Source organism: Erpetoichthys calabaricus, chromosome 2, assembly GCF_900747795.2.
Source record: "Erpetoichthys calabaricus chromosome 2, fErpCal1.3, whole genome shotgun sequence".
Taxonomy (NCBI): Eukaryota; Metazoa; Chordata; class Cladistia; order Polypteriformes; family Polypteridae; genus Erpetoichthys; species Erpetoichthys calabaricus.
In genome coordinates this window covers 74,883,362-75,849,500 of record NC_041395.2, presented here as the reverse complement: position 1 = coordinate 75,849,500, position 966,139 = coordinate 74,883,362, and the positions used below count along the sequence as shown (strand labels likewise).

At 39.2% G+C, this 966,139-nt stretch overlaps 2 protein-coding genes, 1 long non-coding RNA gene and 1 pseudogene across 4 annotated transcripts; 2 read left to right on the top strand and 2 right to left on the bottom strand.

Moving 5' to 3' along the window:
* Positions 1 to 114,890: 114,890 nt before the first annotated feature.
* On the bottom strand, positions 114,891 to 886,451 carry LOC114645984 (polypeptide N-acetylgalactosaminyltransferase 18). The gene is made up of 11 exons (XM_028793932.2): positions 885,819 to 886,451; positions 490,660 to 490,852; positions 418,245 to 418,411; positions 349,434 to 349,617; positions 315,268 to 315,465; positions 313,549 to 313,663; positions 279,471 to 279,656; positions 257,544 to 257,681; positions 225,294 to 225,389; positions 159,598 to 159,762; positions 114,891 to 115,636 (listed from the first exon to the last, which is right to left on the bottom strand). Exons 1-11 carry the CDS (start codon positions 886,051 to 886,053, stop codon positions 115,490 to 115,492), a joined length of 1,824 nt encoding a protein of 607 aa, XP_028649765.1. The 5' UTR covers positions 886,054 to 886,451; the 3' UTR covers positions 114,891 to 115,489.
* On the top strand, positions 340,384 to 341,686 carry LOC127526675 (E3 SUMO-protein ligase ZBED1-like). Its single transcript, XM_051922788.1, has 2 exons — positions 340,384 to 341,185; positions 341,402 to 341,686. The coding sequence occupies exons 1-2, from the start codon at positions 340,618 to 340,620 to the stop codon at positions 341,653 to 341,655; spliced, it is 822 nt and encodes a 273-aa protein (XP_051778748.1). The 5' UTR covers positions 340,384 to 340,617; the 3' UTR covers positions 341,656 to 341,686.
* Positions 883,643 to 898,617, top strand: LOC127526678 (uncharacterized). Of its 2 annotated transcripts, none has more exons than XR_007934109.1 (3): positions 883,643 to 883,966; positions 892,817 to 893,004; positions 898,391 to 898,617. It is a non-coding gene; the product is annotated as an uncharacterized LOC127526678 (long non-coding RNA). The 2 variants fall into 2 exon arrangements; XR_007934108.1 differs by having other exon boundaries at positions 897,379 to 898,617.
* Positions 898,618 to 902,428: 3,811 nt separating this feature from the next.
* LOC114645282 (serine/threonine-protein phosphatase 2A 55 kDa regulatory subunit B alpha isoform-like) lies at positions 902,429 to 903,288 on the bottom strand (annotated as a pseudogene).
* Between the last annotated feature and the right edge of the window lie 62,851 nt (positions 903,289 to 966,139).

The window sequence follows — 966,139 nt, the reverse complement described above, 5'->3', positions numbered from 1 at the left end:
AATGGTGGCCATTTCAAAATTTTTGCATGGTTTTAAACATATACTTTGATACTCATGTTTAAGTTTTTGGAAGAACATAATTATCTGAAAGTGTTGACATTTTATATAGTCTCATATGTAACTGATTTCTGAAAGGCCCATTTTCAAATGAAAACTGGTACAAAATGTCATAATGCCAGTTGTAAAATTTAGTTTAGAATTTCATTTTGTTACATTTGAAAATAGTAGATGCTTAGTATTAACATAATTTGTATGAAATCTTTAGGCTGCAGAGACTTATAAATATTCAGTTGCATAGCAAGCAATATGATTGGTCAGTTCAGCTTTGGCCTGATTGGTCAGTTTTGTTTTGTTGGCACTGTGGTAGGGATGATTATATGATATGTTAGCAGTGTGATGTTCAGTTCCTTATTGTGGCAATTTTATTATTTTTACAAAAAGTAGTTAAAATGGAGAATTTCAACAACCACAAAGTAGATAACTGCTATTGTTTGTAGACAAAGATTTGACAGGAGGCGAGCAAAACACTTAGAAATGACTGAATATGAGAAGCAGCTTTATGAGAATGCGATTGAGAGAGGAACCACTGGGAAAGAAAGGATGAGACACACAAGCATACCGAGAAAAGGTGTAGGATGAATTCTGATGGTACACATAGGGTAAGAAATATCAAATATTTTAAAACTGAATCTTACTGCCTGTCTTGAACATTAGAACAATTCTGACAAGAGCAAACTAATCAGCGCAACAGGCACACCAGTCCTATTCTCATAGACAGCCCAAAATAACAATGAGTAAAGGTTTGAAGGTTCCTAAAGTCCTACACTCTCTTTCACACTATTTTATGATCTGAATTTGTTTTTAAATATTTCTGACTTTTTCCTGCTTCTTTTTTGGTTTAAGTTTCACCTTTCACACATTTAAATATGCGTAGAATTCAATTTTGATACGTAAAAATTATTGAAAATGAATTAAAAAAACATTACAAATATTCAGCTATTATTATTTTTTAATGGATGACCCCATTTTGTAGATTGACTGTTACTGTTGCTATGGTTCTGGTATCCAAGAATTACTGGGAGTGTGTCCCATGTGATTTAAAAGTCAGTGTAATAAACTTCCTGGTTACCTGAGATTAGATTAAACCCTGAGAGTTAGCAAGTACATTGTTTTAGTTTGACTTTAATATACTGATCTTTGGCAATGACTTTTCAACTTTGATTTTTGCTAAATATTTTAACTTGGATAAAAGATAGGACTGATGTTCTAGTAATGAACTGTGTCTAGATTAAAGTTTCCCTTTCATCTTCTGGACCCTTCCATCAAAATTTCCTCCCGCTGAGGTATAATACACTACTTGGTAATTTATTCCAGTTTGTTTGCGGTCCTTTGTTTGTGGACATTTTGTGCAAAATTTGCCCATATCAAGTTTCCACATGTTCTTGATGGAGAATTTATATTAAAGTAACAGCAGATATCCACTGTACTAAATCCCTACATTATTTTAAATACTTCAGTCTTGTCAATGTTTGATCTTTGTTTGCCTTAACTTAAAACGTTTAACTATTTCAATCTTTCCTCATAGCTCATACTTCTCAGTCCCAGAATGAACCTAGTCAATTTTTGCTGGGCTCTCTCTAACACTGCTATGTCTTTTTTTGTACTATAGAGAACATAATCTCACATAGTACTTTATGTCAGGTTTCACTAGTGAGTTGTATAGCTTAAGCATAACCTCTTCTAACTAACTTGTACTATACACATTATGCTACTACAATTCTTAATGGCTTTTGTACACTGTCTGAAGGTAGATTGTGATGAGTTTTTTATGACTCCAAAGTCCTTCTTATAAGGTGTACTTTCAAGTTACAGAACTCCCATTGTGTATTCAGATCTAACATTTCTACTTCCTACATGTTACACTTTACATTTACTTACATTAAAGTTCATCATCCACAAATCTACCCAAGCCTGTTGTTTTTCTTATACATATTGTTTATGTATAATAAAAAGAACAGTGGCCCCAGCACTGCTTCTTAAGGGGCACCACCTTTTACATCTGCTATATATATATACAAATAATTTGTAGTACAAATTCAGATTTAACTGTTGTGGTGGGTGGCCAGGACAATGGAAGGACTGAGCGAGAGATCTTTTCCAGGTCATTATCTCCCCTGGAACGATAGAGGGCAGCCCCCATGGCTTGCAGCGGGGTCACTGGTTTGCAGTATGGAAGCCGAACCCTGCTGGGGCCAGAAGCCACCACCACCAGGGGGAGCCTGGATGTTTACTGAGCCCTATTTGGCAGCACTTCGCCACACCTGGAAGCCCTGCCGGAAGAAGGTTGTTGGACACCTGGAGTCCTTCCATGTCGGGAGGAAGAAAGACAAAGCTTGTGAGGAGGAGTAGATGTGGAAGAACTGTCTGAAGGAAAGAAAAGGACTGCCATTGTCTATTTTGGCACTCTGTTGTACTGTGCTTTGGGAAGTGAGAAAAAGTGTCTCCCCACTGTAAATAAAGAGTGTTGTGTGTTGCACCTGTGTCTCTGCCTGGCTGTGTTGGGTGGGGCGGTTGTACGTGCCCCAGGTTTCCACACTTTATAAAACATTTCCAGTCAAGGTGTCACGTATAAAGCAGAAGACTTTCACAAAAAAGAAAAAAAAATACATTTTTAGGTATGAACATTGGGCTTTGCAATTTGTTCAAATCATTTTTGAGTTGCCATTTATTCTGTTCATCAGTCATTTTATTAAACTAAGGATGAATGTGAGAAAAAACATACATTACTTTTAATAATATCTGAATTCTAAATGCATAAGCAAAATAACTAAACTAAATGACTGATGCCTGGTTTTATAGATAGTCTGTAGGCTGAGGCACTGTGAGACAGGCTAAGTTACTCTCTGTAAAAGCATACTCAATAAAGATGCTCACAATACATCTAAATATACATGCAAATGATACAAATAAAGTGTAAAACGCAATTTATAGTTGCATTTTAATAATTATTTGTAGATATTGTGTTTTTTTCTGTATAATTTTGTTTTGGGAAAAATCTACTTTTTTGGAATTAGCTTTTTTTTGTTTTTTTGTGCTTCTTTCATAATTGTCAATTCAAATACAACAGCATGACTCGGACCAATAATGATTATATACCTAAAATAAATGGTTGGTTCACGTTAGAGATTCATACATTTCCATGCATGCACATTATCATGGATGTTTAAATGCCACACTTGGCCCACTTCAGATTAAGACAACTGAATTCCTGAAAGAGCGACAACAAATTAAATAAAATTTACTGATGGAAACTCATGTAGCAGCTGTCATGTGTGCCACAGGAGAGTAATATAATAATAATAATAATAATAATTGTCTCTAAATTCAGATTAATTAAAGAAAAACACTAAGTGAATAAATAATCAAACCAATTGAAACAGCCATAAAATGGAGAAAGAAATTAAATGGATCATCAAATCAAATCCAGAACTGCAAATATCATACTGACTAACTTGAAATCTGAGTGTAGTAGATTGGCTCCTTAAGTCGATGATTGATCAACAAGTTAGATATATCCTAGAGTGTCATGTACAAGGGTATAAAATTTTTTTTTTTTTTAAACTGATTTGTATTAAAACAAGATTTTCTGTCTTATAAAAGTTGTGTTTTATTGTCGATTTTGAAAGAAAGGTTTCAAGACAAAGTTTCTGGATCAATAATGTAGTAATATTAACTACTGTGAAACTTTATATGAAAATTAAATTATTCAATGTATGAAACATATTAGTTAAAAAAATACACAAATTTTTGAAAATGTCACTTCTTCATTGATAGAGTTTTCAGGTGCCTCAGACTCAATACAACTCTTGCTGCCTTTATTTGCACCTTCTGCCACTGCTGTCTTGACTTAGTTAGTCCTCTTGGCCATTAACCAAGACTCTACAGTGGCTGGAATAATATCGGTTTCCTACAGTTATGAATGCTAACATGTACCTGGAGGTGTTTCAGAGGCAACAGACTTTTGTTGTGACTATCAGTGGGAAGATTTGGAAGTGTAAGTTTTATTTCTATTAAATTACAATTCAAATATCTAATGTTTTCAGGTTTTACAGTGCAAAGTTCAGTGCTTGTGGAGGATATATTCCCTGCTGAAAACTCATTAGGAATGTGCTATTTTAAATAAATATTTGATTTTTTTTTTGACATTATTCCTGATATGTTGGGTGGCAATGAGAGCACACCTTCATGTTACACTATGTATTGTGTTTTGAAATTCTTCATTAGTATTTGTAGATTAAACTACTGATAATCAGATCCTGGGTTTTGTGTTTTTTTTCTAAATTCTGTGTGATCTTTGGTCATTTTAACTTAGTCTGTTTTATATATCCTGCAAAAAATGTGTGAGTTACAACATAGAATAGTATGTTAGTAAGAAAGCTAACGTGGTGGTGTGAATGTTTAGATTGTGCGTTAACTCAGTAACATTCATTTATACTCACAGTACAAGCAGCATTCAGACAAAAGAAAAAGATCGCAGCCTATTAAATAGTAAATAGTATTACAAGGTACTAAATGTTTAAGTTAATACACTCTCATTTTGGTGAAGCTGTCAGTCTCAAAGTGACATGAGTAACTTTCCACACTAGAACTCCTTTTTTTAAGGAGGCTGCATTCTATTAATGTGGGTAATGACATCCTTCATATATTCTATAACTTACGGACAGTGCAGTTTTCTACGTTGTGGTTTACTGGGGCTAGAAACATCACTTCAGTGTAAGTCCACCTAATAGCTGTTTAAAAAGGCAGGCTGAGTTATTGGACTCAATCTTGCCTCCTCAGAAGTAGTAGCAAAGGAGAGAGTGAAAACTAAACTTGGTGCCATTATGAATAATGCTGCACAATCTTGCTGACACACTAACATTGAGTACTTTCAGTCAATGAATTATTCAGCAGAAGTGTGTCAAGACATACTAATGGGGTTCCTTTATACCAACAGCCATATGCCTGCATGATGCCGGACTGGGACTGCGACTGCCAAGTCAGAAGGTTTCTTTGTTTTTAGTCATTCTAGTGTGTATTTAGACCATAGTGTGAGTGTGTATTTATTTATTTATTTGTTTGTTTGTTTTTAATGAGCTTTCTTTCTTTCTTTCTACCTACCATCCTGAGTATCAGAGTCTTTTATTGCCTTGGCTAAAACACAACCTACAGTCTCCTAAAAGAGAAAAAAAATATACAAACATTAGATAGATAGATAGATAGATAGATACTTTATTAATCCCAATGGGAAATTCACATTCTCCAGCAGCAGCATACTGATACAATAAATAATATTAAATTAAAGATTGATAATAATGTAGGTGAAAAACAGACAATAACTTGGTATAATGTTAAATGTTAGTTTACCCCCCCGGGTGGAATTGAAGAGTCGCATAGTTTGGGGGAGGAACGATCTCTTCAATCTGTCAGTGGAGCAGGACAGTGACAGCAGTCTGTCGCTGAAGCTGCTCTTCTGTCTGGAGATGATACTATTAAGTGGATGCAGTGGATTCTCCATAATTGATAGGAGCCTGCTGAGCGCCCTTCGCTCTGCCACAGATGTTAAACTGTCCAGCTCCATGCCAACAATAGAGTCTGCCTTCCTCACCAGTTTGTCCAGGCGTGAGGCGTCTTTCTTCTTAATGCTGCCTCCCCAGCACACCACCGCGTAGAAGAGGACACTCGCCACAAATGTCTGATAGAACATCTGCAGCATCTTATTGCAGATGTTAAAGGACGCCAGCCTTCTAAGGAAGTATAGTCAGCTCTGTCCTTTCTTACACAGAGCATCAGTATTGGCAGTCCAGTCTAATTTATCATCCAGCTGCACTCCCAGATATTTATAGGTCTGCACCATCTGCACACAGTCACCTTTGATGATCACGGGGTCCATGAGGGGTCTGGGCCTCCTAAAATCCACCACCAGCTCCTTGGTTTTGCTGGTGTTCAGTTGTAGGTGATTTGAGTCGCACCATTTAACAAAGTCATTGATTAGGTCCCTATACTCCTCCTCCAGCCCATTCCTGATGCAGCCCACGATAGCAGTGTCATCAGCGAACTTTTGCACATGGCAGGACTCCGAGTTGTAGTGGAAGTCCAATGTATATAGGCTGAACAGGACCGGTGAAAGTACAGTCCCTTGTGGCGCTCCTGTGTTGCTGACCACAATGTCAGATGTGCAGTTCCCAAGACGCACATACTGAGGTCTGTCTTTAAGATAGTCCACGATCCATGCCACTAGGTATGAATCTACTCCCATCTCTGTCTGCTTGTCCCTAAGGAGCAGAGGTTGGATTGTGTTGAAGGCGCTAGAGAAGTCTAGAAACATAATTCTTACAGCACCACTGCCTCTGTCTAAGAGGGAGAGGGATCGGTGTAGCATATAGATGATGGCATCCCCCGCTCCCACCTTCTCCTGATATGCAAACTGCAGAGGGTCAAGGGCGTGTTGAACCTGTGGCCTAAGGTGGTGAAGCAGCAGCCTCTCCATGGTCTTCATCACATGTGATGTCAGAGCAACAGGCCGAAAGTCATTCAGCTCACTAGGACGTGATACCTTTGGGACTGGGGTGATGCAAGATGTTTTCCAAAGCCTCGGGACTCTCCCCTGTTCCAGGCTCAGGTTGAAGATGCGCTGTAGAGGACCCCCCAGCTCCAATGCACAGACCTTCAGCAGTCGTGGCGATACTCCATCTGGACCCGCTGCTTTGCTGGCACGAAGTCTCCTCAGCTCTCTGCTCACCTGCGCTGTTGTAATTATGGGTGGGGATGTCTCTCCTATGCTGGTATCAGCAGAAGGATGTGTGGAGGGTGTAGTACTCCGAGGTGAGAGTGAGAGTGGGTTAGGGTGGTCAAACCTGTTAAAGAAGTTGTTCATTTGGTTTGCTCTCTTCACGTCTCTCTCGATGGTGGTACCCTGCTTCAAGCTGCAGCCAGTCATGATCTTCATCCCATCCCACACTTCCTTCATGCTGTTATTCTGCAACTTCTGCTCCAGCTTTCTCCTGTACTGCTCCTTCGCCGCCCTGAGCTGGACTCGGAGTTCCTTCTGCACGCGCTTGAGCTCATGCTGATCACCGTCTTTAAAAGCCCTTTTCTTCTGGTTCAAAAGGCCTTTAATGTCACTTGTAATCCATGGCTTGTTGTTAGCATAGCAGCGTACAGTTCTTACTGGAACTACAATGTCCGTACAGAAGTTGCTGTAGTCAGTAGTGCAGTCAACAACTTCCTAAATGTTCTCACTATGTGATCCCTGCAGGATATCCCAGTCTGTAGTTCCAAAACATTCTCTCAGAGTACTCTCAGCCTTCAGGGTCCACTTCCTGAATGATCGTGTGGTTGCAGGTAGGACCCTCACTTTTGGTTTGTAGTGAGGCTGAAGCAGAACCAGGTTATGATCTGCTTTCCCAAGCGCAGGCAGCAGGGTGGCGCTGTATGCATCTTTAACATTTGAATACAGTAAATCAATAGTCTTATTTCCCCGGGTGTTACAGTCCACATACTGGGAGAAGGCAGGTAATATTTTGTCCAGCGTCACATGGTTAAAGTCTCCAGCGATTAGCACAAGCGTCTCAGGGTGCTGCGTTTGTAACTTAGCAACAGCAGAATGGATGATGTCACTCGCTGTCTCCACGTCCGCCCGAGGAGGAATGTATACAATAACAGCAATGACGTGTCCAAACTCTCTGGGCAAGTAATAGTCACGTAAACTTACGGCCAACAGTTCGATGTCCCTGCAGCAAGTGGAGATTTTGACGTTCACATGTCCAGAGTTACACCACCGTGTATTAACATAGAGAGCGAGTCCTCCTCCTTTGTGCTTCCCACAGGTACATGCATCTCTGTCCGCTCTAACTGTGCTAAACCCGGGTAGCTCCATGTTAGCATTTGGGATGGTGTTAGTTAGCCACGTTTCGCAAAAACACAACAAACTGCATTCTTTGTAGGTTCTGACATTTTTCACCAGCGCAGCCAGTTAGCATTTTCATTAGCATTTTTCATGAGCACAATAATTAATCAGTTTTTATGATTGAGAGAATGTCTTTTTTAAGGGTTGCTTTTTTTCTAAAGTTGTGGAAATACTTCCCCCTAAAAATATTTTTTATGTTACTTACCCCATGTAGTTTGTAGTGATGACCAAGCAAATATTTTAATCTCATGTTTTCATGGAGAATGGAGATTATAAAGTTCCTGATAGCAAAGGACCCAATGGTGACCAACAGTGAACAACAGCAAACAATGTGAAACATGTTCACCAAAAAATCTCACATTACTTGTGCCACATAATCCACAAATCAAGTCATCCAGCTGCATGATTACAATGTGCGAAATACATGAATTGCTGATAAAATATTCTTAAGTAGATCATTCCAGAAAATGAAAGTAGTCCACAAAAAGGAAGCTCCTTCACACAGAGTTGCACTTTTGAATTGAAGACCCACTTCTCTCCCTCATTCATTGGTCAAGAGTCCATCTAAAAATACATCAAACATTTCTGACACATTTACTTGAAGGCACATCAAGTGACTCCTTGGGCACCACCATGAGAAAGAAAATAGGAAAAATGTAGTTTATAGCTAATCCAAACACTTATCTATTCTATACTAATAAAAGGCAAAGCCCTCACTGACTGACTGACTCACTGACTGACTGACTCACTCATCACTAATTGTCCAACTTCCCGTGTAGGTAGAAGGCTGAAATTTGGCAGGCTCATTCCTTACAGCTTACTTACAAAAGTTAGGCAGGTTTCATTTCGAAATTCTACGCGTAATGGTCATAACTGGAACCTGTTTTTTGTCCATATACTCTAATGGAGGAGGCGGAGTCACGTATCGCGTCATCACGTATTACGCCTCCTACGTAATCACGTGAAGTGAAAACAAGGAAGAGATTTACAGCACGAGTCAAACGCGGGAACGAAGGTAAATGACGTTAATTGTTGAGTGTCTTTTAATACTGTGTAATTGTTGAGTGTCTTTTAATACTGTGTAAGCATACATATTAACAGATGTGCAATTAAACGTGTGCATTTACGGGGTGATTTCTCAGGCTTAAAGCTCGAAGTGATCACTCGAGTGAAGGCAGCTTCACAAAAAAACAGATCCTTAACAAACTGTTATTGGTATATTTTACCTCAATTTTAAAAGGTTTTCTTTTCTTCTTAATAAAAATTTAACAGCAGAACTTCGCCGGTGCGAACCGCGGGGATTTGAGCGACTGACGCATACAGACATATTCATGAGTGCAGGTACTCCGGAAAGAAAGCACCGTGTAAACCTAAAGTTTAAATTAAGTTCATAGACCTACAAAAGGTTGCCATTGATTTCAGGCAAGATTGCTTTTCTCCTGTACAACTATACGTTGCATTCTCAAGAGTGTGCTTGCACGGTTTGGTCATATTACAACCGGAGTGCTGAACTGACAAACTGATATACAAACAGAACAATCGTAAAAACGGGATTAAATAAAAAGGCTGCTTCCGTTGGCGAAGCAACGAAAAAGGAAGACCTTATATGACGTTCGTTTATAAAACAGCGGAGAGGCTGTGTGAAGTCAGCTACACAAAAAAACAGATCCTTAACAAATTGTTAGTGGTATATTTTACCTCAATTTAAAAAGGTTTTCTTTTCTTCTTAATAAAAATTTAAAAGCAGTACTTCGCCGGTGCCAAGCGCGGGAATTTCAGCGACTGACACATACAGATATATTCATGAGTGCAGGTACTATGGAAAGAGAGCACCGTGTAAACCTAAAGTTTAAATTAAGTTCATAGACCTACAAAAGGTTGCCATTGATTTCAGGCAAGATTGCTTTTCTCCTGTACAACTATACGTTGCATTCTTAACAGTAAGCTTGCACGGCTTGGTCATATTCCAACCAGAGTGCTGAACTGACAATAGATAGATATATATATATATATATATATATATATATATATATATATATATATATATATATAGATAGATAGATAGATAGATAGATAGATAGATAGAGATATATATCTATATATATATATATACTAGGGGGCTCCGCCCCCTGCTCGCTTCGCTCGCCAACCCCTGGCGTTGGGGCATGACAAAGAGTGAGATGTATGAATTAGATATAGAATAGTGTGCAGGTGTGGATGATGCATATAGAAAGCCAAAAATACAGTGTTTGGCACAGAGTAATGGTTTATTTGAATATTTCTTTGTACACAACATTAGTAGTAAAGATGGTGTCCTGTCCTTTAATGAGTCTTCCTTGGCATGGAGCATTTATAACTTTAACTTTAATGTCAGATGTGTCCATGGTTTGTCCTTGTGATTTGTTGATGGTCATGGCAAATGCAGGTTTAATGGGGAACTGTCGGCGTTTCAATGTAAAAGGTGATTCTAGGTCAGAACTCGTAAGGTCAATTCTAGGAATGAGAACAGTATTGTTAGAATGTGATCCTGTAAGAACTGTTGCTTGAATAACATTGTGTGTCATGGTATTGACGACTAAACGTGTGCCATTGCATAAACCCTGTTTAGTGTTAAGGTTTCTTAATAGCATGATTATTGTTCCGTTTTTAAGGCTAAGATTGTGTTGTGTTAATCCGGCTGGGTTAATAGTGTTCAAATATTCTAAGGGGAAATTCAGATGTTCATTGTCGTTACCAGAGTCAACTTTGTCAGAGCTTAGAAAGAGCCATGCCACTCCAGGAAGTAATGAAATGACCTGGTTATTAATGTGATCAACATTAATATTTTTTGGACATAATATAGTGCGTTGTGTTAAAAGGGGCATTTGGTCTAATGAGACTGCTGTTCCAAATATCTCCGTAAGTAAGTCGTCGCAGATGAAGGGTTGAGGAATTGTAATAATATCTGGGTGAAGTCCATCTGTATTGTTGAGTGTACAATGTTCTAGTTGTAATAACCAATTGTTATATTCGGGATCTGTAAATCGCATGTTTTGTACCAAGTGTATCTTTAGAAAGCAAAGCCAATTGTTCGCGTAACTTTTTTTTTTCCGCGGTTTTAGAAGCACGCCGAGGTGAATTTTTTTGTTTGTGTTTGTGGTCCCGTTACTCGAGCCGTCTAGTTTTGTATCCGTGATCGTGAATTGATGACTTGTTTGATCTTTATCATGAGGAATATGGATAAGTAATAAGTAGGATCGAACTCACTGTTAATATGCGGACTGTTCGTTTCTTCGTATTATCACCAATCAGGTCTCGCACCTGTATATGTATTGTAGTTCGGTCTCGTGTTGTTTATATGACGTCGTCGCGTATTTTAAGGTGGACTGAATAATAGCTGAGCGCATGTATGTGGAGTAATAGGTAAGCACTGTCTAAAATCTACTCCTAATAAAAGTACCTTTACTCCAAAGGGAATCTTATTATTCATCAACGCAATGCCAATTGTCCGCGTATTTTAAGGTGGACTGAACAATAGCTGAGCGCATTGTAAGTGGAGTAATAGTTAAGCACTGTCTAAAATCTCCTCCTAATAAAAGTACCTTCCCGCAAAGGGAATATTCTTATTTATCAACGTTTGTAGAAGTTTATCAATGGTGTTGAGTAAGTGACTGGATGCCATTGTACATTCATCTATAATTAATAGTGTGGCAAGACGGATGTCACGTGCATTGTTACTGTGAATTGTTATAGTGGATACCGATGTTTCTGTGATTGGGACCGGTATTTGGAATAAGGAGTGACATGTGTTTTTGGAGCCGATACATTTTTTCTTCCGCGGTTTCAGAATCGCTTTATAGGTGCCGATGTGATTTGTGCATATTTGCGTTCTTGATTTGTTTCAGGGTGCACTGTTCCAATGCGATGTAATATTTGTCCACATACGCGAAAGCAGTATGGGTCATTGCCTTTTGGTGACCTGATATTTACTCCGGTAGATGCCAAATCAAATGAACTATTGTAGGATGTAATGCAGATGCTCTGCCGTGTATTTTGTTGTTTCATGCGGGTTCGTATGTTTGGTCCCGTTATCCGAGCCGAATCGTTTTGTACCCGTGAGCGTGTATTCATGACTTGTTTGTTCCTCAGCATGCGAAATATGGATAAGTAATAAGGAGGATCGCACTCACTGTTAATATGGAGCCTTTTCTGCAGTTGAATGGTTAATAGTGCTTTAATGTAAGGAGATCCACCTATGCTGCCTAGTGTGAAGGTGTTGAGATGACGTATGTTTAATATGGACGGTTCCTTTAGAAATGGGGCTTTGGGTGTCACTTCTTATTGATGTTAGTGTGTTTGTGGGTCTGATTCGTCGTTGTTGTGAACGTTTCGTGTGCCATGTCTCGTCTCTAATGGGCCTGGCGTGGCGGTCACGGCTTCTTTTTTTTGTTGCGTTAGGAGCTTGTTAAATCCTCCTGTTTGTGTGGGTCCCGTTTCGTGTGCAATGGGATTCGTGCGGCGCCGTGTGCTTTTTCGGCGTCTGAGCGGGAGGGGGTGGGGGGGGGATTGGTGGTGCGCGAGCATCTTCTTTCTTTTTGTGTGCCAGGGGCTTGTTGAATCCTCCTCTTTGTGTGTGTCCCGTCCGTTGCTTGTAGGGTGGGTGGGGTGGTTTTGGGTTCTTTTTTTTTGTGTGCCAGGGGCTTGTTGAATCGTCCTTTTTGTGTGTGTCCCGTCCGGTGCCTGTGGGGGGGGGGGGTGGCTTGCCGGTGGGCGCGAGCGGCTTCTTTTTTTGTGTGTGCTAGTTTCGTGTGCAATGGGTTTCGTGCGGCGCTGTGCGTCGCCTGCGTTTGACTCCTTTTTTCTGTGCTGACTCCTTTTTTCTGTGGTCGTGGGGCCTCATTTCTTTGACTCCTTTTTTCTGTGCTCACTCCTTTTTTCTGTGGTCGCATCCGCCTCTCGCGGAGCCTCATTTCTTGGGGCGCCTGTGTAGTACGTCTTTTTGCGGCTACGGCCCATGGCCGGATGTCCCTGCGTCCATCTGGTTTAGCATTCTCGGTTAGTAATATGGATATATATATATATAGATAGATAGATAGATAGAGATACAGTGATCCCTCGCTATATCGCGCTTCGCCTTTCGCGGCTTCACTCTATCGCGGATTTTATATGTAAGCATATTTAAATATATATCGCGGATTTTTTGCTGGTTCGCAGATTTCTGAGGACAATGGGTCTTTTAATTTCTGGTACATGCTTCCTCAGTTGGTTTGCCCAGTTGATTTCATACAAGGGACGCTATTGGCAGATGGCTGAGAAGCTACCCAACTTACTTTTCTTTCTCTCTCTTGCGCTGTGCGCTGACTTTCTGTGATCCTGACGTAGGGGGTGTGAGCAGGGGGGCTGTTCGCACACCTAGACGATACGGACGCTCGTCTAAAAATGCTGAAAGATTATCTTCACGTTGCTACCTTCTGTGTGCAGCTGCTTAGTGAAGCGACATGCTGCACGGTGCTTCGCATACTTAAAAGCTCAAAGGGCACGTATTGATTTTTGACTTTGTTTTTCTCTGTCTCTCTCTCTCTCTCTCTCTCCCTGCTCCTGACGGAGGGGGTGTGAGCTGCCGCCTTCAACAGCTTTGTACCGGAGGTGCTTCGCATACTTAAAAGCCAAACAGTCCTATTGATTTTGTCTGTTTCTGACATGCTCTGCTCCTGACGCGCACTCCTTTGAAGAGAAGATATGTTTGCATTCTTTTAATTGTGAGACAGAACTGTCATCTCTGTCTTGTCATGGAGCACAGTTTAAACTTTTGAAAAAGAGACAAATGTTTGTCTGCAGTGTTTGAATAACGTTCCTGTCTCTCTACAACCTCCTGTGTTTCTGCGCAAATCTGTGACCCAAGCATGACAATATAAAAATAACCATATAAACATATGGTTTCTACTTCGCGGATTTTCTTATTTTGCGGGTGGCTCTGGAACGCAACCCCCGCGATGGAGGAGGGATTACTGTATATATCTATATAGATAGATAGATAGATAGAGATATATATATAGATAGATATATGTGTAGATATGTATATATGTGTGAGATATAGATAGATAGATAGATAGATAGATATAGATAGATATATATGTATGTAGATATGTATATATATATGTAGATATGTAAATATGTATATGTATATATATGTGTCTGTATGTGTGTATATATATATATATATATATATATATATATATATATATATATATATATATATATATATATATGTGTGTGTGTGTGTGTGTATGTATGTATGTGTGTACTGTATATGTATGTGTATATATATGTTGATATATGTATATATATATGTGGATGTGTATATGTATATATATATATGTATATATGTAGATATGTGTATATGTAAATATGTATATATAAGTATATATGTTTATGTATATATATGTTTACATAACCTCTTTAACACACTACTTCTCCGCTGCGAAGTGCGGGTATTTTGCTAGTTACAGTATATAAAAGATTAGCACTAATAGCTTCAGTACCAGTTCTAACAAGCATTTCAATGGTAAATAAAGAAGAAATGATGGCTATGGAATCCAGTGGTTAAGCCACAGACCTTGGGAAAGTGGAGACAAAAGGTTTTCTTTGGAAGAAGGTTCCTTTTCTTTTCATCACTGTCTCTAGTGCACTTCCTCAGACAGGAGGTTGGCATCAAAATTAATTGTTGCTTTTACTGATCATGTGGCACCAAATTGAAGATTTCACCTAATGATATATACTGTAGCTATTACTAAGATAAGCCTTGAGAGTGTCTTTGAACTACAGTGCTTCTTTATTGCTTTTTTGTGATCTCTAAATCTAGCTAATCTGTGAGTAGTAGACTTTTTGTGGGAAGATTAGAGTCAGGCATTTTGATGCAGTGACCCATCCACTAGAATTGGCCCTGTAGAATCATGATGTAAATGCTGGTCAATGTTTCTTCACTGAGGACTTAAGAATTTTGTAACAATATACTGTACATACAGAGAACTGTGATAGAATGCCTTAACAATTTTTGGATGACAATGGTAGGTAATTCAGATTTCACATTTGTAAAGAAGAGCATAGAAACAATCGACCTCACCTGGTTGCAGTCATAGTTCTCAATTGTCTGATGGTACACTTTTCTAAAGGTGTTGTTGGTACAGCTGACGCAGTGCCAAATGTCCTTCTCTAATCATTGCCTTATAGGGTAGTTGGCTGTTGAGGCATGGAAATTGGCCAACAGCATCTAGTTATTCTCCAGAGATGGTGAATGCTAGGGTTCATTTGCCTCAACAGAGATATCTTGAAATAGAGAATCATCTTTTCTCTGATGTTCTTGGACATTGCTATATACACTTGTAGATTTCTTGTAGGTGAAGAGGTTCAGAGTTCTTGGGAGTTCTTCTACATTGTAGGCAAAAACAAAACAGTCATGTACATAGCGGAGCTAGTCAGTTTTTGCCTTAGCCTAAGTAAGTAGAAAATCATAAAAAGAAAGGCAACTTTTTAAAACCTGTAAAAGAAACAACACCAATTGAGCCTGTAAGATCAACAACCAAAAAGAAATTAGAAATGCTAGTAGTGGTAAGAGAAAAGTAATAATGCTGATAAGGCAAAATGTTAACTCAATAGGTTCTTTAGATATTTTAGCAGTTAAAGAAAAGAAAGAGGTGTACTATATTAAGAACAGTAAGAGTAAAATACAATATATAGAAAATAAAATAAGATATGCTTTATTTTACTTATTTCTTCTGTAGCCTTCACTTGTGAAGAAGTCAGTAACATGCCAGTGTCCGCATTAAATATAAGAGAAATACTATTTGTACAGTGGCATAGAGATATTGTAGAGAGTGAAGTGAAACATGGACTAAATTAACTAAAACGAAATAAATAAAAGATCAGACACCTTTTTGGATGTATTGGGGCAGGTTCGTAGGGCAGTTTTATACACAATTTGCATTACATTTCTGTTATTATTAAGTTATAATATCGTCATAGAAATTATACAACTTATCATAATGCAGAATCAGTGAGCTTGTTTTCCAGCAACCAGACGATCCCACCTTGGGACGATGGAAGACTGTGACACACGAAGTGTGTTGCTTATGTTCAGTCTACTCCGTAATCTCGTTTTGGTTGCTGTCACTGCAGAAAATGCTGCCTCACAAAGATAGGATGTTGGAAATGGAAGCAGACTTTTCACTGCTTTTGTGGCAACCTCAAGATATTCCGCCTTGACTTTAATCAAAAACTTATGGAGATTTGAAGTTGTTTCAAACATACTTTTAAGGCCACCATCATTTGCAGTTTCAAGCAGTTGATCTTCTTCAAGCACAGACAAAGTTGATTCACCTGGCTTATTCACAAATGGGTCACGGATCCATTCCTTCCCATTTTGGGGGTCTTTTGTGGATGGGAATAATGCTCAAACTCTATTGAAAGCTGAGATAGATGATCATACACCAGCTGGGAGAAAGAAGGCCCTGGCTTGGTATCTTTAACAACCTCTGCTAACGTTTGAAACATATCAAAAATCCCAATGTTGACTCGTCAGCCCCATAATTCAAGTTTGGCTTTGAATGCAGTCACTTTATCTGCCAACTTGAACAATGGTCTGCCCCATGTGCTGCTGCTCCACCACTGCCTCAGATTTTCCTCCTCAGGCTCCTCCAGCACTCCTCCAGCCTGGCTGGATACTGAGTCTGCAGAGTGGGTAAAGGTTTGGTGCCCAATAGTGCCTGTATGCCTGTTCATATTGTGAGGTTTCTGAACTCTTTTGCGATTCCCCCCCTACCCAACGGGAACATCACGGTGAAGTGCGTCCCGAAGCGTGATTGCCGCGTCTGTGTAAGATTGTTTGTCCGTTGCCGGTGCAGGGCAACAGCAGGCTCACAGCTCTGCAGTGAAGCGCCACAGAAATGAATCCTAAAAGATCATGGTCGCGCTATAAGTCCCTGTCTTACACCCCAAAACACGAGACTGAGTCTCAGTACTTTAGCAAAAATATTCAGCTTGATACAGGAACAGCACGGTTATTTATTGTAGTGGGATCTGCCACTCTTCTATAAACAAACACAGCAGTCAGACAGGGTTGTGACCAGGTTAGTGGCCAAGTAATCATGTTCCTTGCATTTACAATGTTCCTTGCATCACCCATCGAGATCTTTTCTGTTTGCTTTGGCGGAGAGACACAGCAGAGCTGTGAGCCTGCTGTTGCCCCGGCAACAGATAAACAGTCTTCCACAGACGCAGTGATCGCACTTCAGGATGTTCTTTGGCATGTGTCCCATTGACGGAGGTCCCAAGAGAGTTTAGAAACATTTTCTTGAATGAGTGCCGCATAAATAGGAATGTTTCTTGAATGAGCATCACTGAACCACATAAAAACTGACTTCAAATGCACCAGTACGCATACGTTTGCAACCCGAGATTTTTCTTCTTTTTTTGCATATAACAAAGACATATGCATTGCATTTGTCATTCCAACAGATTTCCCATCACAAACATTAACACTGTTACCGTCTTTTCGTGTCTGCCATTTCTATAGGAGGGTGACAATGAGTTAAATTCCAATGGATGTTTTTCAAATGTTGACAAGCAATAAGCAAAAGGTATCACTGAAAACCACAGAAAACAAAAACAGCAAAAAAAAAACAGTACAAGGAAAGTTCGAAGAAAGAATTTTTTTACAGTGTTTCTGTTTGGGGATTGTTGTGCAAATGTGCACAACTGAGCTGAGACCACAGAACTAACTGCTCTGTGGATGATTCATTCAAGCATTTCAAGGTCACTTCGTTGTAATGAAAGTATCTGATCAATGTACTTCATAGTAACGAGATTTCTATAGACTCGTGTCATATGGGGAAACTGTCGGGACCATAAAAATACTTTATTGTAATACTCTCTCACCACGGTCTCTCTCCTCTCTCTGTGCCGCTGCAAAGCCCTGCCCGCCTAGTGTTCTGAAAAGTGTCATCAGTGAAGGGGGCAGCCATTTTGCTGTAGCCCTTCACTGAGTGAGTCTCCGTTGCCGGCAGTTTTCTCACAGCCCGGCTGTCAGACAGCCACGGCCCGCTAGTGGGCCGCAGACTGGGGGTTGGGGACCCCTGCTCTAGAGTGACAAATCACACAATTCAATGGACGAATCTGGGTTTGGCAATTGCCAGGAGAATGGAACTTGCCTGACTGCATTGTGCCAAGTGTAAAGTTTGGTGGAAGAGGGATTTTGGTATGAGGTTGTTTTTCAGGGTTTGGGCTTGGCCCCTTAGTTCCAGTGAAAGGGACTCTTAATGCTTCAGCATACAAAGCCATTTTGGACAATTTCATGCTCCCAACTTTGAGGGAACAGTTAGGAGATGGCCCCTTCCTTTTCCAACATGAGTGGGCACCAGTGCACAAAGCAAGGTCTATAAAGAACTGGATGAGCATCATTTAGCTGTACATCTGATGTACAGCTAAAGGAACAGCAAACAGCAAACACTAAATGAGTGGATCCCTCTCAACTCACTTTGGAACAAATTCACACACCAAAGTTAGCTCTGACCTCAACTCGTGCAACCAAAATAACACTGTCAATACTGTATTTTATTTGCAAAGGTATATGCCCTCTCAGTGTTGTAGAGAATGAAGGGTTCAGAAATATGGTGAATACAATAGAGCTTTGTTACACCATACCTTCCCAACAACACATTAATGACATCACTGTGTTTTACAAGGTAAAAACAAGGGTTCTAGGATGAGAGAGTCGCTTTGACATGTGACTGTTGGACACCAAGGGCCACTGAATCGTATGTAACAGCACATCACATAATGGAAGAATGGAAGCTGGACTAGTATGTGCTACAAACAAAAGTAATGCATGACAGCCACACAGGAGAGAACATTCCAGTGTTACTAAAGGAGACCATTAATTAATGACAATTGTAAGTGAAAGAGCCCATCATTGTAACAAATGATGCATCCAATATGAACTCTGGACTTGCAGACATGACATATGTACAATGTTTTGCACACAGCCTGAATTTCGCCTCCCTGAAAGCACTGCAATTGCCAGCGGTGAAACATCTTCTCAGCATAATCAAACGTGTTACAACCTTTTTCAGATGCAGCACCATAGCCAGCCACCAGCTAAAACACAAAACACACCTGCCAAAACACAGGTTAATCACAGACTTTGTCACAAGGTGAAACAGCTGTGATGACACAACAGAAAGATTTTTAGAACAACAACCAACCATCTATGTAGCACTTCTTTCAACAGAGGTCAGAAAGAGTGAAAAGGATATGTTCCCACTGAGCAAGGCTGACATCACATGGGCTGAGGAAGTTGTCAAGGTACTCAAGCCAATGAAGGATGCCACCTTGGTAATGACAAAGAAGAGCATGCCCACTCTGTCTATTGTGGCACCATTTTATGCCCAGTTTGTCATGAGCACAAAAGAAAGCCTGGATGACACACAGTCTGTGAAGGACATCAAGGCTGCAAAAGCACAAGATCTGGGAAAGAGATATGACAATGAGAGATAGACACTATGTATGTTGTCAGCTCTTGATTCAAGGTTTGAGGAACTGCCTTTTCTCTCTGAGGCAGAGATTAATGAAACCTATTCCAAAATGACTGATGCTGTGGTGATTACCATAAAAAGCAACATAATATTAGTAAATAATTTAATAAACTAGGCTATTTGTTTTTATTACATACATTAAAGGTTATAACTTAGTTTATAAATCTGTAAAATTTAAATAAATACATTCTGTTACATAGGCTGGAAAATTACATTGGGCTCACTGAAACTGTTCTTGCATGGCTTAGTTCACATTTATCAAATTGATTTAATTATGTACAGAAATGTGTTGACTGTAGTCTGTTATTATATTCAAAAGTTAAATATGGTGTCCCACAAGGCTTAATATTCGGAGTCTTTGACTTTACATGCTTCCAGTGGAAATTATCATTAGAAAGTATGACATTCATTTTCACTTGTATGATGTCTCTCTGATAGTGTCTGTGATTAATTGTGTCAGTAAGTTAACAGAGTAGATGGATGATAACCACTTATCTCTGAATGCAAATTAAGCAGAAATTTTATTTATTGGGCAAGATGATCTAGTCTGCAACTATACTCTGTCATTTTTATTTCATTTGGCCTAAACATTAGTTTTACTAAATAAGTGTACATCATTGGCATCAGTATGTATTTTAAAACACATATTACAAAACTAACTAAAACCTGTTTTTTCCAGGTTAAACATATTGTAAAATTAAGGTGGTTTCTGAAAATTGGGAATACTGAAAACTTATTTTATGCATTTATTTCTAGTAGTATTAACTAATACTGTGTTTTATTCTATGGCTTTTCAAATTGTTCTATGTGCAGCTTTCACCTAATTCAAAAATGCTGCTGCTGCAAGAATCATTACAAGAACTAGAAAGTTTGACAATATAACTCTTTACTCTGGTGTCCAGTTAAGCTTGGTGCTGATTTCAAAATCCTCCTTTTTACATATAAAACCTAAATGGCCAAGGCCCTGTTTACCTGTCTGAACTTATCATTACATACTGTACAAACCAGAGTGCACAATAAGAGCACAAGATTCCAGCCTACTAAGGATTCCAAAGATTACCAAATAACAGTGGGAGGTTGGGCTTTTAGTTAAATGGCTCCAAATCTGTTAAACAATCAGCCTGCTTCCCCTTTGGTCTCAGCTTTTAAACCCAGGAAGAAAACTCACTACTTCAGTCTAGCATAGCTTGATGCTACATCTGTATTAGTCATCTATATAAATGTACCGTATAAGTAACATAATAACCCTCTTTTATTATGTTTCTCTTATTATGTGTCATATTCTTTTCTTTCAAGGTGTTTTCTTGCCCATGGAAAGGCAGCAGAGATACTGATAGCCTTGAAGTCAAAAGAAAGAAAGATTCTGTCATCGCATATATGAGCTAGCACAGTTCTCCCTTAGAATGCCTAGGAGGAGGCGGGTGGCCAGTTGACCTAGGTTTCTAGGATTCTGACTGTGTCAGTCTTTGTCTTTTGACATGGTCTGTTATAACTGACCATGGACACCCAGAGGTTTATTTTGTCCAGGGATGCTACCAACTGGAGTTTTTCTTTTCCATGCCTCAGCTGTCAACTGGCCATAGTTCAGCAATTAATTAATAGAGAGATATTGTTAGGTTCCATGTATGTTAATCAATATGTAACTTTGTCTTCCTGTGTTTAAATATTTGTCTTTAGGTGTATGTTTTATATAATTGGTAATTTACAAAGTTTGTAATTGCATTTATGTATGAACTTATTACATCGATCTGTGCCAAAAACACTGAATTCTTATAATTTAAAGTCAATTTCATCCTCCTTTAGGTATGAGTATTGTGAGTGTCTCAAATACTGCCACGCTAAGGCTTTTGCACATTCCAGTCTGCAGTGCAACAACTGATAACTAACAGTATATGAGTCTTTGATTGTTTTAGTTTGCAATTTTTTTTAATTTTGGAGATTTTCCTGTTCCTTTATTGTAATCTTCTTATATAATACGCTACTGTGGCTGTTCGTTTGTCTGTCCAGGATTTTAAATCACCTGTAGCTCGCAAACCGTTTCACCTATTGACCTGAAATTTGGTACTCATATACTATGTGATGTCTACTATCCGCTTTCAGGGGGGTTAATTTTTATTACTCTTTTTATTTTTACTTTATTTTATTGTAGAATCAACTCTCGGCAGCGCGCAACAGAGCAGCCGTGCGGTGCATGTGTACGTGCACCGTTCTCATTCCCTACCACCTTCGCGGTCACTTCCCCACCTCTTCATATCTTAAATCATTCTTGAGGCAGATTGATGACTTAAGTGCCAGCTTAAGTGAAAAATTAAGAAAAACATACTAAGTAATTGCAACACAAAAACTAACTTAATCAGTTTTAACGTGAAAAGATGCCGACGGAAGAAGAGAAGCAGTGGGCCGCTAGGGTGGAGAAAAGAAGAGCTGCTCAGGAAACAGCAAGCACATCAACCTCTGAGCAAACAAATAGTAAACGTACAGAGAAAGAAAGAGGATGAAAACTATGAATGCTCAAGTCAAGTGCATTCACTGCACGTTATCGTGCAGTGCGCCATTACTGGTGTTTTATAATTAAATTCTTTCACTAAACTATTCTTTTTTTTCCAAATTTGCTTTTGCCAATATAGAGTCACAGGGAGCAGAGCCTATTCTGGCATTGGAAGCAAGGCAGCAATGAACCCTGGATTGAATGCCAGTTTAGCTAAGCTCAAATACGCACTTTCTCTCTCTCTCTCAAACACACACACACAAGCACACATATCCATACTTGATCATGCAGAGCCAAATACATGTAACCATTTAAACTAATCTGCTTGTTTTTGGGTGTGGCAGAAACTCAGAAGAATAATATTTTACCTGCCATATATTTATTTTATTTACCTCCTGGACCCCGTGATCATCAGAGGTGACTGTGTACAGAGGGTACAGACCTATAAATACCTGGGAGTGCAGCTGGATGATAAATTGGACTGGACTGCCAATACTGATTCTCTGTGCAAGAGAGGACAGAGCCGGCTATACTTCCTTAGAAGACTGGCGTCCTTCAACATCTGCAATAAGATGCTGCAGATGTTCTATCAGACGGTTGTGGCAAGTGCCCTCTTCTATGCAGTGGTGTGCTGGGGAGGCAGCATAAAGAAGAAGGACGCCTCACGCCTGGACAAACTGGTGAGGAAGGCAGGCTCTATTGTAGGCACGGAGCTGGACAGTTTGACATCCATGGCAGAGCGACGGGCACTCAGCAGGCTCTTATCAATTATGGAGAATCTACTGCATCCACTAAACAGTGTCGTCTCCAGACAGAGGAGCAGCTTCAGCGACAGACTGCTGTCACTGTCCTGCTCCACTGATAGACTGAGAAGATCGTTCCTCCCCCAAACTTATGCGACTCTTCAATTCCACCCATGGGGGTAAACGTTAACATTATTCAAAGTTATTGTCTGTTTTTACCTACATTTTTATTACTCTTTAATATTTTTTTTGTATCAGTATGCTGCTGCTGGAGTATGTGAATTTCCCCTTGGAATTAATAAAGTATCTATCTATCTATCTATCTATCTATCTATCTATCTATCTATCTATCTATCTATCTATCTATCTATCTATCTATCTATCTATCTATCTATCTATCTATCTATCTATCATTTTGTATGGATGAAAAATTGTGAATTTACTTTGGACGAAAATGTGAGTGTGAAAAGTAAGAAATATTTTTGTGATGATACTAGCCTGCCTATAGATGTAATTAGTCAGTTGGAAAGCCAAAGTACAGCTTTATTGTGGAGGTAAACTTTAAAAGTTGTTGGATAGGACCAGTTTTTAAAGACAAGAAAATCATAGACAATATACTGTATGTGTACAATACATTCCATTGTAATATTCAGCACCATGCTGTGAATAAAAATGTAGGTATAAATTAATAGTAATAATATTTTGAATTAAAACAATGAGCATATTTTACTTTATGTTTTTCAATAAATTAAAATATTTAATTAATTAAAAAAGCTTGCAAAAAAATTATCTAGTGTAATTTATAGGGTTTGCTAGGTATATGTCAGTAATGCAGGCTTTTTCAAATTGTGGACATATATCATATTGTTTTGTGAAATTTAAGACAGCATAAACACTGTGAAGTTTAGAGTGTGTGGCCATGTGCGTCAGAGTGCAACCTTACAGCGGTCATTTTGCGTACTATAAAAAGGAGACCTAGAATCACGGTAAGAGTGTTGGCTCTTCTCCTTTTTTGTAAAGCAAGACTCCATTTTGTTCTAACTCCTTTTAAATATCTTCTACCACATGCATAGTATGCAAATGTCTTAGGCAGTGTTGATAGTTCATAAATACATTTGTCTTGTTATTTGATGTATTCTGGATTAGTGAGCCAATAGAAAAGACTGTATTTTTAGAGTTCCAAACATTCCTTTTGCAAAAACTGGTGCAATACAATAATATATTTGAATGCCCTTAGAAACAGAAACTAACATAGACCACTTTTCACTAAAAAACATGCGATCTTTGTAGGCATTATTACCCAGTGCTTGATTAAGCAAATATACAGTAGCAATGGCAATGAGTGCCAATGACCAATGGCATTATGTGTAGATTAAACCAAAGTGATTACCTGAAATGGAAACAACTATATAGAGAAAAACAACACTGTTTAAGGGTCAATTTTACTAAAAACGTGAGGTTGCAATAGATGTGGCAGTTTATCCTGCAAATCTGACATCATAGCAAAAGTGAGCATAGTGGCCCGACACAAGGTAGGCATCCTGTGTAATCAGGGTCAAGGAGAAATTTCATGGCAGACAAGTGTTTCCAAATGTGCTGTTTAAGTTCTTCTGCAGAAGCACAGACAAATGAGCAAGGCTGAAGACCAGAACCACAGTGGTCAGACAGAAACTGAATACAGCAAATAAGAAATTCATTAAGGTTACTTCCTTTAAAAACTGAAACATGTCCAACATTGCTATCCGCTCAAGCCTGGCAGAATCCAATGGGACCCTGGTTCACTCAGTTTTATAGAAAGTGGTCTTTAATGGAAGAGTTCTGACCAAAAAGCCATTCCTCTGAGGTGAAAATACAGCCAAATGACTCACCTGCACATGAAACTACAAGGATTATGGTGCAGAAAATGGCAATAGGTGATCTGAACTAATGTGTCCGAATTTTACATGTTTGACTGTAGCAGAAGGGAGTTATTTGTCTGAAAGGCTGGAGAACTGTGAAGCAAGATTGATGTTTCCTGCAGGTTTGGAGCTGCATTTCTACAAATGGAATTGGTGATTAAATCAAAATCAATGGCTCTTTCACTGTTGAGAAGTAAATTCAGATTCACATTCATCATACAATACCATTCATGAGGTGTTTGATCAGTTCAAACTTCATCCTGTAGCATAACAATGACCCCCCACACACAGCCAAAATCATAAAAGAACTATCTACCTTGAAATGGGAACAGAGAATATTGGAGCAGATGGTATGTTCTCCATACAGCCCTAGTCTCAACTTCCTTGAGCCGATCTGGGATTATTTGCAGAGACAAAAGCAAGCAAGTAAGGTAGCCAAAGTCTGCAGTGGCACGATCTCCAAAAGGCTTGGAACAACTGACTACACAGGAACCTTCAGAAACTGCATGCAAGTGGATGTAAGTAAAATTTGTGCTGTTTTTAAGGCAAAGAGATGTCACAATAAATATTGATTTTATTTTGCATTTTTTTCTGTTTACTGCACTTTTAAAGAAGGATATTGATTAATATGAACTTGTTTATGTCATTATTTTAAAAGCTTTCACACTCTATAGCATTATTTTCACAAGTGCCTGGGACTTTTGCACAGTTCTGCATATCTGTTTCTTCTCCAGTGTATTTTAGATTAGATAAACTTTATTAGTCCCATGGGGAAATCCAAATGCATACAGCAGCAGAAATATAACAAACAAGAATGCAGACTCACAGAACAGATAATAAAGCAACTCAATTAGTAGATATACTATATATATATATATATATATATATATATATATATATATATATATATATTGTAACAGTAGGGGGCGCTATTGCTCCCATGCTGCTGGGAGGGCTCCATCTGGCGACTTGGAGGCGTGGGCCGGAATATTTGGCCGGCCATCCATCACAGTTCCCTCCCCTTAGCGAAGACCAATGGCGCGGAGCGTCCAGCCCCGCGAAGGACGTCTTCCTTCAGGAGGACCCGTCAGTCGGGCCTTGGCTGCGCTGTTTAGCCTCCCCAGAGAACCTAGGGGGAACGTTGTATCGGATATCCCTCCGATCCCCTGTCCTCCAAGGACAACTACGCCATACATGGCCCGGCCGACGACAGTTATAGCAAGTCCGTTGCCCTCTCGGTTGTCTTCCTTCGCGAGACTGGAAACACCTCGGGAACTCTGTCAACTCTGTCTCCACCCTTTTCTCCACCAAGGGAGGTTTTATGGCTGCCTCGGTGCTCTCCGCCCTGTTTCCTAATTTGTCAGGAGACCCGCGTTTTATTTTTGGGATCTCCTGCTTATTCTGGGGCTTGTGCACAGTTTGGGTCTCTCTATTAGAAGAAGAGAGCCCTTTTGCTGTCTGCATGCCCGTTGATCGTACTCTACTCAGAGGCGGTGTCTTCAGCACCACATCGTTCCGGGAGACAGCACTTTTCAGCTGTTCCGGCTCAATCGGTGCTTCCTCCACCCCTTCAGTCATCGTACCACATTCCCTTGTTGGGTTCGCAGTGACTTGGCACCCACTGCTTATTAATCGCGGGCCCGGATCACACTGCGTCCCTTTATAATGTACGGTACCGGCATTACCCACCTGTACTGCCAAATCATATAAGACGGGAGGTTGTCGTCCTATACGGTGCAGGAATTCGTCCACTTTCCGGATGGGCGCTTCGGCCTTCTCTCCCAGTTCCCCGACGATCTTCTGAATCGCCGTCAGCATCTGTAATAAACTGCGTACAGGCTCGATTACCTTCTCGAGTGCCCGCACGTCCACAAAGTTATTTAATTCGGCCGGAGGTAAGTTTGCTTCCGCCTTCTCCTTACCTGCTGGCTGGGAGCCAATGAGCATGTCCGTTGTTGGCACGTGCTCTGACGGGCTTCGTGGAGGCTCTTGGGAATTGGAGTTGCCAGAGGGTCGGGTGGCCGCTACTGGCCGACTGTGATCTGCCTTTTCTAATTTAACGGCGGACCATTCAGTCACATCCCGCTCCTCTTTGTCTTTAATTCTATTTGGCACTGCTTCGCTCGCCTCCCCCTTCCCTTTCAGGGAGTTTGGACCCGTCAGGGAATAAACAACCTCACCGATGGTGACCTTCTCCTTCCCGACATCCTTCGAGCGAGATCACGTGTCACATTTCGGCGAATCGGTGGGCCTCTCCCTGGTCAGATGACACCGTGTTTTCCTTTCGGTTTACCCAGCCTGCCACAGGATAGTCCACGTGACTGTTCCCGTCGAATAGGAGTCTCCCCTGCAGATTCCTAGACTGGTTCGCCTTCTCAGAATCGCAACCATCTTGCCTAGGGGTGAGGCAGGCGTCCGAGTCACCGTCTACTTTCTGCAGACAGGCCTCTGCAAAATAAGAATAGAGAATCCCCGGCGTCTCTGGTGTTTTTTTGGCACATACCTCTGAACTTAGATGACTTGTTCCCAGTCCATTGAGGTAGTCCAACGTGTCCGACGTCCGACAGCGTTCCTGCTGTCGTGCCGCTCGGGCTTGCTCGGCCTTAATCAGCGCCCGGTCTTCCTCACTCCCGGTCAGGTAGGTCCATACCTTCTCGGCATCTGTTAGGACCTGAACCTTTTGGGTATGCCCAGTCTTTTTCCCCGATTTCTTCCCCATTGTAATCCGAGGTCTAGCAAGGCTCACAATCGCAGCGCTCTCAGTATAGTGTGGCGTTTCTTCCTCTGTGCGTTCTGACACGACCTTCTTAGGGTTTTCTGTACACAATTTTTTTGTAAAACAGGTCCTCCACCAAACCAACGGCCAGAGAATCCTGCTGCCTATGCCAGTGTAACAGTAGGGGGCACTATTGCTCCCTTGAACCCTCAGGTACCACGCCAAACACCAGGTAAAAGTGCAATACTTATTTATTTTATAATAATATTGTGCACCAAGCACCCTCCACTCCACACTACTCATACAATACTCAATACTCAACAATAATACAATTCTTACTCCCAATCCTCCTCTCCCAGACACTTAGCCACCCTTCCTCCCAGCTCAGCTCAGTGTTCTGGTCTCTTTCAGTCCTTTATATAGTCAGTGACCCGGAAGTGTTTCTCTCTCTCTGTCCATGTGACCGTGAACACTTTCAGGTCAGATAAAAGCTCCTTTTCTTCAACCCGGAAGCACGTCGTTTCTACTGTTCGTGTGACCAGGACGTACTTCCAGGTTATAGGGCACGTAGCATTCCTCAAGCCTCCCTACAGCGGCTCCTGGTGGTCCCCATGGTATCCAGCAGGGCTGTTTATAAAAACTACAAGGTCCATAAGGCCCTGCTGGAATTCGGGGAACCTCCATGCTGCTGGGAGGGTTCCATTTGGCGGCTTGGAGGTGTGGGCCGGAATAATTGGCCGGTCATCCATCACAATATATATATATATATATATATATATATATATATATATATATAAGAATAAACTTAGTGAGTACATAGGGTAGAAGCATTGAATTACCTGATAACAGTGGGCAGAAAAGACCGCTAGAGACGCTTCTTAGCACACTGTGGTGGATTGAGCCTGTGGCTAAAGGTGCCCCAAGAGATCAACTCCTGGAGGGGATTTTTCATGATGCCATCATCCTCTTTTCCATAACAGCTTCCAGTGTGTCCAGGGTTCATTCTGTAATGGAGCAGGCTTCCCTGATAAGTTTTATTAAAGTTTATTTTTCTTCTCCTTTTGTTCATCACTGTTTTTTTGTTCTTTATAAAGTATGTATGTTTAAAGTAGTTTGTCAAATCTGTTCACATTTTGACAAATGAGCAAAGCAAACTTTTGCTGGCTTCATTGTAAGGATTTTATCTCCTTTTGGAGTTAAGTTGGCATGACATTACACAGCTTCAAGTTGGAGGTGATATCAAACTTGATGACTGAGGTTGCTAATCTCATCACCTTCAGGATGTCATATTACACAAACAGGAATCACAAGAGATGACATACTACATGACTCTGATGAGTTTCAACAGTTTTCAACATTTCCAAATATCGCAAGTTTGACATTTTTTCTGAAAGCCAATAATGTGCTGCCTGACAGTGTTCAGGCTATATGAAGGCTTCACAGGCATGGCAACATCAGCTGCAGTCTCAGCCCTTTTTTTGTTTTTCTATTCTGTTGTGGTACGTAAAACACTTGAGACATCAGCCTCCCTTCTGTTTGCAAGGTCCAAACATCCATGTTCCTTATTCCTTGTAGCTGAATTTTGTACATTGTACATTTGACTGAGTGCTTATTGGATGTGATCTCTCAGACACCCATGAGGCCACTCCTTGAACTTAAGACAAGTTAAACCTGTTTGATTTTATTGGGGCAATTACCAGACAGATTGGAATGAGTCACTGGGAATGTCAAATTCTATGATTGTGTAAATATGTCCACTACTGAAAAATACCAGAAAATCTGTGTAGTGAGATGGAGCCTTTAGCGCCAATTACTTTGTTTGGCACCACATTACATATCTTCTGTTTAGGTCTCCCTGCCACAATTAAATTAATGTGGAAATGTAGCTAAAGAAAATTTGCTAGAAATACAGTATTCCATTGAGAGACATAGCATTTTCATCACTAGTGTGACTGTAGACCTCCCCATCAAAGCAAAAAATGGGCAAACACTGCATGTCCTAATAGATTGAGCTTCAGGGCATGTGTAAGTATGTTCCTCAGTATGCAATGCCTATAAATGGATTCAGCACCTTGGAAGGGGTTTTATAAGTGACATAATTAGTTAGATGGAGATCACCTCTCAGTAGTCAATTGGCAAATTTCCATGTAGTGAAAATACAGTAATGTTCAAATGGTACATTTTAGTGTATTCTAATTTGGAAAATTTGCAGCATGTAACATTTTCGAAACATTAACTGTACTTCTGTGTAGTCATATGAACAAGAGACATAAATCGATTTCACCAGTGTGGTACTGGAATTATGTAGCTGCAGAAAAGAACACAAGCAAACATGGAAATGTGAATGAGGTTTTAGGGAGCAGTATCCTTGTTTAAACCCCTCAAAAAATTCTCTAGTGAATTTGCATTTTGAAAACTAATTTCAGTGTCAGTTTTGTGAAACTGAATGTGAATGAAATCACACATTCAGTTTCTGTTTCCCTCATTACTATTTAGGTGTATGTTGAAATCTTTTGATTTGTTTGGTTACTTTGTTGATTCAGTAGTTTATGAAAGCAAGAAAAAAAATTAATGGTTTTATAAGGACAGGATTATGAACTTAGAAACAGCATCAGTTCTTTTCCTGAGATTTTTTGGTTAAATTATATGTGTAAAGGTAGAACATATTCTGCAGTGGTATTTGTCCAGGGACATTTAGTTATCAATTAGTTTTTTTTTGCCAAATGCCTGCATCATAGGAAGTCATTTTCAAAACTGATCAAGTAAGTGCTTTCCTTGAGAAGAACTCTGCCATTGGGGCACATTCACACATTGCACCTTTATTCCTCTTTTTGTTCTATATTAGTTTATAACAGTTAATTGTTGATAAAAATGCATTCTGTTCAACTTATTAACTATAAAAACTATTTTTTATACGATCTCTGTAAAGGTTTTGTTTGGATCCTGTCTGTTCCCACACAAAACCAGTCTCAGTCCTGCCTAGTTCAACTTGCAGCATTAAAAGTGCTCCCAAATTCACATTAAAAGCATTATACTGCTCCTTTCTGTCAATAATAAGCTTTCTACCACTTGAGAGAAATAAGTTTCAATAGAATGCACGAAGGATTTTTTAAGCTTACCCTGCTGACTGCTTGAATTAAATGACCAGTTTTTTCATATTGTTCGGCAAGTGAGCAACCTCAGGTGCCCATTCCATCACATCTAAAGAGAAAGCAATCTTTGGACACTGCAACCTTTCAAGGTGGAAGCTATATTTGCACTGTTATCATTAACAACGCTGATTTTTTGAACTAAGAGCTAAGCATCATCTCAGAACACAGTAAATTATATCACTTTGTTCAATGTTTTGGGCTCTAAGAGTGCCACAAAAAGCACTCTGGAGAGAAGCTCAGTCTTGTCATCAGTATAGTGAATGACTGTGAATAAAAAGCAAGGTTTTGCAATGGCCCTCTGTCCAAATGCACATACTAGTCTATGATAGGTATGATTTTATTCACAACTGCTGCTTTAGGTTCTGAGCCCTCTATCTCACATGTCATAATACCTATATTGTTCGAAGATGCAGAAATATTGTATTGCTAACACATTTTCAGTTCTCCCTGTTGTATCAATGGTATGCATGTTAAATACAATATAGTGTTTACAGTTCATTGTGTTGAATTGTTAAATATCCTGACAAAAAAAACAGATCATTGTGTCATATTGTCTAATATCCTGACAAGACATCAAACACACATTTTTGTTTCTCTGCATTTTTTGGCCACTTGCCACTTTTGTGGTTGAAAATCTCAGGTTAGTTTGTCCTTTGTGACGTATAAGACCTACAGTGATGTATAAGACCTAAAGAGCCTGGCTTAATAATATGTATAATACATTTTTAAACAAACAACAGGTGGTCTCCTTTGTCATCTGTAGCAATAAAAAACTAACTGCCATATGTCCCATTTTCCTTAGGCTATTTTAATGGTTATCTAATCTCCATTTTTAACGGTTGATGTTTGTTTTAGCTTCCATAGCCATCATAGCTCTCTAGTATTTTAATTATGCCATCTAACTGGATAGAGCCTGATTGTGCCTGCATCTGCATTCTAATTGGCTGCGGTGTTGTCACCCATTACACTGTCTAAATAGCCAGGTGTAGGTTGAAATGATGTTTTAGGTCACCTTTTTCTAATTTACAACTATAATATGAAACAAAAATACTCTGAAATACTCTGTTTCAACATTTTTTATTGTCTGCAATATGTGATTGTGTGCATAATACTTTGAATACTGTATAATGTGCAGATCCTTTAAGTTATTTTATATATCTGTGCACTCAGTTTGAAATGTAGGTTTCAAAAGAACATGATAATAATGTATTTTGACTAAAAACTGTGTGTTGTGATTTTGTACAAAACTTTGGATGAATTAACATAAAAAGGGTATAGGTCAACATATAGAGCTCAGAGAAAGTGGATGAAACATGGTAGAATGAGTTGCAATACAACAAAGGAACACAAAATAGGTGAATACATCCATCCATTATCCAACCCGCTGAATCCGAACACAGGGTCACGGGGATCTGCTGGAGCCAATCCCAGCCAACACAAGGCAGGAACCAATCCCGGGCAGGGTGCCAACCCACCGCAGGACACACACAAACACACCCACACACCAAGCGCCAATTTAGAATCGCCAATCCACCTAACCTGCATGTCTTTGGACTGTGGGAGGAAACTGAGCGCCCAGAGGAAACCCACGCAGACAACATGCAAACTCCACGCAGGGAGGACCCGGGAAGCGAACCCAGGTCCCCAGGTCTCCCAACTGTGAGGCAGCAGCGCTGCCCACTGCGCCACTGCGCCGCCCATAAGTGAAAACATTTTAAGTTTAAAATAGTAAAAAGGTAAAAAGAAACATATTTGCATCCATCCATCCATCCAAAGAACTTGATCTCTCAGATCAAGTATTGTGGTTGCAGTTATATATTTTTTATTTTTTAGAAAAAAAGATACATATACACACCAACACTTTATATCACCTTGAAGCAAGAAGTAAACAGTTTGTAACTATATTTGTATAATTACATACTTATCTAAACCTTTATTTTCAAAATTATTTTTCATGCCACTCCTTGAACCAATTTCCTTTGCCACTAGTCACTTAGTAAGTTTACATTTTGTACACTAGATTGTGTGTTTTGTACTGCAATTCACCCATCATCTTCTGTATTGTGTTGCAGTTTCCCTACAGAAGTTCAATGCATTATTTATACATTTTTCTTGTTGTTGTTGCTTTTTTCATTTCACATCTGGAATAAATTAAGTACATACATACATTTTTATATCAGCTCTTTCCAGTGCTGGGTTACAGGGGTGGGGACAATGCCTTTGCTGGTAGCCCTTAGCACAGGAAACAGGTAGCCCTTAGCACAGAACTAGTCATAGAGACACATACACCTAAACCAGTGATTTTCAGCCACTTTTGAGTTGCTGGAGGCAGTCGCCAGCTTGCGAGCATATGAAACTATTCACTGTATAATCTGCCGTCCACTTTTTCACCAGGATGCCACAGAAGGGACTGACACAGTATTGTCAGACTTTTTATCCTGTTTCTAATCAGACTTCCTTTAACTTTACTGATATCCTGGACATTGTTTGATTTTACTGTATTTCACTTTTGTAATAACACTCGTTTCTCCCTTCCTTGAGGGGGAAGCATGGGTGAGAGAGATGGGGGTGAAGCAAGCATGGTTAGAAATGGGATAACCCCTCAAGAATGATATAAAGAAAGATATAAAGAAAGAAATAAATGGTATAAGGAAAGAAATAAAGGACGCACACAAAACAAACAAGAAGCTGCTTCAGGATATTAAAGACCAGGAAAAATGTTTAAATAATCGCTTTGAGGCAACCTTTACAGATATGCCACAAAAAATTGAGGAAAAAATATACAGTAGGAAAATGAATCTAAGTTTGAGAATAAACTTGGACTACTTGGCGCTTAGTTGGAAGACATTAAGCAAATGTTCATGACTCGTATTGAAAATGCTGAACAACTGGCATCTACCACTGATGAAATAGCAACGGCTGCAAATTTCATGTGGAAGCACTCAGCAACAGATTAGCTGCATGGATGCAGAACAAATAATATCAGAATCAAAGGTCTCCCTGAGAATCGTGAAAGTCCAAGCCCAGTGAAATTTGTAGCTGAACTATTCTCTAAAATAATCGGAGAGGACTTCAAATCAGACACCGAGATAGCAGCAGCTTACTGCATATATGGATCAAATACCTCAAAACCTAGGGCTCTCATCGTGCGTTTTGAAAAATTACAATTTAAATTACATATAATGTTACTTCTCAGACAGATTATGTTTGAAAATAACCATATTCATATTTTCTCTGATTTCTCACCCTCAACAGCTGCTAAATGTACTGCATTTTACAACATTAAACAGCACCTACGGAAAGCCGTGATCAGATACAGCCTCTTATATCCTGCAAAACCTAAAGTGGACATTTAAGGCAAGCTCTATATTTTTACTTCGATGGAGGATGCAGTGAAAGAGCTAAGAAAACTTTTTTGAAATACAATTATGAGTGGCATCCGGTTCTGGCAAAGCAAAGAAGATCCTACCTGCTGTTTGATCAGCTTGCAATGATACTAGTACCACAATTATATATCCTGTTTCCTTCTTGGCCACTTCTTGTTTACATTTTAAGCACAATTATATGCGGGTGTGTATGTATATATGTGTAAAAATTTTTTTTTAGGGGACTGTTTAACACTAGAATTACCAGAGCCTACGAAAAAACTCGTATATCCGGCCCACCTTAAATCGCTTCTTAAATCCGTTCACACCTCTCCGCCAGCATCCTTTGTCCTCTAAATGTGCTGATAAAAGACAAGCTGCCAGCAGCCGGCTATTCCATCCCCCCACCAACTTAGAACGTGAGCGAAGTTTTCCCAGCTCACGTCTTGATTGATTATGTGGGAGTGAAGTGGAGTTTTACAGTGGAAATAAGACATCATTATTCTAAAGTAATCTGTGTAAACACATTGTTAAAACAGAAACTTTTTCATATTTTAGTAATAAATGTTACAAAATGTAGTAGGCATAAACTATAGAATATATAAAGCCCGAGTTCCAAAGATCAAATAAACACTTTCACAAAAGCTTCAAGAATGATTCAATAGCTTCTGTGGCGTAGCGTGCTAAGATTTGCCTCTTAACGCAGAGTAGCTTTTCCTTGCCTCACAGACCTGAGTTCGATTCCCCGCTGGGGATGAAGTGTTGCTCTTTTTTTCTTTTCTTTTAAACCTCAAACAGACATAAAATGTATACATTGGTTTGCACTGTCAGTTACTGAGATCGTTATATTTTCATGTGGGATGCTCCTTTTCAAATATTTTTTTAACAATTGAGACTGCAATTAACAGGAACAACTGTCCTTATAACTTATTTTTAAGATCCACAACACACAGACAGACAGAGCACTGCGTAATAGAGAGACAGACAGGCAGAGAAGTCACTAGATATATAAATAAACAGGGAAGCCACGTGTACTGAAAGAAAAAAAAAACATGTGCGTTGTCCTTGCTGCACTGAATAAGCGCAGGCGCTCTAACATCACCCCTCCCCCGAGCTTAGTCAGATGGGGGGAGGGGTGATGTTAGAGCGCCTGCGCTTATTCAGTGCAGCAAGGACAACGCACATATGAAATATGAAAAAGTTTCTGTTTTAACAATGTGTTTACACAGATTACTTTAGAATAATGATGTCTTATTTCCACTGTAAAACTCCACTTCACTCCCATATAATCAATCAAGGCGTGAGCTGGGAAAACTTCGCTCACGTTCTAAGTCGGTGGGGGGATGGAATAGCCGGCTGCTGGCAGCTTGTCTTTTATCAGCACATTTAGAGGACAAAGGATGCTGGCGGAGAGGTGTGAACGGATTTAAGAAGCGATTTAAGGTGGGCCGGATATACGAGTTTTTTCGTAGGCTCTGGTAATTCTAGTGTTAACACCATACCCTTGGTTTATTGTATTAGGGCTTACTATGCTTATCCAGGCCTACTGTTCAATATCATTCCCTGGGTTTACTCTCTCAAGACTGTTTTAAGATTATAATTTATGCTTATAGCATTTGGACTGTATTGTCAATAGATATCTCTATTTTAATTCTTGTTTTGTTCTGGACCTATTGTGTCTCTAGGTATGTCAGAGGACTGGGACTTTGGTGTAGTATAGCCTCACGTGGGGAGGCAAAATGGGGAGGCAGGGGGACTGGGTGTGGGTGGGGGGGGTGGTGTTGTTAGAAGAGAGCAAGCTATTTCTAATCTGTCATTTTAATCCTTATAATTATAAGTGCCAACACAATAATAGGCTTCATGGCAATAACTCCTGGGAAAATTGGAAATTAAGATTAAAGCTGTCTTAAGACTACAAAATGACAAAAATTCAGAAGCAATGTCTCCATGACCAAACAGTAAACTTTGTGAGCTGGAATGTTAAAGGTCTCAATCACAAATTAAAATAGAAAGAAAATATTCTCTCACCTAACAGGTAAAAAATAGTATTTTACAGGAGACCCACTTATTAAGTAAGGATCGGTTTTGGCTATACTGAGACTAGACTGGCCAAATATTCCATTCTTCCTTTACAAAGAAAACTAGAGGTGTGGGAATTCTTATGCATAGAACAATTGCATTTGTAGTATCAGATGTAATATCTGATCCTAAAGGAAGATATGTGATCATCATGGGCAATTTATTTAATTTTAAAGTGATTTTGATAAATATCTACGCACCCAATATGGATGATAGGGTCTTCATTCAAAACGTATTTGCATCCATTCCCAATGTGAACACTCATAAAAGTATAATGGCTGAGGACTTTAACTGTGTTTTAAATCCAGACCTATGTAGGTCTCCTGCCACAAGGGAGATGAAATCTAACACTGCAAAAACAATTACAATGTTTGTAACTGATCACAACTTATCAGACAGCTGGAGATTTCTAAACCCAAACTCAAGAGCATATTCTTTCTACTCACCAGTGCATCACTGCTACTCAAGAATTGATTATTTCTTTATAGATAACAATTTTTTTGCCTACGATTAAATCTTGTAAGTACGACGTTATTCTTATCTCCAACCATGCCCCTTTGATCATGGAACTCAAATCATTATGCCTCACATAATCATCCTGCAGCTGGCATCTTAACCCACTTTTATTAGCAAACATGAACTGTACAGAATTTATATCCAAACCGATTTTTTTTTGAGACAAATACAGCCTCAGAGGTCTCTACAGGAATACTCTGGGAAACGCTGAAGACTTTCTTAAGAGGACGGATTATCTCATATCTTTCCCACAAAAACAAACTGAAAACCAAGAAGGTATCAGAGCTAATCAGTGAAATTATCAGAATAGATCAAGAACATGCCATGTGTTCAAATGTGACACTTCATAGGAAAAGACAGGCGCTGCATTCAGAACTCAACCTCTCGACAATTAAAGAAACAGAACAACTAATTTTTAAGTCAAGACATCATTACTATGAACATGGAGAGAAAGCTAATAAGATCTTAGCTCAACAAATCCACGAGCAGGAAGTTTGCAATTCAATCCCAAAAATTACCAACATAGATGGAGACAAAATCATCTCTCTGTTATATTAAAAAGTCTTTGGACAGGACAAGACTTTTTTCTGGTGACGAGACATGATCTTTTGAAGAGAGACAGATAGACACATTTGAAGAGAGATCTTTTGAAGAGAGACAGAGACACTTTCACATCTCGCAAGACAGGCATGTCACATCATACTTACAACCTTTGTAAGCAAGTGCCGTGATACATATGCAGAGTAGGTTAGAGATAATGGAAGTAGGAAAATTCGAAAGTCTCTAAAAAATGAGTGAAAAGATCACATTAGCACAAACAAACGGAAAATATTACTCAGTGAAATTACAGAAAAGTGAAAAGAGATTGCATACTGTTTGAGGACAAAAGGACAGGTGCTGTACAAGCACCGCCCGAAATGCCGATCATGCGGAACAGAAGCAGCAGCAAGCTAGCAGCAAGCCAACAGCTGATCGAGCAAAGAGGAGGTAAAAAATAACTGTTACTTGTTTCCCAATGTATAACTGTTTAAAAGGGGTTTCAGAGGAGCGAGCATGTCACCTTGGTGTGCATTCAGCCACACTCTTCACAACAGTGCGTGGTGCTGGCGGCGGAGAGGGAAGGGGTAGGCGAGTGAAGTGCAGATCATGCGACAAAACAGCAGCAGCAGCAAGCCAACAGCTGATTGAGCAAAGAGGAGTTAAAAAATGTCTTTGTTTCCCATTGTATCACCGTTTACACGTGGATTCAGAGGAGCGGATGCGTCTCACTGGGGTGCTTTCAGCCCCCCTCTTCACAAAGGTGCAAAGCGCAGATGGGGGGGGGGGTAAGGGGTTGGCGAGCGAAGCGAGCAGGGGGCGAATCCCCCTAGTTGACTATAAAAATACAATGCACACATTTAGAGACTACTATAAGTTCTTATATTCTACTCAGTTTAAAGAAGACAAGACACAATCTAATGTGTTTTGGGATGCATTACTGATACCACAACTAGATACTCTCAGTGCAGATGAATTTGATAAACCTCTGGCACTATTAGAATATAAATAAAATTTATTATTATTATTATTACTAGATGCTATAAACTCACTTCAGAGTGGGAAAGCAGCAGGCCCTGATGGCTACCCTGCCGGATTTTATAAAAAATACTCAATTATGTTAGTTCCCCTCTTATTAGCAACATTTACAGAAGCTAGAGACAATAAAATTATACCTCAAACTTTACACCAAACATTAATTACTGTCTTTCCTAAGCAAAATAAAGACTTATTAAACTGTGCATCATAGAGACCAATCTCACTTCTGAATAATGATGTTAACATACTCTCCAAAGTCCTATCTAGAAGGATTTTGAAAAAATGCTTCCTTCGGTAATATCACAAGACCAAACTGGATTTATTAAAGGCAGACACTTAGCGTCCAATCTTTGACGCCTGTGTAATAATAATAATAATAATACATTTTTGTTTGTGTAATGTAATATATTCCGCCATAAAGTCTAACATGCCGGAGATGATATTATCGTTGGATGCAGAAAAAACATTTGATATGGTTGAATGGAACTACCTTTTTCCTACATTGGAGAAATTTTGGTTTGGCCCGAACATTTGTGCATGGATCAAACTACTGTATAAGAGTCCAGAAGCTTCAGTTTGTATTAACAACATTATTTCAGACTACTTGAAACTAGAACGTGGTACTAGACAAGAATGCCTCTTATCACCACTGCTCTTTGCAATCGCCATTGAGCTAATGGCAGTTCACTGTCTAAATGCTTATGAGATAAAGGGGATTATCAGAGAAGAACTTGAACAGAAAATTTCACTATATGCAGATGATAAGGTACTATATATATCAGATCCACAAAATACTGTGCTTGCAGTCCTAACAGCACTAACAGAATTTAATAAGATTTCTGGTCTCACAATTAATTTGAATAAAGTGTGCTCATTCCAGTGAACTCTTAAGCACACAATATTAGATTGGACACCTTTCCCTTTATCATCGCAGATCAGTTTAAATACCATGGGGTAAACATCACAAGTACTGTAAACATAAAGCTCTTTATCAACACAATTTTGCTGTCTGTATGGAAAAAATTAAGCAAGACTTGCTTAGATGGTCTACCCTCCATCTCACTGTAGCTGGAAGAATTAACACTGTCAAGATGAACATCCTTCCTAAGCTTCTTTTTCTATTTCAAAACATTCCAATATACATCAATAAATCATTTTTTAAGAAATTAGATTCAATCATAAACTCATTTATTTGAAATTCAAAACATCCACTTATCCAAAGGGTGACCATACAAAGACCTAAGGCAGAAGGTGGCATGGCTCTACTTAACTTTCAATTTTATTACAGGGCAGCAAATATACAAGCTATAAAAATATGGACATTGACACAAACAAACAAATGAACATACACAGGCTTGGTCCACAATAGAAATAAAATTCTGCAGTCCTTCTTTATATTCCTTGCTTTGAACCCCAATAAGTTCAAGTTATCGCCAATATGCTAACAACCTAATTTTACTTCATTCACTAAGAACATGGAATCAATGTAGGAAGTATTTTAAGACAGAGAAGCTTTTATCTGTGGGACCTCTGCACGATAACCACCTTTTTCCGCCCTCTTAAACATTCACAGTTTTTCATGTCTGGAAAACATTTGGGATTAAATCACTTAGAGACCTGTACATAGACAACATCTTTGCATCCTACAAACAATTACACTCCAAATGTAACTTTCCAGCATCACACTACCTCCAAATTAGAAACTTTATTAAACAAAACCTGCCCAATTTTCTTCACCTCCCACCAACCTTTGTTCCAGAAAAAATATTGATCAGTCTTGAGGACTCAGATAGCATTTCTGCAATATATAAAAACCTTTTAAAGTCCCTTCCATTCAATGATCCCAAAGTACAGTGGAAAAGGATCTGTTTCTCAACATTTCAGAAAAGGAGTGGAAGGGAGCCATGCACAGAATTCACTCTAGCTCCATATGCGCAAAGCATACAATTATCCATCCATCCATTTTCCAACCCGCTGAATCCGAACACAGGGTCACGGGGGTCTGCTGGAGCCAATCCCAGCCAACACAAGGCACAAGGCAGGAACCAATCCTGGGCAGGGTGCCAACCCACCGCAGGACACACACACAAACACACCCACACACCAAGCACACACTAGGGCCAATTTAGAATCGCCAATCCACCTAACCTGCATGTCTTTGGACTGTGGGAGGAAACCAGAGCGCCCGGAGGAAACCCACGCAGACACGGGGAGAACATGCAAACTCCACGCAGGGAGGACTCGGGAATCGAACCCAGGTCCCCAGGCGTCCCAACTGCGAGGCAGCAGCGCTGCATACAATTATTCAACTTAAAATTATATATCGAGCGCATCTGTCTTGTTTAAAATTGTCCAAAATATTTCCAGGGCAAGACCCAACCTGCGAATGTTGCAATCAAGATCCAGCTTCATTGGGCCATATGTTTTGGACGTGCACCAAATTAACATCATTTTGGACCAAAATCTTTAAATGCCTTTCAGACAGCCTTGGAGTCACAATCCCTCCTAATCCACTAACAGCTGTGTTTGGAGTTCTTCCAGATGGGCTTAAAGTGGAGAAGGACAAACAAACTGTAATTGCCTTTACTTCACTAATAGCACATAGACGTATCTTGCTCAACTGGAAGAATTCTAATTCACCTTTTTTAATTCAGTGGATAACTGATGTTATATGTTATCTGAAATTGGAAAAAATCAAATTAGAGGAATTAGTAGAAAACTTCAAATCCTGTCAGGATCTAATCAACATTTTAGAAAAAGCATTTAAATTGAGGAAGCTGATTCTCTTCCCTTTTTTATCCTATTTATTTATTTATTTATCCTACTATTAAAAGTTTTATTCTGTTGGCCTAGCTCTCTTTCTCAGGGATGGGAGTTGTACAGCATTAAAATGAATCATCAAAATGCTAAGAAACATTGCCTGTACTCTAAAGTGAAATTGAAAGAGCACTGCTCAGAAAACTAACTTAGGGAGAACATGCAGCTGACAGACTTGAACCCATAATGCCTGAACTGTAAAACTGCACACTGCAGCTCTTCAAAGTCATACTTAACAGTACTTATAAATCAAGAGTAGCCTTGAGTCTTTCATCAAATATGTAGTCTTCAATAAAGTTAAAACTTTGCTCAGAATCTGACTCAGCTTTGTGTGCAACGATGAGTAAAGACAAGATGTTACATAGACATTATATTTGTTTCTGATTACGTACAGTGGTGACATGTACTGTAAATGACCAATCATACACAAATATACATCATTAGAATGCTCTGAACTTCAGCTATCCAATGGTAGTGAGCCTTTCACTGTTGCAGCTCAACATAGGTGGGATATTTGATAAAAGAAGACTTATTCAAACATGTTGCTTGCCTCTAGGTATATGTGTGCAAATTGCATACTTTTATAATGAAAGAGAGCAGACAACATGAAAACGTATGATTTATTTGAAAGAAAATATCTTTGGGTATGTAAAACTACCATTACTGTTTTTTGATTGACTTGTGGGGTTATGGTATCGTACACAAACAACTTTGAAATGTGGCGATGTTGGGACACCTTGTGGATAAGAGTTTAATAATATAAAGTCAAAAGTTTAATACAATTAATTAAAAACTATATGAAGAAGCAACATGAATAGTGTAATAAAATGTACAATAGTGAAACAAGAATTGGGGTTCCAGTATCTAATGTCCCATTTTAAAGGTTGTTTGGGTTCAGAAAATAGTACATAGGGAAACATTAGCATAACAAGTTACTGCTGCTCTCCGTGTTGGTTTATCTGCTCCAGAAAGTGGAAGGAATGTTGGTAAAGGCAGGTCTGAGGAGGGCTTACTGGTCCTCTTCTGGGTCTTCATCCTCTTCAGGAAAATAACAGACAAGCAAGCTGCAATGTAACCTCAAAACCCTTCCTCCATGTACTGTACCCTTTAAATTAGTCTTTGTATAGTTCAATAAGCTGTTAAAAGAATGCCATCCATCAACATCACATACACATTGTTTTTCTGTGCCTCAGTAGTTTATTGAATTTTAGGGTATTTTTTGAATGTGACCTGGATTTGAACTTAAATGACAGATATTCTAGAATAAGCAAATAACTGCAGATGAGCTGTAAATAAATATTAGCCAATAAGCAAAGTAAATAAAATGATAGCTACGATTCCAAAGATCTGAGGATCTGAAACTTGAAAGTACAGCTGGTGAAAAGGACTAAAGAGTCATAGCAGTAGCATAGCTAGAGTTTTTGTTGTTTGGGGCAGACTTTGAGTTTGTTGCATTGCTTATTAAATAAAATAATAAATATACAAAAAATGAAGATGACAAAAATTGTAACTACATTTTTAATTATTAATTACAATTATAATTTAATAACAATTACAATTTAATTGCAATCTAAAACCTAAAATCTACAACTTTTCAAACAATAACTCTAAACTCCTACTTTTATTGCTTTTATGTTGGCTAAATCGGCGATGACATTATCAGAGTTGATTTTGTTTGTTACAGTAATCCCTCGCTATATCGCGCTTCGCCTTTCGCGGCTTCACTCCATCGCGGTTTTTTATGTTAGCATATTTAAATATATATCGCGGATATTTTGCTGGTTCGCGGATTTCTGCGGACAATGGGTCTTTTAATTTCTGGTACATGCTTCCTCAGTTGGTTTGCCCAGTTGATTTCATACAAGGGACGCTATTGGCAGATGGCTGAGAAGCTACCCAACTTACTTTTCTCTCTCTCTCTCTTGCGCTGACTTTCTCTGATCCTGACGTAGGGGGATTGAGCAGGGGGGCTGTTCGCACACATAGACAATACGGACGCTCGTCTAAAAATGCTGAAAGATTATCTTCACGTTGCTACCTTCTGTGCAGCTGCTTCCTGAAGCGACATGCTGCACGGTGCTTCGCATACTTAAAAGCTCGAAGGGCACGTATTGATTTTTGCTTGTTTGTTTTTCTCTGTCTCTCTCTCTGCTCCTGATGGAGGGGGTGTGAGCTGCCGCCTTCAACAGTTTTGTGCCGTGGTGCTTCGCATACTTAAAAGCCAAACAGCCCTATTGATTTGTTTGCTTTTCTCTATCTCTCTGACATTTTCTGCTCCTGACACGCACTCCTTTGAAGAGGAAGATATGTTTGCATTCTTTTAATTGTGAGACGGAACTGTCATCTCTGTCTTGTCATGGAGCACAGTTTAAACTTTTGAAAAAGAGACAAATGTTTGTTTGCAGTGTTTGAATAACGTTCCTGTCTCTCTACATCCTCCTGTGTTTCTGAGCAAATCTGTGACCCAAGCATGACAATATAAAAATAACCATATAAACATATGGTTTCTACTTCGCGGATTTTCTTATTTCGCGGGTGGCTCTGGAACGCAACCCCCGCGATGGAGGAGGGATTACTGTAATTGCTTTTCTATGGACAGTATGGTAAAGTTTCTTAAATGCAAAGTACTCATTGAAGATCTTAAATAATTTGGACAAACTTCTTCCACAGCTAGCGACACTAATAGCAATTGTGAGGAAAATTTGCAGAAATATTACGATATTTGGAACTGAATTTCCAAGATTGAATTTTTGAATAAATTTCAAAAGTTCAAGAGGGAGTTCCTTCCACAACTCTGTTTTATCTTGTGTAGCAACAACAGTGATGCAACTTTGAAGTGTTTTCCTTACAAGGAGGAACTCTTTCTTGTCAAGATCATCAAAATTGTGATGTAGTTAAGTCTTGTAATCAGTATTTAAAAGATTGGATGGAGTAAGAAATTAATATTTCTCAGCAAGACTGTGAAACTGTTTAATGCCCCTTCATTCTTTTTTAATACTTCTTCCCTTACTTCTTTTTTCTAAAAGCAGCACCACTCACATTTGTTCATTTCATCTTGAGATTAAGAGAAAAATAAAATATTAATAATGAGATTGAAGGGTTCAACTCTTTCAGCTGGAATAAGTTGACGGAGAGAGTCTTCAGTCAGTGTAAGGTGATGAACTGGTCAAGATTCGGAACTGTAAAATATAACTTTGCAACATATGTATTTGTAACAATTTTTAAACATTAAAAATGGTATAATTTTGACATAGATAACACACATCAGCTTGACAAAATCGTCAAAAAAGTCTAAAAAGTCTAGGACCAATGTTTAATAAAAAGTGCCACACCTAAAAAAGTGCCACCAGGGCAGACCACAAAGCTATGCCAGTGAGTCATAGTGGCTTTGTCAATGTCCATATCTAGACAGTGTCTAAAGAAGTGATTAAGAAGGCTAGAAAGATAATGGGTTATGTGGCACAATATGGAGTACAGACCAAAGTAAGATATTTCCAAAATATACAATGTGCTTGAGAAGCTTTATCTGGAATATTATGAAAAGAAAGTCCAGAAAAGAAGAGCTACATTTATTCCAGGGATACACAGTATAACTCGAGACACTGAAAGATCTTCATTTTTTCAAGTACTGAAAGTTAAGAGGTGACATAAATGTAGTATTTTAAAATTTTCATGAGAGTTAATAAGGGTACATGCCAGCTATTAGTCTAAAATGAGTTCTTTAACAAGAACAGTGGGGCATAGATGGGCCACAGAAGTTTGTTAAGAGAGACTTTTCCATGACCATCCAAATGTTCTTTCTTCACACTGAGAGCCTTAGGTAAATGTAGTAAAATACTAATTAGTGTGATATATAGCTATACTTTGGGAATAGTACAGTCTCAAGTTTATGAAATTTGGTAAAGGTTAGTTAGGTACATATGGATTAATGATCTTTGCTGGGCCAAATGGTCAGTTCTCATTAAAAGTCTATTAACGTTCTTAGGTTTTTTAACGAAAAAAATGCAGGTAACAAATCAAAATCTAAAAATAGATGAATATTTTGATACATATATATCTTACAGGAGTTAATACAGAGGCACATGATCTGTTCTTCTTGTGCTTTGAGATAACTGGACTCTTTAACCGTCTTATAGTTTACTAACTGCATAATGATGTAACTGACTTGAAAGGAGCTTCATTAAAAGAATCTGCCTGATATTTGTGTAGTCTTTATGCTTCCTGTATAGTTTGTGAAATAATCATCTGTATTTTGTTTTGTGTTTTATTAGTTGTGATTTTTTTATATTTAGGTATATTTTGACATTTTTTATAAATGTTGATGGTTCCTGTTAATTGTCTGTTGTAACATTTTATGTTCTTTTTAAGGCAGATTTGTGCACGTGGGTGGTAAAACAGGTTAGGCAGGTGGTGCACAGAACTTTTGAAAATCCCTTTTGCAATTCCAAAGGAGTAAAAGAAACCTTTTCAAATGTAAATCTTATTTAGTACTGTATCATTGTAATTTGTAGTGCCAATAAGAAATAAACCTTAACAAATCTTTATGAAGTTGTCTGCCCTTAAGAAGGATGTCTGCCTAATCTTGGAGCTTGTTAATTAAGCATCACAAAGTAAAACTGATGACATTTAAGTACAGCATGTATGCATTTTTTGCATAAAATTGGTCTTTTCCTATTTTACTTCTTATGTTTTGGTTTTTTGAGGTTGATTTTTTTAGTGAATGAAAAATGGATGAATTATTGGCATACTGTGGTAAATGGCACTCATGTTAAAGAGAGTGCTGAAACATGAGAGCAATAGTGTCATTTTTTATAAAAGCAACAGGCAAGCAGCATTTATTTATACAATTTTTGTGTCAAAACCTGGTTTAAAGAAACAAAATAAAAAAGACAAAAAAAAGGTTTTTATTTATGGGATCAGTTAGGAGAGTTTAAGAAAATGTCCTTTAAACTGAAACACTGATCCTATACTCCGTGTCTACATTTATTTTGGGTTTAGTATTTCAGTATCTTGCTTTTGTCTTTGGCATGTTTTAGAATGCAAGTCTGATTCTCCACTTGTTCTGATATGTTGATTTTAAAATTGGAATGCTCTGGATCATGGCCTAGTTTTATTTTTTGACTTTGAGTTTTTCAGGTGGATAAGTTACATAACCTATCCCACTCAAAAGAAAAAGAAAAAATGCGATTGACTAACCAAAAAATCAAAAATATGAATGTTTAATTTTCCATGATGCCTAAATTGGAACAATGTGTACAGCGCGGTGTAGATTTTTGCATGCCAGTTTCTCTATTAAAATTTTCCTGGTGTCCTACAACGGCCCTGTGATTAGTATGAATTCTAAAAATTTTGATACAGAACTTGGAAAAAAAAAAAAGAAACATGTCCTTTAAATATTAATGAGAGACAATTCTACGCTTAGCATAGATAACTTCTTGACATGGGCCATCGTGTATTGCATTGTATTTAAATTATTTCCTCATTTACCAAGTTAACATTAAGGTTGTGCTATTTAATTAAATATTTAGTTGTTTTACTGTAACTAATGTTTAAAGAAAAGGTTAATATTTATAAAATAGAATGACCTTTTGACTTTAACCAGACCTTCTTAAATAAAATTCAATCAGCCTAAATATCAACCAGAAGAGCATTAAGTCATAGCATTATGTCTAATCTCTTAATCAGAGAAAAACAGAGAAGAAGAAAGAGCTAAGTTTGATGTTTTTCTATGAAAGCTCAAAAAATAAATCACTGGTTTCCTGCAAATCTAAAAAAAACACTTAACCTCTCCTATGTGAAATATTTGTCTTGTCTCTCCCATCTCCCATTTGTATATGAATATACAGTATATTAGCTTTTATTCCTATCCTCATTACCATTGTATCTATCAATTACTTGTATTATACTGCTTCTTAAAATTCATGTGATTCAGTTACCATAACGTAAGCCTAATAGTTAAGAATCCCAATTTATGGGCAAAGGTAATTACAAAGAGTCTCATTAATTGTGGACTTTGCTAAAACTGTTGTTGATAATTAATTGATTAATAAAACATCCATCCATTCTCCCTGCTTGTTGTTCCCCCACCTAGAATTAGCTCCCGCATTCTGAAAAAAAAGTCCATCCTCATTGACCCCTAATTACATAAAGCTGTTCAGGAAATGGATACACAGGTGTATTGTTATTATTTTTTTCTCATGTTCAGATTCTTCTTTCACTCATTTTTATGTATCCTTAAAAGATTAACATTTGTGATAAATCAATAAATGTTGGTTAAATGGCCTGTGTTGAATGCTACAATTTCAACTGAAGATCTATGGGTTATTTAGCCTTAAAAAGCCTTTTGCAGAGTATTTATTTCTAGCAGGCCAGATTCTCACTTTTGTTTGAGCCATACTATTCAGCTCTGCAAACTGACAATCTGTCTGATGATGCTTGATACCATATTCAATGCTTCTGCCTGCATGTGCATCACGTTGTCCCTCAGCCCTGTGTTCCTGTTTTGTGGATTGCCTTTAATAATTTCAGAAGAGACAAAATGTCAATGTTATCCCCTTTGACACCCAGTCCCCAATGCACACTAAAGTATAGTGTGCAATTTTTTTTACTGAAAAGGGCTTTCCCTTCCAAAATTTATAAGCCATTAGGGAAACTCATAGGAATTGCAGAGATGATCCCAACTTCAAGGCTTTCAAAATCATCTTGTGCTAGCTCAGGAGAAGCAGAGAATCTTGACTCAAGCACAACTTGACAGGTTGCCTACATTCTTCTATTTGTCCAGAGTAAGGTTCAAAATTATATGCTGTGGGACTCTGGTTAAATCTCTTATTGTTCCATTCACTAAGAAGGGACTGGCTTTTTTACCAAGATTTGTGATCAGTTACATATTGCATTTATTCTCATTTAACCTGTCTCTTTCATTTGTTGTTTTAAATTTTGTAAGACTGTGTGTCAAGGGATTATTGTGAGAAGACAAAAGACAAGGATGTAGAAGTGAACCAGAAATTGTAGTCAGTGACAGGCTACAGTCAGAATAACAGGAAATCAACCAAACCAAAAGGACAAATCAGGAAACAGTCAAAAGCAAGAAGGGCACTCAAGAACCACTCTACACACTCAATTAAGAAATGTAATGCATTGCAAGGAGAACCAAACAGCCTACAAAAATAGAGAGTAACAGCATCTATTTGTTTCCACTTCGAGCATTGCATGTAGTATGTAATTGACTAACAAGAACTGAACAGGTGTTGTATTCATACATCTGTCCATTCACCTTCTGCATCTGCTTCCCCAGGGCAGGGTTGCAGTACAGCTGAAGCCTCTCCCAGCAACAACTGGAACCAAGGCAGGAGCAATACCCAGACATGGCACCTATCCATCACAGGGCAAACACACACACACATTACACACACAGTAAAGCAACTTTTTGACAGTGCCAATCCACCTAACTTGCATGTGTTTGGACTGTGGACTGTTGGAGGAAACCAGAGCACCCATGGAGAACATGCAGACTCCATGTAGGGAACAATCAGGATGCGACCCCTATTCTCCTTCACTGCGAGACAGCAGCACTACCACTCTGCCTCCCAGTAATTATTATTGCAGTCTTCAATATCTTCCGTCCATTAATCTATTTGTATATTTTTCTCTGCATTAGCCATTATAATAATCCATTTTGTTAACCAGGGCAGGGTCAGTGGGCAGCGGGAGCCAAGGCAGGAGCAACACCTGGACATGGAACCATGCAGTCTGTCGCAGGGTGAACACACGCACTCACACTATAGAGCCAATTTAACAATGCCAGTTCACTTAAGTTTAATCAGGCTGAAGTTTAATAAGTTCATTGCAGATGTTTTAACATAGGCAGAATGGACTACCATTCTTGCCTCATAGCGCCAGATTCAATACAGAGTCTGCATGTTCTTCCCTTGTATTTATGGACTGACTGGCATCAGTGTCATTGGATTTACTTACTCAAAAATATTGTGTTCAGGTCTTTTATTACCATATCGTCATCAACAGCAACTCATCATGCATGAAATAATTGATAATTGGTTTGTGGTGCTTCAGTCTGCTCTATTGTACAATCTGCCATTTTATGAGGTTTTTTTTTTGATCATGTGTGCGTAGGATATGCCACAAAAAAATCTAAAGCTGTTAATAAAAATACAATGCAGAGTAATCAGTTTCAGTTCAGATTTATTGTTATGTATAAAGTACAATGAGACTCATATGTGCTCTTTTTACTATGCTTGGTGTGCATCTTGCTCCATCTCCTTTTTAAAATAACAAAACAGCATGTAATGGGCTGAGTTGTAAATTCAGCATTGGGTTCTCAAAACTCCACCCACGACTGCCACTGCAAGCAGACAAACAACCAAGAACTGTATCATTACCTCAAAGAAAATTGTACCAGAATCTATGATAAAAGTGTTATTTCTAATTTCCTTTCATTATTACAAAATGCTTCCTAAATGGATGTTTTCTTAAATCAAAACTTTTACTGCTTCGAAGTGGATATACCCTGCGGTGGGCTTGCGCCCTGCCCGGGGTTTGTTCCTGCCTTGCGCCCTGTGTTGGCTGGGATTGGCTCCAGCAGACCCCCATGACCCTGTGTTAGGATATAGCGGGTTGGACAATGACTGACTGACTGAAGTGGATATACCTAGTAAGTTTAAAGGCTTTTTCTTTCACTTTTGTATTCTAGTACCTAATTAGGGATGTGCGGTCAGGGGAGGTGTCATCATGAAAAGTAAAAAAATTAATAATGATAACATAAAATTAATGTGTCCACTGGTCTACGCTAGAAATTTGTTTTCTGTATGATTCCAATAATTTTTGTAATTTTTATAGTCAAAGTCTCTGAATTTGCAAATTTCCTGTTCAAATACAGGGGAGAAACGCGAGGTGCAGAAGCGATGAGATGAGCCTCACCTCAGACTGCGCTGTCCCTCACTCACTGGGTTGATGCATGCAATTGGCACATGTCTGTTGCTGTCTTTCTGTATGTCGCCAATATAATGTTTGCAGACACATTTATTATACATCCTGACTTTCCACAGTCTGGCTAATATCTTTAATGACCTATTTAGTCTTGCTGATCAGACATAAAACCATAGTGAAAAGGCACAAGGTGAGGCAGACAGTACTGTGCTGCACTGAAGGAGGCAGATATGAGCCCAACAGGTGCTTGTTGCTGGTGTTCTTCTACGCAGAGGCTCAAGGTGCCAATATGTTAGCGATATTTGAAAGTCAAGTGCACTGTAGCAGTCCATTTATTTTTATTTTTTGTTCCGACTGACTGCCAAAATGGAAGATTATATATCTAAGCTTAAAATTTTCTCAAAACTGGACTTTCAGTCAAAACAGGAGGTGATAAATAACAGAAGACCAATGCCGGAGCTAAAAGGTTTGCTTCAAACTAAGGGACAAAAGACAACTCGCTCTTTTCAAACAGAGTGGTACACCCAAAAAGACTGGCTGTGTGGCTGTCCTACAAGAAACCGCCTTTACTGCTTTCTGTGCCTTTTGTTCTCAACTTGTGACAATTTCTGGACTAATATGGGATATTGTGACATGAAAAATTTACCAAAAAGCCTCCAGTCAGTGAATAAACTACTCATTTGGGTTCAGTCAGTCATATATTTGTAAATCAGACAAGAAGGAGTCAGTGCCTCACCAGCCATGAACCTCACTGCACGTCACTGAGTACTTTACAGCTTCATTATAAAGTACAGACATGGTGTTTTTAAAATTTAGAAAAAATGCTTCACTTTATAACACAGTTCCAAGTAGCAAATTGATATTGCCAGACACATGATCTTTGGGAGCATTTTGTGGGTTTGTATTGGACAAATATGGGGAAGCAATTAAGTGTGACACTGTCGTTAATATTAGTTATGTCTGTTTCCATAGAATGAAGGAAGACAGAACCATCCAGTAGCAAAAAAGATTCTTCCCCTTCCGGTACTAACAGCATGAGATACCTGTAAATTGTGTTTCAGATACACACCATCTTCATCAGAGTATGGAGCTCCTGAAGTACAAAGCTCGAAGTCAACCTGCTCAGCCTTACTTTGGCAAGATTGTGCCCTCACTTTGCCCTTTGGACATTAATACTAACTGGTACATCCTGCAGGACACCAACCCCCATTTTCTTTATGTTAGCCTTCATTTACAATATATACAATGAGTGTGAAGCAATACCTGTAACTTGAAAAATACTAAACCTATCCTTTAAAGTTACATTTGGAATTTGATGGCTCTAAAACCATGTTTTGTAATTGCTGTGCAAATGGTAACACACACAGTTAAAGATCCCAGTCGGGTCAATGTCTGCGTGCAGTTTGCATATTCTCGCTGTGCTGGAAGGTTTCTGCCCCTATGGTCAAAAATACTGTCTTTTTAACACTTGTGTACATACCGAACTTATCTTTTATATTTATCATTTATTTTTAAACAAAGCGATTTTAATCTAAATTGGTCTGCAACTAGGTAAAGTATATAAAAGACATTATTTGTGAATCCTTTTTAATACTTAATAAATTGGCATTATACAGTATTACTATATTAGAAGTACCATATAAAACAATGATTAAAATTGTCTTCATCCATCTTGACTCTCTCTCTTTCCAAAGGGATTTATGCACACATTGATGTTCCCACTATGGGTATCTAAAATGGATGATTTGTGCTTTAACTATAACACAAGAAAGTTTACATTACCATAATAATGCAGCCATTGAATGTAGATCTTTTATCCAATTGTACAATGAGATGTGTTCTGATTTGATCAAAGTGTGGTGCCTCAGTCACTTAGCAGACTAAAGATGGCATGATTTAAAAAAGACCAGTGGCATCTCTACATTAGGAGGTAAGTAGGACACTGCCTCCTCATTCCCAGCAGAGGAAGCTGCTTTGCAAAATAAGTAGTACACTTACATATTTGGCTCATGCCTTTATCCAAGGCAACTTTCAACATCTGAGAGATACAATTGGTTACATTTACTGTGCATATTTATATTTGGTGCACAGGCAGGTGAAGTGACTTGCTCATGGTCACACAATGTCTGTAGCAGGATTTGAACTTAATGTTAGTTCTCAAAAGGAAAGAAGATAAAAGACAATGTTTTGGCTATGTATTTACTCCTCATCAAGTGTGTAACTGAAATTGATAGATGGTACCATCAAAATGCCAAGAACCATCTCGACTGCATATTTTTCTTTATTTAACAACCTCTTTCAAACTTTGAATTCTGGACTCTATGACTTCCTGAATAAAGAAGGAGAGCAAACTCAACACAATAAACAACTTTTGAAAGTACAATTGGAGGTCTGAAACTTGAGAGTACAGCTTATGGGAAGGATTTAGGAGCCATAGTAGACTTGACACTGTCACCTGCCAGACAGTGTTCAGAAGTCATTAATAAGGTTAACAAAATGTTTGGTTATATAGCACCCTAATGTATACAGTACACGTCCAAGGAGGTTATGCTCAAGCTTTATAATGCACTGGTGAGGCCTCATCTGGTGTACTGTGTGCAGTTTTGGTCTCAGGCTACAAAATGGCCATAGCAGTACTAGAAAAGGTCCAGAGAAGAGCGACTAGGCTCATTCCAGGGCTACAGGGGATGAGCTATGAGGAAAGATTAAAAGAGCTGAGCCTTTTCAGTTTAAGCAAAAGAAGAGTAAGAGGAGACATGATTGAAGGGTTTAAAATTATGAAGAGAATTAGTACAGTGGATCAAGACTGTAACTTTAAAATAAGTTCATCAGGAACACAGAGATAGTTGTTAAGGTTAAATGTCACACAATCATTAGGGAGTTTTTCTTTACACAGACAACCATAGTAGTGAAATTGTGAATGTGTTCAGTATTTACTATTATGTATTAGGTGTGCAGTATGTTGTTTACTGAATGAATATTCTTTTGTATTTTTCCTTTCAGTGTTGAGTATTTGATGTATATTGAAATATATTTTAATACTGTAATGGCGTTAACAAGTTGTCCATAGTATGAGCTGGTATTCCATCACCAGTGGCAGGGGTTGCATGTAAAAACAAGAACACTGCAATCTCACAAAAATTGCATCTTGTGAGGTAAAGGTGAGCAGTCTTTTTAAGGATACCTAAAAGAGCCATGTAAAGAGCAAAGAATCCATATCAGTACTTGTCGGCAATGCTGCACTCACTTCAGAAGAGGGATGAAAAGAAGACCTACTGTCTAATCTTAGCAAGTGCCGAATGCTGCAAAAGCCACAATGGACCTCCTTGGCTCTTTTGAGGAGTTGCTGAAGAGTACTGAAGATGAAATCCAGGTTCTGGAGTGCTGTTTGCAGGATCAATACAAGGAGGAAGACAGCTAAAACACTGCTACCTTTGCAGCTTCACCAATACCGCTCCATCTGTTATGGACCTATGGCTTTGGTTATGGATGCCTGTGGAGCTTATGGCTCAGACAGCAGGGAAAAAGTGCGGCAGATTGATTTGTCTCTGACCCCAGGTAAGCCATGTGAAGCAGGGCCATTGGTAAAATTGTGCAGGCAAAGGACGACACAGATCACAGAGGCATTACACAGTAGCAATGGCAGAGTAGCATCACAAAGCTGAGATATGAATCTAGAATGCTGTCTACAGTGTCAGTTCAGTGATGGAAAACAGAAACCGGACACATGGAGGTTTGCCTACTTACTTATAATTGACAGATCACTGCCCAGAATTGCAGTGTTTAACATCTCTGCTAAAACATATAACAGCGCAGCACTCAACATCCATGCTGCACCATCTGACAACACATCTCTCAACATCTCTGCTGCGCCACCTGACAGCTAAGTGCTCAAGACCCCTACTTAGGTGCTTTTGTCACCGGCCACATGACAGCTGCATAAATGAAGACCATTCTGCTGTTTGGAAGAAATGTGTGCCATTTCAAGAAGTTGGAAGAGGCTGCTGGGAACAGCGACTTTAAAAGGAGTGCCATGTAATAGGGCTGACAAGCTGCATCAGTCAGGGATGAGCCACACATACTATAAACTGGCATTCCATCAGTAATGCAGAAGCACTGACAAAAACACCAAGCCTGCAAAGTCACAAGCAGAATTCCGTCTAGTGCAGCAAAGGCAAGCAGTCCTTGGTAGAGGTGCTAATATACTGTCCTTTGGTCATCGTACTCTATGACAAAATATGTTCATATATCTTAACTTTTTGTTTTTATGGTATTACTTGATGTTATTTTATCCTGGTTCCCAAAACTGGTGGCCATTTACCCAGGCCAATGGATTTAAGCAGAGGTGCAAATTTCGTAAGTGCTACTCTCATGTTTCTTGTTCTCACTCTCTCCTGTTGTCACTCTCACACTATCTTTGCACAACCCCCTTTTATGGCCAGCTTCTTGGGATGGCTCTGCCCCTTCTAAAAACACTAACCCGACCCCATCTGTCTGTATAAAAACAGGGATGGAACAAACTAGTTCCTGAAGTATTATTTGGATAATATTGTACTGTATGTTATTATCATAATGGTCCTATTTCACTTTTGATTCAATCTACTGATCACTATTTGACAATGATTATCTTCTGGTCTGGGTGCTCGTGTTTTATTTTCGTAACTTTTCCCAGCACAGGCAGAACAGTATTGCAAGAACCAAAGGTCATGAATTCCCTGTCCTTATAATTGGGGACAGCAGGAGAGTGATCTGCTTGTGTCTTTAAGACACCTTCATAGCAGCACTGCTCTTTCCTTTCCGTGCTTATAGTGCAGTTTGCTTGCAGGGATACTTGCATGTTGAACTGGAAATTCTTCAGGATTTCCTTGCCACAGGCCAGAAGAGCTTGCCTGACTCAGAGGATGAGACGCTAGAATGGTTAGAGAAGAAGGAAGAAGAGGTAAAGGAGTGCATGTTTGATGATTACTTATAATGAGAAGTGAACTGACCCCCTCATACCCCAGACTAGGGATGGAGTACAACTCTTTAGAGAGACCAAGAGGGGCTATATTGTTTGTTATTTTGCATTGCTGTATTACAGTATATTTTATTCCTTCTGTGTGCCTATCTCCTTGGGATTAGTAAAGTTTATCTGATCTAAACTAATTTAATCTATTGGTCAGTTAGTTTTTGAGTAACCATAACTTTTCCATGTACCTGGCAATTTAATTTTGGGTTAGGGGACGCATTACAAGTGGTCTCCAAAAATCACAGTGGATAACCTTGTCTTGTAAAAATGAGCACATTTTTGCTGTAATACTGTTATTTGTGGATGGAAATATTCTTCCACTAATTTTCAACATTCTTGAATGTTGAAACAGATTAGTTTAAGTAATAAATATTATAAAATAAATAAACACTGGACTGTTGACTAAAAGTGCCATGTCAGTGTGACTTAAAACTAGTTCTTATACAACACATGAATGAATACAGCAAAGCAAATTGGCGGAATCTTCCTATGGAAAACCCCTCTGTTTGAACACTACCTGAAAAGCATGCAGTAGACATCTTTATTATTATTAAATAAAATTATTATATTTTATTTTACAGAGTAATGGGGATTGTGGAAGAGAGGTGAAAAATGGGTGGAGAAGAGTGTCAGGAGTAATTTGTGACAGACGGATATCAGCAAGAGTGAAAGAGAAGGTCTACAGGACGGTAGAGAGACCAGCTATGTTATATGGCTCAGACAGAAAGCAGGAGACAGAGCTGGAGGTGGCAGAGTTAAAGATGCTAAGATTTGTACTGGGTGTGACGAGGATGGATAGGATTAGAAATGAGTACATTAGAGGGTCAGCTCAAGTTGGACGATTGGGAGACAAAGTCAGAGAGGTGAGATTGTGTTGGTTTGGACATGTGCAGAGGAGAGATGCTGGGTATATTGGGAGAAGGATGCTAAGGACAGAGCTGCCAGGCAAGAGAAAAAGAGGAAGGCCTAAGAGAAGGTTTATGGATGTGGTGAGAGAGGACATGCAGGTGATGGGTGTGACAGAACAAGATGCAGAGGACAGAAAGATATGGAAGAAGATGATCCGCTGTGGCGACCCCTAACAGGAGCAGCCGAAAGAAGAAGATTATATTTTATTTATAGGTGCCTTTCAAGGTATTCAAGGACAACTTACAAAGCACATTAATACCAACAGTCACAATATAAAATACATGCAAAATTACAGTTACAATAAAGCCAGTTTTAATACAACATTGAAACTGAATCAATTAAAAATGTATATCAATCAGAATAAACAAGCTTAAAAATGTGTGTTTTAAGACGAATGTCTTGTGAGAGTGGAGTTCCAGAGACAAGGTGTAGCTCGACTAAAAGCTCTAAAAACATGGAAGTCGGGAGAGCAGAAGATATAATAAATCTGTTCTATAATCTGTAATAAATCGTTTCAAAACCAACAAACAAGAAAAGCAAAATATGAATTTTGTAATTTGCACTGTCCTTTATTCCTAACTGGAATGGAAAAATATAGGTAGGTAGTGTTTTGCTGCCATCATGTGGTTAAAGAAGATATTACAATGAGAAGTGAATAGGGTTTCTCACATTATTTATATAGATAGCTCTATGCATTGAACGCAGCATGTAGTCTGGTTTGCAGGACTTTTGAAAGAGGCTTGTCAAGAGCAGGTTACTGAGCTTTATCTTATTTTATATATTTATACAAAATTTGACATTTCCTTTCCTCTGTGTTCACAAATCTATTGAACATACAAGCTACAGCAATAATATAGATAGATAGATAGATAGATAGATAGATAGATAGATAGATAGATAGATAGATAGATAGATAGATAGATAGATAGATACTTTATTAATCCCAAGGGGAAATTCACATACTCCAGCAGCCGCATACTGATAAAGAACAATATTAAATTAAAGAGTGATAACAATGCAGGTATAAAGACAGAAAATAACTTTGTATAATTTTAATGTTTACCCCCCCCGGGTGTAATTGAAGAGTCGCATAGTGTTGGGGAGGAACGATCTCCTCAGTCTGTCAGTGGAGCAGGACAGCAACAGCAGTCTGTTACTGAAGCTGTTCCTCTGTCTGGAGATGATACTGTTCAGTGGATGCAGTGGATTCTCCATTATTGACAGGAGTCTGCTCAGTGCCCGTCATTCTGCCATGGATGTCAAACTGTCCAGCTCCATGCCTACAATAGAGCCTGCCTTCCTCACCAGTTTGTCCAGGCGTGAGGCATCCCTCTTCTTTATGTTGCTTCCCCAGCACACCAATATAATATATACTCACTTCAAATTAAAATAGTGAAGTGCTGGTGGCACCCAACCCAGATTCCCTAGAGACACAATATTTTCATGTTTCCATGGCTTGTTTTAACTGAATCAATTGCTTATTTCTTACTGTAGTTTTGTAGAACAGATTTTGGAACTGAATATGTAATGTTTCTTCTACATTTGAAATATGGAAATAAAAGCTATTAAAATATTACACTTTATTTGCTTTTTTTTAATGCACTGCTATTTTTTGAACATAATAAATGTATAACTTATGGGCTGTTGTCTACCAGTATCCTAACCCAAACTTTAATGTGTCTACCATAAATTTCAGTCCCACTGTCAAAGTTGATGGAGACTACAGTGGACTCAATACTTTTGTGAAGTGATCTTTCATATTTTGCTTCTTCCAGCTTCAGAAAACTGGAAAATGATGTTGGTTTCTGAATATGAATGGTCCTGAAACATTAATTCATGCATTCATTTTGTGATGGATTGATTACTACAATATGCTAGTTACTGTCTGTTAAAACTATTCTACATCCAAATCCTGCAGTTAATTCAAAATGCTGCTGGAAGAATCATTACAAAAACTATAAAGTACAACCGCATCACTTAAGCTGTTACACTGGTTTCCTGTTAAGTTTAGGACTGATTTCAAAATCTTTCTTCTTACATAGAAGGCCTTAAATAGCCAAGGCCCTGCTTACCTACCTGAACTTCTTACTATCAAATCAGAGTGCATATTAAGATTTTAAGATGGTGGCTTTGTAAAGGTTTCAAGGATTAATAAAACATTAGGAGACTGAGCTTTTAACTACAGAACCCCAAAGTTTTGGAACAATCTGCCTGCATATACTGCATAAGAAATGCCCATTTTCCCTTTGGTCTTAGCATTTAAATCCTGGCTGAAGACTCAGTACTTTATTCTAAGGGCTTGTTTATACTTACTGTGTGAAGCCTGCACACAGACCACAATGCAAAACGCACACGTAGTCAGTGATCAAAACACATTCATACTTGTCCTCTCCCAGTCAGTAGGTGACAGTTTATGGTCAATGTTGCATACCTAACAATGTCACAGCAGAAGAAATGAAACTCTGCTGATTGAAGAAGAGCTGTTCCTGTTATTACTGGCTTTAAGAGGAAAAAAGGAGAAGGTGGAGGGTCCAAAAGCGGTGAAGGGTGGGTGAGTATAATATTCTCGTGAGTGGGTGACCTACATGATGAACAGACGCACTTTTGATATTTTTTCATGTCTGTCTTGCGCCTTGGTGACCTGTTGCATCCTATTCAACAGTTTATTCATCATTCGCGCACCCATGTAACCAGCCTCTCTTCAAAATTCACCACTTTGGTTACATGATGTCATTTCTGCATCGTCGTGTACTTAGAAAAAATTCCATGTGGAGTGCATGGCAAAAAACTAGCATGCACCATCCACATTCAGGGGTGTCTCTCCATTTCTGACATTACTTTCACCATGTGGTCTTTACACCTAACGCAGACACATCACGTATAAACCAGCATTTACATATCCTGATCACAGCTGCTGATTAGCTGTGCATAATGCATCTCTGTTTGTTAGTCATTTGAACAAATATGTGTTATAATAATTAATAGCTGGTACTATCCCTCCTCTGTTCTGTTTCTCTTCTCTTTATCCTGCTGTGGCACTTTGTGCCACTGCTGTACCTTCAAGCTGTTTTCCTACCCATGGGAAAGACATCTAAGATACTGGAAGCCTTGAAATTCAAGGATGAAAAGAATCTGTTGTCATGTTAGATGGCCCAGCACAGACATTGCTGTAGAATGGCCAGGAGGGGTGGGCGGCCAGCTGGCTGAGGTCTCCAGGACTGTGACTGTTCTATGACTTTGTGTTATAACTGTCTGCGGACCCCCAGAGGTTTATTTGCTCCAAGGATGCTGCTGACTGAAGTTTGTATATTAATATTAATAGAAAGGTATTGTCTGCATTCTTTCAGATAATTTTTTTGAAATTGTTTGGTTTTAGTGTGTTTAAAACTAATCTGTATCTTTATGAATGTGAATTATTTAATTAGTAAAGTTTTAATTTTTGAATAGTTTGCAGCACTCTGAGCCTGCGCTTAGTGAAGAGTGCTATACAAAAATAAACTGAACTGAATTTTTATCTATCTATCTATCTATCTATCTATCTATCTATCTATCTATCTATCTATCTATCTATCTATCTATCTATCTATCTATCTATCTATCTATCTATCTATCTATCTATCTATCTACAACACTCAACTCTGCTTAAACCAAATGAAATAAGCTTTAGAAGATCCTGTAGCATAAGAGAGCACCTTAATCTATACATATTAATAAAAGGCAAAGCCCTCACTGACTCACTGACTGACTGACTGACTGACTGACTCACTCATCACTAATTCTCGAACTTCCCGTGTAGGTGGAAGGCTGAAATTTGGCAGGCTCATTCCTTACAGCTTACTTACAAAAGTTAGGCAGGTTTCATTTCGAAATTCTACGCGTAATGGTCATAACTGGAACATATTTTTTGTCCATATACTCTAATGGAGGAGGTGGAGTCACGTATCGCGTCATCACGCCTCCTACGTAATCACATGAACTAAAAACAAGGAAGAGATTTACAGCACGAGTCAAACGTGGGAACGAAGGTAAATGACGTTAATTTTTGAGTGTCTTTTAATACTGTGTAAGCATACATATTAACACGTGCAATTAAACGTGTGCATTTACGGGGTGATTTCTCAGGCTTAAAAGCTCGCCTTTTATCAAACTCGGGAACAAAGGTAAATCACGTTCTTCACTGTCTTTTAATACTGTGTAACCATACATATTAACACATGTGCAATTAAACGTCTGCATTTACGGGGTGATTTCTCAGGCTTAAAAGCTCGCCTTTTACTAAAAAGGTAAATGCAAAACTATTTTCAATCATTCTATGATCTGCTTCTCACAACTGAAGGCACCGTGGCTGATGTTACGTCACTTGCTGTCCAACCATAAGAGTTACCTGGTAGGTAACCGGACACTCACTTCACTCCCTTATGGGAATCGAACCTCTGAGGTTTTCTTTTGTTCTTAATTAAAATTTAAAAGCAATACTTCACCGCTGCTAAGCCCCTCTAGCGCTGACGTCCGAGGTTCGATTACCGTAAGCAAGTGCAGTGAGTGTGTAATTACATTCACGGCATTCGTAGTCTGATTCACAATCTGATTGTATGGGTGGTTACCTACCAGGTAATGCTTATACTTGGCCACCAAGTCAGGTCGAAGTGATCACTCGAGTAAAGGCAGCTTCACAAAAAAACAGATCCTTAACAAACTGTTATTAGTATATTTTCCCTCAATTTAAAAACGTTTTATTTTCTTCTTAATAAAAATTTAAAAGCGGTACTTCGCCGGTGCGAAGCGTGTGGATTTGACCGACTGACACATACAGACATATTCATGAGTGCAGGTACTTCGGAAAGAAAGCACCGTGTAAACCTAAAGTTTAAATTAAGTTCATAGATCTACAAAAGGTTGCCATTCATTTGAGGCAAGATTGCTTTTCTTCTGTACAACTATATGTTGCATTCTCAAGAGTGTGCTTGCACGGCTTCGGATATATATATATATATATATATATATATATATATATATATATATATATGTATGTCTATATATAAATATGTAAGCTTATAAGTACTGCCTTACTTCTCTTTAAGAAAGGAAGATGTAATGATACTTGATTTAAACGATTCCATGTCTTCCTGGGTTTGCGTAGCTTATTGTCAATATCTTTACACCTGTTTTTAACACTTATTTACTGAAACGGGCTTTCACGAAAAAAGTTAGGGCTTTGCTACAGGATACACCCTCCACAAGTTAAGCAAGTAAAAATAAAATATATATTTCTGTTTTATTTAAACCTTTTAAGTTTGTATGCATAGCCCCATTTGGCTGTTTAATTTTTTTTTTTCTTTCTTCAGTAATATTTAATCTCCTTAAAGAAAAAGAACATATCCATTTTACTTTTTTTGTATCTCTTTAGTAATATTTTAGTGTAAAATGATAACCAGTATTTAAACCTTTTATGTTACTTTATACATTTATTTTACACAATGTTGAAAAATTAATAAGAAAGCTACATATTTTGGCAGCTGCTGCTTTCATTTTCAATGAAATGAAAAAAGCTCTCCAAGAGAAAACGTCAATGAAGAAGAAACAGTTTGCACTATCTAAAAATCAGAAACCCTCATTTATAAAAGTTTGCTGCAGATGACTTAACTGAAAATAAATGAATAGTTCCTATGTGTATAATACATATTTATCTATTTTACTTATGCCTTTATTCCACCAACTTACAACATCTGAGGTACAATTTGTTACATTACTTTTGTTTTTTGCAGCACAGGCACCTGAAGTGACTTCCTCAGGGTCACACAGTGGTGTCAGTACCAGGATTTGAACTAACAAGCTCCGGGTTTGCTGAAATATTACTGAACAAAGAAAAAAAATGAAAACGGGCAAATACGGCTATGCATACAGATGTCCATCCGTCCATTATCCAACCTGCTATATCATAAATACAGGAGCCAATAAGTACATATGTATATATACAGTATATGTATATATATATATATATATATATATATATATATATATATATATATATATATGTGAATGTATGTATGTATATATGTATGTCTATATATATATATATGTAGATATGTAAATTTGTATATGTATATATATATGTTTATGTGGATGTGTATATGTGTATATACGTATGTATATGTAGATATGTGTATATGTAGATATGTATATATATATATGTATATGTATATATATATATGTTTATGTGTGTGTGTGTGTATATTATATATATAAAAGACAGCAACACTCATAACAATGACAACACAATTACATTGACAATCATGTTACGTTATTTTTAAAATGTTTCCTTTTTTTTTTTCATAACCTCTTTAACACACTACTTCTCCGCTGCGAAGCGCGGGTATTTTGCTAGTCTTGCAATATTTCTAAGTTGAAATATTGTTGAAGGTTTTAGAAAGAGTGGAAATATGGTGACTAAAGGTTAAATAATAATTTTTGCATGTATTCAGGTAAACTAAAACTCAACTTGCTTGAGTTAAGAGTATTTAATATTGCTTTATTATTCACAGAATTACCACCCTCTAAGAGAACATCAATAAAGTAGTTAATTAACTGAAGAAGGATTAATTTGTCTAAATGCTAAATACAGCTGGGTGGCATCAGCATACAAATAAAAGTCAATATTGAGTTTAGAATTACACCTCCTACTGGCAACATTCAATATGAAGAGAAAAGGGAATCTGTCCTGAGGGATATCATGTCTAAGTATGAAGGAGAATGAGACAGTACTGTCTACACACTTCTTGAAAATCATTTGAAATCTATAAATCAGCAAAGAACAGTGCCTGATAGGCCAACTAAATACAAACATAAGAACATAAGAGATCTGACAAACAAGAGGAGTTTGTGGAAGAAAAACAACTGGCTTAATAATTTAACTCACAGTATGAAGGATTTATTTATAATTCTACATACAGAATTAACAGACACAGTGAACAAAACAGCACAAGCTGAAATGTGTCTGACCTTTTCTCTGAGCACCATCCCTTTTATAAGCTCTTCATCATCATGCAATCACTCAGTCCATCATGCTTGTTTGTTTAGCTAATAGCTAAGCTGTTCCAATATCTCATCCAGACACTTCTTAAAGTTTGGCAAGATTTCTCTTTCAGCTATATGGCTCATTAGTAAAGAAGTGCTTCCTGAGTCTGAGAAGAAGAATATTGTGATCAATACCATCCAAATCTGTACTCAAGTCTAAAGTTGTTATTATAATGGAAGCATTTCATGTAACTAATTTACTTACTACTTATAGCAGTGCCCAGCCACCATAATAAAAACCTCACACTGTTCCATTCCATCTGAACTAGTGGGGTGCTGAGGTGTCACCCACTGCATGGCTGCACTTGGGTCCTAATCTGGGGATCCTGAGTTGATTTGTTATGTGGTGGGTGCAGCAATGCGCTGTATCAACGCATGGTCCTAACCTCTCACACACTGAGGTAATCTGGGACACCTTGCGTACTCCACTATTGTCTGACCACTGAAATTCCACTCTGGTACTATGGAATATACAAAAAATTAGTGTTGGAGAATGCTGTGACTTAGCATATGCATATTTTAAGTAGATGAATCTACAATTGAAAACTTTGGCCAGCCACTTTTCATGAGACATGCACGCTTAAATACTGTGTATGCAAAGCTATAAAGGCTACTGTATTTAATCATGTGGATGAAGGTAATTACATACAGAAGGCAGAGGGACAAGCACTGTTCTGCAACAGGAACAACATGAACACAATCACCAGCACTTTTTGCTATTCACCATCTCACTCTTCAGCAGCTGTATCCAGCAATGAGTGCAAGCTCCATGAATGAAATGCCAAGCTGTGGAAACTCTTTTGTAACTTTAAGTTAGTATTGTTTTGGTATCAAACTAAGAGCTTAATCACAAATTTTTTGGAACATTGTAGCAGTGCTATCCCTGGAAGGACTCCATTTCCCAGCAGCCCCGAAGGGGAATGCCCTCATTGGATGTCTGAAAGAGGAGCAGGGGCTTCTGGGGATAAGAAGGGCCAGTGGGAAACTTGAAGAGTGGCTGGAGAAGCAGCATGAAGGAAGGTCTGTGTTTCTGTGTTTCCTGTGTGTCCCATCCTACATAACCACTCTAAGTCAATTGTATCCTGTATAGTTTTCTCGCAAGAATGAATGGACTGTCTCATGCCTGCCTGTTGTGGGAATAGTGGTGGATTAGTCGTTGTGTGTCTTTGGAGGGAGCACTCCCACAAATCTCACCACTCACTGCTAAGGACTACCGGTAGGACTGTTTAATTAATTTCCTACGGAAGCTGTTCCTGTGATTGTCATTGCCACCTTTACTCCATACCATTTCATTTGTTTCTGCTGCTTTGGAGCTATTATAAGGACATTGTCATGATTGTTTATTGTCAGGGTTGATTGTTGTGTGTAATATTTGTATATAAATCAGCAAAGAACAGTGCCTGATAGGCCAACTAAATACAAACATAAGAACATAAGAGATGTGACAAACAAGAGGAGTTTGTGGAAGAAAAACAACTGGCTTAATAATTGGGGACTGGGCGGTCTCGTGGCCTGGAACCCCTACAGATTTTATTTTTTTCTCCAGCCTTCTGGAGTTTTTTTTTGTTTTTTCTGTCCACCCTGGCCATCAGACCTTACTCCTTTCTATGTTAACTAATGTTGTCTTATTTTAATTTCTTATTTTGTCTTTTATTTTTCTTCTCTTCATTATGTAAAGCACTTTGAGCTACTTTTTGTATGAAAATGTGCTATATAAATAAATGTTGTTGTTGTTGTATCACCGAAGCGGAAGGGGAGGGTTGTCTGATTTTTGTTGTTGTTAATTGATTTTTCACTTAATATATTTCACACATTTATTTGATGCGTGTCTCTGTCTGTGTGTGTGAGTGGGTCGGGCCAACGCTGGGTGTGTTCCTGGAGTCCCTACCGAAAAAATAAATAAATCACCGTCCCTTTGACGGTGTGAATCTGAGCAGCACTGGTCCACTACAACGTTCATAAACATAAAGGACCTTCCTGACATTCCTTCTTGAAAAAGCCAAAAAATGATTTCTTACAGATTTACAGAAGCATTCAAAAGTTTCCTTTGAAAATTTTTCTTAGACATTGATAATTTTTTTTATCCATGTACCAAAACAAAATTATAGCTAGTAATTTACTAATGCTGAAAATATCTATCCATCCATCGATCCATTATCCAACCTGCTATATCCTAACTACAGGGTCACGGGGGTCTGCTGGAGCCAATCCCAGCCAACACAGGGCATAAGGCAGGAAACAAACCCCGGGCAGGGCGCCAGCCCACCGCAGTGAAATTATCTATTACTGCTTTAAATGACTTATTTATAATTTATTATTTTCATATGACACATTATTCACAAGGGAGAAGCTAACTGAGGAATCATAAGGCTTTTGTTTCTCAAACTCAGACTGTGATGTTCTTATCCTCTTCTGCAGTTGTGCCTCAGCACCTTCCTCTCCTTTTCTGTGCTGGTTAGATCCAGTTGTCCCTCTTCTCTCAAGACACTAATGGAAACCTTTTTATTGAATCTTCAGATTCTTGGCAATTTGTCGTATGAATACTAATCATTTCACAAAAACAATAGACAGATACATTTCTTAGCTGTTTCATTTTGGCCATCTCTAAACCCAGAATTGAACTTTAGAAGTACCAGAACTGTATTGAGCAGAATAACAATATTTGTCTTTGCTAGCACAATTACAACGGTTTCTCTAATAATCATTTAGGATTTTAATATAACTGGTTAAGGATGAGCTAAGGGAGTTTACCATTAGGATAGTGGAGAAAAATGGCTGCTGAAAAAGGGACACTAACAGAGCTTTAGTCTGGTGACCCTGGAGTAAATAAAAGGGTTTCTTTGAGAACAGAAGTTATTTTAGTGCTCTGCTGGAAGTGGTCTATATGTTGGACATTAACATTGCCTCTAAGCCATCATCTAAGTGAGAACCTGTTGGAAGAAGAGAAGGAATAAACACTCATCTGTTAGGAAGAAGAGAGATGAGTGTTTGAAGAGATAAAGTGAAAGAAGAGAGATGAGGTAAAGACCATTTAATTGCAGTACTGAAGTGGTGAGCAAGTGGACTGGCCACACCAACTCAACAGACTGCGTTCAAGGCCTGAACAGCAAGACCCACAGAGGCAGGAGTGCTCTTCTTTTACGTCAGTTGGTTTTCATTTTATTATAGTAAATTTATAACTTTTTCCACAGTTGGGCCTCTCTGACATTATTCTGCGTTTGAGGATGGCTCCCAAGCACCCCCTTAGCATTCACATAATATTGTGGTACAGACGGAAATTTATACACATACTAGGGTGGGCGGTATGACCAAAATTCTGTATCACGGTATTTTTCTAAATTATCCCGTTTTCACGGTATTCTACTGTATTTTTTTCCCGAGTGGATGTTAGCCACATTTTCCACTGCAATTACTGGCTAAGAATAACCTGTTCCACTGTCAAGAGCATTGTACATTGTACAAAAAAAACATTTCAATGTGCACACAAGTATTAATCCAGGTTTGCATGGCCCCTTAAAGTGGTAGTTTTCAAGGGGGTGGCACTAATGAAGAGAAGGAATCACATTGCATGACAGATGCAGTCAAAATATAGAACCTTTTTATTGAACAAATTTTGCAAAAACTTAAACTATAATTTTGACAACATATTTTCAACCATCCAAAGAGGCATTTAGACTTAGTAAAATATCCAGAGGTGTTTGTCAAAAGTTGTTTTGCACTGAACATGTCTTAGAAAAGGAATAAATAGTAAATATTTTTTGTAAAACAACTACACTTTCTGTTAATGTTAACAATCTCTGTCCACTGACACGTTAAAGTGACTTTTTAAACAACTTTACCATCATTAAACTGCATGAAAAATAGACAGCTCTCTGAAAATTTAGAAAGCTAAGATAAATACTTGATATCATTTTCATGATGAAATGCATTAAAACAGGTATTAAACATGCATGGTAGTGCTGCTCCCTCGCTGTAAGGGGTCCCCAGGTGTATGGTCAGTGTAGAGAACTTTATGGCAGGTGTGACGAGGCTCCAAAAAACTGGATGTATAAATGGGTATCGCACAGGTTTAACTTAAATATTGTGTAAATGTTGGGTTTGTGATCTGGTGGTCGGAGACAGATGTTCTTCTGAGCAGGCTTTCTTTATTGCATGTGTGCTGTCTCTATCTGATGTACCAAAACTCCAGTTCCTATCCTTCCTTTTTCTGTCCCCACTTGAACAGTTTCCTGCTGCGCCACGTTTCCGAATGCCGTTTAGGCAATTTAAACCAGTGTTACAGTACAAGAAAAATCCATATTATAACAAAAATAAAAAACGGTTTTCGGTATGAACTGGTTTACCGCCCAGCACTAACACATACACACTTCAAAGGTATTAAATTATTTTAAATCACCTGTAGCTCGCAAACCGTTTGACCTATTGACCTGAAATTTGGTACACATATACTGCATGACGTCTACTATCCGCTTTCGGGGTGATGAGTAACCTCCAAGGTTATTCCTCTTTTTATTTTTATTTTATTTTATTGTAGAATCAACTCTTGGCAGCGGTCAGCAGGGTGGCTGTGTGCTGCATGCGTACGGGTGGCCGTTCTCATCCCTACCACCTTCGCCGTCACTTCCCCTACCTCTTCATATCTTAAATCATTCATGAGGCAGATTGAAGACTTAAGTGCCAGCTTAAGTGAAAAATTAAGGAAAATGTACTAAGTAATTGCAACACAAGCACTGACTTAATCAGTTTTAACATGAAAAGATGCAGACGAAAGAAGAGAAGAAATGGGCTGCTAGGGTGGAGAAAAGAAGAGCTACTCAGGAAGCAGCAAGCGCATCAACCTCTGAGCAAATGAATGCTAAACGTACAAAAAAAGAGGATGAAAACTATGAATGCTCAAGTCAAGTGTATTCTGCAGTGCACTGTTACTGGTATGTTATAATACAGCGGAGTTTAAGTAATTTTTTTTTGCATTATTTGATTTATTTGAATGTCTGGTTGATTGATGGGAGGACAGTATCAGATTTATCTTGGCCTTTTAACTCTGGCATTTTAAATCAAGTGTAGCATTCTCTAGTACGCAATCTGTGGCAGCCTCAGGACTTCCAGAATTTCAATGTCTGTTAAAATCCAGAAGCTCCACATAACACAAAAAACACATCATTTTCAGACAAGAATTTTAACACTTTAAAATAAAGTTCTGTTTTCCACAGTCACATGCACAAACATACAATATGCAGATACAGATACATGCTAAAATAATTCTTGATGTTTTGAACACTGAGAATCCATAGCGAATTTTTGACCCCATCACCAAACTGGAAGTAAAAGTGAAAAATAAAAATAAAAATTCAGTAAGCATTACAGCTCACCTCATGAATGAGATCTAGGTTGTGAATAACTAAAAGAAGACAAAAAACAAATTACAGTGCAAGAGCAAATGCCACATTTATAGATAATGTCTGAGATTTTTTAACATACTCAATCCCTTAAGGAAGCAAGTGTGAAACTTTAAAAAAAAGCTTTCCTACAGAAAATTCAGCTATTAAATGTACCGCCACTGGAGTGTGGTTTCACTGTTTGAAGCACAGTATATTTTAACTCTAAAACTTCATGGGCGCACAACATGTCAGAACACTGGATGCTTAAAAAAAAGTTATACATTTATTATACTATGTTCAGAATATTATGGTATAGAAAGTTTTACAGACACAATAATGGGGACATTGCGGTCACTTTCAGTGGCTGATTTTAATGTTGCACTGGGCAATGATATGACCATGATATGGGAAGTCATGTGTTCTTCTGCTCTCTTCTTAGTTTTAAGACCAAGACGGCACAGCAGTCTAAAATCATCCTGGGCCCACCTACTATGACACTGGTTATGGTACTCTGTTGAAAAAGGCATACCGCAAATGCCCAGGTCAATTCAGCTTTGTCAACAAATGGTGTTCCAACACTTCATTCTGACTGCACCGAAGGGAGAAAAAAAACATAAAAACAAGCATTTTTGTACCTCAGACTAGGTGAAATATCGAAGGCTTCCTCTTGTCCTTATTACTAGAAGTGACCTCCTTAAGATCGTGATCTGCGGTACTTCTTTATATTCCCTGCTTTGTGCCCCAATAAAGTTATTGTCAATATACTAATAACCCAATTGTGCTTCACTCACTCAGAATATGGAACCAATGTAGAAAGCATTTTAAGATGGAGAATCTTTTATCTGTGGCACCTCTGCATGAGAACCACCTCCTTCAACCCTCGCAAACATATGCAGTTTTTAATATCTGGAAAACATTTGGGATTAAATTGCTTAGAAATCTTTATATAGACAACATCTTTGCATCCTATGAACAATTACATTCCAAATTTAAGTTTCCAGCAACACATTTCTTTCACTATCTTCAAATTAGAAACTTTGTTAAACAGAACCTGCCCAATTTTCCTCATCTCACAGCTTCCTCTATGCTGGAAAAAAAATTGCTCAGTTTCGAGGACTCAGACAGCATTTCTGCAATATATAAAATTATTTTACAGTCCCTCCCTTTCAAACATCCAAGAGGACAATGGGAAAAGGATCTCTCACTCAATATATCAGAAAAGGAGTGTAAGGGAGCAATGCAGAGAATTCACTCGAGATCCATATGCGCAAAGCATACAATTATTCAACTCAAAATTATATATCGAGCACATCTGTCTCGCTTAAAACTGTCTAAAATGTTTCCAGGACAAGATCCAACCTGCGAACGCTGCAATCAAGTTCCAGCCTCACTGGGTCACATGTCCTGGGCCAGCACCAAATTAACATCATTCTGAACAAACATTTTAAGTGCCTTTCAGCCTTGGTGTCACAATTCCTCCTAATCCACTAACAGCTGTGTTTGGTGTTCTTTCAGATGGGCTTAAAGTAGAGAAGGACAAACAAACTGTGATTAACTTCACTACACTTTTGGCACATAGACTTATTTTGCTAAACTGTAAGAATCCTAACTCTCCTCTTTTAAGTCAGTGGGTAACTGATGTTTTACATTATTTGAAATTGGAAAAAATCAAATTCTCACTTAGAGGATCTGTGCAGAACTTTTTCAAAACCTGGCAGGATTTAATCAATAAAATTTTAGAATAAGCTCTTAAAGCACTGAGGAAGTAGATTCTCTTCCCATTTCTTTTTTTTCTCCATTTATCTTTATCTGCCTATTAAACTCATCAATTTATTTATTTTTACTGGCTTTAAGTTTTACTCCATTGGCCATGCTCTCTTTCTCAGGGGTGGAGATTTATTTGTTTTCAGTCCTATTTTTTGTAAAAATTGACTATTTGTATGGAATGATGAGAATAAAATCAATAAAATAAAAAAAATTAAAAAAATTAAAAAAAAAAGATCACAATCTGATGTTGAGCTTTGTATTTTAGTAGTGCAGGTGCCATGGAGGAACAACAGGCATCCTGGCTATGATAAAGGAGGGATTTTCACCTGGCTAGTAGACCATAATGGATGGCCTGGGTGAACACGTGCAACTGAGGCAGTTCATTCCTCCAAACAACAGATGACCCGATTAAGGCACCCGCAGGGTGTCATGGGAGTTGAAGTGCATAAATGCAGCCCTCTCTGGGTCTTTGGATAGCACCATAGGGTACTGCCGGGGAGGACTGTCCTAGTTTCTGCATGACCCAGAAGTGCTCAGGGCAACCTGGGCATGACACCAGAGCTAGCTTCCAGGTTGGAGTTAAAAGAGAGCCTGCTGCCTCAGTTGAGTCAGAGTCAGGAGGCAGTGGTCAACACTCAACTGGAGATGAAAGGAACGTGTGTTTGTGTATTATGGATGGTATAAAGAAAGCAAAAAAAAAAAAAAAAACAACTTTTATTTAAACCTGGAATTGTGTTGGGCATTACTGTGCCCGTGGTTTAGGGACTCAAATGATATGCAAATGATGCCACTAGTGTATGAAATTCTCATCTAAAACAGTAAGGTTGAGATCCTAAAATGTGTGACAAAAGCGTTTAACAAGAGACTCCATTCTTTTGTCTAAAACAAAATATATTACCAAGTGGTGTTGGAAAAAGAAAAGAATTTAACTTGCTTATCAGTTTTGCCGGTAATAATTGAGATCATTCAGTAAGGCTTCTACTTTGTTTTCCTTACCTTTCGCTGTAGAAGGTGGTTGTTAAACTTGCATCCTTGGCTGTTCTTTGTAGAGCATAACAGGCACAAATGGGCGAGGAAGTTGCACCAAAAAGATGGACTGTCATTTTGTATTCCTCTAGTCCATAGTTTAGATTACCTTTTGGCCACCACAGGAAACGAAGAATATCAGTATCTTCATCTGGAATTTTCACTTGATAAAACATTGATTTCATATCTGCCTTTAGAGTAATTGGCTGCTCTCTGATTCTTGTAAGAACTCAAATGAAAGTGTTAGTTAAGTCAGTTACTTTCAGCAACTGTTCATTCAGTGACTCTCACCTCGGAGTACTGCACCCTCCACACATCCTTCTGCTGATACCAGCATAGGAAAAACATCCCCACCCATAATAACAACAGCGCAAGTGAGCAGAGAGCTGAGGAGACTTCGTGCCAGCAAAGCAGCGGGTCCAGATGGAGTATCGCCACGACTGCTGAAGGTCTGTGCATCGGAGCTGGGGGGGTCCTCTACAGCGCATCTTCAACCTGAGCCTGGAACAGGGGAGAGTCCCGAGGCTTTGGAAAACATCTTGTATCACCCCAGTCCCAAAGGTATCACGTCCTAGTGAGCTGAATGACTTTCGGCCTGTTGCTCTGACATCACATGTGATGAAGACCATGGAGAGGCTGCTGCTTCACCACCTTAGGCCACAGGTTCAACACGCCCTTGACCCTCTGCAGTTTGCATATCAGGAGAAGGTGGGAGCGGAAGATGCCATCATCTATATGCTACACCGATCCCTCTCTCACTTGGACAGAGGCAGTGGTGCTGTAAGAATTATGTTTCTAGACTTCTCTAGCGCCTTCAACACAATCCAACCTCTGCTCCTTAGGGACAAGCTGACAGAGATGGGATTAGATTCATACCTAGTGGCATGGATCGTGGACTATCTTAAAGACAGACCTCAGTATGTGCGTCTTGGGAACTGCACGTCTGACATTGTGGTCAGCAACACAGGAGCGCAACAAGGGACTGTACTTTCTCCGGTCCTGTTCAGCCTATATACATCGGACTTCCAATACAACTCGGAGTCCTGCCATGTGCAAAAGTTCGCTGATGACACTGCTATCGTGGGCTGTATCAGGAATGGGCTGGAGGAGGAGTATAGGGACCTAATCAATGACTTTGTTAAATGGTCCGACTCAAACCACCTACACCTGAACACCAGCAAAACCAAGGAGCTGGTGGTGGATTTTAGGAGGCCCAGACCCCTCATAGACCCAGTGATCATCAAAGGTGACTGTGTGCAGATGGTGCAGACCTATAAATATCTGGGAGTGCAGCTGGATGATAAATTAGACTGGACTGCCAATACTGATGCGCTGTGCAAGAAAGGACAGAGCCAACTATACTTCCTTAGAAGGCTGGCGTCCTTCAACATCTGCAATAAGATGCTGCAGATGTTCTATCAAACAGTTGTGGTGAGCGCCCTCTTCTACGCAGTGGTGTGCTGGGGAGGCAGCATTAAGAGGAAAGACGCCTCACGCCTGGACAAACTGGTGAGGAAGGCAGGCTCTATTGTTGGCATGGAGCTGGACAGTTTAACATCTGTGGCAGAGCGAAGGGCGCTCAGCAGGCTCCTATCAATTATGGAGAATCCACTGCATCCACTAAATAATGTCATCTCCAGACAGAAGAGCAGCTTCAGTGACAGACTGCTGTCACTGTCCTGCTCCACAGACAGATTGAGGAGATCGTTCCTCCCCCAAACTATGCGACTCTTTAATTCCACCAGGGGGGGTAAACGTTAATATTTAACATTATACATAGTTATTGTCTGTTTTTCACCTGTATTATTATCATTCTTTAATTTAATATTATTTATTGTATCAGTATGCTGCTGCTGAAGAATGTGAATTTCCCATTGGGATTAATAAAGTATCTATCTATCTATCTATCTATCTATCTATCTATCTATCTATCTATCTATCTATCTATCTATCTATCTATCTATCTATCTATCTATCTATCTATCTATCTATCTATCTATCTATCTATCTAAGCCTTGGTAAGTGTCTGTACAGTCAAAAACCACCCTAATTTTATTTTTCTTTGGATGATATACTCTGTGGTGAGGGATGTACCACACACACTCTTTTTTGAGTGACAACTGTTCTGTGGGTACCCTAATAGCATATCCTTTGTCTAAAATGTCCTTCATGAAAATTTTGTAATCCTCATGGAAGTTTTTTCTTGAAGCCAATAGCTTGCTGTTCTGCAGTGCAACGATTGTTTGGCATTTTAAGTGCCTCATCTTTAAAGGGCAGATTAATGCAATAGTGTCCATCCACTAACTTTGCAGTCTCTGAGACTATCCATATGAACTTAATGTCCTCCTGTGACATTTCCGCTTTCTCTTCACAGCTGCATTCTGGAAAGTCTGTATTGTATTGCTGGAGTAACATTAGTTCTATTTCCATTATTGACACACAATTGACTGTGTAACTTTGCAGTTTTTCATTTCCTGCTCCCTTTATTAAGCCATTTACAATCCATCCAAGAGCCATCTTTACAGCATATGGACCTTCACTTCTACTATGTATGACTTGCCATGACTCCATGGCTTTAGGGACATGTGTACCTATTAACAAGCTGACGTCTCCCTTTATCTTGGGTAGATGCACATCCTTGAGATAGGACCATCTTGTGATATCCTCTTGCATTGGGATGTTCTCTCTTTTCACTGGCATAAAATTTAGTTTGTATACCTGTGGCAATTCGATAAATATGTTTTCTTCTATGCCACAGACTTGTAACTCCGATACGATAGAAGATTTTACTAGTTTCTGTTTATTTACTTTGTCCCTTTCTACAGTGCTTATAAGGACTTGAGCTTTTATTCCAGGAAGATTTACAGTAAATGCTCTTGCAAACTTCTTGTGCAAAATGTAGCTGTACTGCCAGAGTCTATTAGAGCAGTGGTCCCCAACCTTTTTGACAGCAAGGACCACTTTATTAGATGCAAAATTTTCCACGAACCGCTCGGGGGTTTAGGGGTTTGGTTGGGGGGGCAGTTTTATACACAATTTACATAACATTTCTATTATTATTGAAGTTATTAAGCAGTTCGCATACGTTTGCAATCTGAGATTTTTCTTCTTTTTTTGCATATAACAAAGACATATGCTTTACATTTGCCAATCCAACAGATTGCACATCACAAACATTAACACTGCAATCTTTTTTTCATGTCTGCCGTTTCTATAGGAGGGTGACAATGAGTTAAATTCCAATGGATGTTTTTCAAATGTTGACAAGCAATAAGCAAAAGGAATCAATGAAAACCACAGACAACAAAAACAGAAAGAAAAAAAAAACAGTACGAGGTAAGTTTGAAGAAAGAGATTTTTTTACAATGTTTCTGTTTGGGGATTGTTGTGCAAACGTGCACATCTGAGCTGCGACCACAGATCTAACTGCTCTGTGGATGATTCGTTCAAGCATTTCAAGGTCACTTCGTTGTAATGAAAGCATCTGTTGAATGTACTTCGTAGTAACGTGATTTCTATAGACTCATGTCATATGGGGAAACTGTCGGGACCATAAAAATACATTGTTGTAATAGTCCCTCACCTCGGTCTCTCTCCTCTCTCTGCACCGCTGCAAAGCCCCGCCCACCAAGCGTTCTGAAAAGTCTGAGTGAGTCTCCGTTGCCGGCAGTTCTCTCGCGGCCCGGCTGTCAGACGGCTGCGGACCGGCAGTGGGCCGCGGACCGGGGGTTGGGGACCCCTGTATTAGAGCATTTGTTTCTACACATCTTTCACCCATTTTAGACAACTTCAACTAGGACCACAGCTAGGACACGCTCTTTACAAGCCCCGGTAGCAGTGCATGTCTCTAATCGTTCCAAAGAAACATAGGAAGAAGAAATATTTTTGTTTTCCGACTCTGTGTGCTTTATTGACGATGTCACTCCTGCTGACAGTGTCTCTCAAGTCTCTGCAAAAGCTAAAAGTTGAGCAGGCTCAACAGCTACCTCAGTTAGTGTCCTCAGGATTCAGGAGACAGCACAAGCTGTGCTGTTAGCCAGAGCAGAGGCTCTAAAAAGGCAGCAGGCTCTAGATATGGAAGAGCCACAGTTGAGAGCCAAAAGAGAATTTGAAGAAGCACAGCTAAAGGCTAAAAGAGCTCAACTAGCATTAGAAGCAGCAATTGCAGAATCCAATGCAAGACTGAGAGCTCTTAAAGAATGCAGTCACATTCCATGTTCCTTGTATCAAGGTAACTCAAGCCCACTAGTTTTAAAAAAGATAACTGCTTATATATATATATATATATATATATATATATATATATACTGTATATATACAGTATATTAATATGTAACACATGATGCAACAAGACAGACAAACATAACACTGAAGAGGATGGTTGTTTACTTGCTATTTAGAGTTCTAATTGATCTTGGCACTGACAAACAGTTTCATGATACCAAGTCTTAAAGGATGATGTTCAGTGTTAAATTGAAGCCCTTTTATAAGAGCATAATAGGAAAAGAATGGTAAAGAAAACATTGCTAAAGTTGTTACCAAAGAATCTAATGGATCAGAGGATAACAGAGCAAAGTCAAAGCTAGGATTCAAAGAGTCAAAGTTCAAAGAAACTGTGATATAGTGTTAGTCATTTTCTAACCCGCTTAGTCCTGAATAGGGTTGTGGGGGTTGCTGAAGCCTAAGTGTGTTTTAGGTAAACAGATACTAGGATGCTTTCAACACAAAGCTGCCATGTTTTATGCTGGCGACATACTGACTTCACGTGACATGGGTCACATTACTAGAAACCAGCCTAGCAATCTGGGAAGCCAAGGAGACAAAATGGCATTACTCATAAAAATCTACAATATTTTAAAATTCATATAATCTAAAGCAAGCCACAAGAGAATTATTTCTTTGCAATTGCCCCCAGTTAAATGATAAATTAGACTGGACTGCCAATACTGATGCGCTGTGCAAGAAAGGACAAAGCCGGTTATACTTCCTTAGAAGGCTGGCTTCCTTCAACATCTGCAATAAGATGCTGCAGATGTTCTATCAAACAGTTGTGGCGAGCGCCCTCTTCTACGCAGTGGTGTGCTGGGGAGGCAGCATTAAGAGGAAAGACGCCTCACGCCTGGACAAACTGGTGAGGAAGGCAGGCTCTATTGTTGGCATGGAGCTGGACAGTTTAACATCTGTGGCAGAGCGAAGGGCGCTCAGCAGGCTCCTATCAATTATGGAGAATCCACTGCATCCACTAAATAATGTCATCTCCAGACAGAAGAGCAGCTTCAGCGACAGACTGCTGTCACTGTCCTGCTCCACAGACAGATTGAGGAGATCGTTCCTCCCCCAAACTATGCGACTCTTTAATTCCACCAGGGGGGGTAAACGTTAATATTTAACATTATACATAGTTTTTGTCTGTTTTTTTCACCTGTATTATTATCATTCTTTAATTTAATATTATTTATTGTATCAGTATGCTGCTGCTGAAGAATGTGAATTTCCCATCGGGATTAATAAAGTATCTATCTATCTATCTATCTATCTATCTATCTATCTATCTATCTATCTATCTATCTATCTATCTATCTATCTATCTATCTATCTATCTATCTATCTATCTATCAGTTATGCAAACAAACATAATTCATATAACTCCTTCCACAACACAAAGTAAGCAACCCAGTATGATAATGAACAAAATTTCTTTAGTTCTGACTTTGATGCTACTGTCGAGCAAGGTACAGGAGCAGAACAAAGGCTGTCATGAAATGTCTCAGTTGCCAGGGCTTGACAAACTGAGACAATCCAAAAAGGGAATCCAGGTGCAATGCAGTTGAGAGAAATCACGGGAGGACTAGCGCATATTCATAGTGGTGGCAGTCTACTGAATAAGGCAGCAACAACAGTCAGCTCTAGAATCTGATCCAGATGTTTCCATCAATGCCTGCAAAGCCACAGAAACAGCTGCCTTTTCCAATTTTATTTGAGACACATCTCTCTCTCTCTCTCTCTCTCTTTCTCTCCCAATATCCAAAATGAGCCCTTTATTTGTTAATGTTCAGTGTGCCAGGCTATCTGAAACAAATAGATTCCCAGATAGATCAGGGCATGTGGAAACCTACTAGATCCATAACAGTGTTGACTGGCAAAAGCTGCCAAAGCATTTTTTGTCTCGAATTTGGCGAGTTGGATGGTGACCTTGTTCGCTGAATTTGCTGTGCGGTCAGGTTAGGCTAACTTTTTTTTCCATAGGTCCATGTTGCTTTGCATCACAGAGCTGTAGCAGCTAATGTTGGATGGTACAGCCAAACTCCCCTAAATACAATGCTGTGAAACCTTGTGTAGTGGGAATTGGCACCATGCTACACTTTGGGCTATTGTAGGTCATGGACCGAATGTATTGACGGCGACAGCAGAGAGACACAGACACAAATTTATAAAACTGAAGAAAACATTCTTTATTTATAGGTGCTTCAAACAAAAAGGTGCAAAAATGAATTCCCCAATTCAAAGTAATATGGTGTAATTAAATAAAACCCAGTCCTAATGACACAAACACAACACAAAATAAAAATAATAGTGAACAGCAAATATTTTCAAAAATACAGCCCTTTCCTTCCTCCTGTGCCAATCAAAAATCAGGAAAATAAAAGAAATCAAAAAGTCCCCTTTTGATATGCAAGGGCTTTCACACTCCCTCACCACTCCACCTTCACTCTTTGATTTGATCTGGAAGTTAACCAGACACCCAGCTAGGTCAAAATATGAATCTATTAGGGATGGGCAGATCGATACTAAAGTATCAATGTTTCTGATCCTGACCATTTAATTTAAACATCATTGTTCACATTAAAAGTATTGATATTATACATTTTCAATAATATGCAAGTTTATTAGAAAGTATTTTTAAAAAGCATTTCATGGTGAGGATATGATTATTAAATTAAACTTGTCATTTTGTGTAAAATGGAAGCTGCTTTTCCTTCCGTGCTTTTCATTGTCCTGCATTCATTCACACTGGCAGGTCTGCGATCCACCAACCAAAGCAGTGGAGCTGTGTATGTGAGGCAATGACAGAAAGAAAGCGAAGTGTTGTTTGGAGTTACTGTATTTTACTCCAATGAATGAACAACAATAAATCAAAATGTGATATGTGTCAGGAGACCTTATGTTATTGCAGCACACCACAAACCTAGTAAAACACATGAAAGTCAGTCACATTACAGAGCATGAGGAGTTACAACAGAGGTAATCAGAAGAGAACACTGACATTCAGGCTAAATTGCCTGACACGGTTGCCAAAGGCCTGTAGTCTGATCTTAAAGAAGCCTTCCATAAAGGCAGGCAGTACCCAGGTAATGCTAGTATTGTAATCTTATGTAAGGTTGTTGTAATTGTTTGAATAGAAAATAATAATGTCTGTTTTTAGTGAGGAGTGTATTACATTTATAGCTTGATGAATGAACATTCGTAGAACAAATTTCCAAACTTTTTATATTTATTATGTCCATTTTGTAAAAAAAAAACGTATTACTCGATATTAACTTTACTTTACTTAGGGCTGTAAAAACAATACTAAAAGCGGTAGTCCTGAGCGTTACCCAAGCAAGTTATAGCATCTTCTCTCACCTGTTGACGTGCCTAGTAGTTATGGTGTCTTCTAAAAAATGTTTTGCGACTGTCCAGGTCTTGCATGCTCTTGACAGTGATACGATCGGTGATGTTTAGGACAGTGACGTGCGGTGAGGTTCATGGCTGGTGAGGCACTGACTCCTTCAGAGTCATATTTACAAATATATGTACCCAAAAGAGTAGCTTATTCACTTTTAAATTGGCAGCATGCACAATTACTACTGGTTATGTTTCACATCTCATCAGCATTCTTTATACACACATAGGTAAGGCACATGTTTGGCTAAGAAAGAGCATTACATTTATAGCGGTGACAGAGCAAATGTGCTCCCTCCGCTCTCTGTCGTCACTATAAATGTAATGTGTTCTAAATTTGCCGTTGCAATTTCACAATTCATGCTTATTCAATACAAATGAAAGTATTGAGTGATTTACAAAAAAAAGGATTTTAATTTTGACCTTAATTGAAATATTTAGTTTTTTTGTTTTTTTTTTAAAAAAGCTTTTTTTCTGATGCTTTAAGCAATTTTAATAGAGACTGTTCAACAAAAGGATATCAAGATAAACATAAGAATATTTTATTTAAGGACAAAATTTAGTTTTTAAATATTGGATTGTTTCCCATTTTTTTATAAAACTGAAAACTGTTTATGGTCTTACCTTTATTTGTAAATGAAGTCCATGTGGCTATCCTTCTCCACGAAGATCTCCGTCACTTTCTTGTAAAAGTCCTCCTTATTTTCCATTAGTTTTAAAAATCTTAATCTTCCATTTTGGCAGTCAGTCTGAACAAAAAATAAAAATAAACACACCACTGCAGCGCACTTGACTTCTGATATCGCTAACTTATTGGCGCCTCTGCATAGAAGAACAGCAGCAACGACCACCTGTTGGGCTCACATGCGCCCCCTTCTGTGCGGCACAGTACTGTCTGCCTCACCTTGTGCCTTTTCACTGCGGTTTTATGTCAGATCAGCAACACTAAATATGTCACACACATTCATTAAAGATATTAGCCAGACTGTGGAAAGTCGGGTTGTATAATAAATGTGTCTGCAAACATTATATTGTCTACATACAGCGAGAAATTGAAGGGAAACCAAAACTGAGTCTGATAAATCCGAAAGTGACGCATGCTTGGTATTTACATCATTATACTTTTTACTCTTCTGTGTACTGTTAGTGTTTTGCATGTGTTTCAGTAAAAAATAAAAATGCATTTTAAATGCTGTTTATGTGTTTTTCAAGAAAAAATGTAATGGCGATGCTTATTGTTGTTCCACAGATTGTTTGCAAGAACTGAATATGTTTAATAATTTCTGTTAATAAGCAAAGAAGTCTGATATTTGGCACTGTATGTAAAATAGTCTACTAATACAAAGCCTATAAAATGTAACTTTTTCATGTTCACACATAATGTAAGTTTTTATAGAAGATTAACCATTCCTGCACTCTGGTTGCATCAGTACTGGGACCGGTATCGGCATCGGCAATACTGGCCTCAGTATCACCCGGTATTGGATTGAAAAGAAAATCAGCAGTTTCGCCCATCACTAGACCGTAATGTCCATTCCTCACTTTTATATATCGAAGGGGGGGCGGGTTGGTGCATCTCGTTCCTCCAATCAGGGAGCACGTAGCGACGCTGCATGCCATACACTTCCCCCTCCTCCCAAAACTCTCCCATCCACCAGCGCGCAATCCATCCCTTAAGGAACGTCCTTGCTCTCTCTCCAATGCAGTTGCACAATCTCCATTAAGTACGTCTTTCTTTTTAAACTTTTTGCCCGGGACTTTGCTGAGCTCGTATGGCTTCTTTTTAACTGGACAATGCACCGCTAGCATCGCCTGTCTGGATGTTTATTCGATTCCCGCAACGCCGCAAGAAGCTGGCACACGTGCTGCGGACCCGCAAAACCTGAGCCGCGCAGCCCCTTTGGAGATTCGACACCCCTCCTCCTCCTCCCTCCCTCTCAGGTGCCCGTTTATCAATACAGTAATCCCTCACTTATCGCGGGAGATAGGTTCCAAGGCCGACCGCGATAACTGAATTTCCGCGAAGTAGGGACACTATATTTAATTATTTAACGTGTATTTGGACATTTTTAAACCCTCCCTGTATTGTTTACAACCCACCATTTACTCTATTAAAAACAGGGACAACTGCTAAGCAATATGAAATTGGTAGATAAGTTTACACTTACTGTATAGCGAAGTACACGTAGCAGCTTGTAGGCGGTCATGACGTCGTCGACCTTGTTGCAAAGATTCCTAAAGCAGATTCCATCCAGACTACTGCCTTATCACGTCCACTTGCAACTCATTTTGCACCCTGGTTAAAGGACACTGCGGCCGTAGATCTTATATGCTTTTCCTCCTTTTTAAATAAAAAGAATTGATGTCCTGCAGCGGTGTAGCTGTTCCCTTCCTTCAACATATCCAAAACATTTATCTTTTCTGCAATCATTTGCATCTTCTGTTGGTGCTTGGACACGGCCCCTGAAGCATTAGCACGTTAATGATGAATGAGTGAGATGAGACTTCCTGGTTAATGCAACACTACGTCGCTGAGCCAATCAGCAGCACACAGGAACTTAACTGCGTGCTCTGATTGGGTAGCTTCTCAGCCATCCGCCAATAGCATCTCTTGTATGAAATCAACTGGGCAAACCAACTGAGAAAGCAAGTAAAAAGACCCATTGTCCGCAGAAACCCGCGAAGCAGCGAAAAATCCGCGTTATGTATTTAGATATGCTTACATATAAAATCTGCGAAGTCGTGAATCCGCGAAAAGTGAACCGCGAAGTAGCGAGGGATTACTGTAGCCATTTAAGAAACAAGTGTAAGGCAATAAATACCAGTACAGCTATACTGTTAGGTTAGGCAGACTTTATAATCCCAGAGGGAAATTTGTTTGCAGTAGGAAAGTAGAAAAAAAAACAGAAGACATTGCTAGAGACATCCAACAGATAAACAAAGACAGAACATTTGACAACCGATGTTATTGCATAAAAACACTCAATTATTACAGGAAGAATAATTACTTTCAGCACTACACAATACAATAATTCAGAACTTAACATTCAGCAGCATCACAACAAGTAACAATTTAAAATGCTTATAGCTCTAGGAATAAAAGAGTTCTTAAACCTGTTGCCCTTTACCTTTGGAAACCTAAATCTGAAGTCTGATAGCAACAGCAGGAATTTAAAGAAAAGAGGATAGCTACTATGTGAGAGAACTGAGTTGGCTTTTGTTCTAAACTGCTTGTAACACAGTTCAGTGGCAGGGGTCGGTTTTGAACCAATAATTTTACTGCTAATTTTTATGATGTTGTAAAGATGGTTTATATTCTCTTTGCTGAGGTTGCCAAACCAACAGATAAAGTCAAATGTAACAATGGATTCAAAAAAGACTTATAAATAAAGTGCCATTAAGGTCTTGTCCACTTTAAAACAGTTGAGTTTCTTAAGAAAGAAAAGTTGCGACTGCTCCTTTTTACAGATTTGCTCTGTGTTAAGATCAAAGTTTGGTTTGTTACTGAAGATTGTTGCCAGATATTTGTATTGTTCCACCATCTCCACTGTCTCCTTTTTAATTAAAGTTGAGACATTGGATGGTGACAAGTGACAATCATTTTCTGTGGCACCCTGATTTTAGTAGTGGGTGGTATGCTGGATCAGCCACTACACTGAAGGAAATTGTTCTTCCAGTATGGATTTACTGGCATGGTAAAAATTTATTGTAATATTTTTTTTTTGTTATGAAGAATGCTTTTTGTGCATTACATTTGATACTTAATTCATGTTATTGTTATTTTATTAACATCTTGTTGGTGATGAGAGAGCCATTTTGAACCCAAGTCCTTTCAAAAACTACAAACATTGACAACGAAATGACACTCAATGGTGGCCTTAAAGGCAGTTCTGAAGAATTCTTTTCGATTTTGAGCACCACAAGTAGGTCTTAAAGTCTGGATACTTTGCTATGTGTACCTCCTCCTTTGGCTAACGCCGTGCGCTGCACCAGTGTGTGCCACATTATCCACCAAACGTTGACACCCATTGAAAAACTCAGATATCAATAAAATATCTCAGAAAAGATATCTCAGACAGATGTCCAACATGTTCCCAAAACATCGACAACTTCAGGGAAATTTTTGCAGCTATCCAGTTTATGTTCAAACTAATAAAGGAACTCTTGAGATTTTCTAGGGGATGCTATGAAAGAGTTTGATAAAGTGAGGGTGAAGTGATAATGAAGCATCTTTTCTTGTTTTTCCCATGCTGTATTTTTGATGGTATTGGTAGGTTCTTCTCTTTTTATTAGCTGATTGTTCACTTCCTATTGTGATTTAAGTTGGCAACACTGGGATATCGTATTCCTTTATATATTCCTACAATGTTGCTTTATTTATGTGATCTGCTTGCATGCGTTATCTTTGTCATCAGAAAGCAAACTTATTTACTTAGATAAAACTGAGAAAACAATTTAATGCAGAGTTAATGAAGTGTCATGATGTGCTTCAATATCATGAGATTAGAGGAGATCACTGGCTGCTTCTCCAAAGGTTGTGTGTAGCTATGGAAACCGCTTCTTTGTCCAGGTCGACTTTATAGACACGCGTCACATGCTGCAGAGGGATTTTTTTAAGCTGGAAAGTTTTTGAGGAAAGTTTGGTTCCTAATGTGTATCACAAACAGTTTAAAATGAGAGTATTTTTAAATCTTAAACCAGATGCATAAACAGTAGTTCAAACATTTAGTCCAAAATAAGCATGAAAATGTTAAAAGGTATTTGTTGGTTGTTCAACTGGGCCTCATGTGACTTTGTGTCTTTTGCTTTAACAAGCAAAGTGGAATACACAGTAGTGTGCTAAACACCCGACTGTGAAACAAAAGATTGTTGAGTCCATGTCCATCTGCACCACACTGAGTAAATGTCATGTAGCCTTGGCAGGGTGCTCCTTATAAAAAGGCACTATATAAAGCAACAGGTGTCTCTCTGTTAAAAGATAAAAGCGAGTTGTGATGACTGATGCAGTGATTTGAGGACTATTTGCAAAGTTAATAAGATGATTTTGGTAACAGTGGACCCAGCTGGAAAGCATTGTGTTTGAGGGACCAACTGGCATCCCTGCTGGGATAGATCCTGGCAAGGAGGCCATGGGGAAGAAAGGAAGGTCAGCAGTAATATTCCCTTTCTGTGCCAAGACATAGACAAAAAGGAGGCTATGGTACCAGCTGCACCATGGTTGGCATCCCAGCAACCACATAGGAATACTCTTGCTGGGCTTGGGTACCTGGAAGGTCAGGATAGTGAGTGACTACCTGCTATGGGCGGCATGGGCACCCCACACGCTGGGTGGTAGCAATCCTGTCTAGCGAGCCCTGGTATGGATGCCCGTAGGGCAGCATGTGGTCTCCGGGGCTGGCCCGGCTAGGTTCTGTGGGGGCCGCCAGGGGAGCTGTCAGGTACTGATGGCACAAGGACCGTTGGGGTCTTGCCTGGCCTGGTAGGTTCTTCCCAGAGGTGGTAGTTTAAGCTCCTGAAGTACTCCTGGGTCCTGAGTTAAAAGAGAGCCCTCCACTTGGCCCAGAGAGTCACAGTTGGTAGCAGAGAAGGGCAGCACTCGTCTGGAAGGAGTGGAGGAGTAAACAGTAGAAAGAGAATTAGGAGAAACAATGGAAAGGTACTTTGTTAAATAAACATTGATTGTGAACCTGGGACTTGACTGTGCAATTGTGTTGGGAGCTTGGGGCTCTGTGGTACTCCCAAGAGACCACATGTGACAAAATGCTAATAGGATTAAGGAATTTTCAGAAAGGAGAAACATTTTTGGGAAAGAATATATTAGGGTTGGACTGAGAGGGCGCTACAGAATGAAACTTTAAAAAGGATATTCTAGGGACATTTCACAGTGCAAGGATCTGGATGATATGGCTGCCACATCAAAAGGCTGTATTGGCTCTTTTATGCTACAGCACGTTCTGCATCTGCTTGAACAAGCCAGATGGCTTTCCATGCACATTTGTTCTCTGTTTACATGCACATCGCCCTGCTGTGTTTATCAACCTCTATGCCACGTAGCAACTTGCATCTGTTGGGATGCGTTACATCTTAAATTGTGTCCTTGATTCATTGGTTTTATGGTAGCAGCAGCAGACGGGATCTGCTGTATTAAAGTGTTACTTGGGAACACTACTTTTATTTTCTCTGCCTAAGCATTCCAGCGAGTTAAAGGTAATGAGTATGCTGGTAGTGTGGCCATATGAATTGTCTTAATATTTGCCCTGTTAATGTCTTTGTTGGCTTTTATATGCTCAAAAAAGTCACATAGCAGTAAAAGTAGATGTCATTGAGTGGCAGTGTTCACTGTTCAGTTTCACGGTCAATATGTTTCAGGTCATTTTGTTTAAAAGAACAGCTCATTCATCACTGAAGGTTCACTTTCTTCAGCAAACCACTTGCATTCTTTTCTGTTTGCTACCACAGTTTCTTGTCAGATGCATACTGTCATTGGAAAAACAATCATCTTCATCTCATCAAGTCAACTTGCAGCAGTTAGGTGTTTGCAATCCAGACTTTTTTGGCTCATTCCCTGCAGCTCTCTACCTGTTCATTTGGGCTAAATGGTATGAAAGCTTTTGGTTTAGAAATTTTAGAGAGGACCATTTTAGCTGTTTCAGGTGCTTGTATTTTGTTACACATATTTACTGACATTTCTCCATGTTTTGTGTTTATGTTCTTCTAAATGTATACACACTCACTAAACAGATTATTAGGAACACCTAAATACCTTCTTATCCATGCAGTTATCTAACAACCAATGAGGTGGCTGCAGCTCAGTGCATATAGCCATTCAGGTACAAGCCAGGAGCTTCAGTTAGTGTTCACGGTAATGGGGAGACAATGTAATCTCTGTGACTTTGAACATGGCATGATTGTTGGTGCCGGACAGGCTGGTCTGAGAGTTTCTGTAACTGCTGATATTTTGGGATTTTCACACAATGCAATCTCTAGAGTTTACTCAGAATAATGTGAAAAACAAAAAATATCCAGTGAGCGGCAGTTCTGTGGATGGAAGCACTTGGTCAATGAGAGTCATCAGAGGAGAATGGCCAGACTGGTTTGAGCTGACAGATAGGCTATGGTAACTTGGATAATCACTCTACAATTTTGGTGAGCAGAAAAGCATCTCAGAATGCACAGCATGTCAAAACTTGAGGTACGTGGACTACAACAGTAGAAGACCACACTGGGTTTCACTCCTGTCAGCCAAGACCAGAAAACTGAGGCTGCAGTGGGCACAGGCTTACCTAAACTGGACAGTTGAAGACTGGAAAAACTTAGCCTGGTTTGATGAATCTCAGCTAAAGGGCTTGAGTAGGGACAGTTCCGAGACATACCGGGATGTGGCAGAGTTCACTGACTCTTTTACTCCCTTGCCTGCAGACCATTCACGAGAGATTCCACCTGGTCCTCTTGACGTCGGTTCCGGGACCGAGCGAATGGAAGAAGACCTTGCCGGCTCCGGCCCCTGTGATGTCATGTCTGGGCTCGCACCAATGGCAGAAGACCTACAAGAGCCTGACCCCTTTGACTTCACTTCCTGTCTTCCCCTTTAAAGCCTCCAGCTTTTCCCTATTCCTTTAGTTCTGTTTGGACTCGGTTTTGTGCACATCAGTGCTGTATTATTCAGAAAGCAACTTTGCAGCCAGGAAACCAAATTATACGGGTGGCTGCCCCAAACCTTTATATGACTCTGACTCGAGTTTGTGACAGTGGCGTAGTCAGCAGGATGGAAAAGTCCCAGAAGAGAAGGGGACAAGACCTGCAATGGACCCAGGTGGGAGCGTACCGGGGCCGAGTGTTCAGGTGGGGATTGTGTCTTGTGGTTCGGCAAGATCCGGTGCGAGCTCTGCTCCCGGCACACTTAACTAGGCAACATAGAGAGGCTAGGGAATGTGCGGGAGGGGCTCACGGAATTGGGCTACCCCGGCGGGGAAGGCAAATGGGGCTTATTATGTTCTCTTGGAGGAGAGTGTCCGCCCCCCTGTGAGACCAGACCCCCGATTTCCACCTAGGGGTGCCCTAGACTGGCAGGTGAGTAAGGTAAAAAACTGGAGGTTGGACTCAGAGCAGCCAATCCTCAAACAAGCCTGGTCCTTATGGGCAAGGGTAGGGCCGTGGTTACGGCCAAATGAAAATAAGCCCTCCCAGGTAATAGAGCAGGTAGTCTGCTATCTGCTCCTGAAGGCGCTTCCCCGTGGCTTCACCCAGCCGGTTTGGGGTAAGCAGTTTAAAAACTTGGCAGAGCTCATAGAGCTTCTGGAGATACAAAGGGCAGCCTCACAATCTGAGGGAGCAGAACCGTCCCTTTGTCGAACTCAGCCGGAGTACGTCCCAAGACCTAGTACCCCCCAACCCGTCCCCCATACAACCCGGAGCTTGTATCGGCGTCCCCGGAGCTGCGGGCGCACAAGCCGCTAGGATGCAAGGAGGAATGCGGGTGGAGGGTGAGGAAGGGTTGGTGTGCTCTGGCTAATTCGTTGGTGGTCCCACATACTGGTGTGGTGATCATTAATGGACACAAGACTACAGCCTTATTTGATTTCGGTAGCAACATTACCATTGTTGCCCGCCGGTTTGTGCTGCCGCGACAGTGGTTGAAGATTAAGACCAGTATAACCTGTGTGCATGGAGAAATCCATTGGTACAGCTCCGCCACTTGTGTCATCAGTTAATATTAAAAGCGGTGAGACACATACCACGCCTGGGGTTAACTTGGGCCTAGTTATGGACGGGGATGAGCCATCTCAAGCTGCCTCCATGCCGTGTAATCAGCCGGCAGAGAGAGACGAAGCGGCCGCCCTGAGTGACGTGGCGACTCCCAGACCGTCGCATGCCGACACGTCATCCACCAGCACCACGGCGGAACGGGAGGCAACCACGCCCCTTGAGGTCGGTGTTGACCCTCTCTCCCTTTTGCGGTTTCAATTTAGAGAGACGTCGGCTTCATTTAAAAGGGAGCAGTGGAGTGACGATTCCCTGAAGTTTGCCAAAAATGCAGTGGTCCTAGTCAACGGCCAGCGCACTAACCAGTCGATGCCACAGGGTCCTCACTTTGTGTTGGAAAATGACCTTCTTTATCGCGTAGCTGAGCATGATGGACAGGAGAGACGGCTACTGCTAATCCCACGGACCTTCCGGTGGCTGGTCTGTGAGTTAGCACACGCCCACCCCCTAGGTGGCCATTTGGGCACCGAGAAAACCCTGGACGGGATCAAGCTCCGCTTCTACTGGCCGGGAATCAATGAGGAGGTTTATCACTTTTGCACTTCCTGCCCGGAGTGTCAATTGCGACAAATTACTAGGAGGGACCGTGCTCCACTCGTTCCTATTCCCCTAATTGATATTCCCTTCCACAGAATTGGGGTTGATTTAGTTGGACCCCTAGAGCCCTCAGCCCGAGGACACAAGTACATTTTAGTCCTCATGGATTACGCTACCAAATACCCCGAAGCTGTTCCGTTGCGCTCAGCCACTTCCAAAGTCATCGCGCGGGAATTACTAAGGGTCTTTTCGCGTGTGGGCATCCCCAAGGAAGTCTTGACAGACCAGGGGACGCCTTTTACCTCGGAGACATTCAGGGAGACTGCCAAGTTACTGAAAATAAAGCATTTAAAGACCGCAGTATATCACCCTCAAACCGACGGTTTGGTTGAGAGGTTCAACCAAACTCACAAACAAATGCTGCGTAAGGTGGTCAGCAAGGATGGAGGGAACTGGGATCAGCTTCTCCCCCTCGTCCTTTTTGCCTATCGGGAAGTCCCTCAAGCCTCCATGGGGTTCTCCCCCTTCGAATTACTGTATGGGCGACAATCCCGGGGCATATTAGATATCTTAAAAGAAGGATGGGAAGAAGAGGCTCTTCCCTGTACAAATATATTGGAATACAGCACGCAATTACGTGATAAATTTGGTAAGATTCGGCCCCTCCTTAAAAGGCACATGGAAGAGGCTCAAGCAGCACAGGTCCATTATTATGACTGTGGCACGTCTCTCTGGGAGTTCCGCCTGGGAGATCGGGTCATGGTCCTAGTACCTACCTCCCACTCTAATTTACTTGCCCATTGGCAAGGTCCCTATGAAGTTAAGGAGAGGAAGGGACTTGTCGACTATTTGGTGAGTCAACCCAATCGTCGGCCGAGGGAGCGGGTTTATCATGTGAACCTGCTGAAACTGTGGAAGGACAGGGATCCCGATCCCTCCTCTGGTCAGCCCCGCTCACTCTTTGCTCACACGGCTAGCCTTAACTTCTTTGTGGATTCAAGTCCCAGACATCGACAGGACCTGGAAGCAGTCATCCTGTCTGTCCTGGAGGTAGTGAGTGAAAACCCCGGAGGGACCTCTCTGCTTGAGCACGACATTGTGACAGAACCTGAGGTTATAGTCCGAGAATGTCCGTATTGGCTTCCCGAGGCAAAAAGGGCTGAAGTGGAGCTTGAGATCAAACACATGCTGGAACTAGGTGTAATCGAGGAAAGTCATAGTCCCTGGTCAAGTCCCATTGTGTTAGTCGCTAAGCCTGACAGGAGTTGGAGGTTTTGCAATAACTTCCGTCGGCTTAATCAAGTCTCCCAATTCGATGCTTATCTGATGCCACGAGTGGACGACCTTCTCGAGAGGCTTGGACAGGCTCAATATTTGACCACACTGGACATGACAAAGGGGTACTGGCAGGTTCCTTTAACAGACTCCACGAAGGTTAAGACCACATTTAGCACCCCTAGCAGACACTGGCAGTATCATGTCCTTCCATTTGGGTTACACGGGGATCCCGCTACCTTCCAGCGTCTGGTGGACAAAGTGCTCAGGGCTCATAACTCATACAGTGCTGCCTACCTGGATGACGTGGTCATCTATTCCGGCACGTGGAAGGAACACCTACAGCAGGTAAAAGTGGTATTGCGGACACTTGGTGAGGCCGGGCTACAGATTAATCCCAAGAAATGTTTCTTTGGATTGAGCGAAGCCAAATATTTAGGCTACCTTCTGGGTCGGGGTACCGTGACACCACAGTGCTCCAAAGTAGATGCCATTTTGAAATGGCCCCGTCCGCAAACCAAGCGCCAGGTCCAAGCCTTTCTCAGGTTAGCAGGGTACTACCACCAGTTTGTACCACAGTTCTCAAAGAGAGCGGCACCCTTGACTGATTTGACAAAGAAGAGGGCCCCAAACATTGTGGTATGGACTGAAAAGACAGGTGCTGCATTTAGTGACTAGAAGTAGGCTCTTACGTCCGCACCTATTTTGAAAGCTCCTAACTTTTCCTTACCTTTCATCCTCCAGACAGACGCTTCGGACACAGGCCTGGGGGCCGTGCTGAGCCAAAACGTCAGTGGGGTGGATCACCCCATTATGTTCCTGAGCTGGAAACTGTTGGACCGGGAGACCTGGTATGCGGCGGTGGAGAGAGAGGCTTTGGCGGTTAAATGGGCGATTACTCAGGTGAGGTACTACCTGCTGGACCGGGAATTCACCCTTGTCACGGACCATGCTCCTTTACAGTGGATGGCCCTGCACAAGGAGTTGAATCCACGGGTCACCAGGTGGTTTCTTGACCTCCAGCTGTACAAGTTTTCACTTGTTCATCATCGGGGCACTCTTCACGCCAACGCTGATGCCCTTTCTCGGGTTCACGACCTCTCTGTCAGGGTCGCCCGACCCGACGGGTCTAGGCTGAGGGGGGGGGAGCCTTGTCACACACATGCACATGGGAGGGAGCTAAAGGGCTTGAGTAGGGACAGTTCCGAGACATACCGGGATGTGGCAGAGTGCACTGACTCTTTTTCTCCCTTGCCTGCAGACCATTCACAAGAGATTCCACCTGGTCCTCTTGACGTCACTTCCGGGACTGAGCCAATGGAAGAAGACCTTGCTGGCTCCGGCCCCTGTAATGTCACTTCCGGGCTCGCACCAATGGCAGAAGACCTACAAGAGCCTGACCCCTTTGACTTCACTTACTGTCTTCCCCTTTAAAGCATCTACCTTTTCCCTGTTCCTTTAGTTCTGTTTTGGACTCAGTTTTGTGCACATCAGTGCTATATTATTCAGAAAGCAACTTTGCAGCCAGAAAACCAAATTATACAGGTGGCTGCCCCAAACCTTTATATGACTCTCTCTCGAGTTTGTGACAATATATAATATATAGTGACATATAAGCACCCCACTCCCCATACATAACTACACAAGGACAGTCTCTGGTTCAGCCAAAAGTTATTTTTATTGGCAAATGGTACCTCAGTAGTATACAATTTGATCTTCTCTACTCCTCCCAGACAACTGTTGTCCAGTTCATCTCTTGACTCCAACTCACCAGGTCAAATGGAGGGTTCTCTTTTAAAGCCAGACCCAAGAGACAGGACCACAGCGATCCTTGTGCCATCGGCACCCACAGAACCTGACAGGGTATTCCCATTGAACCACAACTCCCATGATGCCTTGTGGGTGTCCATACTAAGGGGCGGCATTCTGTCCATATTATGCAGTCAACCACCATCATGTCCTTCCAGGCTCTAAAGCCCATCCAGTATGTGCTTCTGTGACTGTTGGGAGGCCAAAGAGTACACATGAAGAACCCACTCCCCATTCTAAATTTCTACAAGGGCTCACAATTGGTACAAGTGCAATTTCGACCCACAGAAGTAATGCAACAGCAAGATGTAAACGGTGGCAAGGAAGGAGGGCAAGCCTGGCAACTGAAAAGAGATGTTTGTTTTCAAACCTTGAATGATGTCTGTGTAATTGAAACAATCAGTGACAAATCAATTAATGTATAAATTAGTTTATACTTAAGAGCATAAAGTTACTTAATCTCTGAGTGATTTTGTAAAATATGAAAAAGCAAAGAACCATTTCTGAAGAACTCTTGGACCACAGTGAAAACTGACAGCAGTTAAGGAAGAGAACAAGCCAAGTGAGGACACAATGGAGAAAATGGATGAGAACTCCTCAAGATACACACACATCCAGACCACTCATTACAAACGAAATGTCCACAGCTGTTTGTGATTCCACCTCCAACACTCCAGATAAAACATCAGTAAGAAGAAGCACAAAAAGCAAATGTGAAGGAAAGAAATATTATTAGGATTTAAAAAAAACAATGGCTGAGAAGATTAAAGACTGCACAGATGACTTAAAAGAAATGATAAAAGCAAATGGGTTGGGAAATGAATCTCTTTAAAAATCTATTGATTATATGATTTAAGACCTGAGAAGTTAAAAAATGGTGTATGCATACTGAATTAAGGAATTAAAGGAACAAATTAAAGGACTGGAATTGAAAATCAATGAGGCAGAAAGATACTAAAGTGCAGGTGGGGCTGGAGACTGCATAGCCATCCAGAGCAGCATGTGCAAGACTTTAATGTAAAACTCAAAAACATATTTTACTGGTCCATGACGAAGAAAGGGAAACTTTTCTTCATTTATTGTACATCATCTCATATGGGTGAATTCATCAGTAAAGCAGCAACTATTGTACAATTCATAAGACAATTGGCAAGGCATCATCTTAAAGTGCTGCAAAAAAAAATCTGATTTCCAACAAACTAAGATTTTCAGAAGACCTGTAACCAACTTTAGCTTCAGACTGAAACTGCATGAACAGGGGGAAAATGTACATATCATTATGAGAGTCTTGATTGGCAGAAAAGAAACCTGAAGCCATGGTTAATTAGAACAAATCTTAATGTAAACTGTATAGAAACAGACTCAAGTTTCTATTTGTTGATTTTAATTCAGGGTTGAAAGTTGACAACAATATGATTTTTTTGCTAATGTCTCTTTATATTTTCTTAACACCAAGGGTATTCATAAAATAATAAAAAGAAAAGCTATTTTTCTAGTGTAAACAGAGGAATATCAAGTTTATATTTGTTCATGAAATACATGAAAATAACATCAAATCTTTATTTTTGGAGGCAACTGTGACTTTTCAGTGGAACTAAGTGGGATAGCAGTTTTAGAAGGGACTTTTAAAGGCGTCATTTGTTATTATAAGGAGCATCATTCTGGAAGACGGGGATTTTTTTTAAAGAGATTTTTTAATGTATATGCAGTCAGTTGTAAAGTACTAATCCAAAAACCGCTTCAGGAGCTAGAATTTAATGCAAAACAATTTTTAGTATAAATTACCTAATGCAAAAATAATTTTAGGAAGAAATTTTGATAGAACACTGGGTATTGAATTAAGATAGCAGGTCACAAATAGATTCTACTTGCTGAAAATAAGATTTTGTGCTTTATTGTATTTAAATTTTTGAAGAGATTTAAACCGTAGAGATATACAGTGTAACAAATACCTGTTAAAACTGTCAAGAATTAATGTCTGGATTAAGAGAATTAGAAAGATTTTGTCATAGATGGTCGATCAAGTGCTGCAGATTCAACATATCATTAAGATGTTTTTGTTCTATCTACATATCTGATATTTCAATCCTCAAAATTAATCACTTAATTAATGGGAAATTTAATTAAAAAAATCACCAGCTTGACAATCGGTTTGTACAGGAAACTGAAATAATTGGTAGGGAACAATCAGTAAGGAACACTGCCGTACCCTTTTGTTTGCCATTTGTCTACCTGCTGCATACCTCTCAGTCTCTGTCTGACCCGTCATCTGTTATCAATTACTGGGCTTCCTATGCAGATAAGCGTCAGCTGCACGTCTAATCTCCCTAAACTCATAAATGCCTCAATAATGAGCAACACAATAAAAATAAAGCTGTAATAATCCTGGGGAAAAAACCCACATGAGTGTGTTCTTGCTCCCACTCTGTTCAATGCTTGTATGGACTGGGTGTTGGGCAAGGCCGTGGGGTCCAGCGGATGTGGGGCATCTGTTGGTGAAGAAAGATTCACGGATCTTGACTTTGCTGACGCTGCTGTGATCTTCACCGAGTCAATGGAGGCTCTGATTGGGGCGCTCGAGAGACTGAGTGAGGAGTCTGAGTGTCTGGGCTTGCGAGTGTCCTGGATAAAAACTAAGATCCAGGCCTTTAATGACCTCTTGGGCACAGCCATCAGTGATGTGTCTGTTTGCGGAGAGAGTGTTGACCTTGTTGAGAGGTTTACTTACCTTGGCAGTGACATTCATGTCTCTGGTGACTCTTCCTATGAAGTCAGGAGACAGATTGGGAGAGCATGGGGGGGTCATGAGGTCGCTGGAAAGGGGTGTGTGATGCTCCCGATATCTATGCAAAAGGATGAAGGTCCAAGTCTTTAGAATCCTGGTGCTTCCTGTCTTGCTATATGCTTGCGAGACATGGACGCTATCCAGTGACCTGAGACGAAGACTGGACTCCTTTGGTACTGTGTCTCTCTGGAAAATCCTTGGGTACCTTTGGTTTGACTTTGTGTCGAATGAGCGGTTGCTCATGGAGTCCCAAATGAGGCACATTACCTGCATTGTGAGGAAGTGTCAGTTACAGCACTATGGCCATGTGGTGCGTTTCCCTGAGGGTGATCCAGCTCATAAGATCCTCATTGTTGGGGACCTGAGTGGCTAGAGGGTCATTTCCGGAGGGTGGGACTGGACTGCGTGTCTGCCTGGGGGGTTGCAAACCGGGATCCTGAGTTGTTTCGTCGTGTAGTGGGTGTGGCAATGCACTGTACCAGTGTATGCTGCCCAACTTGACTTGACTTGACTTGTAATAATCCCTTCTCTGGATTTTTGTCCACTTTTGCTTCTGTAAGAAGCTGTTTCAGGAGACGTGGCTTATGCTGTTTCACTCTGTGTAGCTACCATAGCTACTTGCCACCTTCACCTTCATTCTTCTTCTCCTTGTCTGAGCTCTGCTGCTCTACAATTTCCTACCCACAACATTCATGATCTGATGGCATCAGAAGTATCCCTCTGCACTGCGCCTCTCTGACATGTATTCTGCTATCAATGGCAGGGGCTCTTCAAGGACTTGCTGTGATGATAAATGTACCACATTTTTTCTTATCTGTTGCTTCTCTAAACTTGTAGAAACACAGCTGTAATGAGCATATAGAAATACAAAGAAATCCTGAAAAAACACATTTTAAAAATGTACATTTAAAAATACTGACACTTTATTGCATTCAGGGTTGCTAGTGACCCTGTATATTTTAGGCAGTGTGGAAACAAAAAAAGATGTAATTGAACAAAATGTATGTGTGTATAGAAAATAGGACAGAGTGATGAAACTTGTTTGTGTTTGGCGTGCGTGACAAAAAGCATGTATACTTTCTGGAAGTTTCTTTTGATGATGTGTGTGACAAGAAAATATACCTTTAGGGTAATGACTTTACAAAAACTGGAAAAGTACAATGAGTCAGGATGCTATTTTTTGCTTACATGGTCAACGATCAGGAGATTAGAAAGGTATAAAAGAACAAGGACATCTGCGCTCGAGGCAGATGAAGTGCGGTGTCCTAGGACTGTGTTTCTCTGACATTTTACCCTTGCTTGGTATGTATTAATAAAAGGTTTTGACTAATTTTAATTTTCTTCTCTGTCTTCAGTCACAAAAATCGTCCACAGTTTTGGCGCCCAACGTGGGGCAAGAGACGGCCGGTCGACTCCTCCAGCGAGACCATTTCAGTGATCCGTCTTACCAGCGGACTGCCGTTAACTTGAGATATCCGGCAGCAGAGCATGCAGCTCCGGCAAAAGTTAGGACTGCCCTGTCCTGAAACAGTTCTTGCGTGAGGAGCCCCTGGTCTCCTCTTTGCTACATCCACGGTGACTGAACGGATTTCCAGACAGAGCTTGCACATTTCCAGGCTGGGGTAAGCACCGGGGGATTTCCGAATATTTTTTATTTTCTAAATAACGGGAGGGCGAGTTTCCTGTTGACCGTCTAGTCATACTCATATCTCAACGGGTTGCTTAAGGTGATGGAGACTTGACCCAAGCAGTTTGACGCATACGAAAGGTCTGACGAAAGGATACTGGCCTCACCCATATCCTAGACTCGGCTGGACGTATTGATGTAGTATTCTGCTGAACCGAATCGGACACGAAGTCACCTGAGCTGGAACCCGGGGATGTGAGCGGACAGGCTAACGGGACGAGTAACGGGGTGGTATGGAAATATAAACCGAAAAGAGCACAGATTACAGGATTGCTGTTAGGACGAAATAAATAAATCTACATACAGAATAAGCAACAAAACCGTGTTCTCCTGGGAACTGGGACAGGACCGATAGTTAGGTGTCTCCCCTTGGGACTAAGAAGGGAACAGTTTAGGTTTAGTGAGTGGCACACTTAATGCCTTGCTGATTCATACGTACAAGGGATTAGACAAATCAGTATATAGTTGGAAAATTAAATACAGAACCCGGGAGAGCAAGGGGACATAATGGGAATTTATAACAGTAAGCCTGTTAATCGCCGCACAGGGGGATCAAAATCATTAGTGCTGGAAGGATTATTTTCGGAGGATCAACAGACGCCCCGTAAAAAATGGGTCTCCTAGAAAATTTATAGAAAAGAAAACAGGTTTAGATTTATCCTATTATTTTTTTCCCCTCCTCAGAACCGACCTCAGACACCTCTATTATCCCCTCCTCTATTCCCCATTCCGACTGTCCCCCCCTGCACTACAACTAGCAGAAGTTTCCCCTGATGATTCCCCAGGCACAGACTCACCCTGTACTAGACAAACCCCCGTCTCCAAATGCACTCGAAGTCAAACCTCCACTCACAAACCAGCTCCAACTTTTTTCTCCTCTAATCCTTCACTTACTTGCCCTTTAATAGAAGTTCCCAATCCCCATTATAACCCTGCCCATCCAGCTGGACCCCAAAATCCCACAACAGTTATGATAAATCGGAATTGGGACATCCAAGAACTAAAAGATGTCGTGAATGCACTTCCAGATCCAAAGGAAGTAGGAGGACTAAAATTTGTTGAACAACTTGATCAATTAGATAGCATGTATAAGCCTAATGCTGCTGAATGGACCCAGGTACTTCGTCGAAAGTTTGGGACCACATGGGCCACTGTTAGCAGGGGTGTCCGCAATGACATTCCATGGGTATGGAACCCAGCTTTAACTCGAGGACAGGGGATAGGTGGAGAAGGCGAATTTAACTCACAATGGGAGGCGTTGAGACAAAATATTGCAGAAACATATAAAAAAGGAACGGACTGGTCCCTTATTTCTGCTGCAAAACAAAAGAGAGACGAAACAGTTGATGAATGGGCACATAGGATTCAAGACCTTATGGCTAATCACTCGGGCTTGGGAAATGCTGATGACCGCACCCGAGCTGCAGTTCCACCTTTTGTTTCCGGCTTGCGCCTTGATATACAAAACAAAGTCCGCACTTCCTGTATTGAGTGGGAAAGTGCCACGTTTGATGAAGTCAAACGACATGCTGAACAGGCCGAATCGGACTCTCATGCCAAATTATTGGTAGCACAGATGAACTATTATACCAGGAATGCTCCTGACCAAGGTCGAGGATATGGCTTTAGAGGAAGGGGACGAGGACGAGGAAGAGGACGAGGTGGTTTTAGAGCTCCTCCTGTTGACCACACTAAGAATCCTTTTATTCCCTCTCCCTTTAATCCCAATGTTAATTCCTACTCTTGTTACGCCTGTGGTGAAACTGGACATTTTCGTCGGGAGTGCCCTCACAGACAGCAACAGCCCCCACCTCCCCTTATTCCACCTGTTTCCTCTGACACCCCTGACTAACAATACTGGCCATAGGAAAACACTGGGACCTCCAGCCACTCTTTTCAACTACCTTTGCTCACTCATAATTCAGAGACTGATCCTTTACTGACATTGTTCGTTGATGGCACTAAGACTGTTTTCTTAATCGATACTGGTGCCACTCGCTTGCTGGCAAAGGTCCCTGCTTCAAACGAAAACTGTTACTGTGTTTCCTGCTTCTGGACAACCTCATCTTCTTCAAGTATCAAAACCTCTTCAAGTCCAGTCACGTCCTGGCGGACATACCTTACTGCATCGTTTTCTTTTGAATCAGCTTTGTTTTTTCTGTTCAACCCCCAAGTTGTTGTGTCAAATTACCCCTTATCCCAAACCCTCTTTTGCAGCATGGACTTTAGATATTTCCCCACACACCATTCTCCTCAAAGCCCTACATTCTTTTTCCCCTTGTCTTTTTCCCAATTTACAGGCCCCTGACATTTTACACTGTACTGCCCAATACTTCCCTATAGAAGTAGACACCACCTGGCTAGAATCTTTCCTTACTTCTGGTACTTGCCCCGAAACCCTTCACATCTACTGTGTTTTTATTTCATCCACAAAGGCAGCTGCTTCTGTTCATCTTACATGCTCACAGCACATATATTATCTTGGCGGCATAGTGCCTCATTTTTCCTTAGCTAAATCACACACTGTTAATGGGAAAAAATAGGGCCATGGGTGGAAAAATGCCTTGAAAGAACAGACTGGTTACAAGTTACTCCAGGTATTTTTGATACTCCTGACCATTTAATAACTAAAGTAGTGTTTCAAAGGATAGCCCACTGTGAGCCTCTGGTGATCCACCCGAAATCCTCCTTCCGCCCGCACCGTGCCCAATATCCTTTGTCTCCCGAAGCAGAGGCTGGCATCTCCGCCGTACATCCCGATCTCGTCAAACGCGGTACCGCCGATGGACATGGACCGTCATGCCTTAGGGATACAGAGAAGCCCTTTGTGTTTCTGGTTAAGCTCTTGCCCAAAAATTTAGAAGGCTTTTGGCCGGACGGGATACAGTATGTAGATAGAAGGCTTTTGGCCGGACGGGATACAGTAGCGCTACGAAAGAAAATTGTACAAAAGATACCCAGAAATTGTTGCTGTTTTTGGGGGACAATAGATACCCAGAATGTTTTTGGGGGACAATGGCCATAAAGTTTCTAAAAGTTAAGCTGCAGCTAATCAAAACAACTGTAAAATCGCATTACAGCCACTGCAGACAGTGGGTTCTAAATTTTACTGAAAGAGCACAGCCGTTGCAACAACTGGCTGAGAAGGCTCTGTAACCTCAAAACTACTCTTTTATCTGCGCCCGCGCTAGGTTTGCCTGATCATTCTCGTCCATTCACTTTGTTCGTGGACGAAAAGCAGGGATTTATGAATTCAGTACTGACGCAACAACATGGAGATAAACAAAGACCGGTGACTTATTTTTTCTAAAAAACTGGATCCAGTGGCCGCAGCATTTCCTCCGTGTCTTCGTGCTGTGGCTGCAACAACAGAAGCTGTATTAGCAAGCACGGATGTAGTTCTCATGAAATTTCTTCTGTCCTTTTCTTTTTTCTTGTGAGTTAATATTCTCTGTGACTGTAGCCTTTTTTTTCTGGGAATGCGGTTTTGCTGTGGTATCGTACCGTGTGGTTTCTCGATAGTTGGATTTGTCCTTGTTGTCGTAATTGGATCGCCACGGAAGTTTTTCTTCCTTGATTGTCGCTGACTCAGTTCGCCAACGAAGTCTCCTTGATCTGGAAACCGGCGCCGTTTAGCTGAGCAGGATTGTGTTAACACCAGCTAACATCATGAGAGGCTGTTTTATGTTTGTTTGTCCTGAAGAGTTGAACTTGCTTTTCTTCAGAGTCCATTCGTTTCTGTTTCCTTTGCTGCATTGTTTCCAAATATAGTGTAAATATAGAATAATACTGGGGTGAAGTGTGTTGAAAATGCTTTGGGTGATTTTGTATGTTATAGAGTGTATTAAAAGGGATCCCTATGAGTATCAGAATGTACTCTGTACTTTGTCAAATGCTACAATTGAAAAATGGAGCGCCCTCAACCAGTTACGCAGTGGTCCAAGGGGACCGCCTGCTGGAAGCAAATCAAATTTCATAAAGCTAAGTGCACAAAACAGCTGAACTCGTAGCACTCACTTAAGCATGTCAGCTGTCCGAAGGGAAGATCGTAACAATTTATACAGATTCCAGGTATGCTTTTGGAGTCTGCCATGATCATGGAACACTATGGAAACTAAGGGAATTTAAGACCAGTCCTGGAGAGCTCTAACTAAAAAAAAAAAACTGAAAAAGATAATTATCGATTTGTGTAATTGGTTTAGCGCAAATGAATTGTCTCCACTTTTGTTTAAGGCTTGTAAATATACAAAAGTATTTTTCCTTTTAAACCCTGATCAAGTTTGAAGGGAAAATGCTCTTTTAATAATATTACATGAGAAGGGAGACAAGTTTTTTGGCGATAAGCGGAATGTGTCTAATTGTGATATGAATGTGTGTGTCTAATTGTGATATGAATGGAAGTTGTGTATTTTAGGTACTATAAAGGAAGAGCATGGTGACGCAGTGGTCAGCACACTTGATACGAATAAAGGTTCAAGCACGTATGTTTTCCTTGTTAATAATAAACATGAAGGAAAAGACGCGTTTAAATATATTGCATAGATAACCTTTAAGCACAAATTAAGACCAGTACTGGCAAACCCATCCAACATCAGAAATTGATCGAGTCCCTTTTAGAAGTTATAACCAAACCATCGGAGCTAGCGATTGTTAAATGTCAAGCTCACATAGGAAAACAGGATCCTGCTAGCAAAGGGAATGATTTAGCTGACCACTTTGCTAAAGAGGCTGCATATAATAACACACCAATTTCTTTATTCCAACAGAGAAATGACCAGGACCCTGATAATTAAATTATTTCTTTACAGAATGCAGCCACGGATATCGAAAGGAGAAAATGGTCCAAAGAAGGGTCCCTCTCTGATGGAGTCTGGACTCATAAACACACTAACAAACCTTTTCTCCCAATGATTTTCTCTCTAGTCTTGCAGGTTTGCGAACCTCGTTGAAGGAAATCCACCAGCAGGTTGATCAAGCCTGGAGGACCAGCCCCCTTTCCAAGGATTTACCAATTCGTTTGGGCACCTGGATCCTGGTTCGAGATACTCGGAGGAAACACTGGCATCAGCCTAGGTGGAGAGGACCATTCCAAATTCTTCTATCCACACCACACGCCGTGAAAGTTGAGGGACTGCCTGCCTGGATTCACGCCTCACATTGCAAGAGATGGCACCCTTGATTGCTGTGCTACTATGTTTTTCTTTTCCCTTGTCTACTGCCCTGGTCACCTTGACTTTCCCGTTGGGAATCACCACATCAGTGCAGTTTGATTTCTGCTCTATTATCAACTGTGGGACTGGTCGACAAGCCCAGTGGACCGGATCTGACAAATACGTGTGTATGAGGGGAAGTGACTGCGACAACTGGCAATGGGTTTTTGCTAACACTGGAACTGAGGACTGGGGTTATCAACCTTTTGAGGCCCAAAAATACGGTTTGAAAAATCGGTTTTCTATCATAAAAGGACATGCCTCTCATTGTATGTGCTGACAACCATTGTAACTCAGGTATTTATGTATTAGGGGTATATGTATCTGGAACAGACCCTTTAGGGAGATTTCTAATTAAGATTGACAATCCTGTTACTAACACCCCTCATTCTCTGGCACACACACCCATCTCCCCAACTTTTGGTTCAGATTTTTCTCCTGTTAGGATTATGAATATTTCTACCCTTTCATCCACTTTTTCATTTGTCACCTTTCCCCCTAATTGGTCTGGTACCTGTGCTCCAATCCAATTAGTTATACTTCTATCCTTACCTCCCTCTCACTCCCCATATTATTCCACACCTCCTTTTTTATTTCCGACATACCCGCTCCCTTTTCCATACGCCTACTGATATCTCCTTACATGGCCCTGGAGTATACATAGATGCTATTGGAGTCCCTAGGGGGTGTCCCAGACAGATTTAAAGCTAGGAATCAAGTCGCAGCCGGTTTTGAATCTATCATACCCCAAATTACTATTAATAAGAATGTAGACTGGATTAATTATAACCAACAACGTTTCCTTAACTTCACCAAAGACGCTATTGAAGGTATACATGAACAGCTTGATCGTACTTCTCTGATGACTTGGCAAAATCGTCTAGCCTTGGACATGTTACTTGCCGAAAAGGGAGGTGTTTGTGCTATGTTTGGTGATGCTTGTTGTACATATATTCCAAATAATACCGCGCCAGATGGATCAATAACTCGTGCATTGGCAGGCCTCACTGCTCTCTCTAAAGAACTTTCCACTAATTCTGGCATTACAAATCCCTGGGATCAGTGGTTTGCATCCTCCTTTGGGTCCTGGGGACAATGGATAAGATCTGTTTTCATTTCTTTGGTTGTGACATTTTGTCTCCTCCTCCTGGTTGGTTGTTGTATTATCCCTTTGTTTCGCTATATAATATCTAAGTACTTTACCGCCTCTATGGAAAGGGCATATGTGCTACATGATGAGCGCATGTCTCGTATAGCTTCTTCCATTTTCTCTCCCCTTTCCCTTTCATCAACCATTTCAAAATAGAATTTATAGGCCCACATCATTTTTGTTCAAAAAGGGAGGAGTGTGGAAACAAAAAAAGATGTAATTGAACAAAATGTATGTGTGTATAGAAAATAGGACAGAGTGATGAAACTTGTTTGTGTTTGGCGTGCGTGACAAAAAGCATGTATACTTTCTGGAAGTTTCTTTTGATGATGTGTGTGACAAGAAAATATACCTTTAGGGTAATGACTTTACAAAAACTGGAAAAGTACAATGAGTCAGGATGCTATTTTTTGCTTACATGGTCAACGATCAGGAGATTAGAAAGGTATAAAAGAACAAGGACATCTGCGCTCGAGGCAGATGAAGTGCGGTGTCCTAGGACTGTGTTTCTCTGACATTTTACCCTTGCTTGGTATGTATTAATAAAAGGTTTTGACTAATTTTAATTTTCTTCTCTGTCTTCAGTCACAAAAATCGTCCACAGCAGGTAAATGATCATAATAAAATAATTTTAAACTGTCTTGACATTGTTACAGATGGAGTAAATGAAACATACCTGGGGAACCGCATTCACACTGCATCATTTAACCCTGTGAGAGGTGTAAACATGACATCACAGGTCGCTAGCAACCCAAGGTATGTATAGAATGGTTAAAAAAAGACAAGCTGTTTATGCATAATCTGTTTTTTCTGTGCAGATTTTAAAAATGACATATTCCATGTTTTTTTGAATTTCAACATTGTGTCTGAAAATTAAAAAGAAATAAGTCCTCTCCTGCTGTTTCTCAAGTGCAACCATCAGTGCATCTGTAGTTCTGTAAAGGACACCGACGACCTTTGGCATCTAATGACTGATGTGCACACTTTAGCTACAAGGGAAACATTCAGAAAACATTTTAGGGAAGAGTAACTGAATTATTTAGAATGGCTGTCTAGAGCAGGCATCTAACTGTTTGAAAAGCTCCGTTCTTTGATAAAGTTGACTTTGAACTGTTTCCATATTTTAGGTGACTAACACCTTGCTTTATGTGCCAACATGAGCAAGTTCATTCACACAGTGTTATCTTCGTAGCCTGTTACTTGGTATTTACCGGCATATAGAATTTTAGTGATATGCCATACTGGAATGATGATGTGGACCCGTGTGATACTTTAGAACCAAGTCTGAGGTCAAGAAGTTAATGAAAAGTTGAATTTCAGTGGACTTCATGTGACCTTTACTTCAAAGCAGCACAACATCCTTCATGAAGCAGGAGGTGACATTTTATTCCACATTTCTAAAGAGTGTTGAGTGCAATGCCAGATGAATGCACAAAGTTAAAATAAATGTGGCCTAATTTGATTTTGTACTGTTGTTTCACTTGGTTTTTGATTAAATAAAAGTGCAACATGGTCGTCTAAAAAAATATGTATATTTTTAGTCTCATACACTGTGCTATAACATACTTAAAAATCATTAACTGTTAAGAACATCTGTGTTTGCTAATTTCTGTAATTTGAAAAATGATCACAGTTTTTGCTTGGGATTGGAGCTACATGTCCAATACTACATTTCAGTGTCTGGATGTGTCCATCTCCCACTTTGAGTTTAGTGGGACCTTTTCACATACTTTAATACATTGTCTAAACTGAATCTGCTGGAGTTCAGTAGAACCAAATCTTGTTTGCACCATTCAACAATTGGTAAATTTAAGATGAAAGAAGGCTTGGTCTCGGAAATGATCTCACTTTTATTTGGACTTGGTCTTGACTTGTGTTACATTCCACTTGAAGTGGGAAGTCAGAATTTCTGAGTTCCTAATTGGAATTTTCAATTGAAACACTGCCTTAACTTGGATTTCCAACTTGGAAATTCAGGGCAGGTCTGTCAAGTCAAAGTTTGCCTGACTTCAGATCATAATGTCAATCCAAAATGGCAATGTACACTGCAAACTTTAGTGAATGCTGTAGTTATTGTATTACTATATTATTACTGTATTTATTATACTATTTATTATTAGCAACTGTGGACATGTTGCTGTGGTGTTTGGATACAGAAAATACGGAGTATAGCGTTGTTGTCAACTGCTGTTTACTCCGCTGAAGCAAGCACAACATATGTCAATATTAGTTTTCAAATGTTTTACTGGAACGCGTTCAATTAAAGTTGATGTAATTCCCAGCTCTGACATCCAGCTTCCGAGGTAAGTGGAACACAGCACTGGTCTCTACCCCCCTTTAGAGTTAGGCCGGGTTTATACTTCACGTGACGCGACGCATGCTGCAGCAGATGCTCCTGCTACGCAAGCGTTGTAGTGTTTATACTTGCGCGTGTACTTTACGTAAATCTGGAGGAATCTGCCAGGTGGCAGTGCGAGATATTATCACGGTGAGAACATGTTCGGCTTCTCTGTGTTGTGAATTGCCTAGAACACCCATTAAAATCCGATGACACCTTACTGCAATATCTCTGAAAAGGATGTTTATTTTTTAAATCCAGGGATGTGTCCATTCCAGCAAGCATTGGGCACAAGTGAGAAGCAATCCCTGGACGAGGCCTCAGCTCATCACAAGGTGAATACAAGCACACACATACACTAGCGTCATTTTAGCAGCACCAAATCCCCAAGTCTGCATATCTTTGGAAGGAAACTGGAGCACACTGAGGAAACCCAGCAGGAAAACATGTAAACTCCAGGCAGGGAATATCAGCAACATGACTCCCTATAAAACAGCAGCGCTAACACTCCGCCACTGTGTCACCCCCATGTGTGTAATTATTAACAGTATTCATTATTTAAACGAAATTACCGATTTATCTGTAAAATGTAATATACATACTTTAATGCGTTTCATCATGAAAGTGATATCAAGTATAAATCTAAGGATTCTAAATGTGCAGAGACTTGGAATATCATACATTTAATGTGCTCAGTGTGGTGATCCATTGCTGGCGATCCGCTGCTGTCAGGGCCAGAGGAAGCCCTAGAAAAAAAGACGGCACAGAAGACGGTATGTGAGACTTTTAAAATGTATCGTGTCATTACGATCGGGAATATGCGACGCTTGAATATAAAAGCACCACGGATACATCTGTATGTCGGCATTTTGCTTCATAACATTGAACCATTTACCAAACATCGAAGCGCGCACACCGATCTTGTAGGATCCGCAAAGCGGCTTTCTGTCACATGTAGATAGTAACCAGAGACTCTGACGGCACATTTCAACTTTTAGCACACTGTGCCCCCCGACTTTTTGCTGGTATTGCAACTCGCGTCACGTTAATTTCTGAGGACCTGCTCAGAGGATGCATCAAATGAATGCTGGGAACGCGTGGCAGCCATGATCTGGGCGCGTACACGTTCTGAGCGTGAAGTATAAACGAGCCCTTAGACTTGACTTAATCTCGACTATTTGTGGTCTTGGAATTGTCTTGGATCTTGACTAGAGCACTAGCTAGCATATCCAGTGAACAGGGGTTCATAAATGCACGATGTGATCAAAACAGGTGGACTTACCATTGTACCACTTGTGATATTATTTTTCTTCCTCTTCCTGCTTCCTCCACTTTGGCCTTGACCTTGGAACTTTGAGGGCTCAATGCTGATGACTGTGTTTACTTACCTGAAGTGTTTTGAGAAATTCCTTTTTTATGTTTTATTTTAAATGTAGCATTTTATTTGTAAAATAAGCTTTCAACTAAAACTAGAGTGCTAGGTATCCCTTTTTCCTGCATTTTCTTCAAGTTTTTTTTATTTTTGCTGTTTTTTAATATGTCTGAGAACAATAGGGAATATCATTTGTGCCACACATGAAAAAGTGCAGAGATGTATACAGTATAAATCAGTAAATTGTGAAAAAAAGCTTAATTTATAAACACTCCCATTGCTTGGTTACAGTTAGAATATTTTACATTATCTCTGTATATTTCATCTGCCAAATGAACAAATGCGGTTCTTACTGCCTGAATGTTTTTGCCAGTTGCAGTGTAAGTAGCGCTAAACATCTTTGTCAGCCTGCCGCCAACTGCCAGGGAAAAGAAGACTATAGGAAGGAGTAACCAATAAGAAGAGATCAGGTCCAGGGGTCTCAGTCTTGACTGACAAGTAATGAAACCATCAGGAAAAAAGGATTTTGAATTAAACAGCAAAAGGGGATTTAAAGAACCATAAAATACAGCTATTTAAAAATAGAACCTGCAATAACTTTAAGGTAAGTACAATTTTGAACCGAAATAAAATTGACAGTGTATTTCATAATAGACAATTTTTATTTATGCATTATATATATATATATATGACTCTCCTCATCCTCTCTTGTGCAAGTCTGTGACTGACACATCACAAGTTGTACCAGATGTGGGGTCTTGCCCTGATGGATCCCCAACAGGCTAGAGATGAGCTCTGTAAAGATGACTCCTGTGGATGACCCTAAGTGTTTCCTATTCTGTTTCAAACGTACAGCCACAATGATGTGCTGGGACAGGAGAGGCTGGGCGGCTATCTTGGACCCTTTTTTGACTGGGGATGCCCTACAGATCATGCAAAATCTTCCTCCTGAGAGACTTGATAAATATGATTTCCTGAAACAGCAAATCCTCCTTTGTATGGTTCTCAGCCCCTTGGCTAAGGGGTGTAAGTTTTGGCTCTGGCTAATCCACACCACTATGTGGAGATATGTGCAGGACATAGGGGACACCTTTGAGAGCATTGTGGAAAAGCCAGGTTTGAGGTTCAGGCCCTTTTAGACTGGCTGTGATCCCTGCATCATCTGATGCAATGTGTTCCATCAGATGCCCTGCACAAGCATTGAGTGTATAAACATTCGCTGTGTTCATGGAGATGTTAAAGAGTGTGAGACTTTACTACTTCCATTGAAATGTAAGGGAAAAAAGTTCAAAGTTTGGACTGCTGTATTGGACTCTTTACCCTGGCCTTTCTTATTTTGGAGGAGGAATGCCCTATTCCCACGGGTCTTGGCCACTTACAAACCGCCTCTTTCTTCAGTACAAAGAGAGGGGTTTGCTGCTGACAAGGTCTGCCAGGAAGACAGCTTGAAGACCGAACCTGATTTGTCCTGTTAGGTGGGGAATGATGCCTCACCTGAGTTTCTGGGACAGTGGAAGGGCGCTGTGCAGCAGGCACTTACACCTTCAGTCTCCCTAGTTGGGGCTTTTGCCTTGGGCTCTGGGGACCCAATCGGGTCAGAGGCTGTTGCTTCGGGCTCTGGGGATCCTCTGATTGTTACTCTGAGGAATGGGAGGGCCCTAGCTTTAAAAGGCCACACTTTTTAATCAAGAGTGGATTCATGTATCAGGTGATTTCCGATCGCATTGTGGGTGGACTGATTGAGAGGGTGATGGTCCCGAGTGGGCACAGAGAATTGAAAATTGCACACACCCATGTCTTGGGATGATCATCTTGGTGCTGAAATGACGAGGGATCATATTTTGAAATACTTTTAATGGCGGAATATGGGCATAGATGTGGAGCCATTTTGTAAGTCTTGGCCTGACTCTCAAGTTGCTTCTGCTCATAGACCCGCTTGGGTATCCCTTTCACCTATGCCTATTTTGGACGTCCCTTTCGAGAGTGTTGGGTTAGACATTGTTGGTCTGATTCCCAAGAATAAGAATAGTTATCAGTATATGCTCGTATCGGTGAATTATGCAACAAGATATCCTGACGTGGCCTCTTTGGGGGAGACTGACACTTCGACTGTTGCAAAGGCTCTATCAGAAGCCTCCACTAGTATTGGCATCCCTCGTGAGATTTTAACTAACCAGGGTATGCCCTTTACTTTCAGTGCCTTCAAACAGCTATGCAAGAGCCTTGGAGCACCACTGTTTATCCTCCCCAGTTGAAGAACCCCAACTGAACTTTTTAATAAGACTTTAAAGCAGATGATTCAGCGAGTGGCTAATGACAACCTGACCTGGGACACAGTGTTGCCCTTTCTCCCATTTGCTGTTTTGGAAGCTCCTCCGGCATCTACTGGCTTAAGTCCATTTGAATTGTTATTTGGCAGGAGGCCACGAGGGGTGGAGGGGAGAAATTTCTTGAGAACAATGGACAGGGTTCACCCTGACACTGATGGAGTGAAATTTGTCAATCAGGTCAATTCCCTCCAAGAACACATTTCTAAATTGTCCTCTGTCGCTGTGGAGCATCAGAAACATGAACAGAAGGTCTGGAAATGTAATCATGATAGAAAAACTCTGTAAATTCAAAAACAGGTGATTGGGTTCTTGTTTTGATCCTGTTTGACCCACATAAGTTTCTGGCAAAATGGCTGGGTCCTATGGTAGTTGAGGAACACAAGAGTCCTGTCAACTATAAAGTTAGGATTCCCAGCCAGTGCAAGTCCATGCAAATCTTACACATTAATCTTTTGAAGGAATGGCACAACCCTAATGAGGTGTTGGCCATGACTGCGGCAGTCTCTCAGACTGAGGTTGCTATTGGTGATGATTTGACAGACTCTTGGAAGGCTGAGTTACTGTCCCTGATTGGAAAGAATTCTAATGGTTTTTCATCCGTACCTGGCCGGACAGAAATTGCTAGACACAAGATTGTGACTGAACCTGGTGTTAAGGTACAGCTGTGTCTGTATCATATTCCAGAAGCAACGAGGGCTGTGATACATGAGGAGGTGTAGCAGATGCTCAATTTGGGTGTGATTGGCGCAGCCCAGTTGTTCTGGTCCCAAAATCTGATGGCGCCATTCAGTTTTGTATAGATTTTCGAAGGAGGTGTAGCAGATGCTCAATTTGGGTGTGATTGGCGCAGCCCAGTTGTTCTGGTCCCAAAATCTGATGGCGCCATTCAGTTTTGTATAGATTTTCGATGCTTGAATAAGGCTTCCAAATTTGATGTGTACCCGATGCTGCATATTGATGACTTACAGGAGAGGCTCGGGCAAGCCTCGTATATTTCCACCCTAGATCTCGTGAAGGGGTAGTGGCAAAGCCCACTTTGTCTTCGTCCCCAGTTCTGCAGAATCTAGACTTTTCTAAGGAGTTCATTCTATAGAGTAATGCAAGTGTGTTTGGTTTGGGGGTTGTACTTTCTCAGAGTTTCGATGGGGAGGCACATCCCATAATGTTTCTGAACAGGAAGTTGCTTTCCAGGGAGCGTAATTACTCGACCGTCTGAGGGGGGTATGTGAGATTTTTGAGACCTCGACAACCCCAACGGCACTGTGTGCTGACACTCGGTTAACGCAGGCAGAGACTGGTTGTTTGTTGCTGATGCAACTGCAAGTTTGCACACTTCCCGTGTAGCATGTCTGTTGCCCGCTGATTGATGCAGGGAACATTTAAAACTGGCCGCCAACCTGGCCATGTGTGCTCTTTCTGTGTCCTTGCTTGTTCAGGAAGGCTATCTGTTCTTTTGATTTGAGAAGGGAGTGGATGCAGGATGATGTCACTGCCCCTGCTTGCATGCTGTGTGTGTTTGAGTAATAGCTCTTGTTTTGGTAAATGCTTTAATAATGTTCCTGTCTTGACAACAAAAAGCTGCCTTTTTTTTGAAGGGGAAACCCACACTTGCCTCCTCCTCTCTTGTCCAAGTCTATGACCCACACGTCACAAGATATAGATAGATATATCTATTACCAAAGGCCATTTGTGTCTATTTGTCCTTTCTTTTTCTGTGATCTGGGCACAGAGTTGCACCTTTTCCAATACACACTTTATGAAAACACTTGTGAAGTCTTTCGAAACAACTTAAAAACACACAAGCTGGTCTTCCGTTTCGTATATGAACATAGAAGAGAGTAACACCCCAGCTGGGGGCAGACTTATTGTAAGAGGGAAACAGACACTTAAAATGACTTCCATTACCATGACATGAGTGATTTATAGGAGCATATTTAGTCCTCAGCAAATGTCTAACATAACAGTAACGTTAGCTTTGAATACCTGTTGCTTACTGGATAACCTAACATGCATTAAAAAGTCAGAAGCATACCTTGTATTTAAATTACTATACTGATTAATGACCGTATTTTACAAATAATGGGATTTACAATTTTGTGGTTTTCCATTTTTTAAATTACATTAAGGTTTTTGATGTTTTTGTTTAGGTATGAGTGAAGAAACTTAGATCAGAAATTTTCAAGCGGTTGTGGCTAAAGATGCTAAGCCAAATAAAAAAAAAATGAAAGCATTTAGGTGTTTAGAATTTCAATATTTCTGGTCTTTTATTAAAGACAGTTCCAAACTCGCCAGCTCTGCCACCTCCACCTAAGATTCCTAGGGCTGTTGAGCTTATCCCTGTAGTTGTAGGAGAAAAGCACAACTTATAACTCCAGAAACCTAGCAGCCCCTAAGCATGCTCATGGTAAGCTCTTTAAAGATTCCCAACTGGTTATTCAATAACATCCCAAATAACAATTCAATTCAATTTTAACATTGGTGAGTAGTGGTCTAGTAACCTAGATGTAACCTTTCGATGACGTAGCAATAATGTTAAAATTGTTTTCTGGGTAGAGGTTTTTCAGAAGTGTTTTTTGGGATTCAAGACAGTGGTTATTAGGTTGTCCTCTTTTTTTGAAAGTGGTGCTTTCAAATATACAGTATAGTGCATAATAAATATAATTAACTGAATCTTATTGTCAATCACTATGGGCAGTTCTAATGAAGTGTAGTTCAAAACTATACTGCATTCATAGAAAAAGTTATGAAAAAGATTAGTGATGAGCGAACAGTGTTGGATTTGCTTCACCTCGAAATTGTCAAATTCTCAGAAATGGCTGGGAACTTTTCCTATTTTGGTGAAATGCATGGAAGTCAAGAGGGAAGGAGAAAGTGAACTAAATAATTTGGCTAAATAATGAATGGAACTGTGCATGCCAGAAATATAATTAATATATATAAATATCACCAGTGAAATTTCTTGCAGAATATGGCAACAGGAGCAGGAAGCATGAATTCACTCACCTTTTTCGACCTGAAAAGAGCAACTAGGCTGATTCCAGGGCTACAGATGATGAATTGTGCAGAAAGATTAAAAGAGTTGAGCCTTTTCAGTTTAAGCAAAAGAAGATTAAGAGGAGACATGACTGAAATATTTATAATTATGAAGGAAATTATTACAGTGGATCAATACTGTTATTTTAAAATGAGTTCATCAAGAACAGGGGGACAAACTTGTTATGAGTAAATTTCACTCAAACGTTGAAGTTTTTCTTTACACAGAGAACTATAGACTCATGGAATAAATAACCAAGTAGTGTGGTAGACAGTAGGACTTTAGGGAGTTTTAAAACTCAACTTGATGTTATTTTAGAGGAGTTAAGTGGATAGGAATTGTGAGCTTTGTTGGGCTGAATGGCATGTTCTTGTCTAGATTGCTCTAAAGACACAAATACGCCGACACCTTTCCAGTTTTCTTCTTTATGTGTGTTTTGTGTTGAAGTATTTTCACAAGTTTTGCATTACCATATATACATGCATATACAGTAAAGTGGGTCTTGAAACCCGAAAAATCGATCATAAAATCAGACCCAGACTTATATACCCGTTCAAAAATGAGACACTTATGCGTCCAGCTCTCTCTCTCGCGCTGCCTGTGTGTGTGTGTGTGTGTGTGTGTGTGTGTGTGTGTGTGTGTGGTGCACTCTCGCTCTCTCGCTCTCTCTCTCTTACTCGCTGCACAGGAAATGCACAGGGAGAGACTGAACATGTACAAACCGAAAGGGAAACTGGCTTGTTCGTATACCGAGTGTGTGGTCGTGAACCGAGGAAAAAGTTTGGCAAACTTTTTGGTTGTAAACCGATTTGTACGTGTACCAAGACATTCGTGAAACGAGGTTCCACTGTACGTGCAAAAGAAAGTGTAAAGCGCCTTAATATTAGTTTGCCGCGGTCTAGAAAAGGGATCTCGTGTTTGCAGTTGTCTGGGCTATAGCTCAGGGGAAAGAGGAAAAAAATGAAAAGTGCTTACTTTTACTTAAGGCAGAAGCGCAGTCAGCATCTCAAAGGCCGGCACAGCTACGCGCGAGCATGCGCCGGCTGCTCGACTTTTCTAGTATTTTTGCAGGGCAGGAGATGCCACTTTTTGCAGAAACGTTCATGTCATCGCGTGCCTACGGAGGGATGACGTGGAACCGGTTAATTGGTCGGCGCGAGGGCGCCGAATACAAAAAGGAATTACAGCGCCTGACAACCTTGCACTATGTGCCTGTGATTTAAGAGAAAAATAATTCTGATAAATGTGGACGCTGCCCTTCCGTGCTTAATGGGCAGAAGGTCCAAACAATTCCCAAGTCCAACACTTTACATGAAGAAGTCTGTACATCTTCTTAGATGTAAACTCTCCATCTTCTTAAAATAATTGATTACAAAAGCAACCTTGAATGTTGCGGGGTTTTAGTGACCCGAACTCACCTTAAGGGACAGTGTAGAAAGACGCAAAGCTGTTTTCCTCATCTCTTCTACTATCAAGTACTGCCAACTAAAAAAAAGTTACAATGTGTCAGTTTCCGCGACAGTCACGTGGACGAATAAATAAAACTTCTGTCAGAACGGTGGACAGCTCAGTGCTGTAGTCCAGAGAGAAGGGCTGGGAGAGGGCGACGCGGGCCTTGTTCTATGGGACAGATCGGCGTGTTTGTGTTTACTTCTTTTTAATATCAGTAAAATAACTCTCACACAAATAATAACAATTCGTAAAGACGATATAAAAATGGCGTCCACAAACGAAGTGATTGGTTCCTGTATTATAATCTGTTCTGTGGTCATACGTAATTTCCATATCGCGTGGTCATACGTCATTTCCGTTTCAAACGCGAAAAGAATTTTATATATATAGATTATACAGGCAGTCCCCGGGTTACGTACGAGATAGGGACTGTAGGTTTGTACTTAAGTTGAATTTGTATGTAAGTCGGAACAGGTACATTATTTTAACAAATGCCATTGTTGACCGACTGTAACCAAGTGCTCTGCCAATGAATGATGGAGTTTCACCTCTTTCTGACCTTTTTATTATTTCTACTTTATTTTCAATGGTGATGGTTTTTCTCTTCTTTACTGTAGCACCAGCACTTGCATCAGTTGGGTGTTTCAGAGGCATTGTTTAAGGGTGAAGACAAAAGGTTAAGATGAGCTCTTCTGCACAGCACTGTATAGCTATCAGCAGGATGGCACCAGTCGTCAACACCTCTGATGTATAGGGTGGTCCAAATCTAATTATGCAATTTTCATTACGCTATAACTTAATTCAGTTTATTACATAGAAAATCACACGGAAAATCCCGGACCATCGAGAAGTGTGCGAAGTGACGACATGAAGAATCATCTTCGCTCCGAACTGGAATCGTCCCTGCATAAATCAAAGTCATCCAGACGATCGGGATCTGCATAATTAGATCTGGACCACCCTGTACTGACAAGAGACAACTTCCTGCTATGTGCGTAACAGTACAAGCAGGCTTGCTATTGAGAATGAATGGGGGCAGCAAGGGGCGGTTCATCACCAGCCCACCTCACAGTCACCTCCACTACAGTATGCTGCCGGCAGTGTACACAACACCACCACCCCCATTCAACATGCAGCCATCCGAGGCACACTACAATGCTACCTCCCCCGCCGCCCCGTTCAGCCACAACCGGATCACCGCTTGCAGCATTGCCAGCCGCACATCTAGAACGAATGAAGCAGCCATGTGTGGTGGGCGGGCAGTGAAACCGCTTGCCGCCGGGAGCTACCCGCGGGACACTACACTGCACGAGCAGCAAAATCGCCCCCTTCAGCCTCCATCCAGCCACCGCTTGCAGCGTCCGCAGGCCAAAGATGATGGAGCGGCAGTTACTGAGGCGCATGTGTCGCAGCTGCCGTCCCGTTCGTATGTCATAGGTCGGATGTCCATAACCTGGGGACTACCTGTACTAGAAGTACAGTAGTGTCATATACTCAGGGGGCTGTCCCATCAAACATTGGTTTCTAAAACTGTGATATCTTGCAAAGCATCATGGGTTGCTGGGGAAAAAAAAGTGTGTCTAATGCTGGCTGCACAGTAAGTTTTCAGGAAAATAAATATTTGAACAATTTCACCGGCAAACTTAACAAACTTGCTGCGTAGAACACTTTTGTTAATTTCACAGATCAGCATTAATAAAGGTAAAGGATCCCCTTCATGTAAGATACTGAAAATGAATGACTGTGAATAATGAATGTTAATGATTTTCAATAAATAGTTTTTGATTTAGGACAGCATGGTGTTGCAGTGATTAGCCCAAAGCCCCTGGATACCATGGCAAGTTGCTTTCTATGTGAATTGTGCACATTTTCTCTACATCTGTGCAGCTTCCAGGGGTCCTAACAACCTGCCCAAATCAAATAGGTTTCTCTCGATGCTGAAAACCAGAGGTCCTCATCCTAGAGACCAGCAACCTTGCATGGGAACTTTATTTCAAACAGTTTTACCCGTGACGTTATTCTTTGTCTTGGTGAGAATGGGGATATCAACTGACAGGTAACTCAAAAGCTTTGTCTGAGGACTTGCCTCCTTTTTAACCACCATGGTCCAGTACAAAGTTATTAAAGTCTTGTGATCACTTCCTTCATCATTTATGAATAAGCATCCAAGGTACTTGAACTCTTCCAACTGGGGCAACTGCACTACCTTTGCCTGAAGTTCTGATATATATATATATATATATATATATATATATATATATATACATATACTGTACAAAGTTTTGAGGAAAAAAGCCACCGTTTTATGGGAGATGACCATAACCTCAGGTTTAGAGCCACATCACTCTCAAAAACTGACCATTTGAGAGTAAGCTTAAGGTCACATCCTGATGAGACTAAGAGGATAACATCATCTGCAATCCTTTGGTGGCCAAACTGGACACTCTCCGATCCTTGGCACATTATATAATCCATCCATGAAAATCATGAAGTGGAGGTGAGCACTGGACTATTTAAGAAAGGACACAAACATATTTTTATTGTCCGAGTTTATAAATATTATCATTTGATCCATTTTTAATTTAGAAAATACTCTAAAATTTGATTCCAGCACATTCTGCAACATCATCACCAACTAGAAATTAAATCATTTGTTTTATAACAAACATATTCTACAAACCTGAGACACTAGAAAAAGGGAAACAAAAGGAAAGCAGAACACATTGCAGCTGTCTGCTACACAGTAGCAAACAGGAATCAAGTACAGAATGAATCAAGGAGAGGGGAATCCCAAAACTGTCCTCACCCTTCTCAATCACAACAAAGGTTTATGCATACTCCACCCAGACTTTTTTCTCCCAGATACCCACATTTTCTCCATTCTTATGCCATATTTAACATTAGAAAAACTAACATTTAAGCACACACTACAAAATGTTTATAGAGTATGAAGTTTCTGTAGTGCTCAGGAAAGTAGAATGATAAACATCACTCGTCTGACTCATCTGGAGTTGCAGTCATTATCTTAAAGTGTGATCACACAGAAACTCTTCATTTTGATTCTCCCCCCCCTTGCACATGGTGCATCCTCAGAGAAGAAGAGTTAGAAAGCAGTCTCATAATGAGGGTCCGTTTACAATGTTTGTAATAGTCCATCGCTGGCCTGAGCATTTTTGAAGTACAAGTTGGACCCCAAACTCATTGTCTGCGTTTTCCTGTAGCTCCAGGCATCTCTTTGATTTTCTGTTCTGAATTGAACCTCCCTGGAAGAAAAAAAAAAACAAATAAAATGTTACCTTTTTTATTTAAAAATCGCTGGATCAAGTTCGAGGCAGAGAGTCCTAGCACTGTTTTATTTGGTAAAACATGATGTTTAAAATTAGAAATTGATAAATCATCTAATGTACCATACTACATAATATTGTGTGTGACAGTTTAAAATTACAAACACAGAATTTCCAAAATTGAAGAATATCAACCACAAGTTAATAACAAGCCTCCCACAAAGCAGTCAGTGCTTAATTTGATTGAGTTTTCAAGAAAATTCCAAACTTTTGCATGTTTTCATCAAATGGAGTCTTCCTAATTCATTTTTTGCTTTGAGTGTCAATGGCTGTTTGCTGTTCTCGTAACAGACATGAATTCATGTCTCTTGCAGGATCGAAGCATGTGAGTGGAGGGCCAACCAATCATAAGAAGAGAGGGGTGGAGACAGAGCTTGTCAGTAACGAGGCTCTCATTGGAGTAACAATTAGATTCATTGGCGAAAACCCACGTTTTGCACTTGCTTGGTGAAACTGGAATACAACTAAGAGCATACAGTAGAGGCTGCAAGTTTTTGGACTGTTTTTCGATGAGGTACTGCTGGGAATCTCACCTCTTTTGGGTAACTGTAGTTTTCTACAGATGTCCCTAATATGGACGAGTGTAATATGTACAGGAACCAGTTAACTTAGAACGCACACAATTGATTATAGAATCATTTAATATGTAGTCAATGTGACAACTAGTTGTCGTGGCCTAGATGCCGGTATGCTGTACCTCTGTGTAACATAAACTGGGATATATTAAATATTGCTGCACTCTGCTACAATCACTTACCACCAAAGGGGCCATCTCACACCTTATCGGAGGAGAAGCTTGTTCAAGGATGGAAAGGGCAGAGCTCTGAAGCGTAACGTGGAAAGGATTCCAAACTGGCCAACCTCCTTATAGCGATGAATGTTTCTATCACATTTAATGGTGATTTACAGCAAGTTCAGGTACTGTGGCGGTGAACCGACTTAAACCTCCTCTATTTAAGGCTGGAAAGGGTTTCATCTGATATGATCAGATGGAGTGGAAAAAGCAGGAGGTATGAATGAGGAATAAAAGATGGAAACACATTGCAATTAAAGCCGATATGTGTGATCAAGTCTTTATATGTTATACAGTACGTGTCCTACATACGAATGAGTTCCATTCCAAGAGTGTGTTTGCAATTCCACTTTGTTATTAAGTCCAGCAAAGTTAGCCTAGGCACCCAAAGAACACGCTGCAACCCCCAACTCCTATAAAAAAACATGTACGTGTAAGGAAATTTGTGCAGACGAATATGCTTTTAATCGTTGTTAAAGATTTTTTGTGTATTTTAACAAAGTTAATTTTTGTTTCCATTGATTTCCAGGTAGCCTGCTTATGTAGACTCAACCTCCTCTCCTCAGCGCCTATCAAAAGCATATTTGTAATGTACAGTACACAAGAAAGTGCTTTTAAAAGTTAATATGTGTATGTTTTGTTACAGATTTCTAGTGCATTTTAACAACAAACAACTGAAAATTATTATTTTTCCCATTGTTTTCCATCAACTGATCTTGGTACAGTAGACTCGCATACCGCTAGCAAACGAGCCTACATGATTGCCTTCAAATCCAATTCCCGCCCCCCTCACACAAAGTGAGCAATCAATGGCATCATCACTTGACATCTACTGTCCATCACTTAATATTCTTAATGTTGATGCCCGGTAAGTGTTCGTGGTGAAGATTCATGGAAGATTTTGAAGTGAGGACCAAAAAGAGAAAAATGCATCACAAGAAAATTACTTCCAGCACTAACTCCAGTTTGAGTGTATCAAAGTAAAAGCCCTCGCTAAGCCTGTGGCAAGCTTGATGGGATGCTGAAGATCATACATTAGATTATACAACAAGAACAAGCTGTTCATGAGATCTGACCGACGGTCCCTGTTGTGCCTGCGCTCCACCACACTACTTGGTTTTGTGCTGCATGTTAATGTGGTTCTCTGTAGTGAAGAAGAACTTAAGAACTTACCCTTAATGTGTTTCTAGCTGTGTCCGCCATGTTTTTGTTGAATAGGCTTAATTCCAGACACCTTGGGCTTGAAATAAAGCGCATTAACTCAACGTAAACTGAGATATACAGTAGTCAAAAGCATAAGCACTTGTTGAGGATGCATGCACATGACTGAGAATGTAAACAATAACAGTGTGGGTTTTGTGCTCCTCCTAGCGCCAGACACGTAAGCTAACTTGTATGGTTGCGCTACAATTTTTTACTTTTCACTTATTTAAATAATTTTTAATTTATCGGACATGCATGTTCTCATCTTTGAAAGTTCATAACTTGCAGATTTTTATGAAGGAGAGTTACTGTATTATTTTTATATATTATCCCTAACGGTTCGAACAAATGAAGTATTTGTGTATTGTTTCTGACAGGGTGGTGCAGCGGTTAGTGTTAATGCTCCATGTTTCCAGCATCCCAGGTTTGAGTTCACTCTCTCTCAATCGTCTGTGTGTAGTTTGCATTTTCCCCTTATGCGTACATGGATTTTTCTGCAGGTATTCGTTTTTCTACCATATATCAAAGACGTCAGTGTTGTATAGACTGGAGGCCTATTTTGCTCTTTATCTCCTAATGCTTCTAAGTCCCTTGCTACGTTCATTGATGATAATTTTTGTTTTCATCATGCGTATTCATTGATGTGTGCTCGTGTTTCTGTACATTTTTTTTTCTTCATTTTGGTTTGCTCCAAGTTGTTTGTCTTACTTTTTGGCAGATCATGACTGCTGTTAATAAGCATGTATGTAGAAGTGTCTTTTGCAACCACATACAGTTAGGTCCATAAATATTTGGACAGAGACAACTTTTTTCTAATTTTGGTTCTGTACATTACCACAATGAATTTTAAATGTAACAACTCAGATGCAGTTGAAGTGCAGACTTTCAGCTTTAATTCAGTGAGGTGAACAAAATGATTGCATAAAAATGTGAGGCAACTAAAGCATTTCTTTAACACAATCCCTTCATTTCAGGGGCTCAAAAGTAATTGGACAAATTAAATAACTGGAAATAAAATGTTCATTTCTAATACTTGGTTGAAAACCCTTTGCTGACAATGACAGCCTGAAGTCTTGAACTCATGGACATCACCAGATGCTGGGTTTCCTCCTTTTTAATGCTCTGCCAGGCCTTTACTGCAGCGGCTTTCAGTTGCTGTTTGTTTGTGGGCCTTTCTGTCTGAAGTTTAGTCTTCAACAAGTGAAATGCATGCTCAGTTGGGTTAAGATCAGGTGACTGACTTGGCCATTCAAGAATTTTTCACTTCTTTGCTTTAATAAACTCCTGGGTTGCTTTGGCTGTATGTTTTGGGTCATTGTCCATCTGTATCATGAAACGCCACCCAATCAATTTGACTGCATTAGGTGGATTTGAGCAGACAGTATGTCTCTGAACACCTCAGGATTCATTCAGCTGCTTCTGTCCTGTGTTACATCATCAGTAAACACTAGTATCCCAGTGCCAGTGGCAGCCATGCACACCCAAGCCATCACATTGCCTCCACCGTGTTTTACTGATGATGTGGTATGCTTTGGATAATGAGCTGTTCCACGCCTTCTCCATACTTTTTTCTTGCCATCATTCTGGTAGAGGTAGATCTTGGTTTCATCTGTCCAAAGAATGTTTTTCCAGAACTGTGCTGGCTTTTTTAGATGTTCTTTAGCAAAATCCAATCTAACCTTTCTATTCTTGAGGGTTATGAGTGGCTTGCACCTTGCAGTGCACCCTCTGTATTTACTTTCATGCAGTCTTCTCTTTATGGTAGACTTGGATATCGATACGCCTACCCCCTGGAGAGTGTTGTTCACTTGGTTGGCTGTTGTGAAGGGGTTTCTCTTCACCTTGGAAATGATTCTGCGATCATCCACCACTGTTGTCTTCCGTGGACGTCCAGGTCTTTTTGCGTTGCCGAGTTCACCAGTGCTTGCTTTCTTTCTCAGGATGTACCAAACTGTAGATTTTGCCACTCTTAATATTGTAGCAATTTCTCAGATGGGTTATTTCTCTTTTCGCAGCTTAAGGATGGCTTCTTTCACCTACATGAAGAGCTCCTTTGACTGCATATTGTCTGTTCACAGAAAAATCTTCCACATGCAAGCACCACACCTCAAATCAACTCCAGGCCTTTTATCTGCTTAATTGATAATAACATAGCGATGGACTTGCACACACCTGCCCATGAAATAGCCTTTGAGTCAATTGTCCAATTACTTTTGAGCCCCTGAAATGAAGGGATTGTGTTAAAAAAATGCTTTAGTTGCCTCACATTTTTATGCAATCGTTTTGTTCACCCCACTGAATTAAAGCTGAAAGTCTGCACTTCAACTACATCTGAGTTGTTTCATTTAAAATTCATTGTGGTAATGTACAGAACCAAAATTAGAAAAAAGTTGTCTCTGTCCAAATATTTATGGACCTAACTCTATTATTAGATGTGATTAAAGTGATTATTTCCAAAATTGGGATCTCCAAAATGTGTCAAGTTGTAAGATCATATGAGACAGGTCAGCTCAACACACCACTGCTTACAGCTTGCATGCCGTTATTTTTTTGCAGCCAATGGACACTGGTAAGGGTTGGGGATTCAAGGAAAGCAAGGTTATGGATTCAGGGTGCAGTCTTCAAATTTATTACTAATCTTAGAATTCATTTAGCACCTTTTGGTTGCCATTTTGGATCTTAAACTCCATTCTAGGAATATTTTTTTTACTAACCAGTTTTTGTTATCTATGAAGCTATAACTTAATTAGATACATTAGCTTAGCTCACTCTTAGAAAAAACTAATCAAACGGATTGAACTTTAAAATTGAGAAGGACACTTACTGCAATGCCAAGATTTAGTACATAGAAGTACAGCCAGTTTTTTTTTTTTTTTAATTAATAATAGTTTTGTTTTATGTTCAATAGACAACATGGGTTGGCTGGCATCCTGACCTTTTAATGGAAGGAGGTGAGTGAATGTGCATCTGGACAGGGATAGTTAGTGGTGCCTTTCTTGTTTGGTAGGCTGTTATAATGGATGTATAGGGGAGACATCACCGTAGTGGCACCTGAGCACCCCGATAGGGATGACCACCACAACTACAATTTCCATGCAGCCCAGCGGCTGTCCAAACAGGTTGGACATTAGAAGGATGTGTCCACCCAGTGTACTGGGGAAGCGCATGGCCCTGGGAAGCAGTCAGTCTCTCCTGACCATTCATTATAACGGCCTCTCACTAGGAAAGGAACCATCCATTCCGGCAGGGATGCCAGCCAACCCATGTCATCTATTACTACAGGGTTTTAAATCCAGTTAAACTTGAAGATTTATCTGAATTTACACAAATGCCCATCAGAACACATATATTTATAATTTGAAGAAAACAGATTTGTGGGGGTGGGGAAATAACTAGAAAATACAGACTGGGAAAATTCAAAAAATTAAACTGTTCTTCCTTACACAAAAGATGGAATTGGAATGCACTAAAAAGTCATATAGTTGAAATGAAAACCTTGATAACTTTTCAAAGGCACCTGGATGACAGATTGGGACAGCTTGGCCATTAACTAACCAAATAAGCTTCTTGGACTTGATGGTCCCTTCTCGTTTGTCTTATTTCTTATTTGTAAATAACAAGGTACTCAAAAGTAGAGCACCTTATTTTACATAATTTCTGCATGTCCCTGTCCATCTTACAGCAAATGTTTTGGTATTTGGTATTTAAAATAAAATAAGAACAATTAAATTGAGGGATCAAAAAATAGTCATCTGTTTTTCATTCTGGTTCAATGTTTTTCACTCATCTCTGGAGCAGAGGAGCAAACCACATACTTAAAAACGGTGAAAACTCCATGAATATGAAGAACTTGAGTTGGAGTCCCTTGTGTCTATAGTAGGACTGACCAGTCATGGTGCTGGAAGGCTGCTGTGATGTATAAAACATTTGCCTTCTGCAGAAAAAAAGGTAAGATGGATGCCAAGTCTGTTAAATATAGAAAGAGCTGGACAAACATCTTGAAACATGGACTGTGAACAGGTACCCTGGATTTCCTTCTGTTCTTTTCGATTGTGTAGCCTACTGCCACTTGTTTCATGACACTACTGTTGCTGTTTCTTGGTTATCTTTAAAAGAAGTAAATATGTAATTGGTTTATTTATTTTAGATTAATTAACTTTTTTTCTTTTTTGTAAATGTACTTCATACTGTGTGGGACCATCTGATTCATTTGCTCCTGAACATTTTCTAAGGAATTAACTCTTTTTAATATGAAAGTTTCATAATTAAAAAAGACACAAATTACCAAATACTCTATGTATTTTCGTCTTTGCAGATTTTATGTTTTATCTATTATAGCTGCAAAGAGGTTAATTTCTGTCTCTGTATTATGGGGCTGCCACGTTCCTCAATTATTCAGGAAAGCTGTTCAGTGAAAAAGCACGTAAATAAAAAAAAGAAAAAAATCAGGTTGCCCGTTCCCCGGTTTAACAGTTAATCCACCAGGAGGAGCAAGGGACACATCATTTATAACTCTCGATGGCATAAACAGCCTTCTGAAAAAGAACTGTAAAATACTGAGAATTATGAAACTAAGGGTATGTTTATATGACTAGTTACCAAAAGAACTACCAAAAATATACTTTCTCGGAAATAAAATAAAACAAAAAAATGTATTAATTACAAAATCAGTCTTATTACATTAAGGCAGGTAATCCATTACATAGTACATAACAATCCTACTGCAATTTGTTTTGGTAAGAACTTAAGCTTTAATTATTTTCAATTGAATAATTCTAAATTCAAACAATATATATTTTCTATAGTGTATTTCACAGAGAGCACAATCTGAAGGTGTTTTACAAAACACAATGTCAAGAAATTCAAGACAACTCATGATAAACAAGAGGGGAACACCGATCCTGTATATGTCCTAGATAGTAAGTCAACATATACAGTTTAAAAGTATAAGACAAAGGTACAAATGAGTTAATTTTTCCATTACTTCATTGTGTGGAGCCATAACCTTCCTAGGGACCATTAGATGCAAGGCAGTAACCAACACTGGTTGCCTGTACACCATGAAGCCCATTCAGGTACACAGACCCTGGGCCAGTTAGAATCGCCAAACAATGTGACATGATTGTAGGACAATGTAGTGCACAGAATAAAATTCACATGAACACTGAAAGAACAGGCAGAATATGCATTGATAGGATCTAGGCTGGGAACTGGCACCACGTACAGTATGCTGGCCTGTTGTGCAGCCGATTTAATGACTGCCCAAAATAAATTTAGAAATCCCTTGGTTGGTGAGGGGTACAGTATATTTAAAATACAAAAAAGTAGAGTTTTCAGTCAGCATCCAAGTTGTATGACATAAGAGATCTCTTGGATAGCCCAAGGGTAGCACAATAGAGCAGCAGGCTGGTGCCACTGCCTGGCTGCTGTCTGTGCAGAGCTTGAATGTTCTTCCCAAGTGTGCACATTTTTCTCAGATATTCTGGTTTTCCTTCCAGTTCTGAAATTGTGCATTTACGGTTGGCTGTTGGCTATGAGTGTGTGCACGAGTCTGCAGTGCAATGGCGTCACACCTAGGGATAAATTAGGTGAGTTCATTAAAATGATGGTCATGTCTAGAAGGAGAATTCCAAGGAATAAGAGACTTGAGCTGTGGAAATTTAAGACAATGAGAATGCCTAAGCTCAAAGGCAAAACATAATCACTCACGTTCATGAAGAAAGTGGACAGGTAACACGTTTATTGATTTTAGACACTGGCTGTGGAAACTGTTTCCATCTATTCATTAAATACAGATTATGCAGAATGATTAGCAAATAGATAACTGCAGTAAGGCAGTCAAGATTTGATGAAGAGTATTTGAAAATAATTACTTGAGAGAATGGATTTCTCTGATTCCGATATGGTTTCTGAAAACTATTCTGTTGCTTTAAAATTTAACTTTGCTTTCATATACATACTTTTAGTTTATTAGATTTTTCTGTTACAAAAGAGGATTTTCACAAAATTGTATTTTTATGTTCTTTCCTCAGGAATGTTTCTTCATTTAAATTTTAAGAGTGTCACAAGTTCAGTTTTCTTTCTCAGTACTGTGTTTATGAGTTGCTAGGGTGTACTCATGGTTGCTAAAAAAGTCAGGACCACCTCAACAGCAAAGCAACAGGAATCCTTCTGTCCAAGATTTTGTATACTTCAGATTAAAGTACTTTTTCAAATTTGTATTTTTGTGTGACACCATGCCATTATAGCAGAATGCTTTTATGAGATTTTAATTTAGTGATGACAGCTTGCCTTCCAGTTGTAGCGCTTTTTCAAGTGATGAGAGCTTCAACATCTTGGCATAGAGAACTTCTGGGTCTAGAAGTTTATGGCAGCAGTTTTCCTTCCAGTCCCAGTGTTTTTATAACAAGTGAATGTTCACCATTCAGACAGTTTATTTCTGAGTTTTGCTTTTATTTACTTTTTTGCGATGGATGATCACATAAACTTCAAGCTTCTTTCAAGTGTTGTTCTTATGGTGACAGCTCGTTTCTTAATTGTGGTGTATTGTCAAGTTTCTGTCTTGTGACAGATTGCCTTCAGTTCTTCAAATGGATTCAACCAGTGAACTAGTCTTATGGAAAGTGTACTATTTGAAATTCTGGTTGAAATATTCTTTTTGTCTTCACTAGGTTTTTGTCTTAAGTGTTTTTGCTCCGCTTATGAAATAGGAAATTCTTGGTGAACAACTCTTGCGATCTTCTTCTGACTACGTTCACAGTTAAACTTGAGGTGGTTGGTTTGGGAAAGAAGCCGGGCAGCCATATTAGAAAAGAAGACAAGCGGCTGGTGCACACAGACCAGGTTTTACTGACTGTTTTGTGTTTTTTGTGATGTATGTAATAGTTTCATATGAGACAGAGAACTTTTGACTATAGCTGAGGAGGGAGATTCAGAAATTCAGGTTTTTTTTTAGGTGTGACTCCAGATATGCAATATACTGTATATATATATATATATATACATATATATATATATAAATATATATATATATATATATATATATATATATATATATATATATATATATATATATATATATATATATATTGTGATATGTGGCCGGCTTGGCATTCCGGCCAATACCCCCAGGCCGCCAGGTGGAGCTTTCCCTGCAGCATGGACATGCCCCGAGTTCCAGCAGGGACTCATGGACTATGTAGTTTTTATGCGCAGCCCTGCTGGATGCCTTGGGGACCACCAGGAGTCGCTGTAGGGAAACCCGGGGACTCTTATATGCCCTATGATCCGGAAGTACGTCATAATCCCAGGACAGGAGGAAACGATGTACTTCCGGGTTAAAGAAAAGGACTGTTTACCCTGACCCGGAAGGAATACGGACTTGTGGGTTGTGCCAGGAACCCCTTCCGGGTCAGGGAGTATAAAGGACTATGGGAAAGCCCAGTATGCCGAGCTGAGCTGGGAGGTAGGGTGGCAACGTGTCTGGGAGTGGTGGTATTGTGTATTGATTTATTGATTATTGATTACTTATATGAGTGTTATAGAGTATAGGGTGCTTGGTGCACATATTTGGCTAAATAAAAGGATTATTTGGACTTTTATATGGTGTCTGACGTCTGCTCAGAGGGTTCAAGGGGTCACGGAGACCTTAATCTCTCACAATATATATAAATATATATATATATAGGGGCGGCACAGTGGCGCAGTGGTAGCGCTGCTGCCTCGCAGTTAGGAGACCTGGGTTCGCTTCCCGGGTCCACCCTGCGTGGAGTTTGCATGTTCTCCCCGTGTCTGCGTGGGTTTCCTCCGGGCACTCCGGTTTCCTCCCACAGTCCAAAGACATGCAGGTTAGGTGGATTGGCGATTCTAAATTGGCCCTAGTGTGTGCTTGGTGTGTGGGTGTGTTTGTGTGTGTCCTGCGGTAGGTTGGCACCCTGCCTGGGATTGGTTCCCTGCCTTGTGCCCTGTGTTGGCTGGGATTGGCTCCGGCAGACCCCCCGTGACCCTGTGTTCAGATTCAGCGGGTTGGAAAATGGATGGATGGATGGATATATATATATATATATATATATATATATATATATATATATATATATATAATATGTATAATATAATTTAAGAAATCTTCTAGTGATAATAACTCCTTCTTGAGATAATTGCCACAGTATATATGTCTTTCAAAGGAATAAATCATTGTCAGTTGTACAGCTTCTTTTGATACAAAGGCAGAGGAGTGTCTGAATAATACGATTTTGTTTCTTTGTTCTTGTTAAAATATACAAATTTCTAAATGTTTTCTTTCTATTAAATGTGTGTTAAATGGCAAGGGGTGCACATCAACAAATGTTTCCATGTGAGTTTTTAGAGAGCGACATATACAGTACTTAGTGACTTACTAAATAGACAAACTTTAGTGATGGACCAAAACTGATTTTTTTTTCAGTTTTGGTCAAAAATGTGAGCGTTTATTGCTGAAAACAAAAAATATGAAATGTTTTTAAAGCATATTTGAATCAAGGCAAAAAGCAGAGTTATTCAGTTTAGTCCTGCTGTTTGGATTACAGCAGGACTGAAACACTGTATGTACAGGAACTTTAGAAAATGGCATTTGGTTTCCACTGGTATTTTTACTCTTCTGAAGTGAAGGTGGCTCACAAAAGAACACCTGTAGGCTGTGGTTTGAATCTGCACAAAAAACTCTCAAGAACTCCCACCAACAAATACACTTATGTTTTGACATTCACGCTGCATTACAAGGGTGGTTTAATCCCAAAATTGCAGCATATGCAGAGGAAAATAAATGTGCCAACACCAGCTGGTCTGCATCTGTTAAAGCTGAGCAGCATCGCTTTAGGTGACTTTTGACTCATGTCAGTGGACATTATAGAAAGGATTAAATGAAGCACAGTAAGCTTTACTGCTACTTTCATTATAAAACAGAAACTGCATGTTTTTGCTGATTGCTGTTCCAACCAAGACCTTTTCAATGATTGAATTGTATGCAGTTGTTTATGGCCAGATCTCTTAATAAAAATAACAAATAATACATTTCTGATTCAGGAGATAATAAAGTTAAAATTGACTATGACCATGGCGTCAAAGACCGCAAGCCTGTTGGACACTAACAGAACAGGGGCCGGTGGCCACAGCTGATATTGACCTGGAATGACTTGCTCTCAGTGCGGCTGCCAAAAAAGCTTTCTGTTGTACTCTAAGAACTGTTTTTGTAAAATATGCTGGTAAGATTATAGTTGCAATAGATTTAATTATTTTATATGTTGACATGAGGCAGGTCATGGATATCGGTATATCAAATCATTTTTGCATATTATTTAATGTAGAAATGCTGATAACTACAACTGAGAAGCATATTGTTAAAAAATATTATTTTGCTAATATTTACAAAGAAAATCATTCAGATTATAGTGCTTACCTCAATTGTGCAAACATTAAGGTAGAAAACTTTAATGCAAAGGTAAGAACTGCAGCTAACCTAGTCGTCCCTGAAAAGACAGTAAAGAAATTCTCCAGCACTATCATACCATGGAAGACGCCAAGAGTGTCTGATTTAAAGAGAACATGCCGGAGAGCTGAGCGTCAATGGAGAAAAACTATCCACTGTGAAATATTGAAGGCAAAAATAACTGAATATAACAATGCAGTCTGCCTTGAGAGGCGGTCTTGTTCCTCTAAAATTATAAATAATAATGCTGGTAATCCAAGAGTTTTATTCTTAACTATTGATTGTATTCTAAACCCAGGTCACTTAGTGGAATGCCTCCTAAAATGCCTCTGTTTTTCACCTGCATTATTATCATTCTTTAATTTAATATTATTTATTGTATCAGTATGCTGCTGCTGAAGAATGTGAATTTCCCATTGGGATTAATAAAGTATCTATCTATCTATCTATCTATCTATCTATCTATCTATCTATCTATCTATCTATCTATCTATCTATCTATCTATCTATCTATCTATCTATCTATCTATCTATCTATCTATCTATCTATCTATCTATCTATCTATCTAAACACTACAAGTGAAACTTACAAGGCCTTTGCTATATTTTTTTAAAAACAAAATGAATGATATTAGAAATAATGCAGTACAGTTATACCAAAGTTAATCCAATTGAATCCCAGCATGCCCTTTTAAGCGAGTTAAATTCTTTCGCTAGAACAGATCAACCTGAACTACAGAGAATAATTTATTAGCTGAAACCCTCTACCTGTGTCCTTGACTCAATACCAACAGGCTTTTTCTAAGAAGTCTCTGATGTCATAAATGATAGTGTACTTGACACAGTGAACTCATCATTAGATACAGGGATCTTCCCTGACTGTCTAAAGACTGATGTTCTTAAACCCCTGGTCAAGAATTCCTATCTCATTCAATACCATTTGAGTTAAAAACAGATTTTTATTCTCATCTTACACATGAACGTGAATTATAGTTAGCAAGAAAAGCTGCAAATTGCTCCCTTAATATCATTTGTCTCCATAAAAATCTTCTCGTATGTGCAGCACAATTAACAGAAAAACGCTGTTCTGTTCACTCAATAAATCCGTTAAGAGGGGAGAGCGCTATCCTGCCCTACACAACTCCAAAACAACCACAAAATAAATAAAATCATTTTGACATGCATGCTGTCACTATGACACAAAGCCACACGGTCATGATGAAAGCATTCCCGAGCCCAGAATTTTAAATGCCGTGTTAGGGCGCTGTTTAGAAAAAACATGCCTAGTAAAATCCTAGACAAGGCAGTTATTAAGCAGCTAAATTGATTACTTGAATAAGCATTCTGTTCTTGACAAGTTTCAGTCAAGTTTTAGAACAAATCACAATGCAGAAACTACGCTAATTAAAGTAGTAAATGATTTGCAGGTTAATGTGGTCAGAAGCCGTATATATCTGTTCTTGTTCTCTTAGACTTCAGTGCAGCATTTGACACCATAGACCACAGTATTCTTATAAATCACCTTAGACAGTGGGGGTGGGCCTCTCTGGCAGTGTTTTAAATTGGTTTCCATCGTATTTAACAGGTAGAAAATTATTTGTTAGTTGTGGTGATTGTACTTTGGAGAGCCATGATATTTTATATGGTGTACCACAAGGATCTATTCTGTGTCCACTGCTCTTTTCAATCTATATGCTTCCATTAGGTCAGATTATCTCAAAGCACAAGGTGAACTGCCACAGCTATGCACAAGACACACAGCTTTATTTATCGACAGCACCTGATGACCTTGATGCTCTTGGCTTTGTGATTCAATGTCATAATTGTATTTCCGAATGGATGAGTAGTAACTTTGTCAAACAAAATAAGGGAAAACCAGAAATCTTAGTAACTGGCAAACATGGATACAGCAAGGGCATTAGAAATAAACTTGGTGACTTAGGTTTAAAAGTCAAAGCAGAGGTAAAGAATTTAGGGGTAATCATTGACTCTGACCTGAACTTTAAATCACATACTAACCAGATTATTAGGACTGCATTTTCACTTCAGTAATATTTCAAAAGTTAGAACTCTTATAACTTTATAATACACTGAAAAATTAATTCACGCTTTTGATTTTGGTTGACTAGATTACTGTAATGAACTTCTTCCAGGACTACCTAAGAAAGACATCAATTAATTACAATTAGTGCAGAATGCAGCATCCACAATCTTAACTAGAAAAAGAAAATTTGAGAACATTTCACTAGTTTTATTGTTGATACATTGGTTACCCATGTCATTCAGAATCAACTTTAAAGTACTACCAATAGTTTATAAAGCCTTAAATAATCTTGCTCCGTCCTGTATTTTGGAATGCCGGACCCCCTACACTCCGAGATGTAATCTTAGATCTTTGAAAGGAGGTCTGCTTATAATTTCAAGAGCCATGCTTAAAACAACAGCAACTTTTATTTATATAGCACATTTTCATACAAAAAATGTAGCTCAAAGTGCTTTACATAATGAAGAAAAGAAAAGTAAAAGACAAAGTAAGAAATTAAAATAAGACAACATTAATTAACGTAGAATAAGCGTAAGGTCTAATGGCCAGGAAGGACAGAAAAAACAAAAAAAAACTCCAGACGGCTGGAGAAAAAAATCAAATCTGCAGGGGTCCCAGGCCACGAGACTACCCAGTCCCCTCTGGGCATTCTACCTAACATAAATGAAATAGTCCTCTTTGTATTTAGGGTTCTCACGGAAGGACTTGATGATGATGGTCATGCAGACTTCTGGCTTTTAATCCATCAATGTTGGAACATCACGGTGCTTTGAGTAGATGGTGGTGGCTCAAGCCGCCACCACAAAGAAACCAGAAAAAGAAACAGAAGAGAAGTGGTGAGGTGGCCTTTTGCTGTTATGTACCTCAAATCTGGAATACTTTACTGATAGTAATTCACCAGGCTAATACTGTGGAACATTAAAAAAAAACTGCAAAAAACAGGCCTTTTCATAACTACATTTCAGTTGTACTTCTAATAGACTGTATGGGCATAGAGTTATCATATTCTTCAGGCATCTGCAATCTATATAATCTCTACTCTTATCTGCTTCCTTTTCCAGTTCTTCTGAGTGCCACCACCACCTGAACCACAGTAGCTCCTGAGATGATGGAATCAAGGTGAGTGTCTCAGCGGTCCACGAGACCAACTTCTTCAAATTCCCATCTTGTGAACCATGAAAACTAAGAAGTTTGATTTAGATATATTTATGTTAGGTAGTGTGGGCTTGGTGGTCTTTTGGTCTTGGATTCCCTGCAGATTTTGTTTTTTTTCTCCAACCTAACTGCAGTCCTCACAGCCATCTGATCTTACCTTTTGTTTGTTGTTACTTATTATTGCCTAAGCTTAATTGTTTTTCTCATATCTTGTAAAGCACTTTGAGCTACATTGTTTGTATGTAAATGTGCTACATTAAATAAATAAATAAATAAATATTTATAATCTTTCATTATGCATAGGCAGATTCTCTAGGGGGCATTTTAATTTATTTTGGGAGACCTCCTATTGTCCACCTTCTAATACTTTAAAAAATACATTAAAAAATCAACTGTCCTTCAGACAGTGCATAGTATGTTTATTTCTCAAATATAAAGTGAACAACCTAGTATAAAGCTATGCAAGAAAAGTCTCTTAATTAGAAACTGGTGAACAAAACTATTATGTAAAGTCGGTATTAATGATGGCTTGCCTGGCCTCCACACCAGCCTGTGATACACCCTCTGCTGTTAAGATTATTGGGTATTTTGACACTTCCAGTCTCCAGCACTGGGTTTGTTCTTCAGCTGTTGTCTGATGGTTAGTAACAGATGTCAACAGGCATGCATGAAAAGGATATCTGCGATCACCCAGCAGTCATCTACCACCAAACTCAACATTTCTAGACTTTTGAAACAATAAAGATTCCACGGGTACACTCAAGACCACTTTAATGGATGTAATGGATACACTTCCCAATATATTTAACGTAATATATTTGGTCTATTAGTTGTTACTGGGTACTATGTGGACGACTGGTGAGTTTCTTCGTCTTAACTGTTACCCTCGATCCAAAGTTCTTGTATTTTTTTATGGTAATACCACACTTCATAGGGTGTTATCACTGTTTTTTAATTTTTATGCTTGGCAGTTTTGTCACCAGCATTACAGAGTTAGATCATTACACCTGACTTTAATGTTGCATTTGTGTCCATTAATCCTCAAAAATGTCTGTCTGTTTTCCATTTTGAATTTTTCTGTTTCTCCATACATTTTTCAATTGCAATATCCATTTTTAATTAAGGCGATCTTCCAGGTCATAAAGGTGCTAGAGTTTACTAACAATGTGTTTTTATTGATTCTGGTAATGATTATCACAATAAACCCTGATTGTGATAAGACAGACTTTCTGGATTTATTGTGAGTAATGAAAGGACCAGTAGATAATAACATGGACCAGAATCGCAGTCTGTACGAGATTTGTTACATACAATTAATGATATCATATCAGATTTTCACATTTTTAATATTTTGTTTAACTACATTGAACTGTTCCCTATTTTAATCATAAACCATAACAGTTCATTGTTGGTCACTTGAGATTCTGTCATTTTTTAAGAACAAAGAAATGAACGCAATTAGCAGAGAGTGATGAGAGTAGTACAAACAAGCAGAGAACAATACAGGAGAAAAAGATACCGGACAAGTGCAAGACAGAAAGAAAACAGTATAGTGGATGAAACCAGGAAAACTTAGCCAGATACTGTCAATGTAATGTCATGCTGTTCTCTGTGTCTCCTTCAGCTAATTGAATCTGAGAATGTAAGACTTTAAAGTAACAAGCAAAAAGCATTTCTTTCTGTAATGCTTATTTTTCTTTCTTGTGATGGTGTAGGCAAAAAAGCTCCCATACTGCCAGCAATGGTGCCCCCGGTGGATACAATATGTGGTCCTTTTGGGTTTAGCAGAAGCCTTTCTTGGTTTGGGCCTTCTAAAGATGGGGCTGTCATATCCACTTTGGATTCAGTAGGCTGACGTTGTTACTGCAGAGATTGTGGGGAGTGTAGAGAATGGCACATTTAAAGAAAGGTTTGTCAGTCTAAAGTACATTAAGAATTGACTGATTGTAGGTTTTGCCTCTTGAGATTTATGAGACCGGCAATCAATTTCATAAACAGCTTGGTTTCTGTTTGTTAATCCAAAAAGAAAAATGCAATGGTAGATCTCTTAATAAAAATAACAAATAATACATGGAGTTCTTTGATACTATTATAGGTTTTAGAGCATTTTTTACTTTTGAACTGGCTTATTAATACTTTGCCAACTGCAAGGAACAAATTACCTCATAAATGCATAATTGAGTTTCTATAAAATTAATGTGTTCTCTTTCTGAGAAGTAAAACTAAGACCTTTTCACTCAGAGTTCAGAGCAGAGCCACCAGGAGGAGTTTTCAACTTAAACAAATGGAACTATAGTAAGTGCAGACAAACTCAAAGGGTTTTTAAAATCATTAGATGATGAAATAGCACTGGTGTCAGCTGTTATTTTGAAACAAAATTTTCAGTACAGGAACAATTTTAAGCAGCTTCACTATAAACTACACACAGGTTTTAGAGCACTTTTCTGAAAGCAGAGTACTGTATGTACAGGTGAGCAGTTACCCAGGCATATATTAAGTAGCACCATATTTTGCGAATACTTCATGAACAGTTATAGTACAGCTTCTTCTCAGCAGTTGTCTTCTTGTATTATTTTCAGAGATAGAGGACTCTAGCTGTGAGAAAGGAGCAGGACAGAAATGACAGACAGAAAGGGTAAGACTTGTGAATCTGCCACTTCTGATTATCAGGGTATTTGATATCTACATTAGAATATTGTTGCACTGACAAACAAAAACCTTTTTATTGGTCTCACAATAACCAACACTCTCTTTTCTTTCCTACTATTTCCATTCTGACCCAGAAGTACTTCAAGAGCCAAACCACTGATTCCATGGAGCACTTCTGGGTCTGTTGGAACCACCCTGGAATAGCAGATTCAGCTCCTGAAAGCTCCCTCTTGCAGCACCCATGGAACTTAAAAGGGCTGCCCTATACAACTACAATTCCCATGCTGGTCTGCTACCACCCAGTGTATGGGGGAACAATGTAAGTCTGGGAGGCAATCTCCCACAGTCCATACTTAGACTGGGTGAGGAGTTTCCATTTCACACTGCCGGAATGCCAATCCTATTGCACCCTCTGTGCCAGTGGCCCTTCATGCCAGTTTCCTGGCTAAATGCCATTCCTTTCTTCTTCACTATCAATTATACTGGCCTCCTGTCCATGTAAGGGAATGGTGTCCATCCCAGCTGGGTTGCCAGTCCATCCATGACAATACATAGACATAAAACATGTCAGGTTAGGAGTTTGCTGTGGGAGAACAGCTGTGTGTTTCATTATACATGAAGGGCAATATAATTTATTTGCTGTGTGAAAAGTATCATGTTTCTACATTAATAACAGTAATAATAATGCAAGTATTTACAGTATGTAACACATTTCATACAATTAATTACATACATACAGTACATTCATACAATGGCAAAAAGTACAATACCAGTTACCATTATGATATATACATATACATATTGTAGATGCCCTAGAGGACAAGTGGACGTCTCGGCTGGGAAGCCATAACAGAAGGATGCAATAAGTGGGGCAATACTCAGCTGGGATGCCTTATGATTCCCATCCTGATTGGGATGCCCAAAGACATCAGGAACCAGCAGGGGAACAATTCATCCCCCACCATTCAAGGTGGCAGTGTCAATCACGTAGGGCTCCCAGTCTGAATACCTGCAGGGCTGCATGGGAGTTGGAGTCTGGAATTGCAACCTGGTCGAGGGTGCTGCCAGGGGAGGATCACCCTGGCTTTCTTGTAACCCAGAAGTGCTTCCAACTGGCCATGTAACGTCACTGATAGAACTCCCTGGTTTGCCTTAATAGGAGCCTGCTGCCATAGCTCTTACAGTCATATGAAAAAGTTTGGGAACTCCTCTCAGCCTACATAATAATTTACTCTATTTTCAGCAAAAAAGATAACAGTGGTATGTCTTTCATTTCCTAGGAACATCTGAGTACTGGGGTGTTTTCCGAACAAAGATTTTCAGTGAAGCAGTACTTAGTTGTATGAAATTAAATCAAATGTGAAAAACTGGCTGTGCAAAAATTTGGGTCCCCTTGTAATTTTGCTGATTTGAATGCCTGTCACTGCTCAATATTGATAACTTGCAACACCAAATTGGTTGGATTAGCTCGTTAAGCCTTGAACTTCATAGACAGGTGTGTCCAATCATGAGAAAAGGTATTTAAGGTGGTCAATTGCAAGTTGTGCTTCCCTTTGACTCTCCTCTGAAGAGTGACAGCATGGGATCCTCAAAGCAACTCAAAAGATCTGAAAACAAAGATTGTTCAGTATCATGATTTAGGGCAGGGGTGGGCAGATTCAGTAATGGAGGGCCACAGTGGTTGCAGGTTTTTGTTCCAACCCAGTTGCTTAATTAAAAACCAATCCTTGTCAATTATTTAATTGCATGGCTTGCTAGTGCTTTAACTCTGCCATGTCAGGTCATTCTCATATCCTAGATTTATTTTCCTTTCTAAGAATATCATCCAAATGATTTGAAGTCTAAAACAGATGAGTAATTCTCAGTGCTTCACTTTTTTCTCTTCACTTTCCTTCCAAGTATTTAATTAAACCAAATAGTGCGTGATAAATACACACAGGTGTAAATGAAAACAAGCTAAATGGAGTAATGCTGGTCTCTTTTGTCATTTGCATGGTATTGCTAATTAGGAGCAATTAAAAACCAAGAATAAGGGTTCAAAATCTTAACGAGCGAGACAACTAAAGTGAAGCTGAAGTGTTACTTGAGCAATAAGGGTTTCTTATTAAGCAATTGGGTTGGAGCAAAAACCTGCAGCCACTGCAGCCCTCCAGGACTGAATCTGCCCACCCCTGGTTTAGGGGAAGGCTACATACAGTAAAGCTATCTCAGAGGTTTAAATTGTCAGTTTCAACTGTAAGGAATGGAATCAGGAAATGGAAGGCCACAGGCATAGTTGCTGTTAAACCCAGGTCTGGCAGGCCAAGAAAAATACAGGAGCGGCATATGCGCAGGATTGGGAGAATGGTTACAGACAACCCACAGATCACCTCCAAAGGCCTGCAAGAACATCTTGCTGCAGATGGTGTATCTGTACAACATTCTACAATTCAGTGTGATTTGCACAAAGAACATCTGTATGGCAGGGTGATGAGAAAGAAGCCCTTTCTGCACTCACGCCACAAACCAAGTCGCTTGTTGTATGCAAATGCTCATTTAGACAAGCCAGATTCATTTTGGAACAAAGTGCTTTGGACTGAGGAGACAAAAATTGAGTTATTTGGTTATAACAAAAAGCGCATTGCATGGCAGAAGAAGAACACCGCAGTCCAAGAAAAACACCTGCTACCTACTGTCAAATTTGGTGGAGGTTCCATCATGCTGTGGGGCTGTGTAGCTAGTTCAGGGACTGGGGCCTTTGTTAAAGTCGAGGGTCAGATGAATTCAACCCAATATCAACAAATTCTTCAGGATAATGTTCAAGCATCAGTCACAAAGTTGAAGTTATGCAGGTGTTGGATATTCCAACAAGACAATGACCTAAAACACAGTTCGAAATCTACAAAGGCATTCATGCAGAGGGAGAAGTACAATGTTCTGGAATGGCCGTCACAGTCCCCTGACTTGAATATCATCGAAAATCTAAAAAAAAAATTTAACTGAACTGGAAAGATTTTGTATGGAAGAATGGTCAAAAATACCTCCATCCAGAATCCAGACACTCATCAAAGGCTACCGGAGGCGTCTAGAGGCTGTTATATTTACAAAAGGAGGCTCAACTAAGTATTGATGTAATATCTCTGTTGGGGTGCGCAAATTTATGCACCTGTCTAATTAAGAGGGGTTCCCAAAATTTTCATATAATGTGTGTGTATGTGTGTGTGTGTACACACACATACATATACACACACACACACACACACACACCGATCAGCCACAACATTAAAACCACCTGCTTAATATTGTGTAGGTTCTCCTCCGGCTGCCAAAACAGCTCTAACCCTTCTAGGCGTGGACTCCACAACACTTCCAATGGTGTCCTGTGGAATCTGACACTAAGGCATTACCAGCAGATGCTGGTCCTGCAAGTTGTGAGGTGGGGCCTCCATGGATTGGATTGGACTTGTTTTTTTATAGCACATCCCAGAGATGGGCAATTTTGAGGTCAGTACCCTTGAACTCTTTGTCATGTCCCTCAAGCCATTCCTGAACAATTTTTACATTGTGGCAGGGACTCATTATCCTGCTGAAAGAGGCCGCTGCCATCAGGGAATACCATTGCCATGAAGGGGTGTCTGCAACAGTCTTTAGGTAGGCAGTATGTGTAAAAGTAACATCCACATAAATGCCACGACTCAAGGCTTCCCAGCAGAGCTTTACCTTTACCGGCTAGCCTTCCACTGAACTGAGCATTATGCTGCCATGTCTTTCCCAGGTTAATGATGCACCCACAGCTGGCTGTCCACACCATCTAGAAGAAAATGTGACTCATGAGACCAGGGCACCATCTTTCATTGCTCCACGGACCAGTACTGATGCTCACATGTCCATTGTAGGTGCTCGTGGCAGTGGATGAAATTCAGTACAGCCTTTAAAATGGTCAGTAACATTATTTAATAATATTTTCTAAAAATAATAAAATAAAATAACTTTTAAAATCTAATATAACTTTTATTAACTTTTATCACTAACAGATCTCTTATTGACAATGGCACTAAAACCATGATACTTTTTCGTGCCATGTACATGAAGTATATATGAGTGTAAATCAAAAAGTAAAAGCAATTTGAAAATTATACAGTAACCTCAATGGATAGAAGTGACGCAGTACAACAAGTTTGTGATGGCTTATGCGTAGTTCAAGCATACATAGTGCAGCGCTACATGGCTGCTGTTAGTCTAGTTGAAGCCAAAGTCAAATGACCATGAACGCTCTGCTATGGATTTGCTCCATTATTGAACAGTGTGTTGTAGCGAGATTTCTTTGGCCAGAGGGAGTGAAACTTGCTGAAATTCACAGAAGGATGTTGGCTCAGTACAGAAATTAAAACAGTATAACTCAATGAAAAGCTAATGAATGGCAAGAAAGGTTTAAAGCAGGAAGAACAAGTGTAACCAATGAAGCTCGATCTGGTTGACCATCAACATCATGCACACAAGCCCACATTGACTTGGCTAACTATTTATAACTTGATAGATACCTTGAAGTGAAAACTGGTGTGCGACTAGGACACATAATGTCTGCTTCACTGTTCAGTCTTGCCATTGATTGGATTATGTGGCTGACCACCAGTGACACACCAAGAGGCATTAAGTGGACACCTTTCACAACACTTGAAGATCTAGACTTTGCAAACAATGTCGCAATGCTGTCTCACACACACACACACCGCCACATGCAGGAGAAGACAGACCGCCGAGCACCTTTGCTAATGCAACTGAGCTGAAGGTAAGCTGGAAAAAGATGGAGACAATTTTCCTAAACATGCAGAATCCAGTGCCTGTGAAGATTAATGGGAATGACTTACCAATCACAGACACGTTCACCTATCTTGGCACTGTAGTCAGAATAGATGGAGATGCTGGAAGCGATATTCAGAGCAGGCTCAGAAAGGCAAGAAATGCCTTCAGAACTATGAAATCTGTATGGAGATAAGCTCAGTACAGTATTCACACCAAACTGCGCCTCTACCAGAGTTGTGTCTTGTTAGTACTACTGTATGGATCCTAATGCTGGAGAATAGAGGGAAGCAACATTGCCAAACTGTCATCTTTTCACACAACATGCATCAGAAAGCCACATCTTTTGGTTACAGAAAATTTCCAACAAAGACTTCCTTACCCATTGCCACCAAGTTGACATGAACACCATTCTTATGACAAGGTAATGGAGGTGGACAGGCCATGTGTTGAGATGGGACGCAGATTCCCATCACCTAAATTGCTCTACACTGGACTCTAGAAGGAAGAAGAAGAAGGGGCCACCCAAAAACAACATGGAGGCGTACAGTTGAAAAAGAGATGCAGAGCATGAACATGACATGAGGAACCATGGAGAACTTAGACAAGGATAGACAAGGGTGGATGAACTTTGTTGCTGCCCAAAGTGCCTGTGGGCATGATGGGCACACCTGACCTGACCCCTAGATACCTTGTAAATAGTTATGAATGTACTTACCTGTAGAAAGAGTTTTGGTCGGGTGAGTTACATTGCATTGAAACAGTATGAGGACGCACTTTGTGGAGGGTCCTCCCAAACCATATATTAAGCTTGGAGCTCCATGCATGCCTCCAGGTAAAATGGGACCATCATCCCGGTGGTAGGCTACAACTGTGGAGGAGGGAGTGTGAACAGTTCCCGACGTATAAGGAAAAGGACTACAGTAAGTTTAGAAAGACACTAGTAAATGGATGGGGAGAAGCTAATATGCATGCAAGCATGCACACGTACATAAGTTTGAATGAATAGTTATTGTGTTAAACTACCGAAATTAGATACGCTCAGTAACCAGTGATGTGATAGGTAATCTAATTTGAGGAGCCCAGTCAGCGCCAGTGGAGGTTAGAAAGGAAAATACTGCAGAAGGATAGAACTTCTAAGCAGATGCTAGAGGTCATCTTTTGGCCATTAAGACAGGCCCATCAAATCAGTAAGATTCAGAAGGCAGGGTTAATTATGGGACACACTCCTGGCACCCTGGAGGTGCACACTGTGACACAGTAGCATTGAGTACTTTTAGGCAGTGAATTATTTAGCAGAAGTGTGTCAAGAAACGCTACTGGAGCTCCTATACTCCAACTGCAATACACTTGGATAAGGCCTCATTGAGACTGCTCTTGTTATCTTTAGCCAAGTTAGAGGTTTTCTTTCTTTTTAGTTATCCTGGTATGTTTACTCTAATGTGTACAATATAATAATATTTGTTTATTGAGCCTCTGTAAAAAAGTACATTTTCCAAAGGGATAAATTATCTATCTATCTATCCTGCTGAAATAATCATATTAACAAGAATGATGATAATAGTAACTAAAGAAGTAAAGTACACAAATAAAGTTGCTAAAAACCGTTAAGAATTTTTCCTACAAGTGGTGACAGGACAGTTATTATAGTAATATGTTATAATAATAATATATATAATATGTTAGACATAAGGTAAACAGCACTATTTAACAAAACGTATTTTTTAATCATCATCTAGAAAGCTTAACTAAAAATGGCTCAGTTGATTCTATCAAATTTTTCTTATCTATCAAGTTCACACAGCATGTAAATCAAAACCTGTTAAAAGAAACAACAATAGTTGACAAGCCATTATGTAACTATTTCTGGTCTGCAGTAATTGGTACCACTCACACCAGGAAGGAACAATGTGCTTTTGTGCATGCAGGCATCCATCTGTCAAATCACACACTGGTGGGAAATGAAATGCTAACACATTTACAGAAGCAATTAGTATTTTTAAAAGACAGGCAACCTTAAGCTGAAATTGTATAATTAGATGGTAATATGTTGTATGCTTTATTCAGCAGTCATACAAATTTCAGTTCAAATATGGCCTTCACAGCATGAAAAATGGATTTCAATAAGAAATAAACACATTAGGCATATTTGGAAAGCAATCTTTATAAACTGTTTCCTTTTCTGAAATTCTCAAAGCATTACTCTTTATGACCAAGCCAGTTATAAACGATTTAGCTGTTGAAAACTGTGTTCTACAAAGTGATTTTTTACAGCATATAATGTGAACAAGTACACAAATGGCAAGAGACTGGCACAGGGCAGAGCCAAGTCCTGCGGACAGCTTCCAAGAAAAAGCAGGAGAACACCATAAAGAGCTGCAGGTGCTGTCTGGCATACAGTGGTGTGGGATCATGGAGGCTGCAATGGTGGGAAGTCCTGTGTGTGCCCTTGGGAAAGAAGGATACAGGGCCAACAGTTTGTGAGACAGATAAGCAGTCATGTCCTCTAGGTCAGGCATGTCAAACACGCGGCCCCCAGGCCACATGCGGCCCGCAACAGAAATCTGTGAGGCCCGCATGACAGATCCTAGTTAGCACTGAACTTGTACAAAATGATTACTATCGTTTGTGATTGAATCATTCTGCATCTTCGGTGTTACTTATTGACTTTTCTTACTTCTGCCTTCTGACAAAAGCGCATTTCCCATGGCATTACGGTACCGGAAACGTCATCTGCTAGTATAGCCACGAGCCTTGACCAAAGTTAATGAGCCGCAGCGTCACAACTGAAGTGCTAGGCTGCAGTAGGGGTGGCCTTAGGCATGTGCAAACTGTGCACCTGCACAGGGCTGCCAAAGCCCAGGGGCTGCCACGCCAATATATATTGAATATAAAACAGAAAGAGAAAATAACGACACAGCTGACGGCAATGTGGCCGAAAAACATTGTGTTTCTTGTTAATTAGTACACTGTATTTACTAATGTCGCTAGAGTCGGAGCAGTAAGCTATATGTAGTATTATAACATTCTGCTGTAATGAGAATATCATGGGCCGCCACTTGGTTTTCAAGTTACTGACACGCGTATATAGAAGCGTGTCATGAGCACAAAGCGGCTATGCAGTGTCCGCAACGGATGTGGCCATCCGCCGTGCATAAGATACCGTATTGACATTTCCAGGCGAAGGGGCCACCGATTCTTTCTCTGCCCAGGCCCGCCACAAGCCTAGAGCCGACCCTGCTAAGGCTACACTACTGACTGGGCTGCTGAGACTGGCCACTGGGCAGAACTGACCATCACGAGTAGTAATAGCCCGCATATTTTCACATTTTTTTTGCTCTAGTTTCATGTAATTTTGTGCTAGTATTGAAACATACAGTTAGTGTAGACTACAGCTGAAGATCTGAAGTGGACGCGAGAAGTTGATGAGTTGTTTATTAACATATTTTTCTGATTTTGATTTTGTAAAATTAGTGTAGTCAGGTGACTTTTCGCATATCAGCTTATTTTACAATATAAACTCTGAAGTAAACTTAGTAAAGTAAAATTTTATTTTTGGAGGATTTGTTTTCCAACTTGAATTACTGAGCAATGAATTCAGTGAGCATTTTCGTGATTTCAGTTCACACAAACAGGGCATTGCGCTGTTCTCTTACAGCGTTGAGAATGCGCCTGAGAATATCCAAATGGAATTGATTAAAGTGCAGTCAGATTCTATTCTGAAGGCAAAATACAACGAAGTTGGTGTGCCAGGCTTGTATGCTTACCTGCCACCCTCGTATGTGCAGATCTGTAAGTTGGCATCGAGAGTACTGTCAATGTTCGGAAGCACTTACCTTTGTGAGCAATTGTTTTCGTTAATGAAAGCTACCAAAACCTCACATCGCTCAAGACTTACTGTCGAGCACCTTTCATCCCCCATAAAAGTTGCAGCTGCACAAGATTTCAAGCCTGATATTGACGAACTGGTTACTAACAAGAGATGCCAAGTGTCGGGATGTCGGGACAAAAGAAATAAATCTCACACTGTAAGGCTCCTATATAAGCAATGAATATAATATCCTCTTTAATAAAATCCCTGTGTGCGTCCAGGTGTCCGTGTGTGTGTGTCTTCTGGTGAAGTGCGCATGCGCGGGGCACGGTGCGATGCACGATATTACTGTTAGAGAAAGTTAGAGGTGTTTTACGGAAATACAAACCAGTATTACTGCGAGAGGAAATTAAAGGTACACAATACAGTGACGCATATTACAGCCACATACAAGCCAGTATTACTGTCAGAGAAAATTAAAGACATATTACCGACGCGCACGCCTGTATTACTGCCAGAGAAAATTAAAGGTATATTACGGACGTACAAGCCAGCAGATGTACAAGACAGTATTACTGTCACAGAAAATTAAAGACACACAATACACAGCGGCAGCACACGAAGAACGGTCAGCTCAGCAAGTAAACATCAACAAAAGAAAGGCTGAAAGACAAAGAAAAATACGACCAACAAAAAGAATGAGGTCAAGGTCCCTTGCCATTTAATATAGACTGCTCCTACTAATGTTTATTTATGCACTACTGTTCTAGCGCCCATTATTGTAACGGGCTTAATGACTAGTAATGAATATAATATAATAAGGACCTAGCTAAGAGGCGTAGACTCTAATTCTACACTGTTGTACGGAGACTGTATGGAAATAAATTGCTTTTCTTTAAACTTTAAGTGTTACATTTTTTAAAGTTTACAGTATTGGAAAGAAAGCTACAGTAACTTTGTATAATAGTATAATAGTATTTGTTACAGTGCGGCCCGCTGACGCATGTATGGCAGTCGAAGCGGCCCACCAATGGTAGTGAGTTTGACATGCCTGCTCTAGGTAACCCATCCACATGAAGGGATGTCAGATCCTCTCTGGAAAATATTTTATAATAGAATTCAAAAGACTCTGCATTTCTTTGATTTTAATGACTGTCACAGTTTCCAGTTTTTGGACAGCAGTGTGTGTGTAAAAATGTATAATGGTCGGGTTAAACATGCATGACACTGCATACAAATAAATTAAACCTAATCATTTCTGAATGTTATTCTTTTCTATGGAAAATGTTACTCTTCTGCAGTTTGCATAGCTATTCAATCAGCATAGGGATAACATGTTGGGACATAAATAAAATAAACCTAAAACCAGAACTTAAATTATCCATCCATCCATTTTCCAACCCGCTGAATCCAAACACAGGGTCACGGGGGTCTGCTGGAGCCAATCCCAGCCAACACAGGGCACAAGGCAGGAAACAATCCTGGGCAGGGTGCCAACCCACCGCAGGACACACACAAACACACCAAGCACACACTAGGGCCAATTTAGAATCACCAATCCACCTAACCTGCATGTCTTTGGACTGTGGGAGGAAACCGGAGCGCCCGGAGGAAACCCACGCAGACACGGGGAGAACATGCAAACTCCACGCAGGGAGGACCCGGGAAGCGAACCCGGGTCCCCAGGTCTCCCAACTGCGAGGCAGCAGCGCTACCCACTGCGGGACTTAAATTATGTTTTTTGCAAATGCATTAGTAGAAATTAACACATGTCTGTGTGAAGTTTGCATGTTCTTTTCACTTCTGTGTGGACAGGTACTTTAGTTTTCCTGTGATATCTCAAAGTTTATGAAGTTGTTTGGCTCTGTGAGATGTCTGAAGGTGGGCTCTGCAATGGAGTAGTGATCTGTCCAGGACTGGTTCTTGCATTGTGCCCAATGTTGCTGGGTTTGACTGCAGCCCCCCAAAAGCCTTAACTTTGGGAATGATGTTAATGGAATGTGTAGCATGAAATCAGCTTACACTGTGAGTTCTGAAATTATGAGGAGGGACTGAAGGAGATAAACCTTTCCAGTTCAAGCAAGCAGAGGTGCCATGACTTAAGTGTTTCAAATTATGAAAGGCCTCAGTATAGGTAGATCCTGGCTGTTATTTTAAAACGAGTTCAGTAAGAACACGGGGACATGTTGGAAACTTGTACATTTTGAAGAGACATTACCAAGCTTTTGTTTTTCTTTTTTTTTTTTGGGTGGATAGGACTGTTGAGATGAATGGCCTGTTCTCATCAAAACTGTCCCAATGTTCTAGTGCTCAAAACAGGTTAGTGGGGAGCGGTAGTCTGTGTTTGCAGCAGCTGGCTCAGGACGAGACAGCAGGTAAAAAATAAAATAACACCATTTTGCTTTAAAACCTGCAGCAAAAAACAGCTCCTGTTTGGTGACCAGCGTTAAGTGAGAGTGGGCTGTTGTAAGCAGTGATAAATGGTTCATGCTCTAGGAGTTTGCTTTGAATCTGCAAAAATAAAACTTGTCTCCTTATCTTTTTATCCATTTCAATCCCTTTATCTTCAGCCCTGTTCCCAGAGGTAAGCTTCTCAAATCTTACAGCTGACGTATATAATCTGCTCATAATAAGAAATTCTATATACAGTATACTAAGAATTGACTGATACCTACAGGTTTTTGCTCTGAGAATTTGCCAGAATTGGAAGATGATCCTTTAATAACTAGAAACAACCTATTAACTATTGCTTTTACTGTATGTCACATTACCTATGCTACCTGACTAAAGACTATGTCACATTAGATGCCTCTTTCACCAATTTTCAGTCATAGCCTTCAACTTTCATAATCTTAGCCAGTCGGCGGTGTTCTCCCGTGAAACTGTTCAACCAATATGACGCCTCTAACTGCTGAGACCAGCTAGTCTGCAATAAAATCAAACAGATGTGGTCAGAGGGGCGGGCTCTTTATGTGCCAGAGTCGAGAACCAATGAGCATTCAGCCAGAAATACAAGGCATGGAAAGTAATGACGAGGAATAAGGAACACGCGTGTTTTGAGCCTCACAAATAGATGAGAAGCTAGTCTGTCTGATGTCTTGTGTTTATGCAGAAAATCAGAATGAAAAAAAGGGCCCAAATTGTGTGCAAACACACCACAGCTATTAACCCTTTATATAGTACCAAGTCCATCTGAACTAGTGTGGTGCTGAGGTGTCACTCGTTGCATGGCTGCACTCGGGTCCTAACCTGGGGTCCTGAGTTGGTTTGTCATGTGGTGGGGGCGGCAATGTGCTGTATCAGCTCGTGCTCCTAACCTCCTCCTCCTCCTCTGTCAGGCAGCATGGGGGCTGTGGACCTCACAAACAGAAGAGAAGTTTGTCTGTCTAGGTGTCTCATATTTTACATACTATAACAGAATGGAAACATTAAATGAAGGACAAAGAATGCTGCTGAACTCACTGCAGCTGCAAACACTTTGTACAGCGCCATCTGTGTCAGGCTGCACACTGTTGGTGTTCAGAAAAATGGGCAAGCACAATTGCACTGGAAGATCATCACTCAGCCAGTAATTTGACCTGGTAAAGTGATAAGATCAGCAGCTGCTATCAGTAAATCTGACAAAATCTACTCCATGACAAAAAGTTGCGTATTGTGACATCAGCTTATATCATGTTGAAATCTGAGTAATCACCGTGCACCTTCCATTGGAATGTATTTTGTAAAATGCATGTAGTAATAAAATGCATTGCATTTGTCATTCTAACAGACATTTGCAGAAAAAAATGCATTATTACAAATGTCTGTGATGTGCCATCTGTTGGAATGACAAATGCAATGCATATGTCTTTTCAATGCTATTTGTTATGGGATTTGTAGAAGCAGTGTTAATGTTAATGTCTGTGATGTGCTTGCTACGTGTTGGAATGACAAAAGAAATACATTACTGCAAGTGTTTGGCATGCACCATCTGTTGGAATAACAAATGCATTGCATATGTCTTTGGTAATGAGATTTATAAAAGCAGTGTTAATATTTGTGATGTGCCACCTGTCATAAAAATATTAAAAACGTTAAAAGAACATCATACTGCATGGAGTAAGAACAGGTAATGACAGTAAATGTTAATCTGTGGCCAACCATAACAGCAAGGTTTAACCTTCATTAATAACTGTTTTTAAGTAATGCATGCTGTTCATCTGTCACTGGCTTACTGAGTTTTTTTTTTCTTTTAGATGCTACACACCAGGGCAAAGCATAAGAGAAAAACAAGCCAAACCAGTGACCCATGACTGACTGCACTAGCAGGCCCAGTGAAGACTGAGTAGTTTGGGGGTATAAAAATGTCGGTCCTGATTTCCAATTCAGTCACTATTGACCTCAAATGCTTGTCGTGTAACACAAGGCGAGATGTAATTTTCCAGGGTGTTGAGCTAATGATTGGCCACTCACTCAGGTTCAGCTTTAAATGCCCTTGTTTACAATGCACACAATTGATTTTAAACCATTTTCAAATAAACATACATGTATTTTTCTCTAGGTACTCCAGCCGTCCTGGACATGCAGGTGGTGGGAGTGACAGAGCAAAATGAAGAGGACAGGAAGAGATGGAAACAGATGATCCTCTGCGGGAGCAGCCAAAAGAAGAAGAAGAAGACTCCAGCCATCCTTCCACATCCCAAAGACATACGCGTTGGGTTAAATGGAGATTCTAAATTGGCCCCCTGTGAGTGTTAGTGTGTGTGGGTGTTTTGGTTCCAGCCTTGTGCCCAGTTTTGTTGGAACAGGCTGACCCCTGTGACACTAAACTGGCCAGACTGGGTACAATAAATGAGTAAATGAAAAATTGGCTTTACTTAATCTTAACTAGCACACCAGCTTTTAAATAATTTTATTTAAAGAGTAGCACAATTGTAAGACATTTTATATGACACATCATAATATTTTACAGATATAAAATAAAATGTTTATCTGTCTGTCTCTTCCCTAGACCATCCTAAACCCTTTGACCAATCTGGACCAAATTTAGTATAGCTGCTCTCTAGGACCATATGGACAAGACAGACTACTATGGAACTCAAAATTGTAACCCTTGGGGCGCCAGTGGGTTTTTGTTTTTCTGATGTGCTACAGTTTATGTAGTGCCATCCTTTTTTGTGTAGTTTGTGTAGTGTACCTCCTTGTGTAGTGCCAGTGCCATCCTTTGACCATTCAGAACCAAATCGGTGGACCACTAGTGCCAACTACTGGTTCAGAGCAAGTGAACAGACTGAGATCAGACTAGCAGACGAAGGGGCCTGAGTTTCACATTACTTACCTGGGCATCTACTGCTTCTACCTACTGTAATATAAAAAGGGGTATCATGTGAATGTAGGTGCTATGAACTGTCCACCTTGAAAAGGACAAAAACCACTGAGAGTGCCAGAGCATTCAGTCTCGTGGCCAATTCAGATCCTGCAGTGACTTTTTTTTTCTCTAAGATATTTTTATTCTGCGGTGGGTTGGCACCCTGCCCGGGATTGGTTCCTGCCTTGTGCCCTGTGTTGGCTGGGATTGGCTCCAGCAGATCCCCGTGACCCTGTGTTCGGATTCAGCGGGTTGGAAAATGGATAGATGGATGGATATTTTTATTTAAATGCCTTGAAACTTGAAATTAGTTTGTTATGGTGTTCTCATGATATTATTTTATGTTAGGAAATTAATGTTATATTAATTCATATATTACAACACTTCTTTTATTAAATATGTATTTGGTTTATTTGACCTTATGTATATCAGGCTTAACTGTGATATTTCAATGTTTGGGTGACTTAGATTAGGAAAGAAAGCAACAAAATGATAACCAAATCTGTCAGAACTATTTATCAAGTTAGAATGCTACAAAGCTTCATCTCGTGCTTTACACACTACATTCAGAATTCAGGGGCTTAAGTGGCCAAGGCCGAGATGTCACCAATTCAAAGACCCCTTCTTTTTGATGACTGTTTACAGTGTTGTCAAGCTTTATTTTAATAGGCAGCTCCTTCTTGATAATCACTGAGGAGTTGTTTGCATTTGATGTACTTTAATGTTCTTTGGAATGGTTTGATATTGATAGAATATATCGTATATGTTGAAGCTCTTTAATAAACGCTATCTATTATGTCCAAATACGTTTAATTAACAAATTTAGTCAGATGTGTTTTATGTGACTGTGGTGGGCTGGCGCCCTGCCTGGTATTTGTTCCTGCCTTGCGCCCTGTGTTGGCTGGGATTGGCTCCTGCAGACCCCCGTGACCCTATGTTAGGATATAGTGGGTTGGAAAATGACTGACTGACTGACTGTGTTTTATGTGATATCCTGGCTTAACTTAAAATAGCCTTGATGAAAACCAATGAACAAAAGGGATGGACCTCAGTTGAAGATACCAGTTAAAAAAACCTGTAGCCTGTGGTACACAAGGACCACAAGTGGGCACTACTGCCTCTTTCAGCTCCACCATTGACATTGGATATATACTCAGTTGGCCTAAAATAATCCAGCACTAATGCTGACTATGAATTAAATATCCATCCACAATCTGAATCTGTGTAATCCATTACAGGGACACAGGAAGGTTTAGCCTGTCCTGACTTCATCAGGCACAAGGCAGGAGTCACTCCTGAAAGGCCACATCCACAGATACACTCAGACTGGCTGATAATTTGAAGATGCTAGTTAACCTAAAAACACATCTTACGTGTGAAGGAGGAAACAATAGCGTGAAGGAAATCAATGTGGAAAAGGGGGAAAACTGGAAAGCGCCACAGTAAAGGTGGCCCAGGCCTGTGGGGCAGTGAGGTAGAAACATTAAAATTGCTGTGCCACCATACTGTCCACAAGCTAAAAAGCAAAATTAAATGAGAATGACCCACACATGTCTGCTGATCATGGTGACAATTTCTACTGGAAATGAGTTACTTGTACTTAATATCTTTCTGGCTCACTACTGTTAAATATTGGAAGCCAATAAACAGCATCTGTTAACTGCTGAACAAAGCACCAAGTTGGCATCAGATTAGTTAAGAAGCAACATTGAGAAGTTCTGAATTCTGTGAGTATGTTAAGTACATAAAAGTAATGTTTTTTGCCAGTTCTATTAAAGGTTTCATTCAGACATACAGTGCATTAGACATCATGCAGTGTGGTTACAGTGGGACATCCTAGATTTAACCATTCTGTGGAAAAGATTTATTTTGTAAACTTCACTGTGTATTTTAGGAGAAGAAAGGGTATCCTGGGTGAGATGGGGAAGTATACGCTACCTGGACAGGAGGCCAGAGAGCCGACGAAAGCATATTGGCCAGCGAACTGGAGAAATAACTTTTTTTCCAGCTGGTGGTATATAATGAATGGACAAGCAATAACTGGGAAACGGGAGTAGTTCCATTCCCCATATACTAGGCAGCAGTGGTCCTCATATGCGAACTGTCGGGTTCTGTCAGGGAAGGACATCCCTATTTCTCTTATGACCTGGAAGTGTTTCCTGGAGGATGAGACGTGGCACCAAAAACACTCCCAGGTCCTGCTTAAAAGGGAGCCACAAACGGAGGAGTCAGAGTTGGAAGGCAGTGGGCAACACTCAACTGGAGGAGAGAAGGGGCAAGGATTGTGTGATTTGTGTTTGATTTATTGTGTACTTGTGGCACATTGCTTGGAGAAGGTCTTTGAAGATGCATTAAGGAATAAATATAATTTATTTTATTCTATTAATGTGGTGTATTGCTGGGTTTGTGGTGCCCCCTTGTTACAGTATATACAGGTAATCTAATATACAAAAGTGAACGACACAGACGCATACTAAAAAAGTGAATTTCAGCAGGTTTCACTCCCCCTGCCCAAATGAATCTCACTACGGCGCATTGTTCAACAATAGTGCAATCCCACAGTGGAGTATCCATGCTGATTTGATCTTGGCAGAGCAGACTAACAGCAGAGCACTGCACTGAGCGTGTTCAGTCTACCCATAAGTCATTGTGAGCGTGTTGTATTGTGTCAGCTTCTATTCATTGCAGTGACTGTGTGATTTTCAAGTTGCCTTTACTTTTTGATTTACCTGTTGTGGTGGATGGCCGGCTAAATATTCCGGCCTTCACCCCGAGGCCGCCATAACCTGGAAGTACGTCCTGGTCACATGAACAGGAGAAACAATGTGCTTCCAGGTTGAAGAGAAGGACTTTTACCCTGACCCGGAAGTAATGAGGACTTGTGGATTGTTGGATGGAAACCATTTCCTGGTCAGGGGGTATAAAAAGACGCTGGGAAAGCCCAGACACTGAGCTGAGCTGGGAGGTAGGGTGGCTAAGTGTCTGGGAGCGGAGGAGAGAGTATTGTGATTAGTGAGAATTGATTTATTGTATGAATAGTGTGGAGTGGAGGGTGCTTTGTGCACGTAATAATTACAAAATAAAGAAGTCTTGGACTTTTACCTGGTGTTTGGAGTGGTACCTGAGGGTTCAAGAGGTTGATAAGAGCCTCTACTGCTACACTGTGTAGAAAAAAAATGTGTAGAGTAGACCACCATCACACATACAGAAAAGACAGAAAGTGAGTTACAGTATGGGTAAGAAAGCAGCTTTTCTTTAACAAGTAGATAAAGGCACAAGTAAGAGGAGAATGTTTTGCGTGACGTGAGGTCATCAGTGGAGTCCCTCAGGGGTCTGTCCTTAGACTGTTACTTTTTCTGATTTATATTAATGATACTGACTCTGGTATAGTTAGTAAACTTGTAAAATTTGCAGATGATACTAAAATTAGAGAAATGGTGGACACTAGGAAGGCAGTAAAATTAATTTAGAAAGATGTGGATGAGTTTCAAAATTGGGACACACTTGGAAAATATAATTTAATACAGAAAAGTGCAAAATGCTACATGTGGGCAATAGGAACATTGATTATAAATACAAGATAGGAGACGATGACCTTAAAGGAAGCAACCTCTGAAAAGGATTAGGGGTTTGTACTGACGCAATGTTTTCATCAGCAATGTGCAGAAGCAATTCAAAAGACAAATAAAATGTTTGGTTATACCGTAAAAATAAATTAAGGGATGTTATGCTTGGACTACGTAACACACTAGTGAGACCGCATCTGGAGTTCTGGGATCTCATTTATAAATAAAATAAATGTACATATTGGAATGCACTTCTTCTTGCGCTTGGTAGCCCCCCGGAACAGCCATACATGGATCATGCTAATGAACCTCATACATGTGTAATCACAATTCTGCAGACGCCCATTGGCTGGTAGAGCAGCCACCCACCTGAACTATCCAGCTGCTGCCAATTGCATTTGAGGAGTTCTATGCCACTGTTCAAACTGCACTTAAGTACCACTCCTCTGCACTCTGGGGGTCTGGGAAAGGCATAGGGTGCCAGTGTCTGAGTGGGTAGTCACTAGCAACTGGCACAATCAATGACATGACTGCTGTTACAATGAATAGTACCAGCCATATCAAACACTGAGGGTTCAGCTAGTTACATTGCCAACATGCCAGCCATCATGTACAGCAGCATCAGCAAGTTGTCTGCTCAATGCAACTTTGCCTCAAAATAAACGACTCCTTAGTTGAACCAGCTAACTAAGATGTCACTTTTATAAGCCTCATCTTGGCATCACAGATGACTTGTGCATTAATGGAATGGAACTGCTTAATTGCAGCGTCATTCTCGCTAGGTGCCCTTGTTGCAATGTGAGTGCTGTCAATTGCCATGATTACTTTAGGAAAACTGCAAATTTTAATTTTATGTTGGCGTGTACAACCAAATCATACAGAAACTGAATGTAGCGCCTCATCAGTCGTTGATGGCCTCCAGCAGAGCTGGTATGATGGAGCTGAAGCTTGGCTGAGAGATTCCCTGATAGGTGCCTGTTACTAGAAACTCAACTGTTGTTAAAACCTGCATATGATCAGGCGTTGCTCAGTTTCAGCCAGTCTGTCTTTCTAATACTGTGGCCAACGCAACACAAAGGCGGGGTGGATTGCTTGTCCTATACACAGTGTATTTGTAAATATGCTTGTTACGCTATCCATCCCCACCTGATCAAAGCACCGTGATGTCCCTACATTGATGGATTGAAGGTCAGAAGTCCACATGACCGTCATCATCAAGTCCTTCCATGTGAACCCTGAATACAATGAGGACTGATTGTGAGGTCATTTATGTTAGGTAGAATGCCTAGAGGGGGCTGGGTGGTCTTACGGCCTCGGAACCCCTGCAGATTTATTTTTTTTCTCCAGCCGTCTGGTATTTTTTTTTTTGTTTTGTTTTTTCTGTCCTCCCTGGCCATCGGACCTTACTTTTATTCTATGTTAATTAGTATTGCCTAATTTTATTTTTATATTTCGTTTTTTTTCCATTTCTTCATCCTGTAAAGCACTTTGAGCTACATCATTTGTATGAAAGTGTGCTATAGAAACAGATGTTGTTGTTGGAAAATGTAGCGTTGGTGCATTTCATCATGAAAAGGATACCAAGTATTAATCATTGGATTTGAAATGCTAATGCATCACTTTTAAGGCCTAGACGTGTGCGGCACTTGTGCACATAGAGATTTTTCAGAACATGTTCATTGCTACAAGAGCATCCGACATGCCAGTGCAGCACACTCGTACTTTTACTTGTCGCAAAAGTCATGGTAACTTATACGTTTCCAAACTGCATTCTAATTAGTAAAAGTAATCAGATTAGCTCATTATCATCTTTATTAACTGAAGGTTTTCATTTTGAAAGTGGAACTAATTTTCACACAGAAATGATTTTTATTTCCCCTTACATTACAGTCACATAGAAGCTGGCATTAAAGAGACACAAGTACACATTCAGTACAACTGTCACCTGCTTTTGACTCGTTAACACTCAACAGCTGCAAAAACCGTATTTGTTCCTGCTACAGATTTTTGAAAAAGCTGCTCCATTTCTAATGCGCCATCTGTCTCTGTCACCTCTTATTATCATCATCTAATCTAGCAGTGTCTAAAATTAGCTCCTACTTCTTATTTTAATACTTTGCAGTTTACTTGCAGCATACTGTAAGTGGAGAGAATTTACTCTTGCACTATTAGTTTTTTTGGTTTTTTAATAAGTCATATATTTGAATATTAACCTGGCCACTGGGGTTGCACAAGCCAGTGCCGGTCCCAAACCTGGGTAAATTGGGGACGGTTGCACCAGGAAGGCCATCCGGCATAAAACCTGTGCCAAATCAAATGTGTGAATGTGAAACAGAACATCCATACCGGATCAGTTGAGATCTGGGTTACCAACGGCCCCCGCTGATGCTGCTCTCCAGTAGGGTATCAGCAGAAGCTATGCTACAGCTGGGCATAGAAGGCAAAGGAGCACAAGAAGGGGAAAGAGGGTTCAAAGACAAGGGGTGAGGAGGAATGGAAAAAGTGTGGAGTTGAGAGTCAGAACTTTGAATGTTGGCACTATGATTGGTAAAGGGAGAGAGCTGGCTGATATGATAGAGGAGAGAAAGGTAGATGTACCAAGCAGAAAGGGAGTAAGGCCAGAAGCATCAGAGGCAGGTGCAAACTGTGCCATGGTGTAGACGTGAAGAGAAATGGGGTAGGGGTAATTGTGAAGGAAGAGAATGTTTCGTGGGTGAAGAGAATGTCTGATAGGGTGATGAGTATCAAGGTGGAAATCAAAGAGATAATGTTAAATGTCATCAGCACATATGCCCTGCAAAGGGGATGTCAGATGGAGGAGAAAGAAAATTTCTGAAGCGAGTTACATAAAATGGTGCAGAGCATACCCAAAGAAGAAAGAGTGGTGATTGGAGTGGATTTTAATGGGCACATTGAAGAGGGGAACAGTGATGATGAGAAGGTGATGGGCACATATGATGTTAAAGAGGGAAATGTTGAAGGACAGATGGTGGCTGACTTTGTGTAAAGAATGGAAATGGAGGTGAATACATATTTTTTGAAGAAGGAGGAACACAGGGTGACTTATAAGAGTGGAGGAAGGTGCACACAGGTGGACTATGTCCTATGTAGGAGATGCAACGTGAACAAGATTAGAGACTGTAAGGTGGTGGCAGGGGATACTGTAGCTAGACAGCATTAATTGGTGGCATGCAGGATGAATTTCGAGGTGAAAAAGAGGAAGAAAGTGAGATTAGAACCAAGGATCAGGTGTTGGAAGCTGAAAGAGGAAGACTATTGTGTGAAACTTAGAGAGGAACTGAGACAGGTGCTCGGTGGTGATGAAGACATGATAGATGATTGGAACACCACAGCTGAAGTGGTAAGTGAGAGAGCTAGGAAAGTGCTTGGTGTGACATCTGGACAGAGGAAGGAAAACAAAGAGATTTGATGGTGGAATTAGGAAGTACAGGAAAGCATAAAGAGGAAGAGGTTGGTGAAAAACAATTGCGATAAACAGAGAGACAACAAAAGCAGACAAGTGTACAAAATGATGTGGTGAAGGCTCAGAAAAAGGTGTATGCTGAGCTATATGAGAAGCTGGACACAAAAGAAGGAGAAAACCACTCACCAACTGGCCAGGCAGAGGGACTGAGCTGGGAAGGACGGGCTGTAGGTCAGGGTGATAAGGAATGCAGATGGAAATTTGTTGATACGCAGGGAGAGTGTGTTGAAAAGGTGGAAGGAGTAATTTGAACGACTTATGAATGTAGGAAATGAGAGACAGTGTAGGTTGGATAAAGTGGAAGTACCAGGGATCAGCAAGGCTGAAGTGACGGAAGCTATGAAGAGGATTAAAAGTGGAACAGCAGTTTGCATGGACGATATAGTAGAGGAATGGAGATGTTTAGGTGAGATGGCAGTAGAATTTCTAACTAGATTGTTTAACAAAATCTTGAAAAGCAAGAATATGCTTGAGGAGTTGAGAAGATGTATATTAGTACCAACATTCAAGAATAAGGGAGGTTTGTAGAGCTGTAGTAACTACAGGGGTATAAAGTTGATTAGCCACACCATGAAGATATGGGAAAATGTGATGGAAGCTAGGCTGAGAGGAGAGGTATAGATCTGTGAGCAGCAATATGGTTTCATGCCAGGAAACAGTACTAAAGATGCAATGTTTGCTTTAAAGGTGTTGATGGAGAAGTACAGCGAAGTTCAGAAGGAATTGAATTGTGTTGGTGAACTTAGAGAAAGTGCATGACAGCGTGCCAGGAGAGGAGTTATGGTACTGTATGAGGAAAATATGTGAGGGTAGTACAGGGCATGTATGAGGACAGTGTGACTGTGCGGTAGGAATGACAGCCTGGTTCAAGTTGAGAGTGTGATTACATCAAGGATTGGCTCTAAGCCTTCTCTTGTTTGCAATAGTGATGGACAGGTTGATAGATGAGGTCAAACAGAAGTCTCCGTGGACTATGATGTTCGCAGATGACATTGTGATCTGTAGTGAGAGTAGACAGCAGGTAGAAAAGAACCTGAAAATATGGAGATACACACTGGAGAGAAAGGGAATGGAAGTCGGTAGGAGAAAGAAGGAGTACATGTGCGTAAATGAGAGGGAAGGTGATGGAATGGTGTGACTGCAAGGAGCAGAGGTGGTGAAGGTAGATGAATTCAACAGCCCAAAGCAACTGAGAGCATGGTAGAGAGGTGAAGAAGAGAGTGCAGGCAGGGTGGACTGGGCAGAGAAGAGTGGCAGGAGTGATTTGAGATAGAAGAGTAACAACAAGAGTGAAAGGGAAGGTCTATAAAACGGTAGTGAGACCAGCTGATGTTGTATGGTTTGGAGATGGTGGCACTGATGAAAAGACAGGAAGTAGCTGAGTTGAAGATGCTATGATTTTCACTCAGAGTAACGAGGGTAGACAGGATTAGGAATGAATATATTAGAGGGACAACACAGGTATGACAGTTTGGCGGCCAAGTGAGAGAGGCTTGATTGAGATGGCTTGGGCACGTGCAAAGGAGAGATGAGGGGTACTCTGGGAAAAGAATGTTGAGGACGGAACCGCCAAGTAAGAAGAAAAGAGGAAGGCCAAAGAGGAGATATGGATGTGGTGAGGGAGGACATGAAGGCAGTCAGTGTGGCAGAAAATGATGTAAAAGACAGGGATAAATGGAGACAGATGGTCTGCTGTGGGGGCCCCTAAATAGGAGCAACCGAAAGAAGAAGGAGAAGAAGATGTATTTGCATACTACTCAGATTTTTAATAAATCCACTCATTTGTAATATCATGGGTGGCTAGTGCCTGTCCTGCAAACACTGGGCTTAAGCCTGAACAGGGCACAGGTACGCATTTACTTATCTTCACTCACACTGGGCCAGCTCAGAGCAGCCAAAAGTCTTAGCAAGCACAGGAAACAACCGTAATATCCCAAAAATAAAAACCACATTTATATGGGGAGAACATACAAACTCCATGCAGACAGTGACCAAAGACAGTATTCAAATCCAACTGTGAGATGGCAGTGCTACCCACCCTACACCACTGTACTACATCTAGAATTAATACATGTAATTTTACCATCTTTCAAAAAATGGTATTCATGATGCTGGGTGGGCTTACTAGTAAATGTCTAGTTAGGGCTAACTACCTGTATAGTCAGAGTTCTCTTAAATGAACTTTGAACTGCATTCATTTTCTAAATATTACTCTCCACTGCAGTGTTGTGAGGAGCCAGGTACCATTAAGACATGGCAGAAAATAACCCTGGACACGAACCAATTAAAATAATCAAAATCAGTCAGCAAAGATATGATATAGTAGGTGGAAATAAGACAGAAACTCCAGAAAAAACTGGTGAGAACATGGAACAAAAATAGTAAGTACACACAGACAGGAGCTGGGGTGGGTATTCATACACATCAGTGGGAGTAAGGCACGTTAGAGAACCGTGACTGTGTGAGATTTCTTTAAAAACAGTGAGGCTCTGCAGACGTTGTGAGTGTAGGTGTGTAGATCTAATTTGGAAGTTGCTCCATGGGTAATTTGGCACACCGCAACTCAACGGAAAAAAAAGGAGTCTGAATGTGAAGGAATGGAGGTCAAAATCAAAGAAGAGATGATGAGAGGCACAGAGACAGACAGAGAATGTCCAGTTCAAGGTAGAGCTGGATTTGTGGCAGATGAAATTTAATGTCAGTAAATGTAAAGTATAACATGTAGGAAGTAAAAATGTGAGGTCTGAATACACGGTGGAAAATCTGGAAATCAAGAGTACACCTTATGATAAGAATTTAGGAGTAGTAGTGGAGTCGACACTATCAACTGCCAGACAATGTTCAGAAGCCATTAAGAAGGCAAACAGAATATTAAGTTACATAGTGCCCTGATGTGTGGAGTACAAGTCCAAGAAGGTTCTGATCAACCTTTATAACGCACTGGTGAGGCCTCATCTGGAGTACTGTGTGCAGTTTTGGTCTCCAGGCTACAAAAAGGACATAGCAGCACTGGAAAAGGTCCAGAGAAGAGCAACTAGGCTGATTCCAGGGCTACAGGGGTTGAATTATGAAGAAACATTAAAAGAGCTGAGCCTATACAGTTTAACCATAAGAAGATTAAGAGGTGACACAATTGAAGTGTTTAAAATTATGAAGGGAATTAGTCCAGTGGATTGAGACTGTTATTTTAAAATGAGTTCATCAAGAACACGTGGACACAGTTGGAAACTTGTTAAGGGTAAATTTCGCACAAACATTAGGAAGTTTTACTTGGAGTAAGCTACCAAGTAGTGTGGTAGACAGTAGGACATTAGGGACTTTCAAAACTTGACTTGATGTTATTTTAGAAGAAGTAAGTGAATAGCACTGGCGAGTTTTGTTGGGCTGAATGGCCTGTTGTCGTCGAGATAGTTCTAATGTTAGGGAAGCCCCATGTGGAGCACTCTGGAGGTATAGTCGCTCATTGCTGAGCACTGGATAGGAGCAGGAGAGGTTGATTGCTGCAGTAAGGTCCAACAGATGCAGATGTATGGCGGTGGGAACAAGGAGGCAGGGCTCATGGGGTTCCCCACAGAGCCTGATTAATAGTGGTGGGGATATGAGATGGACATAAGATGGCTGACCATGTTTGCCAGCATCTCGTCTCAATCAGATGAGTAGACCCAATGGATGAGCAGAAAAGGTTGGTTTCAAGAAGGATGCACTAGAAACTTGTGGCTTGAAACAACTGATCCTGACTTGGTATTTAATTCTTGATTTTAACCCACTTTATTTATGGCTTTATTTATTTATGGATTTTAACCTCCACAATGCTCACTGTTTTTTTTATTGTAGATTATTTATTTATATAAAGAAGAACTGCACTGCACTTTATTTATTTATACACTGCTTCTTTGTTTGGAATGCACTTTGCACATTTGCACCAACCTTGCTGGTCCAAGTCTTCATTGCACAAATCTATCTCAGTCATGGCTATCAATGTCCCAAGTTCAAGAAGACGCCAAGGCTGCAGGCAACTCAGGGCATTACAAGTAGTGCTGAGGCAGCAGTGGTATCTCTGTAGGGAACCTTGAAAAATTATTTTACCCAGGATCGTTTCAATTTTAGATGCACTTTTCTTTTTATGTATATCTGGAGAGATATGGTAAGTATTACCCATACTTTTTATATTTATCCAGATTTATCTAAAATAGACCTCTCTCAGGGCAAGGCAAGCTAAATGATTGATTTAAAACAAACATGAGTTTAGTTGAAGACAGGGACTACTAAGTGTATTTGAATGCCAGGTGGCCAAACGTGTGTCCTCTGAATGCTGTGAACTAGGGATGCGTTGTACGCTGATACTGAAAAGGTACCAAAAAAACCCATTTTTAAAACAGTTCTGTATCAGCATTGTGTTAATTTTAGGAGTGGTAGTAAACAGCGGTTTTCAAATATCAGTCAGTCAGTCATTTTCCAACCCGCTATATCCTAACACAGAGTCACGGGGGTCTGCTGGAGCCAATCCCAGCTAGCACAGGGTGCAAGGCAGGAATAAATCCCGGGCAGGGCGCCAGCCCACCGCAGGGCACACACCCACACACCAAGCACACACTAGGACCAATTTAGGATCGCCAATGCACCTAAACTGCATGTCTTTGGACTGCGGGAGGAAACCCACACAGACACAAGGAGAACATGCAAACTCCACGCAGGGAGGACCCAGGAAGTGAACCCAGGTCTCCTTACTGTCAGGCAGCAGTGCTACCACTGCGCCACCGTTCCGCCCATTTTCAAATATCTCACCATCAATTGTTTATTAACACAATAGGAATTCCAATACCACTCATCTGACTTACAACCTGCTTGAGTCACCTGAGGCACCCCCCCCCCCCCACCTGCTTTTCAAAAGTACTTATTTATATAAATGTGCTAGAGACCCCTTCTCCTACCATTTGCGTAGTGTGGTGTAGCAGGGAGGCTCGCGATTGTGTGGCAGTGCAGGGTGGTGCGTGTGTTTGTGGGTATCGATACTTGAAGTCAGAATTTTAGTATTGATCGAGCACTACTGAGAACATGCGGACAACAAGCAGACAGCACAGAGAAGGGACCCCACCCAGCAATCAATCCATAATCCAAGTGCCTCGGAGGCCACAATGCTACCCACTGCACCACCTCAACACTACTGGACAGTTTTACAATTTTCAGGAGATCGGCTGATTCTAGTCTTTGTCAGCTGAAGTGTCAGGCTTACATACCCTTAATTATATTTAAGCAATATTTTTACATTTTAAGAGTAAATTATTAGGACAATTATATTAATTGCTCTTTCTCAAAGCAGTAAAGAAATAGCTATGGTGAAGCAGTCTTCCATAAAATCTTAATCAAGACTACATTCATCATCTAATGCTAACGCAGGTTTTGTATGCAGTAAATAAAAATACCAGCAAACCTATGCATGTTATACGTAATTACATAATTTCACGGTTTATAATGGAACATGTATTTCTTTATATGACACCAAATATCCTGATGACTTAATAAATTAACAAATACAAAAGAAAACAGGGCATCGTTATTTGCGGGGGGATTACATGAATTAATTACCTGAGTAAACAACCAGTTGAGCTTCATTCTCTTTGCTTTGGCATAGCTGCACTCAATCAGTCTTGGCCTACTGTTGACATCGACCAGGCACTTGTTGTCGTCATCATCGATGGTAGGACTCAAAACACCAACATGGAACTGCTGGCTGCTTGTATAGTAAACATTCTGCAAGACAAAGGGACATTAGCTAAGATGTAACAGGTAGCAACCACAAGAACAGCAGTGAGGAAAGGTTTCTTCATAGTAACAAGTTAAACACAGGAACACGCACGATGGTTTCAATGCCATAATGGATGTCAAGGTTTTTGATTTTTCCACGGCATTACTTATAAATGTGCTTTTATCACAGCAGCATGCTTCCAATGCATTATAATAAATATAATAATATTAGAAAAATGTTTTATTGTTATTTTCCTATCAAAAACAACACCTCTATACTTGGTGTATTGTATTGAAAGAAATAAACTTCAAAAATGATTTGCCATGACTATCAAAAACTTTTATAAAAGTCCTCTCGGACAATTGTAAAGGTGAGTTCCATGGATCAATTTGTTTATTTTGCTTTTCAGACTGAACCAAAGTCAAGTCAGTACTCTAGAGTCCTCTATTCGAGGCCAACAATGCAATGTGATTTTGTTTTTCCGCACACTATAGTGCTATTTTCCACTAAGTTCAGACACTGTTTTTAGCTGTATGGCCGTCTTATATAACAACATGACACACTATATGGCCAAATGTTTGTGGACAAAACTCTGGAATTTTTGAGCTCAGGTGCTTCAGCTGCTCCCAGTTGTTAACCGGTGAATAAAGTGAAAAACATGGCCACGCAGTCTCCATTGACAATCACTGGCAGTAGAGTGGGTCATACTGAAGAGCTCAGTGACTTTAAACATGGCAGTCACAGTACGCCACCTTTGCCACCAGTCAGTATGTGAAACTTCTACTCAGCTAGATTTGCCTCGGTCAACTGGGAGTGCAATTATTTATGAAAGCGTCTCAGAGCAACAACAGCTCAGCCATGAAGTGGTTGACCATGCAAACTAACAGAGTGAGGCCACCAAGTGCTAATTTGCACAACATAATGATGTGCCAGCAGCCATACCACTTGCACTTCAGAAGAGGTCATCCACCTGAAGCTAAGCATGTTGCAGGCTGGCCAGTACTTGGATGGGAGACCATCTAGGAAAAAGCCTAGGTTGCTGCTGGAAGAGGTGTTGGTGAGGCCAGCAGGGTGCACTTACCCTGTGGTGTCAAAATGGATCCCAATGCTCCAGTGCAGTGATAGGGGCACTGTGCTGTAAACATGGCATCATCCTTTGATGAGACTCTCTGAGGCCATAAAAGATCTCTGGGCATCCATAGCAAACAGCATGGTGTATCCCGATGTTCACGCTAAATTGCCCTTCATGGCCTAGTCATTCTGGCCCCCTAATAATTCCCCTTCTCTAATTGGCTATCTCTCACTCACCACTTCACCACTTAAAAGCTCATGTGTGGTGAGTGTACTGGCACAAAAATGGCTGCCATCGCATCATCTAGGGGGATGCTACACAATAGTGGTGGTTCCCAACTCACTATGAAAAGTGCTTTGCGTACTGAGAAAAGTGCTACATGGATGTAACAAAATGATTATTATTATTGATAATAAGTATAAATTGCCTACCCTCTGGTACATCACTCACAACAGAGTTCCAGACTGCCTCTGGAAGTAACCTCAGCACAGGAAACTGTGTGTTGGGAGCTTTGTAAAATGGACCTCCATGGCCAAGCAGCTGCACACAAGCCTACGATGACTATGTGCAATGCCAAGGGTCGAGTGGTGCACAGCGTGCTGCCATTGGACTCTGGAGCAGTGAAAACGTGTTCTCTGGAGTGATAGATCACGCTACACTATGTGGTAGCCTAATGGATGAATCTGGGCTTGGCAGATGCCAGGAGAATGCTACCTTCATATAGCACCTACTGTAAAGTTTGGTAGAGGAGGGATAATGGCCTGGAGATGTGTTTCGGGGATTGGACTTGGCCTCTTGGTCCCAGTGAAGGGTATTGTTAATACAACAGCATTAAAAGACATTTTAGAGAACTGTGCACCTTCAACATTGTGACAAGAGTTTGTGGAAGACCCTTTTCTGTTCCAGCATGACTGTGCCTCTGTGTCCAAAGCCAGCTCCATAAACGCAGGGTTTGATGAGTTTGGTATGGGGGAACTCAAGTGGCCTGCACAGAACCCTGACCTCAACCCTACTGAACATCTTTGAGATGAACTGGACTGGACCACCAAATGTAAGCCAGGTCTTCTCGTCCAACATCAGTACCTGACCTCACAAATGCTCTTTTGGAGGAATGGGCACAGACTCCCACAGACACACTCCACAATCGTGTGAGAAAGCCTTCCCAGGAGAGTGGATCTTGCTATAGCCACAAAGGGGACTATTTATTGATGTCCATGGTTTTGCAATGGGATGTCCAACAAGCTCATATAGGTGTGATTGTCAGTCAGGTGGTCATATAATGCAAGTACATCATGTATCTAACAGCCATTAAGCATCAAGATGACTGGAAGCACAACATGACAATGTCCATAAGCACCAGACACACAAAATGGCAGGGCCCATAAAAAAGCAACTTACAAATCAGTGCTGATGATGACATCACCAATATAATGATAAAAACAAATGAGTTAAAAAAATGAAGGAATATTTATGCATTCCTGATATATTCACAGCTGTACTTAACTTGCACCTTATCTAGGATTCACTTGTGTCTTGTGCCCAGTGCTCCTCAATTTGGTTTGAGCAGCAGTAACTTGTACTCCTTTCAGTGAGTTTGGTAATGGATGGACGGACAAGTGTAGCATTGTAACCCCCAACTTAGACCACAGCTGTCCTCCTTCTTGCTAAACTTCAATGACTTTGATCAATGTATCATTTGTGATTACATTCTTTTAAGAGTCAAATGATCAGCTACAGGTAACCAAGAACAGCCAATCAGTGGCTGCCATTCAGAGAGTGTCCAGTCAAAATTAGACTATTTATAAAGCTTATTTCAAATTAGCCAGGCATCACAATAACCCACCTGTCCTGTCCTATGACTGCAGAACCCTTATGTGTTTCTACTGCTCCCAGGAGAGAAGACTAAGGCTGGCAGCCGCCCAGGGCCTGATCACACTTCCCATAATTCAGGGTGTCATATGAAGCTAGCTTCAATTACACGGAACTGGGCTATCAACTGCCTAATGGGAAACTTGATTCTAAAGGATACGTCCTTTTCTAGTGTAAATTCTTTCATTAAATAGACCTTCTTGTCTTGAAATACGGCTCTGTGTGAAAATATTAATTTTTCTTTCGGTAACACTTTAAAATCTGTCAGTCAGTCATAGTGCTTACAAAGGGAGTTACTGTAGTTAAAATAGATAATGAAGGATTACTGTTGTGCCAGGGAGATGAAGATACATACACTGCAATTACAAAATCAAAACAAAGATAATATCATAATCAATGTAACACTTTAGATTAACTTTGAATTCTGAAAAATTATGTTCCCTCATGTCCAAAGAAGCACAATGGCCATATGCGTAAGGTGAGAATTCATTTAATTTTCACACATTTTGAGACATATCGTTACAAGCACAATTGTAGAGTAAGGCCAAATCCCAAGAATAGCCTGGGATTGTGCTCATTTTCAGTACCTTGGCTTTTCTATCTGGCACTTGGTTATCAGTGCAGGTAAAATGAGCACAACTAGGGGGAGCCAGCAAGCAGTGGGCTTACTTTAGGTCTCCAGCAGAACCCAAAAAAACCAACTTCATAATTATAGAATAGTAATGAAAGTATAAACTGTAAATTAAAGAAAACACATATGTAATAGTACCAATCTTTTTATCACCACGCACAGTGTAATCTGTCATCTAGCTAATGTCAGGCACATAAGGTGGTGTAGCATTGCAGAACAAATACTGCAAATCACACTTATCCTGTAACCACATAACCAGTTTTGAAACCAAGGAGACCTAAAGAGTGTCTTACTGTCATGGCGCAGTTTGTTCAGGATGTTTAGGGGCACACCCTAAAAACAAATGCTGAAACAATTTCCACAAAAACTACAGCCAGGCATTGCAGAAAAAGTGCAAATATCATTGTTGTTTTACTTATTTGTAAAAGTCACCTATTATATCTCTATCTTAACACTTGCCATTTTTTTCCTTGTACTGGGGTGACATAGTAGTGCAGTGGGTAGTTCTGGCCATCCCACAGATCCAGCATCCACGGCTCACATCTCATGCCCAGTCAGCGCCCAATGCGGAGTTTTACATGTTCTCTCTGTGTCTGCATAGGTCTTCCTTCAGGTATTCCTCCCACATCCCCAAGGTCAGTGGAGTGTTTTCCAGTGACTGTCAGTCATAGCCTTCATTTACATAAACGTAGCAAGCTGGAAGTGCGTTCCACTCTTAAACATAATGGTTCTTTAAAACTAGAATTCCTGAAGCTTATGAAAAAATTGGTAATCCCAGCCACACCTTAAATCCCTTTGCACCTCTCAATCAGTGTCTTTTGTTTTGTAAATGTGTCGATCAGCACAAGCAGCAATCAGCCTGCTGTCCCATCCCCCACCTTGATGGAGCTCAACTCGCGCAAAAAGCTCTCCCAGCTTAAGCCAAGACTCTTTATCTGGGTGTGAGCTGCCTGGAGTTGTATAGGGTAAATAATACCGTGTATTGTTATTTGGAATACATGCATTTCATGTGTGTTCCGTGTCTACAAAGCTCTAGGTAAGAGTAGGATGAAAGGAAATGTGAAAAATGCTGAACAGATACCTATAGCAGAAACTTTCCATGTTATACTAATAATGACGTGAAGTGTATAATGTATGCTAATATATTATAATGTGGCTAATGTGGACTCTCCTAGCAAGACATGGGATCTGCGTTTAGGTGTGCAGATTAACAACTCAGACAAGAACATTTCTCCTTCTATTCCACTGGTGTCTTCGAGCATGTGATTTGTCATTTAGTCAAAAGAATTCTGCTGGATCTTATGCTTTTGAGAATTTTGAAGACTTGGATCAGGTCCCCATGCAGTCTGCTCTGCTCAAGACTAAACAGGTTGAATTCTCCGAGTCTGTCACAGTAGGCCATGTCTTTAAGTCCTGGGATGCTCTTGGTTGTTCTCCTCTGCACAGCTGTCTTTCTTGTAACGTGTTGAACAGAACTACACACCGTACTCTAGATATGGTTTCACTACTGCATTACATTGCCCGATGAGCCTGATTGAGATACGTTTGGGATAAATACAAATACACAGCTTGTTAGTTTTCTTGATGGTCATCATATTACTAATCCACTTAGTGGTCTCGCTATATGACCATCTGCCTTTTCCAGCTGCTATTATTTGTGGGTGTACCCTGTATAGGGGGCGGCATGGTGGCACAATGGTAGCGCTGCTGCCTCGCAGTATGGAGACTTTCCCGGGTCCTCCCTGTGTGGAGTTTGCATGTCCTCCCCGTGTCTGCGTGGGTTTCCTTCGGGTGCTCTGGTTTCCTCCAACAGTCCAAAGACATGCAGGTTAGGTGCATTGGCGATCCTAAATTGTCCCTAGTGTGTGTGTGTGTGTCCTGCGGTGTCCTGGCGCCCTGCCCGGAGTTTGTTTCCTGCCTTGTGCCCTGTGTTGGCTGTGATTGGCTCCAGCAGACCCCCGTGACCCTGTGTTAGGATATAGCGGGTTGGAAAATTACTGACTGACTGAACCTATATAGGTCTGGCTGAACCTAAATTGGTCAATCCCTAGTACTGAGTCAACTGACCCGTTATACACATTTTGGATGAGTGCCCCTCTGCTCAAGGGCACAGACAACTTGCCGGGATCATTCACAGCACTCCAGTCAGCTGGAATATCAAAGTAAATAAGGCCAAGGCACTCACTTGTTGAGCCAGGCTAAGAAAAGCTGGCAGCTCAGCATTCATAATTTCAGACTCCAATTTGCGCACCTCGCCACACACTGTGCAGCTGCTTGAAACAGACCTCTGAGGTCGTGAGCTGAACTATAAAGAGTTCCACGTAAGTGCTGCTTGGTGGCATTATGTTTTTTAGATGGAAAGCTTGTTTTACCTTTAAAGCTTGCACCATTATGTATGGCATCAGAGTCTAACTGGCACTGCTGAGACTTACTGTTCCTCAGTAAGGACACAAACCTTGTTTTTTTCCCCTCAGGACTGAACTAAGCCAATGAGCTCCCTGTCCTGATCACTGCCCATTGAGGCATCGGCCCTGTCAATGGTGTGGAAATTCCCTTCATGTTGATTTCTTTCACTTGTCAAGCTAACCCAAACAAAGTGATCTGCTATAACACAATTTACACTGTTTCCTTATTAGCCATCATTTTTCTCTCCCCTCTGCATGACTTTGCCCAGAAAATACTGCATGCACGGTGTAAGCCAGCTTATTTGATGGTTTTAGTAAACTCACGCTGTTAATGAGTGCCCTCGCCATCCTGTGGATTTCAGTTTCATATCTGTCAGTTCAGCTGCTCTGTATGTCTCAATAGCATCACTCACTGTCAACGGCTGCTCTCTCAGTAAGCGCTGATGTGTGCTCTCATCAGTGATGCCATGCCCAATCCCAAAACTCATGTCAGCTTATTTTTTAATGCACCCTAATCAGATATAGTGGCTTTTTCCCTTAAAAGTATACTAAAGCTATCAAAGAGCTGACATTCATTTCATCTGCAGCATCCAAAAATTTAACAATCACAAATTACATTTTCTACTGGGTTCAAGAAGTCATCAAGCACGTTCAGAGTAGTTGTCAAATCACTGTCAGCCTTGCCATCACACTTTGTAGAAGAACGATAATTGCTGGCCCTTACTGTCCTTAACGTGACAGCCTGCACAGGCTTTCTTTTCATAAGACCAGTTACTGATGCACAATCCTCCGATTCTGTTTAAATGATTCCCAGTCTGCCCCTACCTGCTCTGTGTGTTTAATGGCAGTCGATGGTAGAATGTCAGTGGCATCATTGTCACTTTAAAAGCTTGAATAGAAAACAAACTGATAACTCACTCGAGGATTCAAAATAAACAGTTGAACGGGGGCAGGCATACATATCAAACGTAAAGACAGACTTCTAACGCCATGTTTCAGTTTATTCAATTAATGACTCAGAATCAAGGCTGAAGTTGCAGTACTGAATACCCTAAAAATACACCTGTGTGTCAGTATTACAGGACACTAAAGTACAGTTGATTTTGGGGTTCGTCAGGGCTGTATTCTTGCTCCGCTGTTCAATGCTTTCATGGTCTGGGTGTTGGGCCTTTAATTACCTCTTGGGCACAGCCATCAGCAGTATGTCTGTCTGTGGAGAGAGTGTCGACCTTGTCAAGAGGTTTACTTATTCATGTCTCTGGTGACTCTTCCTGTTACGTCAGTAGACGGATTGGGAGAGCATGGAGGGTCATGGGGTTGCTGGAAAGGGGTGTGTGGCGCTCCCGATATATATGCAAAAGGACGAAGGTCCAAGTCTTTAGAGTCCTGGTGCTTCCTGTCTTGCCATATGGTTGCGAGACATGGACGCTATCCAGTGACCTGAGATGAAGACTGGACTCCTTTGGTATTGTGTCTCTTCAGAGAATCCGCTGGTTTGACTTTGTGTCATGAGTGGTTGCTCATGGAGTCCCAAATGGGGCACATTACCTGCATTGTGACGGAGCGTCAGTTACAGCACTACGGCCATGTGGTGTGATTCCCTGTGGGTGATTCGGCTCACAGGATCCTCATTGTTGAAGACCTAAGTGGCCTGACCAGGACAAGGAGACATCCACGTAAAACCTGGCTGCGGCAGATAGAAGGTAATTTCTGGAGGGTGGGACTGGACCGCGTGGGTTGCCAACTGGGACCACAAGCTGTTTCCTCGTGTTGTCGTGGGTGCGACAATGTGCTATACCAGTGCATGCTCCTCAATCTGACCTGACCTAAAAGTACAATAATATAATCTGTTGCTAGCTAATAACATGTCCTTGACTATCCCATATCACAGCCTACAGGGTTTCTTTTATGTTATTTCTACAAATACATGCCCAGATTTTAAAGACACATCCACAATCAACTGGGGAACTTTTACTCACTCGATAACCTCTTTTTGGCAGCGTTACCCATATATTTAACAATTTTGAAACTTTCTACTTAACTGCCTTCTACTATTTACAGTAATTCATAGAAATACATCTGTCCTAACAAATTAGGCCTGTACTGGCTTTCATGCCTCCTTTATGTGATTTTAAGCCAGCAAAATAACTTGAAAATCTTCCTCAGCTGGCTCCTACACTTGAGGCTGCATCTCAGGATGGCTTCTCCTTTCACTACACAGTTTTCTTATACTACAGGTCTAGATGAGAGTATAATTAATTTTACTCTCCCAATGCACTGTGACTTTACTTTGAAGCTTGGAAAACATAAAACTGTTTTCACGTCCCATGAGAATGAAAAAATTCTTATGCAATACACTTTAGTATCAGCCTGGAAGCTCAAAAGTCACTTCTGCTGGGAAAACAATAACTCTCAAGGTAGTCTTTGCCATATTTAATGAAGTTTCAGTACATTTTGGCTGGTTTATCTCTCCCACTACGACTGTCAGCAGTCTAGAAGAAGGCGAATCCCGGGGAGGCCATCAGGATGGGATACCCCAGAGAAAATGAACTTCTGCTGTCAAGAGAAGAAAGCATAAACGCAGTGGGGTAATTCAAATGAATATTTATACGGAGCTCTTCATCGTAGGCTGATTTCAAGAGCTACACAGGAAACCATCAGTTAACACAGAAATATTACTAACACAGAATAGGATACAATAACAGAGGGCATCATGTGAGACTCTTCAGCAAGGACAGGATTGCTATGGGCAAGGGTACCACCCAGACGGGCCTGCATTACATATGCTACGGAGCATTAACCAGAATGGTCTGAATGGAAAAGAGATTGCGCCCATAATTAAAGTTACCTAAGATTAATACTGATCAGAAAGACGCATTTGCTGTGCAGAAGATAAAATCTACTTTCATAATACTTGCTGCTTTTTTTTCAAACTATTGTATTGTAGAATTGGTGACGTCTGAATTTCAGGCATGGATGTTGCAGACAACGTCTTCCAAGATGACAATATTTTTAATATTTGGATTTAAAAACTTTGAGAAGAAACTCATAAAAAAAATCTACTAAGCCAAAAGAGATAAACAATTTGATCTAGCCAATCAAGTTCAGTATGCTGTGAGGGACTGGGGGGACAAAAGGGGGTGTGTCCCCCTCAATTGGATTGTCCCACACTCTCAGTTTTGGATGAACATTTTTTTTAAATACTTCTACCTCTTAACCTGTACATTAAAGGAGTTTACATTGCCGATGTTCTGATAACTACACACTGGGGTAGTGTTAGCACTCATCTGTCCACTTCACATTGACACCATTCTGTATTGAAACAATACTAATGGGAATATAAACAGCAGTTACAGCTTCAGAACAATCTTTTGCAGTAATTTTTAAATGTTTGTGTATGAGTTTGTCCATTACTGATGGTTTTATTTTTGTTTTGAGTCGGCATTGTTTATTTACCAAGTCAGTGAAACTTAACTGCAACAGTTATGGATATTCCACATATTGCATGTTCATCTTGTGTTAGCATTTATAAATAGGCTGTCCTGAGGATCTAGAAGTCTGTTAAAGGATAAGTTTGGTATTTTTCATGTTGAAGTCATTTATTCGCAAACATGGTATATTGTATACGCATTTACCATGCAAAATTGTGTTCCAAAGTTAAATGTTTTCTATAAATCAAAAAAAAAAAATACAGAGCTTGTCTTGGCAATTTTAACTGAAGCCATGGGACACAGAGCCCAACCGGAAAATAAAAGTAAATAATGTTCATTGAAGCCAGAGCAGAAAAGCTCCATCAAAAACAATATTTGATAAAACATGTTAAACAAGACCTGGGATTTTTTTTCTGCTCAACTCTCTGGCTTTTTGAACCTCTGCCTATTTCCATTGAGTATAGTGGTGGCTCTGAGGCTAGGGATCTGCGACGGCTGGTTGACATCACAAGTGACTCTGCAATTGCTTCGTCCTAGGTATGACATTAATCTGCATCCAGCCCTGTAAGCAGGTCCTCCAACATGCAGGGAAAACTTGGGGGTTGATGGCAGGACTGGCACTCCACCCAGCATCAAAAACCTCACACTGTCCAGTGAGGTGCTGAGGTGACACTTGCTGCACTCGGGTCCCAATCCAGGTGGTTCTACGTGTGGTGGGTGCAGCAATGTGCTATCAGTGCATGCTCCCAAACTGTTTCCATTGCTATAATTTTTCTCCATGCCCTTGTGGCCTGCCAATTTCCAGCACTGACAGTACAATTTCTAAATTTCTTATAAATGGAAATCTTGCACTTCTGCATTTTTATAAATGCAAAATAGAAGAAAAAAATAAAACACTGAGCTTCAATTAAAGGTGAAATGACTGACTGCTGTGAAACTGATTTGAACAAAACCTGCAGCTTCAGGGGTTTCCCAGGACTGAAGCAGAGAACCATGGGCTTACATGCTTTACACAATTTCCATTCACATTAGCCATATAAATATCTTGTGTCAATATGTTATAAATAACTAAACAATTCATCCCTCTAACCCCAAAAATGTCCTGCCACGACATGTTGGGTCACTCTCAAGGATCTAGGTTTTGGGGGTTGAATTGTCGCACTGCATTCTTATACTCTCAGGGAGAAATGAAGTTTGATTTGAGATATGCCCTGGGAAATAATACAGGTGGTGAGTTGTGTGGATTAATACACTGCCTGGCCAAAAAAAAAGTCGCCACCAAAAAAAAAGGTCACACACTCTAATATTTCATTGGACCGCCTTTAGCTTTGATTACAGCACGCATTTGCTGTGGCATTGTTTCGATAAGCTTCTGCAGTGTCACTAGATTTAGTTCCATCCAGTGTTGCATTAATTGTTCACCAAGATCTTGCATGATAGGTGCATCACTTCATCTGCCTCTCTTCTTACCCTGATGCGCCCATCACTCTGGGACAGGGTAAATCTGGACTCATCAGACCACATGACCTTCTTCCATTGCTCCAGAGTCCAATCTTTATGCTCCCTAGCAAATTGAAGCCTTTTTTTCCAGTTTGCCTCACTGATTAGTGGTTTTCTTACGGCTACACAGCTGTTCAGTCCCTATACCTTGAGTTCCCTTCGCATTGTGCGTGTGGAAATGCTCTTACTTTCACTATTAAACATAGACCGGAGTTCTACTGTTGTTTTTCTTCGATATGATTTCACCAAATGTTTAAGTGATCGCCGATCACGATCATTCAGGATTTTTTTTTCCTCGAAGACGATGGGTCCCCACTATCCTTACAGTTTTTAATAATGCGTTGGACAGTTCTTAACCCAATTTTAGTAGTTTCTGCAATCTCCTTAGATGTTTTCTCTGCTTGGTGCATGCCAATGATATGGTGAGCAAACAACTCTAGGGGTGGCCTACAGGGGGAATGATGAGGGTTGCATAGCTATGATGCCTCATGGTGGTGATGCCAGCCTATACTGGTAAAGGCTGATGGCAGTCAAAGGTTGCACCATGGGTAGAAAAGCACAAGAGGTAAATAAATCAACCCCAAATGTGCAAAGAGGGGCCACAAATGTTGGTTGATGCAGTGGCACATGTGTTCTCACTTGGGCAGAAGTGGTTGTACTGGCACCTGTGGTATGTTACCTTTCAAATTTGATGTTAATTGTACAGCTGCATATGTTTAAACAGATAGTTTGGGACAAGGTCTAATTAGCAGTTAGACACAAAACCAGCACCGATTAAGAATTCACACAATAGACTTAAATTGCAGTATGGTTAGTTTAGTGGAAGGTGTGGACTTGTCTCATTTTGAACCACCAGATCTGATGACATATGAAGACTGCTGAATGCTAAAGAAACAGTTGAAGCAAGCTGGAGCAGATTCAAGTCATCAGGAGCGCATCCAAGTTCTTCAGATTGTCTTTGAAATAAAGGAGATATGTAATGGACAAATGGTCACGCACAACTTTTAACACTGGGAGAGCAAATACTGCAAATCAAAGCACAATTTATTTAACAGACTCTTTAAACAATTAAGACTGTTTAATTATAAAGACACTGTACAAAAGATTAATCGGGGTGGAGTGTTGTGATGTGAGATTTTGCATACAAGTTGATAAATATTTTGTATGTCTTTATTTGTAACTTAGGCAAAGCAATGGAATATTACTGTTACATTAGTGAGAAGCATTCATGTTTACAACAACCCCACCAGGACTGAGTCTCTTTGAATTTTAGGACAGGATTTGGGGGAAGTGCCTCAAACCAATATGGCAAGTGTTTCTCTGCTAAAGTCTCTCAGTCAACCCCCGCAAGAAAGCCAGGCTGCCTAACTGCCAAGCTTTACCTTAGCATATGGTTTGGGGGGCAGGTGTGAAGGTGTTCTATCCCCCCATTGGTTTGACGTATGGCTGCTTGTAACTGGCTTGTTTCACAAACCTTTAAGTACTATGACGTCCTATTGGCTCTAGGGGTTGGACACAGAATCTATAAATTTGCTCACTCCCTCACTCTCTCTCTCTTACCAAATGATGAAGGAGCATCTCACACACCATGAACTGAAAAGGACAACACAATGAAGAGAACAGCTCGGCAGCCATATTGAGACAGGCATGCGGCCTGTTCTGAAGAAAGCTGACCACAAATGAACTAGAGACATTTTTAAGCAACTAACAAGTCTGTGTGCTGCCTGAACTGCACATCATCATTTGTCAGGTTGTATGGTTGCCAATATTCAAATGTACTTTGCATATTGTTTTTATTTATGAATATTACCAATAATACATTGTTTAAATTGTAACTTAACTCCTGCTTGTCTTTTACTACACCTAATTGCCTGAGGCTATAGATGTAGAAGGGAAGGTGGGGAGAAGTTATATGGTACAGTACCTTATAAACAGTGGTAAGTCTGGGAGATTAGAGGCATTCTGACAAAGGCTACATATTAATAATACAAAAGGGGAAAGTAGAGCAAAATATTACTCTACCAAGACAAAACAGGCGGCATCTTAAGGCTTTAAGAAGAACAAAATGAAAAACACAAGAATGCTCAGAGAAACACTCGAGATAGCAACACGCGGTAAACTGTTATGATACAGGAATGCTGGGCTGCATCTTCTGGAGATGCGTCACAGAGCAGCAGCCAATCAGCAGGAAGGAGAAATGAATAATGCTCTCGGATTGGCTACTTTCATCATTACAAGCCGCCTTTTCCTTTACGGTTGCTTTGTGTTCTCTCTACAGTACAGTGTTGCCACAAAAAAAATACATAAAAAAATTGCAGAGGATATTTGCGGTTTCCACTAACAATTATTAGTTAGGTTTTAAGGAAAAATTTACGAATGACTGAGGCAGCGAACTCTGAACTACGGGGGTCTACTGTATTAATATATTCATTATTCATAAATGCATGTGAATATAACTTTGCATCAACTGCTGCAGCAGTACAGTCTGTCTCATAATCACACCGGCCACAAGCTGCTCTCACCACTACGATGTTCAAAAACAGATCACATTCTCCATTAGTCTATCTCTTGAATGGCTAAATGTTTCCTACCTTACTGACCAATAACTTACAGTAAAACATTTACACTGTTTCTTTAAATTCATATATATATATTTTCAAAACAAATTATTAAAAATAAAATACTGCTATGAGATATACTAGTTATAAAACATGTTTTAAGCTTTTTTACATTCATTTATTTGGCTGTCACCCTTGTGTAAGGTGACTTACAAAATGTGAGATACAATTGGTTACATTTCTTTCATTTTCCAGATGGAGAACTGGTAGACAAAGTGACTTGCTCATGGTCACACAGGGGGATTTGAACCCACAACCTGCAGGGTGTGTAGTCTAAGGCCTTACACTCTACACCACACTGCCAGCCAAACTTTAATATGATGTAACACAATGCAAACTGACACAAGCACATTACAAATTTCTTGCTGTATTTAATGATTATTATTGCTATCAGCATTTTTAATAAAACATTTTCTGCTAAAACCTAATTTAATGGATACTGAAAGTAAAGAATTACTCTAATGTTTGGTTTAAACTTGCAAAAGCTGCTACTACACATTTCTTTAAAACATTCTTTGTTATTGATGAAGACTGCTAAACATATTTACATGGATAAATGTGATCTATAGGGGAAGACAAATCGATGAAAAATGACATTATGTGCATGTAGGCAACATGCAGAATGTCCTGGTGGTGTATTGGTTAGTAAATCAAGGCTCCAGGAGACCAGGTTCAAATCCTCTTCCTTTACTGAGAATAATACGATAGGTTTGTTTCGGTACAAATTTTTACTACATATTGGTTTTACACACCCCTTGAGAAGTTGCAGCCAGCCATAACTATGTTTATTTGAAGCAGTAAACGTCTCCACCAGAATTAGAACATCACTGCTTCAGAGACCAAGGTCTTACCTTGTTTTCATCTTTATTCCTGAACATTCACTCTCAGATGGTATGAAATGAATGAAAAAGCTTTGAAGGAATTCTGGTGTAGCCTGATACATTAAGGAGCAACTCCTTCTCCATATTTCTTCTGCTTTGTGCAATAATACCAAACATGACTGCTCAACCACATTTCCAGACCATAATGTAAGTTAGCTTTAGGAAGACAATACTCTGCTTCAGTTGGTGCAGACATGGAGTGGTTCAGCTCAACACTGTACGTTACATTGAGACAGACAGAGTTGTGTTCAAACAGTCCAAAATCTACCCAGAACTCAGCCTGAATCTGTCGGAGATGCTTTCACCCGCTCGACTCCCTTGGCCTACACCCTACTGGACAGCCCACTTTATTAAGCCCCAGTTAGATCCTCACCATGTAATTTCTCTTTGAGTAGCAATACCACATACAATTCCATTCTTTTAAGAGCACCATTTAGTTTGTGCAAAACAGAGAAAGAGTTGTTCCAAGCTTCAGTGTGTTTGTTCAGAACATGAAGCTATAGAAAAGAAGATTCAGCATTTCCCTGCATGCCAAATGAAACTAAAAGAACAGAAAGAGTACTTGCAGGCGGTTCAAAACACTTCTGCCATCTTAATGACACGGTGTCAGCGACTCAGACATCACCCGGGTCTCTTGACCAACAAATGAGGGGCAGAGATAAGGTGGGTTTTCAATTCAAAAAGAAATTTTCCAAGAAGCTTTAGATTCCTGTTTATGATCTGCTATGATTATTGTTTAAGCAAAAAAAGCATGTTTTGCACAATTTTATGCATCCAACTGGATAATTGACATGTGGATTATGTGACTTGAGTAACTTTTTTTGTTTTTCTTTCTTGCATGGACATTTTTCACTTCATTTGCTCTAGGACAGCATTTGTCCCTATTGGCTGCTATTATGTCACAAACTTTTTTGTCTCCATTCTACATAAAAGCATTTTTTCTTGGCCACCAATATAGAGTACTTGAGGTAATAACATATAGAAAAATGTAATTCTTGGGTGGTTAATTCCTTTGCCTCAAAAGAGACGATCTGAGCATATCTCACCAGACTTGACATCATTACACTGGCTATCTGTGTCCTTCAGGATTGATTTAAAAAAACTTTTAATTGTATATAAGGCTCTAAGCAATCCAGCAACTTCTTATATTTTGAAGCGCTTGTCCCTCTATATTCCTAATCATAATTTAAAATCCTCCAATAAAGGCAGGCTAAGTATTCTGAGAGTGAAGCACAAAAGAACTGCTGAGGTTGCTTTCTGTTTCTTTGCACCAAAGGTCATTTTTCCATTAGAGATATGCCTACAGTTGTATGCTTCAAAAACCTACCTCTTTAATCTTTTGCTTTCTTAATCACTTAAGGAATGACTAGTTTCACTAACATTCTTTCCTATTGAAGGGTCTCTACATTAAATGCATTTCTATTTGCTGTTTTATAGGCTGGTCACTAATCACCACTTTTATGTATTTTCTTTTTCAGTACTCTATTATGGTGCCATGTGGGAAGATGAACAGAGCACCACAAGAGCATCCTGTTAATGGTCACACATTCATGGACTGCGGCTTATGTAAGCTCAAGGGGTCTGTGTGGTCTTTTGACAATTGAAACCTCAGATTTATTTTTTCCAGCATCCCACCTGCTGCAGTATTTTCCTGTCCTCCCTGTACATCTGAGAATAACTTGTTATTAGCCGAACATTAGGATTCTCTACCGTTATAAATAAGTGTTCTTAAGTTTTTACTTTCTCTTTGTAATTATGTTTAGCTATTAATATTGCAATATAATCTGAACTACTTTCATGTATGAAAATATGCCATAGCTGCCTAATGTGATAATGAACATGACATTGCTACTTTCTGCCTCATTTATGCTAAATAGGAAGAATCCTAGCCTTCTTAGTTTACTGTAATGAGGACAAGATGTATTATAGTACTTACAATTAGAATAAAATAACATTTGTCTGCAAGGAACCACTAAAAATCTCTTCAATCTATAGCAAATCCATCCATAACCAAAATTCCATATTTCTTCTTATTTATCAATTTGCTTTTCTTTACCTTTTCCCTTTGTTCAGTATTCAAAGAAGAGCCAATGGCTGCGTTTGAGACTATAATGTTAATATGAATGTCACATTTGTACAGTAATTAGCCAGGTGTCTGGTATTCTTAAACCTATTGGACCAGTGATTTTGAAAACGCAAAACCTGAGTTATCTGAAGAATCAGAGAAAGTAAATGAATATGCGTGATAACAGTCATGTGATTTCAATCTCAAACTCATTGAATCCCAGTGTAGGTCACTGAAGCTGGAGCCTATCCTGGCAGCACATGGCACTAGTCCATCACTGGGCCCACACTCAGACTTGAACTCACACTGGACCCTGCTTAGAATGGCCGGTCAGCCTAACCTGTACAAGCTTGGGGATAGAGGGGGAAAACTAGGGAACCCCAAGGAAAACCCACACTGGTTTGAGGAGATTTCAAGTAGATAACATCTCGGGGCAGGATTCAAACCCTCGATACTGGATACATGAAGTAGCATTGCTACCATGCTGCCCCAATGACCATGGCAATAGTCAAAACTGAAGAAAGCAATTCAAGCTCAAAGGCTTGTTTCATGTGGTTTTATCGCATACTCATTTTGTTGATGAGCATCATTGACAATTTTGCCCAAAGCACGAAAATGTCCTTCTAAAGCTGACTAGCTGATTATCCGGACTTTTTTGAGATTCTTTTTGTGATTAAATCGTAACATTCAATGAGACCATATAACAGTTTAAATTATAATGGAAAACAATGCTTGAAAAAAATTCTCTCAAAAACATAATTTACACCTTTTTTCTCGCAGAAAATTCAACGATTGCCCAACTTTCAAACTCTCAGTTGATATCAGTGTACTGTTTAGCTGATTTGTGTGGCACAGTGATGTCAAGCATCAAATGTCCTTGTCGGGAATCCTGTGCCCTGTTCATTCTCCATGTAGAGTTTGCACATTCTTGCCGTGTGTTTGTCGGTTTTTCGTTGGATACTGTACCGTTACTGTTCTTCTCCTACATTCCTTGCAGGTTAGATTTATTTATGATCATAAATTTGCCCTGTGTGAGTGTTGTGATTGGGAGTGTTTCCTGTGAAGGGTTCCTGTCCAGGACTGTTTCCTGCCTTATGCCCAGTTCTGCCAGGATAGGCTGAGGCCACCTGTGACTCTGAAGTGAGTTAAGTGTGTTTGAGAGTGTTAGGTTACATTTGTAATTGATGGTGATATTCTTCTGTGCTACAATTTTGATTTTTTGACATTCACATAGTGCAGTTTATGTTACTCAAAGGGCACAATAACAGCAGTCGCATTTTGAGCTGTAATATCTATCTATCTATCTATCTATCTATCTATCTATCTATCTATCTATCTATCTATCTATCTATCTATCTATCTATCTATCTATCTATCTATCTATCTATCTATCTATCTATCTATCTATCTATCTATCTATCTATCTATCTATCTATCTATCTATCTATCTATCTAATTATACAAGATAGCTATGCAATGGCAGAAGGATCCAAGTTGTATTTGGATGTGTATCTGTTTTGTCTTAAGAGCCTTGTGATGCTGTAAAATGGTTTCACTTTTTGCGCATTGAATCCGTGTAGTTATGTTGTTTTATTCTGTTACCCTTCTGCTGTCATCATGGAAACATCTTTAGAATCTCCTCTTATCTCATAGCCCCACATGTTAAAATTCTGTGTCATGTCTTTACTGAGACTGACTCAGTTTTCTCAAAAGTATTCTTTAATCTAAAAGTATTATAGTGTTGCATTTTTGAGTTAATGACTCTATAGTCTTGGTTTGTGCCAATTTGAAGCCATTTGCAGAATCAGTATGGTGTCCAGATGGTACACAAATTATTAGCCTTTTAAAATACTTATTCACTTATAAATCTGTGTGTATACACTTCACACTCCAATTTAAAAAATATATAAAAAGAAAAATGGTTGATTCTTCATTTGCCCTTAAAGTTTTTATTAATGGCATAAAGTTCATGAATTAAGAAGGCCCCTAAACAAAGAAAATAATTTAATTAAAAATAATTCAAAACATTTTTATAATTTATAGTAAGGGATACATTTTAAATGGATGACAAAGGGCAAGAAAAGGGTCCGGCACCCCAGAAGTGGTTTACCTGAGGACATGGAAGAGAGAGAAAGAGGTTTCTCCAAACTTAGACTCCTAGCTAACAGGTGGCAGAACAATTCCTGGAAAGCTAAGAGCATGTTGCCCTTTTACATAAGGAATGAAGAACACAGCCCATTCCTTGCCCCCCAACCCTTTAAGTGTCAGTAAGTTCACCCTAAATGGGAGCCATGTTGCTCATTTAGTGTGAAGTTGCCTGGAAAAGACATATATCTTTGATGACGACATTCAGAGCTGGCTTTGCCACCGCTGTGCGTTGTGCACCGCTGTGCAACACAGGGCCCTGGTAGGCCTATGCCTGCCCTCTTTGCTCATTGGCCTTCCCATTTTGTAACTTAGCTTTTTAGTTTTTTTTTCATCAAAGGAAATTAGTCTATACCAAATAAATGCATTTTAATATACATCACCCTTGTTTAAAATATTAATTCATTATAAGCCTAAACAGAAAAATTGCCAGTGTTACCTTCTAAGAATTAATTTAACTCTTCTGGCATAGGTAGAGGTAGGTGGGAGGTGATGAAATTTGGGCAGGTCTTATTTAACAAAGTTTCTTATTTGAAGGTAGTGAAAGAAATGTGTTGCTGGAAAGTTAAATTTGGAGTGTAATTGTTCATAGGATGCAAAGATGTTGTCTACAGTGGTGTGAAAAACTATTTGCCCCCTTCCTGATTTCTTATTCTTTTGCATGTTTGTCACACAAAATGTTTCTGATCATCAAACACATTTAACCATTAGTCAAATATAACACAAGTAAACACAAAATGCAGTTTGTAAATGGTGGTTTTTATTATTTAGGGAGAAAAAAAATCCAAACCTACATGTCCCTGTGTGAAAAAGTAATTGCCCCCTTGTTAAAAAATAACCTAACTGTGGTGTATCACACCTGAGTTCAATTTCCGTAGCCACCCCCAGGCCTGATTACTGCCACACCTGTTTCAATGAAGAAATCACTTAAATAGGAGCTGCCTGACACAGAGAAGTAGACCAAAAGCACCTCAAAAGCTACACATCATGCCAAGATCCAAAGAAATTCAAGAACAAATGAGAACAGAAGTAATTGAGATCTATCAGTCTGGTAAAGGTTATAAAGCCATTTCTAAAGCTTTGGGACTCCAGCGAACCACAGTGAGAGCCATTATCCACAAATGGCAAAAACATGGAACAGTGGTGAACCTTCCCAGGAGTGGCCGGCCGACCAAAATTACCCCAAGAGCGCAGAGACGACTCATCCGAGAGGTCACAAAAGACCCCAGGACAACGTCTAAAGAACTGCAGGCCTCACTTGCCTCAATTAAGGTCAGTGTTCACGACTCCACCATAAGAAAGAGACTGGGCAAAAACGGCCTGCATGGCAGATTTCCAAGACGCAAACCACTGTTAAGCAAAAAGAACATTAGGGCTCGTCTCAATTTTGCTAAGAAACATCTCAATGATTGCCAAGACTTTTGGGAAAATACCTTGTGGACTGATGAGTCAAAAGGTGAACTTTTTGGAAGGCAAATGTCCCGTTACATCTGGCGTAAAAGGAACACAGCATTTCAGAAAAAGAACATCATACCAACAGTAAAATATGGTGGTGGTAGTGTGATGGTCTGGGGTTGTTTTGCTGCTTCAGGACCTGGAAGGCTTGCTGTGATAGATAGAACCATGAATTCTACTGTCTACCAAAAAATCCTGAAGGAGAATGTCCGGCCATCTGTTCATCAACTCAAGCTGAAGCGATCTTGGGTGCTGCAACAGGACAATGACCCAAAACACACCAGCAAATCCACCTCTGAATGGCTGAAGAAAAACAAAATGAAGACTTTGGAGTGGCCTAGTCAAAGTCCTGACCTGAATCCAATTGAGATGCTATGGCATGACCTTAAAAAGGCGGTTCATGCTAGAAAACCCTCAAATAAAGCTGAATTACAACAATTTTGCAAAGATGAGTGGGCCAAAATTCCTCCAGAGCGCTGTAAAAGACTCATTGCAAGTTATCGCAAACGCTTGATTGCAGTTATTGCTGCTAAGGGTGGCCCAACCAGTTATTAGGTTCAGGGGGCAATTACTTTTTCACACAGGGCCATGTAGGTTTGGATTTTTTTTTCTCCCTAAATAATAAAAACCACCATTTACAAACTGCATTTTGTGTTTACTTGTGTTATATTTGACTAATGGTTAAATGTGTTTGATGATCAGAAACATTTTGTGTGACAAACATGCAAAAGAATAAGAAATCAGGAAGGGGGCAAATAGTTTTTCACACCACTGTATGTACAGATCTCTAAGTGATTTAATCCCGAATGTTGTGTGTACGTTTGAATGGGTGGGAAAAGGTGGTTCTCGTGCAGAGGTGCCACAGATAAAAGCTTCTCTATCTTAAAATACTTCCTACATTGGTTCCATATTCTGAGTGAATGAAGCACAATTGGGTTGTTAGTATATTGACGATGACTTGTACTTATTGGGGTACAAAGCAAGGAATTGAGTTAATTTAACTCTTAAAAATTATTTGAAAAGGATATAGATAGTGTATGTATACCTAACAAGATTTAGACAATAAGACTGACTTTAAATTTTACCAATCAAAACCACATGAAACATCTGACGTTAACAGGAGACTATCGCCTAGTATCTTATTGTATTGACTAGCTATGTAGGTATGTCTTGTTGTAAGGAAACATGAACAATTTCTCGACAAACAACCCTTGAAGGTTTTATTATTGAAAGGAAAGATAGAGAACTACAAAACGTTCATGAGTCAGGTTTCGGCACAGAAAACTTCAATGGTGTCCCAATAGCAAGTGAAAATCCTGCTGCAAGCTGAGCTAATTTAAGCGATGGGTTTGCTGCCAGAACTAACTACCGAGTGGGCTGGGAAATCTACAACCACTTCTGCCTGTTATACTATGTTTTATTAAGTTTAATGTCACTGTTCTCTGTGCCCACTGTTACAGACTCATTCATACAGGCCAACCAAGTATGGCACACAGGGGCACAGCATCAGTATTTAGAATTGCCGAGCCAAGCACAGGACTAGAGAGCCAAAGGACAACTGGACAATTGAATAGTCAGCCTAAAGACAGACTAGTATATTTCTGTCTTCTGTCAGCACACCATTCTCTTGCCTTGTTGGGAGAATGAGAACTGTATGTAGGCATTGTGCTATTCCTGTATTTTTGAAGGTGGGGTTTGAGTCCTGTCCTGTCCTTATTTGGATCCGGAGCCAAGAACCTGCACACGGAGCAACCCGAATATAAGGATGGATCTACGGCCAACACTTTGAAGCTTCCGGGCGGAAGATTATGTCTTCCGTCCGAGGCCGGGCAGAAGATTATGTCTTCTGTCCGGTTAAAATCCTTTCAGCGTGGAGACGAAAGATGGCAGATGGCGTAGGTCAAGTCTCCCACATGCTTGATATGTCTGTCATAAGCTTCCCGTTTGTAATACCACGTGAACCCGTCAATAAGGAGCTAGATTATCCTTTTTACTTCTCGCGTAATCTTGTAACCGTCTTATTGCATGCTGGAGGGGGATAATACCTTCTTTATTTATAATTATTTAAATTCAGGTTAATTAAAACGCCTCAATTGAAAAGAACACATTTCCAGAGAGCTAATGCCTCTTAAGGAAACACTGCCAAATGTCTAAAAATCGATCAAAGTCACAAATTTCTCTAATAATCATGATCTGCCAAATCAATTGGTGCAATTGTAGCTCTTGCTACACCCAACAAGGCCATGCAACTTTGCAGCTCATTGGTACAGCAGATTCAGTATATCAAAAGATGTGATCTGATGATAACCTAATTGAAGACGGATTTGTTTTTAGATTCAGAAGCTGGAAACACATGCATCAGGTATTTTGAAGACTCGAGTCAAGAAAAACTCATGGGGCCCCGCTTTGTAAATACACAAAATAGAAGGAACACCAAAAAGGGGGAACTCCTTTCTACTGGTCAAAATTCTAATAGATGTTAAATGGACGTTTATTCCTTGTGATGCTGATAACTCCATTTTTGTTGATATGATTGGACTTCTACGATGATTTTTTTTTTACTTTGTAAATGAATGTAAACTTTATAGAAATTAAAAATAACATTAGGGTCAGTTGTGACAAACTGAAGGCCACCCTTTTATGAAATCCTGGCATTGCTAATAGTATAGTTAAGAGAGTGGGGTTTATAGTTTTAAGAATTGGAGTTTTAAGAATTCCAAGTTCCCGATTAAAGCATTGTCTTGACTATTATGCTAGTTTTGCCTTGTTTCTCAAAAGATTGACCCTGCTAATGTTAAGATTTCTGGTTTGCCACTGGGAAAGATAAACCAATGGTATGCTTTTTTTCTGATTTACCTTAATAACAGATTTACCGTGGGAGTGCATTATCTTGTCACTCACTTGAGTCAATGAGCAATTCAGTCCCACTGGCCTTGAAAACCACAAAAATCAGACCTCATTTAAAAAAATTCTCTTTGGATCCCGAAGTGATAGCAAACTATCGTCCGATCTCCAACCTTCCATTTTTGTCTAAGGTTTTAGAAAAGGTTGTTTTGGTCCAGCTTCATGATCACCTCAAAAAATTCAATCTGTTTGAAAAATTTCAGTCTGGTTTCTGAACTTCTCACAGTACAGAGAGCGCCGTGGTCAGAGTCACCAATGACCTCCTGATGGCTGCTGACCAGGGCTGTCCATCACTCCTTATCCTCCTGGACCTCATAGCTCTCATTTGATACGGTAGATCATAATGTTCTCCTTCATCGTCTTCACTATATAATTGGACTTTCTGGCATTGCTTTGGAGTGGTTCGAGCCCTGTCTTACAGATAGGGCTGAGTATGTGGCCTTGGGGGATGCTAAATCTCGTACCCACACTGTCACCTGTGGGGTCCCACAAGGACCAGTCCTTGGGCTGACCCTTTTTAATATCTATATGCTACCCCTGGGTCACATCATCCGCAAGCATGGAGTTTCATTCCATTGCTATGCCGATGATACGCAGCTCTATGTGAGACTGGATTCATCTTCTCTTACACCTCCATCAACTTTTTCCTCTTGCTTGGATGAGATTGAGACCTGGATGTCCAAGAACTTCCTTGAGCTGAACGGCACTAAAACTGAAGCTCTTTTAATTGGCACCCCCATCAACTTTGTTCCTCTGTAAATTGTATTTCCTTTTCTGACCATACCATTACCCTCTCCCCTTCTGTTACAAATCTGGGTGTCAAGTTAGACTCCCATCTGTCATTTGATACACATGTCCATTACCTTTGTGAAATTGCATTCCTTCATCTCTGAAACATGGCCTAACTCCGTCCCTACCTCTCCCTCTGTGATGCTGAAAACCTGGTTCACGCCTTTGTCTCATCCAGGCTGGATTATTGAAATACATTCCTCATCGGGATACCCAACAAGAGCCTTCAAAAGCTCCAACAAATTCAAAATAGTGCTGCAAGAATCCTGATGAGGGTGCAGAAATATGAACACATTTCAGCAATGCTTCGGTCACTTCATTGGCTCCCTATTCACCTCCATATTGAATACAAACTCTGTGTTTACTCACCAGTGTATCCATGGAAATGCTCCACAATATCTTAAGGAACTCCTTATACTACAATCCACTACAAGAAACCTCCGTTTTGCGAATACCTACCGCCTTTGCCCCACTGTGACCAAACTTCGTACAATGGGTGGCCGAGCCTTTGCAGTGGCTGCTCCACGACTCTGGAATGCCCTACCAGAGAGCCTGAGAACACAGCAGATTGTGAGCTGTTTTAAAAAAGAGCTAAAGACTTTTCTATTTAGGAAAGCTTATTAACAAGAATGCTATAATTATTGTTGTTTTATCTCTGTTTTTATCTTGCTTTGCCTTTGTTTAAACTTTTTATGTAGCACTTTGAGATTTACTGCTAATGTAAAGTGCCCTATAAATAAAATGCATTATTATCATTATTACAATGGCTTCTGGGTTATATCCATCTTTGGTGCGTAAAGCACGATTGTTGTGAAAGGTGCTATATATAGTAAAGATTACATACTAATAGCCGCCACCAGGCACATCACCCCTACCTGAAGCTGCGTTCTCACTGAGTAATGACAGGCTACCTGCAGACACTTTCACAGCTCATCTGATTTATAATCTGCTCTCTGCTGCTGCTTTCCAGAACACCCCTAAGGAATTCTGAACATCTTGGCACTGTGACCAAGCCGCAAGTGCCCAGCAGAGATGCAGTTAGCTGAATACAGGTAACCTCCAGTACATCCCAGGTTAAAATAAGTCAACATTTATTCCAGTTCCTGACATGAAATAAACATCACATAAAACAGACATTTGATGAGGCAGCTTACTGGCAAAGCTTAGCAGGAAAAAATGGAAATGGCAGGAAAAAAAAAGACATTTGCACAAAGGTACTGAGAACACAGAAAGAAGAAAAACAGCAAACAGTCCTGTGGCTGCTCTGGGGCATCATGAGGTATAATCTACAGAAATCTGTTAAACAGGGCTGTTGAAGGACACAATGATATTGATGTAGAGGGTTTGACAGCATAGTTTGGTGTTTCAGTGGCTGTGCCATTAACCCCAAATTAAATGATAGGAAGAGGTTAATTAGATATACACAGAATAACAGGGCATTTATTTCATAGTGAGGAATTAATACCAGAGATAAAGCTTTTGAAATGATAGCAAATGGTTTGAAAGAGGTATGCGATGGATGTAAGGGAAACTGGCAAGTACGCATAAATCATAGGCTTTCAGAGCATGATAATTTTTAAGATAAAAGAAAAAAGGCAATGGAGATTAATGAAAGATATTAGATGCTTGAACATGCACAGTCTGGGGTTATTAAAATATCACCCGGATTTGTGAACACATTTTTCCTCTGCTGACAAGGTGGGAGAGAAAGCATGCAGGTGTCTGTGTGTAAATTGCCTGCTGACAGTCTGCCGGTGAAGGCACATGAACTGAAGGTGGAAAGTCTAATTAAAGGGCTTTGGTTAAAAGAGGGACCCGGAGAAGCACTGTCAGCAAACTCCCAGGGCTGCTGCTTAATGCTGCACATCCACAATGAAATTGCGCAGAAGTACTTGAGTTCTGTAGTTCTGTCTGGCAGAGGAGACTGATAATAAGAACAAATACACTTGGAGAGAAAGTTTAAATGTCTGCTCCCATCTGCAGTAAACCCCAAGTGTTTCAATCATAGCATTGCGCTTCAGTTTCTCTGTTTAGTGCATTTACATCAGTTGCACATACAAGTTTGCAACACTTTTCATACTTCAGGCATAATTAACAAGCCATTCACACAACATGATATACATTTTAAAGAATGGGCTGATTTTTTTTTTTGTGGTGGATAAGAACTGAGTAAATAACTATGATACACGGTTAAAAATGTATAAGGATGGCAATGCTGCTGATCTTGATGAATTGTGGGTTCATTGACACACCCCACTCTGGTTGACCAACAACACCAGCCATTTCAGTATTGCTTCAATGCGCTGAAGAACTTATCCTAGAGCAGTGGTCGCCAAGTCCAGTCCTGGAGGACCACCATGGCTGCAGGTTTTCATTCTAACCCTTTTCTTAACGAGTGTCCTGTTTGTGCTGCTAATTAACTTCTTGTGAATTCATTTTAATTTAATTGCTTTTTTAAGATTTGTTCTCCTGAATTTCTTCATTGTTCCTGTTGAATTACTTAATTTCTTTCCTTAAATGGCACCCAAAAAGAAATGAAATGTGAAGTGAGGGAGCCAACAGAAGACCAACTAAGTGAGGGCCTCAAACTCCAACCAATTTCTCTCCAACCAGCTTACTTAATGAGGTGCCAGTTCTTGTTGTAAATTAAACTCATTCTTTAATCCTGTGGCTTATTGCTGCTCTCGTGGTACATTAGCAGACATTTCTGAAATTGTTGATTTTCTCTTTTCTAAGAGCTCTGTTAAAATGTTTTGGTGACCTGAGCAGATCGACATTCCTGAGACCTTCATCTTTCTTTATTTTCAGCTATTGTATGATGGACACCAGTTGTTTTGGCTCATTTTGTATCTCATTATTGTTTGGCTGCTAATTAAGGAAAATGAAACAATTAAGGGGACACAGTCTTCAAGAACAAGTAAATTAAAATGAGTTCAAAAGAAGTTAATTAGCAGCAAAAACAGGTCACTCATTAAGAAAAGGGTTAGAATGAAAACCTGCAGCCACGGTGGTCCTCCAGGACCAGAGTTGGGGACCCCTGTCCTAGAGGATTGAAGGATTACAGCCAGAAAGCTTACAACTGAGATCTCTATATGCAGGAGGATGGTGAGCAACACTGTGGATGCCTTAAGATATTTAATAGTATATGCATGTTTGGCTTCACAAAATCATAACTATAGATCACAAAATGTTTTATATTATTACTTGCCATGGTACCTGTCAAAGACAGGTAATAAATTAAAAAATAAGTGCATGTACCTGCAGGGCCTTTCCTGTGTATTTGTGTGTGTAATGTCTATTAACTGGCGCCCCGTCTCTTGAGTGTGCTCCCGTAAAGCCTACTTCTCAAACATTACTTTGAGGCGTCCTTCTCATCTCCTGTTAGGTTTCATACTTGCTATCTGTGAAAGCTCTCAACGTCCCTCACACGCCTTTCCTCCTCGTGTGTGTCACACTCACACTTCTTTTGTCATGTCGCCAAAGCCAAACTGACCAATCTCATTGCTCAGAGGGACTAGACACACAGACCTTAGTGTTTTATTATATAAAAGATTTTGTTAATAATTTTTATCATTCAAGTGTTGCCATTATCGTTTCTTGTTTCTCCTATTGGTGACACCATTTTCTGATGTTTTGACATGGATGCAGCAATATCATGTATGCCAATATGATCTGTTATTGGTTACATGGGCAAGGCACCCAATATCATCACACAAGGGCTGTATAGGGTGGTGCCGCACATTGAGATATATCCAAATCATTTGATTCATTTGTTTTTAAACTCCAAACTTCATATGTAAGACAGAAAAACTCCAATAACAAATGTCTCTTTTTTTAGTTCTACTTATAGAATTTCCCTTTATGTTCATGATGTTTTCCTTGTTTCTCTACACCTCTGTGTCGTTTTAGACCAATGTAAAATATATGGAAACCACTGTAGTTATAAAATTAACTGGACAGAACCCTCTTACTTGCCACATGATAACTCACCCAACATGCTTGTTTACCTCCATTTATCCCTTCAGGAATGGCGGGTTGGACACTTCTGTGTCAATTAGTGCAATAATAAAGTCGGAGTTCCTATGCGCTCCTGGGCCTACATACCCTTATTCTTTCAATGTCACAAGTATTAAAATGAATATAGATCACATTTCCACATATCCCTCTCCACTTCTACTGTGAATCCTCCATTGTTTTCCCTCACTCTCTAGCAGGGACTCTTTTTGCTTCATAGAAGCCAAAGTCCCTAATCCTATATTCTCCTTAGCTCTCTATATTTGGCACTGTGTAGAGAGACATATTGTTGCAACTGTCAAATGGCACACTTGCACCCCTATTTTTCATAAATAACGCCCTTTACATCAGTGGTCAGTCACGTGCTTGGCGAAGTGGAGGGATTATTGCACTTGGTGTCCTGTTTAATCATACTGGGCTCCTGTAGTTCCAGTCTCTGCAGTCATACTTTGCTTTTCCTCCTAATCATTTTTACTTTATTTACAAATTCTTTCATTGTTGAGAACTGTTGGGATTTCTCTTTGCTTTGCCTACTAATCCTCTTGACAATACGTAATGCATTATGTAACTCAGCTTGTAAATCTCTCCCTTTAACTTTAGTTTGGCTCAGAGTTCTTTGTCCTTCCTCCTGTCTGGAGGTGTAAAGATCTATTTCTTAAATTCTAATTATCAGCACACCCAAATAATAGTCTTTTAACTTACTCCTCATAACCGGCATCTGATGGATCTCGAACTTGATCATAGCAGTTTTTGTCCTCAGGGTGTCTTGGGCATTTTCTCCACATGTTCTGACTCTGCCCTTCTGTTTTTTGCCTCATTATTTCTTCTTTTCCACTACCGCCTCAGAGTCAAATCCTTTCCTACCTACTTCTCACCTCACACCAGTAAACCTTATCTGTTTAGAGAGCCTAGCGGCTAAGTTCCTCCTACCCTCATGCTGGAAATCCTCAGTGGCTTTTGAGTGTGATAACTCGATATCTTCATTTTACAATTTATTAAATATGGAGTACCTTCATTTGAAATTAGCAAAACATCCATGAAAACCATTAAAGGCTGGTGTACCTACAATAACCTGCCAAGTGTTACTCAGGCTGTGAAAACAGTGCTAAAAGAATTAGCCAGAGTGTGATTTGGCAACTGTATAGACTCGTCTCGTTTAAGTGTTAGAACCAACGATTACTCAGGCAGTAAAAGTCCTGAATGTTACTTGGGCATTACCCGGGCAAAGGTGTGGACGCGTCTTCTCCTAGCCTCATAATGGCATCTTGTAAGAAATGTTTTTCAGCAGCACAGGTGTTGTATGTGATACGATCAGTGATATTGAGGACCCTATGATCAGCAGCGTTGAAGAAGTGAGTCTGTCTTTAGTCAGCAAAACTGAAATGGACAGTGAACCCGAGAGCGGTTCTCATGAATCCAAAAATGACACTCGAGTTTGGGTTTCTGTTGACCCTGCTTCAGATAAACCAGCACTACCTCATTTTGATTTTGTGGTGCAGCCACGAATAAAAGTGAACATTCACACCCAAGATGCACTTAATTACTTGAAGTTATTTCTTGATGATGATGTAATGGAAAGAATTTCTGTTGAGACAAACCATTATGGTGCACAGTGTCAGGTAAATGACCATACATTTAAGCAGTATTTCTGTTTAAAGATGTACAACAAAAGACATATTTTGACGGTATAGGCATCATTTTTATTTCTTATTATTATTCTTCAATTCATATTATTATTATTATGATTATTATTATTATTTGTCATTATTATCATTATTATGCTTTTTACACTTCTGACTTTGTACTTTTAGTGTTTTGCACATAGAAAGATGAGATTTAATGTAATTTAATGTGATTTTTCAAGCCAAAAAATGCAACACTTTTTATGTGTTTTTTTTGAGAAAAAAAATAAAGCTAAGGTGGTTAAACCCTTTAAATTAAACCCTTTAAATTCTGGATGACTGCATGCTGTTCCTTTTGATTCCCTTATACTTTGACTAACCTACTGAGGCTTTCCCTTTTCTGACAGTCACACCTCTGGTAGCTCAGTAATTCCTTCATCTAATTACATTTTAACCTCATTGTTTTATTCCCTGACTTAGAATGGAGTGTCGTCTAAGGTATGGGTTCCATTACACACTTTCTGTATAGTTCTGTTTAATTTGCTATATCTGAAAATATTCAGTAAACAATTGATCACAAGAAAGTAAGACAGTGAAAAGATATTAGGCTTTTCTCTTGTTTCTTAGACTACATTCTTTAGCATCTTTGTACTTTGCCTTTTCAGTTCATTCATAAATCTGTTTAGACCTAAGCCTTGTTAAAGACATTGATTAGAGATAGCATTAAAAATACATTTGCTTGCAAAATCATTTTCATAATAATAATAATAATAATAATAACTCTTTACATTTATATAGCACTTTTCTCACTTCTTTCAGTACATGTGGCTTCCCTGTTTATTTATATATCTCTGCTGTCTGTCTCTCTATTACGCAGTGCTCTGTCTGTCTGTGTGTTATGGATCTTAAAAATAAGTTATAAGGACAATTGTTCATGTTAATTGCAGTCTCAATTGTTAAAAAAATATTTTAAAAGGAGCATCCCACATGAAAATATAATGATCTCATTAACTGACAGTGCATACCAATTTATAAATTTTATGTCCGTTTGAGGTTAAAAAGAAAAAAAAAAAAGCAACACTTTATCCCCAGCGGGGAATCGAACTCAGGTCTGTGAGGCACAGCAAAGCTGCTGCGCTCTGAAAGGTAAATCTTAGCGCACTACGCCATGGAAACTGGTGTAGTATCCTTGAAGCTTTTGTGAAAGTGTTTATTTGATCTTTGGAACTCGGGCTTTACACATTCTATAGTTTATGCCTACATTTTGTAACATTACTAAAATATGAAAAAGTTTCTGTTTTAACAATGTGTTTACACAGATTACTGTAGAAACGGAACACACATGAAATGTGTGTGTTCCAAATAACGATCTATTATTTCCACTCTAAAAGTCCACTTCACTCCCAGATAATCAATCAAGGCATGAGCTGGGAGAAGTTCGCGCACGTTCTAAGTCGGAGGGGGGATGGAATAGCCAGCTGCTGGCAGCTTGTCTTTATCAGCACATTTAGAGGACTAAAGATGCTGGCGGAGAGGTGTGAACTGATTTAAGAAGCGATTTAAGGTGGGCCGGATCTACGAGTTTTTTCGTAGGCTCTGGTAATTCTAGTGTTAATGGCTTCATGTTTAAGTGGTGAGATTTTTTTTAACTCTTTTGAGATCCTCCCCAATGGGTTGACACGCCGAAATGCGATTGATGTGTCTGTCAAGGGCTGATGGTTTGTCTCTGAGGCAACTGCAGGTTCACAGCACCACAGAGGCAATAGCAAGCTCACCGCTTCCTCGCGCAACGCATCTGTCGCCTGATGGGTGATGTGGGGAAGACTATAACTTGGCCACTGACCTAGTCCTGTCTGTCTGCTGTGTCTGTGTGTAGTAGAGTGGTAGCTCCCGCTGCAATAAATAACCTTGCTGTTCCTGTTTCAAGTTGAATAAAGCTGATTTTCCTGAATTCCTTAGACTCAACCTTATCTTTTGGGTGCAAGGCAGCGACACGAGTGTCACAAAATGTATTGTGAATCCAAAAGGGGGAGGTTGATTTAAGAAGTGATGGATGCCACTCTCTCTGTCTCTGTAGTTACTTCTTATTCTAGGCACAGATATGACCCTACCAAACCTTGATGTTGAATGTGGAGACATTTTCAATAGCGACTGTGCAGAAAATGGTCATTGCTGGAAGTTTTCTAACTGGCATTGAAAGAACAGATGTTTTGAGTTCCAGTGTTCCAGTGCTGAAAATGGGGTTGCCCAGAACTTTCAATGTCTCCCTCACCTTTATAAGCTGGCTATTGATGTATTAAGGTGGGAGGGAACATCTCTCTGAAACTCCACCATCAATTCATTAATTTTATTGACACTTAATTTCAGATAACTACTAAGACTAAATAATATGACCAGTTTTGCTTCCACATTTCTGTTACTCATTTTAAACATAATTTTTAATGAGACCCGTAAAATTGGTCTCATCAGCAAAATGAACAATTATTCAAATTTTCGATGTGAAATGCAAACAGTTAATAAATAAGTGCTGATGAGACTTAAGCTGTTAGGCCGCCTGTATTCAGAATAAGGAACTTAAAGGTGTTTTCTTTCAACTTCACTAACTGATTTCTTTCCTAAAGAAATTCGAGCCAAGCAAAATGACACCTTTTATTGGCTAACTAAAAAGATTACAATATGCAAGCTTTCGAGGCAACTCAGGCCCCTTCTTCAGGCAAGATGTAATTACATCTTGCCTGAAGAAGGGGCCTGAGTTGCCTCGAAAGCTTGCATATTGTAATCTTTTTAGTTAGCCAATAAAAGGTGTCATTTTGCTTGGCTTTTCACTACATTCATAATGGCTAACACGGTACAACACCCTAGTACTAAAGAAATTCCAATGCCCAGCAACTCAATGGCAGATTCATACTTGTGTCTATCAGTTACTGAAAAAAACTCAACCGAAATAACTGTGTAAAATGCAAAGCTATGAACAGGATGTGAATTTGTGTTCTTGTGATTGTACATGTTGAAGAAGATGCAGGGCCATGGTTTCTTTGACTGATTTAGTTGACCTCTAGGCAAGCTGGTAGGACCCAAATGTATGTTAGACAGGAAGTCGGCTAGAAATCATTAAAACACATTCATCATGACAAATATCTGTGGTTGTAGAGGTAGCACACAGTGAACATCTTTGGAACTGGTATTATAGTGGCAACTTGAAACGTTTGCCTGCTAAAATATTAAAAATATTTGTGTAAACAAGATCAACATAATTTAAGAACCCATGAGGTCCTGCTGTTCTGTATGCTGACAAGCTGCCTAACATCACAATCCTGAAAAGTAAGGCTGAAGGCACACGTCTAGTTATTTCTGCTACTTCATCTGATTTTCTGCATTACACGCACAGCAGAATTAATTTGATTTGTTTGGTAGTCTGGGGTCCTGAGCAGACACAATATGTTTTACTTCATATCCCATTATTAACTGTAGGCATTCCTCACCAGTTACAGGCACTTGCTTTATTTTACAACTTGTTCACATTTACTGGTTTTGAATTTTTCCTTATCTCCTTTTTCTTGACCAACAATTATTTTATTTTTCTGTTATGGTGTACATATACTAGCACTGATGTGTAAGAGATGCACACAAAAATAAAAATACAAAAAAGTGTCCTATGGAATCACTTCAAGTCACACAGTATGTTGGCCTGTGACAACTTTGAATGCGTTGGCGTATTATCGTCATTGTCAATATGAATTTCATTTTTTTAATGCTTAACTACATTTCACATCTCATTGTGAAGTGTTCCTAAGTTCCTCAGAATGAATCTGCCAATTAAATTAATTGTTGTTATTATACTACTGTCAGTTGATTTACAGGTTTGTGAAATCACATTTTTAAGTGGGATGCATTTTAATTAAATATATTTGGGCTACCTTAACTGCATAATTATTTTATAAGTTCAAAGAATCTCTTTAAAGCATGTAAAAACGAGTACTGTATTAAGGTAAAATGGCGTAAATATTAAAAGTAAGAAAAGCTGAGATATTGAAGAAAGTGGGAGAAAACTACATAATGAATAGGAGGGTTGTGCCTCAGAAAAGCTCAAGGTTAAGTATACCATCTTTTTCAACGTCCATTGGAGGTGAGAAGAATTACAGAATGGAAGTAGCGGTCGAGAGGTTGGAACTAAAAGATGAATTAATGTAATTGCATCATCAATGCAGACTGTAGGTGAGAATTAATCATAAAATTCTTATTGAAAAAACATGCCTTTTTTTTTTTTTTACTAAGTGCCAAGAGCAGGCAAGTGTTTTCATTACAAAAATGCATTTTTGTGTTTTCTGTCTTTATGCTGTGGCACTAAACAAGGATTTCTGTTTCCACAGCAACATGGCAAAGATCTGCGGATGCTTTAACTGACAGCAACAGAGAGCAGAAGGAATGGGCTTTTTCAATTAAAACTGGATGACAGGGTACATAAACTTTTAATGGTATTTTTAATTTATGTCTGATTGTGTTTCTTCAAAGAATGTGAAAAGGCAATCTATTGCAAAGCACTAAAATGTTCAGTAGTGTATAGGTTCAGAATCATTTCTTAGACAAAAGCTTCAATGTTTATGTGCAGCTTATGGGCATTCTAGGTGGGTAAATGAAGCATCTATGGGAGAAATAAGGTGAATGCCACTTTATTTACGAGTCACTTGTGTCTACACACACACTTTCAGACTTGTGAGATTTGCCCAGCAAATATATAGCGATCCCATCAAAGAGCAAGAGTTCATGAGCTGCGGCTCAGGTCACTGTAATAGTAAATGGCGAGGGCTGTGACAGCTCAGAGACACAAATCAGAGGTGATGTCTTAATGGCTCTACACTGATTATTACTCTTAATCTGGATGTTCTACACTGGCAGGATATAGGAAAAGGAAATGTCAAAATTAAAATGGGGAATAGTATAGGGCACCCTCTAATGGTTGCATTTGATGACCTGATAATTACCTTGCCCAGAACAAAAATCGTCTCATTTAGCCACAATTTGTGTATTTATTACAAAAGAAACAAAAGACCAAAAAGCAGCAACAAATCAATGAAAGTGGACCTTTACATAATATCCTTAAGCCCACTTCAGGTTTGTGGAGACCTACAGGCTATCCCAGCAGCATTGGGCACAAGGCAGGAACTAACTCTGAACCTTGATATTTTGTCTAATTCCAATAGAGCTTTTGTTTCTGAGGTGCCGTTTAATTTTAACTTTCTGAAATTTGGATGAAAAATATTCCTGGTATCTAATCTTTCTTTTCTCGGTTGAAAAATGTACATGTTTTACTCTATTCTGCTCTGCAACACAAGCCAGGCCAGATGCTGATATACTAAATGCTACTTAATGGAATGTCAAATAGAGCATGACAATGAAGAAGGTAATACTACAGCATTACAGCCGGCATTCATTTTAACTTATTAAATTAACCAAACGTTTAGAAGAGATAACTTAAGGGAAGCCTCTATTCTTGACACATGCATTACTCAAATCAGAAATCAGGCTGGCATATAAAAGCTACTATAGAACTGCAAACACTCATGAATAGAAATGGAATTCGCAAAAAAAAAGGCAAGCGCTTAGCTATCAAAATGCCAGAATCACTGCTAATCACAAAGAGATGATTCATCTGTTGAAAACAATGACCATTTTATTAGCATTTCCTTGTAAAGGTCATATTCAGTGTGATAATGTTATGTATCGACATGATTAAAGCAGATATTTAAAATAAAGCCTCTTGAGTGAATTACCACTAACTAAGCTGAATAAAAAAGAAGAACAATTCATTTTAACAAGTGCAGGTTACTCAGAAATATAATGCTGCTCTTTTGCTTTCTCAGTCAGTTACTCTTTATGATATTCTGTACAACACCATTCAGCGAGCACAGCACCACAAGATGATTTATAGAAACACAATATTAAATGAAGTACACATTCACACTTAACAGAACATTCTACAACCTGCTTAACCCAATTCAAAGTTGTCAGGGTGAGGAAAAAACAGCCTGTGTAGCCATTTGGAGTGCAGCAGTGAAAACGGTGACCCCTCAAATAACTTTACAGACTGACCTATGGAGACATTTCCAGATAACTGGACCATTATGAGAGCTGCAACACAAGCCTTTCAAAGAGCAAGAAAGCCAGCGTTGGGTTGAGTGGCTGGATGGACTGAAGCTGCCCACAGCGACAAGTTATCTGGGTATTTAGAATAAATAGATTTGTAAAAATCAGTTGGGTAGAAATAAAGGCTACTTCCACACTACTATCTGTTCATTTAAAAAATGGCGTTTTTAAATGAAAATGATATCCGTCCACACTAGAGTTTTTACATTGTTTATGATAATATCGCTGTTCACACTAAAATGGTGTAAAACGTATATGACATAGATGTGCACATACAGTGTGTATGTGTATATCGGTAGAAACATCCTTGAAGAAGTGTAACACCACTGGTCACAGGGCTGATTGCAAAACTGTAACAACCAGTGAAGTAACACATGAACACAGCACTCAAACTGTACAAAACACAATTTAGATGTGTACAGATTAGCGACACAACAAACACCACGGCGAAGCAACTCTTTTATATTCGATATAATTGGTTATGTTTTTTTTCCATAAAAGTTGATTAACCAGGGAATGACACGTTGTAATGAGCAGGATCCAATCACGAAAGAGCTATGTAATAAGCACAAACCTTATGTGCTTTTGGTTCTTTGTTCAGCCATTTATTTATGTTAATGTTACTTTTGTTAATTAGCCCCTTTGTTTCCTTTGCCCGTGTTATGTGCCATGTGCTTTGTGGGTGGCGCCACCTGCCAGTCACCACCAGGAACTGCTCTCCGTCCTGGGTGGGGGGGTCTCAGCACAGTTCCTGGCAGTTCATTCTGAATGTACTATGGATTGATGAGTTGTTGTACTTTGTTGTTCTTCTGTGCTTTTTGAGTCTCTGGATTTTTTGACTTCATGCTCTGTTTTTGACATTTTTTCTGGCTGCTTTATTGTGACTCTGATTGCATTAGATTGTCATACTGTTTAGGGTAAATGCTTTTGCCTTTGCACTCCAGAGACCTTCAATGTTATTGAAGAGTATTTTTTGTATTTTATAAAGGCCTTTTTAGTGTCTAGCTGGGGGGGTTGACAATAATCCTCATGGGTGGCGCAGTGGTAGTGCTGCTGCTTTGCAGTCAGGAGACTGTGGAAGATTGTGGGTTTGCTTCCCGGTTCCTCCCTGTGTGGATAGCGCTTTGAGTACTGAGAAAAGCGCTATATAAATGTAATGAATTATTATTATTTCCCTATCTAATGGGGATTTTTTAACTGCTTTTGGAATTTACATACTTTTGGGACTCCCAGTCTCAACACAAACAAACTCGAGCGTAATTAGAGTCTGTGTTTTCACTTGTCTACATTACAATGGCGACCCAGTGTTTTCAAAGGTATATAACTCTTGAGAGCAATTTCAAAACTCTCCATCTTCAAGAGTTAAAGATGCCGGTAGTGTGGACAAAAGATGAAAATAGAAACTAATGTCTGCGTTTTTAAACAAAAAAAATTGTAGGGTGGACATAGTCGATAATACGATATGTTACAGGAAGGCAGTACGCTTGAGCCAGTTAGGGGTGATGTGACCATTATGTGTGGTCCTTGTTAGGACTCTTGTAGTGTGGTATTCTGTTGATACTTTGAGTAAGAGGTGCATTTAAATGTGAACTGCAGGATTTCTACATCAGACTAAAGGTTTAGACAATAACAGTCTTTTATGTGTGCTTTGAAGATGTCCTGATTACTTCAGAAAAAAACATTTTGAAAACCCAGAGCCCTATCAAGCTCTACTCTAAAACTAGTATCAATGAATGATGGGGAAAAGTGCAAAGAGACAGACATCTAAAGAGAATTACTAATTGAGCTTTATACAGTCAAACAGGAGCCGGAAGTAGTGTAGTTTTGATAGTGTTCTAACCACTTTAATCACATAAATATTTGTAAACATTTTTATTTTTGGGATTAGCTTAAACATTTTCAAACACAATTCAATTTTATATGGATGTATGTGTTTCTTTAATGGATAACTTTGAAGATACTCCATATATGGTTATGGTTTACAGTTGATAGAATTTCAGAAGAAATCAAATCAAGCAAACGAAGATGATGTGGACATCAACAGAACAATCAAGAGATTTCTGTCAAAAAGATATGTTTATGTAAGAAAATGTTTAAAAATGCTAAATGTTTTGTCATAAAGTATAAATTAAAAGTACTTACGATTAAGTGACACATTTTGTTCAATGTTTTGTTACTAAATTTTATGATTAGTACTAAATATCTGCTGAAATTAATATCTGTCTAAATATTTTTACTTTTCTTTTCGTGTTGTAAAACTTCAGTTCCTTCTACTTCTGGTTTATAGTTACACAGCTGTATAAATGTATTTTCGTACTTACTGATTTCCACTAATACTGCAATTTTTTGATGCTTATTTTTTTAGGCTTTCAACCAAAATCTAATATTGCAAAATGAGCACACCATGTTTCCTAAACTTATTTAATTTATCTAATAAAAAAGTTATCCAGTACAAACTGGAAATTTGTGAAAAGTATTAATACCTTTGTTAAATCAATGCAATGAAAAGGATAATTACAGTCAGCAGATTAAACAGATCCAGGGCTGCTCAATTTAATCTTTACCATCAGAGTCAAGTTGCCAGCACAAAGATTAAACAAGAGCACAACGCCACGTTCAAAGGAAATTCCTGAAGTGATCAGGCAAAAAGTCTGGAAGGAGCTACAAAGCCATTACTAAAGCTTTTAACCACAATGGGAGTTATCATCTCCAAATGAATCTGTTTTACAATAAACCTACAAAAGTAATAATTACTGAATTAATAAAAATCATTACTTTGAATTTTATCAGTTTCGTTGTTAGAAAATTAAAAGGGTACAACAACCCAGTCAGATGGCCAGCAGTCTGAAAAAACATCAGTTAAAACATAGAAAAGTATTCAAGTGAAAAGGCTAACAAAACTGTTGCATGTCCATACTGTAGCTCAAAAAAGCACACACAAAATTATAATGAGCATATTGGGATATTAAAGAAGGAATTCCTTGACCATCAGCAATGACGTTACACCTTTCATTGCAGTTAACTGGAGTTTTATTTGGCGAAACTTATTGTATGTAAAGCATGTAGAGGAGGACTAATGGTTCTGTAATAGAGAGAATGGGGACCAATAATGGAAATTAGGCTATAATGTGGAATTAATGAAATATCTAATTCAAAATGACAAAACTAAAGGAAGAAAATATGTTGGTCTCTATAATTTTCATGAAATGCTAAACATCTTAAAATTATGTTAACGATCTTAAATTAATTATTGAGTTTCAGTATAAATGACAAAATTTTCCCCTGGGGACAAATAAAGTTCTATCTATCTATCTATCTATCTATCTATCTATCTATCTATCTATCTATCTATCTATCTATCTATCTATCTATCTATCTATCTATCTATCTATCTATCTATCTGTCTGTCTGTCTGTCTGTCTGTCTGTCTGTCTGTCTGTCTGTCTGCCTGCCTGCCTGCCTGCCTGCCTGCCTGCCTGCCTGTCTGTCTGTCTGTCTAGTGAGATTGATGCTATTCATTACATTAGACAAATATAAAGTATTATCATCAGTAAAGTCAGACAGCGGCTGTATAGTCACAATAGTCATGGTGTCAATACTTCATGCTCATCTAACTCTAAAGTAACAGGCAATTACAGTTTGAAGTCAACTAGTACAGTGGTTTTTATTTTGACCTTTTTACAAGGAAGAAGCAAAACTCTGTCTTACTCCCTCTGTTACTTTAATCATGTACTTTTTAAGTATTTTAAAAGCATACCTCGTTTCTATTGTAATGCAATAGGAAACAACTTGTGGTGTCTCTGCTATGTAAAATCAACACAAAAAAATGGGACTGAGAGGGAAGACTGCTTTAACACAAGCTTCTGTCTGGACACGGAAATCTATTACCAGCTTACTTTGCACTGTAATGTAATTCCTGCTTCAAAAAAGAAGACATTTTTGTAGTAAAATTATGACAATCTAAATTGTTGTTTTGAACCTTTACAAGCAAAGGCACTTGAGTCCAAAAGCCTTTTCAGAAACAAAATCCTCAATTGCAAATGAAGTGTGAGAACATTTCAATTGTTCTGTAAGCTGTAAGAATAACTACTTTCAGTAGCCAAAAGAATATAGTTATTACAATTGTCATTAGTTGAAGCCCTGTTACACTTAGTTATAAAATGCATTTTGTGACTAAAAGCTTACTCACACAAGGCTAGATAATTTTGACATCATCTTTACTCACAATGCAGATCTTATCTTCACACAGCTGCTGCTAAAGATTTGCAGTTTAGTTAATTCATTTCTATTCAGTCTGTTATTAATGAGCGCACTTATGAGCCAAGCACCCTACACAATATAAATACATATATATATTGTGAGGTTTCTAAACTCTTTTGGGACTCCCCCGAACTGGACAATCCATCAAAGAGTGTCCTGAAGCGCGATCACTGTGCCTGAGGAAGACAATATATCAGTTGCCAGTGCAACTGCAGGCTCCCAGTGCTGTAGCGGCTTGCCTTGAAAAAAAATCCAAATTGATCGCAGTCGCGCTGTAAGTGCCTGTCATCAATGGGCGATGCAAGGAAGATAATACTTCCAGGGAACATTATTGCTTGGCCATGACCCTACCTGATTGCTGTGTCTGAGAGAGTAGTAGATCCTGCCACAATAGATACACGTGCTGTTTCTGTTACAAACTGAATAAAGTTGGTTTTGCAAAAATATTCAGTCTCAGCCTTGTGTTTTGAGGTGCAAGACAGGGACTCACACATCACTATATATATATATATATATATATATATATATGGTTGAAATAGTTTTACTGTCAAATAATGCAAAGAGTGCGCGACACGTGTTTCACCCTAATTCTGGGCTCATCAGGCATACACACTCACTGCATCCCCTCTCGGGAATTGAACCTCGAATGTCAGCACCAGAGGCGAAGCCCCTAACGCTGCGCTACAGCGTGTGGTTCGTTCATTTGACAGCATGGAATTAGGGTGAAACACGTGTCGCGTACTCTTTGCATTATTTGACAGTAAAACTATTTCAACCATTCTATGATCTGCTTCTCGCAACTGGAAGAGGGCACCGTGGCGGATGTTAGCCGATTTGCTGACCAACCACTAGCGTTACCTGGTAGGTAACCACCCATACAATCAGATTGTGATTCAGACTACGAATGCCATGAATATATATATATATATATATATATATATATATATATACATATATATATATATATATATATATATATATATATATATATATATATATATATATATATATATATATATATATTGTGAGACTTTCCCGGACACCACCAGTCGGAGACCACATCTTTATAAAATGCACACGTTTATTAAACATTAATAAACACAGTACCACACAGCACACAATGCACACAGCAATAATCACCCTTCAATAACTCTCTCAGTCCTTGGCCGCCTTTCCTCTCCTCTTGGGAGCTTTGTCCTTCTCCCACTCCCGACTCTGGCTCCCTGACTGTAAGGAGGCGGCCCCTTTTATTCCTGCCCGGATGTGCTCCAGGTGTCCGATGACGTCCATCCGGCAGCGCTTCCTGGTGTGGCGGAAGTGCTGCCCTTTGAACCGGAAGCACTCTGGGCGTCCCTGGCAGGTTCCTCCGCCAACTTGCCGAGTGTGGCAGAAGTAACAATATCCGGGTCTCCAGAGGCTTAAAGCGCCCCCTGGCGGTGGCCACGGTTCCCAATGGGTCAAAGCCTCTTTGTCCCTTTCCCGTGGTCCTCTTTTAATCCAGGGCAGCTGCCCCCTTGCGCCCCGGAAGCTGTTATTGTCCCTTTCCGGTCCCTCCAGGCATCCCGGCCAGGTAATGATCCCAGTCATTCGTGACTCTATATATATAGATATATATATATATATATATATATATATATATATATATATATATATATATATATATATATATATATATTTGATTCATTTTAAAGAATGACTAAAATCCTTCTTATGTTATAAAATAATAACTCCCTACTCACAATAATAACTCACAATAATTTAATATAGTATGAAAGTGTAGCACTTTGGCTTCAGTTATTTATACTCTATAAATTCTGCCGGTCAATCCAAAAAGATTTAGTGGTGACACTGATTTTCAAGTTGCACCAGTGGCTATATTTCAAAAATGGAATATTATGCTTTCAGATCTTTGAAAATGCCAGTTTGCACTGTAGGGCAGTTCAGTGCAACCAAGTAATCGTCAAGAGGAAAAAGTGTCAAAGTTTAAAATGATGCCCAAATTAAACAAAAAATATAAGCAGTGAAATTATGCTAACAATTTACTTCCTTAGCTTATTAAAATATTAATTGCTGGATTACTGTAAAAAAAACTAAATTAATGATTATAATGATTGTTTCAACAGTATTATTAATTTTACTTATATTTAAGTTAATGTGTCGTCTTGTATTTTTAACAGTTATATGTCAGTGTATTCCACTGATATGCATAAAAATGAGCATTATGAAATAGATTACATGTCTATGGCTTGATCAACAGTTTCAGGACATAAACTAACTCTCATCCAGTCCTTGTCAAGTCCTAAAATAAGATCAACCTGTCTTCAGGAGGTAAAAACACGACCCTCAATTTATTTTGTCATTGTTTATTTGACAAAAAAATTAGCTAAAATGGGTTACATGTGACAGAGGAAGATGAGCAGGTAAACGGAATGTTAATTTTACAATCAAAAATGTTATTTACTGATACTTTCTGTAGATGTTTAGGTTATACAAAAAAGGCTACAATAATAGTCTGACTAACTATTTACATTGACTTCAGAAAGTATTCAGACCCCTTTTCACATTTTGTTATGTTGCAGGATTATGTTAAAATAATTTATATTATTTTTTTCCCTCATCATGCAACACTCAGTACCTTTGATTTACAAAGCAATAACAGGATTTTAGACTTAAATACCACATTGACATATATATTCAGACCCTTTACTCTACGTTTACTTACTCTACTTTACTTTAATTTCTGGATTTCCCGCCATTCTTCTCTGTACAACTTCAGAGGGTCTGTCAGGTTGGATGGAGACTGCTGGTGGACAGATATTTTTAGGTCTGTACAGAGATGCTCAGTTGGTTTCAAATCCGGGCTCTGGATGGGCAACTCAAGGACTTTCTCAGGGCTGTCTCTAAGCCACTCCTTTGTTGTCTTTGATTTGTGCTTAGGGTTATGTCTGGCTGGAAGGTGGCCCTTCAGCTCACTCTGAGGTCTGGAGCAGGATTTCATTAAGGATATCTTTATACTTTACTACATTCAGCTTTCTCTCTAGCCTGCCTAGTTTTCCAGTCCCTGTCACTGAAAAACAATCCCATAGCATGACGCTGCCACCATACTTCACCACTGGAATGATATTGTGCAGGTGATGAGCCAGGCATGGTTTCTTCCAAACACGATGCTTATGACTAAGGCCAAACAGTTCAATCTTGCTTTCATCAGACCAGAAAATCTTGTTTCTCACTGTCTAAAAACCTTTTAGATGTTTTTTTGCAAACACTAAACAGGCCTTCCTGTGTCTTGAACAGAGGAAAGACTTCAATCTATCCACTCTTCATAAATCCCAATTGCTAGAATGTTGCAGTGATGGTTGTCATCTAGAAGTTTCTCCCATCTCCATTATGGTTCTCTGGAGCTCAGCCAAAGTGTCCACTGGGTTCATGGTCATCTCTTTTACCAACACTCTCCTCCTTGATTGCTCAGTTTGGCTGGATGAAAAACTCTAGGAAGAGTAATGTTAGCTCCGAATTTCTTTCACTTATGAGTTAGGGAGGCCATTGTGCTGCATAACTTTTTGTACCCTTCTCCAGATGTGTGCCTCAACTCAATACTGTCTCTAAGCTCTACAGGTGATTCCTTTGACCTCATGGCTTGGTTTTTGTTCTGGTACACATTGTCAACTGTGGGATCTTCTATAGACAGGTGTGAGGCTTTCCTTAACATGACTATGAATTGAATTGACTGCAGGTGGACTCACTCCAAACACGGTGTAGAAACATCTTGATGATAATCAATAGAATGGGATGCAGCTCATCCTGATATCTAGTGTCAGAGCAAAGGGTCTGATATTTTAGCTTTTAATTTTTAAGAAATTTATAAAAATATCTAAAATCCGGTTTATACTTTTTTCATTCTGGGGTATGGAGTGTTGTTTGATGATAACTAAAAAACATTTACTGATAAGACTGCAACATACCAAAATGAGAAAAAAGTGAGGGAATCTCAGTGTTTTGTAAATGCAAATTTGTGACCAGAATGCTTTCGGAAAATTCAAATGGAAGGTTTTCTTACAATACAATTAAACCATCCCTACTGAGTATTTTAGCAATACTGTGCTAGTAACAGTGGCCAAATGCCCATTAAATAGATAAGACTGAGAAACAAAAAAGTATGAGTGATGAGGATGAATTAGGTGTTAGTGGGTCAGTTTTCATGTCCTTTAAAACAGGCTGCAGTAACATTTTGAAGAGTTGGCATCCCAAACCTGGGGCAGCCCCTGAAAGAAGTTTGTTGGTCACCTTTGCATGTTTTCTTCTTCGCCAGTTGCTATGATATGCTAACCCGATAACATGGACCCCTTTCTATGTCCATCCTAATAGAAAAAAGGAAAGGGATGACTTATGAATGCATTTTGGTCCACAACAATGATGTTCTCAAAAAGAGGAAAATACATGTAACGTTAGAATTTTCCACTGAATTAGTTAACATTCAAGCCTTCAATCACTGCAGTCTTCAAGAAATGGAATTTGGTACCTCGGATTTAGAGTTCAGAAAGTCATGAGGAATAACATTGCCAACTATGAGAATCTAAGAAGATCTCAGCTCATGTCTTACTGTTATTATTATTTACTTCTCATGCCTTCTGACACACTGTAAATTGAAATAACTCACCTTTGCTCTCATTCTTAAACCTGCTTAATGCAATGCAGGGTCATGGAGGGCTGGAGGTTATCCCAGCAGCACTGGGCACAAGATAGGAAATAGCCCTGGCTGGGGTCTCAGTCAATCACAAGGGCTGTTTACGCAGATATCCTCACTCATAATGAACTCATCTGGAGTTACAACTTACTTAATATGCACGTCTATGGGAACATATGATTTGTGGTACCATACTCTCCACGTACACATCCTGGCACAGGATTTGAGCCTAGCATATCAAATCTGTGACTATAATTAGTTTGCATAACTACGCCTTTAGTTTATTGAGAAATGCTAAGACTAAAATTTGTGTGTATAGATACCCTTTTCTTGAGGATGCAAGAAATTTAATTGCATGGAAAAACTTTTGACAAAATGTTGACAAGTTTTTTCACCACAATATTTAAAATTATGAAGTGTTACAGCTCTCAAGTAAAATAATTTGTAGTAACCAATGTAAGTACTAGTGAGGAGAATATTAGGTAAAGAGCTCTTGTGGTTCTCAGTTAAGCAAGAATGGCATTAAATCTGTTTCTGTAAAAAAAGGCCATTGTACCTAATCCATCATTTTCAATTAATTTGTATTTAGTGTGTTTTAGGTAGTGTAGCCTTTTTTTTTTTTAATAGGTTTAATCAAATCTCTGAATGGATAGTCAGCAGGGAAAATAATGGAGGATAATACCATTTATCAGCATGTGTTCTCAACTTTGAACCGAGCCTTACTGCAATTGGTCAACATTTAAAAAACTATGAAAACATATTAAGAAAGAATAAGCACAATTCTTACACAAAGAGCAGTGTAAAGCAATGGAACTACTGCAAGATGAGCAACACTATGGCTTGCTGTCTAAATAGTTGTTAAATTGGGAAATCATATTTCAGTTAAAGGATGTGGAAGCAAGGAATGAGCTGTGCTAATGAGCTGCTCTGTCCTTACCAATCGACACTAAGCCTGTTAGGATAAAATATCTGAAGTTTAAAAACAGAATAAGACTGAAAGACAGGTTACAATTAAAACCTGCAGCCACTGTGGCCTTCCATGTGCCAAATGTAAAAGTACCTCTGAGCTCTGAAAGTACAAAATAATTAACTGTAATTGCAATTATCCTCTGAATATTTTACTGGAAACAGTGAACATCTGCCACCACCACTGCTTTCTGTGTTCAGTAGTCAGGCTCTAGGCTATTCTGTTCTTACTATTTAATTTTTTTTCAGATGTAAATCCAGATTTTTATCCTTTCACTCATTATTCAACCTGCACATTTAGAACAGGATCATAGGAAGTTTGGGTTTATCCTGGCAAACTTAGTGCAAGGAAGAAGTCCAATGGAGGGCACACTCACACTAATCACACCCTTTCAATATGAGCCAATTTAGAGAACTAACACACAAGTCTTTTGGTGGTTGGTGGAAAACTGGAGGTCAAGAAGAAAACCCTCCATATACAGAGAGAGAAAGAGAGGATGTGAAAACTCCACACAGGTAGGTCTGGGCTGGAATTGAATCATAGGAATGATGAGAGCATTAGGATAACTGTGATGAGAACAAGCTATTCAGCCCAACAAACTTGTCCAGTCTATTCACCTAGATTGTCTAAAACAACACGAAGTTGAAATTTGAAGATTCCTTAAGTCCTGCTCTCCACTATACTACCTGGTAATTTATTCCATTTGTCTATGGTTCTTTTTGTGAAGAAAAACTTTGTAACATTTGTGTGAAATATGTCCATAACAAGTTTTCAAACTTGTCTTCTTGTTAACAGAATTTAGTTTAAAATAACAGCTAAGATCCACTCCATTAATTTCTTTCATAATTTTAACACACTTTGATAGTGTTACTGTACGTTTAGTTTAGGCCACCAAAAAGCTCCACAAAAGGCCAACCTAGAACAGGTACATTTCAGATCAGCTTTCCCCAGAAATCTACCTGAAGGCTACAGCCAGAGCAGGCTCTAAAATGTGTAGCTTGCCTTGAAAGTTCAAAGAAAGCTGTGATATATAAAAATGTCTTGCAAGGGAGATAGAACAAACATATCCCAATATGTATTTTAAGGATTGCTGTGCTTTTGTCTTTACGGAGTCCTGACTCACCGATTCCACAACCAACACTGCTATTAGCCTAGAGGGGCTAACGATCCATCGGGCAGACAGGAGCAGCAGTCTTAGCGGCAAAACACGGGGCGGAGGTATCATCGTCTACATAAACAACAGATGGTGTGTTGACTCCAAAACAATCCACACATGTTGCTCTCCGGACACTGAGTTTTTGGTAGTTAAATGCCGGCCTTTTTATTTGCCACCGGAATTTTCCGTTGTACTTATAGTAGCTGTTTATATTCCTCCTGACGCTGACACCAAGGCAGCCATTGACACACTCTGCCACTATATCAACGATTTGCAAACCACACATCCAGAGGGAGTAGTCATTGTTGCTGGGGATTTTAACCAGGCAAACATGAAGAGAGGTTTACCCCATTTTTACCAACATGTGGACTTTGCAACTTGAGGAACCAATATATTGGATCATGTCTACACCAACATTAAAGGAGCATTCAAAGCATCCCACCGTCCCCATCTTGGCTCATCAGACCACATCTCTATTATGCTAATCCCAGCATATAGACCTGTGCTCATCAGATCAAAACCATCACTCAAACAGGTGAGAGTTTGGCCAGAAGAAGCCATGAATGCACTACAGGATTGTTTTGAGTGCACTGACTGGTCTGTGTTCAGTGAGGCAGCTACCACAGATCAAAGGATAGACATAAATGAATATGCAGAGGCTGTGTCTGGCTACATAAATAAATGCATGGATGATGTCTGCGTTACCAAAAACATCATTGTCAGGGCAAACGATAAACCATGGTTGACTGCTGAGGTGTGAGTTTTGCTGAAAGTGAGAAACTCTGCTTTTAAATCTGGAGATATAGCTGCCCTTAGAACAGCAAGAGCCAACCTAAATAAAGCTATCAGAAGAGCTAAAAGGGCTCATGGAAAGAAAATAGAGAGTCATTTTCAAGATCACAGGAACAGCAGAAGATTGTGGCAGGGGGATTAAATCTGTTACAGATTACAAAACAGTTTCTTACCCCTGTGATGATAGCTTCAACTTCCTGAATGACCTAAATAAGTACTTTGGACAGTTTGAAGCATTGAATGATACATCACCAGTGAAGGCCACCCCTCATCCTGACGAGAAGGCACTATGTCTGGAACCGGATGATGTTCTTTGAGGAGAATTAATCTAAGGAAAGCTGCGGCACCAGACCAGATACCAAAGGATGTGCGAAGCAGCTGACACATGTCCTTACGGATATATTTAACATCTCTCTGTGTCAGGCTGTTGTGCCATCTTGCTTTAAAACCTCAGAAATCATCCCGGTTCCGAAAAAACCCACAGTCACAACCATGAATGACTATCGCCCTGTAGCCTTAACACCAATAGTGATGAAATGTTTTGAGAGGCTGATCAAGGACCACATTACTTCTGTCCTACCCTCCTCATTTGACCCACTCCAATTCGCCTACCGCTCCAACCGTGCCACAGAGGACGCCATATCTATTGCACTCCATTTTTCGTTGGAACATCTGGAGAACAGAGACGCTATGGTCCGCATGCTGTTTGTTGATTTTAGTTCGGCTTTTAATACCATCATCCCTCAGAATCTGATCAGCAAACTGGACCAATTGGGACTGAGCATAGCTCTGCAAAACTGGATATTGGACTTTCTAACGGATAGGCCTCAGTACGTACGGGTAAGGAAGAATAAATCAGATACCATCTCCTTGAGCACAGGTCCTCCACAGGGGTGCGTTCTAAGTCCCCTCCTCTTCACGCTCATGACCCACGATTGTTGTACCAAGTTCAGCACAAACCAAATTATTAAGTATGCGGACAACACAACAGTGGTGGGTCTCATTTGAGGTGATGGGGAGGGGGATTACAGAGAGGACGTGAAGTCATTTGTGGAATGATGTGATAAAAACAATCTGATACAGAATGTCGAAAAAACGAAAGAACTGGTGATCGACTTCAGGAAGAAACAGCTGATACACATCCCGGTCTACATTAAGAACACTGCTGTGGAAATTGTGCAGTCTACTAAGTTCCTGGGAGTCAATGTGACGAACAACCTCACCTGGTCCCTGCACACCTCCTCCATCATCAAGAAAGCTCACCAGTGCTTGATCTTTCTACGGAGGCTAAAGAGGGCCCATCTCAGTAAGTCAGTCCTCACCACTTTTTACAGAGGGACCATAGAGAGCGTGCTAACCTGTAGCAGCTCTCTGTGACAGGAGAGCTGCAGCACTTCGGACTGGAAAGCACTGAGGAAAGTGGTGAGGGCTGCGGAGAGGATCATTGGAGCCCCGTTGCCTAATGTACAAGACTTGGCAAAACAACGCTGTCTGGCCAGAGCTGTGCGGATTTCTAGAGACCCCACTTATCCTGCCTCTGAACTCTTTTCCCTCATGCCCTCAAGCAGAAGGTACCGCAGCCTGAAATGTAGAACTACCAGGTTTAAAAATATTTTTTTCCTACTGCTGTTCGTCTTTTAAATGAAGCATTTTAGTATTTTATTGTAGGCATTTTTAATTCAGAATTTTATGTATTTTCAATTTAGACTTTTATGCACTTTTAATTAGAAACTTTTATGCACCTCTAATCAGAATTTTTGTGCATCTTTAATCAGAATCTTTCTGCACTTTAATTAGAATGTAATTGATTTTAACTATGTGTTTTTATTAATGTCTTGTGCATCGTATTTTCATTCTGCAGCACATCTACGATGTTCTGCTGAATGACAAATAAAATTAAATTGAATTGATTGAATTGAATTGTACTTGGAAAGCAAAAAAACAAAGAAAGATCAGAAATAATCAGAAAAGCCAGAAAATCCACACACACGCACAAAAGAAAACAAAACTCACTATAAATTCCATCACAGTAGATTGCACCTATGCTGACTCCTTTGTTCAGGACTACTAATCACAAGCAAAGGGAGGAGTCAACAAGAATGACATCAGGATGGCCCCGCCTCCTTTGTCTCCAGCCACAAAGAACAAGGAACAGAACTACATTTAAATAGACACTTCACAATTATCACATCACATATAAAAACAGCAGAAATAACATAAAGACCTGAGAAATGATAACTCTAAATAAACAAAAACAAGAAAAAGCATAAAATACACACAACATACGTACATTCCAGCTAGTAACTTAAGTACAACCTCCCTTGACTTGTTCCCCACACATCGTGGTATATTTAATCTAACATTCTATTACTCTGGTAATAAATTCACCAGAATTCATAATTATATGCTAAATTAAAGTCATTGTTTTATTGGAAGACACCACCAGAGACAGCAGGGCAACCCAAAGTTGAAAATTTGAGAAGTTGTATTTGACTAGGCATACTGCCGAGTAAAAGCAATTCATTCCACCGTCTCTCATCTAACACGTTGAGGATTCTTAATCGCGACTTTTACCAAGAGAACAAGAGGTGAATCCTGGACTGTGAGTCACACATTAACTTAACAAGATCACAGAGTGAAACCAAGTATTAATATATTAACATACAATCACAACTTATTAAAATATAAGGTTCTTCTTTTGAATAATGAATAGTTAAAAATGGTAGACAAAAAAAAAATATAAACAGCTGGCTCTTTACTGTGGATTTTCTATCACAATCAGCAAATGGGTTTTAGTTATTATCTATTTAGGAGGCCCAGAGGAGTGGCACAGTGGTGAGTGCAGCTGTCTGACTGCTTCAATGAACTCAATTCAGATCTGCTCCCGTCTTTATGCTGTTTACAAGTTTTCCTCTTGTTCACACACTGCATGTTTTCTCTGGTTCTCTCACTCAGCATATACACTTGCAGGTCCTGTTGACCCATCAATGTCAAAAAACAACATCAGTAATGCTGTTGCCAAGGGCTTTACAATAAAAAATACAATAATCCATCCATCCATTTTCCAACCTGCTGAATCCGAACACAGGGTCACGGGGGTCTGCTGGAGCCAATCCCAGCCAACACAGGGCACAAGGCAGGAACCAATCCTGGGCAGATATACAATAAACATAAATAAAATAAATAGAATAAAAAACAATAAAAACAAAATGCAACCCAGCAGTAAACTGAAACAAACAATGGCTATGAGGAAGGAACCAGCAGTATTACTGAAGGTCACGGAAAGTTAGAGAATAGAAATGCATCTTCAGTCTAGTTTTAAACAGTTCTATTGACAGTGACTCCTTAAAGGAATTAGATGAAGAATTCCACAGATGTGGTGCAGCAGCTGTCCTCTTTAGTTTTACACTTAGTACGAGGGACAACAAGAGACAACAGACCAGCCTGTCTTGTGAAGGGATGTGTGTGAGCGTTCCATGTGATAGACTAGCGGCACAGGATTGCATGCATAAATGGGATCAGAAAATGAAATGTAACTCTTAATCTTGGAAGCTGCCAGTGATTTTACATAATCCTATGACCTGAAAAAGCCCTGCTAGCTGAGTGATGATTCACATCTTCATTACAAGGCAGTCTATTGTTATTTTTCACAGGTGAAACATTACTGAATGGAAATTACATTGATACAAGTTTTTATGAAAGTTTTAATGCACTTAAAACACTCTAGTGCTGGAGTCCTGACATGAACCAGACATCTTGACAGTATAACTGCTTAGGTATTAGTCAAGGGAAGTATAGTAGATGACTGCTACTTAAATAAAGATGGAAGGAGACACTGGACCTTGAGGATTACTTTCAAAAGCATACATACAGCAAGATGAATTAACCCAAGATTAAGATTAAGATGAGTTAACCCAACACAGAGCTATAGGAAAACACCCTAAAATGAACACACAGGGAAAAGATGCTAACTCACAAAGACAAAAGCCTTCGGTGGTGGAGTTGTATGGCACCAGCACTAACCACTATTCCAGCATGCCAAGTAGTCCCCCTAAACCTAATTAAGAGGCAGCATGAAATACTAGGGGTGAAAGTAAAGAGTTTGGCATTAAAAAGGAGTCAATAACAAACAGACCCTGCTCCAGTTAAGGTGACTAAGTGAAAATCAAGAAGCACCTTGCATTCATCTTCAAATGGCTAAATGTGTGTATAACATTTACATTTCAGAGAGCAGGGGATATATTACAATTTTGCAAACTGTTTACATTTTGTTCCATGCTGATATGACAGTCAATAAAAAATATGTAAATTTTTGAAATGCTAGAAAAAAGTCATCAATTGAAATATTACAGCAAATACTGAATAAACAGCTCAGCTTAATTATTGTTCCAGTAATCTGAAATGCAAATTTTAATTGAGATTTTGAAATGAAAATAAAAAAAAAAATCAGCATAAATTGAAAATGTTATCTCTCGGGATTAGCGCAGAACTGAATCTCTGATTTTGTTCCCTTGTGACAGCGGTTTTCATAACAGCAAAAGTAGCAGAAATGAAAGGCTCCTACTGTGTCACAGATCTAAATTGAAAATGATTTCCACAGAAAGCTTTATTTTTCTTCTCTTCTGACATTTAGAGTGTCACCTGGAACATGTGGACTGTCAGTCTTGTTAGACCACAAGCAAAACTGAGACACCAATTAAAGTACTGAGGCAATTTTATGCCTTGTATGTTAATTAATTATGACAGGCAAGCCAAAACATGCATAAAACGTGCCTTAAAAAAATAACATTAATAGTCAGCAGTTAACAAATAAGAGTAAGAAAAGAAGAACAATTAAATAAAAAATTACAGTAGCTCCTTTAACCATTCAGATTTTCTTCAGTCCCTTTGTAGATTTACACTGACTCTGGTGATTTTTGCATTTTTAATATAATAGCTTCTGTAGCATGATGGTGTTTTAATGATGATGTTAGCATCGTGCCTAACACCCCCTCCCCATCACACCCAGAAGACCAGATGCTGTCATTTGTGTGGTCTCTACCCTGAAAGATGCCCGACTTGGTTAAACCTGATGTTAGACATCAAATACAAACATATCTGATGGCTTGGCCATGTGTTCAAAATGGACCACAATTGAAACCCAAAAGTACCCTTAGATGGACACCAACATGACCAAAAACAACCTGGTGGAGGACAGTGATAGTCGAGTTTAAAAAGATGAGTCTTACCTACGGTGAGGCACAACATGTTACTCAAGAGAGAGAAAGATGGAGGCAGATTGTCACTGCCTTACTGGGACAAAGAAGATTAACTTTAGATTAGATTAGATAAAGTTTACTAACCTCATGGGGAAATTCAAATGTATATGGCAGCAGAAACATAAAAAACAAGCATACACACTCACAGGAAAGATAATACAGCCAATGAAGAAATAAATAAATAAAAATCGACCTAACGATTACATTGGGTGGAGGCATTGAATTGCCTGATGGCAGTGGACAGAAAAGACCCCCAGAGGTGCTTCTGAGCACACTGTGGTGGAATGAGCCTGGGGCTAAAAGTATTCCAAGATAGCATCTCCTGGACGGGATGAGAGAATTTTTCATGATGGCATCCAATTTTGCCACCATCCTCTTTTCCACAACAGCTTCCAGTGTGTCCAAGTTTCGCCCTATGATGGAGCAGGCTTTTTTAACACGTCTGTTTAGGCATTGTGCTTGTTTTGTGCTCAGGAGACTACAGCATAGGACACCATATTGGCTACTATAACTGACAGAACATTTTCAGCAGCTTGCTGCACACATCAAAAGACCCGAGTCTCTATAACAAGTACAGTCTGGTCAGACCCTTCTTGTACAGCATCACTGTGTTGTCAGACCAGTCCAGATTGTTGTTTATGTGAATCCCCTGGTATATGTTGCTCTGTAACCTCCCCTTGAATGGTGACTGGTCTCAGAGGCTTCTTGGCACATCAGAGGTCCACCACCAGCTCTTCTGTCTTGCTGATGTTGAGTTACAGTTGGTTGTCCCTGCACCACAAGACAAAGTCCTCCACAACCTTCCTGTACTCTGACTTGTCTCTATTTTTAATGCAGAATATGGTGGACAAGTCATCTGAAAATTTCTGTAGATGAGAAGTGTGGGTGCTGAAAGTCTATTGTGTACAGGGTAAACAAGAAGGGAGATGGGACAGTTCCCTGAGGTTTTCCTGAATTGCACACCAACATTTCTGACACACAGTCCTTTGCCTCACAAACTTCTGTCTGTTATTCAGGTAGTCCATGATCCAGGTGATTGTGGGGGCATCAAGATGCAAAGCTTTGAGCTTTTTCTCCAGTGAATGAGGCAGAATAGTGTTAAAGGCACTGGAAAAATTAAAGAACATTTCACACATTAGAGATCCTGGCTGTGATACCACACTCAGGTCCTAAATGGGATCCTGAGATGGTTCGTCGTGTGGTGTATCAGTGCATGCTCCGAGCCACCACCACCAACATTTTAGTACCATCTCTGTCCAAGTGGGAATAGGCTCTGTGAAGCATGAAGATGAGAGCATCCTCCACACCTATACATTTGTGATTGGCAAACTGCAGAGGATCCACATGTTTTGAAACCAGGGATCATAGCGGTTTTAGGACCAGGCTCTCAAAGGTCTTCATGATGTATGAAGTAAGAGAAACTGGTCTGAAGTCCTTGGGTTCACTGGAATGTTATTTCTTTGGCACTGGGACCACATTTGATGTTTTTCATAGCTGGGGAACCTTCTGCAAATTCAGGCAAAGGTACAAAGGGTGCTGAAGGCCAGTGCAGAGATGGCTCGCACATTTTTTCAGCACCCAGGGGCTGATTCCACCCAGAACTGAAGCCTTTTCGTGCAGAGTTTTCCCAACTCTCTCCTCACTTGATCAGCAGAGACACATAACCCAGGGTGTGGAGGCGGGCTAGAGACCACTGGTGTGATGTCATGGTACGTCGTGTAGGGTACAGATGACAGCAGGGATTCTGGGAACCTCCTCAGCTTTCACACATAGGCTAGCCATGTTGGGGGAGGACTGGACTGACAAGAATGAGTCAAACCTGTTGAAGAACTGGTTCAGTTCATTAACTCTGTTCTTGTTCCCATCTTCTGCATGTTTAACAGCCTGCTTCTAGCTAGGGATAATCCTCATCCTATTCCACACTTCCTTCATCTTATTCTGCTGCAACTTGTGCTCAAGTTTGTGTCTGTAGTGGGCATATTTTAGCAAAATAACAGAATATCCAACTATTAGAGGTCACAGTCTGACTATGCTTTTTCCTATAATACTCAGTCACCCCTTCATTATCTCAATGTTGGATTACTGGACTTCCTTTTTGAAATTATTGACATCTCTCTATTATAATAAAAAAATCTTGGATCGAGATGTGATCTTCTCGGAAAGACACTTTGATGTCCCGTTAGAGACACTTTAATGTTCCGCGTGATCTTCTCGGAAAGACACTTTGACGTCCAGCGAGACAAGGCAGTGAGACAAAAGGACAACTGCTGTACAGGCTTTCAAATGATCGACGTGCAGTGCGACAAGCAGAACATGCAGCTCGGCAGCAGCAGCAGCAAACCAGCAGCTGATCCGACCGCATCTCCTTAGCGTGCATTCAGCCCTCACCCTTTACAAGGCGAGTGGCAGAGACGTGAAGTGGCTGGCGCGTAGTGTGCCCCGGGGTCGGGGGAGGTGGTGGGTGAGCGAAGCAAGCAGGGGGCTAAGCCCCCTAGTATTAAAATAAGCTCAAAATGCTTCAACCGTAGCATTAACTCAAAATAAATGCTGTGACCACATTAGACCTCAACTGGCTCAAATACGTCCTTTTCTCTGTTAGAATTATTATCAAAATGTTTTTAAATAATCTAAAAATTTACAAATTCCACACTCCAGAATATCTCAAAGAAAACTGCTGTATACTCTAAAGCCTTATTAGATAATAGCTGGAGAATGTTTGCTATTTCTCTTTATAATTCCTATGCCATTTAAATCTCAGCCTAGTTCTATGTGCAAGGCTCACATCAGGCATACTATTCAAATCATGATTGAGTAAAAACCCTTCCTATAATATGCATAATACTTATTTTCAAAACCCATTTAAACTTTTTCAGAACAGCTTGGAGCTGCAGCGTATTCTGGCATCACTAGTCTCCAAGACTGGAGTGCCACTCCACAACACTGGTCATGCCCACAGTCACTTCCACCAGACCACTTCCACAGGGAATTCTACTCTCTCTGTTATGGTCATGTTAGCTCTGCTTTGCTGTCTATCACAGCTTACTTCCCTTCAACTTGAATATACATTCAGTAAGTTGTGAAATAATCTGATTAGTCTTGATCTGTAAAATTCGCCAAAACATTTTTCAGTTATATGCTGTGTTTGCTGGTGATGTTGTTTGCTAAATATATTTCCTGGAAATCTGCTGTGTGGTTGGCTCAGATGAACATTTTTTTCCCAGCACCCCATGTTGCTTGAAGCCTTGATGAAGTTTTCTCACTCTCCCTACCCTCTTCAGAAAACAGAGGAGACCCATGTGAAATAATAATAATAATAATAATAATAATAATAATAATAATAATAATAATAATAATGAAAGATGTATTACTTTTCACAGGGTGTTTCTTTCTTTTTAATAGAAGAATAAAGTGCAAAGTATCTGCATAAATAGATCGGAAACAAAAATGGCATTCTGGCTGCACCCAGAGCTGTGACTTCAAACCAAATGTAATGAACCAGTTACAACAAATGGTCCCTAACTGTGGTTTGGATGGTCCACTGATCCACTTCCTTATGCTCTCCTGATCTCTTTCTCCACAAGTCACTCTGACCTGCAATTCAATCCACAAACCAACTGAGCCCTTTCCCAACAGGTACTTCCCTAACTCCAAGCTCCAAGCTCCAAGCCTCTTCACCCACAATCACTCCTGGTTAACCTGTAGAAAGCCCTTCTAGGTATCTGATGGCTATCCTCATACCAAATGGGTATGACCCCTTCTAGCGGCATCAGGTGTCCTTCAACCATGAAGTTGTTCTGAGCAGAGTCGGACTAGTTGTTCTACCCAGTAACCTTGCAAAGCTAAAGCACACTGCCCACTAATGGCCGGCAGACATGTAACAATATTATTGACACTACATTTATTCCTCAAAATACCATCAGGTCAATGCAGAAATTATCAGTGTTCTTTCGTGGCATGTGGCAAATGCAGTAGCTAAAGCATCAGTAAATATCCCCCAATCCTCCCCCACCACAAACACATATATTTCTTATGTTCTGTTAATTTTTTTTTTGTTTTCTATCTATCTATCTATCTATCTATCTATCTATCTATCTATCTATCTATCTATCTATCTATCTATCTATCTATCTATCTATCTATCTATCTATCTATCTATCTATCTATCTATCTATCTATCTATCTATCTATCTATCTATCTATCTATCTATCTATCTATCTATCTATCTATCTATCTATCTATCTATCTATCTACAGTGCATCCGGAAAGTATTCACAAAAAAAGTTTACTTGAGGTTTTTGCAAATGTATTAAAAATAAAAAAACTGATTAATCACATGTACATAAGTATTCACAGCCTTTGCTCAATACTTTGTCGATGCACCTTTGGCAGCAATTACAGCCTCAAGTCTTTTTGAATATGATGCCACAAGCTTGGCACACCTATCCTTGGACAGTTTCGCCCATTTCTCTTTGCAGCACCTCTCAAGCTCCATCAGGCTGGATGGGAAGCGTCGGTGCACAGCCATTTTAAGATCTCTCCAGAGATGTTCAAGCGGATTCAAGTCTGGGCTCTGGCTGGGCCACTCAAGGACATTCACAGAGTTGTCCTGAAGCCACTCCTTTGATATCTTGGCTGTGTGATTAGGGTTGTTGTCCTGCTGAAAGATGAACCGTCACCCCAGTCTGAGGTGAAGAGCGCTCTGGAGCAGGTATTCATCCAGGATGTCTCTGTACATTGCTGCACTCATCTTTTCCTTTATCCTGATTAGTCTCCCAGTCCCTGCTGCTGAAAAACATCCCCACAGCATGATGCTGCCACCACCATGCTTCACTGTAGGGATGGTATTGGCCTGGTGATGAGCGGTGCCTGGTTTCCTCCAAATGTGACGCCTGGCATTCACACCAAAGACTTCAATCTTTGTCTCATCAGACCAGAGAATTTTCTTTCTCATGGTCTGAGAGTCCTTCAGGTGCCTTTTGGCAAACTCCAGGCGGGCTGCCATGTGCCTTTTACTAAGGAGTGGCTTCCGTCTGGCCACTCTACCATACAGGCCTGATTGGTGGATTGCTGCAGAGATGGTTGTCCTTCTGGAAGGTTCTCCTCTCTCCACAGAGGACCTCTGGAGCTCTGACAGAGTGACCATCAGGTTCTTGGTCACCTCCCTGACTAAAGTCCTTCTCCCCCCAATCGCTCAGTTTAGATGGCCGGCCAGATCTAGGAAGAGTCCTGGTGGTTTCGAACTTCTTCCACTTACGGATGATGGAGGCCACTGTGCTCATTGGGACCTTCAAAGCAGCAGAAATTTTTCTGTAACCTTCCCCAGATTTGTGTCTCGGGACAATCCTGTCTCAGAGGTCTACAGACAATTCCTTTGACTTCATGCTTGGTTTGTGCTCTGACATGAACAGTTAACTGTGGGACCTTATATAGACAGGTGTGTGCCTTTCCAAATCATGTCCAGTCAACTGAATTTACCACAGGTGGACTCCAATTAAGTTGCAGAAACATCTCAAGGATGATCAGGGGAAACAGGATGCACCTGAGCTTCATGGCAAAGGCTGTGAATACTTATGTACATGTGCTTTTTTTTAATAAATTTGAAAAAACCTCAAGTAAACTTTTTTCATGTTGTCATTATGGGGTGTTGTTTGTAGAATTCTGAGGGAAAAAATGAATTTAATCCTTTTGGAATAAGGCTGTAACATAACAAAATGTGGAAAAAGTGATGCTCTGTGAATACTTTCCAGATGCACTCTATCTATCTATCTATCTATCTATCTATCTATCTATCTATCTATCTATCTATCTATCTATCTATCTATCTATCTATCTATCTATCTATCTATCTATCTATCTATCTATCTATCTATCTATCTACATAAAAACAAGAAAATCTGCAGAAGTGCATTTTACTATCGCCTTCTTGTTCAATTTTGAGTCTCATCTGTTATTTCTCATTGACATCTGAAATGTGTCATGTGCTATTCAGGCATGACTTAAAAGCCAACAGAAACAAATCGATGTGCAGTATGCAGCAGTCTCAGAAAATAGTAATTACACAATCAGCATATTAAAGGAGATGAATATAGATTCTGTTACATAATGTAATGGTTACCATACCCTGTGAACACAGGTTAAAATTCAGTCTCCTCAAACAGCTCAAGGTAATACTGTATATAACAATATGGGTTTAGATCAAATATTTTTAAAAGCTGGTCAGCCTCCAACAATTTTAATAAAAACAGTTTTATCCCTAGGCAATACTTAATATCACTCTTGATATCACAGAACAAAAGACAGGTGTTAGTATCCAACCTTTACTTTGTATTTCACAAAGTCAAGTAAATGGAGATTACTCTATGAGAGTGTTTAATAAATCTGTACACGGAAAACCATGGTGGTGCCAAAGCATTACCCAGGAGGTCCATTTCTGCCTGTAATTGAACTTTTTACTTAACTAAACATACTGTTATTTTGTTTTCAATGATTAATCCCACAATTTATAACTTGACTTACCAGAATGTGTGTTTCCTTTTTGTAAGAAGGGAAAAGGTTATATTTTTTAATTCACAATAACATGCAAACATTTTTCCCTTACTTTTTTAACAATGTCTGTTTAAGATGTAGATACATAAAGGGGAGCACACTGGGGTGAATCAAATAGAATGATCAGCTCTTGTTGAAGACGTGTGGGAGGTCTGGTGGTGCAGTGCTTAGAGCTGCTAAGCCTTATGTCTGAATCTCAGATTGCTCAGGGTCTGTAAGATGTGTGCACATTCTTCCTATGCCTGTGTGTGCTTTTTCTTGTATGTCCAACGACATACTTATAAGATGACTGGCGAGCCTAATTTGGCCTTCTGTTGGCGAGGGTGGGCATGATGCAATGCTGTAAAACTAGTGCCCTGTCCAAATTTGCTTTGCGTCAAATAGTAATAATAAAAGTTAAGCAACAAAGAGTTGGATGTGGTGGGTCAGATGAATGTTAAGAACATCTGCTATTTATTAGCTTTTATTTAGAACCAATTAAATGAATGAAATGTTTATAAGATAGTGAAAACTCAAAATGAAAGGAAAATAAATAAAGAGCATAAGTTGACTTCTGTGCGCTAAAACCTATGTCAGCTGTACACTAAGACAGCTCTACCATTTACAGTCATATGAAAAAGTTTGGGAACCCCTCTCAGCCTGCATAATAATTTACTCTACTTTCAACCAGAAAGATAACAGTGGTAAGTCTTTCATTTCCTAGGAACATCTGAGTACTGGGGTGTTTTCCGAACAAAGATTTTTAGTGAAGCAGTATTTAGTTCTATGAAATTAAATCAAATGTGAAAAACTGGCTGTGCAAAAATGTGGGTCCCCTTGTAATTTTGCTGATTTGAATGCATGTAACTGCTCAATAATGATTACTTGCAACACCAAATTGGTTGGATTAGCTCATTAAGCCTTGAACTTCATAGACAGGTGTGTCCAATCATGAGAAAAGGTATTTAAGGTGGTCAATTGCAAGTTGTGCTTCCCTTTGACTCTCCTCTGAAGAGTGACAGCATGGGATCCTCAAAGCAACTCTCAAAAGATATGAAAACAAAGATTGTTCAGTATCATTGTTTAGGGGAAGGCTACATAAAGCTATCTCAGAGGTTTAAACTGTCAGTTTCAACTGTAAGGAATGTAATCAGGAAATGGAAGGCCACAGGCACAGTTGCTGTTAAACCCAGGTCTGGCAGGGCAAGAAAATACAGAAGCGGCATATGCGCAGGATTGTGAGAATGGTTACAGACAACCCACAGATCACCTCCAAAGACCTGCAAGAACATCTTGCTGCAGATGGTGTATCTGTACGTCATCCTACAATTCAGCGCAATTTGTACAAAGAACGTCTGTATGGCAGGGTGATGAGAAAGAAGCCCTTTCTGCACTCACGCCACAAACAGAGTCGCTTGTTGTATGCAAATGCTCATTTAGACAAGCCAGATTCATTTTGGAACAAAGTGCTTTGGACTGATGAGACAAAAATTGAGATATTTGGTCATAACAAAAAGCGCTTTGCATAGCGGAAGAAGAATGCCGCATTCCAAGAAAAACACCTACCACCTACTGTCAAATTTGGTGGAGGTTCCATCATGCTGTGGGGCTAGTTCTGGGACTGGGGCCTTTGTTAAAGTCGAGGGTCAGATGAATTCAACCCAATATCAACAAATTCTTCAGGATACTGTTCAAGCATCAGTCACAAAGTTGAAGTTACGCAGGGGTTTGATATTCCAACAAGACAATGACCCAAAACACAGTTCGAAATCTACAAAGGCATTCATGCAGAGGGAGAAGTACAATGTTCTGCAATGGCCGTCACAGTCCCCTGACTTGAATATCATTGAAAATCTATGGGATGATTTGAAGCAGGCTGTCCATGCTTGGCAGCCATCAAATTTAACTGAACTGAAGAGATTTTGTTTGGAAGAATGGTCAAAAATACCTCCATCCAGAATCCAGACACTCATCAAAGGCCATAGGAGGCGTCTAGAGGTTGTTATATTTGCAAAAGGAGGCTCAACTAAATATTGATGTAATATCTCTGTTGGGGCGCACAAATTTATGCACCTGTCTAATTTTGTTAGGATGCATATTGCATATTTTCTGTTAATCCAATAAACTTAGTGTCACTGCTGAAATACTACTGTTTCCATAAGGCATGTCATATATTAAAAGGAAGTTGCTACTTTGAAAGCTCAGCCAATGATAAACAAAAATCCAGAGAATTAAGAGGGGTTCACAAACTTTTTTATATGACTGTAGGTGAATTAGGTGGTCGCCTGGTGTGGAAAAAACTTTGGGGGCAACAATTTTTAAAAAATCCTAATGCAGAAATATTAGGGTTCTATACAACACAAAGAGGTGCCAGCTCTGGGTGAAGACTCTTTGCTTGATATGTTATTCAGTAATATCGGGCACCTACTCATCAATGTACTATATGTATAACAATGACTCAAAACTCTTGAGATATATATATAAGGTTTGGAAGTGCCATTTACTGCTACACCAAGGGCACCAGAAATGCTAGAGCTGGCACTGCATTGCATATCTGAATATTCTAGTCTGTGAGGCAACACTGCTCAGAAATCAACAAGAAAAGAAATGATGCAATTCACTTAACAGCTCTTCATGTAAAAGTGGGATTTGGCCTTTGATAATAAATAGCTTGAAATAACAACCAGAATTCTCCAGGGAGCATGTATGGGAAGCCCCATTATAATGGAAAGGTACGCAAAACTAAATCCTACAGTGTCTGACCTGGCTTCAGCTGAACCTTTCAACTTTTGATCGCAATTATCTGAAAATATTTTCATAATGTAGTAGCATGTTGGAATACTTTTTAGTTTTAAAGCAGATCTTCAGCCTGATAATCTCAATTCTAATAGATTTCAAACACTTTAAATGCTTTATGCTCAGTTGTAGAATCTGTTTAAATGTGCGCAGGCATTCAAAATGTGATTAATCCTTCTGTAAGTGTAATTAATGTGAGTGGGCTATCTTGTCATAAAGAATTATTTTTAGCAACTCAGGATTTGTTGATATTTTTCTTTTCCACACTTCTCAGCACATTTGTAATTTGGGCAGAAGGTTCCATTTTAGTTTTAAATGGATACATTGATTTAAAAAAAGGAAAAGATAGTCTGTTTTGCTAATTTAAATACAAAGGTGTTGGTGGGGGCGACGTTTCCTTATAAACAAAGATGTGAAAATGTAAAATGACTATTATTACATTTAAAAATAGTGTATTAAATTAGTTAAATATTACGTATATTAAATATCCACATAAGCAAGTCAAACTAGTAATTAAATACTGAGTTTCTAAAATTCTTTTACATTTACTTGGCTGATGCCTTTATCCATGGCAGCTTACCACATCTGAGATACAATTGATTACATTTCGTTATTTTTTCCAGTGAAGTGGCTTGCTCATGGTCACACGGTGTCAGTAACAGGAGTTGAACCTACACCATCAGTTGTTGAAGACTAAATCCTTAACCACTACATCACAGTGCCTTTAAATTCAAAAAATTGATATGTGACATCTGCGGTGGGCTGGCACCCTGCCCGGGGTTTGTTTCCTGCCTTGCGCTCTATGTTGGCAGGGATTGGCTCCAGCAGACCCCCGTGACCCTGTAGTTAGGATATAGCGGGTTGGATAATGGATGGATAGATGGATATATGACATTTTTTTCAAGGTACTTGGGTTTCTTCCCGCATTTCTAAAGACATACAGATTAGTTTTGATTGTCAACCTTAATTTGGGACTCTATGAGTAATTGTGGCCACAACGGGTAGAAGGCAGGAACCAACCCTGATAAGGCCACCAATCCATAGCTGACCCCACTCTCTCAAACACCCACACAGGGCTTAATTAGTATCATTGATTGAACATTTCTTGGGATGTGGGAGGAAAGCTACTGTGCTTGAGAGAAATCCAAAATACAGACAGTGACCAGGACAGGACTTGGACCAAAGATGCTGGATCTATTAGACAGCAACACTCATCACTTGGCTATTGTGCTGCCTCTCAGAAAATTAGGTCCCAATAGGAGTTAGGGTAGGGGACAGGGGTTTGTTCTTTTCACTTGTCCCATTCCACCCTTTTCATCTTTTCATTGTGTAGAGTGTAGGACTTTAGGGACTTTGACATCTCAACTCAATGTTATTTTGGAGAATCAATGTGAATAGGATTGGCAAGCTTGCTAGGCCCGTTCTGATCCAAATTGTTCCAATGTTGTCATTTTTAGGCAATCTGGAATAGTGGCTAGAGTTCTGAGCTCTCACTTACAAAACCTGCACAAAGAGATGGCAGAAATTTATCACATAAAAGTCAGGATTAATGAAAGAAAGCCTAACAAGAGAACACGTGTATGTTTATGGCAACTCTGACCCATGCATATGCAACATTCTGGAGTAAACTGGGAAATGATGACACTATTGATAAATTAGGGAAATGCAGCCAAACCAGCTAAATGACGACTTAACGTGTATAATAATACATATCGTTGAGCCATTATTACTATGTGCTTCAATGTGACAAACACATTAAACCTATTAAATATTAAATATGATGGGTGAACCCTATTTTAGTTGCCTTTTAAGAGGGCCAGAGTGTATTTGCACTGACTGAACAACTTTTCCTCAGTTTATATCAGCTGTTGTCACTGTGTAGCTCCTTCACCAACAGTTGTAACTCCATGTCATGATTAAGATTGTCATTAAAAGTCTGACAAGTGCGTATAAAGCACTAGCAAGGTGATTTCATTCAAAGGCATACTTCATTGTTTTACCTGATTCCTCTGCAAGCTGTCTCATCTGCCACATTTGTATCAAATGCCATATGCAGCTCAAAAACAGAAAATGCAGATGTGTTTTCCCCCTCCTGTTGCACTCACACTGTGCCAGGGATCTGCTTCTTCACATCTAGGTTGAGCTTGGACCATTTTGTTTTTAAATTTCAAGCATAGTGTGACTGGCAGAGCTCACTGCATTCATGGCAGCAGTAAGATAGTGTCATTCAACACGTTTGCGCTTACTGGTGACACCCACGATTAGGCAACCAAAAACAAGTTGTTTGCAACCCTCTGCTTCAGAGAGTAAAACTTCTGTCTCACAGACTTCAAACTTTTGCTTTTTGCCTGTCTTCTTTGTTGTTGCCATTGTCTCACTTGTTCATTATATATTGTGAGAGGTCGCCCTAACACTATCAGATAGACAGCATCACTTTATAAATCACATGGGTTTATTTTGTATAAAGCCCACACAGCACACAGTGCGCCCACACCAAACACCCCTATCCACGGGCTTCTCTCTCAATGTCCGTGGGCTGCCTTTCTTTCTCCTGTCCCTGGAGCTTCGTCCTGCTCCAGCTCCCGACTCTCGCTCCTCGACTGTAGGAAGGCGGACCCTTTTATATTCACCCGGATGTGCTCCAGGTGCTCGCTGATTCTCTTCCGGTGGCACTTCCTGGTGTGGCGGAACTGCCGCATGAGCACCTGGAAGCACTCCGGGTGTTGCTGGAAGGTCCTTCCTCCACCTTCCCAGGTGTGGCGGAAGTGCTGGTGGTAGCCACGGGCCCCCACGGGTTTGAGCTTCCCTGCTACTTCCCCATGGTCCCCCTGCTATCCCGGGCGGTTGCCCCTCATGGCCCGGGGGACGTAAAGATCCCCTTCCGGTCCTTCCAGGTGTCCCGGCCCTGTCTGGCCCCCAGCCACAATATGTACAAGGTTGATTAGCATGGTCCATATGTGGTTGTTTCAGGGAGGCAGCTGGGTGGAGTTTATGGAGCATTCACTTACACGCATTTACTGTGTGTGAAGATTGTGATCTATGCTGGGCAAATTGCTTATACATGTGAGTGGCCAGGTTTTATGAATCTTTCTTTTTTTGTTGTATGCATAATTCCTGTTTTTTGGTGCGCGCGTATTTTCACCCTTGAATCCAGGCTAAGTTTATAAATATGATCCCTGATCTTTAAACAACAGGGTTACTGGTTTAGTTCCCAGTTTGTCATAAAATATAAATGTAGACAAATATAATGTGCTCCAATATTGTAAATCCCCTTTGATAAAGGTGTCAGTCAAATATATAGAATAGCAGTGAAGATAATTAGGGTTAGGGTTAGAATAACAGAATAGGCTGACATATTATTATAATGAAACAAAAGTATAAAGTCAGAAAAAGTTTACAAAGTCGTAAAATCATCCACCATGCGTTCAGAACCTGAAAATGTGTTGAAATTAACAAATAATTGCAGACTACTAAATTCAAGCCTTGTGGACTGCAGGACTTGGAGACAATGAAACTGCCATACTTATGAAATGCAAGAAGAAGAAGACTGACCTGAGGTGTCATCCCATGGCAGATGTACATGATGGGAATGTTATCCGTATCTGGCCCCTGGTCAAGGCACAAGTCACTTTTAAGGTTGTTCTTCAGCTAAAAGAAATCAAGATGGTAAAGAAACGTTAAATACATCAATGATCAGAGTGCACAATGAAGTACAAATGGAAACCGTTTTCACCAAGCAAGTCCTCAGTTTCATTTATTTAGGATGAATTCAAAAGAAATTAAATAAATGCAGCTTTGGTAAGCAATAATGATTTTAGAACATTTACTACTAAATTTACATTCAGGGTACCTTTGGACCTTTGCTTGTCTGAAATTCTCTCTCTTGTTCCATTCAAATAAAAAGAAAAGATGGTTGTTATACAAAATAAAAGCACATGCTTTTATTTTCTCTGCAATGATACATCTGCAGTTATGCGCTGCCTTGTTTTCCCCCCATGGTTAAGTTTCCTTTACTAATTCACTGGGCCTATCCATTCAACCGTTTACAAATGTTCACATGGGTTTGGAGCCATTCTGGGCACTAGTGCACACAAGGGCAGTAACCAGCCCTGTATGGGATGCCACTCCATTGTGGAGTCTGCACTGAACCTGATTACTCCATTTTTAGGTTGTTGGGTGGCTAAACTCATGAGGATCCCATTGTTTATGAGCAACACTCACTTTTACCTACCACATGTGATATAATATTCAGAAACCTGTTTAATCCAATTCAGGCTCCCGGGGATGAAAACATTGGGCACAAGGTATGCACCAGTACTGAACAAGGCACTAGTCCATCATAGGACCCACTTACACAAACCTCACCCTCACTCTCACAATGGAGACAATTTGAAGTTGAACATTTTTAGAGAAGTAGGAGGAAAACCAGAGTAGCCAAAATGCTGAGTAAAAATGGCTGTGAATGGAACTCAGGACACCGGATCCATGAAGTAACAGTAATAAAAACTGTGTTACCATGATGTCCGCCACACACACGGCTTTAGGGAAAACTGCAGTACTGCCGAAAATACACCTTGTCAAGGGGGGAATGTTAAAACTCCACATTGACAGTCGCTTGGATAAGGTGTCAACCAGGGTCTCCAGAGCTCTGAGGGAGAACAACTACTAACCATTGCTGCAATGCGTTGCTCTGTTTAACACTTAACTAAATATTACTATCCATTCCGCAAGATTAACAGAAATGTTAGTGTGTTCTTACTCAGCAGGCACTTGGACAACGGGCCACAAATGAGACTTTCCTATCAGCATCAGCAAGCATCTCCACCACTTGGATATTATATAGCTGTAGCCCCTTCTGCACAATTACAAAAATCAGCTTTTTTCTTTAATATTGTAAAAGCTTTTATCCAGCGAGGAGATCCTGCATGGAGCACACTTCCTCGCCAGCCTGCCCTGCACATCATTGAATTGTAGGCTTGTTGCTGACACAGTCAGAGAGACAGGCACACAGAAGCTTGTTGGCGCAAACATCTGTTTCCGTAGATTCCTTGGAGTTGTGCCCCAGGATTAACTGAAACAGCGTCGTCTGAGACTGCATGAGAGCTCGTGACTTATGAGAGCAGAGCTTGGATTAACTGCAGTTCCGATTGTCACTTTTCACATTTTAACTTTACACATTACCTTCCTAACTCTGACTTATGCTAATACAACTTTCAAGCAAGTAGTTAGTATGAAAATGCAAGTTAATTACGTCTCTATTAATAAATAATTGCTCTTTTGTGTCTGTTTCTTTTGGAGATGGAAACAGTTTATATAGGTAGACAATGAAATACTATATAAGAAACATCAGCTGGATGCACTGGGACACATCATTAGTGACGTATCCTGAGGTCATTGGGTGTTTCGGGTCTCGCAACATCATACTGTACACCCTCGCTCAGGCGACCCAGCCGGGGTTGATCAATCCCCAACTTGTAACCCAGTAGCGATCCACAGATCAGCCCTCTTTACCCAAAGCCACCTTGAGGCTTTCTCTGCTGCTTCACTTGTGGATTTAATGGCCCTCTTTTTGGCCACTCCTGTAATGCCCAGCTGTGTGAGGACTCTGCAGAGTGAGCGTCCTGAAAATCCTCTGTAGCCAACTTCTATGGGCTCATAGAGTACCCTCCAGCCTCTGTCCCTGCACTCCTCCACCAGCTCCTGGTACTTGGCACGTTTCCTCTCGTTAGCTTCCTCGATACGCTCTTCCCAGGGCACTGTCAGTTCCAGCATGAGATAAAATACTTTATACTTATCATATTAAAAAAATATGTGGTTTAACTTTAGTATAACATTATTTGTTAAGTTGCGTATAAAATAATAATGCATTACAGTCTAAATATATCATTTATAATGTCATCTCTACTTGACATGTTTTTCTTTTTTTTTTTTTAATGAAAGCTGATGCTGTACTGTGCTTGAGAAAGAGAAGGAGCCACCAGCCAGCATCCTTGAACCTGTTGCCACCCACACTAATGCTGGCCCTGACTGCTCATTATGAAGGCCTTGACACAGGCCTGCCAGTTGGTACCTGCCTGAACCGTAACAAAGGCAACCTACCAGCACCTCCACTCAAACCGTCTTTAGCCTCATGGGCAGTGGAGAAGGAGACCCAGAAGCAGTGCATGCTGCCATTTATGAGTGAGCTCTTTAAGCCTGACCTGATATTGAAAACCCCCAAAGTGACAGATGGTATCTTAATGTTAGGGTCGATGCCACTTAGGGCTTATAATTAATAACTGCACGGATATGAAGTCCAGTCTGTGACTTGCTACAGTTAAACTGATTTGTTCAGCCAAGTCAGCTTTTCCTCTAGGAATCAACCTTAGGCTATAAGCATTTCCAATCTGCAGTATCATAAACAAAACTTCAAAACATAAAAAGAATGATTCTAATTAATAACATTTACATAGTGCTATTCTAACCTGCTAAAAGCACGTTACACAGACAGTGGGGAACCACTTCAACAACCAGCAAAGTGCAACATCTATCTGAATGGTGAAAACAGCACCCATTCTTGTGCCAGTATGCTCACCACACATTAGCTTTTAGGTGGTGAAGAAGTGGGAGAGAAAATGGCAACTAGAGACAGGGGATGATTAGGGGGCCAGAATAACCAGGCTGTGGTGGTGAATTTGGCCATAATATTGGGAAACACTCTTTTTAAAGGATGCCCAGAGATCTGTGAATGACCACAGACAATCAGGACCTCAGTTTTATGTCTCATCTCAAAGATGGTGCCAGTTTTTGGAGCACAGTGTCCAGGTCACAGCGCAGGGGCATTGGAATCTACACACAGGCCAAATGATAAAAGCCCCTTATTGGTCTCCCCAGCTCTCCTTCATGAAGCCAAGAGCTTGGTAACTTACCTCCAGTCTTTTGTTTTTTTTTTATTTCCTCTACCACATTTTATTTCTCTTAAGAATACCCAAATGTGCGGCTGTGAATTTGGCTCAATGTTTCAGCAAACTGACTTACATTAACTTAATTTGTTTCATTTTGTCATGTTGGCATACTAACCCAACGATTACAAATATCCACCTATGAATCTCATTTTACAAATTTAAGACAGATTTCTGTACCAAAAACAAAAAAAGCTACACACTTTATTTTTTAAAACGTACTCTGAATGTCTTCCATACTTTATACACATGCTTTTTGAAGCAACATGAGGTGCTGTGCACTACTGTTTCACTGCTCCAGACGACTGGGCTTAGACTCTTATCCCATCGCTGTGAGGAGTTTGTAGGTTCTCTCCATGTCTGTGTGGCACTCCTAGTTTCACTTATTATGTCAGTAATGTCTTTCTTTATATTGGCGTAGCGTGACTGTGCTGTGTCAGTGAATGTCCACTGGAATGTTCCTGCCTTCTGCTTGATGTTGCCAGGATAGGCTCTGACTTCTACAACTCTGAAACTGAATAAGAGAGTTCAGCGAATGGCTCACCAGTTACACACAGCCAGTTACTAAAATGGATATTCTGGATTGTGCTGCTGTGTTTCTCCTGTAGTCCTTCTCTGTAATCAATATATCACTGTTAAATTCAAAATAAATCAGATATTTAATTTGAAAACCTTTCATAGAACTACAAACTTTTAAACACATTCACAGCATACTAAAGTGTGAAAAATAAATGCATTGATAATATTATAAAACTAGGTTTTGGTCACTAATAACATTTTTCTCACTTGAAATTAAATGAAACACGTATGTTACTAGAGAACTGTCCCCCATGGCAAGCAGACAGCAGCTTGTTAGCATATAAAGTAATCAGCAGTAGAATGACACAGAACAAGGTCGGTAGGTTTGTAAAAGTTAATTGACAGAAAATATAAGCACATAGTTAGACCTTCTTAGGGGATGCCAAGAACTAGAGATGAATGGTAGTTAAATCTGGGAAGGAAGTGCATTGAGAGACAATTTCAGGAAAAACGTTGGATGGATTATGGGGCTGAAGCTTCAAGGCAGGTGGCAGATACAACTGAAAAATAAGACATACTTAGCTAAAGACAAAGGTCAGGAAGCTTGCAAAAATACTGCAGATGGAGGTGCTATTCAGGAAGAATCAATGTTTTAGAAACACGGGCATAATTTGTAGTAAACATAATTATACAGTGCCCTGCGGTGGGCTGGCGCCCTGCACGGGGTTTGTTTCCTGCCTTGCGCCCTGTGTTGGCTGGGATTGGCTCCAGCAGACCCCTGTGACCCTGTGTTTAGATTCAGCGGGTTGGAAAATGGATGGATGGATAATTATACAGTATTCTTCTGTTTTTACTGAGCTGATGCTTCTACAATGCCAGGTTAGCAGGATGTTCACATTGATGATTAGTAATGATGGATTTACAGGGTCATGCTGCTCCTGGATGTTAGGTCTTCCCTTCTGTTATCTTCAGTAGTGAGTCCAGTATCACTGCAGCCTTTCTCTTTTGATGTCCCTCAAGCATTTAGACTTTGCTCACTTCTATTTAACACTTTTATCAGATTCTGATGTTCCACACCTTCACCGATGACACCCAGAAGCAACTGAAAATTACTTCTGGACACATCTACTATAGCCTCACAAAACTCAGTAACTGGTGTCTACAAACTCTCTTCAAGTCAACAGCATACAAAAGTGAACTACTTCTCCTAGGATCAGCTGGAACTGTTGAACTTCTACAATTAAACCTCAAGGAGCTTGACTCCACCTTACTATACTCTGGCCCTTACAACACGATCCCATCATCATCTGTAACTAGCCTTAGAGTTGGACTTGACAGCACCTGACCATTAAATGTATGCCCCAGTCAAACACTTATTTTGTCTACCATTAAAACACATTTTTAAGAAACATGTGGCCTGTTCATAATTTGTAATATTTTACAGAAAATACTACAGAAAATACTACAGAAAATACTGCATAATCACATATTTTAAAATGTAGTACAGTGCTCACAGTCCTTACTATTCATATTTACATTTTCCAGGTATTAATCATTATTTTTGTTTTTGTTTTCTTCTTCCAGTTTTCTTCACCTGGCCTAAATATTCTTCAACCACTTTTGATGCTGAAAAGGATGAAGGAGATCCTGTTATGATGAAACCTATAGAACTGAATCTTCCGCAATGCCTTATCATATACAAATAATAATGACTGTGGAATGCCCAGGTGAGGCTGGTCAGTCATTTAGCTTATGGATCTCTGTAGGTTTATCTTCTCCAGCTATTTTGTTGCCAGCAGTTTTTGTTTTCCTTTCCTCTCTGGCCACCTGACCAGACCATGCTGTATATTCTCGAATTGAACACTGTCTTTTTTCTGTTAGAACATAAGAGACTCAAAAGCTGCCTAAATTAAGTCATACAGTGGATTCAGACTCAGACTTCTCCACTTTTTTCACTTTTTGTTATGTTCAAAGCAAAACAAAAAATGAAATCTCACACTGACACAAGTATTCAGATTCTTTACTCAGTAATTAGTTGGAGCTCCCATGGCAGTGATAACAGTTCAGAGTCTTCTTTGGTATGACAACAAGCTTTACATTCCTAGATTTGGAGGTTTTCTGCCATTCTACTTCTTAGATCTTCTTAAGCTCTATCAGGTTGCATGGAGTCCATCAGTGGACAACTTTTTTCAGGTTGCTCTAGAGATGTTTGTTTGGGCTCAACTCCAGGCTTTGGCTAGGCAACTCAGTGACATTCCCAGAGTTGTCTCTAAGCCTTTGGCCTAGTTTGAGGTCCAGAGCACTGTGGAGCAGGTTCTCATTAAGGACAACGTCATACTTTACTACGTTTAGCTTTCCTTCAACCCTGAATAATCCTCCAGTCCACAACCCTCCTGCATGATGCAGCCACCAGTATGCTTTACCGTTGGAATGTTATTCACACGTGATGAGTGGTGCCTGGTTTCCTCCAGACATGAAGCTAATCTTGGTTTCATTAGACCAGAGAATTTTGTTTGCCTTTTAGAGAACTCCAAATATCTTTTCCTGAGGAGAGGTTTCTGTCTGTTCACTCTATTATAAAACCCATATTGATTCATCATTGATTCAATCATCATTTTCAATCATCATTTTAAATGTTTTTTACATCTCCACACAGTTTCACTGAAGCTCAGCCAGACAGACCACTGAGTTCTTGGTCACCTCTCTTATCATGGTCCTTCTCCCACAATTACTCAGTTTGGCCAGGCAGGTGGCCACTTTGCTCTTGAGAACCTTTAATGCTGCAGAATTTTGTTTGTGGTCTTAACTAGATCTGTGCTTTGACACAATCCTGTCTCTTAGCTGTGCAGGCAATGCCTTTGACCCCATGGCCTGGTTTTTGCTCTGATACACATTGACAGCTGTGGGACCTCCTGCAGACAGGCGTGTGCCTTTTGGTAATTGTGTTCAATAAGGTGGACTCCAAACAGGTTGTAAAAACATCTCAATGATGACTTTTAGTTGTTATAGCAAGTTTCAAGTATCATAGCAAAGGTTCTGAATATTTGTGTCAATGTGATACTTCAGTATTTTAATTTTAATAAATTTGTAAACATTTCTAAAATCCTGTTTTCACTAGTTATTTATTGAGTGTTGTTTGAAATGAATAAAAATTAATTTTAAATGATTTAGGCTGCAACATAGAAAAATGTGAAAAAATATAGGGGTCTGAATAATATCTAAATCCACTGCAATTTAATTTACCCTCACTTCTATTAGGGATTCTTCTATTTTTACTTTTTATTGTCTTTCATAATTGTAACTTTTCATTTACTATTTGTAAAGAATTTTGAATTATAATCATTTAAGAAAATGTTTTATATAAATAAATGTTGTTATTGTTGCTACAGAACATTGTCAGAGCCTAACCCAACTTCTCTATATTTGATGCTGACATGCTTAGAAATTATTTAATTACTTCTCAGTTGGACTACTTGAGTTCTCTATTTAATGGTCGTCATGAACAAAGTATCATCTGGTTACAAAAGGTTAATTTTGTGTACCAAAACTGAACTGCCTTGTAACAATGGGCACTGGGGTTCCCCAGTTTCATTTAGGTTAATGACCGGGAACAATCACTCAGACATCAGCAACACTCTATGTATTCCAAATTTATGTTTCTTTCTGTCAGTCCTACCAATTTCTGGAACATATTATCCCCACTTGTTTACCAACAGTTATTATTAAAATTACCACACACTCATTAACACTCTTCTTCTCCACCGTTTTCTCCACGTACACTTTAGCTACAAGCTGTGGCATCTCTGCATTAAGGGCAACTGTGGCACTGCCCTCCATCACCCAGAAGACAGTGCTGTTCTGTAAAAATGAAATATCATTTACACAACCTCACCTTAATCATCATGATCATATTCTTCTAATTTTCTATGACATGTTCAATGCAATGTCTTATCTACAAAAAATGTTTCTTTTTGAAGTGTGTGAAATTTTCCTCCTACCTGGCACAGCCATCCTGTTTCCAGGTTGCTTGGGCAGGCCCTTTTGACCTTGCAGTGTTCTCGGAAGACCTTTGTTCAGGTGTGCCCAAGTACTGGCTGAACTTTTCACTTCTGCTTTGGTTTGAAGGCTGGAGTTCTTTTAAGCAACCAGTTGACTCATTGTTTGAGACAAAACTGAAAGTGTGCATGAACTTGTCCATCTCATTATTTTGGAGTAGTCATCATCATTATCATAAATTACTTTGCTTACTTATGTACAATTCAGTGTAGCACTTTGAACAGAAATTTGAAATGTATCAATATTTATTTGCATGTCCACTTTCCATGTCGAGTATCTTATGTTGAGATATCACTGTTGTTTGGTGGTTGTATTGTATGGCAAAATGATGTATTCATAGTTCTACATTTTGTGTGATGTTTTTCACAACATTATTTGTTTGGCCTAGTGCTGTTTGCCTAATACATTTTGAAATGAGGCGTCTCACCCTTGTCTTCCCATGCAAGGTTTACTAAAGGCCAAATTCTTCCTAGGCTGTCTTCCAATACTGCTGCTGCCACTCTGATCTTCCACGGCACTTTACCTGTGGCTCCAATCATCTTTTCTCTGCTGTGCCCACTGTCTGCACATTTATGCTGCTCACTTGGGGTCAGGGGCAACACCATTTGTACTATGTGAGCCAATTCAAGCCAGGATCCTTCTTGACATCACTGATGTCCAAATAAATAGGCCAATGGATTTAAGAAGAAGAGCAGGTCCTATAAGAGGTACTCTTTAAGTGCTTGATCATCTCTCTCTCTCATTGTCTCTTACACACAGACACACACCCTCTACACAGTCTCTGTTTATAGCCAGCTTCTATGGATGGCTCCACCCCTTCTGACACTTGTCGACACCTTTACAATGTCTCTCTCCCTGGTCTATGTGTACCTCCATTATGTTCATGCCATACAAGCATACCAAACCCAAGCACTGTCATACATATTAATAGAGCATTGTGCCTGACACAGAACATTGCATGTCCAGAGGTGTACAAAGCTGAGAGCAGAGGATCATGTGAAAGGAGGCTAACAGATTGTTGGTTGCAAGAAGAGTATGGGTAGTGCTGAGATAGAACTGGAGATTGACAGAATGACAAGAGCAGTAACAGTAAGGCAATACACCCAAGAATACAAATAAACTTTCTACAGCTGCTGCTTCATCCGTTCTGGTAAGTCAGTACTTTGGATATGGGATTGGTGAAGTAGTGAGGATTGTGAGGACTGAAACACGTCCCAGTGTTGGTGATGTCCCAGGGTAGCAGATGAGGTGTGCAAAGAAGAAGTGCAGTACTGAGCAATTCTGGCGTGGGTTGCACATAATGTTTAGAAGACAGTTATAGTGACTTTAGAGATTCAGAGCAGGATCAATGGTTCAGAATCCAGCTAAGTTGGAAGGTGAAGAGAGTCAGAGACCTTGGAGTGTTTGCAGCTGTCCATGGCTTGCCAAACTCAGTTATATTACCCCACAGCTGTACAGGCCAACAGGTTCACTTTATCAGACTAGCTTTACTGAAGTTTAGCACAACTGATTGAAGGAGGTCCACACCTTGCTGTTTCAGCTAAGTACATCATATCTAGGCGGCTACCAGTGTGACTGCATCAGGTGGACACTACAAAACTGGGCAAACACCCAAGATTTTGACCATTGCTGCTCCCTCACATGTTAAGCCAGTCAAATCACAATGACGCCAACTAACTATTGGCACTGATTATGTCAAACGTTTTAACCAACAGGAAGGAAAATTGAGCATTTACACCAATAAAGTTGTCTTGAAAAGTTGGGAGCAGTGTAGGCAGGACAGCGCTCTCCCCTCTTTCTCACAAAACCCTGGAGAGGAAATCAGTCTTTCACAACTATGAACCATTCTGACAATGGCGACTACCGCAGCACCCCTTCTTGGGATGGCTCACAAGTTGTGAAAAGTCTTGTGGATAGTGAGACTTCTTCCAACATCATAAAACCTCATGTCCATGCTGCAGGGTTCACAAGGACTACCACCACCACCACTGCTGTGTCCACTGCAACTGGGATTGCTATTCATATCTTGTGCTGAATTCAAGTTGATCAGAGAGAGAGCAGAGGGTCTTGCAAGTAGTTTGGGTTTCAGGCATCAAGGACTTAAGCTACTGGGCTTAGATAAAACTCTCACTGATGTCAAGGCAGTTCACTCAGCTCCCAGGTCCCAGCACTGTATGGTGACTGACTGACTTAAGGTGGCAGGACGATGGAGGTCTGGCTCTGAGTGTTCCAGTGGGAATTGATTGAGGAGGCTGGGACAAAGATCTGGAGAGAGGGCACACAGTCGCTTGTATCTCAGCCCAGCTGCAGGGCCCAAAGGATGAGCTGATGGAAAAATGTGCTGGGCTCGAAGGAGATTTGGTGAAAAAGACACCTGATGTTAGACTGTTTTATTCATAGATTTAAACTATTATTGGAACTTATTAATTTTTTTTATTCTTCTAAAATGCATTGTCATTGGATTATTTATTTATGTATGGAAGTAGACTGCACTGTGCTTTATTTAATTTGGACACCAATTGATTGAGTAGAAATGCACAAAGCACTGTTTGTATCTATCTTGCTTCTTTGTGTGTCTTCATTGCACCGTCAGAGAAACTTATTTTCTTTTGCTAACAAGAGGTCTTTCCTGGCCTGAAACAATACTCAGACAATATTAGCACGCAAGGCACATGCACATAGACATGGGCCAATTATCATTGATATCATGAAAACCAGAACACAAAATGATAATGTATAAGTATGGATGTTACATGATGTCTTATTTTTTAAAATGTTTCAGCAATATAAAGTAATTGTCATCTAAGATGACAAACAGTAAATGCTAGACATTACAGAATGGTCTTCAAACTGCAAAACGTGCTGTATTTCTGAGTCAAGGCCACTACAGAAAAAAGTCAAACCTTCAACAGGTTTACAAAGATAGCAAATTACAATTTGCAAAAATAAAATTGATAGAGTTAAGATGTAGTAAGCTTTAATATTTTGGTCTACCTGACATAAGTCTCTGGAATTCTACCAATATATTTTGTAAACTGATATTCTTGGGACTGTATAACTCCAATAAATCAGCATACTAGTTTAACATCTGGACTCGAATTAATTTGAAACGGAAGGAATCCTCAGCTTAAGCACTTTTATCTCATTTGCTTCAGGGATGCTGCCGGTATCTTCTTTCCAGACTTACAAATTATTACAGAGGCTGTTATCCTCAGTCTTCTACTTACCTTGCCTAATCCCTTTATCTCCTCTACTAGCACAGGCTTGAAATGTCCTCAGCTGCACCCCACAATGATATTCTATTTTTAAAGATCTTGTTTTCATGACATCCTGCAAATCACCTCTTGGCAGAATTATGTCTTGTGGTATTCAGACCAGGTGTCTTGCAGAAAATGAATTAGAATATACACAGAACTGGCATTTGTGATGGCCTATTTTTAATAATTTTCTTCTCCTACATATACATACCCCCTCCAAATCCCAGCCAGGTATTCACATCCTAGGTATCATTTGAATTGCATAAACTGCATATACTCCAAAATTTACTTTCAGGCTTTTTTTTCTTTCCTTTTATTGGGAACAATGCTGTGCATTAGAAACGTACATCTGAGCAGTCAGCAGCAGACTTAGCTGTAGTGACAGTTGAAAAATTCAAAATAAAAAATGATCACTTTGTCCAGTAAATTAACTTGTTTAATATAAGAACTTCACTTAATAACTGGTGATATGTGCATAGCATTAACATTACAATTTAATAATAGGCTGCACACACACAAACATCTACTTGAGTGAATAACAATTAGGATTGTTTAGCTCAAACCAACATTAGGTGGAACCATTAAACAGCATAATGCAGTGTTTTTTTACACATTGCATCTTTAGCTTCTGTCTCTTTGGGTGCCAATTTAGTCATTTTTGGTCTCTGCTTCCATCACACTTGTGTTTACACTGAATGCAGACCAATGTGGCATTTTGAGCCTGTCTCAGTTTGAGGTCATGCTTGTAAGGTCTGCTCACAGAGTCACCACAATGGCCCTTTCATCTAAACAAGTAATTTGTTAAGTTTCTCTAGTTCTGTTGCCTGTAACCAACTGTTCTCTAATTAAAGGGATTTAGATCTTGAGATGCTAAACTGAATGCTGCATTTGCTTCTACAATGATAACAAGGTTACCCAGAATCACTCCAGTTTGGAGTCTGAATCTGATAAGGTCACATCCATTATGATCTGTCTCTACAGCATATTTTTCTAGCTGATATGTTTTTCATGTCTGACTCTCAGCTTGCACCTGGAACTTCTCATTGGCCCACTGTATAGATATATTTGTTGTAAACTGAAATGTTATGCTCCCTTGGGTTCCATTAACGTGCTGTCAGCCATTCCACTTGTGCAAAAATAATTAAATATACACTGGAAAATGTAGTACATGATCATGACTGTCACATTTTAGTAGACGCTTTAGTTCCTTTGGTTTTCACTCGCTTATTATTTGTTCCTTACTTTTTAAGTCATAGAATAACGCATGATGTGTTTATCCCATAATCCAAATATTCTTCTGAGAGTGTGATAATTGGCTCTTCATCATGTTTGTTCTATAGGAGACATGTGTCTTCACTGACATTTTCCCCAGTACTTAGGTGTTTATAGGTCTCCTGGATTAATTAAATGATATCATTCAGTATAACAAATTTGATAACACACCAGGACTTGAGTCTTAGTATTCATGAGGCTTGAGGTTAACACCAGGCTTGAATCTGGCTTAGGCACTTTGGAGACAGTTGGATAGAGAAGCCACTGGTCTGTTCTGAGCTCCATCAGTTGCATTACACTATATGATGTCAATGGTAACATCTTCTGCATCTTGCTCCTAGAAAAGTCTCCAAAGTGGATGGTATCCATTCTATCATCGCAAACAGTCTTTTGTTAATACCCGTATCTGAACTGTATATGAATTGTACACCAGTCCTTGGTGTGATGTCTTGCCAGTCTGGTCTTGACTTCACCTACAACAGTGTCCTGAATCATAAGTTAGATGGCTTCAGTAAAGTTTAGCAGCGAGACATGTTATTTGCAGCAATGATGCTCATTGCCACTTGTGTATTTTGACAGCATTGTTGCATGGGATATCATTTTCGGTTTGGTAAGATGAAAATCCAAGTTATGGATTACACATCTTTAAAACAACCTCACATTTCAGGTAACTATTTAGGGAATGGTAGCCACGAATGTAACTTCTCTTTTTTGGACACTGAATTTTTGCCTCACATATTAAATGTTGATGGTCAGTTTTGTGATCCTGTTTTTGACCCTTGACTATCCTTTCATCTAGACCATAGGCTTTGTCTTCATTTCCTGATCCATTTACTTATATAATCTGTTCTTTGGCCAAACATTTCTACCTTGCTAACTACACATATACAGTGTAATGATATGCACATTTCATATTTACTCAACAGAGTAACACACAGCACAAAGTTCTTGGGATCTACCAAAGTGTTTGAAAAGGTATGTGTAGCTTCTTACTTGGACCCCCTGTAGCTAAGATGGCACCTTTCCAGCAGCTTCACTACATTCATTACACATTCCAGCACCTGCTAAGAAAACCTGTAATGTCTGTGTTCTGCTTGATGGTGGTGCCTTGTTCATGCTGCTGCAATCTCTGGTGTAAAGATGGCCAGGTGTTTCATAGCACAACTTAGCAAATGAAATACTGTATCTATGAGACGTTTCAACAACAGAAGGTTACTCACTTACGGTTAGATCTATGTGTGTTGTAGAAGACTCCCCGAAGAAGAACTTTTTTGGATATTTAGGGTGATAGCTAAAAAACTCTTTAGAGTCCATGTGAAATATTGAAACCTCCTCAGGTCATGGAGTTTCTGTATTTTATTACAAAAGAATAGCATCAAAAGAATTTGGGCAATTGATTTTTCTGATTCCTTATTTGTAGCACTTTTTATTATTGTGATCGACTGTACTTCTTGCATGCTGCATCTGCTAAGTCTTAGTGCTGGGGACTTTAAAATTTTCCATTCTTTTTCCCTTCTATCTACTAAGAATAATACTCCTTATGTCATTTGTGGAAGCTGGCCTGGACACAGACAGGCAGTTATCATATAATCACCCACAACATGTTTATTATACAAATTAATATTTACATGATGCACACACAACCCCAAAACTCCCCCAAAGTCCAGGCCCTTACACAATGCCTCTTTCTCTGGTCCACCTCCACTCCTCTCCTCCGAGCTCTGTCCTATTTCTCCTGATTCCAGCCATCGAATTGAGAGAGGCGGCCCCTTTTAAACCCACCCGGATGTGCTCCAGGTGCCTCCCGATTAGCTTCCGCCAGCACTCCCCAGTGTGGCGGAAGTACCGGCTGCACACCCGGAAGCACTCCAGATGTCCCTGGTCTTCTTCCCCCCAGCACTTCCTGGTGTGGCGGAAGTGCTGGGGGCCAGGACTCCACAGGCATTGAGGCGCACCCTGGTGGTGACCACGGGCCCCTATAGGGTTGAGCTTCAAAGCTCTGTTCCCGTGTTCTCCAAAGTCACCAGGGCAGTTGCCACCTACGTGGTCAGGAGGAGGCGTAAGCCCTCCTCCAGTCCTCCTGGGCGTCCTGGCTGGATACCACCCCCAGCCACTCGCCACACATTGTATTTGCACAAAATAACAGTGATATGCTTCATTTATTGCTTGGAAGTTAACCTTTTTTTTTTTAAAAAAAAAACCCTTTGATGAACTTAGAATATGATTACCAACATGTTATAATCTTTTGGTGTGGAGATGTTAGGTTTTTAGTAACATTGGCAGCACCAAACCATCTACTGCACTTGGAGACTGGGCTCTACTACCAGCCGAGTGAGAGTGTGCACATTCCCTTGTGACTGTGTGGTACTATTGTTTCCCTTTACTATCTCAAAGAGATGCATGTTTTCTTAGTTAGCAACTCTAAATCAAACTGTGATGATACCTAATGGGTATGTTATGTAATGGAGTGGTGTCAAGACCCTATTAATGGATTAAATTACACAAACGGATGAATGGATGATTTGAGCGGCTACTGCTATTTCTTTCTGAGTTTATCCACATCAGCATTTCCCTTTGCTTCACTTTTTAATGAAGCAAGTGAAGGGTTACAGCTAATGCTGATGAACTATGTTCTTAGAAAAATCATTGACAAATACATTTAGGAGGGACTCTCCTTAAACCCTCTTTAGATACAGTGATAGGGATGTCCATCCAAGCAGAAACCAATAATCTAACACATACTTTCCATTTGTGAACAAAAGAGATGACTAATAACTGATCATATCTGAACAGTCCACCTCCAATTAGTAATTTCTACCTAACCTCAGTTGTCAAAGGAGAAGAAAAAAATAAAATTCACGTTTACACGGCCTCCAACTCTTTTTAGCCAAGTAGCCATCACGTCCCTCCTTTGGTATTTCCTAAAACACTATACTGGCTTATATAATAATGTGATACTACACATTAATTCTATTTTCATTTACTGATGTTATCAATTCAGAAAACAAGAGAAAGCTAAACCTAGGACAAGCATATCAAAATAAATAAAATAAAATAAATTTTTGCATTTATATAGCGCTTTTCTCACTACTCAAAGTGCTCAGCAGGTTAAGGGCCTTGCTCAAGGGTCCAACAGAGCAGAGTCTCTTTTGGCATTTACGGGATTCAAACTGGCAACCTTCCGCTTGCCAGTGCAGATCCCTAGCCTCAGAGGATTTTGTCAGCAAATGATTTTTTCATTTTGTATTTTTGTATTCCTGGTATTACTGATTTAAATTTTGGATCTTTTTATTTCATTTTACTTATTTTTGTAATTTCATAATTTGATTTAAGAAATTAAAGTAAACAGTTCATGTTTTAATGTTATGAAACCTCTCCACTTTTTTAGCATTGCCTATTTTCTGCCTTCTTTTAATTATTTCAGCCTTAGGGTTTTTTGAATGTTTAGGCATTTGGCCTTGTTCCAGACTGTAGGGGTAAATCATAGCACCCAGGAGTTACTTACATTGTGAGGGATTTCTCAGGGAAGCCCTGCTACTCCAGTCCCTGGCTACATCTTATGGGGCCGTCACACAAGCTGTAAATGCTAATGGTACAGTGTCCATTTTAGGACATCTTCCTCCGCCTGACAAAACACCATCATTCCTCATTGGTATAACAGGACTTTCTGTGGCCACCAATTGGTTTGAGAGCTCCTAGTATTTCCTTTCACTGCTCCCAGCATTTATTTTTGTCAGATGAGACTTTCTCTTCTGGGCTCCTATTATTAGATTGAGACATAGTGCCAATAGTTGGAAGTGGCCTTGTGTCACTGGTTACTTGTCCACTTACATTCAGAACATTGTACAGCCAGGCTCTTGTCATGCACGGCCCCATCTTTATTGCTAGTTGCATTACAAAGTACATACTAAAGATAAACAATAAAAATATGGTTTCAAGCCTTCAGTTATGAATTTAACTGTGGAATCTTTTTAACCTGGCCATCATTTTACTGCTATAGTATTACTCTAGGTAAACATATTCAGGAGTCCGAACACAAATAATTATTTCTCATTTAATTTAAAGGCATATTTATTTTTATAAAATTGTAAACTACTTCTCGTATTACTACTATGAAACTAATTACCACTGTGACAGGGCTTTTCCAAAATGAGTAACGTTTCCAAAGTCCCAGCTCATTTATCATACCTATCTAAACTGCGAATACCCATGAAAAAAGTAAAAGTTATACATCATCATTAGTGTCACTCAACTTAAGAGCTAACTAAGGAAACTAAATTGAATCTAATCAAAAAACATTTTGTCTGTTTCCAAAAGAACAGCAACCAGGAAGTCTAAACCTTGCTCCAATTGTTATCTGTGTGTTTCTTGGTCTAATTAAAGGGCCTAACTGTGAATGCGTTTGCCAGTTTCAAAAGTCAATGATGGTTCATTTTTGCAAAACTAGTTTGATCTTAAGGTCAATCAGTGCATAGAGCTCCATCTTTATTTATTAATTCCTGAAGCATATAAAATAATTGACAGAATGCAACTAATTGAAGTGGGTTAGGATTCAAGAAAATAATCTCATTTAAAATTACTGCAGAGAACTTCTAATTACCCACACTGCCAGAAGGGGGGTCGAGACAGCCAATGGGTCATCAAGCCAAACCTCAGCAAAGCAGAAAATCATTAGGAAAGTCATGATTTCCAATTAAAAAGACCTTAATGTTATTAATTACAACCTTTCAAACTTACTGACTTGCTCTCTTCTGACAAGTTCGCCAAAACTAATTGCAAGTCAGCCTTGTTTCTTTTTGCATTTGACACCTGACAAATGAGTGAGAGGAGTTTTTTATTATTTAAATATGCAAGCAAGAAAGGAGATGAGGCATTTATGTATTCCTTGCAGGCACAATAAAGGACAACATCAACATGTTCACATAGGCATCCTGGATACATTAGGAAATGCTGTCGAAATTGTCAGTGGTTTAGGTAACATAAAAAGCACACTATTTACTTGTTTGTATGTGCTTTGCAAGAAGAGTAGCCAATAACACAGATCACTATTATAAAACACTTAGAGACACCAAATGATTTAACTCAGTGACCTTTAGTCTATCTTCCATCCTTCTGCTACTAAATCCATTTAATTCAATTTAGGATTGCAGGGAATTGCAGTCAATTCTAGCAACTTCAGGCAAATGGCAGGAAACCAATCCATTCCTGGGAAGCGTCTCACACACACATGCACACACGCACACACACACGCACACACAGACAGACAGACAGACAGACAGTCAGCTAGCTACATTAACTACACTCTTTAGGGTATGGGGAAAGAGCCAGAGTGTCAATGCATAAATCAGCAGAATATGGAAACCTGAATCTAGTAGTCAATGTGCCACCTAGCCATCCACCAACTTTATTTAATATACAAATAAACTCTATATGCTGCCACTGTTTATGCTGAAAATGATCAAAATCAAATATAATAATGAGATGAAAAATATGTTTAGTCTTGGAAGTGGAAAGTTAATATTTGTTTGAAACCGTTTTATTATTGTATACCAGAAGAAGAAAATGTAACAAAAAAAGGTTTATTTCAATTTTTGCAAGTAACATACTGATCCATAGATTCTCTCCTCCTGTTTCGGAAATGAGACTACACTTGTTATTAATAGTTATTGAGATCATCTGCACAAAGCTTTCAGCTTTTAATACAAACAACATTCATTTAATATAGTAATTTTTGATAGCAAACACTATGTTAAGAAACTTTATAAGGAAAGTGCAAAAGTAGAACTGTGTGAACATAAATGTTTTAGAGCTGAAGGATGGGTAGGCTAAGTGGTCAAAAAAAACGTCAGAAGTCAGAACTGAAGCAGCAGTCTTGGGCCTGTAATGAACTTAACTGTAGTTTATATTAGTACCTGGGTTTAATAAATGTAATTATGATTTTGAATAGTGGATAAACCTTTTTTTTCCAAAGCCAAAGAAAAATATAGTCCACTCAGAATGCTGACACTAAAGATGGTATATATGTGTCACAGACAGCAGGGGGTCCTTGTCCAGCCGGGACGCCTCTTCATGGAGAGGACCAGGGAAGTAAGCATGCGCAGAACAGTACCTCCCCCATGGATTGCAGTGGTGCCTCGGATTCCCGCAGGGCTTCATGGGAGTTGGAGTTATCTACAGCCCTGTTGGGATCTGGTTGCCAGGGGGTGCTGCAACAGCTGCTGAGCCCTCTTGGGTGGGTTTTCCGCCACATCTGGAAGTGCTGCCGGAAATAGGTCAACGAGCACCTGGAGCACTTCAGGGGGCGTTATAAAAGAAGTCAGCAGTCATCACTCGGTGAGCCAGAGTCGGGAGGAGGGAGGCAAAGCTTGCCGAGGAGGAGTGGTGGAGAAAGACAAAAGAGTAAAAGGAAAGTATTGTGTAGCGTTGTGCTTTGGCATTGTGTTGTGGCTTGTGGGAAAGGGGAAGATGTTACCCACAGTCGAAGAAAGAAAATAAAAACATTTACTTGTTTATCAGTGTGCCTCCTGCATCTGTCTGTGTTGGGTTAAGCGCTAGTATAGCGCCATCGGCTGTCACAATGTTTATATCATGTTGACCAACTGCCCTCAGTAGTCCAGATGTGGATTTACGCATGCAAAACAAAGTCTGGGAAATAAGTCAATGATTTCCACTGCATGCTAATGTTCCAGAAATGAAAAGCAACATAAAACTTGGAGAATTTAAAATCTATAGGTTCTTGTTGCTTAGTGCTCTCAAATCTTTAAAAGATCAGTAAGCCAAGTGCAGGTACTGCAGGCATACTCACTTGATCAGAATGCTTGTAGTTGATAGCCCTAATATGGATTCTGAAGTAGTCTCCCCTCTTGCATTTTCTGGCTGTGTAACAGTTTATGTTCCCAAAGATACTTGTCTTTCCATCTATTCATCCATCCATCTTTTGAACCTTTACGTTTAATAAATTAAGGAATTAATTTCCTGTTATAAACTATATAAACTGTTACTGCTTTTGTTGTGTTACAGCCAGGTTTTTTTCCCTGACTCATATTATTTTTGTTTTATTGTTATCAGTGTTATTTTTGAATTATTACTTTTCATGTTTTATGTTATTTCTGTTAGGTTTTGCTTTTTTTAATTAATTATTTAATATGTACTGTGGTTCCATTCCTTGGGTTCTGTGGGTGGTACCCCAAGAGGTGCGGCCCCCCTGATCCCACTGCTGCTGAAACCTCCCTCTGGCTATCCATGGAGTCAAGAAACAGGGTCTCAGCAGTGGTCCTTTGAGGTTGTTGTTGATTTTAAGTAAGTACGTACGTTTTTCTTTAGATTTAACATACTACTGTTTTTGGTTCTCTGATTACTGGATTTGCGCTTTAGGACTTGTCTGCTGTAGATTGCCTTTTTAGGCAAATCCTTTAGCCTCTTGTGCTATTCAGAGCATTTCACTACATTTTTAAAATATTTTTTCATTAATAAATCCTTATTTATAAAGACTCTTTGCTGCCCTTCGAATCAGGGGTTTATGGTACTCTCTTTTGTAGGGTATTTTGATATATTTTGGTACATTTCTTGCTATTTTGAACCTTTTAAGCCAGTTTCCCATTTTTGGGCCTGGTCAGGCTGCAGTTAGCTGTTAGAGCCAAACGTATGAGGTGTGAACCTCTTTTGGGCCCCACTTTTGAACCTCTTTTGGGCTGGCCAGTGAAGGTCCTGGCCTACTTTTATGGCTATTTTTGAAGTCCTCAAACCTTTCTGCCATGTCTGAGATTCTGCATTAAAACAGCTATACTGTAAATTCCAGCAGTCATTCCTAGACTTGCAACTCAACTATAATGTTAATAATCTGCTTTGATAGATAGATAGATAGATAGATAGATAGATAGATAGATAGATAGATAGATAGATAGATAGATAGATAGATAGATAGATAGATAGATACTTTATTAATCCCAATGGTTGATATAGACATTTACTGCCTGCATATGAATTTTACAAAACTAACAATCATGATGACTAAAATCAGTGGTACCATATTCAGGTTTACTTGCAGTTTTTCTTTATCATATAAAGAAGTAGGAGTTTGAGATTCAAACAAGTTGAATAATAGGATTTCAGCCTAGTATCTCTGGTGAACCCAGAATGCTAGCAAATTCATTTTATGTTACCATGCATCTTCTTTTTCCAAAAGATAACCTGCCAATAGTTTCACAAAGTGAATTAGGCCAAAAAGAAACCCATCTGCTTATTTCATAAAAAAGGCAGAACAAATTAAAAGCCAATTAGTCTATTACTAGGCAAATGTAATGGGAAGGTAGCACAAAAGTAAGATTTAGACTGCATTGGCCAAGTAGAGCACACAGCACCAGAGAATGAGGGTCTCTTTGTCAGGCTGCAACAATGACTGGGAGACATCCAAGAAATTGCTTTTAACTGTTTTCGAAAGACTGTTTTCACCAGGAAAGTACAGAACATACAGCAGGCACTTTTACACAGATACAAAAAAGGTAAGCCAAGACATAACAACTAATAACTGGTGTTATCATTTCTACACACACTCAAGATTATTTCAAGAAGAATAATTACCTTTAACAGTATACAAAATAATAATTCAAAATTCAGCAGCAGAACAGAATTCAAAATCCTTATAGCTCTTGACAAAAATAGTTTTTAAATCTATTACTTTTGACCATGTGAATTCTAAATCTGCAGCCTGAAGGTGACAAATGAAACTTGGCAAATCTATGATGATTTTTGTATGACAGCATTGAGTTGGCTTTCTTTCTAAACTGTTTGTGATACAGCTCCGTGACAGAGGCTTGCTGCCTACCAATAATTTAACTGCTAAATTTGACAGTATTGTTAAAATAGTTTATATTCTTCATGATGAAGTTGCCAAACCAACATATAAAAGCAAATGTAAAAACAGACTCAGTATTAGACCAATAAAGAAGTGTCATGGGTTCCCTAAGAAAGAATAGTCTTATCTGTCGTTTTCTTACAAATTTGTTCTATGTTAAGATCAAAGTTTAGCCTGTTATAAATGATTGTCCTTAGTTACTTGTAGTAGTGTCCGGCTGATAATATTGGGCACTGATATATCCAGATGATACTTGCTCTCTATGTGCATTGGTTGAAACTTTACCGTTGTTATGACGTTAAAACTCTTCCAAGAAAAGCAAATTATTATGTTATTTTTCTAGTGTAAAAGACAATATGGCAAATTTTATGGAGAATTTAGAGTCATTCATATACTTACTGTTAAGCTTTAAGTCAAGTGGCTTTACTGTCATTCCATCCATACACTGTACAGTAATCCCTCCTCGATTGCGGGGGTTGCATTCCAGAGCCCCCCATGATAGGTGAAAATCCGCAAAGTAGAAACCATATGTTTATATGGTTATTTTTATATTGTCACGCTTGGGTCACAGATTTGCACAGAAACACAGGAGGTTGTAGAGAGACAGGAACTCTATTCAAACGCTGCAAACAAACATTTGTCTCTTTTTCAAAAGTTTAAACTGTGCTCCATGACAAGACAGAGATGACAGTTACGTCTCACAATTAAAAGAATGCAAACATTTTTTTCTCTTCAAAGGAGTGCGCATCAGGAGCAGAGAATGTCAGAGAGAGAGAGAGAAAAAAGCAAACAATCAAAAATCAATAGGGCTGTTTGGCTTTTAAGTATGCGAAGCACCGCCGGACAAAGCAGCTGCAAGTAAGGGAGCAATGTGAAGGTAGTCTTTCAGCATTTTTTAGAGGAGCGTCCGTATTCTCTAGGCCAGTGTGCGAACAGCCCCTCTGCTCACACCCCCTCCGTCAGGAGCAGAGAATGTCAGAGAGAGTGAGAGAGACAGAGAAAAACAAACAATCAAAAATCAATATGTGCCCTTCAAGCTCTTAAGTATGCGAAGCACCGTGCAGGAAGCATGTCGCTTGACAAAGCAGCTGCACAGAAGGGAGCAACGTGAAGGTAATCTTTCAGCATTTTTAGACGAGCGTCCGTATCGTCTAGGGGTGCGAACAGCCCCCCTGCTCACACCCCCTCCGTCAGGAGCAGAGAACGTCAGAGCAAGAGAGAGAGAGAGAGAAAAGCAAACAATCAAAAATCAATACGTGCTGTTTGATCTTTTAAGTATGCGAAGCACAGTGCGAGAAGCATATTGCTTGGCAAAGCAGCCATATGTAAGCCCAGCAAGGAAGAGAGCAATGTGAAGGTAATCTTTCAGCGTTTTTTGAGGAGCGGCCGTATCCTCTAGGGGTGCGAAAAGCCCCCATGCTCACAATGTATTTGAGGAGTTTTATTTAATACGTAATACGCGCTCTGGTTGGGTAGCTTCTCAGCCATCTGCCAATAGCGTCCCTTGTATGAAATCAACCAGGCAAACCAACTGAGGAAGCATGTACCAGAAATTAAAAGACCCATTGTCCGCAGGAATCTGCGAACCAGCAAAAAATCTGCTATATATATTTAAATATGCTTACATTTAAAATCCGCAATAGAGTGAAGCCGCGAAAGTTGAAGCGCGATATAGCGAGGGATTACTGTATAGCAGAGTACAGTGGCATGAAATAATGTTCCCCAGGACGGTGGTGCAACATATACATAAACAAAGGACAAGGCCAAGATGGTAGACTACAGGTAGTTGTTGACTTACAACTACATTTGGTTCCAATGGACCGGTTGTAAGTCGATCCAGACCCAAGATGGATCGGTATAGGTATTCAGACCTGAGTGTGGGTATACAGTTAGGTCCATAAATATTTGGACAGAGACAACTTTTTTCTAATTTTGGTTCTGTACATTACCACAATGAATTTTAAATGAAACAACTCAGATGCAGTTGAAGTGCAGACTTTCAGCTTTAATTCAGTGGGGTGAACAAAACGATTGCATAAAAATGTGAGGCCAGTAAAGCATTTTTTTAACACAATCCCTTCATTTCAGGGGCTCAAAAGTAACTGGACAATTGACTCAAAGGCTATTTCATGGGCAGGTATGTGCAAGTCCGTCATTATGTCATTATCAATTAAGCAGATAAAAGGCCTGGAGTTGATTTGAGGTGTGGTGCTTGCATGTGGAAGATTTTGCTTTGAACAGACAACATGCGGTCAAAGGAGCTCTCCATGCAGATGAAAGAAGCCATCCTTAAGCTGCGAAAACAGAAAAAAACCCATCTGAGAAATTGCTACAATATAACGAGTGGCAAAATCTACAGTTTGGTACATCCTGAGAAAGAAAGCAAGCACTGGTGAACTCAGCAACGCAAAAAGACCTGGATGCCCACGGAAGACAACAGTGGTGGATGATCGCAGAATCATTTCCATGGTGAAGAGAAACCCCTTCACAACAGCCAACCAAGTGAACAACACTCTCCAGGGGGTAGGCGTATTGATATCCAAGTCTACCACAAAGAGAAGACTGCATGAAAGTAAATACAGAGGGAGCACTGCAAGGTGCAAGCCACTCATAAGCCTCAAGAATAGAAAGGCTAGATTGGACTTTGCTAAAGAACATCTAAAAAAGCCAGCACAGTTCTGGAAAAACATTCTTTGGACAGATGAAACCAAGATCAACCTCTACCAGAATGATGGCAAGAAAAAAGTATGGAGAAGGCGTGGTACAGCTCATTATCCAAAGCATACCACATCATCTGTAAAACACGGTGGAGGCAGTGTGATAGCTTGGGCGTGCATGGCCGCCAGTGGCACTGGGACACTAGTGTTTATTGATGATGTGACACAGGACAGAAGCAGCCGAATGAATTCTGAGGTGTTCAGAGACATACTGTCTGCTCAAATCCAGCTAAATGCAGTCAAATTGATTGGGTGGCGTTTCATGATACAGATGGACAATGACCCAAAACATACAGCCAAAGCAACCCAGGAGTTTATTAAAGCAAAGAAGTGGAAAATTCCCGAATGGCCAAGTCAGTCACCTGATCTTAACCCAACTGAGCATGCATTTCACTTGTTGAAGACTCAACTTCAGACAGAAAGGCCCACAAACAAACAGCAAGTGAAAGCCGCTGCAGTAAAGGCCTGGCAGAGCATTAAAAAGGAGGAAACCCAGCATCTGGTGATGTCCATGAGTTCAAGACTTCAAGCTGTCATTGCCAGCAAAGGGTTTTCAACCAAGTATTAGAAATGAACATTTTATTTCCAGTTATTTCATTTGTCCAATTACTTTTGAGCCCCTGAAATGAAGGGATTGTGTTAAAAAAATGCTTTAGTTGCCTCACATTTGTATGCAATTGTTTTGTTCACCCCACTGAATTAAACGTGAAAGTCTGCAGATCAACTGCATCTGAGTTGTTTCATTTAAAATTCATGGTGGTAATGTACAGAACCAAAATTAGAAAAAAGTTGTCTCTGTCCAAATATTTATGGACCTAACTGTACATAGTAAATCCCTTAAGTTATATTGTTTGTTTTATATCCTATTTTAATCATCATTCTTAGCACATTGCGTAGGTTTTCTATTTTTTATTGTGTAATTTTTTTGATTTTATTCTTTTGTTTCATTATTATTGTTGCTTGCATAGGTGCCAAACCTTTAACAGCTTCATTAGTCCTTTCTTTGTCTGTGTTATGTTACGTCATCAGTATGAGCCTCTCCTAGTGTTCATTGTGTGAAATATGAGAGGAGGAATTGAACCAGCAGAATTTGAGTACTCCTATGTTTTCTGTTTTAACATTTCAGCCTGTTAATAATAAAAATTAACAGATAAAGGAGTTCAGTGTGGTTTCATTACCCCTTCATGTTGGCTCGCATTGTAAGTCACAATGCAGTAGCTTCGGAGGTTAACTAGATTCAAAGCCAGAGAGCAGCAGTATAGTGCATGTGGTGAACACCACTTAGGAATGGATAACTTAAAGTCACCTGGGATCGCTTTTGCTTTCTTTCCTTCCACATACTGGTTGATCACCCTCATTTTTGTGTTGAGATCAATTGCCTTTTTTTTCCTGTAATTGTAAGAGAAACGTAACTGAATGTAGTCGAAATCAATGCAGATAATAAACTGGGGTCGAGATGAATGAGTCATGGCATATGGTGCTGGTGTGTCGAAAACTGTCATTTGCCTATGAGACGAGGTAGTGATTGGAAGTCGAGAGTTCATAAGACACATAAGTTGACAACTACCTGCGTACTATAATATATAAATAAATAATTAAAAATAAAAATATGTGAGTGAATAGGTAGTAATTAGGGATGCACCGATACCGAAACGGGTATCTGGTATCGGCCTCGATACCACATTTTCTAAAGTACTCGTACTCGTTAAAAGTCCCCCGATACCGGGGACCGATACCAAGGTCTGAGAAATGTCTATGTTTGAGCGGCGTGTAAGGGGTTAATCACAGGCGCCGAGTGCCCGCCCCCAGGCCCCGGCTGCAGCTCAGAGTGGGGAGAAGGCGAGGCGAGACATGTCAGCCGTGTGGAACTACAGTAATCCCTCCTCCATCGCGGGGGTTGTGTTCCAGAGCCACCCGCGAAATAGGAAAATCCGCGAAGTAGAAACCATATGTTTATATGGTTATTTTTAGAATGTCATGCTTGGGTCACAGATTTGCGCAGAAACACAGGAGGTTGTAGAGAGACAGGAACGTTATTCAAACACTGCAAACAAACATTTGTCTCTTTTTCAAAAGTTTAAACTGTGCTCCATGACAAGACAGAGATGACAGTTCTGTCTCACAATTAAAAGAATGCAAACATATCTTCCTTTTCAAAGGAGTGCAAAGCAAGCAGTCAAAAAAAAAATCAATAGGGCTTTTTGGCTTTTAAGTATGCGAAGCACCGCCGGTACAAAGCTGTTGAAGGCGGCAGCTCACACCCCCTCTGTCAGGAGCAGGAAGAGAGAGAGAGAGAGATAGAGAGAGATAGAGAGAGACAGATAAAAAAAATCAATACGTGCCCTTTGAGCTTTTAAGTTTGCGAAGCTCCGTGCAGCCTGTCCTTCAGGAAGCAGCTGCACACAGCCCCCCTGCTCACACCCCCCTACGTCAGCGCAAGAGAGAGAGAGAGAGAGAGAGGGAGAGAGAAAGTAAGCTGGATAGCTTCTCAGCCATCTGCCAATAGCGTCCCTTGTATGAAATCAACTGGGCAAACCAACTGAGGAAGCATGTACCAGAAATTAAAAGACCTATTGTCCGCAGAAACCCGCGAAGCAGCGAAAAATCCGCGATATATATTTAAATATGCTTACATATAAAATCCGCGATGGAGTGAAGCTGCGAAAGGCGAAGCGCGATATAGCGAGGGATCACTGTATTTCAAAGTGAATGAAGACGACAAAACAAAGGCGGACTGCAAATTGTGCTCAGCGAAATTGTCCAGAGGAGGCTCAAAAGGTAGCGCATTTAACACAAGTAATTTAATCAAGCACCTAAAATCCCAACACGACAACGAGTACAAAGAGTTTACCCACGCTTCTAAACCAACACAACCCACGCTGCAGCAAACTCTTGCAAGACGAGAGAAAATGTCCAGAGACAATCCACGTGCTGTGAAAATAACACAGGCAATTATCGAGTACATTGCACTGAGTGACCAGCCACTCTCGGAGGTAGAAAATGTGGGATTCCTGCGTCTCCTCCATGTTCTGGAGCCCAGATATGTCCCAAGCCGCCGCTACATGACTGACATGGAGCTGCCTAAACTACACGACTCCGTGAAAAAACATACCCACAGCCTACTGCAAGCCTCCTCTGCGTTTAGTTTCACCACGGATATTTGGACAAGCAGTGTTAGCCCCGTGTCGCTAATTAGCCTAACCTCCCAGTGGATAGACGAGAGTTTCTTGTTTTTTTTTGTTAAATTATATGACTAAAGCTGTTACCTGTAAATTTAAATCATGTTTTTATTAAGTACTCGGTATCGGCGAGTACTGAAATGCAAGTACTCGTACTCGTTTTCCAAAAAAGTGGTATCGATGCATCCCTAGTAGTAATACTTTGAAATAGATAGTAATAAATAATTAATAACTAATAACAGTAAAACTAACAATAAAAAGCAACACTAGTGACAAGTGTAACAAAATGCACTGCATGTAAATTCACTACTTGGGGCATATCTAAGGGCTGGGAGCAGCACAGAGTACAGAGTTTAGAGTCCAGACAGCCATGCTTTACAATTCTTTACAATTCTCCTGTTAAAGTGCTGTATTCTGTGTTTTTGTAAATTTCCCCAATGTCAAATTGGCTCTTGCACAACCTACTCCAAAGTGCACACGCGTTTTTACTTTAACTAAAATTGTCCAGAAGTTTTGCTTTCAAGTGCTTGAACATTTGTCTTTCTAGGCCTCAGTGATTGTTTAATAGAGCCCTTACACTGTGAGAGTTTGCAGATTAGCATTTGTCACTACTCCAGCATCTAATTTCTTCTCAAAGTGACATGCAGGTCTTCACTCAGTCTGATTTCTGAAATGCCCAGCCTGTCTGCTTTTGAAGTGATAGATTTGGCTTTCTAAGGCAACCGAAATTTGCTTCCATAAATTGCAATGATTGCTTCAGAAGACAATGTATCTGTCAATAAAGTAACACCAACCTGCTGTGTTTGTCCTCAACTCAGCAGTATGTTTTCAAACTGGTATTTCCTCCTTTCAAAATGTAATTCAAAGAGCCTGCATATGTTACTCTGAGTCTTGAGCAAATCGAAGTTTGCCCAAATGCTGACTTGGACTTTTCTAATGAATACTTGTTTCTTTGCGTGAATCAAATGAATCTTTATATGTTACATATCCTGTCCATCCATCCGTTATCCAACCTGCTATATCCTAACACGGGGGTCTGCTGGAGCCAATCCCAGCCAACACAGGGCTCAAGGCAGGAAACAAACCCTGGGCAGGGTGCCAGCCCACCGCAGGACAAACACACCAAGCACACACTAGGGACAATTTAGGATCGCCAATGCACCTAATCTGCATGTCTTTGGACTGTGGGAGGAAACCCACGCAGACACAGGGAGAACATGCAAACTCCACGCAGAAAGGACCCGGGAAGCGAACCCAGGTCTCCTAACTACGAGGCAGCAGCACTACCCACTGCGCCACTGTGTCGCCTACAAATTCTGTAATGAAAATCATTTTCTTGAAGGTTTTTTTTTTTGTCACTTGTATTATATCGTCCTTACTGGCCCCTGTATAATTTGTGAGAAAAGCCGTTAAACCAGTCTTGTAACCTGCTTGGCTGAAAGTCAGGATTAAAAGAATTTATGCAAGAAGAAAACTGAAGAAATAAAAAAAGAAAGTTTACATTTTTGAAAAGCTGGCTGAGAATTTGACGTGAATTGAGTCATTTGGCTCAACTCATGAGCAAAAGTGAGATCTGTTGGCTCCCAAACAGCTTTTTTTATTCAGAATAACTACCCTTTAAATGCCATTAAAATTTCCAGTACTATGACTGGTTGCCAGTATGTTGTGTACGTTATTAAAATGCATTCGAATGCTGCATCTTTTTTGGTCTTTCATCTTGTTTTCATGCCTACTGTCTTAACTTACTCTCCTCAAGGCTGTTTTGCTTTTATCGTTAGAATACTGTATACTAATATGACAGGGTTGTGTTGTCTCATGACAAGTGGGAGTCTGTGAGATATGAAAATCTAAACAATCCAGTAGCCTTTGTCAACTGTAATAATGTGTGCAAATCAAACTAGTAAGGGATAAATAAAAAATAAAGCTGGATAAACATATGTCAAGCACACTCTTGGTTGTATAACAATGATAATCAACATTAAATAGTACATAGTATAGGCACGTATATGCAGATAAATACATTTCAAACTAATTCATTACATTAATCTTTTAGGACATATATAAACTGATTCAGTTACTTATTCATTAATTGCCTAAAATATGTCTTACTTCATCATCAGATGAGTGTGTATAATAGTTGTCAGTGAAGTTTACCCCTCAAATTTAAGTCAACATAAACTATATAATTATCCTCAATTTAACAGTCAGACGCTTGTGCTCACAGCACCTGCAGTGTACACTGAAGAGAGAGAGTGACAAATGTCAAATCATTTAACCTGTTCAATTATTATATTAAAACAAAGTTCATGTGAAAACACCATATAATTCATCTTTTTCTTTTCATTCAGATGTTTTTCTAAATAAACCTAATACTGAAACATGGCATCAGTACAATATGTGTTAGGAATCGATCATCTTTGCTTCCCACATATCAATATACTTATTGGTCTAAAAAATCCACAACTGTTGGGCCCTAATTTGTAGTTCTCCACCCTTGTCCAAAGTCTTCCCTTTAATTATTGTTGAGAGAGTCCAAGGAGGGGGAGCACCTAAGTTCCACAGCCATATCCCTGGTCTTAGAGATATTTAGCTGTAAAAGGGAACAATCAAACCATTAAAGTAGCTCACCAATAACAGGTCCATGGTTATCCTTATTTTCTAGAAGACGCACAATGACAGAGAATATTATTGGTCACACAATCACATTCTTTCCTGACATCTTTACTTTTTTTTTTATTTAAATAATCCTGCACGTTATATGGTGATGAGGAGGATTGCTTAATTTGTGCGTATTTCATGTGACTACAGGTGGCTGCTGCTGAGTGGCACAACTCTGTGTTCTTACTTGCTGTAACTCAGCAATCAAACAACACATCAACTGTCACAAAAATGGCTACATTCCCAGACTAGAGCAGCACTCCCAACAGCGTAATAATGGCCAGTATGTTTCTAAGAATATAAGAAATTTGAAAAACGAGAGGAGACCATTCAGTCCATCACATCCGTTTGTTTAACAAATAGCTAAACAGTCCCAGTATCTCATCCAGATACTCCTTAAAGGTTGTTGACATTTGTGTTTCATCTAAAGTTTGTGTCTGAGTCCCTCAAGTCTTTGATTAAAGAAGTGCTTCCTGGCTTCAGTTTTAAATGTACTTCCCCATTAATTTACACTGATGTCCTCGAGTACGTGATTCACCCTTAAGCTGAAAGAATGTTACTGGATCTACTTTATCAATGCCTGGATTAGGTCCCCACACAGTCTCCTCTGCTTGAGACTAGACAGGTTTAATTCTCCTAAGTCTTTCAGAGTAGGACATATCCTTGATTCCTTGGATGGACTTGATTGCTCTCCTCTGCACAGCTTCAAGTGCTGCCCAGTCTTTCTTGAACTGTGGTGACCAGAACTGCATACCATACTCCAGTCTTATGAGTGCATTATACAGTTTGAGCATAACACCCCTTGACTTAAATTCAAAATTTGCCTTTTGTAATTGCTTCGGTGAATTGCTAAGTCGATGAAAACGTTGCATCAACATATACCCCTAAATCCTTTCCAGAGGTTGCTTCCTGCATGACGGTGTCTCCCATTTTGTATTTATAATTGATGTTGCTTTTGCCCACATGTAACACTTTGTATTTTTCTACATTAAACAGCATTTTTCAGGAGTTTGCCCAGTTTTGAAGCTTGTCCGGGTCATGTTGAATTCTTTCTGCTGGCTCCTCAATTTCTGTCATCCCTCCAATTTTAGTGTCATCTGCAAATTTCACACATTTACTAACTATACCAGAAACAATGTTATTAATATAAATCAGAAAAAGTAATTGTCCAGCGACGTGGAGCATTCTTCTCTTATCTGAACCCTTTGTCTCCTGCAGGTTAAACAGCTAGAGATCCAGTTTTGTAGATTACCTCTGATATCTACAGCTTCTAGTTTCAGAATTAATCTTTGGTGTGGGACAGTATCAAATGCTTTTTGAAAATCTAAGTAATTATACACACTAACATTGCATCAATTGTTGACTATGAAAGCTTTATTTTTGAACTTCACGTGAAGCCTGCTATTTTTGCAAAATATACCTTTCAGTGCAAGACCATGTCATTCAGAATATCCCTCCTCAATTGTGTTGATGTCTTGAATTAAACCATAACAGTAAGTAAATGAATGACTATATATCCTCAATAAATTTGCCATATTGTCTTTTACACTAGAAAAACAACATAATAAATGTGCTTTGCTTGGAAGAGTTTTAACATCATAACAATGGTAAAGTTTCAACCAATACCAATGCATATAGAGACCAAGTATCATCCTGATAGAATATAATTAACATAATATGACAAAACTGAGGGGCCATAATTCCCAGATGAAAACTCACACAGACACATGCAGAACAACTAGGTTCATGGATTTGAGCATAAAAGGCTTTATCGATGAGGTGATAGTGCTCTCCACGGTGTTACCATGCTGCCCTGAACATAGAACTGAAGTAACTAACATAAATGTCAGAAGAACTCACAACATTTTCTTAATTTCTTGGGTGTGTTTTGAACACATCAGCAGAAAATTTTTGATCTACAAGTTCAATGTAACAGTTGTTTTTTTTTTTGGACAAATCATAAAAGTTAATAAGTTGGTTATCAAAAGCCATAGACATTGTTGCAGAAAAATTCTAAATTAGAAGCAAAGACTGAACAGCAGTTAGCAGTGCTGCCTCACACCACCAGGTGTCTATGTGGAGTTTTGTAATTGGTGACTCCACATTGCTTCAATGTAAATGATGGTGTGCATGTGTGTGTGTGCCCTGTGAAGAACTTTCTCCCTGTCCATGGTTGCTTTCTATCTTGTAATTGATGCTACTATGAAAGGCTGTGATCCTCACCAAGTGTATAACACAGGTTAGAAAAGAAATTAATTAATCCATTAAGCATATTATATTCATCAGCTTACAAGATCATTTTATATTTTTGGTTAACAAGGAAGGAAGATGTAAAGACATAATACTTACCAACCCATAGGCGATGGTGTCTGTGTACATTCTCATTTCTGAATAAATGTTGACAAGATACCACCTGAATGTCTTGCACTGAAGCTTTTTCCTGAGGGCTTTCCTTTCTGTAATATCACCAATGTCAATCCCAGAATCCTGTGGATTAGAAAAAGATTCAACATTAAAAGTAAACCCCGTGACAGTTTACTGGTCTAGAGATACTAGTGACATCTCAGTGGTTTCCTATTCTTTGGTTCTCCTTCATGCATTTTTAAGTTAGTGTATGTAATATAGTAATGTAGTCACATAAAATAATAATTTGAAGAAAGGAAACACTCAAGAAGCAACAGGATTTGATTGATTTGCTTTCAGCGTTTTTTACTGAAGTTTCCATCCTTCAGTAAACCTCAAGTTGGGGGCACCCAGGCATCACTGTTCTCTGTTGGTTGGCTGCAATATGTAGCAGTCCTTTGCTGCAGAGAATGTCAGGCTTTTTCCCACAGTTCCTTCCCTTTCCTGGTCTTACTATGCTCTACCAGCTCTCAGCTACCCAAAGGGATCTGATTTTTGGTTTGCTGTATTGATATGTCTCCAGAAGATCTTCTTATTGAAGACAAGTCGCTGGAAAGCCGTCATGTCCTGAGTCACCTATTCTCATGTGTTTGCCGCCAGCTCAGTTTTCAGCTTTGGGAGAGCTGACCTCTCTTTGAAATGCTTTATATACACCTACAGTATGAGACATGCCATCTAAAGGCAAAGTACTGTGCAGTCTGCCTACCAATGAATATAATCTTATTTTTTATTTTTCTTTTAGAAATCCAAAAATAATGCTTTAATAATGTAGAAATATGGAAAAAATCATTTCATTTCCATACAGTGTTTTAAGCAAATGACATCAGTAAAGAACAGGCTAAACAAAATGTGTTGTGTTTATTTAAAGATTTCTGTGAATCTTCTGGATGTGGTGACAGGTGCAGGCAGATATTATAGAGATTTACATAAACTAATCTCCAAAAAAACAATGAATTGTCCATCCATCCATCCAACCACCCAGTTTTGGAATGCTTATTATATCTCATGTCATCATCTTACTGAGGGCTACGGCTATTTATTATTATATTACATATTATATTTGCTATTATTACATTTAAAATGTTAGAAATAGAATATTACATATTTTTGAATTTGCATAATACATAATGAACTGAATTACAGAATTGCAGGTTGTATGAAATGTACTATTTAAATATGCATGCATCCATTTAAAAATCTGCATAATCAAGTTCTAGGTCAAAAAGTGTTATTGAAATATTATTTTCTCATTATAAATTCAGTTTTTATGGAAGTGTGTCTTATGGACATAATACACATTTTTGAAATTTAATAGACACAAAAAATATGGATGTGTTTAGAGAGAGAAAGAGAGGAAAACACAAATGTGCAAAATAATAATTTCTCTCTGGCATGCGGCCCTGAGAAAACGCAGGCACAGGCTGAATGTTTCAGCTCCACAGAGACACTGACCAGCCTGCGATTCATTAGAATTCATTCACTCTTCAGACCTGATAAATTAAATAACACTGTTGGGGCACAGCCTGTCTGTTAACATCACAATGTTAAATTAACTCGTACAGTTTTAAAAGTGTGCATCTGGAAATGAGGTGCTAGTGCATCTTACAGCACACTCACTCGTATTTAGAGCCACTAGTAAACCTAATCTGTCTGTTTTAGGGATGTTGGGAGAATCCAGAGAAAAAACGACTGGAAAAGGTGCAGACACCAAGCAGGTATAAATCCAGAACCATAGTACTCCCCCCTCAAGAATGGAGTCTTTTATTGTAATTTGTGATAATCAATTAAAGATAGAGTATATTAATGTTTATAAATATAAATATAAACTCAATGTATTTATAAATCTGTACAATGATTAACACGTGTTTTGAAAGCTAGCATATTTGAATTTAGATTTAAAATAAAACCACATGGCTTAATAACTAATTTAATTTGCATGAGTAACAATACTCTAAGTAAATAACAAATCTAACAAACTTATTGCTATCTAATTTAGAGTTGTGGGGAGCGGCAGCCTCTCCGTTCAGTGTCAGGAGGGACAAGATCTAGTCTAGATGCCAGTCCATCACTGGGCCCGCTCACACACACGCACACAAACAGTCTGGGACTGGGAGAGTTAGTCTGACTTACAAGCATGGAGAGAATGTGCAAACTCCACATAGACAATAGCTGCTTGCGGGACACTGTTGTCTTCAGACTGAAACAATTTTTTTATAATCAATTCTTATCAATTTCAGTAAGCAGCAATCATTCTACCACCTTTAAAATATGTTTATTTAAACAGTTGAGCACCAGCATCAGAACTTCATTTCATCTTAAGACATTGTGCCTACATTCCTGCTCTTGTACATGTCACACTATTTTCCATTTGCCACACATATTTTTCAATCCAATAGTTTCTTAACTCAAAAAATAACAGTCATGCATGCAGGCCCAGTGCCATAGGGGAGCAAAAGGAGACATCGGCCAAATAAAATGAACTCTCAGCTTTGGATGAAAGCAGTTTTACTAATTTAACTTGTGCAATAAAACATAGTAGCACATTATCAGCAGTCAAAAACTATTACACTAACCATTCAGTCACACTAAAAGTGCATGTCTGTTCAATTCACACAGTTTTGTATCTAAAAACAAACAGAATTAAAACAGAACTTTTGCAAGTGTCTACCTGTTTTTACATTAATATATCAATGTTTGTCACTTAGTTAAAGTGCATTAGAAATTATTTTATTTGAGTTTTTATTCTGTATTTTTTATTTAGTAAGTGAATTTGATCTTCTCAACTACAATAGTTGTGCGTATTGCCATGTATATTATGGTTATTGGAAATCAACATTCATAAATGCACTGGGAAGCATGGAAACCTCTGGTCCTCCCAAGATCAAGTTTCCATCCCCAGTAGTGCGCACGTACCAGTAGGTTGCCGTATCGCATGTGCTTGATACACAGCAGATGCCAGATCTGTCATTCTTCTTCTTTCTATCACATATTCATCTTCTGCAATTTGCTTTATGCTCAGCACACGTCACTGTTCTTATTCTTTCTATCATATCTCCTTCTCAATCAGTTTGCCAAAAAGAGGATGTGAAACCTGATACCTCTGTGAGGGTTGCTGCTCATCACATTTTTTTCTCACCAGTGTGTATCAAATCATAAGCCTTTAATTAAGACCAAGAGCCCCAGTGATTTGCGAGTAATCATGTCACAGACTGATGCAACCCTCAGCATTTTATATATAGACTAGCTACAGTACCTATTGCAGACAGATTCATAGAATAATTAAAACATATTTTCTCTCTCTTGCCCTATGTATACCTATGTATACTCAGCATCTGCATGTGTGAAATTCTCTTAACCGGTGCTTCATTTCTGAAGTCCTGTAATGCCTGCTTCTCAGAAAAGATTAAATAAGGGGCTTCATCTGATTCACTCACACTTATGAACCAAATGTTTCCAAAATAATAGTAAAAAATTGATCAGAAATAAAGTGGTATAAATAATATATTTGTTCTCATAAAAGAAAGTAATATTTTTAGACTGAAAAAAATCCAAGTAGACATTTCTTTCCATACGTTTCCATATGGAGATCCAAATATACAAAAAAGGTATTGAATTTGTTTTGGTGGTGAATGGCAAAATGTGCAAAGAATGTCTAAATCTGGAAACATTTTACTTATAATTAACAGGGTACATTTTATGAAGAATTTCACATTGGATTTAACAAATCTTTGGTAACACGTTTTCTGCTTATTATTTTTTTAATAATGCCCCCTCTCTTGGATCAGTTTGATTTAATAAATACATACGGATTCTGATAAATTTATTAGGACACTTATGTTCCAAAATATTTAGAGTACCAATAAATAGATACATAAGTATAACAAGTTCACTAGAACAGATTTTAAAATTAAAATAAAAGAAATAAGAAGAAATAATTATTTCCGCATTTCGTTGCCTTCTCCATTTATTTATTCATATATATATATTATTTTCCTTTTTTTTTTTTTGTTTATATTTGCCCTGTTAAAAAGCCCTAAGCAATTCTCCTTTGGCCATGCTCTCCTTCTCAAGGGTGGGGTTTGATTTGTCTTCAATTCTTTTTTGTATTAATTGATCTATTTGTATGGAATGATTACAATAAAATTAATAAATAAAATAAAAAAAAATAATAAAAATAAAATTAAAATAAATTCTTGAAAAGATACTTTTAAATTTTATATAAATTTATGGTAATCTAAAATACTGCCATCAAAATTGTTATTAACCCAAGCATTTAAAACTAAAGACTTATTTTTATAAAAAATTTGCTGAAAAATAACATGAAAAACACTTTTGCTGTCCTTAGTGCTTCAGCATAGCAATCTGACAAAGGACTTGAGAGTTTCTCACATTCAAAATGAAGAAAATTAAGGCCACCAAATCTCTTAACAGATTATTCATGGATTATGGGCGCAAACTGACTCATGATGCAATATAATTTACTTAATTTAAAACGTACTCACTAAACTGGGGTGGTGCAGTGGTAGCGCTGTTCCCTCGCAGTAAGGAGACCTGGGTTCGCGTCCCAGGTCCTCTCTGTGTGGAGTTTGCATGTTCTCCCTGTGTCTGCGTGGGTTTCCTTCCGGTGCTCCGGTTTCCTTCCACACTCCAAAGACATGCAGGTTAGGTGCACTGGCAATTCTAAATTGTGCTTGGTGTGTGCCCTGCCTGGGATTTGTTCCTGCCTTGCACCCTATGCTGGCTGGGATTGGCTGCAGCGGACCCCCATGACAATATTTTAGGATATAGCGGGTTGGGTAATGACTGATTGACTCACTAAACTTCTAAAATTTATAGGTTATGTTTTTTAAAAGTGAGCTTGAGCGTTTGTCAGGAAAGTACACATTTACAAAGTTAAAAGGCTGCCTAGTATTAAAATCATTAGCAACAGAAACATGTCATTTTCTGTTTACTGTGATACACCACATGCTTTGTGGATTACTTAATAATAAGCAAATGCCTGCACACCTTTTTGAACTAGCTTTTAATTAGAATTATTTACCTTTTGGTTGTTGGTTTAGATTGAAAGATCCTGTAAACCAGTTTGTTTGCACCACATATGGAGGATGGACTAAGATTAATAAACTGACCTTTTCCTGAAAAAAAAAATGACTGACCACATGTCACCCTCTCTTCTATTGTTCAACATTTTCTTGCTTTTCTTTTCTGGAAACTGCAATTTGTCTTCAACATTTCAATTTAAGCAATACAAACCGCATCAATATTGGCTAGCACGTCTGTGGATTTTAACACTCTTGATTCAAGTGCATGAGGAATTGACTGAACCATTATGGCTGAAGGTTGGGGTGGGTCAATATAGAGACTGCATGTGTTGCTAAAAATTAGTTTCTAAATTGTAGGTTAACCCTCCAGTTATGACACCCCTCCCCGTTTCTTCTATTAAATCTGAAATGTTGGCTAATGCAGAGGTGGATTAAAACCCCCAGGGCTTCGAAGATCAAAAGGCCCACCCTAAAATCAGATGACACATGATTAGGTTTTACTTTGTAGTCTAAGCACCCCCAATCACCACCAATATTTGCAAAACTAGTTACAGCTACTAAACTGCATCTCTGATTTGCTTCCATAGTGATGTTTTGTCGCTATTCTTGTACATTTTAATATTACCATTTTAAAATGTATTGCTGCATACTTCCAGTAAATTCTTGATGTCAGTGGTGATCTGCAGTTTATCATTAGGAAATATGTGGATTCCTTTGGTGGGCACACAGTCATCCACATATTTTTTTATGAATCCTGTTGCAACATTTTCATCTTTATCTAAATCTGATGAGAAGTCTCTGAACATGTTACAAATTACACAGTCAAAAAACCCTGCAATTTTTCCTCAGTTTCAGCAGGAATACTGGCAGGTAATGGAACTGTCCAAGTTGTAAAAAAATAATTTTGTTTTATGAAATTTATTTTAGCCACCCGGCTTTTATGTTTTGTTTTTCCAACATCATAGTTTCTTTATTAATATTAATTGCTTAAAATACCCTTACTTTACTCATTTTTCATATTTACTGGGCATAACTACACTACTAGAAGATAACTGGCATTTTCTATCTCTTTTAACATTTCAATTTCGTGTTATAGATTAATTTCCTACACTTTTTGTACACTATCTGCATCAGCATCAGCTCTTATGCACATTTGAGGAGTGATTTATGGGTGCACAAATATCAGTAATAAATCAAGTACAGGGACTGAAATAGGAAAACAAAACACTCCAAAACAGTCAACCTCACCTTCCTTTTTTGTTCTTTACTGTATCTCAATGAATGTAACAAGTGAACTCATGAGTGTAACCTCACAACTTCAGAAAATCAACTTTCCTCTCTGAGTGCATTTAATGAGTATCAGTTAAACATTTTTAAAAGGATATGCTATTTTATGGAGAAAAGCTGACATGTAACAGAGTGTTTTCGTGTCACATATTAACATCAAATAAAAGACCAGAAACAGGATGCTTTGTTTGAGTTTGGCATTGTCTGGTGTGTCTTATCTTCTGCAGTGGGCTCGGTGTCTGCCACATTGTTACTCACATCTATGGCGGTGACTCCATAGTATTGAAGTCATATATTCTGCGTAATGCTACTGGTGCTACAAGAAGTGGTGATATTCAGCCTCTCCTGACTATCGCTAAGGTCAGTCCCCTAAGTCTCTACTCCAGTATGTGTGATTTGTTGAAAGTGCTTGATCAAATCATCATTTTGTTTTATTTTTTGAAAATGTCAGGTATAGTTTGTGAAATAACAAAATCATTTGCTTCTGCCTCTTTTTCAAATTTTTGTTTTTGCTGCATCACTGGGCTGTCATTTTGAATGACTATGCAGACTTTTTCTTTTTATGGCAAAAATACAATCTCAAAAATGTGACCAATTAGACACTTGTTCTGAATATGCCTCACCCATATCAACCTTTTATTTAGGTCTATTAGATAGGTTTACAATTCTTCTTCTTCTTTCGGCTGCTCCCGTTAGGGGTTGCCACAACGGACCATCTTTCTCCATATCTTCCTGTCATCTGCATCTTGCTCTGTTACACCCATCACCTTCATGTCCTCTCTCACTACATCCATAAACCTCTTAGACCTTCCTCTTTTCCTCTTCCCTGGCAACTCTATCCTTAGCATCCTTTTCCCAATATACTCAGCATCTCTCTTCTGCACATGTCCAAACCAACACAATCTCCTCTCTCTGATTTTGTCTCCGAACCATCCAACCTGAGCTGACCCTCTCATGTCCTCATTTCTAATCCTGTCCATCCTCGCCACACCCAATGAAAATCTTAAAATCTTTAACTCTGCCACCTCCAGCTCTGTCTCCTGTTTTTTGGTCAGAGCCGCCGTCTCCAACCCATATAACATAGCTGGTCTCACTACCATCCTGTAGACCTTCCCTTTCACTCTTGCTGATACCCGTCTGTCACAAATCACTCCTGACACTCTTCTCCACCTATTACACCCTGCCTGCACTCTCTTTTTCACTTCTCTTCCACAATCCCCATTACTCTGTACTGTTGATCCTAAGTATTTAAACTCATCCACCTTCGCCAACTCTACTCCCTGCATCCTCAACATTCCACTGACCTCCCTCTCATTCACACACATGTATTCTGTCTTGTTCCTACTGACCTTCATTCCTCTCCTCTCTAGAGCATATCTCCACCTCTCCAGGGTCTCCTCAACCTGCTCCCTACTCTTGCTACAGATCACATTGTCATCAGCAAACATCATAGTCCAAGGGGACTCCTGTCTAATCTCATCTATCAACCTGTCCATCACCATTGCAAATAAGAAAGGGCTCAGAGCCGATCCCTGATGTAATCCCACCTCCACGTTGAATGCAGCCGTCACTCCTACCGCAGACCTCACCACTGTCACACTTCCCTCGTACATATCCTGTACAACTCTTATGTAGTTCTCTGCCACTCCCGACTTCCTCATACAATACCACAGCTCCTCTCGAGGCACCCTGTCATATGCTTTCTCCAGGTCCACAAAGACGCAATGCAACTCCTTCTGGCCTTCTCTATACTTCTCCATAAACAACCTCAGAGCAAACTTCACATCTGTGGTGCTCTTTCCTAACATGAATCCATACTGCTGCTCGCTAATCATCAGCTCCCTTCTTTACCTAGCGTCTACTACTCCTTTCCATAACTTTGTGCTGTTGCTCATTAATTTTATCCCCCTGTAGTTACTACAGCTCTGCACAACCCCCTTACTCTTAAAAATCGGCACCAGTACAAATCTTCTCCACTCCTCAGACATCCTCCTTAACCAACATCTCCTTATTTCAAATACACAATTAGCATAAAGTCCTCCTGATTCATACACCCATGCAGTAAGCTATACTGAAGCCACAATGTCATCTTTGACATGACATACAGGTGTTACACAGGCTTCAATACAGGTACTGAAGCTTCCATTATTATTTCTTAATTATTATTTTCCTGTTCAAATGTTTCCTCAATCCTGAAGCATTTTTCTAGATTTACAAAGTTGACAAATTAAGATCAATTCAATTGTACTTTTTAATATTTGCTCATTATTAAGAGGAGACTGAGAATATAAAAATGAGACCAAAGACCTTCTAAAATCTGTCCATGTTGAAGTTATTAGTGCACTGAACGAAAATCATCACTTCCTAACACAACAAGCTTAATACTACAAAAAAATATGTATTCCCTGATAAAATCTATGTGATTGCACATACTTGTGTTTGTCCCAACCACATCTTCTTGTTGTACATATGAATGTTCCTATCTTTACTGCCTAGGCAAGTCATTAATTCTGCAGATCTGAACCATGAAAAAGCTATTGGTGGCAATGGACTGATGAATGGGTGTAGGTTTATAGCTATAATAAATGAGGGCCATAAAAATTGGGTAGGGGAACAAGGAAACAAAAATTGTCTCAAATAAACAATGGCAAAGAACTTAGGGCATTAAAAAAAATAAGCCAGGGATATCCCTTTACTGGCAGAGAGATGACAAAACAGTAAACTGAAACTATGCGACATATCTGTTGAGAACATAAAACCAAGGGTTTTAAAGATTGTGTGACAATGAATTGAAGAAAATGATGGCATATAATGGTCATCAAGAATCTTGAGAAGTGCAAAGTCTTACTTTGACACTTCAAATAATTTATTGTTTTGTTGTAAATCACTTTTGGAGCAACCAGCTCTGTCTATCTTAATTTCACTCCTACATCTCGCTAAGCCTAGAGTTAATGGCACTTAAGTTGATGAATTACCTGCTTTGGAGCGCCTCCATCTCGTAACAACAAAAAAATGTGGATCATTAAAAGGTAGACAATCAAACTCTGGGGTTATAATTGCCTATAAATCTAAACAGCTCACAAGTTAATATCAACAATACTGCATGTGTAGTGTCTCTGCCAAGCTCCCATATTTCTCTGCTACAAAAGCAATTCCAGGCATCGGGCATGGTATTCATCAAACAGGCTACACCAGTCTCTGAGACATTATTCATATTCTGATTACTGCCTGTAATTTGTGTATAATTAATTATGAATTAAAAACTACAGTACCATTTTTACAACGATACATCCTTCAATAAATTCATCTCCATTAAACAATGGCATATGATTTAGTGTTTTAGAGCAATTTTTCAAATATATTCAGTACCAGGGTAGTTCTACAAAAGCTAATCCAAACAATCAAGGAAAAATCCAATTAACTTCAGATGCGTCACCATTTCATCAAATGGTTTTATTCCCAATTCCACTTATCTTTCTCTAAGCATAAAACAAATAAAGTGGTGCAGTGGTGCAGTGCTTGACTCTAATTCATAGTTCCTAGGGCTTGAATTTAATTTCCAGTCTTGTTACTACCTGAATTGAGTTTTCATTTTCACAGCACGCCCTGTGGCATTCCCATGCATATTAGGCCCATTGTGAATTAATGTTGGTATACCCTGCTGCTAGCAGAATTGCACTCAGTTATGTCAGGTTAGGTGATAGCTCTTCAAGGCCCTGGGGTCATAAAATGAACTGGTGAATGTAAAAGAAACAGAATGGCATATTGGTTTGCCTTTCTGCCTTGCAGCTTCAACAGCCTGGTGTTTGTCCCTGGACTGAAGAATGTCGGAACTGAATGTTCACAATCTCCTTTCTACTGCTGAGATAGGATCAGGTTCCCTGCAGGTCTGTAACAAAAATGGATGGCTGGAGAGATGAAAGATGAACTTTTAATATTTTTTACACTGGAGAGATGAATTTCATCATTCAGTTTCTGGATCTACTCCAATAAATGGTCAGATGTACAGTATATACAGTGCATCCATTTATTGGCTAACTAAAAAGATTACAATATGCAAGCTTTCGAGGCAACTCGGGCCCCTTCTTCAGGCAAGATGTAATCATAAAATTTGCTTGGCTTTTCTCTACATTCATAATGGCTAACACGGTACAACACCCTAGTACTACTGTATAAAGTATTTCATTTACAAAATTTTAAATCTGAAGCATAGTATTTAACTTCATAAAAATGACATCTAAAATGCCAAGACATTGGTAAATAATACCAAGTAAAAAAAGCATAATTTTCAGTTCTGCTTTAATTAGATGATTTATAAACAGTGGTAGGTTAATATTTGAGTCGATTATTTGCTCATTAGTGCCAGTCATCTAGCATTTTGAACAAGTTTCCTGATTTGATGGTTTTATGCCTAATAATAGTTAATGAAAACATGCTGATATATAGTGTTCACTCATGCCTGTCCAAGCTCTGCTCAGCTTGGTTCACCATCATCTGTGAAGAGTACAGTGAACTGTAAATAATACATTATCAGATGGAGAGTCTGAACTGAGAGGATCACAGTGGGGCTTCAAACCGACACTTTCCAACTAGTCTTCAGATTTCTTCACAACCAGCACTACACGTAATGAGAACCACAAGCTGTCCGGATGAAACTTCTGCTGTAAAATGGCTCCTCATTTTGTGCATGAGCCAAGAATCTATTCATTTATTTTCCCCTCACACAGATAGCACAAGCCCAGCTCTGAAAAGAAAGGTGCGATGTTTCTGACTCAATCAGAATTACAACAGCATATAGCATAGATGGATCTGGAATTTCATCATTAGATCTGGGCAGTGATTTAGTACACATTGCAAAACCTTCATAGTGCTAGACAGGGAAAAGACCTCAGTGCAGTGTCATCAGTGTAATGAAAGCATGATCTTGAAAAATGATGCCACAAGAGAGGTTTGGTGTTAAATCAAAAGAAGTTGAAGTTAAGGGTGTGGAGTGTAGATGGGTGCAGAACTGGTTAAGATATTTGAAATGAAGGGTTAGGGTGTGAGGAACCGTATCAGAATTAGGTGTTAAGAGTGGTGCTCCACATGGGTCAGTGCTGTGGCTGCTGCTATTTTTAATTTATATAAATGACTTGGATAGGAATGTAAGTAGCAAGCTGGTTAAGTCTGCAAATGATACCAAGATAGGTGGATTAGCAGATAATTTGGAATCCACTGAATCCTTACAGAGGGACTTAGACAGCATACAGTATCTATCTATCTATCTATCTATCTATCTATCTATCTATCTATCTATCTATCTATCTATCTATCTATCTATCTATCTATCTATCTATCTATCTATCTATCTACAGGTCTGGGCAGATTTGTGGCAGATGAAATTTAATGTCAGTACAGTAAATGTAAAGTATTATATGTAGGAAGTAAAAATGTTAGGCTTGAATATACAATGGGAGGTCTGAAAATGAAGAGTACAGCTTATGAGAAGGATATAGGAGTCATAGTGGACTCTACATTATCAACTGCCAGACAGTGTTCAGAAACCATTAAGAAAGCAAACAGAATGTTAGATTATATAGCGCCCTGAGGTGTAGACTACAAGTCCAAGAAGGTTATGCTCAAGCTTTATAACACACTAGTGAGGCCTCATCTGGAGTACTGTGTATGGTTTGGACAAGGTAGCACTGGAAGAAGTTTAGAGCAGAGCAACTAGGCTCATTCCAGAGCTGCAGGGTATAAGTTAGAGGAAAGATTGAAGGAGATGAAACTTTTCAGTTTAAGTAAACATAGATTAAAAAAAATAAAATGAATTATTTAAACTATGAAAGAAATTATTACAGTGGACCGAGAAATGATTTCAACAGGAAAATGTAGGCAAAGTTTGGAACTTATTATTTGCAAATTTCACACAAACATCAGAAGGTTTTTCTTCACGCACAGAACCACAGACACATGGAATAAGTACTGTGGTGAAGAGCACTCTATGGACAATGAAAATGTGATGCTATTCTGGAGCAATTATGTGGATAGGATTGGTAAGCTTTTTTGGGCTAAATGGCTTGTTCTTTTCAAAAATCATTTCTAATGTTGTATCATCCAGCTGCTTTTTGAACTGTCTACCTCCAAAGAACATCACTCAAATGCCAGATAGCATTTTCAATATACAAATAACCAGGCTATGCAAGAAGGTTTATTCCTAAATATTTAATGATAACCAAGATGAAATGTTTTTGGAACTGCTGAGTTTCAGAAAGTATCTAGTGTGACAGCAAAGCGATTCTAGGCATTAAAGTGACATGCATTTGATTGGTAAAAAGACTCTTAAGATGCCACTAGAAGTAACAGAGTACTAAGCTCATTATGAATTCCTCAGAGGTGCCAGCAGAAGGGAAGAGTCCAGAGAGGCCAGGATGAGGCCAGCTACATTCACTCCCCTTTCTTGTATAGTATGAATCATTAAAATGAAAATTTTGATGCCCTGCCCATAATCTAATTACACATCCCTCTAAATATGGGAGCAGGTAATTCAGTATATTAAAGGAACCACCAGAGGACACTTCAGACTTTGGAGCTATTTGAGCAGCCAATGATGATGGAAGTCCTGATGTCCTTGAAGCTAGAAAAAGTCTCTAGATAGAGTAGAAACAGATGCAGACTACCACTGCTCATTGAATAAAGCACTGGAGTGGGAGCTGAGAACATGTTTAGATAGAATATCAAAGACAGGGACAATGGCAGGGTGTGTTCTGGTGTGCCTTTGAAGGTTACAAAATGCAAGCATCCCTATTCAGGGCAGAACTCTTCATGTTGATATGTCCAAAGGAGGAGATTTTTTGGGACAGATTTCTAATTCTTCTGCTTATTTCAATTTTTTTTCTACACTAGTGTATGCCTTCCTTGTGGTTTTATGTCCTTCTTGTTCAATAACGCATAATGTTATGCAGGTTGGGACAGATTGGCTTTTGTTGTACAAATACGAGTGGTATAATGAGGCACTTTTGCTTTGGTAAACAACAAAGAAATGACTGCCCTCCAATAGCTGCTTACCCAGCTGCTACGCAAGAAAGGATGCCAGTGTAGCTTGGGAATGAACTGCCATTGTGTCAGACTAAAAATATTGCAGGCATATGAAAACTGGAGAAAGTCACTCAATTTTTATATTTGGACACACACAGTTTATTCTTATACCAGCCTATAAGGGTAACAGAACAGGAAATGGCCGAATATAAAAAACAAAAACTGAAAGCTGAGTGCTCATAGTTACACTTGAAACAGAAATGCACTGTTTACATGGCTCACAAAACAATGTTTAACATAGAACAAAACTGGTGCAGTTTATTTTTTTTAATTATTTCAAGTTCACAAGGAGAGTCATGAGCAAAGACTGAATCAACCACCTTACAGACTAAAGTCTACTGGTATGACCTTTCAGAAGGATATGGGAACAACAGTAAAATAATAAACATTTCACGATAAAGTAAAAATAACATTGTTAATTATTTCAGCAACATGGATGTGGTGAAGTACAAATTAGTCAAGAACATCTTGACAGATGTATTTTCAGATACTGAAGAGAATGTAAAATCGACAACTGTTAAATTTATATCTGCAGTTAAATGATGGAGTCCACAGGCTAGGAGACTTAAGTTTAGTTGGCTGCACCAGCTGCAGGCGTTTGTTAAAATCAGTTTCTTAACTATAAACCAATTTTTTGCTGATGAATGGATGTCAGTCAGTCAGTCATTATCCAACCCGCTATATCCTAACACAGGGTCACGAGGGTCTGCTGGAGCCAATCCCAGCCAACACAGAACAAATCCCGGGCAGGGCGCCAGCCCACCACAGGGCACACCTACACACCAAGCACACACTAGGGACAATTTAGGATCGCTAATGCACCTAACCTGCATGTCTTTGGACTGTGGGAGGAAACCAGAGTACCCGGAGGAAACCCACGCACACACGGGGAGAACATGCAAACTCCATGCAGGGAGGACCCGGGAAACGAACCCAGGTCTCCTTACTGCGAGGCAGCAGCGCTACCACTGCGCCACTGTGCCACCCATGAATGAATGTATGCATTTAAAATTTCTACTGTTTTAAATGTGTATGTGTATACTTTCCTGTTTAAAACATAAAAATATAAATTTGAGAAGGTCATTCGGTCATCACTTATGTGAACCTCCCCATTTCATTACAGGGTTGCAGTTAGTCAGAGTTCATCAAAGCACCTAAAGAAACAAGGCAGAAGCCAAAGTACAGGACACGCTCACTCACGAGACACCAGTTACCATAACGCACATTGTAGGGTGTGGAGGAAAACTGGAGTATGGATGTAAATCCCTGCAGTCACAAGGAGAATAAACAAAGTCCTACACAGAGTTGAAAATACATCAAACTAAGCAGTACAATGTCCTCTTTCTAAACTTTTAATGGACTGGTACCTCTCAGTCGGTGATCTTCATTTTCTGTTTTTCTAAATATTGTATTAAATAGATTAGAAATGAGGAACCCACAGTTGTAAGTAGACCAAGATAGCTATTCTGTTGTTAGCTCCCTTTTTATATGCCTTTCATTTTTAGTATTACATAGTAAACCAACACTGAAAAATTACTGAAAATATAAATTGTTTATTTTGGCACTATACCAGTTTTTTGTGCATTTTGGAACTGGAAAAAAATTTTCTTTGTGCAGGCACATTGTGCTCTGTTGTGCAGCTCTGTGTGGTATAAACTGCTAGAAGGACTCACCTACTCCATGTCACGATATGTAAAGCAGCGGGGAGCACAGGTACACATGTGAGTGGGGCAGCGGGGGAATGAAACAGCTGCTATCGTGTTAGTACCAGTACTGAGACATGAAGGCCAGTATCAGTTCCAAAATCAAAATTTTAGCATCACTCCAACCCTAATAACAAAGCAGGAGCACAGAATTATAAAAAAAGTGATGGGGGGAAAAACATAAACTGAATCTGTTCTTATGCTCTAAAGCAGGGGTTTTTAACCTGAAGTCAGTGGACCCCTAGGGGGTTCATCTTTGGATTTCATGGGGTCTGTGAGGATCAGATAAAAATTAACATATACAGTGGGTACGGAAAGTATTCAGACCCCCTTCAATTTTTCACTCTTTGTTATATTGCAGCCATTTGCTAAAATCATTTAAATTATTTTTTTTCCTCATTAATGTACACACAGCACCCCATATTGACAGACAAAAAAAAGAATTTTTGAAATTGTTGCAGATTTATTAAAAAAAAAAACTGAAATATCACATGGTCCTAAGTATTCAGACCCTTTGCTCAGTATTTAGTAGAAGCACCCTTTTGAGCTAATACAGCCATGAGTCTTCTTGGGAAAGATGCAACAAGTTTTTCACACCTGGATTTGGGGATCCTCTGCCATTCCTCCTTGCAGATCCTCTCCAGTTCTGTCAGGTTGGATGGTAAACGTTGGTGGACAGCCATTTTTAGGTCTCTCCAGAGATGCTCAATTGGGTTTAAGTCAGGGCTCTGGCTGGGCCATTCAAGAACAGTCACAGAGTTGTTGTGAAGCCACTCCTTCGTTATTTTAGCTGTGTGCTTAGGGTCATTGTCTTGTTGGAAGGTAAACCTTCGGCCCAGTCTGAAGTCCTTAGCACTCTGGAGAAGGTTTTTGTCCAGGATATCCCTGTACTTGGCCGCATTCATCTTTCCCTCGATTGCAACCAGTCGTCCTGTCCCTGCAGCTGAAAAACACCCCCACAGCATGATACTGCCACCGTCATGCTTCACTGTGGGGACTGTATTGGACAAGTGATGAGCAGTGCCTGGTTGTCTCCACACATACCTCAGTGCAAGACACATGACAGCCAGCATGGAGTTTGCTAAAAGACACCTGAAGGACTCTGAGATGGTGAGAAATAAGATTCTCTGGTCTGATGAGACCAAGATAGAACTTTTTGGCCTTAATTCTAAGCGGTATGTGTGGAGACAACCAGGCACTGCTCATCACTTGGCTTGGCGGACGGTGATCCCCCAACCTTTCGCATGGCTCCATGGGAGATGGAGTCTTCCACAGCCTGGTGGGGAGCTCGGATGGCCGCTAGGGCCAGCTTGACCGGCTGGACGAATCTTCAGCCCCACCCGGAAGTGCTATTAGGACCAGGTGGTCAAGCACCTGGAACGCTTCCGGGTGGGCTATAAAAGGGGCCAGCCACCACCACTCAAGAGCCAGAGTCGGGAGGAGGAGGACTAAGCTAGAGGAGGAGTGGTGGTAAAGGAGAAGAGTGTTTTGGTGGTGTTGGAATTGTGCTTTGGGACTGTGTTGGGCTGTGTGGCACGGGGAAGACGTGTCCCACAGTTGAAGAATAATAAAGCCTGTGTTGATTGTGCATGTGCCTCTGCGTCAGTCTGTGCCGGGTCGGGCGCTATACAGCATCCAGATTACAGCGGGCAGAGCTGAGGGGGACGGATAGTGTTAATATACAATGCTATTTTATTTCAATTTCATTTGCATATTTTTCTTTACTTTTGAAACTATTATATTTTTTATTTATTTTCTTAAATACATCAAACTTAAAAAATATGATTAATTAGGGCAATCTTAACCTTTTGGATAATTGTAAACTTTGTAATTGTTTGGCAGAAGCAGCTTTAATATAATAATTTAAGATCAAAATTAAGAAAAAAGGCTGTCCTAGTTTGCCATTTTGAAGTGCAAAAATGTTAAATAGCACACAATATCTGTCCTGCAACTAGACAAAATGAGGCATTTTTGAATAATTAAATGAACTTGACTTTTACCATCAATTATACTTGCCTTAATATTTAACAGAATCTTACAGAAATAAGCACTGATAGGAAAAATGTCAGGTGTTGGAAATATAAAAAATTAGTAGGTATGTGTTTATGCAACTAACATTGCCTGCTCTGCTCAATACTTTAGAGTGGCTTAGCCTAAAAGATTTTAAATGAAGTTGCACCCTACATATACTCAGATGTAACAGACAGCAGTTGGGCAATGTTCAGCTCCCCGAACATAATGCTTCAGTATATTGTACAATATTCTCATAGTGGAGTTCTCACATCTAATCAGGCAGAAGCTGGCAATATGTTCCTATGGAACAAAAATAACCTCACAAGTACCCCATGGGTAGTGAGGCATACAAGTTTGACAACTACATTTCATGTACAGCTTTTAATTATTTTTAAACTGTAAGCACTGATTGTATATAAAAAAAGGAAGAAAAACTAAGGAGTTCTTAAAATAATAAAGAACTATTCCAGTTATCCAAATGAGCCTAACTAGACCACAATATTGCCCTTTGCTGTGAGGTGAGGAATAAGGAAGATGATCTGCTTACACATTAAAATGCTCTAATGTGCCAAATGCAGGCAATGCAAAATGGTAATGCCTGGTAATGTTCAGCTCCCTGAATATAATGTTTCAGTACATTGTACAATATTCAATATATTGGACAATTTTGTACAACCAGTAATGGCGCACTGCATGATAATATGCAATGAATACACTTGACTTGACCATACTCTGCGCCTGTACGCATCCACCATACGGCTGCAATCCTGCCGAGAGTTGATTCTACAATAAAATAAAATACAAATAAAAAGAGTAATAATTCCAAAACTCTTCACTTTTAATATAAAGCTGTAGTGCAGAGTTTCAGCGTAGTATATGTGTACCAAATTTCAGGCTACAGGTTATTTGATTTTTGACCCTGACCATCCTGGGTTGATCTCTGACCTTGGAGGTCTCTCATCACCCCGAAAGTGGACAGTAGGGCTCACATAGTGCATGTGTACCAAATTTCACGTCAATAGTTCAAACAGTTTGCGAGCTATGGACGATTTAAAATCCTGGACAGACAAACGGACAACCATGGTAGTGTATTAGATAAGAATAATGTCCAACATGTCAGAGCTTCCCTGTAAACATTGTTTCTTCATCTGATTGTTTTTTCCTGTGATATTTGGAAAACATTCTTGGTAGGAGACAACAGTTATTCTCAGATACAAGCTTCACTGTAGAACATGTAAACCAATGGGTATATTATTTTAAGATGCTTGTGAAGATACCTGGAGGACAGACAGGACGTTGTCAAATAGGATACGATGGAGGCCTAGCTATTTCTCCCAAGTCACCAATTAGCAGAAGATATCCATCCATTTTCTAACCCGCTGAATCCGAACACAGGGTCACGGGGGTCTTCTGGAGCCAATCCCAGCCAACACAGGGCACAAGGCAGGAACCAATCCCGGGCAGGGTGCCAACCCACCGCAGGCAGAAGATATTCTTAGGACAAAGCAACAGTAGGCCTGCTATGCACTTGTAAGCAGAAAAGGCAATGAGAAGTTCTGGGAGTCTGGCTTTCCAAAGGAGTGTTTCAGATCAGAGGCACACCAATATACCTTGTACCACTGGATGCTGTAGAGGCTTGGAGATATTAATGCTCTGAAGGATAATCCTCAACATTGGAAGCGAATCAAGTGAATATTTGTCATTAAAAACCCAAGGGGAACAACAAAAGGCCTTCCTGCATGTGTGATTTCCTTGTGGGTGAAGGAGATTGTGAGCATATGGGTGTAAGAAAGGAATGGCTCCACATATAGTTAGATCCACAAATATTTGGACAGAGACAACTTTTTTCTAATTTTGGTTCTGTACATTACCACAATGAATTTTAAATGAAACAACTCAGATGCAGTTGAAGTGCAGACTCTCAGCTTTAATTCAGTGGGGTGAACAAAACGATTGCATAAAAATGTGAGGCAACTAAAGCATTTGTTTAACACAATCCCTTCATTTCAGGGGCTCAAACGTAATTGGACAAATTAAATAACTGGAAATAAAATGTTCATTTCTAATACTTGGTTGAAAACCCTTTGCTGGCAATGACAGCCTGAAGTCTTGAACTCATGGACATCACCAGATGCTGGGTTTCCTCCTTTTTTAATGCTCTGCCAGGCCTTTACTGCAGCGGCTTTCAGTTGCTGTTTGTTTGTGGGCCTTTCTGTCTGAAGTTGAGTCTTCAACAAGTGAAATGCATGCTCAATTGGGTTAAGATCAGGTGACTGACCTGGCCATTCAAGAATTTTCCACTTCTTTGCTTTAATAAACTCCTGGGTTGCTTTGGCTGTATGTTTTGGGTCATTGTCCATCTGTATCATGAAACGCCACCCAATCAATTTGACTGCATTTAGCTGGATTTGAGCAGACAGTATGTCTCTGAACACCTCAGAATTCATTCGGCTGCTTCTGTCCTGTCCTGTGTCACATTATCAACAAACACTAGTGTCCCAGTGCCACTGGCAGCCATGCACGCCCAAGCCATCACACTGCCCCCACCGTGTTTTAAAGATGATGTGGTATGCTTTGGATAATGAGCTGTTCCACGCCTTCTCCATACTTTTTTCTTGCCATCATTCTGGTAGAGGTTGATCTTGGTTTCATCTGTCCAAAGAATGTTTTTCCAGAACTGTGCTGGCTTTTTTAGATGTTCTTTAGCAAAGTCCAATCTAGCTTTTCTATTCTTGAGGCTTATGAGTGGCTTTCACCTTGCAGTGTACCCTCTGTATTTACTTTCATGCAGTCTTCTCTTTATGGTAGACTTGGGTATCGATACAGTATGTCTACTCCCTGGAGAGTGTTGTTCACTTGGTTGGCTGTTGTGAAGGGGATTCTCTTCACCATGGAAATGATTCTGTGATCATCCACCACTGTTGTCTTCCGTGGACGTCCAGGTCTTTTTGCGATGCTGAGTTCACCAGTGCTTGCTTTCTTTCTCAGGATGTACCAAACTGTAGATTTTGCCACTCGTAATATTGTAGCAATTTCTTGGATGGGTTTTTTCTGTTTTCGCAGCTTAAGGATGGCTTCTTTCACCTGCATGGAGAGCTCCTTTGATCGCATGTTGTCTGTTCACAGCAAAATCTTCCACATGCAAGCACCACACCTCAAATCAACTCCAGGCCTTTTATCTGCTTAATTGATAATGACGTAACGACGGACTTGCCCTCACCTGCCCATGAAATGGCCTTTGAGTCAATTGTCCAATTACTTTTGAGCCCCTGAAATTAAGGGATTGTGTTAAAAAAATGCTTTAGTTGCCTCACATTTTTATGCAATCGTTTTGTTCACCCCACTGAATTAAAGCTGAAAAGCTGCACTTCAACTGCATCTGAGTTGTTTCATTTAAAATTCATTGTGGTAATGTACAGAACCAAAATTAGAAAAAAGTTGTCTCTGTCCAAATATTTATGGACCTAACTGTATAAACACAATATCTAGCATCTGCTTAGTAAGATCCACAGAGGGCCTCAGGTGTCTCTGTTGTATGCATGTGTGTTTACTTCCTTTCAAAATAAAACAGAGAAACTGATTTTACTGTTGGGTTTCAAATTTGCCAACTTTATTCGGGCTTGGACAGATCGTAAGGTTTTGGGTTTGGGCTTTCACTTCATGCCTGTGCAAAATTCTGGTCGTGTATATTATAATGCCTCTAAAGGCGGAGTGGTGGCTCTGAGGCTAGGGATCTGCACTGGCAAACGGAAGGTTGCCGGTTCGAATCCCATAAATGCTAAAAGGAACTCTGCTCTGTTGGGCCCTTAAGCAAGGCCCTTAACCTGCAATTGCTAAGCGCTTTGAGTAGTGAGAAAAGCGCTATATAAATGCAAAAAATTATTAAAAAAAAAATTATTATTATTAAATTAAAGTTACATCCAAGCTATCTGTTAAAAAACAGCTATCAGTGTCTGGGACACTCTAATCTAAGGTAATAAGCTCTGCTGTAGAAGGTTACCCTTCTCTACTTTTGAGCCACTGCCCACCAAAATATCTTTGTATGTCACTACATGCAACTTCTGGCCTAGCTAGTGAATTAAAATATTACACCTTTGTGTGCATGTTTCCCAACATGAAGTAGTTTTATTTAATCCTGTTCTTATTACAGTTGCGCCCAGGTGCCATCTGCTGTTGAAAGTAGTGAAGTTACATTAAAACTACAGAAAAAGGCCTGCAGAAAGTCAATAGAAATGCCTGTAATTTATCAAGTTATCTGCACTGTACTCATATAACATTGCTTTTGTTGCACTTTTTCTGTTGACTTCCCCTGCCGTGATTTGATTTAGATATTAGAATCATTTATTGTAAAAAATGTTCCTGACTAAGGTCCTATGACGCTAGAGTGGTTAGTACTACTGAGTGAAGGATCTGTCCTGGGTTCAAATGCCACATCTATGTGGATTAGTCACATTTTCCCTGGGCATTTTGGCCAAGCTCCCCTGTCTACCATACTTCTAGAAAAAGCCTAGTTATTTATAAACCATCTGCAATGAATGTTTGCCATCTAACAGAAATTTAGTTAGAAGCAACTTCCTGGATGGTTCAAAATTTAGTGGCTCAAGTAAAAGTTTTAATTGTAAAAATAAAGTTCAGACTAAGACCGTGTTGTCATTTACTTTAAACAATACACAAATGAATACATAATTATAATGAAACTTTATGAAACTTATTCGATTCTCTACATGCTACTGGAAATCCAAACTACCCACCTCTTGAGGTATGTTCCAGGCCATATAGACATGGCTTTTGAACTCATCCATCCACACCTCCGCCACTCTGAGTGCATTTCTTCTGACATGGGCTGTCAAATCTTCAGTATATGGCTTATGGGCTCTTTCAATATGTGCTATTCTGGAACATGGCAGTACTTCAACACTGCCCCCACACTGCCAGACCTAAGAATACAGAGATTTTGGCATTATAGAATTGCAGTTGTTTTTACATGAATCCAATAACAGAGGACAAACTTCCAAGAATGCTTGAATGAGGCTATGCAGTCTGAGTTAAGACAAATCAGCAGCCAGCCCACAAAATTGGTTAATTATACAATACTTGATGTGGAATTTGTCCCTTTTGCATTTTAACTGTTAGGAAACCTTTTTTGTTTTTACTTAACTTAAACATGAAAATGCAGTTATTATAATTCATATATTCCTGGAAATCTAATCAGTTTAATGTAGGCTACAAACAACGTATGCAGTAATATTGAAATTGAAAGCTAATTCACCCATCTGTTTTCAGAATGCAATCCAGCTTTTATGAGATACTGAATAGCATAATGTACAAGCCAGCAACCAGCCTAGGGCAGGAAATCAGCCTGACAAAGAGCACACCAACGCACACAACCATACTCAGACAAAAGTGGGACAATTTAGATTTAACTATTAAACAAAGGTGTAGAAAAGGTGAAAAAGTATATATTGTAGCACAGTTAAAGAGGTGAAGGTTTGGGCTCCAGAGGACACCCTGTTTAATGCTGAGATGAAATGAAAAAGAAGGGAAGACATCAGAAGGAGTAATGCTAATAATGCTAGCGGTCTTCACTGCTTTCCATGAGCTATTCAAGACTTCTTGATGGGGGAGATCAATCCTCCTGAGAAGCTGGTCGCAAAATGAACACTGACTTCCAGGTAGGTGGCAATATATATACGGAGCAGGCAGGAAGAGGTGGGACTTGCAATTCAAACTAGAAAGTTTCTTCTGGGGATTTTCCTTGTGAGGGTCTGGGTCAGCTCCACACTACCTTGTCGCTTCTGGGATCCTAGTCATGAATCGAGATGAGCAGCCAATGCATCTGTAGCAAAGCAGTAGGTGCAAAAGTGACAGGTACTTTTATTGAAATCAATCAAAAATCAGTGTTCAAAAAGTGCAGTGCATCCAATTAATTGCCATGTGGAGGTTAAAATATTCAGATAATAAATATTCCATTCCATCAAAACAAGGTTAAAATCACAGGGAGGAATCTGTTCTTTAAAAAGCAAGAAGCACTGTCTCCTCTTCTTACCCTGCATGGGATCCTGCAGCCAGAGGAGATGTCCTTCTGACAGGCACAGCTATTCTTCTCCTGCAACTCTCACTTACACTCCTTGGCCTTACACAAGAGTGAGCATCAGGCCACTCCAGCTACCCCAAAAATGCTCAGTTGGAGTGGCCCCTCTTCAGCTCCCCTTGAGCGTCGGCTCTAAGCTCCTCCCGAGGCTCTCCTCCTGGCTGCCTACCTCCTCTCCTCCTCAACCTGACATCTCCTGATCCTGCCTTCGTCTTCATCCCCTCTTTAACCTCTTGTTTCTCTTATTCTTTTCTGATGTTTCCCTTTTCTCTCACTGCCGTGCAGGCTCTTCTTTATGTGGCCTGATTGGGCATGAGTGCAATATGGCGCTACCTCCGAGGCATGAGTGAGGCACCTGACTGATCCGCTCGCCTTACACCTGAGTATGCGATCAGCCAAACACCGCAATCAACCCCGGAGCAAAGTGTGCTGGTGAAACCCTGCACCCAACTGGAGCCTACACAGTCTTGGGATGCAATTATTTAAAACCAGCACAACATCATGGACCACTTATCACACTCCTTCACTCTTGACACTGAGATGGAAACCAGGTTAGTAGTTTTGCTTCAACTGTTGTCTTCACCTTGTGTTTCTCTTCACTAAGACCTGTGACACACTTCTGAAACTCAAGTGTGTGACAATATATATATATATATATATATATATATATATATATATATATATATATATATATATATATTAAGAAGAAATCTCAAACATCTTTAATTGTTATTTAAAAAACTTCCACTAATGAAGAGTCAAGCAACATGTCAGTGGGTACAGGGTATACAGTATTCATGATATAATAAATAGCTTGGAATAAAAGGACTAAAAATAAATAAATCAACTCCTAACAAAATTTAACCTATTGTCTTACAAAAGCTGGTATTTATAGATAAACTATAATTTATATTTTTGATTGATAATAAAAAAAAAAACAATGACACTATGGGAGATGAAGCCGTAGCTCTATCATTATATAAAAAGGAATAAAGGAATATGGGCCAAGCCAGGTAATTGTAGATCCCTTAGCTTAATTTACTTTCAATGTGTATTAATGACAGCTATTACAAATCACAACACAGAAAATCAACTTTCCATTACACTCATATTAATGTGCAGTGCTAGATTTTTTAAAAAGAAGAATAACATACATCTGAAAGCAGAAGAGTGTATAATATTCTTGGAAAAAGACAATGGGAAATGGTGTGAGTGTTTTCTGACTTAGCTGATATCAAAAATGAGATGCTTCCTGGATCAGTGCTAGGAATGCTGCTTTTTTGTATAAAGGATTTACAAAGGTATACAACGTTTTTCAAATACGAGTATGGAACTAAGTTAGGTGGATTAGTAAATCCATTACATTTTACATAAACAAGCAAACATTTAAACATCATATCATTTTTTACAGTAGTAGATACAAATATTTTTGAATAACATTTACTGAAGGATTTAAAAGCAGGCTTCACAGATGAGGTTGGTGCAGTGGTTAGCGTTGCTGCCTCACAATGTCTCATCCTCGGTTTGTTTCCTAAGGGATGGCCCGTTTTGCTGACTTTGAGTGTTCTTATTATGAGTTCAGTCTTGGGATCCTTCACTTGTAACACAATCATACGACATGCTATCATTTGGTCAGATGACTGCATACTGGCCTGATGTGAGTGTTGCTCTGTACTGTATATATATATGATTTCTGTGACACTACTATAACATCTTGACAAACCTAAGGGTCTTTTCTTAATTGCACAACTTCACATCTTGCTACATCAGTCCTCCCAAGGCAGGGGGCATCTTTCCAACTGTTGCTACTAAGTTTCAGTCAAGATTTTCTGAAGAAGAGAATGGAGATACAAAATAAAAAAATAATTGACGGAATCACATGGAACATTTGTCCAAGAAAGCAGTCTTGCTTGTACCTTGTGGCCTGGGATTAAAAATTAGGTAATTGTCCCTCTTGCATGTTCTAAAAGGTGACTAAAGAATTTTCAGTCATAGCCTTTGTTTACATAATCTTAACAAGTCCGAGGCAGCCCCTCCTGCAAAGACCTGTTGTCTAGTCTGACATACCCAGCAACTCACTCCAACTAGTACACAACTCCCTTTGATGAAATCATACAGGTTTAATTTTGTCTTTCGTCTTAGAGATGGGAACTGGGTCATTAGAGCTAAGAATTAATGAATGCTTGTCTGGAAACATAATGCATTTAAATGCATCAAAAACGGCGGTCGTCTGTCTGATGTCTCAGGTTTTACATACCACAACAGAATGGAAAAAAGGGGAAAAAAAAGGTTGTGGCTGAACTCACCGTTGTACCTGTTGACCCTTCATATAGCGTTGGCTCAGTCAGACATGTTATTGCCTCTCAGAAAAAGAGGCGAGTATGATTGTGCCAGAAAGTCAGCATGCAATCGGTAAATGTGACAAGCCCAGTGATTTTCAATTACATAAACTGAAGTGGTGAGGCAACAAGATCAGCAACTGCAGTCGTCAAATGTAACATACTTCATGACCAGAAGTCGTGTAATTTGACATTGGCTTAAAGCTGGTTGTGAGAAAAATTGCTTCTCTAGTAATCACTTCTATGAAAATTACAAGGAAACAGACTGAGGGGAGGTCAGACACGTGGAAGCAGGGCAGAAGATGATTGAAAGAAGAGGTGCACTGTGACAAATGTGGAGTGGAGGAGGCACAGAGGGAAGCTGAACAAGAGGTGGTTGGAGATGGATCGAAGGTTCTGAACAGAATGGGTCTCACCCCATTGATGTCCAGGACCACGGACAGTACAGGAAAGCCTGTCGAACTTGGTTAAACCACACAATGACTGTCAGACTGGTTAATTAAAATCAGCCTTGCTTGGATAGCACAAAAGCAGCATGTGATGGATTTTGCCTATAATAACATTTGGAACACACAGTTGCCTTTATTTGTGCTAATACTTGAAAAACGTGTAAAAATACAATTATTAATAGTTCCAAATATTTATTATCTGGCTTTCTGTTATTTGGAAATGAAAGGCCTGGATTATCTTTTTCATTCTGCACCTTTCATTAAATTTTGTAATATCGTCTCTTTCATTAGTAAACCTTTCTTTGGTTGTTTATTTATGGCCTTAATCTTTCAAGAATTGCTATCAGTTTATCAAACATGTAGTATGTTAGGGTATAGACAATGTAATGATACTGTACATTTAATGATGCCTTCACTTCCATGAATGCCTTTAATGATTATAGAGCAAATGTGAGCTCTTGTATTAATGCTATTTTTCAAAGTATTCCTTCAGTTTATTAAAATGTCTAAAAATGTGCTCAGTTGAGATAGGGTGGGTGCCTGTACTGAGAGGGGCTGTCTGATAAGCAAAAATTTAGAAAATGTAGAAATTGTAGCTTATGTAACACTAGATAGATGAAAGGCCAGTTTTAGCAAAAAACTGACATGAAAACACGCACTGAAAGTGAGGACAAAAATCAGTATTACAATGTAGGAAGACGGATACTGCCAGGGAGTGGTAAGCCCTATAAATATAATGGGTACTTTTCTTAAGAGGAAACAGAGAGACAGAAAGAGGCTAAGAGACAAGGGTCACAGTATTAGAATGAGGACAGCACACCTTCTGATCAGGTGCTTGTTTCCAAATAAAGAAACTTGAGACTATTTTGTCTGTTCGAGGGTGAAGTCCAAGTGGACTAGCAGTAAGGAACTCATTTTTTTTTGCAGCAGATGTGAAAATGTGGAGGACTGATGCCTTTTTAAGAAAGGTATCACTGAAGCTCTGTGAGAGATGTAACTCTATAAGGGCTACATAGGGGTGAAGGGACTCTAAGGCCATTTAAAGGAATTTGTCCATGTAGGCAATGAATGGCCATGTACAGCAGTCAACAAAGTGTCTCCTTGGAAAAACCAGATAACTCACACCAAAGGTCTAATTTACTCTAGAAGACTGGTAGGGTGAGGTTCTTGAGGGATACAGTAAGATTACCAGACGTTTCGTATTTCCCAGGGTAGTCACATATTTCTTGGCCAATTACAGTGTCTTGGTTTCTTTTTTTAAAAGTCCTCATTTTTCCTGTATTTTAAACACGACTCATTTCTTAGTCTTGCCAGTCCATGTAGAAAGAGCACTTTGGGGGCGACATGCTTCAATGAACTAAAAATCACCAATCATGTCAATTCTGTTTAAAACAGGCATTATCAGACCAATCAGATATTCCTTATTTATAAAGCAAAGCTTAACGAACTGGAAACTGTGCAAGTGAAAGGCCCTTAGTTCTGAGATGGCTTGCTTTAGCTACATGCTTAATCCATCAAAATGACTATGGGTTTGTACTCTTTTAACAAAGGACTTTAGAGAGAATTTAAATCTCTGAAAAAAAAAAAAAGTATTTGATTCCAAAGACAACAAACTGACATGCCAATCACGTGGAGGCAGATGTTCTATCTCCCATGGAGGACACAGAGATATTACCCAGCATATCAATACTAAAAAAATACATGAAGATACCAAAAAGTGTAATTGTGCCAGGTAGGCCAAGAGTCAAAGCAGACAAGATTTATGCAAACGCAGGGCTGTTCGTATATGCCATCATTCAGCAGTATAAATAAACCACAACCTAAGTGGCTGTATAGGATTTTCTAATTCAAGTGAGTTACTGTATGTGCAGGCAGTGTCAGAGTGGTTGTGGATAGCATTGTAATATAGCAATGAGCCACCAGCAGGTACATAAAGTGTTGTTTAAAATAATACCGTGGCTTTGAAGGAGGTATTTTTTTGTTTTATTCTTTAGAGTTGCCATGTGTATGAGCAGTGTAAATGTGTTTGTATAAAACATTGTATAACCATGATACCCCTGGTCCACACTCCCCAATACCACCCTGTCCCACCCAGAGGGGCTGTCCCATACTCTTTCAGGGAGAATCTGCTTTCCCTAGAGATACAGAGATGGGTAAATGGATGTGAAATGAAAAGGGAGTGTTCTGTGGAACTTGAAATGTAGATAGATAGATAGATAGATAGATAGATAGATAGATAGATAGATAGATAGATAGATAGATAGATAGATAGATAGATAGATAGATAGATAGTCCACCTTAATAGCCAAACAGAAATTCAAGCCTGCATGGGTACACCCAAAGGACAGGTATCATCGGTTTGTGCAACTTTTTTTTTTTTTTTTACTATATGTAAACACATATGATTTTTGGAGGACCCGCACATGGCCAAGATCAGTTTTTATCCCACTGCTAAAGAAAGGTGACGCCACAGACTGTGCCAACTACAGAACAATCGCCCTGATCCCCCATTGTGTGGTGGGTGTGGCAACGTGCTGTACCAGTGCATGCTCCCCAACCTGACATGACCTAACCTAACTACAGAAATGGTGAGGTTGGTTGGATTTTTATAGAACATTACAAAATACATATAGTACATGAATGATTTATTCAGATTATTTTATTCCTAAAGGAAAAATGTTGTTTAGAGAATAAATGAAAAGAATATTTAGTATACACAGGTTTAATGAAAGAGACAGGCAAAGGGTCACCCTACAAAAGAGATATGCAGACTTAATACAGTCTATGTCTTCAGGCTCTAAGTTTACTCTAAGCTTTCCCAAAGTTGTCAGCTATTTTAGCATTTTGTTTTCAAAACAGCTTACACTTTCTGGTTATGGACAAGACATTAAATTACACACGATATGGCAAATATCCATATCATCTAATTTCACCTACACTTTATTTTTGAAAATTAATGAAATGCACACATGAAAGAAAATGAATTTTTGATTGCAGAAGTGCTTTCTGAATTTTATATTTTTTTCTGAGCAGCTAAAAATACGGCAGGCATCCTAAAATAAAGCCCAGGCAGATTCAATGTACAGTATGTCTTTTTCCTGCCAAATGGAAAGAGTTCAGATGGGTGTCCTGGAGAGGTCATTCAAATGCAACTTCCTAAATGATAACAGTTGTGTTGTGGTTGTGTTATCAGCTGTTTAAAATCATGGAGACTCTTAGAATCTGTGACAAGGCCTGCACCACTCCTACAGAGCGAAATCACAGATTTGATACCAGCAGATAATTATAGACTGTTCCACATTTGATGCCACTGGTAATGTGCAATTACCTCTGGCTTTTCCTTTCCAGTTAACCAAGTTCTTCCTATGCAGTATTTTATTACAGAACCCCCTAGACAGCTTGTAATTAATCAACTCAATTTAGTTGCTTCACTGATCAGGTTGTGTAGAATTTCCACAGACCTGGGAAACAGGAAAACATGCATTTCTGTTTATGAGCCTTTGACTTTTACAATTCAGTGCTAATGATACCAAATCAAAAAACTATCATTTACATAAGCAATAATTCACCAGTAAAAAGACAGTGTAGATTACAATTTCAATGATAAAGCTTCATTCTTGTCAAACTGAAAAGAAAATGATTATGGGTATGATATGCAGTGCAATAGCATTAGCATGGACAATAGTGAAAGAAAATTAATAATTAAGAGAACTCAATTAATGACAGTTCACATTTTGTTGAAAAGATGATCAGGTTTTCTTGCCAGCAAAGTTGACATAAACCTTTCAAGGTGTGTGTTATATTCTATATAAATGTAATGAATTATTATTATTATTATTATTTATGGGAGCGTGTTCATCCATTTTTATTTAAATGTTCATCCCTTTTTGCTGCAGGAGGAATATTAACCTTTTTGCAGTACATCTACATCTAAATTCCTATCATTTTTGCAGAATTTGTGTTTTCTGAATTACTATTTGCGTCTGCCTGAGTAGTGGATGACTGTGCTCCTCTTGATGTAATTGTATTTAGTTGCACAACAAATTTATCCATGCTTTCATTTTTTTTGCTATTATTTTTTGTCATATCCATTGCAAACTCTGTTTAACTAAACATCGTATCCTAAGCTAATATCACGCACACTACTAAGGGTAGTACAGGAGACCGAAACAGACAGATTAACAGTATATAACATTAGCAGACATTTGTCATCTTTCCCATGAGCTACATTGGAAGTCTTTTTCTGGACAGCAACAAAGCATTTTTAAAGTCATAAAACAACCGATCATATTGAATATTAGTAGGTTTTAATGGTATTTTTTATATTTTTATGTCAGAAATAATGGGGTGCTGAAGCTGCTGGGCCCTCACAAAGCTGGTGTCCAAAAATCAGACAATGTTGAAATGTTGAAATTCCTTTTCTAAGTGATTCTAAGTCATGTAATATTTTTTAAAACTGCATAAAATGGAAAGATGTTCTGTTTTTTCTAACAAAGTTTTCACCTATTTTGCTTAAAGTAGGATAAAATCCTATTTATTATTGAAAATTAAACTGTTACTAAAGGAACCTAAATTTGAATTTCAATGAGATGGGAGCAATTTATATGCCTTGTATGAATAAAATGCGAAGGACAGATGGGTGAATAGAATGTCAATGTCTGCACATTAATGTGAATTTATGGAAATAAGACATTAAAACCATATTAAGCAGGATGTTGATATTTTTGTCAGTGAAGTCAGAGCTCAGTAAATTCTGAGTGAAACCAGTTAATTGCCTCACTTGAATGACAGCAACATCAGAAATTAAATCTTTATGCAACACAAATGGAATGCCAATAATTTCCCTCTAATTAGCCCGTTAGACTGAAGTTTAAGCCAATGCAGCTGACTTCTATATGCATTTAAGGAGCTCAGAACAAAGAACAGCTTGGGTTCTGGCTTTGCTTCTTAAGATTTTCTCCTTCAAGAAAGTACCACTCACCAATACTCCTCTGTGTACTTTTTATATGTACAGAGCTGCTATTCAAATTAAAAGTTTCTTTTCACTCATGCCCAGCTTCTCCCAGGGTACACATTCCAATCCATCATTAATAAAAATGCTAAGAGAAGACTGAACAAGAAATACTTACTAGAAAGAGGAAACATACAGGTTCACTCATGTTTTCTTTAAGAAGGTATTTTCATATAAGGCAGGCAGGGGTTTGGAGGTATGGTGGTAGTTCTGCTCACTAATTATGCTGCTGGAGAATGGAGATGTGTTGCATATTGATTAGCTCATGGGAGTAAGAATGTCGCTGTACCCTATGAGCCTATAAAACTATAAACTGTCAGTGCAACTCTGGCTGATAGTTAAAAAAAGGACCCTGCTATCTATTCTCATTTTCTAAAATTAGTTATAGTGAGTTACTTTTATAAAACCTCAGATACTTCAGTCAGTGATTGCAAATTGAGCTGTTGTAAATAAAAGTTATGTTATAGTCAATAGAGCTACTCTATTCTGCTGTATAACTGTATAATTCAATAATAGCCTTATACAAATTCTCACATTGCATAAGTGTAAGATATGAAATGTAAGCGGCCTAAGTATTAGACACCATATAAGATGAAGGCATCAACTTAAACAGGCTTAAAAATAACAGAAATATGTCTTTCCTCCTAAAAAAATAAAACTGGATTTACTAGCAACCTGAAGATCTCATGCCAAGATGTAGTAAAGACGACAAGTACAGAGGCCTAATTAAAATTAGCTCAAAAAGTTGATTTGGAAGATGAATGACATAAAAATGAAAAAACAAAAGAAAAATCAGAAATCAAGTGTGGGGTTAATAACCAAAGGGCCACTAAGAAAATCAAATGTCAAAAACACAAAATGGAAGTCAAAACCTGTGCTCCAAAGAATAAAGCCAAAATGGTTCTACTGTAGGGTAGCCAGATGTCCCTTATATATGGGACATGTCCCATATATGCCAGTTTTGTCCCCTGTCCCGTACTGACCTTTCAGGGACACCCAAATGTCCCGTATTTAGTTCATTTTCAAATTTCGTAATAAAAATATATTTTTACTACCTTCTTACAGTACTTAGTTGTAACTTTATAAGTAATTATACTTTCTTTTCTCAGATTCTCTTGATGAAAATAACCCAAATGTAACAAGGAAACGAGTGTTTGCTGCCTGTTTGCAACTTGTTCAGTTGCTATGGTAGGCTGAGGACAGCGACACTCTTACCGTTTTGCTCTCCAGCCGCGCTGCTGTGCAGTTCTGTATCAGCATTGCAACATACAGTACAGTGTCAACAAAGTGTGTTATTACTATATGCCACGGCCCACTTTTTTTCTAACTGCCTGTATTAAATATTAATAATATTTCTCTGTTGTCTGTATTAAATAAATATTTTCAAATGATTTCACTTTTACAGAATTTTTTTAGCTTGTACTGAATAATTTTCAAATGATTTTACTTTTGTTTTCCTCATAACCCATTAAAATCCTTGCTTTATGTTTTTAACTTATGTCTCTACTTTTATATAATATATGGGTCTGGGTGTGTAGGGGGCATGTATAAATTTATTTATATAGTAATATAGATAGAGATTTTAAGAGTGTCACGTATTTCTAATTTTCTAATCTGGAAACCCAATTTACTGCTTTCTGGTATCCTTTCTCTATCTATAAGCACTTAGATTCACTTGTTGTAATAAAGTGAATACAAATCCTGGACACTAAAAATAGCATCTCACCATCTTAAATAGCATCACATCACATGTGGATCACATGACTAGCAATGGGTCTCATTAATAACAATATGGCTACAGTCGTGGAAAATAAGTGACACAATGGCAGTGCCCACAAGATCAACAAACACCAAAATGGCATGACATATGACATCACTAAAGTAATTATAAAAATTAATAATCAAAACAATAAAAACAATGTCAAATATAAAAAAGCAATAGAAATGGAATCTACAAGTTCCTAAACACAATTATGAAAGATGTATAGGTCCCAAATTGAAAGTATGTAACATTTTCTGACATGTACAAGAGGTGTGGCCAGCACTGTAACCAATATACAGAATGAAAGGTTTAATCAGATTAGACTGAAAAGTGTACCAGTATTTCTTTTGTATTTATGTGCCTTTACAACAAAAAAAATGTCTTTAAGAAGATGCACCTTAGAAAACCTGATGCTTGTCTGGAGACAGCTAGAAAATTACCATTCTCCTTGTATCTACGTAAGACAATGCCGCCTGCTCCTCTGAAGAGACCAGTGCTGATTCATATAGACCCATTACAACACTGCTGTTACATGGGCTTCTTTCAGCAGTTTTTTTAAGTAGTGTAACAGTATGATTGTATTAATAGTAAGCTATGTGAATCTTTCATTTACTGCTATAATTCCTTGTCTTAATATATCAGCCTTGGTGAAAAGGTAACAAACTTAATTACTACAGCGGCTACAATTCTTAAAAGGCACTCCCAGGGCATGTTAGCCTATACTGAAGACAGCTGTCCTTCAAGAACATGATACTCGATTGCTTCTTCAGAAACAAGGACAGCAGTTAGGCATTTAGATCCTGATGAGCAGACAGAAAAGAAGTCATAACAAGCAGGTGAAAAAAATACTAAACCACAGTTTGGAAATAAAGGCTTTCACACTGGAACTGACCAGCTTGGCTGCAAAGAATGAAAAGCAAACTCCCCCTTTAACTTTATTCTCGCCTTCCATCATGTGACTTTATCCCATTTATGACTGCAAAGTAATACAGTAGATGAAGCTAAGCAGATTCAGGGAAAACTGAACATGAAAGCACAGATCAGGAGCAGCAGTAAGTCATATCAGACACCAAAAGGATTCTGCATGTAGCCCTCAGCAAAACTATTTAAGTAACCTTTATTTATTACTGAATAAGAAATTTTAATTAGAATCTCAATGACAAAGCCTACAGCTTGTTCTTTAGATCTTATTTCAACAAAATTACTGTGAGAAAACCCCATGTGGTGCTTGCTAAGTCTATGAATAATATACAGTATTAAATATTCCTTCATTATTGTTTGTGATCCTTTGAACGTACCGCTGTTAGGTCTTTTCTTTAACCAAGAAATCAGATGAAGACCATAAAGTTCTTTGCTTCCATTTTCAACCCCCCTTCATCCAATTCAGCTGCCAAAGGGAGAGCCACTCCCAAGAGACTGATTACTTGATAGATGACTGGATCTTTGTTCAAGAAATCAAATGAACACCTTAAAATCTTTATCAATTATAGGCAGGAACAAAACCTCCCTTTTCTCTTTGAAACACTGCAGAATTTCAGTTCTAGATTTATTTTAACAGTATCAGTTTTCTTGGAAAACTTCAGTTAAGGCATAAAAATAGTTTAACCAGAATAAGAAATCTTCATGAAGCACCAATATTCTTAAATTGCATTAGATCGTATAAATACTATGCTCTAAACACTTTACTGTCAACAGGTCTCTGAGTTGTTTTGTTTGAGTCCTGATAACATGGTAAAAAGTCTGAACAGGAACTCAGCGGGACGACTGAACGTCATTGATGATGCTCAGAAGCTTTTGCACTTTTGCATGTCCTTGACAGATCGGAGGACAATTTCAGCAATTTTTCCAATACCAATAGGACAATATTTTGAATCACCTTAATTTTTAAGATTGACGTGTATTTATACTATCCTGAGGTGAATCTGGCAATGATATTCTAATGCCACACTGATAAACAAAAATTACGATTATAGTGTTTATATTACAGTTCACAGCTGTTACTGAAAATAAGGTATCACCACCTGTTCTTTAGGGTGTGCTTAATGTTAAAGTGCCACAAAACATAAGCAGTGAACTTTAAAGAATTTAAAGCAATTAACAATTCCAGCTATCAATAACAACTGATAACAGGCGATAAGCACTGTGTTTCTAGGAGTTGATAACAATTGATTTAGTCTTGTTTACATTTAGAATGAGATTGTTATCCTGGCACTACCATGTCATTATATTAATCTCCTTCCTATACTAAAAGTTCTCATTGCCACTACTCAGACCACATACAGTGGTGGTGTTGCCAACTGGTATAATTGGAATAATGATGTACTGTAGTTGATTTTACAATTGTGGGTAAGTAGAGTATATAAAAATTGGTACAAAAGGGCACCAGCGTTTAAAACCATAGTTTTTGAAATGTTACAGGAATTTCCATAATCTGAGAGTTAATGGTTGCAAAATGAAAATTCCAAGCATTTATAAGATATACTCTAATGACAAAGCCTTAATTCCCAAAATCTTTGTGAGAAGGTGAACTAAGACATTTATGTTATACTACTGGCGTCTTTAATTGTAAATTAGTGTGGCTGGGCACCTGTGTTGGCAAATCTGTCTGTGCAGGGATTGTTCCCTTCTTGAACCCATTTCTGTCAAGGTAGACTCTGGGCTCCCGCTAAACTAATCAGGTTCAGGTGAATTTGAAAATGGGCAAATAAACGAAAATGCAAACTATACATACAAGTATATACATACATGTAGAAATCAGGGATCTCTGCCCGTTTTTCTCAAGCATCTCTGAACTACAAATTTAAGAATTTGTCCTATTGCAGAGTAGAAAATGAAAAATAGTTATGAAGAATCCAACACCCACTCTCTGAATGACATAAAAATGAAAAAACAAAAGAAAAATCAGAAATCAAGTGTGGGGTTAATAACCAAAGGGCACTAAGAAAATCAAATGTCAAAAACACAAAATGGAAGTCAAAACCTGTGCTTGAAAGAATAAAGCCAAAATGGTTCTACTGTAGGGTAGCCAGACGTCACAAAATGGCACTCATGAAGGTGTTTTGTAGTTTCCTTGGAAATCATGATTATGCAGGTTTCTGATACTAAAGCTAAGGCTTCACCACAATATTAATAATAATTAATATTCAAAGGGATGTGATTAAATTCAGATAAAATCATTACTGTTTGTCACTCTAATGAAATACTCTAGAGTCGGGCATTGAACTAGGACACTTGGCAACAATAATACTGTAATGAGCACTGAGACAGAAAAACAGGAACACACCAAATAAGAGTTCCATCCATCCATTATCCAACCCGCTATATCCTAACTACAGGGACACGGGGGTCTGCTGGAGCCAATCCTAGCCAACACAGGGCGCAAGGCAGGAAAGAAACCCCGGGCAGGGCGCGCGCGCACACACACACACACCAAGCACACACTAGGGACAATTTAGAATCGTCAATGCACCTAACCTGCATGTCTTTGGACTGTGGGAGGAAACCGGAGCACCTGGAGTAAACCCACACAGACACGGGGAGAACATGCAAACTCCACACAGGGATGGTTGGTTGTGACATACCCAATTCATCAGTATTGCAAAGTTGCATTTTCCCTGTGGCCAAAAAACATAACATTACTAATACTTTCATTTCGGCTGACAGTACATAGGTTCTTCATGTAAATGGAGTGATCATGTAACGTACAAGATATGTTACTAATGTTATTCAATTTCTGTCAAATCGTTGTTATCTACTTAATTGTTATACAGCATTAATAAAGCTTTTCACCATTCCTGGAATGCACGTGCCGATCTCTGCCTGAACGGCATCTGCTGGCAGCTCCTTGCGAGTTAGGACAGCTCATGCCATCTCCTAAATCCAGCTGAAGAAACTTACAACGATCTATCATCCCCAAACCAAGTTGATGGAGTGGGTAAACAAAACAATTCAAACTATGATTGCATTATGGGTAGGCACCATCAGGACTGGGGCTGCTGGTTGCTGGAGCTTAAATTTGCTCTCGACACTGCAGTACATGTCAGGGGTAGGGGTTGATTTGTTTTTAATGTTATTTTTTGTAAAAATTTATCTATTTGTATGGAATGATGACAATAAAAGCAAAAAAATGTATAAAAAAAACCAAAACAAAAAAAAAACCACTGCAGTATATGAAGTAAATGGAGAGACCCCTACTCTATTAGCAATTGGTAGGGAGATCAATGGACCCCTCGAACATCTCATCAACATTCCATATCCAAATTCTTTGTCCTGTCTTACAGTTCAGCAGCTTGATACTTTAAAGAAGCAAGTGGAGAGTCGTGTGGCAAAGGCCAAGGCCAGGCACGCCAGGTCTTACAATAAACATAGGAAAGAGGCCCACTATACTGTAGGTGGCCTGGCCTGACTTAGGTCTCACACACAATCTTCCAAAATCAATCAATTTGCTTCCAGGCTTGTGCCAAAATATACTAGTCCAACAAAAATAGTCCAAGTATTAGGACCTAATAATTACAGACTAAAACTCAGACTATACATGTAGCAAACCAAAAGCCCTACGTTGGTCCCTCTCTTGAGGGAGGGATGGGGACTGTGTGGCAAGTCCTACATATTATCTGTTTCTGACGCCTTGGTCTAATTGAAAATATATGTCCTGTGAATTAAATAACTGTAGGATATCACTATAAGGGGAGAGGTGAATCAAGCTGTCCCTGGGAGGTCCTTGCGTAATGTGTTGTTCTGTGACGTAAGAGGATACACTTTCTTCAAAAAAGTGGTGTGCTTTTGGAAAGGAGGAGAGGAGGAACCTGGAGAGGGAGTCCAAAGGGTGCTCCAAAAAGGCACAAGATTCCAACATGTTTGGATTGGTTTGTGTGCACACTGCTAAAAGTGCTGGTGAACCATCAGAGGACGTTGCCTTTTTACTATTGAAGCTTGCATCTTCTGCTACACAGTGAGGGATGCTCAAAGGGAAAGTGCACAACTTGTTTCATTTTTCCTGTGAACTAGAATTAACCGAGGATTAAAGAGTCAGGTTGGATCTTTTAGAAAATACACAGTGGTAAGAATACCTGCTTAAAAAAGGAGATCTGGAGATTGTGGGGTCAAAGTCAGGTGTGTGTCTGTCTTAAACATATGTTTATATATATATATATATATATATATATATATATATGTATGGGCTGGTTATATTCATGTTCTGCCTGTAACTAGGGGATATATTTTTTTCTTTCCTTCCTTCCTTCGTGTCTACACTAGACCAGTTCTGTTACAGACATGGTTATTCAATAGTGCTCCCATTTAAATTGTTATGTTTGTTTTGTTTTCTTTTTGTATGATATTCTAAGGGGAATATATGTGTACTCGTGTTTGGATTCCTCTAATATATGCACTGCTTATTTCGTTGTGTCTAGTCTGGGTGGTTATATTCTCTTTCCTGGTTTACAAAACTCACCATCAGAAAATAGGATCAAATTAGGGCTAAGGTTCTATTCATTTCCAAAACTACTGTAATAAATTCATACTAAAGTTAAGAGCTTCATGTGCGTGTCGTGGTCCTCTCATTGTAATTAGAGGAATTCACTACAGTTTCAAAAATTATGAAAACTGTTAACTGGAATACTCTTGCTCCTAATTTGCATTACACTGAGATTTTTGAGCCAGTTAGGACCATTTCCCTACTCTGTGACACTAGATAAATATGGGCACTGGTCATGGCTATAATGAGGTGAGGTGTGATTTGAATGTAAATATATATGGCTGTTAGTGCATGCTGGGGAAACCAAAACACAAGACCAGTAGGTTTATTTGCAATTCCATACATCCATGCATACACTCCAAAACCCACTTTATCAGTGTGGTATGGGGCCAGTGCCTATTCCGGGAGCATTGGGTGAATGGCAGGTACCAACCCTGAACAGGCCAATTTGTAATCACCAATTAATCTAACATGCATGGTTTTGAAGACATGGAAGGAAATCTAACGTGTCTGAAGAAATACCACATGCACAATAACTGGGGGTGGAATTAAAACCCTTAGCACTAAATTTGGGCTAATTGCTGTTCCACTGTGCTTCTGAAAAATTTGGACCCGAGTCATCTTGTTTACCCAAGTTGGCAGAGCAGGAACCTTTTAAACAAACATACAGTATGTCTAGCATGTAGCTTAGATCAAATAAATGATCTAAGGAAGTGAACCTCTTTATAAGTTCTAAAAATGTCTAAAGCTGTGTTTCTTAGCCACGGGGTCAAAACCCACTTTTTAGATATGGGCTGCCGCTGGTTTCTAAGGGTACTGGGTCATAGTAGGTCTGACGATATCACTTGAACCCCAAATCCGAGTTGAAGTATTGTGCTCAAATTACTAAAAGGATTTCTGCCCGTGCTCAGATTGGAAGTATGATTAGTCTGCTGTTTCTTCCACAGCCTGGCTTTAATGATGAACTGACCCTGAACTGACTCTTCCCATCACTGCATCCTTAAGAGAAGACGAGGAACCAACAACCAGCAAAAGTTAAAGGCTCTGGCTCAGAACAAGTAATTCTAAACAATGAGCAATACTGAATGCCAATAGTATGCTAAAGCAACTTTACAACTCTGAAGATTATAAATTAAGGATTTTCCCACCCACCGGAGACTCACAATTTTTTATCCTGACCTATTTTTTTCTTTGCAATACATATTCACATACAGTATATCCTTCATCTAGCAATGTAGTGTTAATCAAAAAATGCTGTTTCTTAAAGGGCAGAATAGTGGCACAGTGGGTAGTGCTGTCTCTTTACGGATACAGCAGCTGTGAAGTTGGCACATTAAGTCCATGTATGTATAGGATTTCCTCCCAAAAGGCACATTTAAATGACGATTCCAAATTGGCCCCTTTGTAACTGCGACAATGGGTGTGTGGTGAGTGTGCAAGTGAGCACTGTGATGGACTAGCGCCATATCCAGTGTTGTTTCCTGCCTTGTGTCTGTTAGGCTAGGATCGGCTCTGGCCCCTCTCAATCTTAACCTGGAGTAAGTTTCTTTAAGAAATTTTATGTTACTAACTGTACTAAAACTGTTTGAAATCTAAGTAATCAGTGTAAATGTTTGCAGTAAACATCTATTGGGATGTTTTTTGCAATGCACATAGTAATAAAATGCATTGCATTTTTCATCCCAACAGATGGCGCATCACAAACATTAGTACTGACTTTATGAATCCCATACCAAATGGCATAGAACAGAGACACAGCGACCAGACAGACACACAGATACATAGACACTTGTTCTTTTATTAAGTGGATGTCTCTAGCAATGAGTATTTTTCAGTTACCCTAAAAAAATGATGATTTAAGAGCCAGTGAGTACATAACAACAGAGAAGTAGATAAGGTTACTTAACGTTGGAGATCATCACACATCTAACAGTGTTAACAACTAAGGCCACATAAGAAAATCTACAAAATTTAAACTGTAGAGAGATGTGCACACCAATATATAGCAGTGCCACACATTCACACAGAGAGCAGTGGGTTTATCCATAAAACAGAGACAGTTTAAATCCAGTTATTGAGAGTCAGACCTAAGGAAGACTGAAAATCAGTTCCTGCAATAAGCACTAAATTAATCAGAGCCTGCGGCAAAACAATGCTGTGCAAAGTTATATTCTTTGCTATGAAAAATATAAGAACAGCTATATTAAGTCAGACTCTATCTATTTATTGACCCTGAAACAGCTACTGAATTGGAAGACATTTTACCTTCCTTGCATTCTCTAAACTGGATGAAGCTATCATATTCTCCCTTAGGCATTTTTTTAAGTTTAAAAGTCATTTCCATCAATATCAAGAACCCAAAGCTGCTTGACAACATATTCTCATCATATACAATATATTATGGTTAAGGCAAATAGCTAATGGATATTGATTGCTTTTTGCAGTTCATGTAATGCCTTCTGGATTATTTCAACTTTTAAATAACTTTGCTTTTATACACACTACCTGATTCTGTAAAAATTCAAGGAAGGCTCTTGATATGAACTATTTAAGTCTTTTTCAAACACACAGATAAAGCAGGTTTCCACCTCCAAAAGGCACGAGATGTCTACTTACACATATATTTAACCTTTGGAATAAATGGAGATTTATCATTACTTCATTTAGACTAAACAGAATATTACTCACTATTAGTCATTATTATTAGTGAAAGCTGAATGATGAAGAAGTGGTTAATACAGATACCTTTTCACTTCTGACTCAGTCTTGTCGTGTCCCACACTCTTATGTCTCCACCTCTGAAGTTTTTGCTTGACCTCCACTTCCCCACAATTTTTACTACCCAAAGATATACAGCTAAGGTTGAATCTGCACCAGTATAAGGGTATGGATGTATGAGAGAGTGTTCTCTCTGATGCACTGGCCCATTTTCCAGGGTTGGATTCCATTTCATACTTGGTGAGGCTCCCAACAATGGTGTTTTGGCTTGTTCAAAGAGTCAATGAAGCAATGAATGAATAATTGTTTTTAACCAATAGTCTTAATAACAATAATTGTTTTGAACAAATAGTCTTAACAATATAATTCTAAGAACAATTTGATTCTTTAGGCTATTTAGTAGGAAGATAACTTATGAGAGACTATTCCTCAATAACTAATTTAATATATAGTGTCACACACGTGTGCATAGGAGGCAGCTAAAGGGCTTGAGTAAGGGCAGTTCCGAGACATACCGGGATGTGGCAGAGTGCACTGACTCTTTTTTCTCGCTTTCCTGCAGACCATTCACGGGAGATTCCACCTGGCCCTCTTGATGTCACTTGCGGGACCGAGCCTATGGAAGGAGACCTTGCCGGCTCTGGCCCCTGTGATGTCAAACCTATGGCTGAAGACCTTCATGAACCCGACCCCTTTGATTTCACTTCCTGTCTTCCCCTTTAAAAGCCTCCACCTTTTCCCTATTCCCTCAGTTCTGTTTTGGACTCGGTTTTCTGCACATCAGTACTGTGTAACATTTTTACAATTTTGCAGCCAGGATACCAATTATACAGGTGGTTGCCCCAAACCTTGCCATGACTTGTGGTCAAGATTGTGACAATAGTTTTAGCGCATTATATATCTGATACATCATCGGTGTTTAACACATATTTTCCAGGTTATCCAATTGCCCCCATATCTTTTTCCTCCACTGTCCATGGCCCTGGATATCTTTTAGTTTGAAATCTATTTGTGTCATATCATCGAACATGACATGCAGCCACATCTTCTTTGGAATCCCTTTTTGGCTTCCTCCCTTCTAACTCCATTTTGGTGCACCTCTTCACTCAATTATCCTCTGCTTTTTGCTTCACATGCCTAAACTAGCTTAGTCCATTCCTCTTTGGGACAACACCTATTATCTTCTTCCTCTTAACTTTGCATTCATCTTTCTTACACTCACTGACACATCTGTCCAATCATTCACATCACTAGTCTTTCCAGCTTTGATTCCCATTTCACTTTGATGGGGCATGTCTCACACCCCGAGAGCATACAGCTCCTCCAGTAATTTTCATTAACTTTACTAGTGCCAGAGAGGCTCTTTTAGAAGTAACAATGGGGGACAACTCTCAGAATTTCTTCCACACACTTTTGACCCTGGCTATCACTGCTGTGCCTGCACCTCCATCTGCATTCAACAAGTTACCTAAATGGCAGAACTTCCTACTTACTCCAAACAAAGCTATAGCTGATATCTACGTCTACACTTACTACATTTGTATTCTGTACCCTGCTCACACACTTTATACCATCATTGGTCGCAATCAGCCTGCAGATTATGTTTCACACCTCTACATATTTCATCCAGCATCTTCTGACAAACTATGCGCAGGACCAAGTTTATTCCTACACCTTTATCACACACGTCACAACAACCAAAACCTTTCATTTCTGATACTCTTTTTGCCCCCAACAATTAAATTCAATTAAAATCTAAAAATCTTTTCTGCATTCTCCTTAAGGTCTTCAGCTTCCAAACTAGCTTTCCATTTCAGTATCTTCTTCTTCAGTTCTGCTTTACTTTTGGCAATCCTTTATACACTTCTCTGGTCACCACCTCCTATACTCATGAAAAAGTAACAAACTCAGAACTGTTCCCTAATGCAGTATCACCTTTACTTCAAGCCTTTCGCTTTACCCTTCTGCAGTCCAGAGCACAATTTGTGCTTCTTCACTTATTAACATCATAGCAGACACTAACCATTATTTTAGATCTTACTTTTCCACCACTCATGGCACCATTTAAAATGCCTACAAATGCACAATGCAACTTCTTTGTCTTTGCCAGATGGTTTCCGTGTACATGCCCGACAAAAAAGATTACATCTGTTGTACTCTTCTCAGGCATGGAAACTGCATTTCAAAAACTTTCAGTTGATTCCTGATTAATTTCTAAGGTATTATTATCTCAAACATCTGCATTATTTGCTCCAAAAGCTTGATTGTGTGATATGCCCCACACTCCAGTGAATCTCCCTTTCATTTATATCCTGGAATGAGCGCACGTCTTTTTTAATCTTCTGGAATTCTTCCTTCACACAAAGTCATGTCAGACCTGTCAACCATTCAACTCCAGGACCTTGTGCTGCATTTAACATTTCCAATGTCATTCTAATTGGGTCCACTTCTTTACCTACCTTCATCTTTTTTCAGTGCTTATACAACCTTATGATCCCTAAGTGTACATTTTTTTTAACAATGAACATCATTACCCCATTCGGTAACTTCTTCATATTGTTAATCCCACTACATTTTTAACCAATTCCAGCCTGTCTTTCTTTTGCCATCTGCTTTGTAATTGTGAACATATTCTCTTTTTTCCAATTTGCAAACTACCAACTGCTTTTCTAGAATTTTGATTTCATTCCTTACTGATGGTATGCCTTTGTTTTCTGTCATTTGTTGCTGCAACTCGTCTTTTTCTCTCTACCTAAATATTCCTTAACCATATTTTCTTGTGTCTTGTGTGAAGGATGGTCAGTGCCCTTACCTGACTGGGATGCCCTCAGGATGGAAGGACAGGGGAAACAGCTTATACAGGGCTTTGTTTCCCCCTTGTTGCTATATGGCAATGAGCCCAGGCTCAGATCCCCACATGGATGCCCACAAGGCATGCCGGGTATTGTAGTCCTGGGGGACAGCCTTGTTGGGTCCCGTGGGGGCATCCATGGGGAGCTGCAGGATTTTGGAGTCCCTAACCTCACCAGGAAGTGCTTCAGAGCTGCAGCATAATATGACCGGAAGACAGGCCGGGGATTAGGTAAAAGGAGTTGCCTGCCACACATCAATGAGTCAGAGTAAGGAGGAAGGTTTGCAATGCTTGCAAGGAGAAATGGAGGAGGCACTAAAACACAGAGAGAAGGAAGAAAAGAGTTGATGTGTGCCCACTGGGCTTATTGCACTTGTGGTTGTGGTGGAAAACGCTTGCTTTAAAGAGTTTTCCATAATAAAAGATTCTTTAGCCTCTTAAGTTGTGTATGTGTTGGGTGTTTGGGGACCTGGGGTGCCCCCTGGTGTCCACACTTGTTAGTTACTTGTCTAATAACATTATGCTTTCATCCAGACATTCTTCAATGCTTCTTCATTTGCTATGCACACAAAATGATTCTGAAACTTCACTCACTATTGTTACCAATGTTTTACACTTTTATCTTTCAACTTCTAAACTGTCAACCTCGGCACATAATCTCTTATTTTTCTTCTTGCCTCTGACTAAAACTTCTTCTACAACCAAGCAATGCTGTCATACATAACATTCTCTATGGATCACTTTCACATTTTTAATTATGTCTCAGTCTGCCCCATACACCACTAAATTCATATGTCATAAACTTGTTTTCTTCCTTCTTAAATATAAAATGGCTTAGTTTCAACATTCCTGGCACTGAAGCTAAAGGTTCTCTCATACACATTATCACTGGCTTCAACATGCCCATTCAAACAGCCACCCTTTACTACTATGTTCACCTGAGGTGCCTCAGACATCACTTCTATCAACTTGTCCCAAAACTCAACTTTCTCTTGATTGTTTGTGTCAATTTGGGGGCCTACACTATATTTATCTGTTGTTTACCAACGGCCATTTTAAGAATTACAAAATGCTCTTTCACATATTTCACCTCAACAACTTCATCTGTCCATTTCTTTAGACATAAATACAGGAGATACACCACTGCCATCACTTCTCCTCTGCCAGAAAAACTTGTACCTTCTGTCATTCCCATTACACCTTCTCACACGTTTAGCTTCTCCCCATATCACCTGTATACAGCCCCCATCTTCTCACCATGCCTGATTTTCCTATCATATTCTTAAGAGTCCAAGCTGCAACCGTTACACTTTCTTCTTCACACCTTCTTCTTACTATCCTGCCTTCATCTTCCATGCCTCGAAACTGGCCACCCCACTGTGCATCAAGACTTGGACCGTCATAAATTGGGTTCCCCATCTTTCTGCTGGACATAGGTGAGTGGGGTGCCCACAAAATACAACAGACTGCACCCTCCTCCCAATGTACTGCAATTCTCGTCAGTGTCATATCTCATCAAATAGGGTGTATTAAAGCAGACGTGTTTAAAGCTGGATGTCCTTCCTGATGAACACCTCTTTTAGTTGTCTTTAATGACATCCAAGAAGGGAAGTAACATTATTCTAACCACAAGTCACAAGGGGCATAAAAAGGAAGCTTGCTACAAAAATATACAAAATAATCAAGAAAAAAAAATTAGATACTGAAAGAAAGAACTTAACACTAACATTTTTAATGAAGAGAACAATGCAAATTGTAAAGAAAAACAAAACAAAACTAAAACCAGAGACAGAGCACTAGCAAGAGCCTGACAGGTTCATTCATTCATTCTAAATTGTAATTAAATTGAGCTTCACCTAATGGAACACTTGTAATCTTCAGACTTCTAATTTTAGAATGTCTTCCAAGTCACTCTACAGGACTATTAAGAGTTGGATGAGCATCTCACAGGGATTACAATGTGCTAGAAAAGCACATGTGCAGGCCTAAGCCTTCAGCATTTGAGGGCACTTTTCAAAGCTACATGAAAACAAAGCCAAGCAAATAGCCAAGCTTGCAGCAGTCAAGTATCTGGTGGGTGTTCTCCGTAAGCCATCCAGCACTGCCACTTTCTGCCTCTACTTCTCTCTCCCTGCATTTGCTTCTGATGAAGCAACACCAACACTCACAGCAACAGCGTCTGGCACTGGCACTCAGGCTTTACAGCGCTAGCTAACCATTCAGCTTGACCAAACTTTCTTTTTTCCATATTTCACTGAATCAGAATATCTTTATTGTCATTGAAACAAATACAATGAAATTAGGTGCAGTCCCTGCGGTGTCAAAATATAAATAAAATATAATTAAAAAAAGGATTAGAAGATATAAGGTAGAATACAAACATTCAACATAAGATCTTAATTGCACATGAACACTATTGCACAAGATGTCATCTATTGCACTGCTGCATTGGAGGTGATTAGGTGGCATTCAGTGCCCTAATAGCAACAGTGTAGAAACAGTTATTTAGTCTATTAGTCTTTGTTTTGATGCTCCTATATCTTTTGCCTGATGGCAACAGTTGGAACATGTCATGAGCGGGGTGTGAGGAGTCTTTTAAGATGTTTTCTGCTTTCCTGAGGCAGCGAGAGCTGTGCAGTTCATCCAGAGAGGGTAAAGAGCAGCCGATGATCTGCTGGGCAGTCTTTATGATCCGCTGAAGTGTATTCCTCTGCGCTGTTGTGCAGCTGGAAAACCACACACAGAGGCAGTAGCACAGGATACTCTCGATAGAGCAGCGATAGAAGGACACCAGCAGTTTTTGGGGGATGTTATTTTTCCTGAGGACTGTGAGGAAATAAAGTCTCTGCTGAGCCTTCTTCGCCAGCTCAGCTGTGTTCACACCCCAGGACAGGTCTTCCATCTGTTTCCAGGAAGCGGAAGTCTGACACCCTCTCCACACAGTCCCCTCCAATGTAGAGTGGTTTGATGTCCGTTTTCTTTTTCCTGAAGTCCACAACAAGCTCCTTGGTCTTACTTGTGTTCAGGAGCAGGTTGTTGTTGGTGCACCATGCTGTCAGCTGCTCCACTTCGTCCCTGTAGACGGATTCATCCGCCCCAGAGATGAGCCCCACCACAGCGGTGTCGTCTGCAAATTTGATGATGGTGTTGCTGTGGTGGGCGGGGGCGCAATCATGTATGTACAGCGTGAAGAGCAGGGGGCTCAGCACACAGTGCTGACGCTGATGGTCGAGGAGATGTGAGGGCCCACCCTAACCCTTTGTGTGCGGTCTGTCAGGAAGTCTTCAATCCATAGACAGGTGGAATACGGGAGTCCCAGGTCTAGCAGCTTGCACACCAATCTGTGAGGGAGGATGGTGTTAAAATCAGACCTAAAATCGATAAAGAGGAGACATGCGTAGCTCCCTCGGTGCTCCAGATGCTACAGGGTAGCATGGAGAGCAGCAGCAACAGCGTCCTCAGTAGACCTGTTAGCCCTGTAAGCAAATTGGTGTGCACTTTACACAACAATCACAATATCATTGGGGTCCAGGACATTGTTTCTTCTTCAGGTATCCATCCACCCTTTTGGCTAATGCTGCTGTCAATTGTTTCTGTTGCATCCTTCGTTTGCATAAAGCCTAATGTCAGCGCAGTACAGAGCATGTAAGTTACAAAACATTAATAAATATTGATAAATAAAACATTTATCAAGAAATAAAAAAAAAGTTGCCTAATTTTCTTTTTTTCTTTAATATCACCAAATTTCAATTAAATCAGTCAAGGCATTTTTCAGATTTTAGGGTATTTTATTTTTCTATTATAGGGATGTTTTTTACCCCTCCATATTAATATATCAAAATGTCCTTTCTTAGGTGATAAATACTAACCTACAACTACAAACCTTCCAAATTTCAGCTTTGTAACAAAATGGGAAATAGTATTTTTGCTTATGAGCTGACTAAGTAAGTAAGTCAGTCAACTTTTCATTTATTATATACCAGTAACGGCACACTGCACGATAACGTGCAGTGAATACACTTGACTTGAGCACTCCTAGTTTTCATCCTCTTTCTCTGTACGTTTTCCACTCGTTTGCTCAGAGGTTGATGCTCTTGTTGCTTCCTGAGCAGCTCTTCTTTTCTCCACCCTAGCAGCACGCTTTTTCTCTTCTTTTGTTTGCATCTTTTCATGTTAAAACTGATTAAGTCAGTGTTTGTGTTGCAATTATTTAGTACGTGTTCCTTAATTTTTCACTTAAGCTGGCACTTAAGTCATCAATCTGCATCAAGAATGATTTAAGATATGAAAAGGTAGAGGAAGTGATGGCAAAGGTGCTAGAGAATGAGAACAGTGCCCTACTGGTCGCTCTCAAGAGTTGATTCTACAATAAAACAAAATAAAAATACAGTAATCCCTCGCTATATCGAGCTTCGACTTTCGCGGCTTCACTCTATCGCGGATTTTGTATGTAAGCATATTTAAATATATATCGCGGATTTTTTGCTGGTTCGCGGATTTCTGCAGACAATGGGTCTTTTAATTTCTGGTACATGCTTCCTCAGTTGGTTTGCCCAGTTGATTTCATACAAGGGACACTATTGGCAGATGGCTGAGAAGCTACCCAACCAGAGCGCGTATTACGTATTAAATAAAACTCCTCAAATATATTGTGAGCACGGGGGCTCTTCGCACCAGGATACGGCCACTCCTCAAAAAACGCTGAAATATTACCTTCACATTGCTCTCTTCTTTGCTGGGCTTACATATGGCTGCTTTATCAAGCGATATGCTTCCTGCACGGTGCTTTGCATACTTAAAAGATCAAACAGCACGTATTGATTTTTGATTTTTACTTTTCTCTCTCTCTCTCTCTCTTGCTCTGACATTCTCTGCTCCTGATGGAGGGGGTGTGAGCAGGGGGGCTGTTCGCACACCTAGCTGATACAGACGCTCGTCTAAAAATGCTGAAAGATTGCCTTCACATTGCTCCCTTCTGTGCAGCTGCTTCGTGAAGCGACATGCTGTACGGTGCTTCGCATACTTAAAAGCTCAAAGGGCACGTATTGATTTTTCATTGTGTGTTTTTCTCTGTCTCTCTCTCTCTCTCTGACATTCTCTGCTCCTGATGGAGGAGGTGTGAGCTGCTGCCTTCCTTGCAACTGCTTTGTGCGGCGGTGCTTCGCATACTTAAAAGCAAAACAGCCCTATTGATTTGTTTGCTTTTCTCTCTCTCTCTGACATTATCTGCTCCTGACGCGCACTGCTTTGAAGAGGAAGATATGTTTGCATTCTTTTAATTATGAGATGGAACTGTCATCTCTGTCTTGTCATGGAGCACAGTTTAAACTTTTGAAAAAGAGACAAATGTTTGTTTGCAGTGTTTGAATAAAGTTCCTGTCTCTCTACAACCTCCTGTGTTTCTGTGCAAATCTGTGACCCAAGCATGACAATATAAAAATAACCATATAAACATATGGTTTCTACTTCGCGGATTTTCACCTTTCGCGGGGGGTTCTGGAACGCAACCCCCGTGATCAAGGAGGGATTACTGTAAAAAGAGGAATAACCTTGGAGGTCAATCATCACCCCGAAAGTGGATAGTAGACTCAGACTCCACCAACTCAGACGCAGCAACTCACAAAACACGGCGTCATTGGATACGATGACAACTCGCAGAGCCACGCCCACCAACTCAGATGCAGCAACTCACAAAACAGGGCGTCATTCGCGTTCGTCTCTGCTACACTCCACATGCACCTCTGACCCACATTGACTTTTCATTATTCTTTTCGGTTACGATGCATGACCGTGTCCACCATCGCAAACTGTTTTACACACCATGGTCTTAGAGTTGGTGGGCGGGTCTCTGTCAGTTGCTCTTGCGAGCGGGCACATGAGCAGGCAGTGTGTATGCTTCAAGAACGAGGATGGATGCAGCAGGACCATCTAAGAAGAGGCATGTTTGTCGCGGATGTGAATCGCTGTATGCAGCGTGTAAAACAGTTTGTTTGTCGCGGATGTGAATCACTGTATGCAGCATGTAAAACAGTTTGCAAGAGGTATCCCATGGTCTTAGAGTTGGTGGGCGGGTCTCTGTGAGTTGCTCTTGCGTCCGGGCACATGACCAGGCAGTGTGTATGCTTCGATGTGAATCGCTGTATGAAGCATGTAAAACAGTTTGCGAGGGGTATCCCATGGTCTTACAGTTGGTGGGAGGGTCTCTGTCAGTTGCTCTTGCGAGCGGGCACATGACCAAGCAGTGTGTATGCTTCGAGTGCGAGGGTGGACATGACAGGACCATCTAAGAAAAATCATGTTTGTTGCAGATGTGAATCACTGTATGCAGCGTGTAAAACAGTTTGTTTGTTACGGATGTGAATCGCTGAATGACCGTACGATGGCGGTCCTCCAATTGTCAGTCATGGACAATTGTATGTTGCCCTCTCCATAGTTTCATCAGTTCATTCACCTACAGTCGTATCCTCAAACCCACCCCATTTGGACAACTGTGTCTTTCAGGAAGTGTTCACCCATCAATACATAATTATGTGGCATATGCTACGCCGTGGGTTGGGTAGTGGATAAATATTTTTTTAAACATGGACTACCTGTCCCCACATGTACTTTAAATTGTTCTACACTATAGCTTTTGACTGCTCAGTATTCTTATTTCTTTGATTTAGAGGACTGGTTTTACGGCCATATCAGAGCTTATTGAGTCCTGTGTTTGATCCTGGGATGGGTAATGCCTGTGTAGAATTTGGACATTCCTACTATGTTTAGGTTATTATTCTTTGTACCAATTCTCATATGAGAGTGTACAGTATGTGAATGTGCCCTGTGATTAACTAGTGCCTTATTCAAGGCTGGTTCCTGTCCTGCTCCCAGTCATACTAGTGTACATCCTGGCCCTCCTGACCGTAACCTGGAATAAACAGGTTTGATAATGGAAGTATATGTCCAGTTAATATACCCATCGAACCCCACAATATTTCTGGCTCTGGAACATCCTCATTGTAAGTTGTTCTCTGATCAGGACCAGGCTATACGAGTGGATAAAACAAATTGCTTATTTTTTCTTTGTTTTTTTTCTACTTTACTCATTATTGAGTGTGAGGATGTTTAAACAACTTCACATATTATCAATGTATTTACCTGACTATATAACAAAGATGGGAAAGAGTTTAACATAGATATAAAGGGATATACTTTTATAGCAAGGATAGACAGAACAGAAAAAGAGGTATGGTTACTGTTTATGTCAAACAGAATTTAAACACAAGTCCCCTTCTGTTAGGTGATGACCTCCATCTTAGTGAGGACATGTGGTTTCACCTTGAAAGCCTTAGGGAATGAGGTCTTATTTTAGGAGTATGTTATAGACTCCTCAATGCAGACATTAATTTCAATGCACATCTTTTTAGTAATACTAAAAAGCCAAGTTTACAAGGGGATATTATAGTCATGGGGGGACTCTACCTGAATATTAACTGGGATAACCTTGCAAATAGCAGAGCACAGGAGTTTTTAGAAGTAATCAGTGACTGTTTTTTAACACAGTATGTTAAAGCATCAATGTGGGGTGAAGCCTGTTGAGATTTAGTATTTTGTAATAATCAGGATAGAACTAAGAATGAAGAAGAGATTGAACTACTGGGGTCAAGTGATCATCTTTATATATAATCTTCATTTGGATCTTGATCTTTGTCCGCGAATTCACTGCCTTGTGTGGTGTTCCTGCTGTGTTCAGTAGAGGGCAGTAGTGATGGAGGAGTAGAGGAAGTGAGGGGGAGGATCGTTGGATGAGGTTGGAGTGTGGTGATTAAAGAGGACTGAACTAAAGGAGACTACGTGCTGTTTGTACTGGCTGAATACACAACACCTTGGTTGTTACTTTTGTTTACAAACACTGTCGATAGCACTCTTTGTGTTTAGATCTGGCGTTGACACCGTGCTTTGTGTTTAGATCTGGTGTCAACACCTGCTTCGTTTGTCGAGACTGTGGTTTTTTGTGTTTCTATCGACCGTCGTTGGCAGCACTTCGTCCAAATCGAATGTTCACCCACTTCTTGGAGTCGGCAGTCAGAGTATATAAGTCGGGCACACTTCTGTGATTTTCCATCAGTCAACGTTTGGAATTCAAGAAAGAAGCATTGGTTCTTCCTTACTCTTTGGATTGCCACAAAGCAACCTGCAAGATTGGAGAAAGGTTGAGAAGAGATCGTGAGAGGAAACGACAGCGTCATGAAAACGAGACAGACTGTGAACGGAGAGAAGCAGAAATGCTCCTCCACCACCACATAATTACTATTCGGACAGTGATTCCAAGTAGGCCGTTCCTTGTTTTGTAATTTTGTTTCCCTTATAAATAATCATAATGCTGTGCGACGAAGGGCCCAGTTCACGACTGGCAGCCGCGTTTAAACAGGGAGCCCTTCACAAGCAACTTTAACACGCGCAACGTAGTTGGGCGCACATGGCCAGTAATATAATACAGTTCTCAGAGTATTAGAAGAGAGCAGATGCAGCAAAGAATATAGGAGGATACACTGGGATATGCTTTTAAGTGTAATGACAGTCCAGGGAGCAGTGGAACAGGTTTAAAAATGCTTTACAGGTACATAAGTAAATTTGTAATTAGTAGGAAATTAAAAAAAACAAAACTGCAGTGGGTTAATTAAAAGTTGAAAAAGAAGTTGCAAAGGAAAAAACAGTTGTATAAGGTGTATAAAGCTAATCACTCCAATGTGAATTGTACAACGTATGAGAACATATGAGGACAACCATTAAGAAGGATATTAGGAAGGCTAAAAGACAGTTGGAAGGGAAAATAGCAGAAAAGGTGCAAGATGACCCAAAGAGATACTTTCAGTATTTTACTAGTAAAAGAACAATCAATGAGGAGACAAAGTACTTCAGAAATAGTAAAGGGGAATAGATACAGACAGTGAAATAGCAGATGCTCTAAATTTGCATTTTTCTGAGGTCTTCACAAGTTAGAAAGTGAATAACCTCCCAGCAGTAACAGGGACTACAAAGGAGGTACTGACTGATTTAGAAACTGCAAAGGGAGAAGTACCATTTAGATTAAATACACTGAAATCAAACTCTACAGGACCACATATTTATCCTCAAGTTCTTAAGGATGCTAGTGAACACATGTACAAACCTTTGATGCATATTTTTAGGAAGTCACTGTGCACTGGGGAAATTCCAAAAGACTGGAAAATGGCAAATATTATCCCATTATATGAAACTATAGGCCAGTAAGCTTAATGTGCATCACATGAAAATGAATGGAAGGAATTGTTAAACATAATAATTAAACGTTAACATTATTCAAAGTTATTGTCTGTTTTTACCTACATTTTTATTACTCTTTAATATTGTTTTTTTGTATCAGTATGCTGCTGCTAGAGTATGTGAATTTCCCATTGGGATTAATAAAGTATCTATCTATCTATCTATCTATCTATCTATCTATCTATCTATCTATCTATCTATCTATCTATCTATCTATCTATCTATCTATCTATCTATCTATCTATCTATCTATCTATCTATCTATCTATCTATCTATCTATCTATCTATCTATCTATTAAGGATAAGATTGAGCAACATATGGCAAGAATCCAAGTAGGGTGGTGCAGTGGTAGCGCTGCTGCCTCACAGTTAGGAGACCCAGGTTCGCTTCCTGGGTCCTCCCTGCGTGGAGTTTGCATGTTCTCCCTGCGTCTGCGTGGGTTTCCTCCCACAGTCCAAAGACATGCAGGTTAGGTGGATTGGCGATTCTAAATTGGCCCATTTGTGTGTGTCCTGTGGTGGGTTGGCACCCTGCCCGGGATTGTTTCCTACCCTGTGTTGGCTGGGATTGGCTCCAACAGACCCCTGTGTTCGGATACAGCGGGTTGGAAAATGGATGGAAGAATACAACTTTTACTGAACACACAGCATGGGTTCATATGAGAGAGGTTATGTTTTACCAACATGCTGGATTTCTATGAGGAAGCAGCAAAATGGTATGATCAAAGTGGAGCTTATGATATTATTTATCTGGACTTTCAGAAAGCATTTGATAAGGTACCACATGAAAGGTTGGGCATCAAACTAATAGAAGTGGGAGTTCAGAGTGTAGTGTGCAGAGAAATGCAAAATTGGCTCAGACACAGGAAGCGGAAGGTGACAGTGTGAGGAACTTTATCAGAACTGGCTGATATTAAGAGTGGTGTCCCAGTCCTAAGGCTGCTGCTATTCATAATATATAAATGATTTAGACAGGAATATAAGTAACAAGCTGGTTAAGTTTGCAGATGATACCAAGCTAAGTGGATAACTGCAATCTGTGGAATCATTACAGAAGGACTTGGACAGCATACAGGCTTGGGCAGATTTGCGGCAGATGAAATTTAATGTCTAATGTTTAATGGAGGTTAGGCTCAAGTTTTATAACTCACTGGTTAGACCTCATCTGGAGTACTGTGTGCAGTTTTGGTATCCAGGCTATAAATAAGACACAGCAGTGCTAGAAAAAGACCAGAGAAAAAAGATTAAAAGAGCTGAGTTTTTTCAGTTTAAGTAAAAGAAGATTAAGAAGAGGCATGATTGAAATGTTAAAAATTATGAAGAAAATTAGTACAGTGGATTGAGACTGTTACTTTAAAATGAGTTTGTCAAGAACATGGGGACAGAGTTGGAAAATTGTTAAAGTTAAATATTGCACAAACATTGCAAAGTTTTTCTTTACACAGCGAACCACAGACACTTGGAATAAGCAAGCAAGTAGTGTGGCAGACAGGAGGACTTTAGGGACTTTTAAAACTCGAGTTTTGTTTTAGAAGAATTAAGTGGATAGGACGGGTGAGCTTTGTTGGCCTGAATGGCCTGTTCTCATCTAGATTGTTTTAATGTTCAAATGTTAAGATACACCACAACAGGTTGAATGAATTCTGATTAGAAAATTATCTCAGCAAAATCCTTCACACAATGCATCTCTCTAGGATCAAGAATGATGAATTATTCAGGACTAAGAAAGAGGAATATTTAAAGACTTTATTTAGATAGCTTTTCCTCTCTTTTATAAAAGCATGAAACAGTCTGTGTGTTCTCTAATAAGACCACTTTTTAGGGTTATTAGTCTGACTTTGCTTTTTCTGCTGTCTTAAGTTTCATATTAATATTACCAAATAATAACACAGTAGAATTATTTTCTTGTTCACAACCCTTAAGTTTTTCTTCCAAAATCCAAGATAAGTTCCACCATTCCAATAAATTCAGCACCAGGACCACTGCCTCCATCTTGCATCACAATATAACCTCTCCTTCAATATTTTACGATGGTGCACTCAGCCATTGTGGTCAGCAACCATAATATATGACGACCTTTACAAAAGGATGCTCATAAGTAGGCCATCTCTTTCTCTCCCAGAAAACAAAATCCCATAAGTAAGCTGTAACAATAACCATATTCATGGCTAAGTTATTATCACTGACTATATCAGACAGAAGTTGGGCTGCACAAATCTTTGGGGTGACACACAAAATGAACCAAAACAAATAAAAATAAATGACAAGAAGTGGTAGCATGTGGCACTTTGCAAGGTTGCCATTATTTTTTAGTAAGCAGTTGAAATATGCAATGGCTACTGAGTCACAAGAAATCCTATTGTAAAAACGTAAAAGAATTGAAATTGTTGTCATATGGGTGGGTGTAAAGTCTTTTACAGGAGAATGACCTGAAATGTATACTTGGGAATGATTTGATTTGTTCAAAGCCACTCACTTGTCTCCTTCTTCCACCCCAGATTTGACAAAATCTAAGACAAAAATCCAAGTGCAGAGATGTAGTCAACCCTAAGTTCACCTCTGAACCCTCTCTTTCTGAACCTCAAGTACTGTATAAAAGACCAAACAACTAAACAGCACAGCTCAAAGGCACTTCATAGTGACTGGAGATGCTAGTTTCAACCACTTCATCATGTTGAATTTCATAGCTTTCAAAGTGTTTATTCCTTTAGGTTCATCCCCTTTTATATGAAGACATCATTGTTGCAGATTTCCTTCAATGTGAACTCAACACATTGTTAAAAAATGTGGAACAATAAACACATATTGCTTTTTTTTCAATGTCTTACTATGGTAAGGTTACTTACCCTGATACCAAGTTCCACATTTTCTCCACCGTAGACCTCCATTCCTTCGTCGAGCAAACCGATCTCTTCAAAATACATTCTGTCCACCACAAAGCACCCGATTAGTGCTGGGCTCCTGCACGGAAAATATGAACAAAAAGTTAAATAAAAAACATTTTACTCAAGCGAGGTAGTGTGGCCAATAAAGTGGGCTTTGAGAAGCCATGAAGCAAATTTCAGAGAAGTGTTGTGTACAGTAATCCCTCCTCCATCGCGGGGGTTGTGTTCCAGAGCCACCCGCGAAATAAGAAAATCCGCGAAGTAGAAACCATATGTTTATATAGTTATTTTCTATATTGTCATGCTTGGGTCACAGATTTGCGCAGAAACACAGGAGGTTGTAGAGAGACAGGAACGTTATTCAAACACTGCAAACAAACATTTGTCTCTTTTTCAAAAGTTTAAACTGTGCTCCATGACAAGACAGAGATGACAGTTCCGTCTCACAATTAAAAGAATGCAAACATATCTTCCTCTTCAAAAGAGTGAGTGTCAGGAGCACAGGCTGTCAGAGAGATAGACAGAAAAACAAACAAATCAATAGGGCTGCTTTTAAGTATGCGAAGCACCGCGGCACAAAGCTGTTGAAGGCGGCAGCTCACACCCCCTCCGTCAGGAGCAGAGAGAGAGAGAGAGAGAGATAGAGAGAGACCGAGTTTGTTTTTCAAGCACAAATCAATACGTGCCCTTCGAGCTTTTAAGTATGCGAAGCACTGTGTAGCATGTCGTTTCAGGAAGCAGCTGCACAAAAGATAGCAACTGAAGATAATCTTTCAGCATTTTTAGACGAGCGTCCGTATCGTCTAGGTGTGCGAACAGCCCCCCTGCTCACACCCCCTACGTCAGGATCTGAGAAACTCAGCGCAAGAGAGACAGAGAAAAGTAAGCTGGGTAGCTTCTCAGCCATCTGCCAATAGCGTCCCTTGTATGAAATCAACTGGGCAAACCAACTGAGGAAGCATGTACCAGAAATTAAAAGACCCATTGTCCGCAGAAACCCGCGAAGCAGCGAAAAATCCGCGATATATATTTAAATATGCTTACATATAAAATCCGCGATGGAGTGAAGCTGCGAAAGGCGAAGCGCAATATAGCGAGGGATTACTGTATATATTTTAAGTCACCAAATCATGGACAACTGCGTTGGGCTGGTGCCCTGCCTGGGGTTTGTTTCCTGCCTTGCGCCCTGTGTTGGCTGGGATTGGCTCTAGCAGACCCCTGTGTCCCTGTAGTTAGGGTATAGCGGGTTGGATAATGGATGGATGGAAATCATGGACAAAAAGACCTGTAAATGTGTGTCCAGTTCAATTAAGGGGTGCTTATTTTGCTATGTGTATCACCTTATAATACTTTGCCAGTGAGTATGGAGAGAGTTACACATGGAGTGAAGCTGAGCTTTTATCTGCTGTTTGGATGGATGTACTTTAGAAGTGTCCTGACTGTCATTTATAGGCAGTATCATTATTATAAGACACTGTATTCATAAAGAACATCTGGGTTGTAATGTAAGGAATTTTCCATTCAGCAATAAATAAAAATATTGCAGATAACCCCCTTATAAATAATTTTCAATTTACTAACATGGGGTCAGTATTTTAAAATTTGTACTCATTTAATATTAGATTTCTTACAAAGTAATGCAAAGATTACAACACCTATTTAAAAAGCAATTAGACTTACCTTATAGGAGCAGTTGTATTTCCAAGGCTCCACCAAGATTTTGGAGGGTTCAAATATCGACACCATAATTCCCAGTCAAATCCTTGGGCAGACAGTGGATATTCCTCGATTTCAAAATTGTCATATTTAATATTGTCAAATGAAGGTGAAATGATTCGAGTTCTGTCCTCTTTGATTCTCAAGAGAATGGGTTCAGCCCTTTTAAGAAAAATAAGAAAGAAGGTAGGTAAAATTGCATAATTTCTATCACATTTGCTCAACTAAAACACAGGAAAGTTAAACCTTCAACTTTTTGTGCATTTCAGTTTCTCCCCTCTTCCATCCTGTCTTTACAGTCTTTTCCATAAGTGTGGGAGAGTGATAAGACGATTAACATTGCTGGCCTTATCCCAATTCCTTTGTCAACTCCTAGACGGACTCATCACAGCTGAGGCACATGATACAATTGTGAAGATTACGTCTAGTCTATTTTAAACTTAATTCTAGTAGATTACTTTCTTAGTGTCTACTTATAATTATGAACTAAATGTAATGAAGAATGGCTAATATACAACACAATTTCAATTGTTTTCTATGAATGAAAATGTAAATTTGGTGTAAATATCAACAAAAATAATACACATAAACAATTTAAATGAAAAAAATGATTATCTTTAGGTTTTAAAAAATTACATACAGCATAGGCTTCATATTCACATAAGATATCCATAGTTTTCAAAAGAAACACCAAAAAAGGGCAGTTTACATGCAATTTGAGAAAACGATGTGTCATAAGAATTTAATAGACAATGGGTCTCACTTATCATTGCTTTCAGAGCAGATGCTAGTGTGTAAAAGTGCATAGAAGATCAATTTTACCCAAATACATCAGCTTTGAAATCTAAACTATCAATTTCACCCATAAAGATACAAGAGCTTAGTGACTAGTCAAGTAAAGAGTTGCAGCATAAATCCAGAAAGTGGAGATTTTTAATAAAAGAAATCATTGGTGAATATAGGTATTCAGTAAAAGTATTTGCCATTAATGATAATGGCTCATGCTTATTAAACATTCTTCATAAATGCCAAATATGTTCTGAGGGTTTTCAGGTAAGGAGGACTGAAGGTTTGAACTAAGCTTGCCATACGCACTACTCATGGCAACTTTTTGTGTATTGATTAGCACACGTAAGTAAGAATTTCATTGTGCTCTGTAAACGTGGCAAGAAAGCCTTTAAAACCCTTTATGAAAAAAACGTATTAAATACTAGACATCGTATGTACTTTATTCTGTTACCAGTAGGGGGAATTCTAGAGAACACCATTGGAACCAAAAATGAGCCAATAAGGTGAAAGTGTGAAAATACAAGCTACATACAACATAACTTTCATTTGCATTTGTGGACTTTATGAACTGTTTTGAAAAAAATTACTTTTAAATTTTTAAAGTTTAAATTTTTGTTTACTAACTATACTAAAGTCAGCGATGCCACATGTGACTCTGCTGTCCTTTCGGTAAAGTTTCTTGAGACTTTGCTTTGCTGTTAGAAGTGGCTATCTGATTTGATAAAGAAGAAAATATATACAGTGGAACCCGAAGTAATTTCCCCCATAGGATTGTATGTAAATACAATTAATCCGTTCCAGAGCGTACAAACTGTATGTAAATATATTTTTTTGAAGATTTTTAAGCACAAAAATAGTTAATCATGCCATAGAATGCATATCGTAATAGTAAACTAAATGTAAAAGCATTGAATAACACTGAGAAAACCTTGAACAGAGAAAAGTAACATTGCAAGAATTCACGCTATAGCCTTACAAACCACTCACTGTAAACACTTTTTTTTTAATGAGTTTTAAGCACAGGGAAAAACATGAACATTTGAAAAATCCGTAATTTAGTAAACAACCAAGAAAAGTAACATTGCAACAATGCATGCTACAAACCGATCGCTGTAAACAGAAATGAAGTGGAGGTTAAAATCCAAGTCTTCATTAAATACGAGATTAAAACAATGCTGGAATCAGTCTCTTTAAAAACAAGCCCGGTGCATTCTTTAACTGCCTTCTCGGCCAGCCCTCTCTCTCTCTCTCTCTCTCTCTCGCTCTCTCTCTCTCGCTGCACTGGGAATGCACAGGGAGAGACTGAACACGTGCGGAAATCATCGGCGCGTACGAACCGGAAGGGAAAGTGGCTTGTTCGGCACCGAGTGTGTGGTTGTCAACAGATGCAAAAGTTTGGCGAACTTTTTTGGTCATAACCCAATTTGTACGTGGTCCGAGACGTTTGTGACCCGAGGTTCCACTGTATGCTGAAATAGCCTCTTTCAAGGTAAATTTGAAACAATTAATGAATCAAGAGTTTAGGTTAGACCAAATGTCTCTCTTTTTCAAAATAGATGATTTGAAAATTAACAAGTGCTTTGAAATTTCAATTTTGTCTATGTGAGATATCACAATGAAAACTGAACTTTCCCAACAAATTTCCTTGAAGAACAAGAGTGTCAAAGTGAAGAATATCAATTAACTGGGAGCTAAGTTGTATCACATGGATATACAAACAGACATGCCATTGAACCTAAAAAAGGAATTTATTACAGGGGTCAGAGTAAGAAAACACAAACAATACTAAAACTAACAATGGACTCAGCTCTTTAAGGCTTATCAGACTAGGACTTGAACTCTAACTGTGTTGTGGAGTGCCCAGAACACTTATTCAATACTCTAGTGTCTTTAAACAAACTCCTTTTTCTTCTCCCCATCCGGCTTCTTTTCCTTCTATCAGCTGAACCCTTCTCCATCTTACTCCTGACCCCAAGTTCACCCAATTGTTGGTTAAAATGGACTTTTAAGCCAAAGCTTATGCCTGTAAATCTTTTCTAAAGTAAAGAATGGCCTTGGGAATCCTTGGGATGCCAGCCTTTTCTTAATGACAGAAGCCATTTACCAGACACATGCTTACAATGGGGTTATTAGCTTATAACCTATTAGCTTTAGAAACAATTGAACTATATCCTATGGTTCCCCATTGTCCATACCTACTTATGTCCCAGGAGCTGCTAACCTCTTGACATTCTACATTACATTACCGCATCTCTTGTTGGAGATCTTGAGTCACTGATACTCTTACTAGTGCTAGCATACTGTAACTACCACCAGAACCTCTTACAGTTTGACTCCTGTCCTGGATTATAGCAGTGACATCACAAAGAGAGCTCCTGCTGGATCCTTCTTTATAATATGCAAATAAAGCTCAAGGTCAGAATTGTTCTAGCATAGAAAATTTCCCTCCCGCATTGCAGAGCTTCAGTTTATGCTTCCCTCCTCTTCTTCTTCGTCAAGTTTCCATTCTTACTGTTTTCTGTCCTCATTTACCATTTATGCAGCAGTGTTTCATGGAAATTGATTAGTGTATGCATACACTTTAGTAGGTTTTAGGCTTTCTCAATATACATTTGTGGTTAAATTCAAATTTGTACACATTCAACATGGGCAAATCCAATGTTTACTTTTGTACATGCAGGTCTTGGGTCAGGAAAACAATTAAAATAGGAAGAAATGTTTGATTAATGAAGTCCAATGTGTACAGTGCATTTGAACCTTTTGTAAAATTATTTTAGGTCATATTCCATACCTGTATAAAGTTTGGAGCTTCAACAATAAACTTAGTTTTCTAAATATTTAAATAGCTTCAAGAGGTCTTTTACTTAACCAGTTGCCATAGATAATGAAGAGAAGGGTGTATTTAAAAGAACAAAAAAGGGTACAGTAATTGCCTTTAGAGGTGTGCACAAAGGGTCTGGTGGACATGCCATAATGCCAGTGTGGGCTGAAACAGCTTAGCACCAAGCATCCAGTACTGGAACAAAGCAGCAGCCTGGCTTCAGGTGGTTTTCCATTACATCTACATTAATCATATCAAATATAAAACATTAAGGTAGTAAGTGTTCTCTTTGCCTGCGGTGGGTTGGCACCCTGCCCAGGATTGGTTCCTGCCTAGTGCCCTGTGTTGGCTGGGATTGGCTCCAGCAGACCCCCGTGACCCTGTAGTTAGGATTCAGTGGGTTGGAAAATGGATGGGATGGATGGATGGATGGGTGTTCTCTTTGCTACTTGATGAGCTTGAAATCTAACTGTTTTCTAAACACAGCCCGATGCTACACAAGATGCCTGTTTCTTTCATCTTCTTTGATATTCACTTATATAAAAAAAGATTTTCCAAGTCCTATTTGTAATGAGTGTTTTTTGTCTTATGCCCAGTGCATTTGTTACCTCATTTTGCATTGCTTATTGTATAAAACAATAAAGGGTTAAAAAAAATTTCAAGTAGCATAAGGAAACAGGCAGGACAGTAATCAATGACCCCAATGTTACTGTGGCTTTACTAAGGCCCATGCTGGCACTAGTTCCGCATATAAAACAGAAACTAACTGTAATGAGAAACTTCACGGCTTGTTCAAGGGAACCTTTGGAAAATATGTAAAGGAACCAAAATGAGAGCTGTCTTAGCCAAGTTCTGCCTGCCTTCTGGTTGTTAGTGTTAAAGCAGCAGTGACTGCTGATTTAAACTGCCAAGAGATATAAAAATGGCAGGCCAAATTAGGCAGCAAAAAAACATTCAGAAGATGGAACATGAAATAACCATGCCAAGGTCAAAACCAGTAAAACATCCTATCGTTCATCAGAAACAGAACGTTAACCAAAAAATCATAGTCAGAAAACACAGTTTCCAGATTGTTTTGCTTCAACCAAAAACATGAAACATTTAGAAAGTTAAGTAAGAATTTGGAAACCTGGACAATGGTCACTATATACTGCCAGCTTACAAATCAATGCATCAGCCTCCTGAGGTGACCTTTGTAAACCACTCCCTGCAACTGTGCAACAGGAGCATAAAACACCAGCACCTGCAATAAAATCTAAATTACATGGCAGCAATGCCCTAAACAAATATTTAAATTAATAATCATTATAACAATGCCTAATAAGTACGAAAATCAAAAAAATAGAATCCTTAAGTTCAAAAACATACATTTTGGTCCTGCCCTTACACAAGACACATTTCTGAAAGCAGAATGAAGTAAATTTTCATAGTCACAAGTTTCATAACAGTGGCTGAATAGCATAGTGGCTTAACTGGTTGTTCTGGCAGGCAGTGTGGTGTAGTGGTTAAAGCTTTGGACATCCAATCCTGTGGTTGTGGGTTCAAGTCCTGCTACTGACACTGTGTGACCATGAACAAGTCTCTTCAACTGCCTGTGCTCAAACTGGAAATACAAAATAAATGTACCAAATTCTATCTCTCAAATGTTGCAGGTTGCCTTGGTTAAAGACATCAGCTGAGTAAGAACAACAATTTTCCCATGAAACATTTTTGACAGGAAATTGTCTTGATGTTACAGCCATAGTGCAATAATACCATAGCAAAATCAGAACATGGCACAATGTGCATTACCACCATAATTCTATGGGAAAATAATAAGTGAACAATAACAAGTATAAAAAATATTTATTGATAATTACTCGAATTATTCAATTTTACAAGAAGCATTGAGATACAATGCAAATCTGCAGGTTTATCGATCTTGTGGTTGGACGTCTTGACTGGTTTTGAGATGACAATGCTGAAATGAAAGTTACACCGAAGAATGAGACTTTTGATTATACTGCGGGCTCATTTCCTAGCATGAAATAAGTAGAAGATTTCAATATATTCTCATTTTCGTATTACATTTTTTTTTCTGCTACCCACTGAAACTGTTGTACTTTGTGTTTTGGAAAAAACTGAGGTATTAAAGGTTACACTTTTATGGAGGGTATTAGAATGTAGACCTGCAAAATACATCTGGTGAAGAACTTTCCCACATTAATTCAGTATTGATAGATAGATAGATAGATAGATAGATAGATAGATAGATAGATAGATAGATAGATAGATAGATAGATAGATAGATAGATAGATGTATTTATCCCCAGGGGGAAATTTGACTTTAAATAAATAATAGTATTATACTATGACAAACAACAAACTCCTTTCAAATATATGCCAGAATTACTAAAAAGAATGAAAACTAAAAAGTGAGAAAAAGGTGTCAGTGAGGCATTATGCAGACGTATTGCTGTTGGTACAAAGGAGCCCTAGCAGCATTTCTTGACGCAATTCTGCTGAATAATTTATTGCTTGAAAGTGCTCAGTGTTAGTGTGTCAGAGAGAGGATGTGCAGCTTTGTTTATAATGGCACTGTAAAAGGTGCTATATAGCGCCCGACCCGGCACAGACTCACGCAGAGGCACGTACTTCAATAAAATGCACTTTTTATTTCTCTTCAGCCGTGGGGCACGCCTTCCCCGTGTCCCACAGGCCCAACACAGTCCCAAAAGCACTTCAAATACAACAAACCACACTTCTCTCCACCTCAGCACCACCACTCCTCCTCAGGCTTAGTCCTCTTCCTCCCGACTCTGGCTCTCTCGAGTGGTGGAAGCTGGCCTTTTTATACCCCACCCGGATGTAGTCCAGGTGCTTGGTCACCTGGGCCTAATTGCATTTCCGGGTGGGGCTGAGGAATTGACCAGCCGGGCTGGTAAGTCCACGCAGCTCCCCCTGGCGGCCATCCAAGCCCCCAACCAGGCTCTGGAGGACTCCATGTCCCATGGAGCCTTGCGCCAGGTTGGGGAATCATCGTCCACCAGGGAGGCTGCCACCAAGCGTCCCGGGGGAGGTACTGAGCTGCCCATGGTGGCTCCCCCGGAATAGATGCAGCAGGGGCGTCCCTGCCGGGCATGGGACCCGGCTGTCCTTCACAGCACTCAATTCTGTTTTCATTCTCTCCTTTATTATGACCTCCAGGGGTTCCAGAGTGTGTCCCACAGTTCAGCCTACCCTTTCAATTACTTTGTTGATTCTGTGAGACTCTTTTGAAGTAATGTTACATTTAGTGTTGAAGCTGCTTTTGGGCAGTAAATGTCTGTGGCATGCAGAAGGAAATTTGAGCCCATGGAGTGAACAGTTCACAGCCATTGACTGATCTAGGATGGGATCCCAATTCCTCAGAGATGTGAGGCAGCATAACTAACCACTGTGCCTCATTTGAAATAGTAAAAATCTAATCACTGATGTTCCTCAAACATAACAATAATTATCCATATTTGGTATGTATTGAAACTCTTGATATCCATGTTTTGTTGTGGAAAAAACGTTCCTCTATTTTCAAAGGAGTCATTCACTTCATGAGAAAACAGTATGATTCTTTTTTGCACGCAGATATGCACAAATGTCTTGGAGTGAGCAATCAATTAAACAATTCATTCCCTTTTATACTTTTCTATTACCATTACTTTATAGAATACACCACATCATCTGACTCTTAGTATGCAGAATTCTGTCATCTTAACCAATCAACAACAGTCATCAGTAACTTCATATACATGTCGATTCTTCCATTATTCTAAACATCGCCTCATTAATAAGGATGTCCAATGTTTTCCCATTTATCTTATCACCACTTCACAACAGGTGTGTCTGGGCTTTTCACTAGTTTGTCCTCACCTTTTAAGGGGGTGTTCATTACTCATTTATTTCACTTTAACCTGAGTAGTTACAATGGTGGCTCATCTAAGATGGGGCAAACCTCACGTGTTCAAGCTCTTTAGTTACCGTCATTCCTTTTCATTATGTTTTAATTAGTTCATTATCACAACTTTATACAGTATAAGCATATATTTGTAATAATTTGTAAAGATCATATATTAAATAAAAATTCCATAGTTTTAGGATTTTAGTAATACTGGTTAGACCAATGGTCCAAGGCACTTAATAAATACATTTTAACTAAAGCTAAAATTAGAAGTGAGCGGCATACTTTTTCATTGTACTATCAGCCATTAGTCTGGATCTGCCCTTGGTATAGGGGAGTTCCCAGGGAGTCTCCCATGTGTGTGGAAAACAACTGTAGGATGGAGAAAAGCCACTTCACAAAACAATGCAGTGCACAACTACCATCTGAATAAGCATTATGCACAGAAAATATTACATACACACATTGAATGAGTAACCATTTTCCTCAAACTAATGCGAAAATGATTGAAATACTGTGAAATACTGATTCTTGTATATTGCTGTTTATACAAACAGCTGTAAGCAATAGCTTGGAAATGGAGATGGACTTTGTAGCAGTGTGTGATAGCATTCCTGTAATCTAGACTAGCTAGCCAAGTTCAAAGAAGAAAATTCAAAAGCACTGACACGGCTAGTGGTCTGTCAGAGCGATATAAGCAGGGAGTATGAGTCTTTGAAACTTGCTGGCACACAATTTCAGATTGGTGATTTAGATGCTTCAACACAGAACTGTTTCCTCATGTGGTTACATTTTTATTTTTAGCATATGGGAAACAGGATTTTTCTAGTATTTTTTGAGTCTTTTTGTCTCTAGTCTGGCCCGAGGCTCAGCTGAAAGGATTAAAGAACTGCTGTGAATATTGTGAAATCCTTTTCAATTCCTTGTTGAAGTACAAGAATCTGGTTTGGTATTTTTAGACTGCTGCATTGTTCCTGATGTTCTACATAAAATAAAGTAATTCATAAATAATTTAGACAAAGAAATGGAGTGTGTATGCATGTGTGTTTACTTTGAAGAAATTACACCAGAATAACCCTGAAACAATAAAGGCTTAACCGTGGCATAAAGTTATTTGGCAGATGAAACCCTGTATAATTTATAAAACAAACAACACAGGCTACTCTGGCTACGCTTTTAGGTCAATATCAGATGTGTCTTTCTCTAAAGAAACAAAAGAGGCACCTGAGAAATCCATCAATTTTACATGGAGTGGTTCAGAATTGATTCTGAAAGCTATGCCATCTTTGTAACCCTATAGTTGCCAATGTTATTTTGTATTTTCATCATATATATTTAGTGTATAGTGTAAAGCTTTCAAATGATCTATATCTGGAAGGAGTAACGTCAGTTTGGAAAGTCAGATTCTTGAATGAGATTTGAATAAGTTGTGTGTATACCCTTCTTAAGTAAGGTCAATTTTCACTCAGCTTGCTCTCTGTCACATTGAAGGGTCTTATGTCAGAAAGTGTCAGTCTGCATAGTTCATTGTTGTCTGTACCCCCAAAACAAGCATCATCATTCTTGGACTTTTTAATTTATAACTGTTGTGTAATAATAATTCTACCTTAATGCTGTCTCCACTTCAATTTTCCCATGTCATTTGATTTTCACCAACCCTCTTCATCAGTTTCTCCATATCTAAAGTAATAAATGTCTCTTTCTTTAGCATTTACTTACTAAACTCCACACTACTGACCAGACCATTACCTTTTACAGAATTTCATTGAGACTAATTATTTCCTTCCTTCTCTAAAACCTTTTTTTATTGCTACTTTTTCTCTTTCTCTGTAAAATCTATTTTTCCTCTAATCAGGCATTGTAAGTCGGTGGCACCATGGTGCACAGGTTACTGTTCTTGCTTCACATCTCCAAAGTCCTAGGCATGAATTCCATGCTCATTCTCAATTTTTGTGGAGTTTACCACCACCTCCATGTCTTTTTCTTTGGGCACTTATGTTTTCTTTTCACACTGTGAAGACAAATGGATGTTGACTCTAAGTTGTGCTGCCCTGTGATTTCCTTCTTATTGTATGTGCACAACAGCAAAGACTAGAAGCACCCAAAAAGTTGCAATCATCACATAAACATTCCCAAATAATTATGAATAGATTTAGAATCATTAATATTATTGACAGAACCATAAGGTTAAATAATCAGAAACCAAATATAATGATACCGTATATACTCGCCCATAAGTTGGGACTTGATTTTATCGTATAATTTCCAATATTTTATAATGTCGGTCGTATAAGTCGAATACAGAAAACTCATGCTATTGGTCCAAGAGATTATGATATGCTAACGCCCACCTGAGAGAGTAACCATGGAGCACACTGCCTTTTTTTTCTTTGTATTGTGCCTATGTGACCACACGGTAATACCCAAACTATTTGGAAGCGACGTTTGCACTGTTTTCAGTTTTTTGTGTATCTCACATCCTCATACACCTTTATTGTAAGAGTATCCTTTATCTATGATGGAGCGTTCGATCAGAAGAAAATATGAAGCTGGTTTTAAATTAAAAGTCATTGACGTGGCGAAAGAAATTGGTAACTGCACTGCTGCAACAAAATTCTGAGCATCTGACAAACTGATGCGATATTAGAGGAAGCAAAAAAATTAAGTGTCATGTTTTTGAACGGGCTTATAAGTCAGGGTCTGATTTCATGATCGATTTTTTGGGTTTCAAGGCTCGACTTATACGTGAGTATATACAGTAAATGGAAGGGCTAAAAGAAAAGACACAATTAAAAGAATGAAAAAACAAACACTAAATAATTAATTCAAACTAAGGGGTCTGACAACATCTGCAAATCTAAATCTCTATAAATCACTAATTAATTCAAGGCAGGAAATAATTGCAACATCCAAATGAAATGCATAAACTGTTAGTGAAAAATCAAAAAATTATGCAAAAAGCCAAAAAGCCAGAGCAGTAAATCTAAAAAGGTAAAAAAGCTAAAAAGGAAGGGAAGCTGCAATGGCAGAAAAAATGAAATGCAACAATGAGAAAGTAATAATAATAATAATAATAATTCTTTGCATTTATATAGTGAAGCTTGAGCTGGCCCATATTTGGCAGGGCACCTTAGGAAGCAACAATAATTGTAAGCCATGCATCCTTGGGCTCACATCTTAACTGAAAGAAAGGAAAGCAATTAACAAAAAGAAATAAAGGCTGTATTTACATTAAGACTTTGATATGACCAGATTCCAATTTTTCCACATATCTGGCAAAGATTGGATTTTGCTGTTAAAACCAAAACCTACATGCTTTCCGATTTGTTGAGATTGGACATGGGTACTTTTTGCATGTGGTACTAAGTTGTGCTTCAGCAAATGGCCAGTGGTACAGTGAAGAAAAACAATTTCTAATACATTTGTGTGCTGCACTGACTCACCATGTTTATAAAATGATTTCTACTTCTAAAATGTAGAAAACAGAAGCACATCAGCAGAAAAAAAAACATTTCCATGTTTATGTATTACCTGAGACAAGACGCCTCACGCCTGGACAAACTGGTGAGGAAGGCAGGCTCTATTGTTGGCATGGAGCTGGACAGTTTAACATCTGTGGCAGAGCGAAGGGCGCTCAGCAGGCTCCTATCAATTATGGAGAATCCACTGCATCCACTAAATAATGTCATCTCCAGACAGAAGAGCAGCTTCAGCGACAGACTGCTGTCACTGTCCTGCTCCACAGACAGATTGAGGAGATCGTTCCTCCCCCAAACTATGCGACTCTTTAATTCCACCAGGGGGGGTAAACGTTAAAATTTAACATTATACATAGTTATTGTCTGTTTTTTTCACCTGTATTATTATCATTCTTTAATTTAATATTATTTATTGTATCAGTATGCTGCTGCTGAAGAATGTGAATTTCCCATTGGGATTAATAAAGTATCTATCTATCTATCTATCTATCTATCTATCTATCTATCTATCTATCTATCTATCTATCTATCTATCTATCTATCTATCTATCTATCTATCTATCTATCTATCTATCTATCTATCTATCTATCTATCTATCTATCTATCTATCTATCTATCTATGTGATTTACCAAAGCTTCAGAGTACAGTAATCCCTCCTCGATGTCGGGGGTTGCGTTCCAGAACCCCCCGCGAAAGGTGAAAATCCACAAAGTAGAAACCATATGTTTATATGGTTATTTTTATATTGTCATGCTTGGTTCACAGATTTGCACAGAAACACAGGAGATTGTAGAGAGACAGGAACTTTATTCAAACACTGCAAACAAACATTTGTCTCTTTATCAAAAGTTTAAACTGTGCTCCATGACAAGACAGAGATGACAGTTCCATCTCACAATTAAAAGAATGCAAACATATCTTCCTCTTCAAAGGAGTGCGCTTCAGGAGCAGAGAATGTCAGAGAGAGAGAGAAAAAAGCAAACAATTAAAAATCAATAGGGCTGTTTGGCTTTTAAGTATGCGAAGCACCGCCGTATAAAGCAGCTGCAAGAAAGAGAGCAATGTGAAGGTAGTCTTTCAGCATTTTTTAGAGGAGCGTCCGTATCCTCTAGGCCAGTGTGCGAACAGCCCTCTGCTCACACCCCCTCCGTCAGGAGCAGAGAATTTCAGAGAGAGTGAGAGAGAAAAACAAACAATCAAAAATCAATACGTGCCCTTCGAGCTTTGAAGTATGCGAAGCACCGTGTGGGAAGCATGTCGCTTGACAAAGCCGGAAGGGAGCAATGTGAAGATAATCTTTCAGCATTTTTAGACGAGCGTCCGTATCGTCTAGTGGTGCGAACAGCCCCCCTGCTCACACCCCCTCTGTCAGGAGCAGAGAATGTCAGAACAAGAGAGAGAGAGAGAGAGAAAAGCAAACAATCAAAAATCAATACGTGCTGTTTGATCTTTTAAGTATGCAAAGCACCGTGCAGGAAGCATATCGCTTGACAAAGCAGCCACATGTAAGCCCAGCAATGATGGCAGCAATGTGAAGCAGCTGTATCCTCTAGGGGTGTGAACAGCCCCCGTGCTCACAATAAATTTGAGGAGTTTTATTTAATACGTAATACGCGCTCTGGTTGGGTAGCTTCTCAGCCATCTGCCAATAGCGTCCCTTGTATGAAATGAACTGGGCAAACCAACTGAGGAAGCGTGTACCAGAAATTAAAAGACCTATTGTCCACAGAAATCCGTGAACCAGCAAAAAATCCGTGATATATATTTAAATATGCTTACATATAAAATCCACGATAGAGTGAAGCTGCGAAAGTCGATGTGCGATATAGCGAGGGATTACTGTTAAGCAAAATATAAAAGACGCCAAACTCAAAATGTCAAAATGAGGCCTTGTCTTCTAAAATTTAGGCTCAGGCTTCTCTGAGGCCTAGTATCCCAGATAGGTTGTTCCCCAAACCATAATACAGTAAAATCGGAAAATCAAGACTCAAAATAGTCCTTCATAACCTTCAAACAATATTAAAAAGGGAAGAGAGGAAATGGTAAAAAAAAACTCTGATCGAAAAATAATTCAACCAAGAAAATGTAATACCAAAACTTATTTTAAAAATTCTAAATGAAAGGCAAAAGAGCATTCCTAAAAGACAACCTATAGTAAACAAAACCCATGTAAGAACCGATAACCAAAATCAACAAAATAGGGCCAGAAAGACTGAAAAATCAATAAATCAAAATACTAACACACACAATGTTCACAATACAAAACTCAAAACCGTTATGGAGTACCTGACCATCTGCCTAGAATACATAGGCAGATATCTCAGCTGGTACACCAAGCTGATCCTACCCCTGCTGCTCTACATAAAGGAGGACACGGCACATAACAGAAAACACTAATATATAAGTGATCATCAAACATTAATATTAAACAATTATTAATCAAAATATCCAAACCATAAATTCCAAAAAAGATCAAAAATATAATATACAAAATGTTTAATAGAGAACAAATATATAAAATATATATACTTGTGTGTACATTCTACATACTCTAAGCTGAATAACACATCGCATAATGTACACGTCATAGACATCAGATCAGATTTCGTCATCAACACCAATTCGAGCATCAAAACCTGATTTTAGAGAGGATAAACAAAAAGCCTGGAGCAGAAATCCAGCTCAACTACAACAACCCCATCCAGAGTTACTTAACGTTTTTACTGATGCAGTCAGTGATGCTTAAATTCACTTAAGTAGGTTTGGTAACAAATAAATGTAAGTGTCATACTGTATCTCCTTGGTTTATGTTATATTTGTGTCATATTCTATTGTTCCCAACCACTTTGTTAATCCTGTTATCTTAGGTTACTGGATACTGATAGTCATACCATAATCTTTAAATACATGCACTATCTTATCTATGATCTTCTGCTTGAAGTTTTGGAGGCTACCCAGGATTAGAGGCAATCAATAAATAATTGACTGAGTTGTAGATCGAAGAGTTTATTAACACTCAACTGGCTTTCCTAGGGTTAGTCCATGTCCATTTTCCCACCTTTATTATGACTGAATCCCATTCACAGGAAAGGATGTTACTGTAATAGACTCCTCCATTTTCCTTTTAGCACCCTCTTCCCAATAAGCCAAAGTAACATCATATATAGGAAACCCTCTAATATAGTGCCATTACACACATAAGGAAGCTCCTCTTCAGTGTTGTCATATTTTAAGCAAGGTCTCTAAAGTCACAGATCCTTCAGATCAGCATTGTAGTAGAAATACCTTGTTTTTTTGGAGTACCTTTCTGAATTTTCTGGTTTGTGATTTTCTTATCTGCTTTGTGGATTTTGACATTTCATTTGTGGATTAGATTTTGTTCCTTGGGTTGCCTTTGAGGCAAGGCCTTTTTTGTCATTTCTTCTTATCTTCAAAAGAACCAGTGTTTTTACACCTTTTCCTCACCCTCTTTTGTTAATATTTAATTCTGAACATTGCTAAGGATTCTTTGTTTTTTTTCCTGTTGTTCGTGTGTAGGCTGACACCTATTTAACTCTTTTAGGGAGAAGCCATTTTAAACACTAGGTCCATGAACCTATCTCTTAGATTTTGTGAGGCTCGACCTCATTTTGGTGTTTGCTGGCAGGATTTCATGGCAAGTATGAGATATATTGAGATTGCATTCAAAATAGACTTCTCTCTTCTTTAATTCTCTTGAAAAATTCTGGTTTACCTTTACTTTGAGAATGTAACTAAAACAGCGTTTACCTTTGATAACCCTAAATTACAAATCCAATTATTTTTCCTATGTTACATATATCCATCCATCATCCAACCCGCTATATCCTAACACAGGGTCACGAGGGTCTGCTGGAGCCAATCCCAGCCAAAACAGGGCGAAAGGCAGGAATAAATCCCGGGCAAGGCGCCAGCCCACTGCAGGGCACAAGCCCACCGCAGGGCACACACACACGCACACACACATCAAGCACACACTAGGAACAATTTAGGATCGCCAATGCAACTAACTAGCTTGTTTGCTGTGCCTGTGTGTATTAAAGTGGTAGCTCCCATTTGAATAAAGACCCTTATATGCCTATTTTGATTAAAATAAAGTTGGTTTTCCTGATGTCTGTTGATGCATCTTCTCTCGTCACAGTGTAAAGGTATATGGGTAGGAATGAAGGATCGAGTGACGTATATTTTAAGGCAGAGTGTATTATTTCCCAAATACAGTTAATTGGCTGTAGATGTACGGATGGATGGATGTACATGTACAAGCATTATAAGTATGTACAGGGTAAGTATTTCATGGTTATGTAGTTTCCTGGCAGTAATTCACATTAGTAAATTGTAGTTTGTGTACAAAGAAGAACACAATCTATGAACAAGTAGAAGAGATTTGAACTATGCAAACCACATGTCTCCGCTACTGTCACACAAACCTCTGATGATGTGACTGTAACAAATACATTCAATTTCAAGTTTAGGTGATTTTAGATTAGATAGGATTAAACTAGTTATGCTTTACTAATTTCCCAAGAGGAAATTCAAATGAATACCAGAGCAAAATAAAAAACTAATATCAACTCTAAGTACAATATAAGACAATAGAATAAAAACATATAATACAATAAATATTATGTTAAAATAGCTGTAGTAAATTGAAGTTTGTACTATTTTTTTCTTTGTCATCTGGCTGGAGTGAAGGAAGGGATGTCGAGAGCTGAGGGTTTTACTGATCTGTTTGTTTAGGTGTTTCTAACTTGTATGTCTCCCACAGATTTGTGACAGTTGTATAATGCAAATAGCAGACATAAGTACAGAAGAGACAATAAATATGCTGTGCTGGACAGGCGAGCAAATTGGATTTTAAAAGTGACCAGAAGAAAAGACATGATCAAATAACAGAAATTCAGATACTGGGAGAGAGATCCAAAGCAGACCAACCAAGACAAAATCGTGAGACAAAAATCAAAGTCGAAAAACATGAGCAAAAGTTCTGAACTAGAAAGATCCTTAGAAAAAAAGAGATTTAACTGATTTTGCCCAGACTGCAGGAATTTAAAATGATGCTGCCAATAAATTATCAAAATCGTGGCTAAAGTGGACAAATTAACATTACAAAAACAAAACTAAGCCATAATGTTAGAAACTGATGTCACCACCAGAATCCTTGAGATGGAAAACCCCCCAATTTGAATGCTACACTATGCAAAAAGTGCAAGGAAATGGTATACAAATTAAATTTCCAACAAAATACTTGACTTGGAGAAAAATCTATGCAGACAAAGTGACAAGAGGGAAACTGCACACAACCTGTGCCTGGTCCAGGATTTGAAATCCAGTTTACTGGAGCTATGAGGGCACAGTGCAAAGGTTAAAATGAATTTTGTTATCCCAAAACTCAGGAGTGTCAAATGTTACTTTTACTAAATCCTTTAGAAACCTAGATAATTTTACACAGATTTTTAATTTAATACATAAATAATTAATGTTCAATCAACCAAACACTTTATGCTAGGCAGTTTAGATTGTTCTCTCCCCACCTGAATAAACCTCAAATGCAAAGCAACTATTATAGGAAGAAGTGAAAGGTTTATTAACATTATGTCCATTACATTGTTTTATTAACTTAAAGTTAAATTTAGAACCAATTTCTAAGTCTTCCTATTTATCTTGCTGGAATTACACTAGAGCATAGCTTGTGCTTACTTTTACTAATAAAATGCGTCTTGCTAGAATTCTAAGGATAAACAAAATTTTCATTAAACTAGCATTCCTAGAAAAATTTCGTTCTCACACCGTACTATTCCTTACATACATGATAAACCTTGTATGTCCTTATCACCACACCAATTACACACTGATAACCTCTTTTGTTTTGCAAATGTGTCAATTAGGGGCAATCAACCTGCACTTAGTCATCCCCCATCCAGAATTTTCACTTTCAGCTCAAGTCTGTGTTGAAGATTTCATCTAGAAAAGAGTTTTAAGGAATTATATAGGTAATGATACAGTATATCGTTATTTGAAATACATTTCATGTGTGTTCTGTGTCTACAATGATCCGTGTAAATATACAATGAAATAAGAAATGTTACTATAGGTCTTGTAAACACTTACTTTTGATTTGCGTCTATTATAACTGCATGAATGTGAGTTTTTACTTTTGTGACAATTGTGCTCATGTGACATCACGGCTGCGGCCTGCAGGGGGCGCACCAGCTCAGCAAACCTAACACAGACAGGTCTGTCTCTGTCTCCCAACTCCACTCCTACTCCAGCAAGCGTCGTCACCTTCCTCCCGACTGTTACTCGAGAGTTTTTATCTCTACTTTGATCATTTTGTAAACCTAGGTAATTCAAGAGAATGCCTCCAAAAAACTTTTAGTAAAACCTGCAAGGCTTTTGCTATATTTTTTAATCACAAAATTAATGATATTAGAAATAATATAGTACATCCCCCCAATACTGATCCTTTTAAACCCTGGTATTCCATTTTAAGCTAATTAAATTCTTTCACCAGGATAGATTTACCTGATTTATATAAAATAATTTCTCAACTGAGACCCTGCACCTGCGTCCCTGACCCAATACCAACAAGTTTTTACAAAGAAGTATCCAAAGTGCTAATTGATAGTATCCCTGACATAGTAAACTCATCATTAGATATGGGGGTCTTTCTAGACTGTCTTAAGACTGCAGTTGTTAAACCCCTGCTCAAGAAAAATTATCTGGACTCTTCTCTTTCTGAAAATTTTAGACCTATCTCTAACCTGCCTTTCTTAAGTAAAATCCTAGAGAAGGCAGCCATTATGCAGCTAAATGACCACCTCAATAAACATGCTATTCTTATCAAGTTTCAGTCGGGTTTCAGAACAAATCACAGTACAGAAACTGCACTCCTTAAAGTAGTAAATGACTTGCAGGTAAATGCAGACAGAGGCTGTTTACCTGTTGTCATTCTCTTACATCGGAGTGCCACATTTGATACCATTGATCACAATATTTTTGTAAATCTCCTTAGTCAATGGGTGGGCCTCTCTGGCACTGTCTTAAATTGGTCTGAGTCTTACTTAACAGGTAGAAAATTCTTTGTTAGTTGTGGTAACTATACTTCAAAGACACACAATATTCTGTATAGTGTTCCACAAGGATCTATCCTGGATCCACTGTTGTTTTCGATCTACATGCTTCCATTAGGTCAGATTATCTCAAGGCATAACGTGAGCTAACACAGCTATGCTGACGACACACAACTGTATTTATCAATAACACCTGATGACCCTGACTCTCTTCGTTCATTGACCCAATGTCTTACTTGTGTTTCTGAATGGATGAATAGTAATTTTCTCAAACTAAATATTGAGAAAACAGATATCTTAGTGATTGGCAAAAATTGATATAGTGAGGGTATTAGAAATAAACTTGATGCATTAGGCTTAAAAGTCAAGACAGAGATAAAGCATTTAGGGGTAATTATTGACTCTGACCCAAATTTTAAATCACATATTAATCATATCACCAACACAGCATTTTTTCACTTAATAAATATAGCAAAAATTAGATCACTTATAATTTTACAAGATGCTGAAAAATTAATTCACGCTTTTGTTTTCAATCGGCTAGATTACTGTAACGCATTTCTCTCAGGACTGCCCAAAAAAGACATCAATCGATTGCAACGAGTGCAGAATGCAGCTGCTAGAATCTTAACTAGGAAAACAAAATCCGAGCACATCTCTCCAGGTTTGACATTGTTACATTGGTTACCTGCGCCATTTAGAATTGACTTTAAAATACTGCCTATGGTTTACAAAGCCTTAAATAATCTCGCTCCATCCTATATTTTAGAATGCCTCTCACCTTACACTCCAAATTGTAACCTTAGATCTTCAAATGAGTGTCTGCTTATAATTCTAAGAGCTAAACTTAAAAGAAGTGATGACGTGGACTTCTGCTGTTATGCACCTAAAATCTGGAATAGCTTACCGATAGAAATTCACCAGGCTAATACTGTGGAGCACTTTAAAAAACTGCTAAAACCCCATTATTTTAATATGGCTTTCTTATAGCTTTATTTTAGTGTAACCCTGATATTCTGAATATGCATTTAATTATCATTTTTATCATGGTTCCATAATCCATACTAACCCCTACTTTCTCTGCTGTTCTTTTTCCAGTTTTCTGTGGTGACGATCTGCACCACCGCCACCTGATCAAAGCACCGTGCAGTTCCTACATTGATGGATTGAAGGCCAGAGGTCCACATGACCATCATCATCTAATTCTTCCACATTTTGCCTGAAAACCATGAGGACTGATTGAGATCATTTATGTTATGTAGAATGCCCAGTGGGGACTGGGCGGTCTCATGGTCTTGGAACCCCTGCAGATTTTGTTTTTCTCTCCAGCCCTCTGGAGTTTTTTTTTTCTGTCCTCCTGGCCATAGGACCTTACTTTATTCTTTGTAATTGCCTAATTTTATTTTTATATTTTTATTTTTTCTTTCTTCATCTTATAAAGCACTTTGAACTACATAATTTGAATGAAAACGTGCTGTACAAATAAACGTTGTTGTTGCTGCTGTTGTTTTATTCTAGAAAAAAAGCACATTTGTTTTGTCATACCTTTTGTGAAAGAGTTTATGTTATATTCCAATAATTTGTTCCTCTCGTGCATGCACACACACACACAGACACACGTCATCATTTTTGTAAAATCTGAAACTAGAACTTTACACAATGTGTAGAATAATTTTGGGTTGGGTGTTGTAATGCAAAATCACCCTCAGATGATGCCCATACTGCACTGTACCAGGATATGCAGAGGGAAGAATAGTACGGAGAGGTCAGTATCACAATATATACAATTGTCAAATTTAAATGTTAACAGTTTCCATGCACCCAAGGGCCCTACTTCCTACATTTACAACTGGTGTACGTGTTGCACTGTACACACTATTCTGTACTCCTATTAGAGCAAAAGAGCATGTGGCATTTTTCTTTCAATTGGGAGATGGAGGTCTTGGAATAGGAGCTTGTTGTCGAGGCTGCATACTCTTTTTCTTTTTCCATTGCCTCGTTTTTAAGAAGTGATAATGAAGTTGCAAGGCAAGAACACTTTTCTTTTCTCAGTTGACCCCGTTTATGCCTTGTACAGTCCATGTGCATTCATCGCTGCCAGGTCAAGCATGCATGTTTCTGCTGGTGCCATATAAGCATGCACTCAATTCCCTGTTCCAAAACACCACTCACAACATACCCATTGTTAGTTCCAGTTCTTTATGGATACTCATAATGGTGGAATCTATTTCACATACTGCAGATGAAGTGTTTAAATGCAAAGTGCTCTGTGACCTAAAAAAAATAGCCTTTCTTCTCATACATTCAACAGGATTATTTTATTGTTATTTTCCATGTTTTTATTATATAATATTAACTCTTTACATTTCTCACTACTCAAACTGCTCCATGCAGGGAGGATCTGGGATGCAAACCCATGATTTCTTACTGCAGGGGAATAGTGCTACCACTGCACTACCTGCGTAGATATAATGAAAATTGTGCAAACATCTCTATTTTGTACCAACTAATATTTGGACTTCAGTTTTTTACACATTCACAGCAACATGTCATTTGAACAATTTCTTTTCACTTAGTTTTATTCTTGAATAAAAGCACACTTGTTTTGTTATACCCTTTGTCCATCCATCCATTTTCCAACCCGCTGAATCCGAACACAGGGTCACGGGGGTCTGCTGGAGCCAATCCCAGCCAACACAGGGCACAAGGCAGGAACCAATCCTGGGCAGGGTGCCAACCCACCGCAGTATACCCTTTGTGAATGTGTTTATTTGATATGTGGACTACAGTCTTTCTACATTCTACACTTCACGTCAACATTATTTTGTTATTACTATAACATACAAAAAAATTTTCTCGCCATTTCTTGGCTTACATTTTTTACGTTATCCCACATTTACAAAGATCGTTGTAGACACAGAACACACATGAAATGTCTGTATTTCAAATAATGATATATCATTACCTATATGATTCCTTATAATTCTTTACAGCTCATTGCTTAGTAACATCTTCAACGTAGACCTGAGCTGAAAGTGAAAATTCAGGGTTGGGGATCACATACAGCTGGCTGAATGGGGGATGTCTGAGTGCAAAACAAAAGAGGTTATCGGCAGGTAAGTGGTTCAGTGATAAGGACATATGAGGTTCCTTGCGTGTGTTTAGGAGCAGGAGGGTGTTCAGGGAGAACAAAACTTTTTGCAAGCTTTAGGGACACTATAGTAAATGTGAGAGATAGCCAGCATTAAAAAGAACCTATGAAGCTTTATTCTAAAATAAAGGCCAAATTGGCCAGATTGTACTACAGTAATCCCTCACCTATCGTGGGGGTTACGTTCCAGAGCCCCCCGCGATAGGTGAAAATCCGCGAAGTAGCGACCTATATTTATTTTATTATTTATACATATTTTAAGGCTTTATAAACCCATCCCACACTCTTATAAACCTTTCTCACTCTCTTGTTAACCTTTCCCACACTCTTATAAACACTTCCTATGCTCTTAAACACTTTCTACATTCTTAAACACCGCAGACCAACACTGCACACTGCACGCAGCGATCAGACGTCAATGTGTCTGCACTCGCTTTGTGAAGGGGGGCAGCTGAACTCACGCTGAGCAGAAATGGACTTTGTGCTGCTTATGCCAAAATGCCTGTTTGTCGCTCTGCGCGTTCGGAAGGAGGAGGAGTGTGTGTGAGGGCTGAACACACGTTCGCTCAAACCCCCCTCCCCGGAGGCGCAGTTCGCATTGTCAAGGGGGTGGGGAGCTGAATGAATGCTAAGGAGAAGTGGACTTTGTGCTGGCTTTGTGCTGCTTGTCGCTCTGCCTGTCAATAATTTAAAAGCCTGTACATCACCAATTTTCCTGTCTCACTGTCTTGTCTTGCGTGAAGTTAAAATGTTTTATAATAGTGAGATGTTACTCATATCCTTAGCCCAACATCCACATATCATATGTGTTAACAAAGTGTGTTTTATAAGTTTACATGTGTTTAAAGCATGTGGGATGGGTATTTTAAGACTTAAACTATAAAAATGTTTATTTATATGGTCTTTCTATATCGTGGATTTTCTCCTGTTGCTGATGGGTCTGGAACATAACTTCAGCGATAGGCGGGCAATCACTTGTATTTAAAAACCCGCGAAGTCGTGAATCCGCGAAAAGTGAACCGCGAAGTAGCGAGGGATTACTGTATTGTGTGTTATTGTTAATAGTTCCATGACACCTAATGCTGGTTTTAGCAGATTCAAGGAATTCCATTCCATTTAACAGCTTTTATTTTCTTTATTTTTCTTTTTTTTGTCTCCTTGGTATCAATTCATCATTTCCTAACTATAGTTGTATATCAGAGGGATATTGCATGGATTAATTCTTTGGTGCTCAATAGAAATGTACATTAATAGCACCTCATCTACTTATTACCTTTGTCAAACTATAATCAGCTGAGCATTTCCAGTCTTACTAATCAAAACTGTGATTCTGTGGAGTCATACTGTCAGTGTTAATGACTTCATTCATTACTTTAATAATAAAATCGACAGGATACAATTGCATATACAGCCAGGTGTTCAGAGCCAAAATGTCTTGATTATTCTATTGATGTGCTGCCTGATTACTGCCTTGTATGATTTTGTTTTGTTGCTGAAAATGAACCCAGTCCGCTTAATGTTAAAAAAAAAATGCACAGCCTTGTTATATGACACCTTATTTATCCAAATATAGCATTTTCTCCAAGCTGATAATGAGCACATTTCCTAATTTCTAATCTTGAAATTTTTATTATATCATTTTATTAATAATACAATTTAAATAAAAGGGTTATGTATTATAATATACTTGCTATAGCACAATGATTATTGGAAACAGTATAAATATAAATTGAATTGAATTTAGTTTTCACTCTGCCCATGATCATAATTATACTACACAATGAGCAGCCCTGCACACTCAGAAAGTTTAAAAACTCAGAAGTAGTTTTAAGTTATTCCATCACTGGTAATGAGATGCACTCTGGCCTAACACAGCAAGATGTTTTCCAGTCAGAAACTTTACAGAGTCTCTGATTTCAGTACTAGTAAAATCATTGAGTCACAGATTCAACAAGGAGGCAGAAACATTTCTTATGGCTTTTAGTTCATGTTCACTTGACAGCATCCACATATTTACGCTCTGAAAATACTATTCCAAATATTCCCAAAGGTGTTATATTGGACTGATATCTATCGAATGAACTGGACAGTGCGACCTGAAGTCACTATGGTGTATTATCCTGTTGTTAATTAATCACTTGAAAAAGGGTAAGCAGCTGCCAAAAAGGGATATATAAGGTTAACAACAATGCTTATGCACACCATAACCTTCCAATGACAGTCACTTGGCAGTAGCCTCTTTAGCATTACATTTTTTTCTCAAAATAACATGTAAAAAGCAATGCATTTTTTGATTTGAAAAATTACTTTTTTATTAAATTTCAAAATTATAACAATGACACATAATACCAATAATGATGAATAATAATGATACTATGAAATGAATAATAATAAAAATAATAATAATGTATATACTGTCAAAATGTTTCTTTTGTGTGGTATACCTTGAAGCACGGTGAAATACACAATCCAACATCACAGTCGGGACAATAATAACGTGATTCATTACGGATTTTCTTTCCAGACTGATCAACTTTTGAACAGCACACCGCACATGATGGATTCTGCTTCTTCTGTGAGGATGGTATAAATTCAATGAAATGTCGACCAATAAGACCTCAAAGACCAATTTATCCTTCATGTGCTGGGTCGACCGGTGGATATGTGGCAATGATTTGTTCGACTAACTGGGATGTGAAGTTTACACGAGAGACAGTCCTGTCAGCGTGTTGTTTGAATAGCACGAATGAATTCCAAATACACTGTTCAACTTCTTCTTTCGGCTGCTCCCATCAGGGGTTGCCTCAGAGGATCATCTTCTTCCATATCTTTCTGTCCTCTGCATCTTGCTCTGTTACACCCAACACCTGCATGTCCTCTCTCACCACATCCATAAACCTTCTCTTAGGCCTTCCTCTTTTTCTCTTGCCTGGCAGCTCTATCCTTAACATCCTTCTCCCAATATACTCAGCATGTCTCCTCTGCACATGTCCAAACCAACGCAATCTCGCCTCTCTGACTTTATCTCCCAATGGTCCAACTTGAGGTGACCCTCTAATGTACTCATTTCTAATCCTATCCATCCTCGTCACACCCAGTGCAAATCTTAGCATCTTTAACTCTGCTACCTCAACCAGATGACTAAATATCTTCAATACTTCTTTTGTTGCTTTCATATAACAGTATAGAAAGTTAATTCTTGATCAGCATGATATGCGCCACCCACTGTGCTATTGTAGTCGACCACAACACAAAGCTCAGTAACCTCTTTGTTGCCTTTAGCTTGAACAAGGAATGTAGCTGCATTATGCACAGTACTAAGAAGGCAAACAACGCTCTTATCTTTCCATCTCATTGCAAGCACTTCACTATTTTGCCAAACCACTAGTGCACCTCACTGTAGTTTAGCACACCCAAAGTCTTCTGACATGCCACAATGGTTGGAATGTACTTTTCTATATGCATCAGTCTTTTTTTGCAACAAGATGTTAAATAGCTCTGACAAGGTAAAAAAAAAAATTTCCATTGTTAAATGGTAACCTTGATCAAACAAAGCATCTAGCAATGTCAGCACTGACAATGTAGAAATGCTGTATTGGTCATATTTCTCGTCAAACTTAGTCCCTTTTCCTATGTACATGACCGAATTCCAGATGAATCCAGTGTTAGATTCACAAAGCATTGATGTAGGGCTGGGCGATTAATCGAAAAGTAATCGAAATTGACATTCAGAACCTATAATCGATCAAATTTTTCCAGGTCGATTATTTCGATTACTTTCCCTTTAAAACACTACCGCGTGTGGAGTCACGTGAACCCGCTCCGTTATGTTAAGTTATTCCGCCGACATGTCGAGCATGGAGAGCTTAAACACTGACACAACTGAGCAACAAGAGCAGCTTGTACCAAAGAAAAACGCAGTCTCCGTCATTTGGACACATTTTGGCTTCAGTAAGGATGACATCGAACAAAATGAAGTCAGATGTAGACACTGTAGAAAAACAGTTTCGACGCCCAAAGGTAACACCACCAATTTGTTTCAACACTTGAAGCACAATCACGTTACTGAATATGAATAGTGCATGGCTCAAAAAAAAACAAAAAGAGACTGACAAGCGCCCAGCAACAAGTGCCTCCGCAAAGCTGATGTCGATAACACAAGCGTTCACAAATGCCACACAGTATGAGAAGAGTTCAAGAAGATGGAAAGAAATAACTGACGCTATTTGTTATTACATCGCAAAGGATATGACTCCCTTGGCTACAGTGGAGCGAAGCGGGTTTAAACACCTCGTTAAAACTCTCGACAGAAGATACACTGTGCCATCGCGATCACATTTTTCTAAAACTGCGCTGCCAGACATGTACAAGACATGTTGTAAAAATGTAGCTGCTGAACTGAAAAATGTTCAACACTTTGCAGCCACATCTGATCTTTGGTCAAGTAGGACGATGGACCCATTCTTGAGCCTTACTTTGCACTACATTGACGACGATTGGAAGCTGCGCCAGAGATGCCTTGAGACGGCATATTTTCCAGCCGATCACACGGCAGATATGATTGTGCAAGGTCTGAAAGATATGCTTTCTGAATGTGACCTCGCGGAAGAAAAACTTTCAGCCATTACGACAGACAACGGTGCTAATGTTGTCAAAGCTGCTGCGCTTAATGGATGGTTACGGCAGCAGTGTTTTGGACACCGCCTACACCTTGCAATTGGTAAGTACACGTCAGCTTAATTAAATATAATAGCATAAAAGCAAAAGAGGTCATTAGGAAGCTTTTTTAAAGGGAGTGAGGCAACACCTTCAGCAAGTTCAGCTACACCCACTCTGTCACTTCAGCAATCGCTAGAAGCAGAGATGAGCAGCTATTTGGTGTCCCCCATGCTGGATAGTGAGGCAAATCCACTGGACTGGTGGAGGAAGCATCATGTACACTTTCCCACTCTAAGTAAGGTGGCAAAAAAGTATCTCTGCATACCAGCTACTAGCTCCCCATCAGAGCGGGTTTTCAGTTCGGGCGGAAACATTGTTACATGCCTCAGGTCTTGCCTGAAACCTGAAAAGGTTAACATGCTTGTGTTTCTTAGTAAGAACTTAGAGTAAATTCATGTTCATATAGTGACATGACAAGATCGCTAAGATCACCTCATGCAACCGTGTTTAGAGAGTTCTATTTTCATTACAACATTAAAATATTTGTTTACAGAAGATGCAAGAAATGCACTGTTTAAAATATTATTTACAGGATATATAAGAGTTATTTTATTTAGAAGAGATACTGCTTATTTTCTACTTTTAATAAGAAAAACATTGAAAATAATTTATTTTGTTTCCAAAAGTGCAATTTATTTATTTTGACTTTTTTTATAAGAACAAAGTGACTGTTCGTTTTAGGCAATGTGTGCTTTAATTTCAGTTGTTCAACATTGATGTTCAATAAATAATCACAGATAGTAGATAGTGTGTTTCCTTCAATTATTTTAAATCAAGTAATGCACCCTTCATTCAAAAATCTCTCACTTGTAATATGTGAGCATATTTACTGTACAAAACTTGTCAGTGAACTATGAGGGCAAAAAAAAATAAAAAAAATAAAATAATCGTTCATTAATCGTAATCGAGTTAAAATGTTCAATTAATCGAGATTTTGATTTTAGCCCAAATCGCCCAGCCCTACATTGATGAAATGTATTGTGTCCAAAAAAGCCTGCCCTTTTAAGCCATGAGACTTATATCAATGCGGACATCACAGTCTGGAATGTAAACGTTCTGAAATTTTGCTACAATAGCCTGCTATATCTCCCAATTTTTTTCAGTTTTGGTCCTGGATGAGTATTCTCATCAAAGTCTTCATTGCTGGTAAAGTGCAGATATTTCAAAATTAGTGAAATCATACACTCAGGGATGATCTCAGACCAGTAACATCTGTTTTCCTACAAGTCCTTGCAGTGTCAATAAGCCTAAAAACACCCAGATATCATCATCAGCCACCGGTTCCCATCTCTTTGAAAAGGAAAATTTCTTAGATGTATGGTTATCTGCCTGACACTGTTCAGAATAACAGTTCGTCTAAACAACAATTCTGTTGATCACATCATCATCTAGGAATAACTTAAGGTAAATAGCTGGATCTTGGCTGTCTACATCCACTGTCTACGACCATAAAATCAAAATGATGTGGTGCTGCTTTATTTGAAGAAGGGTCAACAGACACCCAAACATAAGCATCACTTTCAAATTCATCAGAATCACTTTCAGGTTCACTTTGTCATCTGCTGATGAGAGGCTCCAAAACATCCTCAACATCACTGCTCATATTACTAGTGTACTAGTGCGTACAACACCTGGCAGCTGAAAAGCGTTCCTTAAGGGACTGAGGATTATTACTGAGGAAGTTACTGATCACGCTTACAGGTTAGAGGAAAAGATGCACCTACACCATTGCCGAGTGATGCTTGGACATAATGCTTATTCAAGAGATGCCTATAACGTTGCCCAAACAATGCTCAAGTGATTCTCAGCTCTAACACTTACGGAAGACACCTTTGTAGAGTTGCCCGAGTAACACTTGGGACTAACGCTTTTAGCACTGTGTTTACAGCCCAAGCTCGGGTCTAACACTAAGGAGGTTCAGAGGACTAATGTGTACCAAGAAAACATTTCCCACACTGTTCCATAACCACTGCTGGTCTATACTATAGACAAAGGGATGTCTGTTTATACCTAATTCTGACACTGCCATGTACATGTACAGTAGTAACAGATATTGAGATCCTTCAGACCAGATGATATTTTTTATGATCTTTAGTCTTCAAGATTTGGTGATCACATAACCACTAGCAAGTTAGGCAAAATCATGAAATGTTTGGAAACTTCAAAAAACTCGATGTTTTGAGTGGATTACCATGGCACAGTGGACTTTTAACAGCCTGCAAGGGATAGTGGAACATCTGGCAATCATGCTGGACTGATTGTAGCCAAACAGAGACCTGAGCCATGAGGCAGTTGTGCTAACCACTATGGTTTAAGGCCTCCTTAAAATAAAATAATTGAATTAAATATCAGAGAAGTAAAACATCTTGCAGAAAGTGTGAGACAGAAGACATGAATTTACTAAGGCTTGCCCTGCAGAGATTCGATAGCAGCTACTTGTTTTTCTCGTACCAAAAAGAGCAGTTTGTTTTCCCTTGACGCTTTTACTCACTCACTGATGATGCTACCAAACAATCACAACAGTAAAGCATGTGGATTCTACACTAATTCATGTTTGCATCAGCCCAGCACTCTGGTCAATACTATTAAAGGGGTAGGCTCACGTATTACACACTGGCCACAAACAAGTCCATACGAAAAGACATATGACACCAAATACACAGACACATTTCCAGTTTCCATCTATTTGTGTTTAAATGTATTTGCAAGTTTTCCACTAATTTGTAGCCTACTACTAGGGGCACATTATATATTTGGGGAGTGGATGGGGGGGCTGTCCCATCCAATATTGGCCATTACAGCTCTGTGGTATCATACTGACCTCATAAGGCAGCATGGGCATATCCACAAAACTATTTGACAGACAAGGTCACCAGCGACAAATATTCGCTGCGAAAAACAATTTGGCAAATTTTGCCGATCAGCATTAATAACCACCATAGTGTCATCTTTCCATTCTTAGTTGATAAAAATGGAAAACACTACGGTCCTCTGCTGCTATAGCTTATCTTCTTCAAAGTCCAACACCTTGTGCATTCAGGGATGTCCTTCTATAGGCCCCTAATACAAAGACATATCATTTGTGTATTTGTGGCTTTTTTGTTGGGTTGAATGAATTTGGCCATTTGCCTTTTAACTTTTTTTATTAAAGTAATTTTTAACTACATAATTGCTATTCTCTGGTTTTTTTTTTGTTTATTATAATATTATCTGCAAACTTTAGAGAATGTAGTGCACGGAAATCCCGGGAGAGACCAGTAATTACACTTTGGTCAAGCTCACCTTGATCATGCATGTTTACCATTCTAATGAATGGTTGAACAACAATAAACCCTTTGCCCATGTCTTCATATTATATATATTGAGTTGAAGCCGCATAATTAGCTATTTAGAGGAGACAGCAATTTTGCATTACAAACAGGTATACCTAACAAAGTGACAACTGAGAGATGTCCTTACTAATCAGAGTGCTGAGACATTAAAATTAGGTATAGAGGAACTGAAAAGATCTTTGAAATGGTTTTAAGAAATTCCGATAGTTAGTGAACTTTAAATGAGCATTGAATAAGATCAACTACTATTCTGGCAGAGAGTAAATGAAAGAAAAACAGAATCTCACCGTATGATGAATACCTTGACAGAGGCTTTTAGCTGCGGATTTGAGCTTCATTATTAAAATCAAACGATTCTGCATGTCAATACTTTAAAGAATCAGCACTTTGTGGTAGGTGGAATTTTCTTTTGATCAGAAATGATTTCCATGTCAACTGGATTCATAGAAATGTTAAATGTGAACTAAGGGCTAAAACTTTGGACTGTAAAGCACAAGGCTACCCGATCATTGCTGAGAAAATTGCACAACCTGTCAGATCTCCAAATACACAGTGGTGTATTGGTTAGCACCTTTACATCATGTGTCCTGTGCTTGAATCCCAGACTTGTTGTTCTAACATAAGAAATCTGACAAACAGGAGAAGACCACTCATTCTATCAATACTGTTTGTTTATGTAACAGATAAGATGTGTGATTCTCTCCTACAGATAGTTCTTAAAGGAATCTGCTTCAACTACATGATTTGGTAATTTATTTCAAATTCACACAACTCATTGTGTAAGAAGGGGTTCATAGTTTCAGTCTTAAAGGCACTTCCCCTCAGTTTCCACTGGTATCCTCAAGTACGTAATTTTCCATTTAATCAAAAAAATTCTGCTGGACCAACTTTTATAATCCCTTTGAGAATTTTCAAGACATGAACTAGGTCCCAAAAGAACCTTTTCTGCTTGAGACTAAACAGGTTTAATTCCCTAAGCCTATCAGAGTAGGATATACAGTACCTTTTATGCCAAGAGACAAGAAAATGTCAAAGGATTATTGTGAGAAATAGGAAAGAGACCAGGGGTATCATGTATAAATGATGCATACGCACAAAAATGTTGCAGCTTATAGCACACGCTGCCTTAGCCATGCGCACAGTCTATTTCAGCTTCTCCCATTTGGCAAACGTTTCAGAACCTTTCCTGAATGAACCTCGAGGTTCAGAAACAGTTTCATATCAAGAGATATAAACGCACTCAATCAGTTCATCAAGAACTATTTTACATAAAAGTACAATTACCTCACTGTAAACTTGCATTACAGTTGTAATATTGCACAACCCGAGCCACTTATGCATTCATATTGTAAATTTTTCATTGTTTTTTATCGTATTATTACTGTTATTGTTTTTGTTGGTGTTGTTTTACCATTTTATAGGAAAATAAGTTTATGGAGGATATGCATATTGAATCTCATTGTACCATACAATAACAATAAAGGAATTCAATTCAATTCAATAGTGCATATTTACAGATGATGACAACTGGCTTCTAAGTGGATTTAGATTTCCAGGCGCTATCTTCTTGGAGCTCTTGATATCATTTTTCAGGTGAAATGCAGATAAAGTATATATATATTACATTATACAGATAATTTTTTAAGTTAATTTAAATAATGTATATTGTTATTAAACGTTTGGACATGGTGGACAGTGGTAGCGATGAACTGGTGCCCCATTCAGGGATCGTTCATGCCTCGCGCTGTATGCTTCCTGGGATTGGCGCGACACTGGATGGATAGATGGATGCAATAATTAAATATGTACTACTAATATATTTCAATTTCCATAAACGTTTTGGAGAATCTGCGTTATAAGCTTACAGGCTGACATTTATTAAAGAGTTGATTGTGTGGTGATTGGTTACTTGGAGAAAGAAAAGGAAGGACAGGAATTGGGGGTTAGTATATTTGAAAGAGACAGTATTGCTGCAATAAATTATTTCATTGAGGGTCGCGCACGGCACTGCAAGCATCTTGCAGGAAGCAGGAACTATCTCTAGATGGGGCAGAATCTCGTCGCTACCAATACGCCACTGTGGCCCCATGTTTAATACATGTTTTAATTCATTTCACCATGAAAATGATATCAAGTATACATCTTAGTACTGAAATTGTTCAGAGAGCTGAAATATCATGAATGTAACGTATTTTGTGTCCTGTCGGTGTAAGGGAAAGTCTGTTTAAGAAACACGTAGTGATCCACACACATAGAGCACATAAAAGAACACATACAATATGAAGAATTTAATGTGCTACTTTAATAATGATTGGATTTGAGAAACTAGTAAATTAAAAGATTTTAAGATTAAGTTTATGACATTCTACTTTAATGACAAAATAAACTACGTGATTAAAGTGGAAATTTCGAGATTAAAGTTGACATTTCGAGCTTTTTTTTATACTGTGTCCCTATTTTTTTCTTTTCTCTGCACCCTAATAAGCTTCCATATGACACTTGGATGGTGGGCTACCTTTTCACGGTGACTTTGATATCTGACAATTTCATTTTTATGTCAGGCACTGTGCGATTTTTTAAACTTGAACTTTTGATCAACTTCCTTCTGTTCCTTCCTACTGCTTAAACCGACAAATAGTGTGTTTTTCCTTGCCTCCACTTGGCATTCACTAATATTCTCCTTTTTTCCCCTTTCTTTTGACATTGTCTTTTCACAGAATGCTGAACTTAAGGGAATATTTATATTAATTTGCATATGCAAAGAGGTGTAATTCTGGGAGAAGTCTGGGAGGGGCGGCAGGCGCGTGCACGAGCGTTACATTTCACCCAGACTGGGATTTATGTAGCGGAAGTGCGTGGAAGTTGGCTTACGCACGTTTGTTTGCATCTGAACTTTTTTGTGCGTACGCACATTTCGACTTTTGTCCATACATTATGTGTTACTGTGAATTCTACGCACAGCGTTATGCATTAGGCCCCAGGAGATTATACTCAGCCTTAATCATAGTCAGGACAGGTTGAGGATTTAGAAAATGAGAATAACCAGGCAACCAGGAATTAAGAGGACAAAATGAGAATCAAATGTCAGGTGCAAAAGTCAAAACTGGAATGAAAACTTCATGCTAGTACCTACTTTGCTTTGAAACTAACTAGATGAAATATTTTCCAAGACTTTGTTTATCCAATGAGGGATAATTTACACTGTAACTGTTATATTTATTCCGTGATGTAAGAGATGCTATGCATTTAGGACGTGTCATGGAAAACAATGAAAACTAAGACAGGAATAAAATAAAACTTTTTCAAGAGGGATTGAACTGAAAATTAAAGTGACCAATTGACACATAAAATACAGTTGGTTATACAGTATATAACACTTTAATCCTTGGATGATCTTTGTTGCTCTCCTCTGCCCAGCTTCAAGTGCTGCTATGTCTTTCTTGTAGCATGGTAACCAGACCAGAACACAGTACTTCAGATGTGGTCTCACTAGTGCATTACCATATATGTTCTGAGAAAAACATCCCTTGATTAATATTAAGCTGCTTTTATGAAATTGCTACAAATTGTGTTTGTTTTAAATTATTTACTCATCTCCTTGAGCTCTGCTATTCACATTCTATACCTGGATATAGTTTTTTGGGGTTGGAGAACCCAATTTTGGCATCATTTTTTTTTTTATTAAAAGTAATTTTCTAATGGTTATACATTTTCTGTGTCATTTTGTAATTATAATTGATGTTCCTATTGACCTTATGCAGTACTTTCCTGTGCTAAACTGCATATCCCAAGTATTTGCCCAGTTGTAAAGATTGCCCAAGTATTTGTGAATTGTTTATGTTGCCTCCGCAGTATCTGCTAATGCTCCAATTTCAGTATCAACTTCAAATTTCACATATTTATTAATTACAACAGAAACAATGACATTAATATAAATTACAAAAAGTGGTCTGAGGGACTCCATGGATCACCTCACTCCATGCAGAGTATTCTCCTCTTTTCTGTACTCTTTCTCTCCTGCTGGTTAGCCAACAAGAGATCTACTTTTGTAGGTTACTTCTGTTTCCAATACCTTGTAGGATGTGGAGAAAAACATGTTGTAGGACAACCTTTGAAGACATGGAGCAAATGTTCAAACTACACACAATCACATGCACACAATTATCAAGCCAAAATATAAAGAGCAAATTGAATTTGACCATATTAAATTCCAACGTATGCAAAGGTTTGACCTAAGAATCTATTTGCTATGATTGGAAAACCAGGAATGTCTCTAAACTGTAGTCGTTACAACATAAAAGGTAGGGTTTAAGAAATGATGAACTGTAATGAAGCAGGTATTGTTGTTTTGAGTGAGTAAGAATGCACATTGAAACACACTATGCTCACTTCACTGCTCATAACTACGTTTGTGTGTCTCATGGAGTATACCCAAACCGTTCTTAGGTTTCATCCTGGGCTACACAGCACTATGTATTTCATTAACCATGTCTTGGTAGGACCCGGTGTGAATATTTTTACAGAAGTCAGTCATTTACAGCTTCTGTGAAACAATTGTGCAGAGAAAATAATTGATGGTGTTAGAAGTTGGCTTTGAGTGGTTGGTGGGAGAAGTTTTTTTTTTTATCAAGAGAAGGCAGTCATTCTTACATAGAGATTTAATAGATATAGTGAGAAACGCTTTCTTAATGTATTTTGTTTATGCGTTTTTCAGTATTGGCATCGGGAATATATCTGATGAAATTTAATTGAACCAATGTCTGCCAGCAGTTTTTCAGCATAACACAACATACAGATCCAATAAAACACACAATGCATAAATGCTAAAGTATTTACCATCCAACATTGAATTCCACGTGAGCATCGAAAAGGGCAACAACTGGGGCTGTTGCAGCTCTCCAGCCACTCACACGGGAACGGATGAGTCCCTCTTGCTTGGTGTGTCGAACCATCTTTATAAATTCTGGCTGGTGGCTGTTCATCTCCTGTACATATTCTCTCAGCTTCTCTTTCAGTTCCTCTATGAAGGGAATCAAGAGAACAGGCAGAAGATTAGAAAGACATCCATACAATTCACAAGTAAAAGTGCTCTATCTTTCTACATAGGTAAGCATAATGTGATGGGCTCGGAATAAATGTTTTAAAGAAAAGGACATTTCTGTGTATTGCTTTTAGGAAAAATAATACATGTAAAAGCCAATAGATAAAGGGGCAATAGGCAACCTTTGTTTGCGACTGGGATGATAAGTGAAAAGGCAAATTACCTGAATAATTCTGTTACAGGTTATTGTTGGTAGCTGTCTACAGGGCATAAATATGTAGCTGCCCTACAAAAAAGTCACCTGCTTTGAAGATCAAACTGCTTTGATGGGTATCTCTTCAACATAAAGTATTGTTATAACAGAACTGCCAGCTTCTTTAGAACATATTTGTATTTACTTTGTTTGAAAATGAACATGTTTTGGGGACATTGCTCTCTAATCAGCATACAGTGGTATATTATACTTTTTGATAGTTGACAACAATACTATTGTTTAACCAAAGAAAATGTGTTTACATTATTGTTAAGCAAAGAAAATTGGTTATGTACCATTGTTTAACTGATCGTCATGTTGATCTAGGCAGAGACTGGAGCAGTTATATACCTCTGGGCAAAGCAGAATAAAGTGAAGTATGGTCAGAGACCCCTAAATGCTGCCTGCTTCTTTTATGCTTTTTGCACCATACTGCTGTGGCTACACAATGGCTTGTACCTGGCACAGGTTCCCCTAGGTTTGAGGCTGGTAACTCCTATCTATAATTTTACTCATTTGGCCTTACATCAGTAAAAAATTATAAGAATTATATTGAGTTTGAACTGACCTCCTGGTGCTTTCAGGTGATAACTCTGCCTTCCATTTTACTATTTTGTCTATTCTTAATTTTCCCTCAGGGACAATAAAGTGTCTGTCTGTCTGTCTGTCTGCTTCACCACATATATCTAAAAAAAAAGTTGTACCAAAACTAATGAACATTTTCATATTACTAAATAAGTCCTATGAAAGCTGAAATGCAAGGTAGTATGAACGGTATGTCCATTGATTATCTCACATCTAAACACAAATTTACGTCACTTGTCTGAGTCATTTGCTCATAGTTAAGTTTCACAAAATGACTAATAAGGTCATGTCATTTCATGTGCTGACTGAATTTCTTGTGTAGGAGGAAATCTCTGGGTCTGACATTCAAGCCAGAGTTCAATGTGCATATGTAATTGTCTGCGTGGATATTGGCAGCATGAGACAATAAGAAAAGCTGAAAGATGGGAACAAAGACATTGCAGATTAGCCCCATCACAGCCACCCATAAAGTACTGCAACTTAGAGCAACGAAGAATAAAAAAAAAAAAAATCAATGAGCTCATCAGGGAGAATTGACATGTAGCAATCGCAGAAATAGCAGTGAAGACTGAAATAAAACACCACACAGTACAGTCCAGAGCGAGATCAGAAATAATTTTCCAAGGCCACAAAGGATGGTAAGACATATCAAATAGTATGAGTGTTTAATAGGACTGTAAACAAAAGTATGTAGATTTGATTGACGAAAACTATTTCCATTTGCATTTTTACTTGAATCTGTGGCATATAAGGGGACTTTTGAGGTGACACTAAACCCGGAAAAATACTACTGAAGCCAAAAGTGAATTTAAAAAAATTGTTGAGTGATTGCAAACAGAAACAGAAAGTAGGGAGAATAAACAAACAATAAACAATAATATTTAATACTCTGCTGTCTCTAGGCATAATTTAATAGTAAATATTTAGATTTTTGACTATAGAGAAATGTGCTTGCCTGTTGTAATTACCCATCGATGTGCTCGAAAAAGAATAACCACTTGCTCAAATTCCACACCTCTTACATTTTGGCCTTATTACCTCCTGCCAGTTGAATATTTACCAAATCTTTCTTCTTAAAACCACAGTCAAAGACCTAATGGCCACATGGGACTTTCATGACTTTTAGGACCACCTCTAGAGGAATTTCCAGGAGTGACTTTCAGGGTCGAGAAAACAAACGTGGCCAAGCTCCTATAGATCCTCCTAGCGCCTCCGGGTGACTCTGAAATTGTGCACTTCACTTTTTTTTGTTTATATATAACAAGTCATCTATTATAGGTGTGCATTCAGGTGGCAGAAAAATTAAAATAGGCTTACCTGTTATGACCTACTATGTTTGGGGAAATTCCACTCCCCACAGTTCTTTCTTTATATTATTGCCAGGCATAACAAAAATAACCAGAATTTATAGCTTTAACAAAGTCGTGAGAATAACATAGTGCAAGTCCAGTCTACCTGCACTGAGTTGTCAAATCAAGTCTTTGTTATTAGAGTAATCTTTTACAGTCTGGCACTTCCTATATTTGGCTGATCTCTCTATCCAAGGCAACATACAAAACTGAGACACATTGCAGTCTTTTAAAGATTAGAACGCAGGCAGGTAAAGTAGGTTGCTTAAGGTCAGACACAATGAAACTGAAGCAGCAACCTTGGTATTCAAAGTCTAGCCACTATAACGTAATTTGCTACAACTGCTGTATTTATTTAATTTCCATGTCTGCAGTTTGATTTTTGCTGAAGCAATTCAGCTTAATTAAAGTTTCAATACTAATATATGACAATGTTAGTATGTTTGCTTGTAGATTGTGCTGCCTTGCTCACTGATGACAGTCACTTAAACCAGAGTCAACATTTAAAAAGTTTAAATTACAAGATGTTTCAAAAGATCTCAAGTTCATCATATAAAACAAGTTAAAATGGGAAACACCACTAAACACTAATTAGTCAGTGCAAAGCTTCTACAAATAAGCCAAACTATATTTTAATGAAGAAAGGAAAAAAATGAGTAATTTGGCAAAACACTTTAGCTTATATAAAAATTAATTATATACAAAAACATTTAGGACTAATGTAGATAACAGGCAAAGATACAACAGCAATTTCTTTTTTGTTGTGAAGTGTGTTCCTTGATGTGAAACAGACAAATCTTTAACAAAGTTCCAGTTGACTTTTAGTGATCACGTTAAGTACACGCTGCAAGTTAAGCGTAGCAATGCAAGGTCTTATAAACATCTTTAAAAACTTTACATGATGCTTGAATAGGAAGTTTTGCAGGTTTTGCTGGAGATGCTTTGCTTTTGAAACGTAAAGGTCAAAAGAGGTCTTTCTTTTGAGAGCTAAACAAATGCAACATAAGCCAAGGTTGTAACACAAAAGTCTTTTAATAATTTAACAAATGTTTTAGGACAAAAGTGGGAGTTATAATGAAACAAAGATCTTAACTGCATATTTTCCTACATTGTGTGTTAAGTTACCTTCAGCTCTAGTATCTCACAGGGTCATTCCTTTAATTGCTTATAGTCAAGATATATCTTAATGTAAGGGGCCATCACATTGCCCAAATGGAGCTATTTGCCCTACAATTTGAAGAAAATACTATAACGGAATAGGAGATGGAGCTAACAAAAAGCAAAAAGCAAAAGAAAAGTAATTTTGCAGGTATGAGTTCAAAACCAGAAGGAGCAAAAAATGTGGAATCAGTTCAAATATCAAGGGTTAAAAAATGTTATTCTTGAATTTATTACTTTCTTTCCACAATGACCTTAGCGTTATGATTTGGGAGTGAAATCTCAGTTCTTAGATGTCCTGATTTTTTGACTTTAGACCTGTTATTTGTTTACACTCTATGCCAGGCACAACAATAATAAACAGAATTTATAGCTATAACAAAGTCATGAGAATAAAATAGTGCAAGGATATCTGGCTTCACACTTTTCAGGGTACTCAGTTACAAAGCATCCATTTTAAACAGGGCTAATGGTGAGAGATTATCTTCCAAAGAAGACTAGAATACTAAAAAACTAAATTAAAATCTTTTTATACATAGTTTTACAAGCTTACAACTGTATACAGTGTATATATACCACTGTAAGTTTCAACTGGGGGACGCAGAAATAAGTGTCTTTGAGGTTGCAGAAGCAGCAGACACGTAGAGATGGAGCTGTGACTTAGTGTCCCATGCTCAAAGACAGCAAGCCCCGGGCCCAAAAAAGATTCTGAGGAGACACAAAGTGACCTTGGACATGCTTACAAGGTGGAGTTTAAAAAGGATTTCGAGCCATAAGTCTGATAAACTTGGTGTTAGGAGAAAAGGTGGCCAAGGTTTACAGTAAGTGGTGAAAAGAAGAAAAGCCAAAGATGGTGGTGAAAAGAAATTGAAGATGAGATGAGTATGTTTGTTTTATATTGAGGTGGGAAAGTGTTTTAGGCCCAACACTTGAAAGACATATTGGTTTTCATATTTATTTGTTACTTTATGTACTAAATGTAACTATCCTTCCTTTATACTATTTTTTTAATAAATAACATTTAGGTACACTACTTGGTCTTCTTGTACTTTTCTGTAAGAGAGGAAGTTGCTGCATTGACAACCTTTTAAAATGTTTATGAATAATCTTCACATTATTAAGCAGAAAATACAGAAATAAAAGTGAGAGTGTTTCTGCACCCACCACATGATGAATAAACTCAGGATCTCAGACTAGGACCCGAGTGCAGCCATGCAACGGGTGACACCTCAGCACCGCACTAGTTCAGATCGAATGGAACAGTGTGAGGACTTTAATGGCGGCTGGAGTGCCAATTCTGACACCAACCCCCAGGCTTTTCCCTGCAGGTTGGAGGGCCTACATGCAGGGTTGGATGCAGATTAACGTCATACCCAAGACGGAGCAATTGCAGGTTAAGGGCCTTGCTCAAGGGCTCAACAGAGCAGAGTCCCTTTTGATGTTTACGGGATTCGAACTGCCAAACCTCCGATTGCCAGTGCAGATCCCCAGCCTCACAGCCACCACTCCACCCAAATGAAAGTGAACAAGAACAAAATTAATTTTGTAATATTTCTTGAGGACTGATCATTTATGTTAGGTAGAATGCCTAGAGGGGGCTGGGTGGTCTCGTGGCCCGGAACCCCTGCAGATTTTTTTTTTTTTTCTCCAGCCGTCTGGAATTTTTTTTGTTTTTTCTGTCCTCCCTGGCCATCAGACCTTACTTTTATTTTATGTTCATTAGTGTTCCCTTATTTTAATCCTGATTTTTTTCTCTTTCTTCATCATGTAACGCACTTTGAGCTGCATTATTTGTATGAAAGTGTGCTATAGAAATAAATGTTGTTGTTGTTGTTAAGTACATATGCTATATTTCTCAATAGAAAAATCAAAATGCAAGCCTTAATAGTATTAATCTGTATACTTTATAAAGAAACAAAGCGTGTAAACAGTAATTGTAAAGCTTTCATACAAAGTAGCATCACCTTAACACCGAGTAATTCTAAAAAGCCAATGAAGTGTGTAACCCTGCAGAGTGGCCATGGCGCTGCCTGAATAGATTACGAACACTCCAATTACAGTTTGTTTTGTTTCTTTAATCTCACTTAAGATTTCAGATGCAGCAGCTGTACTCCAGCTGTCCTTTTTGGACAAGACTCTGTGAATGTGGCACTGAAATCTGCCTGAAAACAGTGACACAAAACACCCTGGCACTGCTCTAACTTATAGCACATGTGGCAAGCTTTGTTGGACAAGTGGCACAAATCAGCATCTTCCATCAGAAGTATTGCACAAGCTGAATGAAACACCAGCTGCCACATTGTGAAAAGAGTTTTACACTCAAAAATAGAAAAGCTGCAGGAAATGCGGAGCCCAGGGTACATCCCATTCTCTCTGCATACTTCAAAACAAAAATGAAAAACGGCACTGTAAACACCAGCCGCTGAAGATGACTGTAAGCCCAGGCATACTTTTTTAAGATAGCTTCTTAAGCATCAGCTCGGAAAGGCACTTTAAACATAGCAAATCATCATTGCTACAGACTGAGCATTTTTGCTAGACTATCTCTATAGTATATTATTATTAGTTAGTTTTAGCTGTTGAGGATTTCTTAGGCTTACGAATGCAGAGAAAAGCCAAGCAAAATGACACCTTTGATTGGCTAACTAAAAAGATTACAATATGCAAGCTTTCGAGGCAACTCAGGCCCCTTCTTCAACCAAGATGTAATACAGAAACTGAAGTTCCCTATGTTTATATACACACTCTAGGACAAGAAACAACATTGGTAAATCTTTAAATGAGAAATTTTAAATGTAAAAAATTAATAGATTCATTCAGGCTAGGGTTAATTTAACAAGAGAGAGAAGAACAATGTATGGTCAAGATAGGCTTATGAGGAAGTCAATTCATGATTTCAAGTGTTTCTAATTTATTTCATAATAATTGCGACTTGACTTAAATGAAAGAATGCATGACATTCATAGGTCCAAGGTCAATTTTTTTTAAGTGAAATTTACTTTCTTCACAATCGATAAACACTTCCACCATGAAATTGCTTTCATGGTGTGGTATCTTTAGCTAAACAGGATTAAGCCCTCAGTGACCATGGGACAGCAATTTGCAATATAACTAAAAATAACATGAGATCAAGCGCTGCTACTGAAGACTAAAGACACTGTGGCAAGGTGATGGGTCAGCTGTTGAAGTTTAACACTGAGTAGTAGTACCTCTCTGATTATGAAATGATGGAGAATTAAGAATGAGCAGTGAAACGGGGGCAGCAGCAAAGGGAGACTGAAGATTTAGTGAAAATGATCACCAACATAGAATTGTTGCAGGTTTGTAGGTACATTTACCAAACTCTAATGTTTTTACTAGACTATTCACATTCAAGTATGTCAATCATATCACAGAGCACTGGGCAGCATATACATCATTATTATTATAAAAAAACAGATGTTAAATGCAAATGCAAGTAGTAGGAAAACACAAAAACAGTAATTATAAGTGTGTTAAAAACAACAAAAATTGCTACAAAAAACAACTTGGACTCTAACTAAAAAAGAAAATGCATTTACAGTATAATAAAGGTGCATATTTTGGTATGAAATGAATAATTCATTGGTATCTAAACTTTGAGAATAAAACAGGTTAAGCAACTGCCCCGGGCAGAAACATACATGCACACTACATGCTAGTACCTTTGTATACCTGCCCAGAGTCTTACTGAAGCATTTTCGGGCAAGTGTGCTCTTCTGTCAAGTTTTAGTTTCATCTTTAGTGTTTGCTTCTAAAACAAAGTTCGGTTTGCAAACAGGAAACTGTACAGCTATTTTTTTACAGCTTTTTTTCCCATTAGAAGATTTTTTTTTCTTCAGTTTCTTCATCTACACAGGAGTAAAGGCTGAGTGCGAATGGTGAATTTCTGGCTGTCAAGTTGTTGAAGGCTTTCTTTGAGTTTCGATAAATGAAAGAGGCACAGTGTATAGGAAGCTGAAACCTAGAAGTATGTGAATTAATAAAGAATTCACAATAACTCCCAATTTTAAACAGTTATTCAAGCAAAATTTATTTCCTTCCTGGATAGCATCAGCCAGGACTTTTCCAACCTGGAAAAATGTTACTGGTGGGAAGAATTCACACAATTAAATTTCTTTTTATGTATTTCTCTTCTCGTAGTTTATTTTTAAAACTATTGATGTAGTTATGTCTTCATTCATTTGGAATAGGAAATCACTAGTTCCGAGATTTAAGACAGAGGTAGGCAGTTAACAGCTGTCTAACAGGATTCCAAATACAAATTACATCTTTCTCAAATCTTCTTTTCCTTGGGTTTCTGTGGAAAGGGACTTTTGCATTCCTGCCTATTGTCATGTTCTATCATGTGTTTTTTAGTCTAAAAAAAGTGAAAGTATAGGAAAAATACATTTGGCCAGAACTCATCCAGAATGTGGTACCAACACGGGCATCATTTGGGCTGGGTTCATTACTGTTGTGGAAGTAATGAGCTTTACTCTTAGTTCAGGTGAGAGAATTCTAAGCATTTTTATTAAAAATAATAAAAAGAACTGCACGGGGATCCACACACTATAAACGCATGAATTCCACTTTGTGAATGTCACAAATGCTTATTATATTACAGCCCAAGTTGGTCACACAAAACAGCAATATTACACTTTAATAAATTATAAGTACCATATCAGTAAAAGATGAGCTTGCATACAAGCTTACAGGTATGTATTTGAGAAAGAGAGTTAAATAACTCAATCAACACAACCTGACAACATCAAGGCTTGACCAAGTGGGTAAATCAAGAAATTCAGAATGTCACAAAATACAAACAACTTGCCTCGGACTCTTGGACAGACCATTTTCCACTCTGGTCACAGCGCAAGGCATTTCAGCAATTCTAAAGTTAAAGAGGTAAATAAAAGAAATTGGGGCAGCCTTGTGGAATTGTGGCTGTGCTATGTCAATGGATCAACAGGTTACATACATACGTAGCTTATATCCTGAGTATATTGGGCATTGGTCTGCCTTTTAGAATGGAGGAGTCCTTATACAAGTTTGCCTTTGGCATGCCTGTGCACTGATGTGGTTGGAGAGCACGTGCACGGGTTACTCAAGGACTGTTTAAATTCGGGAATGGAGGAAAGGGAGCTTAGCAGAGGCCAGGTTTAATAATTCAAAAAGTGTGCAAGACATTAAAGTTTAAAGTTAATGAATAATAAATCATCATGCCAGGAGGCTACTGATCATTTTCCATCCTCTGTTAATTCTTGGAATCCTATGAGGCAATGCCCCACTGACCAAGCTACAGTAAACCTCCTGGCCTATGAAAAAAGTTGTCACTGTGAAGAAACGACACATTAATAATATCATAGGTTACGGCTGTACAACAACTAGGGACATAAACTAATGCCACAACATAGTGGACGATGTCCTTTGCTTTCGGAGAGCCAGTTGGTGCAAGTCAGGTTCATGTAAAAAGATACAATAAATCCTCACCATCTGAGTATTTTGCTCCAGTGGATTCAGTCATCCACTATTATAAAAATGTAACCCATTTCACCATCCCAGCGGTGTAATCTCTCTTGTTCTCAGTCATGCAAAGTAGAAAACAAATTCTAAGAGGCCTGCCACGCAGACGTAACACATGATATTGAGCAGTAACTGGTCTGTGATGCCCTTAGATGTCTGGTGCTGCATGCACACTACACTGCACTACCCAGTACATATACAGAAGGAGAAGCCGTTGAACCAAATTCATGATGGTGACCTGGGCTTTCAATTGTTCCTTATGAACAAGGAATTCCCAGTAAGTGCAAGTCATAAACTTGTACTGATTATGTCCATGTCCAGTGTACACGTCACCTGTTACAACTACTGAACAGATGGTCTAGTGAAATCCTTGGATCGTCAATACCGCCATAGCACATGGCCTCTTGCAGAGTGCCAAGAAAATGATTAACTTGACTATCTAGAGGAAGTAAAAGCTGTAACAAGGTTTTTGTGGGTGAACCTACTGAAGGATCATTATGAAGCCTCAAGGGTGCAAGAACAGAGGGATGATGTTCTATGAAACCCTTGCTCCACATCTGATCCTGTAAGTCTTGCAGACCCATAACAGTCACGATGTGTTCACTCTCTCCCACCCTCAGGGGCCCAAGTACCTATCTGTCTGTTTAATGATCTCATGCTCAGGGCTTCTATTGTGTTAACAAGCATCCAGGTTCTGATAATATTCGGTATGTTCTCAATGTTTTACGACCACAAATGCGTTGTTTATCTTACCGGGTAGCAAAAGTATATTGTTAATAAGGTCTGTCTGAATTTAACCTCATTTTTCTCATAGGATCAATGCTTCAACATCAGCAGGGTTTTTAGGAACATAACACAAGCAGGTAATGAGAATTGACTATAAAATATTTACCATACTTTTGTGATTTAATCTTTTAAGTTGCCAGGGTGGTGTGAGGCCTTCAAAAACACCCAAGGAAGAAGGACAGAATTTCACCAGCTTGCCCAGAGGATTTACACCAAAAGGTTTTCTTTTGAGTAGCTGGCTTTGGCCTAAACCAGGCAAAAATGTACTTCACTACCTAAATTCAAAAATATATTCTATCCCAAAACAGACTTAAAATGCCCCACAAAGGAAAGGCTCACCATCAACCCCTGGCTTGTATAGGAAACCAGGCAAAAACACACTTCACTACCTAATTTCAAAAATATATTCTATCGCAAAAGAAACTTAAAATGCCCCACAAAGGAAAGGCTCACCATCAACCCCTCCCTGGCTTGTATAGGACAACACCACAAGAAATCTTTGTAAAGGAGGATTTATTGAATGCAAAGGAAAAATACAACAAAGAGTTCAAGAGCAAAACATAATTAAAACTGAATATGACTAAAAGGCAATCCAGGGCTAAAGAGTTCCAAATTGAAATCCGCAAGAATTAAACAAGAAAAAATAGCAAAAAGTCGAGAACTAGAGCAAATATACAACAAATATATATTAAACAAATAATAAATAAACAGAAGAATATTTAAAAAAAGAATGTAAAGAAATGAACGATAATCAAAAAGAACAAAAAAAACTGAAAAAAGAAATTTAAATATAAGACAGGGGAGGAGTGGTGGTTCTGACGTGAAGAATATGTCCTGGTATTTGTATTTGTAGTACTGTTCCTGCCAAAAGGGATCCTACTCCGTTGGGCTATTGAGCAAGGCCCTTAACCTGAAAATTGCTCCAGGGGTGCCTTACAATGGCTGACCCGGCACTGTGACTCACAAAGGTCATGAGAAAAGACAATTTCTCCTTGGGGATTAACAAAGTGTATCAAAAAAATCCAAACAAGAACCCCCCAAAAAAAGCCCTTTGCATAACAGTGACATATGCAAGACTTAAACCCACTTAACCACATTCTTGATTGCAGAAGCCACAGCCTACATTGCAACATTGGGTGAAAGGTAGGAAGCAGCTCTGGGCACTGCCTCAGTCAGTTATAAGGCCTACATGTACATATATCACGCATGACCAATTTTGAGTCACCGATGAATTTAACATGCATGTCATTGGGGAGGTGGGAGGATAACTGAAATACCCACACAAAACCCAAAGAGAACATATAAACTTCACATAGACAAAAAGTCGGAAGTGGAATTTGGACATGGGACACTTAATCTGTGACAAAACAGTGGTAAACATGGAACCACCTTTCCACAATGTATTGCACCTTATTACAAGCGACTTTTGGGAGTTAGTAGACTCATCAACACCCAGAAATAAACAGTTCCAGAGTAGTCAGTAAAAGTCTTAAAAGTCACTGTGTTTTATGATAAACCATTTGTCAAGTACAATTTCAGAGTGGTTACTGTTCATTTTTATTATTACTATTTACTTATTTGGCTGACACCTTTATCCAGGGAAACTTATAACATTTGAGACAAAATTAGTTAAATTTCATTTGTTTATCCAGTTGGAGTACAGGCAGGTGAAGTGACTCATAGTCACATGTCTGTAGCAGGATTTGAACACACAACCTCACAGTTTGAAGTCCAAAGTCTTAGCCACAATGGTAAATAACCCTAAAAGTATATGCAATGTTGGTCTCCATATTGGATGATAGGTGTAACAGAGAAAGAAAAAGCCCAGAGAAGAAGAGTATTAAATATAAGAGGCAATTGAAGAAGCTGACTCTTTTCAGCACTAGCCAAAAGGGACCAATAAGAAACATGACAAAAGTATTCACAGTTATAGAAGTAAGGATTATATCCACATAAATTAGTCATTCAATAAAGGGTAGAGAAGGAAGCTGGTTAAAAGTTAAGGCAGAAGAAATATGTCATCACAAAGACATATTTGATATGTAGAGTAAGGTACCATGAGATTAAATGTATTTTTCTTATTATTTTATGTGATTGAACTTTTATTTTAAATTAAAACGCAAACACAAAAATGAATGTTGGTAACAGAAATAAAGCTAATGTAGAAGGTGGAACATTTTGCTACGGTGTTCCCAAACTAGGGTGGCATGGTGGCGCAGTGGGTAGCGCTGCCTTGCAGTTTGGAGACCCGGGTTCGCTTCCCACGCTTCTGCGTGAGTTTCCTCCGGGTGCTCTGGTTTCCTCCCACAGTCCAAAGACATGCAGTTTAGGTGCATTGGCGATTCTAAATTGTGCTTGGTGTATGTGTGTGTGTGTGCACCCTGCCCGGGGTTTGTTTCCTGCCTTGCGCCCTGTGTTGGCTGGGTTTGGCTCCAGCAGACCCCCATGACATAACCCTGTAGTTAGGATATAGCAGGTTGGATAATGGATGGATGGATGGATGCTCCCAAACTATACATGATCTACTCGCCAATATTGGAGAAACGCCATCAATCTCAAGCATGTAAACGAAGACTGAAGATTCATTATTGTAACACTGAAAATGCTCATTAGAGGTCAGGATGATGCCAGTCACATTTGTTTTCAGTGACTGGGGCTAAGTGTTTGACAGGTTGTGACTTTGTTATTCGAATTCTGTTCTTCTTCTCAATGTCATTGGCGGTGCTTGTTATTACTTGGGTTTTGAGCAGCTTACCCGAACTGGCAAAGAATGGGGGTCTGGGCGTGTAAGTGACTTTCTAATGATAGTCGACTTTAGTGTGCTCCAATCATCAAGTGTTTAGCTGGGCAGTGGTGTAATGTTGTAGTGCTTTTAGAGAAACTGAACCACACAGATAAGAAGTTCTGGAGAAGAATTAGAAAGAAACATTTATGGGAAGATTCCTTTTTTTGTTATTTTTTTTAAGGAAGATCCCAAAGAGAAGACATATCAAATAAGGCTAGATTTAGTAGAGAAAGGATGATCAAATATAAAGAGCAACACAAATCACAATTGTGACACAGTCACTAGATAAAAAAAAACAAAAAACGTTTAGTTGATGTTGTGATGTGAGATTTTACATATAACTTGATAAATGTTTTGTTATGTCTTTTATTTCTAATTTGGGCAAAGCAATGTAATTTAGTGTAATTTAGAGCTGAAATGTTAAAGCACAAAAGAGAAAAAGAATTCAACTAGGGGTATTCTAGCTGGCACAGGGCAAGGAAAACATCACATAGCATAGACATGAAAAAGAATATATTTTTATGCTGATTTTTAAAGCTCACAGCTTGATGCTAAGGGGTTTCCTTAGATTCATCATCACCTCCTTTGGTGTAATTCATGCTCTTTGAGGTGTTTTTCCTTTTTTAAAAAAGCCCAAGAATGTCTTGCTTAAAAGATCATCCTATCCAAGAACAGATCACTCAATAGTCTGGCTGTTGTAATATGTTGAATGTTTGAAAAGTTATTATTAATAAAATGTTGGCATTGGTTTTTATACTTCAAGAGAAGCAACCACAAATACACAGGAATTGGGTGGATTGGATGAGAGAAGCAAACTAAATCAAAGAATATACAAAGCTAATAACCAGGGATGTCAAAATAAATTTCACTAGTTGAATATGATTCCCATGTATTCAAAAATCTGACAGTCAAATATTTTCAAAACTTCATATGTTGTTAAACAACATGTTTTTTTGCAAATTTCAATCTCACAATGGTGCATTACTTCTGGGGCTACTTTCATTTTTAGTTGGATAGCTTCTGCTCTCATGAAAAAAACTGAAAGCCTTGTGGGAAGAGTAAAATTTTCTTGTACAAATGTTGACAATGGAAGGAGATGGTTAGCAAGCAACTCTCTGCTCTCAGGGGAAAATGGTGTTTAAAGGCTGATTCATACTTCAGAGAAGATGAGTTCCAGCTTTCACCACCTGTAAATGTATACTGTAATTTGAGAAATATCGGCGCTACTTTATAAGTAGTCCACCATTTGATACATGTTAGTTACTAATATTTCTACCAATTCATCATTAACACTAGAATTACCAAAGCCTGTGAAAAACTCGTAATCCCAGCCCACTTTAAATCCGTTTGCACCTCTCTGTCAGCATCTTTTGTCTTGTAAATGTGTCGATCAGCACAAGCAGCAAGCAGACTGCTGTCCCATCCCCCCATCAACACAGAAAGTTCTCTCAGCTCAAGTCTGTTTACCTGCATGTGACTTGCCTGGAGTTGTATAGGGTAAATAATACAGTATATTGTTATTTGGAATCCATGCACTTCATGTGTATTCCGTGTCTACAACAATCTATATAAACACATTGTTAAAACAGAAACGCTTTCATGTTTGAGTAGTAAATGACAAAATGTAGACATGAAGTGTATAATGTGTGAAACCTGAAGTCCAAATATCAAATAAACACTTTCACAAAAGGTTCAAGTATAGCAAAACAAGTGTACTTTTATTCAAGAATATAACTGCAGAAAAATAATTTGCTTTTGGGTGCGACATTGACACACCCTTAAATCTACCACTTTGGTGGTGCAGCATTAAGAACTTCTGACTTGTAATCAAGACGTTCGTGGTTCGATCCTGGATGCCTCCATTTTGAGTAGTGAGCTGCTCTTATTTTTACTATTATTGAATAAAACATACATTTGATTTGAATCTGTAACAGCTGGTGTAAATTTATGGTACTTGTAAAGATTAGCGTTTTTTTTATTCATTTTTATTCTCTCAGTCACGTTCACGCTCACTCTGATTTGACACTGCTGTTTTCAAATAAAGACGTGCAATAGCAGAGGTGAACTCAGATGAAGACGAAGGTTCTACATTGGAGAAAGAGAATAGAAGCCCTCCCCGCAAGAAACGTCCTGACACGCATAAGAACAAAGCAGCTGCGTTGATTATGTTTTGTGATGGTCTTTATATAAAAAAACGTTTATATGTTACTTATATAAAAGCCAGATCGAATGGTATTTACCTTGATTCGTTTACTTATCTTCCTACAGCGTAAAGTCACAAGTAGACTGCAGAACTTCCTCTGTTTGATCGACACAGGCATGCTCACAAAGTACATGTGTATTGAAGTGACTTTAGCTGTAAACTGTGCAACTGTATAATTAGATCAGAAGATGAATAGATGGATTTAATAATAATAACAGTGATAATAACAATAGTAATGACAGTACAGTAATGCTGCCTCATAGCTCTGGTAGCCTAGGCTTGATTCCTTGCCCAGCCATTGTCTAAATGGTGTTTCTATGCTTCTCACATGGATTTTCTCAGAGTATACCAGTTTTGTCTTTTATCCCAAAAATATGCATATCAGACTTATAGGCTACTCTACGTTTTTTACTGCATGAGTTTAAATAACTGACAAAAATAAACAACACATATGAGAAAGAAAAAGTAACAGGTAGATATTACAGTTAAATCTGGTTTGTAATGTGGGGACTTGCATAATGGAGTCTTGGTCACAGGTCAAGATGATGATTATATTAGTGTTAACAATTTAATGGCATGGGGACTGGATTTAATGTATGCTTTTGTGAATGACAAAGAAAGGGTCTTTTTCTTTCTTAACAGGGGATTTTGCATGCATGACAGTGAGCTTCTGCCCTGTAATGTCAGAGGCTACCTTTAAACCTGATCAGCTCTGAGTGAATGACTAACCTGGAAACAAAACTAAAGTCCTGTTCCAGGAACAACAGCCTGTCACCACATAATAAAAATGAAATGCACCCAACAGAACTGTATTTACAACATATCAAATATTGCACAAAAATCTAGCTAACAAATCATGTACATGTTCAATTGACCTTTGTGATACTAGCTGTGTTAACATAAGGACTTTTTCCATAAAGTTCATGTATGAGTCTGATTTTTGTCATTATACCCTACAGCAAAATGAAAAATATTTTTCTACTTGCCCCACTGGAGCAGAAACATTCAGCAACAATCTAACATGAGGAACAATGAGAAGGTAGCTTTAAATTAATAAAAAGAGCAATGATAATGAATTAAATATATTTGTAACCAAACCAAATTACAAAAAACATACAAACAAATATATACAAAAACACACAACACATATGAGAAGTAAGTAACAATAAAAGTAACAATAAGCTACTAAAACTGAAACACTACTGCATGTGCTTACATAATAAAGCCTTGGTCACAGGTCAAGCAGATGATTGTATGAGATTTAACAGTAAAATGGCTTGGAGGCAGAAACTGTTTGAGTGTCAGGTGATATTATCAATATATCATATTCCAGAATGGGGAACGTCATAAGTATTGAGGTCAATTTTTTTATCTCATGACTAACAGCTCAATGAACACCAAAGAAAAGTGGATATCCGTAAGCAACAACACATGTCCACTAAAACAGAAAGTGGACTGTGACAGTAGTAAGCTATTAATCCAAATAACAAAGCATTTTGGGAGATGTGTTAGAGATCAGAGCATAAACTAGCTTGCTACAACTATTTAGGGACAGCTAAAAAGCAACTTTATTTTACACCACTAGTACAGTATATTTCTTTGACTTAATGAAAGTGAACTAACTACAAGACAAAAATTCGGAATTCATTTGAGAATCAGCAATTTCTTTTTATGTAAACGTTTTTCTCAGGGTCTTTCATTGTTGGATGACGGATTTCAGGAGAATACATTTTCCAATGATGCATATGATCTGCTAGAGACACAAAACCTCAAAACATACACGGGAAAGGTGCTATATAAATAAAATATATTATTATTATTATTATTACATTAACTTAAGAATAAGAGAGCACTCATAAATTGTTAAACAGTGGAAAACTCTTTCATTGATATTTAAGGATGCCTGTTATAAAGTGGAGGCAATGCTGATAGAAACTTCTTCTTACAGTAGATGCATGGCAGAACACACCATAGAGAAAATACAGTAAGTGTTGAACTTAAAAATACCCACGTAAGAACACATCTTTTTTTAACTGCAGAACAAATAAAATAGTCAATGTTTTAATATAGTAATTATACAACATAAAATAATTGAAATGGTAATGAACCAGCCACCAGAAGCATAATCAACTGGTTCTCCAAATTAATAATTTGATGCACTGTATGCACTTACAATGTATATATAGTACATCATTTACTGCTACAAATTGAAAGTGAAAACCACCTTTGAAGAAGTTAGCAAATTCAACCTTTATATGTAGCATCAATATTTAATTCTCTTGTTCTAACAACCTTAACCACTTCTTGGTCTGTCCTTGCCCTTTTTCATAACATTCTGTTTGCATTACCAGACTGCTTACATTTGTAAAATGAATGTTCCATGCATACTGACGCTATTGTCTGGTAATTTACATAATATGAAGAATTTTGATGTTTCAGTAGACACCAAGTGGATGTGATTGAAAATATAGCCTTTAATTCAACTCTTAACAACATACAGTATGTAAACAAAAGCTTATAAATTAAAAATCACCTACTTAAGTGCAGTTAACTGTTTCTCCAGTCTTCTTCCTCCTCCTCCTCCTCCTCCTCAGTCTTTGCTCTGTCATATTTATTTACTCTGACACTTGCTGTTGTTTGTCTAATTAACTAATTAACAGCCTTAATAATATTTCAGAAATGTGCCTTCAGACTTTCATTTATTTATTGATTTGTATTATTCCGGTACAAGGTCACATAGAGCTATAGTCTATGCCAGCAGCATTAGGCACAACGCAGGGACAAAACCTGGATTGGCACATCTCTTCTACATACCATACAGTCTGATTCACCACAATTTGAACATTAATATAGTTTACACATCTATTAAATGTTCAAGGAAACTGAAGTACTCAAAGAAAACTCCAGCAGAGATGGGAAGAATGAGCAAACAATACATAGACAGTGATTTGGTTCCAGTCTCCTGGAATGGTGAGGCAGCAATGATACCTAATGCCTAAAATACCTAAAATATCTAAAAGGGATGAATTGCTCATCTATTGCAGAAAATATTTCCATTGCCTCTCCCATGCTCCTGTACCTGCACCTGCACCTGCACCTAACCCTAAAACAAGCGTATTTGTAATGCAGGGAATTTGATTCATGACTCTCTGTCATTTTAAGACAGCAGCAGATAACTGTGCAATGAGCAATAACAAGTGGAAATTGGAAAGATAAAAGATCCTTTGAATCTATATATCCCTTATTTTTTTTAATCTGCTTACTCAGTAGAGGGTTGTGTGAAGCCTCTACTATTTTGGCAGGGTCTGTTTGATATTTTCTGTGTTCCGTTATCACTCTACGACAGTCTTTAAAGTTAGCCTCTGACATAGTAGGGCCTCGTGATAAGATAAATCTGGGGGTGTTTTAACTCTTTCAGGGCTGATGTCGACTTTTCTCAAAATTCAGGGGTAGAGGACAGTAATGAGCTGTAAACTGCGACAAAACTCGCCCTTACATTTTAGTTCAACTCTCTTTGCTAAAAGGAAAGTTACATAGTGTGGTAGGTAGCCTCGGACACAAACAGGCAGACACAGCTTGTTTCAAAACACACGTTTAATTACATAAATTGTCCTGCACAGCACACACTGTCCTCGCACCAAACACCCCTAAGTCTTTCAATGGACCTTCCTTCCGTCACTGCCTCTTATTCCACCTTCCAGAGCTTTGTTTTCCTCCTCCCGACTTCGGCCAATGACTGAATGAAGGCGGCCTCTTTTATGTCCACCCGGATGTGTTCCAGGTGCCCTCTGACAAACTTCCTGGTGTGGCGGAAGTGCCACATAAGTATCCGGAAACACTCCTCCGGGTGTGGCAGAAGTGCTGACGTCCAGGGCTCTATGACCACGGGCCCCAATAGGCTTGAACTTCCATGCTCAATTCCTGTGGCCCCCATACCAACTCTCTCGTAGCCCGGGGGAGGCATACTCCCTCTCCCAGTCCTTCCAGGCATCCCGGCTGGGCACAACCCCCAGCCGACCGCCACAATAGCTTTGTTGATTTAAGCTCGATTCCCTACATGTGCGTGAATAGCGAAGAGCCAACAACCTCTAAAATGGCATCAACATCTGGCGAGAGACCAAAGTGAATGTACAACACAAAATACTCCCATGTCATTTTGTTAAATAGGACTCTTACTTGTCGGACCCCGAGTTTGATGCAAGTGATCTGGAGATGGATATTGAAAACGAAAGTGAGGTACCGGCATCATCTGATTGGTCGCCAGCTGATTGTGGTGCTGAACACTTTCGTGTAGCTGATGCGCCTACAGCAGTGTTCACCTGGGAGGACCACCACTTATGATGACAAGAGGTACAAACCATATTGCATCACACTGCGACCGCCACCACCGCCAACCTACTGTGCGAAGACCGGCAGGCAGCCGGCCCACCGTGTATTCCTGCTGACCATCGAGGTGTCCCAGCACAGCCACTGCCACCAGAGATGCTGAACATGCACCAACAGCAGCCACAGCACATAGCAACAGACTTTGATATATGTGTGAAGCCACCGCTTTGTGTGTGTTTCAGAAAACTGAGTTTTTTGGAAAAAATATTCAGCCCTCAAAGAGTTAAAGGATTAATTTATTTAATGCCTTTAATGGATTCTTGGGTCTGCGCAATGATTTAACCCTGTTTCATTATGGAGTGTAGGTGAACATGTGTGACAGCTGGATTGTGTTGATTAGTGGATAAGCGCCGTGGTAATTAACAAGCAGCAGTTAGAAGTAAACAGGGAAAAAAGAGGGTTAGTGCTAGAGAGACAGTACTAGAGAGTGCTAGGGGAGCCAATGAAAACAGAACACTCGGTCGCTCATTATAGGTTAGACTTGGTGAGTATAATGTATGCAGGAAGGAAAGGGCAGGGAGCATTGGCTCTGTTGAGAGCTTTGCACATGGAGCAGGACCAATGGCTAATTCTGAGATTCTGGGGAGTGGCTCAGTTAGTTTTTATCTGTCGACTGATTCAAGAAAGCAGACAAGAGTGAGGTGAGGCCGCTGGAACTACACACACACCAAATGATCTGGAGCATAGCAAGATCTGTTTAAGGCCAAGGTGTAATGGCGCGCTGCAGAGACTGATTGAGGTGGTGATTCCGATCTTAAGGGTAATGGCTGAGGTGACAGACTGGAATGCGCTGGGCCACACAATGAGAGATCCCTGATGCAGTCCTAATTTCAAAGAGAGATGGAATAAGAGATCTGTCCAAAAATGTTTAAATGTTAATTTATATTAAAAAAAACATTGATTAGCATGCTTACAACTTAAACAGATGTGTCTCCTTCAAAGTATTCCCCTCCTCTGTTTATACACCGCTCCCAATGTTTGAAATCATTCAAAGTGTATTTCAACTTGAGGAACAAAAAGAGTTCGCAGGGGACATACACTCACATTGCATCACATGTTATGAAATGTTTCAGAAAGTTTTCATCAGCATTTTGCTCATTTGTCAACACAAATTTTGCAGCAGCACTAAGCATCTGCAATTTTTCAGTCAAAATTGTGTGACACAAACTTTTACTAATGCCTATTTCTTCAGCAACTTCACACTTAGATGCAAATTTTCATGAATCGTACGCTATCTCAACGTGATCACCATCCATGGGCTCCTTACTGCGCATGGGGGTACTTTTTTAACATGCATTACAAAAAGTGTGCTCACTATTGGAAAAAAGCAACTTGTAATTTAGCTGTAAAGAAACAGCTAAATCTGAAAAATGCTGGTGTGCTGAACTGTGCTGAGAAGCAGAGTCAGTTCCTCTCCTCTCCGGTGACCGCAACATATAATCCCATGTTCAGCAAACTGAGCCACAATGACGTGCCTTCAGCTGCAGAGTGAAACAAAGCTGAAATCAAAAAAATATGGAAGCTAAAGGACATTCAGGAATGTTGTGCCACCTGAGCCAATCCAGTACAGCAATGTCAAGTTGGAGTATGGGAACAAAAAAGTCATCTTCCAGCAGTGGGTGGGGAATTTCAGGGAGCCTTTGCTATATGTAATATCTCCATCTTTCATTAATGAAACAATACATGTTGTTTACAATGAACCTTTATGAATTCAAGAAATGAATAATAACATATCTCACAAAAATACCTTGGAGTAAATTTTTTCATTTTCTTTGCTATTCACACAAGTGAAACTGTAACGAGTTATTTTTCATTTGTTTATTCTGGCCCTTTGCAACAAGGTTTCAATCACTTCAAATTAGAGAATGTGGTACTGTGAAATGAAATTGGAAAGCTCATTGTTGAAAATAAATAGAGTGTTTGAAAGAGAGGCATTATTTTGTTTTTTAATATTATTGTGTGTGATTATTAGTAACAAATCCTTTAAACACAATGGAAAAATGTATGTCATCTGGCAAGAGGCTGGTGATGAATTCTTGATTCTAATATGTTACGTAATTAGAAGAAGCCTAGCAGAGTTTTAATGGGAAAATCTCATTAAGCTTTAATATAATATATATTCAACCAGACGCCTTTCAAGTGAGAGGCCAGACCAGGATGTTTTAAAAGGATGAGGCATTAAGGACACTACAAAGTGACATTTATCGCTTAAATGTATGGATGTTTATTATGATCTAGGTTGCGTCACTGAGTCCCATACCCCAGAAACAACTACACATTTACAAAGGATTGTTAGAATCTGTGCTACATAAGGAAGCAGTTTAAAAAAAGATTTTTTTTTTCTAAAAAACTGTTGAATATAAATCTAGGGATGCTATTCTCAGATTGTATAATGCACTTGTGAGACCTCATCTGGAAAGCTGTGAGCAGTTCTGAATGCCATGCTAATATAAAGACGTATCAGCACTAAACAATATGCAAAAGAAAAAAAAAACAAGATCATTCTAGGACTAAATGGCATGCCCTGCTCTGAGAGCCGTATGCAGGTAAACCTTTTTAATCTTAACCAGATAAGATCACATGGGAACCTAATCTGGGTCTTCAAAATTCTCAGAAGTATTGACAAAATTGATACATTGCATTCTCTCACATAACTTTAGCGGATTCAGAAAGTATTTAGAACCTTTCACTTGTTGTGCCCAACAACCTATACTCAATAACCCATAATAACAAAGTAAAAACAGATTTTTTAGTAGTTAGTAGGGTGTTGCACAGTGTTAGCCATTATGGATGCAATGAGAAGTCAAGCAAAATGAGACCTTTTATTAGCTAACTAAAAAGATTACAATATGCAAGCTTTCGAGGCAACTCAGGCACCTTCTTCAGACACAAAGTAATGTAATGATAATAATTACATCTTTCCTGATGAAAGGGCCTGAGCTTCCTCAAAAGCTCGCATATTGTAATCTTTTTAGTTACCTAATAAAAGGTCTCATTTTGCTTGACTTCTCATTGCACCAGATTTTTTTTTATAAAATTTGGAATATTTATTAAGAATCTAAAACTGAAAACTGCCATTCAAAGAAGTATTCAGACACTTTGTTGTGGCACTCCAATCCTGCTTGCTTTGATTATCAATGAGATGAGTCTAAAACTTGATTGGAGTTTACCTGCGACAAACTGAATTGACTGGACAGTTTAGAAAGGCTCACACCTGTGTACATAAGGTTCTATAATTCACACTGTATGTCAGGAGAAAAACCAAGCAATGAAGTCCAAGGAACTCTCTGTAGACCTCCATGGTCAAATTGTAGTGAGGCATAGATCTGATCAAGGGTAAAAAAAACATTTCCGAGGCTTTATGCATATCCAGGAGAACAGTTTCCTCAAATATTGTGAAATGGTAAAAGTCTGGACTCTTCCTAGAGTTGACCATCTGGCCAAACTGAGTAAGCATGCAAGAAGGGTCAGGAGTCCTCTGCTAATGACGACTGTCAGAATGATGAAGAACCTGCCAGAACTGATGGAGAACATGTCAGAGTGATGACCATCTCAGCAGCACTCCATCAATCACGTGTTTATGGCAGAGAGACTAAACTTAAGCCATTCTTAAATAAAAAGCTTATGACTGCCTGCTTGGAGTTCACAAAAAATATTTAAAGGACTCTGGGATGATGTGACAAAAATATATCTGTTTCAGGAAACCTCCAAGCACTATGTCTGACGAGGACCATCACCTACTTAATACCAACACTTTGGTGAAGCATGATGGTGGCAGCATCAGACAATGGGGTGCTACTTACAGAAAGGGACAGGGAGACTTATCAGAACTGAGAAAAGGATGAATGCAACCAAATACAGAGTGGTCCTTGAAGAAAACCTGCTCAGACCAAGGTGACTTTTCTCCTTTTAGCACGAAAATGACCTGAAGCATGCAACAAAGGCAACACTGGAGTGGCTAAAGGACAGATCTCTGACTGTCCTTGAGTAGTTTTGCTGAAGCCCAGTCTTAAACCACATAGATCAACTGTGGAGAGACCTGAAGATGGCCATTTACAGAAGTTTCCCAATTTAATGGAGCTTGGGACCACCTACCAGGAAGACTGGGATAAACTGCCCAAATCAGGTCTGTACAGCTTGTAGAGAATTACCTATGAGACTCAATGCTCTAATTACTTCAAACGAGGTTTCCATAAAGCAGTACTGAAATAAAGGTCTGAATACTTATATGAATGAGAGATTTCAGTTATTGATTTTTAATAAACTTGCAAACCTTTCTTAAAACATGCTTTCACTTTGCTATTATGGGTTACTGAGTGTGGACAGATGGACAAAAATGGCAGATTTATTCAACACGATAAAGTGTGCAGAAAGTAAAGGGGTCTGAAGTCTTTCTGAATCCACTTGTCACGTACGTGCGCATGGGGAGCAGCTTAAGGACCCGACGCATACCGCAAAACCTTGTGCCAGGGGACAGCGACAGGGTACAACAACAACAACAACATTTATTTATATAGCACATTTTCATACAAAAAGTAGCTCAAAGCGCTTTACATAATGAAGAAAAGAAAAATAAAAGACAAAATAAGAAATTAAAATAAGGCAACATTAGTTAACATAGAAAAGGAGTAAGGTCCGATGGCCAGGGTGGACAGAAAAAACAAAAAAAAAACTTCAGAAAGCTGGAGAAAAAAATAAAATCTGTAGGGGTTCCAAGCCACGAGACCGCCCAGTCCCCTCTGGGCATTCTACCTAACATAAATGAAATAGTCCTCTTTGTATTTAGGGTTCTCACGGAGTCACTTGATGCTGATGGTTGGGTAGTAATCTCTCTTTCTTTGTTCCCTCAGGAATAATGAAGCAGCACCGCCATGAATACCCCTGGACTCGCTAAACCACAACACATTTCCGGGTACCCTTTGTTTCCCCCGGTCCCCATCTGATGACGTCACTACCATCCATCTACCACTGTGGCTCCTTCCCAGCATTCCATGTCCACTTCCATTCCCACCCCATACATTGTCCGACTGTCATTTGATTCATGTCTGTTGTTGAATGTGCAAACTGACTGTTACTTTGGAGAACTGTGTTACAGTATACGGGGATGGAAACCCCAAACCTTCATACTTTCTTGTGTGGTTCTTTTACACACTGTACGTGATATCCATGGAAATTAAAGACTAGCAAACATAAGACTGAAGAAAGGAAGTACAGTACTTACTTACAAAAGGGGTCGTGAGAATCCAGAACAAACTACCAAGTCATGTACTGTAGTTGCTGCAGAAACCTTAAAAGTTTATCAAATTAGCTAACCAAACGAACTTGATGGACTGAGTGATCTTTCCTCTTTTGTGAAACTTCTATTTCTTAATTTTTCAGGCTAAATTATGAATTTATGTTTACCCAGAGGCATTCCATTGATGTGCTGCATGGCCAACTAAGAAAAAAAAGGGTGGGGTATTCTCCATTTGGACATTGGACTGACTATACTGTATCTCCATCAAAACACATCAAAATCAAAATTTATTTCAATTGATATTAATACAGAAAAACATAATTCTAAAGGTATCACTTTTGACTCATTTCTGCGATAGCTTACAGCTACACTTCACTTTTATTGTCATGACAGGCAAAATTCCAAACATCCTTGCTCATCAGTTCAATGACTATCATCTGTTTTCTCTCAGAAGTGTACTATATAATATACAATATGATTGATTAGAGCACTCAGTGTATATAAGGCCTGATACTCTGAATAGTGTATTGCATCTATGATTCCACAGATCTCAAGAAATTAACATTTGTCAGCTAAGGAGAGCTCTCTTGAAAAGGCCCACAGCACCCTTGTAAGATTAAAGGCATATTTGATCTTCAGCTTTCTTGTAGTCAATTTCCTTTAGCCACATTAGTTGAACATCCGCTCTTGATGAATGACGGACTTGAAATACTATTCATTAGCATTAGGCTGTTCTAATTTAGGACTTTAACTACATCTACTGCAATGTGCACAGATGAAAGGGACAAAAGAGATATTGTAGACTTTCAAACTTTTGTTTCAGTAAGTAGCTGATACATTTAATTAATGGTGAGCAGCAGCAAATGGACTAGCTAAACATATCCACTTGAGATACGTAAGTGACGACAACTAAAGAAAGGTCTTTTTACAGTTCTGTTGTCACCATGCCTTGTTAAAACATTACTCAATGTAATTTATTCCGAAATTAACTACTTAACGTTACCGGCATTCGGCTACATAATTGGGCTATAATAATAATCCTTTCAATGCATCTTTTTAGAAGTGCACTGATGTGGAGAATATAAAGATTTTAAATCTAATATAGTATTACAATTAACTTTTACAGCTGTCACCAAAGAAAGGTAAAATGTATAAGTGAGATGTTATGTAAAATCTGAAAATAAATGAAAATAGTAAGGACACTAGAAACATCAGAAAGCAGAAGTGGGCAATTAAACAAAGATGTGTATAAAAATTCAAATACTCAGTATCTTAATCTGATTTTTCACTAATCAAAAATGATAAAAATAGAATTCATGCTGAATTCCCCAAAGCGCAAACACTCCATTTTTGCAACAAAGGACCAACTGAAATTCTACAACTTGTTACCCCCTCTCTGTTACACTTGAAATTCAATCTCTCAATTGTTTATTTTTGTACATTAAAACTATAGAAATTTTAGTCTTTTATTTTTCATACATTAACAATTATTCATAAAGAAAAACTGGTGTAGATAAAAAAACATCAAAAGACAGATACATATGCCCAAAAAAGTTGTCCGTAATACCTTGTAAAAGCCCCCTAATACAATATTTTGGGCCAATAAAGAAAAATCACCTTTGGTTTTACCTAATAACAGTTTAGTACTTAACAATTTAAGACCAGAATAAAATAGTGGAACACTGACAAGTCTTGTGGGTGATACGCTAAGACAAAAGGTTGAGAACCCCTGCTATAGAATATTTTATAAGAGAGATGCTTCCTTTATGTAATGTCAAAGGCATTTTTCTATATATTGTTTTTATTTGATCTTTACTTATTTAATTCTTTTTATAAACTGGAATTCCCAGCAGCATCTGACTCTGGGTCAGATGCATGGGGTGCTTTCCCGCACAATCACAAGAAGTCTCATACAGCCCTAAGTTAGAGGTAGTGGTTCTACTATTACCTGTTGGGAAGTAAAAAAACAAAAAAAAAACACAAAACAAAACAAAAAATACCTTGAGAAAGCCTATTTGAACACAGGGAGAATATTCATATTCTGTATAGAGAAGAGCTAGGTTGGTTGGTGAACTCATATTCTTTACACTGCAAGGTAGCAGCGTTGTGATCCTACGCCACAAAAGCACTAAGAAAGGGGGTGGGCTGCAAAATACTACAATCCAGACAAGCAGTTCACCTTGGTCTGGAGTCCCACAAAAGGGCTAACCAAAGATTTCAGGCCCCAAACTCAAAAGGCAGGCTATTGGCCTACACAGGCCCCAAATGTGTCTCTGACTTATAAATAATGAAATGATTAATGTCCAAATAAATTAGAGATGAAAACTGTCAAAAACCTCTGGTCAAAGGAGAGAACTAACCTTCTTTGATATTTTAATATTTTTTCATAAGATTCAAAAGGACTGACAATAGAAGAAAGAAGGGGCAAATTTAGAGCCAAAATTGCAAAATGGCAGACCTACAAAATGAAAAAATATGAATCACAAAATCAGAAACTGCAACTTGAATGAGATTACCTTGATAAAGAGTGGAGGTCAAAACTATGAAATCTACAAATCACAGAAACTGCAATCCACTACACAGGTAAACAAAATAAATGCCACCCCTCTAGGTTTAACATACAAGACATGAGAGAAAGGACAAGGCACTAAAAAACATTCATAAACTCAAAATAATAAACAAAATAATATTAATTAAAGCATATACCAAAACAAAACCAAAACAAACCAAAATGAATACTATTTTAAAAACAACAAAAGAATTAAATAAACAGAAATAAACAGCTGAGCCACATAAAAAACCATGACAGGCAGAAGTGGCCGTGGTGCTACAGTGCTGCCCAAGTTCTGTTGTCCTGTATCTAACGGTTCTGCATATTTGTACTACTGTTTTAATTTTTAATTTATGAGTACAAGTTTAAAAAAGCAGCAATCTGTTCAGTAAAAAATCTATGAATGTATAATTTAAATGATACATCTTTTACTTGGTTACTAAAAAAAAACACAGTTTATAATGTGCGTTTTCATGATTCTTGCCTCAAAAAACATACTGCACTAACCAGAGAGAATGAAATGTGGATCCTGCTTATTGAAAGTTGTCATACTTTTGAAGACAAAGTACTTTTGTTAATTTTATTCGTGAGCTCCAATTAACTTCCTTAAGGGTTTATTTAATAATACATGCTGCCATCAGTTTGATTAATTCTCCTTAGAATGTCAATTTAGTGGAGCAGTGAGTGATAATATTGTAATACTGGACTGTTCTCATTTTTAACTGACGGCATCATTCAATTATTCAAAAGTGCACATAAAGGTAACTTCAAGCAAAATCCTCAACCCTAATGAGCAAAAAACAAATACAGTATACATGAAGATCAAAGACTGAAAGAGATAAAAGTGCACAGACATAAATATAAAGTCAACTTGTCATATTAAGCCGGGATTGCAGCGGCTTCAAAATGCACTACATCATCTGTGAAGCACGTCAACCGCAATTTCATGGTTTGACCTTTCATAGCACTGAAATGGACTGAGTAGTTTTGATGACAGCAGCAGGACAAACATTGAAATGTGCAAAAAACCTTCAATACCCTTAAGTAGAAGAAAAAGCTTTAGCTGAATTATTGTGTTATTATTGGTATTATATTAATCTTTCCCTGAAGAATTAAACCTATCTTTCTGTTAGACCACTAACATGCATTCAGCTGCAAAAATGACTGGAATTGTCTCAAATATTTATTATAAAACTATAAAAAATGTAAATAATTTTTTCTAAACTGGTCGGTGCAGTGGTTAGCACTGCTCCCCCTCCTGCCTTATGCCTAAAGCTGCTGGAATAAGCTATTATAGTATTTATTTAAAAATTGTAAACCTGTTCAATGTGCACAGACTTTAAAATGCTTTGTAGACAATCTATTTGTATAAGAAATTATCTTTTCCAGAACTTGCACTCTAATAGGAAGGCATCCAATGTATCCATGTGCAATGTCAAGAATTAAAATGGATCCATAAGAATTTATACAGCTTCACTCGATCAAAGTCATTCTATCCATTTTTAGAGACTAAGGATATGTTAGAAAAACAATGTTGATATCACTGGGTGAAAACATAGAATAGCACTTAACCCCAAGCATGGCTCAGGCTCAGAATTCTATGTAAATATGACTAAACCCGAGTCAGAATCGGAGTGACGTGTAATCATGCACTTTACAGTGTCAAGCCCAAATAATTCTCTGGACAGTATTCTGCTGCAGATCAGATATTCTACCCTTCTGTGTACAAGCAACAGAAAAAATATTATCAGAAAAGTGCTCAAAGAAACATGTTTCTACTGTCCCAACTGAGATATTGGACTATGCATTTGCGATGGTTTCAAAATATATCACTTTTTTATTTACATATTTCTGTTACACATAAACTTTTTTCTTTTTTGAAAAAAAAAAATATATATAAAAAATAAAACTCAATGTTTTAGGTCTGCTTTTCTGAGGGGGTAAACATAACGCTATGGAGGTTAACCGTGTGTATGTGGGTTCCTTTAACAGGAACGTGTTTAACGTGACAGATTTCAGGTAAACTACTGAAGCCTGAAAGCCATGTCATGCAAGACAGGAGCAAAGTGTATTCTGGAAAAGCTGAAAGGCAATGCAGGACCTTAGAATGCTTTGTATTGCTTTGCTTTGTATTCCCAGCTTAGTGCAGTTTTTGATTCTAACTGGAATCAAACTTTAGCTTGTGCAAAACATTCCTGTGTTTTGGGAACTTGTAGAAATGTTAGCTACTTTGCTAGCACTCCGTAAGCCAGTTGTATACACTAAATTTGGACAAGAATTTGGGAGAGAGTGGCTGCCTTTTAATAGAACCTTTTCCAGCAAGAGTTCCATTTTTGGTTCAGCTTTCAGTTTAGTTCTAGTTCAGTTGATACTTTGCTGCAAAAACTGAGTATTTGGTTGCTGCCTTTCAGACACTTTGAGAGGAGCTAAGGACATTCAAATGGAGTTTGATATCTGTCTAGTTGCTAGGCATTTTTCAAGGTGCTCAGTGTCTGGCAAGAAATCTTTCTTTTCACATTTTGATTAAGCATATATCATCTGTAACTAAGGAAATGCCATCTAGGACATATCAGCTGGGACTGAACGATGACCCCATGAACCCACCCACGTTGTATAATTCTTTGTATTGCTTGAATTTGCTGCTATGGTTATTATGCAAATAAATATAATTTTGAAGTGAAAAGGCTAAACTCAATGTCTCTGTCTGATTATTGATTATTAGTGTTGCCAGGTGCTGGATTAACCATTCCTTGGCTAGCAACAGCTGTTTGAGGACAAAAAGGACACTTTGTGAAGTAAACTGTGTCGAAATAGAGAACTGAAATTAGTTAGGGTGCAGCTTGCCATTAGAGGTCCATATGGTTGAATATGCAGGGTATAAGGAGAACAGTAAGACAGGTAAGTGGTTATAGGTAAAGGTTACATAGCTGGTTTTGACATTTCTTCCGATCCTTCATTAAGAAAAAACCTAAGAGGTTATATCGTTACCTTTTTGTGTTAGGCGCACATCTCAGGTTATCTGATAACACAATACAACATCATGTCAAATCATTTAACACTTCATGTCCAACCTGGGTACCAGTAAGGACCAGGCTGATACCATTATTATCCCATTACTGTACAAGCAGGAAGGTCATTGGCATTGGTAAAATATGCAAGTGGCACTTGCTGGCCCATGGAATTCAAGAAATCTTTAGATTTTGGAGATACATTTACAATAAAAATACTTCTAATAATAATAACAAAATGAAGACCTTTGAGACTATTTTAGTCCTCTTGTGGTCGACCACCTGGACCCACTGCAGTTTGTCTATCGGGCAAAGAATGGAGTGGAGGTTGCAATTATCTATCTGCTCCACAAGGCTTATTCTCACCTGGACAGCACTGTGAGGAATATGTTTTTTGATTTCTTCAGCATAGTCAATACCATCTAGTCATCCCTCTTAAGTGGTAAACATGGGGATATGCAGGTGGATGAAGCTATGTTGTCCTGGATAATGGACTAACTGTGAGGCAGACCACAGTTTGTGAGACTCAAGGATTGTGTTTCTGATAGGGATGTGAGCAACACTAGAGCACCACAAGGAACAGTCTTGCTTCCTTTTCTCTTTACTCTGTAAACCACAGACTTCAAATATAAGACCTGATCATGTCTCTTGCCGAAGTTCTTTGATGATTCTGCAGTTATGGGGTGTACTGATAAAGGGGATGTAACAGAGTATAGGAATCAGGTGCAGAACTTTATTTCTTGGTTCAAAGGGATGTCCGTATCTTAATATCAGCGAAATCAAGGAACTAGTTATTGACTTTCACCTGACCAAAGGTCCTCTATGTCCAGTCACTATCCAGGGAGGAGAGGTGGTGCATTTCTTCAAGTACTTGGGGTCCACATTAATGACACGTTGGACGTGTCTCGAACACAGAGGAACTATATATGAAGAGACAGGCTCTTTTTTATTATAAGACTGCATTCTTTTAGTGTGGGAAGTAACCACCTTTACATCATCACTCTGTGATAGCCAGTGTGATTTTCTATGTAGTGGTGTGAGGGGCTAGTAACATCACTTCTAGGGAGGCCCACCAAATTAGCAAGCTAATTAAAAGGGAAAGCTTAGTTGTAGGACACAGTCTGGACGCCTGCAGGTAGTGGTGGGAGAGAATGAAAACAAAACTGAGTGCCATTATGAACAATGCTGCACATCTTCTCTCTGATATACTAACACTGAGGACTTTCAGCCAACAGATCATTCACAAAAGTGTGTCAGGAAACGCAGTGGGGCTCCTTTATACCAACAGCAATACACCTGCCTCACTGTGACTAGGACTGCCAAGTCAGAACTTTTCTTTCTTTCTAATTTTCTTGCTTTTTAGTCATTCTGGTGTGTGTTCAGACCATAATCAGTCAGTCACTTTCCAACTTGCTATATCCTAACACAGGGTCACGGGGGTCTGCTGGAGCCAATCCCAGTCAACACAGGGAGCAAGGCAGGAAAAAATTCCCAAGCAGGGTGCCAACCCACCGCAGGGCACACACACCAGGGACAATTTTGGATTGCCAATGCACCTAACCTGCATGTCTTTGGACTGTGGGAGGAAATCAGAGACCCTGGAGGAAACCCACACAGACACAGGGAGAACATGCAAGCTCCACGCAGGGAGGACCCGGGAAGCGAACCCAGGTCTCCTTACTGCAAGGCAGCAGCGTTACCACTGCGCCACCATGCCACCCTTCAGACTATAGTGTGTGTGTATATATATTTTTATTATTTATCTACCTATTTATGTGTTTATTTATTTAAAGAGCTTCTGTAAAAAGGCAAATTTCCCCTGGGGACAAATGAAGTTTCATCTTAACATTTGAATAGAACAGGTCCAGCTTGTTTTTTCTTTAAATGGATTAAGCCCTACAAGACAAGACATGATAGATTTGACAATAAATAAATAAATAATGTACAAATAGTACATATTCAAAGCTAATGTTGCCCATGTAAAAATCATTTTGCTAAAATAAACTGTAACTTGTAATAATGACAAAAAATTCGGACATGAGCATCAACAAGCTTTGTGCCCTAGGAACCAAGTTACCTGAACTATTTTATTACATTTCAGTAATTATTTACCGCTCTGATGCTGATCTTTCTGATCGTAACACAGGTCATTACGATAGCAATTGACAAGAAGAATTCATAATTAATTGCAGAATTATGGTATTTGAGGGTTATTCTAGAGTGCCTCTTTCTCTTGCACAATTTGGCTCAAAAATCAATCAGCACATCGTTATCTCATAACAGACTTAAGTTTCGAGTTTGATATTTTTCCATCTAGCCATTTTAGCTCTAGACCATCTTCAAGAAACTGTAACACACAGACACACAAACAGAGACAGACACACACCCATCCATCATCGAGATATCAATGCTTTTGGTATTAGGTGTGCCTAAAATGTCAAGATCCGTTGAAAACCGGAGATCAAGATTTTTTATGATTCTAAAGCTTTTGCTCTTCCAGCATGCATTAGATGATAAGTTATAGTGGGGGAGAGCACAAAGCAAAAAACACAGTAACAACTTGATGACATTAATTACTTTGATTTACAAATAAGCCTAGAAATAACATCACTTCCTATTATTCATGAAGTCCATCATGGCGTAGCACAAAGTATGTAGTTTTCATCACTAAAGACAAATTATCAACTAAAAAATAAGACAAAAAAATTACTGTAAGCGTTGTAACAGTAGGGGGCGCTAGTGCTCCCTTGAACCCTCAGGTACCATGCCAAACACCAGGTAAAAGTCCAAGACTCTTTATTTTTATAATAATTACGTGCACAAAGCACCCTCCACTCCACACTACTCATATAATCAATATCAATAAACAATCACAATTCCTCCTCTCTCAGATGCGTTGCCACCCTTCCTCCCAGCTCAGCTCACTCGTCTGGGGTTTCCCACAGTCCTTTATAGTCCATGACCCGGAAGTGTTTCGCCCTTCTGTCCATGTGACTTGGAACACCCCCGGGTCACATAAAAACTCTTCTTCTTCACCCTGGAAGTACGTCGTTTCCCCTGTCGAGGTTATTAAGACGCACTTCTGGGTTATAGGGCACATATAAGTCTTTGAGCCTCCCTGTAGCGTCCGCTGGTGGGCCCCAGGGTGTCCAGCAGGGTCGGGAATAAAAACTCCATTGTCCATGATTCCCTGCTGGTCTTTGGGGCACTCCCATGTAACAGGGAGGGCTCCATCTAGCGGCCTGGGGGTATTGGCCGGAATGAACAGCCGGCTATCTCCCACAGCGTTAAAAACTGCTTCTCTTGTATTGAGTCTATGATGTTTGTAAACCCAGTTTAATAAGGAGATGGGCTAATAACAGGAATCTGTTTGTGATTGATTACAACTTAGATTTCAATGGAAATACTCAAAACCATTTCAATTTTGATCAAACTGATTAAATTAGGAAGTTGAAATATATAAGTAAAATGATAAAAAATGATTTCAGCAAAAATTCTCAAAATAGCTGGTCTTTGAAAAATATCCAGTCACAATTACATGCCATTAATGTCCAGAAGTTCTAGCTATAATTTGAAAGGTTTAAACTTCATTGTCAAACCAGTTTGGCGGATTATGGAAAAAGGTATGTGTGTTTGTACATCCTGCCTTGCACAGTACTATGTTACTGGGAAACTTGAAATGATCAATACAGACGTGGCCAGTATACATTTGTATTATGAGCGATAATATGAAATGTCATTAGAGGAAAAAACTCACTCATAGTAAAGTCTACACAAAGATACTTGGAGACACTCCTGTGTCCAATGTGCATTTTGTGAAAAGAGAGAGTGGAGAGTAGTTACCAACTCCAACAACAAAAAATGTACAGTATCTTCAGTTTTGTCTCCTTTAATCCCGTTAAAGTGAGCGAACAACCCCTTTATATCATAAGACCCAAACATGTATAAAGGGGAGTAAGAGATGAGCAAGGACAGTTCATTTAATACCACCAAAAAGGGTCTCCCTTTTTTTTCAATGCAGGTTTGGAATATTTCAGTTTCTTACCTGGCATTTATTTTTCAAGATCGCCTGTTAATTAGGAAGAAAAAAAAACAAACAAATCTTCTGGGTAAACATTGCATTTTGATAATAATCAAGCAGAACCGGCATGGTTGGAGTTAAAAAAATGTATTTACATTTTTGGTCTGGTAAGTGCCCCCTTAGTAATCATATCACCTTTTACACTAACTTTCAGGGTATTTTTTCAGTAACTTTAGTAGTAACTTCACTCCTTGAGCCCTGATGTGTCTATGTAATCTCTCTGCAATATAATTAGAATTTTAAAGGAGGAGTAAAGCCAAACTTTTCAGCAAATGAATCTGAATATCAGTATTTGTTTTTTCTTTGGATAATTAATACACCCATAAATGTCTAATTTTGGCAGGAATAATACATAAATAAATAGATTAAAAAATAAAAAAACATTATTTTTAAGGACAAAGGCAAATGTATTGTTGAGATATACTATACTATATACTATATATATTCTGTCCTTGGCTTAGGCTTGTCTTAAGCAACAGATCTCTCAAGAAAATGTTTAATTTCTTGAGTTATATACAGCATAAACCCTGTGAACATGAATTGAAGATTTGACAGTAAATGGGCTATGTGGGAACTGCGTGCAATGAATATCAATCAAGAATTATATAGAGAATTCCCCAAAAATTATTGCAAGTTCTGTTCTGGCAAGAAGGATGCTATAAATACAACAGGACATCAATGTAAGAAAATAATGAGTGCAGCACACCAGGGCATGTTCTTGTCACACACGATTCACTTCCATTACACACATACAGTATAGCCTGGAAAAAACGTAAGGCCTGTTTTTAATATACCTCAGCCAGAATTTCATTAATGTGCACACTTAAAATCTTGTCTGATAGAAGAAAATTGCTTCATGAAATTGTATCAGGCTTTAAGTATAAACTGTTTATTAGTGCTTATACAGAATGATGGTTCACAAATGTTTTTCTACATTTTTAAAACTGACTATATGAATATTCATTGATTATTTTGAAATGGGGTCAGCACATTGGAATACTTAATACCACGTCTGCCTGTAAGTGATGGAGTTTGCATGCTCTTGTTCTGTCTTTATGGGTATTCCCTGGGAACTGTCCAGGTTAGGCTAACTGTTAACTTTATATTGCTCTTTTTATGAATGTTACTGAGTGGGACCATAATAGACTGCATTAAATAATAATTTCAAAAGAGTCTCTGGAAGCCTTTCTATTGGATGTAACTCCATGAAACTCAGTATTGTTCTTCTGGATATATAGCTATCTTTTGTCTGTTGATGCAATCCAAATTACATCTTTCAAACAACCTACAGACCTTTTGTATTAGTGAGATGGCATCTGGAGTGTCCTATTCAAAGGAGTGACATGTCATAGGAGTGACATAACAAAGGAGTGAAACCTCAGATATAAATTTCAAAGGAGTGACAACCATCCAACCAACCATCCAAGTGGTAGGTGAGGCAACAACGATTTTTCTGGTGAGCGTACTTTCAGTTGTGTTCCTGCTCTCTGTTGAAGCAAGATAACAAATTATTGAAATAAAATTTTAATCATAATTTGTCACTCCATCGTTATGTCACTCCAATAAAATGTCACTCCTTTAATACGGTATTTATGTCACTCCTATGAAGTGTCACTCCTTCGATACAGACCCATCTGGAGTATTGCGAACAGTTCTGGTCACCACACTACTCTGTTCTGAATGTTCCCTTTGAGGCTTCCCTGCTGCCCACCTTTCTTAAAATGCAGCTGCTTCCTGTATTTCATTGCAGGAATAATTTCTTCTACTTGGTATTTAGGGAAAATTCCTCCTTTATTTTGCCAACTCCACATGATATTCCTTTTTTTTTTACCCTAATTACTTTAGAAGAATTCTCTAAATATGTCAAAATGCCCCAAGTGGTGTCATTCTTTTTTGCATTGCCATGATGGTGCTTGTTTTCAGTGCATATATGTTTGTCTCACTCCAAAGGAAATATCCCTGGTCCCTGCTCTGGTACCCCTTGGGTCAACCCACTGGCCAACCCACTGCCCTATGCAAACACGCCATAGAAGTTATTTACTGAAGGAACACAGAAAAACTTATTTCGGAAACAGTAATATAAAATAAGGCAGGGTGGAAAAGGTATAGTTATAAAAAACACATAGTAGATTACTAATGGGTGGCGCAGTGGGTAGCACTGCTGCCTCGCAGTTGGGAGACCTGGGGACCTGGGTTCATTTCCCGGGTCCTCCCTGCGTGGAGTTTGCATGTTCTCCCCGTGTCTGCGTGGATTTCCTCCGGGCGCTCCGGTTTCCTTCCAAAGACATGCAGGTTAGGTGGATTGGCAATTCTAAATTGGCCCTAGTGTGTGCTTGGTGTTTGTGTGTGTCCTGTGGTGGGTTGGCACCCTGCCCAGGATTGGTTCCTGCCTTGTGCCCTGTGTTGGCTGGGATTGGCTCCAGGAGATCCCCGTGACCCTGTGTTCAGATTCAGCAGGTTGGATGATGGATGGATTACAAATAAAATCTTACTCCCCATCCCTCTCTATTTTGCTTCTGACAGAACTCTAAACAATATTTCCTCGAGCTGGCAGTACAGCATTGAGGCTATAAGTGAGGCGTATCTTGAAGAAATCCTGCCCTTCCCTCAGTTTCCCGGGATTACAACTGGAGATTATCAGCAATTTAGTCTCACTGTGTCAATCTGTGTGTCCATTTGTGCATGTCTATTAAGATCAATGAAGACTTTTTTAATTTGATTTTTTTGTTGCCGAATACTCAAGGCTCCTAAAGCAACTGAACAAAATGAAAAAGTTTTGCTTTCAGTGTAATGTATTTCAGTTTTTAATGTATTTTGTTGAAAGTGTTAACAATATTGAGAATAATAATGCTAATGCAATATCTAAAGGTGTATAATTTACACAAGCAATAATCCAAAATTATTTGCAGTGTATCTTGCTGATTTGTGTGGAAATTTCTACTAATTATCGCATTAGACGGCCTGCAATAATTTATAAAAATACAAGAACATAAAGGTGATTATGAACAATTAGAAAAAATGCCAGATAAATTGTATAAAATGCTCAGCATTAACAGTGACAAAAAAAAAGACCCTAAGTATGAAAATAAATGTAAGTTTTGATATACAGTACATGCAACATTTATATCAATAAAACCTCAAGCTGTTTGGATGTCTGTTCACTAATCTTGCAAAAACAGCTGATCTGTATGAAACTTTTGCACTTCTTGCTGTTGGTCCATCTTAAAATGTAGGTTATATGTTGTATTGGGAAGAGGGATTATAATGGGAGGTGGTCAACTAAAAAAACACTGCCAATGTGGGGACTAGAATTCTTATCAAGCAGCATAAAATATCATCCTCAGCACATATAATGTTTTGTACAAGACAAAGCGGAATCTAATTGACCACAGGTACGTAAAGCATTGCTTCTCATTTAATCTGAATAGCAATTTCATTGTTTTCACAGAATTACTGCTTCTGTCTAAGAGTACATCTTTTTGTCTCATCATGGGCTATGTTTTGCTATTTTGGGTAATACAGTGATCCCTCGCTATATCGCGCTTCGCCTTTCGCGGCTTCACTCCATTGCGGATTTTATATGTAAGCATATTTAAATATATATCGCGGATTTTTTGCTGGTTCGCGGATATCTGCGGACAATGGGTCTTTTAATTTCTGGTACATGCTTCCTCAGTTGGTTTGCCCAGTTGATTTCATACAAGGGACGCTATTGGCAGATGGCTGAGAAGCTAGATTGCTTACTTTTCTCTCTCTCTTGCGCTGACTATCTGTGATCCTGACGTATGGGGATTGAGCAGGGGGGCTGTTCGCACACCTAGACGATACGGACGCTCGTCTTAAAATGCTGAAAGATTATCTTCACATTGCTATCTTTTGTGCAGCTGCTTCCTGAAACGACATGCTGCACGGTGCTTCGCATACTTAAAAGCTCGAAGGGCACGTATTGATTTTTGACTGAAAAACAAACTCTGTCTGTCTGTCTCTCTCTCTCTCTCTACTCCTGACGGAGGGGGTGTGAGCTGCCGCCTTCAACAGCTTTGTGCCGCGGTGCTTCGCATACTTAAAAGCCAAACAGCCCTATTGATTTGTTTGCTAGAGATTGTTTTCTCTATCTATGTGACATTCTGTGCTCCTGACACGCACTCCTTTGAAGAGGAAGATATGTTTGCATTCTTTTAATTGTGAGACAGAACTGTCATCTCTGTCTTGTCATGGAGCACAGTTTAAACTTTTGAAAAAGAGACAAATGTTTGTTTGCAGTGTATGAATAACGTTCCTGTCTCTCTACAACCTCCTGTGTTTCTGCGCAAATCTGTGACCCAAGCATGACAATATAAAAATAACCATATAAACATATGGTTTCTACTTCGCGGATTTTCTTATTTCGCGGGTGGCTCTGGAACGCAACCCCCGCGATGGAGGAGGGATTACTGTAATTTTTAAATGTCAGTTTTTCCCCTGTTTATTTATACCCAGAAATGGCAGGTACTTTAGCTAATTCTACACATGACAATGATATATAGTACCTATAGATTAGCAGAAACTTAGTCACACACTCATTTTTAAGTGCATTGTCATTGTTGTGTTTGTCTGTTGGTATTTAAGACTGCATGAAATAACTCGACTCTCTGTGGACTGATTTTACTGAAATTTCATACACTCAAGCTTCAGGGAAATTTATTGGGAAAGCTAAGTATTTGTTGAAATATCTCAAACTGAATGCACTGCACAAATATTTGAAACTGAAAAAAAACTCCAATTTAAAAAGCATTGGCAATTTTTGGAAATCTTGTTAGAACAGTGAAACATTCTGTGTAACCTTGATTACTGATTAATTTACCTTTTCAGATTTAAAGTTTTTTTCAACTTGTATGTTTTGATCTGTTACATGTTCAATAGCCTCTCCTGATGGCAATGCAAGATATTAAAATGTCGACAGAGCTATACACATGGGTTGTTTTATTGAGTCAAATTGATGAAGCAGAAAATCTGGCAATCGTTAAGGAGTACCTGGATAAGACATCAGGACAGCTTAGCTATTAGCTAAACAACTGAGCTTGATGGTCTGAATGGTCTCCTCTCCTTGCATTTGTCAAATTTATTGTGTTGTTCTGTGTCAGCAGTTTGTGTGAACCTCTGCAATTGCAACTCTCTTCTTCTGATGTGTGAAGTTGTACTAGGTAAGTTAAATGATCTTCACAACCATAAAAGTAAATGATATTGTCTATTTTCTAATAATATATGGAATTACATTCTACTATCACTGCTATTTTTAAATTTGATTCATTGCTACACAAATGTTAAATAAACAAAATTTGATGAAGTAAATAAAAAAAAAGACTTGCAAAACATTTAGTCAAAATCTATACATTTTCTGATTTGTTTGAAAGTGCTTTTTACATAATAAACAGACAAGAAGCCAGGCTCAGTGTTGGCAATATTATGAACAAAGCATGAATCAGTCCTGAAAGGCCTTATTACAGGGCAAACTTCCAATTATGACAGATCCTAAGAAAAACTCACACAGGCACTGCAAGAGTCCGGAAACACCCCACAGACAGTTACTAGACAGGGAATTGAACCCTGGACCCTGGAGCTATGAAGCAGCAGTGCCACAAATGGGCTCGTTTAGATCTGCTAAAGTGCAGAGTGCCTGCATGAAGAATTCAGTTAGCCCTTTTTCAAAACACATAGCATGTAATCATAAAGGATTTAGAAAAAGTTTAGCGCGGGGAGCCAGATGCTCACCCAGCGTCACAGGGCACAAAGCAAAAGTCCACTGCAGACAAGATGCTAAAACATTACAGGACACATTCACTTCCATGCCTCCAATTGCTCCCATCAACTGCACTTTTCAGTTTACCTAGCATGCTCCAGGTTCCTGAAGAAATTTCCTATGGTTTAAGAAGACAATAGATATTGATAGTTTATGTGGAGCTGAATTGTCCATTATTTACAAAAAGAAAAATAATCTCAGTTGCATAGGTATGGCCAGCCTAAGTCTGTCTGATAATGGAGAAGCACAAGAGTAGGTCAGAGGATGCTTCTCTCAAAATCTGTGTAGCATATCATACAGGAACAGAGGTAAATTATCCTTAATTATGAAACTATCAAATGCGTGCTAAGCAGGTGCTGGGTCTTGATGGAATGGGGAGCAATCATGATTGCAGCCACACAAACAGTCAGATTGAATAATCTTCGGCTGAGGTTGGAAAACTTCACATGGAGAGTAATTCATTTTGTTGTCAAAACCATTGCAAGGAAGCAAGATGTTTTTGTGACTTTAACACCACAGATGAGCTTATGTGCTATCAAATAAGTAATACTGTTCAGAAAAATGGCACAGAAATGGTAGACAGCTTATTTCACACCTTCTCACTTTCTGCCATGTACTGTACCTATTACTGCTAGTGTAGCAATTTGCAGGGCGGAGTGGTGGCTCTGAGGCTAAGGATCTGCGCTGGTATCCCGAAGGTTGCCGGTTTGAATCCCCGTCACTGCCAAAAGAGATCCTACTCTGCTGGGCCCTTAAGCCAGGCCCTTAACCTTCAATTGCTCCAGGGGTGCTGTACAATGGCTGACCCTGCGCTCTGACCCCAAGGGGTATGTGAAAACTAACAGATTCCTAATACAAGAAATTGTATAAGGCGAAAACAAAAAAACAATGGGTCTAGGGATAATTGTGAAGATAGGCACATATTAATGGCCGATGTTTACTCATAATTGGAAATCATATTGTTTTAAATATACTGTAGCACCTTTTGCATGGCACGCTATCAAAACACACTTCAGAAAGCAAATTAATTTAAAGCACCCAGATGACTACCACATAAAAGACAAAGATAAATATGCAAGTGGCAAGGCAGAGCACTGTTAGCACTGTTGCCTCACATCTCTAAACTCCTGAATGGGAATCCCAGCCTTGGCACTGATTGGGAGAATTTGCACGTTCTTCCCGTACCGTAGTGTGTTTGCACCTGGTTCTCTGCGTTTCTTACCACAACATAAAAAATTGTGTGTTTATCACAATAGTGCCCAGTCCAGCTGGGATAGGCTCATGCTACCTGAAATCCTGAAATACATAAGTGGGTTAGATGACTAGTTTTAATAAATACAAGGAAGAGCTTACACAATTAAAATTAATTGATAATAAATATTGTCATGATCTTTTTTATTTAATCTTTTGAATTGTTACTGTTGTTGTTTTTCTTACAATTCATATTACCTTAATTTTTGTTCAATTTTGTCATTTTGTTGGTTTTAAAATGGAACTGCAGTTTTGCATGTGATTTTCATGAGCGCTGCCATATTGTGACAGCAATGGCGCCTGTTGCTAATCATGCTGGCTGATGGTGACAAAACTTATGGTGTCATCACATCACTATAATAGAAGATAGTGCACACAGACCAACATCAGAAGTTTATATAAAGAAAGCAAAGGATAGCTTAATGCTAAAACAATTCAAGAAAAACAAAGAATGCAGGTTTAGTTTGGTTTTGACTGTAATCTGTTTTTGACTCACATTTTTTGGGTAATACTTTGGTTTTTTGGTTTGGATCTTAAGACTTCTGTGTATAAATAAATGGTGTTGTTGTATGTGACTACTGAGTGTAAATCAATGATCTCATTGTCACATCCCCGTATAAAAAACGTTATCTCTCTGCTTTTCAAACCATTCCTGAGTCCACTGTAACTGCTGCAAATTCAGACACATACAACTTACATTTTTCTACTTTGGTGGCTTAAATTAAAAGTGTCTTCATCCATAATTTGATTCACTTTTATGGAATTGCATCTTTCCTCATTGCTTACTGAAATATTAGATTTTAACTTGCACATGGACAATACTACATATAGAGTCTGTGTAACAATTTACCAAGGGAAACTCGCATCACCTTAGATAAATCTCAGAGGAAATTACTTTACAAAAATAGAAAACCAATGAATTTTGAGCAATATTCACATAAATGCCCCTGTGTACCACCAGTTGATGTTAAATGAGTTTGCAAAGTTAAGGACAGCAGTGCTGACTTTAATAAGCTTCCTTGATGCTTCAAAACAAAAGCAAACAACAAATAAAACAAATAAAGGGAGGCCAGCTATTTGGTGAGTGGAGGAAATGAATTCACTCTCTGGAGAACAAATAATTAATCATTCCCATAAATTGTGTTTTTGTGTGCTATTGGTATACTGATTTCAAATATGAGTGCAGGAAAAATCATACATACATTTTAAAGAATTTCATATAATTTCTAATAAATAATCAGTAAATTATTAATAACATTTGATTTAAAAAGAATAACAGCATAACAGCATGCTTAGCAACCAATTTGACAACCTGCAGCTCCACATCTTTTAGTATAACTGAACATGACAGCAGTTTAAATGTCCATTACGGAGAAGGATTCTAGTTTATTTATTTATTTTTTTTAATAACTTGACTGATCCGAGAGACATTTTGACATAAAATAAATTGAGATTTCTGAAGGAAACAGACTAACTCTTCCCATGGGTTATCAATCCTAGCACTCACAGTAAAGGATTGCATTATGGTTTGGCCATATTGAACTCGGCTACTCTGTGTTATGCGGTTTCCAATTATGCTTTTTTCTGTTTTGTTTTTTCAATTAGGAAATAAAAAGAAAAAGTAAACTCTCCTCAATAATGACATAGTCAATCTAACATCAAATGTAAATTTGTTGGGAAGACGTCATTTTTCACAAGAAATAATATTCAAAAATGAATTGGTGACCATGTAGAATATTCTTACCAAAGGACAAATTCTAAAGGTAATTTATAATATCGATTGCAAGTTTTACATCTATCCAAAATGTATTTTTCTGGTATTATGTTGTTATATTTCATCAAACCATAAAATGAATGTCATGGTGTTTCAGCAGATGGACTTGCTGCCTTATGGTGCCTCCTTGGGCTCGGCTTCAAATCTTGGCTGGGAAGCCTTTCTATTATTATTTTGCGTGTTCCTTCTATATTTTCTTTGGTTTCTTCTTTTTACTCCAGTTCCCCCATAATTCAAGAACATGACTTCATTTTGGCTCATGACTCAAAATTGGTTAGGTGCAAGTCTGAGCACAAGACAGGAACTAATCTTAATAAGGTACAAGTCCATGAAAGAGCATGGGGACCTAGGAATCAAACCCAGGTTTCTGGGGCTTTGGGGTAGCAGTGTTAATCAATGGACCATTACATCACACACACTTGTTTACGTCAGGCCCAATTACAACTCCTAATATGTGTGTTCACTACATAAAAGGTGAAGGATCTCAAACACTGCGTGGAGGTTCAAAAATTGTATTCTTTGAAAATCACAGAGGATGACAAATCCAGAAGTCAAATTTGGGTCTCTAGGTTTGTAGAACATAAGAACAATAATAGATCTCATAAATGACAGGACACCATTCAGCCCATCGAGTATGTTTCTTTCAGCTGCCTTATTTACTCAATATATGACTTAAATCCTGTGCCTGTTCATTATTTGTGTGGAGTCAGAATATTTCTTACAACATTCCTGTGATAACTGTATGAGGCAACTCACATACCATTAGTAGTAAGTAAAATAAATTGCACAATTTGCAGTGAAACATAGTGTTTTGCTTCACAAAAAATCCACACAAGAAGACAAAAACGAAGGGTGTTTTTCTTAGGTGAAATATTTTCATGTTGTGGCATATTTGTCCTCCGGTCTGCGAGGGGGCAACCGCCCTGGAGTAGAAGAGGCCCATGGAAGGAGAGCAGGGAGGCTCAAGACCGTTGGGGCCTCTGGTCACCTCCAGGGGGCGCCCCGAGCCCGGGACTTATTCACTTCCGCCACACCCATGGAGGACGATCCTTCCAGGGTCACCCGGATTGCTTCCGGGTGCTCTCCTGATGCTTCCGCCACACCAGGACGTGACGTCAGGTAGAACACCTGGAGCTCATCCGGGTGAGGATAAAGGGGGCTGCCTCCCTCCTGTCAGTGAGCTGGAGTAGGGAGCAGGAGCAGGACGAAGCTCCTGGAGAGAGGAGACAGGTGGCCCAGAGACAAGGAGAGAGAAGGCCCAGGAAAAGGGAGACTGGGGCTAAAAGCATATTGTTGTTGTGTGGGACTGAGTAGTGTGTTGTGGGAAGACAAAATAAAAAGGTATTCTGATAAAGATGTGGTCACCGACTGGTGGTGTCCGGGCAAATATCACAATGTATTTAATCTAAATGTGTCTGCCTGCATTTAGTATTTAAATAAAGATGTCTAACTAAAAAAAAAAAATCACCAGATCCATCCATTATCCAACCTGCTATATATATCCTAACTACAGAGGTCACGGGGGTCTGCTGGAGCCAATCCCAGCCAACACAGGGTGCAAGGCAGGAACAAACCACAGGCAGGGCGCCAGCCCACCGCAGGACACACACACCCACACCCCAAGCACACACTAGGGACAATTTAGGATCGCCAATGCACCTAACCTGCATGTCCTTGAACTGTGGGAGGAAACCGGAGCACCCGGAGGAAACCCACACAGGCACGGGGAGAACATGCAAACTCCACGCAGGGAGGACCCAGGAAGCAAACCCGGGTCTCCTAACTGCGAGGCAGTAGCGCTACCCACTGCGCCACCGTGCCGCCCATGCACCAGATTCATTTCCTCTCATGTGCTGCCATTTTGTTGACTCATCAGATGTATATTGTAATAGTTCCTGTAGTATGTTGCCCACTTATGATGACAATCTTGGTGAATACATCCTACAGGTGCTTGGGAGACAGAAATCAATGTTGGACTTCCACAGTGTTTGGAATGTGGACATGCATCATATAACATATTTTTTTAAAAATGAACCCTCACTCCGGTGTGAACAAAAGGGATAAATTGATTTATTTTACTGGTTTATCACTAATTATCTGCTTTAAAAAAGACAATAAAACGTGCAAACACTTAAGTGTGAATGGCAATTTAGAGAGAAATATTCTTTACTTTTCAGCCCCAAAAAACCTTTAAACCTCCCAAAAACTAACTTTAGTGAGTTCCTCGAAGCAAATTTTAATGTCAATTTTGAGAAATTGGTATGTGAATTGAAATGTGGCTGTTTTTCTCATCACTACATATTACCTATATTTTCATTTGCTGGGTGGATACAACTATTTTTTGAAATGTTCAGCTACATTATTGAATGTAGACAGTTCATTTTTATTGATCTCTTTATAATGTTAAGGATTATAAATCCCCAACTGGCTGTGTAAGAGTGTAGGTGTTGTCACAGGAGGCTGGAGGACAGACCAAGCCGGGACACCTGGAAGGACCGGGAGGTGGTGTTTACGTCCTCCAGGCCATGAGGGGGCAACTGCCCTGGATCTGGAGAGGACCATTGGAGAGGATCAAGGAGGCTGAAGCCGGTTGGGGCCCGTGGCCACCGCCAGGGGGTGCCCCGAGCCTCATGGAGCCCGGGAAACATTCACTTCCGCCACACCCAGTAAGGTGGAAGAAGAGCCTTCCAGGGACACCTGGAGTGCTTCTGGGTGCAAGAGCAGCAGTTCCGCCACACCAGGAAGTGCTGCCTGGAAGAGCATCATCAAGCACCTGGAGCACGTCTGGGTGAAGATAAAAGTGGCCACCTTCCTACAGTCTGGGAGCTAGAGTCGGGAGTGAGAGCAGGACGAAGCTCCTGTGGAGAGAGGAACAGGCAGCCCACGGACAGTGCGAGAAAGGCCTGTATTAGGGGTGATTGGTGCTGGGAGCACTGTGTGCTGTGTGGGACTGTGTTAAATAAACGTGTGTTTTTTATAAAGATGTGGTCTCAGTCTGGTGGTGTCTGGGCATATCTCACAGTGTACAGTATGTGGGTCTTGTACTGGACTGGGACATCCAGGGCTAGTTCATTTCTTGTGCCCAGTGATACCAGATTGGCACCAGTACCCAGGACTTCTAACTAGATTAAATGGACCTTAAGGATGTGAGAATTTAAGAGTAATTTATTAGTTTTAACAGTGCCATACTTAGCCTTATACAACAATAATAAATATTGCTAAATTTTAATAAACTGTATAAATCCCAAATTTTCTATTAAAAAATACACTAAAATACTATATTCCAAATCCAGCATTCCTTAAAAATCCATGTACTTTACTGTAATGGAGGCTGAACTATGCAACGCAAAAGCTGCCACTGTAAGAATGGCGGTGTGAAGAACCTCAGCAATGGTTACTGTACTTGCTTTTTGCCAGTATCAAAATTTGTTACTACGTTCTCAAGCATTTCCGTGCCATCTGTGAAATCCCCCGCAGTGGACATGCCCTGAAATCACTCTCATTGTGGCCCAGCCTAGTCCAGTGCATCTGCCACAAAAGATGGCTATTGTCAACCTCAATCGAATCATCCTTATATTAAAGAGTACTTCAACTTGTCTCGTTTCTCAGCTTTTCCCATTCAAACCATGAGTTTGATAACTTACATTCTCAAAAGGAGGACTACAGTGTCGTGTTTCATTTTGTGATTCTTTCTGTTTAGCATACCAAACATGGTGCTGAAGTGATACAGCCTTTAAAAATGGCACCAAACATGTTTTATGGGGGCACCTACTTGTCTACAGTTAAGGCCAGGCTCTGCATTTTAGTTGAAAATAAAAAATATCATCCCTCTCCTGGCTAAAACTTGAAACATTGATAATAATACTAGAAAGACTAACTATGCATCAAAATGTGTGCCCGTTATAAATCAGCCACATGCCCTCCAGTTCAGCAGCCGCTGCTGAATGAACAATTGCTGTCCCTTCACAGGGAGCTGCTGATTTGTAACAGAGGGTGTACGTCATGCTATTTTGACTCATAATAAAAAGGCATGCACACGTTTAAACAAATGTTCAATCCAGCCAAAATGTATCTTTATTGTAACAACATATAGTAATTTAGCAGGGCCTGAGGCATGCTTCAAGTACTTCCTAACTCATAACCATTTTGGATGGTGATGTTGTCAAGGTTATTACACAGACCCAGATGCTTAAGGTTTGTGTAAACCGGTTATGAACTCTGAGCACAGTATGAATATCCTTCATACATAATACATAATTCTATAAACTGGGTTGTAAAGAGTATGCAAAGGCCTTTATGGTGACAGGGCGATGTTAAGGACTGTGGAGAAGTTGAAAAAGCAAGAAGAAGCAAATATATGTTAGGTGGGAAAACATAAATAAAAGAACTTGTGTTTCCAAGAAAGTCAAGAAAACTCTTTAAATGATGCTTGCTTCAGAGAAATTAGTTATAACTGACATAACTGTAGGCAGTCAGTGTGATGCAGTGGCTAAAACACCAGGATTTAAACCCCAGGGTTACCAACCTCAGTGTATAATCTGGAGCATGTCATTTAACCTGCCTATAGTCCATTTGTAAAATAAATACGGAAACAGCTGCAATGTGCCCAAACGAAACTTAAATATAAGCAGCCATGGTCAAAGGTATCAGCTTAACATACAATAATTCTCACTATCAGCACACATAGGAGTTGTTTACAAAAGAGCGGTGCAAATTGAGTTGTATGTACAGCAGAAAAATGCAACTTGTATGTCCACTTGATTAGAAGATGGTGGCATATCATTCATCCATCCCTTTTATGTGTTAACTTTACTATCTCCTAGGGCAGCCTCCAGTTATAAATCACTTGCTTGTACTGCCTAATTTTCAGGCCCCTCAATTAGATCGGACTGTGAGTCACTCTGGCTTTGTGTGAGTGTAAATAACATTTGTACCATTCTCCTTGATATTTTCATGACTTTGCATGTAGTTAAAACATTTATATAGATTTAAAAAATGTTTAAAAAACACCCAAACCTTGAGTTTCATATCAAATTAAACAAGTTGATGGCTGCTTTGATTTGCCCCATACCTCTAATTGAGGTAGGACTCCTATAATTTCTTCACCTTTGGAGTCACCTAGTTTGAAATACTTTGAAATATGTCCTGTTTTTTTTCATATATAACTATTTCTTAAGAATTTAACTGTCTGCTGGCTACTTGTCTAAAACAAGGAAGTGTACTTTGAAGTTCTGCTGCACATTCTTCCTTACTTATATTTGCACATTACTATAAATTTAGAAAATTCATAACTGTATTAAGGGCGGCACAGTGGCACAGTGGTAGTGCTGCTGCCTCGCAGTAGTGTTCGCTTCCCGGGTCCTCCCTGCGTGGAGTTTGCATGTTATCCCCGTGTCTGCGTTGGTTTCCTCCCACAGGGTAGGTGCAGGTTAGGTGCATTGGCGATCCTAAAATTGTCCCTAGTATGTGCTTGGTGGGTGTGTGTGTGCCCTGCGGTGGGCTGGTGCCCCGCCTGGGATTTGTTCCTGGCTTTCGCCCTGTGTTGGCTGGGATTGGCTCCAGCAGACCCCCATGACCCGTGTTAGGATATAGCAGGTTGGACAATGAATGACTGATAACTGTATTAAAACGTTCACAACAGCCACATTTGATCAATTATATCATATCATATCTAAAACAACCGTATTAAGGTCACAAGAGCAAATATTCAACAGAAATAACAGAAAAACTACTTCTCACCTCGGGCAAGGCTCAGTTGGGTATTTTCTTGGATATCCAAAAAAAATTGACAGCGCTCTTTTTAACATTCAGTTTTCTGTAACTTTACCTGCTACCTCCTAAAAGCAAGTAATACCTCAAGTATTATTATTCTTCTGATTCTTAAAATCCTGCCAGCAGGCAAAAACCCAGACAGACATCTATAATAAGGTATTACACAGTGCATGGAACTGGGATATCAAAAATAGCAGTATGCACTGTAAGGAAGGAAGGAGATTTCTGTTTTGCTGCTGTCAGAAATTACATTATGATGAAACATTATATGATGAAAAGTGCCTGAACTTTGATAAATTGTGCCTTTACATGTTAAGAATTCATCTCTTATCAAATACTCGGTGTGATCTGACATAGATGCTTTGTGCATTATTGCCCTTATTCAGTTGGGTGCTTCAGAATCAAATAACACAACAATATATTTGCTTCAGGTTCAAAAACAAATTAGAAAATGTATTCTGAGGTTTTTTTTTTTTGCTTGAATATCGTAGAAATTTTTCATGTCAACATAATACCCTGAACTAAATTATATTCGATTTTCACGGTCTGATGTGTCTGCATAAAAAAGTTATTCTGATTGCAAGAATGTCACCTGCTGTCCAAATGTGTATGACCGTAGCTGGGGATACGGTGGGGGGGTGGATGGGTTGGGTTAATTATGGGCTTTCCATAACTAGAGTTGCTTTATTAATCTCTATTTTCATATTTCTACCACTAACTGAAATAATAACTAAGCTACTTGCTGTTTCAATATCATGTTGGCTGTAACTAAATGTTTGTATTGTATGTTTCAGAAAGTAAAAAGAGAAGATACTAGACCAAGACAAATAACTGGCTACAGGATAAGGAATTAAGAGGAGGAACCTCAAGATGTACCATGCTGGTGTGAGGTGTGGTACTCCATTAAAAAGTGCAGATCACCTTTTCACAATTTGTGCATAAGCTCATGAAAACAGATTCACAGAAAGCTCTGCAGAAAGGAGTACATGCTTAACACTGCTGACTGTAAAATTATTTTGTCCAAAGTAATGCACAATGTGAACAACCTAACGGAGAAACAGCTGCCAACTGGGGGAATGATGTTGCAGTACTCAGGACAAAGGCTGTTGAAAGTCATCCTACCTTTTAAATTGCTTTTAAGCAAGTGAACAATGTCAAGTTGGCTTTCACAGTCGCAGTACTGTAATGCTTTATTAGAAATGCTGGAGTGTAATCTCCGCATGTCCACACTTCTAGAATGTGACTGACTTGATAAAGACACAGGCTACAACTTGCATCAGCATTAACATCCATCATTCTTCATCTCTAATAAAATCCGAATGATTTAGGAGGCAGGCACGTAGCTATCAATATGTGGTTTTGCTGCCGTGAACTTCACCATTTTTGGACAAAAGGATTAAGAAGCAGGGCTCTAGTATCGACTGTTATACCAGATTCAGCTGGGACAAACAAGGGAATGGAGAAATATGGGTGGAGGGGTGGATAACAGTAAATCATATGAGCAATTCTTTTTCATATTTTCTAATACTTTGTTACAATTTTTATGATAGCGGTATTAGAAATCACACCATACCTTTCAGTTATATTAACGCTACTAGCAGATATTATAAATCCACCCAAGGAAACCCTCACACAGTCATTCAGATCATTAAACTAATTCTTACAATAACAGACCATTCAGCCCAAGAAGCTCACCAATTCTATCCACCTAACTTCTCCAAAGTAACGTCAAGTCAACATTTCAAGGTCCCTACCCTTACTCTCTACCACATCACTCAGTAATGTATTCCATGCGCCTATGGTTCATTGTGTGAAGGAAAAACATTCAAACGTTTGTTTGACTTTTGCCCATAACAAGTTTCCTGTACTGCATAACAAGTGGGGCAGTACATTGTCTTTGGTTGTTACTCTAGAGAGAAATTAGTTATACCTAAAACACAGGACAAATAAAGATTTTTTTAAGCACAAGCCAGGACACCTACATTGGTGCTGATATATAGGACTGTCCTGGGAATATATGGTATAACTGGTCACCCTAGGTATACACAATTTGTTTTAAACTCTTAGGAGAAACAAAGGCATTGAAGAAAGATACTAGAAAGATAAAGAGCCAGGACACAAACAGGACAAAAATCAGATAAAAAAACATAAGAAATACAGAAAATAATTACAGTGTAAAAATGGCCTCATACTCTTCTGATAAGAGTGAAGCCTGCACTTTCATATGCCACAAAGTGAATCAGAGCTCCCAGAAGGCATTCTACATCTCACATACAGGATACTCTGGAGGAGCCATTAAGAATAGATCTAAGAGTGCTCATGTTTTAAGTGGATTCATGGAACTGCGAATAGAAGATTAGGAAATAAAGCATCGCATTCCAATTTATAAGAGAAAAGAAGTTGCCGCTACTAACTTAACAAGAGTTTAAATCACCCCATTGCACTAGATGCTTTATTGTACTAACCACTTCAAAATACTAGACACTTCACTTGCCACTTGGGTCTCTTCGATGGATGTTTACATGTTTACACACATATATATCTACATTTATGCTGTGGCTTGTGAGGTTTACCACCCTGTATCATATGAAACTGCAACTGTACCATTACTGTGTATTATTTATTCTAAGAGTGCCCTGCCTATTTATTGGATGACACTTTTCTGATTGCACTGTGTGAGGTCTTGTGTACAGTGTTCTCATCCTGCACTGGTTTGTTTTTATACTTTGACTATCTGAAGTTGCAGGTATGCAGCTCCCATCTTGTATCAAGCATCGAGGTCTAGCAGAAACAATAATTGTATTCTTGTGTATGGATCCGTATTGATGCCAGGATTTAATACAAAGGTGGGTTTTAAATTTGACACAAGTTGGCCTAATGTTATTTTTATTACTGTGAAATATACATTAATTGAAAAAAATGTTAGAAGTCCAGCCATACCAACATTATCAAAGTCATCGTTTTTTTGATTTTTTTTATAGGACTTTTGATAACACTAATTTAAATTCACTAAAAATAGTGAATATAAACTGCCCAAAGTTTTGACGATGCTTACAGCATACCAGCAAGGCACACACATCCAACTAATATCTAATATCTTGTGTTATAATTTTGACCACTGGCATGTAGCATTATATAACAGCAAAAAGATTGCTGTTTTGCCAATCCTTCTAATTTGTACATACATACCTGATATTTGAGTTTTCTGTCTTCGAATGCACTTCGAAGTAAATCTGTTCTCAATTAGATTATTACAAAAAATTAAAAATTGCATCTTTTTATAGCCCTCATTATAGCCCCACACTGTTTTCTATTGTATCACTGATTGGCAAATCTGCACGCTTTACTAGTGGTAACAGAAATTTCAAAACGTGACCCTTAGCCGACCCGTTGTTATTTGGTGGCAGGGTGGTTATGAATTTTCCAGCACACACAGTAGTAGCATTGGTAGCAAACCCATTGCTAAATTAAACAAAGCTACTGTCAGGTTTTCACTTGCCATTGGGGCATCACTGAAATTTTCAGTTTAAGAGTTAAATGAAGTCTTCTATTTATAAAGTTAGCACTGGTGATTTTACTGTGTAAGTTTATAATTAAATGATTTTTAATTAAGGGTAATGTAAATTAAAATGCATGCATGCAGCATGGGCTAATTTGTATTTCAGAAAAAAAAATTAAAAAGCTAAGCTACAAAACAGGGTAGGCCAATGAGAAAAGCGGGCAGAACTAGGCCTACCCTGGCCTTATACTGGCGCCAGACCTGGAATACGACGACAATTAAGTTGATGTCACTTGACAAAAGACTATATGGAAAACAAGGAATTCAAGATCAAGTTCAAATTTATTGTGACATGTACTGTTCAAACATGCAAGCAATAATTTCATCAGGGGGGTCCTTTCTGTGTAAATGGTCTGATTTATAGTATGGGTGGATTTAACAAGGTTCATGCTGTCTCTTTTGGTAAAACTAAAGGAGAAAATAACAAATATGGTGTTTGTTCCTTTTTTTGCAAAGTCAAAGATCAAGAGACCGATTTACCCTAGGTCTAACAGAAGAGAATTTTACAAAGTGGGCTTAGTCATTATTATTATGGCAATGTTCAATACCAAATGGCAATGAACAACAACTTGAATTGTTACTTTGCTCCTGCATTAAATTGAGCGTGACCTGCAAGTATTGAAAGGTGTTAAAAGTTATGTTGGCTAATCAAAGATTCTGGGCAGGCCAATAAATGTGCCATGACCTTAACTTTAAAATCATTACAAACTAATAAGTTATTGTCTACACAATTATATACTTATTGTAAAGAGGTAGGTCATATAAGATTAACATTCACAGAAAATTCTATTTTATTTAACTTTAGAACGCCTGAATTAATACAATGTGTTGTAACCTAGCTGTGTTACACAGCTTTGCCTAGGTACATTTTCTAAGACGATGTTCCTCGGTTATAGTTCAAAGGGTCACTCGGATGTATGAGAAATATTATGTAACTGAGTACTTTTCTGTAAGGTCACTGGAGCTTCTTAATCTCAAACATGGTACATACAATTGCACAGGAGTAAAACATTCCTGTCGTAATTCAATTCTTGCTTTTCCTAGTGACATGGCATATGTTGATGGTCACTGGAAAACAAAATTTTACAGGGAACTGTATTCTTTGTAATTCAAACAGGTAATTAGTAAGAATGAAGTATCTATTATCTATCTATCTAAATATAATTTTACCCTGTAGCAGATCCTGTAAAAGTGAGAATTGTAACATTTTGATCTGTAATCTTGTACCATTACAAAGATTTGAAGGGAGAAAATCAAAAGCAATATACATGGAGTCGTGGTTTCCTTTAACTTATTAAAAACAGCATTGACGTTTAAGGATGTACATTTACATGCCACATGGAATGAACTCAGAGTTAGGAGGGAGTGTGACGGAGCTACTGGGAGGAGAGAATTGATAGATAGATAGATAGATAGATAGATAGATAGATAGATAGATAGATAGATAGATAGATAGATAGATAGATAGATAGATAGATAGATAGATAGATACTTTATTAATCCCAAGGGGAAATGTTAAAATTATTGTATTGTTATTATAGTTATTTCCTGTTTGTTGTGGTGGAGGTGCTTTGGGGCACTTTATAAAAGAAGTAAAAATATTCTTAGTACTTGTAACCTGTGTCCAGTGTGGTTGTCTGATGGGGAAAATGTGAGCAATATTGCCACCTAGCGTCCTCGATCACAATGTCATTTTCCTCTGATGATGACTCCTGGTAGGGGTTGAAAGCTTAGGAATAAAAAAACTATGTTAAGATACATGACACATCTTCTCTTTTTGTCCATTTCTAGCTACAAATAAATAATATTGTACTAGGGATAATCACTGGACCCCAAGTCTTTTGTTTATAGAAGGTTAAGGCCCTGCTGTGATTCAAAACCTTAATTGACTTGCCTTAAGATCATTTAAACATCTATTGATGGCCTGGATCCATTGTAGACTAAATCCCTGTGTGATGTTGAAGAAAGTGCTGCTCATCGTATGAAATTAGGTGTCAGTCTAGAAATTTAATTACATTGGACTCGATCCAGTTATTTAGACATTCCTGCTTTCCGCCAAATAACACTGAGAAAAGCACAGGCATAATTTATAATTCAATCAGATTGCACTGATCTGAAAAAACAATGGCTTCATTTCATTCCAAGCATCACTATCACTCTGAAAAATGCCTCTCTTTTCTTGTCTTTTTGAGGAATCCATGCTAATGAGAACTGTGGTTGAATGAATAAAAGGATAAGCACATTGCAACTGCTTTCTTGTTTGAAAACAGAAACCATGCTTGCATGATATATTTAATCTTCCAGAAATCCTGTGCTATAAAAGTAAATGAATGCTTTATCCTATTCCCTCCCCATGTATTATGCTTCACCAATGTAGCTGAAATAAACTGTCCAAGATAATGAATTTCCAGCACAGTACAAAAAGATAAGGCTCTGGCAGCAGTCTGCAACACCATCTACAGTCAATATTATATGATTAGGGTATAATATTAGTGCCAGTGTTATATTATAGAAAGGGGGTGTGGACTGAAATGAATAACAAGTGTAAAATGAAAACGTAGCCTTTTAATTAGTTACTGAAGTTTTTTGTATCTACGCTAATTGTTCAAAGATGCTGTTTTTGTTGTGTGTGTGTGTTCGTATGATGGACTACCATTTCTCAGGATAAGTTTTATACTTTAAAAATTCAATATTGCCATATCAGTCTGTTCACAGAGGACTATCCTTCCCCACCCCAAGTCAAGCTGTAATTACAAAATCTGTCAGCTGTTGACATTCCTTCTCCCGTTACTGCACCCCATAAATTCACTGACCTAACTTGGATTCCGGTCACATTGTCAGGCTTGGACAATCTGCGCAATTCATGACAATGTGAGATGTATGCTTTTAGAAACAAAATGCCTTATATTTACCATACACCGGCAATCACAATCCTGCCGAAATATATGAAATCTGTATTCTGTTGTCAATGGGTCATGTAACTACAGCATAAGAAACAAGTAATATAAAGTGTGTGTTTGGCAACCAATCATCGACAGATGCAACCTGTCAGTGCTACATATTTTGTTGTGATATTTATTTTCCAGGGACATTTATTAAAGTAACTTTTGTATATTAGTTAGGCTTTTGTAAATGTGTTCATTCTGTAAAGCACCTTATGATGGTGTGTGCTGATAATGATATGATTATAAAAGTAAGATTCAAATTCTTGTCCAGTTACTGTCCATGTGGTGTTTACAACTGATTTCTATGTGTCCACAGATCTTTCTAAGGGTATTCCAGTTTTCCTCCCATACATCAAAAATGGCAGTTTTAGGTTGACTGGTGAGTCTAACATTTGCCCTCTGTCAGTGATGTTATGTGCCGGTAGCCAATTCGGGATTGGCTTCCTGCCTTCTGTAGTTGCTAGATAGTCTTTGGCTTGTTGCAACCCTGAATTTCATTAAAAGGTTGTAGAGATACATGATGGATGAATGGTTGACTGAAACTGATTCATACTTTAACTATGTTTTTATAAATATTTTGTCTGTGGTGCATGGAAGGTAATAATATACCTGAGTGACAAGAGTATACTAAAAGAGTGACAGGTATAACTAATCACAATGAACAAATAAATGAATGAATAAGATAAAAAAATGTGAAGACAATAAAATGTAGCTACTGTGGCAGATTGCCGGGGCCATTACGTGGCCGGGATGCCTAAAAGGAGCAAAAGGTGGCAGGAATAGCTTCCGGGCCACGAGGGGGCAACCGCCCTGGAGCAGGAGAGGACCACGGGAGAAGAACAAAGAGCTTCTGGCCTGTTGGGACCTGTGGCCCCCTCTAGGGTACGCCTCAAGCCTTGTAGGATTTGGAAATAGTTACTTCCACCACACTTGGCAAGATGGCGGAGGAACCTGCCAGGGATGCCCGGAGTGCTTTCGGATGTGCTCCTGGTGTCTAATGACGTCCTTCCGGCAGCACTTCCTGGTGTGGCGGAAGTGCTGCCGGAAGGACGTCATTAGACACCAGGAGCACATCCGAGCAGGGATAAAAGGCGCCGCCTTGAAGGGAGCCAGATTTGGGAGTGGGAGTTGGACAAAGCTCCCAGGAGGAGACAGGCGGCCAAGGACTGAGAGAGAAAGGACTTATTTGGGGGTGATTATTGCTTTGTGCATTGTGTGGTGTTTTGGGACTGTATTTATTTATGATTAATAAACGTGTGTATTTGATAAAGATGTGGTTTCCGACTGGTGGTGTCCGGGAAAATCTCACACTACTTAGAAAGGTATAACATATGCATTTACTAAAACAGTAATACTAGGGTGTTGTACCGTGTTAGCCATTATGAATGTAGAGAAAAGCCAAGCAAAATGACACCTTTTATTGGCTAACTAAAAAGATTATAATATGCAAACTTTCGAGGCAACTCAGGCCCCTTCTTCAGGCAAGATGTTTTTAAAATCTTTTTAGTTAGCCAATAAAAGGTGTCATTTTGCTTGGCTTTTCTCTAAAACAGTAATAAATGCAGCAACGCCACATCAGTAAATATACCACAAGAAAAGATAAAAGGCCTTTATATGGTGAGTGCTTAAAGTAAGTACAGTCCATTGAGGTAATCAAAGTCCATGTACAGTAGATATTCCTTCAAAAAGAGTCTTTATCACAGTAAGTCAACGTCACATTTATTTATTATGTAATTGAAGACTTCTTCCAGCCAGCAGGTTTCGAGCATAGCTCTTCATCAGGGCCTAACATATTGCATAAAGACAAGTAAATATTGCAATGGTCCATATACACAATGCTAGTAAATGCAAATGTATGTGAAACAAACAAATTATGTTTGTTACTATTTTCTGATTGTTATTATTTTGTGTTATTTTGTCTTTTTACAGATGACAAAGCACAGAAATGGCAGCTATACCAAGGTTTTTAAGTTAGGTATTTTTTCCATAAATCATATGTTAAGTTTCACAGTTTTTATTTCATTTATTCATTCTTAGTGGTTAGTTACTGCAGCTGTGACTAGACAAGTTTTTGACTGAATTATATTTAAGATGACACCTACTTTAAATCAAATGAAAAAATTTAGGAAGGTGTAACTTATGTGTTTATGCATTTCTATGTAGTGTTTGTGTGTGTCCTGCGGTGGGTTGGCACCCTGCCCAGGATTGGTTCCTGCCTTGTGCCCTGTGTTGGCTGGGATTGGCTCCAGCAGACCCCCGTGACCCTGTGTTCGGATTCAACGGGTTAGAAAATGGATGGATGGATGGATTCCAATAGAGATTTGCTTTACTAATATGGCATTAATTTTCATTTTAAAGATGTCATGTTAAATTACCGATAAACTATAAACTGCCCCTGTGTGACAAAATTTGGGTGTGTAAATGTGAACGATATATTTAGGAATGTCCAGAATTGCTTTGTACCAAATAGTGTTGAGATAGGCCTTGTCTCCTCCCGGAGGTAATAAATGAATATATAAAGTATTTGTCTGTCCTGGATGGATATTCTGTTTTAAGATATACAGTAGACAGAGGGTGCAAAGAGCCGTGAGGACAGTAATGTTGAGATGATCTAAGCATCATCATGTACAAAGAGAAGGCTAAACGGGTGAAGGAGTTTCATTACTTGTGTTCAATTGAAAAAACAATGATAGAAAATTAAGATTAAGGGTATAATCAAAGAGCTTAGTGGGAGAAGGAAGGATTTAGGTAGGAGTTTCAAAAGAGAACTCAAGAAGAGATTCATGGCACTCATTGACAAGAACATTGGAAGAGGAAAATAAAAAGGGAACAGAAATATATGGACATGAAGATCTCAGGTTAAGTGGGTAACACATAACATAATTAGATACAGTTGATAAGAACAGGATGAAGAAAGCACATTTTTGGACAATAGTTTAGACCATCACAGAAAATAGAACACAATACAAGAACTGTAATGGAGTGGACCCAGTCTAGGGTTTGGGAATAACAATAGCACAAAGACTGGTGAGAAACATATTTATTGACAGATTAGATAGATAGATAGATAGATAGATAGATAGATAGATAGATAGATAGATAGATAGATAGATAGATAGATAGATAGATAGATAGATAGATAGATAGATAGATAGATACTTTATTAATCCCAAGGGGAAATTCACAAAGTAGTAGTAGGTGCCCAATAAGAAGATATTTAAAGTGATGCAAGGAATCCTGGTAACATGGGTCCATGTTTTCCTCTGGCACCCTAGTTTCCTCTCACATCCTTCAAAGATGAGCTTTATAGGTTGGTGATTTTAAATTGGCCCTATGTGAGTATGACTGTGGGTATGTGCATGAGCTGATTGTATGATGCTCTTGTGTCATGTCCATGTCTCCTTCACGAAGCCTTGTGGGTGATGCTGTTGGCATAGATGGAAAATATTACATTATACTTCTTGTGGTGACAGTTAAGGACTTATGTTTAGTGACCAGAACAACTGTAGTCACTAGTCACCAAGAAAAAAATGCTTCCTGAAAGTTAAGTCTGCGCTGCAGTCTGGAGTTCTTCATACCAAATTTACATATGTAGGCATACTTTAGCATCTTTAATAATGTTCACTGCCCTGTGGTCAAAAAAAGTGAAACCTCACTGATAAAGCAGCAGCTACTTGTTCACTGCTATTTGTGTATTATTCAGTTTACATTAAAGATGCTACTATTAGGGTTAGAGCTTTTACTTTTAGCCCAGCAGACCAAAACATGGTTACTCACTGTTGTAGCTTTAGCTGCAGGAGTTCTAAAGTTTGGAAGAGTACTTGTATTGTGACCTGACAGCTCATTATATCTGTGACCTTAGTTTGAGGATTGCATGTTTCAAGCCTCCTTCTCTTATTCTAACCTTAGGGCTTTTCTTTGTGGGTCTCGAGCCCTTTATTTGATGAATTGGGGTAGTCCACTCTATGACAACAGATGTATGAGCTGGATGTTTCAATACATGTTCTGCATTTGGTTGTGTTTTACAAACCACTTAATGAATGGTAATATACTTACACAAAACTAAAGCAAATGAAAATAAAACCCAATAAAGTTCTCAAAATAATAAACTATTTCCTTTTTCATTAGCTGGACAATTTGGCCTCAGAATAAAACATTTGTAAAATATCTTTTTCAGATTAAAAATGATTTTGATAATATTTTTTAACAGTTGTCAGACATGCCAGCACAGCAACAGCCGCTAATTACTAGCTGTTAACCCTCAATATAGCAAAAATGCCTGAGGGAGCCTTGGACAGTTTCCATTTACAATGTGTCACCATCTATGACTCCGCTTTGAATTTTCAATCTACTGTGCCCATTTAGGAAAGAACAGAAATGATCTGTGTACCTGGGCCAATTATTATGTCCCAAAAAAGGTAAGAAGAGAAAGATAACACAGCTGCTACAGCTAGCGGGTGAAACAGATGTGATCAAGACACTTTGGGAACAATTATAAGTATGAAATTTCATGTTCTTCTCCACCATATGAGTTCCAGAGGGAAAATAATAGCCACATTAATAAAAATACATGATGGCCCCATCCACCTTTTGAGCTCTATTCAAACCCCAAATATAATATATCCTGCTTTATTGTATAAGAGTACAAATGCAGCTTCTAAATTATTCATGTTTTACTTGTTTTTTGCAGGACACAGTGCCACAGCATTCAGGCTGTCTGAGATGACTTCTGGGATAGGCGAAGTTTCTAAGGTGCTTAATTAGACTCATTTGGAGACCATGCTGGAATGTATATGACTGTGGCCTTGCCATGGACTAGAATCCTGCCCAGGACTAATTGCTGTCTTGTGTTTTTATTCAAAGTCATGAATCCCTTTATGCCATTTTAAGAGTATATTACCTACAGTGTTAATGAAATTTCACATGAAAGTAAAATATTTGTATTTTGTAGTTTTTAAATTCTTTTGTTTCTAATGATAATGTGTTAAAATGACCATCCACTTGTTATGATTCATGCCATTTTATAAATGGATATATTTCTAGACACATTTTTCTTCCAACTTCACTGATAGAGATAGATAGATAGATAGATAGATAGATAGATAGATAGATAGATAGATAGATAGATAGATAGATAGATAGATACTTTATTAATCCCAATGGGAAATTCACAATTCACACTGATGGTGATTTTGTGGGTGCTTCACAGTGGAGAGTGTTTTCACTTCAGTTTTTTGCTTTCTTTAAAGTGTAGTTATTAAAGTCAGTTTTTATTTTCAATTTGTAGAATGTTGCCATTTTTTTCTTTTATTGTTTAATGCTGTCATTTTGTGATGCCACTGCCTGGACGCAATGATCTGTTGCTAAAGGGTGTGGTTCCAGAAGGTGAGCAAAGATATATCACAAATTAAATGGTATAAAAGCCATCAACTAAGAGTTAATAAAAGGTCCAACTGAAAGTCTGTTACTTTCATATTTGTTATTTTCTTGTTTTTTGATTACTATCACTATTTCATTTCTGGTTAGTGTTTGAGCTTCAATGGCAACTATTCTGACACCCTGGTTACAAGATTTGTTTGCATTTCAACTTGTGACCCATCTAATGGTGAGTTTCCATGTCTGTTCACAACTTGAATCACTCACTGGCCATGCAAACAAAAGGAAAATGTGAAAGGTTTCCCTGAAAACACTCGAAGACTGCATCCAGGAAAACAAACTACAGTAAATGAACTTGCAATAGTCTTTTCAAATTAACTGTTCACTATAATAACTCTAACAATCATAAACATTAGATTATTTTCTAGGTATCCTACAATTATCCACAACACAAGGAAATCAATGTTAGTTTTGTGTTGTCTTTCATGAAAACATGGATTGTCACAGTTTCCCAATGTGCCAAAACACAAAAAGCTTTTGTATGCTAATGCAAGGGTGGGGAAAATGTTAATAGTAGCACATTTTGAATACAAAGTTATTGTCTGTTTTTACCTGCATTGTTATCAATCTTTAATTTAATATTGTTTTTTGTATCAGTATGCTGCTGCTGGAGTATGTGAATTTCCCCTTGGGATTAATAAAGTATCTATCTATCTATCTATCTATCTATCTATCTATCTATCTATCTATCTATCTATCTATCTATCTATCTATCTATCTATCTATCTATCTATCTATCTATCTATCTATCTATCTATCTATCTATCTATCTATCTATCATTTTGTCACCTTTATTTAACTGGAACTGCCTTTTCCGTTTATACTTGTACTTTGTTGTGAGACAGCAGGAATTTGGTTATGTGATGGCTGCATATAAACTGTTTAAGTAATATGAATTTAAATTGTGATGACTCCCACCTGCTGCTTCACTGATTACAATATGGCTGTTGTTGTCAATGTGAGTAGTTGCCTATAAACTGATAGGATTTTTGGGGAGCTTGTTATGTGCTAAAGTAATTTTTGCACTTTTAATTTTTTTAATGTTAGTTTTAATCTTTTATTTAATTTTAATTATTATTTTGTTTATGCTGCTGCAGCACCATTTTCTTACATGGATGCCTCCATTTGGAGTGTTTTTGTTATTAGTTATGACTTACCATTTCTACCTTGTGATGCCTGGAAGGTGTGACATGTGACATCAGAGTATACTGACGCAGAGTGAGACAGTAACATTTTCAATGAAGAGGACTATGAGATACACATAGTCAAAAGGTAAGCTAAGGAACAAAAAGTCAGCCTGAGCTGTCAAATAAACTGGAGTTTGTTTTTGTTTTTTTCTGTCCTCCCCTCGCCATCGGACCGTACTTTTATTCAATGTTAATTAGTGTTCCCTAATTTTAATTCTTATTTATTTTGCCTTTTTTCTCTTTCTTCATCCTGTAAAGCACTTTGTTACATTGTTTGTATGAAAATGTGCTATATAAATAAATGTTGTTGTTGTCTTGGTACTTTTGGTTTCATTTTGATTTCAGTTTTGACCTTTGCATGATAAAAATCTAAAGAATTTTTGGCTTTGGCTTCCTTTCCTGGTCCTATGCAATTCCTCTCAATTCTGTCTCACATGTTTCTAAGGAAAACAGAAACATTACACACTGTGTTATGTTTTATTTGGTGGTGGGCTATCAATAGCAATTATTATTGTTAATTCGATAGTTTATTCAGATTTTAGCAAAGAATGAATGCATTATTAAGTGACTTATCTTAAACAGCCTTGTGAGAGATCTAAGGAATGTTATGATAAAAATAACCTTATTAAAAGAAAAAACTACAGAAATACCAGAGTAGAAAAGGGTTTATTTCCATAAACATGCCGATAAGACAAAGGGATGTATTTCAGATAGTACAGAAGAAAATCTGACATTGACTACATGCTTAAACACAACTGACAGCCAGATGTCTACAAACTCACGTGTAAGTCGGGTCTTGAAACCCAAAAAATCGATCATAAAATCAGGCCCCGACTTATAAGCCCATTCAAAAATGTGACACATTTTTTTTTACATCTTCTTTCCTCCTCCAATCTCGCATCAGTTTCTCAGATGCAGCGAATTTTGTTGCAACAGCGCAGTTACCAATTTCTTTCGCTATTTCAACTTTTATTTTAAAACCAGCTTCATATTTTCTTCTGATCGAACACTCCATCATAAATAAGGGATGCTCTTACGGTAAAGGTGTATGAGGGTGTGAGATACAAAAAACACAAAACAGTGCAAATATTGCTTCGGAATAGTTTGGGTATTACCGTGTGGTCACGTAGGCACAATACATATAAAAAAAAGGCCGTGTGCTCCATGGTTACTCTCTCAGGTGGGCGCTAGCATATCATAATCTCTTGGACCAATAAGGTGAGGTTTCGGCATTCGACTTATACTACCGACATTATAAAATACCAGAAATTATACTATAAAATCAAGTCCTGACTTATCCGTGGGAGAACTTATCCACGAGTATATACGGTATTTTTTATTACAAGTAGGGATGCTCTGATCAGATTTTTTAAGGCCGATACTGATCACCAATTTTTATGTTACTTGATCAGCCAATTGTAATTTTTTTTCTTTATCCCATTAAAAACCTTTTACAGTAAGCTCCAGCATAACCAGATGCATAAAATCCTTATGTCCTATATTAAAGTGTATTTTTATAAATAAACTATAGACCACAGGTGTTAACTGTTCATTTTTTATTAACAAAATTAAATTCTGTAGGCTTATTGTTCAGTGACCATAAAATATTAAAATAAATAAAATTTATTTAAAATACATACTTTAACTAATAAAAGTATCTACAAATATATTTATCCATGACATATACTGTATGGCATAAAAAATAAAATGCTTCTTATAATTGCAAGCTGTCGTATTGTTTAATTTTTTCTGTAATGTACCTATCTGAAACAAAGCTCAATTGAATAAACGTAGTTTTCATCATTTCCCGAACAACAAAATATATATATTTATATATATTTTCTCACACAATCAATTACTTGATATTGGCAATTAAACACTGCATAAATGTAAATATACATGTACTTATAGGTTTTAATAATTTTAAATCATTAATTGCACTACTTTTACTAATTATATATACAGGTGTGTTTTTTCCTTCAGTGTATCAGCTAGACATTTGTAATTCTTGAGGTGTAATTTTAAATATCGATTAACATTTTAATTATGTAGCACTTGTTTCTTACCAAAACCTATGCTGTATGACACACAGCAACAGTACAAATCTTTAAAAAAAGTCTATTGTTTATAAAGCAGAAATTTCAAATTCATCTTTCTCTTTAATTTTTCCAATAAAAAGTGTACGCTTCTGCATTTTAAACAAGTATGCTGTCCAAACTCAAGCAATGTCCATTTTAATTTAAAGGACCAAATAAAGGCCGAATTCCTTAAAGTAGCCTTTCTTGCCATTTGTCTTGTTGCATGGGAAAACTTATTTTTTTATTGCTCCACTGTCTTTAATGTAAAGATTATTATACCAATCACCGTTTTTTCACAGACAAAACAAGCTTCCGCATGCTACTTGTTCATTACACTGGGCTAAAGAAAATTTTTTTTGGAGTCTGTCTAGGCAAAGAACATATCAAACAAACAAATGACAATATTGAACAAACTCAATGAAGTGTATGCATTGCTAGTTGGAGACAACCTTAAAAGAGCAATTGCATGTGATTAATGAAGGAGAAACAAGATGAAAAAGGATAAACTAAAGTAATCCTAACCTACCTATAAGATTGAAGCCTTAAAAAATAGAGGAAAGAGGAAAGAATAACCTCGAGAAACTTGAAAGACTTTTATCCAAATAAAGGAAAATATCAAGATTAAACATGGAATGATTTTGATAAGAACGGGCCATTCAGCCTAGCAAAGCTCTTCAAACTTATTCACCAACTTTCTCCAAAATCACATTAATTCCAGTTTTAAAGGTACCTAACATCTGACACACTCCTGGGAAACTTAATCCAGGTGTCTGTAATTGTCTGTGTGAAGAAACACTTTCTAACTTTAGTGTAAAACCTGCTCTTAGAAAATTTCCATCTCTTGTGTTCTTGTTGAAGAATTTAATTTAAAGTAACAGCTGGAATCCACTGTGCTAATATTATTTATAATTTTAAACACTTCCATTATATCACCTCTTAATCTACGTTTGCCTAAAATAAATAGCTTCACCTCCAATCCTTACTCGTGGCTCATACCTCTCAGTCCTGGAATAAGTCAAGTTGTTCTTCTCTGTACATTCTCTAGCAAATCTTTCCTTTTTGTAATATGAAGACCAAAACTACACACAGTACTCCAGATGAGGCCATACAAGTGTGTTACACGGCTTAATAATAAACTCCACAGACTTGTACTTCACACATAGAGCTACATAAACTAAAATCTTATTAGCCTTCTGTAGACACAGCAGTGACAAGTCCACTGTGACTTCCAGGTCCATTTCATAAGGCATACTTTCAAGTTTCAGTCCTCCAATTGTGTATTCAAATCTATCATTCTTAATTCCCATGTATTTATATTAAATTTCATTTACCTTAAATCTGTCCAATTCTGAGTTCAGCCGAATCTTTACAGACAGACATGGAGAGAATCAAGATTATCTGCAATTCCACTTTGATTATTATCATCTACAAGCTTAAAGGATGAGTTCAGTATTTTTCAAGTCAAAGTTATTTCTTCAAAATCATGACATACAGTATATTGATTTGACATAATGAGATTTTGTTCTAAAGTTTTTATAAATAATAAAAAATAACTTCATTTTAAATGGAACTCAAGGGATACCAGATCAAAAGTGAAAATATGAGCCTTATAACTTACTGAATATGTCTACTCTGAAGCCTTAACGGCTTTAGTTTAAGAAAGGTGCCTTCTGGATTTCTAAGGCATGCTTATGACAACAAAAATAAATAAAAATAATACATTTAATCAGTTTCTTGGTAGTGTGCTGCCTTCCAGCACTGTGCTCTTTATCTGAGACTTGCTCCATCCACTCATCAATCTTCTTTAATTATAACTGCGTCAAAAATATTGTAATTCTATTCTCAGTGAACTTTAGATATGGTTTTAACCAACTGAAATAATGAACAACAGAAAGCAAAGTTTGGAGTGTGTGTGGCAGGGGCTGCTTTTAACCTATTAAGGTCTATGAAGTTATATTTCACATGATCTAAGAAGCAAGATTCATACTTGGCAGTGGGCTATGTATTAGTGAAGCATGCACATAAGAGTTCCTTTGTATTTTGTACACATGAAGCTGAATTATGCATATTCTGTGACGTGTTGTGTTCATGCACATATTGAAAGACTATGAGTAATTGTGTGAAATATTTTCAGAGCTTACCGTCTAATTATCTACAGGACAGAGGTAATGATTCACATCTGGGAATCAACATTCCATAATGTTTGTAACAGGTGTTAAGTATGATCACTGAGGGACACCACTTTAACATCATTTCTTCTTTAAAAGGTTTGCTCACCATAACGTTTTTCCATCCATCCATCCATCCATCTTCCAACCCACTGAATCCGAACACAGGGTCATGGGGGTCTGATGGAGCCAATCCCAGCCAACACAGGGCACAAGGCAGGAACCAATCCCGGGCAGGGTGCCAACCCACCACAGAACACACACAAACACACCCACACACCAAGCACACACTAGGGCCAATTTAGAATCGCTAATCCACCTAACCTGCATGTCTTTGGACTGTGGGAGGAAACCGGAGCGCCCCCACGCAGACACGGGGAGAACATGCAAACTCCACGCAGGGAGGACCCAGGAAGCGAACCCAGGTCTCCTAACTGCGAGGCAGCAGCGCTACCCACTGCGCCACCGTGCTGCCCTAACCTTTTACTTCTTATGTAAATTTTACTTCCCAAGCCAGTTTTGTAACCATCTACACACAGCCTTGAATTTTCTTCTTTTAGTTTGATGACATGCACCTCATGCAGGCCCTTATTAAAACCCTCCTGAAAATTCAAATAAACCATATCACATTCATCTCATCATTTGCTTTTGTTGCATCCTCAAAGACTTCCATTATATGAGCAAAACACAACCTCCTCCGTCTGATTCCATATTCACTGTTCACAATATATGTTGTTTGAACCTATCTTTAGTAATTGCTTCTATTAGTTTATCTGTGATATGCAATAAGTTACTTATTATTATTATTATTATTACTTATTTAGCTGAAGCACCTTTACCTAAGAGTAACTTGCAACATTTGAGAGATACAAACGGTTACATTTTTTTTGGTTTTGTCCAATTGCAGTACAGACAATTAAATAAATTGCTCATGGTAACACAATGTCAAAAGAGGGATTTGAACCCACAATCTCAGTCTTTAATGTTCAAAGCCTTTACTGGCCTATTCTTACTTGTCACCTTTTTTTTTATAGAATTAAATAACATTTGCAACATTCCAATCTGTGGGAACTGCACACACGTTCAGTGATCTGTGAAACACACATGCCAAGGGTTTATACGTAAAATACAAGGAATGGGCAAGGTGAAGTTCCATTGCTTAGAAATCAAAAAGGAGGTGACTATAAAATGGAATTTAATAATTATTCAAGAAAATCTCACACAATCGGGCAATTTAGAAATTCTGTGCATAGAGAAGGGAAAAATGAGTTTAAAAAGCTGAGTCATGAGCAAAGGCAAGAGAACAAGCCACTGAGGAGGACTCAAGAGGAGGTATAGAGGGAAAAAGCAAGAGAGAATCAATATGAGTAATTATCGTCAATAAAACTTATACTTAACAATACTACTACTTCAGCTACATACCACTACTACAACATATGAAGGAAATGAAAGCTTTGACAGAAAACTGTCTGTGATCAGACTAGAAATGCAAACCTCTGAATGGATCAGTTTAGATCAATAAGTCTTAGGTTCACAATGCATGTTAATGATTGTCAGTAAACAAAGGACAAGCCATATCACAAAAAATATGCTACCAGGAGAAAGACAGGATATGGTGTTAAAACAGAGCAGTCAAACGTAGAAGAGAAAGAGGGAAATAATTTTGTCAAATTTCTGAGATCTAGGTTCAACTACCAACTGATCATTATATGTGTGGAGTTAGAATATTTTCCATGTATCCATAAAGGCTTTTTCATGGTACCCCAGTTTCTTTCCATATGTCAAAAGCATGGATAGATTATCTGTCGACGTTAAATGGATCAATATGATTGAGTATGGGGAGTGCATCTGCAATAGACTGATGCTTCATTCAATGTTTGTTCCTGTACTATGCCTTAAAGTGCCATGTAAGACTATGGCTTATCTGGATGTGTAATGGAAAATGTAGACAAAAAGTACATATAGTGGAGTTTGAAGGATATTGGTCATCAGAAGTAGCAGTACCCAATAAGTGGGAAAGGTTAAGAGTTATGGTGTGGAAGTAGCTAAAAAAGCAAGGGTCCTCAGAGTGACTGATTGTTAGATGACTATATCGGACAGCGACTGGTGCCAAATATCTGAAAAGAATCATTTACAATTAATAATCACAGCAAGAAATGAGATAGAAAGAGAACCAGTTGATCAAACACAGTCTATAGAGGAAGGTCTAAGAGGAGCTGATTTCTGAGTGAGATTAAGCCAGAAAGACAGTACTACTGCAGCTGAATTTGAGAGGTTGAGGTGAAGATTGATTTATGATGAGAAGGACAGGGTCACCAAAGAGAAACAACTCTGTGTAAAATAACTTTAAGAGTGAGATTGCCATTAAAGTCTACATACATTGTGACCAGAAAGACATAACTACTAGACTGAATGAAAACCATCCTCCTTTTAAACTTCCTTTAAAAAAGGAAAACATTTGGTGCAGGTAAAAGTAGTAATATTTTTGGACTCAATCCTTAGAATAGGGGAAATAATGCAAGAAGCACACTGTAGTTCATGCTTCAGAGAAAATTGTGCAAGGCTTGAGAGCTATTCAGAAAAGTGTTTATTTGAATCAAACTCTTAAAGAGTTCTGGTGTGGACTATTAGGATTTCTAAAGTAAAATTACCATACAAGGTAATAAGAGACAGCCAGCATTATTGAATATATTCCCCGTTTTCCATTACACTGCAACATATTGATTTATGACTAATGCATGTGGAGCACTTACCATCATTGCTGTTATCATCCACGAGCACAATTTCCTTTAACAGATGAGCCGGGGTCCTTTCAATTGCTGAATGAATCGACCTCAGGATGACAGATAGTGCTTCGTTTACAAATATGAATACAATACTGAGTTGTGGAAGACTTGAGGAGTAGGAGATATTTTTGCACCTAGAAAAAAAAAAAATTCATTAATTTATGCACCTGTATGGAAAGGGCTATTTACTCTACGGGGTATCAAGCTAGCCATAACAATGAGATATGTGTCAGGCTATGGTGACACTGTGGCTATTGCTTTTGAACCCAGCTAATCTCTTAATCAATTCAATTCTGCCTTCTATAAAACCCTGAATGTATGCATTTTTTTCTGAGCAAATTGACACCTGGTTAATTCTTCCATTCCACAAATTCAAAGCAACAGCATTCAAACATTTGCCTTGACAAGGCCTACAAGGAGTTTGCATTGTCTCCCCATGTTTGAATCAGTTCCACGGTCTCCCAAGAACATCCCAAGGTGTCCTAGTAACTGACCTTGGATGGGTAAGTTTAGACGTGTGACTAAGCATGTCCTCTGTTGAACTGATGACCTATGTAACAGCACCCAATGCTGCTGGCATAAACTCTCATTACCCAATGGCACTGTATTAGATCCACCAGTCTAGAAAATGGTCCATCAAAGCTTTTTCATGCTTTAATACTCAACAGACCTTACTTAATTTTTCTTCTTAGTTCAATGCACTTATGTGTTAAAATTTTGAATGTCTAACTGTTTCAGTACTAGTCATTTGATTAGGAAATTATCTTCAGTCAGACATGGTTGCAAATATTGTAGTTATGAGTTAAATGTATGGTAGTGTAAATAATAATCTACTGTATCCCTCAATTGGGAGATTTATTTCCATTTGTATGTATGATCATCAGACAGACAGACAGACAGACAGACAGACAGACAGACAGACAGACAGACAGACAAGGTACTTTATTAGAAAATACTTTACACATATTAGAAAAATCTAGATAAGGTCAGGCCATTCAGCCCTATCCACCTAAATCACTCAAAATAACATCAACTATAGCTTTGAAGGTCCCTAAAGTCCTTATTCCATTCCATTTCAGTCTGTTGCTCATATGTCTGTGTGAAATTTAACCTTAACAAGTTTCCAACAGTGTCCCCATGTTCTTCATGAACTCATTTTAAAATAACAGGCTCGATCCACTGCACTAATTCCCTTCATAATTTTAAATGCTTCAATCATGTCACCTCTTAATCTCCTTTTGAGCAAACTGAAAAGTCTCCTTTAATCTTTCCTCATAACTAATCCCCCACAGTCCTGGAATCAGCCTAGTCGCTCTTCTTTGGACTTTTTCCAGCACTTCTATGTCCTTTTTGTAGCCTCGAGACCAAAACTGCACACAGTTCTCCAGATGATGCTTCACCAGTGTGTTATAAAGCTTGAGCATAACTTCCTTTGACTTGTACACCACATATCATGCTATATAACTGAACATTCTCTCCTAGATTCCTTTCTAAAAGTGTGCTTTCAATTTTCTGACCTCTCCTTGCAAATTCAAACCTAACAATATTTCTTCCTATGTGTAATACTCTACATTTACTTACATTAAATTTCATCTGCCCAAGTCAATTTCATCTGCACCTGGCCCTAGCACTGACCCCTGTGGAGCACCACTCTTAACAACAGCCAATTCTGATACCTTGCACTATAAACTTCTGCTTCCTGTGACTGAGGCAATTCTGCACCCATTTACACACAACAACCTGCACTCCCACTTCTTTTAGTTTGATGCCCAATCTCTCATGTGGCACCTTATCAAATGCTTTCTGAAAAAGTCCAGATAAATAATATCATATGCTCCACTTTGATCTAATCCTTTTGTTGTCATAGAATTCTAGTATGTTAGTAAAACATGACCTCCCTCATATGAACACATGCTGACTGTTCAGTAATACAACTGTTCTTGCCATATGTTGCTCAATATTTTCCTTAATAATTCATCCATTCATCCATTTTCCAACCCGCTGAATCTGAACACAGGGTCACGGGGGTCTGCTGGAGCCAATCCCAGCCAACACAGGGCACAAAGGCAGGAACCAATCCCGGGCAGGGCGCCAACCCACCGCAGGTGAAATATATATTGTTTTTGAATAGAAAAAATACTAATAAAAGAAAGAGAGGAAGTTTTTAATAAAACCAGGATATAATTCCAACAATTCCGACCATTTTCAAACTGACTAAATCCAGTTCAGGGTCAACAGCATCAAATGAAAGGCAGGAACAAAACCTTGGATGAAGTGGGAGTTTACCACATGGCCCCCTCACCACCAATTAAAGTAACCTATATGTGGTTGGGTTGTGTGAGTAACTGGAGAACAAAAAAACACTTCTGACATAAACAGAAAATACAAATTCTACAGGGACAGTGACTGGGGCCATATTTCTAACAGTTGAGGATGTAATTAAAATAAGAAATTGATATGTGATTATGGTGTTGGAGTGATTGCAAACCACCTTTCAAAGTAACAGAATCTTAAAATATTTATATCCTTTGCTTTATTCATTGCCCTTAAATAATGTGTCATGTGTAACTGGCATTCCCACAACATCAAATTCTCATCACTATACTTTATGACAGACATGGCCTTCATTGACAGGCTGACAAGAAAGAAACATTTATTCTGGAGTCTGCCAGAGACCACAAGCACAGACTAATAAAAAGTTACTTTGCCAGAAGAGCTGATGTAAATCTAATCCTTTCCATGCTTCACATACTGTAATGCCACCCTGACAGTATAGCCTGGTAATGGCAGTGTCATTCTATGGAGGAGGCATCTGGGAATACTGTCAGAAATTGGAATCTAAACTTGACATGCAATATTTTAAGAAGATGTGTACAAATATTTATTTCTAGCAGTGAAACTTAGATGATATTCCAGTAAACATTATTGTTCTATTTTATTAAAAAAATGTTTTTCAGATTACTGGTCCCTTTGCAATAAAATCAACAGCTGAAGCCTACCGCAGTAATATTAAGCTGAAAGCAGGAATCAGCCATGGACAGGATGTCATTTTATCACTTAACATGTAGTCTTTGAGATGCTGGCACATTCTCCCCAGGTCTGCATGGGCTTTTTTTCTGGCTATTCATACGGTATGTGTGTCAATGTGGTTAAGTGCATAAATGGGCCCAGTGATGAACTAATGCCCCATCCAGGGTCAGTTCGTCTTTTGCACCCAATGGTGCCTGGTTAGTCATTGGTTCACTGTGACCCAGAATTGGATTGATCAGGTTTGAAAATGCCATACATTTTATGTTATATGTGAAAGTTTTGATCTGTGTGTAGATTCCTTCAAAGCTCCACTTCACTTTAATTATATGATTTTTAGAAGCAGCAGGGTGACTAAAGGAAAATATCAAGTTATTAGTTATTTTTGACAGCAGTATAAAGTAGTCAAACATTACAAACAACTACGGTTGTTACAAATGCTTTTAATTATACAGTACGTTATTCATGTGGAATATATAGGAAACCACTAACCTTCAGCAAAACATATTGTGCAAAATATCACTGAAGAAGGGCCAAGACTTTGAACTAAATATCAGAACATATAACATTATAGCATTATAATGAGAACAGGCCATTCTGTACAACAAGCTCATCAATCCTATTTACCTAGATTGTCCAGAATTGTGTAAAATTTGAAACACTTGAACTCTGAAGGTCCCTCAAATCCTGCTCTCCATCACACTACTTAGTACTTTATTCCATTTGTTTATGGTTGCTTCTGATATGAACAAACAACCTTCTAACATTTGTGTGAAATCTGCCCCGTAACAAGTTTCCAACTATGTGCTATGTTCTTCTTACAGAGTTTATTTTAATGTAACAGCTGAGATACACATAAATAATTGCTTTAATAATTTTAAACCCTTTGATTATGTCACCTCTTAATCTCCATTTGCTTAAACTGATAAAGTTCAACTCCTTCAATCTCTTCTCATAGCTGATACCTCTTAGTCCCCTGTTAGCCTTCTTAACGGCTTCTATACACTACCTGAATGAGTATATATTGTAGTAAGGAGTCCACTGTGATTTCTAGACCCTTCTCTTAAACTGAACTGATGTCCCATTTTGTATTCAAATCTAACATTTCTACTTCCTAAATATAATTCTTTATAATTACTTATATTAAACTTCATACATCTGCCACAAATCTACCAAAGCCTGCAAGCTGTCCAAAGTATTCTGTAAAGATGTGACTGATTCCATATCATTTATCATTCTGCTTTGGCTGTTATCATTTGCAATTTTAATGAACAATAACCCTTTGCTTCCTATGTTCAAGCCAATGTTGGTCCTACCTACAGGCCGTGTCCTGAATTCCCACTTATTTTGGTTTCATTACTAACTTTTTATGTGGTACCTTATCAAAAGTCTTCTTAAAATCTAGAAATATAAAATCATATGCATCTCTCTTATCATATCACTACAAGAAACCTCCGTTTTACAAATACCTACTGCATTTGTCCCCCCTGACCAAACTTTGTACAATGGGTGACCGAGCCTTTGCAGTGGCTGCTCCACGGCTCTGGAATGCCCTACCAGAGAGCCTGAGAACACAGCAGATTGTGGGCTGTTTTAAAAAACAGCTAAAGACTTCTATTTAGGAAAACGTATTAACAAGAATGCTATAATTATTGTTGTGTTATCTCTGTTTTTATCTTTCCTTGCCTTTGTTTAATCTTTTTATGTTGCACTTTGAGATTTACTGCTAATGTAAAGTGCCCCTATAAATAAAATGCATTATTATTATTATTATTATTATTATTATTATTATTATTATTATATGCTTTTGTTGCTTTCTCATAGAATACTGACATACTGTATTAGTAAAACACGACCTCCATTGTCTGAACCCATGCTGACTGTTCATGAACAATTCTGTTCTAAACATGTCCTGCTTGATCTTTTCCTTAATAATTGTTTCCATTAATCTGCCTCTCCAGGAATCACCAGCTTATCATGGTGGAAAGGTTTGTGTGCCCCTGTGAAACTGGGAGTTATGTTGTCTAGAGTTGAACCTCCTAAAACAAATTGCTGGTGAGCTGAGTTAGGTGGTGTGTGAGGTGCCTGGACAGACGTGGAAAGCCCAAGTGAGTAGTGAAGGTGGACTGGAAAGTCCAGAAGACTTTCAACTTCAACTTCCGAAAGAGCTTTTTCTGCATTCTGGGGGTGGCTGGGGACATATAGTTCAAACAGGCCTTGTTCAAAGCCTCCATTGTTGAAGCAGCTGCAAAGAGTACCAGTCTGAAGGCCATAGGTGCTTCTGGAGGTGACAACCCAAGGACTCAATGGTGGATGCCAGAGGAGAGGGATGCCATCAGGTTGAAAAAGGAAGCCTTCCGTTTATGGTCACACAAAAGGTCTGTGGCCTTGGTGGTCAGGGAAGCAAAAACCTGAGTGTGGGAGGAATTTGGAGAGACCATGGAAAGCAACTATCAATCGGGCTCAAAGAGGTTCAGGCAAACCATCAGGTGACTCAGAAAAGGAAGGCAGGGATTCACCAACACAGTTATCAGCAAGGGTGAAGAAGTGCATACTTGGACAGAGGATGTTGTTTGGCAGTGGAAGGAACACTTTAAGGATGCACAATAAGCTTACAACAGGACACACGGGACACTTCCTTAACATCCTTAGCGTTGCATTTTATTCCAAAAAAACATGTAAAAAGCGTTTTTTCGCATGAAAAATAAAATTTTTATTAAATCTCAAAAGTACAATAATGTTACAAAAAATAATACTAATGATAAATAAAAATAATAGATGAACAATAATAACAAAAATAATTATAGTAATAATAATAATGATGCCAAAACAATAAATAATCTCAAAATGAGTCCTTTGTGTGGTAAATCTTAAAGCACGGTGAAAGACACAATCCAGCGTCACAGTCAGGACAATAATAGCTTGTTTCTTTTCGGATTTTCTTTACAGATTTATCAGTTTTTGAACAGCACACTGCACAGGTACGAGTTGGACTCTGTTGTTTTGGAGATATATAATCAATAAAATGCCTACCAATAAGACGCTCTGGATTGATCTGCAATGTGCTGGGTCGATCGTGTCTCTTTAGCGGTAGTGTGGACAGTGGATGTGCAGCAATGATTTGTTCTACAAGCTGGTATGTAAAGTTTGCATAAGATACAGTTTGCCAGCTGTATAACACAAACACATTCCAAATGCACTGTTTCACCAGATGACAAAATATCTTTTTGTAGTATTTCTTTTGTTGCCTCCACATAACGGGATGGAAAGTAAATTCTTAATCGATACAATCTACACCACCCATCTTGGTGTACTGTAGTCAATCACAGCACAAAGCTTTGTAACCTGCTTGGTGCCTTTTGCCAGTACAGTGAATATAGATGCATTATGTACACTGCTAAGAGTCTTACTTATCCTTCCATTTCAGCTTAAGCACTTTACCCTTTTCCCAAGCTACTAGCGCACCTTTCTGTAATTTAGCTCTGCCAAAGCCTTCAGGCAGGCCATGTCAGTCTTTCTTTGTGGAAAGATATCAAATAGTTCTAGCAAAGTATAAAAATGGTCCATAAGTTACACAGTAAACTTGATCCAGCAGAGCATCTATCAAAGTCCGCACCGATCACATAGTAATGCCATACTGATTATATTTCGGATCAAACATTGTCCCTTTCCTTGTGTACAGAACCAAATTCCAAATATATCCCATTTTAGATTCACAAAGCTTTATGCCCAATCTTGCTCTTTTTGATGAGATGTGCTATATCCATGACAGTCTGTCCTTATAAGTCACAAGACTTTCATCAATGCTGACATCGTGGTCCGGAATGCAAAAGCTCTGAAATTTTACTATAGTAGCCTGATATACTGTATCTCAAATTTTGTTCATTGTGGGTGCTGGATGGGTATTCTCAAAGTCTTCATTGTTGGTAAAGTGCAGATATTGCATAATTACTGAAAACCTACTGTACAGTCTGACATAGTTTCTCAATGGCAGCACTGACAGAACTTTTATAGCGTGAGTGATTCTTGGTCCTAATGCTTACAGATGTGTCTTGCCCAAGTGACAATCGGGACTAACTCTTATAGCATGGTTTTCGCAGCCCAAGTAACGCTTGGGTCTAATGCTAAAGAGGTTAAAGGACACTTCCTTAATGCAAACTGGAACACATATCCCAACATTTACTCTGACATCAACTAACAACTTGTAGCACACCATCGCCACAGAGAGCTCTTTTACAAAGATACTCTGTGACCAGGATGTGTGACATGCCAGCCCTATAGAATAATTTGTAACATATATTAATAATGTGAAAACCGTATTAAACTCAATCATGGTGCACACAAATCCTTGATCCTAGTAACAAAAAAAACAATCATACAGTAACTCTGAATCACATAATAAAAAATGCCTATTTATCCATTAGTTAAACGTGCTTAAACGAATGCGGAACTCATACCAAACATATACGATGAAAGGCAGGATTTAACCCAGGACATGATTCAAGTCCACAAGACCGTATCTTTTCTTGCTTAGGGCAACATTCAGGGTTCAGCTCTTCTCACACTCCATTTTATTCAGTGTGCAAAATTAAATAAGCTTGATTAATAATTGTGGGGCACATCTTCATAAGATCTTCTGCTTTTTGAAGTGACACCCCATCTGGTTTGAGAATCTCATTGTCATTCAGGTATGGTTTAGTTTTTGTCTAGGTGGTCACTTTTTTTTTTACAGATCTGTTAATTATGCTGCTGACTCAGATCAAAAGACATGAGATCTGTAGTGTATCCAATCTGAGTATGAGAATATACTCCAGAAAGCAGCATAAATATGTAACAAACAATTCCAGCTCATCTTGCCTAAACACATAAACTGAAAGCAGCCAATGAATAAATGCATCGCTTAGTAAAAAAGAATTGTGTTATTTTCTTGGACTTACATTGCCTATCTGATCAGCTTCCTACGCTGCATAGAATAACTATCTACTAAACATATGGTGTAAATTGTATTGTCAACTGAAACCTCTTCACTGAGTTTTTGGAAAAGAAAACCTTACAATGCTACATGGTATCATCAATATGATACATAATATTATCTTTGACTTTATGATATAGAGTAGTTTATGCTAGCACGCTGTTTAGGGACTGTTCCTACCTTACACCCATTGCTTGCTGGGATATGCTCCAGCTTCACCGTAACCCTGGTAGAGTAAATAGATGGATGGATATATTTAACCTTTCCACTCCCCTTCAGTCCAACGAATGACAGGAGCTCTAGCATTAAATTAATAAGAGGAAAAAAGAAAAATCCATCCATTATCCAACCCGCTATACCCTAACTACAGGGTCACAGGGGTCTGCTGGAGCCAATCCCAGCCAACGCAGGGCACTCACACACACACACACACACACACACACACACACACACCCACATCAAGCATGCATTAGGGACAATTTAGAATCACCAATCCACCTAACCTGCACGTCTTTGGATTGTGGGAGGAAACCGGAGCACCCAAAGGAAACCCACGCAGACATGGGGAGAACATTAAAACTCCACACAGGGAGGACCTGGGAAGCAAACCCAGGTCTCCTTACTGCGAGGCAGCAGCGCTACCCACTGCGCTCCCGTGCCACCCCAAAAAGAAAAATGAACTATAAAAATAATAACTTAATAACATTCTTCAAAATAACTTTCAGAAGCAATACACCTCCATTGTTCCTTCCACTCTTGTAAGCATTCATGAAAATTCCTTCTGTGAGGTTTGAAATGGTGCCCTTTTAGGCAATTCTTCAACGAGGCAAAGAAGTAAAATGGTGCTGCTACAAAAGACTAGAAAATGACTGGAGGCCAGAAACTCTGGAACAGACAATGCACTGAGAATGGTTGTGTTGTCATGATGGAAGATCTAATTTTGGCAGTTTGAGGTTAAACTCGCAAATGCCTATTTAGTGCCATTTGAGAAGACTTCAGGCCAATGAAAAACAAGCTTGGGATAAAAAACATTCTCCATAACTCTTTAACCTTTTGTACATTTCTAGTGCAATTTTGTGAATTTTCATGCAAAACTTCAGAAGCTCAGCATTCTTATGTTTCATTTGTGACAAGGTATTCTGTCACTAGATGGAATATGGCAGGCATAAGTCCAGAAGAGGCCGGACCAGGGGGATGAAACCATAAATAGATTAGCAGAGGTCTGAAGCAGAAAGATTGATGCAATGGGGGAAAAAAACCAAAACATCACCAAAATTCAGATTCTAAATAACCTGGTCATAAAGAATTTCCTTGCAGCACTGATTGTTAAGGCCACAACAGAAATACCAGAATTACTATGGCAAGGAAAGAAAAGAGTGGGCAAAAGAACGGTCAGGAGAGCACAAATTGTCAGAACTGGCAAAGGTAAAAATATATCAAGGAGGAACAGAAAACAAAAGTCAAAAACAAAGGAGGTCAGAACCAAAAATAACAGCTTATATTAAACTTTAGTCTTCTTTAAATTGCTAAGTAATGCCAGTATTTTGAGCAGGGATTTGTGCACCATGGGATACTAAACACTCTGCTCAATACCATATTTATGCTGGAAGGTATGATGATGTTGGAACTTGTGACAAGTGTGATCATGTGTTTGCAACCAGTGTCAAACAAAATAGTTAAATAGCAGTGAACAAAAATGATGTTGTGGACAAATGAAAGAAAATGATAAAACAAATGAAATAATTCAAAATGAAAATAAAAGTATGAAATGAAAGTGGTATTAGTCTCTATAGATTGAAAAACCCTGCGAAAAAATGGATACATTGTCAAAAAAAACCCAAAATAAAACAAAAAATAACATAATTGCTCAGAATTATAACACTGATTATGTTATGCAACACAACTTCTGAGGCTACATCCCCAGATAATAAGTCAGTCACATCATGGTAACAGACTCAAAATATCGGCACCCACTACAAAAACAAAATACCAAACCTAGCAATAAAATAACATAAGTTCTAAAATAAAAGGAAAAAGGAAAATTAAAATATAGAAAATAAAACATCTTCTTCTTCTTTCAGCTGCTCCTGTTAGGGGTCGCCACAGCAGATCATCTTCTTCCATATCTTTCTGTCCTCTGCATCTTGCTCTGTTACACCCATCACCTGCTTGTCCTCTCTCACCACATCCATAAACCTTCGCTTAGACCTTCCTCTTTTTCTCTTCCCTAGCAGCTTTTCCTTAGCATCATTCTCCCAATATACCCAGCATCTCTCCTCTCCACATGTCCAAACCAACACAATCTCACCTCTCTGACTTTTTCTCCCAACCGTCCAACTTGAGCTGACCCTCTAATGTACTCATTTCTAATCCTATCCATCCTCGTCACACCCAATTCAAATCTTAGCATCTTTAACTCTGCTACCTCCAGCTCTGTCTCCTGCTTTCTGGTCAGTGCCACCGTCTCCAACCCATATAACATAGCTGGTCTCACTACCATCCTGTAGACCTTCCCTTTCACTCTTGCTGATACCCGTCTGTCACAAATCACTCCTGACACTCTTCTCCACCCATTCCACCCTGCCTGCACTCTCATTATCATCTCTCTTCCACAATCCCCATTACTCTGTACTGTTGATCCCAAGTATTTAAACTCATCCACCTTCGCCAACTATACTCCCTGCATCCTCACCATTCCACTGACCTCCCTCTCATTTACGCACATGTATTCTGTCTTGTTCCTACTGACCTTCATTCCTCTCCTCTCTAGAGCATATCTCCACCTCTCCAGGGTCTCCTCAACCTGCTCCCTACTATCGCTACAGACCACAATGTCATCAGCAAACATCATAGTCCATGGGGACTCCTGTCTAATCTTGTCTGTCAACCTGTCCATCACCATTGCAAATAAGAAGGGCTCAGAGCTGATCCCTGATGTAATCCCACCTCCACCTTGAATGCATCCGTTGCTCCTACCGCAGACCTCACCACTGTGACACTTCCCTCGTACATATCCAATACAACTCTTACGTACTTCTCTACAACTCCTGATTTCCTCATACAATACCACAGCTCCTCTCGAGGCACCCTGTCATACACTTTCTCCAGGTCCACAAAGACGCAATGCAATTCCTTCTGGCCTTCTCTAAACTTCTCCATCAACATCCTCAGAGCAAACATCGCATCTGTGGTGCTCTTTCTTGGCATGAAACCGTACTGCTGCTCACTAATCATCACCTCACTTCTTAACCTAGCGTCCACTACTCTTTCCCATAACTTCATGCTGTGGCTCATCAATTTTATCCCCCTGTAATTACTACAGTCCTGCAGATCCCCCTTATTTTTAAATATTGGCACCAGTACACTTCTTCTCCACTCCTCAGGCATCCTCTCACTTTCCAAGATTCCAGTAAACACCACTGCCATCTCTCCTAAACACCTCCATGCTTCCATAGGTATGTCATCTGGACCAACGGCTTTTCCATTCTTCATCCTCTTCATAGCTGTCCTTACTTCCTCCTTGCTAATCTGTTGCACTTCCCGATTCACTATCTTCACATCATCCAACCTCTTCTCTCTCTCGTTCTCTTCATTCATCAGCCTCTCAAAGTAGTCTTTCCATCTGCTCAACACACCCTCCTCACTTGTGAGTATGTTTCCATCTTTATCCTTTATCACCCTAACCTGCTGCACATCTTTCCCAAAACATATTAAACACAGCAAAAGTTCCTGACATTCATAAAACACAATTAACAAAGATGTTGCTAGTTATTTCACTGCTGGGCAGCTATGAAGGCAGTATGGTCACAACATGTTTTTTTTAAAAATCAGCCTAGGTAATTTTATGACAGTGCTCATATTGGAAAGAAGTTATTATTGACAAAATGTCTAAAGACTAAAGATTTTTTTTAATCTGGGGATTTATAAAAAAACAGGTGTATCCACTGCCATATCCTGCAAAATAGCTGGAAAACTCTGTGTAGAGTAAACCTTATTTGCTCCAGTTTCAGATGGCCATTGCTACTGATGGGTGGTGAGTAGTTTTTAAAACTGGATTAGCAATGTGAAAAATGTTACTTGGTCTCTTAGTTTTTTTTTGGTCAGGCATTTTCTCCAGAATAATTCTTCTAAAAGTATCTAGTAGATGAGAGTTTAATGAACACACCTACATCCTCCAACAAAGTGAGAGTCAAGGGCAAAGCTGTAAGCTGCAGAAACAATTACTCTGGCAATATTATGATAATTTATACTTGAAGCTTTTATTTCTAACTTTGGAATTCGCCATAAAGTAATGTAGTCAATCAAGACAAGAAATGTCTTAGACTTTCCCCTCCTGTTTACCTTATTTTATAAATGAATTTTCTTGAAATAAATCTGAGTGTTTCTAGTTACCTAAAATAGTTTGAGTATTTTGAGGTGCTAATCTAAATTCCCCTGAATGGCTGGCTGATTTACTACTGCTTGCATAAGCAGAGGGGACTGTGTCATTGGCAAAAGATTAAATCTCATAAAAGTCTAGATTAGTGTTCTGATGTAGTGATTGAAGGTTGAATGCACATATGCATAAAGGACTAGGATCCTTCATTTCTTTTTTAATACACCACCTCTTGAAATTGCTGTTCCTGGAGCTGAACGTATATGTAATTATTAAAGTTAAAATCACTTTGATGATCTCATCGATATGAAATCACATTTAACTCCCCCTGAGCTTTCAGGAGGTTGTCTATGTTTGTACTTCAAAGATCAGATGAGAAGAGATAATCTAACCAATGTACAGGCTGGCTGTCAGGTAATGAATATAGAAATGCAAGTACAGTAGACACTCCAGACTTGTGTGACTTAATAAAATACTGTGCAAAATTTAAAATGAGGGCAAACCCCCAAAAAATTTAGTAAGACACATGCTCAAACTCTAAATTTAAGGAAATGAATTGTAGTGTCATATTGATTCAAAATATTACCATAGTACAGTCATGATTGTATATGTATTATTAAACTGTAGGTTGTTTTCTAGGGTTGTAAATGTATTGCCTTACTTACATTTCAAAAGAAAGTCAAATTAGAAAAAGGTTTCTGGTTTTATTACACTAGTAATCCAATATGTTTTCCAACACAAATTTAATTCAGCCATCATGAGATTATTGACATATCAATGCTTATGGTCAAAATGATGTGTTGCCTAGCCTGTGTAACCTGAAATCAAAGCGCAAAGGCATTCACATGTGAGGGAGGCTAGAAACAGGTGGGATCTACTGCTAAGCAGATTGTAGAGAGAGTCTGAGCTGCACTCAAATTTTAACATGGTCTTAGTCTGTGTTTAGCACAAAGAGAAGGAGCATTTTTTGAAAAGTGGTTGTTGAAGTCACACAAATGTTATCTGAGAATCAAGTCAAGTCAAGTTGGGGAGCATGCACTGGTACAGTGCGTTGCCACACCCACTACACAACGAAACAACTCGGGATCCCGATTTGCAAATACAGACATGCGGTCCAGTCCCACCCTCTGGAAATGACCCTCTATCTGCCGCAGCCAGGTGTTATGTGGGCAACTCCTTGGTCTGGTCCAGCCACTTGGGTCTCTAACAATGAGGATCTTACGAGCCGGAACACCTTCGGGGAATCACGCCACATGGCCGTAGTGTCGTAACTGATGCTCCCTCACAATGCAGGTAATGTGCCTCATTCAGGACTCCATGAGCAACCGCTCATTTGACACAAAGTCAAACCAATGGTACCCAAGGATTTTCCGGAGAGACACAGTACCAAAGCAGTCCAGTCTTCATCTCAGGTCACTGGATAGCATCCATGGCTAGCAACCATATAGCAAGACAGGAAGCACCAGGACTCTAAAGACTTGGACCTTCGTCCTTTTGCATAGATATCAGGAGTGCCACACACCCCTTTCCAGCGATCTCATGATCCCCCATGCTCTCCCAATCCGTCTACTAACTTCATAGGAAGAGTCACCAGAGACATGAATGTCACTGCCAACGTAAGTAAATCTCTCAACACACTGCAGATGGCTGTGCCCAAGAGGTCATTAAAGGCCTGGATCTTAGTTTTTATCCAGGACACTCGCAAGCCCAGACACTCAGACTCCTCACTCAGTCTCTCGAGCGCCCCGATCAGAGCCTCCATTGACTCCGCGAAGATCACAGCATTGTCAGCAAAGTCAAGATCCGTGAATCTTTCTTCACCAACAGATGCCCCGCAGAGAATACAGTTTGTTTTCATATTTTTAACAATGGAAGACAGAAGAGTTAATCAACTTGCTCAGGTTCACACAATACACCATAGGCTATATTCACTCTACAGCTAAATTCCAGTTTCTTCACTCATATGTGGCACAGATCTGGGGTCCCATGTATAAATTATGGATTAATAAAGTATCTATCTATCTATCTATCTATCTATCTATCTATCTATCTATCTATCTATCTATCTATCTATCTATCTATCTATCTATCTATCTATCTATCTATCTATCTATCTATCTATCTATCTATCTATCTATCTATCTATCTAAATGGTGTGCATGCACAAAAATGTTGCATACACTAATTTCCATGCTCACTTCGAGATGTATAAAAACTGAACTTACCATAAATCCATGCACATTTTTACGGAACCCTCACACCATGCTTATGCACTTTTCTGCTCAGTTTTGCAAACTGACGGCACCCAGCATCAAAGGAGTACTACCATTTCTTTGTCGGTTCCCTTCCTTTTTTAGATTCACATCTGTGATGTGGGCTTTATCAAATACATCAAAATTAACTGTATATCATTTACAAAATTAAGGCACTTGATTTTAATCATTCTGTAACAATATAATAGTGCACAGAATGGCCCAAGTTTTCCAAATACCATAGTTGCTTTTGCATTGCTACTCTTAGTGCACCACTGAAAGTATTTTAGCCTGTTTATTGTATTTGTATGTAGCATCACAGCTGCACAGGTTGTGTCGAGAGTGCAGAGGATCACAGTTTATAGCAGAGGATACAGTTTCCAGCCCTGGAGGACATTTATAGCACATGCTGCCTCAAGAAAGCCACCAGCATCTGCATGGATTCCACTCAACTAAGTCACAGTCTATTTGTACTCCCATCTGGCAAATGCTTCAGAGCCTTTCCTGCATGGACCTTGAGGCTCAGAAACAGTTTCATCCCAACAGCTATAAACACACTCAGTCAATCCATCAAGTGCTTCTGGTAGATCTGTTTGTACTTATAATTACAATTACCTTACTGTAAACTTGCACTAAAACTGTAACATTGCACAACTCGAGCCACTTTATGAACCATTTGCATTATCTGCACTATATGTTGTGGTAAAGTGGGGCCATACAGCACCCCAAACCCGATACAGACAGGCACAAAGACACGAGTCCAAGCACACGCTTTTATTTTTCTTCCCTTCCCCACAGTGCACAAATAACCAAACCAATATTGTTCAGTTCCTTCTTCTTTTCTCTTACTCTTCCTCTCTCTTTCTCTTTCTTTATTTCTCTCTCTGCCGCCTCAACTCCTCCATGCAAGCTTTGTCCTCCACCTCCCGACTCTGGCTCCTCAAACAGAGTGAGGCGGCCTCTTTTAAAGTGCACACGGAAGTGGTCCAGGTGCTCTCATCTGGCAGCACTTCTGAGTGTGGTGGAAGTGCTGCAGTCCAGGGCTCCGGAACTGTGCAGGCACCCCCAGGTGGTGGCCACAAGCCCCAGCAGGGTTGAGCTTCCAAGCACCAAGCCTGTGGCCCCGATGCAATCCAGGGGGGTTGCCCTGTCATGTTCCGGGTGAGATATTGCTGTGGACATGTCCTCTCCCCTGTTCCTTATATCAGAAGGGTTGTCCATCACAACGTACATGTATATGGTATTTAAACTTTCATTTTGCATATTTTTCAGTTTTTCTATCATATTATTATTATTTTTGTGTAAATTTATAGGAAAAAAGTTTATGGAGGAGTTGCATATTGAATCTCATTGCATCAATGATTCAATTCAATTCAATTCACTGCTAGATCTAAACAGCAGTGTGGCGAATTGCTCGCATACTGAAGTGACTTTAGCTGCAGGTGGTAGTCCCATTTTACTTTATGGTGCCAAGTAGAGTGCAGCAGTCTATTAGCCAGCGAAAGTGCTTTGTTGTTATGGTCCTGCCTTTGCCCAGTCTGATAGTGGTCATGGGACATCGTATCTTTGATTGAATGGAGATAAATGCCATCAACTCAGAGAGGGAGAGGCAAGTTCGTTGTACTATGTGAACGTCACTGAGAGAAGAAAACTGAATAATAAAAAAAACAAGCGCTAACTTTTACAAGTAACCAAAGGTTACACTGGGTGTTACAGACTCAAATCAAACATATATTATTATTATTATTATAGGAATATAGGAATGAGTTGAGCTCTGTCAAGGTGGGAGATGGGACAGCAGGCTGCTTGCTGCTTGTGCTGATCGACACATTTACAAAACAAAAGGCACTGATGGAGAGATGCGAAGGGATTTAAGGTGGGCCAGGATTATGATTTTTTTTGTAGGCTTCAGGGATTCTAGTGTTAATTCAAATCTGCCTGACACATTTGTTTTTGTGAATTTTGCACATGTAGGGCACAACAGGGACATATACTTGTATAAACTCAAAATTGGATTTGGATAATTTGCAAATTTAACTTAAACAGAACTTGGGCATTACTGTCACTGAACTTGGGAGTTATCTTTGACACCATAATGTCTTTTAAAATACACAACACTACCTTAAACCTGTTTATTCCAGCTGTAAAATATTGGAAAATTAATATGGTTTGTAAATATGAGAGGTATTAAGAAATGAATAACTTTAAATGGCCTAGGCCTTAAATACTTATCAGAACTTATCATTATATACAAACCAGAGAGCATTGCAAGATTTCAAGATCCGGGTCTTGACAAGGATTAATAAAACAGCAGTTTTTAGCTACATTGCCACCAAATCTATGAAATGAAATATAAGAAATGCCCCTTCAGTCTTAGCTTTTAAGTTCAGGCTAAAGACTTCTTTAATTTAACATAACCTGATTAGATGCACTGATTACACTGGTTCACAAGCATTTGCCTACTGGGATTCTTTCACCTGTACTTTAACAAATTTCACTTGTTGACTCCAAATCTGTAAACCGTTTTCGTCCAGCATGTCCCGTTTTTTAGTTATGATGTTGCAGGTCTTGGTCAACTAGGGTGACTGGACAGTAAAGCCGATGCATTTCAGCATTTAAGAAATAAGTTTGGTCTCAAGAAAAGTGAAGCCAAAATTAAGGAAGGTGTTTTTGTTGGCCCTGAAATCTGTGAACTGATGGTTGACGATGAGTTCAAAAGGAAACTGAAGCAAACTGAATCAGCAGCCTCATTCGTGCAGGTTGTCTAGAATTTTCTTGACAGCACAGAGCAGAGAATTATACTGAGCTTGTGGAGAATATGCGGAAAGTATTTTAGCTTACGGGAGCCAGAATGTCACTGAAGACACATTTTTTACATTCTCATCTCGACTTTTTTCCCACCAAATCTAAGCGATGTCAGAGATGAGCATGGGGAAAGATTTCATCAAGATATAAAGGTGATGGAATTCACTCCGAGCATGATGGGTGACTACTGTTGGTTCTTGCAAAGAGAGATGGATGTGCAGTACAAGTGCAAAAGCGAGTGCCTCCAACATTTTTGGGCACGCTGGTCTCACTTTTATTTTGAGGTAAATTGACATAAATATGCTTTAATGTGTCCCTGGTATTGTCTTCTGGTTTGTTTTCAGAATAAACACATCAAAACAATTTCGGTGGGACATAGTCCAAACTCCAGATATTGTGCTGATACTGTATATTATATTGATATTCAAAAGTGTCAAAATGTCAATGATGTGTATTTCAAAAACCTGACGTGCTAGCTTAATTCCGATTTCATATATGAAATCAGTGTAAAAAACTTAATAAAGAGCTGCTCTGAAGTTCCCAGTAGCAAACAAAAAATATTTTTTGTAGACCAGTGTTATCTGGGCATGTTCCCTATTTATTAGTCATTTGTTTTAAAGTATAACTAGAGTACTACCTCAGTTAATGGGGTAGTAGAGTTTTAAGATTTTTGTTCATTATAACAAATTTTGTTAAACCTACTTCCAATAATGAAGAAGGAATATTGCTACATATTGTCATGATTTGTGGTGGGGATTGTTTAGGTGGATGTTGTGGGGCTCATGCCATCTGCCGTCTTCTTCCTTGGTCATCCAAGGATGCTGCTGCCAACACCCACGAATTTGCAAGACTGTTTCAGTGTGCTCTGCATGTGTTTGGCCCCTTTGTTTTGTAACCTCTTTATGACGTTTTAGTTGGTTTTATATACTCTTTGTCTTTTATTTCTGACCTTGCTTTGTCCTGCTATGTTTTCAATTACACCTGGTCCGTGATGATTATTTTCCCTTTATCTGAGTAATAATTTCCTTTTGTTTGTACTAATGCAATCTTTACTATCTTTTTTTGATTCTGTAGCGACCTTCGCGTCCGGCTCAAAAAGAGAAGAAGTAAAAAAAAAGAGACAGACTTAGTAAAGTCTCACAAAAGTTTTACTTTACTTTACTCAAGAAAAAGAAGGCCGACTTGGTAACCCCAAACACAACCTTCTAGCACCCTCTCCAACCCCTCCTTCCGTCCCGGCCCCCCCCCCCCTTCCTTACTGCATCAATCAATACCCCACTGTCAGTCTTCCGTGCTGTACTCCGCCCTCCCTCAATCGAACCTAACAGTCACTCAAAAAAAAAAAAGGCTTCAACCTGCCTGGGCCTGGGAAAGCTACAATACATTTGAATTTTACTGCTTGCATATTCTTTACCTTTCTCTGCATGTGTATCGCGCCATCGTTTTTGAACGTCTTTATGAAGTTCTACTCTGTCTTTTACTCTTTGTCTTTTAATTCTGAGCCCGATTGGACGTGCTTTTTTCAATTCCACTTGTTCCAGGCTGATTATTAAATTCCTTACATTCTGAATTTGCACCTCGATTATTCTTTTTCTTTTTTGCATTTTTTTTCTCTCCAACGCTTTTGAGTCTCTTTTCTCCGTGCTTCTCTTTCTTCTTCGCTTAGTCGTCGACATTTTATCTATAATGTATTGTCCTTATACGCTTTATATGCACTGAGAGCCCTGGATCTGTGTGTGCTCAAAGCCTTGACACGACTAAATGTTTTGCTGCTCATGGTCTTATTTGATATTGAATGTAAGTAGGGCGTGTCTTGCAAGAATCTCATGTTCTACGTCCCCGTGAGACGGTCCTGGGTCAATCTGTCTCGTCTTGCGGGTCTTTCAAGTGTCTTCTGTGATCTTCATGTGAAGATCACGTCTCGTCTCCCTAGTCTTTCTCTCCCAGGATTTTTTTTATAATAGAGAGATGTGTATATGCACAATTATAAAACTTGTAATTCTTGAAATGATTTCATTATTTTCCCCTTACGTTTACTTCTTTCTGCATTTTAAAGTCCACATGATTAAACTGATTACCTTTTTATTCACAAGTTACAGCACACAATGCTCCATACGCACTCCCAGTTATCAATCTCAGTAACTAAAATCACAATTCAGAAGAATGTGACATAAGAACATCAAAAAAGAGTGAACAGTAACATAAAGTAATATAATGACAAAATTAGAAAATGAACATTGTCTAAACAAATGTGTGAAAAAAACTAAAATAATTATAATAGATCACTACAATTAACAATGACTGGGTTATTTCACAAGAACAGAGAACAATAGACACCACCAGAAGAATTGATCAACTGACAGCAAGGGCAGAATATCTAACAACTCAAAAGAGCTTATTAGCTACATCCATCCATCCATCATCCAACCCTCTATATCCTAACTACAGGGTCACTGGGGTCTGCTGGAGCCAATCCCAGCCAACACAGGGCGCAAGGCAGGAAACAAACCCCGGGCAGGGCGCCAGCCCACCGCAAGGCACACACACTAGGGACAATTTAGGATCACCAATGCACCTTACCTGCATGTCTTTGGACTGTGGGAGGAAATCGGAGTACCCGGAAAAAACCCACACAGACACAGGGAGAACATGCAAACTCCACGCAAGGAGGATCCGGGAAGCGAACCCAGGTCCCCTAACTGCGAGGCAGCAGTGCTACCCAACTATTAGAAGCAACATCCTGAAAAGATCATCATCATTAATGACATACAGTAGTCATTACATGGGAGGTGCCAATACTCACACAACAAGCTATCTTAGTGAATGGTCCAAATATAGTATGGTACGACAGAAATAACTTCATTGAATAAAATACAAAAGATATATAATCATTCAAAACAGGATATCTGATAAGATTATGATGGGGTGCCATATATCTGGACAGTGCTCACTGTGGGGGGGCTCAATGGTAGTAATACTGCCTCACAGTAAGGTTTCTGGGGGTTTGCATCCCTGTTGCTCCCTTGCATAAAGTTTCCATTTTCTCCGTGCATCCTCCTGATGCTCTGGTTTCCTCGCACAGTCCAAAGACAGGCAGTTTGGGTGAATTTACATTGCTAAATTGGTCCTAGTGAGAGTGTGTGTTTTCATCTTGTGATGGAGAGGAGCCCTGTCCAAATGCTGTTCCTGCCCTGCGACTGGTGATTTCTGGAGCTCTAGCTGGCCCGTGACCCTCAGCTGGATAAGCAGGTTAGAAAAATGAATGGATGGATGGATGGATGGAGGGTGATTAGTACTGCTGTTTCACATATCCAGCATTCTGGACAGTCAATGTCTGTGTGGTGTATGGACATCCGTACTATGTCTGTGTGACCTTTCTTCTTGGAAATGTGTTTTTCTTTTTCTTGCATTCCCAAAGACATGCATAATAGGTTAATTAGTTTCTTTAAAGTGGCACCAGTGTGAGTATGGGTGTGTGCATGTGTGTGTGTGAGTGAGTGGGCCACTGTGATGAATTGACATCCTGTCTAGGGCCGGTTCATGCATTTTGTCTGATGTTCCAGTAAAAAGGTCTAGGCCCTAGGTCTAGGTCTACAAAGGTTTAGATGGTTAATTTATCCATATATCTTCAGAGATAGAAGATATTAAATACAGTAGCTCTGCATACCTGAAAAATTATTCAGCTTCCTTCCTTCCCTATAAACATAAGATGTATGAAGGAGGATGAGAAATAAATCACCTATACATTTAATTTTTCTTCATATGCAGGTAATGATTTTTTTTTTTTTTTGCATTTTCTGTGCATATTAAGCTCTTGAGACAAACACATGCTTTATTACTGGCTTGTAAACAGCTATGAAGCACATATTTACAACTGACAAGAAATTTCAATAAACCTTTGAGTAACTCAGTATATAAACCCATATAAAAATGCTAATAGAATTATTCCGCCATTGGAAATAAATAATAGTAATAAATCCTTTTTAAAAAAGTCATGAAGGAGATAAACTAACTGCAGATAAAGTCACATACTCATAGAACACACCTCATAAAATCATTTCCAGACAGACAGGTCTCTTTTCTCTCATGGAAACATGATAGCACGGCTTGAGAATAAATAAACTGGGATAAAGGAAATGGGGAACAAATGATAAAAACTTTCTCCTGTTCAACCACATAAACTATCTGACTTTGTTATATTTCTGACACCAGATTACTATCCTAGAAGTTTACTTTAAATAATAGAAATTTCAGAACAGAATTCATAAAGTTCCTGTTATGAACAAAAAATTATTGTAAAAGTTTCATATTTTTTCTTTTTGACTTGCTGAATTTTACTGTTTTGAAACACTGATAATTTAGTTTTGTTTTGTATATTAGTTTTGATTTTGGGCTCATTATTTAATTTTTCATCACCACGACACTTTAGCCATTGAGTGGGGCATGGCCTCGCATAACATCATCAGCATGATATTATTTAAGCCGCTGCTCTGCGAGTGTCTGTATCCAAGTGTACAGATTCAATTTGAAACCCTTTTTGTAAGTTATTTTATTATGTTCCCTGGCTTGCATTTATTTGTTGAGCTGTTGTATTGTTTTCTAATTATACAAAATGCTCATCTGTCATGCAATTACTTGCAAACTACTGGAGCTAGAACTTTAATCTTGGTCTTAATCGAAAGCTTATGGCCTGACATGTTTTGGAAATTAAAACAATAGTGGGTTCTTTCATCTTTAAGCCAGAGGTTTACAGTTACCCTCTCTCTTGTAGGACATTGCGATATATTTGGGGACATTTCTTGCTATTTGGATTCTTTTAAAGTCAGTTTATTATTTTAGGCCTGGATTAACTGAACCCTGAAGGAAGTAGTTGGGGCTAGCCAACCAGGGGTGGGCCTCTTCTGGGCAGATCAGAAAAAGGTTCAGCCTGCATTTGTATTTTTTTGGCCTCAACCCCTTTTCCCATGCTTGTATCTTTATCTCACAACAGCTTTATTCTAAGTTCATATTTTGCTATTGACGCTCTAGTTAAGTCCCTGCTTTGCCATGGACACTTCTGGGTGTGTCTCTTGTCTCCTCATGATCCTGTAATGGATAGCTCTTGTTTGAATTATGGGTAATATGAGCAGCAGCTTTTTAGTGAATTTGTGCACAGGATAAGCAGGCTGTAACTCCATTTCCATTTTTAACACACATATTACATTCAAAGTCATCCAAAAGGTTCTTACTAGAATAAACCTAACCAAACACAAGTACTAAAATGGGAAAATCACGGCCAACTGCCCTTACTATATGAAAAGGATGTCACACTTTGTTTCAGTCGTTAACCTGCATTCACTTGCTTTCTCAGTTCCTAATAATTCCATTCTAGTGGTCCAATAACAGCATCTGTCTGTTCCACCGAATGGCTTAATTCACACTAAATCTAAGAAGAAACGACCTCTGGAAAGCTTCTCTGCTAAAATGAATTAGATTATTAAAGTAAAAACAACAGTTACCAAGGCAACAGAAAGCCTTCAGAAGACACCATCATTCTATTTTTGGATGGAATAAAGTATGCATTTAAATGTAACAAAATACAGACTTAACTGGCTCAGTATTCGTCACCTGATTTCATGAAAATTTCTAAGATCATATAATTAAATGTCAGGACACGGATTAAAGTGACAGTCACTTGGTGTCACCTGTGGGTAGCTGCATAGTCACTGCCTACACTTGTAATAAAACGATGGACTTTTAGGCAGATTTTTTAAAATAATAAGTAATGTTAAAAGGGTAAGAATAAATTTGGGATCAAGTAGATACAAATGGAAGAAAGTGAAGCAGCAAGGTGGCACAGTGCTTGGTCTGCTGGCTCAAAGAATTTAAGCTTGATGGCCTAGGCTGGTAACTATACACACAGTATCCTTGGACTGGGTAAAGTTGGTCCAGTAATGAACATATGGGGAATCATGAAGAAATAGTTCTAGAAGTTTCATTTTGTGTTAAGCTTGTTTAAAAGGAAAAAAGCAGAATGCTTTTATTTTCTATTTTCAGCATGTTCATGAAATATTTTTGCCTCACTGGTATAACTAATAGGCAAGAATGTCATTCAAAAAGAGTCAATGCTAGACAAAAACATCAAAAAATACAATAAACTGAAAAATGTATATAAAAATCAGAGTGGACCCCATGGCTGTAAGGGTTTCTACAAGTTCTATCATTTCTGTCCAGAAATGTCAGGTTAATTGGTGACATTAAAGTGGCCTGAAGTGAGGGATGGTAGTTGTGTAGATGAGCGTGACAGAGAGACAGACAGACAGACAGACAGACAGACAGACAGACAGACAGACATTGTTTCCAGATATGCCTCCTTAGATTAAATGCTGCAGGTGATGGTCTGGTTAACTGCGACCTGAACATTAAAAAGTGGGCTTCTGAAAATAGATGGATGATTCAGGCCGCACTCTGTGTTACGCATATCTGAATTGTGCTGTTTAATGAATAAAGCAATGCATTACAGCTTTTTTTTATATTTTCTTAAAATAAAGACAAAGTAAAGCATATCTTAATTAAGAGGTGAGATTCTGCCAAGTAGAATAGTGTGCATGAAAATCACAAGCACAAACTGAAAGATAGCACCCAACTCCAAATAAGTAGGAAAAAATATAAGCACCATATGTAGACTGGTGTGAGATTTGCAGGTAGGAAAACAGAAGTACAGTATGCAAGTTAGGTGTGATTCAGAAGCAGAACTAAAAATTTGCATTTACATTTATTTGCTTGGCAGATGCTGTTATCCAAAGAGACTTATTTGTTCAGCAAGTGTAGTAGAACAGGTAACAAAAATTTGATTACAACAAATAAAAAAGCTGTAATAACCAATAAAGCAATTAAACTTAGTCTAACAACAAATTAACAATATAAAATATCAGAGAGCAAAGGTGTTTTTCCCCTATCAATTAGACAGATATTCACAGAACGCATGGGTCTTAAATTGCCTCTTAAATACGTTAAAGAAGTCAGCAGTATGGATGGAGGTGGGCAGCTTGTTGCACCAACTAGGAACTATACAGGAAAAGAGTCTGGATTGAGACTTGATACCATGCCAATGTGGCATCAACAGATGGAATTCCCTGGCAGACCTGAGTGGGCAAGAAGGAGTACAGCACCTCACCAGTGTCTCCATATACGGTATGTACTCAGGTGCTAACCCACTGACTGCTCTGTAAGCAAGCATCAGGGATATGAACTTAATGTGTGCTGCTACAGGTAGCCAATGTAGAGAACTGAAGACAAGAGTCACATGTGTTTGTCTCGGCTGTTTATATACAAGACAGGCTGCTGCATTCTGGACTATCTGTAGTGGCTTGATGGCACATGTGGGTACTCCTGCCAGAATTCCAAAAAAAAAAATAAGAAAGTCCAACTATTACTCAAGTAACCCGGGCATTGATTTGAACTCGTTCTGCATTCTTTATAAAACATAATTAGCATTAAACAGAATACAGTCAGCGCGAACTTGCTAGTAATGTTTCTGAACACATCCTTACGAGGTTTTACAATCAGTCATTTCAGTCAACAATTGCATGTGATGGTAGTGACATTTCAAAGGTAAAGTGGTCAGCTAATCTGTGATAGTCTGTTAGAATGTGAGGTTGATTTGAATTAATTACGCTTCTAGTCGAAAATAGTAAGTATAACTTTGATACCATTAAAAAACGCTGGGCCTTGCCAGTCGATTAATGGCTTCCACCACTGCAGGCACGATGGAGATGAAGCTTGGCAGCGGTTATTAATGATGTGTCGGTCAGATCTCTGAGAAGAGACAACAAGTTGCCGATATAAACTGGCAATTTTTTTTTAAAAGTTCTTCAGTGCAATACATACCATTGGTCCCACTTAAAAGGGAACTACAGCAATCATTTCTTTACTTTTGAAATATAGTGTTTGTCAATGCACAAAATAATGGCTTGATTATATTAATTATTATGCAAGTGAGTCGTCCTTTAGCTAACTTGGCTGATCAAGGGTATTGACACTTCCCAGTTTATCTAAAACATTGCGAATGATTGGGTCATAGTTGACGTAAATATACGCATGATTCACTGTCAAGTTTTCATTTATAAATGCAGATGTTTGCGTTTAAAAATGTGTACTCACATTTCAAGCCTGTTTTTGGGTGTACGTAAGCCTTATAAATGAGGGTGGAAGAACACGATATCCTAGGAGGCAGCCATGGAGACCTGACCAACCGTAGGGTGCGTAAGTCATTGGAATCAGTTTATTAACACCAGATGTATAACTTCTTAGGAAAATTGAACTATTACTACTTAAAGAGTGTACGTTACATTACCTGCAGGAACGGACTGGCCAACAAGATTAACTGGGCAAACCCTGCCGCGATCCATCTCTGCTGGGCTCTGGAGGCACATAAATTAATAAAGAGACTGAGTTTTCCAATAGAGTCCAGCTGTAGTCAGGACAGTTTTAGGCCTCGGACAGATTAAGCGACCTGAGACATTCAGAGGCCCGTCAGATGGCGCCCCTTTCAGCTGCATCTCCACCCACTTTCCACGCCCCACCCTCATGTTAGCTGTACACTTTTGTGCTAAATGTACTATTATAGTAATGGTGGCAAACTGAATGTGTGTGCAAAAAAATAATTATTATAAATAAAAAAAGCTTCATCAGGAATAACTGTCGTGCTAATGTAATAAATGTCTCGTGGGCTCTTAGGTTTATACTTCACGTGGCGCGACACATGCTCCAGGGGATTCTCCTGCTACGTAAGCATTTTACTGTTTATACTTGCACGCATACTTTACGTAAATCTGGAGGAATCCACCAGGTGGCAGTGCAAGATATTATCATGATGAGAACAGGTTCGGCTTCGCTGTGTTGTGAATTCCCTGGAACACCCATTAAATTCTGATGACACCTTACCGCAATATCTCTGAAAAGGATGATTAATGATTAAATCCATCAATCCAGGGATGTGTCCATTCCAGCTAGCATTGGGCATGAGGCAGAAACAATCCCTGGACAAGGCATCAACTCATCGCAAGGTGAATACAAACACTCACATACACTAGCGTCATTTTAGTGTCACCAAATCTGCATATCTTTGGAAGGAAACCGGAGCACACTGTGGAAACCCATCAGGAAAACATGTAAACTCCAGGCAGGGAATATCAGCGACGTGACTCCCTGCAAGACAGAAGCGCTACCGCTCTGCCACCGTGTCACCCCATGTGTGTAATTATTAACAGTGTTTGTTATTTAAACGAAATTAATGATTTATCTGTAAAATGTAATATACATACTTTATTGCATTTCATCATGAAAGTGATATCAAATATAAATCTTAGAATTCTAAATGTGCAGAGAGTTGGAATATCATACATTTAATGTGTTCTGTGTGGCGCTCTATTGCTGTTTGCCGCTGCTGTCAGATCAGGAGGAAGACCCAGAAAAAAAAGACTGCACAAAAGATGGTATGTGAGACTTTTAAAATGTATCGTGTCATTACAATCGGGAATAAGCGACGCTTAAATATAAAAGCACCACAAATACATCTGTATGTCAGCATTTTGCTTCACCACATTGAACCATTCATCAAACATCAAAGTGCGCACATCGAACCTACTAGGATCCGCATAGCGGCTTTCTATCACATGTAGATAGTAAACAGAGACTCTGACGTCACGTTCTGACTTTTATCACACAGCGCCCCCCCCGACTTTTTGCTGGTACTGCAATTTGCACACACCGCGTTAATTTTTGAGGACCTGCTCAAAGGATGTGTCAAATGAATGCTGGGAACGCGTGGCAGCCTTGATGCGTGCACGTATGTGTTCTGAGCGTGAAGTATAAATGAGCCCTTAGTCTTGCTGTGAGGTCCACACAAAGAAAGTACTCAAGAGCTCCTAGACGTCCAGCTCATAGTATTGCATATTTTGACTGTATACACAAATTATATGATTTATTCAATTCAGAGACTATAAGAATATGTTGTGTTAATCGTAGCTGAGAGCAGCATATTATTTATTCTTCTTCATCTTCTTCATTAGCATTTCCCATTTTTATATGGGATCAACTTTCTGATTAACAGTGTTAGATCCTTAGCCACAGAGCCACTACTCCGTTGAGTGCAGCACATAACTAACATATTACAAAGTGCAGTCTCATGAATGAGACATGGTAAACTCAAATAAAAAACGTATACTATAAAATACAAAATGTGAAGATTTTTTGTTCAATTTGTTTCCAATATATGACACCAAAACAACTGCAGATGCAGAACTGAAAGACCTCGATAGTTCAGAAGTTTAATAAATGCTGAATGCATTGAGTGCAGGAACTAAAAGAAATTGAAATCGTCATGAGGGACATGTCATATAGGCGTCAGTTCAAGGGAATGGCTCCAGAAGGGGGAGTCATTTTATGGACCTCATAGTGTCTGAAGTGCTTGGATCTGTCCAAGGCCTAAAACTGTACTGACTGCAGCTGGACACTTCTCGAGTTTTCGAGCAGCAGAGCGAACGCAGTAGAGAGTAGTGAGAGAAGCGCGACGCGACGAAAGTGGTCCACGCTCCACTCTCAGTGCACCTGTCCAATCACCCCGAACTGACTCAAACAAGAAAAAAAAGTGTAAGCGGCGACTATGGACAGAAGTACAGTATTTCATTATTAAACAAACAACATAGCTATTTATGCTCATTTTGTGCAAAGGACTGCAGAAAAATCAGCGTGTATGGTCTTCCGTAAAAACAGAACTATAGATAAAAGATTCCTAACATACGGTAAATTTATTAATCAGCGAACGCACTTTTTAAGTTTAAATTCAAAGATTTAGGGACGTCCACTGTTGACCACACAACATCATAGTCATAGTTTTTTATTTTATTTTCCTTCCTCGTGTTATCTAAACTGATTTATTTTACAAAGATGCCACTTTTCAAACACGTGGAGTGGAGTTAACATTAGCTGGCAATAAAACCACACTTTGTCCATGTCAGACCCTCACAGTTTTTTGTAAGGCTCAGTGCATCACCTTCAATACCGCGGAGCCAAGCAGACCTGGGAGAGGAAGACGGAGAGAGTGGTATCTTCATAGCCTGTGCCTTTTTAACAGTTAGTCCTCCGTACCAATGCTTCTTAAGTCCAGTCCTGGGATGGCAGGGTTCCTTGTGGTGAAAGATTTCTTCCAAACTTGCTTCTTTTAAATACACTACTTATAAGTAAGCTGATATTTTAAAGTTTCTATTTTTTTCGGTATCAATCTATAAATTACACTAATTATGCTAAATTTTACTGAATGAAGCAATAATTTATATTTTAGATGCACATAAATCCCTTTTTTTGCTTATAATATTTATTCTTCTTAATGTTCTGGTTATTTGAGCCAGCATTTAATAATAAGGGCATAAGTGGAATAGCACAGGAATAGATGTATTTTTCAAATCATTGTGTTTGGTGCTGGGGTCTGTTTGCTTATTATCAGTTCTTTGTATTTGGATATAATTAAGAGTGCACACTTACAGAGTTAAAAAGAAATTGACAAAATAAGCATTTAAAACTATTAAAAATAAATGTTTCCTAATTGTTGATAAACATGTAACTGTGACATTACAACACTTATATTAATGCAAAACAAGAAAAGGAATAAGGACCAGATAATTTAACTGTGAGAACAATAAAAGGTAAAAATGATTAATTGATTGTGAAACTGGTTGAAACAAAATCCGACTGAACCAGAGAGCCCACATTACACTACTTTACTTATAAATCATTAAGGAATAATGGAACCCCTTAATCCAAAGCAGTCCACAAAACATAGGCTCGAGAGGTGGCAAGAGACTGACTGTATACCTCCCAATGAAGCTCTTCCTACACCTCAAGAGCACCTACCCAGTGCAGCATCCCTCTCTAGGAAAGACTGGGTCGTGCTTAACCGAGCTAGGTCAAAGGTGGGCAAAACAAGGGACAACCTATTTAGATGGGGCCTCACAACAAGCGCTGAATGTCCCTGTGGTGAGTCCACCCAAACAATGGACCACATTCTCCATGAATGTTCCTGTTCATAACGCTGCTGTTACCTGGATATGGCAGTGGCGTGATAAGATATGATGATGATTAAGGAATAATAAATGCATATGCATTGAAGGGATCAAGAATAATTGGAGTCTGGTGAAATGTGACATACTAGTCTGGACAGAAGTCCAGAGTGAATGTTTGATGCCAGTTCAACCCTGATTACTTGTCAGTAATACCATTAAGAAATGCTCTTCATCAAAGCAGGCTCTGGCAAAAACAGACTGAGTCTATAGTGCAGCACAAAAGACCCAACAGTTTAACAGTGATATGCCTTGAAAGTGATACCCTCGAACAAATGGATTTTTACACTGGAATCATGGAGGATTTTGCTGCAAAGAATTCCAGAATGAAATGGTTACAAAGGTAGGAAAATATATACTGCATTTTACATTTTATGTTATGCATTCAGCTGAGGTTTTGTGGATGTTGTCGGCTGACTGACCAGACAGCACTAGGCCTCTGTGTAGAGAGGTGAAAGTGACTTTGTTGCTCATGTTGTGCTTTCTGCAACTGATTCATATGGCTTATTCCTTCATTACTGTTGCTTAAATAATCTGGGCATAGTTGGCCAGATTGGAATTTCATAGGGAATATGTTTATGGACAAGAATATTTTGTTGTATTGGTACTGTATGTTAAAAGAAATGTGTGCATCAAGTGTCACACAGTGATTTTCATTTCATGCTTGTAGGTCACTACCTGAAGCTAAGGTACAGTGACATTGGGCATTTGTATGCAGGATGGTAGTGGAAAGAAGGCCTCAGCCTAGAGGCTCCCCAAGTTATTTAATCCTCCCCTGACCCCCATAATCCAGTTTTCATTATGCAGACACATGTGGCAAGCAGAAGATACAAGCAGTAATTTGATTTTTCAAAGTTAAATAATATGAGGATCAGATAAAGATTCTTGGTGATTTATGACTTTTGTAAAAAGACACCTGCAGCGTTACAGACAGATGCATCTGGATTTGTCATCTAATGAATCATGTTTAAAATGAAAATGGATTTTATAAAATGCATTCACATTTAGATATTTAGATAATGCTAAAAGTACAATTAAAGTGACATAACAGTACAATGATTCCATCATTTCACAACCTGGTACAGTGACTTGGTTCTGGTTGCACGCTGAAAAAAGGATATAAAGGAAATATAGAAGCTACCGCTGACCATCCTTTACAATACAAGCATATGTTTCATGTATGTATGCAATAGTGCTGCTCTGTTAATATTTTGTGAAGATATGGAAATGGCCTTATTTAAATAGATACAAGGCATGTCAAAGACTCAAAACCTCACTAACATCTATTTTTCTTTGTTTAAAACACAATATTAATTTAAATATCAAGACTCTCAAGGTAGCATAACCGCAAGGAAAAATGTCAATCTTTTAAACTGTTTATTATTTCATTACTTGTGTTCAAATGTTACTGAACTACTTCAGGTTCCTCATATTCATTTTCCCTTTTCTCTTTTTTAACAATATTAATTAAATTCATTGTTTTGCATTGTTTTGAATTTATTAATTAAATTCATTGTGTTGCATGTGTGGCTCTATGTAATACTGCATAAAATTGCATTTAGTGTTAATGCAATTTGAAGAGGGGACCTTAAAAACTTAACCTTTAACACTTAAAGTTGCTTAAAGCAGGGAGCATAGACCCACATTTAAAAACTCTGCACAAGGTTACCATTAATGTCCTGTAAAGGGATTCATGGCTAGCAAGACTTTAAACACTCCTGTGACCATTTTGATCTTAACTAAAATAGTGGACCACAAAGATTAGTACTTCACTGGAGTCGGATCAGGAGGGTGGATTTTAATGAAAATATTTTCTGGAGTAGTGTGGCAAAGCAGTGGCTGAAGCAGAAGATCTAAGAAATCGGCATCCAAAACAAATAGACTAGATGAAATCAAAGCAATAAATGAGCAAAAGGTATTGTATTTTGTTTCCTCCCACAGTCCAAAGACATGCAGGTTAGGTGCATTGGCGATTCTAAATTGTCCCTAGTGTGTGCTTGTTGTGTGTGTGTGTGTGTGTGCCCTGCGGTGGGCTGGCGCCCTGCCCGGGGTTTGTTTTCTGCCTTGTGCCCTGTGTTGGCTGGGATTGGCTCCAGCAGACCCCTGTGACCATGTAGTTAGGATATAACGAGTTTGGATAATGGATGGATGGTATTGTATTTTATGCCCATTGTTACAGTGTTAGTAGTGGTTTTTGTTATTTTTATGGATTTACAGCATCCCAATTTGATTTGTATCTTTCAATTATGGGCACCAATATTTCATGGGTTTTTATTAGTGATAGCCACGTTGTTGCTGGTAATGACCTCCTGTTGCTACCATGTGACAACAGAAAGCTGTGCCACATGACAACATCACAAAGATAGTATTTTAATAGCAACTCTTTAATTTCCACTTTTTTTGAAAATATTGGAAACATTCTAACGTGTTTAGTTATAGATATATATTATCTTCTTTGATATCTGTTTAACACATTGGTCTTGATTGAATTGGTTTAATGATCTTTTTAGATTTTGACCATTGGCTTTCCATGACTACATTTCTCCTGGACCTTTTAGTAATTTGAATTTATCTTTAATTGTTGTAACAGAACAATCCCAGCACTGTGATTGAGAGAGATAAGAAATGTTCCCTATTGACCCACATTCAAAATGAGGAGTTGATGAGGTCATTGTTGCATAATAAACTTAAGAGGATCAAAACATTGTTAGGATTATGTTTCTGTTTTTAGGTGAATTAGGACATTCTGTGGTGCCTTACTTGGCGAATTGATAAGCAAGAAAATCTCCAAACTTGCAGATGGCAGCAAATTGCTGGGACTGGTGGGATACTGCTAATCAGGTGAGGGAACAGATAGGATGGAGGCTATCTTGAACAACCAGTCTTCTAAGGTCAGCTGAAGGCTTTGGTTTGCAGGACCCCCAGGAGCCACTTAAAAGTAGTTCTACTACCATATCCCTGTACCTAAACAACAGCTGTCATACTGAGAGTGATTTTGAGGATTGGTTGGTGGTCTTTTCATGGGATTTGAGAGGAGGGCATGAAATTGAAATGTGAGCCTTGGATGAAGGCTATCTGCCATTAGGAAAATGTTGGAGTCATGAGAGAGAGACTACATGGCAAAAGAGTTCTTTTGTGTGGTACCTGAGCGGAGTGGAAGAGGGAAGTCCACCTTCCCTAATGTACGGAGGCACCCTGTGAAAAATCTTAGAGTGGCAGCAGAGGTTCTTTTGTATGTGTTTCCTTTATGTTCCCTTTATTATCATGTTATTTTATAGTAAAATAACAATTTAAAAAAAATTGTGGGTTCATTTATATTATTGCAGTTGCTGAGAGGTTTCTTTGGATATGTGAGAGTTCATATACTTTGCCAGCATAGATGGTCTTCAAAATGAATTGCCTCTGGTATGTTGAAATAATTTAGATGAGTGTACTAGCAGCAGGTCAGAGATAAAACTTTTAGGTAATTATTTTCTCAAAACCAGAAATGATCAACCTGGATCTGTACTGTTGGAGTTTAGCATGCTATTCTGTTGAGTGTCTGTGTTGACAAGAAAGAAAAAGGAATCATGGAACAAATGTGATCCATCATATCAAACACTGCTAGGGTTGTCAACTGTCCTCATTTTCCCAGACATGTCCTCATTTTTAATATGCCATGGACTGTCTGGGAGGAATTTATAAAATTTTGAAAATGTCCAGAATTTTGGCTCCTAAAATTTGAAAATCTCCATATCCTTATTGGTAAAAATTAAAAGCTGTACACAAGTCGACATTTGTGGAAGTAGTGTGCACACTTTTTTCCCAGAATATTCACTTCCATTCCAGTAGTAAACAATGCAGATATTGACGAGAATAGTCAATCTCTGTCCAACTTGGCTTTTTCACTTCATCTCTTGAATTCAGCTTTATCTTCTTGGCGAGTAGACAATTCATTATAAATTTTTGTTCCTTAATTATTTGTAATCCTAATTCACCGTAACTAAGTGAATTTATTCAAAATCAAAATTACAATTTAGCTTTTTCTATGTAAGATCTTATTTTCGATTCTTCTTTCAGCAGCTTGGTTAAATAAGAAATTTCATACATCCAGGAACAGTCTATACAGATTCAATTTCAGTAGCATGCTATATAAAGATTTCTGTACATATTTATCCAAGAACCAAGATTTATTGAGAAAAATAGCTTCAGTGGAAAAATATAAAAGAATATATATAAATGCAAATAAACTAAATTGAAAATGGTAAGATTATTTTTATTTTACTAGAAGTGAATTTCCCATGTGTATAATTTTTTTACAGTTTTACGACAGTTAAGCTATCCAACTAAGGAAGACTGTTAATTTAAGAGGCTTGACATATTTAAAATATTTAATGGGTCATTAATTTGAAAATGACTGTGATTGTGGCCATCATATCGTAATTATAGAAACTGCTACTAGAGGTTTATATCATTTTAAAAAAACATAAGACAGTATAAAGGGAGAATTATGGCATCATAGGGAAAGGCATCCTCAAAAGTCCTCATTTTTTGACCCAAATGTCCTCATTTCCATAGAAAGAGAGTTGGCAGCCCTAAGCACTGCTATTATTGCATCAAAGGCACTCACAGATCATCACTGTTTATCCTGTTACACACAGTAGTAAGGAACTTAGGATGTTTCATCATCCACATCCCAGGGGCCTCATGTATAACGCCGTGCGTAGAACTCACACTATAACATGGCGTAAGCACAAAAGCGGGATTGTGCGTACGCACAGAAAAATCCAGATGCAGGAATCTGTGCGCACGCATACTTTCACGTTCTTCTACTACATAAATCCCGATTTGCGTGAAAAGTAACGCACGTGCACGCGCCTTCTGTCCCGCCCCAACTCCTCCCAGAATTACGCCTCTTTGAATATGCAAATCAATATAAATAGCCTTCTGTGAAAAGACAATGGGAAAAGCACGGGGGAAAATATAAGAATTTCAGCGAATACCAAGTGGAGGCAAATGAAAAACGTACGATTTGTTGGTTTAAACAGTGGTATAATCAACAAAAGGAAGCTGATCGAGTGACAGTGTGTCGGAGAAACTCGAAGGCTCAACTTCACAAAGTCGCACAGTGCCCGAAATAAAAAAGAAATCACATATCAAAGTCGCCGTGAAAAAGCGAGTCGTAGCCCACCGTCTGAGTGTCATATGAAAGCTTATTAGGGTACAGACAAAAAAAAGGCACACAGTGGGGAAAAAAGCACGAAATGTCAACTTTAATCTCGAAATTTCCACTTTAATCACGTAGTTTATTTTGCCATTAAAGTAGAACATCTTAAATTTCATCTTAAAATCGTTTAATTTACTAGTTTCTCAAATCCTATTGTAACTAAAGTGGCATGTTAAATGCTTTGTTATGTATTTGATCTTCTATGTGCTCTATGTGTATGAATCACTACCTGCTTTTTAAACGGGCTTTCTCTTTCTCCGACGGGACACATACTCCATTACATTCTTGATATTACAGCTCTCTGAATAATTAAAATACTGAGATGTATACGTGATATCTTTTTCATGATGATAGGAATGAAAGCATGTTATTAAACATGGGAACACGGTGGCGCAGTGCTTGTTCATGTCTCACGCAAGAGGCTTGCTGCGCCATGCGCAACCTTCAGTTAAATAATTTATCACAGCAGTACTGTCTCTTTCAAACGTACTAACCTCCAATTCCTGTCCTTACTTTTCTTTCTCCAAAAACTCAATCGCCACACAATAAGCTATGTAATAGACGTGAAGCCATCTGTAAGCTTAGAACTTCGATTCTTCAAAACTTGTAAGGAACATTGAAATATCTTAGTACGTGTTTAATTATTATATCCGTCTATCTTTCCAGTGTCGCGTCAGCACCAGCAATAATACAGCGCAAGGCAGGAACAATTACTGAACTAGCTAGCGCTGCGGCACCGTGTCCTCACATGTTTAATTATTAACAATACAGATTATTTAAATGAAGTTAAAGTTTTATCTGTATAATATAATCAACATGTTTTGCTGCATTTCGTCTTAGAAATGAATACCGTCATCACATGTAAATACGCGCTTTATAAAGTGGCGCAGGTTGTGCAATATTATAACTGTAGTGCAAGTTTACAGTGGGGTAATTGTACTTATAAGTCCAAATATTTCTACAAGGAGCACTTGATGGACTGATTTAGTGTGTTTAGAGTTCTTGGGATGAAACTGTTTCTAAACCGCGAAGTCCGTACAGGGACTAAAGCGTTTGCTGTGGCTCAGGCAGCATCTGCTTCATGCTGTGTACCGATAATTCTCTTTCCAATCAGCTGCTGCTGTGATTTCCCACTCAGATACAGTGATATAAATACTCTGAGTGGTGCAGTGAGAGTAATGTGGAAAAAGATGATCTGCTGTGGCAACCCTTAACGGGATCAGCTGAAAGAACATGCAGTGAGAGTTACAACGCTAAAGCAGTTATGGTATTTGGAATACTATGGCTATTCCCTGGACCATTATATTGCTACAGGTTAATTACAATCAGATGCATTACACTAATAAACAATATGCAGTTAGTTTCAGTGTATTTATAAAGCCGCGCCAGGAATGTGGATTTAAGAAAGAAAGAGTGATCACACAGGAACAGTAGCACTGCTTTGACACTGGGTGCCGCAAGTCTGCAAAACCGGGCGGATAAATTGCGTACGCCAAGGAATGAGTTACCGTGGAAATATGCGTGGCTTTACGCCAAGTTTAGGTTTTATACATCGCGATTTGAGCGTGGAAAGGTTCGTACGCAACATTTCTGTGCGTACGCACCGTTTATACATGAGACCCCAGGTCTGTCAATGCTTTCTGGAGGCATCAGATGTGAAGCAGAGGTGGAAGAGGGCCTACTGTAAACTACAGCGTGTTGAAGAATTCCAGGCCCTTGAGATTCAGATTCAACAACTCCTTGCCAGACAGACACACCTCAGGGATCTGAAAGCTCGCCTGTGAAAAGAAATCTTTTCAGCAGCTGAAATCGCTGTAAGTTGTCTTGACACAGCAACATCAACAACACACTGTGCAACTCACTTCCTGGGCCAAGTGAGCTTTTCCCCTGCTCCTTCTTGAAGCAACAATGACAATGAAATCTGGATTTTCCAGCATTGCAGGGAGGGGCTCAAGGCCAGATCACCTCCATCAGCTCAGGCAAACGTCGAAGTCCACAACTGCTTTGACCCTCTCCACTGCCCCACCTTGCAGGCAGACTTTGACGATATTGTTATCAGGGATTCAGTTGTATATAACCTAAATATTTCATGTCCAAAACAAAAACCTTTTGTTTCTTGTTTTCCCGGTGCACAAGTTCAAAAAATTACAAGAACAGCGCTGACAGTCCTTCGAGAAGCACAAGAACAGGGGCAAGGGAACCATTGTGGGAGTAAACAACATGATATATTGACATCTGGAGGTCCTAAAGATTGACTTCGCAGCTTTAATCCAAGCCACGAAATAGAAGAATCCAGCTGCTAGAATGATTATTACAGGTCCTCTTTTGTTAGAAGGTCGGATGAAGCCTACTGTCGACTGCTATCTTTGAACAACTGATTGAGAGGCTTCTGGAGGAGACAAGACATCAGGTTTGTGGACAACTGGGACCTTTTCTGGGAAAAGATGCGTTTCTTCAGATGAGATGGTCTTCATCCTGCCAAATATTTGGTGCCCGGTTTCACTTCGACAACATTTCAAAGGTAATCTGTCTTCCCTTACTATGTAATTTTAGTCTTAATGCTTTCTACGTATAATGCAGTGTTAGGATGTGATAATTCTGTAGTGTGTTTACCTCTAGGTGTGCACTGTATTACCATTATAATAACTAGCCATAGTTTAACTAAAAAACCCAGACAAAGCAGTATAAAGGCTAATAATTTAATTACCATTTCACCCATTGATGTGCACCATATTAGAACAATACCAACAGATTATTATAGATTAAAAAAAATCTGCACAAAGCAGCATTAACACTAATAACACCATTTCAAGCTGCTATAACACTCCAATTCAGCTCTGCTCTTCTGAGACTTTACATATACCTTTACTAAATATTAGCGTTAACAAGTAAGACTTTGTACATTAACGATATCGGTGACAGGAAAATTGACTTTCTTACACTAAGTGAAACGTGGCACAGCTCAGATGGGGCAGCAGAGTTAACTGAAGCAGCTCCTCAGAAATAGTTTTGCTCATTTGGTTCTCCAAGACAAAAAATGTCAGTTTAGCAAGTATTTACTCGAGCCAATTAAAAAGTAAAATTTCGATTTTGGTCCTTTCATGTCTGAGTATCGTGGCATTGTTTTTCAAGGAGTGTACGAGTCTCTTGTTTTGACCATTTATAGACTGCCTAAATATGATGTGTCTTTTATTTCAGAATTCTCAGACATAGTATCTATAATAATAATTAACTATGACACATTCCTAATTGTAGGTGACTCCAGTTTTCTTGTGGATAACCACTGTGATCTGAAAGCAAGAGAATTCCTGAACTTACTGTAATCCTTTGAACTGAGTCAGTATGTTAGCCAGCCAACACATAAGGCAGGACACACTCTGGATTTAGTGATTTCAAAAGGATAATAGATGGGTGAAAAGGATTAATAGTTGATGTGAGGCAGGTCGTGGATTTCTGTATATCAGAACACTTTTTTGCTTTTTATTTAATGTAGAAATACTGATAACTACAACTAATGAGAAGCGTATTGTTAAAAAATGTTGTTTTGATACATCTGCAGCTTCAGTGTTTGCTGATATTACAAACCATCAGTTCGATTTGTAGTGCTTACTTTAATAAAGCTAGTAGTGTAACCAGTAAGGCGGAATAGTTTAATGCTACAATGAGACCGTCAGCTGACATAGTGGTCCCTGAAAAGACAGTTAAGAAATCACCCAGCACCTGTTACACCTTCAAAGTTTAAAGACTGTCTGATTTTAAACTAGTTTTAGAGACTTTTGCTATATTTTTCAAAAACAAAACAAATAGTATTAAAAATAATATAGTACTGATTGAATCCTAGCGTTCTGTTTTTAAACAGTATTTTCTCAACTGAAACCTTTCACCTGCGTCATTGACTCAGTACCAACAAACATTTTCAAAGACATCTCTGATGTGCTAATAGATAGTGTACTTGGCATTGTGAACTCATCATTAGGTACAGGGGTATTCCCTGACTGTCTTAAGACTGCAGTTGTTAAACCTTTGTTCAAGAAAAATAATCTTGACTCCTCTATTTTTGACAACTTTAGACCAATTTCTAACCTGCCTTTCTTAAGTAAAATTCTAGAAAAGGCAGATATTAAGCAGCTACTGTAAACATTTACTTGAATAAACAATCTATTCATGATAAGTTTCAGTCAGGTTTTAGAACAAATTACAGTACAGAAACTGTGCTGGTTAAAGTAGTAAATGACTTCTAGGTTAATGTGGACAGAGGCCGTGTATCTGTTCTTGTTCTCTTTGACTTGAGTGCAGCATTTGACACCACAGACCACAGTATTCTTATAAATTTCCTTAGGCAATGGGTGGGCCAATCTGGCAGTGTCTTAAATTGGTTTCAGTCTTACTTAACAGATGGAAAATTCTTTGTTAGTTGTGGTGATTGAATTTCAGAGACCCATGATATTTTATACTGTATGGTCTACCACAAGAAACTGTTCTGGTTCTGTTGCTCTTTTCAATCAGTATGATTCCATTAGGTCAGATTACCTCAAAGCACAAAGTGAGCTGCCACAGCTATACAGATGACCCACACCTTTATCGATAGCACCTGATGACCCTGATACTCTTGGCTCTCTGGTCCAATGTCTTAGAAGTATTTATGAATGGATGAGTAGTAACTTTCTCAAACTAAATAAGGAGAAAACAAAATTTTAGGTGATTGGTAAACATGGATATAGTGAGGGCAGCACGGTGGCGCAGTGGGTAGTGCTGCTGCCTCGCAGTTGGGAGACCTGGGGACCTGGGTTCGCTTCCCGGGTCCTCCCTGCATGGAGTTTGCATGTTCTCCCCGTGTCTGTGTGGGTTTTCCTCCCACAGTCCAAAGACATGCAGGTTAGGTGGATTAGCGATTCTAAATTGGCCCTAGTGTGTGCTTGGTGTGTTTGTGTGTGTCCTGCGGTGGGTTGGCACCCTGCCCAGGATTGGTTCCTGCCTTGTGCCCTGTGTTGGCTGGGATTGGCTCCAGCAGACCCCCGTGACCCTGTGTTCGGATTCAGCGGGTTGGAAAATGGATGGATGGATATAGTGAGGGCATTAGAAACAAAATTGATCCCTTAGACTTAAAAGTAAACAAAGGAGGTAAAAAATTTAGGGGTAATTATTGACCCTGACCTGAACTTTAAATCACATATTAATGAGATCACTAGGTCTGCATTTTTTTCACTTAAGGTATATAGCAAAGGTTAGACCCCTTATTAATTTACAAGACAGTGAAAAATTAGTTGATGCCTTTGTTTTTAGTAGACTAGATTACTGTAATGCACTCCTAACAGGACTACCTAAGAAAGACATTAATTGTTTGCAATTAGTACAGAATGCAGCAACCAGAAACTTAACTAAAAAAAGAATTTGAGCACATCTCATCAGTTTTAGCATTGTTACATTGATTACCTGTGTCATTCGGATTTGACTTTAAAATACTACTAATGGTTTATGAAGCCTTCTTGCTCTTTCCTATATTTTTGAATGCCTGACCCCTATACTTCAAGTTGTAACCTTGGATCTTTGAATGGAGAGCTAAAGAGCCAAGCTTAAAAAAATTGTGATGCAGTCTTTTGCTGCTTTGCACCTAAAATCTGAAATACTTTCCCGGTACAAATTCGCCAGGCGAGTACTGTGGATCATTTAAAAAAAAAACTGCTAAAACCCCATTATTTTAATATGGCTTTTTTCATAGCTACATTTTAGTTGTATTTCCTGATAGACTATAAGGGCATAGAATTATCATATTCTTCAGGGATCTACAATCTTCACTAATCCCCACTATTCTCTGCTGTTTTTTCCAGTTCTTCTGTGGTGGCAATCTGTGTTACCACCACCGATCAATGCACCATGCAGAGCCTGGTACTGATGGATTGTTGGCAGGTGTCTCAGCTATCCACGAGATTAACTTCATCAAATTCCTACCTTGTGAAGCCTGAGAACTAAGAGGACTGATTTAGGAACATTGCTGTTGGGTAGAATGCCCAGTGTGGGGTAGGTGGTCTTTTTGGCCTTGATCCCAGCAGATTTATTTATTTTATTCTTCACCAGCCTAAACTGGAATTTTTTATTTATTTTTTTTCCTATCCTCCTAGCCATCTGACCTCACATTTTGCCACTGTTACTTATTCTTAAACATTATTGTCTAATCTTATTTTTAATTTCATATGACTTCTTTTTGTCTTGTAAAGCACTTTGAGCTACACTGCCTGTATGAATATCCAACCATCCATCCATTATCCAACCCGCTATATCCTTACTACAGGGTCACAGGGGTCTGCTGGAGCCAATCCCAGCCAACATAGGGCACAAGGCAGGAAACAAACCCTGGGCAGGGTGCCAGCCCACCACAGGGCCTGTATAAATATGTGCTATATAAATAAATGTTGTTATTGAGAGTTAGTGTGGAATAACTTATGCTGCCAGTCTGCATGTGCTGGGGTCCTCTTTAATTTTACAACAGTGTTAAACACTGAGATGTAGTGTATAAGCAGGACTCTGGTATAACAGTTTTTGTCATTCTGATGTGCCAGAATGGTAGGAAGTTAAGAAGGTATATAGCAGCCTTTGTGGTCTGCCTGTAAGAGTATGAACACTGGAGGTGGTCCACACTACGTGGATTGTTATATTGAATGTGTCACAATACGTCAAAACACTTTATGATGATTGGAGTGAGTGCCATTGGTCTGTAGCAATTCAAACAATAAACCCTTTTTTATGTACAAGAAATATTGTTGTCCTTTGGGAGCAGACGGGGACCTCAGATTTCATCTGCAAAGTAATAAAAGATGCCATTGAAGATATTAACTAAATGGCAGCTAAAGGTTTTTAAGTTTCTGAAACGGCGCCCATCGCGGCTGACGTGTCTGTGTACTCCTGCTTCAATTGTCTTTGTTTGTCTCACTAGTTGTTTTTTAGGTGTGCATACCTGATGTACACTGATCACATATGACAGAGAGACATTTTTAGAGATTGGTAAACAACAACCTCACAATATTATTATTAACTTGCTGGACCTGGAATATTTCCTCCACTGGAACTACTCTGGGCAGGGCCTGATTCCAAAAGAGCTGAGTGATGAGGAAGGATCGACCCCAGTGATGGAGAGGCAAGAGAGGTTGGTTACATGCTAAGCTGAAGACAACGGCCAGCAGACCACCTCTTCCCCTGCCTTCTGCTTGCTTATGTTCAATTTCTCTAAAATATGATGGATGAGCTCAGAACCAGGATTATGTCCCAGTGAAAAGTGAGAGGCTACTGTGTGCCGATCTTCATTGAAACCTGGTTATTGGACAATATACAGGAAACAGCTGTCCACCTGCACACTCACTCCATTCATCGCTGGGACCACACAGTGGCATCTGGCAAACTCAAAGGTGGGGGGAATTTGCATTTTTATTAACAACCGATGGTTCTCAGATGTTCAGACTGCCAGTAAACACTGTTCGAGTGATGCACAGTTCCAAATGCTGAAATGCAGAGCCATTTATTTACCGTGGGAGTTTACTTCTGTCTGTTTACATTCCTCCAAAAACAAACACCACCACAGCACTGGGGACATAGTTTGAGGTTATACACGCACAAGAAAATAAACACCCAAATGCAGTGTTTATAGTGACTGGTGACTTTTTAACCACTGTAACTTACGGACTGTATTGCCAGCATACCAAAAACACATAACTTTTCTTACACGTGAGAAAAATACTAGATCGTATGTATAGCAGTGTGAAGGGGGTGTATAAGGCTGTTCCTTGCCCTCACTTTGGACAGTCTGATCATATTTTTGTATTCCTCTAACTGGCATACAGATTGCTCCTCATACAATTTCCCACTGTAAGGAAAACTGTGTGGACGGAAGAATCTGAGCAGGAGCTTCGGGACTGCTTTCAGTGAGCTCAATGGGATGTTTTTAATACAGCTGCTAAGAATGAGAATGACACTGTTAACCTGGAGGAATACATTTTAGTAGTTTCCAGCTCCATAAGCACTGATTTTATTGTGCCCTTCAAACAAATCTGGTGATATCCAAACAATAAACAAACCATTGATTAATTCTGAGGTCCACTCCACTCGTCATGCTCGCTCCAAGGCATATGCCTCAGGCGATGCCAGTGAGTACAAAAAATCCAGATGCAGTCTATGCAGAGCTATTAGAGAAGCCAAGAAGAAATACAGACTTAAACTGGAAGGTCGCTATACTATCGCTGACATTCAGAGTATGTGGCTGGGTTTGGGAAACATCACCGGCCACAGAGACAGAAGCAGAGGATTGACCACTGACAGCCATTTCTCTTCAGATGTCTCCAATGAATTCTATGCCTGCTTTGAAGCCCACAACACCGAGTCAGTGGGCAGGAATGGAGCTAGTGAGGGTTCAACGTACCCATTACGGAGTTAGTGAGGGTTCAACGCACCCATTCACAATATCATCCACAGATGTGGAGAAATCTCCCCCGGAAGCCAGCCAGCCCAGCTATCTTCGCTGGACATGCACTTAGAGCTTGTGCTTCAACCCTGACTGATGTTCTGGTTGATATGTATAACCTCTCCCTTATGCAAGCCACAATTGACATTGACATTTTAACAGGCAGACCTCAGTCAGTCAGGCTGGGGAACCACATTTCCACAACAATATTCATAAATACAGGAACTGCATAAGGATGTGTTTTAAGTTCTATACTATACATGCTCTTTACTAATAACTGTGTTGCTTCTCAGCATAACACCAGTATTAAATTTGCAGACGACACCACCGCGATTGCATTGATTTCTGGGGCGAAGAGTCAGCGTACAGGAGGGAGGAGGCTGGCCTTGCGGAGTGATGTCAGGACAGTAATCTCTCTCAACGCCAGCAAAACAAAACTGATGATTATTGAAATGGAGTGAGAGAGGTCAGCACCCACCCAATGCATTGGAGAGACTGAGGTGGACAGAGTTGCCACATTTAAATTTTTCGGTATTAACATCTCTGAGGATCTCACTTGGACCTACCATGTCACAGATCTGGTGGGGTAAGTCTGGCACCTTTGTATTTTCTGAGAAGAGTGAGAAAGTTTGACATGCCAAGCATTATCCTCAGCAACTTCTACAGATGCACGATTGAGAGTATTCTCACCTACTATATTAGGGTCTGGTTTGAGAACAGTACAGTACAGCACAAGACTGCAAAGCATCATCAAATTCTTCCATGTGAACCCTGTATATCATGAGGACTGATTGAGGTCATTGATGTTAGGTAGAATGCCTAGAGGGGCTGGGTGGTCTCGTGGCCTGCAGATTTTGTTTTTTTCTCCAGCCTTCTGGAGTTTTTTTTTTTCTGTCCTCCCTGGCCATCGGACCTTACTTTAATTCTATGTTAATTACCATTCCCTAATTTTAATTCTTATTTGTTTTGTCTTTTTTCTCTTTCTTGCTTACATCAGGGAGAGTATAGCAGCTAAAACATCATGCCATCAGGCTTGTAAACAGAACCCATCCACTGCCCTCCCTTCAGCACTGTGTCTGGAGGATTGAAGGCCATCTTGAGACTATAAACCTGCAGAGGTTACATTGAATCATTTATTTATTTGTATGTGCGCTCTTACTTCTGTTTGTTTTTGCATTTCATTTTTACCTGAGTGTTTTTGTTTATTGTTGTATATTCTTGTCTGGTGTTGTGTATTCTTATTTATTGCTGGAGGACTCTCCGAATAAGACTTCCATTGTACTAAGTACATATGACAAAGTTGAAGTTTGAAATTTCATCTGGACTATATGCTATTAACTCATTTAAAAATGCTCCCTATGTTATACACAGAAACAGAGAAGGATGATTCATGTGGAACTGCGTTTAGCTGAATGACGGACTTGTTGTTGTTGTGATTATGCCAAAGATGTACAGTAACAAGACTAGAGAAAGACCAGGGAACAACAAACAGGCTGCTTCATAGAACTACAGTAGGAGTCTTGAGGAAAGACTGAAACAACTGAAACTTTTCAGTTTAAGCAAACAGAGATTAAAAGGAGACCTGACTCTGAAGTATTTAGAACTATCAAGGGCATTATTACAGAGATATCCAGCTGTTATTGTAACAGAGACACAGTTGGAAACTTGTTAAAGGTAAATTTCAATCTTTGGAGTGATTTTCTCCATACAAAAAACCACAGATATGTGGCATACCAGGTATTACAGTAGATAGCAGAACTTAGTGGATGATTTTCAAAACGATAGTCGAGCTGAAAAGTTACGTTGGCTTGAATGGAATGTTCTCATCAAAATTGTTCTTATGATCTTAAGATCCGTGTTCTTGACATGATGCTTTGGACTTAAGGAATAAATAGGAACATAATTAAAACATTTCCCATAGGACAGAGCAGAAGTGATGACTTAGAATCTCAGACTAGATATTTAATTAGTCACCAGACAATGAAATAATCATTAAAGCAAAATGAATATGTGATAAGCACTTTGTAAGGGTGAAAAAATAGAAATTAATCTAATATTTCTTAGGTCTGGTACAATATTGCAAAAAGCTAGTTTGCTTGTAAATTCATAGTTGCTTCAGGAAGTTCAACCTTTAACCTTCTGTAACAGACACTGACCTTATTTCTGCCTGCCCTTTATATCTCAAAGTAAGTTAATTTCTCTGCTAAGTATTTTGGGACTGGTGCATGCCACTGTATTATTGATGATAGCCTTCTTAGTTTCCGACACAACATGTTTAGATACCCTGAGGCAAATTAACAAAATAAAAAGTAATACGGTGCTATATGCAGTATATGTAGTACTGTAAAAAAAACTGTAGGCCACCCACTAAAATATTTTTATAGCTAGCTATCGATGCAGTGTTTATTTGCTTGTGAAAACAGCGTAATGTAAGATTAAGCATAGATACAATATAAAGTTGTGTGATGGCTAGAACAACACAGGCTTGGCCCCTAAAACCTCTCCTCAAGACATTATTGCCATCTCTTGAACCATAATGGTTAAATTCAACACATCAGATTGAAATTAATGAGGTAGTAATTAGCCAAATTAGGTGTGCTAGTGGGGCAATTTCACAAATAAATGGGTGGTAAGCACAAATGTTGAGATGCTTCAGTAAGAGCAAATTTGGAAAGCTAACAGTCTGACAGATATAAAATCACAGGTATCAACAAGGCCATAGTCAGCGAGCAAAAGACCACGAAATCAGACTTTTTAAAATCTGGTGTTCAAACTTTTATAAATAAATTTGAAGAAACTAGGATATGTAGTGCAAGTCCCAAAAATCTGTCTGTATCTGATAAAGTCTTCTTGAAAGTCACTTTGTTAACCGACGGAAGGAAATTCAGTGAAGTGTTTGCTCACCATCTGGATGAGTCACCCAGCATCAAACTACTTTCTTCATTCATGTAAGAAAGGAGTCTTAAAACAAGGGTCTGCTAGGGTACACAGCAGGCAGAGGTTTCAGTATGTGAAAGAACATAATGTATACAGAGATAACCAGTGGCGAAAAATCTTATGCAGAAATGGATCCAAATTTGAAAGTTTTGTTTGACAAAAATGTTAATATACCAGAAGAGGAATTGGTGAGAAGTATACTGATGGCTGTCTGCTGCTTTCTGTGAAGCGTGGTGGCAATGCTGTCATGTTCTATGGATGAATTTTAGTTATTCATGAAAAGGACCTGATCATTGAAGTGATGAATATTGAGAAATGTAATTAGATTTTGATTCATCATGCTGTACCTTGGGGAAAGTGATTAATTGTCATAAACTTCATCCTTCAGTACAATTTAAATCCCTAAAAACAATGCAAACACAATTAAATTACAAATTGAATACAAACAGCATTAGATTGGTCATCTCAAGCCCTGACCTCAACATGATTGAAGCTGTGTGGGATAACTTGAACAGGGAAAAGAGTAAATCGGAGCCAAAGTCACACAAAGAGTTATGGTGAATTCTGCAAGAAACTTAGAAGAAACTACTAGTGTTCTGCCATGATGAAGAAAGTGGCAGAAAAATTACAAAAGAATCAGGATATGCAAATGAACAAGTGGTTAGGCAGTAAACAAACAGCCATAAAGATTTTATAACTAAAATAACAAATCTCAATACATAAACCCAAATTATTAGTCTCTAAACACACAACATACGGACTCCCCAGGGTGATTATTAAATAGCCAAATTCTAAAATATCCAAAACCTTGGATGTCATATTTTCACAAACAGTTAAATAAAATGATCTTATACACACATACAACAAATGATGAAAAAGTTCTAAGCCTGAATGGATCTGATGTTGCAAGTGGTCAGTCATTAGCTGCTGTTCACTAAATGAATTAGACATTTTTAGCATTTGGATTTCATTTGGATTCATCTCTAAATTAAGCCATGGTCTGGCTGGCCTTTGGAAGTGATGCTAGTATAAAATTATAGTGAACCATGTAGTGAATTGCTATGGACAATCAAAGAATGATGGTGTGTGAGATATTTATGGATTAGTTATGGGTTATTTCCTTATGGATAATTAAACAATAGCATGGTCTGTGCAGGTTGGGTGCCCAAAATGTTGATATCTCAAGTGAAGTGATACTTTACCCAATGTTCCTTGGAAAATATCAAGCTAACTTATTTGTACTGTAAGATTTAGAAGTTCATAATTGGGGACTAAACTTGGGTACATCACTTTGACCATGAGGCCAAACAATAATCGAAAAAATTAACACAAGATTGATTCCCCAACAACAGAAAATTCCAAGGCCCAAGCCAGTGTCTGCAAATCATGTGCACAAATTGTTTTAATGCTGGGAATTTTGCCCATATTGATTACATGTCTCAACAGTACTACATACTGTATATGGTCAATATTATGCTGATTTACTTTAGCATTGGCAACAGTAAATCAAAGAACGTTGCGAGGAAAGGTTTATGATAATCCCTGTCTGCATTGCACAGCCTATTTGTGAAACTGAGGATGTGTATAAATACTGTACCACCACCTACGGCCCAGACCTGGTTCTGTGTAACTATGCCAGTGATGAAGACATCAAGTTAGAGTGGTTGCATAATCAAGAAAGTAGAGATGATTATTAGTGTGAAACAGAAAAACCTTGCAAACATTTAAACAAGCATGTTAGTGTACATGGGGATAATGTTTGATTTTACTGGTGTTACTCTCAATAGGTTAAGCGCAAAGACAAAAAAGAGACACAGTCAGAAAGAAAGAGGCACTGGTTTATTTTCTTCTAAAATTACTGCTATGCCATTCTTTGTAAGAAAACACAAATTAGGTTATTAAACCAGAGTGGACATTTGTTTATTTTAATTTTGGTTTTATTTATTTATTTACTTATTTATTTGTATTTCCATTTGAACTTCATTTTATTATTTTTACCTTTATTTTTGCTTTACTTTTATTAATAATAGTATTACATGTTTAAAATGTAATATTGTAGCATTTTGTAGAAAAATAGGTGACAAATTGAGCTCCCTTGTTACATTTTTTTGAGAACAAGAAGAGACATACCGTGCAGTGTCAGTCCAATAAAAAGTGTTAGTTTATGAGTTACTTCACCACCTTGTATACTACGAAGAAAAATTGTCTTTGTTTTTCCTGCATCAATGTCATGATGGTTTTTGGTTTTGACTTCAGCATGTTGACTTTGTGCTTGGTTCTGTCTCTGTTTTGTGCATTGTTAAGACAGCTTTTTAAAATTTTGATCTTATTTATATTTTCACTAATTAATTTTCATAAATGACGATAAAAATGTTGCCTGATTAATGACACTTCAATTAGTGATGTATTGATAAAAAAAAATCCCTTCTTTTTATTATTTTTTATGTTCTGGTCTGCTAGATTTGTGAGACAAGTTTTCCCACTGAGCAGGGGCCTTTAATCCTTTGTTTTGGAAGTTAAATTATTTATACTCAATCCATCTATCTATATACTGATCCATTAAAAGGATCAATGGGAGCTATAAGTTATTCTGACAACAAGTCACGGGGCACACTGAGACACAATTTCTCACAAAGACCGAGAAGCGTAACATTTATTTGTTGGGGATGTGAAAAGAAACCAGAGTACCATGTTCAGCTGCTAGCCATGAAAATAAAAAGCCTTCATTTTAGCTGTAACTTACCATATGGGGAAGATTATGTTTCAGAATTTATTTTATATTTTTTCATATCAACATCCCAGTAGATGGCAGTCTTGGGCTGAATTATTAATAGTATAATAAGTGTCACACATTGTCATTAAAGAAAGGTCCATTACACCTCATTCAGTTTTAGGCTTGCTGACTATACAGTGGATGACTGTATTATAGATAGATAGATAGATAATAAAGTATCTATCTATCTATCTATCTATCTATAATACAGTCATCCACTGTATAAGATTGGTATCAAAGGCTTTTAATTTTAATTACCCACTAATGACAGACACTACATTGTTTTGAAAATTATAATGTTTTAAGAAAGAGAACCTAATGGAGACTGGCACTGCAGTCCATTTTACAACATTCGGGATGTGAGTCATTCCATAAGACGCCTTGACTGATTGTACATTGCCAAAGGCAACTCCTGACATCATGCCAAAGGAACTGAGCTGCCACCACTGGGGGTGATATAACCAATAGATAGATAGATAGATAGATAGATAGATAGATAGATAGATAGATAGATAGATAGATAGATAGATAGATAGATAGATAGATAGATAGATAGATAGATAGATAGATAGATAGATAGATAGATAGATAGATAGATAGATAGATAGATAGATACTTTATTAATCCCAAGGGGAAATTCACATACTCCAGCAGCAGCATACTGATAAAGAACAATATTAAATTAAAGAGTGATAACAATGCCGATAACAATGCAGGTATACAGGCAGACAATAACTTTGTATAATATTAACGTTTACCCCACGGGTGGGATTGAAGAGTCGCATAGTGTGGGGGAGGAATGCTCTCCTCAGTCTGTCAGTGGAGCAGGACAGTGACAGTAGTCTGTCGCTGAAGCTGCTCCTCTGTCTGGAGATGATACTGTTCAGTGGATGCAGTGGATTCTCCATCATTGCCTACAATAGAGCCTTCTTTCCTCACCAGTTTGTCCAGGCGTGAGGCGTCCCTCTTCTTTATGCTGCCTCCCCAGCACACCACTGCGTGGATGAGGGTGCTCGTCACAACCGTCTGATAGAACATCTGCAGCATCTTATTGCAGATGTTGAAGGACGTCAGTCTTCTAAGGAAGTATAGCCAGCTCTGTCCTCTCTTGCACAGAGAATTAGTATTGGCAGTCCAGTCCAATTTATCATCCAGCTGGACTCCCAGGTATTTATACAGTACTGTGCAAAAGTTTTAGGCAGGTGTGAAAAAATGCTGTAAACAAAGTATGCTTTCAGAAATATAAATAATGATTTTCTTTTAAAGAAAAATCTAAATCAAATCAATATTTGGTGTTACTTACTACCTTTTGCCTTCAAGCCAGCATCAATTCTTATAGGTACACTTGCACAAAGTCAGGGATTTTGTAGGATTGTAGTCAGGTGTATGATCGACCAATTATACCAAACAGGTGCTAATGATCATCAATGTCACACGTAGGTTGAAACACAGTCATTAACTGAAACAGAAACAGCTGTGTAGGAGGCTTAAAACTGGGTGAGGAATAGCCAGACTCCGCTACCAAGGTGAGGTTGTGGAAGACAGTTTCATGTCATGGCAAGACTGAGCACAGCAACAAGACACAAGGTAGTTATAACTGCATCAGCAAGGTCTCTCCCAGATAAAGATTTCAAAGCAGACTGGGGTTTCAAGATGTGCTGTTCAAGCTCATTCGAAGAAGCACAAAGAAACGGGCAACATTGAGGATCGTAGACGCAGTGGTCGGCCAAGGAAACTTAGTGCAGCAGATGAAAAACACATCAAGCTCATTGCCCTTCGAAATCGGAAGATGTCCAGCAGTGCCATCAGCTCAGAACTCACAGAAACCAGTGGGACTCAGGTACACCCATCTACTGTCTGGAGAAGTCTGGCCAGAAGTGGTCTTCATGGAAGAGTTACAGCCAAAAAGCCATACCTCCGATGTGGAAACAAGGCCAAGCGACTCAAGTATGCACGAAAACATAGGAACTGGGGTGCAGAAAAATGGCAGCAGGTACTCTGGACTGATGAGTCAAAATTTGAAATATTTGGCTGTAGCAGAAGGCAGTTTGTTCATCGAAGGGCTGGAGAGCGGTACAATAATGAGTGTCTGCAGGCAACTGTGAAGCATGGTGGAGGTTCCTTGAATGTTTGGGGCTGCATTTCTGCAAATGGAGTTGGAGATTTGGTCAGGATTAATGGTGTTCTCAATGCTGAGAAATATAGGCAGATACTTATCCATCATGCAATACCATCAGGGAGGCGTATGATCGGCCCCAAATTTATTCTGCAGCAGGACAACGACCCCAAACATACAGCCAAAGTCATTAAGAACTATCTTCAGCGTAAAGAAGAACAAGAAGTCGTGGAAGTGATGGTATGGCCCCCACAGAGCCCTGATCTCAACATCATTGAGTGTGTCTGGGATTACATGAAGAGACAGAAGGATGTGAGGAAGCCTACATCCACAGAAGATCAGTGGTAAGTTCTCCAAGATGTTTGGAACAAACTACCAGTGCTCTCCACATCTCTCTCGATGGTGGCACCCCGCTTCGAGCTGCAGCCAGTGATGATCATGAAATGTCCAATCATATTGGAAAACATCTAAAAGTCATTGTATGCTTTCGCCAGAATGTCTATGGGCATCATTGTTATTGGTGAGCAATCACCAAACCCTTGATTCCGCCATATATAAATGGCAAGCAGCAGTGCAAATGGGTTACAGTGGATGATCCTAAAGGACCGAACATACAGTCGCATGACTAGTGTTTGCCCGAATAGATGGATTGCTGACTCAAGATGCTAAGAGAACTGCTTCAGTAAAGGGATGCAAGTACAAACCATGTACATCATTCTGCTTTGCAGTCAGATATAGCTGAAAGAAATGCAAATATGACTAAAGACTGAAAATGAAATAAAATTGATAGGTAATATATACTAAAGATTGCAAAAGTAGAAAATACCAGTTTATGGCATTGTAAAATTCTAGAATCACAGAGATAAACTACTACAAATACTAAGAATCATGACTCAGAATGAAAATATAATATGTTGAAGCCAGTGATATGGAAATGAACAGTGTAATGATTTGTGATGTGAATAACCAATTGAAGAGATTTTGTTATCTTAGTACCACACTCAAAACACTAAAAAGCACAAAGTAAACTTTACGTTCCTAATGAGCAATGGAAGGGTCTAGCAAATGTGCTGTTCACACAGCGAAACAAAAAGAGAAAGATGGTAGACTACAACATGCGTTTCTAGTACAACAAAGATAAATGACAATAGATCCACAGCCGCAATTCATTAACAGAATACATCCTGTAGCAGACATAACATATCACACTGTCATATCTGTTAAAATTCCCCAATGCATTTTGCCGATTGAACAGGAATTTAATCATTCAGTTTCCAGCCTGTATTATCCATCCATCCATTTTCCAACCCGCTGAATCCGAACACAGGGTCACGGGGGTCTGCTGGAGCCAATCCCAGCCAACACGGGGCACAAGGCAAGAAACAATCCTGGGCAGGGTGCCAACCCACCGCAGGACAGCCTGTATTATACCTCACATTAATGGTTTTGTTGCAAAATGTATAGTTTCCAATTACACTGAAATAGAAATAGTACAGAAAAATTTAAAAATAATAGTCCTAAAGTACAGAAGTAGTACAGTTTAGAAATATATAGTCTCTGATAGGAAAGGTGAGAACAGACCAGAATGGTCCATACATTAATACTTCGAATACTACACAGCTCTGATTGACAATTTCATATTCCCAGGTCTTGAAAGCACTTTATTGATGAGCTCTTGTCTACTCTCTGTCCCCAAGGTATGAACCAGCAGCTTCATTTAGAGGTCATCATATACTATAGAAAGAAGTACATGCAAAGAAAAAGCAGAGTTAGTAATACCAAAAGACCTGTACTACATAATGTCAGTCTATCCACATTTGCAGTTATCTCAGGTAATCATCACAATCCCATAGCATGACTGTCTGGAGCAAAGGCCGGCTCTAGCTTTTTGCTGCCCAAGGCAAAAGTAAAAATGTCGTGACCAAACAATGGAGTTTTAAAGGCAACTGCTAGACATATTATTGCAGATCGCAGAGCCACCCCCATCCCACTGCCTCTGGCTGCAAGAATTTTACTTAAATAAAATACCCTCTCCACAAGATGGCTGAAAACTTTGCCACCCTAGGCAACCACCTAATTTGCCTATATGGTAGAGCTGGCCCTGTCTGGAACTAGTAGAAAAGATGAAGAGCATATTAAACTCACACTGATGCCAGTAGAGGAGACAACAGATCAGTGGTGAGCTCTTACTGGCAATATTTTGTACAAATCTGTCCAGCACAGTTTCATGTACCAGCCCTTAATGCTAAACATGTTGTGGCAGAAGACTGGGGACCCTACCCAGCCGGGACGCCTGGATGGTCCATGAGAGGGACAATACCTTAGCTGGGCCATGAGAGGGCAGCCGCCCTGGTCTGCTTGGTGGGCCACTGGAACAAAGCTGGGAAGCTCATCCCTATGGGAGGACGTAGCCACCGCCAGGGGGTGACCGGACAGTTATGGAACACTGGATGGCAGCACTTCCGCCACACCAGGAAGTGTTGCCGGAAGAAATCCCAGGGGCACCCGGAGTGCTTCTGGGTGCTCATCTGACACTTCCGCCACACCTGGAAGTGTCGTCGGACGGAGCACCTGGAGCCCATCTGTGTTATTATAAAAGGGGCCGCCTCCCTCCAGTAGTTGAGGAGGAAGGAGATGGAGCTTGTGAGGAGGGGAGTGGAGGTCAGAGAAAGAGAAAGAGAAAGAGAGAGAGAGACAGTTGTTGAAGACTAAGGCATTGTGGTGCTTATATAAAATAAACGTGTGTGTTTTGGACATCCTGGTGTCTGTCTGTCTGTGTCCGGGGGCTGTCTCTCCACAATGTAAAACAAGAAAAACTATTTTGGACCCTTAAGTGAATTTAGATTGCTCTCCCTAAATGTGCACTCCATCCAAAAATGGACAACAAAGACAACAAATTTCTGATACAGTGGGTTTCAATTGGGACTAGCATGGGCTACTGCTAAAAAGCAGTAAATAATATTAAAATAATCTTTAAATGTCCATGAAGTTATTTTCCCCCAGCTGCATATCACATGGCATACACAAATGCTGCAAACAGATTGACTGTACTTAGAGATTTTACAGCAAATATATTCATGGTATACAATCCAATTCACTACTGTCCATGGTCAAGAGTATTATGTAACTGGCATTCTATTTTTTTTCATTAAAGTGTGTTAACAGGAGTTGTATTCCATTTTACCCTCTTGAGTTTGGTTATTTTAATGTATTTTGTAAATTTAGCATTATTAAAGAACTATTACAGGAAGTGGCTGCTTTATCAGAAAAAGTGGAAGCAAATACAGGAAAAAGTATATTGAAACATACAGAATGCATGCAGTGATTGTTTAAAGTAACCGCAGAGATGGATGTTTTGGTATATGGAAACAGTTTAATGGTTCAAGAGAAATGCAGACATTCTGTAAATATATAATAGGTAATAATCAATATTTGTGTTTTACAGCCTTACAATACCATCCATTTTCCAACCCGCTGAATCTGAACACAGGGGTCTGCTGGAGCCAATCCCAGCCAACACAGGGCACAAGGCAGGAACCAATCCCGGGCAGGGTGCCAACCCACCGCAGGACACGCACAAACACACCAGGGCCAATTTAGAATCGTCAATCCACCTAACCTGCATGTCTTTGGACTGTGGGAAGAAACTGGAGCGCCCTGAGGAAACCCACGCAGACACGGGGAGAACATGCAAACTCCACGCAGGGAGGACCCGGGAAGCGAACCCAGGTCCCCAGGTTTCCCAACTGCGAGGCAGCAGCGCTACCCACTGTGCCACCGTGCCGCCCCCTTACATTACCAATGAAACAAAAAAAACCCAGTATGTTAATACATTTTTAAAGTCTTATATCATGCAGTAGTAGAAAAGAAGACCTGCCATGAATATTATGCCTTATTTGGCAGATGCCTTTAGCCAAAGCAAATTACAAAATCAGAATATATGATATACAGGACACTGAATGCCAGGGGGCTGTTTGCAATGCAACTGAGAATACTTTTCACTGCTAGTTTTTTTTGTCTATTTGGTTTCTCCAACTGCATTTTTTATGTGGATATGTCCAGGGATCACTGAATATAGGAAGTCAACTAAAAAGAATATCTTTAGACTGTGGGAGGAAATAAGATTCCCTAGGGGTCATCACTATAAGCACAAAGTAAAGATAAAAGTGTCATACAGAAACCTTGGAGAATCAGCACAGAATCCTAGTTCTGTCATTGAACAAGTCACGTGGTTGTGCCACCCAAAAACAAAGCATTAAAGATGCATGGTAATTTCTGGATTTAACTGCATTGCTCCATTTGTTAAGGTTAATGTATTAATATCCATCTTTATTTAGAAAGAAATACTGGCCAGTGCCACACACGTGCGAGTAGGAGGCAGCTAAAGGGCTTAGAGAATAGTACTGACTCACCCGACAAGGGGGCAGCGGGGTGCACTAACTTTCTTTCTGAGTTCCCTGCAGACCATTTCCAGGAAATCCTGCCAGGTTCTGGTGCCTCAACTCTGAACACATCACTTCCTGTCCTGGCCCCGAGGACAATGCCACTTCCCCAAGACTCCCTATAAAACCTCACTCCTCTCTGCAGGAGGGCAGTTCTGTTTTGGACTCTGATCTGTGCACACCAGTTTTTTCACTTGTTTTTTCAATTTTGCAGCCAGGATACACAATACAGTGGTGTGAAAAACTATTTGCCCCCTTCCTGATTTCTTATTCTTTTGCATGTTTGTCACACAAAATGTTTCTGATCATCAAACACATTTAACCATTAGTCAAATATAACACAAGTAAACACAAAATGCAGTTTTTAAATGATGGTTTTTATTATTTAGGGAGAAAAAAAATCCAAACCTACATGGCCCTGTGTGAAAAAGTAATTGCCCCCTTGTTAAAAAATAACCTAACTGTGGTGTATCACACCTGAGTTCAATTTCCGTAGCCACCCCCAGGCCTGATTACTGCCACACCTGTTTCAATCAAGAAATCACTTAAATAGGAGCTGCCTGACACAGAGAAGTAGACCAAAAGCACCTCAAAAGCTAGACATCATGCCAAGATCCAAAGAAATTCAGGAACAAATGAGAACAGAAGTAATTGAGATCTATCAGTCTGGTAAAGGTTATAAAGCCATTTCTAAAGCTTTGGGACTCCAGCGAACCACAGTGAGAGCCATTATCCACAAATGGCAAAAACATGGAACAGTGGTGAACCTTCCCAGGAGTGGCCGGCCGACCAAAATTACCCCAAGAGCGCAGAGACGACTCATCCGAGAGGTCACAAAAGACCCCAGGACAACGTCTAAAGAACTGCAGGCCTCACTTGCCTCAATTAAGGTCAGTGTTCACGACTCCACCATAAGAAAGAGACTGGGCAAAAACGGCCTGCATGGCAGATTTCCAAGACGCAAACCACTGTTAAGCAAAAAGAACATTAGGGCTCGTCTCAATTTTGCTAAGAATCATCTCAATGATTGCCAAGACTTTTGGGAAAATACCTTGTGGACTGATGAGACAAAAGTTGAACTTTTTGGAAGGCAAATGTCCCGTTACATCTGGCGTAAAAGGAACACAGCATTTCAGAAAAAGAACATCATACCAACAGTAAAATATGGTGGTGGTAGTGTGATGGTCTGGGGTTGTTTTGCTGCTTCAGGACCTGGAAGGCTTGCTGTGATAGATGGAACCATGAATTCTACTGTCTACCAAAAAATCCTGAAGGAGAATGTCCGGCCATCTGTTCGTCAACTCAAGCTGAAGCGATCTTGGGTGCTGCAACAGGACAGTGACCCAAAACACACCAGCAAATCCACCTCTGAATGGCTGAAGAAAAACAAAATGAAGACTTTGGAGTGGCCTAGTCAAAGTCCTGACCTGAATCCAATTGAGATGCTATGGCATGACCTTAAAAAGGCGGTTCATGCTAGAAAACCCTCAAATAAAGCTGAATTACAACAATTTTGCAAAGATGAGTGGGCCAAAATTCCTCCAGAGCGCTGTAAAAGACTCATTGCAAGTTATCGCAAACACTTGATTGCAGTTATTGCTGCTAAGGGTGGCCCAACCAGTTATTAGGTTCAGGGGGCAATTACTTTTTCACACAGGGCCATGTAGGTTTGGATTTTTTTTTCTCCCTAAATAATAAAAACCACCATTTACAAACTGCATTTTGTGTTTACTTGTGTTATATTTGATTAATGGTTAAATGTGTTTGATGATCAGAAACATTTTGTGTGACAAACATGCAAAAGAATAAGAAATCAGGAAGGGGGCAACTAGTTTTTCACACCACTGTATGTGGGTGGCTTCCCCAAACCTTGCTATGGCTCTTGTTCGAGTTTGTGACCCCAGTTAAAGCTGACATTTCAATCTAGAAAGAGAAAGAGCTCTGTGTGAAATCACCTTGAAACATACAATTATGATTTTAAAATTAACAGATAGCACCTCCGGGTGCTCTGGTTTCCTCCCACAGTCTAAAGACATGCTGGTTAGGTCCTATATTGTCCCTAGTGTGTGCTTGGTGTGTGCTTGGTGTGTGTGTGTGTGTGTGTGTGTGTGTGTGTGTGTGTGTGTGCGTGTGTGTGTGTGTGTGTGTGTGTGCCCTGCAGTGGGCTGGCACCCTGCCCGGGGTTTGTTCCTGCCTTGCGTCCTGTGTTGGCTGGGATTGGCTCTAGCAGACCCCCGTGACCCTGTGTCAGGATATAGCGGGTGTGATAATGGATGGATGGATGGAGATAGCAAAAACAGTGGTTAAATGAATACCCAATGCCTGAACAATGTTTAAATAAATGTTACTATATGTGTATAAAATTAAACTCTTCAGGACAACTCTGCCTAATTTACCAGGAACATGAAATAACTTTTGCAGCCCGTTTATACCAATGTAGGGTTGCTGTGGTGCAAAGCCTTTGCACTCTTGCTGTCATCTGGTCAGTTCAGAGTCACATGTCAGCCTAATGTCCAAATCTCTGGAATGTGGTAGGTACTTGGAGAACATCCTTGAGAACAAGAGGCGTATGTTAAACTTTCACACAGACAGGATCTAGGCTGCTATTTGAACCGAGGATTATGGAGCTCTGATACAGCAACATTAACTACTAAGTCACAGTACTGGACTACCAGTAAACATAAATGGACCACATATGTTAATGTACTCTTGTCCATCAACTTTAAAAGAAAGAGCGTTAGCATTCATTTGCACAGATGAGCAATACAGTTTAAGCAGTGAACTGCAGTGTTCACAATTTTATATTTTTGTATCTCTTATAAGTCATGCAAGCTTTAATTTTTTTTATTTAAAAATAAATGCAATAGTGGGTCATGCCCATTCATTACCATTAAAAGGCAATCAGAAGCAGTTTATTAATTTCAGCTGAAGCTGAAAACATTCTTAAAGTTGTGACAGCGCTTTTCATTGAAGTTGAAATTTATTACTGTGATATTACGAATAGACCTATCCATAAACCAATGGACCAAAAATTACACAATTAGAATAATCATAGTAGAAGAAATTATTTATTGACAGTAAACAAAATTGTGATTGTTTGAATAGACATGATCAAAACCAGAATTCAAAATATCATATTGTCTTAAATATTAGGTTAATGCAAAACTCAGTGTCACAGATGTTTCCTAGACAAACATATTCTTTAACATTTTAATTTCACTTGTGTTGATTTATCCCTCTCCTAAATAAAGTATAAACTATTATTTTATGTGATCTTCTTCTTCTTCTTTTGGCTGCTCCTGTTAGGGGTTGCCACAATGGATCATCTTCTTCCATATCTTTCTATCCTCTGCATCTTGCTCTGTCACACCCGTCACCTGCATGTCCTCTTTCACCACATCCATAAACATTCGCTTAGGCCTTCCTCTTTTCCTTTTCCCTGGCAGCTCTATCCTTAGCATCTTTCTCCCAATATACCCAGCATCTCTCCTCTGCACATGTCCAAACCAACGCAATCTCGCCTCTCTGACTTTGTCTCCCAACCATCCAACTTGAGCTGACCCTCTAATGTACTCATTTCTAATCCTATCCATCCTCGTCACACCCAGTGCAAATCTTAGCATCTTTAACTGCTACCTCCAGCTCTGTCTCCTGCTTTCTGGTCAGTGCCACCATCTCCAACCCATATAACATAGCTGGTCTCACTACCATCCTGTAGACCTTCCCTTTCACTCTTGCTGATACCCGTCTGTCACAAATTTCTCCTGACACTCTTCTCCACCCATTCCACCCTGCCTGCACTCTCTTTTTCACCTCTCTTCCACAATCCCCATTATTCTGTACTGTTGATCCCAAGTATTTAAACTCATCCACCTTCGCCAATTCTACTCCCTGCATCCTCACCATTCTTATTGACCTCCCTCTCATTTACACACATGTGTTCTGTCTTGTTCCTACTGACCTTCATTCCTCTCCTCTCTAGAGCATATCTCCACCTCTCCAGGGTCTTCTCAACCTGCTCCCTACTATCGGTACAGATCACAATGTCATCAGCAAACATCATAGTCCACGGGGACTCCTGTCTAATCTGTCCATCACCATTGCAAATAAGAAAGGGCTCAGAGCCGATCCCTGATGTAATCCCACCTCCAACTTGAATGCATCCGTCACTCCTACCGCAGACCTCACCACTGTCACACTTCCCTCGTACATATCCTGTACAACTCTTACGTACTTCTCTGCCACTCTCGACTTCCTCATACAATACCACAGCTCCTCTCGAAGCACCCTGTCATATGCTTTCTCCAGGTCCACAAAGATGCAATGCAACTCCTTCTGGCCTTCTCTAAACTTCTCCATCAACATCCTCAGATCAAACATTGCATCTGTGGAGTTCTTTCTTGGCATGAAATCATACTGCTGCTCACTAATCATCACCTAACTTCTTAACATAGCTTCCTCTACTCTTTCCCATAACTTCATGCTATGGCTCAACAATCTTATTCCCCTGTAGTTACTATAGCTCTGCACATCCCCCTTATTCTTAAATATCGGTACCAGTACATTTCTTCTCCACTCCTCAGGCATCTTCTCACTTTCCAAGATTCCATTAAACAATCTAGTTAAAAACTCCACTGCCATCTCTCCTAAACACCTCCATGCTTCCATAGGTATGTCATCTGGACCAACGGCCTTTCCATTTCTCATCCTCTTCATAGCTGTCCTTACTAACTCCTTGCTAATCCGTTGCACTTCCTGATTCACTATCTCCACATCATCCAACCTCTTCTCTCTCTCTCGTTCTCTTCATTCATCAGCCTCTCAAAGTACTCTTTCCATCTGCTCAACACACTCTCCTCGCTTGTGAGTACATTTCCATCTTTATATCCTTTATCACACTAACCTGCTGCACATCTTTCCCAGCTTGGTCCCTCTGTCTAGCCAATCAGTACAGGTCCTTTTTCCCTCCTTAGTGTCCAACCTCTCATACAACTCATTATGCGCCTTTTCTTTAGCCTTCGCCACCTCTCTCTTCACCTTGCACCTTATCTCCTTGTAATCTTGTCTACTTTCTGCATCTCTCTGACTATCCCACTTCTTCTTTGCCATCCTCTTCCTCTGTATACTCTCCTGTACTTCCCCAATCCACCACCAGGTTTCCTTTTCCTCCTTCCTCTTTCCAGATGTCACGCCAAGCACCCTTCTTGCTGTCACCCTTACTACATCTATACATATATATTATTTTATGTGATGCGCTTGGTTATATACAGTAAGTGAAACATCACAAAACATACACAAATGGTCAAAAAAGTATATGAAATATTAAAAAAATACTGTTCAAACATGGACAGATGCTGTTAGTCAAGTTGTCTGTGAACACTTCCATTTAATTAGTCAGAAGGTCACCAGTAAAAATATCAAAGCAGTGCTGAAATATATAAATCACTAACTGCAACCCTCAGGACTGCATCCCCACTGGGGTATGAGCAAGGACCCCATTTCACTATGCTACAATGAGGAGACACGTACTGTAACTAATCTATTATTTTGTCACCAGGAGATAGTCTTAAATCAAAGCAAAGGGTCAATACCAGACAGTCAATCTTACTATCACACAATTTCAAAACGTTAACTAAGAAACCACAAAGTAAACTTTAACAATTCACGCTTTTGTTTTATCTATCTGTAATTTCGGATGCTTTTTGGGGTTGTGACACTGGCTATTTAAATCACTGCACCGCTGACATAACACGCTGTGCACTTCTGGCTACCTTGCCTTTATCTTCAGTGAAGGTTTATTGATGGATGCATCCATTGTCAAGCCTGCTAATCCAGCCCTAGTGTTGTGGTTGGCTAGAATCAGAACAGCCACTGGATGGGATGTCAGTCTGTCATTGATACACATCCACACTAGTCCAGAGTCTCCAATCAGCCTACAGCTCAGCTCTTGATGTAAGGATCCCAAGAGTACATGATTTGTGCTATTTCTAGAAGGGGCCTGAGTTGATTCTAAAGCTTGCATATTGCAATCTTTTTAGTTATCCAAAAAAAGGTGTCATTGTACTTGACTTCTCACTACATTCATAATGGCTAACATGGTACAACACCCTAGTACTATATGCATTACAACTCAGTATCTTGTTTTTATATAATAAATTGTCATTTGTGAATGTCCTGATGTTCTGTACTTCATTTTTGTATTATGAACTGTTGGTTATTTACTGTACTTCCATCCAAGGATAGTCATCTTGTCAAGGTGTTACTGCTGCCTTGCACCTAATGCATGCTGGGATAGGCTCCAGCTTACCCGCAACCCTGGTCAGGAAAAGTGTTTATGGAACAGAAGGATGGATGATGGCAATTTACTTGTATAATTTTATTGTTATTTTTGTGAAGACAATGGCCCCCACTACTACCCCTAAAAAGCATCAGCTTTAAAGAGCGTTGTGTGAGTTTGAGATCAGCTTCAAAATAAAAAAAAAGTGATGCCTACAGCTAAAGTATAGACTCTGCAATTAAATTTGACAATGATTTTGTGCAAAATTTTAGTTTTGGTGCTAGGAACAATAAAAGAAACAAAGAAAGGATTATTTTAGTAATGACTGTGAATGAGTTCAGTGTTTTTACGGTTTTGATAAAAAGTTAAAGACTAATGTGTACAGACTTCTGCTGCCTTAAGATTTTCTTTTCAAAGTCTCCATTAACACTTACACTTTTTGTCTGTTGCTTGAATAAATATTATGACCATATAAAAAGAAATAACAATAACTACTTGACAGTTGGAGTGTGGGAGGAAAACTGGGCTATCTGGAGAAAAACCTATGCAGACTCAGGAACAACGCAATACATCTAACAAACACAGTGAATAGGGTGGGCTTTGAACTCAGTTTCCCAGAGCTGCAAAACAACAGTGCTAGTTACCATGCCACTATGATGTCCTGAAGATAAACTCAGTCATTTCTTTGATAAAAGTACTTGTCTACAAAATTTTTTTTGGATCTTATTTCAAAATACACTAAACAATATATATTCAGACAGTCTCCATTAACTTACAGAGTTGTCAGCTTTTGAATAATATTAAGGGAGCAAACTCTAAAGAAAATAGTAAATGAAAGAAGGAAAATAGCAAAGGAACCTTGAGTATTTCAAGTTTTGACAAAAATACAAACATTTCAGAATAAGAGAATAAAGAAGGACATTTCACCAAACAATGCAATCGATTAGAAGCAAAAATGATGTACTGACTGTAAAATCAGTTGAAATTAAAGATCTGCAGCCACAGGGGTCTTCCAGGATTGAACTTGGGAACCAAGTTATATAAATAATATAAATAGCCCCTTCCATTGAGTGTTTTGTTAAAAGAAAATGGTAAAACACATATAAAAAAGAAGAAGAAGAATTTCAAGAAATAAGTGGTCAGATGTCAAAGTCAACGTGAAAAGGTGAGTGTCTGAGTGTCATACGGAAACATATTAGAGCTACGGAGAAGAAAAAAAAATAAGGACATAAGGTCTATGTTTAGATTAAAGTTGAAATGTCCACTATAATCTCATAGTTTATTTTGTCATTAAAGTAGAACGTCGTAACCTTAACCTGAAAATCAGTGTTTAATTTACTAGAGTTTCTCAAATCCCATCATAATTAAAGTAGCATATTAAATGCTTTGTATTCTACAGGTATGTGTTGCCTGACCCAGTCAATAATTGCTACATGCTTCTTAAATGGGCTTTCTAATACGCTGACAGGAGCGTGCAGGCAGTGATTGCCAAACAGAATACATTACATGTATGATATTAGAGCTCTCTGAACATTTTAAGAATACTAAGATGTATACTTGATATCATTTTCATGAAGAAATTCATTAAAGCGTATATGAAACATGTGGGGGCATCGTGGTGCAGTGGTAATGATGAGCATCCAGGGATTGTTCCTGCCCCGCGCTTGATGCCTGCTGTGACTTGTGTGGCCCTGGATGGAATAATTTATTGCAGCAGTCCGTGTCTGTCAAACATACCAAACCCCAATTCTTCTCCTTAGAAGTGTGTTTTGTTGTATTAGAGTCCTAGATGACCCTATTCTCCCCTTTTTTCCTCTTTATTATGTAGATTTTAACAGAATGTCCCAAATCCAATATACTTATCTCACAGTCAGGTACTGTAGTTCAGCGCTTTCTCCCCCTTCCCTTTTATGATTACAATCTCATGCAATTAAACAGTGTAAAAGAACACAGAGGAGTTTAAATTAGACATTTATTCATGTATTACAGATAATATGTCCAAATATATGGAAGCAGAATCGAAATAGAAGTGTTGATAAAATAATATTATACAATTTAGATGACATGCTACCAGGTGGAATTTTTATTTTGTTCTATCTTTTGTCTGGATCCAGCTTAGTCTGTACATGGAGTGGCAGACAGTATAGCTCTTCTACATTGGTAAGGCTTTTAGAGATGCCAGAAGAGAGAAGAGACTGAGGGGAGGGTGAGTCTTATATTGGTCCAACTTCTTTGGCATACCTCTGGACCAATGAATGCAGGCAACTCCATTGGTTCAGCCAATCCTATTTTAGTATGACTAGACCAATAGGTATACAAACTTTTCTTTTTTTAAATTTTATTTATAATTTTACTGTAATAATTCATACAAATCAATCAGTTTTTACAAATAATAGGATTGAAAAAAAAACAAAGGAAGCAAAGAAAACAAGTCGACCCCCACCCCAGAGAGAGAGAGCATGGCCAACAGAGTAAAACTTAAGGCTTGTAAACATACCTAAATTGATGAGTTTAATAGGCCAGTAGAGATGAATGGAGAGGAAAAAGAGATGCGGAGATAATTGCTTCCTCGGTGCTTTAAGAGCTTATTCTAAAATTTTATTGATTAGATCCTGCCAGGTTTTAAAAACAATTCTGCACAGAACCTCTAACTGTATATTTGATTTTTTCCAATTTCAAATAGTATAAAACATCAGTTACGCACTGACTTAAAAGAGGAGCGTTAGGATTCTTCCAGTTCAGCAAAATAAGTCTGCATGCCAAAAGTGTAGTGAATGCAATCACAGTTTGTTTGTCCTTCTCCACTTTAAACCCATCTGGAAGAACACCAAACACAGCTGTTAATGGGTTAGGAGGGATTGTGACACCAAGGCTGTCTGAGAGGCACTTAAACATTTTGGTCCAAAATGATGTTAATTTGGTGCAGGCCCAAAACATGTGACCCAGTGAGGCTGGGACTTGATTGCAGCGTTCGCAGGTTGGATCTTGACCAGAAAACATTTTGGACAGTTTTAGGCGAGACAGATGTGCTTGATATATAATTTTGAGTTGTATAATTGTATGCTTTGCGCATATGGAGCTCGAGTGAAGTCTCTGCATTGCTGTTTTCCATTCCTTTTCTGATATATTGATTAAAAGATCTTTTTCCCATTGTGCTCTTGGATCTTTGAAAGGGAGGGACTGTAAAATAATTTTATATATTGCAGAGATGGTGTCTAAGTCCCTGAAATTGAGCAGTATTTTTTCCAGTGTGGACGAGGGTGCAAGATGAGGAAAATAGGGCAGGTTCTGTTTAACAAAGTTCCTAATTTGAAGATAGTGAAAGAAATGTGTGGCTGGAAAGTTAAATTTGGAAAGTAATTGTTCATAGGATGCAAAGATGTTGTCTATATAAAGATCTCTGAGCAATTTAATCCCAAATCTTTTCCAGATATTAAAAACTGCATATGTTTGCAAGGGTTGAAAAAGGTGGTTCTCTTGCAGAGGTGCCACAGATAAAAGCTATACAAACTTTTCATACCTGCTCTCCAGTTTAGCATTTCTTCCAGTTGGTTGGGGGGGGGGGGGGGGGGGGGGGGGGGGGGGGGGGGGGGATGGGGGGGGTGTTTGGACTTGTAAGCTCTTACAAACTAAAGCCATATAAAGTACCCCTATACCTGGTCCCCTTTGGTTAACTACCTCTATCCCCACCACAGATGGCTCAATAAAAATGATATTTGATCTAGTAGAGTCATAAATGTGCTAAAGCCACAACTGGTTACACAGCCTTCATCCCTACAAGATATACAAAATATTTATCAGCTTTATGCTAGATATTGCTCATTTGTTTTACACTCCACCACTCCAAAGTGGAAGTTAACTTAAAGGTGAGGTAGGCACCAGGAGAGGATAACATAACAATGTTACAGACATTAAGAGAATGTTTATTGTAAATGATGCACATGCTGTGCAATAAAATCTATGAATAGAGAACAATGTCCACCAGATTGGGTTCAAGCCCTGTGGCGGACGGTTGGGTTCCATGCCCGGCCAGGACACCCCTTCAATATATGTTCCGGGAGGGCAACCATGGGCTGCTCAATACCTCTCCCAGGACAATTGGTGGCAGCCTCCCTGGCTGACGGTGGTGCCTTAGCTTCCCACAGGCCTCCATGGGAGATGGAGTTCTCCACAGCCCTGTTGGGATCTGGGGTGGTTGCCAGGGGGTGCTGCATGTGTCCCTGAGCCTGGCTGGACGAGTCTTCAGCCCCGCCTGGAAGTGCAACCGGAAACAGGTGATCACGCACCTGGAGCACTTCTGGGTAGGCTATAAAGGGGGCCAGCAACCACCACTTGGTGGCCAGAGTCAGGAGGAGGAGGACGAAGCTAGACAGGAGGAGTGGTGGTACCAGAAGGGAGTGTATTGCTGTTTTGTGCTATTTTGGACTGTGTTGTGCCTGTGGGGTTCACGGGGAAGGCGTGCCCCACAGGTGAAGAAAATAAAGGGTTTGTTTTATTTTTACACGTGCCCCGTGTGAGTCTGTGCCAGGTTGGGCGCAACAGAGCGCCTTTATTACAGCCCTTACCATCCCACTGCACGGGAAGAATGACAAAACAGAATGCACTGATTAGCAGGGTATGAGTCTGTTGAGAATGAAGAGATTTGTGGATGACATAGTACTTGCTTCATAATTTACCTGGATCTTTTTTCACACACAGTTCTCAGAAGGTTCCTGCATGGGCACATTATTATTTGAGTAAAAAGTTCATTTAATTTTATTCAGCACTTTTGGCAAAGTTCTCTAACTCTTAGTATCAAAAAATCAGAGTTGCTTTGCCTGTGAATATTTCCTTATACAATTTATAGGAATGAAGCATAATAATCCATCCATCCATCCATTAACCAACCCGCTAAATCCGAACTACAGGGTCACGAGGGTCTGCTGGAGCCAATCCCAGCTAACACAGGGTGCAAGGCAGGAAACAAACCCCGGGCAGGGTGCCAGCCCACCACAGAGCATAATAATCACACTAAAGGAATGAACAATTGTGACAAAAGGAAAGAATGTAATGGTGGTCATATTTGAAACAGTATATTATTAAATGTTTTATTTTGACAATATCTGCATATCTGTGAATTTCCCATTGGGATTAATAAAGTATCTATCTATCTATCTATCTATCTATCTATCTATCTATCTATCTATCTATCTATCTATCTATCTATCTATCTATCTATCTATCTATCTATCTATCTATCTATCTATCTATCTATCTATCTATCTATCTATCTATCTATCTATCTATCTATCTATCTATCTATCTAAACACAATCCAGTTTTGAGCCAGGGAAGTCTGGAGATTAGGGTGCAAGGCTGGAAACAACCCTGAACAGGACTCGGTGCAATTGCAGCATTCTGAGAGCGCTTCAGGCTATTAATTAATTTAGATGAAGCAGCATGCAAATACAAGAAGGATGGTAGTAAATGACAGATAAAGAAGATGGCCAAGGATATTAAATTATAACATTTGATGAATGTGCATACCAGTAATTTTAAACAGTTTATTGATCTGCATTGTTTTATATTAAAAAATGTACTTGGGTTAAAAATCATTTCTTGGATTACATTACATTATTTCAGCATGTGCAGCACCAGAACATTGACCCATAACTCCCTGAGGTAAAACACGGTGTTTTACAGACTTCTGTTCTTGTAAGAAACAATATTCTTCTCCTAGGTGGAATTGTTTCCAGATATAATATAAATTGTAATATACCATTACTTCTGTTAATTCAAATTTCCTACAAATCAAATGTCATTCAAGAGTGGGGATTAAATGTGCAGCGTACAGATGGGCTTAGAATTGTTTCAAACACAGAAAAAAAGACTATATTCTGACAGTGCTTTTTAGAATTAAGAGATCTCTAAAGAAGAGCCCCACTAGGACTACTAGTCCTTTTAATTTATATGAATGACTTTAACCAAAATGTGGCAAACAATGCTGTTAGATCTGTAGATGGCACTAAACTAACAAGGTTAGGAAATACCATGGAGTTGAATAAATTTCAACATCAGCATCTGATTGGAAATAATGTATTAGTATATAATCATAAAGCTAAAGCTACTTGACCCATTAATACACTAATAGTATAGATAGGGTTTGTTTTTTACCCTTTGGCGTTTTGTTTGAAAGTTTTTTCACCTATCTGTGACACAAAAATCGGGTTTTCTGCATGTTAAGTGAAATAACGTACTGAGAATATCAGAATTCAAATTTGTTTCAAGACTGAAAACACTATGTCAGTGATACATTATATACTAACTAATGTTGCTGATTTATCTCAGAATGCAATTTGGTTTGTGTCTCCATTCAGAGAAAACAAAAAAAAAAAAGAAACATTGACAAAGAAAAAGGGAAGAGAATGGCTGCCTACTTGAAGCTTTAACTTGATTTATAGCTAGGCCTGTGTCAACATTTTCCTTTAAGGAGTGGCTTACCCTAAAAAAATGGAAGAGGATTTTCAAGAATAAGTGAATTTTACAAATGTTCTTGGATTTTCATTAACATAATCCACACACATGATCAAAACAGCAACTGTATTTTGTTAGTTATGAATACAAAGACATACAACACAAAAGTTTTAGAAGTATAATCTCTCATGGCCTTCTCCAGTAAAGTATGTAGATGTGCTAGATCTACTCTCCCCTGCTTGTTTCCATTTTATTTGCCCTGAACATAAATAGACAATCAGTTTTCTAAAGTTGACATGCTCACCACCACCTTAAGAAATTTTTCAATCATGATTTTGTTTGAAAAGTCAGGAAGACGTAACAACTAAGGAGCCTTTTGCACCTCATTAAGGTAGCCATTGAAATCCAACAAAATTCGGTGGGGAACACCACACTCCAGACCACTGTAGAGGACATTGATATTATTCACTGGGGCTGATGTTAACCCTGTGCTAGTGCATTACAGCACTGAAAATGCCTGAAGCAACATATCTCTTGAATTGCAAAGCATGGAATGAGAATTTTAGCTTATTTCAGAGGGCTTAGAGCTGGAAGGTCTGAATAAAGCAATGCACTCATAAGCATCAACCCCATTCCTTTTTATTTTCTCTACACAGGGCTGAAGTTTACGTGGCATTTTTCATGATTTGAATGTGTTAGACATGTATTAAGTGGATGGGGAAAGTGTTTAATATCCAACCTGGACAGATATATAAGGTGACAACTGGTTTTCATACCATAAAACATTCAAAACATGTTATCTACTCCTCAGAAAACTATGAGCTTGCAAGCTTTGCATGGTTGAAAGAATTCTCTTGGTTTTCATGTAATGTCGATATGCCAGTCTTTCCAAGGTACTGATGAAGTGAACTAAGCACAAGACCTTCTATGAGAGGCCGACAAAACGAAGAACAATCCAGGCCAGGCCAGCATGAACAGAGGACTTATGTCTCACTTTTAGCATTCTTGTACGTTTAAATTGTATAAAATGTGACTTTCAGACTTAACTGCAGGCTAAAATACCCTGAAGAAAAACAACCCACTTCAAATAAGCCATTTAAAAACCGAATAGCTATACTCACTTCATAATTGGACTCGCCCACAAAGGTTTGGAAAAGATGTTCAATGGGATAATTGCCTTGATATCATATGAGAAGCCCACCTGCTGACATACAGAGCACTCAGTATACTAAACTAAGAGTCTTGCTGAGCTGTGTCATGTATGCATATTTAGATGTTTGTGTTTTGTTCAAGTTTTTCCTTTATCATTAGTGGTTATACTCTTAAACCGTTACTTTTGGTCTCTGCTAAAGACCCCTGCAATGATTTCTACATATTTTGTTACCCTGAAAAGCTTGGTTTTACTTAAAGTGTTTTCTCCAGTGGGTCAACATTTTGAGGGACTGAAGCACAATCTGATTACTAGTAAATTGGCAACAATTATTAATGACCAGATCACACACAGGGGACTTCTTACAAGACTTTCCTTCCAGATCCAACCAGACAGGAGCGTATGTCTCAAAATTACAAATATCGGCAATCCAGTAGTATATCTGAAAGTCAGGCGACGCCAGGCCACCTTCTGCTTTTGATCCTTGTAAAGGATGAGATTTTAATATATGGCCTTTTTTGCCTTCTATATAAATGAACTAGTAATGGTTTCAATCTTTTTAAAAAAGGATTTATTATATGAAAACTCCAAAACAAGAACAAAACATTTATGGAGGATTTTGATTTTTAGCTTTATTAACTCTGCTTGCTTAGAGGGGGGTGAAGAGTTTCTATCTATTGACATCTTGTTTAGTGCTTCCCATCAGACAAACTTGTCCTTAAAAATATCTTTAAGTATCCTAGTAATTGTAATTCCCAGACACTTAACCTATTTTGAAACAGGCAGTGCTTTTTAATAATGGAAATATATTTTAGATACCTTACCATCTCCACAGTAAGACTTGAAACAGAACACAGTCATTGATGTATCATCTGTGAGATGAGCCCTTTTGTTTGTAGTAGGTTTGTCACCCAAAAATTAAGAATAGATATTCAATATTTCTGATGTACCATTTGAATATATCTGTTTAAAATTATAGAAGCTAGATACACGTATATTATCATCTTACGTGCATGTCTCCAAGCCATTCTTGTATAGTTTTCACAAAAAATATATTTTAAACTTTCACATAAAAGCAAAATATATTTCAACATTGTTCTGTTCTTAAATACTATTAACAGTTCCACGTTAATTAAGTTTAGGGACAAACATGCTGTGACACTCTGTGTTCCTTTCTTTTTTATATAAGCTTGCAGAGCATTTGTTGCAGCTCATGTCTGATTTTCACTTTGCATGGAGTTGAATTGTGCCATTCAAGCTGGATGTGGGACAAATCACTCACATTATACTTGTAAACGCAAAATGCAATGTGATGAGAGATTTGAGCCGAGTTTAATTCTTTTCATTTTCTCTGTGTGAAAGGTGGAACGGGACACATAAAGGAAATGTGTGTTTTTCTTTCATTATATTAGACCAGGGATCCCCAACTCCGGTCATGGAGGGACTGCAGTGGCTGCTGGTTTTCATTGTAACCCTTTTCTTAATGAGTGACCTGTTTTTGCTGCTAATTAACTTCTTTTGAATTCATTTTAACTGACTTACTCTTGAAGAGTCAGACCCCGCAATTGTTTCTTTTTCCTTAATTAGCGGCCAAACAATAATGAGATACAAAATGAGCCAAAAAGTGACCAGCAAACTGTGACCATCATACAATATCTGAAAATAATGAAAGAAGAAGGTCTCAGGAATACTGGTCTGCTCAGGTCCACAAAACATTTTAAAAATGGTCTTAGAAAAGAGAAAATCAACAATTTCAGAACTGTATGCTATTAAATAATGAGAGCAGCAACAAGCCATGGAATTAAAGAATGAGCTTAATTAACAACAAGACTCGGCTCTTAATTAAGAAACTGGTTGGAGTGAAATTGGTTGGAGTTTGAGGCCCTGACTTAGTTGGCCTTCTTTTGGCTCACTTACTTCACATCTCATTTCTGTTTGGGTGCCATTTAAAGAAAGAAATGAAGCAATTCAGAGGAACGATGAAGAAATTCAGGGGAACAAATCTTAAAAAAACAGTCATTTAAAATGAAAGGAAAAGGAGTTAATTAGCAACAAAAGCAGGTCACTAATTAAGAAAAGGGTTAGAATGAAAACCTGCAGCCACTAGGACCCTCCAGGACTGGAGTTGGGGACCCCTGTATTAGACTGTATACATGAAGAATTTTAAATGTTGTATTAATCAGACTTCAGGCATTCTTGTCAGTTGGTGGGGAAACACATTTTTTTGGAGTAGTTTATTCTCATTTGGCAATACTTGCAAAAGTTTAAATTTCATATTAAGTGCTGCTTTATCTGTAACATGTTTAAAAGCTAAGTAAACCCACATTTAATAGATTAACTGTTGTATAGGCCACTAATACAAGACTGCTTGCCTAACACTATCTGGTGTGTTGAGGAAAATTTGGCCTTTTCTTACTGTAAATGCCAACAACAAAATAAAAGTATTCAGCTGTTATTCAGCAAAACCAAATGCTCACATTACAGCTAAAATGAAAAAACGAGTTTGTCTGAACTGCAGCCTGCCCCTCATTTGACCGCTGAGCCAATAATCACAGACACTAAGTGTTCAATCAAGAAGCCTGAAAGCAAGATCCAGAACTCGGATATCCACGGCTACAGTGCTCCGTGTTTCCTAAACAACTGTTAAACATCAGGACAATGCTGTATAGTACTTTGCGATTTGATTTGTTCCTGATGACAATAAATGGCAAAAGTAAAAAAATATTAAAAAATTGTATCTAATTTAAGTAGTTTGTACTCATTTCAGTTATCATTTTGTACAGAAACCTGGATGCAATTTGTGTACATAAAATACACAAACAAACAACAGGAAAATAAAATAATCTATATGATCGGTTATCAGTATTGAAGCATAAATTGTGCAAGGATAGATTACTTTATATAGAAATAAATTTATTTACGGTACTTAAACAAAATGTGATTTTTTTTTGTAACCATATATTTAAAATAAATAAAATGCTTAAAATGTCGAAAATGAATAAATTCTAAAATTTGGGAAAATTAAACAGCTGCAGAATCTGTGTTACTTACCCCTCAGGTCTGAAATCGGGTATCGTTCTGCCCAAAGGCAATCTGTCACTAAGAAAAGCATTATAGCCATAGTACTGGAATTTCTTCAGTGCAATTCTTCTGTTCTCTGGACTAAGGTCTTGTCCCCAGTGTTTAAATAAGGAGGAATCAGAAAAGGACTCTATGGCTTTCTCGTCTGTCTTCTGTGGCACCTCTGCAAAAATAATGGAGAAGAAAACATAATTTAGAAAAACAAGGCACAGTTATTGAGTGAATTAGTGAAAAAATGTAGTTTCTATCTTTTTTAACGCACTAAAACAAAAAGGATTTGCCTTCATTTTCTACAGAATTAAGTATTTTTATTAAATCCTTTACATCAGAAAGCTGTCAAAGATCTGAGGGTAGCAACACCAATATTAACCAGCAATGGGCACTCCCGGGTCCGACATGACTTCAGAATGTCATGTCATACATTAAATCAATGCAATTGGTTGTCTGTCTGTCACACAAAAACCTGCAAACCACTGGGCATTGAACCTTGATCTTGGCCTTAGTTGAGAGCTTATGATGTGACACATGCTCCTGTAGTAAAAAAAAAAAAACCCAGGCTACCTAAATCCTTCTAACAGCAAACAGTGGCATAGTAGTGTGCCATGGCTGATAGGAAAAGAGCATTAGAGTGGGCATGTGTCATGGCTGACAGAAAGAAAAAAAGTAGTAACATCTGCTGTACACGAAGCACACTGCACAGAGCAATCAGATGTGTGTCAAACATTGAAAGCTAACTGCGCAAACTGATGTATGATATGGTCTTTACTGCAGACCAGTCGTGTTCATTTCATAATTACGCCATGAAAAACAACAAGATTTGCAACCTCAGCTTAGCGTCAAACAAAAACCAGAAGCCATTTTATTGAAGATGTATGAGATACTGTATAATGAGACGGCAGGATACTGCCACACATACCAAAGTGAGAAGTCAGTCTAAATAGAGAGCCATTGAGCAGCTTGCTAACACTGTGGCCCATTACCATACCAGAGAGTATCCACAGTACAGAGTGCATTGCATGAATTTAAAGAGAACCTTTCAGATGAATTCAGTGAAAAATAGGTGCATGAATCACCTTTCTTTGAGGACCAGAGGTCATGTGATGAGTCATGTTAACTTTCGCATAACCACTGGAGGATAGTGTGTGCCAAACCCATGGAGCTATTGGGGAGCAAAGCCAGCCTGATACTCCCCAGTGCAACTCTGTGGTGTGGACAACATGCAAGAACATCTGGAACAGCTTGAGAGTTCTCTTCAAAAGCACCTTAAGAGTTTTGATTGGCCACTGGGTAACTCAAATGTACGTTTGGAGGGTTATCCATAACTGATCTTGACCACAGTCTTAAAAAGACCCTTCTACCGAGTTTTCAATTTAGACTGGAGTTGGTGGGCCACTGAGGACAACGATTCACTGCAGGAATGTATTATTAAATGTTATTAATTATTAATAAAAATACATTTCTGAATGAAAAAATTCCCCCTTTAGTTATTAGCAGGTTCCCCTCAGTCATTTAGTTGGATTTGGGGTCAGCTATTTAGCACACCATAAAGTCAGCATACACAGTGGAAGATGTCCTCTACTTGTACCAGGCTTTGGCCATAACATGTCTCTTTCTGCCAGTTAGAAGGGTAAATAATTAATTTAAAATATATGCATAGAAATTTACAGGAAAAGAAATATATGACTGCCATACCCCATAGCAATCAATTTACAGTCTTTGAAAAAACCTACAACCCTCATTTACAAAGTGACTATTGGTGTGAACATAAATCTGAGTGCTGGACAAAGATCTGTCTAGCAAGCATTTAATATAATATAATCTCATCATTGGATAATAAATCTCACCTTCTGTAATGATATACTTTATCTGAATGAAAGTAAAATGCACAAGAAGCATCTTATCTGGAAAGAACACTCCTTCAAACTACTTTATCACTGTGAAGAGTTCCTCATGAAAAGACATTAGGGAAAAACTAAAAGACAATTCACTGAAATTGGCTCCAGCAGACCCCCGTGACCCTGTAGTTAGGATATAGTGGGTTGGATAATGGATGGATGGATGGATGGAAATTCACTGAATCCCTAATTGAATTTTTTTAAAGAGATGTGTGATGCCAGGCATATTTTATTTGGTGGTGTAACCATTATAGTTGTAATTAGGTATGGACCAGTGACTTGACAACTTTATATGTAGGATTATTCATGTAGTTTCAGTAAATAACTTACTTCATGTCTTAATGTTGTTCATTACAGACTGGTTAAGTGAGCACTCATTAATGAATATAAGATTATAGACATCTTCAAAAGTGCATGTTTACGACAGGCACTTTGGCTCAAGAAAGCATTGACAAAACCACAGTTGTCTCTACAGGCATCACCTGGTTTACAAAATAACAAAATAAAAACATAATTTCAGAGAAATACAAGAACATTGACCTTTCAGTTTTCTAAATTTTCCTAATACTGTTAATTATGAAGTTACACACAGAGATTAGACAATTAAACAATTTATTAAATTGCTGAAGATTCAAACAAAGGAAACATTTTGGAAGAGTTTGAACATAGAGGATGGCTCGTGCGCCATGGCAATGACTCGGCACAGACCTCAGCTACTATTAACACATTTTTGGGTTAAAAAAATATTTTTGCTTTACATCCTTTCAGGTGACTATTTCTCTGCTATTTTCGGGAAATGTACCCCTGAGTGACTTTGACAAGGACCAGACTGTGATGGCTTGTGTGGAAGAATAATTTTAGGGTAACATAGCACTCATCTTAAAGAAATAGCATAAACGCTTAAGAAATGTCAGAAACCTGTTCAGGCACACCAGGAAACCAGATAAAGGTCAAGTGAACAACAAAATGTACACTGAAATATAAGAAATGGTTTAGGAAAAATACTAAGATGGTCAATTAAAGAATGTACCAGAAGAAAGGTTGTTGTAATATACAAAATTCACTGAAGGATGACTAAGCGATGACTAAGAAATGAACAGATGTCCTATAAACAATGAAAATGGACAGTGGTTATATGCACAAAAATTTCAAGGGTGGTAGCTCATCTCAAAAGGTATAAGAAGCACCACTATATAATATAATATACTATTATTATATTAATCATTTGGGTGTAAACCAATGAACCAACCAGAGTCAAATGTATGCATTGATTGACACTGTATGGAAATTCAACAGTTATTAAAATGAACCTCTATTGTTTGTTTCTCTGACCATTCTGACCATGCTGTAACAGACTGTTTTTGAAGAATGCTCCATCCAAGGCATTTTGCTGAAGAGTAATTAAAAGATACAATGAACAGCTTTTCTCCTGTCTGATTACTGAATTGTCCTGTTAGAGGATGTTTCTTTCTTTAATTAGATGTTAAATTTCTACCACACTTGACAACTGGGTCAGAGTATCTCCACAATAGGTCTTGTGGGTTGTGCTTGCTATACAGTGGTTAGTACCTACCAAAGTAGCCCAAGAAAAAATAACTAGTAAACCGGCAAAGGTTCATGGCGTCCAAGGTTCATTAATGGATGGGGCCTGTCTGGCCTGACCCAACAAAAAAGCTACAGTAGAACAAATTGTTGAAAAACTTAAAAAATGTGTCAGAACACACAGTGCAACGCAGTTTGCTGTGAATGGGAGGGATACATAGGTGCAGAATGGTCAGGGTGCCCATGTTGACCCCAGTCCACCACTGAAAGCTCCTACAATGGGCATTTGAGCATCAGAACTGAAGAAGATGTCCTGGTCTGGTGAATCACGTGTTCTTTTAGAGCATGTGGACAGCATTATTTACCTGAGGAAGAGATGGCAGCAGGATGCACTATGGAAAGAAGGCAAGCCAGTGGAGGCAGTGTGATGCTCTGAGCAAAGTTCTGCTGGGGAACCTTGGGTCCTGGCATTCATGTGGATGTTACATTGACATATACCACCTACCTAAAGATTGTTGTAGACTCCTTACTTCTTTGCAATTGTATTCTTTGATGGCAATGTCTTCTTTCAGGAGGTTAATGTGCTTGCTCAAGAATGGTTTGAGGAACATGACAAAGAGTTTAAGGTGTTGGCTTGGCCTCCAGAGCTCAATCTGATTGAGCATCTGTAGAATGTGCTGGAAAAACAAGTCTGATCTATGGAGGTCCCACCTTGCAACTTTCAGTACTTAAAGGACCTGCTGCTATTGTCTTGGTGCCTGATACCACAGGACACCGTCAGAGGTGGCGTCAGAGCTGTTTTGGTGGCCCAAGGAGGACTCACACAATATTAAGCTGGTGGTTTTAATCTTGTGGGCTGATGGGTGTATAATGGAAAAAAGCCTACTAGTGCCTCTCCTTACCTAGAGCAATGCCAAACAAGTTCACAGATAGTTATAGAAAGTGTGATTTGTAATTTTGCATTTATCAAAGCAAACAGAAAATAAACTAAACCAAAATTTCTCATTGGGTTTAAGTATATGTATTTCATTTCTGACTTCCTCTTGATTCCCAGTTCACTACATCAATAGTATACAAAGGCTCTCAGGACTCCAGCAAATATATAAGAGACTTTTATTTAACAGGGGCATCTAAGAAGCATATCATGCAAGAAGTTAATCCTGCTCTATAATCACAGATGTGCTAACAATTCTTTGTTCACACAATGTTTTTCTAAATATGAATGTATAAGATCTTTTTAGGATATAGCTGATAGAATGTAAATCTTTGGCAAGCACATATTCTTAAAAGGTAAAGCAGGATGATCTAAACCTTAATAATGAGATGTATACATGGTGGATAGACTTAAAGTAATTCTAGAGAAGCCCTAGCAAGCTTTAAAGCAGATCCACAAAAGTCAGCATAAAGCGCATTCCTGGCAATCGTATGGCTCTCTTTCAAGTATACGTTCAGGACAGCTGCATCCTTTAGGACAATAGTTTCTTGTTTAATATATTTATAAGGCCTTGTGAGCCTAAGAACCCAAGATGTTAAACTTATGAAAATAATTTTCCCCAACATGGTTTAGCAATTTCTCACCTCCCAAAGTATTATACAAGTACCAGCCCTCCTAGTCTTTTCTGTTACTCCAAATCCTGTACTTTTGTCCTCCATAACAGAAAGCCTTATACCAAGTTAAATTCCAATGTACTACACTAACTTTGGCAATGGCATGGATAAGCCTTTAAGCTCTGAATCACTTTTGAGGAAGGGGCAGAATTATATTGCTGAAGGACAAAAAATTCATAGCACACTGTGATGTCCTCTTGCATACACCTCTGGGTATCCTGTAAATCTGACACGGCTTCATGCTGTTGTGGGCAGTCACCTTCTGTGATGGCTTCCTACCGGCTCACCAGGACCTCCCCATTGCTCTGGTGCCTTTACAGTATCTACATATTTTACCGTATATATAATTTGGTTGTGACAAACACACTTTGATTTGATTTGATGTCACATTTGGTGTTGTTAGCAGTGTCATTCTTGACACTGAGATACAGTGTAGGGGCAGCATAGGCCCACCCTCTGCCCCCTCTCTAAACCTTTGGGCCTTGATAGACCCCATACTTTTGAAAACCCAACCACTCCTAAATAAAAAAGTAGTTTGAAGAAAACAGATTTTTTAACTCTACACAGAGACTGTCACAAAGCTCTTCACAATGAACAGACCGTTAAGTTTACTTTCTATTCAAACTGCAGACTTCTATACACAATTTTTTTGCAATAAAACTATCAAAAAGATATCCATTATGAGATGTGCATTCACACTTTCAAAGAGAATGTTGTTATCAAAGAGATTAGTAGGGAGATTATATTACTCACCAATTTTAGATTGAATTTAAGAAGACCATGACATGAATTGTGAATTATGACTGGCAGTCTGTTATCTTTGACTCTGAGGCTTAGGCCTCTTGTGCGGTTCCTCTGGGTATAAAGTAAAATGAAGTTAGCCTTCCATAGACAGTCCTTAAGAATGTTTAAGTATATTTGTTTTTTTTTTTTAAAATCATCACTGTATGAGATTATGTCTGTAGTTTTGACTATACGATTATGTAAAGAGTCATCCACAAAGCTTCACATAATTACATTATGTATGTCAATGATTTATTCATACTTATGTACACAAGAGCACACACAGCATCAGACATGGGAGACCTAAGTTACCGATCAGTGTTGCATATCAAAATTAATAAATGTTAAAGTCGAACGCAAGTGACACATGTTAGTGCCTTTTTACTGATGAAGAAAAGCTGCACAGTGTTACTCCTGGATGGGAGTCCGCATTGAACACAAATTTGGATTTTCCTTTCAGACATCACTAGAGATAGAAATTAGCTGTAATAACACAAAAGGACATTATCATCTAATTTTAGCAGATTTTACCCAGTGGCTAGCATTTATAATGCAACAGTCCAAATCATACAACAGATACAACATAAAGGAAATTCTGTATGGTGGCACAGTGATAGTTCTTCTCCCTCGCACCTGTGTAGTAAGAAGACCGAAGTTCACTTCCCAGGACCTCCCTGCATGGGTTTCTTCCAGGAGGTCAGGTTTCCTCCTACAGTCCAAAGTCATGCAGGTTAAGTAGATTGGTGATGCTAAATTGTCCTGTGTGTGTGTTTTTACCCTGTAATGGACTGGCACCGTATTACGGGAATTGTTCCTTCCTTGCATCTTATGCTTGCTGGAATAGGCTCCAGCCACGTGTCACTAAGAGGGCTTAGGAAATGGTATGGTATGGATCTTCTGTATGCCAAGGTCATCTGAAAGGCATGCAGTTTAGGTTTCCCAAATTTCTAAATTTGCCTTGTGTGAGTGTCGACATGTGTGTGAGTATTGGACTGGACTGCCCCTTAATGGACTGGCACTCCTGCCTTGTCCCCAACATTACTGAGAACCCTGACTTGGATCGAGCAAGGTTTTAGAATTTTTAATTAAGTTATCACAACGTAAATGACAGATTATTTAAAACTTCTGGAATAAATCAAAGTCATCTTGTATATGAGTGCTGTCACTGATATTAACAAATAGCTCTTGTACATGTTAAAGTCAACTCATTGAGGACTTCTCATTTGTCATATCAATGATTTCTTTTACAACAACAGTAGAATGCATCAGGCTTTGATTAACTTTTTTAGATATCTTTCATAAAAATGATGAAAACATTAATCATCCATTTTTTACCCCCAAGGAGAAAAATGTATGTGTCTGGGAAATTCTGATGTATACATACAGCTATAATTCTGGCATCAAATATTTAAAACAAGAAGTGAAAATACAAGGTACACTTATGTTATTTGAAAAATCAGCAGTGTGACCTCATCGTATTTCCCATCATGTTGTCTTTGAACTGATCTTTAATTTATAGAGAATATCAAGTCAACAGCCATTCTCATTAACCATTATCTGAAAGCACTTCTTTCATTGCAGAATGACAGGAAGTCAAGGTAAGCTTACAGTATCTGGTAGTAGGGAGGCACCTATGCCGAAGGGATGCCAGTTTACAGGACATTTAAACAAATACTGCATTGTTAAGGCTGAAATAATTAAATATAATTTAAATCTTGTTACAGAAGCAAAATCTTTATACAGTGGAAAAGAAATCAAGAATAAACGTACATGATACAGAGCTGACCTCATTGTTAAGTTAACTGGAGAATCATTACTTTTAATTCTATAGCAGGGGTCTCCAACTCCAGTCCTGGTGAGCTACTGTGGCTGCAGGATTTCATTCTAATCCTTTTCTTAATTAGTGACCAGATTTGGCTGCTAATTAACTCTTTGCCTTCATTTTAATTGATGCACAACTTAAGACTCAGGCCCCTTAATTATTTTTTTTTCCTTAATTAGCAACCAAACAATATTAACACACAAAATGTACCAACACATAAACAACAACCTGTGTCCATCACACAATAACTGAAAATAAAGAAAGGTGAAGGCCTCAGTAATGTTGATCTGCTCAGGTCCACAAAACATTTTGTCAGCGCTATTAAAAAAGAAAATCAGCAGTTTTGGAAATGTCTGCCATGGCAGAATGTACACCATGGAATTAAATAACGGGTTTAATTAGCAACGAGAATTGGCTTCAAATTAAGAAACTGAATCAAGTGAAGTTGGTTGGAGTTTGAGGCCTCAACTAAGTTGGTCATCTGTTGGCTCACTTCACATCAAATTTATGTATAGGTGCCGTTTAAGGAAAAAAGAATCAATTCAGTGGTCAGAGTCTCAAAAAAAGTCAATTAAAATAAAGGGAAATAGTTAATTAGCAGCAAAAACTGGTCACTAATTAAGAAAAGACTTGGAATGAAAACATGCAGCCACAGTAGCTCTCCAGAGGCCTCATGTATAAACGGTGCGTACGCACAGAAATCTTGCGTACGAATGTTTCCACGCTCAAATCGCGATGTATAAAACCTAACCTTGGCATAAAGTCACGCACATTTCCACGGTACCTCATACCCTGGCGTACGCAATTTCTCTGCTCGGTTTTGCAGACTGGCGGCACCTAGCGTTAAAGCAGTGCTACTGTTCCTGTGTGGTCACCCTTTCTTTCTTAGACCCACATTCCTGACGCGGCTTTATCAAATACACTGAAATTAACTGCATATTGTTTATTAGTGTAATGCATCTGATTGTAATTAACCTGCAGCAATATAATGGTCCAGGGAATAGCCCTAGTATTCCAAATATCATAACTGCTTTAGCGTTGTTACTCTCACTGCACCACTCGGAGTATTTATATCGCTGTATCTGAGTGGGGAATCACAGCAGCAGCTGATCGAAAAGAGAATTATCGGTATACAGCATGAAGCAGACGCTGCCTCAGCCACAAAACGGTTCAAAGCCTTTCCTGTACGGAACTCGCGGTTCAGAAACAGTTTCATCCCAAGAACTATAAATGCACTCAATCAAGTGCTCCTTGTAGAACTGTTTGTACTTATAAGTACAATTACCCCACTGTAAACTTGCACTACAGTTATAAAATTGCACAACCTGCGCCACTTTATAAAGCGCGTATGATGACGATATCATTTTTAAGATGAAATGCAGCAAAATATGTTGATTATAGTATACAGATAAAACTTTAACTTTATTTAAATAATCTGTATCGTTAATAATTAAACATGTGAGGATACGGTGCCACAGCGCTAGCTAGTTCACGGATTGCTCCTGCCTTGCGTTGTATTTTTGCTGGTGCTGACATGACACTGGAAGGATAGACGGATAAAATAATTAAACATGTACTACGAAGATATTTCAATATCCCTTAAACGTTTTAAAGAATCGGCGTTCTAAGCTTACAGATGACTTAACGTCTATTACAGAGCTGATTGTGTGGCGATTGGGTATTTGGAGAAAGAAAAGTAAGGACAGGAATTGGAGGTTAGTACGTTTGAAAGAGACAGTACTTCTGTAATAAATTATTTCATCGAAGGTTGCGCATGGTGCAGCAAGCCTCTTGCGTGAGATATGAACAATCACTGCGCCACTGTGTTCCCATGTTTAATAACATGATTTCATTTCTATCATCATGAAAAAGATATCATGTATACATCTCAGTATTTTAATTATTCAGAGTTGTAATATCACGAATGTAATGGATTCTGTGTCCTGTTGGAGAAAGAGAAAGAATAGAAGCACGTAGTGATTCACACACATAGAGCACATAGAAGATCAAACACAGAACAAAGCATATATGTGCAACTTTAGTTACGATGGGATTTGAGAAACTAGTAAAATAAACTACAGTGATCCCTCGCTATATCACGCTTCGCCTTTCGCGGCTTCACTCTATCGCGGATTTTATTTGTAAGCATATTTAAATATATATCGCGGATTTTTTGCTGGTTCGCTGATTTCTGAGGACAATGGGTCTTTTAATTTCTGGTTCATGCTTCCTCAGTTGGTTTGCCCAGTTGATTTCATACAAGGGACGCTATTGGCAGATGGCTGAGAAGCTACCCAACTTACTTTTGTTTCTCTCTCTCTCTCTCTCTCTCTTGCGCTGACTTTCTCTGATCCTGACGTAGGGGGTGTGAGCAGGGGGGCTGTTCGCACACCTAGACGATACAGACACTCGTCTAAAAATGCTGAAAGAGTTGCTACCTTCTGTGTGCAGCTGCTTCGTGAAGCGACATGCTGCACGGTGCTTCGCATACTTAAAAGCTCAAAGGGCACGTATTGATTTTTGACTGTTTGTTTTCCTCTGTCTCTCTCTCTCTCTCTCTCTCTGTCTGCTCCTGACGGAGGGGGTGTGAGCTGCCGCCTTCAACAGCTTTGTACCGGCGGTGCTTCGCATACTTAAAAGCCAAACATCCCTATTGATTTGTTTGGTTTTCTCTCACTTTCTGACATTCAGTGCTCCTGACGCGCACTCCTTTGAAAAGGAAGGTATGTTTGCATTCTTTTAATTGTGAGACAGAACTGTCATCTCTGTCTTGTCATGGAGCACAGTTTAAACTTTTGAAAAAGAGACAAATGTTTGTTTGCAGTGTTTGAATAACGTTCCTGTCTCTCTACAACCTCCTGTGTTTCTGCGCAAATCTGTGACCCAAGCATGACAATATAAAAATAACCATATAAACATATGGTTTCTACTTCGCGGATTTTCTTATTTCGCGGGGGGTTCTGGAACGCAACCCCCGCGATGGAGGAGGGATTACTGTATTTTAAGATGAAGTTTATAATGTTCTACTTTAATGACAAAATAAACTACGTGATTAAAGTGGAAATTATGTGATTAAAGTTGACATTTCGTGCTTTTTTCCACTGTGTGCCTATTTTTTTTCTCTGTACCCTAATAAGCTTTCATATGACACTCAGACGGTGGGCTACGACTCGCCTTTTCACTGCGACTTTGATATGTGACAACATCTTTTTTATTTCAGGCACTGTGCACTTTGTGAACTTGAGCTTTCGAGTTTCTCCGACACTATGTCACTCGATCAACTTCCTTTTGTTGATTATACCACTGTTTAAACCAACAAATTGTACGTTTTTCTTTGCCTCCACTTGGTATTTGCTGAAATTCTTATATTTTCCCCCGTGCTTTTCCCATTGTCTTTTCACAGAAGGCTGAGCTTAAGGGCTATTTATATTGATTTGCATATTCAAAAAGGCGTAATTCTGGGAGGAGTTGGGGCGGGACAAAAGGCGCGTGCACATGCGTTACTTTTCATGCTGATCGGGATTTATGTAGCAGAAGAACGTGGAAGTTTTCGTACGTACAGATTCCTGTATCTGGATTTTTCTGTGCGTACGCACATTCCCGCTTTTGTGCTTACGCCATGTTATAGTGTAAGTTCTACGCACGGCGTTATACATGAGGCCCCAGGACTGGTGTTGGAGACCCCTGTTCTATAGTATTTTTGGCAACCAAAATTCTCAAAAAAGAAATGAACAAATATGACCCTCCCCCAAAAAAATATTTTAAAAACTCTACTTAATTTAATTAGGTAAAGCAATATAATGATAAAATAAATGTGTTTATTTACACAACATGCCTGGTGTCAGCACATGTGAACATCCATTAAAAATCGTTTCCGACTTGTATTTGTTTCATTTCCATGTGAATAACTACATTTCCTGAGTGAAGGACGTCGGCCAAATGAGAGTGTGAGTATGTCTTTGATCTTTTGGCAAGCAGGTGACCTGAGGCTGTCCTTTAATTGGCTGCTTTCTGATTTTTCTGGGGAAACAGCTCTCTGCATCCTGGACACTCCCATATTTATTGTCAACGAATTAGTATTGCTTTTGGTTTTTAAATCTAAAGTGATTGGACAATCATCAACACACTATTTCATGTTCACATCAATCGTTCACAGTTCACACCTGCCATTAATGTAACTAGATGAGCGAGTGTGCCTTTGGGGAAATGGCAACTTCAAGAGGAACTTCAGAAATCAAAGAAAAATTGGTTATTTCTTTAATGAAACACTCCTTCGTAAATCTTTCACTTGAAGTATAAAAAGAAGATAAAAAAGCTTGGACTGGACTGACCTGACTTAGCAAGCAAGTAATCGAGGACAAGCTTATATGCAGCGTTTTTTCATTTTTGTCTAACTGGCTGTGGTGTAAGTAATGCCTTTTTTTTGCATTCCCTGTTTGCTATTTCAAAGGGTCGAAGCAATGTGAACAGTGATGGTGGTATGAGACATAAAGCATCTTCCTGAAAAATGCAAGCGGCATGAAAGTAGCCATAGTCACCTAGACCACTGTTTTTCAACCAGTGATGTGCCGTAAGAGCAATTTGTTCTCTGGCAAACTTGCATACGACTGGGCAGACTGGCAGCAAGTGTAGAATAAAATTAGGGTGGGAATGACTCTGTGGGTGTGGTAAATGATAAAGTGGGATGCAAGACTTGAGAAACATCAGAGGACTAGTGATTGTATGATGTGGATTTATGGAATACAGTGGAAATGGCCAAGGACTGGGTACTCCATTAGCAGAGGCAGAATAAGATTTGGATTGGACTTATGCTAGGGATGTGTTATAGGACAGACTGAAGTGCACATTTATGGAGGTGGAGCTGTGGACATTATGGTGTGGGTTTTGGTAGAATGGGGAACTGGGCAAGTTGGCAGAGGACTGGGCAAATTAGAGATAGGTGTAGTATAAAATTTGGGTGGCAGGCACACCTTTTCCTTTGTACATCTAAAGGACAAGTTATGGGCAGAATAAGGGAACTATGAATGTCATGGACTGAAGTTTTGGAGCACAGCGGAAATGGGAAAGCTGGCATCACATTAGGAAGTGTGGTGGAAAGGGTATAATACATTTTAGCCTGGATATGTCCTATGGGTCTGGTACTGGACAGGCTAAGATGTGCATTGTCACTATCATGAGGACAACAAGAACATGCGGAATGACCAGATAGTCAGTCAGTCAGTCATTGTCCAACCCACTATATCCTAACACAGGATCACGGGGGTCTGCTGGAGCCAACCACAGCCAGCACAGGGCGCAAGGCAGGAACAAATCCCCGGGCAGGGCGCCAGCCCACCGCAGGGCACACACACAAACACACACATACACACACACTAGGGACAATTTAGGTTCGGCAATGCACCTAACCTGCATGTCTTTGGACTGTGAGAGGAAACTGGAGCACCTGGAGGAAACCCACGCAGACACAGGGAGAACATGCAAACTCCATGCAGGGAGGACCTGGGAAGCGAACCCAGCAGATAGATAGATAGATGTGAAAGGCACTATAAAGAAGTGCCGCTTCAGTTTGTCCCCACAAAAACTGCACCCCGCCCAAATTTTTTTCACCAGCTGCCATGATCCTACTGCTGAAAAAGACTAAGTCCCTTTGACAATGGTGAGTGCATTAATTAGAGTCAGTACTGGAGGGATGGAGGGAAGTAAAAGGCTTCAGTATCAATAAAAGATATGCTGATTTATAGACTCCTCCGTAATTGCTTTTTTTTTTTTTTTAATTTATTAATTTTTATTAATGATTCCATACAAATAGATCAATTTATAACCAAACAAAATTGAAGACAAATCAAACCCCACCCCTGTGAAGGAGAGCTTAGCCAAAGGAGAATTGCTTAGGGCTTTTTAATAAGGCAACAATAAACAAAAGAAAGGGAGAAATAAATATATAGGTAAATAAGAAATGGAGAAGGAAATTAAATGCGGTAATAGTTATTTCTCTTATTCTAAAATAATATTGATTAGATCCTGCCAGGTTTTGAAAAAAATTTGTACAGATCCTCTAACTGAGAATTTGATTTTTTCCAATTTCAAATAATATAAAACATCGGTTTCCCACTGATTTATCAGAGGAGAGTTAGGACTCTTCCAATTTAATAGAATAAGTCTGTGTGCCAAAAGTGTAGTGAATACAATCACCGTTTGCTTGTCCTTCTCCACTTCAAGTCTGTCTGGAAGAACTCCTCCATAATTGAACTAAAAATACCCTGTGATGGACAGCCGGCAGTTCAGTCCAGTGAAATAAAAGAATGGAAGAAGGCAGCCTTTTCAGGACACTGCTTCCCCCAGAACGCTAGGTGGCAGCTCCCCTGGACGGCAACGGTTCCCCGGATTCCCTCAAAGCATCCTGGGATGTGGAGTCTGTTTCCTCAGCCCTGTTGGGTGCCGTGGGTGCCACCAGGGGATGCTCACAAAGAACCTGGGGACTACTACTGCTACGACAACCCAGAAGTACTTCTGAATCACGAATCCGGGCTACTTGAGGAAGGATGATGTGGCCTTGAACCTGGGAGAAACACTTCTGGGTTATGGACTATTTAAAGGACTGGTGAAGACCAGCAGGGAGAGCCGGAGTTGGGAGTTTGGGTGACTAAGCTGCTGGGAGTGGAGGACTGATTTAGTATTGATTATTGGAGAATTGTGGAGTGTGTGGTGCTTTATGCACTTATTAAAAAAATTATTTAAGATTCTTCTTTGTGCTTTTTACAAGTGTGTCTTGGACGTCTGTCTGGTGGGTTTCACGAGTCAGCAGCGCCTCTAGCGTCCACAACCCATATATTGGTAGTGATACTTATTGATCTATCCATTTTAATAATCATTACTTTTAAATCAAATGATTCTTTTATACATGTTAGTTATTTCAAAATCAATATTATTATACAACTGAAGCACAGGCAGCTTAAGGAAAATACACAGTCATTAACCCCTTGTGTTTCAGAGCCCCCAGAATCCTCGCCAACCCCCTGCATTCTTCATTATTGTAATGCAGGGGTGAGCAGTGTCGGTCCTGAAGGGCCACAGTGGCTACAGGTTTTCGTTTCAGCCCAGTTGCTTAATTAGAAAACAATTCTTACCAATAACAGATCTTATTTAATTATATGGCTTGTTAGTGTTTTAATTCTGCTATGTCAGGTCGTTCTTATATTGTAGATTTTTTGCCTTCCTAAGGATATCATCCAAAGTAGCGTAAAACAGTTTCTTTCCTTCAGTTTCCTTTCAAGTATTTTATTAAACCAAACAGTGCATGAATACAGACAGGTGTACCTGGAAACAAGTTGGGTGGAAAATTGATGGTTTTCCCTTGTCTTTCGCATCTTATTGCTAATAAGAACCCATTAAATTCAGTAAAATAACTCTAAAATAAGCAATTATGATGGGAAATCTCAACTAGCAGGATGACTAAAATGAAGCAGAAAAATGTCACTTGAGCAATAAGTGCTTCATCAGCAAGAATCGACTTCTCATTAAGAAATCAGCTTGGAACAAAAACCTGCCGCCACTGCGTCCCTCCAGGACCAACGTTGCTCCCCCCCTGTTGTAATATAAGCATTCAATATTTCTTGATCAGCATTCAATGTGAACATTACTGAATGACTTTTTCTTTTGGGCTTTTATGCATCAAACAAGGATTGTCTTTGAATGTGTAACTCCTGTGGATTCTTTGTTGTGTCTTTCTATTTGACATCTTGCATCCTCCTGCACTGAAACTCCCCCTGCATTATTTAAGTTGAATTTGATTATCGATCCCAGTAAATTACTTAAGGTTTATGATGGTGGGTGTGAATCCTGGCCTGGACACTGCCAACGTGGAGTTTGTGAGTACACCCGTGTCTGCATAGTTTTACTCTGGATACTCCCGTTTTCTTTTCACATCCTGAAAGACATACATAGCAGTTGGAGTGGTGACTCTTAATTGTCCCAAGTGTGAATACGTGACAATTTGGTTAACTGGCTCGGTGTGAATGTGGATGTGTGCATTAGTTTGCTTTGTGATGCCATGAAACTCCATCCCATTGTTTAATCCAGCTTTGTTCCCAGTCGGATCAGGATAGGCACTAATACTTCATTATTTTCTTAACCTGCCAAGTCTAATGCTGTGTCACAGAGAGCAAGCCTGGAACAAACACTGCAAGGACCAGTTGCATACACATTTGTAGTCACTGACTTATCTAAGCAGAACATTTCTGGGATGTGTAAAGAAATCAGATAACATAGAGATGGAGCAATCGAAGGCTGGGTGCAAACCTAATGCTAACAGTGATAGGACCAGGATTAGGCCCAAGAATGTTAGAAGTGGCTAGCCACAGCTCCACCACATCAACCTCTATCAATTGAATGATTTTACAGTTGAATGCATTAATTAAATAAAAGCAAAAGGGCAAAGCAATTTTATGTGAAAGGATCCCCAGGGTAGGCTGAGCAAAGAGTATACTCATATAAACATCATTTTACACAGTAAGATCTAGGGCCATCATTACAACAATAAAACAAAGGACATGCTTTCTCTAACTGAGTGCCTTTTTATCTCCAAAACCAAATATAAAGGTCTTGCATTTCATTTCTTTGTTACTCTAACTTTGCCATCCAGGTGCTTCACCCACTTTGTATCACAATAAATCAGGTGTGTTTAACAGAGCTTTAGTAATTTTCATTGTTTTCCTCTTCTGCCTATAAATACTGTTTTCGTTTTAGAGATCCCTGTAATTGTTCAAAGCAATCTCGTATTTTTCCCAGTATGGTGTAAGACCAGGCTGATGATGTATGCCATTTCCAGTCTTTGTTACTGAGGAAGAATCTCGGGAGCAAAATATTTCTACTCATCATTAGTGGCACTTAGTGTACAATTTCTGTTGTTAGGAAGTCAAAAGATGGAGCCTCAGTAGAATAATGCTTCACTCCGAGGCAATTACAGGAAACTCTTTGACAAGGACATGCTAATTAGACTTAGCCTTAGATTATTGCCACAGGTTAAAGGAAGCCTGTGTCCTTTTTTCCCATGCCAGAAGTTTTTTAATTTTTTTATTTTAAGCCATGCTTTTCTTGAATCTCCTTCTAAATGATGCTTACAGTTACTTCACTCTCTCCTGTGAATAATTCCACAGTTTTGCTCAATGCCTGTACAATAAGACAAGTTTTAGACACTGTGATGGATGGCCGGGGATTGTGCCCTACCGGGAGACCTGGAGGAGCAGAGAACCAGGAGGAGGGCAACTTATACCCCGGGACATGAGAGCGCAGCCCCTCTGGGTTGCATTGGGACCTCTGAAGCTCAAACTTGTTAGGGTCCGTGGACACCGCCAGGGGGCACCTGGACAGCTCCGGAAACAAGATCTGCAGTATTTCCTCCACACCTGGAAGTGCTGCCTGATGAGGAGCTGGATTCACAGGCATCACTCCCTCCACACCCGGAAGTGCTGCCAGAGGTTAATCGGGAAGCACCTGGAGCATTTCCGGGGCCGCCTCACTCCATTCAGGGAGCCGTAGTCGGGAGGCAGAGGACGGAGCTTGCGACTGGAAGAGGCAGAAGGAAAGAATAGAGAGAAGAAAGGACTGTGGGCTGGGTTTATTGTGGTGATTTGAGCACTGTGTGTTGTGCTAAGAAGAAAAGAAAATAAATAGTGTCTGTTTTGGACATTTGGTGTCCGTGTCTGTCTGTGTCCGGGGTTCAAGTTCACAACCCCAAATGCAAAACGAAATCCCACTATTTTCCCTTTTCTACTAAATAAATAAAATGAATAAAAAAAAAGTAAACCAGGTTTTTGAGAGTGAGAAATAAGTGTGTAAAACATCTGCAATGAAGCTGAAACAGTGATCCCATCCAAACCGGCAACTGACAACAGAAGAATCCCACGTGCCATGCAGTCAGGACGCATAGTCTCCTTGCAGGTCCCTAGGCAGTGTGGCGAGAAAGGCCTTTGAGTGTTGTTCATTCTGAACTTTCAGCAAAACACAGTAGCTTTTGGAGGCCTAAATCCCTCTAGTTTTGAATGGTACCAAATCAGCGCATTTTCTGCACCAGCTGAATCTGCGCTTCATAGCAGAACTACAATGCCAACCAACTGTGGTATGGGCTAAGTGACTTCAGCCGTGATATTAAATCAAGCAAGCACTGTTGAGCCCATAATGTTGCTTTGCTTTGGATTACTATTGTTAAGGAAAATGAGAGCATGGAGGATATAAATATTATTATTTGTGTACTTAGAGATACACTTTTAAAGAATGTGCAGTTTACCGTGCAAAATTACACTTAGGAGTGTGGTGTCCAGAACATTCAGAATCTCAATCCTTTTGGCAATTAAATTAAATACAATCTGAATCGGAAAAAATCCTCACTACCAAATAAGAATACTGGTACAAAGCCAGTCCCTGATGGGATTTCTATCTTTGTAACACCTTACATTATATAAGTAACTTGACATCATTCGATTCTCAGACATGCTCAGTCTAATTCAGGATCACGGAGATCTGGAGAATATCTGAGTAGCAGCACTGGCTTCAAGAAAGAAAACAATTCTGTACAGGGTGTCACTCCACCTCAGAGACCACTCTTGTGAACAGTGCCATTAACACTAATATGAGAAGAAGAACCTGCACAGATATGGCAGATATGAGAAGAATGTGGAGACAATAAACAGGTGCCAGTCTCGAATCTGGGATGCAGGATCCATGAGGTGATGGTGCTTCCTAACCACTATGCAAAAGCACAATTCCAACATATTTGTGAACTATAGAACTGGTCAGCTGTGAACAAAATGGTGAATCACTATTATAGGTTCATAGTTATAGCACTTTTAAAATGTGCCTATCACCATTGCTGTTCAGATAGAATGGAGCACTGCTGCCCTCCAGGTCTAGGAGCCTGGGTTTGAAACCTTGTCTGGTTATTCTCCATGTGCAGTCTATAGGCAATCGCTGTCTTTCTCCATACATTTTTCTTCCACAATCTCAAAGGCTAACTGAAAATTTCACACTGGCCTTAATGTAAGTGTGTGTGTGAGTGGGTCCAGTGATGGATTTTTGGCCTGCACATGACTGATTCTTCATGATCCTGATAGTTATCTTTACACCAGTAATGGCACACTGACTTGAGCATTCATAGTTTTCATACTCTTCTTTTGTACATTTAGTATTCGTTTGCTCAGAGGTTGAAACGCTTGTTTCTTCCTGAGCAGCTCTTCTTTTCTCCACCCTAGCGGCCCGCTTCTTCTGTTCTTTCGTCAGCATCTTTTCGCATTAAAACTGATTAAGTCAGTGTTTGTGTTGCAATTACTTAGTATGTTTTCCTTAATTTTTCACTTAAGCTGGCACTTAAGTCTTCAATCTGCCTCAAGAATGATGTAAGATATGAAAAAGTAGAGGAAGTGATGGCAAAGGTGGTAGGGTATGAGAACAGCGCCTGTATGCATGTGCTGCACATCCACCCTGCTGCCCACTGCCAAGAGTTAATTCTACAGTAAAATAAAATAAAAATAAAAAGAGGAATAACCTTGGAGGTCAATCATTACCCTGAAAGTGGATAGTCGATGTCATGTAGTATACGTGTACCAAATTTCAGGTCTATAGGTCAAACGGTTTGCGAGCTACAGGTGATTTAAAATCCTGGACAGACAAACGGACAGCCATGGTAGCGTATTATATAAGAATATTATGATTTAGACTTGCCTTAAACATTGGAATATACTGTATTAGTTAAGTAAAACTATGAATGAATAAAAAGTCATTGTTGTATTTTCACCTGGCCTTTAGTATATTGTACATGTTTATTATTCTATAAATTACTATTACGAAGTTAGCTAATTAGCTAATCAGCAGAATGGAACAGTAATTAGCGCCAGTGCTTCACAGGCCTTGGAGACCTAGTCTGAATCCTGACTCAGTTCATTGTCTGTGTGAACTAACATAAGAACACAAGAAATTTGACAAACGAGAGGAGACCATTCAGTCCATCAGGCTCGTTCGTTTAGCTAATAGCTAAGCTGTCCCAATATCTCATCCAGGTACTTCTTCAAGGATGTCAAATCTTCTGCTTCAATAACGTGTCTCGATAGTCTGTTCTAGATTCACGCAACTCTTTGTATAATGAAGTGCTTCCTGGCTTTTGTCCTGTAAGCTCTTCCCTTTAATTTCCACTGGTGTCCTGTGATTCACCATTAAAATGAAATAATTCTGCTGTATCTGCTTTATTAGTGCCTTTGAGGATTTTGAAGAGCTGGATTAGGTCCCCATGCAGTCTCGTCTGCTCGAGACGAAACAGGTTTAATTCTCTGTCAGAGTAGGACACGTCCTTAATTCTGGGGTGTATTTGGTTGCTTTCCTCTGCGCGGCTTCAAGTGCTGCTGTGTATTTCTTGTAGTGCGGTGACCAGCACTGCACACAATACTCTGGATGTGTTCTCACTAGTTCATTATACAGTCTGAGCATAATGTCCTTTGATTTATATTCAACTGTTTTTATGATATAACCTAATTTTTTTTAATAGGTTCTGCACATTACTTAGAAGGTGAAAACTTTGTGCCAACATAAACCCAACTAAATCCTTTTCAGAGTTTGCTTCCTGTAGGACGGTTTCTCCCGTCTTGTATTTATAATTGAGGTTTCTGTAGCCCACGTGTAGCACTTTGCACTTTTTCTATGTTACACTGCATTTTCTAAGTGTTCACCCAGTTATGAAGTTTGTGCAGGTCTTTTTGGGTTTATTTTGTTACCTCCTGTTTGTGAATTCTGCATGTTCTCAACACATCTAGAAACGCTTCTCCTGGTACTCTGCTTTACTCAGACACTTTAAAGGTGTGTAGCTTGGAACAATGGAAGCTCTATACAGGATTGTTCTGAGGTGCATGTGGGTGCCTGTGTGTGTGTCTCACCTCATCCAGGGTTCATTTCCGCATTGCACCTAATGGTGTCAGGCCAGATTCCAGGGCACTGCCATCCTGAACCAGAATGAGTGGGTTCAGAAAGTGGACAGATGTTAACTTCTGCAGCTCTCTCGATTTTGACCATTAGTGAAGTGCTCTCATATTACCTCAGCACAATAGAACACAACAGAAATTTTCATTTAAAATGCTTCTTTCTCCCATTGACCATATTTTATAGTTTCTCTTGTAAATAAATACACAGCCTTTAACTGAAAAAAAAGAATTATTTTGCTTTCTGCTCACAATGTCTTCTAACGGTAAAATTAACATGTCTATCATTAATTTCCAACAGGTGGGGTGGCCACTGAAAGTAGCGCACTTGTTCCTTGTGTAATTATAATGTGTCACATAATGTAAAGCATGTATATTTATTTATGTATGTACGTTCAGTACAGTACACTTAATATCGTCAATAGCTTAAAACACCCCTGTCAGAATCACCGTAGACCCACTCATACAATTATTGTTGCTTTTTCCTTTGTCAAACATGGCATTATTGTAGCAGAGGGGAGGGAACGAGAGGTAAATTAGACAAACTCTCCCTGACTGAACCTAACAGGATTATCTGTCCTTGTACAACTTATGGGATGCCTGTCAAAAAGGGAACAGCAGATAAAATGAAGGCCCAACAACATGGGAGGAGCTGAAAGAGACCAGGTAGCCACTGTTAGGCTAGACGGGGGAAGTCATCAAGGGTGGTACAACAGAAGGTTTTTATTATGCAGGGGCTAAACTGATGCTTTGAAACACAAGGGGATACATCACAAAGGAATTGGCTGCTGAGTGCTTTTTGCATTTGGGGAATAGAACAATATGTATTTATAGATAAATAGGCATGAGTCAGGATTGCATTCTGTTACAGGCATTTTTAATTTGACATATGTTATAGTTAATAATCCAAATGAAATGATGGAATACAGTACATGCTTATTAAATTAAGTGTATATATGCAGGAGATGGTCTGATATTTGAATGCCTTTTCCAGTGTTAGCTTCCTCTTACACCCTGAGCGGCCTGGTATCAGGCCGAGAAATTGTTTAAAAATCTTTTGCCGTATCATACAAGTGAACTGAGCCACACACCGACACAACAATACCTTGTTTGCAACTGATGGGTGTCAATTTCACACTCCTAGTAATCAAATTTACGGTTGACTTTTAATCTGGTGTGAAATCATGTGTGTGGTGTTTCATAAACTGTCACAAAAAATATTCGAAAAAATCTCAGTAAGTATTCTGTATAAGGAATATCCAAGTGTTATACATCAATCAAAAGGTAAAAATAAAATAAAGACTTTTGTGGTGATAAGGAGTAATTTAAAATGTTTTTGGGGAAAAGACTTATTTTCTGGCTTTGAATTTTGGTTTAGTTGTGGCTTATTTGTTTCTGAATATTCTCTTATCCGGTTCTTGATCTTGATTCAGGTTTGGTCTTGCCCGTCTTCTTGTCTATTTAGCTTTACTTTGATCTGCCAGTCTTCATTTAGGCTAATCAGGGGCATGGAGAGAATTGTAACATTTAATGGATGCATTTTATAAATAAAATTTAAATAGAATGGTTGGTGAGTTTGCTGCTGTTCATTTGCTCTATCAGCGCTCTATCTAATATGTGAGTTGTGTCTTGTTGGAATTCATCATGACTTCATCATGGCTCAAAAGTAACTGAGACAGCCTTCTTAATCAGTTTGTGGATTCAGTGGACTTCTACTGAAGAGATGGTACCGGTCCAGCACACCAAAGCATAGAAATTCACAATGAACATCGCAGTCACAGCAGTTGTACTGGACGTCACTACCCATAATGAAGGTGCACGTCTCCTAAGAAAAAAGAGTCGCTCTTTTTCTTGTTTGTGGTAGTTCTATTCAGCATAATTAAGAAAGAAACAACCATTGCTTAGAAAACTTTCTTTTGTTCCTCCTTTTTTTAAAAACATATACTTAAACGTAAGCTCATATTACCTGGAAGCATGAATACAGATGGATTGGCTCCCCTGAATGGCTAGTTTTGTAAGTACGAGGTAATGAGTCTTACGTTGCTTAGCCAAGCATAACATCAAATATCTCAAGTTTCTCAGTTCTGAGCTTTTATCATTTCAGCACTGCAACAAGTTACATATGAGACACACAAGGAATTTTATTCATCAGATGATACAAAGCATTCATTTACTCAGTGCGGTGTAGTTAACCTAAAAAAAAGCTGAATATGAAGAAAAAAAATATTTTTTGCTCTTTCACTGTGACACTTCCATATTGCTAGAGCTATGATGCATTTGTATTTTTCTTTTTTTCCAGATTTAATATGTAGGATTATATTCCAAATGTCAATACTAGATATAGGAAACCTGGCTGACTTTAAGTGTGGCACCATTGCCACAAGTTAGAATGTGCAATTTATGCTCTGCTAGCTCTGCCTTGGTTAACTCTAAGTGCTATCATGGTGAACTAGAAGTGTCTAGGAGCGACAGCAGATCAGCCACAAAATGGTAGACCAAACAGATTCACAAAACAAGGCTGCCAAAGTCTGACACATCAGCTGAAGCAATGTATAGTATGCCACCATTTGGAGCAAATTCTAGAGTGATGAATCAGAGCTGGGGGATAGTTTGAAATAAGGGTTGTCTATGACTCTGGGTAAGCAGAGTGAAGCAGAGCTGGACAGCATTGATGTGCAGGCAATGGGACTAAGCAATTGGGAGAGTATGGAGCCAAAAAACACCTCAGCAGCATGGCGGAAGTGAGTATTGAAGAAACTGACGGGCCTTTTTAGGGCCATTCACTAGCATTTGGCATAAAGAGGCTGATTCAGATCCTTCGTCTTTAGCAACCTCTGGGTTGTTACAATATAGCTTACGAAAAAGACCCATCCGTTCATCTACTTTCTGACTCAGGTAATCCAATTAAGGGTCATGAGGCGTCAGAGACCATTCTGACAGCATCAAATGTAATGTAAGAATCAGCTTTGGATAAGGCAGCAAACTTTACAATTGTCTTCATTGCAGGTTTGTTTGCAATGGTACACACTGAAGTGAAATGTTTCTATCTATCTATCTATCTATTTTGCATGCATGAGCACTTGGGGAGCAGCTTAAGTACCCGATTTGCACCGGGGGACAACGGCAGCGTGCTAACCTCTCTCTCTTTGTATCTTCAGAAAGACCGAGACACCGCCACCGTAAAGACCGCCCGGACGACTCAAACAGAGAAGAACATTTCCGGGTTCTTTTTTTCCCTCTGCTTCCCCATTGATGACGACAGACTCCCATACACCACCACGATTTTCCCAGCATTCCACATTCTAATTTCCGGTCCTTCCCTATAAACTTCCTACCCTTCAATGTCTTTTGAGTTTTGTGAACAATTGATGTATTTTTGTTGCAGTACACGGGGCTAAAAACTCCAAACCTTTATGAGTGTCTCTTTTTGTTATTACACTATCTATCTATCTATCTATCTATCTATCTATCTATCTATCTATCTATCTATCTATCTATCTATCTATCTATCTATCTATCTATCTATCTATCTATCTATCTATCTATCTATCTATCTATCTATCTATCTATCTATCTATCTATCTATCTATCTATCTATCTATCTATCTATCTACTTTAGGGTAATGGTAAGACTGAAGCAAAGTTTACATATTCTCTCCATGTCTGCACGGGTTTTTCTCTGGGTACTCCATTTGCAGGTAAGGTTAACCAGTGAGTCTGAATTGGCCCAGTATGAGTGTTTCTGAGTGTGCCCTGCGAGGAACTAGTTTTCCATCCAGGTGCTGATTCCAGACATGCTCCAAGGTCTCCTGGAAAAGACAATGCTCTGCTGAAAATGGATCAATGGAGTTCCTTTAATGAACACTGCATGTGTTGTGTGATAAGAGATAACCTTGAGATTTAGAGGCAGATTATTCACTGAGAATGAAGAATTGAGAGTCTTATATATAAATGTCTATGCGTGGAAGTGTGTGTGTCTGTCTGTCCAGCCCAAAAGCGTGAGGCCTCAAGTTAACGAGTCAGAAGAAGAAAGAAGTACAAGGCTACAGCATGAAGCTGAAAGAAAGTGACTCCGTTGCCAAAGTGAAAGCGTCGAAGAAAGACAAATGAGAAAGAAACTCACTTAGCCACTGATAGACAAGTGGGGCAAGCATGTCCGCAAAATGAAACCGCCGACTCTGCATTCCAATTTTTTTTCTGATGATTTCATTAGTTTCCAGGAGCCCAGGCTTTTTACAACACAGGCTTACACAGCTAGTGTTTTATAAAAAGATTATAAAATGCTGTTTCACATGATGCGCAAAATGCAACATTAGCTAATTACGGCAAACAACTAATACTACAAAACTCAATACATTTATACTGTTAGTCTCCTTATAATCTAATCTAACATCAAAAGAGCTAGCCAGTCATGTAACATCACAATGTCTGTAACTCCATGTTGCTTTTTGACATAAAAATTGGCCTATTCGAGAGAAAGAGAAACGTCAGAGAGACAGACAGAGACTTCATTTACCTGGATGTTGAAGATGATGTCCATGCATCAGCCTGACTGCTAAATTTAAACAAGCACCCTTCTTCTTTGAGACTGATGTTTCCTTTGCTGCAAATTTTCAGTAAGTATTCTGACTTTAAAGCAAAGGTGCATTTTTATTTACAACTTTACTATTTATTTATATTTTCTTTTGCTGGTATTACTCTATTCTTAATAAATACTACCTTGGTGTTACATTTCGTGCATATCTAGACTGATTGAAGTGATTGGAGTGGCAAACTAGACACAGAGGGAGACATCACAACAGTGGAAGAAATGCATCGCTGGTTGGTAAGTGGAGTTAACCAATGTGTATCAGCCTTCCCATGTCTAGGTTATTCTCTGGGACCAAGGTGTCTCAGTCTGTAGGTCTAAGTCATATCCAGATACACCTGTGTATTGTTCATGCTGAAGCTAGTGAGTAGCTATGAGGAGTATTGAGAAGCGATAGACAGTGCAGGCATCACTCATAATCAGTGCTTATGTGGATACTATTATGTGGATTATGTGGATATGTGTGTATTAAACCGTACAGTGTGAGAGCAGACTGATCCAAAAATGAACTTGCCGAGTTTCACTCACCCAATGATAAATAACGACCTTGTTTCATATTGTTGCTACATCTTGCTACATTTTTGATATTTCTGATGTTTCAAAATTAGCAACAAATACTTTTCATTGTGCTGTAAGGGATAAGGTAAATGTATCGAATTGCAGTGCTCCAAACCATGCATTATGATGTTTTATGTGACTCTGTCCCACAAAATGATTTACTGCCTCAAAATGGACTTGCTCAACTAAAGCATTGTTATGATCCCCTAACCTAACCTAACCTAACCTAACCTAACCTAACCTAACCTAACCTAACCTAACCTAGCCTAAACACAGGTTCATTTTTTTTTATCATATTAAGTCATAAAAATGGTAGAGAAAGCTGAGACCATGTTACATAAAACACCAGTAAGGGAATGGCATCAAGAGTCATACTTATCTGTGGTTTGTCTCAAGCCAAAGAAGGATCTGCAGTGGCATGCTGAACTGGATGCCATGCAATTATGAAATACTAAGAATTGAATGGAAACTTGCATCCTGAAATGATTGTGTATTCTATCAAAAGACATACTTTGCTTCTTCCTTGCTTGATGATAGTAAGATACCTGAAGCTGGAAAATATTGGGGTCACACTATAAAAAGACAGCATCACAAAGCACAAGAGAACAAGTTAAAAAGCCAGTCCACTGGAATGTTAAAGGAAAAACCCTGCAATTCAGAAGCCGTTCATCCCTAATCTCTACATATTTTCTGTTTTGATGATTGTGCTGTAGGGACTTTCAAAATTAAAACATATGTGATGTCATAAGTTCCCAGTTTGTTCTATTCACACAAATTTCTGGTTTCAGTCTGAGGAAAAATGTGTGCTCACTGTTGATTTGCTGCTCAATTCTTGCAAGAGTTACAGTAATTACAGATTTTGTATAAGTTTTTGTTTAAACAAAAAGTAAAATGAATACATAACTAATTGAATTACAATAAAATTAGGTGAGAGATGAAAATGTTGCCAGAGCTCTACAGATTTGGGTAATAAAGTTCTCTCTGAATTCCCCCAGAGGTATTTACCGCTCGGAAATGTGTTAACATAAAATTTTCCATTGGGTAGCTGTTGTTTCTCCCACAGCTCCTGAACACAGACTCTGAATTAATCCTGTTGTGTTTCTCTCTTCTTGCTCATTTTGTAGCGTTCAAGGCACCTGTACTTGGTGGTTTATTGCTGGTGCCAGCTGCATGTTGTAACTTATACACTGAATTAATCAATTGCCCAATTAAAGCAGAATTCTCTAACAGATGTCACTCAATGATTAAATATACTGTTATGGGAGTGAATTATTACCTGAATATTAGAGCATTTTTTCATGCATTCAGACCTATAAATAGCACATTGATAATCATAAAGAATGCAATATTAATGAGAAAGATGGCATTTTACTAGCTTTGCTTTTAACTAGTATTGTCTATGATTAATTTGACAGGCAAGCTCATCTGCACTGTAAGTGGTCTTACAGTATATGACAACTAAGTCTTTCATTATCACAATGTCTTTCGTAATGAAAGTTCTGCAGTTACAGCACTGAGCCATCTTGCCAGAACCTGTTTAATCAATTAAATGGAGCCTGCACAAGTGTAGGGCCTGTGCATTTTAACTTTGTATGAGTATGCTATATATTAAAGGGTGGGAAATATTGTACACCCTCCCATTTTCTGAAGGAACTTATTTCAGTGCAGCGTTGTGTGCAGCTGGAGCCCATTTCAGTAGGACTTAAACAATGTAGAAAACAACGCTACAATGAACATCAATCTGTCTGCGAGCACGCTGATATTTAAATGCCAGTATTTGCTCTCACTGACTTGTCTTTTTGAGAAAATAAAATAGCAGGAACACACCCAGACAGACACAACGAGTGTTTTGTATTTGGAGTGGGTAGAACACACCAGAAAGTATTCCAGTCTGGACTTTTGTACTGAGGTAACTGCTGGTGGCCAACCACAAACCTATGATGCCTTGATTACAGAGGTGCTGAAAAGCAGCTCCTTAACGCATTGAGCAAGAGAGAATCTCTCATGCTTCCATGTACACAGCCTCTAAGCTGCTAACAAGCAGTGATGTCAACTAAGCTCCCTATCAGCCCCAACCCCAAGTGCAGCACATGACACTCCACCCACCCACAGTGCAAATCCTGCTGACTACGCCAAGTGTTTTGTTGTGAAGTGGCTGCGACATACCACAATCTGTTCCAGTCTGAACAATTATACTGAGGTAACTGCTGGTGGCCATTTACCAAAGCCTAGGTTACAGAGGTGCTCAGAAGCAGCTCCTGAGCAAGGCAGAATCTTTCATTGTCTTAGTCAAAAATGCACTCCATGTGGGTGTCACTGTTAACAAACCTTTGGATTACACGGTAGGCTAAATTTACATCCCCACCATGAGAGATTTTCTCTTACATAAAGTGTTAAGGAGCTGCTTCTGAGCACCTCTGTAACGTAAGTGTTGAGAGTTCAAGTTTAAAATAATGGGAAATAATTTTCAGATATTTTATTTTTCATTTTTAGAAACAGATTAGAATCCATTAACAAGAGATAACTGCAACAAAAGTTTATTTATTGTATTTAAATTAGAGACTGATTAGAGTTGAGATGGAATTTCTGTCATATATACAATGTCTATGAGTGTCCTAGAAAAAACAAAAATTGTAAGTAGGATACACAACCAATCCTCACAGTGTGGCTTCTTCATTCCGGATAAGATCATTGACACAAATGGTGACTGTTCATACAAGGAAGAGTAAATCTGAGAAAACCTGTTGCAAGTAGGGAGAAATCACAAAAAATGATGGTAGCGTATTGGCCTAAATATCCTTTTCCTTTGAAATTACAGTTATCAACAGGTTATATTTTGATGTAAAGTGGTGTTTATATATGTTTTGTAAAAGATGGCTGGCAACCCAACCCGGCCAGGATGCCCAAGAGATGGAAGGATGGGGGATGGCAGCTTCTTTAGGGCACTATTTCTCCCAGTACGCTAGATGGCAGGTCCCCTGGATTGCAGTGGTGCCTTGGATTCCCACAGGGCACCATGGGACTTGGAGTTCTATACCTCAGCCCTGTTGGGTACTGTGGGTGCTGTGAAAGTGGAGGAGCCATATGGCATGAGGTTTCCACCTAACCCGGAAGTGCTGGCAGACCACATGGGCAGAAGAGCAAAAGCACTTCCAGGTTGGCCAATATAAGAGGACTTGACCAACCTTATGTGGATGAGCCAGAATTGGGTGAAAAGTGGACGAAGCCTGCTGGGAGGAGCGGAGGAGAAAGAAAAGAAGAACTGTGTACTGTGCCAAGTATTTACTTGTGGCTGTGGTGGTGGGAAATGATTGTGAAGAGTTTTCCTCTTACTAAATGAGATGTTTGTGCTTTTAACTTGTGCCCTGTGTCTGTTGTGTTGGGTTTGAGGAGCAACAGTGCCCTCTATTATCCACTATATATATATATATATATATAAAGTTGCCAATGGCCAGGGACCTTACCTGGCTGGAATGCCTATATGGTGGAAGGACCGGGGGAGAGAACTTGCACAGGTGCATCGGACTCCTGCAGGGCAAGATGGGAGTTGGAGTTTGGCACAGCCCTGTTAGGTTCTGTGGGTGCTGCCAGGGGGTGCTGCAGGAATTGTTGAGCCCTTTATTGCAGCATTTCCGCCACACCCGGAAGTGCTGCCGGAAGCAGATTATGGGACACCCAGAGCTCTTCCAAATGCTCTCTAAGAGGAGCCACCTCATTTCATTTAGGAAGCCAGAGTCAGGAGGATGAAGATGAAGCTTGTCTGGAGGGGTGGAGGTGAATAGAGAGAAAGAGAAAGAAGAAAAGTGTGCTTTTGTGCTGTAACAAACTGGGTATTGTTCTTACTGTAATGTGCTGAGCAGGTGGGAAACGAGGGAAAGTGTTTCCCAAGGAGAAAATTTTTAAAAAGTGTGTGCTGAACTTGTGTCTGTGTGTGCCGGGTTTGGGGAGCTGTGCGCCTCATGCAGGCCACAATATATATAATATTAGTATGTGTGTGTGTGTGTGTGTGTGTGTGTGTTGTATAAATGGCATTCAGTAGTAGTTTATTCCATGGAGTAGAGGTTTGCCACACTTGTGGTGTATTCTCTATGCTTCATTGCAATTTCTATTAATAAAATCCATACTTCATAAGTGCTTTGTGTCTCTGAGATCATTTTCTTTTTACAATAGCTAATTCAAAGTCAGCAGTAGTCCCCTGTTTGGCTAGATTACTTTACAACCATGCAGCATTTTGTGGATTACACATGATATTTTTTGTAAATAATTTTAAAACAGCAGTGACTAATAAAACCTCATTGGAAAGAATGTAAAAACACAGTCATACATGCAGAAAAGGTCAGAGTGGTCACCCCTGAGAAAATTGGTTGACCTTTACATTTCCTTATCTTAAGTAATTTAAAATTCAGAGACGTCAATAAACCATTGCTAATCAGCATGAGTGCCTGGCATTGGCACACGGAGCACCAAGTGGCATGTTTACAATTGTTAATCAAACATCACAAATTGCTCTTTGACCATTGAAATTTCTCTTTATAATCTCAATAGGAATTATTAATTCAGGTTTCAGTCTATCATCCGAAAGACTATGAACTTTAAATGGCACACTTATACAGCCACCAGAATGAATGGCATAGAGATTTAGGGCTTGCTATATTGCATTTTGTTATAAATTTTATTTTCATGACAATTTCTGATTTCTTTACTACTCTAACGTAGGCTGAGGAGGGAAGGATGCAACTGATGCTTTGATATTTGGCTGTAACTTCAGCATAAGCAAGTGGCATCTTCACATTTTCAGGAAACTCAACAATACAATGCATCTTAGTTTTCTTCAGGTTTTGGTTTTTACGTGCACAATTTTCCATTCTCATTCCGGATCATTATTTCACATTCACTTTACTGGTCAAACTGATATCTTTCACTCAGATCACAATGATTGTCAAAAAACTCCGATATGTACCCTTCGCAATGTCCACAAAACCAACAGCATGTGGTCTTTAGTGACAAATCTCAGCCTAGATAACAGACGGCCAGACGCTATGAGGCACTGTAAAACACATTTGCTTGCCATTTTATGCTTGGCAGTTACATCAAGCAAAAAAAACAAGAAAATCAATTTCCTGCCCACTTCTCAATTGTAGAATTGTTTCCCGAGAAGAGGAACAAGCAGGTTGAACACAACAGTCTTGAAAAACAAGCAGGAGAGAAGTGTCACTTTAATTTATGTGTCTAATTCCTCTAAGGCTTTGTAGCAATTCTATGAATACAAAAATGTGCTCACAAATAAATCATTTTTCCTCATGAGGTTAAATTTTCTTAAATTTCTCGTAAATTGCCTATTATTTAAATGTGCTTTTAACAAAAAAAGCCATTATGATTAATAACAGAACTTTGTTTTAGCGTTCCTGTACAAACTGACCTTTAATTTATTTTAGTGCTTTGCTGAATTTGGATAATGAATGGATGTTTTATTCTATGCTTCTAGTTTTTTAACTTAATGATCAGCAAGCATGCGACAGAGAGTGATGTAATTACCTTCCTTGGAATTGTTGTTCAATTTTCCTTTTGCAGAGACGAGATAGTACATACATCCATCCATTCATCCATCCATCATCCAACCCGCTATATCTTAACACAGGGTCATGGGGGTCTGCTAGAGCCAATCCCAGCCAGCATAGGGCATAAGGCAGGAAACAAACCCCGGGCAGGGCACCAGCCACTGCAGGGCGCACACATCCACACACACTAGGGACAATTTAGGATCGCCAATGCACCTAACCTGCATGTATTTGAACTGTGGGAGGAAACCAGAGCACCCGGAGGAAACCCACGCAGACATGGGGAGAACATGAAAACTCCACACAGGGAGGACCCGGGAAGGCACCGTGCCACCCCACAGTACGTACAATATTTTACAAATGATAGGAGTTAACAGCTAATAGTCACAATAATCAATCTAAATATTTGTTTCACCCCCTTAACTGTATGACTCACTACAGAAGTAGCAAGTGGAGTATTAAGTGCTGTGGAGGAGAAATGAAGGTGCCCTCTGACACAGGACTCAACATGATATAGGCTGAACATACAAATCCAACTTTTGCCATGTCATACTGTATGTCACAAAACTTACAGGGAGTGTTTTAGAGGGAACACATTGGAATGATTTTGAGGTTACACCACCTCTTGTTTGTCCTTTTCTTCTCCAGCCTGGAGGACAACAAGTGGAGGAACAGTAAGCCCATTTCTGACCTGGCCTCTGTTTATACCAGTTTTGGTCTCCAGACTTTACAACCATGAAGAACCATCAGTATGGTGGCAGTTGTGCCCAGTGAGCCTGTGTCAAGTGTTCATGACGGACAATTACTTTCCTTTTTTCAACTTCATTCTGTCTCACAGGAATAAATCGAGCATCTGTCTTGGCTCCTTAACCTTTGATGTTGTTTGTTGCTCTTTTTTACAACAACATCTCAAATTTAGTGTTTAATGAACTTTAAATGTATATGTAATTATTTGGAGAATAGTAAAACTGTGTCTATGGCTTGTAATGACAAGGTATTGGGAAGGTTCTTTATGTATTTGTGGGCTTGAGGATGCCCAGATTGTTCATAATACACCTCATGTAACTAAACTATAGTGCTTCCTATCATTGTACACTTGACATGAAAAATAAATTACTAATTTTTGTTATCTGTCCAGATGACTTAAAACAAGCAGCATGTTGTGCAGTCCTATCGCCATCCCAAACATTTAAACATTTAAGTCACTTGCAGTCAGTGCAAACAATTGCTTGTTGACTGTCCTTTGTGAGTTCCAATAAAATTTAAAGCATAGGAGAAATAAAAATGCACATTACACAGTAAAGAAGAATGGAACACAAAAAAGAAAACCTGACAGCTCACCAAAGCTTCCATGTCTCTTTACAGCCGAGAAAAGGTCACATAATCGCGCAGGTGCACAGCTAGGGGTTTTCCCTGGCTTCTACATATTTTCTGTTTTATTTTTGTTTTTGAATTATTATTTTTCATATTTTTGTGTAATTTGTGTTGGGCTTGGTGATAATTTAACATTTCTGTTTTTCTTGAAATGTTGTGCTGCCATTCCATGTACTATGTAGGCTGAAATCCCAAGAGAGTTGACGTCACTACTGCTGGGTCCTCCTTCTGGCAAGTCAGCCATAAAGAGAATCCGTTGAGTTTGTAGTGGAGATTGTAAGTGTAGTTTCTTTCTTTGGATTCACTGGTTTTTTTTTTGTGAATTATCTACTGTTGTTCTTTAATTACGGCTTTCAGTTTGTGGATTACACATGGTTATGTCGGATTCCCTTTTTAGACACATCCTTTTGTTTTTTTTTGAGCATTTTTTCCTGTATTTTTTTAGTAATCTCTTAATTTATAAAGATTCATCTTCGCCCTTTTTGATTGCAAGCCCATGTTTTGATGACCCTTTGTTGAGCAATTTGAGACATTTATAGTATTTTGAACTGTAAAAACCAGCTCCCTATTATTAGGCCTGTCTAAGCTGAAGCCTACAGGCAACATTTAGGGGGACTGGCTCGTTTGGATTTACACTCTTTTCTGGGCTGGCCAGTGAAGGTCCTGGCCTGTCTTTTGGAAGCCTCACACTCTTTTTGCCATGTCTGAGACTCCCTCTCACAAGACTCTGAACACAGTCAAGAACATGCTGACCACTGCAGTGATTTCATCTAAGATTAAAGTACAGACGAATATAATCGGATGTGTCTCTTCATATGGCCCGTTTATTTAAACCAATTCATAATAATAAAACACATGTAACACCTATTGAAGAGAACACCCCATGAGCAAGTTTTGACTAACAACAAAAACATTCGATTTGCTCAAGAATGCTGTCTTAAAACCAATAAAATAATAAAATATGTCTCAAGTCATGTCTTGTTTTGTATGACTGGTATGCACCCATTCTTACTTTGACCAGGATCGCAAACTTTGGTTCTGTCTTCCGTATGAAGAGGTAGTTAAGTCAAAGCAGTATTCCTTTTATTCATTTGACTAGTTTGGGCTTTCAACTGTGCCTATTTACTTTCCTCCAGAGTTCTTTTTAAGTTTAAAAAAATACATACTAAAAATTAAAACAAGCCTAAAATTAAGTTACTTCCTTGACTTCTTTGTATAGACAGTGGTAAAACAGACAACCATGACATCATTTCAGCTTCAATTTCGATTAATATTACACAGGGTAAGCTTTTTTAATATGTCAAAGTCTGTCTAAGAGCAAAGTATTAAAAAGCAACATTGATTAGTTAAAAAAAAAGAAATCAATTATGTGCAGTGAAATTCAGACCCAAGTAAAAATCGTTAAAACTGAACGTGTAAAATGCATGTTGATTATTCACTAAAGCTACCTGCTTTGCTGCTTATACAGAAAATGTTTATAGGCAGACCTGCCATTATATCTCCCAGTCTTGCTTTTTGAAATTTGAAGACTCACATCTTTGATTCTTTTTTTGCTATGCAGTGACACAGGTGACAGTCTCCAAAGATATGACAAGTCCACACAATAAGCCTTTTCTCTTCTAAACACTGAAAAAGAGGCGACAGAGATGTAAGGTGTTGTGCTTTTTCCCAGTGCACAAAAACTTGATTTAAAATTAAACAATCAAAAGAGCTCTTGGCTCACACTCATATGTGAGAGAAAGAGTCTTAAAAGGTTTGCTGAGCTGTTTGTTGCAATCTGGCAAGCCGACCACCTGTGGATTTCCTCCTCTAGGGGATTATGAAGGATTTTCCTTGGTTCTTCCACACTGAAATTCACAAGCAAAGTGCTACATGATAGGAGCAGCAAAGCAGTAAGGTTTATTGTTAGGTTCCGCACAATAAAGAGCCAAGGTATGTAGGTGTACTAAAGTATATGAATAAAAAAATGATTATTTTTGAAAAAAACACATACTTTTTTTTCATACTTCACTTTTTGTAGAATGCTGCTTGGTGTCATGCAAAAAGAACGAAATGACAATCAATAAGAGCATAAAGGCCCAATTAGCCAAAGGTAGTATGTCAAGTTCCAATGCTGGGTTCTTCACTAGGAGCTGGAGGATGGATTAACATGGACACAGTCTAAAATACTTGCGTTTTTCGAACCATTTGCTAAGACCCTTACTAATTACCAATCAAAAGAATAAAACAGTCTAACTACTACAAAAAAATAAGTTTAGGCCACCTATTGCTTTTGCTGTGTGGGTGACTATGCATATAGTTGAACTGTAAAACACACAACTACTTTTAGTGGCAGATCACCCAGAAGATCTAAAGTACAAAGTTAAACATCCAACAATATTCAAACTTGCCCAAAGGCAGCCAAAATGGAGAAAAGATTTAGAAACTCCACCCTAAGAGATCTGACCTAATACACCACACTTTACAGCACAGATAAATACAGTAGTTTCAATAATTGTGGAATTTACCCTGAATCACCTTTTGTCTGTAACAGGTTATCATCTTGAGAAAAACAATTTTAAAGGAAATGTCAGAATTTGACTTTACTTGTACTTTGATCAAGTTATAATTTTTCTTTACAGTCATCTTTTCTTTTGAAAACAATGAAGAATGGGAATTGCTGATGCAAGGAGGCACGACTGTGGTAGGGGTAAGCATTTTCCCCTTTCATATTACTTAATCCAAAAGGATGCCAAATACAGTAAATCAACCTACCATATAAAGAAGAAATGGTGATAAGTAACTAAAAGACTGGGCCTGAGTCCCGACCTGGGAACTATCAGTGTAAAGGGTGGCTGCAATGGTTTTTCTGAAGGCTCTCATTTTTTTCTCCCTCACGTGAAGACGTACATGTTACGTTACTCAGTGGGTGTGTGTGAATGTATGTCCTGTGATTGATTTGCGTCCTGCTCCTGTCTAACATCAATAATAACTTGAGAGGCCCGAGCTCACTGTAATACTAAACTTGAGTAACATAGGTTTGTAAAATAGATTAGCGCAAAGCACCTACACAGATTAATAAATATTACAACATGTATGGAAGAGAATCACCTCCTTCAAAATATTAACATTTAGTGTTGCTTTGCAGCCTGCAATGAAGACACACATACAAATATTTCTCCAGCTGTATTTACTCAATGCAACTTACAACAGTCAAGTGAAAGATATAATAGCAACATTTAAGAAAAAAAAAATAAAATAAAAACCAGAATCACTGAGATGGTTAAAGAGCTCCTTCTGCTAAAAATACTTGTAAACTCAGTCTCATGTAACTAATCTCATTCACCATTGCACCCGCCCAGAGCTAATTGGCTTCCACTTGTGATCAATTGCAATTATTCTGATTGGTTCAGCATAAACACCAGCTATTCCTGGTGCATTCCAGTGCTTGGAAGTGCAACTGAAAGCAAACAATCAACTATGGGTGGCAAGGCATTTTCAAAAGATCTCGGGGATAAAGTCGTGGACAGGCATAGGTCAGGAGAAAGATACAAAAACTCTCAAAGGCTTTATCATTCCCAAGGAGAACAGTAAAGTCCATAATCAAGAAGTAAGAAGTGTTTGGTACTACTAGGACCCTTTCCAGATCAGGTCATCCCTCCAAACTGGATGGAAGAGTGAGGAGAAAACTGGTCAGAGTCTACCAAGAGACCTATGGCAACTTTGAAGCAGTTACAGGAATTTTTGGCAAAGAGTGGTCATTGTGTGAATGTGACAACAATATCACTAATGCTCCACAAATGTGGTTTGTATGGGTGGGTTTCAAGAGAAGAGAAAAGGTCACTCCTCAGGAAAGAAAGACCACATGAAGTCTCGACTGAGCTTTGCCAAAACACACCTTGAAGATTCTGAGGCCAAATGGAAAAAAGTGTTATGGTCAGATGAGACCAGAATCAAACTGTTTGACCTTAACACCCAACGGTGTATCTGGCGGAAAGCCAATACAGTTTACCATCCAAAACACACCATACCTACAGTAAAGCATGGAGGTGGCAGAATCTTGTTGTGGGAGTGTTTCTCTGCGGCAGGACTGGGGCACTTGTCAAGACAGAAGGAAAAATGGATGGGGCAAATTCTTGAAGAAAACATACTGCTCTCTACCAGAAAGCTGTCAATGGGAAGAAGGTTCACCTTCCAACATGACAATGACCAGAAGCACACAGCAAAGTTGTCCACACAGTGGCTGATGGAGAAAAAGGTGAATGTTCTTTTGTGGCCTAGTCAGAGCCCAAGCTTAAACCCTACTGAAAATCTGTGACATGACTTAAAGATTGCAGTCCACTAACAGTCACCATCCAATTTGACTGAACTTGAACAGTTCTGTAGAGAAGAGTTTGGAAATACTGCAGAGTCTAAATGTGCAAAGTTGGTAGAGAAGTATCCCTACAGACTTATATAATCAAAGTAAAAGGTGGTTCCACAAAGTATTGACACAGGGGGATGATCCTTCAACCATTTCAATGATTTTGTTTTTTTTTAATTTTTTTTTAAACTATTGCTTTTATATCTTTCACTTGGCTGTTATAAGTTGCATTGAGTAAATACAGCTGGATTTTTTTTTTGTGTGTCATTTCAGTCTGCAAAGCAATGAAATATGAATATTTTGAAGGGGGTGATTCTTTTCTATACACACTGTAGTTATAGGAAAAACATAATATTAGGATACTTTAGAACAATCTAGATGAGAACATGCCATTCATCCCAACAAAACTGGCCAGTCCTATCCATTTAATTTCTCTAAAATAACCTCAAGTCGAGTTTTGAAAGTTCCTAAAGTCCTACTGTCTACCACACTACTTGGTAGCTTATTCCAAGTGTCTATGGTTCTCTGTGTCAAGAAAAACTTTTTCTAAATTTACCCTCAACAAGGTTCCAACTGTGTCCACGTGTTCTTGATGAACTCATTTTAAAATAACAGTCTCAATCCACTGTACTAATTCCCTTCCAAATTTTAAACACTTCACTCATGTCACCTCTTAATCTCCTTTATCTTAAACTGAAAAGGCTCAGCTCTTTTAATCTTTCCTCATAATTCATCCCCTGTAGCCCTGGAATCAGCCTAGTTGCTCTTCTCTGGACCTTTTCTAGTGCTGCTATGTCCTTTTTGAAGCATGGAGACCAAAACTGCACACAGTACTCCAGATGAGGCCTCACCACTGCATTATAAAGCCTGAGCATAACCTCCTTGGCCTTGTACTCCACACATTGTGCTATATAACCTAACATTCTGTTAGCCTTCTTAATGGCTTCTGAACACTGTCGGGAATTCGATAGCTTAGAGTCTACTATGACTCCTAAATCCTTCTCATAAGGTGTACTCTCGATTTTCCGACCGCCCATTGTGTATTCAAATCTAACATTTTTACTTCCTATGTGTAATACTTTACATTTACTGACATTAAGTTTCATCTGCTCAAGCCTGTATGCTGTCCAAGTGTCTCTGTAAAGATTCAATGAATTCAGGATCATATGCAGACTTAACCAGCTTGTTATTTTTATTCCTATCCAAATTATTTACATACATTTAAAATAGCAGCACCCATAGCATCGCCATTCTTCCAGCCAGAAGAAATGCCGTATATCTACAGCATGTAAACAAGAATAAATAAATGAATAAACACATAATTCTAAATCATTTTTAAAAATGTATTCAATATAGAACACATACAGTTAACTAATGAAAGATAAAAAAGAAAAACAATACAAAATACATGAGAAACTCAGCAGCTAGACATCTGAGTTGAGATGCCATGGGACAAATGCTGACAAAAATAACAAACTCGGCACACTTGGTATTTTGCTTTATTTCCAATATTTTTGCGCATCAACAGGTATGGACATTTGCAATTTGTCCTAAAACAATTTTGTACTTTCAGAACACTTAACACTGAATGAATAACATTCAATGAAAGAAATGAGACTGGAAATTTTAATTGTTCATAATGCTTTCATTAAATTAACATGAACAGCAGAAATACCACCGTTCTTATATTGGTGTTCAGAATGTTTTTTTATACAATCTGTTTTGTGACAATCTGTGTTTGGATTTTATTCTTACTTTACAACTAATCTTTGCTATTTTCTTTCTTTGCATGCTGTTCTTGTGCATTTGGTCAATTTTCAGTTCTTGTTCCACTATACAAATATACCCTGTCTACACTGGAGACTCTAAAATTACCTTGTAGATGGCATGAGATGCCCCGTCCTGCCTGGTGCACTGTGTGCTAGGATTGTCTGCAGCGCAGCCATCTGTGCTCTGCATGAGGCACTGTGATAGGGTATAAAATGACAGTTATGGCTCCCACAAGGCATAGTTACCAATGTCAGATCAACATCACCAGAGCTAAATTACAAATAAAGTGTTTACACCGCACACTAATTTATCTGATTTGAATTTAATTTAACAGAGACTTTGCTACTGATTAATAACAGTAAATAACATAATTACTGTAAAATGCACATGACTAGCTTTCAGATCAGGGGCTGCTCACAGCACTTAGCACATCTTTCAAATGAAGCTACTGAAAAATTTTGAAACTGCTCTGGCATATCCTGATATTTGAATGCATCCCGTGTATAATTCCAGCTGCTTTCTGTCAGTAGCGTCATGTGCGTTATACTCCAGTGATCATTACATTTACCTGGAACAGCAATAGAATTAATGAGTAGCATTGCCAGCAGTGCAACACAGTGGCTAAGGCTCTAGTATTGAAAGCAAAATGTTGCTGGTTCAGTCCTTGAAGAGGATACTTTCTGTGTTCTAAAAATATACTGTATGTAATCAATTGTAATGAATCCTGATCTTGGGGAAAGGTTCTGACAAATATCTAACTATATCTGGTATGTTGTAGATACATAAACAGTGCAATAAATCTCTATCTGCAGTATATATACACACATACAGAGCCTATAAAAAGAATTGACCTCCTTTTCTGACACTGATTAACAGGAAAGGACTACTTAATATCAAAATGAAAACATATTTCTGCAAAGTCATCTAAATTAATTACAAATATGAAACACCAAATAATTGATCACATAAGTAATCACTCCTTTAAAATGACATAGTTAAACCATAACTGGTCCAGTCAATTAGTTTTAGAAGCCACATAATTAGTTACAGTGAATGGAGATCACCTGTCTGTAGTCGATGAGTTTTAGTTGGTGGTATAAACGCACGTGGTCTGGAAGGGCCAACTTGTGGTGAGTCAGTATCACGGTCAAACCTATGCACTGAACACAAAAGAAACACTCCATGCAACTCCATGCAAAGGTGACTGAAAAGTACAAGTCGGGAGATGGATACAAGAAAACATCCAAATCACTGAATATCCCCTGGGGTGCAGTTAAACCAACCATTAAGAAATGGAAAGTGTGTGGCCCAGCTGTAAATCAGGCTGTCCACAAAAACTGAGCGATCGTACAAAAAGAAGTCTAGCAAAGGAGGCCACCAAGGGACCTATGAGAACTCGGAAGGAGAGTGGAGACACTCTGCTTCAGCAGTCACAGCTTTATGGGAGAGTGGCAAAGAGGAAAATAACATCTTGGTCAGAGTTTATAGAAGGTGCATGGGAGACTCTGAAGTCAGCTTGGAGAAGATTCTATCAACTGATAAAGCCAAAACTGAGGTTTTTCACCATCAGACTAAATGCCATGTTTGTGGTCAAACACAGCACATTATCAGGAACACTCCATCCTACTCATGAAGCATGGGGGTGGTAACATTATGCTGTGGGGATACTTCTCTGCAGCAGATCCTGGAAGGCTTGTGAGAGTAAAAGTCTTCTTCTTCTTTTGGCTGCTCTAGTCAGAGGTTGCCACAGCGGATCATCTTCTTCTATATCTTCCTGTCCTCAGCATCTTACTCTGTTACACCCATCACCTGCATGTCCTCTCTCACCACATCTATAAATCTTCTCTTAGGCCTTCCTCTTTTTCTCTTGCCTTGCAGCTCTATCCTTAACATCCTTCTCCCAATATACCCAACATCCCTCCTCTGCACATATCCAAACCAAGCTTGTGAGAGTAAACTGAATGAAGCAAAAACCAGTAAAATTCTGGAAGAAAACCTGATGTAGTCTGCAAGAAACCTGTGTCTAAGGAGGAAGTTTGTTTTCTAGCAAGACAACGACCCCAAGCATAAAACCAAAGCTATACAGGAATGACTTAAAAACAGCAATATGAATGTCCTGGATTGGCCGAGTCAGAGTCCAGACCTCAGTCCAACTGAGAATCTGTGGCTGAACTTGAAGAAGGCTGTTCAGTCATGAGCCCTGCCAGAGATTGTGCAGTTTTGTAAGCAAAGACAGGGAGAAACGGAAGTGTGCAGATGTGCAAAGCTGATGGGGACCTGTGCACAAGGGTGCTGTGGCTGCCAAAGATGCATCTACTAAACACTGACTTCAAGAGAGTGAATACTTATGTGATCAGTTATTTTGTTTTAAATTTTTAATTAATTTAGACCTCTTTGCAGAGATCTGTTTTCACTTTGACATTAAAGAGTCTTTTTCTGTTGATCAGTGTCATAAAAATCCACATTAAATCCACTGTGATTCAATGTTGCACGATAAATAAAATTTATTAAAAAACTTCTAAGGAGGTGAATATCTGTAACAATTAAAGGTGGCACGGCACTGGTGCCTCATACTTTGAGAATTCAGGGTTCAATTCCTGGGTGGGACACAGCCTTTCCACAGATGTTAACAAGGTTATCTCCTCTGAGTACTCTCGCCTCTTCCTCCTGTATCCCAAAGATGAGTCTGCGTGCAAGTGTGTGAGTGAGGGAGTCTGGGTGAAAACATAAATGTGCCCTAAGATAGCATAGCACGCTGTTCCAAGTTGGATCCTGTTTTGCACTCCTGTTAGAAAATGGAAAAACTGAATAATAATTAACAAACTGGGTGAAACTGTTACTGTACTTATCTCCTTCATTTATAGGCTAGAAAATATAATTTAAAACTACTTCAAGGGTATATAGAATGATTTTTGAATAAATTTCAGAACTGTACTCTGAATTGGGTATTTTTACCACACAAATCCCTTACAGCTAGGAATGTATTGCTGATCTGAATACATTTTAAATGATCATAAAAATAACAGTTCCCAATGTTAATGTAACATTACATTCTCCAGTTTGATTAAATCTGATTCTGGGTTGAGAGAAACTGCAGCCTCTTGACAACATACTGCAGGGCCCAGTCACACACACATCCAATGATGGCCAGGTTGGACTTGTCATTCAGTTTGACAAACACACAGAGTCAGGTCAGGTTGGACAGCATGTGCTGGTTAGTGCTGGGCGGTATGACCAAAATTCTATATCACGGTGTTTTTCAAAATTATACCAGTTTCACGGTATGCAATGGTATTTTTTTCCCCATGCATGAGTGGATGTTAACCACATTTTCCACTGCAATTACTGTAGTAGACTGGCTAAGAATAACCTGTTCCACTGTCATGAGAATTGTAAATTGTACAAAAAACATTTTAATGTGCACACAAGTATTAATCCAGGTTTGCATGGCCCTGTAAAGTGATAGTTTTCAAGGGGGTGGCACTAATGAAGAGAAGGAATCACATTGCATGACAGTTGCAGTCAAAATAGAGAACCTTTTTATTGAACAAATTTTACATAACTTAAACTATAAAGTTGACAGCGTATTTTCAACCATCCATTTAAACTTAGTAAAATATCCAGAGGTGCTTGTCAAAAGTTGTATTGCACTGAATGTCTTAGAAAAGGAATAAATAGTAAATATGTGTTGTAAACCAACTACACTTTCTGTTAATGTTAACAAACTCTGTCCACTGACACGTTAGCTATATGGATTGTAATGGCGTTGGTTATCTCGATCCACAGCTTGCTTTCTTTGTCATATCTAGTATCTCTAGCAAACGCATCTACAAGTGACGTCTGACTTGAGTGTCCTCCAGCTTTTTCAGTTTTACCTGAGGATGTGGAGGTGCCAATCTTAGTTCCATACATTCATGGTACTCCAAAGCATGTTTGTGGCTAAAATGGTGCAGCAAATTGCTCATGTTGCCGCCTCGGGCGACATCTTTAGCTCGACAGCATTTGCAGTAAATAGTTGTTTGGTCAACATCCGACCTTTTAAAACTAAAATGTCTCCAGACAACTGACACGGCTCCTTTTTCGGCAAAAGTTCTACTGTGTCATAATGTTTAACTTTATCGTCTGCTACAGCTTCAGTTTGAGAATGTTCTCTGTCCATTTTCACAGCTCAATACCTCCACTAACGCATGTACTCCATTGCATGAGTGTTTAGCGGTGCAGCAGTGAAAAACATCCCCCCTTAAACAGTTTCCTGCTGTGCCACGTTCCGAATGTTGTTTTTCACTATTTAAACTGGTGTTGCGGTATCAGAAAAATCCATATCATATCAAAAATAAAAAACAGTTTTCAGTGTGAACCGGTATACCTCCCAGCACTAGTGCTGGTACAGTGCGCTGGTGTTCCCATCATACAACAAAACAGCTCAGGATCCTGGTTAGCAACCCCCCAGACAGACACATCACCCTCCAGAAATTACCATCTATGAGCCGTAGCCAGGTGTTAAGTGGGTTTCCCCTTGGCCTGGTCCAGCTGCTCGAGTCTTCAACAATAAGGATTCTGTGAACCAGATTAACTTTGGGGAATCGTAGTGGCCGTAGTGCCATAACTGATGCTCCCTCACAATGCAGGCAATGTGCCTCATTTGGGACTCCATGAGAAACTGCTCACTCGACACAAAGTCAAACCAACGGTACCCAAGGATTTTCCGGAGAGACACAATACCAAAGGAGTCCAGTCTTCATCTCAGGTCACTGGATAGTGTCTATGTCTCGCAACCATATAGCAAGACTGGAAGCACCAGGACTATAAAGACATGGACTTTCGTACTTTTGCATAGATATCCGGTGCGCCACACACCCCTTTCCTTCGACCTCCATGCTCTTCTACTCGATCTATTGACTTCATAGGAAAAGTTACCAGAGACATGAATGTCACTGACGAGTAACCAGTGAAAATAAATAAATGAATAAACAAAGGAAGAACATGCAAACTCCATACAGCAAATGACTGGGTGAGGAGCTGAAATCCAGGATACGGCACTGTGCCACCCATGTTCTAAAGTATTCTAAGAATATGGGAATAAACTGTTAATATTTATTTCAAATCTGTAATTTTAAGCTTCAAGATAAACTTCTGGATAAATGCTCCTTAACTAACATCTCTCAAAATGTAACCAGTTGTAATAACGCATGCTTAAATGTGGTAGCGCAGTGGTGCAGTGGCTAGTATGGCTCTCTGGACTGTGGTTCAGTTCATGGCCTGGACACTATCTTTATGGAGACTGATTGCATGTTCTCCCTGACTTTATATGGGTTTCCTCTCACATTCCAGAGATGTGCTTGAATCAAATAACTACCAACGAAAAAACCCTACTAACAAGCAAGTTTTTTAGTTCAAGTGTCAGCCTTAAATTGCCCTGGGGTCAGTAAGCACGGCTGAGAGTGTTTAAGTATACGCTATGCTGCGATGGAGTGATGCACCATTATCATTTACTTGCTGTCTTTCATGTCGCTCAAGGAGGCTGCACCCTTCTAGATGGATTCCATTGAAGAACTGATGCAGTGTACCATTTGACAATTCAGTCCCACTTCAATATTCAGCTTTTTTTTTTAACACTGCCTTCATTTTCTACAGTATGCATATGGACAGCAGGCATTTTATTCTTAAACTGCAAAGCTTTTCAGTCTGCACTTAATCTTCCATTTCATTTCCCATAATAAAACAGTTTTGCTTTACTGTCAAAATTCACATCTTTTTGTTCAGCCATAATAACTGATTTGTTTTACGCTAACTAAACATTTAAATACAATTCCTCCAGAAAAAGCAATAGAACAGGAGAAACGTTTGCCCTCCGTCTCTAGCATTTGCTACTGAACAATGTAGTGCAATTAATCATAGCGCGGTAACAAGTCAGGAGAGGTGGCAACTTCACAGGCCAGCCAATAAACTGGAAGCAATTAATATTCCTGTCACTTCAGACCAATAAAGGGATTTTTTTTTTTTGGGATAAAAGAAAGGCTACAGGGTAACATTCAGCTAATGAAGAAATACAACATCTAGGTTTCTTTGAAAAATTAAAAAACTTTGCAGGCCATGTCTGGGCAGCCTGCAGTCACATCTAATCAATACATGCTTGTGTATTACTGACATATTGCTAATTCATATTCTGCCATGAATGTAAGCTTAGGTTTCTTGGGGCTCAATCTTTTCATCTTTTAAGTTTTCTATAAGGATCCGGTTATTGTATGTAAGCAGGACAAACTCCCTACTGTATTAGGCTGAAAACTATATTTAGTCAAAGCATACATGAACAAGGAGTTAGTATGTCAATACAAGTATACAGTAAATATCACTGGCATCCTCTAGATATGATTGCACTTCTGGATGAGAAATCAGACAAAATGCATCCTCAATAAGCCCAAACAGGGCAAGATGTTTCATAATATTAATAGCCAAAGAGAACCAAATTATTGTTAAACTAGACCATACATACTGGTTTAAGTGCTGTATGTTGTACCTAGCAGGAAATGTTATCTTATATATAAACATCTACATGTGAAAGTGTGTGTGTCTGCCTGGCCTGGAATTGAGCGGGGGAGTCGGGGTAAGGGCTCCACCTCCGAGGAAACAGAAAACTCGCTTAGCCGCTAATAACACAAACGGGGCCAGCACATCAGCAAAACGAAACCTCAGAAGAAAGACAAAGTCGCATAGCCACTAACATCAGCAACACGGTATCCTTTTCACTTTTCCTCCCGCCACTAATGCACAAGCGAGGTGAGCACGTCGGCAAAACATAACCTGCTAGGAGAGAGACATCCGGAGTAGTTCTTTTCAATCACCTGACATCTGTACATTTCAGTTTTTTTCTGACGATTTCAATAGTTTCTAGGACCCCAGACTTTTTACAGCATGGGCTTACACAGCTAGTTTTAATATTAACACTCAGTAATGTAAGTGGCCACAACCTGACTTGGACTGTGAAGGTTTACGAGATCATGGGCGAACACAGACGGACGGACGGACGGACGGACGGACGGACGGACGGACAGACAGACAGACAGACAGACAGACAGACAGACAGATAGATAGATAGATAGATAGATAGATAGATAGATAGATAGATAGATAGATAGATAGATAGATAGATAGATACTTTATAAATCCCAAGGGGAAATTCACAGTTTTCACGGAGCTGCTGGATTGGCTGCCATTCACGATGGCGCCTGAGTCTGTTCTGAGGTACCACTTGTCCTGGGACCTAAACGACTGAGAAGACAGCACTCGGTTAAACAATTCGGTGTTCTCTTAAGAAATTCAGATGGGGCATAAAATGGAGAGGAGTCTCAAGCTTAAAAGACTAACTCTGCCTCACGTGAAACTCATAAGCCAACTACTGATTTTCTGTTGGTGTTACCATTGAACCACATATTAGTAAGGTGTTGTATACAAACAGGGTGAAGCACATGTCCTACCTGACAGGTCGCTGGTAGCTCTTGGCAAAGATGATCAATTGAGGTTTTTAAGGGCTTTTCAAAAGAATTGTTAAGAATGTTTGGTTTGGAATGGTTACTTGCAACTGATGTGATTGCTCATCAAAGCCAAAAGAGAAAAACAAACGAAGTCAAAACAAAACTGAAGTCAACACCTAAAGCAATTCCCTGGTTGTTTGTTTGCTACAGCAAAAGTCTCTCACAAAGTTAATCCTTTAATTAATTAAAGTTCTGATGACATTTAATGCAAGCAGCCATTTCACAGCTACCACACTGTCACAGATATCATGACACATTAAGTACATACTAACCAGACACAATGATAACTTCTATGAAATAAACAAACAGAATATGGCAGCTCCTGTGCAAAAATATGTTAAGATCACATTAATAGTTGTCCTATTTCTTAACCTTTCGTTTTACTATGTTTCTCGTTTAGAATTTGATTAATTTATTTTTGTAACTTTTTTGCATTGCCATTTTGTTGAACTGATGACACCATTTTGCATTCTTTCTCTTCCATGGCTACTACACTATTGTTTAAGCAATGGCACCTATAGTATGTGATTTAATAACAAAGGAACTACCCATCATTGGATGGGCTAAAGCCAATGTCACATTATGCGACTTCCATTTGTGGAGTGTGTCTGCAGCCGATGATCACATCACTGGACCATGTCAATTTATGACTAAAATCTCTGTGCACATCTGTTTTAATTGCTGAATGTCGATCTTCCAGCATAGTTGTTCCAGTCCTTTTTTGTGACCGCCAATAGTCTACTGCATAATGGAGCCTCTGCTGTATGAAGAGTTAACAGCTACCTTGAGTTCAGCCACAGTCTCTGCCCTTTTTTACTTTATTCATTTTGTTGTGGTATGTACAACATGACACCTCAGACAGACAAACTTCTCTTCTGCTTGCGAGGTCCAAAACACCCACGTTTCATATTCCTCTTTGTTACATTAAATGCATTTTACTTCCGGATGAGCTTTCATTGGTTGTCAGCTCTCATGCACACAGAGCCCACCTTACAACTGAAGACAAAACTCAGAACTGTTGGATTTTATCAGGGCGAGTCAGAGACTGGTTGGAGTGAGTCGCTGGGTATGTCACCTTAGCCGATTAGGTCAATGAGGGCTACGACTGAAAATCAATGGAAAGTCCCGTGATGTGACATAGCCTTAAGAAAGAACATTTCTGTTGTGTGAATTTAGTTTTGGCTTTTGTTTCTCCGTTTTTTATTTTTTGGATCTCAATTTTGCTATTTTGGTTATCCTCTCATTGTACTTCAACCCTGGCATGCTTTCTAGAAATAATTTTTTGGAAGACTTTAATTTCTTGATCAAAATTGATGTCTTCCCTTTTTTCAATGTAGTCATAACACAAGTATACAAACTGCCAAATAATATTAAAATATAAACTACCAAAAATAACAATGAACACTTTCTAGTGTTGGACAAATCTTAGAAATGAAATGTCACACACAGCGCTGCTCTTCAGATGCCCAGCTTCGTAATAATCAGACACCAGACCCTTATATCCCAAATATTCTGTAGTGTTTTTCTTTTGTTTCTGCTTTGCAGACCAACTTAAGTGTTCCAGAAGAATCACACATGTGCCAGACGTTTAAAATTGTCACTATTAATGTAACTTTAATATTACAACCCAGCCAATAAAGCAAGTCCTATAGCTATAGGCTACTGTATATACTGTCCATTACACCATGAAATGGTTTGAATGTTTTAAATTATAGATGCCTCTTTTAAACACCATCAATGTTCTAAGTGTCTTCTGCTTCCCCTTATTATTTATGTTTTAAAAAAATCTCCAAGGTGTATTGCCTATTCTTAATAGCTTTAACAAGAAAATCTCTCCCCAGTGGCTCACACAGTAAGGTCAATATTGTATTCAGCTTGGGAGAATGACATTTCACACCTCATGGAGTGTGTCCGCCTTGCATAAACTGATATCTTTAGCCAGTAATTAAAAGGGTATCCCCTGGGAAAATCTTTCAACTCACTCTTCCTACAAGACCCACAGTCCAATGGATCCCATTTACGCTCTTTTCTATTCGTTGCCCACCATGTTTACTAGACCTCTGGCACTTACACCGCAGATTAGGTAGCCAGCCTTGCTCTCTGCATGTGGCAATTAGGCCAATGAAGGTCATTCTAAGTCTTTTTTAACAGCCTCACAGCAGCACCCTGACAACCTGAAGGCTGCGTGATTTAAGAACATATTTTACTCTCTAAACAGATCTTCAAAAGATATCCAGCTTTTAAATTCAGAGGTGCAAACTGTAATGCATCAGACAGAAAACTGGCTATTTTGAATCTGATCCTAGTTATGAAAAGAAAAGGAAAAAATACTACTAAGTCTAATATATGTTTAAATCACTCTACCTCAGGTGATTCCGCAAAGAAAAGAAACCTAATAAAGCCAAGATAATGAAAAGGAATTTGCTTTTCATAGTATGATACCCTAAATAACAGCCAGTAGGGCTGATCCTGCCAAAGCAATCAGTTAAACATTACAGAAAAAAAAAACCGGAGTAGCAGACAAATGTAAAGCACACTACCGCATTTACTTAGCCTTTCACATACTTCGAAAATAAAGATTAATTTTGAAACTAGAAGCCATTTACATCAGATACCTGTACTTCAAGTAGGTTAGTCAGCTGTGAACAAAACACCTTAGTGGAGTCCCTCAGGAATCTCTGCTTGGGCCATCACTATTGTGGCGAGCGGCTGGGGGTGGTACCCAGCTGGGATGCCCGGAAGGACCGGAAGAGGGATTATGCCTCCTCTGGACCACGAGGGGGCAGCCACCCTGGTTGGTATGGGGACCACGGGAACAGAGCATGGAAGCTCAACCCTATAGGGGCCCGTGGTCACTGCCAGGGGGCACCCGGATGCCTGAAGAGCCCTGGACGTCAGTACTTCCGCCACACCCGGAGGTGCTGGCGGAAGGAAAACCGGGGACACCCGGAGTGCTTCCGGGTGCTCAGCCGACAGTTCCGCCCCACCAGAAAGTGCCGGCGGAAGTTCATTGGGAGGCACCTGGAACACATCCGGGTGAACATAAAAGGGGCTGCCTCCCTCCATTCAATAGCTGGAGTCAGGTGGAAGAGGACAGAGCTCAGAGGAGAGGAGTGGAGGCGGTCAGGAAAAGAGGCATTAGTGAGAGAGGCCTGGACTAAAGGTGATTGGTGCAGGTGCACTAGGTTGTGTGCAATTGTAAATAGGAGTTATGTACAATAAACGCGTGTTTGGGTGTAAAACATCGGTGTCTGCCTGTCTGTGTCCGGGCTGCTTTTCACACTATCTAATACTGTATATATTAATGACATGTGTGAGGTAAGCCTGGACACCACCAGACAGAGGCCATGTCTTTATAAAAAGCACACGTTTATTCATCAATCGACACAGTCCCGCACAGCACACATTGCTCCCAGCACCAATCACCCCTAACACGGGCCTCTCTCTCACTGTCCGTGGGCCGCCTTTCCTCTCTCCACGGGAGCTTCGTCCTGCTCCCACTCCCGACTCTAGCTCCCTGATTGTAGGGAGGTGGCCCCTTTTATTTCAACCCTGATGTGCCCCAGGTGCCTGCTGATGTCCTTCCGGCAGCACTTCCTGGTGTGGTGGAAGTGCTGCTCTTGCACCCGGAAGCACTCCGGGCATCCCTGGAAGGATCTTCCTCCATCTTCCTGGGTGCGGCAGAAGTGAATGGTTCCTGGGCTCTCTGAGGCTCGGGGCGCCCCCTGGAGTTGGCCACGGGCCCCAGTGGGCTTGAGCCTCCTTGCTCTTTTCCCCTGGATGAACATTTGAAAAATAAAGAAGTGCAAAGTGCTACAAGCAGGCAAAAGGGATGCTAACCATGAATAGCAGATGAGTGATAATCTCCTACAAGAACAAGGATTTGGGGGATCATGCTGATTCTCATCGTGCAGGCACTGTGGTGAGTCGATTAAAAAAAGCAAGTAAAACATTATGTTATATTAAAAATGTTTCAATATATATGAAACAAGTTAAGTTATGCTCACACTATATAATGCACCGGTCAGGCCACATGAGGAATATTGCATGCAGTTCAGGTCATCACACTTGAAAAAAGACAGCAGCACTGTGCAGAGGAGAGAAACCAAGGTTTATAATGTCATTATTGTCATGAGTACAGAATACAGTGAAATTCTTATTTGCATGTGTTAATCAATATGCAATACATCGCTAAGCCCCAGCACCATGTTTACCTTACCTCAAAACTTTTGTCCTCCTTACCTAACAAATCTCAGAGCACATTATATACATACAGTGGTGCTCATAAGTTTACATACCTGGCAGAATTTGTGAAATATTGGCCATTGTTTGGAAAATATAAGTAACCACGCAGAAAGCTTCCCTTTTAATTAGGGAGTGTGCTCAGGAGAAGCAATGTATTATCACAAAATTATGTGTGTGCCCTTTTTCAGTCATAATGACAGCTGAAGTCGTCCAAATGGGCCTCATGAAAAGTTTCCATACCCTTGAATGTTGGGGATGATAATATACACACATAAGTTGACACACACAGGTTCAAATTAAGGGTAATTAAGGGTGAGAGTCCACACTTGCCACCTCTCTGATTGTAATCAGTGTCTTTGCATAAACAGTCAATTTAAATTCATGGCAGAGCTGTACTGACTTTGCTGGATACCAAGCCATGGGAAAACCAAAAGAACTGTCAAAGGACCTGCGAGAATATGTTGTTGATTTGTATAAATCCGTAAAAGGATATAAAAAGATATCTGGAGATCTGAAAATGCCTGTCAGTAGTGTTCAAACTCTATTTAAAAAAAAGTGGAAAGTTAGGGGTTCTGTTGTTACCAGGCCACGTCAGGTAGACCAATCAAGATTTCAGCCACACCTGCCACATTCTTTTGTCGAAATGCCAAGAAAAACCCATAAGCCACTTCAGCTGAAATACAGGATTCTCTGCAAACAAGGGGTGTTGCTGCTTTAAGATGAATAATAAGGAGGTACTTGAACAAAAATGGGCTACATGGTCGAGTTGCAAGAAAAAAAGCCTTTACTGCACCCACATCACAAAACACCCCACTTACAATATACCAAACAGCATCTAGGCAAGACTCAAAACTTCTGGAACAAAGTACTTTGGAGTGATGAGACCAAAATTGAATTTTATGGTCACAAGCATAAACAGTATGTTTGGAGAGGATGCAACAAGGCCCATGACGAAAAGTACACCATCCCTACTACAAGGTGGATCTCTGATGTTCTCGGGGTGTAAGCTACAGTGACTTAGTAAAAATTGATGGCAAGATGAATGCAGCATTTTACCAAAAAATATTGGAGGACAACTTACATTCATCAGTCAGGAACCTGCGCATAGGATGCACTTGGATCTTAAAATATGACAATGATCCAAAACACAAGGCCAAGTTGACCCTTCAGTGGCTACAGCAGAGAATATTGAAGGTGTCGGAGTGGCCATCACAGTCTCCTGACCTCAATTTCATTGAGCCACTCTGGAGTGATCTCGAACGTGCAGTTCATGCAGTACAATCCAAGAATTGACGGGACCTGGAGGCTTTGTACCAAGAAGAAGGGGCAGCTCTACCACCTGAGAAAAACAAGGGCCTCATCCCCAACTATCACTGCATGCTGTCATTGATGCTAAAGGGGGCAATAAACAGTATTAAGAACTAAGGATATGCAAACTTTTGAACAGAGGCCATCTCATTATTTTCCTTATTAGTATGTTTTGTTTAATGGTTGTGCTATTCTGAGATGCATTTAGTTTAATGTGGATTCCATTAAAAGTAAATGAAATGTTTTCTGCGTGATTAGTCATCTTTTCTCTAAACTAAGGCAACACATCTTACAAATTCTGCCAGGGTATGTAAACTTATGAGCACAACTGTATAGGGTAAAATATATACCAAATGTGGTAATACATTCTGTTACCTTTGCCCATTCAATAGTAACACTAACAGGAAACGACTGGTTGCTTAGCCACCCTAAAATCAATGACACCAACACACCACAGTATTTATACTCTAAACACTCATGCAGTTGTCAGTACAAGTGGCTGCTGATTAAGCGTAAGACGTGAGGGGGCGAACTGTCCCTATACCTCATGGAATAAATGACGATGGTCCTGAACTGCTGATCACAATGAAAGATAGAGCTGGACTGTCTCTAGTATTGCTACTAAATATAACGTTTCCAAACCTTATATACATATATACTTACACATAGAAACATGGAAACAAATCAGTACCAGTACCCTCTTTTTCTTTCTCTTCTTTTGTCGTATTCTTGGTCCTACAACCCCCCAAATGTTTTACAAATTTTTCACAAACTCCTGCTCGAGTGCATTCTCCCCTGGAGTTGTGATCGTGATGATACCTGTACAATAAATCAAAGTGAATGTTTTTTGTATTGAAACTAAGTGTTTTTGTGTCAGGGTCTGTAATGTTTAAAAAATAATGCCAGACCCTTCTCCCTGATTTCGCCACCTCAGGCGACTGCCTAGTTTGCCCAAATGGCAGAGCCAGCTTGTGGGAGAGAGAAAAATGGCTGTGCAGGACGGTTGAGGTCTTTAAAAATTGTTTGTCTTTCTAAGGAAGCACCCACCTTATTTAAAGGATAAGCGTCTGTGTGTCCGTCTTGTTGCTATGTCTATGTCATTCCAAAAGATGGCACATCGCAAACATTTTTATTAAAAAAGTAGATGTTGCATCACAATTACAGTTATCAACTGTCACAGGTCAACTGGCCATAGTTCCTCAAGTGATTAGTAGACAGATATTACTGCTTGTGATTTATGTTTAATCAGTCTCTACCTTGTGCTTTGTGTGTTTTTTAACAAATCCTATGCGAAATGGCATGTAACAGAGACAAACATTAACACTGAGGTCTACGTTGATTACTTAGATTTAAAGCCATCTTAGACGGGGAGCACAGCCTGCCTGTTATGTACAGTATGTTCTGTGTCAATTTCACCACCCTCTGAGCTGAATGGGCACAAACACCAGGATGTTATGTACACAGTTAGGATGGACTCTGCTGTGTACCTGGTGAAGTATGTTAGCACAGATAGAGACATTCACACCTTCAGTAATTATGACTAAAAGAAATTTAAAGCTGCTGAGCCTCTCAGCAACATTTATGGTGATGAAGATTTTAGCGCGGTCTTTCTCCTGACGTTATGGCAGAGTTTGTGTGTGGGGAAAAAATTGTAGTTGATTAAGGTGTAGGCATGCACTCCAGATCAGGGTCAACTATCCTGGTTACATACAGTAAGAGAAGACGGGCATGCACACTCACTGATATAGAGTCAGTTGAAGGTTTACAGTGAATCTAACAAGCGCATCTTTAATATTCAGGAGGAAAATTGGTGCACCCAAAAAAAACTCACACAGCCAAAGGACCACCTCCAGTTAACCTATCACTGAAGTGTTTTACAGAAGATCCTACTTCCTAGATAATACTGTAAAAACCGCCATATCTAGTTGAGCATTTAACACTTTTGTATTATTAAAGCTGATAACAAACCTCTGGATTTCATGCAGCTGAAGATGAAACCTTGACAACTTAAAAAAAAAAAAGTTATTAAGACAATTTAGCTACTGGTTATACAAGTGAGCTTGATGAACTCTCATTTATGAAACTTACTTTCCTTATGTTGATTTGAAATTAAAACACATAAACAATATGAGCACCCAAGATGTGCTACTCAATGTACAAAACAGATGCTGTATCATATTGTCCACTGATGCCCAGAGTTATTTAAAACAAATAAAAAGAAAAACAAAAGACTACAATGTACACGCTATTTCTGAGTATTTATTCATAAAGATATTACATTTCCATGCATTCACCAATCTATTTTCAGTCTTATTCCAAGGCAGGGCTACTGGGAACAAAAATAGCTTTTCTGACCGCTTCATACACAAAGCAGAAATCAGCCTTGAATGGCACATTCAGGCACACATCCACTTACTGGCCCAAATAATCGAAAATATGGAATACAGGAGAAAACTGTTAAAACACTAACATGCAGACACTGAGCAAATGCATAAACTCCATGAAGACAATGCCTGGGTCAGGGTCAAATGTGGTCTCCTGGAGCTGTGAAGCAGCAGCACTACCCATTGTGCCACTGTGCAGTCTCGATTAAATTTCTGCTTTTACAAAGGAAACCTTCTTTTGCTAAGTGTAAAGAAAATGAATGGCAACTGTAGTGGAGTTAGGTAAATAGAGAAAAAGCTCATTATGGTCAAAGTGGCCTAGAAGATAAAAGACAGATATTACTTGAAGGCAGGTATGTTATACCTACAGCAGCTGCTCATTTTTCAAATCACAGCAAGGCAGTTTTACCTTAATATTGTCAGCCTTTCCACAACATTTATGAACTTAATAAGATGGGAATGCTTAGGGAGCTCTCTTGTGGAGTGTTGCAATGTGAAGCCTACCAGCTATGAAGATGTCAAGCTTTGCAATCAGTTTAGTTATGTTTTGCATACTGAGGAGTTTCCTGCTCTTGGATATCTTTGGGGGCCCATTAGAAGATTAGATCCCTATGCTAAATTCTAGTCAGATTTGAAACTCATTACATAAAAAGGGCTTATCAGCAACCAGGCAGGCACTTGACTATAAATTAAAGGGCAATTCTTGTAATTGCACCATATTTGCAAACAATTCTTGAAATAGCAAATGTATGGATGTGTCCAGAAGAGACCCCAAACACTACTGCCTCTCCACTTCAGTCACTGATTCAGACTTTCCATAAACAAGGCATGTCTACAAATTGAAATTTTCAGATTTTACCTTGACTGAGCTTTTAATTCTTTTCATTAGCAATAGAAAGTCCTTGAGGTGAAATCTGTGCAGAACTCAGTAGTTTGAAAAACACTATTATGAGCCTTATACATTCCAAGTGAGCTGTACATGACTTCGTTCTGCAAGTTTCTCTTTGAAAGCATGTTGATAAAATGACCTAATTACACCGGTATAGCAAATCTACACACAATACAAGACTTCATTGAATGAAGAAATTAAGTATGCGGATAAACACACTAAAACTGAATGAAACACTTAGGGTGTTAATAATATAAATGTGCAAACATTCATCTGTTTATCCATTCCATGAGGCCACTGTCGCAATTATTAGGTTGTGAGACGTCTAAGTGTATACTGATAACATGAAATGCAAGTCAGGAACAAACCCTACATAGGGTGTTAAATCCATTACTGGAAATAATCAAGTAATTCAGTCAAATTCACTCATGATGAGTGACCTTAAACAGTTAAGATGATTTAACACACATGCCAAACACAGTTATAGGATGCACATTGTTCCTCCCCTCTGGAGGTATTAACAACAAAACTGAGCGCCATTATGAACAATGCTGCACATCCTCTCTCTGACACACTAACAATGTGGACTTTCAGCCAACAGATTATTCAGCAGAAGTGTGTCAGGAAACACTACTGGGGCTCCTTTATACCAGCAGCAACTGGCCTGCATAATGCCTCACTGGGACTGGGACTGCCAAGTCAGAAGTTTTGTTTCTTTTTAGTCATTCTAGTGCACATTCAGATCATAATGTGTGCTTACATATACAGTATTTATTTATCGATTTATGTATTTATTTAAAGAACACCTTTGGTAAAAGCCAAATTTCTTCCTGGGGACAAATAAAGTTCTATCTATCTATCTATCTATCTATCTATCTATCTATCTATCTATCTATCTATCTATCTATCTATCTATCTATCTATCTATCTATCTATCTATCTATCTATCTATCTATCTATCTATCTATTGTGACCATTAGGAGGTGTCTCAGACCCCAAAAACTGGATATAACTGCACCAGACACAAGTCTTGGGTTCAAAAGAGTTTTTTATTGGGCACAATATCTTTCTGCTTTTTAACCCAGACCCAGGAGTCATTCCGGCATGTTAGTGCCATAGGTATTGAAGCACATCTGGGTCAGGCAAGGCCTCTGTTTGACAGGGGAATCTCACCACAGCAGCTCCCACTTGTGGCCTCCAAGTACCCCAACAGGGTTGCCCTCCAGAACTAAAACACCCATGCAGCCCTGCGGGTATCTAATCAGGAGTCTATGCCAGAGGGATGCTGGCCCCCCAGTGTAATGGAGTAACACATGGCCTCAAAATGAAGTCTCCATCTGTCTTTCCTTAATACCATCCTCCTGACAGGGAAAAAGAACAGTAACCAACCCGGGCAGCATACCTGTCCATTCATGTTGTCCATCCATTGAGGTAGGCTCCTGGCCAGGTAAGGGAACAACCTCTGTCCTGACCAGGATGCCCATTCATTCCTGCCTTCCATTGCATTATCTAGCGATTTATCTAATTTGAGAAGAGACAGTATAAATAATTCAATATGTACATTGCATGTCTGGAGGACCCTATAGCTAGTCTAAAGTCCACCATTAACATATTAAGAACTCATACACTAAATGTTTGCCAACCACAACTGTACTTGTCCCAAGAAGTTGTTCTGGGAATGATTGATATATTGTCAAGATTAAGTTGTGATGCTCAGGGAGGCAGGATTAAAAATGAGTAGGGGATTTTGTCTTAATGTTAATAGAGCTATTATTATCTATTAACAGCATATTATCTATAATTATTATTATTATCTAGCAAGATGTGGGAAGAATATTGAGTGTATACAGACAGACCACACACAATGGAATTCATGTCCCTGGAACTATGAGGGGATGAGTGTAATCACTGTGCCCCTGCTGTTACTTCCAAAAGTAACATAACACCCAAAAATGTGTTAAGCTCAGTTTTGAGCCAATGTCACATTTCATGACTTTTAGTTGGAGAATATGTCAGACTTGTGGACTGCAGTTGCTGATCCCAGCGCCAGACAACATCAATTTATACAACTGCAAAACACTGGGCATGTCAAATTTTTAACCAATGTGTGACGGCTTTCCAGTACAGTTTCATACTCCCAAAGAATTTCGTGTTCGTCCCTTTTATTTGATAGCTAATACCATACTACCTGATAATGCTTGTGCTGTACGAAGGATGAAAGGGAACAGCGAGTTCAGTTCACAATCTGTGCCCATTTTTTTCTTCATTTCTCCATTATGTCATGGTATGTAGGACACTCTCTTCTGTTTTCATGGTCCAACATATCCTCGTTCCTTATTTCTTATCACAGTATTCTGCATACTTCCTGATGAGCATTCATTATTTGTCAGATCTCATGCACTCAGGCCTCACCCCTATGACTAAACATAAAATCAAACAGGTTTGGTTTTGTCAGGGCTAGTCACAGACTAGTTGTAGTGATTCGCTGGGTATTTCAGACTATGCCACCTATGCCACATGGAAGTGTGCCACAATCTGCCTTTGACTCACTAAAATTATGTAAATGAAGGCTAAGTCTGAAGATTGCTGGAAATGTTGTCAAATGTGATATGGCCTGTACAAGAAACATGTGCATACAGATGAATGGGGTTATTCATGTGCAGTATATATACAGTAGATCATAACTATTAAATAAATTACAAGATATCAAAGATATTTACAAGGAATTTGTAAGGCAGAAATTGTTGCCACTCTAAAAATGTACAGACCTACAATGGCAAAGCAAAAACTGACTAAACAGTCTTGCACTGATGCATACCATTACTTTTTTTGAAGCAGCAAAAAATAAATTATGAGGAGGCATTTCTCAACAACCGCTTGGGACTTACTCCTACTGCAATAAATTAACGTTATGGATTGAAATTGCACAATAAAAAGTCTGACTGACAACAGCAGAGTAATTAAATAATGACAGCAGGTGAAGAAATGGCTGAATACAGCAACACATTTAAAAAACTACAAATCACAGGATTGAGACAAAAAAGAGTACAACGGCAGTGCACTCTCACCACCTACAGAGCAGAGACTGAGTGTGTCGAGAAAATTCAGGGTAGCTGGAAGTGCGGACCAAAGTAACATACAAAATGTGCCAACAAATAAAGATTTAACACACACAAGGTTTTTTTTGTTATGTGATGGAGTGATTTAACATGCTTTATTGTTACCTTTGTGTAAATAGTGTAAACATGTCTTACTTATAGGAAAGTCTTTTTTAGGTGCCTTTCTTAGCACTTTAAAATCACTAGGGTGCTTATAATCATTTCACGGTGAAATACACTTTATTATACTGTACTGTACAATAAAAATAAATTGAATTTAATTAGACTGAATTATTCAACTGGTATATCGCTGAGCTAAGCAGTATTATGGAACACAAAGGCTGCACTCCTGAATTAATTTATAATGTTTCTAAGGTACATACTTTTCTAGTAAAGAAATTCCCCATGGCCCAAGAGAAGGTGGATGTATTAATATCCAGCTTAGTTCATTTTTTTATTATTATTCTTATTTGTAATCTTAGATTAGTATATATATATACATTCATTTTATTGTTTTAGTTCAAATTACTTTCCACAGATTTTTTTGCTTCCTTTGACTTGGACAGTAGTCTGAACAATTACAATACAATACAATTTATTTTTTTATAGCCCAAAATCACAAAAGGAGTGTTGCAATGGGCTTTAACAGGCCCTGCCTTTTGACAGCCACCCCAGCCTTGACTCTCTAAGAAAACAAGGAAAGACTCCCAAAAAAAACCCTTATAGGGAAAAAAAGTTGAAGAAACCTTGGGAAAGGCAGTTCAAAGAGAGACCCCTTTCCAGGTAGGTTGGGCCTGCAGTGGGTGTCAAAAAAAGGGGATAAATACAATACAATACACAGAACAGAACACAAGTAATCCTCAATACAATATAATAGTGCAATAGACATATTACAAGTACAGAGCAGAATTCAACAGTAGATGATATCACATAATATGATTTGGATTTGTTCAGAGTACTGGAGACCATCAAGTTGCCTCCCCCTATTGGCCATTCCACAGCTGAGTCAGCGCGGGGGTCAGCCAATCAGATAAAAGGACCCCTCTACCTGACAATTCCTGCGATCCTCCATCAGAGATGACTTTACTTTAGGCAGGCAAAACAACTTGACAGATTTGCAGTGGCACCAAGTGCCACGAGAGGAGAAACAGAATGAGTCAGGGTTAGCAACAAATTATAACTATCATATTACTTATGTTTTAGTGCTAATGACCAACAGTCTGTAGAGTTAATCAGCAGCTCTAGTCAGGGTATGCTAAACTGAAGTAGTGAGTCTTCAGCTGGGATTTGAAAGCTGAGACTGAAGGAGCATCTCTTATAGTAGCAGGAAGACCATTCCACAGTTTAAGGGCCCTGTAACTAAAAGCTCGACCTCCCACTGTTATTTTATTAATCTTTGGAATTACAAGCTGACCGGCATCTTGAGATCTTAATGTGCGCTCTGGTTTGTAAGTCATGATAAGTTCAGATAAGTAAGCCGGACCTTGGCCATTTAAGGTTTTATATGTTAAAAGGAGGATCTGCCCTAAACTTAACCAGGAGCCAGTGTAAGGATTGAATGACTAGATAGCCCCAAAAGCCTCATAAAAAACTAATAGGGCGTACCAAAATAATGCTGCAGATTGAGGTTTTACCACCATTGAAGCAGGCATATTGTCATTTCAAGTAAAAGAATGTTTATAAACATAATTCTGAAATCCAGAAACTGTATCCAAAATTGGCACATGGTCATATACAAAAAGACAGTAATAAAATTAGCTAATACAATAGGGAAGCAGAAGCCAATCAGAATTTAGAAAAATGTGCAAAAGGTTAAAAAACCCAAAACACTATACAAGACAGGTCAAATCCAAAAAACAAGACAAGATTAAAAACACCCAAGGGAGACTAGAAGAAAGAACAAGCTCAAAAGGTGATAAAACTCAAATTCCTAACCATTTGAATCTCTCATTTTTATTTACTCTTCCAACATGCTATAGTTTTATTAATGGGCTTAGTTTATTTAATTTGGTTTAATTTTTTTTGCTTATTATTATATTTGTTGCCGAAAATGTTTTTGTTAATTTCTTTCTTTTTGTCTTTTTGTTCAAATCATTATTCATTAAGGATTTTAATGTTTTCACTGCATTTTGTAATTTTCTTTTTGTCATTATTAATTTTAGTTGGTCACTGGTTCAAGGGTCTAAGGAAAGGATAAAACGCAACTAATTCGAATGCTCTTTTATTCCAACTGCCATTAACCTTCTAAATAAGTATAATTTTAATAAACATGAACAGGCTTAAATCATAGGATGAACAGGTAGCATTTGCATCAGTCATCAGTCAAGTCTAAACGTTGGTTTAATTATTATGTGTAATATGTTTAATCTAATGTTTAACCATAAGTAATATGCTCATTTATTTTTTCTAAGTTTATGTTTGATGGCATCATGATTAGGGTGAATTTTAAGGTCCTATTGCCTTTTCTGTACTAGATGCCATTTCGCAGACATTGTGAGGGACACAACCTGCATTTCTAGGGTTCTGTATGGCCGTGACCTTGAACTCATTGGTACGACAGGATAAAAGGTCAGCGATTGGACAAAGCTTTATCTGATTTGAATTAATCCTTTAAACACACACCAAAAACAACCTTTCTCTGCTAAATAATCATTGTGTCTTGCCTGGATATGACTTCTTGCCTGATTTTTGACTTTGATTCTTACCTCTCCTCTGGGTTTCGGTCACTTTGTTTAGATTTTATTGGTCTTGTTTTGCCTTTGGTGTGCATCTCCCAGTTCGTTTAAAAAAAATGACTTATCTGATTCCTTCTGAGTCAGGACAGATGGCTATGTTCTTTGTGATGTGATTTTAAACTTATGTCATGGTCTCTCTTTAAAACCTGCATAAAAAATCAACTTAAAGAATCATTTATGTTGCTTCTTTGAGCCAGTAGTTTCACATTTCCCCTTTCCTTTAAGTGTAGGCTTCAAGCTGGCTTTGAGTTTAAGGTCTTGGCCTCTTTGAAGGATTCAGGCCTTTCTGAAGTTTGCTACATAGCAACAGACACAATAAAAATCACCTGCAAAGCAACAAAAGTAAAAGCAAAATAAATGGCAAAAATTCCCAATCCAGATGGACAAACTTAGTAAACGGATAGACGCCTCTGACCCACAGTTATGTGCACAAGTTGCTCAAAAGAAGATCATAAAATACCTTGTAGCAGGAGATCTGTGCTGTCACTTGAGGAGATCATTGCATGTATGAATGGAGCTTTATGAAAGCAGGAGAGGCATATGTAACTGGCGGAGCTCGAAGGAGACTCCTCTTTGACACAGAAAATAAAAATTACCAGTAGTTTACAGTCTGATGTAGGCAAAAACGTAATTCTAGATTTTAATATAAGCCTAACTTTTGCTTTTATCACTATAAAATATCATCTTAATTTACACTTTTTCTGAGGAAGTGTTTTTGCTATGTCCACAATATGAACCAATCAATAATGCTCTCTGTATTTACTTTTCAAGGCTAACAATAGCAAGTCACCCTGCGGGAAGCCTGACAAGGGCTCTGCTCAAACACAGAATGGTTCAGTGAGATGACACCTCATTGACAGGAAGCGTACTGCATGTGCAGTCATTTAGTTGAGGCTAATCACTATGTAAATTGAAAACTGTTTTTGAAGTAAAATATTAGGAATACTGCAGATTCTTTACCTTTTAGACACTCAGCCACTATATTTTTCACAAAATACTAATCTCTGTGTGATTCCTTCTGGACACAAACTAGACAATATTGTTCATTAAGGGATTCTATGAACATGTTTCAAAACACATGAGGAACTTTTCCAAACTGAACTTCCATTTTCCGACTTTCTGGACAAATCAACTTACATCTCTATTATCCTTTACAAAACAAATCTATAACTTCATACTGTACATTTTAGCATCAGCTGATAATGCAAAATTAGTGAAAATATCTATTTAGAATATCTCTCTATTATAAAAGGAAATCCTACGACAAGAATTTCTCTGAGATAATTTCAACTCCTGCAAGAGATAATTTCAGGTCCCGCGAGATGAGACTTTTTGCCAAGAGATTTTGACAAGTTGTGCCCTCCTCTCAAACATTTACAATCACGCCCATGGTCCAATCACTACTCATTCATGTGAATACTATTATCAGACACAGTTCCTGCTCTCAGCTCCAAGCGAAAGACAAAGAGTAAAACACAAAATAGAATGTTGTAAAGAGGTTCAAAAATGTTGGCGTGATACACATGCAGAGCAGGTTAGAGATTATGAAAGTACTAAAATTTGAAAGTCTGAAAAAATGATAGTAAAGATTGAATTAGTGCAAACAAATGGAAATTAGTACTCAGTGAAAGAATGGAACAGCGAAAAGAGAATATATGGACATAGGTGATATAATAGAAGTATGTAGATATTGTGCGGCTTTAAACTTTAAATCGGAGACGTGTAGATCGTCTAATTTGTGTTGCCATCAGGGAAAAGTAGTGTTTCTTCCCATTGAAGAGGCCTATCCGTGAGAATTAAAAGTTTTGTTGTTTGGTGAAAGTGAAATCCATTTACGCGAGTGGCAGAGACACGAAGTGGCTGGCACATAGCACAGGCGGGGGGTTGGCAAGCGAAGCAAGCAGGGGGCAGAGCCCCCTAGTACTATTAAATAAAAAATAGTATGCAGGTGTGGATGCTTTATAGGCCTTTTACATGCACTTAATTTTAACAAATCTAACTTTATTTCTTGGAGGACTCTAAGACAAGAAAAAAGAAAAGAAAATTAGCTTCTTTCATTTTTTAATATTATTTAATCTTCCTATATCTTAATAATTTGTTCTCTTTTCAAAGAAACTGTCAGCATTTTATTGTATTTCTGATATGCAGAAATAAACACAATCAAAATATTACATTCCCAATTATTGATTATACCTTAATGAAAAAATAAAATAATAAAGAAGAAGAGAATTAAAACTTCTAAAATCACACATGTAGTTGTATCTTGATATACTGTAATATCATTTTTACCACCGACAGCCTTTCACTGTGTGCCTAATCCTGTACCTCAAATTAAAGTGAACTTTGTTTGATACTAGTTTGCTTTAATCTACTTGCCTTTCACTTCACTCTCATCGCAGGTGTTGTGGCAACACAGCAGCCAACTGCAGCACAAAAAGTACGCAGGAGGGCATTCTTTGAACTGGCAGCTAAAGGGCTCTGAAAAGGGGATTATAAAAGGTATTTAAAAGGCAAAAAAACAATCAAACATCTGCCAGTCTTTTTCTGTTTTTGTTGAAAAAAGGGAAATCGGTTACCTATTTGCTATGATCGAGGTTTAAACACACCATTATACAACAATGATAGGTCAGGCATGTAGAATTATAAAAAGTCAGTCCCATGTAGATACCAGGATTGTAAATGCAGCAGGGTTAGAAAACGCAGTTCCAAAAATGTTTTGAAGCAATGTGTTTTAAAGAAGCCATAGGCTGTTCATTTCATGAAGGAAGGTTAAGCTAATAAAAGATATCACCATTAATTTACTTTTGATTGTCTGTTTTGCCCCTCATACAATTTTTTTAACTACAATCATATTACTACATACTCAAATGGTGAAATTCAGTTTTACAGCGTGGACTGGAGTAGCCACTTAGCAGACAGACTGGCCATCTATCTGTTACGATTTGATTTCTTTTTCATTTTCTCTCTGTTAGTTGTATTCTGTTTTCAGGTCATTTTATTTTGATTTTGGGGCTTTGAACACTCCTTCATTCATTTCTTGTTCTGCAATTTATTTGGCTTTTATATCTGAAAATTATATTAATGTTTTGGGTCTATCTGATGCTATTCTATTTTTACGTTGGATGCTGCCATGTTGTTTATGGATTATTATGGTAACCAATGTGTGGCCTGTTAGATGCATAGCATGTTACATTACAGATGCAAACGTACAGAAGTCAAGGCACTTGAGTTCTGAGTCAGCCAAGATTACGGATAAGCAAGGACTGCATGGTGGTATACTCTTTAGGTTATCAGGTTACTAGATCCCAAGCTCTGGTTCTTTCATTTAGAACTTTTGGTTTTGATTTTCAGCTTATAAAAAAAATAGAACAGACTCCCGATAATTAGACTTGACTTTTTACTGATGTTTACCCTCTGATTGCACTTTAAAACTCTTGAGGTGTCTCTGCTCAGACATCACATCACTATCTGTTTTTAACAAATAAGAAAAGTGAAGAACAGGAAATAATTTTCTAGCTACGATTTGCATGTAATTTCTAGAGAAATGTAACTCAGTCAATCAAAGAACTGTAAAAGTTTCAAACCTCTAGCCTGCCTTTGGACAAAGCAGTCCTGCTAGTATAAAATGGAAGATTAACATCTGCTTTCACTGAAATGAACAGAGACTCTCACTATGACACTGGGATACACTTTCCTTAACTGTTGCCACTTTTGGGTCTTGTAGGGTTGCGACTCAGTGTTGTATTCCATGGGAATTGGTTGTGTACAGTGCAAAAGGATGGGTTGCAGCATATTGTGTAGAGCATTGCCCCACTATGACTGTCGGTGGTGATTCTGAAAGAGGGACCTGACCCCGACCTGACAGTCATCATGGACTTGGTCTCAAAGACACTAAGGGTGGCAAGATTTGGTTGCAAAAAAAAAAAGTTCATGAAACCCTGCATTAAGAGGTTCTATTAGTTTCCTTCAGCTGTTTGCATTTTTGACTTTTAATCTGTATGAAAAGTAATAACAATAAATAATGTACTTGTTTCTTTCTATAATTACATTTCCGAAAGAAAAACATTTAAAGGAGACTGAACACCACCTGAGGCATGGAGGTGATGTGGTAGCGCTGCCTCACAGTAAGGAGACCTGGATTCATGTTCCTCTCTGGTCCTCTCTGTGTGGAGTTTGCATGTTCTCCCCATGTCTGCATCATGGGTTTCCTCTGGGTGCTCTGTTTTCCTCCCATAGTCCATGCAGGTTAGGTGGTTCTGAGATACCAAATTGGCTCCAGTGTGTGGTTGGGATGTGTGTATGTGTGTGTTTGCCCTGTAATGAAATGGCGCCCTGTCCAGGGTTTGTTCCAGCATTGTATCCCAAACTAGCTGGGATAGGATCCATCACCCCCACAATCCTGTTCATAACTAAACAGGTTAGAAAATGACTGACTGAATTCCTGTATAAAGGTATAAAGGTATTACTGTATAAAGGTATATGTAATATTTAGATTTTTAATTCTCTATGAAATTGTCCTTGCTGTTTAATTGTATATGTTATCCATTGGTGGTAAATGTTTCTATTTCCAATAAGGGGAATTCAGTCAGTCATTTTCTAACCTGTTTAGTTATGAATAGGATTGTGGGGGTGATGGATCCTATCCCAGCTAGTTTGGGATGCAATGCTGGAACAAACCCTGGACAGGGCGCCATTTCATTACAGGGCAAACACACACATACACACATCCCAACCACACATTGGAGCCAATTTGGTATCTCAGAACCACCTAACCTGCTGCTGCCTCGCAGTTAGGAGACCCGGGTTCGCTTCCCGGGTCCTCCCTGCGTGGAGTTTGCATGTTCTCCCCGTGTCTGCGTGGGTTTCCTCCGGGCGCTCCGGTTTCCTCCCACAGTCCAAAGACATGCAGGTTAGGTGGACTGGCGATTCTAAATTGGCCCTAGTGTGTGCTTGGTGTGTGGGTGTGTTTGTGTGTGTCCTGCGGTGGGTTGGCACCCTGCCCGGGATTGGTTCCTGCCTTGTGCCCTGTGTTGGCTGGGATTGGCTCCGGCAGACCCCCGTGACCCTGTGTTCGGATTCAGCGGGTTGGAAAATGGATGGATGGATGGATGGATGGATGGATGGATGGATGTATAAAGGTGAGATGGCAGTGCAGTAGCTATTGCTGTTGTATTGTGTGGCACTTCCAGGAACCTGTGTTTGAACTTCTACCTGGTCAGTGTTTGTTTGTGCTATGCCTGTACTCTTCACTTTCCTGTTCATGAGCTTGGGCTTGCTTGTGCGTGTTCCTTGTAACAGAATGACATCCTTTTATTGCTCAATTTGAGTTCATCCACAGGACAATGGATTCAGATTGCACTGAGAAATGAAGGCACAATATGGGACAAATAAAAGAGTGGTCTGAAAACTGGCAAAAGGTTAAATAACAATGAAGGTAAGGTACCAAAAAATATTGAGCAAAAAGTCTTAGACAAAAGTTCCTGTCCTTCTACAGTAAATATGCCATTCCTATATAATTAATCATGAGCTATAATTTTTTTCCATTTTATCCATTTACTGAAACACTCCTGTTACAGCAATGCCTTCTTAAATAGTGATGGCTATTGTGATGTTACATTTGGCACTGCTGTCAAGACATATGATCGTCAATGGTATCGTTATTAACAATATCACAACAATGGGTGTTATAACTCAGTGCACTCAAAATGGTGTCCTTGAAGAAATCCTATAAAAACCAGGCCAAAGTCTTCCCTAGGCTGCCCAGAAATAGGCATCACCCTGCGCAGCCTGACCCCAAGCATCACCAGTAGGCAACAGCGTACACAGGCCCAAATGGGGGGTTGACTTCAAAAGTTTAAAAAAAATGCCTCTTTAGGGAAAGGGATCCATAAACCTTTGGATAGAGAGACTGGTCAAACAAGAATTCTTTATAAATTAAGAATTAATTTTACATTCAACAAAGAAAGAACAAAACAGGTAAAATAGGTGTGCAACTCACAGCAGTTGACTCCAAATCCATAAATGGGGAAACAAAAAAAAAAACAGAAAAACAATATTCACGAGGAAAGGCACTCCTTGAGCGTTAATGAATCACTAATGGACTTGCTCCCCAGCCTCAAGTTACAGGCTGACGGGGGTCCTTTAGTGGAGACATCATGGTGGTCCCACCCATAAAGCATAATAGAAACTACATAATACACAGAAACAGCAATATTAACAGATTTACATAATTGGTGAAAACACATAAAAATAATAATTAATAAATAACAAAAAGGACAAAAGAAATGAAAATAAACATAAGCCATGGCGCCTACCCTGGGCGATGACTACCGTATGTACTCCCCGTTTAAGTTCTCCCACGGATAAGTCGGGACTTGATTTTACACTATAATTTCTAGTATTTTATAATGTTAGTTGTATAAGTCAAATGCCGATAACTCACGCTATTGGTCTAAGAGATTATGATGTACTAACGCCCACCTGAGACAGTAACCACGGAGCACACTGCCTTTTATTTCTTTGTATTGTGCCTACGTGACCACACAGTAATAATACACAAACTATTCTGAAGCGACGTTTGCACTGTTTTGTGTTTTTTGTATCTCACACCCTCAAACACCTTTATCGTAAGAACATCCTTTATCTATGATGGAGTGTTCAATCAGAAGAAAATATGAAGCTGGTCTGATTTTATGATCGATTTTTCGGGTTTCAAGACCAAGTATATACGGTATTCAGTAGCACACTGGTATCAGATTAACAGATGAGCAGACAACCCTGCTCTGATCTCCCACACATCTGAACACATACAGAGAAAGTCAGATCATCTGGAACAGTTTGCCCAGTTCAATATCACCACTACTACAATCAAACACTTACTATTAATAACCAACAAATAGAGAATGTCAGCCAGTTTTGCTACCTGGGCATTATCACCAGCCTCCAGGGGATAACTGAAGACATTAAGACATGTCTTGGAAAAGGAAAGAGCAGCCTTTGCCAAACTTTGACCACTCTACCATTCATCCAGCTACTCAAGAAACAACAAGCTGAGACCTTATCAGAGCAATGTTCTTTCTGCTCCCCTCTATGGCTCAGCAGACAGGTCACAAACAGACTCTCAAGTTGTTATTACAATTGCCTGAGAAGACTCATGAAAATCTACCGGCCGGCCGTAAAATTCAAATGCTGTACTCCATATCATCACCAAACTGGAAAACATGACAACCATACTGCAGAAATAGCGATGGAGGTGCCTAGGAAGTGTGTGCCGCCTGACATCTGGATACCCAGCAAAGCTAGCACTGACTTGTTCTCCAGAAGGAAAAAGAAAGCATGGAAGACAGAGAAAAACATGGTGATGCACCATGGAGGAAAAGCTGAAGATTCACCTGGAGAACTGCACTGAAAACAGCCCAAAATAGTGAGCGATGGCGAGGTCATGTGGAAGCAATATGTGCCAGAAGGTGTAAAGTAAGTAAGCATTCCCTGGCTGAAACATAACAGGGGTCATGGAAGCAACCCAAAATGGCCGTAAGATGAAGTCATTAAAAAAAGTTTACAAAAAATGTAACCAAACGAAATCTTAGTTCAGGAAGTTAAATAACCAGAAAAAACTGATCACTAGCACATAAATTTAAGTTTCACAACAAATAGGTCTTGCCGTGTTCCCTGTGCTTCTGGAGTGGTCTTTGGCTCCCTTCAACGATATAATAAAGTAAGCATGAGAAAGTGGATTTGTGTACCAATAAAACGTTTAAAAAACAATAGTTTGCCACCTCCTACAGTGTTTGGTCATTTAATGACAAATGCTGCCCTGCAGGCCAACTGTGAATTATGCTGTCTTTGGATTTTAAAGCCTTCTGCCTTTCTCATCCCTCTCACACTTGTTCATCTTTGTCAGTTGTGCATACTTGTGGCATTAACAATAAAAGAAGAAGCCTGGTTACTGACTTTATTAATTAGAAATCTTAAGTAGCAATAATATAACACCAATTAGCTAAAACCAGAAAGCATATTTTAAAAACCTATAACACAAAAAAGCATTAAAAGTGTTAGGAATCATTTCTTTTATAGTTGGTGTGATTTATTGATTGCCAAGAAGCAATTTGTAACATGCTGGAAAAGAATAAATCATTGTGTTGACAAGTCATCTGTCACAAATCCTGAAGTGTTTCAAGGAATCTGCACACTTTCTTCTTCCCCCCTCCCTCTCCATCACTGACTCTGAAATGAGATTCATTTGAAATACCTTTTCTTCTATATTTTTTTTTATTTTTGCAATATTAAAGATAAGAAATATTATTCAAGGCAAAAAACCTTAGTAGGATGCCCAATATAAAAAATATTCATTTTTTTGACAACTTAAACATGCAGAAGTTTGAATTGTGCGAAAAAAAAAGCAAGCCATTTTTTTCCTGGGTCCACATTTTTAATTATAGTTCTGGGAAGCGTGTCCTGGTAGAGGTGGATGAAAATTAAAAACATACTCTGAATGGGGCACACTTACTAGCCTAACGTGTACGTCACAGACATTTGCAAGAGGCCATGTAGAAAAGCAATGAGCAAACCAGTAATTGGACCGGTGAAGCGCATCAATGGCCACTTTGCCACATGGCTCCCATAAAAAACAAACTTAATTTTGCAAACCATCTGTTCTGTCACGGTAGATGCCATCCCAAAATTCTCAACAGTGCAGCAGAAGGCAAAGACATTGACATTTGATGTCCCTTTTTCAGGCCATACAGTAAACCAGAGGCAGACATTATAGCAGCAGGCTTTTAATTTTTAATCTCCAGTACTTAAAAGTTAATGTTACACTGCCTGGCATTTACATAAAGATGAGGCGCAGTAAATTCATTAAAAAAATCACCATGCATTAGCGTCAATATGCTCCCCCCAATGAAACAATGGCCTCCCAAATAGAAGCAAAGCCAAAGAGAATATTGAAATGAGAAATGTATTTTTTCCTTTTTACTTGAAATACAAGAAAAGCAGGTGTCGATCGCTTCATACAATCAGTGCGCTATTGATTAAGCCCAAATTAAGTGCAGCCAGCTTGAAGGGTAAACGAAGTGAATTGAGTTGTCAGATGTAATGGGGCAGAGATAAAAAAGAAGGCACTTTGTTAATTCAGCAGAAAGCATCCAAATGCCAGCAGTCCAGCTATTCAAACTGTAAAAAGAAAATGCTAAGAAGGAAATTGCCGCCAGATGATGTAAATTAGCACCGTGTGCCAAGTACAAATAAGAAGAATATGATTCTAATGATGTTGCCAGTTCTGGGCAACATTTAACTCAAAATATGTTTGCCCACAGACAAGCCAGATGCTAATCAAACACGAGTAATAACCATTTTTGGTATGCTGTTAGAGTGTTGGCCAGAGCACAGATTCCTTCTAGGGCATTTAAGGAGTCTCTATGGCCCCCATAAGACAATCTGGTTTACTCAGAGAAATAAAAAAAAGATCTTTGTGCGCCGACACAGGGCTAGCAAAGCGGAGTCGCAAGAGAAATTTAACAATGGAAGGCAACTGAGCGTGGAGTGGGCTGTCTTGGTGACCTGAAGATGATGATGATCCTTTTCAATCATATGTGCTGATAGATGTTTTACATGGCTGTATTCAGAGGCCTGAAGCATTATTTTCAGATTTCTTATTTCTTTGAAAGGAACAAAAACCAGGGGAGGAGGTTCAGAGCATGAAATGCAGCTGTTCAAACAAAATGCAAAAAAGCAACGTTTATAGAATTAAAGAGGATAAAGTAACTCATAATAATGTTTTTGACAAGGTGTTAATTTAATTTAATTTTTTATTTACTTTTTATTACGTTTAACTTTTTTACTTCTACCTTTCCTTTTTTTACTTTTCCTTTTTACTATGTTTTATTATTCATTGGTGTAGCTGCATTTACCCAAAATTACCAAAGTTCTGCAGCTTTGGTTTGCTTCGTGGGATTCTGGCAATAGGTGACGCGTTGAAATGATTCCACAGACAAAATATTTTTGTTTTTAAAAGCTTTAGTAAAATTTCAAAGTACACCAGTTCACACAAAAATAGAGAAAAAGTTGGTATTGCACTGTATTGCAGTTATATAGCTAAGAAAGTTCTATCTGATATTAACTTACAAGGAGTGAAGGCTATACCATAGTCAATGTCTATGAAAGGAAATTATATTCTATTCAAATTAAACAAACACTAATATGAGTTTAACTTAAAGCATTAACTTTCTAATATTGGCTCTTACATTTGGTATTTAAAATATACAGTTGTAGTGAAATACTCAAGTAACTGATTTTCTGTCGATAATAACTAAGGAGCAAACGCCCCGCATACCATCTCTTTAAATACAATCGCTTTCTCTAATGGAGGAGCACCCCGACACCCTTCCAACAACTCAGTCACAAGATGGCGAGCAAAGCGAGTAGGTGGCAGAGCCCCCTAGTATCTTCTTATACAATACGGTACTGTGGCTGTCCGTTTGTCTGTCCAGGATTTGAAATCACCTGTAGCTCGCAAACCGTTTGACCTATTGACCTGAAATTTGGTACACATATACTACGTGACGTCTACTATCCGCTTTCAAGTACAAAGATCAACCTAGGTCAAGGTCAAAAATCAAATAACCTGTAGCCTGAAATTTGGTGCACATATACTACACTGAAACTCTGCACTACAGCTTTATATTAAAAGCAAAGAGTTTTGGAATTATTAGTTTTATTTTATTTTATTGTGAATTAACTCTCGGCAGCAGGCAGTAGGGCAGCCGTGCGATGGATGCGTACGTGCGCAGAGTATGGTCAAGTCAAGAGTATTCACTGCACGCTATCATGCAGCATGCCGTTACTGGTATATACATGTATATAGTAAAACAAGGGAGATTTCTCAGTCTTACAAGGACTGATTTAATGATGCACCGGGTAGGACTAAAAAAGGGGATTATACAAATATAATTCTTCTTTGCTCTCCCCAGGACAGAGCAAGTCCTGTCCAAGATGGTTGACATCACTTCAAATCCTGCCGACTACGCCACTGTAAAAAGAAAAAAAAAGATAAAAATGTGGGGTTACAGCCAGAATTTTGTGGTTCAGGATTGTAGACTCTGTTTCAAATGCAAAGATAATTTTTGCTCCATCCTTTAGTGCTGCTTTAGTCCATGTAACACTGTTGTTTTGATGAAGGTGTCTTTTATGGAGACAGAGGCAGAACAGGAGGAGTTGGGGGGGATTGGAAGTGATGGCATCTGTCTCTGGCAGGACTTTCTCTGTCTTGGGAACAGGAATAAAGGAAAAAGCTATATAAGGTGTAACCCCCCTCATCAGTCCACGTTCCTCTCCAAGCCAAGAAAATGTTACCTTTACTTGATTTAACACTGAATGTTTATTATTCATCAGTGTTAAAGAAAGTAACAGATTTCATATTCCAACTTGAACTCTTCTCAAAATAAAATTTTAATATCTGTTTTTTTTCACCAACATCAGGATGAATTAACTATATTTAATTGCATTATTCTGCTTCCACTTCCACACAGCTGCATAATAAAATGATAAACTTTCCCTATTGGCTATTGTCTTGTTAGTTGTGAAAGAATATTGGAATTCATTTTTACAGCTAATTCTAATTTCCATGTCTGCTTGTGGGCACTCCAATCTTGTCAATGCCATTAGCTTTCCCTAGTGAAGCATATTTTGCCCAAAGCTTGCATAGCACAAGCACTGCATTTCACACACCACACTATCACCCACCCAGTCAATCAGCCATAGGACTATGGTATAGCGGGTCCACAGCTCCCATTCAAAAGGCCCGTTTTAAAATAAATAATCGCGCTCGTGGCTTAGCGAGGAGGTGTGGTGGTTGTGTGACTGAAGCAGTTCTCAGGGCGATTTGCGGTGTGGGCGTTTCTCACCTAAGTGCACAGGTGAGAGACTGCCCACATCCGTGATTGTTCCTGGGGCTGCTAATTTGCTACAACTGCCATGCCCTCTTAATAAAATAGAAGCGTGAGTTGGCTAGGGGGGAGAAAAAAGAAAGAAAGGAGAGAAAAAAAGAAAAGGAAAGACAGAAGAGAACAGGAGGTAGCAAGAGAAGACAGGAAGCAGGTGGAGAGAGCTGGTGTAAGGAAGAAGGAGAGTGAGCAAGCGAGCAAGAACAGGCCCGAATGAGAGAAAGCAGGCAGCTGGGAGGTGAGCCCGCAAGGAGAGTGTTTGGCCGACACTCGGTGGGGCTGAAGGAAGCGGTCGCTCCAGCTGAGCGATTAAGTAGCTGGAGTGACCAGTAGAAAGGAGCGGGAGTCGAGGAGGCTTTGGGCTGGTTTAGCCCCAGCATAAGCGCCTTGGCCGCTGGGGAAATAACCCAAGTCTCGGTCCCGACGTGGAGCCCGACATAGCCAGGGATTGGAGGGCTACTGGACCAGAGTGAAAGGCAGCTGTTCCTGCAGGTAGGCGACTCTCCTGTTGAGAAGCCCAGATGGGAGTAGCAGGGGAGTCGCCATGGTAAAAAGAAGACACTGGGCTTGTGTTTTTAAAGGATTGCTTCCTGTGCTATTTTAACCTCATTGTTTTTAGAAGATTTTTCTATTTGTTTTTTTAACCTCCACGTTTCACAACTATTTTTATGGATTATTTATTTGAAGACGTTTTTGAATGCACTGCACTTTATTTTGAACACCTTGTTTTTGTTGGATTTTAAATAAAAGCACCTTGCACTTTTGCACCATCCCCTTGCTACGTTGAGATGATGGGAGCATGTATCGAACCTGCATTGTCACAAGGCCCCTATGCATATACATTGTGAACATCTGGTAATTAAAAATGGGAGAAGCAGAGTTAACTGGGCTACTATCAAGTGACCTCTGTCAAGGTTTTTAGTACACAAAGTTTGCTGGAAAAAGAAGGCCCAGATAGAACCAAGAATTAAAGTTTGCAAGGTCTGAGGAGCAACTTGGTGCATCAATAACAGCCATGTCAGACTTATTATGGCCACAGTGAAGCAGAGATTCATTGAACAGGCCAGAGACACCACCTTTAAAAAAAACTCAAGAGAGGAGCTTAGTAAAGTACTGAAGAGATTCCTAAAAGTTTACTCTCCTTAAACTGTCCTGCGTCTGTGCACAACAGACATACAGTGTACACGTCTGACTGCTCTTTACTTTTGAATGGTTTTGAAAGAATCAGCCTGACTTACTGCACAACAGTTTGTTATAAACCTAATATTACATATGCCTGGATGAAGTTAAGATATCTCCTTCTTAAACCCCACAGAAAAGCTGTAGCCACATAGTGAGTTCAACAGAGACAAGAAACTGAAATGCCAAGAGCCATCTGAGTGCTCACAGAACTGTAACAATGTTACTGAAAGTTTTGGATCAGAAAACTAGAAATAGACGATCCTTCAACCATTGAGTCATCAAAGGAAACCTGACAGAACTGCCAAACTCATGTACGAGTTAGAGGACAGTGTAGAGTAAACAACACCCATGCGTGTCAGTATATGTATTTTCTAGACACAGGTATTACTATAACAGAAAGCAATAATTCAGTAAATGTATTTTGGGAGTCTTTAGCCCTAACAAAAGCTTTTCATTTTCAACTTTATTAAACAGGGGAACAGAAAACTTCTGTCTCATAGGCAGGGTCCAGCTCATTATGTGACGTATTCCTGTGAATATAGAAAGATTGAAGTTTTTCCATTTTCCCCCTTTTCATAGAACCTAAAACCTGTGAAATTGCACATACTGTAAACTATAGTGCCTTACTTCTTGAAACAAGCTGTACTGAGCTAGTGATCAGGAGATGGACATCGAAAATGGGGTTTCAGCATCAGCTGATAGTCCCCAATTGATTGTAGTGTTGAACATGTTTGTGTTGTTGATACATCTACAGCAGCGTTCACCTGGGAGGACCACCACTTATGATGACAAGAAGTACAAACTATATAAGCCCATTGCTGCACTTCTTGTGTGATTTTGGGCTATACAAAAAAAAATTGTATTATATTGTATATTGCGTCACACTCTGACTGCCACCGCCACCCATCTGCTGTGCAAAGACAACCAGGAAGCCAGCCCACCGTGCATTCCTCCTGACCATCGAGGCGCCCCCACGCAGCCATTGCCACAAGAGTTACACAGCATACACCAAAAGCAGCCACAGCACGTAGCAACAGACGTTTTATGTTGATTTATGTGTGGAACCATTGCTTTGTGTGCTTTTCAGAAAACTAAGTTTTTTGGAAGAAAATATTCAGCCCTCAAAGAGTTAAGAAAACATCTAAGAGCCTGGAATACAACAACTGAAAGCAAAAGGTAAAGCACGTGTGTAACTCAAATTATTAATAATAATTATTAATTATTAAAACTCTTACACAAGCCCAATATCACAAAAGCCTTATCAGAATACAATCCTCACTGATGTCAGTTGAAGGCTATCTCAAATCTTACAGTCAAAACAGATGCATATCAAAAACAAATTATAAGCTCTCAACATCCCACATCCCAAAGACATGCATGTCAGTTTAACGAGCAGTTCTAAGTTGGCTCCTTGTCAGAGGAAATGTGTGTGTGAGTGAGTGGGCTCTGCAGTGGAAGACATTTACTCCAGAGTGTCCAGTGCTATCAGGGCAAAGTATGGTCCCCCGTCACCCTGAACTGGATTACGCGGGCTAGAGAAGGTTGTGGTATAACTGTCAAATGTGTTGTTCTGTACTCAAAATATTACAAGACTGATAATTTTAGTTCTTGGTAACTTTTTAAACTGCTTTCAAAACACCCTGCCTTGTGCCCATATTTTTAGAATTGCCAGCTGAACTCTGTTAACATTAAGTTAAAATCCACTACTCAATTTGCTGGCCTTCTTCACATTTTTAATTCTGCCTCCCTGAGCATCACAACCTAATCTAGACAATATATCAATCATTCCAGTACAGTTGTGGCTGGCAATTGTTTAGTATATGAGTTCTTAATATATTAATGGAGGACTGTAGAGTAGCTATAGGGTCCTCCAGACTAGATAATTGCTAGATAATGCAATGGAAGGCGGGGATGAATGGCATCCTGGTCAGGACAGAGGTTGTTCCCTTACCCAGCCAGGAGCCTACCACAATTGATGGACAGCATGGATGGACAGCCATGCTGCCCGGGTTGGTTACTGTTCTTTTTCCCAGTCAGGAGGATGGTATTAAGGACAGACAGAGGGAGACTTCTTTTTGAGGCCGTGTGTACCCCAGTACACTGTAGGGGGCAGCATCCCTCTGGCATAGACTCCTGTTTAGACACCCTCAGGGCTGCATGGGTGTTGTAGTTCTGGAGGGCAACCCTATTGGGGTACTTGGAGGCCACAAGTGGGAGCTGCTGTGGTGAGCTTCCCCTGTCAAACAGAGGTCTTGCCTGACCCAGATATGCTTCAATAGCTATGGCACTAACATGCCGGAATGACTCCTGGGCCTGGGTTAAAAAGTAGAAAGATATTGTGCCTAATAAAAAAACTATTTTGAAACCAAGACTTGATTTGGTGTTTGAGATCCCCCTTAATGGTCACAATAGATAGATAGATAGATAGATAGATAGATAGATAGATAGATAGATAGATAGATAGATAGATAGATAGATAGATAGATAGATAGATAGATAGATAGATAGATAGATAGATAGATAGATAGATAGATAGATAGAGAGGATATACTTTATTGATCCCTAAGGAACACCTCATCGCAGCAAAATACGATCATGATAGTTACGTGAATTAAATTTATAACCTGAATATTTTTTCACTGTACCATTCTAATTTCATGTCATATTTTGGCTCTGTGGTCACTTTTCCCGTTGCAAAACTGATGACATGGTGTTGCCACATTATTTAAGAACTAGGTGTGCTACCCATCTAAGAAGGGGTGAAATGTAAGTAATTTACGCAGACCCCAGCGTTAATGTTTGGCTCTCTGTAGTCATAAGAGATCCCTGGGCACCCTTTGTAAATAGTATGTTATGTTATGCTATTTTACATTACTCAGAGTTAACTTATTAGCACATTTCTAATCTTAAAACTGACAGCAGGTTTTGAAAAGTCACAGCAGCTTATCTTGACTTTCAAAACGATTATACAGTAAACACTATGGCCTTGAATCAAGGCACAAAAATTATTCAGGCCTATTGGGATGTTATGCAACCAACAATGGCGATGAAATGAGTTTTGTGCTCCACAGGTATTACAGAATCAACAGCTCCAATCACTTATGCTGCTACAATCTTATCAACAGCAATCAGCTTTGTTGTAATGGGATGGATTAATGCTTCTCTTACACACAGTATGAATGACTACTGTCAAAGAAAATGAATAAACAAGGGTAAAACCCACTGAGAGCGGTAATAATAAACAACAAAGTACATTAACATTCAGGCAGAACCTCTCAAAATGCATGTGTGATATCTGTGTGAGGAAGACAGAGTTTGTGGGTCTTTCTGAACCAGACATATACATTTATATGTCAGGAGACAACCATGAGTTAGTTTTGCTTTGGGGAAATTAGAAGGTTCACTGAGTATCACATTTCTGAACCAATCCAATGCTTCATGGAGGTGGAGCTCATAGCAGGGGCGGTGATTTTGAACTGCAAAGAGAAATGGTGCTCTGCAGTTGAAATGTCATCTAAAAAAAATAATTAAACATAAATGTGTGTCGTGTGTGTGGAGATGACATTGCACATGTTAAAAATAAACATAAACTGTTGCAAGGGAAAAAACCCTTTCTGTAACATCAGATAATAGTTTGGCATTCAAAGACACCAATGGACGAGTGCTAAAGGTGAACGATATGTTTACACAGGTGCTGTATGTGCTCTGAGAGTGGAGTAGTTGATGTAAGGTTGAAAGAGTTGGCAGCCATGGTTGTGAAAATATGCGTTTGAAATATATGACAAGTCACACCCCGTCAAAAGAAGGTGAAAAGGACTGCAGTTATGAGAGTTAATAATGAAGATGCACAAGAGATGCAGACTTCAGGACAAAACAACACAAAAATTAGTAAATATGCCTAAAGACACCAGAAGAATCATGGAGGAGGCTGCACAGTATCCACCTTCTGACTGCAGATATCAACAAATGATTAAAGAAAGTTCACACTAATGTCAATTTGGAAATGCAAACATGCCATAACAAAATAGCAGCATTATTTTAACACGTTATATACCCATAGACCACAATGCTTATCTAATCTCACTTTGCTGTAGTTATGCAATACTGTGACGCAATATTCAAAATGACAGAATGATATCGTAGCAGACACAGAAACTTCTCAAACTTGTGTAGCCCAATAACTGTGGTGGTCTTTGTGAGTGCTTTTCTGTCTCTACTGTCACCTTGGTCATCACAATGTAGAAATTAATCAAGTTTCTGTTACTTTGTGCTGCTGAGCTCCTGAATGGATAACATAAATGTATTTATTATTTTTTTTTTTTGCCATCAAGTCTTTGGTTCAGTTTCTTTTTCTTTCTCTCTGAAACCCCAGCAGTTTAAAGTGCACGGACTGGAGGATTTGGGAGCGGGTGTTTTAGGAAGAAGCCCTGCTTAGTCTCAGTTTGGATACCTGCAAGGTTGGCTGGGACTTGTAATTCAGAAGGGCGGCCCTGTTGGTATGGAAGGGCACTGCCAGGTGAGGACCTGCCTGTTTTGTTTAGCTTCTATATATCCCAGCAGTACTATTGTCATGCAATGCTGTGACACCGGAAGTACTGCTGGGTCCAACATAAAAGGAGCCATCTCACCTCACTAGAGCAGTCAGAGTCTGGAAGAGGTGGACAAGGCTTGTCTGGGAGGAGTGGAAGGAGAGGAATATAATTTTGTTGAATCATGTCCAACTGTTAGGAGACAAACCTTGTAAAAGTACTGTTTACAATTAAAATCATGTTATTTAAAAAAGTGACAATGTTGTTATGTTGTGTCTGCGGTTTTGAGGCTCACTGCCTCCCCTTACTGGCCACATCTTTGTTATAATTCTGATTTTTTTTTTGTGCGTTCATTGTTCTTGCCTTTTGAGCGTAGGCAAAATTTTAGAATGGAATCGAAGCAAGGTTGTATACATAAGACCCCTGGAGTCTGCATTTGAAATCTGAAAGTAAAGAATGGGTATGGAGTAAAAGGAGAAGGCATGAGCAGTGTCTGATCCACTTGCAACAGTACATCAGTGCCACCATTGTATGCTCTTGGTATTGTAAGAAATATTAGGTAACCAGTTGGAGTAAAAGACACACTGAGATGTGTTGGGGGTGCAGAGAAAGGTAGACTGAGTGTAGAAGTGCACTATTGTAGCGGTACAGTGAAAAAGGCAACATAAATGGAGGAATAAGACAGGTATACAAGTGACTAAGGATGAAATGAGGAAGATGTGATTTGCTCTAAATGATGGCCAAAGATTGCATAAGTAAAAGAAGTAAATTTAGTGGCCAACTTGCTGACCTGATTGAACAGAATCAGGGTTATTAACGGGGCTTCCCTAGAAGGGAGCAGGGCAGGACAACTCAACCCGTGCAAACTCCAAACCTAATGGCCATATATAAAGTATATATTTATATGATAACTTCTCTAAACTTCTACACCACAAAAATGAGAAAATGTCACTTGTTATGCATTATTTAGAGAAAATATATTTTTCACAGTGTGTTATTTAATTATCAGTTATTAGGGGTTGCCACAGCGGATCATCTTGTTCCATATCCTCCTGTCCTCTGCATCTTGCTGTGTTACACTGGTCACCTGCATGTTCTCTCTCACCACGTCCATAAACCTTCGCTTAGGCCTTCCTCTTTTCCTCTTGCGTAGCAGCTCTATCTTTAACATCCTTTTCCCAATATACCCAGCATCTCTCCTCTGCATATGTCTAAACCAACGCAATCTCGAATCTCTGACTTTGTATTCTATCCATCCCACCTGAGCTGACCCTCTAATGTACTCATTTCTAATCCTATCTATCCTGGTCACACTCAATGTAAATCTTAGCATCTTTAACTCTGCCACCTCCAGCTCTGTCTCCTGCTTTCTGGTCAGTGCCACCGTCTCCAACCCATATAACATAGCTGGTCTCACTATCGTCCTGTAGACCTTCCCTTTCACTCCTGCTGATACTCGTCTGTCACAAATCACTCCTGACACTCTTCTCTACCCATTCCACCCTGCCTGCACTCTCTACTTCACCTCTCTTCCATGATCCCCATTACTCTGTACTGTTGATGCCATTTAATTATCACTACCAATTATGCAAAATAACAAAGGATTATTCCTGCAAATTACATTTATTTTATTTAATTTCCCAACTTTCACAGCACTGAACCCTCCTACTAAATCCTCATAATCTAGACTTTCTCACTCTTTCATGACGCACAGCTGTTTGAAAAGTAATTCTGAAGTCACTTTTTGTTATCAACTCATGAAAATAAAAGGTTCAATGAGGTATATCCATTAACACTAGAATTCCTGAAGCCTATGAAAAAGATTGTAATCCCGGCCCACCTTAAATCCCTTTGCACCTCTCCATTCAGCATCTTTTGTTTTGTAAATGTGTCGATCAGCATACTCATACCTTTTGTGAAAGTGTTTATTTAATATTTGGACTTCAGTCTTCACACTTTATACACTTCATGTCAAAATTTTGTCGTTAGTACTAAAACATGAAAAATGTTTGTCTTTTAGGTATGCCATCCTACACTTACATAGATCTTTGTAGACATGGAACACACATGAAATGCATGTGTTCCAAATAACAATATATTATTTACCCAATACAACTCACAGGACATCACACACAGATAAAGAAGGCTTGAGCTGGAAGAAGTTTTTGCCGAGTTGAGCCCTGGCGGTGGGGGGATGGGATAGCAGTCTGCTTGTTGCTTATGCTAATCGACACATTTACAACAGAATAAATGCTGATGGAGAGGTGCAAAAGAATTTAAGGTGGGCTGGGACTACGAGTTTTTTCGTAGACTTCAGGGATTCTAATGTTAAGGATACTTATTAAACATTACAATTCATCCCATCAACAGCAGATGTGTGCCATGTTTACCAGTAAATTTAAATAAATGTTAGCACACTGGGCCAGGCAAACGTCGAACAAAATTAAAATGTAGAATTTTATCTCTTAAGTTATTAATCATCTTACTGATTTAGATCTAACCCCAAAAGACAATCAAGACCAGGGACAGTGTAGGAAACCTGTGGCTGTTACACCAGTGATGATGAAGATGAGGATGAGGTATTGATCGGGTTTAATGACACACATCAGGGTATACCAGAACTTGGTGTTACTACACGTTTGTTCAAACAATCAGCTCAGACTAAGTAGCTAACCTCCGTCTTGTCAGAACTCTAACAAAACATATGGCCGGTTGACCATAAAGGAGAGAATAGAATAAAGTGGCAGTTAAAAGCGTCTCTCCAATAGACTTCATTTGTATTTGCAGCAGTTACTAGCGCCCGTCCCGGCAGCATGAGGTGCAGGCAGACATTCCAGCTTGAAATGGTTTTAGCTTGGAGCCAAAGACCAGAACAGCACTCTCACTGCACAAACACATGGACCAGACACACAGAGGGTAGCCAGGCTCACAAGCAAACATCCCTGATGAAATGCTGGCATTGACTTGTATGATGTATTCCTTTACCAGGGCTTATAGGAAAAAAATGCAACAGTGTAATCCTTGGCATATCATGAAAGAGAAAATTTTGAAAGGTAATCATGTTCTGAACAGAGAAGTAAGGTGCATTGCCAGGCTGGGTGCACTCACAAGCATCGGATTCAGGCTGGCCACCCCAGTTGTCCAACCCAAAAGACTAGCCTGGTCTTCCAGATGATTGTTTATGTTATGTATTGTAATCAAAAATAACAATAAAAGAATAATTAATATTCATTGGGCACATAAAAGACATTTACCCATGATGCTTCATAGGCCTTTATAAAGTTATTTTGTAGCTTTTTCCTCATCAAAATCCATATATAGTATAATTTTAACAATATTTTTTAGAATGTACTTTTCAGACTCCACTTATATTTCTTGTCCATTTGCTGCTGTTTAGCGCCTTCCCTTTAACCTTAACAGGCACGTCTCTTTTGTAATTAGAATCAAAGTGGGTCATCATTAAGGAATGCAAAAAATTTCATTGAGAAACATAAAAAGGGGACACCGTGCCTCACAGATCCATTTTAAATTAAATTCATGAGTCCCCGAAATACTCATTGATGTAGTCAATATGTAATTTATCCCACAGTCTAAGTAACCAGATTGTCTTAATATTCTTCTGAGATGAGCTAATGAATGTAGAAACTAATAAAAAAAGTGAAACTCTAGAACAGGTCAGACTGAATACAGCACAAAATGTTTCTAAGGATTTTTTTTGATTAACTGATGTGTCTCAATGGGGACTAATGAATTACGCATTTCATGGAACACAGGTTTCATTCTCCGAGGATTCTTCAGGCTTATGCCTAAGGAAGTCACATCAAAGTCACATTTACACTGGAAGACCACACAGCAGATACGCAGACCATACCGTCAGATTGATTTCCAGTTTAACTACAGTTTGAAACTTGCAATGCAGATGGTTTTCCTAAGCTTTACAGTATGTGTACTAAGCTACTAAAGAAACATTTACCTAACATTATGTTAATGTTTATAAAAGAAGCCCGATGACTGAAGTTTTCCACCAGAAGCCTATACGAGTTTATTTTTGTTCTCACTTTGGCAGGAAGATCTTAAAGCCAAATGCTGCAGCAAAGCAAAAGTTCAATTACAGTATTGATGTAGAACCTTCTTGGAATTTCCAATAGCTGAGCAAAATTCATTTGCAATTGTAAACAATACCAGCATTAGCCACAGAAGCACAACCTTTGCAATCACAGCAAGGAGGGAAGAATGAATCTGTGGCACTGCTACTGTAGGTTCTATGTCTCCTTATCATGTGGACTCACACATAATGTGGGTCGCAGTATGAGTAGATGTAACTATATTTTGTTGTAAAAACTAAATGGTGTTATTACGTTTTGTATTTTATGCTTTTTATACACTTAATTGTGTTGTTTAATTTAAATGTAATGTATTTGTAATTATTGTAGAGTTTATACATTTATGTTTTAGAAATGGTGAGGATGTTGTACCGTGGTAGCCATTGTGGATGCAATAAGAAGTCAAGCACAATGAGTCCTTTTATTGGCTAACCAAAAAGATTACAATATGCAAGCTTTCTAGGCAACCCCAGCCCCTCCTTTGGGTAGTTTGTTTTATAAGGATAAGCAAAACTTGGTAACATGCATATGGTAGCACAGTGGTGCAAGCAGCTGCCTCACACCTTCAGTGCCCTGCCTATGTGGAGACTGCTGTTCTCCCTTTGATCATAAAGCCCTGCTGATGGTGCTGAAGATAGCACAGAATATTCCCGGTGCTCAGCTGCCTTTTCTTTAGGACGTATAAAATATTCACTTTCTTAGAAAGGCAAACAGTATGATGAAAGGGCTCAGCCATCCACAGTTGCTTCTTTCCATCCTTCCTTCTGGCATACGCTACAGGGGCATTGGCACTAGTGGCAGTAGATTTATGGATAGCTGCTACCCAAATGTTGTAAGCTTTCTGAACAGTCAATGATAAGAACAAACATTGTGAGATAACAAATGTATGTATGCATGTATATACAATGTAAGTGTCAGACTGGATGGATGGATATCCCCACTAGGGTTGAGGTTGATTTCCTGCCCAGCCGGGAGGCCATAATAGATAGACAAGAATGGAGGCGTAACTTAGCTGGGATAGTCCTCTGTTTCTGTCCCACTCGGGATGGACTAGGGACAAATGGGAATTTTGAACAGTTTGTCTCCAAGCATGAGAGGTGACAGTGTTACTCCAGCTGGAGGCCCACAGGGTTGCCTGGGAACCGCCCTATTTCTGGGAGCACTTCCGGTGTCAAGGCATTGAATGCTGGAAGCATTTCCGGGTCAAACGGAAGCTCCCTGAAATATAGAGGTCAGTTCTTCACACACCTGCAGCAACCAAGAACCCTGACAGGGTCGGCCTTCGATACTACAATTCCCAAGCAACCCTGCAAGTGTCCAGACTGGGCTTGTGCTGGGGGAAGAAAAGTTCAAAATATACATTTGTCCCTCATCCATTCATTACATGGGCATCCCAACTGGGACATAAACCGAGGACCGTCTCGGCCAGGTTACGCCTCTTGTGTGTCCATTACAACTTCCCTGCTGGGTAGACTATAATCTTCAGCCCTAGTCAGGATGCCCATCCATTCAGTACAGCACTTGCAACTTACTGTATAATACCTGCAAATGCATATTGTATGTATTGCATATAATTGTGTACATATATGTTGCATACAAAGTATACTTTTTTCTACTGAATTTTTGTTATCTGTTCAGAGGAGATATGCAAGTACAATTTCATTGTTCTTTGTACACATGACAATAAATTTGATGATGACTAGGATTATGCATGTTTTCCTCCAATATTCCCCATATATGCAAATTATTTTTGATTGAGCCTCTTCTGCATTTGCTGCATTACATTTTATACAATTACCAACTGTCTATGCTTTCATTTTTAATTATTTAAATAAATAAAGCAGATTTAAGCATATCAAGTCAAACTATGTTTGTACTTACAGCTCTTATCCAGTCACATAATGCTAGGCTTTAAAGGAATACTCCACCCAAAAATGATATTTTTTATATATATTACTTACTCTGTGTGGTGTGGTGACCAAGTAAAATATTTTCATTAAGATCAGAAAGAGCAAAATTTCTAATAGGTCTAGGGTCTATGGAGACCACCACTGGACAATAGCAAACAATATAAAAACATCCATGAAAAAAGCTCACGTTATTCATGTCAAATAAATCACATGTCATGTCACCCACTTGTGGCTTACTCAACACAAGTAACATGAGATTTTTTTTCCTGGTCTTGAGCTCAAACATTTTTATTGGCCTTTACTACAAACTACATGGGGGGGCAGGGGGGTGGAGGTTAAGTTACACGCAGTATGAAAAATATAACTTTTGGAAGGAGTATCACTTTAAACACAAGACACAAAAATTCTTGACTTCTTATTCTTTTTTCAAAGTTCTTAAATAAAATATAAGATCAGTAAGATATAAATAATAAAGTTCATCTCCCATTAGTGCCGCACAAAGACTAAATCTGTTTAAGCACCTCCTACACCACAGGGATTAGAAAGTACAAAGTAAGAGAAAAAACAAACACCTTATAGTTTATAACGTGCTCTTATGCAGTGAGTGCCATCCTAAGACACTTTATAAATGCAGACCATTGAAATAGTTTACATGCTTTTTCATTTAATTCAGACCACAGCCCGATTAAGTGACCAGCTGAAGGTCACATTGTGAGTCAACCTTGAACCCTCTGGTTTACAGATCCTTATCCACTACACTGCACTGCCTGGTTTATCCAGATTACCAGCGAGTAGCACAGTTGTGCAATGGCTATTGTGTCGCCTCAAATACAAGCCATATATGGAGTTTACATGCTATTTACACGTACTTCTAGATTAGAAACACGTGCAGGCTAAGTTGTTAGGGAACTCTGAACCTGAGCAGCTATGAGGAATTGTTTATGTGCCATTCAATGGACATCCTGGGCTCATCCATAACTACAGCATCAGCAACTCCTGACACTTCAAATGGTATCACCAGTGATGAGTCCACCTCTGACCATCAGTACGGCATAACCGATGACCAAGGGAGGAGACAACTGAGGAAGCTGCACAGAGGAAGAGCTGCGGGACCAGATGGAGTCAGTCATCGAGTTCTTAAGGCCTGTGCTGACCAACCTGGTCATTTGTCATAATATAATATTTATTTATTGAGCTTCTGTAAAAAGACAGATCTCCCTCGGGGACAAATAAAATGCTGTGATCAAAAAAAAAGATCAAAAAGTATCTATCTATCTATCTATCTATCTATCTATCTATCTATCTATCTATCTATCTATCTATCTATCTATCTATCTATCTATCTATCTATCTATCTATCTATCTATCTATCTATCTATCTATCTATCTATCTATCTATCTATCTATCTATCTATCTATCTATCTATCTATCTATCTATCTATCTATCTATCTATCTATCTATCTATCTAAGCCCTGTGCCCTGTTCATCTGTTGATAAATCCAGGACTGTTTATAGCCTTTTTATGACCTTAAACAATATTCCTGTTTTGGGGTCCCACATGTTTTCATCCCTCTTCTCCATATACTGTAGATTGTGGGCCCCAAGCAGTTGCTTAGCCTGCTTATGCCAGGAAGTGGCTCTAGATAAACTCTTCTCTCTGACACACAAAAAAATCCTTCTTGATGTAGCATCATCCATACACATGCAACAGATGGATAAGAACAATTATAATTGTGAGAGACCACAGGAAATCGTCTTATACATTAAAGTTAAAAGGGAATAGAGAGTGGAATTAAAGGACTCAGTGAAAAACAATATCAATATTTCATAAACCATTAAAATTCTGGGTTGTAAAAAAAAAAAAAAACTGGTACAAAATTGTAAACAGCTAACATAGCAATCATTTAAATGAACAAAGCAATCTGTCTTAGAAGAAGTCATAAAAATCTAAAGCCAGGATAGAGCAGCTAAGGGTTATGGCAGAGCCAATCTACACTTAATTTGATTTGCAGAAGTCAATAAACCTGCCATTCCTTTTAGGATGCTTATGAAGAAGTTTTTTTTTTTATTCTTTTCAAGGTTTGGGGTTTATCTATTAAATCCTTCTTTTTGAGTTTCACCGTGAAGCCAGCTCTGTGACTGATCTGCACATATAGAAAGCTGTCAAGCTCCTGTCTACAAATCTCCGACTCTCAGTGTTATGAACACCATGTATATTTAATCATGTTTGCACTTCCCAGCAGTTATAACACTGATAGCTAGGAAGACAAAACACAGAACTCTGACAGCAGTTTTCAGTCTGCCTGCCTGTGGAAAACTCAACATTATCAAAGAGGGGAAAACAGATTTAATATACTTGACCCTACATACAGTATATGCTGTTAGAGTAGATTTAAAAACCCCTTAAGCTGTACCATGTTCCATAACTTATTGCACGTTTCACAAATTCACATCCCATTGGCAGCTCAGACTACACTATTAACACATCCTAACTTTTATTCCCATAAAAACTCATTTTTAAAATTTTACTCACCTCCAGTCTTCTTTAACTGGAGCTATACCTTTTAAAGAATGTGCAATTATATTATATCAAACTGCATTTGCATGCACTACATACAGAAAGTCTGCACCTTCATACCTTTTAGCATCTAAATTTAATTTTAAATCTGAACAAAGCTTCATTCTTTAAGCTTTTATTCTTCCAAAGAGTAGGAAGCCCACCCTCAGACCCTGCTGGAATTTCAGCACACATGTGAGACAATGTACTTTTTAAATTCCTTACGTAAGGGTTTCTTAAAACTTTTTTTCATGTGACTCAATTTTGCCCTTCTAAGTGTTTTCGAGACCTTTGATGATCTAGGAGAATTGCCAATGACTGTCAGAGCTGAGTAATGACTATTGCTTAAATAATTAACGGCGACTCACTGCAACACACTTCACAAACCATATGTGACATCCATTTTACTAAAAGGGTAAGTGTTGGTGTGTGTGCCTGTGTGTCCAGTTGCTGTGTCTCTGTAATTCCAACAGATGGTGCATCACAAACATTCACACTGCTTTTACAAATCCCATACGAAATGGCATATAACAGAGATGTGCACTGCAAATGTTAAGGCTGAGGTCTGCGTCGATTCCTTAGATTTCAAATGGGTAGCACAGGTAGTTCCCATATAATACAACGGTGAGTCGCAACCTTACGCAATCCAAAGGAGGTGACCCCAAGTTTAAGAAACTGTGCCTTATGCCATAAATGTACATTTGGTAAATGCTCAACTGGCACAGAACAGGAGGTGATCTAGTAATTACAGGATTTGGTGTATGACAGTGACACCTCTACTCACATGAACTACACTACAGGTCTTCCATCTGATGGCAACAATTCACAGTACACCTGATACAACCAGAACTGCAGAGTACAGCTCAGGGCATCTCAAAAAGACCAGGCCACACTGACCAACACTGAGAAGGTGGTCTGCTTTCTTCTGAATTATTATTTCAGAAAGAAAGACATGTGCAGCCCCTGAGCAGTCCCAATTGTCAAGTGTCACCAATGCATCTGCCTCACAATCTCAAAAGAGATTTTTTTATACCTGACAAACTCCATGCTGCTGGCAAATAATGCAGCTGCTTGCAACCTCCAAGCAGCATTGTCAGCCAAAGTTTTCATTTTTTTCTTCATTACAAGCTATACGACATGACAAAAGGTAGGCAAGAGAGGCAAAAGACACCAACTGTTTATAAAAACAGCTAATCCATCATTGAAAAAGTGCAACATAACTGCAGAGAACATTTTGTTTTAGTATAATACTATTATTGAGTTACTGTTGCCTAGCAAATTAGAGAATTGTGTGTGGTAAACAATTTTTTCAATAGAATTGTGTGCAAATTGCATTCTTTTTTCTTTTAAATGAAATTAACAGCACTTTAATTACATTTCTTAGGCAAGGATGCACTGCACAGCAATTAACATTATCAATGAACCCATTGTGCATATAAGCAGTCCTGGAAAATCTTAATTTGGCATCCCGCTTATCAAACATTGCTCATTGTTGTCTTAGTTCTAACAGTATTTAAACTAGAAATGGTGTGCCACATTTGGATTTTGGATAGTGGCACTCAGCTTTCTAAACATAGTGGTGCTGGAAACTGAGTGAAATTAGCTACACCTCTGCAGGACACCCTTCAGTGAAGTATTTTGACAATTAAGGTTTATCAAGGCCATAGGGTGCACAGCTTTGTAGGCCAAAAAGAAGACTTAAGAAGTTAGGAGAGGCCTTAAATGATACGAAGTCAACCAGATATTGGATGAATGTGAACTTGCAGCGTGGATCTGGTATTGATCCTTAAGTGAGAGAAAGATGTTAGAAGGTGCACTTAAGTAGATTACTATGGCTTCAGTCCCTTTAGAACATCCAGGGTCTTTATTGGTTTCATTGTGTGACCTGTATTCGGAGTAAGAGGCAGAACTAATAAAATGCATGACACAATTAAGATGGCATAAGAGATAAGGCTCTTTCCACAGGCTGTAGGCCTACTGTATTCTGATACACTAGAATGCTGTAGGGTACCCTGGGTGGGTAGTCTGAATTCACATACAAAGAAAAGTCTATAAGGGATCAGTCAAAAAGTACCAGTGGATTTGCCAGGTAGTGTAATTTCTGTGCTTGGCAAATTAGACGATATGAGAAGATGTAAAGGCAGCCTTAGATGGGCAGGGAATAGAACAAGCAGAAAGGCCTAAAGATAGACAAAGAGGGATGCCCATCTATTTGGTCACACAGCCCGATACAATTAAAACTGAGTCCCACAAGAGTGCCTCATGGGAAACACTAGGTTTGAAGTTCAGGTTATGCTTGTGTAAAAGTGACAATTGGGTTAGCATTTCTAGTATCCACAATCAAAGTATGTAAAAAATGTCAAGGATTTTCACTTAATTTGCAATTTGAATAAAGGCGGACACAAGAATGGGGTGCGACTGACATCAACATACCACAAGACAGGCAGAGACCATTTTGTGCTACTTCTGAATTCTGTTCACGTGAATGAAAATGGAATTCACTGAAAGAATGCATAAAACTGGACATTTTTGAGTAGCCTGGGAATTTGGAAAAGAAGAAAATTCAGGACCATATTAGCATAGTAGGGAGGGATATGAGAGGTTTTATTTTTCAGTATGAGAAAAATTGAATTGGTCCTGAAAACTTTTGATAAAAACAATAAATAAAAAATACATGAAAATAACAAATGTTGTGCTCTGGATAAAGAAAAGTAAGTGTAAAAAATATGAATATGTATATATTCATTCTCTATGGGAGCTCGAGCATTCTCTCATAGTGCTCCACAACTCTGGAATTCTCTTCCCTCTCATATACGTCAAATAGACTCAATCACACATTTTAAAACTGCCCTCAAAACTTATCTTTTCAAACTGGCATACCAACTATGAATTTACCACTGTTACTGCCTGTTATCCTTGTATGTTTGCTACTACCTCTGTACCTTATTGCTATTTGATTTTATCATTCTCTTTGTTTTTATTTAATTAATGTTGTTAAATTTCATTGTAAGGTGACGTTGAGTGTTAAGAAAGACGCCTATTAAATAAAATGTATTATTATTATTATTACTATTAATAATACTTGGGGTTCCCCCCTGCTTGTTTCTCTTGCCAGCCTGTCACGCTTATTGTGAAGAGGGGGGCTGAATGCTCCCCAAGGAGACGCGGTCGCTCCTATGAAACCCCCTCTTAAACAGTGATACAATAGGAAACAAATACAGTTTTTTTTTTTTTTTAACCTCCTCTTTGCTCCATCAGCTGCTGGCTTACTGCTGCTCCCGTGCCGCGTGATCTACATCCCGTACGGCGCTTCGAACATTTAAAAGCCTGTACAGCAGCTGTCCTACTCTTTGTCTTTTATTTCCGGCCCTGGGCGTGGTTAAATCTTTTGCCACAAGGTCTCGTCTCGCGAGACATGAGTTCTTGATATTTTTTAGTTTATAATTTAAAAATGGAATAAGAATCGGAAAACCTAACAACATCACATTAAAGTTCGATAAATTCTGAAAAGAAAGATACCAAACATATATATGTAGGTTTTAAAATAAGCCCGATTTAAAGCATGACAAAAAATTTGACATTAGAAGCGTCATTGTTGCACTTTTAGGCTTAGGATTTTATATATACAGTAATCCCTCACCTATCGCGGGGGTTACGTTCCAGAGCCCCCCGCGATAGGTGAAAATCCGCGAAGTAGCGACCTATATTTATTTTATTATTTAAACATATTTTAAGGCTTTATAAACCCTTCCCACACTGTTATAAACCTTTCTCATTCTCTTGTTAACCTTTCCCACACTCTTATAAACACTTCCTATGCTCTTAAACACTTTCTACATTCTTAAACACCTCAGACCAACACTGCACGCAGCGATCAGACGTCAATGTGTCTGCACTCGCTTTGTGAAGGGGGGCAGCTGAACTCACGCTGAGCAGAAATGGACTTTGTGCTGCTTCTGCCAAAATGCCTGCTTGCCGCTCTGCGCATTCGGAAGGAGGAGGAGTGTGTGTGTGGTTTTGTGAGGGCTGAACGCATGTTCGCTCAAAGCCCCCCTTCCCGGAGGCGCAGTTCGCATTGTCAAGGGGGTGGGGAACTGAATGAACGCTAAGGAGAAGTGGACTTTGTGCTGGCTTTGTGCTGCTTGTCGCTCTGCCTGTCAATAATTTAAAATCCTGTACATCACCAATTTTCCCGTCTCACTGTCTTGTCTTGCGTGAAGTTAAAATGTTTTATAATAGTGAGATGTTACTCATATCCTTAGCCCGACATCCACATATCATATGTGTTAACAAAGTGTGTTTTATAAGTTTACATGTGTTTAAAGCATGTGGGATGGGTATTTTAAGGCTTAAACTATAAAAATGTTTATTTATATGGTCTTTCTATATCGCGGATTTTCTCCTGTTGCTGATGGGTCTGGAACATAACTTCCGCGATAGGCGGAAGTATTTAAAAACCCGCGAAGTCGTGAATCCGCGAAAAGTGAACCGCGAAGTAGCGAGGGATTACTGTATATATATATATATATATATATATATATATATATATATATAGAGTAGATGAATATGACATTACCAAATGAAAATATAACCACAAAAAGAGACACGTCTAGCCACAGACTGGGAATGAAACTTACTTTACACACAAATTCCTGAGCCCTTAAGCCATACAATGATCATTGACCTTTGACGTAGTTTACATGCTTGACATATCTCACTGATGGTAGTCATTTTTTAATTGGATTTTCTTTCACTTCACATGAGAGGGGGCCTAAATTACTTTTTTACACTAGGGCCCCTCAAATTCTAGTTACGCCAATGAAGGTGAGGTATGGTAAGGCCAGTGTAGCAGTGCTGTAACAAAAGTTATAGACTTGGACTGGAAGATAAATCAAAGTCAGATCCCACAATATGGCTGTTCGGGGGATTGTTGTTTGTTTTATTATTGATATATTATTTTAAAATTTCTCTTTATTTCTCTCAAGCTTCTGTTAATTTCTAATTTCCCCTTGGGTACAAATAAAGTCTATCTATCTATCTATCTATCTATCTATCTATCTATCTATCTATCTATCTATCTATCTATCTATCTATCTATCTATCTATCTATCTATCTATCTATCTATCTATCTATCTATCTATCTATCTATCTATCTATCTATCTATCTATCTATCTATCTATCTATCTGTCTGTCTAAAGAAGCAGTTACATGGTGCAAACCTAGTAGGCTCTTAACTAAACCAGAAGCAAAATATCCAAATGGTGGCTCTGAAACAATTCGGAGAACAACTGTACAAAAAGTAATGTTCTAAACATGTAACTGCTAACAAAAAGTAAAGAAAACATCATCAAGACAATATCCAACTTTGCTAACGAAATCAGAAAGACTAACTTCTTACCTCAGTTTTCAGGGCTGTTCTTTGTTATCTAAAAAACATCTTCTGTGAAGTCACACACCAGCCTATGTCAGCTCTGCCCAACAAGAGCTACACAGAGCACAAATGCCACAGAAATGTCATGATGGTGGAACTATATTGTTATTATGGAAACATCAAGAAAAACAATAGACAGAAAAATATTATTTAAAAAAGACAAAAATCACATTTGACCGGCTGTGAAAATTACTGGCTAGATGGCAATGGAAAAAAGGGAAACCAAACTCCAATTAATGCACATTCCAAATAGATTACTGAAGAAGACTCAAGTATTTTGGGAAAAGACAAAGTCAAAATCGATCTGACAATGGCCAATTTGGTTCCATGCTCCTCGGTGGTAATTCTACAAAGTATTATGTGCAAAGGTGTGTCCATGCTTGTTGAAGAACCACACTTTGCTTTGACAATAAGATCTGTCATTGCTATTGTCTCCTGTCTTCTCTAATCTCAGTTTCATAGATCTGGAAAGATATCTTGGATCAAATTAGCAGATGTTACATTGTTTTATTTGGAGCTGCAAAAATACTAATTGATGGGAAAAATCTTTTTGAATGGTCAAACAAATAAGGGTCAGTAATGAAAGCCAGAAGTACTACTGCATGTCAAAGCCAACACATTATCATTTTTTTTTTCTTGCAGCTCAATCTTGGCCTTCTTTCCTTCTTCCATGACGACTGACAGATCGGGTGTACCCTTGGAGGATTGTCACCAGCAAGCATAGAGGAGGGGGGCCCATTTGGACAGTTGCTGCTGACGGTCGCAGCAGAGTAATGTCGATTGCTTAAACCACCATCCCATTCAATACAACAGTGAGTGATGACCCTGCAAAACCCAAAAGGTGGCAACCCATTTTGGGTTGCAACCCGTAGTTTAAGAAACTACGACCTAAAAGATTGAAGTATAAAGAAAAGACAAATCAATTCAGTTTACAGTAAACTGTAAACGTTTTTCAAAGAACCTCATAGCCTATGTAATTTTAGGTGTTTCCTTTGAGGATTTGTCAAATTTCAGACCCCATGTTGTGCATACTTTTATGGTGGCATGAATTTGACATTTTTTTCTCAAAGACTTTACTTTCATAATTTGGTACATGTAGCTTAATTCTTTATTCCATAAATAAATTTTAATAACCGAAAAGATGGAAAGCATGCAAACTAGCACACAACATGGCACAGAATCTGATCACAAAATGGCACAGTTATGATGTCACAAATAAATCTTTAAAATAAACAAATAATCCAAAATGTAAATAATGACTAAGATAAAATTATATAACTTATTTCTGCCTTGTTCCTCATACCAGAGGTTCCATGTGCCTACAACGGACACCAACAGAAGAAATTGAAAAGCAGCAGCACAGCTAGTGACAAAAACTGCCTAACATAAATAAGCAAAAAGACAGGTCTAATAAAAGTACACGGTGCTAAAGTAAAGGGTCTTTAACCCAGAAATAAAAGCTGAGACAGTCAGGATAGTGGCTAGATAGATCATCACAGATTAGGCCATTCTTTAAAAGTTAATGACACAAACAGAACATTACTGTGCTGAAGTCTCGGTGTGGGGGGGACACGGGGAGGACAGGGGAGGCGGTCTACTGCCATTAAACTTAACACCTCAGAGGCCCAAGAGGGGAAAATTTAATTGGAGTCAATGAAGGCCCAGGGAAGGCTGCTTATAAACAGGACATGAGGTCAAGGAGGGCAAACCCCACTCTTTAGATGGCAAAGTTGACTCTGGCGACACAGAGACAGGTGAGGAAATGTGCTTAACAGCAAGCTTTATGAAGACAAGACAAGGCAATGGTTTTTAATGATTATTTCACAATGTGCCATTGTTCATTTCCATAATAGTGGCTCAATACAAAAAATAATGCAGCCTCAGTTTTAAAAATCAGCATAGTTTTGGTCCTTATAAAACAGAGCAATTCTCACTTATTAAGTGCTACCTTGGTCAATATGAGAGAACTTGCTGTGCTTTTATGTGGATGTTGCTAAACCCATATAACTTCATTCCAGATTACTCAGGGTATTCATCAGTTTTTGAAAGCTGCCTTTCCGAGAGATTATATTGGCCATCTGGGGCAAACCACACACAAGGAAGCTTGCTTTTACTGCTAAAACCATAGCAACTTCACAGCTTTAAAGATGATTCTCCTGGAATGTGGCCTACATAAAACCCCACCTTAAGAAAACAAACCTGACCTAGCTAATCAAAGAAGAAAAAAGAGGAGGTGAAACAAGGAACTGTTCGGCTTTCCATTTCTGCAGACGTTGGCATGGGGTGTGGTTCGTGAGTGGTTTTCAAATATAAGCGTTGATTGTAGCTCAGGCATGTCAAGGATCCCACACTCTGCAGAGAGGAAACCACTACGGCCACTACAGGTGTACTTCGGACAAAAAAGACGAGAAGCTTTAAATGCCTTCAGAAAGCTTTTACTGTGAAATCTGGGTCAAGTCTAAACATACTGTGTGTCAGAGGAGGCGGTGACGGCACAGGAAGGAATTAGCAGGTCACATGGAGTTTAGCCATCTTTGAGACTTTTAGTCTCTCAAAGACTGCAGACCCTCACAGGACTGATTTCTCGAAAATCTTCATCAATATGGGCCTTGTATTTTTTTTTCCTCTGCTGCAACCTGGTCTTAATAACTGTAAAAAATGTACTTTTATAAAGTAAATAAAATCACATCCACAATGTATTTACAAATATGAATACAGAAAGAACACTAAGCTTATTTGAGCATCGTTTTTGACATTGTCTCCTAGGTTATTAACAGTCATACATTGTCACACACGTGCGAGTAGGAGGAAGCTATATGGACCAAGTGAAGGTAATTGCATGACAGGCCAGGGGGTGGCGGGTACACTCAACCCTCTTCTGTTGTCTCTACAGACCAAACACAGGAAAACCTGCCTGATTTAACCTTGAAGACATCACTTCCGGTTCTGGCGTTAAGAAGAACATCACTTCCAGTTTCCAGCGTCCAGAAGCACGTCATTTTCGGTTCCACCATGTCACTGCCGGTCATAGCCTTTAAAGCCGCCATGTTTTGAACATTAAATCAGTTCAGTCTGGAACTCGATGAGTACACATAGTGCTCTTTTCAAATACCCATTTGCAGCCGGGGCAAAATACGGGTGGCTGTCCCAAACCTTTTTCCTGTGTTGAGGCTGATTATTTCACAATATATCTTTACATGCTTGTTTGCCAGATTCACGTCATGGGAGTTGTGTGCCAGGGAATCCCAAAACACAACAGAGTCTCAAAATGCCCACTAGAGGGAAATATTACCATCTACCCATAGCTAGTAATAAGGGCAAACACAGAATCATTATAAAATAAAAGATTTATTCTTTACAAAAATACTCAGTAAGAGCATGAAGCTCCGCGGAGCACAAACAGGCAAAAAGGAGTTGCCAGCAAATGCAGTCCAAGATGAACAAAGTCCATCCATCCATCCATTATCCAACCCGCTATATCCCAGCTACAGAGTCACGGGGGTCTGCTGGAGCCAATCCCAGCCAACACAGGATGCAAGGCAGGAAACAAACCCCGGGCAGGGCGCCAGCCCACCACAGGGTGAACAAAGTCCCAATATGAAATCTAAAGAGTGGTCAAAATAAGAGCAAAAAAAGTTAAAAACCCAATAAATCACAGAAGCAAAAAGCGCACAAGAACCATTCAGCAACTCCCAAGCACATTCGAACGAACCGCCATTTATGGGGTTGTCCTTGCCATTATAGGGCTGAGCACAGGCTGTCCCTTGGGGAACTACCAGGAAAACGCAAGGAACATAACAAAGGCGTAAGGAATAAAGCAAATAATTAACAAGAGTACCAGTCACATAAATAAAAGACTCAAAAATTAACAAAAAAAGACATAAATCAAGAATCTAAACCTCAGTCGGGGGGAAACCCTAACTGAAATATAACAACGGCACATTGAATATAATCAGTAGTTGAGGATGTGGAAGGTTGGCCCTCATTCTTCACCGTTGTCATTCTTGAAAGTGCAATCTGTCTGTAGACACTTTGCTCGAGACAAAATGTTTCTTTACTGTTGTACAGAAAGTTGATGATGGACCTGAGCTCCTGATACACCTCCAGTTTATAACAAACAGATAATGATACTCTGTTCTTCTTGGGTGCATGGCATGGGGAGTGACCCTGCTAACAACTCAGCTGTTTGTATTTGGGAGTGAATGCCCAAAGTTAAATATATTCCTTCTTTAGTACCGTATTTCTTTTGCTTAATATCTCTGCCATGACTACTGGGGAAGGATATACAGTGCCGTACAAAAGGATTCAATGTCCCTGAACAAATGTGACAAAAGATTTGTAACCAAAACTATCCATTTGGTATTTTTAATATGAACTTTTATGCTGTAACAATATATTTCCAAAGTCAAAATAAACCCTTTCCTGTAGATACTTAGAAAAATAAAAACTGAAATGTATTTAAACCTCTATGTTTCTGAAGCTCCAAATTATGAATTAACTAGCAAAATACCCGCGCTTCGCAGCGGAGAAGTAGTGTGTTAAAGAGGTTATGAAAAAAAAAGGAAACATTTTAAAAATAATGTAACATGATTGTCAATGTAATTGTGTTGTCATTGTTATGAGTGTTGCTGTGTTTTATATATATAAAATACACACACACACATATAAACATATATATACATATACATATACACATATATATATATCTACATATATATATATATATATATATATATATATATATATATATACATATACACATCCACATATCAACATATATATATACACATATATACACACACACACGCTTTATGGGTGATGATTGTTTTACTCTTTTTATCTTTATTTTATTTTATTGTAGAATCAACTCCTATCTGCGCACAGCAGGGCAGCCGTGGGCGGATGTGTATGGTGTATTCACTCCATGTTATCGTGCATTGCGCTGTCAGTGGTATTTTGATAAAAGAATTTGAACAACATATAAGAAGCGTATAAATTATTAAACAGTAAAACATTAACATTTAAGAAGTAAAGTTACATTAAGTACTACTGCAGTGCCTTCGGGTATAACTCATTTTTTGTTTGCCCATTACATGCTTAAATGTATACATTTTTTGGTGCACCTACCCGAGAACACGCGACATATAACCGAGCGTGGGAGAAGCATGGATTTTAAACACGCGTTGAGTTCATCTGCTGGTCTTCCTCGTGGAATAACTGGTAATGTTTGACTAAAATCTACAGCGAGTAAAACGACATTACCTCCTATTTTTTTTTTTTACGATCTCTGAGATCTTGCTTTTTTCGGTTCAAGGCTTCATAAGCTCTTTTATGTTGTATGGTGTACTTATCACAAACCATCATCTTTGAATGTTGCAAGACTTTCGCCTTGTATGTAGATTGGGGTAATTACATTCATTGCATTCCTAGTCTGAATCACAATCTGATTGTATGGGTGGTTACCTGGCACTGTAGGGTTGCCACCCGTCCTTTAAAATACGGAATCGTGCCGCGTTTGAGAATGAAATTGCGCGTCCCGTTTTGAATCAATACTGGACGGGATTTATCCTGTATTTTTTTTATCATTTTTTTTTTAAAGCAGCGTCTCATGCAAATCATCCCACACGCATTTTATGAAGATGCCTCCTTTCCTACTTTTGATTGGGTAATACTTGATGTCATCGTTAGTTTGATTGGTGTTTTTAACTGTCCAGTGAGGAGGGCGTGTCTTTTAAGTAGAGTCTGCAAAGTGTTGGCACTGAGATGTGGCGTCAGCGCCATAGTTGAAGCCCCTAACGTTGCGGTCAGCAAGTCGGCTAACATCCGCCATGTGCCGTCTTTCAGTTGCGAGAAGCAGATCATAGAATGGTTGAAACTGTTGCCCCTAACGTTGCGCCACGGCGTGTGGTTCGTTTATACCTCGTGTCTTCTCATTAAACTTTTATCTCGCGAATATGTTATTGCAATCCGCAGCGGGAGCGTTTCTATAAACTTAATTTAAACTTACGTTTTACACCGTGCTTTGTTTCCCTTATGAACATGCCTGTATGCTTAACTCGCTCCGTTCTCAATTGTTTAATTAATTTTTTGCTCTTCGCTGTTTGCGGCTGTTCCTCCATTTCCCCCTACTTCATTCTTTTATCTCGCGAATATGTTATTGCAATCCTTAACGGGAGCGTTTCAATAAACTGATTGAAAATAGTTTTGCATTTACCTTTTTAGTAAAAGGCGAGCTTTTAAGCCTGAGAAATCACCCCGTAAATGCACACGTTTAATTGGACATGTGTTAATATGTATGGTTACACAGTATTAAAAGACAGTGAACAACGTCAGTTACCTTTGTTCCCGCGTTTGATAAAAGGTGAGCTTTTAAGCCTGAGAAATCACCCCGTAAATGCACACGTTTAATTGCACATGTGTTAATATGTATGCTTACACAGTATTAAAAGACAGTCAAAAATTAACGTCATTTACCTTCGTTCCCGCGTGTGACTCGTGCTGTAAATGTCTTCCTTGTTTTTAGTTCACGTGATTACGTAGGAGGCGTGATGACGCGATACGTGACTCCGCCTCCTCCATTACAGTGTATGGACAAAAAATATGTTCCAGTTATGACCATTACGCTTTGAATTTCGAAATGAAACCTGCCTAACTTTTGTAAGTAAGCTGTAAGGAATGAGCCTGCCAAATTTCAGCCTTCCACCTACACGGGAAGTTGGAGAATTAGTGATGAGTGAGTCAGTCAGTCAGTGAGTGAGTGAGTGAGTGAGTGAGTGAGTGAGTGAGTGAGTCAGTGAGGGCTTTGCCTTTTATTATTATAGATTACAAACATGACAGAAGAAAAAGATTACGACATTTAAGGGGATTGAATACTTTTGCATGCCACTGTATTGGTAGAAGTATGACTTCTGTCCTAAAAGAACACATTCCCACGGACTATTGTGACACCCGGATGGGGCTCATGCCCGGCCGGGATGCCCAGGAAGACAGGAGGAGGGCTCATTCCTCCTCCAGACCGCAAGGGGGCGTCCGCCCTGGTTGTATTGGGGGCCACGGGTACAGGGCTTGGAAGCCCAACCCTGTAGGGGCCCGTGGTCACCGCCAGGGGGCGTCCCCCTGCCTGAAGGACCCTGGACCCCAGTACTTCCGCCACACCAGGAAGTGCTGGGGGGAAGAAGAGAGGGAACACCCGGAGTGGTTCTGGGAGGAGAGACGGCATTTTCGCCACACTGGGGCGTGTCCGCGGGATTGCCGGTGCACACCTGGAACATATCCGGGTATGGATAAAAGGGGCCGCCTCCCTTTATTCGAGGCTGGAGTCGGGTGGAAGCAGGACAAGGTGTTAGAAAGAGAGAAGGAGGCGGTCCGAAGAGGCAGAGTGGTTGGCCTGGACTTTGGGGAAGATTGGGGTTTGTGGCACTTGGACTTTGTAAATAGTAGTATAAATAAACGTGTGTTGGGTGACATGAGCATGTCTGCCTGTCTGTGTCCGAGCCAGTCTCCACACTATGTGCACCCTGCTGGAGACGTCCACTCATATCAGGCCGCCGCAGAGTCTTCAATAATCTAAACATCAGCTTTTTGGAATGTGGGAGATAAAAAAAATTCAGTTTCTGGAGGAAAAACAGACAATCTGAGCACATGCAAACTCCATACCAACAGTAAGTAGGCCATACTTTCAACCCAGGATAGCTGCGAGGCCACAGCATTGACTACATCACAACCATGCCACCCAGGTTGAATATGCCACCTTACGAAATTAAACACAGGTGATTAGAGTTCTGCATGAATTTTAAATGGATCCAATGTAATGCCAAGAATGTCAATGCAGCTCTCACTCTGCCCATGCTGCCTCCTCCTTCTCCCATGTTTATATTTGTCAGGCAGTGTAGCCTAGTAACTCAAGCACCTGATTGTAAATCACATGGCTGCTACTTTAATCTCCACCACTGGTTCACTGCGTGACCCTAATCAAGTCACTTGTTTATTGAAGCAGAAGCAATTTGATATTGCTGATCACAATGCCTTTTGTTGCGTAACAGGTATGTACTTGTATGCGCTGAGCTCAGAGTATAACTGATGCACAAAATGCTGTCAGTTCATGTTCAAACAGTCTTTTAACTCTTCGCTACCTCTTTGGACTGTATAATCTCCCAAGTCCTTATATATAACACTATATACAGTACAACTATAAAGGATATATGCTAAGTCACTTCTGTGTTGATCATTCTTAAGTTCCTATGGGTCATTATGGTCCATGTTTTTCCAATACTATACCTCATGTCTTGATAAGGCACTGCATTTAAATAAAGTGTTAAAGTCGTGTTAGCGTGTCATGGTATGCAAACCAGGGTCAGCTGACTACTTCTATTGTGATCCTCTGTTGGGTAAAGCTGACCAAAACATGAATGGAATGAGCATCCTTTACCTGTGCAAATGACACTTATGTTTATTTTTGTATTTTCTGTTCAAACTATTGCACAATACACTACACAAAAAACCCAGTTTTGACTTTAATTTCAACTTTCTGGAAGTTTATTCAAAGGATAAGTTTTGGCATTTTCAAGTCAAAGTTATTTTTTCACCAACTTGGTGTATATGCATTTGCCAAGCAAAATTGTGTTGTAAAGGCCAGGGATTTCTATAAATTTCAAAATACTAGGGGGTTCGCCGCTGCTGCTCGCGTTGTGAAGAGGGGGGCTGAACGCACCCCAAGGAGATGCGGTCGCTCCTCCGAAACCCCTTCTTAAACGGTGATACAATGGGAAACAAATAGTTGTTTTTTTTACCTCCTCTTTGCTCGATCAGCTACTGGCTTGCTGGCTGATCTGCATCTCGCAGGGTGCTTCGAACATTTAAAAGCCTGTACAGCAGCTGTCCTACTCTTTGTCTTTTGGCGTGGTTAAATCTCTTGGCAGAAAGTCTTGTCTCGCAGGACGTGAGTTTTTTATTTTTTAGTTTATAATTTAAAAATGGAGTAAGAATCTGAAAATCTAACAACATCACATTAAAGTTCGAAAAATTCTAAAAAGAATGATACCAAACATATATATATAGGTTTTAAAATAAGCATGATTTAAAGTGTGACAAAAAACGTGACATTAAAACGTCACATAAAATCGTTGCACAAAATCGTTGCACTTTTAGGCTTAAATAGTGTAGATATCTTGCCCACACAGGTGCTTTACAATAGAGGCAAAGGGGCATGAAGAAACACCAGAAAATAAAAGAATTACCATATTTGAGTTTCAATAAAAGAATACATGCCTTCAGTGTTTCCGACACGTGTTTGTGACAACAAAAGGGATCTGGAAAGAATCATTTTATGGCATATTTCTGGAACAATTTTTCTCAAGGTAAGGAATAATTTTCTATTCACTTCTGTGAGTGTGCACATAAATATGGAAGTCAATCAAAACCATGTGGTGTGACCAGTTTACTGTGATATGGTCTGAGTTGGAGGTGTTTTGGGTGTTCACCAAATTAACATCATTCTGGACAACAATCTGTGAATCAGACAGCCTTGGTGTCACAATCACCCCTAACCCATGAATAGCTGTGTTTGGTGTACTCCAAGATGGGCTTGAAGTGGAGAAGGACAAATCGATTGTAATTGCTTTTACTTCACTACTAGCTCGTAAACTTACCTTGCTCAACAGTTGTAAGTCAGTGAGTAATTGATGTTCCGTACTAAATTCTCACTCAGATGATCTGTTCAAAACTTTTTAATAATATGGTAAGATCTAATTAATCAAATCTCTGAGTAAGCATTTATATCGGGAGAAAAGGATATTCTCCTTTCTTTGTTGTTTTTAAAGATTTGCTCTTGCTGTTGGCTCTCCTCTCTTTCTCTCAGGCAAGGGTTAAATTCTGGCTTGTTAAGTTTGACTTGATTGTATGGAATATTGTTTCCTTCAAATAAAATCAATAAAGTTAAAAAAAAGTGATTTGGAGGTAATCAGTCCACTTTTGAGGGATGAAAGGTTAATGGAAGATTGCAAGTGCTGAGGTAGTGTGAGTATAACCAGTTTTCTTTTAAAATGACTGAATCTCTTAATATTGTCAGCTTTTGTTCAAAAATGACACGTATAAGCTATTTTACAATGTGTGTGTAATCGCAAGATGCGGATCAGCACTCAACAACTGTCTTGGCTTGAAAAATGGATGTATTTGGTACATTTTAAGGCTTTTGTTTTCTGGACATATCTGTGCCTTGTTAACGTCAGTGTAAAATGCCAGCTTGGGCAAGATATTTTTTAAAATTCATAGAAACTGATGGACTTTGGAACACACTTTCATGTGGCAAACGCATATATACCAAGTCTGTTTGAAAAATATCAAACTTCTGCTTTAATGTAGGTTGGCACAATGGCTCGGTGGTTAGTGTTGATGTCTGTGTTGACATGTTTTTCCTGTGTCTATTGGTTTCCCTCCAGTGTGTGTGTGTGTGTGTGTGTGTGTGTGTGTGTGTGTGTGTGTGTGTGTGTGTGTGTGTGTGTTAGTTAATATTTTTTTACTTTAATTTGGAGATGAACTTGCTTTGCATTAAGGCTTTGCGCCTAGTACTTATAGGCACTACACTTTCTTGATATGCATGATAGAAAATGGATGGATCAATGAATTAACGTGATTATTACCAATCCAATTAGCCAAAATATAGTGCATAAAAACATGCAGCAATACAAATTTAATAATGAATGGCAATAACGTACGAGTTATCTTATTTATTATTGAAGGGAATGGAAACAATTAAACTACAAATCAACATGCACCTTTTCCTGTATTCTTTGTTTCATACTTATTTTAGGTCATAAATCATGAAGTGAAATATTCTGTTGAATTAAGCTGTAGAATGTACTGGGTTACACTTACTGCATGCATGCTAGGAACTTGAATAGCATTGTTCTGTTATCTTGTCTTATCTTCAGAAGTTATTTCAGCACCAAGACACTGCATACATCTGAATGCCTCAGTCTCTGCGTGACTAATTAGTGAAATTTTTATCACAATCTCTGCTGTGTGTGGAATATTCATTTTTAATAAGTTATGATAAAGAGCTCATTAAAGATCATTTAGGCACACAATTGAAAGCAAATTTCTACAAAAATATTTCTTGCAACAGTAAAACTTTTTCCTACTATGAATAAAATCTTAAACATTCACCAAACAAGTCCTTAAGATGTGCAGCACCATACCACTTAACACACTGGGCCTAAAGTGAAGGTAAGAAAGCTTACAAATGAGAGGAGCTCATTCAGTCCCTGTGGTTTTATGTTTCGCTCCTACAAACTGAGGACTCAGTATGTTGTTAGCTGATTTCACATCACTGACCCTTTTCCATGTTCTTGTGTTTAATGAAGTTCTTTAAAGTGTTCATCAGTTTCTTTCCCATGCATAGCTTTGGACTGCTGGCTATCTCAGCTAGTCACCTAAGCTGTGATTAATACAACTTCATCTCTAGTGAGTGTGAGCTGTACAACTGCTCTCCTTCTGAACAAACACAAATTAAAATATTATGGATATTTTGCCAGGATAAAGCTACGCTTCTGTTTCTTCAGGAAAAAGTCTGGGAGCCATTTGGGATTTTCTGGATTGCGGCCTGAATGGTTTATCTCAGTAATAATGCAAGGTAAAGAGAATCTGATTGAAAAGACAGCACACCTGTCATTGTGTATTGTTGTATCTTTATCACGCATATTATTGCTTTGAGGTTAAGAAGAGATAAGTATATGATCCTCTAGGAAAGAATATAGCTGGAGTCAGATCAATGAGATAACACTGGGGTGTCTTTCGGAAAAAAGAACACTTTGCAATATGATGACATAACATGAAGTTGACATAGCTTAAAATAACAAAGAAGAAACCTGAGGGTTGCACCCATCAGAGAACAATACTAAAACAGCAGTACTCATATATACAATTGCGAACAAAAATTGTGAAGAAAAACACATATTAATATTAAATATTAAAATTAATTCAAAACTTTTTCCAAATTCCCAAAGACTGATTGGTTCAAAGTCAATAAAACATTTCCTTAGAAGAGATACAATCCATTAAATTATACCAACCAACGATTATATCAACACCAAGAGACCCACAGGCTACTCAGGCCTACATGAAGAAAAAGCGCACATTATAAAATGGTTTCTTAAATGCATTAAAAATCTAATTAAACCAGAACATGTGCCATTTTGGAAAGTAAAATTAATTGTAGGATGAGTCACATAATCTAATACTAACTTGTGTTACTCCAAGCAATGATACTAAAGTCGTATTTCGAACAGTTTCTGACCGATAGGTGGACATTTTCTGCAAAAATTTACTAAATTTAGGACATTCCCAAAACAAATGACCTAGCACAGCCTTGATGGAATTGCTCATAGTTAGGGTCCTACCTCTAATATATTTCATTATGGAACATTTTTTATTCTTGAAAATGTACACAATTTCCAGTTTTAGGATGAATAATATTGTGCGTTGCATATATTTGCAAGGAGTATATATTAGGAATAATTAAATTCCACTCCTTTGTCTGAGATAACTGATTGGGAGGTCTCTTTCCACAGCCAGAGATTGTCTAGACCAGGGGTAGGCAACGTCGGTCCTGGAGTGCCACAGTATGTGCAGGTTTTTGTTCCAACCCAGTTCCTTAACGAGAACTCAATTATTGCTGATGAAGCACATATTGCTTAAGTGACATTTTAATGCTTCATTTTAGTGGTCTCGCTTATTAAGGTTCTCCAACCTTAATTGCTTATTTCAATCTTAAACTGCTGCATTCAGTGTTTTAATTGCTCCTTATTAGCAATAAGATGTAAAACAGGGGTAGGCAATGTCGGTCCTGGTGAGCAGCAGTGGCTACAGGTTTTCATTCAACCCAATTGCTTAATTAGAAACCAATCATTGCCAATCTCAGACCTTATTTAATTTTATGGCTTGTTAGTCTGTGCAATGTAAGGCTTTTATATCGTAGATTTTTTTCCTTTCCAAGGATATCATCCAAATGATTTGAAGCCTACAACAGATCATTTTCAGTCTGTCACATTTTTCTATTAAGTGTTTTATTAAATCAAACCGTGCATGATGAACACACACAGATGTAATTGGAAAAAAGCTAGCTGGAGAACTGCTGGATGCTTTGTCTTTTACATCTTATTGCTAATAAGGAGCAATTAAAACACTGAATGCAGCAGTTTAAGATTGAAATAAGCAATTAAGGTTGGAGAACCTTAACAAGCGAGACCACTAAAATGAAGCATTAAAATGTCACTTAAGCAATATGTGCTTCATCAGCAATAATTGAGTTCTCGTTAAGGAACTGGGTTGGAACAAAAACCTGCACATACTGTGGCACTCCAGGACCAACGTTGCCTACCCCTGGTCTAGACATACTTGATAAAATCTTAAAATACTGCTAATATTCCCCTTACGATAAGCTAAAATATATTCAAGTGTAGATACTGATAAAAGATTACAGATGTTGGGAAAATGTCTATAAAGTTTTTAATAGAAAAAATGGTATGTCGCGGGTATTCCATGTTGGTCAACGAGTCCATACACATTGCCAATATAGAGGTCTTCCATGAATTAAATACCATGTAGGTTATGGAGGGCTGGAATACATAATTTATGTGCACTTTAGCTGTGGAGAACAGCCTCTTTGTGTTAGCGTGTCTCTTGCCTTGGTCCCATATTTTGAGAATGGGATACACCACCTGATTGCAGATACATTGTGTAGATGATAGTTATCAATAACCGGACTGTCATCAGGTTTGTGTCTGATGCTTTCAGGACGGATGGCCTACTTATTGTGGCCCTAAACTAAATTAACCATTTCAGAAAACAGAAGGATGGCATATTATGGTTTAACTCCCTTGTAAAATTATAGGACAAATATCATGCATTTATCAGTTTCATATACTGTACTCTTACATTTTGCTTCCCTACATCCTCACAACTTGAGGACTTGTTGCTTTTAGAGAACTAAAAATAAAATGCTGGAAGCTAGGCAACCGACTGCATTTAAAAACTCTAGTATATTTTTATTGAATATTTATCTGACCCAAGCTCTTTATAAAATATGTTGCAATCAAAATTCAGTTCTTTAATCATCTGCTGCAATGTCACATAACGGCGCTTGTGGGCACCTTTCGTGTTCTGTGCTCCTACTTTAAAACAACCGCACATTGTAATGACGTCCCCTGAGCTTTGGCTCTGGGCCTTCAAGTTCAACAGGAGAGACAGAATCCCAGCTCTTAATAGTTCTAAAAATTGAAAATGATTTCCTGTTCTGCGTAAGGCAGAAACAAATAAGAAATGGAAGCAGTAACAAAACATTAATTATTCGAAACTGGCTCAATCAATATTTAAACTGATATTATTATTATGAAACAGAGAGTTACAACATATTATAGTGAGTCTGGTAAGGATGCCTCATGCACTGCCCCAGGGAATAGGCCTTTTCCATTTCTGCAGTTGTGGTCTTTCCATCAGATACATACTGTATAATGTTTCTTTAGCTGTGACATGAAAAATACAACAAATCCAAACACTGGCATGCACGACAGAAAGTCTACAATAAAGACATTACTTATTTGATATGCTCTGAATGTCCTACATTTCTTGTGTGTGGGGCTGAGCAAGGGGCTCTCCTATTGAGCTACGCAGGATAGTAGAAGGTGTGGTCCCTTGTAGGCACTGAAGGACTGGCAGAGGGAGATATGAGTGGGATTCAGAGTGGTGTCCTGCAAACACCGAGGGACTGGTGGAGGGAACCAAAACCCTGGATTAAAGGACGACTGCACCTGTCAGTAGGCATCTGCTCTTGCTACAAGGTGCTGATGGGAAAGCTGAGGAGAAAACAGATTTTAGAAAGAGGCACAATGGCTTGTGTTTTTTAAGAAGGAGATTCTACCTGAATTTTAACCTCATTTTTATAGATATTTTTATTTATTTAACATTTTAACCTCTACGATTTTCACATGTTTTATATTGGATTATTTACTTATTTTTTTGAAGCACTGCACTTTTGGACACCGTTTGTTTTAAATAAAAGCACTTGAGCACTTGCATCTACCCTTGCTGTCTGTGTGTGTCCTTGACCAGCTCATCCCTGGATTCATTATTGACAGTGTAAGCTGCCAAGGACCATGGAGTCAACCCAAACTGTCATAACAAATTTTGTAAATATGATATTGGAAGGTTCTGTCACCAACATTCACCCTGAAAGGGAAAATTCACTGCTTTTGACATATGGACTCATTATAACGCTGTGTCTTTATCAGGCCTAAACTGTGTTCTCTGTGCCTCTGCCCATTTATGTTCCACATGCAAATTTAAAGCCAGCCTACAGTTCACCTCCTACATTGATGCCCGCTCACTCCTGATGTCGGTTGGCATCTGTGCAGCCTCAACAGTGCCTTTATGTGTCTACTGGTGTATCACAGACTACTGGACTGAAAAGTGAGCATGGCTTGCTCTTTTTGTAACAGCAGTAATAGTATTGTCACATGTACAGAGGACGCTAAAATTCTTACAGGCATATCCAACCAACATGCAGCACATTGTCAACTCTCTGGCCCCATGATAAACCAGAATTTATACATAACTTCTATTTATACAATAGAAAAAACAGATCAGTCTACCTTTTTGTACAAGTTGTAGATTTATTCCGTCATATCCTTTTGAACATTTTCTATTGCTTTCAGAGCTTTACGGAAGTGCTTTGTAAAACTTGTGATTGTGAAAAGAGCTGTCTACATGAAGTTATAGTTACTGAGTCTGGTATTTCATAAAACTGTCTAATCAATTTCAAGTTTTAGAAACAGAGCCTACATAAAACATTTAATGGAAACCTGCAGCAACTTTAAATTCAGAGTGCACAAATGCTGTCAATAGTTCAGCAAAGGAACAGCTAATCAATTAGGGTTGATGGTGGGCTTCAGAGTTCAATAAAGGAGTCAGGGTCAAAAAGACAATCCGCGCTTTACATACATAAAAGGTTTGGTGAGGAGCAGCATTATTAACTATATAATTACACATTCTGGTGTCAGCGAGTGAGTATGTGAGACTGCTCTGAAATGGACCACTTGTCCAGCCCAGGCTTTGCACCCGATATGGACAAAACAAGGGTTCAGAACTTGTAAGGATGGAGAGATCGTTAAACTCCAGATTCATGAGTCTGCATGGCTGTTTTTATATGAATATATTTCTAAATATGTGAACGACCACTCATTGAATTGCTCTTAACTCAGCATAAAGTTTTCTTTAAAGTAATTCAAGAAGTGTGGACTCTTTACAAAAAGGTAAATACAGTTATCTTTCTTTCTTTCTTTCTTTCTTTCTTTCTTTCTTTCTTTCTTTCTTTCTTTCTTTCTTTCTTTCTTTCTTTCTTTCTTTCTTTCTTTCTTTCTTTCTTTCTAAATAAAATAAAAGCTGTTTTAATCTATGATGTATTTTATTTACTATGTTAGGTATGCCACTTATTAAATCCTATTATTATCTACAGTAACGGCGCACTGCACGATAACGTGCAATGAATATACTTGACTTGAGCATTCCTAGTTTTCATCCTCTTTCTTTCTCTGTACATTTACCATTCGTTTGCTCAGAGGTCGATGCACTTGCTGCTTCATGAGCAGATCTTCTTTTCTCCACCCTAGTGGCCCGCTTCTTCTCTTCTTTCGTTGGCATCTTTTCACGTTAAAACTGATTAAGTCAGTGTTTGTGTTGCAATTACTTAGTACGTTTTCCTTAATTTTTCAATTAAGCTGGCACTTAAGTCTTCAATCTGCCTCAAGAATGATTTAAGATATGAAGAGGTAGGGGAAGTGACGGCGAAGGTGGTAGGGATGAGAATGGCCACCCAGCTGGCCGCTGCCGAGAATTGATTCTACAATAAAATAAAATAAAAATAAAAATAGGATTAACCTTGCAGGTCAATCATCACCTTCGAAAAGCAGATAGTAGACTTCACGTAGTATATGTGAACCAAATTTCAGGTCAAATGGTTTCAGAGCTACAGATGATTTAAAATCCTGGACAGACAAACGAACAGCCACGGTAGTGTATTTTATATAAAGATTTTCAATTACTTTTTCTTTTCCTATTTTTTTGTTTTTAATTTCTTGTAAATGCGGTGGGTTGGCACCCTGCCTGGGATTGGTTCCTGCCTTGTGCCCTGTGTTGGCTGGGATTGGCTCCAGCAGACCCCCGTGACCCTGTGTTCGGATTCAGCGGGTTGGAAAATGGATGGATGGATGGATGATTTCTTGTAAAGCACTTTGAGCTACATCCATTCTATGAAAATCTGTTATAGAAATAAAGATGTTGTTATGATACGGCTTAGAACACAGACTATGATACATTTCCTTCCATCTTGAAATCGGTTTCATAACAATGCACAATGCAAAAAACAAACTTTTGAAGTTATAGTTTTGATAAAATCAAAGTACTGCCTACAGATGCATGGCTGCACTGACATTCAAACTATTTAGTGGAGTTGACATTTGCTTGATGACTGAAATCCCAGCAATTCTGCTATGAAATTTAAGCCCTCCAAAATTGTATAGTGAGATGCAAACCCTACATTAAAATGTTGATGATATTCAAGGGGGTTTGGTAAAAAGGAACCTGTATTCATCCCCCCACCTTCACGTAATACCACGTAAATACCAATGCCATCAGTTACCTGTCTGCTTTGCCAAGGCTGTTATTAAGGTAAAGGTCCAGACATTGAAAGTAGGAGACATTGAGTTACTATTGAGACATTGAGTTGCTAGATTTATGTGGCAACATGGAGGGAGTGCAGCAACAAGGTTAACTATTTACTTCAGCTCCTAACACAATACAACTCTAGATAGATAGATAGATAGATAGATAGATAGATAGATAGATAGATAGATAGATAGATAGATAGATAGATAGATAGATAGATAGATAGATAGATAGATAGATAGATAGATAGATAGATAGATAGATAGATAGATAGATAGATAGATAGATAGATAGATGTACTTGCTGTCTTAATAATTGAATTAAGTTTCAGTTGCCTAGATTTCTTAAATGGAATATTAATGTCTGATATCAAGGATAAGACATTGATGTGTGTTTGTAGTGCATCTCTATAAAGTATATTTTTACAGTTAGGTGCTAAACTGAGTGACACTATAATAATTATTGAAACATTATTAAAAATTGGTTTTCAAATAGGACTAAAATAAGGTATGTAACATCTGCACATACTGTGTTTCCCCGAAAATAAGGCCTACTCCAAAAATAAGCCCTAGCATGATTTTCAGGCTGCTCTGTAATATAAGCCCTACCCTAAAAATAAGCCCTAGTCAAGATCATCAGCTGAAAAGTAAGGCGCCTAAGGCCAGATTTATACTTCATGTGATGCGATGCGTGTGCCCAAAAAATCCATTAAATTCAGAGGACACCTTGCCACAAAATCTCTGAAAAGGATGTTTAATGATTACATCCATCAATTCGGAGATGCACCCATTCCAGCAGGATTGGCGCAAGACAGAAACAAAATCTCTGGACAGAACATCAGCTCATCGCAAAGTGAACACAAGCACACACATACACTGGCGTCATTGTAGCTTCACCAAATCCCCAAACCTTCATGTCTTTGGATGGAAAACTGAGCACACTGTGGAAACCCACCGGGAAAACATGCAAACTCCAGACAGGGATCACAAGGGACATGACTCCCTGCGAGACAGCAGTGCTACCACTCTGCCACCGTGCCACCCCATATGTGTAACTATTAGCAGTTTTCATTATTTAAACAAAGTTAACGATTTATCTGTAAAATGTAACATACATATTTTTAATGCATTTCATCATGAAAGTGATATCAAGTATAAATCTAAGAATTCTAAATGTGCAGAGAGCTGGAATATTATACATTTAATGTGTTCTGTGTGGCGATGCTGCTTGCCACTGCTGTCAGGTCTGGAGGAAGCTGCAGAAGTGGGTAGAGATTTAACAACTGGGTCGGTTTTAAGATGACGTTTATGATGGTCTGCTTTAATGATAAAGTAAACTACGAGGTTAAAGCCGAAATTTCCACTTTAATCACAAAATAGACATTTTTATTATGTCCTTATTTTTTTTTTCTCTGTGGCTCAAATACACCGCCGTACATTCTGATGGTATTGTAAAGGTGCAAAAAAAAAAAAAAAAGACAGCACAGAAGATGGTATGTGAGACTTTTAAAATGTATCATGTCATTACTTTGGGGAATATGCGACGCTTGAATATCAAAGCACCACAAATGTATTTTTATGTTGCCGTTTTGCTTCACCACATCGAACCATTCATCAAACATCGAAGCGTGCACCTCGACCTTAGAGGATCCTAAAAGCGGCTGGAGTAGCAAGAAATTCAGGCTAAAATTCAGGGTTTGAATGTGGAGAGTTATGAAGATATTCCAGAAGAAGGTGACATGACTGTATTTGGATAAATGTATATTGTTGTACATGAATAAATATAAATATCCCCCGAGCAAAAATTTATATGACCCTGTCTTATTTTCGGGGAAACACGGTACATAGCACATGTATCTAAATTCTTCTGCCTGTACCACATCTAAGTTATTGTAACAATAACTTAAAGAGATTAAAAGCAAACTGAATAGACAAATACAGTTTTATGATCCAAGATGGCTAAAATGAAGTCAATGTCTTGTCCTGTTTTCTCTGATACTTGTCCCTAATTTGCTACTCCATTATTTTCAACAAGTGTGTACTCCCAGGCTGTTTTGTTAGCCCATTCTCAGATGCAGACTTTATACTATGTATATACCCAAACGTATGTGGACACCTCCGGTGTTTCATCCATACCCATTGTCTTAGAGGACACGAATTTACTGGCAGCCTTTGTAATGGATTTGTGGAGGGAGACTGCCTCCCAGGGTCAAGTATTCCCCCTGCATGAGAGATGGCAGCATCCCTCTGGTGGCTTTCCCATGTATACCCCTGACAGGCTGCATGAGAGCTGTAGTAGCAGTTGGTGGCCCTGATGGGTTTCTTTGGAGCTACCAGAGAGATGCTGATATCATGCTGAGGTAACATTTGTCCTTGGGTGGCAGTGTTCCTCCACCCCACAGGGGGAGCTGCAAGGAGAAGGACTCCTCTTTTTAAGAAGGTTCCACCTGATACTGAAGTGTTTCCTGGGTGCAATGTGGTAACACTGGACTTTCTCCTGGGTTTGGTATAAAGGACGTCACTCAGCTTCTCCCTGACAAGCTGGAGTTGGGTGTGGAGGAAGAACAAAGCTTACCCGGGAGGATTGGAGAGAAAGGGAAAAGAATTGGATTGTGCTTGTGTGAACGTTAAAAAGAAGCTTGTTGGAAAGTAGCTTGTTAAAATGAAATATTAATTTGAAGCCAGAACTTGTCTTTACGGATGTGTCTGGGGTTTGGGGCTCTGATACGCCCTCTACAGGTCACAGCAATCTTAAGAGATGCATAAAATTGTGCATATAGCCAAGCAGTTTGTGCTGGCAAACACTGGCAATAGAATGAGTTGCGTCTTTAAATGTGGACCTGTCACAGGATGCCACCTTCACCACAAGTAGATCGGTCCTGGTTAACTGTACGCACCATTATTGTGAAGTGGAAGCATCCAGGAGCAACAGCAGCTCAGCCATAAAGTGGTAGGCCTCGTAAACTCACAATACAGGCCCATCAAATGCTAAAGTGCATAGCACATAAAAATTGCCTATCTTCTGTTTTATCACTCACACTTGTGCTCCAAACTTACTCTAGAAGCAACATCAACACAAGAACTCAGTGTCTGCAGCTTCATAAAATGGGTTTCCATGGTCAACCAGCTGCAGACAAAACTAAGATCACAGTGTAAAATACCGTACGTTGGCCGGAGTGGTGTAATTCAAGCTACCATTGGACTCTTCACTATCTTGTCATCTAATCAATGAATCTGGGTTTGGTGGATGCAAGGAGAACACTGTATTCCAGGATAATACCTCCTATAAGGTTTGGTGGAAGAGAAGTGGAAGCATTTCAGACAGGTAGCAGTATTTAATTGTTGGTTATTATTTAAAGGTTTGTTAATCACTTTTGTATGCTGCCATAAAGAAGAGACCACAAGGTGTTGAACATGTTGGTCCACCTCAATCTCTTAGTCAACTTGCTCTTCAGTATTTTTCCACACTCCTACTGATTTTCACACCTCTGAATTCTTTTTTTTTCAAATTCTGCAATTTTGACACTGTCAAAAGAACATGGCATTTACCTTTTAAAGACCTTTTAGTTTCCACTGGCCATTTTCACAGATTTAGAGATAGCCATTTCTTGTGCTCCCTTGTTTCATTTAAGTCTTTGGATAACACTTGTGGCAGCTCTTCACTATTTAACTAAAAGAACAGCATATAATCAATTGTGTTTCTCTGTTGAGTTTGGATAAACTTTTAAAACAGTTCAAAATATACTGGACAGTGTGTTCATCAAAACAGAGAATATAAAAATATCTTTCTTCAAGGTTACATGCATCACTGAACTGAAACAGACACCCCCTCATGTACCCCGTCGATGCCTCATAAAGAACGATGATTCACACCAATGTATTCTGCTTCAGAAAGAGAGGCCGAGCCGGCACTTGTGTTAGGATTTGTATGTGGAGTGGCAGAGGTGCAAAACAAGCTTAAGGGGATTATCTTGGGAGTGGTCAGTGTAGCAAATGACAGCAATTAGTGTCGGAAAAAACAAAAAGACAATCAGAACATTAGAACATTAGAACAATCTGGACAAGAACAGGCCATTCAGCCCAATAAAGCTCGCCAGTCCTATCTACCTAATTCTTGTAAAATAACATCAAGTCAAGTTTTAAAAGACCCTAAAGTCCTACTGTGCACCACGCTGCTTGGTAGCTTATTCCAAGTGTCTGTAGTTCTCTATGTAAAGAAAAACTTCCTAATGTTTCTTATGAAAACTATATCCCAAACAAAACAAGTTATTTGTCCATATATTATCCAGTAAAACTGTTTATTCCTTTTATTATTTCCTTTATGAATCAAAGTTTGGATATCTAGAGGACCAAATGACTAGTAATGGAAAACACAGTATATAAATGGCAATAGCCAATAGAAAAAAGACAATAAAATGGTGCCTTAATGATGCCATGGAAATAATGATAAAATAAATCAAAAACTAAAAATAAAAACTAATGACATAAAGCAGTTATATCAAGCTACTAACAATATGCAAGTCAAGGAGAGGACAAATTCAAAGAAGCATGTATGGAAGATTGCTTGAGCAGAACAGCGTATGTATAGGATGGTTGTGGTATTGCTTAACCTTGACAAAGAAGGAGATTTCAATGACACTTTAAAATGTCTTAGATGTATTATTTATGTATGGCAGATATATCAAAAATCAGATCAATTGTGGGATTTCAGAAATTCATTTCAAGAGAGCTTAATCTAAAATGCATTTCAAATACCTTGAAACAGACATCCTTTCATTTATTTATCCCGAAAATTATTTTTTTAAAGTGACTAGCAAATTATGAGTGTATAATTGTATTTTTTAGACAGATTAATAGTTGGAATAATAGGTGTCATGTGGCTTCCTCAGGTTTATGTAGGAACTTAGCATTGCCTGAAAAATACGGACATGAAGAGTTTTTAATGTTCCATAATGAATTTCAAGACATCTGAAATCAAGGTATCTGTAAATGTTAATACTGCATACTATATAGATTTTACATTTACACCTTTAGCATAAGCATATGCATGAGTGGTAAAAGGCTTCATTAACCAATGAAAATAAATTGACAAGTCTTAAATGATAGTGTGCAATGTAATTTTTTTTGTTGTTAACAATGAACTATTTGACCAAATGACACTTACAAAAGGATTGACATTACCACCTAAGTGCTTCTTTGTCTGGAAAAAGCTTATTACATAGTTTGTCCCATCTATGCTGCAGCTACGCTGACATTTAACACTCAATAAATCTGTGCTCTTTTTCGGTCTCCACCTGACAATTATATTTAGTCTTTCCCATTTGTGATTGTCACAGGTCTGAAAGAGAAAAGTAGCACACCGATCAATTGCAATTTTAAACCATTTTACACGCTGAATTTAATCTGCAAGTCATTGGTGGGGGTAACTTTCAGAACAAATACGAATTCTTCTGCACTACTTTCAATGTTCAATCAGTCCTGCGAGGTGTAAAGTGACCTAGTTTTACAATTTCAACAGATATCAAGTCTATAGACATTCACCTATTTTTAGAAGTCACTTTTATCCTGAGCTATGGTAACTGGCACAAGGTGGGACAATACCTTAGGCCGGATGTCATAAGGACATAAAGACACCTAGTAGAGCTTTATAAAAATGACAGAAAGTGAAATATATATATATATATATATATATATATATATATATATATATATATATATATGTGTGTGTGTGTGTGTGTGTGTGTGTGTGTGTATACTGCTCAAAAAAATTAAAGGAACACTTCTTAATCAGAGTATAGGATCAAATCAATGAAACTTCTGGGCTATTGATCTGGTCAGTTAAGTAGCACAGGCGGGTTGTTAATCAGTTTTAGCTGCTTTGGTGTTAATGAAACCACAGCAATGGTTTAACAGGTGGAGGCCACTGACATTTTTTCCTCCTCATCTTTTCTGACTGTTTTTTTACTAGTTTTGCATTTGGCTACGGTCAGTGTCACTACTGATAGTATGAGGCGATATCTGGACCCTACAGAGGTTGCACAGGTAGTCCAACTTCTCCAGGATGGCACATCAATACGTGCCATTGCCAGAATGTTTGCTGTGTCTCCCAGCACAGTCTCAAGGGCATAGAGGAGATTCCAGGAGACAGGCAGTCACTCTAGGAGAGCTGGACAGGGCCGTACAAGGTCCTTAACCCATCAGCGGGACCGGTATCTGCTCCTTTGGGCAAGGAGGAACAGGATGAGCACTGCAAGAGCCTTACAAAATGACCTCCAGCAGGCCACTGGTGTGAATGTCTCTGACCAAACAGTCAGAAACATACATCATGAGGGTGGCCTGAGGGTCTGATGTCCTAAGTGGGCCCTGTGCTCACTGCCCAGCACTGTGGAACTCGACTGGCATTTGCCATAGAATACCAGAAGGTCCACCACTGGCACCCTGTGCTTTTCACAATTAAAAGCAGGTTCACCCTGAGCACATGTGACAGACGTGAAAGGGTCTGGAGAAGCCATGGAGAACGTTATGCTGCCTGTAACATGACAATACTCGGCCTCATGTGGCAAGAGTATGCAGGTAGTTCCTGGAAGATGAAGGAATTGATACCATTGACTGTACCCCAACGCTCGCCTTACCTAAATCCAATAGAACACCCCTGGGCCATTATGTTTCAGTCCATCCAACGCCGCCAGGTTGCACCTCAGACTGTCCAGGAGCTCAGTGACGCCCTGGTCCAGATCTGGGAGGAGATCCCCCAGGACACCATCTGTCGTCTCATTAGGAGCATGCCAACCCGGGGGCATACAAGCATGTGGGGGCCATACAAACTACTGAGTAGGATTTTCAGTTGCTGCAATGAAATATAGGCAAAATGGACTAGCCTGCCGCATCATTTTTTCACTTTGATTTTTGGGGTGTCTTTGAATTCAGCCCTCTGTAGGATAATAATTTTCATTTCCATTAAATGATGTGGCATCCTTTAATTCCTAATACATTAATTATCCAGTCCATATCAGTATAGATATCCAGCAGGATTTGTTTTTTAACATTGAGGTGTTTTCAAAGTGTTCCTTTGAATTTTTTGAGCAGTTTATAAATATATATATCTATAATAATAAAAGGCAAAGCCCTCACTGACTGACTCACTCACTGACTGACTGACTGACTGACTCATCACTAATTCTCCAACTTCCCATGTAGGTGGAAGGGTGAAATTTGGCAGGCTCATTCCTTACAGCTTACTTACAAAAGTTAGGCAGGTTTCATTTCGAAATTCAAAGCGTAATGGTCATAACTGGAACATATTTTTTGTCCATACACTGTAATGGAGGAGGCGGAGTCACGTATCGCGTCATCATGCCTCCTACGTAATCACGTGAACTAAAAACAAGGAAGAGATTTACAGCACGAGTCACACGCGGGAACGAAGGTAAATGACGTTAATTTTTGACTGTCTTTTAATACTGTGTAAGCATACATATTAACACATGTGCAATTAAACGTGTGCATTTACGGGGTGATTTCTCAGGCTTAAAAGCTCACCTTTTATCAAACGCGGGAACAAAGGTAACTGACGTTGTTCACTGTCTTTTAATACTGTGTAACCATACATATTAACACATGTGCAATTAAACGTGTGCATTTACGGGGTGATTTCTCAGGCTTAAAAGCTCGCCTTTTACTAAAAAGGTAAATGCAAAACTATTTTCAATCAGTTTATTGAAACGCTCCCGTTAAGGATTGCAATAACATATTCGCGAGATAAAAGAACGAAGTAGGGGGAAATGGAGGAAGAGCCGGAAACAGCGAACAGCAAAAAATTAATTAAACAATTGAGAACGGAGCGAGTGAAGCATACAAGCATGTTCATAAGGGAAACAAAGCACGGTGTAAAACGTAAGTTTAAATTAAGTTTATAGAAACGCTCCCGCTGCGGATTGCAATAACATATTCGCGAGATAAAAGTTTAATGAGAAGACACGAGGTATAAACGAACCACACGCCGTGGCGCAACGTTAGGGGCAACAGTTTCAACCATTCTATGATCTGCTTCTCGCAACTGAAAGACGGCACATGGCGGATGTTAGCCGAATTGCTGACCGCAACGTTAGGGGCTTCAACTATGGCGCTGACGCCACATCTCAGTGCCAACACTTTGCAGACTCTACTTAAAAGACACGCCCTCCTCACTGGACAGTTAAAAAGACCAATCAAACTAACGATGACATCAAGTATTACCCAATCAAAAGTAGGAAAGGAGGCATCTTCATAAAATGCGTGTGGGATGATTTGCATGACACGCTGCTTTAAAAAAAAAATGATAAAAAAAATACGGGATAAATCCCGTCCAGTATTGATTCAAAACGGGACGCGCAATTTCATTCTCAAACGCGGCACGATTCCGTATTTTAAAGGACGGGTGGCAACCCTACAGTGCCAGGTAACCACCCATACAATCAGATTGTGATTCAGACTAGGAATGCAATGAATGTAATTACCCTGATCTACATACAAGGCGAAAGTCTTGCAACATTCAAAGATGATGGTTTGGGATAATTAGTACTTATTAAGTACACCATGGCACATAAAAGAGCTTATGAAGCCTTGAACCGAAAAAAGCAAGATCTAAGAGATCGTAAAAAAAAAAAAAGGAGGTAATGTCGTTTTACTCGCTGTACATTTTAGTCAAACATTACCAGTTATTCCACGAGGGAGACCAGCAGATGAACTCAACGCGTGTTTAAAATCCATGCTTCTCCCACGCTCGGTTATATGTCGCGTGTTCTCGGGTAGGTACACCAAAAAATGTATACATTTAAGCATGTAATGGGCAAACAAAAAATGAGGTATACCCGAAGGCACTGCAGTAGTACTCAATGTAACTTTACTTCTTAAATGTTAATGTTTTACTGTTTAATAATTTATACGCTTCTTATATATTGTTCAAATTCTTTTATCAAAATACCACTGACAGCGCAATGCACGATAACATGGAGTGAATACACCATACGCATCTGCCCACGGCCGCCCTGGTGTGCGCAGATAGGAGTTGATTCTAAAATAAAATAAACATAAAAAGAGTAATACAATCATCACCCATAAAGCGGATAGCAGACGTGACGTATTATATGTGTACCAGATTTCAAGTCAATAGGTGAAACGGTTTGCAAGCTACAGGTGATTTAAAATCCTGGGTAGACCAACGAAAAGCCACGGTAGCAAATTATAGAAGAAGATTTTACTGTTTAATAATTTATATTTATATGAAATGTGCTTCTTATATATTACTTCATATTCTCATATGATAATGATGTTAATGTTGTTTATATTGATTTCTATGTTATTGTAAGTGCATCTATGTGTGTATATGTATGTATGTATGTATGTATGTGTATGTATATATATATATATATATATATATATATATATATATATATATATATATATATATATATATATATATATAAAAAATATATATATAAAAAATATATGTGTATATGTATATATAATATATCTGTATATGTGTGTATATGTGTGTGTATATGTGTATATGTATATATATATGACAGCAACACTCATAACAATGACAACACAATTACATTGACAATCATGTTACGTTATTTTTAAAATGTTTCCTTTACTTTTTCATAACCTCTTTAACACACTACTTCTCCGCTGCGAAGCGCGGGTATTTTGCTAGTATATATATATATATATATATATATATATATATATATATATATATATATATATATATATATATATATTGTTGTAATCTAAAAACATTGTAAAATTGAATTGAAAGTTCAATACAGAATGAGGCAAGTATTAATTTTTGCTTGTAATGAATCAAAAACGTAAGGAAACTATAGAAGATGTAAAATGTTTCAATCCAACGATCAAATTGGTCCATTAAACTAACAGAATTAGTCATAAAACAATAAAAGCTTGAAAAAACACATCAATTACTGAAAAACATCCATCCATTGTCCCACATGTAAGATTCAGGAGCATTTAATATGTTCTGTGCAGGTAGAAACCCAGGGGAAGACTGACAGGGTGTCTCAATCAATAACTATATCTCCTGTTTTGCCTTCAGAATGGAGGAGGATGTCACTGATGACCATTCACGTCACTTCTTTCCATCTGTGGTAAATCCTTCCCCTTCTGGTTCAGGCTCCATTTAAACAAACCTGCCATTAGAAATTGTTGTTCATTAACAAACCTACTTTAAAGGACTCAGTCCTCTTTGATTCTGAAGCAATTCTTTAAAGAGAAATCTACTTTTCTAGGACTTGATAACCCTTTGGACTTTTCTTTTGATATTTTTTTATATCTACTTTATATATTAAATGAGGATTCCACCTTGGGCCCCAATATTTCACTTCATTCCTGTTTGATTTGTTACAACATCCAGTTGCTGAATTCACACAGTTCAATGTCTGGGTCACAGGGAGCCTGAAGATACAATGTCTGTTGTGACATGAGATGGACTGAAAACTGATGTATGTTCCTACTTAATTCACAGATGACAATTTCCAGGAATGGATGGAAGGGCTGAAATGCAATGTGTGACAAGTGTTCACGTGGGGGGCAGCTGAAGGGGTCTAGTGATTGTGATTCTGTCACTGCTGCAGGAGTTGGCGCTGTGTCCTAATGCCTTTTCTCTTCCTCCCTCTGCAGACCAGGTGATTGACAGTTATAACACCTCTGATGTCACTTCCGGTGTCTGTTCATCTAGACCTGCCTCTCCCTACTGGAGGACTCAAAACCAGAAGCTCTGCCATCTTTGTTAGTTCACTTGGAACTACGATCAGAAATGAGGTCTCTGTAATTATTGCATGCTTTTTTCTGATTTTGATTTCAGCAATTATACATGGTGACCAAGTTGGTACGCCAACTCTTGTCTTGTCCTTCTCTTACAAATGATTTAACGATTTTTGCAATAAGTGCTAAGTTTTTTGCAATAAGTTTGCAAGTGCTCTTTAATGTCAGTCTCATTCTTTTCAAGTTTAAGTTTACTGTCACATATTCACAGTAAAATTCTTACTTGCATATCCGATCAACAAGCAATGCTTACTTTTTAAACAAATTATGTTTGAAAAAGAAGAGTCCTGTCAACATCAGGTGCAACACAAGAACAAACCCTGGATGGAATACCAGTCCATCATAAACACTTACCCCAGTCACCAGCTGAGGTAACACGCACATCTTTGGGATACTAGAGGAGATCCCAGAGAAACACTCATACAGATAAACAGTGATCATGCAAATTTCACACAGATGGCTCCCAAGCTGCACTCTGAAGCCATTCTCTTGGAGTTGTGAGGCAGCAGCAGAGCTAAATACTGTACCTTAATACACATGCATCCACTCACCATATTTATAACACAGGGCAATAACTTTTGTGTTTTTGGGTAAGGAAAATGACAAGCTGTCATTAGCCAAGATTTCTTAAAACATGTAATAGTTTCTATGATTACATGAACTATGTAATATTTTCCTTCTTTGAGATTTCTTAGTAGATTACTGGACATCTTCAAAACTATTCAAGATTGGGTACTTTTCTATTATTGTGATGCAAATCGGTGGGGCCTCCCTCCTCGGCCAGTGTGTCGGACTTTGCAGGCACATGGCGCCTTCCTCACTTCCCGAGCTCAGTATCTGAAGCAGGAAAAAGAAAAACAACGAAATAGTGAGGGGAATAGACTTTTATTTCCACAAAAAAACTAAAGACAGAAAACTTACTCCATTTGACTTTCTGGTGGCCAGAACTCCTTTATACATTTTAACATGTCTATAAACATATCTCCATTGGAGTGAATGTTTCGTCACATGAATTCTGCGAAGAAGGACTCCAAATGGTGGCAAGCAGTCCCTCTGTGTCTCTTGTTTCTCCATTTTGCCAACCCCCACAGTCTTTCAACGGTTTGTGTATGGGAGCCAGTTTCGGGGTCCACAAAGTTGTACTTGTGGTTCACTTTGAATAGTATGAAGCCATCCTGGGCGAGCTCGGTGGTGTTGTATCCCCTCCAACTGATCCGGGCTTTATGTACTCGCGAATCTTTTGGCTTAACGTGTCAGAGGAGTGGTCAGGAACTTCGACAAGGAAGCACTCTTTTGAACAAACTTTTGTTGATTTCGACACATTGTCCCCTGCCTCCAATTTGTGTCCCCTTGCGATGACTGATGTCCCACGTGCAAACTTCCCGCATATAGTTGTTCCAGTCAAGTATTGTTCCCTTCGCCATGTCTAATTGGTTTTTGCACCATTTCACTGACGTTAGCACATCACACCACGAATAATTGACCCGAACCACAGTCGTGAATGGTAATTGGGAATTCTCCAGCCAATTCCCTTGTTGGATGGTGACACTTGTGCAGCAAGTTTTCCTGGAGCACCTCCACTTTACCCGGTCGGAGAAATATAATTTCATAGGGTGGTTTTGGGGACACTGCCTTTTTACTGGAAGAATACCTGTGTCCTGAAGAAAGGACACAGATGTCTCCTTGTTGGTTGGTAGTTCCCAAATTTTCATTGTTCCTGGGTACACACTGCACTATCAAAGAGATAACGCGAAAAGATTAGTGGCAAGGAAATAACTGTCAACATGGCGTGCAGTGGAAGACAGTGGGGGCAGGGCCCCACCAATTTGCGTCACGATAATAGAAAAGTACCCAAGATTGTTTAAAATTGTTCTGCCTTACTGAGCAAGCAATCTTTCTGTTAGAGTCTTGTGTCCATACTGGTCACTTCAAGAACAATGTTCTCCCCATTTCTGTCACTGTGTTTTTATTATTTGTCACCCAAGTATTACTTGTGAAAGATTAACACTAGTTGTAGCTGCGTTTGATCAAAATTGCCAAAGTTCTGCAGCTTCTAGTTTACTTCATAGAACAGTTCAGGCAATAGTGTGATGTGTTTTCAAATGAATCCACGTATCCACATATATTCTTTTTAAAACTTTCAGTAAAATTCAAAGCAAACAGTTTACACAAAAATAGTGAAAAAATGTTATTACAAAGAAAATAAAAGTTCTTGTTTAAGGCTTATTTATCTTGTTTCATTTCTCTCTAAGTTTAGTCATACAGTCATATTACTTGTATGACGGTAAGCTTGTGTCAGAAAACTGTATGCCAATGCTCTATTTATAAACTGATCTAACTGGCTTAATTAACACTCTGTTACAAATATAGCTAAGCAAGTTCTAGTTCATGTTAACTTACAAAGGGTAAAGGACTATACCATAACCTAAGCAACTGTGGGAAACTGTTATTCTATTGAAATTAAGTAGACACTAGCATTAACTTTCAAAGATTAACTTTCAAAGAAGAGTCAGGGTGTCGCAGAAATGTCTACTCAAGTTACGACCTGACTACTACGTTTTCATTTAAAAACTGAGTTTCTAAACGAAAGCATTATCCATTCCATGAAACGATGTCCATCCCGAAATGCCTGAAAATGCATATGACGTATTCCTTTGCCTAAACTGGGCATGATGGAAAATCCTTGAAGAGACTGTGAAGTGAAAAATTCAGCACCCTGTAAAAATCAAGAGTCCTGTGTGTTTTATGCGCTTTGAAAACTATCAGTGCTGGTAGGACTCTGATGGCGCGTTCACAGCATAGAAAAAGAAAGAAAATCTTTAAGGAGCCGGAACGACTTGCCCCGTGTCATGTAAAAGAGTTTAGCTGTGTTTATTGATTATAAGTGGTCCACAGCAATTGGAGCTGCTTTTTACGCCAGTGTACAGCTTTCAGATTTTACAAAATGTAATTTAGCATACAGGTAAGCAGCACAACAAGCGCCATGCAAAGCAACTCTTTTATGTCCTCTATGTTGGAAAATGTTTTTCTCACGAGAAGGGTGACCAATCTGGGAATGAGTCAATGTAATGAGCTGGATCCAACCAGGGAAGGGCCACAAAATAAGCACAAACCAATCAGAGCATGATTAGAGTATTGTTTTTGGAAAAACGCATTTACGTTCATCCACACCAAAAATGCTGATGCTATGTTTAGAGAGCGTTTAGAGAGGTGGAGAGCGTTTTTAAAGGTTTTCACTTTCTAGAGTCAAAGATAGCAGGGTGGTGTGAACAAAAGACAAAAATGCAAAGAAATGTATGTGTTTTTAATTAAAATGCATTAATGTGGAAGGTTCCTTAACACTAGAATTCCTGAAGCCTGTGAAAAAACTCGTAATCCCGGCCCACCTTAAATCCCTTCGCACCTCTCCATCAGCGTCTTTTGTTTTGTAAATGTGTCGATAAGAACAAGCAGCTTGCTATCCCATCCCCCACACTGATGGAGCTCATCTCGGACAAAAAGTTCCCCCTAGTGTTAAGTGTGGTGGTAATAATTTATGTGTTATGTCATAGATAGAACTCTTCCGGGAAAAGCGTGGTAACTCATGTATTTGTCCAGTTTAACCCAAAAAGTATATCACCAATATTGTTATACTTAGGAAACACCAAATGTGCATGTGTTACCTGACTCTAACAAGCTCCTAATCAAGTGGAACTCAGCAACAATCCAGAATAAATACCTCATTACTGACTCAACACCATGTCTGCCTAACTTCTACCTTCATGTTACTCATGGGACAAACTAAATATATTTTGGACAGGACAGAGTTTGTGCAAGTCAGTCAACATAAAAGGGGACTGAGAGATGATCTATTTTGTGAATGTTGATGTTGATGATGCTGCACATGGGTGATACTTGCTTTCTAAGTTCAGCAGAGGAATCAGTCGGGCTTCTCACGACTTATAGACCTGTAATTAAATGGATCCACAGTATACACATACATGCACTGATAATGATGAAGACTAAACCAGTTTGGGGAATGTAAAATTTAAAACTGTGCAAGATAGCAAGCAAAAGATCATTCAAACCTAAGACAAATCACAGAAAATAATCTGGAAATTCAAATGGCATTAAATCAGACTTTTGAAAGTGTATCTTTTAAATTATCAATGCTGTCTCTGCCCAGCTTCTCCAGCTCATGGCTGCTCAGCTCTGGAGAGATGCCCTTATCTATGCTGGCTTTTTACGGTATGATGCACCTCCTACTTGCTAACAACTGATTTGACTGTGCTTCAGAGGTCCTTCAGTGACTTTGTATTCGTTCTGCCTTTTGATAGCCCTCTGATCTGCTAGCTTCAATCTCTTTATCCTTGAGTTGGTTTGAAAGTTCATTGGTTTTCATGGTTGCCTTAATTCCTTATCTGATTAACAGACTGGAAAATGTATTTTATTTTAAGTGAAGCATTTTTATCTATTTCCAAAATAAATTGTACCACTTCTTTCTGACGATTTGTGCTCCCAAGTTTTTCTGCTACAAAACGTGTATATATTTATGGATTTTGTTCCCCAGTCTTCTAATAACCTACAAGACTGTAGAGGCTTCAGCTTCCTCGCAAGTCTGCCCTGGATATACAGCTTAGGAAAATGGATGGATGGATGCATTATATAGCATTTTTGTAAATTCAGTCTAAAATCTATTTCTCAACGTGAACCCTGACATATATTGAAGAGTATGCATACATTTCCAAGAAACTGCCGATCGACATTCAAGAATTAAGGATTACCCCGATATTTTGTGGGCTGCATGGCCTGTTTGAAATATATAATCCTTTTAGTGAATATAATGAACTTTATAATGAATGCATCAAATGTACAGAAAAGACTATTGTGACAAACGTGTGGCTGGGTGCAATTCAGAGGGAGGAAGGAGCAAGAACAAAATCTAAAGTGGATTTGGAAATCTAAAGTGGAAGTGGACAGAAGTCTGTGCTGTGACTGTCACACAAATGATGATGTCTCTGGTTTATGTAAAGTCTAAAGACTATGTCATGTATTTATTGAGAATGTGCCACCACCAAGAAACATGGAGTTAACAGCTGTTCTGCAATCAGAAAAATACAATTGATGAAGGGATTGACAGAGGCTGATGTAATCTACCAGATACAGCCAGTCAAAAACAGCTGTATACAACAGTGGTGTCTACAGAGTCATAGTAGAATGCACAACTGCATACTGTCACAGATGGGGACAGACACACAGCATCCCTACCATGTACAGCAACGTACAGAACAGCACTGTATAGAGCAGTAAAAAAGTTTCTTCACCTATAAAAACAAATCATGGAACATTATAATGAGTTCGGCCTACTCCACCAGATTCTCCAGTCACCAAATCTTAGGTCAGTCTAATATCTTTCAGAAGCCATGGAACAAGGCATTCAGAGTTCATTGGCTATCACTGCTGCCAACAGATTCAGCGTCCGGTGTTCACATCACATCCCTTAGCTGTCTTTGGGGAGTCTGCATGGGAATATTCTCAGTGTACTCAAGTTTTTCTTCCCACATTTCAAAGAGTCGTGGGTTAGTGGTGATTTCAAGTTGACCTTGTGAATATATTTAAAGTGTGAGACAGACTGGCACTCTCCCCAAGGTTAATTTCTGCTCTACACCCGAAGCTGCAGGTTGCAGTAGACTCCAGTCCACCATAACCCTGAATTGCATTGATTACGATAGTTAATCATACAGTGACTACGAGACTCAGTGTTGTACCATCCCCTAATATCCCTTGGAGCCACATTTTCACTTAACCCCAAAAATTTAGTAAATCTGGATAATTCCTTGACCTCGCTCTAATACACAGGACAGAATAAAGCTCATTACAGTCCCTGCTTGGACTTGAACCTGTGATCTCTTGCTTGCTTGTCCTGCCACCACCAAGCAAAAGGAGTGAGCGAGTCTGCTTAGCTGTATTTGTCCTCTCCACTTTTCTAAGAGTCCAATGACAGAACCTCACTTATGCAAACTATGGAACTACAATCTCCAGAACTTGCACGCCATTTGTATTTAGTAGGTGCCGTGGAAGTTAATTGAGTTTCTATTATAAATTTGGAAAAAAAGGCAATATTATTCTAACATTGCAAATTCACTGCATTTGAAATGCATGAAGTACTCTTAAAATATGAATACTAATGAGTGTAAAACAGAGAAAAATAAACCTGAAACAATGTCAAGAATCACAGCTTCTCACCTTCTAAGAACCCTCCCCCACACACACACACAAAAAACAGGCAGAACTTTATTATATTCATTTTTTGAAGGACCATCAATAAGAACCTTTTGTTCAGGCCCATATGTCGCATCATCTAGCAGTGATTTGTGAACTACTGGAAAGTTGAGTGCAGCATATGTTAATGCACGGTTAGGATTAATGGAACCATAAAGTGAATTTGGCATTCTGAAGAGTTCATTTATACAGGACACAGAAGCTTTGATAATCAATAATGACACCATTATAAAAAAATGGCAATATTTACATTTTTGCATGTAGTTAATGCTCCTAGATGTTTCCAAATCTGGAGTTTCTTCATATGGTTGCGATGATAGTGTGTACAATTACCTTCTCTTTTTCTGAACATGTTGGGAATACTAATTATGGATATATTTTTATGGGAAACATGAAATATACATTTACGACTTAGGCCCAGGATATGGAATAGGAATTGTTTCTTTCTGTAAATGCTCTTCTAAAATCAGAAGAATGTACAGTAATTTACACAATGTGCTTTTGATGTCACAATTTAATATAACCTTAAAAATGGCTTTTTGGAATCCTATCATTCAGCACTTTGATATAATCTGAGTGTTACACACCCTCAAGTCGGAACAAAAGATCCTTTGATGTACATCTTTAATGCATACTGCACATAACAATGTATCTGAAGTAATGATAAAACAGGTCGTGCACAAGGTGCACTTCTTCTTTTGGGCCCTTAATATTAACTTGGTGCAATTTGAAATATTCATAAAGATAAGCCATTTTACTCCACCTGCGTTAATAAGTAGTTAGAGCTTATCTTTCTGGTTGACTCTCCCGTGCACATCCGTAATAAAGAATTGAGGCTCAGAGGAATTGAATTTCTTCCAATAGGTGCATTTTATCACAAGGGGACCAAGAGAGATAACCTTACTGAGGCTTTCTTTGACTTTCATTTATTTGCAGAAATCTGCTTTTTTTCATTTATATGTTTGTGTTTTTTGTGTCATGTTTCACAGCCCACTGAGTGTACTGTATATATTTTATGCTTTTTGTAATTTGTTTACTTTTTATTATTATTTTGATTGAATGATGAGCTAACATTGTGGCAGTGAGCGCAATGACTCACACCGTAATGATGTCAAGGGGTATCTGCCATGATCTGGCCTGGGCTCCCCATGTTCGGCCTTTTTTGACCTTGACGTACCCTGATTTTTATCTATAAATCAGATTGGCTTTGTCCATTATGCTAATTTAATTATTTTCAATAATTATGTGTAGACCTTTAAGTACTCTCTGGTGCCTGCCCTGAAGTCATCTCAAGGTGGGTCTAATGTCCATTTGTTTTGAGATATTAAGTAAGGGTTGTACAAAGAGAGGTGTGTACAAATCCCTTGCTTCAGGCTGACCTGAAGCCTCAGTTCTTTTGAGTTCTCACTTTGCTACTTTCTTGAATTCCATGTTCAGGTTTTCAAATGGTTTTGAATTTAGTTTGGGATTTAAGTCTTTCCTTTATTTTAATTTTGTGTTATAACATCATGAGTTGTCTAATGTTCTGTTTTTTATTATTCTAGTTAGTCATTTTATTTAAAATAAAGATTTCAATAAAAAAAAATGCATGAAGGTGTTTATGGGTATCTTCAATTAAGGTCACAGTAATCTGTGCTCTACCTGGAAAGACAATTCATTGACGCATAGTCACATGGCCTTAATAGTACATTTTTTCTCGAAATGAAAGCAGAACTAAAGAAGTGTAAAAACTGTGAGTTCTTCTGATATATTTATTTATTTTTTTTGGAAAAGCCAAACTATGCATTTTTGACCCCTCTTTTAGCAAATAAAAAATTTTATTGATTGTGGCTCTGTGCTTTGCATTTTGACACCTTGTTTGGTTTATTTTGTTTAGTTTGTTCTTTTATTTATGTATCTACTTACTGTATTTATTTTTTTCTATATTGTTTTCAGTACTGTGATGGTTTTGTACATGAGCAGAAGCTCAGAGTGAGTGTACGGGATCGGCTGGGTGAAGTAAGTCCTTGCAGGCTCATTTTAGATGTACACTTTAAAAGTTAGTAATTGAGCCTGTCAGGACTTTTAATGCCTTTTTCAGTTTCATTTGCCTGTTTCCATGCCACTAGATCCTTTGAGAGGTTTATGTGACTGTTCCTGTTACAATGAAGACTTTAAAAGGACATCCATATTTTTATAAAATTTCATTATATCATGTACAAATGATAATAAATATGAAACTAACTTAACCTCCTTAGCACTAGACCTGAGCGTTACTTGGGCTAAAAGTGTTTGTCCCGAGTGTCATTCAGGCTGTTAAAGTGCTAACAGCATTAGTCCCTATCATTACTCAGGCAATGGTATAGGCATGTGTTACGTAAGTGTCAGGCCCGGGTGTTACCAATCTTCTCCTAGCCTCATAACTGCATTTTGTAAGAAACATTTTTCAGCAGGCCAGGTGTTGCACGCTCCTGACAGTTACCATATTAATATTTGGTCTATCCATCAATCTGAAAATACTCTAAACATTCTCTTCCTTTACCTTAAGTTCTTAACTTTATCCAAATTAATTTACAAATCACAGATGCTCAAACATGAGAAAAGACTTCAATGTAATGAGATGACAGTTTTCGGATGAGGCTGATGTTCTCATATAAAAAGGATCAAAAAAGGATCAAGGGATGAGTGAGGCAGGAAAGTCTTTCAAAGCATAGAGGGAGGTGGAGTCTTCTTCTTCTTTCGGCTGCTCCCGTTAGGGGTTGCCACAGCGGATCATCCAAAATTGTTGTCCGCATATTGATTTGGCAAAATTTTACACCGGATGTAGTCAGGACAAAGCTGAGTATATTTACCAATAGGTAAAACTGCTATCAGAAACAAAAAGTTAACATGGCTCCTAGTCAGAGATTTAAAAAAAAAAAAGTCTAAACAAAAGCAAAAAATTGTGTGAGAAATCAGCTTTCCTATGCTAGAAATTGGGACTTTATTTTGTTAAAAAAATGCAGACAAATATGAGCATGAGACTCACCCATGAATAAGTGGGAAACACTCCCAACAACTCATGGAATCATAACAACTAATTCTACAATGTATAACGATGTCACCAACATGATTTACAATGTAACCATCAGTTACTGCAAACATCTATCCATCTTCTAAACATACTTACCTTAAATGGACAATACAAAAAGAGTCGAGTTCAAGGAATGCTAAACCCAAAAATAATAATTTTTTACATGTTTCTTACCCCATGTACTTTGCAGTGGCCAAGAAAATGTTTTTAATTTCACACTTAATAAAGAATGGTGAGAAAAAAGTGTATGTATGACATAAGCCAATAGTCATCAAAGAATTCAAACAATGTGAAAAATATCCATGGACAAAAGATGTTGTTACTTGTGACACATAATCCACATGTCAGTTATCCAGTAATTTGTACCAAATGTGCAAAATGTATGTTTTCTTGCTAAAATATTGTTAATATACTCCTGGAATAATCAGCACACATCATGAACAGGAAATTAAAGAAGTGAAGAACTGAAGGCAGGTCTCTTAACCAAAGAATGGCATTGGGAGGTCTTCAAGTCAAAAGGTCAGTCCCATAAGTTTTACTTTCTGTTTATGATGTGAGTAACTTAACTATTTTTCTTCTTTTCCATGGTTGTTTTTCACATTATTTGCTGTTGTACAGTATTGATCACTATTGGTTTTTATTGAATCAGTTTTTTCCTTTCCATTCTGTATGACAACATGGGATTAAAACATTTTCTTGGCTGCCACTACAGACTAAACAGGATCAAGTAATACATAAAAAAATATTTTTGGGTGGAGTATTCCTTGGATGGGCTGAGCATTAAAATGCTGGCATACATCATAGTAAACTTGAATCAGGTACCTTGGAAAGACAGAATTCTTCAACTGAGTGCACAACTGAAAAAATGAACTGACATTCTTTTTGAAATTAGTTATTTAAACATAAACAGAGCAAAGCTAAAATAATAAACCTAAATATATTATATAATAGATATTAGAATCAAATACTGCTCAGGAGGAACAATAACACAATAATTAAAAAGTTGAATTCCTTCAGGCTTAATAGCTGAACTGTCTACACCTTTGATTCAATAAACTTTAAAAAATCTGACTGTGTCCATAACCACTCGCATTGATTATAGATGTCTGTAAATCACATTTCATGCTTGTTGTTCTGACTGTATTTTCACAATGGATTTGTTGTAAGTGCATTTTTAACTGCATAAAATGCAGAAATTATGGGCTGACCCTCATTTCTGTCATGTCAAAATTAAAACTAAACTCAATACGTAGGAGTATTGATACAACAGAACAGATGAATCCTGTGTGAAGAAACACTATTATAAAATAAATCTTTATTGTATTTACTACACATAAAAAGCCACTAAAACACTGTATAAAGAAAATGATAAAAATAACAGTATAAAACAAGACAAGCAATTCCATCCAGGGATTTTTCCTGCCTTGAGCTGTGTGCAAGCTGGGATTGGCATGCCCCTGGGTGGATAGATGGATGATATAATTAAACATATGTTACAAAGATTTTTCAAAGTTCCTTAAAAGTTTTGAAGAATTGGTGTTTAAGTTTACAGCTGGTTTGACATTTATTACAAAGCTTATTGTGTGGCAATTGGTTATGTGGAGAAAGAAAAGGAAGTACAGGAGTTTGAGGATGGTAAGTTTGACAGAGACAAAGACAGTACTGCAGCAATAAATTATTTCATCGAGGGTCGCGCATGTCACAGCAAGCATGTTGTGGGAGGCAGGAACAATCCCTGGACGGGGCGCCAGCTCATCACTACCACTGCTCCACTGTGCATGCATTTCATCATGACAATAATATCAAGTATACATCTTAGCGTTATAAAATGTTCAGACAGCTGTAATATCATGAATACAATGTATTCTGTGTGGCAATCAGTGCCTGCGTGATCCTGTCTACGAAGGAGAAAGCCTGTTCAAGAAGCACGTAGCGATTCACACACAAAGAACACATTGAATATGAAGCATTTAATGTGCTACTTTAGTTACGGTGGGATTTGAGAAACCAGTAAATTAAACATCGATTTTTAAGATGAAGTTTACGACGTTCTAATTTAATAACAAAACAAACTACGAGATTAAAGTGGAAATTTCAAGATTAAAGTCGACATTTTGACCTCTTTTTCTTCACGGTGTCCCTATATTTTTTCTTTTCTCTGTAACCTAATATGCTTCCATATGACACTCAGACGGCGGGCTACGACTCACCTTTTCACAGTGACTTTGATATGTGACCACTTCTTTTTTATTTTGGGCACTGTGCAACTTTCTGAACTTGAATTTTCAAGAGTCTCCGCCACTCTGTGTCACTCACTCAACTTCCTTTTGTTGTGTATACCACTGCTAAAGCCAACAAATAGTACGTTTTTCCTTGCCTCCACTTCGCATTTGCTGAAATTCTTTTTCCCCATGCTTTTCCTATTGTCTTTTCATAAAACCCTGAACTTAAATGACTATTTATATTGATTTGCATATTCAAAGGGGTGTAATTCTGGGAGAAGTCAGGGTTGGACGGCAGGCATACACTTACGTTACATTTCACGCTGAGCAGGACTTATAGAGCAGAAGTGCGTGGAAGTTGTCTTATGCACGGTTTTGTGCATCTGAATTTTTTGTGCATACGCACATTTGAACTTTTGTCCATATCCCATGTTTTAGTGTGAATTATACACACAGCGTTATACATAAGGCCCCAGGAGTGTGTGAAGTGTGGCATCATTACTGCAGTGAAATAAAGGTCAGTGTCATACACTTCTTCATCATACAAGATTGGATTTACGAACAAATAACCTTTAGTTTTGTTATTATTAGTTTCTGAGTTACTGGTTATGACAACTTTTTCTGCCTTCTGACTACAGATTACTTCTTGTGTATTTTTTTGTATTTTACAGCTTTCCTCTCTGTGCTTTGCCTAATTCTCACTACACATCCAGACCTTCGTTTATTTAAATTTAGTCTTCCTGGCTACAATCCCTGTTTGAATTCTGTTTTGTACGTGTCATCTCCCAATTCCATACTCTCTCTCATAACTGCTATTGCCTTCTGCAAGAAAGGAGACACTGGAGTTGGACAGAATAGTTAAATTTCCATATAGATGGCACGTTGGCAGGGAGTCAAACCATAGTTTAAGTGATGTGTGGCTGTAATACAATCTTTAACATAAAATCACACAATTCATATACAGCACATTCTGAAAATCATTTGATGTTAAAAATCTGTTAATCTATTCGTTTTCTAAATCCGACTTTTCCATTGCTGGTGAGCCAGGATATGTCCTGATGACATCGGGTACAAAGGAAGACCTAACCTTGAACATGCACTCACACAGGCAAACTCAATTGCAATAAATCTATTTAGAGTCACCAAAAAGGACAAAAATACAGAATTCTCTTTTTGATATTAAATATCTACTATATAATCCAGTTTCAGGCATTTCTGGAGTCAGTCCCAGCTAATAACATCAAACATACTGGTCTTGAATTTCAATTGCTTTTATTAGGCTTCTCCCTCTGTCTAATGCATATGTTTGAAAGACAACAACCTGCTGAAAGTGCAGATGGGATGTGCTTTATGTACTTTGGTTGTGCAATAAAAAAATGACTAAAATAAAAGCCAAAGTTGCAGTGCAAGAAAAAACAGTGCCCCTCTCGATTGTTGCGCTGCTGCTCCCCAAGTAGCAGGGAGCTTCTAATCAACGTTCTGCAGTAGTGATTAGTGTTTGTACCTAGGTTAATATGCCTTTTATTTAATTTCTTTTTATTTTAAAGAATGAAAGACAATCCAATAAAATAAACTAAACAGAATAATATATTCTGAATCAATCCATAATACTCACTCCTTAACCTGCACATGCATCAGAGTGTTATGTGTCAAGACAGCCCATCTAAAAAGGGTTCTTCATTTAGAACTAAACAGCGTAATAAAATCAAAAGGTTGAGCACATGCTTACTTTATAATTACATGAATGAATTCTTAACAAATTCTGAACAGATCCTTGTAAAAAGAGATTTATTCCAATCTGAGATAGTTTAGACCACCACTTTCTCACTGACTTACAGAATGTAAATTAGGGTCCTTCCAGTGGAGCTAAATCAATGTTTGTGGAAATCACAACAGATTTGTCATTGCTCAGTGTTATTCTGTCTAACGTTTAATTATTAGGGCGGCATTGTGGAGCAGTGGGTAGCACTGCTGCCTTGCAGTTAGGAGACCTGGGTTTGCTTCCCGGGTCCTCCCTGTGTGGAGTTTGCATGTTCTCCCCGTGTCTGCGTGGGTTTCCTTCCAAAGACATGCAGGTTAGGTGCATTGGCGATTCAAAATTATCCATGTGCGTGCTTGGTGTGTGTGTGTGCCCTGTGGTGGGCTGGCACCCTGCCCGGGGTTTGCTTCCTGCCTTGCGCCCTGTGTTGGCTGGGATTGGCTCCAGCAGACCCCCGTGACCCTGTAACTAGGATATAGCGGGTTGGATAGATGGATGGTTTAATTATTAGAAATGATTTATAGATAGATAGATAGATAGATAGATAGATAGATAGATAGATAGATAGATAGATAGATAGATAGATAGATAGATAGATAGATAGATAGATAGATAGATAGATAGATAGATAGATAGATAGATAGATAGATAGATAGATAGATAGATAGATAGATACTTTATTAAGCCCAAGGGGAAAAAAAAAAAAAGTATCTTAAAAAGTATCTTTAAAGCCAAGGGTATCCAGGATATACAAAACATGTGTGTGCAAAATGATTTCCCATTGGTTTTACATGACTTGTAAAGGGCAATTACATCGTTCATGGATTGGTCAATGCCCTGGATGCATTTCAGACCATTTTAGATGATATACATGTGAATGATAAACAATTTTTCATTGAAATGTGGCACACTTACTATGGCTTTTTCACACAAAGGATACTAACGGTCGTCTTAAACTTCCAAACATGCTACAAATAGGCTAGAAACAATGGATCATTGGTTAAAACTGCATTAAAGTTAACGGCCTTTTATGCCAATGCACTGCAGTTGAAAGAACTAATACAAGTGTAGCCATCACCCAGTTCAGGGGACAAAAGCTACACCCCTAAATTATTCAACTTGTAAAAATGCATTTAGTCTGTCTGTTTTTATATGAAGGTGAAGACATAAAATATGACTGTATAACAGATTAGAAACTGAGGAAAAGTACAAACAGGTATCTTTTATGAAGTAAATTTTCATTAATGGCTAATTTGTCAAGGATGATGCTCATGATTTGCACCCAATGACTTGTGGCATAACCAACTAACTGCATATGATTTTTTATTATTGTAGAGTTATTTTTATTAGTTTTGCACCTACATTTTCTTGCTAAAAAATGTTAATTTTCAAATATGTGAATTTGGAAACATGTTGATCAGAGATATCATAACATCATTTTATGCAATAGTGAATGAGTGTAGCAAAGAACCACCTAAACTTACACAGTTCAAGGCCTATATATTGTAGAACATAAGAACAAACGAGAGGAGACCATTCAGTCCATCACTCATTTGTTTAGCTAATAATTAAGCTGTCCCAATATCTCATCCAGATTCTTCTTAACAGTTGTCAAGGTTTCTGCTTCAACTATATGCCTTGGCAGTTTGCTCCAGAGTCCCGGCAACTCTTTGTGTAAAGAAGAACTTCCTGGCTTTAGTTTTGAAATCACTTCTCTTTAATTTCCACTGATGTTGTCGAGTATGTGATTTACCATTTAGGTGAAAGAATGTTGCTGGATCGACTTTATCAAATCCTTTGGAGGACTTTAAATACCTGGATTAGGTCCTCATCCAGTCTCAAGACTAAACAGGTTTACTTCTCTGAGTCTGTTGGAGTTGGACATGTCCTTAAGTCCTGGAAAGCACTTGGTTCCTCTCTCTTCTGCATGGCTTCAAGTGCTGGCAGGACTGCACATAGTACTCTAGATGTGGTCTTACTAGTGCATTATATACAGTAGTTTGAGAGTAATGTCCCTTGACTTATATTCAACAGTTTTTATAATATAACCTACCATTTTATTTGCCTTTAAATGCTTCCGTGCATTGCTTAGATAATGAAAATGTTACGTCAACATATACCCCTAAATCCTTTTTAGAGGTTGCTTCCTGCATGACGGTGTCTCCCATCTTGTATTTATAATTGATGTTCCTTTTCCCCATGTGTAGCACTTTGCACTTTTCTACATTAAACTGCTTTTTCCAGGTGTTGGCCCAGTTTTGAAGCTTGTCCAGGTCTTTTTGAATACTTTTTGCTGCCTCCTCCGTGTCTGCCATCACTCCAATTTCAGCCTCATCTGCGAATTTGACAAGTTTACTAACTATACCAGAATCAATATCATTAATATAAATCAGAAAAAGTAATGGTCCAAGGACAGACCCCTGAGGGACTCCACTGATGACCACACTCCTGTGGAACATTCTCTTTACCCTTTGTCTCCTGGCAATTGACCAATATGTATATGACAATTTAGAAACAAAATGTATGCTGTAAATATATCCTGTAAGTAACACATACCATAGCATTTTTAAATCCAGTTGACCCAGTTCTGGATTGTGAATGGCCAGAGTCCATGCTGACAATTATGGGCACAAGACAAGAACCAAACCAATCAACTTAACATCCATGTCCTAGGGATGTGAAAGAAAAACCAGAGTGCCCTCAGAAATATCCACACAGACGTAGGGAGAACATGTCTCATTAAGAGTGGCACACAGGACCTGGGATTCATGAGGGATTAGCAATAAACACTGTGCCACCATGATACGTAATATTTCAGGTAATTTTTATATAAACATTGGGTTGACCAACACCTGTGTGATCAAATCTTTCCTTCATTTTCAGAGCCCACACCCACGCAAATAAAAGAATGCAATTGTTATTCAGTATCTTAAAATGATACAAGCTATAAAAGGCACTACAGTGGTGTATCAAGCAAGTTCTTTAAATTTATTTGTTTGACTTTGTTTTTATTGTCTCAGGATCTCCAGATGTGTATTATCTTATCTATATATTATCTGATGGGCATGCTAGTGAACTGGCACCTGCACATACAAGCATGTAAGTAACTCTGGGTGTGTATGTGTGTGTATGTGTGTGTCCTGTGCTTTACTAGTTTCCTGTTGATGGTTGGTTTCTGCCCACTGACGGTGGGTTTGATTCTGGGTTTCTCCTATGTAATACAGAATGCTTCAGAAAAGAAATCAATGGATGTCAGCGTGAACTGTAACTTACAACACATTACCAGTTACTGCATGTCCATTGTACAAAGACATTCTGAAGTTTTACAAGCAAGAGAAACCCATAAAATGCACCAAGATCATTGGATTAGCTAACGTCCCAAAACATCTTATCAAGACATTAAGACGATTTCCATCCAGGTTCAGTTTTTCACAGGGTCAGAAGAGCAAACAGCTGTTGTACTTTTTTGTAAACTGGCAAAAAAAGATACTGTGAAATTGCTGCTAATTACTGTAAAAACAATTATAACTGTCACACACATGTGCATGAGAGGCAGCTAAAGGGTCTAAATGAGAGTAATTCCACACCAGACCAGGGGGTGGCGGAGTGTGCTGACCTTTTTTCTTGCTTTCCTGCAGACCATTCATGGGAAATTCTACCTGGCCCTGATGACATCACTTCCAGTTCTAGGCCTTCTGATGGTGTCACTTCCGGCCCCTCCCTTCTGATGGTGTCACTTCCGGTATGGAACCCATGGACGAAGAGCCTGCTGGTTCCGGCCCTTTTGATGATGTGATATCCGAGCCCGAGCCTCGATGACTTCACTTCCCTTTCTGGCCTTTAAAGCTGCCATATTCTACAAAACTCATCAGTTCTGTTTTGGACTCGGTTCTGAGCACATCAGTGCTATCAATTTACCCATTTTGCAGCCAGGGAATATTATACGGGTGGCTGCCCCAAACCTTTTTATGACTCTAGCGTCTAATTATTGTGACACAGTATATTGCTGGATTCAAATGTACAGCCTCTTTTTGATAATAAGTCTTGGTTCTTTTTCTACAGTAACATTGTATTGACTTGTAATTGTATTTTTGGAATCTTCTTGATCTACAGTAGTTACATGGCAATTCAAGTTGCCAACAAATGGCTGTAAATACCGTAAACTGACCAATTTATGTTGTAAAATATATTTACTTTGAAATAACTGGAAACATAACAACTGTATCTGTACATTGTTTAGGTGGCTGATGCTTTTATCCAAGTCAACTTACAACATTTGAGACACAACTGGTTGCATTTTTTCATTTTGCCAACTTACAACACATTACCAGCTACTGCATGTCCACTGTACAAAGAAATTCTGCCTGCCCTTATCATACAACAGAGTTCACAGTTAATAACTGGCAAAAATGGTGTTAATAATACACTGTAAAATGATTAACTACTGTAAAAGGAATTACAGTATCTTATCATAAAATAGCCCAACTACATTCAGAACGCCTCCTGCCTGTAGAAGTGTTGTGAAACATGCTGCTAACTACTGTATTTGTACTTGGGACCCATGGTGCATTGCAAACTACAGATACAGTTTATAAACTGATTAAACAACAAGTTTAACTGTAAAAAACTATAGCAATTTGTTAAAATGTCGCTAATAAGATGTCATGGAATTTGTTTTATCTTCTGTTCTCATTTACTTTTGAATTTGTACATGTTTGTGCCTTCTGGAAGGCAGGCCAGGCTTGTTTTCTGAAATAATTTGCATGAAAAGAAGTGCGTTATCACCACTCACTGCTTAGTCTTGGCCTTAAAATCTCATGTCATTTACTGGCTATCATTTCAGTATTTTTTCCACTTCCAAAATGTATAATTCTAGTGGTTTCACATTTATTTTAGTAATTTTTTTCTGATCTGAAATTATGGCTCACTATTCGTTTTGAACATCAGGGAATCATTTGGGATGATTATTTCATTAATTTTGTTGTTTGTGAAATAATTCACTTGTATTTCATTTTATGTTTCATCATAAAAACTGTACCACCATTTTCTTTTCTCGTAGATGTTGCCATTTTGTATTTTGGTCACTATAACATTACAGACCGTTACTAGAGGGCCACAGAAGTCACGCTTGTTAAAAAGGTTACAGAATTTATCTTTCCATTTCCTACTATGATTTCGTTTTATGTATTGGGCTTTGGTTACTAGGTTTGTTGTGTCTGTTTCGACCCCGTTATGTTTGGAGACTATGATTCCTGTCACATCCATTTCTGATCCTGAAATTGCTTTTTCATCTGCTTGTTTCCAGCCAGACATAACAATGGTTTTACTATGACTTCGGGTTGTCCATTTGTTACCTTTTATGTTTGCTCTTTTACTATTCAACACAGAAGGGTGTTACAGTGAACATGCATGATCAAGGTGCTAATTAAATGTAAAAAAAAAAATCTCCTTTGTACTGAAGTTCTACAATTTTTTTACTAAATCCTTTTCAGTCAGTTGTAGGTCCAAACTGAGTTACGATTACATGAAAGCAACAGAGAAATCTCAAGGGATCCTTGTGATGATCAGAAAGAGTCCTCAAGAGGCAGGTGAAATGTCATATCACAGTAATCAAGAGGCTGTAATGGCCCAAACAAGTAAATTAACCAAAGGTGTAAAACTGAAAATGAATTTGAAAACAGACGACACCCTATTATTTCTTTATTTTAAGTGCTTGAAGTACTGGACTTTCACAAGTTCATTCCCTTGCTTTAATCCAAAGGTTGGATGCCAGTTAGTGAGCATCACCATCTATATATATAAAAATGGAATGGGTGGGTCGTCGGGTGGGCCTTTTTTTCATTCCGTCGTTTTTTCGACGTTTTGAAAATGTAGAATGATTATTTGATTTTTTTGTTTTTATTTGATCGTGTCTATGTAGCCGCCGTCGTAATAAAGTATCGCTAAAATCGTCATTTATCGTAATTTATTTTTGACGTATAACGTCGCCGTCGTCGAGGTCAGTGATACCAGTGCAAAAAATCTGCTTATGGTTGAAAGACACGCCCTACTCACTGGACAGTTAAAAACACCAATCAAACTAACGATGACATCAAGTATTACCCAATCAAAAGTAGGAAAGGAGGCATCTTCATAAAATGCGTGTGGGATGATTTGCATGAGACGCTGCTTTAAAAAAAAAATGATAAAAAAAATACGGGATAAATCCCGTCCAGTATTGATTCAAAACGGGACGCGCAATTTCATTCTCAAACGCGGCACGATTCCGTATTTTAAAGGACGGGTGGCAACCCTACAGTGCCAGGTAACCACCCATACAATCACATTGTGATTCAGACTAGGAATGCAATGAATGTAATTACCCCGATCTACATACAAGGCGAAAGTCTTGCAACATTCAAAGATGATGGTTTGGGATAAGTACACCATACAACATAAAAGAGCTTATGAAGCCTTGAACCGAAAAAAGCAACATCTCAGAGATCGTAAAAAAAAAAATAGGAGCTAATGTCGTTTTACTCGCTGTAGATTTTAGTCAAACATTACCAGTTATTTCACGAGGGAGACCAGCACATCAACTCAACGCGTGTTTAAAATCCATGCTTCTCCCACACTCGGTTATATGTCGCGTGTTCTCGGGTAGGTGCACCAAAAAATGTATACATTTAAGCATGTAATGGGCAAACAAAAAATGAGGTATACCCGAAGGCACAGCAGTAGTACTTAATGTAACTTTACTTCTTAAATGTTAATGTTTTACTGTTTAATAATTTATACGCTTCTTATATGTTGTTCAAATTCTTTTATCAAAATACCACTGACAGCGCAATGCACAATAACATCGAGTGAATACACCATATGCATCCGCCCACGGCTGCCCTGCTGTGCGCAGATAGCACTTGATTGTACAATAAAATAAAATAAAGATAAAAAGACTAAAACAATCATCACCCATAAAGCGGATAGTAGACGTGACGTACTGTATGTGTACCACATTTCAAGTGTATAGCTGCAACGGTTTGCGAGCTACAGGTCATTTAAAATCCTGGACAGACACACAAATTGCCACGGTAGCAAATTACAGAAGAAGATTTTACTGTTTAATAATTTATATTTATATGAAACGAGCTGTATATACCCGGCGTTGCCCGGAGCAGAAGTAACGTAATCGGTCAAACACTTACATATATACCAAAGTAAACCTAATCGGTCAAACAGTTACATATATAAAAAAACCAAACCTAATCGGACAAACAGCTAATCTATATACATAAGCAAACCTAATTGGTCAAACAGTTACATAAATACAAAAGCAAACCTAATCGATCAAACAGCTTCATATATACAGAAGCGAACGTAATTGGTCAAACAGTTATGCATGTGCAGAATGATTTTACAAACATTATGCGTGTTAACAATCATTAAAAAGAAAAGATTGAGGAACTGTTCTTCTATATGTGATGAAGCCACTAATAAGACAGATTTTTTTCAGGACCCAGCTGTTTCATAACTAAACTACTGCCACCCCAAAGTAATGCCTAATAGTGGTTTTTGGGGTAGCTGTGGAATAAAAAGGGTGTTTTTTAGTCAGTAAGAATCTGACACTACCCTTCAGTACGGGCTGAAGGGTGCCTATGTAAGGTTTTACATCCTTCCCGTATGGAAAAAAAAACATACTAAACTTTTTTTTCATCATTACAGATAATCTCAGTCAAATCGAAGTACGCATTCTCAATTTATTTTTATCTAATTTTTACTTTTTCACAAAGCCATCCCATGCCAATTTGTATGAATAAACTTTTGCTAGAGAGTTAGCAAAAGTTTATTTATGCACATATTTTAATACGGATAATCTATCTCTAATCAAGGTTCTCATTTTCATTCTAATTTAAAATAATAATAGATACTCATTTTTTTCTTCTGTTTTAGAAAAAACCAATGTATGCCACCTACGTCTTCGTCAAGTCAGCTTCATCCAGCTTCATCACATATAGAAGAAGAGTTCCTCAATCTTTTCTTTTTAATGATTGTTAACACGCATAATCTTTGTAAAATTATTCTGCACATGCATAACTGTTTGACCAATTAGGTTCACTTCTGTATATATGAAGCTGTTTCATCGATTAGGTTTGCTTTTGTATTTATGTAACTGTTTGACCAATTAGGTTTGGTTATGTATATAGATTAGCTGTTTGTCCGATTAGGTTCGCTTCTGTATATATGAAGCTGTTTGTCCGATTACGTTCGGTTTTTTTTATATATGTAACTGTTTGACTGATTAGGTTTACTTTGGTATATATGTAAGTGTTTGACCGATTACGTTACTTCTGCCCCAGGCAACGCCGGGTATATACAGCTCGTATTTTATAACATTGGTGTAATGATGACACACATCATGTCGCTGGCGGAGTACGTTTAGCAATGGGGGTTATTGCCATCAATTATATGTACAAAAACTTTGCCGTTAACCAAAATAGGAGCGCAATAATCACAACAGAAATGCGCAGCAACAGTAAAAACTGTAATAATCGTGCCAAAACATTAAATAAAACGATGCAGTCATTAGTGAGTTTCTAACAATATGAAAGTGTAACTCTGCTTGTATTTCTAAATGTATAACATGTGAGAAAACACTCCATAAAATGTTGAAGATCTGAAATGCCCGCCAGAGCATAGTCAAAAGTCTGAAAGGCTGTTTTAAAATATAAATGTCATCACTGAGTTTGACTTAAAATTGTCTGGTCTGGGTCTTCAAACAAATCTACTCTATATATATAAACTCCTAAGCCTAAAAGTGCAACAGTGACGTTTTTATGTCACACTTTAAATTGGGCTTATTTTAAAACCTACATATATATGTTTGGTATCATTCTTTTCAGAATTTAATGTGATGTTGTTAGATTTTCAGATTCTTATTCCATTTTTAAATTATAAGCTAAAAAATATCAAGAATTCAAGTCCCGCGAGACGAGACTTTATGCCAAAAGATTTAACCACGCCTGGGGCCGGAAATAAAAGACAAAGAGTGGGACAGCTGCTGTATAGGCTTTTAAATGTTCGAAGCGCTGCATAAGATGCAGATCACATGGCACAGTAGCCGCACCACCAAGCCAGCAGCTGATCGAGCAAAGAGGAGGTAAAAATATATATATTTTTTTCCCATTGTATCACCGTTTAAGAGGGGGTTTTGGAGGAGCGACCGCGTCTCCTTGGGGTGCGTTCAGCCCCCCCTCTTCACAGCATGAGCGGCAGAGACACAAAGTGGCTGGTGAGCAAAGTGAGCAGGGGGGAAACCCTAGTAATAATATAACACAAGAAAGGAGGCAGCACATTCTTACTGTCCTCCTCTATCTAGATTGTCACTGGTATCACTAGGGATGCTAATAATAATAATTCTTTACATTCATATAGTGCTTTTCTCACTACTCAAAGCACTCTGCACACAGGGAGGACCCGGGAAGCGAACCCACAATCTCCTTACTGCAAAGCAGCAGCACTACCACTGCACCACCTGTGAGGATGCTAGGAGCCATTTACATCTTTGCAATAATTGACCACACACTGAAAATGTGTAGGGACTGAGGCTGGAAAAAAAAAGAGATTTTCTAGTTGCCATTTTAAGTTTTTCTTTAACATTTGTCATTGTTACTTTATAATGGAAAGAAAATCACTCAATCTTCTTTCCTTCTTTATTTCTATGACATTCGGAAAGTACTCAAACCCTAAACCTAACCATTCACTTTTTTCCCATTTTGCTGTATTGCAGCCTTGTGCCAAAAATCACTTAAATTCATTTATCCACACACCAAGCAACATTCAATACACCATGAATAACAAAGCAAAAAAGGATTTTAATATTTTTGGCAAATTTATTGAAAATAACAAAAATGTCACATTCATGCAAGTATTCAGGCCCTTTACTCCATGCTACTTGAAGCCCCTTTGGCAGCAATTACAGCCTGGAATCTTCTTAGGACAAGCTTAACACACCTGGATTTGGGGATGTTCTGCCATTCTTCTCTGCAGATCCTCTCAAGTTCTGTCAAGTTGGGTGGAGATGGTCAGTTGATGGCTATTTTAAGGTCTCTCCTGAGATGCTCAATTGGGTTCAAGGTTGGACTTTTGCTGGTCACCCCAACAACACTCACAGAGTTGACCCTAAGCCATCCTTTTCTTTGTGTTTAGGGTCTTTGTCCTGTTGAAGGGTGACCCTTAGGCCCCCTCTGAAGTTGGGAGTGCTCTGGGCTTGTTAAGGATGTTTCTGTACTTTGCTCTCTTCAGCTTTCCCTCAGCCCTGTCTTGTCTCTCAGTCCCTGCCGCTGAACCAACACTATACCTCACTGTTGAAATGGTATTGTACAGGTGATGACGGGTTCCTGGTTTCCTCCTGACATGACGCAGATCTTCATTTCTCACAGTCTAAGAGGCCTTTACATGCCTTTTTTCAATCTCCAAGACTGTTTCCTCGTGTCTTTTACTGAGGAGTGGCTTTTGTTTGACGCCTCTGTTATAAAGCCCAGATCAGTGGAGTGTTACAGTGGTGGTTATCCTTCTGGAAGCTCCTCCCCTTTCCACACAGGTTCTCTGGAGCTCAGCTATAGTGACTATTGGGTTCTTGGTCGCTTTGCTTACTTGCTCAGTTTGGCCAGATATAGGAAGAGACGTGTTTTTTTTCCACTCTTCTTCTATTTAATAATTATGAAGGAATGTTCCATGCTGCAGGAATTTTTTTTCTGCAACCTTCTCCAGAGCTGTGCCTCAACACAATCCTTTCTTTAAGTTCCAGGGGTGATTCCTTCGGACCCTCTGTGGAGAGGTGTGCACCTTTCCTAATCGTATCCAACTGAATTCACCACAGGTGGGCTCCAAACAAGGTGGTGTAGAATAGGGCTGCAACGATTAGTCAACATAATCAACGACATTGATTACAAAAAATCTACGACGTGTATTTTTTATTGTCGACGCGTCATAAACAGAACCTTCAATAGAGGTTCCAGTCACAAAGAACCACATTGGTTTTTATAACTGCAATGCACTACATGAACGTCTGGGGGCAGTATCGTCTGTTATTGTTTGTCAAGACTGCGCACAGTCCTACCAATGAAGAAGAACATCTGAGGAGAAGAAGAATGTAGAGGAAAATAAACGTGGTTGCAATGGCGAGTCGGATAGAGGAGGGGGAAGGAGATGGAAAAAAATTGAGACAGAAACTTTCTAAAGTGTGGGAGCACTTCATCGAAAAAGAAAAAAAAAGTTGAATGCAGATTATGCAAAGCGGAGCTTTCTTTTCATGGCAGCACCACCGCGATGCATGAGCATCTGAAACACAAGCCATCCTGGAGCTGTGATGCTGGCGTCTCTTGAGAATTTATGCTGGCGCTGTTAGTTAGTTAGTTAGGGTCAGATCAGGAGGGGAGGGAGAGCGTAAACGAGCCTGAGAAAATAAAAGTGAAAAAAGCTAACTATTACAAGTAACAAATTTACACCCGATCTGTTCGTTTTCAAATAATATTGCATTAATGCGATGATGTTTTCTGATTGGTGCTATTCAGGTCATACAATGATTTCTTCAAAATGTCACATAAATTTGTGTCTTTCTTTTTCCCCGATGCTGCACGCTGACACCAGAAGTCGTGAGCTTATTCAGTGCTAGCAGCAGCACGCAGGTGGCTGGTTGCTTGCTCTATAACAAGCTGGAGCTGGCGACGATCAAAGCACATGTACTGTGCAAGGCATGTACAGGGTCCACTGAGAAAAGAAGAGCATTCATGGCTCACCTTGCAGGGGAACATTCTTTCCTCTGCATGTCCTGGAGTCCTGTGCAGATTGGGCAAGATCGGGGGGGAAAAAAAAATGCGGTCATTGATTACAACCACAAGAAGGTACGCAAATGAATATGAATGAATAATGCTGCATCCGTGCCACAGTGTTTTCCGAAATGTACTATAAGGTCATAAAATGAATAATTCCAAACATCATATATACCTATGTCTCTGTTTTTTTGTCAGTGCGGCTTTGACATCACAGGCCTTAAGGCGCATACTAATTCAGCGTAAGCGGGAACACTTAATAAAATTGAATAAAAAAAACCAAGTGACAATGAGATACGAATAAGGCAGATTCACCAGAGTTTGTGTGTCAGCTTTTATCCCTCCAGATCAGAGAATTTCCAGTTCGATTGTCTCAAAACACCACTGACATCTACAGTTATTCCCAGTTTCAGATAAAAACTAACAGCGTCAGATCCCTGGTTGGGGGCGGTCGTATGTATCGTGATTGTGATTGAGAGAATAAAAGTGAAAAAAAACGGTAACTTTTACAAGTAATATACATTTAATACAGTGGCTGTTACAGATGCAAATCAAATGTATGTGTTTATTGTATAATATTCACAATAAGAGCAACTCACTACTCAAAACGGTAAATATACGAGGCAGTCAGGATCGAACCAGGGACTCTTAATTATAAGTCAGCAATTCCTACCGATGCACCACAGAAGCTGCTATATCACCCTTGAACCTTTTGTGAAAGTGTTTATTTGATCTTTGCACTTCAGGCTTTACACATTATACAGTTTATGTCTACATTTTATCATTTATTACTAAAATATGAAAAACGTTTAACAATGTATTTTTTGGTTAATTTAAATGCACTTTTTTTGTTTAAAGACTACGTGCACTTTAGTTTGTATTGTTTAATGTATTTCTTTTTTATTGTGATGGTCACACAAATATAAAAACATCTGATTATTTTGAAATTCATATGTTTCTCTGGTTGTTATTTTAATTTGATTATTATTCATTATAATTGTGTTATGCCAGAGACGTCAGGGTGACATTCACGGGTTGACAGACGTGAGCAGATGAGGTAAGACATGCACTGGAGCCCAGAACAGGATGAGCAACCACAGGTCGCAGGCATCAAAATGGTCAGGCATGAAATAATCACAACTAGTCGACTAATCGAAAAATAAATTGAACGATTAGTCGACTACCAAAATAATCATTAGTTGCAGCCCTAGTGTAGAAACACTTTAACGGCGATCAATAGAACGGAATACAGTGTTCCAGCAAAGCGTCTGAATAATTGTGTTTTTTATTTTGAACAAATTTGCCAATATTTTCTAAAATTCTGTTTTTTGCTTTGTCATTCTGGGGTACTGATAATTGCTTGAAATGGGGAGAAATGCATTTCAGTGATTTTACAATAAGGCTGCAATACAGTAAAAAGTGAAAAACATGAGGGGTCTGAATTCTGCTGTAAGGGGCGCTGTACATTCACTCAGTTGCCAGTTAGCTTAACACACCTCTCTTTGGGAGCTGGGAGGAAACTGGCATATCTGGAGAAATCCCACAAAAATCTTGCGTGCCAATGTGAATGTATTTTTGAGACTTTTTGACAGGTTATCTAGAGCTGAACTGGTGCAGATAGTCGTCAGATGGTTGCAGGGAGAGTCCTACGCATCCAACATTAAACAGAAGAGTGTGAAACAAGCCAATAAAGCCCAAACGCAAATGTCCTCATTTTTTTATTCTGCATCTTGTGACCTTGTAATTCATACCATGACAGTAAAAATAACCCACGTTTCTCACACTGCACGGCCTACTTACTGACTTACTGTACTTGCAGATTTCCTGTTTATTTCTGTAGTTAGTTAACTGGAATCTGCAGAATTGCGTTGGAACTTTGACATTATGGAATCATGTGTGTTGATCAACAGCAAAAATCACAATTAAATACATTAAGGAACCCATTTTGTAAGACGCAAAAAAGTCCATTGGGGTGAATGCGTTTTATAGCCTCAGTAATTAAAATGGGCAACACTGAAAAACCAAATTAAACACTTGTGTTTTTTATTACAGTAATGAATTGCATTTAGTCAAGAACCAAAGAGAGTAAAATAATGGAGGAGCTCCTGAAAAAGCACCATTGATGTGAAACAGGTGCTACTGCATTGTAGCCAGTGCTCTCCTCCAGCAGAGGTCTGACAAATAACAATGGGAGCCATTATTGATAAGTGGCTGCTCTCCCATGGAGGCCTGAGATAACTAATGATGCACTGCTGAAGTTACCTTTTCCTTACTGCCAAGCTTAATTAGTACTCTTTGTGACACCACTGTTGATGGTGGCTCAGCATAAACTGCATATTCCCATTTCTCACTGATACTTCATTGCCTCTTCTATATGGCCAACAAACGGTCGAAAGCAGTCAAGACCTGCTGCACAAACTCACTCAGTGGTCTGACATCCACACTGTAGGGCTTATCTTCTGCCTTTCAAAACACATCATGTTAAAAAATCTCAATAAAGAAGATATTGTATTAGTTGAAGCCAAGCTTTAACATAAGGAAGGGTTATTTTTTTGAGTCTTTCCTTTAGTGTGATGGAAATAGTTGGTGTGTCAATTATTTTACAAACAATTTTATTGATATAATTTATTTCAGGGCAGCATGGCGGCACTGTAATTAGCTCTGCTGCCTCACAGCTCCAGCTTCATGGACTTAAATTTACACCTCACTGTTATCTGTGTGCAGTTTACATGTTCTCTCTGTGTCTTTGAAGGGTTTTCTCCAGACCTTCTGGCTTCTATTTATTATATATATATATTATATATTTATATACTATTTATTGTATCAGTATGCTGCTGCTGGATAATGTGAATTTCCCATTGGGATTAATAAAGTATCTATCTATCTATCTATCTATCTATCTATCTATCTATCTATCTATCTATCTATCTATCTATCTATCTATCTATCTATCTATCTATCTATCTATCTATCTATCTATCTATCTATCTATCTATCTATCTATCTATCTATCTATCTTCTCTTCTCGCGTCCCTAAAGACATGAGCTTTAGGTCAATTATCAATTGTAAACTGGCCTTGTGTGCGTGAGTGGACTCTTCGATGGGCTGGAACTCTATCCGAGGTTTGGTTCATGTGATGCTGCCAGGATAGGCCATAGACCCTCATGACCCTGAATTAGGTACAGTGGGATTGGGAAAGTTATGTTGTATCATTTTTTTCAAAATAACATGCTGGAAACATCTGTGTTTACTGAAATGAGACCCTTCGGCAGCCCTGCCACATCCTTGTCCTTGTGAATGCAGCAGTGTAACTGACACAAAGTGGTCTACTTAACTATGATATGGAAAGGCGCCGAGTAGCGCACACCTTACTCATTCTCAGTCAGCAAAGGAGAGCATTTTCTCTTTATTACAGCACTGTAAATGTCCACTCCATATGAAAATTGCCCTGAAATGCCTCCTAACCAAAGAACTGGAGATGGATGATTTAACAAGAAAAAGCTAAAAATCAGTCAGGCACTTTTTTATTATTATTCATTATTAATATTCCTTACTTCATCCAGAGCTAGTCCTTACACAATGCCACTGGGATGAACTACATTACGCATACTTTGAAAATGCAAGGATAAGTTTGGCAAATGTCTTGCAGGACAGATTTTCAGTTGTAACAACTGGCAGGTTAAGTGACTTGTTCGGGGTGACACACGTGTTGTAAAATGGTATTGTATAAAATAAGCAGCCCTGATTTGTACAATTCCATCTTAAACAACTGCACAATTTGAAACAAACACAGACCATGTCTCCTGCGCTGCACGTGTCCCTTTTATATGGTTTACTGTGATGGCTTGTGGCCTAATTGCGTTAATCCATTAGTCATACTCAGTTAAGCTATGTCAGGACTATTGTTCATTTATTTTTTAGCTTTTCTTGTATGAGGAGAGCCAGACTTCAATAGTTGTGATATGCCCTGGAAAGCCATTTGGGTCATAAACATATGGAGGCATATATTTTTGTATTTCCCTTAGGGATTAAAAACATTTATCTAATCTAACCTAAATCTAATCTAATTGTGTGTTGTAGGTGTCATAATTTATAACAGTTACACATATTCAAATTCTGATGCATTAAATGCTTCATTTTGTGCACAGATTTTTCCCACTCACCTCTAAGATATGGTTATGTGAGCAAGACAGAAATAATCATACTGCTGTTGACCAGCCTGTTCATCAGAAATGTTCATAGCTCTGAATAACTGGAAGCTGCGTGCAGCAGCATCTCTACTGGAGCTCATGATCTTAATGCTCACGGAGCAAATTCTTAGAACACTACGCCAATACTGGGCAGGACCTCCTTTTGCTCTCAGAACACCCTTAATTATTCAGGGCATGGATTCCACAAGCTGCTAGGAACATTCCGTTTAGATTCTTGTCCATGTTGACATGTTTGTCTCACACAGTTTCTGCAGGTTTATCTGCTGCACATTCACACTGAAGATCTCCCTATCTGCCCCATCCCAAAGTTGTTCTATTGGATTCAGATCTGGTGATTGGGAAGGCTACTGAAGAACATTCACGGCCATGTTCATGAAAGCAGCTTGAGATGACTTTTGCTTTGTGACATGGTGCATTATCATGCTGGAAGAAGCCACTAGAAGATGGGCAAATTGTGGTCATGAAGGGATTCTCAGCAACAACACTCAAGCCCATGATTGATTGGTATTAAAAGGCCCACAGCGAGCCAAGAAAACATTCCCCACACCATCACCATCACCAGCCTGGACTGTTGACAGAAGGCAGGTTGGGTGCATGGATTTATGCTGTTGCCACCAAACTCTGGTCGTGACATCTGTGTACCTTAACAGAAAATGAGATTCATCAGACCAGGCTGTGTCACTCCAGTCATCAACAGTCCAGTTTAGGTGTGCCTGTGCCCAATGCAGCCTCAGCTTTCTGTTCTTGGCAGACAGGAGTGGACCCCGACATGGCGTTCTGCTGTTGTAGCCCGTCTGCCTCAAGGTTTGACATATTGTGCATTCTGAAATGCTTTTCTGCTCACCACAGTTGTACAGAGTGATTATCTGAGTTACAGTAGCTCAAACCAGACTGGATATTCACTTCTGATCTTTTTCATCAACAGAGAGTTTCTATTGTCACACACGTGTGACTAGGGGGGAGTTGAGTGGACCAAGTGGAGATAATTACCCGCCAGGCCAGAGGGTAGTGGGGTGCACTAAACCTACCTCTTTTAACTCTGCAGGCCAAATATGGGAAAACCTGCCTGATTCAACATCACTTCTGCGTCCGGTGCCAGACTGACATCACTTCCGGTTCCAGACAAATTACATCACTTCCTCTTTTCGGCTTATAAAGCCGCCATCTTTTCTTAAGCTCATCAGTTCAGTTTGGAACTCAACAAGAACACATCTCATCCAATTTCTATACCCTTTTGCAGCCAGCGACAATTTATGGGTGGCTGCCCCAAACCTTTTTTGTGTGTTGAGACTGATTCTTTCACACTATCTACAGAACTGTCACTCACTGGATATTTTGTGTTATGTGTGTGCCATTCTGAGAAAACGCTAGAGACTGCTGTGTGTGAAAGGAGATGAGCAGTTACAGAAATAATCCAACCAGCCTGTCTGGCATCAACAATCAAGCTGCTGTCTAAATCCCTGAGATCACATTTTTTTCACAATCTGGTGTTTTATGTGAGCATTACCTGAAGCTCCTGACCTGTATCTGCACGGCTTTATGTATTGCACTGCTGCCACATGATTGGCTGCTTAGATAATTGCACATGTCCAGGTGTTCCGACCAATCTGCTCGGTGAGTACCGTATTTTTCGCACCATAAGACGCACTTTTTTTTCCCCAAAAGAAGGTTGGAAATGTCTGTGCGTCTTATGGAGCGAATATTGCGTCACAGACCATGGTGTGTATTACCTGACAAAAGTCGACATCCAGGGGTAGAGGGCGACAAAACTCACAAAACTCACTGATACGTTACAGGCATTCCCTCTGTGCTTGGAGGAATGTTAGACTCATTGACTTGGCATCTAATCCTTGTATGTGCGTGAGTTGCGAAATGTAAACAAATGTAAACAAAGGCAAGATGGCATCGACATCTCACGAGGGAGCGAAGCGAGTGCAGAAAACAAATGTTTTGCGCATTATCACTGAGTCGGACTCTGATTTTCAGAATCTGATTTTGTTGAGAGTGATCAGGAGATTGAACAAGAGAGTGAGGAACTGGTATCAGCTGATTAGGACACCATTCGTGCAGCCGATGCACCTATGGCAAGGTTCGTGTGGGAGGAATACCTAGACATTGATCCGTGGGAGCCAAACTGGCTACCGGACTTCACAAGACAGTATGGCTTGCTGTTGGACTCGACAGATTACCAGCCGCTGGACTACTTCAGGCTGTTCTTTCCTGAAGCTGCCTTGCAGCTACTGTCAGACGAGACAAACAGGTATGCAGAGCAATTTTTTGAATCGAGGGCTATGATTGCACCGCATTCTCGTTTTTCAAACTGGAAACCCACAACAAAACACGAGATGAAGGGCTTTGTGGCATTACAAATATAGATGGGACTAGACTAGTGATATAACTTCAGGGAGCATTGGTCCAAACATGCGTGATGATAGGTACTTGCTCCTGCAAAGTGATTGTGAGCAACTGAGCTTCATAAATTCTGACACTAGCAATGAGGAGTTCTTGGGGTTTCCATAAAACTAGAAGAGTGCTTGAACCTTAAAGTCTCTCCTTATTTGTTAATGACAGTGATGATGTTTCTTAATACCGCTGTTGAATTTACATGGTTGAAATATTATTCTGCTATATTTTATTAAACATATTAGTACACCATTTGGTTCAGAATATTTTTTTCCTTGTTTTCCTTCTCTAAACCTAGGTGCGTCTAATGGTCAGGTGCGTCTTATGGAGCAAAAAAACGGTATATATGGGCTCTGATCGTCTGTAATGCTTACAGTATGCATATGGTAACCTAACACCTGACCCCAATGGTTCTCCACGCTCAATCACCAGTCTTTCAGATGTGTCAGAGTCAAGCACTAGGCTTAGGCTCAGGAGGAAAAAATACTTAAAGCCTGAATTTTTCGTTTTGTTCTTCAGGCTGTAAATAGGCAGAGCATGGCCAACTTGAATAGCTCTGTTCTAGGCAATTATTGAAATAAATGCTCAATAAAAATTAATTGCAGACAAAGAGAATTTTATGGCAGTTTATCTTTACAGTCCTCCACATTTAACAGCTTGCTAAAGTGGTGCATTGTCAATATAACATCCATCCTGTGAATAACTGTGTTTACTAAAGTGCAAACATTGCACGCTCTCCTAACCAGTACCACGCTGCTGTGTTTGAGGACAGGTACAAAACAATAAAAGTAAAAGGAAGTAATCAGTTCTGGCTTTAACCAGCTAAACATGACAAATTTATTTTGGAACAGGGAAAAATATGAAAATGCTACATTTTTCCTTCATGGTCACAGTAGGTAGATGGATTCCTGGTCTGTTTGAACATTTTGGTTTTCTTTTAGTCTTCTCTCACTTCCCAAAGAGGTGGGTGTTACTGCTGATGACACCTAAAATCTGTCAACTGTAAGTGTGCATAAATGTGCACTGTGATGGACTGGTGTTCCATCCAAGTACAGTCCTGGTTTGCGCCATGGGCAGGTGAGCCTAAAATAGAATAAGTGCACTTATATAGTTTTTAATATTAGGGATATAGACTTGGAAATGGGCAGCATGATGGTGCAGTGGTGAGAGCTACTGCCTCTTGGAACCTGCAGCCTGAGCTTTCATTTTACACCTGTTTGCTGTCTTGAACATTCTCCCCTTTTCAACATGGGTTCTTCTTCAGGTACTTCAAATTTTCCCCCATCTCCCAAACTTGTGTCGTGTATTAGGCTAACTAGTGCCTCTAAAATGCCCCCTGTGAGTATGAGGTGAGGAGGTGTACACTAGTGGGTCCTGTGATGGACAAACACCCTTAAGGTCACTGACAATTTACTCCTCTTTCACGGAATACAAATATGAGGTTTGAGTAAAAGCAGCAAGATGAATGACATGTGGTTGTATATGACATCACTTTATGACGTGTGCCCATTTCATTGAGCAGCACAGGGGTGCACTGACATTGCATGGCATTGCATTGCAAATGTTCAGTCCTGGGAGAAAAATAAAGAGAAATTTAGAAAATAAAAGTGTTTCAGCTGTTCGGCCATCAAAGTGGTCAAAACATTTTCTTTTTGAATTCCATTCCATTTACTTTAACACCACTTTCACAGTGAGCCGCCTCTACTGGACTGTGATTTACTTCGAACTCTCTTCATTATCGTTTACTACATCCTGGCAGATTCAGTGTCTTAATTAAACAAACCGATGCCAACTCAAGCTCTGGTTAAACAACAAATTAGAAAACTCTTCTTTGAGTGGAGCATCCTGGATTTATGGAGCCATCTGCTCCCACCACTGAAACTGCAAGTGCCTTCAATTGACCATCAAATGATTTGAGGCATCATTAAAGATAATGAAATTAAATGGATTAAACAGACTGTATATAAGTTTTCTATTCACTTAAAGTTAGGTACATTTTTTTTAAAACTACATTTACTTTAAAATTGTGTGTTACTGCATTTTGAAGTGTTATTTGCTCAGTGTCTGTCTACATTAAAACTGGCTCATCATGTATTCATCTATTTATTTGTGTATGTAAATATGGTACTGGATTATTGTTATTGAATAAAATGAATTCGCTTACATAAACCAAGGCCAGCCCAGCATGGAACTGAACACAAGGCACAGTGGGCAGCAGTCCCAGTCATACTGCTGGGATCTGATCATCTGAAATAAACGTCAAACTCCTACTAAACACTGCAGCGTTTGCAGTGTTTCTAGTTTGATATGCTTGTACTTAAGCTAACCAATCACGTAATTTCCATGTTTACATTTATTTGCTTGGTACACACTTTATTCAGAACAACTTAAAAATCAGAAGAATACAAAAAAAAAAAAAAACAAGGACAATCAAATGAAGGTTATGGCATTTATTACTTACATAGCAATGGTCTATCACAAGGAAAATATAAGAAATGTGAGGATTTAATTTTAAAAATCAGGTGACTAGAAGCTACTCCAAGATGACATAGCAGAGCACTGCTTAGCATGGCTACCTGGGAGCTCCTGGTATGAATCACAGCCTTTGTGGAGCCTGCATATTTTGCTTGGGTTTGTCATTAGGCTGTGTAGGAAAACGGGCATCCCGGCTGGGAAGGAAGAGGATTTATTACTCAGACTGGAACGTCAAACAAGTTGATCGGTGCAATGATATAATGGAAGGACAAACAGTAGCTGAGGATCAGGAGTTGTTCCATTCCCCATATGCCAGGTGGCAGTGATGCTCAAATGGCAACCCGATCAGGATACCCACAGGGGTGCTTGGGACTTGGAGACTGGAGGTGTACCCCTGTTGGGATCCCTCTGGGTAATGATAGGGCGGACCTCCCTATTTTCTTTATGGCCTGGAAGTGCTTCCTTGGAGACATAGTGTCCCACCAGAAGCAGTCCTGGGTCCAGCTTAAAAGGGGAGCCTCACATCAATGAGTCAGAGTTGGGAAGCAGTGGGCAAAACTCAACAGAGGTAGAATTGTGATTGTGATTGTGGATTGTTATTGTGGCCGATTAATGGAGAAGTGCCTTATAAGAATAAAAGTCCTTTATTTAATTTATATAGTGTGTGCTGTATTGGCGTGTCTTGAGTTTGGGGCTCAGATGTGCCCCCTTGTGGTCACAGCTGACTGGTGTATCAAAGTTGGTCCTTGTATTGCTGTGGATGTATGCCAGAAAGCATGTAATTTTACAGATTTACACAGTGATGAAACTCACAACGTCTCCCTACAGCACGAGGTAACAGGTGAACTTCTAGTCTCAGCCATGCAGATGTCACTACTAAACACTGTGAGCGGAGCACTTCCTGGTGACGTCAGCTGATCTCTCTCTCTTTCTCTCTCGTAGCCCCCCTTTTCTGTGCAACATCATGAAGATTTCATTTTAATTTAATATTATGATCAAAGGGCAGCACAGTGGTGCAGTGGTAACGCTGCTGCCTCGCTGTTAGGAGACCCGGGTTTGCTCCTCCCTGTGTGGAGTTTGCATGTTCTCCCCGTGTCTGCATGGGTTTCCTCCGGGTGCTCCAGTTTCCTGCCACAGTCCGAAGACATGCAGGTTAGGTGGATTGGCGATTCTAAATTGGCCCTAGTGTATGCTTGGTGTGTAGGTGTGTGTGTGTGTGTGTGTCTCCTGCGGTGGGTGGCGCCCTGCCTGGGATTGGTTCCTACCGTGTGCCCGGTGTTGGCTGGGATTGGCTCCAGCAGACCCCTGTGACCCTGTGTTTGGATTCAACAGGTTGGAGAATGGATGGATGGATGGATTATGATCAAATATTTACTTAAAATGATACTACTTTTAGAAAACAATTCTGGTACTTACAACAGATCAGAACTATTATAGATAAGATCTTAGGAAAGACCTGTAAAAACAAGTTCTAGCCAGCTGGCCTGAGGGAATATAGGAGGCTGAGATGAAAGGCCACGGTTGGATTGAGAGTGGGACAGAGTCTGTCTGAGCTAAAAATGCACTACACCCCAGTGGTCCAAGAGGCATGTCAAGGACCACCAGAAAGACTTAAATTGAGGCTTACAGGGGCATGTTGCTGTCTCTTCTGCTCTATTCATGCAGATAGCCATGCTGTGTCTCTACCATTCCTTCTAAAGGCCATGCTGGACCACTTCAGACCAGAGACCAATCAACATATTGTTATGATTTTTACTCCAGAGAATTATTTAAGAAAGGTTAAGAATAAGTTTTGCATATTTTTGTTTAATTTTGGTTTTAAAAGCATATTTTGTTTAAGTTACATTCATGCTACCGACTTGTACCTTTGTTTACTTCTGCATTTCACCAGCACTTTGTGTAAGGTTTTTATGGGCCACAGCTCATTTCCTTGGCAGTGGCACAATGGACACATCCTCACCTGCAGCTCATTATGACATCATTACTGAACGCCTAGAAGCTGGCGTGGCCTGACTTTGTTGGCAAACTTACTGCATATGTGCAGTATTTTCCTAAGCGTTAATCTGTCTTGGTTTTTGAATTTCACCCATGATCTTTCTTTGACTTTGAGTTTTGTCTTGTGTCTTGGATTTGTCTCCAAGTGAGCCGACCATTCTGATTTCTGACTTTTTGCTTGTGGAAATTCTGATTCTTTGGCTTTCTGTCGTTTCCAATTCTTACTGCAACCATTTGTCTGGTAGTAGTAAACATAACAAGACAGTCATCCACCTGGTAGCCTAAGAATGCAAAATGAACTTCTTATTATTCAGGTTGTATTGGTATTATTTTAACAACACTCGTTTTTACTCTGCTTATATTTGTGACACAGTTAGAAACCTTAAGTTGATCATTGAATAAAATGCATAACTTTCTCTACTGCCTGTCCTGCTACTCTTTCTAATAGGCTGGGGTTATCGACATAAAAGAAAGGACATTTATTGTATTTAACTATAATAGCCGACAAGCTTGACAATGACCAGGCTGGTAAGAATAAACATACAAGAGCTACAGAAGTGATTGGGGGCCTTCTTGTCAGGTCTACAAGATGTCATAAAGATTCTGAAAGGGAGAACAGAGTCATCCTAGCACCCCACCATGACAAAACCATCCTGTATGGTTAGGTGGTAATGAACTGATATCCCATCAAGATAAATACATATAAATACCCTTTGTTAAACTTGATTAATCCAATCAGAGGGTGAAAAGTTTTCATCAACACTGCAGAAATCTACCAAGGTGCTAGATGTAAAAATGATATAAAAAAATTACCAACAATGGTGTATTTTGGCCTCTTTATCCAAAACTTTGTGCATAAGAAGAATGACCTAATATCTCAAACTGGTTCTGTTGTTTTTTTTCTTTTCAAAATTCAATGTTCCTCAAAAGAGTGGTATGTTTATCCCAAAGTCCACAAATCATCATAAATTGAAATGTGGCCAGTTTATTGTATCACTCAGCTACTGGACCAGACCTGGTAATCCAGAGCATTACCAATTTGTGACTGTCACAGCACATTAGCAGAGGAGGTGTTAATCACTAATGTCATCACTTATGTAATGATTAAAAAATGAACAAGTTAGCCACAAAAAGGCAGCCCTTCTTCACACTCTGGAAGCCTCTGTTCTGTTTCAGTGTTGTGCTAAATAAAGTTTAGTCATATCTTGCTCGGAGTCGTTGAGTAATGTGCTGTCTGTGCAAAAGAAAACAGAACCAAAAACAATCTTCTGCCTTTCAGACTGCATTAATTCATTTCCGTGTACTCTGGGGACTTTGTGTTTCAACGTAACTGTCTCCTCTAAATTACATTTTTAACCTTTGCTTGTGTTATGTTACCTGTTTGCCCCCAGATCCCACAGGAGACCAGACCCACACAGTCTCCCTGGTTTCATGCTGTGTGTGTACAAGTACTCAGGAGACACTGATTTCAATCACCATGGCACTCTTGGAGTCAAGAGTAGGCATTATGTATTGCATGCTTCTACTCCGAGTGCCAAACATGAGATTCTGTTTTTACAGTAAAGTCCAAAGTTAACATTAGAAAAAGAAAACTTAAATATGACTACATATAGCCAGTATTTGTTTATATGGTGTTTTTTTATTACTGTGTCTAAGAAATTTGAACATCAAGCTGGTTATTTATTGCATAGACTCCACAGGTTATAAATATGAATACTAATGGTTTGGCACAACCGGTGTCTTATAGTTCAAGATTCTTGTATTGCAGGATTATACGCTGAATGTTCTCCCTTTGTATTTTGGGCTTTCCTGGAGAAACTCCAGTTTTCCTCCCTGTATGAGTGTCAGTGTGTGAATGAGTGCCCTCTGCAGTGAACTGGTACACCTTCCTTGGTCCACTTCTGCTTTGGGCCCAGTACTGCCAGGATGGACTCTGATTTAATTGAAGCAGGTTTTAGTAATGGGTGGATGGATGGATGGATGGATGGATATTAATACAAAAGGATCTATTCGTTCATTATGTCTACAACAGGGGGAAGTTTGGTGTACCACATTTAGAAGAAGACCCCTTAGTTAAATTCACTCGCTTCTGTACATGTCTCAGACTGTAGCTGCAATTCCGTTGGACACTTGAAAGAAGGATCATATGTCTTGGCTCCCAGTTAGTTTTATGTTGGATTTGAAAACTGTTCGTTTTTAACACACTTCATTGACTGGCTCCCTTCTATATTGCTGATCTTCTTCATCTTAACTCATCAAGGTCACTTAGGTCTCCAGACTGTTTTTTAGAATGGTACCAAAACATCCTCTGAGAGCAACTTCTCCCAACCATCCAAGAACAGATTGGTGACGAACAATGCCTTTTCCAGCATGATGGAGCACCGTGTCAAAAGGCAAAGTGATAACTAAGTGGCTTGAAGAACAAAACATCGAAATTTTGGGTCCATGGCCAGGAAACTCCCCAGATCTTAATCCCATTGAGAACTTGTGGTCAATCCTCAAAAGGCAGGTGGACAAACAAAAACCCACAAATTCTGACAAACTCCAAGCATTGATTATGCAAGAATGGGCTGCCATCAGTCAGGATTTGGCCCAGAAGTTGATTGACAGCATGCCAGGGTGAATTGCAGAGATCTTGAAAAAGAAGGGCCAACACTGCAAATACTGACTCTTTGTGTAAACTTATGAATGTAATTGTCAATAAAAGCCTTTGAAACTTATGAACTGCTTGTAATTATATTTCATTATACCATAGAAACATCTGACAAAAAGATCTAAAAACACTGACGTAGCAAACTTTGTGAAAACCAATACTTGTGTCATTCTCAAAACTTTTGGCCACGACTGTATGTTATAATTAAACTGACTTGACAAAGAGTTGTTTTGTATGGAAGTTAGTCATTTCTGTTCATTCGACTTTTTATGAGTTCATTATCTAAACAGCTTCAACATCATGGTGGGCTAACCGCTGTGGGCTGACTGAAAGTCTGCCGCTCTACACACTTTTGTGACTCCCCAGGTGGCCATACTCTTTTTACAATGCCAGTCTCTACAGCTGCCTAAGAATTATGGCACAAATTGATCAATCATCCAAATAAATTGTAATCCGCAGCATACAGTGGCATATTGGCAATCAATTTTACAACATTGTCATATTTTATATGATATTTCATTGTTGTCATGTTTAAGTCCAAAAGGGTACTTTGTATACTGTTTTTTATGTTGATTAGTATCATTAAAAGCTTAATGTTAATAAATATGTTCTGTAATTGTATTGATTGTGTTGGGTTCTGGTAATGATACACTTGTTTAATTTCAAATTATCCTAGTTCTTTAGATTTATTTTTATTATTGTTTTGATCAACACTTCAAACAGAAAGGTAAAAACCACAAAAGAAAACACACTACACGGAACACTGTAAATTCAAAATACATAATACAAAAAAACCCCATTAAATTATAAAAACAAGACCAAATCCAAAATTCCAAAAAAAATAGAAAAAGGAAAATGAAAAAATGGAATTGAGTGAGATAAATGTAACTAGAATGTGCCACAACTCAAAAGTCAAAATGCTAATAACTAGAAACTGGTCAAAGGCCACAAAGATCTCAAATGTCAAATACAACAAATCTTACAAGAAGGGAAAGCACAAAAGTTTGCAAACAACTAATGTCATGACAATAGTGACTGTAGCAGAAGGTGTCATGAAATCACCCTCAAATAACTGCGGCCCTAATGATTGCGACACTGGTGGGCTGTAAATGAGTTAGAGAGTTAGTGGAAGAATGTGCAAATAGCAAGGAGGAAAGAAAAAATACAAAATAGAACTTTTCTGGTACAAGGGCAAAGGAAAGAGAGAAAAGAAGAAACACAAGGAGAAATAAAGAAAAATGAGCATAGTGAAATTTGGCAGATTTTACAAAAGATCAGAAGGTAAAAAAATGGTAACCCTTTAGTTTAGGTATTGCAAAAATGTGTTTACTACTTATTTGTTCTTATGTAACAAGACCTTAACAGAGACTTGTTTTGGGTCTTCATGACACTTCTAAAACATCAGTTGATCGGTTATTCATCTCTATGCTGTGTAGCATGTCAACATAACGATAACATTACTTGTTAATACGAAGGATGCACAGGTCTTATACTAAATATGTAATGTCTCGAGACACGTGTCTCAGTAAGGCCCCCTCAGACCAATCCAAAGTGAAGTTTTATTAGCAAGGCACACTGCAGAGATGAAGAAACATTTTACTGGTGTTTTATAAGTGTTATGAAGACCTAAAGAAGTGCATGTTAAAGTCTTGTTATATAATAGTAAAAAAGTAATAGATGCATTTTTTCAGTACCTAAACTGAAGTGTTACCAAAAAAAAAAGTTCCGACTCCCTAAAAGGTTTGCTTATTTAAGAAACAACACAAATCTAGGACATAAGGTTATGTGTCCCCTGTCTTTTATAGGGACAGAACAATGACATCATGGATCACATGTCACATGTCCGCACCTAGGCCATCTGTGTAATAATACAGCAGTGCCTGTGCATCCGTGACACATAACTGCAGTGCCTAAATGAGAAAAACTCCAACAAAATGGTGACTTGCTGAAAACCCATAATTAGCATTAGGGCACACTGTAAGCTCATTCCATTATGAACAAGTATCCTCTTTAATAAAACCCCTGTGTGCGTCCAGTGTCCGTGTGTGTGTGTCTTCTGGTGAAGTGCGCATGCGCGGGGCACGGTGCGATGCTTCAAAGCAGATGCTTCAAATGCCGCCTGACGCATCACACAAGACAGAGAGGGCGGGACCTATAAAAAATCACGCCGCCGATCCAATCGGATTTCGGTAAATGAGGTAAAACCTAAAACATAAAACACGAAAAATCCAATCGGGTACTGAGAGACAGAGACCAGCTTCCCATTGTTGTGCAAGTGTTCACTCTGAGGATTTGCGATTAAGAAGCTTGGCCCGGTGAAGTGTAAAGTGTCAGTCATTGAAGGGGTTTTCCTAAATATACGAATTTTCATGATATTATAATACGATGGCTTTTAAAAGTAGATTTATTTTCGCGCACATTACATTAGTTGCTGGGGAGAATCTGCTGATTGCCCACTGTTGTGACAGAAAATTAAACGCATATTACGGACAGCAAAGCCAGTATTACTGTCAGAGAATATTACACGCATTTTACGGGAAAAATTTAATGAGGTAAAAGGTCCCTTGCCATTTAATATAGACTGTTCCTACTAATGTTTGTGGACTACTGTTCTAGTGCCCGTTATTGTAACGGGCTTAATGTCTAGTAACAACATAAATTACCTGCACCAAAAAAGGAAAATAAATTCTTTGTATAATAAAATTCAAGTTCATGACTGTCAAGACAAAAGTCTCAATCATTTTTAACTATCAACAACCTCATTGTTGCAATTAATATACTGTAGTATGTATGGACCAGTAACGGTGCACTGCACGATCCACTTGACTTGAGCATTTGTTTGCTCAGAGGTTTATGTGCTTGCTGCTTCCTGAGCAGCTCTTCTTTTCTCTTCTTTCATCAGCATCTTTTCGTGATAAAACTGTTTTTGTATTGCAGTTACTTAGTACGTTTTCCTTAATGTTTCACTTAAGCTGGCACTTAAGTCTTCAATCTGCCTCAAGAATGATTTAAGATATGAAGAGGTAGGGGAAGTGACAGCGAAGGTGGTAGGGAATGAGAACGGTGCACGTACACATGCACCACATGGCCGTCCCGCTGGCCGCTGCCAAGAGTTGATTCTACAATAAGATAAAATAAAAATAAAAAGAGGAATAACCTTGGAGGTCAATCATCACCCCGAAAGCAGATAGTAGACGTCACGTAGTATATGTGTACCAAATTTCAAGTCAGTAGGTCAAATGGTTTGCGTTCTGCAGGTGATTTAAAATCCTGGACTAACAAACGAACAGCTACAGTAGCATATTATATAAGAAGATATTTTAGTCTATTTTATGGGTTTGTATTGTGCAAATTGAAGGTTTTCTTTTTGTTTTGATTTATGTTGAAAATGTTTAATATTTTTTTTAAACATTGTCATGTCATCCTTTGTCTACATGACTGTGATCACTGCATTGGTTATATCACAGGACATTTCAGTATAAGTATGGTGGTGGTTTCAACATGTATCATTTCTCGGTTGGATAAGTTTCAATAAAAACCATTTTTGTGTTAGTTAGCTATGAAGCAAGTAGGCCCTAGTGTCAGGTTTCATTTCATTTTTTTGCACAACTTTCTGCATTCAACTTTGATTCTCGTTTTGAGCCTCATGTTTTGTTTGCCTGCTCATTTTGCCTCTTATGATACTAACCTTTATACTCTGTTTCGACATTTCTAAGCTCACATAATCATCTCCTGATTACTTTTCCATCTCACAATAATCTTTGGATGTGGAGTCTTATTATACCTACCAACTAGGTGGGCAATAATTGTTGAAAGAGGTGTTGGTGAGGTGCCATTAGGAGAAGCTTATCCTCTAGTCTGTGATTGCATTCCAAAGCCCCAGAGTAGAGATGGGGTCACTGTGTTGTAAAATTAGCTCTGACCTTTGGATAAGACATAAAACTAAAATTCTGATTCTAATAGATCCGTGGGCGGCATGTTTCCTGATGTCCTGGCTAAGTTGTTCACCACAGCCTAGTCATTCTGATCCCTCATCATCCCCTGTCTCTAACTCACCACCTAATATCTAATGTGAGGCGAGCATACAGGTGGTAAGGGGACTGCTGTCATATTATCTAGGGGGCTTGAAGTGTCTATGTAAAGCACTTTGAATACGTTAGAAAGGCTCTATATAAACACACCTATAAAATATACTGTGTATATGGAATTAAAAAGAATTTCAAAAAATTTCGGGTGACTTGATGTTTGACTTTGTTCTTTGAAATTCGATGAATCAATAACTGTTTCATTTACTGAGCCCTTCTTGAATTTATCTACAAGTTCACCAGTAAAGTTTAACTTGTTGAACTGATCTGTATACATGGACACCTCTAAATGATGGCTACACTCGAGCAGAGCTATAAATGTTGTTACGCTTAAGTCAACATTAACTAATGGCAAAGGCCAAGGTTGGGAACATGCACTGATACAGCAGGTTGCCACACCCACAAGATGACAAACCACCTCAGGATCCCAAATTAGGACCTGAGCACAAGCAGGCAACGGATGACACCTCAGCACCACACTAGTTTGAATGGAAGTGTCAGGTTTATTTTACAGTGGCTGGAGTGCAAATTCTGCCACCAACCCCTGAGTTTTCCCAGCAAGCTGGAGGACCTGCTTGCGGGGCAGGATGCAAGTTAATGTAATACCCAGGATGGAGCGATTGCAGGTTAAGGGCCCAAGGGAGTAGAATCACTTCTGGCATTTGCAGGATTTGAACTGGCAACCTTCGGATTGCCAGTGCAGATCCTTCACCTCAGAGCCATCACTCCACCTGGCAAAGGCCAAGTTTCTTTCTTATTTATTTACTTAATTACATACTTAACATGCTGCGGTTACATTGGCAGGCCACAGGGTTAACTAATAAATTCTTGGATATAAAGACAAATTCAAAAAACTAGACAGGACCAAAACATATAAATCCCAGCAACGGGAGAAGAACACTTTCAAGACCCCTAAAAAAAACAAACCAAAGTTTCTTAATAATAAAAAATGGTCAAAAAGAATAACAAATGTTACAGCAAAATAAATGATAACCGATAAATAAAAAAGCAAACTGTACGCCAAAGGCAGAGCAAAATATTAAAAACCAGAGAATCAAAAGACATTACCAAATACACCAAGCACAGCTGAGAGCTGACCACGGGCTGGAAAGCCTATGCCTCAGCACTGGACCGAGGCCTTGGAGATCCTTATAAAGGTTGGGGGCATTCCCCATTGTTACCAAGTCAGGTGGGCCTGTCACCTTGAGCTGTACACTAACAGAATTAACATAAAATACACAATCATTCATAAACATCCATCCATCCATTATCCAACCCGCTATATCCTAACACAGGGTCACGGGGGTCTGCTGGAGCCAATCCCAGCCAACACAGGGCACAAGGTAGGAACCAATCCCGGGCAGGGTGCCAACCCACCGCAGGACACACACAAACACACCCACACACCAGGGCCAATTTAGAATCGCCAATCCACCTAACCTGCATGTCTTTGGACTGTGGGAGGAAACCGGAGCGCCCGGAGGAAACCCACGCAGACACGGGGAGAACATGCAAACTCCATGCAGGGAGGACCCGGGAAGTGAACCCGGGTCCCCAGATCTCTCAACTGCGAGGCAGCAGCGCTACCCACTGCGCCACCGTGCCGCCCGTTCATAAACATGACAGCATTAATTTAAGAATTATACGAAACAAAGAGAAAGATATATTCAGTATCATAAAAAGGCAGAGAATTTCATTACAAATTCCAACAGTAGCAAATAAAAATAAAAGAAACTAATCCCAGTGAGGATAATCAGGCCAGACCATAATTTATTAACTACTTCTTACTATGGGAAAATTTGTGTTGATATGACCCACTGCATCTAAAACAGATGTTAACACTCCCCCTCTATTCTTCTCTTTTTTTGGTGGGTTACAAGCTATTAACAGTGTTTTGTGTGGTTGATAAGAGGCTGCCAGTAGAAGGGCACAGTCATACTAGAGATTACAAAAACTAGGAGACATCTACAGTGTAAGCACTTGTCTGCAGATGCAGGGAGTGAGCACAACATGCCATCATTTTAAAGAAAAAAAATGAATGTTTTCCTACTGCAGAGACATCAACAAATCCACTGTACTAAAATGAGTCTCCCTTATGCTGAGCTTGAAACATTAATTCAGCTTTGAGATAACATGGCTCTTTAGAGCAGACAGGGAAGCTTAATAAAGCTGAAAGCATTTTTTTAATTATACAGCACATGTTGAACAAGAAGCCGACCAGGCGTTGAAGCAAATGGCATTCAGTGACACGGAGGACTAGTTGCTAAGGATTAACGCATATACAGCAGGTGCCGGTTCAGTGCCACCACAGAATCACCCTGAGTGAGTCTTTTATCCTGACAATGCTCCAATCATATAGAAGATTTTATACAAAAAGTTACATCACTTTTATGAAGAATTTTCATTTGGGAAATATGTCTGAAAATGTTATAAAGAGTGAATTAATTCAAGTGTTCAACTCTGTAATGTATTGTGTTAAACAATCTAAACAGCAGTGAGATGATGAATAAAATAGTGAGGATGAAATTACATTTTATAAGTAGCTGGGACAATGAACTGTTGCAAACTAACAATTCCAGAGACCCTCAGAGGCGTTGCGTGGTGAAGCAGTGGTGAAGCACTTGAAGCCGTGCAGAGGAGAGCAACCAAGTGCATCCCAGGACATAAGGACATGTCCTACTCCGGCAGACTCAGAGAATTAAAGCTGTTCAGTCTCCACCAGAGGAGACCTAATCAAGGTCTTATCAGATATGGCCGGCCATTCATCCCGGCCAATACCCCCAGGCCGCCAGATGGAGCCCTCCTTGCAGCATGGAGGTGCCCTGAATGCCAGCAGGGAATCAGGGACAGTGGAGTTATAATGCACAGCCCTGCTGGATACTATGGGGGCCGCCAGGAATCGCTGCAGGGAGGCCCAGGGATTTATAGTTTCCATATAGCCCAGAAGTATTTCCAAGTCACGAGAACGGAAGAAATTATATACTTCCGGGATGAAGAAAAAGTCGAAGTTCTTACCTGACCTGGAAGTGCTGGATAATCACATGGACTGAGGGCTCAGAAGCACTTCCGGGTCAAAGACTATAAAAGGACGATGGGAAATCCCAGACTTTGAGCTGAGCTGGGTGGAATGGTGGCAACGCGTCTGTGAGAGTGGAAGATTGATTATTGCTTGTTATTATTGAGTATAGTGGAGTGGTGGTGCTTTGCGCACGTTATTGTCATAATAAATATTCATTTTTGGACTTTTACCTGGTGTCTGACATGTGGTCTGAGGGTTCAAGGGAGCAAGAGTGCCCCCTATCTGTCACAGTCTTTACTTCATACTTGATGACACCGGTGGAAATTTAAGGTGAACTGCATTTAGGACTGAAGTCAGGAAGCACTTCTTTACACAAAGATATTGTGAGAATCAGAATAAACTACCAAGGCATGTAGAGTAGTTGAAGCAGAAACTTTAATGTTCATTAAGCCAATATTAACTTGTTTACTTACAGTAATTATTTTTTTTATTAGCTGCCAGGCAAGAGGAAAAGAGGAAGGCCTAAGAGAAGGTTTTTGGATGTGGTGAGAGAAGACATGCAGGTGATGGATGTAGAGGAAAGGAAGATATGGAGAAAATATTATCCGCTGTGGCAACCTCTAATGGGTGCAGACGAAAGAAGAAGAAGAAGTTTTCAGTTATTAATAACAAATAACTGCACCAGCGTTACAACCCTGTGTTGACTGCTACTAAGCACATCTTTAGAAATACCATATTTACCAAAAATCAATGAGACACTATAAAAAGCAGTGCATCAGAGACGTCATTAACCAAAGCAGAAACCTTGACAACGTTTAAGAAGTTTGTGGATGCAATACTGGGACAGCTTAACTATTTAATAATAATAATAATAATTCTTTGCATTTATATAGCACTTTTCTCACTACTCAAAGTGCTCAGCAATTGCAGGTTAAGGGCCTTGCTTATGGGCACAACAGAGCAGAATCCCTTTTGGCATTTACGGGATTTGAACCGGCAACCTTCAAACGAGACTGATGGACTGAATGATCCCTTCTCGTTCATCAAATTTCTTATGGTGGTTCAGTAAAGTTGAAAATCCCCTTACTTAGATCTGGGAATTATATAGATCATGTTAGCCTTATTGTATGTAGCTGAAGTCTAGAAGTAAAAATAAAATCATAAACATATATGAGGGTAAATCAAAAGGTAAAGGGAGCATGCAGCACACAACAAACCACCTGGATTAGGACTCGAGTGCAGCAGGTGACACCTCAGCACCACCCTTTTTTTTATTTTATGGTGGCTGGAGTGCCAGATGTAAATTAGAGGACCTGCATGCAGATTAACGTCATACCCAGGATAAGGCGACTGCAGGTTAAGGGTCTCGCTCAAAGGCTCAACGGAGTAGAATAAGGGCAATTTGTAAATTACACTGTAACTGCGACGGATACAAAGTGACACAATACAAGCTATTTTTACAATATGTTTATGTTTTAACATAAAAATGGTAAAAGAAAATCAGAACAAACAAATGAACACAAAATCCTTCAAAATACTGACAAAAAATGTGTGAAAAGAACTGGCACAGTTGGATTACACATCAAACATGTTGCAGAAAAATGTCAAAGCACAGAGTCTGAATGGACAATGATCTTTTGTGTTTTAAAGCCCTTTATAGTATAAGGAAAAAATTACCGCTGTGGTGTCACATCAAGTCAAACCAAGTCAAGTTTATTATCATGTATAAATAGTGCAGTTGAAAATAATACGATAACAACAGAACAAACAACCAAGAAAGAATTCATAGCATTCAAAATATATTCTGTATATACAATGATAAAATGTCTGTCACACAAAAACTCATAAACCACTGGGCCTTGAACCTTGATCTTGGTCTTAATCGAGAGCTTATGATGAAATATGCATAACATGACCCAAGATTGAGTGTGGCCATGTAATTAGGCTTTAGGCCCTCTTCATGGAAAGTGATGGTGCAGGCATGCATCGTGATTTCCAGATAAAGAACTGTGGGCATGTGGCACAGCAGACAGGAAAAAATCAGCGGGGAAATCTGCTGACAGTGGAGCACATTACACATGCATACATTGTAGTCACATTTACCGCAAACGCATGTCATACACTCCGTACCCAAAAAGAAAATCAAACATAACCAAAGATTTGGATGCTTAAGCTACCTCTGCCATGTGATTAGGCTTTGCATCACAAGCTACTTTATTAGGAACACCTTGCTAGTACCAGGTTGGACCCCTTTTCGTCTTCAGAACTGCTGTAATTCTCCATGACATATATACAACAAGGTGTTGGAAACATTCCTCAGGAATGTTGGTCCATATTTACATGATAGCATTACAAGGTTACTGCAGATTTGTCAGGTGTACATCCATGATGTGAATCTCTTATTCCACCACATCCCAATGGTGCTATGAAATTTGGTGACTGTGGAGGCCATTTGAGTACAGTGAACTCATTGTCATGTTCAAGAAACCACTTTGAGATGATTGGAGCTTTGTGACATAGCGCATTATCCTGCTATAAGTAGCCATCAGAAAATGGTGGGTGCACTGCAGTCATAAAGGGATGGACATGGTCAGCAACAATACTCAGGTAGGCTGTGGCAGCGTCACTTGCCTGTTCTTAGCTGAAAGGAGTGGCACCTGGTGTTCTCTCCTGCTGCTTTACCCCATCTGTTTTTTAGGTTCAACATGCTCTATGTTCAGAGATGCTCTTCTTCATACCTCGGTTGTACTGTTACCTGTCTATCAGCTCGAACCTATCTGGCCATTGTCCTCTGACCGCCGTCATCAACAAGGCATTTTCGCCACCAGGATTTCCATTCACTGCATCTTTTCGATTTTTTTGGACCATTCCCTGTAAACCCTAAAGATAGTTGTGTGCAAAAATCACAGTAACAGATTCTGAAATACTCAGATCAGCCCATCAGGTACCAACAACCATGCCACATTCAAAGTCACTTTAATCACCTTTCTGTCCCATTCTGATGCTCAGTATGAAGCTTGTCTTGACAATGTCTGGTTCCCTAAATGCATGGAGTTGCTGTCACATGATTGGCTGATTAGATATTTACATTAACAAGCAGTTGAACAGGTGCACCTAATAAACTGGCCATTGAGTATATATATATATATATACATATATATATATTGTGATAGACGGACGGCAGCTTAACCCGACTGGGACGCCCACTCTCTTACTAACCAACATATGATGAAGAAGTATCTCTCTCTTGCTAACCTGTAATGATGAAGACAACACAATGAAGAGCACAGCTCAGCAGCCATTTTGAACAGACATGTGGCTGAAAGCTGAGCACCAATGATGCCATAACTAGAGACATTTAAGTAACCACAAGTCTGTGTGCCGCCTGAACTACATATCACCATTTAATCTGGTTGTATGGTTGCCAATATTCAAATATACTTTGCATTTTGTTATTATTTATGAATATTATCAATAATACATTGTTTAAATTGTAACTTAACTTCTGCTTGTTTTTTTACTACATCTAATTGCCTGATAGATATAGAAGGGAAGGTGGGGATAAGTTATTTTTCCCCTATTGTATTATTAATATGTAGCCTTTGTCAGAATGCCTAATCTCACAGACTTACCACTGTTTATAAAGGTATTATTGTATATAACTTATCCCCACCTTCCCTTCTATATCTATAACCTCAGGTATGGTGATTATGTATTGGTGAAGTATTCACAAGGATTGTGTTTAACAGAGTCCAGTGGGCTATCAGGTTTTGCATTTGGTATTATGCAGCTGTGGTAAAATGCACCATTTAATGCCAATAAGTGGATTTAGATTTGGCACTAAATGAAGAGAAAATAAAGGGGTCAAGGGAAAAATAATGTGGGAGACAACTGAACCACAGAGGACTTTGACCTGTCAGAGCCAGTGCAAATGGACCACTTGTCACCAGCAAGATATCGCTCAGGGTGAAGCTGCCACTCTCACTCTCACTCTCACTCTCACTTTCTCAAGTTGTCCTCCCTCAGACAGCACAAGTAGGATGCAAACGCGAGTCACTGGAATCTGAGCCAACATGGTCTGCTGCTTGGCTAAAGAAGATCTCCATAAGCCAGGTCTGGCTCTCTTAGCTGAGAAGTGGCTTTTCCTGAGCAGCAGATCTCTCTCCAGGCTGGCTGGAAGCTCCTCTGTGTAAAATTAAAAAAAGGCCCACATCAATGCACTGAGTTTTGGTTTTGTTTTTTTACCTTTCACTGTGTGGCTGAAGACATAATCCAGTAAATCATGTTGGTGTCTTTAAAAACACAAGTGCTAATAACCTAAAATTACCTTTTTCTTATTCTAAGGCAGTACCCTGAAAAGCCTGAAAGCATAAGATAATGATTTATTGAGAGAGTGATATTTAATTTCAAAGGCTTGAGTGAATTCTGAGACACTGTGATTGATTGTAAGGTAACTGTTTTTATGTTTAAGCAGAAACATCAAAGCCGAAATATCAGGAACTGGGTACCACAGGAAATAAAAGTGTTATCTGCCTTACACAGGTCACATCTGAATCTTTACATGAATAATGACATCTGTGTCAGAAGCATAAAAATGGCTGGTGTCCTAGTGGCTAACCAAATTGGTCCACGTTTGTATTACAAAGCCTGAAATACATTCAGGCCCATTCAGCTTTAAATTGATAGCTAGAGGCTGGGTTTGCCACATCAAAGCTGTATGATTTTAGAGGCTACATTATGATCTCTAAATATGCTGATCTCTTAAAAGAGTTTGATTGAGTTTGAGTCAGGGGTGTAACATTTTACAGTAAATTACATATCTGCAAAGCATGAAGTGCACTTAATCATGTAATCACTAATGCTAGGCACCCATTACATGATAGCTCTGATTTTGGGGAAGATTCAACTCTTCTGACAATCATGAAAATTCACCCAGTTTCAAGCAGGTCTTAAATGATTGGGCTCCCACCTCCCAGACTGGCTCTGTATCAGCATAGGAGCCCCTCAAGGCTGTGTACTTTCCCACTGAATCTATTTCTTATACACCAATGACTGCAGGTTCACTCTCCATTCGGTCATCAATCATTGTGTTCGCTAATGACACCACCATCATTGGACTAACTACTAATGAAAATGAAACAGCTTACAGAAAGGAGCTATCTCATCTTGCATCTTAGGATCTACTACAAATAACCTGGTACTCGATACCGCCAAAACTGGGGCAATGGTCATTGGTTTTGGCCTCTTCTTCTAGAAACTAATGATTCTACAGTCAATATGGTGGAATCTTTCAAATTTTGAGGCTCAAATATCAGAAACACTCTCGCAGAGCTGTCTTAACATATGGACACAATGGGCACTGGCCGGATTAGGGGCTCACAATCTTTCTGATGCCAGTGGATGTTTCTGTTTTGCTATCAAAACAGGGGCCCCAGCACAGTACTTTGCCCAGGTGCTTATGATGCTGGTAAGACAACCCTGCAACTCTCAGCTGGGACATTAACACCACGTACATTACTAAGAAGGCTCAACAGTGGATGCATTTTTTTACGCCAACTAAATGTAATATTTCCCAGCCCTTCCTAGTCCAATTGTACAAAGCTGCAATTGTAATTGTAATCACATTCTCCATTGTTGTCTGGTTCAACAACGGCCCAGAAATAATTTACAGTGTGCTGCGAGGTCTGCTAAGAAAATAATTGGTTATGCTCTCCCATCTGTTGTGGGCCTGTATTGATCTAGTGTCATAAACCACGTCAAAGGGATCACCATGGACTCATCTCACCAGGCCATCACTTGCACCAAAAACTCCCCTCTGGTAAACGCTTTAGATCAATTAAAACTAAAACTAACGGACAACAGAACAGTTTCTTTCTGAGAGGCATAGACCTCACAAACTTGTAATTTAGCCTGCTGTCCTTGGTTATTCATATGTTCTTTCATGTACTGTGTGTATGTGTATGTACAGCATATGTACATGTACTGAATGTCCGGGTGGGTGTGTGTGTGCACACACACTGTACACAAATGCTTTCATCTGCATATCTCCTCTATAATTTCACTATTCTGCAACTGTTTATAATGTATGTTGTTTAACTTATGTTCTTTGTATGTGATGTTGTGTTTTCATATCAGCAACTCCAAAGCCGCATCATCCTGTAATGTGAGGTACACAGTGATTAATCTTAAATTCCCAATGTACTCATAAGCCATTTAGAGACAGTCTGACTTTAAATTGTAAATATTAAACTTGCTCAGCATGCTGTTTTTGAATGCTGCTGTATGGGGGAGAAACCCTGAGTTTTTTTATATGCAATTAATCTTGATGTCACATGTAAAAGACCGAGAGCCAATAACAGATCAATGGGAGAACTTGTGCTTCAAGAAGTAGTTGCCATGCTGACCTCATCTTCCCAACCATCATCCCATGTATCATGCTAAATATTTGTCTTGAACGCTACATAAATTCTGCAAGATTCCTGGGTTGTTGCCACTCTCTGAATTTTGAGTGTAAATCTATTAATGTGCAATGAGAACATAATTGTCTAGTGTGTGTGCTGAATTCACTGAAGATGAACTACTGGATGAAAAAATGAGTGAAGTCTGTCATTATGTGTGGGGTTTCTCATATTTTCTAACATCGGAATGATTTAAAAACATCTGTGCCTGGCATGACATGCAAATCACTACTGCAATCCCATTTACAGTCTCAGCCTGTTATCAAAGCAATTGCCGTGTAAAAGAAGTTAGAAAGCTTCATCTGGTTTCAAATTAGCAGGTAGTCACTTCAGGCCCCTTTCTTCAGGCAAGAAGGGGCCTGAGTTGCCTCGAAAACTTGCATATTGTAATCTTTTTAGTTAGCCAATAAAAGGTCTCATTTTGCTTGACTTCTCACTGCAGCCATTATGGCTAACATGGTATAACACCCTAGTACTACAGGCAGTCACTGAAACACTGAAGGTAGAATGTGGCAGAAAACTGCAATTCTTAATGTATTAAATGATGTCCACTTTATAACTAAACTGATAAATGGGACATTTCCCCACTGGCCTTCCAGATGAGACCTGTCATGTATGATTCTGTAGTGATAATCACACTGACATGTAGTGGGAGGCTCACAAAGCACTTGCCACACTTTTGAAACCACGTGACAGTGCTTTGAGGTTCTTTTATTTGGAAGTCATAATGAGGACAATTACAAAAAAATTGCCAACGTGTTTGCTGGTGACTCTGTTTGCCGGATATTTTTCTGGAAAATCATTGTGTGGTCAACTTACACACACTTTTTTTCCTATTAACCTGTGTGGATTCGCCACTTATTGTTCAAAATAAGGCCTGTGCGCTTAAACATAAAATTGTTGCAAGGCCTTGTCTTTGATTTAATGACTGTTTAACATTTGTAATAATATGGAAGTTGGGTGGTTGTTCCTTCTCAATATTAAGACATTTTAAATTTTATAAATTGACACTGCTGTTCTGTATTATGATGTGGGTATAATTACAGCAAGTCTTTATTTAAGTATGATAGCTTGAATGAGCAGTTCTTTCATACATACGCCAAAGAAAGCCTGCACACTGGGTATGCTCACCTCACTCACCACAGATGGAAGATCACACTGGAGAATTCAGCCCTTTAGAGAGCTTGGCGACTGCACTGCTACACTATTGTGAGCTCAGAACAGCCTTGCTGTGCCAAACACACGGCACATAATTACACAACAGTGGCAATAGACATAATAAAGAAAAATCAGAAGTGGTGCCTAGATCTTTACTTCACATTTTTCTTTCATGCCTTTTCTCCCTCCATCCAGAAATCTTTCAAATGCTGCAGTCGTCTCCCGTAATCGTTCCATTTACACAAATGCTCAGAAATCATTGACAGTGATGGTAATGTCCTTTAACGCTTAAAGTATCATGTGTCGGATTCAGATCTGGTAGACTATGCAGAAACGCATTAGCTGTCCACGTAAAACAGCTTGTCTTTGAGCGGATATTGATTTCCTTTTTTAAAATGTACTGCTCTGCACTTTTAAAAATAGTGTAGGATGAAAAAAGGACCTTTAGAGATATGGAAAAGCAAATGAAAAGGAGACAGTTAGAGGAAAGGAACTTCCATTTTTTTTATTTTCAAACCTGCTCATTTCACGTAGGATAATAGTGGTAGGGTTTGGAAGTCACCCTGACACTACTGGGCATGAAATGGTGCCCAGCCCTCTGTTTGACTACTGTTGTACTCTACATAGACCATCCCTCTCTCCTGTTCTTCCGTCTTATTGTGTTGCAATTGGATCCTGGACTTCTTGACAGAGAGGCCCCAGTCAGTTCGGTTGGGCTGCAGCTCTTCCAGTATCATCACACTGAGCACTGGAGCACCACAGGGCTGCATGCTTAGTCCACTGCTGTTCACCCTGCTGACTCACGACTGCACAGCCACGCACAACACCAACCACATCATCAAGTTTGCGGATGATACAACGGTGCTGGGACTGATAAGCAGGGATGATGAAACAGCATACAGAGATGAGGTAGAACAGTTGTCTGCATGGTGTGAAGACAACAGTCTATCTCTCAATGTCGACAAGACAAAAAAGATAATCGTGGACTTCAGAAAATCACGTCCTGCCCACATCCCACTCACCATCAACGGTTTAGATGTGGAGACTGTTAGGAGTACCAAGTTCCTCGGTGTGCACATAACTGAGGAACTTACGTGGACACATAACACCTCATCACTAAACAAGAAAGCCCAGCAGAGACTACACTTCCTGAGGCGACTGAAGCGAGCAAGTCTTCCCCCTTCCATCCTCACCATGTTCTACAGAGGCACCATTGACAGTGTTCTGACCAGCTGCATCACTCTCTGGTATGGCAACTGCAACATATCTGACCGCAAGCGCCTGCAAAGAATAGTGAAGACAGCAGAGAACATTATTGGGGTGCCTCTCCCTTCACTACAGGACATATTTTTCAAACGCAGTGTCCGCAAGGCCTACCCCTTACACCCCTCACATGGACTTTTCACACTTCTGCCATCCAAGAGAAGATACTGCAGCATCAAAGCCAGATCTGCCAGGCTGCAGGAGAGTTTTTACCCCCAAGCTGTTAGATTCCTTAACACCAGGCTGGCCCCTGGGACCTTCCACACTGCCTCAACCACCTCTAAAAACAGAACTTTTATACATGCAAGCCACTTTCCTGCAAAGACTAGTGTGCATGTAGAAAAGAACTGAAAATCTCATACTGACCTTTAAGTATTTTGACACTCTTGTTATCCTTCTGCTGTGAAACATTCTGACCTGTCATTGTTTACACGTCTTAAACAACTATTATCATACACTGATAATTTCTGTATTATCTATATCTATTATTTATTATTTATTTATTATATTACATATCTTACACATCAATATTGCTGCTACTTCTTTGTCTTTGTCTTGTCTTTGCTCAATGTCTTGTCTTGTTTGTGTTTTAATTTTAATTTAAATTTTAATTCTATTTTTAAATTATTATTTGCACGTCATGTTGTTACACTGTGGACCCTGAGCTTAGCAATTCGTCTATCTGTATACTTGTATATGGTTGAGATGACAATAAAGTTCACTTTGACTTTGATATGTAGTTTGAATGAACATGTTTAACTAGAACTGTTTGGATTTCAGCCATTACACAATGCTTTAGGGTGCCTATGTGAAAATTAAATTCTACAGATCCGTGGCTATTTTGTTTCTCTTTATTGTATTTCTCTCTACAAGCAGTCGTAGCATTGGCTGTGTCTCAGGCACCTGCTGTGCAGGAATGATCTCACAGACCACAGAACGCTGTTTGCTCTGTCCATCATAGAACTATGTTTTAGGTTAAAGCAAAATTTAAGCTATGAAGAGTAACTGACAGAGTACACAATCTGCTCATCTGCTAGAATACCTCTAAAGACAAGTATGACTGATTATGCTGATAAAATACAATAACCATTATCACACATGTGTGTTTATGGGGCAGCCAAAGGCTCCAAGTGAGCGAGAAATAATAAAAAATAAGGGATTGGAGCCAAGCACTAATGCCTTTTTCCTTCTTTTAACAGACCAACAGAAGATTAATCATTCTTTTCCGCCCCAGTCCCATCTAATACCATCTTTTCTGGCACTTCCGACCCACCTCTGATGTCGTTACTTCCGACGCACCTCTGATGATGTCACTTCCGGCCAGAATGATGTCAGTTCCAGTTCAACCTTGATGATGCCACTACCGGTCGACTCCAATGACATCACTTCCATTCTGCCCTCAACTTCAAAACCATCCTTTTGTTATGTTTTGGGCAGGCTTTGCTCTATGGTTTATGCACATTGTCTGTTTAATTTCCCTTTCTGTTAATTTTGAATTATTATTTTTTAATTTGCGTTTTGTTATTGTTCTACAGTATTAAAGTATTATTTAATAGTTACTGCTTTGATTGTGTATATGTGTCTGCTGAGCACATTCCTTGTATTTTGTGGGCAGAATCCCACAAGGCCACATGATGTCACTGTTGATGGACCCCCTTCAGCCACTAAGTTGAGGTTGAGGAGTTAGGCCCCTCAAAGTGTCAATGAGTGTTTTGGATTAAGGATTATTGCAAGTACTTCTCTTGGATTTTCTGGTTCTTTGTGGAGGTTTTCTTTATCTTGTTAGGCAGGGGCTGCCTTCTTAGGCAAATTCTTTGTCGTTATTTTTTTTTTTAATTTTAAGAACATTGTTTTGTTTTTGTATTTTTAAGTCAAATGTTTTGGGCTACCCTCTGACCTGAAAGGTATTTTTGATTATTTAAAGTATTTTTGAACTGTTGCATGAGCTGATTTTCGGTCTCAACATACCCTGTCCATTGAGTTTGGGACCAAGGTTGCCTTGGGTGAGGCCTGTTTTAAGGCAGACCAGTGAAGTCATTTTGATGCCTGTTCACATTGTTGTGCCATTTTGTGCTGCATTGTAACACCTGTAACTTAATCGATCCGGTGAGGGATTTCATTTTGACAGTACAATTCTGAGAGGGGAATAACAGTTAACCACCTACACTTCCCAGGGTGCAGCAGTAAGTGATCATTTATGTTTGAAAGGATTGCAGTGTAAAACCAAGCCAATTTTAGCAAGTGTTTAGAGGGCATCCTGATTTGAGCTGTTGAATGGATCACTACATTTTATGGGTCGACTAGTGTGCTAGCTGTGCTGGGACCTCTCCTACCCTAAACAATACTGTATAGAAAAACATCAGTAGTCTGCCCAGTTCACAGGTAGCAAAGACGCCATTTTATAAAAATAGTGGGCAGCACCTTTAAAAATCATACAATAGACTGTAACTGATATTACAAAATCAAACCCTTACATGTATTGTTTGATTTTATTAATAAGAAAAGAGCATCTTTATGTAAAATATGTATTTTAGTATTTACTGTATTAAAGACTTGCCTTGAGCATGGGAAAGGTGCTATATAAATAAAATGTATTATTATTATTATTTGGTACTGCTTTCACACCTGTATCTGACAATTCGCTGCCCTTCACAGCGGTACAGTTAAAGAATGAGTGCCAGGCCCAGGGCTCAAACTATTTGGGAAGGAGGGTGCCTGGCTGTAATGATTTAAATCAGGAGTAAATTATTTTCTTGTTCTCTTCCTCTCTGTAAAAGCCACATCCAGCTGCTCAGAGACTTGCTCGACTGCTCACGCTGAAAATCCCCAATGTCTCCTTGTAAAGGCTTATTGTTCTTGCCAATTTGACAGGCTACATTAAAGAACACCAGATTAATGTTTCACTTGAATAAAAAGTGCAGATATTTCACTTCCCTCCAGAAGCAGAATGATGATTTACCTGAAGGAGAAATGGGCATGCTCTGGAAATAGCTCGAGGAGGCTGAAGGAAGGGGGTCATGACGACACTTCATTCAACTGAACATTAAGCGCTAAATTGATCAAAACCAATGCTTGTGCTGCGGCATTTAATTATGGCAGGGCCCACTTAATGTTCATGTCACATCCAAGATGGATTTTCCAAAACTGTGTAATGCATGACAGCTTTAATAACCGTTTACAAGCTATTATTGTTTGATTTGCATATATTTCAAAAGAATTCCCTCTAAAATAAACACACAAGGCTAGAACAGGAAAACATGCACCACTGTTTCTGGCATCTACTAAATGGAAACAAGTGGAGAAACAGGTGCTGAAGAATCCTGTTCATAGCAGGAAAATTATTTAAGTAATGAAGGGGAAGCACTTGAGTTTTTGGAAAACCAAGGCCATGTGAAATGTTGAGAACACTCAACAGGAAGTGATCTCTGTGGATCTCTAAGTTCTTTGTGCCAAGCGTTCATGAGATGCTCTCCAACTCCCCATTTAGTTGCAGCTGCTTGGTGTTTGTCAGTTTGGGTGCTTTGAGAAAGTAAACCACCGCTCTGAAATGTCTGACTGAAAATATTATAGAAAAGTCACTCTTGAAAAACCAGAAATGTTAATTCTGATACTTGTTACATGTATGCACTTTTAAGAGTCACTTTAACACTGCAAAAGTTAATTTAAAATGGGCGATTGTAGTTGTAAGCTAAAGCTGCAGGCTTATACAGATAGATGTTTGATAAAGTGAAGCATGAAGAAATGTTAAACAATTTAAAAATCTACCATTTGATGGAAAAGACAATTGATTGGTGACGAATCTACCCTGGGTCAAGCAGTAGCTATAAGAATGAACAGTGAATTTGGAGAATGGAAGTCGATAAGAAGATGTGTATGACAAGGCTGTGTTTTTTCCACAAATATTTTCTCATTGTACAGTGAAATGATTCTAAGAGGTGTTTAAGGTGTCAATGTTACCATTGTGTGGTGAAGAACTACAGAGAATATTAAATGTGCGAATAGAAGACAATGAAGAGAAGGGACTAACATTGAATTGCAAGAAAACATTTTACAAAAGACAAAGTACTGCCAGAATGCCACTGAAAATATCACACAAGTGGGTCACTTTTTTCACCTAGGGGGCAGGTTAACACAAAGTCGAAGAAGTGAGTAGGAAATGAAGAGAAGGATTGCTATGGAAAAATGTGTTTTATGTAGTTAAAACATGTACTTATAAACCAAATCATAATATTGAAAACAAAGGGGAACATTCTAAGGTGTTACGTTGTCTCTCTTAAAGTATGGTTTTAAAATAAGGACTGTGAGCAAAACGATGGAATGTAAATGAAACAGTTATGAGATGTGGTTTTCAGAAAAATGTTAAAAACTTTGAGGACAGATCAAGTAGCAAATGGAGTATTAAACAGAGCACAAGTGGAAAGACAATTACGAAGCGAGATAAAAAATAGACAATTAAAATATCTGGAATACATCACCATAGTTGAAGGCATTGAAAGTGTCGCATTGCTGAATAAAATCAATAGGAAGAGTGCAAGGGGAAGCAGAGAAACACCAACATTGGAAATACTTTGAGATGGTCCGGGAAAAACATAAAATGCAATGAGATTTTTAGTATGGCAAGGGAACGAGACAGATGGAAGACAAAGATCACCAACGTCTGAATCGGACATGGTACTTAGAGAGAAAGAAAGTTATATGCTAAATAGTTGGCTGTACGATCAGCCACCATTATCATATTATAGCTTTCTTTCTTGGGCTACACAGGCACTAGACTTGAGCTCCCTACATTGGCCTAGCAGTTCCTCCACCTATATACTTTTAGGAGTCCTGAAACAGTCTGACTCTACAGAGCTGGGCTGTTTCTCGTTCCCATGAAAGAAAACAGTGGTGCCATTTGTTTCCATTTGAAACCATCTAGCTGCCTGGAGGAGTCTCTTGCCTCCTGCCCAATGTCTTAGTCGTGGTCATCTATCGATTAAGGAGGCAACTTCACCACTTCCTTCACAAGAAAAGCTGTCACTACCAAGCTCATAATCTTACACGCAGTATGCCCCCGACTCAAGGCACTTTAATGTCCTAGTGGAGTCTCCTCCAATCTTCTTCAGCATTTTCCCCTAGCACTTCTCTCTAGTTGTCTATCTCTCTACCCTAACATGTTAAATTTCTCTTTACCTGCTTGTTTTTGTCACCCTCTCTTTTCGAGTATCCCCTATTTAGTGTCACTTTAGTGCCACAGGACACCCCTTTCTAATTGTTACACTGTACGTAGCAGTGGTGGGGATCATATATAAAATGGACAGTTAAGCACAAGAATAATATATCTTCAAGCTGCATTCCCCTCTTTTTTGCCTTTGTGAAGCTACACTGTTACAGTTATGATTGATTTAAAATACAAATAGGGTGCAATCCAAGATTCCAGGATGTTTTCTCCATAGTAGCATTTCCCATAGGAAAAAGTATGCAGCACTCTTCTTACTGAGCAATCATTTCAAGCTTTTCTTCTAACTTTATGACAATTATTATTATGAAATGTTGCACGCTTCACTAAAATCAACACTCTGCTGCTGAGTACTTCATTAAAAAATGAAATGATCACCCATTGTGAAGTAATTATGCACCCCCACCATAATCCTTATGGAGCCACTAAAATTCCCAGAGGAGGCTCTTCAACTTATTAACAAAGCGATGAGAGGTCAGTGCTCTTCCAGAGTTTTTATACAAAACTCACAGTTAATTTAGAAAGCTATCGGGCTTTTGCTTTTAGTTTGGGTTCATTTTATGTTTTGCTCTATCACATCTTCAAAATCAGCCTTGTCTGATGGCTGAGGTTCAGAAGGTCAGCTTCTAATCGTTCAGTGTGCACATTATTGTTAACAAGTACGATCTGATTCAAGGCCTCACACTCTACTTTGGCAGTTACTTATGTGTCTCATCTCTTGCAGAGTAAGGATGGGTCCTGTAGGTTAAAATGGAAAAAATGTGTTGAAATGCTGTAAGTGGATTATTACAACTGAAACTTAAGCAATCAGCACATTGGATTAACATAAACATGCTTCGGAGATCTGGTTTTGACTCCCAGGATGGTCACAGTCTTTCCCTCCGCATCTCAAATTTGCACATTTTACATGAATTAATGTCACTAAAGCAGCAGTGTTGGTCAGTGATGCTGTTTTACACATCTAGCTTGCTTGATTCAAATTCCACGCCTGGTTGTTGTCAGTGTGGACTTTGCATATTCTCCCTATGTCCGAATGGGATTTTATTATGAGCACTCCAGTTTTACTCCCAGATTCCAAAGAGGTGCACACTAGGTGAACTGATGACCCTAAATTGCCCTTTACACATGCAGTTGAGTGGGTTCTACAATGGACTACTGGGTTAGATCCTGCTTTGGTGTTGGTGCTTCAAGAATAGGCTCCTGCACTTTGATCCTTAACTGGATTAAGTCGGTTTGATAGATAGATAGATAGATAGATAGATAGATAGATAGATAGATAGATAGATAGATAGATAGATAGATAGATAGATAGATAGATAGATAGATAGATAGATAGATATTTTATTAATCCCAAGGGAAAATTCACATACTCCAGCAGCAGCATACTGATAAAGAAAATATTAAATTAAAGAGTGATAACAATGCAGGTATACAGACAGACAATAACTTTGAATAATGTTAATGTTTACTCCAAAAGGGTGGAACTGAAGAGTCGCATAGTGTGGGGGAGGAACGATCTCCTCAGTCTGTCAGTGGAGCAGGACATTGACAGCAGTCTGTTGCTGAAGCTGCTCCTCTGTCTGGAGATGATACTGTTCAGTGGATGCAGTGGATTCTCCATTATTGACAGGAGCCTGCTAAACGCCCGTTGCTCTGCCACGGATGTCAAACTGTCCAGCTCCATGTCTTAAAAAGAGCCAGACTTCCTCACCAGTTTGTCCAAGCGTGAGGTGTCCCTCTTCTTTATGCTGCCTCCCCAGCACACCACCGCATAGAAGAGGGCGCTCACCACAACCGTCTGATAGAACATCTGCAACATCTTACTTAAGGAAGTATAGCCGGCTCTGTCCTCTCTTGCACAGAGAATCAGTATTGGCAGTCCAGTCCAATTTATCATCCAGCTGCACTCCCTGGTATTTATAGGTCTGCACCCTCTGCACACAGTCAACTCTGATGATCACGGGGTCCATGAGGGGCCTGGTCGTCCTAAAATCCACCACCAGCTCCTTGGTTTTGCTGGTGTTCAGGTATAGGTGGTTTGAAATGCTATTGATCTCATATCAGTGGACGTGCTGTAGACATTAATGCGCCTTGTGATGGACCGTCTTTCTGTTTAGTGTTGTCATGCCTTGAATCCGACGTTTCTGTCATACGATTGAAATATTTAAACACACTATATAAAATAATGGTTATTTATTTTCCTCGGCTTCAAATCAGTACAAATGTGCTCCCTGCCCATGTTTGCTTTCTGCCTTGCATTCGATGCTGCGAGAAAAATCCGTGTTTCTTGATATCCCTGAACTGGATTAATTGGGCATAAGAATTTTATGTTATAAAGTATTTTAAAATACATGTACATTTTATGTGTTTTATTCTTGATAATCATTTGCATATGCACATTCAATAAGCAGCACTTGCTGTAACATGTGCCCAATTGTCATCATTATTCATTAAATCACGGATTATAAAACTGTCATAATTTCCACTCCTTCCTGTGACTGATAAACATGATTATGTCCATTCAGTACCATCGTATCAAACCAAGAGCAAGTGTTTCTAAGTATAATTCCACAGGGTCACTTGATTTCTTATTTTGCTGCTGATGCTTGTTAAGAGAGAACTTGCTGTAAAAGAATTATGGCAGCTAGCAATGTCCTTGAGGACAAGAAATGGAATGAAAAAACAGGAAATTACACTTTCTGAGGGAGAACTGAAAAAAGAATAATTGTTTGCTTTGCAGATACCTGATAACATTAAGCATAATATAACAAAAAATCAAAAATGAACAAAGCTCAAAGTCAAACAAAGCAGAAGTTAAAAGTTCTTAACCCTGTTTCGTAGTGTTAAGAATTGGAAAACCTATGTGCTCTGGTAATTTGTGTTTGCCTTAAATATTTTATTTTTCTGTTCATGGGACTATGACTATTTCAGGGTTGAAATCTAAGTAATCAAAGCACACCTCAGGGTTAACATTTGCAGTGCACCATGCAATGCATATGTTTGGTGACCCTATTTTCGCCTTTAATGCTCTTGATTGTCAGTCAGTCAGTCATTATCCAACCCGCTATATCCTAACTACAGGGTCACGGGGGTCTGCTGGAGCCAATCCCAGCCAACACAGGCAGGAAACAAACCCTGGGCAGGGCACCAGCCCACCTCAGGGACAATTTAGGATCGCTAATGCACCTAACCTGCATGTTTTTGGACTGTGGGAAGCAACTCACGCAGACACAGGGAGAACATGCAAACTCCATGCAGGGAGGACCCGGGAAGCGAACCCAGGTCTCCTTACTGCGAGGCATCTTTATTGTGTAAATCTTAATAAAATGTCTTAAATCCCATATACTTACTACTCTGTGATCAGATGCTTTAGCACTTTTTCCCCCCTTCCCTTCTACATTTGTAACTTCAGGCAATTAGACAGAGTAAAGGAATTGGCAGGAGTTAAGTTATATATTTACTTATGTATTATTGATAAAAAGGCCCAAAAATATTAAGGAAGCAGAATACTATATGAATATTGGCAAACCATACCATTACAGCCTAAGTAGCAGGTCATCTTGTGTCCATAGGCGGCTCTCAGCTTATCTTCAGTCTAGCTTGCTTTACTATCACGTGGCCATTGAATGGAGTATCGAAACAGACAACATACCTGTCTCAATATGGCTGCCAAGTTAGAGTTGTGTTCATCCTGGTCTTATCTTCATGGCCAAATGGTATGAGACAGAGTGGTAAGGCAAGGTGACCAACTTTATACCATTCTTAAAGCAATGGGACCTAGTAGTACAAAATGGTCTCCAATTCAAAACCATTCATAAACATACCAATAGAATAAATATTCCAGTCTACCCTGACCAGTTACCAATATAAGCGCTCAGATACAACTCATCCCCCTGTTGCTTTATTTAGTCAGTTTATGACCTTCCTTTGTTGGATGTCTTATAGGCTCTAAGTCCAAACACAGTCACCCTTGCTAAGCTGGTGTGATGCTCCATCCTCCTCGCCATAGTCCTAAAGACTGAGGGGGTTGGTTAAGTAAAATCAAAGTACTGCTGTTCTCAATGAAAAACAAGCATCCTGAAACACTATTATTACATTTGCTTTGTCTAGCTTACAAATAAAGACATATAAAATATGTATCAAACTTATATATACCAGAAATCACTCTACCACAGCATGTCTCTATTATATGCTCTTTGATATGGGATTCGTAAAAGCCGTGTTTAATGTCTGTAATGTTTGAAAGGAAATGGTGCCCTCTTACCGTTCAGAACTCCTTTGCACGCCAATGAGAGCACTGTAGTCTACTAGCCAGATGCTCTTAGTGGTGCCAAGGTCGAGCTTGAAGCAAAGGGGGCATCAGGCTTTTGTGGTGGCTGTCCCTTCTCTTTGGAATAACATCCAATTATATTAGGTCTGCCCCGACCTTAGTTACTGTTAGGTCATCATAAAAGACATTTCTTTGCACTGACCTATGACTCCGTAAGAGGTTAAATATTACGTTTGTATATGTTGTTTCGCATACATTCAAGACTACGAGTGTGTATGTGGGTATTTTGAGTATATTCTTTAATGTATAGTTTGTCATGATTGTGGTTTTGTTATGTGGGTATGTATGTTTTAACTGTTTCTTTTAGCTTATCTTGTACGGTTTTAAATGTGCTTTATAACTAAAGTCTGACTTGACTTGATTTTTGAAATGGCAAATACAATGTATTTTACTACTAAAAAGTTTGTGTTGCGTCACGTTTAGGAATGACAAAGATATAGCAATCGGATGGACACCCAGACACTTTTCCTTTTTTTAAGGTGGATTTATTTAATGGGTGTCTGTAAAAAGCCAAATTTCCCTGTGGAGACAAATACAATTCCGTCTTTCTACAAGCTCATATTCATGTGTGTGTTTTTATTTAAAATCTTTGAGAAAGATTTAGAATTTTTTTTCACCTATTCTTAAGTGTGTCACTCCACCATTTTAGAATTTCAGCAGGCAGTTAATGAGTCGCTAGGAAGCACTGCATGGCTGCTATGGACCACCACCTAGGGGGCACTATGATTTGAATCAGGAAGTCTTGCTTACGTGAGCAGGCAGTACCATTAGTCCTTGGTCTGAGTTTACCGACTTCATCTGTGAACAATTATTGTTTTAACTTTAGGTTTTGATTTTCTGGCAATGACTCATAGCTTTCCACGTCTTAATACGATTCTCAGTGTTAGCATTTTGGCTTGTGCTTTTGTTAACGCCTCATGAGGTTCTTGTCTGACCAGATAATGATTAGGCCCTCTGTTTTTTATAGAAAACCTCAAGTCTTTTAGTAACCTGTTAATTCTAGCTTCCTTCTCAAAAAGCAAACACTTCTCCTGGTCTGTTGCTAATAGACTCTTGCAGTTGTGAGCAGGCAATTTGAAAAATGGACATGAAAAGGCAGGTAGAGAGCGTCTGGGCAGCAATCTGGCTGGGTTGCCTCGAGTGCTTTCATCTGGAACAGTAGCCAAAGTATTATTGTTTTAGTGTCTTCAATTAAAAGCTTACATAAGGTTACTATACACACCTCCATTTTATATAATGGCTATGTGATGACATCACACTTAGCGTCCACATTGGGTCAAATGACTGGTGAGAGACATTGCAACTAATAACAATAATGTGGCGCCCATGAAGCTGTATGGCCATCAAGACAAATATCTAAAATATAATGACATCATTAACTTAACAATAAATGCAAATAATTACAAATAATACAAATAATCAGCTCTTAAAAAATGAAAATAAGCAACACAATACAACCTGTAAAACATATTTTTAACAAAAATAATCTCTGTGTAAATAGGTTATAAAAAAAAGCTCAGCTGGCATTTGATCTTGAGAACTGAGAGCCAGAATCTGAGATTAAAGTGAACCTCAGCCAAACATGAATTATAGATTTTGGACTAAATGGTCATTATTTACTGTGCTTTCTGAACCATGAATCTAAATGCTCACTATTGTGCCTTAATCATTCTGCACACAAACACATCAACCAAATAAAATATTGAGTGATAAAGACTAAAGAAAAACAATTTTCTCTGCATTAATACAGAGATTGGTGCTTTTAAGTGGATTATTAATGATTTCTAATTAAACATTTCCTTAGATATAACGATTCAAAGTCCAAGTCACTTCCCATTTACTCCTAAGCTGCTGTTTACCCATTCATTTTTTATTTACTACTCATTGTAGCAGGTGATTGACTTTGTAGCCTTGCTCCCTAATAATAACAATAATAATTCTCTACATTTATATAGCAATTTTCTCACTACTCAAAGCACTTTAAAAAGAGATTGGGGAGACACTTTAACCACCCCTAATGTGTAGCATCCACCTGGATGCTGTGATGGCAGCCATGCTCACCACACATTAGCTGTTAGGTGGTGGTGAGATGAGAGTCAGAGACAGGATGATTAGGGGCCAGAATGAATGAGGACATGATGGGAAATTTAGCCAGGACATCAGGATGCACCATACTCTTTACAAAGGGCACCAGTGACCACAGTGATTCGAGACCTCAGTTTAACGTCTCATCTGAAGGACAACATCATTTTTATAGCACAGTATCCCCGTCACTGCACCGCTGCATTGGGATCCACATTCTGACCACAGGGTAAGCGCCCCCTGCTGGCCTTGACAACACCTCTTCCAGCAACCCAAGCTTGTCCTGGTTGGTCTCCCATCCAAGTACTGACTGGGCTTGAACGTGCTTAGCTTCAGGTGGATTACCTGTTCTGAAGTGCAGGTGGTATCACTGCTATCTACTCAGAATTGCAGAGTAACTATTTAAAATGAATGTGTTAACTCTATTGTAAATATACACCGGATGTTCTGCCAGGACAGAAAGGCAACAATAAGACAGTAAAAAATAATGAATAGAAGATGAAACATGAAAGTAAGAGGTAGTAGCATTTCTACAGTAAGGGCCAGTGGGGTACAACCCCAGCAGATGTTGTGGAAAACAAGTGAAAAGCTTCCTTCTGTAATCTAGCTGATTATTAAAATCTGTATAACAATCCTCAGTTTTGTCTTTGTAAGTAATTAGTCTTTGCATTTTCTATCATATGATCAATGTAATGACATATCTAAGAAGAACATTGTCTCTTGTAGCAGGTAAAATTGTCTTTGTCCTGGGATCAGCAAGCCTGTTTGCAGCTGAGGGACCTGACCAGGTAGTGTGTGTAGTCTGCATATTCTTTCCATGTTATTGTCACTTGCCCTTTATCACCTCAAAGCTGTTCGATTCTACACTTCAGGTGTTGCCATTTCAGTTTAGTCAGCCAATGGATGTTCCTGAGCAGCAGGTGGTTGCAAGGCTCACACTTTACTTGGCTGCCTTTTGTCAGGTGGTGATGATGACAGAGAGTATCACAACACCCTGATGCCAGTCGCCCTGACCTGACGCCATCATCCAACTGTTCGATTGATTTGTTGGTTGCATGAACGGTGTGTTATTTTGAACATTTCACTATTCGTTAGCAAAAGAGGGACAGATATTATTAGTTAGGTAAGTGAATGTTTTATGTGAGAGAAGCCTGCACGTATATGGAGGAGGAAAATTGTGTCATGGCCCCACAAGATACCAAAAATATCATTGATTAAGGTTTAACTGGACGGAGAACTAAACTGAGTATCCCAAAATCTCTAACCAAACCTCGTAATCTGGAATCACCAGTGTGGTTGGTCGTGAGGGTCTATGAAGTGTCACACTAAATGCCTGTTGATGGCACTGAAGCCCTGAACTGTCTTAAAGTATGTTATGTTTGTTATGTTTTGTTTCTACAATTTCATGATTTCATTAAACCAGCATCATGGACCTAAACATCCCTTACAGTGTCTGTCTCCTAGTGGCCTGGTGGTGCTTCATCGATGTCCAGTGAATCTATCAGGGCCACTCTTCTCACTGGTGGGTCCCCTTGAAGCTGCTGCTTTTACTACACCTTGCTGGTTTGCGGTTTGTTCACAGTAGTATACTGTCACCCACTGCATGCACTGGACACAATGTGCCTGGCATGAGTCTATAAGTTTGTGTGAGTGACTGAGTCCTGAGATGCACTGTTGTCCCTGTCCAGGTTTGGTTCCTGCCTTGAACTGCATGCATTGGCAGGCCCTTTGCCTGTTTTGTGCCCACTTGTGACAAATCCTTCTCAATCAGCCAAACCTTTATACAAATTCCCCTCTTTTGGTGATGCAGTGTTTGCCAGGTAATTCTTTACCACATTCAGCTCAATTTTGGGGCAATAAAGTTAACCAAAACCACATAAGCGATCCAAATATCATAATCCAATTTGGATATGCTTTTTAATTGCCACTGTCCTTTGTCCTCTTAACAACCATAAAGGCCTGTGCTCTTCATTTACCAGTTAATCATCCTTTATGATGGTCACTTATCCTGATTTCCGCTCCACAATCTTAAAGTGTCTTTAGTTAACTACTTAACAAGAAAAAAGTTTGAAACCTAGCTTAATATTTTATTTTTGTCTTGGGCTTCATTTAAACTATTCTCTAAATGCACTCATTGTGCAATTTTGTTGATGTCAAATATGTACAGCGTTTACAATTTTAAGTGCCAAACATGCGTATTTAAATGCATATCAATAAATATTGGCCAACAGCACACGAAATGAATGAAAGCTGTACAGTTTAAATTTCTATAGTTTCAAATGTGAATTTTCCACAGTTTCCTGTCCTTGACAAAATGTACTGCCTACTGTGGGCATGATTATTAATTGCAATAAAACTGAGACTCGGGACTAAGAGAGTTCTCAAAGTAAAGAGCTCTCAAAATAAAGACCTATCAACATATTTATTTTGCCAGTGGACGGCATTAAAAGCTACATGAATGTCAACATCAAATACTCAATGCTGACAGCTGAAATGCAAATGGATTTTCATGAACTTCCAATCTTGTTCAGTAGGCAAAATTTTACATAAAAAATTATTGTGATTCATAATAATGATGTCTACTCCAAAACAGAGACAAGTACAAGTTCCCACACCATAAATTGCATTACAAAAATAAATCAAAAATGAGTCGCTTCAAGCACCAAGGCAGAACAGAAACGTTCAGCCTGCACACACACACACACACACACACACACACATTTGAGCAAAGGAGTGTTAGAACACTTCAGGGTCCCTGGAAACAGGCACAAAGAGAATTTAACACTCCAAAAATAAATGTTTTTTCAAATAATTTCAAAAAATTGTATTAGGCATATCAATGAAACTTGAAAAATGTGATTATGATGTCTAAGTTAAGCTTGTTATAAACATTTTAACAATATGTTATTGATGCGCGGTCACTACTTAGTTAAACTTTGCACAACAGTGCCATCTACTGGGTGGATGAGGAGGCAGTGCCCCACCTGCCCTTCACACAGAAACACTGTTGATTGTATTATTATTTTGACTTAATTAGTATGTTAGTTGTTCACCTTTCAGTTAATTGCTGTTTTTGTTTTTCTTGATAGAATTTATGTTTTAAATTAACAGATTAATTGGAGTCTCCAGTATTGAAAAGAAATCACAGTTTCTTTCAGCAACCATTAAATTATAACAGTCTCATCCTTATTGTAGCTGGTGAATAATTCTGGCCAAGGCATAATAATGATAAGCAAAGGAAGTGATATGACTGCAAACGAGGATTATCTCAGTAGTGCAAGTCCTGCAAATCAGAGCCCAGGCCTTGAGTGTGTCAGTCTTCCTCCCATATCCAATATGTTTGTGTGACTGACTGAGTCCTGCGATGCACTGTTGTCCCTGTCCAGGTTTGGTTCCTGCCCTGAACTGAATAAAGCAGATTTGAAAATTAATTAATTAACGGCTGGTTGATCCCAGACACAAATTAAATTGATTTTGCTCTGGCCAAATTAGTCTTGTTACTTCACCATCAAACAGAAGTTTTTTGGTTGATCATGCCCTGATGTTTATCAAACTGTCCATTCCTCCTCTTGCATCTTAAGTGACCACCAAACTATACCTTATGCTTCATATGCCAATAACAATACAAGCTTCCTCGGACTGCTAAAATTTTCAAGTCTTAAATAAAGATCATCACACGAGGGAGAGTTTGTTCTGGATGTGTTAAGCAGTGACAGCGGATTTGAAAGTGTTAAATTTCAGTAACATCTTTGTCTAAAAATGCACTCCATCACTTCTAACATAATCCTGTTTCTCTTCCTGTCAAGAGCAATTAGAAGCAGGTCTTAGCAGGACAAAAAAGCTCCTCCATCACCCAAGACATTTCATTTAATTTTGCTGCCTACTGTTTTCTGTTTACCCTTTTTCTCTCCTCTTTAACTTTTCTAGAGACTTGTGATTACAAGCAGAACTAATGTCATGGAATTCTGACTACTGCCTAGACTTTTGAAAATAGAGAAGGTAATAAGACAAACATCCACCGAGATCCCTGGCATCAAGTGTAAATGAATTGAATGGCCCTCCACACAGGTGATTGATGAATTAAACATGGCAGCTAAATGTCTGCAATTCAGCCGAGGGGCAGCAATTGCTGTGTATCAACAGCTACAAGTCTTGTGTGTTATTCTTTTTTGAATTAAAGTATTTTATTGCAGAAAAAGTCATCATGATATAATTTAACACATTAATTCAAAATGGAAAACCACATATTGAGTTGTGAAAAGAGAAACATAACTCAAGGAAATATTCCCAAGTTTTCCTTCACATGGCTCAAAAGCAAAGAAAATGTTTAAAGAAATAGTCAGTCATTGTCCAACCCACTATATCACAACACAGGGTCACAGGGGTCTGCTGGAGCCAATCCCAGCCAGCACAGGGCACAAGGCAGGAACAAACCACGGGCAGGGTGCCAGCCCACCAGAGGGCACACACACAGACACACCCCCACACACCAAGCACACACTAGTGACAATTTAGGATCACCAATGCACCTAACCTGCATGTCTTTGGACTGTGGGAGGAAACCGGAGCACACGGAGGAAACCCATGCAGACACGGGGAGAACATGCAAACTCCACGAAGGGAGGACCCAGGAAGCGAACCCAGGCCTCCTTACTGCGAGGCAGCAGCGCTATCCACTGAGCCACCATGCCACCCATTTAAAGAAACAGTTCAAATGAATTTCATTTTTTTCCAGAATAGCACATCATTTCACTATGCTTAAAAGGTTTTTTAACTTTTGTGGAATGGCAGAGTGGTAGGGGCCATGGCCTCCCAGCTCCAGGAGACTCTGGGCCGGCTGCCGTCTGTGTTGAGTCTGCACGTTCACCCTGCAGGTATTCCTCGATAGGTTAGGTTGAATCATGTATGGATGTGGATATGTGATGCCCCAGGGTGCCCACAACCTTGGTATCACCCATTTCCCTACTGCAATGGGGACACAAACACAACAAGGTTGGTGCAAAACATTCTTTGCGTGTTTTATTAAATATTAGGCAGTGTCGGAAGAAAAAACACACAGTTTACTCTTCATATAAATAAGGCAATAAATAATCCATAATAAAATTAGTGCTCTCTTGTGGGAGTAAAATTAGTAAAACCTTGGATTGCGAGTAACTTGGTCTGCGAGTGTTTTGCAAGACAAGCAAAAGTTTAAAAAATTTTAACTTGATAAATGAGCGAGGCCTTGCAATACGAGTAGTACGTATACGCTTTGTCTGATGATCGTCACGTGATCACAACTGAGCAGATGGTATTTCTCTCTCTCGCTGCAGGATTGTGGGAAATTGTCTCCCATGGTCAGTCTCAGTCGTATAGTCAACAGCCATACAAGCGTATACTGTTTACTATAGCATTGTGACCACGTGTGTGAGCGTAAAACATTTTTTAAGTTTGTGTGCGAGCGATGAATCTGTTTAATTACAATGCAATGTCACATTTCTGCGAAATCCTCAAAAGGAGGCAAAAGCAACTGTCATTGGATAGGTTCCTTGTTAAAGTCGCAAAAGAGGAAAAAGATTCCAGCGAGCCAACAGATAGCAGGGATTCCGTTAGTTACAGTGAAAGTCGTCCTACACAATAACCCTCTTCCTCCTCTCCTCTCCTCTCTCTCGTCTCCCTTACACCAGCCACGATTCTTTTCAAAAGTAAAGTGCAGGTTAATTTGTTTTATGTATTTTCACTTTATATTTTGTATTAATCATTTTTATATGAATATTTTTGGGTTGGGGAACGAATCATCTGAGTATCCATTATTTTTTATGGGGAAACTTCGCTTTGATATAGGAGTGCCATGGATTACAAGCATGTTTCCAGAACGAATTATTCTCGCAAACCAAGGCACCACTGTAATCAAAAAATAAGTTTAAAAATCAGGACTAAAATCACAGAGTCAAAGCTGGTTTCTTCCCCCTTACTCTCCCTTCTGCCTCTCCATATCACCCAACAGGTCCCTGCAGCAGGTCCTCTATTCCAGCTCCCATCCCTGCCACCTGAGTCGGTCACTGCTGAGTTTCTCTGAGCCAGCCTCCATCGTCTTACCACGAGTCTTCAGTCCGTCCTGAAGCACTTGATCGCTATTGGACTTACGGATTGCTCAGTAGGAGCAACCCGCCCCCAGGTACACAATTTCTCTCACTCGCTTGAGGGGCCACCTGAACACCTTACCTCTGATCTGCCACACTGGTACATACTCCCGACTCCCTCTCTGCTCTTTCCCAGACCATCTCTCATGGTCTTTCTTTCTTTCTTTCTTTCTTTCTTTCTTTCTTTCTTTCTTTCTTTCTTTCTTTCTTTCTTTCTTTCTTTCTTTCTTTCTTTCTTTCTCTCTCTCTCTCTCTCTCTCTCTCTCTCTCTCTCTCTCTCTCTCTCTCTCTCTCTCTCTCTCTCTCTCAGGTTCTTTTACACCTTTGTGGGTGCAGGTGCTTTGCTTAACTACCCATGAAATGTCAATGAAGAACAGCTAAGCTGACATGTTAACAAGCAATCAGCTTGTTTCTCCATTGAACACCCCCAAGCCTGAGCTGCACTTTTTTTGTAAAATTCTGCACCACCACGGACCCCTTTCATGCAGCACCATCATGCACTGGTATCCATTCATAGCTAACACTTGCCTTCCAGCAGATTGTTATGGGAAAGGCATTGGCTTCACGTAATTGTAGGTCAAGTCGTTGATAAATTGCATGAATGTAGACCTTTTAGTATGCTTATAAATTAGCAAATGCCAATTCTGTTTAAGTGTATAGATCACTGACAAAGTCAGCACATTTACCAACGTAAACCTATGCAAAGGTGGCACCAGTTAATGAAATAACAATATAGCACAACATAACATGGCATACCCTTCCCAAACCTACTTACCTCAGGGTGGTGAAAGGCCAGTGCCTGTTGTAGTGTCAGGTGCATTGCAGGAACCAACCCCTGATGGGATGCCAGTCCACTGCAAGGCCCACATTTCCAGTCTCATAGTGTCTGTACAGAATTGGGATGTGAGAGGAAAGCTACAGTAGCGTACTGGAGAAGAGCCATGAAGGGAATGAGATCAACAGTTTATTGAACTTTTACCAAGCATAGCAAATGAGAGAACAGAGAGAACAGGGCTGTAAAGGTGTTAAGAACTCCATGATACCGTGAGACGGGTACGAGTGCATGAGGGTTAACTAAAGGGAGGCAAAATTGGCCTAACTGCAGCACTTCTACTTGGAAATGAGAAAGCCTCAAGACCAAAAATACAATGGGAGAACAGGCATACTTCTGACGGCTTGAATCCAGGACATTGTATCTGTGAGGGGGGAAACTGAATTGACTTTATAGTGAGTAATACGTCGACTGATTTACATGGAAGTTTCAGTAAGTTGTCAGTATGTAGCTTTCCCAAAATATCAGGCAGTGTGTTGTAGTGGCTAAGATTTTGGACTTGAGGTTGTGGGTTCAAATCTTGCTACTGACACTGTGTAACCATGAGCAGATCACTTGAACTGTGTTCCATTTGGAAAACCAAAAGAAATGTAACCAATTATATCATTAAAAACTTTAAGTCACCGTTGATAAAGGTATCTATAATAATAAAAGGCAAAGCCCTCACTGACTGACTGACTGACTCACTGACTGACTGACTCACTCATCACTAATTCTCCAACTTCCCGTGTAGGTGGAAGGCTGAAATTTGGCAGGCTCATTCCTTACAGCTTACTTACAAAAGTTAGGCAGGTTTCATTTCGAAATTCAAAGCGTAATGGTCATAACTGGAACATATTTTTTGTCCATACACTGTAATGGAGGAGGCGGAGTCACGTATCGCGTCATCACGCCTCCTACCTAATCACGTGAACTAAAAACAAGGAAGAGATTTACAGCACGAGTCACACGCGGGAACGAAGGTAAATGATGTTAATTTTTGACTGTCTTTTAATACTGTGTAAGCATACATATTAACACATGTGCAATTAAACGTGTGCATTTACGGGGTGATTTCTCAGGCTTAAAAGCTCACCTTTTATCAAACGCGGGAACAAAGGTAACTGACGTTGTTCACTGTCTTTTAATACTGTGTAACCATACATATTAACACATGTGCAATTAAACGTGTGCATTTACGGGGTGATTTCTCAGGCTTAAAAGCTCGCCTTTTACTAAAAAGGTAAATGCAAAACTATTTTCAATCAGTTTATTGAAACGCTCCCGTTAAGGATTGCAATAACATATTCGCGATATAAAAGAACGAAGTAGGGGGAAATGGAGGAAGAGCCGCGAACAGCTAAGAGCAAAAAATTAATTAAACAATTGAGAACGGAGCGAGTTAAGCATACAAGCATGTTCATAAGGGAAAGAAAGCACGCTGTAAAACGTAAGTTTAAATTAAGTTTATAGAAACGCTCCCGCTGCGGATTGCAATAACATATTCGCGAGATAAAAGTTTAATGAGAACACACGAGGTATAAACGAACCACACGCCGTGGCGCAACGTTAGGGGCAACACTTTCAACCATTCTATGATCTGCTTCTCGCAACTGAAAGACGGCACATGGCGGATGTTAGCCGACTCGCTGACCGCAACGTTAGGGGCTTCAACTATGGCGCTGACGCCACATCTCAGTGCCAACACTTTGCAGACTGTACTTAAAAGACACGCCCTCCTCACTGGACAGTTAAAAACACCAATCAAACTAACGATGACATCAAGTATTACCCAATCAAAAGTAGGAAAGGAGGCATCTTCATAAAATGCGTGTGGGATGATTTGCATGAGACGCTGCTTTAAAAAAAAAATGATAAAAAAAATACGGGATAAATCCCGTCCAGTATTGATTCAAAACGGGACGCGCAATTTCATTCTCAAACGCGGCACGATTCCGTATTTTAAAGGACGGGTGGCAACCCTACAGTGCCAGGTAACCACCCATACAATCACATTGTGATTCAGACTAGGAATGCAATGAATGTAATTACCCCGATCTACATACAAGGCGAAAGTCTTGCAACATTCAAAGATGATGGTTTGGGATAATTAGTACTTATTAAGTACACCATGGAACATAAAAGAGCTTATGAAGCCTTGAACCGAAAAAAGCAAGATCTCAGAGATCGTAAAAAAAAAAACCGAGGTAATGTCGTTTTACTCGCTGTAGATTTTAGTCAAACATTACCAGTTATTCCACGAGGTAGACCAGCAGATGAACTCAACGCGTGTTTAAAATCCATGCTTCTCCCACGGTCGGTTATATGTCGCGTGTTCTCGGGTAGGTACACCAAAAAATTTATACATTTAAGCATGTAATGGGCAAACAAAAAATGAGGTATACCCGAAGGCACTGCAGTAGTGCTCAATGTAACTTTACTTCTTAAATGTTAATGTTTTACTGTTTAATAATTTATACGCTTCTTATATATTGTTCAAATTCTTTTATCAAAATACCAGTGACAGCGCAATGCACGATAACATGGAGTGAATACACCATACGCATCTGCCCACGGCCGCCCTGGTGTGCGCAGATAGGAGTTGATTCTAAAATAAAATAAACATAAAAAGAGTAATACATTCATCACCCATAAAGCGGATAGCAGACGTGACGTATTATATGTGTACCAGATTTCAAGTCAATAGGTGAAACGCTTTCCAAGCTACAGGTGATTTAAAATCCTGGACAGACCAACGAAAAGCCACGGTAGCAAATTATAGAAGAACATTTTACTGTTTAATAATTTATATTTATATGAAATGTGCTTCTTATATATTACTTCATATTCTCATATGATAATGATGTTAATGTTGTTTATATTGATTTCTATGTTATTGTAAGTGCATCTATGTGTGTATATGTATGTATGTATGTATGTATGTGTATATATATTTATATATATATATATATATATATATATATATATATATATATATATATCAAAAATATATATATAAAAAATATATGTGTATATGTATATATAATATATCTGTATATGTGTGTATATGTGTGTGTATATGTGTATATGTATATATATATGACAGCAACACTCATAACAATGACAACACAATTACATTGACAATCATGTTACGTTATTTTTAAAATGTTTCCTTTACTTTTTCATAACCTCTTTAACACACTACTTCTCCGCTGCGAAGCGCGGGTATTTTGCTAGTCAGTTAATATAGCCTCATACAAAAGCAGATCCATGCAGGTGACTCAAAGCCATTGTATGTTTATTGGCATTGATAACAGATCCTATAGGCAGACAACCTAATACCAAAAGGTCTCATCTATATTCACTTCCAAATGACAATTTTTATGCTATTTATCAATTTGAATGTAAACATATGGTATGGCCATGTCATTAATCATTTCTGAAACTGACATGTGTAATTTTCAACTGCTTAGTAAGTGAAAAGACTTCTCAGTTCAGAACATCAGAACACTCTAGACAAGAACAGGCCATTCAGCACAACAAAGCTCGCCAGTCATCTCCACTTATTTCTTCCAAAAAAACATCAAGTCGAGTTTTGAAAGTCCCTAAAGTCTTACTGTCTACCACACTACTTGGTAGCCTATTCCAAGTGTCTGTCGTTCTTTATGTAAAGAAAAACTTCCTAATGTTTGTGCAAAATTTACCTTTAACAAGTTTCCAACGTTGTCCCTGTGTTCTCGATGAGCTCATTTTAAAATAACAGTCTCGATCCACTGTACTTCTGTAATTCCCTTCATAATTTTAAACACTTCAGTCATGTCACCTCTTGATCTTCTATTGCTTAAACTGAAAAGGCTCAGCTTTTTAAATCTTTCTTCATAACTCATCCCCTGTAGCCCTGGAGTCAGCCTAGTCGCTCTTCTCTGGACCTTTTCTAGCGCTGCTATGTCCTTTTTGTAGCTTGGAGACTAAAACTGTACACAGTACTCCAGATGAGGCCTCACCAGTGTGTTATAAAGCTTGAACATAACCTTCTTGGACTTGTACTCCACACATCGTGCTACATAACCTAACATTCTGTTAGTCTTCTTAATGGCTTCTGAACACTGTCTGGCAGTCGATAGCTTAGAGTCCACTATGACTTCTAAATCCTTCTCATAAGGTGTACTCTCGATTTTCCGACCGCCCATTGTGTATTCAAACCTAACATTTTTACTTCCTATGTGTAATACTTTACATTTACTGACATTAAATTTCATCTGCCACAAATCTGCCCAAGCCTGTATGCTATCCAAGTCCTTCTGTAATGATATAATGAATTCCAAATTATTTCCTAATCCACCTATTTTGGTATTATCTGCAAACTTACCAAGCGTGTTACTTATATTCCTGTCTAAATCATTTATATATATTAAAAATAGCAGCAGCCCTAGCACTGACCCCTGTGGAACACCACTCTTAACATTGGCCAGTTCTAATGAGGTTCCTCACACCATCACCCTCTGCTTCCTGTGTCTAAGCCAATTCTGCACCCATCTAAAAACATCACCCTGAACTCCCACTTCTTTTAGTATGATGCCCAACCTCTCATGTGGCACCTTATCAGATGCTTTTTGAAAGTCAAGATAAATAATATCATAAGCTCCACTTTGATCGTATCCTTTTGCTGCCTCCTCATTGGATTCCAGCATGTTAGTAAAACATGACCTCCCTCTTCTGAACCCATGCTGACTGTTCAGTTTAACTCCTGTCCTTGCCAGGCGTTGCTCAATCTTATCCTTAATAATTCTTTCCATTAATTTTCCTGTGAAGACTCAGTTGTTTGGAAAGTGGTAAATGCATCTGCAAGTGTGGGCACCTGCAGCTTCATCTTCTATGAATTAACAAACACTGAGTTTAGTACACCTACAGCACCCCTATAATACCATTATAGTGTACAGAAAAAAAATACATCACATGGTATAAGAAAATGAATGACTGTTGGCACAATGGAGTTTGTATGTTCTCCGCCTTGGGAACAACTTCATTTCAGATTACTCCAGCTCTCCATCCACATTCCCAACACATGTGTGTCACGTGATCTGCCTACTCCAAATTGTCCCTGGTATATGGAGAAGTGTGCTTGTGTGCATCAGTGTGCCCTGTGACAGACTGGCACCATGTCCACTGTGGATTTGGGCCTTGTGCCCAATGCCGCTTAGACAGGCTTGAACCTCCGTAACTCTTTTAACCGCATTAAGCGAGGTAGAAAATAAATGGATGGATGACTGATGTTTCACTTTTTATTTTCAAACACTACATTAAAATGTATTTATTGTCAACTGCCGAATTTCATTTGCTAATTGCATTAATTGTGTCCATGCTCTGCCAGACGACTCACATCAAGATCAGAACTTGTGATCTGACCACTTCAACACTGAGACAACTGACAGAAAAACTGATTATCTCCTCAGATATTCCTGCAGCCTTCAGATTTGTGAAAGTCAGGAAAATACCCTTCTGTGGTGTGCACATTTATTTAAAGCACATTGTGCTGAAGGGTGAGGTAGTGTACTCCATTTAATTTATGTATTAAGATTTTTGTGTTTTACATGTTGACAGAAAATGCTGAATGTGTGCCTTTAAGATGGGAGGTAATTTAAAGCTGATGGGGAGGATGAGAATCAGAATATAGGGGATCCATCATTTATCAAGACTCAGAGGAGGTGACGAATGGCCCCCTGTGTGAAACTTTCCTGCAGGCCTTAACAGACTGCATAGCCTTATAAATGCAGAGACATGATTAATGGCGCTGCTGTAGTGTATATGACTGTAAACTGACAAACAGCTCCGGAAGCTAAAAGTTTAGTATAAGAGATGGTGTGATGAACTGCACAATTAAATAATTGTGCTCATCCTATGGAAGGTGTTATATAGCATAGTGAATCATTGGTATACTTCAGGGTTGTGTTCTTAATTTGTTTAATTCTTGCGTGAGCTGCAATAGAGAGCCTCTAAACTCCTACAAAGAACATTACACTACTTTACATTAATGTCTTAATTTGGAACTTGATTAAGAACATTTATGAAGTATCTGCAATCAGAAGCAATACCAGGGGGGCCAGTTCTCTATTGTCACTTTCCTCTGCTTAATAAAATGTGCTTCCTGTGGCCTGCACCTCACTGATAAGGAGTTCATTTGTTGACTCTTTATTTTGCCCTACATTGTATTATGTGGAAAGTTAATTATGATGGCTGGGCAGTCTGGAGGGATGTTATTGGCATTCAGTTGCCAAGCTTTTCATTAGATAATTCTGGCTTAAATTAATATGAATACACTCCTAATAATTAGACATTGTGCAATGGCAAAATGGCTACATCAGCAGTTCAGTAATTCTCTTATGTGCTAAGGAACACATTTGGAGGGTGATGTCACTTGTCAAATTTTACCAGCCATTTTCTGTATCCACTCATTAGGGACATGGGGAGCCAAAGGCAGGCAGCATCCTTAGGAGACTGTGATCCTGTACTGTGGGTCACGACATATTTCTACAACTCTGTGATGGTCACTGTGGTTTTCTACGCTGTGGCGTGCTGGGCTGGTAACATCGCTTCAAGAGGGGACCACCAAATCAACAAGCTAATTAAAAAGGTGTGCTCAGTTATAGGATGCACTTTGGACCACCTGGAGGTAGTAGTGAAGGATAGAATGATCTATCAGCAGGCCTGGATGTGGTGCCAGCGCATCACCAGTCAGACTCACTTATACAGTACATACACTTATCCTAGTCCTAAACACGCCTTTTGGGATGTGAGATGAAAATCAAAGTGTCTTAAAAAAAAAATAAAACACAAACACAAAGACAAAGACAAAGGTAAAATATGAAAACTCTTAAACAGTGACCAAGCAAGGATCTGAACATAGTCTCCTGGAACTGGAACAGTGCTGAACACTGCACCACCAGACCACCTAAATAAATTCTAACATATTCAGACTTTCAAAAAGAATTCAACTGAAATGTTATTTTTATAAAATTATGAAAATAAACAGAAATAACTACCATACTAATGTATATTATAACCATTTTAAAAACATAGCTTTGCATGGGTTTACATTGTTGAAGGACTTTCAGTATATGGGTTTAACTTTCTTGTGTCTAAATAAAATACAGTGAAACAGGCCAAACAAAAACAGTATCTACTTATCCATAAACATGTTTGAAGCAAATAATTATATTTATACTGTATGTAGTCACACATGGTCATCTAAGGATCACCTTCTGAGCTCGACTAAGGTATGTGATACAACTCCAGGACAAGAGGGGCTGCTGGCGCTAACGGTATTGTCTCTGTTTCCCTCCAAAGCACCGAGAACACACCCAATGAGGACAGCTAAGCTCCTCCCCTATCATCCCAAGAAGTCCCGCCTCTTCCAGTCGGGACCCTGTAACAATGGAAGACCAGAAACTGTCTGATTTGGGATTTAGTCTGATGTATATTGGAGGTTGCTAACACTAACCCCATTTAGACAGACTGTTGTGAAGAAAAGCTGATGTCACCCCTTATAGGAAAAGTCTATTTTCTCTTGCATCACCATGTGCTTATTTCTGTTTATTTTGGTGCACTGCACCTCAACTACTTTTGGGGCTCCAACCCTTCTTTATACCTTGACTATATATATATATATGCATTTGCATTTATGCATTTGTATATTCAAGCATTCATTCTTATTTTCAACAGTAACAGGATGGGAGTCTCGTCAAAACCTTCATTTCATGCCTATTGTGAACACATGTGCGGCATCTACTCGTCACTTTTTGTATCGGCACACTCATCTGTATGAAAGTGGATCCATTTGTCTGTGGAATGCAACAGTGTGTTTGATAAAATTGGACTGAGGCCCTTCTTTTGACTGCTCTCAAGCTGCCATATTGAGAGATCCTGCAGATTGTCCTTCTTTCTGTCCAAATTCATTTCTCTGTTCATCTTTCTATCCATTTTGTGAATTCATTTATTTCAATACAAGGTTGCAGAGATTCAGAAGCAATGTCAAAGTGGACACACTTATGCATGCACATACACTGATGAAGAGCCAGAGTGTCTTTGGGGTGTGACGGACACTTGAAAACCCACACAAACAGGGGGACAACGTGCATACTCCACACAAATTCTCTTCAAGTCAAGAACTGAACCCTGGTTCTTACAGCTGTGAAGCACCAGTGTTAACCACCATACCACCCACAATTCATTTGAAAAGTTCTAAAAATATAAAACAGCAGCTCCATAAGTGCTGCTGTAAGGAAAGTCAATCATGTGCTTATCCTTCTAATATGCTTTTTGAGCAAATGAGACCTCAAATTGATTAAGTTTTATCTTTTTCATTATTTTGAAAAAAGCTTTATTGAGATTAAAAATGGCACTGTAGTCACTTTTTAAAGGATCACAATTTCTAAAGATGAAAAAAGTGTCTCTTACTTCATCTTGCGTAAAACTAACAATAAAAAAAAAATCAATGAAGATGACACATCCCAGTGCCTCTCGCTTTACTTTTCTGTACTGTTTTTGTCAGTTTTCCTTTTTTTGACTTACAATATACTTCCTTTCCAGTTTCTGGTTTATGGGTTCACTTCTGAGTGGTGAGGTGGTGCAGCACTTAGAACTTCTGCCTCATAGCTGAAGAGCCTTGGGTTTAAATTCTGGGGGGCAGAGGTGTTGTAGTAATAGGTTTGAAGTGTGCCACTGTAATCTGTGACATACTTTTATTTCAAAGCCATTAATAAGATGACAGGGTGAATCTGACAGGGAGATGCATGACACAAACAGCAGATGACACACTCAGGCTATTTAAAAGTGCTGATGTTTTCAGAATCAACATATGGCCAAAGTGACCAAGGGCCACAGTCTGCAGAGACCATAAGTGATTAGAACAGGGGAAGGTGTCGTTTGGGCACTATCCCGAAATAACACAGACAGCTCATGGCAGTTGCCCATGAATATGGATATGTAAACATGTGAGTATTTATAATAGCAAGGATCCATCACAAAGCCAGAAATCTTCCAATGCTGCCCTCACCGTGACGGACCAGACATGTATAGTTGTTGAGCATTCCTCAATGAAGAACTGGATGGCGAGTATAAGTTCCATTTGGCTTCTCTCCAGTCTGCATATGTATAAATAATGATGCTAGATTGTAATTTGGGGGTGGAAGCTACAATTTAAAGCAAGTTAAATACTGTACATACTGTATAACTGTTTTTGTACCATATTGCTCTCATCTGATTATTTCTGCCATGGTTATGAAAGAGATGGATAGAAGGCTTGTGTATGTTCTGCATTGACGGAAGAACATGATCCCAGGAAGCAAGCACCCCCTGTTGGATACAGGGGGGCTGCTGTCTAATTAAATTTACATTTAGTGTTCTGTACACAGCACAATTAAACTCTCCCATAGACAAGTGTCAGTAGTACAACACCAAGAGTAATTAACACATCACAGAAAATGAAAATATGAAACTTAAACTATAAAACACTTATGCAGTTGTCAGTATGAGTGGCTGCTCACTAAAGGTATTGTGACATTATGTAAATCTTACAGCGATTTTCAGTCATAGCCTTCATTTACATTGATTTACTGAGGGGGAGGCAGTTGGCAGCACAGTCCCATGAGACCAGGCGTGTAGTCTGACATACCCAGCGACTCACTCCAACTTGTCCCTGACTCGCTCTGACAAAATCAAACAGGTTGGGTTTTGTCAATATGCCTCATGTCTATAAGTCATGTAAAGTGACATTGGCTTAAGTGAATGACCCGAGTACGGCAACTGTCCACATATCTAGTGGTATGAGTGCGAAGGGAGAAAAGTGAGTGTGTAGGATAACAGATCTTCAAAAATAGTTTCCTTTTCTGTTATATACAGTTTGTCCTGGACAGACAGCCACTCAATGCTGGTAACATTCTGTGTCGACATCACCACCCTCTGCAATGCCTTATGGTCCCATACCAGGATGTTATGCATCCAGTAAGGATGGGCTCTACTGTATAACTGGTGCAGCAGGTGAGTAGAGATGGAAGCATTCACATTCTGCTCAGACCTTTAGGTCATCAGTAACTATGACTAAAAGAAACTGAAAGTTTATAAAGCCTCTCAAGAACATTCCACCTGAAGTAAATTTGAGGAAGATCTGCCTCCTGAAGTCTTGATGACATTAAGGGTGAGACAGCACTTTATCAAGCGTCAAAGCTTCATCAAATCCTATCTCATGAAGCCTGAAAACAAAGAGGAATGAATTAACATTTCTGTTAGGTAGAATGCCCAGTTGGGGCTGGGTGGTCTTTTGGCCTTGGACCCCCTGCAGATTTTGTTTTTTCTCCAGCTTAACTGGAGTTTGTTTTTTTTATTTGTTCTGTCCACCTGGCCATCTGACCTTATCACCAAACTCATATATATGAGTATATGAGCACACTACTCCTCTACTCGATATTTATCTGTTTTTAAGATTTTTTTTTCTTTCTTCTTTAACATTATTGCCTTATCATATTTGTTTTTTCTTTTCTTATAAGTTCCTCTTTGACATCTTGTAAAGCACTTTGAGCAACATTGTTTGTATGAAAATGTGATATAAATAAATGTTGTTGTAGATGTGACAGAGAAGTAGCATCTTCAGTGAGCCAGTTTGACTGCTAATACTTTTCGTTTATATGGTACCCAAGGGTTGGCTGTATTACCGCCATGAGGTGTTTGTTTTGTTGGATTTTTGATTAATTAAACGTGACGGCCTGGTTAGTATCCTTCCGAGACCTGTCATTCTTGCACCCGGCTACACAGCCCATAGTGGAAGTGCAACAGGTGCTTGTTACCAGAGCTTACAGTCTTGAACCTAAGATCCAGGGTAAAGATTTTTGGGCTTAGATTCTCAAGTTAAAAAAGGGCTGTTATGTCATACTGCAATCCAAAACAACAAACACAGAGGCCAAAAAATGCAAGTAACCTATTGTTCCAGTTTCATAACAGGACATCATATCATTTTTGTCTGACTTTTGTCTATTCTGAATAGGCGTATTATAAAAATGTAATCCAACAGATTACGTGGCTCTGCAGCTAATCTTTGAAACATAAAAAGAATAACATAAGGTTATTGCCTCCTCTCTGCATGCAATTTTCACAGATGACTGGGCTGGTTGCTCCACTTAAGAAATAAAGATATTTCTTAAGGCAAAAAAAAAATCTTTCTGGGAAAACTTGCAGTTTGGTGTTTTTGTTTAATATCGAGGATGATCCCGTTAAGCAAGGCTGTAAGTACTTTTGCCTACATAAATGAGGGACAGAGTAATTGGATTAACATCACTTCTCCCACAGCAATACAGCTGAGCAGGGCTGCTCTTTATGGACCTTTCACATGTTGTTTCTGTAGCATGGAAACAAAGACTTGAGAGGAGATTGTGCCCAGCCAGCTGGTATAGATCTGGGTGGGCAGATGAAAAAACAGGAGTCATGATGGAGCAGAGATCACAAACAAGAGATTCAAGTCCTATTGTATACAACTAAAAATTGAGGTCAAAACACAACACGGGGAGCGCAAATCAACAGTAGCCTAAAAAAGCCAAATTCAAACACTGATTAAAGGTCAAATGCATAGCTGTAAATTCCAATACAAACATGTTGTGGTGTGAAATTTTGCATACAAGTTGATAAATATTTTGTATGATTTTATTTGTAACCTAAGCAAAGCAATGTAATATTAGTAATTCATTAGTGAGAAGCATTCATGTTTACCCCCTAGGACTAAGTCAGGATAGTGAATTTTATGACAGGGTTGGGAGAAGTGCCTCAAACAAGTTTGGCAAGTGTTTCTCTGCAGGGCTCTCTCAGTCAACCCCCACAGGAAAGCCAGGTGGCCTAGCTGGTAAGCTTCACCTTAACATAAGGTTTTGGGGGCAGGTGTGAAAGTATTCTCTGCCCCATTGGTCTGAAGTATGGCTGTTTGGAATTGCCTTGTGTCAGAAGATTTTAAGTACCATGACACCCTAATGGCTGTAGGGGTTGGACAGAAAACCTATAAATTTGCTTGCTTTACTCACTCTCTTTCTCTTATCAAATGATGAAGGAGCATCTCACATACCATGAACTGAAAATGAAAACACAATGAAGAGCACAGCTCGGCAGCCATATTGAGACAGGCATGCGGCCTGTTCTGAAGAAAGCTGACCAAAAATGAGGACTTAACTAGAGACATTTTAAGTAACTAACAAGTCTGTGTGCCCCCTGAAACTGCACATCAACATTTATCAGGTTGTATGGTTGCCAGTATTCAAATGTACTTTGCATATTGTTATTACTGTATTTATTAATACAAAAGGGGAAAGTAGAATACAGTGATCCCTCGCTATATCGCGCTTCACCTTTCGCGGCTTCACTCTATCGCGGATTTTATATGTAAGCATATTTAAATATATATCGCGGATTTTTTGCTGGTTCGCGGATTTCTGCGGACAATGGGTCTTTTAATTTCTGGTACATGCTTCCTCAGTTGGTTTGCCCAGTTGATTTCATACAAGGGACGCTATTGGCAGATGGCTGGGAAGCTACCCAACTTACTTTTCTCTCTCTCTCTCTCTTGCGCTGACTTTCTCTGATCCTGACGTAGGGGGATTGAGCAGGGGGGCAGTTCACACACCTAGACGATACGGACGCTCGTCTAAAAATGCTGAAAGATTATCTTCACGTTGCTACCTTCTGTGCAGCTGCTTCCTGAAGCGACATGCTGCATGGTGCTTCGCATACTTAAAAGCTCGAAGGGCACGTTTTGATTTTTGCTTGTTTGTTTTTCTCTCTCTCTCTCTCTCTTTGTCTGCTCCTGACGGAGGGGGTGTGAGCTGCCGCCTTCAACAGCTTTGTGCCGCAGTGCTTCGCATACTTAAAAGCCAAACAGCCCTGTTGATTTGTTTGCTTTTCTCTGTTTCTCTTTCTGACATTCTGTGCTCCTGACGCGCACTCCTTTGAAGAGGAAGATATGTTTGCATTCTTTTAATTGTGAGACGGAACTGTCATCTCTGTCTTGTCATGGAGCACAGTTTAAACTTTTGAAAAAGAGACAAATGTTTGTTTGCAGTGTTTAAATAACGTTCCTGTCTCTCTACAACCTCCTGTGTTTCTGCGCAAATCTGTGACCCAAGCATGACAATATAAAAATAACCATATAAACATATGGTTTCTACTTTGCGGATTTTCTTATTTCGCGGGTGGCTCTGGAACACAACCCCCGCGATGGAGGAGGGATTACTGTAATACCAAGACAAAACAAAACAAAACAAAACAAAAGGTTTCATAAGGGCTGACAGAGAACCGTACTAGGACTCCCTGGCTGTTTCTTCTGTACCTCCCTCACATGATGGCTAAACGATTTGCTTTTTTTCAGCCAACTCAGTCAAATGGGCTGGTCCAGACACAACTAACATGTAAAAGGTGGGGCTGGGGCAGAGCCAAGACCCCTGCTGTCAAGATTGAAAGTGAGTCCTGATCAACAGCTTGTTGTTAAATACTGGTGGAGATCTGGAAGGTCTTTATCATGAAAGTACAAGGGCTACATTAAACTTGAAGACATAGATCAAAGCTACATCAAAAATCTGAATATGAGTCTAAATTCCTTGAGCACAACCCTATTATAAAATGTTATTTTCATAAAGTTCGGACATTCTATGATGTAATTGCCTAACTTTTATAACACAATCCTGAAGACTTTACAGCATCCTAATGACCCACAGCTCAACATTAATGAAAGCAGACAACATTCAAAATGCTGACAAAATGATGACAGCAAAATGACAATATAAATATAAACACACATTACTAAATATCAACGCGTCCCAGACAACACATAGATGAGTCTGCCACCCCCAACCACCCCCCCCCCACCCCACATGTTCAGACTTTGTGAAGGTGGTCAGGGTGTCTGGAAGCCACTCCTTGAGGTGGGGGTTATGTTAATGTCATAGATTCATGTTTTATGTCTTTTTTGGTCATTTTTGATTATTTGATTTATATTCTTCATGTGTGTTATTCTTTGTTTTTAATTTTGTTTACGTATGTAAGCTGCCTGTGTTATGTTCTGTGTGTTTCGTTAGCGGGGCAACCTGCTAATCACCACTCTATAAATCCGGAGAGTCTCCCACAGTTCCTAGTGGTTCATTGTGAATGTGCTATGGAGTGATGAGTTCATGTTTTCTTTTTTTGTTAATTTCGGATGCTTAGTGATTTAATGGATTTGTTGACATGTTGCTCTGTATTTTTGACTATACTTGGGATTATTCATATTCATATTGGGAATTGTTCACCTTGGATTGCCCTTGCTGGCACATCATATTGTCTTGTGTGAACTATGGAGCTTCATTCATTTATAGAGCTTTTTGTGAAATAAATCTTTTTATTTTATAAACAGTCTGTGCTTACCTTTATTACTAGCCAGGGTTTGACAGTGATATCCCCCTCTTGTGAGCATTATTGGAGGTGCTTTTGGAACTTATTGGGACTTATGTGCTTTGGAACTCCCAGTCCATGACACCTTATGTGTTCTTTATGTACATTTTATGGTACTTGTGATTTTGTCCTGGTCATGTTTTATAAAACACAGTGTCTAGAGATTTCAGGTGTAACATTTTTGTGTCTCCTAAATGTCACAGTCCTCTGCTGAGGCACAAGTTAGCTACAACTTGCTGTTTGGCGCCCTTTAATGATTTTTCTTTTCTTTTTCCAGTCTGGGAATCTTTTGACTATTCTTGTTTGTATTTTCTAATTTTGACTTTTGCCTTTTTTTCTCTGGTTTTGTCTGTTAGATTTCCTTTTTCGATTCAAACAATTTTTGAAACTTCTTCAGCATGGTGGGGAATTACAATGTTGTTGTTTTTTTATACTTTACGATGAAAATAGCTATTCTATTAATAGATTGAATTAATTAATTTATGTGCAACCCATGATTTTATTTAGTTACATAAAAGCACAAAAATTGTGGCTATAGAAAAATTTATTTTTTGCTTTTGGTGCATTTATAACAATATTTTTAGTTTTTTGGGTATTTTGCAAATGATTATTCTTTAATCATTTTTCATGAACGGGAACCTTCTTTAAAAGTATTACATAATATATCTTCTTTGCAGAATTATTTGAATACTAAAAGCAATTATATTTTGGTCTCTATTTTTCTGTTCAGGCTCTTATTGATTATCGCTCGGTCGCTGTGAAAAGAAATATTGACGACAGAACGGCAACTTACGCCAATACTTCTTCACTGTATTCATCAAGGCTACAATTTTGCAAGAGTAAACAAGTCAATCGGCATGCATATTTACCCATATCCGATGCGTCTCTCACTTGTATACTCCTACATTGCGGTATATTCTCTCTCTGTCATTGTTTAATGTGCATTAATTGGAATCACATAACCATTGATTACAGTGAAATTTGATAAGTAATTGCATGGGTTTTGATGGATTATTGTATTGTCATCGATACTGAACACATATGCAAAATTTGAAGAAATTTGCTTCACCAAAAGTGGGTTTAAAATCAGTTGCAAGATTTGACCCAGACAAACAAACAGACAGAGGAGTCAAGTTTAATAAAATTGTTTAATAAAAAACACTCAATCCACTTCTGGGAAGGGGAACAAGGTGAACTCGAGTGTCCCAAAGCACACAAGTCCCAAAAACATCCAAAAATGCCCACTATCTGCAGATTTAACATTAATCATGGCTAGTAATAATGGCAAGCACAGGATCTTTATAAAATAAAAGATTTATTCTTACAAAAAGCAAGCAAAGCAAGTTCTGCGGAGTACAAGAGGTGAACAAAATTTCTTGAAAGGACAAAGGCAACTCAAGGCAAACAATTCCAAATTACAGGTACAAATAATAGTCAAAACACAGAACACTGAGTTTAAAAATCTGGTAAATTCACAATAAGCACAGAAAACTCTCACACTCACCACTTCCAAGTGTGTTCAGACTAAATGCAAGGAACTGTAGCTAGCCCGGCCTTTATAGGACTGGGGGCAGTCCCTTGCAGTGATTGGGGGACCACCTACAAAACACACAGAGAACTACAGAACATACATGGATATCAAGAAATTAAATAATCAACACTGTTAACATAAACAATAAACAAAACAAAAATAAAAGAGACATTCGTAACCCAACCAGGGGAAGAACCCTGGCTGAAACACTGCACAAGGAAGATGACTTCAGTTTGTAGGTGGGTTGGAACTTTATTATTATCTTATTGGGCTAATTCCTTTATCCAAAGTTTTAGATACAATTGGTTATACAGTGAACCCTTGTTTATCACGGTTAATCCGTTCCAGACTCTACCGCGATAAATGAATTTTCGCGAAGTAGGATTCTTTATTTATAAATCGAATATTTTCACAGTTAGAGTATAGAAAACCTGTTTACGACCTTCTAAATACATTTTTTAACATTATTAGAGCCCTCTAGACATGAAATAACACCCTTTAGTCACCATTATACTCGTATTACCCAATATATTAGACAAAATAAGAGAAAATAAGACATATTAGACGTTACAAATATCATATTATTATTATTGTACTGTACATTTAATTACACACACACAGTTCTTACACACAACCTCTAACCTATGAAGGCACGAGCTCAGTAGGAGAGTCTTCAGGTTGTAAGCTGGAGCGCTGATCGCACCCTCAGAGGACACAGACGCCTCTGGGAAAACCCCTGAAACAGCTGACAGTCTACCTTCACATTGCTCCATATCCTTTTCACTTGCGCTATAATGCGCGATAAACCTCTCACGCGGTACTCCGCTTACTTAAAAGTATTGTGCAGCGCCTCTCAGCTTTGGAATTGGTTATTTTGTCTCTCTCTCTCTCTCTCTCTCAGACATTCTCTGCTCCTGTGGGAACTGTAATCTCTGACTTGTCATGGAGCATGTTTAAACTTTTGAAAAGAGACAAATGTTTGTTTGCAGTGCTTTGAATAAAGTTCTTTTTTTTCTACAACCTCCTGTGTCTCTGTGCAAATCTGTGACCCAAGCATGACAAGGTGGTGCAGTATCTTCAGCAGGTGCGTCGTTGTCTTCTTCCGCTGAAGGAGTACTAGGAGTAGGCAGTGGGTGTCTGGGAGCGCAGCTGAAGAACATCTTGATAGGCAGTTGCTGGCGCTGTCTTTTCATATGCGTGAGGAGGCTTTTGTAGGGTATTGCCATTTTTGATCATATCCAAGAGTTTCACCTTCTCCTGGATGGTAAGCATCTTCCTCCGGCGCTTAGTTTCATTGTCAGAAGGCTTAGAAAAAGCAGCACGTTTAGGAGCCATCGTGGGGCTTAGATAAAAGTTCTCAGAAAGCGCACGCGTAGTGACGTAAGCGTGTATGAGAAAAATCACGATAGAGTGAAGCCGCGAAAGTTGAAGCGTGATATAGCGAGGGATCACTGCATTTCATTTGTTTTTCCAAATGGATCATAGCAGATGAAATGACTTGCCCATGGTCATACAGAGTCAGTAGAGGGATTTGAACCCACAACCTTAGAGTTTGAAGTCAAAAGCCCTAACCACTACACCACACGGATATTTTCATACCCACGGTCTATATGTTATTGGTCGCAAATTGTCATTTAAAATGACTGAGCAAGTCTCCTACATTATTACAGACAATCATTTTGGCAATGATTTTGTTTTTAAAAATAATATTAACTTGTTCTGAAAAATAAATGTGAAAAGAATTAAATGGAAACAGCATGAATCTAATCAGATTTTTAGGGATCTGATGTTTATGCCATTTTTTTTGGGTGGCAGGACAGGCATCAGCTCTGCACAATCCTAAACTGGATAATTGGGTTAGAAAATGAACGGATGGAATTAATCACAAAACAACACGTCCTTCCTGGGCTCTGAAATGAATGCAGTTACAAATAATTGAAATGGGATATTTAAAGCTGTCTCTCATTTAAGAGTCTTTACTATTTCTTCAGATTTCTTGCTCCTAGATGATGAAAACTTACTCAAGCATCACTTTCAATGGGCCTTCTTGAAAAATTAATAAATCGCTGCTTTCAATTTCACTGCTCGATTTTCAAAACCATTAATAATATTCCTTCTGGTTTCCAAAATTACATCCTTCTATTCACATGAGGTCCATGCTTCTTTAAAATTGCACCACTTCTCTGACTATTTCTGTAAACATGCTCACTAATGGAATCACTCAATTCCTAATTAACACAGCGGTTGAAAACAGATGGAGGAGCCGTACTATACATACCACTGGGTCGGCTGCAGTCCTTGTGTTTGTAACATTCCTCAAATGGAAGCCTGGCCAGTTATAATGTATGTACAACTTATCAGCACTGTGGCTGCAGAACTATTCCGTCCTGCTGTTAAAACAAGGGATATAAAAAAGCGTATTTATATAATTTATGTTAATTGTTTCTAGCCTAGGATCTGAAATTCCTCCGAGGTTTTGGTATAGTTATGCAACCAGTTTAAAGTCCTTGCTTTAAGTCAAGTGAATCATGAAAACTTTTCAATAGAATACTTAATGTGTGTCTTTCTATATTTGCATTAGCTAAACTAAAAATTAATGATTGAGCAGTTGTGTTTACTCCATGTCTGAATATGGAAAATGCTGTAAAACAAGAAGATTCTTGTGGCAGCCCTCCAAATTTCAGAATAAATAAAGATGGCCTTTTTCTAAACAAAATTAAACATCAGGGATGGATAAACAGAAGAAGAAAACAAAGTAACAGTTATAAAAGACCAAACAACAACCTAAATGATATGACTCTCATCCTGTGTATGTCATCCATGTGCCCTCCAAAGTAGTCCCAGGCAACTCCTTTCTCTAAACCCCAACCTTTCTTCCCTCTGCCAGGTAGGCTAATATTCCAACTCACCTCACAGCTTTAGACCCAATGGTGCACAGACCACGAGCTGTTCTGAGGTCACTTTGGGCCAAGACCCTGAATCTCTCAGAAGGGCAAAGGGATACTAGTTAAAACAACCTTTTACAGGATCTCTATACCCCTGAGCCATCCATTGCTGTTAAAGGGCTCCCTATATTCTACAAGAAGAAACACTATGCTACCCTAAATGGACTAATGGGAAAGTTTCAGCAACACCAAATACCAAAAGAGGGAACAGACCTCAAAATAAATAAAAACCAGACCAGGACTCCACCATGTCTGGGCCTCAGGAGCAGGCCTCACCCCAAGTAGCCTACCCTCAAACTCAAACTGTAGATTTTCCAGCCAGCACAGGCTCAAAATAGGTCTCAGACTTTTAAATTCAAAATACTCAAAAATATTTTTCAGATGAGAGGATGACTGTAATACTTAAAGAAGAAAAGCAAACAAAGTTCCTTTGTAACTAAAGAATTTATTAAAAAAAATTAAAAAATAGCACAAAATGGCTGTGCAAAGAAAAAAGGTCAAAAAACAAGGAAAATGGTTTGTCTACAAAGGCAACCGAAAGCAAACACAACCAGTTTGAAATCCAAAGACAACATCCACAAAACAGAAGCAAAAATCCATAAAAACATAAATCTGAACAATACTTAGAGTAATGATCCACATTCTACAACACTTCTTGGCCCTCTGAAGGACTTCAGCCTTCAGCTAGAGTGAACAGGCCAAGAGTGGTCCTTCAGCAGTGATGTCATAAAAGAACCCACCTGTTGGGGAATCACCCAACAATGAAACACACGTACACATGAACGTGGAATACTAAACAAAACAACATTAACAAAAAGTATAAAATTATATAAATTCAAAAAGACAAGAGCAATCAGAAAAATGAACTGACATGACAGGAGCAGTAATATTTGAAAAACAACAAAATCTTTAAAATAAAAGAAAACATACTTGAGCCAGAGATGAGACCTGAAGCAACCTGAGGGATAAGACCCAGCTGAGGCACTGGCCTACTACAGGTCCTCAGTAAACTCTCTCAAGGAGAGACATCCCAGTCCTGGGAAATATGCTGCCATCTTTTAGTCAGAAGGTCCTCTAACCCCTTGCTTACCCACCCAGGCCTCATTCTCTCTTATAACCTGTCACCTGCTTGGCAGTCTTCACTTTAAAGTCCCAGAGGATCATAGCTGCTTCCTCAGGATATATCTCTCCATCGCTTGTGGTGGTGCTCCTGTGATCTACCCAGCTCCCATGACACCTAATGGCCTCAGTGTTTCCATGTTGAGCTTGAGCAATGTATGGATTTGTATGGTGGTGCCTTCACTGTCTGTTGTAAGTATTCCAGTCTGTGGAAGAATTGCAAGTAAGAGTTTCTGTGGACAGATGACAATAATTGTAAATGTGAATTTAAACATGACATGGCCTGTAACTGCTACAGCTCTCCCACTTTCCAGGAGGCTTTCTATAAGTTCATAAACTGCACTGTAACATCTTGGTGATGGTCTTGCTCCTTGCAATCCCTTGCCAGTCAAGCCCCAAGTCAAAATGTATAGATCACGCATTTAGGTTGCTTGCACTCAGTATATTTGGGACGAGGGTGTATAGCAGTGCGTTACTGAACATCAAAATAAACGCTTGCTTTATCATGAAAATGCCTCCTGACATTCTTTACATTTTAAATGAGGTCCTCACAGGAGGAAAAGAACTCTAAAGTCTTATAAAGGGCATTTTGCTTACACTAAGTAGATTTTAATAATCACAAGTGTGAATTGCTTCTGGTGACACTGCATATTTTATTCAAGCTTCATGCATTTACTGTTAAATTTAACTTTTTTTATTTTACTTGTTCTTAGATTGTTAAAAAACTAAAAAAAACCATAGCAAACAGCTTTTATGAATAAAAAAAATCTATATAGCTTGTATTCAGGTTTCTTAGATGCAAGAAGTGGAGTCAACATCCCCACCCCCTCACAACGGCAAACCATTCATTCATTTGAAATTACTCCCTCAAAGTAGAAATGCTGCATATATGCAGGATGAATTCACCAGGGAACAAGTTACTTTAAGAAATATAAATGCGCTCGGAGATGCTTTTTAAACAGCACATGTTCTTAACTTCTCACTGCAGCACACAGAAATGGGTAAAATCTTGACATTATGGGTGATAATAGTAACTTAATTCAACACAATTAGGAAAGCGTTCAAACAGTTTTCTAAAGATGATTAAACATGATTAAAATCATAACCCAATGAAGCTCCTTCTCCTACTTTGCATTTACATTTTTTATTTTGCTTATAAACAGTAACTACATTTATTGTTTGTATTTAATTTGAAATTTCCACTTTTCTACAAAAGAAGAATCCCAATCTGTCCATCCATCCATCCATTTCAGAACAGTAAATGCTTTGGACAAGTGTATTAAATCTTGGAGATGGACAAACTGCAATGAAATACTCCATGCGTTTGAAATTCAGATTAATGACTTAACTCTCCTTTACCATGTTAAGGCACTTGGCCAACAGCAACAACCAAAGAAAGAACTTTTGTAAGTCACTGCTCCTGTGTGCACGAATGCTATTTGTTAACATTGCAAAACTGAGCCCAGTACAATACAATACAATTTATTTTTGTATAGCCTAAAATCACACAAGGAGTGCCCCAATGGGCTTTAACAGGCTCTCCCTCTTGACAGCCCCCCAGACTTGAATCTCTAAGAAGACAAGGAAAAACTCCCAAAAAAAAAACCCTAGTAGGGGAAAAAAAATGGAAGAAACCTTGGGAAAGGCAGTTTAAAGACAGACCCCGTTCCAGATAGGTTGGGCATGCAGTGGGTGTCAAACAGAAGGGGGTCAATACAATACAATACACAGAACAGAACACAAAGTAATCCTCAATACAGTATAATAGTAAAATAAAAATATTACAAGTACAGTGTGAGTGTTTGTTTGTGTGTGTGTTCATCCTGAGATGGACTGGCAGAATGATGTGCCCAAAAGGCTCAGAATAAGAGGGGATGGATGGATGGAAGATTTGTATTAACATCATAGACAGTAACAGTAAAGGAGCTCACCAGACTTTGAATATGAAATGTGGAACTTATTGATTAAATAAAAGCTTCTTAAGCCATGCCTTGGCCAGTTTTATTACATTACCAACACATACCTTACAGTTGTCATGCATTAGGCACTGGACTGTATTTAATAGTTTATCAGTTCCCAGAATTCATTCATCTGTCCATGATAAGGTTCAGTTAATTCAGTTCATGGGCACAGAAGCTGGCGCCTATCCTGGAAGCGTTTCACACATGACAGAAAGAGAACCAGTCCATCACCGGCTTAGGTTCCAGTGTCCATCACCATGAACTGGGTTAAGTGTGCTAGGTAATGTTGATAAGAACAGACAGGAGATGATGATAATGATGGTGAATATAATAACGATGGCAGCATGTTGACACTGAGCAGTGCTTCCTTGCAGATCCAGACTCCCGGCCTGGTTGCTGTCTTTGTGGAGTTTGCATATTTTCTACATGTCTGTAAGGGTTTTCCTTCCAAACCCTCAAAAATGTACGTACATGTTCGGTTAATTCCAATTAGGCCTCATGTGTCTTTCTGGCACCTCACCCCAGGCTGGTTTCTGCCTTGAACCAAATGCTGCCAGGATATGCTTTGCATCCCAAAGTGAGTTTCAGATTTTCGTCTAATATAATAAGAACTAGGACAATTAATTTTGAATGAACTTCTGCACTCTCACACGGTAAACCTAAGATTGCCTGTTGGTTTCTTACTCACTGTATATACGGCTGAAGGAGTCTGGCTTGATTACATATCTTCTTGAATCCCTCATGTTTGCTTCTTTTTCACCGCACTGCAATATGTTATGTAGGAAACAACACAAACCTTGTGACCAGTTTATGTTGATGGTTGGGTTGGCTGTATTATACATGAACTAACTTGCTGTCTGACATGACTATTGTCAGAATTAAATCCCCTGCACCTTGCAAGTAGACATAATAAAGCCTGAACCCAAATAAACAGCTTGCTGAAAGCAGCTCTTCATCGCATGCTGAGACGATCCTCCCTTCAGTCCGGCTCAAGCTGTAACTGACAGCCATGTCCTGCAGACTACATGTGTTTCCTGTTGAGGCCCAAGGACCAGACGCTGTTGTGCCTCTTGTTTGGCTGTACCTCAGCCAATAAATTATCTGTACAGTGTGAAATTATGAAAAGTTGCAGCTCAATATTTAAAATGTATCCTGTCTATTAGGGATTGTGGGGGTCTACCTCAGTGTTACAGATTTCCAATGAGCCAGATAATTAACCCAGAGAACAAGAGACTTTGAAAAATGAGTGCAACCAGTTACATGTTATACAGAGCACAAAATTAAAATATAAGACATATTTCCACTGAGAATGAAAAACGAGCTTCTGCTATAAATGCAGAAAGGAAATTAACTCCTAACATCCAGAGGTATGGCTGGCACAGTAGTGCAGTGGTTAATGTTTCTTCCACTGGGTTTCAGAGACCTGGCCATGCCTGGTGGGTCTTTATACTTAATAATTAATTACATTTACAGTTAGGCCCATAAATATTTGGACAGAGACAACTTTTTTCTAATTTTGGTTCTGTACATTACCACAATGAATTTTAAATGAAACAACTCAGATGCAGTTGAAGTGCAGACTTTCAGCTTTAATTCAGTGGGGTGAACAAAATGATTGCATAAAAATGTGAGGCAACTAAAGCATTTTTTTTAACACAATCCCTTCATTTCAGGGGCTCAAAAGTAACTGGACAATTGACTCAAAGGCTATTTCATGGGCAGGTGTGGGCAAGTCCGTCGTTACGTCATTATCAATTAAGCAGATAAAAGGCCTGGAGTTGATTTGAGGTGTGGTGCTTGCATATGGAAGATTTTGCTGTGAACAGACAACATGCGGTCAAAGGAGCTCTCCATGCAGGTGAAAGAAGCCATCCTTAAGCTGCAAAAACAGAAAAAACCCATCTGATAAATTGCTACAATATTACGAGTGGCAAAATCTACAGTTTGGTACATCCTGAGAAAGAAAGCAAGCACTGGTGAACTCAGCAATGCAAAAAGACCTGGACGTCCACGGAAGACAACAGTGGTGGATGATCGCAGAATCATTTCCATGGTGACGAGAAACCCCTTCACAACAGCCAACCAAGTGAACAACACTCTCCAGGGGGTAGGCGTATCGATATCCAAGTCTACCATAAAGAGAAGACTGCATGAAAGTAAATACAGAGGGTGCACTGCAAGGTGCAAGCCACTCATAAGCCTCAAGAATAGAAAGGCTAGATTGGACTTTGCTAAAGAACATCTAAAAAAGCCAGCACAATTCTGGAAAAACATTCTTTGGACAGATGAAACCAAGATCAACCTCTACCAGAATGATGGCAAGAAAAAAAGTATGGAGAAGGCGTAGAACAGCTCATTATCCAAAGCATACCACATCATCTGTAAAACACAGTGGAGGAAGTGTGATGGCTTGGGCGTGCATGGCTGCCAGTGGCACTCGGACACTAGATAGATAGATAGATAGATAGATAGATAGATAGATAGATAGATAGATAGATAGATAGATAGATAGATAGATAGATAGATAGATAGATAGATAGATAGATAGATAGATAGATAGATAGATAGATAGATAGATAGATAGATAGATAGATAGATAGATAGATTATCTATCTATCTATCTATCTATCTATCTATCTATCTATCTATCTATCTATCTATCTATCTATCTATCTATCTATCTATCTATCTATACTAGTGTTTATTGATGATGTGACACAGGACAGAAGCAGCCGAATGAATTCTGAGGTGTTCAGAGACATACTGTCTGCTCAAATCCAGCTAAATGCAGTCAAATTGATTGGGCAGCGTTTCATGATACAGATGGACAATGACCCAAAACATACAGCAAAAGCAACCCAGGAGTTTATTAAAGCAAAGAAGTGGAAAATTCTTCAATGGCCAAGTCAGTCACCTGATCTTAACCCAACTGAGCATGCATTTCACTTGAAGACTAAACTTCAGACAGAAAGGCCCATAAACAAACAGCAACTGAAAGCCGCTGCAGTAAAGGCCTGGCAGAGCATTAAAAAGGAGGAAACCCAGCATCTGGTGATGTCCATGAGTTCAAGACTTCAGGCTGCCATTGTCAGCAAAGGGTTTTCAACCAAGTATTAGAAATGAACATTTTATTTCCAGTTATTTAATTTGTCCAATTACTTTTGAGCCCCTGAAATGAAGGGATTGTGTTAAAAAATTGCTTTAGTTGCCTCACATTTTTATGCAATCGTTTTGTTCACCTCACTGAATTAAAGCTGAAAGTTTGCACTTCAACTGCATCTGAGTTGTTTCATTTAAAATTCATCGTGGTAATGTACAGAACCAAAATTAGAAAAAAGTTGCCCAAATATTTATGGACCTAACTGTATATAGTGTTTTTCTAGCATACTCAAAGCACAGTCGGGACCATCACCAATGTGCAGTATCCACCTGGATGATACGATGGCAGCCATTTTTGTTCCAGTTCGCTCACCGCACATTAGCTATTGGGCGATTAAGGGCTAAGAGAGATAGTTAGCAAATTAGACACAGGGGATGATTAGGGAGCCAGAATGACCAAGCTGAGGTGGGCAATTTATCCAGGACATCAGGGTGCACTCTACTCCTTTCAAAAGATGCTCAGAGATCTTTTATAACTACAGAGAGTCGGGACTTCAGTTTTACGTCTCATCCGTCATCCACTTTAACTGCACAGTGTCCCCATCACTGTACCAAGGCATTAGGATTCAGACTCAGACCCCCGTATGGCCTCAATAGCACCTCTTCCTGAAGCAACTCAAGCTTCTCCTAGAGGCAGCTGTCTGGTTTTATACATGTGACCTTACGTTATTTAATCCTAACTCTTGGATAAGAAAGTGTGGAAGAGTATGGAAGTTTTACTATTATTTTTTATTACTATTATTATTTTTATTAATATTAATAATATATTATGTAAATAAAATGCATCTGTCACATCTGGGATTAGTTCCCATTTTGTGCTTGATGATGCGAGGTTAGCTACCAGCTCACCATGACTTGACTCAAATAAGTGGATTAGAATGTTTGTTATTATTGTTATTACTAAAATTATTATTATCCCTAAACAACATATCAAAAACACCTACTAACATCCCAAAGGCACATGTGTTAGGTTGAGTGGTGACATTAAACTGGCCCATAGCAGTCCGTGAGGGCGTGTGTATGAGTGTGTGGGCAGTAGATCATTCCAGCATGCCGTCTACTGTTAGTTGCAGTCATTTCAGGATAGGCTCCGGCCTCTAGCAGCCCTGAAGTAGAAGGAGCAGATTTGGCGAATGATGGATATCACAAAAGTTCTTAAAGGTTTCTGATTTCCTCTCAGAGGCCAGCAAAGACCATCTGTCTTAATACGTGTAAGAGTCCTGGACCAAAAGAGCACCAACTTATAAAGTGCATTTTCATAAAACATTCTTGACATGTCAATAGTTTTCCAGTCCATTCCAAAGAAATCTCTACAAATCAGACTTCAGTAGAAAAAAATATTTACTTTGTACTTAGCACTTACCTCTAAGTTTTTCTTTTTTTTTAAATGATAATAGCCAAGGGGTGTTTTTAAAATGATACACATCAAACACAAATTAATTTATTTTAAGAGTAACAGCAAGCTCGGCAAAGAAATCTCTCCTAACTCAATAACAAGCACCTCCGTTTAAAGTCTCATTACAAAATCATCAACATCCCAATATTTTAAAACATTAATTCTTTATGATATCCACTTTTCAAGATGGCAAAGCCGCACAAAAACCCTATTGTATGTGAAAGATATTAATTACTTGATTCCAGGTATCGCTGCTTAAGCACAAGGGGAGGATGACTTGATGATAGGATATACACCTCATTTGCGTTTATTACTGTCCATCTCGGTGAGAGAGATGCAGGACAGAGCTGGCAATTTTTGGCTCTTCGGCTTTATCTTCTGTTTTTATTAAAATGTCTATTTGACAATAAACGGCTTTAATATGACAAGCCCTGCTGAGGCTTATTACTCCTAATTTATTCAGCTTTTGCATTATCAAAGATTTCTTCAAAATGCATTTTAAGCATGCTGAACTGAATTTGAACAATTTTCGATGAGCAATCATATTGGCGTATTAAATTAAATGAAAAAAAAAATTAGAACTCTTGACTTTGGACAGTTAATGTGCACTTTACAGTGCTGAGGCCACTGCTGATAAAAAATACATACAGACAGAGCCTGCTGTTCTGTGCTTCAGTATAATCTTTGTGTTTTTGCTGCATTGAGTTTTGAGTTACAATTTAATTATATTGTATTTGAAGTAGCATATAGAGAACTGTGGTTATAACTTGAAACATGCTAATCCAGAATAAATTACAATGAATTTCATGCAAAGGTAGCATAGTGGTTATCACTGCCAACCAGGTCACCCCTTTTAATACTGGAGCCTTCAAGTAAAAATAAACTGGTGCACGATGGCACAAAGGTAGTCTATAGAGTCCTAGAAACAAAGGTAAGGAGCCTCTGTAGAGTGGTCAGGTTAGTTAGGACCTCAGTCTGGCAGTCTGCTCTTTCCCAAATGTGACACCACCTTCTGGGAGGGTCTTGATCTTATAGTCATCAGACCAGAAGGGTGGAGTCTGTTGCCCTCCCAGAGTGATGGGTGGAAAAAACAGACAATGTCATTGGTGATAGCACTATCATGTGTCCCAATATGGTAGTGCTTACCTCTAACAAGCCTGGATGGTGACCCTCCGATGTGCATGTGTGACTGCATATATATATATATATATATATATATATATATATATATATATATATATATATATATATATATATATATATGTGGCGGATGGCTGGGACCCTTGACTGGCTGGGACGCCTGGAGAACAGAAGGACTCGGACAGAGGCGTTATCTTCCCTGGGACGCAAGAGGGCACTCCCACTGGATTGCATAGGGGCGATGTGAATGGAGCTTGTGGCCACCTCCAGGGGGCGCCCAGATCATTCCAGAGCCCTGGACTGCAGCAGTTCTGCCACGCCAGGAAGTGCTGCAGGAAATTAATCAGGGTGCACCTGGAGCACATTCGGGTGCAACATAAAATGGACGGCCTCACTCCATTCAAGGAGCTGGAGTCGGAAGGCAGAGAACAGAGCTTGCAAGAGAGGAGTGGAGGCAGCAGAAGAAAGGAAAGAGAAAGAAAGGAAAGTAAAGAGGACTGTGAGCTATTTGTGCTGATTTCTGCATTGTTTGGCGCTGTGTGCAGGAGACAGCAATAAAAGTGTGTGTTTTGGGACATTTTGACTCAATGTCTGTTTGTGTCTGCACTGAATCTTCACTATATATATATATGTATGGATTTGGGCAGCATGGTGGCGCAGTGGGTAGCGCTGCTGCCTCGCAGTTGGGAGACCTGGGGACCTGGGTTTGCTTCCCGGGTCCTCCCTGCGTGGAGTTTGCATATTCTCCCCGTGTCTGCGTGGGTTTCCTCCGGGCGCTCTGGTTTCCTCCCACAGTCCAAAGACATGCAGGTTAGGTGGATTGGCGATTCTAAATTGGCCCTAGTGTGGGTGTGTTTGTGTGTGTCCTGCGGTGGGTTGGCACCCTGCCCGAGATTGGTTCCCTGCCTTGTGCCCTGTGTTGGCTGGGATTGGCTCCAGCAGACCCCCGTGACCCTGTGTTCGGATTCAGCGGGTTGGAAAATGGATGGATGGATGGATGTATGGATTTTTTTGTGACGTTAAACACTGATATGATGTACCAGCATCTCGTGGCAACAACTGGTTGTGGCATCGACTACATATTAAATCATACTATTATCCATTATGTGCTGTCCAAATTTGTGTGTTTTTACCCATTGCTGGGTACTCTAAGATTCTATGATACTCCAATGAGAGCCTTGTTACTGACAAGCACGGTCTCGGCACTTCTCTTCATATGATTGCTTGGCCCTCCACTCACACACTTAACATGAGATACGTTAATTCATGGCTGTTACGAGGATGACAATCAGCCATTGATACTCAAAGTAAAGAATGAATTAGGAAGACTGCATTTGATGAAAACATGCCAAAAAGTTGAAATTTGTTTTATAACTCAATCAAATTAAACATTGATTGCTATGCAAGACTACATAACAACTTTTTTGTAGAATGTGGAGCTCATTATTAACCTGAATTCTTCGATTTCAGAAATTCTGCATTTGTCATTTTAAAATGTCAAGCACAATATAGTGTATAAGTATACAGTATGGTACAGTTGATGATCTGTCAATTTCAAATTTTAAACGTTATGTTTCACCAAATAAACAGGACTCTCAGCCTCTGTATATCTTCACAGTACCTCAACCTTGATCCAAACACAACGTATGCATACTGCCACCTTTTTGTTTTTATAGGTAAAGCTACCAGAGTCCTGAGTTTAAATCATTACCTTATCCCTGTTTTCCCTGTAACTACATTACTTGGAAACTCTAAAATGGGCCCATATAACTGAGTGTGGATGTGAATGTGCCCTACATAGCCTGCCACCTTGGTTTCCTGCAATGCACCTGAAGCTGCTGAGACTGAACTGAATTAGTGTGTTTGATAAAGTAAATATGGATTGATGTCACATTTCCAGAAAACATTTTTTTCTTCCTTTTCAGGGTTTTGAGACATTTTTCTCCATTACTGGTTACAACCAAATTCATTCAGTCTTTTAATTAACCTGCACCTTAAGATTAGAGTCACAGGGTGGCAAAGCCTAATTTGGCAATCTCTGGCACAAGACGTGAACCATCGCTGGACTGGATGACAATCACACTCCCAAACATACCCACACTCCCTCACAAAGAGCTAATTTAACGTTGTTAGTGTGAGCTTTGAGAGAAAAACTAGAATACCCAATGAAAACCCATCCAGATATTCTAGCAGGGGAGAAACTGTACCCAGATTCCTGAAAGGAGGCAGAGCTGATAATCGATGTGTCACCACACCAACTGCAGGATGTCTTTCATTGTGGAAGTAACTTCTGTCTGATATTAGACATGAGAACATATAGTGGATTACTCTATAAATTGTACTACCAAAGTACTACATCATTGTAGATGACACAACAGTGCTGAAGGAAATATGGCTAAAACGAAGTCAAGAAGAGGATTTTGTCAGACTAGAGCCACTGAAAAAGATGCCGAATGACGCCTTTGATCAGAGGTGTTGAACCAGCATCTCCATCATGGTGAGGAGATGACAAGAATCTAGACTAATGGATGTCCTTGCTATTTTAATTCAGTCTTGTCATGGTCCCACAATTCTGGAACCCAGGATAATATGGTGACTATAGCATAAGAAGTCTATTAGTGAGGGGACTGATATCTAGGTTGCTAGGGATCACAAATTATTCATAAAGCAAATCTGTAAAGTGAGCTCCATTGCAAGATTGGACAGGCAGAGCACAAGTGCTTCCATATTTCAATAAATGGAGGGCCAACAAGTAAAATGGTTTGTGTAGGGCTGCATAGTGTACAGTATGTGTAGTGGAATTGAACATTCAGCCTTGTGCTTTACAGTGCAAGATCTCATCTTATGTGTTACATGACCCTGCCATGCATGAGCTCGAGACACAGTTAGTGAATCAACCGTTTCAAATTGTACAATGAGGAGAACCTGGAATTCATTTTAGAACCTCACTCAACAATACCGCATGGAGCACAGGTTAATATATCAACCACAAGCCAGAATCCCATGATGAAAATATGCCACCAGTACAGGAGCTGACTAATGAGTGAGACATCACCTTTGAGGCCAGTCTGATGGCAATAACATAATACTTGAACCCAGACCAATGAAGAATTCACAGCTGAAGCACCTAGGTTAAAAGGTTGTCTTTTTATGAACCAAAGTGCTTATTGTAACTATCATTTCTTCTTGAAGAAGTCAGAACAAGCATGTGCAGTATTTGCCTTATAAGGTGGACTGAATAGTAGGTTGCAATGAGAGCTTTGGTGGATCCCTGGTTGCCCATGCTGTCATACATGCATTGCGTTTGTACCTTTATTGTTATAGGTGATGTCTTTAAATAAACGGCATTCAAGCATCATCCAAACGGATATCATTGGTGTACTAAATATATCTATTCTAGTCATGTTCTGTAGGCTTCTGTTTATTTCTGCAGAATACCAATCACTTCTAATGACTCGTTCACCTCAGGGACCATTTAGTATAGAGGTTATAAAACAGCAAAGTGAGTTAGGATTACACTCTAATGCTGTAAGAAACAACTTATTTTTCCTGGATCCCATTTCTCAGATGTAGACTCTATATATAAAAAAATCACTTTGTGTTGAAGGCTGTGAGGCAATCTTTCTTCATGTCAGTTTCTATCCACAGATTTTAGTAAGTCAGTTACTCATTATTATGGCCTAAGCTCATCATAGCATCTAAAAACATGGCAAGCAAAAAGAAAGGGAAAAAAAGCCCATAAAATAAATGAGAGGCAGTGAGGTTGTTCCTTTCCCAGTTGGGAACTTGTTGGCCAGTTTTGCAGAGCTGTTTAGAGTTAGCAGAACAGCACTGCTTACAGCTTTCCACCAGAATGAACTTGGAACTGAAGCTGTGAAGTGAACCAATTCAGGATTTGCTGCTACTGCTGACAGAATGATGAAACGTCATCCCAAGCCAAACGGTCCAAACCTGAGAGATTTAGAGGTCGCAGATAAAGCGGCTGCCGAGAACTCAGCTGCTCTCGAGCTGTGACAGGTGGTACAAGTGAATTGAACTGACAGCTGCTGTGGCCTGAACTGTCCCTACAGATTTAGTGGGATTTTTGGGCGCCAGCTAGCAGCTTGAGAGAGAGCAGCATACTTGTATGATGTTTGTCCATGACTGTGCCTGTTCTACATTATTATGAAATGACAGGATTCCAGAAGGAGACCAGATATGTCTCAGAAGGATAGGAACCCTAGGCATTAAGGATAGAATAATTCTGTTTCAAGAGAAATGAAGATCCGAATGCAATAGCCTATATGTAGATATAACATAGATTAGAAGAGGAGGCAGGAAAAATACCCCTTACTGCAGCCATGGTATTTATTTTCTCTGACAGGTAACTGGCGGCTTGTTTGGTTGTATGCTGTAGCTTACTGGAGGGCACTGGGCAGTACCAAGAATAATGGAATTACTGTATGTGATGGGATCAGCTCCTGGCCAGGGCAGTTCCTGTGTGTAATTTACACAACTATATTTTTTGCAGATATTCCAATCTCATGTCAGATCCCTAAGATGTGTAACTTACAGGTTACCTGCTGTAACTAAGGCCCACGATGGACAAGTGTGTTTTCCACGATTGGCCCCTACCTCCTTGTTACCCTGTACTGAACTAGGCAGATTCAGAAAATAGGCTTGTTATCTACAGATACTGGTCTTCAAATTGAATTATTTGCCCAAGAGACTGCTTTGTATTGACAGGTAAAGTTATGCAAAACAGAAAAGTTTTGATTTGCATCAAGTTTTACGAAACTGGCACTAACAATCATTTCGCTAGCGATATCGCAATTGCAAAACTCAAAAGGTAGTACACATTTTTTTGGGGTTTTAAAGTTTCTTCTTGGTGGGAAGCAAATAATATTGTTTCCTGAAATCTTGTTCATACTTTTGTGTTCTTTTCCACAGCTGCGTAAATTAGTACCACATCTGTCAACTCAGCTCAATTTATGACTTTCTTTCACATCAGTGTTTTTTAAAAATTGTGACATGCTACATATTTTGCATATGAAGACACCATAAAACGCACATTACTATATTTTTTCCACTGGAAAAAAGAGTTCAGAACCAAAGCAAAACCCAATTAACCCCCCCACCACCACCACCATCATCGCCATTACTCAGCATCCGCTTTATCCTAGTTGAGGATATGCACATTTCCAGTTATTTTTTTTATACCACTAGAGATGATTATTTAAATACTAAATGACAAATACATGTGAAATTAATGCAAAAAAAGCACTCTCAGACAAAGGAACTAAATGCCACTCATCTTCTGTGAATGATACAAATTTCGCTGAAAGCGAAACAGAATTTATATTTTATAAACTCTGAGTTTCATTGCATGTTCAGTTTCACTCACATCATTTCACTCATCCCTATTGACAGGCTACCCTCATTATATATACTGTTATAGGCCAAACCTGTTCCTCCCGAAGCACTCATCATGGCATTAGCCCTCCACTGTCCCAATGCTCATGGCACTGTGGTGGATTGGACACAGAAATAAGGTAAGAAAAGAACTTGCATAACCCTGGAAACCAGCCATTGTTGTTATATATGGGGATGGTGCCATCAGATATACCTTTGAGGTACTTTTGACCTGTGTTTAAGTATACAATACTGAAGCATCCTACCTAAGTTACTGTTTTCATTTGGACAGTTACTAACATTGAGTGCCTTCCCTTAAAATTCATGTATTTTCTGAACCTCTTTTTATTTAGCTACAATGTTCAAGAGAGCCAGAGTCTGTCTCAGTAGTATGAGACCTAAGGAAGGACACAATCCTGACAAGCCCATTAATACGCACACTCACTCATTCACACAGATCCATTTTAAAAGCACCAGGCCCTCTGACCTTTGCGACTTTGGGATATGGGCGCACCCAAAGCAAAAACACATGAATGTGGGAGCATGGTATAGTGGGTCCACAGCTTCCGTTCTAAGGCCATTTTTAAAATAAATAATCACCGCGCTCGTGGCTTGGTGAGGGGGCGTGGTGGTTGTGTGGCTGAATCGCTAGGGCGATTCGCGATGTGGGCGTTTCTCACCTAAATGCACAGGTGAGAGACCGCCCGCATCTGTGATTGCTCCTGGGGCTGCTGATTTGCCACAGCTGCCATGCCCTCTTGATAAATAGAAGCGTGAGTCGGCTAAGGGGGAGGAAAAGAGAGACTCAATGAAATGGAGGTTACAGAAAAAGGCAGGAAGCAGGAGAAGAGAGCGGGAGTGCGGGAGAGAGAGCGGGTGCAGACTCGCGTGCAGCTGTACAGGTAGCCTGGGTGTTGGGCAGACACCCAGGAGTAGTCGTAGTGGTCACTCCCGCTGAGTTATAGTGAAGTGCGGGAGTGACTGGAAGGCGGATGACTCTCCGCGTAAGGCCACGGAAGGCAGCCTTGGGGTGTGTATTCCCCAGTGTGGGCGCCCTGGTCGCTGTGGAACCCAAGTCGCTGTATGGAGGAGCCTACCGGAGCCAGGGGTCGGTAAGGCGATCCAAACAGTAAGACAGTGCAGTGAAGGTCAGCTGCATGTAGAGCGACTCCCCTGTTGAGAAGCCCAGATGGGAGAAGCAGGGGGGCCGCCCAGTAGTAGAAGAAGGATGCACCGGATTTTTAAAAGGACAGCTTCCAGCATTGTTTTAACCTCGTTGTTTTTAGAAGACTTTTTTCTAATGGATTTCAACCTCCACGTTTCACAGTTGTTTTTATGGATTATTTATTTAATGAAGACTTTGAAGCACTACACTTTATTTATTTGAACACTGTTTCTTTTTGATTGTTGTTTTTAATAAAAGCACTTGACACTTTTTGTACACCATCCTCTTGCTCTATTCTTGTTGCCTCACTGCCTAGCTCATCGGTAACATTACCGACGGTGACAGGTTCAAGGGCTCCCGGACAGAAGATGGGAGCATGCATGAACCCGCATCGTCACAGGGAGACATTCAGAAATTCTGATCACAAGGTTACCAGGCCAGGATGTGAGTGAGCTGAGAAGCCAGAATCTGTTCATCAGCAGTTACTGCTGTGGTAGCCATTATATTTAAGCCAGTGTGAACCGCCAGCCAGCTTATGCTTAAATTACTTTTTTAGCCTGTTTTGTTCATTTTTAATTTTTGTAAATATGATTGTTTATGGGTGGCATGGTGGCACAGTGGTAGCACTGCTGCCTCACAATAATCTTTGTAGCATGTCCTGGGTCTGCCTCAAGGCCTCCTCCCAGTTGGAAATGCCATAAACCAGAGGGGTATCCGGAAGGCATAATCAGAAGCCTGAACTACCTTTCGATATTTAGGCGCAGTGGCTCTAGTGTGAGATCCTCTCAAATGCCTGTGCTCCTCACCCTGCTTCTAAGGCTGAGCCCAGACACTCTGCAAAGGGAACTCATTTCTATCACTTGTATTCATATTCATAGTCTAATTCATTCAATCACTACCTAAAGCTAATGACTATAGGTGAGAACAGGGATGCCGCTCTGATCCACTTGTCATTCTCCCACTCCCTTCATCTCTCATTCGTGAACAAGACTCCAAGATACTTAAACTCCTCCTCTTGAGGAACCCACCTCATCCCCAACCTGGAGAGGGCACACTCTCATCTGGGGAAAAGGGATCACACTCCCTCCTGGAAAGGCCTATGTCAGGGGTCTAGAAAGGAGGGTCCGACTGTTGATCAAACTTTGGATCCAGGACGAACAATGTGAATTTCATCCTGGTCACGGAACGCTGGACCACCTTTTCACCCTCCCAAGGATTCCTTGGGTTCATTGGAGTATGCCCAACCAATCTACATGTGTTTTGTGGACATGGAAAAGGCATACAACCATGTCCCTTGGAGTCTCTGTGGGGGTGCTTCGGGAGTATAGGGTACCAGACCTGCTTTTTGCGGGCTATTCAGTCCTTCTACAACCAGAGTGAAAGCTTGGTTTGCTTTGGTTACAGTACGTCAGACTCACTCCTGATAAGTGTGGGACTCCACCAGGGCTGCCCTTTGTCATTGATTCTCTTCATAATTTTTATGGACAGAATTTCTAGGCACAGACAAAGAGTGGAGGGGATCCAGTCTGGTGACTTCAGTTTTGCGTCTCTGCTTTTTTCTGCAGCTGAGTGTGAAAACGCTAGGTTGAGGATCAGTACCTCCAAGAATGAGGTCATGGTTGTAGGTGGGAAAACAGTCGAGAGTGAATGTTTTTGGCACTTAGTTTCCAAAGGCGTCCTTGAGTATGTTTTGTGTGTTATTGAATGTTTGGTGTTTATATTACAAAAGTGCATTCAAAAAATGGATTCTATAAATATCTATAGTATTGAGCTACACACAGTGAAATGTGTGCTATATAAAATTAAATTCCAGCTATTCCTTCTCCATTTGGGTAAATGGTAGACTTATCCATTACAAGAATGTTGGCAGCTCAGTCTATCCTAGCAGGTATAAGAGAGCAAGGGTGGTAACCCAGGATGTGACACAAGCCTGTCACAGAGCATATAAAGAATATATCAAGTTTTCTGGATCACATCTGTGTGACAGACATAAATGAAAAGAAATTAACATGGAAATTATCATGGAAACTTTACTTGGGTAAATGTTGGCACAACCTTTTAAACAATAAAAGGCAATGAAATGCCATATTAGAAGCTGACACTGTGAACAAAATTGCCTTTTATTACAAACTAACCATGGTACCTATCACAGACGGTTAACAGATCAATTAAAAAAGGTTTGCTACTTCTTGCCCTATGTGTACCTCCAGCGCCTTTCCTCTGTATTCGTGTATATCTGAATATCTTTTAACTGACACTCCCTCTCTTTAGCATGTTCCTGTAATGCCTGCATTTCATACTCTTCCATTATTTGCAAGGCACCTTTCTCACTTCTTGTCTGGCTGTATAATTGCCATCTTTGAGGGCGCCTCTCTCAGTGTGTCTCCTACATCTTTACTGCTCCTGGTGCATCTCACACTGGTACTTCCTCCTTTGTCTCATCACCAAAGCCAAACTGACCAATCACACAAAAGTCAACCTGACCAATCAGATTGCTCAGAGAGACAGAACACACAGACCTTAGCGTTTTATTATACAGTAATCCCTCCTCCATCGCGGGGGTTGTGTTCCAGAGCCACCCGCGAAATAAGAAAATCCGCGAAGTAGAAACCATATGTTTATCCATCCATCCATCCATTTTCCAACCCGCTGAATCCAAACAGGGTCACGGGGGTCTGCTGGAGCCAATCCCAGCCAACACAGGGCACAAGGCAGGGAACCAATCCCGGGCAGGGTGCCAACCCACCGCAGACCATATGTTTATATGGTTATTTTTATATTGTCATGCTTGGGTCACAGATTTGCGCAGAAACACAGGAGGTTGTAGAGAGACAGGAACGTTATTCAAACACTGCAAACAAACATTTGTCTCTTTTTCAAAAGTTTAAACTGTGCTCCATGACAAGACAGAGATGACAGTTCCGTCTCACAATTAAAAGAAGCAAACATATCTTCCTCTTCAAAGGAGTGCGCGTCAGAGAGAGAATGTCAGAGAGAGAGAGAGAAAAGCAAACAAATCAATAGGGCTGTTTGGCTTTTAAGTATGCGAAGCACTGCGGCACAAAGCTGTTGAAGGCGGCAGCTCACTCCCCCTCCGTCAGGAGCAGACAAAGAGAGAGAGAGAGATAGAGAGAGACAGAGTTTGTTTTTCAATCAAAAATCAATATGTGCCCTTCGAGCTTTTAAGTATGCAAAGCACCGTGCAGCATGTCGTTTCAGGAAGCAGCTGCACAAAAGATAGCAACGTGAAGATAATCTTTCAGCATTTTTAGACGAGCGTCCATATCGTCTAGGTGTGAGAACAGCCCCCCTGCTCAATCCCCCTACGTCAGGATCAGAGAAAGTCAGCGCAAGAGAGAGAAGAAAAGTAAGCTGGGTAGCTTCTCAGCCATCTGCCAATAGCGTCCCTTGTATGAAATCAACTGGGCAAACCAACTGAGGAAGCATGTACCAGAAATTAAAAGACCCATTGCCCGCAGAAATCTGTGAACCAGCAAAAAATCCGCGATATATATTTAAATATGCTTACATATAAAATCTGCGATGGAGTGAAGCCACGAAAGGCGAAGCGCGATATAGCAAGGGATTACTGTATAGCAGACATAACCAAAAAATCCAAACGAAGAAATGTGTAAGTACTGTGCCACGGTGCTAACCAAGTCCAGCATCCATTTCATAAAATATTTAAGGAAAACTACCATTTGATGAAGATTTTACCTTTGGCTGACATTTAATGATTGGATGCTGTAAAGTTTCTGTTTAGCAATATGCAGCAAATTCATTTTAGCAAACCTTGACACTCTGTGCTGCTTAAATGCCTATCACACCATCTAGCCATTATCAGAAATCACTTCGTCAGGAAAGCAAGTGGCATCAGGGCTATTACAACTCAACTGAGCATTTTTAAAAGCGTGCAAACACTTAAATTGGCATTTTTTTGGAAAGGTCACAGCAAGGTTTTCTTTTGATTTTATAAAAAAGATACTTTATTTCCCCAAAGCCACAAAATGGGAGGAATTGGCTGTGTAGCCTGTAGCTTTCAAGACCACAATTTATACTCGTTTCAAAAATGGTTTATGCATTTCGGTGAGCTAGCCATGTAATTGATAGTAGAAGCCTGAAAGTATTGAGCCTAATCAGCTTTTAAGTCACTCTTACGGCCTTGACCTCTAGTGATCATTAGAAGTCAAGTCTATTGCCATTACCCCTGAAGAAAATAATCTCAAAAAGTCATACTTGTGTGCTTTAGGTGCTCCACCGATTTCACTGAAATGGGAAACCTGAGATACACTGGCACCCGGCCTAGAGCACAGTCCCATCTCATGCCTCCTGTCCATGACTGAGCCAAGAGGTGTCAAAACATGAGGCATGAAATGGTAAACAGACTTAGAAATTCACACACACACACACACACACACACTAAAAGTAATGTTTACCCTTTTGAATGGTGCTCTGGTCATCAGACAAACTTGCCCCGTCTGTAATTACAAATGATTCTGGAAATAAAACCAAAGGACAAAGCCTCTCTGTGGGCTCTTTAGCCGCTCACTGTCTGTTCTTTCTAATGCTCCGACTTCTTCACTTTATTATCAACCCTGTGAAATTCAAGCAAACAGTTTGTCAAGGTAAGCCACAGGTTTTGAAGTTACCTTCTATAAAGGATGCTCCTGCACATATGCTGTGTATTGAAGTTCAGGAGCTTTTAAAGTTCACAGCTGGCATTTTCACAAAGAAAACCAAGCTACTGTGATGCTTTGTCTGTGAAAATAAAAGCAGTACGCTGAGATTCCTGTAGGTGCTTCCATGTTCTGTTAATTTACTTTGAGTTTCAGGTTCATAAACTATGAGAGGGTAGCATCAATGCAGACTTCTCACAAGACAGGATGTGTTATAGCATAACCTATAATTGAACTGGACTAATTGAACTGAGGCGAAGATGAGTCACGTCTGCTACTCAATGCGCGTCCCTCTCATTCAGGACGGGGTAGGCCTGGAGCATGCTGTACACCGGGCAACAATAATTACTAAACATCATCTCAGAAGCAATCTTTCTTTTTTCATTGGTGTTGATACGTATAGCCGAATCCTCATATAATATATAATCGAGCACTGAGCAGGCTCCTGTCAATAATGGAGAATCCACTGCATCCACTGAACAGTAGCATCTCCAGACAGAGGAGCAGCTTCAGCCACAGACTGCTGTCAATGTCCTGGTCCACTGACAGACTGAGGAGATCGTTCCTCCCCCACACTATGCGACTCCTCAGTTCCACCCGGGTTTTAGGTAAACGTTAAAATTATACAAAGTTATTGTCTGTCTGTATACCTGCATTGTTATCACTCTTTAATTTAATATTGTTCTTTATCAGTAAGGTGCTGCTGGAGTATGTGAATTTCCCCTTGGGATTAATAAAGTATCTATCTATCTATCTATCTATCTATCTATCTATCTATCTATCTATCTATCTATCTATCTATCTATCTATCTATCTATCTATCTATCTATCTATCTATCTATCTATCTATCTATCTATCTATCTATCTATCTATCTATCTATCTATCTATAATACATGGTTTTGTTTTTAGCACTGCTGCAAAAATCATTTAGATAGACATACGTAGGTGATGAGCTGCTTCTATCCCAGGGCCAGAGTTAGAATATTTTCTATTTACTTGGTGACAGTTTAGATTTTTGTTTTCCTTGTGGAAATATTTAGCAAAACATAAACAAAAAAAAACAAATGCTTTAATACATCAATTGACACAATGTTGCCTGGCTGTCAGAAAACTTAGCTTTACTCAGAGTTGATGTGCCCTGCCATCAATTCCTTTACTTCTGGTAGGGTCTCTCTTAAGAGAGTAGGTCACATGTGAATGGGGCAGAAAAACAATAACGTAAAATTAAGATGAAATAAACAAAGCATCAGTTTAATACATACAAACTGCAGATGGTGTAGCTTTCTATGTCTCGACTATTATTAAGTGCACAAGGGATGACAAACAGAAAATAAACCAATCAAATCCTAGCACAGCTAAACAGACTTGAACCCTGTTCATCAAGACGGATGAATTACCCACTTACTGGCATCATGGATGAACTGACCCCTGGTTCCATGCCTGGCTGGGAGGCTGGCATTAAGAGTCAGTGTAACAGAAAATTTGTCAGGACTGGCATCTCGGCAAGGATGGATGGGATACCCCTTAGCCAGCTGGGAGGCCAGTGTATCAGGTGGACAATATAGAAGCATCCCGACCAGGATGGTAAGCATTCCGTTTCCCAACGGGGAGACCAATATGAACGAGTGACACTGGGAAGCTGCTTTCCAAGCTCATATCATTCCCCAGTGCACTGGGTGGCAGCACCATTTCTGGAGAGCTTCCACCTAAACACCCACAAGGCAGCATGGAAGGTATGGTTCCATATGGCTGCCCTGTTGGATACTGTGGGGGCCACCAGAGGGAACTTTTGGGAGGTTTTCAAGGTCCAAACGACCTGCATGTGCTTCCTGGAGACAATGGTTTGACATCTGAATTACTCCCAGGTTGGATTAAAGGAGAGCTCTCCATATCATCCAGGGAGTGGAGAAGAGAGTAGAAATTGTGGTTGTACACTTTGTGAAAAGAAGAAGGCAGTTGAAAAGTATTTTCTTTAAAATAAAATTATCCTTTGAACCTTGCAGATCTGTGACACTGACTGTGGCCACACTGGCCACTAAAACACAAATCACTTCATTGCTTACGTTCTAACTCTCTATTTCTCTGTTTCAGTTTCTCTCATAACTCTACTCTCTTACCCCAACAGTTAGCTTTGATCTCAGTTCTTTTCTTGAATTAACACTCAGCTCTCCGTCATGAGGTGACCACACTCTTGGTTCAGATTCATAAAGAAACACAGCCCTTCATTGTCTAGAACATTGCCCTGGAGCTCTTGCTAACAGTCCCCCATGTTATTGCTCCCTTAAGCCATGTAGCAACACTTAAATGGCCAGGTTGCTCAGATTGTTGGCTAGAAAAGGCAACATAATGTCACAACCTCCAGTCAAGAAGTGTGTCCTATCACTTAACAGAATGGCGGGTGATGACTAGTCACTTTCTACACTGATTGGCCATCACTTAAAAGAATATTGTGGTCCTACTTTATCTGACCTCCATACCAGTAAGGGTTCTGGCTTCTTGGCACTGGTGGAGCTTCTTCAGAGTCAAAAGCAGCTTGTACACTGTCCATGTGCCCTTTGGATCTACACCAGGGCCGCCACAGTGACCTCCTCATCCCAGTTATTTCATTAGAGCTGACATTGTCACTATCCTATATTGCAATGATGGAATATTAGTTACATATAGTTACATGTATCATAAGGGTTAATAACACAAGTGCACTAATAAATAACATGAGAGAATCGTCACATATTATCTTTTGTGTAATTGCTTGCTGAATCAATTTCTTGTTTTGGTCCACATGAGAGCTGGCACACTCTACCCTCCCTGGGTTACAAGGTTTCATTTATAATTTGCTAATTTACTTGCTGCATGGGAATAGATGCTTACTGTCTCAATCTGTTAAAGCTCCTTCTTAGTTTGAATGAAGCCGTTCTGCAATATTGGGTACTGCAGCCTAAAACCCACACATATGCAAAACTAGGTCACAGCAAGAAGGCACATATGGAGAATAATTCCACGCATGTCTCACAGCAACAGATATAGGAAGTCCTTTCCCAGAACAAATATTCCAGAGGTTATACGGCTGTACTATATCTGCAGTCACAGTGCAAAGACACAATCTACAAATTTGAAGCGAAATTGCGGTGTTTGCTCAGCTTCACATTTATTTAAAGCATCTGAGGCTTTGTTTATGCTGTGATTGCACAGCAGTATGTCTCAGTGAGTGAATTTGCTCAACAGAAGTCAATACCAGACATCAGAGCCTTTTTGTTTCTGGCATAACATAGAGCAGAAAGAGGAAAACAAGTCCCCGATTTCACTATGCATCTATTAACCTTCTCACTCTTTATTTAATTAGTGCAGCATGACCCAAAGTGCTTAGTGATTCCACCATAGCGGCTTGTTGTTCACACTTTTGTATGCACCCTCTCAAGGTTGATTGGCAGGTTTAGGGTGGGAATTTCAATTATTTCTGAGAGGAGAGGTCATCAACCCAGCAGAACAGAATGACAATAAGGGAGTAGCATCAATAACAACAGGGAAGTGTCCTCTGCATTTTCTTACATGTACTTTCTATTGGTTTTTGTGACAAAATGAGCTGTTTTGGAGAGTGAATGAGCGAATGAAGGCTTCATTTCAATTTCTAGCTACTTTTCCTGGTAAAGGCAACAGTAGCAACAATATGCCAAACTGGAAAGACCAATCCATCTTATTTACAGCAATTATTTTCAGCTTCACCTGAGGAATTCTAAGATGGACCTAGGCCGGTTAAGAGATATAATCCCTCCGGCTTGTGGTATTGTTCTAGTGGAACATGCCTGGAAAATTCTCCTTTCATGGAAGGGGGGCATCATGCCCTAAACACTTGCAACTTATGCCTCTTGATTTGGAGGTTCTAATTTAAAGTTCCTTCTGTTTGGCTGAGCTCCTCCTTCTATCACGGAGAGTAATGTTGCTTTAATGTATGATTGGGCAGATGATAAATACGAGTTCCGTATCAGAAATTTTACGTGAGCGCACAACGAAATCGAAGTCGGACAATTCAGAAAAAACAAAGCTACCTGAATTCTCTAAGTGTTGATGTAATGCTAACCTTTCACCTGTCAATAGTATAAAATAAAACAACCTGGTCTGCCAGAAATGACATTTGTTAGTTGAATTGGAAGTGAAGTGATACACATTTAATAAATTTATTATGCTCCTTTTTTCCATGAAAAATGCAGTTTATCTTTATTCATTTTCTTTTTTTGCAGATCAAGTAGCAAAACAACAGAGACCTTGCGTTTCTCCAAATAGTACGACCAGAAACCTGCGAGAATGCACTGAAATGGATAGGTGAAAATTCACAACTGAAGGCTGCAGATAGCTTGATAGCACGTGAACACAGCATCATCCCAGGAATCCTGCACAGAAATTTAATTTTGGGTGTGCATACTCAAAATATTTTTTTTTCAGTCGCTACTCAGAGCTGAAAACCACAAGTGATGTAAATATTAAGTTTGATAAGAAATGATTGTCAACGGCAGAAACTAGTGTCACACACATGCACTTGGGAAGCAACTTGAGGGCTCATCTAGTCGTAATTCCACCCCGAACCATGGGTTGGCACTTTTGCCTAGTGATTCTCCTCCTTTTTCTCCTACAGATCGGAAGACCCTAAGTCTACCTGACACCACTTCTACACTCCCATCTCCTGACCCCGCTGCTTCTGGTCTGGCTCCCTCTTAAGGGGCAATGCCACCATGTTTGAGTCTGTCAAGCTCTGACTGCGGTCTGAAAAGACGCTCTTCGCTTTTTGCTTTTGCATTGATTCTTTTTTTTTCCTTTTGGCCATCCGAGGTGCCCCACCTCTCTTTAACTGTTTTTTTGACAGTTGTCTTTTTTGGAAACCAGGAGGTGAAATTGAATTGAAAGATAAAGAGTAAAAAAGAGTCAGTAAGAAGGCAAAGGACATTACATGGCAGAAAGTCAGAAAAAATGACTTATCAAAAGCTGAAAAACACAAATCGACAAGACACCAAATGTTCATAAACCACAAGGAAACCCCGTATTTAAGAAATCACTGCAAACTTAAGTTGTTTTCTTAGAAAATGATCCTAAAATTAGGACATGGTGGCTATTCCATTTTAAACGCCCAAACTGAGTTGATGCAAAGCCCAAGACCAAAACAAACATACGAATCCATGATGTTGCAGTCAACATGATAAAAATAAAAATCATAAGGCAAAACAAAAATTACCTAGTAAAAATATGTCATTTATGTCAAAAAATCTTTCAATTCCTCACAGGTGAGGATAAAGATGTAAGCTGTGTTTTCAGGATTGTCAGCTTGGTATATCTGCTTGTGTGCCTCAAATGTCCTTAGAGCTATGTTGTCTGAAGATGCAGAACGGATTAATGAAAGGGCTAATAAATGCTAATTTGTCTAATGGGAAAGACCAGACAATGAAGAAAAAAAAAACAACTTGATGTTTCATTATGAAATTTGAAGTCAGGACTGGGGGAGGCATTTACTGACCCTGGTCAGGTTCTGACCAAAAAAGCTGTGAAGTGACACCACATGAGCCCTTAACCATCAGGATGAGGTAAAGGTGAAATGCCAGTTGGTTGACAGGCAATAATAGAATAGATCCAAGTATACCATTATCAAAAAAGAACTGAACTTGAATTAGAAATTAAAACCGGTTTAACACAACTAGACCTTATAGAACAGTAGCACCAAACACTCTCTCTCTCCATGTATAAACGGTGCGTATGCACAAAAATGTTGCGTAAGAACGTTACCATGTTCAAATCGCGATGGATAAAACCTAAACTTAGTGTAAAGCCACACACATTTTCACGGTAGCTCATACCCTGTCGTACGCAAGTTCTCTGCTCGGTTTTGCAGACTGGCGTACCCAGCGTCAAAGCAGTGCTACTGTTCCTGTGTGATTATTCTTTCTTTTTTAGATCCACATCCCTGAAGTGGCTTTATAAATACACTGAAATTAACCGCATATTGTTTATTAGTTTAATGCATCTGATTGTAATTAACCTGTAACAATATAATGGTCCACAGAATGGTCAAACTATTCCAAATACCATAACTGCTTTAGCGTTGTTACTCTCACTGCACCTCGGATCCCACATCAGATCATCTTTTTCCATATTACTCTCACTGCACCACTCGGAGTATTTATATCACTATATCTGAGTGTGAATCACAGCTGTACAGCAGCTGATCGGAAAGAGAATTATCGGTATACAGCATCAAGCACATGCTGCCTCAGACATGCTGTCTATTGAACTGCTCTTATATGACAAACAAACGCTTCAAAGCCTTTCCTGTACGGACCTCGCAGTTCAGAAACAGTTTCATCCCAAGAACTCTAAACACACTCAATCAGTCCATCAAGTGCTCCTTGTAGAACTGATTGTACTTATAAGTACAATTACCTCACTGTAAACTTGCGATACAGTTATAATATTGCACAACCTGAGCCGCTTTATAAAGCGCGTATTTACATATGATGATGATATCATTTTTAAGATGAAATGCAGCAAAATATGTTTATTATATTATTCAGATAAAACTTTAACTACATGGTGCCGCAGCGCTAGCGGGCCGCTGGCGCTCCGTTCACGGATTGTTCCTGCCTCACGCTGTATTCTTGCTGGTGCTGACACAACACTGGAAGGATAGATGGATAGAAGAATCAAACACGTACTATGAAGATATTTCGATGTTCCTTAAAAGTTTTGAAGAATCGGCGTTCTAAGCTTACAGATGGCTTAACATCTATTACAGAGCTGATTGTGTGGCGATTGGGTATTTGGAGAAAGAAAAGTAAGGACAGGAATTGGAGGTTAGTACGTTTGAAAGAGACAGTACTGCTACAATAAAGTATTTCATCGAAGGTCGCACATGGCGCAGCAAGCATCCTGCGTGAGGCATGAACAATCACTGCACCACCGTTTTCCCATGTTTAATAACATGCTTTAATGTTATTAATGTTAATAACACCACAAATGAAAAACGAAGACCACAATGCTCATAAATTGAACACCATTTTCTACTTCTCAACACCTATTGTATCCCCAATTATTAATCGACCATATTTAAATCACTCATACATCCTTGCCATTACAAATTCTACAAACTCTACAACAAGAAATACATTCACTATTAAGGATCTACAAGCTAGTGGTACTTAGGGGTCATCATGAGGGCCTCTCTCTTAAATACATGATATTTCATCAAAATTAAGGTCTACAACACCGAGAGGGCTTCAACAGTACACTTGTCCAACACAAGTAGTGTACCCCCTCCCCTTTCCCACCAGCTAATAAACCATGAACACACATTACTCAGTACAGCTCACCTGGCCATCGGCTCTTCACACCAAGTTGTAAAAAAATCTGCTTGCCTCCCCCATCGCATTTGTCAACCTCTTTGTGGTTTGTTTATAACCACTTCTGGAGAACCCAAGTTCACATAAAAAAAAAAATGATCTCAACTGGTTTAACCAATGCTTTCCATCCTAGCGGCCTAATATCTGTTGTAAGCACATTGTAATGGTTTGTTTGTCTTCCATATGCCACATCTGTTGAATCTTCATATGGAACTGTTGATTGGATAAGAAATACAGTATGCTGCTGGAACCCAGAAAACCATGTCTGGAATTAGATTAGTAGTTATAATCTCCCTACGGACAACTGATTTATTTCCCAGGTCTGCCAGTAATCTCAAATCATTAGCAACACTTATTTGACCAGACCTCACTCTAAGCAGGCCACTATTCTCCCCTTCACATTCTGTTTCTACAGCTAGACACTTTAACACCTGCTTGTGCCTCTATGTCTACCTATCTTGGCTTACACTATATCTATACAGAATATGATGCAGGGAGGGCACCTCTGCCTCTTCTCAACCCAAGTTTCAAGATTTTGGAATAAAAAGAGTATACTGAATACAGCTGATATGAAAATATGATTTTACTATTATTCATCTCCCACAGATCTCTCCAATTTAATTTCCTCTCCTGCAAGCTCTCCCAATTTAGCCACTCTCCCTGCTTACCTTGAGAGGCCGCGATGGTGTGTTTAGTATTTTCTTCTTGGAAACTTATCTGCTATATTATTAATCTCATTCATTCTTCCCCTGCAGTTTTACTCCATAGGGGTTTTGCTTCTCACTGCCCTAATCCTGTGGATCCAGCTTGGACATTGCCAGTAAGTTCTCTCAGCTTTAAAGCAACTTTTGGGTTCTATTTACAACTTGCTTTTAAAAACAGGGCAGTGTCCCTTACTACTCAATCCCGTCAACTGTACACTGGCCTTTGTCCACTTGAATTCCTCAGTTAGGTTACTAATAGGCAATTGCAGCATCCTCTTCTCATGTGGATTCACACTCCTGAAGCATTATGGATCTCCTAAATACTTTCTAGCTAACCATTCTTTCGAGCTTCTTAACAGTGGTGATTGCATTTTCATAAATTGATAATGGCCACAGCACATTGGGGAAGAAACCAAACTCGAAGCACCGCAACGTACGTTTTCCAGGTAGATAGGATTCGTTGATACTTTTCAGTCCATAGGTACCTTTAGTTGGATTTCTTTCACATGACTCTTATCACCACATACCAAGGCTTTTAACTAACTCCCCCAAGACTGATAGAATCATTTAAAACAGGTCAAAATCCAGTACAAAGCAATAATCAAAAGAGAACTCACCAAAACCCAGCCTATACACATTGTACCTCAAGAAAGTGTGTGCTGTCTCAGCCTTATAGGGTTGAGGGCAGCCACTTGACAGAGATGGACAGGTGGCCCCATCTCCTGGGGTGTCACACACAAAATACATGGAACACAGTAGAAGAGTTGACACATAAAAATTAAATAATGCGCTAAACTAGTAAAAAATACAGAATAATTCAAATGATCACCATAAATAACAATATGTTTAAAAAAATCAAATGAACACCATTCTGGGAGGAGCCCTGACTGAAGCATAACAAGAATAGCATCACAGTAAATGTTAATCAAACCTGACATAAAATAAACATATTGAAAAAAATAATCCGAAATAATAAATACTTGGATATAAGAAAAAATGTATTCAATTATGAGAGAAACTCCTCCTGTAGGCCAACCACGTGAAGGGATGAATAGGGGCCGGGTACAATGTGACCTGCACAGTACCCGCAGGCAAAGGGACTGGAACCCAAACACACAAACTGACTTTTTATATATGGAATTTCATCTCTCTTGGGAGAAATGAGCCATTGGTGGGTGAGGTGAAGAGCTACCAATTAGATATAGTTGTGCACATATCTACCCACTCACTTGGTCCTGGAACTAAACAGCTTGAAAGAGGCTGGATTCTCCTTTACTCTGGAGTTGCCCACGGGGAAAAGGCATCAGATGGGAGTGGGCTTCTTATTGAGTCCCTGCCTGGTTGATGCCATGTTGGAGTTTGTCTAGCAGAATGAGAGGGCTGCCTTTGTGTGGCTGAAAGTTGTGGAAGGGAGGTGTGATTGGGAGAAATGGCCTCCCTGATCTAAACCTGAGTGGTGTTTTGTTATTGGACCTCTGTGCTAGACATGGTTTGTCCATAATGAACATCAAGTTTGAGCATAACGGGGCTCATTAGTGTACTTGGTACCAGATCACCTTAGGCCAAAGATCTGTGAACAATTTCATAATCATATTTTCAGATTTGCAGTCATATTTTCTGGATACTTGGATAAAGTGAAGGGCAAAACTGTCAACTGATCACCTGCTGGTGATGAATTGGATTAGATGGTGGGGGAGGTGCTTGGACAGACCTGGAAAGCCCAAGAGAGTGGTGAGAGTGGACTGGGAACGTCTGGGAGATAGGCCCTGTTGGGGTAGAGCCGCTGACCCTCCATATCAAGAGCAGCCAACTGAGGTGGTTTGGGCATATGGCACAGATGCCTACTGGACGCCTCCCTGTGGAGGTTTTATGGGTACAACCAGCTCAGATGAGACTCTGGGAAGTCCCAGGGTTTGCTGGGAGAATTACATCTCTCAGATGACCTGGGAACGCTTTGGGATCCCTCAGTATGAGCTGGCAAGTGTGGCAGGGGAAAGTGACATATGGGCCTTACTGCTAAGACTATTGCCCCTGAAACCCAAGGTCGGATAACCGGTGGAAAATTAATAGATGATGAATGAGAGAAACACTTATCATACCACATTCAGCCTCTGCATCTCGCTGTCTCATGACTTTTGTGTCTTCCTACCACCATGGAGCCTTGTTCCCAGTTCTCCTCCTTAATCTACTTATGAAACACTGGGTAGGCTGTGAGCTACCACTGGTGGGATGCGAGTTGCTGTTGTTCATAATGCTAGTGGGTCATGGTGAGTTGTGAAGTGGATTGCGAGCACTGTGTTACTGCTCCAGTGACCCCCCTCCTCCACTGATGGGATGTGAAGCCCATAGAAAAAAGAAGGTTGTGACACTAGAAAGTTTGAGAAACAGTTTATTTTTGTAGAGTGCTCTTCACCATGTGCAGAGCACTATGTCAAGTTCAAAGGAAGGTAAAAATACAAATTTTACAAATCACTAAATATATAATGGTTTCCCATAAAAACACAGATTTGTTTAAACAGACAGAAAACATGTGGTTTGAACTGATTAACATAAATGAAGACCAACAACATCTGTCCATTGATTCACTGTTGTGTAAGTGACTTTAAAATGTCTCCTGCATTAGGAACAATCCTGTTTTGGCTATGCACACAAGCAAACTTAGTCATACAGGATTACTTTGGAGTTGTCGGACTGCCTAGCATACATGTCTGTAGGAGATGAGAAGAAACTAGAGAACTTTGAGAAAACCCCACAAGGACACTGCAAATGTACAACCTTAACAATAACAGCGAGTGGTGACGTCAAAATCTGAACTCAGTCTCCTGGAGCTGTAAAGTGGCTTCACAAAACAGCTGCACGTCAGTGCCACACAGGTAAGAAGCTACCATCTATCAACCTAATATGAAAATATTTGGGACACGGAAAGAGCCCTGATCACCCAGAGAGAAGCATGAAAACTCCGCATAGACATCCAGCAGCCAAGAATTCAAGCAGTTTCCTGGTGTTGTGAGGCAGCAGCGATAGTGCGTCACCGTGCTTAATTTTATAGTACTTGACACTGATTAATATGTTTGTATTTGTTTATGATTCTGCTCTGGTAGGCTAAACATCAAAGAACATCAAGCCGCTTTGCTGAGTGGTGCATTGAATAACAAAATTCTCCTGAACAACTCGTAAATAGAGCCTTTTATTTGTGGGCATTTGCTCAAACTGCAGTAACTCCTAATGCATTATTAAGTAGAGATGAGTGATATTTTCTGTGGGAAACACTAAAACACAAGAAAGCACATAAGATATTCAAACTCTTTTGCAGTGCACTGCCTTTCCATTTTCTAATTTATTGTAGGCATGCCTGTGTTCATATCTAAAGTCTCCCTTTTTCAATTTTCCTGATGTTCTTTCAATCTTTGCTTTCCAGGTTCTGTTAAATTGATAAGTGACTCAAGCCTAAACTATAATAATAAAACTTTGCAGTTATGAAAGAATATCTCTGTCTACTAAAAGCAAAAAACTTTGCAAGCAGTAATGAAACAAATCGTAAAACACTGCCTGTTCAGATTGACGAAAATTAAGCCATCAAAGTAATCAGGAATGTAATTAACAGTGGGTACTTGTCTAAAAAAAAAAAAAACAGTCGCTACACGAGTATGTACTATACATTGATGGACAATAGAATATTTCACTTGTAGAGGGAGGATGGTGGGCATCTACTTGTGGTTTTTAGAGACACAGAGTGCATGGCTGTAACGTTTACAGGTTCAAATGAAAATGGAGCTGCAACTTTCTTTTTCAGAAAGGGGACATCAAAATGAAGAAACTTGTGAAAGGACGGACCGACCGACCGACCGACCGACCGACCGACCGACCGACCGACCGACCGACCGACCGACCGACCGACCGACCGACCGACCGACCGACCGACAGACAGACAGACAGACAGACAGACAGACAGACAGACAGATAGATAGATAGATAGATAGAATAAATGACTCTCTATTGAGGAGGAAATTCCGATTTTAATGACATCTGCCTGATAACCTGTTAAAAATCATGTATTATGTGTTGTAAGAACATGATGACTTGTAAATTAACACTGATTAAACCTTTTAATGTGATGTTTTACAAAGTGTCTGATAATGAATGCTGCCGATATACACACAGCAAAGCGCACCTGGTCGACTGAGACACGTACGTTCAGATACTATACTTAGACTTCAGCTCTACGTTTGATACAATTATCCCTCATAGCCGCTGGTAGACAAGCTTGCTTTTCTGAACCTGGAAACCCCCCTCAACAACTGAATACTAGACTTCCTGACAGATAGTCCCCAGTCAGTCTGAGTTGAAAGCAATACATTGAATACCATCCATCTGAGTGCTGATGACCCCAAAGGTTGCATCTGAGTTCTTCACCCTGATGACCCATAACTGTTCTGCCAGTTACAGCATGTACCACATTATTACTTATGCGGACAAAACAACTGTGATAGGCCTCATTGTTGTGATGATGAGATGGCTTACGGAGAGGAGGTCATACAACGCATAAGATAATAAACTGACACTGAATGTCGACAAAACAAAGGAGATCATTGTTGATTTTCATTCACTTTCCCTTCCTCATCAATGGCTCTCCTGTGGAATCTGTCAGGAGCACAAAGTTTCTGGGAGTGGAGAAAACAAATGATCACTCCTGGACTCTAAACACCACTACCCTAGAGAAGACAGAAGTGATTCCACTTCCTGTGTGATACATGAGAAAAGCTTGCCTCTCCTCCCTCGCACCCACATAACTTTCTACCGAAGCAGTATAAAGTGTATTGACCACCTGCATCTCTGTCTGGTGTGGAGAATGCCTTAGACTGAACTTTCTGGAAGAAAGTGGTGACAGCAGCTGAGAATATCATTGGACATTGAGAAATTCTACAGCCAATGCTGCAAAGACAAGGCCACCAACATTATTAAAGACCACATTTACCCCTACAATGGACTGTTTAGTCTTCACCCTCTGGTTAGCAGTATTGAAGTAAACGGTGAAGAACGGACCCACTTCATAAAAGTTTCATCCCACAAGCCTTTAGGCTTTTAGACAATGATTAGTCTGATAATAGAGAGCTAGTCTCTTAATAGAGTGCATTACATAATTTATCTGTGCAGTATGTTAGTGTTGTGATGTGAGATTTTACATATAACTTGATGAATATTTTGTACTGTATATCTTTATTTGTAATTTAGACAAAGCAATGTAATTTAGTGTTTACCACAATCCCCCCCCCCCCCTTAGGAATGGGTCTGTTTGAATTTTACGACAGGATTTGGGGATGTGTGTTTTAAACCAGTTTGGCAAGTGTTTCTTTGCTAAAGTCATTTCTACCCCCGCAAATAGGCTAAGGTGTACTTTAACATATGGTTTGGGGGCAGGTGTTAAGATGTTCTATTTTCCCCATTGGTCTGAGGTATGGCTGTTTGGAATTGGCTTGTCTCAGAGGCCTTTAAGTACCATGATGTCCTATTGGCTCTCGGGATTGGACAGAACATCTATAAATGTATGTGTTTAACCTCAGTATCTCTCTCTTACTAACCAACATCTGAAAGAAGCATCTCTCTTGCTAACCTGTGATGATGAAGAGAACACAATGAACAGCACAGCAGCCATTTTGAACAGACATGTGGCTGAAAGCTGAGCATCAATGATGCCTTAACTAGAGACATTTAAGTAACCAGAAGACTGTGTGCCACCTGAACTACATATCACCATTTAATCAGGTTGTATGGTTGCCAATATTCAAATGAACTTTGCATTTTGTTATTATTTATGAATATTATCAATAATACTAATACATTGTTTAAACTGTAACTTAACTTCTGCTTGTCTTTTACTACATCTAATTGCCTAAGGTTATAGATATAGAAGGGAAGGTGGGGATAAGTTATATACAATAATACCTTATAAACAGTGGTAAGTCTGTGAGATTAGGCATTCTAAGGCTACATATTAATAATACAATAGGGGAAAGTAGAGCAATATATATTACTCTACCAAGACAAAACAGTTAGTAATTCTCTTCTGTTTAATCTTGTTATTGTAATTGATATTCTTGTTTATTTTTGTTGCCTGTTTTTGCACATAATTGGACTGGGTGATGCAATTTCCCTTTTCTGTGCACTGCTGTGTGTGGTTTTGAATGACAGGTAAAGTTAATCTTCTGTTATGCATGAAAAACAAACAAAAAATGAAGAAACAGTTAAATCCTTAGGTTTCAATTCAAGTGTAGTATATAGCTTTACCAGGGAAATATGGACTACAAAAACAACATCAAAGTAAAATTGACCATCGGTTATCTGAACACAGTAGCAATCTTCCAATTCAGTTTATTCTACAAGGTTTTGAGAGCTATGGCCAATCTTGACAGCATTAGACACTGGGTAGGACATCATCCTGAACATGAGGTCAGCCCACCAAGTGCACACACATGCACACCCCCACTCATTTACATACACTGTACAACTATAAAATGAAGTACCTGAAGAAATCCTGACCAATATGGCTGTGAACATAAGAACTCCATATGTATGAAGAAAGCATAAATTCCCATGTAGCCTCAGTTTGCCCATACTTGCATATGGCAGTTCTCCCCCTGGGGGATTCTTCTCCTGTCCTGCGCCTCCATGATGCCCTTGCAAAACAACTCATCACTCTTTCCAGTACTCACACATTCTAATGAAAGACATAGATTCTGATTATACATTAAATGCTACTTGTATAAATGTGTGCAGAATCGATTTCCTTCTGAAGAGGTTATGCAATTCATAGAAGTGGTCCTCAGGCTATAACAGCAGAGAACTCCCCAGGAACCAATTCATTAGAGCAGTCCTTATTGGACTAGCACTTTAATTACTGGGTTTCTTTTTCATTTTGGCCAACAGATGTGCAGATACTGGAGATCACTTTAAGCTTCTCTAGGCTCTGCCATCAGGAAAATGCCACTTCACCACAAGCTACTCTCTTCATTATCTCCAAGATATGTATTCTGGCAATACACGCACAGACAACAATAGTCAAAACTAGTGTTTACCACAGCCAGCTAACCCTGCACCACATTGTTTTGTCTCAAATTGAAAGTTTCTTTACAGTATATCCTGCAAGCAGCACTCAGGGCCTTGTTCATAAGACTTATATGGAATTAGAACACAGAAGAAATCTCCCAACTCAGCAGAGATGGCCATAGATACCACAGCAGAAGACAGACTGCTGTGTACTAGCAACAAATGTTCAGAAGTGAGGAAACAGCCTTTTGGAGGTGTTAAGGTCAGTGACAGTTGAGTTATTTCTGTATGCTAAGTCTTTAACAAAATTGCTGATTTCCCTCTGTGTGTTCTCACTATCTGGAGAATGGCTGTTTTTTTCCTCTTAGGGGATAACTATAGTTTGTAAATCATAACCTCTCTACTGACTACTGCACTTCTAAACACCCCTCTGTCACACTCTTTAAATATATAAACGTCACAACTATCTTTGGACTCAGCAGGAATGGTGATGTGTCTGCAGGCCCTTTGGTATGGTGAGAACAATCTGGAGCTAAACAGGTTCAGAACTTGTAGAGGTAATAGTGGACTTTACAAGAAGTCCTCCAATATTATCTTCTCTTACCATACTTAATGATTAATATTTTAGCTGTGGGAATCAACGTTTCTGGGAGACATACTCTCATTGGACTTGAAATGGAAGACCAAAATAAATTCCATCATAAAAAGCAGTGAATGTATGTCCTGTGACAGCTGAAGGAGCTCAGTCTACCACAGTGGCTTCTGATTCAGTTCTACACAACAATCTCTATTCAGCTCATCCATCATAGTATGGTATGGATCAGCAAGTACTTATGAGAAGAACAGGCTACAAAGAATAGTCAGGTCTGCTGAAAAGATCATTGGCATTAGTCTTCCCACCTTACAGCACCAGTACTATTGCAGAGTCAAATCATCACCAACTCCTCACACACAGGCCTCAATCTCTTGGAATGTCTCCCATCTGCCAGGTGGTATATACTGTACTAAACTACACCAGAACAAACAGATAAAAGAATTGTTAGTTTCTTTCCAAAGACCATCAAGCTCATAAATAGTTCATTCAGCTGCCCATGTCCAGTCCCAATATCTTGCAAAATTTAAGTTACCTGTCCTATTACATTTGCTGAACAAACAGGCCCTAACCTAATGATACTTAATTATGTTTCCCTCTTTTGTAAGTCACTTTGGATAAAAGCGTCTGCCAAGCAAATAAAGGTAGATGTAAATGCAGTATAGCTAGTGCTTAATTCAGTGCTCATTCAATAGTTCTTAAACTGCCTTGTACTATGCGACCATGTTTAATCTCCTTGCTTTGTATTTTCTTCAGGTATGTTCTTATCAATCGTGTATATTTGTCATATACCTAGATGAGTGAGTCAAAAACAAAACAAAATAAACTCAAATTTCAAATTTCTTGAATGCTTACAAACTTCACCAATAAATATGATTCTGATAACATACCATAATCTAACGCAGTTCAGGGCCACAGAGAAGGTGAAGCCTATTCTGGGTGCCTCAGGAATAAGGTAGGAATTAACCCTCAATGAAGTGCCATTCTATTTTAGAGCCAACTCACACATGCCCAAACATTTTCACCCTAACAAGAACAACTTTTAATTACAAATTAACATAACATTCATAACTTTGAGATGCAAATACAAAAGAGCACTACCTGATAAATACACACCAGTACAATACAGACTATGCACGACTTTAAAATGCTGTCAAAGCCACCGGCTGTATAAAGTGTGCAGCTAAAAGACAAAGCTGATAAGAAAGTTCCTACTGTTTAGACAAGCAGTCAGACCTGCCAGGTGACAGTGGTCTGCGGTCTATCAAGCCCCTTGAGTACAGCTCTCCTGTCCTGTGCCTTGTTGATATCCTGGCCGAGACAACCATGCAGAACAAACACAATTCTCTGGCATTCAGAAAAAAAATGATATCATATTAAAATAAAATGAATGAAGAGAAGCAAATATACACCCCACTCGAAGTGCATACAAAGATTAGATTAGATAAAATAAACTTAATTAATCCCAAAGGGAAATTTAGAGCAGCAGATACGTAAAACAGAAAGATACAGACTCACAGCAGAATAATATTATCAATAAATCAATAAATAAGTAAATAAATAAATGTTGAGAAGAAATAGCAAATTAAAGAGTATAATTATTCAGTCTGGGGCATCTGAAGGAAGCATTGAATTGCTGGATTACAGTTGGTAGATCACCAGAGGTGCTTCTTAGCACACCATGGTGGAATGTGGCTATGGCTAAAAATACTCCAAGTGAGCGCCTCCTGGAGGGGATGGAGGGGATTTTTAAAGATGGCATCCAATATTGCTTCCATTCTTTTTGCAGAACCACTTCTAGTGCGTCCAGGTATAGAGCAGACCTTCCTAATAAGTTTGTTCCTGCATATTGCATCTTTGGAGGTCAAATTGCTTCCTCAGTAGACAGCAGCATAGAATATCACACTGGCTACTATGGACTGATAGAACATTCCCAGCAGCTTGTTGCACACATCAAAAGACCTGAGTCTCCTTAGGAAGTAGGAAGTACAGTCTACTCTGGCCCTCCTGGTACACTGCCACTGTGTGAACCCTCAGGTACTTGTATCTCTACATCACTTCCATGACCTCCCCCTGAATGGTGACTCAGAGGCGTCTCAGCATGCCAGAGGTCCACCACCAGCTCTTTTGCCTTGATCATATTGAGTTACAGGTGACTCTTCCTGCACCACAAGACAAAATCCTCCACAACCTTCCTGTACCCTGACTTGTCTCCTTTGTTAATGCAGCCTGTGACTGAGGAGTCACTGAAAGTCTGCTTTGCAGAAGGTAAACAGGAAGGGACACAGGACAGTTTCCTGAGGTGCCCCATTGTTACACACCACCATTAGTTACATTTTCTTACATTACATTTTACAGTTAGTACAGATTGCACTGTAATGGAATGATATAGTCAGATTACCTCAAACTGCATAAAATAAACAGCATGACATGTCTAATTCAAATAAACAGAAAACGTAAGAATGACGTAAAAGTAATCCAATGTAAGAATTGTGAGCTTGTTGGGAACTTGGAGCCTATCCTGTAGCATGATGTACAAACAAATTGCAGTTTAATGAATGAAACTTTTTAAACAATCCAACGAAAGTTTGAGAGCTCCTATCACTATGATAATCACTGAGCCCGTGACGAAACGGATCAGTTTTGTATACTTGGGGGGCTGTGCTACATAACATGCTTAATCCAGGAGTGAAACTACAAGGCACAATGAATCTATGCAGAAAAACAAAATATATTCTCATTATGGTCAGCTAAAATACCCCTCAATTTTTTTTAAAAGCATGTAGAGTGCCAACCTCATACTCAGGTATTCTAGATGTACAGACATACACATGCATGTCTTCTTCTGGCTGCTCCCGTTAGGGGTTACCACAGCGGATTTTATCTTCTTCCATATCTTTCTGTCCTCTGCATCTTGTTCTGTTACAACCATCATCTGCATGTCCTCTCTCACCACATCCATAAACCTCCTCTTGGGCCTTCCTCTTTTCCTCTTCCCTGGCAGCTCTATCCTTAACATCCTTTTCCCAGTATACCCAGCATCTCTCCTCTGCACATGTCCAAACCAATGCAATCTCGCCTCTCTGACTTTGTCTCCCAATTGTCCAACTTGAGCTGACCCTCTAATGTACTCATTTCTAATCCTATCCATCCTCGTCACATCCAGTGCAAATCTTAGCATCTTTAACTCTGCTACCTCCAGCTCTGTCTCCTGCTTTCTGGTCAGTGCCACCGTCTCCAACCCATATAACATAGCTGGTCTCACTACCGTCCTGTAGACCTTCCCTTTCATTCTTGCTGATGCCCGTCTATCACAAATTACTCCTCTTCTCCACCCATTCCACTCTGCCTGCACTCTGTTTTCACCTCTCTTCCACAATCCCCATTACTCTGTACTGTTGATCTCAAGTATTTAAACTCATCCACCTTCGCCAACTCTACTCCCTGCATCCTCACCATTCCACTGACCTCCCTCTCATTTACACACATGTATTCTGTCTTCTTCCTACTCTCCTTCATTCCTATCCTCTCTAGAGCATATCTCCACCTCTCTGGGGTCTCCTCAACCTGCTCCCTACTATCGCTACAGATCACAATGTCATCTGCAAACATCATAGTCCACGGGGACTCCTGTCTAATCTCGAAAATTATTCACGCATACATGAAGCAGATCGGGTAGCGCCTTAAATTTGAGGTGGAGTACACTTACAGAATGCCTCCATTAAAAGTTCTTCATGTGCATAATGTAAATCGGGCAGGTAGCACAGATCATGGAAAATTACATTCCTATCCAATATGGCTGCTACAGCTCTGTGATGTCATGCTGGTCTCACAAAGCATCAGGGCACCCAGGGGAAAAAAAGTTTGTATAAGCCAGCTGCATACCAAAATTTCAGGAAAACAATTCGTAAACAAGGTGAGCAGTGAACCTAAAAAAGGAAACACTTTCATTGACCAACAGTATTGATAAGAAGAGTTTGTCTTATTGGGGAACAGCACTGACCTTTTTTTAAAAGAAAAGTCAAAACATTAAAAGCAAACTCTGGCTAACCACACAGCACTTTCCGTAACTACAATATTTTTTCAAAGTGTATTGTAACAAAGTTTTAGTTTAACCAAAAGCTTAAATTTACATTGCCAATTTTATATAAAATCTATATCATATGTGATATCATCTACTGTTAAATTCTGCTGTGTACTTGTAATATTTTTATTTTACTCTTATACTGTATTGAGGATTACTTGTGTTCTGTTCTATGTATTGTATTGTATTGACCCCCTTTTTTGACACCCACTGCACGCCCAGCCTACCTGGAAAGGGGTCTCTCCTTGAATTGCTTTTCCCAAGGTTTCTTCCATTTTTTTTTATCCCTGCAAGGTTTTTTTTGGGAGTTTTTCCTGGTCTTCTTTGAGAGTCAAGGTTGGGGGGGCTATCAAGAGGCAGGGCCTGTTGAAGCCCATTGCAGCACTCCTTGTGTGATTTTGGGCTATACAAAAATAAATTGTATTGTATTGTAGATAGGCTGGGAAAGATGACTTTGGATGTTTGTTGCGTAAAAAGTGAGAATGCAGAGATCTGCAATGCTTGTCTTTCACAGAAGTATGTTAAAGCTTTGCTCTTACTGAGTGAACTGTAAAAACTCTTCATTAAAGCAGCAATTAGTCCAACTGGTACATTTCAAATTCTTTCATTTTCCTCTTGCCTGAAACAGTGAATGGGTTTGTGATGTAATTTTTAAAAACAGATGTATGAACATCTAAGTCAGCAAAAATAAAAGAAGCCTTCATTCAAGCAGAATAAAGCACTGCAAGAGCCTCATGTGACCTGCAATGATGAGAACCCCTGCCCTTGAATGCTGAAACAAGGCCCGAGCATCATGTTACTGGCCATCAAAAGTGTTTGGATGTCATCCCAAATGAGCGGCACAGCCATCCATTGAAAGGAGTTTGAGCGCAGATCAGAGTCTCTGAGCCACACAGAAGCGAGTCTTCAGTGCCTTCAAATTAAAAGTAATTAATATCCTAGAGAGCCGGTCTGGGATTGTTGTATTTTCCCCATTCAGACCTACAGGATCTGCTTCATCTGACTGCATTAATCTTCTCTCGGCTTAGCCTCTGGTCAGAATGTGTAGATCAGGCACAGGATTTTATGTCACTGTGACCAACTGCTTGCTTGAAGCAAGCTGCTTTCAAAAAATACATTTATGATCCCATTCACTATATGTATGCAACTCAGCAAAGGTACTGAACAATGTCTCAGATGCTTTGTAAAGCAATCCATCAAGAAAGGAGATGAAATGAGAGCAGAAAAAAAATGCAAAAGGGCTTGAAATAATAAAGAGGATGCAGGATTCAGTTCATTCAGAGACTGAAATGCACTCATAGGTTAATTGGGTTAAGAGACACTGGATATATTCCTCTATATTTACTTGCATGTAAGCTTTCCCAGATTGCAAAATATGAAAAGGAAGGAAGAGCTTTTCAATTTGTGGAAGTTAAAAGGTGAATTTCGATGTGGTGTTTCAGACGGCAGAGCCACCTGATTTGTTTTTGTTGCACTCAATTACAGAGTGGGCTTTTAAATGAGTATGTGAGGCGCCACTGCGTATACTTGACACCTGGAATAAAATAAGTAATACCAAGATGTTTGTTGGTTGTTTATACATTTATTTATTATATTCTTGCAGTTAATGCAAAGCTGGCATAAAACCGAACATGTACAAAGCACTGGCTATACGTCTAACAGTCCTTAGAATGGAGTAGTTCATCTGCACTGCACAATGGCCAACTAAAAAAATACCAAAAATTCTTTTTTTTCCCAGCTAAATGTTCTCTGTCTACTACTAGTCAGGTTACACATATATCTTAATATTTTGCATTTGTGACATCACCACTCAAACCATCACTGGGAAATGCCACAGGCAGTAACGTCACAAAAGGCAATCTGAAAATAAAGCATGTATGAACCGAGGCATTCCTCATCAGATCTTTACTTTATTTTTGGCAAAAAAGAAAACACCAACAAGAAACCTGATAAGTAAAATCATACTCTTACATTTCATTTTAATTTCCTTTATCTTTTTTAACAGATTAAGTTGTGAGGAAACCATGCAAGGAAACTTGTGCAACAGGAGTGGGAACCATCGTTTGTCCCACCATATCAAGAATAATGGCGATGTAATATTATGTAGAATTTGGTGGCACTCAAGATCTCGTCCTGACCCAAATAACCACCAGAGAACCTCAAAGTAACAATAAAAAGGGGCTTTATTAAAGAAAATTAAAGAACACCTACAGGAAGGGCAAAGGTACTCAAACAACATAAAGACCAAACCGTAAAACCTAATTGCACAAAGAAAGTTCCTGCTTGTCCCTTGGAATAGCTGGACTACTTAACCACTACCATAACCGTTCCTCCTTCACCTTGCATTACGGGGGTCCGTATCTAATAGATATGTCCCAAATCTAAGCTCTTTGAAGCAAGGAGAGGAAGGTCTTTTCAGTTGTGGCCCCTACTACTTCTAGGTACCCCACCGTAAGCAGTAAGATTAATCTCTGGCATCATATGGAAAGAATGTCCTCTAGAATAACCAGGGGCCTCATGTATAACGCCGTGCGTAGAACTCACACTATAACATGGCATAAGCACAAAAGCGGGAATGTGCGTACGTACAGAAAAATCCAGATGCAGGAATCTGTGCACATGCAAACTTTCAAGTTCTTCCACTACATAAATCCCGATCAGCGTGAAAAGTAACGCACGTGCATGCGCCATCTGTCCCGCCCCAACTCCTCCCAGAATTATGCCTCTTTGAATATGCAAATCTATATAAATAGCCTTCTGTGAAAAGACAATGGGAAAAGCACGGGGGAAATATAAGAATTTCAGCGAATACCAAGTGGAGGCAAAGGAAAAACGTACTATTTGTTGGTTTAAACAGTGGTATAATCAACAAAAGAAAGTTGATCGAGTGACATAGAGTGTCGGAGAAACTCGAAAGCTCAAGTTCACAAAGTCGCACAGTGCCCGAAATAAAAAAGAAGTCACATATCAAAGTCGGCGTGAAAAGGCGAGTCGTAGGGGACCGTCTGAGTGTCATATGAAAGCTTATTAGGGTACAGAGAAAAAAAATAGGCACACAGTGGGGAAAAAAGCACGAAATGTCAACTTTAATCTCGAAATTTCCACTTTAATTACGTAGTTTATTTTGTCATTAAAGTAGAACATCATAAACTTCATCTTAAAATCATTTATTTTACTAGTTTCTCAAGTAGCACGTTAAGTGCTTTGTTCTGTGTTTGATCTTCTGTGTGCTCTATGTGTGTGAATCACTACGTGCTTCTGTTCTTTCTCTTTCTCTGACAGGACACAGAATCCATTGCATTCGTGATATTACAGCTCTCTGAATAATTAAAATACTGAGATGCATACGTGATATCTTTTTCATGAAGATAGGAATGAAAGCATGTTATTAAACATGGGAACACGGTGGCGCAGTCATTGTTCATATCTCACGCAAGAGGCTTGCTGCGCCATGTGCGACCTTCGATGAAATAATTTATTACAGAAGTACTGTCTCTTTCAAACGTACTAACCTCCAATTCCTGTCCTTACTTTTCTTTCTCCAATCGCCACACAATCAGCTCTGTAATAGATGTTAAGCCATCTGTAAGCTTAGAACGCCAATTCTTCAAAACTTTTAAGGAACATTGAAATATCTTCGTAGTACATGTTTAATTATTCTATCTGTCTATCCTTCCAGTGTCGCATCAGCACCAGCAATAATACAGCGCAAGGCAGGAGCTATCCGTGAACTAGCTAGCGCTGCGGCACCGTGTCCTCACATGTTTAATTTCTTAACAATACAGATTATTAAGTTAAAGTTTTATCTGTATACTGTAAGCAACATATTTTGCTGCATTTCATCTTAAAAATGATATTGTCATCATACACGCTTTATAAGGTGGCGCAGGTTGTGCAATATTATAACTGTAGAGCAAGTTTACAGTGAGGTGATTGTACTTATAAGTACAAACAGTTCTACAAGGAGCACTTGATGGACTGATTGAGTGCGTTTATAGTTCTTGGGATGAAACTGTTTCTGAAATGCGAGGTCCGTACTGGAAAGGCTTTGACGCATTTTGCCGTGGTTGAGGTAGTGTGTGCTTGAAACTGTATACCGATAATTCTCTTTCCGATCAGCTGCTGCTGTGATTCCCCACTCAGATACAGTGATATAAATACTCTGAGTGGTGCAGTGAGAGTAATATGGAAAAAGATGATCCGCTGTGGCAACCCTTAACGGGAGTACCTGAAAGAAGAAGAAGATGCAGTGAGCGTAACAACGCTAAAGCAGTTATGGTATTTGGAATACTATGGCTATTCCCTGGACCATTATATTGCTACAGGTTAATTACAATCAGATGCATTACACTAATAAACAATATGCAGTTAATTTCAGTGTATTTATAAAACGGCGTCAGGAATGTGGATCTAAGAAAGAAAGGGTGACCACACAGGAACAGTAGCACTGCTTTGACGCTGGGTGCCGCCAGTCTGCAAAACCGAGCGGAGAAATTGCGTACGCCAGGGTATGAGGTACCGTGGAAATGTGCGTGGCTTTACGCCAAGTTTAGGTTTTATACATCGCGATTTGAGTGTGGAAACGTTCGTACGCAACATTTTTGTGCGTACGCACCGTTTATACATGAGGCCCCAGGTGATCCTGCCGGTTCTCTGAACCATAAAGATATACTGGAAGACAGTAGACTGGCTGTCCTTCCCAATACATTTCTGAAGCTACTACATTTTGCCTTCTAGCAGCCTGGGGATCCTTAAACACACTAACAGAATTTCTCGTATTTGGAAATAGGGTCTTGAGTGTCCCACTGGTTTGATGGCAGCAACCTCATTGATCAATAAGGGTGTAACTACCCCAACTAGCTTTACTACTCATGTGTTGGAAAAGAAAAATTAACTGCTTGGAAGCTATTTAGGGTTAATAGCTGACAAAGCCATTTTGCTATAATGGCAGGTTATTCATACAGGCGTCTCTCATAAGACAGGGTGCAGTAAGCTGACCTAGGACAATTTCCAGTTTCTTTAGGAACGGACTATTTGACACAGGAAAGATGACCTCTTTCCTTCTTTAGAGTCTATCTGACAAGTATAAAAAATAAAAACAGATAGTTCATTAGCATAATAAAATAAAATGCTTAAGTAAATGATAATATGCTTTTTGATTAAGTAAGAGGAAAGGGGAGGAAGAAGAAATCATAAAATGCCAATCGAAAAATGGAACTTTGCTCTTCTGCCTTGCAACATAGAATCCATGTACTCATCTGTGACTAAATAAAAATCTAATTGATTGAACTATTCCTGTCTTCCTTGGGGGGTTTCTTCCACAGTTTCAAAAAGCCTACAACTTAAGCCATCTTAAACCCTTGGTTGTCTGGTGGGCTAGCTTAATCATATACCACCTGACAGACAGAGAGTTGAACTTGTTAAACTTAAGAGATTGTCCAAGACCCTCACCAAACTGTTCGCTTTCACCTCTCCACTCCCTGTCTCTTACGACCCTGTCCTAGTCTTCCCTTGGATTCAGAGGGCCCCCCCATGGTGTGGATTTAAACTTCAACACAGGGTCACTGAGAGTATGGGCTGCCTGCCATCTAACATTCTGAAGGAATCTCCTCTGACTCAACCCTAGGTGCTACTGTCTCTCCTTCTCAATTTCTCTCACTCTCTGTCTTTTACATGGGTGCCGCTGGCTCATTCATATCTGGGGTACTACACATGACAGGAAGCAGCCCCAGGTTTCCCACCCTCACTTACTGAGCTGTTCTCCCTTCTGTCATTGTGTGTCATATCTAGTCTGAGATTTTGTATATGACCTCCCTCTACCTATCACCCCCTTCACAGTGTCTATGACCCTGCTGTTTCACATCTGTTATCTCAAATACAGCATTGAGTTTCTGCTTAAAAATATAAAGAGAAAATGAATGAAAAGGTTTGTTTGTTTTTTTTTTTTTCAAATTAAGCAGCAAGATTTTCAATTAAGTTATTTTCCTGTAGGCAGGTAACATATTGTTATGAATCTTAATTCCTGGCTCCCTGGATCTGATTTTGCTCAAATTTGTTCAATTGTACTGCTTATTTCTTATAACTATTATATTTGACTGTTTTGTTTGAAAGATATACACAGCGGCATTTTGCTTTCGTTTTTCTTTGTGGCCGGTGCTGTTCTGAGTTGTTTTTTAATAGCCGTGGCCACGCTCTTTATAACAATGAAGTCTCTCTAGTCAGTACCTTGACATTTGACTTTATTTATATTAAGATATTTAAGAATGGGAGCATGGCATTACCAACACCCAAATTTTGTATAAAAATACAAAACTTTCATTTTGCAAGTTATTTAATAATGTTGGGAATTACTGCAGGTAGCCAGAAGTCCTTGGTTTCCTATATTTCACCACTTCTTCATCCTTTGCATTTAAACTAGTCATTGGGTATTTCTCGTCCTTCTGATACTAGATATTGCCCCCAACCTCGACTATTCGTAACACTTCAGCATTTGAATACATTAATTTCCCAATCCACCATCTGAATCTGTTTTCTGGTTACATTTTCACTGAAACCGTTACGCCAATTCAATGTGCCCATGCAGAGGGCCACATCTGCAAGTCTTGAAGCAGTAGTTTAAACATTAGCTACGACCCTCTGTGAAAGGAAAAAGGGAACTGATTGGTTCAAATTGTTTGCTCAAATCTACTGTAAATCACCACAAATAAACGGTGGCTCACCCTCTGAGTGTTTGTATCCTTTTAGGTTTTTCATCATTTTAAGAACAGAAGACATTATGGCTTCCCTATGTACAATAGCAACAGCCATGAGGAATACTTTGATGAAGTGGTTACTACCACATCATACACATAATCTTCACTGTGTTAGTGATGACTTTCAAAACTTTAAGTAATTGGTGTGAAAAAGTGATTTTTAACCCCACTCTGATTTGGCGAGGTACTGGATCACAGCGAGCCAGCAAGGCAAGACACCTTTATGAACAAGGTGCAAGTTCAATCCAGAACACACTCAATTGTTATTTTACAGTAAATTGTGCCACTAAGAGCAATCAACACTACAAGATGGCATACAATGCAGACAAATTCTCAGACTGAAACAAACGAATAGAATTAAATGTTTAAAATATCTGATATGCAAGTACAAAGAAGAGTGCAATATAAGTTGCACCATAAAATGTTAAATATTTTCTCATTTATTAAAAATCAAACTCAGAACTGGCCTTTTTGAGATTACCTTAGATTTGCTAGGAAGAGTCACATCCTTTATATTCCAAGATTAAAATGAGTGAAACATTTGTGCTATTTCAAAGGTAAATGCTTATCATAAAGAACAAAAGAAAGTAATTAAAACTCTGAACTGCAGTTTTATTGATTCCTGCAAGTGAGGAATCTTGTAGTAGAACTTTTGTGAAACATGATGATAAGAGGCCGAATCCACATGCCAAAAGAGCAGTAGAGGCCTGCTTCAACTCATGTATAAAATACTGGAGCTCTTTCTTTAATACATAGTATGTATAATATTTGGAAGTTGTTGCCTAAAGAGAAATATTTTTTTAGAATTTTCTTTTAATGAATAAAAAAGCTCCCATACCCTGAGCATCTCCTACAGCTTTGATGTGCAAATCACACTCCACTGAAGTATAAAAACAGAACTTGCTTAGATCTCCAAAGACAAACCTTTAATGCACAAAGTAATTACATTAGGAGATGCTGAAGATTGGTGCGGAGTATAGATTTACAGGTCTGACAAATGTAAAATAAATCAACTCAAATAACACGACTCATGTGTGTAGTTCAAATGGATTGTACTAATCAAGTGTGAAACCCTCTGATTGTCAGAAAAGATGTCAAGAGCTGACAACACAGACTTGGTACCAATTTTGTAACTTTAAAAAAATGTATGCTTTGCAGCAAATAAATATAAATAATTATTTGAATCATACACAAAAACTGTGTGGATCGAGCCACAAAAACAATACACAACATGAAGGCAAAAGACAGCCAAGGTGCTAAGTGACGGCTGTCAGTGCACAACATCTGCATTCATGTTGTCATAAACAAGAGAACTGGTAAGGAGCATTTCTTTGACTTGAACATTTCTTCTCAAGCAATGTCACTTTGTGCCTTTTTTATTTTATTTTATTGTTTTTAGTGTATCACGTCTAGACTTCAATATGACTTCATTCAATGTGTCAATGAATCTTTCAGTTCTGAGAATAATTTTGCCTTTGAGTCAATCTGCAAGTTTAACTCAGACTCTCTCCTAAAAAAAAAGAACTGCTGCCTTTCTGAAAACTGTTACACAGATAGATCAAAGTAATGGAAAAGAATAATCTCTTTTTCCTTAAAGATTAACATGCAGAATTTTCATCTAAAGTGGAAACTAAATAAATCATTGAAAACAATCGGTAGTTAACGATTATTCATCAATTAATTGTAAAAACGCCTCCAACATTTCCTGGACCTTCAGATTGTATTTATTGTAACTCCATTCAAAAGCCTCATTACCAGAACCTCTCTGTACATGGGCTCCTCTGGCAATAGAAATAATTCATACTTCTTATAGAACTTCTGTGCTAGATTTCCCCATGGATTCCTTTCTGTGCTGTGTTTGGTTTACTGCTTGCTTCAGTGTGCAGTTTCCCTGAACGAGAAGTGAAGATTTTAACCAAGGGCTTCTATGGATGTGATATGGGCACCATAAGACAGTAAAAATTGTCAATTTCCAGAACACAAACAATGACATTCAGAAACAACAAAATTAGTCAAAGGAACAGAGCTCTTAGTGTAAGTAACCAATATTGTCCACATGCTTCTGCTTTTACTGTGTGAACACCCAGGAGCGCTCCAGCTCCCCAAACTCCCAACACCAGCAAGCTCGGACACAAGTGTAAAAAGCAAAGTGTCTCTTATTGTGAGAAACTCTTCCCCAAGCGTTTCCCATCACACCTACAAGTACAAGTATGCACAAGCACAACAGAGGGTAACTCTTTTCTTCCTTCTGCCACTGGTCACTGCCTCATCCGCTCCTATTCGCTAGCATTGTCCACCTTCCTCCAGACTCTGACTTGTCCATGTGAGGCAGGCAGCTCTTTTTATCTTCCACCCAAGAGTACTTCTGGTGATCTGTAGATGTGGTCCGAAAGCACTTCCAGATGTGATGGAAACCCCATAAAGTAGGGCTCCCCATTCCCTGCAGTACCCCCTGGCGGCACCGACGGAACCTTACAGCACTAAGTCGAAGAACTCCATGACCCATGCTACCCTGTGGGAATCCAAGGGCTCGGGGGGGGGGGGTTGTAATGCCCAGTGCACACTGTCTCTCCTCCCTCCTTCCATCACAAGGGCTTCCCAACCAGGTAAGGATGCGAGCCATCCTTCAAAACTGGCAGGGACATATGAGGAACTATGTCTGGATGAAAAGGCAGTCCATTTCAGGGCTGACTCACTCACACACACACATACACACGCACACACACACGCACACACACACACTCATTCACAACATGGCAGTTAAGAGCTGCCAAGGACCTTAATCTGCATGTCTGTGGAATTTGGAAGTAAAGTAGACAACTCAGGGAAAATCCACAAGACCCTACAGTAGAGAGAACCATCAAATTCTACCTAAACACAGACCAGACTAGGATTTAAACCAAAGTCTCTAGATATGGTCTGACAGAAATTATAAGTTATGCGCTACATATCATGATGGAATCTAACCCAAAACCATTTTGATGATTCACTTGTCAATGTAATTCAGTAAAGATCGTAAAATGATTATTATCTCTGTCTTGCATCATACTTGAATATGAAACATTAAGACCCTGTCACACTACATGATTTTTTCCAGCAATTTTCAGTCGCAGACTTCATTCAGTGTACCGGTCATGTAGTCTGACATCCCCAGAGACTCCAGAGAGTCCAACCAGCATTTTTTTTCCTTAGTTGCAAGAGTATGTGAGAGCTGACAACCAATAAGTGCTTACCGAGAAATAGAATTCAAGCAGCCTCAAGGAAACAGAGTATGCATGTGTTTTGGACCTCACTAACAGGAGTCATCTGTCTGATGTTGTGTGTTTTATGAACCGCAACCATACTTTGGAAATGGGAAACTGTGCTGGAAAGTCATTATGAAGTTGTGTTGTTTGTCACGCCCTGTGATTTCGAGTCATGTAATTTGACATCCTCAGATGATGAGATCAACAACTGCAGTGATCAAAAATGACATTTCCTTTGATTAGAAATCATGTAATGTGATGCCAGCATTAAGAGTGTAACATTTGGCATGTTTATCACAACATTGGAACAATGCAGAAAAGAAAAATATGGTTGGTTTACGTAATTGTTGATAAGAAATACTCATGAATGACAATCAATTCATAATCCTAGTAAACACATCGCCTACCTTCACCTCTGCCCCCATAACCAACCCAGCCAGAAGCAAAAGTAGGCCTTACACAAACAACTGTTGTTTTCTCTTTCACCTTATTGGTTGTTTTTGGTAAAAGAAAACAGAAAGTAAGGGGTAGAATCTGCTCAATGTGATGAGTTTAACTGAAAAAGTGAAAGGTAATAATTAAAATCTATGCATAGCTTGGGCGTCAAAAGTTTAAGGGTTGAGGCTGAGGTGGTCATGATAAATGGACGACTTTCTCCCACTGAAAAGCACAACTGCTCCTATTTGCCAGAATTTTGGATTTAAGCCATACAAAAAATGAGGACACCTATTGATTTCAAGTGTACCACATGCTGCTTCAGTTGAAAAGAATTTGCTTGCAGAGATGCAAATTGAACTAATCTTTTTCACACTTGAGTTTCAAATATTTATTGCTTCAATGCCATATTTTCCAATAGCAAAGTCTAACGCTACAGAAAAGACTGAGAACAAGAGAACGAGCAATGGATTTAGCTAGCACTCACTTGAGTGGTTGTTTTCCAAGTTGGTCAAGCATACACTTGATTGCAAAAATGTACAAATGCAGTCATGTAGTACCTGGCGAAAGAGATGGTGTGTTTTAGTACACTTGGTCAATACTATGATACGCCCGGTAGCATATATTTTTTTAAAATTGCCTTTCTTGAGCTCTACAATAAGGTGTGAATTGAGGTGTATAAGAGTGTGATATTTGTCTTTATAAAATGTATTCAGTCAAGTGTTACCATGATGCCCTACTGCACTGATCCTGAATTTCATCACTGAAAAGTGAGAGATGGAAACACAAGTGTGCTCAAACTAGCTTGTTCCAAGAGCATCAAACAATAGAAAATCTGGCACTAGAAGACTGTCAACTCTATTACATAATAACCTCTTTCAGCAAATATTACATCTTCTATCAGACTTTTTTTAAGCTACTTGTAACTACTTCATCTCTTGTATTTGTCAGAAAAGTCAATACAAATCTGATTACAAAAAAAACAAAACAAAAAAACCTGCTGTCAGACTTTTGGTTTTATCCACAGCGGATATATTTCTGTCATAATTCAAATTATTTAGTGAAAAACAGCACCCAAAGAAAGACTGCACAGAGACAGCAATGGGCTTTTATTCTCTTTTTTCACTGGCTTTTATTCTGTCACAGTTGTCCTCCATAAACCAAGGCTGAACTCTGTCTTTCAAAGCATTCAATTAGTGCAGTAGATAAGTTAATTTTTAAAATCTGAAAAACAAATTCCGTGATGTTTATCTTAGAGGTTATAGTGATTTCTATATCATAATATATCATGATATATATATATATATATTCATTTATAAATAAGTATCTAGAGTTTATTCATAATTTTATATTAATAAGATCCTTGGTGGTCAAATTTAAAAAAAGTGGTCAAGCATATTCTGGAAAAAATTCCCATCCATCCCTTACATGGCAAAATAAGCACGTAATGGCAGCAGTCACACAGTACGAGGCTTTTTCAATAATTTTCAACCATAGCCTTCCTTCATTTACATAACCACGGTCTTATGAGACCAGTCAGTTGTGCAGTGTGACGTTCCTAGAGACTCAGTTATAGCAACTAGCCATGACAAAATCAAAGAGCCATAGGGATGGGCTGCTCTGTGTGTATAGGAACTGACGACCAATGAAGTACAATGCATACAATGCAGCTGCAAGGAAAAAAGACAAATAGGTGTTTTAGACCGTGCCCACAGAAAAAATGCTCATCTGTCTGAAGCTCATCTGTCTTGTGTTTTTAATGCGACGATTAGTCTTCACTGAGCCAAGTGTATAATATATAATTCTGGAGACAACCATGAGTGCATTTTGCTTAAAACTGGGGGGGACAAGTAGACGACTTACTGAGTATCACCTTTAAAAACCAATCCACACCTCATGAAGGTGGTGCTCAAATTAGAGGTGATTTTGTTGATTTTGAACTGCTAGAAGTAGAGGTGCTCTTGGTAACCTGGTCCAACAGACTGAACACTTCTGATTACAGCCAAAAAATCTCCTAAAAAAGACCCCAATTAAACATATAAATGTGTGTCACATGTGCAGAGAGCACCCTGCATTTGTTAAAAATAAGCACAACCTTTTGCAAGGGAAAGACCTTTCTGAAGAATATATATTGTCACTCAAAGACATCAACAGACTAAAGGTAAAAGTGAATGATACATTGTCACAGGAGCTGTGAGTGCTCTCTGTTGTTCATTTCCGATGATAGTGTCAGAGTTAATGTAAGGTTGAAAGAACTGGCAGCTATGACTGCGAAAATATGAATTACAAAATATGTGTTTGAAGTAAGCAATGGGTAACACTCCGTCAAAAGGTCTGCAGTTAAGAAAGCTGATAATGAAGAGCCACAGGAGATGCAGATGCAACACCCAAATTAACAGATTTGCCTAATGACACCAGTCGATGCACAGACAAGGCTGCAGAGCAGCAACTGCTGACTGCACATCTTACTAAAGTAAGTTAACATTACTGTCTAACTGGAAATGCAAACATGCCCTGCCAGAATATACCCGCAGCTCTTTAACATGTAATACATACCTAGACCACCGATCTAAACTCTGTTTGCTGTTGTTGTGCCATATAGTAATTCAATAGTCAAAATGACAGAACGATATCTTAACAGACAGAAGCACATCTCAAGTGTATGGAGCCAAGCAGCTGCAGTGGTCTACGTGGTGTGTGTGTGGAGTCTGTGTCTTCTGTTGCTGTGCTCATTACAGCATACACATGAATCATTAAGCTTCAATTACCTTGTGCTACTGAGCTCCTAAATTGATAACAGCAATGTTAACTTTGTATTCTCTTTCAGCGCCAAGTCCTCTGTTCAGTTTCATTTGCTCTCTCCCTGAAACCCCAGCGGTTTAAAGTGCACAGACTGGAGGAATTGGAGGCGGGTTTTGAAGAAGAAGCCCCGTGGGTGGAGTCTTTGCAGGCACTCATTACACATTTTTAATGAGTTGTCTCCAGATGTGTATTCTCGTTTGAGGATCATGTCTGGCCCCGCAAGACTATACAACAGCAAGATGGAAAAAAAAAGATGGTCCAAGACTTAGGTTTAACACATCATACATGGAAAAACATCCGTACAGCTACCAGACCTGTCAGACAGCACATTGATTGGTTAACAAAATTCAGCAAGCTTGCAATCATTTGTAAGTTTTGAAACTGGGTTGAGACGTCATATAATATATCATCCCCCTACAACAAGATCCAGAAACTGTAGTCATTAAGTCTTGGCATACACTCTGACCTGAGATCATGCAACGTGCCTAACTACACCCTGAAGATGATCACCAGCCTAATAGATTTTTTTTTTTATTCTGGGGAGAATTCTTCTACAGGGTCTTTGTTTCTCTCAGCTATTCAAAACCATAAAAATACTACATTGTAAAATTTCTGAAAGGATAAATTGCTGAAACAAGATCGATGTGCTGCATCTTGGAGCAGCTTGAGGCAAAATACAACACTGAATCAACTCAGAATTTGATACGAGACTCAGCATTTCTTGATTTGTGCTATCACAGTGATTATGTCACTGATGCATTGTCAGAGTCGACAGAAAAACTTGGTATAGGAGAAGACAACCATTGGAATCAGAACTCCCTGCTTGGTCATTGACAAAACCATCTACACAGCAGCATCATGATGATGAAATTCCCACTATCACTCAACTCTGTGTAATGGACAGCCGGGTCTTATGCCCGGCAGGGACGCCCCTTCTGCATCTGTTCCGGGGGAGCAGCCATGGACAATTCAATACCTCCCCCGGGATGCTTGGTGGCAGCCTCCCTGGTAGACGATGATTCCCCAACCCGGCGCATGGCTCCATAGGAGATGGAGTCCTCCACAGCCTGGTTGGGGGCTCGGATGGCTACCAGGGGGAGCTGCATGGAGTCAGCAGCCTGGCTGGTCATACCTTCAGCCCCACCCGGAAGTGCAATTAGGACCAGGTGGTCAAGCACCTGGAACGCTTCCAGGTGGGATATAAAAAGGGCCAGCCACCAACACTCAGGAGAGCCAGAGTCGGGAGGAGGAGGACTAAGCCTGAGGAGGAGTGGTGGTGCCAGAAGGATTGTGGTGGTTATTGTGAGTGTTTTTGGGACTGTGTTGGGCCGGTGGGACATGGGGAAGGCGTGCCCCACGGCTGAAGAAAAATAAAAAAGTGTTTTATTTAAGTACGCGCCTCTGCCTCAGTCTGTGCCAGGTCGGGCGCTATATAGCGCCTTTTACACCTGTTAAGCACATCGTTATATTAAACTGGGAGTAAATTGGATTTTAAGACATATGAAGTGTATGTGCATTACGAACAGAGCCTAGAAAACAATAATTTCTCCATGAAGCAGTCTGCTTTAAAATGTGTTCTATAGCTAGATCGGTTCAGCTAGGGAAACCTTAAAACAAATGGCATACAGAAAGAAATTATAAAAAGGAAAAAAGGAAAAAATTATTTCTTCATTTACTGCCCCAGAGTTGTGATTCACTTGCTTTTTGAGAAATTGAATCTTCATGCCAGGCAGCAGGCTGAATCCCATCAGCACAAAAAGAAAAATCGTTAACGTTAAATAAAATGGTGTGTTGTAGTGACTAGGGTGTTGAGGTTTAATCCTCACTTGGCCTTCCTGTGATGCAGTGTTTAAAAATATACATGTAAACTATTTAATAAACCTCGGCTATGTGTGTCACCTTGGGTAAAGGTGCCAAATAAAGAGTTCAAATAATAATTAAAAGAATACTACAACACATGTCATTTTGCAAGACAGATTTTTTTTTGTTTTTGTTTAATAATTATAATGTTAACCAAAGGTATGGAGCTCTTAACACACTTTGCAGATGCATCTCCACCAGCCATATTATTAATTCTTGGCCAAACTGATTCACTGGTGATTGGTATTAACAAAGCAGGAGGTGGGTAATCACTAGGATAGCACAGCTGTGTGAAATAATGAATGACCGTAGGGATAAGGTAAGAGGCTACTGCTTTTCTGCTTTTATTTCATAATGTTATTAGTTTGAAGTCCATCATTAGCATTCAAAAGCACGTCACAGACACAGGACTTGTCTCCCTGCACTAAGCCAATAAAGCTATGTACTTCACAGACTGCTGTTGTTGGGCAGTAAAGGGAGTACAGGAGAAGACACTGGATGTGGCAGAAATTAAAATGTTGATAGATGGATATGTGGAGTTACAAAAAAGGGACAGAATAAGAAATGAGACAATTAGAGGTAGAACAAAAGTGGGAGATATCTCTAAGAAAGTACAGGAAAGTAAGTTGATGTGGTATGGACATGTGATGAGGAGAGACAATGAACATGTGGGCAAAAGAGTGATGGGAATGGAAGTCCAGGGGAAAAGAAAGCAAGGGAGGCCAAAGCAGAGGTGGGTGGATAAAGTAAAAGAAGAAATGTAGGAAAGGGACTTGACTGGCAAGGTGGTGCAGGACTGAGTTGTTTGGAGAAGGTTGATCAAGCACATCAACCCCATAATGAAGTTGGAAAAGAAGAAGACTTCACATACTGCTGTTGTAAGAGTCTGTTTGAAGAAGAGCTAAGTTCAGTCCTGGTTATACCAGCCTGTAGCTGCCATACTTATCTCCTATTTCCAATGCACTGATAAGGAAGCCAAAGCCTTTCCTAGAGTACACATAGGCAGAAGCAGATGCAAGACTGAAACCATCCCTGGACAAGGTGTTCGTTCAGACTTCAACTTCCCACACATGCAGGCCTTTGGGATATGTGTGAAAACTGCAATATCTTGAGAAATGGGGCTGAACGACTGAACCTGTAAGGCATCAGCTAATCCCAATGCCACTGTGCTGCACTCACGTTAATTTCAAAATTAATTTTGGTTCCAGCCAATGCGTTGAAGATACAGTGGTTGCTGCTCCTGCCCGTTGTAGATTTTCACTGGAATCAATTACTTCATTAGACGTTGATTGCTGATTTTTATTGGACTGCTGGCTTAATTCACTTCTCGTTTGCCACTTTATACACTCTCAGGGGGAATTTCAAAAGTGCCAGCCATGTCTGTTTTGTTTTTCCCAGAAATATAAGTGACAAGGGCCATGTTTAAGATGCTTTGTTAATAAAACTTTATTTAGTCTCCCTGATGGGATTTCTAGAAGCTCTTTCTCAGTGTAAATGGATTCTGAAATGAGAATAGTTTCTGCAGCACAAACAAAAGTGTAAAATGCTGTGTGGAAGAACAATTTATTTATTGTCAGTTTTATCTGTTCAAGCACACTGGAACTGTCTAATATTTTACAAACTACTGAAAAAAACACAAAAAAACAGAAGCACACTAAAGGGATAATTCAGGCCTGTACTTGTTCATACTAAAATGCGTAACAATGATGCATTTTTTGGTAAATACACCATTTTGCTGAATCCATTAACAACAAAATAAAAGACTTACATTATTGAAGTTTAACAAATGGTGTGTTTTTAACTTTCAAACCACTGTTTTACTCAGAAGCCATTATCTTTCAGCTAATGAACATGTCACTTAATTCGGTGACTCACGCCTGCTCTCATTCTGCCATGTCAGAAATCCTGCCAGTGTTCATTTTAATTCCCTGAGAAACTCACAGAAATTGTTTCGTGAACTGTATCAGATTAGTACCCTACAATCCTTCTTCTTTTCATATTTTTTTTAAGTTTTCAGAAAAGTATTTTATGGAGGTTAAATGGGTGACATCAAATTATCTGCTCTATTGTTGGCTTCCTTATGGCAAAAAATTGTATTCAAAGAAACACAATAAATTTCTGAACCTAACTTGTTTTATTATGGTGACATGATGACATGAGACCGGCCAATAATGTGTGACATTACCAACAAGAAAATCAGCGCATAAACTCCAGAACAAAAGAAAACGGTTCTCTCCATTAGAAACACAAAGCAATGTGTATAATTAAAATGTTAACAATAACAATAAGGCAAAAAATACCCATTATATCATGTAACACAGACGATAAGTTTAATTGCTGGATTATCCTCACAACTGGTCATAACCAGGCAACTGAGCTCAGCCACTCTCTAAGCTATGTTAACATTTGTCTGTGGATTTACAGTGTCCACATGGGTTTTTCTCCAGGTTCCCAGGTATTCCTCCCACATTGCAAAGACATGTCTAAATTGGCCCAGTGGAATTGTGGGTGTATACATTACTGACTCCTGTGATGGACTTTCACACCATACAAGACTGGCTCCTGGCTTGCTTTCACTGCTGCCAGGGTGTAGTTGGAAGGAGTGGGTTTGAGACTGCTGTTAGATTATATTAATCATCAATATTTAGAAAAATTATTAACCAGTGCTTTTTGCTGTTGATCTGAGGAATTATATTAATTTATAAGCTTTGTAAAGAAAATGTCAACAGGAAGATGGCTAAGAGTTGGGGACCCTATTTAAAGCGCAAGAAAATGAAAAGAACAATTGAAATGAAAGATTACCATGGATTTTGGGCATCGTTCAGTGCCTCTCTCTCAAGCTAAAGATTTGATTTGGCTCTCTACTGCAGAGCTTCGTTCTCTTCTGTCTCTAGTCCAGAAATGAACGCCACCATGCAGAATGTCTGGGGCAAAACCATAAGTGGCATCACCAGTGATGGAACTTGTCCTCCGGTCTGCAGTCTAGAGAGAGAGAGGCTGTTAGCTGCCATGCATCTCCAGTCGCTGGTCTCATTCTGCTTCCCTTAATTGCACTGTGTGGGTGCTCACGGTATGCATGCGTGTACAGCTTTCCTACAACTCAAGTTATTGTTCACTGTCATTTTCTCACTCTATCAGAATATACTATTGTGTCACTGTTTTGTCTCCAGGAGGAGCTAGCTCCCTGGAAATACGTTCATTTTGTAATTGTGGCATCTTAAGTAACCTGAACCTAAATAGATATATTATAAAGAAGCGATATCCCTCCCATAGTGATACGGCAGTAAGAAATCACATAAGAGAAAATAACTTAGCTTTCTTTAATGACAATTACACACGAGGAAGCCAATGACAAGACTTTTCACCAAAGTGGGAGCTCAATGTATACAGTCTGCCATTTTCGTCGCTGAGCTGGAAGGATTTTCAGGATCGGATGACGTTATCTCCCATCCATCCGTCGGCTTCAAAAGGTGTGCCGGGCAATGTTCCAAGGTTTTATACTCTTTCTCCATGTGCAGGCCCCACTTAGGTAAATCATGCCATTCCAAACAAGGAAAAGAAGATCCAATGTCATGCTGACTCTTTCACACAGAAATAGTAAAATGCCCATTTCGCAGTTGTCCCTTTCTTGTCTTCTAATGCTTGCCTAGCAGTTCTAAATGGTGAGCCCCTGTGTGCTAAATCTGGCCTTGTGTTAGCTGTACATGTGAGTGGATTTATAATATATTTGTTGTACAGAGCACAGTGGCATATAAAACTTATGTACTTATTACAGTCACACCCACAGATGTTGGCCTTTTGATAAAATCACACCCATATTAGTTGGTATGTGGTATTTTCATGGACCCATAGCTGCTGGCCACTGGATGTTACTAGAAATGTCTTCCTCAACATCTAGACCACAGTCAGTAGAGTTAGTCTTAAAAAAAAAGTTATCTTTCCTTGATTTTTTTATGCTTCCTTATTTGTAAAGAGTGTTACGTTGTTTCACTTTTCTGGATTCTAACCTGCTCTGTATGAAAAACATCAGCAATTTCTGGTCCCCACTTATTCATTTCTCTTTTTCAGCCTGCACTGGCTAGAAGTACTCTGTGTATAATGTTCTTATTTCAGAAGAGATGAGTATGGATTCATTGTCATAATTAGTTGCTTACAGTGAGATTGGGCTAGCATGGCTACCAGGAGGCCGGATTTGAATGCAGGTTAAAGGCACCGTCCGTGTAGAGTTTGCACATTTTACTTTTACCTGCTGAGGTTTTAATCCGGCTACTCTGGTGCTCCACTCATATCCCAAATACATGGCGCTTAGACTCACTGGTGACTCTTAAATGGCTCTTAGTGTGTGTATTTCCCATGGACCATTGGCTCCTGACATGCATTCTGACCTATTAGAAAATGTCTTAGTGCCCTAAATCTTCATAAATGGATGGATGGATGTTTAAAGTGCAAATTAGGTAGATAGGATATCATGCAATGGCAACAAACAAAATGCTAAAATCTAATTTTTTTTTGTGTAAACAGTGTAGATTCTCTCTTTAATTCTCTTAAAATGAACACAAATAAAGGTTTACTTAATTCATAAAATGCATTTAGACAACAGAAAAAGTAATAAGACTGAAAATCAGAAAAGATAAGTGTTCCTTCTGTCACACCTGAAATGCAAGCCGAAACTTTATTCCCTCCTCGGTCACTGATCTGCAACATGAAAGATTAGCCTGTCACAGCTCAAGGTTAGGCCAGTAGCTCCGTCCGCTGTGATTTTACACGACTTACTCAACAGAATACTTCAAGATGACAAGGATAACATTTTTGATGACCGACTCATGCTTGAAACTGAACATAGCCACAAATATACGTTGCTGCTTCACTGGATAACGGCTCAGAACGACCTAAACTTACATTTGCTGTAAAGATCTGAAACTGTTAAAATAAAATTAAAAAAAGCAGTGTTTCTAAATGTGACTACATTTTGCAGATGCTCTATGGCAGGGGTGTCAAACTCTGGTCCTGGAGGGCCACAGCAGCTACAGGTTTTCATTTTATTCCTTTTCCTAATCAGTGACCAGTTTTCACTGCTAATTAACTTTTTTCCCTATCATTTTAATATCCCCTGTTAGTAGGATTCAACCCTCTGAACTGATTCTTTTCTTCATTAAATGACAGGCAAACAAAAATGAAATGTGAAACGAGCCAATAGATGACCAGCTAAACTGGGGCTTCAAACTCCAACCAATTTTTTAATGAGAAGCCAATTCTTGCTGTTAATTAAACCCGTTATTTAATTCCATGGCTTGTTGCTGCTGTCATTCTGCCACAGCACACATTTTCAAAACTGTTTTCAAAACTGTTTTCTATTTTTTCTAAGAACATTGTCAAAATGTTTTGGTGACCTGAGAGATCAACCTTACTGAGACGTTCACCTTTCTTTATTTTCAGATATCGTGTGATGGGCACAAATGAGCTGGTCATGTGGTGGCTTGTGTTGTGTCTCTTCATTGTTTGGCTGCTAATTAAGGAAAAAGAAACAACTAAGGGGCCTGAGTCAAGCTAATTACTGTATAAGAAATAATCAGCAGCAAAAACTGGTCACTAATTAAGAAGATGGTAAGAATGAAAACCTGCAGCCACTGTGGCCCTCCAGGACTGGAGTTTGACATGCCTGCTCTATGAGATTAAGTATCAGAGAGACAAGGGTGTAAAGTAGTCTTGCATATTATTTTAATGCCCTTTGGTCGATGTATGCCTTGTAGAACCTGCAATACTTCTGTAGTACAAAAAAGTCTCAATTTCATCCCAATATTAGGTAATAAACTAAAGTTCAATGCTGAAAAATGTGAAAAGCATTTGAAATCAGATTTCCCCTTTAAAGTATTGAGCTGGGTCTTAAAAGATCCATTTGACAAATATGTGAAAATCAATCAGTTTTATATGAGAAACACTTTGCTATTGAAAAAAACAAGAAAGATGTATAAACATTCCAATTCAAAGCTCAAAACAAGAAAAACAGTTTAAAATGGAAATAAGTTAGGCAAAATGCTAATCCAAGAAAATGAATGTATGCTCCAGAGATTTATCCTTAACCTGATCACCCAGCAGAGGATTATGGAGACCCTGAGACTTTCCCAGAATCAATTGGCACAAGGGAAGGACCACCCAAGGCACATTCCTTCACACTTTATTTCAAGTCTATGGAGGAAACTAAGAAATCTATGTGAAAACTAAAGCAGAAAGGCTCCCTGACTGGTTACCAAATAGGAAAACAAAGACCCACTGCCGAACCAGCTTTAAGATTAACTACCGACTTTCAGTCAATCAACCCCATTTCTTGACTTTTCTTTTTCAAGTTGAAAGTCAAAGAGTGTTATAACCTAAGTAGGAACCAACCATGGATTGTCATCACTCCATCACAAAGCTCATTCACAAACACATCCACACTCACACACAGAGTGTCCAGACTTGTTCAGACTAACTTTAAGGTCACTGAATGCTGGAGTCAATTATGAGAGCAATGGGTATAAGGGAGGAAACAACACACTCACACTCACTCCGACATTAAAGCCCCTGAAGTGCAGCCATGCTGTCCCTCAATCTATTTATCAGACATTGTTTTTAGTGCTCCGTTCACATCATAAGGGGCCTTATAAAGCAAACAAAACATAACATTGTAGTTTAAAAGAAAATCTAAATGCAAGACAAGTCACAGCAAAAAACAACACAATGAGAAGAGCCTGAAAATGTTCAGGAGCCACTTCAGCACATAAAACAAGGAACTCAACAAATACAACACAGGATTCAGCATGTGTAAATTACCTCTTGGTTCAGAAGGTCTTTTTTAAAAGACTTAAAAATAGGAAGGACATACATAATTAAAGAGAAAAGATGGCTTTGTATTTATGATCTGAAAGAAGCAATCAGAAGAGTCTTAGAGACAAAGTCCAGCATGAGATTTCCAGAGATATGGGGCCACACAGAGAAATAAGCACTCACTGAGACTTGAAAAGGGGGTAACGCAAGGAGGAATAAAGTCCAGGAGGGACTCAGATTAATAGTCTCCACAACAACATATGGAATTCTATATAGAAAGAAAATCTATATAGACTATACTATACACAAAAAGTGAATCTTTTATTATTGGTGCAACAAGCCCATGTAGTTATGCTGGAACTGACCAGGGAAGACGAAATGTAAGATCCCTTTGAAAAGAGACGCTCGTGTCAGGATTTGGTTGAAGATTGCCATGGACAGGAGTGGTGTGCATAGTGCCTGCCCATTAAAGTGGGCTGTCAAGAGATTTGGTGATCAGTCTCTCTGCAACAGAGACGAAGCAGAGAAGGCCTCAAGGTGGCTATGAACGAAAAAAATCATCTGTAGGTGAATGCTATTTAGACACAAGTCAGGGAACAATCAAACCCAAACAGATTGCTTGGGCGAGCGTGAATGACCTTCATAGTCCCAAAACACCCAATGAACCCAGGTCACATCATAAACAATCTGCATTTTTAGTCATCAGAGTACTTCACTTTCACCTCACACTCATACTGAAAGGTAACACTGAAAGGCCTCTCTAACTCTCCTCATAGATTCCTAGTTAATGTTCCAAGCTTCACTAACCTCATGAGAAGCAGACCTTAGATAAAGCAATCCCCAATCTTTACACAAATTTTTATTCTCACAATTCAGCTTTCAAAGATTATCCCTGCTAGGTCGCAGGTGCAAGGAGATCAGATCAGTTCCCAGCATGATAGCTTCCTGTGCAATGTGAATAAAACTGCATAGAAAAAAATAAAAAAAGGGGTTGGGAGCCAATGAAGTAGACTAAAGGGACAAGAGAATAAATGATGGGGCACTAACAGCAGACCAATAGTGGTGCCGGCATTTGGGTTGCCTGAGTCCAATTATTTTAACATGGCTTTCTCATAACTTCATTTTAGTTTAACCCTGATATTCTGTATATGCATTTAATTATCATTATCATTCATGGCAGCTCCGAAATCAGTACTAACTTCTACTTTCTCTGCTGTTCTTTTTCCGGTTTTCAGTGGTGGCAATATGTGCCACCACCCGATCAAAGCACCGTGCTGTCCCTACATTGATGGATTGAAGGCTAGATGTCCATATGACCATCAAGTTCTTCCATGTGAAGCCTGAAAACCATGAGGACTGATTGAGATTATTCATGTTAGGTAGAATGCCTAGTGGGTGGCTGGGTGGTCTCATGGCCTGGAACCCCTGCAGATCTTGTTTTTTTTTTTTTCTCCCACCGTCTGGAGTTTTTTTTTGGTTTTTCTGTCCTCCCTAGCCATCGAACCTTCCTTTTATTCTATATTAATTGGCATTGCCTAATTTTATTTTTATATTTTTTCTCTTTCTTCATCCTGTAAAGCACTTTGAGCTACATCTTTTGTATGAAAATGTGCTATATAAATAAATGTTGTTGTTTTTGTTGTTGCTTGCACATACGAACATAAAACATTGCAAATATATGGCCCATTCATTCCATGAAGCTGATTTTGTTTGCTAACAACTAATTTGTCCCGATATCTTGTCAAGATACTTTTCAAATGTTGTAACAATGTCTGCTTCAACTCTGTGACATGACGTTTTGTTCTGGATTCCCACAACCCCTTGAGTGAAGAAATGCCCCCTGGCTTCAGTCTTAAATGTACTTCCCCTTAACTTCCAACGGAGTCCTCTAGTACATGACTTAATAAGTGAAACGGATCTGATGGATGCATTTGATCAATTTCTCCAACACTCTCTTTCTGCTCTTCACATGGGAAGGAGTGTTTTCCAGCTCTTCTGTCATCAACCTATTAGCACTGGGAGAATGATGGATCAAGCAGAGTATCAAAGTCAGGTTTCCAATTTCTAGGATGAGATTCCACTGCTTCATTTGTCTCCTAATGTGTACATCACTTCTACAAGAGTGAACTGATGGCCATATTGATGGCTGTTAGTTTTGGACATCACTCTCATGCCTGGGTTAGATTTGTCCAAGTACCATATATACTTGCATTTAAGTTCTCCCACGGATAAGTCAGGGCTTGATTTCACAGTATAATTTCCGGTATTTTATAATGTCAGTCGTATAAGTCGAATGCGGAAAACTCACACTATTGGTCCAAGAAATTATGATATGCTAATGCCCACCTGAGAGAGTAACCACAGAGCACACTGCCTTTTTTTTCTATGTGGGTGCTCCTAACCTCTCTCTCTCTCTCGTGCCTACGTGACCACACAGTAATACCCAAAGTATTTCAAAGCAACGTTTGCACTGGTTTGTGTTTTTTGTATCTCACACCCTCATACACCTTTATCGTAAGAGCATCCCTTATCTACAATGGAGCGTTCGATCAGTAGAAAATATGAAGCTGGTTTTAAATTAAAAGTCATTGAAGTGGCAAAAGAAATTGATAATTGCGCTGCTGCAACAAAATTCAATGTGTCTGAGAAACTGGTGTGAGATTGGAGGAAGCAAGAAGATGTACAAAAAAAATTAAGTTTCATATTTTTGAACGGGCGTATAAGTCGGGGTCTGATTTTATGATCGATATTTTGAGTTTCAAGACCTGACTTGTATGGGAGTATATACGGTAATAGGTTAACTGAAAACATTGAATTAGCCTACAGTACCATATGTGGGTGTTCTGGCATCCCATTTTAGATTATTTCTGCCACGATATGTATGATTGGTACTTTATGTCTTGTATGATGGTGTGCAATTAGAGAAGGGACACAGACCATAAGAATTTAATAATATCTGCTATTGATTTCAATTTTTTTTGTCTATGGAACATCTATTTACTTCTCTTTCAGTTAAGCAAAGGAGACCTGCAACTTATGGGTATCGTGAGTTGTGCTCATACTACATAACCTCAAGAATTAAAGTAATTTTTTTGGTGCTTCATACCAAAAATTCTACTATAAGTAGAAATAATAATAATTCTTTACATATATATATATCACTTTTCTCACTACTCAAAGCACTCTCCACACAGGGAGGACCCAGGAAGTGAATCCACAATCTCCTACAATCTCCTTACTGCAAAGCAGCAGCAATACCACTGTGCCACCTAAAGAGTATACATAAAACTGTACATTGCATTTGCTTCCTGCGTTTATTCCCAAGTTAATAATTTATGAAATATACAGTACACAGAAGCATTTACCCGAAATGAAAACCTCAGCACAAATGAAAAGTCCAATGCCATTAGCCATCCAGCAATGCATCAGATCAGGTAGCTGCCCTTCATCTCATGCGAGCCCGTCAAGTGTGGAGACTAAAAGGTTGTTTTTCTAAACATCTTCTCCATGATCAGCTCCAAAGTTTTTTACAACATAATTAACAAAAGATTCAGATTTTTTGTGAACCTATATGTGCCTCGGTATAAAGCCTCCCACTAGGACCCTAAGCAATTTGATGCCACCTGCATTCCCTCATTACGCCCTCTAAACTTGATATTTTTTAACTTCACATAATGAGTCCAGAGACAGCTCAGCTTATTAGTGCACTGCTTGATAGCAAAAAGAAAGAGATGCTGAGGCCAGCTCTCTCTGTAAGCATTTTTCCATCTTAAAAGTCTGAATTATAACCCTTCAGGACTCTACATTTGGTAGCTGGAACACCCTGAATGGTAGTTAAAAAGAATAAAAAGGCAAAAATCAGGATTTAAATCACAGAGTGGGTCATTATGCAAAAACAACACACTGCTCAAATCTCTGGGTGCTGCTTTTAGTGTAGGAGCAGAAAGGAAACTGCATTAAAGGACAATAAAATGGAAAACAAACACTACTATTGCTTTAAAGGATCATAAAAAATGAAGTGGAATTCAAAGCAGAAGTGATCAGCTTACTTAACCCTTGGTTGTGTAATTAGACATAACAAGGAAGCAGCTGTTATAAAGCCGAATCTACGTAGGAGTGGGAACCTGCAACTCAAATGCATTCCCTGCAGGCTCACTTTAAGTATAAAGAAGAATTTATTTACCAGGCATAGTTAATTACATAAACGAATGACCCGACTTTGATTCAAGTAATGACACCTGATTTACACAATTTTGTTTATTTATTTAAAAACACGAGCTATAAAAAGAAGCAAGAGGATGGTATAAATCTACAGCAGTGGAGATTTACAAGCTAATTCCTTTTTATTAAAGGTACTGCTGATGCTGTACATGCAGTACATGATGAAACGGAATAACCGAATAACCTCATTTTGGGACTTTAGATTTCTTTTCTTCTATCTTGAATACTTCATTAAGATGAAATGGTATACAGGACACATTCCTTGGATTACTGATTAACTACTTTTACATATACCAGCTATTTTAAGAGTCTAAGTCAAGGTCAGATGTGAACGAAATCCGAATTTGACATTTGAAGAATTTTAACCAGCTTTATAGACCAAATTCTCTTAAAACTGCCCGAAATGTAATGCATGAAGACACATCATTGTAGTCTTACATAACATCCATCCACCCGTCCATCTTCTAAATGTCCTTATCTAGGTCAGGGTTACAGGGAAGTTGGAGCAAATCCCAGCAAGTACTGCACACATAGTGACATCATTGTAAGGGAGAAGACTATCATTGTAGAGTCCAGCAAAGACAGACAGATAGATAGATAGATAGATAGATAGATAGATAGATAGATAGATAGATAGATAGATAGATAGATAGATAGATAGATAGATAGATAGATAGATAGATAGATAGATACTTTATTAATCCCCAAGGGGAAATTCACATTGTATTAAGAATAATATTACTATTAATAATTACTTATTTATTATTAATTAATTAATTACTATTAATAATCACATAGCATTGTGTAAAATCCTTACTGAAATGTTCAACCAACACATCGCAACCCTCCAAGATTTTGATAAACTAGGATGTATTAAAACAGAAAACTCCATTTACCTATGTATATAACACTACAATTTGTTCAAGAGTTGTCCACAAACGTCTTCATATTCATCTTTTTTCCTTCTTATCTATGGGGTCGATGTGCTTGATCAACCTTTTCCAAATTGCTCAGTTTTGCACCTCCTCACCAGTCAGACCCTTTTTCTTCAAATCTTCTTTTACTTTGACCTCCCTCGCTTTCGCTTCACCTGTACTTCTGTTCCCATCACTCTTTTGTCCACATATTGATTGTCTCTCCTGTTCACATGTCCATAGCACTTCAACCTACTTTCCTGTACTTTCTTAGATATCTCTCCCACTTTTGTTGCATCTCTGATTGTCAATACTTCTTATTCTGTCCTTTTTTGTAACTCCACATACCCATCTCAACATTTTCATTTCTGTCACATCTAACCTGTTCACCTGAACTCCCTTTACTGCCATTGTCTCAGCTCCATACATCACTGCTGCACTACTGAATGCTGCTGACCCAGGATCATTCTCATAGGTGTACAAGAGCAGCCCTGTAATATCACAAGTTCTTTTTTTAAGTGGCTGTTCTTTCCTTCCTAACCAGTCTTATGCATAACTCCCAGCCAGATCTTCATCTGTGCTTTTTTATTGACAATATTTCACAAGAAATTTCACATCATTCAAAAACAAACAATGGTAAGGAATTTATCAATCGATATGTTCAATTTGACAGTTTCCTTCATCTTCTGAATGATGTAATATGCTTACAATAAAGAATCCATTGCCAAGCGTACTTCTTTTCACTGATAAAGTACTTGTACCAGAGTCTGCTGAGGGAATGTTATAATTATTATAATGGGTAATTATGATATTCTGTTACAAGCTGATAACATCTCTCAAGCCACTAGTCTGTTAACATGATTCTCTGTGTTTAAATTCAAAATCTCAACACCGGAGCAATGTAGACAATTTTATGTACAGGTTCAACAACCTTACAAATAGAAATTGTTAAACGTATTCCATAAATGCTAGTAGTGGGCAAGGCTGTCAGAGGTTATAAGACAGGGGATCACATTGTAAAATGACAAAGAAAGTTTCATGTTTAAGCTAGTTTTTCAAAATGAAGATCCATCCATCCATCCATTATCCAACCTGCTATATCCTAACACAGGGTCACGGGGGTCTGCTGGAGCCAATTCCAGCCAACACAGGGCGCAAGGCAGGAAACAAACCCCGGGCAGGGCACCAGCCCACCACAGGGCACACACACACCAAGCACACACTAGGGACAATTTAGAATCGCCAATGCACCTAACCTACATGTCTTTGGACTGCGGGAGGAAACCGGAGTACCCGGAGGAAACCCACTGCGCCACCGTGCCGCCCCAAAATAAAGATAAATATGCATATTCTTATGTCTGCACTAATAAATAAAACCTCCATCGAGTACACATATAAAGATGTACATTTTAAACCGCAAATAAAAACCAACCTAAAGATCAAAAGATACTAATTTACTTCTTTACAGCCATTGCCCGTGGGTAATTCAACTGACTTTCTTTGGCAAACTGCAGCTTTCTGCGTCCATCTAGAGCTCATGAAACTCAACGACAATACTGTACAATGTAAGCCCACTAATAAGCACTGACAACAATCCAGGCTGTGTTTAGAAGCAGGCTTCTGTGAAGATCCCAGATTTAAATGAATTCTGGTTTTAGTTGATTAACATCATTTATATTACATGAGTTACAGAAGCAATGGCAGGCCTGATTAAACAGCCCTAAGGAAAGCTGCCAGCCTGAATCCTTTTCAGGATTTTAATTCTTCATAAAATGAAATATGTACTAGGAGCTTTAAAGCTTTGTCCAGATTGGGTACACATGCATGAATTTAGGTTGACCTCAAAAACTACAGAAAATTCATTTGTTTCATCATGCCCTTGTGCAGAATAGATAGATAGATAGATAGATAGATAGATAGATAGATAGATAGATAGATAGATAGATAGATAGATAGATAGATAGATAGATAGATAGATAGATAGATAGATAGATAGATAGATAGATATTTGTTATTTTTAATACAATGTTTATTAAATCAAATAATTAGAAAAAATACAAAAGCTTCAATATATTCAATTAACATACACTCAATATACTTTTAAAAGGAAAAATACATTTCCAATATTAGTTTTTAAAATTCTTTTGAAAGAATTCCAAAACCCACTCCATTCCATCTCTTACCCCACACACATACTGTATTATCATATACATACATCAAAAACAAACATTTATCCCTCCTACTTCATCACTAAAGTACACAACTCCTACTCCATACGTAAATTCAGACAAAGTATCCACAGATAGATAGATAGATAGATAGATAGATAGATAGATAGATAGATAGATAGATAGATAGATAGATAGATAGATAGATAGATAGATAGATAGATAGATAGATAGATAGATAGATAGATTTTTTTTTTAAACTAGGAGGGAATTTGACTTTACACGGGACCTCAATAAATATTATTATATTATGCCAACCAACAAAAAGTTCTGAAATATATACCAGAATGTCTAAAAAGAAGAAAACTTCTTACTTGGCAGTCTCAGTGCGGCAATATACAGGTGTATTGCCTTTATTTTTTTTTTAATACACCTTGTTAATCCCTGAGGGGAAACTGTGTTTTCGCATGACCTTTGGGGGTCAGAGCACAGGGTCAGCCACTGCACAGTGCCGCTGGTGCAATATTCATGTTTAAGGCCTTGCTCAAGGGTGGAACTGAGTAGGGACCCTTCTGGCAGTAACAGGATTTTAACCAGCAACCTTCCAGATACCAGCGCAGATCCTTAGCCTCAGAGCCACCACCTCATACATTTTATGCAGGTATGCACTGGCATTCATTAAACATTTTGATTGTCTTTATCATTGAACAGAAGAAAGACCTAAAGCATGCACTGATTCAGTTCTGTCATTTCTGTCATCTTCAGGGCTTTATTGAGACCTTTTTGAAGGCATCTATTCACATCCTACATTTTTCAGAGCATCAATCATAATAGAGGAAATACAGCATGTGGAATATTAAGATATAAAAAAACTCCTTTATATATTTTGTATAAAGATTTTATTTTGGTGTTTAGTCAATGTAAAAGCACAAAACAGTATCATTACTGAGGAAACCGTAAATTGAAACAATTTATTGACATATCCAAACATATCCACGTTTTCAGCATAATATTATTGTTTCTGTTGCACACAGTCTTCATTTATACTGCCACGTTCATCCGCCCCAGTCCCATTTTTTGACATATCCAACAAAGATTTGATTTTATTGCTTTCTTAGTAAACAGGAGGAAAACTGCTTGAAGCAGAATTCAGATCCACATATGAATATAGATCTCAGTTCCAATACAACTGGGATTCTACGACTGCAACCTGGGTAAAAAATCAGATTTTTGATGCTGAAATGATTTTTCCACATTGTTCTCCATGTGACATACTGCAGCTATAATGCCAATAACTGGTACGCTCATTTTAAAGGTGAGAAATGCACAACAGGTTTCATTTCATCCATCAATTCATCTTTCCATCCATCCATCCATCTATTACCCTAACCTGATTATCCAGGGCAGGGTCGAGGGGCAGCAGGAGTCTAACCCAGCAGTTGTCATAGGCAAGGCAGAAACAATCCTTGAACGGGGCAAAGATCCAACACGGGGTGAACATACCCATGCACTCACTACAACAAATTTAGCAACGCTAATCTGCCTAACTTGCATATTTTTAGACTGTGGGAAGACACGAGAACACCAGCAGGAAACCAGTTTAAATTCATTGTTTTAGAAATAAAACAGGAAATGTCTGCCGGTATTCTAAAATTACTTAAAGAAAGAATATCTGCAGAAGAAACAACAATTAGAAGCCTTTTTGTTAAATGTATTAAATTTAAGGCAAATGTGAATCATGATACATTACTATTGAAGTGAAGATGATGTCTCACCTCCACACAGCCATTCATCTCTGAACACTTGATGTTTTACAGAAGCAGCTTTGTAAATGTAGGAATCAATTAAGGCTGTTTAATGGTAAAGAGTAGTTCAACAAAAACTGAAACATATTAACTAGATCAAAATAAATGAGTTAAATGTTTATGCATCATGTATTCTGTATATTGTAAGAGAGGGGATATGTCTGATATTTTCTTAATTTATTTGTCCTGCATATGAGCAGATAAATTCTCGTCACAAAATAATAAGGTTTATCTTAATCTAAGTTACAAAAGAACATGTCTTCATTCTAAACTATTTAGTACTAATTTTAATACGTGAGCGAGTGATCTGTGAAGTATACCACATAGAACTTTAATAGGTGACAGCTAATCCATTTCTAATTTTTTGGTCAAAAGGAGACCCTTAAAACTGGTTTTAAACATATCCGGAAACCACTGGAACGATATAAGAATTATGGTGATATAGTTCATTGACTTGGTGAAAATAAAGTCGATGCCTATTGAAATACTTTAAATATTGCTTTATTATTTGCCAAATTAAAAACAAAATCAGTCATTCTCTTTAAAGCAGTAAGTTACTGGTGCACAAGGGTAGTCTGAATGGATAGTTTGGCTTTGGTGATGAGACTGACAGAGGACGTGCTGGGCAAGTCAGGTCGAGACCCACGAGGAGGAGTACAGGAGTAGGAGGAACGCTGAGAGTCAGCTTCAAAGACTGGCAGTGTTCTCAAGAATATGAACGATGTTTTTACAGTGGGTAATTTGGGCCCATCTACCATTGGTAGCAGACAAAAAGCGGACAAGAGGCAGGCGAGGTGCCTTGAAATGACAGAGTCTGAGAAGCAGGCTTTAAGGGGAAAAACTGGAGAAAGGGAGTTCAGGGGGAGAGAGATTCAGGCACAGGCAAGTAAAGAGCCTAGAAATGACAGAGCATGTGAAGAAAGCTTTAAAAGGAACACGTTCAAGCAAGGGCACGCCAAGACAAAAGAGATTCAGACACATAAAGACACTGAGGAAAGGAGTGCAGGGTACACATACAGCAAAATATATCAAATATTTTTAGTTTATTCTATTACCTGTCTTCGACAGATAATGTGGCTAGCTATATATATCTTCTCAAAGCTTCTCTGTCATTCACAGTTCTAAGTGTACATTTGTCTTTACTCGTTTAGTTTTAACATTTAAACTTGTGCAGTACAGTACTGCCTCATGGGTTCAGGGGCCTGTCCTGGGTTTAAATCCTTGGTTAAATACAGAACAACACCGCAATCAGCTTTAACAATGACTAATATATTTCAGTTCTCAAATCTAAAAGATGTGGAATGCAAAGGAAAATGAAAAAATACATTGTTTAGTATATGTACATATATCATTTCAAATTTTCCAGTTTCACAAAGCTAAGGACATTTTATTTCCATTATATTAGTTTTTCTTCAGTTGTAACAACTATAGTCTGCAAGTGTTGTATGTACTGTACAAGGTATGATACAACTGGAGACAAGATGGTTAATGTAAAAAACCTCTTATGTAGTGAATTATTTATGCAATATGAACACAAATACAAATACATTGATGGTAATAATGCTGAAAAATACTTTTTGGGTATTACAGGTGAGACACCTGTCAAATACACTAATGACAAAAAAGCATTTGGGCTAACTAATTATATGCTGTGCCAAATGTGTTAATTTACTCAATTAAAAACAGATACTTGATGATTAAAAATTGAATTAAGAGTATTTAGATGCGGATGGCACAGTGGTTTTTATCTCTTTAATGACCAAGTGTCCTGCTGCCCAGCCTTAATATTAGTTACATCAGTGGGCAAAGTCAGGTTGAGGTAAATGTCCTCTTCCGGGTTAATGACTTCTGGACTGAGAGGGAATCAGAGAGACAAGCCATTATTTCGTGTCTAGCCTCAATTCCTTCTTGTGTCCCTAGTTAAAATGCCCCTTAAACCCAGCCAAATAATCCCATTCCTGACAGACGACTTTGAAAAGCCATCTGAGAGTGTGGCCTCCAAGAAATGCAGACTGAATTGACAGCCCTTGTCTGGCTGCATACTGCACAGTCGCATTGAATCAACTGACTTGTGCCAAGGCTGAATTGCATTTTGCCTTAAGAGAAAGCCTGCAGCCTACAATACTAACACACCTTGCATTCAGCCAAACAAAGATGATTGAAGCCAGAGGAGTTCATATTTACAGTGTTAAACATATCATAAACTGATAAACTTATCATCTACAAATGAACCAAATAATTGTTGCATTCAGCCTTAAAAATTTGAAGTTGCTGAATACTTGCATAAATATAAAATTTCCACATGACCTCATTAGGACTTTGCATAGCCTCATGCCATTGCAGACACGTCAAGTAAAAATTAACAGAGGAGACTGAAAGATTCACTTAGAGTAAGTAATGAAGCTGAACAAGGAGGCATGCAAAGGAAGAGAAAATTAGCAAAACAAAAAGTTCTTTAACCTCAAAAAAGATAAAAGGGGTGTTACATGATGCTGAACATGGGCAGGAATTATTACCTGTGCTTTCATATTTGCAATGTAATCATCTAAATGTTTAGCATAGTCTTTTAAGGAGAACAGTTTATTTAAATAACGCACGTTTATTTCACAGCAGGCAGTCTGCATTATGAGTGAGAGTGAAATATGAAGCTACAGTTTGCAGCGTCCACCTTCAACTCCTCAAAAATATTGCTAAACGTTACACAACGCCTGGTCTAAAATTTCTACCAATATTCTGACCGGATAAAGCACTGGGATCACGACTTTAATAAAGCAGAATAAGCAGGTTAACAGCACCAAGTATTGCTCTGACTAGGCAAACAGTAAGAGCAGACAGAAAGCCTCACTCTATGCTGCTTCATATTGAGAATTTAAAAAAATATCCCTCCCTGTCTCGCTCTAAATGAAAACTGACCTGCCACACAAAGGACTTGCGATCTATTAGCCTTAAACTGCCAGCAGGCATTTCACATTTCACATATCCGTCTGCTGCTTTTTTCTTTTTTTCTCAACTGCAACTAACTGCTCCTGATGGGCATTTTTTCAAAGCATAAAGATTTGTAGAGTTTTATTAATAAAGGAACATGGCAAAGGCATAGCATGCTCAAAAGCAAACAGAGAGAAATCACAAGGCCAGAGGTCACATTTTGGAAAAACTAATACAAAAAAGTGTATTATTATTATTATTATTATTAATATTCAAGCTAGAAAAAAAACTAGAAATTGTATGTATGAGTAATTTTAAAAACTTCCAAGGACGACTACATAATTACAAGTGGTTACTTTTTATGGCTTGATTTCTTCACACTGCGTCACTGGGAGAGACCACTAGGTGGTGCTATACAAGGAGGCTGTTGACTAATTCTGTGACGATAACACTTGAGCACACAGGACAATGCCACATAAAAAATATTTTAGTAAATTTTGTTTTCTGTTGATTTAGTTGAGTACAGTTTGCAGTGCGGTGGCGCAGTGGTAGCGCTGCTGCCTTGCAGTAAGGAGACCTGGGTTCACTTCCTGGGTCCTCCCTGTGTGAAGATTGCATGTTCTCCCCGTGTCTGCATGGGTTTCCTCCAGGTGCTCCGGTTTCCTCCCTCAGTCCAAAGACATGTAAGTTAGGTGCATTGGCGATCCTAAATTGCCCCTAGTGTGTGCTTGGTGTGTGTGTGCATCCTGCAGTGGGCTGGTGCCCTGCCCGGGGTTTGTTCCCGCCTTGCGCCCTGTGCTGGCTGTGATTGGCTCCAGCAGACCCCCATGACCCTGTGTTAGGATATAGCAGGTTGGAAGATGACTGACTGACTGACTGACTATTCATAACCCATTTAATTTTGTATAAATTGACCTTTTTGGACAGAGAAGGTGCAATTACAAAGCAATAGGCTCCTCGGTGCGGATGAGGCTGGTAGTCTGAGCAGAGCTGAGGGCTGCTGTCAAAGAAAGTATATGATGGAAAGCTCTAAGAGTTTAGGGTACCAGAAACAGGTATAAAGAGCACGTTTACTGGAGGGTGCAAGACAGAAAGAGATGCATGTCCATCTGGGGTGAGGAAGGGACATGACAAGTGGCCAGCACCACAGTGAGGGTCCTCACTGGAGGATAGCTGAGTGGCGATAGTGGGGATGTGCTGCGGCAGTCCCACGGCCATGTCAATCGTGGGTTGATAGGTGCTAGCGGAAGGTCTAAGCCTCAGAGCAGACAGCATGTGAGTGAGATCTTAAGAGGAGGGCTACTCTGTACTAAGAATCTGTAAATTGTATAAACCCTTCTTCTTTGATTTGATGGTAAATAAAAGGAAGAAATTATTTGTGTTGTAAATATTTTTGTTTGATTTCTTTTTTTTTTTGATTGGTTAAAGAGTATCATCAAGACTTTGTGCTTTTTCTCAGTTTATTATTTTTTTGATGACACATCACTGATTTTGTTTCTCTTCACTGTAAATAAAGAACTGCTGTTTGTGCACTTTTGTATTGTTTGGTCCATGTCTGATTCCTCTACAATACTGATCTTGACTTCAAACTACTAGATGCCCAGGGTTTTAGGTTGTGCCAGGATTTGATAGATACAGGGCACCACAGTGCCATTAAATGTACTCCTTTTCACTCACCTCTAGGAGTTGTTATAAGAATCCTCCTACCACATCAGTATATAGCAGACATAAATGGTTGACAAGACCACCTCAGCTCACCCACGCTCTATAATGGATGCCTCACAGACTTCTTTCCATATTTGTAATATTGTTCTAATTTGTTCTAATGAGCTACGGAGGCTGAATGCATGATGGCCTAACCTGCTGTTTCCACATCACCATTAAGAGTGGGTTAGCGCATTTACATGGCACAAATGACATCTCTGCAAATAATAGATGTGTTTCCTTTAGAAGCCTCATGTCCACATATTGTCCTACAATGTGCAGTAAGTTTGGAAATGTACTGTATTTAAAACTCATTAAAAACAGCCCCTTTTCAAAGAAGCAGTGCCTTGTTTAATTTATGAGCTACAAATAATTGACTTCTTTACTGTTTTCAAAGCACTAGTTGTATTCTCATAGACCAAGGACTAGAAGTTAATGTAAGACTGCATGAATGTGAAAAACATTTAAGTGTGCTACCCATATTTTCTGCATTATGTGATTTGACCAGAATCAATGTAATATGATACAAAAACGCGTGTACTGTATTTATTCTATAAATAAACAGAAAGTTAGTGTGTCTATATCCAACCTATCTGTCTCTTTTGGGAGTCCAATACAGTTTTATGGTGGGCCTGAGTTAATCTTGACAAAATCAAACACTGCACTTCACAGGGCACCAGTTCATTACAGGGCACACTCACCCACACACACTCTCACACTAATTGGGCTAAATGCACTTTGCCTTTATTTCCACTGGTGTCCTTGAGTACGTGATTCACTGTTAATTTGAAAGAATTTGAATGGACTACTTTATCAGTGCCTTTAAGAATTGTGAACACCTGGATTAGGCCCCCATGCAGTCTACTCTGCTCGAGACTAAATAGCTTTAATTCTCTAAATCTGTCATCTGTAGGACACGTTCTTAAGTCCTGGGATGCACTTGGTTGTTCTCATCTGCACGGTTTGAAAGTGCTACCATATCTTTTTTGTAGCATTGTGACTAGAACTGCACACACTATTCCAGATGCTGTCTCATAACTGCATTATATAGTCTGAGCATAACCTTCCTTGATTTATACTCAGCAGCTTTTACGATATAAACTAACATTTTATTTGCTTTTTTAACTGCTTCTGCACATTGCTTAGTCAATGAAAATGCTGTCTCAACACGAACCTCTAAATCTTTTTCAAAGATTTAGGACAGTGTCTCCCATCTTGTACTGTATTTACAGTATATGTATGTTAATTTTGCCAACATGTAGCACTTTGCACTTTTCTAAGTTAAGCTGTATTTTTCAAGTGTTGACTCAGGTCTGAAGCTTGTCCAGGTCTTCTTAAATTGTTTAAGCTGCCTGGTCAGTGTCTACCATTCCTCCAATTTTAGCATGATCTTCGAATTTCACAGACTTACTAACTATACTGAAATCTATGTCAATAATATAAATCAGAAACAGTAACCCTGAACAGGCCCACGAGAGACTCCACTGATGACCTCACCAAGCTGGTTAAGTCTACAGATCACTCTTTAGAAGATGAGATATCAGAAACCCTACAGTCTGTAAAATTGTTACAGATGGAACTGAGGAAAATTCAGACAGGCAGTGTCACACATGCACATATGGGAGGCAATAGATGGGCTTGACTAAATGTGTGGTTACACTGGACCAAGGTTTGGCAGTGCACTCTAACACCTTTTCTCCTTCCTCTACAAAGCCACAGAAGAAAAGATTACCTAACCCCAATTCCAGTTCCTGCACGGACCTTCCAGCCAATCCCATGCCTGGCCTCACTTCCAGGTGCAGCCCAAACGACACGCCTCTTTCTCTCTGTCCTCTATAAACCCCATACTCTCTGTATCCCATTTAGTCTCACTGTACTCAGTCTGGAGAGCCTACTCGCTTTGTATAATACTTGTTTGCAACTTAATCCTTATTTTACAAGTATACAAGGTGGATCCCCAAACCTTTTTCTGGCTCTGTGTTTCTCATTACAGCAGATATATGGTGTTGTAAACAGGAGTCAGAATCATAAGGAAAATGGGCAGAGGCCTTCAAAAATCAGGCCAGGATCTTCATTAGCCTGTGTAAAATAGCTTCAACCCAAATCAGCCATTCCCCAAATACTACCTGCAGGCTTCAGCTTAAGAAGGCACCAAAATAGGGGAACTGGTTACATTTTAAAATATAATTTAAGTCTCAAAATAGCAGTAATGTAAGAAGAAAAAAGTGAAAAAGGAATTATCTAAAAGGCAATCCATAAGCAAGAAGTCCCAAAACAAAATTCAGAATCAGAAACCACAGCAGAAAATAACCATAAAACCAATTCACAGGAAAAAGAAATACTCACTTTGATGCACCACTGCCTGAGCTCCATATCTTTGGCCATTAAATTTTAACTCTTGGGTTAATACTCACGGAACATAAGGAGTAAACTCACATTTAAGCACGGCTATGGAGGGAGTACACAAAACCTTCGACTCTGACTCCAAGTCCTCCATTTATGGTGCCACCGACTTTGACTCGGACTCCCTACTCCTCTGTTTGTTATTAAACTAATTTATTTACTATGTTCATTAAAAGTATACAACATACAAGATACAAGGCACTTCATCACCACCAATGTGAATCATCTGGCCATTTTTAGCACCCTAACCTGTTAAAGTTTGGGTTTAAAGGGTGTATTGATGCCATTATAGCTTTTCAGTATTATTTATTAAGGAAGTTACAAACACTGAGTAGAAATAAATATAAGACAAAACTTACAAATCTTACAAAATTAAAAAGAAACTATATTTTTCTAAAAGGCTAGAAGAAAAAACGGTCCAATCAAATTAATATATGTGAAATTGGAAACTTTAACACATTATATTACAAAAATCACATCAGAGTCGAAGTTTGTACATTTAAAATGACAATTAAATAGAGTGGTGGCTCTGAGGCTAGGGATATGCACTGGCAATCGGAAGGTTGCCGGCTCGAATCCCGTAAATGCCAAAAGGGACTCTGCTCTGTTGGGCCCTTCAGCAAGGCTCTTAACCTGCAGTTGCTGAGCGCTTTGAGTAGTGAGAAAAGCGCTATATAAATGCAAAGAATATTATAATATTATATATTATATATTAAAGAATATATAATTACGTCTGACTCCAAACCCAACTCCATCACCCTGATTTACAGACATAGAATCCTAATGCAGAAAATTTAACAAAACCAAAAGTAATCACAAATAGACAGATTTAGCAAAAGCAAAAAAAACTCATTAACTCAAGTTGATGTAAATAAATGCAAGTGTAACATGCAGGAAGTAAAAATAGTACCTGTGATTACACAATGTTGTGGACTGAAAGTACACTACATGAAAAAGACTTAGAGGATTATAGTAAGCAAGTCAAATGTCCGCATACAGACATTGTGCATAAGTCTTTAAGTGGGATAATAGGACGTTGGGTTACAAAGCATGCCACTCTGAGTTCAAGTCAAGGGAGCTAACTCTTAAAATGAGTAAAGCTGGTTGTGAGGCTTTATCTAGAATATTATGTGCAGTGTTTCTTTCCATATTACAAAATGGTGCTAATGAAAGTCCAGATAAAACCAATTACACTTAATTCTGCCAAGATGGAGTTGGCAGGCCACAAAGACAAAAGATGCAGGACCAGGAAAGGAAATCTTAGTAGGTCAAAACCTAGAATGGCAGAGGATCATTTGTCAAAGCAAATGCATTATAACAAAACTCAAAATAAGAATAACCACATCAGAACCTCATTAACCTGAAATCTAAGAAGAATAAAACAATAGAGTATTTGAGAGATATTCACAAATTTGAACAATGGGAAGCTACGCGCCACAAATTTAAACAGTCAAATGACATGACTTCAGGGGGACGAGGCATGGAAATGGAGAACTGCGGCATAGCAACAAGGCTGCAAAATAGTGGCATCTATGATGTAAATAAAATGGTTTAAAAAAATAATGGTGAAATAAAGTAGCAAGTCTTAAAATGGAGAAACAAAACAAAAAGGAAAACAAAATAACAGCCTGTAGGAATGATTTAAGAAGGAATATATAAAAATGTTTCAAAGCCAAGGAAAATTTTAACAAAGTCATAACAAACTTATTTCATAATTGCTACATATTAACTTTGAGTAAAGATGAAAGAAATGGAATGTTTCCCAATTAACAGAAATTAACAGGAGACATGATACAAGTGTTCAGAATTATGAGGGTACTTAATAAGTTTGAGGGTGGCTGTTACTTTAGAATACCTTCTCCAATAAGAATAAAGCAACACTCTTTGAAGCTAAGGTTAGGAACTAATTCCTCACAAAGAGTCCCCTGAATGTGCTTTTGGGAAAGTTTTAGTTCATTTTATACTATTTATTATGTTATCCTTATGCTTTTCTTTCTTACTATTCTTATTTATGCTTACATTAATGTCATTATTGCAGTATATTTTGTTTTTTATTTTTGTGGTTTCTGCCATTTTGGAACTTCCATTGTTTTCTGGAACCTATGTATGTTTGAAAGCATATGGCACACTATATAAGATGGTGGCATACACTAACTGACAGCTAAACTTTTTGATTAAAAAAATAACAAACTAAATCATTTCAAATTTATTTGAGTTGGGGAAAGGAATTTTTTTTACAGTGCAGACTCTTCCAAATTTTCCTTTTCAACATTGAGTTTTGAATTTTGTTTTTTTTCTGTTTGCTGTCACTCTGGCAATTTCAGCCCAGATCTGTATTCTAACAATTCTTTTGCGGGGTCCCTAAAGTGAAAACCTTTAATTTACAGTCTTTACTTGATTATTCTATCCTTTCCATGTGTCCATAATATGAAGATTCATAGTTACACGGAATAAGTTACAAGGCATTGCAGTACTTGGAGACCTTCAGAGCTCTCCATGACAAGCGACTGATTATCTTTTCCTTCTGTTCTTACTGCATGAACTTTCAACCCTTTCCTGTATTTCGTTCTTGCAGTATTATCAGTTGATCTTAAGAGCTTCTTTCTTTAGGATTTACTTTTATTATTTATTTTATTTTCATGCTGTTTGTTTATGCAATATGGAGTCGTGACACGTTACCATGATCAGTACGTCTGTGATATTTGTGGAAGATCTGCTTTAAATATGACAATTGGTTGAATAAATCTCAAATGGTTTATTAAATAATAAAGCCAAGTGCTTTTTGTTGCAGGTTTTTGATCTCTGGTTCAACTTTTGACATTGATTTCTGGTTTGCCCCAGTACTTTTTTTGCTCATGTATCTTTTTGATCTTCCGATGTTGATCCTGCCTTGCCTGACTACAATTGCCATTTCATGTTCTCATCTCCCAGTCGTAATCTTTCACAATAACCCCAGGAGACACTGTCTCACAACAGTTCTAAATAACTCAATGGTCTTAACATTATTTGGGTCAACTATATCCCTACACTCGGAATAGATCTTAGAAAGAAGATTCCAGGATTTGTGCACTTTATGCTCTTGGCACCTGTCAGCCTTTGGGGGTTATATTGGTCTTCTTCCAGCACTACATGCCTTCTTTCAAGAGTCAGAACATTAATGGGCTACAGCGACAAAACCTCCCACCTTCTGTCACTTCATAGTGTTTGCTAGGGTACATATTCACGTCTGTCCCTGAACCAGACCTGTGCCGCTCTACAGCCATACACAGACTCTATAAGTTATAAAATTAAGTGTATATATACATTAAACATTGTTATTTCTTTACAGTAAAGGAGGATATGTTCTTATACTTACTCTGTTTTACAATCTATTAGTATCTTAATTTTAGAGTTTACTATTAAGAATTATGATGGAGAACACTTTTGATAAAATGAAGAGCAAACGTTTGAAAGAGCATTGCTGATTACTGCATTTTGTTTATTTTAAATATGGACACTCATTAAGGAGCTACGTTTAATAAAGTCCAAACCATACATGCTTTCTGGTGGAACTTCAGTTGCTGCATGCAGTAGCTGTGCTTCAATAATAAAAGGGCATGAATCAGCACTGCTTCGTCAATAGGCTACACAGTCCACATGCCATCTCATGAGCAGGCATCCCTACTTTCTCTTGACACTTAGAAAACTGAAAGCCAATTCACAAGCTCCACATTATGCTTCATCAAAACCAAAAAGGCCAAAAAGGTCTGTCTGGAACAGCGTTGCATTTCTAAGACTTGTCTGTGCACAGCCTTCCCACCTTGGCCATCCGCCACTGGAGCTTACATCAAACATTTAGATCTGGCTCCTCAGACTCAGACAATTAGTTGTGCCTCTGTGGTGTTCTGTACACAAAGTGTGCACTTGTATTCTTCATAAGTTGGCAAAGTCTTTGGCACAAGATGAAGCAAAAGAGTTTTATGCCATGTTACAGTTATAGAAAGTAAACAGCGTGCAAATTCAACAAATTGCTGATCATTAATTTGAAGCTGTTTTAGAGATCTACATTAAAAACAGCTAGCCAAAAACATAAGAAGCTCTAAACTCTGAGATATATGACTGTTAGCCTCTGCTGACAGAGTAGTCCCACAGTGTTTTGCTCCTCCTTACCCCTTAACTGGCTTAATACAACTCAGCACATTCCAGAGTAGGCACAGCCATCATGTAAGACCTGCAGTCTGGGAGAAAAAAAACATAACACATCCATACAGTGCTGCCAGAATCTGCACTTTGGAAGAAATATGAACATCTTGGACTACAAAACTGAACACCTCCCTCCACCACTACCCCATTCATCTGGGGAAATGTGTCAAAAAGATTTTGATTAGTCCATCAAATGATGTATGTTCATTTGTTAAGTGGAAGAAATTAAGCAAAATCACAGTCAATAAATAAGAGATACCACGTCATAACACAGACCAAAGTCAAAATACTGTAATTCTTAATTAAATTAGATGCTAAACAATTATTTTTTTCACAAAATTGCCTTTGATTTTAACCAAGTTCAGATTTAGCTTATCCTTAAATAAAAATGGGTATCATGACCCATTATTCGTAACATGCCAGCTGGAAACAATGCTGGTGCCCTCAACAATCACGAAAGTTAGTGACATTTTTAACATGCAAATCTGTTGTGATAAAATATAAGTTATTTTTTTTTAAATAATTAAAAAAAGAACTATCAAACATTATAAAAATTACAAGAAAAGGACATTAAGAATACCCACAATTTGACTGTGTTATGTTGCCTTTTGTTTTAAAATTTATTTTGGGCTTATCAGATTTTTCACCAGTTTGTGGGAATTGTTTTAATTAGTTGTGAAATATGGAGAACTAATTTTTAGGTGCTTTAACATGTAATGTGTGAAGCACCTATTGCAGTAGCCATGTTTGTCTGTCTGTCTGTCTGCCTGCCTGCATGAAGCAACTCAAACCCTAGTGGACCGATTTTGTTGAAATGTGTCACTTTTATTCTTCACCTGTCAAGACCGTTCAATTATCTTTGGGTACAAAGATTTGAAATCTCAGATTCTCCCGTTGAAAAGCATTGGCAAATTTGCAAACTTGTCTGTCTTAAAACAGAGAAACCTTCTGTGTAGTTTCAACTATGGATTAGGTGAAGGTTTCAATTTTACCTTGAGAGTGGTTACTTTAACTTGTATATTTTGAATATTTTGCTGTTTTACTCATCTGACAGTCGGTAGAGTCCCCAGTATAAGCTAGTGAAAACACAGGGGGATGCACGCATGCAAGCTGCTTGTAGAGGAACACACACACACCCCTATCTAGAGGTGAATGGAAGAAGAAAGAAATTATGTAAGTGCCGCTCAATGAGGATTCACTAAACTAACTGTATTTATAGTATAAACTACGTCATGGCTGCATTGTCTGCACATTATTATTGTAAACAACAGACATTATCAACTTGCAGCAAAATGGTGTTTTAACTAATTAATTACACATGAAGGTGCAGCTCTCTCCTCTAAGTGATATAAAGATAGCATGGGTGTAGAGTGGGAACTGCAGTTTATGCCCGGGCATAAAATCAGATTCATGGAGCATATAGAGTTCATTCACATTTACATTTATTTGCATAGCAGATGGATTTATTTAAAGCAACTTACAGAAAAGGTCAACATAATCAAGTAAACATCAGTCTGGGGGACTACAGGGAAACAAATGTTACAGGACAAGGTTACAGAATTGATCATCACTATTGAAGAGTTTGTTGGAACCAAAAACAAGCAAGTTACAATTCCTAACAGCTAATATCAGATAGACAGAAATTTACCAAACAAGAGATTTAGAGCTCATACGCATTTGCACTTATAGTCAGGAAGCTGTAGTGTGGCGTGCTTATGTAACTAGGAACAGGAGTTACTGTATAGGAAGCACTTTTATGCTCATCTAAAGTTCATAAAGATAAATTATGTTTCTAAAATCAGCTGCTTTAGCTCACGCTTCTGACATCATAAATGGGAGCCAACAGCACAGCCTGCTTGTATAACTCTAATATGCATTATGGTAGCAGTTATCCACAAGAAGATGCATAGCCAAGCAATATAGTACAGCACAGCTAATTACACTTTCTGTTTAAAACTCTATAGAAAAAATAAAATGTAAATATTTACCAGACTAAAACAGAAGTAAATATTACTTGCCATTGGTTATTAAAAGCATATTGAAGGAGATAAGTTTTTAAATTCTTTTTAAAAATAGCCCCTGCCTCAGAGCTTTCGGAGAGACTATGGGAGTTTGTTTCATAGGCGATGCCCGGCAGAACAAAAGTTTCTGTTGCCCATTGTGCACAGTCTCATCCTTGAAACTGCCAGAATGGTACAGGACACAGAACACAAAGAACTGACGGGTATATACATAATAAGTAAGTCTTGAAGATGCATCTGTGGGCATGCAGTCTGTTTAAATGGGGACTCTAAATTGGCCCAGTATGTGTGAGCACACCCTATAAACATCTGACATCTTGTCCAGCCCAGAATCATGCCTTCTGCTCATTCCTTCCAGATTTCCCATGCAATTCTCTGACTGGCTGGATGGGTACGTGCTACACACAGTGCTGAGTCTGAGCTGGAATACCAATATGACTTGCAGAAGTGCAGAATGTCATAGCTTATCAAATAAAAACACTGGCAAGTCTAGGATGGCTCTGAAAAATTTCCATTCACATGTTGATGTGTAAAAATAAATGCATCACAAAATATTTCACACCACAGTAACTATCTCTTCCCCATCCATCCAAATTATTTAGCAATTACAAGTAGGCTACAGACAAATCAACAATAGTTAATAGATAAGGTCATTATTATTACTGTATATTTAATTTCTTAGGACCCTGAACTGCCTTAGGAACAGATCTGAAAATGCATGGATGAATACATTTTATGTTACTGTAATTTACAGAAGTATCTACACCACTTCCATATCACACACATTGAACTTTTTTAACATCAACAAAGCTCCTTGAGCATAGCACTTAGTTGTTGCAAAGTTGGCCTTTAAATTTGCAGATTTTCTCAACAACACAGCAGCTTTTTTACTGGCGTAAGTGTTTCGTAACAAAAGAAAAGTGAATAATCACACAATTAACCTATAAAAGTGATCAGGAGCCTTAGTGAACTTAAAAGACCTTCAAACCTGATATTTAACTCCTAAATGAAATGAGAGCAAGAATATTGTAAAGAAGCTCACGGCTGAAAATACACACAATGAAGGGCTTTATTTCAGCAGCTTAGAATTTTTGGCAGCACACCGGAGAGTTTCAGATTGTGTTTTCTTCTGCTATCGGAATTCCTATCAGATTTTTTTAGATCTGCATGGCACCGAAAAATCATCTGATGTGCAGTTAATGAGTTGTTTAACATTCAAAACCCCCAAATAGAAATGTTATGCACAGTTCCTGTGCCTAAATACCCAGCGAGTTTTAAAGTACAACCTTAACAAGTAAAGTGACAATATGGCTTGTAGCTGAACGGTGTGGGTGGCACTGTGGTGTGGCTTTTGAAAGACATTTCAGAACAGACATGATGAAACTTTCAAAGAAGTTTTCACTTTTTGTTCATTTTTAAATTGAATGGATACACTCTGAAACATTATTATCGTGAAATCGAAAAGTGCTTTTACTTGGTTTACAAGCTCCTAACACCACAGTCTTTAATAAAGACCACAGCCTGTAACAGTGGGACAGTTTGAAATGCTAATGAAATGGCAGAATACACTTTTGTTGACACAATGGGCTCTTTTTAAACCATTCTGTTTTATAAATTATCCATCCTTTTTCAAATTCACTTAATCTAAATAGGGGGCCAATTCCATTGTGTGGAAATCAGGAATCAAATGCTTAACATCAGCAAAACCAAGGAACTGGCTATTGACTTTCACCGCACTAAAGATCCTCTTTGTCTGGTCACTATTCAAAGAGTGGATGTAGAGGTGGTCCACTCCTACAAGTATTTCGAGGTCCACATTAATGAGGAACTATATAAGAAAGGGCAGAGCAGGCTCTTTTTCTTTAGGAGACTGCAATCCTTTAATGTGAGAAGTGACATCCTTCACATCTTCTATAACTATGTGATGGCCAGTGCAGTTTTAAAATCATTTCAAGGGAGGCCCACCAAATTAACAAGCTAATTCAGAGGTCAGCTCAGTTATAGTATGTACTCTGGACCCCCTGGATTTCGTAGTGAAGGATAGAATTAAAACAAAACTGAGCACCATTATGAACAATGCTGCACATCCTCTCTCTGACACACTAACACTGAGGCCTTTGAGCCAATGAATCATTCAGCAGAAGTGTGTCAGGAAAAATAAAAACTTGGACACAAATAGATGAACATACACATGCCTGGTCCACAATAGAAATAAAATTCTGCAGCACTTCTTTATACTCCCTGCTTTGTGTCCCAATAAATGCAAGTTATCGCCAATATACTAATAACCCAATTGTGCTTCACTCACTCAGAATATGGAACCAATGTAGAAAGCATTTTAAGATAGAGAATCTTTTATCTGTGGCACCTCTGCATGAGAACCACCTTTTTCAACCCTCACAGTTTTTAATGTCTGGAAAACATTTGGGATTAAATTGCTTAGAGATCTTTATATAGACAACATCTTTGCATCCTATGAACAATTACATTCCAAATTTAACTTTCCAGCCACACATTTCTTTCACTATCTTCAAATTAGAAACTTTGTTAAACTGAATCTGCCCAATTTTCCTCATCTCGCACCCTCCTCCATGCTGGAAAAAATATTGCTCAGTTTCAAGGACACAGACAGCATTTCTGCAATATATAAAAATATTTTACAGTCCCTCCCTTTCAAAGATCCAAGAGGAGCAGTGGGAAAAGGATCTCTCACTCAACATATCAGAAAAGGAGTGGAAGATAGCAATGCAGAGAATTCACTCGAGTTCCATATGCGCAAAGCATACAATTATTCAACTCAAAATTATATATCGAGCCCATCTGTCTCGCTTAAAACTGTCCAAAATGTTTCCAGGCCAAGATCCAACCTGCGAACGCTGCAATCAAGTTCCAGCCTCACTGGGTCACATGTTTTGGGCCAGCACGAAATTAACATTATTTTGGACCAAAATGTTTAAGTGCCTTTCAGCCTTGGTGTCACAATCCCTCCTAACCCATTAACAGCTGTGTTTGGTGTTCTTCCAGATGGGTTTAAATTGGAGAAGGACTGTGATTGCCTTTACTACACTATTGGCACGCAGACTTATTTTGCTCAACTGTAAGAATCCTAACTCTCCTCTTTTAAGTCAGTAGGTAACTGATGTTTTACATTATTTGAAATTGGAAAAAATCAAATTCTCACTTAGAGGATCTGTGCAGAACTTTTTCAAAACCTGGCAGGATCTAATCAATAACATTTTAGAATAAGCTCTTAAAGCACTGAGGAAGTAGATTCTCTTCCCATTTCTTTTTCTTCTCCATTTATGTTTATCCGCCTATCAATTTATTTATTTTTACAAGCTTAAATTTTTCTCCGTTGGCCATGCTCTCTCTCTCAGGGGTGGGGGGTTGATTTGTTTTCAATGCTATTTATTGTAAAAAATTATCTATTTGTATGGAATGATTACAATAAAATCAATAAAATTAAAAAAAAAAGAAGTGTGCCAGGAAACGCAGTGGGTCTCCTTTATACCAACAGCCAAGTTAGAACTTTATCTTTCTTTTTAATTTTCTTTCTTTATAGTCATTCTGGTGTGTGCTTGGACCAAAGTGTTGTGTTTATTTATTTATTTAAAGAGCTTCGGTGAAAAGCCAGATTTCCCCCTGGGGACAAATAAAGTACTATATAGGACAGTGTGGCTTATAAAGTAGTCGGAATTCAAAGTTGACGAACTTTATTGTCTAACGTGGCAATAAAACTGTTCTTGTGCTGTGGTGTTGCAGTGTATGCAAAGATAAACAGAAATAAAATGATTGAATACATACAAGTGAAAAAAAATCAGCAGTTGAACTTTTCTGCCAGTCTGCTCCTCTGACCACAGTCTTTTGGTCACTGTGCATGTGCTGATTAAAGCTGTAGCTGTGATGAAACAATTGATGGAACTAAATGATGGTGTAGATGTCACTGTTCATGAATGTGTTTTGCTCTCAGTAATAGAAGAAGTATGGAATCATTTTCTGCTGTGATGAGATTTACTACCTTCTAGGAAAAGTACAATTGAAAAACTGCTCCCTAGCTTAAACACACAGAATGAGCTTCATTGCACATTTAAAGCAAATATTAGCTGAGAGACAGCATGATGAATTTGGACACTTCTCTACTACTCAACATGAGTAAAATGTTTAATAGAAATACAGCAAATTGAAAGTGTCTTTTTATGCCATGAACATCACTCGAAGGAATGTTGGGAATGGAATATTATTCGCTTGCACTTTAAAGCTCAGTGTAATTAAACTAGATCACCAAACAAGGGAGGTACACCAGCTTGTGAATTCCACGGGTCTGGGTACAAACACCACCACTGAGTGCTCATCCAGCTTTCTCCAATATCTGAAGTATGAGATGTTGGGTTGATTGGTGGCTCTAAACTGATATGAAATGGCATGGAGTCCCGTCTGGGGTTGGCTCCTACCTTGCAGGTGATGCTGCTAGGATAGATTTCAGCTTCTCACAACACTGAACTGGCATAAGTAGGTTCAGAAAAATAATGAATCAATAGAAAATATAAAGTATAACATATTCTTACATAGGGCGGCATGGTGGCACAGTGGGAAGCTGCTGCCTCGCAGTTAGGAGATCCGGGTTCACTTCCCGGGTACTCCCTGTGTGGAGTTTGCATGTTCTCCCCATGTCTGCGTGGGTTTCCTCCAGGTGCCAAAGACATGCAGGTTAGGTGCACTGGCGATTCTAAATTGTCCCTAGTGTGTGCCCGGTGTGTGGGTGTGTGTGTGCCCTGCCCGGGGTTTGTTCCTGCCTTGCGCCCTGTGTTGGCTGGGATTGGCTCCAGCAGACCCCCGTGACCCTGTGTTAGGATATAGCAGGTTGGATAATGACTGACTGACTGATATTCTTACATAACAATATAACATATTTTGTATAACATAGAACCTATTCCTCTACAATTAAAGTCAAAAAGCACATGCAAAGTCCACACAAAAAACAAACTTTGTGGCTAGAAAGAACTAGGAGAACTCTAACCACCTCATAAAAATGCCTTAAAAGTACCACTTTCAATCAACCTCACATAAGAATGAGGACTTTGCTTATACGTTGGTTGATGCTCTGATTGTAGGAAAGAGTGGGACATAAAAAGTTATTAAACCCCTGTTGAGGTTTTATAAGGGTTTTGATTGGGCTCAGTGAAGAAGATGTCATTAAACACTAAGAAAATGACAGACAACATACCATTGGTACATCCAGAGACTTGACCTTTTCCTAAATTTCCTATTAAAATGTAATGTAAATAATAACCATCCATCACTTTTCCAAATGTGTTTCCCCCATTAAAAAACTGGAAGAAAATGAAGCCTGTCACACTGGCGCTGGGCACACAACAGGGCACACACACATGCCCATATAAAGGTGATTTACATTTTGGGTACCCAGGAAATGGGAAAACATGCCAACTCCATACTGGGTTGGAAACTAAACCCATGATGTTGTGTGGGAGCAGTGCTAACCTCAGTGCCAGCTTGCATAATAAAAAAAATAACTTTCAGAGAAAGATGAAGTTCTTCAGTTTGGCTTAAAACACTGCAGTCATCTTTTTCAAGTTGAAATTTGTCCGCTAATTGCACCACTTTATGTCCATTTTTCTTCAACTGCTTGGGAAAACCCAAGAAAACCATTAAAAAGGTTCACTCAGGTTTCAGATCACATGATAATAAAATAAATGTCATTGTTCCAGTTTGAATATGATGTATAGAGCATCTTTCAAAGTCAGCACTGAGCAGTTTGGATGTTATAATTCAACTTTCAAAAAAAACGTTGGTTCTCTCTCAGAGTTTTGGAGATTGCACAGTGAAATGCAGGTGGGATATGCTCCTGTCACTCTGTCACTTCAGATTTAATTTCTTAGCCACTTATCTCTCCAAAGTAGCCTGAAGAGAAGTGTACATTATGCATCTGTGAAGCATAGTAAAGCTAATTATAGTCATTGCTATCATTTTTTAATGAGTAACTTGACTTTGTATAAATATTGAATTTGCTTTCAAACCATTGCATATAACAGGCACAGTTCAAATTAAACTAAAACGAGCAATTTACTGAAATAAAAATATGAGAATTATGGAGCGATCTTTTTAAGTAATACAAACATATAAAGTCATGAATGACTTTGTCTGCTCTTTACCTCACAGAACTCATTAATGCCTACACTTCAAAGAGCACACTGCAATCACAGGGTGAAAACCTTCTTAGAGTTCCCAGAGTGAATACAATTATTGTAGGATAGGGTCCTGAGGTAGACTTTGTGATGACCTACCTGCCAATGCCACACTGGGCTTGGAATTTAAATCAGTCTAGTATAACAGTTTGCTCCATCTCCTTGTGCTGATGACCCCAATAGCAACACTGCCGACCTCTATAACCAGAACTGAGAACTCCAGGTGCTTCAGCGTCTGTCCTCTTTTTGTTGCAGGAAAGGAACCAGAAGTCTGGACATCACAACACACTCTGGGGCCTTGATACTGTATTGGGAAGAAGGTACTAGATATGCATAGTTCTGGAGATGCTCAGGATGGAATACCAGAAATCTGGAGAATTAAGGCTGAACCAGGGAAGTCCCAAGGGAAAGTGGGGAAGGTCCTCCTCTAGGTATGCCACTTTCAGGGAATATGAGGGTGACAAGCTATAATCGACAACACTGCACTCAAGCTTAGCACTCTGCCTGTGGCTGCTCCAGGCGCCTCTTTGTGGAGCAGGACAGTCAGGTGAACAGGGATCAAGAGGAGTCATAGACCCAGCCATTTTTATGATAAATAGATGACCTAAAATATCAAATAGTTACTCAAGAGTCCATTTCATGGTTTTCTAGCACCCCTTGTCAGTCGTAGTCCTCACCAGGCCCTCTACTTTAGCTGAGTATTTTTATATATGTTACCTTGCTTTACTTTATTGCCATAGCACGGAATTTGATTAGGTGAAGCTAAGACAATAAAATATCAACACAAAGATATAACATGAGGACCACAGTAATCAGGTTCTCCAAAATGCCAGGAGGCAGAAGCCTATGTACCCTTCATATCTGACCCTGTAACAGACACATCAACATAGCATGCGTGACATGGGTTAAAAGGAACAAAAGAAGGATGAATTTGTAGGAGCCAAAGGAGGATCAGTGACAGTAAAACACGGGGCCTAATCCTGAGTTGCCCTTAGGCACCAATTAGAAGACTGCCAAGTATGAAAAGGAGCCAACGGCAATACACAGTCCTTCTCTAGAGGAAGTCATTTTTCCTAAGTTTCTTAAGTGTCTCTGAAGTACTAACTACAAGGGTGCTATTTGGTTTTGAAGCTTATAGGGGACAGGCAGACTTTCCCCACACCACTGTCTAGCAAACTAAAATTCCTTTTGATAGGGTTTAGAAATGCAGGGAGACATCTGAGAAAGAAAAATAGATAACAGGAGGTTTCTGGGAGGGACTCCCAATCTCGGACATGGATCCAGGATCCAGGACTTCTCAGAAAATAGCGCTAAATGGGAACATAAAGCCACTCCTTGGTCAAAGGCCATTTGAATTTGGACTCTGAAGGTAAGTCAGTGGCATGGGTGCAATCTAGCAGGGTCATTGAGAGAAGACAGTTTTGGAATTAAGTGGGTAAGAGGGCAGAGTGTTTTGGGTTTCTCTGCCCCATGAATTTGGACTGTGAGAAAGGGGAAGAATTACCCCCCTTGAAAAATTACTGCAAAGCCCTTAGTGGGGTTTTGTTACATTTTGAATTCTGCTACTCATACATTGTTTAATAATAAATCATTTCATTTTAAAGTGCTATTTAAAGGTGTTGTCTAAATCTATATATATAAAGGAGAGTTGGGATCCGAGAGACTGTGTTTGTGTTTGTGGAGGAATGGAGAGTTAAGGCGGGTGTTGGAGTCACGTGATCATCTCCCCTCCCATTCACCTCATCTTATTCACTTCATTTCGCTCCGAGCTGAGCTCCGCAGCTGACGCGGTCTTGCCGTTCTTTTTCCATAGTGTATGGTTGTTTCTCCTTTACTGATGTACTGTTTAGTAGACACGCTACTTACTGAATAGTATTTTTTCCTTTAGTGTTTCTACTTAGTGTTTCTTAGTGTTTAGTAGACGCGGTGTGCCGGTGTTCCCGGCGGTGTTGCGGTTTACTGTTACTTTCTACTTCGTTTTTGTACTTTAGTGTTTAGTAGACTTTTACTTTATCTCATTTAGTGTTGTTCCCGGCGGTGTTGCCGTTTTTTACTGTTAGTGTCTACTTAGTGTTTGTGTTTAGTGCTATGGAAGGAGTGATCTTACCACTGTCAGATTTTGCAATGAATGAGTTGGTAAATAATGATTATTTATCAACAGATCACATGAGCAAATTTTAGCTGTAGTAGCCAACGGGCGACACCAGTTACAAGTATTCAGTGCGTTCAAAGACTTGTACGAAGTACAGCCACTAACACAGTCACTCATAAAAGGGGAGATGACTCGGTGCAGGACATGGGTATTGAAACTACCTTGGAAGACATGCAATCAACGAGGCGATTAAATGGATCTCAAGAGAGGTCTTCTAGGTTGGAAAAAAAGCGCTTCGCTGCCAAAACCATATATATATATATACATATATATATATATATAATATATATACACACACACACACACATATATATATATATATATATATATATATATATATATATATATATACACACACACACATATATACATACACATATACATCTATACTAATAAAAGGCAAAGCCCTCACTGACTCACTCATCACTAATTCTCAAACTTCCCGTGTAGGTAGAAGGCTGAAATTTGGCAGGCTCATTCCTTACAGCTTACTTACAAAAGTTAAGCAGGTTTCATTTTGAAATTCTACACATAACGGTCATAACGGTCGACAACGTCTGCTATGTTAAACTTTCTTATTTATGGCCCCATCTTCACGAAATTTGGTAGGCGGCTTCCCTGTGCTAACCGAAACCGATGTACGTACTTATTTCGGTGGTATGACACCACTGTCGGCCGCCATATTGAACTTTCCAACGGTCTTTGTTACTTAATGGGCCCATCTTCAAGAAATTTGGTATGCGGGTTCCCAACGCTAACTGAATCCTACTTATGTACATATTTATGTCCATAGCCTGCAGCTCGGTCCACACTCTGAATCCTCCAGGCACTCCTGAGTATAATCTAATTTTGAAGGTTGGGGCACCAATAATGTTACTGAGAAACTTACAGCCACCGAAACTTTGTAACGGCACGAGACTTCAGGTCACATGCCTGCAAAAGAACCTAATTGAGGCAACTACTTTTACTGGGGGTGGCTCAGGGGAGAGAGTTTTTATTCCTCACATCCCCGTTATACTCTCTGATCTCCCATTTCAATTCAAATGCCTACAATTTACAGTAAGGCTCTGCTTCGCAATGACAATTAATAAGTCTCAGAGACAGACCCTAGAAAAGGTTGGCATTGATTTGAGGCAAGATTGCTTTTCACATGGCCAACTATACGTTGCATGCTCAAGAGTAAGCTCAGCGCACATCTTGGTCATATTACAACCAGAGGGGCGAATTGACAACATGGTATACAAAGAGATCCTTAACAAATAATTATTGGTATATTTTCCCTCAGTTTATTATTTAAAATTTTAAAGCAGTACTTCGCCACTGCGAAGTGCGGGTATTTTGCTAGTGAAACTATAAAGTCGTTTTTTCACTTGAAAACCATGTGGTGGGTGAGGCAATGTGCTGTATCAGCGTGTGCGCGTCTAACCTCTCTCTCTCACTTGAAAAAGTCATAATATAAATTTGAACATTCTCAGACCGACTTAATCCATTTAATGGAGCTGGGGTAGCTGGGCCTTTTCTAGAAGTATCTGGACAAGGACACCACACCATCACTGAGCTCACTCTCACACACACGTACACAGACACAGCGAGAACATTCAGACAGGTCACAACACCATCACTGGGCTTCCACTAAAACACTCCCACACGGACACAGTGAGAACGTACAAATGGGACACCATGCCATTAATGGGCCGAATGCAACACACATGCACACAGACACAGTGGGAATATGCAGACGGGACACAACAACACTACAGCAACTCTCATACAAACCCACACACATACAGTGATAATATGCAGGTGGAACACCACGCCATCACTGGGCTCACTCTCATACACACCCTTCACAGAGACTGTGAGAACATGTAGACAGGACATCATATCATCACTCTGCTAAGTCTAAAACAATCCCACATAGACACAGTGAGAACATACAAATGGGACATCATGCCATTACTGTGCCCACTCTCATACATATCCACACAGATACAGTGATAATATGCAGATAGAACACCACACCATATCTGGGCTTACTCTCACACACTCCCTCACAAAGACAATGAGAACATGCAGATGGGACACCACACCATATCTGGGCTCACTTTCACACACTCCCTCACAAAGACAATGAGAACATGCAGATGGGACACCACAGCATATCTGGGCTCACTCTCACACATGGCCACACAAACACAGTGAGAACACACAGATAGGACATCATACAATACAATACAATACAGTTTATTTTTGTATAGTCCAAAATCACACAAGAAGTGCCACAATGGGCTTTAACAGGCCCTGTCTCTTGACAGTCCCCCAGCCTTAACTCTGTAAGAAGACAAGGAAAAACTCCCAAAAAAACCTTGTAGGGAAATAAAATGGAAGAAACTTAGGGAAATTCTGTTTCCAGGTAGGTTCGGCATGCAGTGGGTGTCAAAAAAAGGGGATAAATACAATACAATACACAGAACAGAACACAAGTAATCCTCAATACAATACAATAGTGTAATAAAAATATTACAGTTACAGAGCAGAATTCAACAGTGGATGATATCTACTTCATACCATCACTGGGTCCACTCTTGCCACACCCATATTCACATAGTGCCAGTCAACACATGTCAGCAGGGATGTGAGATGAAAATTAAAGTACCCAGTGCAAAATCCACACAAGCACAGTGAGAACAAGCAGACTCCATGCAACATCTCTACATAATGCAGCTTTATAAAAGACATTACATAAAAGTTTGTTCATTACAGAAAGTCACCATACTTTCGTGTTCGCTACAGTCAGAAGCTTTACACAGTAATGTGTGTTTGCTTGTTCTTGATGTAAACAACATGCCTCCCATATGCTTTAGTAATCAGCCCCACTGTGAGACACAGTAGTTATACTCATTAGTGAAAGGTAAAAACTGTGATGGAAAATGCTGTCATCAATCAAAACTCGAAACAGAAAATCCAGCTTTGCTTAACTACAAACTCACAATGTAACAAAACAAGGGAGAAATTCGGTAACTTTAACAAACCTTCTACATACACAGTGAGCCCTACCTCACTGTCTTGTCATACTTCATTGATGGATAATCAGTTTCTAGGGTTAAGACATTCAAAGCATCATCCATAGTGTTTTTAATCCTTGGAGTGTTCACAAGCTTACATTCCACCCAAATTACTAGGGTCATCATAACGTGCAGCACTCCTCATCCATCTCGTATTAAATAGCCTGAAAAACACCTTTCACTAGCCACAAAAGCTTTACTCCCTTTTGGCCTACTTAGTGTAGTGTTGCTGAAGGCTCATATTATTGTGCTGTCATCTGCTTAGATTCAGAGCAGTTTTTATATTTGTACTAAACAAGAAACTAGAAGAAATGCCTAGAGCAAAGGCACTGGGTACGGTGGTGTCTGAAAACAAATCACTCGCCGTGCCATCAAGTATGACAACAACGTCAGTAACTGAAACCTGGAATTCCAGTCAGCACTCAAAGGCAGGCCGAGGCAGCTCACAGCTCACTCAGTTTCCAGCTAATCAAAGACGAAATGCCCACAGCCAGCAATCCGCACTTTCTTAACCAGTAATCGCACATGACATTTTGCAGCAACTCCCATTATATTTCTTCTCACTGCCTCACTATGCTGCTCTGCAAACACCATTCAGGCAGAATAGGCAATGCTGAAATCTCCAGGTGAGAACAGCAAGGTTTTTCAAATTTGGGGAGAATTCATTTTAACTTTTCCCACGCAAACATGAAAAGCCACTGCAGCGGGATCTACATGAAAGATATTCTATCAGCCCACTCCATCAGCTCAGATTGCTTTTCATAACCTCTAGAGGAAACCCTAGTGAATAGTTGAGACAGAGCAAAATGTGAATTTATAACATCTTGACCTCTAAGTGTCTCTTTGTCATAAAAGGAATAGGATATGGAATCCAAATCAGATCTCTGGAGCAGCACAGATTCAGCCGTGAATGTGAGGAGCCCATTACATTACAGTGGGGGTCCAGTTTACACCAAAGGCTGGCACGGGGTCCTACTGTGTTTGCTTGAATTCTCACATCACTAACTCATTATGAGTCAGGGCCAATGCATACTGTCACAGGGTGGATGATCCATTCCTCCTTTTTCTCAGCTCCACTCATGGACAGCTGGAGCTTAACCTTGGCACACTGGCAGCAAGGCAGGAACCAACCCTGGACAGAATGCCAGGATATACAGATGCTGACAACTACTTTTCATCACAATTGAACTGACTTGCATTTGGTTGGGATGTGCAAAGGCATCCAAAGCACAAACTCAACAATTTGGATTCGATCCCGCATGCCAAATTCTCAAGAGAACTGACTGGTGAAAATGACAAACTGCATCACATTGAAACAGTAGAATTTAAATGCATATGGCATGAAATAGACATGACAGTTTTTTAAATGCCATGAAAAGAATAGATGCCTCGGACCATGGAGAGTGGTGGAAAATGATTTTGGACAACTTGCCAAACAGTTAAAAATAATAATAATACATTTTATTTATTTGTAGGCACCTTTCTAAACACTCACCGAACAATAGATAAAACACAGATTATAAACAAAACTAAAATACAAACATTAAAATCAGACAGAGCAATTGTAATTAAAGAGAAAAAGCACAAATAAACAAATGAGTTTTAAGTTTAGATTTAAAAAGTGAAAATGATTCAATATTTCTAAGCTCAGATGGTAGTGAGTTCCAGAGATGGGGAGCAGAGCAACTGAATGCTCTGCTTCCCATAGTGGTAAGACGGACAAAGGGGACAGTCAAGTGCATGGAGGAAGAGGATCTAAGGGTACGGGAGGGAATGGCAACATGGAGGAGGTCAGACAGATATGGAGGGGCAAGGTTGTGGATAGACTTAAAAGTTAACAGAAGAATTTTGAGAGAGAAAACAATCTATGATAGCAATGGAGACAATGAATAGCTCTAAAATGGCTCTCAAAATGCTATCAAGAGACCGATTATCAAATTTTAAACAGGGAAAGGAGTACAGATGGATACAGGGCCAAACTAAATGAAGAAAACAATGCCATATGATGCCATGGACCTTGTCCAAATAAGAAATGTTAAAGTGGGATCCCACAGGGATCAGTGCTGGAGCTGCTGCCCTTTTTAATTCATATAATTCATTTACATAAACATGCAAGTTTATTTGTAGATGACACTAAATTAGGTGAATTAGGAAAGTCACACAACCCCTTCAGCAAGAATGATGCCACTAAGCCTGTGAGGCTACTAAAAGATCAACCCTAAACTCTCTAAGTTTCATACAATCTCCAATTTCCTTTTCTTATTTTAAATTCCTGAATGCCTGGTTTCTTCTCAGAATATTCACCATCTACCTAATGACGGTGTGCTTGAATCTTTCCAGTCTGGATTCTGACCTTACCAAAGCACTGAAATGGCTCTTGTCCAAGCTGTGAACAACAGAGCAACTACCTGACCTAATGGGAGTGAATATGCTCTGCTGTGGACTACCATCCCGATCAGAACTGCGCTCAAAGCCGGGCCCTTTTGTTCCTATAAACTGGATTAAGAAGATTATAAACAGATGAATGGATGATTCCAGCACCTGTAGGACGATAATGAAGATGGTGCCACTTTATCCCCTTGTAGATTATAAAACTAGCTCATCAAAGTGTTGCAAACCTCACTGCCACCAGGATGCATGCACACAGATTTCATGAAAGTCTCTTCCTTAGTGAAGAGTTAAATACCCTGGCACATTCACACTTTTCTTGGAGACACGGCTTTAAACATAATTTCAGATACATCACTAGCACTAATTGTTGAGAAACCACTCAACATCTTCAGGAAAGAACATTTAAAGAGTCTGTCAAATGAAGCGTGCATTGACAGAGAGATTAATGGGCCGTTAAGCATTTATTCAGAAGCCTTCACAAAGCTAAATGCTAATTTAATTCTAACTGAATATTTCTGGAGCATTGAATCAGTGAAACAGACAGTTTGTGACCATTACTACTTGCTCTGAAAAAATATTGCTTGCCTTTTTTACTCTCATTGCTCAACCCTAAATGCTAAACTAAATCCATCTACTAGAAAACAAAAAACAAAAAGGAAGTCAACACTGTTGCTTTCCAGCTCCAAAAGTCTGAGTTAAACAGTCACACTGGTCTCCCTGGTCACTGACTGTGTCGAGTTTGCGTGTTCTTTCTCTATCCACATTTTTATTTTTCCTCTGGGTTCTTCAGTATTTCTCTATATCTCAAAGATGAACAGGTTAGATTACCTTGTATCTCTAAATGAACCTGGGGTGATGTCTTTACATATACAAGTATTCTCGTTAAAGCCCATGTTACATTAACGTAACTGCTTGTCATTGAGTATGTCAGGCTTGCTGACTTAAGTTGGTGATCTCGTAGCCAGATCACATCAATTTATACAACTAAAAATCCAAGGCATTGTAACTAAAACTGAAAAATGACTATTTGCTAATTGGGATTTGTCAGCCTAATTATGTTAGCATACAGACAGATGCAGTAAGGACAGTTCTTTCAGGCAGACTTAAGAGATTAGGGCAGATGCACTGTTCACAGAAAGTCAAAAGAATGTACTGTGTTTGACAATTAGAAGAGTACGGTCCATATACAGCATATTTAAATACCTCCGTTGGTAGTTACCTATACCTGGTATGCCTTAATAAATATGGTAAACTAGACAAAGAGCCCGTTTCGACAACGTAAGATGAAACGGGCACAAGTGGAATAGTAATAAGTATAAGCACCACAAACCTGATATAGGTGTATTGAATGAATGCGTAATTGAATCAGAATGCGTAATTAGGCCTCGAGCTGTAGTCGAAATCGCCTTTCAGGCCTCTAGAGCTTTAATCGAAGTCGCCTTTCTCTTTGAATTTTTGCAGCAGTAAATCCGCCGCCTGCCGCAATGTTGGGGTTGGATGTCGGTCGAAGTCGCTTTTCTCTTTGAATTTTCGCAGCCGTAAATCTGCCGCCTGCCGCAGATGTCTGTCTCGTAAGGTTTTTCAGGCAGCTGCGCAGAAGGCGACTGCACATTCGGCTTCGGACGGACGTCAGTGAGTGAGTGAGTGAGTGAGTGAGTGAGTGAGTGAGTGAGTGAGTGAGTGAGTGAGTGAGTGAGTGAGTGAGTGAGTGAGTGAGTGAGTGAGTGAGTGAGTGAGTGAGTGAGTGAGTGAGTGAGGAGGCTGGCGAATTATGTATTAAGATGTGTGGGTATTTAGGGCTTGTCAGAGAACATCTAGCCAGAAGCCCACAGCACAGATGAGATGTCAACTACGTGTCAAGAAGAATGCCTCCTGCACCCCGCCAAAATGGAACTTCAGTCATCAATGACCTCCACTAAATATCTGAACAATGATTGTACTGTTCCAATGGCCTGCACGTTACAATATATTAGCAAAACATAATATAACAGAATTTACAACGGAAATTACAGTACAGGAGAACATTAACATTACTTTTGGAGGTTTCCATTTTCAACATTTTTTCAATTTTGTTGGCATCACCCTTTATATTGTTCACTATTGTTTTTCCTACTCCGTAAATTGAAGTACTACCAGAAGCACTTTTGCTATTTTGTCAATGTTTAATAATTTCAGTTTTTTGTGACAATTCCAACACCACATGTGTACGTTTATCAGCTATAACAATATATAGTAGATTAATTGTAATAAAAGAGAAAAGCCACTGATTGCCATTAAAACTGAAAGTACATAACTGACATTCTGATTTCAAAATGCGTCCTGACATGTGGTGCTAGGGAAGAACACTATGCGATCCAATGTGTAGGCACTTGCGTGCTCTTTTTTCTTTTTGGCCCTGACAGTTAACAGAGGCTGGCGGTTAATCGAGTGAGGGATAATCAAGGTTTTACTGTGTATATATATATATATATATATATATATAGTATGTAAATTGTTTTATATATATATAATTCTTTTTTAAGTCTTAATCACAATCTGATTATTAGTTGGTTACCTACCAGGTGACAATTGTAATTGGTCAGCCCAACCACCCATACAATCAAATTGTGATACAGCCTACGAATGCAATGAATGTAATTACCCCAATCTACATGCTGTCAAATGAATGAACCACACACCGTGGCGCAACGTTAGAGGCTTCGCCGCTGACATCCGAGGTTCAATTCCCCGAGAGGGGGGTGCAGTGAGTGTGTACGCCTGATGAGCCCAGAATTAGGGCGAAACACGTGTCGCGTACTCTTTGCATTATTTGACAGTAAACTATTTCAACCATTCTATGATCTGCTTCTCGCAACTGAAATGAGGGCACAGTGGCGGATGTTAGCTGACTTGCTGACCAACCACAAGCGTTACCTGGTAGGTAACCACCCATACAATCAGATTGTGACACTGACTACGAATGCAATGAATATATATATATATATATATATATATATATATAATATATAATATATATATATATATATATATATATATAAAATACAGTATTGACCCTGGAATCCGAATGCCCCAGAACTCGAACAACCTGGAATCCAAACAAAAATTTCAAGCAAATTTTGCCCCGGAATCTGAACGCTGCTTTGCAATCTGAATGCCCAAAAAGTGTAGTGTGGAAAATAAGAGTAAGAGAAAAGCTGTTAGAGCTACAATTGAAGTTAAGAAAGATCTTATCGCTAAGCATGAAAGTGGTACACGTGTGGCTGATCTCTCTACTATGTTCGGGATGCCTAAATCGACTGTTTATACGATTTTGAAAAATAAAGAAGCTATCAAAGCAGCTGATGTGGTGACAGGGGTTACGACACTGACCTCTGGAAGATCGAAAAGTATGGAAGAGATGGAAAAACTCCTCTTAGTTTGAATTAATAAAAAACGGCTGGCTGGTGATGTGATTTCTGAGACGATAATTTGTGAGAAAGCCAAGGTCCTCCACTATGATTTAGTGAAAGGCATGCCTGATACTAGTGCTCAGAAGGAGGAGTTTAAACCCAGTAGGGGGTGGTTTGAGAACTTTAAGAAAAGGACTGGGATCCATAGTGTTGTTATGCATGGAGAGGCTGCCAGTTCTAATTCTAATTCTCTCCTCCTCCTCCTCCAGCTTCCACATGTGCCATCATCATTCCTTTTTAAGGTAAATACTGTACAGGTTTTTATATTTTTAATTTTATTAATTTACATTTTTATTCAAATATTATTATTATTTGTTAATATTTTACCTTAAAAATCCAGTGTATTTACTGTTAAAATAATTTTCAAAATTCAAGTTTGTGGGACCCAGGAACAGATTAATCCAGTTTCTATTATTTTAAAGGGGAAAAATTGTCTTGGAACTCAAACGATTTGGAATTCGAACAGGGTTCTGGAATGGATTAAGTTTGGATTCCAAGTTATCACTGTATATATACAAGTTCAAGTATGTGCTGCATTTCTAAAAAAGAACACATTCCCAGGGAGAATGCACCCCTGGCTGGATAGAGGAATGTCAAATTTAGCAACTGCGTGATGATTTTCCAGCACAGTTATGTGAGCCCCTTTTTCTTATATTTTTATTTGGTGATGCAAGTGATTGTGTATATGCACACATATACTAAAGGCTTTAGGTAACTGGGTTCAAATCCTAGTTGGTCATTCCACTGTGAAGAGATGTGCCTGTATGGGTTTCTTTCCAGGTGTGCACTTTCTCCTTCAAAGTCCCAAAGACATACATGTTAGGTTAACTGGTGCACTGTCTAGGGTTGGTCGTCCTTCTTGTCCAGTTCTTCCTAAAAAAGCTCAGAACAAGTTTAAGTTACTTTGTAAAAAGATAGTTGAATAAACGATATGGCCACTTTTATCCATGTGATTTCCTTGGGCCTAGCAAAAGCCAGCTTTGTGATTTTACTCAAGTAGAAATAAAAAATAGTCATCCAAAAAATTACTCAAGTAAGAGAAAAAAAGTATTTGGTGAAAAGACTACTCAAGTACTGAGTAACTGTTTGATCATAATAAATTATTTATTTTTTAGAAACGTTGCAATAAGACAGACAAAAATGTAAAATAATGTGCAAATTCTGCTATTTCCAAATAATACAGTAAAAAATGACTAAAAATAAATAACATCTTTACAAAATAAAGTTGCACAAATAACACAAAGTTCCAAATCTCAGTTTTTCACAACAAAGCTTTTGAAGCCAATACCTACAGTAGGTAACATATGTTTGAACAGTTCAAACTACTTACAGTGACAAGATATACTGACTTTACACTGACAGTATAATTCTGCATATTCACTTTGTGGTGTAGTGGGTCCACAGCTTCAAAAAAAAAAAAAGTTTCAAATCCATAAAGCCATGTCACTCTCCGTAGGCGCAACTGCATGACCGTGGGGAGTTAATGAGGCAGTTGGAGTGAGTCACACCTGCACGTGTGGGTGCAATCGTTCTCAATTGCTTCATTGGCTTTCTGTGGTGTGTGATTAAGGCCCACGGAGATGGGAGTGTATATATAAGGGTCGGCACAAATCAAAGAAAAGGAGAAAAGAAAACAGTCTGTAGGGGACCGGCATCGTCACACACTTGCCCTCCAAATAGCACAGCTGATAGAAAATAACATTAGAACAAGGCAGCTTGTGCACGTACAAGAAGTCTCACTTTACCATGACTGCCTCTGTCTGTGCATGTTTGGTTAAAACATGTTTGTTCTTCACTCAGTGAAGTGATATTTAAATTTCAGCAGGAGTTGGCTCTCAAGGTTCTTGCAGTAAAGCTGTGACCATTTAGCAGTGAACAGGAGCCCCACATGACTAAAAGTCTCTCACAGGCTGCTGACGCAGGAAGTTTGTGTGTGGTCATGTGACTGCATGGCTAAGTCTGATTGGATAAACGGAGTCATGTGATTATTGTTGCTATGTCTGATTGGTGAAACGTAGTCATGCGATTATTGTTGCTACATCTGATTGGTGAAACAGTCATGCAGTAGATCCACTGGCGACTTCTCTTTGGCAAAAATATAGCGTATCTAATGTATAAATGGAAAAAAGTAACGAGTCGAGTGTTGCCCAATGTAGAGGAATAAGAGTAGCATTTCTTCTTCACAAATGTACTCAAATAAAAGTAAAAAGTATGGTGCAGTAAAACTACTCTTAGAAGTACAATTTTTTTTAAAAAAGTTACTCAAGTAAATGTAACAGATTAAATGTAACTCATTACTACCCACCTCTGCTTAATACCACAGTAATTTGCTTGCTTCTATCAAAACTTCTGGCCATAATATCTCTACCATCTTACTATCTTACCTGCACAGCCTCATTTTTCAGAAGGTACAAGTTGAAGTATTGCTATTTTGAACAACAGAAATTAGCCATAATGTATGAAAGATACAGAAACTAGATGAAAAAGCCTTAAATACACATTTATACAAATACAAAATTATAGGAATCGCTCCCACCTGTTGACCACCTGTGATTTCCTGCAGCGGCCATCATTATTCATTAGGGATGAGCACGGCCTAACCATCCACTTAAATGGATTTAGGCAGCGGTCATAAGTAAAATGATGACATAATTTACTTAGACTTTCAATTGGCCTTTCATACAGTCCCTAACAGAAGATTCATTCTGAAACTCGAAGATGAGGGCTTCAAAGGTAACCTACAAAACTACACATCATGTTGGTTAACCAGATGGATACAAAGAACACAAATAAGAGGAGACTGCTCCATGTGGAATGCGGTCATCACACAAGTCCCTCAGTGGTCTGTCCTGGGTCAATTACTTTTTCTCATTTATATTGATGACACAGACTTTGGTATAGTTATGTAAACTTGTGAAATTCGCAGATGATACTAAAATTGTTGGAATGACAGACACTGAACAGACAGCAAAAATAATTCAAGAAGACCTGGATAAGCTTTACAACCACAGGAACACTCAGAAAATGCTGTTTAATGTAAAAAAGTGCAAAGTGCTACTGATGGGCAAAAGGAACATCCAATATAAATACAAGATGAGAGATATTGTCCTAATGAAAGCAGCCTCTGAAAAGGATGTAGGAGTTTATGTTGATACCACATTTTCTTCATCTAAGTAAAGCACTGGGCTATTAAAAAGGCAAATAAAATGTTAGGTTACAACATAAAAGCTGTAGAATATCAGTCAAGCGATGTTATGCTCAGACTAGATAATCCACTAGTGAGACTACATGTGGAATATGTCTGGTCACCACTCTACAACAAGCACTTGAAGCTGTGCAAAGGAAAACAACCAGGTGCATCCCAGGATTTAGGACATGTCCTACTCCAGCAAACTTGGAGAATTAAACTTGTTTAGTCTCAAGCCGATGAGACTGCGTTGGGACCTAAACCAGGTCTTCAAAATTCTCAAAAGTATTGATAAAGAACATCCATCAGAATTATTTCAGCTTATTGGTGAATCACAAGCTTGAGGATGTCAGTGGAAATTAAGGGGTGGTGTTCTTAGGATCGAAGTCGCAAAACACTTCTTTATGCAAAGAGTTGGGGGAATCTGGAACAAACTACCAAGACATGCTACTGAAGCAGAGACCTTGACATCCTTTAAGTCATATCTGGATGAAATATTGAGGACAGCCTACTTATGAGCTGAATAAATGGAGTGAATGGACTTCTTTCATGGATTTTGTTTGCCATGTTCTTATGTTCTAAAATGGATCCCAATAGGTATCATATGCTTTTCTTACTACATGGAATGCACTTTATCCTCAGCAAGTTTAAGACAACATGAATCCTGTCCTAGCAAATACAAGTCATCACAGAAGAAATGTGAGCCAGACACAAAGCAGCATACTGTCCTTACGTGGAGGCAATTCTGAGATCTTAATTAAAGTATGAATGAAATCAGACAAAACTGTCAAAAAGAATCCATTAAAGAAAATGACCCTTGTAGTTCTTTAGATGTTTGTTACGCAAATCATCTGCTCTGTTTTACTGAAAACAAGACAAACTAGGTTCATTTTTGAGAGTGCATGTCTGCCAAAACATTATCAAGGATGGTTTGTCAACCAGATTTTCACCAAGATTCAAATAGTGAATTCAGATGAAATCAAAAGTAGCCAATTTAGAAGCCCTTATGCAGTTCAGATTTTCTCGCCAACTTATTTTCTGTTTGTGTTATTGATATGTCAATTTCCATTTAGTTATTCACCTTCTAAACCCATTATGTCTATTTTTCAGGGTCAAAGGGAACCAGAGACAGCAGTACAAGACAGAGACCAAGTCATCACTCAAACATCCACATTCACTCATTCAGAACCGTTTTACAGTTGCCAGTCAACGTGATCTGTAACGATGTGTGAAAAGCTGGAGAACACAGAGAAAACCTATTATAGTGACTTGGCAGGGACTTGGCTGTATTGTAAATTGCCCTTAACAGATAACACATTTATTTTGACAAGAAATGTCTTTCATGTTCACCCAATGTCCCATCAAAAATAAAACATTTCCTTCCTTAATTCCGAGGTAATACACTCACAGTGATATTTGACAGGAGTTGCACTACAAATTGATGTTAACATTGTGTTAATGGAAGCAGCTGGTCACAATCACTTTATGGAGAAGGAGACTAATGAGAGCATGGATTTTTTTATTTTCTACATGTGCCTTATCGTTGTACATTTAATAAGTGCCAGATGGCACAAAGGTATACGTAGCAGGATCAAACAGACTCAGGTGAACCAGACTGCGTTCTTCGTTCTGTCACAGACACTTACTAAAGCTCTAGAGAGCACAGCATTTTCCAGCTTTCTAATAAGTAAAATAGGATGGATGTCCTTATTTACCACTTAGCCTGTGTGGTGACAGCAAATTTTGCATCATTTCAGATTATTAATCAGGAACTGCTGCTGCTTGTTTAGTGCTTGTTATATCCAAAATGTTTAAATAAATAAATGAAAGGAGGTAAACTAGTTAGGCCATAACATATGTTTTTATAAGAGGGACTACCAAGAAAAAGAAAGAAAGAAAGAAAGAAAGAAAGAAAGAAAGAAAGAAAGAAAGAAAGAAAGAAAGAAAGAAAGAAAGAAAGAAAGAAAGAAAGAAAGAAAGAAAGAAAGAAAGAAAGAAAGAGACATTTTTTCAAATTTCTGTATGTTTAAAGAATGGTATAGTGGATAAGACATGGTTACCTGCTCAGTTCTTATTTCTGCACCCCTATGTGACTGGTGAAGTCCTTTAACCTACCTGTTCTTCAACTGTAAAAAATACATGTATACAATTTTACTATAACTCTGTAATTATAACATGCCTTGGGATGGTGTTTACTGTAGAAAGGTGCAATATAATAAAGTTTATAAAGGGAACTGAGATCTTTACACACACTTTCTGCAATACCAGACTAGCTATGGAAGCCATACAGCTTACTTTCAGTTCAACTGAGTTAATGTGCAGCTGTATCAGTATGCATCTGTAAAGCAAAAAATGGCTGAAGGTTATTTCCACACTGAAAAAGAAAGAAGGTTAAAGACAGAATGTTTCAGCTGTATGGCCTTCATCAGGTGTGGAACTGAAAAAAAAAGAAAGGGTAACATATGCAGGGGGGAACAAGTCCAAATGAAAGGAGAAAGGGTGAGAGTAAGTGGAAAAAGGGGGAAAAAGCTGCTATTAGAGAACATTAAGAGGTTAAAAAGTAAAGCCAATGTCATATTACGTAACTTTTTGTCATAGGGTATTTCAATTTTACAAATCTTGGTTGCCGATCTCATACTGCACCATGAAAAATGAAGCAACTGATTTCACATTTACCAACTGAGTGCCGATCTTCCAGCACAGTCGTGCTCATCCCTTTTTCTGACAGCCAAAAGTGTGCTGCCTGATGGAGCCAGTAATGTACAAGAATTTAATACCTGCAGCAGGTTCAGCAGAAATTTCTGCCATTTATTTATTTTTTCTATTCTGTTATGGTATGTAATATATGAGACATCAGACAGACAAGCTTCTCTTCTGTTTGTCCATAGGTCAATGATTGGTCAATATGTTGTGGTGCGTTCAGCTGGAGTCTCAACCCTTTTTATCTTTTTTCCATTCTGTTTTACTACATAAAACAAAAGACATCAGACAGACAAGCTTCTATTCTATTTGTGAGGTTTAAAACATATGTGTTCCATATTCCCTCATCACTACCTTCTATGCATTTACGTCCGGTTGAATGCTCATTAGTTCTCAGCTCTTTGATTTTATCCTAGCCAGTCGCAGACTAACTGATCTCAGTCGATAGGTATGTCACATTAGATAATTGACTTCATGGGAGTGCTCCACCGACTTACTCCAACTGGCTAAGATTATGTAAATGAAGGCTATGAATAAAAATCACTGGAAAAGTCGTCCAATGTGACATAGCCTTTAGTTGGTCTTTAAGACCTGCAGAACTATGTGATCCTAGGCTGAGCATGAGCTTAGCTTCTATTTTTCCTTCTGTTTTCCCACAAACACCCTCATTAGACTGGCAGAACTGAATCTTAACCTCAATGCTTTCTCTTTTGATAACAAATTTTTTCACCAGGTCAGTGGTGTGGCATTGGGTACTAAAATGGGACCTAGAATTGCCAACATCTTTGTCGGCTGAGTGGAAGAGTGCTTCTTTTCTTCTTAACTATGCTTTGTATCAGGCCTGCACAAAAAATATTTCAACGATTATGTTAGTACTGCCCCTTGCTCCAAAAGCCAGTAATAGCTTGGAATATTTCTATATAAATAAAATGTATTATCATTATTATTTCAATTATTATTATCATTATTATAGGAATTAATTAATGGTTTTCCTCCATCTCTCAGGTTTACAGTCAACATTTCCCCCACAACTCTACCATATTTAGATACTTATTAGTCTTTCTACCAGCTTTGGATGTAAAACCTCCGTCTAACAGTCTCAACTTCTCTACAGCTCCTTCCATCCCTAGCATAGTGAAAACTCTCTCCTTTCACATTTTCTTAGTCTCCACCACCTTAGCAGTGATAAGGCTGACTTCTGTAATGAAGTACTCAAAATGAGGAGTTCCTTCATTTATAGATATCCCCTTCTCATATTGTGGACAGGGCCTCGTAACAACCACTGTAAGAAGAACCCAACAAAGAAAACCATATCCTGCTGGCCCACCCATTCCACCTTAACACTTTTTGCATCCCACGGGTCATAAAGTAAAACGTCTCTGTTTTCCAGACTGATCCTTTCACAGGAAACTTTTTTTTCAAACCCCTCCTTGATATCTTATCGAGTATCTAACGTGCGCAAACTTATCATTTTCTGCTCACATCAAAGAGGAGTGCCATCTTCCTCAGCAAGCACTTTGAGCTGTAACAGGAGCTACTGTGTCACTTGCCAAAATATCACCAACAATTCCTTTGCATTTGATTCCTCTATCCATTTTCCAACCCGCTGAATCCGAACACAGGGTCACGGGGGTCTGCTGGAGCCAATCCCAGGGCACAAGGCAGGAACCAATCCTAGGCAGGGTGCCAACCCACCGCAGGACACACACAAACACACCCACACACCAAGGTCAATTTAGAATCGCCAATCCACCTAACCTGCATGTCTTTGGCCAGTGGGAGGAAACCCACGCAGACAACATGCAAACTCCACGCAGGGAGGACCCGGGAAGCGAACCCAGGTCCCCAGGTCTCCCAACTGCGAGGCAGCAGCGCTGCCCACTGCGCCACCATGCCGCCCTTGATTCCTCTAGTACATCCAATATTAAACAAATTGGTTTTCTGACAGTTTAAAAATCTCATCTGCTGCGTTTCTTGTAGGAAGTTCCCAGGCATCTACATGGGTGAAAACAGAGATAACTAGCAGAGAGCTAGTTTGAGGAAGCATGCCTGATCCATTAAAATCAATGACTTCACAACCCTTGATCATAGCCACCCTGTTCTCAATGTTTGTGTTCTTTCACAGGGTTTTAAAGACACTTTCCTAGGAAAAACAGAAGAGGCTAAGCTGTTTCTCAGCCTGAGATCACATACATCTCCAGGTCTTAATGATCACTAACTTTTTAATTTTTCCCTTCATCTTCTCTAATGGCAGCTTTTTATCACCTTTACTCTCATCTTTTCTCCTTTCATCTCCCCGGCTTTGTTCTCTCCTATATATGTCACCTGTTCTTTCCTTTTCAGTTGCCCATTTGATGAAGGCTATACAACCAAACTGTTGTGCATTTAACCTTCTTTACCTGCCACTGAGGAAATATCCTTTAACCTTTTTAACTTTTTGTTCTTCCTTTTGAAATTGCACAATTTCCTTTCTGACTCTTATGCCTAAAGTCAACAGAAGAGGCCACAATCACTGCCATCTGCCTCCTTCCCCAATTCTCTGACATCTACATAGCAACTGCAGATGTCCTGCTCAGGATAAGAAGCCATTCTGCCAGTCATCTCACCTCTACTGATTTTCTCATTTGGCCTTCAGGTCTAGAGGAGACCAGAAACAAACTGTTAGGTGCACAATGTATCAAGTTCATGCTGAATTCTGAAAAATCTTGAGAGGTTACTGAAAAGTTTTTTTTTGCCAGGTGTAAACTCTAAATAAACTAATTTTCACCAAAGGCAGCCAGAACTGCAGTACCAAGCAAGACCTCTTCATATCTGGTTCATTAGAATGCTGGAGAAGTACAAATAAAAAAATGAAACAGTCATAGATTTTCTATACTGTTCAGTGAATCTGTTAAGTTCTTGCAACAAAAGACCATGCGTTTGAGTTTGAAACACAAATTGGCTCAAATGCTCATCACAAATAACATCAGTGATTCAGCACTTAATAGTGTATTTCAAATAAAAAGTGATGGCTGGATGTGACCAAAACAAAGCACATCTTAGTGGCTTTATATGTCGGCAGAGCAGGTGAATTTCACTTCACTTGGAAAAGCAACTGGCACTTGAACAAGGACTTTGGAAAACAAAGATGGAAGGCTTTGTGCAAAAAGAACCTGTAATTGACTTAAGTCTGAATTCGCTTTCATCTATTTAATGACTAATGTATTTATATTAAAAATCCGATCATAAAGGATACGCGGTAAATTCAATTTCTTTACATTGCGTACTTGCTTTTGACAAATTCACATTGCTGTACACATTTCAAATATGATACAAAAAATAAATAAGATAAAACACAAAATACAATTCAATTACAATAAAATCATCCTGAAGTATAATACAACAATCACAAACTTGCCTGATCCAATTCTGGGTCATGAAGGGTTACAGTCTATTATAGAGGCAGAAACCAGTGCTGAATGGGGATGGGATGGCAGTCAATTTCAGGATCTACTCAACCAGACACCCATGGGGTCATTTTAGAGTTGCCAATTTACCTGACAGACACGCAGAATACCCAATGGAAATGAATCACAAAATGTTAAATTCCATCATTACTCTTAATGTATTTTAACAACTGAAGAGATGTTGTGCCATAGTAGTAAAGTTGGTTATGGACTACTCAGTCTGTAGTCCAATGCTATCAGTCCATCCATCCCTTTCTAAACAACTCATCCAAGTCAGGGTTATATACCAGAGGTCAGTTCCATAACCTATCATGAAGACCTTTGGGATTAACTCCATAAAGCCAGTGCTCGGACTGGAATTCAAATCCAGGACTCTGGATCTGTGAGGCAGTAGCATTAATAACTGCACCACCACACTTCCGCTTTATTCTATCTAATTTATATTTAAAACAAATTAATAAAGTCCTTACTGGACTTAGGCGGCCCAGTTCTTATGTGACAGGTTAGCCGTTATTCTAATTAAAAATTAAGCTTTTAATATAGTGCTGCTGCTTCACATTAAGCAGACCAGAGTTCACATCTTGAGACCACACTGCATGATGTTTGCATGTTCTCCCCGTGTCTGCATAGTTTTCCTCCCACAGTTCAAAGACATAAAGATTATGTGAATTGGAGATGCTAAATTGGCCCTAGTGGGTGTGTGATGTATTTGATGTATGTGAGTGTGTTTCCCTTGTAATGGACTGCGACCCTGTCCAGGGGAATTGTTCCTGCTTTGTACCCTATGCTTGCTAGGGTAGGCTCCAGCCACCGACAGCCCTGCCGAGGATTAAGTTGGCATAGAAAATGGTATGGTAGGTTTTTAATAATTCTGTCTTTGTCTCTATTGCCATACTCAGAGTGGGCAATTCTGTGAAATTTCTTCTAATATTTAATACTCTCAGACATTTACAAATCTCCAACTTTGCTGTTCTCCATTTATTCTCTAATTTTTGCCATTTTTACTTAAGTCACTGGGTGGTATTATTAGACAATGGTGACTCTGTCTCCACGATATTTGTGTTGATATTGAAAGAAAATCCTCCATCTGTAGTCTGTATCCCATAAAAGATCTACTTATTTGTAAGATGATCCACAATACCATTAGTCTCATATGTTAGATCTGATGTTCCCATAATATGGGGTCCCAAATAGAAAGAGCAGCATCAAAGTGCTTTTTGACATGTGAGTTTCTAGCAGGTTACCTGAGAGGCATGTCCTTTTAAGAAATAATAAAGGTTCAAAGGTGACTGGACACCAGGAATTAATATGGAGGTTGTAGGCAACCTGACCTGAAAAATGACTCCGGAGCTTGAATAAAAGTGAATCAGGCAGTGGAAGGTGGGTGATCTGGGCCAAGGTGTCAAGTGATTGATGCCAGAGCTGGGAGAGAGACATAGACAGTGACAGAAGGAGAACAGCCAAGTGTTATAGCTGGGATTTATGTAGTGTTCAACACCTGCCCAGAGTGGCAGGAAGGTTTTGTTTGACTTTTATTAACTTTATTTTTTATGTTCTCGTTAGGTTTTGCTTTATGTTTAGCAAATATACCATTTCTATACGGGCATCCTTTTGTACCATTTTTTACCTTGGATTACTACAGACTGGTAATCATTTCATATACTAATGAAGTAAAATATACAGCTTCACAACTGCATAACGGTAAATGCTTTTACACTTTGAGGATAACCTTTCCTGCACCACTGGCATGATTCATTCTGAGAGGACTTAAAAATAGTTATCATACAAGGTCACTTATAGTGACTGTCTAAATATTTATGGCAACATATTGAGGCTTCTTTAGATTGGCACTTTCCTGTCCTGTTACTGATTATGGAGTCACTTTTACCCAGTCAGGCATCCTGTATGGTCAAAAGGTAAAAAGTCTAACTGGCAAACCCAAAGTGTATGCAGAAATCCCATTTTTAGGTAACCATACACAAATCAGAAATAAAAGTGCTGTAAAGAATTTAATACAATAAAACAAGTACTGTGGGTTTTCTGTGATTCCAGAATTGTGACACCGTACAAGATTTAATTGTTATTCATTTCAAGAACTGGATGTTCACAGATCTCCAAAGCAAATCATTGACGTAGACACTGCATATCTGCACTAGCACTGCAGCAATTAACTTCAACTCTGCCTCCAAGGTCACTCTGTATGTTCAAATGTGCTTACATGATGGAGCAATTATGATGGAAAATGAAGCTGCTCCTGCTTTATTTGGATTGAACAGCATGCCGCATACTGTCAAACTGACATGGTGCCCCATCGAATGCAACTAAACAAAAGATTTTCATGGTGACTCATTCAGCACTAGAATTTCCTCCCAGTTATCTGTTTGTGTGTTTTTTTCCTTTGTGCAATTTTAATCCAAACAGATCTAAAATATTTGTTTAATCCTCATCATCAATCTCAAGTTCTACTTTTGTTTTTATTAGGATTTCCACTGCCTTTGCTCTTTTGATTCACTGCTTTTATGACTTCTATATGCCACCCACACTACAATAGCTTATATAATTGCTTTTCATCTCTGTACAATTTTTGGCACATCAAATTGAGATTCATTTAGTTTTGTAAAACCATTTGAAATATTACTTACTATGAAAGGTGCTATATATTATAAAGTTTCATCCATTTATTCAACATGCTTTTTTTTTTAGCTCAGATAGTTGCAGCATATCCTAGCAAAATAGGGTGTAAACTCACAGTGCAATACACATTCCAGATGTGCATATAAAATATAGCCAAAAATAAAACTCAAAAGCAAGAAAAACATCCGGAAATATAACCTGCTTGATCCAGTTTTGGGTCATGGGGATTTGAACTCTATAACAGAAGCACTGGAGACAAGGAATCCTGAAGACCTTTGAGAGACTGGTCCTGGACTAAAGGAGTCCTCTTGTGGTAGACCACCTGGACCCACTGCGGTTTGATTATCGGACAAAGACTGGAGTGAAGGATACAATTATTAATCTGCTCCACACAGCTTATTCTCACCTGGATAAAGCTGGCAGCACTGTGTGAATTATGTTTTTTGATTTCTCCCAGTGCCTTCAGTACTAACCAGCCATCTCTGTTAAGGGGTAAGCTCAGAGATATGCAGGTGGATGAGCCTATGGTGTCCAGGATAATGGACTATCTGTCAGGTAGACCTCAGTTGGTGAGACTCGAGGACTGTGGCTCTTGTTGAAGTGAACAACTCTGGAGCACCATAAGAACAGTCCTATCTAGTTCTGTCTTTACACCTATGACTGTAAATATAACACCAGGTCATGTCACTTGCAGAAATTCTCAGATGATTCTGCACTTACAGGGTGTATTGATAAAGAGACAGAGCATAGGAGTCAAGAGAACTCTGTTTGTTGGTGCAGAAAGTATTGTCTACAACTTAACATCAGCCAAACCAATAAACTGGTTATTGACTGTCATGCACCAAACAGCCTCTATGTCCGGTCACTATTCACGGAGAGGATGTAGAGGTGGTCTACTTCTATAAGTACTTGGGGGTCCACATCAATGACAGGTTGGATTGGTCTCAGAACACAAAGGAACTATATAAGAAAGGGCAGAGCAAGCATTTTTACCTTAAAAGACTGCAATCCTTTAATATGGGAAGTGACATCTTTCACATCCTCTCCAGTGAGATTTCCTACACTGTGGTGTGCTGGACTGGTAACATCACTTCAAGAGATGCCTACTGAATCAACAAGCTAATTAAAGGGGCAGGCCCGGTTATGATATGCACTCTGGAACCCCTGGAGGTAATAGCAAGGGAGAGAATTAAAACAATACTGAATTCCATTATCAACAATGCTGCACATCCTCTCTCTAAAACATTAACAATGAGGACTTTCAGCCAACGAATCATTCCGCAGAAGTGTGTCAAGAAAAGCCACTGGGGCTCCTTTATACCAACAGCAATACGCCTGAATAATGTGTGAATGTGACTGGGACTGCCAAGTTTCTTTTAAATGTTCTTGCTTTTGTACTCATGGGGACAAATAAAGTTCTATCTATCTATCTATCTATCTATCTATCTATCTATCTATCTATCTATCTATCTATCTATCTATCTATCTATCTATCTATCTATCTATCTATCTATCTATCTATCTATCTATCTATCTATCTATCTATCTATCTATCTATCTTAGAATGACAGGTCAGCCTAAGCAACATGTCTTGGTAATGTGGGAGGAAACCAGAATGCCTCTTGAAAAACTCCCACAAACACAGGAAGAACTTCCCTGTGTACCACATCCTTGGGCTATAAAAGATAGATAGATAGATAGATAGATAGATAGATAGATAGATAGATAGATAGATAGATAGATAGATAGATAGATAGATAGATAGATAGATAGATAGATAGATAGATAGATAGATAGATAGATAGATAGATAGATAGATAGATACTTTATTAATCCCAAGGGGAAATTCACATACTCCGGCAGCAGCATACTGATAAAAACAATATTAATTAAAGAGCAATACAAACGCAGTGCAAGTTAAAAAAAAAAAAAAAAAAAAGAAGCAAGGTGGAGAGTATATAACACAATAACTTTGAATAATGTTAACGTTTACCCCCCCCCCGGGTGGAATTGAAGAGTTGCATAGTGTGGGGGAAGAACGATCTCCTCAGTCTGTCAGTGGAGCAGGACAGTGACAGCAGTCTGTCGCTGAGGCTGCTCCTCTGTCTGGAGATGATACTGTTCAGTGGATGCAGTGGATTCTCCATGATTGATGGGAGCCTGCTCAGTGCTCATCGCTCTGCCACAGATGTCAAACTGTCCAGCTCCGTGCCTACAATAGAGCCTGCCTTCCTCACCAGTTTGTCCAGACGTGAGGCATCCCTCTTCTTTATGCTGTCTCCCCAGCACACCACCACGTAGAAGAGGGCGCTCGCCACAACCGTCTGATAGAACATCTGCAGCATCTTATTGCAGATGTTGAAGGACGCCAGCCTTCTAAGGAAGTATATCGGCTCTGTCCTTTCTTTCACAGAGCATCAGTATTGGCAGTCCAGTCCAATTTATCATCCAGCTGCACTCCCAGGTATTTATAGGTCTGCACCCTCTGCACACAGTCACCTCTGATAATCACGGGGTCCGTTAGGGGCCTGGTCCTCCTAAAATCCACCACCAGCTCCTTGGTTTTGCTGGTGTTCAGGTGTAAGTGGTTTGAGTCGCACCATTTAACAAAGTCCTTGATGAGGTTCCTATACTCCTCCTCCTGCCCACTCCTGATGCAGCCCACGATAGCAGTGTCATCAGCAAACTTTTGCAAGTGGCAGGACTTTGAGCTGTATTGGAAGTCCGATGTATATAGGCTGAACAGGACCGGAGAAAGTACAGTCCCCTGCGGCGCTCCTGTGTTGCTGACCGCAATGTCAGACCTGCAGTTCCTGAGACGCACATACTGAGGTCTGTCTGTAAGATAGTCCACGATCTATGTCACCAGGTATGAATCTACTCCCATCTCTGTCAGCTTGTCCCTAAGGAGCCGAGGTTGGATGGTGTTGAAGGCGCTAGAGAAGTCCAGAAACAAGGCATGTTACAAATAAAACTTATTATTATTGTTATTATTAACAAAAATGGGGATTAGTTTGGGAACTGAATTCAGGCTTCTCGATAGCCATGTCACCACTGCAGTGTCCAACACTGTACTCCTAATTAAAAGTTACTTATAAATCAGACAGCTATTTACCAAAACCTTGAGTAGGAACACCACTGACTAAATCCTCCTGACTGGAGATGTGTTTCAGTCATCGAGTAAGGTCCCTGGAGCTGAGTGGTAGTCAGAATAATAACTACAGCCAACATTAAGTTTTTGATCAATTTTATTCTGAAATGCAATCACGAAGGCCTCTTTAAAATTAGATGGGTTTCACGTGCCTTCAGTCAATTGGTCTTGCCTTTATAAGTAATTGTATTCAGAAATGTGATTTCCAAGTTCAATTTGTACTTTCTCATATCTAATGAGCTTTTCTAATTTAGAAATGCACCCAATGAGCCAGATCGGATTATCAGTAAAGCTCTTATTTTCAGAAATGTAATTTTTGCCATAACTCATGTAGCTTCACACTGCCATTTATCCAAATGACTTCAAATGCATTTGAAAAGACAGACAATCACATTTTACGTGATAACTCCTGGTATGACTGTTCTGGTGTGCAACCCTTTAAAACTGAGTGAATTAGGTCTTCCTAATCCCACTTGATAATGCTGGAGATCTTCATGAGCCCACCAGTATTAGCGAGACCCCGAGCTTGTGATTAACTAGCTGAGGCTTTCAAAGCGCCTCAAGTGGACGGAGCATGAAAAAGCAAGTCACATAAGCAGGCAGCAGTGTGACAGACGAGACTGAGCTCCAATGAAATATGCCACATCGAATGACTTTAACACACCACAAGTCAGTAAAACTCGTATAATTAAAGTCTACTCTACTCCCAGTGAGCCACTTTAGGTTCCAATTCTGTAAGCACACATTCTAAAAAAAACGAATCTATCACTGACTAAAGCAATCATTTTCTTAAATGCTCAATTTTAAAACTCTGCATTAGATGAACTCTCTTGTGTAACAAGATAAAGAGATTAAAAACCAAAGGTCAGGTAAAGCACAAATCATTTTTTTTTGTTTGGTAAATTTACCATTCAGCCAGCTGAAATCACTCTCTATAATGTGCGTCGCAATGTTACAAGCAAAGGTTGACTGTAGTCAAGCGAATTATTTTTCAGAACAATGCCTTCCTTGATTAATTTATTTGCACATTATCAAAGAATGTGCCAGAGATTTAAATCAGAATGACAGAAAAGCCTGCCAATCAGCAGACAAGCCTCAGAAAAGGCAATTTTTGTCAGACGGTTGAATTCTGCTTCATTGCACTTTGCTGAATTGTTCAAAATGAAAACAGTTTGTGTTTTACATGAGTCATGGATTAGGAGAGTCTTCACTGGCCACAGACACTTGTCTGTTTGGCCCTAATATAATCATTTGTGACAGACAAGCACACTAGAAATCACAAAGAGTGGACACTCTCAGCAGTGCCTTTTTTCTCAGCCTTATTTAGGGTCCTAAAGTTTCCATGATGCCTGGAAAGCAAAAAAAACATCCTTTACTTAAACAAATCAGTTCAAGAAACTGTTCAAAAAACCTTTAACAGTATTCCATTATCATCTGCCTATCGTATGAAAGTAGTCAATACAAAGCAACAATTACTTAAAATAACATAATATTTTATGTAATAATATTACATGAAATATAAATAAATATACATAATATTTACAAGAAAATAATTAGATGTAAATCTAGTGCAAATGAAACTGCTGTAATTCCCGGGAAAACAGGAACGGCCAAGCTCGTATATATAGCATGTAAAAGTGTAAAAATCGATCAAGAAATAACAGAGTTATAGTTGAAAATAATTAAGGTGGCGCCATTGCTGCAGCTTGCACTTCATCAGACAAAAACTTTGAACAGCAACTTGAAATTGCAATGTGTCAGTCTGTTGCATTATCTGTGCCAAGAAACTTGCCATCACACAATGATGACAAGAAACTGGATGCATCAGTAAAAGCTGAAATGGCGGTGTTTCAGTGCAATGGCAAGCGCGGGCGTTGTTTAGAACAAGTGTATCAGTATCTGATGATTGTGCTGCCTACTTCAGTGGAGGCAGAGCGTGCTTTCTCAGCGGCTGGCGTACTTCTGCACGAAGGTGCGCTCTTGCCTGGACGACTGCACACTGGACGCGTTGTGCTTCTACGCTCTTATTACCGCAACTAAAGATACATGTACTTATATGACAGCATGAACTGCTTGTAGATAAGGTTAGTCTTTTATTTGTGTCAATATATTGCAGTAGTTTTATTAAAAATAAGTGTCTGTCGTTCTAAAACCGTTCACATGTGAGATGCCTGTGCACTGTGTCATCCCCGGGAGTCCGGGACTCCTGGGAATGAAATGCGGGATTTCCGAATTCCTGGGAATGGATGAATGGATTCCCTAGTTGTGATATCCACAATGTCAGTGGATTCAAAAAAGAAGCACACATTTCGAGATTAGAATCAGCACAGTAACTGAGGTATGAGTCTGGGTAGGAGCGTCTTTATACACACTAAGAGCGACACCCTGTTTTAGCGCATTAGAGCAATTTAAAACATTTGATGAGTTTGGTTTTCGATAAGACAATCACTCATCCATTTATTTTCTCCATGGCAGGAAATACCACTTAGGATAAGGAATCTTTGTTTTAAAAAATGTATTTCCTGCAAAGACTGGCCACATATCTCAGGGTCTGGTAACTGCCTGTGTGTAGCTGGCACATGTTTTCCACTTTATGCCTTCCTGAGGAATCTCAAAGAGTGGCATGAAGTAGATGTCTTCTGTGTCACGAATACCACACACGTAGTACTGGTGAAATCTCCCACAACCGAAAACTTGGTTTAAGCAATTGCAAAAAATGGAAAGAGTAAAATATTTTCATTAAATAATATTATCTCTGTCTCTTCCTTTATTACTAGAATAATAAGATATGATCACCTTTTAATTTAAATGAATAGGTTTTCTTAAGCAATTGTCTTTCTATTCCACTCCAGCAGTTATTAAAATTTTGTAGCACAATAGCTGATCTTTTTATTCCCAAGTTTTATTATTCTCCTATCAGTCTGCAAGGATTTAAAGTTTAATTCAATGTCCTTGGGAAGCTATAGAATTTACTGGATCGTTTTGTAATATTCATTCTATCAATTTTATTATTCATTATTATTCACTAAGTGACAAACTGCAGGTCTTGGGTCACCTAGGGATGCATCAAAATTCCCTTTTAATCTCCAGGCCTAGTGGTGCATTCAGATGTCTGCCCACCACAATTAAACCCCTCGTTCTGGTCTATTCCTACATTTGCAGAAAATGAGGCTGGTATATTAAAGGGCCCATCAGGTCTTCTTTTTCACTACACAGATTGCCTTTATATATGGGTGCCTATATAATCTCTGTATCAGAAATAAAAATGTGCCAACATCTTACAAAAATAGATTCTGCTGAACCACTGCCTGGAGTTTGTTGATGTGTTATGTTTCTCCTCCCGTTCTTATAGTATGTGGCCTGCTGGGAGCTTCTTGTAGTTCTTGTTTCTTGTATAAAAAATATTGCTCATTATCTGCTTACACTGAGAGGCCATTTTATTAGAGATCACTGGATAGGTTTTGGGGTGGTCCTATCCTAAATTATTAGATATTTTTACCCCCATGAACAAATTCTTTTTTACGCAGACCCACACATACAGTATGTGTTCATTTCATTTTTGCTCATTTAGCCTTCTGTCTGCTGTTTCTAGTAAAACTTCCTCTTTCTGAGGCGGGGCAATCCTTCTCTAGAGAGATTAAAAGTTCACGTAAATTAAAAAAAGTACACTTATAATTTCAGCATACAGTAATAATAACATAAAAACTGTCTATAATCCCTCTTGACACTTTACAGGAAAATACTAAAATCACATGAAAACACAAACAATGCAGTATCACCCAAAAAGCCTAAAACCAACATAAGACGTCACAGAAAAATAAAGACAGAGTGACCAAAAAGCTGCAAGCCTCACTATGGATTTGTGAAAGTCACAATTATTCACTAAATGTACTCTTCAGAATTTTCCCCAATGAATCAACTTGTAAAGGTCTGTGATAAAACAAAAAGGCCTGGCAGCTTACAAGCCAAAGCTCAGAGGTACTGCATATACATGGCAGCCAAACCAAAACACTAAACACTGAACTGCCACTCTAAATTGTTCTCTTGTCCACCCTGGAAACCACAGGCCTTACACTCCTCACCTCAGTGCTGGCGGACACACAAACTTCAAAACCAGTGCTTATAAACAGAAACGCTTTAGGACTTTGGGCTTTTACATTACTTTTATTTTCACCAAAGATCAAATATCAGATATTCTGCTTGCTTAACAAACTTTCAACTTCTAAAGAAGAAATACAGTTCAATACTGAAAAGCTTTTGCCAACTTTGCTTTCCATAGCATATAGAGGATGCCTAGTGCAGATAAATGATTCCATCGATTACCTTTCGGGCACGTTTTTGCCAGCTTTCAGGCAGTTGATGATGCTGCAAAAGCATTCCTGTGGCTTTGAACTTCTCTAGAATTTCAGGCTCTGGAACTATATTACAGTTATTAAAAAATCAATGTGGGCCTTTCTGTCTAACCTATATGTCAAGTCACTGATTGGTTTTAAGCCTCGCAGTTAAAAGCACACAAAAGAAGTAGCTCTGCTCTTCTTGAGGGATCTTGCTGGCTCTGCTTGTGCAAAGTTCATAAAGTCATACCTATAGCATCTAGACCAGGGATCTCCAACTCCAGTCCAAGAGTACTACTGTGGCTGCATGTTTTCATTCTGTTTTCTTAATCAGTGATCGGTTTTTCCTGCTAATTAACTTTTTTGTCTTTATTTTAATTTACTTTAAGACTCAGACCCCTCAATTGTTTCTTTTTGCCTTAATTAGCAGGCAAACAATAATGAGGTATAAAATGAGCCAACACATGACCAGAATCCTGTGTCCATCATGCAATAGCTGAAAATAAATAAGAATAAAATAAGGTCTCAGTAGTCTCAGTAGTGTTGATCTGCTCAGGTCCACAAAACATTAAAAAAAGGAAAATCAACAGTTGTGGAAATGTCTGCTGTAGCAGAATAAGATCCCCAAACAAGCCATGGAATTAAATAACCACAAGAATCAGCTTCTAGTTAACAAACTGGTTGGAGTTTGAGGTGCTGATTTAGCTGGCTTACCTCACATCTCAGTGCTGTTTGTGGGACGTTTAGTGACAAAATGAACTAATTCAGAGGACTGAATCTTAGAAAACAAGTCAATTAAAATGTAGGGAAAAGAACTTAATGAGCAGAAAAAACTGGCCACCAATTAAGAAAAAGGTTAGACCAAAAATGTGTAGTCACAGTAGCACTTCAGGACTGGAGTTGGAAAGCCGTGGTCAAAACTCCAAGACTAATGAGTAACATAAAACTGCTCAGGATGTGACGCTGGAAAACCCCAAAAAGAGCATCTAGTTCTTTGGCATTCTGTCTGTGGTGTGCTGTTGTGTAACCTTGTATAATCTGCCTCATTAATCTAGCAACTTACTGTATCTGTCTTTAATTTTGTAAAGCAAATATCTGGGACTGGTTAACAGCTAGTCCCTCCACTGCTCTATGCCCAGACACATATCTTGTAGCTACTAGGCTGTGTCCACACCCAATCTGTCTAAGTGACCATTGTCATACACGTCCACTTAGGGGACAGCCAAAGCGTCCAACAAGGAGCGTTAAAACACCAGAAAAAGGGTTGGTGACGACTCTTTCTCCCTACAGATCCACTGAAGAATAAGTAAAGTCTCATCGCTTCCGTCCCTGACAGATCACCTCACTTCAGTCCCATTCCGATGACCTCACCCTACTTCCTGCTGCCATAATATAAACCAACCTGAATCCATTACTCACTTGTCTTTTGTTATTCTGCAGAAAGAAAGACCAAGTATCAGTTGTTGTTGACTACTCTCCTCAAAATTCAAGGTCATTCCCCCAACCTTTGTTTTGTCCACTTCCAAAATTATTGACACCATACTGAATTCTGAAGTCTGTCTCTGTTCTAAATCCCTCTCTTTTGAGATGTTACCACTGTCACAGGGCTCCTACAACAGTAGGCCTTCCTTGTCCAATCAAAGATACAACACACAGCAATACTATGCCCTTTATACATTAATTTCCTATACCCACTATTTCCATCACATTTTTGAACTGCAGCAGCTTCCATTTTTAAGATCACAGCACCAGCCAGTGATCAGTCCTGAACTGGACACCATTCAACAAAAAGTATGTATACTGTAGTTTTACATTTTGTACTCAACACTATCCCTAGGTGCTTCACAGGTTTGGAACTATAGTACAACTATTTGAAAGTCCATTCATTCCAGTTCAGGGATGACAGAAGTTAAAACCTTCACTTGCAGAATCAGGGACAAGGCAGGAATTAAGCCGAAATGAGTCCCTAGTCCATTGCAAAACAATTATTTTTATATCACATGGTACCAGAAGCAGCTAAAACAAACATGACAAATCATTAAAAGGATGCCAGTATTTCCCTCACACACCCACACCACATCTGAGCCATCTTAGAGTTACCAGTAAACCAAACATCCCAAATATACAAGTTGGTCTAGAGGAAATGGAACCTAATATGACAGCAATGAGAATTGGGGAGAAACCAGCCGTGAATAGAATGCTGTCTCCCCAGAAATAAATAATCATCTTCAATTTTATTTAGTGCTACCACCTAAGGGATAGATCAGCCTAGGCTTGAATCCTAGCTAAGATGTCAATGTGGAGTTTGCACATTCTCTCCATGTCTGCATTGGCTTTTTTCCGGGCACTCCAGTTTACCTCCCACATCCCCACAGCCGTGAATGTTAAGTGAATTGGTGATTTCAGGAGAAAAGTCTGTGTCTATTTTCTGCCTTGTGCCGAGTGCTGCTGGGATAGGTTTTAGCTTCACCATGACCATGGATTAAGCAACTTTGAGAATATTACTCTATAAAGTGCCTTCCCAAGGAACTGGCAACTTTGTTGCAAGATCAGGTCACTTCAGTTCCTGCCCAAACACAATGGTATTAAAGTTTTCACCCTACTACTATCATAGTGAATTGTCATTGAATTCCGTGGTTGTCATCACCTGCTATTAACTACTGCTTTATAAACTACAGAACCACATGTTACTTAACATCTTGTAGACAGATAAGGAATTCATTGCTGAGTATTTTTTGTTAATGACATTTATAAGGTGGCTTTGTAAGGAAAGACAATCTGCAAATGAAAAACTTAAATAACAAAAACCATGAAACCCCTCTGAGGTCCTAAAAGAAGGGAGACCACTGGATGGGGAGACCTCCTGATGTCATACAGCCTGCTCCACACATGCCAGATGGTTTGCTTTTCACTTTCAGTCCCCCTTTTAAAAATAGCGACTGTCTACACCATTAAAACATTGGAAGCTTTGGAACTGAGTTCAACATGAACAGGACCACATAACAAATTATGAAACTATGGCAAGATCAATATTCAGCTTACACTGAGTAAAATTATATAATAAATAGGCTGCAATTAATCTAGAATTAGTTTCCCAGCAACTGGGCCTGATGCAAACTGCTATGAAATGTCTCAGCAAATACTATGAAAAAAGAAAAAGGAATGACTTTAAACATTACGATGCAAAAGCAACTTTAATCCCCTTTCCTTTAAAGAAACATAAAAGGCTAATCCAAGTCATTTAATGATCAAGAAAACACAGAGCACACAAGTCTTCATTTATTACTTGTTCTGCACGATTGGGACTTCCAAGCAAAAAAAAACAATGTGAAGAACAATGACACAGTTTTAATATTGAAACACCCCACAGATCTGGAGCAAGGAAGGTGGAGATCCATATATAATTAATAAGGCATCACTTAATAGTGCACGCTCTCCCAGAGGACATCGAACACGGCAGCCTCCTCATTCTAATGACTTGTTTTGGACAAAGTCAACATACTAATAACACAATCTCATTTATATTCAGGCGTTTCCTTTGCCTTTTTATTTGCCTTGGGCACATTATTTAAAAATTCCCATGTGCCACATGCTTGCTGAGCTTTGAATCAAAGTCTAAGAAATAAAATGTAAATCTTGCATTGGTATTTTTGCATTCGTATACACAGCTTGCCTCTTCAAGCTGCACTCCCTCCACAAGCAGTAATGACAAAGCCCTCAGGAAAATCGACGAGCCACATGCAACTCCAGAGAGAAGAGGCAACTTGTGACACATGGGCACATCTTCGGTTTCAGCACACATTAATCTGTTTCAAAAATTTGCCCAGGGAAATTCCAGGGTTAAGCGTCCCAGGAATTTGCTGGAACATAGTCATCCATAAAACGGTGACTGGTAATTTTGCAATTTGTTGGGTCGATTGAGTTCACACATAATCTTCTTATCCCAAGTAAGATGCATTTGACACATAATACAAGAGAATGAAAAACAGAAGAATCTTATTGGATGTAACAGTAATACAAAGGCATATGTTGTAGGTTTTAAATATCCCAGAAGGCTGCACGAGGTTAAGTTGTCACAGAATGCAATGCTTCCTCTAGCTTCATCACTGCTTCATGGCAACCTAAATCTGCTGATCCCTTTGTCTGTGGCAAAGTGTCTGGTGGGAATGCAAAGTTCTCCTAAACCTTTGGCCAAGTCTCTCATGACTGGTTTACTCAAAATGCTGTGATTCTTTGTGCGATTTTCCCACTTTGCCTGTCATGATTTTGACTGTTGGGAAATTCTTGAAAATCATGTAGGTCTCCACCTGGGAAATTCCCAGGTCAGCTTTGCTGAGATTCTTGTCCTACCTTTGTTCCAACATGTACTCAACTAGGGAATTAACCTTCACTTCACTTTCACCCTGCTTATCTTGGTGAGGGTCATGGTGAAAACACGGCCAGCTAGGAAGACCAGGCCATCCTATTCTCAGCACCTGTTACTAGGTTCTCTTGAGGAAATATAAGATGTTCCAACATCAATTGAGAGATAAAATGTATCCACATTGCACAGTTTCTGCCCTTAGTTCTTGTCCCAGTGAGCTGTGCCAACTACAGCCACTGTGGAAGTAGCTGGGGAACATCCTAAGTACTTGCCCAAACCACCTCAACTGGCCCCTCTTGATCTGTAGAAACAGACATTCTACTTCTACACATCTCTCTATTATAAAAGAAAATCTTTAGACGAGACTATTGCCAAGATTTTTTCAAGTCCCACCCTCCTCTCAACCATTTCCAGTTAACGGCCCACGCCTACGGTCCTCTCACCTCTCATTCATGTGAACTCTTTTGTGAGACACAGTTCCTGCACTCTCAACTCTTGTAAATTTTTACATTTCCCTCACTTTAAGTTCCCAATAAATGAAGACTTCTTATGTACAAATCTAATTGAAGAATTTCATCCCGAAGGGTTATCATCAGAAGGAATAAGTACACAAGCAATCCCAGCAGGCTGAGCCGGAGTTGGGAGGAAGTGTGACGGAGCTGCTGGGAGTGGAGGATTGATTTAGTGTATTGTTATTGATTTATTGCTCATGGTGGTGGAGGTGCTTTGGGGCACTTTATTGAAGAAAAGTCTTGGACGTTTGTCTGCGGGGTTTCATGGGGCAACAGCGACCCCTAGTGTCACTATATATGAAAAGCGCTGTATAAATGTAATGAATTAGATTATTATTATATATATATATATATATATATATATATGGAAGCGAAGGTTAATGAAACGGTTTGCATATTTGTAGGGAGAAAATTAATCATGTATCTTAAAATAGTATTTATTACTAATCTCCTTAGCAAATATGGGGAGGGTAGGTGGATGAGTGGCGGGGTGATTGATGAGGTGGGATTCGGAAGGTGTTGGTCATAAAATCTTATTTATTACGTGCCTGTTTTTCTTTTCAAGCCTGCATATGCTGGGTTTATATCCAAATGTCTGTTAATGGCGTTTTCATTGGATAGCCACAATTCAGCCAGTTCTGTGGCACTCTTAGTATTAACCTTGAATTTTACTTGCACTTGCATTTAAATGTGTGTCTAGTCAAATTTATATGTGTGTAAATCAGAGATCGTGGGTCCTTTCTTTCAGCTGTGCTACCTATCCAGGACAGGTTGAAATCTAAGTAGTCATAATAGACCTTGGCATTAATACTTGCAGTGCATTATCTATTGGAATGTTTTTTTTTGCAATGAATGTAGTAATAAAATGCATTACATTTGTCATTCCTACAGATGGCATATCACAAACATTTGTAGTAATATCATGTATTACCACAAATGTTTGTGATGTGCCATCTGTTAGAATGACAAATACAATGCATTTAACTCTGTTATATGCCATTTGTTGTGTGATTTGTAAAAGCAGTGTTAATGATTGTAATGCATTATCTGTTGGAAAAACAGAAACAAAGTAAACCGGACAGATACACAGATGCACAGACACTTGTCCTTTTGTTAATGTTGATTTATCTCCATGTGGGAAATGGGTTACTGAATCCCAACAGAGCAAACAGGAATGGAAACTTCTGAAAGAACACTTTCACCTCCAGTGTAACTTAAACAGCTGATATGGAGGACATTCAAAGAGAATCTGTTGTGGTGCATGCTTCATTAAGAAGTAATTGACCGTGTTTCTCTACAGTCATGCCTGCTTGATGCCTGCTTGATGCCCTTGACTCCATATTTGAAGTTTTACAATCAACAAACACTCATACAATTTTAATGATACACATTCAAGTCAAAGTTTTAAAGTTAATATCTAAATGCTAACCCACACCAAAAAATGAGCAATCCAATGAACATTAGTAGCCAAATAAAACAAATGCCTACTTCAGATATAATTTAAAAATGGTTTACATTTTCATTTTGTTAAAGTGACGATGTTTTTAGTCAATTCAGGAGTTGTTCTTTTGCCTTGCATACATTAATCTTCTATTTATTAGATTAGATTAGATTAGATTAAATTTTGTTAATCCTATGGTGAAATTCAGATGTATACAGCAGCACAAACATAAAAACAAAGATACAGACTCACAGGACAGATAAAACAGCCAATTAGTCAATCAATCAATAAATAAACATAATGAGTACATCAGGTAGAAGCATTGAATTGCCTGACAGCAGTGGGCAGAAAAGACCCCCAGAGGCGCTTCTTAGCCTAACATGGTGGAATGAGCCAATGACTCAAAGTGCTCCAAGAGAACGCCTCCTGGAGGTCATGGGGGGAATTTTTTATGATGGCATCCAGTTCTGCCATAGTTTTATTAACTTTCAAACCTGCTAAATCCATACATAAAGTCTGACAATTTTTCGTTGTCTGAACATGCAAATTCAAATTACATGGAAACTGTTATTTCTCATACAGTACATTTATCCATCCTTCCAATACTTTTTAGTGATCAGTTGTTTGTTATTCTTATATCAAAATGTAACAAATTGGTTCAAAAAGGAAATACAGCAATCAAGATAAACCATTGCCCTGCCCTCCATGGTCCCTCCCTTTACGAGGTCCACCATACCACCTGCACTTCAGAACAGGTAATCCGCCTGAAGCTAAGCATGTTTAGCCCGGCCAGTACTTGGATGGGAGACCAACCAGAAAAAGCTTGGGTTGCTGCTGGAAGACATGTTGGTGAGTCCAGCAGGGGGCACCTACCCTGTGGCCTGAATGTGGATCCCCAATGCACCAGTGCAGTTACTGGCACACTGTGCTGTAGAAATGGTGCCAGCCTTTGGATGAGACCTAAAATCGAGGTCCTGAATCTCTGTGGTCATAAAAGATCCCTGAGCATCGTTTGTAAACAGCAGGGTGTATCCCAATGTCCACACTAAATTGCCCGCCATGGCCTAGTCATTCTGACCCCCTAACCATCCCCTGTCTCTAATTGGCTATCTCTTTCACCCCTTCACCTCCTAACCGCTAATATGTGATGAGTGTATTGATGCAAAAATGAATGCCGTCACATCATCCAGGTGGATGCTACTTATTAGTGATGGTTGAAGTGGCTCCCCACTCACTGAAGTGCTTTGAATAGTGAGAAAAGTGATATACAAATATTAAAAATTAATTAATTAATTATGCTCACCACCCATCCACTCATTTCTTCAACTTGTTTTTTTTCTTTTGCTAGTGCCTGTCCCAGTAGTCTGCACCAAACCATGGCAAGACAAACCCACACACACCACAATCAGACACAGCACACAATCTGCCTAATAATCTGCACATTTTCAGGATGAGGGCAAAGGGTGGTATTCACACTAACCCAGGGAGAACATGTAAAGGTTACACAATCAAACCCAGGTCCACAGTTTCCTTGTTAAACAGCAATTTCAAAAATAATTACCAGTTTCAACAAAAAATTACTTTTTAAAGCTAGCAACACTTTCATAAAGAAGAGTTTTGCCTTTGCTATACCAGAAAAAAAATATATCCCAATTGGCAGTAAACTGCCACCTTAAATTGTATGCTTTGACAAAGCAACGTCAGTGCACATTTAAACCAGCGATCTTTACATTCAGCTGTTTCCCATAGCCCTGCAGGGCTGCTCCTTAAAACAGGTGGTTATTTAAAGCACTCTGGTATTTCGGGTGTAAAGATCATGAAAGCAGTCATAGGTGCCTAATAATATGTTTGCTTATTGAGCTGTCAGGCTCCCTTGGTGCCTCCATGCTGACAAGTTATTTAGCTTTGCTGACCGAGATAGTAAAAAAAACTAATTTCCTGTAAACTGCATGCAGATGATGTAGGAGATACTATTGATCTGAAATTTATCAGGAAAGAGAAACTCTCTTAATATGCAACAAGCAATCGCAAGAAATGGAGATAAGCGGTGACCCTGTGTAAGACAGAAAATGAGGGGAAGACGCCAAGGGCTCTAAAAGGAGTTGGAAATATTATGAATTTTTTTTTCTAAGAAAAACAAAAGCTTGACAAGGTTGGCATTTTTGTTCTTAAAAAAATGAAACAAGTCATGAATAGAGTACTACTTGCCGCATCTCATGCATGTTTATTAATCTTCAATCCTTTGGGGTACACCTGATTTTATTGGCTCCAGATCCCCATGACCTTGAACTGGATATTGTATTTCAAAATTGATGTAGGAATGAATGAATGTTCACAGATATTATGAATGAAAGAAAAACAATGAGTACAGTAAAAATGAAGTCCTTGGTAATGCCAATGAAGAATGTAGTCAATTCTGAATGTGTGCTTGCCTCTTACTTCCGATCCAGCACACTAGACTAAAAGAAAGTCCATGAGACGGCATGTCTTTGCCACTTCTACAGTCCATTTTGTAGCTCTTTTTTCTTGCACTACAATCCAGCTGGAGGCATAGTCCTAAACTTGGCCTCAGATTGCAGGACAAGACAATTTAGAATCCACCTGAAAGAAATCTTGAGATTCTTTATTGAGGGAAATGCTAAAAAAGATTATTCTCTTGTTACTTCTAACCATTTACTGCTGCTCCAACTGTCCTAAGATCTGTGGCCCAGAATTGGACTGCTCAGTTATCTAGGGACACACATATAACCTGGATGGATTCAATTCTCATTTCAAGTGACTTACGACAGAAACAGAGACTCCTACCCACTTATATTTATATGCTGTGAAATGGCTTTGTGAAAGGTGTCACTTAATAACAACAGTAACTGTTTTGGTTCTGAATAGCATGGCTGCCTAGTGTATAAACGTTTGTGCTCGCTATTCGTTGTGATAAGAAAGAGTCAAAGACATCATAAAGATTTGGGGCTGCCACCCATATATTGTATTCCTGGCTGCAAACGTTGATTTAAAGTAGCACGATGTCCATAGAACAGAGTCCAGAACAGAACTGATTGCATGGAGACAAGATGGCGGTTTCAACTGATAAAATGGGAAATTATGTCATTGGCGCCGGATCCGGAAGTGATGTCTTCATGACCGGAAGTAATGTCTTCATGGCCGGAAGTGATGTCATCGTCAGTGCTGGAACTGGACATAGCGTTTTCTTGAAGTGAAGTGCCGTCATTGTCGGCGCTGGAACCAAGTAGGATTTCCCAAGAATGGCCTGCAAGAGACTGAGAGAGACAGTTAGCACACTCCGCCGCCCCCTGGTCTGGTGTATAATTACCATTTTGTAGGCCCTTTAGCTGTTTCCCATGCGCACGTGTGTGACACCATTTTCAAACTAACCTACTCCAGATCTACATTAGGCACAAGGCAGGAACCAACCCTGGATGGCATGCACCCTATCGATGGGCACACTTGTGTACATGCTCACACTCACTCATATCAGATTCATTTATAGTTGCCAGCTAGCCTACCACATCTTTGAACTTTGGAAGAAAATTGGAGTATTCAAAAATAGATCAGACCCAGGACACTGGAGCATTTACACCAAAAAGATGAGTTGCTCAAAACCTGAGCAGACCGTGCATGATCTCCATGTGTCTCTGTAGATCTTCTCAGAAGACTTTGGTCTCCTCTTATCATGCAAAGGTTGTATTGATATATGAGATGGGGGCTATGCATGTGAAGGTGTCCTTGATTGGCATCACATTTACATTTTTTTCTGCCTTAATTTCTGCTGAGCCTTTTTCAGTCCTAAAATAGAATAAATGAGTTAAGCAAAATGATTGATGGATTAATGCTTCTTCCCTCTCCAAGCAATTCTTAATTCACAAGATATCAATTGGGGTGAACAAACAGTTGTTAAAATGTGTTATCTTTCATTGAATGTATGAATTTTCAGATAAGTGAATTCAAAAACAAAAACATACACTACACTTAGAAACAGAGCAGAACCATAATGTACTACACTTGTCTTCTTCCCCAGCTCCCTGTATTTGCAGCTTCAGCTTTGTGAAGAGAATGTGAAAGTGACCAATAAATCTTGATGTGAACTCCATTACACAGTTGGCACAATGGTACCTTTCAAATTATTATTAATTAGTATTATTAGCATTTTGAATTCATTTCTACCGAAACAAGAAAACACAAGTTGGGGCAAATACAAGAGCTTTCAGTCAGCAAATTTGCTTCCAGAAGTGCAGGTAACCAGCTAAGAGTTCTGGGCAGCAAGCCATGGAACTGCAATCTGAAATGGACATTTATGAAACCCCCACAAAATCACTATAGCGTGCATTTATGTAGAAGATGCATTGTAAATAATTCAGCATATTCATTTCTTCTCCTTTCCCCTGTATGTACAATAGAAAAAAAATCCAATTAACAACGTAACATCCCTGATTTGTAAAAAAGTAACTGGCTGACTTGATAGGAGCAGGTCTCGGTGTGTCATTGTCTTCAAAAGGGCTCAAGTTCTACAGTGTAGCTTCAAAGCAAGAAACAGACCGTGGTCTCTTAGCCCTAAACTACCTCCTCAAATTAAAAAAAAAACATTTTCAAAAGTAAAACAGAACCACTGTTTCTATCCAGGGAAAAAGGATCATTGAAATATACAGTAGAATATTCATTGATTTCTTGGTTACCGTGACAAGTCAACAGAAATTATTTTTTTATTAAAATTATCTAAAAATAAAGCACAACAGCTTAAGTATAATAATTATAATCATAAGCATTTTATAATTATATATAATAGGTGTAATTATAATAATTATCAATCCATTTTAAAGTCACTTAATCAACCCTTGAAGTGGCGACCGTTCATTACAAAGTGTAATACTTAACAAGTTTTTATTTTAACTAACACTACTGTGCCGCTATCACAGTCTTTACAGTGACCAATACCCAAATATCATACAACGTTACTCACACACTCATGCTGTTAACTGACTTGTAACTCTCTTTTTCACATACCAGATTAAGGTTGTCAAATGTATGAAAACATCGATAAGTATCGATTGTATCGTTATAAAGTTATTTCAATACTCATTTTGTTGTTATTGCCTATACAGCCTACATTGTCAATGCAATTCCGTTCTGCTCTGGCTTTGGATATTTGAGTCTCATTGGTTACCAGTGGACATGGCTCGAGTTGCAATCCTGTTTGTACCCACTCACACATGTTCATGCGGCAGTTTGGCAGTGTCCAATCCATCAAACCAGAGTGGCATCTGGAAAGATTAATCAGTACAAGCATGTAAACTGTTGTGTATGAAGTATGGACGTGACATTTCTTTTTTCTACAGGTTTAAAACATGTTTTGTAGTCAGTTAAATATTTAACACATTAAGACACAGATCTACAATTATTATTTACCTGTGGGCCTGTTTTATTATGTGCTGTTCATTATGTGCCGTTTACTGGCTCCGTCACTCTCTTGATTTGTAAACCCTCGCTGTGAAGTCTGCTCCCGGGACAAATTACCTTCTTTTATTTTGCCATGTGCGATTTTAAAATTACATTTCATCACATTTACTATATAACATAAGCTAATTTATTAAAGATGGTATCAAAATTCAATACTTTTCTTAGTGCCATCTCAAAGATAGCAACTTTGATGTCATGACCACCTTACCCTAAATAATAAGCTGAGTCATTTCACAAACGCAGCCTGACTTGAATAAGTAGCTGCAATACGCTGCAGAATATTCAAGCAGTTGGCAAGGCATTAGAAAGTTTGGAAGGCATGCTTGGTCAAAAAATGGACAAAGGACTTTAAAACGAAATACGTGCAATTGCTGTTCAACTCATCTTGTTGGATAAACTCCATTTTGGCCCATCATCTTTTTGTCTACTGAGCTACCAAGCAGGTTGGACCTCATAAAATGCACTTTTTACACCATAAAGGCAACACCATGTGTGGAATCAGTAGAATGAAAAAAACAAAGCTGGACAACCTTTACGTTAAAAACAGATAATGGAGAGGGTTCATTTAGAGAACCATGTATAACAGCTCAGTATGTGAGAGGCATAATCCCAGAAAGCTATTAATATCTCACCCCTGATCAATTTATATTGATGGAGATTGCAACCTCAGTCGTCTAAATGCATATAGCTTGATAGGTGAGGTGATCGCCCCTAAAGGAACACGGCATCATCACATATGTTTCTCTTGAGAACAGCAACACAAAGACATGCTTAAAGAACTAATCATTTAACTTCAAAACACAGAATATTACACAACTTTGCAGTCTTGACTGTAAAAATACAAAAATGTGCTTACTGTACTTAACTGGTAGGCACAAAGAGAATGCGGGTAGGGCTCAGTTATGCCCTAAGAAAAAATGGTCAGCATTCCCTGACAAGTGTGAACAATGTATGTCATCCTGCCAGTTTAATTACCAGTAATTTAAACATTGAAATATATTCTAAACTTACCAAAATAGTTGTATAAGCCTGTAGCCCCACATTAAAATCTGTGGTGGGAAACACAAAGTCTGCGATGGGAAGAGCAAAGACCAAAGTGTCCTTTTAAGAGGTAAGGCAATGAGAAGGCTGCCCTGGAAGTGCAGCGTTCTTTTTTAGGGGATTTGATGGCCTCTGGGTACAGGGACGCCAAGAGCTCGTAGCAAGAACACCAGCCTTGTGTTTCTGTTACAAACGTGAACTGCCTTTTGATGCAGCTTAAAGCAACTTCAAACCTATAGCCATTACAATAGTGCCCCCCATTCATTACAATGTAACAAAATGACTTTTTTAGTCTAATGAGAATAGCACTATTTGAAAGACTCTGACTCAGTGTAAAAGGTTAAAAAGTGTAGAGCAGTAGAGATCACTTATTTGGCACTGTCTGAAGTAATCTACGCCCCAGCTTAAATGAAAGTGCAAATTATTCCTTTTGGTACCCCACTACCCTCCGGGACCTCTCAGTCTCCCAATAACAGATTTGCCGTTTGCTTTGCCATCGACCAATCACAACTTCCACCAACTGTTCTATAAAACTTATTTTCTTTTAAAAAGACTTGGTGCCTCTTGTAAGTTCTAAAAAAAATCAGCCAATTTTAAATAAAAGGCAAAAGGAGATGCGCACAAAATGAACAGAAAACGTCTTGGACATGCAACACTGGAAACGTGAGAATATAACTACTGTACTGTAGCTGTGTCATGGAGCCTGCACAGTGTGAACTTCAACACACATACTTGGCATTGGAAACACTAATTTGTAGTGTATGTTTGTGGCATTCACAAAATCTTACAGCTTACTTGTCATATTCTCATGTGATTTGCTTTTCTCTCTCTTCTTTGATAGTAATGCTTCCTTTTTCGTACATAAAAAATTGAAGAATATCCCTGTACTCGTGACAATAATGCCACTATAAATGGACCATTGAGTCTTGCTCTCCTGCACACTGTGTAGCCTTTCAGGAGTTATTAGGTTCTCCTCATGCATCCTTCATGCCTTACTGTACTTGTCAACATTTGGTAATGTGCAAGTTAATGTACTGTTGAAAGCTTTGAGTTTCATGCTCTAGTGCGCAGGACACTATATAAGAAATGTGCTATTGCTGTTAAAAGGAAAGTGTCAAAGATATCCACACATCCTCTAATTAGTCCAAGGTTTAATAATTGCTCAGAAATGATTTTAATAACAGCCAGTAAATGGGAGCTGAATGGAGGCAGCATGACAGAGAGAATCTACCATGGCATCAAAAAATATACAGACTCCTTCACTTTCTGCACACTTTAATTTAATTTCAAGAGTATAAATGTACCATTTTTGCCTATCCATCTAGATTCCATAACTCATAATGACAATGTGAAAACATGTTTACAGAAAAGTATGCAATTTTAATAAATCAAAAACTTACATCTCTCATTTATATAAGTATTCAAATCCTTAATTCAGAACTTAGTAGAATCCCCATTTGGCAGCTGTGATATATGGCCGGCCATTCATCCCGGCCAATACCCCCAAGCCGCCAGGTGGAGCTCTCCCTGCAGCATGGAGGTGCCCTGAATGCCAGCAGGGAATTATGGACAATGGAGTTTTCATCCACAGACCTGCTGGATACCACAGGGGCGCCTAGAGTACGCTGCAGGGAGGCCCAAGGACTATTACGTGCCCTATAACCCGGAAGTACGTCTTAGTCACAGTGACAGGAGAGATGATGTACTTCTGGGATGAAAAGAAGACTTTTTTATCTGACCTCGAAGTGCTAGGAAGTCACATGGACTGCAGGTTCAGAAGCACTTCCGGGTCACAGACTATAAAAGAACTGTGGGAGATCCCAGGCATTGAGCTGAGCTGGGTGGAAGGGTGGCAACGCGTCTGGGAGTGGAGGATTGATTATTGTTAGTATTGTATTGGTGATTTATGAGTATTGTGGAGTGGACGATGCTTGGGGCACAGTATTATTATAATAAAAAGTATATTTGGACTTTTACCTGGTGTCTGGTGTACAGTCTGCGATAGTGCCTCCTATCGGTCACACAGCAATTACAGATTTGAATCTTTATCACACCTGGATTTGGGCAGTTTATCCCATTCTTCCTGGCAGGTCCCCCCCAAGCTCTGTTAGACCAGACAATAATAATCTGCAAATGGCCATCTTCAGGTCTCTCATCAGATGTTCAGTGGGATTTAAGTCTGGGTTTTGACTGGGCCACTCAAGTTCTGTCAGAGACTTGTCTTGAAGCCACCCCAGCATTGTCTTGACTTTATGTTTTGGGTCATTGTTGTATTGAGCACTGAAGCATCGTCCCAGTCTGAGGTCATGTGCACTCTGGAGCAGGTTGTCTTCACTGACCACTCTGTATTTGGCTGCATCCGTCCTTCCCTCAGTTCTGTCCAGTCACCCTGTCCCTGTAATTGAGAAACACCACCATAGCTGCCACCATTATGCTTTACTGTAGAGATGGTATTAGGCAGGTGATGAGCAGTGCCTAGTTTTTGCCAGACATAGTGCTTGGAGGTACACCCAAAGAGTTCAATTTCTGTCTCATCAGAGTGGAGAATCTGTATGCTTGTGCTCTGCATCCAGCCCTGCATGTAGGCCCTCCAAACTGCAGGGAAAAACCTGGAGGTTGGTGGCAGAACAGGCACTCCAGCCATCATAAAAGTCCTCACACTGTTCCATTCCATCTGAACTAGTGTGGTGTTGAGGTGTCACCCATTGCATGGTTGCATTCGGGTCCTAATCTGGGATCCTGAGTTGGTTTGTCATGTGGTGTGTGCGTGTGCTCCTAACCTCTCCTCTCTCTCCTCCTCTCTCGAAGTACTTAAATTGGCGCTTGGAAAATTTCAAGCAGATCTTAGCCACACTACCATAAATGATTAATTGAGGGAGTGCTGCTGAGATGGGAGGGCTTCTGAAGTTCTATTAGAGTGACCATTGGGTTCTTGGTCACCTCCCCGAGCAAGGTTCTTCTTGCCCAGTTAATCAGTTTGGCCAGATTACCAACTCTATTAAGAGCCTGGTGGTTCGAAACTTCTTCCATTACACAATTATTGAGGTCACTGTATTCCTAGGAAGATTCAAAGCATTAGAAATAGTTTTATACCCTTGCCCTGATCTATGCTTCACTACAGTTTTATTGTGGAGGTCTACAGAAAGCTTCTTGGACTGCATGGCTTGGTGTGCCCTCCAAAATGAAGTCCAGTCAACTCAGTTTGCCAGAGCTGGACTCCAATTCAGACACAGCTCAAGTATAAATCCTCACAGGTGACACAGTGGTAGCGCTGCTGCTTTGCAGTAAGGAGACTGTGAAAGATTGTGGGTTCGCTTCCCGGTTCCTCCCTGTGTGGATAGCGCTTTGAGTACTGAGAAAAGCGCTATATAAATGTAATGAATTATTATTATTATTATTATTATTAAATAAAGCAAACAGGATGCTCCTGACCACAATTTGGGGTGCCACAGCAAAGGGTCTGAATACTTTTATGAATAAGAAATTTCAGTTTTAGATTTGTAATTAATTTGCCAACCTTTCTGAAAACATGATGTTCACTTTGTCATTATGGGTTATTGAGTGTAGATTGATGAGTGAAAGTGTCAAAACTATCCATAAGAAATTAAATCCATAATACAGTAAAGTGTTGTGGCGGATGGCCGGGATCCTTGCCCGACTGGGACACCCCTGTGATGAAAGGACCAGGGGAGAAGACGTATTCTAGGCAATACCTCCCCTGAAACACAAGAGGGCAAACCCCCTGGCTTACACCAGGGCCACGGGTTTGGAGCTTAGAAGTTCAACCCTGTTGGGGTCCTTGGCCACTGTCAGGGGGTGCCTGGACAGTTCCAGAGCCATGGACTGCAGCACTTCCGCCACACCCAGAAGTGCTACCAGAAGAAGATCACACTATAAAAGAGGCCACCTCACTCTGTTTGGGGAGCCAGAGTCGGGAGAAGGAAGACAAAGCTTGCTGGGAGAGGAGTGGAGGCCGCAGAGAAAAAGAAAGAGAAAAAAGAAAGAAGAAGAAAAGAGAGAGAGAGAAGGGACTGAGCAGTATTGCTGTGGGTAACTGTGTAATGTGCTCTGAAGTGGGGAGCAAGAAATAAAGCTGTCCCCCAAGGAAATAAACTGAGTTGTTTCGCACTTGTGTCTCTGTGCCTGTCTGTGTCCAGGTTTGGGGAGCCGTACGACGCCGGTATACCACAGTGTTCAGAAACTGAAAGGGTCTGAATACTTCATTAATCCACTGTATGCCCACAACAGAATAAGCAGTGGAAGTTCAGAGAGTCATGGTGTGACTGTGTGTCAGCAGAAAGATAAAAAAGAACAGCACCATGAGGGTTATGGAAACCTCAACCCAATCCTCAGAATTCCTGAAAGAACAACTAACAATATTTCAAATTCTGGGGGAAGTGCTTTAGCTCTTCTGGAGCCAGACAGACAGATTATTGTTAGGCTGCACGTTGACCTGTTTTTGTGTACTGTTTACGTCTGCTTAAAGGACACGCTATACACACTCCTCATGATATTTCTGTCTGCCATATTTCAAGGAAAGGTGAAAGGGGAAATCTCACTGTGTGCAGCTTAAGAGTAAGGGAAGGATTTCAAACTCAGCAATTCAAAGATTACTTTAAAGAAAGAAAGAAAAAAGTCTAATAACGGCAGACACTACCTGCAGCTAGACAGCTATAAAACCTTCAAAGGATTAATAGACTTTCACTGCCTGGAACTGTTTGAACTTTACTGGCTCCTCTGGCTGTATGTGTTGTCTGCTGATGTTGTTTTCTGCTTGATTTAAAATACACTTGGTAACAGAGTGGGGTGTGTGTGTGGAAGCGAGTGTATATATGTCTTCCACCCCAATTCAGAACAAAGGGCCAAGTGAACTTAAAAAAACTGAAGAATAATTGCTTAATTGCAAAAGCGAAAGGAAGGGACGATTATAAGGAAAAATAAAAACAAACATTAATTCAACAAACAGAAAATAATAGCTTAAAATTGGAAATATTTTTTTGTCTCTGGATGTAACAAATGTATTAGCTACTGTATGTTTTGCCTAGCACAACAAAGACCAGGCAAGAGAGCCGTTTAGTCCTTTACTAACCTTGACGGGCTCTCCTGTTCATATGCCTGTGCAGTAAAATGCAATCACAGTCCTTCCTTTCCCTGGTTGGTCTCTTTTTCCGTACTACACTGCACCATCACACTGCTAGGGAGCCTCTGCCCCAACTTCACACTTGGTATTCTCTGGTACGAACCACCACTAACTTCAGAAGATGTCCTACAAAGACATTTTGCCATCTCAAATGACCATCCAAGATTCTGTCAGAAATGCAATAAGAATTCATTTTTCACATTTGCATTTTGTTTTGATATTAATTATTTTATTTCTGCTAAGCCTGTTTTTTACTGTATTCCAGTAACATCATGATTTCACCATTTTGTGTCCTGATTTTCTTTGAAGCTATAGACTTTTGCAGGATTAAAATCCAATTTGTGGTTTTGCGCTGCAGAGAACAGACACAGACGTGTGGACTTTGACATCACCATGACTGCACTATAAAAAATAGTTATGTGCATTTTGAAAAATTTGATCTCCATCCAGACCAGGGGAATACCTTTGTAAAAGATTTAGTGCTTATGTAACAAAACAAAACACTAAGAAAAGAATAATGTTTGATGAAGTAATTGGATTAAAAAGCTGCGGTGGTTTGGCACCCTGCCCGGGATTGTTTCCTGCCTTGTGCCCTGTGTTGGCTGGGATTGGCTCCAGCAGACCCCCGTGACCCTGTGTTCAGATTTAGCAGGTTGGAAAATGGATGGATGGATGTATGGATTAAAAAGCTTGATGTTGTAAAATGGCCAAGATCTCACCCCTAAATGCGTTGTTCTTTTTTATTTATTTATTTTCTTGACTTTCAAATATCATTTAATAACTTCTGTTTGCTTTTTCTTTCTATTTGTATACTATATTTTTTTCTGTTTTGTTTATTTATTGTGTTTTATTACTATATTTTGCTTTTATATTTACTACTGTGTTCTAAATTTCATGTCCTTTTTATGTTGAACCTAATGGAAAAGAACCTCCTAATTCTGCAGTGTTGGAACTTATTATATTATTGTAGAACGAGGAGAAAGCTCAGCCTATGGACATGTATTGTCTAGTGATAATGCCTGAGGCACTGTGCTGCCATTAATGATGCGTGCGATTTCCACATCATTTGATATTTTATCATTATACTGAATTGCTCAAATCACTCCATTATTTGTCCTGCTGTCTGTGTTCAACATTGACAATAGTTCCTATAAATCAAGTACTTTGAAGAAAAATAGATGTATTGATGACCTTTACGTTATGGACAATTCAAAAAATGGGACTTATCCAAAAAGCACTTTTCACATTTGGTGTCTGAATCCCTACAACAGGCAGCCACCTCCCAATAATGCTTAAACACCACCATTTATCACCATGAAAGGAACAGCAAAGTATTCTTGTTTCCAGCTAATATAACAGACTATGATCAATAGCCACCTTACTGTAAAATCCAGTACAGACACCACGGAAGTAAAGTGACAGTTCAGATTAATACAGGGGCACAGAAGAGATCAATGAGCACTTAGAAAATTCATAGACTTACCAAAAGCTAAACTTTACTGTTTGCTAAATTCATCTTGTTTAAGTGTGTGGCTCCTGCAAGAGGACACCAAGCAAGGACAAAGTCACAAAGTCTGTTGTTATTTTCCTAAACGTGGATTCTAAATGTCAACTGCAGTAAACCAACTGCTCCATGGCCTCAGCCCTGCATGCTAGATACACTTGCTGATCTTCTTCTTTTGGCCCCCTTGAGACAAGGTCGATGCATGGTAATCCTCCATGGAGACTCTCTCACCAGGTTGTAGTTGTGATAAGTGGTCCATGGCATTGTGCAGATTTTAAATAAATAACTTCGCCCCAACAACTGTAGGCTCCAATTGGGTGTGGGTGTGAGTGAGTGTGTTTCGCTCCATGGTTAATTAAAGTGCTGGCTGAACGCACGGCAGTCATTAGAGAGACAGTATAAGAGGAGCCTGCACAGTAGACAGGAAAAAAACAGAAAAAGACAGAAAAGGACAGAAAGAACAGTGCAGTGAGAACAGCATCAGGTGGAGAGGCAGGATGAGCCAGCCAGCCAGTGTATGAGACGTAGGACGGTCGTAGGCCCCGCGACAGAGCAAAGGATCGGCTCTCTAATGGTGTATCATCCCCACTGATTGTCCGGAGGAAGTGGGTGCGATCAAGCTGGAGTCCTCTCCAAGGATCCAAGGCATGCCAGAGCAGCAAGAAGGATGACAAGAGGACAACAGACCCCAAGTGGTCTGGCCGATGCCGCTTGAGGCAGCCAAGATGGGGATCAGGTTGATGTTTCCATTGGCTGAGCGAGCAATGGGTGAGCTGGGGAGATGAAGTGGGAGTTGTGCTGGAGTCATCAAATGGATGGTTTTATTCTTGTTTCAAACTCTGGATTTTAAACTCACAGATTGTCACTGTTTTAATTAATTATTTATTTGTTTAAGAAATCTTATGAGCACTGCATTATTTGATCACTTTGATTTGCGTTTGTTTGACTTTGCTTTAAATAAAAGCACTGTAGCACTTTTACACCTACCCCTTGCTATGTGTGCCCTCATTTGCCAGGCTCATCTCAATAATGTTATCGATGGTGGTGAGTTCAAGAGGGTCCTGGGTGCAACAGGAGAGTGGAGCCAACCTCCACCATCCCAGTAGTCCTAATGCATTCTTATTTAATGCACTCTCTATAAGTGTTTTATTTTTTCAAATGCCACTGGACCTGAGAATTGACTCAGTAACACATTTTACATCTGAATATTACAATTTGTCTTAATTACCTAGTTTGGATTATTAATGTTATGATCTGTCCTAAAACTGTAAGCTCAAAATCATCAATAAACCTTGCCCAGCACAAACATTTAAATTAATGATGTTTACTGACTAAAGAATTTAAAATATGAAACTCAAAATACAAAATCTTAATTCAGAATTTAAAAAAAGAACTAATAAGAGAGAAGAAATAATTTAACCAAAGTAACCAAAATAAACTTCCAAACTAAAGTCATCAAGTCCAGAAGTCAAAACCCTAAATGACAAAACTAAATGACAAAAAAACCTAAGTAAGTCTAAGTGATCAAAAAGGCTAAAAACCTTACCAAAATGGGAAGCACAAAGATCCATACAGTGCTTCATGTACTGTCAATTATAATTTAGCAATGCAGGAGGAAATCACACAATGGAAGATTTCACAATACAATACAACCAATTGTACTGTACAATAATTACATCTTGCCTGAAGAAGGGGCCTGAGTTGCCTCGAAAGCTTGCATATTGTAATCTTTTTAGTTAGCCAATAAAAGGTGTCATTTTGCTTGGCTTTTCTCTATATTCATAATGGCTAACACGGTACAACACCCTAGTACTACTGTATAATAACATTGACTTATTTAATATTTATTATGTACAACAATACATGTGGAGTAAAATGAACAGGAAATTGAATCAGATGAACATCTTCAATAATATTCAATTTGAAACAAGACACATTGGGTTAAATGAAGTAAAGAAGCTGCACAAATAGACCGATTGGCACAGGGGTGGCTTCATGTCTCTGTCTACATCGATCTTTACAGATCTACTGTGGGGTGTGTGTGGGTGTTTGTTTGTGTTCATTTCTTTCTCTTCATCACCCAAGATCTGCTCTGGTAGAGAAAACAAGCCATCAGTTATCTTCACTTATACATTTCTTTACGTGTGTGCCTCCACGTGTGTGGTACATGTATATTTAAATAAATTCTGTATCTCAAAACTGGTCCCATGACTAACTAAATGTTGCAGATTGCAAAATTCCTGGTTAAATTATGGAATTTGTCATTGGAGATAGCTCAAAATGTTTTAAAGGATATGCAGATACATTCTGAATTAAACTGGAGCAAAAGCAATATGCCTGCCACCTGTAATAAGACAAACACGATGCAGTTGATTTGAAGAACAAAGGTCATTTTTTAGAAAATTGTACATAATCTCCCCATTCAGGACAGATATTTTCTAAAATGTTTTATCTTTCCAGGAGCTCAACACAATGTAAAAAGATGCATACGTTTGCAACAAAAATTATAATTTTAACTCAGTTTTGATTTTTGATAAACGCACACACAAACACACACAGACACCATACCAAAATCAACTTTTCTTGATATTTTACACATCATAGAATTAGAATCTGAACTTAACTCGATAGTGATTTTTTGACCCCATCACCAAATTTCCATGTACATTTAAATAAATGCAAGGTCATGCTGAAGAAGTATTCTGGCAGGAAAAAGAAACCTGGAAGTATAGAAAAATAAGACAGTGGGAGAAGAAAGGTGGTCAATAAAGGGTTAAAAATCATAACTCGGAAATCTTTTACCCAGGAGCCAAAATGCTAAACAATGTTGAAATCAGGATTCAAAAAAAGTGAACTACTTTAAGCCAGAAACACTAAAGAACAAAATAAGCATAGCTAGAAAGGTCAGTCATATCCACAATCATGGACAACGACAAAGTGCATCGTGCCTGCCTCTATACCATCACTACGGTGACATCAAATGTCGCATACTTCTGTCCATCCCTTATAGAAACACAGCAGAAATAGCAAACAAAATAACTTGCAAAATGGCTTCACTATATTTTTAAACAAAATGGTTTTGCTAGAGATTATAAAATAATTTCAATTACACGAAAATAAAACCTACACTAAAAACAAATGACAATCATGAGTTCTCATGCAGAAAACAACAACTGAGCAGAGTGCGTGCAAAAATTCCAAGAGAAAGCAACAGGAAACATGAACACACCAGATAATAACAGGTAGCAGGAGTCTAGAATAGGGCGCTCAATTAACTGCAGATTGAAGTGGTGTAGCAGCTCAGTGTCCTAACTGACAACAGTTAGGCTAAGGGATTGGGGATAAAAAGAGACTGCAGAGCAAAATGTAGACAAACCGAAAACAGGCAAGAAAAAATGTAACAGTGAAGGGGAAATCTGTTTTTTTTTTAGTTTGTAAATGTGGTCTCCACCACACCTTATTATCACCAAATGACTTCTTAAGTAAATGGAAGAATGCACAACTCAGTCCTAATAATGTTTCCAGTATAGTGCAAAGGTAGACCAGAAACATGAGTAATAATGTTTGCTCTGAATAAAAGTGCTTATTCAGAGCAAACATTAATAATCACGCACATAAACAGAAGAATGATAAATCATAAAAAAATAAAAAATTGCACAAGACATGAATATTTACAATACTAACAGTAAGACATGACTATTTATAATACTAACTGTGAAACTTAAATCTGTACAGATCTTTTGTCATAACATCGAACAAGGCCTGTAAATTTTCTTGCTCAGTAGTAGCTCTCCTTCTGAAAGGCTCCTAAAATAACCCTGACAAACTGCCCCAAATTACCTTTGAGTTTTGTGTGGTTAGACTCTTTTAAAAGTGTCATATGGTATTAAGAAATCAAAGGGCCACAGGAGGCTTGTGCTGCTTTGCCCTGTTGCTAATGGCAGATGATTGAGGTATTGTGTTGTAGAATTTTGGCTTTTAGACGTCACCTACTCTTCTCAAATTCGTCTGACAGTCACTGTTTGAATACTTAGCTATACACATTTGGGCATTGAGGTTTATATGAGCACAAAATACTCCACCAAGGGAAAGCAGACAAAGGCAGCAAAAGATGTTGTTTAAATGTGGAAAATATGACAAGGACAACTGAGATCATCCTGTGGTTCATCCCACAAGGCTGACATCTCATGTTGCTATTAGGAATGGTGAAGGGTGTTGGTCAAGCAGTACCTAGAAATTAATAAAAATGAAGAGGTATCACTGGCCATAACATACATGGTGTATTGACATCAGACCACATCAGCAAGTAATATTTTTTTATTGTAGCTAACTACTTAGCTACTTTTCTCAGTAACAAGGAAATATATAAAATGAAAGTCATATATGGTACCAGCTAACACAGAACAGAAAAGAAAAATAATATACAGCAATATGCAAATATGTACAGTAAGTTATGTAGTGCACATATTTGATAGGCCTGGTGTTATCATACTGCTTGGGGGTACGTTCTGTTTTTGAACTTGTTGGTAGGGGCTTGTAAAACATAGTGCTGTGGTTTCATGCTGAAGGCTCACATCTCTTTGAACCTATAACCTGCAGAGGGTGCAGACCTATAAATACCTGGGAGTGCAGCTGGATGATAAATTGGACTAGACTGCCAATACTGATGTTCTGTGTAAGAAAGGACAGAGCCGACTATACTTACTTAGAAGGCTGGCGTCCTTCAACATCTGCAATAAGATGCTGCAGATGTTCTGTCAGACGGTTGTGGCAAGCGCCCTCTTCTACACGGTGGTGTGCTGGGGAGGCAGCATAAAGAACAGGGATGCCTCACGCCTGGACAAACTGGTGAGGAAGGCAGGTTCTATTGTAGGCATGGAGTTAGACAGTTTGACATCCGTGGCAGAGCGACGGGCACTGAGCAGGCTCCTGTCAATAATGGAGAATCCACTGCATCAACTGAACAGTATCATCTCCAGACAGAGGAGCAGCTTCAGCGACAGAATGCTGTCAATGTCCTGCTCCACTGACAGACTGAGGAGAACGTTCCTCCCTCACACTATGCGACTCTTCAATTCCACCCGGGGGGGGTAAACGTTAACATTATTCAAAGTTATTGACAGTCTGTATACCTGCATTGTTATCACTCTTTTCTCAATCTATCTACCTAGGTAAAAAGGTCTTGCTGGGAGGTTTACATTTCCTCTGGGTTCCCCATTTCTGCCTACAGAAAGGCCAGTAGTTGTGTGAGTGAGTGTGTTGAAGGGAGCTTTCTAAAGGACTGGAGTCCTGTTTTGGGATTTTTCATGCCTTCCACCTGGAACTTCCAGAATAAGCTCTGGCTACTTGGTACTGTGTAATTAAAAGCACAAGTTGAAAAACAGGCTTTGATGCTGCTTTAATGGCTTATGTTCAAAGTACTTGAAATTCTTTATTACATCGAAAGTTAAGCACGTAATTTGGCAGCACAAGGCTTTCGTAGGCCTTACCCCTGATGGCAAGACAAACCTAACTTTTATTTTTTTTTTAAACATGCTACATTCTTTTGAATTGCCATTCATTTCTATGTTGTTATTGATGCCAACACGCAGGATGCATTATTTGGACAAAGATAAAAATTGAGGAGCACCCTCATACAATTTTCATCAGCTCAAGCATTGGAAAAATATATGATAAAAGGATTGGAAATGTTACAAGCTTACTGAATGCAAAGGTAAAGGTATTTTTAGATCCTGTAGGGTAAATGGTTGATGTGAAATGATCAGATCTCTTTTGTGAACATCACTGAAGTGTTCTAGATCTGTGAGGCAGCAGCAAAGTCACACACATAGTGCTTATTGGATCAGTCAGTCAGTCAGTCATTCTCCAACCCGCTATATCCTAACACAGGGTCACGGGGGTTTGTTGGAGCCAATCCCAGCCAGCACAGGGCGCAAGGCAGGAACAAACCACGGGGAGGGCGCCAGCCCACCGCAGGGCACAAACACACACCAGGGAAAATTTAGGATCGCCAATGCACCTAACCTGCATGTCTTTGGACTGTGGAGGAAACCAGAGCACCCGGAGGAAACCCACGCAGACACGGGGAGAACATGCAAACTCCACGCAGGGAGGTATCGGGAAGCAAACCCAGGTCTCCTTACTGCGAGGCAGCATGTTGGTTTAAAAAATGCACTGTTTTGGTTCGTCTAGGTTTTTTTCTGATTTATTCTCAAATTAAATGTTTAAATAACATTCATGTTTATTAACATGGATTAAAGAACACCTGAGCTAAACACGTATACTATTGATGGAGTGACAGTACTATCCACAAAAATGTTGTTAAAAGTCTGTTACTACTTCCTTTTTGTATTTTTCATTTCATGTTTATTATATTATTTCACTTGTTTATAGATGATTATATTAATAAAAAGACTTGTGTTCTTGTTATTTCAGCAAAGCAACATAAATAATTAACGTACATACACTTCTGTTACCCGTGAGTCTTCTTATGAACTTTCTGCACCCTTTTGAAGCAATCATATTTTAATGTAAATTCATAAATGCTACAACACATAATAGCCGTGCTATGAAAATTTAATCAACCTTACTTTATATTTCGTTGCTGTTTTTCATTATATTATGCAGTCATTTCAACTTCATTTTATATGTTGCCTTTTTCGAGCGCCCATCATTTAAGTTTCACATATTGAATTAACACCATAAGGAAGCTTAAGAACTTGAAGGGCTGCCAGAACTTCAAAAGAGTCTGTGTGTGCCTTTGCACAGACATCCTAATGTACCAGGGTTCAAGTGAAAGAAGCCAGCTGCCAGGAGCTGCCCTCACAGTTAGAAACTTGATTAGTCACTTTGCGAGGGATGCAGACTCACCTTTACGTGTCAGGAGTCCAGTGAAGCAAACTGTGAAGGAAACATCACCCAAGTGGGGAGACTGTTGTTCCTGGACTGCCATTCACCTTCAGCCTATCAACTTAAGCCTCAGACATCATAAATCAGGAGTTGCATGAAAAAGAACTCAGAATCCCCCATTTAAATAAAAAGGGCCCTGTTTCTCATTTACAAAATCTTATGCAAATTCTTCTGAATTTAAAGGAGAAAATGTCTTGTCATTTGAAATCCAAAGGAAACCTTTTTTAATTGGTTGGAACACTAAGTCTCTCCTTTTAGTTGTCGGGGGGCTCAATTTTAAGCTGATTAGTTAAAAGTAAGTGACAATCCTGGAACATCAGCTCCAATGATGGTTCAGGAGAACAAGAAACATCGTGTCGCTACTTAATCTAATTCAAAATCACAAGGAACCACAGTTTATCCTAGCAACACTGGGACCGAGGCAGGAAACCACTATGGACAAGTGGCCCACTAATGCTCCATTAACTCAAACAGGGCCAAGCTTGAATCACAAATCTGCAGGTTTTTTGGGGATGGGGGAGGAAAACTAAGTAGCAGAGAAAACTCTTAACAGACGCAAACAGAATGTGCGACTACATATGGACAATGACCAAGCATAGGATTCAAATCCAGAATGCTAAATCTGTGAGGCAGAAGCACTCTTTACTGAACCACCATCCCACCAAGTTTATCAGAAAAGCATCATAAATCACAGTAGATGTTGAGTTCTGTGTATGCTGAACTGACCTGAAGAAGTCCATGCACCTAACACTTACTTTGTCTTTGATTCCATTTATTATAACAGGATAAATATGAAGGCTTATATAAGGTTATTATGTGTCATGTTCGTGCAATGTACAGCCTGAAGAAGAAGCTCCAGTTATACTTCCTTTGTTTATTAAAATTGTAAAAATTTTAATGCCATCTCTGTTCAGCTTGGTTCATTATCACTGACACCTGCCAAGTCGGTATGCAAATATGGGATGGTACTGGATGACCTACAATCCTTCAAGGACCATGCTGCTACAATTTTCAGTTATGGTGTGTACAATTGATCACACCATAACTGACAGAGAATGCAGCACAACTTCAGGTCCAGGCTCTGGTCTTGTCGCAACTAGACTACTTCAACTTTCTGCTGGTATGTGTCACTAAGCCGCTGCAATGATTCAAAATGCAGTGGCGCATCTAGTATTCAACCAGCCAAAACAGACATATGTTACTCCACTCTTCAGATCGCTACTCTGGCTTCCTGTAGCTGCACACATTAAGTTCAAATCCTTGATACCTGCCTAGAGAGTAGTCAGTGGGACTGCACCTACAGTATATGTATGGAGACACTTGTGAGGTTCTGTGCTCCTTCTCGACGTCTCAGGTCTGCTGACCAATGGCGTCTGGTGATGCCACCTCTGTGTGATATCAAATCTCAGGCTAGACTCTTTTTATGTGTAGCTCCTGGCTGGTGGAATGAGCTGCTGGCCTCCATTCAAAATTCTCACTCTTTTAATGTTTTCAAGAAGCATTTAAAAATTCTTTTGTTTGCTGAATTTCTGTCTTTAGGTTTTGTAAATCTGGGAATCGTAACTTGTTTTAATTTTGATTTGAGCTTTTCACTTGTGGAAACCTATTTTGCACCCTTGTGCTGTTACACTTGTCCCAAAAACAAGTCCCGAGGCTGATGTTACTCAATTATATTGACCTGGTTTGTACAGTAAATCGCTTTGGATAAAAGTGTAGACTAAACAAATAAATGTAAAAATGCAAATGTAAAAATTGTAGGGGTCTGAGTAAATTATGCATTTGAGTGACAGTCTTCTGGTTGTTATTCCACCTATATGAGCTATATGTGGAGTTTGCATGTTCTGCCCGTGTCTGCATGGGTTTACTCTGGGTGCTCCAGAGACATGCAGGTTAGGTGCATTGGTGATCCTAAATTGTCCCTAGTGTGTGCTTGGTGTGTGTGTGTGCGCCCTGCGGTGGGCTTTTGCCCTGCTCAGTGTTGGCTGGGATTGGCTCCAGCAGACCCACATGACCCTGTAGTTAGGATATAATGGGTTGGATAATGGAAGGATGGAAGTTACCTTCAGTAACGAAAACTTTCCTCTCATGTGCATTAAGAATCCGTTGGTGTGGCATGGGCTAGTTTGTTGTCTCAGATATCCATTAGAATAAATATGGAAGTGCTAAAGGGGCATATCCTGCCATGGTGTAGCATAACGGCATGAAAAGTGCCTTCCCATTGTGTTTGACACAATGACGCCTTAGAGAATAAAACTTGCCTCAAGCTAATTTTCAAGCACTCACTGCCTTTCTACTACACCTTTCAAGAGACTCAAAATGCAAACAAGTGCACTTTACAGCTAGCATCTGTCATGTACACCACCATCCAGTAGCCCATGCAGCAGAATCTTTAAAATACCTTGGGAAGGAGAACAGGGGTTTGCTGATGCTTGCCAGGATTTCAATTTTTAAACCTTTTTCAACCATTCATTGGGCCTTAAGGAAATGTGCAACCATCACAGCGTGGTGCCTGACCGTGGAGGGAATCCTCAGGAGAAACGGATAGTAATTTAGCCACTACATGGCTTTTACGTTGGACATTACCTCAGAAAAAGGCTTTTATTTTTTTTCTGTCTAAATAATTATACTCAATTTAGAGCAGAAGTGTTTGCGGTTATTAGGAGAGTGAATCCAAAACTGCAGTTTTCAGATAAAGAGTGCAAACAATAACATACAAGTTTGATGTGTATTGTTATTAATATTATTTTTGTTATCATTAAAAATAACTACCATTATCAATCTATTTCATTATCAATATTAATACTACTACTATTATTATTCTCTTATACGTGTTGTTATATAATTTACAATGTCTTTAGCGATTCAATGCAAATTCACAGCCCTGCAGACTGAACAGAAAAAACAATATCACTGTGTCCTCAGGCGTTGACCAATCAGAATTTCAAAAAGAAATCCAATCTGTCCAGAGACTGCAGAAAGCTATTACAAATACATTTATATGTATGGATTTCCATGACACAAACAGGCTTTATGTACAGCAGGTACCCGTCGGGGCTTTCTGTCCTTTTCTGTCACTCTCACCCACTCCTTTCTTAACTACATTTGCTTTGCATACATTCACTGAATAATATAAACATTTTTCATTTTCTTCACATTCCTGTGCAGACACATATGCACAACGAGGAGTTAAGAGCAAAGGACAAGGACAAGTTTAAAAAATAAGAAACATCAACGGCACAGAAAAGAAAAAGGCTTTCTAATAAATTGCAGAGCACATCGGTGCTCAACTCACTCAAGAGATGACTGCAGATATTTCATAAGTGAGAGGAGACTCTCCGGTTCTTTAAATTCGTCACATTATCTTTTAACTAAGTTGTCTCAATATCACATCCAGATAATTTTTACAATTGCCAAGGTTTCCACTTCAACTACCTGACTTGGTAGTTTGTTCCAGACTCCTATGACCCCATGGCATGCTTCCTGGGTTCACTCTTAAATATAAGACTTACTTTTCTTCGATTTCCATTGTAGCCCTCAAGTATTTGATTCACTATGTAAATGAAAGAATTCTTTCATATCAACTCTAATAATTTAGAAGACCTGCCTTCATTTCCTTTAACTTCAACTGTAGTCCTCAAGTATTTAGTTCACTGTGTAACTGAAAGAATTCTTTTGGATCGATTCTGATAATTTAGAAGACATGCATTAAGCCTTCTGCACTCAAGATTAAAGGTGTTAGCATCAGAGTAAGATTTCATTCCAGGATGCACTTGGTTTCTCCTCTGCATCTTTCTGTGTGGTGACCAAAACTCCCCACAGCACTCAAGATGCCATCTCACTGGTAGATTACCCCATCTGAGCATAAGGCCTCCTTGATTTCTACTCAACCACTTTTACACCAAAACCTAAAATGGTGGGCTCCTTTATTCCTCTGTTGCTGCGATTAATTTTAGCAGTGTTGTACTGGTGTTATAGGGTGGTATGGGGGGTGGTGGGCACAGTACACGGGGTTTTAGTTTATTGCAATTCCTGGCAGAAAGGCCTAATTTCCACTTTAAACTATTTGTTTTATATTTCCATAAAAATTTGATCACAAAAAAACTAAAATTCAATTCAACTTTTTAATTCCATTTGTACATGCCTTGAAGTTTACTGAACTATACACACAAAAGAGTCTGAAAATACCATTTTTATAATTATGTCTGAGTGTGTGTGTGTGTGTGTGTGTGTGTATCTATGTAAACATGATTACCTAAATACGCTTTCACTTAGGTCAACCAAATTTTGCATACAAGTATTAGGTACAGCAGCATGGTGGTGCTGCTGCCTTGCAGTAATGAGACCCGGGTTCGCTTCCAAGGCCCTCCCTGCGTGGAGTTGACATGTTCTCCCTGTGTCTGCGTGGGTTTCCTCCGGATGCTCTGGTTTCCTCCCACAGTCCAAAGACATGCAGGTTAGGTTGATTGGTGATTCTAAATTGGCTCTAATGTGTGTGTGTGTCCTGCGGTGGGTTGGCGCCCTGCCCAGAATTAGTTCCCTGCCTTGCGCCCTGTGTTGGCTGGGATTGGCTCCAGCAGATCCCCGTGACCCTGTGTTCGGATTCAGTGGGTTGGAAAATGGATGGATGGATGGTATTAGGTACAAAACGCAGATTTCTATCAACCTTTGAGCTATTTCTGCTAAACCGGAAGTGGTAATTTTTTTAGTCATGCAGCTGCAGAGTCCGATTTATTCAATTTTCTTTTTATAATAATTGTTCAATATATTGTTAATTTGATTTGATTTGTTCTTGATGGTTCTTTAATATACATAATATAAAAACGTAATCATTGTCTTGCGGTTTAATATCCATCCCCATATCAGAATGTAAGAGAAAGTCTAGGGGAGACCACTCCCGATTTTTTATGAAGTAATCAGAAACACCAGGCAGCCCACAAAGCAGCCAGGAGGTAAGCTGAATGGCTCAAAAGGAACATTCATCTCAAACTGGGGTATCTTTCTTAATTTGTAGCCAAATTCTGCAGCTAATAGTTTTGCCACGCTTTAATTGACTTGCTTTTAAAGATTTAGAACCCTTCATTGTTTCTTTTTTCTTCAAGCAAAAGTCAGACAATAATAAAATGCAGGGTAGGTAGATGATGAACTAACCTTACCCTATTTATAGATATGTGTCCATCAAACAACATTTCTTTCAATAAAATATTTGAAAAGAAAAAATTAAAGGTCTGAGAAAGTTTTGTTCTTGTCCACAACACATTGTAATGGTGCTCTCAGGAAGAGAGAAAATCAATTATTAGGGAAATGCCTGGTGTTGCAGAACAAGAGCGATAAGAAGCCGTAGTATTACATCACATGTTTTATTAACAGTAAGAATGGTCTTCTAGATTAAGAAATTGACTGATCAGGACTGTAATGGCTAAGGAGACTCAGGTCTTTGGATGTGTGCAGCAAGCTCCTGGAAATATTCTACCAGTCCATAGAGGTCAGTGTGCCATTCTACACTGCAGTCTCCTGGGGAAGCAACCTGAGCTCAAAAGAAGCACAATGTATGAACAAACTTATCAGGACTGCCAGCTCCATCACAGGCCTAACCCTGGACACACTGGAAGCTGTTGTGGAAAAGAGGATGGTGGCAACATTGGATGCTCTGTCATCCCCTCTAGGAGGCGCTCTCTTGGAGCACTTTTAGCCACAGGCTCATTCCACAACTGTGTGCTAAGAAGTGCCTCTGGGGGTCTTGTCTGCCCACTGCTATCAGGCAACTCAATGCTTCCACCTGATGTACTTGGTAAATTTATTTATCTATTTATTTTGCAGTTGATTGATTGGCTGTATTATTTTCCTGTGAGTCTGTATCCTTGTTTTTTGTGTTTCTGCTGCTGTATGCATCTGAGTTTCCCATTGGATTAATCAAGTTTATCTAATCTAATCTAATCTAATCTAATCTAACAAAATGAAGTCTAAATTAGCCACTCATCTGTTGGCTCACATTGTATCACAAATTAAGAAACAGTCAAGGGCTTTAATTCTTAAAACACAATTATAATATGATTAAGGCAAAAAAATCTGCTCCGTTAGTAGCAGAAACAGGATATTAATTCAGAAAGTGGCTGGGACTAAAATCTGCAGGCATAACAGCCCACCCCAATCTAAACGAATACACCAATTCCAGAAAATGCAGGCAACCAAAAAACAACAGATTAAAAGAGAGAATTTTGGTGATTCAGCAGATTGCTCCACTTCCATACTCATAATGGATATCTAAGTAAATAAAACACCAGCTGTTCATCAATATTTAACACAAAAGACTGACAAATGCCTGAGCATGCATGGAAGCATGATGAGCACAATTTATAATGTGTCAGTTTTTCACTGTCAGACAAATATACAATACCACAGTGTTAACAAAGGTGAAGTAAGGCAGGAAGGTCACACTTGGGAGTTCATTCCTGCCATTACAAAATATTAACAAATATACTGGAGTAGAACCAGCCACAGCCTATTCTGCATATAAAAGTCAAAGTGTTATTTGCTGGCTTGTTCTTCATCTGAGGAAGACGGAATGAAGGATTGTAAAGGATCATCTTTTAAAATTCACAGAAGAAAAGAAAATGATTTACATTAGCTAGGTGCTGTTTATGTGAGGTGCTGTTTGTGTGTTTATGAGAGAGTAGTAGCCACTCCGAAATCTTAAGGGACTGGAAATTTACAAAATCAGATATTCTCATATGTAAACCTTAGTCAGGTTCTTATACACAGGTTGTTAGACTTGCTGACATAACTGCATACAGCATTGTTGGACAGAGTCACGCATGTGTGTCTGAGGACTTCCTTACATGTTCTGTTGAGGTATGTAATAACCCTCTGGGATGAGAGGAGGCACTATCGCTAAAAGTGTCATCTCTGTCACTCTCCCCACAGTGTCGAGAAACCGCCCAGTGAGAACTCTTTTACCTTAAGAGACTGCATTCCTTTAAAATGGGAAGTCACATCCTTCAAATCTTCTATAACACTGTGATGATCAGTGAGATTTTCTACACTGTGGTGTGCTGGGTTGAAAACATCTCTTCAAGAGAGGCCCACCGAATCAACAAGCTACATCAAAGCAACAGCCCAGTTACGGGATGCACTCTGGACCCACTGGAGGTCATAGTAAAGGCGAGAATTAAAATGAAACTGAGTGCCATTATGAACAATACTGCACATCCTCTTTCTGACACACTAACACTTAGTATTATCAGTGAACGAATTGTTCAACAGGAGTGCATCAAGAAATGCTATGGGGGCTCCTTTATTCCAACAGCAGCATGTCTACATAATGCCTCATTGTGACTGGGACTGCCAAGTCAGAAGTTTTCTTTCTTTTAAATTTTCTTGCTTTATAGTCATACCAGTGTGTGTTCAGACCAAAGTGTGTGTTTTTATATATTTATTTATTTATTTACTTATCTATCTATCTATTTATTTATTTAAAGAGCCTCTGTAAAAAGCCAAATTTCCACCTGGGGACAAATAAAGTTCTACCTACAGTATAATAGTAATAATACTAATACTTAATAATGATAATTCTTTACATTTATATAGCACTTTTCTCACTACTCAATGTGCATTGCAAACTCCATGCTGGGAGGACACAGGATGCAAACTAGCTATCTACTGTAAATGTCTAACTGACTCCACCCCTTTCAGTTCAGCCTTCATAAAAGACCAAGCTTCCTGCAAGGAGGTGCCATTTCTGGCCAGAGCAACCCGCTGGACGAAGGTCCGCTATCAAAGTGACCTTGCTACTGGTTAACGAGCAAAACTACTTTTTTTTTAATTGAAGTCCTGCTTAGTGGGACACGTACTTTTGGCTCTTGTGTTGGACAATAAACAAGATGGCCTAGTTGGCACCCCCAAATTTTTCCAATTCATGAAGCTGTTATTCTTGCACCTGGCCACAACAGGCTGCACACTCCAGTTTCCTTGACTACATTTTTTTCCTCAAATAGTTTAGTTCAGTCAGTAGATTTGTGTGGATGCAGACATCTCATAAGTTAGGAGGTGAGCAATGTTGTCAAACTTATTACAATAGCAGTGTGGGTGTCTGAGGCATGTAACAAGACTCTATCTAGTGTACAAAATTGGGACACAAACATAAATGCCAGTACATTCAACTGAAAAACATTAAAGGAATATTAAATGTAAATGTACGCATAAGGCATAGTGGTGTAGCACAGTTTCCTCACAGCTCTAGAAGGTTGAGTTTATATCCCAGATATTTTCAGTTTGAACATTTTACCCCATGTTTGCAAAAGTGTTTTTTCTCATGGTGCCCCCATATTCCAAAGAAGTGTGTAGAAGTGTGTGAATGTCAACTTTAAGTTGGCCCAATATAAGGAGCATGAGTGTGGCCTATGATAAACTGGACCACTGTCTTGGACTGGTTGTCCTTGTCTCCAAAGCTGACAGGATGGACTGCAGCTCGACATGATGTAAAACTAGATTAAGTGGGAGAAAGGAACAGCCTTAACACAATTTTTAAAAGGATAATCCAATCATGAACTTCTAAAGAAAGCCCAAAATGAATTTTCTTTACTAAGAGGCTGACACAGCATAAAGTCAAAACAAAAAGTGTTTGAGTTAATCCTAGCAGCAACAAACTCAAAAACAAAGGCTAACCTGCCTGAAACAGTGGACCATTGTGGGATATGATCATCCACTCAGACAATTTTGAGAGCAACTCAGCCAAAGATCAAACAGGTGCCTAAGTGCAGTGAGGCCCCTGTGTCACTATGCTGAAATTAACTGAAATAAAGAATATAAACAAGCATGTTTAGCACAGCACAGTGGCACACTGGTTGGCCAAGGGCCCAATTTCAGATTCTAGTCTGGTCACTATTTGTGCTATTCTCCTCATGTCTTTGTGGGATTTTCTCCACAATTCGAACACATGCCTATTAAGTTATACAGCCAGTATGAGTAAATGTGACAGGTTGCCCTGTGCCTAGAAAAAGCTCCCATTTTGTGCCCAGTACCCCCAAGTTACAATCTGGCTTCCCACATCCCTCAAGTAGATAAGAGAGAGAGAGAGAGAGAGGTTGGGACCATGCGCTGATAGCACACACACCATACCACCTGGATTGGGACCCAAGTGCAGTGGGTGACACTTCCAGTGTGGGGTTTTTAATGGTGGCTGGAGTGCCAATCCTGCCTGTTTTCCGTGTAAGTTGGGGGAACTGCTTTCAGGGCTGGATGCAGGTTAACATCATACCCAGGATGAAGCAATTGCAGGTTAAGGGCCTTGCTCAAGGTGCCCAATGGAGTAGAGTCACTTCTGGCATTTACGGGATGTGAACCAGCAACCTTCTGATTGCTGGCGCAGATCCCTAGCCTCAGAGAAAACTGGATAAGCTGGTTTGTAAATAAATAGTTCATAGTATAAAGACTAATCCATTATTCTTAACTGCTCCTGTCCAATTAGAGGTTATAAGGCTGCTGCTATGACTCAAAATTTACAACAAATTATCCCTCAGCACCAGTTTATAATTCATTCAACACTGCAGTGAATTAACACAAGGCATACCTAGGACCTGAATCCAGCACCCAAGTGATTTTAAGGCAGTCGTGTAAACATCTTTACCCTTGAGCCACAGGTGACCAAGGGGATGCAGTTTCCTTTTCTTCCCTTTCCATTCTCCATGCTCGTCTCCAGTAAGCAATACAGTAATCTGAACACATTCACAATACTTGGGAAACAAAGATTGCGTGTGTGTTGATTTTTGGTAAACATGTAATTGCTGTAATCAGAATATTCATGAATACTTAAAAAGTCTCATTTGCATTTCGTAAGCCGAATTGTTTTTTTTCCTAATTAGTTTGAATCCTTCCACCCTGAACATCAGGCTAGCCAGTAATCACAGAAGATGCACTTCACCGTAACAATGAACAGCTAATTGCTGATGTGAAGACAGATTACTGTGTGCTCTCATAAAGAGGGGCCTGCTCCAGATTGGAAAAGGAGTCTGAAAAAGCGTTCACAGCTGACTGCCCTGACAGCACCAAAGAGCTCAAGAGCACACACATGCTGATCTGTACTCAATCACTTTTATTTATCCGGAACAATGCAAGAAAATAATTTATAACCTGACAACACAATGTTTGGCTTCAACTGACAAAATTTCAAACTGAGGTCTCCAGCACTCGATAATATTTTGCAGAAAGGTTTCAAAAGCTATAATCTTTGCAAAACTTAGAACTCATACAGTGAAGGTCTGTGTTTAACCATGCTGAAGTGTCTATAAAAATGTTTTGGGTTGAACTTTACTCTAATGAGTAAATTCACTTCTTACCCATTCTTACTTATTGGCCTTCACATACATCTTTGCTGCCTAAAATATACTTGTACAATTGCCCTTTAGCTTGACTCTAAGTTTTAGCATTTTCATTTCTCTACAGCACTGAATTAGATGAAGAAGGTTTTGAATATCACGTTGTAATACTCCATTTCAGAATTATTGTAACCATTGCCTGAATTGATAAAGTGCTGGCTCTCTCTGATTTTGTCGCCTTTTTGGTTCTCTGCCCATTGTGCTGCTAATTTTACCTGATTGATTAATCGAGCTGGGGCTAGAGGACCCTCGAGAAGTTCCGATCACAATAAGATACATACAGTACATTAGATATGGTGGGACTCTTGGAGTTTCAATCTGGCAGAACACAACCATTTAATGCCAGTACGCACTGCTTAAATTCCAAATGTCCCCTTCTGTTTCAAAAAGTGGCCCTTGAACACTCATTACATTTAACTTGTGATTTATAGTTTGGTAAATGTTGCATGGATTTAGTAATTTACTGTTATCATATTATAGTTGTGAGTATGTGTAGACATTGTGATCCTAAAAGAACAAATTGAATCGAACAAATCTTATGGTGTGTGAGTCTGCCTTGTGATGGACTGGCACCACGTCTGCAGTTGGCTCCTGCTTTGCATTTGGCACTGCCAAGATGATCTCTGGCTCACACAGCCTTAAAGCTATTTCAACAATGGAAGGATGAAAGAGTGAGGAGTTACCAATTCCCAATATTTGGAAGAAAGAATAGTCATAAACACCACAAATGGAGAGTTAATAACATGTTTGAAAAATGTTGTACAGTACAGTAATATATTTTTATTTTTTGGATACACTAATATTTTGTACTTGCTATTGTGCGTGGAGTTGGCGGGATGGGGTTGGTTGTATTCCATAGTCACACTAAATTTTAAACTTTTGCATCCTCTGAAGCCTTCTTTCTATATAGTATAAAGCTTTGCAGCTGCACTTCTCTCCATGACATTTCTTTAGACTGGGTATTCACACACCGGATGAAGTTCTCACTGCATTCTGACAGTGACGTTCTTCATTAGGGTTGGTTACTTGCCCATTTATATAATATTATTCTTGTTTTATTGCATATAGCTGCTAATTTTTATCATGTACCATATTTCATCCTGTGTTTGCTGGGTTAGATTCCAGACACCACTGTAACCCTGCTCACCATTAAGGGGCTTAGAAAATGCTGTGGTATGACTGGCAGGACAAGATTTTTTTAGTCATATGAATATTTAGCCACTGACACAATAACATTGCCTCTCATTCCATCACACTACTTTATACTTATTAATCATGTCATAAGTTGGCTTTTTAAAGAACATGTTGCCCACCATATCCTACTAAATTCTGTCTCCCCCAACGCACACAATAAAATGAAATTCCTTTCTGTTTACCAAGCCAGGCATTACAGAGTTACCCTTTGAAGTACTATTTGTTTCAACTCACGTGTTAAATTCTTCAGTGACTTCTTCAGTGAACCCAGTAGTTTCATACCTCCTGACAACTCCTGTGGCAGGGAACCTTTCCATCTGCACATCATATAAACAACTCATAACTTCTTATTTGCTCCTTCAAAAATCAATCTAGGGCTAAATGAAGAACTCCTTTCACTTAAAGGTCAACGCTTCTTACATTTACAGCATTCCAGAGGTGGGAATAACCAGAACAGTTGCTAGAAGACAAACGTAACATAAGAATCAATCTAAAGGGAATGTATAACTTTGGGCTTTTTATCAAAAGATAAATACCGTAAATAGAATTTTAAATAATGCTACCATTTTCAGGTGCTCCAGGATTCTCAAAGTGCAGCATATCAGTTATCTTTATAAATAATACAAAACAATATAAATAGATATTCTTGCTGCAGATGGGTTAAATGGAAAAGTCTTTATAAAGTTGTATTTTTAAAATGTTAAAATATGCAGAATATTGACTTATTACCAAATAGCATCTGAAAATCGCACTACCCACTTAAGTTAATTAAAAATACATTCCCAATATAAATGATCTATGATCTTTCTATTTATCTACTTTATGTAGTGCCTTTCACATCAATCTATATCTCTTTTGTAGAACAATTTCCTTCAAGGGGATGCAGCTAAGAGGCATTCATGGTGTTCCGGCCCTTTAAGCCACATATTGGGTCTACAGCTGTAGGTACTCCAGGATCCATTAGGTGGCCAAATAGAGACCAGTCTCTGATCTTGACCACTCTGATCATTCATTTCCAAGGTCCCACAAGTCAATGGTTCTCAACCTTTGTTCATTCAAGGTCCCCCCTGTGTACCAAGAGAATATGTGACTGCCCTCTTACAAAGGCCACGATAGTTGCCCTGTTGTAATTTTGCTGCACTGTTAATGAAAGTGATTATTTTTTTAACTTACATTTATTAACAAACACATTTGCATGGCAAGCATCTTGTGTTGAGAAACTTGCCATCCTTGTCTAGTGACAAGCAATCTATAAACATTATCTCTAATATAAATGAGATTTTAGATTGATATACTTCACTTTAGAAGATGTTGCAGTTAGCATGCTGATAAGTGTGTGCAATCAGTTGCATTTCTGGGGACACTGTGTGATATTTGGGAAGAAAGGTCATTCCCACACTGAAGAGAAGCCAGAAGATTGTGTCTGTAATTTTCTGTTACTTTTTGGTATTGGAAGCTTAATTTTTCATTTTCCTTTAGCAGCTACACGCCAGAGCAGCTCTTCACTAAAGAGAGTTAGAGTATGACGTGCCCTTCAGTCCCAGGATGCACTTGGTCACTCTGTTCTGCACATCATCTAGTGTTGCTCTGTCTCTTTTGTACAGCCATAGCAACACTCGTAACCAGAAATGCACACAGCACTCCAGGTGAGGTCCCTCACATTAAATTGTCTGAGCATAATGTCCCTTGATTTATATTCAACATTTGCAAAGTAAACTAAAATGTGTTTGTTTTCCTTAATTACTCCTGCATAACCTGTGACTCGCTTAGACAATTGTGCTAAAAGTGATCTGTACAGAGTAATACAAACATTGTCATGACTGGCAAGGACAGAATAACAGTGCATTTGGTGATATGGTCAGAAAAGCAGGAGTCAAAACACTAATAGGCAGAAACAGACAACCAAAATTGAAGGGCAAAATGACTCATAAATTGCAGAAAAGGCAGAAGCTCTGAAGCACAAACCAAACAGAGGAATATGAATTGCTGAAACAGCTAGCCTCTTCTCACAGATTAGGCTTTACTTTATATGAAACTAAGTGCTTACGCTAAACTAAATGTGTCTCAGCTTCAAATAACCTGCCACCATGATGTCATAAAATGCACCACAAGGAAAGGAATGGTAAAAAAATCTGCAATGGTGCTGGCAACAATGTCAATGGTGAAAGCCATCAAGACTGTAAAAAATAAACAGAAAATAAAGACAGAAAAAGAAGAAGATTATGTAAATCCTCACATCTGTAGGAGCCTCTTTGTGGGGATCAGTCCAGTCTGATCATATCATGCAGTTGCGGCTGGTTCCCCTATAAAGAACATGATAAAGAAGTCCACCTTAAACATTAGCTCCCTCGCTCAGGGGAATCATGGAAACATCCACATTGCAGACCTGCTGGAACCTCACAAATTATTCTTTTTTTTTATGCTTTTTCTTTTTTATGTTATGTTGTTTTGAACTGTATATTAAGCAAAAGATATTTAATAATGTCACACTGCTGCCGAACCGTGACAGCCAGCTGGTCTTGAATGCACCATACGCCTGAGTGTGTTTACATTGTGCAGTGTTGTCAACTGGAACAAAATGAATTTCCACTTTGGTAAACAAATTCTAATTTGTGAACTCTACAGGCAACCAGTCAATCAGTCTTAGAGTCTAAACACACCGGATACCAGCAGAAAAGAGGTGCAATGCTGTTTTCAGTGAGAAACCATAGGGCACGTCTGTCAGATTATAAACAGCACCCAAACATTGCATTATTTCATAATTAAAATATCAGTTTAAACCTACACAGCCATAGTGTTAATTCTCTAAAATAAAACAAACCTTAGTTTAGCAATATTTCAGTTGATAGAAAGAATTATCTTTAAGAAAGATTAATCTGCAGTGGTGTTTATTTTCAAGTTAAGTCAAGTGGCTTTATCGTCATGCCATCCATATACCATATTGCAGTATATATGGGTATGAAAAAACGTTGCCCAGGACCACAGTGCAACATACACATAAATGCAAGATGTATCCTATACTACAAATGAATAAACATTAGGCAAGTGAATAGATAGTAATCATTTGAAACAAATAGTAATAAATAATAACAACAACTAATAATCAAAAACAACAGTAGCATTTACATAAGTTTCTAGGGGCAGTTTAGAGTCCGGACAGCCAAGGGGTAGAAGCTGTTGCAGAACCTGGCACAACTGGTTCGGATGACATAGTACTTTCTGCCAGATGGAAGTGGGACAAAGAGACTGTGGAAGGGATGTCAGCAGTCCTTCACAATGCTATAGGCTTTATGGATGCATCACTTTATAAAGATGTCTTTAATGGTGGAGACGTCCCAATTACCTCTTATCTACTGAGTGCAACTCATTGCAGAACTTTACAGTTAGATACACTGTAGTTCCCAAACCAGACAGTTATGCAGCTGGACTAGCCTTGTAGAATGTCTTAAGAACTGAGGAAAATGCTAAGTGGAGAGCTGCCGCACCTTCTTCACTATGGATGTGGTGTTAATTGACTGAGTAAGGACAGCTGCCAGATACACACCAAGGAATTTGAAAATTGGTGCCCAAATTCTCTTTTAAAAATTATTTTAAGGGCAGAAGTTTAAAGTAGTTGTTCATTTTATGTCTTATCTGTAATTCCACATACTGCAGAAAGCATGTCAAATTTCCAGTACAGGCTAAGATGTCATTCATAACTGTGACATAACAATTAGGAATGTGAGGATGTAGAGAATTCTTGAATGTCATGTCTAAAGACACTCTTATCTCCCGCATCTCCCAGGCCCCCCTTTTTAGAAGCTTGAAGAAAGCTATTTATCTTTCCATCTCAGAAGAGTAGAACATATTTCTGTTCTTTTTATAAAATATATTCTGAATAAAGCTTTGGGCAGACTGTTTAAATCCCTGTGCAGTTCACTACCTTGAGCCATGCTCCATGTCATGAAATCAGTATGGTCATTCAAAATACCTTTGAGGTTTTCAACCTCATGTAATGTGATTTTTCGTAAAAATGATGTCGGAATTTACCCTAAAGGTGACAACATCACATGCACCCCCTTGCGAAAATGAATAGGTTGCAAGTGTAACAAAATCCACTTGGATGTAATCAGATCTACAAAGTACCAAGGCCAGAAAGCAGACATTGGGTGGACTTTGATTAAATGAGTTGAACCACTATTATGAACCTGTTCTCAAACCTCATTGTAAATAATATGTGCCAAAGGGTAGCCAATATAGACAGAAGCATCAAGCTGCAGTGCACGGATCCCTTCTAGTGTCTTCTTTGATATTATGTATGCATTTGTGTCATTGGGGGACAAAAATCCAACAGACTTTTCCTTTATTATACCCTGGGGAATGTACCTAATACACACACTGCAATTAATTCCTGTTCGGACTTGTACTTGTTACATATATGAACAAGATAAGTTTTATTTAGTTTTAGTTTTATTTTTCATAATAGTAATGTACCAGCATACTCATGCAAATCTCTTTGCATATCAGTAAAGTTGCATTTCTTGAGATCTCTGTACACTATGCTCCTATTTGGGATCACACTTTCCAATGAATTGCAATGAATTGCATTACTTGTAAAAAGTTGCTCTTTCCTAGGGACACATAAAATGGTACGTACTGTTAGGAATAAAACAACCTAATGTCCAGAACTACTTTCAGATGTTCCTGATTTCTCCAAAGAAATGAAAAGTTCATCATGGCATTGTGGCTCATCTGCTTAAGAACTACCTTACCTCCATTGACATGCCCAATAGCCCTCCTGTATATTGAGGTTGATCAAGTGTTTCTTACATCCTTGGTGCCTCTCACAAGCCTGCCTCAAGTGCATCCAGTTTCTCGCAGCACAATACTTACTTCCAAAGATAATATTCTGAGACAGTAAACTGTTCTGTGCTATCTGGCAGAAATCTCTCAGAACTTCCAATTTTTTGTGGTACAACATTTTCACCAAAAGGCACCCCAAGGCAGGTGTGTGCACCTTCTGTTGATTTTGATTGCTGTTTCTTGTGCATGAAGGAGCCATGAAGCAGGAGTTTCTCCCAGTTTTATTTTTATTTTGTTAAAATAGTGTCACGCACGTGCGAGTAGGAAGACGTTGTATGGAACAAGTGAGGGTAATTCCACGCCAGGCCAGGGGGTGGCGGGGTGCACTAAACCTTCTTCTGTTGTCTCCACAGACCAGACGCGGAAAAACCTGTCTGACTTATCCCTGAAGACATCACTTTCGGTTCTGGTGCCTAGAAGAATGTCACTTCCGGTTCCGGTGTCTAGGACGACGTCACTTTTCCAGTTCTGGTGCCTAGGACGACGGCACTTCCAGTTCCAGCACCTAGGACAACGTCACTTCTGGTTGTGACGGCAGAAGGTCTCTTCCGGTTCCCATATGTCACGTCCGGTCTTGGTATTTAAAGCCGCCATTTTTATAACCTGATTTTAGTTCACGTTTGGACTCCTTACAAGACACTTCTGTCTTATCAGCAAACCCATTGCAGCCAGGGATAATATACGGGTGGCTGCCCCAAACCTTTGTGAGTTCTGTTGAGTCTGATTTTTTCACAATAGATAATAAATTCCACTTGGCCATAAACATGTTCAGGCGTAGGTCTGTTTAGCTAGTTAATGTTATCTGGATCGAAAGAGAAAGATGGGGAGAAAGTATGAAGTGTATAATGATGAAAAAAGGCAGAGATTGTTTATTTTTAAATAGATATTGGCATCATCAAAACAAAAGGTCAAAATCATGAAATATTCCTATTTGTTCTCAGAGCCAAATCACTTAACAAAGACATATTTAAAATACCTTTGCTGAAATCTGAAACTAAAAAGACTGAAACTATTACAGACACACTCGAAGTTCTTAGGATTCTGTCCAATCTCAGATAATCAAGTAGTGTTTGACTCCTGAACTTTAATCCCTCTTTCAGTGACATCACAGGTCACTAGCAACCACACACAAGCAAAGTCCAAAATGATGACACCCACGAAAAACAAAATTATATTGCCCTAAGACATTAAACATAGTAACAGTTTTAACTATTGGGTTTAGTATAAAAATAAACCTTAACAATGAATTCTCAATTGTCCAAAATCACCTACAAGGCACAAAGAACATGAAAGAACGCAAAATGAATCCAAAAATTTTAAAGAAAAAATAATCCTAACACTGCGGTGGGCTGGCGCCCTGCCCGGCGATTTGTTCCTGCCTTGCGCCCTGTGCTGGCTGGGATTGGCTCCAGCAGACCCCCATGATCCTGTGTTAGGATATAGCGGGTTGGGCAATGACTGACTGACTAACTGACTGAGAATCATAACAGGAAGGAGAAGAATATATTTAGGAACCATAGCTGTGTGAATATCCTCAAAGTAGTTCTAATTAAATTAAATGAAAAATAATTACTGAAAGAACTTTGAACTGTCTCCTTACAAAATTAATTTCTTGCTATTCCAAGTTCCATGAAGAACCCCTACGTGAGAAGCGTAGTTTTAGTTGCTTTAGAACATGTCTGGCTGGATTTGAGAGTTTTTAGTTAAGAAAATGTTTATTATTGTTTTACCGTCATTGTGCTGCTACTTCAGGAAGTCTGCTTTTTTTTGGCTTTTCTGATTCTCAAAATTTTTGCTTTCCTCCCCTGACTACGTTTGTTTTGCAATTCAGGTTTTAGTGATTTTAATCTCTTTGTCTTCTCTGTGACAGTACTCTTGTGAACTTGACCCGGTTATGTTTCCTGGTCCTGGTTATAGCTATCTTTTCTGCTTATTCAGTATCTGAAGAGAAGAAGAGATGCAATAAATATATACAATCTATGTTTTATTTGCTTATAAGAATACTGCTTTATTTATTTTTCGCTCCTCTTTAAGTCCAAACCATAAAATTCTCTGAGCTATGGCACCTGAATCCAAGAATGACAAACTTCCTCCATTCCTGACAAGAGCATTCATAGACATTATACATCAGCATATCTACATAGTTTGCTAACCAATCTGGCATTTTGCTCCTAGCTAAAACGCTAAAAAAGTTTTCTCTTATATAGAGCCCTATATTTGAATAAGAGACACAGCAGAAGTGTTTCCTCGGGCATTATTCTAATAAGCACAATGATAAATGCAAACATTTCCACATCCCTGCTTTACGGCACATGAAAGAGCACCTTGGACATCATCAGAACCACTGTGAATAAGGAGATTGACGAATGGCTACAAAAATAAAATGTTACTTGCATCTATTACCTTGCTAATGTCCGTGTCCTTTATATCTAACAATGACTCCATTCTTTTAATTAAGTGAGTTGCTTTAGTTGCCATTTGTCACAAGGACAACAGGACAATGGAATTCTTACACGTATAAACAAATGAGAAGGGGCAGCATTACTTAGATCAAAAAAAGACAGCAGAAGTCGTATTAACTCTAGACTTCTGTTCAGATCGGACACAAGCAAGGTCCCAAGTGAGAAAATGACAGACTAGTTTAGGCAGCTAAATCTGAACAAGTGATTCTCTTTAATGGTTCCTCATGCCATATGCACCATTAAGACAGCTTTTCTTACTGCTACTTCTAGTAGCTTTGCAAAAAATGCTTAAAAGAAAAACAGGTCGTTGGCTTTCTGAACCTATTGTGTCTGCTTCTGGGAAGTGACTGTCAAGAATTCATAAATACAATACGGTTAATACTAATGCAAAGATTATTAAGATAATAAAAATCATGTTGTGAAATCTGACCTGCCAAAAGTGACTACTGCCACTAGTGCAAAAGAGGAAGGTACGTTTTCAGAATTATTTACAGATGCCAATAGCATAGTGTATATTCACACAAAATTGATCAGATGTTAATGATGAAACAACTAAAATTATATCAAATGTAAGAGTTGAAGGGTCATCACTGCCCTTTATCGTGAGCTAAGTATGTGGGTCAGAAAATCTAATAATTAACTAGGCATCAGCCAAAAATTACGTGTTTCGTCTTCTTTTTTCATTTGGCCAAGAATAGAACTATAGGTGGTTAAGACAGAAAATCACATCAGGGTAGTAGAATGTGTATTTGTGATAACTCCTTCATAGCTGTAAATCAAGCATTTATTTCTTACATATTTTGTGCTCTGTTTTGGAAAGTCACAGCCACATGCTGGAGAGCTTTTAATGTTCCACTTATCCATAATGTATCCATATCTTCTATAGTTTTGGCGAATGCAGGTTAAGAGTGTCAATGAACTTTTCAGAAGGTTGAAGCTAGAAACCGAAGAGCAGCCTGAGAAGTAAGTGATAAGAACCATTCTATAGAAAAAGGTCAAGGTCACTATGGAATTACTATTGCCTTATAGGGACTCAACACACACTAGACTGGTGGAAGGGCCGGGAAGGAGTAAATGTATACATACTAAGCGTACGTGTCTTATTCCAGTGTGACCATTTAGAAAGAACAGGCTGAAATGTAGACTGCAACAAAAGGCTGCAAATCTACAAGGGGATTAACTCCTGATCTAAGTTTATTAGTTTTGGACATAATGATTATTTTGAAGAGTTTATTTATTTCAACAGAGTGGACGTGACCCTGGTTGTTTTACTGCCAGTGGTTTTAAGCAATCTAGGTTGGCAGGATCTTAAAAACATATAGAAAACACACCTGCTCTGAAATGATTGTAGTTGATTGTAGATTGTATTTATATGTGTCAGATGCCTGAGAAATGAGCAATAACACCTCCTAAAAGAAGAGGGTGCTGTTGATAACTGCTCCTCATTTACTTCTAGGACTGAACCTCCCCTGGAGCACTTATATCACTTCCTTCAGCCATTCACCAGAAGTGCATTCACAATGAACCGCAAAGGACTGTGGGTTCTTCTCAGCCTTTATAGGGCTATGGGGAAGTCCCTTCACAGTACATGGCCCCACTAGTTCGGGCAAAACACACGGAACATAAAAGAAGATTAAATTACCAACACTTTTAACATAAACAAGGGAGTTAAAAATGAACAAGAAAGACTTAAAGAGGCATTTGAACCACAGCCAAGTGAGGAACCCTGGCTGAAATGCAACATATTTTATCCTTTTCTGTCTATAATATAAAAATGTTCTAATTGTTTAGTATTTGTTCTAAGTAGTATTTATTCTTTAGTTAATGGACAGAAACAAAAGTTAAAACATTTAGTATTTGCGCATGGTAAGATAAGTCAGGTATCCACAATGATTAAATCACTCTTTATAAAACCTCCACTGAAATCCCCCCAGAGCCTGTAAAATCCTGTCCAAGTCAATACAATTCCCACATTTGTTGTTCTCTAGGTGGAAATCCCACCTTCTCTAATACATGTGATATTCCACCCTATATAAATATACTGGGACTATATACTGTAGAGGATAAACTGGGGGAGATTTTACTGTATATAAGGCTCAGCCTCTTACACATCTTCCTCATCCACCCCAAAAACCAAAGACAAACACCAGGATGAAGAGCAATAGCCAAGCCTCTGGTCCACCTTTGACTTCTCATCTCACAGTTCTTCATAATAAAAAGACATCAGAACAGGAAGTCTATGTTCATTTGAGACCAACAACTGTCAGGCCACTGGACTTGTAGGGCAGCAGCACTGGCCACTATGACACCATGCCACCCTAAAAAGGACAGCATAAGGATTAAAAATAAGAAATGATCGACTTTCCTCCTGATCACAAGCTGGTGTGAAAGGACCTGAATATAAATATAATTTGTCTTCTTTTGCACAAAATACATCAAAAATGATCTTGTCACCAGTGTCAAGAGTACCCTCCTAATGGACACAATAGTAAATATAAAATCATACAAAGACATCTATGAATACATAAAACATTCTAAACTTTTACAGTTAGAGCTGTGTATACTATTACGATATATTGTACCAAAGCTGAGAGATAAGCAGAGCCACATGTAAGGTACTATAATGGGCTGGCACCCTGTCCAGGTTAGCCACTGCCATGTACTCAAAGCCTCTGCTTCTTGTAGCCCTGAACTTTATTAAGTGGATACAATGGAGGGACCAAAAACTGCAAAGTGCAGAAAATTGGTTAGCATAATGGTGGAACAACACTGCAGATGAGAAGCAGGACACCATAGCTACAGCATGAAGTTCTTTGGCGGAGTGGTGGTTCTGAGGATAGGGATCTGCACTGGCAATCGGAAGGTTCCTGGTTTGAATCCTGTAAAATGCCAAAAGGGACTCTGCTCTGTTGGGCCCTTGAGCAAGACCCTTAACCTGCAATTGCTAAGCGCTTTGAGTAGTAAGAAAAGCGCTATATAAATGCAAAAAATTATTATTATGTTTAGCTTTGGCAGTAACACAACATGGCCAGACATAACAGATGGGGGAAAGATGAGGCCGCTGGGCCTCTACACTGTCAACAAGGAAATGTTCCTCCTACACAGATGGGGACCAGGGCATTCAAGACATGCAAGCAACTGTGAACAGATTTCATCTGATATAAATACTTTAGACTCAGTTAACTGCAAGTTGTCCTTAACAGATACATAGATAGATAGATAGATAGATAGATAGATAGATAGATAGATAGATAGATAGATAGATAGATAGATAGATAGATAGATAGATAGATAGATAGATAGATAGATAGATAGATAGATAGATAGATAGATAGATAGATAGTATTACAGCACTTTATATTGATAATAACCGATATACACTCAGGTATAAACAGTAAAATAAAGAAATACATAAAATAAATATATTCTTAATATTCTCAAGCTGCCATAAGTAATTCATAGATGAAGGAGGCCAGAGCTCATTACAACAAACTGGTCACAAAACAGGATCCAGCCCTGGACAGGCTGCCAGCCCAGTGTAGGGGCCACCAACACACAGACCCAAACATATTCATAAAGGGCCAGTTTAGAATCGTCAGTCAACAAAACACGCACATATTTGGGGATGGGAGATGAAAACTGGGATACCTGTAGAAAAACCCACTCATGGACTGAATGACAACTACGAGGCATGGGATTCATAACACTGAATTTGAATCCTATCAGGATCCATGAGGAAACACTATTAACCTCTGTACCACCTTTATACCCCTAATATGTTTATAGTCTATTTAAATGGATGTATTAGCATGAGCAAAAAAAAGACATTTGTAGCATGACAACATTCCTAAGCACAATGTGATATAACCAGTTCTTGAAGTGGGCAGATACTCACCTCTTCCAAATTCTACCTAGAGTAGCGTCACTGTTTCTTAGCATACCAGTGTGTGACTTGCTGAATTCTAATTATTATGGGGGAACCTCAGCCCCAGTGTATCACCATAAACCAAGTACCGCCAGTAATGTTGCTTCACTTTATGCACTATATAATAATAGTAAAGTTGTTGTGCTGAAGGTGTTTCTCATGTTGAGCTGTGTATCATGCAGAAGGGTATGACACATTATCCTTGACAGCCAGCACCTCAGCTGACATTCTTATCCCTGGCACTACCTTCAAAAATTCCAGGCTAATGCCCAGATCAGGTCTAGCCTTTCAGATTAACCTTTGATGCCTGTTGGCATGTACTGTTCTCATGCTACTGCCTCCATAAAACACTGCATAGTAGAGCACACTTGTAAACACAGAATGACAAGACATATGCAGAAATCTTCTGCTTATGCTAAAGGACAGAAACACAGTAGCGTGTTTTGCATACAGCATAATTATTTGCAGCATAATGCATATTTCGGTGCTGTGAACCCACCTACATATCTCGACCACATCTACTTATCTCCCTGGATGGATTCCACAGACCAGGAGGAAAACTTGCCTTTCCTGAAACACCACCATTTCTTTGGTTCTACTAATGCTAAGCTGCAGCTAGTTCAACCTCCTTCACTTCTCAAAGAAGTTACCTACCAGGCCTCTTCTATATTAATCCTCCACTCCGTCACTTACACTGAACAGTCTCAGATTTTGCATTGTAATATGATGAATACAGGGTGAACAGGAAAAAGTGATAGGAGAAAAATACTGCTTGGATTCTAAAATATACAGTAGGCCATTATAGAGTTTCAGTTATAGAAAAATAAACAGACAAATTAAATGGAGTTTTTAAAAAACGTTCCTTCAAGGACCAGGCTATTACAGTTTTAAGATATTATAACTGGGAAGATGAACATATCAATAATTCAAGGTAAATGCAGATTATTATTTATTTTACTCCGGCTATAGGCTACAGTCCAGTATCCATTGATCCATTTACCAGACTCACTTATGGTATTCCCAAAACCAGAGCCTATCCCAGCAGCAGGGGTACAAAACAGAAACCAAACTGGATGGGAATCTCTGTACTTCACAGGGTTGACTGACATACACACATAAACATTCTCAGCAGTTCAAGTTATATGTGAGGATTAACCAGCTTGTAGAATTTGGAAAAAAAGAGAACACCCTGATGAACATGAAGAGAACAAGCAAAATCCACACAGGCGGCCCTCATGCTAGGATTTGAACCAACATTCCTGGAGCTGTGAGGCAGTAGCATTAACCAGTATGCTGCATCATATACCAATGTGGAAAAGCAAATAGATCACTCTAAGTCACCACAATATTAATGAAAGAATTTTAAAAAACACAATACTCTAAAGGGCAACTGTATTTGAAATAATAAATCTTTGTAAGCTTTCTAAATAAAAGGCAAGGCCCCAAAGTTATAAGATTTACTTTATATTTCAATGTCGTCTATCTTCTTGAACCCACATATTCATTTAAAAGAAATGTGCTTCTGAAATACTTTATATATGCATAGATAGGCATTGTATTGTCATGCAGAGTTAAAGACAAAAAGTGATTAATCTTTGACAGGGATTTAAAAGAACAAAGTTTCTTTCCTAAAGCTACCAGATTTTAAGCACTTGCAGAAAGAGCCACATGCCAGGTTATCTTTTTAAGAAAGAAATCAGTTGGAGGCAGCCTTCTGCATACGAATTAAGAGAGCCACTGTATGTTGCCATATAAAAATGGTAATGATATACTGTTATTGCTGTAATTATTTTACAATAGACATTATGCGCATGCTGGCCTATAAAGATTAATAGTGTTAAAAAAGGCATTACATTTAGTAAAGGCACATACTTGTCAGATAACAGCCACAAAGTGACAGCAGTGTTAGATTTAGTGCTCAATAATTTGCAAAAGTTAAACGGTTTATAATGGGAAATTTTTTTCCTCTAGCGCCACAGTGATATAATTTACTGAAATTTTATTTTGTGCCTTAAGAACAAGTCGAGCATCAATAGGATATCAATGCATTTTCATTTGTGCTTTATATTTCAAAACATCTCAAGCAGAGTAAAGAAAAACATCTTCTAACTACCAAGCAGTGTGCTACTTTTAATAAAATGGAGTAGAAATGGGGGATTAGATGCAGCACGGGAAGGACAATCTTTTCCTAAAATATCAAAAATATCTGCATCACTCAAAGCTTACACCACTTGAATAAAAGCTTCAATTTATGAATTTACTCCTGGCTTTGTTTATTTAATAATTTGTTTTTTATTAATGATCTACTCCTTAAATTCACCTCTTAATACTCTTTTGATCTGCAGTAAACGAAGCATGAAGTGTCACCTAAAGCCCCAAATACATCTTCTGTTTCAACATGTTAACAGCAGGACTGCACAAGTGAACAGGTTGGAGATACGTAGATATTATGGTTAAACCAGAAAAGAGTGCGTACCAAAGAATAAGCAATATTTAGTTCAAAAGAATTAACAAAAAAATTTCTTGAATGTCTGTACTATAATGTACATGAATAAAGCAGACAAATAATTTGCTTCGGGGCAAGTGTTAAAAAAAAAATCAGTCTATAAAAAATACAAAAGTGAACAAATCAGGCAAAAATGCAACTTGCAATGTATCATGAATCACACCCATCCGCACCTTTTCTAACATCTCTTTCTGTCAAATTGGGCAGAATGTTTCTAGACAATGAGAATTCTGCCATAGGCAGGTTGAATCATTAGTAAGGGTACTAAAGTGTGCTCTTGAGACTTCCTGGCACATCTTATAAGGAATCCAAAAGAGCATGTTGTATATTATTCAGTTTCTTTAGTCTATTAGCATTTTTATTTTGTCCTTCCATTTTATTCGTATTTCTCTGTTATGCCTCTTATCATTTTTTCTTTGCCCTTCAATTCTTCCTCTTGTTTGTCTGCTACATGATACGTTCTCTCATATTGCCTGTTGGCTTAAAATAGATACATTTACAAAATAATGCCCTTACTTTACTTTCTTCTAATTCTAATTTTAGAATTCATTGACCCAACCCTTAAGCGACACTTCGATCTAATTGGTTTATAGAAATGAAAATGTCCCCTGATACCAATATTAGTACTGTACTATAATTTGATTCTCAATTTTTATTTTTCTATGCAGTTCCTGGAGCTCAAAAAATAATTTGCTGGTTTTTACTTTATTCATTTTTGTTTCAATGCATTGTTGTATTTTCTGGTTTTAGTTTCCTTCTCATCATGGTATCTGTCATATGACCACAAAATGTCCACGGCTGCTGTCAGGTTATCACAAGATAATAATAATAATCATACGTTTTATTTATGTAGCGCCTTTCATACACTCGAAGGATGCTTCACAATTCAACAAAAAAACATTCAACAAAAAAACAAAGACAGTAGAGGTTACATACAAGAAAATGAATAATACTCATTGAAAAGATGTGTTTTTAACAGGAGTTTGAAATGAATAATAGATTTTTCCTCGCGAAGACTGAGAGGAAGAGCATTCCAAATTTTAGGGGCCATCACACTGAAAGATCATTTTCATGCTATAGGGTGGTCCAGATCTAACTATGCAACTTTTAATGCAATGCAAAGCAACAATTGCATAATTAGATCTGAACCACCCTGTATAGGTATTGGTTTCAGCGGCGTTTCAGGATTGGTCAGGATTCTCAAGATAATTACCTCTGGGTTAAATATGGCCATCCCACTGATATCCAGTATCCCTAAGTGGATAATTCACAATAAAAGTAACGTACTTGCACATAATTGTTAGTGGTGAAAATTTGGGAAAATTAGACAGTTGGGTTACACTTTGGGTGTAGTACTCATAATAATCCCATTGGACACTGTTCTTATCATGCATCTTTTCTTATGTTAGTTTTTTTTGTGATATCCCATGGCACTATGTTGTTCCTTCTATGTGCAATGTCAGTTTGGGACCTTAGAGTTAATGATTGCTTGTATGGCTGTTAGAGCTGACATCGGGGTCACAGAAAGCGTTACACCATACTTCAAGGTCAGCTTCCTGTATGTCCTGGTTTGTCCAAGTTTTTGGATTCAACCTAAAACACTAGCAAAATTGTTTGCTAAAAAGCTCTCTGGTTTGAATTCTTTTTTTGTTCCCTATAGAATTTTTGTTTTACGTTTTGGCTCACGATATGTGAACTTTGGTTACTGATCCTCCAGCTCCATTTTTTGACCACGATTACTTGGGCCTTGTTTGTTAGATTCTTTGAATCCCCATTACAACCTTGACTGATTTTTTCTGACCTCATTCTTTCTCCTAGTTCATATTCCTTAATTTAACTGCCATGTCATGCAGTTCAGTACAATTAGGCTATATTTCATATGAATTTATACAACAAAGCTGGCAAGAAACAAAAAATTAGCAATTCCATAGTAAGTATGAAAAAGCAGGGAGACTTAATAAATATCAATAGCACTAAAACACAAATAGACAATACAAAGGACTTTAAGAAACATACAAAGTTTGACAAGGAATAGGAGACCACTTAGTCCATCAAAGTCATTTGGTTATCCTTGTCATACTTCACTCTTCTGCCTTTACTAGGATGGTGCAAGTACCTGCCTACACAGAGTAGCTCCTATCAAGCAGAAGAACACCACAAAGCTCTCGCAGAAAGAACACATAAGCACAAAACCAAAAACCAAAGTGCAAAAACTCAAACAAAAAGCTGCCACAATAGTAAGGTCTTGAATGTCGAAATGACAGAGAAAAAAAAATCTGAATGACTTTAACTATCCAGACAAATTAGTTGTCATGATGTCACATGACGGAATCTGTGGCCACCTCTGCAACACAGAAAACCAGCCCTGAAACAGAAGGTTGCAATGCCATGGCTAAAAATGGGGGAAATCAAAAATAAATAAATAAATAAATAAATAAATAACACAATAAAGCAAAGATATTATTGAAAAAATACACAGACAACTGCATGAAAATGAACTCCACTGGCTGTAGAATCTGTTATCAACAACAAAAACAGCTAAGAAATTCTATGCCAAGACCAAATGACATGTCTGCTTTCTATTTTTGCCTCTTCATTCTAGATTTGTCAGCATTCTAGTGTCAGATAGCAGATTGATTAGCTTAGTTCAAATTTTATCAAAATATGTGCTTTTATAATAATACTAATAATAATAACTTTATTTATATAGCACCTTATCATACATTCACATGCAACTCAAGGTGCTTCCCTCAGATTAATCAACAAAAACAGTAATGATATACCATAGTTATTTGGATATTATCATTAATTCATATCATGACCATTTCTAATGGATGTAAGTGTACATAAGAGAAAAACAACATGGGCATTGTTAAACCAAATTTAAACACTAAAGTGCAAAACAAACTTTCACTCTTATCAGAAGCAGGTTCATATTGTTTTCTAATTAAAAACCTTATACATAAAGATGGCTAGAAAACAACCAGATCTAATTTACATATGCTGTATATAAAAATACATATACAGTATATATATGCATATGAATCATTTTCTGTCAAGTTTGAAAACATAAAAGAAATGTCTACTGTCCATATAATTATTGAAAAGATACTCTTCTACGATGTAAGAGGTGCCCCAATATAAGCTTATAATTTAAGGATGAATTTACAAACTTGCTACAAACTGTAAGGAACAAGAGACTGCAACTCTTTCACTTGACTGAGTCGCACTTCATAATAGCAACGGTTATCTGTCTATTTAGACAAAGTCATGATATCTGCAGGTCACTTGAGAACTGGAGACTACTTTGAACTGCTCTCCAGCCAATTAATACACAAACATTAAGGATGGCGAGATGCACTAAAGCAGAAACAAATAGAGAGCAAAGCACAATGCCTCTGAGCAAAAGCAGCCTAGGTTATTCTTGAAGAGGCACGTCTTCTATACTGCTCTATGACATATTTACAAGTAAAGAGAAATTGATTGAAAGCTTGATTGAGTGTAATGGACATGAAACAAAAGCGGGGACATGCATGCTCCTTTCAAAAAAGGCCTGTGGATACTACATCTAATTATACCAGATTACAATCAAATTGAACAAATTAAAGCTGACCACCAAACACAAAATGCCATATCTTTAATAAAAACATGACAATCTGTCTGTTGTATCACATCTAATAGAGGCACTGCTCTGGTGTGTGCAACAGGGCGCAAGATAAACAGATGCGAAAAGCCTAATCATATTGGCCTGGTCCAGCCACTTTACCAAATGCTCTAATGAGTAAATGTGACTAACCAAATGACAAAATAAATGCTAAATATTTAGGAAAACTTCATAGTCATCCTTTCGCATTGATATCGGGAGTGCCATTGTGAGGGAGCGTCAGTCAGGAGTCGGCACAATGGCCATGTGGCGCGATTCCCAGAGGGTGATCTGGCTCGCAGGATCCCCATTGTTGAGGACCCAAGTGGTGGACCAGGCCAAAGGGACACCCACGTAACACCTGGTTGCAGCAGATAGAGGATCATTTCCGGAGGGTGGGACTGGACCGTGTGTCTGCCTGGGGGGTTGCTAACCAGGATCCTGAGCTGATTTGTCATGTGGTGGGTACGGCAACGTGCTGTACCAGTCTGACCTGACTAGTCATCCAGTCATTTATCAATGCAAAGTCGCAGGCAGGAGAGAATTTATAAGACTGGCCAATCCAACACAGAGAACACTTACTCACTCACATTTGGACAATTTTGAGTTCCCAGTCAATTAGTAAAATCAGCAAAAAACTCTTTCAGATATTGGGAGAGCATGCAAGACCCACAGAGACAGCAGACAAACTGCAATGTCAGCCCAGAACTCGGGAGATGTGAGTGAATAGCAATACACACTGTGCCACCATGCCAGCCATAGCTTAGGAGCATTCACTGATGCCCCTGAATGCAAGCCATGCTGAAAAGAAGAAATCTCACTTTTCAGAGGTGGTTAAAGTAAATTCTTCTAATGATTATGTGTCACTGTTTAAATCAGGGGTGTCCAACTCCGGTCCTGGTGGGCCACAGTGGCTGCAGGTTTTCATTGCAACCTTCTTCTTAATTAGTGAGCTGTTTTGGCTGCTGATTAACTTGTTTTGCCTTCGTTTTAACTGATGTGACTCAGACCCCTTAGTTGTTTGTTTTTCCTTAATAAGCAGCCAAATAATAATGAGACACAAAACAAGCTGCCACATGACCAGTTAACCTGAAAATAAAGAAAACTGAAGTGTCTTGGTCATGTTGGTCTGCTCAGGTCACCCAACCATCTTCACGGTGGTCTTAGAAAAACATAAAATCGACAGTCTGCTGTGGCAGAATGAGAGCAGCAACAAGTCATGATATTCAATAATGACTTTAATTAACCGCAAGAACTGGCTTCTCATTAAGAAACTGGTTGGACTGAAATTGGCTCAAGGTTGACGTTCCAATTTAGCTGGTCATCTGTTATCTTGTTTCACATCTCATTTTTGTTTGGACGCCATTTAATGAAGAAACAAATCAATTCAGAAGACTGAATCCTTAAAAACAGGGCTATTAAAATGAAGGGAAAATGAGTTAATTAGCAGTGAAAACGGCTTGCTAATTAGGAAAACGGTTAGAATGAAAACTTGCAGCCACTGCAGCCCACCAGGCCCAGAGTTGGCCACCCCTGGTTTACACCATGTCATTTGTACAAAACAGTTGTTATTATTTACCTTTAATTATGGGGTACTTATGGGGTTTGAATGTGTGTGTTCTATTTGGTTTTGTTAACTGCATTAAGCAGACACCCCGTGACCCTGTGTTAGGATATAGCGGATTGAATAGTGGATGGATGGAGAATTGCGTTAATTACTTTTTATCTCAGGGTGATGTGTTAACGTGTGTAAAGCTCCCCCTTTCAATCTGTATTTAAATCACTGCCTCATACAGCCATCCCTGTGAAGGTTAAACACAAACAAAACTGAGCAAATTCAATTCGAAAAGGAAGTATTTCTGAGTTTTCTACCCATGCTGAAACTTAAAATATCAATATAGAAAACTACATCCATTCTTCATTTACATTTATGGCTGCAACTGTAATTCATTAAATGTATTTTAGTAACGTTCTTCACAAACACAGGTTCAGGGTGTCTGCATCCTTTTAAACCTTTACATCATTAACATAGATGAATACTCCATATTGGATAGACACAAGCAAAAATGAGCAACTTCAGTTCAATTAACAGAAGCTAATTATGATGACTTAAAGTCATTATTAAGTAAAAGTGTAAACATCCACTTTGTTATGCTTGTAAGTAATAAAATGTCTTACTCTTCTGCATGATATTAAACTCTTAACCAGAAAATTGCAAAATAGTTCTCTATGTAAAACTCTTAGAAAGGAATTCATCATTTTTAAAATAAAGTGTTTAAACATGTCTCCATAAAACAGATATAAAGAACAGAAAGTTTTACAAACTCTGGCGAAAAGGCTAAAGAATTAGACTTTTGCACAGAATAATTGAACTGGATACAAGTTAACACTAAATATGCCTCATTACTGCCTACTTCCATTTATTTAATCATAAAACTATAGCTATTTATTTTTATCATATTGCACTTTTTCTTATGTTGTAAGCTGCTGTACTTTAAATAAATGTATGCTTAAAATGTTAGGCTATCTGCTGTATCTATTTTCTTATTATGCACATTGTGATGTAGATGGAAAGCTATTATTATATATGTTTACGGGTAAAAAGGTGCCACAATGCTTAAATACACCGTCACTGTGCTTGTCACACACTTGTGGTCAGCTACAAGATATAATTAAAGACACACTCAGAAACCACGCTTAGAGGACATCCTGAATCAGAGGCGCATACTCTGCTAGACTACAGTGGGCACAGGTCATGCCCCACCAGTACAATTGGCTTAGATACTGGAAATTCTGACTGGAGAGTCTACTTCTAACATGTAGTACATGCCTCCTCAGAGTGTACTAAAATATTTAGCATTCTGAAATATCGAAAATGAAACATGCAGTGCAGCTTAGCAGGGGAAACAGCAAAGAAATTCAATTTGACTAATAAACATCAGCTTCTTGTTAAGCAGTAGCCTGGATTGGCCGACTAGGTGGTGGGGAGCAAAGCCCGAGGACACAGAATTTGCCTCCGTTTTGCTTTTGTGCTAAATACTGTAACTTGTGAATCATAAATCAGCATACTCTTAACAGTTTGTAAGAAGCATATCAGGCGCATGTCCAATGTATTCCAAAGGCTTCAGCTTCGTACTCAGGCATCAAGGGCAGCTCCAGCTTCTGTGCCCCACTGCCGGTGCCCAACACTGCGTGGCTAAAGCCCACTGCTGAGCTACTGAGCGCAGTTCATCTCAGATCGCACAAATGCAGCACACCGTCCCGTGTCCCTCCCTCCCCACGCTGATATTAAATTGCAAAGTTACGGAATACAACATTCTTTAAAAACCGATAGTTTGGTGCCGTGTTTCTGGCATTCGACACTTGATCTCCCGTCTTTCGGCAGTAACAGCAGTAGGTCGTCTTGATAAAAAAGCAAATTACATTCGACACAAAGCTTGAATCCACTTTCAGTCACGAATACAACACTAGCTCTAAACACATCTGAAATATAGGCGCCCATCAAATGTACACTGAGGTGTTTCCTTGCTGCCCGGATTTAGGAATGTCACACATGCAGCGCTGTCCCCGTTTGCCTTATAAACGGAAATCGACCGGCGTATCGCAACAAGTGCGCGAGAATGAAGGCGGCTCAGCCCTTCAGCCTCCAACCCGTGGAATCGCGGCATAGTTATGCACGCCACTCACCTGGTAAGTAAACTCAAATGAAAAAGGAGTATTTCTCTGTTTTCTACCCATGCTGAAACTTAAAATATCAATATAGGAAACTACATGCGTTCTTCGTTTGCATTTACGGCTGCAACTGTAATTCATTAAATGTATTATTAGTAACGTCCTTCACTAAGCACAGGATTCAGAGCGTTTGCATACATTTAAACTGAATACTCCGTATAGGTTAGACACAAGCAAAAATGAGCAATTTCAGTTCGATTAACAGAAGCTAATTATGACAACTTAAAGCCCTTATTAAATAAAAGTGTAAACCTCCACTTTGTTATGATTGTGAGTAATGTCACATCACACTTTTGTATTACTTATACAATTAATTGTTTATGATTTCACATTCATGAATATTTTCCATTAGCTATCTTGTTTGTGGTAACATATCTTAACGTCATGACTAAAAGACGCTGTAAAATCCCCGCAAGTTACTTCTGATCCACATTTTAACCATCTCTCAAACTGGATGGAAACTGAACCTTGAAATGTAATGGCTTTGAAATGAACAGATTAAAAACATGGCATAATGTATTTGTCCGTACACTAATCCGCTAGTTCTACTACATAATGGCTCTTGCATAGACCAGGCTTCAGGTAACGGGCTAGGCAGGTAAACTATAGTGCAGCTGATGCATTACACAGAGTGTCGTTCTTTTGAACTGACAGGGTCTTAAATAAGTGTGCCCAAAAATGAGAAGGCGTGTCGCGTCTGTCAAAGCGGATGTGTAGACTGCTGCAGAGGTTAAAGAGAAACCAAGCCACTCAAAATCATCAATCCAAGAAAACTCAAAGAAATCGAACCCGACATTTTTAGCTATGCCTTGGAATGTTTTACATTTGCAAAAGTAAGCAGTACAGATTGTCTCTTATGTAAATAACACATTTTAAAATGGACCCATTTAAATATAAACGTTCCGTTTAACCAAACATCGATTTAACTTTTTAAACTTATTCTGTGATGCCCGCTATAAAGACTTTAAAAAGCCACCCACGTGCACGCTTACAGGTTTGTGACAATCCATAAACAGAAGGGAATCCTTTGATCTTTTTTTCTGTTTTAATATTTCCAAAATTATACCTGTCTCAGCTTTTACACGTTTTGCTTCTGTGTTGACGTTAATTATCAAGATCTTTCTGTCGCCGGGGGCGTATGAAGGCTGTAGCAGAAACAACGGTTAACCCACTGAAACCTTTATTTTGATAAATTAAATTTGTGAATCTGTTGAATAACTCCTGACAACACATGCCTAAGAATTTCTGTACGGTCGTTACATTATATATTTAATTATCTTGGAGATAGGCATTTGGAGATCTGCGCCTTTCACTCACTCCCACTTATTCTTTCTAACACAGGATTTGCCTTTTAGTCACGGATTATCACAATTTCTGTATTTTCATTTACGGAAACCGTACTTAAACGTTAATGTCGGAAACAGAAAAATGACAAAAGTGATCAAACACTATGCAAATAACCCTAGAAAACTGGCATAAATCGCGTAGCTTTGCAGACACCACGTGCTTCATTGATTGCATCTCCTCATCTTATAAACGAGAAATCGCTGTCAGTCAAAGCTGATTGGAGAGCTCGCAATAAAATGTTTATCATACAGTAAAGCATGTCTGCTGAAGAGCAATGCTTTTGTGTGCTCTCACACTGCTGATGCATGTTTCAGCACGATTTAAATAGCATCACTGGCTGAAGCTATTAACTGGTGCCCAGAGTCTCCGGTTTCGTGTCTGCATTGAAAGTGGAACCTTTAAATTATTTTTCACTGCCGCTATCTTGACAGTCATCTACATAGATTGATAGATAGATCTGTACCTTGAATGTGCTGATTAACAACGTTCTCCAGACGATCTAGTCGTTCAATTATCCTTAAAGTTTCCCCCTTGTCCTCTTCCAACTTCTTCTCTGGAAGTGGTTCCTGGACTTTAATATACACGTTCGCTATGTAGTTAGTAACCCATCCCACATACAGCAAGCAAAGGATATTGGTCATGCCACTTAGAATGACACAAGTAGACACCAAAGTTTTGGTCTTCCTGGTGCAAGCCATCCTTATCTTCCTCCATATAGCCTCCACAGCCCGAAACCAAAATGCTAGAAGTGCACTACAATTCCGTATTTATAACAGGAGGGTCAGTAAATTTCCATTCATGCAGGTTGAGTGCCAACGAGGACAAGATGAGCACTCCGGTGCAGCGACCAAGAGCCGCCGCAGGTTAGCAGGTTACACGGAGCGGCTTCACGCAATCCTTGGAAACGAAAGAAAAATAGCACCACGCACGGGTTTCAGCGCCTCTAAACTCGCTGAAACTTTCGCCTGTTCTTTGCTTTCGGATTTGTTTCTTCCATTCCATTCATCCATAGACAGGTCTAAAGGAGATGTAGACAAGCTTTTACGGCGCTCAAGGGGGACCAAAGCAACACGGCTCCGACGTCCAATAAGAGGGGCACCGAGTTGTAAAATTTAGATTCAGCAGCTTGCATTGTCCAATTAGAACAGGGAAGGGCGTGTCCTAACGTAAAACGATCCAATCGGAGATCAATATAAGCACTCCCGCTCCTGAAATAGCTGAAGAGGAGCTGAAAGAGACGCAGACAGAGCCGGCATTGACAGGAGTTAGCGAAGGAATGTGGAGCGGGGCTGCGCCTGGTGTAGCACTGCCTGCCCGGCACCTTCTTAAGCTCTTGTCCACAATTAAAACACAGCTGGAATCTTACACTTGCTTTCTAGCAACACAATGTTGAATAGTCAGTGTGTTTGGTCAGCTCAGTGCAGCATCGTCACAATCAGATTTTTTAAATTCAATAGCTTTATATTTTTGGCATACGAACTTTCTCAGAACAGTAAAAAACGCTTAATCTGAAACTTTAATGTCGTGGGGAGTCGAAAAAAGAAAAGAACCAGTCCTGGACGGGAACAATCCACGGCATATGTTTTAAGATCTATCTATCTATCTATCTATCTATCTATCTATCTATCTATCTATCTATCTATCTATCTATCTATCTATCTATCTATCTATTATAATAATAATAAAATATCTCTCCCCATGTTCCCATGTTCAAGACAGGAAAATGGGTTTTACTAAAAGATTATGCTATCAAAATCGTATTCTCTTTTTATTGGTTTGTTATGAAATAAGTTATTGGTATTGTCCTAATTGATCCAGCTTGATTACCAAGTGAAGAAAATTTGTTGTAATTTAGTGCCATCAATTTCCCTTTTGAGATATATATCGAGAAAGACATTGGCATACCTTAATGAAGATTCTCTACAGTTACGATTTTGATACCATTTAAACAGGTTTTGTCATGTTACTAGCCATTTTCGTCAAGGTCTATGGAACTTGTATTTGAGGATAAAAAAATATTTTCAGGAGTAATATAAAGTGCCGAGTTTGATGTTACTTCGGTAACTATCCCTCATCGAATTATTTTCCTGTGAAATTGATTACTGTACATAAAATGTACTTGAATAAGTAAAATCATAGCAAAAAAGTAAGGGATGAACACTGCTAATAAAAATTAATAAATATATTTATTTAAAATCGATTTTGCATGAGGATCACCAGGATTAGTCCATAATTCAGTAAACTCGATCAAAATATAAGACGTTTGCAGTTTTAGTCAGTCCGATCACTCTTTTATCCATACGTTTTATTTGCTCAGTACAAGGAGGCAGGCTTGTTAAGGTGGATTCAGCAGTAAAGTTAACAACCCTCTCTCTTTTAATACTGTCCATCCATCCATCCATTTTCCAACCCGCTGAATCCGAACACAGGGTCACGGGGGTCTGCTGGAGCCAATCCCAGCCAACACAGGGCACAAGGCAGGGAACCAATCCTGGGCAGGGTGCCAACCCACCGCAGTTTAATACTGTGTACTTCTCAATTAAAATTTTACAACTTAATGATCAAATATAAACTTGAAAATACATATTGAACCACGAGGCTACAATTAGTTGCTTATTCGGTTGACTGCTTATTTGTTAACTGCATACTAGGGTGCTTTTTCACACAGCCATATGCAAACAATACTTACATTAGGTTTTAGGTTTTAGGTTTAGATTTTATTTATTTATATAAAACATTTATAACAACTAAAAGCTGACCAAAATGCTTTACATAGAGTAAAAGCTAACAGTAAGAAATTAAAGTCAGATAAAGAAACACGTACACCAACATATAAATATAAATAACATTTACATACATACGCAAGAATAAAATACTGCAGTATAAACGATATGAGTAGAAAGGTTTAAACAATGAAACCCATAAGCTATAAAGCAAGTGAATAAAAGTGCCTTTTTAGTAAAAACTTAAAACCATATATCGTGTGAGCTGACCTTTTTGCGAGGGGCAAACCGTTCCACACTTTAAGACCAGGCATCGCAAAGACACGATCTCCCCTCAGCTTCAACCGTGCATGTGGGGCAGTAAGCAATAGCTGATTTGAAGACGTCAGCTGCCTGGCCGATGAGTATGGATCAAGAAGATCTAAGTACGCTGGAGCTAACCTATGTAAGGCTTTAAACACAAACACTAAAATCTTAAAATTCACCCTGTAACTATAGGGAGGCAATGAAGAGAGGACAGCACTGGTACGATGTGATCCCCATTTTTTGTTGCTGGTTAGAAGTCTAGCAGCTCCATTCTGCGACATGCAGGGTGTTACAATAATCCAAACGAGACGTGCTAAAAGTATGAATGAGCTTTTGTAGGTCATTAAATGACAAAAACGGCTTGACTTTGTTAATCGCCTTGAGGTAGAAAAAGCTACTTTTTACCTTAGCAATGATCTGTTTGTCAAATTTACATTAACATCCATCCATCCATCCATCCATTTTCCAACCCGCTGAATCCGAACACAGGGTCACGGGGGTCTGCTGGAGCCAATCCCAGCCAACACAGGGCACAAGGCAGGAACCAATCCTGGGCAGGGTGCCAACCCACCGCAGGACACACACAAACACACCAAGCACACCAAGCACCAAGCAATATTCTATAATGCATACATTAATTTGGGTTATTAAAATTAATCGTTTGAAAAGACAAACACTCTACATTGTGGCCCTGTATGGGTACAAATGAGGTAAATCACGTTGGGCCACTTTCATTTTCACAGTTTTTGAGATGAGACAAGTACCTTTTGCTAAATTGCACTTCAGGTTTGCTACACCAGTCAGATCCACTGGTAAACTTGGCAGACTTCCATTAATGGCACTCCATCCCACTTAAGTTTTACAGTTTTGTAACAAGATTGATGTCATAATTAAAGTGCATTTGAGTTTTTTCCCTCCTAAATGCGGGTACATGGGTCACATTCAATGGTAAACTGTGTCTGTTTCTCCCAGTCCTATGCATTAATAACCAGAACGTGCCAAGCCTGCCAATGAATTTTACTAATGTGGCCATGCTGAGCTGAACAAAACTGAAATGAAATTTTTAAAAGGAATTGTTTTGTCTGAAAACTGTGAAAATTAAGGTGACCCAACACAATGTAACCCTTTACAGGGCACTTTAAACACTATAGTTAATCCTACATATTAGATATGGGAGTGGGCCAAGTTTGCCAGGAAAACTGACCTAGTTTACCATCATTGGAAGAGGCAAAACTCAACTGCAATTTAACAAAGAAATGTCTTGCCTGAAAACTGTGAAAATTCAGGTGGTTGGCCCAACAATGTTTAATTGTTTACTGTATATTGACAATTAAATATCACAATTCTTTTAAATACATATGGGAGTGTGCCAAGTTTGCCTGGTAATTTGATCCAGTGTTGGGTCACACAAAACCTTAACTCCAGTTTAACAACAGAACTTGCCTTCCTTCAAAGGTGTAAAAATTAAGATGACCACATGCAATACAATCCTTTCCATTTCCCATTAAACATCAATACCCTGTACTTAGTCCCATTCTTTAAATATGAGAGTGAATTTGATTGCTTTAGCTGTGTTGTACAAAGGCAAAACTCAAGTTAAATTTAGCAAAGGAATTTGTCTTGTCTCAAAACTGTAAAAATTAAGGTGGCTTAATGACATTTAACCCTTAACAGAGCCCATTAAACATCTCAGTCAGCTCCACTTAAAGATATAGGAGTGAGATGAGTTTTCCAATGAATTTGACTAATGGTCCCACATTGGGCCTGCCAAAATGCCAATGCAATTTACTTAAGTAATCAATCTTGTCATTAAACTCTAAAAATGAAAGTTGCTGCACATGATATAACTGATTTGTACACATGCAAAGCCAAAATGTGTAATATTTGTTTTTTTCAAATAACTGATCTCTTTTAATGATGCAAATTAATGCATACATTGTAGAATATTCTGATTTGATGTTCACATAGATAAGTAACTGGTTTGTATGCGCTGTGTGAATAAAGCTGAGAGCCAGTAAACAAGTAGCTCAAAGTGAGTAAGTAGCCAGCTGCGTAATAGGTTCATTCAGGTTCATTATTGTAACGACACAGACATTTTCCATCAGTCTAGGGATGGCATCAGAGATGAGTCACCAACAGAATGAGCTGACATTCTATATTTAAACGAGGAACTTTAGAGCCAACTGCAGGGGAGCCCATAAACAGGGTAAGCCTGCCACAGTCTGTTATGAGGTCCAACCTGTTACGATGTCCAACAATTAATTTGTTGTATACATTTCTGTGTATTTTCTATTAATCTGAATAGGTTTGGGTTTCGAGACCCAAGACATTCAAATGGGGTTTTATTTTGTCCAGAACTTGTTTTGAGAAAGTTCATTAATTAATCCTGATTTGTCTCTATGCCATTTTTGTTTCCTGCTGCTCAGGCACTCCTATGCTAAGTTTTTGTTCCTGTCATCTCCATGGAAATCTAGCCCAACATTCCTTGGGGTGTGCTCATTTGTGATGTCAAATTGGCGATTATACAAAGGTCATCCCAGTGTTTCTAAGGTATCTCAGCTTGACAGATAAACCTTGTTTCACTGCATTAAATGATTTTCATTTAGTCTGTCTGCTTTTTTCAAATCCCTGTTATTATTTCAGACTTCTCCAATCGCATTTCAGCTTTGACAAAAGATCTTGTGGACTGCTGGGTTTGACTTTTAGCCTCTTCTTTGACTTATGATACTCGCGGTCATTTTCACTTCCGTTCTACTGTCTGTTGCGAGTCGGTATACAATCACGTGATCTCTAGCTAGGGTGGCACAAGCAAGCAGCCCTTTTAAGGATAATGATCTATCATAAAAGCAGCAATAAAATGAGCAGTAAGTCATTGCGTTACGACTAGCATGCACAACCAAGCACTACAATATGTTCAATGTTTTAAATGCAACAATTACAATAATTACATTTAATACTATGCCTTCCAGTCTATTCTGTGTTTCATTTTGTATTCTTTAATTCATTGTGTTGTGCACATTGTTAGCTAAGCCTAACCCTAAACCTAACCCTGGTAATGTGCTGTATAAAATAAATGTGTGATTGTAGGAAGCGTAAAAAAGAAGAACCAATCCTGGATGGGATGGCAGCATACAAAGACCATTTTAGAACTGCAACTGACTGTAGGAGTAGCATGTTGGCACAATGGTTAGCACTGCTGCCTCTCAGATCCAGGGGTCTGGATTCAAATACCAGCCTTGACACTATCAGTGTGGAGTTTACATGTTTCCTTCATTTCTAATTTACATTTACTTATTTGGTTAACACCTTTATCCAAGGCAACTTACAACATTTATGATACAATTGGTTTTCCAAGTGGAGCACAGGCAGGTCAAGTGACTTGCTCATGGTCACACAGGGTCAGTAGCGGGATTTAATCCTAAGCCTTAACCACTACACCACACTGCCTCCCTATATCCCAATGTCATGTGTGCCAGTTTGATTAAGGGGACTAAACTGACCACATAGAAGTTGATGATTTTGCCAAGCTGGATAATCACTTCATCCAGGGCTGTTTCCTGCAGCCTACCTCCCAACGCTACTGGCCTTGGATGCTACCATCTGTGACTCTAAATTTAAAATGGTTGGATACATGGGTGATATTCACTATGACTTTATTTAATTACAATGCCCACAACAAATCCCTCTAAATCTGGAAAAAAAACAGTTTGCCACAGTAGAAAATCCAAACAGGGATCAAATCTTATGAGAACAGAATTAACCACATTGCCTCACAATACTATCCTTAGTATAACCTAAAAATAATTTAAGGGAATTGAGTTTCCAAATTGTATGCCCTTCTTAATTCTTAGAGAGTTTAGAGGAAATGAATGTCTTATTAAGCCAGTCTGAATGATTCCTGTTTCATACTGTTATGCAGAATGCCAACCCCTTAGCAACTGCAGCACTGTTTTCATTGTGTGCGTTATGTCGATTTGCATGTTTCGCCCACAGATATTGAACTCCCTAGCTGCTTGCTTAAAATAACAGAGGTGGTGACTGAGGATCAGTCCCAGGTACACAAGAGGATCTTCAGAACATCAGGCTTAATTTCCACAGAGTTTTGACCATCTGTTAAGTCACAGACTAATCCATAAGTCTAGAAGCTGAAGAATTAGCATTGTCTAGTTAAAGATTTTTCACATACAAGAGAATGCATAATTGTTGTTTTATGATTCATCTCATTTTAATTGGGAGCCAATACCTGCCTCCTTGGGTAAATGAAAGTTGTTTATTTCCCACCAGTCTTATGGTAAATGTTTCCATTTATGAACATCCAATCACAGTGCTGTTTTAAGGATTTTAACAAGGATTTGAATATTTAGTTGACCAGACTGCATAGTTTATATGACCTTACTTGATTTGATTCTGCTCTTTTGTTTTTTTTCTGCAGATGTCATTTAATAAAAGACTTCTGTGGAAGATAGATGGCACACTTCAACCATCCTCAAACCCAGAAAATGCGAAGGAGACCATACAATGAGGAGATTTATTAGGAAATCAATAACACGAAGGTGTTAACAAAGAATAATTCAAAGTTTAAAATAATATTAGATAAAAGTTGTTATATGCCACTTCACGGTAAGTGTCCCTAACTATCTGCAAGGTGGCTTGTCCAGTTTCCTACACACTAAAAGCAGGGCAGAATTCCAGAGTCTTGGAGCTACCACCATGAAAGTCTGATTACCACTTTAATTGAGTCCTGGGAATAGTTCATGTATCCTGACCAGAGGACCTAGGGGATCGACACAGGGAATAAGGCTGGAGATGCTCCACTACTTATTTGGGAGCTTGGCCATACAAGTCATTATATGTAATGTGATGGATGGCTGGGGATCCTGCCCGGACAGGACGACCTTTATATGAGGAGACCGGGGGAATGGGCGCACTACCAGGGTTTACATCGGGGCCACGGATTTGGAGCGTAGAAGCTCAACCTGCTGGGGGTCCATGGTCATCACCAGGGGGCACCTGGACAGCTCCAGAGTCTGGACATACAACACTTCCGCCACACCCGGAAGTGCTGCCAGAAGAGGAGCAGGGTTCCTATACAGCACTTCCGCCACACCCGGAAGTGCTGCTGAAGGTTATTCATGGGACACCTGGAGCACTTCTGGGTGCACTTTGAAGGAGGCCGCCTCACTCCATTCAGGGGCCGGAGTCGAGAGGTAGAAGATGAGGTTGCGAGTGAGGAGTGGAGGTGGCAGAAGAAAGGATTGAGTGGAGTTGGGTATTGGAGCATGGTATTGTGTGCGGGACAGTTTAAATAAGTAAAAGAGTGTGTTCTGGACGTTCTGGGTCTGTGTGTCTGTCTTTTAGCCGGGCTACCGTCTACAGTATGAACAAGAATTTAAAAACAAATTCTTAAAGCCAATGTAATGCCATTGTTCCTTCACCCGCTCTTCACCCATCACTTTTCTTCAACTCCTTCTCCCAGCCAAAGCAGTGGGACAGTAGAGCTCAATGTTCTACAAGCTACTACAAACCCAAGCATGTTTGGAAGTGAAAGCATAAATGCAGATAATGAAGCTAACTAAGCAAATGCATGAGTTCAAGTCTGATAATCTGGGTCTAGAAACTGGATGCCATTAAAACCAGCAGCCACAATGATTCCTCAGGAATAAATCTGCTATTTGTACATCTTATGAACAAAATTGTTTTGCTGATTTTTACCAGGCACAGAGTTATACTCTATTTATTTGAAAGAGACGTGCAGTCATTTTGCTGGTCACCTACCTCTGCTCAGCTACTAGCAGAGGGATAGTATATCCCAGCATTTTCTCTTCTCATTATGAAAACATAAATGTTTGACAGATAAGTAAAGACCATTCAGCCCATCCAGCTTGTTTGGTTAACTAATAGCTAAGTTGTCCCAATATCTTATCTAGACACTTTTTAAAATTATAGACTCAAAGTCATCAGGGAATCATCAGTGTTCACTGATCCCTTATTTTTCAGGAGATGTAAGAAAAAAAGCTGGGGCCTCATCCAGGGTTGGTTCCTGCTTTGTACCTGATATTTAATGCACTCATAACATAATGCGATATTATAAAATGTGTGGTGCTCGCTCATGGGCATTTGACAGTAGCCTAGCTCCATGGCTGAAGACACTTGTAAATTTGAATTAGACTGAGTAAGCGGAAAAATGGATGGACAGATATTCATAAACCAACTGTCTTTAATGAGCAACAATGTTTACTGATAAAAGTGTATACAACTTGATCTGTGCCTGCATGCAGAGCTGTGAACAAGAAATACTGTAAGTATAGTTGTTGACCGAGGGAACACACTGATCACAGAGGAGATGTTGGTGCATCAACCGGGTCACCCCTTTCAATTTGTACAAACTGAAACTGGTGCTTGATGGCACCATCGGCCTGCTTTCTCCAGAATAAGACAAGCCATGCTGGGAGAATCTTGGTTTTATAGCAGAGGGACTGGAAGGGGTGGAGTCAATTTCCCTCCTTGGACAGTTTCTCAGGGCTGTTGGAGACAAAAACAGATGATACTGTCAGTGGCAGCACCCACTGGTGACCAGAGTGGTGATGAGCTCGGAAATCAAACCTCAGACTCGCATGTGTGACAGTATGCAAGTGAAAGAAGTCAAATCTATTGTGAATTAAGGCATTTCTTTCTAAATCTTTATTATGTTGTCATAGCCCACTCCAGCTGCTCCTCTTAGATGTCTAAGTCACTGGGAAACCCACTGGAGAATCGATGAAGAATTTGTGACGCCACAGAGTCTCTTCTCATGAATGAACTGGGAAAATGGAATCTCAGGATACACCCTACAGGAATGACTGGAAGTATAGTGAGCGTAGCCATGTCCAGAGAGTGCTTTCTGAGGGCCATACCTTAAGGGGGTGATCTCATCAAAATGGTATCTAAAAGAGCAAACATTATGGTAAAAAAAATAGCAAAATGGCATTGAATCTTCACTGTTAGTATCATCCACCCTTTTCCTAAAGGACCACGACCATAAAAGGGACAGAAGAGAAGAACAAACCCAAGAGTCTTCCCTAGTTACTAAATAGTGGAGCACTTTAACCAGAGCTAAGTATGAAAATAGTAGATCTAGAGAACAGTTTAAGTGCTGCTGTCTCATGCACCCAGTAGTGGCCACAATGTGGAAGCCATCAGACTCACACTCCTAAAATGTTTAAGAAAGCTGTAATATAAGTTAATAACTATCATTCTGCAGTTAAACTTTGCATAACTGCATGCAATTCTATTTTTGAGTACCTCAGGATTGGATTTCAATAATCTGAACATGAAGAGAAGTAAGAAGTATCCAATTAGCCTTTGTCTTTCTGCGTCGATGCATAATCTTACGTAAGACACCAGTCGATCATATGTATCATATGTTAAAAGTCTATTCGTTTAAACTTTTGGCAACTGTTGTCTTATTAGTGAGCACCATATTTTGGAACTTGTGCCCTGCCACATGCATACCTCAGAAGTGGAGGCCCATTTAAATGCTACCACCACTGCAAATATGCCAGAAGGAAAATGTAGGACTTGACCTGCACTAGAGAGAAGAAGAGAAGTAATGAGAGACAAAGTGGACGAGAGGCTCCAACCTTATTCGCTGCATGTGCTTTGTTTCAATAGGAGCTTACTGGGAAACTTGGATGGTCAGTGAAGTATCTCATAGTGAATGCTCTACTCTACCCCAAAACCCATCTCTCCATGTTCTAACCTACTTATCTATTTCACAGTGGCAGGAAGCCACTGCATAATAGACAGACAGGCTTAGTTTTCACCAGACGTCTGAGTTTTTATTTGTCACATGTAGTATCCTACGTGTACAAAAAGAATAATACAAGATGAGGAGATTAAATCTAATCTCAGATATTAAATATTTTGCTTATCCTTTCTTTGGTCAACAGGATTTTCACAGTCCTGAGTGTTGGACTTGATTGAAGAATATGGTTTGGCCCTATCTAAGGAATTCATTTCTTCCCCATTCTTGTGGCAGAACCTTTTGCACTGGAGATGCATGCAGCATGAGAGTTTCCTGCTAGGGTTTCTTTTCACTTCATATCAGCTCAGTGTGTTGTCTTTATCTCGTACTACACAATGAAACACATTTGATTCCAGTGCCACTAAATCTGAAACTATGTCAAATAAAAAATAAAATGCATAAGTACCAGATTTTGAAACACAGTACGCACTAGAAAGAATAAGCAACAATAATTTAGTAAAACTGAATTGTTTGTGCAGACTAATTGAAAGTGTGGGTGTTCCACATTGGAGTGCTGGGCACAGGTCAACAGGTTAATAATTTAATAGCTCGGGGTAGGAACTGTTTGAGAGTCTGCTGGTACAGCTTTGAATCCTGTAATTGGCAAGGTGGCAGACATTTTGTTGCTGTGGTGTGTGTTGTCTTGTCATATGTGCCTGATTGACGGAGTACTGCTAAATTGGTCATCCTTCCAACAGGTTCTCCCATCTCAGCAGAGCACTCCCAAAGCTCTGTTAAAGTGACTTTTGGGTTTTTCTTCACCTCCCTGACCAAGGCCCTTCTTGCCTGGTTATTCAGTTTGTCTCTTTAGAAAGAGTCCTGGTTGTTCCAAACCTTTCCTGTTATACAATCATTGAGGCCCTTGTGCTCCTACAAATGCTCAAGGGGATGATCTTATCAAAATGGTATCTAAAAGAGCAAACATTATGGTAAAATATAGCAAAATAACATTGAATCTTCAGTGTTAGTATCGTTCACCCTTTTCCTAAAGGACCAGGACCATAAAAGAAGCAAAGAGAAGAGCAAACCAAGAAGAACAATCACAAAGTTTTAAACATACTTTTATACCCCGGCCCTAATCTATACCTCACCACAATTTGATCTCAGGGGAGAGTTCCTTGGACTTCATGGCTTGTTCTTTGTCCAGTATGAATTGTTTGACCTTATATATGAAGTCTTGTGCCTTTCTAAGTGATGTCCAATTTATTCAGTTTTCCATAGGTGAACTCCAATCCAGTTCTAGAAACACTCCAAGGATAATTAAAGCAAACAGGATGCACCTAACTGCAATCTGGAGTGCCAAAGCACTTACAGAGATTGGAGGTTTTGATTTTTACTGCATTTGCAAACCTTTCACGCTTTCACATTGAGTTACTGAGTGTGGACTGATGGGCAAAAATGGAAAATTTATCCATGGAAACACAATAAAGTGCTCAGAAAGTGAAGGGGTCTGAATATTTTCTGAATGCACTGTAATACAACCAGCCAGTCTGCTCTTTAGAAGTTACTGAGGATCCAAGGAGACACATTGTCATTTAGCCTCCTCAAAAGAGTGAAATGACTGTTATCCTTCTCTGTTTGTTTGGCTGTCTGTGGTCCTCTGTTAATTCAAGCCAGTTCATTTGTGTATAAATACAAGTGTGCTGGTCTCATGACTTCTTCCTCATCCATTTATGTGTTATTTATTCCTTTTCCTGTCTTGTGGTCTATCATTTGTTACATTTCCAGCATCTCTCAGGACTTTAAAAGTTAGAGATTGCTCTGTACACCGTAGGTGTGTTATAGTGACAACTACATGCCGCAGTCTGTTAGTCATTTGACAAAAATGCAAGCGTCACAAAAGGTTTTTTGGGTGGGATCAATAGTTTATTGGAGTTTTACAGGAAATAATGAGCAAAAACAATAATCAGTAAAGTCATAAGAGACAATGATAGCAATTAACAGTAAAAATGACTCTCATAATTTGTTAATGTTATTCACACAGAAATTGCTCTTTTGTGATGTTAACCAAATGGCTTAAATATATGCTGTTATTATACTAAAACTATAAACTCATGTGAGAACTCTGTGGCCTTATCAATGAAAAGCATTGTTCAAAAACTATGAAATTAATTGCAAAGAATTATTTGTATTCACGGGTTCATTTGCCTTTGAATATGCAGAGTGTTTATCACAGGTCTGGGTTCTGAAACTGCAGGATAAAAGGATTTCCTTTTCTTTAAGTAACAACCAGACTCCATCCTGTCTGCTGGGTGATAAGAATAAAAGGACCACACCCTCATCCTCATTGCGCTTGGAAAGAAAAAAGAAAAGTGCAGTGGCTTGCAAGCAGGTGTACGGAAGGTTAAAGATTAGTGAAGCATATGGCTGAAAAATGAGAAGGCAAACAAATCAGACGTCATTCTGCTTAGGGAGCCAAGGATAGTCATTTTAAAAAGGCTGAAGAATGGCAAAAAAAAGTCTGTAGGCATCTACATTTTTTTTTCCGAGATTGTGACACTGTTTTGTGTTCCTGTCTTCATGCATTTGTGAATCACATCCACCCATCTATTCCACTTCAGGACTGCCTGCTGTGTCTACTTGACGGACATGGTGAGCTGGCGACTATCCCAGTATTGCTGGGCACCACCTTAGTTGCACAGTTGGCACTACATTGCAGAGGCCCACCCCATCCAGACATGTTTGTCCCCTTCATTCTTAAAATGATTGTTTAGAAATTTGTTTATGCACGTGTTTTACATATTAAAATCAAACTGAATAAAAATGACAGTTTAGAAAACATGTGATATGTTTCCTGAATAGCAGATGAGATTTTTGATTTGCTTTATTAATCCCCGAGGTGGATTGTTTTTTAACATGACCTTTTGAGGTCAGAGGCAGCCATTGTTCAGCACACCAGAGCAATTCAGGTTAAGGGCCCGAGGCGTAGGATCCCTTCTTGCAGTACCAGAATTTTACCAGCGCAGATCCTTAGCCTCAGAGCCACCACTCCACCAGTTGGCATTACCACGATTTTCCGTCAGGTGTTCACATTTCATGTTGGCCAGAATGGCCGCCAAACTGTCTCGAGTGGCGCAGCTTGTGAGTTTTTACATTTTGGACTGTCACTGTGGAAAAAAAAAAAGATTAGGAATTTAATTTTATGGGCTTGTTTTAACAAAAAGCAAGAACTGGTCCCTTGTTTCATTCGTTGTGAAAGACTCTGCATTCAAACTGTAAAACAAGATCCACTTCAGTGGTATTACAAATCTAACTTCAATATAAAATCATCCAGCAATATATCATAACAGCTGCGGTGGGTTGGCACCCTGCCCGGGATTGGTTCCTGCCTTGTGCCCTGTGTTGGCTGGGTTTGGCTCCAGCAGACCCCCATGACCCTGTGTTCAGATTCAGCGGGTTGGAAAATGGATAGATGGAATATATCGTAACAGCTCCTGCTGCCAGTGCATTCTCCTGAGACACCCTCAAGTGTCACACAGACTCGTAGAGAAGAGTGAAAAGGCACCACACATTAGATTGCGTGCTCATTATATGTAGGACAAAAACCGTTATACGTCAAGCTGAATCACATGTATGTTAAAAGCGATTTATCGGGATTATTAAAAATTATTTTTTGATTTATTTTGTTGATTTTATGATCTCCAGTTGTGCAGAATACTGTGTGGGTTTACTGTATGGATACATGTTTTGTCTGCACGCTCTTAAAAATAACCATCCTTTAATGGCACTATACTGGATTGTGTGGTTTCCTCGTAGACCCATTGCTTGACAAAGAACCACTTTATTCTGGGAAGGGTTCTTTGCACATAAAGTTGGTTATTTGGGGTTTATAATAGTTCCTAATATGTAGACACACCAGAAATCTTTAATGTATGATAGGCCACCTAGCAGGGTATGAACAGAGCAACTAAGCCTGAGTGAGTGAATGTATTAAGAGTCCTTTTAAAATCAGGAACTCACTGGTATATCACAAACCTATTATTGTCTATTCATGGTTATTTAGAGATGATCTAAATTAACAATTAATGGATCCTTCATGTGGATGGTTCTTTTGGAAACCAAAAGTGATTCCCCAGTAGCGTCACTCTGAAAAACCACTTTGGTACCTTTATTTTTAAGAGTGCAGTACGTTGAATTGTGCTGAAGTTCTGTTTGCTCTCGTCTCTTGTTGTCTATGCACTCTCAGACATACCTGTTGTAAATCAAATATATTATGGCTTTTATTTGTGTTGTAATCGAACAGAAGACCAAAGTGAAAATCCAGTGTCTCCCTGCTAAATCTGTTCTGGCACTGACCCTGCTTGGTTGTGCATAATTTTATCAGCCGCCTGTGATTTCTGAATGAAAGTGGATATGTCTTCAGCTTAACTCAAGAAGCCCTGCGTTGTATCCTCTAAGATGAAGCCTAAATAAAAAAAGAACAAACTGCTTAAGGACATTTACATTAGGCAGAATGCTCAGTGGGGCCTAGGAGGTCTTTTGGCCTGGAACCCCTCCAGATTTTGTTTTGTTCTTTAGCTTAACTGGAGTTTTTTTTTAATTTTTTCTGTCCACCCTGGCCATCTGAACAAATCCAAATCGTATTATGTGATATCATCTACTGTTAAATTCTATTCTGTACCTGTAATATTTTTATTTTACTATTATATTGTATTGAGGATTACTTGTGTTTTGTTCTGTGCATTGTATTGTATTTATCACTTTTTTTGATACCCACTGCACGCCCAGCCTACCTGGAAAGGCGTCTCTTTTTGAACTGCCTTTCCAAAGTTTTCTTCCATTTTTTCCCTACAAGGGTTTTCTGGGAGTTCTTCCTTGTCTTCTTAGAGAGTCAAGGCTGGGTGGGCTGTCAAAAGACAGTGCCTGTTAAAGCCCATTGCCGCACTCTTTGTGTGATTTTGGGCTATACAAAAATAAATTGTATTGTATTGTATTGTATTGTATCTGACCTTATCACTGTCACTTAGAAACTTAAAAAACAATTCTATATTTTAAGGAATCAGTTTCTCTTAATTATACAGTATATCTTGTGTAAGTGTGCATTACTTATTTATTTTCAGCATACTATTTATGCCTTATTTTTCTTCTCTGATGTCTTGAAGGTTTCCAGAAAGGCCAGTCATAATTGTCCGGACATTCCAACTCCCCAGTTGTAGAGCTTGTCTCTTTCTTTGAGGTCTTTTATTTCTTGGTGCGATGGTTAAAGTCTGCTGTTCAGATAGTTACTAATCTTCATGCTCCCAATGAAGATAGTAGACTTGGCAGGACAGCCTCTTACAATAGCTGTCCAGAGAGATCCAAGAATCTCTCTGACCATCGGAAGCAACCCATAGCGGCGCGCTCTACGCCAGTCAAGCAGAAGCTTATAACTGCAACTTATCTGTTGCTCCTTATTTGTGTCGATGCCGAAAGTGAAGCTGGAGTGTCCTCTCCAGGTTGCAGGTATAAGTTTTAGCAAGTGAATGGTAGAATGTAAGCCTGGGCAGTACTGTATGGAGGGCCAGCTGTTGCCCGTCCAGCATGCCTCCCCCTCCACATCTCTGTTGGAGCCAAAGGAATAGCACAGCTGTTAGAGTTTAGCACCAGCAGAATCACAGGAGTTGCCAGCATGAGGTTTGTGGACCACCAGGGGGAGTATTGCTCCCCAAACCCCTACACAGACAGGCTGTGACACCAGTTCAATACAACAAACTTTTTATTCTTCACTGGGAAAGCATTTTCTGTTGCTCCCCACTTTACAGCACAGTACAAAGCACTAAATATATCATATTCCTTTTCTCCTCCTCTCTCTCTCTCAATTCTCCACTCCTCCTCCCATAAGTTTTGTCCACGTCCACCGCACTCTGGCTCCCTGATTGGCGGCTCCTTTTATAGTGCACCCGAAAGTGCTCCAGGTGTTTCTCAACCTTCTTCCGGCTGCACTTCCGGGTGTGGTGGAAGTGGTTCTTCCAAGGACCCAGCTGCACCTGCAGCACCCATGGAGCCCAACAGAGCTACTCCAAACTAAAACTCCCAGCATGCACTGCAGGGTTCCATGGTGTTGTAGCAACCGAGGGGTGGCTACCCTCTAACGTCTCTCCCTCGGTCCTTCCACCCAAAAGCCATCTGTCACAAGTTATAGAAGCGACAAAATGCCTTGGGTACTCCGACTCTGGATTTTTCCTCAAGGTTTATTCCTGAAGCCTTGTCCATGTCTAGATACAGCTGCAAGGCAGTGAAGGTTTTGAATCATAGTTTCTCTTCTCCTAGATGAAACTCGTATAGGGCGGAGTCATCATTTGCACTTGCCACTGCCCTTAGTTCACACGTGTATAGAGTACATGATGCTTCTTAAATAAGCACAGAAAAAGGAAGCCTGCATCATAAACAGAAGTCATCCAGTTATAAGCAGAGGTGGAATTACTTGTATGCCTTGTCATTTCAATTTTAGCAGCATTCAAATTTGTCAAAAATGCTGTAATTTTCATAGAGATAACATACATAGCTTATGCCTGAGGTATTCATGCACCTGGTAGGTCTCCACTGTTCTTGTCTCCATATTCAGGTTCCAAATTTTCACAGATGGATATTTCCTTATCATCATATAGTGCCCATTATGACTAAATTTGACATCAGAAATAGATGAGATGATTTCTGAGAAAAATGATCTATTACTGGGATCTTCTGGCTATTCAAACAATTAAGAGTGTTTATCACATAGTGTAGCAGCTCACATATCACATAATCAGATTATACCTTTGCTGCTACTGTACAAAAATTTGTTGCAATGGTCAGGATGAAACTCTGCAGCTTTTAACAAATCTGTTAGGTCCCCCATATTGGCAGGCTTGATTTCAACAATATTAAAGCTGCAATCAGTGATCTCAAGGTGCCACAGATTTATGTGAAAGTCGTCAGCAGACAGGTAGGTTTCAAAATCAGTCTTGACTGAAACAAAGTTGATGTGGTATGCGTGAGCATTGACAAAAACTCTCCTTGGGCTTGATTCAATCATGAGGTCCCTTGGCCAGAGCACCAGCACCCGTAATGTAGTGACTGTAGAGGGGGCTCTGTACCATTCATCCTCCTCTTTAAACAACGAGCTCAGAAGACTGAACATGGAGTTTGCAGCAATTCAGGAAACACAGGCAGGGGAAAGACTCTGATGAGCCCAGAGAATATGGAGTAGGCTTCGCAATGTGCAACAGCCTGCTGATAATGGTGGAGCCAGGCAGAAATGGCTCAGAGCAACTTCTAACTCTCCACCTCAACACCACCAAAGGACCTACCACCCTTGTTAGCACATGTGCCCCAACACTGTCCTCCGGAGGCAGAAAGACAAGTTCCATGAGAACCTTGCATTCGGAATATCCCCAACAAAGAGCAACTCATTCTCCTAGGTGACTTCAATGCAAGAGTGGGTGCAGACCACGATTCATTGCCTTCCTCGCTAGGCCAGTTTGGTATGGGCAAAAAGAATGAGAATGGACAGCAACCGCTCAAGTTGTGTACCTACCATAACCTGTGCATTATCAGCTCTTACTTTAAGACCATGCCTCAATTCAAGGTCTCCTGGAGACACCCACTCTCAAAGCACTGGCATTAACTGGATCTTATCCTGGTCAGGCATACCGCCATCAAGAACGTTCTCCACACATGCTGTTACCACAGTGAAGACTGTGACACAGTCTTTGGTGTGTAACAAAATCAGGAAGCAGCACAAGAAGTTCCACATACTAGAAAACAGGGAACCCTTGCATTGACATCAGTAAGATGTCTCAGCCTGAATTCGTGGAGCAGTTTGCAGAAGCTTTTGAGAAAGAATTTGGCGCCTTGCAGCCTGGAGATTCTGCCACACAGAAGTGTGAAATTCTGCTGTATACAATGCAGCACAAAGTCTTGCTTACCTTTTGGAAAATGATTTCAAACAGCCATTACAGATTTGAGGCCAAGTCAGCTGTGATGTCATTGAAGTCAAGTGTGCCGCCCTCGCCAAGTACAAGTGGTCACCCGGTGAAAAGAATCTGCAGTTTCTCAGGGCTTCCGGGAGCAATGTCCAGCAGATTGCCAAATGTTGTTTCAATAACTACTGGACAGAGCTCTGTGAAAACATCCAGATGGTTGCCATAACAAGAAATATCAGGGGAAATGTATGATGGCATTAAGAAGACACTAGGACCTAAACCCAGAGTAAGATAGCTCCCCTCAAATTTTCCACTGGGAAAGTAATTATAGACAAATGCCAGCAGATGGAAAGATGGGTAGAATGCTATACCAACTTTTACTCCAGTGAGAACACTGTGTTCTCCTCAGCTCTTGACGTTATTGAGCATTAGCTAACTATGGATGAGTTAGATGCAGAGCCAACTGTAGATGAGCTCAGCAAATTCATTAACAGCTTGGTCTCAGGCAAGGCTCCAGATGGCAATGGGATCCCTCCAGACCTGATCAAGCACTGTAGGACTGCCCTACTGCTTCCACTGCATGAAGTTCTGTGCCAGGGCTGGCAAGATACTGCTATACCACAGGACATGAGGGACTCTAAAATCATTATCTTCTACAAGAATAAGGGCAAGACAAGCGACTGCAACAACTACAGAGGCATCTCCCTCCTCAGCATCACCGGCAAAGTCTTTGCTCGGGTCATTTTGATCCACCTACAGAAGTTGGCAGAACATGTCTACCCAGAGTCATAGTGCGGCTACTGGGCTGAGAGGTCAACAGTAGACATAATCTTTTCCCATGGCCAACTTCAGGAAAAGTTCAAAGTACAGCAGATGCCCCTGTATAGTGCTTTGATTGACCTCACCAAGGTGTTGGACCTGGTCAACAGAGAAGGCTCTCTGAAAGATTGGCTGCCTACCAGAATTGCAGAGTGTGATTGAATCCTTCCATACCAACATGAAAGGGACAGTACAGTTCAATGGCAGCTTCTCCAAACTCTTTGACATTTGCAGTGGTGTCAAACAAAGCTGCATTCTAGCTTCAACACTCTTTAAGATTTTCTTTGCTCTGCTCCTGAAACAGGCCTGAAATATCTGCGGACTAGATCAGATGGCAGGTTTTTCAACCTTGCCTGCCTCAAAGCCAAAACAAAGGTACAAATCGGAGACATGCTGTTTGCTGATGATGCAGCCATTGCAACCCATGCCCAACAGGAACTGCAGTCACTGATGGACTGCTTCTTCAAGACGTGCAAGGACTTTGCACTGACCATCAGTCAGAAGAAGACGAAAATACTTGCACACCTCACTTTGGGACTTCATACCACCAGTCATCCACCAATTCACATATTTCAGCTCCACCATCACTGACAACCTCTCCTTAGATACTGAGAATGACAAGAGGATTGCTACAACACTTGCACACCTCACAATTCGAGTGGGGTCAAACTCCAAGCTGATCTTTAAAGATAAAGATGGCAGTGTACAATGCTTGTGTCATCAACACGGAGAGAGAAGACTCAACACCTTTCACCTGAGAAGTATCCACCATATTCTGGGTATATCCTGGCAAAGCAAAGTGTCTATGGAAGAGATCCTGTCCTGTGCAGACCTACCAGGCATGTATACCCTGCTCAGACAGCACAGACTGTGCTGGTTGGGCTATGTCCATTGTATGGAGAACTACCCCATCCCAAAAGGCATCCTTTACAGAGAGCTGAAATCTGGGAGGAGAACCACTGGCCACTAACAGCTGTGATACAAAGACTTGACATAGATACTGAGTACTGGGTGGGCCTTGCAGCTGAACACATGAGTGGGAGAAACACTCTAAACCAAAACATCAAGACTGGGGAAGAGTAGCTGATGAATATAGCAGCAGAACAGCGGGCATGCAGAAAGAAGCATAAGAACTCCAATAGACCAGAGACTGCACACGTGTGTGACTTTTGCGGCAGGGTCTGTCACTCTCGTATTGGCCTCTTCAGCCACAAGTGATGCAGCCCCAGCCGAATTGACAGCCAGGACAAACAATAATAAAGTAATAATAACAATGCTATCAACATGAATGAGCGAGGTTGTATCACCCATGGTCAACCTTGACTGATGGAGGCCTAATGTTTCTTCTCTTATTTTAATATGTTTATCTCTACATGAAGCTACTTCTTTGACATGTTGTAAAGCAAGTTGAGCTCCCTCCTTTGTAAGAAAATGTGCCACAAAAATAAATGTTGTCACACTAACATACTCAGGGCCAAATTTGCTGTCTACCAATCTGCTTAAACAGAAATCTCCAAATAACCAAGAGGAAAGTACAAGAACTTAGAAGTGCATGCAAACTGCATAACCAGCACATCAGCCCAGTAGCAAATAACGGTGTGACTGAAAGCACAAATGGCCACTGGTGGAAATATGGGCATGGGACTCATGTTCATATATGCACGCTTACTCAAGCCTCTCTTTTAAGACAATGGTGTTAAAAGGAAAAAGGAATAAAGACCAGGACTGAATTGCTTGTGAAACATAGCTCTTAGTAGCATCTGTCTTCTTGTTATGTTAGATATGAAAAATATGCTAGCAATTAAAAACATATTACGGCTTGGTTCACTTAATTAAGGCTACCAGATGGAGTTCCAGCTACTTTGGATTAATACCCTTCAAAGTAAATTGTAAAGATTATCAATTTTCAACTTCCTCATCCATCCTTCAGTGTTCATTAATCCCAGTAAGCCACTGTTTTTTGTCACTGTCAAAAATGTAAAGCTTATTAAAAATTGAGAAATGAAACACTGAAACAAATCAAACATTGTGTTCTTGTTATTTATTTATCAGTTCTGGCCGCCCAGTGTGTTATTAAGAATAAAGTTCTTGTTCTTATTTCACCAGCCCATCAAAAACTTTGAATAATAACTGTGTCATTGTCTCCTAAAGCAATTGGTGACCTGTGAATTCTACTTAGGGTGGCGGAGGCTCAAGAATTTGAAATCCACTGTCTAAAATGGACATGTTTTTAAGAGATGGCCTTTGGTATTGTGTGACATATCTCAGGCAGTTTCATGAGCTATGTGAGTAGGGGGCATTCTCAAGGCTTATGCACCATTTGTAATAGCCCTCTGGGGCACGAGAAGGTGCTGTCATTCACATTTTCTCCTCCTTTATCTGCAGACCAGAGGATCCAAGAGTCAAAGATCAGTGAAGCCACACCCATTTCTGAAGTCCCTCTCCTTCTTTGAATGAAGCCTTATAAGCTACTACTAAAGATCACTCTTGTTAATGGACTTATGTCATAAAAAGATACTATCATTTTGTTTTGTCAAATTTAAAGGTGTGTATTTAATACACAATATATGGGGATCACCAGTGTGTTGATCGTGTTGTGCCCAGAGGCAGATATACCATCAGGGTTTTCTGAGTGTGTGTCTGGGAGTCCATGATAGCAAGGGGCCTTTAATGAAAACCTGGCACTATGAAATTATCGAGTCTTTGCATCTCAAAAGAAAGTACTCCTTTTTGCTCTCCACAGGAGTAGCTCTGCTACAGCTGCCATAGGAAGGCTGCTCACATCTTGAAGGGAATAGGGGAAAGCCCTCGGGAGCCCCATCCCCAGAAGAGTTGAAACCGTTGGAGAGCCAATGGGGTCAGATCTGTTGGGGATCAGAACTGGTGTGGTGCTGAGGCATCGCCCGGTGCACAGAAGCACTCGGGTCCCAATTTGAGGCGGCCCATACAGATAGGCGCATGGAACGCCTTGTTTCTCTGGAAAAATGATCATCTTCCTCTGCTGTCGGAGGAGCTGCTTAAACTCCACATTTAAGTGGCGGCACTCTCTGAGGTGCGCAGATCCTTTTATTGGTCTAGTCGCTCTGATGGCTGTCACACTCGGGGAGTAGCTGTTGCTGTAGTGGATTGGCTTCTTCCGATGGTGTCCAATGTCACTCCTTTCAACAAGCGTATTATGAGACTCAGATTACGGCACTCCCTGGGTGCCTTGTCTGTTGTCTCAGTGTATGCTCTGACCGCCATGAGTGATGTGGTTCGCTCGGTGGTTGATGGGTGCCCACGAGGTGACACTCCTCTGGTCATGTGTGACTTCAATGCAGCCACTAGCATTGACAGGGCTGGCTATGAGGATTGTCTCGGTCCCCATGGGTCTGGTGACCGTGATGAAAGTGGCTCCATGTTCCTTGACTTTGCAAAAAGTCAGGGGCTGCGAATTGCTGGATCCTGGTTCCAGCGTCCAGAACCGCATTGTTGGACTTGGTATTCCAATACTGGTGGTGCGGTGAAGGAGATCGATCACATCCTTGTGCGCAGATGCTGAAGGCTCTTGCAAAACTGCAGAGTCTACAGAAGTGCCCAGTTTGTGAATTTCTGACCACAGACTTGTTGTTGCTACTCTTAGGATCCATTTTAGGTCCAGTAGGTTACCACCTACTAGGAAAATGAGCCTGGACTTGGCCAGACTCCAAGACCAGGCTGTTTCTAATGAGTTTGCATGCAGTTTGTGTGAGGAACTTGCAGATTTGGGTGCTGTGACAAGACTCTGAAGGTTGCTGAGGGTTGTGTTGGTGTTACCAGTGTCCCCAGAAGGAGGTGTTTCATCTCGCAGGGCACCCTGGATATCATCAAGAGGAGTGTTACAGTGCAAGGCTCAATGGCAACTCTGATCTGTACCAGGAATTGAGAAGGACGGCTGCGAGGGATCTGAGGGCTGATAAAGAGGCGTTTGTTAGAGGAACCTGTGAGCAAGTGACACACCATCTGTGGTCTAGCGACCCACGTCCTGCTTACAGAGGAATCGAACCATTGCGCACATCCGAATCTATTCCTCGGAGAGTCGCAGTCAGGGAGGCTGATGAAACAGTGCTTAAGGATGACACTGCAGCTGTGACCCGCTGGGCTGACTACTTTGAGCAGTTGTTCAAAGCTGATCCTCCAGCTAGGACGTTGGATATCTCCGGGTCCACGGTTCTTGAGGCTGATCCTCCAATTAGCTGTGAACCACCCAATCTCACTGAGATTGCACAGGTGGTGAACCAGCTGAGGGGAGGAAAGGCTGCAATCTATGGTATCCGGGGTGAACTTCTCCAGGCTGGTGGTAAAGCTGTCCTCCTAGCATTGCAAGCAATCTTTGCTTCCATTTGGGAGACTGGCATCATCCCAACTGACTAGAAAATGGGACTTGTCGTCCCTATCTGGAAAGGGAAGGGTGATTGCCTGGATTGCAGCAACTACAGGTGGATAACACTGCTCTCGGTGCCAGGTAAGGTCCTTGCTAGAGTTGTCCTCAATAGGATCTGTGATCACTTGCTCACCTACCAGCGACCAGAACAGTCTGGTTTTACGCCTAAGAAGTCTAATAATAATAATAATAATTCATTACATTTATATAGCGCTTTTCTCAGTACTCAAAGCGCTATCCACACAGGGAGGAACCGGGAAGCGAACCCACAATCTTCCACAGTCTCCTTACTGCAAAGCAGCAGCACTACCACTGCGCCACCTGTGAGGACCATCGACTACATCCTGGCACTGAGGGTTCTCATGGAGTGCAAATGCAAATATCGGCAGAGTTTCTTTGCAGCCTTTGTCGATTTTCATAGAGCGTTCGACTCAGTTGATTGAGCTGCCCTGTGGGACATCCTGAGGGTTCAAGGGATCCCCTCGAGGTTGCTGGATATCATGGCTGGCCTGTACACTGGTACTGTGAGTGCTGTGCAGAGTGGAGGCAGAACCTCTGTGTTTTTTCCAGTTGATCCTGTAGTTTGTCAGGGGTGTTTTCTTGCTCCTACTCTGTGCAATGCTTGTATGGACTGGGTGTTGGGCAAGGTCATGGGGTCCAGCAGTTGTGGGGCATCTGTTGGTGAAGAAAGATTCATGGATCTTGACTTTGCTGACGATGCTGTGATCTTCGCGGAGTCAATGGAGGCTCTGATCGAGGCGCTCGAGAGACTGAGTGAGGAGTCTGAGTGTCTGGGCTTGCGAGTGTCCTGGATAAAAACCAAGATCCAGGCCTTTAATGACCTCTTGGGCACAGCCATCAGTGATGTGTCTGTTTGAGGAGAGAGTGTTGACCTTGTTGAGAGGTTTACTTACCTTGGCAGTGACATTCATGTCTCTGGTGACTCTTCCTCTGAAGTCAGTAGACGGATTGGGAGAGCATGGAGGGTCATGAGGTCGCTAGAAAGGGGTGTATGGTGCTCCCAATATCTATGCAAAAGGATGAAGATCCAAGTCTTTAGAGTCCTGGTGCTTCCTGTCTTGCTATATGGTTGCGGGACAAGGACGCTATCCAGTGACCTGAGACGAAGACTTGACTCCTTTGGTACTGTGTCTCTCCGGAAAATCCTTGGGTACCGTTGGTTTGACTTTGTGTTGAATGAGCGGTTGCTCATGGAGCCCTGAATGAGGCACATTACCTGCATTGTGAGGGAGCGTCAGTTACGGCACTACGGCCGTATGGCACGTTCCCCGAGGGTGATCTGGCTCATAAGATCCTCATTGTTGGGGAACCGAGTGGCTGGACCAGGCCAATGGGTGACCCACATAACACCTGGCTGCGGCAGATAGAGGGAAATTTCCGGAGGGTGGGACTGGACCGTGTGTCTGCCTGGGGGGTTGCCAACCGGAATCCCAAGTTGTTTTGTTGTGTAGTGGGTGCAGCCATGCACTGTACTGGTACATGCTCTCCAACTTGACTTGACTTGACTTGTTTCTGTGTGCCGCATTGTTAAAAATATGATTGGCTCTCTGTTAAGGAGCTAGGTCACCAGAGGCCATTTGGGGTCTTAATCTGAGCTTGGTTGTGCCTTTTCTATTTATAGTTGTTAGTGATCTGGACCTAAAGTAGTAGTAGAAACAGTAATGATGGGCAGGGCTGTCGTCATAGCGTAATAGGCCCCCAGGCAAAGTAGTGTGCTAGGGCCCTTGTTTTGATAGCAAAACAGAAACATACATAGGCATCAGAAACATCTTGGGTCCCTATGCTCCTGGGGCCCCCAGTGAATGCCCATTGTGCCCATATGTTAAGACAGCCTTGGCTGGGCTCCATTTATGCTAATCCGCTTCAAACTACTTTGTGTATTTATGTGCTCATTATGTCATTAATAAAGTTTGTATTGCATTTTACCTGAGAACTTGTCACAGCTCTCTGCACCTGCGCTCATTGAAGACTGCCATTCAAAGATAAACTGCATTGAATTGAATAGCAGTAGTAGTGTTAGTATTTTCATGTCTACTGAGAACGTTTAAATTCCTGCTTGCATGTCTGACCCATGTGCAGCATGTCGCCACACTCCGTCACCAAGATAAATAAGAATGTATTAAAATACAGAATTTCCTTTTCATTAATAGAAAACACAAATCTGCTTACCTGATGCACTCCTTCCTTAACCCTGGACACATTAGTTCACTGCACCCAGAAGTGGTTTAAATGGTAAAGGATGGGTGCTTGTTTGTTGTTGTGCATCTGATTGTTTTTCCTTGCACTTCTGTTCTTTTTCAATGGTGCTTGTGTTGGAACATCAGCTTAATGGCTGTTTGTTGTGTTTGTGACAGCGTAAAGAAAGCTCAAGGACAGTCACTTGAAGTATCTGCAGTTAAGTCTGAAAGTCCATTCTTTTCACACGGACAATGTTGCTTGCTTTGTAGGGGAAATGTGTCTGATGGCAAAAGCACAAATGTTGTTTATCAAAATGCACTGGAATCATAATATTGTCTAAGTATTAAATATAGCAATCAGCAAATATGAAGCAATAACTTGAATTACATGAGTTTTAACTTAATGTATGTCAGTTAAAATGAACAGCCTGAAGTAATCATACAATCATCGTTTGATTTTTATATTTCAAGAAACTGATATGGTCTAAGTTTCTGTATGCTGTTATTATTTGAGCCTGAATAACACTCTATACTTAAAGCTAAGTCGTAAAATCAGTAAAGAGATTTTATCCATCCATCCATCCATTTATCTTCATAACCTGCTTATCCAGGGCAGTTGCATTGGGCGCAAGACAGGAACAACACCTGGACAGAGTGACAGGCCATTGTCGATCAAATAGGTGACACTGACTTACAATAAATCAAATATGCAACATCCTTCATCGTTATAACCCCAAGCTTCCTAATACAGTATCAGTGAATTTGTTTCTTTCATTTTTTTTTTTTAAATTCAGGTTTGTTTTGATCCTGATTTATTTTGCTCATTATGACATTGACCTCATCTCTTCACCATATTAGAGCTGTTGTTCGTGTAGGTGCCAACTTTTGTGGGAGTTTTGCCTTGTTTGTTCTCACAATCACTGATGTTGCAGCTTTCACTCTCTGTTTAGAATGGCGGTGGAATAATTCGGGCTTCGAATTTTTAGATTCTGTTTAAAGGTAACAAAGCTATTCTTAGTGAAAGTATGGAGAAATGAATGCAAGTCTGCACTAAGAATTTCAACAATACTGCCTTTGTGTGTTGGGTTTTTGACAATTGGTTTTCTTCTTCTTTTCCATCTTCTTCATTTTAAGTCTTGTAGTATTACCTGTTCGTGACCACAATTTTAAATAATCCTGGCTTTGAGCTTTATTTTAGTCTTTTTTTATTTGTTTAGTTAGGCAAAAACTTAAAGGCATCTAAACAGTCTTAGTACTAACTTTATGTCTTCACTTACATTTTACCCATCCAGGTTTGTTTATCTACGTCTGTTTTATGCCTTGTGTGTGATCCTAATGCCTAAGAGTGGCATCAGCCTTGCTGGAAATATGATGTACTGTAAAATTTTGCATTTATTTAGTGCATTATACCTGCGATGATATTGAGGAGCCATGCAATGGTTGTAGTATTTGATAGGACATTCCTCAAACTCAGGTACTGTGGCTCTAAATTCCATCCTGAGGTATTGATGGACATTCTCTCTTAGAGCGTCTTCTGGAGTCAATGGAGGGAGATGGCTCTTGATACTGTAGAGCAGGGGTTCTCAGTCACAGACCTGGAGGGCTGCAGTGGCTGCAGGTTTTTGTTCTAACCCAGTTACTTAATTAGAAAGCAATTCTTGGCAATAATTTAATTTCATGGCTTGTTAGTGCTTTAACTCTGCTATGTCAGGTCACTCTCATATCCTAGATTTTCTTCCCCTTTCTAAGAATATCATCCAAATGATTTGAAGGCTAAAATGGAGGAGTAATTCTTAGTCCTTCACTTTTTTCTCTTCACTTTCCTTCCAAGTATTTAATTAAACCCAATAGTGCATGATAAGTACACACAGGTGTAAATGGTAACAAGCTAAATGGAGAAATGCTGCTTTCTTTTGTCATTTGCATCTGATTGCTAATAAGGGGTAATTAAAACTAGGAATACAGCTGTTTAAGACTAAAATAAACAATAAGCGTTCAAAATCTTAACGATTGAGACAACTAAAGTGAAGCAGAAGTGTCACTTAAGCAATAGGTACTTCTTATTAAGCAAATGGGTCGGAGCAAAAACCTGCAGCCACTGCAGCCCTCCAGGACCATGATTGAGGACCCCTACTGTAGAGTGTCTTCAAAGTAAGCCAGCAGTCTTAAATAACAGCTAGAGACAGCCTTATATTCAGTTAGGACAACTGGCTAAGCCATATACTGCTTCTTCGAGATTTATTAAGAGTGAGGGAGCTACCTACAACCACACGCTCATTCAGGAAGTGGTCCCCTGAGGCAGAGCAGGCTCTGAGGGACTGCTTTGGACCTACAGACTGGGATATCCTGCAGGGATCACATAGTGAGACCATTGAGGAGGTTGTTGACTGCACTACTGACTACATCAACATCTGTATGGACATTGTAGTTCCAGTAAGAACAGTACGCTGCTATGCTAACAACAAGCCATGGATTACAAGTGACATCAAGGGCCTTTTGAACCAGAAGAAAAGGGCTTTTAAAGGCGGTGATCAGCATGAGCTCAAGCGCGTGCAGAAGGAACTCTGAGTTCAGCTCAGGGCGGCGAAGGAGCAGTACAGGAGAAAGCTGGAGCAGAAGTTGCAGAATAACAGCATGATGGAAATGTGGGATGGGATGAAGATCATCACTGGCTGCAGCTCGAAGCGGGGTGCCACCATCGAGAGAGACGTGAAGAGAGCAAACCAAATGAACAACTTCTTTAACAGGTTTGACCACCCTAACCCACTCTCACCTCGGAGTACTACACCCTCCACCCATCCTTCTGCTGATACCAGCATAGGAGAGACATCCCCACCCACAATTACAACAGCGCAGGTGAGCAGAGAGCTGAGGAGACTTCGTGCCAGCAAAGCAGAGGGTCCAGATGGAGTATCGCCACGACAGCTGAAGGTCTGTGTGCTGGAGCTGGGGAGTCCTCTACAGCGCATCTTCAACAGGGGAGAGTCCCGAGGCTTTGGAAAACATCTTGTATCACCCCAGGCCCAAAGGTATCACGTCCTAGTGAGCTGAACGACTTCCGGCCTGTCGCTCTGACATCACATGTGATGAAGACCATGGAGCGGCTGCTGCTTCACCACCTGAGGCTACAGGTCCGCCATGCCCTCGACCCTCTGCAGTTCACATACCAGGAGAAGGTGGGATCGGAGGATGCCATCGTCTATATGCTACACCGATTCCTCTCCCACTTGGATAGAGGCAGTGGTGCTGTAAGAATTATGTTTCTAGACTTCTCTAGCACCTTCAACACCATCCAACCTCTGCTCCTTAGGGACAAGCTGACAGAGATGGCAGTAGATTCATACCTAGTGGCATGGATCGTGGACTATCTTACAAACAGACCTCAGTATGTGCGTCTCGGGAACTGCAGGTCTGACATTGTGGTCAGCAACACAGGAAGGCCACAGGGGACTGTACTTTCTCCGGTCCTGTTCAGCCTGTATACATTGGACTTCCAATACAGCTCGGAGTCCTGCCATGTGCAAAAGTTCGCTGACGACACTGCTATCGTGGGCTGCATCAGGAGTGGGCAGGAGGAGGAGTATAGGAACCTCATCAAGGACTTTGTTAAATAGTGCAACTCAAACCACCTACACCTGAACACCAACAAAACCAAGGAGCTGGTGGTGGATTTTAGGAGGCCCAGGCCTCTCCTGGACCCCGTGATTATCAGAAGTGACTGTGTGCAGAGGGCGCAGACCTATAAATACCTGGGAGTGCAGCTGGATGATAAATTGGACTGGACTGCCAATACTGATTCTCTGTGCAAGAGAAGACAGAGACAGCTGCTATACTTCCTTAGAAGACTGGTGTCCTTCAACATCTGCAATAAGATGCTGCAGATGTTCAATCAGACGGTTGTGGCGAGTGCCTTCTTCTACGCGGTGGTGTTCTGGGGAAGAAGCATTAAGAAGAAGGACGCCTCATGCCTGGACAAACTGGTAAGGAAAGCAGGCTCTATTGTAGGCATGGAGCTGGACAGTTTGACATCCGTGGCAGAGCGAAGGGCGCTCAGCAGGCTTCTATCAATTATGGAGAATCCACTGCATCCACTAAACAGTGTCATCTCCAGACAAAGGAGCAGCTTCAGTGACAGACTGCTGTCACTGTCCTGCTCCACTGACAGGCTGAGGAGAACGTTCCTCCCCCAAACTATGCGACTCTTCAATTCCACCCGGGGGGGGGGTAAACGTTAACATTATTCAAAGTTATTGTCTGTTTTTATTTGCATTTTTATTACTCTTTAATTTAATATTGTTTTTTCTATCAGTATGCTGCTGCTGGAGTATGTGAATTTCCCCTTGGGATTAATAAAGTATCTACAGTATCTATCTATCTATCTATCTATCTATCTATCTATCTATCTATCTATCTATCTATCTATCTATCTATCTATCTATCTATCTATCTATCTATCTATCTATCTATCTATCTATCTATCTATCTATCTATCTATCTATCTATCTATCTAATTTTCAGTATGTTCCCTGTAATCTCCCCCAACTTCATTACTTGTTTCTATATTTGAGTCCTACATTCTGTGCTGGAGAGTCCTTTAGGAGGCAGTCTGTTTAAATCGATTCAGATCACACAGGGTCCCAATATGTATGGCATAAGCAGTGCTGCTAAGACAGTCATCTATAAGTGGGTTTGGAAAACGAATGGACTGATGCACAGGGGATCAGACAAGGATGGCACTAAGTGTTACATCTGAAGTTGCAAAGGCTGAAGAAAACAATGAGATTGCAGGATCCCAGTTGTAGAGCTGTCTTGTAAGGAGGCCAAGTGGATCTGATTGTCTAATCTGAGCAGCAGAAAAAAAGGAGAATATGGCTAGAAATAAATAGGCTGTAAATCACAAGCAAAGGTATAAAGGAAGAAGTCAGAATTCTAACACTTGCATGCAGATGTAAGCAGAGCAGAAACACATGATTTATATGCACATTTTTACAACCTTTACAGTAGAACCCATCCTGCTCAACTAGGCTGGAGTTATCAGTGACATCTTGATAACTGGGGGCTGAGAAAAAGGGCAGGTTGCATTGGAATGTAGGAATGAGGGGGAGAGCTAAGAGTAAACCCTGACAGTTGCCTTTTGTCTTAGTGTGGCTTCCAGATATGCTGGCACACAAGGAGGCTGGCCAGGCTGGGGAGTGCAAGAAAACCTACTGGTCTCTGCCCCTTGAGCAGGATGAGGGTGGAGATCAGCAGCAACAGAAACAAAAGCTGGCACTTCACCAGTGTGTAACATAAACATGTTCAAGCTCACTAGCTTCAGCAGCGAGAAGTAAAAACAGGAGCAGTGGCACAAAATATCACCAAACAGAAAGTAAATATTCAGCCTTCGAGGAAAATGTAGGCACAGTGAATTTGTTAATTGTAGTGCCACAGGGAGTTAATCTGGCAATGCAGTGCCAAAGTTAAAAGAAGAAAGAGGCAGGGATTCAACAAGAGATGGACCAAGAGCAGAACACTTTAATGGGTGGGTTATAAGGGGCACCTTCTCTGAAAAGAAGGACTCTCCACAGTCACTGTGATGTGCATTGGCAACTGCTATAGGGTTATCTGTTAATAATTTTATCTAGTGTTATACATTATTCTGTGTGAATTTTTGGACTGTTTTATATGCCTTGAATCCTGTGAATTTCAAATATTTGTTTCTTTTTATTATTTTTATTATTTTTTACTAAACGCCCCCCTGCTCTGCCTGCATAGAATGTGAAACAGATCTAAATCCGTTAAGTAGTTCTCTTGCGAAAATGACGGACGGACGGTGGGTGGATTTTATATATATAGAGATGACATTATAGAAATTATTCTTGTCGATTTTGGAATTACCACAACTCCATTATGTTTTTGTTATAGACACCTGTGGTTATGGGCACATTCACAGGTTGGTAGGTAGCATCTCCTGGAGTCCGCACTGAGTGACGTCACTTGCACAACAACTTATAAGCTGGCAGCATGGAGCTCCCACTGTCCAATATAGTGGATGCACACTCTAAAAGTCTTGTGAGTTTTTGTCATTGACAATACAGCAAATAATTTAACAACTGTTTTATTGTGATTTTGGTTTAAATGAAGAAAACAGTATTGATTTTCTAGCTAACTTCAGGACGTTTACTAACTAGGTCAACAGGAAAGACATCATTCCCACAATGCTCTGCATCTGAACTGAAGATCTGCCTCTCCCACTAATTTATTGGTCAAGAATCCTGTCTTCAATTTAAAAGGACAGTATTGTGGACATGATACCTTTCCTGCTGATTGTCAACATTGAGTTTTCTAGTGTTAATAGTGTTAATATTTTAGCAAAAAATGTACACATTTTGCACGTTTTGACCCTACAACTGAATAATGGACTTGTCGATTGCATATTATGAATCTTTTGTCTGTTTTTCATAATCTTTGCTGCTGTCCAGAATTGGTCACTGTTTGACCCCATTCAATTTGAATCTTCTTATATCTTTTCTCCACTAAAGCATGAGATTAAAATATTTTCTCGGCCACCACTGCAAACAGCCACTTTTGATACTTTTGCTAACAGATCAACGAAATCATGTAATGATCTGACCTTCTTCTTCTTCTTCTATCGGCTGCTCCTTTTAGGGGTTGCCACAGCGGATCATCTTCTTCCATATCGTCCTGTCTTCTACATCTTGCTCTGTTATACCCATCACCTGCATGTCCTCTCTCACCACATTCATAAACCTTCTCTTAGGCCTTCCTCTTTTCCTCTTGCTGGCAGCTCTATCATTAACATCCTTTTGTGAATATACCCAGCATCTCTCCTCTGCACATGTCCAAACCAATGCAATCTCGCCTCTCTGACTCTGACTCCAAACCGTCCAACCTGAGCTGACCTGCTAATGTACTCATTTCTAATCCTATCCATCCTCTTCACACCCAATGCAAATCTTAACATCTTTAACTCTGCCACCTCCAGCTCTGTCTCCTGCTTTCTGGTCAATGCGACCATCTCCAACCCATATAACATAGCTGGCCTCACTACTATCTTATAGAGTACCTAACCACCCTGCTCCAACGCCATACAGCTTGTCGGACTCTCAGATCTGGGCAACAGGGCCTTCTAGTTGTCCCCCGCACTCGGCTAAAAACCCCTGGGGATCGTGCCTTTCAGTCTGTGGCACCAAGACTATGGAATAGCGTTCCATGTAGTCTGTGTGGAGCCGAGTCTGTTGATTATTTTTAAAAAACAACTAAAAACATTTGTGCTGAATAGTTCCAGTTTGTTTGTTTATTGTTTTTATTGGTTTTGTTTATGTTTTGTTTTAACTGTTGTATTTGTACTATATTTGTTGTTCAGCGCTCTGTGACCTTTTCTCTGTGAAGGGCGCTATATAAATAAACTACTACTACTACTACTTTCACTCTTGCTGATACCCGTCTGTCACAAATCACTCCTGACACTCTTCCCCACTACTCTAAATTGAGTATTTAAACTCATCCACCTTCGCCAACTCAACTCCTTGCATCCTCACCATTCATCTGACAACCTGTCCATCACAATTGCAAATAAGAAAGGGCTCAGAGCCGATCCCTGATGTAATCCCACCTCAACATTGAATGCATCCGTCACTCCTACCGCAGACCTCACTACGGTCACACTCCCCTCGTACATATCCTGCACAACACTTACATACTTCCCTGCCACTCCCAACTTTCTCATACAATACCACAACTCCTCTCGAGGCACCCTGTCATATGTTTTCTCCAGGTCCACAAAGACGCAATGCAACTCCTTGTGGCTTTCTCTAAACTTCTCCATCAACACCCTCAGATAAAACATAGCATCTGTGGTGCTTTTTCCTGGCATGAAACCATACTGCTGCTCACTAATCATCACCTCACTTCTTAACTTAGCTTCCACTATTCTTTCCCATAACTTCATGCTGTGACTCATCAATTTTATCCCCCTGTAGTTACTATAGCTCTGCACATCCCCCTTATTCTTAAAAATCGGTACCAGTACACTTTTCTCCACTCATCAGGCATCTTCTCACTTTCCAGGATTCCATTAAACAATCTGGTTAAAAACTCCACTGCCATCTCTCCTAAACAACTCCATGCTTCCACAGGTATATCATCTGGACCAACGGCTTTTCCATTCTTCATCCTTTTCACAGTTGCCCTTACTTCCCCCTTGCTAATCCGTTGCACTTCCTGATTTACTATCTCCACATCATCCAACCTTCTCTTCTCTCTCATTCTCTTCATTCATCAACCTCTCAAAGTACTCTTTCCATCTGCTCAAAACACTCTCCTCGCTTGTGAGCATGTTTCCATCTTTATCCTTTTTCACCCTAACCTGCTGCACATCTTTCCCAGCTCGGTCCCTCTGTCTTGCCAATCGGTACAGGTCCTTTTCTCCCTCCTTAGTGTCCAACCTCTCAAACAACTCATTATACGCATTTTCTTTAGCCTTCACCACCTTTCTCTTCACCTTGCGCCTTATTTCCTTGTACTCTTGTCTACTTTCTGCATCTCTCTGACTATCCCACTTCTTCTTTGCCATCCTCTTCCTCTGCATACTCTCCTGTACTTCCCCATTTCACCACCAGGTTTCCTTTTCCTTCTTCCTCTGTCCAGATGTCACGACAAGCACCCTTCTTGCTGTCACTATTACTACTGCTGCAGTTGCCCAGCTGTCTGGCAACTCTTCATTGTCACTCAGTGCCTGTCTTACCTCCTCCCTAAACTCAACCTTGCGGTCTTCCTTTTTCAATTTCCACCATTTGATCCTTGGATCTTGATCTCCAACGTCATCCTACAGACCACCATCCTATGCTGCTTAACTACACTTTCCCCTGCCACCACTTTGCAGTTTTCAATCTCCTTCAGATTGACTCTTCTGCATAGGATGTAATCTACCTGTGTGTATCTTCCTCCACTCTTGTACATCACCCTACGTTCCTCCCTCTTCTTAAAATACGTATTCACCACAGCTATGTCTATTCTTTTTGCAAAATCCACTATCCTCTGACCTTCTTCATTCCTTTCCTTGACACCATACCTACCCATCACCTCCTCATCTCCTTTGTTCCCTTCACCAACATGTCCATTGAAATCCGCTCCAATCACTACTTTCTGTCCTTTGGGTACACTGTTCATCACCTCATCCAACTCACTCCAGAAATCTTCTTTCTCATCCATCAAACACCCAACTTGTGGGGCATATGCACTAACAACATTCATCATTACACCTTCAGTTTCCAGCTTCATAATCATTAATCTGTCTGACACTCATGTAATGATCTGATGATTTTGAATAATTATTGGTGTGACAATTATGTAAGAGAAATAAAATAAAGCAGTGCAATGCATCCAGCAGTCAATCCTGTTTTCTTTCAGCCTCTAGAATGTCTAGTGATTTTGGGGGCTATTTTTACTTTGCTTTCTGGGAATTTACCTAGTTATTGACCCTACTGTCTAGTATGGTGCTCTGGAGTTTAATTGAGACCACTCTTTTTTATTAGTTTTCAAGGTCCTGTGTGCTTGACTTTCAGTTTTGTATTTCTTTAGTTTCCAGGGTTTCATACTCCTGCTTTGCTTTGACGTCTATTCAGGATTTTTTTTAAATGTTGGGTGCTTCCTTTCTTTCCTTTTGGTTTTCATTCCACTTCAGACTTCTTGCTCTCTTCTTTCTGCTACACCTAGGTGTAGCATTATTTCTTGGGTGACCAGTGGGAGGCACTCTCTTATTAACCTCACTTAAAATGACATCACACAGTCAAATTGACAAGATTTTCTTATTTATAGAAAGGATTCCAGGGGGTACAGGGTACATATTTTATAAATATGTTCTCTGAAGTGGTGTGTTTATGGTTCTATCTCCATAATACATCAATGTTTGTCCCTGGCCTACCTTTTACTCCTCTTTTCTGTCTTACCAATGACACTGCTGGGTTTATCTCATTTTTCTCCTTGCCAGAGAAACCCTTGCTTCCACTTCACTTAAACTTCAAGCTCTCACATCTGTGAGAGGGAGGCTTCTTTTAAAGTGTAGCCCTTGACTATGTCTAAGGACAACAGTCCCGGGTCATTCCTGACACTTTGAGAAATATACCGCCATCTATTTGGTGTTGCAGCCTGGAAACTGCTCCCTCCTGCTCTCCAGTCCTCATGGCTGGGAGGACTAATAAGTTGTATTAGTCCTCCTTTGGCTACCTTCACTTCTCTATTTGGGACAGGATGTCAATTTCCTGATCACTCCTTTGCCTCCCATCTGGGCAGTTGTCCCAACTAGCACATAAAATGCCCTGCATTGGGCTTCTGTGCCTTGCTGACCTTCACACTGAATTTAGATTCTTTTCAGTTAATCGAATAATGAAGTTAATTTAGCATTGTTATTTAATTCTGATGTTTTATAAACTTTCCTTAATTCTTTCTTTTTGGTTTCTCTCAATTAAGATAACAGGCTTTCTGAGCACACAGAGTTTAGCTGGGTTCTTTAATTAGCCAGAAGCATTTTAGATTGTAATAGATTTCAGATTCTTTCACAATGGTGCCCAGAACAAACTCTTCCAACCTCTGTCTCCCCATGAAGTGTCATGGCTCTCTGCATTCCTCCTGCATATACTGTATATAAACCTGTGTCGAGGAAAATGCATTGAACAAGGAAGTAGTGATGTCAACGTCAATGATTGCTTCCTGCCCGTTTCATCATCCAGATGACAAGACTTGTTGGGATGAGTTCCATTTTAGAACATTCAATGCTGAGCTGGTGACTAGCTTCAGGCCTCCATCATCAGGCAAGAGGTGGCTCTAGGCTCGTGGCGGCCCTGGGCAGTGAAAGAATCGGTGGCCCCTTCGCCTGCCAATGTCAATATGGTATCTTATGCACGGTATCTTATTAACTTGTAAGACGACTCGCCCACTTGCACTAGGTTCGCTTCTATATGCGCATGTCTGTAACTTGAAAGCCAAGTGGCGGCCCATGATATTCTCATTACGGCAGAACGTTATAATACTACATATAGCTTATTGCTCCGACTCTAGCGACATTAGTAAATACAGCATACTAATTAACAAAAAAACACAATGTTTTTCAGCCACATTGCCGTCAGCTGTGTCGTAATTTTCTCTTTCTGTTTTATATTCAATATATATTGGCGTGGCGGCCCCTGGGATTTGGTGGCCCTGTGCAGGTGCACAGTTTGCATATGCCTAAGGCCGCCCCTGATCAGGCACTTCTCCCAACTGAAGTCACTCCTAGATTATCCTTAATAAAGCTTTACAAATACTGCAATGATGTACATTTCTTTTGACACTATTGGGACAAGTTTTATTAGTCTTCAACATGACATATTTTTCTTCACTACTTTTAATCTGTAACCCTTGTCTCATTTTTACTTCTGCTTGAGCTGTTTTCTTCATTGTAAAAATACATTGCTCAGGTCAGGTTAGGGAGCATTCACTGGTACAGCGAATTGATGAAACAGCTTGGGACCCTGGTTGGCAACCCCCCAGGCAGACACGCAGTCCAGTCCCACCCTCTGGAATTGACCCTCTATCTGCCACAGCCAGGTGTTACGTGGGTGTCCCCTTGGCCTGGCTCACCCACTTGTGTCCTCAACACTGAGGATCCTGCAAGCCGGATCACCCTCAGGGAATCGCACCTCATGGCCGTAGTGCCATAACTGACGCTCCCTCACAATGCAGGTAATGTGCCTCATTTGGGGCTGCATGAGCAACCACTCATTTGACACAAAGTCAAACCAGCAGTACCCAAGGATTCTCTGAAAAGACACAGTACCAGAGGAGTCCAGTTTCATCTCAGGTCACTGGAAAACGTCCATGTCTCGCAACCATATAGCAAGACAGGACGCACCAGGACTCTAAAGAGTTGGCCCTTCATCCTTTTGCATAGATATCGGGTGTGCCACACACCCCTTTCCAGCTACCTTATGAACCCTCATGCTCTCCCAATCCATCTACTGACTTCATAGGAAGAGTTACCAGAGACATGAATGTCACTGCCGAGGTAAGTAAACCTCTCAACAAGGTCAACATTCTCTCCTCAGACAGACACACTGCTGATGCCTGTGCCCAAGAGGTCATTAAAGGCCTGGATCTTGTTTTTTATTCAGGAAACTTACAAGCTCAGACACTCAGTCTCTCGAGTGCCCCAATCAGAGCCTCCATTCCCAACATCACCAGCAAAGTCAAGATCAGCTGAATCTTTCTTCACCAACAGGTCCCCCACAGCTGCTGGACCCCACAATGTCACCCAACACCCAGTCCATGCAACCATTGAACAGTGTAGGAGCAAGAACACACCCCTGTTGAACCCCAGAATCAACCTGGAAAAACACAGAGGTTCTGCCTCCACTTTGCACAACACTCACAGAACCAGTGTACAAGCCGACCATAATATCCAGCAACCTTGAGGGGATCCTGAGAATCCTCAGGAAGTCCCAAAGGACAGCTCAATCAACTGAGTCTAACGCTTTATGAAAATCGACAAAGGATGCAAAGAATCTCTGCTGTAATGCCTGGATGTAGTCGATGGTAGACTTCTTAGGCGTAAAACCAGACTGCTTCAGTCACTGGTAGGTGAGCAAACGATCACGGATCCTATTGAGGATGACCCTAGCAAGGACCTTACCCAGCACCAAGAGCAGTCATATCGCCCTGTAGTTGTCGCAATCCAGGTGATCACCCATCCCTTTCCAGATAGGGATGACAAGATTGCTTGCAATGCTAGGAGAACAGCCTTTCCATCAGCCTGGAGAAGTTCACCCCAGATACCACAGATCCCTGCAGCCTTCCCTCCTCTCATCTAGTTCACCACTTATGCAATCTCAGTGAGATTGGGTGGTTCACAGCTAACTGGAGGATCAGCCTTAAGAACCACCCTAGCCGGTGGATCAGCTTTGAACAACTGCTTAAATTAGCCAGCCCAGCAGAACACAACTACAGTGTCATCTGTAAGGACCGTTCCATCAGCCGTCCTGATTGTGACTCTCCGAAGAACAGATTCAGATGTGCTTAATGCTTAAATTCCTCTGCAAGCAGGACATGGGTCACTAGACCACAGATGGTGTGTCACTTGTTCACAGATTCCTCTAACAAACGCCTCCTTATTTTGCTTCAGAGCCCTCACAGCAATCCTTCTCAGTTCCCAGTACAGACCAGAGTTGCCATGAAGCTGTGAGATGAAATACCTCCTTCTTTCTCCTTGGAACTAATAAAGTTTATCTAATCTAATTTCTAGGTTGTAGTGAGAAAGCAGCAATACAGATACTTCCAATAGGTCTGACCAGACATCTGTGGGGCAAGAGAATATGTGTTTTCTGAAGGTAATGGACTCATCACATGAAAACTCATAATAAAAGTGCACAATGCATCAAACCTTTAGGGGCGGAGTGGTGGCTCTGAGGCTAAGGATCAACCCAAAGGTTGCCGGTTCAAATCCCCGTCACTGCCAAAAGAGATCCTGCTCTGCTGGGCCCTTGAGCAAGGCCCTTAACCTCCAGGGGCACTGTACAATGGCTGACCCTGTGCTCTGACCCCAAGGGGTATGCGAAAACTAACAAATTCCTAATACAAAAAAATTGTATAAGGCGAAATAAAGAACAAAAAAAAAAAAAAAAAAAACCTTTCAGTCCTCCCTCAGCCTGACTGCTGCTCGTCTTCATGTGACATGTGCTGAAGTTCCAAGCCTTCTTTGTTCCTGGACATGAATGTTTGCTTGGTCCAAACTAATAAAATAAACTCACCCAATTCTTGAAGCAATCTAACAGGCACAATTCAGAAATACAGAATAGTTTAACACAAAAAGCAACATTCTTACTTCTTCTATATTTACTTTACTTTGAATTAGACTAAAAGTAAAAAAGTAAACTGTAACATAATTAGACTTCACATCAGCTCTCTGTGTATTAGTATGCGTCTTTAGGAATTTATCCAGCCTCAACATTTTGAACTCTAAGGAAACACTTGCTTATTCAAGCTAATCACAGTTCAGTGCAGAAAAACTTAAGTCAGTCATTCTTCTCTTTCATGCAGAAGCCTCTACTCTGACTTCTTGTCTTCGATTCTGCAAATACCTTTGATGAACTGTAAAACTGACTAATTCTCTTTTTAACCTCTTTCACTTGAGACTATAAGGGAGCTTGCATAATCCAGATCAGTTCAGTCAGAGCTGCTCTTCATCAAGGTCTTTCTCTTCTAAGTATCTCTTTTATACCATGTATCATGTATTAGATGTCCCATTTGAACAGGATTTATACTCCATTTGCCTAAATATATGCAAAGTATTTGGCAGATGAGGTTGTTTAAATGCACATTACTTTCCCTTGTCAGCTAAATGCACACAACTGTTACAGTTCCTAAAAACATATTTAAACCTTTCATCCACCTTACCTTTTTGCAGAACTGAGTACCTCCCATACAAACAAGCAGATTATTGTATTGAAATTAGAAACATAGCCAAGTGGATAGTGAGTGATGAACAAACACAAAAAACTAACTCATCATTTCAAATTAAACCCTTTATAAAAGTTTATTGACTTTTCAGCATGCCTTATCTGTAGTACTAGGGTGCTGTACCGTGTTAGCCATTATGAATGTAGAGAAAAGCCAAGCAAAATGACACCTTTTATTGGCTAACTAGAAAGATTACAATATGCTAGCTTTCGAGGCAACTCAGGCCCCTTCTTCAGGCAAGATGTACATGTTGATTACATCTTGCCTGAAGAAGGGGCCTGAGTTGCCTCGAAAGCTAGCATATTGTAATCTTTCTAGTTAGCCAATAAAAGGTGTCATTTTGCTTGGCTTTTCTCTACAGCATGCCTTATGAAACATAACTTTTCAGATATCTGGGGGAATTAGCATGCATGTTAAAATGTTGCTGTCTATAGTATTAAACCTATAGGCTGCTCCGAAAAAAAAACCAATCCCTGGATAACTCCACTAAAGTCAAGAGGTGCAATAAAAAAATCTGTTAAAGAATAATAAAGGTACACTGGAGAGTATAAGGGAAGAAGTAACAGGGCAAAGGTTAATATAGCAAGCAGTCCAGCCTGGCTCTCATGGGCATTGGCAGGTCACTCAGTTAAGCATACAAAACTTGACTAATCTCATTCGGCTACCGTTTAATCTCCTCTCTTTTCCACTCCTGTCCCCAAACTGGAGGCAACAAGGTCCTTTTAAGCATGGACACAAGGGCACTTTCAGTTTGACTCTTGTTCCACTGGGAAGAACTTCTCAATCCCAAATAAATAATTAGACCACACACCAACAGTGCCACCTATCAGCCCCCTGACAGAATAGTTGTGCCCCTTGTGGTACAAAGCCTAGTAACGATTGCAGGAGGTTAAACTACAATAGCAGCATATTGCAGCATAGCAGTAACAGCTATGACATATTGCTACTGCTACCAAGCAAGTTGAAAGACTGGAACGGTATTATAGCTAATCTCCAGTCAGCCATCTGTTTAACTGGCATCCTGCCCACATTTCCCCCCATTGTCCTTTAAATGTGTCTTGGGCTCAATTATAAGTCATCAACTTATAATTTTGTGTTTGCCACAATGCAGATTCACTCTGTATAACATCTGCAAGATAAGACCTTATCTGATAGAGTATGCAGTAAAACTCTGGTTCAGGCATCCAGGCCAGATTGCGGCAACATCTAACTGGAAAGGGGTGCCTGGATGTGTTACATAAGCCACTGCTGATGACTCAACCAGACAAGACAGCTACATATCACTCTTCTTTTTAGGTCACTCTAATGGCTCCCTGTAGCAGCACACGTTAAGTACAAATCTTTGATGCTGGACCTATGTATATGGAGGCACTCTTTAGTTCCTATGCTTTTCTCTGCCCACTGAGATCTCATCTAATAAATAGCATCTGGTGATACCGCCATTGCATGGGATCAAATCTTAATCCAGACCCTCTTCATGTGTAGCTCTTAGCTGTTGGAACAAACTGCCCACCTCTATCCAAACTGTTGAATTTCACATTGCATTTAAGAAAGGTTTAAAGACTCTATTGTTCTGAGAATATCTGTCTAATTGATCATGACTTTTGCGATAGGTTCATGTAACTAAAGAGAGATTAAATAGTCATGTGTCATTCTGTTCAGCTTAGAGATTCACTTGTAATGATCAATTTTGGAACCTTTGTATAAAGAGACAAGATAAACAGAGGAAGAATTGGGGCACCATGTAATGTATAGGATTGCTTGCAAAGAAAAAAAATATATGTCAAAAAGCAAGATTCCTGAAGTAACATCAAAATGACATAGGTTTGGACTTAGTAATGTAGAGAGGAGTCTCTCTTCATGAGCCGGTGTTCTGGTTTGATGGAGTTCTGATGGTCAGGTAATTTCACATAGAGTGACGGAAGCAGAAGTGGCATTACCGTTCCTCAGATTAGGGTTAGGATTAGGGTTAGGCCAAAAAGACATTGAGATGGAGGCAGTGCTACATCCACATCCTTCCCTGTAACATAAGATGACCCGACCCCCCCAACACCCCATGATCTCGTATTTGACACCTTGTCCTGTAAAACCTGTTTTAAAACAGTGTCCCAGACTGATGTTTACTCGAAATATTGATCTCTTTTGTAAATTGCTTTGGATAGAAGTATCTGCTAAGTGAGTAAACATAAATGTGAATGTAAATGCCATATTCCTCTAAGATTTTGCTTTCAAGAAAGGAATTTTGTTGAAGTGTTGTGGCTTGTGATGTCAGTTATGCTGTGACTATTTAAGATGGCGATTTACAGGGACCAGCATCCAAGATTCTGGATTAAACATCAAAAAACGTTGCAAAATCTTGCTAGCTATTAAGGGGAAAGGAATTTTATACAAAGGTGAACTTTTAAAACTGCTGATTTTGGATGTTTATTTTTGGGTTATATTTTATGCTGTGATATATACATTATTTTCTTTTTTGCTGTCCTTGGTTGACATCATGATGGTGTGTTTTTTTAGACCCCTTGTGCCTCATTTCCCATATACTATTTTTTCATATGTTTTATTCACTACAGAGACTAAGAGCAGCAAAAATTGTAACATTTCCTTTTTTATTTATTTATTTATGGCTTTCTGCCTGACGTTCTGCTGTTTTTCAGATTAACTGGCCTGACAAGACATCATAGCAGTAATCCACATTCTTATTTTCTAATGGTACATGCAAGCAGGCACAAAGCTTTTATATGACATATGTGTGAGAGGGAGCATGTGACCTTTAAAAGTTAAGCTGATACAAAAGAGAAAAACATAAAATATATGCTGAATGGGATGGTAAATGATGCAGAGCCAGCTATAGAGGCAACAGTGAGAATAAATAAAAGCACAGCATGTGGTGTTAAATGTGAATCAGTTTCTAACACTAATGGTTAGTCTGAGTGCCTAATTGAATAAACTATCTTCTAAAGAGCAAACAAAGCATTCAATGAGCAATAAAAGAAAAACAGGAAAACCAGGCTGATCCAAAACAAACAAGCAGAAGTACAGCAAGCAAAGTGTGCTTAAAAGCCACAAATGTTAACAAAGATAAAGAACGATCAGATTTTCTCTTCTTTTGCATGATGTTTTCTTTTTGAAGTTTCACGAAATTCACTTGGACTGTGGCATTGCTTGTGCTATACTTCACACTAAAACCTTTGCCATCTCAGTACCTGCACGGTTTAGGAAACATTGAAGAAATAAATGTGCATTTATTTATTTTTACAAATGAACACAATATTTCCTTTAAAACTGCCTTAAAATATGAAAGAATTTGCCAACCATCTAATCTTCTGAGAGTCATACGGAGCTCAAGCAAACCCACTTCCCATTAATTTTGGATGTTCTTGTATTTTGTCACATTTTTATTGTCTCTTTTAGCCCTTTTGAATGTGTTCTATTATACTGTACCATCATGTTTTTCTTTCCTTGCTCCTTAGGCTTTTCACCATGCTAGAGCTTCAATCTGATAGTGTTTTGTACCATTGTTACAACTAACCATACTCATTTTTTAGGCATTTTCATAAAGTTTTTTTTTACTCCTAGTAGTTGTGCTACAGAGAATTCACCCCCTGTAATTCCCCCCTAACATAGCTATTGAACAGGTGACCTGATTCTAGTTACCTAAGACAGTGGTCATTTTTTATCATTGTAGCTACAAGGATGCACCACCTAGCCCTTAACCACAGACACAGCAATACCCAACACAGTTCCAGGTTCAAATAAACGATTCTTATTTGACAAAACACCTTCTCCTTAAGAACACCAGAACAAATATTCCACTCACAATTCTCAGTTTCTCCTCCAAGAGAGCACTACTCACTGCCTTCCAACTCTGACTTGATTTAAGTGAGGTGGTGGGCTCTCTTTTAAATTAGACTCGGGAATTGCTTCCAGTCCCCTGCTCAAGTCATCCAGAATCACTTCTGGGTCATGTGGAAACCAGGGCAGCCCTCCCCTGGGAGTCCCCTGAGGTCTCCTAAGACCCCAAAAGTGCTGAGTTTTTGGACTCTTACTCCCATGACACCCTGTGTGTTTCCTGATTAGGATTATCCCTGAGGAACACTGCCACCTATTGTTTGGATGAATGAACTGCTCCTGGCATTCCTGTTTACTTGCTCCTTCCATTATGGTCTCCTGGCTAGGTTTTGTTCCTTACTATCACCATCTATTAGCCAAGAGGTCTTAAGTCTCCTTACTAGGCCTCCTTGGTCTCACTTGCTGCCCGCACTGTACTTGCCATTCTATGACTGTTGTAGGTTCATCTTCCCTCTATAACCAAGGGGGAAACACTGTGTTGTGCCATCTCTATCTGTCTGTCCTCGAATGTCACTTCTGCCTATTACCACTACCTGGGTGCCTCTTTCTTCCTACACTTAGTTGTAGAATGGGAGATTTATATTTTTCTTTCTTATATTACGTATTTAATTCACCTGTTTGTTTATTGTGTTTGTGGAAATCATACTTTAAAATATATTTTAGTGGTGGATGATGATGTGTATCTTTGTTCAGCTTAAAATGTCAACCAAAACAATATATGCAAGAATAAAGATTGAGTTGGTTTGGACATGTGCAGAGGAGACATGATGAGCATATTGGGAGAAGGATGTTAAGGATAGAGCTGCCAGGAAAAAGGAAAAGAGGAAGGCCAAAGAGGAGGTTTATGGATTTGGTGAGAGAGGACATGTAGATGATGGGTGTAACAGAACAATATACAGAGGGCAGAAAGATATGGAGGAAGATGATCTGCTGTGGCAACCCCTAACGGGAGCAGTTGAATGAAGAAGAAGAAGAGCTCACATAGTGTAAGACTCTTACTAGAATTTTCCTCAGTCTATCTTTGTTAATTTGGTACACTGTGTTATTAATTGCTGAGGGGAAATTGTCTTTTCGCATGACCTTTGGGGGTCAGAATGCAGGGTCAGCCATCGTACAGCAAGCACCACTGAGGCAATTCTCAGGTTAAGAGCCTTGCTCAAGGGCCCAGTGATGTAGGATCCCTTCTGGTAATAACAGGATTTGAACTGGCAACCTTCCAGACACCATCACATAACCTTAGCCTGAGAGTCACCACTCTATCTCAATTTGTCTTTGTTGCTCATTAAGGTTAATTTCTTAGGCAAACACAACCACAATAGACCATGTTTCTCATTTTAACTAACTGCTAAATAAAATTAAAAAATGATCACTAAGGAACCAGACCATGATGACCACATTAAACATTCATTTTGAGAGTCTTTTGGTGGATGCCCTCTTGGAGGCGAAAGATGACTTTTTGATAGGGAGCATTAATACCTATTAATGTTTAGAACATTCTTGAAGCATTTTTATGCACTAATTCCACCTGCATCTATTATATAGTATTTAAATAAAGCTCTCCAATAAAAATATAAAATCACCAGATTAATTTTCTCTCACCTGTAGACATTTTGTTGAGCTGCCAGACATTTTTTGGTCATACAATCCCATCTTTGTTAATTATGATGACAATCTTTACAATTACAATCCTAAAGATGCATTGGAGACAGAAAAGAAATATGAAGCTCCACGGTACTTGGGGAGTACATGTTCATACCCTTTTCTGCTGGAATCAAGAAATAGGAAATGGAGTTTGGTAGGTAATGGTGACTGATGGGCGGCTTTCTGTGTATTGAGGTTTTCCTGTAGAGAAAACACAGAAATGTCCATGATGGTGCGTTTTAGTGTGACTTTCTGTGGAAAACATGCAGTGTTACACATTTTTTCTTCATGGTTATATGAATAAGAGACATAAACAGAATTGATTTTGCTGCTATGTAGTCTTGCTGAAGCCAGACATATAATACATAAGTCTGGAGACAACTATGGGTGAATTTGCTTAAAACTGGGATGTGAAACATTTCTAAATCAATCCAACACTTCATAAAGGAGGCACTCAAAGTAGGTGTGATAATTTTGAACTGCAAAGATCAGGGATGCTCTCATTAACCTGGTCCAACAGAAAGCAAGCCTCTGTTTATGATTAACCATTTACACTCAAAAAAACTCCTAAAGAAACCCTATTATACATATAAATATGTGTTGGGTGTGCATACAGCACATTGTACATTTTAAAAATAAAAAACATAACCTGTTTTAAAAGTAAAGATAACCTGATGCAAGGGAAAAATCTTTCTGTAGCATCAGTTTATGCATTGGCATTTGATGACATCAATGGACAACAACAATTTATTTTTTTGTATAGCCCAAAATCACATAAGGAGTGCCGCAATGGACTTTAACAGGCCTTGTTTTTTGACAGCCCCTCAGCCTTGATGACCTAAGAAGACAAAAAAAAACTCCCAAAAAACCCTTGTAAGGATAAAATGGAAGAAATCTTGGAAAAGGTGATTCAGAGAGTGACCCCTTTTTCCAGGTGGATTGGGAGTGCAGTGGGTGTCAATAAATCGGGTACAATACACAAAACCGAACACAAGTTATCTTCTTCATAGATTAGTAATAGTACAAGCTACAAAGCAAAATGCAAGAGTAGATTACATATGAGGACCTCAGCCAACAAGCTGCCTACCCCCTACTGGCCATTCCACAGCTGAGTCAGTGCTGGGCCGGCCAATCAGATGAAAGGCCCCTTCTGCCCGATGATTCCAGTGCTCCTTAATCAGAGATGACTTTTCCATAGGCAGGCAAACAACTTGGCAGTAGAGCAGTGGCACCAATGTGAGTACCGAGAAGAGAAACAGAATAGGTGAGGGTTAGTAGTAAATTATAAATATCATATTACTTACTGTATGTTTTAGTACTAATGACTAACAACATAAATGTGGTGTGAATAGCTAATCAGCAGCTCTAATCAGGGTATGCTAAATTGAAGTATTGAGTCTTCAGCTGGGATTTAAAAGCCGAGACTGAAGAGGCATCTCTTATATAATAGCAGGCAGATCATTCCACAGCTTTAGGGCCTTGCAAATAAAAGCTCAACTTCTCACTGCTATTTTATTAATCCTTGGAATTATAAGCAGACCAGAATCTTGAGATCTTAATGTGTGCTCAGGTTTGTAAGTAATGTTAAGATCAGATCGTCCATTTAAGGCTTTATATGTTAAAAGGACGATTTTGAAATCTGCCCTAAACTTAACTAGGAGCCAGTGTAAGGACTTAAGAACTGGAGTTATGTGAATGTATTTTCTAATTCTTGTAATAATTCTTTTTATTTTCTCTCAGCGTCACATATTTTGTTCAGTATCTTTTGCTTTCTCCCTGAAACACTGGCAGGAAAAATTGGGGGCTAGTGTTTTAGGAAGAGGCCCTGTGGGTATAGCCTTTGCAGCACAGGATTTTGCTGCTATTCACTACACACATTTTAACAGGTTCTCCTCCAATGTGTATTCTTGTTTGAGGATCACGTCTGGCCCTGCATGATTAACTAGTGTATGACAGATAATATGAATTACACAGCTGCAGAAAAGTGCACAGATCAACCCAGAAGGGTGAACGAGGCATAGCTTTCGACCCCAAAAATCATTGAGGGAATCCAAAAAACTATTTTTAGTGAGTTCTGTATTTCACAGTTGCCAAAACAGCTATGAAACCAATTTTATTAGTGAATTTTTGCAAAACTTGCCTGTTTCACTAATCACTATCCACTGCATGCCACAACCCACTCATATCTGCTCATTGTATTGTTGAGGCATCTGCTGAGAGAGAACTGACTTTGAAGGATTCATGTAGGAAATGCAAACTCCTGATACACAGGGTGCAAAGCTGAGAAAAATTCAGACATAAGTCAACTTCTTTTAGTCAAACGATTGTTTACATCAATGCTGATATACTTATGTTTTCATAGCTTTCCAAACTGCGCAGTCCTTGATGTTTGAATTAGTATTAGTTGTGGCAGAGCAGGACACTAGCAAACCTTTGGCATTTTCTAGTCCACCGATCAAGGTGCTAGTTGGGCTGGTTTTCAATCGACTGCCCAAGTGGTTTGCAGGTTTAGCCGTTTGTATCCAACTTACATGTCCAGCTCAGGTTTGCATGGGTTGCGTCACTCCAAGGCTGAGAATTATGGTTATTCACTGTAAGGTTTAGTGAGATACTGTAAATTTATAGTACTTTGTAGTATCTTGGAATTTGAGTCAGCTTCATCAGTGCAGAATTGTTAAATTCAGAATCTACAAAAAAAAGTGAATTTTCACCTTGTGATTATCAGCGTACTGTGCTTTCAGGCCAGAGACTTAGGCTTCTTGAAGCAAGAACTAAATCTGCAGAACTGTCATCACAAAACATTTATAGATTCACCACCCTGGGATCAATTGGGGTACCTGAAATTAGAGCTGGAAAAGGTAATCTGAATTAGAAATCTGCTTTATGTCCTGGACAGCTTTATCACAGAGAAAAAAATGAACTGCCTTAGTCTGTTTAGATCATTCAGCCATTTCTGATTTAGCTTCAGGCCCTCAGCTTCCCACTGTCATCAGTGTGTGGCCAAACCAACAACAGCACAAATTCAATCACAGAGTCACTGTGCTTTATACAGAATGGCCTGAACATTTTAAGAAAGACTGTCACCACTCTAACAGAAAGCAGTCAATTGTTCTAACTCAACATATGGCAACAAAATCATCTTCTTCACTGCTTCGAGCATCATCCAGACCATAGTTTCAAGACTTTTAAATTGCAACTTGTATATGATCTCTTTTATAATTTTTACTCTGAATGTTATCCACAGCCAATGTGAATGAGAATTTTCAAGTTTGCTTTTTGCCTTTGAATGAAAATCAACCAAATATTGTTCTTAATTCATACATATATGCATCTATTTTCAGATTATAAGGGCACAGTGCAGTCAAGTCTATCTTGGCAGCAGAAAACAAGCCTGAATTGAGCACCACTTCATCACAGGGCATACTTACTTAAACACTCATACACACACACACACACACACACACACACTAACACGCAGCCTTGCATGACTCTGATTTATCTGAAAACGTAAATGAAGAAATGTTAAATCACAATACAGTCAACCATGAAGAAGTAGTTAGCTTTAAAATTCGTAAAAAAAGTAACTCTTTAGTTTAGGTACTGCAAAAATGCATCCATTACTCTAATGTAACAAGACGTTAAGAGAGGCAATAACATCAGTAGATCGGCTACTTATCTCTGTGCAGTGTGGCATATTGACTTGATGGTAAAATTATTTGTTTATTTGTTTATTCGTTTTCTGTGGGCTCCTCTGCTCCTTTATCCTTTGACACTCCTTGGCATCACAGGGAAGCAAATCAGAAAAACTATCATCATGCAGAAAAAGCCTCCAAATGGTTTTGGATCAACAGGACAACATGTGCTACTTGATCACATGTCAGGGACTGATTAACCCTAGCTGGTTTGCCTGGGTGAGGATATATGATTGTCAAAAGACCTGAAACACCCTATGACCCCAGGTTTATACAACATGAAGGGACTAAAAAAGTTCAATTATTTCAATGGCCATTAGCAAAAACTGCATGCAATTTGTGGAGAACTGTTGATTTCAATCACATAATCAGTTTCTTCAAATAATGAGAATGAATTGAACTTTTAACTGATAAGTTAGATGGTGTATGCCATCCAGTACACCAAATATCATAAAAACAGATCTCTGTCTCTGTTCAGTTTTGAACACACATTTCCAATTGACATGCTGGGTCAAGAAGGATGCCATATTTGTTCCTGAAAATAAACTAAAAAGCTGCTGAGAAAGTGACAGACTAATGACAAATCTGCATTAAGAGTTGACAGCTGTTATAATAAAATAACATAGGCTTTTTTTGGAATAAAAGGTACTGGAAAGCTCTCCGCTCTATGCTTATCTGTTTATACACATTTAACTCTGATCTGGAAATAGGCACTCCATGGCACACCTAGGAGGGCATTAAATGATTAATATGATGAAGAAAAATGTAAATGTACTGTTCTACTACCTCTTCTAATTTTTATTTCTAGGCTTCACACTTCTGCAACCTGTCAAGGAGGACAGACATCCTGTAAACATTCAAATGTAAGATAGTCAAATGCTGTTTGAAGCAAATCTGGTATCATGGGAAAGGCACTATATAAATAAAATGTATTAATATTATTATTATTATTATTATCATCATCATCTACCTCCTCCAGGCCTCCATATATCTACTCAAATTCCCAGGCTACTGAGACTAAAAATGGAGGCCAAGGAGTTTTATCCAAAAAAGTCAGACAAGTGATGCTATCACTTATTTAAATTATAGATATCTTGTAAATATGTTGCTGTACAAGGAGGAACAGAGGATCAGTACCAGAAAATGAGCAAACAAATCAGGTCAAAGCACAACATGCTGAGCGAGAAAACGCCAGATTACAATGCAAATCCTCAGCGTTCGACTTTCTGTAAATATACCATTTTATCAAAAGTTACCAATAAATTCACAAATTCTAACAGCTCTGGTCAGAGTAATAGTGAACAGAAAGCAATTTATCATGATAGCCTTTGTCTGACTGCTTGGTTTCTGTTATTTTTTGCTTAAATTAAACAATTCAACTCAACAAAATATTTTCTACTACTACTACTACTACTACAATGTAGATTCTATGTAGGACAGCCCAGAAACCTTCAGAATCTTTCTGAACATCGGCCTGCACTCCCTACGCAAACTGTTAATCGCATTCTTAGTTGTAAGCTTTGTGGCTATTTTATTACCCTTAGGCTAGCAGCATATAACAGATTTTATTTTTAATTTCCTTTGGTTTTTTTTTTTTTTTGCAAATGTTTTTCTTTTTTAATGAGAAATAGGGAGCTGCTGTTCTAAACTTCAATGAAGTTATAATGAAAATATTCCTAAACTCCTGAATTGGGTAGGATGGTTGCGGAAATGGCTGGGTATGTGGATTATACAAAAATTAAAGGATTATTTCACTGTGTAATTTTGACAAAATTTAAAGTTAATGTATGTTTTCAGATGGCAGGTTTGAAACACTCCAGTTATTTTTAACTATCACTTAGCCAGCATTTAGGGCAAACTTTCCTTTGCTTTCTTTTAAATTCTGGGGAGTGTTCAGACCATGCATATACGTGTATATATATATATATTTATTTATCCAGGTGTTTATGTATTTATTTACTGTATTTAAAGAGCTTCTGTAAAAAGCCTAATTTCCCTCTGTGACAAATAAAGCTTCTATCTATCTATCTATCTATCTATCTATCTATCTATCTATCTATCTATCTATCTATCTATCTATCTATCTATCTATCTATCTATCTATCTATCTATCTATCCCTGTGACTGAAGGTTTTTGTTCCAACCAAACATTAATTGTAACTTTCATTGATCTCATTGTTTATTTATCTGTTCTTTTTATTTATCTTCCTATTTTTCATTCTGAAAAAAGCATTAGTGTTAAATTTACATTTATAAGAAATGAAGAAATATTTGTATTGTTTGCCTGTAGCTTTAAATGCTTAACTCTCACTTTCATTTCAATTCACTTTTTAATTAAGAGCAGTTTGATCTCTTAATTGTATCCAAATTTTGACAATTAATGACAAGCATAGCAAACACCAGGGCAGGTGACACTGATGTCTAAAGGGCGGCTGTTTCAGTGTGCTCATTAGTAACTAACTGTGATACTCGGGCCTCGGTTAGAGTGCAGCCATTAGTTAATGGGATGTATCAAAAGCAATATCAGAAGTATGATACAACAAAGTACTTTTCTGTGTACAATATTTTTTTTGACACCAGACACTAATATGATTAGTTCACTTGAGCAGCCTACAGTCCTTGATCGTGTGTTGGTGTGAAAGACATTTTAAAGTGGTATTTATGTTAAGTAGGTACAGTATGTTAAGATTTTTATGTTTGGTAAAATCCCCAAAGGAGGTTGGGTGGTCTTTTGGCCTGCAACCCTTACAGATTTTATTTTGATCGGTAGCTTCAGTGGAGTTTTTAAAATTTGTTTTTTAAACTTTCCAGTTCCCCCCTGGCCAACTGGCCTTATCATTGGACTCACATTTAGAGACTATGCCCAGTCACAACACATAGCTATACACCTTTCCTCATACACTTTATATAATTGATGTTTTCCTCTGAACTCATGCGTATAATCCATGAATTTACAAAGGAATGCAATTTCAGTGGGCCCAATCTAAATTTTTCAGTTGCCTTGCTTTGTCTGTTCCTTGTCCTTACTTGAAAATTTAGTCAGTCAGTCATTATCCAACCTGCTATATCCTAACTACAGGGTCACAGGGGTCTGCTGGAGCCAATCCCAGCCAACACAGGGCAGGAACAAATCCCGGGCAGGGCGCCAGCCCACCACAGGGCACACACACCAAGCACACACTAGGGACAATTTAGGATCACCAATACACCTAACCTGCATGTCTTTGGACTGTGGGAGGAAACCAGAGCACATGGAGAAAACCCATGCAGACATGGGGAGAACATGCAAACTCCACGCAGGGAAGACCCAGGAATCGAACCCGGGTTTCCTAACTGCGAGGCAGCAGCACTACCACTGCGCCACCATGCCGCCTACTTGGAAATTATTTAATTTTATATTTTATGAATACTGCGGTGGGTTGGCACCCTGCCCAGGATTGGTTCCCTGCCTTGTGCCCTGTGTTGGCTGGGATTGGCTCCAGCAGACCCCCGTGACCCTGTGTTCGGATTCAGCGGGTTTGAAAATGGATGGATGGATGGATGGATTTTATGAATAGTTGTTTGATTTAAAATAAGATAATTTATTTAATCAACTTATGATGTAGTCTTGGAAAGTCAATGACCAAGACAGTTCCCTCTAACAATGCAAATATGAGACACAGTATTGCACCGAGTTCCTCTCCAAGTCTTTTGTTTCCTCAGGGACCACTTATAGTACATTGATTTTAATCAGTGTTTGCTATTTAAAATTAACTGTCCTGGACACCATGCCTTTGATATCTCCCATCAGCAGTTCTCTAGGAGCCCCTTTAACAGATTATGCATAGCGCATAACAATCTAACATTCCCACTTCACCCATAGCTTATCCCAACAGCATCAGGCACAAGACATTAATCAATTCTGGATGGGGAGTCAGTCTGTCACAGGGCTCACTAATGCACACACACACATTTTCACACTCACACTAGACCAGTTTAGAATCTTCAGTCTTTAAACCTGAAGTACCCTGAGGGAAAGCCACACAGACATGAGGTGAATGTACAAACTGTACACATTTCTAACCCAGGATGCTGAACACATAAGGACGCAGTGCTAAATACCGCACCACCAGTGGCAGACGCTTTAATGGTAATATATACAGTATGTTATGGTAGGTTTCTTATATTGTACATCCCATTTTAGCTCATGTGTAAATTTCTGTATTAATTTATATACAGGGAAAAAACAACAAATGAGTCACATATAATACAAACCTTGTATGTAAGTAAAAGAATATCAGGTTCTACTCTTCATATTCATTACATTCAGTATTGTTGCCTCCAATTATCAATAACTGATAATTTCTTTACTAATGCCAATTATATGCCAGTGACATCTATTAATCTGGCTTGCTTTTGAAAGATCACATATTTTCATTCATAATCAGTGCTAAGGTGCCTTTAATTGCTCATTAGTACAATCTGAATTGTACCCTCAGACACTGAATCTCTTTGTTGAAAAACTAATTACCTCAAAATAAATTTTGCCCTACGGCAAACCTGCTGCTGAAATGCAATTTAGAGGATACAAAAATACTCAAAGTAAAGGCATGTAGATATAAAGAGAAAAGGCAGCAAGACTCAGAAATGCAGAGATATGTCATGGTATATTACCTAAAGAAAAAGTACATTTGTGCAGAATAAAAATGGGACAAGCGAATCTCAGGAAGGTTGGCACTTTAGCTGCATACCCGTTGAATGGGTTTGTAATGCTATTTTCCCAAACCTTTCAGATGAACTCAGATCACAGCCAGCATTTGCAGTGCATCTCCTTTTCACAATGGAACAGCAGAATTAAGATATTTTCATAAAGGGTTAAGAAGAAAAATGTGTTGTCATGGATGTCATCTGATAGACTGAGGAGCTGTGGGAAAAAGGCTTGAAAATAATTCTGTTAAAAGATTCTGTCTTTGATTTTTTTTTTTTTTTTAATTCAATCATTAACTTTCTGAATCTACTTGTTCTAGTACAGTGACTTGAGCTTATCCCGACAAAGTAGGAACTAACCCTGGAAGATTTGATTTGATTAATTTATGTTATGAAAAATTTGAGAATATAGTTCCCCTAAATAATAAAGAGACAATAGAAAGGTTCGCTAAATTAATGATGATTTTTTTTTTGTTGTGTGAAAATTCTATTCTTTTTTTTTTTTTTTTTTACTTTTATTTATTAATTTTATTGTAATCATTCCATACAAATAGATCAATTTATAACAAAAAAAAATTGAAGATAAATCAAACCCCACCCCTAGAAGGAGAGCTTAGCCAAAGGAGAATTGCTAAGGGCTTTTTAATAAGGCAACAATAAACAAAAGAAAGGAAGTGAACATTCTATTCTATTCCATCCATTCATAATATGAAGCTGCCTAGTCTGGTAGCATGTGGCACAATATTGGACAAGACTTTACACTGTTAAAAAGAATAATGTTACATTTGCGGTAAAGTACTGGCAGCACGTGGTTGCCAGAATTTTACCATAAAAAAGAAGGTGACAATATTTTTAGGTCTGCGGTATAACTTTATAGTAAATAACTATTTTTTCTTTACAACACATTCCAATAGAGTGAATGTTTAACCATAACCTGAACTCCATGCACTGTAATAAATATACCAATAAATAAACCATTATGAAATATTTTCAGGATCAAACACCAGTACACAGTTTGCATCATCCATCCATCCATCCATCCATCCATCCATCCATCCATCCATCCTCTTCCGCTTATCCGAGGTCAGGTCGCAGGGGCAGCAGCTTGAGCAGAGATGCCCAGACTTCCCTCTCCACTTCTTCTAGCTCTTCCGGGAGAATCCCAAGGCGTTCCCAGGCCAGCCGGGAGACATAGTCCCTCCAGCGTGTCCTGGGTCTTCCCCGGGGTCTCCTCCCGGTTGGACATGCCCGGAACACCTCACCAGGGAGGCGTCCAGGAGGCATCCTGATCAGATGCCCGAGCCACCTCATCTGACTCCTCTCGATGCGGAGGAGCAGCGGCTCTACTCTGAGCCCCTCCCGGATGACTGAGCTTCTCACCCTATCTTTAAGGGAAAGCCCAGACACCCTGCGGAGGAAACTCATTTCAGCCGCTTGTATTTGCAATCTCATTCTTTCGATCACTACCCATAGCTCATGACCATAGGTGAGGGTAGGAACATAGATCGACCGGTAAATTGAGAGCTTTGCCTTATGGCTCAGCTCCTTTTTCACCACGACAGACCGATGCAGAGCCCGCATCACTGCGGACGGCGCACCGATCCGCCTGTCGATCTCACGCTCCATTCTTCCCTCACTCGTGAACAAGACCCCAAGATACTTGAACTCCTCCACTTGAGGCAGGATCTCGCTCCCAACCCTGAGAGGGCACTCCACCCTTTTCCAGCTGAGGACCATGGTCTCGGATTTGGAGGTGCTGATTCCCATCCCAGCCGCTTCACACTCAGCTGCGAACCGATCCAGAGAGAGCTGAAGATCACGGCCTGATGAAGCAAACAGGACAACATCATCTGCAAAAAGCAGTGACCCAATCCTGAGCCCACCAAACCGGACCCCCTCAACGCTCTGGCTGCGCCTAGAAATTCTGTCCATAAAAGTTATGAACAGAATCGGTGACAAAGGGCAGCCCTGGCGGAGTCCAACTCTCACTGGAAACGGGTTCGACTTACTGCCGGCAAATGCGGACCAAGCTCTGACACCGATCGTACAGGGACCGAACAGCCCTTATCAGTGGGTCCGGTACTCCATACTCCCGGAGCACCCCCCACAGGATTCCCCGAGGGACACGGTCGAACGCCTTTTCCAAGTCCACAAAACACATGTAGACTGGTTGGGCGAACTCCCATGCACCCTCCAGGACCCTGCTAAGGGTGTAGAGCTGGTCCACTGCTCCGCGACCAGGACGAAAACCACACTGTTCCTCCTGAATCCGAGGTTCGACTATCCGACGGACCCTCCTCTCCAGAACCCCCGAATAGACTTTTCCAGGGAGGCTGAGGAGTGTGATCCCTCTGTAGTTGGAACACACCCTCCGGTCCCCCTTCTTAAAGAGGAGGACCACCACCCCGGTCTGCCAATCCAGAGGCATTGTCCCTGATGTCCATGCGATGTTGTAGAGACGTGTCAACCAAGACAGCCCTACAACATCCAGAGCCTTTAGGAACTCCGGGCATATCTCATCCACCCCCGGGGCCCTGACACCAAGGAGTTTTTTGACCACCTCGGTGACCTCAGTCCCAGAGATGGGGGAGCCCACCTCCGAGTCCCCAGGCTCTGCTTCCTCATTGGAAGGCATGTTATTGGGATTCAGGAGGTCTTCGAAGTACTCCCCCCACCGACCCACAACATCCTGAGTCGAGGTCAGCAGCGCACCATCCCCACCATATACAGTGTTGACACTGCACTGCTTCCCCCTCCTGAGACGCCGGACGGTGGACCAGAATCTCCTCGAAGCCGTCCGAAAGTCGTTCTCCATGGCCTCCCCAAACTCCTCCCATGCCCGAGTTTTTGCCTCTCCTCGAACCGCCACCTTACCGTGGTGGAGTAGTTTGCGTGTCCCAATGATCCTAGGAGCTCTGTTGTCCGGGGCTTTATGCCCCTGGTAGGGCCACCCAAGGCAAACTGGTCCTAGGTGAGGGATGAGACAAAGAGCGGTTATACAAACCTCCTATGACGAATAAAAAATTTGGACGGCCTTTTCCCTCGCCCGGACGTGGGTCACCAGGGCCACCCCCTGGAGCCAGGCCTGGAGGTGGGGCTCGATGGCGAGCGCCTGGTGGCCGGGCTTGCACCCATGGGGCTCGGCCGGGCACAGCCCGAAGAGGCAACATGGGTCCCCATTCCCATGGGCTCACCACCTATGGGAGGGGCCAAGGAGGTCGGGTGCAGTGTGAGTTGGGTGATGGCCGAAGGCGGGGACCTTGGCAGTCCGATCCTCGGCTACAGAAGCTGGCTCTTGGGACGTGGAATGTCACCTCTCTGAAGGGGAAGTAGCCTGAGCTTGTGCGTGAGGTTGAGAGGTTCCGGCTAGATATAGTCGGCTCACCTCGACGCACAGCTTGGACTCTGGAACCAATCTCCTTGAGAGGGGCTGGACTCTCTACCACTCTGGAGTTGCCCCCGGTGAGAGGCGCCGAGCGGGTGTGGGTATACTTATTGCCTCCCGACTTGGAGCCTGTACATTGGGGTTTACCCCAGTAGACGAGAGGGTAGCCTCCCTCCGCCTTTGGGTGGGGGGACGGGTCCTAACTGTTGTTTGTGTGTATGCACCGAACAGCAGTTCAGAGTACCCACCCTTTTTGGAGTCCCTGGAGGGGGTGCTAGAGGGCATACCATCTGGGGACTCCCTCGTACTGCTGGGAGACTTCAATGCTCACGTGGGCAATGACAGTGAGACCTGGAAGGGCGTGATTGGGAGGAATGGCCCCCCCGATCTGAACCCGAGTGGTGTTTTGTTATTGGACTTCTGTGCTCGTCACGGATTGTCCATAACGAACACCATGTTCAAGCATAGTGGTGTTCATATGTGCACTTGGCACCAGGACACCCTAGGCCTCAGTTCGATGATCGACTTTGTAGTCGTGTCATCGGACTTGCGGCCACATGTCTTGGACACTCGGGTGAAGAGAGGGGCGGAGCTATCAACTGATCACCACCTGGTGGTGAGTTGGCTTCGATGGTGGGGGAGGATGCCGGTCAGGCCTGGTAGGCCCAAACGTGTTGTGAGGGTCTGCTGTGAACGTCTGGCAGAGCCCCCTGTCAGAAGTAGCTTCAACTCCCACCTCCGGCAGAACTTTGACCATGTCCCGAGGGAGGTGGGGGACATTGAGTCCGAATGGGCCATGTTCCGTGCCTCTATTGTTGAGGCTGCTGACTGGAGCTGTGGCCGTAAGGTGGTCGGTGCCTGTCTTGGCGGCAATCCCCGAACCCGTTGGTGGACACCGGCGGTGAGGGATGCCGTCAAGCTGAAGAAGGAGTCCTACCGGTCCCTTTTGTCCTGTGGGACTCTGGAGGCAGCTAATAGGTACTGACAGGCCAAGCGGAATGCAGCTTCGGTGGTTGCTGAGGCAAAAACTCGGGCAGTTTGCATCAGTAAAGTAAAAACAACCAATAGCAAACATGTTTTTTTTATGTGCTAATTGCTTTATTCAATTAAAACAAATTACTTTTTTTGTATTCTGGTTCTATCCAAGGGCCGTGAGGCGTTCCCTAGACCAAAACAGGAGAGAATGGTATCTCCCCTGCCAGGTAAGTATCAATTGCAAACATGTATCATTTATTATTATATTCGTTGAAAAATATTCAGTGTTTAAGGAACTTATGGCACGTTGTCTAGTGGAGATGTAAAGTTTGCTTTTATGGTGTATGGTGTCCTACAGCAGGCATGTCAAACTCACTACCATTGGTGGGCCACTTCGACCGCCATACGTGCGTCAGCGGGCCATACTGTAACAAATACTATTATACTATTATACAAAGTTACTGTAGCTTTCTTTCCAATACTGAAAACTTTAAAAAATGTAACACTTAAAGTTTAAAGTTTAAAGAAAAGCAATTTATTTCCATGCAGTCTCCATACAACAGTGTAGAATTAGAGTCTTAACCTCTTAGCTAGGTCCTTATTATATTACTAGGCTCACCCGCCTTTTAAGGCGACTGACTTTTATCCTCAATTTGTGCGTGCTCCATGTGTACATCAGGCATGTAAGTGTAGGGAATGAGAACATCAAAGTGCCCATTCATAACATCTCCTGAAAACCTACATTTTTTTTATCCCCTCAAGTGCCTCTCCAAACTTGGAGTGTAGGACTTCATAATAATATACATGAAACTCATTGGGGAACAACTCTCCTGCTGCCATTAGCTCAGAAATGGTACCATAAGTTTGAGACTTTGACATTTCAGTGAGATACTGAAGCTCATTTGTATAAGAGATTCCTGACGGCATCATTGTAAATGGCTGAAACCTTGACCAATTACTTAAAACATATCGTACAATGTCTGCCCGAATCTGTACCGCTAAAAACGGAGTTTCATGCACTAAATAAGCTATAGATGAGAATAAGCAAGCACCATCTCCCCTGATATTTACTACGCGGTGAGGCATTTGTACTCCATCAACATTAATTATTTCCAGAGACATAATTTTGTCTATATTTCCAGCGCATCGCGCACAAAAGCAAGGGAACGATCGGAGCACCAGAACTCTGCTCACATCGCGTCACTTCGTACCGCAAGCCGCAAAAGTCTGTGATAAGCGGAATACCGCTACGCTTTGCACTCACGGGACGGAAGGACAATCCCGACCACTTTTATATAGTGTCTTGATGATTGATATTCATTATATTATATTCATTGCTTATATAGGAGCCTTACAGTGTGAGATTATTTCTTTTGTCCCGACACTTGGCATCTCTTGTTAGTAACCAGTTCGTCAATATCAGGCTTGAAATCTTGTGCAGCTGCAACTTTTATGAGGGATGAAAGGTGCTCGACAGTAAATCTTGAGCGATGTGGGGTTTGGGTAGCTTTCATTAACAAAAACAATTGCTCACAAAGGTAAGTGCTTCCGAACATTGACAGTACTCTCGATGCTAACTTACGGATCTGCACATACGAGGGTGGCAGGTAAGCATACAAGCCTGGCACACCAACTTTGTTGTACTGTATTTTGCCTTCAGAATAGAATCTGACTGCACTTTAATCAATTCCATTTGGATATTCTCAGGTGCATTCTCAACGTTGTAAGAGAACAGCGCAATGCCCTGCATGTTTGTGTGAACTGAAATCACGAAAACACTCACTGAATTCATTGCTCAGTAATTCAAGTTGGAAAACAAATCCTCCAAAAATCAAATTTTACTTTACTAAGTTTACTTCAAAGTTTATATTGTAAAATAAGCCAATATGCAAAAAGCCACCTGACCTACAATAATTTTACAAACTCAAAATCACAAAAATATGTTAATAAACAACTCACCAACTTCTCGCGTCCACTTCAGATCTTCAGCTGTAGTCTGCACTAACTGTTCGTTACAATACTAGCACAAAATTACATGAAACTAGAGCAAAAAAACGTGAAAATATGCGGGCTATTACTACTCGTGATGGTCAGTTCTGCCCAGTGGCCAGTCTCAGCAGCAGGGGCGGCTCTAGGCTCGTGGCGGCCCTGGGCAGAGAAAGAATCGGTGGCCCCTTCGCCTGGCAATGTCAATATGGTATCTTATGCACGGCGGATGGCCACATCCGTTGCGGACACTGCATAGCCGCCTCGTGCTCATGACACGCTTCTATATACGCGTGTCCGTAACTTGAAAACCAAGTGGCGGCCCATGATATTCTCATTACGAACGTTAGAACGTTATAATACTACATATAGCTTACTGCTCCGACTCTAGCGACATTTGTAAATACAGCGTACTAATTAACAAGAAACACAATGTAGAAAAATATTAACTTTAAAGAACTTGGATGTAAAGAATAAAGAAATACAGGTAATTTTCAGTAGAACATGAAGTAACTTTCCTTTTTTCCAGAAAAAGTATTTAACTTTCATCATTTACAGTATTTTCACTGTCAAATTTACTGACATTTTTTACAGTGTTCTACACTCCAGGGTGCACTCAGACAAATTAGTGTTAATTCTGACAAAACATTTTGATTTAATTTAAGTCTTAGTCTTGTGACTAAATTGCATTTTAGTTTTAGTCACATGTTAGTCATTTAATTATTGTTAGTTTTAGTCGACAAAAAGTAAATTAATTTTAGTTGTGAAAAAGTAAATTGGTTTTAGTCGAAAAGTAAATTAGTCAAACAGTCAATATCAGATGGATATCTTGCTTAGCATATGAATATGCACAAAATATACTGTACCTCTAAACTATTATACAGTACTAACATGTACCCTAATGGGCCAAACCACATGTAGTGATTATTGAACATAAAATGAAGAACAGTTATAGAAAGTATTTACTCCAAAAGATCTTGGTCAGATAACGGCAGTTCTGGGGCATCATGTATAAATGGTGCATATGCACAAAAATGTTGCGTACTCCCATTTCCACTCTCAAATTGTGATGTATAAAACCTAAACTTGGCGTAAAGCCACGCACATTTTCACATTAGCTAAATGCTTGGCATGCGCAAGTTCTCCGCTCGGTTTTGCAAACTGGCGGCACCCAGCGTCAAAGCAGTGCTTTTGTTCCAGTGTGGTTTTTCCTTTCTTTTTCAGATTTCAATGACGCGGCTTTATAAATACACTGAAATTAACTGCATATTGTTTATTAGTTTAATGCATCTGATAGTAATTAACCTGTAACAATATAATGGTCCACAGAATGGCCAAACTATTCCAAATACCATAGCTGCTTTAGCATTGTTCCTCTCAATGCACCACTCAGACTATTTATCCCACTGTATCTGAGTGTGCAATCTGATCGGAAAGAGAATTATCGGTATACAGCATCAAGCACATGCTGCCTCAACCATGCTGTCTATTGAACTGCTCTCAAACAGCAAACACTTCAGAGCCTTTCCTGTACGTACCTCGCGGTTCAAAAACAGTTTCATCCCAAGAACTATAAATGCACTCAATCAGTCCATCAAGTGCTCCTTGTAGAACTGTTTGTACTTACAAGTACAATTACCTCACTGTAAACTTGCCATACAGTTATAATATTGCACAACCTGAGCTACTTTATAAAGCACGTATTTACATAAGATGACAATATAATTTTTAAGATGAAATGCAGCAAAATATGTTTATTACATTATGCAGATAAAATGTTAACATCATTTAAATAATCTATATTGTTAAGAATTAAACATTTGAGGACACAGTGTCGCAGCACTAGCGACGATCTGGTGCCCCATTCAGAGATTGTTCCTGCCTTGCGTTGTTTTCTTGCTGGGGCTGGTGTGACACTGGAAGGATAGATGGATAGAATAATTAAACAAGTACTACAAAGATATTTCAATGTTCCTTAAAAAGTTCTCAGCTTACAGATGGCTTAACATCTATTACAGAGCTGATTGTGTGGCGATTGGTTACTTGGAGAAAGAAAAGGAAGCACAGGAATTGGGGGTTAGTGTGTTTGAAAGAGACAGTACTGCTACAATAAGTTATTTCATCAAAGGATCTTGCATGAGGCAGTCTCTGGACAGGGCGCCAGCTTGTCACTATCACTGCGCCACCATGTTCCCATGTTTATTAACATGCTTTAACTCCTATCATCATGAAAATGATATCAAGTATACATCTCAGTATTTTAATTATTCAGAGAGCTGTAATATCACAAATGTAATGGATTATGTGTCCTGTCGGAGGAAGAGAAAGCCGGTTTAAGAAGCAGGTAGTGATTCACACACATAGATCACATAGAAGAACATATACAATACAAAGCATTTAACATGGTACTATAGTTACAATGGCATTTGAGAAACTAGTAAATTACACGATTTAAAGATGAAGTTTATGATGTTCTACTTTAATGACAAAATAAACTACTTGATTAAAGTGGAAATTTCGAGATTAAAGTTGACATTTCAAGCTTTTTTCTCACTGTGTCCCTATTTTTTTTTCTTTTCTCTGTACCCTAATAAGCTTTCATATGACACTCAGATGGTGGGCTACGACTCACCTTTTCACGGTGACTTTGATATCTGACAACTTTTTTTTTATTTCAGGCACTGTGCGACTTTGTGAACTTGAGCTTTTGAGTTTCTCCGACACTCTATGTCACTCAATCAACTTCCTTTTGTTGTTTATAGCACTGTTTAAACCAAAAATAGTACGTATTTCGTTGCCTCCACTTGGTATTCGCTGAAATTCTTCTATTTTCTCCCGTGCTTTTGCTATTGCCTTTTCACAGAATGTTGAGCTTAAGGGCTATTTATATTGATTTGCATATTCAAAGAGGCATAATTCTGGGAGGAGTTTGGGGAGTGGCAGCAGGCGCGTGTACGTGCATTACTTTACACACTGACCAGGATTTATGGAGCGGAAGAACGTGGAAGTTGACCAACACACACATTTATGCATCTGGATTTTTTTGTGCATACGCACATTTCCGCTTTTGTCCTTACACCATGTTTTAGTGTGAATTCTACACACGCCGTTATGCATGAGGCCCCTGGTCTGTCATCACAGTTTTCTGGCCTTCAATGTACCTTAGTTATACTGCTACTAGATTTTACCAAAAAAGGCTATACCAAGAAGCTCACATTTAATCTTTTTCACATGAAAAATACAAGGTCTTTCAACAAAAAAGAACCTTTCAGCAAATATGATTTAACCATTTTAATGTAGAAAATGTATTTTTCATAAAGCAATAAGCTATGGCAGTAAATGCTTCTTCTCTTTCAAAAACTATGACAGTGAGAGCACAACACCAGTTTAAAACATTAAAGATAACATCAGATTTAAAACTGTCATTTAAGTAAAGTAGTATTGTCATTCATAAATATCAAAATACAATGCAGGACTTGAGTATTAATGTGTGATAGTTATAGAGATCACCCCAGTATAACAATAAATAGGGTGAAGTTAGAATCTCGGGGGGCATTTCAGCATACAGTTTATAAAGAATGACCTCATCATGGACTATCTAATTAATCTGACCATGTGCACATTTTAAATTTATTCACTGGTGTTTTTCTCCAGTAACTGAAAAAACCTGCTTAAAATACTAAAAATAAAAATTTAAACATCAGTACATCTATACATTTGAATAGATAATTCCAAAATAATTTAGGATTCTTAATTTAAACAAACCCTTAAAAGCCCTTTTTGTAACAAAATACTTTTAAAATCTGGTTTGTCAGAGAATCCCTCTGTTAGGTTTACAACATTTGCAATCGTAAGATTTACATTTACATGATTAGCTTGTAGGAAAACTCACTAAAGAGTAAACATTTAATGGATGAGACAAATGTTTCAGATTAATCCAATGTTTCAGAACTCAGTTTCAGTTACTTGTAGTCAATTAATCATACTTTTTGTCGTACTGTAGATGTACGCATCGTATTAATTGGGGGATGGGTTTAAAGCACTGAAATCCTAAATACATTTTATGCTAGTATTAACAAATGGAGAAGCTCATTTCATCGATGATGTGGACAAGCCAAATTGCCACTTCGTTTGAAATTTTTGGCAGCAGGTGTTATATATCAGCCAAGGTGTAACCAGCCGGGGACCAAATGTCTTGTTTATAGTTTTTTTTTTTGCTTTGTGCCATCCCCCACCATAACCTATCGTCTATGGGGGAGGAATGAAAGCTTTAGTTTTGTTAAAAATTTCGAACCCCAGTTTTCAACAAATCTCAACATTTTAGGGTCCCCTGATACCGAAAACATTGATATCTCGATGAGGTGTGTGTATCTGTGTGTCACAGTTACTTGAGGACGGTCTTGTACAGGGGTTGGCAATGTCGGTCCTGGAGAGCCACAGTGGCTGCAGGTTTTGTTCCAACACAGTTTCTTAATGAGAAGTCAATTACTGCTGATGAAGCACTTATTGCTTAAGTGACATTTTGATGCTTCATTTTAGTGGTCTCACTTGTTAAGGTTCCCCACCCTTAATTGCTTATTTCAATCTTAAACAGCTGCATTCACTGTTTTAATGGCTTCTTATTAGCAATAAAATGTAAATGACAAAGCAGTCAGCAGTTCACCATCTAGCTTGTTTCGATTTACATTTCTGTGTGTTCATCAAGCACTGTTTGATTCATTAAAACACTTAACAGAAAATGTGACAGACTGAAAATTATGTGTTTTAGGCTTCAAATCATTTTGATGATATCATTGGAAAGGAAAAAAATCTACGAAATAAGAACCTTACATTGCAGGCTAACAAGCCATATAATTAAATAAGATATTATAAAAGATTGGTTTATAATTAAGGAATTGGGTTGGAATGAAAACCTGCAGCCATTGCAGCTCTCCAGGACCGACATTGCTCATCCTGGTCTAGATCTAAAACGGCTGGACGGAAAAATACCAAACTCAAAACTTAAACCTGTTATGAGATGCCGATGTGCTGATTAGTTTTTGAGCCAAATCGTGCAAGACAAAGAGGCACTCTAGAGGAACCCTCAAATACCGTAATTTTGCAATTATGAAATTTTTATCGTCAATTGCTATCGTAATGGTCTAGTTTATGATCAGAAAGATCAGCATCAGAGCGGTAAATAATTACTGAAATGTTATAGAATAGTTTTGGTAACTTGATTCCTAGGGTGCAAAGCCTATTGACGTTCAAGTTCGAAAATTTGAACCCCAGCCAAAGGGAGGAGTCCTAACTGAAACATAGCTCCCCTATTGTAGATGCTTTTCGCAGTCCATGGATTCAGTTATTCAACAAGCCATCCAGTTTATTAATATGGAATTACATATGCATTTGAGCATCACGATAAACCAGGAAATACAAAGAAGCAGCGTTACAATGGATACCAACCCTGTAATTATGGGGTTATACAAAAAAAAAGCAAATTCATGACAACAGATAAATTGATAGAGAGATAGTTTGGATGACAGATGGGAAACTTGCTTCTCAAACTGCAATGATAAAAATGACTTCTTCTTTAGTCACTTAGTCTTTTTGTAAATGTAGAGGCCTATCTACGGTGACATCACAATCACTCACTTCTGTTCTGTTGCGTTGCTCTGCAACATTCTCACCACCTGTATTGTGCTTTGTATCCAGTCTCTGATATTGTTCATCCACTTAGCTTGTGACTGACCCCTGTTCCTTTGACCTTCCATCGTCACTTCTAGAGCCATGCATTCTTGGCAACCGTGACCCATCCATTCAGCACATGACCATAGTACAGTAATCCCTCCTCCATCGCGGGGGTTGCGTTCCAGAGCCACCCGCGAAATAGGAAAATCCGCGAAGTAGAAACCATATGTTTATATGGTTATTTTTAGAATGTCATGCTTGGGTCACAGATTTGCGCAGAAACACAGGAGGTTGTAGAGAGACAGGAACGTTATTCAAACACTGCAAACAAACATTTGTCTCTTTTTCAAAAGTTTAAACTGTGCTCCATGACAAGACAGAGATGACAGTTCTGTCTCACAATTAAAAGAATGCAAACATATCTTCCTTTTCAAAGGAGTGCAAAGCAAGCAGTCAAAAAAAAAATCAATAGGGCTTTTTGGCTTTTAAGTATGCGAAGCACCGCCGGTACAAAGCTGTTGAAGGCGGCAGCTCACACCCCTCTGTCAGGAGCAGGAAGAGAGAGGAAGAGAGAGAGAGAGAGAGAGAGAGATAGAGAGAGATAGAGAGACAGATAAAAAAAATCAATACGTGCCCTTTGAGCTTTTAAGTATGCGAAGCTCCGTGCAGCCTGTCCTTCAGGAAGCAGCTGCACACAGCCCCCCTGCTCACACCCCCCTACGTCAGCGCAAGAAAGAGAGAGAGAGAGAGAGAGAGAGAAAGTAAGCTGGATAGCTTCTCAGCCATCTGCCAATAGCGTCCCTTGTATGAAATCAACTGGGCAAACCAACTGAGGAAGCATGCACCAGAAATTAAAAGACCTATTGTCCGCAGAAACCCGCGAAGCAGCGAAAAATCCGCGATATATATTTAAATATGCTTACATATAAAATCCGCGATGGAGTGAAGCCGCGAAAGGCGAAGCGCGATATAGCGAGGGATCACTGTATGTCAATTTTTCGTGTGCACGTTCATCTTTTACCCGACCTCCTTGTTTGTCACATGTTGTTTATATGAGGTATTTAGTGTGCATCTATAAACTTTCATTTTGAATTCATTGATTCACTTTTCTTCTGTCTGCTATTGTTAGTGTCCATGTTACACTGGTATAGGAGATATTACTGGCTTTATTAACCTCTTTGTTTCAAGTCCAATATCATTACTTCCTACTGGTTTTAACAGTTTTGTTACCACTGCGGATGCCAGTCCTAGTCCTGCCTTTATATCCACATCACAGGTGATGTAACCACCGAGATACTTAAATTGCTGAAATGCTTTAAGCTTGCTGCTCTCCTCCAGGATTTGTGTATTTTTCTGGTGTCTTTGCTAATGTCATTCACTTTGTCTTACTCAAATTTATATCCAACTCACAGTTTTAGGCCACTGCCTCAGTTACAGTTGTAATTTCTTGTAGGCTTTGCTGCTGTTAAATCAATAAACAGGTCAACATTTAAAAAAACACAACATATTTGTTTTCCTACCTTAACCTATTATAGAAATGCACCTGTGTTGTATTATTCTTGTGTAGAAAAATAAACTGCAGTTAAAACAACAATTTAAAGAATTGAATGTAGGTTTACATTATCTTGCAGTATGGTTTTATGCAAGGGATGATCTAGCATGACTCAAATTAAACTCAAGTTTACTGTCTCGAGTATAATGAAATTCTTACTTGTGTGTCTGATCTACATGTCTCTAGAGCAGAGTCTGGGAAGACACCCAGGTTATCCAGCTCCCTTTCCTAGGCACAGCAGTGAAAGACGTGGAGGTAATAGTGATGTTAGAACCTTTAAGGTTCTCCCCACAACTCTAGATCTCTGAGCCCAGCACCTGGTGATGGGGCTTTAACTGGTTTGGCTACCCGTTTTAGGCCTGACACCCTTGTCATCCTGTAGTTTCTGTCCCTAATAACCCTGCCTTACCTATCAATAAAATCCTTAGGTTGATTCCCTCCTCATCTGAACCTCTGAGACCAGCACAATTTAAGGATCTCATTCAAGTTCTGGTTAAAACATATTTGATTCTAATACTATTTATTTACAGTAGGCAAAATATAAGAAAGTTAGGGAAACTGTCAGACATTTCTCATTCAGCAGAAGTGTGTCAGGAAACACTACGGGGGCTTCTTTATACCAACAGCAATATGTCTGTGACTGTTACAGTCAAGTCAGAAGTTTTCTTTCTTTTTAATTTTCTTGCTTTATAGTCATTCTGGTGTGTGTTCAGACCAAAGTGTTTGCGTATATTTATTTATTTACTCTACCTATTTATGTATTTATTTATTTAAAAAGCTTCTGTGAAAAGCCAAATTTCCCCCAAAAGTCTATCTATCTATCTATCTATCTATCTATCTATCTATCTATCTATCTATCTATCTATCTATCTATCTATCTATCTATCTATCTATCTATCTCATTCTTTGATTTCTACAAAATACAGAAAATATATTAAGTTATCTTCTTTCCAATCTAATATATTGTATGTGTAGCCTCTACGACATAAAGTCATAATGAAAATATGTCTTACAATCCTGATACAAAGATTCTGTCAGTCTTGTAGAGAGGAGGAATCTGTTTGTTTAACAATCGTACAGACTTTTCATGAGCCACTTGTGCACAGACATGTTCATCTTTTTTTCTGTTTGTAACAGCCTCGAGCCTTAGAAGGACTTTGTACCTAAATTCGTTTTTTGCTATCCATTTTTAGTACTTCTTCATTTTTATGCTTAATTTGATAATATATATGCACAGCACAATAATATTTATAATGAATTCACTTCATTATGTGATTACATTTTAATTGCATTTTCTTACTTATTTTATTTTTGGTAACAATTAGCAAAAAAGTCTGCAATTTAGTTACTAGTTTAGAAAGGCATACCTATTTATTATAGTACAATTAAATAATGGAGTATTTTGCGGCATACCAGAACACAGAAAGGTTACTTAATAAACTAAAAACAATAAAAGAGAAGCATTATCTTTGTTTTTTTACATACTTTCTTAGGGCAGCTGTCTGGCTCTTTCTTTAATTTCTACACTTTTAATTTACCTCTAAAAGTTTTAAATGTTAACTTTTGCTTTTTAGGCCTTGGGTATCACACGTCCAGTTCTTACCTCAATTGGTTCTGAGACCAGGCCTCTGCAATGGACCAGGATGGCTTGTTTTCTTCACACATGCAACACGTTGCCACTCACTATCACTATGATTACTGTTCAAACATGGAGCTGACCGGACAGCGGTGTTAAAATATGGTGGCATGGCAGCACAAACAGCAGAATTAAAGGGGACCGGAGGGCCCAAGTACTGCAGAATTAACTAAACCTTAAGTTTAGAGACATACAGTACACTTTCAGATAGAGTAGTGGTTTGATTCCTTCTCCTCTCACTATCTTTGTGGACTGAACTGTTTTTACAGAATTCTCATCGCTGTTTTTTTAGATGATTTTGTAATTTACTTCCAATATCACAAAGGCAGGGCGTGAGTGGAGTAATGGAGACCTCATCTGGTCAGACACCTGACCAAAAAATCATTTTAAAGTTGATTAAGCAATCAGAGCGGCAATGATGGTCTGCACAAGTGTGCGTGAAGTAACGCTACAAGTAATCAATGTTTTATGCACTTTCTTTATTTTAGGCCCTTAATCAAGAATCACTTCCAAGCTATTTTCCTTTAATTCCTCTTGTTATACTTTAGGTTTTTATCATGGCATAATATCTTTAAAAGAGAATACAAACAAAAAATGTATTCAATTCACCTTGGAGATCTCGTCTTTCATTTTTGACTCTCAGCCAGTAAAGATTGAGCTTGTATACTCTAGAATTTTCAGAAATGACTTTTCTTTAAGACTCTTTAAAATATACTTAAATAATTTGCCTTTATCAAGTAACAATTAGAAACTTATATGTGTGTGATTGTTTATATTTTCTATTTCTGCTTGCTCTTATTTTTGTTCTTGTTTTTATTATTGCCACTTTTTAAATATGATTACTTCCTTAATTAACAAAGTAAATCTTTTAAATATCATTATTTCCTTAATTAATGAAGTAAATCTTTACATATTCTAGTTTTTGATTGCCTTACGAGGAGTGTGCCCTGCCTTGTACCCAGTGTGGCCTTGAAAGCCTCCAGCATCCTACTGTGTGACAATACACAGCTGACAAAATGAATACATACATATAATACTCAAGGAGAGGAATTCTTTTTTTCTTTTCTTTTTTTATAGTGATTTTAATGTTCTTGTTTCATACAAACTACTTTAGGTTACGCTCTTAAAAAAGAGTCTTACACATACTGCATATGAGAAAATTACAGCAGTTAAAATCATGCAGGGTTGTTGGCTTTAACATCCTACCACTGACACGTCATCGCTGAATTTATGAAGTCTGAGCAACGCTCTCTAATAACAGAGCTAAATGTCAAGCTCAAAGCTTTAGAATAGAAAAGATACCATTTGATTCTCTTAGAATTTCAGCGCATTTTCAAGACAGAACCACGCTTTAGCATTTTCTAAAAACCAAATTTAAATAAATCTGAGGTGAGAGAATGTGGGCAGCAGCGCGATACTACACACCTCTGACAGGGCCGGCACCTTTAATGCAAAAGGCTCAAGGGAGTGGGAGTCAGCTGTATATGACTGTAAACTGAGCTGAATAGACGGTTTACAAAATGGATGGTCGGATAGATAACTAGGATTAGCAATTCTACACAACAGGAAATGTAATTTAAAATCAGATAAAAATTTGAGATTTGGGGTTTTGATATGCTCCTTAGTGTTACTCTGGAAAAGAAATCAAACCAAAGTGCTTCAAAAATTCTGTAGCCATTCAAGTAACTGTGGGGAGCAAAATTATTCATATGCTGATGGAAAACAGCCTGAATTTCAAAAGCAGCCATCCATCACACCAAGAAGACTGTTTTTCACTTTTTGGAAGATCAATGAATCCCCATTAAATAGGCGACTATTTCTGCCTATTGAGAAAATGTCCACGTATGTCAAAGCTGCCTGTTCATTAAAAGCAAAACCTTTATCCAAAGAAAGCAGATGCATCAATAGCAAAAAGACAGCATGAACCAATTTATCGTCCAAAGACAGGAGAAAAATGACATATTCTTCAACAATTATTTCTCCTCAAGTGGTATTTCTAAGGCTGGCAGGATCCTGTTTGGGCCTCCTATAAAGCTGGCTTATGAGTTACAGGTGTTAAGAAAAGAAAATGATAACTAGGTATAAAGAATTTAATGTAAAAGAAAATAAACTGGGCAACAGAGATTAACCCTCCTGGATGAACGTTATGTGGATCCAGGGGAGATGTTTTCAAATATTCTGGCACACATTAGATTATTGGAGAACTCTAGATTGGCTCGGTGTGAGTTGGCACTCAAGTGTGCATTTGTTCTATGATGGGCTGGAGTCCAATCCAGGCTTGGCTCCTGCTTTGCAGCCAATGACACTGTAATAGGCAACCCAACACTGAAAATCAGATGATTTATTCAAGTAGTTGACATTCAGTTCAATTCAGTTTATTCAATATAGTGCTCTTTACTGAGTGCAGTTGCTGAGTGCTCTGACAAGTTTACACTTAGATACTGTCACACATGTGACTTGGGAGACAAAATGAGGGCTTATCTAATAGTAATTCCACCTCAAGATGATGGATGGTACTGTTGCCTAACGCTTCTCCTCCTCTCTCCCCTGCAGTAACACTGATATCACTTCTGGGCCATGGTTCCTTAGACCCTCCCCTTCTGGTTTGGCTTTCTTGACCATCTTCAGTTAGTTTAACTGATGATTCATGTCTGGAAAGACGTTGCACTTGTTTTTTGCAATTTTTCTTTTTTGTTTTGCCAAAATATACAGGCTTCACCTTCAAGGTGCCCCCATTCTTTCTCTGTCTTCTGTGTTTTATCTTACAAGACAAATACAAACTTTACAAATTGCTAATTACATGATGTGTACACATAAGCAAATTGATTTGTTTCAACAGACATGAAACAAACTAACAAAAAAAAGGACCCCAGCAATATATGTACATTAATTCATTGTTGAGCTATGTTCAATTTACAACAGAGGAGAGTAAATCATCTATCCTTTCTAAATTTTGTGTTTGTGTTAAAAATAAACTTCTGTCTACCCATCTATCTATTTTCCAATCCATTTATCTACTTCATGCTAATAGAGAGACAGGGCCTGTGTAAAATAGGCGCTATATTGCGCCCGACCCGGCACAGACTGACACTGAGGCATGAGTAAAAATAAATAAACTGTTTATTTTCTTCACCTGTGGGGCACGTCTTCCCCGTGAACCCCACAGGCACAACACAGTCCCCAAAACACAAATCACCAACACAACACTCCCTTCTGGCACCACCACTCCTCCCGTCAAGCTTCGTCCTCCTCCTCCCGACTCTGGCCGCTGAGTGATGGATGCTGGCTCCTTTTATGGCCCACCCGGAAGTGCTCCAGGTGCTTAATCATCTGTTTCTGGTTGTACTCCCAGGTGGGGCTGAAGATTCATCCAGCTGGGCTCAGGGACCCATGCAGCACCCCCGGTAGTCACCCCAGATCCGAAACAGGGCTGTGGAGAACTCCATCTCCCATGGAGTCCTGCAGGAGGCTGAGGCACTGCTCCAGCCCAGGGGGGCGGCCATCCAGTGTCCAGGGGGAGGTATTACTCCATCCATTTTATTTTATTTATTTATTTATATAGCACATTTTCATACAAATAATGTAGCTCAAAGTGCTTTAAATGATGAAGAAAAGAGAGAAAAAAAGACAAAGTAAGAATTAAAATAAGACAACACTAATTAACATAGAATAAGAGTAAGGTCTGATGGCCAGGGAGGACAGAAAAAATAAAAAAAACTCCAGATGGCTGGAGAAAAAAAAATCTGCAGGGGTTCCAGACCATGAGACCACCCAGCCCCCTCTGGGAATTCTACCTAACATAAATGAACAGTCCTCTTTGTATTTAGGGTTCTAATGGAAGGACTTGATGATGATGGTCATGTAGACTTCTGGCTTTTAATCCATCAATGTAGGAACATCATGGTGCTTTGATTAGGTGGTGGTGGCGCAGGTCGCCACCACAAAAAAACGTGAAAAGAAACAGAAGAGAGAGTAGGGGTTAGTACAGATTCTAGAGCCACCATGAATAATTATGATAATTAACTGAATATACAGAGCATCAGGATTAAACTAAAATGAAGTTATGAGAAGGCCATGTTAAAGTAATGTGGTTTCAGTAGTGTTTTAATGTGCTCCACTGTATCAGCCTGGCGAATTCCTATTGGCAAGCTATTCCAGATTTTAGGTGCATAACAGCAGAAGGCCCCCTCACCACTTCTTTTAAGTTTAGTGCTTGGAATTCTAAGCAGACACTCATTTGAGGATCTAAGGTCACGATTTGGAATATAAGATGTCAGACATTCCGATATGTAAGATGGAGTGAGATTATTTAAGGCTTTGTAAACCATACGCAGTATTTTAAAGTCAATTCTGAATGACACAGGTAACCAGTGCAGTGACATCAAAACTGGAAAAATGTGCTCGGATTTTCTTTTTCTAGTTAGGATTCTAGCAGCTGCATTCTGCACTAAATGCAAACGATTGATGTCTTTTTGGGTAGTCCTGAGAGGAGTGCATTACAGTAATCTAGTCAATAGAAAGCAAAAGCGTGAACTAATTTCTCAGCATCTTTCAGTGATATAAGAAGTCTAACTTTTGCTGTTTCTTAAGTGAAAAAATGCTGTCCTAGTGATCTGATTAATATGCGATTTAAAATTCAGGTTATCCCTAAATTCTTTACCTCTTTCTTGACTTAATCCTAATGCATCAAGTTTTTTTCTAATAACCTCATTATAGCCATTATTGCCAACCACTAAAATTTCTGTTTTCTCTTTATTTAGCTTGAGAAAATTACTATTAATCCATTTAGAAACACAAGTAAGACATTGTGTTAGTGAAACAACAGAGTCAGGGTCATCAGGCGCTATTGATAAATACAGCTGCGTGTCATCAGCATAGCTGTGGTAGCTCACGTTATGCCCCGAGATAATCTGACCTAACGGAAGCATGTAAATCGAAAAGAGCAGTGGACCCAGGATAGAGCCTTGTGGAACACCATAAAGAATATCATGTGTCTTTGAAGTATAATTACCACAAGTAACAAAGAATTTTCTACCCGTCAAGTAAGACTCAAACCAATTTAAGACACTGTCAGAAAGGCCCACCCACTGACTAAGGCAATCAACTTCATTCAGTCATTGCAGATTTTAACATTCTTAAATATGCTTACTTTTCCAAAAAAGCAAAAGGCAATAACATCAAATGGGTGTGGCAAATCAATGAATACAACCTGGAATATTTCAGGAGCCGTCAAACACAATGCTGGCTAACACACCCAATGTGTTTAGTGGCTTTGGGCCTCTTAAAGTCACAATGCTGTGTCTTCTTTATGGATAGATAGATAGATAGATAGATAGATAGATAGATAGATAGATAGATAGATAGATAGATAGATAGATAGATAGATAGATAGATAGATAGATAGATAGATAGATAGATAGATAGATACTTTATTAATCCCAATGGGAAATTCACATTCTTCAGCAGCAGCATACTGATACAATAAATAATATTAAATTAAAGAATGATAATAATACAGGTGAAAAAAACAGACAATAACTATGTATAATGTTAAATATTAACGTTTACCCCCCCTGGTGGAATTAAAGAGTCGCATAGTTTGGGGGAGGAACGATCTCCTCAATCTGTCTGTGGAGCAGGACAGTGACAGCAGTCTGTCGCTGAAGCTGCTCTTCTGTCTGGAGATGACATTATTTAGTGGATGCAGTGGATTCTCCATAATTGATAGGAGCCTGCTGAGCGCCCTTCGCTCTGCCATGGGTATTCATGGTTCTTCCTTCTTCTCCTCCCTCTTCAGGTCAGTTTTACTTTCACTTTAAGTGATGACTTTTTAAAGATTGTCAGAGCCAAGAAGAGCATGCATGGCTCCTTTCTGCCCAATGACATTTGTATAATACTGTACATATCAGTACAAGTTCACAATGATAATGAATGGGTTGAGTGCTTCACTTTTATGATTGTAGAAAGTCAAGAAAGTTAACAGTTTAACATTCTACTACACTGCCCTTTTTACACTGGTGAGTTTCATTTTTACTAGTTTAGCCTTCAGTCTGCTTTCTCTGCTAGCGCTTCCTTTTTCCTGTGGTTAGACAAGCTACTTTACTGAGATCAAGCAAAAAAGGTACACTTACAGTTAAAACCTACAGTTTTAAATATCATAACATATTGTCTATAATCCTTCTTAACAATATCCATCCATCCATCCATTTTCCAACCCGCTGAATCCGAATACAGGGTCACGGGGGTCTGCTGGAGCCAATCCCAGCCAACACGGCACAAGGCAGGAATCAATCCTGGGCAGGGTGCCAACCCACCACAGGACACACACAAACACACCCACACACTAGGGCCAATTTAGAATCGCCAATCCACCTAACCTGCATGTCTTTGGACTGTGGGAGGAAACCGGAGTGCCGGAGGAAACCCACGCAGACACGGGGAGAACATGCAAACTCCACGCAGGGAGGACCTGGGAAGCGAACCCAGGTCCCCAGGTCTCCCAACTGCGAGGCAGCAGCGCCACCATGCCGCCTCTTAACAATATCAATAATATGAATTGTAACATACATTAATTAAATCACATTCCTCTAACCTTGCCTGAACAAAATTCTGAGAGGAAAATAAACTTACCGCAGATCACAGCCTCCCTCAATAAAACTTCAGACAAATCGTGTAAAGCTTTGACAACTTAAAATACAGCAGCTGGATACATCATTGATCTATACCGCATATAGTTCTAATAACATAAGATTAAGAAAAGACTTTCCAGAAATTCAGAGATACCGCAGTGGGGAATTTCCAGTAAGAGGCAAATGCTAATTTAGTAGTAACTGTACCTAAAAAGAGTAGCCTCTGCTGGAAAGAAGGAAGACATAAATCAGAGCAGGAAAATCATAAAAAAAGAAAAAGTTCAGGAGGAAAAGAACACATAAAAGAAACTTACAGTTTGTCATAAAACCAAAACCACATTGCCTTCCCAAAACACATGAAAGAATCTGTTTAGAGATTTAGAGATTTGAAAGAGCCTAGAAAACCTGAGTATTTACCAGAAAGATCCCTGGCCAAACATCTACATGAAGTTAAGTACAAGTGATGCATACATTTAAATTGGGCATTTGCTTGGTTTCTTTGATGCTTAAATAATATTCTTAAATGTGACATTCCAGACAAGAAGAAGGAAGGAAGGAAGGAAGGAAGGAAGGAAGGAAGGAAGGAAGGAAGGAAGGAAGATTATACTCACAAACCAGCTGAATCGGCAGTGGCTTTAAATAGCTTTAAACAGGGTCGCATTCAATGCAGAAACAGATTTTGTTGTAGATAATGAAGACTGAATAAATGACAGCAAAAAATTGGAGGGAAAAGGAAAGGACAGAAAAACAACAAGATATGTAAGAACAAAACTAAGTTGGAAGCAGAATAACTGAGGACTCAGATTTGATAGATGGGAACAATCAGAGACCAGAGTTATTAAAAATATTGTCAAGCTTAGCGGTAATGCACTGAACTTAGACTTGGAAAAAAATGGGATTGGGCCCTATTAGTAAGACTGGACTGTGAAATATGGGAGTAAGGGAATTTAGTATCAAGCATTGGTCACAAAGTTGCGCAGAAAGTACAGGAGGATTTCCAAGGAGTAGAAACTTTATTGCTGTATAGGCAGATAGAAAGTCTCTTTCTGGCCACACAAGGAACAGCTGTTAAACTTGATACCTTGGTCTGACTCCTGGTCAAAGGAACACAAAGTCTTCCTCTTCAAGGGGGTACAGCAGCTCAGAAGCAGCGAATGGAGCAGAGGGAGTCTGGGGGATGAGAGACAGGAGAGTGAGACCTCAAGATGGCTGCGGCTCAGTCTTTTAAATGTATGAAGCCCCACGCAAAGAGCAAGTCACACGCCAAGCCAGCAAGCCTGCTGATCCCACAAAGAGGAGCTGTAAGAGTGTGTTTATTTCCCTTTGAAAAACTGTTTAAGAGGAGGTTTCTGAAGGGCAGCCTTGTCCCCCACTTCAGCAGCGGTCACAATAGGCTTAGATAAGGCCCTAAAAGTTTCTCCACCTTTCACTATATAATAAGAACATAGAAATCCAAAGTGTTAATGGGATGGTGTTAGGTGGTGAGCTGCTGGCTTAATTGTGATTTGAATCTCATTGATAATTGGCAGTTGGTTAAGAAAACAACAGGCAATTAAAATCAAGTACTTCAGCTGTTTAAAGGTAAAAGAAGCAACTGAGGATTGAGAATCTTAACTAGCAAGTTAACAAAAATGAATCACATTGTTACAGTGCCTTCAACTTTATAAATTTTGTTGTTTGTTTGGAATCTTGTAGAACTCAGTTATTCTATTGTCACCCGCATGCACCTCAGAAACAGTTTGAAGGCTTGTATGACACAAATTCTCTGCCAAGACAGGAGGTGGTACTGTGAACAAATGACCGCATTTCTTCCCCTTTTGCAGAAAAGATGATTGACACCATTCACTCTGATGTCACCTCCGGAGTTCGTCTATTTAGACCCACCCCTTAATCTCAAAACGTCTTAAATATGGAAGTGTCGCTATCCTATATAGGCTACCCTAGATGAAAGTCAGGATGACTCGATTTGGCGTAATAACATGCATTTTCTTGGCATTTATTGTTGAGAATTATATGGGGTTGGCCACAAGGTGCCTCAAAAGTCTAACCTTGTGCTGTTGTTCTGTTTACATTTTCATATACTACTTTTGGTCTAATGCAGGACTAGTTATTTTATAGTCAAATTTTGGAAATACCATAAAGCCATCTTAATTGCCATCATTGTCAGCAGTCATTTCTGTGATGTGACAAGATTTAAAGCGGTGACATGTCTCTCTTTGCCCAAGTTTGCGAAAACAATCCAAAACCTTTAAGAAGTGCTTCTTTTTAATTCCTTCTAGTAATAACAAATTCTTGGCTAGCTTCTCTAAGACTTTGACTTTGGTTAGCATATTGAGCTTGTGAGAAGATGAGGCACAACACACCTAAAGAGTAGGGGCACTGGATGGTGATCCCCATATATTATAAAGTAAACGTGCACTTGAAAAATTAGCTGTGCAAAAAAAGATGTCTTTTCAGATGCGAGTCCATTAATGAGACTGAGCTTCAGTTGTGGTAGGGGCCATTATAAAGGTTTTGTCCCGGGGAGAGGCTTCTTGAAGAAGCGGGTGTGCCTTCATGTGTCATTGACTCTCAGATCCTCTGGTTTGCAGATAAAAGAGAAGAAGTAGTTAAAGAAAGCACTTTCTTACATCAAAGACAGGTATTAACAATCGGTGCTCAAGCCCTGAGAATGCCCCCTACCAACATGTGTGTGACAGGATTTAAATGTAATTGTTTCACTCCTGGTTTTGACCTTGGCTAGTCTTTTGCTTTAAAGTGTCTTTTATTTCCTTTTGCCCTTGTGGTTTGACAGTTATGACTATGACAGAAAACACATACATGTTGCTTGAACAATAATTATAGGGCTGAAATAAAAACCCGCAGCTGGTGCCAAACCATTGGAGTAAACTGAAGTCACTGTCATGTTCATGGAACCATCTTGTGTTAATTTACGTTCTGTAACATGACATGGTATCAAGCTGGACGTTTTCACTTGAAAAAGGATAGAGAGTTGATGTAAGTGTCAGAGGGGACACTTTTACATTTTTTTGTGCACTGGGTGGTTCCATTAGGCACCCATTGTTGAGACTGGGGGGTGAGAAGTTAAAAGGCTGTCTGCAGGATGTATTTATTTGCTGTACTGCAAAGGAGTCACCACTTTGAAGTTTATGGCTGGTTGAGATTTACAAACAATACCACGTGTGATAACAGAACTGCTGCTTCCTTGGAGGATATCTGTATTTACCTGACTTGGAAATATTGGTTTCTAATCAGCATATCTGTACTTATTCATGATTGGTAACAATTCCTTTTTTTAACTTGTGTTTTCATTAATTGTTAAACCCAGGAAATGTAGATGTACCGTTGTTTAATCTGATTGTCCAGAACTGATAATGGCAGGGACTGAATTAGATAAAAACTCCTGGCAGCAGAAGGCGGAGGGGGACAGTCCACAGAAAACGCTGCCAAGGCACTCGGACAGAGCACAGGGGCTTGCAGGCAGACAAGGGTACCTGGCTGGCACGACGTGAGGTACAAGGACGGCAACACTTCCAGGGAGGAAGAGACAGTTCCACAAAGAGACGCCGGATGTGGGTTCAGCGAGAGAGGGAATCCGCATGAAAGGACCAAGCGAAGTTGACAGACAAGGAATGAGTCGTGCCTAGGTCCCAGCCACACAAGAAGCCCAGAGTGGAAGAAAAAGGAACAACGAAGAGACGCTGACAGGGATTCAACAATTTGACACAACTTCTGTAGGGGAACGAGTGTCCGGGGAACAGAGTGCATCCAAGGACAGTTGAACAATTAAGTGTTGGGGTAACACAGTGCACAAACTGGACTCTGCACCACTAAAGGTTGTATCCTCCAATTCTTGTTTTTAACAGACTTTTAGAGGGTGGACTGTGTATTTTCCTTTTTTAAAAAAAGGGAAATTGATTCCTGATATGTTTAGTTTTTGTTATGTTTGTTTATCTTTTTAATGTACCTTATATTGTTTTGTGTAATAGAACTTACTGTTGCTTTTTTCTAAAATTACTGTTGTGTCTTTCATTGTGTGTTTACTCACCGCCCAATTTAAAGAAACCTGTGTGCTATTATTGGTAAATTTCAGGAGTTCCCAGTCTCTTAATAAAACTGGGTGGCGTAGTCAGATATTTTAATGGTGTCTAAGTTAGATTACCTATAAGTGTGACCAGACACCTGTGACATAAGGGGTGCTCCGTTCTCAGGTGGCACGACAAAAGTGCGCTGAACAAAATGTGTGTGGACAAAAACACACTATCAAAAGCGCAATTTGGCAAGTGCATGCAAGAAAAATGCACGCAGTGACAAATGCATGTAGATAGTAAACCATCCTTTGGGTTAGTTTTATGCACTGCGCAAATATTTTTTTTTAAATAATATAAATAAAATGTGATTGTAACATAACAAAATGCTGTTCACATTACACAAATGAAGAGGGTCCACAAAACCATGTAAATAAAATTACAACTGTTC

What these genes read in the sequence shown, in the direction of transcription:
- LOC127526675 (XM_051922788.1), top strand. Translation starts at nt 340,618, where the DNA reads ATGAATAGTGCATGGCTCAAAAAAAAACAAAAAGAGACTGACAAGCGC. An exon ending in AGCCATTACGACAGACAACG is followed by an intron (nt 341,186 to 341,401) that starts GTGCTAATGTTG and finishes AGCAATCGCTAG; the next exon opens with AAGCAGAGATGAGCAGCTAT.
- LOC114645984 (XM_028793932.2), bottom strand. Translation starts at nt 886,053, where the DNA reads ATGGCTTGCACCAGGAAGACCAAAACTTTGGTGTCTACTTGTGTCATT. An exon ending in AATACAACTGCTCCTATAAG is followed by an intron (nt 313,664 to 315,267) that starts GTAAGTCTAATT and finishes TTTTCCGTGCAG; the next exon opens with GAGCCCAGCACTAATCGGGT. An exon ending in GCCATGGGATGACACCTCAG is followed by an intron (nt 159,763 to 225,293) that starts GTCAGTCTTCTT and finishes TTTGTCTTGCAG; the next exon opens with AATGTTTACTATACAAGCAG.